We start from the raw sequence: 1153433 nt of genomic DNA, 5'->3' as shown, positions 1-1153433 counted from the left end.
AATGTGTTGAACATATATCTATCAGCACAAGTCTACTATAATGTATATTGATTTGCATCAGTATTTTTTGTCAAGAATGATTCTTAAATATTTGGGTTAACATGTCTCTATGTCTATAAATTAGATAAAGGTATTATTTATATTTTACTGTAGTATCAGTGAGTATATACCTTTACCTTTCTGATAAGAGACATTCACTTACAGGTCGACACCTACCTTATTACCTCCAAATAAAAACTGTAAAGCCAGCCTTTCCTGAGTAAGAGGAAATCTATCTTGAAACTTTAATTAAAGAATAATCTATCAATGACAAATTACCAGAGGGTGTATCTGTCACTCACAGCACTGGCATGTAATTTCAAAGAACACAATGGAAATCACAGGAGAATAGCATATCTGAGTATTTGTTTGCACTTAACAGACAACGGGAACATAACTAATATGAAGCAATTTCTAGATGGCTTCTGTATGAAGAGATTCATTTGAAATTTCTTCTCTCCAGAAGGAAAAACAAGCACTAGAGCAAGACTACAGCTATTGCAGTCAGTCGAAATTCTACAGAAACAAATTTTCACCTGACATATATTTCAAACTACTAGCTTTTCTTTTTAATTGTGCTGGGGCTTGGGAAGTCTTCACACTGGATGAACTCCTCAGCAGCCTTTTGTTTAACTTCAGGGAGGCAGTTTGTGTAGCCGTGTATCAGCATCTCCTTTAAGAGTGTTTGACAAAGGAGGCACCTGTGAGATATGAGAAGTAAAGGTTTTCTTCTACAGTTCTATGATTCAAACAATTCGATTTGCACATGTGGAAGCTGATTATCTACATATGCGTTTTCAAAGTAACGGTTCAGTATTGAGTTCCTATGAATCTGCTATGCATGCTTAAAAATCTTGTGTATTCTATAGGAAGAAACACACTGGCAAGGACTGTACAACTATTTGTTGCTGTGTTTTTCACTTAACTGGTTAGTAAAGGCTCTTAAAAAAAACTATGTAATTACAATTTATCAAATGCCCATAGCATTGAGATTTGTTGTCCATAGGGTATTATAACAAGGCCTGTATCAAGACAGATTTCAAGTGGGTGGTACTAACTAATATGAGAATACAAAGTATTTTCTCTTGACTTTAATCGGGCCTGTAAACTGAATGTGAGTAACCATGGCATTAGGTCTTCCTGCTTAAGAAAAAATACTGATAGAGCAAAAGTTGTGGTGAGCAATGGTTACCAGTTCTTTATTCCTTCTGCGCAGAGCCCTATTTTAATTTTATCTCATCCAGAAAAACATCATAAATCTAGTGGAACAAAAATTGCATAAGAATCATATGGAAATTTTATTTAACCTGAAAGTAACTTGCTTGGAGGACAGAAGTCTATTACTCTGGGCTATATTCAGTTCCATTATCACCTCAAAGAGGAGTGATATACAAGTTTTATAACCCTGTGTATTTTCTGATCATTTTTATTTAATTTTAACATTCTATTGGGTTTGTTGACTTCTCTTTTTGATTGCCAGCTACCAGTTTTTCTGATTGAACAACTTGTCATTGGCTTAGCCACAAGCCTTTGGCAAAATGCAAAACACACACTTTCTGTTAGTATGTAGTTGAACATCGTGCATATATAAAACCTGTGGAATCAAAAGCAGTACAACACTTGATATTGGAGAAGTCAGTGATTGTACCCTGACTCCCTCTTACATGTTTTACCATAGATTTTGGCATTCTTCATACTTAAATGAACTACACACCTTATGGATTTTTAAAATAAAGGTTACTTCTTCCAGCAGAATAAACATGGAGGTTATTCTGAAAATATAAATCCTTCCAACTTGTATTCCTTTCATATAGGTAGACTGAGCACCCTCACCAATGGTTTTGAATATCATATTTATAATGATATTCAAAATGATGTTCACATGATAATGCATTCAATATAGATGTCATTTAGTATCTTCTAATAAAATACTTTCTGTCTTGCAGACATTTGAGAGGATGCCAATATTGCTTTCTTACTCTTGCTGGAACTGAAAATGTGATGATTTATTTGCATGGGATGATACTCTTGTCTTGATATTTTCTTCTTTTTCTTCTTCTTTTTTTTTTAAATAAAATTATTATTGATTTCACTGGTTGGAGAGAAACATATAAAGTCTTTCCATTGAGATTCAGTATTCGAAGAAAATAGCCAAACCTGAGTAGCTTTCCATAAAATTTTATTCTTCCTGGAAAATCTTTTATTTACTACAAAGTCCACTTAAATTATTAGCTTTTGTGTGACAGCTACTTTTTAATTAATAATATATAAATAATAGACCATTTCTGTTACATGTGACACTATAAAAGGTGTTTGATTATGATTTGGTTTTTTACTTTATTAATTAATTCTCTAGTAAAGAGCTTCCAAATGATGGCATTTTTCCATGGCATGATAAACCTACATAATAGACCATCATTCTAGCAGGCCATGGCGGCAAGCTTTGCTATGCTCACTGGCTTTCTGCTATTAAGAATTTTAATTTAACTATAAATAATATTGACAACACATATATGGAGAAGAATCAAATTAGAATTCTACATCAAAATAAAAACACCAGAACAATTATGGAATATCATTGAGTATAATCATTAAGCAGGAATTGATCTGAGAAAATTATGGCTCCATGATTAGAAATATCTGAAGTGGATATAATTACATTTATTATGGACTACAGAAACAGTTCATATGTGAAAATCGAAATGAAACAAGCAGGCATACTAGTGGTGCTCTGGTACATAGAAATTGCACACTATTTTCATTTAATAGCATTCTCATAGTTTATTACTCTTTCCTAATAAAGTGAAGTATGTAACAATGCTACATATTACTTAGAATCAAAATCAAAGTTGTAAGCTTAAAGTTATCATTGACTTTTTATTTTGTGGCAAACTTCTTAAATTCACCTATACATTCAGAAGTATAAATATTTTGTTTATTTAAAATGAAGGAGGCAAGGAGGAAGAAAAAAAGCCAAGGAAGTACTGTGTTCATTCATACTGGGTAGCATATGCTATCCATCATAAACAGCTAATATATAGATGTACATTTTACTCCAGTTAGTTATCTTTATATGTAGAAAGAACTTTGCTCGGATTCTATACTGAGTAACATTCTATTTGAAACTTCAATTTTTAAACTGGTGGAGGAAGAAGTGATACTATTGGTGTATGTGCAGCAGAAATACACCTTTTACTTAAAAAATAGTTTTTGACACTTCTTTGGCAGCACAGCTGTATTTTCTCTGTGCGTATCACAGAATCACAGAATTGTAGGGGTTGGAAGGGACCTCCAGAGATCATCGAGTCCAACCCCCGTATGAACAGTATGAACTGTTTTCTTTCCCTGGAAATTACTTCCAAAGAGAACTGTTTCAAACAAGCTACAGAAAAACATTAATTCTTGTGTCTGTCTGATTCTTTCAGTTCAGAAACCCCATGTTCTGATAAAGCCAACGTTTTCGTAGTTTCATGTCTATTCATCTGCACAACCCTTGAGGAACGCTGATCTTGAGAAGAAAAGATGTAATCTATACTCAAACACCCTGTTTCCTTCTGTTTATTTTCTACAAGAACCTGACAGAACAGTACAGAAATACATAGCTGGATTGTTCTGATTGATCTGTGCAAAAGGTTCCATGTTTACTTCCTCGCTCAACTTCTTTGTTGCTCTTCAATACATTTTTATATGTAAGATGGTCTACCACCAACTTCAAGCATTATTGCCTGATTTTAAAACATACTGCAAAACTACTTTTCCCTCTAGTTTCCACCAGGGCTTAGGAAGTTTTAAAAACTCAAACTCTAGATAGCCTAAGATGCACAGATGAAACTAAAAATGCATGTATATTTTTGGCACAACTGACTTGCCCAAGATTAATGAGGGAGAAGATGTTAGATGTAGTAGACTGACTTAAGAAAGATGTCATAGTCAGAGATCCTATGATCCTGAGATCCTGAGACATCTGTTCATCATTAACCATTGCTTTTCACACATGATATTTTACTTAGACTGAAGCAGGAGGCAAAGAGTAATTTATATCCTGCAGTCAGCGAGAAAAAGTCTGGAAAAATTATAAGTGATCATGAATGGAAGTCTCTAGCAGGTTCAGCCTCGGGGTAAGGTCAGTGAAGAAACAGATTTAAAAGAAAATCACACCCTAGTGATTTTCCTGGTGTACAATAAGGAGTTTCTACCCAAGCTCATCAGATGAGTTAAGGTAATTTTCCACTGAATGTAAGACTGTATATATGAGATTTTGTAATATAAATATTAACCTTGTTTGAGGTTTTATTTGCTGTTGTTTTTTAGGATTAGCTCTACAGTATTTTCTGAAGAAAAGGTATAGCATTACTTCATTCAGATGAAAGTTGGCATTGTGAAATATTAGATTAATAGCTGTCATACAGTCAAATATCACAGCAAGAATTTTCCTGAGTACTTCCTGAATTTTGCCAAAGATTAAAATGTCATCACTATCATTAGGGACATTGGGAATTTACTGAATTACTCTGTGGATTATGCTTTGAAAATTTTCAACAGCTGAGAATATTGCAAGCATTCATCTCTTTTATTCAGTATTTCCAGTCTTAAATATTTTGCTTCCTGAACTCAGGAATAACAACACAGGGAAGGCCAGTAGCTTAGAAGAATTCCATTTAGATATTCGATTTTAAGATTTGTCCCCTTGTATTCATAACTGTTTTTTCCTAGTCTTTAAGAAGCTTTTTAAATCCGTACAAAGTTCAAGAAAGTTCATGATACCACTAGATACCTATGTAGGAGGATTAAACAGACTGAATGGCCAAATAAACTGTTGGGATAAAAGAAGATTTAAAATTTATTTATTTATTTAGTAAATTTAAAGTGTTCAACAATTATAGAAAGGTTCAAAAAGAGTGGAGAATGTAGAGAGGTGGAAGGTAAAGTTCTAAGAAATGTCACTGCCAAGTGTAAACCTCTCCACAAAGCTGATTCTCTACCTATCTCCTTGCTTCTGTCCACATTTGAACACTTGACACTTACTAGCTGTGCAAATTGGCAGAAGGTATCAGCACTTTATAGAGCTATTTGTTTTTCTTACTTTCCAGACAGGTAATTAATGGCATTAATTGTTTTAGCAAAGCACTGAACAAAGCTTTCAGAATTAATCCCCATAACCATTACAGATAGAAAAGACCCAAATACTCAAGTTATGATCAGTATGTTTATCTTGGTCAATTTGTTCACAGACTTTGTCCTAAATTCACTGACATCTAGGTGGTTGGTTTTTTTTTAATTTATACTTGTTGTTATTCATATTCCCCACACAGATAAAACAGTCATTGAAATCAATGAGTCAAGTAATGGCTTTCCCATGTTTACCCTTGGGACACACTAAAAAAGTTCTGCCAAATTCTAGGTTTCTCTCTTTCCCCAGGGAGTAACCATGTATCTGTTTCTCTGTCCAGCCACTTTCATGTGTTTTTAAACTGCACTGAATTCAGTTTCAGTTCTCTTTGTTTTCTTAGTTAGCCTGAAAGTCGGATAAAATCTCACTGAGGCTGTGGATGTACATCAGAAACACAGCAGATGCAGAGAGCTACAAGCAGTCTGAGGACCACTCACAGAATGAACACAAGAAATGAGATTTTTCTGGATATTGTGCTGATGAAAACCTGTCCCTGGAAACAAAAACAAACAAGCAAACAAACAAAAATTAAATATATAAATATATTTAGCTACTCTGAGATTTCAGAGATGTTCAAGAAAAGCCGCTTTTTTGAATACATTTTTATAAAATGATTTAAGGAAACATGATTATTGCAATTAATGTTGCCTTCTAGTAGAAATAAGTGGAAAGACACCAAACACTGATGAGCAGATCATATAAAAATAACCAAAGTATTCTTAATAAATATTTTTGATTTCCATGCCACTGCCCACTTTTGATATCAATTTTTTACTCATTAGGAGTCAAAAAGTAGTATAGTTTTTGTCAAAGAAGCCAATAGACTTGATGACAAAAACAACATTAACCAGTCCAGCTCAAGAGTTAACTTCAATAATTTTACTTTCAACACAGGGACTGTTCCTAAATCAGGAATGAGTAATGTACACTTTTAAAAATAAATGCAGAATTGATAAAAAGGTTGAAAGACGGGTGTAATAGTAATACAGAAGTGAGATCTGCAAACAGGTTTGATGATATAGTATATAATAGTAATATTATATATAGTAATAAAAATACATATTTTTATATATATATATTTAATTTGTAATCATTTTCTTCTAATCTGTATTTAAACTCACTACATGACTTTCATATTTCATAATGTGTCTTCATTCTGCATTTCCACTCCTCAATGTGAAAAAATGTTTTACAAGATTAATCTCCGGTATCAAGATCTTGCAAAACTTGTGGCCTGGGGGCTTGGGCTTTTTTTTTTTTTTTTTTTTTTTTTTTCAGGGAAATATAGGTAGACTATGGTAGTCCATAAGAAGCTATTAAAATCCAGCATGGAATCATAGAATCACAGAATATTTAAGTTATAAGGGCCCCTAAAAGACCTTCTAGTCCAACTCCCCTGCAATGAACAAAGATATCTACAGCTAGATCAGGTTGCTCAGACCTCATCCAGGCTGACCTTTCATGTTTCCAGGGATGGACATCCACCATCTCTCTGGGCACCATGTGCCAGTATCTCACCACTCTTGAGGTAAAAAAACTTCTTCCTTATGTCCATTCTAAATATCCCCTCTTTTAGTTTGAAGCTGTTTCCCCTTGTCCTACCACAACAGACTCCACTAAAGATCTGTAAGCTTCTTTCTTACAGCCCTATCTTTAGATACTCAAAAGGCTGCTGTAAGGTCCCCAGGAGCCTTCTCTTCTCCAGGCTGAACAGCCCCGGCTTTCTCAGCCTGCCCTCATCAGAGAAGTGTTCTATCCCTTCGATTATTTTTGTGGCTGTCCTCTGGACACATTCTAATAAGTCCATATCTCTGCTGTGCTGAGATATGACTCCACATTTGGATGCAATGTGCCAGATGAGGTCTCACCAGCACAAAGTATAGTGGCAGGATCACCTCCCTTGATCTGCTGAAAACAATTTTTTTTTAATGCAGCCCAGGATATGGTCAGTTTTGGGCTGGGCTTCAAGTTCATATTGCTGGCTCACGTCCATCCTGCCATCCACCAGTATGCCCAAGTTGTTTTCAGCACGGTGGTGCTCCATCCTTACATCGTCCATCTTGTATTGCTAGCAGGGGTTGCCATGATCCAGGCACAACACCTTCCACTTGGATGTGTGGAACCTCATGAGGTTCACTTGGGCCCACTGCTCAAGCCTGTTTATGTCTCTCTGTACATCATCCCGTCCCTCAGATATGTTAACCACACTACACAGCTTGACATCACCCACAAACATGGTGAGGGTGCACTTGATACCACTGTTGATGTCAGTGATTAAGATATTAACATCACTGCTCCCAGTACTGACCTCTGAGGGGTACCAGTTGTCACTGATCTCTGTTGGACTTTGAGCCATTGACCACCACTCTCTGGGTATGATCTTATAACCATTAAACCATTGGGTACGATCTTGTAAACTGTTAAACCATTAAGGATCATAACCAAATGATCCTTGTCCTTTAAACCATCCACTCATCAAATCGATATCTTTCCATTTTGGAGAGAAGGATGTTATGTGGGACCATGTCAAAGGATAGATGAAATCAGTGGCTGTACCCTGGTCCACTGATGCAATTACACCATCATAAAAAGCTTCCTTAAGACTGTTTAGCTTTAATGTAATTGAGATCATTTAATGTCTCTTTGGGGCAAGATCCTTATTTTTTTCAAAGTCTAATGTAAAAATGTCTATCTTCAGTGACAATTCAGGAATTCAATGGAATTCCATCTAATTTCCTGTATGTTGCTGGAAATATTTTTTATAATTTTAACTTTAAAACAATCTGACTCCAGTCTCCTCTTTGCCATCTGTGTGGTCCAGGGGGCCAGGGTGCACAGTCAGCAAGTACTTTCTCTCTGTTGCTCCTTCCTCCTTCCTTCCCACTTATCTCTTTTGCTCTGGTATGAGCTCTTCATGACAGCAGAGCCTTTGAGAACAGCCATTTCGTCAGAGTGCACAAACCAGGTTCCTTGTAGATCTGCTTCAACCAGAAGGAAGGTCTCCATCACATCTCTATCCTGGGCTGATTCCAAATGCAACATCAGAATAGAGATGGTCTGAAGTTCAAGAGTTCAACTGGCCTATGCATGGCAGAGGCATGGACATGGTTGTTCAGCACCAGCTTCTCTGCTCTCTGTGGTGTTATACTTCTTGCTAATGCACACATAGATACACTTGCAAAATAACAAACACTTAGGAATGGCAGTGAGCTGAATGTTTAGTCCAGCATCTGTCACATGGCTCAAAGTATTATGACCAGTATTATGTGATATCTGTTTGCTGGACTAAATGAGTTCAAAAGTATCAATCTAAGGCCTAGAGAGACAGAAGACACATGACAAAAAGAAGAAAGAAAAGCAAATGCATTTGACACAGTAATTACCCCTATGATAGCTCTTTCTAGGCAAGGAAAATTGGTGATGACAATGTAGAGAAATTTGCCTCTCTAGCACTGTTTCCTGAATAAAATTTCCCACATCTGTCAATCAGACCATTTTACACTCACACTAAATTAGTCCCTTTTATTTTAACAATGTCTTTTTTACAGAGCTGAAAGGTGAACTATGTATCAGTTCAACCTTGAGAATATTCTGCTGTGTTTCGTGCTCCGATTTCTGTGCAACCTTTATTATTTCTTAACTAATGGTCTTACATTTTGTCAGCTGCATTTTGTCATCGTGGTCCAGCTATGGAGGCCAAAGAACTGCTTTTTGTTCTTTCAACATTACGTTTACAGGTGAATGGAAATTTCTCTTTGATCATATGTTTTTCCCTTTCATTTTACCATTTGTCTGCTTCATATAGCATTTATTACACATGGGTATTTTGTTTAACTAAACTAGCAAATGCCTTTTAAAATTACTCTTGTGCCTCCTTCCTACACTCTCAGTGAAGACTGTTAACACTAGAAGTGGTTTTACAAGGAGTCTCCATCAACTTCAAGCTGAGCATTTCAAAGCTAATTTTAAGGCAAATACCTCTCAGTCTTACAATAGAAACTGCAAAATGCAGTATGCTAAAGCAGAATACACCAGGAACTGGCCACAGAGACCAGAGATTACATTTAGTACCCATCCATTATGAGGGCTTAAATATTCTCACAGAAACAGAGTAGATTTAGATTTCTAGTTCCAAATAATTATTTTATCCAATAAAAATCATTGCCACTGCTTGAGACAAGAGCTGTATTTCATCTCTCAGTTCCTTGACCTCTGTATAAAGACACGTATTCTTTAAGAAGCAATAGGAAGTTATTTAGAAATTTCTTTCAAGAAGCAACATAATGCTCATTTTCTTTTCCTGCCTGCCCCACACAAAGTGTTCTATAATTGACACAAAGCCATGAAAGATTGCAAGGCTCCTGTATAACAAGTAAGCATCTCTCAGAATTACCTACAGCATACCATGAAGGATACTCTGAAAAGTATGTGGTTTCAGACTATCCCCAGAGTTGGAAATGAACAAAAGCTTATTGTTTCCTCAAGTTCAGAAAGGAACAAAAAAGAAAAAACAAAAAACAAACACCTACAATTAGGACTATCACAAATTAGCAACCTTGGATGTGATTTTACAATATTTGAAGTTTGTTCAGGTCTACTGTAATTTTCTTTGTTACTCGCATTTCATGAGGATTCACTGTCAGGTTCGTATCTTTAGCCCATTCAGCTTGCCTCAAGTGTCTGGTGGAAACCATTTGGCTTTTCAGATGCACCGAGAGTTTGAAACTGTGGTGGTGTTACCCACCTACGTGTCAGTGAAGGTTAAGGAAGGACATCCATCCATCAAAAGCAGTCAGTAGGATGCTTCAGTTCACTCTCTGCACCCCTGAGACAAAAAGTAGCTACCGGAGTTCCCCTGCACCCAACTCAGCACATAGAGATAGACTCTGGAGACAGGGTATTGCTGGGAATTGCAGATGTCTGCTGGCAAAAGTCATCTCAGCATAGCAGATGAACAGGGTGAATGAAGCAGGTTACTGTCTCTGTGAGAGGAGGCAAATCACCTTTTACAGCTGTTTGAAAACCTGTAGGTGGCCAAGAGGGTGGCTGTTTGCACTGCCTGGACAGGGAATTGTGTGGATTTCTGTGAATGCGTGAAGGATGGGGAAGCCTTGTGGGAAGAGGGGCAGGGACAGCACTATCACTGTCAGGAAGAAGGACTTCCCCACAACCAAATGTAAGATTGATCATTTTGGACTTATACAACAACCTGCTGGTTACTGTATTATTATTGTATTATTGTACTATTATTACTGTATAATCTTCCAATTTGATATTGTGAGACCTCTGTAGAAAATGAAAGAAATAAGTGAGTCCTTGCTAGTGAGCAAGTTGCTTTGGTCAGCTTCTGTGTAGAAGTAAGTTTTCAACATTAGCAGCTGGATACTGCCCATTAGCAAGACTTAGTGCAGCTGTGAAATGCTGCCAAACTTTTGTAATGCAATTATGATGTGATGATATTGCATACAATAAACCAGAGCTGCCACTGTAAACTCTCATTTACAACAGTTCTCTTTTTAAAAACTGATGAAGAACATCAGGCAATTCTGTAGTACAAGGTAGATCTGGGAAAGCTTGAAGAGTCCCATGAGAATAAATAAAGAAATTGCTATAGGAGAATTCTTACCAAGTTACAGGCCTGTTGCATTTCTGTGTCAATGCTTGTTTCTTAGAGAAAAATGCTAAAACGGTATTCTCTCTGCAATTAAATAAACATCAATTCCCAATATTCACAAACCAGATGGCAGAAACTTACTGTAGTGCCTTACTGACTATTCAGAAAAAGATATTTTGCAAAAGTCAAGTGTAAAATCCATCTCTGTGTTCAGAAATATTGTTTGTTGATATAAATGAGACAAAATTTCTATTCATCTATTTCTCTAATTATCTAAGATAAGATAAAGCAGAGAGGAAGTCCTATACATGTTGTCTCTTTATACAATGTCTGGGAGATTGGAGAATGTGTATGTTAGCCAAGGGCTTAAGAAAGAACTTGTGTGATTTCCAGTAACAATACAGCCAGGATCCCAGAAAGGTTCCTTGAGACTCCTGAACCATAGGAATCACAAAACCTTTACAATACATGTAACTTCAAGATCTCATACAATGACTCATCTATGCAATGCTAACATTTAAACATATGTAGTTATTTCCCACCCACTAGTATGATGATGAAAGCTATACTAATTCTTCTGTTGTAGCTCATTAAGGTTCTACTGTACTTCATGATCATATTATGGAATCTTTGCTCAGGACAGACCCCTGTTGCTGCAAACAAATCTTTATCTGTAGCCAAATAAATGCAGCTTTAAGTCCCTCATTCTTTTCTGACTCTTCCCTTGCAGACTGTGGCTCTGTCACCATTCACTTCACTACTAAATGCTGCTTGCGAAGACAAATAAACTAATAAAAAAGATTGATTTTGATACATTCTTCTCAGTCATGTCTAAACATTTCTCTTTTTTGTTATTGTTGGCTTTATTGTTTCTTTTTCTTTTTTTTTTTTTAATCCCTACTCTAGCTGCTTGCTAAAGGCTGTTTCATGTAATACTGTGATTTCATCACTCAGTCTGGTGGTATATAGCATTCCTCTTTTATTATATCTTATGCTGTTACTATACACTGAAACCTTTCACTTTTTTTTTTTTTTTAAGATCTCCATCTAATAATGTTTGAGCTATTCTCATGTGTTAAGAGATATGTGAAGAAACAGTTATCTCACATTGAAGCACTGCATCTTCCAACTTACATTTTGCTATTAGCTGATCTTATTGGAATTCTGTTCTCACTAAAGTATGAGCAGGACCACTTCTAGTGATGTTGTTAAGGATTTAAAAATCTTAATTGATCCCATTAAATTTAAGAACAAAATATAGGAACATCCAAAATGGGATAGTAATATAGGAACATCCCACTAAAATGGGATAGTTTATTTGTTTGCTAGGTCCAAGATGTTCCTGGTGCACTTCTGGGTAGTCCTTAGTCCATGTCAAAAAGACATTTAGCTGAAAAGTAAAATTGCTGTCTGTGATGGTTGCTACTGCATTTTGGGATCAAGCATACACAGTTGATCTGATCTTGTGGTTTGCTGCCACCAAAAGATAAAGGTCCCTTTCCATCTCTTCCTTAAGTTTGCAGAGTCCTGCCCAATTTTCTTTTCCACTTATGGACATCTATGTGAGCTACCTTAACTTACTAAGCAACTGGACTAGGATGTGGATAGAGTTCTGATGTGTTACTGAGCTGAACTGGTGCAAGACCGTTAAGCTCTCATGATGGTAAAAAGAAGAAAAAAAGAACAACCTGGCCAAGAACAGAAACTATTTATTGCAGTTATTTGGTAAAGGACAGGAGAAAATGAAGTTGAACCAAGCTCTTAAATTGGGTCAGGATTTTTCACAAGAATCTGCAAAGAAAAGAAATGCTGTTTTTCTCCTCAATCTGTTAAAAAAAAAAAAAAAAAAAAAAAAAAAAAATTAAAAAAAAAAAGAACGGTTAAGAATAGGCTTTAAGTTGGTCTTTAATTCTATGTAAAATCTACTGAAGAACAGATAGATTCTGGCCTGTGAGCAGAACTAAAATGCAGAAAAATGGGAGTTTGACAGGGAGTAATATCTATTGTTTCCTCACCTTCAAGTGGTTATCCTTATTTCTGTATTTGAAGTTCATGACTATATAAGTGATTTTAGGGCTTATTATTGTGACCACTGTCTTATTTCTACTTTAATTAGCTCTGGTTCGCTTGGTTGCATTTTCGCAAAATTTTACTGTAATTATTTCTTGCAATCTGGCACCTTCTCAACACCCCAGATGCAGAGTTGCCAGAGACTCAAACTTAACGGAAAATCTGTTAGTTATTTTTGTCTATGGGAGATCCTAAGTTGCCATGGTGATGGTAAGACTCTTGGCCCTCAATATGTTGAAAAAAAAGTCTCAGGAAAATAAGGAAAATGGTACATGTCCAAGACATTGTCTTGTTTCAACACCTTCCCTTTGAACACAGCAGGAAATACTATGAAAAGTGTTGAATAAAAACCTTTCTTAGCTTCAGTTTTTAAGAATTGCAACAGTAGAGAAAAAATCAAGTGTCCTTTGGATGCTCAGAAACTCGATTTCTCTATCCAAAGCTGATGCAAGTAAATCTCAGGAGAAACAAACTTCAGAATATTTCACTTCAAGCTTCTGGTTTATTTGTATAATCCTCTGAAAGTCTAATGTACAGAAGTTTGACTAGAAGATACAGACATTATTATTTCTTTTTTAGAGTACTTTCTTTTTTTTTCTTTTCTAAAATTTGATTTGCAAAGGATGTGTCTGGTAATAGAAATTGCCTTTGGATTTGTGCTCATGAAAGTAGAAGGAGAGAGACTATGTTGCTTGTACATTGAAATTTCAGTCAAATTTGTAATTGAAAAATTGTAACTGAACATTTAGATGTGCCAAAGAATGAATAATATTGAATACAAATCTAGATTTGAACTAATAATCTTTTTTTTAGCATTTATTTATTGGCAACTCTATTTCCCTAATTTTGCTTACTGTGTAGAAGGGCAAATATAAAATCTGAACAATTGCCTTATAAGAGTAAGGAAGCTGACCAAATGACCTGAAAAATTGTGGGGATTTCTGTGATTTTTTTTTTCCAATCCGACGTATGACAATGCAAGTACACAGTGGAAGATAGTCTAGAGATGTTCAATTTAAAGTTTTGGGAAGGGTATCCATCAGGTACATGTAGGATAAACTATGAAGATCTATTAAATGAGATACAGGGCTGTGTAGGTTTTGAGGACTTGACCATTAAAATCTGTATCAAGACAATATTCCTTATGGCTGCTATCTGAAGCCTTCACAGGGAGTCAGTTCATAGTTCAACAAGCAGTTCCTCCTTATTCTGAGTCTTTCTAACCACAAATTTGTTCAGTGCCCACCCTTGTGAGAAGGCACAGATCCTTTAGCCCTCTCCCCTAATGAATGAGCTCTGATTGACAGAGCTGGTAAGGCTGGAAATGGCACAGAACAATTTTTTTTTCTTTAGAACAATATATTACTTTTCTCAGATTAATTTGTATCTAAGAACAACTTCAACACAGAATGTTTGAAAAAAGACATCTAGGTAGTCTGCCTATATTCAGCTGTGTGTATTACTTATTAATTGTATGGGAAGACTTGTACATTTTACCATGGTTAAAGTTAAACTCAATTTAGATTTTCTCTTGGGCAAAAAAGCACAGTAGGTGGGTCAGCTTACAAACACTTCTTTTCAATATGATGATCTGGGGAACGTTCTGTACCCCAGAAATCTCTTTCTCCAGATCCATGGACATAATCTACTCTTAAAAATACAGACATTAATCTATCATCTCTTTCACGTGCAACTTACTGTTGCTTGCTTATCTAAGCTGACTTCAAATTAGAAAATGCACCAATTTTTCCAATTTCCATGTCACCATTTCATAAATGTATGTTTAGTACTTGGGGAACTTCCCATCTTCAAATGATTCATAAAATGGTGTATACTCAACCTTGAGAAACTTTATTTCAGACTGCAAACATAGTGCAATGATTACAAAGGCAAATACAAATAGTTAGTAGAAATCAATAGGCTAAATTCTGTTTTCACATCTAAGTCTCTCAGCTCAGTATACATCCTTTGAAATCAATATATGTATTCTGTATTTACTTCTTCTTCCATGTCTAGTTTGATGCGAAGATCTTGTCTGGGGATTTCTTAGAGTTTGTTTTATCACTTACCATATATTTAGTATCAGGTATCACTTCATAAACATTCAGAAGAAAAATCAAAATAGGTGCATCAACTCATCCAGATATTTTAAAATGAATATATCAGCAAGTACTCTACAGTAATAGATTGAATGGGAAACAAACTACATCATTTCAGAAATAATTATATCCCCAACAATTTTTAATACAATTTTTAATACAAAACAGAGCTACAGATAGTATAATGTAAGAGAAGAAAGTGAAATGTATGTATTCAACAAAAGAAGTCAGACTTGATAGCTCACCTTTAGAGTAACACATACTAAACTGTATGTGTAAATGTTTCACACTGTACTATTAAAAAAATCAAAAATGGAATTCTAAATCAATATAAATTGTATTTACAAAAGATAAGATTTAAAAGATTAGAAACGCAATTAAATGTTTATAAAATCATGATAAAACCAGAAGAACTGAAAAAAAGTCTGTTTTAATTGAACATGATGCAGATAAATATTTGGAAGTTAAAATCACGTGTCATACTTTCATACTTGAGTGGAAGAGCTCCAAGAGAAGCCTACTTGCCGCAGGAACTTGTTTGAATTACTGATCCTTTGACATGGTACTGGCTGGTTTGGCCTGGTGGGTGTCTTGTTTGGACTAGAAGATGTCTTACTGAGATTGAAGGCTATTGAGTTTGGATTGAAGGGAGTATCTCTCAGATAGGAGGACTTCTCTCCCTTCCTGCAATACAAACTTGACTCCAATTTCAACATGACACCCTACAGTCCGAACGGAAGATCTTCCAATCAAAGAGAGATGTCCTCCGATCTGAGAGAGACTCCCTTCAATTCAAACTAGACAGTCTTCAATCTCAACGAGACCTGTCATTCTGAACAAGATACCCACTGGGTTGAACTAGCCTATAAACTGTTGACACCCTCTCAGTTATTACTGGAACAATACTGCATCATTGAATTAGACAGGATGCCATGAATTTCTGACTTGTCATCATTCAGCAAGATTTCTGAAAATATCACTGATTTGTTTCCTACTGTTTCTTTTCTCAACAGACAGGTGTGTTAATGTCCATTCCAACCCATTGTATGAATCTATAGATTCATAGCAAAGCAAAGCAATGACTTTATAAAGCCACATTGGAAAAAAAAAAAAGAAAGATTCTTTTACATTGAAAAACCCTAGCATTATCATGATTTGGAACTGGAATCTGAAGTTAGAGGCTGTGGCTGGCTTCTGTCTATGATCTGCCTTTAGCTATCCTTGTAAAAATCTACTCCAGCTTGTTACACCTTTGGGAAATCACTGCTTACACACATTCAGTAGTGATTTGTTATGTTTTTTTCCTGGCTATATTTTCCCAAAAGATACCATCTGCACTGGCTAGATTCCAGACAGGACTGAGAGTGACATTCCCTGTGGTTTCTATCTAAGATTTTTCAGACCATGCCTAGTCCACCACTGAAAACTGAGTCTGTTGCTTCAGTACTCTCAGTGACATCCTATGAAAGAGTTAAGAAGAATGCAGTAAGAAACTTGCCAAATTCAAATGCAGATAAGATAAAGTCTAGCAGTGATATTAGAAGAAATATTCAGGGTAAAGCAGAGGAAGGCAAAGAAATGGCAGCCTTGTGTGGAAAGAACAGTAGTGCTTAAGCTATAAGGGGAGAAGAGTGTGGGCCTGTGAGCCTATGGATGGTGGGAGAAGTCTGAGTGATGATGACAGTGAGACATGGTAAAGGTCTCAGAGAAGAAGTCTAGGACAGGAGGCTACAACATGTATGTGTGTGTAAAGGAAGAACAGGAAAGAAACTGAACGAGGAAACAGAGCTGGAGACTTCATATGACTTACTGAAACAAACTTATTGTGTGACCTCAAGGTCACTTTACTTCCACAGACTGAATCAGTTCCTGCTATTTTAATGAAGTCTAGACTGGATGGAAAAACATAAGTACCAGATCCAATCTTAGCCTCTTTGTTTCTGATCCTGGCACTTTAATCCCATCGGGGTATCTGTCCCATCATTTAGACAATTCTGCCTTTCTTCCTCAGGACCTCCTCTCAGAAGTCAATCTACCTCTTTCCTGGCCTTAAGTGATTCATCCTGCCCAGGAATTTTTCTCATTTTGTCCATAAATCTCCCAGCAGACCTTGTTCCAAGTCAGATGTTTCTTTTGTCTTATAGCCTTTACACTCATTCTGTTTATCTGCTAACGCTGGCACAGGCAATGCTTCAGCATCTGCCTCCCTCAAGACAGCCTTATATTTAAACCTGTCTGTTTTGTTGTTGATCAAATGAATCAATGGCATACACACAAGCAAAAGAAAAATATCAGAAAGTGAGGACTAGAAAAAACTCCTGAATTCTTCTTAAAAGCAACTGAAAGAAAGATAATACTGCTCTTTCAAAGTTGGATGAAGCCACTGTGTTTAGTTAGAAAGTTTTCTAAAGTAGTGTCCAATATGCAACTCCTACTGACCGTAAGTTCTGAATCAATTAGTGTATCCCCTTAGGAAAGACATCCAGGTGCACAAAAACCCCAGTCTGCAGCAACAAACTCTTTTACTACTACTATTATTATATGAGAAAAGAGAAAATGTGTAATGAAAGAGGTAAAAATTCTTGATAGGCTATCTCTGGTGATAAAGAAATTAGGGAAGGAATATAAATATCAAGAGAAAAATGTGAATACACGTGAGCATGACTGTGAGTAAAACCTCTTTTCTACCAGTAATATTATTCTTTCTTTGTTCAGCTGTGTGAAAATCAGATATGTATTTGGTGTGCATGCTTGAAGAAATTTGTAAGACACTCCATATACGAAACAAAGTGCATTCCTACCTTCTGTTGCCAACCTCTCACTGCCTGTATTCTTTGAGAAAATTTTAATAGCAAACTTAGTAAACATTTCTATCAACTACACAGAGATAAATAGAAAATCACTAATAAACTTGCAAAAAATATAGGGATTGATGGCATGGGGAAAAAAAAAGATTACAGGAGATACTTCACTTGGCAAATAAGCAACCCTCAACCCAAATGTTTCATTCTGTGTCACTGAGTACCAGATAACAAGCTGAGAAATAAAGAATACAAGTCTGGAGAATGGGGTGGTTTATCCTGGGTGTCAGTGACTCTGAAAGGAATTTAGGGGTCAGAGTAGATATATGACTCTACAGAATCTTTATGTTGTGCTATGGGAAAAGGGTTAATGCCATCCATAGATATATAAACACAGGAGTAGAGGGAGTGAGTTTACCTCTTTGTGATTGTTATTTCAATGTTCTATACTGTTCTGGTCTCCATATTTTTAAAGGATGTTGGTGAGACTGCTAAAAAGAGCCATAAAAATGATTTAATGGCTGGAGACTTAATGACTTACAGTGAGAAATTTAAAGCACTCATTTTGTTAAGCTTATAAAAAGAAAGATTGAAAGACGATTTGATAATGGTTTGTAACCACATGCATAAGGAAAACCAGCAGGGAACAAAGGACGCTTTAATCTACTGGGGAAAAAAAAGAAATATAGAAATAATCTATGACTAAAATCTGGACCAAGTAATTAAAAATATGGTACATATTTTAACATTTTACCTGGAAAAAGTAGAAATTCAATGAAATTAGCAGGAAAGGAGTGGAACATTCACCTCCTGCTGACTTAAGATCAAGACTGCAGTCACCCTTAGAAGTAGTCTATAATGGAAGAAAATATTTCTAGCATTTTAATTCTTTAATGTAAGGAGAAAAATAAGAAAAAAATATATATTGAGGATTATGCTTGTCTAAAGATGTGAATTCCATCAAATTCTAATATATACATATATTTTCACAAATCGGCATAGCACGGGCCAGAGATGGCTGCATTACTTAATTGTTTGCTTGACTCAGGATCATGGGTCTCGACTGAGAGAACAAGCAGAGGGTATAATAATAACATTCAAAGCAACTGACTAGAGACACAAACTTAAATCTGCAGGAAAAAGTGGAAAAGGCTGGTGATTTATACTGAGAGGCTGAGACCTATTAGGCAAAGGTAGTGGATATAGGTTGGATATTAGCAAAAGTTTACCATCACATTCATAGTACTTACTAGAAGGCATCGAGCAATCATTATTTTCTTTCTCAAAATTTATTTTGAAGGAATTTGTCCCCAGGTTACTGTTTCTTTGATATTTAGATCCTATTCATATTGAACATTCCTTTTTGGATCTTTTGGAATGAAAGAACAAAGAATCAAAATGTTAGGAAAAAAAATCTCAACAGAAATCTGCTTAATCTTCAAATATAATTACAGGTGTTTTAGTCTGCATCTGACTTTTCTTTGTTTACTTCTTTTGATCTTTTCCTTCTTCATTCTCTCCTCCCCTACTTTTATGAGTATTCCTTTACATCCCATGCAAGAAGGCCAAGCTGGAATAGCTCTCTGACCAGGGTTTGCTCTTTTTACTGCTCCCACCTCTCAGGCTGTCTGTATCCATTGACCACACTTCACCTTACTGTTGAGACAGGAAGAGACTTTGCTCCTCATTATTCTCCTTTAAGAGTGAGCAAATAATTCATAATGAATTGCTGATTTGGTTAATTTCACTCCCTCCTCTCTGTTTGTGAGTTATTTATGACTCTCGTAAATACACTTGCTGAATAATGCCTATTAACAATTCCAGTCTGCATCTCATTTCAGAGCACCTCACTGCAACTCTTCAATATGTGACATTTGATCTGTGTTATAGTTTAAAGTAAACATTTCTGATATACCTTTCCATCAGAAGACTAAATTCCAGGGATTCAACATTCTTAACAGCTAGGTATAGTTTATCAAAGAAAAGTAAGACTCCTTCTTTTCTCACATACACCGTGTGATCTTCAACAGCTATCTTCACCTTTCTCTGACCTAAATGTAAATTAGAGAAGGTGTTTTCCTGCTAACCTTTCAAGCCTGTAATTCTGTAATAAAGTAACATCCTACTTATAAACAATATGTTAAAGGAGGATTTTCTTGTCTGAAAAATAACACCAGATCTTTTTTTTTTTTTTTTTTTTTTTTTTTGACTATCTCAGTTCCTCCACATTCCTGATTTTTCCTTGCATCTTCAATCTCTTCCTTATCTGGCACTCAAAGCGATCAAACATTACTGTCTAATTCAGAACCAGAAAGTCATGAACATGTATGTCAGTCAGTGTGCAGCCCAGCAAGGTAAAGGAATAGTATGGTGGCTTTTTGTCAACAAACTAGCAATGAAGATGGGCTACTGATTCAGCAGCTGTCTGTCCTGAACAAAATCAAATAATGCTGCAAATGAAACTTCAATAGGATGAGTATGAATTGTTATTTCAGATAATCTAAAATAATTTCTTTACATAATGATACTGAAAGAAGATTCTTGGTGATCATAACAAGGACAAAGGTGAATTGATCCTTAAACAAAATGAAATTCAACTGTTGCCTGACCCTGCCCAGTCACAGGCTGAAAACATTTTATAACATTTGCAGAGGTCTTGTTTCAAGCCTGTCAATTTTAACAACAGAATTATTTGAATTTTAAGAATCTTTCATATAAGAATCATGATGAAAAGATAGGAAAGCAAGTGAAAGTGGTGATTTTCTTTAAGATGTCTGTCAATACGACTTGAAACTTGAAACACATAGCAGTTAAAAAGCAGCCTTAAAAACTCACAGTAGTAATGTAGGGAATGGGAGAATACTACAGGAGCAAATTTACAGCCTGAAAGAGCTGCTTATATACAGGTTTGGAAATGTGATCCATTTTTGGAATTTTAGAGTATACATACATTTCACTCAGATAGATGAGCACACTTTTATGTAAAGTCCGTACTTTGGGGTTTTAGGAGTGGACTTCATATCCATGATTTTTGAGCCTGTTCATTGGTAGTGCTCAAGAGACATTATTTTAAAGGCTTCTTCTTTTCTGCAAAGAGATGGATTGATTCTGATGGATATTGGTCAAATGATAATTTGATCTCACATTTCTCATATTTATTAAAGGCAGTATTTGTATCTTGAGCTACTAGTAAGCTAGCATGACATTTTATTTTTGGAAAATCTGTTAGTTTCTATTGGTCTTTATTATCTTTAGTAATCTAGATAATAACTTCTGCACTGTATTATTACCATATAATAAATTATTAGATCTTTTTCATGAGCTTTTTAGGGTATGTTGTGTATTAATTAATATTTTGGAACATGACAGATATAGCTGAACTCTTCCAGTGAAGAGAAAATCTGCTGAAGGGAACAATCCTTCTAAATGTGCAATTTGAATACACTAGCACAATTTGAACACAATTGGCTCTTAATGTGATCTTAGCCGATAAAATATCATAGAATGCTAGAAATGCTTTCAATTTTCTCCTGAAGGACTTCCTCATTTGTTCCTCCTTCCTCTCTGTTGACTACAGAAGGCAGCCTAGACAAACTATCCTATAACTACATCTGAAAGATGCTTTCACTGTCTTTTCTTTTCTCTGAAATCATGGGAAAAATGCAATGACAATGGTCAAAAACATTACTGTTGTAGGATGAAATACGTGGTATTGTAAAATAAATAAATTAAAGTTTAAGGGGTTTTGGCATATATGGTATGATAAAATCAAAGCTGATAATAACACTTTTTCCCCTGTGGACTTATTCTTAATATAATGTTCACATAATGAGTAACAATTCAACAGGTATTGTTGAATTCAACTGATATCTACCATGTGTGTTTAGGATTTATTCACTGTACTAAGTCTAGACTTTTACTGAGATCAGAAATATTAATAACCTTGCGGATTTTTTTGTGTTGCTTATTGTTACAGTATATATGTACTTCACAAACCATACTGTAATACTTTTTCACACCTGGAAAAACAGTCAGCATTCAGAGATTAATATTAAAAGTATTTTTTTAATCTTAGAATCCCAGAATTATGCATGGAAGACCTTATGCTTTAGCAGGTCTTTTATTATCTACAAAATCAGTTTCATTGTGCACAGATATACTTCAATTATACAAGTACTTACATACCTCTGCTCTGTACCTTTCAGATTTCACTTCACCATGTCTGATTCAGCTCAGTTTAATGTCACCAAGAAATACTTGTGTCCTTACACTGCTCAGAAAATGAAGTCATATGCAAATAGATGAGAATCAGCTTGCAGTGAAATTCTTCAGTCAAAATTTATTAGTATCTGGTACATCAATCAATGGCTGTGCATAAAAGATATGTATCAGTCTAATGCTGCATCTTTCATAAAGTATAAAATTTATAGTGCCTATAATATCCTTATGCATAAACTTAAATATGAATTGCCAATGTTTGCAATTATCTAGAAAATGGCCTGCTCTCATAATTATTAAAGCAAATGTATAAACCCTGGATGACAGAAAACACAATTTTACTGCTATTAAAAGACAATTTAATGTATGAAATCACATTAGCATGCTCAAAAGATGGCTTTCAGTCATTCACTTGAATATTTTAAACCTGTTCGAAGTGTCTTCAGGAAGAGTATGGGTGATTTTCAGAGATAAACATTTATAAGTAGATTGCTTGTGCATGGCAAGTAAAGCAAGAACATCTACCTGCTGTCCTGAGAAAACATCTACTATAAAAGCTTCTTTTAAATACCAAGGATTTAAATTACTTACATTAATCCAGTACATAAATTCTGTTTGAGATTAAAGCCAATTTCAGGACCTCATTTCATACTACTTGTTGTTTCTCTCCCACTTTTGGTATTAGGGGGCAGGAAAGAGAAAGGTGAAGGTGAGGATGATTCATGGGACCTCTCGTGCTCTGTAAGCAATAGGAAAAGACTGAGGTGAGATCAAACCAGTGACTAAGCTGGTACTCCAAATCCCATACTACTGGCAACTTGGAGAAGGGAATGAAAACACACTGTGTAAACGCTTGCCTGAAAAAGTCTAGGTTTATATGCCCCAGGTTTCCTCTGTAGATCTGGTCTCCTTTCTACTGCCTTTCCCACAGCAGCAGGTATCTCCTTCGGTCTTTCTCAAGAAATAGAAATTTCTCAAGAAGGAAATTTCTCAAGTTCATATTTAATCCCCTAAGACAAGTTTAGAAAGCTTCCCTGACCTATTCTCTCCTTCCATTTGCCATGCTAAAAATGACTGGTATAGTAGCAAGTTTTCAACTTAGAATCATAGAACGGTTTATATAGGAATAGCCATTAAAGATCCTCAAGCTTCAACACCACTGCTGTGGACAGGGCTGTCACCCACTAGCTCAGGCTGCCTGGCACTCCATCCAACCTGGCCTTGAATATCTCTAGGGATGGAGAATCCACAGCTTCTCTGAGCAGCCTGGTCCAGTGCCTCACCACTCTCTGAGTAAAAAAATTTCTTCCTAACACCTAACCTAAATCTCCCCTCATTTAGTTTGAAGCCATTTCTCTTTGTCCTATTACTATCAGACTGTTCTAAATGTCATCCTCCCTTTTGCTTATAAGCTTCCTTGAAGTTCTGGAAGACTGCAAAGAGGTATCCCTATTGCCTTCTCTTCTCCAAGCTAAACAAGCCCAGCGCCCCTAGCCTTTCTTCATAGGAGAGGTGCTCCAGCCCTCTGATCCTCTGGACCCAATCCAACAGACATCACTGCAAAGCTCATGTCTGCTTTTTCGAGAAGTACTTTCAAGTCCAGAAATAATACCATTAGAAAACTGATTTCCAATTGCATAAACACCATCCTGAATTTTGAGAATTAACTCAAAACAAGAGTCTATATTTTAATTGGAACACTGCTTCTATGGAAGTGTCACATTTTCTTAGTACTAGAGAAAAACTAGAAATCATATTTGTAGGAAGGTATCCAAAAGCTAACAGTATAAAAACAGACATATTCTATCATCTTTCTAAAATATTTTCTACTCTGTGTATCTTGTGGCTGTATAAATAGTTTGCTTTCATCATTATGGATAATTTAATGTCTGCTACAAATCAAGAGTCAGTCGTGCTGTTGCTGTAGTTCTGACTACCTGATAAATATGAACTCCAGTTTAATTTATGAGAGGATAGATAAGTGCAGGACCTTGATAACATGAATGGCCAAGGTCAGAAGCCATAATAGACTTTTGTATTTAGAGCTTAAATAATAACTCATAATCGGTAGAGATAGAAAAGAAAATGGAGGTCAAATGCTGGTAGAAAAATTGAAGCGGCAAGCGCAGATGTTATCCAAACTGACAAAGTAAATACTGTTTCAGTGAATGTCATATTCTGAATTTTTTTTTGTCTCCTATTTGTGATATGCAATAAAACCTTACATGCATGGACTAGAACTGCCTATCTGCTAACAAAAGTGAGAGGAAAATGTGCATATAGGAGTCACACACAAAGAAATTGGAAAGGAAATGTCATTTGTTTTTATGGACATATGTGTGTACAAATGTTTTGAGTGGAAAATTGCACCCAAGCTCAATTTTCATCATTGCATAAACATGGCTGAATTTCAGCTTCCAGTTTCTACTTGAATTATCATCTATGTCTCCACCCATTAAAAAATTAAATTTCCAAGTAACTAAAAAGAATCTCTGTCTCTCAGTGATAGGGGGTTACCACAGTATCATACTCTTTGAGCTTTGATTAATAAGTCTTTAGTTGAAAGAATTTTTTATTAGAAGAAGACTGCAGGGACCAGCTTCCTCTGAAATCTTTTAAAGGTTTACAATGATACAGTCCAGTATATAACTACATGCATGAAAGAAGAGACACATCCACCAAAGAGAGAGAAGGTGTTCATATTTCCTTCCTCTCTGGAAGAAACTGGAGTTCTGGTCATGAGGGATGTGGAGAGGCTGAAGTGTTCATTGATTTCTTTGCCTCTGTCTTCTCTAGCAAGAGCTGTAGCCACACCACCTAAGTTGCTGAAAACAATGGTAAGAACTTGGAGAAGGTAGATCTGCCAGCTGGAAGTGAAGATCAGGTTCAAGACCATCTAAAGAACATAAAGGTGCACAGTCCATGGGACCTGATGAGATCCATCCCTGGGTTCTGAGGGAAATGGCGGATGAAGTTGCCAAGCCACTATCCATCATATTAGAAAGGTCATGGCAGTCTGGAGAAGTTTTCACTGATTGAAAAAAAAAAAAAAAAATGATCCTCATTTTTATGAAGATAAAAAAATCCAGGGAAATACAGGCCTGGTACAATCATGGAGTAGATCCTCCTGAAGGCCATGCTAAGGCACTTTTAACATAAAGTTGAGGTGATTGAAGGTAACCAAGATGATTTCACCAAGGGCAAGTCATGCCTGACAAACTTAATGATCTTTTATGATGGATTTACAGCATCAGTGAATAAAGAAAAAGTAACTGACATCATCTACCTGAACTTGTTCAAAGTATATGGCACCATCCTGCTGGACATCCTGATCAAAAAAATTGAGAAAAATGGATTTGATGGATTACTTGTTGGATAAGGAATTGGCTGAATGGTTTCACTCAGAGACTTGCAATCAATGGCTCAGTCTCCAAGTTTGCGGATGACACCAAGCTGAGTGGTGCAGTTGATACATTAAAGGGAAGGAATGATATCCAGAGGGACCTGGACAGGCTTGAGAGGTAAACTGATGCCAACCTTCTGATGTTCAACAAGGCTGAGTACAAGGTCCTGCACCCAGGTTGGGGCAATCTCAAGCACAGTTTGGACAGAGAATGGCTCCAGAGCAGCCCTGAGAAGAAAGATTTAAGAGTGGTGGTTGATGAAAGATTCAGCATGAACAGATAATGTGCTCCTGCAGCTCAGAAGGCCAACTGTATCCTGGGTTGCATCAAGAGAAGTGTAACCAGCAGGTCAAAGGAGGTGATTCTGCCCCTCTACTCTGCTCTCACGAGACCCTACCTTGAGAATTGTGTTCTTGAGCCCCCAATGCAAAAAGGACATGGAGCTGTTGGAGCAGGTCCAGAGGAGGGCCACGAAGATGATCAGGGGGCTCGAGCACCTGCCCTGTGAGGACAGGCTGAGAGAGCTAAGCCTCTTCAGCCTGCATAAGAAAAGACTCTGAGGAGACCATATAGCAGCCTTCCAGTACTTGAAGATCACCTACAGGAAAGCTGGGGAAGGACTTTTTATAAGAGCATGTAGTGACAGGATGAGGGGAAATAAACTGGAAGATGGTAGGTTCAGACCAGATATTAGGAAGAAATTCTTTACTGCAAGATGGTGAGACACTGGAACAGGTTGCCCAGTGAAGTTGTGAATGCCCCCTTCCTGGAAACATTCAAAGTCAGGCTGGATGGGACTTAGAGAAACCTGGTCTAGAGGGACGTGTCCCTTCTTTTAGCAGGGGTGTTGGAAATAGGTGATCTTAAAGGTCCCTTCCAATCCAAACCATTCTATGATGCTGTGTTTCTACATGAATCAAATAGGGTTTCCTTTTATTTCTTCTTACCTGTGTCTGAATGGTCTTCTATAAGTTAGCTAGTTTAGCCTCTTAAGAACTAAAATTAATTCATGATTTTTCAAATAGTATTGAAAAAATGCTTATCAAAATATTAGTTTTTCTTGCCACTGTACAAATAACTTCCATTTTTCCCCACTTGAAGTAAAGTATTTTTAATAAAGAAAATTGTCACATGGCACCTAAACTCGAAGTTGCAGAATATTCTAACATTCAAATAAAGGCAATAAAATTAAGTCCATGGCTTCCCTTAGTTTTGTAAGATTGCACCTGGACAATAGCGTCATGCATCAAGAATGGCAAGGAATGTACGTAAAGAGGGAAAAGCAAACTAGAACAAATATTATTGGCTAGGATATTGATGATAGGTACTATTATGGTATTTCCAATGGGATTTATGGTAGCTGTCATCCAGATGCTGTACTGAGAGATATTAATGGAAATTATACTAGATATAATCTAGTATCTTTCTAGATCTTTCTAAACAGAGGAATTCACAAAAAATAACTTTAAGAACAGATTAATTTACAACTTTTAAGCTATCATTTCTTATTGCTGTGCATTTTTTTTTCCTGCTTTTTTGGACAATCATATTAATGCTGTTCCCCCTGAGCTGCGCTTTTTAGTGTACCATTAACCTTCCTACAAATCTGATACCTTGCTCCCTGTTGGAGCAAGAGACTTGTGTGTGTCTGTACACACAGACTGTTCCATGACCATGCTTACAATGCAAATACAGATTAAAATTAAATTTTAGTGAACACATACAATGTATCCAAATGGCAGTCAATAAATCTAATATTATCATCAAGTACTTAAAGTGTATTTATAAATCTTAGGTGTTCAAATTAATTTCAGACTATACTGCACACTCTTATGTCTACCAGTCTCATATGTAATTTCTTTATCTCTTTGCCACTGTGAATGCCAGAAAATAACTCTGAAATACTAATTTTGCATCACAAATCATAATATTATTTGTAAAAAAGAAGAATGATGACAAAATATCAATTCCAAACTACTTGGAATCTACTTCTTATCATTGATAAATAGTGAAAAAAATTATAGGTGGTAACGTACAGCACTGATTTAATGGAATGTTACTTGTACCTATTGTATTCCCCTAAAACAATACTCCCTCCAAAAGAAAACAAAAACAAACAAAAAAACAAAAACAAACAAAACAACCAAACAAAAACATAGGAAAATCACTTCCAAGAGCTTTTGAAACTACTGATAAATTCATTTGCTCGGGGTAAAAAATTACAAGCCTGTAATTCTTTATCTGTTCCTCAGATCTCTTCTATCCTCTGCATTTATGTGTTGCAGCAAACTCCATTTTCTAAGCCTGTTTTTTGATTCCTTGTTTTTCATGACAGTTGTATTTCCTTTTTTTTTTTTTTTTTTTGGTCCTTTTTTCTTTTTATCTCTTTTAGTTTTGATAGAAATACAATAAGATGCCATGTTTGTATGAATCAGAGTGTTCCGGTACTATTCTGTTTGCTTACTATCCTATTCTCTTTTAGTGCAGAATTTATCTCTGCAATCAAGTGTTTGGTTTTGCTGAAAGCTGCTGAGGTGAAATAAAGTTATATTATCATTGCTGTCCCAAACAAATAAATATTATCTGAATTATAAAATAGCCATCAGATTCTACTGGACTTCCTATTACAAAAAGCTGAAAAGATTTTCCTTGTTCTTATTTCAGGAGAATCTGAAGGAAATAAAGAATTTTATCACTATGAAAGCTATCTAGCTTGAAGCTAGTTCAGCTGTATCTATATGGGCAGCAGATAGTATTGCATTTACTTTTAAATAGTAATAAAGTTATACCCTGCATGACATAAACAAGCAATTTTACCTTTCTTAAGCTTTACTTCATCCCCATGCCTTTTCAAATCCCAACTACGTTGTATAAGACCAATCTCACTAGGTGAGCAGATCCATGAAAATCACTGGGATTTGTGACTCCAAGTAGTCTGGGCAAAAGCACTGCTTTGCCAGGTCAGAATTGATAAGAGAAATCTGTTCAGCAGTTTGTATATTGCTTGCTGAATGAGACTATGATTTAACCTGAAGGTCTCCAGATACTACTGAAGTAAAAAAGGCATGAGGGATGGAAAGAATGTCCCAAGGAAGGATATGGTCTGAGGGAACAAACAAAACTTTGTTCTATTCCAAACCTCTTTTCCTCCTTTCCCATTAAAAATTGCTTCTTGATCTCTTATATAAATATGTTCCTTAATTGCGATTAACTCATGTGATACATATATCAAGTTAATCATACCTGCTGGAGGCAGATCCAATAAACTACCGATAAAAACACAAAAATGTTGCAACAAGAATGACTGAAAAATCCACGGTACCAAAAAATTATTTTCAGTTTGAGGTTTCATTTAGATTCTTTGGAAGCTACTCCATCACAGCAAAACTGTCAACATCTGACTATAATCAAAGCATAGATATCTAACTTTAGTTATTCAACAACACAAAAATTATCAGCATGCACATGAGAGATGAATGCTTTACATAAAAATCAGCTGATATTCTTATTGATGACCTAGGGAGTACTGAAAATATTTTTTATAAAACAGCAACAATCAAATGGAAGTCATAGAAGCATAGAATGGCCTGGGCTGAAAAGGACCACAATGATCATCCAGTTTCAACCCCCTGCTATGTGCAGCATCACCAACCACCAGACCAGGCTGCCCAGAGCCACATCCAGCCCTGCCTTGACTGACTCCAGGGATGGGGCAGCCACAACCTCCTTGGGCAACCTGATCCAACACGTCACCACCCTCTGTGTAAAGAACTTCCTCCTAATATCTAACCTAAACATCCCGTCTCAGTTTGAAACCATTCCCCCTTGTCCCATAACTATCCACCCTCGTAAACAACCATTACCCCTCCTGTCTATATGCTCCCTTCAAGGACTGCAAGGCCACAATGAGATCTCCCTGGAGCCTTCTCTTCTCCAAGCTGAACAAGCCCAGTTCCCTCAATCTTTCCTCATAGGAGAGTTCTCCAGCTCTCTCATCATCTCTGTGGTCCTCCTCTGGACCTTTTCCAAGAGCTCCACGTTGTTGTTGTACTGGGGGCCGCAGTACTCCAGACGGGGCCTCACAAGAGCCGAGTAGAGGGGGACAATCACCTCCCTCTCCCTGCTGGCCACCCCTTTTTTAATGCAGTCCAGAACACAGTTGGCCTTCCAGGCTGCAGGCACACACTGCTGGCTCATTTCCAGTTTCCAGTGATTGATATATTGTTAGTCTCTCTTGGTGTGTACTCTAGGGAACCTGTCTCTAACATTGGGTAGTTTCTGAGGCTACAAGCTCTGCAACAAAACCACATACCATAGACAAATCTTCTTCCAATCTACGTTCTATGGTTATGCCTGTTTTCTATCCTTTCATAAGCAATAATGATAAGAATGCAAAGCAAATATAACAATTCTATGGGATGCAACCCTGGCCACTTTTGAAAACTCTATGAAATATCCAATCTTGTCTCGCAAAGTTTTCTTAGACTTACTGCCATCATTTTCACAACAAATTTCAACAGATAAATTTATCAGCGCAAATTTTCTCCTTCTGTGGAAAAAATTAATTTAAAAGTCAAGTTAAGTAGCAATGCATTTGAATGATATGGTATGATAAGAAGTGGTCATTAATCTAAAAATAAATAAATGAAATCTGAAGCTTCTAAACTGTGGATAGAATTTAATTTCTCCACTTGGATCCAAACTAATTTTACTTCCGAAGAAGCATTCAGGCCATGTAACTAAGACCTTGGAGTTAAAATATGAAATGTGCACATGGGATTTAATCTGTGGGTGTCAGTCTGATGAAGATTAAACAAAGCAGTTCACATTGCTTTTAGGAAAGCACTGAATATCATTGGACTGATTTCAGCAACAGCAACAAAGAGAATATTTATGTATGACTGAAATCACTTGAAGATTTACATGAAGGATAAATGGAAGGTGATGAGAATGAAAACACTTTTAAGTGCTCATCTAAGAATATCCATACATATTTAGGTTATGCCGAAATGATATTAAAAAGAATATACTGTAGCAGATCCCCTCCTACTCATATTGCATAGCATTATTTGACATCATATATTTCACAGAATACTACTGTAACTTTTCAGCCTCAAGATAGTTACACAGCAACTTCAGATGCATCTTCAAGGATACAGAATATATTCTTACAGTCACATGAGTAGCTGAGTTACATAAAATACAGACCATAACTTGATATAGATGGGACTAAGTAATTCAGTCAGTAGTTAAAATAGAAGGAAAGCCATCAGAAATGAGAAAGAGAAACTTTCAAGGACAATAAGTAGTAAAATGCACTAATCTGCAAACAATAACATGGATATGTTTGCTTGCCTTATCTAAATTCACAGAGACAGTCTGAAATACCAGGCTCTCAGTTTTATGCTGATCCTTTTCAGTTGGCATCAGGAATAAATAAATAAATAAATAAATCAGTAATTTTGTGTACAACAGCCATTGGATTGCTATCTAGTCAATGTTACTTATTTCCTCCTAGTTTTGAAGTGTTAAATAAAGCTTTCATTTTCCCCAATAAGCACTTCTAGTACACCAATCCTCAAATTTTGCTAAATAAAATAACCCTTAACAAAACCACTTATCCTCTTGCTAATCAGTTGATTTCAACACAGACTTATCGCTTCTCCAGAAATCTATTCTGACTGCAATTGAAATGTATAGTTGCTTTGTCTCCCATACTCAGCAGTGACTGACCAGTTCAGTGTCAGTTCTTTCAGCTCCCCACCACTCTGCACAAAATTATACCTATAGCTGCCAATTTTCAAGGGATTCAGTCTCAAAACTATGAAAACTTTACTCACTTAAGTAGCCTTTGTTTGCGCCATGAAGATAAGACAAGAATACCAGATATCAAGAAGTATGCAGAACAGTAACTGCCTTTAAAAATGTATATGCTGTCAGACCGCACAGGATCTAAGTAATATTTAGAAACTTAAATGCAAGATAAATTTAATAAACTGGAAGAAACTACTCTCAACTGAAATACCAGACAACATAAAAGAAAATTTTCGTAACTAAGAAATTATAAAAAGGTTGGTATTTTGGAAGAAATAAAACTACAGGCTTCCTACTGTTTAAGAACAGAATATGATGATCATGAGCAACAGAATAAATGCCATTAAAGCTCGATGTGGGAAAAGCTCTTAAGTGTGTATCAATTGAGATAGTATCAGTGGTTACAATGTCTTCAAATCATCAGTGTCTGAAGAAACTAGGCATACTTAGAAACACCGCCTTGAATTTGAATGCAGAAAGGAAAAGATTTAAATAATCACTTTGCAGGCTAATGATTCCCAGAAAGCTTTTCAGCCTATCCTGTGTGAAAGTGAATGTTAGGGCATAGCTATGGTTCTGGCTGTCAGGGTGTATTCTCATGGAAATTCCGAACTGAATTACTCCTTGAGCACATTTACATGGTAAAAAGCTGGAGAAAAATCTCCCAAAGCCAGAGGAAAGCTATACTGCCAAAACTCTTAAGCCCTAAGTGGGTTTCCAAATAAAATTCATTTGCCCTATTGGGTGCTACTTGAATGAGTCAACAATAAGCTAAGGCACTAGTTTAAAAAGGTCTTTTCAATATGGAAAAGTATCTTTCAGTTTCTGAAACAGCGATCGCCTTGAGAATAAACTGAAAGGTGAGACTTCTGAAGGGCTTTGTCAATTTTCAGAGCAGTGCCTTTCATATGTTTAGAGATATGTTCTACTGTTGCTGCATATCAAGTTTGCTGCTTTAGTGTGATTTTCATCAGTTGCACAAAGTAAAAGAAACATTTCTTTGGACTTCAGACAGCTTTTTAACATTTTCTGCATTGTCACTAACCTTCTAACATACATACCCATTCATGGACCACTTTCATTCTCTTGTTAACCTCATCTCACAGCTTTTCCTTTAGAGGTTTGTCTGTTTGAGTACATGCAAAGTTCATAAAAGTTAAGATTAAAATGAACTTCTTTCAGTAAAAGGCCGTAGTGGTTTTAATTAATTTTCTATAAAATGAGTCTTTAGAGACCCACTATTATTTCATAATAATCTTCTTAATTTATTTGGAAACTTCTCCAGGTACTGTTTGTATTAGTGGGATAGAAAAGCCATATTTATTCCAAAAATGCTATATCTGGAGTGCATATATTTACTGGTCAACATATTACTGATGATGACTTCAGGAAACCAAAAAAAATCTGCAGCCAAAGAAAGTCTGTACATTCTGGTTGTCTGTGATGAATGTTACAAGACACCGGAGTTGTAAATAGATACTGAGCTAAATTCTTTCTATTCTAACCAGTGTAAAAACAGATGTAAATCTGGAATCTTAAGGAATTTGGTTATTTGAGCTGCCCAAAATATTCCAGAATATGATTTCAGTGTTATGAAACAGTATTTAAAGTTTAAAAAAGTTAAAGTTAACTTTAACTGCTGTTTTCTGTAAGAATATTTCCTCTTTGAAGAGAGAGCATTTAATTACTTTACAGGAACTACTAGCAGCTAACACTTAATAGGAACAACTCCTTCAGTCCTCTGATGTTCAACCTTAATACCATATCCACAGACTTCCACTGAGTTTTTGCCAATTAGATTTTATGATTCTCTAGTTCTTGCAATGTTTCATGTACATTGTGATAACATTTCAGATGTCTTTTGCCAAGTTGCCATTGTGTTGTGTTTTTCCAAATTAGCAAGGTTGCACTAGAATGGATGCCTTCTGAGAGATACAAGACATGGTAACAGTTAAAAGCTAAATCACTGATTTAGAAGGAGGTAGAAACGTGGATTTTGACCGATGTTCTGAAAAGTGCTCATAGCTCTAGATTCATATTAAATGCAAAGGTCCCTTTGAAATATCATCCTTTTCTAACTAAAAGCTACATTTAAATGCTTATTTCCAAACTTTACTTTCCATGAATAAGAGAACATTTTCTGCTTCATATAAAATCTTCCCAGCTTAGAAGACCAAGACTTACTGTGTAGATTCAGGAGATGGACTCATTTCTATTAACTCAGTTCTGAAAAAAAATGCATCAGCTTTGTGCTGGGGTCACAAATTATGCTGGTAGAGGCTCTGTCTTTCTGATGAGATGACACAGATGCAGGTCCAGAATATTAGTCAACATAAATCTGCTGATACTTTTACAAAATTTTGTTTCAGTTGTAATGGCCTTAAATTCTGTCTAATACTTGTTTTGATTACAACTCTGTTCTTTATAATGCCTTGCTTTTTGTTTACATGCTTTGTTGATATATATTTTCCACTTACAGAACATAAAATCTGACAAGCAGCAACAAGAATTAACATTACTAAATATATAAAATGATCCGTATCCTTCATTCTTAGCAGCATGAAGTAAATCTGCTACTGCAGATCTAATATCTTCTCTATATTCCTAACAATATTTAAACAAAAAAAGGCATATACCATGAAAGGAATTTCTCATGCTGATCCTTTCCCAGTCAAACAGAGTGGGTCGATAATAGCACTGAAAACAGGGAATGAAAATGAGGCTGAGTTTTAAATAGCATAAACGACAGTAGCATATAGAGAAGCTTGCTTTAATCAGACTGCTAGTATTAGACAAATTAAAAATTGGCAGCTAACAGTGTTTTTCTTAGCTTGTGGTATCTGAAGGACATTGATATAAACATCAAACAGAATTCAGGGCACACATTGTGGAAGAGCCAGTTGAAGCTTTACATGTAAGGTAAAGCTGGGATTAAATCCCTTATCATATAAGAGATACAGCCTCTCTTTCCTACCAAATTTCCACTCATTTTGAAGGAAGAAACAATTTTTTGGAGGATTTACAGGTAAATGTGTTCATTAAAACTAGTCTCTAAATGAAGAGTGCCACATGGTCTATGGATAAAGCATAGTTCAAACTGTATAGCAAGCTTGTAATGCTTCTGTTATTGTGTTATTCCTAACATTCAGCATTACAATAGTCTGATAACAAGTACTAAATTTGTCAGAGGACCTATTAAAAACAAAAATAAAATCACCTATTTTTTTTTTTCAGAAGGAACATGAACAAATATAAACTCCCAAAATTCTAGCCTTTATTCTCTTGCTAAACATATGTCTTTTACCTTCTCTCAGCTTTCTGTAGGTTCCACTGTGCACAAAAATGAATGAGTATGCATGTGTTCAAATAACATCTTTCCTCTGTCTTTAGTGGCTGTATTGACTTGCTTAGAAGATTTCACCTGAAATAGTTTAATCTCCCTTATCAAAATTAATATTTTTGCAGTCATTCTTAATAGCTACTAGTTTATCAGTCATCAGAAGATCCCACACTACCTTTGAATCACAAAGGCCATCTCCCAGTGGCCTGAATAAAACAGCAGAAATGAATATCTCTGTGAAGACTCCTGAAAACAAGCTGAGAGCTTCAATTGTACTACTGACAGTGGAAAATGACAATAATTGTTAAAGATATTTCATAGAATCATTGAAGCATAGAATTGGTTAGATTGGTAAAGATCTTTAAGTTCATCAAGTCCATCACTGGACCATGTTCCTTAGAGGTGCATCACTCGTACCTAAAGGGATGGCAACTCCACCGTGTCTCTAGGCAGCCTGTTCCAATGCCTTCAACTCCAAGAAGACACTCTTCCTGTCTTTGCGTACTGTAGAACAATATTAGTTTCCTGAAAACACTGAAAGACTCAGTGTACCCATTAAGATGTCTTGATTTTCCTGGTTCCACATACTTGCAAAGAAATAAGAAATTTTTCCTTGGATAGTAACTGCGGACTGTCTTCCCATATGTATTTTTGCGGTAGTGATTTGTGTTAATGAGAAACAAATTTGAGTCCTTGAAAATGAAAAAGGTCTCCTTCATCCAAAGAGCTGGTTAGCAAATCCGCCTGAGCTCATCTCATGTAGTCTTTGTCAAACATATACCAAGTCATAAAATGAAGCTAGTTCCTTTACATTTTACATATGGTACACACTGTATGTCATTTGAACAACAGTAAATATAAAGGAATATTTTTACCTTTATTTAGTGCCATCTGGAAAGGGAAGAGTGGGTAAAAAAAATGTACTGCAACATCCTTCTAGCGAGGACTGTAAAAAAGATATGGAAAGTTGCTTGTTCTTAAAAGATGAAAGATAATTACTTCTAGATAATTCACTTCTTGAATGCTTCAGCTGCCATAAAAATGTACGAGAGACCTCTGGCAGACAGACTGGGAAAACATGACTAAGTGAAAGAGTTTGTGTCTGGAAGTAAATATAAGATTCTGCAGAGCTTTGAAGATAAGAAATCGCAACATAGCTGCAGGGACAATTGACCTCTGGAAGCCCAGGAGATGGATGGCAAATGTGTCACCTGCTGAAGACTGAACTCAGTGTAAAGGCTTTTCCTGTTGGCTCTGAGGAAGAATTTCCCTCCACAGGCACAGAGACCTGCAAGGGCAACTGACAGCCAACACCTACATCCAGGAAAATCTGCCAGAGAAACCAATAGTCTGTTTTTTTTTCAAGATACTTATGGGTTTTGTGGCTCTTTTAAATAGCCACAAGATTTCATTCAGGAGTGGAGAGCAATGTTTTCACACGTGTTTAAATTTATACTCTTTCCATAGGTGCTGATTGTCAGTTGTTCCCCTTTCAGTCAACAAGAGCCACAGGTATTTAGGCAACCCATGAATTTGCAGTCTTTTGAAAAGGAGATCCAAATCTCTGAGATTATTTCTGTTCTTTACTTTAGGAATTTGTTTTTTTGTATGTGTTTGTCCCACTGTGCAGTATATAAGTTCTAAAAAGCTAAGAAATCATTGGACAGAAGGCATAACACAATTGTAAAGAATTATTATCTTTGTTGCCCAAATGTCACATAATCAATGAGAGAAAGAAGTTGTTTCTTAAAGATGAATGCTGATGAAAGAGAACAGCTAAACAACATCCTGTGTGCACTATAAATATTTTTTAACTTCATGACACAATTATTTTTGAACCTATTCTATAAATCCATTTCTTCCCATGCATCTCAGCTTTACAGAAGTGAAGTGAAGAGGATTGATTCTCCTTATATTAAAACATACAATTTTACTTATACTTCAGCACTTGAAAACCATTTAGTGCTAAATTAAAATGAAATTTCCTGAGAAGTTAGAAGCTATGATATCTTTTTTTTTTTGAGTGATGCTCAAGATGTTAGGCTCAATAAAAAGAGATATTGCTTAGAGAACAGTAAGCTAGAGCATAAATGTGTGGTTTACTAGCAACTCCATTTAAATTTATCACAGTATCAGTTTTTAAATGTTTACCCTACAGTAAATGTTTGTTGTAAGTTTTTTTACTTGTATAATTTGGACAGTAGCATGCACAAAATTATTTCAAAGTAACCAAATCTGTAATTTGCTTATCTTGTGGTGATTTGTTCAAGTAGTAACACCTGTGGTACATTGTATTTTGGAACTAATTTTCTGAAAGTTTGATCAAAAAAACTTTTTTGGGGGGTTTGTTGAATCACATTAAACTTAAAATATGCATTTAAATTAAAAACTGACCTTCATTTAGTGTATTTTCAATATGAGATCAGTTTCAACACATTATTAGTGATTGTCTCTTTTAACCTAGATTAATACAAATATTGGATGAAGTAGTAGTCCTGAGATAAAACACTTTACAACTAGATCATTTAATGTCTAAGGTTTACCTTTTAATTATTATTTTCCATTGGAAACCTTTAGGGCTTCTGCTACCTATGTTGCACTAAGATATTTGTTTTATTACTGAAAAACTTGTGGTAGCCAACAACGCTGGTTAAAAGCAAACAGGACAATAACCTCTACAGATCTTCCAGCTTTCAAAATAATTACTTTCTTTTAGAAGAGTCAAATTTATGTTCATGAGCAACTCAATCAATATTTGAAAATTTGCCAGTCTTTTAATATTAGTTTGGCTTAGGGCAAAGCAGACACATCCAAAGTCTGCAGCAGAAAATTATGTGGTGTCCTGTAGTCTCTAATGAATGTGTTTACTACCTTAAGTCACGTGATGACCAATTAACATAAGATAAAAATGTCTCATGAGGAAATCCTCTTTATGGTTCTCTACTTACCCATTTGCTGATAGAACATTTTTCTCTGCAACATACAGAGGGTTGAATTCCACCGAAGCTTAGAATACTTTAAAGAATTATTTTGAAACAGCTGAATTATATTGTGGATGATGAGAGTCAAAACTTTAGTTCATCAGTATTTCAATGTTAACTGCTATTGTCCAGCATCAGTACCTGCAGGGACAAAGCCCAAATTTTGTAAAGCACACACATATGCAAATATATGTACATTCAGGCACATGCACACATATGTAGGACAGAAAACACACATAGATTCACATGTACACATACAGATCTGTCCAGAAAGGCAGCTGACCTTCTGAACCTATTGCAAAAGTATCAAGAATAGTATTGACTATCCTGAAATCACAGAATAGGAAAAACCTGTGTTTCTTTTTGTCCTAAATAATAATAATAATAATAATATATAGAATAAGTTAGACACTCAATATTCCTATTTCTGTGTTATTTATAATGTTTGCTCCAAGGGATTTTTTAAGTATACACTAGACTGCACAGATTTTTCTTTAATATCCTGTGACAAAGACATCTCCCCCCAGAGTTATTTGCTTCTTATTTGTCCATGTTTCCTCTTCCCACTGGAAAACATGCCACGCCTACTGCCCAACACATAGAACAATACATGTGAAGTGATGATGCTATCAGTCCTGATCTTTCCCAGGGTAAAAGCAGAGCATTACAGGGAAGCAGCTCCTAGTTTTGATTCACAGCATCACCTTGATCTCGACTGTCTAAACTTCGAAGAGACGGTAGACAAGATTAAATAGTAGAGAAAATTAATAATATCCCAGTTTAGTTTGAAACTGCAACTGATATTAACTAGACCATCTTAGACAATAACGCTACTAAATCACTAAGGTTCAAATACAATTGAAACTGTACTTATGAAAAACATTTTTTTTGTGAAGCCTATGAAATCGTGAGGATTAGGTTGAAGTATTCAGCGTGATCAATATCTTGAAATTGCATTAAGGCCTCAGGCAACAGGGGCTCTCATTCCTTCCCATTTCCCATTTTCTGTTTTCTGTTTCTAGGCACCATTACAGGCAATCAGACATGAACAGAAAATGAATTTGCTACAAGCTAGTGGCATTGTAAGTGGCTTTGATATAAGTGGAACAAGGGTCGCTAACTTCTAAGCTCTGGCAGCCTGATAAGAATATTAAATCCACCATTTATCCCCAATGAGTGCTTGATTAGCCATACAGTGCTGTGCTGACAAAGTTCACTAAAAATACATTATGCTAATAATACTTGAGTGCCAGGAACACTGGGAAAGCCCAAGTCTTAACACAAAGAGTGAGTCACTATAGTATTTACCTGGCAGTAACAAAAATTACTTCCTAATCCAGTTTGTAAAGAGACTACAATAAAGAGGTGTTTCCTTAAAGCATTTAAGAATTAGAAAAATAAAGATGTTGACACACTGACATGTGGAAAGTAAAAAGACATCTCGTTTTTCAGGACAGACAGCTATATTTAAGCAATGAATGTGTTCACTCCTTCCTGTGTACTTGGACCATAAGGGGGGATTTCCAGTGAAGTCCCATGGCTTTTTGCATGAACCTCTCGTGCACTGTCATAGTCCCACTTCTTGTGTTAACATGGCATTTTCTCTCATCAAAGGGAAAACTTGATAGGTGACATCCTTCCTAGCTTAATATACAGGTAGTAAATACCCCAGTAAGAATCCAAACACTTAAAAGTATTGAAGAGAGTTCATTTCTACTTCAGATTTACTCCTTAAATCTCACAGCTTCCTCCAAATGCTTAATGCTCCCATGCTCTTCACGGTTCTCATGTTCTCTATCATGGCTGATAATGGGCAATTAGGAACCTACCCAACAGGTCTCTGGACTCCATAAAGCAAGACATAGTCTGCAGCCAACTGTTTTGTTGCCAGCTTTTGCATAGGTAAATTAATGTACAGTACTTAGGCATGACCCATAGCAAGAACAAGTAATCATTTCACAGACAAACTCAGAGAAAAAGCACAATTAATCTGACCATTAGAACAAGGCAAGAATTTTTTTCACATCTTTTACTAGACAAAAACGTTTTTTAATACAAGCCAAAATTAAATCAAAATTGCCAAATTTTTTAAGGAACCAAGATTACATTTTAAAATATGATGGAATATCTTCTCAAATTTAAAATAAAACTGGATTCTTTATAAATTTTAGTGATATCAAAGTATATTTTTAAGGAATTATAAAAGAAAAGGCCAAAAGAGTGAGCTTTAGACTGTGGAAAAATAAATAAAAAAAAAATAACATACCTGAAACATATCTTTATTTTTAGTGTTTCATTTAGCATCCAGAAAACAAAAGAATGAAAAATACTTGGCACTCTAGCAGTTCTAAGAAATGTAGGTTCTGACAGTGAGCCAAAAGCTTCAACAACTTAGTTAGCTATTACAAGTCACAAGATTGTTTAAACGCAAGGATACAAAACAGCTAAGTAATCTAATCTACTGTAGTTCTTATGTGTAGTAGTAATGTGAGAAAGTTCCACACAATGGAGAAAAGCAAGCAAACACTATTTGTCTCATGCTAGCATCAATGCCTAAAATAGGTTAGATGACTCATGCCATGAAATGCTCATTTTTCTTCAGTGACTACAAGGAAAACAAAGGTGACTAGCGCTGATGTCGCATTCTACTTTATCAGTGCTGACTGGGGCGAGATGAATATCTGCACTTTAATAATGGAGAAACAAATTAAAAGTTTGATGACAAAGATCTACAACATAGAACTAGAAGCTGGAAAGATTGGCCAAATGAGGGGACACAGCTTTGTTGGTAAACCTTGCATTCAGCATTTCATGTTCTACTCATTTTCATGTGATTACCTTTCTTTTGTTTCAACTTTTCTTCAATTTAACCTTCTCATCTTCTTTCTTATCCTCTTATTTCTTCAAGCCACGCAATTTGATAGTTGTTCACAGCATTCTACCTTGTTCTGTCATCTGCTATTTCTTATCAACAAACAGGACTCTTTAAAAAACATGCAAGGTAGGGTATACGAATTCATCTAAAATGATGAACTGTAGCAGTGTCATCAGAAAATGACATTAGATATGGCTCCACAAACGGACTCAGACTTTAATTGAATATTACCTTCATGACTCTTCATTTTCAATCATTAGGATTCCTTTTAAAGTTTTGTAATGAAATAAAATATTTTCAGAACCCTTAACATCATTCTTTTGGGCCCTCCTTTCTAAAATTACTGTTATATGCTATAATATAAATTCTCCATTCATCCAGCTTCCTTGCAACTGAGGTAACAACATTCTTACAGGGGCCTTAGAATCTTTACTTGGCCCATATCTGGTCAATGATTTCACAACTGACATCCTTGTTGACCAGACAATAAGAAACTGAAAAAGTTGATCCTCACATCTAAACAAAAAAGGAGTATTTTGTGGAACTACTAATAATTTAGCACGTATCTTTCATCATATATACAAACATAGTTATGTTTGTATAAACACTGTGTACATCTCTGCAATTTGATCAACTTTCTGTAGATGTTTGCTATATCTACAAAGTTTCCTTGAATCACATAAAAAAAAAAAAACAACAAAAGAAAACAAAACACAGACCTATCTGCACTACTCTTACCTATGAAAAACTGTCTAGTTAGCTACATCTCTGAGGAAAGAGAATAATATCTGTATCACCCCTCTCAATAAAAACAGCTAGAAAAGCACAAGGCAGGTAAACAGAAAACATAATTCTGAAGGAACACATCATACTGTTCTAAAGGAACTGCTGATCACTTTGTCCAATTGTATGGAAATTGGAAATTTAAAGCAAGCTGAAAGTTTTCACCTTATAGTGAATACTGTACTTAACAAGCGGAAAATTATATACTTTCTGTTCCACTCCAACTGTGTGTGATGCATGAAGTACAATGAGCTCCTTTAAAAAAACAAATGAAACCATGCGGTAAATAATCAAGCTGTACTCTTCATTAGCTTTGGCATTTATTCTACTGCTTTGCAAGAAAAACGAAGCCGCATGCAGTTTTAGCATCTTTTCTTTTCTATTGTACTCTTTTTTTTTTTTTTTTTTTTTTGTCATTTATATTATCTATATTTCTTCTTAACATTTTACTCATTGTTCCTTTTATCGCCCTTCTTGCTTTCTTACACTGTTATTCACCCAAATCTACTTTTCAGGATTAAATGTTCTTTGGTTTATAAAGTTAATAATTCATTACTATAAATGTCACTGTAATCTACCTGATCATAATCAAGTCCATCCTGTTATTACCCCCTGTCCTGATAATTTCTCAGTTAACTACAGGAATAAAAAAATGGAGCATTATTATTTCTGAGCAACCATGAACTTAATTTTTGACTAGAGAAGTTGTCACTTGGATATGTACAGACTACATTTGAACAAAGTAGTTATGATCAGGCAAGTCCTTCCCCTGCTTCAGATTTATCATTAATTTCATTCAGGTAAGTGTGCAGAGATGTCTGGAAAAAAACGGGCATGAAGCAAATTACAAACCACTAAAGAATGAAGTTTTATGAAAGCAAACCATTATTCTACATTCAGCTAAACACTTAAAATTACTTTTTTTGTTATTAGGGAATTTAGTCATTATTATTGCTTATTTAAAATTTCTCATCTGTCTTTTTCAGAATTCCGTGCTGTACACTCAGAAATAAGAGTGAGCATGTTAGACTCAGAAACAGTAATTACTATCTGTTCATATAAATGTTCTGGCCTGTTTTTTCTCATTACTCAAACTCCATACACAAGACATGTTTAGGAGCATAAATTGTATTCCTACTGCGCTTCTAATTAACGCTTCCATTAAGATCCAGGCAGAGAGCATGAAACATACTGAAAGAAACTGCTGTTTACAGAAGCAGTGATAAAATGTATACAAATATGTCCTGTAAAGTGCAATCAAGCCAGCTTGGGTGACATGTGGATGTGTTTCTCTGTGTATGTCTGCACAAACAGATGCAGTATACTCACATGAAAGACTAATTTGTTCATTAACATAGAAAAAAAAAACCCTAGATGAATAACAGTCCATTAATTTTAATCATTACTTATTGCATATCTTATCACTGCTCAGTTTAATTTCTGAAGGCTATGGTGGATTTTGGTCACACTAAACAATTCAGTGTTTTCTACAGATTTGCACCTTCTGGATTGGATTTACTTGGATTATTATTATTATTATTTTTTTAATTTATATGTTTTCTAGTGGTCTTTACTTAGTTTAGTGAGGGGTTTCTGTTTGTTTGTTTTTGTTTTTTTTTTCCATCTTGAATGGAAGAATGAACTGATTATATAGCTTGCTAAGCATCACAAACAGTTATGGATTTCTAGCAGAGCTGATTTATACCTTGTAATAAAGCACAATTAATCTTTTGGATTTTGCTTATACTCTACACAAAACTAATGGAGAAAAACTTTCAAAAACCTGTAATGGAATTTACCCCCAAAAATCTCACTGTGGGACTCAAGAAAGGCAATCCATGAGGAAAGAGATTAAACAAATAGTCTTATGACCTAAAGTGCAATACGTTTTGCAGTGTGAGAGTAAGTTTGAAAGCCTAACAACTGTAACTCAGGGCTGGTGATAGGGGGATGCTATCTTTGTTTTTAATTACATTTTATTGAACAACTAAGCGATAAGAATCAAAAGACAAGATTGTCTTGGATCATCAAAGACAGAGGAGTTTGTTTGTTCTGTGAAATCCGGCAAACTAAAAGAGCTTTTCCTGTGTTTACCTGAGTAATTAATGAAAGACCAAATTGCTTTTGAGCCAGCAAGCTGCAGTTAATTGGAGTCCTGTGCATTCATTGAACTTAGTGATTTGAAGCAAAAAGGTTTTGCAGAGTAGGTGACAATCCTTTTCAAGAAAATACGCCAGCAAAGGCCAAATATTAGAAGACAGCTCCCAGGTGATGTAATTTACGTGGCGGACTCTGTTGTTTTTTTTTAAGTTTGAAAGTGAGTAAAGTGGTAGGTTTCAAGCAAAATGCTTCAAAATGAAGTAATGACTTTAAAAAGTTGGATTCAGACATTCAGCCCTGCTATTTTTTAACTGCAATGATCTGAGAGAAGTTAGAAAGACTATTCAAAGAAAAACTTTGTTCGCAGCAATAGCAATTGTTTCCTAATTTTGGAAACAATTACCATGTCTATATTTCTACAATACCTTACTGAGGACTAGAGACATGTTGTGATGTTCTTGATCATATGTAATAGCATCTAATAACCTACTAATATTTGCAAATGATAGTATAGTATAGTGAATTAACACAATTTGCTTTTAAATGTACTCAAAATGCCCAGAATTGTAAGCATACATTTTGATTATTTTATTTTTCCAAACTTGCCAAAACGCATTCACCAAAAATTCTGTGAAGTTATGTGAGAACAAATTTAAATTAAAAATTAAGAAATGTTCTTTCTCCTTTCCAGAAGAAACAAACTACTCTTTCTTGGATCTAACTATCATGAAAAACTAAATGAACTGATCTGTTTTCAAACTCAAAATTGTACACTATAAGAATTTATCATATATTTTGAGTGACCTATAAAACCAAGCTTTTCTTTCTCTCCATTTTTTTTTTCTACCAAGGTTCTGAATAACCTGTGTTCTTTCACTAGAAAACTGGATAGTACATTGTGCCAGGGTAAATGAATTCTCAGACTCTATCTCTCTAATCTGTGCCAAACATCTTTTATCCAGATTCCTTGAGGCTCATGATGCTACTGAATGTTGGATATTTCCATATATCTTAATAGTTATAAGAAAAAATGTGAAATGGCAAGTTGATTCAATTTCCATGACTATAAATTGACTCATTTTGTTTATATGACATTTTTCTAAAGCAAAAGGAGGTAATACATATTCATTCTCCTCTGTGTTTGAAATATCATAATTTTAGTAGTTTTGCAATAATTATTTGCAATAATATAGACTGATACTGAATTCTCTTTACAAAGTTAGTAATAGCATTCCCTCCCTACCTTCTTTCTCTGTTTTCCTTGTCCTTTGCCAGTTAAAATGTGGATGAGCTTTACTGTTATTTCTGCTTATTGTGAAGCATAAAGCATAATGAAGGCAGTATACAAAAAATTATAGACATCACAAAGATAGGGCCAAAATGTTTTTACCTGGAGCCCTACTATTCAAATTTCTGCAATACTGTGTAGGAGGTAGTAAAATATTAAAAAAAAAAATAAAAATTACCCTATCTGCTGGGACTGAAGTTGTACAGTATATTAGAAAGTTTTGTTCAACCTCAAATGCTGTGGGTGTCTGTAAAGACTGCAGTATAGTCTAAGTAACTGTGGGCTAGATTCCCAGAGACTTCCTTTCTAATTTGATAAACTTTGGACTTCTATTTTTTATTTAATTCAGTACAAGTCCTGCCACGCGTACTATTTACATTATCGTGAATAATGATAATGAAACCCTGGAAATCCATGACAAAAAGGTAATGTTTGTTTGTGCAATATCAGCAGAGCCTGTCCTTTTCTTCTTTGGAATTTCATGTCATACTTATTATTAAACTACTGAAATATCATAAAGTTAATGGTCATTTAAGGAGCTTAGTGAGTCATATAATAAAGTAATAAATATATATTTGTATAATTTGTATATTTGTAAATATAAATATATATTTGTATATATGTATATGCACATACACATATGTATGTGTTCTCACTATTAATTATTTAAATTGTCAAATTCCATATTTATGTCCTTCGCTTACTATAGTTGCTGAATACTATTGTGTGAGGCCAAATGCTGTTTTTTGATGGAAAGAAGTTATGTGGTGATGATTGACATGAAATATTTTGGTAGCAGACACTACAATAAATAAAAATAATCTTAATTTTCCTGATAATAGATGAATATTTTCTTTAGAGAAATGGGAAAATTTCAAGGAAAATATAGTTTCATTGCATAGTCAGTGGCTCATGCACAGGCTTCGTAACACCATTTACAAATAATTTAATTTTCTTTCCTTGTTTAATTTTCTTTCCATTATTTATTATGATAATACTGGAAAGTCGCTAGTTATTCATTGCACAGTTCTGTAAATTACACTAAATCACTGAAGAAATTGTTAAGAAAACAAAGAAAAAGAAAAGACACAGGCTTCTGGTAATGCTATGTATTTTCCATGGAGCTGAAGAGACATGACTAAAAGCAATAAAATTATTGGGGTAGTGAAAAGTGTTCTAAACTGATTTCTTTCCATTGCACTGATTTCAAACTAATTTATGCTTACTTTATTTTCTGGGAATAATGTGTCGGGAAATCACAAGAATTGATATGTATTTAAGTTCTTTCCTAATTTCCCAGTTCAGAAGAGCTATGCACAGTATTAAACAGTGCAATTTCTTTATGTATGGACTACTGTAGATATCTGAATATCCACATCAGAAGTCTAACTGTAAGGCCTTAAAGACAGATACATGTTCTGCACTTATAATCATGTTGATACTCAGATTTATTAGCAATACTATTTCTCTGAGGAGACAGGGATTAATGCCATTGATATGTCACTTCCATAGGACTGTAGCGACATCATTGTTCTTATCATTATAATTGCATTGGTTATGATGTGTACAATGCTATTATTTACAAAGGAGGTTGATAAATATGTTTGCTAAATCAAGGAATCCAGGAAAACTGATACATACACTGTGAATACTGAATGTTTAAGCAGTCTAAAAAGTCAGATTGACTAAATAGTCGAATGTTTTTTGAAAGTAATAATATTCAACACGTGCAAAGAAAAGGAACCTAATTTAATCACTTTTTAATATAAAACAAATCTTTTGGTTTTTTAGTCGTGTTGATGTATCATTTTCCAACATAACACGTTTGCAAGATTCATTATGTTTCAGAGTTCGTGCAAGAAAATGGATACACAAAGGAATTTTGTACTTTCCTTGTTCAGAAATGAATATTAAGTATGATATGTTTGATTCATAGCCATTTATAGATAAGAGACTTAAAATATTTCCTCTTCTGGAATTATGATCTGTGGAATTAGCTGACAAAGTAAATTTTATGGAAAACATATGGAAACAATTTACACTGATTCATTATCAGTGTGCTTTTTCTCTCTTGTTTTGTGTGAAAAACGGTATTTCCCATGCCATGTGTTGAAGAAATCTAGACAGATTTACAGAGAAAAATTCAATGGGAACTCTGTGATTGGTGGGACCAAAATCTTAATTCTGACATGCTAGAATAATAAAAAAACAGATCAAGTGATTCAGTTGATAACTGAGCTCACCACTACCATCCCAAATGGGGAAGATAGGATTGCTAATGCTTAGCTAACACAGGTTCACAAATTCAAATAAAATGAAACCCACAATAAATTACAAGACCATTCCTTTCCTACAAAATGAAGATGTACTTTAGGGAAAAATGTGTGTGTAATTTGGCTGTATCAAAAAGTAGAAGAGCAGAGAGGAGAGGAGAGGAGAGGAGAGGAAAGGAGAGGAGAGGAGAGGAGAGGAACAAATAACATATGGATGATTAATTCCAGGCACACAATCCAGCTAGCAGGCTCATTTTCTTGCATGGCTTGCATAGGCCTGTGTAGATAATTCAGATATCATAATGCCAAGTCACATAATAAATAAAAAAACAATTATACTCATCATCTCATATTTTGGCCAATGTATCATTTGGCTTCATTCCAATTTATGGGATTATTTTCATGGAAAACAAGCCAAAAGTTTAGCAAAGAAAAAAGTGTTCCTAGGAACAAGAGATGTGCAGAGTCCCAGATACTTACTAAGCCCTTGAAAGTCATAATGATATAAGAAGTTACTCTCAATGTGATTTGGGGACAAAAAATTGTAGATGTTGCCATCTGATTAGCAGTACAGCACAGAAAGAAGAGTTTCTCTCACATAAACCTGCAGATCCCAGCACATAATTTTGTCACATGCCTCCATAACAAGTAAAGAATACTTCACAGATTATGTCTAGAAAAATAAGGGAAATACAGGAAACAGAGCTGTTTATCCCACTGCCTTAAAATACTGTTAGCATTAACCTTGACCCACAAATGGGTTCCTTTCAATGGAAGACAACTTGTACTCAACCTATTATCTGGTGGAATTTGCAGACACAAATTAGGCAGGAAGACTCTCTTCCCCAACAAAAATCTCCTTGACAACAGTGTCTGTTGTCAGTCTGGCCTCTTTGAAATCCTGAAGCATCCCTTAAATTGTATGCCTGCACTCCAGATCACAAATATTTGGAGGGAGAATAAAGAGACAATGCAAAAATGACTGCTAGTATACTGATAATACTGTTTTCAGGGTAGGATTCAAGTCTCTGGTCCATCAAAGATATTAAGGATATTATATGAAGCACAAATTTTTCAGCAAGAAAGAACACAGAAGTCCTGAATCAGAATATGCTGTAATCAGAATATGCAGAGATCAGCACACTCCATCAGGTTTGGCAAAAGTGCTCAAGTATCCGCAATAATTTTTAAAGATAAATTCTATAATCGTTCAGCTATCTGATAAAAAGAAAAGGCTATAGTCTCTCCAGATGTGATTTCTGTGGATCTGAAAGTGGTTTGACACAACTTTCTGGATCAACTCCTCAAGTGACCTAGAGAAAGAAATATCTACATTTCCAACTTTTGAGTTAGTAAAGGACCAATACTACACACTTTCTTTTGTATTTGGAAAAGGATGTTGCTATGTTCTTGCAATTCCAAAAATCTGCTTCTTGTACTCCAAGGTCATATTATTTTTATTTTTGCCAATGTAAATGAGCTTCCTGAAATCCAGTGGAGTGTAAATAAAGAAGCTGCTCCTTCTCAGATGCAAACTCTCATATCATTTTTTGTTTTTATGACTCTTCATATACAAACTTGCAACAAACCATATATTTAAATTTGGGAAGGATTTTCTACCATTAACTTCTCTCACATTATAGAAACTGTAAAAAAAATTCAGCGCATTCTAGGAGGTCTGTAAGCAGGAGAAAGCAGCCTGTTGCCTAAAGCTAGGAATCTACTAATTAAAATATGCAATAAAAATGTTAATGGAGAAAATTTAGGGTGGGTGAGGAAAAGAGATTACATAATGCTCTTGGCACCATATTATGTCTCTGTGCTCTCATAGAGGAAAATGATGAGTAGGTAAACAAAAGAGAAAAAAAAACCCAAACAGATCCTTTGATTATGCACCAAAGAAGGAACTGCTCCAAAGAGCTTCTCTAACCAGCATTAACAGATCAAGCAGAAACCATTCGATTCCAAGAACTCTCTGAAAGGTGCCAGCTAGCGTAGCTCACAGAAACTACCTCGACAACCTTAAAGCCAACTGAGAAGCTAGGTTATTTAAGACAATTCTTATTAAGTGTGGACATAGCAATGTGGGTTTTTTTCTACCTCTTTTTCATTCTACCACTGCAAAACAGTAATTAAATAGGCTATTAGGTTCTGTGTACTGTACTGTTTCAGTGCTAATCAGCAAATAGGTAACTCACCTGTGTCAAGTCAGGACTTTGGAATTACGCTCATTTCCCAGTAAAAACAGTGTTTGTAACAACACAGAACTCAGAACTTACAAGGCTCTGTCTTGACTTGTTTTGGCCTAGCTGGAACCATACTCAGGCTTGTTTAATTGTAACAGCAATTATCCAAAAACCAGGTGACTACTATCAACTTGGATTTTGCTTAAGAGTAACTGTATGGGCTTATAGCAAGCAGCTGTGGAGCAGAGAATGAGCCATTTATGGCCCTAGGATAAAATGCAGACTAGAAGAGCATGGTCACAGGGTGGTATGTGGAATGTTTCAATTATAGGCACTGGATGATCTGAAAGTCCTCAGGAGTATAAGGAACTTAACAAGGATCTGTTAGTGATCATTAAAGAAATGTGACATTGAGAGTAGGATAAAGATGGTTTTAAGGCCAGCAAGACCTTAAATTAATATGTAACATTAGTAAACGCACAGTATATTCAGAGGCAATATGGAGATGTGAGCCAATAAAGAAAAAAACAAAGATATAGAACATATTATAAAAACACACAAATTTCCTTCAGGGAGACTCAGTCAAGAGGAGGAAGAGGGAACCTTGAACACAGCAGTCCTCACAAAAGGATTATGATGATTACGACCGGCCGTCATTTTTTTCTCCTTCCCAAACCAAAGTTACAAAACTTATGACCCAGAAGTGCAGGATGACAGTAATATCAGAGAAATATGGACATACTATACCATTTGTGTATACTAATCTTAATTGTATATTTGAATCATAAGTGTTAAGATAATTGTAACTGGACTGTAAGTTATTCTCTGATTAATTTGTTAAGGGACGTGAGAATAACAATTCCATAAGACATACTTATTCTCCTTGTTACAAGCTTTTGAGCCGAGTGAGTAGGGTGATATAAAAGTAGCTTATTCCATAACTGAGATTAAACAAGTTGGTATGTTTTGCATAGTATTCTAGTGTCTTTCCTTGGAGTTTCAAAAAGCTAAGAGGATACACCTCCACCAAATATTTGGGCTGTCCATAGAGAGAAAGCGCATTCCAAATTAGCCAAGAATCCTCATGTTTGGAAGTGTTGTGATAAAGAAAACGAAAATTGAGGATTGTCTCAGCTTCACAACAGATGTGAAATTGCTATCATCGGCACCTGCAGCTTGACGCATGACACTGGACAAAATACTACTTAGAACTGCCAGTCACTAGTCCATAAACCTCAACTATATAGTTCAGGACACACACTTCTAGGTGGCATACTTTTAGGACAGCTGGTCTCTTTACTCAGGCAAGTCAAAGGGTTTTTTTGTGTTTTTCCCCTTAATTTCTTTTATAACAGCAAAAAAAGATTGATGCTTAACACCCAAAAAAATGATTGTCATTTTAGTTTTTCAATACCACTGACATTAAAAGTATTTATCAAATTGCATACACTTCAAAACACTGTTAATCATGGCAATAGCCTAATTTCTGGCCACAATGACTGACTCACTGACACTGATTTTCAGAAAATTTTCTTGTTTTGTCACCAATATTCTAGTTTTTAAATGCACAATATATATTTATTTCCTTATGTTCATATCAAATTACTTAGTCCAAGACAATAAATACTATGAATTCAGCTTCAAAAATATTATCTATGTCAGTTAACTCCGTGAATAATTATGTATTTATTTAATACCTGGCCAAAGGTACCTGCTGTATACCGATTTCAGAGGGACTGCCTTCATAAAATGTCTTAATATATCTCTCAATTCTATTACTTACTTTCCACTTACTTTACAATGAATAATTTTGATTGCAATGGTAATGCTACTTTAGCTAATAAGCATAATTAGTAGTATGTGTCTTCTTGCCTGGAATATCTCCAACAACAGATGCACTTAAACTGCATGTAGCAATTCCGTATGGGATCTAGATTTTTCATTTTAATACGGAAAATGAATTGATGTGAAAATTTCATTTTGGTAAGGTATGACAGTGCATTATTAGAATAATAAAGAAAGAATGATATGAATCAAACACAGATGCATTGTACCTATGTGAAGATCAATTCTCACAACATCTTTAAAAAACAGATTTTAAAGAAAAATATTCTGAATTTTTTTACGTGTTCCATATAACGTAAAAAAGCAATGTTTTTTTTTTAGTCACTCAGTTGCATATACGTCTCTTCTGCTAGCAACAGCAAAGCAACATGTTATAAAAGTTATGTATGACATTAGGATAAACGGTAGTAATATTTTTTTCCTAGACACCAAAATTATTTATGAAATGTCAATAATTATAACTAAGCTAGCTTAGGAACAGAGAAGTTATCAGAATGATGTAAGTACAGACTGGTGTGAGATACATTAATGTCCACTCACATTGTTATTTATGTAAATCATTATGGTGTGTGAGAGCAGTTTATAAAGTATTTTATGTCAGTATACAAACTGAGTTTTGGTTTTGATATCTTGGCTTTGTTTTCAGTGGTGATATACAACATTTTTTTTATATACAGCTGGTGTTTTTCAGGCAGTCTTCAAGCAGACATGATTTTCAGCATGATACAGGTATTTCCAAAGTTGAAATACAACCTCAATAGCGTACAGGTTGGGAACAAATCACGTACATCAAGAAGTCTGGAAAATTAGGCTATAAACACCCAGGAAACAATGACAAACATCTAACCCTTAACTGTGTGGCACTACAGCCCAACACAATAATTTACTCTATCAATAAAACTGAATGGAACATCAGCAAAAATGCCTGGAAAAAGGACAAAATTCTCTTCTCAAGAATATCAGTGACAAAGGGAAAGGTTAAGACTGCAATCTTTTCTCTTTGCACTCCGTAGTTTTAAAGAAAACTGAAATTTACACCACTTGGTAGTCAGTGATGTATATAATTAAATAGAAAGGCTTTGGAGGATGTGATTTTGTAGTTACCATAGCAACCAGCACCCACATGGTCCATATTCCCATGCTCTTCTACCATCAAAATAAATAAATACATACATACATACATACCCCTGTCTATAACCCACGTGAAAACAAATAGATTTTTACTGCTTAAACTGCCATTGTTCTTCACAGACAACTACTACTGTGAGGCATCAGGCTGCTGGGATAATCCTATCCTGGAAATATCCCAGCAATTTGTATCCTCCATGACTTGATTTGTGGTACTGTAGTAGAAATTCTAGGCACAGGTGTGTATGGCCACATACAGAAAAATTCTACATGTGACAAGAGGAAAGAGAGACCTTAGATGATTGTTGCATTTTCTATTCAGAGCTGCTTATAATTGGAAAAGTCTTAGCTTTTTTAACCAATCACTCAACTGCTCTCATCCCTTCTCTTTTAGAACAATAAACTTTTATTTACAGTGAGTATAGGCTGAAATGTTTGACCCAGTCTCACCTTATAGTTACAGACTCAAGTGAAGATAAGCTAAAGCAGAAGTGCTGAATACATTATCACCAAGAGAATTTTCTTGTGTTCATGTTATTAAGAAATTTTCCTCACCTGCATCATGTTGCATATTGAGAAATTTAGAGAAAAGGACAACAGAAGTGTGACTGTGCTTTTGAAGTTATTATCTCTTGTCAGAACCCATACTACCTCCTGGATATCAGTGAAGTTATTTGCTCTGAGTTTAGAAGGTTTAGGATTTAAAATCCTTGTCATGTGAGTTTCTCTACGGATGTAATACCTTTCAACTGTGAATGCAAAATTTCAGCCCTAAATAAATTGCCATTTTACTAAGTTTGTCACCTATTCCCTGAAAAGCCTCACAGGTGTTACCATTATTTTAAATGTAGTCTTTGACTCCCCACATACCTAATTCTATCATATCCACACTTACAAAGGCAGAATTAACATTGACGTTGATATTAAAAAGGAAGGAAATTGTTCTTGATTTTGTATTGAAATCACTGGTTTTCATTCCAGGCATATTTGAAAGTAATTTCTTAGAACACCTCTGTATGTCTTTATTATTATTATTATTTAAGTAAACATTTAATTGTGTAATATAAGTAATGGAATAATAAAGTGAAACTAACAATGCGCAGCACCTATCTATCTCATGCTGATTTTAGATCTGCTAATAACTGAATGCACAAGACATTCAAATGTAATATATTTATTTATTAACCAAGTATTTTTTACTGGAATGATGTCTTTTCACATTCCTTAACTCTTTTCCCAATGGGATTTCCAATTCTTATTTCTAGACATCTTAATCGTAAATCATATTCATTTCCATTCTGTGATCAGAATGTGAATACCTTTTTCTTCCTAGACAGACGTGCAAGAAACAATCTTTTCTTTCTCACTCAGTAAAGCTTCTATTTCTGCTGGTTCATCCCTTTAGAATAACAATAGAAGGAGTCCACTTTTAGAAGCAGGACTTGGGAGAGGCAGTAGGGTGCAAGTTTCTCAGTAAGCCTTCATGTACTTCAAATCTTCACTGTGCCTGCAAGCCCACTTGCAGGAGACAGATGTTCATCTTTCCCCTTTGTTAGCTACCTTGTCAAAATGCATCACTATTTAGGTATTACCTCTTGGAGTTGTTGCTTACACAATATATTTTGCATTCCACATGTGTTGGAATAGGAATGGAAAGTACATAGCTGCTCTTAATTATTACATTTAGTACTCTATGGCAGAGAAAATATTCTACGTTTGTTCTGTTCTCACTGCAGGAAACAAGTTTGCAGATCTGCAACGGAGATCATTTGGCTCTCCACAGGATTAATTTGTGCAGTGTTTACACCACATTTTTGCATCAGTAGTCAATTTGAGATGAGTTTGCAGTAAGAGATGTGGCAAGACCATCTACATAGGTTGCTCTGAAAGTAATTCCTCCTATTTACTTCCATGGAAACTACAACAGCTATAGAGAGCACAATAACACTGTTTGATGGAGCAAATTCTCAGTTACAAAATGCTACTTTTCAACACAGACACCACCATTAGCTGTGCAGTTTCACCAGCAATGAACAAGAGCCTGCATGCTGGTGCTAGTGAAAATCTGCATGGCCATCTGGAACGTGACTTGTATTTCATGTTGCTGTCACCACTGCTGAAATACACCATCCAACACTTCACTGTGCTTACATTCACTGTCTGGCCTCCAGAAATGTTCAGCAAGAGTCAGAGAATGTCAGTGGGTGCCATTTTTTCCACATGGAGGCATTCAGTGACACACTTTTTCTTCATAGGCACTCCCACATCAGACTTCATTTTATCAGACTGCCTCTCTGCTGCCCTAGAATCATAGAATCATAAAATCACAAGGTCAGAAAGGACCTACAAGATCACCTAGTCAAACCGTCCTCCCACTACCACTACTACCACAAGTCACTATACCATATCTCATAGCTCCTCATCCAGACACCTCTTGAACACTGCCAGGGATGGCGATTACACCACCTCCCTGGGCAGGCCATTCCAGTTTCTGACCACTCTGTGAGAGAAAAAGTTTTTCCTTATGCCATCCATCGCATAACAACAAAATATAATGGGATACTGGTGGGAAGGTTCAACCTGTATTGCTATACCACCAGCAACCATGGGTTAACATAAAATAGAAGGCACTATTTTCAGAGCAGCCCTTTTAGTTCAACTGTGAAATAACTTTTTGTCCTTACTCAGGAGTGACCAGCAAGAACAGACAAGTTGTATCATGTATAGGCTCATTAATGAATTTTAGTGAGACTACTAAATATCTTCACATGAATTTGTAAACATCATCAGATACAAAAATCTTATGTCATGAGTAATGTGTGGCATTCCATCCAAAGAGCAAGCAGAGAGGAACAAGAAGTGTATAAACACTTCCAGGCAGGTTGTTAACTACTGATAATGTCAAGCTATTACATTCAGCACTATAGCTGACTCTACTGATCAGCATGACACAAGTTCATAATGCATGCACTGGCATCAGATACCAATTTACTAATCTTGGACCAAAAACTTTACATTGTTCACAAGTTTGATTGGAGTTATAAGGAGGTTTGAAACCTTCAGTCTCACAACTGTGTACATTAATTTGCTCCAGTGTGCCAAATAAAAATGCAAAAATGAACAATTTACAAGGTTAATAAACAAAGATGGATTTTCTGATATAGTCTATTATTTATCTTAAGTAAACAAACTCATATGTTTGACAATATGTTCAGCATTGTGGAAAGAGAGAAGAGTGAGACATACAGATTTCTTCTGATTTACACTGCTAAGACTGAAAGTTGAAGGAAATTAATTTTGCAGAGTTGAAGATGGTTTGCCTTCAGTAGATCAAACCCCACTCTTTCTCTGCCTAACACCAAATAAAACTGCAGAAATGAGGCTATTTACTGTATGGAATCATAAAACACTGGCATAATCTATAGGAAGCTGACAAAAGTCAGAGTTTCTGAAGCACATGACACTCCTTGAAATATTATTTTTGTAAGCCTGTGCACTGTCAGACTGTAGTTGAAATAAGAGAGGGGAAGCTGGGAGGGCTGATGTTCACAGACCATCAGTCCAAAGTTATTTAGCACAATTGTTTCTGTAATTGCAACTCACTGGGAATGCTCAGTGTTCAATGGTCCTTGAAAATCAGACTTCCAATTGGCTGATGATGGGTTTTGTTAGATACGCACACTGAGCTATGAAATTCAGCTGCACATGTCGACTGCAGAATCCTCAACAGTACCACAGGTCTGAGGATGAAGAGAATCTTAATGCAACTTAAGCTATTTTTCTTCATACAAACATCTCTTTTGCTAAACTAATAACACGTACAAGAATCGAAGATGTTGAAAGTAAATACCTGTTTTTAAACAAAGTGAAAAAAGTGAAAAAATTACAGTGGCATTAAGAACTGTATTTTCCAAGAGAAGTCATAAGAAACTTAAATTTAACAATTTTTATGCCATTAGATTTGATAAAATAGGTCTAACTGAAATGCCACAAATGTTACAAAATTCAGTTCATTAAAAAACATTCAATCACTGCCCCCCCTCCCCTATTTTTTAGCAATATATATACAAACGAGCCCTCAAATCTTTATTAAAATAAATAAGATATCTTCAGATCTTTATCAATAAAAGTCTGATAACCTCACAGCTGGGGCAGCAAAGTAACTATAGAGTATTTTCTCCTACCAGAGACATAGATGACAGGAGTACACTCCTGCTATGGAATGAAAGCAGGAAGAGGGAGGCATTGGCAAAGGTGCACATGCTGTCCAGGATCGTAGGTTGTCACCACACTCAATGAATGGAGAAAGCTCAGCAGGACTAAAGTGAAAAGAAGTGGACTGGTGTGAAGTTCTTCTCGCTTCTTCTGTGTCCTGCAATATCTTCTGAAGCCACTCTCGAACATACAATAATGGCAGATTGACAATTAAAAGTGATTTCACAGAGGTTTCCATTGTGCAACAGTATGAAGAACTGCAGTCAATAACTCTGCTGTCTCAAGATATATTGTGCTGGGTAAAATCAGGTCCCTTGGGAGAACAAAATTCTGTGTTCAAACACTAACTCTTCCTTTATAGATGACACTGTTCTCTGCTGGTAAAGAAAATTATGGTCTATGTGTAGGAGCTACATGAAGGAAGGAGCTGTAAATCTAAGGGAGGGGACTGTGGAGCTTTCTCTTCCTGGCCAGCAGCATGTTAGAGTTGGCCTAAATCTCTGTGGCTTCACAGCCCAAACTACATCTTCTGACCATTTGACGTGATGATAATGCTCTGGACAATCAGCTCTGCAGAATGAGGATGCTAGCTCAGTCTCCTTGTCAACTAAAGTAGCTAAACAGAATTACATCTCCAGCCCCATCAGAAGCAGAGCCACCATCTGCAAACATTCTTAGGAGTGAGAGGTGACTCCAAAACCTGCTCAGGTGGGAAAGCAGAGAAACTTTTGAATAAAGGTACCAAACTCTCCAAACAGAAGAGATGCAAATGAGTTGTGAAATATGCTTAGAGTGGATAATGATCCCACAGCCTTAACTCTTTCACATCACAACTACATGTAACAGAGATACACCCAAGGAACAGACTGATGAAAGTTGTCAGGCTCTCATGCACTCCCTGAACAGCATCTCCTATTGCCACCACGAGGAGATGGGCTATTGTGGCAGATACACTGCTTGTGCAATCCAAGGCATTTGTTCTCTTACATCACCATTTGAATAGTAGTAGAAAGCCATAGTAAACAGACCAGTAAATTAAACACATTACTGACTGGTATGTGAAATTTAACCAAGACAACTTTGCAAAGAAATAAACCATGTAACCAAAGCTGCATCTTTCACCATCTCCTACACACTGCCTAGGTAATCTGCATTTTTAAATGAAGCTTCCTCGTGCTCATGCCTGAAAGTGCATACCAAGGGAAACTGAAGCCAGATGGCTAGATGTGAAAATGATTTAAAAATTGCTTTTAAAAAGATAGGCTTCCAATAATTAATAGTCCAGATCTTCATGTGATGTAAATCACTGAAGGGAATTGCACAGTTGTGGGTGCCCAACCCCTACTTTCAAAAACATTTAATGCAGATTTCGTAGATAGCTAATTTTCAGGGAAAAAGAAAAGAAAAAAAAGAAAAAAAAAAGCAAACAACCAACAAAATTAATTTGCCGAAAACCTTTAAAGATACAGTGCAGATTCTAAAGCACTTTGAAATGTAACTATGTGCTAATTAAAACTTCATACTTTTTAATAATAAAGCAGGGAAGAGTTACAACTTCAGTAGGAATGAGCACGCTGCTAGAGTGTACAGTTGAAGCAGAGTTCTCAAGGCACAAATGGCCATGAGGCAACTCCTATTGAGAACTGGTGATGACAGGTCAGGTCATACGATTCTGCACTCTCTCAGCATTCTAACATAAAGATGTCAAAAAGCTTCTGAAGAAAAAATGACTGTCACTTTGCTGATCAAAGAAAATTTTGCAGTTTAAGTTTCAGCATGATTCTTAGCACTTGTAGAGTGGTTATAAATATTCTTCTTCTTCCCACCTGGTGGACTCTTGTATTACAACATGCATGGCAGTAATGAAGACAGATTAACACTATTTATTTTCTGATGCTGACAAGAGTAGCCTGTCTTTGTTTCTCTATTTTATCACTGAAGTCTTATTTTTCAGCCTCAAATAGCCCCAAGGCAAAACACCATTATAATTAAACAACAACAACAAAAAAGTTTAAACTTCTCTAAATAAGCAAAAGTCAGCAATTTTTACTCGGTACTTACAATCTAGACTTCACTAAATCCTGAGCTAGGAAACAATGGAGGATGAAGGGTTTGTTTATCTATAAAGATTTCTCCTCTTTAGAATTGGTGTTCGGGGATTCCTGTTACTCATACTCATCGAACACTAGGAAAAAAAACAACAAAAAAAACAAGAGCAAAGCAACACTGATGAAGCTGGATTGGTAGCGAGGTAGTGCAGCGTGGAGAGGCTGCCAAATCTGCATCTTTCTAGTTTATTGCAAAAGAGCAGAGGAGAGGAGAGGAGAGGAGAGGAGAGGAGAGGAGAAATATAACTGAGTCTTTATAGCTTACATGCAACTTGAGACTTCCTGTCTGTCACTACTGGTACAACTCCTAGTGAAACAAACAAAATACCTCCTAATAAAAATAGTTACACTCTTAAGCATGCATATAATTACAACATCAATTGATTTTCACACATGGAAATAAATGGAAATAAATTTTCTCTGATGCTCATATGTGTGAGACCTGGAGCGTAAGTATGAAATGCTTGGCTTCTATTTTTCCATTATTAAGAATTAATTAAAGCTATCAAGCTCATCTGTTTGACTGAAATCAGCCTTCTTTTCTTGGTTAAGTATAGGCAGTACTTGCAGTAGCAAGCAAAGTCTATTTTTAAAATGCTTATTATTTCAAAGTGTCACTGCCAAGATGATTAGCACCAAATCCAAATGAGCTTTTAACTTGCCTCCTTCACTCTGCTGCTGTTCTAACTGCTAAAATCTTGCCAGCAACATCAGCTATAAAAACTGCCTTTTGAAGTCATACCACAACAAAACCTCTTGAAGTCTAAGGAGATTATGTCTACTGTGGTGCTCCTGTCAGCACCGCTACCTCAGAGAAGTCCATCTGATGTGCTCAGCCTGACCTCTGCTTTACCTAGAATGAACCTGTTTAAGACTGCTCCTGTCAGGTGATCCCCACAGGAGTTCTGACACTTGTCCTTCTCCTTCTTCATCCAGCAATAATGCAGGGAGAAGTGGGTGCTGTGCTCTCAGCCTCCCTCTGTGCATCCTGGTGACTACATATATCCTCTCCAACCAAACCAGCTTCACCATTATCCCTCATTGTTGACTGAAGTGGGGCCATGAGGATACGTGCTGAGGGGATAAACCTCAACTACAGGGCTCCCCAACAGGAAATTGTAAAATCCTTTTATTTCAAATTTGTATTCACTATTAACATCATTTTCTTTTACGAGATCAAGTGTGTTTATTATGTGGAGAGCTGGTAGTGATGTTTTTAATTAAGATTTTCTAATAACCTCCTTTGTAGCTTTCAGTTTTCAGTATGGTTTATAACCCCAGGAATGTTAATCATTTTAGGTTAAATTTTTCATGCTTGGCTTCTGTCTCAAGTAGAACAGAACACGGATCATCAGCTACACCTCTTCTGCTTCTTATTTTTCTTTTCCAAAATATTCTCTTGCTGGGAGTAAAACAGGCTGGGAGCCAGGCGATCATAAATTGCATTTTCATCATTTCTACTGCGTAATGCTAATAATTCCATGCAATTGTGTCTGTAATCAAGCAAGGTGTTATGCATCTTTTGCATAGAAAGCAGAAAACTGTCAATCCATCAGCTTAATCAGTGAAGTAATGGAGGTTTTCAAAGATATTGCAAGGTCACTGGTGCAAACAAGGTTTAAAACATCATAGGAAATAAATATGATGATGTCCACCATACACAATTCTTCTGCACTGCTTGCTTTTGCAAAAATATTAGGCAAAGGAAGAGGAATGAAAATAGCCTGTAGTCATCATATATGTACATTCTGATTGCAGAGGATGCCATGCATACCATATAACGCATCAGAGACACTCTTATTTGAACTGGGACTTCTGGACTTTTCCAGCTCTCAAGGATAGCTGGCTCATAGCCTAGAAGCAAGTTTGCCAGATCCACATGGGAGTCTTCTACACATCATATCTAAAGTTTGAAAAGAAATGTTACTGTGGTTACTTAAAAATTTTATAGAATGTCATTTTGATTTCCAATCTATGGAACATTTATCAGTATATATTAAGCTGGGGTCTTAGTATCCATACTATTTTTCCTTTTCTTCCTCTTACTTCCCTCTTCTCTCCTCTTTCTTTGTCTCTTTCCTTCCTTCACAACGTTAAAATTATGCGTGAAATGCAGATGCAGGATTTCAGAGAAATGCTCATTCCTGTTTCTTCTGCACTCTGTGACTCCTTTGGGAAGAATTCTGTCCTCCAAATGCTCCAGAACTTTGAAGATGATTAGCGGCAGTGTGAGCCAAACACAACAGACACAACTTCAGGGCTAGTTAGCATTGGTAATTCAGGTGTAAGCTCCAGGGAAAACTGTTCACTCTCAGGCAGCAAAGCTGCTTCATTTTTCTTCTATTTACTGCTTTGTCTTCAGCCAAGTGTCAGGAAGGCTTTCTAGCCTACAGTCTTCCAGTGTTAACTAATGCAGTACAACTATCTCGCAATTTTTCTCCTTCCTTGTGAGGCTGTTTGGAAATTTAAAGGAATACAAAGCATTCAACAAATGTTGAACACTTCTGTCTTCCTTGGTAAAGCAGCAGAGTATGCTCCTGTGGCCCAGTTCTTCCCTTGGCCACAAGAGTAGCTTCTTTGAAGTTACTTTTAAGTCTTGGAGGTTTTGCCCCTTGTGAAGAAAAACTGCCTTCACCTTTGGCAGTGAATGCAAGATCACACGCTGTTCTGCTTCAGTTACAATACTGAGGTCTAAGGGATAAGGAAGATAACCTAACTCTTAAGTCGTCCTATTCCATGAAGTTAACCTTCACTTTAATCCTTGTACTTTTCATTTATTTTTGTGAGTATGATATCTTGAATGCATCAGGTCACAAGTGTTAGTAGCAGGAAGAGAAGGAGCAAAAACCATTGTTAGACAAGAATGCTACTTATGAGAGTGGGCATCGAAACCTGGAGTTGGCTTGTGTCACATTGTGAGTTCAGCAATTCCATTCATGTGTGTGACAAGCCTCGTTGTAAGGAAGCTTTTTACAAGTGATTCATTCTGAGGAAGCTTTGGATACAGTTCCAAAAGCAGAATATAAAACCTGTGAGAATGAGGGAAAGCAAAAAGAGCAGGCACCAAAAGCAAGCAGGAAGGCATACAAAAAGCAGCTCTTTGCAAGTTCATTTTTTCATTATGTTTGACATTCTTCAGGAGAGAGAACTGTGCTGCACACTTGTGGCCTCAGGCAGTGGAGCTGGAGGAAGATATTTCAAGAACTGCAGAACACACACACAGCTGTATTACACAGGGTATAAAAAAGGAATTGACAAGACTGTGATGCCAACTTGCGCTGGAGTTACATTAGCTGATGTAGTCTATTTTGAAGTAGAAAATTCTACATAATCTTACCTCTTTTGTCACTTATTTCGACATATGGAAGGTGGCTAAGAGATGTGACAGCTCACATTAGTTAAACTAACAAGAATTAAACGTAATTCTGATAGATTCTCAAAACAAAACAAGCAATACATGAAAACTGTGCATGATTTTTTGAGATGAAAGATATCACCAGTAATAGTCCTAAACAGCTAGAAAAATACATAACCTGATGGAGCCCTACGAGTTCTAACAATCTCTGTGTTTGTCATTTTTAAGTCAACGATACCATTGCCGTGAAATGAAAACAAAGAGTGTTTTGTGCTCCCTCTGCTGGTTTTGGAGCAGCAGGAGCTTGCAAATACAAAACCCAGAGCCCTGCTGTTCAGTCCAACTCTCTTATAATGAAGCAAAAACAAAAAGCTGTGACTTTCAGTATGCTTTTTCACGTAGCTGTTGTTGTTTAACAACTGAACAATAAAAACCACAAAAACTGAAATGAAAAAAGTAGCTCTGATTTTGAAAGTGATAGGAAAGTCATTTATAATGTGTACTCATCTTCATGACATGGAAGACAGCGGCGTTTATCACCATCTGGATGGTACTTGGGGCAATGCTATGCAAGTGAGTGTTTTGCAACAATACAGATATTGGCATACTCTCTCCAAGTACAAGTGAATTTATGACTATGGTTGCTGGCCTAGAACTTGATGCTATTAAGATCTTCTGTCAGAATTTAAGCAAGTAGCAGATCAGGCCTCAGCTGCACTTATTAGCCCAGATGAATTAAGGATTTAACTTACTCTCACAGAATGTAAACACAAAAGGATTTCAATTAAAAAAAAAAACACACCAAAAAACACCAAAAAACACCTACAATTTTAAGCATAATTTTTTAATGAAAGATTTGTTCTCACTGAGTTTGTAGGAAAATACAGTGAGTTTCAGGTAGGTGGATATTCAGGTATGCTTTGGTGTAAACAAAGTGATTACTGTCCTGTGCAGCATCCACGGAAGTTAAGCAGAGAGCTGTCTCCTCCTCTGTTAGTGTTAGAGTACACTCCTGTGACCCTAACAGAAGTTACGAAATGTTATTCCTTTACCAACAAATGCATAATTCTGCTAATTCTCAGTTTTTGGTTTTTTTTTTTTCCTACCATGTCACTACTTCTGTTCTTGAGCTGCCTGTATGCAATTCCTTCTTTGCTGGTGACTACTGCGCAGACTGAAGAACTCTCATTTGAGCATAACTGGAAATCAGCATAGCCCCAGAGCAGCTACAAGTTCTCTTAAGACAACTGGAGTGCACTAGCAGGACACCCACGTAAGCAATTGGAGCATTAGGCCCATCCCACACTTTGGGCCTTGGCATGCACTTCATTTAGAAAACTGCTCTCAAAAAGAAATTTTAGAGTAATATCTAAATGACTTCCTTCAGCAAAGAAACTTACATGAGGTGCGAATGAAAAAGATGTAAGAAAATTCCACTGGCTATTTGATTAACCCTCAGGAACAGAACTTGCTAACATAATGAAGCATGACACATCATCTGGAGACTGCATCTATCTTAAGAAGTGTCAAACAGTACAGTCTTCTGAAGCATGAATAGTTTGCATTATGGAAGGAGAAAAAGATTTTAATTTTATTTCAATCTCAGCTACCAGCCTACCACCCCTGGGGTAGACAAGCTTCTATGTGCAAGACTGCGTAGTTTAGAAAGTCACATAAATTATTATGCTATGAATAACAGTAAAAGCATCATAAACCAGTCCTTTCTCTGTTATAAATGGTAAATAACTTCCACCCTGTCTCTTTTAAATTCTTTTCTTAAGGACATTTCAAGAAAGAATAATTCTTTAGAATAAAATGGGGAATAAATAATATAAAATTGAACTACATAAATTATTCACTTGATTCAATTTTATTAGAGAAATATTCAGGGTACACTTTCCTTGTGATTTCCTTGTGTAAACTAATGGAATCTGTGTGCTTAACTTTTCTGGATAGGTCACAGTGATTATGCTCATTTGTATACTACTTCCCTCAGTGAAAATTACAGGATCTATGAATTGGGCTAATAGCATCTCTAACTTGGAAGGTGTCTGACTTGAGGTCAGATATGGTGGAGTGAGGGTCCGAGTTTGAATACAGCCATTTGCCTGATAATCTTTTACATCAGAGGCACTACTATGTCTAATTATGAACAGCAGTTTGTTATTGTTGCATGTTACAGAAAAAAAACACTTCCTCATTTCTGCAGTGACTTTCATATGAAAAGAGCTAGAATAAAATGGAAGAAATATTAATTCAACTCAATGAGATTCAACTCAGCTCCTACCCAGCATAATGAAAGTTCCCTTTCAGGATCCAGCCAGCTCTGGATCCACTCCTCCATGTCACTACACACAACAGGACCTGTAACATTTACAACCACTTTTGGACCATGCTCCTTTCCTTCAAATACATTTGAAGCTGGTTTGAAACAACAAGACTTTCAGTTCCTTCTGTGTGAGGTCATATATAAAAATGTTACAGTTCCACACTTGATTTCCTTTCTAGTTTCTTTTAAATTATCAGACATCATTGTTTCTGCTGAAAAAGCCTTTTGGTGTCTTGAATATTCTATATTTGGCCTCAGTACCACCGCTAAACGATTTAATGAACTGTTTTAATGAGAAAAATCCCTACCAAGTAGGCTACTGAGCTGCTAATATCTCATTCCTAGCATTCTCACAGTATTCATCAGGGCCATGTAATGATTGGGAATTAATTATTTCAGAGAGGTGTCTTTTCTGAAATTTTCAAGTGTCCTCATCAAGATTCGAGTGAAGTACTCTCAGATCATTGCCTAAATTTTATCTCCTTAGAAATAAAAATTACACGACCAGAATAATAAGCAAAATAAAAAGAGTATACAAAGCAGGCATCAAGACTCATTTTCTAGTGGAATAATTAGATCAATTTCCTCCTTTTTGTGTCTAATTTACAAGAAGTAGAAAGAAAATACAAAGTAAACATTATCATGAAATAGTGCAGAAGAATTATGGGGTTAGTGATACCTGATCACAGCATTCGGTTATTTTCTATGTACTAATTCCTGCTCAGCATGGTCTTATTGAGAATTGTGAAAGATCAACAGCTGCAAAAACAGACCAATAACTACCCTGAAGTTTCACACCTGCACGTGGAGACTCCTTCATCAACTCCCTGAACTTTGTCCTTTAACTATAAGGCAAAGGGTCTTTTCAAGTACCCTGCTGCTGTTTCCTTAGTAAACAATGGGAGCAATTAAAGCTATTACACATCCTCCAAGTGAAAGGATACCAATATGAAGCTGGAAAATATATGACTTATAACTGAACTGGTTAGATTTGTAATTCTACTGTAGATGATAAAATGTTACCAAATGCAAAAAGTGGTAGTAAATTTTTATTATTGCACAGGAAATGGCTTCAACACTTGGCTATAAACGCTGTTCAAATTGAAATGTTTTTAATAAACAAGTTTCTGACAAGAAATTATGCTATCTTAGTACAGCATAATGCAAGTTGCGTTGTGTTGCATTTCATTTAGTAAATATAGCTACCTACATATCTGGGAATTAATGTAGCTGAAGAAAAATACAGGAGTTAGTAGAATCACTTTGAAACTGTGGATTCAAACCCAGAAATGAATGAAACAGAAATCTTTGTTCTCAAAGGAGATAAAGGAAAAAAAAAAATCTATGCAAATGGCAAAGACCACAAGACCTTATCTCTCTCTACAACTACATGAAGAGAAGTTGTGGTGAAATGGGGGTCAGCCTCTTCTCCCACATAACTAGTGATAGTATTAGAGGGAATGGCCTCAAGTTGTACCAGGAGAGATTCGGGTTAAATGTTAGGAAATAATTCTCTGAGACAGTGCTTAGGCACTGGAATGGCCTGCACAGGGAGATGGTGGAGTCACTGATTCTGGAGGTGATTCTGGAGGAACGTTTTGACATTCTGGTGAGGGGTATAGTTCAGTGAGAAATTTTGGTGATTGGTGGATGGTTGGGCTGGATGATCTTGTTGGTTTTTCCAACCTTGATGATTCTATGGTTCTATGAATCTATCATACTGATAAATGGCTAAAAATGAATGCAAAACAAACAAACAAACCCACAGTAAACAAGAATCAATGGTGGCAGCTGTTCAAAGCAGCACAACTCAATCTTTCATTTAGAAATGTCTAATTGTTTGAATGAGTAGTTCTGTGCTGCAGAAATGCCTTTAGGATGTGCTTTACTGACATCATTGTACCACCTGCTTTGGAAGTACTGTACCATAGGCATTTACATAAACTTATGTAAAAGGAAAATGTCAGCTTTCGTCTGATATCTCCATTTTGTCGTTAAAAAGATGTGCATGCATAAGCAATGGAAAGTCTTATGGAGGCAAGACGCGCATGCAGAGAAACTCTGTGCTGCATATTTCAGCAAGGCTAGAATCTACCTCTTGATTTTCCCATCCATGCAAAGTGATTATATGGTGAATGTACAGTAGATTTAATGCATATGAAATAAGGTCTATTCCTAGGAGTGAGTAAATGGAAGCCCAGGAACACTGTTCCCTGCACTTCAGACTTAAGTCTTTAAATACTTCCTATGAGAATCATTTTTTTTCAAAATGTATTCAGTTATTAATGTGTCTTCCTTTTGAAAATATTTCCTATGTCATGACTGAAGTGATTTATACAATAGACCTTATGTTCTCTCCTTGCTATTATTATGAAGTATATTTTTATGTCACAGAAGTAGTAGTCTGGAAAAGGTTTACATGGAATGGTCAGGCTGAGCAGCTATTATGGACAAGGTACCTGGAGAATAAAACTAACTGCACCCTACAGGTTATAGACTGAAAATAATATATATATATATTTTAAAGTACTGAAAATTGAAGAGATCAGTTCAGTTGGCTGGTGAAACTTTGCACTGTGGTTAGAAAAAACACATACAATGACCTTGTTCTGCTGCCTAATGAGGAAACTATACTGAATAGTTGTGCTGAATATATTTCTTCTAAACAGGTGATTAGTTAAGTAAATTTGGGGATGTAGATCACTTTGAAATGTGCTTGAGGAAAAAACACCAAATAATACGCTATACTGAAGGCCACGAATGCTGACATATGCCAATGTTCTACTGATGTGAGACTAGTTCTTTCTCCATGGGACATAGTTTGCTTATTTAAAATCTGGTCTTCTTACTCTTTGGTGGTTCTGTACTACCACATATTCAGACCAGTGTTAGTAGAGCACACCCTGTGCTCCTGAGCACAGTAGACAATGGGGAAAGCTGATTCTTTATCAGACCAGCAAGCAGCAAAAACTGATAGCTTAGAAAATAGCATTTTAACAGTTTAGAAATTTCAGGACGCCCGTTGTGTTATCTCTTTTCTGATTAATTCCAGTGTAAGATGTATTACTGCTGGGATATGACTCTTTATTCAGGGATGCAAGTCGGTAATCCTGTGGAAAAAAAAAAAAGGTTTGTTAACTATAAGCACATTAAAAATAAATAACAAATAGACAGGGCTCTAAATACCTTAAATATTTCAAAGAAAAACACTATTAATTCCTTCTGGGGAGAGGTAAGCTGCCATACTAAAAGATGGATTCTAAGTTTGATACTTAGAGATCATGGAAACGTATCCGTCCTAGTACTTGGTTACTTAATTTTTGTTTCTTGCTGTTCATTGCAATACATTTACAGCAAATCATTTAGACTACATTTGCTCTGAAAAATTAAGCCCCAATACTGCATTCTAATCTTAAGAATTTATCTTCTTGCTAGATGTTAGAGAGACACAGGAAATAAATACTTGAAGGTAGTCAGAAAACTCGGTGTGCCTGGCTTACTCTACAGATCTAAGGTCTTCTTTATCCGCATACTATAAGCTTGTAAATCCCACATCCCAAGGTTCTCAAAAATAATTTCCAACATTATTTTCCAACAGTATTTTTCGAATTCAAATGATTACTTCCTTGCAGCTAGCAGCTCAGTTTACTGCATTTAAGGAAGCAGCTTTAAGTGACCTCATTGTTTAAGGCAAATTGCCTTTCTGAAACTCCAAAGAAGTAATCTTAATCAGAAGGAGGCAGACCCATTTTCCTCTCATCCCCAGGAACAACTCTCACTAAAACAGATCAAAGAAAGAATATAATTCCTGGTAGTTCAGTTTTTTAACCATCTCAGGCCAAACTCATGAATGCCATTTTAATGGACAAGCAGTAAAAAAAAAAAAAAAAAAAAAAAAAAAGTGTATAAAATACATTCTGAGAAACAGTAATGTATGATAGTAGTACAGTAGTACAACTATGTTACACTGAATACAGTATTTTGTTCCTTCCTTTACAGTGCCAAGTGACTAAACTTATAAATCATATAATTACAGAATCGTTTGATTTGGAGGGAACCCTTAAAGGGCATACAGTCCAACTCCTCTGCAATTAACAGCAACACATACAGTTAGATCAGGTTGCTCAGAGCACCTCCAGCCTGACCTTAGATGTCTCCAAGGACAGGACATCCACTGCCTCCTGCTCAATCTTTGCCAGTGCTTCACCACCCTTATTGTAAAATATTTCTTCTTTATACCAACCTAAATCTCCATTTCCTTTTGTCCTGTGACAAGAGAACCTGTACACTCTGTCCCCTTCTTTCTTATAGCTCCTCTTTAGATACTGAAAGGCCACTATCATTTCTCCCCAGAGCTTTTTCTTCTCCAAGGCTGAACAGTGTTCAGTGTGGAAAAAAAAATAGAATGACTTCACTTAAGATCTTTGTTTTTAATACTGAAACAACTGGCAATGTATATCCATACTTAAATATATTCTATATACATCCTCTATTTCTTTTTAGAGGCAAACAAAGACCACTTAGTACTTGAAGTCTGACAGTTATTCTCAGCACCCTACAGTCACTGCCCTTCCTGTACATTTGTTTTGGTGCAGAGCCAGATAAAACATTCAAATTTCTTCCTCCCGAACCACCCCAAATACTTCAGTGCTTCTTTCCATTATTATACAAACAAACAAACAAACAAACACACACATACAACAAAAAACAACCCCCCCAAAAACAAACAAAAAACAACCAAACACCCAACCATTGGATACTGCCTTATTATTATTATAGGTTCATTGTCCACAGAGGAACTGGAAAGTGTCTGTGAATAAATCAAAATAGAGATTTTTTACCAAGTCACTTAAATGTAAACATTTTTTGTTAAAACTTTATGTTTGACATGTGTAACATTTATTTTCTGTAATATCAGCACTTAAAATATTTTATCCCTTCCTTCTGTTACAATGTTTTGAGAAGGGGTAACAAAGCCCAGTATGTTTTAACTTCTGGTTTATTTCCTTTGTGTTTATACCATTTTTCTATCATACCAGAAGAGAAATGATATCCCATCCTACTGATATTTCAGTCCCATAGTTCAACCAATTCAAGTGCAGAGCTCCTATAGCTGAACTGCTTGGGAAAAGTAAACAAAAAACTAAGCAATAACAACAAAAAACAGTATTTCTGAGTAAAATTTCTCCTCTCCTCTCCTCTCCTCTCCTCTCCTCTCCTCTCCTCTCCTCTCCTCTCCTCTCCTCTCCTCTCCTCTCCTCTCCTCTCCTCTCCTCTCCTCTCCTCTCCTCTCCTTTTTTTCTTTTCTTTTTTCCTTTCATTACAACATAAGCAGAAATTAAGAATGAAAATGATTGCTTTCCTCACCATTTCCAAGCTTTTTTCTGTAATACTTTCACTGTTTAAGTAATAGGCCTTTTCCTCCAATGATAATATCAACAAATCTCTTGTACAAAATATTTGCTCCATCCCAGGAACAAAGCAGACTTAACGAGTGCCTTCTGACTGTCTATTTCTTAAACATGATTTGAATTGTCAGACACTGACACCTTCTATATTTACAGACAAATTATGGCAAATGGAGGTGGCATGAAAAACAGGGGTAACTCTTCCGCAATACAGACCCAGACATTTTACCCTAGCACAGTCATGGACACTCAGCTCCTTACTTTTATGATTTAGCAGACAAAGCAGTGCTTAGAAGTTGCTGTCTGTGGGCTGAACTGCACAGGGCATCACTGTTCAGCCAAAGAGCAGTACAACCTTCCACCACTACAGGTAGATGTGAAATAGGTTGCCTAATATACCCCTAGCTTTGATGTGTGCTTTTAATATGACCCATGCTCTTGAGCAGAGGTTTTTATTAATACAGCTTTGCTTAAAATAAAGTGCAGTTGTGACTTAATTTGAACAGAATAAATGATGCTTAAAATGGATGTCTATGTTTGCGTTTGTCACTAGTGAAAGATATAAGATAAAGTTCATATTTGTGTGAAGTATAATGTATATGGCAAAATATTACTTACATTGATCAAGACCTTTCTTATATTATTCCCAATTCAACATAGCAGTGGGTTTTGTATTCATTCAATAAATATTTATACATTAATAGCCAGAATTGTCACGTAATAACTTGAAAGCAAGTGGACAGAAAAAAAGATTTCCAGATTCTAGTATCAATAGTAATTCTTCTTGCCCAATCTCATTCCCAATCAGCTACTGGGATGAACTAGTGTGTGTACTTTCAAGTACATAGGTCTCTCCAAAAGTAATACCTCCTATTTATTTCCGTATACAAAGACCGCAATAACACTATTTGATAGAATACATTCTTAGCTACGAAACTCTACTTTTCAACATAGTCACCACCATTAGCTATGCATTTACACCAGTGAATCTGGAGAAGCCCTCATACATTGCGGAGTGCAACAGACTTGCTATAACTCAGCTATGTAGGAGCTACTAATTGTCTCCATTTTCCTAATGCAGCCTCATAACAAAGTGGGCTCAGTAAAAGACACTTTGGCAAAACACTTCACTCAGAATATTAAAATGAGCAACTGTTTAGTTTGCTAGTATTCATCAGCTAAATCACATTCATTACTATATCATAAAATATGCCCGTATTACTTTATGCTATTATTGCTGCATTTTCAATACATAGGCTACTTTTGCCCTGTTTTCTTCTCCATGCAATTCAAGAAAGAAACACCTGAATATAAAGACCGAAATTAGAGGGCTGAGCTTTTTTGTAAGGTATCTCTATAGTAACATCTGTATTGCTTACTCTTGCCTTTATTTTTCACTCCATATGCAGCTGTGAAAGAACATGCAGACAAGATAGAAAAAGAGAATGGATTGCTGTATGTAAACTATTCTTCCCATGTGTGGAAAACTTTTGGCTATTCTATAATGCTGAAAAATTTTAAGATAAGAATAGCAGTGTTTTTAATGAGAAATCTTACATGTAGAAGGATATTTACAAATACAACTAAACTACTTTCAAATTATAAAAGCTATACTTTCGTTTATTCGATACTCTCAGGATATTGAAAAAACATCTCAAACTATACTGAGCACTGAATAAACACTGATCAGTTGAAATCTCCTATGTTTAAATTAGGTACAAATTACTGTTATAGATAGACCAACAAAACTTAATGAACTTACGCTGATGTTATTTACACGCATTTCTCATAGTACGCCAAAGCTGTCACTGACAGAGAAGTGTTGTAAAGAAGAATCTGTAATAAGTCAACCTAGAAAAAGCTTCTGGTGTAGAACAATCCATGAGAAAACATTTACATCACCCTTTGTTATACTGTTGACTATGCAAAAAAGTATATAAGAATACTGGTGACCCAGAGCCTGATGCTGTTGCTTATCACCTTTGAAACAGTAGCTGTTTTGTTAATATGTCAAGATCTTGCTTTTTTGTTCTGGCAGTTGCCTAAATAGCAGGATTTAATTATTCTCTTCAAAACTGAATCACGTGATAATTAACTGGCTTTGTTCCTCTTGCCATGCTCAGGTAGATAATATAGGAAAAGAATCATAGCCTCAGCAGTAATTGTGTTTCCAAGGCAGAGGAACAGTGCCACTTTACTTCACCATCTAAAAGAAATTTTGTGCTGCTTTCCTCAGTACTGCTGATATCTCCAGGCTGGCAGAATCTTTCATACAAATATCTGGAAGTTCAACATTAACGTTATTAAAATGTTTAAGTACTATACAGTTTTTCCTCAGCTATGTATTATATATGCTGTGCATTAAGCTGAAACACAGCCTGTAGTTCCATTTTCTGACTTGAGTTCCCTGTCAGTTTTCTTCTTTGTTATTTTAGGGCCCTTCTAGTAAAGAGGATTTCAGGCTCTTTTGAAGAGACTGAAATGCTTGTGTTGCTTTCATAAACAGAAATACTTCACTTGTTCTTTGAAACTTTTGCATTTCTGTAACATGCTGGACTGTCTTTTACCAATCTATCTCTATATGAAAACATTATTTGGTGATAATGCAAACTTTTCATTTATTTATGTAAAATGTGCAAGTATTTTACTAATGCTTTTTAACCCAAACTCTACGTTCTTTGCCCATCATTCTTTGGTTGCTAAGCTTAAAAAAAAAAAAAAAAAAAAAAAAAAGAAACTGCTACAGATCTCTTTCCCTGCTGTCATATGTTCCTTTAGATATATTCTGAAGAAATCTTCTTTCTCTGAATTGAAAAATGTCACGGTATGATTTGTACTGTTTAATTTTTCATCTTGTTAATACCAATAGTATAATGTATTTGAACACCACAGTATTTTCATAAGATTCATTGGGGGGTCTATCTTTTTTAAGCATAACTCTAATGTTCAGATAATGAAGCGTGGGGGCTGAAATAGATAACCTGCTGACCACCTGAACCCAGAAAGATTAAAATGTATGATTCAGAGCTCTTTGACAGAGGTGCTCTCTGGAAGAAAGATTCCTGTAGTGTCTATCATTAACATCTAGATACCTCACACTGAAAAACTGAGGAAAGACGAAATCTGATTGCCTCACATAGCCAAAAACACTTGTTTAGACAAAATGGTAGGTACAGGAGCAAGAGTTGTTCAGCTACATTTATACTATCAATTAGGCCATTCTAAGAAATTTCTTCTTTTTCTTCCTTAAAATCTAAAGTTCCAGGTTCTGAAAAATGAGCAAGTAACTGAAGCAAAATATCTACTTTGGTATTTAAACTAAAGGAGGCATCAATAAATATTGAATAAAGAGAGCAAAAGCAGCATGTTGATAATAAAACTTTTTCTGACATTTTAGCCCCAAAAATTAACAGCCACAGTAAAGGTATAATGAGAGAATTTGAAAGCATGTAGTAGTAAGATAAACTATAAAACATATACGTTAGCAGAAACAATTTTTTAACAAATATACTAGTGAAGAAAAAGGGACTGTAGGGAATATTCAAGTTTTCAAGATGCAGTTTTTATGAGAACTATTAAGTAGCTAGAAAATGTAAAAGATTCAACAACACTCATTTTCACTGGAATTGTCTTTGATAATAGAAGTCATCGAAAATCTTAAATGTGACAATTTTGTGCACATCTTATTACACTGAAAAAACTGTAGTCAATGACTACAGAGGTGATACCTTGACTTTGACTTATTCTAGACTGCTAATAGTTGAAGACTGTCTTGAATCATAGACTGGATACATTCTGAAGATTGTCAAATGAAATCCCTAGTCTGATTTGATGAAAAATCTTGGTTTAGTCAAGTGGCTTATTGACTTCAATGAAGATGAGTCTTCACTGACTTTTCAAAATAAAATATACAGATACTGGAGCTTGAACTATACTAGTATAAAGGATCTATTTAATTATCAAAATTCACTCACATGCTTAAATATTATTCTATTCCAAAGTGGCTACTCTTATTTAAATTAAATATGTTTTGTAGCTCCCTTCATTCTCAAATGAAACACATTATGATTGTAAAGCGTAATTTTTTGGGGGGCTTACTTCATTGAAGTTATGTCCAGAAGTATTGCACAAATTCTCCACTGAGGATCATTTATTGTACCTGGAAGCCCCAAGGCTTTGATTCTGTATGGAATATGACTGCCAAGTCAAAGTCATCTGTTTGTCAAATAAATACGAAGAGGTAAAACCCAAATTTTGTTTGACACCTAGATCATGCTTTGAGGCTACAAATCTAATGGTTTTTGATTAGTGAAAAGCACTGTTGTTATCAGAACAGGTGGAATATAACAAATCAAAATTTTCCTAGAACATAGTAGGGGTAAATAGACCTCAGTTACTTTGACATGCTTATAAGAGACAACCATAACTGTTTCAGTCTCAAAAGCTTTTTGGACAAGTATGAAACTTTTGAAAACCCATAAGCATTGTGAAAAATTGTCACTTCTTCTGCACAAGTTTTAGGGAGGCTGTCCTTTTCAGTCCTCAGGTTATTGGGATACATCTTCAGTGGCAGTAAATCTGGATGGGTTGATTTATCTTCCTGTGAAATGCAGTTTTCTCACATACCAAATCATCTTACAAGGTGTGAACTTTTTCCGTTCCCACTCATCAAAACACATACCACAAAACAGATGCATCAAAGATGAATAAAGTTTAAATGCATACTTCAGTTACCAGGTTTCACTTTCAACAGATCTGTATAGGCACTCCAAACAACATGATGCAGCTGAGCTGGCCAAGTAACAACAACCTGCTATCCTGCTCAAAGGACAGCTAGGATGAAGTAATCAGCTTACCTTACTCTCCCAAATAGTGAAACCATGCAGATTTTTTTACTGGTCAGTCAAAAGGAAAGGATCTCAAAATTTGCTCTATTCATAGCCCTAGGAGTTATTTTCTCCTCTGGTATCACTGCAAAACGGAAGTATCCTGCCTATGCGGTAACATTCACTGCTTCCATGTTCTACACAGAATAGGAACATTATATGTGGATCTTCCAAAGGAAAATGCTCTAAAATGTGGTATTTCAGCAAGATGGGAAGTAAATGAAAAACAAACAGCACATAAGTACCCAGCCTAACAGGTTTCCAAGGCAAGATATCATAAAATCATAGAATGGTTAGTGTTCGAAGGGATCTTCAAAGGAATCCTAGCAGCAGATGAGCTATTTTCCAGTTCCCAAAAATATACTAATGAGTTGAAATAAAATCAAAAGCAACACCCAAGTTTAGTACCACCATCTAATATTCTCTTCTCTTATGCCATGATTGATCTTAAAAGAAGCAAAAGATTTTGATTTATCATAACTAAACTGAGTTTGCATTGTTTGAGTAATATGTCCTGTTAATCCTCATAACCTCTTAGCAGTCCAGAATGATCATTACTGCCAGGTACATTAGTATGTCACTGCTGGAATTAATCCTTCCAGTTGTGAGTCCTCCAGGAATATTAAAAAAATGTTTGCATTGGAAAGATCACGAATTAAAGCACATGCTTTTCACTAATAAATTCACTAGGAATGTCTGTCTTCCTGGCATAATGAGCAGTCATGAGCTTTTATCATTATGAGAATAAAGAGAACTAATTTGACAGTTCTGCTTCCAGTCTCTTTCTCAGTTATTTTTTATTGAAATAACTCATCTGACTTCACTTAGGCTGCTCCTGCTTTGTCTGAGGTTTTGAAAATAATCATATAAAAATCCCTTTATTTCAACAATGTCCTCATTTTTCTCGGACATTTTTTGAAATTCTGAGTGAAGTGTAAATGGGACTACCCCTTTTTTATATGTGCTCCTTTGAACTGAAAACCTGAGCTGTGTGGTGTGCAAACTCCCTTGACAGGTTGATGAGAAAGGGGCACAGCTCAGGTCTGCTATTTGCAGGATATCCTTCTAACTATTTAAAGCCCTTTTATCAGGGCTAAGCAACCCTTTTATCAGTGCTATCTATTCTTCTACAGAAGTCAATGCTTCCCAGAAAGCTCACCTGAGGTGCTGGCTGAGTACAGAAAAGATTAGGTTCTGCCAGCCTCCATAGTTATAAGCCTATATAGTTTCTCTGCTCAATGCTTCCTATGTACGCCACAACACAGAATAGGTACAGCAGCCAATGCTATAACCAGAATATAATCAGACATTTCCAGTGCAAGGACAGAAACAGGAAGCTTTTCAAAGTAAGTTTTTGACAGGGCTGCATACAAATCCTTACTAATCAAAGCCATGGTTGATTAATAGGCAGCATATGGTACTATTGATACTACTTAAATCCTAGCACAGCTGGATATTAGTGCCGATGTAGTCAATTTTAACATTAAGTGAAAAGGCTTACCTGTGAAATTTTTATGTGAAAAGCTATGATGAGATACAGAGAGCAGATCCTGTACTCAGGAGAGCACAAGGATGCATCTGCTCCTGGTCCATGGTACAGGGCTCCCAAAGGAGTCTCCCTGTGATCTCCTTATGAAGCTGCCATTGCAATTTTGCTCCACTTTAAAAGATGACATGCATTTTTTCAAGCAAATCTTTAGTCTGTTTTTTTCTGATAAAAATATACCAAGAATCTAGGGCAAGCACACAGATTGGATGAAATCAGGAGAAAATCCATAATTTATCTAGCATTCATAATGGCTGCTTACAATTACTGTAAGACTAACATAAGAACTGTGTTATTTCCATTGCTTTATGAGAAAATTCTCAAACAAAGCAGAGCTGACGAAATTTCTTGTCTACAATCATTTCAGATAAATCAAATAAATTACATGACCAAAAGGTTACACAAATTATTTAAACATCTGAGTGAAATCTTTTGGGACCCATAAACATTTCTCAGTGATGAAACATAACAATAAGAGTTTTCTTTGTGGAGGTTATGCTGAGGTTCCCTTGGATTCTTTATATAAAAAACCATAAAAACTGATTCCTGAGGTTTATATATCAAATGAGGTTCCCCTCACCCCTTACTTGTAGCTAATATTTCACTATAACATCTAATAGCGCTACAGCTATAAACAACACAATACCCTGTTTACAGGGAAATGCTGAGTGCTTACGAAGCACTGCAAAAACAGTATCTAGTTATTTTGACATATGAAAAAAAGAAAAAAAAAGGAACAAACAAATGGAATATGAGCTAGATATAATTTCACTGGAGAACTTTCTATTTTTCAGTGTTTGAGTACTGTGCAGCTCAAAAGGATTCCTAAACACTAAAATACAATGAGAAAATCAATAATTGCAAGTTAAGTTGTTGCAGAACACTCAAAATTTTATTACCACTTTAGAGGTTTTCTTCCACACCTCCCATTGCTCTTTGACCATACAGTCAGATAAAACATCTCCAGAGGAACAGATCATTCACGAACAGCACAGACAGTGGGCAAAACCGAAGATGAGAAAGTAAGTCCAGGGACAGGGGATGCAGCCAGGAGAGCAGGACCTCCTGCCAGAAGGAAGCAATTCAAAGTTTCTCCATCAGTAGGAGTGGCTTAATGTAGTCTCACTCTGTCTTTAATAGTCACAAAGCCCTCCCATAATCCCTGACCGAAGATCCCAAGTGCAGCATGACCTGCCTTTGTAGCTCCAATTTACCTGATAAGGAGAAGCTAACTTCCATCAAGCATAATGCAACAAATAAATAGATTTGTACATTTCTCTTTCTCCTGGGCTAACTAGTTTAGTGATTTCTGGAGTAAAATTAGCAACAATGCACTAAATATCTAAAAAGTGCATTTGTATATATAATACATGTATGTAGAAATGTTAGTGATATACACAAATATTTATCTAAGCAGCATTTTTGGAATAAATAAAATTTAAGTTACAGGCTTCCTTGCAGAAAGTGCATGTCTTCTAAAGTTTTATACAGGATTAGTTGGTTTCTGGTACTTTTGTGGTGTGATGATCTGCAGCCACTATCTAAGGTTCAGAGGTTTTTATTCTATGTCAGAAACTTTGTTAATTTCTCAGGAAAAAAATCAATCATATTTCAATTTTAAACATTGCAGCATCAATTATTTATAAGAAAAGAGTATTAAGAATGAACAGCAACAAAAAAAAAGAGAACATAGGAAGATCTATAGTATTAAAACACTGTTAGGCTTTTTCTTGTTTTGGACATAAATTGTTAAGAGAAAATAGTGCAGTGCCATTCTGTCAAAAAATTATATATTTAAACCCACTAAAATTCAAGCCCTAGTAAATGAAACTAATTTTTCTTGTCATCCCTCAGGACCTCAATGTTATTACACAAAGGAAACGGAAGAATAAGACATATTGTTTGTACAACTAATTTTCAATAACTGTTTATGTATTTTATAAAAAGCAGATCACCTAGGGTTGGTTTTTCTCTGGATTTTGTTGCTAAATTTAGTCACTCTAAATATATGTTTCTAATATTCCTGCTTTTAATAGACCTGTAACATTTCTGAGAGAAGTAGAAAAAAAGTCTGAATGTTAGATATTCTCTGCCATTCTGCTGGTTTGTTTTTTGTTTTGTTTTGTTTTGTTTTTTGCTACTTTCACTGTTGCGCTTACACAAACAAAAGAACAAAAGAATGATTTCATCAAATTAAATTCTGAATTCTTTCTCTAAAAGAAAACAGAAACAATAAAACTGAAAACTAAGCAGTAGATTTTAAATTGAGAGAAGCTAATTAGCCTTCTGTGGAGGAAGGTGTCATGGTTTTGTGATTTTTGGCTTTCGGTATTCCACATCATAACATCATGTGGGGCACTGGGACTTTAACTGTCAATGCTCAAGTCCTGGGTACCTGCCCTGAAGAGTAGAAGAACTACATTCCCCAGGGGACCTTGCGGTCAGGGAGAGGAGGTTTAACTCCTGGCAAGGTCGCCTCTTTCTCGCCTGCCCTTCGTCGTGGGCGCTGCTCCTGTCTCTCTGTTGCTCAACTGGACTGCGCATCTCACCTCAGCGTTGTGGTGAGGCCTATCCACCTTTTGGACATTCTCTCTCTCATTATATTTGATTTATTAGCTTCAATTCTGATTATGTTGTATTATAGTGTGTTATCTTGCATTCCGATAATATATTTAGTAAATTAGTTTGTTTCTCCTCAGATCGGTGCCGCTGTTTTAATTATTTTGGGGTCCCCTGTTTCCTTTTTTCCGGAGGTGCAGATCTGCGGATCCCTCCGCCCCACTCGTCACGGAACCGGGCCGAACCAGCCTGTAAATTGACAGAAAGACAACCTGTTTTCAGAAGGTTAAAATGGAAACTATAGTCTTACTAAATCCTTTGGTGTGGAAAATGTAAAAGGAATTTATCAACCTAATGCATACAGTGAAATTGTGTGATCATGACTTTTACAGGATATATTCATAATCATATTAAGACACACACCTTGAATTCTCATTCAAACAAGTAATTTGCTGTGTAGCTAATAATTTATTTGATAGGACATTACACAGAGAAACCATAAGAAAAAAACTTCCTAGTATTTCAAATATGTAGGGCTTTATAGTTCAAATCAAGAAATAAGAATCTGTTGGAATGAGTCTAGCCCTCTGATCATCCTCTGGAGAACCTCTCCCATGAGACAGGGGCTGATAGAGTTGCAATTGTTCAGCATAGATAAGAGAAGGCTCCAAGGTGATCTTTTAGCATCCTGCCAGTACTTTAAAAGGGCCTACAGGAAAGATGGGGAGGGAAATCAACATTTTACATGGGTAGATAATGATAGGACAAGAGGCAGTAGTTTTAAACTAAAGGAGGAAAGATTTAGACTTGATGTCACTGTGAAGTGCTTTACTGAGAGAATGGTGAGGTGCTGGAACACGATGCCCAGAGAGGCGGTGGATGCCCTGTCCCTGGAGTTGTTTAAGACCAAGTTGGACAGGGCCCTGAGCAATCTGATCTTGTCCTTGACCTAGCCCTTGGCAACATTGCCTGCAGCAGGGGTTTGGACCTTGACAATCCTTGAGGTCCCCCATGCCATTCTATGTTTATGATTCTTTGTCAGGGAGCATAGTGACTGAATAAAGGGTCTTAAACTAAGAAAGGGTAGATGTAAATTAGAGAGTAGGAAGAAATTCTTCGTAACGAGGTAGGTGAGGCCCTGGAACAGGTTTCCTAGAGAAATTGTGGATGCCCCATCCCTGAAGTTGTTCAAGGTCAGGTTGAATGGGGCTTTGGATAATTTGGTCTAGTGGGAGGTGTCCACCTGCAGTTGGGGGTTTGGAACTGGATGATCTTTCGGGTCCCTTCCAACCCAAATGATATTCCTTTGGCCAGTTCAGGTCAGCTGTCCTGCTTCTGATTCCTCCAAGCTCCATGTTTCCCCTCAGCCCCTCCTTGGCAGTTCAGGATGAGAAGCTGAAAAACTGAAATGTCTTTGGTTCAGTACAGCACTTTTTAGTGCATAAAACATTGATACATTACTAATTTTTTTTCTCCTAAAGCTGAAACATAGCATCATTCCAGAAACTAAGAAGTTGAAGAAGTTGAACTCTTTCTAATTGAAACCTGGACACCTTAACAATAGGGTTGGATTTTTAGATCAAACTAAGTTCACTTCCAGTCTTCATAAAGTGATAAGACACTTGTGTTTTCACTGGTTGCAGCTCCACTATTCCATCTGAAGCAAAGCCCTTCAACTTGTCATCTGACTGCTCTAATACTTCATTTAATTCTCATTTTTTGAACAGATAAATTGGAAGCTCTTGGACAAGTTTCACCTGGGAATCAGTAGGAGTTCAGTGAGAGAAGATTTGGTTTCCACCCACACAAAGGCCTTGATTTGAACTGACAAAATTACTCAACAAAAACTTCATCCATTTGTTTATTGTTTTACATCACAGTTATTTGACAGTAAACACAACTACTGAAAATGTAACTGACTTTAATCTAAGTTCATCTATAAAATTCCATACTAATTATCAGATTTGTATGAAGGGTTTAGCTAAAAAGGAATCAGGTCAGACGATTATCTTCCTCTAGTCAGTGAAGATGCAAGATTTCTATATAGATTCAGCTTTTTTCCTTTTTTCTTACTTCGGATGGAGTCACTCAGTTCTTGCCTATACTGCCTTTGGCTTTTCCCATCACTCCTGCTCTTTGGAAACAAATCTGAGATGAGTCGCTCCATGGATATTTGATTAACAAATATGGAAAGTATATTTTTTCCTTTTTATCCTACGGATTACTACAGCTACTGGCAATCTCTGAAAAAGTCAGGTACATCTACCAATCGCATGTCCGTAGGGGACAAAATAATTGTCCTTAGTTGTCCTTTCTTCATTAGAAAAGCAGAAAGCGTCAAACTAAATTACTGTAAAATTTTTTACTCAAAAAAGAATTGTTTATTTTTACAGCAAAAGGGTATTTGTGAACACTGAAAATGTGTTGTCAATGGTTTACAGGCTGGTTCAGCCCAGTTCCGTGACTAGCGGGGCGGAGGGATTTCACAAATCTGTGCCTCTGGAAAACAGAGAACCTCAAAATAATTAAAAACAGAGACAACGATTTGAGGAGAAACAAACTAATTTACTAAATACGGTATTGGAAATGCAAGATAACACACTATAATACAATATAATTAGAATTGAAGCTAATAAATTAAATATAATGATAGAGAGAGTCCAAAAGGTGGATAGGCCTCACCATAACATTGGGACGTGCAGTCGGGTCAAGAAGCAGGGAGGAGAGCCAAAGGAAGAATTGCTGTCAGATGACTTACTGAGGCTTTATATCTGTTCCCCCTGAGCAGAAATGATAACAACACAGGAAACGGTCTTCTGAAGAATGTAGTTCTCTTCTGGGACAGGTACCTGGAACTGGAGCGTTAACACTTCAACTTCCAGTGCATTTCATGATGTTATGATGTGGAATACGAATAACCAGAAATCATAAAACCATGACGTGCACAATAACATTCAAGAACGAGGAAAGAAATAATACCGTGACTTTACTGAACCGGTATCCGCCCCTGTACTCAGCATCGGTGATTCCTCACCTTGAGTCCTGTGTTCAGTTTTGGGCATTTCAGTACAGAAAGGACATTGAGGTGCTGGAGCAGGTCCAAAGAAGGGCAACAAGGCTTGTGAAGGGCTTGAAGAATATGCCCTATGAGGAGAAACTGAAGGAACTGTGGCTGTTTAGTCTGGGAAAGAGGAGGAAAAAGAGATCTTATTGCTCTCTTTCAATATCTGAAAGGTGCTTACAGTGAGAGTGAGGTTTGTCTCTTCTCACTGGTGACAGGTGACAGGACAAGGGGAAATGGCCTTAAGTTGCTCCAGGGGAGGTTTAGGTTGGATATTGGGGAACACTTCTGTACAGAAAGGGTTGTTAAGCACTGGAATAGGCTCCCCAGAGATGTGGTCGAGTCAGCATCCCTGCATGCATATAAAAACCATTTGGATGTGGTGCTCAGGGACATAAGTTAGCGGAGGGTTGTTAGGGTAGTATGCATAGGTTGTGATTGGACTCGATGACATTTAAGGTCTTTTCTAACCTGATTGGTTCTATGATTCTTGAAATAATGTTAAAGAGCCAGAATCAGAAAACACCTCAAGAACACACTTCTTATAAACATGTGTTCAACGACATATGCATATCTTGCACGAGTAACAAAGTAGCCTGGAAAAATTAGTTTGGAGACCACCAATACAGTCAAAGACTTTTTTTAATAATGCATTTTAAAAATGTTTTCTTCTTGCCATCAAAATGTTTATCATCAATGTTTATCATGTATCTTCTAAGCTAAAAAATTCCTGTTTCTTGAATAGTGCAGTTGAGAAAATGGCTAGATGAAAACCAAATATGCAGCTCCTTTTGAAAAAAAATTGACCCAGCTACAGGATTTCAGCTTCTTCAGTATGATTTTGCTCATTTGCCAGACTTAATACAAGATCCAGCTTGTTGTCTCCAAATGAAACTACAATAGGTCAGTTGCTTAGTATTCAGTAGCTTGGTTTATAACAGAAACTGTTACATTAGTTTGTCAAATAAGGGAAAGTTATAGCACCAGTTGTGCAAGACAAAACTGTTCCTGTGCGTAGTCATCAAGAGGCAATACTGATTTTCCCTTGGAATCAAGAACTCTGCTAGGGCAGCAGAAAACAAAATTGGTTAAAGACACAAAATGTCCTGTGGTTCACTTAGCTTCTTGATGAAACAGATCCCCTGTGGTACATTGAAGTCTGCCTGCACATACACTGTATTTTATTTAACTACTAGCAAATTAATTATCTGCGGGTAAATTTTAGCAGAACAGCAGTTTTGTATTACAGTTCTAGTACATGAACCTTTGTAGGTAGATGGAGTTAGCACCCAACAAAATCAAAAAATTGTTTAGGTTGGAAGGGATATCTTCAGATTTTCTAATTCAGCCCCCAGCTCAGGTGAGATCAGGTAGACCAAGTTGTCTACGATTTTTGCTGGGTTTTGAATGTCTCCAAAGATAATGATTCTACAACCTCTCTGGCCAACCCGTTCCTCGTTAATTTAAAGACTAGTGACTTTCTTCAAGCTGGATTTTTAAAACTGGTCACTTACCTCTGAGCTTGGTCATTCTGACAGCTTTCAAACCACTCAGTATCCACTTATCTAACCCATTCATTGTCATCTTGCAAGACAATATAAAAAGGCTTACAAAAAACATCTATTAGCTGCTTTTCCTTTATGTACCACTATAATCATCTCATTTTAAAAGGTTATTGTGTAAGCATAATTTTCAATTCATAAATCCAGGTTAAATATTTCTAACCAGATTCTTGTCCTTGCTTGATTGGAAATGCTTTCCAGGAGGATTTTCTTCACTACTTTACCAAATTACTGAGGTGAGACTTGTTCATCCACACAGTCCACCCACCTCTTTGCTTGACTGTCCCTACTTCAATATGAGCAAAAGTGCATTTACAGCATGCATTGAAGAAATTCAGAAACTTCAGTTTAGAAGCCTACAAGATAGCAATTTCCAAATCAGTACCAGGATAAAAAGGCATATGGTCATCCAGTTAATCAGGTAAATCCTCTTGCAGGCTGATATCCCTCCACAGCACCAAAGAGCTCCAGGTGGCTATCTGCAAGCAAGGTCTTATGGTTTTAGTCACCTCTGTGCAAGTATGGGTACAACACAAACATGCTTTGAGAGGGAAACATTTCCTTACAAAAGTGAGACCTGTTTTTTAAGGGTGCCAAAGTAGACAGAATCCTTGCCTAGATGCACTTCTACCAGATGTATTTCCATTTGTTTGTCAGTTTGTTTTCATTTCTGTATCTAAAATAATGTCATGTTAGTGGTACTAGCCATTAAAGGATTATGGTTTTTATTAGTTTGTTGGGCTTGGTCTTTTCAATGTTAGGAAATGCAGAGTATTTTAATGGATAAAACATGAAATAGTTAAGTGCTGATTCTACTAGGATATTATTGGAAGTCTGTGAAGAGAAGGCCAAGCCCAATGCTGTCTCATCCATATAACCTAGTAAATAAGTAGTCACAGAAAAGGATGTAACTCTCTGCCAGAACCACTCTGAAATTTGTCTAGAAAGGAACCTTCATGTTTCCTTCAAGAAAAGTCCTGTACCGAACTCGTATCTGTATGGTAGACAAAGAGGGTCCCAGAAAGTAGGAGTGATTCCAGATCTACACTGTTTTCCCATGCACACTTTTGCATCCAAACAAAGGGTTCCTACCAATGCATCAGCAATAATCTCTCTTTACAAAAAGGGTTTCTGTAAGGCTGACAGAGCTGTGCATGAGCTTTCTGCTTCCTGAGCATTTGTTACCCACTCTTTGTGCTCACAAAAGATGCCAGGGGCCTCAGTGCCAGAACAAGTGCCTTGCTTGTTCTTCTGTCACCATGGCTTTGCCTTCGCACTCCTGACTAAGATAGCTGTGCTGGCAGAAACCAGAGTAAACCTTTGCATAGCTCCTGGAAACAAAAGAAACCCACTTAAGGGGAGAGAATACTTGAATAAATCTGCAATATAAAGGACAGGATAACATTCAGATCTCAATTCTTTTTATATGGCTCAGCATCTACATTCTCACTGTTCAGTTTATGTTCAAAATCCCACATCTCATCATTTTGATCACTGAGTGCCTACTCCCCATTGCTGCTTTTTTTTTAAAGGACCATAAAGGAGTTTAAAATTCAGTGGGAGCTGGGCACCTAATTCTCCCATGTTATCTTGATAATCCCAGCACACAAAACAAGATATTATGAAAATAAAATAGATAAGATTTAAGCATAGGAAACCCATCCTATGGAACTGAAAAATTCATGGCATAACGTCATAATATCAGATTCTTTTTTGAGACTAGTTATTGAATCACCAAAAACAAGCACATACAGGATAAACTGACTTTACATAACCCAGAATCCATCTGGTCATAAGAGGAGATCATATTAAACAAACAGACAGAAAAGGCTACTTTAAGAAATTTCTCCCCAGACTGAAATATGGGATCATCTTTGGGAAAAAAAAAATAATAATAAAAGAAAAAAAACCCAAAATGTTGCAGATGGCAAGGCTCTGGCTAAATAAAATCTAGTTATAGCAGAGGAGAAAAGCATATGTTCCAGATACATACTATAAATAGACTAGGTAGTCTTACGGGATGTATCAGCATACAGAAGAGCAGCAATAGAAAAGACCAGAATAAATGCTCAGGGTTGCTTTGGTTTTGTTTTGTTATATTATTCCCATCGATTTCTGTACGTGTCTAGTGGCATTATAGTTTTTTGCTCATCATATGTGTTAAAATCTAGTATTTGATTCAAAAATAAAGCTAATTTGCATTGGCATAGTGACTTAACTCACTGGTGTATTATTACTGTGTAAGCAGGTGTACCAGCAACTGCAAATAAATGCTTGCTGATGGAATCCCAGCAGGGTTTCTGATGAGTTTTCATTTTGTTGAACCTTTCCCAGGAAATTATTGTGTAAAAAGCTTTCCCCTTACTTCTTTGCCTGAAACATTATTTAGTTACACCTGGCCAAATTCATAGCAATTATACTAAGTATTCATAGAGGACATACCAAAAATCCCCCATCAGCCTTTTTAAATCATTGTTTCAAAACCTGCATACAATGAAAAAATGCCCCCACATTAACGTGCACGATGAGAGTTCTGATCCAAATGTTGTTCACTCTATAAACTACATAGAGAAAGATAAAAGCCTCAAGGCTGAATCTGGATGACACATCACAGCAATACTGCAAGAGAAAATATTTTACATCATTTAGAGCAAAACTATTTGTTACTATGACAGTTTTGGCAACACATTTGATCATATTATTAGAATTCATTTTCATTTTAATTGTTTGGGATAAGAGCATCTACAACTGTTTGGAGATTTAATGGATTATTCAATTCAGAATATCCCAAAAATGCTGAAATGAGCACTGCATGTCCCACATTCTACAGTCTCGTATAGTCTTATGAAGGAATTATTTAGGTCAGTCTTTCTTACCTACAGTAGAGAGTAGGAGAAAAGTTTTCAGTAAAAAGCTGAGGAATAGCTATTGATGCTTTTATATAGATCCATAAAAGTGGCTGCCAGCAGTGCATACAAAATCCACATCTAACACTATGTAATGCTTTACAACTAATCTTCAAACATTGCCAGAATGTCAATTTAAAAGTCAGCAAACAAGATTATAAAAAATGTTCCTTTTTTTCTACACCAGCAAGTGGATGTTTGCAACAATGACAACAAAAATTCCTATTGATAACTTAAGTACACTATATGAAAGTTGATCAAGTAACTAAAAACTGCTATAAAAAGTTGTATTACAGGGAACTGGGCCATTATGTACAAAGAATATTGACCTACTTTAAAAAAAAATCACACTCAAAACCACTATATACTCAGTTCAGTAAGAATTTGTGCTAGCTGAAAACAAGTTTACCTTCCTGCTTAATTTACCAAAGGATATCCTACTGCATGAATTTTACTAACCCCTGTTATGGAATTCACAGGACAGAATTCCTGCAGCAACCAGAAACGTTTGACACAGATGTAGTACTTCTCAGCCACCTGGACATCACAGTATGATGCTGCCTATAGCAAGAAGAGCCAGCACCCTGACATCATTCATAAGGGCACTATTTCAGATTCCTCTCAGTTACAGGCAACAGGTTACACCACTAAGATACATAAAAAAATCCATCCTCAAACAGTCTCTGCCTCTCAGCTTAGCCTTCAGCATTCACACATTTTAAAACCATGGGGAGACTTAAAAGACTTAATCTTGCCCTATTGAAGAACTGATTTGGAACAACTCCCTTTCTAGGTCAGTGTCAAGAGAACAGATAACAGATACAGATAAATCAGTATATTTCTAGATGTGACTCCCAAATGCTTGTCAACTGTGGAAATGTTTCTGCATAACCAAGGCAGGGAGGGTAACACATAGGAGGATAACGAATAAAAAGCAATTGCTTTTCCAAGGTTTGGGTTGGTCTGAGGATTTTTTGGCATCATGGTCATAGAATCACACAATCATTGAATCACAAGGTTGGAAACGACCTATAAGATCATCTAGTCCTCATCACCACTGCCACCACAAGCACTAAACCATATCACACAGCACGTCATCCAGATGCCTCTTGAACACTGCCAGGGACAGCAACTCCACCACCTCCCTGGGCAGCCATTCCAGTGCCTGACCACTCTCTAAGAGAAATAGTTCTTCCTTATGTCTAATCTAAACCTCCTCTGATACAACATTTCCCCGTGTCCTGCTTGTTGCTTGGGAGAAGAGGCCAAATCCCTCTTCATCACAACCTCCCTTCAGGAAGTTGTAGAGTGCAATGAGATCTCCCCTGAGCCTCCCCTTCTCCAGACTAAACAATCCGAGTTCCCTCAGCTGCTCCTCATAAGACTTGAGTGTCACCACTCATTTGTGGGATGTTGGAGCAGGTACCCTCAGGTGTTTCAGAAGGGCTTCTTCCTCTCCTGGAAGTCAATGGATAGTAGGCTCTTCTCTGTAAAATGCAGCAACTCTCTGTTGAACTCAGCAATCAGCCAAACATGCTGCCTTCTGAAGGGGTAAGTAGCCCACTTCCCCAGGAAGCATGAGCTCCTGTTGCCTTTTGGCTGCTGGCTTGTCTCTGCAGAAAGTTAGCTCCCAGCTCTGTGCTCCCGCTTGCCTACAAGCAAAACAGTAGCAAGAGCTGCCACCCCTCCTGCAAGCATAATTTCCATGTATTTAAAGAGCTGTGATTCACAGGCCATGAGAACTCCAAATTTAGTGAAGCAAATATTAGAAATATAGGAGTCCTGCCCCTTCTTACCCCTTGTCTTCAGATCTCAGGAGAAATCTGAACCTGAGCAAGCATAAACCCACCAACACACCAGAAGCCAAGTGAAGACTTGGGGAAATGTCCTTTTAGAGGAAAAATATATATTAAAAATCATCTAGAATGAGAAAATTAAAAAAAAGGTATGCAAATAATATATTTAATATAAGAAGAGACAAGTAACAGTATATTTATCGGGTCACCTGGGAGAAGATTTGATTGTCACATTGACAAAAATGCTTTTTCTTCCTTACGAAGATCTGCATGATAGACTGACTGGCAGAATTGATTCTCTGTATTTCTAATCACACTAGAGCCAACAAGCATTCCTAACAGTTTCTAATTCTTCATCATGACATCCATCGTGTTTACCTGTGAGATGTCTAAATGTATTACATGGCAATATTACATAAAATGCAACATGACAGGAATACTTAGAGTTCTTCAAATCTGCAATCTGGAAATGAACTTGATTTGTGCTAGTTACCCAATATGGGATTAGCATGTTTAAACTTTCTACTGGCATGCTTAGAAACTCAACCACACAAAAGTTTAGACATTGCAGGTTGGCTAGTGCTATGTCCCTTGTGACTCCACCACGAATAGAAAGCCAAATACAAACAAAAATAATCTATACAGGAAGAACAGGCATGCTGACAGAGATTGTTCGACACTGGAAAAGCATAGCTGCAACTGCCTACTCTTCATTATAAAGCCTACAGTAAATCTAGCACAGCGTTCAAACAAGAAACAAAGAACTACCACAGAGGACTCTTTAGTAGAAGAAATAGATTCTGAAAGGTGTCAATTTAAGTAATTTAACTGTAGCAAAGGAAAAATAAAACAATTCTGTAAAATCTGAGCTTTTCAATTACTGAAAAAAAAAAACCAGAAAATCTAACCTGGAGAAAAACAGGACAGTATACAATACTAGCAAGAACGCAGATGAAAGTGTCTGCATTCATAAACTATAGTATACTTTCCTTATCTATATAGCACAGTGTTGATAAAAACTATTAAATCTACCATTCCTGTGCCTGAACAGTTCAAGAGGTTTCTGTTACGGTCTCCAGCAGGCAAGACGGCTCATACTCACAGAAACAAGTAAAGCTCACTGATTCATTGGTACCTACAGTGATATACAGTGGCTATGTCATGGATCTCACCCACTCAGGGAAGATAGTAGCTACTTAATGGAAGGACAGATGGCCAAAATAGTCTTGCAGGTTATGATCAGGTAGGAGAGTGGGTGACATTGTCTTAGAATTTGCAGGATTTGTAACTCAAAAGATTTTCCAAACTATGTTGAAAATAACCTGGACTGTTCTTGTGCCAGATGAGGGGAAGAAATACAATTTTCATTTGGATTTAGCAAATGAACTGCGTTGATTGTTCATTCTGATAAACTCAATGTGAAAAACACTTTGAACACAAAAAGAAATATCTACAACATAATATTCTCAAATATGTCTGAGAAAGATCTGCAGTACTGCTCACACTCCAAATCCATCCACTTACAGATTATTTAGTAGTGCTGCAGATTAAATGATACAGAAATATTCTTTCATAGAATCATAGTACTGTAGAATCACCAAGATTGGAAAAGAACTCCAAGATCATTCACCTACCACCAGTATTTCCCCACTAAACCATGTCCCTTAATACAACATTTAAACGTTTCCTGAATACAGGAAATATTTTTCTGGTTCTCTCTCTAATATTTGCCAGTCATAACTTCCTTTCTTTTCTTAAACTGCTGTTATTAAAAGACAGATATAACACACATGCTGCTTTAATAGCAATAGCAACTAGGCCATTGATTCCTTCACATCATCACATAAACACACACACACCAAAAACAAACAAAAAAAAATATCATTTTTTGAATTATGTCACAATTACATGAAGAAATTCATGCAGGCTATTGCATTTTTTTTAAAGAAGCCAAAATCATTTGCATAAAAGAGGACTTTCTTATTTTTATTTCCACAAATATCAGAAAATCTTTCAATCTTCTCACAGTAGGTTCTTAAGAAAACACACAATCATTAAATAAGAGTAAAGAAATGCATAGATAAACGATTGGTTAAAAGAAAGGAAAAAGAAGATATTAGTAAATGGTGAATCTTAGCAAAGGAGATGTCCACAGGGATCTATTCTTTCACTTTATATCATATTCATAAGAGATGTGGAAAAGAGCATAGTAAATTATGCTAAGGAAAGCAAATTATTAAGGACAGTGGTAAAGATGATCGCTGAATGAACCACTGTCAAAGGACCTACCAAAAGAAAAAATGGTCAAAGATAATGACAATTGAAAATAAAAATAGATAGATATAGTGTGCTACACAAAAATATAATTCTTGTCTGAAATATAAAACAGTGAATGCAAACATGACCATACCCATTTGGTAATGACATCTTGGAGGAAAGGCAGTTCTAAGCCAAATGCTTGGTTTTGGGTGAAAAAAAAAAAATAATGATAATAATAAAAAAAAAAGAGCAAAAGAGTTGCACTCTTGCATGAAACTATGAAATATCTAAACTTGAAACTGTGCACATATCTGGTATTCTCCAGCTTGGAAACAGTAGTGTGGATATGCTTCAGGCCTTAATAAAGGACAACACTGATGTTTATGAAAATACTTATACAGGAAGACAGTCAGCTATGATTTCTGAGCTTCAAAATATAAAATTAGATGTGATCAATAAAATCATTAGTGGCATAAGTGGAATGGTGGAAAAGTGATTACCTCTTTCTGTACAAGAACTGGGCAAAAAACACAAAGCAAACCTCCCACTGCTAAGCTGTGGTACTTCTTAAATCAGGATGGCATGAATGCTGAAAATACCTCCTAGGGCTTTAAATTCTTGGAAGAAAAATTAATCACATGAAAAGAAATAATTTCTGGCACAGGAAATCCTTGAGCTACAAACTTCAGGGGTTTGAGAGGACATTTTTTTTTAATGGGATATCATGACTGTACTCTTCAGTGTACATTTACTTTGGGCGGTTGTCACATGCAACCTCACTGAATCTTCAGTGTTATCCACTATGACTATCTTACTGTTCTTATCCTAAAACTTCCCAGGGCGCATTACAAAAATGAATCCAGGAAGAGAACCAGGGGTCAAAGAGCCCAAAGGTAGTTTTAAATGAAAACAGGAATATTTTAGAATACTAAACATATTTTTCATTCTATTGTGTAAGACACTTAATGATATATATTTTATTTTCTCCTTGAATATTTGGCATTCCATGCACTAAGAAGTTGGATCTGCAAGTGAAGATGCTAAAGACAATCTGTTACAGATCACACAAAAAAATGGAAAGTAAATCTGTGAATAGAGCATTTTTAATGCCAGCACAGTCACAGTAGAGTTTAAGCACCCTCCTACAGTGTGAAATGGTCATTGCTGCGGAGACCAGCTTCAGGGCAGGTAAGACTGCACTGGGTAAGGGACCTAAAGCAAAAAGGGTGACCAAAAAGTTCTTTTTAGGGCTATTTGAAGCCAGCAAAGGCACTGTGCTGGGGGACTGGCAGCAGCTGGCAACCTGTGGGCAGGCTGCTAAGCCAGCAGGTGCTGGCACTGCCCACTCTTATCTCTGTGCTCAATCTTGACCTTTTTCTGCAAGGCTAAAAGCAGACCTCAGGAGGGCAGAAGCTAGCTTCTACCTGCCTAGTATGCTAGGTGAGAAAAGGGTGTTACTGTTCACAGATAACAGGGAGGGAAGTCAGAGTGTGAGTACACAGCCCACACTGCCCATTACTGCAGCAGTAGGTGTGGGAGGTGGGTCTTGTGACAGGATATGTCAGTGTTCTTGTCTTTGTTCAGGAGACTGCTCTTCTACTGATAGACCCAGAGACCACAGTTTCAAACATGGTCTCTACCAGAGAGCAGGCTTGCCCAAAGAAGGCTGTGGTGACCCAGATGGAGGGCCTGCCTAGAAATATGGTGGCTCAGGTCTCTGGCTGCAGGGAGTGCCTGAGCCTGCTGCTGCCAGGGGAAGATGGGAAGGACACCATCTGCATGAAGTGCAAGCAGGTGGACGAGCTGCTTAGCCTGGTGGTGGAACTTAGGGAAGAGGTAGAGAGATTAAGAACCATCAGAGAGTGTGAGAGGGAGACAGATTGGTGGTGTGACCTTCTGTGAGAAAGAAGCAGAGATTGCAACCCCCAAACTGTAGTGGACCCTCTTCCTTGCCACGGTCAAAGTGAGAGAGCCAGCTTGAGAAGAGGAATGGCAGCAGGTCCCAGCTCAGAGACACATGTGATGCCCATTCTGACCTACCTCAGTTCCTCAGGTGCCTCTGTGTAATAGGTTTGAAGCCCTGAAACTAAAGGGTGAGGTGGCTGAGAATGAGGTAGAAGGACTGCCTCCAAGATTTTCTAAGGAGAGCTGATCAGCTCTGTGCTTGAAGACTGCCTTGTCCAGTAAACAAAGGAGGGTGTGTCATGGTTCTATGTTTTGGTTTTTTGGGGGGGGGTTTGGTTTTTTTTTGTTTTGTTTTTTTGGGTTTCAGTATTCCACATTGAAACATCATGTAGTGTATTAACACTTTAATGCCCCAATTCCAGGTACCTATCCCTGTACATTGCAGAAGTCATGGGATCTGGCCCTTCCAGGTGGGGGAGGGGGGCGCTCTCTTGCTGCCTTGCAGTGGGTGCAGGAGGGTGCTTTCCTAGCCGTTCCAAGCTTTTCAGGTTTGACTCGGTCCCAGGAACTCTCTCTCTCTCTCTCGTCTGATTTATTAATCTCAATTTCAATTAAATTGTATATATTGTTATCTTGTATTCCGATATTATAGTAAAATAAGTTTTCCTCCATAGATTGTTGCCACTGCTCTTTTCCTCCCTTCCTTCCTTCCCATTTTTGTGGGACTGGGGTGGGGGGGGGAGGGTAGAGGCCTGTTGCCCCTGGCACGGACGTAGATTGATCTGGTCAACTCCGTGACAGGGTGATAGTCATAGGTGACTCCCTTTTAAAAGTAACTGAGAGCCCAATATGTCAGCCTGCCCCTACCCATAGGGAGGTGTGCTGCCTTCCTGGGGCCCGGATCAAGGATATTTCTAGAAAACTTCCTAGTCTGATCTGCCCCTCTGATTATTGCCCTCTATTGAAAGTCCAGGATGGTAATGATGAGGTCGCTGACAGAAGCCTGTCATACTATAAGATATGATGCTAGGGGATTGGGGAGGTTAATTGGTGGAGTAGGCATAGAAGTAGTATTTGCCTGTATTCCTACGGTGGTGGGGAAGGACACTGAGAAGAGAAGGAAAACCAACCTTATAAACATATGGCTGAGAGGCTGGTGCAAACGCGGAAATTTTAGGTTCTTTGATCATGGGGCGGTCTACTGGGCACCTGGTATGAAGGCTGCTACTGAGTATCACCTATTCCCAAAAAGGGAAATGGATTCTTGCCCAGGAGTTGGCAGGACTTGTAGAGGGGGCTTTAAACTAGATATGAAGGGGGAAGGGAATACAACCAGGCCTGCTAGAAATGAGCCTGGGGGAGCAGTAATGGGATTGAGGTGAGGTGAGGGGCTCAGCTGAGGTGCATCTACACCAATGCATGCAGCATGGGCAACAAACAAGAAGAGCTGGAAGCCATTGTGTGACAGGTAACTATGACCTAGTTGCCATTACGAAAACATAGTGGGACCACTCCCATGACTGGAGTGCTGCAATGGCTGGCTACAAACTCTTCAGGAAGAATAGGCAAGGAAGAAGGAGTGACGGCATGGCTGTCTACATTAGAGAGTGCTTTGATGTTATTGAGCTTGAGACTGAGGATGATAAGGTTGAATCCCTATGGGTAAAGATCAGGAGAAGGGCTGACAAGGCAGACTTCCTGACAGACTGCCGAACCAGGATGAAGAGACAGATGAGAAGTCCTACAAGCAGCTGGAAGAAGCTGCGCTATCACCAGCCCTTGTCTTCATGGGGGACTTCAACTTCCCTGACATATGCTGGGAATACAACACAGTGTAGAAGAAGCAGTCTAGGAGATTTCTGGAGTGCATGGAGGATAACTTTCTGATGCAGCTGGTGAGAGAGCTGACAAGAGGAGCTGCCCCACTTGACCTGCTGTTCGCAAACAGAGAAGGTCTGGTGGGAGATGTGGAGTCTGGGGGCTGTCTTGGACAGAGTGACTACAAAATAGTTGAGTTCTTGATTCTTAGTGGAGCCAGGATGGGGAACAGCATAACTGTTACCGTGACTTCTGGAGGGCAGACTTTGAATTATTCAGAAGGCTAGTAGGGGAAATCCCCTGTGTGTCATTCTTAGAGAGTAAAGGGATTGACGACCTGGATGAGGGCATTGAGTGCACCCTCAGTAAGTTTGTGGATGACACCAACTTGGCTGGAAGTGTTGATCTGCCTGGGGGGTAGCAAGGCCCTACAGAGGAATCTGGACAGGCTGGATAGCTGGGCTTAAGCCAATGGGATGAGCTTCCATAAGGCCAAATGCCAGGTCCTGCACTTTGGCCGCAACAACACTACAGGCTTGGAGTGGCTAGAAGACTGTGTAGAGGAAATGGACCTGGGGATATTGATTGATGCTCAGCTGAACATGAGCCAGCAGTGTGCCTGGGTGGCCAAGAAGGCCAATGGCATCCTGGCTTGCATCAGAAACAGTGTTGCCAGCAGGAACAGGGAAGAGATTATCCCCCTGGTGAGGGTGGGTCACTCAGCTCTGGTGAGGCTGCATCTCAAGCACTGTGCCCAGTTTTGGGCCCCTCACTGCAAGAAAGACATTGAGGCCCTGGAATGGGTTCAAAGAAGGGCGACAAAGCTGGTGAGGGGTCTGGAGCACAGGGCTTGTGAGGAGTGGCTGAAGGAGCTGGGATTGTTCAGTCTGGAGAAGAGGAGGCTCAGGGGAGATCTTATTGCTCTCTATAACTACCTGAAGGGAGGTTGCAGTGAGCTGGAGGTCAGCCTCTTTTCTCATGTACTCATGACTAAAGGGAATGGCTTCAAGCTGCACCAGAAGAGATTTAGGCTGGATGTTAGGAAATAGTACTTCTCTGAAAGAGTGGCCAGGCACTGGAATGGGCTGCCCAGGGAGGTGATGGAGTCACCAACTATTGATGTACTATTGATGATAGCTGGATGGTTAGACTGGATGATCTTGTAGATCTTTTCCAACCTTGGTGATTCTGTGATTCAAATTACATAGTAGAATGCAGACTGACAGCACACCTTCCCTGCTCACATACACGCACAAACACAAAAGAAGAAACTAAACCTCTTCTTGCTTTTATCCCTTCTCTTAAAAGTCACAAGTAGTCTTTCCCCAAAACTCTTAAGAGGATGATCCTGGAACCTGTTAAAGGTGTTTTGCTAATGAATCATAGTCATAGAATCATAGAATGGCCTGGGTTGAAAAGGACCTCAATGATCATCTAGTTTCAACCTCCCTGTTGTAGGCAGGGTCGCCAACCACTAGACCAGGCTGCCCAGAGCCACATCCTGGCCTTGAATGTTTCCAGGGATAGGGCATCTCCCTTTCCTCCCCCCCAGAAATAATGAAGGTGTTTTAGGCAAGCTGTTTCAAGACCTTTCAGAGAAACCAAATTTGAACTTTACTTGAAATTTTAGAGTATCCTCATATTCAATATTTGAGAACAAAAAACAAGTAACTCTGGCTTTGTTCCAGATGCTCATACTTTTCATCAAGCACTTTCTACAAGTAGCATTCTGTGAGATCCAAGTAGCGTATCCTGTGAGATATAGCCAGAGAAACAAAATCCCAAATGAGCAGCAGTATAAAACAGTTGTTTAAACTATCTAGCTCAGCATGGCCTGTATATATGTGTTGTGTCGTCCATGGTAAGATACTAAAGAAATAATTTTCATCATCATCAGAGTTTTGATTTATGACAACAAGATCATTTAGCTTTTTTAAGTGAAAAATTACCACTAGTGAAGACTAAAATCCTGCATATTTCACTTATAAATCTTAAAAAACAGAGTAAGAACAGGCACACTGGAAATCTAAGGCTTTGGCTGTAGCATTTTTTTCAAAATAGAAAACCCTTGAAGTAGGGGGAAAAAAAAAAGAGTGAAACTTCTTACTTTGGCAAACTCCTTCTATAGAATCAAAAGAAGATAAGCCTGTAAGGGAGGAAGAAAAATGGAAGAGGAATGTCATAGCAACCAGTTAAGAATATATTCAGCACAGGAAACAATCTGATAAATCTTCCTCTTTTTTAAGAACCACGGCACATATTGCACAATTCAGATGAGTAAAAAGAAAATTTTAAACAGATAATTCATTAAATCTCACTTCAATAAAAATTATGTTTTATTTGCAGAGCTTTTGATTCATTCAATATACATACATCTTACAGGGCCATGCAAGGAAACAAAAAATAGCCAGTCTGCTATTTGTTTAAATTACTTGGTCTGCAATTAAGCTCAATGATCTCTGGTGAAATACAAAGAAAAGATTATATTACTTTTAAAAATTAGGAATAGATCATTGTGCACTCAAAATATGAGTTTTAGAAAACTAAGCTGATCCTACTTTAGTCAGAGAACAAAGAATGTAATCCCAGCTATACTTCTTTTTTTTTATTCAAGCCAGTCCAAGATGTTACAGAAATATTTGTGGCTTCTGTGCAGTATCTTCAAGTCATGAAACCACTTTTTTTTTTTTTTTAAACTGACATCAGCTATTCAGGTAGCTTATGCCAATTTTACTAGATGCTATAATAAAATACTGTGACATTGACAGGTTTAAGATAAAACATAGACACTTATTTTCTTTCTCTTTACTCATAATCTTGATATAAGTAACGATTCATAAGTTTCTAAAAGCTTTAGTTACAAATACCGGATGAACTTACATCCAAGAATTCCAGGAAAGGCTCAGTAGTAAACCTGTGTGGAAAACATTGTCTCTCATTAATGAAAGATCACTGCAAACTGAAAAGAAAGAGGAAGAAAACTTTTAATAAAATATTCCACTTTTTTAAAAAGTAATCCCAAACCCAAAATGTTAAATACTGGCAAAACCTACTTTTGTAAGAAGTTATTAAAAATTCTGACACTTTCTCATGCTTTTTGTTGTGGTTGTTGTTGGTTTTGTTTTGCTTTTTATATATATATATACTTTTTATTTTTCAACACAAGGGAATTGCTTCAGTAATAAGTAATTTGCTCTTCTTCAAGTTTTCAGACCCAAACTGCTTTTCTTATAAATTATTTGATCTATGTAGCTGTAAAAAAAAACATGCCATGAGCTAAATAAAAAAGGGTGTTTATTCCATAATTAAAATCCCAAATTGTTTTCTGAGAAATTCAAAATATTTTTTTTTAATTTCAGATCCTTCAAGGAAAAGCACTATTAAAATTGCAGCTATTAAAACTGGAGTATTTCTGAATTCTAAATTTTTTACCCTCAGGACTTTCCTCAACAGATGCAAGAAAAGGTAAAAATTTATTCTGATAAAAAGGGTAAGTAGTAAAATTGATCTTTTGCTTTACGATACCTTAAGTTATTCCAAGTCTAGTTCTCCACTCCTACCAGGGGAGAGTCAGAGCACCCGCTAACACAAAAGGTTACATCTGCTTTTTTCTTGGTAGGCTTCTGGGAGCACCTTTAGCTTCTGCACCAGTCATGTGGGGTGCATGTTGAGCAGCAGCAATACTCCATGTCATGGGATCTGCCCAAAAATCTGCCTAAATAACACTCAAGAGTTCTCTCGTGCTCTCATCATCTTATAGTCTTGCCTTACCAGCACTCTCAACAAAGCAGCCTGGAGCGATCTCTTGCCGCTTGACCACCATCTCCACACAACCATGGCCCACTCCTTATCACTACCCTTAATCTTGTCCTCATGGGGAAAGCAGTGCTTTTCAACAAAAAGGAGATTGAACTGGAATTAAAGGAATTTAAGAATAGGCTTCAAGATTGCACAACATCAGAGGTGGTAGGGCAGTAGAAAAGCTGAACTTTCTCACCAGGTCCCATTACATTTTGTTGGCATTTGAGAGATGACAGCAGAGAGGCAGTCTGACAAAATGGCACATGATATGAAAGTGCATATGAAGTAAAGGCATGCCACTGAATTCCTTCATGAGTAAAAAATGGCACCCATTGGCATCCATCAGTGCTTGCTGATGTTTTTAAAGACCAACCAGTCTGTGTGATCACAGTGAGGTGGTAGGTATATGAAATATTATGTGAGGAATATGAGAAGAATATAGCCTCTGTCCACACACATTTTGTCACTTCTTCCACATCCCTGCTCTTGAATGGTCCCAGAAAGTGAACAAGAGTCACTTTTGTAGAAATATTTAAGCTTATAAGCTAATATTTAAGCTTCAGTTTTGAACAGTTGAGCAGCTGATCACACACACACTCAAAAAAAAAAAAGAAAAGTGCCAGCAAAATACTAGTGGTGGAAGTAGCTGAAACAAGTCCCTTAAAATGGCCGAAAGCAGAACTTTGGCTTTCTCTATTTCCTGATTTCCACATTCCACAGGTCTGCTCTACCACCTAGCAAGGTACTGGCCCAAAAGCAGGAAAAAGAAAAGGAGAACCTGGGTAAGTCCATAGTGGGCTGTATAGGTACAAGTGCTGTGGGTTTAACAGCCATTTCAAAGGGAAAACAGGTACATAAGAAATGGACCTTAATTTTAACAGAAACACCAATAACCCTAATCCACAAGTACAGGCAGAGAGTGGGAACAGGCTCCTGCCCTACTATTCATTCCTCATATGGTGCAGACATAAAGACTTAAAGATATGTGGTTCATAATTTAAACTTTCAAATGTCTAAGCCTGTTTCTGGTATTTTACATTTCTGATCAGTGTAGTTCTTACTTGATGTATTCAGCCTTACATTTTACGTACATTCTACATCTACAAAGTAGATAACTTTTAAGTCAAATGCTTGCTCACTAGGTTTCAGTTTTATCATTTGATCTTTCATGTTTTCTGAGGATTTTGTAAAAACTCTTGATAAAATATTTCTGCTATTTTCCTTTTAATACAATGCCTATTTAATAAAACTACAATCAAGTGGATGCTGAGAGAATATATATCTTCATCTACATTGCTTCATGTTGTCCTTACCTTTCATGAAGGGTAAAGTAGTATTTTTTTGTTCTCTACGTGAACATTCTTGTTAATAATAGTTTTATGTTGTATTTATGCAAAGTTAGCAAGAGCTGAACACATTACATGTATTAAACACTGAAGAAAAAATGATATTGGGCCAGTTTCAAAATTGCAGAACACTGCTGAAAAGAGAAGGTTTAAAAAGGGCAGAAATATTTTGATGCTTCAATTTTGGTCTAAGAGTTGATCACAGAAGTGCCAGTAAAGCAGCAGTGATGTTAGCAGCTGAAATAGGCCCCTTAAAATTGCATAAGGCAGAGCACGTTGTGGGAAAATGTGCAATGTATATTAATAAAACATGAAGAACCTTAATTCCTACTCTGGAAATCGATGGTAAATTGATCTTTTGTTACAAAATTCCTCAAAACGTATTTTTTTTTTCACATTTCAATACAGTAATCATTTTCCTTTTCTGCATTTAGCCTTGAGATTCCTGTATACAAAACATCAACAGAAATTTGCGATTAGTTCTAGAAATGTCAACATGAATTTCTCTCCCCAGTCTTTAAACAGGTTAATGAATGAACCGCCTTTGTACCTACACTGCATCTTCAGTGTACTTATGAATGAGGATGATCCACAAACCAGGAGAACACACTTAAGCAACTTCCAAAGGGTCAAATAAAATTCTTTTCCCTAAAAAACAAGTGTTCCAACCTGAAGTCATACAAAGTTCAGCTGGCATGAATGTGACCACTTTGAAGTGGTCATTAATGACAAACTGCCTCCAACAGACATTTCCATGACAGCGCTGGAAAACTTCAGATCTACAGTCTCAGCAATAAATAGGTTAAACACTCATGCATTATCATGGTGAAGATCTCTAGGAGAAATAAATCAGTGACCTGTGACACCATACACTGGCAAAATAATTTTTTTAGCAGAGTATGACTAGCAAAATGACCAATTGCAAATATAAGCAATCAAGGACTAAGTCTCTGTTGTTCCCTTCAGTGCAGCTATTTCTAGTTTTGATTTTCTGATGTGAGTGTCCACTTACACTTTGAGAACTAATAAAAAAAGATAGCAAAAGGCAGCAGTAGAATGTGTATCATCTATCCCTAATATATTTCAATCTAATTCAGTTAGAACTTGATATTTTTCACTGCGAGCACTGCATCCGATTAATTTCCCTTTAAATAAACATTTTCTTCACATGCATATATTGTTTATCAAAACAATAAATTTACAAGGTTCTGCAACTGAGAGAATTAATATTGAAACAAAGCAGACAAAGGAAAAGTCTTAGTACAGGCTTACTGTAAGCATCACTAACTATATAAATGGTATGTAAGAATACATTATCATTTCAAATGAACAATGAAAACATGGATATTTGAAAAATGATACAATTACTGAGCAACTTGAAAAAACACTCATAAAATGACAAATGAAAGCTTTCTGAAATCTGAACCAACAAGCAGTAAGAGGTGACAACCAAGATATTTGCTCCAAAACCACACTGCTGTTCCGAACCAAGAAAACTAATGTAGACCCAGCCTATTCAGCCTTTTTTGGAAAGATCCTCTACAGAACCATGTATAACCAAGCATAACAATGTTGATGCACAATAACTGGTTTACTTTATCATAAAGATTTACTGGTGAAATACAACAACAACCAGAAAAGTTAGAAATAGTCTTCTTATTTTTTCTTAACATTTCTTTTGCTTAGAGCAGCACTAAAAGTAGAGATCAAGAGGAAAAATACAGTACATTAGCAAGCCATTATTAGCCCATGTGTTGTTAAAAACATGAACAGAGTTACATAACAGAAGGAAATTTTCTTGGAAAAGTCAGTAGGAACAAGAAATGGCTCCAAGGATTACGTTAATGAGGACTGATTGCCTACAGTCTGTTGTAGTTCAACAAGGTAGTGGACATAAAAAAAAACTTAGGAGGTAGCAGAAGCAAAACAATGAAAAGGAGGAGGTTGTACATACAATGCATTGTTCATGTCTGAGCTGTTGAGAATCTTGTTCTGGGATCCTATGGGTGCTTAAAATTTCCTTGAATTCAAGGGACAACTGAGTAAATTAAAGTGGGCTGTTAAATATAGAAAAGAACATGTCTGAGTTTGGAAGTTTCTAAACCATAAACTGGGAAAATAGTATGAGGACATATAATTAAAGGAAAATCCTGCAGGCTTTTCTTGTGCTTGCTTCACAGCACAGGAAATGCAAACAGGTTAAAGTATGTTGTTCTCAGTAGGTTTCTAATACCTATTTACCATCAGTTGCCCCTGTGCAAAACCTCCACTACTCTGAGAAATCTCAAGTGGTGTTCTGCTTATGGCTCGTGGAACAACAGTGACTTATAAAAGTCAGCTGTAGCCTGTGAAGTAACAGCAGAAACACGAAAAGTATAAATATATCTTCCTTCAATTGCAAGTAAGAGGGACAATGAATAAGGTGAAAAATCAGTTCATGTATGAACTATCAAAATTTAGCCAATTTTTGAAATAAGGAAAACCAGTGAGACAGTTCTGTTAAGGATTATGAGTATGGGGGCTGCATAGTTATTTTCTAACTGAGAACGTTAAAAAGCAATTATCTATATCTTGGCTGTGCTAATATAGCACAATGTCTTACATTTTTTTCTTGTTCTACACACATCCACACCTTTGTGATACATTTTTAGAAATGAGACTAAAACATTCTGTTTCATAAAGTATGTAGAAGATGTAGTTCTATATGCATATGGCTTTAAATATTTAGGTGCTTATATTAATACTGTAAAGAAGTCTCATTTAAGAAGCATATTTCGATGCTTTAAAGCAGCAAAGTGGATTACCCTTTACTTTGTTCTGCTCAGTATCACTGAAATTGAAGTCACTTTGTTAAGTCAAAACAAAGGAATAAAAGCAGCTTGTTTTGTTCAGAGGCTTTTGTTGCATAGGAGCACCTGAGAACTCAAATACTTGAGTAAGAAGACAGAACAATTCGTGCTTTGTTATGTCTCCTTTGTTTTTTCTGACATTCAGTCATACATCCTTAAATCTGCAAACAAAAATAATGTGTATAAGTAAGTCATGGAACTTAAGACATGCAGCTACCTGTGTCTTTATGTTTTATTTCTGAGTTTTTACATTTTATTATGTTCTATTAACTTTTTGTTTTTAGTGGCACACTCACACTTCCAAGTGTAGTTTTTCTTGTCTTGTTCTTTCCGTCTTATCTGACAGTGTAGTTGAGTTGACATGACAGTCATTATCAAAATATACAGGTTCACAAATGAGTTTTGCATGGTCCAAGATTTAAGCTAGTGGGTTTATACAGAAATGTTTTTGAAAATCAATCTATATCTGCAGTCATTTATTTATTTTCCTCCTTGTTAGATGTTGGAAGATTTGCTTCTGATCACCAGGATTACAAGCATGGTATCATCTCTCAAAATGAAAAGTTACAGCCAAGTTCATCACAAATAATTCAGTCCTGTGAGTATCAGAACTGTGTGTTTTATATGAATTATCAGGTTTTACAATGGAAAATTTCTTAAGATTATTTAGTATTTTGCTATATTTCACAATTAACATTATAAATACTTTTTCTTTCTGGCTTAACATGGAATATATTATTATGGTTATACTTTAAAAACATAATTTTACTTCAAAAGATTTCATATAGCATCATATATTTACTTTTTTTTATGAACACATAAATACTGTAGAATGAGGCCAGATGAGCCTTGAATACTATAATAAAAATGTACATTCATACAACACTCTGTACCTGTGGAGCTCCAGGACAAAGGCCTGTTTATGGAGGAAAGCCTTTTTTCTTAGGCTTCATGTCCCATTATTCTTCTATAATTTTTAGATCCTAATTTCTTTCAGTTTTATACAGTAGCTCCACATTAAGGAGTACTTTTCAAAAGCTTTAGAACAATGCAAAAGAGTTTTATTGATTATTACCTCTAAGATTGTTCTACGTAAATTATAGATTTACATGTCCAAGCATGAGAATGCATATGGATAACTTATGTATAAATTGATATTAATTATCTATAGATATAGTATACTTATAAAAATGACTGTATAATGGATTTACAGAGTCTTAAGTATGCGTATGCATGGCTGTATGGATAGATAAATATATTTTATATTTAAGATGAAGAAAGGAATATTTTTGTACAAGTAAAAATCTTGTCTATATTAGAAAATTTGGGAACCTTATGCTATGAATCTGACTTATTTCTCTTTTACATCTTCTCCTGTACCAGATTAACAAGCTAACAGATATTAAGAGAATAATAACATAAGAATAAAATGTGTGTGTTTGAACATTAATTTTTTGTTTAGACATGCCGGGAACACCAGACACTGATTTGATTTCCAACGACAAGACAAGCTGACAGCTAAGAACTCATTTATCCCTAACACAAAATATAACATAAATATTCAGCCTTGTTGTTTGAATGTTCTGTCTGGACACACTGTTCACATATGACATCTGACTACATTACATTGAACAAGCTCAGTTGCAACTACCAACAAGCCTTTGTAATTTAAATTCCTCAGTCATTTTTCTCTTTATGTCTTCCTGATTTCATGATGTGCCTTCTTGAACCAAATGCCTTGGGCTACTGCTTTTCTAACAATGCTTGATCTAGAAAAATGTCTAACCTGATAGGTTAACTTCAGAAAACAGAATCAGAGGAATTCTGCTCTCTTAGGAATTCTACCTTATCTTCCTCATTATCACTACATTGTTTGGGGTTATTTTTCCACATACCTACACAATCATAGAATGGCTTGGGTTGGAAAAGATCCTAAGGATCATTGAGTTCCAACCCTTCTTCCACAGACAGGGCCACCAGCCTCCAGATCTGATAGCAGATCAGGTTTCCTCGGGCTCCATCCAACTTGGTCTTGAACACCTCTGGGGACAGAGCATTCACAACCTCTCTGGGCAGGTTGTTTCAACACCTCACCACTCTCAGAGTCCATTTTCTGAACTCTATGCTATAAAAAATACAAAGTAGAAGGGGAGAGATGAGGAGACTGGAGGAGAGGGGAAGGGAGAGGAGAGGAGAGGAGAGGAGAGGAGAGGAGAGGAGAGGAGAGGAGAGGAGAGGAGAGGAGAGGAGAGGAGAGGAGAGGAGAGGAGAGGAGAGGAGAGGAGAGGAGAGGAGAGGAGAGGAGAGGAGAGGAGAGGAGAGGAGAGGAGAGGAGAGGAGAGGAGAGGAGAGGAGAGGAGAGGAGAATTTGTGGACAATTGTTATGATAGAGCATGATCATTTGAATTTAAATTTATTTTTTTTTAATATAATGGAGAAATCTTCATAAAAATGTTCTTAATTCTAAAAAATCATCAATTCCAAATATTGTACACAGCTCTAATCTTAACTGTTTAGGAAGAAGAAGCATTACATTCAGATTTGCCACTCTGAGTTACAATCACTCTGAGAGTGATTGTAAAGCTAGTCTGTCTGCAAAAAATAGGAAAGGTGCCTGGAGGAAAAAAATACTCATAACAAGACTGAGTTCTAAATTCATTCTAGTGATTTATTTTTAGTATATGCTTACCACATATTCATTCAAGCTGCTCATTAAAAAATGCAGGTCCCAGGAGTCCAGGTCTCCATCTGAAATGCCAACAAAGACACCTTCGCATAAATGCCAGGTAGCAAATCAAAAATAAATTATCCAACTAAGTAGTATTTAATGAAGTTTAAATGACAAAACGAAACAGAGTAGTAGTTCAAGAAGGTTACAAAAAAAAAGAAAAAGAAAAAAAAAATCAGCCATAACCCCATCTGGGTTTAGTATATTAAAAAAAAAAAACAAAACAGGTAAATAGGGATTCAGCTATGAGTAAGGGAGTATCAATGAGCTGGAAGACAGAAATTGATTAAGACAGTGAGAAATTCTCTGCTGTTTGTGAACTAATATGAGGTATCCAGGTAGCAAAATGAGATAACAATATAAGGAGAAGGAGATTCTAAGGAAACAGAAATATAACTAAGATTTCACAGAATCACAGAATCACAGAATCACCTGGGTTGGAAGGGACCTCAAGGATCATGTAGTTCCAACCCCCCTGCCTAGCAGGGCCACCAAACATACACATTCAGATCAGGTTGCCCAGGACCCTGTCCAACCTGGCCTTGAACACGTCCAAGGACGGGGCATCCACAACCTCCCTGGGCAGCCCGTTCCAGGGCCTAACTACTCTCCTTGTGAAGAACTTCCCCCTAAGATTTGGAGGGTTTCATTTTAATTGGTTGAGGTTTTTTGTTTGTGTCTTTGTTTGTTTGTTTGTTTGTTTGTTTTATGCTGTGATGGTCAGCCTCAGCTATTAAAATCCCTATTGTATCATTATAGTTTTTGGACAGTACTGAAATGACTGTAGACTCCTGGGAGCTCTGAGTCTCTAAAAGTGAAGGGAAGAAAGGCAGAAACTGTCCAGAAATTATAATCACCAACAAGCATCAGCAATAAAACATTAAATTTAAAATTTAATTTTCAAGGAAATGTGAAAGAAAATCCAAAGAAGTTTATTTATAGCACTGATAGCAAAGCTGCACAATACAGTACTCAGAAAATATGTGACTTGTGCACAATATGCACTACAAAGAAAAATGTGAAAGTAAAAGAAATAGGGTAACAGATAAAGACTAAGCAATTAACTTTAAGTACAATTATAAACGGCAGATATTTGAGGTCATAACAGTAAACAGATTTATTCACCAAATGTCTACTGAGTCAGCAAGATATGATTTTATGCTGTTTTTAGAAGAGGTTTTGATAAGTGACAAGGGCAATAAAGAAGAGCTACTTGCAGAAAATAACCTTGAACTCAGTGGTCAAGACTGAATTCAACTGGAACTAAGATTAATAAAATATAGAATACTGTTCTGAAGAGATAGACTTGGAGAAATACTGAGCTTCATAGATGAAGAAATGTAGAAAGGGCTTGAAATTCCTCTTAGTCAGAAAGTGAAATGAAAGTTGTGAAATTTGTACCTTATAGACAGGATGAACTGTTGTGTCATGACTTGTATATACACAAAAAGGGCCTTTTCCTATTTTCACTGGTGTGAGCAGCCATTCTTTTTGAACACTGAAGATGCAGCTTATATATAAACAGAAGCATAAGACCTCAGTGTTTGCAGAGCTCTCTGTCCCTTTGTGTTCATTCATCTCAGAATAGCAAGATGTGTTTACAGAAAGCCTCAGATTTCTCCAGACTATTAATAGATTATTTAATCTTAATATTTAGAAGTTTGATTTTAGAAGGAGTGTAGAAGAGGCAAGGTGATAATCCTTAAAAAACACTCTACATTCACATTTGTTCAAGATTTTTAGAAAATGGAACCGAGTAGTGAATATTCTTTTCCTCTAATGGTGATAAAATCTTCTTAATAATGAGAAAAGTTATCTTTGAATCAGCTGCCTTGTAAGATTTTTCCTGATTTACTATCATCTTTATAAGCTAATCCATAGGGCAAAGTTACTAACGTCTTTTTTTTTTTTTTTTTTTTGATGGTGTTATCTAGAAACCTATGCGTTCACGTGCAGAAAGGCACAAAACACATTATATACTTATTTTGAGAATAAATATATAACAGTTTTCAGGATTGATTTTGATCTTGTCCCTTTTTTATTTCTTTGCTTTGTTTAGATCTTAGATTAATAACAATGCTAGATGCCTATTTTGACATAAAGAATTATTATTTCATGGAAGTTAGAGCAGATACAGGTTCAGAGAGAGACTTGTGGTAAATTGACAGCTTCAGGGGGTGTGGAGAGGAAGGTAAGAATCTTTGAGGAAATGAGGAAAAGACAGATTGAATGGCTGCTGTGCTGCACTCAGAAATAGGTAAACTATATTGGGAACAAGTGAGGAGAGATGAGATGAAAAATCTATGACCTGCAGATTTAATGTAAATTCATCAGAGCAGATTTCAAGGAGGACTTTGATTTCACTTGGCTGTCATAGAAAGGAACTGGTCTGGAAGATGCACAGGCAGCTGTTCCTAGGTAATAGCCCACAGATCCTATTGATGGGGATTATTGTCTCCTAGAGCAAAATAGATTTTATCCCTCCATGGTGTGATTTTTTCACAGCTAGAAATGGCCATAATAGTAGCTTTTTCTTCTTCAACTCTACTTGAGAGAGAAGAATAATGCCAGGGAGCTCTCAGCTATATGAAAAGAGGGGGGGGGGGGGGAAAAGGCGTTTTAGCAGGCATGAGTTCGCTATTTACCCATGGCTTTTGACATGGGTGGCTGCCTATGTGGAGTGTGACTCCTGGGAAAACCTTGGAACCATTCCTGTTCCTTGCTGAGCACATGGACTATAATAGTCCACATGAGTGAAGGAAAGCCAAGAACTCCTCCCATCTTCCTTCCCCAATGATCTTTTGCACCTTTAAAGAGTCTAAACCAAATAGGCCTCTAAAAATAAAGCCAAGAACTTCAAACGAAGCAGTTATCACTGCAGTCACATTCACAGCTTCTGTCTTTGCCCAGTAACAGTTTTTTGGAAAAGAACATTGTGATACTTGCTTGTAAACTGTGCAGTATAAAATTCTCTGCCCTTTCTTGGCAAAAGAAAATGTCAAAATCAGTACTATAAATACTACATCTATCTTTCAAAATGTATAGCTTTTAAGACTATATCACATTTGCTGAAAACAGATCAAGAAAACAGATTGAGACTTTTTAAACCATTGGTTTTATCCTGCCAGCTGCACTTATTCCCACTGTCATTTACTATCAACATTTTAGTGTTCCAAAAAAAATGTGCAAAGACTCAGATATATTCTTGAAAAATGGTATAAGCTGCATGCTAATGAAGCCACTCTTCCTGAGGGTCTGTCTCCTGCTATTTGTCAATAAAGACATTTAAGATTCTATAGCAAATAACGTCTGCTCCTTAGAACATATTGCAAAGCAGCAAGAAGAAATAGAAAGATAACAAGTACCAGGCATTGTTACTTTGCTAAGAGAAACACTACTGACTCCCTCCATCAATCACCAGCTCCCCTCCACACCTCCTGAAAATAGCATCTAATTAATTGTTGTATCATTCAAAAGTTTGCATTCCAGAATGCAGCAATACAAATATTATACAGCGAACAGCTCATAAAAATAGCACAAATTTTTGTGAACTGTAAATAATGAAAGAATCAGATTTGTGCCATCTTTCTTAGTACAGCAATTTTAAGAAGCTGAAGCTGACATCTGACTGACTCCTTAGCAAATATTACCCCTGGCTGCTCTGGCAGATTTCGCCATAATGTCTGAGACTGAAACACTAACTGACTGCTGCCAAGCCGGGACTCAGCCTTTGCTCTTATATTACCTACTTACTGTGTGTTTTGTTACTTTTTGTTGTCTGTTTTTTTTTTTAATTGGGTTTTGTGTGTTTGTTTGTTTTTAAGAAAAGATTAATTTGCAAAAGTATTTACATTTCTGCTTTACAGTATCTTAAAACTTAGTAACAACAACAAAAAATGCAAATATTCTCTTTCTCGTGATCCAAATAAGATTTATATCTTACTATCTTTTAGCATTGTTGTTCTTTGCCATAAAAGCCATGAGAAATATGTGAGCCTATGGAGAAAGGAATAGCTAAGAGGATATACCAATAATTTAGTTTTTATCCTAAATATAAATAACAACGTTGTAGCATACGTAGATAAGCACTGCTCCAGTTCCATCAATGGCTTCTGCTGCTATCTATATGGCATGATATTTATCATTCATATAATGACCTTCAACCATTTACTTTGCTACACTACAAAGACTCTTAACAGGATAAGAGCCATGTTTTACAAAATTAGAAAATATTAGTATTCCCATAGAGCAGCATTACATATGCCTACAATTTGCCCTCAGGGCAGAGCAGGGGAACATATTTTCTCCCAGGTACACCAACATAGATTTCCTGGTTCTTGAATTATTCATGAGTAATCTGTGGACAAAATATAATTATGAAAATATTGGCTGGAAGTTTATGTTACTACTTGAGATGAGGCAGAATTTCTGATTCAAAACATCTCCAGGATTTTTAAGTATTACAGAGCTGGAAACAGGAAGTATTTGATCCCCTGGTTCAAAAAAATACGTGAGCTTAACCAAATATCTTTAAACTCTTCTACAGAGACTTGCTTCTGAACCTTTTCCCCTACCTTTTCAGAGATAGCTGTGTTGCCCAACAAGGCATTTCAGTCGCTTGAGAATATCTCAGGACTGAAGGCAGGCATTGGAATCTTTAAGACATACACTCAAACTACTCACATTAGCCGCACTGCTGTAAGAAAGAAAAAAACAAAGCCATATTTGCTGGGATTGAGGTGGTGAGATGAGAAATTACCCTCAGAAGGTTATATTGTTTTAACTCAGATTGAAAGAAGAAAAGGCACACCACACCACTCAAAATGTATGAAGAAGTACAGTCTTTGCAGTTACACTAGGCAGGAGAACAGTTATAAGGGCTATTAGCTTCCATATTACAGATCAGCTGAAGAGGTCAGAGACATATTTCAGCCAAGCTCTATATCTCAGCTGGGCAGAAGGAATCATTTTAATCTTCTTTGGGCTATTCACAGAGGTAAATTAAATGATAGAAGCAATCACTCCAGTTTAGGAAGCAGATCTGCACTTAGTGACTTCTAAGATACTAGTCCCTGGATTTCTTTGAGTGTTGCCAGAAGTAAATCAAAATTAGGTGTATATCAAATGCTAGAGATATCGCCTTGAAAAAGACTAGGGGATCACTGAGGATATTGGACATTTAAGTCAGAAGTAGCAGTAAGGAAGCAGTCTAGTTGCGTAATAATTTGGCTCCGAAATGGGTTCAGAAAGATAAAGAAGATTTAAAGATGTTATTGGCACACCTTACTTTTAACAATAGTGACAAAACACTAATAAAAGCCTTCTGTGTGATTATTCAAATTGAATTTTCATCCTAACCTTTTATATTTTTCCTTTTTTTCTCTATTTTCTCTTTTTTTCTCTAGTTTTTATTTTAGATTTTTAATAAAAAGTTCAATTTTCAAACTAGAATCAATGGATTCCACACATCCCGATTTTAGGTAAATGTAGATTAGATTATCTCTACAAATTCCACTTTACAGCCCTCTCTAGTAAACATGTCCACAGTTTCATGTGAAGGCAGGTAGGAGGAAGGACTTTAATACAATCTAGCTAACTTCTGTCATTGATTACAGGGAGGAAACCTCTCTGTAATATCAAGAAAATGAAGAAATCACATTATATTAAAAATAAATGTAGCCTGATGTTCATTTTGAAAGAGATTATTTTTGTCCTCCAGAAATGCAATAATATGAATTCCTGCTCTGGTCGGTCTGGGATAATTTAAAAAGGTGTCTGCATTTTCTCTTGCTTTACACATACCCTTTCTATAATAGAAACATTTATTCAGTTTCACAATAGACTTTTTTGTGCTTCTCTGTCCTGTGAGGTCAACTTGGCTTATGAAGATCAAGCTGACTTCCATCTGCCTTACCTCATCACTAACATTCTCAGACAGAAGAGAAACTCCAAAACTCAACAAAACACTAACACATAGACTGGAGAGAATTGGAGCTGAATACTAATTTTTATACCTTTACTGTATATGCACAAGACAATTGTACTTGAGGTTGAAAGAAGCAACTTATCTTGAAGGATTCCTGTTTATTCACTCTACCCTAAAAGAAGAAAAGTGACAATTCATTCTATCTAATGAAGTGAGAAGGTGAGGGTAGTTTTACTTTGTAAGTGAATTAGTTAATGAGGCAATATCCTCTTGAATCTTTGAGATAAGCTCTAGGTCAAAAGTAGACAAATTAGCATAACATTCATATTAATATATTTCAGAATCAGATACAGAAACAACCTGCTCTCTGAAACCTGCCTAATCACAGACAGCTAATTTTCAAAGGAGTTTTGGCACTCATTATGGTGATGGATGACAGTACTAAAAACATCCACATTTCCTCGAGATCTGCCATGCTCTGTAGGCATTTCTCTTATGTACTCCATGAATTGTACTTCATACTTCTCGTAATTTTTTTCAGATACTCAGAGAAGTGCAATGAGGTTCCTTGTTAAAAGTATTTTGGTATAATGCAACAGGACATTTGTGCACTCACAACACAGACAATCCAACACATTCCTACTATCTAGTACCAGGCAGTTGTGCTAGTGCTATTTCAGAGCTATTATCATATCACAATGAGAAATGCATGCAGACATTTGTCTAAACACACTCACACATGCAAAAATAATCTGTACATGATGTGAAGGTTCTTGTTCTTAACGACTTATTCATCACATGTTTAAAGACATATATACCAAACATTTCCACTTTCATAGCTCTGTAAATGGACTGCAGCCACTGTTAAAATGTACCAACCTGAATGCTACTGTATGCAATGTATTAAACTATCTTTTTTTCATTTAAATGAAATTAAGGTTTGATACCTCAGGAAACAATGATAACTGTGTTAATTTTAGTAACACAGATAGTAAAAAGCAAACCAATCTGAGGGAGAAGATGCATGGAAGATTCTATAAAAAGAATAATAATCAGCATCATTTTAAAGAAGAAGGCCTTTACAACCATTTCTTTAAGTTATAATGGACTCAGTGAATGAGACTCATTTAGGTAGCCTGCAGTGGAGTTAATCTGATCTAGTCAACATAGTAAGCCCAATTCTAGAAAAAAGTTGGCAGTGTGTTGGCTGGGATACAATTAATTATCTTCATAGAGATTTTATATGTTGTGGTTTGGATTTATGATGAAAATAGTGGCAATAATATACTATTATTTTAGTGCAGAGAAGTTCTTATAGGGAGCCAAGGACTTTCCTTCTTCTTGTAATGCCCTGCCAGCCAGGAGCTGTGAGTGAACAGCGAGATGGAAGGGAATACAGCCAGGACAGATGACCCAGACTGGCCAAATGGATGTCCCATTCCATATGGCATCATGCTCAGCAATAAAAGCTGGGGTAATGGAGGAAGAAGGAAAAGAACATTCAGACTGATGATGTTTGTCCTGCCAAGAAACCATTACACTTGATGAGCCCTGCTTTCCTGGGAGTGGCTGAGCATCTGCCCACTGATGGGAATTAGCAAATGAATACTTTGTTCTGCTTTGCTTGTGCACACAATTTTTGCTTTACTTAATGAACTGCCTTTATCTCAACCTATGAGTTCTCGTACTTTTACCTCTAGATTCTGTCCCCCATTTCACGTGAGGAGAATGAATGAGCAGCTGCATGGTGTTGAGCTGCATTCAGGGGTTAATCCACCACAGAAGTACATTCCCTATGAGCTCAAAATTCAGTGTTCCTGGAGAAATTTCATTTTAAAACATAATATTAATTATTGGTGAAAATGTAATGCAGATCTTTGCCCCATAAGGTTTGGATTTGGATGAGTGCATACTTGTGGCCCTATCCTGACAGTGTTCTGTCAAATTCAGAAGGAACACACTCAGTTTACACTACTGACAAGGGAAACTGATGTCTTTTGGCATCTTCTGGGTTCAGGCTCCTTTTGATAATAGCTAAGAAAAAAAAACAACACAAAGGCCTCAGGCAGTACAGAGTAGCCAAAAGCACATAAGCCTGGAAATAAGAAATGACAGAAGAGTACAGAGCAATAGTAGGGTTGATGGCAAGATTTACAAGCAAGTTACTGGAGCACAAGCTGACCATGGGCTTACTAACAGTGGAAAATGAGGGCTGAGCCAAGGGAAGGGAGCTTGTCTTATCTGACACAAGAGCCTCACCATGTTCCATGTTGGCTGCCTGGCCTTATACAGTTATGACAGCTGTGAGCCAGGTTACAGCCTTTCATCTTTTATCTCAGGGGCTTCATTCCCACTCTCACTTGTGATAGGAACAAAATCTGTAACTCCCTGGGTGCCACAGGGGCCTTGTGTTACCGTAGCATGCGTTGGTGCTACCACGACACACGTGGTCTCTTCCCCCTCACCACTGGGAATGTCTGCATCACCCAAATGCTGATTTTGCTCATTTTCACAATATTGTTTCTCTTCCGTCATCCAAAGACCTTCTTTCCTGCTACTTATTTTCTGAACATGTTCTAGCTAAGGTCACCATTCTCCCACTATCTGTCCGGAGCTGTGTAAAGGCCTACTGTGTCCAGGTCTGGAGCCCCCAATACAAGAAAGACAGAGCTGTTGGAGAGAGTACAGAGGAGGGCCAAAATATGATCAGAGGGCTGGACCACCTCCCCTATGAAGACAGGCTGAGGAAGCTGGGTTTGTTCAGCCTGGAGAAGAGAAGGCTTCAGGGTGACCTCATTGCAGCCTTTCAGTACCTAAAGGGAGGCTACAAACAGGAGGGGAATCAACTCTTTGGAAAGGTAGATAACTGCAGGACAAGGGGAGATGGTTTTAAGTTGAGGGAGGGAAGATTTAGTTGGATTTTAGGGGGAAGCTCTTCACAGAGAGAGTGGTGAGGTGCTGGAACAGGTTGCCCAGAGAGGTTGTGGACACCCCGTCCTTGGAGGTGTTCAAGGCCAGGTTGGATGGGACCCTGGCAGCCTGGTCTAGCATTAAATGTGGAGGTTGGTGGCCCTGCCCGTGGGGGGGGAGGGGTTGGAGATTCGTGATCCTCGAGGTCCGTTCCAACCCAGGCCATTCTGTGATTTTGTGATTCTGTGACAGCATGAAAGATTGAACGAGATAGTCTTAATGCTCCTTTAAGCACTGTTACATGGCTAAAGCCTATGTTCTCCTCGGATAGTAACTTCTCGTCTTTTACAGAGGAACAGATAGGGGCAGGTAGCTTGGAGTTTTCTATCAGTTATCAAGAAAGCTCATAACAAGGGTAATTCTTTACACCACTGATTCTACCCTATTATACCAAAAGTTGATTTTGTTTTCAAGTACATTCCTACCTTATCCATCATTTATTTACCAGTATTGAAAATGTTGCCTCTTGAGTCTACTCAGATTATGACAGTAGCTTTTAGTTCCTGGAACAATTTAATGCTTTCTACATCATAGATGCTTGTTCTTCAGAGGAGCTTTATATAAAACATCACAAAAGCCTCTCAGTTTTCTGGCATGCATTTTATCACCTTTGTGAGTGTTTAAGACCTATGGAAGGGACTGTGTTTTTATTCTGCCTTTGTGCATCATCTGAAAAAGGAAATTCTTCAGAAGAAACAATAGAAGACAGCTGCTGTGTGTCCTGAACAGCTATACTCAGCTCCAGACACCAAGCCTGCATTGCAACTATCTCCTGTGAGTGATGGTTACATCAAAAAAAACAATTGCATGTTGATACTACATCCTTTTTTCAGTGCTTGGCCTGGGAAACAATATAGATTTAGAAGTGATTATATCCTTTACATATAGCAACTTACCTAATGCACTTGTTTGACTTCCAAAATTTACCAGCAGTCACAGTTGATGATATGGTTGTGTAAGAATTCATGCTTTATCTTAAGTGTTAAACTTCAGTTGACAGAAACCATAGAACATCTGGAATAATTCTTTTGTCCCTCACTGTCTTTACAGTATGCTTCATTATATATCTTTAAATATTATAGATTCACAAGCATTATGCAATGCATTGTGAGGATAATTGGCACAATGGGGGTTCAGTATTTAATGAAAGTAACTCTTGTTTTTAATTATAGCATTTAAGATCATCTTATTGTCAAGTGGAATACAGACTTGCCTTTTGTGATTTGGCATCCATGATTCTATTGGATTTAGAAAACATCACACCAATCTCTCATATTACTATCTAGATCATTTCCCAGACTACCAGTTAACCGGATATGTATTACATACCTTGTGCAGACATGAAAGGATTATCCAAACATCCTAGTGAAAAATACTTTACTGTTTTAACATAATTCAAATGAATGAGGGCAGAAGTTCAGTTTTATGTATCTTACTCCAAGCTATTTTCCTCTCTTTGCAGTTTCTTCCACTTAAAAAGCTCCATGAAACTAAAATAACCCCAAAGCTAAACTATTTTGAGCAGACACTTTGGCTGCAGATGATTTGCTTTCACGTGTTTTTTTCCCTAATATTTTCAATGATTTCACTTACATGATAGACAATATTTTCACAGGTAAAGAATGTAACATTAGACTAGATATTTCCTGCTTCTTGTAAGAGAAATTACCAAATGAAAGAATAAAAATCATTATTAACCAAACATTCCAAATCCTGTTTACACATAGATATGCACTGCACCTCAACAACAGTAAATTCTACAAAACAGTAATTCTACCCAGACACTTACAAATTTCAAGATTGGAAAAAGATGCATAATTGCTGTGTTTAATGTTTGTATTTTTCTGTGTATACGTTAACCATATTTGCAATTTGCAAAGCTATTTGCCTGATGGCATTATTATAAATCTGTGGAACTCATCCTTTGAACAGATGGTGCTATAAAACATGATTGTAGCTGAGAAGCTCTGAAGACAAAGTTTGTGTGTAGGCATACATGCAATGACATCCAGAAGATCACAAATGCTATGTAAAATATATAATCACACCAATTGGAAGCCCACTTTCCTAGGGTGGCTGATAGGTATGTCATTTTCGTAATATCAAGTGTCTCCTTTGCAATGTTTATAAAACAATACCCTTTGGGTGCAGGAATAAAGATCTCCACTGGCACCTAAACAGTGTCTTTTTACTGAAAGCTCTGTATTCCCTATGGATGATCTGTTTCAGCAAGAAAGAGATAAACAGTGTGTCATGTTATTTAGTTTCTCTGCTTTTTCAGAGAATTCTTCCTTTTTTATGGAACAATCTGATATTAGTATGTGAACCTACAAGAGTTTAAACATTTCTGTAGCAGTAGTAATACTTATTTAGTAAGTCTTTAAGGCTATTTTTTTCATGAAAATATGCAGCAGAAATAAAAAGACAACAGTACATTATTTAATGTACTGTCTCCAGTACATTAAATACTGTCTCCAAATGCTAAAAAATCCTACATGTTGGCATAGCTCAAGGAGAGTGAATTTGCAATGAATTATGATAATTTGAGCTGAAAGAAATTAGTGCCTATTTTGATTAGGAATTAGCCTTCTGTTCAAATTTCAGCAGAGTAATGCATTCAGACCTGGTTAGAATGTTAGCTGGGTTGAAAGGGTGAGAGCAATACTGATAGGCAAAGCAAAAATTAAAAAGTGGAAAGATTAAAGAGCTATTTTACTAGTTCAGTAATGAACTTGCACAGTTCAAACAAAGAAATCATAATGTATTAAACTCAAATGCAAGTTTAGCGTGCTAGTCAGCCTGCCTGGGCAGGACACCTACTGCTCAGTTTAAAGGAGTATATAGCTCACCTTATGTCTTTGCACCTAGTGAGACACAAATTTCTCTGTTTGGGAGGCAAGTAGAAAGGTTAGAATCATAGGATCATAGAATTGCTCAGGTTGGAAAAGACCATCAAGTCACTCCAAGACCATCAAGTCCAACCTCAACCTAACCATACTACCTGAACTCTAACAACCCTCCACTAAATCATGTCCTGATCACCGCATCCAAATGGTTTTTAAACACATTCAGGGATGGTGACTCAACCACCTCCCTGGGGAGCCTATTCCAGTGCTTAACAACCCTTTCTATAAATAAGGTTTTCCTGATACCCAACCTAAACTTCTCCTGGTGCAACTTGAGGCCATTTGCCCTTGTCTTGTTACCTGTCAGCAGCGAGAACAGATCAACTCTGCCCTCGCTGCAATCATCTTTCAGGAATCTGAAGAGAGCAGTAAGTGTCCCCTCAGCCTCCTCTTCCCCAGACTAAACAGCCCCACTTCATCTTTCTCTGTGCCAAGCCAGGATTTTGCACAACCACGTAGTGAGCAGGAAAGTTGAAAGTTGGCTAGGCTTTTCAGGGATTAGTTTTAGAGTCGATCATTTCTCACATCTAGTTCACCACTGGATCAACACTGCCTTGGTGATCAAATGTTTGGCAAGAGAGAATTTGAGTGGAAGAGAAGTGGAATGTAGAGATGAATCAAGAAGACAGATTTCTTAACCCTCCTTTGGACACTCTACAATAGTTATACATTCTTCTTATATATTCAACTTGGATACAAATTATAAAACAGCATACACAAGAATCAAGTCATTAAAATTATTTTAGCACAGCTTTTAAGAATGAAGACATTACAATATTGTTATTAGATCTGTGAAAATACAGTAAATGAGGCAGATGTTGCAAGCAGAGAAAACGTATTAGCATCATCCAATATAGTCACTTTTATAGATCTATTGATTGTGTGAATAAACAGATATGAAGGGGAAGAAAAAAGTTCTGATGGATTTGTTGGAAAAAGGCATATTTTTCTCTCAGGCAATCTCAGTATAAATAGGTGACTGCACTGAATGAAACTTTGTTTATTTTCACAGTAGTTTTAAGTCATAAATTAATTAACATTTTACCTGCACCATTATACTCACTAAAAATACCACTGACCTGTGGTCAGTGAAAATGGCATTAGCTATAATTCTCAAATATGCTGGCATACAACCTCAATGAAAGTAGTGTTTCCAAAATACATTGAAGCTTTGCAATGCGAATATAATACGAAGGAAACTAACATTATGGGCTTTCAACAGCCCTAGCTCCTTCAGTCACTTCATCTCTTTTTCTGCCAAGCCAGGATTTTGCACATCTGCATAGTGAGCAGGAATTGTCATATACCTGAAAATGAGACAGTGACCCACTGTCTGCTTAATTCTTTTAAAACAAGGTTGACAGTACATGAACTATCATTTAAAACACAGGGTACTAATAAAAATTGAATTACCATTTATTTTGTTACTTTCTGAAAAGAAAGTAACACTTGAACAAATATGATGTCATCTGTAGCTTTGGCATGTTTTACAGGCAATGTAAGCTTTCCCTTACCAACACTAATGTGATATTAGACAAAGCACTTTACTAATGACTTTGGACCATAGGGTAAATTCTTACCTAATGAGAATTGCCATTGGTTTTCTGACTTGAAAGACTATGAGAACATACTGCTGCAATTGAGACTGTGATACGCATTTCACAATTACATCCATACTTCCATTTCTTCCTTCACTTCAGCCTTGACCTGAAGAAACATTTCATCTATCGTCTTACAGCAATTCATGTTAAAACCTCTACAGGCAGTCTTCAGAACTACTGAAACCTTTAGCTACCCTGCTACTCTTCCCAGCCAGGGTGTCAAATGAGTTGCAATTCTTAAAATCCAGCTAAGGAAAAACACATTCCCAGAAAGAACTGGATAGAAAATCAGCTTTATATATCGAAAAACCTGGCAGAGAGCAAATGAATTCTGAGCAATCACTGTTCAGTGAAGGTAAAAGTCAAAGCACTGACTGTGATAAAGTGGAATCTGGAAGGGTCTGCCATTCAAGTGTGCAAGCACTTTGAGGAGTTAATCTACGACATAAGCTTAAAAAAATGCCAGTATTTCTGTTGTGCCAGCTGTCAGGGCTCTGACAATTTACCTCAGCACTGAGGCTTCTGAACAAAGGAACTAGGTCATGAAACAGAAAACTTAAGCATATTCCCTATGAAACTTACCTTAAAAGACAAGCGTTCAGGTTACACAGTCTAGCACTGAAAAGTCAGAAAATGACAAATGTAGGGCTGTATGCTCAACTTTAATTCTCTTTGTATATGTGCAGTGTTGAACTGCTGATTGTATGTATGGCCTTTACATACAGTTATTTCTGCATTCTTCAGCTGATGGCAAAAAAGGAGTGCTGTTACTTATTTTTTAAGCAATTAAAAAATACACAGGGGTTTAAAATATCTCGGTGGATACAGTGCCTGCCTATCAGTGTTTTTGAATTATTAATGATTAACCTGACAATTAAAACTACTTTTAAAAACTGAAATTAGAATAACAAATATATATATATAAGCATACAATCATATTCTTAATTAATTAGACTATTTATGTGCAGGTAAAACTTGTTGTGCCCCGATAATTGTCCTTTTTTATTTCTTCCTCTGCAGAAAGATACCTGGTGTCTACCTTAATGGCTAATTTATTGCTCAATTAATATAAAGTAAATTCAGACTATTGAATGAATTTGGACTTATGCATTAAGAAGGCTTTAACCTAAATCCAGTGAAAGCAAATCATGAACAGATGTAAAATTAATCTGGGGAGGAGAGGAGCATCTCAATACCCAGAGCACTGAAAAAGCACAAGCAAAACAGAAGCTCAGCTCAGACAAAAGCAGTGGTCTTTTCAGCCAAGTTGTGCACTGTGCTGAGGCAACAAGGAAAGGGCTGTGGATGTAGTACTTCTCAGGACCACCGTGGCCACAGCAAAGACAGCTTCACCCAAACTCACTCATCCTTCTCACACCAAAAGATCTCCAAATTCAATCAATTGCTCTGGTAACACAATCGTTCCTTTAATATAAGCAAAAGCAGAAATCTTGTTTAATAGGAAGCTTAGGAAGGTGTTTGAAAAAGGAACTGATGTCTTCTCTTCAACTTTAGGAACTGGAAGACATCACCTCCTCTGTATCATCCCCCACAGCTCCACTATGACTCTGTCATCCCCAAGCTCCTTGCCTTAGTCAACTATTTGCTGTTTTTCATTGCCTCAGCTTCCCTGGCTCTGCTTACAGCTCAGCTGTAATAACCCTCAAGTGCTCTTACTTTAGTAGTCAGCAGCACTTCTGCATCTCATGTTACTTTTTATTCTCTATGTTGTTCTTTCTCAATCTCCTCATGAATAAGACAAGGGAAGATGAAACAGCAGAAAAAGGGCCTCCTTGCCTTCTGCAGAACTAAGCAGCCAATACTCTGCTCCTTGTTCACTCTTAGGTGCTGAGAGAAGAAAGCCAGAAAAGTCAAGGGCGGCAACCTCCTTTTGTCCTAACATGGAACGCACAACCCGAAGCTGCCTCTTGCTTACCCAGCTACTAATTATTCAGAAGTTAAAATCAGCAATTTCTTATAGCCAAAAGATTTAACAGAGTTCTCCTCCACCCCAGTATGACCCAGTTTCAGCTGCCTTAGGCCAGATCTTCTTCAACATAGAGGTCCTAGTGTAATTGAAGAGCTCGTATCTGAGAGAAGACAAGTATTCAAATGCTGATATCCTGTGCAAGAACAGCTGTGCTCCTTTTTTCCTTCCCTTTTCCTGCTCTAGATGTCTCAAAGACAGTAAAAGAAAGGGTAAAGTCTATATCTCCATTTGATTCCAGAAGTTACAGCAACGTGTTGAACACGTCCTAATTTTTACCCTGCTGCAAAATGCACATACTAAGTAAAACACTTAGTTTTCAAAGTTGTTTCCTGCTATTGATGAAAATAAAATTATGCCATCATAAATTAAACTTCACTCTACAATGAAAGGAGCATTTCATAAGAAGAGAGAGAAACAAATTATGAGTCTAACTAATAGTACTGGATAACAACACAGAAGCTCTTGGAAATACATTCTTCAAGCCATAATTTCTTCAGGTCATGGATTTATGAGTCAAGTCTATTTAGAAACACCAGCAGCTGGAGTGTATGGTTCCATGTACCAGATATAGGGAAATAAGGCAGATTACATCTAATATGTACTTACAAAGCCATTGCTCATAAACTGTTCAGAAAATAAATGTTTCCTAAAGCAATTTTCAGCACACTGAAATATGCTTCCTGACAAACACATCCTTTATAGACTCTTCCAAGTCAGAACGGGTTTTCAGTTTAAAAACAGTAGATATTGTTTGTTAAAGCAGTACAGAAGTGGCATATCTTTCTGCATAAAGCTCTTTCATGGTGAAGATAATTAAAGATGGAAAATACATTATTTTCTGTTCTTTCTACCATGGCATTTAGAAACAGCAATTGTGTCAAGTTGCAAAATGATGATTTTAATTACTCTGCCAGAGTAACATGAGGTTCACATGCAGCAACTGCATCCTTGATTGGTGTGGGGTACAATGGGGAAAAGATAGAAATATTTCCCTAGGGCAGTGATCCTTCCTACACTCCGTGTTCATGGTTATTTACTTCACAAATACCCTCACAAACTTATTTTCCCAATCTTCATGACAACAGTTCTTTAAAAGGAAAATCAAGAGATTTTTCCCTGTTATGTAAGCTTTATTATTATACTCCATTTTTAATACTATTGGAGAAGTATGTGCCTTATACATCATCATAATTTACAGCATGCTCTGTAATTTAAGGTTGGTTATGAAGGTAACAAAAGTAGTTCTAAAAGCATGAAAGATATTTTTTTTTCTATAACATTCACAATATCATTCAAGGCTCATAAAGTCCAGATTTCTCACTACCATTACTATTACAATGAAGTACTTTCAGAAAGCAGAACACTGGAAAGACACTCTGCATTTTTTTTTTTTTTTTAATTATGCCTTTACATCTACCATCACTGAAATAGCATGCCTTAAGGCAAAATAAGGAGAAGCAGCAAACTCTTTCCTGAAAAGTTCACAAAGCAAACATGATCCATATATCTAAGTGTCTGTTCTCCTTGTACCTTCAGGGAGAGGAGAATGTTATTGAAATGATTAAGTTCATTTTACTGTCTAGTGCCTTTGAGTAGTATTGTTAAATTGGAAAAAGAATATCTCTGCACTCTTGGAGCCAGGGTCTCTAATCCAGTGCTAGAGGCACATGGAACCATATCCATATTCTGCAGAATATTAATATATTCAGGTCTGTATTAGACATTTCAAGTTGAAGAGGGCACTTTCACAGTAAAGCAATATCCTAGCTTAAATGGCTTCATTGAAACAGGTTCACCTGTAGTTTCTGAACATTCTTGTTTATTTAACTGTCATAAATACAGAGATCATCTTAATCTCTCTTGTCTTTATTCAGACACCTGTGCTGGTGCATATTTGTAGCAATCTTTCATATCCCTTCATGCAACTTCCAGCTCGTTTTTATTAAAGGTCTTTGGAAGGATTTTCTTCTTACCCACCTTGCTTGCTTCTTCAGAATAATTAATCAACATACTTCCACAGAGATGTACAACCTGGACCCAATAGCTAGTGTCAGTCACTGTTCAAAAAAGAGCCAGTGTGTCGGGTAGTGGGTTGTCACAATTATTCTTTTCATGGCAGCCCTCATTCTTACAGTGATTCAGCAGAACTGCTGAGACATCGATTAGTGTGTGGTTTCTAAAAGCTTTTATAATTTGTATTTAGAGTGCCAGCTTCAACCACAAAGCACAGCAGTCCTATAATCTACAAAATAAAATTTGGGGCTCGGTTTCCATTTACCTAAACTTCTTCAATAATAAAAATGTGTCTGCTGAAGACATCTGTTACAACTCAGTAACATCTAATTTTAATGGCAAATAATAGAGTTCAACTCCATAAGATTAAAGGTTATGGGCTAGGGCTTTTGGCTGGCTTGGCATCCCTGTTGAAATGTTCTGGAAGCCAATTTAATATAAACTTCAAAATACAGTAATTTTGTCTTCTCTTAATGCTTCGCTCCATTGCATTGTTGAGCCTATGGCAGCGTCTGTTTGATGGGACTGACAATAATATTATTTCTTTTCACTAAAAATACGGGCTAAATGAGGAGAAATACGGAGTTAATTATACGGTGGAAACAAGCTCTGCTGGAGCGGAGGTGGAGTTGCAAAGATCATTGTACTTCAGGCCAGCCCTGCTTGTCCTCCTACATTTAAAATATTGGACTTTGTCAACCCATAGTTTGAAACTCAGATTTTCTCAGACCAAATTCAGTCTTTGAGCAAGCATAAATTATGAAACAATACAACTATTGTAGTGGAGGCTTTCAGATGCATCACCATTCATAATAATTAAACCTTCTGTGAGTTTTAACCTCTGAATAGAAGTACTGCATTTCTTTTTAGTTCAAAATCCTGCTAGAGGTATTTCTGATTCTTTCAAGTATTATACATATATGAGAAATAATGGGATTAAAAATGGCTGTAAATCATGAATAGAGGAGGGATACTGTCATTTCATCTATCCTCTAACAGAGCAACTGATCCAGCAAATTACTGAACAGAACTACTTGCTAGGACACACATGAAAAAAGGTGATGAATGCCATTCAATAGAGATTCAAATGTTATTGAATAAGTTTCTGTAAAGCCTTAAGCATCTGGGAAGATTGTGCCATCAAACTGTCCCACTTGATAATGAGTCACAGAAATATCGTAAGATGGTGTCATGGCTTTATGATTTTTGTTATCAGAATTCCACATCATGACATCATGTAGAGCACTAGGAGTTAAAGAGTCAATGCTCCAGTTCCTTTCAGGGTACCTGGTTCTCAGAAGAGAAGAACTGCATACATCAGAGGACTTTGCGTTTCTGCTTTCTGTTCAGAGGGAAAGATAAAACTGCTTATAAGCCATGAGACTGCCCTCTCTTGTACTGCTCATCTCAGCAGCGTGTGCTCCCTAGCTGTCTCGCCTTCAGCCTTAGAGTAAGGCCTTTGGTTTTGAACACTTTCATTTATTTGGTTTATTAGCTTCAATCCCAATTAACTTGTATTTCTACTGTTAGAACTTGTAAATTAACTTTCCTCCTTAGACCGCTGCTGCTGTTTTTCTTCCTTATTCCTTTCCCTCTTTGCTCCTCCCCTCCTTTTCTGGGCCGGTGGGTCTGTAGGTCTGCTGTCCCCCTGCCACAGATATAGACAAATCTCGAGATAACTCTGTGACAGATGGGAAGGAAAAAGATCAGCCACCCCACTGGCTGCTGATATTGCAGAGATCTAAATGGACTGAATATTTGTAAGAGAGAAAGGTGTGTGTCAAGTCACAGCTCAGTTTTGCCGCTCTCTGTGCACTGCTTTCCCTCAGGGCATGCACCTGCCCAGCTCGACAGCTTGCACCCTTTCTGCCTCTGTGCTAGAGACCTGAACACCATATCTCCACATAGCTTGTTGTTAAATCTCAGTAGGTCGGAATTCTGTTTGTTCTCTTAGCCCCACAGGCACTTTCAAGCACTCTGTGATTATATTTGGAAGAAAATCTTTTAGATTTTCAGTGGACCACATTTAGGTATGTATCTATGGCCTGGATGGTGAAGACTTTTGCCCTATAAAATCTGTGCGAGAACAAGCAAATTTATACTTGTCAAATCTTCTTTTGAGAGTAAATGATTTCATGTCTTATAGGCTCTGAACACTGCTGTCAGTCCCTTGTGTCACTAAACTGGATCCAGCCTGTGTATGCATTCTTCCTGAGGTAGAGCCTCTGGGCCACACAACTTTACTACAGGAGTTAGACCACAGATCCTTAGTGAATTGCCCGCTCATTGGTAATACTAGGACAACTGGGAAACTCAGAAAGGTACATGCAATGCTCACAGCATGGATACAGCAGCATTGGAATACTGTGCATCTAGAATATTTGCTTTATTCACCCATAATAGCTGTATTGCTAAAACAGTCTTCAAATGCTTAGCAAGATAAGCATCTGATGCAGTTGAGTTTTATAGGGCCTGTCCCACAGTCTATTTAAATAAATGTGAAGACCTTGCCATTTTTAAAAGATTTCAGAACAGATTATTATTGCTTATTAACATTAGGTAAGGGGAGAAGAGTGTACTGGTTACATACCTTTTTAAGTCTAGAAAACAGCTGTTTTGGGAAGTGTGTTGTTTTCCTCATATTCAGTACCAGTGTTCAGCCTCTCCACAATGTTGTCTGCCTGCAAAGACAAAAGAGGGATCTTATACTAGAATAAGGGTAGCTTATTTCTCTCCACAGGATATGAATGCACTGCATCAATAGTATCTCACCCATCTACCCTGAGAAGTGAAGGAAATAGATTTATTTCTCTGTATCCAGTTGCCTAAGTAGGAACAAAGTGCTGGGTTAATAGAAGAATGGGAACTGACTTGTATTTTATCATTTTGATACTTTAAAACAAGTGAAAGAAACAGATCTTAGCAATGGTATTTTACCAGTATATGAAACTTGGAGCTTCTAGAGAGCCTGAATTCACTTAATCTTTTCACACAACAGCTTTTTTCAAATCAGTAAGTCACAAAGATACAATTTCTAAAGACTGTTCATGTGCAGACAGTGCCTAAGGAGTAGAAGAATTATTAAATCTGCCACTTACACAATTTATAAAGATAAAGAGATTGTAGCCCAGGAAGGGGATAGAGGCCTGGAATAAAATCACAGTCCATCTCTCCAGCTATCATCAGGCTTTCCTGAGCTATCAGTCACAAGTAGCATTTTAATACACTGTGGTCCTGGTTCCTCAGTTTATCACTTCTGGTACAACCATTTGCAGCTCTATAAATCAAGTAAAAACCAGGTGTCAGGTATCTTAATTTTATTTTGGTAGCACTTTATGAACTACTCTATGATATAAAGCTTGCAAGTGAGCAGCCAACTTTTGAGGCACACACAGCCAGCGTGCCCATAGACAGAACTGACTGTGCAACCACAAGAACAAGGGAGCTGCATGGCCAGGAGCAAAGGAACAGGAGATCCTATATTTCAGGAGCCCTGTGGGTCCAGCTTCAGATTTGCAATTGAGCCAATTGAATGCTCACCTCCTCTTATCCCCACTCTTCCTTGTAACAGCTCTGACATTCAGTTATTCAAATTGTCACCAACCAAATGGACGAAAAAAAATTATATATCTCTTTTTTTCCCCAAGTATATGTCTCTCTTTTCTTTCTCTTTATGAGCAGTTACTGTTTCCTCACCTCAGTGCCACACCATGCTCAGAGAAAGAGGGAGAAAAGACAGAGGAGAGCTAGTTGGGAAGGAGAGCCCCTTTTTCATAGATGGCAAGAAAGTAATGAAAACATCTCTCCAGACAGTGAAAAATGCGCCCACATACTTAGTCGATGACTGAGAATTGTAGATGATGCTTACTTGCTATTCACTCTTCCCCATATGACTTAGGGGAAAGGGCTGGCAATGTCTCTCTCCCTAGTCATTAGGTAGAAGGGCTGAAAACAATGTTTACCAAATAGACTACAGTAGCTAATCACCACCCTAGAGTGGGGGAGGTTAAGTGAATATTGAAATCACAGACACAGCTCATTCTTCTGTCCAGGGGTTAAGCATCCACACTCCCTCTTATTTAGGAGTACTACAGGCAACAGCCAAGGCCTTTATGACTGAAGGATTTTTTTTTGTTCACTGTGTTTTTTTGAATGAACGGATTAGAGAATTTTTTTGTTTTCATCTTCTCTCAGTGCAGTACCACACACCACTTTGCTCCTCTGCTGTCTTTCAGGAAGCTCTTTGAGTGCTGGACACACCTGCAAAGCTCTTTAGAAACAGAAAATTGGTCATCATCAAGAAAATTTTTCTTCACCTTTCATGACTCTATTTATGATATACTGATTAATCAATCATCAGAAAGATTAAAGGTCATCTTTATAAAATAAATGGCTTATAGCTGCAGCAAATCATCAGTTTGAGATTTATTGGCAAAGGCTGTAAATTGTCAGTCATGTTATTACACAAATAAATCAGATAGATACTGCCAATTGATTAACTGATTCAATTTTTTTTTAGGAACAAATTGTTGCTCCAACCTATTTTTCTCTCTTCTTGGACAAAATGATTGCTTTGTAGCATGAGAGAATGACTGTCTGTGTGTCCAAGGCCACGGTTATTTCTTTAAGTTGATTCACACACATTAATGCTCTTTGAGTGTTGTTCACCACAATTTGCTTTCACATGAACACTACTCATCTGAAAACACTGAATCATACAATGGTTGTTTTAGATGTTGGAAATAATACTTAAATACATAATCAGCATTATATTTATATATGGCATGATTTTACAATTATTATAGATAGGATTTTTTCAAGTTTCACAGTAAAAACAGTGGACCAAGGCACATTTCCTACAGTGAAAGAGAAACAATTAAGACCAGAGTTGCTGTAACCATGTCAGTGATGTGGGATGAGAAGAGGAAAGGGAATTAATAGGATGTTTCAGTGACAAAAGATAAAGCTGGCAAAAATTAAGGACATTCATTGCTGAGATTACAATGAATTTTCATAGCAAAAATAATTATATGTAGAGGTATATGAAAATAGAAATTAAGAATGATCAAAGTACTTTTAACTTATTTTCACTGCATTTGCACTACCTGTATGTCTCAAATAAATCTCCCTCAGGTTTTCTGCAGCAGCAGACACAGTGGTTGAACTTACACTGTCAATTCAAATTACTCTTCGTTTCATTCCAGTGCCTTGTTTCTATGACCAGCCTAGCTGCTTGCCTTCAGCATGTCTTCTGGAGAAAAACAGATAGGTTCCTCTCACCAGCTAAAATCCAGGCATGGCTCCATAGTTAGTTCTGCCCTGGCAGTGCTCAGATGGGTGATATAGATGGGTCTGGACCAGGTTTTTCTCCTGTTGTCGAGTCCTGACTTTTGACACTAACAGTTCTTGCACCCTTCATGGCATGCTCAGCTGCAGGCACAAACCTAAGCATCATGTTATCAGAACCCAAATGCAAATGACTGTCATCTCTGGCACTTTACAAAGAAATATCAATTATTAAAATATCTTAACATAGATAAAATATCTCAAGGTCAGTGAATGATAGGAAGGGTTAGGAGGCACATGTGTCAAACTTGGCCAGAGTATAGGTTGGGAAGGAAGGGGCGTTTGTAAGAGCAAGAGCCTTCATTGTCACTTCCAGAAGTGCCAGCTCAGTTTGCTGCAACAGCTCTACAGCATTACAAAGCAAAACTGAAAAAAAAAAAACCCATCTCACTAGAAAATATATCATGAAAATTTCTGTGAATACGTGGAAAATATGGAACAGACAAACTGGTGCATTGAGAATGTAATAAGCCAGGGTGGCCTAGAGGTGAGTTACAGTTGCAAAAAGTTGTCCGTTGGAGTTATTTTATGTGACATTCTCTGGGTCTAAACAGATCTCCTTGAAAGTTCTCTAAAGGGTAAACAATCAAAAGAACAAGTCACCTGATGTCAAGTATAATAAGTTTGGTATAAGTATAATAAGAACTGACTAACAGATGAGCAGGTGATGACACCCTTACATTTTCAGCATGCATATGAGTGAGCGTCAGATCAGATATAGGCTGCTCCATTTGGCTGAACATCTATGCGTGCATGATGCTTACAGAAAAGCACTTCTAAAATCTTGGCTTTCTTGATGCAGAACCTCATATAGGTAAGTCCTCTACAGTCTTTCTGGCTGTCTCATTCAGAATACAGCAACGTGTCACTGCTGCATCTATGATCGTGTGTATGATCACACACAGAAACTAGCCTTGCTGAAATGAGAAAGCTGGCTAATTTCCGGTGTTTTCTTACCAGAGACTTTCTTAGTCTTAGTTTGCTCATTGTCCAAACAAAGGCTTTGTAGGGGTAGATGACATCTTGCTTCTCCAGCTCTGGAACAATACTGTGAGTGAGGAGACAGTGTTTGTCCTGCAAAAGAAGAGAGGAACAACACACATTAAATTATATCTAATCACAGCAACTACTTGTGACAAGCTGAGTCAAGGATCTGGGCTGGATGAATGAACCAGAGTGCTGGTATTGCAGAGTTCCTTAGAACAGAGCAGAGACCCTTATCTGCAAACTGGTGTTGCTAATTCTCTGTCACTGCACAAAATCCTGGAAGTCCAACATCATGTTCAAATCAGTGGCCACAGCTCCGTGAGACCATGTGACTCTGGGCTCTACCAAAGTATGTAACACATGTTGCATAAGCAATCTCTCACATGCTGACCTATGTTTAGCTAGCCCCTTGAGCAGTGGAAGAGAGAAATCCCTTCAAAACACCTTCCACATGATGTCATGTGGTATGGAATATCCAATTTAAGTCAGCTGTCCTAATCCTGTTCCTTCCCAGCTCCTTGGGCTTTTCACAGCAGACATACTTGGCTCTATACAACATTACTTAGCAGCAACTATAAACATCGGTGAGTTATCAACACTGTTTTTCTCCTAGAGCTAAAACGCAGCATTGCACCAGACACTGAAGAAAGCAATTCCATCCAAACTGAAACTAAGACACGTGGCATGTGCAGGAGGCCTTGTGGTGCTGTGAACAAGTGATTTTGCTGCATTCCTCTGTATTCAGTGACTGTTAGAACACATCTGGTGCCTATTGGGAAGAGAACCTAGAGAACCTACAGTTTAGTTTCCCTTGAATGAAGTCAAGTTTGCACACACCAGACTGACTCTTTGAAGTGTACTGACTCCTGGGAAGGCAAGATGATCTGCAAATCACTGTGAAACAGTTCTAGCTCTGCTACAAAGAAAATGGTAACACAGACCCAGACACCTCTGCTAAATACATGTAATGGCTATCAGCACTGTTTATGCTATCATAAAGCAGCAGCACTGGCAATGTGGACAGCAGACCTGATTAGAAAGTCTGATTCATCCCAGTCCCTCATTAAAGTCATATCCCTTTGCAGTAGCACAATATCCCTACAGTAGCACAATAGCTCCTAAAATATCCATTTTGCCAATATGAATGCAGCTGAAAAGAAGATATCGTTAGTTCTGCTGCACTTTGGAGTTCCCAGTCTCCTGATACTACAATGGCCCCAGCAAGTATGGGTTGGCAGTCACAAAACAGAAAAGCTCAAGGATAAATGATTCATGGCAAAGACTTAACAGGCACCTGGCAGGTCCTGAAAGAAGGAGCAAAAGGATAACTGAAATGTCATGTTTTCCCTTCTGAGTCTTCACAAAGGACAGTTCAGGCAAACCAGAAATTCTGGTCCAGAAAGCTAAAAGGGCTGTTCAACTCCCACCTCAGTAGGAAGCATACTGGGTACTGTGTGTCACGAACTACTGCTCTGTCTCAGCCATTCACCTTTTAGTAAGCATTCTTTAGGGAGGTAAGGTGGGGACTGAGTGCTGATTTTTCTGCAAACACATTAATCAAATGCCAGTTATCAAGACTTACTTATCGTTTAACAACTCATGAATTTTACAGTAGCCAGAAATGCTATATACTCATTAACATTTTTAAAACAAAAAAAGTGATTGGAATATCCAGTAAAGAGAATCCACTGATTTTGTTAGGAGATAATCACACAAAAACTAACGATACACAAGCTAGTCCAGCTACATCCCTCCCGCGGGCCTGCATGGTAAATTTGCAACTCCATTTTCAGTTGATATAAATGAATTACCTGTAGATTTTCAAAGGGAATGTGTAGAGTTGCAGTCAGATATTCAATTCAAAGAGTACATCTCTTCACTACACTTTATCAAACTTACCAGAGAAAAATGTTGCTCACTCCACAATAAGGTATGGCTTTGTTCATACCATTACCTCTTGGTAGTTTGTACGTATATGAACACATATGTTTATGGATAAAGTACTGGTAAATTTAATAAAAAATCTCTGACAAACACCTTGAGAACTCACTAAGAATTGCAGCCCCTTCCATCAAAAATGACTGATGGCACAGTTTCACAAAAACAGTTTCATAATTTCAAATATCTCACTAGTCTTATGTTTCTACTGCTCTTTTGTTTATGCTTTATCAAAATAAAATATTAAAAGAATAAGTTTTGTTACTTATATAAATTAATTGCATTTTATATTTTATATGCTGCCCAAGACTATTCCTCTTCACTCAAGTCAACCCAGGCAAATCAAAATATTGGACACCCATGGGCTAGTCAATACATACTGGTCTTAAATGACAGATAATACCTAGTAGTTTATTGTTTAGGTGATTTCTCACATGCATGACTCACATGCGTCTTGTCTGCCAGATCTTTACCTGTTGCTTATTGGCGTTATCTCATCAACTCAAAAAATGGTTCATAATTTAGAGCTAGGCTTATGTTTTTGTGGAAGACTCCATACTGTAATGGCCTGCAACACCAGACAGGCAGCATATGATTATTGAATTCAATGGAGTAAGGTGAGGCTGATAGTTACCAGCTAAAATCCCAGTCATTCCTATAAGCATGTCCACTTATTTGGGATATTTTTTACTGTATCCTCAATACTTTTGAAAGATTACTGAAGTTTTGTGTTTTTACAATGGGCTCAAAAACATTAAAAAATCTCTATAAATGTTTTAAGTGTTTAGCAAAGCCATGTGAAAAAAAATAATTCTGCAGATTCATTCATTGCAATTCTGAAGTTCCTTGTGGTCACAAAGCTTCATGTAAACTCTTTTCCCAGTGTGACAGAATATCCTTTTAATGTCAAAAATCTATATTGTTGTTCTGAACTCTTAGATTAATATTTGTTTTAGTTACATCATAATGAAGTCTTTTCTATAGAAATGAGCTGGGGGAAAAAAAAAAAAAACATCTATGGAAGTGTAACAAGCAGAATATGTCACAAAGAAAACTACTTTTAAAAAGATCACAGTTACTTCTTCAGATAAATCTATATGATGCTCATCACATATTTTCAAGTAGCACCAAGCAGAGCTGCTGAAATTTGCATTTCAAGTAGCTTTTTTTTTTTCTCTTCTTTTTCCTGTTTTGCCCTGAGGTCTCAGAATTTTGGTGAGTATATAAAAATGTATTCTTTTCTTTCTCTTTTTGTCCTGCTACTATCTTCTAGGTTGCCACTAAGAAAGTCACATTTTTGTAAGCCAGCTGTAGATGCTCCACTGTCTCTTGATAGTGGCCGAAAATGCTGGGAAAACCTAACTGCTACTAGGCTCCCTTCAGGGTAGCCAAGTTTAGAAATATATGTGAAATGACCAGTCTTGCAGAAGCTAAATACTGAGACTTAATTATCTTATTGTTCTGAATACTTTAATTATCAGCAGTAAACAAATGTTCCAATGCAGTTTGAGAAAAATCAAAAATTAATCAGTTTGAAAATCAAAACTACAGATATAAGACTCGAGTCCATTGAAATAAGTGGACAAACCTCCATTGCTTTCCAAAATAGTAGGATCTGACACATTTCAAAATCAAAATTTGTAGAAAAAAAAAAGAATAGAAATAAATTACAAAAGCTACTCTTCATATAATTTCAAACCACTGTACAATGACCCCAAATAGTTTTTATTCCTTTGTAAATATATATTTGATTATTTTAAAATAAGCACCAGCACACCTTTACTTTATCCTACTACTAGCCAAATAAGAGTTTGTCAGTTTCAAAAAAAACATTTTTCTTCCTTTTGTACTATGTGTTTTAATAAAGCATTAAGCTATTAAAAAAGAGATAGCCTTCCTTTTGGTGGCATTACCACCACTGAGTTATTATGTAAATTATTGCAATCTGGTTAGATCCTTCCGTCTCTTTTCTTAACAAAAGAGGTCTGCAAGTGCTAATCAAAATGTTGCAATTTACATATTAATGAAGTTTTCATAATGGCTTTGCTTCATATGCAGTACAAATGGTATGGAGACTTTCTCCTCTTTTTTTGAGCAGCAACTACATTTGATTTCCTGAAGAAGCTGAGATGCATTTGAAAACAAACTGTAAGAGCATCACAGTAAATCTCTGTATATATATCAATATAGCTATACATCGCAGAGCGATACACTCCGGTGTTTGAAGCTTAAATACAGCATCACTTGTGCATGTGGACTGTCATCATTTACTCACATTCCCTTGAACACATTTGTTGCAATCATTCTGCAAAATGCTAACGGCACATTTTTCTGCTGAGACTGCTAAGCACAAATAAGTAGTTAATCATTTTTTGTTGTTTTAAAGAAAAAAAGAGAAAGATGGAGAGGGAAAGAGATAAAGTTTTAAAAATATCACAACCCACTCCAATGAAAAGTTGAAGGATAAAAAATTACCATGATAGGATAAATGTCCTGTTAAAAAAGCTGGACGGAAAAGCACATTAAGATTCTGTTTTCCATTCCATTTTCTATTTTACTATTATTTTAAATATGGCAACTACCTGTGTGTTCTTAGAAGTTAGAAGTAGATGTTTAGAGCTTTCTGATATGAAGGACCATGATTACATCTATCTATAAATGAATACAGTGGACTATATTGACTTCTGCTTTCAGATGAATAGCTAGATTAAACAGTAATATCCCTTAAATTCTTGATTCAAACACAGAAAGTGTTAGGGATTGCAGAGCAATGCATTCTATTCCAAGTGAAAAATTTTCATCCTTATTCAAATTTAATCTCCAACAATTTTTGTCTCGCTTCCAGTAATGGAAACTTGTTCATATATTTCCATTTACACTTAAGAATTAATCAGCATTTTTAATTCCTCACTAAAAAATTGTGATTAGTATAACTTCATGTTTACAAACTGCAGATCATATGGAATTTCTTTAACCATCTTCTTTATTCTCTTTTGAAATGTTTTCAGTATTTATTTAAGTATTAAGTATTATTTTCTTCAGAATTTGACTCTAAATTTGATAATTCAGAAATATTTATTCTTGGTGGTAGAAACTCCTTACATCTCAGCAGTTTGTCAGATTTCTGCTTTAAACAATACCATATGATTTTTTGAACCATAATTTCTACCAGAGACTCACCTTCCACTTGGCTCAGACACCTTAATTCAGAAACCTTTTTTTTTTGAGTTTTTAAAATGACTTTTTAAATTGTATTTATATACATATTTTTAAATGATTTTTAAATTTTATTTCAGTGTTCTGTGCTGTGTTGTCTCTGCAGCTCTATCACACACCCTTTTTTGTGCTCTCAGCAGTTATGATGTAACTACCTGTGAACCTAAGACTGAGAAAATGTTACTGGCAATTCAACCAGTACAGATCACTCACTCCATATGGACTGTCTTTCTTTTTCAGGATGAGATGTAGTATTTTCAGGTACAATTCTAATATTAGATTTCTTCCATTCAAGATGCAAAATATTTTGATCTTTCTAGTAATTTCTAGTATGTACAGATAACTCTTTTTTAAGACCTGTGAATCTTCATGCATTAAACTTCAAAACATGTTATTCAGGCTAAATACCCCTACCAAAATGAAGATTTATCTACCTTTTAATAAAACAACTTCAGTGTAATTGATAGACCTTCAAAGTACTTTATTGTCATTCTCTTGCTTGAGGATGAAGTAGTGCTTTATTTGAGAACCCTGGCTCAGGATCTTACAAATAATTTTTATCTAAACTTTCAGGAACAAAAAGATGAGGACTTATACTTTTTTACAGAATCTCACTCTTCCTCTTTATTTACTCAGTCCATTCTAAACAGTTGTCGTTGAGGACCTAGGTAATCAACATTAGCTAGACTCTAATGGAGGATTTGATTGACATGGAAAATGTCTTTTTTTTTATCATTGAAAAAGAGACCTAATAATGGATTTACCTGAAGTTTCATGACAAATACTTTAAAAGCAGAGAGAGGATGTGTAGGAGTTATAGAATGACACTAAGAAAAGGATAATTTGCACTGAATTTCAGGAAAACACTTGAGAATAAATTGATCCAGCTATACAGAATATTCCCAGAGGAACTGACAAGTGTTTCATTGCTCTGAGTATTTAGAACTATTGCTAAGCAATAAATATATTTTCTATTTATAGTTCAAAAATTTTGAAACTGAAGAAATGCTTATTTGTATTTTTTGTTCTCCTTTTTTTGAAACTGACCAGATCAACAAATTTTACTTATTGAAATAGCCAGTTTTTTACTTCACGTACTGTTAGAATCATATTTGCAATAATAATGAATCCAGAAAGGATACAAACGTTTCAGAATTTAATATAATACTAATAATTTAATTCTACATTTTAAAAAGTGAGAGACTAATTCCAAAATTTGATTATATCTACAAGGACTTCCAGCAAGAAAACTGAAGTAGAATCCATTCTCAATTTATGATCAGCTCATTTATCTTCAAATTTGCAGCAAAATTACATTTATCAAAGGATAAATGTTCTATTTTACTGAGGAGAATGCTCTCTTCTGTAAAACAGACCAAGTTCTGGTCTTCTAACATAAAGTAAAGAAAACTTATGGCTTTCTTTGCCATTTTGAACTTGAGATACCTAAGTAATTCCCAGAAGATGGAGTATGATTTTTAATACTATTATGTTATTAGAAGATCCATCTCACTTTTTCTTGATGCCTCATATTATTATCTCTTAAGCAATTCCTGGGTACAGCTGAGGAACTAGGTCATTCCAGAGCCAGTACTGATCAGCAGATTGCATGCAGCCAATGGTGCTTTGAGGAATAAGGCATTTTACATAGAAAATATTCAGCTTATCTTCTTAAAGTTGGCCTTCATGACTGGACCCTTCCTTTTCATGTTCAATTTACTTGTACACATGAAAGCACACAGTTATGAGGATGAGAAGGAAGTTGTATATACAGTGGTTTATTTTCATAAAACTTAGTATTTTTTTTCTATCAAATTTGAAATTTGATTTTTCTTTCCAAATGCTGCAAGACAAAGACATTCACTCTGACTCCATGACAGTGATGGAAGTATTATTTTCAGAAGTGAAAGACTCAGTTTTGAGGTACAATAACCTTCAGTAGTAACTTCTTATTCCAGGAGGAATAGCACATATTCCAAATCCCCACCAAAAAAGGACAAATTCACCTTCTGCTGTTAATGACGGGGAAACATCAAATGCAACAGTGTATAGTTACCTGGACAACAAAACAAAGCAAAACAAAACACAGTGTTTTTCAAAGAATTCTCAGTCAAACATTCCTTAGGAGAGCAAATTCAGAGATCCATATCCATTTTTGTTACTTCTCATCCCAGATCAAACATCCCCACAGAAGTCTTTGTACAGATACTAAAGAGGAATTTACAGACAAAATAATTCAAAACCTAGAAAAACTGCCTTGCAGATTTTCTATTTTTGTACAGATCTACTCTGTATCCTACCTTTCAGAGAACTCCAGCAGAGTTCCTTCTATAACATCAGTTACCTAACAGATTTGATCCGCTTAGAGCAGATTTAGCAAAGAAATGGAAACAGAACAGCAAGGTTTTCAAGCATTTCCTGGGGAAATATATTCCACAGCAGGCATATTCAACCCATGGCCCAGCACAGCTCACACTGCAGCCACCCCTTGCCCTGTGCCATCACAGTGGCAGTTCACACAGCCCTGGGTGTGCACCCATCCCTCAGCGACAACCAAAACACTGGTGAGCTACTAATGCAGCTTCTTCTGAAACCAGGACACGGAGAGGGCACAGTGCAGTGTGAACTCTGCCTCTTGCACACACCATACACTCTTAGTCGAAGTGAAACCCTTGTGCATTACAGATAGCAGGCACTTATGTCACTTCGTGAGTAAAACAGACCATCCCAGTTGAAATTAAGACACAAATTCAAAGCATATCAAGCAATGTTTCATCCAGAAAAAAGAGTGGAACTGAATAAAAGTTTGTTGTCTCAACAGAAGAACTTTTTAAACATCACAACTGAATCACACTATTGAAAAGCCAGCTATGTGGTACCCATGTGGTACTGAAAAACAATCAAAATCATTTGGGTTTATTAGGCAATATATGGAAAGCACTACAGATACAGTATCTGATGAAAAAAGCGTATTTTTCTAAAATCAGTTTGCCTCGCCAGATTGTAGTCAGACAAACTGAAAAAATAGGAACATCTATTGAGAGAAATTCGGAGAGTAAAGCTGCTATTTTCAAATGTTAGGCTTTGGTGATAATGATAGTACTGACGCTACGCTTATAGCTCAACTTGACAATTTCTTAGTGGTATTGATAATGAATACTATGCAACTGAAGAAATGCCCTCTTTGGTGCCATTAAAAGACACACCTAAATCTCTTGATTTGATTGATAATGTTATGCAAATTGTCAACAAAGCTGTGAGTTTCATAACTCCAAGGGATTAAATAATCTCTACATCCAGGAATTCCTAAAAAGTATGGATGCTGATTAGGGGGACTTAATTTACTTTTCTGAAGTAAAGTGGCTAGGTTGGGGTAAAATGCTAAAAACAAATTACGATTTGCTAAATGAAATTAAGACATTTATGGAATCAAAAAGAAAACTGGTATCAGAACATGCAGATTTAGCATTTTGGTGGATTTGACTTTTCATTTACATGAGTTAAATGTATTTTCAAGGTGAAAATCAATTTATCTTTGCTATGTTTAAACCATAACTACATTCAAAATGAAACAAATTTTGATAAGTTCAAGTTATGGCAAATAATTCCATATATTCTGATATATTGGTATTGGTACTTCTGTGAACAGGAAAAAATACTCAGTCTTGCTTTACATTTTGATAAAGGAATTTGCAAATATTCTCAAGATTTCTGAAAAAACATATTTTTTTGTATGCTTGCAACTGCATTTTCAGTCAATCTAAATAAATTACATGCGAATTTTCAAATGAAATGTATAGAGCTGCAATCAGTTATTCAACTCAAAAATCGTATTATGTCACTTTACCAGACTTTTATTAGATCTGCCTTACCAGAGAAAAATATCACTCACTTCACAATCACCCCTTATTTATGCCGTCATTTTTTGCAGTACATACACTTGTGAACAATTGCAAAGGATGAAGCACAGAAATAGTAAAATTTCATCAACAATCTGACAAACACCTTGAGAGCTTACAAAGAATTTCAACCCCTTCCATCGAACCAGACTGACACATTTCACAGTTTCACAAAAGCAAGGCCAAATATGCCACTAGTTGTATGTTTTTGTTGCTTTTTTATTTAAAAAAAAAAAAAATATATATATATATTAAAAGAACAAGTTTTGTTACGTATATAAATTAACTACATTACATATTCTATGTGCAGCCCAAGACAATTCCTTTCCACTTACTGTGGCCAGGCAAGCCAAAGGCTTGGACACCTGCAGGACATCAGTGTGAAAGTACAGGGGAGGAAGGCAATGGAAGAGCAGGTGTTGTAACTGCAGCATGCCTGGTTGAGGCATGGAGGGAACAGTAAAGACTCACTCTGCTCACCTTTATCCAGGAAAGGCTGAAATAATTTAAGCATTCCACATGCATTAGTATAGCAGAGATTAAAAGCTGTATGGTAAAAAATGGCAGAGGACAGGAAGGGTACTGTGGGAAACATGGATGTGTAGTGTCTAGAGGAGCCTGGCCAGTGAAAGCAAAAGTCATCATTAGGAGCTAAATAACCTCTCTGAGCTTAGGAATTACAGTATGTTACAACATACACGATCAGTTCTGTTGAGAGTTACAAGGGCTGATATCTGGACAACCTATGCTGACAAGTTTCCTTGCCTTCCAAACTTTATATCACACAATTTATGTGTGAAAACATCTGATATAAAATCCATCCCAACAAGCATACTGCTTACTTCTTAACTAGTAAACAAATTATTTCAAACTAGGTGTCACAGCATCAGAATGCATCCTAGATTCCTCTCAATTTTTCCTTGAAATAAGAGACAATGCCACACTTCAATGAAATTAAGCTTGGAGTCCAGCCAAAAGCCTCTTCTGCAATGTAATTTCATTTCCTTTAAGAGAGAGGAGCTTTTAATTGTAACAGTTCAGCTATGGCCAGGGAAATGAGGAAGAAAAGCACTTAGAAGCAAGTGACAGATGTCGTTGTTCTGGAGAGAGTAGGATATTGTAAAGAAATGGGATGAAGAGCAGTTGTAGTCTATTAATATACTTTCCCTGTAAACCAGCTGAAGTTCTTGTAATTTCATATGTTTAAAATTGTCATGTCTAATTTAAGAGCATTCAGGAAATATGAAAAAAATGTCAGTGGAAAGAAAGTATTCCTTGGAATTGATGGTAAGACATTTAACAAAAGACAATTTATCTGAAACTCTGAATGTACAAGTTCGCCTTAAAGCATTTGTCAGTAGCCCAGTTTTAGATGGAAAATACAGTCCTTTAACTTGCCTCTACATTTCAAATATATGAGCAAGAAGAGATGGTTTGTGTCCATATGTCTGGAGACTAGTTACTATCCAAAACAATCATTTTCTCATCTTTTTCGAACACTTACTTTCCAGGTAAAGCTACAAAGTATGTTTCAAGTCATCTCACACCAGCTGTTAACAGAAATTTCTTGCTTTTCCATGGTTTTTTTGCTGGAAACAATTGCCAAGTTGTCCAGACTGTTGAATCACAGGGAAGTTAAGATTTAACCTTGGCAGAAGGCCATGTGATTGACATTTCCATTGCCAGAGTTTGTCCAAGTCATTTCAAGTGCCAACTAGATTTCATTTTGCCTTATCTGCGGGTTATCATTCTTACAAGAATTATCTCATTCTGGCGGGATCTTGATTTAAGGCTTTAAAACTCAGCGAGGCTCAAACTGATTTTGCAAGGTCACAAACACAGCAGGTTTGCTCCACAATACAGAATTAGAAGATTGAGTGCCAGCTCTTTCAAGGTCCTAGCAACAGTTAAATGTGCTGCACAATCTTGTTCTCAATTAGGGCAATTTTTAAGACTGTCAGCAGCTCACAATTTTATCTCATGGTTCTCACCTCAATATTTTTCCCAGGTGCACAATCCTGACAAAAATTTGCCTCCTATCCATTTGCAAGCTACCTGGAGAGTGTATGTCTGCTGCTATAATTATTCCAACTGCAGATATGTTTACATTGGAATGCCTACTTGCACTATGCTTGAATATCCATTCCGTAAATTATTACTGCATTTAAACTAATAGCCAATTGCTTATTAATCAGAAATAATTAATTATTGTCATATATACTGCTGCTTTTTACTCTAAGCCATTTCCCAGGGAAACAAAATAAGCAATGAACTGTTGGTAAAGTAACTGCAGGACATACATAGTTTTAATGGGTTTGCTATAAGAATGTTGTTAATTTAACGTATAGATTTTACCATTATTTAGCCCTTTGGCTAGTTACTTTTTAATCCTCTTTATTGAAAGAGGGTAGCTAGCACTAAATCCTATGCAAATGGTCACCATACATGTGCAAACTGGATCTGTGATCAGATTTTACACCAACTGCATACACATGAATGTGATATGGAGTTCTGGAGTGTAGTCCTTCTAGGTTAGTCTAGTCTGCGTAAGTCAAATCGTTAGTATAGAGCAATCACATGACTAAGGAGTCTTGGACACATGAAATATTATGAATGGGTTCTGTGTTACATGAGCATCTTCTGTGTTAGAAATCTAAGGCAGAAATCATAGACCCTTTAAGTCATGAAGAATTTTTTTTTTTTCATTTTAAACTTCCGATGTTAATTTCATTAATAAGTTTTAGTTGGTTGTCCTATCACAACATAGTTCTCTGTATACATGAAGTATGTTATGCGAGGTAATGCCATTTACAGAAAACAAAAAGCAGCCATATCAGACCTCAACTTTTGATGTGGCAGCCCCATGTTTTAAAAATCCTAGTTAAAATATCCTTAGCAGGGCTAACATGTACTGCCAGATATCTATCTCCTCCTCTAGTTGAGCCACTAAGTAATTGCTTCTTAAAACCAGAAGAAAAGAAATTGTAATCAAGTGTTTTAATGTCATTACATATCCAGTACCTTGAAAGAACAAGGAAAATCTATATAATCAAACTTAGCAAAAAAATGCTCTTTAGCCAAAGGAGCCAATAAGATACATGAAGTTTTATTTTAATAATGACTCTGAAACAGCACAATAATTACTGTTCCTTTGTGTTTGTATCAACACCAGAACGTTACAAATCCTTTCCCATAGAGCTTTGGTCCCAGTCCAGCCATGCACTTAGGCAAATACACAACTCAAGTAAACTACTGAACTCAAAATGCTGTTCATGTTCAGTGACTTTTCTGGGTCAAGAGTTTAAGATACATGGATCTCTTGCTGGAACACTAGCTTAACTACGTTCAGATATGAGATGCTTTATCTAATGAAAAATTTAAAAAAAAAAAAAAGGATGCTTATTTATATTTTTCCTTCTATTTTTCCAGTCTCTTTAACTCAGAGTATTTTCCATTACTTAGAAAATTGCTTCCTCCTGAAAAGTGCCCAACAAACATGGGCCAACACATGTCAGGGACTTCTGCTGGATCTTCTTCTCATCACTTTGAATTATCCTTGACATCATGCTCTGTATATTCAGAAGAGCATGATTCTCTCTTTGAAAAGATTGCTGAAACCAAATACGGTGAACTAGCTAAATTCTGGCCAGTAGCTTGTACAGCACACAATAACATTTCAATTTCATTTCCCTATGGAGAAGCCTCTATAGCTAGTTTGTCTTTTCCAGTACTGTTACAAGCACTCAGGAATTCAAGGACTGATCAACAACAAATCCCCTTTTTTCTTTTTTTTTTTTCACGTGTCTTCAGTTTCCTACAGCTGCTATTTGTTTGTCAACCATTTCTCCTTACATACACAAACATGGGCTTTAGCCTACTTATGATAGCCTCAGGAACTGAGATAAGGAGGGGATATCAAGGCCATATTCACATTATGAAGTTTCCTGAAGATACAGATGTTGTACAATTTTATGCTAAAAAAAAAAAAAGTAATTTTGGTGTTATAACTAAATATGTCAGGTGGTATTTTGCCTATGTACTTGAATCATCTTTCTTGATCCATCTTAACCATTAGTACAACAGCTACTGATACAATGGCAAACCATTTCTTAAAATTTGCTTTGTTTACAGATGTATTATCAGTAGTAAACTGCGCAAAAAACTGTGCAGTAGCCAATATTATGTCTTCACAATGTTCTTCAAACATATGGAGGAAGAGGCAGTCAATAAAACAACATCTGAAGATGCTACTAGATGGGGTCAAGCTGTGGATGCTATGGAAATAAAACTATTTGAATATTTTTTTTTCACATCTCTCAGAGGTATTCTGTACTTGCTTTTCGTTAAGTTCAAAAATCCTTTTTGTTCAATGTGTGCCAGTCAATAATTCATAATTAAAACATAACTGCTTAAGGACTTTAACAGCAGATTTGACTGGCAGATTTAACTTGACAGGGTGAGATACAATGTGTAACTGGGTCATGAAGACTTTGTAAGGTAGCTATTTATAATTATTAAAGGATTTTTTTTTTTTTATCCTCAGTTACCTATATACCATAGAAAGGAAAAATCAATGTGCAAGTAGCTGGAGAAAGCAAAAGCAGTGCTGAGGACATGGATCTGGTAAGGCAAGTGGAGAGATGAGTTCTGTAGGCAAGCTACAGCTCAGGCAGCCTCAGCAGCAAAACCAAGCTCTAATACTAAAGGATCACTCATGCAAGTGTAACCATGGGCTTAGACATTGCTCTGAATTTAATTACTTCAATATTTTATTTGCATGTTCCTGAAACACATTGCTTCCTCAGTCACAAACCCTAATGCTGCATACCAAAGCAGTCACAATTTAAGAGAAATGGAATATAGTATCAATTATAATTAATAAAGACTAAAATACTTATAAACATGGTAAACATCTTGTTATCCAGACATGGTAGTGAATTGGCCAGTCTGCTTCTAACTGAAACAGTGATCTTGCAATAGTTTTTAACTTCAATCCTACCACTACATGGATAATCTCGTCCAAGAAGATTCTGTGCTTCTTGAACACTTACATATTCTCTACTCTGCAACCTTGAGAGAGTGCTGAAAGCAATATGTTCTGGAAACTCAGTAGCATTTTGCTGTTTGATGGACAACGCCACTCTGCCTCAAGCCCACAACAAACCACAACATGCGGCTTTTAGGAAATGTAGTAAGGGGAAGGGCAGACAATAACTGAAGGAGAGAAATGCATCATAGAGCTGATCAGAAGCAAAACTATCTCAACATTTGAATTAGTTTTACTTCTTTTTAAACATTCCACTTTGGATGGCCTCCATTCAGAGTTATGATCCTTCACAAGTAACCTTTTGATTGATATTTTCTATGAATTATTTGAGTAATTTGAAAACTATGGAATCTTTAAGAAGCTAATTGTAGGAGAGGAAACTCATCTCAGCTCTGTCACAGCCAGAAGAGTAGAATGGGCAGCTCAGTCTTCAGAGAAAGAATATCTTTACCACTTGCTCCAAGATAAGTCCTTCATGAAATGAATCACTGTCAGTGATGCAAATATTATGCATTACAAAATAAAATGAAATAAATTCTTCCTATACTGAATGCACAATATCACATAATATAAACTGAAAAAAAAAGCAATTGAATTAAGTGACGCCAGAATCTCATAAATTTATGTTACTTGTCTCTAAAGAAATTAATACCATAGTATGCTCCATGAATGACCCTACACATTTTTGCTAATATTTTTCCATAATTGATGTCACAGACCTATCTTAGACTAATGACATTATGTTTGCAGGTTTCTAGTACTCTCATCAAGGAGGTTGGAAAATAATTTCCCAAAGACTTCATCTGTTTCTGTCTTCATTTTCATGAACTCACGTCTATGATTTATTTTCATTCTAGTACATAGGTCACACTGAAAGTAGTACCTGCTATTTACTTCCATGGAAGTAAACAGATACAAAGAGCACGACAGAATTACTTGATAGAGCACATTTTCAGCTACAAAATACTAGTTTGCCACATAATCAGCACTGTGCATTTCCACCAGTGATGAATAAGAATTATGCTGTTATCTTAAAAGTCTGCACCACTGAAGGTGAACCACCACCACTGTCACCACTGCTGAAATGCACCTCCCACTGACTCATTGTGCTCACATCTGCTGTTTGGTCTCTAGAAACATTCAGCAAGCATTGATGAATGTCAGCGGGTGCCATGTTTTTTTCTGCTTGGAGGAACTGAATGACATCCTTTTGCTTCACATGCACTTCCATGTCAGACATCATTCTGTCAGACTGCCTCTCTGCAGCCATCTGTCACACAGAAACAAAAATTAAGGGAATATCAGTGGGAAGGTACTACATTTATTGTCACACTACCATCACCCTCCTCTGATGTTCTGGACCAACATAAGAAAATAGGACGTATTACATTTTAGGGCAGCCCTCATATTTTCTTTTCTTAGGATGCTAGAAATTTTACATTGTAGTTTAGTCTATATTGTGTACACCACTGCACTGAAACATTTATGAATATAAATTTGTTCTCAACTTCAAGGAGATGGGTAGGGATAGTCTTTTTAAAACCAATACAAACAATTATAATTTTAAATTGTACAAGTGTTTTGTCAGCAAACTATTTTCCTTTGGTCTATATGAAAGAGCTTGCAGTAGAAGCATGGTAGGAAAGTTGGAAGCACTGATAGAAGGATAGAAGAAAGTCTGCTTGCAGCCTGGGTGTACAGTACAGATTGGATTGACAAGACACAATCTGAGTGTCACTAGGTCTTTACTTCTGCAGATGACCCAAAATATTCCAAATATTCCTGGTTCCTAAAAAGACCTTAGCCCTGCTCTAACAAGTTATTCCAATTAGACATAAACCTGCACCACTGCACAACTCAGTGTGACTGTGGAAGGAGACTGCCAACATTGAAAGATTTGTAAAACCAGAGACTTAATTTCTTTCCTGTTCTCTTGCTTTTGTTATTTTGTTATCTCCTCTGCCTACGCTCAGAATTTGACAGTCCAATAAGAATGGAAAGGGAGAAGCAGGAAACTGTCAATCGAAGACCCCTTTAATTTCAGCATTGCTGCCAATGTTCTCTGCTCAGCTTAGCACAGTGCTGCCCCTGCTTCCTTGTCCATAAAACGGAGCTATGATTAATACCCTGCATCTTTTACCAGGTATTACAGAACACTGAAAATGATAAACACAATGTTAAGTGTTGATAATTGGTTTAAATAGGAAATGTAGCCCTTGCTCTGAGCAGCTTGCTGTCTTTTGTCTCTTCTTGAAATCTTTTTATTAGACTTTTTTAGTTCACCAATATCCTTCTGATTATATTTTTCATTTATTATAAATACAGTCATAGAACCCTTTCTTAACTGGAATACCCTTTACAATTTGACATTCAACAATGCTAATTATGTTCCTGGCTTTTTTATGCTTATTTTTAGATATTTCCCAGTCCACCCCTCACTACAGTTTGTGTATATTTTTAAAGACACCTTCTGTTTATAATTATTTTTACATTGCCACTTAAACAAACTTGCATCTGTTGCCTTTTTTTCCCACTAGACAGAACCAGGATGGATATTAATTACATCACCAACTGTTTCCTAAACACTTCCTAGAGTCTCCGTGAGATTCCGTCTACATAGTAATATCTTAACCAGTATAATACTAAGCAAAATCTGTTAAAACATGTTATTGTGTTTTTCACAAAATCATATTTCCTGCAGTCCAGAATGTTCACTTTCCTTCTGTCAGCCCCAAAGAATATTTTGAACTAATGATATTGTAATGTTCTAGGTGTTTTCTTGCTTCAGCCTTAATAATCATACTTTGTGTATTTTCTAGTACCAAAATAGCCCCTAACCATCTCAATGCTTCAATAAGCCTATAGAAAAAAGCAATCCTGATATCCTTCTAAAAATGTGTTCCTCCTCTTCATTTTTTTTATTGAGTGGCATCCAAATCAGCATCTGAGTAATTAACCAGGATCAAATATCCTGCCTTGTTAAAGGATTCTCCAGCGCATAAAAACATTTGCTGATTCTGTGATATTTTATTTTAACTACCCTTGAGATGTAAACTCTCTCTGTAGCATCCTAGAATCAACTTACCATTTTATGACTCTAATTTCTATACAGATTTCTATGTCAGCCATAATATTTCTTTTCACAAATCAACCTTCTGCATGAGAAGTTCTCTTGTTCACTGTTTTAATTTAATTAACTCTTTGGCAGATTCTGTATTCTTCATATTATCTTTCTTTGAAAAATTCCTAAGAGTAAATTCTTAATAAAAACCTTTTTGTAAATAAAATATAATAAAATATGAACATAATGTATATGCACAATAAAAAAAAAAACACAAAAGCTGCATACACAAAGGATGAAAGAATTCGGACAACTACTTCAGAATCTAATTTAGCAGCCATACAAAATTCTGCCTAACTTCCTTAGCTGAGTTACAGTTTTTGTAGTCACAGGCTCATGATTTGCCCTTGCTGTCAGTATAAATGTTGTTGGTAGAAATGGATATCTGTTTACCCTTTCAAGTGGAAAATGGGAGTTGATAGATCAGACAGACAGAGCAAGAGAGATCAGAAAACAAGTTGATTAGATTTTTGATCCCAGAATCACTGAAAAATGAGAGTGTAGCTCTCAGGGTAGTAGCAATGCACCAGTGAAGGAGCTGGTTTAGAGAGAAGGGGCATCAGTGTATAGAAAAATATCCTAGTCACTGAAGTAAGACAGAGGAATCACAGGGAAGCTACATTGGCAGAAAGGATGAAAAGCCTGCACAAAATCAAGGGTCTCTGTGCAGGATTCAACACAAAATGGGACAAAGAAATTCCAGAGGTTGATAGGAATTGATGGAAATCTGGTATACTATGATCCCTGAGTATCCATGATTATTCCCTATATTATTATTTTTTTCTTCATCTACCATCAGCAGATAATAGAAAAATTGTTTTATATTTCCTTTTATTTTTGCAAATACAATTCTACATATGAATTTCTAAAATCCTTCCAGTTGCATATTCCCCACATGATATTCATTTCAGAAACACAGCAAGGTTCATCTTCCTAATTTCTCCTGCTGAACTAATCAGCCTTCTCATCATCTTCCCTAAGATTTGGCCTGTGTTGAATAATCATTTTCAAATTAGCCTTACGCCTCTTACATAAACAATTATCCAAAAACAAATCAGTTCTCCTATTCCAGCAAAACTTCAATAGTGTCCATCTTTGTACCATAATCCCCTCCTATTCTTCCTTTTTTTGCATGCATCTCCTCCTGAGTTATCTGAAAATGGCTAAAAAACCTTTAGCCACTTAAGCAGTAAATTTATTATGCAATTTCTCTAACTAGTGACAGAATCCTGTGAATGTGATAAATATTGAAAGGAAGCATTAGAGAAGTTCCAAACTTCTGATAACTCTCAGATACTTCCCATTCAGATTCGTATGTCCTAAACCGATGGCACCATTTCAGCTTTTAAAGCTTTAAAAATCACATGCTCCAGAGGAAGATAACAGCTTAGAATTATGCTCAGGGAATTTCAGCATTAGGAACCATCTATGACAGTTTAAATTGGAATACAGGAAATCTAGGGACAAATTTAACATTTCAGACCTTAAGGAACCAGATCCTCAAATCATGTTCTCCTGAGCCTGGGGTCCAGATACCCAGGGTGCAACTGAAATACCTGGATGCCAGACCAGCACTTGTACAACAGGACATCTAAGAACAGCTTACTGATTTGAACCTTAATGTTTTTGTAGTGACCCAACAAAACAAGTTTGGTATCTTAACGCTGAACTCAACTCTCAGTTCAACGTTCTGAGCTATCTCAAGGCTTGACCAGTCATGCTCTACCACTTCTCCACCACAACACCATCTCAATTCAGTTTTGGTTTTAAAAAACAGAATACTGATAGTAGTTTCTAATATACAAAAAAAAAAAAAAAAAAAAAAGAAGAAGAAGAAAAAGCTGATATAAACATTTTCCATAGAGCTTAGTTTAAATCTTCCAGAGTGGGAAAAAATAAAATCAAATGAAAAAAGAAAAATAGAAGAAGATGAAAGATGAAAGCAGATAAGATGAAAGATGAAAGCAGATTGAAATTTGCTTTTAGTCTAACCCAGTTAAATAAATTAGTCTAAACAAAAGTCGTGAGAAATACACTAGGTGATGGAAGAAAGTCGTCATGGCAGCCCTTTCACATTGGCTTTTGTTTACATGATGATCATGGTGGAGATGTGACCATGGAGCTCACTGTACGCTGATGCCATGTAGAGAATAGTAATTATCCACATTGTGCTTTCACCTCTCTTGGCAAATTGCACATCAGGTAGATAAACACTTGCATCAAAATGCCACTGTTATTGAAACTCTTAGCTTCTTAGCAATATGAATTCTGTATGCACATTGGGGTTAACACATCACTGTGAAAGGCTTTATTTCTCAGTTTTTACATTCATTGAAGCAGTAATCTATTCATTTTTATACTAATATTCAGATGGTATTACAATTTGAAGAAAATTCATAATAATGACTTAAGTATAAATTTTGTCTCTTTTAATTTTCTGGAGGCTTTATGAACTTTAATTTAAGCAATCAGCATTTTATCTATTTTTTCCCACAGATGTTTTTTTTTTTTTTTTTTTTTTCCAAGTAATAAAAGTGAGAAATTGAGAAAATCAGATTAAAAAAAAAAAAAAAGGAAAGAAATAAAATGAAAAGTAAAAGAAGAAGAATCACCTCCGATTAAAGATGCATTTGCTTTTTCTAAGTAAATTCTTTCAATCTCCCTGGAATATTTAAAACCAAATAAAGCTTTTACCTTGATTTTTTATAACCTAATAGAGAACAAATCCTCTTTCTAGGCTTTTGACAGGGTCTTTTCTACAAAATATAGACTGGGAAAAATATTTCACATTTTATGCCCCTCTAATTGTTACAGCTGTATTGTAGCCAAGGATGGACAGTGCACGTCCATCCTTTGATGAAAGAAAGAAAAGAGTGAAAGAGGAACAGTACTATTTGAAATCCTTGTTATTTCAGCAAAGCTTATTTTAGTTAATTCTCAGTTTTCCCAGAACAGGACAACTCAGGCCAAGAGAGTGGCACAGATACAGGAGGTCCCTGCTCATTTTCAGTGCTTTGAGTGATGAGGCTTTGCAAAACTTTCTGAGATGATTAATGGCGCATTTGACTCTGGGAGGTAATTACAGGTTTTGACAAGAAGTTTGAGACTTTGGGGATGAAAGTGACTGTGAAGGTTTCACTGAAGAAACCAACCCCTGACAGGCACAACATGCTCATTACAGAAATTCTGAAAAAGCACAGAGATCTGTAAAATAAGCTAGATACAGAAGAACAGGCTTTTATTAACCCCACTGCTGCTGATGGCAGATGCATCCTTTTTGTTGTCTGGGGACTAATATGATTTGTAACCTCGATAACTGTAGTCTTTTTAAAATGCAGAGGTTCACTTTCTTGTGAACTCCCTCTCGTCCTCCTTCCTTCACCCTTTTTCTTCTGAGGGTTAGGTGAGGGGGAGTGAGGGGAGGGAATATCAACTAAATAGTGTCATGGAAAATAAATTATGACTGATCAGAAAGTTCTTCCCATAATGCAACTAGTTCTATTTGCTGCAATCATCTTTATTATTTGGGCTTCAGCAGTGTTAAGCATAAAGAAAATATCAAAGTGGCATATGAATTTCTGAATCTCAGAATACTTATTTTCTGCTAAAGTAGGAGAACTGGAGCAAAGCCTAATTAAAAGGGCTTTCTCCCTTTCTCTAAGGAAAACGTCCTTAAAGACAGCAGGACTTCTGGTAGGAGCTCTTAGCGTCAGCAAGTGCTTTAGGTTCTTCAAAGCAGCAGCTTTTGGCAGCATCAATCTATGGTCAGGGCTGACCACAGCATTACTCCAACAGACTGACTAGGCTATTACTACAGACTGTCTGACTTCTCAGCTTTTTCGGTTACAGAGGGGAGAAGCCTGCAACCACACAACAGAGCCTGAACATGAATTCTGAATAGAACTTCCCCCAGATAATTTTTTTCAGTGCATAAAAGCATTGAAGTAGAAGCCTGTTCTAGGAACAGGCCGTGAAAAGACATATTGTGAAATTTAACTGCATTCATGATTCATATGCTCCTTTATCCATCTTGCTGCTATCAGGTACAGACCTAGTTTCAGTAGCATTTTCTGGCTCCTTTGTGCCTTTTTGTCAACATAAAGCATGTGCAAACATGCTTGGTCTGGCAATTAATTTTTTAAATTTTTTTTACTTTTTTGCACTAGCAAAAAGGGAACCCACCCCTTCTTTCTGAGCTGGTTAATAAAATAGGAATATATGGGGCACAAAGGAATCACAAAATTCAGTGTGGAAGAAGAGGCATGGGCCAAATTCTTGAGCTGCCATAATCCATTTAATCCAATGGCAAATTCAACAGAAAGATAGCAAATTATACTAACAAGGAGTTCATCTCTGAGATTCTGTAATAGCTGTTTTGTCAGAAAATAATATGACATTTTTAGGTTACATTTAACCAGCATTCCCAAAAATATATCTTCTCAAACCATTTGATGGAATCTGTGAAAAAGAAGCACATGCCCAAGATTGCTTTTGTTAGATCATTTGTATTAATTGTGAACACACGCACAAGAGAAGCTTATCAAGAACATCTGGGAACCATCATGTATCACAAGGATAAGCTCTTGACCAGAGAGTCAGCATGGGTCCACTTCACTTCCCCTCAAAGCCCTGTCCTGTGTTTTATAGTAAAAATTAAATCAGAAGTTTGGCCTGGAATTCAGTTTAGAAATAAATCTAACGTGCAAAGTCTAATGAAAACTGTAATAAACAGAACTTAGGTGACAAGCAGAGCTACTCTCAGTGGTGCAATTAGAGTTTTGCCTCTCCTAGTAGAACTGAGTCCTTACTGTTGCTATCCATACACACATGCTCTATCACATGAAAAGAAAAAAACAAATGTAATGCAGATTACTTCACTGTGGTTAGGCACCCAGCAGAAACCAAGATTAAATTAACCAAAATTCAGATATTTAAAACATAGAGATTTTTGCTTGAGCTAGCCACCTTAATATTTCATTGCTTTTAGGAAAGGAGGGAGGAATGGGGAAGCGGAAAGGGATTACTGTCTACAAATGCCTATTTCAATATCTTCCTCCACATTTCAGTTAGGTAAATCCTGTCTTTGGCCTGCTGGTCTTCCATTACAATCAGTAATGATTGTAATGAGAAAAGCAGGCAAGATGATCCAGAGAGCAATCCAGAGCACTTGTGATCCAAATAGTTCTTGTATGATTCCCATCACTCTCTGTACTGATTGAAAAGGGAATCCAAATTGAGAGCAATCACAAAACAAACACTGTGTGACTCGTCCCATGTGCATCACATTGGATCCTCAGTTACCTGCTCAGAATTAGATAGAAGGCATCTGGACCTACAAATTTCAGTTCAACAGAGCTTTGCGGATTATGTGTTCACTCCAGTACTGTCATTTACATTTTTAAATTTTTTTTTTCTTTTGATAGAAATCATGAGAGGAACAAGAATTTTGGAGAAAAATAACATCTAAATTGTTCTGTGTCTCTACCTGTTAATGTCCACTTTTGCATTCTCTCCATTGTGAGAGAAACAGATACTAAAAGATCAAGGTCTCAAGGCTGGGCAAGTGAACACCAGCAACGGGCAGATGCTACAGAGCAGAAAAAATGTATGCAAAACAAGAATGGTGAGCTTAATTAAAAGCCTGCAAGGAAAAGTGTTTGAAATTTTAGAAGTTATTTCATTCTGCTTCTGCAGCAGCTTTTCACAGTTGACCAATATTTTCACTGAAAGCAACATCAAAGATATATTCATGAAAATTGGCAGAAACTGACCTTTACCTCTTCACATAAAATACTCACATAAGAATTTCTTGTTTTCATACCGTCAAGGCACAGAGTACTTTGGGATTCACTAAGCCAACTGCAGCTAATCAAGGATCAGATAGGAAGCGTCCCTTTTATTTCAGTAGAATTAGAGTACGTAGCTATATTTTCTAATAACTGCTGTTGAGACATAAAAACTCAAAAAGACATCTGTCAAATAAAATTTTAATAACATATGAATCAGAATAAGTTGTGGCCTATTGTTTGAATATTCCAGTGGTAGAAAAGGAGGTTAAATTCAAATAAATTATTCATTGAGAATATTTGCTCATCACTAGTATCTCTCTGTATAATTTAAACAAAGGTGTACCAGAGAATAAAATGAGATTTTTTTAAGTATTTCCACGAATCTAGATGATGCAATCCACTATTTCATTCCGAAAAAATTATTAAACATTTGAAAAAATAATAGCAATGCATAAAGAATATATTCAATTGGCAGATGAAAAATGCATTATTTATTGCTTCAAGTTATTGATGAGCTTTCATACCACCTCGTCATTCTGTTTTGCTCTGTCACTCATGAGCTATAAGATCATCAGTAACTCGTAATAAATAATGTATCCACAGTCAGTCCTTCGGGTAGCGCTCGTTACATGCACATGGGTATGCACTTCTTTTTTCACCAAAAGAAATGGTCAGCACATTAAGCTAAGCACATCTGCAGAGGTTTCAAATGTACAGACAGAGGACAGGAAGAAAAAAAAAAACAGAAAGTACGACATTTTGGAAGCATATGTATATTTTTCACTGTAAGTATGCATTGCTAGAATGATATGCAAATACAGGAGGTTATAATGGGATCTATTCAATTCACTCTGTGTGTTAAACCCATCATATATTTTAGTTCCTCCCATATTTACTGTAATTCAGAATTATAATAAAAATCCCTTTTAACAGATTTAATGTAAGCAAAGGGGACAAAAATTGATACATATTTGTCTGACTATTTAAGTGATGAGCCCTACAAAGTGAATAGTTTTAAGATTATGGAAAATATCTGGATAAGGTTAAAATGGAAAATAAATTAAACTTCTAAGCTATTCTTAAGAAAATGACAATTGCACACATTATTATACTGAATGGTTGTTATGGATGGATTCTGATACAATAATTTACTATAAGCAAAACTTTTCATCCTATAACACAAATATTTCTGAATATCACACTGAAAGGCAAGTGCAGAATGATCACAGACGAAAATGCCCTGCATCATATTTCAAAGTGATATGCAATACCAGTTATTAAATCTTTCTTCAGCTAGTGAAGTAAGAATTGTTCTGGTTCATGTCAACAGTAAAATAGCATACAAAATGGTTGACATGTTACCTTGAGTAACAACGTGCATTTTCAAAAAACGCCTGGAAGGAACCCTTTCTACATGTTTTGTCCTTAGGGACACAAATTGCTCGTTCCACAGTCTATATGCTGCTCTGTGCTGGATTATGTATTTTTCTATTTTTCTGTCCACCTTGTTTTATAATTTACTATGCAAGATCTGCTTGAAAACTATCTCAGAAGAAAATATGAGTATATTAGCTTTTTAAATTAGAGAATATGATGAAATGTATAAGCAGGAAGAACATAAACAATAGTTGCATTTTAAAAAAAAAAAAAAAAAAGCTAATATGATTTTACAACAATGCAAACCAAATATTTCCATAGGGAGACACAATATTAACTCTATTGTATAAGACCCCAATGACAATTTATGTGCAATAATATAGCAATATTTTGAATAGTCCTAATCCTGGATACCCCAGTAAGACAACTTCAAGCTGGAACAGAAAAAAGAAGGATTTATAGGATAAAGCAAGTACTAAAAGGGCTTTCTTTGTTCAGTCCAGAGGAAAAGCTGCTATGCATGTAAGTAGATATGTATAATTTTCAGATGTGCATGTGTGTGCATTATGGAAGGAGAAGGATAAACATTTGAAAGGAAAGCTATTTACACTAAAAGACAGTGTAGTGTTTGGCACAAGAACAAAGAGAAAGTAAAACACAGCCTTGAATAAGTCTGCACAGAAAGAAATGAGAAGATTTCCAGAGGAATGTAGTTTTGAAGCAAATTTCCAGTAGAAGTCATATGCACAAGGAGCCTAAAAGGAAGGGGGTTCAATAAATCCGTGAATGCCATCACATAACACAAGGCAGACTATGTCTGCCCCTGATGATCCCAAGGGCCCTTCCTATGCTCTCGTGGACTACAGTGGGATTTTTTCCAAATAAAGGCTAGTGCACTCACGCACACCGTCACAAGTTTTCAGTTCTAAATGAGCAGAGGAAAAAAGAGATAATTTTTAAAAATGCAAAAATAAAACAAAACAAACAAGCACCCCCCTCCCAAAACCTCCCAACTGCTTTCTGAGTGCCCAGCGCTAAAGCCACATGGCCAATATCTTGTCAAGACACAATGAGCAACGCTGCCATTTTTATTTTTATTCATTTTGCATAGCCCCTTTCTCCACATCGAGGTAAGAAGCTGCTCACCTGGAAGTAACATACACATATTGCTTTTATATATGAAAAGAACCCGAGGTGGCTATAGAAACAACAGTGACACATTGATTAAATTCAATAGGTCCAGTAGCTAAACACATGGAAATAAACAAAAATCTGGTATGCAAGTCCTATGTACTTCCCATTGACTTCAAAGACTTCTGTTAGGAAAAAGTCCAAATTAATTGTGTGTGTGTATTATTAAAGTTTTCCATCCTGCAAGACAGAAATATTCAGAGGCCTCAGTGCTGCAATGAGTTCCACAGCAGCGTACGTGTGCAGCCACCCTGACACCAGACAGAACCTGAGGACATCAATCCAATGTATGTACCTGAGGTTTGGAGGCTGCACATGCTGAAAATCAGCAACCAAACTCTGCTATAGCAGAGTGCAGCAACACAGTCCCCACAGATGGGCTTATTTTACACAGTGTGCATGAAGTGACCAATTACAGCAGCAAGACACCGAAGTGCCCAGATATTTTTCCTAATAATAAAACAAACTACCTCAATCCCCACAGAATTTCATTATTCTCCTTTTTAAATCTGACATCTGCTGTCATATCCCAAAATTCTACACAAGAAAGCAGCAGCCTGGAATTTCTCAAATGCGTAAATTTTTCATATTGTGCTGAGACCGCTACAGCCTTACCCAACCAACTGCATCTATCTGTCATCTGCCAAGCAGCACTTGCAATTTGTTTACAGTCAACTGCAAGGAGATATATAAACTTCCCCAGATGAGGAAGATGTTGAATTTACACAGACAAATGACAAACGAGCTCAGAATGAGAATGCGTACAAGAATAGCCCACAGTATGCCATTATATCATGACATAAATATATGACAATTGCTCCAACCAAGGCCCATGGAAAATGCTTCTATGTGCTACTACCTCTAGAGCAATTTCTTTGTGTTATAGTTCTTTTTTTTTTTTTTTTTTTTTTTTTTTTTTTCTTTTTTTTTCCCCTTGGATGAGAGATTCATTCTAACACAATAATGAATAAAAAGGCACCTAGTAGAACGAGCAGATCATGCTGTACTAGATCAGTTGCAGGGCAGCAGTCTGACTATTGAAGTTAATGTATCTCATTTCTTGTGGGCCAGCTTCCAGATAGCAGTAATACAGTCCATCAGAAATATACACATACCTATAGAAGCCCCACGGTAATCTGCGAGATAAACTGTAGTCTCACTATCTCATCACATCTTGACTCCAGTCATAATAATCAGAATAACCTACCACATATTTCTGTAGAGTACTACAAACCAAATTTCTCAGTGTGCATGAACAGCAGCCTTTCATAAAAGGAGCAGACTGTATAATGGTTAGCATGGGATGCAAGCTTCATTCTGTCAACTAACATTTCCAGTTCTTTCAAACCTTGAAAATATGCCCCTGTAGAAAAACATAACAGAAGTTTTCCGGGCATAAGAGAAATCTTCTCTAACCCCTCCAAATCAAACTTACATTGCAGGAAATGTTGTGTAGTTCTTGGATTAATTCTCTGGAAGTAAAGGAGTATCTTCAAAACCAAGGAAAAAGTGGCATTGACTACGGCAACTTTCTCAGTTTCCACAAATTGCTGCTGAAAACAAGAGTGAAAACATCCTTATTCTATTCTCAGGTGCATATTAGAAACAGTTTTAAAAGGATAGCTTTTCAGTTTTAGAAGGGTAAGCTTCCATAGCCAACAAAATCTCACCCAAACATACTCAATTCAAGAGTTTCCAGAATCATACCTTTTCAGCTTGAAGCCCATCCATGTCATCAACTATTTATATATATGTGTGTGCTGTTTTTCTGAGAAATTGCAATTTGTTGGAGGCAATTGAAAAAGGAATCTAATTTTAGTCAGAACAAAGGTATAATGTAAATTTCTTTGCCAGAGAAAGCTGAAACAAGAGTCATTGCTCAGATCAGGCCAGACAATATTGACTGAAATCTAACCAAAAGGTTTTGACAGAATAAGATTTTTCTTTTCAAGATGAATCAAAAACATCACATCAGAAAATGGAGAAGTCAACAAGAAAAATCTCGAAAGCACAAATGGAAAATCTGGAGAAGGAGTGCTCTAGATTAGACAATTGAAAGAAATTGTAAACTGTAATCCTAGATTTGATTCTTAAAGTGTTCAGAAAACCGAGACTTTGCCTGCTCTCTTTTTGCAAGGGAGAACTCAACAAGGAAATGCCTACTTCAACAACTTTTTCTAGCTCTAATAAATATAATCCATAGGATACCAATTTGGTGTAACTGCTTGATTCCAAAAAGTTAATACTTTTTTCTCTGTCAGTAGAAATGTTATTGATTTTTCATGTCTCAAAATTATTTTCTAAAGGTAAAGGAATAATAAACCTGTAATTGTCCCTGAATTTCAGAGAAGATATCTTCCTGTGAGCTGCTCCATGGTCTTTCTACTTTCATACTGCCAAATGTAATCAGAGAAGGTGGCTGGAAAGGAGACACAGCCCATTTGTATTGTGTTTTTAGTGCAGCTATTACAAGGACTAGGACTTCATATTAAGCCCTGGTTCTTACTGCCCATTCAGTAAAGACGTGACCTTAAGTGCTCTGTCCACACTTCTTAAATACCTCCAGGGATGGTGACTCCACCACTTTCTTGTGCAGGCTATTCCAATATTTAAACACCTGTGCAGGAGTGAGTTCATCATTCCACTTCTTCATATCCTCTCCATGCTCACGTAAGTAGCTCCACAGGGCAGCGCAAGACATAAATTTACTGTGGTCCTTTGCTCGAGTAGGGGGGCATCCACCTTTGATAGCTGAGTCTTTAATCAGTTTGACCAGCTCCTTCAGCAGGTTCTTTTGATTGTCCTGGTCTTACCAGGTGTTTCTGATACTGCCATGGGTTCATCACGATTGATCACTAGGGCCAATTCCTCCCACATTCCATTCTGCTCTTCTCCATTTTATCTAGTCTTTTTGCCATTTGGCAGATGGCTGATTTGGAAGCATGGGATAGTGGTAATCTCTACTCCAATCTTTGAAGTGCAAAAATCAGTTCAAAAATTGGGGGTCTTCTGCCTAGGTCTTCATACCTACTGGTCGTTTCAAACAGTGAACTGGCGTACCTTTCCAGTGCTGTTCTCGTAAGCTTCTGCCAAATTCAGGTGTACTCGCCACTCTCTCAGGATCATGGTGCTGCTGTGGATCATTAGAAACAAACCCGGAATCATACAGCATTTCAACTATGGCTGTTTCTCTCAAATATTGGATGCCTTTCTCAACAGTATTCCAGTTTTCATCCCAGATTTTCATCCCCGGCTCGGTTCTGAAGGGATATCTTTCCTCCACAGCTAATAACATTCATTCCCAAAGGGTGGCGACCCCGTCCAGACATCTACTAATCCCTCGTTAATAGCTGAGTCTCAGGCTATGTTTCCTAGCTGGCGGGCTTCATTAATATTTAGGGACACGCTACCAGCCCCACTGTCCCAACACCGAAGCAACCAGGTGACAACAGTCTCACCCTAATGTAACATAAACTCCTTTTTTATCCCTTGGATTTCAGTCATTTTCAGGGATCAACAAATAGTGGTGACACTGACTCCCTCCTTATCGCTCTCCTCTCCTTGTGCCTTATATTTCTTGGTTGCCTTTCTCGGTGGTTTTGAGGAGGGCCCCTCGCCTGGATCTTCCTCTATTTCCTCCTCAGATCTTTCTGAACTGCACCATCCCTTACTCAAATGATTGCTTAGTTCCTCAGGGTCCCACAGGTGTTCAAGAGTAAAATCCCATGACACCGGGGGTCCCCATGCTCTTAATCTCTGTCCTAAACCTCTCCACATTCCCTGCCACTCCACATTCTCTGGTTTCAGAGAAAACTTCCTCTACATAATGTAAAATCCTATCACAGAGAATACATGCAGAGATATTGATAGCACAGTACCTAAGCTGACACCCTGAACATGCATAAGTAACTGGGAAGAGCACCTAGAAACCAATCCAAACATTATATTGTCTGTTAGATAAGTTGGGATGTATAGGAACCAGGCAGGTATCTCCATCAGTGATCTTAACTGATTACACATACGTGCAACTCCGAAACAGAATATGAGGAGCTCAAAAAGGAACCAATATGTTTCAAGGAACATAAGGGTCCTTAGTCCTCTTTATAATGCTCTTAAGATGAAGTAAAAAAACATAGTTGCCCGCATCCTCCACCAATAGTTGTCACGGGGTTATCCTTAGATGGAAGTCCATGACAGTGGGCCACAGGCCCCGAGAAGAAGAGAAAAAAGGAAAGGGTATGAATGGTTTGCTGCGACCCGGCCAGCCCCAGGCTGCGTGTGCTCTGGGAGAGGGGGAATGGCAGAGAGCTGGCCGATAGTTTTAACAGAGAGAAAACACAACGGCAACGATCTGAGGAGGAACGGTAACTTACTGAATTTAACCAAATCAAACAAAATGAGAGAGACAAGAGTGTCCAAAATGTGTGTCAAACCACGATAGTGCAAGGGAAAGCACGTGCTTTCTCCACGGCGAGCTGAGACAGCTGAGCCGGGGCCAGAGGAGAGAGGCAGATGCTCCAGGTCCTATCTGGAGCTCCATCCCACTGCCTCCTCCAGCCATGTCCTCCAGGGATGCCACCCCTTCCCCTTCTATCAGCATACTCAAAGAGTCCACAAAAGGCAGTAAACGGAACCAGAACATTAACTCCTTAACTCCCACTGGTCTACATGATGTTCTGATATGGAATGCTGACAACAAAAAGTCACGAAACCACAACAACTGGTCACCAGATGCAAACTGGATTGTACTTCATTCACTAGAACTCTTTGAACCACCCAGTTCTTAGTCCAGAACACTCAACAATTATTTGGAGTAAAATGTGCGTTGTTTTCAAATACCGAAATGAATGAGCTAAACATTCAGTGTGCAACAAATTTCTTAGTTTGACACAAAAAGGCTATAAGATGGACAGAAATTGCCTGAAGTTACTCTCATCCAAAAATAAGAATTGCAATCACGGCAAAGAAACTTACGACCTTATGCAATACAGTACATGACACAATTTTCAGCTTCAAGAATCATGTAATTTACATTTATTTTACCCTTGCATAGCCCAGAAGAGCTGTCCTCATTGTCAGGTGTAATCAGAGTAATTTAAGCACCTCATCACTGTGCTAGTTTAGATGCCCAAGAGTATTGCCTCCAGCGCTTCCTCTAGCTGCAGCTCTACAGATCTTCTCCAAATCCTACACTGCATTTGTTATTTGTGTGAAGGTGTCTCAGATACATAAGGACATCTGTCTAAACGGTCTACACACTCATGTCTAGGCAGCTGGACCTCAACTATTATGTGTTTCTTGTACCATCTTTTATTTTGGGTCAGTTAAGAAGATTATAGTTTGCATTTCTATACTGCCCTGAGACAGGTTCTATAAAAAATCTTAAAAAATAGAAATGTTACTCCATCTTAACAACCCCTCTGTGTAAAAAACAGCATAAAGAGGTCATGTAAGAGCTGAAAATTGGGCCAAAGAGAGTATATTTTCCTCTGGATGCACAGTTATAATTGCTATTATGTTTAGGGAATTGGGCTTGATCACTGAATGGAAAACACTTTGCAATTAAGAGGGTTGAAAGCATAACTAGATTTGAATAATTGATGTTAATTTCCATTTGCAGACAAGACTATCACAATGCTGAATCCAAATGCCAGGCACTCTTCTGGTCCATTCCCTCATTTCTTGTTGCTGTAAATTGCAAGGTAATAATAACTGGAGGGCCTTGCACAGAATTGTTACATGGATCACATCCCATTATATTTCTGAAATCAGGAGGAATCCATTCTTGCATCACTCATGCTCATGAAGCAACTCTTTCCCTTATTTGGTTATACAATTAACTTGAATGAAACAGAATATAATGCCCCGAAAACAATACTAAATTAAATGGTAATGCAGTAATCCATCAATTACAACGGAGCAACTAATGGTTTGAAATAGCTTTGTACATGAGTTTCTAGTTGGATTAATAATATAATTAATGTTATGTACTCACCATTAAAGTAGGAAATAAAATATTGTTTTAGTTCATATCTCTTTGTCATTGACAAGGAAGTGCAATGCAACCAAAATGAATATTTATTGTAATGTGGTGCCTAAGTACGTGAGTACTTGTTAAAGGAAACAAAACAAACAAACAAAAAAAGCAACAACAACCAACAAACAATTAAAAAACCACAAGTGCTTAAAAAGGAAAGAAACAACCCACCAGAATTTGCCAAGTATTAAAACACAATTGCTACTGGAATTTCTATAAATATCAGCACTAGTGAGCACATTTTTATCACCTTATTTGCCTTAAATGTGATAATAAACATTCTAGCTTTGCACAATTTAGAAAAGAAGAGGGACATTTGAGTAATACTAAGATTTAGTACCTTTAGTTTTCAGATGGTTCAGTTCTTTTGGAGACACTACCGGAAGAAAAAAATAAAATAAAAAATAAGGTAAATGTAAATTATCAGGCCAGATGGAGTAATAAGGAGGTACAGAAAAGAATCTAATTGGAAAAAGGAAAGGAAGCTTGCTCCTCTGCTTTTAGATGTTACACATATGGGTAATCAGTTATGTCAGATTTTCCCACATTCTACAAACATCAAAGATCAAGAAGTACAGGAACCAGAAGTCACACGCATGTGTGGAACATCGCTTGCACGACGCACATGTGAAACACGTGCTACACATTTTCTAGTCTCCTCCACTAGGTCCTGCATGTGAATCAATCTCTTGGCTTACTTAATTGAAAAAAGCTATTTTTCATCACCCTCTAGTGATGAAATGGCCACTAGCTTCATGTTCTAGAGCCATCCATCCCATACTGACTCAGCAAATCCCAGACACTGTGGAATTTCCAACTTTGCTGTGGGAGGGAGCAAGAGGAAGGGCAAGAGGGAAGAGGGAGGACAAGCTTCCTCTCCCTCACAGACCCCACTCAGGGACTTGCTCCACTGTGGAAGGGAGGCTCCTTTCCTTCCCCCAGGGCTCTCCTGCATTGTGCATTGCAGAGCTGCTACCACAGAATCACAGCACTGCCAGACCCTATTCTATGCCCTGCAGGTGACACTGTCCTGATCAAGTGATCTACAGATGGTAGAAATGCTGACACTCAAGAGAAAAGCCATGCTATAGCATGTGATGTGCACAAACACTCTGTGACTTTGAGGATCTGCAACCCACTGTTTGGCATGCCTTTACTGAAGGCAGCCCAGCAGTTAATGCTATACTGCAACAGCCATCCAAGACTTGCTAATAACAAAAAATACAGTTATAAGGAAGAATCCAAAGCTCTGATTTTGTGCTTCATGTTGAAAAATTACCAAAAGAAACTGGTTAGCATGTGTTGTGAGCTAAGGACTCAAAAGTTTAAATGAGGTATCTATAAGCAGAGGTAGGAACACACATACAATTTGGTTTTTAGAGTGGATTTGAAACAGATATAAAAAATCTCCATCACACAAAGTGTGGCTCAGAGGCTCCTCAGGAGAAATTACTTGACCCTCCATATTTTTAGACCAATGAACTGGAAAGCAAAGGTAACTGTACCAGCATCTATCCTCTTCACTTTCCTCTCTCTCTGGTTTTGTCTTGCCCAGCAGCTGAACAGCTACAGTTGCTTCTGAGTCGTGAAAAAGCAAGGAAATGCCCATTCTGCTTCAACTCCTGATGCTTTCCCCTGATTCCAGCAAAACACTCCGTGGGCACAGTATAGTCAAACAGATGGGGGGCAGAGTTCAGGGTCACTCACAGCATAGAAAGCTCTCCTGTATTATTTACAAGAAGTATTAGATAACATTTTGGCCATGGAGACACAAAGAAGCATCCTGAGATCTCTAAAGCTCTAAAGAGCATGCAAAGCAGAAGGGTGTATTTTAAAGAGGTTATCAAAGGATCCCATATGTGTATCAAACTGTCCCTAAAAGAAGCAAGAAGAAATATGCTTGCTAACATTAATGGAAACTGCAGAGTAAGTAGAAAGGTATTTGATCTGACTCCTTCTGAAAACTGAAGTACACATGGTTTAGTAATGTTGAAATTTTAACTTGTAATTTGGGGTATTCCATACATTTCATATAAGAAGCATAACCCATTTAGATATGATGACTAATAATTTGAAAAGCTTTAATGTATTCACACATATATATTTTTGTTATTTGTTATTTAGACTGGGATGGCTGGTAAGGAAAATCAGCTTTTCTTACTGTATTTCTTCTATGCTTGCAAGGGAAAAGAAAGAAAACAGTACAGAACATGAGAAAACCGAAGAAAGTGAGTTGAGATAAAGGTTAAAATGCAGATATATGGATCAGTTTCCACTGATCTTGTGCATTTTGTGTTTCAAGCTTAAACTCTTCCTTTCAAACCAACAGTATTTTTAATTGCTTGGTTCTTATGGAAGAACAATAAAAATGCAGAAAGTATAAAAAAGTCAAGCTTTTGTGAGATAGCTTAAATAAGCTAAAGTTAAGAGCTTTATTAATATAATTATATTACATTATATTAATTATTAATTATATATTATTGATTATATATTAACTCTTATATAAGAATTAATATATTAATATATTAATTCTTATATAAGAGTTAATATCTTCTCCAATTAACTTCAAATATTGAAGTACATGTTAATGCATATTTGTGGATATGCTTCTATGTCTCCCAAGAAGAGGAAAAATTGCATGAGAATCTTGGAGGAAGCTTTCTTTGGGGAAAAGAGCACAGGTGGGGAGTAGAGGGGAAAAATACAGCAAGAAGGAAAGAAAAAGGTGTTTTAAAGTCATTTAGGCTTAAGAAGAAGGTTGCTCAGGGATTTTTTTTACTGCTGTTGTTTGGTAGCTGTCTACAACTAGATGTCTTAACATCTGCAGTGGATTTGAATAATTAAGGGAGTGAATAACTAGCAAGAGAAACTCATTAAATTATGAATGGATATGCCTTAAAGCCCCTTAGCAGGAAAATACTGGTTCAAAAAGAAATGTGTGCAGGTGTAAAGCTGTGATCCTCTCAGAAGACGCAGCTTCTCTGCTCTGCTTGGTGTATCTGGAAGGGGGATGAAGCTGCAAACAACCCTACATGATCACCTTTTCCTATAATTTATTGACTGCTGTCACTTCATGTGGCACTGCACAAACACTGCCCCAGGGTGTTTATCCTCTAAATCTGATATAGGTAATAGAAAACAGACAGAAAGTACCAGAGGAGAGTCCAAACCAGATGGAGATAATCCATTTTACATCAGATGTGGATGTGGCTTTCTCTTGGGCTGATTACTCCGCAGTATGAGAATGCTTTGCTCAAGAATTTAACTGAAAAGTTGCCATTGGTTCTACCAAGACAAAAAGCTCCTTTGCAGGAGGTAAACAGTAATTACCAGAGCTATAAATTAAGACCACTTAGAGATGCCCTGTGACTAAAGACAGCGTAGCTGAGGTTCTGGAGGCAGAACAGCCACATCATGCAGTGGTATCCCTGAGGAATTACTACGTTACCAGTGTGGCTGTTCTGCATCTGCAGAACACACAGCATGCCACAGTGACCTGCTGCCTTGTTCAGTCAGCTTTTATATCTGTGCCTTGTCTTACTGCTTACAGCCTTTGTTTTACCCAAGAGGAAAGAAGGAAGCAAACTGATACTAATGCAGTCTTTTATCTACTTCAGCTTTTTAAACTGCAAGATCTTAATGGGTCTGACCATGTTTATAAGTAGCGGGGAAGGATGTCACGATCTGACATGTGCTGAATAAGTCCAGACCATAAATTTTGGCAAACTTGCTGACACATCTTTAAAGCTGTCATAATAAATGCCCCCAGAACAAAGAGACTAGGATCATCAGGTCTCACAGCTGCCTAACACCCTGAAAGTCTTCACCAACGTTGTTGTAAATGGTTGATGAGTAGAGAGGCCGAAAGCCCCAGTGACTCACACAACAGTGTTTGCCACAAAAGATCCCCGATGTTGATATTCTCCCAGCCCTCATCTCAGGAGAAATGTGCAAAACATTTCCAGACACAAGCAAAAAAAGTTTGAAAATCTTAAAAATACCCACAATGTCATGGCCCACAGTTACTAGTTTTAAAACTTCCTCAGTCTCACGCTCACCTGTGCACCTATTAATCCCTACATGTTCTGAAGGCTATAAATTATTATTCTGTTTCCCTGCACCTTATTATCTCTTCTCAGCAGTAACATCTCCTCTCAGCAGTGGACCTAATGCTTTTTGTCTCATGGCAAGAGATTCAGCTAATTGAACTCAGCTTGTATTTAGCTTTGAAGTTTGTAATGTCTTTTTCAAACCTGAAAGGTGTGCAAAAACGGTTATTTCTTGTGTTTATTGGAAGTTTTAGCAAAAGATATCTCCTCTGTCTAAAAACTTACTGGACAGAGAATTAAGCACTTGAAGAAAAACTAGAAGGAATCTTCTACAAGCATTTTCCATATATACCTTCATGAAAAGCAAAACAAACACTATTTCAAGTGTTTCCACTTATCACTAGGCAAATATTTCCAGTTGCTGAGCTAAGACAGCAATCTAGGCTATATTTAGCACATGAAAGAATCTCAGCATCAATATTGTAAGATATCATTCTGATAATTCAGCTTTTTTTTTTTTTCTTTTCCAAATTAAATCTCTTCTGATATATAGCAGTCATTTTTGTTACTTGGGTGCATAGTGCCCCACAGGATTTACATCTAGCCATTATGCACTGAATGGCAATTCACCAAAGCAAAATGTTGTCATTTGCTTCAGTAATCATTTCAAACTGGATTTTTGGAATCCTTGTTCGCATGTAGTCTATTTTGCTCTGTAATTAGTTTCACTGGGATGAATGGGACACTTGAAAAATCTAATGTATGTCTCTGTGTGGTAAGTATGGTGGAATAGGACCATGACAAGGGATAAAATAAGCATATTCTTTTGTTGCCACTTTTCTCAAGCTTTCTTTTGCTTAAAAGCCTTATATAAAATAGCCGTCAAACAATGAAGATGATGAGAAGACACAAAATGAGGCCGTGAATAACAACATAATTCAGATTAAGAATCCTAACCTAAAATGGCCTTCAGAATTAATAGGCCATTCAAGAAAAAGAATACCCTCAATAAAAAACAGTTTTTGTGGAAAACCCTCTCTTTATGCCATTAATTTAAGCAGTGATTTTAGTCCCGAGCTGCCTGCATTTTTGTGCTCCAGTCCACATACATGCGGAAAGAGAAGCTACTGTGGTACATAATGACATATACAAAATGACTAAGAAATATTGCTGCAGTTACAAGACACCAAACTCAGCTGCTAAAACTGCATGATGCAGTTTGATTACTTATGTGACATTTTCAAGATTATCATCACATTTGGAAATTACTGATGGATTTATTTTGAAAGTCACTGGTAGCAGCAGTGACCATATGCTATACACGAAGAAAGCAGTCTGAGAGCTGTAAACTGTAGTATTTTTATACTGACCATTTATAAGACTCACTCATACTTACATACAGAAGTCATTGTAATTTGTTGGGATTTTTTTGGTCATTTTTTTTTTGAATGGTACCATAAAATTTTGGTAGATTAGATGATTCACACTACTGGAGGGCAGCAAAGAGTCACACTCACTTCCTTGAAAAAAAAATGGTGTTCAGTATTATGAGACTCTCCCAACAGCTCCTCTCAATTATATGGTGATTGTCATTGTCGACTCCAAAGACTCCTGAAGAATCGTCTACAAAAATATCTTTTCTAATGATTTTTTATGTTTCACTCCCCCTTACTCTTCATCTTCCTGGAAAACTTTTCCTGGAAAACACCCGAAAGTCTGGATAGCTTCTCTGCTTAACAGGATTTTGTTCAAATTGTACTTATCTTACATCAGTGGTATTATTCCTGGTAACAACTATGGCTTTCCTGAAGCACCCACATTTCTTTAAAGTCTTCTAGTTAACAAAGGCAAGAGAGACTAAACACAAAAAGCAATTATTAAAAAGAAAAAAAAAAAAGAGAGAATCCCTCTGTGTAAAGCAAAATGAGATTTCCCTCCATACCATTTTGTACTCTGTTTGAAAGCATATGAATCTATGAATAACTGAAAAGCCACTTAGCAACTGGGAAAAAGAAAAGGAGGATGAGAAACCACACAGAACCTGGGATTTTGTCCAAAGAGGGATTTTGTCTGAAGTCCCAAAATACTGGAAGGCACAGCTTCATAAGGTAGGAATTTGGCCAGGGTGAATCAGCAAGGAATAGGTGATAGGGAATGCTCAGAAAGCAAATGAGTGATTATTCAAAAAAGTTGCAAGAAGAGACATCTCATAAGGAGATCTCTTATGCTGCAGAATGCTGGTGGGCAGAAAAGGTTTTATATGCTGCTGCAAAAACGATTAGGAAGGCAGCATCCCACTCTTAGTGAAAAGAAGGAGCTGCATATATTTTTTCAACTGAGCAAGAGAACCCACAACAGAGTTCTTTCTTGAAGCTCCAAGAAAAGAAAGATAAGAAAACAATCAAAAGACTAGGTATCCTCTTTGGCCACTACGAAATCAATGACTGAATCAATCAATATGCAACTTGTTCACAACATATCAACACAAATAACTGAAACCAATTTTTCTCCTGACACTGTGAATGTCAGGAATGTCCAAGCTACTGTAAGGGAAGAGCCCATGCAGAAGACAATGGTTTCTCCCGAAAAGTATAGTTTGGATGACCATACAATGTTGGAGGTTAAGAGGTTTAAAATGAAATTTGATGTCCACTACAGACTGAAACAAAGCAAAATAAAATTTAAATTAAAAAAAAAAAAAAGAAAGAAAAAGAAAGAGAAGGAGAAGGAGAAGGAGAAGGAGAAAGAAGGAGAAGGAGAAGGAGAAGGAGAAGGAGAAAGGGAAAGACTATGAGATTCTATATTCATCTGAAATACACAGAAGATATTTCACAAGAAAATCTGAAGTACATAATGAAGCCTTTTTCAACACAAAATTATCAGGTAGTCACTACTATTTTTACTATGCCCATGTCCTAAACTCCTTAGACTGGCTTCCTTTAGATAGTTATACCAGATAATACCTCAGTTTAACAGTAACTTTTGCTACCCTCTGTCTCTGAAATAGTGGGTATGACTGTGCAATTTTCAGCAAATTACACGTTTCAATATAATCTGCTGAAAATCTACATAGAAAACAAGGAAAGACTCTAGAGCCAAACCTTTATCCATATTTAGCAGTGCCAGATTGCAGTTTGGAACCAGGGAAATATAGGTTACAGACTGATAACATCTGGTTTGACAGAAAACAGAAAGTTTGCATTTATGTGAAAGGTAGGTGGACAACAAAGCAGACACTTCTAAACAAAACCCTTACTGTGATTTGGTGAAGAAGTTTCCACTAATTCCTGAAAGAGATATTAAATAGTTCTAAGGTCACACACAGCTGTGGCAGTGCCAGAGGCCTGCGGATTGCTATTCTAGTCCCACAGGCACATGCTGAAAAGGCATCACTTCCTGTAATGGCAGTGGAAGACCACAAACGATGCTCCTGCCATCCTGTCAGACACAACAGGCTGAGACTGCTCAGCCCCAGGGCTTGGAGAGTCTGAAATAACAGTGCTGCTGAAGTTTATAAAGAAACATGTTTGCAAAGCAACACATGGCACTTTGGAGGTTTCAGGAATATTATTGATTTATAGGAAGGAGTGAGGCTGTGAAATCTCACCATTCTTTGTGATGTTACTAGTTAACACCATTATGGCTGGCTGCAGTTGGAAGTAGGAAGCAGTATCTTTAGGAAGGCATTGCAGGAGAGCTGAACTGCTGCAGCTGGTGTGCTTTTTGGAGCATTACATTGCACAGCAGCGAGCAGCCAGACTGCATGGCACAGAAACTCTCTGAGCCCCTGATTTGGAGGGACTATTGGCCAGATGTGCCATTAGTGATTGAGAGGCAGCCCGAGAGACAGCTTAGCTCATCAAAAGCATGGTGCTCCCCAGGGTAAAAGCCTGTCCTCTCACAGTTTCTCTTCCCTACAGATCTAGCTGGAATTTTGCTGAGTTTGCCGCCACCCTCCTAAGATATGGGAAGGGTCCAAGGATTCCAAGGATTGACCCCCCTAGCAAGGTAAGGAGCAGGTACTCCTCCCAGGATCACCAGAAAAATAAGGAAAGTGAGAACAGGCCCCCCACCCCCTTTCAGTAGCAATGAGCTATTAATTTGCCTCAGCCGTGTCTGGTGGAACAACAGCCTGCAATCAATCTCTGCTCAGCATTAACTGCAGCAGCAGAGCGTTTCTGACAGACTAAATGCACACAATGAATGGCAAGGAGAGATAGCAAGTGGTTTTGCTGTGCCATTTTCCCATCTTCCAGTTCTGGAAATTGAGGAAAAATAGAAACAAAGCAACATCCTACCCTAATTTTGGAAAATTATTTCACATTCCTCTGGCAATGCAAAATCTGCAAACTACTAATGTTTTTCCCTGACACAGAAGCAATAAATATTAATTGCTAACCACTTACTAGGTATGCTTATCAGCTAAATCATACACATCCTGCAGAGGAATCCTTGCATCTGATATGTGGGAGGCAGACATTGCACCGTAACCGGAGTGAACAGATGTCATTTTGTCATAGCTGCTGACATAATTTTGAAGATAAGAAGATTTGGAGATTTAGTCCATAATGTTTTAAAGCTAAACACATACTGGATTAGAGCTTTACATTTATACATAAGCTAGATATGGCTTTACAACATGGAGTGATATCAAACATATCCCAAAAAGTATTTAGAGAAAAAGAACATGCTATTTTTTTTATTTATTGTAACCATGCTATTAGTGCTATTTCAGTTATTATATTACTATCTTTTATATTATTAGCAAATATTTTCACAGAATGATGTAGCCAGAAAACTTAACACAAAAGTGCTGTTCTGAAAACAACAAAACCAAAAAATAATAAAACTAATGAGGCTTGCTTTCCTTGGATTAAGCTTTATCGGCTTCCATGTCTAGGGTGATGTAAACTCCAATGCAAGCTTTTCTTTGTGAGCAAGTCTGCTTAAATGAATATCTCATACTTGGATTCTCTGGTAGTATATGAGCTCATTTTGTAGGATTTGTTTTATTCAAAGATATGACAAGGTTTCTGTTCTATACCCAGCCATGTGTTTTCAAACAGTTCTGTGACAACTACAACTTTCAAAATGTTGTATCTCATTGAGTTTTGACTGGATTATCCAAACAGTTCAAAATCTATTTAGTGTAAGTAAAGAGATACCTGAAGACACAGTAATCACCTAGCCCTGTTTGAATAATTACTTTTAGTGGTTTTATATTCATTTAACAATAGAAGTGCTACTTTTCTACTGAAGATGAAGTACGTTTTTTTTCAGAAGCAACCACATTAATATAAAGTTAACCAGCTTGGTTATGGGTATGGAAAAAGGCTTGAGTTTTGTACATATTCAAATATTTTTAAAAAGTGTTCAAATTCACACACAAAAAAGGAAAGGTTGCACACACTACTCTCTAGTCTGCTATGACTAACGTACTGGTGCTTGAACTAGGTCAGTTTAAAAGCTAGATGCACTTTGATATCAGTGCAAGCTGAAGCCACACTGTTGACCATAATGCAGTCTGCACACATATCAGTGTATCCCTTTGCAGGTTAAACATATCTCAGAATAAATATACACCATTTAAATACAAGTGAATAGTCCTGATCTCAGAAAATGAGTCAATTCAGACATAAAACTTTACTCTTACTGTGAATGAACACTATTCTTCAGTGTCTGGGTCCACAGAAAAGTAAATAAGAAATTGTCATGGTTTTATGATTTTTGGTTATTGATATTCCACATCATAACATCATATAATGCACTAGGAGTTAAAGAGTTAATGCTCCAATTCTGGGTACCTGTCCGGAAAAGAATTAACTAATACCTACACAAATACCTTCTTCTAGACATAAAATCACTATTGAAAAAAGTCCTGCAAATGCTCATCTATCCCTATCACTTTCATTTAAGACTTTCAAATGAAAACCCCAGGCATTCGAGCTGCTAATGGTCTAAGTAGTAAAAAAAGTTTCATAAAACCTACAGTGAACAGTCTGAGCCCTCTGACTGATTTTCTGCCCTTTGTAAGACACTTTAGTAACTTGTTGATGATCCCTGACTAAATAGCTATTCGCTGCTCATAATTATTTCTGCAGTGAAAGGCTTATCCTTCCTGCTGTTTTGTATATGCACCTAAAGAATTCCATTGCTACTGCTATGGAATTTAGCAGTTAACACACAACTGCTTGTCTCTTGCTCATAAACAAAAAATAGGACAAAGTACCACATTAACAGAGTCAGGTAAAACTGAAATGGCCAGCATTACGTGGGGATAGTAACTAGGAGCACACGAAGAAGCACTTGTACCTTCCACAAACACTGCAGCATATAGAGCACCTTCCTATCTTTTAAAACAGTTGTGTGTAAAAGCTTTCTAAAATGCTGGTTAGAAGTCTAAACTGAGGAAGTAGTAGATTAAGATTAAGAGCAAGAGAGTATACCATCAAATAGTTCTTCATGGGAAGACATCTAATCTTTTCACATACGAATGTTTTTGCATTTCAAAAGTTAAAGTAGCTGACTGTAAGTTACAATAGGTAAAATGGGACACTGTTCAATCTCTATGTTTCTTCCTGATTGACTCATTAGGAGGTATGCAGTTAATCTCTGCAGGTGCATCTGAGACCTCTGATTTTTTTCACATAACATTTAAAATGTTCTGGAATAACCACATGTACTCAAGTAGCACTAAACCTACTCCATGTTAATTTTGATTTGGTGGATTTGTTGATTTAAAGGAATTTGGCACCATATCATATTTTTTGCGATAAAGCTTTTCTACCTGAATGAAATGGTTCCCTTCTCATATTGATGTGAGAGGACATGTCATTGGATCTCAAAAGAGTAAAAAATTATATGATCATCTATATACAGAAGAAATACATTTGAGGCTGATTTAAAGTCACCTGATATAAAGTCACCTTCAGTAAATTCTGTTTAACTTAAACAACTATCCAAAGCTAGTCCATCAGAAGATGACATCCGACACTTTTCTATTGATGTTCATTGAAACTTCCAAGCTACAGAAATTTCTTTGCCTTTTGTTTTCCTCCTTATTTGCTTTGAATACTTTATTTTTTTTCCCTTAAGAATATTCTGGATATAGTCTTATTCCAGGATATAACTTTAACTTCTGAGTTCCCCAAGAAATACCTAAAACTTACTTGTTACTCTCTTTTGACTTCCTTAGGAAAAACAGCTCTTTTCCCAATTACTGTTGATGTCTTTTCTATAATTTTTTTCCTACTGAAATATTAAAAATAGACTTTTTTAAGGTTTGAAGGGAATTAGCTCCCTTCCTGGGGCTCCTCAGAACTAGGCTGAAGAAGACAATATCTGGAAACTAGTTTCACATAAAAACTGGTTTCAAATATATTGATGGCACTAGGCTGCATTGTATTTTTCATATCCTATGGAAACCAAGCCAGGCCTGTGAAGTGCAAGGTGAAAGAAGCAGTTATGTTGTACTTCTGATCTATTAATTCCTACAGGTGATTATCATCTTTCCTGTGTTCAATACACAAGTAAAGCCTGGTGTGCTGAATATTAATACATATACTAATTTCTATCGATTTCCTGCTATAAAATTTTCAAAAACACATGAATTAGAGACACTTGTAGCTGTCATTTTATAGTCAGTCAGATAAATGGTTACAGACCAAACGACAACACAGTGAAATCCTTGTTATTTTAAGAAACATTTGTAAACTAAAGTTATTTGGGTCCTTTGTAGATTTTCTCTAGGACAGAGCAACTGAAAATGGAAATTTGTTATCTTCAAGTTTTATTTATTCTACTTTGGTCAGAAAAATTATTTCCTGGTCAGAAAAAAAGCAGATAAAGGCCTGAAATACATAGCTCTACTGTCTTGCTTAGGATATGAGAAGTGTTCACAAGTATAAAAAGAACTGATCTCCAGACCTAATCCAAAACAAAATGTTCATTCTAGGGTTATCACTTCCCCATGTAACAGATCTAGCAGGAGGATCACTGACTTCAGTGGTGTGTGATGACATACTGGGAAGGTATCTAATGTTTGGCCAAAAGGCAGGTTATAATTTATGGTTTTCTGGCCCCTGGATGACTCCTTCTCTGGTTGTGAGTGCAGTGCCTGCACAGCTGAGAGAATTTCAGTCTCCTTGGAGTGGGACAGCAAGGAGAAGAAAGGAAGAACATCACCTGTAGGGAGCCCACTGTATGACAGAGACTGTGAAATATGCCAGAAGAAGCTCAAATGTTAACATAAATTATGTTTTTCAATAAATTTAAAGAAAGTCTCTGTCTAATGCTGACCACATTTACAAAGACACAGTGGGCAGGAGACCACTTCTACCTAACAGATTTTTCAAAGTGAAGATATTCTAGGTTGCCATTCAGGAAAAAGAAAAAAAAACAAACCAAAAAAAGGGTTTGGTTTGACACTCAAACCCACCATTATTTGTAAGTATATTTTCTTTTCTTTCTTTCTCTTTTTTTTTTTTTTTTTTTTTTTCTTGAGGAATTAAACATTGGCAGACTTACCTTACCTTTGCCTTTTACTTTAAGAGCAGCCACTGCAACAGCTGAGCATCTGATCCCAAGTGTCTATCGTTACACATTTATTTATTTATTCATTGTGGCTCATTCATCTTTTGCTGTTTTCTCTTTCATTAAATAAATATTATCTATAAACATTAGTTCACAACCAAACAAGAACTTTTTCTTTGGAATCATGATTTTCCTCATTGCATGACATCACGCTCATAATCAAACTCCAGCTCCTTTTCACAGACTAATGTGATGTAAAATTCTATAAATCCATTTGGACACAATCCTCCCTGGCAGAGGAGAAAACAGAAAACAGAGAAAACAGAATACTGTTCTAGCAAACCTCTCAGAGGAGAAAGAGAACTGAAGAAGGAGACCAACATCAGTGTCAGAACTGATTATAGTTTTACACTACCAGAATAACATCATCTAGAATCTAGTTTCAAACATACTGATGGCTCCAACACTGTTCGTATCTTTCTTATCCCATGAACGCTAAACTCTTCCTTTTTATTTATTTATCTACTTTTAACTAGAATTACTAAATGAGTACACTAACTCAAGACAGAATATGGAAATAAATCTTTATCTGAGAAAATATTGGTGAATTTGAAAAAAATCACAATCTCTTAAGAACCAATATGACCAAATGTGTCTAATATTTCAAAATTCAAATTTTTCCACTGTTCATAAACAACATATATATATATATATATATATAGTTTTTCATTGTATGTTTTTATAGATGTCTGTGTACACATACACAAAATGCACAGGCATGTAATACTCCTACTGCCCAGGAGCAAACTGAATACAGGTGGCCTCATAATAGCAAGCATGAAAATGACAATCATTTTTTTATTGTAGAATAATCTGCACTGTCAGATGTACCACCATCTGTGTTATTCAGTACCACTGCTCACTGCCTGCTGCCACCAGCATAGGCCCATTGTTGGAGAAATTACGAGAGAGATGCTTGGCTTTATGAGAGAGCTTGAAACCGATCCCAGAGTTGAGCACAACATAAACCCCAAAGCTGGGTTGTATTCAAATGGTGTCCCCTGCTGCTATATAACCATAGGCATATCCAAAGAGGATGGTCTCCACTGTTTCCTTGTCAGAGACCAATGACAAAATATAACTTACAAGGCCAGAAAATGCTTTATATAGCTGTAGAAGAAGAATTAGAGACCCCAGTGACTCAAGCTTACTTAAAACATTTGCTTCTACAGCTGTCATTCCTGTGGTATTACAGAAAAACTCCTAGCACCAAGTCTGTGCATGAATCAAATATCAGACCTACACCAACAATCAAAAAACTGCCAAGCTCCAATTATTAGTGGGGGAATCCTCACAACAGAAAAAAAGAATTGTCACATTTTGGGGACTATGTCTTTCCATTTTCTGTTTCCAAATTGCTTTAAAATCATGTTCTAACAAATGCTCGTCACTGCTAATAACAAAATGAACATTCTCTGTGCAGAATAATAACTATCAGAATGTTAACACTTTCTATCCTATCTTTATTTTCTTCCTTTTTTTCCTCACAACTTCACGTTAATGAAAAACACTCTGATTTTACAAATGTGGTAGTTTCATTCCCAGTACACTACTACGTATCTTCACTTTAGGCAGTTCCATTTTGAGAATGAAAAGGTTATAAAAACTAGTAGAAAATAAAAATACTGAAGGATGTCTCCATATTTATAATGTTTCAAGTAGTTAAAAAGGAAAAATAAAACCTAAACAAATGATTGTCTTTGATAGAATACACATTTTAGTCACAAGCATTTTGTCAGCCTGTGCCTTTTTCTACATATGTATTTCTAATTCAAACTACCATCGACTATATGATAAGTAAAATCTGCCAGATGGACGAAAGATTGGAGGTAATGATTACAGATTAAACATGGACTAGACATGGTCCCCATTGTCCCATTCCATCTACGAAGGGCTTGACAAAATGTAGGAGAGGTTCCTATATAAATACAGCTTCAAATGTGTTAAAGAGGTTTTTTTACAGCCATAATATTGTTACATGCCTTTATCAGTCAAATGCAAAAATCTTTAGAGTGGCTTAGCAGTGAGGCTGCCTACTAACTATGAGCTCTCTCATACTACTCTCATACTCATACTCTCTTATTCTCATATACAATACTGGATTGTATAGCTCTTGTATTAATTCCAGATAACACTACTACAGTAGTCTTCATGCTTTTCCTCATATTCTTCATTTGCAACAAACCTTATTTGTTTTCTAATCAGTCAGATCTGGACCCTTGAACAACCTGAAGTCAAGCAATTGGTATCTATTAGTCATTCACCAGAGTTTTTCTAACGTAATATTTTATATTTTATCGTAATATTAAAATAATGCAAAAATTCAATATCATAAAGCCCTTTAATACACTATTTCTTTGCAATAAAGAACTTATTAGTATTAGTGAAGACTGGTTTGCCTTACTCTGAAGTCATGCCTTTCAGAACTAACTTCTTTTTTTGTTATCTCCTTCAGCCCTTACCTCAGGGGAGTATGGTGGTCTGTCCAGACAGACATCCATGTTAAGCTCTCTCTTAAAAACATGCACATTATAACGTTACAATCATGACAACCATTTCGTGGACTAAGTTGCTTTTCAGAACAAAGAAAATTTTCATTCCTCTGGACTGTTAATAACACCAGTTATGCTGATCTCATGCTGATTTATAAGCATTTCTTAGAATTATTAAAAAAAAAAATAGAAATGAAAATCTGAGCATACAATAAATCATGCAGACTATGTCCACAATAACAAAACAGTATCATCAAAGTAGATCATAACCCTGAAAGAAGGATGAGAAGAGAACATAAATAAGCATAAAAAATTATCCAGTTCTGAAAATGCTTTAAGTAGATATAACATTTATATGATATCACTGAAACATATGTGTGATTGCTTTGTTTTCAATTTCTTACTTTCCTTTGGTACTAGAAATAATAAAGGAACAGAAGAAAAAAAAAAAAGATGAAGAAAAGAAATGAAGAAAGCATAAAGCAGAAAATCAAATTTTATTTTTTAATTTGTTTTTGCAGAAAATTCATCAAATTAAGCCAACTTTAAAGGCTTTTTTAAATTTTCTTGAAAAAAAGGATTTTTTGGTTAAAAGACATGGGCTAGCTAAGCGTACTGAATCTAAATATTGAACTTTATTTCTTTTCCTGATATGTTAAAAGGAGTCTCTCGGCAATAAAAGCTCTGAAATAGACTTTCTTTATTATATACATTGTTATATTATCACTACTCAATTTTCTCTGTTTAAAAGTGGCTCTTTGTCTATATTCCAATTAGTAGAAAAGCATATGCGTATAATTGCACTTTCACATTCTTAAAAATAAATTCATTTATTGAAACTGAAGTGCTGGTAAATTTGGAGTACATGTAAAATAATTGTAGCTGTATGAAAGGAAAAGAAAATCTAATAAGAACTTTTCAGAGCATGAAAATTAACTACGCTACATTAATTGAAGTTGAATTTCAAACAGAACGTGGACTCTTGCAGAGCTTCAATTGCAAAAAAGGTACATTTAGTTCAGGATAATAACAGTGTTTGTTCTACCACAAACTGAAGGTTTTATTGAACTCAAAAGTCAAGAAACGTCCAGAAAAGCATCACATCACATGTTGTGCCTACTGTATTCTCTGAACACTGATAGCAGTAACATATTTTGTCACTGTGAGAGCCACTGGAATAACTTCCAAATCAGTTTATTACAGGTTACAAATATGCCCAAGTTTAGAAAACAGAAATACGAACAATAACAACAAAACACTCTACCCAACTAACCTATCCAACATGCTGAGGTTACTTCTACTACCAGTTACTTTAGAGGACTGGACTGACAGTTCAACTGAGTCCATAATTTTCACGGTTTAATTTTCATGATTTGTCATGCAGCACATCAGGCAAGTCTGTGATTCTGTGAAATGGCCCAAATGACAAATTTCAATTCGTTATGCATGTATCAGTCCTCTGGAATGGTGTCTGAGTGACAAATCTTTCTTTTCATTCAAAGGCAGGAAAATATTCCTACTGTATATATATATATAAATATATTTTATATATATATATATATATATATATATACATATAAAATCTACTGTACAGGGACACAGATCCAATCTGGAGGTTTACCTTCCTGTCTGTACTCCTTTATTTCTGTTTCTTTACAATTGCACACATACATACCTTACTGAGTCAACACTGCTGATAAAGGCAAGAAAAACATGTAGCTCTTGAGTGAAAAGGCCACCTCAAAATGCTCTTTGGGCTATAATCTCTGCTATTATTAAATCCAGGAGCTGTTAAGCACCCTCATCTCCACTGAAATAACTAGGAAAAAAGGGTGGTTGGCACCTGGCAGGGATGGGATCTAAACGATTTATAAAAGCTCAATAGCTGCTTCCCTCATTCATAATTATTTGTATTGAGTATGATTTTATGTGTAAAAAGGATTTAGCAGGATCATAATAAAGACAAATGATGGATTATAATGAGGACTGGCAAGAAAAGTAAGGAGGAAGAGTGCAGCATAATGGAAAAGAGTTCTCTCTTCTCTTCGCAAAAGCGAAATAACAGAATGAGAAGAGCAGAGGAACAAAGCCAGCCTCCTTTCAAAATTTCTTATCACAGGGATTTCTGAAGCCAGTTTAAACATACTAATAGAGCATCCTCCTAACATTTCTCCTAGAAACCCCCAGTGAATATTGGTTATAACAACGTATTGACGACTGAAATGTCAAAAATTTCTGGAGGCTGAATAGGTTTCCAGACAGCTACAGCTATTATTTCTTCACTGCTACTCTGCTTAGTTATATGTGTATTTTTGTGTTTCTTCTGGGTTCTTTTCAGTTCAGACACAAAGAAATCTTACCTCAAGTTCGTAAGTGGGACTCAGGGTAATAGCTAAGACCACCAATTTACTCTTTTGACACAGATATTTTCTCTAGCCCAGAAGCCAGCAGTACAAAGTGCAGTGCACAGGAGAATAAGCAAAGGGAGGACAAAAAGTCAGTGAAATAAATAGCTTAGAAACAAGTGCAACCCAAAGGTGAAATGAGTCTGTGGGTAGCTGTTGCTCAATTAATGGAAGAAATAAAGCTAAGATTCCAGTGCCAAGACACCTAGCTGTCATGGTGTCAGAGCTTGGGCATGCCAGTTTTTACCAGGCAGAATGCAAAATGACTTCTTCTTTTCTTAACGTGGACAGCTTTTGTAAGCTGTTGCCTGTACAAGGGAAGTCTGTCTCTTTAGGAGATAAACATGTGCTTCTGTGCCCTGAAGACAGCATGAGGAGAATTGCTCCCAGGATATGAGGGAGGTAAAAGGGATGGCAAAATATATCCATCACTCCTCACTTTTGATGTTTCCTAAACTACCTCTGAGCAACAGTTCAGCATCCTCCTTGGCTTATCGAAGACTGCTTCTTTTAGGCTAAAAGCTTGCTAAGAGCCAAACTTACAAAGAGCTGCTGGAAACAATATCTCTGCATTGCTTATTGAATATTAATGAGTCTGACTTTCTATACAATCAAAATTTGCTCCCATATCCTGGCCACAAACCTCTGATTCAGTTTTACCTCATTTCTAATGACAGTTTCTCAGTGCCTGTTTATTCAGTAAATCATTTTCCTCTTTTTTTTTTTTCTTTTTTTTTTTTTTTTTCCTTAATGTGTGTGTGTGGACAGGTTAAGTGCCCTCCTGTTCCATTATCAAGCCATAGCGTACCACTGCTCTTCCATAATTAAATATCTGCAAAAGAAACAGGGAAGCATGATGATGGATGTGACAGAGCATGAAGGAGCGACGGTGCGGTGGGCATGTCAGCCAGGAGCCATCACCAGTGGGAGCACACTGGCACACTCATGCGGGAGAGCCAGGGCCAGGGGAGAGGCAGAAGCACTGCAGTTTGGCAGAAACACAGTCATTATTCAGATGAGATCTCTGCAGCCAAGCAGAGTGCTAGAAACTACATATCTGTGAAATAAGTATATGGTTATGGGTCATTAACTCTACAGTATCTCTGTTCTCCATCTGACGGGGGTGATAACATTTGACTGCAATTTTTAAGAAAGTCTGCGATCAGATGAAGGTTACGTTTCATATTTGCCAGATCTTTCTTTTCTTTGTTTTCCCCACAAAAAAGTAAAGAATATTCTTGAGCCACTGACAGCTACAGCAAAGCTGCATATTTTTTTTCATGTATGCTTTTCCTGGGTTAACTTAAGAAAGAAAGGGAAAACAAAGCTGGGTCTCTTTCTGCATGCTATCAGCACATTATTGACCATGTCTAATGTTCGATGTTCTCTGCCAACAAAGCCATTCCCAGAGCTACATCAAATGCTCAAGGCTTTTGCTTGACTTAGGAGCTTCTAGAGACAATAATCTTCCGGGGACAAATAGCTTTCTTCACTCCCCACTCCTTCCTCTATTTTTGTTTTCTATGGTATGTCCTAATGTGGTGTAGCCTTGTCCATTGTGATTCCCCTTGTAATTACTAAAAACCCAAATGCATACTTTGAAGAATTTATATTTTGATGTTTCACTTGGCGAGAGAGGGAGAGAGTTCTTTTACTGACTGCAGAGCCATGTTTCAGATTTCATGCTGTATCACCCTGAGTTGCTGGGATTTGTACCCTCATAATACTTAGAACTACATTACTTATTGTTGCTTTGGATCAAAAAAGCTGGAGCTCTGTGTCTGGGACTTAAAGTACCTATACCATCTTAAAATACCAAATGGACAAATTGTCTTTAGATTTCCCTTTCTACACAATTTTTTACCAAGCTTCTAGTTGGTTTGGGAACTTTTCTGGCTATTCCAAAATTTTGTTTCTCTTTGAAATAAACACTTTCAACTTCCTTATCTTGTCTGTCCCTCTGAGGAAGAAAACATCTTTCAGCTTTAGATGCAGGGTAGTGCTGCTAAGGGACTGCAGTGTGGTAATACCTCCCCAAAGCTCTTTCATCAGCACAGCAATGAAACACAAACCTTTGCATTACCATTAATATAAAGTAATAATCACTGTGGCCATTTTTAATGTCTCCTACAGCACTGAATTGGAACTTTCCTTGCCACCCATTCCTGTCAATCACTGTGGAAAAGCTTTGCCTGAGAGCAGAACTGATTCTGCTCAGCATGAAAGTTTAACAATTCTGCTAGGAGGCAGTTCATGTTAATATGCTATCAGGAATGACATTAAGACAGTGAAAAGTTCTGACAAACAAGAGTAAATAAATTTATAGCTGTGAGAAAAGTATGCTCATACATATATTTACAGTAACGTGTATCTTAGTGAGTAATGCATGATTTCTAAAAATGCAGGGAAAGGGGATCTGCCTTTAAAGATTCAGCAGCACATACTGATGCTTTAAAGTAAAAATCCCAAGCTCTTCTGAAAGCTTTGTTTCACAGCTTGCACTCTGTCAGAACCTCATTGGTTCTATAATGTGAAGTTCTCAGTACTAGAGAGGCATGGACCTGTCGGAACACATCCAGAGCAGTGCCACAAAAATGATCCAAGGGATGGAACATCTCTCTTGAAAGGACAGGCCGAGCGAACTGGGGCTGTTCAGTCTGGAGTATATAGAGGGCTCCGGGGAGATCTGAGACCAGCCTTTCAGTATCTAAAGGGGGGATGTAAGAGAGAGAAGGGGACAGACTCTTTAGTAGGGTCTGTGGTGACAGGACAGGAGGAAATGGTTTCAAACTAAAAGAGAGGAGATTTAGATTGGATATAAGGAAGAAGATTTTTAGAATAAGAGTGGTGAGGCACTGGCACAGGTTTCTCAGAGAGGTAGTGAATGCCCCATCCCTGGAGATATCCAAGGTCAGGATGGATGGGGCTCTGAACAACCTAGTCTAATTGTGGATGTTCCTGTTCATTGCAGGGAATTGGACTAGTTGACATTAACTGGCCCCCAAACAGCTAAATCCAACCTTACAGCTACACCCACAATTCTGATGCTACCATTAAGCAATGGTGTGTGAGCTTTTTTGCATTCATTCTTGCCCGCCCTGCTAAGTTCAAAACAGAAGCCAAGTATCATCAACACAGCTAGGCTCAGATTAACAATACTGCAACTTATTACTATTAAAAAAATGTTAGCTAAGAGCAGTTACATTGTTAATTAAGCAACCATGTTATGAGCTGCAACTACAATCAGTCCTATTCACTGCAAGGCAGTAGGTTGTCGTGAATGGTGCTGATTATCCATGGTTTATAAGACAATTAGATAACACAGTAGTTCATATCCATTTTACAACTATTTAACAGAGCAGTAAATGGAATTTTCATTTAAACAAACAAACAAATAAATAATGCCCCTATTTTTTCTGATTTTATGTAGGTAAATGTCAACCAACATTTCCACCAAGAATCTCCAACTGAGTATTACCAGGGATGAATTTGGCTCAAATTCCACAGTCTAAAGACAACTTCAACTTTGATTTTACTTTCTGTTATCTTTAGTGACTTATTGAGGATACCAACCTTTCACAGAACAGCTAGGTACAATCTTTTATTTTAAAACATTCATATCCATTTCTTCTTTGAAAAGGCTTTATTACTGTCATTAAATTCTATTTTTACTCTGTAAATGTGAATAGGCTATAGAAATCCATCTATGTTACTACAGGAAAGCCATAATACTAGAAAGTAAAAGCAACTTAATCATTCCTCAAACATTCATCTTAAATCAAATAATTTTGTTTCCTTAATTTCTAAATTTAAACCGAAAAAAAGTACCAAAATGTCAAAATGTAACACTAATCACTGTCACCAGGAATTGCCATGAATCCACAGCAACTCAAGTTCTGCTGAAAGTATGTAGTGGACTTTTTTTGAGACTGCTTTGGTACCTCTGTTAGGCAACTCTGACAAAGCTTGCAGGATAACAGCTCTAATTGTTTAAAATCATTTCAGAGAAGAATATTTTTCCTGAGCTACATGCTAATGCTATTAGCTCCAGTAATGTCATACTGAAGCTGTCAGACGTTGTGGCAGCAGTCCCTGACACTGACAGAGGCAGACCTGAACAAGACCAACAAATCAAGGATCAAAGAGGGAGAAGCTAAAGGCTTGCTCTACTTGCACAACTTGAGGTGAATATGCAATACATATTTCATCAGGTTTAATCCATCATGATTCTGAGTAAGCTTGGAAGCAAGAGATTACTTGTCAGTTGGTTATATATTCCAACTTGAAAGGATTATTTTAATACTGATATCAATATTACTTGGTTTGGACAGGTTGTAAGTTCGTCCTACTGTGACTGGAATTGGGAATTGCAGAGAATACCTTACACTCCTACTGCCAGCACTGTGACTCGTTTCCATTGAGCAAAAATAATTATAAATCCTTGCTGTAGTCGTAATCTGGGATACTGTTCAGAACTCATGAGGAGAAGAAGACTTCTGCGTGTTACTTGGATTGAGATCTGATCTGTCGGAATTACAACACAGGCTACCCCTGATTTTTCATTAGTTGTTATAAGATATGTACAGCTGGGTTACTGGTGTCCTGCTCTTGAACATGGACATAGTAAGTATCTCAGTAGCAGAGAAAACGCATTCAGTACTGAACACTGGCTGTTACTGAAAATATCAAGAAAGATTTAGAGTAGACATAAGTACCAGAAATAGCATAGCCAACAGTAGCAGGGAGCTGATCATCCCCTTGTACTCAGCTCTGGTGAGGCTGCATCTCGAGTACTGTGTTCAGTTTTGGGCTCCTCACTACAAGAAAGACATTGAGGCCCTGAAACATGTTCAGAGAAGGGCAACTAAGTTGGTGAGGGATCTGGAACACAAGTCTTATGGGAGCGGCTGAGAGAGCTGGGATTGTTTAGTCTGGAAAAGAGGATGCAGAGGAGTGACCTCATCACTGTCCATTATTCTATTATTATTAATATTAATAGTATTATTAATATTTGTAAGTCAGCTGTTTTCTTGCTAGTGCAAATTCCAACTGGAGATTTTACGTCAGTGCGTTTTGTAGAAATGCTCATGATAGGAAACATTAAGAAATAATAAGTTGTCTGTTAAAATGTTTAGTGAATGACAATAATTTTATAAATAGTACTGATTGTCTCTTTTTTAGAGATTCCACATAACACTGCCAACAAGAATTAAAAAATGTCCATATGCTATTCAAATAAATATATTAACAAATTCTTTGCTTTCCTATTGTCACAGTGTTCAAACTCAGTTTTAAAGTGCTGTGATTATTTATCGAAGATCTCTGTTTTTTCTGGGAAATTTGCAGGGAAACAGTTTGTTTCAGACAAAGTATTATTTTTTTACATAAAAATAAAGGTCAGCTAACATAGCTAGTTGCAGCAGTAATGAAAATGTGTTCTGCTGAAGAATGAAATAGTTTTTTCCTACTTGGTGTCAAATGCCTCTTTAAATTACCTAAATTAAAACGGTAAGAAAAAACAGCACCCAGCAATCCTTCAGCCGTCAGGTATGATAAGGAATTACTGAGAAGTGGATTACAGGATTCAGAGAGGGAAACAGCACCAAGAAGAAAACACTTTAAAAGTCAGGGTTATAATTCCTGTTGGGACTGCTTAAAAATAGCTAGGGCTGAACTGATAAGGATAACACTTTATAGGTTTACAAGTTTTAAAAGTACCAGATTTACATGCATTTAAAGGATTTACAGAATTGTAGCCAATGACTTTTGGAACAGAAGGGAGAAATATCATGAATGATTTGGTCACATTCAGTGATGAATAAGGATAAATTTGTGCTTACAATACCATATTGTTCACGCTGCCCTAGGAGTACTTTGTATTATGCATACCTTGGATGACCTGTTCATGAACTACTCTCACAGAATTTGATGAGACAGTAAGAATTTGTCCAAATTATTTATGAATGGGATTCAAACTAGAAACATTAGCATCTCATTTTCCAGCTAATAATATAAATACACTCTACGCATTGAAAAATATTCTAAAAATCACAAAGGACCACATATTATAGATAAAAACTTATAATTGGCAAGTTCACATTGACTTTTTACAAACCCATACTCAATTTCTAGGAGTAAGATTAAACTATATTAGAATTTGAACTCTAGCTATAAAGACTATAAGAGCTTCCTGCCACAGCATATTTTTAAATATAAAGGCTGCTCCAAAAGTAGTGTCTACTATTTTATAGTGCTGGCCCATGATGCCAGAGGTAGATGCTGAGATTGAACCTTCCTGCCAATATCTCATTACATTTTGTTGTCGTGTGACAGACTGCAGAGCGACAGTGTGACAAAATCGTGTCTGACACTGCAATGCAGATGAAGCAAAGCTCTATCATTGAATTCCTCCACCCAGAAAAAATGGCACCCACTGACATTCATCAGTGCTGAACATTTAAGGAGACCAAACAGCAGATGTGAGCACAGTGAGGCAGTAGGTGGTGCATTTCAGCAGTGGCGACAGTGACATGAAAGACGTATTCCAGATGGCCATGTAGATTCTGAGTAACACAGCATGCGTGCTCTTGTTCATCACTGGTGAAAATGCATAGCTAATGGTAGTGGCTATATTGATAAATAGTGTTTTGTAGCTGAAAATCTGCACTGTCAAATAGTGTTATTGTACTCTTTCTATCAACTATCTGTTGTAGTTTCCATGGAAATAAATAGGAGGTATTACTTTCAGAGAGACCAGTAAGTATCAATCTCCCACAAACTTATTAAAACTGTCTTGAGATTATGGTTCAGTTCAGTTTGAAGTGCAGCTTGAAAGATGGCAATATTGATCTGAGTAGCATTCACATCCTTAGAATTTGGAAGCAAAACAGATCAGGATTTTGAAAGAAAACTCTGCTGCAAGGCCTCTAACCAAGATTGAGATTTTCATCATATTTGCATTTGTATAAAGCCAGAAGGATTTGGTTGAAATTGTAGACTTTCCTAAGCCAGCATTTTTAAGCCTCAGTGTCTAAATATATCCACAACTAGACAGAAAAATAGAATTCTTTTTGACATAGTTTTATTCTCTATCAAAACTAGGAATTATAGCTTAGAAAAAAAAGAAAACAAAGAAAGAAAAAAAGTAACACCAAGTATATTGAAACCTTTCGAGTAAATAATGTTTCAATTTCACTATTTTAGCAAGTAGTGACAGAACAGAATTGATAAAAATGAGAAATTCTAAATGATCCATTTCTGCCTTTTCAAAGAGAAAATTGCCTCATAAGCAACACAGATCTGTAAAACTTCAGCTTGTTCTGTTGTCTTTTTTAAAGTAGCAATTCATACTATTCTAATAACTTTAAGTATGATGGCAATATGAATGTCCATCCTCTAAAAATAAACTAAAGGAACTACTTGAGATGCTCAAGGAAAAAGTTGTCATAGCGGTAACGATAATGCTTGTATCTTAGCACTGTAAACATTTTAAAAATAAAGAGAATAGAGATGTAATCATCTTGTATTCATCTTGTATGATGTAATCATCTTGTACATCATCAATGTATTCATCAGTGCATACACCTAGATCTGAGTTGCTCATCCTGTGTTATTGTTATAAAAGGTGTATGTGAAATGAAAGGTATCTGTTCTCCACACATCTCTATGCCCAGTTCAAAAAAGGCTGTTGCTTAAACACAGCAGCTGGAATGAAAAATTCTTTGAGACAAGTTTGCCTTCTCGTTCACTTTTTCCTTTCTCCTGAAGAACACCATAAGATGTAGCTTTGCAATTTAATTAAAAGTGACTCGTGTTGCTATAAGCTACATACTTGCAAGTACACTATTTATGCCAAGTATGAGCAATCCTAGAGTAATTATGGCTTATGTTTTACAGAGGGCATGTCACTCAGCAGACGAGTTTCATGAAAGGACTGAGAAGAAGAAATGCCAAAAAAAGAAAAGGAAATTATGGGCCAGAGGGTTTAAAGCTCCCAGCTGAATAAAGTGAAACTGGAAAGTCTCTTAATGACAGAAGAGCAGATATGACAATAATGATAATAAGAAAACCTAGAGGTTATAGTTGAAGGCCAGACTGTCAAATCAGGCAATCTGCCCAGGGTGCTGAGAGACAAGACTTGCCAAGAGAAATGCTTGCTCCAGAGATCTGCTCCAAAGCCTGTGGGATGTAATTCCCTTTCAATGATCTAATGTGGATACAAAAGGCAATTTCAGGAGGTGGGTGCAGAGGAATAATGCTTACTGAGAGGGGTGTATTAATAGGGAATGTATCCATAGGAAGACTCTATCATAAAAAACACTACAGCTTTCATTCTCTTGTGTATAACATCCCTGGCAAAAGCCAAGAGATTGTGACTGTCAAGAAAATACAGAAGATATTTTGGTAGTGGATACGAATTTCAAAAACACTTAAAAGCAGACTACACTTATTTTTTGCCTCAGAACTGATATTCAGTATAGAGTGGTTGATTTACTATTCTATAAACTCCACTGTCATTACAACAGTACTAGCATTTAAGTATTGTGTCACTGTAAAATACTTGAATATCAATAAAAACATTATATATTATTATATATCTCTTTCTCCTTTCTGTGTAGGAATCATCTACGCGGGCAGCAACACTGTTATAATAAAATATTTGGGGAGGAGGTTATCTTTAATTACATTGAGATGCCAAAAACTGCATAAATATCATGTGAAGAGGCAGCAAATATTTGAGTATAATAAAATGTATTCTAGGCCTAAATCCTAGGCTTCTAAATAATTTAAGCATATTTAATTTAAGCATATTTAAAAATTATTTCATTTTCACAGCACTATGGATGAAAAAGGTTTGCTCCCAGAAACAGCATCACTAATGCATGCAGTCAGAAAGGTAATAAGAGCAATACATAATGTCCTTTAAAATAAATCAAAGCACTAGACTAACAAAATCACAAGAAGATCTGAGTTGCCTTTATTAAACTAACATTAAACTAACATGTGGCGGAACCTGGTTTTTGCTCCCAGGTTTGTTTTGATGTCTGTAAGACAGAGACCTGCTCATTGTTAATGTGGCATTGGAGAATTATCAGCAGGCTCACCAGAACCTTCCTTGGTGCCTGGAAGTTATCTATGTGCTCACAGGAACAAGCCAGTTACTGTGTGGAACAGACCACTAAGATGGTCTTGCAGTGCTCTGTCACCCTCACTGTAAAGAAGTTCTTGCACACATTTGTGCAGAACTTCCTATGCTGCAGTTTCCAGCCGTTTCCCCTTGTCCTGTCTCCACTCACCACTGAAAACAGTCTGGCCTCGCCATTCTGCCCCCCACACCTTAGATATTTATAGACCTGGATCAGGTCTCCTCTCAGTCTTCTTTTCTCAAGGCTGAACAGACCCAGTTCACTCAGCCTTTCCTCATAGGAGAGATGCTCCAGGCCCTTCACCATCTTTGTGGCCCTCCGCTGGACTCTTTCCAAGAGATCCCTGTCTTTTTTGTACTGGGGAGCCCAGAACTGGACGCAGTACTCCAGATGAGGCCTTACCAGGGCAGAGTAGAGGGGGAGGATCACCTCCGTCGACCTGCTGGCCACGCTCTTTTTAATGCACCCCAGGATGCCACTGGCCTTTTTTTTGGCCACAAGGGCACACTGCTGGCTCATGACCAACCTGTTGTCCACCAGGACACCCAGGTCCCTCTCTGCAGAGCTCCTTTCCAGCAGCTCATCCCCCAACCTGTACCGGTGCATGCAATTATTCCTCTCTAGATGCGAGACTCTACACTTGCTTTTGTTAAGCCTCATCTGGTTTCTTACTGCCCAGCTCTCCAGTCTGTCCAAGTCTCGCTGAATGGCAGCACAGCCTTCAGGCGTGTCAGCCAATCCTCCCAACTTCGTATTATCAGCAAACTTGCTGAGAGTGGCCACTATCCCCTCATCAAGGTCATTGATGAAGATGTTGAACAAAACTGGATCCAGTACCGACCCTTGAGGAACACCGCTGGCTACAGGCCTCCAACCGGACTCTGCACCACCAATGACGACCCTCTGTGCTCTGCCAGTTCTTAACCCACCTCACTGTCCACTCATCTATCCCACACTTCCTCAGTTTTGTTATAAGGACGTCGTGAGAGACAGTAACAAAAGCCTTGCTAAAATCAAAGTAAACTACATCCACTGCTCTCCTCCCCTCACCCAGCCAGTGACAACATTGCAGAAGGCTACCAGGCTGGTCAAGTATGACCTCCCCCTGGTGAACCCATGCTGACTACTCCTGATCCTTTGGATCCATCTGCAAAAAATAAGTGGTTACGAGAATGAAGTTCATTATTTTCCATCCATCCATTTAACCACCTGAGTAGTTAAACCAAGTTCACCACTGTAGGTTATCTCAAACTCTGCTTCAATTGCCATTTCTCCAAAACCACTATGAAGACTGTTCACTTTTCTTTTCCTTTCTTTAGATTGAGATTTGGATGGAAAATCCTGGCCAAGCATTAACCTTAACACTTTGCTCTGAAAGCGATAGATCAAGTACAATCACTACAGCCTGTTTCAGAAGCAGTTTCAGAAATCACTGTCAGTAGAAAAGATGCATCTTGCACTTTCATGAGTTTCCTGATGAGTCCAGCTGTCAAAAGGAGTGGGATTTCACTGGAATTTTAGACCAATTTTACTGAGGAATAGAAATTATTTGTCACACATAAAAACAATAAATAGGCTTTTTTCCACAACTATCATACTTCCTCTTAAGAAGTTTCACTATTACATGAATGCAAATCTCTCTTTGACACAGTTCTCCACTTTACATAATATTTCCCTTTCTTTCTACTGGAAATACATTTTATGAATCTTATACATTTTATATTATCTTAGATTCTCATTTGTTTTGTTTTTACAAGTAACTCACTGGAAGCTTTTGAAATTTCCTCAGATCAACAAATTCATTCAGGCATTTTTCTTCCTCACAGCTGTTTTCAGCTTATGAATTTCCAGCATATAATAGGCATTCTTATTAATTCCTAAATGCATGACCTTGCATACTGAACTATTTCAATTTCATTCTATTGCTATTGCTCCAGTTCTCAAGGTGACCCATTCCTTCTGCACACTGACAATTGCTCACAACTTTTGTGATCAGTGCATTTCATTATTTGACTCCTGCCTCTGTGCCAAGGACTCTAATAAAAATATTAAATAAAATTGTTCCAAATTGAATCCTTTGGGGGCTCTACTGATGGTCTCAGAATATCATTAAGCCTTGCACTTTAATACTAATTGTATTTTATTATTTACATTGTAGCAGCAATACTAGACTCGACCACCTTCCACCACTATGCACATATACACACAGTAGAAGATGGCTCTTGTCCAGAGGAGACAACAACTTAAACTAGTAAGATAACTGAGAAAGGTTGGAAGTAGTATTCAAAGCCAATGCCAAACAAAAGCACGTAATTGCCCAAGGAATTCAACACAGATCTGCTGGATGCCAGTATGGTGTTATTATGAAAAAGCAATCTATCTTCTCTAAAGCATTACTCTCTTCATCAAAAGAAACATGGCACTTACAGGTTTCGAAGTCATCATTTCTGAAACAGGTAGGTTATATATTTAAAAGGATAATTTAATATAATATAGTAATGAATCCTGACTATGACATAAACTGATTGACATTATCACACCTAAGGAAGCAGGCCATACCTTTGACATTTATCATCTGACGATGTACTGCACTGCAGGGCATAGATAGGGCAGCCACGCACACTGCTCTGAAACACAGGAACCAAGCTCAGACCATTGAGGTGCAGTAAGAAAGGACAAACTGATCCCCCAACTTGCCACTGTGACCAGAGAAGTAAACAAGCAGCAAAGACACCTAAAGCTGGGGGTCTGAATAGATATGCTGGAGTGAGTGATCGTAGTTAACACTTCATTGTTTAGTTTCGTTGCTGCTGTCACTACATTCTTTGCCTCAAAGTCCTGGGCTCCCAGATGGCTTAACAACACCAACATTGTTCTGTATGCTATTCATCCTGTAATTGAACTCATATTTCTATGTTTCCACCACAGTTCTTTCTCTTGCATTTTGAGAAGCCACAATCCAGCTGATCTTAGGGCTGAAATTATTAAGCATCTGGCAAGGAAATGAATAGTGCTACAGATTATTTCCTGCTAAACCTATTTTAACACCTGAAGAAATATCCGGAGTGTTGGTTTGACATTCCTCAAAAAAATAGGAACGCTGTCACACCAGCATTCTCTGCATCTGTTGAATGAGATTCCTAAATATTTAATAGAAAAATTTTTCAACGTTAGTTTCAGCTTTTTTGGGAATTTTTTTTAAATTCCCATCCTTTTTTTAAACACCATCCTTCTCCAATAGTAAATTGATTTGATGGCAATAATCATAACCACCGAATAACTTCTAATTGTTAAAGTTTTGCAACCAGCAAGTATTTAAGGAATATATCATTAAGTTTTTCCCTGCAGTTGTCATTTTATACTTTCTTCAAATTAGTGGCAATGTTTGAATTAAGTTAAAACTTGATGAATTTATTAAAACATTCACTTTGCTACAAACTTTCTGAATATGCCACTGATAGTAATAAAAGATTCCAAATGTTATCTACAGTAGCATTCTCTGCAGTTTGCTCTGAATGACAAACATAAAGGAACTGAAATCAGTATGTATGTGTTTTCCTGGCATTTGGAATCTGCATTTCCACACTGTGGGCACGATGTCAAAATATAGTGACAGTGTGAATGCTTCCAAGAAAGCAAGCCTACAAGCAGTAAGCAAGGAACCAAAAAAAAAGAATAAATGCACTACTTATGGCTTATACAGAAATGTACTCAGAGTGCTTGACAGACATCAAATTTATCCCTCTATATATTAATTCTAATTGACATAGGGATTCAGACTGCTCTGAAGCATACCTGCTACAAAAGTTAAGTGTCTGTAGCACCTTTCTACTGCAGGAAATACAGTTAAGCACAGTTTGCTATTTTCATGAGAAGGTTCTTTCAAAGATGTTTTGTTAAAGGTGAAAATTTGACTCGAAACATCCTGCTTTTTATCTTGCTGTTCAGCATTATCAAACACTTAGTCAAGCAAAAAATGTTGTAGTTGAAATTTCCCATTTACATTTTTTTATGATAGTTACCATGATAGCCATGGTATTTTGGCTATCATGGTACTTCTATGGCTATGGATATCTTCTATGGCTGTCTCCATAGAAGTTATCAGTTGCCACCTGTTCCACTAAGGTTTCCATATGCAATACAGTAGGAGCACAGTGCTTACTTGCTCTCAAAGGACCAAAAATTTGGGTTGTTCACCAGGCTGGACACTCTGATTTCTTTCATGGTCTGACACTAATATTCTGTAACCTACAACCAACATGGTGTTACTGCCCTACCTAAAGACACAAGCAGTACAGAGTGTTAGTAGTGTGGGATCTGGACTTCCTGCCTGCCTCTGTAATAACCAACCAAAGCAAGCTTTCAAGGATTAGGTTCCCAAAGAAGATATATTTTTGGTATGACAGTGATGCACGTGGCTTTAATGGACAAATAAAAATTCTGTCTGAAGAGAATATTTATAAAGTATTCACCATGCAAGACACGGAAGCACTCAACAAACACAAAGACAGTGCCAACTAGTCAGGCTCCATTTTGTATGCTTTCTCCTTTTCTAGGAAAAATGCAAGTGCAAACAACATCATAATGCACAGAAGGGCAGGAAACAGTAGTCCAATGGGCAAATTAACCTATTTTTTGTAGGTCTTCCTTTAGCTATGGCACACACAACGCTTGTGGTTCTGATGAAGTCCTGAAGCATTCAACTTACAGTAGCAGGGATGTAATACTCACTATCCACATCTGTCTCAGATGGATCCTGTGACAGAGATTAGCTCAAGGAACAGACAACAGATGCACCTCTGCAAAGCCATTTGGCACTGGCATTGTTTGCATCTGCCTAAGTAGCTTATTTCCTATATAATCGGACTTACCAGCTTTCATTGTTACATTATCCATACACTACTTTCAGGTACCTGTACTCAAGAAATTGTTAAAGACTTCAGCATTATGATCATTTTTGAATTTTAAAATTGTCTATGCCATAAAATGCTGTAACCTTTGTAATATCTCTCAATGAGGACTATGGAAACAAATGTTTCATTTCAATTTTAATTTGTATTAGAAAGGTGAGTGTTCAGTGAGGTAAAGGCTTGCTGCAGAGTGTGCAGGAGCAAGTTCTGAGCTCCACAATTTCAGGCATTTAGTCAGCATGAGAATCTCTGCATTGATCTGTACTCAGTTCAGTAGACTACAATTTCTTTGCAAACATGTGGTTCAAGAATATAATAAAAACTTTGATTCATCTTTGTGTCAATTAACAGCAGATATAAAATTCTTGGCCATTATTTTTTATGCTCTACAATTACTTTAGAAACACCTTATTAGTTACATTTGCTGAAAGAGGTTTATTTCTTACCTTTCTTTGTTTCATTTTTGTCCTTTTATGCATTGAAGTCCATAAGGGCTTCTTCGCTGTTATCCCTTGCTGCTGACTCTGAACCACACCTGTGCTTTAATACTGGTGGGAAGCCACAGAATAAAAGTCAATACTAAACACTTTTATTCTACATTTCCTGATCTTGCTCTTGCTAAAAATATCTCAAGCCAGAAAAAAAATCAATAAACACTTTTTTTTTTTTTTTTTTTTAACATCATGGCTTTGATTTTCATGCTCCAAAAAAAAAAAAGTCTGAAAAGCAATTGGCTCCACTTTATGCCAGATATAGAGATGAGAAATTAGTAGGTTCCACCCTCATCATCTCATGTGACAAGAATGCTTAATGCCACTGTGAATTAAAACTCCACCTGCCTCCTCCACCAGCTAAAAATGAGCCCATTTGGTGTACATTTAGTGAGGAGAAGAAGAAAACAAGCATGCAGCAAGGATTTGACTCTTCTTCCAGTGCTCACTGCACTGTGGTGGCTAGTGCTCAGCAGTCTGTAAGGAGGCAATTCCTTCCCAAGTCACTTTGATTAAACAGGAATTTTGCCATTAACTTCATAAGTCTTAGATTACTCAGCTCTTTGAGCCCCTTTTTCTTTACATCCCTTCATTCCCTCCTTTCCAGTCTGCCTTCCTGCTTTAGGGCTTTAATAAAAAACAGGATTCCAGTTTCATCAATTCATTTTCCTTTCTGTATAGAATGGAGTTTTTTCCCACCCTCACTACTATATAAAGGGATCCTCCTTGGAATTGTGTCTCAAATCTTTGCTTCTGAAATCCATGATTCAGTGGATTAAAAAAGATAGGGAGCTGTATTTTAAGAAACATTACTAATTTTCAAATCTTCAAACTGTCATACATAATACAATATTGCACTGGATTTTGTGAGGAACATACTTACTAGCAATGGACAAATCATTGTATACAATGAAAATAAATGAAAAAAATCCACTCAACTTGGATTTGATTTTCTGAAATTTTCAGTTCATTCAAAAACGAAGATGCTGAAGAATTTCTCCAGCAAGGATGACATCCATGCACATGAAGTTTTATTTGTGAACTTCTGACATCTGTGAACACATTCGCCTTTCAGCTGAACGTTTGGAACAGACTCTTAGTTCCTAATCATTAAGCTCAGCAAATACAAAACTGTATGCACACACAAGTCTGCATTTTCAGATATCAGAATCTTTATGTGCACACATTAAACGAATTACACTTCTTTTATACATAAGCAATAGGATTTTCATGTGCAAAGAATTTCCATCTCCCTCTAACATAACAAAACAAGGTTTAAAATGTTTTCTCCACATATAAGTAGCTACTTCAATTAAATTGAAAGGTTCACCTAAGCAATATAGCAGTTCTAATTTTTATTACATTGTTCTGTTGCTGACAGTAAGGCAATCTTTTAGTAGCTTGTGAATGCAGATGTTGGAAACGGGATTTCGAGAAAAACATTGCAGGACAGACGTTATTTTGGATGGATCCTACATTTTTGGCAAGGGAGTTCATTTTTTCTTCATTTTCTATTTTTTTCTATTTATTTGTTACGCAGGAAGTTAATCCATGATGGAATAATAATAAAGAAAATGGCACATGCAACATTTTTAGTAAAAATGCCATAAACTAACTAAATTGATATTTTAATGATTCACTGGTTTTGGATCAAAGGAAGTAAGATGGTGGATAGTTCAAATGTATTTTCAGGAGCTAAAATAAACTATACCATTTAGATTTCATGCTCAGCAATGGCTAACCTACTTCTACAACATTTTTTCCAAATCAGATTCCAATACTGTATGCTTGTATTACTATAATATTAAAAAAAAAGAAAAAAAGAAAAAAAAAAAAAGTGTTATTTATGCTTAAAAATAAATAACCTTTGGAAAATAAACCGACGTTTAAAGCTAAAACACATGCAAGGCATTTCCTGCTTTTATTTCTTTATCTTTAGACATCTTTCAGAATATCTTAATGATTATTTTGAATAAAGTCATATTTAATAGTAACTCAGATGGGTTTCAGAGAACACGCTGTAAGGGAAATCAAATTTCAACAACCATTATGTCAATTCAGTACACAAATACTAAGGAGTTTTCTATTTGCTCTCTTCAGGTATTAGTTTGGAAACAAAGCATAACCAACACCTCTAAAAACTACTTACTTGTGTTGTGTTGGATCACCAATTACTAAATAATGTTTTTAGTAAAGTAGCAAGATGAAGATGACCTAATTTTACTATATATGAGTGCCAAAGATCAAATCAAGCATATATCAACACTAACAAAAGCTACAGTCCTACGGCCAAGCTGTTGCATATTTCATTACAGAGTTTACTAAAATACCATAATGTACAGAGGATCCAGTATAGGTGACAACTCTGTGTCAAATCCATAACGCAGTGTCTGTAGATGCTAATCATAACTGAACAAAATCACAAAATCTTACAAAACACCATAAAAACGGATTGCATAAACTCTTACTAAGAAATAATTAGGTAAAGTTTCCCACTTACCATTATTTGAGGTCAGAAACGTAGTTGGTATCTGACTGCATGCGGAGGTGTACAGATTGACAATGGCTGGGGATTTGAGAAGTGGTTTCCAGCATTCCAGCGTTCCAGTAATGGAATGAGTTGCAGTTGTTTCAGACATACAACACCAGTGTTTCTGGACAGATACACCTTACCAAAGTATACACTCACACACTACACAGCTGCCACTAGGCCCCAGATTTGTGACGCACCACTACACCCTTGGAAGCAGATTAAGCCTTTCTGCCAAGCAGCTGACAAACTCAGGAAACCTGCCTTCCACTTCCCTCACACCCAGCCATGACAACGGCTTGAGCCCAAACCATCAGGCCGTGCCCAGCAGCAGGAGAGACAGTCATCTGCTCATCAAATTGACCTTTCCTGCCTCCTCTGAAGGAAAGGTGTGGGTTAGATAGATACCTCCTGTGGCACAGTCTGGCTTGAAGGATCCTGTCTGGACTGCATTGGTGGCTTAATGTATGGTTCTCTGAACTCAGACATGAGGACTGAAGACACCAAAAAATCGCCACTCTAATCAAAACAGAAATGCAACACTGTAACTTTTAACTTATGCTACTATTCTAAGACCAGCTTTGAAGCCATAATTAAGCAATAAATTACGTTTATGGCTTATGCCTGATTAAATTGTTAAGGCTCTGGCAATCGTCAGCAGCAAAACACATGGTGCTGTACTGCTCTGCAGCATCTCTGGATCTGGCTCCAGACTGTTTTAAGCTCTTGGGAAAGAAGAAATATGGAATTGAAAACGATGAAGAGCAAAAAGGTTGCATTGAGTGAAAAAAACAGTTTTTTTGTTTTGTGTTTTTCTTTTTTTTTCTTTTTTCATGCAAAGTGCTTTCATCTTTCCAAATTTTGGTGGAATACAGAAAGAAAAAGCAAGAATGGGGTTATGAAAATGCAAGAGTGGAAAAGGGTACATTACCTATTTGATCATGACCCACAGCAGGACTCTGCAGGGCACAGAATGGCCACAGCGGGCTGTTAAGAAAACTTGTATTCATGCAGACCTCCAACAAAAACATGACTCATAATATCCCTTCCCTTTACGTTTTTGGATCTTATTTCCTCTGTAACTAATGTATCACGCCCCTGAGGTGAATGCTTTTGTTGGTACAGATTTTCTTCACCAGCTCCCTCTGGAAATTGGCAGGCTAAGGGACATTTTAGTTATCACAGTTCATGAAGCACCAAGAAATCAGATCTTGAAGGTAATCAATTGTAATTATGTGAAATCTTATGCTGCATCCAGCTCTCCTACTCTGCTCATGCTACTGTAACCTGCACAATTTCAGTGGAATATATTCTGATTCACATCATTAGAAAAAAGGTCAGAATTGACCCTAAAATTAAGCATCAGGGAACACAAGAAACTACGCAAGAAAAAGAATGTATTTGAGAACATTTTTAATAAATAATGTGACAAAAATTACTTTTCTGATTATTGGATCCTCAGTATGCAAAATTATGGCTAAAATATGAGGTTTCTTACATGAATGTAATGAAAACATTAATCACATGGATTGTTCCTTTAGTACTGCACATCCTTTCTATGTAACCTTTCTTTAAAAATTAGCTAAATGAAAAATTTCAGTCCTCGGTAAACACCAAAACACTTTTTTTTTTTTTTCTTTTTCTTTTTTTTTTTTTTTCCATTGGGGCTAGTCCTGATAGTTGTCAATAAACAAACACATATTTTTCCATTAGCACCAATGACAGAGAAATTTTATAATTACAAAAAAAGGTCATAAATTCTACAGACAGAGGACATCATTTGGCAAATCTGATGCAACTAATGCCTCTATTCCAGCTTTATTGATACTCCAATGTTGAGAGGCCACAACAAAACTGAGAATTTTCTGTAAGTTCAGGAAAAGTGAGAAGCGTTCTGATTATGGCCCATGTTTAGGTTTGTTACTTTACCATCTGTCACCATTCAAATATTCCCAATACAGACATAGAGCATTAACAAAAAAACAAAAAGTATCCCAAAGAAATGCTTAACATTTTCAATAAGACAAAAAAAAAAAAAAAGGTTAATAGTTACAATGGTTTACAAACAAAGTTTAGTGATTGTGCTTTTAAAACCAAAAAAAAAAAAAAAAAAAGATAAGCAGTGCATTACAAAAAACATAACCGCCAAGATCAAATGAAACTTGTTTAAGTGGCACTTCTTTAAGGTGAATTGACACAAGTAGAGGTCTGAGATTTGGGCCAGTAACAGTTAATGATATTATCCAATTTTTATTAAAAATGTCCATTGCTTTTCTTGCTTACTTTCATTAGCACTGTTGAGGCTGAGAATTAGAAAACGTTTCCAATAAACTTGCACATGCTATGATGAACAGCATTCACATTGCCTTACCTCCTGTCCATCCCAAGGGACATTTTTAATAAGAATGTACTTAATGTTGAAAATGGAAAGACAAAGTACCACAAGGGATTTAAAATGAGTACGTATTTACAATAAGAGCCACCTCATCCTGAATTGCTATCATTTGTATTTGTAAAACTGTATCTGCTGCAGAAAGTTAGCAAGAGACTGTCAAAAAAACAAGATACATAGTCTGTATTGAAATTGCAAGATGCCATTTGACTAACAGCAGACTACAGTAAAATCCTTAGAATAAAAGAATGCTCTCCACAATATTCACTTTGTGGAAGTTTTCAATCAACGCTGTATTACTTGTTAGGCTATCAATTGGCTCGTCGATGTACCAGCAGTGCACTGAGCACTGACTGTCAGGGGAGGAATTTGGGGATCCCAGGCTTCTGCTCAAATCCTGAAGCAGCAGCTGACCTACGTACCATGAAGAGCAGCTTACCTGCCTTCTTGGGCAGTGAAGGTGATGAAACATCCTGGAAAAAGCAAGAGCTGTTCCTAATAGTGAGGGTTTACAAAGAAAGAATAAAGTCAAAACTAGCATTCTGATGGCATGAAAAAAAAATTAAAAATTGTACACTCTGATTGCACTGAACATTATTTCTGGCGTCAAACATCATCAGACTTGAGGCATCTTAAGTGATTTTTTTTTTCTGATTAGATTTCAAAAGCCTGTTACAGTACATGTTGCTGTCTTCAGCTTTCTGTTTCCTGTATGAAAGAAAGAAAAAAAAGACATCAATGACTATAAGCTAGATTCTATTATTTAAAGTTTATTTTACATACTTTATAGAGATTTGACTTTAAACAGTAATTACTACTTTTAAGTACGTGTGGCATTATGACTGCATGTTGCACACTCCTTCTTCAGTCAGGATTCAAACTGAATTAATATCATGAAGCAGGAAAAAAAAGGAAGAAAAAGCTCACAGGTCTTCATATTTACTAAAACATAGAAGTAGAAACTTTCAAACACTGTGAAAGACAATGGCACAGTGTCCATAGATGAATTAATGCCTTTTGAATTTTGACTTTTGAATGAACCTGAATAATGCAAAGTGTACATTCAAATATTTTATTTCTGCAAGTTCTGTTCTATAAGTTTTAGTGTGCAGACAGTTATTGCATGCAACATCTTGCTTTTATGCTCCTGACACATTCTTAAAAATTATTTTCTGGGTTTATACATGCTGTTAATAGACAGTAAAGGGACTGATTTTCTGAGGAGAACATTTCGAGTCGACAAGTTCCTTTTTGGCATCTAAGAACAGAAAATAAACTTGATCTATTTATGGTCAGTAGTACAACTGCAGTTACCTCCATCTCATCTTCTTCTTCTTCTCCTTGTTCATATGCTCCCAGTACTTGCATTTCTGCAACATTTCTTCGGGCTATATTTGCTTGATCTGCCCTCTGTCTCCCTCCTGATCCTCTTGAAGACATAGAGCTGGAGGAGCTGGGATCTCTGGGATTATTTGATGTTGGAAACGTTGGTCTAGAATATGGCAGGATGTCCTCTGAATAATCAAATAGACACATTGTTATGTTTACAACCTCAGAGATATTGTGATCTCAAAATTTTTGCACATGGCTGATTTATTTTACTTTTTATGATCCTCAGTAGGTTTACAGTGATACCTGACAGGAATATGAAATACACTGTTTCCATAATAGCATTATAGAAGCTTTCTTGAGGAAATTTATAATATTCATGTAGTAACGTTCACCACAAAAAAACTAATTCAAGATTAATGTCCACTTCATTTCAATTTATGATCCCTGCAATGCTCTCTAAGAAAATGAAAAAAAAACAACTCTTGCAGTATATTTTCAATGTGACTGAGTAGGAGGAAATGACAATACATGCATGCTATTTCACTAGAGTGAGAAGTTCACTGCATCTCAATATTAGACTCTGTATTTCCCATGCTGAGTTTGAAACAAAGAGGCATGTTTTTAAGTCTCAGTGTCATTCTGAAAAGCAACATTCTAATAACTTTTACTGATGGTAACCTCTGTAATCAGTAACAATCTGTTACTAACGCGGCCTTTAAACCAATTTATTACCTAGTCATCCCTGATACTGATCTTGCACGCTTTTAGGAAGACAGGACCAGCGCATTTGTATGAACCTGTGTTGAAAGTTTTAGTGAACGCTTGTTCTACTTACCTGTAATCTTACTAACTTCCAGAAAAAGAGATTTGATTGATTAGATCTGATACATGACATTTACTACTTATATCTAATGCATCAATACCCTGGCATTCTTATTTTTTAAAGAGGATAAGGCACGTTCCTTCTTAATTAAAGAACAATGAGCCAAGCACCAACTTTTTGGTAGAAACATTAGATATTTGACTTGCAGACATACTATCTCACTTCAGCCAGTTCCTCTACAAACTAGAGTAAATTTAGATTAGATACAGATAGATTCTGATCCTAGACTAGGACAGTGATCCTTATGACTTTCAAGGAGTATTTCTTTTTGGGCTTCAATCAGTGTTAGCTTCAAGATATGATGGATGATATGATGGATGAATAAGGAGTACAAAACAGAAAAGCTATGTTTTTCATAAGCTCTTGGTTGCATTTTACTCTAGTCAGAATCTGCAATATGATCTGTATTACTACTGTGCATTTAGAGGTAAATGCTAGCAACTCTGTAGATAGAACTTCATTCATGTATGTGTGAGAGAGACTTGGAAAGAGTTAGCTTCTTCCCTACAGTCAACAACGCAGTGCTTCATTAAACCCACAGCATGCAAAATAACCTTGAAGAAGATGAGTTTTTGCTGGTGTGCCTTCTCGTTTCGGTGCTTTACTTCCTCGCAGTTTCCCATCACTTTGCTGTTCCTGTGATTCTCTCCGCTCTCCTGAATTTGTCCGCATGTCCGAATGCTGTCTCCCATCCACCCCGTCCCTCCCCTTGTAGCTCACTCCTTTTCTTTCTGCGGATCTGTCTGTCCTCGGTTCTATAGAAGCCAGTTTTGGTAACATGACAGGTCGCACCTCCAGCTGAGATTTGGACTGGGCGGTTGGTGATTTTATAGCGGGAGGTGGCACAGGAGGGGGAGGCAAGTCTACAGAGTTAGAAAAAGAATAATAATTAAAATGACATCACACATTAGTAAAATTAGAAATAATATTTGATGTCTGCTGAAGAAACAGATGCTCTATTTACTTTCAGCTCTCCCTCTGTCCTTCTCTCTTAACCTCAAGAAGTATTACATTACTGTTATAACTGCTGATGGCTGTTTTTCCAAACATCAACCTTTAAAAACGCAAAGACCTTCTCAAATCATATTATTTTCTTAAAAATAATTACAAAAAAAAGTTGTAGTAACTTTAGGCACTTTAATATCAGCATATCTGCTATTATATTTGCTGATATTTAGCATTTTTGCAAAATTCATCCAAGAAACCAACAGCTTTTGCTATACCTCATGGTTTTCAACATATTGCGTGCTAAAACAAGTCAGCTAGGGTAAAGAACGTACAGACACTGCTGATACATGTAGGGATAAACTGCTTTAATTACTGCATTCTTTTTTCAAGATAATGACTTAATTTTAACATGCACATTTTTGACATTTGCATGTCATGAGATATAAATCCCCCCACATTCAATCAAAGAAGTAACAACCTCTCAACAAGATCAGAAAATAAAAAGACACCTACTCTTTCCAGTTTGTCCCTTAAATTAGTACAGCTAAAAGAGTTCTAACATTTTATGTAATTTTAAACAGAATTTATAAGGCACACATTTCAATTTTCTATTAATGTACTAAATCTAGGAAGCACAAACAGTTAATCTGGATATAATAGTGCTCTGTGGCACACAAAGTGTGAAGGAAAATAAAACAAGGAACTGACAATATTGAAGTGGTTCAGAACAAAATTGTAGTTTCAAATCACACGGATATAAAACAGGTTGAAAAACATGAGGAGGGTAAGATGTTTCTGAGGCTAATGTTCACAAATGAGATTGCTAAGAAAAATGAACAGTGTTAATTAAAAATTACTACTTCAGCCTTTTCTAACTGTGCATTCATTCTTTCTACTTTCTTAAAAATCTTGGAGCAGCTGCGGTATTTAAACAGCATCTCTATATATACTTACAGCTAATTCACAGTCTATTCAAGAGGGCATCTCAACTGAAAACTAACTAAATTGGACCAAGACTAAATGCAGCAATCATGCATAAGAAGGAGAATTTAACATATATGTATAAACTGGGATACGACAGATGACAGAAATTTTTTTCCAGTGACACCAAAACACAAATGACTTGGTCTGGCCAAGCTGATAGGCGCAGCAATACAGAATTCAATGCTGTATGCAAGTTGACTAGCATTCTCCGTGTTAAACTAGTGATGTTACTTGGAATTGCCTCTGACATTACAAGTAAGAATGGATATTTTATCAACTGTCAGCTAGACATACTTAGATGATGAGGAAAACAGATGTCATGGAATTATTCCCCTCAGTTTGGATGTAAGTAAATGAGATTCATAATGTCATTCTTGCTGCATGAATTCCACCATCTTGGTAAAACAAAACAAAACCAAACCAACCAAAAAAACAAAAAATCCTCTTTGTGTTTTAGTATTTGTACTGTACTTCTTCATCTGAAGGAATTATAAATACAAAATAGGCAGGCAACTTCTCATTCATTAACTTATCAAATATTAACTACAACTGATTTGAGCAAGAAAGCACAGAATCAGTTATGATCCATTCCCTTGTTATCCACAACTTCCTATATGTTTTTAGCAATAAAACTCCAGACATCACAATAGCACTCAGTCTACATCTACTATGCATTGAAATGCCCTGTGAACTCTAGCCACAGAAGAGCAAACCAAATGAAATTCACTGCGCTGTCTAGCCCTGTACACACTGCGTCGATACCTGCTCCAAAAAATGTTGGTCTCAAGAAGTATGTATTCTGTTGTAAATCAACAACTAGGACTGTGTGGACTCTGTCCAGTATAGGACGTGATACATTCCATGGGAGCCCAGTGCATCAGACCATACCAAGTCCAGGCCAAAGTATATCAAGCACAGTAACTGCTCTCAAACAAAGCTGGGGATGTCATCCTTACCACTTCTGGAGAATATTTTTAGTGATTATAGAACTTGCTTAGGACAAAATAAAACAACGACAATAAAATCTGCCTTAGCTTGAAGAAATACACACTGTTTTCTTCTCTCAGAAAAGCATCCTCCTCGCTACATCTTTTCTCAGAGTCCCAGGTGGATAAAAATACCCAAACTACAAATCTCTAAGTCAGAACTGTATACCTCTGGAAGAGCAGAACTTCATGTAACATTTTGTGTCTCACAATCCCCACTGACTGTCTTTATTACTTTAAAAAAAACACTCAATTGCCCTTCTGACAATAAAGGAAGTTTAGAGACTTAATATCGACATTTTCAGTCACTCTTGGAGCCAGTCTCCAACAGTTTTGGCATGCCAGTGCACTGGCTTAATACCAAAGGCAAGAATCAGCATATTTCGTGTTGCCTATAAAATATTATTTGGAACAAACTACTTTATACAAGAATCCTATCCAGCCACAAAGGACAATGAACAAAGAGGTGTTAAGTCTTGACCATAAAAAGGAAAGACACGCTAGTATTAAAAAAAAATCTTCACAAAATATCAGTAGCTCGACAGTACAATAACTACAGCAAAGTAATATTCTCTTTTGAGAACATTTTTGCAACCTGCAGGGAAACTATAAAAATCTTCATTATAACAGAGTACTCCTTACTGAGAAAAATCCTGTACAGAGGAAAAAATAAAAAAAAAAAAAAAAATCCAAGGTCAACACTATTACACCCCTGTGGTATTTATTTTAACAGCTCAGATCACAGAGAAAATCTAGATTCAATCTGCCTCCTCTAGTACAAACTGGCACACTTCTTACAAGGAAAATGGAAGTTTCCACTGTAAAGAATAAAAAATAAATCACAGAGCAACGTCAAACCAATATAAAGAATTCAGAAATGTTTGTTAAAGGTCAGAAGTACACACATGCTTCATTCATGTTTCTGTATTATTGTTGTACTGCTTCCCACTTAGCAAAAACAATGGATGCCATTTTAAAGTATGCATAGTCTGCAGGGGAAACCTCCCATACGTGTCATTTGAAAGGTGGATGACTATTTTCAATAAGATTGTAAATGAAAACAGATGCAGAAATCATGGGAGAAGCAGAAAGACAGTAGGGAAGAAGAATCTACTAAGCTAGTTTTGAACTGAAGTAGAGAAATCATAAATAAACAGAAAAAAATAATTGCAAATAGTGTTAAACGAAGAAAGTAGGTCTTATTATACAACTCTTCCTAAAGACCTGTAGATTTTTTCACAGGTAGAGGCATAAACAAGTACAAATGATGTTGGCATGCACAGTGGCTTACATTTCAAAGTGAAAATCCAAGTAAAAATGGAGTAAATATGAGGTAAATATTCAGTTGCCTTGTATGAGCTGCCCTAATGTCATGTCATTGACAGCACAGATAAATATCTCAGTTGCAGACCTGAACAGTTGGTTGTGAAAATGTTAATATTTTTTTCCTTTGACACTGAAAGATTTACAAGAGAATCAGGATTCAAAATCTCATGTGAACAGCATCAGTGGTGTCATTTATATTGAAAAACCTACTGAACCTAAGCAATGACAAAGGACTTTTTTCCTTTTTTTAAAAAATCTACATGCTTACAACTCCAAGGATTGACATTACTGATGAAAGAATTCATCACAATTGAGAAGTTACTTTCATATACAATGTTTTAGAGAAATATTCATTTAAAATTCGGTTTTCTTAAATCTAATATGTAAGTAGGTCAGACAAGGCTGAGAAGGTGCATACATCCGCTGGTTCCTGTAATGCACCTTTAGTAACTAACTCCAAAAGGCCAGATGAAGAGCAATTAAAGAAAAAATCATACATTTTAATCCTTACCAGCTACAGAGCAAAGATTTTTTTAGCAAGAAATATGGAGAACATTTTACCACCTGGATGACTGTGAAAGAATAATAATATTGAGCTAAAATTTCATCCCACATAAAGGAGAAACTGATTTCAACTTATGCTAACAGAGATTACAAAACTGCTATTATCTGTACAGGGTTAGTGGTAGGCCTTGTATGACTACAGTAGTAACAAACACACTTTCAGAAATACCAAACCTCTTTTCCAAATCTTGCTATGCAACAAAAAAACGTATAGAATTTTACATGACATATGTACATCTCTGCTGATAATATTCTTCAAATGTTACTGCAGACACTTTATTTATTTATAAAACCTTTTCATTGACTAACTGCATAAACTCTTTCCAACGCAAGTATTTCAACAAACTGCTATGGGATACAAATTCAGGTTCTTTGGGAATAGTAGAAAATTCTTTACTTGTGAAAGCAAATTCAATTTAAAAGGTTGAGAAGATAATGAAGCAATGTTTTTTTCTCTTTTCAATATTTATTGCTGTGGCCAACAATAAATGCTTAGATGATCAATGGCATTTGTCTTCTACCAGAAACATGCACGCTCACCCACCGAGAAAACAAAGTCTTCATAATAGGTAATACTTCATACAAAAGATAAGTAACACTGTGGCACCAAGACAGCAGAAAAGCCTACGCTGATCTGGGAAAGGTCAATCGTGCTCAAATGTTTCACTCATATTTCCATATCACTTTTTTGCACATAAGAAAAACAATTAGTAGATGTTATTTTACAGCTTATTCTACAGGGACAGTATATTTAATAGCTGTAGCTATTAAAGCGAATAGTTATAATCTTCAGTAAGGTTCCAAGCATGTAAAACACTATGTAAACTGATATAGGTTAAAACAACAACAATAACAAAACCAACAGGAAAACAAAACCAAAGAAAGCCCTTCAACCTTTGAACTGGGTTTTATTATCTATGATTACGCCTGCAGGAATTAAAGCTGTAATTTGCTTTTCTGTACGACCACACAGTATTGCACACCAAACTGGTTAGCAAAAATTCTCTAATTAGAAAATATGCTGAAGTAAGCATGTACTATGCAACACAAAACAAATATTGATCACAATTGTCAAATCTGTTGCAAAATCTAATCACAATGCTCTATGACTTAACTTTGTATAATTACTTTCTCAAAGACCTGTCATCAAATGCTGGTCCTCCTTTTATTTATTCCCGTATTAGAAGAAAATGGCCAAATAAAACTCCTGTCCACATTTTATTTCTGGTATGTTGTGTTCATAGCAAGATTTGATGCTCAGCCAATTACTCAGTTAAGAACATTCTTTTCAAGATATTAAAAACTGATAAAATGTACTTAAAAGCTTGCAAAAAATGCCATTGCAGGAGTGTAATAAATGTAACATTTCTGGAACAGTTTTGGGATTTACACCTTGTGCTGTCGTTTCACAGAAGCAAACATGCACAAAACCACTGTAATAACCTCTTGAAATCAGATAATATTCCAGCAGCTTAGTCTCACTAACAGAAGGAGCCTGGGCATAAGCCAAGGGGCCCAGGTGCACTGTGTCATGCCAGTATTTAATGCAGTCTAATATCTGATATATGCTAGTGAGAGAAAATACTCAGGATAAAGTACAGATAATAGCACGGACAACCACTCATTGCTAAATTACTTCTGCTCATCGTGCTGGGTGCTTTGTATTAAATTTTGTCGTCAAGTGGCAGGAATCACAGGGAGAAGTGGCTCAAAACTCCCTTCTAGTAACCCTGGATAAGGATCTATAATATTAGGCTTTCATATGATAATAGCAAATGATGTCCCTCTTTGAAAAAATTCAGCCTGGTAATGAAAGTCCTAATCAGATTGTTGTTGCTGAGATCCAGGAGGTGGGGAATGGTGCCTTTCTTTCCCCTCCCCCATTTAGCAAATCTAGCAAACTTGACAAGATGGGTTAAGTCTTTGAGAATTTATCTAACATGAATTTCCAACAAAGCCCTTGGGTTGTTTTATAAAACTGGAAGGTAGTGGTTTAATAAAAGTTGCACCACCTGAGGCATTTTCATTAAAGGCTCTCTCTAGACAACATCACAGTGTTTGCATTATCCTTCTGTGGTCCCAAGGGAATACAAGCACTACCCTTTCAGCAAGAGTTGATATTGTGTGTGAAGGCATGAGAGAAGATGATTAAATTTTGCTCCTACTCATAAAGTAACTGCTTGCAAGAATGCTGTGGTCAGGATTAAGATTCATTGATTTCTGTTGTCCACTATTTGAATGGCTAATGTTTTTTTGGTTTGTTTCTTGGGGTTTTTTTTATTTATTTTTTTTATTTTTTTTTATTTTTTTATTTTTTAGAAAAAAAAAAAAACATTCCGGATGCTTTAATATTTAGTCATGGGAATGAAGATTTTAATCCTAACTACACATTACTCTCAATGATTGTACTATTTATGCTATCTGGGCTCCTAAATAATGATGGTAATTAGCCGATTAGGACACTACAGAAAACAGGTGCAAGGCTCTTGAGTGGCAGCATCAATGTACAGGATTAAGGAACTACGACATTTAAAATGATTAATCTGTTCACTGTGTTTAGCAACAGGAAACACAAATCACTGAATTCTGAAACATACTGTTATCTCTGTGGAAAAATTTCACACACACACACACACACACACACTGAATGCGTAGTTAGAAAGGTTCACTGACGTTTTCACCCATTTCAGTGGACTCACCATCTGTGTAGACTTCTCTGCGCAGATGTCCTGGCTGGTGTTTTTGCTTTTTGGCAGGTCGGACCTTCTGTATTACAACAGCACTCATGTTGCTGTCAGTAGACACAGGGCTGGTGGGTCTGGGACAATGTGATGCATGAAAATGTCTACGGCCTGAAAATTGTTACAGAACAATAGCTATTATTTTTCTCATCCAAAATATGATGCTTCACACTTCTCTTTTTTCCACATAAGAGCTAGCTGCCTATACAGCACTTTAAAAATACTGTCATAATACTGTTAATGCTCTCATTCTTACTGTAAGCAGTTTTAGAGTAAGACATAACTAAAAAGAAACATTTGCTATCCTACTAATAGGCAGGCTGGCTTAGTTCCACATGAATTATCCAACTGGTTTGTAATGGGAGATCTTGCTCAAGGAGCCTAAGAGCCATAGGCAGTCAAGTACAGACAGGCTTCCAGCCCAGCAGGCTTACACAGGCAACAAAATGTTTCACTCTTAAAATGGGCTTCACCTCCCCTGGCTTGGGCACAGTGAATTTTCCTTCAAAAGAAGTAGAGCAAGTCTCTAGCAGGACTTAGCTACAGATGGCCCCAGCACAGCTTTGAGTGAATTACTAAGAATGCATTGTGGATATATGACTAGCATTTTATCCTAGCTTATTTTCAGACAAGAATTGTCACGTTTCCAGGATGTGCAGTCAGGTACAGGTAATATCAATACATAAAAGTCACTGTTGCATGAACTTGACTGTTGTAAAATTATTTATATGCAGTAGTAACAAGACTTTAAAAAATCTTTTCTAAATATATAAATTTACACACACACATGTATATATTTGCATGAATGCATTTCTAGAAAATATATTAAATCCTGGCTCCATGGGTACAAATGGGAGTTTTGCCACCTACTTCAATTGGCCAGGATTTCATCCAGAATTACTAAATTACCTCCCCTCTCACTCCTCATGATGAACAGCTGTGTGGAAATGAAACAAAGGACTGTTAACTCAGAGAGGATATCAGAAATGAGAGAGGAATGCTGCAAATCTATCGTGTCAGTGTGGACACAGTTATGACAGGGTCCTCAATACTTAAGGTTTAGCAATTCAATAGATTGACAAAATATTCAAAGATCTGCTTGAAATTAGCATTACATACTGCAGTATTCTTATTTCTTAGCTAACTGTGGCAACTTTCATCAGGACTAATCAAGTTGCTGATTACCTATATAAAGGCATTGCCTATAACCAGTATGTTGCAAAGCAACAGCAAAACTTTAATCTTTTCACTGATTCAGGAAAAAAAAAATGTTGTTCCCGCATATTCATAATCTATCATCTAAACTGTAACTAATAACAGCTGTCAAGTTATGAAATCAGCACAAAGCCAGTTCATCTCAATAATACAGCACTAAGAGTTGAATAGCATTCTCCAAAAGTTAATAATTAAATATGAAATGGGAAACAATTAGAAATATTTTCAATTGAAGGGAAAGACTCTGAAGATTTAGTATTTATATAGACTGTTTCAATACAGAGACATTAAATCTCTCATGAAGACGACTGAAAATACTTGGAGCCTTACATTGGGAAGAGGATATAATTTTGTAATTTTTCTTAAATTATCCCTCAGCAAAAACAGTACCTATTAGAAAAGAACTGACTGGAAACTTTTCTAAAAGAGTAACGGCACACTTGGTTATAATGAAGGTGTCATATTTTTGAAACTGTAAATTTTCAGATAATTCAATGCCAGAGGAAGCGTTTGAGTGTAAAATGTGTCAGGGACTTAAGGAATGGTCATCAGAGCAGTAAGCTTGGAGAAAAAAAAGTATTATAATAACAAAAATGTTCATATTTACACATAACACTACCTTTGATTAAGCAGTTTTATGAAAATAAGTGATTTCTAAACTTTGCTCCACAGCTTTGTAAGTCATGCACAGCTAGGCAAGACTGTGCTAGACTCATTCAGTTCTGGCTGGAAATCCATGAAGAGGGCTGAAGTTTGGCAACAACCAACGAGACAAAAAAAACAGGAACTACATATGTGAAAAAATACAGAGCAGCAATTTATTTGAACAGCTCCAGCAAAAGTCCCATACTGCCTCTTCCACTAGTGAGAATTTCCCCCTCCTTCTCTTCCTGAATTTCCAAATATATGAACAGGAATTTAGTGGTTAAGTGGTTGTGGATAAGTACATGTCATAATGGAGCTTTTTTCCCCCTTCTCTTTTCAAATACAGGACAGACTCACCTCCTGCTGCTTCCTGCATTTGACGTCTGGCTACTTTCAAGCCAGCATATTCTGCAGCTGCTGCAACGGCCTGTGCAAAATCTGCATCAGTAAAAAATGATCCATCTGAAGAGCTAACACTAGACCGCCCACTCGAGATGTTATCTTCTTCGGAAGCTGAACCCCAGCCATTGATCATGGACCCTGTTACAGAGCTCTCCAAATCACCAACACTTGAGGCAGGTGTCTGCTCAAGGCCACGCAAAAGGAGTCTTCTATTCTGCATCTTAGCAACCTCTATATCCGCCTCATCTTCTTCCTCTTCTGGTGCGTCAGTATCCATGTCAGAGACCAAGGGCCCTGAGATATATCCATAGGTATGTGGTGGAGAGATAGGCCTTGGAGGGGGTGGAGGACTCACAGGCTGACGTCTGCATAAAAATACAAAGGGAAAAAGAACTGAAGTCATATAACATAGCTAGAGGAAAAAGGAGATTAAATTGATCAAAATATGCAGCACTGATTTTAATGGAAATTGGCCTATGTTGCATAAAATTCCTCATTTCCTAACATCATTCGTGTACAGATAGTAGAAGAGGTGTTTATGTGACTAATTAAAAAAATCATTTGTGAATACTTGAGTGTAAGAGCAAAAGTGTCAGTATATTACAACTAGAAGCTTGAAACCTCTACCCGAACAGATTGCTCAAAAAACATCGTCTTCCCTCCACCCACCTCAGTGATTCAAAAAGATCACAGAATTGTAGGGGTTGGAAGGGACCTCCAGAGATCATCGAGTCCAAGCCCCTATGGGGTAATAAATGGGGGATAACAAAAGAGATACTGATGTTTCCTTATTTTTCAAATTGGCCTACGTGGTATTATAAATAAAGAATAATCTACTGTAATGCTACATCTTAAGGATACCAAAATTCAGGTAAGTGGTTAATTTATTTTGAGCTCGAGAATCATCAGCAATGATGTCTGAAACGTAAAGAAGTAATGTATTAGATTTAATTATTTTGGCTTTCTGTTTACTTAAAACTTCTCTCTAAAGTCCCAGGCATTATCACTGGCAACAGGCTTTCTTTGTAGGGCCACAGGCACGATCTTTAATTACCATTTGTCTCAAAGAAAGAAATACTTTCTACGGCAATAGCTGGACTGTTGGTTTTGCTTACCAGGAAATTATACTGCTGTCCATTTTGCAATAATTTCCAGTTATTTTTCCTTTCTTGAAAATTTTCTGTATTATCTCACTGAATGGCTGGTGAACTAAGATCTTTTTTGCAGGTGACTTTTGTTTTTCTTTTAATAAATGAAATACTAACTTTGAAAGGACAATTCAGCAGGGAAAAAAATAATACTTTCCAGCATGAACAAGCTGCAACCTCCCTGGACTGCATTATCTAGACACTACTTTCCATTTTTGGTAAGAAGTACTATATGTAATGAAGACAAGTTAGAGATATCTACCAGTAACAATTTCATAGAACAAAAAAGAACAGAAGCCATTAGAACATGTGAAGTTCTACTTGCCTTTAACCAGAGGCCTTACTCAATACAGTTTAAATGTCTTAATTTCAAGATTGTGTGACAACTGTCCTCACAAGATATTTTCCAGTCTTCCTGTTATCCAGGCTTCAGTATTATTAGACAGGCAACTGACCACAAAATATGTTAGCATTTTGGAATACAGTGTGCCTGTCAGCCTTCAAGGATAGACTAAGTGAGAGCAGCTGTTCATGGGCATATGGAGTTGCAATACTTGGTCCACTTTATCTGATGCAGTGGTTCTTACTTTAGTAACAACACTGTCTCTGATCTTAAACATTGACATCTTCTGCTATCCCATTAATCTTTTGTTTTTCCTCTACTTGTCCATTCTTCCAAACAACATAATCGGTATGCTAAAAATTTATCAAGCTAATCAGACAGAGACATGTCACAGTATACAATCATCACCATCTGGTTTTCACCAGAAATTCAGATAATAATTCAGCAGGACTACAAAGCTAATAAAAAGCATGGAAACCAGTATTTTTGGCATTAATGTTCACTATGAAACTACACTTAGCAAAAAATATGAAAACAGTGCAGACAGGTAACATTCAGTGCATTTTTAACTGGAAAGCATTGTCATACCATATTCAAACCAGAAATTTCCTTCCAGAATGGGCTACATCTGCTGAGCGTAACCAACAATTAAACAGCAATGCCATGGGTCATATAAACACCATTAAATAAAAAAGACAGTCACCAAGGACTTGCCAATTAAGTAACGGAATTATATGAATCTTTTTTTTTAAGTGATGCAATGGGTACAGCAAAAAGAAAAGAAACAATGTCTAAAGAAGTAAAGAAGTAAAGTCAAACTTACCCACTAACAGTGGTAAGACTTTCAGAAAAACTAGGCTTAGCCGTTGCAGGAAAGAACAGAATAAAGACATTCTATTTTTTCCATCAATTCAATAAGTAAATAATAATCCTGAAACATGAAACTCAACTTTTTTCAGTGACTTTGAAGATATTTATAGTGACCTGTCTTGAGTCGTTAAACTGAGAGAACTTTTTGTTTATGTGTGTTTGCATATTATCCTCTAATGCCTACTCCATTCAGTGTATCTTATTTCCCAAAACACATAATATGAGGTCACTTACTTAGTATTTCAATTATTGTTTTAAGCATCCAATAGTTTAACTTCTAAATATCCTTGAAGACAGAAGTGCTAAAATGAACACTTCTGTGCTTCTACATATTAGAGTTGCTCAAAATTATGGGAAAATATTATTAGCAATCCACAAATAAAAAGAGTGGTTATAAAAATTCAGGAAGATGGAGGAACAAAAGAAGATAAACAACACAAGAAGTGTTACCATAACAAACAAAGAAAAGAGCTACAAAAGAAAATAGGTAAAGCAGAAATAAGGAATAAAAATAAAAGCAGTTATTAGCCATTAAAAAAGAATATTAATAACTACTGCTTACTTAAAAAAGGAAATACAAAAAATTGAACTATCTTTAAAAAAATACATATATCTGTAAAATACATCCATAAATGTCCAGTAAGCTATAGGAATAAAATCAAAAGTTGCAGTCTGCTCACAACAAGCCTGTAGTTTGCTCAAAACAGAAAGTATGACAGTATTATTACAGTTAGGTTGGTATCTTTATGATGATAAACAACATATGCAAACCACTAGAGAAAAGGAATATAATTTTAAATGCAAAGGCTGCATCATATTATCAAAAAGCAAGACAAGTACGTATTATACATACAAAGCCTCATTCGGAATTCAGTGTTTTATGGAACAGAATCTGAGTATACATGCAAAGTAGTTTGCACTAAAAGCAACTCACAGAAGAAACAAAATTTCCCCATAACAAATATCTATCTTTATTAAAGTTGGTCATTCTTTTAAGTGAGGTAGGAGGAAATGTTAAGAAATTTTTCCAAGTAGTAATTTACTGTATTAGGATTTATGAGAGGAGGAAAATCTATAGGATATATAAATTATATATTTATATATATTCATACATATGGATGACAAGTTAATTGCACAGTTACTGTGAAATAATGCATGCTATTTTATGGTAATAATGCAGTAAATCTATTGGAAACAATGGAACTGTAATTATATGGTAAGCTGTGTTAACGATACCACTTTAATATCCTGATGACTTGAATTTAACTTGTGTCAGCACAGCACGTACCGTAAAGTGATATACTGCATTTTTTTCTGTGGTATAATAATAAAGCAACTTAATTATGTATTTCTTAGGTTACAAATAGTTCCAGTATTCTGGATCAGAAGTTAGATATTAACAGATTAAACATCAAGGGAAAAATCTTGGCCTCACTAAATTCAACAGGAATTTTGAGTGGGGCCAAGATAGCTTTTGTCACATCTGCCTCACTGCATTTGCATTGACACACCTCCGTTCAGGTTGGTGTTGTATGTGACTCAGATCCTCCTGACAGTCCTGTAACATGGGCTGGAGTTCTTCCTGGGGAGAAGGGGTGAGAGTGGCAGTTGACTGATGGCTATAGGAGACTGCGGCTGGAGAGGAAGCTGCTCCTCGGACAGGTGGAGTAGGACCTCGCTCATCTTCTTCCTCTTCCTCTAGCTCATCTTGCTGCAGATACATCCTTGCAGGTGGGACTGGACATGGAATTTCTTGGTCATAGCTAAAATTATTTTTTTAAGAAAATAAGGACTTATATTTTTACTGTGTAATTAGCATATTTGATACATGTATAAATAGCTCAGGAAAAAAGAATCCTTATTATATGCGCACTTGATAACAGCTCAGTAAAGATGTACTGACTAGATGTATATGCCACTGTCATTAAGTCTCTTTAAATAGATATTCTACAGCCAGTTGATCAGCAGCATCAGAATGGTACCAAAGGAATGTCTCAATGCCAGCTTGCAGAACAAGTTATTGTGCAATTAGCTAACAATTAGAAGTAGAAATGAATCATGTGTTCATCTTTCTTACCTTTCATCCACTGAAAGACTGTAATCTTCACTATTGCTATGGGGAGGTGGATGTGCTGGAGGGGGTGGAAGAAGATCTGCCCAGTTCATGCCAGCTTGCTTGGGAGCTTTTGGAGTCCGAGCACCCTTCTTGTGCCCTTGACTCCCTGTGAATAAAAAGTAGTACATATTTTTAATGCTTTTAAATAACTGCTAATCACTGTGCTTTGAAAAATAAAATAAACATAGTCCCATGTTCTCTTTAATTTTCTAGGAATTTCCTGTTGTGATGAGTAGGAATAAACTGGAATTCCTTCTTTTTACACCAGTTTGTTATTGTACATTCTTTGTAGAACTACTCCATGTTCTTGAGTAGTTGAACTCAACTAGAAAATTTACATAGCATAGAAAAAAACCACATGGAATACAAGAGTAGAATTGTTAATAAATAGTCAAAATGTAATAAAACCATAAAATAATTTTACAAGCAGTGTAATTAAGAATGAGCTTCCCACTTCTATTAATTACATTATAGATTATCATCTAAAACAAATGAGCTGTAGACATATTTTCAAAAGTGCCTTTCTATTATTTAATTGCTGGAACCTAAAATACAATATGATACAGATATGATCTATTAAAGTTCCACTGTTGCATTAAGTCACTGAATATGTGTAATTTGTACTTGTCCACTGAAATGTTTTAGGCACAACGAAATTACCAGTTTTAGTCTAAATGGCAGGTGCAGTTGAAAATAATTGCTGGCAGAACTAAAATAACAAAGATCGATGAAGTAGAGCTCACATGTTTTCAGCTACCATTACTGGGAAATTGGGAAATTATAGCTTATAATAGAACAATGCAGCTTTAACAATTCCAACAACTTTGAATAAGAACAATTATTCAGGTGGTCTTGAATCTTAACTTTGGACATGGTTATGATCAGAAGGGATTCTACCATTGTTCTTTTGTATACATTTTTTCCTTCTTTGTTGCTGTTACTTCTTTAATTGCATATAAAGTCACCATATTTTTAAATGTTTTCTTCTTCAACTGCGACATGGTTTTATACCTTCATAGTTAAGCCTAGACACAAGATTGCATATGTTGCAGTGAGATTTGAGAAGCTTGTTATTCTCACTTCTGCTACCTCAGTTTTTCTGTTCTTATATACAGTAGTTCTGCCTATTGTTGCCCCACACTAGCTGCCAGATATCAGTACATCAGTATATTTTTGCTATGCGCAATTATTTTCCTGGTGTATCTTGTATGTCAAGCAAGATCCTTAAGCATCCCAAGGCGACCATCATCTGCATTCTCTTCCCTAAGCACCGTGACATATACTAAGTTCAGCACAATTAATTTATTACTCTGGTCACCTTGCTTCATTCCCGCTGGAGTCTGTGGTATAGGACTATAAATTTTTAGCATTAGAATAACCGTAATAGGTGTCAGCATGGAGAATATCACCTTCTCTTTTTTAATATGCATGGGCTCACACACTGAAACGTTTCATTCTGAATTTCAGATCTTAAAGCCATTGAAGAGACTCAGCACCACATTCCTGTGTTACAGACCCAGGTGAAAGGCTGATTCCTACAGGAACACCATGAACAGATGGGAGGACTAGGAGCTATGCTCATCCATCTCACCTCAGCCATTGAGAATTCCACTCATCCACAGGCACACCCTCAGTCATAATAGGTTAAGACAAAGCACAGGGTAGGATTAAGGCAACAAGGTTATCAAAGGAGACAGCAGAACAGAAAGTGAAAAGGAAAACCCTAGCCTTCATTAGCAGAACTCCACCAAGTCTATGACTGTGATCATAGCTCAGCCTATCATCAGCTCAATAGAGATAAACATAAGGTAAGTACCAGACTTACAGTAAAGCACCAGATCAAGCCTATGCGTGGTTCTGATTTGCCTCTGAAAATCTCCCACCCCTCTCCTAAATACAGAAGCTGAAACTTAGCAGTTAATGCCAATGCAATAGCAATTAAATATATTCTGTTGCTCCAGAGCACAGTTTCAGTTTCCTGGTCAATGTTCCCTGGTGCAAAAATCTAAGTTTCATTTCAAGATTTCTACAAAGGACTGTTCAGTGTTTTGCATACGAGATGCCTAGGAGAAACAAAATTTGACTTGAATTATTTGCTGTCTACATTTAAATGATGTACAAGAGTATTTTGATGTATAGTGACTGAATTGTGTAAAAATAGCTGTACACATAAATGGTCTTTAAAGTTTATGGGATTGGTTAAAAAATCTTTGGGTATCTTGAGACTGTTCTGGGCATAAAATTCTCTCAAATGCACAGAGCTCACAGATGGAAAAGGAGTCAGTACAGCATAAGGAAGTCAACAGTTAACACATAAATTAAAATAATTGTCATGACTTTTCTATCTGGAGATCATAGCATTAGCCAGGACGGTATGAGTATTATGAGATCCAAATCCAACTTGATTTCATAGTTTTGACAGTTTTCAACCATCAACTAATGTACATTTAGATGGCAGTAAGCAATCATGGGAATGCAACAAAAACACAGGCACCTATTGAACCAGTTTTCATGCTGTTTAACATCCCTGTACTACGTAATTTTCCTGTGTCTCATCCTTTCTTTAAGTCCAGTAACACGTGCTAACAATGGCTAGAAGGACCAAACACCGTAACATTTGGAAAACATTTTAGATACTTACCAGATGTGCTACTGCCTCTATCTGAGCTGTTGTAAGATCCACCTGTATTCTGGTCGTATGACTGGTTGTATGGAATTGTTGGAGCAATGTTGTCATTTACTCGGTAATCTGAAAGTTTAATAGTATAGTTAATGCTACTCTGTAGAAACAAATCATCTTTACAGCACAAAGCAGATTTCCTGAAAATACTGAAAAAAAGAAAACATTGATTTTTTTTTGCAAGGAAAATCATTCTATAATGACAATTTATTTTTAAGTTGTCTCTGTAATTTTAAGGAAAATCATGGGAGTAAATCCTATGCACAGGATAGTAGCAATGCCTCTGCAATGACATATAGATCTATATGGGCATTTTGCATATGAATGGATCGTCACCTTGATTGATTTTACATGGTCTCTGCTTAATTTATGCATAAAAGGCAGCCAGTGGACTATGGTAGCTACTTTTTGTATTTCAAAGGTGACAAACCCACAGAGGAGTCAGTCCTGTATGACAAGGGCTGAATGGTTTGCTGGAACAACAGTGCAGCTCCACTGAATTTGGTTTACAACAGAGGAGGTCTTCATTCAAGGTCTACTACTCCCTAAGAAGATTTCTGTTTATATTGGCTCATGTAAATCCTAGCAATGCACGGGATCTTTTTTGCCAATGACCATGACAGTATCGGCATTCTCCATTTCTGAAGTACTTGATACATATATGACTTTTAAATCGAGATTTGGCAACCAGATCCCCAAAACTTTTTCAGAAGTAAAATGCTTGTCTGAGAAAACAGTACTTTCATGCCAAAAAGTATTTATAATTTACAGAGAACATAAGGGAGCTGAGTTACTCTTCATATGACAAATAAAACTGCATCATAAACAGAACCATTGGACATAAAGTAGCAACGATGAAGTATAGCATTTAACTCATCAAAATGGTTATTTCCCATCACAAAAGCTGTAGGTATAATTGTCAGCAAGATGGTTTTGTCTTAGGAAATGAGAAATCCAAGATCAGAATACTGACTCATAAAATGGCAAAAGAAAATAAAAATAAACAAAACTAAGAATCCAGTCCCCATCTGCTGCAGAAACGTTTGTGATAATGTAAGCATGGGAAAAAGAGCAAAATGATGAATTCCACACCAGAGTGTATTCTGTAATAGTTTCTCAGCCTAGCCGCATTCCACAGACCACGCTGAAGCTCTACATACTGCATATGTTTACACAGAGGATAAACAGTAAATCAACACTCTGAAATATGTATATATGACTGTCAGCAGACAATGCTTTAAGGGGGCCTTCCACACTACAGTATGCTAGAGAATATGCAGCTGTAACATACACAGTTTGAAAGATGCAGTATCTTCCAGGGTATAAAACCAAAACATACTTTAATTCCGAAACAGATATGTAATACACAGTTCATGAAAGAAAACATAATTACCAAAAAAAAAAAAAAAAACCCAACAAAAAAACATCTTTTACCCTCTAGTAAAGAGCCACAAAAATTGGATTTTCTTTTGAAATGTTTACGTCAAGGGAAGGTGTCACATTTTATATCAACCTTTGAACTCTATGAGCAGATAAGTCTGGTAGAGGAATCAACATTCCTGTAATGAAGTGCATCTTTTTACTGCATAAGTTATCACTATGCGACCACTTGAGTTACAGCAATCCATGCAAGAAGCTCAAAGTTAGAATGAGTCCAGTTCCTAGGGATACTGTTTTGCAAATCAGGTTATTAAAAGAGGTTGCATGGTAGCCCAGAGGGCCAGCAAGAAATCACATACCTATTTCTTCTAACTCCCACATGCCCTCAAGGCCACAAAGGTACATTCTGATGTTTCACGTTAACACTGAAATCAATTTATTTTTAGCTTCTGGATCCACAGACTTCAGTCAGGGTAACAAAGGAATTTAGTTTCCAAAATTGTGTGCAGTAGCTTTGCCTCTGAATATGTGAATGGAAGGCTTGCTAGGAATAAGTCTAAAATGAATTGCATAGCTCCATTTCTGTCCCCAGTGTACAATACAATACAATTTTACAGAGTTTCATATGCAAAATTTCATTCATTTACATGAACATGTAGATTTAATTAGTCTCCATCCACGACTGGGAAGAGTAGGTTGACCTATTTAAAATTTAAGGTAGAGTATAATGTAACTACCATGCATCTGGCTTATGAATAAAATATGTGGCCTCTGCCTTAACCAATCCCTTCACTACTATTAAATTTAAATTAATCTCAAATCCATAGGAAATATATTTTATACAGTTTTTTTTCTAAAGATACAACTTCTTATTTGTTATAATAAATTCAATATCTGAAGTTTATTGTGGTGCTAATTAACTTTCTGACACTGTTAGCTGACAATTTCTAAACCTAAAGAGAGAGACATCTAAAAGCACCACAGAAGACTGTAACTGCTGAACCTGAAAGCTTTAGACTCCCAGCACCAGAAGGTCAAAACTCCTCTGACGCCTAAAGAGGAGAAACAAGCTAAAAACTCTTCACCTTTGTTTAATTTGTTTTGCTCCATAATGTTGTACTGTATGGGTGCAACCTCTTGCTTTTGCTGAACAGAGGGTTTCCAGTGTTTCTCATTCGTATCCCCGCTGCCATTGTTAACATTATTGCTGATATTTGACTGGATGAGTTGAGTGGTGGCATAAGGAGTGGGCTGCCCAGGTTGGCTGACAAATCTTCCATCCTTTAGATTTGGACTATTGAAGGTTTTCATCTCATTGATTTTGTTGCTTAGGTCCACGTCACCATATACAGTTGACTCAGGCAACATCAGGTTTGTCTGCTTGTTGTCCAGCTGATTGTTGTAATTTGCTATACAATCGGCTAACCACAGAGGAAAGAAAAAAGAAAAGGTCATTCTGTTCGCTTACGCTATACTTTCAATGAAATTCCCCTTAAATTTTTTTCAGTGCAAAACTATACGGTTCATAACCACAAGCTACTGTAATTAACTAAATAATTTATAGAATATAATTTACCTCATAAGCTATTACTTACAGTATTAAGTCTCTTCTGTTTCACTGTAAATTGAGATCTACTGAATTGTATCTTCTATGACTTACCTTTTTTTTTTCTTTTTTTTTTTTTTTTTTCCCTTTAGCATTGTTTCTTTCTTTTTTTTTTATTTTTATTTTTCTTATGTTGGCCACATTGACAGTATGAGCATCCAATGAATCACTGCGATAATTTTCACTCAAAGGAAAAATCAACCCAAATTTTATAGCGGCAGTAACTTTATGAGACAGTAATTTTGCATCAACACAGAATAAACAGAATTTAGACTTTTGCTATCAGTATAAGAAACTGTATACAACAGATTTTTACGAAACAGACTGAAAAATGATTTCATGTTAACAGAATTGAAGGGAAACAGTACAATGTTAACGGTAACTCAGTACCCAGCAGCAAAACTTTATTTTAGCATTATTTATTAGCATTCCTTGTACAGTATTGTATGTTGGTTTAAAACAAAAAGACAGGAAAACACTCTGGATTTTTGCTAATTGCTTTGAATTCTTCAGGGTAATGCCGTAGTGATACCACCGTCCTGGTGTGCTAAATGTAGACTGCATAGATAGCATAAATTCATTCTTCTAATAGTTATTGCATCATTAGATCAGTACTTATCACAATCATATGTTAACCAAATGTGCATTGATGCTGAGGCCACTACTGTGTGAATCAATGTGTCTGCCTTTCCAGCTTCTCTATCTTCTATGACAGTAGTTCAGCAATTTTTTTTTCCTTTCCTTAACCAGTCTTTTGGAAGAATACTGAATGGAGTAATGCAGTCTGTGGATAGGCATTTAGAAGGTTGAGTGAAAACAGCATTCCATGATCATTAAACAAGAATTATCATTTTCCAGCTGATTAATGCATCAATAATTATGTAACACCAGGAATATACTTTTCATCTTTAAAAATATGTAGCATTTATGTTAAAGTGTTTTAATTGAAACTTTAAGTCCATTACCTGTGAAGGCTGTATTTATTTTACCAGAAAGGTTGCCAAGTAAAAATAAGTACAGAATTCAGGATTTGACTATTGTACTACATGAAATAACTTCTAAATACAAAGGACATTCAATTTCAAAAATATTCCCTAACACATACATTTTTCTTGAGAAATATTTACTGAAAAGAGGAACAAAATAATATTTGAGGAAGAAAATCAGTGATCCCCATTTACAGTGATTAAGGAACAGTACGAGAACATGCCACATACAATTTATTCATTGCACACTGCATACCCTTCAGCTTGTATTTTTGAAGGTTTTACTGTTTGATTTATTTTCCTTTCTTACGTGAGTTGATATTTATTTATTGTCTCACAATCTTCTCCTTCATGATTCTTTCTTCTTAAATGTCTTCATTTCTGATTTTTCTCTCACCTACTGAGACCACACAAGTCATTTCTCCTTTCCAAGGGCATTATATTATACTGGGCAATTATATATCCAATATATTCCTAATTCCCAATAGTTTATGTGTTGGTATATTATCCTTGTAGAGTCACTTGTGACATAAATTCTCACCTCCTTCCACTTTCAACTGCATCTGATTTTTGTATAGGGCAACATAATCTATACAATTTATGCAGAAGAAACATTTTAATACAAATGTAATAGAATTCCTCATACAAAGTACTTAAACAAAACTGGCCCACCTTTATAACAGAAGATTTATCCTGTTAGACATTTTTGTAGCATTTCCCTTTGGAACAACATGTTCCCATTCTGTTAGGTTAGAAGAATCACTAGGAACTACTTGTCTGACCCCCAAGTTTGCAATCTCTACTTCAGAGGAAGGAAGCACTTTGCAACACAACCAAGCTTAATACTAAAGCTAAATCAAGAGAGTATCTGATGCTATAACCACTGTTAAAACAGTCTGCAAGTCTCAGAAATGTCATTCTCTTCCTTTACTGAATTTGTTAAGTTTCAGTTACTCAAATCTGCCATTTGTGTTCTCTACAAGAGATGAACAGAATCAAATAGATCAGAAAAGAATAGTCCAGCTGGAAGGAACTATCAAAAACCATTGAGTCTAACTGCCAAAAGTAAGACTCACAGGGCAAGCCAAAAATTAAAGCATGATATCGAGGGCACTGTCCAAATGCCTCTTGAACACTGACAGGCATAGGGCATCAATCACTTCTCTCAGAAGCCTGTAACAGAGCTTGACTAACTTTATGATACAGAAATGTTCCCTGCTGACCAGCCCAAGCCTACCCTAGTGCAGCTCTGTGCTGTTCCCATCACAGCTCCCAGGAGAAGAGTTCAGTACTGCCCTATGCCTCCTCTCCTCACAGAGCTACAGAGAGCAGTGAGTTCACCTATTGGCCTCTTCTCTAAACTAGACAGCCCAAGGGTCCTCAGCCTCTCCTCACAGGACATGTCTTCAGCTATGTTACTGGTTTTGTTGCCATTCTTTGGACACTTCAAAGGACCTTAACATCCTTTTTATATGGTAGAGCCAAGAATTGCACACAGTATTCAAGGTGAAGCCATACCAATGCTAGATGTAGCAAGGAATCTCCTCTTTTGACAAGCTAGCTGTGCTGTGTTTAATACATTCCAAAATGTGGTTTGCCCTTATAGCTGCCAGTGCACACTGCTGGCTCATGTCTCTATCAGAAATCTCTTTACATAGCTATTTGTGGGCATAATATCCTCAGGCAGAAAAAAACACAAATCCCTAATGTTAAAATCTTTCACCTTCTCCTGAAGCACCTGGCACTGGTCACTGTCAGACAGGATACAGCAGGAGATGAATTACCACTATCACATTATGGCTGGTTTCACATTAATTATGCTGGAGGTAAAGCTGTTTTGCACTTATGCAACTTCACTATAGGCAATCATACTTCCTTTCAGAAATTCTAGGAAGTGTTCCTAGCAAAAATTAGCTACAGATGCTGGCAGACTGTAGGCAATACAGAAAAGATACATTTTCATTTCTCACCAGTTACAATGATTGTGTTAAAACAAAAGGATTATCAGGTCTTTGTAAAACAAATTCTATAACAAATAGTACTTCCAGATAATTTTCTCCTTTGGTCTTCCTACTGCACTCACAAAGTTTTCTTTAAGACTACTCCGAATCCTGCCCAAGATCCTGGGATTGAGCTTTTAACGTAAGATTTCACAATTGCTTTCAGATAGTGAAGTTAACTTATTTTTATTCACACATCCTAAATAGAAAACCAACTACCCACTTTTGTACAGAATGGAATTCCAAAGGAGGTTCTTAATGTGCCAAAGAGTGTCTGGCAAGTACTGTAGAGATTTTCCTTTCTTTCTACCCAACATGCCCCAAACTTGTTGAAAATGTCACCGGTACCATTTTGGTATTTGTCCTTCTCCAGCCAAGTAACAAAGATGTACAAAACAAAATGAAATTGCCTTATGTTTGCCAGATGTGAGAACATACATGTTCAGCGCAACTTTTGGTAATATGGAACACTGCAAAGGCTCCTTCAGTTTTTGACACGACTGGCTGGGGACCGAAGGGAACGGAAAAATCAGGATTCAAAGATGAACAGAAAGCATAATCATGACATAGCGGAATGAAACTACATTAAATGTGAACATATTGGAAATAAAAAAGAAAAGTAAATCTGTTCTCATGTATTTTGTACTTTATGTATTTATGTACTGTGTAAAGAAAGTTCCTTAGCAAGGTAGAAACATATCTAACCTGGTCGACTGTATGTTGTAAGGTTGCCATCACTGTTTCCGTTGCCAGAGGTGCAGCAGTTGATGGAGCAGTCATTGTGATTGTTCCCTGTGTTAGGCCAAGTATCTGCTAGCCAGGGCTGTGTGGCTGGTTCACTGATGTTCAGGAGTCCTGGCCTTTAGAAACAAAGTTTGGTCACTTCAGAAACTAAACAGAGACATTTTCAAGCTGCAATTAATTCTTCACATTAAGTTTGATGCCACATGTTTCATAGAATTACAGAACAGCTTGGGTTGGAAGGGACCTCAAAGATCATTTATTTCCAATTCCCCTGCCATGGGCAGGACTATCCCTCACCAGCTTAGGCTGCCCAGGGCCCCACCCAAACTGGCCATGAACACCTTCCACAGTTTCTCTGGGCAGCCTGTGCCAGCACCTTACCACCTTCTGAGTTTAAGGGCTTAAGAACTGAAAAACACAGCTTGATTCTTTGGTACAGTTGTTTCTAGTTTTTTATATAGTCTCCTATTCTGAAGCGCTGAACTGCACATCTGTGTTTGTGTGCACCCTTTAAATGTCTGTAACACTTTGAGTTTATTGGCTTTTCTTTTTTTTTGGGGGGGGGGGAGGGGGGTGGTTGGAGGGAAGAACTTCATTTTTCTTGGCATCTTTTCTCCTTATCTCTTAAAGAAAACAAGGGAAGAAAAAGTGGGGATTGGTATTTGAAACAAATAAGTACAGACCTCAAGCATGGAAGTAAGATGGATATGGAGAAATAAGATTCATTTGCAAAAAATTTGCAAGTGAATAGTCACAAACTTTTGGTAATTTATGAAGACAGGTACTAATCACTATCAGATACTACTATTGTTATGGATCATATGGAACTACTGGAAATGTTCTTAAAAAATAAAATGTTAACCTCTGAAATCACTAGTTGAGAATACAAACTGCATGTGGTTTGTTATGCAGGATATATAGTCTGCTAATGCTGCAGGCTTAAATCACAATCTCAGAATGACATTTAAAACATCTATACATCCATATGTGAATATATTTCTCCACAGCATAAGTCACCTGACAATTTAACATGGGAGGTGATGAGGCATGACTTACTGTCAGGCTAATAAACCAGCAAATACACATGCATTAGACAAATATTTTTTGTAAATCTGAAATAAATGTACAACTATGTTGTCCCATGAGCAGCCCAGCCAATTTGAAATAACCTGCCTTTATTTTTTTTTTTCCCCCCTAATTCTTAGTGAAAATATATCTCTAGCATTTGGAAAAGACAAAGCCTTCCAGAATGTTCAAGCACTTCCAAGGCTTGTGCATTGGGTTTCTGTATAGAGAGTGATACTTCCTTTGCTGCTAAAATTTGCTTTGTATTTAAACAAGTTGTCCTGCAAGAAATGTGTTATGAGATATATAAGCAGGGGGAAACTCTGCTGCAGCCATTTAGGTGGAACTGAGGACCGAGATGTTTGCATTGCAGCTCCATGGCCTGGTACAAGATAGGAGATCATCTTTTCCAAAGATCTTTAACCTCTGCAGTGAATTACTTGAATCCTTCAAATGCTGGCCTAGTATTTGGTGGGGTGGAACAAGCAAGCAGCTGTGTGGGTGCCTGGATGCTGGCTGGAGTCAATCCACTCTAATTACTATTACTTGAATTCTGTCCGGAAGAGGGATTGCCACAGAAGTGGGTATTTTTTCAGCACCATTGAAACATGCATTATTTTGAAATAGCTGAATGTGATATTTTGAATTCTAAATACTGCTTTAACATGCGTGTATAACCGCACTTGGCTAAAAGGCTAAACCTTTCCAAAACATTGTGAATATAATGTGGGGAAGTGAAAGCACTGAATATGAAATTCAGAGTAAAGATTTTCGTACACAAAGATGTTTCATATAGCAGAATTGTGTTTTATATTCTACTAAATACTGTACAATGTCAGATGCTCTATAAATGCCATATACTTGAATGGACAAAAGAAGCAAAGATGTTAGCACCTTGAACCAATTACAGTACTAGATTGTGACACTGATCCTTAGAACAAGGACAGTAAATACAAGTGCTGCTTCTTCAGCAGCTATAAAATGACTGCACACGAAGTAGACACTTCTGGGTTCATTTCTGCCCTCTGCATCTATGAGACTGTGCTTTGTCTACCTCATGCTATGGGAAGAGCCGAAAGCACAGTGGCACAAAGAGCACAAAAGGCTGTTAACTGTGTATCTTTCTGAACAACCTTGTCAGGGAAAGATGGTCTGTATCTGCTCTCTCTTATTTTCTCACTATCCTGGGGTGAAGGCAGCAGCCCAGTGATTTACAGGTTTGTCCATTCAAACATTGCATGGTAACCGTTCTAGAGGTTTTCCTCCTTGGTTTTATGACTGCAGCAACACAGCAGCATGCAGTTCAGGACACAGAGATCCACAGTTGCTCTTAATGTGCCAGATTCAGTAGCAGCAGCAGATTAATATGCATAGCATTCTAGCATACTGGGAATGTTTAATTTTATGCCTAATCTTTACCATTACCAAATTTTTGTATGGTCTTGCAAATTAGGAATAACAAAATACCACTTGTGAAACAGGAATTGATATAAGAATTTATCACCCAGCTGTTCTCCGAGATTTTAATGTTTATTCCAGTGTCATGCCAAATCCTTAACTCAAATGCTTACAAAAGGGTATGCATGGAAAATGCCAGAGGAAAAAAAAAAAAGAAAAAAAAAAGTGTGCTAATAAAGTGACACTGCTCTGACATGCTTTTTTTTTTTTTTTTTTTTTTTGCTAAAACTGTTGTTTTATGTCCTGAGGATATCCCCATCTCTATGTGGAAAAAATAAACCACTGTTTTGTCCATTGCCATTCACTAACTAATAACATAAAGCCAGTAAGCATATTTTAGTTAACTCCTAAATCTGGAATAGACTTACTTCTGTAAGAAGGAGGCTTTAAATTAAAAACCTACGTGTTTCCCTCTCTTCCACAGTGCAGATTTCTTGCAAGTGATGCTTTAACTGTTTTGCATAGACAGCAAGTCACCTAACAAGCAACTTGTGTCTTCAGAAAAAATTTCCAATAAATGTTTTTTTTTTCTCTGTTGTGTTTGCGAACCATCTATATTTCTCAATCTTCATCAATGCCTCGACTTAATTACTTCTGCTCCTTCAATCAGCTACCACCATCAGACCTCTATTTTGAAGTTAAAGTGCTCCCTCTGCTGCTCATTTTTTTGAGATGCAGCTTTTACAGGTTAACAAAGCAACTCAGCTAAAAATACCCATGACCCATTCTTTGGAAATCAATCTAGAAACTAAGATCACTTCTTTCTAAGCAGAAAAATACATGGTCCAAACGTATACATTTATATTATACATTAAAATGCATTTTCTCATATTGCTGTTATGCCACCACTTACAAGGACAACTGTACTCCCAGCATCTTTAAAGGTTGTTGTACACAATTTACAGCATTAAAAAACAAAGCACGTAATTACCTGCCTCCACTGCTTACGGCATCTCCTCCTCTCTGATAGGTTACTGTAATATTTAAAGATAAAAAATGAAATAATTTAAAAAGCAGAAAAGATTCTTAAACAGTAGTATTAAACCTGCTTTTGTTTCATTTCAGCTAAGACAGTAAATGTACAGTGTTTATACATGAATTGAGAATTTCATCCTGAAAGTCACTCCTTCTAATGCAAGTTTATACATAATACTTCTGTTTCTTGATAATTGCTACTCTTAGCTCCATCAAAGTTTCATATTTCAGTTCCATTCAGAAAAACACAAACAAACACACGTATCGCTTAAGAAAGCAGGAAGCCATACATCAGGTCGAACTTATCCTTAACATAGCTCTGCTGACTTCAGAGGAGTTACTCTGTGGTAGAATTTAGGTCATATATTTATTTCATGAATGAGTAAATGTTAAAGCTTTGCTCTACCTTATTCTCTTGGTAAGATAAAAGAGGTAGCATGATTTTATAACATACTTTACTTCCAATGTAAACAGTGGCTCGTTACAGCTGAAACTACTACAAAAACACATGGTTTTTCTGAATGCTTCTGCACTTTACTCCTGGAACAAGTTTACTCTAAAAGTCCACAGAAGCTTTGAGTTTTACAACATTTTACAATTGGATTTAATAATGATAGCTTTTTTTTTTTTTTTAATCTAAACCTTTACATGTATAAATCTTGTTAAAAAATCACTGGCAGAAAGACTGCTTCCTAAATTAGTAGGAATGGCTTTTGCTACTTCATAAGCATTACACATTAACTAAGTGCATGTGCACATGCTTTTATTTTTTTGGCAAGCACTGCATATCCTTCACAGGAAGCATCATGGTTAAGAAATTATTATAAGTAATGCACCCAGAAGAATCAGTGCTATATGTTTTGCAGGCTTGCAGTGGACTAGGCAAAGGGTTAAGGAGACTGCCTCCTTGCATATGTTCATGGATTCAACATTTCCCATCTAAGAATGTGTTGAAGAAAAGCAGCCAAATTCTGCTCTTTAGAAGAACTCCAAACTGGGAGTCTGCAAGAGAGAGATAAATGCTGGCAGTGATTACAACAACAGGATTAAAATGTAGAACGCTTTCTACAGGTAAATCTTACTGTAGGTAATGCTAAAGAAGAAGGTCTGGTACCATTTAAAGTCAATAGGACGCATGACTAGAATCATGGATTGAAAAGGGATTTTTTTTCCTTTAAATGTTTCCCATAGTTCATGTTTTTCCAATTTCTTTAAAAATTCCAGTGCTATTTATTTTGCAGCTTTGACATATCTTATGGAGCTGAGGTATATTTTCCTTTAATGTTAAGAACCCAGCTGAGAAAATGCATATTAGCTAACCTACCAACCTCTGCAGAATTTCAGTAGCATGCTACAATTGTGACTGCAATAGAAGCTGTTAAGCCAATTAAGTAACAGCAAAATAATAATTTGAATTAGTCTCTACTGTGGATCTCAAAGGACTACAGAAACGTTAGGGGCCACTCTGACTCATGCTGAACAGTAAGCAAATCCACTGAACATAACAGGATGACTTTTACAACAAGATACTATTCAGTGTGATTAAAAGCATGTGGATAAGAATTTAACCAATTATTGCTAGGTCTCTGTCAAGGAATGCAGAAAGACATAAGTTTGCTTCAGCTGCAGTCCAACCTGGAGGATGCAACACAGCTGGAGGATGTAACACAGCTGTTGTCCAGGGGCCAAATCAGTGCAGCAATTTTGAGCTAATATTTTGAGATAGATACTTTTGGCTGATTTTGCAGAGAAGGAATTAAGTGGCTTTTACCCTCCCCAGATATACACAGGGCTTTTGTGAAAATAAGTGATTTAGAACTAAGGAGAAAGATATGACCTGCCTATTCACTCAGCTTGTAGCTAAAAGGAATGTACATACAACAGTGGTGAGTAGTGAATGTGATGAAGTGTTTCCACTGCAGAGGAGAACCTGCTGACCTCCCAGACTGTGAGGCTGACTGAAGGTCCCATCTACAGAACAGAAAGGCTCTCCCCCGCTGACTATGGTGGTCTATATTTCATACATTTTTAAGCAAAGAGAAAAAGAAGATGATTTTAAACCCACCCCAAATTCAAAATATAACATGTATAACAGGAATACTGCTTTGTAATTTTGTAGCACAAACATGTTTTAAGGCAGCAAGCAAATAAATTTAACTGATAATTTGCTTTGATTTTCTGTATTTTTTAAAAGAAGCAACTCCTAGGATACTGATTTAATGCAAAGATAATAGGAAACTATTTCAGCAAATATAATCCCATTTTACCAATGTTGTAATCCCTTACAACTCAGCACCTAGGCTCTGCAAAGTCATTTCTCCTCCATCAGAGGTGCCTTTGACATCACTAGATGGAGGAGGCCACACTACTTCATTGCAATGCCAAGAAGAGAGAGCTCAGGTTGCACAAACTGACAGAAGCATGCTACAAAATGGTGTGCTTGCATCACATGGTATATGACAAAATGGTACACAAAAATGGAATAAAAGCGTCAGATACAAAGCAAGTATAGACTACTTAGAGAATAACATTATGATACTTGTCATTAATGAAATTATTTTAAAAAAACTTCCAAACAGCTGGGCTGGTTATGCCAGAAAAGGAGAAACAGTACCATGAACACATGCTGAGTAACAAAGAAGGGGGGAAAAGTGCAAATATATACCTGTTGGTGTGAAGGTAAAAGACGGGACTGAAAAATCAAAACAAAATACAAACTGGTTATTAAGCTGAAGAAAGAAAGGGAAACATACCACATTAGTATAAATCTAGCAGACAGCTGAACATAAAACAAATGCAAATAACTAACCCAGAAGTTCAGTCACACTGACACAGAAGTAGAACTAAGTTTGTGATTCAAAAGATTGTCTCCACAGGCACCACTGGAAAAAAGTTTGATACTCCACTGTGCTCCTGAAGGGAATGACTGTGGTTTTGCCTCTGACTACCCTTCAGTTTGGTATCTTCAGTTTTTCTGAAGACCCTACTACAAACAAAAACCCTACACTGCTAATCATTTTAGAAAGCAGAATGACAAATTCTTAACAAAGCCTTATCAAGGTCCCATTGAATTTTATCTGTACCTTACCAAGAGAACCAAGTAAATGCTATTACGCTCAACTAACAGGTACACTTAGGCATTAAGTAAGAAAATAAACATATAAAGGAAGAAAGACAACTTCTGCTTTACTGTATCAAGAATTGCACCATTTCTTTTTTTAAAAAAAGCCCTAAAACCTACTGCAGCAACTCATTTTTGTTTTCATAGAAGAAATTGCTAAACAGTTATTATCTACCTTAAGGATGTAATACCTTTCAACCTTTCAAGCCATGGCTTTAGGAGGGAAAGGTTAACAATGGAACAGTGACGCTGCTTGACAATCTTCACTCTCACTGCCACTATAAATCCTCTTTGGATCAATAGGGCCCTTAATCCAAATACAGAGAGATAGCATCTGCTTTTCCTATTAGCACATGCTCCCCCTCCTGTTGACAAGACAGTATAGTTTTTCTACCACTGATGGGTAAAAAAAGGCTAATATTGCCCTTTTTGATCTAATAAAAACAAAGACCAGTGTAAGAGGAATAATAAAATATTCACTAAAAGAAAATTTCAGATGGAATTTGATCAGCAAATGTATCACAGAAAGAAAAGGTTCTAGCTGAGAGAACAATCTCTTACTACAGTTTATGCAATAACTCTGAGATTGGGGGGGTAGGCTCCAGAATGTCTTGTTTTTATAATTCAGGAAATGTTCTAGGTTCCCCCTGCTTTTTCCAATCCAATTTATTCCTAAGAGTACGATAGAGTGCAAAAAGAAGAACCTTTAAGCATTTTACCTAATCCAGGCTTGATTTATAGTACAGCTCTTTACTGTGAGAGTTCCACTGCATTTTCTTTGAGCTAGGCCTTTTCACACAGTCAACTTTAATTTAGCTACATTCAAAAATATAGAACTGTCATAACAAGCTTTCATTAAAACAGAAGGTGTATTTAAAAAACAGTTATTCAAAAGAAATCAAGTGTCTCAAAAATTAACTTGCAATCATAAGGGCATGAAAAAAATCTAAAACTACTGACTCACTACTTGCCTGCAAGCTGAGTAATAAACCTAGATTTGTTTTTAAAGAAATAGAGAACAGAGGAACAGAGGTTCAACTAAATGAAATTTTTACAGCAACCACACAAAGGAACAACTTAATTCACAGAGCTTCTAATAATAAACTCGTTTGAGTGTGTAAGAGTACTAGTACAATATGTGTGTGTGGGAGTTTTAGCAGATGTCAGGCCTGAAGCTAAACATAAAAATAAACAAATAAATGCAAGACTGAAAAAAGTTTGCACTTGAAGTGATGACTTGATGCACTGTAGAGTGCATCTTGAGGATTTTTTTTTTTTCTTGAGGAATACTTGATAATGGAGATGTATACCCTGTTTTTTTTGGCATATGTTTTTATAAAAATCCACACCAAATTACACAAAAGGTATTTTTTTAGAAAATATTGAACAACACAGCTGTTTCAAGCACTAGAGCAATAGTTGATGCCATTAAAGTGACCGTTTTTTAGGACAAATTGTATGCCTTTTGCTTAATTGTAGGTACTGCTGAAAGCACAGCGATGTTAGTTTGATAGAACTGTAGAAAGGCAGTATGGCAGCATGCTATTAGTAAAACAAAACAGAGCAGGCCAATGCAGCAGAGTATTGAAGTCTGTCTTATCTAAGAAAATCTAGAAGAACAAAATTAAATTTGTCCCTGATCTCTGTGGTCACAACTGCAATAAAACCACTTGGCCTAAAGCCTACCCAAAGCATTGATATTTTAAAGCATGGAGGGCACCTGAACACTGCACCCTCCCACCCCCCCACCCCCCCAAAAAAAATGTTTTCAGGTTCCCATTCACTCAGTTGCTAATTTTAACACTGCTTCTTTTTCACAGCAACACACTGCTACTGTTAAATACATTGTGTTATATTTGCCTACCTGTCTCATCCATCATTTATTCAATTTGAAGTGACTAAAAAATACAGTCACATGACACCCTTCGTCCACTGAGATATGTGCACCTTTGTAGCCTAGGTCTGTTTTTTGATGGCCAAATACTGAATCAAAATCTCACTATTCTTTCAAAAGCATTCCACTTTCTAATTAATTCCGGAATTTATGGTTTTCACTCCATAAGTGCCTACAAAGTATTGGTTTGAGATGTAATGAAGTGCATCGTACTAAATTCAGCTTTACCTTCAGGGCTTAATCAAAAGATTATTGTATCAGGAGAGATATTTTTTTTTATTCCAGAAGATCTTTCAGGTAGATATTCTACTTTTGTTTGTCATGGAATATAATGTAAAGCACTGCTTGCCCAACAATCTGACATAAAAGGTACTGGTAACATGAAAACTAAGAGTGCTTTAAAGTTAGTCCCACTGCTATCCTTGTAACTGAACGCAGATGCAAAATTTGATAGCCCCAGAATTCAGTCCCAGACAAGGGTCCCTTGAGAGCATTTATGAAAGAGTCTTGGAAAGTACTATGTACTGTTGTGCTTTCACAAACAGTCTTTTCACCACATTCCCAGGAATATAAGGAAATTCAAGTACACACACCAGAAGCATCACTGTAATTGACACCACTGTTAGTATTCTTAGCAGTAAGCAAAAGACTGAATAAGAGGGACAATAAGCAACCAACCAATTGCTTTCTTTTCAGATGGTTCAGAAAGTTGGGTAGTAAGGACATACTGGAAGCTCCCAGATGTAAATCCATCTTGTACTTTCCTCATTCATACAACTACCTTTACAAAAAGCTAGTCTAGATATTTTTCTAAATGCTCATACCTTAAAGTCAAGTTAAAGTCAAGCCAACATGTTGCATAAATAATAGTGCTTTCTACATAAGCTACTTATTCAAACTTCCTGAAAATATTGGCCCAATTTGATAAATCCTGCATAAAATCTTAAAAGAGAAAGAGATTGATGATGAATTGCCAGTAAAGAGGCATTCAGCAACTTGGAGATTGAAACATAGTATGGCACCTTTTCTGATACCAGCATAAGTACTAGTGAGTCCATTTCGCTTCTTCCTGTGGCGATACAACCAGATGCTGAAGACCATGAGGATAATCCAACAGGCTGCACCAATTCCAGCAATAAAGGCAGGCTGTTTTACTACGTCAGAGATCTGCTGGGCTAAACTGACTTGATCTTCTGAAGATACAGGATTTCCATGCGAATCTGAAAAGAAGGACATCACAAATCTCTAGTTAATCTGAATGAGCAACTGCAAGAGGCAATACGAAAAGAACTGACAGGACTGTATCCAGTTCTTCAAGGCAGTATGCTTAAGATTGCTCATCAAAATCTCTTCTTATAGGTCTGGACAGAAATATCTGTTTTCAATATACAACCCATTCTTCCAACTCTACTGGCTTCTGTTTGTAGTGATTGCTAAAATCAGACCACTGGATTGTTGTTTTTTTTTTCACTTTAGCAAACAAAAACAGTCCCAGAAAATTCAAGAGGACAAAAAAAAAAAACAAACAACAAAAAACATAGAAGAAAGCTCAAGTACAGAACAAGCTTAGTGTGTTCTTAGGGCTCTGTGAAAATGCAGAAGTCAACTACATATATATATACATTCTCAAAACAGAAAGTCACAAAACAAAGACAAATTCAAAGAACATTCTCCTGATGTTAATGTTGAGGGATATATTTTAATTTAGCAGTTTCTGACAGATGACTTAAATATCATATTACACAGTCCATGTACTCTTTGCAGGTTCCCACTTTGACTTCAATTAAAAAAGACTGAATATTTAAGAGTTCATAAAGACGTAAAAGTACAAAATAACCAGTTCTGCTCACTTAACACCACTGAAAAATCTCAAAGATGACTAAAAAGGAGTTCTGAATTGTTAATAATAGTCAAGTAGTCTTATTGTTACTGGACATGCTGCCTTCTTCAAATACTGTTTATCCCTAAAATTCCCAAATTAAAATAATGAATGTGTATTTTTTCCACGTTTTTTTTTTTTTTTCTTTTTCCTCTGTAATGAAAGCACAACCAATGATCAGTCTTTTGTTCTTTTTCTGCATTATACTTTTGCAAGAACCTTCTATGAACGTTAGTAAAAATATTCAGTCACTGAAAAATGCTAACTGAAATGAAGCAACTCAAAGATAAAATACTGTCTTCCTGATTTCTTACCCACTACAGTGAGTTCTCACTGGAAATTTCATCACTGCACAGGCAAGAATTTGAAACCTTTAGTCAGTCAGAGCGGATATTGCTTTACACATTCCATGTTTAGTCTTTGAAAAACCCATTTTTATTTTTGTGTAAATTCAACAAGGTTTTATTCAACAAGGGTTTTTTTGTTTGTTTGCTTGTTTGTTTTTAAATTATGGATAGTGACATCATATACTAGAATAGAAATTAGTGTTTTTAGGTGAAAGATATTGTTACAAGTAACATTAATAGAAACTACATATGATACGAAGACCTGTTCACTTAAAAACCATCACGTTTTCTCTAAGGACTAACAAGTGACTAGATTATATTTCTGTGACCCATCTTGTATTATTCCAAAATAAGCCTAAACAAAATAACGATACAAAAGAAACTAACAATATAACTATATAACTAAAAAAGAGCAATATAAAATGGATATGGAATGAAAACAAAACCAAAACCTCCTCTGAAAAAGGATATCTTCATGAATGGGAAATGATTAAATTAATAACAACCTTTTTCCAGTGAAGAATTTCACATTTCATTTTCAGTGATATATCTGTTTGGCCAAGGAATCATCACTGCCTTTGACTACTACCTTATTGGAAATTTTATTTCATATTTCCAGCCCCTTTATCTTTTGTGATCCGAAGCATACTGGCTAGTCTGAAAGTTTACCAAGCAGACTCATTCTTTTCTTACTAATACACTCCTTGTGTCTGCTCGGTTTATAGATTTCATGCCTATTTGTGCAAGGTTAAGATGGGTTGCATCAGATTTTATGGAGACAGCCAAGCGAAGTTCCACGCAAGTGGCCAGATGGGCTTAAACATATAAAGTATACTGTGACTAATGAATTAAAACTGTCACTCTGCTTCTCATCTTTTGTCTCTTTGCAGCTGAGGCCATATTAAGATATGAAAACTTGCATCACCAGTCTGTTTGCAAAATGAGTGACCCTACTATTTCTTTATCTTTAAAAAGCTACTCCAACTAGTACTTCTTAATGGAATAGAAAAAAATATTTCCAGACAGCTTATGTCCCTGAATACATTTAGAAAATTGATAAATGTTTTTCTCTAATCCTTTAAATATATATATTTAAAACAATAAATCCAGAAAATAATAAAAAACTTAAAAGCTAAATGAAGATGTTTTTAAAACGTATCAATAGTAAAAACATACAGGAATTCAGGAACTTCATATACAAACATTTTGCATTGCTCATTGAATGCATATCTGAAGATTACAAAATACTGGAGAATCTCTTTGAACACTCATTCTTCTAATTTTTAATTAAGAATCATTCCACAGTATTATTTTACTAGCTATTGCAAGCATAATAACAACATAATAATATATTTGCTGTTAAGAAACAAGGCTTACACTACACAGCATACGTGCAGACTGCAAGTGACTTTATACTGAATTAACTGTTATATACTTACATGCATAGTGACAAGAAAAATGAACATGTGTACATCTATATTCGTACACACAACACAGTAGAAAAGAAGAAAGAAGGGCTTTCAAAAGGCCACATTTAATCCATGTACCACGCTTATGATTTAAAAATAGAAATCAAGCTAAATATACAGCAAGGGAAAGAAGACCTAGTGAACCTGCCATTACTAATAATTTCCATATACAGTGTCTTGGAAGCCTTTCTTTGAGAAGGGCAACTTCACTCTCTGCCACAGCCCCATGTGAGATCAATCTGGAAAAAACCTCTCGAATGAAAAAAAATACTTTCTCTTCATCCTAAGAAATTTCTGGAAGCTTTGACCAATATATAAACAGTTCATAATCAACATTCCTGTTCCTGCTTGCACTCCTCAGGGAAACATGCCAAAATAATAAGCAAACAAAGATTGTAAGGCAAAGTGCATCTTACTGTCAGAGCAACTGCCACAGCTTATAATGTACTTTAGAAGGCCTCAGAGTTGTTGGAGCAGGCTGATCCCAGAACTGCCTGAAACCAGCATATTATCACACTGACTCATCCCCTTTTCTTCTACCTTGAGATAAGAACCTCACAGAGCATGTTGATTTGGCTATTGCTTACAGGCTCTCTGATTCTGACTGTGCCAAAGCTCCAAGTTTCAGCCTTCAATGAAAACTCATTACAGTTCATGTCACATAGAACTGTGAATTTTAATTCTCTATGTAAAATATTCATGTAAATAATGTAAAAATCAATGTTTAAGTTGTCGAATGCTGAACAGATTACTAATATAGAATTGATTGGAACGGTGAAGATTTAAAAAGACAGGAAATTCCAGGTTCACAGGTGTGCAGGTAACTTCAATTTTGCCCTGATGTGTACAACATACAGTATAGTACTTGCCAATATGTCTGTCTCATTTAGTATACAAATGTACAATAGGAAATAGGAAGATATCATTTTTGTGGGCATTGGTAATTTGGGCAACTCAAAACCAGAAAAACACTTGGAATCTGCAACATGATGTCTGTCTCAAATACATGTGGTGTGGTACATTATGAAAATTACACAATAAAATACAATCCAGTTAAGAAAATGCTGTTTTGTCTCCTCTCTGGTAACAAAATTGGAAAAATACCATTTTTGTAAATCAGTCCTACAGCACACAGCTTGTGAGGAGTCAACCAAAAGTTGGTTTGGAAGGACTTGCTCTGTGAGGAAAAAAAATCTCCTTTTACCAAAGAGGATATCAACAAAACCCACCATGCAACTACCATTTCAGAACTACTTGAAGGGCTGACAGAATGTTATCTCTAAAAAAACAATTAAAGTAATGATTCAATGAGACTTGCATAGCATGCTGAGATATCCAATAGTTGAATAATGTACTCAGTATTTATAAAATTTATACAGACATCTCAATAAATAATTGCATCACATATATTAATAGGAATTATGCATTTATGAGTCATATTAACTGGTGTGAGGTCTACCAGAACTGGCACCCTGTGCAAAATATGTTGCAGGATATTCCCTTTTTGTGACTTACTTGAAAACTAGCATATGTTATATTACTGAGATGTTAGAGAATCACAGAATCACAGAATGGCTTCGGTTGGAAAGGACCTTGAAGATCATCTAGTTCCACCAAGGCAACATAAGCAAGGTAGTCACTGTCACAGGTGGTATCACATCACTGGACAGATGTAAGGCTACAGATCAGTTTGATGTGAAAATTCTTATCTTTCTGTACAGGGCAATTTTGTAATCCATGTGACAATAAAAATATTCTATCAAATTTTTTCAGTACGAATTTTTTTTCTCCACAGAGAAACATGAGGATTTACAGTGAGCTGTGGATATGAAGTACACTTTTTTTTTCCTTAGCGGCAAAGATCTTTCTTTTTTGTTATGTAAAATATCAATTTTCCAAACAAACAAAGAATGATTTTCCAGGCCTTGAAATAAACATAAAGCTGTAAAAGGCCACTTAAAAACTCTAAGGAAGATTTAATGGCAACCAAAGAGGGAGTTTTAAGGAGACACGTGATTTTTCAGCTGACTTCATGATTTTAAACATCAGAATATGATAACAGGAGAGTATATTGTTGGCTTGCTTCAGGAGGCACTCGAGTCTCTGGCAGTGCAGCTCAGTGAGCTGCCTCACATCGGTAGAGACACAGAAAATGGAAGAGCTCTGCGCTTACAATTTGTACCTGTCTTTGTATCAGGTTAAGTGTGTGCACAAGGTCACTTATCACAGCTCAGCTGATGCATGGTATTGTGATTGCACACCTCAGCTCTCAGAGAATCCAATTTCTCTATTCCTCCCCTCTTGTTCTGGAAGGCGGACTATGGGAGGCGAAGCTTCCTCCTTTCACACACCTGGCTGAAATCTGCCCAGCCATCGCTCACAACAGTCACAAACTGGTGAGCAACCTGCATAGCGCACAGCCTCAAAAATGAGTTTGGTGTGTAAGAGAGTAGGTTACAGTGGGGAAAAAAAGTCTCACATTAAACCTCTTCTTCAGACATTCCAAAGCCAGCCACAGTTCAGACTCATGCTTCATAGAATCACAGAATCACAGCATTGCCTGGGTTGAAAAGAACCTCAAAGATCATCTAGTTTCAACCCCCCTGCTGTGTGCAGGGTTGCCAAACACTACACCAGGCTGCCCAGAGCCCCATCCAGCCTGGCCCCAAATGCCTCCAGGGATGAGGCATCCACAACCTCCTTTGTTCCAGTGGGACACCGCTCTCTGAGTGAAAAACTTCCTCCTAATATCTAACCTAAACCTCCCCTGTCATAGTTTAAAACCATTCCTCCTTGTCCTATTACTATCCACCCACATAAACAGTCTTTCCCCATCCTGCTTGTATGTTCCCTTCAAGTACTGAAAGGCCACAATGTGCTTTTCTGCACACTGAACTCATAGTTCCAAAACAAAACAAAAAAAGCTATTATACTAATTCAGGTATCAGAAAAGACTTCCTGAATGAATAGTTGGGATCAGTGAAAAATGTAGGAACTTAAAGGCAAACATGCAGTTCTCAGAGCATGTTGGTATAGGGAGTCAGGACTCTTTCAAACCTTCTAAAAGGAGCATCTTTCCTCCCTCTCTCTGGCTTTACTTCCCTCTCACTATAACCATGTAATTTATTGCTGGTGAAAGGTGCCAACTGATGACATCAACAAACTAATTTTCTATCTTCAGAAGAGCTACTAGAAAACTGCAGTGTCTGTTCCACGCCCCTGCTGGGACTGCATCCAACAGCTAAGAATGCAAGTCTTTGCGGGAATTGTAAGAGAACTTGAACCTTCTCACAATGTAGTGTTAAGTAAACTGGAGCCATTCACATGCCTTGAGGATTTTAGCTTGATCTATACCAAATAAAGAATATTCCTCTTAAGTTAAAGTACTAATTTTCAGCAGCTCCTGCAGTTGTCTAAAGGATTGCACAACTGTCTGGGTAATCCTTTGTATTGTTTTCAGTGACATGGATCTCCCAAAGTCTCTTCTTTCCACATCTTTGTCATGAAACTGTAACAATCAAATTATGGCATTTTTCCTACAGAATATGTAGTTTTGGCTATGCCACTTAGAAGCAAGCAATAAAAAATATGAAATCAAATCCCAGCCACTTAGAAATATATGGTTTTTAGCAGACTAAAGGCTTACTTCTGCATTTGAACAGCCTCTGAGAAAGACGATTGCCTCATGCTTTCTAACATGGTATCAGTAAAGGCCAGCATCAGAAAAGTTGGCAAAAAACCCTGACAGAACATCATTTATTTCTTTTTCCATTTACCAAAACTCCAAAGTGGTTAAGTTGCATTATACAGTTCACCTTCATTTAACATTTACTTATCATCAGAGAAAAGAAAAAAAAAAAAAGTGGCCATAAGGAATTTGGCTTTGAAATTCTAGTCTACCTTTTAATTTACACTCATTAATCTTAGATTTTCTAAATCTAAACTGTACAGAACAAACCTAAATTTGAATGGAAAACGGACTGTAGAGAAGCACAATCTAGCAAATAACCATGACTTTTTTTGGACATATTAATGGAAGATTACATAAACCATATGCAATTTTTTCTTAAAATCTCTATTAATCATATGCCTGTGTAAGCCAAACAAATTAAAGATAATAGTTGGAGAAGTACATAGAGGTGATAATAATTGGGGAAGTATATATAAGGTTACTCCGAAAGCAATGCCTCCTAATTATTTCCACAGAAACTACGACTAAAAGAACACAATAACACTATTTAGTAGAGCAATTTCTCAGCTACAAAACACTATTTTTTGACACCATTAGCTATGCATTTTCACCAGTGATAAAGAAGAGCTTGTGTGCTGCATTCGCAAAAGTCTGCACCAGCTGACGTGATCCAGTGTCAGCGTCATACTGCTGAAACACACCACCCACTGCCTCATTGTGCTCACATTCACTCTTTGGTCTCCAAAACCACTCAGCAAGCGTCTGTGAATGTCAGAATGTGCCATTTTTTTCCACATGGAAGGAAGGACTCAGTGACACACCTTTGTCTCATCCAAGCTTTCATGTCAGATGCCATTTTGTCAGAGTGCTCCTCTGCTGCCTTCTGTCACATGGCCACAAAATGTAAAGGAATATTGGTGGGAAGATTCAACCTCTACTGCCATATCACCAACATCCACCTCTGATGTTGTGGGCCAACATCATAAAGCAGGAGGCATTACTTTCAGAGCAGTGCTTGTACATGTAATTTTACAGCAAATATATTACTTGTTCAGTCCTGTTTTCACACACAATATTTATGTGGTTTTTAAATAAAAAATTCAAGTAACAGGGAAGGTCTACTAGTGATACAAATATAGAAATGAAGTCCAGAACAAAAGACGTAGGGGTTTTTTTTGTGATTATATATATATACTATATGGTGTAATGACAAGGTAACCTGGTACTACCTTATCAGGTAGGTAAAGCAGCATATGACTATACCTAAAATTACTTTAAATGCCCTTCAGTGATTCAACAGAAAAGAAGCCTTTCTCCCAGGTATACCCAAAAGCAATGTCCTTGATGTGCATTTATGACAGAATGTTTAGATTAACTTAAGTTAGGAAGTCAAGATAATTGTAAATCTCCTGGTACCTTTTATTCCTCTACTGGGGAGCTTCCAGACACAGCTGATATTTATTTTTTCTAATGCTAGCAAGCTCCTGGTTTTTTTTGCATCAATATTCTGATCAAGACAAATCACCTCTCTGAACTAAAGTGAGCCAACATTTAAGGATTCATACTCTACATGTTTTATTACACCATTATTAAGCTTGAAATTTCACTTTGATAAAATCAGCAACCAAGAAACAATACTGAATTTGAAGAATCAAACATTTGCACTGATATACTCCTATCTTTAGAATGCAGTTTCAAGACAAGTTTAAAACAAGAAATGCCAAACCCTGCCCATGCAGAGATCAGGTAACATTATTTATTTAAATTGAAAGTATTTCTGATGCCATAAAGGACAAAAGCAAACAAACAAAAATAACTGAAACAGACAGGATTACCAGCAGGCTTACCTAACTGGATAAACTGGGGATCACTTTTCACTCCAGGTCCTGCTCCAGTACTTGCTGCCACTTCCACGCTGTATCGAATACCTGGTACTAGGGAAGGGATGACAACAGAAAAGGTGGAACCATCTACTGTCTTGTTTATGTGGTATCGACTTTCATTGCCAAGGCACCAAACCTGCAGAGAAGTAAGTGTATTGTATGTATAAACATTAAAAATTAAACAGTGAAGGATCATTAGAAGGAAGGTTGACACATTTCCTTCTGCTGGGTAAGATTTAGAATCTGTCACTATTTTAAAATCTGTTTCAGTCATGGTTCAGAGTCGTAGAAATTCTGATTACTGGAAAGCTGTTTCTTGTTCCAAAGAACAGCTCCAAATACTAATATTACTTGATTGAGTTCATCCCAATTCATTCAATCCATGACAATGCTGCTAATAAAGCTAAAAGCATTAGTAATATGGAACAAGTAAGAGAAACCCCTTAACCAAAAATCATTCACGTAAACAACAAAGTAAGAGCATTCAGATTAATGAGTTTGCAATTCTCTTATTAAGGAATCATTCATAAAGCAAGATTTTATTCACTCAAGTGCTTTTCTTCATGACATCAGAGGAGAACAGATACCATGCTGGAATAAAAAGGTTACCTTTTTAAAGAACAAATGGCAGTGAGAGATGAGGATTAATAATATACTATCTTCTATTGAGAGACAATGGGATCATGTCAAATCTCATTTTTTGATCGAAACTTAGAACACAAATCTAAAAAGTTTTATTTGCCATTTTAGAAATCCATTACTATATTCAGTCATATTAAATGACTGGGAAACTGCAGTATTTGTGTGGCAAATGCTTTTAAGGGAATGGCTGAACGCTCAACTGCTATCAAAAGTAGCATAGCAACTAATTTAGGCCTCCTAAGAAAACGATGATTTCTATTCCTTTTTCACAGCTGTATTGCTCTACACTGAATATTTTTTTTAGTTAAATTCAGTAATTTATTTGTAGAGAAGCAAGCTTTCCTGGGAATGTCAGCATTTCTGAACCTGTGCTGACTGTACACAGGAGGGAAGATCGTGCTTTTGACATATGGAGCTTTTAAAAGATTTACTACCCAGATAGTTGTTCTTAATCCCTTGTGCAGTTCTGCTGTTGCGGAGATTGTCAGGTGAGTGAGCTAGAGTTTCACTTGGAGAACAATTGCTAGGGCACTTTCCATGGAGTCCTTTCTGCCTGGATACTGTAAACTTTCTTTATTTCACCATCAGGACACTCTAAGACCCTTTTTCATTCTCCGGATGCCTAGGTTTGAAAAAAGGCTAGTGGGACACTGTGGGGATCTGAAATGTATTTTAAGCTCCTTTGAAATAGAATCCCAACACGGTGCATACAGAACTGCTTCTGTAAAGCGGGTCAGAGCACAGAAAGAGAACAGAAGAGACTCTTTTTATATTCAGATATCAAATACAGATTATTTCGGTCAGAAGGAGATATAATTATTAATAACATTGCTCTTAAATTCTGAAGGATGGTCTAAGAAAATGCTATGATTTAAATAAGAACTTGATAAAGTGAAGAACACGAGATTGAAGTCTGCATTTTGGTGTGAGTCATTTTCACAGAAATTGCTACAATACTACACTTGTACCATAGTGCATATGTAAATAACAAAAATAATATATGATGTACTTTCAACTATGCACTACTTACTTGTAAAAGTGTTTTGTTCTTAGGTGCTCAAACAAATGGGGAAATTTGCAAATTGGGAATGGTAAGTTAAACATCAGGTTGTTCAGTACTTGTCAGTACTATAATTGATTATACATCTAAACAGGCAACTGAAAACTCATTTCCAGAATGTTATGAAGCAGAGGGGAATTCACACTATAACAGACATATCAGTGAAGAAAAAAAGAGTATAAAGAGAATTTCTAACTTCATGCTAGGAATAACCTCTGCTATGGTTTGATTTCTGGCTTTTTCTGTGTGATACTGGCGTTTCTCCAGTTAAGATGGCATCCTTCTTTATACATGTTTCATCTTTTAATTAAGTAAATACACTCTTGCCTTAGACCAAGGTACTTAGAAGATTGAAGAATTCCCCCTCCCCAACACACACACCCATTTTTAGGGGGAAAACGTGAAATAGAAAAATGTCAATTTAAAAAAAAGAAAATTTTACAAGATTTTTTTTTTTTTTTTTTTTGTTAGAAGTTCTTACACATAGATCACTTTTTTCCTCACATTTTTAGAGAAAAATGGTAACTACATACAGCTCAAATAACAACTACATATATATATTCATTGTGTCTGTTTTCTGTCCATGGTGAGAAAACACAATGGAAAATAAGGGCACGCAGACAATAAATGTAGGAGAAATGTGCCAGTGTGCCACCTACTGCTACAGAAGCACTAGGAGACAGTTTGCTCTAACACCTGACAGCTTATTAGCTCTGAATACTGGGAGGTAAGTCAGGTATTATACTAACTCACAAATATGAATTTCCTGAATTTTATTGTTTTGTCCTTACAACCTTAGCATTCTTCTGATGCAGTTTCTTTATGGAAATAGTTCCACCCTTCTGGTTCATTAAATAAAATAATTTTGCAAATACTTTTTTTTTTCTTCTTCAAATTACATTATATATCTGAAACTAAGCCACAAACTCATTTTATTTCTACCAGTTCACCAAGTTCCAAGTTCTGATGTTTTATTGTTCTAAATTTACGATGAAGTGCAGTGATCTCTTCCCTTTTCCACTAATACTAAGGGAAAACAAAATAGCCAAATGAGTTTTTAAGGCAAGGGACACACGTCTGTACTACAGTGTCTCACCTGAAAAAGGAGCCAAGACAGATAGATGATCCTGCCACTCAGTGGCTATTAAAAGTTTATTTCCAATACACAACTAAATATTTAAAGTGTTTGAAGATTGCTTAGGAAAACTAAACTTCAGTTAATTTGTAAAGCAAATTATCTCAAAACAACTTGAACTGGAAATAAATACTGTGTATGTTGCTAAATGAACAACAAATAAATATTTCATAATGTACTCATAATTTTTGAAAAATTATATAGCTTAATGAGAGCTTTCTTCTGTGAAAAATACAAGAAAATTTCTGTACACTTGCTATATTTAGTATTATACAAGAGCATTCTTTACTTGAAAGTTTTCTATTTGACTGCTCAGTTAAAAATAAATTCCTCACATCTTAACACTGTTAGTTATTATCCTTGAGCTTTTCAATTCCTTAGGCCTGTTTATATTTATTATTGCAGTCAATGTCTTTGAGTCACAAAATGGTTCTCTAACAGGTAGGATTCCCTCTCAGCTTATCTATGCATTTCTCAATTCATAACAAAGGCAGGAAAGTAGTCATTTTAACTATCAGTGCTGAACTTTTGTTTTGATTTATAGAGGTGGCTTTAACTGCTTTCTACGATTTAGACAGAATTACTAAGTACAGAATTTGATTCTTCGAAAAAATCATTTTCCAAACCATGTGCTCTAACTTTGCCCAGTAGATGGAGCCAGGCATCCACAAACAACTCACCTATCGGAACCCAGCCAAGACTTTGCCACGGGATATATGAGAGTATTACCTTATATTCTTGAACCATTCCATTCTGGTTATCCTCGGGGGGTGGCTGCCAGGTGACTACAATTGCAGTCCCATTCCCATCATTTTTAGTTACTGAAACACTCTGAGGTGGAGCACTGGGCGCTGTTTTTTTTGGGAGAAAGATTGAATGGTTAAATTTGTCAAATGCAACAGTATGGGGTTTTAGTTTTCTTTTTAAAGGAAAACTGGTTTCTGTACCACAAAAAAATGTATTATTTTACTCCCTAGTTTCTGTTATGTACAATTCTTGCCCAAAGATCACAGATCAGTCTGTATACCTATATTACCTCGTATACAAGGTAAGTGATGTGAACCTACAGGAACTTACAGGCAAGCTTCTAATTTCTGCTGTGCTGTCTCTGTAAGACAGAAAAAGTCAGGCAGGCCAGCGGCCTCTCCAAACTCAGATACCAATTACCTGAACAACACAGACTTGAGGACAGAATTCTTGAATGAGTTTCAAAGCATCTCAGCCATGATCAACAGTATTGAAAGATGAAGTCTGTAAATAGACCCTAGCAGAATGTCAAACCTCAGCTGCTCTACTGTGTGAAAAATAGTGAGCAATACAAACCATATTAAAATCAGGACTGAATGTGTTATGCTTAACAGATTTGTATTTTGAATTTTAAATAGTCTTTCTAAAAACAGTATGCTTAGATGATGCTTGGGATGAATGCAATTAAGCACATCTATTGAACCACCCACAGAAGTAAACAAGAGCTACAGTGTATTTATACCAGGTAGTGAAGAGATAAGGAAAAAGGTATCACATCCCAGCAGAGGCACTGAAATCTCTATTCTGAAGCACCGGCCACATTACAAACTTATTATGCCTGAACTACCAGATGAGCTACAACAAAAAAAACAGCTTTATGAACCTTCTCTTTTTAGCATGCGTTTGAGATGGAAATACATAATTTAGTCCACTATATCTGTTGCCCTCATGCATCTTTTCATTTTGTATTACTGATTGATGCAGATATAAAAGCCTTCTAAGAATGTGGTTTCCATTCCCTCAGCTACAGTGCTTTGATGATTTCTGCGGTGTCTGCTATCTACTCAAGATAGTGATTAGTAAGTGCTTGAATCTGACAGAAGTCACTTGTGACCAGACCATGAACTCAGCAGGGAGGAGTGCACACTGCAGTGAAGATAAAAAGCACATTTCCCATTGTGTGTTGGAGGAGGGTTTTGCACATCCCTCTCTCTCTCTGTCTCTCACACATGGTTCTGAATATTTACTTCGATGTCACCAAACAATTCACTTAATGATCAGTCCAACAGTCTCTTCTGCTGCAGACTGCTGTTCTCAAACAGCACACACTTCAAACAAAATCAAATAACGAACATATCAGAGAAAAGCAGGCCAGAATACTACTTCAAAAAGGAAAGATGAAGACAGTCTGGCTCCTACTTGCCTTCTTCTAGGGTTTTTGCAAATTTCACTTCACTATCTGCTCCTTGAAACTCATTAAAAAAAGGGCGGGCCTTGATTTCATAGTTTACACCTTTCTTCAGCTCTGGAATGATAACGCTATTTTTGGTTGGAGTCCTCACTTCAAAAATTAACCATTCTGACTCTCCATAGGATGCTGGTGTTGGTCGGTAAAGGATTTTATATCCTTGAATATACTGGGATTGCTGGTCCACCTGGAAAAACAGCAGAAAGACACCCATTACAACAATGCATTGTTTAATAATGTATTAAACAATTAGGAATAATTTATAAAACTATTGGGAACTGTGCATGTTGTCTAAAACATTAGTCCTTGGTCTATCCATTTATTTTATTCAAAATAAACAATGCTGAACATGATACAGACTCCTTGAATTACAGTAAAGTACAGGCCTGATTCAAAAGAGCAGTAATATTGATGTTGGTAGAATGGCACCAGTTTCAGTGGATTTATGGAAGCATTAAAGGGGGATAGCAGAGTTGTATAACCCTCGATCTGTGAAATGAACCACCTTTACATTCATGGACAGAATGAATGGAGTCAGAGGAACCCAGCATAGACTTTGCCTATGCAAATCTGCTCTGCAGAATGGAGCAGGAAAGAGGACCAGGACAGGGGATCAATGGCTCTGATGAACACAGATCAAGCGCCAAGTGTGCCGGCTCTCCTGAGGTGTGAAGCCTCTCAAAATTCAGGAAATGAGCACTGCTTTCTGCATGCTTCCTTCTGGAGTAAGTGATTTAAAAGGGCAGCCAACAGGCACTATCTGCATTGCTCTGATGAGACTGGAGGTGTTGAAGGGCAGATTTGCCCAAGTGCTTCCTCGGTGTTCACTGACTCAGTAGGAGCCTCCTCTGCTGGAGGAAAGGGGCTGTTTTAAGAGGGCTCTTAAGATGCTTACAAAATCAATATGGTAATAAGGATGAGACTTGGAAAAATAGATCAAATATAGTCTCGACTGATTTAAAACTAAGGCCATTTTATACTGCATATATGGAGAAAGAAACCTTAATGTAAATTAGGACAGGATTCAATGTGTTTGGCTGTAACCACAGCAGAAAGTTATCTTGCAGAAATTATCTTTTGTGCAGCATTAACAACAAATTCCAATTTCTGATGAATAAGAAATTCCAAATACAACAATAAGAAACCTTTAAAAAGCTGCACCAGATTTTCCCTATTTTCAAAAATCTCACACGGTGATATAATAAAACTATTTACTTGTTATTTTACTCAAAGAAAAAGAGTTTCATTTTTAATAAGCACATAAAGAATGCATGTGCTAGCTAAAGGTGAAGTAATGCTTACATTTAAAATTGCAGAGAAGCCACAGGCCACCCAAGAAACTAACAAAAAACTGGCTGCCTGGAAAAGGTTGTTCTGTAAGTAAAGGTCAAACAAAATTGTGCTAGGAGCCTCAAGGATATTTTAATGTTATTAGTTAAAAGAGGAAATAGCACAGTGCAGGTGGCCTTACCGCAGATAAGTGGGTGCAACACGGCAGATACTACCTTGTGGTACTGAGGAGCCCTGGTCATAGACCAGGACTCCACTGGGCAAGGGCTCTTCTTCAGAGTCAAAATGTCATTGCTCTTACTCAAAATGTTCTGCTGTGGCATGGCAGGGGCTACATCCTGTGCTCTGACTGCCAATAGACTGACATGTTTAGACAGAAGATCTGAAAAGATTTCAAAGCTCAAACTCATTTGATAAATTCCTGCACTAGTGTAACTTTCTCCCATTTTTCTTCTTCATTCTGCATTCTATTTTAAAACGGGTCTTCTTTTCATTCAATTTTATTTTCTTGTTGGTTGTTACTTTAGATTTCCTATATTGTTCTTTCTCTTCATTTCTACCTTTTGATCACCAAATGTCTCCCATAGCAAGACATTTATAATTTTTCCTTCACTGTGGCTCGAAATTTTCATGAATATTTTTCATGTATGTTATCCTTTCCCTTGCTTCAGGACTTCTACAATATTGTTTTCTCACTCTCCCATTTCCCTGTTATACTCTTCACACAACCAACTTCCTTTTTCCTCCTGTCAGAACAACACCAATAGAACACCTCTGAATTGTTATTTATGTCTCTTCTACTTGTACTGCATGCATTCATAGCACCGTGGGAAGAACAGTATATTCAGATGAGGCTATTTTGGTTTGGGTGTGTTTCTCAGTACATAAACAGGATGGAAGAAACACTTTCAAAGATAACTACGCAGTATTTCCCTCCACTGGTATCTGACAGATGGGGAATTACTCATATTATCTCATTAGGGGACTAAATACACTTTCTACTGAAAGCAGTGCAAAAGCTTCAAATGATTTAACCTAAGAAAGCTTAAGATCGATTCTTTAGTATCCAGGAGGATATATTGGGAACTATCACCATACTATAAGCAATATTCTCCATGGGGACAAGAAATATGATAATGTCACAAAGTTCAATGAAGTATGAAAACAAAGCCCCAGTAGAGCTTATTCCAAAGAAAACATTGCCAGCTTCTTAAAAACTATGCAGCTTCTCGAAGAGTGACTTCACAGTGGTCAAACAGCACACTTCAGCAATGCATGTAACTACCTTTATGATGAGGATTTATACTTACTGTCCAATGAACTTCAATCGAGGAGGAAGAAAGGATAGTAGGGTTGTGCAGATGCAGTACGACATCACCTAGCTCTCTCTGCACCTGCTTGTGATCCACACCTTGACTTGTTGGTGGAACATCTGTAATAATTTAAGATTCAATTCTCACAAACATGTAATTATTAAAATAAGTATATATAAATACAAATAAATATATCATAAAACATAGGAAGTTTTCAACAATTAAGTTTATCTTAGGTACTTTACAGAAATGTATGAAAAATCTACAGAAAGTCTTTTCCTGAGTTAATGGTATCAAATAAATGTACTGCACTTTCTTTGACAAAAATAGGATGAAGAAACAGGAGGGAAATGATAGATAAAAAGAAAGAACCACATTCAGGGAGATCTTTGGAAAATGACTACAGCAGTATCTCTTTATTCTTTCCTGCCAGAAGGAGAAAATTTTCTATTGCCCACTCCACATTCCAACAGAGACCACAAAAACTATATGAAAGGGCTATATTGTGAATGCTTTGCCTTCGGGTAAATTAATTGGCAAACTTACTATTTAATTACAAAAGAAACAAAAACTGTAGAAACTAAAAGCAAGTCACATAGCTGAAGTTTCACTCTGATAGGAGGTGACTTCTGTAAACAGAAGGTAGAGCACAGCTGAGTGTTGTCTTGCTCTACTGACATTTAGTCAGCTAAAAGAATTGGCCATACACATGAAGGGACAATTTCTTCTCAAAATAGGCAGCAGGACAATGGAAGCACACTTCTGCATGCAGTGCCTTTGAAAAGAATACTTAGCTGAAATTTAATGACTGTCCTAGACATATATAAAATTTATAGGGCAGTGACTAACAGAGTGTCTCAAATATACATGTACTACAGACAATAGAGGAACACAGTCTCTATACTGATTTCATATGTTTCCCTTTGATCGCTTCATTTTAGGAAATACCATGCTGACCGCAGTTAAAATCACAGACTAGGGAATTCAGTGAATTTACTTAGACTGATTTTTCTTTTCCTAATACAATTCCAGATACAGAGTAATGCATTACATAAACTTTACTCTAGCCTACTACTTTCTCTGTCTGATCTCCTTTAGTGATTAGACAAGATTAGAAAACCTTCAAGGATTCTGTTCTCTGAAGACCTTGGTAAATACCTGTCTGCTCACAAGACAGGCAAAAGAGAGACTAAATAGAAACTGTGTATATATCTATTACAACTACTGCAGTAAGTCCTTGCAGGTATCCTAAAAGTTGAGGTTTTTTTAGATGCTGATTTTAAAGGTACTTGTTACAATTAAACGAAAAAGATGAAAAGCATCCTTTCTGCATGGTAGTTATACTCTAAGTTTTCAGTCTTGTCAAAACAATATTAAAAATTTTGTAAGGCTGCATTAAAAAAATATCAGTGTGAGGACAACTTCTCAAAAATACAGTTCCCATTTTGGCATATAAAACTTATGTCACTTTGCAGTCTTGTCACACAGCTGCCTCAAATATCTGCAAAACAATGAGATCTCTCTGAAGTTAATAAAGCAAATTGAGATTACCATGCAATCAGTAAATGACAAAACTAGCCTCTTAGAAAGGAATGCTGGTTGCATGCAAAACAAAACAAAACAAAACAAAGAAACATCACAATATTACTGCTATATCTATTATGTTCTGCCTAACATTTAACAGAGCATGATTTCTTTAATGCTTTGAAAGCATTAATGATAGAAAATTCTACTTGGAGAGTTGCCTAAATATCAACTTGCTTGGAATGCTACATAAAAGTCAGTTCAGTAATTAGTGATATTTTCACTACTAGTTATAAAAGGCGAGTCATTAATAATATGACTAAAACTATTACTAGACTCAGCAATTTGCAATTCTGTGCTACAGAACTATATACATCATCTATTCTATGTTTTCTTGGTTAGTCTCTGAAGTTTCCAATACAGGGACTGAGAGTGAGAACACTTCAGCATTTTTTAATGTTGGTCAGGTCTAAAGACTGAGATAAGTGAGATTCCTGATCTGGACATGAATTTAACACAAGGCAATAAATTTCTATGAACAGAAGTTAACTGGGAGATTTTTGAATTAATTTACTGGCTCAAATTGAAAACTTGTGGAATGCTACACTGCATAAAAAACTGACCTGTATAGAACACTGCATCCCACCTGCCTGCACGGTAATACATGCTGTTCTTTTAGGCACACCTAGGAATCTGTGTAATTCTTATCTTCTATGCAGTTATAACTACACTGCCTATCCATCCACTGAAATTGTTACCAAGCAGAAATGCATAATAACTAACAGTGGGAACATGAAACTGCCCACTCTCCATAGCAGGAAAATTTGCTTTCAGACCAACTCCAGAACAAATGAAAAGTTCCTAAATGAAGATTTTTTGTTTCCTTTAAGGAACTTCCTTCCAAAAACAAATGTGCTTACTCCTGCAAAGAAAAAAATAAACATACAGCACAAGCATCTGTGCTGTGGATAAGCCAGTGGATCAAATTCTCTACTAAAGCAGGAAAAAAAAAAAAAAAAAAAGATGATGACTTTTGTTACTTTTTCTTTGAAAAAGAATAAATTCTTTTTTTTTCCTATTTAAGAATGAAAATATTTGCACTGGAACAATTCAGGCTGCAAAATTCATAGAATCACAGAATCATTCAAGTTGGAAGGGACCTTTAAAGGTCATCTAGTCCAACTCTTCTGCAATGAATGTGGACACCAACAGCTAGGCCAGGTTGCTCAGAGCCCTATCCAGCCTGCCCCTGGGATGGGACATCCAATATTTCTCTGGGCAACCTGTGCCAGTGCTTCACTACTGTTATTATAATAAACTTTTTACTAAATGTCCTCTGTTCTAGTTTGAAACTATCTCCCTTTGTTCTATCACAACAAATCCCACTAAAGTGTCTAGCCCCTTCTTTTTATAGCCCCTCTGAAGATACTGAAAGGCTGTTCTCAGGTCTCTCTGGACCCTTCCTCCAGGCTGAACAGCTCCAGCTCTCTCTGCTTGAACTTGCACAGAATTATTTCCTGAACACTACCTTAAATACATTTATTTTCTACACTGAATGTGAATTTATTTAAAATTTTGCATAGATAGATTCAGTCCATAGCTGCACTTCAGCTGTAGCTTCAGTCATCGGGTGACTGCTTCAGAAGCTACTACCCAGTTCTTTCACCTGGCTACCTGTAAGCATTGTCTCTCTTCCCTATTGTTTTCAACAGCAGTACTACTGCAATGCTTTCAACATACCGCTGAAAGTTCTTCTTTTAAATTTCTTTCTTTCCTAATTCTGCAGAAGCCAAATTAGATCATATACTGTTTCTAAGTTCTAAGCTTCATTTGGTTCACTGGACACAGTAACATTTTCATAGAATTTAAGGATTTGTGTGATAGCTTCAAAAATCAGAGATCACTTTTGTTGCTAATAAGAGCTATTCTGTAAGACGTAACTATCTTTGGATAAGAGATAATATGGCTCCCTTAGTCAGCACAATATGCTGTCCAAGCAGCTTTTAGAGTTTATGTTATAGGGAAACGCAAGTTTAAACAATGTATTTCACTACCTAGCATGTATCACAGTCAGCACAGATAGCCGAAAGCTAGCAAAATGTCTGCACCTAGTATTTCTCAGTCAATTTGTAGCAGTGACTGAGGACACCTAAAATGTTCAATACTAAAAGCTTACCTTGAGTTTTCACTGGATCAGATATTTGGCTTGGGTCACTTAATCCATACGCATTAGCTGCCCTCACAAGGAATAGATAAATTGCACTAGGCTTTAGCCCCTTCACTGCAAAACTCTCTGTTTTCACATTTTCAGCTACAGTTTGCCAGCTGCTACCAGATGCATGACTAAGGATAAAACACACACAACAACAGGTTAGCATGTGCTTCTTTAACAATATATTATATACAAACTTAAGTACAGCAAGATCACAAGAGACACATATACCTGAAGGCCTCAATTATGTAAGAGGTTGGCGTTGCACCTGAATTCAAATTAGGTTGCCATGACAATGTTACTGTATTTCTGCTGACATCTGTAACCTCGGGTTTTGATGGAGCACTAGGAATCAAGTTTGGGTCAGTCGGTCTTGGTGGCTGCACTGGGACTCCAAATTCTAACAAAGGAGAGAGAAATACTGAGCACAGATAGACAGCGAGCAGCTGTAAGCTAAATGCTATTCACATCTGCACTGGCAATTTATGACAGAGTCAGATAATTACTGCATTTCAATTTTTGACTTTCTTTTATGCATTTTCTCCATGCAGAGAACATAATTGATTTACCTTGGACCTCTATGTAAGCACTCCAGGTAGCTTCGCCACTTGGGGTTGAAGCAACGCAGGTGTACCGACCAGTGTCACCCAGCTGAGTAGGAAAAGAGAAGAATAAATATTTGAAACAATCAGGCACTCAGTGGGCTAGAAAAGTAATTATACCTCTGTACATCTCTCTATGAATATGAATAAATCTTTTAGTCTGAAGAAAACTTTGAACGACAAGCTTCTTACATTAGAAGGAATAATTTTATGTGCTACAAAATGAAAAGGGGTATGTTTCTGAGTATTCTTTAAAAAAGGGGAAATGTTGCATATCCTTGTTTAACACTGCCCATTCTGAAATCAGCATGCTGAAGGCCAAGTCTTGTAGCACTTATTCCTTACTCTGTAGAGTTCTTAAGAAACAAATTGAAAAGGAACTTAGATGATAAGATTCCCATACAATCTTCTGCCTAAATACTGCTATGGGACTTGTCTGGACTGAAGAACTGTAGAGAATGCTGTTCTTAAAACAAAGCTTAAATGTTTCACAAGGCCTTGTACCTATTGGCTTCTTTGTGTATAAATTTCACTCTAAGGCAGACTCCCGCCCAAAAATATCTTCATATGTTATTCTCATTTAGTTTTGAATTATGCCTTATTTGGCACTTAATTCTGTAGAGAGGACCATAATTTAGATGGCTTTCAAGAAGATCACTGACTTTGTGAGACTGCTTTCTAAATTTCTAAAATCATCAAATAAAAACACAGAAGCCAAACAAAAGAAACGAGGTATTATACAACTCCTGTTTATGTGATCAGCAAAATGTACTTTGTATCTTTTTCTACTGGACCTATAGAGCAGCTTCTCGGAGACTGGTGACATGGCAGAGCATTGCCTGTGCACACAGCTACTCCCTTGCAGAAGCTGTGCAATTGAACTAAAAGAGCATTTGCTAGAAATTGTGACAGAATAGGAAGAGATTGCTGTTTTCTTCTCTTAAGGTGATTTCCACTCTCATTTGAAGAACCCAAGGGACACCAGAAGGGAGATTCAGGAGACCAAACACGGAAGGGAAAGCAGGGTCTGGACAAGGAGTGATCCCCTTCAGGTACAGTTTTATTTGCTCCTTGACTCAAGTGAAAATACCCATGGCTCTGTGCAGACCAGCAACAAGGGCAGGTCAGCAACGCCTGCTCTGGCTGCTGCACCAGATGGGCCCATAAGCACTGCACAGTGATGTCACTGTGATGACACATGGGCACCATGGTGACGTTTGAGCCTCTCCCCCTGGAACCCTTCAACAGTTCTTGGGATTTCACTTGCTAGCTGGCAGGGCAAAGAGCAGCTCCCTGCAGAACTGACTGCGAGCGCAAACCACAGTCAGACTGAGACAGTAGGCATTGAAAGTGAGCTGTCTGCATTAGGAATTTCTGCAGACAATTCGGATCCAGAGGGTCCAGCTGTGTCCCCAGGCTCTCCTTCTGGTCATCTGGGTCAGGAAAAAGGAACAGCCTGGGCATCAAAAAATGGATGAAAAGGATGCGATAACTTACCCTCATCAGGAGGAAATCATATATACACCTCATACTTCTGACGAGGAGAGCACATGCAGAGGCACCATTATCTCCACAGCCTCTACTTTTCCTGAGAAACTCTGGATACTGGTTGAAAGCCACCAATTTAAGAGCATTTGGTGGGGTGAGATTGGAAACTGCATTATAATTGACCAAGAAATGTTTCAGATTGAAGTTTTGGGAAAGAAAGGATCTTTGAGAGTGTTTGGGACAGAAAGCATGAAAAGCTTTACTCGTCAACTTAATATGTATGGATTCACAAAAATCCAGCGTGACTCCAAAAGATCTCCATGGCTTCCTGAGTTCCTGGCAGAGGAAGAGGCATTTGTGGCTCAGAGGAAGGTACATCAGTTCCTTCACATGTCAACCAACTCTTATAATATTCTGGTAGAAGAGATGGAGGTTACAATAAAATAAGCCTCAGTAACAGAGGAGATGGGGATGACAGTAAACGTTCTGATCCTAATTTCTTCCTTCTGGCTGTTTGCAGGAATTTTAGAGGTAGCATTACTGAGTACTAGAAATGTGGGAAAAATATATTTGGGTTTTATCCAGTGAGTCTGAGCACATGGAACAGAAAGATAAATAAATGAGGGTATGAAGAGTTTGTTACTTCAACATATATTGCTTTAGTCAGCCTAAGCTGTAAGTTTAAACTTACTGATATTTTAATACCCATGTCTTTATCCATTACAAGTTGAAGTTTCTGTATCTCGCTGTCTTTCAGTCCCAAACTGATCACAGCTCTTCTTTTTGTATTTTCAGTTACTTTGCTACTACAACGCATTCTTCAGGAAAGATCACCCAGAGCTGCTGCAATTCTGCAAGCGCAAAATTGCCCAAAAGAGAAGAGCTGTGGCTCCCCCCAACTCACAGGAAGAACTGAACAAGAGGCCCCCAAGGAGCAGCCCAGATGTCCAGCTCATGGAGGGAACGGCTGCTGGGCCAAAGAGCCTACTGACAGCAGGCACACAGACAGTGCCACCCATGGGGCCTCCTCCAGCCAAACAATTGAAGAAAGATCCTACCCAAGCTCAAACAGGCAATGCAGCAACTCCAGCAGAGCCTGCTGCTGCACCAAAGAGGGAAAAGTGCCAGCCTCTGGCCCCCTCCCTGCTGCCACCGAGTAGCAGTCCCATCTCGAGTGCCGCTTCAGATCTTCTGGCTTTCAACACTCTGCCCTTCAAGGCACCGACTTTTACACCTCGCTCAGTGTGGCAGGCATTTGCCCAGCCCCCACAGGAATCTGAGCTGCAGGATCCTGGGGCTGCCCTGCATTATTTCAGCCAGTGCTTTGCCATGGCCATGTTGGCAGCAACATCAGCTAACTGGGGGGCCTGGGCAGTCCCACACTGCCCAACATGCACCTGTAGCTCCCACGAAGCAGCCCCGCATTGCCCAACATGCATCTGCGGCTCTGACAGAGCAGATGCAGAAGAGCAGCCAGCACCCTAGCATGGAGCCCACTACACAGAGCAGGAACAGCAGCACCCATTTATAGGTTTATAACTTCATACTTCGTAGAGAGATATTTCTGGTAATAGGATGTTAAAATAATAAACCCTTTCTGTTGCTATGTCCTTTTCATTTACTCATTCAGGTTAAATCTCAGATCACACTCATATTTGTCTTCAAAAAGAAATAGAAACAATTGTTCTCTAACATCAAGTTAACAGTTTTCTGTAACAATGAGGATCTAGACACTTAGCCATAGAGAATAAAAGATTGGATGATGTTTGCATGCTGCATGCACTGAGAATACTCTTCCTAATGATGACTTCTGAGGGAAAGTAGAGATTAATTAAACAGCAGCATTTTAATTATTGAAGACTCAGAAAGAGAATGCCACCTTCGTAGGATGACTGCTCACAAGATACTGCTCTACACTGTCAGGCAACAATAACTCTTGGTTTAATTTCTGGGCTAACATTTACCAAGGGTCTGACAAACCAAGTGCTTTGCAGGGGTCTTCTCTGGAAAATCAGAGAACACTGTTCAGAAGACCTGCAATAATATTTGGCCTTCCTTGTTACAGAAAGGGTATAATGGATATAAATTTGATAATTGTCTTAAAATTTAAAATTTCATTTATTGAACATCCTCAGCACTATGCATTATACCAAGAAGGCAGTGCAAGAAACAACTGAAGACAGCATAAGGCAGCATTGCTACAGATTCACTGCTGCTTTGGATCCCTTCATAGAATCATAGAATTGCTCAGATTGGAAAAGACCTTCAAGATCATCAAGTCTAACCATGACCTAACCGTACTACCCTAACTCTAACAATCCTCCTCTAAATCATGTCCCTCAGCACCATATCCAGAAGGTTTTTAAACACATTCAGGGATGGTGACTCCACCACCTCCCCAGGGAGCCTATTCCAGTGCTCAACAACCCTTTATTTTTTGTGATACCCAACCTAAACTTACCCTGGTGCAACTTGAGGTCATTTCCCCTTGTCCTGTCACCTGTCACCAGTGAGAAGAGACCAACCCTGCTCTCAACCACTGTAACTTGTAATTGGTAACAGAACAAGTCTAGCAAACGTAATAAAGCCATGTATTTGGCCTAATTTTAAGAATTAATACATTTTAAATCACATGGAAGATAACAATTAGTAGGCAAAAACTTAAAGCATTTTAAAGTATTTTCCATTTCACTAGGCATGACCAGCAATACTGACCAGGAAGATCAGGAACTTGCTAGAATTCCCTACGAAGCCATGTATGTGACAGGCATTAACCATTTTAAGCCAGGGCTATACTATGTTTATCAAGTAAATATGTTTTGATTGGAAAAGTCATATTGAAAAAACTGTGAACATACTCTATAAGTACATTATGCTTAAGCAGAGGCTTTCTTCATAAACATTTGAAATAATTAGATCATTTTCATCTGTTGGTGATGAAATCCAAATAATATAAGCATTCATCTTACTGAAATACAAGTTTTACTTCTTCCTTCATGTTTTCAGTAACAAATAATTCCCTTATTACTTAAAAGCATTTTTCCACTTAAAATAATAGGCCCTAGGCTATACAAGCCATGGTGTAAAGCTTAAAGAATGAACCATCTGAAAACATGAAATATCAAATACTTTAATACAATTACTTAATATTTCATTAATTTTAAATGTAGTATTTCCAAAATGAAAAGTAACCTGAAGAGAAAAAACAGATAATAACAAAACTCTACACAAAAGAGGGTTTATCAGTTCAAGCTACCTTGGCATATCGGATCTGTAATGCTCCAGTCTCCAACTGCTTGATGCGAGAGTCCTGGGTAGAGATCAGGGTCCCATCCTTTTTCCAGAGGATAGTGGGTGTTAAAGTGCCTGTGGCCACACAGTTTAGTACTAAAATACCGTCTACAGCTACAGTCTGATTCACAGGACCCTGTCGAATGACAGGGGGAGGCCGGTCTGCAATCACTGCCAGAAGAAACAACAGGAAATAGATTTCTGCGACTGGAAGCAATTTTCTAATCATCTAAGCAACAGCAGTTGCTTGAGGCTTTGAAACAAACTAAAGATAATTAAACAAGTAATTAAAGTTGGAGGCATGCATTATTCAGGGCATAGTGCATCATAATGATGCACAGCTACAGAATTTATAATGATACATAAGACATTAATTTCAGAAGGGAAAGAAGAATTACATATTACATAGGCATTCCGTAATTGCAGTACCTTTGTAAAGTGATAACAAAATGAGAAAGGATTTCCCAAATTTTTGGAATGCACAGTTTTCACCTTGTTCATTTTTTTTTTTTTTTATTTTTTTTACCATGCAGCACACCTGTACAACAGAATACTTCCAAGATTCAATGATAGAGATTAAAGAAGTAGGCAGACATGGAACAAACTGGCAAATACCTAGGATTTTTTCTTTTCCTCAATACTGTGAACCATCAACTTATCTTTGTGCTGTTTCCTAACTGGGAGATGCCTTCCAGTACACTAAACACAAAGCTAACAAAAGTACTACATCAAAACTTTTCTGCTAAGAAGTATTTTTCAGTAGTTTCAGATTTCCAGTTCTATTACAACTTCATCTGCAATACTAGCTCTAAACCATAAGGAGAAACCCACAGCGTGCTCGCAATAGTTTTAGTGCATCTTGCACACAGTGGAAATGAAATGGTCTTGATATGTTATTTAATAACTATGCAAAGAAAGGTATCAATAAAGTAATTTCAGTATTCATTGAAACAGGAATGACCTTTTTTTTTTCCCCCATCATTCAATGGGCAATCAAGAAAAGAAGTAAAACCTGTATTATTGAGTGACCCCCTCTTACCTGTTCAATTCAACATGACAGGGGCTGTTGATTCAAAAGTAGCCTAACTTTAAATGACATAACTGCCTAGCAGTGTCATTGGGGGTTGGCGTAACTTAAAAGCTAGTTTGGTTGCTGAAATATAAACCTGAAATTCTGAATTTGGGAACATCAGATAGTTCTAGGTTATTTTCATACAGGGTGTTGGCACTGTTTTTTTTTTTTTGGCTAAGTTCCAATTCCTGTAATTTCATTTGCATGTTCAAATGACACTTGACATTTTTAATTGCTCAACTTACCTTTTACTTCTTGTCCCAACCTGTTGTAATGCACTGCAGGGCACTGTGAAGCCACTATTGTCTTTCTCATCAGAGTCAGCCAAACTAAGCTCACATAGTTTATATCTAACTTTGACAAGTTCCTAAAAAGCTTTGTAGATTCAAATACTAGGAGGCTGTACATGAAGTCTGCATATAATTTTTCAAATAATTTTCTGAGCAACAGGTTTTTTCTTTGGACTTATGCTTTGGTTTACTATTAATTCTATTTAATGCTAAATAAGTAGTTCACAAAGTGGCTAGCAATAATCATCCATGGTAGGATGTTAATATAATGCCAAATGTCAAAAATGTATTAAAAAATGCACACCAGAAATGATATGGATATGCTGCTGTTCATTATTGACCTACACCAATTTCACAGTATCTTTGCCTCTCTTTTCCTACTTCCAGTAGCCACCTTGCTGACTGATCTACGTTCTACAGCTGAATTTAACACTTGCAGTAATGTTTACTGCAGCCTTTTCTTCTTAATTTTTGTTCCAACTCCCCCTATAAAGAAATGCACGATAATATGCATTTGTATGTTGTTCTACTGACCCCAATTCAGATTGAATTTGTTTCTTTACTAGAACAAGGAAAAAAGTGAAATAAATGGAGATACTAAGTGAAGAGACATGGAGTAGTAAGGGTTAAAGAGCTAGGCAACAGAAATCCAAAAATAAGCCAAACCTAACTGGGGAAAGATTTAAAAAAAAAAAAGGCAAGATAAATTAACTGACAAAAATCCATACTCTGAAATATATTTATTAAATAAAATATGCTGTTACACAACAAAATGGTAAAACACAATATCCAAAATTTAAAGTCATGACAGAGAATACCCCAAACAGGATTTTTAGGCTCAAACAAAAAATGCATGCAATATGTGTTTATGTAAACCAGATACTAAAATAGTGTCACATCCTCTCACTGATATATTTAAATAAAAATAAAAACTTGGAAAAGACAAATTAAAAAAAAAAAAAAGAGGTATCATTACCATCAGTAACTTCCAAGTAGGCTTTTGTTATAATGCTTCCTGCAACGTTTAAAGTCTGGCAGATGTAGTATCCAACATCAGATCTCTGCACATTGGTGATGGTGAGGTCTCCTGTCTGTGAAACTGAAAATCGGCTGGATGACTGAGGGGGCTGGTATGAAAAAAGCAGATTCTAGAAGATGTTTAGGAAAAAGAGTTAAAAAGGAAATGTTAAATAAATTCAAACATCAATAATCTTAAATATACATAAATAATCATATTATACATAAAACATTTTGCTCTTCATATCTTAAGTGTGACTATACACAACAAGAATAGCTTTTATAAGATTTTTTGGTGATAAAATAGATGCACATTTGTATGTCTTCTGGGATTCCTCTAATAATCTCTGTAGTCAGTACTGGGCTTTACACAAACTTTAATAGGCACTAGCAAAGACTTAGTATGTACAGGTGCCACGATGGTGCAAGCAACTGTGGCAAGCCTAAAAAGTTTGCTTCAACATCTTTTTTAGAGTTTCAACGAGGATATTCCATTTATTGCATTTCAAATGCAAATACTTGTTTACTTATTTGGACTATAGCTTTCAACTTCCAAAGTATGGAACAGTTTGTTGTTTTTTTTTAAAAGAGATGCTGCTTGGGTTTCTGTAATCATAGTGTCTATATTCCATAACAAACCTTGTAATACATAATTTAATCTTAAGCCAGTTTCTAGTTAGATGGATAGTTTTGGTATGAAGAGCATGGTATTTTACCAACAATGGTCTGAAATCAAGCTGCAAACAAAACAGTAAGTCTGTTAAATCAAATATTGGTTTAAAATTTATACCTTTGGCTGAACAAGGCTACTTCTCATCTCCTTGCTTAACTTAATTTTGAATTTCCAAAAATCGTCTGAAAGAATGGTGCACTAAACTTTATTATTAATCTACCTTATTATTAGCAAACCCCAGTCTACTGACCTCCTTCTCCATTTCCTCCATTCACTAAAAGTGGTCACCACTCAAAGCAGTGAAAATTAAGTAAAAAAAAATTATGTACTAAACAACTGTTTGCAAAGAAATCTAGGTCATACAAAAATGTAAATAGTACCAGCACACTTATATAATTAGAGATTATCCTCTGAATTTGCTTACTAGGTTTGTACTTACGCATTTAAAGAGACACATTCAAAAAAAGAATATTTTGCATCACATTCCTTCTTAAAACTAAAAACTGTGATTTTTTTGCTATACATTATATTTCATTTCATTCAATGACTTTCAAGATTCTTTACAAAGAAGCTGGAAATCATTTTTCCCTCACATTCAAATAAGGAAGCTGGGAGAAAAAGTGTTCTCTTCAGGTGAGACCTGTGAGCCAATGGACTCTGGAAAAACAGATCTCCTTAGTTCCAAGTTGTTGTCCTATTCAGGTAATGATTAAGATAAAGCAAACCATTTATTTACCAGATTGAAATATGTATCTGGCAAACTAATATCTGCATCATAATAAGCCAAATTTTCTGAAAATGTAGGTGTATATGGGAGTTAAAGCAAACTTTGGCATTAATAATCTTTTTGTCTCTTGAAATTTCTTCCTGGTATGTATTTCTATTTCATGGAACATTTCTACTTGCTTCATGAATTTATTTTTACATTTATGGAGAAAACTGGAGACTAAACAAAACCCAGATATTCTTTATAGAAAAGTTGACATCACGTAGCATTAGGCACATTAGCATGTGCCTTAGAAGTAGAGAAGAAATATCAAACATCTCCAGGCTCTGGAGCTATTTTCCACAACCTAAATACAAGAATTTAAGCATTTTTTCACTTGCATAATATCCCTTCAAGAAACTGCCAGAAAGAATGAGCAGGAGGTCTGCTTTACCTGACTCCCCTCCCTCCGCCAAAAGATGGCTGGCTGAGGGTTCCCAGTTGCTTCACACTGGAAAGTCACTGTTCTTCCCAATGCAGCTACCTGATCACGAGGCTTTACGACAAACTGTGGAGGCTCTGAAAAAAGAAAACATCATTAAAAAAAAATAACTGCACTACAGTCAGAAGACTGAAGCTAGCTTATGTGAAAGCCATGATTGTACTTCTGACTTTAAATGGTGTGTACTACAGCATTCAAGTGTCTTCAACATGGAGAGACAGGACCAAGACTCATCAACCTCTAACAGTCACAGCTTCATCAGCACTCAGACTGCCTTTGCTGTTTCTGAATTCTGGCTGCACACCATTTGATTATTACTAATGGCCAGCAGTACAAGAAATTAAGTCCCACAGACTTAGTGAGATAACTCCCACAGCAACAAACACCTATTTGAACAAATCAATTAGAATTTGGTTTCTAAGAGAAGGGAAAGGCCAGAAGTCACATCTGAGAAATATCTGAACAACTGGCTAGCCCACAGCCCACATTTTGTTAAGGGCTGTAATAAACCCTGTTTAGTAATTATGAATTCAGGTTTACATGTGCAAAAGTCATCATCGATTTACGAGAGAAAAAGCCTTTCATTGTTTATGTAAGAGACTTCTGACGCAGTTGAGGTCTCAAAATTTTTTCAGCTTAACTCAAAAGCCCTTGAAATACTATTTAACAAATGATAACCATTTTAAAAATCTTCAATTCAATTACTGAAGAGGAATGAATTTAAGGCAACAGCAGAACTGCATGTTTTCCTCATTTACATAGGCATGGGCATGTTCAAACAAAATATATATGCAAATGAAGGCAAATTTGAAACATCTGCTCAGCCTAACATTATAAATAGTGCCAGCATTGTTCAAACTGATTTATACAGACTTCAACAACCACTTCATCCAGTAGTAAATAGAATGTCAAAAAATTATGTCAGTCACCTTGAAAAAAATTGGTATAGTTGACAGCATTAGTTACATTGTTGGGTCTAGCACAGGAGAATAAATCCAGCTTTGTTTTAGGCTGTTCACTCTCACTCCTTTAATAATGTGCACTAAATGAAAGTCCGTTTACTTAGTGTCTATTCAGTTCCAATGTCTTCTGATCATCTGTCCAAACCCAATTAATCTCCCTCTCTTGTTTGGGTTGAGAATAATGCAGATGCTTTGAATTTGACTTTAATAACCTGACTGTTTTTATTTTTCCTTTAAGACATCTTTGTATTTAAACGCTTTTCTTCAGAAGGGGTGCAAATTATGTCTTTTGAAGATGCTCAATGTGTTTAATTAAAATCAAGTAACTGAGACTTCTACTGTTACTCTGAATTCATTCAGTATTCGCTCATAAAATTCTTTCTAAAAAAATTGCTTTCAGTGTTCAAGTGAGCCAATACTTGCAGTTATCTGCTCCTCTTTGCCTGTGTCTCTTCTCTCTACAGAGTTCAACGTAGACTATACTGTTCCTATCACTCTCTTGATTTGAGGGAACTTTTAATGCTTGACATACTTGTATTTACATTTAGATGTAAATGCTGCTTTTCCCAGGTTTATCTTAGATAACAAACTACATCATGTTAAGGTGTAATTGAACTACAACAATTGGCAAACTTCAAAACATTTAGCTCTGAAACATTCAGTCAATGTCTTGGAGGGTGATATGGGAAGATTCTGACATGATAGCATGTTTAATTTAGAATGGAAAGTGAAGCTGTTGGGGGTTTACCAGTGGGTTGTAAGGTGTGATTGAGAAAATGGAGATGAGGGTGAAGCACCTTCATTATGCTGTTGGAATTCTAATAACAAGAATAAATTTAGCATACAGTTAAATAAAGGTTTGTCTGGTTCTGTACTCGTTTGTGACACAATACCACTCAGAACAGAACCAAAAGTTTCTCAGTTCTGTGCTAGTGCATATGATTTATCAGGTTGAAGACTGTGCTGAACTTGAGAATAAATACAGTTGTATGCACATACAAACAGCTGTCATCACTGGAGAAATAGCTGAAAGCCTGTGATTACAGTACCTGAAGATTACTGTTCAAGGACTACTGAAAACAAACAAACAAAAAAGATGGAAAATGTAGTTTCCCAGGTAACCATGGTAGAATTTATGAAATATGAATCAGTATATGCCTCTATGTATTACTCTAAATATGCATTTCACATGCATATTATTCAAAATATTTATGCATACGATGCATATCTGTAGTCTTCTAAATCTATTCCTGTTGAAGTAAATAATGGAAATCCTATTCACTTCAGTTTCTGAAGAATTAAGAGAGGGTTAAATGAAACTTTCATAAATTCTCCTTATTGTTTTTCCTGCACTGGAAGCAATTTCAACAGAATTTTTTTTTAAATTCAGTTTGCTTTCACACCTTGGGTCACACAAACAAGTGACTTATTATGAATGTACTATAAAAGATGATGAGTTAATAACCCACTTAAGGAAAATATTTCTATCTTTGAGACCTTTCAAATAAAAGTAATTTTCTTTTGTAGAACACAAGTTCAACTAATGCAGGCACTGATGACAGAAGACATTATGACTGGAATCACCATATCACATACAAACAGAAAAGTTAGCAACCCATTACCTTTCTCTTTGTCATTAAGTTACCCATACTTCATGCAGAATTTATTCTGTGCGATGTTTCTTGTCAATAACAAGTAAAAGATGGGAGTTGATTGGTTGAAGGACATGGAAGGGAATGGATGGGAAGGGGAGATGTTCCCGTCACAGTGATACGATGATTAGAAGATGGCCAATAAAATTTCAACTTACCAGACACAACTAAAAACAAAAACAAAACAAAAAGAAAACATGGAATAAATAAAATTGAATAGACATGAAACAAAGCAAAGAGTAAAGCAAAATTTAAAAAAAAAAAAGAAAAAGAAAAAGACCTTTGGTAAGGACCTTAGAAAGTATGCATATATTCTGTTACATGAAAAATAGGTTAAAAATGCTGAAACACAAATTTTCTATTTTATTTTTACATAGATCTCTCAGTCATACTGAAAGCAGGCTGGAAAGTAAAATAGGCAACATACTAAAATAATGGTCAGACAACTTGGGCTCTTTCCCAGATCCTTCCATTTCTTGTGGGACCATTGAGAAAAACTTCTTTTTAAAATATATTATTATTTCTTTGCATGGTAAAATTAGCTTGAAATATCCAGTAAACATCGATTTGCAACATTGCTGAAATGGAACACTGACATTTATACCCCTTTTAAAGCATAGAAACATCTACAAATGCAAAATGCTTTTCTGAGGCTAACAGCTATCACAACTGAAGCTCACTCAAAAATTAACAAGATGCTGAGGCATTTACCCTCCACGCCAATCTTTTCAGTATAAAATTGCTGTACCAAGGTCAAAATGCTCAGTATTAAACTGCAAATGCAAAGTAAACAACAATTGAAATTAATTTATAAATGATTCTTAACCTTTCTTTTCCTACTAAAAATCCCAATTTCATGAAAGTACTCAAAAGTTGAGATCTGTCATGAAGCACTTTATTTCTCAACAGAAATCTTCTAGTGGTAAATTATCTAATAGTAAATGACAAAGATATTGGGAGGCTATTTTCACTTGTAAAAAGAATCCTGAAAAAAGTTCCAACAAGAAACCACTAGTTGAAAGAGCAGATTCAAAATAAAAAAATGTAAAAATAATGCATTGCTCAAATATACACAGATACTGGCAAAAGAGAATATAAAATTAAATAAGCCTTTCAACACTTGGGTCCCTTTAAGTTGAGAGTAAAAAAACAACTGTTCCACTTATATATTGAGTGTATATATACCATCCGCTGATAAAATGTACAGAGGAAACCAATAATATCCACTCTGTCAAAATTCATTAGACATGTAGAATACTGGCTTACAGTTCAAATAAACACAGGACTCCAGGTGTAAGAGAATCAGCTATTACTCTGGAACCTGGATCACGTCAAGAAGCTGCAACCAAAGGTGTAAAATCCTACTCAAATAGAGATTTATTTTTTTCTGTTATTAGTGGCATTTTTTTAGGACACAGTCCCAAACAGAGGAAGTCAAAATGCACATTTTTCAAAGTTATTATTTCTAATTTAAGGAATCTTGCAGTGTGCTTTAAAAATCTCATTCAACAATTTAACGGAATCGTAAGCCATCTTAAAGTGTGTGAGTTCAGTATTTCTCCAAGAGAAAATCAGTGTTTTTTCTCCAAGAGAAACTCTGCTCGGACTGTCCTGGCCAATCTACAATTCATATGAGGGGTGACCAAGAAATGATAGACAAGACTTCCCAAAAGCAATATACCTGTCCCCAGGACTGAGCTCCTAGCTTCTTCACCATGTGTATTTATCTGGCACAATAACCACTTTTTAACAGAAAAGCTCTCTACTAAAGTTGCAATTACAGTTTGATGTGCTCTGGAATTAGAAACATTTCTCCATAAAACACAGCTCATATTTTATATGGACTAGTCTGATAAGAGACATAATGGGATGTAACTCCTGCACAGAGGATTGCACTCTCAATTACCAATTTTCCACTACCTAATAAATGCAAAAAAAAAAAAAAAAAAAAAAAAAAAAAAGCTTTCCTGGCAGCAAAGCAAAGCTGCCTGAGCCTTCTTCTGAAAGCTCACATGAAATTTCTCACAGATAGAAATCTCTTTTGGTTGCTCAATTACATTTCTATAAATTAAATTAACTTTTAAGTTCTGAATTTCCACTTTATTTTTTTTTACCAGCTGATGTTGTTATTGTATGTCAAAAATAATCTTATTGAGAAAATATCCTTTTTTGCCCACCTGTAAAAACAGGGAATACTGATACATGAAAATAAATCTCTGTAGAAACAAGGCATCACATTGGTTGCAAATCTGAGGCCTCTGCAAGGGGTGAACATTCTTAAAAAAATTTACAACAGTTCTGTCAGAGGGAAATGATGTGGTTGAAAAGAACAACAATAACAGAAACAGCTACAACAAAGACTACTTTTTTCATTTGATATATATGCATATGTGTGTGTATACATATATATATATACACACACTATCGATATCTTAAGTTACTGAAACTGAGTAGTAAGTCATTTTTATTCTGTTATAGCATACTTTATTTGACAACACTTATATTAAAATATTAAGAAATTTAATTTTCCATGTGTTCAGCATGGCTTTCACAGGACAGTAAGGGGAACAGCTTGCTCGTAAAGTCAGGACAATAGCATGTGAAACCACAAATACCAAAGGAATACTATTATTGCCTTTCAAATAATTTCACTGAAGTTAAGTTTATCAGGAAAGACATGCTTGGTCATTGAATAAAAAAGAAAAGAAAAACAGTTTCCAAACTTGTGACATGATATTCTAATGTCTTTCTCGCCAGCAATTCTATCATCCTCACTGGGACTACTGTTATTTCAGGAATAGGAATTTGTAGTTTTAGGACTCAAACTACAGACAAGTACAGTTAGTGGAGCAAGTATGTATTTGATCAATGAAGTAGTGGAGGAACACTGGATATTTAGGTTAGAAACAATCTCCAGAGGCTTCTACTCCAAACTTTTGCTCAAGCAGTGCTGGGATGTGGAGTGAGACCAAGTTGCACAGGGCTTGATTTAGTAGGGTCTTGAAAATTTCCATGAATTGAGAATGAATAACTTGTCAGTCAACTTTCTCTATTACCTGACTGTTCACCTAGCAAAGAATTTTCTCCTTATATCAAGCCTGAACCTCCCTGTTTTCATCTTCAACTTTCAACCTGACACTTGTCCTTGCACCATGCACTGCTGTGAAAAGCCTGGCTCTGTTTCTCTGACAATCTCCCTGCAGGTACTGGGGGCTGGCTGTTATGTTCTACCTCTCCTCTCAACTGAGTACAAACCATTCTCTTAGCCTTTCCGCAGAAGATGTATGCACGTATGAGACCTCAACATAATATCTTCATCTCCAAATAAGACATTTTCTAATTCTTCTTAATTCTTTTCACAAAGGTGAAATCAAATGTTGAAGAAGAATTTCTCTAAAATTCATCAGTTCCTTAGAATTTAGAAGTAAACATTACAGAGTTGTCTCCTTTTTTTTCTTTTTAGTCAATATAGAGCAATCTACAACAATCAAGTAACTCACTCCAAAAGCTGTAATAGGAATTATCTACCTCAAAAAAGAGTAAAGTGATAGAAATGTTCATTCATTCATACTAATAAATACTTTTTGAAATTCAGGGAGTAAGGTGGTAGATAATTACTGAACAGTGTTTTTTCTGCATATTAAATGCTCATTATGTACTGTTATTACTTATTACTATTTATGAATACCTTCCTAGGTTCTCAGTATCTTGCTATTCAGCTGACATAAGCTTAATACATTCAATTTAAGCTCAGTGTATTTCCTTTTTGATTATCTGAATAAAAATCTTTATGCATTCAAGAACCACTTTACACCTTTACAGCATGTAGAAGCTAAAAAAGGTAGCAAGACTGTATAATTCTACACCAGAGAAATCAAACAACCACAATCTTCAGGTCAATAATTACATGCAATAATCAAGGTAATAGGCAGTCTTTATCCTCTAATTAAATCCTTAAGCATACGATTAATCTAGGAAAATGCAGCCACGATGATATTTGGAATACTTTCAATTAATTTTGTTATAAATTAATCCTAGTTCAAATACAAAATACCAGTGGTAGAATATGCCTGTAGAAACAAACTGGTAGGAGATGGGATGAAGAGCTTGGGTAGCTTGCACTGACGACATGATTGGCCAGGATGAGACAATACATGGTAAAAGAGAAACCCCAGAGTAAGTAATAGAAATAGAACAGAGATAGATATTAGCTGTATTATTTGTAATGAAACACTGCAGTTTTCCAGAACGGCTGAAACCTTTTTGAACTCAGATGTTTATAATCTCTATATGAAAAGTAATGAACGTGTGGGTACTGGCGTTACATGCAGAGGAAGTGTTTGTATATGCTTTACATACTGATCCGAGTCCTGTTACTCTTAAAAAAAATATTTAAGAAAGTCTGAAGATTTTCTTTTCCAATTCTTTTTCTAATAACAACAAATAGCTAAAAAGCTGCCAACTTTGTTGCCAACATTCATATCATGAATGTGTTTCACTGTTAAATCTGCTAAACTATGAAACCTTTTACTTTCAAAAAAATGTTACAAATTCTCAGAGAATCAGTATCTGAACAAGGTCCACTGAATGACTTCCTGCTACACATCTAACAGAAATTTACATCAGTGCTTTGCAAAAACTATTATTAAGACAATGTGACATTTCATCTCCTTCCTTTCCAGTGATTGTAAGGTTCTTATCAAAGCAATATGAAGAACCCATTATCCTTGATATGCAAGTTTCTTTGCAGTATTACTTTTCATAGAGAAATAAACGAAGCTCAAAATCTCTTGTTCTCAAAAAGATATAAATGTTGTCATACTTGCCACGAATGCGTACAGAGTACGTAGCCCCAGGGCATGAAGTGTGATATAGTGCAGTACAAACTTCTGAGGAAAGGTCTAACAGTCTGGCTCCAAGTATGCCACAACCCCATTTGGTTGAAGCAGAATGTTTACACATGTATTTTTGATGTTCCAAATTAAAAGTGATGACTAGCAATCTCAAACTCCAGTAATAGAGAGATCATAGTTAATTAAATTTATGATACTAGAAAAATTCTGTTTTGAGTTGCTGCTGATGTCTCAGATAAGTACTTTTTAAGTTTATACAAACAAGTGACTACTGTAACTTCAAATGAGCAAAGAGGAGAAGATAAAAATCTAAAATAACTGGGGAAGAGAAATAGATTATTTTCTATAACGGTAAGAGAATTAAATTAAAAAATAAGACTGCTGGTTAAGCATTAGGATAAACACTTATGATAGAAGAATCATTGTAGGAAATCCAGAAACCCATAGTAAAGTTTCAGCTTAGTGCACAGAAAGTTAAAATCTCAGAATCAATTAGCTACTGTGCTACTCAACATATTTCACAACAGGCTTTTTAAAAAATTCATTTCTTTCCTTCTGTTTGCTCGTTTGCAATTGACTCACATTCCCTTGAAGCAGAATAGTGAAGACCTCCTGTGTGCCAGGCATAACCTGGCAGCAGGCCTGACATGGCCATGCCACCCCTTGGGCATTATGGACTGCCAGTTGCACTTCTCTTCATGCTTACCTGCTGCACTCCATGATAGCAGCCATGAGACAGTCAGACTCTGAAGCCTGTGCAGCCACACCATCACGCTGCTTACTCTGACCAGGCTAGCAGAACATATTTTCAGACTGAGCAGAGGTCAAGGACTTACACCTGATGGCTGGGTACCCAGAGAAAAAGTGCAGGGGACTCAGTAGAGCTGACACGTGCTAAGAGAAAGAGGTCTCACGAAGAAAAAAGCAAGCACTGTTTCTTTGTTCTATCAGTACAAATATAGCCTTTAAAATTGAATTTGGGCTAAGAGGTGATTTTTTTTTTCCTTCCAAATTCAAATTGATTGAACTAGATGGTAAAACCCAGTGCTCTGTCCATTGTGAAACTATATCACATTAATATTTGCTTCACAGCAAATGTTCTCTAAAAAACTCTTTAAAAAGTCAAGATGAATGAGGTTACACAAGTGAGTGTGTGCATGTGCATGTCTGAGAAAAACCCATTGCAAAAATCTGGGCACACAATGTACTTACACAAGATTTTTTGATTTACAACTGATTTTGCTGATGCAAAATCAAAAAGTTCATAATCTCTATTTCTGCAGGAGTCAATGAAGGTTTCTATGATGAAATCAGCAATGTGGAATGAGATTTTGCAGTGTGGTTTTCAAAGGCAGCACTTCTCTGGTTAATTCATGCAATACTCTCAGTTTATAACATTTATAAACTCTGCAGTCAGCGACTCAAGGTGACAGGAGAGCTCTGAAACATGGAGAGTAGAATGCAGAGAGAGGGCAAAGATTTAAGTCCTTCCAGAAGTTCCTCTCCTACTCTCTCTTTCCCCTACCTTGTTCTTACTCTTCCTAAAACATCATATAAACTAAACCCAATTTAGTGGGAGCACTTACGAGAGGCTTAATACCATCCATTTTAAAACTGGAGCAATGCAGTAAACTGTGGAGTCCTGTTACCCAGTTGCTCCCTTTTGAAGAAGAGTTGTCTTCCCCTCTGTTTAAAAAGAACGGAGGTAATTCTAGGCACTGCTGCAATATAAGTAGTCGTGGCTACAAATATTTACACTAAAGCCTTTTAAAAGAGTGAAAAGAGATAGACACATTTTAAATAAGCTGTGCAGAAGTACAAAAAGAATATGATGGCTGGATACTATTTAAAGAATTCTTAGAAGCTTTCCGTTGCATTTTTTTTACTTATAATAAAAGATAGTAGAACAGAAAAGGAAATGGAACGTGATTTTTTTCCCCAAGCTGTTTCTGACAGCAGTTTTCTTCTTTGAAAAAGGTATTTAATCCATAGCAACCATCTTCTAATAAGTTAAAGCTATCTGCAAGAAATGGCACAAGTCCTCTGATCAATGGACTCTACGCACACACTAAAAATGGAAGGACAATAAACCTCCACAGTGAAGCAACTTCTGATATCTACAAAATGTTATTTTTTATAGGTGATGCTCAGTAAGGCATGCCAAATGAAATAGATACTTTTTCAAAAGGAATCTGGACTTCTCACATGGGACAACACGCTCTCACATACAGGCAACTCAAGTCTACAAAAGGGATGCTAAAATCCAAACTTACTTTTTTGATGTTTTATGTGCAAGGCATTCAGGATGCGTTAATTTTTAATTAGAGAAAAAATTGCAAGATTTAAGAACTCAATACAATGGAAACAACCAATAAGTACTAGTAATTTTTACTGTTAGGCATGCTGAAAAGGGAACAAGCTACAGAGAGAATTAAATACAATCTGCAAAAACAAAAATAAAAAAAATCCACTGTCTGTTTCTCATACAGTGAATCAGTGGTTCACCTCTGCCAAAAGACTGCGATGCTTTCAAAACTACTAGTAGTGTGAAATGAAGTACTGCTGCAGATTTGGTTGTCTAGGGATATTAGCAAATAAGTTCAGAGTTCTATTTTTATTTCAGTTAGTTACACTCTTTGAGGGAAAATGACACAATTTGAGCACCCTATAACTCAAAGGAGAGGTACAGAAGTCCATCAACTCTTGTTGATGGAAGACTGGACTGCAGCAGAACTCTTGGCTGACTTTTTCCTCTGTCCTGAGATCCAAGAATCAATCTGCTAACTTAACTGTTTCAAAAGTGAGAGCAGCTGTTCCATTTGAGTAAACGCAAGTCCTGTATGCCACTGAAAGAAGTAAAAGAAAAGAAAATGCCCCCCAGAGCTGTGTTTAGAGAGCAGTGGGTATTTATGATGAGACAGCAAACAATGCGATGTGCACTCAGACCTTTTTTTTTTTTATTATTATTTCTCTCACCCTATTCCATAATCAAATGAAAAGAAAAAATCACCCCAAACCATAGGAGTTCATGTGTGGTCACTGGGACAAAAGAAATGCGCATTTTTCTTCCACTGAGAACATGAGAGTATTTGATGTCTATCAGTTTAAGATGTTTTTTTCTTGCACTGTAAGCTCCTCATACTAAGCCTACCAGGTAACATAGCTTGCACATAAAGGCTGGAAGACTCTTTATTACCTATATTTGTTCTTGAGTGTTATTCAGCACCTAACGATGAATTATTTTAGTGTTCAAACAAAACATAATCCATAGACACAAACAGTGCCTCAGACAGCTTAGCATAATAATGTTTGAACACATTGCTGTTACAAGTCAGAATTTTTTGTCAAGAACTAATTCACAGAGATGACAGATTTTAATTATGCACATAATGTTACAAAAATAAGGGAGTGCATTATAATCACTGTGTAAGTCCTTACCAAAATTACTTATTGGTTACAAAAAAAGCCAAAGTGTGTTACATTTTTTAAGATGTTTAGTATAATTTAATAAACCCTAAATTTATTTCAGAATAAGCATTTAGAAGAAGTATTATTTAATGAATAACCAAAGTAAGTTATTATTCCTTGCACTCTACTTAATTTTATACATAAATCCCCAAATCCCTAAGCACAACAACTTGCAGTAAAATACTACTTTGTCTATTGTAATGACAGAATTACTGAAATATTATCTTTACAGTAGCAGTCACAGAATCTACAATAGTGAAGCTTGATACAAAAACAATTTAGTTTTTCTTAGCCATGGGCTTTAGGAAATTGCAAACACTACAAAAAAGTATTTGCTACTTTTTAATTGAGTTCTGAACTTTTTAATTCAAACCTACCTTTTTTAATTCTCTGCAGAGAAAGCTTAAAAGATATAGCAACATAGAATCAGAGAAAGGCTTGTATTGGAAGGGACCTCAAGGTTGCAGCAGGGTTGCCAGCCACTAGATCAAGCACTAGATCAGGTTGCCCAGGGCCCCATCCAACCTGGCCTCAAACACCTCCAGGGATGGATGGGGCATCCACAATCTCTCTGGGCAACCTGATCCAGCACCTCATCACTCCCTCAGTAAAAAACTTCCCACTGACATCTAATTTAAGTCTCTTCTCCATTAGCTTAAAATAATTCCCCCTTGTCCTAACACTATCTACTAGCCACATAAAAAGTTGATTTCTCTCATGTTTATAATCTCCCTTTAAATACCAGAAGGCCTCAACGAGGTCTCCAAGCAAGCTTCTCTTCTCCAGACTGAACAAACCCAGCTCCTTCTGCCTGTCTTCATATGAGTGGTGTTCCAGCCCTTGGATCATCTTCATGGCCCTCCTCTGGACCCTTTCGAAAAGCTCCACATCTTCCCTGTGCTGGGGGCCCAGCCTGGAGGCAGTACTCCAGATGGGGCCTCAATTAAATCCTTTCCACAGGAGAAAGCCTCTAGCTTCAACATATTTCTGCAGTAATGTCCCTCCAAATTATTTGGACTCCTGTTCTACTTGCTGAGAAACATCTGTCCCAACTTTTTGTTTCAAAGTACTTAAATGCAGTAATGGTTCTCTAAAGTTGTAAAACATTACTTCCCTTCCCTGTAAGCAATTGCATTAATTGTTATGGGATGCTATGTAAAAAAAAAAACAAAAAAACCTCTAGTTATAAACTAGAAAAACCACAAAAGCAGTTATTTATCAAAATACATCACATGGATTTAAAGCAACAATAAATCCCTCTCTCTCTGTTTTTTTTTTGGTTTTTTTTTTTTTTTTTTTTTAAATTTCACTCAAATATTTACTGGTTCCTTTTCCCTGAGTTCTACAAATGCTTCAGGAATCTCAGTGCTCATCACTTGCATCAGTAGAACAAGAACCTTCAGGGCACTAATCTCTTCTTGAGATAGTTTCCTCGTTTCCCTCTGATTAACTTCTAAGATTTATAATCTCTCACCAGAAATGGATTGCAGTCAGACTCCTCAGATCATTGATAGGAATCTGAAGTACTGTCATAGTTTACAGCAGTAATTAACGGGGAAAAGGCTATCCCTTTAAGCTATACAAATCACAAGAGACGATTCCTCTCATTTATCCTGCCAGAAATTTATTAATTAAAAACTCCTGAACTTCACAAGACAGTCATTATTCTTTCTTTCTCCTTCATGGGGATGTAAGAGCGCATTGCTTAAAACCAAGTTTTTCAGAAAGGAGAAAAAGTGGCATAAAGAGAGATCAAGTAGACAAGTATGACTTTTTAAATCAAATCCAAATCCTTGTTTTAAAATTCAAGTGTTTAAATCCACCCACGACCCAGTGAAGCCTTCAATGAAGCACATAATACCCACCATATACCACAACAGCATTAAAAAAAAAAATCACAAAAATTCAGATTTTTTCTTTGTTACTTTAATGTATGCAACTCAGATACCTATACACCAATTACATTTGCACCAATTTATAATGTGTACCAGAAGCCTGACACAGTGGAAACATTTATATGGTATCTGACAGATAAAAGAGCAAATCCTATTTCTTTTCATTCTGGGTAGTTTTTTCCTAGCCCTACCCAGAAACCTAATTAAATAGATGTCTCTATATTGTGCCTTGAAGCTACTTTATACAAAGAGGGGTGGAAAGTGGAGGAAATTCCAGACCTGATGCATGTGCCACCTTTTCAAATTAAAATTCCCTGTCAGTTGACTAGCCCAACAAAATCACAGCCAGAAGTCATTTATGGAAAGTTCTTGTCATTGTAAGGCAATTTCTGTTGACCTTAACATTAATAACATCATAAGCTGAAATAACTTTGATATCAAAGATCACCACTGCAAAACAAGAATTTGCCAAACTAATTTCCTCAGGAATTCTATCTTCCTGCCAAATTGATAGCATTGAATATGCTCAGTGCCTTTGAACAACATTTACAATTCAGTGTTCAGTTACTGCTCCAGCATTTGGAGATATGTTTTAGTCAGGGCACTACAAACAACTATCACTAGCTCTTTCACATTCAGTGTTTGAGTCAAAGGAGCTAAAAAGAACATAATTTTAAAGATTGCTGTTTACTACCAACCAACTGGTGACCAACGAAGAAACACTAACATATGAAGACCTCTCCAACTGGCCTATGTAACCTGTTCTTCCTGATGACCAGCAACCATGCTGTCATTGTTACAGTGGTCCCTTGGCCAACAGCATAAGAGGAATTCCACTGGAATCATAATTTCAAGTTGTTTCAGAGAGTAAACTTCATTTCAGCATAAATTATAGGCTTATTAAAATGGATTTTTATTTTTTTTTTAAAAGCCTAGTTAGGTACTTCAAATAGGAGAAAAGCAAGTGAAAGCAGGAAAAACTATGTAGAACTTTTCATTGCTAGATTAACTTAAAAGCATTTCTATGATTAAATGTGAATTTTGCATGTTTTTGAAGAAGATTTATTGCTATTTCCACTAATGGTAAAATGAATTCTTTTTTAGAACAGGCATGTTTTCTTGGTAATTTTGTTTATCTTCAGAAAACGGGATTCAGTTAAATTGTATTATCATTTCTACAGTCTTGCTTCAAGGCATAAAACTAAGCAAAACACATCATTGATCTCCAAGAAAACATTAAAAGCATCCTGCATGTACATTACATATGTGCACAATAAATATAGCTGATTTTCTTAGTGCAAGAGACTAAGACATTACTCCAGTGGATCCAGAGATACACTTTTGGCCATCATTTCCCTTTGCTGGAGCACATCAGCTACTTATTACAGATCAGTAAAATAAAACGTATTGTACTCCAGGCTACTTCCTGGCAGCTTGTATTGATTTAGGTATTTAATAATTAATCATCTCCTGAACGAAACTCTTCCATGTATTTCCAGCAGTGTCTACGGATGCCTTACATATGCACTACATATTGATACCAAATGAAAACAGTGGACTGCAGCTCTCTAATTTTAAGAGAATATAAACAACACCAGGATTACATTTGCTTAACTATTTAATTTTCCAGGAAGAAAATACAGATAACTTGACAAAGAACTTTTAGAATGGAAAGACTTTTAAGCTGCAACAGTAAAATCCTAAGTGAGGGGTTCAAACTTTGATGTCAACAGTGAAATCTAAACTTGGTTTAGTACTAGTAGTGAAACTGAAAAAAAAAAAAAAAGATAAAAGATAACAATAAAAATATAGCAGCTGTACCTCACACAGAGAGCGCAAACACTTATAATCCCCCAAATTCCCCAATTATGCTTGGAAATACTGATTAAATACTGATTCCAATATCCAGAACCCGTGACGGTGGTGCCACTGGAATGGAAATATTCCTTTGACTTCCTGCATTTCCTACCATCAGCCTTCCAACAGGTACAGTTTAATCATCTCAGCTGATAGTTATTGGTCCACAGATACAGGAAGAGTTTGTTCCTGGCTTAGATGCTGCAGCATACACTTGTATGGAGCTGTATGTACCCTACGTACTGTAGGGCATGTCCTCCCGCACTCCAATGCCTGCTAGATCAAATGGGGTCAGTGATGAACCAAAGGTTCAATTCTGCTACAGCTAACTCCGAAGGACTGCTAGATTCCAGCTAACTCCCTGGTGAGACACCAGGTTCACTATTAATCACCTCTTGTCAACACATCCCTGTCACCTGGGTATCTCAATTAGCCACAGTGTTACAATCTCCACCTCTCAATACCCTAGATAATCCCAGGCTGCAGAATACATACTGTTCAATCAGTATGTGAGGCCTGAGAAATGATGAGCACAGGACCTATCATCTTTTTAGCAGTGCCACTGATCGATCCCAAGGCCTGAGCAGTGTCCTGAAGTGCACAGCTTACAGTACTTTTTGTTTTATGTCATGTTTAGTTCAGGGCAGCAGTTTGACTGCATAGACTTTTGTCAGACGATGACTGCCCCTCTCCTAAAACAGACACATCTTCTGGGATTACCACTTACACTTCCTTTCTTTGAAGGGCAATCTGGCATGAAAACATCATCAGCAAACAGACAAACCAACCAACTTTCTATGTCCTTTGTTGAATTTAAAAAGCATACACAGGTGGCAGATTCAAATTTTGAGGCCGTGATTTGTAACACAGCTATTTACAAACGTGTAATGGAAATACCTCTATTCAGCATAAAAGAATTCTGAACTTCTGTATTATTCCTCAGTCAACAGAACACAAACTAATTACTGAATGTTCATGAGACGGGTCATTTCCATTTCTTAAATCAGTCTAAAAAAAAAAATACAACTTGGAGAAACAAACAAAAAAGAGCTTTTCTCAATGAGCTATAAGATCAAGGTCATCTTAAGCACTGGAACAAGGGGACCAAATCTACCTCTCTGGATGTAGTATAACCAATTAGCTGACCCTTCAGAAAAACATGTGGCTTAAACAAGAAAGCAGAGGAGGGAAAGGTGTGATCAGAAAAGAACAAGAAGAACACTGTGAAAGGAGAAGCAAGAGAAAGAGAAGGAAAAACAGGAAAATAATTTTTTTTTTGAATGGAAAATGAATGTTTTATAGAGGAATTTTTTTTTTTCTTTCTTCCATAAACTTAGGACTCCTGGACACTACAATAAATCGATTTTGATCATAATTTACTGCCTTAAAAACTAAAAATTGGCCTCCCCCATTAAGATTTCTCGTATCAATTCATACTATGGACATACTAGTGAAGAAAAATGGACCAGAAAACAATCCACTGACATTGGGAAACCAATTATCTTATGACAATACACTGAGTAAAGCTGTTTCTATGCAAATATCTACTGTATAAGTACTTAAAAAAAAACATAACTCAAGAATCTTGCTTAAGCAAAACTTAGGTTATAAAACCATTCCTCAGAGGTACTGTTTTATTATCAAAATTCAGAAGATCTCATTCTATATTTCTAACAGCTATAAACTTGCCATTTCCTATCTGAGTAGTACCATAGACCCAAATGGAATTAACAAAATGTGTTTGCATATTATTTAAATAGGAATAAGGGGGATTATGGTTACTGATAGCTTATTTCCTGAAAGGTAACCACTCAATCAGTTATAATAGGATTTTTCTTAATGCTAACATTCTAAAAGATTAACATTCGATCTAAGACACGATCTTCAGAACAAATGGCCATGTTAAAAATAATTCAGGCTTTTTCTTTTAAATAAACTGCTTACTGCTTACCCATTAATCTTTCATTTTAAAATGCTGAGCATAAGAGCTGATTATTTTGCAAACACAAGGTGTCAGTTTTGATATATCAACATGATGCCTAATGGAAGACAATGTCTCCAAATTCTTGGTTTTATGGGAGCTTCAACCAAAGAATTCCTTCCTGTGTTTTCCCAACAGCTACAGGTGTTAAGGACACCAAATGTTTCTACTGGAAAAGGAGAGAGGGCTAAGGACAAGACCTTTCCTGCTACAGTAAATGTGTCAAAAGAGAGGCCTGCTACCAAATAAAATACTTTTAAGCCTATACTTCCCCAAAACTCTATAATGACTAATTCCCTCTGAACAGAAAAAAGGATAGAAGGACCATCGGCGTGCAGAAAAAAAAAGCTTCAGTATGACATCATTGCCTGTCTGCTAGCCAGGAAAGGAAGAGAAGGATTATCTGAATGGTGAACATCTGGATTGTGTATATAAAGGCAATGAAGAATTTTTATACATATTAGTTCACTGAGTTCCGCTGAATTTTATCTTACAAAGAAACAGTAGTGCTATGCTATGCTTTTATAATGAAAAAGCAACAGAAATTCCAGTGGTCTGGGTTAATGTATTAAAAGATACACACACACACATTTATCATTCACCACTTCTTTACTACATTTAATTGAAAAAGTTCAGTAGATACCTGAAGCTAAAATTAAAGCAAAAAATAGTTTGGCAAAACTGGTTTTACTCTTTCTGTTAGCATTTCAGGTCCAAAGATAGTAAGTAACATAGTTCTGATCACACTGAAATCCAGAATGCACCCAATCCTTCATCCCAGTAACATGAAGACTGCTTACAAGAAATGCTGCATTTGAAATTCTCCTATTCCTTAAGAGAACAATTTAAACTAAAACTATACTTTTGTAATACATTTTTACAGCACAGCACAGCACATACTGCGTAAGTAGCAACTGTGCTTACATGGTTACTTGGGTTGTGCCCAAACACTTCTGGTTTGCCTATAGCAAGTCTAAGAAGTTGCAGTAAACAAAGCCCACTTCTCTTAACTGTAGGTTAGAGCAATAAGTAACAAAACATTCTTACCTTGCACTGTTAGAGTTGCCGATGCTTCAGCCTTTCCTACCATATTTTCTGCTACACAAGTATATGAGCCCATGTCTCCTGCTATAACTTTCCGGATTTTCAGGGTATGATCGTCACGGATTTCATACCTTTAAGTATACATAGTAATATATAACTAAGGTAAGTGATACAGAATTAAAAACTAACAGAAAACGAAGGCAGAACTCTGTACAATTTCTATAAAGGCTAAGAGCAAGGTGTTCTACCACTAAATTTTTTTATTCATCCATTTCCCCTATAAATATTTGTGAATTGTTACGAATCGAGAATGTAAAAATAAACTTTTCAAAGCAAAACGTATCTATAAATATGCAAACCTGACTATGATTTAATTTCCAACACAGGTCAGTTTCTATGACATCACTAGAATCGGTGTAATACAATTGTAAAGAGCTCTATTGCAGAACGTTGTAAGTATCAGAATTCTTTTAACAGGTAAATTTAATAGTAGTTTTTATTTTCACCATAATTTTTCCATCTGAATTGAAGAATTATTATTTTTCAATAAGCTTGAAAGCACTGTCCTTGGGAAGACAAGAATTACTTAAAATTCGAGATAAATCACAACACATTCAATATTTTTTTTTAAGAATGATGTGGCCTTTTACCATTTTCTCTTCTTTTGTCACCTTTTCTTCCTCTGTACATAATGCTGTCAATGTGTTTCTCTTCATGAAAAGTAGACTTTTCTCTTAAAAATGCAATAGCTTTTATTAAAGCTATAGACTAGATTAACAGGAATCTGAATTTGGATGACAACTAATTCTGCATGTTCTTCAATTCCCACCCCCTATCCCCCCAGCAGGTTTTTAAGTGATGTCTGGGAATTTCAAGAAAATAAATAAATAATACATCCCAGAGCTATGTTTCCTTTTAATAAGGTATTTCACTTTTTGGCCTGAACTGCAAAAAAGACAGGAAAAAAAAAAAAAAAATTAGACTCTTAATAACAAAACCAGGTATAATCAAGGCAGCTTGGTACATTAACACACTGCATTTCACATCAATTGCAATTCCAATCTTTCTTGTTGTTGTAACCTAATTTATCTGTTATACGTTCCCCATCAGTTTTAATAATTACAGAAGACTTATCAGGTGAAGAATTAATCTGTTTCAGATATTACTGACTCAACTGAGTTCTTTTTTGTTGTATTTGTGTGCTGTCACAACAGAAGTTTTGGAAGAAGTAGTTGTTAAGTTTTAATATAAATTATAATTTCAGAGCTCCATAGTAATTAGAAATGTCTTATTCTGTCTTAATTCAAGAAAAGTTATTGCTAGCTGTCAAACGGCTACATCATGTACAAAACTAATTATCAATAGAAAGATAATTCTATATATTACACACACCTTGCTTTTGGTAATTCCCCATCATCTTTCCTCCATCTTACTGTAGGGACTGGGTCACCTCTTGCTTCACATTTAAACTCAGCGCTGTCATCCACAGTTACAGCCAAATTACTTGGTCTCTTCACAAAAGATGGTCTTTCTAAAAGGGGAAAAAAAAATAGGATTAGTCCAGCAGTTCTGTGCCTGAACTGTGAAACTGTGATTTTCCCTAAGTTCAATTCATTAGAGCAATGAGAACAGTAGGATGAATCCTATGGAGATTCTACCACTGTTCCTCTGCCACCTGGCTTCAGGATAAGAGCTCAGCCAGCAGACAAGATCTGTAGCCATGTAGACAGCTAGCATTGTTCACTTCAGGATCCAAACACAGTCTTCTTTCTTTTATATCGTAACGTCAAATGTAACAGAAGGAAAACACAACTTCAACAGCTAATCTGTTTAAGTACAGATCCTTAGAAAGAAATGGACCTGCTCTGAAGTCTCAGACAAATGACTACTCATCTGCTGCAGAGCTTCAGACAGAGAGCACAAACTAAGTACTATCTCACTAGATTCCAAGTAATGCCCAGCACAGTATCTCTATGAGGATGCTTGCACATGTCTGCAGCAGCTAGAATTTGGTGCAAGCACTTCCACAGCTAGTTTAGAAAGAGATATTCTTCTTTCATGAACACACATAAAGTAAGCAAAAGCCCATTTTTTCTGTATTATTCTGGTTCTCAAATATTGCTGTTATTCCTGATATAAGCGGTAGGACAAAGGTGACCCCAGTTCTGCATCACTAGAGTCAGATATATAGATTTTGCAGAGTTTTCTCCCCTATCTTGAAACAAAATGAAATTTCAGCACAAACCATGCTGTTGTGGTAACCCTTCTACAAGCTAGAAATTCCAGGCAAGAAATCCATATACTTTTCTACGTACAATAGGATCCAAAGCTTTATGGTTCTGTGCTATCCATTGAATTTTACACCAGGGGACAGTGAAGCTTGCACAAGCACAAGAAAGAAAAGCATTTTGACAACTACTGGGACACTCCCGGAATTACTCATTTGGAAAGGCAGTATCAGATGACAACAGGATGTCCATAAGAGAACGGGAGTTGCTTTGCATGTTCTGCTGATTAAGGCAGATGAACTTTTTTGTCTATAAAGCGATGAAAACTTTAAGGGAGTTGAGAAGACAGCTACGCGTTCAGACTTGTACAACATACAGCCCACTAAAACTGGAAGAGTATGAAGCCATTGGCATAATCAGGAACTGTAAATATTCAAAAAATACACTACATATTTCTAACAAGAGTACAAAAGAACGAGGAAGGGGGAAAGACAGCTTCATATTCTTAGAAAGTGACATTTGTGTTAGGTTTGACTAGTATGATACTTCATGAATATCACTTCGATGACACAGACAAAAACATTAGAAATTCATTATTATAAAGCCTTAATAAATAGTTTAAAAAAGACTGAATTGGAAAAGGCAACACAAAACCTTATAAAAGAACTTCCATTAGTCTGGAGGATGTCCAGACCAGCAGGACACCTGTCTCACAGAAAACTTACCTTTGTTTTGCTTTATAACACTAGGCAAACAATATTAAAATAGCAACCTGATGTTCATGATGTCAATTAAAGCCATGTTTCACATTCAGGTAAATAAAAATTAAAACAAACAAACAAAAAAACCCTACATTTATAGACATAAGTACATGCATCTACTCTTTTATAGGTACAATAAAAATGTAATCTGAATGTACTAGATTAAGCATCATAGTAAGAACACTTAAGGGAAAAATATTTAACTTAATTTTGTAAAATAAAAAGGACTGACCTGGTAAGGATATGATTGCTGAGCAACGGGAAAAAAAATAACCAGTCAACCAACAAAAAACAACGAACAAATAAGAACAAACAAACAAAAGACTCCCCAAAACAACCTGGAGGTGCACTGAACTCTGTATTGTTTCCATCTACAACTCTTGAAAATAAAGACTAGATTCTATGTGCCTGATCAATTTGAATTCTATGTACTTAGGAAATATTTACCTGAAGACAGTTTCCTCCTCTTCAGAGTCCTATCAACCCCAACTCAGGATTGCAATCTCAAGTTGGGATTCAGGACTGCAACATGCAATTTCAGCATATTTTGTATATCTTAGCTCTGTCCTCTGAGAGAGGAATTGATAACAGAGTAATGTATTTGAAGTGAGGAAGCACAGAAGATTTCTACAATTACCCTTGCCTGCATATTAATTTTTATTTTCTTTTAACGTATTGAATGTTCTAAGTTTATTTATTGAGGATTGCACTGAAGAGGTCCAGTTGGAAGGGACTTTCAAAGGCCATTGAGTGCAACTGCCTAATTTCTACAGGACTTCCAGGCTAACCAGAAGTTAATGCACACTAATGAGAGGGTGTTGTGCAAAAGTCTCTTGAACACTGATTGGCATTGGGTATCAACTACCTCTCTAGGACAACTGTTCCAGTGTATAACCACCCTTACATTAAAGAAATGTATCCCAGTGTCCAGTGTGAGCCTACCGTGCCCTTCCCCCATGCTCCGTGAACGGTTCCCAGGTGCAGAGCCCTGTACCTCCCTCTGTATCCCCATCTTAGGCAGCTGCAAAAAACAGTAAGGTCACCTCAATTTCTTTTTCTCCAGACTGGCCAGTCCAAGTGTTCTCAGCCTCCCCTCATGAACATGCCTTCAGCCCTGCTATCAGCTTGGCTGTCCTCCTGTGGATGCTCTCAAGGACCTTAGCATTCTTTTTATATGGTGGAGCCCAGAACTATAAACAATATTCAAGGTGAGGCCACATTAATGCTCCACACAAGAAGAGAATTGCCTCTTTTTTAACACAACCCAAAAATGTGGTTTGTACTCTGGGCCACCAGGGCACATTGCTAGCTCACGCTGAGCCTGCTGTCACCAGCACCCTCAAATACCTTTCTGTTGAGCTGCTCTCCATCCATTCATTGCCCAGACTGTGCCTGTGGCAGGCATTACTCTGTCCCAAGTTAAGAATTTCCTTTAAAGAACTTCATGCCGTTGTTGATGGCTCCAATCTACTTAAAACCCTTTGCAAGGCCTCTCATCCCTACAGGGAATCAATAGCACCTCCCAGTTTAGAATCATCAGTGAACTTGCTGAGGATGCACTCTGCTTCTGTATGCAGATCATTGATAAAAATGGTGAACAGAATTGAACCCTAGGACATACTGTTCCTTAGTTCACTTCCCTATAGTAGAGTAATAGTCCAGGAGCTTTTGTCTGCTTATTCATAATACTGTCATTCAAGTGGTAAAAGGAATTACAGTGATACTAGTTTGAGTGTCTATCTTTGTCAGACAATTATTTGGTAAATACAAGGAAAGCTTAGCAGGGAACACTTTGAAACTTACTAATATTACAGTCTCTGGCTTATAATCCTCCCTCTGATCTAAAGCAGACCTAAAAGCAAAATTTCAACTTCCAGATAACAAAAAAACTATAAACAGAGGATTGATGCTGCCAGATATTAATGTATGAGGTCAGAATGCTTCTCATGCTTTTTGACTCGTATCTAAAGTCTGACTTGATAAGACAGTCAAAGCTTGTCCTGTTTTAAAAGAAATGCTCACTAGATTTTTCAGGATGAATATCAGAAATATATTTGAAGAGAAAACCACATGGAGTAAAATTGAAAGAAAGATCTCTCTGATGAATCCCTCTCATAAGTTTTCAGAAAGTAATATTTTCCAGCATAAATTACATGTAACAGTTCATATAGTGATTCTCTGGTTAGTAGTAGACTGATTCACCAATACTGCTGACTAAGAGTCCAGATTACTCATATAAACACAACTTTCTTTCAATCTTAGATTTTGCTTGGAAGTTTCTAAAGGCTACTTAATGATAAATTTCCTCCCAAAGTGCTTCAAAGGTATATTAAAGATGTATTAAAAAAAACCACAACAACAAAAAACAAAGCAACAAGACGGTGGATCACATGAAGCCTTTAGCTTCTAAAAAGTAATCACACTATCTTGCTGCATATTCCATCTCAACAACTTAAAAATGGCAGATAAGCTCAATTTATTAAGGAAATTACTGCTTCACAAACTCTGAACAAGACTTCAAGTTGTTTGCATCATATTTCTAAACATTAGTGAAAACAGACGACAGTGTAAGACTGACAAGATAGACCTGAAACCTGAATAAGAAGTTCTGCAGTCAGCAGGACTGCTACTTTGGACTTTTGTAGGAGCTGAGTTTGGACCAGGTTGACAGGGTCCCTTGGGAAGCAGTTTTGAAGGACAAAGCAGTACACAGAGGCCAAACATTCTTCAAGAATGACATCTTGAAGGCACTGGAGCAGTCTATTCTCATATGCTGAAAGAAAAGCTTGTGGGAAGAAGACCAACCTGTCTGAACAGAGAGTTTCTTCTGGAACTAAAGAAAAATAACGAATTTTATGACCTTTGGAAGAAGAAGCAGGCAATTCACGAAGACTTCAAAAACGTCATGAGGTTATGCAGGGAAGAAATTAGTAGGCCCAAAACCCAGCTAGAATTAAACTTGTCACTCCAATAAAAGACAATAAAAATGCTTTCATAATTACATAAATAATAAAAGAGGGACTAAGGAGAATCTCCATCTTTTGTTGGATGTGAATGGAAACATACTGACAAGAGATGAGGAAAGGCTGAGATACTAAATGTCTTCTTTGCCTCAGTCTTTATTAGTAAAAGCAGTTTTTTCTCAGGGCATCCAGCCTACTCAGCTGCAATACAGAGACAATGATCAGCATGAGAACTTAATAATCTAAAGGGAAATGGTTAGTAACCTACTACATCTACAAATCCACAGGGATGGGATCCACCCAAGGATATTGAAGGAGTTGGTGGAGGTGCTTGCCAAACCTTCAATACTTTACCAGCCCTCCCATTTTAGTTGGGGATGTCCCAGTTGACTAGAGTTGGTGAATGTAATACTATTCTACAAGAAGGGCAGAAAAGTGGATCTGGGGAACTACAGGCCTGTCAGTCTGAGCTTGTTGCCAGGGAAGGTCAGGAAACAGATCATCTTGAGTGCAATCACCTGGCATGTACAGGACAGCGAGCGTGGATTCCTGAAAGACAGGTCCTAACTGACCAGCCCAAACACGTTTTGTTACAAAACGATCCGCTCAATAGGAAAAGGAAATGCTGTGGACGTAGCTTTGCTTGAGTTAGCAAAGCTAAATCTGATACAGTGTCCCACAGCTTTTGCCTGGAGAAACTGGCTACTTGTGGCTTGGACAGATGCACTGTTTGCTGAGTAAAAGTCTGCCTGGATGGACAGGCCCAAAGGGTTACTGCAATTGGAGTTAAATCCATTTGACAGCCAGTTATAAGTGATGCACCCCAGAGCTCAGTACTGGGGCCATTTTTGTTTATTTACAGCATTAGATATTAGAAGAAAAATATTCTCCAAAAAGATTGTCAGGCACATCCAGGGATGTAGTTGAGTTGTTATCTCTGGAGATGTTCAAGAAATGTTTAGATGTGGTACTAAGGGACACAGTTTAGTGAGGAAATATTGGTTGTAGACAAACAGTTGTACTACATGATCTTGGAGGTCTTTTCGAAATTTGGTGATTCTATGATTCTACGATAAACACTGAAAATTCTTAATTAAAGGCTTCCTAGGAAAAACAAAGTTGGACATTTTCGTACATGTGGATATTTTCATTAACACAGTCTTAAAGAAGAGTTCTTACCTAAAACAGTGAGCTCTGCAACTTCGCTTTCACGTTCTCCAACCATGTTTGTTCCAACACAAACATACTTGCCAGCATCATTCTTTCTTGTGTATGTGATCATAAGCTTTCCACCTCTGATCTAGGACAAATCAAGTATAACAGAAAATAAGAGGAATGAACAATTTAACAGTATTTATTAACTTGAAAAATACTGAAGTTCAAGGCACATATGGAAGAAAATAATAAATAAAAGCCAAGGGGAAAACTAAATAAAAGGATCTAACATGGTCAGTGACAGGAAGAGAGTGTATGTATGTGTACTCTCTACGAGGTATTTTGTTCAAGTTGCCTGCAGCTAGAAATCTATCCTTGAAAATGTGACATCTTGAGCAGTGTTGGTCTCTTATTATCACTGTAAGATGTACACACACAAAGATGACAGTCAGTTATTGAGATAAATGAACATGCACATATAACACAGATAGTACTGCATACAAATTTCATTCTTTTGCCTTTGGCATTCATTGTTTGAGAACATAAAAGATGCATCTTTTATAACCCACAGTCTTGTAATGCTGTAATTTCAATGGGGATTTCAAGTATGAATAATAACAATAATAAAAACTAACCTGCAAATGCACATATTTTAAAAACTTGAAACTTTTAGATTGTTAACCTCCTGAAACAGTAAGCAAGGGGAGAGCATAACTTATAGCTAATAACCTATCTATATTTATTCTCGTTTTACCTATCCCTAAATCACAGAATACTACTTACTTTCAATTAATATATACAAAGGGTTTTAAAAACAATTCCAGAACTATTTCCATCTCCAGTTAGAAATACCTATATATTCAGATATAAGTGCAGAAATTAAAACATCAATACCGAATGTGCTGGATTTAAAAAAGAAATGTATTTGCACATCACAAGAATTTATTGAAACCACTGATGATTTGAAATCCATACAAATTGGAAGCTGTGATTTTCATACGTGTTTTAAAAGCTTAAGTCTAACTGACAATCAGCAGTATTTGTGCTCCTCTGTGAATTTGGCATTTAAGAAAATCCCCTCCAAAGCCTTTACGACTTGACACAACTGTGCATTTCGCACAATTTCCAGCACTAACACGAGCTATTCTTCTGAATTTCTTCTAGGAATCACCACAAATCCTCTTCAAAGCACAGATGGAAAAAAAGCTTTAAAGCAGAAACATTTGAACAATTAAAAATTACTGAAAGCTGATTTTCATCCAAGTTATTTGAGATTTACATAAGGATTTTGAGGAAATATTCTCTCATGTCTTGCATAAACCTATGAACATTCTCTTTCTACTCTCATGGTCTTTGAGGCAGATTTTCAAACATATGGCATGCCTACGGAAAGTAACTGTGGTTCCAATATAGAAATTTTTAACGCATTTAGATTTTTCTGTTCTTTCATTTTTTACCTTTAGGGTTTTTTTTTTTTTTTTTGTTTTGTTTTCTCTTTTAAAGCAAAATAGAGGTTAAGAACTTCAGCAATAATGAAGACAACCTATGAATAAAAATATGATAAATTACGCTATAATGATAAAATAATGATAAAATGTATCAGAAGTGCATGTAGAATTACACACATCTATAATTAAGCATTCACAGATGGCTAGAAAAAATTGTACTTCCTCTGCTGGTCCACTGCCCAGGTTTCCCATTGAGTTCTAACAATTAATTGCCCATCATCCAAGTAAGATTGATCAAGAACTTCTATTTATTAACAAGACATTACCAATTAAATCTGTAGCTATGACAAAATTATGTTCTATAGGTGCCATGTTTGCCACTTTTTCTCTCAACAGAAAATCCTGCACATACATACGGATTATGGACCAATAGCTTTATCTAACAAAGTACACAGTGGAATACACGTGTGTGCATTTTTGTAGCTATATCATATCTGGTATCAAGAGCAGTAAGCAAACAAATCACAGATGGAGGTAGTATCTGAAATTATAACACATCAGATCTTTGTCTGTGGACACTTCACAGTTAACCATGAATTTTAGCTTGAGTGCTTCGAATCTTCTTTTCATATTTGTGCCCCTGCCTCAGAACACATTAACTGGACTCGAAAGTAATAATGGCTTGAAAAAGTAACAGGCAGTGTAACATTACAGAGAAAATTCCAGAAAAGCTTTTATATACTAACTACAAAGATAAGTCCTTTCTTCCCAGTGAACAAGACATACTAAACAACTTTCTTACTTATTCTCGTAGATGTTGCATACCTTGGGAAAAGAATTGCTTTGCTAACTGCCAAATCCTTAAGTTCGATTTTGAAAACACGGAAGCAAGTATGATATTTTATTTATACAGAAATGATGTCATGTCACTTATTGACTTTTAAAGTCCCCTCAAGATTTCATACTGCTCTCTGCCCAACAATTTTACTAGAGTCCAGCAAGTAGAGAATATGAAAATAGTACTGAATACTGTTGGGAAAAAAAGATTGCAACCAGCAATTCACAGATGATCTTTGGTTGTATATAATACACATGGAGTTTCATACATGCTAACAGAATATATGATAAACAGTGATTTACAAAGGCTTACTGAAAGTTATTTTGTATGACCTGCCTGCCTGATTATATTTTACTCCCCATGAGTAAATTGTTCATTCAAGCAAGTCTACTTCATGTATTTCTTTAAACAACAATTAGAGATGTTGATACAGAAAACTACAGGCACTCGCATAGCTAACTAGGTCCAGAATTGTAAATTATGACCACCCAGCAGCATAAAATCATACAAATAATGAATCAACTTGGTCAGCCAATAAATCAAATCCATAAAAACTTACCCAAGGGTTCTACAGCATACCAGCAGGTATTCAGAATTTCTGTACAAATATATACTTATCCTACAACCATATTTTATTCACCTATGTTTGTGCGTGTTTGTACATTTCTGTACATAAACATCCACACCTGTCTGCATTAAAACATGTTTCATATGTGGGTGATACATTTTCTATTCAGAGAAATTTGCTATGTAATATGAGAAAAAAAGAAGATTAGCAATATATCCAAATACAATGATGACTAGCATATTTTTAAAATTTTTCTTTTACCTCCTAGTTGCATTCCATTTAATAAATGAAATCTGTCCTGTTCAATAATAATTCTAAAGCAAATCTAGGATACAGAATGAAACACTGACCTCTGTATGTACAATCATGGTTTCTGCATATGTAACATCACAAAACTCACATATTTCAGTCTTCTACAGTAGAACTTAATATCACATTTTATTTAGGATGAAATGTGATGGGAATGAGATATTAGCCTGTTTGATAAGTTCTGTATTTTCAAAAGTGTAACCTCCACTTCTTAATGACAACACAATGATTATGGAACTTGGCGAGTACAAGCAATTGTAAGATTTATGTAAAGATATACAAGTAAAATTGTACAATTATTTCCTATTTAGGAAACACAGACTTCACACATTTCTGTCCATGTGGTCTAGCATTCCCAAACAGATTAGTACACCCACTTTATTACTTATCATTGCATCATAAGCTGTAAGGCATGGAATAGAAGCAATAAACTAGAATTTTGAAGTTTTAAGAGTGGCTGAATAAAAAAGGATAAACGAATATCTGCTTATTTTTTATTTAAAAACATGCATCTTCCTACAAGCCTTATGAATCCCATCTATCCTTCCCTATCTATAACAACATGCTTAAGCATCATTGCAAGACACCAGCCATCAAAACATGTTTGGCATAGGTCCTCAGCAACGTTCATTTCAACTTCAAAGTTCAAGCACGTCTTTCTCACTTCTGGTTCTGTTTTCTTGGACCTTAAAAAGACATGTTGCCTTCTACAGATCAAACACAAAATACCACATGAAAGAAGTTTTAAAAAAACCTTTCATCTGGTCATTCTCCAATAAATCTGCAATGACAAAATGCAATTCAATTGTTTCCCAACACAACAGTCTTGCAGTGATGACAGACTAGAAATTAGAGTTTATAATGAATGAGGCAAAATGCATACGAAGGTAGCTTTCCTTAAGAAGGAATATTTAAGGTATAAAAATGACAACAGAAAAGCTGCTCCTTCTGGCACATCTGACAATTTGGTTAGAATATATGGAAAGTCAGAATCAGACACAGTTCTGCTCATGAGACATTTCCCTTCTTTTATGATCTTATTACTAATGACTATATCTATAAAAAGACAGAAATCTACGGAGAGTTAAGGCTTATGTGCATCCCGAATTATTTGGTGACTTCAGAGGAAGCTGAAGGTTGTTTAGCACTTAATATTATCACGAGACACTAAATATCAGAATTACCATAAGTGTTTAATACTTTCCACAAGATAGTGGAAACAGGCAATATATATATGCAGAATGTCATAAATCAAGGGAAGAAAAAAAAAATCTGTATCTCAGTATATAAAATTGTCAGGCATTTAAAAACGTAACAGTCTCCATCTTGCTTTCTACAAACATTTGGCTTTGGTTAACAACAAAGAAAATTCAAAATAGGCCATATTGACTCACACTATTAAGAACTAATTTCTGAACAGACATCAATGTTTATACAAAAATATTTGAATCACTAAAATACTTTCTTGAAACATTTTCACAGATACAGTGCAAAACATTGATTATGCAATACTTCCATTGTTGTTACAGATCAAGATTAAAATCCTCCTACAAGAAATGTTCCATGGCCTGAAATCTTCTCAACTAAGATCTCAAAAAGAAAAAAACAAATCTTTGCTTCAGAAGCGGGTTTTCACAATACTATTTACTCAATAGTCAATATACTAGAGTTAATTAATGAACTAATGAGCAACACAACATACAAGCACGTCCTATGGCTCACCAAAAAATATATGGAATGAACCATCCTTCCAGAAGTACAGAAAGCTCAGCTGAACCCAAATGTTACTGACACAGATGGGAACAATGTGTTGTACTGACAACTATGATACTTCTGTTGAACTGTGTATTTAGCCTGCTGCATGGATCTCCCCTGGATGCACTGGTGTAGGTAGCTTTCACTGCAAATAGTGACTGAAATCAGAAATAAAACTGAACTTGAACTGATCTCATTGCCTGGTATGTCTACATTTCTTTCCCCTTCAGTCACAAGGATCTGTTACAGAGGAATTTTTAAAAGTATTACCACCAATGTGTTGTTTGCACACCTCCAAGGATAAAATCCCAGACTAACTGGGGCCAATTCACCACAGAAGTATTTCAGTTTTTATTATTTTACCTAAGTATTACAAATGTAATATGGGAAAACAGTTTGAACAAACCATACATTGTAAGACCTGGTAACCACAAATAAACAGTATAGCCCAAATCTACAGAGGTATTCAGCAGCCAATTCCCTACTGAGCATGCCTACACTGCAAAAGACAGAGGTACAAGGCCATTCTTTAGGGTTCCATCAAAAAGTTCACAAGAATGAAGGCAAGCGGAGACTTTAGGCCATCACTCCAGATAGCACAAGGACAGTTTACATGACTGGATCCAGTGACTTACACTGCTGCAGATTATGTCTCAGCTGTGCAAGATCTAATGGAGAGGATGAGCACCATACCATTTCAGGGGAGTACAGACTGCTGCTAACTTCAAGGGGGTTTAATTTCCTAATGTCATTGCAGGTACTGAACAGTGTCTTGTTACTTTTCTAGATCTGGAGTTTTGCCAGCAGGATAACAATATTGATTTAAGACAACTCAGTATCTTGTGTATTTACTCAATAGGAAACTTCCTACAGTCCTCTCAGAAAAGCAGTTGTGCAGGTTGAGAGTATCCAACAGCAGAATTCTCATTTTCAGTTTCATGGCTGAGATGCATGGCTAGGCAAAACTCCACTGAGAGTTGTAATTTGAGGAAAGACACTGCTCAGAGTACAGACCTCTCACTGCAACAGTGTCAAAATATATGATTTACCAGAGTCCTAACGTAGGGTCTTCTAAAGAGAACTGTCGTGACAGGATTCCAGTTATTAAGAGCTTAGAAGTAGAGGTTCATAAGCTTCCTACAATGAGCTCTCACAAGAAATTGAAAGGCTTCAAAAATGCAAAGTACTAGACTTAAAAGTACAATTCTGAAACAACCAAATGATCACAGTCTGAGGAGAGAGGATAGAAAGAAAAAATTATTCCCTTTTTTTTTTTTTTCCTTTTGGAATGGGCCTGTGCAGCAGGTCATTATTTCCAGTCTTGGCTTTAGTGAGCATCTGAGTTACAACAAATTTGGCATAGATTCCCACTTGTCCCAAGGAGGAGGTATGGCCCTCCAAGACTGGTTGCTCACTGCTGGCTCCTGACTGAAGTGGATATAAATTACAGATTGTCACATCCTTCCTGTGACTGTTTCACTTCCTACACTTGATCTAAGGAAGCTTTCTGCTCAGTAGCTTCCCAAGGGAAGAAGGAATTTCTTCCTTCTTTACAGAGGGAAAAACTGAGCCCTATTTGGTACAGAATATAAACCGAAGACAAAATTCAGGAAATAAAAAAGTTATCAATGACAGCAAAAAAAGAATTGAGTCCTTTCATACATTTTCACAGAACCACAGAATCACCAAGGTTGGAAAAGAACTACAAGATCATCCAGTCCAACCATCCACCAATCATCAATAGTTCTCACTAAACCATATCCCTCAACACAGCGTCCAAATGCTCCTTGAACACCTGCAGGGTTGGTGACTCCACCACCTCCCTGGGCAGCCCATTCCAGCACCTGTCCAGAGAAGTAGTATTTCCTAACGTCCAGCCTGAACCACTCCTTGCACAGCTTGAAGCCATTCCCTCTAGTCCTATCACCAGTTACACAACAGAAGAGGCTGAACCCCAGCTCACTACAACCGCCCTTCAGGTAGTTATAGAGAGCAATGAGGTCTCCCCCGAGCCTCCTTCAGACTGAACAATCCCAGCTCCTTCAGCCGCTCCTCGTAAGCCCTGTGCTCCAGATCCCTCACCGTTTGTCGCCCTTCTTTGAACCTGTTCCAGGGCCTCAATGTGTTTTTTGCCCAAAACTGGACACAGTACTCAAGGTGCAGCCTCACCAGTGCTGAGTACAAGGGGACATTTCCCTGTTCCTGCTGGCAACACTGTTTCTGATGCAAGCCAGGATGCCATGGGCCTTCTTGGCCACCTGGGCTCAATGTTGGCTTGTGTTCAGCCAAGTATCAATCAATATCCCCAGGTCCATTTCCTCTACACAGTCTTCCAGCCACTCTGCCCCAAACCTGTACCATTGCCTGGGGTTGTTGTGGCCAAAGTGCAGGACCTGGCATTTGGTCTTCTTGAACCTCATCCCATTGGCTTCAGCCCAGCTCTCCAACCTGTCCAGGTCCCTCTGCAAGGTCTCACAACCCCCAGGCAGATCGACACTTCCAGGCAACTTGTTGTCACCTGCAAACTTACTGAGGGTATAGTATCAAATTGATATTTTGACAGTTTTGAGTTTTAAGACAGATTTGACCTCTCATTTAACACTTCTTTTTTTCCAATACTTTGCAATGAATTTTACTTCCAAAGGAGTACTGGCACTACAAACACACAAATACTTCATAAAATCTAACCTTCCAAAATAGACAACACTTTGTAATATGAATATTAAAAACCTACCAATTCTCTTACTTTTGACCAAGATGACTTATCATGGCAATTACATCATGCTTCAGAAAAGTTATACTTCTACTGCATTTATTATTGGCTAAGCCCAAGCTCAGCACTAACCTTCACAGTAAGACAATGATTAGCATACATAGTTGTGAAGACATTAAACCTCTCACACCATTTCACATCATTTATGAAACACACTTTCAAGGAAAAAATAAAAAGCAAAACACACACTCTGTTGCTCATTTTTTACAAAGATTTAAAAGTCATACATTAATCTGCCAGATTTCACTCTTCGATCAGAGATCATTGCAGTTCTTGTCAGCTGCAGTACATGCAAGCCATAAATAATAGTTTTCAATGTATTTTCTGTGGTCTGCACACAAGATTTGTTCTACAGGATCACACTAAAAAGCTGCTGCTACAGGAAACCAAAGCAATTTTGATGGTAACTTTCATTTTTATTGAAGGAACACTGAAAAATCACCAGGCTAGATATTAAAGACTCCTGCTTAGAAGATCCTAAAATCTAAACATACAAGAAGGAAAAAATATGCACAGAGAGATGAATATCCAGTCACCCAATTTCCCCAGCCCAAACAGCAGTCCAGTATCGTTATTTTTGTTTTCCCTTCACGCCCATCTTTCAATCCTGCAGATAGACTCAATAGGCAGTGAGTGACCTGTAGATCTCAGGCAGTTCACAAACTGCTCAGTTCTCTGTTACCTCAACAGAATACAAAGATAAAGTTAGTCTTGAGCAATGGATAGCGAAGCCACTCTATCCACTGTGAAACTACAGACAGTGGGGTTTCTATTACTCTTGCAATTGGCCAAAAATTGGCTGCAATCAAGCAAAATAAAGCATGCAGTGTTCTAAATCTCCATGCGGGATCACTGCTCCGTAGCACTCACACAGCTTCCATCACTATCTCTAAGCTATGCTACCTCCAAATGTCCTCATTTGCAGCCTATTACTAAGTTACCTTTGAGAAAATCAGCACCACCTTCTACAAGACACACTGCCAGGCAGTTTAGCTCTTCTCACTCAGCCCTTAACTATGGAACTGAAACCTGCTCAGTATGTAAACGTTACAGAATGAACAGCCAAGGAATCTGAAGAGATAGAAGTGTGGGAAACAGGCCTTGCCTATAGTAGCTCTCTCGTCTGTCCATGGTAAATGGCTGCCCAAGACATGGAGGAGGTCCTGTGGCCCTGCTGGAATAATTGCTTTCTCTGCAGCATTCCCTTACTATTCCTCTCTGATGTTAGCATGCAGTGAAACTCCTAGCACAAGACTTGGTGTTATTAAGAGTACATAAACAAATCTCAGTAGGTTACCGTACCCTTCTATTAGCACCAAGGTAAAACCTTATCAAAAACATTGTTAGCAAGACTTATAGTTCACTCTTTTTTTGCTTTAGTGAACAACTTTGTTCTCACACATCCACTTATTTTTTTTAGTTTTTGCTTATTTATGTTCAGAAAAAGGAGGGAAATCTTATTTGCATCCTTGGAAATCAGTTTTTCTTTTTAAAATGGTTTAGGGTTTTCAAAGTCTACATAGAAAAAAAATCAGAAATGCAGGAAAAAAGATCTAAAAACCCCCTAAGCATTTGAAGCATAAAAACAAAATAGTTAAATGAGTTATCAATTCTGCATCATACTTAGCTTTATAATATTTGTATCATAGTTCATATACTTCATACAATTTTTTTCCTAAGACGGTGTTTTTTGAAGAAAGAACACAGCCAAACTCCACTGAAAATAAAGACAGAACTGACACAAAAATTTAGAGCTTTAAAGAAAGTCTGATGTAGACATTAAAAAAAAAAAAGGTTCTTACGATTCTATTTCCCTTTCAAAGAGTTGCATTTATTAGTATAAATTTGAGAAAAACGTCATAAAATCCTAACAAAATTTACAATGAAACACTACACGTTTTTCCCAAGCCTGAAGTTTGGCGATGAATGTTTGGTGGAATACGTTGTGAACATTTTCACTATATTTCAGAAAAATGTTTAAATAGTCCTTACATTTTGGAATACGAAATACTGAAATTCTGGAAAATATTGTTAAAATTCAGACATTTTTTTCATGACCTGTAAGAACTAAGGCATAAAGTCTGCACTACAGATATGAATAATGACAGTTTTAAACATCTTTGCAAAGACCAATGTGATATGTGTGCATTCTACACATAGAAAGTACAAATGTAACTCTGTATTAAGAGTTACCTTTAATAACGTGTTAGAATCATAAAGGTTGGAAAAGACCTTTAAGATCATCCAGTCTAACCACCAACCCATCACCACCATGCCCATTAAAACATGTCCTTCCGTGCCTCATCTACAGTTTCTCAAACACCTCCAGGGATGGTGACTCCACAAACTCTCTGAGCAGCCTGTTCCAGTACCTCACTACTCTTTAGGAGAAGAAAAATTTCCAAATATCCATCCTGAAACTCCCCTAGCACAACTTAAGGCCATTCCCTTTCATCCTATCACTATTAGCTGGGTGAAGAGCCAACACCCATCTCACTACCACCTCCTTTCAGTTAGGTGACTGCAGAGAGATAACGCCTCCCCTGAGCCTCCTCTTCTCCAGACTAAACACGGTTCCCTCAGCCACTCCCCATCAGAACCGCATTCCACGCTCTTAAGCAGCTTCACTGCTCTTCTTCAGGCACGCTCCAGGATTTCAATGTCTTCCTTGTACTGAGGGGCCTGAAACTGAGCACAGTACTGAAGGTGTAGCCTCGCAAAGGCCAATTATAGGGAGAAAATTCCTTCCCTAGTTCTGCTGCTGATGCTTTTTGCTAGAATGGTTTTAGAATCACTGCTAGCTCAGTTTCAGTCGGTTGTCAGTTAAATCAGCCAGGTCTTGGTCTATGCTTATTCTGCTCCACACAGCAAGGTAATCTCATAGCATGATTGCCTGGAAACAGCACAAAGGTGTAGGTTTACGATCCTTATAGTAACTTTTCAACAAATGCTAAGGAGAAGTTCACCCTGAAACAGGACTGGGCTTCTGTTGAGACTGACAGATTTGTAACTTAAAGCAGCAACTCTGCCCCTGAGACATATAAGGAGATGAAAATCAAAGCAGGAAAAGGCATTTAATGACATGCACAGTTCCTTGAAGAGTGGAACAGCAATTGCTTATAAAGCAAGATTTTGGAAGAAAGGATGCATATGGAAGTCCATCAGAAATAATTTTTAGATGCTAAAGTAGTCAGATAAGTGTGTAGATATCAGACTGGTTTGAAGTGTTATTTCCCTAGCTGTGTGATCATGTGGTTAAATAAACAATGACTTTCCTTTTCAGAAAGCTCTTCTGCAGCACTGTCAAACTACTACTCAAAAGCTTCCAAAGTGGAAAACTGTGGTGTCAACCTAACTGTAGATAATGTAGCTGTTACATTCACAATTACAAGTTTCCAGACAAGTTTGAGAGGAAGACGATGACAATTTTAACTGAAAGAAATAAGTGATTTAAGGCTTGCCACCTAACAGATTGTGTTCAGAAATGGCAGAAGAGGATACAGCATTGCCCCATTAAAATCTCAACCTTTTCAAGTGAATGTTTAAAGGATATAAATAACGTTATGCACAGTCTGAATAATGCAGGTACTTGGGCATAGCTAAGGGATGAAGTATACAAAAGCATGATCCGGAAGACTATTCATATTCATTAGCAGAAACAAAGTGCATTGGCTTTTTCCACTGAATAAACAAATCACCTTTACCTTATAAAATTTTTCAACATTACCTGCTGTTAATTCTCCAAAGAGAATACTTGGAAGTCATTTCAAACAAAATAGGAAGGAAAATAAAACTGATTTTGGTATCTCTTCCATTTATTATTTCATAAATACAAAACTGGTAACCACAACAAGTCAGTCTCGTCAATCTAATGGCATATTTGGTTTATCAGTGGACAGTCCTGACAAAAAAAAACCTGGACTTAATTAGGACTGCACTTATAGGATAAAATATAAGAAAATAATGAATTTTAATATAAAGTTGTAAGACCTCCATCAACAAACTTCTCTAATATAACAGCTCTCCTGGCTAGAGACCAATCATGCAGACAAAAACAATATTTGCAAACATAATTTTCAGGGTTGGTAAATCAAAACCCATTTTAATTATAACAGGCTAATTATCCAAGCTAGTACACTGGTAGGACAGATCCAAATAAACTAAATGTGTTTTTTTTTTTAACCTGTCAGTAGCTAGACTAATATATTCCATATAACCAATGCTTGGTGATGTCCTTTGGCCTGCTACCACACTCTCTTCTGCCAAATGTGGCTGTTTCGCACTGTAATCAGCAATTCAGGTATGAATCTCCCTATTTTCAAACTTAGAAAGAAGATGCTTATCTTTTCATTTTTGGTTTCCTGTTATAAAGGTCACGTTTTAGTAAGATAGAAAAAAAAAAAAAAAAACCAGTGATAAATTTAACATCTATTTTTATACAAAAGCAGGAAAAAAATATACTTCACCAAAAATCATCAAAACATTCCTATGAAACAACAGTGAGTCACTGAGGCTTCTATTAAAGTTGTCTGAAGCAGCATAGGTTGAAAAAGGCTCCAAAACGAACAGGTATCTAAAACATCAAAAGCTGTAATGATGTGTTAACCTTGGTGACAGTCAAAACAAAAGGGTCAAAGGTTCAGCTGGCATCCCCAGGGCTGAACCTTCAAGGTGAATTTGAGGCTCACTGACAGTACAGCATAGTAATAATGACACTGAAATGTGAGATATGTATCTGTTACAAAGATGAGAAATTGCCTTCTGTAATGCAATGAAATGTACTTGTGAGTACAAGTGCATTTTCATAAAGCACACTAATCACTGCCTTCATGAATAAAAATTTCCCAAGAAACTTTTGAGAATCCAGAATGAAAGGGAAAGTAATTTCAACATCACTTTGATGTTTCAGCATACAACTTGAGTGGTACCCTGCTTCAGCTGGGACAGAGTTGATTTTTCCTTCATAGTGTCTAGTATGATGCTATGTTTTGGCTCTAGGAGAAAAATAAAGTTGATAACACACCAATGTTAAAGTTAGTGCTGAGCAGTGCTATATAAAGCCAAAGACATTTAAGTTTTTCAGCTTCTCATACTGTCCTGCCAGTGAGGGGGCCTGAGGTGGGGTACAAGGCGCTGGGAGGGAACAGAACCAGGACAGTTGACCTGAACTGGCCAAAGGGATATTCCATACCATACAGCATCATGTGAAAAAAAACTTGGAAAACTGGGGGGAGTTGGCAGCACTGGCAGCCACTGCTCAGGAATTGGCTGAACATCTGTTGGTGAATGGTGAGCAACTATGCATCACTGTAAATATATATAAATACACACACACACACACACATACGCACACTATCATTACTATTATCCTTTTTCCTCTTCCTTTTCTGACTCAGTATTTCTTTTTTTTTTTTTCCCCAACCCACAGATTCTTTTTTTTTTGCTTTGTTTTTTATTTATTTTATTCTGTCCCCATCCCACTGGAAAGCAGGAGGGGTTGAGAGGCAGTAAGCAAAGAGCAGTGTGGTGCTGACCTGCTGCTGGGTTAAACCACAAGTGGTTTATAATTGTTTCCTTTAAAATAAAAGGAAAGATCAAAATAACTGTATATGGGATAGATCCTGCAAGGATCATGCAGATCATGCAGTCGCTATGCACGTACCATAGCCTGAGTATGAGAGTATGAATATTATTCTACTGTTACTACTATACTACTATTTGCCTACAAAAAAAAAAAAAAAAAAAAAAGATTTAGGATGTGTTAATACTTTGCACTTTGGCCAAGTGGCACAACACAACTTTGTGGTTATACCGTCAGGCTGCTTTACATGTATGAATGAATTCAGTTTCACAACTCATGAAATGCTGAACAAGAAGTACTGAATAATTTCACAGCTTGCCCAAAATCTCACAGGAAGATTCCAGCAGCACAGCAATCTGCTTTGCTTAGCTTGCAGTCTTTCTACCTCAAGGCAATCTTTCCCTTACTGTAAAACAATTTTCTCAGTAGGAAAATATTCACAATTCTCTTTAAAAAACAATGTAGTAATGAATGTATTGTCTCATGATATAGACAGCTTATCTTTAACTCTATTCAAAATACAGACCTGCCAGAGAGAAACATTCATTCCTCAAATTTGGAATACCTATCACAAACCGTAAAATAGTTTCAATTGGGTACTTGCAGATTCTGAGGTAACAACATCATACTCCTAACAGGTAAACTTTTTCCTTTCGGATTTGTGTCAGGTCTTGCTCCAAGAGAAACTTTCAAACTGAACACCAGACTTTAGAGTAGCCATGAGAGCCAAATGACTCTAAATGAATTGGCAGAGCAATATCTGTGGAGTCTGCAGTCAGTGTGATGAGGGAGGGAAGCCCAAGCTATCATGTCATTGTATTTCACTTTGAAAACTTCAGTACTCTGAATGGTATAACCATTTGGAAAATTGACAATAACTAGATTCAATACAGCTAACCACTCGCACATCCATGTTTTTTTTTTAAAAAAAAAAAAAAAAAAATCTTCCTGTGCTATTTGCCAAGTAGGTTCCTGTTAGATAACGATTTTTAAGGAGAAAAAATAAAGATCAATTGTATCACTGACCTAAATGCAGGATGCATATTAGCAACAATTTTTCTCTAGCTCTCTCTAGATAAGGAAAGAAAGTCATGGGTTTCTTGTTAGGCTCTGACCTGCACAATATTACACAGGAGTCTGGAATAATACCCTACAAAGTTTATGTTAGTGCAACAGTGTGGGACTATCTGAACTTGGCAGTTAGTAATTGTGAGTATATTATTACCCAGAGAGAGAGAAGTATTCTGTTTGGTTGAGGAAACCCAAGAACTGAAAAATTATTATTTTTGAAGTGCTGAGATTTGGACTATACTTTTAATTTAACCAGAAGCATCACAGGAAATTCAGTAAGGCAAAACTATCCAAACATAGTGAAATGAGAAAAAATGAAGTTGACAGAACTTTCAAAAAGTAGACAAAAAAAAAAATAAAAAAAAATCAAAGCAAACCAAATAAGAAGCTCTAATCACTTACATCTGCTCAAGGCTCCAAAAATGGGCACTATTCTTGTCTACTATTTTTATTCTACATTTTTCTTTTGATTATGAGAACATAATATGTGCAAACTCAGCACATAGGCTGTTGAGATTTTATTAAACATGCTTTTAGAGTTAGTGTCATTCTTATTTTACAAAACTAATTCTTAAAAAAAAGCATGATATACAATAAAGTTTCAGTTAGCAGTTACCCGATATTTAGATTTTAAGTGACAACATGTGGTTGCTGTGGTGTGCAAGCAACTAGGAGTATCAAAAGTGCCAAGAACAATCAAATTTATAAGGTCCACTAGAGACTTACAAGAACAAAAATGTACTTTCCCCCCCTCTAAACCAAGTGGGTTTCAGTGTTTTTTTTTAAACACTGAAAGTGAGGAGTTGGATCGATTCACTTCGCTGAGACAGACTTACCACAAATTACGCACTGAGTTCTGTTGGATACTTGGCTGTTAAAGGTCTTCCACGCTATACAAAAGGTAATAATTCTGTATACAAGTATAAAGTAAATATAAATACAGTAAAAAAATAAAGCAAAAGGCTCACAGGTCCAGGAATCAGCATGAAAGAACTAGAAACACAGACACTTCATACTTTTTTTTTTTTTAAACATTTGATACAAAGAGATGATCTATCCCATGAACAATGGACTGAACTTTCTTCTGAGTACGTTTTGTGACTGTACAGCCTGTGTACAGACTTCCCAGCATGAGATCTAATGTCTGGTGTAACATACTCAAAGAAGGTTCTAAATGTTTGGTATTTCAAATATTGTTTTGTTTCTCGCTGTTTTTGACATCGTTAGGAATCAGTCCCCGCTACATTTAGCATTTCCACACAGCTGATGAGAAGAGGGGGAGAGAAGAGTCAAATTTCTAAACCCAGTCCTCATCTTTACTGTGCATAATATAATCTCCTTTCCTGACTGCTTAAAGAACCTAACCAAACAAAAATGTTTCTTTTTCATTAAGAGAATAAAATGAATGAAGAAATAATTTCCCTCCCACATCCTTTCTTCATCTCCCTTATCCCATTCCCCATAAGAGAAAAAACAACAAAAACAACAGAAACAACCCACTAGAGTATCAGCCAAACAAAACAAAGGATATACTTTCTCAGCATAAACCACCTTTGCTCTTAACTGCTCAAATCATAAAGTCTTACATGCTCTGGAAAGCTCAAGTAACCTAGTCTACAATAACAGCCACCTGTTTTTTTGGTTTTTTTTTGTTTTTTTTTTTTGTTTTTTTTTTGTTTTTTTTTTTTTAAAAAAAAAAAAAAAAAAAGAAGCTACCCAGACTCCATTTACATCATTCATATTCCAGAGGCTCAAAACTCTCAATAAGCCATTTTACAAGAAAATTCTGATAGTCTAATGTCTATCACTGTGGAAGGCTCAAAACTCAAATTTCTAACAAATACCACATTTGCTGCCAGCATTTATTTTCTTTTACTATCTAGGTCATCAGTTCATGACTAGGAACAAAAGAAATCTGTGGAGAATTTTGACTCAGTGAGGAGTTTTCTAATTCCTTTAAGTCTACAGAATATTTGCAAGACAACTTCCTTCAGTACAAATAATTGTAAAATAGAGTAGAGCAAAATACATACTTGTTTCACATTAAATGAGTACTTTTTATTACTGCAGGATGAAACAATAAGGGAAACCATAGTTATGCATGCTTGACATTTTAAGCAGTGAGAATAAGAATAAAATAGTTGATGCAATGTATATCACTGATGCAAAGGAGCATTTTTGAAAGTTGTGAGAAAAGTGGAAGGGACAGATACCCTTAGCTACAGGGAGAAAAAAAATCTGACAGTATAATCAACAATAACATGATTAAAAATGGCAGTAACTTAATGATCAAACTTTTAGCCTAATGCTAAATTATGATAAGTTTAAATTCCAGTAATTTCAGATCACGTGGACACAGTTTCCTAAGTCTCATAACCTTGCACAGCAAATTATACTTTTATAAGGAATGCCTTTGGGATCAGAGGAGGTCAGTTTTGTCCTAAATGCAAATCTCATCTCTATGATACGCAGCACATTCTCGGCCATCCCTCTGTCCCGCATATTGTTTCTCCTGCCCTTCCCACTGTTTCCACAGACCAACACTTCCTTTTGGAGATTTCTACTGAACAGAAGCAGTGCTTTGGTTATTCTCTAGCAATGCCCATGAGTGGTTCATTAGCCCTTTCCTCTAGATTCTTCAGTGTAGATTCTTCTAAAACATATTCCAATAAGTGTGAACCAATGCATGGTTTATCATGTCCTATACTTTATTCAGCATCAAAACATTGAAGGTATAGGGTTAGCAATTATTCATTTTAGCCAATAAGAACGTATTGTGACATTAAATATGACTCAAAACACTTCAGACTAACTTGCAAACTGTCATTTTCTCGTTGTTTTCTTGCAGAAAACACCTTGTGCTAATGGAGAAGGCAGCTCATTCTCCAAAGAAGTATCTGGAGCATTGACTCACAGGAGCTATAGAGAAGTAAGACAGCGTCCACATGCATGTTTTCAGGCCATTTGCTTTGGCTTGGCATGTGGGGACCTCAAGCCAATGCAAGCTCTTTTGCCCTTATTCTCAGCACAACAGAAGCTGTGTGGCCATATTAGTACAATACCGTGCCTGAGTGATCTAGCCTGTCTCTCAGCAGGGCTTATTAGCTCAGGCTCGGCGCCACATTAACCGCTGCCATATGGCTTCTGGTCAATTCAAAGAGCGAACTGAATGAGCTCACATCTGCCTGACAAAGTCTGCATAGCTGTGCTCTTTAAAATGGCAAACCTGCAAAATGCTGTGAGGACAGAATCTTGTAAAAGGTTGAGATTTTCAATCCATGCTCACTTCCATGCTTGTAGAAATACAAGCTGTCACTATTCCCAGTTGTGATCAGAGTTAGAAACTACTGTGAGTGTGATGGAGGCAAAGAGTTTTCATTTAAAAGGACAGTCCAAGATAAGAGGGGAGTATGATTAGGTATATAATCTAAACTAAAAAGTATGGAGGAAGACAACAAGGAATACAAAAAAGTTTGTTTTAAAATAGTTTACCTTCTTTCTTTGTCAGTAAGTTGTTCATTCTTGAGTAGTAGTTAGGCTACTAGGATTACTGAGATTTTTACAGTCTCACAAGAAGAGATAGGTCATCTGAAGAACAATGTTTTTTTGGACTCAGTTAAAAAGCACACATAAGAACACTCAAAATGATCCAACAAATGCTAGTCATAAATGTACCACTGAAAAGAGTTCAGATATCCCAGTGATAACAACATCATCACCACCACAAAAAAAAAAGTCTTGTGAAATGGGTGTGTAGCAGAAGATTCAAAGGTGAAGAAACCTTGGTCTTCAACAATGGTTGTGCAGATTTGGAAACTCCAGAGGTTTAGACACATTGAGGGTGAAAGCAAACATGCAGGTAGAATTGAGGAGGAAGGCAAGAAAGTCATCCGGATAAAAATGCATGACAACTGGCATGGTTATGACATCTAGCAAGGCTAGCACAGGAAACAAGGAAGACTATCCAGAAGATATATTTTCAATGATAGTGAGTGTCCAACAAGAGCAACAGGGACCCTGAAACAGGGCTTTAAGCTTGAGCACAGAAAAACAATTGTTACATTCTGGAAAAATTAAAAGCAAAAAAAAAAAAAAAAAAAAAAAAAAAGCAGGATTTAGAAACGTTCTCATCATCCTCTGGGATAGCTATGTGGTTTCAAATTCTTTTTCACAATCTTTTGCATTTTTTCCCCTTTGGGCGCCAAGTTAACTCATAGCAGCTCCAATTGTGTTGCCAGAGGAAGCAATATTAATAGCAGAAGAAGTATAAATCATTAATAAAAACAACTCTTGATCCTTGTGGAAGCCACCATTGCAGAGATCAGCAGAAGGAAAAAGATAGGTAGAGCAGAAGCCAACCCTCTTAGGAAGTAAAAACAAGAGACAGAATGAAGAAAAGGTACTGGAAAGAAAGGAAATTGCTGGGAGACAACAAATACATATTGGGAACCCACAAGGGTTAGTAAGAAATAGGAAATTGCTGCCTGCCCTTTAATCTGCCTCCCAAAAGAAAAACAATTAAAATGAAATAAAACACTTAACTGGAGTTAGCTGCTGCTCCCCCTACACACACTGCTTTGTGTGCTGCATGCCCAGGCCACGATCTTTCATGCAGGTCTCCACAGGACAAACTATGTTAACCTATAAAGTAGGCATTACGTCTACAGAAATTTACATTTCTTTGCTACATTTCTAAAATATGTAATTTGGGAGACCAAGATGTTTCAAGACTAGAGATTAAGAAATTAATGAAAAGGAGAGAGGCCAGAAAAAAAGAAATTGAGAAAAAATAAATTAGGATGAACATCTTGAATTAATTAAGAGTGTGACACAATAACTGTATGATTTGTTTCAGGAATAAAACTTTTTTTAAGCAGTTAAGATTGTTATTCCTGAACACCGCACTGCAACAAACTCAGTCAGGTTTTGTTGCCTTTTCCTTGATTTATCTCTCCTTTGCAGTTCCTCCCATTACAATTCATCTTTAGAAGCAAAGGCCCCTTTAGATAAATACAGAATTAGTTTTTGCGTTTTCCACTGTTCTCTCCAATACTTTCTCTTTTCTTCTTTAAATTACACATATAGTAATTTCTTCCATTACTTCCTTCTTTTTCTGACTGAGATCACATTGATATCACCTATCTTGTTTTACACTTGTTAAAGCTCAAAGAGGTTGTGAATGGTCTACAGGAAGAAGCATGAATCAAGTCTTCTTGACAATTCATTAACAAAATAAATGGGTCAAATAAATAAACCATTTTTCTGCAGATAGCAGTTTCGAAGAGGTTTTCCTGTCACAGAAAATGATAATAGGCTTAATTTTTTTTTTTTAATGTTTTGTAGGAAACAATTTCTTGACTTGTTTAAAAATAGCATTTTGCAAGAGAATAAATATTTTGTATTTTTGATGTACTATTTAATGGCCAGGGTAAGAATTCTAGTTACAACATCTAAAATAAGAATGTAAGTCATTCAAAATTGTCACAAGAAAGCCACACACAAAAGGAATGAAAATCTGTATGCATTATTCATCCTATACTTTGATCTTAAAAGCTAGGAATCCTGAACAAGGAAAGATAAATGGCTTCAGAAGGTTTTTCTTTCAAAAATCAAATGAGGATGATTCAGGATAAATGATAGATAAGAGTTAATATGAAAAAGAGGGAAATCGCAATAAAACTTTGGTTCGGCACTGTGATTGCAAGAGCTTTGCTTTTTGTATTCAATTACAAAGGATTTCTTTTTTAGCTACCAGCCTTCCTTTTCACGTGTAAGTAAAAGATTTTAGCTATTAAAATTTCATTTTCAGTATACATATCTCTTTCCTCCCATCACCCTCCAATACCCTCCAACATGTGAACAACTAAGAAGCCTCCTGAAGCATGGGCTAGTCATGTAGCAAGAAAAGAAGAAACTGTGAAACTCTGACCTTCAACTCTTGCACAACCATCAACTTGATCTGGAGCTTAAGCAACACATTCTCTCACTGGGAAAGTATTGATAATTATAGGCCTTCTGACTGCATTGTGATTTTTTGAGGTTTAGTTAATTAAGCAGACATTGCTAATAACATACGAGACAAATTGAGACAGAGAACCAAGAAGGCTTCCCTGTCTAGATGAGAGAACCACAACCTCCTCTTCAAATGCTTTATACTCCTTAAAGTCCATAATTATTGCCATGTCTTGCCTGAAGACATGCTCAAAGGCCCTGCCATCTTGGTTAGATTACTGATGTCAGCATTTTGTACACAAGCAGTTGCATTCAGATTCATAAAGATAGAACTGCAAGGAAGTTCCTTAAGAGAGGCTCTGAGCAAAGGTAGACAGGAGGTAGACAACACTGCACTAATCACAGCACACCAGCAATTTAATTTAACTGCATAGCAAAGGAAGAGTCCCTTTACATTCCAGTGTAGAGCAAGACATTTTGCTTATCTGACATCAAAGTTATTTCCTTGATGCAAGCAGTTAACATTAATCAGACGTCAGAATGTGGCTAGACATGTGGGAGAGAAAGGCTAGGTAAATACTACAGCTGGTTGTGAGATGGAGGAAACAGATGGGGAATGAGGTGGTAATTTCATTTTAGTGGTACATGGTAGGAAAGCAGTGAGGACACCTTTTGAAAAGTAGTGAAAGGATTTAGGGTACAACAGGAAGGCTGAAAAGGGAATGGAGGCTAACTAGAGGTACTTTACTCAGGCTTACAAGTAACCCTTAAATACTGCAATATCTTGAATGCCTAAGTGAGTCCTTACTCACAGCCACTGATGCTCCTGCCAACTCTATCTAGACAAAACACAGTGGGAAAGACCAAACCCTGTGATTAGAAACGTCAGCAGAAATTAGAAGATTGACTCCACTTCCTCCTCTTTAACCTACAGCAATGTAAATTCATAGCTTTCAGCTCCAAGGTAAGTGCCTGAAACACGTGACTATGAAACTGGGCTGCCATGTAAAGAAGTTGGCTAGACTGCTGGGGTAAGCGTGCTCCTGGCCCTGGCCTTGATCTTTGCTCCAAGGAATTCAGTATGAATTTGATCTGTCAAGACAATAATTCCAAGTGCACGAACAACAGTAAGGGTTAGAAACAGGCTGAGGAATTTCCATAACTCGGTGAGTTCTCTTCTACATTATTTGTAGTCAGGACCTTACATTTTCTTTCTCCACAGTATCTCAGCTCCAGGTCCTAGTACAGATGAAATATCTTAAAATTGAGAAATCACATCTGATTTTTAAGTTGTTTACAATGAGAAATTAAAGATACTTAATGGACTTCACTGAAGTGGTTTTTTTTGTTTGTTTGTTTTGTTTTGTTTTTTGTTTTTGCTATCTGTAGTAGGAGAGATTCTTCATTCCACAATGATCCCACGAGAAAAATTAGTCTGATGAGAACAGAATCTCACTAATTGTGCTCTGGCCTCAGAATAATTGTTTTTCAATTCAACAAATTAAGTTAAAGATAAGCATTTGCTTCACATGCAAGACTGTAATTCCTCCTTCTTTTGCAACTAACATAGAAGCATTAGACATATCAAACATACGCTTTCATAATGCAGTATGAAAGATACATATAGGAAAAATTATGTTTAGCTATGCTGCATTGATAAATCTGCTTATAGATAACATATTCAAGAGCAAAGAGAAACAGATTTTGGATGATGATTCTTCATCAGATTCATCCAGCGGACATGTGTAGAATGAACAACATGTACAGAGTACAACTTGAAGTACAAAAAGAGCACTACTGGGAGAGCTGTGCTCTAAGATGATGTCTATTTCTACAGTCTAACACAGATAGCTGTGCCCAGACCCACACTTCCATTTCATAATTGTTCCACTCACTACTGCTTATAACCTGAAAGACATATAAATTTATTTCTTTTCATAGCACATTTATTTGCCCTACAAATGGACCAAAAATATGCAAAGAGCACTTTGATTTTTATTATCTCACCTACATAAACATATCAATTTCCTTAACCTCACCAGGACAAAATAATATTTTCTTTTTATTGCATTCCAAAGGAAGCTGTGCCTTAACTTGGATCTTATTTAACTGCTATTTATTTAAATCTCTAGCTTCAAGATCTCTGTCAGGAGCCTAGCTACCACCTCTGATTCTCCAGCACCCTTACCATTCAGCCTGTAAAGCCCAGTTCTGCTGATGCAAAGATGAACACTGCCATTTCAGATGAGAATGAAAAGCCTCCCTAAGTTAAAAGAAGGGTTGCTGCATGGCATGGACACATTCTTGAAGAAAGTACAGATACGAATCAGAAAAGAGGTGCCAAACATCACTCACTATACCTAAGAAGTATAATTTTAATGTTTATTTTAAATTCCTTTTCAGACAAAAATGCATTAAAATTAAATGCTTTAAACAGCTCTACACACTTCCTAAAATGACATTGAGTCAAGAATCAACAAACCGTTAAGAATGAAAGCAGCTAGAAATCCTCTCAAAGTGGAGCCACAATAGGCATTTTCATTGACTGTACGGATGCTGTTATTACATATGCATTGAACACCAAAATATACATTTTGACATTTCCTGATCCAGTAATTTCATGGCTTAAAAAAAGAGGAAGGTTGTGCCTGCAAGCTATATTACCTAAAATTTATTCTTATTGATGTCACTGAGAGCTTTAGTATAAATTTTAATTAATATTGGAGTTAACTTTAAATATATACATTTAAATAATAATAATAATAAAAATAATTTTGCAAAAAAGAAAAACAAGGTTGATCTATCTCATATAAAAAAAGAAGTCTATCCAAAATCCACCAAATTGATTCTTCAATTTTTGTACTGTTTTAATTCTTTATGTTTGTGTTTTTAAACACAAATTGAAATAATTCAACATGCGATAAGAGAAATTCAGTAATTCTAAAGCAGTTTTCAAAATTAATACTTCTTGCCCATCTGTCTTTCAGCACATATGCTATCAGGTGCCATTCTCCCCTTGTCTCCCAGACCCTTGCAAGGTAATACAGATGGTCACAGCAAAGCTGTTGAGAGGTACATTTATCCACTTGGGAAGATCCTGCTGCAGCTGTATGTCAATGTAAATCTGCATTACAATGTAGCTTCACTCTCTTGCCTGTAAGAAAGCAGGCATGATATTCAAAGTGCTGTTTAAGAAACTGCCAGGCATATAGGACATAAAATAATGCAGTTGAATTAGCTGTTTCAGCATTGTTATTTTACACTTCTGAACACAAACATTCATTTCAGCACGTGAAATGTGTATTTCTACACCTACATCAAAACTCATTCTCATTTGTTTGGTTTTTGGAAGCAGAAACTGGTAACACAACATAACTCCACAAAACATCTTCGTGAATGAATACTAGGTAGGTGACTTTTATAAAATAACGAGAAAACAAAACCAAAGTGAGGGGCTGTATTCCACCATAAGCACAGTTTTCATAAATACAGGTGGTGTTGCCAATCAGTGACAGCTGCCTTTGTTCTGGGTATGTCTTTGTTCTGACAGCTGGAAGAAGAGCAGTTTTAATGTGTAACAAAGGGAATGTACTCAATAGGGAACACCTGAAATTCCTTCAAGATAGCAATAGAAAAATGTGACTTAAGAAAGCTCTTCCTGAAGAAAAAGCAGCTCTGAAATCTTCTCCTTATCACAGATCAATTGACTTGTCACAGTAGGAAGGAAATTTTAAGAGGAAATTGCAAGTTCTTTTTAAGCATGATGGGAGGAATTACATTAATAGCCAGCAATCAGTACAAGTTCTATAGGGCACTTTAAAATTTAAATGTACGCATATACTTGAGGTTCAAACCGCCCAAGCTTTGTCTTGTTTGCAAAAAGCAAGCAAAGCAACAGGCAATTTAAATTTGCAACAAAACTAATTTTTTACTTAGGTTGCTGGTGTTTAAGTGTTCTTCCATTAAAAACTTCCCTCATTTGATTGTATCTTTGAGGTATATAAATTGTATATGCCTCCAATCTAGTTTTATATACTAATAAGCCTTGAAATACCAACAGGATCCTACATGGTATGTAAATTCACACGATAGTTTCTTACCATATGGAAAGATGTTTTGGACCACCAAGTTGCCAGCATACAAATGACTTCTGAACTCCACTTTTCCTTATAATTTCTGTGAGCCACTTATGCTCATTAGCTTATTGTTTTACTTAGCAAAAATTAAGAGTGATAATTTTGTGATTTGAGAAGCTGCTTTTTATATAATCTTGGGTAACTGTACACTATTTAGCAAGCTACAACTACAAATGAACACAACAATTTCACTGGGACAATAGCTTAATTTGAGAGTACAGGATAAGCCATCATCTCTGTAAAGAAATATCCCAAAAGCTTTCTTATCCTTTCTAATACAGTGTACAGCTCTTTTGCACAGTTTCTTTTCAAAACAATTGCAAAAGAAAATACTCACTTAGCACTTCCTCTTTCCTGCTAAAGAAGGCAGATACAGGTTGCAGAAATTTTAAGTGGATAAAAAAAGAAGAAAATTATAGGACAGTGACAGACATAATGAATTTCATATTCACAAGTGTTTAATTTCTCTAAGGAAGAGATGAACCCAAGTTTTGCATGGTCCTTTTTAACAAACAAATGCATAGTGTACAATAAAGTAGCATGAGAGACTAAAGAATGCATTCAAAGCTGAATGCAAACTAACTTTGCCTTTTAGGCAAGGAAGGACGAAGCCTGGAAAGTATAACATGGCCCACATATCAAGAGACTAATAATTTAAGATTAGCTGATCTTACCCATCAAATTCTTCACACAATGCCCTTCTTATACTTACTGTAATTCTCTCGTCTTTGTCATCTAGAGGAGTCCCATCTTTTTTCCATGATATGGTGGGTTCTGGGTGACCTCTCGGAGGCTGACATTCCATCACAGCAGGTTCACCCACAGCTACCATTACATCTGATGGATTTTGTCGGAAGTCATCCCGTAGAACTGAAAAAATGAAGAAAATAAATTTAAAAATTACCCAGCAGTAAACCAGCTGGACAGCAAAATATTTTGGTTTTGGTTTTTAATGTTCCCTGTTGTCATTTTTATTTATACTAACAAAGAGCTCCAGTTCATGAATTTCATCTAGCATCTAAGGATTGTCTCTAGTACTACTGAACTGTAACAGAGAAAACCCGCATACCACTGCCTCTGACAGAGGAAAAGGCTGACAGACATAAGATTGACTGCCTGCAGGGAACAGCTGCCTTACTTTTACCTGACAGTTTCTGCCTCATGAGAAAATATGGGACTCCTATCACAGCTGAAGACGACAAAATGTCTTCTGCTCAGTTAGACAGTTACTCATAGGTTTAGGGTTAAAGAGTGGCCACTGACCATACAAACTGCACCCTAAATTTATGGCTAACTGAACATCGTAGTTACTTTCCAGTTCTTGGGAGACGCTATAAGTGGGCAAGCATCACTGGAGCCTTGGCCAAACTAGTCTTCACAATTTGGCTTCTTTCATTTTGAGAAAACAAAACAAAACAACAAAACAATAATTATTTCCTGATACATAGGAGTCATCCTTCAGTCTGATCCAGGACCACATCCTCATTTGGAAGAGCTCAATCTTTTCACAGAGGGAAATATTTTTTTATTTTGGCTTTGTTACTAAAATTTGTTCTTTCTTCTCATTTGGCGAAGCCTAGATTAGCTCCATACACTCATTTACTATCAATGTTGTCTACATCTGCATTATTATTATTTGTTTTAGAAGAGAAATCATACTGTGTTCATCAGACCACTACATCTAGACCCAGTTTAACAGAATAATGGTCTTCCTAAGCCTTGCCAACTAAGTGACAACTGGTTTAATCTAAAAATAAATGACTCAAATTATAACAAATATAACAGTCTAGACCTCTCCACTGCTGTTACTGTTACCATTTGCACTGAACAAAGGACATAGTGAGAAAAAAAGTACATTACTGCCAAAAAACTCTGAGGATTTTGACAAAGCTATCCGTCACTCTTGCTATCCACATCAATTTTGCGTTAACACTAAATAGTGCAGAGAACCTGTAGCAAAGAGTACGTCCCCTGAGCCACTGACCACAGACACGTGGGCATATATTATTAAAGAGTGGCTTGGTTGTTAGTGATGCTTCTATGCTGCTGTTGTGGTTTAACTGAGCAGGTGGCTCAGCACTACAGTCTTTCACCCACTTACTCCCTTGACAGTGAGATGGGAAAGAGAATTAAAAATAAAAAAAAGAAAAAGCAGAAATTGGGAGTTGAGATAAAACTAATTATTAAGAGAAAAGGACAAATACAATAGTTATGACTATCAATGTACATGTGTATATATGAGCCAACAGCGTGCTCTTGCGGCTCAAGGAGGGCAATGGTATCCTGGGGTCCATCAAAAGAAGGGTGGCCAGCAGGGACAGGGAGGTGATTGTCCCCCTCTACTCTGCTCTTGTAAGGCCCCATTTGGAGTACTGCGCCCAAGTGTGGAGCCCGCAGTACAAAAAAGACAGGGAGCTGTTGGAGAGGGTCCAGAGGAGAGCCACTAGGATGATCAGGGGACTGGAGCACCTCCTCAATGAAGAGGGAGCCGGGCTTGTTCAGCCTTCAGCCTGGAAAAAAGAAGGCTGCAGGGTGACCTCGTTGCAGCCTTTCAGTACCTAAAGGGAGCCTACAGAGGGGAGTGGAATCAACTCTTTGAAAGGGTTGATATGTGTAGGATGAGGGGAAATGGTTTTAAGTTGAGGGAGGGGAGATTTAGGTCGGACATCAGGGGGAAATTCTTTACCCAGAGAGTGGTGAGGTGCTGGAACAGGCTGCACAGAAAGGTTGTGGATGCCCCATCCTTGAAGGTGTTCAAGGCCAGGTTGGATGGGGCCCTGGGCAGCCTGGTTTAGCATTGAAAGTGGAGGTTGGTGGCACCTGTTGGTGGCCTTGTCATCAAACTGTTTCTCCCTTAAAGATCTTTCATGCTATTCAGATACTCTAGAAGGGTCCTAAGGGCCAATGGGTCACTCGGAACAAGTTAATCTCACACTTTCTGCAATGCTACATAATTTAAAATGAAGTTGAGGAGCACAAAGGACTTATAGTTCTTTGACTCTGTTTGGGGAGATTTTTGGCAAATAATGCTATCAGGAGGACTATTTTAATTGTTTTTTTCCTCAAATATGCCAACCTTATGCTCTCATAACCCATAATTCCATGGCTATAATAACAGATGTATGTGTATAGCTTGATTAATCACAACAAATACTTAACAGGAAAGCTCAAGACTGCTAACAGAAATGTAGATGGGAACCAAAAGCAATTAATACAAAATATTATACCACTGTTCTAGAAACAGGATATAATTTCGGGATATAAGAACACTTGTGCGCCAAGAAGATTGAAGTATACTGCTGATGCATCATTTGAAGTTACCAATCCTCTTCTATTCTGACGCACTCAGATTTCAAAGGCTTCAATCTGAAAATTAAACTTTCTTAACATCCTGGAACCAGGAGATACTGATGCCCTTCAAAAGGCTAGTCAGGGATAAAATAGCTCCACCACTTTAATAATACAAAGTAATACAGTGGAGTGTTAGGATTTAATGAAGAAACTATGAGAAAATTAGGTTGGAAAGGATCTCCATGCTGTCTGATGAACATGTGATGCTGTCTCAAATAGATCTAGTCTAGAAACTTCATTTCAAACAAATATTCAAAACAAACAAAATGAAGCTCTTGTTTGGTTCGCAGAAACATGAGAAAGCATGCTCCACTTAAGAACAAAACATCTCTCCCTACAAAAAGCAAGAAACATGGATATTTTCTTTCTATGGATTAGAAAAACTGATTTTTTTTTTTTTTTCTTGAAAACAACAACTGCTCTTGAAAAAACAAGGTTACATTTTGATTAAATACATTTTTAGAAAGGGAGTATTTTTTTTTCCCACATCTCCAAACTAAAAAACATAAAAGAAATTGAAACTGAAATTGCATCAATTTGCTTAATACCATATATTCAGTTCCCAATAACTAAGCACGGAAGTGCAAGGAAGTTTATTTGCTCCACAACAGTTTTATTCCAATGCAATAAAAGGGTTGGTTTGACCGCGGGTAAGAAACCATTCTTGTTGAAGATTGCAACACTCAGATAAAGTTAAGAGAAATATAAAATATAAAACGTATGGACACTTTTTTTTTTTTCCCTGTTTGTTTGTTTTAGATGATCAAGTGATCTTAACAAACCATAGTGCTTTTCAAGTCTGAGAGGACTCAAATCTCAAAGGAAAGCCTATCAGATAGCTCCTCAGATGGCTTTTAGCACCTTTGAAGCAACAAAGAAGTTCAGTACTTGCATAACAAAAGCAAATTACTTCAGTAATTTCTACACTTGTTTTTCTTAGATCAGGTTTTCAACCATAGTACCTCGCCTGTAAAGGAATACCTTTCACAAATTAACGAAGGCATAAAAGAATGCCTTAGGAGAACATCAAAGGTCCAGGCCATATACACATTGAAATATGTATTTTTTTTTTCCCCACTTAACTATGATTTTCTTTTGGCTCTAACATTACATAAAGAAAAGCCAACCAAAAGTAATCTTCTAGAGATTACTTCACAGACAGTTATTTTTGCAGCTGTAAAGTACGCATTTGCTGTTTTTTGTGGTACCTTTTAATTTTCTTTTTTTCATGTATTTGTCTTTCCCCCCCCCAGGTCTTGGCAATCTTACATAAGTTATATATTTTCCTCACTTACTGACAAAAAGAAAAAATCATGTTTTCCTCTTCAGAGTCAAGCTCACTGTAAACTGAGAATATATTTCCTTTCAAAGATACACTAGAAGTGTATTTTGTAATTCAATACAGTATATGCCTTTAGTCACCGAAGGGCCAAACTGCACCACATGCATCTTTTTATGCATGCAGTTGGAATGAAAGCAGATAAAAAGTGAGGTTGTGGTTTTGTTTTTCCAATTTAGTGTAAAATCTTCATATACAAAAATAGTGGGTAAGGTTTTCTAACATTTTACTCTTTTTTTTTTTTTTTTTTTTTTCTCCCCTGATATAGCAAACCTTAAGTACTACCATTGTACAGCTAGGACAATGCAATGAGTCTTGCAAAGCTGAATGACTTGGTGATCTTGTCGTGTGAACTCTGAATTTCTGTGCTTGTGCAGAAACACTTTCATGCTCTGCTTGCTGAATTAATCAGGTTGAAGAGAAACTTTTGTAACTTCACATAAAAGTCACCTACTCATACAGCTATTTAAAACCTTGTACTATTCAATCAATAAGGCAATTACACTTTCCCTAGAGAATCCTTCCCAGAGCAGAAAGGAACTAGAAATCACTTGAGGATAGATTTTTATCGACAAGCAACATTAGTAGAGGCATCATTTTTAGTATAAGCCATAAACAGTACTTTTCAAAATGCAGTACCCAGTATTTTTTTCCTAAATTTTTCTTTGGCTCCTCTGAAAAAGAGTAGGGAGTCATTACTGGGTGAAACAGTAACTGTATTTCAAGGTTCTACTTCATAGAAACTGTTCAAACTTGTCAGCATTAGGAACAGAAACTATGAAGGGAAGGAAAGAAAAGCATATTTTCTATTTATATACAATCACATGTCACTTATACTACTACTCACTCATATCTGTACAACTATTCAAGTTCCAAACCATGCTCCCAGCTGGCCACTGTTTTCCTTCTGCACTCGCTATTTTTTTTCCACACCTTGGCCACCAGGCACCTATGGATATCATGAGAGGAAGTAGTATGTACCAGGGGATTTACCCAAACACCAATGGGATGTTTTCTCCTCTTGTAAAGAACCTCAGTAAGAAGCATGCTCATATATCTAGTATATAATCTTGATTTGATCTGCACAAAAAATAATCCATATGACACATTTGAAGCTCACTGCTAGGTTGATTATTGTTCTGCATATACACATTGTAAGTATTTAGTGAACACTATTACATTTTATCATTAAATAACTGTGATCTAGTTTGAAGACAAACAAAAACATGACAACACACACACGAAAAAAAAAAAACAACAACGAAACAAACCAGACTGTTCTAGTCAGCAAGTGAAAAAAATGCATTTCTAAGTAGTATGCTAATTCCCATCACATACTAGGGACACGTACTCCTTTACAAAGGTATAATTTAAGAACTTCAGATAAGAAAATCTCCTGAAAAATTTTATTATAGGCCTATGCTAGTCAGACTGGCTAGACATTTCATACTGGTTGCAGTTCAAAGAAATACATCTAAATATACTTAGCATTCCCAGTCAACCAAGTTAATACAGTCACGGTCACCTGGTGAATACAGGAAGAGAGGGAAATGCAGATGTTTGGGGTGCAGTCACATATCAGTTTAAGAAAACCTGAATCCATTCTTATTATTCTACTGTGATCATCCAGATGTGCTTTCTGATAACACTCCTGCATTGTCACTGCCAAATAATGCTATCTCACCAGGCTGGTTGTTGGACAAGTGATCAGAGATTAGTGAGCCATTGCATCTCACTGAAAGATTTACCCAAAATGTTACCAACAGTTATCACTCTTTTAGCATGAAAATCATTCACACGTTTCTTTGCATGGCAGACTGTGCCTCAAGAATGGGGAAAAAGAATGTGAAAATGAAATAAGTACAAGAAATAATCATTCCTTGTATTGCTTCAGAAAATAACCAGACCTCAACTAACTTAAGCATTAGCCTGAACTATACCACCTTTTCCTAAAGAGTGCTGGCATGAAATTTATACTGATGTCAGAATATTATTTTTAATGCATTAATTCCAGTAATAGGAAAGTGCTACGGCACCTCAGTTAAAAAAAAAAATAAACTACACATGTTCAGATTTAAGATCACCGTGTTACCAGAGTATTTTAGACCCTATATAAATTCTATACGAATGTTATCAAGAAAATTTGATCATTTAGAAGTTAAAAATATTATTTACTGAAAACCATTATTCAAATTCTTTTCCTCTCTGAAGACATTAAAAGCAGATAGTAATCCATTGATTTTATCTCCCATTGCACAGCCGTTAAAACAGAACAGCAGAAACATGTCTATAGTCAGAAATCACTATTATGACCATCTTACAACAACTCACATAATACAGACAATGATTTTATGCAGAAATTGCACATACCGCTAAGGTACTGAATGCTTTTAAAGATGTCTACGCTTTTATCAAGACCCTGACAGGTAAGGAATCACTTCCTTTCACAGCCAGGCCAGTTCTTTCATCATTTTCTCTTCCCATCTGATTCCTACCTTGAAGCATTTTGACCTCAGCTATTGGATCCTGTTACACCTTTGTCACTTGGACTAAAGAGCCTTCTGAAGGCAAGCAGATAGCAATCAGTTCACTATCTAGATTTCTAATCTTCTTTAAGCCTCCTCTAAACTTCAAAACTACTGAAACACTGCACCTCACAGTTGAACTCTCTCACACAGTCATCTCTTCCTATGAGACAGGACTTCCTTGATTTGAGTAGAGAATTCACTTTAAATAGGTTTCCAGGTATAAGAGACAGCTCGTGCTAAAAAGACTGATCAGAAGTGATGATCATCACTTCACATTATGACAGTACTGATCCATTCTGAATCTTGAGCCATGCGTCTATGACTACAATAGTTTTGCAGTAAAGCCAAACCTTCATACAGTGTTGTCATGCTCTGCTTTGAGCTCTGTCCTTTAATAAACCTTGCTGAAGCCTGAATTATTATAAGATCAAGTGGTTGTTTGTTTTTTTTTTGTTTTTTTTTTTTTGCTTAGTACTCAAATGTATTTATATGCATCAGTACTGATAACATTGCCCAGAATCTTTCTAATGATAACAGCAACTCTTTGCCCTGAAAACAGAGATATCCAAAAATCACTGTTCCTCCAATATTTAAAATACCTAACAGTTTTGTTTTTTTTTTTTTCCAGCTCCCAGTATGGTGGGAAATACAGCCTTGTACCTATAAGCTATATCATGATGTGCAACCTGAATCTCACAATGAGCGCTACCAATAACTCAGGTTTTTTGGAAGAAATATGAGAAGAAAACAATATAAATTTGAATAAATTAAAATAAATTAATGCATGAATTAAAGACCAAATGATGCATGTAGAATTATTTCCATAATTACTGGAAGAGAAGTTCAAAAAACTCTCATTCCATGCACCCAATATAGTGAAGCAGAATTTCAGGCAAAGGCATTTGCTTATTTTTAACTGAACATCTAATCTAGTAAATACTTTACTGAATCCAGTGCCACATTCTGCTGTAAGGGTGATAACAGATTAACGGCATCAGGGACGGGTATTAAGTTCCTGAAAGAATACATTATAAATTATAGAATTTAGAATTAACATTATTAGTACTGCCTGGCTATTGACACCAGTAAAGATCACTGATGGTTGCCACAATCAAGAAACAGATAAAAACTCTTTGAGCACCAATCCAATGCACGACCAGCTGAATTATACACAGGTGTTAGAGCTATGAAATAGCAACAGCCTCCCCAGAGAATTGAAATCTTGATCACACTTTTTAAATGTTAACAAAATGTACTGCTCCAATTACAGTAACCTTTAAGATGTTTTAGAATGTATTCTCTCCAAAGAGCAATGCTTTTGATTGATAGTTTTTATACAGAAACACAAAAATGGCATCTTAATACATACTGAAGGTTAATAGCTACTTTCTCCAGAAAAAGTGTCATTCCCCATTATATTCAGCAATACAAGCTAGCTGATGTAACACCTGCATGCTTCTAATCCATTAATGCAGAAAGAACTCATGGAGTGCTTCACCTACTGGATTACATCTTTTAGAAGGTGCTGATGACAAATATAGCAGTGAATCAAGCAATACACTACACTGCATAAGCATTTAAATGTTGAGGTGTTCGACAACAGACATATTGAATGCAGATGTTTCAATAAATTGCAATTACTGCCTTTTATTTATTTATTTTTTTTATACAGTCTTTTCAACCCATTGGTTGAAAGTTATACATGGTAGTTACAAAAATGTATTAAGTAAACCAACACAATTACTGTTATTTTATTTCAGTAGTTGAAGACTTGGACTTAAGTATTGCCACTGGGCAAGATAGCTGCCATCCTCTACCAGTATCTCAGCATGCAAAGAGGAAAGAGTGAATTAAGTAGATGATGAGTTGGGAATCAATTAAATGGCCAAGTCAGAGAAGTCATATAAACAGTAACTTTAACTCCTGTGAGATGAGTAACTGACAACCTAAGAGAACACACTGCAGCACTGGGAATCCTAATTAAAAACTGAAGTATCTGCAGTGCCTCAGGCATCCCTCAGGTTGATCAAAAATTGAAAATAGATATGGAGAATGGATCTAATTATTAACTTGATTGATTGTATACAAAATGTGATTTGTCTCATTATCTTCCACATGTTATGATCTAGAACAAGGCATTTACTATCTTTAATTCAGAATTTACCCCGTGGAAGAACAGATTCATTTGTATAGATTGCTGAGACATTTCCCCTTCACTTCTGTTAAATAATTACAGTTATTTTCTCTTTTCTATTATTATTCTATTGTACTGTATTCTATTGTACTCACTGTAAAGGGTTTTTTTTGGGGGGAGTATGGGGTGGGGATAGTTTGAAATAATTGAAATAATTTCAATCATATTCATTACAGACAGTATTTTTCTAATGACTAACAGAGCAGATTTCCAAACTCATGGATACAAACCAATGGGTTTTAGACACAGTTCACATAAGAATTCTCTCTGGAAGATCACAGGTTAGATTTGCCTAGGCAAAGAATGGTTTACATCTCTATATGCAAAGATGTGTGTGTTCCGTAAATAAAGCTTTTCTTCTGTGCATTCCAACTCAAGGTTCTAATGTCTAGCTTGAATGACCTGTTAGCTGTGCCAGCTTTTCTTTAAAGCATAATATAATGGAAATGAAGAGTCAGATTAACAAGCTGTACCAAGACCTTGTCTTGGACCTGCAAATTAGAGCATAGAGATGTATATACAAGAGGTAACGAGACCAAAAGATGAGGAAAAAAAGCTGAAAAGATCAGAAGTCCAGTGTCTTTCTTAACTAATTATCAAACCTTATTCCAAAAGCAGAATGGTTTTCCATTTTAAATAAGATGGCATGAATCAACACAACATAGCCAGTACCCTGGTGATTTTTTTTGTTTTGTATGATACCTAGCTGTGGGGTATGGTCAACACACCAGATAGGCAGGACGCCATCCAGAGTGACATAGACAGTCTTGAACAGTGGGCCCAGGTGAACCTCAAGAGGTTCAACAAATCCAAATGCAAGGTCTTGCACCTGGGTTGAGGGAACCCTCACTACCAATACTAGCTGGGGGATGAAAGAATTGAGCACAACCCTGCCAAAAAAGAACTGTACTCTTGCAGCCCAAAAAGCCAACTGTATCCTGGGCTGCATCAAAAGATGAGTGACCAGCAGGTCAAGGGAGGTGATCCTGCCCCTCTACTCTGTTCTGGTGAGGTTTCACCTGGAGTGCTGCATCCAGATGTGGAATCCTCAGTACAGGTGAGACACAGACCTGCACTACCAGAGGAGGGCCACAAAAACGACCCAAGAGATGGAACACCTCTTCCATGAGGACAGGCTGAGAGAAGTGAGGCTGTTCAGCCTGGAAAAGAGAAGGCTGCAAAGGGATCTGACAGCAGTCTTTCAGTATCTAAAGGGGAGCTACTGGAAAGAGAGGACAGACTCCTTTAGCAGGGTCTTTGGTGACAGAACAACGTGAGATGGTTTCAAGCTCAAATAGGGTAGGTTTAGGTTAGATTTAAGGGAAAAGTCTTATACAGTGAGCGTGGCGAGGCAATGGAGCAGGTTGCTCAGTGATGTGGTTGATGCCCTGGCCTCAAGGTGAGGCTGGATAAGGCCCTGGGCAACTAGCTGTGCATGCCCCTGTTCATTGCAGGGGAGTTGGATTAGATTGCCTACAGAGGTCCCTTTCAACACCAAGAATTCTATGATTCTATCATTTATGATTCCAGGGAGAAAAATAAATGAATACAGGTGGCAAGGACAGCAAGGTAGCAAGCAAACAGGCTTCTGTGAAAATCATTTTCAGTGAGAACTTAAAGCTCTGATATATACCACTAGCCAATTGAGCCAGACTACAATTGATTGAAAAGGTGATGCTGCCACAGCTATGCTGGCTTCGGATTTGAAACTGACTCTCTTCCCATGGTTTCTAAGCTGGAAAATTCCTGGCTAGGCAAACACACCGCAATCAAAGTTCTTTGGAAGGACTCTATTTTCTGCGAAAAGAATCCTATTATGCTGTTAAAGTGGCTGGGAAAAAAAAAAAAAAAAGTGACATTTTATAACAGAGAAGATACAGTATCTTTAATATATTCAAGCAGCTAAGTTTCCCTTGTTATATGCTGGAAATTGATATTCCACAGTTAAATCTGAGATGGAATGTGGATTTGCTGGCACAGAACTGTAGCGAAGTTCATCACTCTAAAAAGTTGCTGCAATGTTACACCGTTAGTATACAACTTCATTCTCTTGAAGGTAACTACTGACCAGAACTCCCATCTTCTCTCACTTGCCTGAACTGCTAGAGAGCAAGATATACCTTATTTATACAGTATGATTATTTATACTCTGTAAGTCCAAATGCATGCATGTGTCACTTTTACAGTAATATCATCCCATTTCTTTACTTTCCAGAAGACTTCAATGGACAACAGCAAGAGTAAGAACAGTAAACTTTTACAAAATTACATTTGGGCCAAATATAATATACTTTTCAAATTACTATTCCCTTAATCTTACTGGCTTTAGAAAACATTCCAAGAAAACACCTATGGGAAATATGGCAGACAGCCTTACACAGAAGTCAGAGAGAAATATGGTCTTCATCTAATTCAATTAACTGCCTTGAGTTGGATCCCAATGGTACAGAAAAATGTTTGCTTTCTTTCAGACATATTCTAAGACACAATTCATACTGCTTCCTCAATATTAGGAAGCATGGCTCAATAACATATACTCATGGTTTTTTTTTTTTTTGTTTTGTTTTTTATTGTTCAAAATTTGAAAAATCTCTAGGTACATCTTCATGAATTATACTGACAGGTCTTCATTTAGGCAAAGATCTGAAGGCTTCAAATATTGTAAAACTCTACCTAGAGCTTTATAACAAATACCTCTACAACAGAGAAAAATGGCAATGGAGGTTACAAAATTTCCCAAGGTGGAACTCTGAACTGCATCTCTTGGAGATTAATACACCACAGCAAAAGACAAGAAAACCATGCAGAAAATCATTTCCGCATTTAGACTCTTATTTTGCCTTCAGTTCCTATGAGATAGTCAAAGGCAACATGCCAGTTGATCAATACGTCAGCATTTAATGAGCAATAAATGCTACTGAGCAAAAATCAGATAAACATTGCCTGTTAAGCAAAGTATGCCTTAATGCTGTCAGGAAGGAGTGCATGAAGTTCTGGATCACCCTATGTGGTGAAACAGCAGTCAGAAGTCTGACTTGGACTTAACAAAAGGAAACGGAGGGCAATGCTCAGCATGAACACAAATGCACATAAAGACAACCAGATTTCATTAGTGCAGATTTTAATTTTGATTAAATGCTTCCTTTTATATTGGGTCACATTCATTGTTTTCATCCCTGTGTTTTCATTAATATTTTAACAGACACGGAACATTAAGTTGCGTAACTTCAGTGTTCTAGCTAAAGATAACATCTTTAATAAGAGCTACAAAAAGGCAGCTGGCATGCACTGCTACCCAACTGCATAATGCTATGAGGCACAGTAGGCTGCTGTGGTTATTGTGGCATGCAATACAATGCATCAGTTCTCAATAACATGTAAAAGTAAAGTGCATGATTGTGACATTTGCTTAGTCTGAGTGAAAAATGAACTTACAAATGCATTGAATACAAAACCATTCAGGTGATGGAAATGGCTATGAAAGTCAAGAAGAGTCAAGGTGGTGACTGTACTAGGCAGAAACACCATAATTCTACCTTTCTTTAAATGATACGAAAAACTGTAATACACAACTGTTCAGAAATGTCTCAGGAAACAGTGGTAAACTATCAGTAATATTTTTCCTTTTTTCCTACTAACTACTGACTTTTCATTTGTTGGTTGGTTTGCTTTCCTTGTTTAGACAATTTCTAACTACTAATAATGAAACTTGAGAAAATTCAAAATTCTGGATCAAAATTCAGCTGAGGTACAAATAGCAGAAATCCTTATGTTTGAATTTCTTAGCCATGACGAATCTGAACGATGGACTATGACAATGCACTCTACCAAGACCCATCAACATCAGTAATTCATTTCCCACCAGTCCCAAGCAGCCCATATGGGATGGTTAATTTCTTAGTAAACCATAACACCACTATGTTTTCATTAAGATAAAGGGATGAAAAGCAAGTGTGATATGGTGTGAGACTGAGATTAGTTTACTAATCTGTGAACTCTCAATATAATTAAATTTTCAAGTCAGTAGAGTGGACTAGTTCTTTTTTCTATCTTTAAGCACAAAAAGTTCTGTATGCGTACTAAACTTGAAAAACATTATGAGACTCTATGTAATCAATCGATGAGTAAAAATAGAACTCATACATTTTTAAGGACAGTTTTAAGAAGCAAATACTAATAATCTTATAAGGAACAGGATGCTGAAGCCAGTGAAGCCAAAAAGCTTTCAAGATAAAAAGCTATTGATATCTTCTAGCAATTCACTCAGAAACATCTGAGTTAAGAGGGAAAAACAAAACAAAAAACAACAACACTAAAAACCACTGGAGATGGCAGATGGAACAACAGCAGAAGGTGAACATCAGATTCCAGTCGACGTTAAGCAACAAACCAAAATAGAGTCCACAGTAACCCCCCTTCATATTTCCACATATTAAGTATCAGTTCTCAGGCCAAATATTCCCTCTATAAATAGACTTCTGTTGGATTGTACTACTTGCAACTAGCTGGAGACATAACATAGATGCATCAGACACTAAAATAAAATTATAATTCACATAATTCATATCCATTATAATAGTCTCAGTCCTTACTCACTCCACTTCTTTCAACCACCACACCACGGCCTTCCTTGAACAACATCATGCTCTTTCTCCTGCATGCCCAGTAAACTTCTAGGGGAGGAAGAGGAGCTGCATGCCTACCGTCAATATTTACACACTACCTGCCCAGTCAAGAGGACAAAAAGGACAAATAAGTTTTACATTAATATCATAGGTTTTCTTTAATACATGTAATAGATTTCAGCCAGAATAAAAAACTAATAGTCACTTCTCTTGTCAGGAAATAAGAAGATACAAGACATCAAACAAAAGTTTTTAAAGTCACAACAGTCATTTACATATGAGAATGTGCAACAAAATGAAAAATTGTCTTTGCTAAAAAAAATGCTTCCTTGTTGTTTGTGTGCTTGAAAGAAGTTGACTGGCATCTTTCAGTAGCTCACAATCACTGGTGATTACTGAGAACATTTATTGAACTTTCAGACAGAAACACTACCATTATTTCTTGTAGAAAACGCTTTTAAACAGGCAGCCCTAATGCCTATACAAACTGTAAAATTTCTTTGTTGTGTCTCTTGTTCTCCTTAGAGCTGTGATATGAGATACATACCTCAGAACTGAAGTGTGTACACTGTATTATATGGTATAGAAAATGCTGTACATGCATAGTACAGCCTAGAAGTTCAAAAATAATTTGAGCATTTCTTTAGAAAAAGGTCTACCTTGTGTTCTTAACAAAGTCATAGAAATCATGGTAACCACAAATATGTACAATAAACCGATCTAGTCTAAAAAGGGAACGGATTCTTCTAAGGGTCAATCTTGAGATTGGTGATCTTGAACATCTTTATCAATGACATAGACGGTAGGATCGAGTTTACCTTCATCAAGATTGCTAATGATGCCAAACTGAGAAGTGCATTTGACACAATAGAAGGAAGTCATGACATTCAGAGGAACCGGGGCAAACTTGAAAAGAGAGCCTATGAAAATCTAATGTGGTTCAATAAGTCCAAGGGTGATGATGTTCCACTTGGGTCAGAGCAACCCCAGACATACATACAAACTGGTAGAAGAATTCACTGAGAGCTACCCTGTAAACAATTTGGGGAGTCCTGGACATGAGCCAGAAGTCCATATTCATGTCCCAGAAGGCCAACAGTGTGTTGCATCAGAAGGGGTAGCCAGCAGGGAGAGGGAGGTGATTATCCCTCTTTCCTCTGCCTTGAGAGGCTCTATCTGAAGTACTGTGTCTAGGCCTGGGGCCCCCAGCACAAGAAAGATGTGGAGCTATTGCAGAGGGTCTAGAGGAGGGCCGTGAAGGTGATCAGAGGGCTAAAGCATCTCTCCTGTGAAGAAAGACTGAGAAATTTGGGCTTTTTAGCCTGGAAAAAGAGAAGACTCCAGGGAGACCTCATTGTGTCCTTCTAGTACTTAAAGGGAGCACGTTGGCAGGAGGGAAACCGGACTTTCTGCATAATCTAACAATGAAAGGACAAGGTAGAATTGCTTTAAAATAAAGAGGATGTATAGTCAATGAATGTACAGATGTTAAAATTATAAAATACACCAGAGAGTTTGGCTAAGCAGTTATTATACCAAAAGAGAATAGATAGAATGCTTACCCATATCCTAGGCTCTCTACAAAACTTCAGAATAGAGGATCTCCTGAAGAGATCCTTCCCCACTGGTAGTCAGCTCTTAAATGGGTCAAGGAGAGCCAGGCTCCACCCCTTCCAGCAGCACAGGTGATCAATCAAAGGTTCAGGCCATGATTCAGCATTTCCCATACAGAGGGAAAATTTAGGTTTCATTTTAGAAAGAAATTCTTAGAGGATGATGAGGCACTGGCACAGCTGCTCAGAGAAGCTGTGGATGCTCTATCCCTAAAGGTGCTCAGTGCCAGGTTGGATGGGTTTCTGGGCAGCTTGACCTGGAGGATGGCATCAGGGAGTAGGAAATAAATCTTTGAGGTCCCTTCCAACCCTAGGATGGCATGATTCTATGACTCTATGAGCCCTTGATACTAAGCAAGGAAGGAAAAAGGGGCTTCACTAGTAAACTGCTTACTAGAAGTAAGCAGTGCAATTAACATTTATGATGATTATTGTGTCAAGCTTCCATTCTCAGTATAACTCTGTGAGAACAGTGTCTATGTAGAGTTTATTATTTAAACATGTAAAACTGTACAACACACAAAACTATCTGATCTTCCTCAGAGGAACATTTTATTTAAAGAGTGAAGTGGTAACTTTATACATACTGAACTGAGAAAACACCCAAATAACAAATACCTTACTAAAGTTTTGCAAGGTTCATGGAAACAACCAGGATTTGTATATACATAATTTGGATATAGGCCATTAACAAACTATCCAAAGAGTTAATCAAGAGAGAACACTTATAGCAGAACAAGATTGCTGCTATATAATACACTAGAGCTGTAAACAATGGAAATGAACATTGTTACCAAACAGTATAAATAATTTAAGGCTTCTAGAAATGAAATTAATGTACATACCATTTGATGCACACACAACTACCAACTCAGACAATAAAAAAAGGTAAGGGAAGTGCTAGTAGTAAGTAAAGAAATAAATACAAAGGAAATTCTATTATATGCATGTAGATTTCTTTTTTGTTTGTTTGTTTGGGTTTTTTTAAGGATTTTTTTTTTTCTTCTGGTGTGACTGGAAACTCAATCTGCTGGATCCATCAACATCTACCTGATCAACTCCTCAGCTCTTTGAAACTTCAGTGTTATATTGGGAACTATTTTCACAGGGATGGAAACAATCTGATTTGCCAGTATTGGAGATGAGCGTTCTTCGTAAAGCCTCCAGTGCCTGGAAGTCCAAGATGAAGTCTCAATATTGTACTTCAAAGGAAAAATATATTAATGATGTCTTAACCTTTCCTTTGAAACTGAATCTCTATATCCAATTCCATCTAGCAAGGCTAATTGCATAGTATGCAAGAGAATTACTATTATTTCAATATAACCCACCATAGAGAAATGATGAAAGCTGGTACACTGTTGTAACAAGCTTTACATACAGAGCACTACAAACACAGCATCAAAAGTATCACAGGTGAAACAGAAGAAGTTCATAAGTTATCTTTGTAACCTTAGTAATTACATTTAAATATCAGCTGCTTTATCCTGAAAAGAAAACCTTGGGATAAATAATAAATAAATAGATTCAAATACGAAAACTGTATGTGATTCCATGGTCATCTGTTACTTTGTTAATATACATCTTTCATTATCATCACTTACTTGCTATTTATACAAAAATCTCCTTATTCTCCCTATTTTACAACTTCCTGTAATATGTGTCCAAATTGCAAATTGATTAAAGATACAGTAGAAAAAAATATGAAAATACAAGATAATAAGTAAATTTCATTGTAATAAACATACCAATATTATCTTTTTCTTTAAAGACCTATTGAAGATTGTCTATCTACCCAGAACCCCATGCCACACACTTAAAACTCCTTTACAATTCCTTGCCATGTAATGCGCACTAACTTGATTATTTAATATTAAATATTCATGTCAAGTTAGAAACCCAGGGTTTATGTTTTAAAAGAGTAGTCGTAACAGTTTTGGAAGTGAAACACTGAAGAACCAGAAAGTGTGTTATTTTGTTAGATTTCTTCACTAGATTACTTCTGAACAGTAATTTGGATAACTCTTACTATGTTAAACAACTATATTAAAAAAAACAAACAAACAACAACAACAAAATAACAAAAAAAAACAAAAAAACAACACAAGATGACTGCTTTGGAAACAACTAGAAGTTTTAAAGCAAAAGCAAGAAAATTCCTACTCCTCATCAACACAATTCATACTGTTCATCAGTTCCACGGTTTCTGCCAGTGCAAAAGTAAACGATAAATACTGGGACCCAAGTTAGAAAACAGTTAAGCATATCTCCATATTTTCAGAGTTTAACATATGCTTAAAAGTGTTCTGGAATCAGTGTGAGACCTGACAGTTTTCCCCTGAGATGCTGGAAGCCAGGAAAAGGTCTTCAATCTTCCTGAAGCTACAAATAAAGTGTTCAGCTAAAAATCAAACGCTAATACCTTTTACAGAACTAAACACTGCAATTTTTACCGAAATGCACTCACATGGATTTCTTACAAAGCAGTGAACAGGTACAGTTATCTTAGTTACGTACACCTATGTTTTATGTTACTAGTGATTAAACATCATGTAGAATTTTATTCAAAAAGCAACAACTTTATTAAAGTCATAAGGGCTTATACAACACAAAGATCCAGTTCCATGCAACGTATAATGGATTCAAAATAGCTTTGGCCACATGTGGACATTTAAGGATTCTATTTTTTTTTTCTTCTCCTTTTTCCCTTAAGTTTAGTATAAGATGTTTCAAATTGTTAAAATGAACAGCTATGAAAAGTGCAAATAATATTACTTTTAATCAAACAGAGAAATATATTTCGAGCACAACATAACACAGTAATAATGTGCTAATTACAATATTGTATTCTGAAAGATAAATATATTAGCAAGCCAGAAGGATCTGGCAGTATTTTATTATACTTTAATAGAAGGAAAACAGGGTTAAACAGATGGCACTCGGGATTTCTCAATGAATTTAGCATCTGTGAGTACACGTTGCATAAATGCCAATTAAAATGTGTCCGAGTAAATTTAAATCCCTTGCTGATAGAATGTAAGTCAATCTAGCTGGCTTAAAATCAAGGTTAAACTTAATCGTCTGCTAAACTCAAAGGAAGTTCCTCTCAAATTGTACAGAAATTCCCAGTGAAATAATAAAACAGTGCTCCTATTGATTTGTATTTATTTACATTCACAACTCTCTTCCCAAGTGCTAGGCTGAAGCACAAAGGAAAAAACAACAGTACTAAGTGAATCATTTGGCAAGGCTAAAGTGAAAAACATCCTTCTTTGATTTCTAAAGTTTCTGCAGAAATCTTCTGCAGAACTTTCCTTTTAAGTACTTTCATGAAACAATTACTTCAGAAGTGTCTTCATAATTCTTATTAAACACAAAGGCCACTTCTTACTTTCCTCTACTCTATGATTGAAGAATTACCAGTGTTATGAAATTAGGCCCTCATTTTTCACACAATGCAAAGTGAATAATGAGTATCAAATAATACAACATGCAGAGAAAAGGTTATACTGAAAACTTAAAGCAATGTTATTATTTAACCCTGTAGCCATTCTAATTCATTTTGACGCTTAAATATTTTGTAATAAAGATGCACAGAGATTAAGAGAAACAAAAAAATACCTTTGGTAAAAATGAAACAACCCTACATTAAAACAAAACAAATCAGAAAACATCCAATTGAATTTAGAAAGGTAAAAAAAAAGCCTTTGCCATGTATTTCAAGATCTTAAAGGTCCCTTTCAACCCAAACCTTTCTATGATTCTACTGAATAGATGGACTGTAATTCCTCCTATTTATTATGTTGGTCTACGACACCAGAGGCAGATGCTGGTGGATGGCAGTAGAGGCTGAGCCTTCCCACCATTATTCTGTTACATTTTTTTTGCCATGTGCCAGATGACAGCAGAGGGGCAGTCAGACAGAACGTCATCGGACGTGGATGAAGCAAAGATATGTAACTGAATTCTTTCACGTAGAAAAAAGAAATGCACCTACTGACATTCATCAACGCTTGGTGAACATTTATGGAGACCAGTAAGTGGATGTGAGCACAGTTAGGTGGTAGGTGGTATGTTTCAGCAGTGGCAACAGTGACAGTGGTCACCTCCTCTCACAAAGATTTTTCATCAGAGGTGAAAATGCACTGCTAATGGTGATGACTGTTTTGAAAATTAGTGTTTTGTAGTTGAGAATTTTCTCTGTCAAACAGTGTTATTGTGCTCTTAGTTGTAGTTTCCATGGAAATAAATAGGAGACATTACTTTCAGAGCAACCTACATACAATGTGAAGTCCTGCAGGTGTGTACCCAAGAAGACTGAGGATCCACTCACGAAAAAGCAGTATTTGTGTGATGTGCTGAGCCACCAGTAAAAATCTGGTATTACTGTCTGAACCGAGGCCAACCTACACAAAGCAAAACTCAAATATTTCGCAAAGCTAACCAATTAAGTCTCTTTATGCATAATCCATGTGCAGTCTTTTCCCATACCAATTATTTCATGCTTGCAGCATTGAGTTGAGGAAAAAGCCAATCAGAAGCCATAAAATATACAGCACAACAGCAAATGAAATTAAGTGTCTCAAGTGCAAATAACTACCTAAGAAATGAAATCTGAACTAGGCATGCATACATATACACTAGCAACAAATTAAATGGTGGTGGTCAAGAAAAAAAAAACAACACAACACTAAATATTATTAAGAGTGCAATGGAAACACTATTGCAACACTCAAGAACTATGAAAGCTTTCATTGAAGTGGAAAAACACAAGGTTTATCACCGTCTTCTACAACAGAAGGAATAAAGCAACCCAGCAAGAAACACGCACCACTATGTACATTTAAATTACAGAAATCACGCCAGATTTTGAATATTTCAGTAATTCAGTAAAATCTGTTTCACAGGCATTGCTGCAAGATTGGATGTGGAAAAAAAATCTCTTACAGAAGGCCAATGCCCTAAGGAATGCACATAGAGAATCTGATTTTTAGACCTATTCATTACCAAATTATTGAACCTCAGGCTGAGGAGCGTCACTGACAATCAAGTCCCTAACATTTTAATAGCAATAGACAATGATACTGAGGAAAGAAAATAAAAGGCCAAAAGTCAGACTATACAACACATGCTTCCTAAATTATGTTATATATTTAGTAATGTCAGCAGAATTTTCAGATACGAATTTAACTAAGTAATGATGGCACACTACTCTCTTCTGCCTTGCTATTATAGCTTAGAGTAACTGCAGTTTGAAAGGTAAAATATCAAACTATTGATGTTCTCAAGTACAAGACTGGCTACATAATGTGCTGGGGAAAAAAAAAACGGTCCAGAGTAAGAAAGTTGTAATTCAAAGTATCATTATTAAGGAACATAAAAAAAAAAAGTTCTGAATAAATGTCTGAGAACAGAGAGCATGCAGTGCAGAGGGGAGCTGAGGGATGGAAGGAAAGGTGGGTGGATTAGCTCAGCACCACACAAGCTGAGCAAATGGTAGCATCCACTTCAGGTTGTTTCTGTGCTTTAACATTTCAGGAGAATTGGTTTTTAGCTCAAATCATCTGAAAAGAGTGATTCCGTAGAAAAGCAAATTCGGAAAGGATAAAGGGAAGAGTCCAAACTAGTAAAATTTGCTTTAGTCCTCTAAGGAAGGTGCCAAGGATGAAAGAAAGGCATATGCGGTATGCTCTTATTTTGTGTTTTTGCCCAGTTGTTACTCCTAACAACATCTGTGTGTGACCTCTTCTATTGCAACCTTTTTCCTAGCCTTGTCAGAGGATTTGGATCCTTGCACTTAGAAGTTCTGCTGAAGCCAGGACAAGCTGCTTTCCACAATCATCTTACGGAGAAGAGCTGGAATGTCACACACAACAGTGAAAAATAAGATTTTTAAAAAAATGATTCACAGTTTTTGACGGTGGGAGCATCTCTAACTTCACAAATAACTGCAACTGATGAGCCAGACATACTTGCCTCAAAGGTGCTGGAAAATGACAGGCAAAGCACTAATAGAATCAGGCCCTTCCAGTATCCTTTCAAGTACTAATCCTCGCAGTGACTGTCATGATGCTTGGATTTGATCCTTTACTAGAGGTTGCAATCCTCAAAATAATACGATTCAACAATTGCTGTAATTCTCTGCAGTTACACAAAGAACAAACACTTAAAGATAAAAGATTCAGTAGAACAGTTTTCATTGTTTTCTAGGGTTAACTGGTGCTCTATTCATTCAGAAGAGGTGACCTTCCAATAACCTTGTTTTGTGGCTATGAATGAATGGAAATTTGAGTTTGACCTCACTGTATAACCTCTGTAAAAAGAATTACACTACAGTAACAGTGCATCTTTATGTCAGCATGTCAAATAAATATTTTATTCAATTGCTAACTAGATAATGCATTTTAGAAACAACTTCCAACACTGAATCTATTTTTTTTAAAATATGTCACTAAATGTAGAAAAAAATGGAACTGATTTTTTAATATTTAAGTATATTTGACGTATATGAAATACTGGACTTATTTGCCCTAGGTAGAATGAATTTTAAAAGTTTTAGCTTCAATTATGAAGAAGTACCCATGAATAATACATATTTTTCTGATGTCTTCTTATGTACATGAAAACATCAATTTGTACCTAGCCTAAAAGAAAGCTAAATTACAGGTAAACGATCTAATGTGTCCCTTACTACCCTTTGGCAGGCTTAGTCTAATCAGAGTTTTTCCACTAAATTACCCAGATCAACAGAAAACCTGCACAATTATACCTTGCTCTCTAAAACAGCACATGATCTTTGCTCATGTGGGTAATTGCTAGGGTGGAAAATTGCAATGAGGATGATGGTACAGATGTTCTTTTTCAGTTGACCAAACAACATGAAAGAAAACAAAGATTCCTGCTTCTTAGTGATTTCTATTTAAAACACACTGTTTTATACACATCCAGACACACATAAACAAAACATAATGGGAATTTTCAATAGATTTTTCAAACAGAAGATTATATGCGGTTGATGGTACAAAAAAAAAAAAAAAAAAAAACACAAAAAAAACACAAAACTAGGCATTAAGGGAGAGGAAATATTAATAAAGCATCAACGTGTGAAACACAAATTATCAATGTTCGTAAACTGTGAAAATGTACACTATGATATTTATTAAGTTAAAAGTGTTGAAGAGGTTTTCAAAGCAGGATGGATATACTACAGAAAACCTTTTATATTTGTATGCAAAGACAAAAGACAAGTGAATTCAGCACCGATGGGATAAAAAAGCTCAGTGTGTAACCATTATTGCTGGTGCACTTTCTGGTCCCCATCAGTGGGACCACGAATCTCACTTTGAGGGGTTGAAGGTAGTAATGAGTAATGTCCTATGCATTCACCAAAGAATGTATGAGAGCCATGTTCAAACAAGGGGCATTTCACAAAATCCATTTTCCGAGTCTCACAACCCCATACCCTCCTGCCTTGTTCTGCTCACCCCACTGACCTACACTGTTTGTAAAATTCTAGGGGCTCTTCTACATTACAAGTTTGCTCAGGAAGGTTCACCAGGCAGTGGGATTTTTCTTATTCTTACAATTGATCATTTAACACTATATCCAAAAAACATTACTGAATATTGTTTGCTGCTAGCTGAGGGAAGGAGGACAAAGGTTAGCAGCTATCTGACATGCATAAACTGTTGCTCTTTTGAAGGGTGCAAAAATCCACATCTGAAGAATAGCTGCATACCACATTCTGGTGAGACAGGCACAGGCCAGAGACAAGTGCTACTCACCTAAGCTGTGCTTAAAACAACATTGCTGTGCTGTCTTCTAGCTTAAAGCATGCTTTTTTTCCCTAGTTTGAGTTGCTTAAATACAAATAATACATACTCAGTGCAGATATGAAGACCAAGAGGCACTTGTTTCTCACACAAATACTTACATCACAGATCTCTAGGGCTTCATTACATCTCTGGACAGCCTGGTCTAGTGGTTGATGATCCTGCACATAGCAGGGGGGTTGAAAATAGATGATCACTGTGATCCTTTCCAACCCAGGCCATTCTATTCTATGATCTAATCTTATTAGCAAAAAAAAAAAAAAAAAAGATTCAAAGCTACCACAAGACTAAGGACTAGGTATGGTGTAACAGCTTAGATGATGTGTTTGCTTTTCCTCGTTATTGCTGGAGAACAAAATATGCAACTGCTCTGTAATAATATAAGCAGTTATGCATGCATATTACTGTATTATTTCTAGCCATGAAAAGAGATGAACCCATTTAAACTATCAAATTCAAGGATGTGTTTTATTAATCTTCATTTAGAATAGAGGGGCTGAAAACATCTGAAATATGCTTAACAAAAAATACGTCGTAGATACTAAGAGTAATTATTTTTTTTTTACACCTCATAGTGCTACCTATCTACCATTTGTTTCCCTTGCAAAGCATATACTAGTAACTAATTGCAGGCGAGTAGTCGTCTTCTTTTTTTAGTTCGGTTTTTGGGGCAACTACAACGAAAATTTAACATCTTTTGGGTGACATTTTTCTCAAAATCAGTCTGTCAAGAATCACTCATACAATGCCGACATTCTCTCATATGCAAAAATGACAATGAGTCAGAAGAGCCATTTCATTTCCGTGCAATGGCCTAACACATGCAGCCTCAGTTGAAGACTAAAAAGACTGTCTGCCTGCCATCTTCTGCATTTTCAAATATTTGCTCTGAGAGAATAGTGTGCTTGGACCACTCCAGGTGTACCTACCACCTGCCAATTCCAAAGCTACAATCAAGTTACTGCATCCATACAGTGCAGTACGGGTGTCATGGGGATCCCAGTGCATATCAGCAGTCAGGATAGTCACGTAGCCCCACACCTGAGTTAACAAACCTACATGTCTGAGTACGGATTTGGTAACAACAGCATGGTGGTAGCCTCTGCAGCATAAACATGCCTGTACTTTCTCCAGTCCAAGTTCCCTGTCTGCAAAAACGCACAGTTTACCACACAGCTAAAGGTCATAAAACATCAGAAATATGAGGGCACTATGGAAACCCGAAATAGATGTAAAACATGACCTAAATCTAAACACAGATAAATACTGAGAGGATTTAGATCACTGTGCCTTTCAGAAACAAAAATGGCTTTATGTTAATGAAAAATCTTCCATCCTTTCCAGGCCACAAGAAGTCCATGCAACTTATTTGCATCTTTCTGCACCTTAAGCCGTATTTTTACCAAAAAAACCAGACGTATTTTCCTCGACCACAGTAGCGATGTATTGATCTGAGATAGTACTAGAAGATGTTGCATAAATGTATAAAGAAATGTTCCAAAGCCTATAAAGCAGTCATTTAAAAAATTTAAATCATACTGAAATTATACAAGTGAAATTTTGTATTGCTTACTTTTAAGATAAAAAGCACTGTAATTATTTATGTGATATAGATCTGATAATTTCCATTCACCTGTTCTAATGGGAACACAAGGTCAATAAAAGATGAAGATTTAAATAGGAAGTACCATAACTTAATCTCATCTTTTAATTTGTTCTCACACCGTCAGTAAATGGTTGTCAGACTTCTGAGGTAAACATACAAGGACTTTACATCACTGATTTTTATTATATAATGATGCTCTCATCACATCTGATTCTAAGCTACCATTTTATGTATGGTCAAATGAAATTTGCATTCTTTAGAAAGCTCCTTATTGCTCTGTTGATTTCATATGAGCTTTAACTGTTGTTCTATTTTAAAATTATAAGTAATTATGTTAACTCGAATTCAAGTCAGATAGTTGAAGTTCAGAAGTCATAGGAAGAAAGGAGGATGCAGTTCCATGCATTCATGGAGTTGTACTACATACAAGCATACTCGGATGATGGGGACTCAGGACAAGAGCATGAGAAATTGTCATAGTAATGACTAGTCCCTAAACTTCTTTTCAGGACTGCTCCATCTTGAGCAGTAGCTCCAAATAGCAGGCAATCCAGCGAAAGTCTTAATAACTCCCCAGGTCCAAACAGGAGTTTTTATCCTTCCTACTTCAAAGGGGGCCTTGAGGTCACAACATACATAATGGCAGTAATACATGAACTTTCTCCCAATCATACTCAGTTTTTTGGGGGTTTTTTTTGTCACTTTTTTATTTTTTTCTCCCCAGTAATTTTAAGACTCAAGCACAGGCTGTGTAATCTAACTGAAAACATTTTTTAGCTAACTATCATGACTCCTACAGTTGTGGCTGAAGTTCTTTAAGACTGTTAGAAACTCACTGATCACAAGACAATGTTGAATGCATTTCTTAAAGAAAAGCAGAAGAGAGTTAACACCAAAGTGATGCCAACCATCAAATGTAAGTCAATAAAGCAAAGTCAAAAGTTTAAATGAAATTTCATTCCTCACTGAAATATGATTTTGTATGAGGGGTTCACTAGCACTGAATATTGAAGCATTACACGAAACTATCTCCAGGAAAAAAAAAAGAAAAAAAAAAGACAACTCTTCTCTTCTTTGTTTTCTTCCACATTAGTCAATTATGCTTGTGAAGTGGTTAAGAACAGCTTCCTGAAAGACACTGATAGCTCAAGTACTTTCACACACATAACATGGTTTAGTACATTCGTATGTAGAATGAGTGTAGAGCATAATCAACAGAGCCTTGAGTTTAAGTTCTTGACTATCACTAAATAGACCGTATCTATTCTGAAAATTAATTCAATTTATTAGTTCCAGTGTGAAATAAGTAATAAAAATTCAAGAGTCTAGTCTACATTTAGGTTTGTAGTAGATGGTTACAGCCATGCGATTGGATAACTATCTGAACTAAACATAAACTTACACTTTGATAAAATGAGTAGATACTGTGTCTGTAATAGCAGAATCTCTGTGCAAGAAAAGACAAGGTTATTTATGAAATTGAAATTCACTTCAGTGACACTAAGAAAATAAAAGCATTTATTAATAGTCTCTCTCCTTGTTACACCCAGATAACTGTGTCATCTGGGTGAGGCTAAGGACTTAAGACTATTCCACGTAAACTAATAAACTTTACTCAATCTGAACTAAGTGCTGAAGTTTACTTCCAATGAGTGTTGACTGATCTTGGCAAATAAAGTGAATTAGACCACACAGAGCTGAGCTAGACAAGTCATCACTAGTCAGCGTGTCCTCAGGGGCTAGAACAAATAAAAATTGTTTCTCAGCTTAGTTGTTTTATATCACCACAGACATTCATGTTGATAGTAACACTATCTTGACATTCTTTCAGAGCTGTTCTTAGCACTGGTCATATCTTGTCTAGTTGAGATTTTTGTTTGAGAATAAAATATTGAGCCACTTTAACAGTTTATTTTATTTTATTTTTATCTACCCAAACACTTACAACACACTCATCACCCTAGTATCTGTAAGCTTGATACTTGAGTGTTGTCACATGAAAGATTAGTATTCAAATCCCCCAGGGCTTGGAATGCTCCACATCAAACAAAAGATTTCATCTCCAGTTTCCTGTAGCAGTTCTGGGGTGGCAACAGAGTGCATGCATACAGGCACTGGACTGGAAGTAAGGAGATCTGGCTGTTTTGACTCAGCATTTTTGATACCCTAAGCAACCTACTCCACCTCCCTGTGCCTCAGTTTCCAAACAAAGTAAAAACAGTGATCCCTCCTAAAAGCCTTCAAAAGCTATGGCTGAAATGCTTGAATAAAAACTCTATTACTATTCACTATGAAAACTGCACAAGAACTACTGAAAGATTCAGCGTATTACCACATTTCATTTTTTCTGCCAGCAGAAATGTCATGATGTCACTAAGTCCATCACTCCTAAAATCAACTCAGGGTACATAAGCCTAATGTAACAAGATGATAATCATGATATGTTTGTTGTGTTTCTAAAAGTTGTGCTACTTTTATTTGAGAGCAATAAAAAAAACCTTTTTTCATTTCTCTCGTTTTGTGACTCAGGCAGTAAACAGTACATAATATGTGCTGTGCAATGTTGCTGATATCTTGACCTGATTATGACTGTAAGAAGGCAAAAGCCAATCTTATTGAATACATCATTCATTGCGAATATAACTTGGCTAAATCACTAACTTACTGCTCCCTGGACTTCTTCTGTTAAGTTATCCCTTGATTCAGAACACAGTCTGACAGCTGAACATACTCAGAGGATGTTCTAGGTGCCTAGCATGCATTCCTCTGTCATCCACTTGACAACAGGGTCAGCAAGTCTGTGCAGCCAAGGGCAGCCCCATCCCACTGGGACCGTGGGCAGAGGTCCCAAGGCAGCACTAAGGATAGGACCCACTCCCTGGCCCTCCACCGAGGCTCTCTGCTTGACTCCCAACCTGAGCTATGGCCTTGCCCACTGCAGCTCCCATGAGCTGGGCTCCTGCAGTGGCCCACAGGAGGTGCTCAGCACTGCTCAGTTCCATTCCTGGGGCAGTGGAATGGGCACTGTCTGGCAAGGCCCTGCCCTCGTGGGCTTCCCACCCCAAGGGGATCTCCTGACTCACACCGCATCACAGAGACACGCTGAGAGCTCGAGAGAGTAAGGAAGGGTGCTCATAACTCTGTTACCAAAATCTGGAAGATATCTATTCCGCCTTCCCATACAAGTCAATGCAGTGCTGCACTGTAGAAGACCAGCTGTTTAACTAGCCATCATGTGACTTTTTCACGGCGCTTACATTTGCTCCATATTTAAATTGGTTTTGGTAAATAGTTTTACAGTCACTCCCATAATTTTCTACATAGCTCAGTTGACCTCAAAATAAAGAAGAGATGCATACTGTGCCATAAGCAGTGTCACAGTGTTGAGATAAATCAGGCCCGGTGTACAACATTTTAAGAGTGAGTGCAGAATAAAGACATACAAACTCTTTCAAAACAATATTTCAAATGCTGAGTCTTATTTTTTGTTGAAATTGCACTGTCCAATGACGCTAGTTTCCTAAGACCAAAACAAAACAAAAATCCTCCTCTTTTGGCAATGAGCTACATCATCAGTAGATGACCTGGAACACAACACTGCTCTGCACAGGTAGAGCTAGAGATGGGATCACTGCACGGGAAGTTGGAGGTCCTCAAAAGTTATTTTAGAGACATAAAAATATTTGTTGCATGCTATAATATCAACATTTCTTTAAAATAACAGCGCATCTGCTAAACTGCTTTGTCCAAAGGACACTTACCGCATTTACTCACTAGAAATTTTCAGCTATGCTGTATACTAAATTGAATGGTCATCCAAAAGCAAACATTACCTGCTCTGAATTTATTTTTTTTTTTGGTGAGTACATTGAGATACCCTCAAAGTTCTTTTTAAATGCAGCTGCTGTTAGCTGTGTGTTACCCAGACATCTAGTATCCAAGGCAGGTTGAAAATGAAAATAATTCAATGTTGGTGTAGTGCTGGGGGAGTACATTAGCATGCTCCTTGCAAAAAGGTTTCCCTGGAGAAAGCAGAAGGGATAGGTGTCTCCTCTATTCAAAATCAACTTGCACGCATCTAACCTTTGCTCACTTACTACAAAGCTGTTCAATTGCACACGAAAAAATGGAGCACAATAAAATCTATGTCATCTATTCACACCACAGGAATCCAGTGTAATTATTCCCACTAGGAGATATGCAGTATTTCCTAATGCAAATACTGGGCTCTCAGAACACCAAAATCAAGGACCTGCACTGCATACCCCCCACAGGGCAGAAGTACAAGAGGTGCTGCCTTTCATGCTCAGTTTTAGGACAATAATTTCTGATGATTCTGGTACGGATTTAAAAAGGCAAATATCTCTGAGTAAACTCCATGCAGATTCTCTAACATGGACTAAGAATCTGTGTAACGAATTATTGCTAAACACAGATAATTCTGTAAGCAATGACAGAAATATAACAAAGTGCAATTTTTATTCATTCATGGACATGTCACAACAATATAAATAACTTTCTGTAAGCAGCCAACATTTTAGTGTTGCATTTATTGAACATATTGAAGTCCAAAATATCACTTAACAAATGCCCAATGATAGGCAATAAACACTGGCTTTAAGAGGGTAGACTGATTTGCTAATGGTTTAGTCAATAAAAGGTACAAAATTCAAAAGTGAAGCTTTGTCCTGGAACAAATGAAAGTGTACCACCAAACACTTCATCAAGCCAATGAGAATAAAGTTTTGTTCCTGTTCTCTGCTGATGCTCTACCCTCTGACCTTGCCCACGGTTGCTTGCACAACCTCTACCTGCAATTTTTTTCCAGTGTCTTCTGCTGATCTGTAAATGGAGGCAGTCTCCAAGAAGCAACTGTAGGATGGTAACCTGTGGTCCATCAAGGAACTCTGCAGCAAAACTAACAGTCATCTCTCTATGCTACATATCAAAATACCACACAAATCAAAATATTTATTTCCTATATTTTAAAATAAATGAACAACAAAGGTAAAGGAAAAAGGGTTCTGAAACTACAAACCACCATACAAAAGTCTCTCATATCTGCCCAGAGCTTAAGGATTTCTTGTGATGTCCCCTGAAATAGGAACTGAATTTCAAATGGTTTTGATGGAGCCCACACTTAAAACAGGAGTAAACTGATTCTTAGTGAAAGTGAATCAGTGGTGAATAATATATATATATACATAAATCTTTATCAAAAATACTATCTCTAGAGGTAAGGTAGCTCTGACTTTGTTGGGAATTATGTTCAAAAGTAAGTTTAAGCATAAACTCTAACCCTTAGAAATGTAAGACTTTTAGCTTGATACACTGTTATACAAAGGCTGGATAAATGAAATCTTTTAAGCAAATGTGATAGATTCACTAGTTTAACTTCTGTACAGAGACATATACACATCTTTGCCATACACACAGTTCAAAATTGTTACCATGTGCCAAGTAAACAATTACAGATGTTCAGCAACAGAGTTCAAACAAACTGCATCGCATCTTCCCAAATATTACCAGCCACATATATAGACACAAAGAAATGTCAAGATATCAAATGAAGTGTTCATTTGCTGATGTTGAGATAAATAAGGGATGCCAGACTGTTAATATTCTCTCTTACCCATTAGCTGAATTATACTCTTTTGATAGATGGCAGTTATCTGCAAGTTGTGTTGTGGAGCATTCCAGCTAACCCATAGAATGTTTTGTATTAATATTTCTCCTTAGCTTTCAAAAGACTATTTCTGCATTACAGCACATATGTGAAAACTTCTTCTGATAAACTCTCCATCTGTATTATACTTAATATCAAAAGAAAAACATATTTGTGTTCTGTTGGAGATATATTAATAACTTTAATTTGTGTTCTGTTGGAGATATATTAATAACTTTAATTGGAAAAAAAACCCATATTTTAGTAATCTGCCTGGTAGAACCACTGATATCCCAGATAAAAGTACGCCCTAACAGAAAAGAAAACAAAATAGAATAAAATAAGGCATTGTCTCTGCCCTAAAAAGTCTGCATTTATATGTTACTCCTTTAAAGACAAATATATTGCAAATTCTTGTAAGCTAAAAACCATGTACTGTAGCCTATAACTGTATGGTAAGTTTAATTCCTCATGTTGACCACTCACCTGTTCTGTACTTCTGTGCTCATTAATCCATTTTCCCTGAGGTCCGTTTCTAACATTCAAGTATTTGACCATCTTCAATCACTTCTTAAAAATAAAAATTAAAAACTCCCCTATCTCCCTTTCTCCAGAAAACAATTTCTTCTTTTCCCCCTATTGTGGAATTTCCATTTACATCTTTATCCCCAAAATACCCCCATACACTCTAAATTACACTTCCCTAAGGCACAGGAAAAGCAATATTCAGTCCTGGAACAGTGACAGGTTTAAGGTATAATATTTCACAGCCCATTAGGGCTGGAAACAGAGGGTTTCTAGCACTTAGTGAGCTACAAATTCCCTTTCCACCGAGACCAGTCTTGGTTCTAGTCTGGGTTACTCTCTCCCTCTGCATGCATTTATATGGATACACCTAGCCCAATACATACCCCTGTACATAGCAAACACATCTTACAAACAGAAAATGTATGGAAAATCTACATGAGACAATATTTAAAGGTTTCTACAATTTATTGCTTATAATGCTCATTTCTTTTCTAGTTCCATACAGGTAGACTTGTTGTATAAGGGGAATTCAGTCAAGTAACAAAAGAGATGAGGAATAATATCATTGCAGATGAGAAATAACGCAAAGGAGTTTTATGAAGCTAGATTGAAAGTTATGTGGTTGGTACATAAAGAATTGACAGTGTTTTGGTATAACGTAAAGGCTTGGTTTATCTCTTCTTTAGGCGAGCTGCAGAAGTTACTTACAGCTTCCACACACGATATCATCAAAAGCCCAAAACCTACCACTGTCCCTTCATGCACTGTTTCTCTCTCAAATTAAAAATTTTCTCTCATATAAAATACTGTACAGTTACTACTACAGAAAATCTGCAAGATTTTTTTTAAACAAAAAGTAAATGCACTATATATAAATTTGATTTTATGAATAGCAAAATTAATGAGCCCTGATTTCTTGTAGATTTTCTTCTCATAACAGGTTAATCTAGTACTAAAGAAGGTGGCAACTTAAATTCAAGATTTTTCACAAGTTAGGTCGTTTACAACAGCTCTTTTCTCTTGTGTCTCATTATACCTCCTCCAAGGTCTGTTGTTCTCTGGCATTGTTACCTAGCTGCCTATATGACAGGAAATTTTCAGGATAGAATATCTGAGAAACTGGCCTTCTCTCACCCCACCAGATTTGGCTGAAATCAGCCAGCAAGTTTAAAAAAAATATGTAGCTGTGAGAAATGTTCACACGCATGCGGATGCACGTGTGCATGCACACCCAGCACACAAACTGTAATCATATAAACCTCATTTCCTTTGGAAACCAGGCTAAAAATGACATAGCAAGTGCAGATGTGAACACAGTTATGAAAAACAGCTGCATGAGCTTTCCATGAAACAAACAAACATAAGGTCAACATGCATACAGGTTCCTTTTAAAAAGCTGAACTGGCAAGCCTTTAAAATATTTACATAACTATTTTAAATATCCTCTTTCTATGGGGCAAAGGACACACATCTTGACTTCAGTTTATATAAGGTATGTTTCCTATTTTCTCTATGTCAAATTCTTGCCCACTGAAGTAAATTTAAGTCTTATCTCTGATTCCAGTACAGTCAAGATTTCTTTCTCTGAATATACTGATATAACTTCTCTGTGTCTGCTCATACCTCTCCATTCTCTGGCTGCACTTACGTGTAAGTTCCACATACTTGTATCTTCTCCATTTCATATTCATATATTAACATGTCTGGGTAATTCAAACTCTACCACTGATAAAATACATATTATAATCGATGTAACAAGACATTTAGAAAAAAGTATAGTCATAAAACAGTCCTATGCTATATACTTAAGAGATGAGCCCTTCATTGCTTCTGACAAAGTACGCAGCTTTGGTGTCTCTTAGACCAATATGAGACCCGTTCAGCAAATGCTTTGTTACATCAAACTTCAAAAGCCATCTGGAAATGATAATGTGGTATGTGTCCTCCTAGTAACACAAAAACATAGAGCTGTGATGGATCCTGAAGGGCAAAATAATCTAGTCCCATCCTCCTCTCCTCCACTATGCAGAAGACAGTCCAGATGCCACAGAATGCTTACATTTTATACCCCTCATTTCTTCTCTCATCTTCTGCAAAAAGCTTAAGACCACCAAGTGAGGGCCCTCAAGTTAACCCAAAAAAGAATCCATTCCAAATGGCTTGACATTTGATATCCATGGCTTGACATTATTTGTCTCCAGGAGCCACAGGAGATGCATTTTCTCCTCAATATTCCTCATAAGGAGCTTCTAATATGGAACTTGCATTGTTTGAATATTTCAGTTAGAGAGCACTAGTTGCTATTTTTATACTAATTCTAGAAGTAAAATAGTTATCTTAACAGCTTCTATGACAAATTCAGTACAGTGGTAAGAAATACAGCCATATTTTGAAGCATTCAAACAAGGGCTCAATTATGCAGTGTGCAGACCACACTGTTAGGCATTAAAAAATAAATAAATTAATTAAATAAAATCATGACATAAAAACCCTCAGGAGAACAGCTGGATCTAGGAATGCTAACATTAAAAAGAGAAAAGGGAAAAAGAAAAAAAAAAAAAAAAAAAAGCAACTGCCTTACTTACAAGCTCTTTTTCCAAACCTAGTTAATCTCCTTTTTGAATGGAACAAGACTTACTTTGCACTTACTCAACTCTGTCAAAGAGATCTAGGTAAAATTTAAAAACACTGAATCATAGAATCATTAAGGTTAGAAAGACCACTAAAACAGTGCAGTCCAGCAACCAACCCATTAGCAATATGCCCACTAAATCATGTTCTTCAGTGCCACACCTACACATTTCTTGAACATCTCCCAGGATGGTGACTCCACCAACTCCCTAGGCAGCCTATTCCAATAAAGGCACTGGCAGTCATATATCTTCAGATCATGAACTGAAAATCAACAATAACAAAATATACAGTTAAGCAAAACTACCTTAGAATATTACAACAGCTATATGTTCTGAAAACAAATAGCTTAAAAGTGATACAAAATTGGTGATTACCAGCATAGATGCTATGATCTGGATCAGTAATGCAAACTGAGAAGTTTTTTGCTCACTCTTGAAGTTTTGTAGCACTACTTAGCTTCAAAATTAAAATGACCAATGTGTTCTTGGTAGCACAATGCACACTTGGCAGAATGCACAAAATTTATCTTCATTTGAATGAACCAGTAGAACAGTTGTTGAGACGGGTTCTCCTAAAACTGAGTGCAAGTGGGTAAGGTCATGCATGTTTGAATCACCAGTCTCATTCTCACCAGCTTTTCCTGTTGCTGGAAAAGTAGATCTTTCTCAAACGCTGGGGGCACAGTGAAGACTGGAGGCTTATTACAAGTTTGCATAAGGAATGTTTCCTTTAATATGTGATGTTTAAAGCACTTCAGTTGAGAAGACAACCCAAGAAGTTCTTTGCCTAGTAAATAAAATAAATGCCGCATCCCAGGCGTGCACTCAATCCTCTGTTTACTTAGGAAGGGAGAGACAGTCAACTGAAGCCAGACAATGGAAATATGAAATGTAAATATGAAAAATAATTCCATCCAAGATGACTCTACTATTTCACCTGTGTTTTCAACAACACTCAGAATATATTTAGTGACATCATCAAATTCACAGTGACAGAAGTAGAGTGTAGTTGAATTCTGAAGGCTTATTTGCTGTCAGTAATTACCTGGTGTATCAGGAATATAAACAGAAACGAGTAATCAAAGAAATAGGTTGATCTCAGAAGTTGTTCTCAGTGTACATACTTAATGATGCTATCAGTGCCCCTTGTTGAAAAAGACTGCTAGTATCCAAACTTGCTTAGTGTTTAGGTTTAGAATTATGTCCTAATTATGTCTTAACATATTCGCTTTTATTTTCTGTTTCAATTCAAATTTAGTGTACACACGCCTGTTCTTTTAATTATTTTACTAGGATAAAAATGATATATTTGTGTCTATAATTATCTTAAAATAAGAATACGATTAACAACCTGTAAGCCACTAAACTTATTTATAAGAAAGATATGTTCTTTTACTTTCAAAAATATGCAAATACTATTTGGCAGCATTTGTCAAACCAGAGGTGTTCTGGACTTCAGAATCAATGTGGACTTTTAGTCTGTACTTTTCATCAATCAGACACCAGACAAATATCCGCTGCAATAGACAATCTGATACACAAGTGAACATAATAAGGAACCCAAAGCTAGATAGAAATGCCAAGAATACGTAGTTAGTTTGGCAGTTGTCTGGCCCTTTGAAAACTTCTGGAAAACTCGCAACAATTTATTCAAAGAAGAGGAAAAAAAATGCCTCCAATTTTTTTTTTTTTTTGTTAGTTTCATTATTGCATGTTCATACATATAGAAAGCACTAGGAATGTTCATACTATGCATTTCTCTGCAGCAAAATTGATAGATTAATATTCTTATGCATTAAAATGTTACCTCAGGCCCTCCATTAAATAAGAACTAATGACTGTACTTTTTTCCAGTTTAGAAAAGCAAAAGGAAAATAGAACACAAAATGAAAGAAAAGTTCTGTCTCCTCAATGAATGTTGTTCAACAAATGAATCCTTAAAATAAAGTAAACACAACTGATTTTTATTTTGCATCTGCCTTAGGATCTGGCACATCCTGGATCAGCCTGGATCAGCTTGCCAGTGCTTGGCTGGTTAGTTTACTGGGGAAAAAAAAAACAAAACCTTTCTGGCTTTTGGCAAAATCCTCTTCCCTCCTGGAAGCCTTCCCAATAGTTGTGGCTACTGATCCCTTTTTTCTATAGGGAACTCAGACATCTCTGGGCTAGGCTGCTTTCTGCAGTTCTCTAGATTTCTTTGCTGTGCTTTTTTGGATCAAGTTCCAAAAACCATACACTCGTAAGCATTCTCACAGCTCCCAAACTTCTGAATGCTACTTTGCTTCCTGAGCTGAAGTTGGCACCAGACTCTTGATAGCTCCTTCCCAGGAATGAGTCATTCTGTGGTGCAAGCCTCAGCGCAGCAGCTGCCTTCATCTACATATTATTTAAGCTAGCAGTATTCTGCTTAGCATCTTCCATAAGTTCAAGCTTTAAGGCTATTTCTAGAGGTCAGCAGCGGCTTTGCTTCTTGGTGTCAGGAATTCAGGATTCCTCAGACGCCAATTCCTCCTCTCTAACAAAGCTTGAGGGTGGCCAGATTCCATTCACATTTCCAGCAAGTGTTCAAATGTAGGTGGCTGCTTACATGGCCTAGGCAATTCCATCCATTGAGAAAACAGTTGCAGCTTGATAAGAAAATATGGCATCAGCCACTTGAAAAATGGGAACTTCCTTCAGATTTCATCTGAAACTTTAATGCAAAATATCACACTACTTCTCTCTTTTTTTAACCAAAGAAGTCAGTGCAGCTAAAGAGAACAACAAAATGATCCAATCCTTGTCTCATTCCTGTTCTTCACATCTGCTCAACCGCAATGAAACTTAAGGAAGGTAGGAATTCCTCTATGAAACCTATGCTGCTAATGAGGATACACAGCCTAGAGGAAAAAGAGTATTTAAAGGTATTTATTTGCTGTAAAAACAATCTATCAGACTCACCAATCCAGAAGTACTAATATACAATAATTTTGCTTACTTACAGAAAGACCTCTAAAGAAGAACCAAATTCCTGCCACCAGTTCCTTCATATCTTTTAGAATATTTATACTATCATTTTTTCTGTGCCATCAAATATGTGGCACTGTGATTTAATTGCAGTAACAAAATCACTGCTGAAGCCCTGAAATAATGTGGAACTTTAGTAGGCTCCTAACTTCATGAATGTAACGGGTCCATTCTTCTTACCTTGGATCACAGGTTCCATTAGAATATCAGTTCAACTTGATATTTTCTGCTTTTAAATACCGAAGACATTAATACCACCAAGAATTTCTAAACAATATTTCCTTACAGCTCCTTATGCAGCTTTGTTCTCCTTTTGTGCATTACCACACAGCAAGTCATATCCTATCAAACCTACTTTTGCACATTCTTTATTAAAACGCTGTAAGTATTCTTGAATAAAATGCTTTTAATCAGTCAATCATTTTTGTAACCTCGGACTGTCATATCACAGAAAGATATGAATGAGATTAAAGTGAAATCCAAAATAGGATTCTGGCATTTGAAGGTTATTTGTCATACAGAGATTCATGCCATATCAGCCATTTTATATATGACTACAAGGGAAACATCTGCAAGGTCTAGCAGCTGATAAAGAATAACCTGTCCTGATTAAAAAAAAAAAAAAAAAAAAGAAAAAAAGAATAAAGAAAAAAAAGGATGACTATGTTCTATTCAAAGGCTGCAGATAAGACTTAATGAACTGAGTTTTCATAATGGAGGAATGATGGATAATGTAGATCTAGTATGTTCCATATACACAAAGCATTAAAAATATGTTAAAAGTGAAGCTTAAGCTGATTTTGTCAGCTATTTGTAGCCCTACCTAAAGTACTGATTTAACATTTTTAAACAACTCTTTTGATATCAGCTTTTCCAGATATATTATTTCCAAATTAGGATCATGTGATTCCCTCCTCTTGTCCCACCCATGGTTTGGCAAACATTACTAAAATAGCATAAAGCATGCAGGCTCAAAAAGAGCCTTGGGATATTTGCTTTGCTGGCCATTTTCATAGTGAAGAGGTTAAGCCACATAAATTTCAACATTACTCTTGCTGATCAGCTCAGAAGCAAAGCTAGTTGGTGACACTGGAAAGAAGGATGAAAATAGAAGTTAAAGGAAAAAAAACACGAAACTTTTAAATGACGGTAAACAAGCTTGACCTTTTCAAGGAGGGTACTCTTTAGCTCAAAGGATCTTAGCCCTACAGAACATTTTATAGAACAGGGACTTTTACAGCAGAACAGCAAAAATGACAATGGAATGAGGAAACCCTATGGCTGCGGGTCGTGTTTCACTTTTAGGTATGCCTCAAACCAAACTCATTTGTATGTTCATTTACCTCCTGTGCAATCCTGTTTAGAGGAGAGCTAGTTTTGTATCTCTCCTAAAATGAAATGAAATGAATCTCAGGGAGAAATAATTTCAACATCAACCTTCTCGGAGCATAGCCCTTCAAAATATTTGTAGCCTTGTCAACAGTTTTCCTTTAAAAATATATTGCTAAATCCAAACTTCAATCTAAAACATTTTATTTGGCTGGGAAGTGCTACTTCTTAACCAAGTGCTAATTGTGCCAATTTTTTTTTTTTTTTTGTCTCAGTAACTCAGAGTTGTATTCCTGAGACTGTTAAATATGTTACAAGCCTTGTCACTCACAGCAGTGATATCACACCAGCATGTAATGAGACTTTTATTGCATAACAACGATTAGCTGCCAGCCTTCTTTACTGCATATTTGTGAATAAAATGGGATAAACATGTGTTGTACAACTATAATTGGATGAAGTGATCAATAAGATTGGCTTCCAGTCATTTGGTTTTCATAGCAACACAAATCAGTATACATTTGCCTAATCACTCAGTAGGTGTTAAATAACAGAATGTGTTGTTTAGGATTGGCATTGAAAAAGCATTAAAACCACTTCAGGTCAGTAACTGCTCCTAGGAATGCCAAAGGTGAAGTATGGTACCAGGATTTCCACATTTTCTTCTTTATTGTTTTGTTTAAAGAAAAATATAAAAAAATAAATAAAAGACAAAAACTATTCATGCATCTGGTAAAAAATTATTCCGTAAAATGCTTTGGAAAAATAACTTCATTCTGTAACTACTTTCATAATTCAGCTCTTATGTTACCCGTAATGCTCCCAGGTCTGTGTGGGACAAAGGGAAGTTCACATCCAAAAAAGTAATACATATGGTTTTAATTGCTCTTTGCAGGGATGTCAGAGTCCAACGTAAAGAAAAGTTATTCCAAACTCCAGCTTGCAAACCAGTTTTCATGAGAAAATTTCCAATAAAGAAAAACAGCAACAGATGTGGCTGAGGCTATTAGCTTAACGGGGACATTTTTTTCAATCTGTCCACATGCAATCAACTGCCATCTACTTCTTTCTAATCAACACTGTATTCACTCTGAGCAGTCAGAGTGTTTCCCTCACAAAATCTCTTCCGGAAAGAATCAGCTGTACATACAGCAATGCTCAATATTTCCCTTCTTCTCCCGTCCTCTTTTTTTTTTCCTCCATAATTTATGTCCAAATTTTCCTTTTATCCTTGAATTCACAGATTGACGTAGAACATCATTTTCGAATGAAGCAATGAAATATGGTGTCAAGCTATTACACAGCAATGTAGCTGTCTGTTCTAACACTCGCCAAAAACACAGAACTCAACTTTGAACTTTAATAATATCTAAAAAATACTTTCCTAGGTCTTCCTTGAGCTTGACTACAGTAACACAGAAAACCTTTTTATACAGAAGTTGTATCTGCTGATAAAGTACAATTTTCCTGCTCTCAGAATACATGCTATCTTATCTTTTAAAAAAATTATGTATTAACTATCCTAGTGTCTCGGCTACCTGTAAATACATTTAATTCTGCAAGAGAATTCTTCTACATGTGGAAAACAGAACTATTGGGGCAAGGTGGAGGGAGAGATCTTTGCAATTTGTTCCAAAATATGCTCTAGCCATAACATGGTATGATGCTGTGTTAGCTATTAAATCTTGACTATCAGTCTCTTTTAAGCAACTTAAAACTTCCATCAAGAAGAAAAAAGAAATCCCAGGAATTTAAGGATAATTCGATCATGCGAAGCTACATGTTGGAGGTCAGTGTGAGGGTTAGCAAAAGAGGTAAGAGGAAACACTGGAAACTTTGAAGAAGAAAGATGATGTAAGAAAAATTGAAGACATCAGCAGAGCAACAACAAGAAGACAAGCAAAATAACGTCATACAATGAACAAAATAATATTCTAAGAGTAAGTTAAGAATTCAAGTTGCACACATTCTGAGGTTGCAGACAACCACTAAAAAGCATCATCTTAATGAATTCCCTCCAGAACAAATATTCACATGTATTTTCAGCAAAAAGATGGACATGATGGTTCAAGTTTGAAGTGAAGCAGTGTTCTATAAATCTGCATTTATTCATGACTTTTGCTCTCTTGTGACTGCATTTTTGACTGTTACATGTTTGGGGCAGAGATTATGCAACTATTATGTCTTTTATATCTACTTTTCACATTAAATTTGTTCAACAGTTGTGCTTTCAAAGCAATATTCCATTTACAACAAAGCCATGGAGAAGGGGGGGGGAAATGGTTAAATGTTGGACTGAGAGTAATTTCTGCATTCACTGCATTTTTTATCCCAACACTAACTCACATCAGATTGAGGTGTAAATCAGAGAGGTACTCATGGACAAATAAGTAGCTTCTTACAATTTAGAGTCACAGAATCACAGAATGGCTTGGGTTGGAAGAGACCTCAAAGATCATCTAGTTCTAATCTCCTTGCTGTGGGCATAGTTGGCAGTTGCTAGATCAAGCACTAGACCAGGCTGACAGGGCCCCATCCAACCTGGCCTTGAACATGTCCAGGGATGGGGCATCAGCAACCTCTCTGGGCAGCCTGTTTCAGCACCTCACCATTTTCTCAGTGAAAAAATTCCCCCTCACACCTTATCTAAATCTCCTCTCCTTTAGTTAAAACTATTCTTCTTGTATTATCACTGTCAGACTTCTGTAAAAAGTAAAATTTGGTATGGTGTCTTGTAGAAACCAATGTATTGAAAGGTAATCTTTTCCACCATGGGTTTTTCAGTTCCCAGGACAGTAAAAAAAATGCCTGATTATTGTGCAGTTAACCAAAAAAGGCTCGTATTTCACGGAGCCAGAATCTATTTGTGAAATTTGCTTACTAACTTCCAAAAAATTTATACACTCAAAAAAACTTATGTACTGAAGCTACAGATAGGTTGGAAGCTCAGTTTTATCTGTGTCAACTTAATGTAATCAGCGCATCTTGGATTTAATATAGAAGTGTGTAACTTAGGTAGCTTGCAATTAATGACAGAACATTTCTCTGACAGTTCTCAGTGAACACAGTTTATGCTTTCCCAACACATACTGCTGCCATGACATGCCACTACTTAAATCCTTGATTGGGAGAGTGGTTTTAAAAAAAGAATGCAGAATTGCACCAAGTATACCCTTTATCTGAAAAATTCCTCTGCAAGGAAATTTTTTTACTACTTAAAAGAAACAACACAGAACAAAACACACACACAAAAAAAGCAATCTGAATACTGAACTCAGAGAATATTTTAGCTAAAAAGATAAAAATACAGACTCAAAATGATTTGACAAGTTGTGCAGTCCAGTAAGCAGAATCAACAGAATCAACAAAAGTATTATAGTTAATGGCAGTCTAAGAAGTGCTTTTTGTTGTCCTTCTTATCTGAAAGAAGTTTGCATTCTGTTCTCTTAAGTTTTAGTATAAGAAAGAAATTTTTAGTCAAATTTCCCAAGCTTTTCAGACATTTTTCATGTTGACATTTCTAGTTCTTTAATGGCTATTCACAGTCTACTTATGATTTATCTCTAATTCGGTGACTTGTAATTGTGAATCCTTTCTGCCATGAGATCGTCAAAGCCTGTATGTCAATGATTATGTTGACAATTACGTATTTCCAATTGTTATGAAAACACAGGTAGAAGTAATCACTTTAATAAGCTTTGGGAAGTGCTAACTCAGTGCCCAACACAGACTCCGTATGCCCAAGATAGACTTCTTTCAAGTCGTTCAGGAAACATTCTCGGTAATTTTCATATACTTTTGAAAGAAAATTCATGGATATAATTTAGAGATACCTATCTTTTTGGATACTGCAGACACACATATCCCCTAAGGAATTAATTTGGCTGGGGGGTTGTAAGTATGAATGGTTTATGGAGTAAAGTACGAGAAGAACAAGGAAAACAAAAGTGTTGTTTATAAGAATACAGCAACCATCAAATATTTGTTAATGTACTATAAAAGACTAACAAAATTAATAAAAAAAATATATAAACCTTATCGTTCCATTCTTCAGAGAAGCCATATTGCGTATGTACTTAATAACAAGGATATAATGGACAGGGATTTTGGTAGCCACAAGTTTAAGAACAGCTCATCCGGAACAGAGAAAAAAAAGCAGCACTGCTTTCATCATGCCCACAGATTGAGGTTGATCTGATCAATGGAATTTGCTTGACAAAAGATACAAATCAAGAACTTCTGCAATGCATCCCTTCTACTAAATCTTACTTTATGTGCCTCCTTCTTGTTTCTCCCCTCCTTCACTCCTTCTGTGCAGCAACATTCAGGTCTCAATTTTCCACTGCTCTAAGATCTCCACTCTACTTAACAGTACCAGAACTTTCAGATTTGAAAACAAAGAAAGCATACGGGCAAGCAGCTCATACTTGTGCTTTATAGCCATCAAAGCCAACAGCATAAAGCTAATTACATAAACATTATGTCGTGCAAGCTGCATTGGTGCACCACAACATCTGAATGACTGATAAACTAAATATTTACAGTGTTTATCCGTAGGATGTCCTGGAGCAAACAGAGGCAGAAGCCAGAGAAGCCAGTTTGCAAATAAGCTTTCTAGGGTCTGTTTTCAGGGAAGGGAATCACGCTGCTGCCTTCTGTCCATAAAATTTGCTATTGCCTATCAGGGAATACAAGCAAACAAGGAGCCTTGCTCTGATACATACCTACCTACCTGCAAATCTTTATTTTTAAGCAATTACTCAATTATATACTTCACATTTGATCTGAACATGGGCATTTTCTTTAATCAGAAATTAAACTAACAGCTAAAACAAAATAAATAATGTTCTATGGTCCAAAGAAAAGTCTCTGAGTATTACCTGGGTGGAAGGACTACATTACAGAGTAACTAAGCCAAGAATAAAAATATATTCTCCTTTCTTTCTCAAACTCTATTTCTAAACATTTAAAAGTATGCAACATCAGTGAGAACAACCACTGGTGATGCTGCGCCTGAAGTACACATCTTGCTTCAGTTCTCTGAAACACACTGTTAATAAAAGCCATGAACTGTAGTATATCAATAAAAATAATGTATAATTTTTAAAAAATTAAATATTAAAAATAAATTAATAAATGAGTAGTAATAAATGAAAAGTGCCTACTTTTCTCATTTTGAGACGGAAAAAAATGACAAATTTCCACTATTACTGCTAAAACATGAAGTTTAAAATGCAGATGCAGCTACTACTGACACTTGGGTTCTGGGATTTAGGCACTACTCATAAGAAAATTTCAGGATCAGGCCATATGTTGGGAGACTATTTCCAATTTTTGTCTTTCTGCTAAAGTGGAATTATTTTTGTAGCTGTAGTTAATAATGTGGCTTATCCTGTGTTCATTATTTCGCAGTTATTTTATATGCCAGTGACCTGATTTACTTGAGAACTTATTCCAAATAGTAAAGCTTAATTTTGTTCTTGTTTGCTTTACTGAGTCCCATTACTCTGCGAACATTATCTCTAAAGAATTTTTGTTAGGAAAAAGAAAAGTTATTTTACAATATATAGATATATATATATTGTGGGTTTTCTTGTTAGTTAACACTCTTAGGATCTCATCGTGCATTTTTTTCTTTCCCTAATGTATTTTTTCTATCTATCTGTACAACTTAATGCCATACTATTTCTCTCTTTCTCATGTGGCTGTAACAAAATATAATGGAAAATCTTGATTTTATAGCTTTGTAATTAAGTTAAGTGAAGCTGAATAGAGAGCTGCTTGTATAAAACTAAACAGTGGCAAAGGAAGATTTGTAACTAGTATAGTTTCAAAGATTCTACTGAAAAATGCACATATTGTGCATTATAGAATATGCTTACAAGGCTAATGTAAATTAGTATTTACAAATTGTTCTGAATCTCTTTCTCCAAGTGCACAATAGTTCATTTGTTAACACTGATATATTTATCTGGCCTTTGTCAGTTGTAGGAAAAAATTATGTCAATTTTCCCTCAGACTGCCTTCCTATTCTGTCACACACATTATTTCATGAAACATGAATCCAAATGTTCTGTTTCTTTTCAATTTCCTTTCACCACAAATTCCAGAGTCCCCCACTCCATGGCTTTTAGTAACAATTCAGCCTTTCTAGTCTAATGGCAAAAACTCAATACTGCTGTCTTTAATCAGCATACTTCAGACTTTAATGTCTTCAATACTGAAGATTCAACCCTTTGTAAGAACTATTTCTCCCCAGGTCATGTTATGCCTATGATTCCACATCAAGTACCTGTTCTCATAAGAAACAGCAAGCCTTGACAAACTGACTGAAAAAAACGTAGAACAATTGCACACAGAAGGAAAAAGACAGGGTATTAAGGAAGAATATTTTTCATAAGCTGAAATAATCAAGTACTTGGACACTTTTAAAAGACTCTGATGATTTTGTACTGGGATATAAGCCATCAGAATTATAGTTAGTGCAAAAGTGTGCCAGACTACTTGGAAAGGGAGAAAAAAGTGATTTAAATACAAATAAATTGCACATCTTTATCTCTTTTCTCTCTAAAGTAAATAACCACTCCTTAGTTGGTTCAGACCACCTATGACCTTAAGTCTGTATCCGACTGCGATAGCTGAAGAGATGAAGCTCCGTGGCAGGAAGGTTCAAGTTAATATCACAAAAGTGACACAATCCTGATAGTTTCTATCCTGAAGATCACATAAAGATGGGACAAGCTGTATAATTAAGAAGATACAACTGACTACTGTATTGAGGAGAAAATCATGATTACTAAGTAGACTTTCTTCCTTCACTAGCTGCAGTTTATGAACAGATTGTCCCGGGGATAACCAGTGCCAACTAAAACCTCAATATGAGAAAACTGTTTACAGATACAGAGGTGAATACCTTTGAAAGAAGAATGGATTATCACCTGATAAAATAAAAGGAAAAAAAATAAATTAATATACTGCAGAAAGGCACATCCACAGTGCTTGAGTGGCTGGTACGTGGATAGCACATGGCTGATGTGGCAGAAGGAAGGAATGCCATCCAAAGGACATGGACAGGATTGAAAAGTGGGCCCACATGAACCAAGTAAGTTTCAACAAGGCCAAACGTGGCGCTTGGGTTGGAGTAATCCCAGGTATGGGTACAAACTGGGAGAACTCAGTGACAGCAGCCCTGCGGAGAAGAACCTGCTCTTCCTAGTGGATGAAAAGGTGGACATATACCAGAAGTGCACTCTTACATCCTGGAAGGCCATCGGTATACTGGGCTTTGTCAAAAGAGGGGTGGCCAGCAGGGTAAGGAAGGGGATTGTCCCTCTCTGCTCTGTCCTCATGAGGCATCATCTGGAATACTGCATTAGTATGAAATTCTTTACTCAGAGGGCACTGAGGCACAGGTATAGGCTACCCTGAGAAGCTGTAGATACTCCATCCCAGGGGGTGTTCAAGGCCAGCTTGGATGATGTCCTGGACAGCCTGAGGTGATAGGTGGCAGCCTTGCCAATGGCAAGGAAACCCTGCCCAGGCAGAAGAAATTTTAACACAGTGGGGTTAAGCACTGTGAATTCTGTGTTCATATAAAAGACTAAGGCCATCATTCCTACTGAGATCTTGTCGTGGTTTGAAGATTTAATCACCAGGACAGATCTGAATAAAGAAAAATATGTGTGGACACTTAAAGCCCACTTGTGTGGACTTCATATATGCATCTACAGAGATCAGCTGCCATCTGCAGACTCTGTTCAATCAATAATATAAATTTTAGGTTTATTAGATTTACTTACTATAGCAAAAAAGGAATATATTATGAAGGAATTTACATTCTCTAGAGGTAGATTATGGTACAAATAGAAAATAGCAAAAGAAATAGAATTCGGGATAACTCAGTGTTAAAAATAAACAACAACAACAAAAAACATAGTAAAAAGAAGAAAAAAAAAAACAACAGGAATACTGTCTGCTCCACCAGATTGAGTATGTTTTAGGACTCTGTTCCAAAAGAACCAGATGTTTACTTTTAAAATATATACATTAAGCTCAAAATGGGTTACTAAAATGAACAGCAGTTCTAATTCAGAAGTGTTTATTAACATAGAGGTTATGCTGAAAGATATACAACCATTTAAAAATGTTATGTGTATTTGTTTATGACTGCCTGTATGTAAACTGGTCCCAAGCATTATGCTTTGAGTAATCCCTAAAAGGCAAATTTATCAAAATAAGGACAATTTACAGTAACAGCAGCCACAGAAACAACATTGGGAAAAAAAAAAAAAAAAAAAAAAAAAAGTTTACCTAAGCATAAAAGGATAATACAGTTATTTCTTTAAAATTAAGAGTTTAGATCACACATCCTTTCTTCTTTCACTCCTTTTCAAAAACACATGGAGAACACAAATTTGCTTCAACACGGTCAATACCAATAGAAGACACAAGCAGATCACATTGGGAAAAAATGAAAAACATGTCTCTTCAGCTTTTAAAAGACTTAGTACCTTAGAGAGGCAGTAGTTATCGCTTAGAGGATATGACTCCATATGATTGCAAATTACCTAAACTCTATCAGGTTTTATCTAACCAGGTGACTTGGAAATCTGTACAAATCAAAGTGTTCTTTGAAGGGCTACAAGTAAGGAAATGCTAAAAAGTGTTTTTTAAGTTGAGCAGATTAGATAACAGAAGTATTCAGACATGTTCATCCCATCCTAAGGGGAAGTCAAGCAAAAACATAACACAGCTGAAAACATTTTAAGATAACTTGGAGAATTGCATACCACAGATTCCTAACAGGATACACAACTTACACCTCTTAATCATTGGATTAATAGACACAAGATTTTCAGTGGCTGAAATTTCTTTCCAGATGATAGTAATTAGTAGCTTTACCATTCAGTTTTAAAACCATTTGCTCATGCTGCATAACCAAGGCTCCTTTTTACTTATGGATATTTACTTGCCTGTTTAACAAGTGAATTTTTATATAGTTGCTGTTTTAGAACAGCAGCAATTAACGGTTTCACTTTCTGCTCTGAACCAGCAGTACCAAGATGTCCACCTTACAAGAGAGGTGTCGAAACACTGTGTGTTGATTTAGTAAGAGAATGGAGGCCCCAAACAAAGACCAAACTATTTCCTGAGTGTTGAACATCACATCAAGACATACTGCCACTGGAAAACACAGCTTTCTTTCTGAAACATTTTCATTCACATTTCTTGGGTTAAAAGAAAGCAACAAAAAACAATGTAAAAACAGATATGTGTATATACTGTCTTGCACTAAAAAGTGCTTCTGCAGTCAGCTCTAAGACAGATGACTCCAATGAGGAAAAGAACTGTGGCAATTAAATTGATATTCTGCAGCCAGATTACTGTCTCAAGATCTGATCTGAAGAGGAGGAAGAAAGAAACTTTTGAAATGCTAACATCATTAAACTTGAAGGTACTAATAGGTACAGAATTTACACAACACTCCGAAAGAAGGCTGTAATGCAACATATCATCATTCTCTGTTTCCTATTAAAAAAGAGCTATTTTGGAAAGACTAAACACCTTCCGTTGGGATGTTCTTCTGTAGTGGAACTTAAATATCCACAGTTCCAGGCAAATCTTAACAGTATGCAATTGAATTCACCTCCAAGTGAACAAAAGGAGGGAAAATACTAGGCCTGGATTGCTACACAGTTCTTTGAGAAAAAGATTTCCAGAACACTGTTACATGAACATGTAGGTAGAGACAAGTAAGATTTTCACATCTTAGATCTAAAGGACATGAAACTCACCTTGTGTGAACAAGCTGTGATTGTACTGTAGTGATCTTCCCTGTCACGTACTTGATTCAAAGTAACACTGTGGCTAGGAAAATAATTTTGTATGCTTTCAAAGTACAGAACTGAAACACAGATAAGCCAACAAGATCAGACTCACACAAGATATCAACTAATAAGGAAACCAAGGATCAGATGAGCCCTCTAACTCTTTTGCTTTGGGGAATATGAACAAGGAGGTCAGCACTTTGCAAGGAAGCATGCCTGGACAGAAATTATGGTGCTATTTTTATTCATTTTGCTGTGAATTGATTCTTTATGCTGTCCTAATCTGGAGCTAAATTAGATACAAAATTGATGACTGCAAAAAAGATCTGTTCTTCTGTTAAGGACTGAATTAATCACTATATTCGATAGAAGACTTAACAGAGTTCTATGTAGGGGAAGATTCTACTTTCTTTTTTTAATTTTCAAATGCCAAAGTGATTAGGATTACAACCACAGTTTTTAATGTACTTGGCTGTGACAAGATTCAGGACAGACTGGTTTATAGGTCTCACTTTGTCTTATCTACTTACCTGGCTTATTGTGCACTGTAATCTCTGTATGACTAGGTGACTTTAAAATGTACAGTATCTAGCCTAGAAGGTATAGACAGAGTATTTAACTTAATGTAAAAATCTAAAATCTCACTACGCAAAAGCTTAACTGAAATCACAGTAGCTCCCACTATTTGCTTCAGCTAAGAATATGGCCCAAAAATATGTAATCCAAAAAGCACCTAACTTCATCTCAAGTGTGGAAGATCACAAAATCACAGTGGATACACTGACCATTAATTTCTTTCTGGAACATTACTTTTGCCTGCATAAATTCTCATTTTGTTTCCTTGTTTTCATTTGTTTTTTGCCAGCAAATAAAAACTTTCTCTCAGTATCTCTCACTAATGTTTCTGGTTCAAGTAATCCGAGAGCCATTTTGTAAAAACTGGTGCATGTCAAAAAGGCTATCTTGTGTGTTTTGACTTGGCTTCAAATGAGTAAGATTATTTTGCAGGAAACAGAGAAAACTGGAACATATTTTCTATTTACACCAATAAAGTCAGCCAGCTGGAATGTATTAGAAAAATTGCTGGGACTGTATTACATTTTCTAGTAACTGCATCACCTGATATAGAAGCAACAGAATTTCTCAATTATAACGGCTGATTTGGAGATTTGTTTCTTTCAGATTGTATGCCCGAAATTTTGACATAAGAAACAGCTTCAATTCTGCTTCATGTTGTATAGCTCAAGATCAAACTCATACTCTTCTGTATGGGAGTAAAATTGCTCTTAATTTAAAATTATCCCTAATAGGAGCGCGTGCTGGTATACTTGTCAAAATTGCTGTTTACAGCTACAGCGGAAATAAGTATTTATTAATAACTGACTCATATTTACAGATGTAGAGTTTAATTTATGATATGCATTTCCTTTTTAATAGAATTGATTTCCCAAGGAATGAATAAGATTTCCTAAGAAAAAGATACAATCACTGAGACACAATGCAGTGATTTTCTTGGTCTTTTTAGACATTTGTGAGAGCTCAAATGTTTGCTTTTACATTTTCTATCATAATATCTTATCTACTTAACCTCTAATATAAAAAATAATTCAGGTTACCATAAAATTAACAAAACCACAATTATTCAAAAACTATAAACTATAAACTAGTCAAGCACATTCAATTTTCTAACAATAAACAGCATTTATAAGTATCAATAATGTGTACTATCAGAATTAGCAAACAATCCAAACCAGCAAACAGTTGGATTTCTGTAATGATGTTAGTAGTCTGTCTTGTGTTGATAGTTCAGATTTTTATTTCCAGTGCAATTGTAGAACTTGCTCTAATTAAATACTTACATTGTATGTTACCTCTTATATGACTTTTTCCCTCACAAAGAATGAGAAGAACTGCTTTAAAGTCCCCAGGAATCTCTTCTTAGTCCACTGCTATTTCCAGCTGTATTGTGGGTTTTCTTCTTGAAGGGGGAGGAAAGGGGTTGAAACCACGATCTAAACATAAAATCTCTTGCAAGTATGCAGATGACAGAGACTAGTAGGTATATAAATAAATAAAACAGCTTGGCTACTGCCACAGAATCATCTACTAGGTTAAATAACTGGAAATCAATAAAATATATTTTACACTAATAGACCTCAGATAACACGCTTTTAGATGAAAATATAGCTTATGGTAATAAAAGAATAAAATAAAAAATTGGGAAGATCATAATACAGCACGACTATACCAATTCAGATACTGAGTCCCCAGAAGAAAACCCACTGGAACAGGTAGAAGTATAGGTGCAGCACAGTGGCATTTGGCCAAGCTGAACTAATTTTGGCACAAAATTGCACTGAGAGACAATGTGATCACAAGCAAGTGAAATGAATCCTACAGTATGCTACCAGTGAAAGAAGCCATATAAATTTATCTGCTTCTAGCCAGAACACAGCTGTAGTGCTCTTGTAGACTTGGACCAGCATGCCAGATAAGCAATCTTGCATTCAAGTTGAAGCATGATGAATGGAGAGACAATACAGGAAAAGAAATGGGAATGTGACCCATGAAAGAAAAGCCCATTCCCCTCAGCCTTAGTGAAGGCTTTGACCAACTTTTAAGCCAGTAAAGAGCAATACTGCTCTCACCACACCAAGGAAAATATGCCATGTAGTGATACTTGCAGCTAATTGCCTTGACATCCATTTAGAGTGCAATACTGTGGAAAAGAGGCTTTGTGTTTTTTTTCTTTTTAATGTCAAAATAACAAACATGTTCATACAATGAGAAACATCAATGACACACAAGGGGAGAACTGGCTACACTAATGGCAGAATGCAACCTGCCAGTTTTTGCCCCTACTGATAGATGTAGGGCAATATAAAAAAACAAAAGAAAAGATCGATCGCTAGCTGAAACAAGCTAAGAAGCAATGTTTAAGGAGCTCAACTTGTTCTGATCAAAGACTAAGAGACATTTGATCATTTTCTGTGCAGGCATGGAGAATACATGAGTTGTAAGAGGAGTAAAACTTAATGGTGAGAGATCAATCAGCTGATTTTGATCAGAATCAAACGATTGAAAGCTGAATTTAGATGAATTACACCTTGGAGAGAAAAGTGGTTTTGTTTAAGGGAAAATAACCACTTCTTAAGTCTGTTGTAGTCCATCTGGATGACATCACTTCATTTTAGCATGTCATATGCACTACTCAGCTTGGTGTTGCTGGAAAACTTGTTGAGAGTGCATTCAATCCCACTATCTCTGTTATCAAATAGTACTGATTCCAGTAATAATTCCTGAGGAACACCACTTGTCATTGGTTTCCACCTGGATTTCTTGAGCCATTGACCACAACCCTCTGGCTGTGACCTCCCATCCAATCCCTCACCAGCACAGCAGCCCATTCATCAAATCCATCTCACTCCAATTCAGAGACAAAGATGCTGCAAGGGACGGTGTCAAATGCTTTGAATAAGTCGAGATAGATGATGTCAGTTGCTCTTTCCTTATTCACCAATGCTATAAGTGTTGTAGAAGGCCACCAAAATTGTCAGGCATGATTTGCACTCAGTGAAGCTGTGCTGGTTGACACTAATAACCTTTGTTTTCTATGTACCTAGGCATAGCTTTCAGAAGGAATCCAAATTCTTGGAGGAATCCTGTTCTGTACTTGATTCCAAGAAAAACCAACTCTGTGAAAAAGCCATCATATGAATTTTAATCTGCCTGATTTCAGTTTTCAACTTCTATTCTTGTATCATGTCTGGGAGAGAGAAAGCAAGAATAGAAGGTAAACTCACAATTCCTTTACAATTTTACATGTTGATTACAGCCTAATGAAGAATTACTTGTTTAGATACCACATGTGCACTACTTGATCAGAAAGACTTGTGACGATCACCATGCATCATCAGAGGTGTATATTGTAGGTCTTACGGACATGAAGGGAAGGGGCAAACAGATCATCTTTATTTTTAGTATACGTTATGACACACCTTCTGAGATCACCTTAGCACACTAATCATTTTATAGAGACCTCAGATATAGCTAACGTCTCCATTGTTTTCAGCTGTTCTAAAAAGAAAAAAAAAAGTTTACATTAAGTTGCCAGTCTTAGCATGCAGATAACTGGGTGAAATTTAACAGACGTGGCATGCGTGGTCCCAATGAGACTACATGGTTTATTGATCCTATGCAGACTTAAACATTATGAAAGCCAGATCTATTATGAGCATAGGCAGACAGGTCCAAATTATGACGAATTCCCAGTTGAAAACAATTGTGGCTCATGACAATTTGGGGTCGGCGAGTGTGATTAGGGGAAGACAGCAAAGAAATCAATGCAATATGAAATAACTTTCACTTCAAGTCATATAATATGATAAAGTATGCATCTGAGTGGATCATGTAAAATATTGAAAAGTTCTTTATTGCATGTATACTTCCATGAATACATGCAGATGTATGTTCTATTAGGCGGAATGAACAAACCACTGATCGCCCCATGCTTTGTCTAAAGACACTCATCAAAGCAAAAGATCTAAATCACAGACAGAGGAACAGGGAACAAGGGACAGCAAAGGACTTTTTGCATTTTTTCTGAACATACACCAATTAAAAAATAAAGCAAAAAGGCAATTTACAGAAATATTTTCCATGCATCAAATTTGACAACTTTCAGACCACAGGCCACTCTTATCACACTTGTACAGTATCAAGCACAACAATGTCCTGGTCATAATGGAAATCCCTAAGATCTACTGTAATGAATGTAGTAAGCATTAATGCAGTCTCCTGCTGTTTCCTGTGTTCTAGCTGCTAGGCTGACCTTCTTCTCTTACTGAACATGTCAGCTGGCTCCATTTGCTTCTTGAATTAACTGAAATGGAAATCCTTAGAGATTATGCTACAGCCAGAGTAATGATAATGGAGAAATGAACATTTTGAAATAATGTCTAGGGTGGTTGTTGTTTTTTTTTTTTTTAAATTGAACACAACTCTCATCCTAAGACAATACGAAGCAAAGCCTTTTCTTTAAAAAAGTTTTAACAAAAAATTACTTTAAGAAATGTGAGTTGGGAGACCTGTTTCCCCACCATGCGCTGTCAAGTGACCCTGTCAGAGCAATGCCATTAATGAGATTTCATTATGAGTTTATCTTAATTGAGAGAATGTTCCTCCTTTTCTAAAATAACTGCAATAGACATGAAAAGTCTTGCAATCCTTCATCAAATTTTAAAAAGAAAAATAGGTTAGTTTAAAAATCTAATCAATAATCTTAAGATATGTGGTAGGAAGATACTACTTGATAAATATTTGTTAGATACTAAAGTGATTGGTTAGTGAAATTTTGCATGGGCATTGTATCTTGCAATACTCCTGTCATGCTATACATTAAAGCTGTTACATACTGAATCTAATTCTTTCTATTGAACTAAACTATATTTTCCGCATTTGTACTGCCTGCTCTTTACCTGAGACTCAGTAGGAAGGTACTGTCACAACAGATTTGCAAGACCATGCAATAGTTCAAGGAAAAATAAAATAAAAGAAATAGCAAACATCACAGCTCTTAAGATATGAGGATTTTTTGGATTTGGTGTTTGCTTTTATTTTTAGATGAATCTTAGTGTTTAAAACTCTGAAAGTGAGTTTACACTGCATGTTCATAACATTTCTGGTAAACATATATCTATACTGGAATCTATACATTTAGATTTTTTTTCATATATCTGAGATGTATGCAGAACATTAGGAAATACTGATTTTGCACCACAAACTATTAACAATTAAAAAAATACAGTTATGTATTGTGTTTATTTATTAATGATTTTTTTTACATCACCTTCATGAAGTCTGCAGCTCACCAAACTTTAAACACTGCCTAGTTAGGTATCTAAAATGATGAACACCTCTAGTAGGAAGAGTACTTGAATCTGGACAACTAAAACATAAAATTCAATTGTTGAAAGTTGTAATTGGACAAATTCAATCCAGAAAAAAAAATATAGAGTACTCCACATTCAAGGCATGTGGTAGATTCTCTCTCATTTAAATCTTTTAATCAAGACTGCATGTACTAAAGATATGCTATAGCTGAACCACAAATTGCAGGTTGGATGTCAAAATTACAGACTGAAATTTTAAGGCCTGTGTTATGAAGGAGGTCCATTCCTGGCCTGAAAACCACTACATTTACATTGAGATGAAAGGCACTTCAAAAGTAAGTAGCACATAAATTCATTTCTGTGACTTTTGAAGTTAGTGCATGTTACTGAGGGTCAGCCACACAGGAGGCACTCAAATTGCATTCTCTTTCTCCCAAATGGAGAGGAATTTACCTCTCTCATATGGCAGCACTTTTACAACTGTAGCAATAGAACCCATGCTCTAAAAAATATTCTGCTGCACTAAAAAGAAAAGCAAAAACAGAAAAAACCTCTGCTATTAACAAGACACTTAAAATAACTGAAAGTTAATTAACCAATTTGCCATCATCTCATTCAGATACCATCTTGGTTTACTGTTCTATAGTTCTGCAGAACAGTTTAGAGTAATACTACGACTAAAGTTCAGGGATTTTTATCATTTTTCATACCTATTAGCAGATGCACATTTTCCTTCCTATTCACACAAAGTAGAATTAAACTGGATCTCTAGTAAACGCTTGTAAAACTTCCTGTGGAAAAAACTGGCAAAATTATAATAATTTTGTAAGCAATTTATATGCAGTACTGGGTGTGTTACACAGGGAACCTGCCACACAACTCAACAGATTCTCAACAAACTGAGGAGAGTTTAAGAAGAGCTATCAAAACACTTAATGAAATCCAGCGTAACAATTTATTCAGAAGTGTGCTGACATGCTGAATTTTCATTTCAATAAGACACGGACTAAAAACGTCAAGAAAATTGTCTGTGGGTATCAAGGGCAGAAAAGAGGAGGGCCTGTTTGGACTACTCAAGGTTACTGGCATCACTCATAGTGAGAGCTACACTGAGCTTTGAACTTCAAACCGAAGCTTGGAACTTGCAGATGTGATGAAACGCAGGCTGTGGAGCCCAGACCCCCCAGACGTTCCAAGGCCAGCAGCGCACCAGGCTGGGCTGACTCAGCGCTACGTGCGGCGTCAAGAGACAGCCTGAATTCCATGGGGTTACACAGGCCTTTCCTCCTGCTCCAGTCATTAGTGGGCCAGCACCCAGCCAACAGCTGCAGGCAGCTCATCCCAATTCAGCTGTCAGGAGGACGTGGGGCCAGGATAAGCAAAACCTGCCTCGCAGGGAAAGCTGGGGTGCTTCAGAGAAGGCCTTGCCCACGTCAACAGAAGCACTCTGGAAACAAACACCTCAGGATAACCTGTTCTCCCAGGCCAACCTCCCACACTGCTTGCTAGACTCAGCAGCAGTGACAGGTGCTCATCTGTGCGTGAGAGATACTTTACCCAGATGTCTTCCATCCTCCCATACAGTTAATGTTGTTTTCTCGCCACTCCCAGCTCCAGTTTCTTACTGATGTTTACCATATTGACTTTTTGATATACATTCAAGCACACAGAAAGGGAAATTCCCACCTGAATCAAAAACTCAAGGACAGCATATGGCTGAAAGCTGCCTGTGCGTGCATGTCTTCAGCTCAGTCCAAGCCACCATGCATACGCCATTCCCAAAAGCCTGCCACGCTGGGCGTCTCCTCTGAGCAGTGCAACATGTGCTAGCACAGTCCCCAGCAACATCTCCCAGTCCCAACCACCCAACCACGCTGCCAAGCACCCCAGCAAGCAGCCCATCGGCACACAGGCTGGGAACACAGAGCATCCCACTCTGGCCAACATGGTTACTTTTTGCAGCTCAAAAACGCTTACTTTGGAACATGGCCATTCTCCAAATAGCCTTACATAAAAGCAAGAGTGATATAAACCACAGTAATATATTTAAAATAAAAACAAAAAAAATGGAGTTGGGAAGAAAGGAGTGGAACTATTAAGCAGTGGGAAATTAGCTTGTGGAAAGCTCCTCCAGCGAGGTGATAGGCACATCGGTTTAAGTACTTTCAACATGAGCTTAATTCTCTCCTTCAGGAAGTAAATGTACATCATGATGGTATGCCCTAAGAAGTTTCTCTCTGCTTTGAGCATTTGGGGGGAAAAGTGCTTAATCCTAAACTACTTACCTTCCAGTGCTATGACATTATCACCTCTGATCATTCTTACAGAACCAGCACTATTTCCCTATTCCTACTCAACTTTTAACTAAGATGTCAAAGCTGTAATTTTCATCAACGAATAAAAATGGAAAGCATTTTTAACTGGCAGCATTACTCATTAACTTCAGAGACTCCCTTATCTACCAGTGAATGACCATCCCTGAGCTGTCTAACTGAGCCTGCCTTAGGGAGTTGCTCTGCTATCAGCTGAAGTAGCAGAACTCTTTGAAGTCCCTCTCTTGTAATGTCAAGTTAAAAAGAAAACACTGCCTCCAAGGAATTCTAATTAGAGTATTTCATTTCCAGGAACATAGCTTTATACTGACCCAACAGCTCAAGCTACAAATATTTTTTTCCTGACAAAAAGATAAATTAAGAAAGCAAAATATATTTTGAAATTATGTTTCCCATCTCAGGAGGCTTAAATATGCAAGGGAAAAAATCAAGGTCAGATACCATCTCCAATATAACAAATTAAACTATAATGAGGATTAAAAAACAGGTCATTCATCCGCTTTGCAGTTCTATCTATGTAAACAGGTTACTAAATTGTCTGTATGAACAGCTTAATGGGAAGGAAAAATAATAAAAATCAGTAACAAGAATGTCAACAATTTGGGTTACAGTTTTTGCTACTGTAGTTAAATAAAAAAACAGCTAAATACTCTGCATGAAGTTTCGTTTCCTCACAAAAGACCACTCTACCCTCAATTTTTACCAAAGTCAGATAATAGAAACGTTTCTTTTGCTAAAATTTATGTAGTTTTATTTGGTAATTTCAAAAAATTTCTAGCATTTTGCCTTTCTAAAGAAATCAAAGCAGTCAACAGAAAGTTGATGAGAATGTATGACTGCATGGACAGGTTCTAATAAGCAGAAATAATTTTTTTTGTGAGATAATATTACACCTGCTTGGAAAATTTTTTCGACAACTTTAAAGTGAGTTGGTGCCAAATGCTTCACAATCAATTTTATAAATATGGTTCAGATATAAAGATTCAATTAAGTCTACAGAACTGCAATCTACATTGTTTATATTAGAAGACAGCATTCTCATTTTTCTACGGGGAGCACTTAGTGTTAAATTATAAAGCAATAATTTCTTACATAAAATTCCTACCGGGAAAAGATATAACCTGAGTATTACAGAGGCAATATGTCTAACAGATTAATTATACACACTTAAGAATTCCAAGTTGCCCGTATTTAACCGACTGGGAAATGCACATTCCAATGCATTTTTAATGCTGTATTAATCTTCAGTATTTCAACTTACCAAGACAGACAAATTAAACATTTTGCAAGAGTAGTGATATATCTTAGTTCTGTGCTACACACATTCCCTGCCATGAAGATTTAAATTTTCATTAGGAATTCAGGTTAAATAGAAAAGACTGATTAAAGATAAAAGATATGTTGCTTTACTATATTTTAAATTCCATTAAAGAAAGAAATAGAAGGCAAAGGAGTGAACTCACTCATCACTTTCTATCTTGTTTAAATGACGCATCCCACTGAGCAACTCCCTGGAAATACTGCCACACTTTCTACAGAGTTTCAGTCTTAGGACTCGCATGAAAGTAGCATAATAAGAAGTTACGACTGCATTTCTGCATGTTTAGGAGTACAACCTTGCTTTATTGTTCCACTGTGTAAAATGGGCTTGGATATCATCAGGGATACTTTCCTAAGAATGTCACATGCAGAAAACGTACAGGATGGCACTAGAAACCATACTGCAGGCAACATTACGAGTAGATGATAAAGGAAATAAAGAAGATAATAAGAAAAAAAAAAAGTCTATATTTTTCCGAATGCTTTTTTCAAAGCACATGTTAACTCTTTGAAAGGGTAGATAACAGCAGGACAAGCAGAAATGGTTTTAAGTTGAGGGAAGGAAGATTTAGGTTGGATGTCAGGGGAAAGTTCTTTACTATGAGAGTGGTGAGGTGCTGGAACAGGCTGCCCAGAGTGATTGTGGATGCCCTGTCCCTGGAAGTATTCAAGGCCACGTTGGACATTTGAAGAAAGACTTTTTTATAAAAACTCCTGAATTCTATTATAAACTGTATCTCCTCTGACTTGTGTGCACAGTATGAAGAGTAAATCTATTGTACTACTAAAATTATATATCATGACATCCTCAGGTGTCCAAATCATTGCTTTTGATTGGCTCTAATTTAATTCTTCAAGCTTGAACTTTGTCAAGAAGACAATAGGATGATCCCTTGAGGCTTGTTCTTTCTGGATGTACAGATTAGAAGAGTGATTAAAAAAATGCTGCCATGTCATGAATTAAGATGTGGTATTCCATAATACAGAAATGACTTCTCTGCTATTAAAATAGCCTTCTTACATTCACTTTAGATGACAAACTGGAAAAAAAAAAAAAACAAAAACAAAAAACCTCTAAAACATTATTTCATTTTTTAAAAACAAATGAACTACTGATAAAAGTAGTCCCAGCTTCACTGAACTGCATTGCAGAACCCCTTGCAGCAATACCAAACCAAACTCGATTTTGCCTGCAATGATAGAAATCTGGAGGCAGATGACTTAATTTTTTAACTCAGTTATTTTAATTTATTCTGGATGAATGTAGAGATATGACAGCAAGTGAACAGATGTCTAATGCTAATTTCAAAGTATTTCACAATACTTAGTAAAATCGCTACCAGTGAAAGGTTTGACATGTTTTGCGTAGATAAAGATGTAATGCAGCAGGTTGGCAAGGATGAGAATTCCGAAATGTGAAGACTTTCTTCACATTTCTAGTCAGCACCACAGGTGAATAAATCTTTCTGTTTCAGGTTTCAGATATGTGTAATTATAAAGACCCAAAACATCAGTAGCAGGATGCAAAACCACAGACTAAGACGAATATGCCTTCGTGAACAATATGGTGAATGAGAGAGTTAAAATTACTTGGAAAAGGTAGCTTTTGATAGAAATAACTTTCTATTTGGATTCTAGGGCTATTGCAACAAGGCCTTTCTGCATTTAAACAATGTGCATTTTCTTGTATATTTTCTTCTGTATTGTAAATATAGGACATCATGGAATTCATGAAAATAACCAAATCAAATATCACATGTGGTATAAAATTAATTCCCTAAGAGAGATAAGAGGAACAGAATTTGTCATTGTATCTAAAGCAAAATCCAAAGACACTTAAATGGTAAAGGCAGTAAAAAAAACTATACGCAAGCCAGAACAGTTCAGTACTGAAGTCTGAAAACATTGCCATTGCTGCAGGGGATATTTCCACCCTAAAGGATGCTGTCTGTAAGAACAAGTTCCTACACAGTTCCTACCTAATATACCTGCAGGACACAATGAGATTTGAAGGATTCAGTGTTATATGAGTGATGCTTTCAAATAGAAGTTGCTGTTTTAGATAAATTTTCTACTGAAACAAGTTTTATGTGAACACTGCCTATCTGTCTCCTTAACTCTCAACCTCTACCAGCTTTGTGTCATAAAACCACTTCCAACCAATCTAACACCAGGCTGCATACAGTCTTGTACTCCTACAAGCTTTATGAAATGAGCTAAGTTATTTTTTCCAGCAAGGAAAACATTATCCCTGGAGCCAGGCTGGATGTGGATCTGGGTAACCCTGCACATGGCAGGGAGGTTGAAACTAGATGATCATTATGGTCCTTTTAAACCCAGGCCGTTCTACGATTCTATGATCACAGTTTTTAGGCAGTTATTACCTCAAAAATCAGCATATAAACAGAGCAGACACTAAATTCCCATGGCATACTTGAGCATCACAGACTACATGAGAATTAAGCAGTGTGCCTACAGATGCATTAAGAAAGATCAGAGAAACAACCACCAGACACTGTTTTTCCCCTTGACCTCCTGTACATTTGAAGTTTTCACAAAACTTCAGATAACACAACAGAGTGCTCTGGCAGGCAACCCTTGTGATGTGAAAGCTTTCACGAGGCTTCTCTACAGCTATCATGGAGAGGCAAAAAGCACCACTGGCCTATTTATTTTTCCAGCCCCTTTCTCTCTTGCCATAAGAAGCCCAGGTTCACATGCAGCAATTTAATCTATTGCAAATGGAAGGTACCATTACATAAATTAAGATATTTCTGACATTCTAGAAACATCATCAAACCAATACAGCACTAAGAACATCTTTAGCTTAACAATTCATTTTGTTTTGTTCATGTGTAGTAAATGATATGGAGTTTCAATAAGCAACTGAAATGAGAAAAACACTGGACTGCAAGTAGAATCAGTGTCCCTTTCAATAAAATTATATATATAACAGTCCATGTCTACCTAGCCTAGTTTTCCATTTCTCCTAATTAAAAGCAATAAATCAGGACAGTTTATTGCCATGTTTTGTTCTATTATTCTGAAGAAGGATGTATTGACTTATCAGTTTGACATCTTCAGCATTAATTAACCACTGGCTCTCAAAAGGGCATCTTCTTCTAAAACGTTTAGCTTCAGGACTACTCTAATGCCTATTTACAGAAGCCTTTGGAATGAAATCACAATTACATTCACAATGCATAGCAACAGAACTAATATAAATCATGGAATAGAGATGCTTACATTTTGTCACAAAATCATGGAATCATCGAACCCCTAGAGTTGGAAGTGATCTTTAAAGGTCATCTAGTCCAGCTCCCTTGCAATGAACAGGGACATGCACAGCTGAATCTGGTTGCCCAGGGCCTGATCCAGCCTCACCTTGAAAGTCACCAGGGATGGGACAGCCACCATATTAGATAACTTGATCCAGTGCCTCACTACCCTCATTGTAAAGGACTTTTTCCTTATGTCCAACCTAAATCAACTCTCTTTGAGCTTGAAACCATTTCCATTTGCTCTGTCCCTTTCTTTCCTGTAGCTTCCCTTTAGATACTAAGAGGCCACTATCAGGACTCCCTGGAGCTATATCTTTTCCAGGCCGAATAGCCTCAGCTCTCTCAGCTTGTCCTCACATGAAAGCTGTTCCATCTCTTCAGTCATTTTCTGTGGCCCTCTTCTGGAAGCGTTCCAACAGGTCTATGTCTCTCCTGTACTGAGGGCTCCAAATCTGGATACAGTACTTCAGGTGAGGCATCTCGAGCGCAGAGCAGAAGGGCAGGATCGCCTCCCTCAATCTGCTGGCCACACTTCTTTTGATGCAGCTCAGGATATGGTGAACAAAGCCTGCATGCTGCGCTCATAAAAATCTGTGCAGCAGACTTCAGCCACTGCTAAAATGCACAACCTGCTGCCTCACTATGCTCACATTCACTGCACTGGTGAGTCTCCATACATGTTCAGCAAGCGTCAATGAATGTCAGTGCTTGACATTTTTTCCACATGGAGGAATTCGGTGACACACCTTTGATTCATAAACATTTGCATGTCAGATGTTATTCTCTCAGACTGTGTTGCAATTTGCAACACAGCACCAAAATGTAATTGAATACTGGCAAGAAGGCTAAACCTCTACTGCCATATCAACAACATTCACCCCTGACATTGTGGGCCAACATCATAAAATAGGAAGCATTACTTTTGGAGCAGTCCTAGCTATTTACAGTGTGGCTACTAATAATGATTGACGGTAGCATGTTGATATAACATTTAGTCAAACTTTGTAAATATTCTAAAAATGTGTAGAAACTCCACTGTGACAACGACTGACAATCACTAATTACACAATGGCCTGGGTTGGGTTAGAAAGGATCATAAAGACGATCCAATTCCAACCTCCCTGTCAAGGGCAGGGAAACATGTAACATCAGGTTAAGAGGGGGAAAGCTTTCCTTGAAAAATTTGGTACAGAATATTTGTTAAAAAAAAAAACAAAACATAAGAAACTTTAAATGTAGGTAGTTTGCAAAACCCTAAAGAAAAATATTTGAGTACAATGGGAAAAAAATGTGAAATAACTGGAGTACTTGAGTATTTATCACTTTAACAAATGTTACTATGGGAGTACAATGAAGTTAGGTATTTCATTGTTTTTATCTTAGTCCTCAGATTAAGAAATAAGGATGATTCCAAAAAACAAAATGACCTTCACACATTTTCTGATGATATACACACTAACTTCTAAGTACTGCTGTAAAGAAATTCACTTGTTTAGGGTTTGTAAAGTGATAAATGAACATGGATAAATGCTTAAAGTTCATTGAGATATAAATAGAGAAACACACATATGCAAACAGAAATATGCATCTATATACATACAAAGAAAACAAATTATTTTCATGTAGTTTTGTGATACTATTTAGTAATAATCATGTAATCAAACATCACAACGGTTTTGCTCAAGAGAATTTGCTTTGTCTTTCTCCCCTCAGTCTTCAAAATAACATGTATTCACCAGAAAAACTAAGTATCTACCCATCATGTATTTGGCTCTACAGAAACAATCAGTTTGTAAACATGCTTTTTTTTTTATTTTTAATTCACTTGTGACTGGATACAAGACAACAACAATCAAAAAAATCTACTCATCATCATGAACACAATATTATTGGAACCAAATGAGAGAGAAAACTGTAGAACTACATAGGGAAATGAAAACTCATGCTTTGAAAAAAAATACCGGATGTGTTTATTTAGCACCTCTGACATCATCTGTTTCTACAGTCAGACTATCTGCTACAAAATTAGGATGGGGTTTTCAGAAGTACTCAGTGTTGGTCAAATCTGCTGCCACTAAAGTTAATGGGGGCCAGATTCACAGATGGTGTAAATCTGCTTAATTCCATCAAATCCAGCTTTGAGTATTTTATCACTAACTTTACTGAGTACAGATTAGGTCAATGCTGAGTCGTTTGAAAATCCCACTCTTTAATTCTTCTGCACACAATAAATTTAAACCTCTGTAATTAAAACGGAAGGAAAAAAAAAAATAGAAAATAAAACTGTAGACAAAATGAGGCTACCAGCTCTGGGTAATTCTGCTTTTCCTGTAAATGACAATCCATCTGAGGCCTTTAATCATATCTTCCAAGGACAGATAACTTGTACATATTGTTATTAAAAGGAATCCTGGCTCTCAATCTAAGGGCAGGAGCAATAGTCTTACTAATTCCCAAACAACTACCTACTCGTGAGCTGAATATTCTCAAAACTATTTGATAACATCAGAGGAGGCCAGCAGCATGTACATACTTTGACTGTTTGATTCATCTGAGCCAAATTAAGACAGTAATTTTATTCATCTCAAGATGCTATGGTACAACTGAAAGTACTGATTCAGATTTGCTGTCAGTTCTAAGATGCTGAAAATTTCATTGCAAATATTCATTAAAAATACAGAAATGGACTTCTGACACAAAAGCAAGAGGGATCATATCCTTTGCAAAGGTACAAACTTTAAGGGACATAAAATGCATAGTGCATAAGGACAATTGAATATTTTTTATGTGTTGCTAATTTTCACCTTATGTAGATGAAATAATGAGTCCAACAGCTTCAGCTTTACCAAAATATTTCCACTGGCCACAGAAAAAAAAAAAAAAAATCAAAACAAAACATAAAAAAGACAACTGAATTACTGAAAGATCAAAGATAAGGTAACATCACCAGAGGTTTCTGGGGAGTAGTTTATCTTTCACACTGTTTGGAATAGTAAATTCTCCAACAAAGTTCCTTCCCTCCTATTTGCAAATCTTAACTCTATATATAGAAATCATTTGCAGCAGAAGTACCTGACTCAAAAGAGGAGGAGCCAGGAGGGAAAAAAAGGTGATTGTCCCCTTTCTGCTCTGACCTCACGAAGCCCCAACTGGAGAACTATCTTCAGGTCTGGGGCTCCCAGCACAGTAAGACTTGCAGTTACAGTAACAGGTCCAAAGGAAGGCCATGAAGATAATCAAGAGGCTGGAGCACCTCTCTTATGAAGAAAGATTGAGGGAGATTGGTTTATTTAGTCTTGAAAAGAGAAGACTCCAGGGAGACCTCACCGCAGACTTCCAGAATTTGAGAATAGCTTACAAACAGGAGGGAGGCCAAATTTTTACATGGTGATAGAACAGGGGAGAATGGCTTTAAAATAAAGAGGGGAGATTTAGATTAGATGTTATGAGAAAATTCTTCACTCAGAGGGTGGTGAGACATGGGAACAGGTTGCTCTGAGAAGCTGTGGTGCCCCATTCCTTGGGGGAGTTCAAGGCCAGGTTGGATGAAGCCCTGGGCATCCTGAGCTGATGGGGGCAGCCCTGCCCACAGCAGGGACTTAGAACTGGATGATCTTAAAGGTCCATTTTGACTCAAGCCATTCCATGATTCAATGAAATTTGCAGAAAGGCCATGCCTTGCATGATTTCACAGTAAGGAATTTCAAGAAATTCCCAGTGCTGCCTCTTCTGGAAAAACTGTAATATCAAAACTGTAGCCATCATGGGCTAATAAGTTTTCTAAAGTTAGAAGAACATCGTTCCTGTTCTGAACACCCATTTTACATCTCTGTGACATTTTTTCCCATGCCAAATCTCTCCAAAGTGAAAAAATTATGTGTATGTCTGAGATTTCCATGTTATGAAGACAGACCATGATAGGAAAATTGTCTGAAATTTTTATACTCATTTACTTAAATACTGTCAAAAAGTTACTGGCATATCATGATGTCGCTGGCAGAGAAAAAAAATTACTTATCTGTGGCCACAAACATGAGATAATTTTAATCTCATTACCGCTTGAGACAGGAGCCTGTCTCACAACCTGTTTCACTACTGGGATCAGATATTTAAAAAGACACTGTCCTCCTTATCTCACTGGGATTTTCAGTCACACACCTGAAAGGTACACATGTATTTTCCAGTTTTATCATAATGACAGTTCAAATGGTATTTTTTCTACAATAATCTTCAATTTCAATGCTCTTAACCTCTAACCTCTCCATCTTCACATCTTCTGCTTGATCAGTATTTCCTTTACTGCATTTTTCCCCACGAAATGCTAATTCTGTGATAGTTAAATAACATCCCTATAATAGTAATGTTTCAGAAAAAAGTTCCAAAGCAGTTCTACCAAAGCTGAACTGTTGCAATACCTACAGAGAACTCAAAACCTGCTAGGTTGCTGATGGACTGTCACCATCATTTACTATCTGCTTCTTTCATTACTAGCTTACATTCTTTCATTCTTTACTTATCTGCTATTTCATATTATAGACTTGTACTGTGTGTGGTATCATACATGACACACAAGGCTCACAAGTTTCTTCACCTATTTTCCTTCTCTATTTAGCAACTGAAATGACAACAGCAACTATTTACTGCTGTGTTAGAAAGTGATAGAGGGGCAACCTCATCACTCCTAAAAGCAAGAGACATCTTTAACACCAAAATTCAAAATGTACCATCTAACCTTTCAGGGAGTTGAAACTTCTGGAAGTTATGACACAAAGAGGTCACTCAAAATTACAGCAGGAAGAAGTGTCTGTTTTTCATTTCTGAGTGCATCTTTACTGTTACATAGCTTGCTCTGAAAATAATGCTTTCTATATATTTCCATGGAAAAAACAACAGCTACAAAGAGAACAACAGCACTATTTGATAGAAGAAATTCTCAGCTACAAAACCCTATTTTTCAACATAGTCATCACTATGTGCTATGCATTTCTCTAGTGATGAACAAGAACCAGCATGCTGCACTTGTAAAAATGTGCACCAGCAGTAAGGTGCACAGAGTCAATCCACTGTTTCAGAGCTGCTATGAACACATCATTCCTAGGAAAATGTACACAGTCCTTCCTTAATCAGCCCAATCCGATGGAAGTCAGGAGGCACTAAATCTGAACTATACCATAGTAGGAAAGTCCAGCCAAGACTGGCAATGTGGTCCACAGTCTTCAAACTAGTACAGGGTCTGGTTTTACTGTGTTACGAGAGCAAGGCTGTCTTCTTCTCTGGCCTGACTCTGGAAGTTCAAGCGTTCAGCTTCAGCTGATGTAGCAATTATAGCTGGCAGTCAGTCCACCTGGGACTGACCCAGTACAAACTCTGCAATATTCTACTGCTGTCACATTTATTTCCAAAGCACTGAAGGTGATATTCAGCTTTGTATATAGACCCCTGCTCACGATCCACATATTTGTGCAAATGATCTGATTGAGATGCTCTTCATTTCATGCTGTGACAGCTGTTAGAGGCTATCTGGAACATGGCTTGTCTTTCACGTCATTGTTGCCACTGCTGAAACACACCACACACTTCCTCACTGTGCTCACATCCACTGGTTGGTCTCCGTCTATGTTAACTGTTGATGAATGTCAATGGGTACCATTTCTTCTGCATGCAGGAATTCAGTGACTCACCTTTGCTTAATACGTACTTCCATGTCAGATGCCATTTTGTCAGATTGCTTCTCTGCTGCCATCTGTCACATGGCACAAAACGTCATGGAATACTCGCGGGAAGGTTCAGCCTCTACTGCTACACCACTAACATTCATCTCTGAATTCATGGGCCAATGTCATAAAATAGGAGGCATTACATTCAGAGCAGCCTTTGTCATTCCGGAGATCAATAGCTTCCTTGAAATTGTGCTTTCAGATCTCAGGTAGTGTAGCAGCACATAGCAACAATCACTATTTCATTCTCCTTTTCATTGCAGGGAAACAGGAGGAGGAAGAAATTCAGATGCAAAAGAATCACATCTCCCTCCATAATGCATCCTTTGGTAAATATACATGTTCTACCAAAGTTGCTTACAAAGGGGAAGATATCAGGAGAAGATTGCTGAAGGTTGCTTTCCATAGAAAAAAAGCCAGTTAAATAAAATCCACTGTAGTGTTTTAAAGGGATTTATGTACAAAATCCAGGACAGAAATTAAAAAAAAAGAAAAAAAATCCCTCTCAGGCGTTAAATCTTTAATCCTTGATTATTTGTCCAGCAAGGTGACAGATGGCAAATCTACTGCTATTATTAAAAACTATTCCTTTGCATTGGCATCTGTTTTCCCTGGGGTAAATAGAACTAGGGAGTTTGCCTGCCTAACCAAATCAGCTGAGTCTAGCTATGACTTTCAGTACATTAATTTTGCAAATAACTACATATCCTCCCACTTTTTCTAACATCAAGTCTGCTACATATTAGGGTGCAACGGTATTCTGTTTCAGCCTTTGCATAAAAGGGAGCCTAAAAGATATTAATTTACACCAATCTACATATTTCTAGTACACGAATTGCTGACATAAATAGGTACCTAATATTACCAGCCTCAGAGAACTGCAATTGTAGTCATGGAAACAAGATCCAAGCATCAATTTGAATTTTGAATTCAAGATGAATGATCATTAAAGGGAGGGTTAGTATTGACAAACTATCATACAGCTGTGTATTCCTACAATATAATCCAACATCATACTAGATAAAAATGAATCTGCAGGAGTATTTCTATCCATGGGCACTCTGAGTTGGGGGGTGCCAGGACATTCTGAATGCTAGATTAGTGATGAAGTCATTGTTCAACAAATAAAAAATAATATACTATGCTCCAGAGAGCTGCATGTACTAACACTTACTTGTGACAGGTAACAAAAGTTTGCTATCTACCTTAAAAGAAACAAAATTTTATTTCATGCACATATGCAAAAACATCTAGGGTAACAAAAGTAACTTGCTGACCTTTTCCTCTTAGTAGTCTATTTGTTCTTTAAAACAAACAAACACACAAACTTTTTTAAGCCATATGTAAACTCTGCTGTTGTGTGGGACATGGAACTGCCCTCATTTCTCTTTTTTTTTTTTTTTTTTTCCAGAAGAATAACCTGCATACGACCAAGAATGCTAACAGCTAAGGCTCTTATCTTCTCTGAAACTCAATCATGTCACCTCTCTGAAAATGTACAAGTTGAAAGATTTTTAACCACATTCTAGATTTCCTGGAAATTTAAAACACACTTAATGGAAATATTTTTCATTGATAAACAGAGAATGTTAGGCTAAAATCATAAAAGATAATATGTTTTCAGACTGATGATGTGCATACATCATCAAATTCCATCCAACAACACTACTACTGTAACCTGCTCTGCAGAAATAAACAGCTGGTATTCACTGTACAAATACATCTTCCATGCTTCTGAAGATAAAGCTGCTGTGAAGTAGCATACCTTCCTGCAGAGAAGTGGGTAGACACGTTTTATTTAAGAAGAAGAAATAGGAAGAAAACAGTCTTAGTGCTGTTCACTTTGGTCTTTGACAAAATGAGCAAGATGAACAGTGAGGAAGCTTAAAATGTGAAAAATGTAGCAACCCTGTCTGCTGCACTTTTTGTTTGTTGTTCAGTGTGGATGTGAGCAAACAACCATGCAAGAAAGAACAAAAATAAACGTGGTAACAGAAGGAAGCTATCTGTTGTGTACGTCCACTGTTTTCTAACAAGCTCATTGCTTAATTCTGACAACCATTACTTGCATATTCAGATTTTCTAAACTTCTTCATTATAGATAATTTGCTTTTTCCTGCCACCTAGATGATTAAGCTCACTGGTTTACTTAAATGAGTCTTTTGGCCTTTTGAATATTTAAAAAAAACTATTGAACAGTATGACTCAGGCATGTACCATAATTTTTCCAGCAACAAAACAAAAGGTCAAAGGCTGAGCTTAGAATTGACAAGCTAGCTGTGCAGTAAATCAATACCAGCCTTTGTTGACCACAGTGATCGCTTCATAGATAAAGGTCAGATCATTTAGAAGGTTCAAAGAATAGTAATGAAACCTTCTGCTTAAATCCCTCCGTTTTTCTAAAACCCTAAAATAAACTTCTCCTGTATTAGTCCTTTACTGAACAGAAAGAAGAAATGATAAACTGTAAATCATTCAGTTACTAATCATAAATGGGAAAGAGACAAAAAATCATAATCCGTAAATTCACTCTAAAAGTTCCCCTGACACCAGAAATTAAGAGGATGATGCCTTTCCCTGCTGGCCTAAGAATGTGATTACTGGTGCTGTGCTAGTACTGTAAAATATCACTTAATTTGGAATTCACCATGAGACTACTAATTGGGTCAATAACCAGAGAGGGAAAGCAGGCAGTGACAGTCTGTCACTCAGCCATGCTTTTACTATCCCTTTAGAGAAATTGTGTGCATCCAAAAGGAGCTGTCAGAACAGGATACAGTTGCAATTACTCAAGAAGAAGCGAGGATTGGAGCAATAGTAACTGGACATTTACAACAGATCGCTGGGCTCTTACCCTGCAAACCCGTCTGTACCTTGCTGGTGTTTCCTACAGCAGCGTCTCACTGTTCATCCTGTCAGAAAGGAGTGCTCTGACCCAGGTCAAGCAGCAGGAGAAAAGTTCAGGACTAGGCCAAAAGACTGAATTTATATTGAAAATAGAAAGGTCTTGATGAATCCAGACTAGTTCTGACACTCCTTTGAAACTTACAAACATGTTCACTGTCCACAACAAATAGAAAGCTTCATGAATTAAGTGTCTGTTCTTGGAAGAGATGCATCTAATCTTAAAATAAGCTGCAGCAAACCATATAATTAGATGAAATTTAACCATAAAACATTTAGTTACCTGAATTTCAGAGTCCTCAATGGTTCTTGGTACAAACTGTAACTGGGGCTCCCAGTGTTTACCTTGTGAATGCATTCAGAAAGCCAGCACCTTGTCTGATTATTGTTATTGACCCATTGAAGTTCTACAGCTTTTCACAATCTTCTGTTCCTGACTTAGCATTTTGATTAGCTAGCAGTCAGCTTCCTGCCCACTGACAGATTCCTACTAGCAAGACGGGAAACCACTTTGTCATTGCTCTGCAGGACAGGGAGAAGCTTTTGCATGTATTTTGTCACACAAGCTGAGTTTTAAGATTCTGAAGAAAAAAAAAAAAAAAAAAAAAAAAGCTTTTCTCTTAATTTTGATTAAAGTCAGTAGCAGATATTTGTCCCTTGCTGGAAAGTCCCTGGAACCAGGTAAGAAAATTTTAAAAATCTGAGTTTCACTCTAAGGTTAGAAACATGAAGAAATGAATAACCCATGTATGTGCATGCTCTCAACTTATCCTCAAAATTCCTCCTCCTACTGCACTGCTATTGTTCTATGCCTTTTTGCCCATCCTGCCAACACAATCTGTAAATGATCTGAAGGTTTTTCAGGAATGCTATCTTCTTTTGATAACAAAGTTGCATCTGAAATAAAAGTCAGTGTGTGAATTGATTCAAAGGTCCTACCCTTCCACACAACTATTAACAAGATTAAAACAAGCCTCTTAAACTTAGTCTTTCCAACTACGAGCCTGATGGAAACACTGCTTTTTTTCTTTTTTTTTTTTTTTTTTGTCCATTTAAAAAACAGCAACTGAATTTGTAACTTGAATATAGGATGGGTCTGTCAGCTTAAAACAGAAATCATGCACAGATTACCCTAATATGGAAACATTAATTGAAAAGGGATAATTGAAAAGGGACAGGAGAAGGAAGGAGGGAAGGAAGGAGGGAAGGAGGGAAGGAGGGAAGGAGGGAAGGAGGGAAGGAGGGAAGGAGGGAAGGAGGGAAGGAAGGAGGGAAGGAAGGAAGGAAGGAAGGAAGGAAGGAAGGAAGGAAGGAAGGAAGGAAGGAAGGAAGGAAGGAAGGAAGGAAGGAAGGAAGGAAGGAAGGAAGGAAGGAAGGAAGGAAGGAAGGAAGGAAGGAAGGAAGGAAGGAAGGAAGGAAGGAAGGAAGGAAGGAAGGAAGGAAGGAAGGAAGGAAGGAAGGAAGGAAGGAAGGAAGGAAGGAAGGAAGGAAGGAAGGAAGGAAGGAAGGAAGGAAGGAAGGAAGGAAGGAAGGGAGAAAGGGAGAAAGAGAGAGAGAGAGAGAGAGAGAGAGAGAGAGAGAGAGAAAGAAAGAAAGAAAGAAAGAAAGAAAGAAAGAAAGAAAGAAAGAAAGAAAGAAAGAAAGAAAGAAAGAAAGAAAGAAGAAAGAAAGAAAGAAAGAAAGAAAGAAAGAAAGAAAGAAAGAAAGAAAGAAAGAAAGAAAGAAAGAAAGAAAGAAAGAAAGAAAGAAAAGAAAGAAAGAAAAACCTTCCTGTGGTTTTCCAAAAGCATTCCAATGAGGTTACTTATGTTGCTTTGAAATTGGTTTGAGTTATGGGAAGGCCATAGACTGGGACCGGCAGCTGAGACAGCAACAGAGATGAAAGTTTTTTAGCTTCCAGATTTGAGGGGCAAAACAGCTGCTCCAGCTGTTCCTCTCAGATCTCAATACTTACTACAATGATCGAGAAAGCAATAATGTTTTGCGTCTCAGTTTGAAGAATACATTAATAAAAACAGTCCCTAAATTAAATAAACAAAATAATAAATCAAAACAGTTAATCAAACTCCAGACTTTTAGCTCTGGAAACTGAAGTAGGCTAATTTTAGCAAAATTGGGTTCTGTTAAATCCTGAATTATTATCTCTGTGTGAAACTGACGCTGCTGTGAGTCAGTACTTATTTTTAAACAGACATTTGCTTGTTTTAATCCCACAAATGTAAAGGTTGATTTTAACTAATGTACAGTAGAATATATATGAAATAGTTAGAGAAGTTTATTTTAGAAAACACAAATTTAATACCATTAAATATCGTTCAGAGCAGGAAAAATGGCAATAATAACCTAAGTAGATAGAACTGCAGATCTTTTAGATCAACAGCTCAAGAGCTGCCAAGCCCTCAGCTCCCAAGTGATTGTGTGATGCTGCACTCCCGTCCAGCAGCTTCACAAGAAAGTTGATGAGGATGGAGAATGTGGAGGATAGGATATGAGGTTGCTCTGAAAATGTCTCCTAGTTATTTCCATGGAAACTACAACAGCTATGAAGGAACAGTGACACTATTTGATAGAAAAAATTCCCAGCTACAAAACAGGTTTTCAACAGTCATGACCATTTTCTTTGCATGACTGCCAGCAGTGAACAAAAGCTGGCATGCTATGCTCATAAAAATCTGCATGATGAACCAGAACACGACTTGTCTTTCACGTCCTTTTTGCTGAAATGCACCACTCACTGCCCCACTGTGCTCATATCCACAGGTTGGTCACCAGAAATGTTCAGCAAGTGTCAATGAATGTCAGCTGGCGCCATTTTTTTCCACATGGAGAAATTCAGTGACACAGCCATGCTTCATCTGCACTTCCACGTCAGACCCCATTTGGTCAGACTACCCTTCTGCTGCCATCTGTCACATGGCAACAAAATAGAGTGCTGGTGGGAAGGTTCAACCTCTACTGCCATAACACCAACATTCACCTTTGATGTCATGGGCTAACATCATAAAGTAGGAGGCATTACTTTCAGAGCAGCCCTCATAAAAGCAGATTTGGGAAAAAATAAGCATTATATTCCACACACATAATTTCAGTGTCATTGGTTATTCAGAACTTATCTACAACTGCAAAACAGAAGCATAGTTGTGGTTGTTATTGTAATTGCATCAACTTAATATGAATTCCTTGTTGGTTAACTGAAGTTGTTCAGATTACAGAAAAAGAACAAAATTTTATAAAGTAAAGGGGAAAGCACCAAACCAGAATATCAAACTCAAATTTCCAGACTGAGTTTTCAAGATGTTTTAGTTTCCAACTGAGAACACAGAGCTGTTGAACTTAAAACAATACTGATCACACCAGTTCAAGCAAATTCAAGTTGTCTAAACACGCACACAGCAATTTGAGGAATATTCCTTCTACAGTTTTGCATTCTTGATCAGCAATCAAGAGTTTTTGCTAAGAAACACCTGCTGCAAAACACACCAGTAACTTCTTCAAAAAGCACCTGCAGCCACTGGTATTTTGTAGACAATTTTATGAAGGAAAATGCATTTCAAATCTGGCATTTTATTTTAATTTTTTTTTAATCCTGTTTTAAAGGAGATTGATAATTATTTTGCCTGTGGAATTTTTTTCTGGAAGAAAATGAAAGATATATCTTCCCAAAATCACAGAAAAACTTGAGGACTGAAATTCAACAGCTGCAGTTGAAAGATGATATAGTAATATTGCATCAGATCAGTTCAGCAGAATAAGAAAACAGCATGAGGGTTAACAAGCTGTTTGAGAATTATTTTTTTTCCTCAATCATCTACAACAGAGCCTCTCTCCATTAGTCATACACTGATACTGCTAAGTATCTTTAAATGCTTACGTATTTTTTGTTTTGTTTTAAAAACTCATCCCCGGCTAATAAAAGGATAACATGATAAAAGGAATCTTTCAAGACTCTTTTTTTTCCTCTTTTTTTTTTTCTTTTTCTTTTTTTTTCCTTCAATAACTAACTAAATAACTAACTAACTAACTAATAAATGCTCTTCCTCTCCTAGAAGTGAAAAAGCTGAAATAAATAATGGCTTGTATCAAACCAGTCACAGTTCTATTAAGTTAGCTAAAACCCACAGGCAGTTTTAAGTCAATATGAATTTAAAGATGAAGTTCAGTGAGCATGAAAACACACAAACATACATTTAGACAGCCACAAATCCAGTATTACTTACTGATAAACTGTTTTTAAACTGAAATGTAATCAATATTGTTTAATTTCAGAGGGTGAATAGTGGAATTTTGTAGTTCCTTACAGTTAAACCAGTAATAAAATGAGAAGTCCATCTCCACACTAAACCTCATTTAAGATCCATCAGGCAACAGATATGGCAAAAAAGCTACTGTTATTTGACAAAGAACCTTTGAATGTTTAATTACACAGCATACACATGAGTCTTAAGGCATGGTGTGATCGAATTTCCTGAAGAATACTGTCTTCTGAAATGAACCTGCTCAAGGTTTGTTGTTTCTTTCTCCCCAAAGTATATATATATATATATATATATATATATATATATATATATATATATATATATATTCATATATATGCCAAATTCATATATATGCCAAAATAATCTTTTATTTCTTCCTTGCCATTAATTTATGTACTTTTCTTTTTAAATGGTGAAATCTTTGTGTCTACAAAAAACAAACAAACAACAAAAAAACAAAACAAAACAAACAAACAAAAAAAAACCCAAGGATTTTGTACATGTTTTATTGCTGGAGAAAGGAATTTCACAGAGAAGCCAATGATACACAGTTATTCCATTCTTTCAAGTGGCAGGTGCAAATGTTCCAAGCTTTTGTTTCTGCAGTGTGGGAAGTGATTCATTTTTAGGTTGCTGTTTTTAATTAGCCTATATTTAGAGAACAGATTTCAGAAATTTTCAGAGCTTTCAAACAGGTTCCAATTCTAAAGTTTAAAGAAGAAGTCAGGAAAAACAAAAGCACAACCTTCCTGAAAAATACAAAGTAAAGATTACATTGTTTAAGGTAGGATTCTGGACCTAGTTAAGTCCAGAATTCACTATCATGGGCCCAGAATTCCTTTCTAGCCATTCAAAGCAAGTTTCCCTCTAAACTAGCAACTAGCCCCTGTACTTTGTCACTCTTCTCGCTTCATACTTTAGAAGCTTCCTGTATTAAAATGAGCAGCCCAGCTGAAAATTCATTGAAAAAAAATTTACCAGTAGGCCTGCACAGAAGTGGCTTCATTACAACCAACAGCCGGTGAAGTAGTATCACCATCTGTTTTAAATATAAATAGCAAACAGTACTATCTAATCAGGGATCATAAAGCATTAGAGTTAGCCAGAAGTATAAGAGAACATCCCCGAAGTCAGAGGGCAGCCAGTTCTAGGCAGAGAGAAGGATCTCAGACATGCTGCGGGAGCTGGGGTGAGCTCTGTCAGAGCTCCCCTGCAGTTAGACAGGGCTTCAGAAACAAACAAACAAACAAACAAACAAACAAAAAACAAAACAGTAGAGACTCTCAGACAAAGCTCAAAATTACCACAGAGCAGGTCACAGCCAGCAGCTCTTTGGTCCTCCTACTGAAGACTGCTACTCTAGTTTTGTAGTTAGTTAAAACTGAATTTTCAGTAGTTTCCACACTTGGTTCTCTTCACTGATATTCCTAGCCAAGCAGATATCCTGTTCCATATCATTATTATGGAGCATAGACAGTCATGGAAACTGAAGAACAATCAGTTTTCAACTTTACCTATTCTGACACAACAGATAAGGAATCAATATCAAACTTAAGTCTCTTAATTCAGAGGCTGAGAATACTAACATGTCATAAACATCAATAACTACTTCAAACATTTGGTGTTAAAACACTACTCCTTAAATGAAAAGGATGACAATCTGCAGGATCTAAGTCATTATTTTAAAATATACTACTACTAATAATAATTAAAATATTTATTTCCTTTTGGTAAAAATAAAAAAATAAGCAGGATTTCAGTCAAAATGTCAGCAGCATCATCAGCTACAACAAAATTTGTAGGCTTTGCTACTTCAAGCTTTGCTACTGTTTTTACAGATTCTTGTGGGCAGTGGTAAAACCAAATAATTCTGCCAATGTCACACTATTGCTGAGTCAAATGCCTGAAAATAAATCTAAGTATTAAGAAAATCAGGAAATACTATTATATGTGGGGAAATACGACCTCCATTTGACAGTTATTGCAGGCAACTACACCCAAAAATTTGAAACATGGAGAAGAAAGTTATGGACTGGGAGATGGAAGAGGATAGCAGAGAGAAAATTTCTCTTACTTCCTTGTTTATCAAGAGGCTTTGCCATGGGAAAGCAGTTGAAAGGACCTTCTCATCTAACCCTCAATGAGAAAAGAGAAATATTGGATAAAACCAAATCTATGAAGTACTGAAAAAGGATCTCATCAGCATTAGATGCCAAACCTATCAACCGGTATCACAACACTGGGCTCTGCCCAAGGTTATGGCCTCCAGATTTTCACATTACAGTATTTTGAAGATCTCTCTAAAAAAATACAGTTTCTAATTCAGGCAGAACAGACTGTTCTTCAATTAAGTGATCTTGGTGTTTCTATTCTAAGAGCAGTCAAAGAAATAACTATATCTGTAATAAACTCAATCTGATAGAAGTTTAATAAAGTAATGGAGAAGCACTTAAAGTTGATTTCAAAGGTGGTAAAGGTATGGATTTTACTGAATTTTTGTTTATGCTCTTATAAAATCCACTAACAGATTATAAAAGCAAGTGAAAGTGATAAGCTAATTTATCACAGTTGTTTCATTGAAGCAGGAAAAAAAAAACAAAAAACAACTTCATATGAGATACAAGGACAAAAGTAGCATTACAGTATTTATACATTGGAAGGTCTTACCTTTCTAAGCCCCTTAGCAACAACAACAAAACTACAAAATCTTACAATCTTGAGATATGCTAATTAGGCGGAGTGCCAAATCCATTTCCAGGCCTTAAGTTGAGAAAAGAACACTTGGAACTTCTGGATAGCAGGTTTACTACTGAAGTTTGCAAGCCATACAGAATGTAGCTAAATTATCAGACACATACAATTTTCACCTCTAAAAGAAGTCACATTAGTCACAAGAACTAAATACAAGATAACCCTACTGGTTAAGAAATGGTGTATGTAACTACTTTTTTCAAGTAAGCTCTATACTTAAAATTACAACCATCAACAACCTATTTCAGAACTAACCACTCCATGTAAATACTACAATTAACTCTCAAATGTTATACATATAAAGCCCACTCCTATAGTTCAAAAGGCTTTACTGCAAATCAATAAAGTATTTTAACTTAGGGCAAGAAGCTGACAAATGAAACATGAATTCTGGTAAACAGTGAAATTTCTGAATGTTTTATACCATTCCTTAAGGCACTTAAGGATTCTGTATAGAGCAGCATCGTGCTTATATTGAAGACGACTGTTTTAGTACATTTTAGGTAATATCAAAAAGATCACTTACAGGAACACTGCTTTCCACTCAAAATGAATTTGGCTGATCCACTAATTTCAAATTAAATTCAATTCACTAATATTCTGAATGTTCTCCTTACTTTTTAATAGTTTTTTTTTTTTTTTTTTTTTTAATTGTTGTTGTTCTACAAAGAATATTTTTAAATATCATTGAGGCTCTAACTAATACTGTGGATGCATATTTTTATTAATTTTAGTACATTTACAGACCAACGGTGCACGTTCACAAAATAAATGAGTTCTAGAGAAGAATATGCTGATATGTTATCAAAAAGTCACCAAAAATGAGTTGCATCTCTATGGCTCAGGTCTCTGATTTGACTTCAAACCTAGAGAATATGAATATAGTAATTCTTAGGTGTCATTTTATTTTTCTTCCTTTCAACAATCTTCTGCTAGTGATTGTAGCTATTAAAGATTTGCAATTGAGCACTTTCTGTTCACTCATTCACAACCCACAACTTACCATCATCTACATAAAACACATACTTTCAGTAAAGATAATGAAACTATCATTAATTTCAATCAACAATGAATTTTCATCTCTTAGACCTCCATTTATTTCATAACTTGCCTGCAATTCAAAAGCTTTTATCGATTTCACACATTGTATACGTTTTTAGACGTAAATTCAGCAAAGATTTATGCAAGTAATACATCTTCTGGTGTAGCTCTTTAATTCCCTATGAAAGAAGCCACAATTTGTATATTAAGGTTGGAAAATGACTTAAACCTCTAAATTAAAAAAAAGATACTAATGGAATGCTTTCAGGGTTTTTATTTTTTGTTTTTTTTTTAAAGGAAGTTAACATAAAAGCTGTCAATTACGTGAAGAGCTTTTTCTTGGTGCTTATTGTTTTTTTTTGTTTTTTTTTTTTTGTTTTTTTTTTAATTTTAAAATATTTAGTATCTCTATCACACAGCAAGGACACAGACATAGCAACCAGGGCTGCTTCAGGCTAAGCATAGGCTTGATGATCAGTGGTTTAACATGGACTGTAATTCATATGATTTTAGAATTCATATTCTATTCATATTCTTTTAGAATTAAACAAGAAAAGTAGTTAAAAAAAAAAATAAATCAGAAAATAATCAGACATGCATTGACATTTCTTAGCCTGAAAAAACTAGGCACTGATGAGATTATGTGTTACTGCAAGTAATGTTAGCATCTGGTCCACAAGGTAACAAATGCTAACTATTTCCACTTTTATAGGAAATCAACGTACAGTCAGCTTGAAAACCAAAGATTACTCCTTAATTATTTGAGGGAAGAATCTTCTTCCCAGATAGAGCTTTCTCATCATCTAGACAGTCTCTAAGTGATAGCCAAGAATACTGGGTTTTATGGAGCCAAGAGTGGCATGACCACACTGCCTTTAAAAAGGCAACCACAGTAATTTGTTATGTACAGCAAACACAGACAGCATAGAAGTCCAAATGGTTAATTAAATCACTCAGAAAACAACAGAGATAAAGTGTTATCGACATAAACTTTTGACTTAAACATTTTAGCATGTACATTTTTTACAAGATGACAATTCAAATTTAATTTCACTACTTCCAAGAACAGAATTACCGTTTTTTTTATTTTGCTAACAAGCAAAAAGCATTATTAGTGAATTGGGAGCAGAAACAAAACTATTTTGGACATGCAGTTTCTTCTACATCTCTGCTGAAATTCAGCCCTGTGAAAGACTATGGTGAATACAAGTGAATCATTCCATACTGAAATAACCAAACGCTCAAAAGCAAGAAAACATCACCTGAGTATTTCAGCAAAACAAGTCCAAGAATCATAAAAACTGGAAAAAGCACTAAGATCACTTAGTCCAATCCATACAACTCTATTAAAAAAGATTATAAAACCTTAATTGTTTCTTAGAATTTATTATTCTCCTTCCTCAGACTGGTAAAATGCTTCACTTACATGTTCTACAAATATTTGTTCACAAAAATGTACGTAAGGTGTTGAAGGAATTTTTATAACGTAGTGACTATTACTGCATAGCATTCAAATTCAAAAATTGTTTAATTTAAAATTACAAGCCATTTATAAATGATAATATAGCAGAAATCACATTCAGAAGACCACCACTGTCTTTATGATACTGTGAACATTTCAAGAGAAAGAAAAGCCAAAACAGTGTTCTTTTATATAAGTGATTAATCTGTATTGAGATTGACACAAAGAAGTTTGAGAATATCTTCAATATTTGAGTACTCTCATGCACCAGAGTAATAAATTTTAATTTTTCATAATTTACATCATTAATAGATGTCAAGCTCTATAATAATAAAAATAAGCTCTATAGCTTATTTTTATTGCATGCAGGAGAGAACGTGCTTTTGCTGGTCTCCAAAGAGTGCTAAGTGGAAGGTACGAGGCTTTCATTAGAGTATCATATCCACTGTCCGAAAGAACTTGAGCACTGCTCTTCTTTCTAATTAAAATGTAACACTTTATTCTTTGCATGTGTTAATTTTGAAAGGATATGGTTTCTGAAGCACCTAGGAGTACTAGAAAATGTATTACAGTTCAGAGCAGAAACTGCCAATATCACCCTGTAGTTCATCCCCTCATAGTTAATGTGTTGTCATTCTAACAGTAGCATACAATATTTACTTAAACAAAAAAAGAAAAAAATTCTCGGCAAGTAGCGCCAAGCGGAGCTTTGCCAAGAACTTTAAAAAAGCAAAGGATTCACCCACTGACAGACTATTCTTTCTGTGTTAAAAAGAAGTAACAATCCGAAGAGTGGTCAAAAACCACCCCTTCAGCCAGTGTTCCGTGACAGTCCACTGAAGAACACAGCGCTGTGGACTTAGCCAAGCATTTCACATGTTGACAAACTATTGGGCTACATCTTGAATTACTGGTGGTGATACTTTATAAAATTATAAGGTTTTACAGTGGTTAAATCATAGTGTAAATATATGAACCTAGGAATACTTCTACATTACTTAGATGTACAGTGGAATGGCTACAGAAAAAAAATGGCCTACAACCATGGCCTGCATCTTCAGGCAGGCAAAACCTAGAGTCCTCTACAGTCACACATGGGAACAGGCTATTTATCCCTCTATTCAAAGATTCAGCTCATTTACAGATCAGTGATTCCACAGAAAATATCCTCAAAGGTCAAACTGCGTGTCATTACGGCTGTGCAAAGAAACTTCAATTCCAACATGATGATTGTCTGAAAGATGACTCCTACGCCCAGGAAGCAGCTAGAAAGGCTGTTGCAATATTTCTATTTTTTGAGATGATGAAAGAGCAGTGAGGGATGATGGAGTGCATGACTTTAATATTCAGACTGTAATTTAGTAGATTTTGCATGAACAAAGCAAATCGGCAACTGCCACATGCATCACTGGTGACTCAGAAAATATTTCAGTGGAAAAGATACACATAGGCCCTTGTTAGCATTTTGGCAACATATCATTGCTGTTTTTCTGCCAGATGTGCAGAAGCTGAACTGGCATAACATCATGCTACACACTGTACATCCTGCACGTATCTTTCAGCTGTGATTGCTCATGTATAACAAATGGCATCTGAGAACCCATAAATATCAGTAAGTAGTTCCAGTCTCCTAATAGCTTGTCTCTTTTTTTAATTTGGCATTTTGTATGAATAACAATTAGGCCATTTCTACTGTTCTGAATAGACAGCATTGGCTTTAGGGAAGGACATACAGAGATGCACACACACACACACACACACACACACACACACATACACACACACATACACACACACACACACAAACAAAGACAGTTCAAAAATAGAAAAATGCTCAGATTGCTTTAAAAAACAAACACATCAACCAACCAACCAAAAACCAACTCACACCACCTGAACTGAACATATGCAGAACTTAGATACTTACTTTTGAATAACTTCACATATGTAACTGAGTGCTTGAATGCAATTATGATAAAACTGATGTTTGACTTTTTGACACCACTTCCAGGCAGGAAATACGACCACTTCCACATTCCAGAGAAAAGCCCGGACATAATCTGTGGCAAACATTTCACTACTTTCATTTTCATCTGCACTGCTGTTGAAAGCCCAGCAGTATTCATACAAAAAGTCTAAATGTTCCTCCATCCAGTGCTCAAGCTCACTAAACGTCACAGAATCTTTCCAAATAGAGAAAGCGAAAAGGGTGAAATCCATAGGATTTACAGAACAAAACATTCCTTTCACTCACTGTAACTCAGAATATTTATACTAAAAGGAAAACAAAACACCAAAAACACAAAACACACAAAAACAAATAAACAGTGAAAGAAGTTCAGTCATCTGAGAGCCCCACAAGCTATTAAATAAAAACTATAAAGCCAGCCTATTAATCTTCCAAAAGGGCTATTATAGAAATAATAATTTATGCAACCCCCTTGGTTGCTCTGATGTCTTTATCTGTGGAAGTGCAGTGACCCCTAAACTTCTTTGACCTACTAAGTGTTAACAGATCAAACACTCAACAGCCTTTAATACATTTTCCAGATTTAAGAATTCTAATTAAATGCTGACTCAAGTTCTTCAGCAATGAATATTCCATAAAATACAGCCAAATATTCTTAAGAGTCAGAAAGTATCAACTCCTATGTCTTACACTGAATATATTCTCTGCACACAAATATGATAATTCTGCTCCCTGAATTCTTAGCGTTGGGTAGTATCAAGTGATCAGAGAGACTAATACGAGACATAGTAATAAGAATTAAGTAATAAATCTCTATGAATAATATGTAGAAAATTTTAATCTAAAGCATTACATACACATATTCCCTAAGAAATCTTTCTTTATACCTGAAAGGTGTATTTGATGTATTATATTCAGAAGTTTATGGCAACAGGAGGTATGAAATAAAAAATGCTGAACTTCCTTTCACCAAAACTCTGTATGTATATAGTATGTATTTTTATCGTACTAGCAAGGAATTAACTCTTCTTAACATTGCTCCAGATGTAGCACCATTTCACAAAAATAAACACATTTAATTATAAATTGACCTACTCTATTGTATTAAAATGAAAAGAAGATTTGATGGTGCAATCAAATGAAAGGCAAAGCAGAACTGAAAAATAATTTCTGTAAAAAGAGATTATTTTCTTAGGTAGTTATCTCCAATTATCAAAGCAAAGCTAACCAGATCAGTCTAACCAAGGACAAAAGTCTTTTCAGGTTTTACAAAATACTTATTTGGATTCATATTCAGTTCTGCAGGTTTTCATTTTATGATGACTAAGAGTTTATTAGGGATTTATGAGGAAGAATAAGGAAAAGATGAAGATAGAGATTCATTCAAAGCCACTAAAATCTACTCTGGAGAGAAACTGCCATTTACCAGAGTAACCTATTCCAACGATACTTCACTTCTGCTGTCACAGGTGGTGAAATGTTATTTCAAGCTTGTCTCTACCTGGCAGAAAATAAATGTTAATAATGTTTAATGACTCATTTTCCAGTTAATCTACAACTTGAATACAAAAATAGTACACCAAGTAAAATCCTTCCAAACATGCATAGTTAATAAATTCACAGCATTCAAAATAGGGATTGAGTAGGCAAACATGATTTGCAGTTTGTGCCAGTAAGTATTTTACCTTCTCATGAACTCAAGTTAGATGACTGCTTCATTGGCTTTCCAGCCAAAAATTATTTGTACATTAGTAGTTTACCAGAGGAAAAATAAATTCCACTTTAAAAGCTATAACAACTAAAGAGCAAGCAAGTATATATTTGAACAAAACAATTCTACAATGTCAATAACGCAGTTATCTACAAATAAACCTGTCTAAAAAATACATCACTATTCTCTCATTTTTACTATGGAAAATGTATTCAGTAAAATAACATGCAGAAGGTGATGAGTTTTTAGTCCAAGCAAACTTTAACAACAGAAAAACTTTAAAATAGAAAAATAAGCTTGAACTTCGGGATTTGATTCTCACTTGTTCCGCCTCCCCCAACTGAGAGGATTTTGAAAGCTTCACAGCCTGCCTTTTCGTTAGTGCCTCATCTTGCTGAAATGAAACTAAACGCCCGCAGTTACTCATAATCGGTGTCTAAAAGGAAAACTGTTAGAGAAGAAAGCCTTCAACACATGACTTGCCACTGTATACCTCACACTGAGACTTACTTTGAATATGCTTGCAGGCTCCACTAAGCATCCTTCATCCTAAATGTAGAAATAAGGTTTCCAGAAGAAAAGAAACAGATAGCTGTAACCATATCCTCTCTTTCTAATGTACAGAATAAGCACTGTTTGGAAGCCAGAAGGGGCACTTGAGTTTTGATATTTTCTCTTAAGAGTTCTGAAACCTAGACTCGCAACTATTTTTGAACTAATAAATTGCACCACCTTAGAAGATATTAAAGGATGAAGAGCTTTCTGCTTTCTACACAGGTAGCATCATCTTTATTTCTATTTCTCCTTCTCTGTAAGGATTAAAAAAAGGAAGCACAATTAAGTCCTTCAAGAGCTTCATTTGAACAACAGGAAAATATACTCAACAACCAAACAATGAAACTGCAATATCCATGCTTAGTGTAAGAAAACCAGTAATGTGAAATGGCGCCATTCAAGATGACAGTGATTTCTACAGCTCTCTACCCAATACTTAACATTTTTCCAAATATGCCCAAAATGTAAATATATTTTTGTTACTATTTAATTAAAACAGAAGTGTTTGATTTCTTCTCAGCTAAACATAGCCAAATGCATAGGAAATTCCATGGCCAAAGAGAAGCTTTCATTGAAACTGGCAGGCAGTTAAGTGCGGCCTCTACTTGTGCATTTGAAAGTATCACTCCAGTAAATCCCTAATACAAATAAACATGGGAAATAACTCTGAACAACTCTGAAGAAGGAAAGTTAATTGTTTACTAACACTGCAAATGGAGAGGAAATTTGCTGAAGTAAATTCATCAAACCAAAAAATAAAGCGGTTACTAATTGCAGACACTAATTTTGCTCCCAGAGGGTGCGTGGCTCCTTGGGAGACCTGGATGTAACCCCTCCCTGGAGATCACTGTCTTATCAAGTAAGTTCTTAGCTATATACAAAGGAAGAGCAATAAGTTTCGAAACTAGCAACTTGTCACACACGGCATTATTCTACCTATTATATGTACTGAATCAATTTTAGATTTACTTTTTGAGTAGCCTTCTATGGATAGCCTTCTCTGGAGATAGTACAAAGAAAGAGAGAGCACACCATGGGAGGAAAGATCAAGACAACTTCAGCAAGCCAAGGACAAAGGGAGGGGCATAAAACAAGATAAAAAACTAAAATACTTTTTTTTTGTGAAAACTCTCTCCTGATATGTTTAGCAGCAATTAGATCTTGGCAATGTTCACATGCAGACTGAAACATGACTGTTTGTTTACAGCAGAAAAATGACATTGTCCAGCTCAAAACTGAGGACTGCTTGTAATGTTATGACTAAAAGGAATTATTTTTAGTTTGGCTTGTTCACAATGGATAGCTGTCAGGAGACTACACTTAAACATCCTCAAATATTTTATTTTAATTCTGAAAAAAATTGTTTGGAATTGAAGAAATGCATTTCTTAAATCCTGCAGATGAAAACTTAGAATAGGATAATAGAGAAATTAAAACATTTGAGGTCTTCTACTTAACAAGCAGATGCCTTGTAAAGTATTCCAAAGGTGTAAAAGACAGTCTGGTGAGTATTGTCATCATAAGGAAGTGGTCGAATCTATGATCTTTGCTGCCTGATACCAAGCTTCTTATAACATGTTCCAGAAAGAGGTATTACAGAATTCCAGAGTGCAATATTGAAACATTCAGCTTTTCATTCATAGAATCATAGAATGTCCTGGGTTGAAAAGGACCATAATGATCAACTAGTTTCAATCCCCTCAATGTGTGCAGGGTCACTGACCACTAGACCAGGCTAGTCACATCCAGAGTCACATCCAATCTGGCCTTGAATGCCTCCAGGGATATCATATCATAAGAGACATATTAGGGCTCATTTGGTATCCAAATTGTTTTTAAGTCATTTTTAAAAGCAAACAAAGCAAAGAATACATACCACTTATACTATCCCTACTAAACAAAAAAACCTTGCCTCAGCAACCTCAATATCAAGAATGATCCTAAAATAAGATGCATCACAAAAAGATTACTGACACTGTGTGAAATAACATCTGTACAAAGGTATAATAAAATGGCATCAGTGGTAACTACATAGCAATCTTATTCCTTTTTTGTCAAATACTCATCATGATGTGGAAATAGCAGTATGTATGCTCATTGCTTATGCACTAACATTAGTTTCTTTCAAGATACTATTGGCACAAATACTTAACCTTTAGTTAATAAACTTGGATCGTTATCTGTAATATATGCTGTTAATTCAATGATACCAATATTGCATGAACTATGACACTGAAATAAGATAAGAAAGACTGAAGGCAAATATTTACTTGCATTGGTATCCAAACCAAGGTATTTTTAAACAGGCTTCCAGAAGAAAAGCGAAAAACAAGAAAAAATAGAAAAAAAAAAAAAAAAGGAAGAAAATAAAATCTGCTACATTACTAAATAAGATTAATCTTCAGTAAACTGATTTTTTTTTAAACTGTATTGAATGAAATTACAAATATCTAGTTTAATACTTTAGAGATATCTTTCACAAAAAGCCCATACTACGGATATGGACAGCTTCAGTGCTCTCGTACTTATCCCAAATCAGCAGGACATAACATAAAATTATTCTCTATTACATTAATCAGGAATGAAAATCATGTGTGTTTCAGGTTACTTAACAGAGTGTAAAAAAGAGATCCAAGCTATTAGGTGCTCTATCTTCCATATCCCTTTTATATTTTAAAAAATCATACTAGTCTTTTTTACTGTAAAGCAGACAAGAAATGCCTTTATCTGACATTTAGCATAAGTGGAAGTCTTGAAATATGAATCAATACTGTTGAGATTTTCCTCTTCATTGCAATAGATGATGACAAGTCAGACAGAAAGCAATTGCACTAAGTCGCACACATGTTGGAACTGCAACCAAGCTCAGTTTTTCTGTACTTCATGACCTGCAGCATTTACATGACATCATCAATTTTATGTTATTATGGTATCATTATCAAAATTCAAAACGTATCACTGAGATTCTTCAGACATGAATGCTACTCAACCTAAATGGTAGCATGTTGTGGTAAAGCATATATTTTTAGAACAAACCTAAGCAGTAAAAACATAAGAAAATCTTGAGGTAACTTATATAAATGACAGCATCTCATCCAAGAAAGAAATATCTTCTAAATAGAAAAGGAACAGCTGAGCCAAATGAAAAGCCAGCAAGGAAGCTTAAGGGGCATAAATTTAGCAGATAAAGAACGTTTATTTTCAGTTTGAGAGTATATGCACAGGTGCATGTGTACACACATACACACATCGAAGATCTTTTCTTTATGATACAACGCTTTACTCTCCAGCTGCAAACAGGGCACCTCGCTAAGAGAGTGACAAGCCATCACATCAACATACAATGTCTCTAGCCACCCAACCAAATATTGCACATGCTCTGAATTGCCAAAAATGGTTTCTGCAAGATGAAAGTGCATCTGAAATTGCTAGTTGAAAATTCTATCTCACGCTCAGTGAGCAGACAAAAATTACTGAACACGTTGGAAAATGAGCACATTCAGCTGTATCTGCCCTGCATTATTTTACATAAATATTGGATTTGGGATTCTGACAGCTCTTATTTGTGCTCTTTGAGAAAAATGGTCATTAAGTTCAGGGAAACATGAGAGACAGCAAGATGGACAAAAACATACATTTGCTCTTGTAAACCGGAATCCACTGGTGAGTACAAAGCACTAGCCAGGAAAAAAGAGGCATCAAATTCTCCTGAGATTATTTCATACAATAGTGTCTTCCAAACTTTAATATCTTGCTAGGCAAATTTTTACAGCAGAGTAATGAGAAACAGGCTATCTACTTGGCCCAAGATGAGTACCAGTCAGGTGTTAAGAGCCCAATGAGCAGAGCTGCAGGCACATAAATATTCATAAAGTCATGAATTCAGGAATGCTGATTAGTAGGCAACAGACTTCCAGAAATATGTTTGCCCAACCTAATTATCCCTTTACTTAAATGAGTGCTAAGGTAATTTTGAATTGTCATACATGACAAGCATCAGCGTACAGCAGAAAACTCCTAGGTGTCATTAAATACCCCAACCTTGGACCTTAACACTCAACTTTATTTGTAAAAAACAAATTTAACAAAAACACTCCATCTACTTGTGACAAAAACAAACAAGAAAAAAACCCTCATTTGTTACCTGAGCTACAAAATCAAACTGAAGGCTGACACCCAAGTTCTAGGTTCTCAACTTTGCCTACATTAATCAAAGCTTTACAAATCATTTTTTTCCTCAGTGTCTACTGTCCACAGAAATTTGTCTTTGAAATGCTGGGAATAAAAATTCGGTATTAGTTGAGTTTTCTAACTAAAATTCATGTTAGCCTTGCTGGTTCCAGAATGATTACAGAGTTAAAAGGCAACAAAAATGCTGGCAAGTGTGAATTTGAGTGAACAGACCTACTTACAATGGAATTTCTGTGCATCAACTTTCAAAATGCGATTGCACTCTAAGAGACAACTGTGTATCTACATGACAGTAGTCAAAGGAGTATTCATTCCCTAGTTCCAGTTTAAATCAGGGACCAAGCTCAGAAAATATCTGAGAGGTGGAAGAAGAAATACAACAAATAGATCATTAACATGAAAATCTCTGAACACCTTAATTAATATCTCAGCTACTAAGACAAATCTTTGAGTCCTGAGACAATGAAAGGAACAGTCGTTAGGAATACTCTTATTAGAAAACATGGTTCCAAAATCACTATTTGAACTATTTGTTAACATTAGATTTTGGATAAGCTAGCTCTCACTGGATGCTCACTAAATTCTCTCCTGCAAATTTCACTATTGCTAGTGAGAAAACAGATTAAACGTGAGATTAAAACTAAAGATAATAAGAATAAATTTATGATACTATTAAATTGGAGGAAGACTTCAAAACATGAATAGATCTATTCAATAGATGAATGGTTCCTTATCTACAGAAATGCTGGGTATATTAAAATATACCATGTATATTAAAATGATGAAATTAGTTACTAATAATTTGGAATATGCAAGTATAACATGTAAATGCAAACTGTATTAAATTGCTTAATAAGCAGCACACTACAGAAAATAGTTTCTTCTATATTTTTAATTACCTTATTGTGCACATTCTTACTCCTGTTAAGAAAAAAAAAATAATTATACACTTCTTACTTTGTAGCAAGTTAAGAAATTTTTTTTTTGTTTTGTACAAAAACAATCTAAGAAGAAGAAGCTTGGACAGCTATTTCTCTGCTTCTTTATACGCTTTCTGTTTTAAAGCCTTCCACCTCCTTTAGGCCAAAAAATTATCTATTTTTATTCCTAACATTTCAGAAAAATAAAGGAAACAAAAAAATATAGAAGGAAGGGAGGAAGAAGCAAACAGCAGCAAAGCAAAAATTCCAGAATCAGTAGTTTTTTTCACCTGGAGGGGAAGGAGAAAGTAAGTTCTGGTTTGCTTTTCCCTTTCTCTTTTTCTTATGAATATTTGAGGAAAGTAACTGTATATGACTATAAATGTTTAATACTTTATATATTAACAATTGGACACCCAGATCCAATTTTGCAGGTGTCTTCAATTGCTGTTATCACTCAGAAATGTTTCTACCTTCTGTATTTTTTTTTTTTGCATTTATTTCACTGGCCCTAACAAAGGCCTAGAGAGTTGCTTTTTTTTTTTTTTTTAATCATTGCATGGGTGATGGCTGGATTGCATGAAGCTTTCTCTCATTTTCTTAATTCTCACAGCATAATCCTCCCAGCAAGGAGCTATTCAGTAAAACATTCTCTCTGTCTTTAAAAAGATACTAGTCAGGAAGTCAGATGTTGCATCAGGCGTCTCCTAAACCAGACCACCCTCCTAGCCACCGCATTAGATACCGTTCCTCTGGAAGTTGCTACTAAAGTACTAAAAGCCAAAGCTGTAAAAAATTGGTTCCAGCACACAGGAATGGAAACATCTGACTTGCTCTTTCTGAAGTACATGGAATCAAGACTTTCCTGTCATCTCATACAAGCCTGTGCTGTGTAGCCAGACAATGTGACTATCTTAAGAATGACCCTTGTGAGCTCTGGGATTATATCAAACTACCAACTGAAAAACATACTCATTTATGTGCACGTTTAAATTTTAATTTATGAATCCGATGGGAAGTATTTTGCAGTTGAACTCTCTGATTCTGTGGACTAGTTTTGTCTCTTTCCAATAAACTTGCCAAAACCTCCAGTTGCTAGTTACTGTAATCAAAATATAGCACTTCATTTTTTCTGTCCTTAAATCCTTCCACTCACACTGTTTTGTAACACAGATGATAGCACTGGTTTCAGCTCCAGCTTTTCTTTCTTTGCATGTTCATGACAGAACCAAAGTCAGCTGCTTTTTTAGCTTGGCTTAAACCTATTACTGTGCTACTTCAAAAGGCATCAACTCTGTGATGATGCTTTATTTCCTTTTTGCTCCTTCATTAACAGTTCAGTTCTCACTGGCTTCATCCATCAGTGATCCTCTCAACTTCCATGTGCTTCTTTCTAGGTTGCTCTCGAGAAATGAGCTCACAAGAGTTTCAGTGCAACATGCCAACCATCCTCAGGCATTTAATACCTGACTAAGATTAACACCTCTTTCATGGCATTTACTAATTCCTAGACATATACTCCACTGTCATTACAGGAAAAAAATAAAAGAAAAAAAAAAAAAGGAAAAATTTGGGAAGTTCCTCTTTTTAAGAAATGTCATTTAAGTCTATTCATTTCTATAAGTGTCCAATAAGATTTGTCTTTTTAGAACTTCATCTCTACAGGTCACATATGTGCTGGTAGCTGTGTGTCAACCAGGCACACTACACAGTCCTAGGAACACCTCACTAAATAACAAAAAACAGAAATTGTTTCTCTTCAGAAACAAAGAGTCACTACTGACTGCTTTCATACAAGATAGTCTTTAACCTAAACAAAGCATGAGGATACAGGCGAGAGAAACTGAGGCCATCTCAGAGCAGCAAATAAACAAATATCTGTAGGACAAGCCAAAGGAGTTGAATCAGAGATAAGGGAAGAGATTTCATAGCTTAATGTGAACTAAACAATTGGATTTAAAATGTCCAATTACAGTTTGGAAAACATTTACTGGAATTACATATTCAGAATGATAATCGAGGGACAGATATGTGAAGAAAGCTCTCCGCTGAGATGCATCCCCAGCCACTCATCTCTGCTGCTGAGGATTCAATTTTGCCAGATGAACCGTGCAAAGAGTCACAGTCAATAGAACAGTCGAGTCAGTGGCACTTCTGAGATGAAATGTTTAAACACACACATGAGGAGAAAACAAGGTTACATTTCTTTTCTGAGAGTTGGACAGTGTCACCATCAAGTGAAGTGATTTATCATTACAAGTTTCAGAGCAGTCGGATAAAGTAACACTTACACCAAAGCTGTGGCTGAAGTTTTGGAAAGTAGCCCACAGAGCCAAAAAAAAGGTTGATGTAGATCAACCTTTCCGAGCAGGCAAGTTGTCCCACTGAAAACTGCTAAACAAAACTTATTTCTGAGGAGGCATATTGCTAAACAAAACCTATTTCTGTTTAAACTTGCACTTTTCATTGCAAAAATAAAAAGAAAAAAGAAAAAAAAAAGTTGCCATCTCCTTCTAATGACAAGAAAATAATTGCAACAGTATCAGCTTTTAAGATATAAATAGCTGAGTGCAAATGTGGATTTCACTGAGAACATCCTTCATTTCAGAGAGAACAGGCCACAGGCCAGGAATACTTGCATAAGGAATAAATTTTTACTGCTTTGCTAGCTGTGTACTAGTGAAAGCTTCAGAAGACTTGGAATGACTAGTTTAAGGCTGACACTCTTTCAGCTAGGAAATGCAACCTTGAAGAAAGCAACCAGCATCCAACTGGTTGCAGACACATTTCAAAAGACAGAAGATTAAGCAGTGGAACATATGTGTATGTTCACAGGCAAAACCATTAAAACTGCTCTCATGAAAAAAAGACCAAATGACTTGGAGGAGAAGCCTTTTAAACTACGCTATATAAATGGTGATTAAAAACACCCAAACACCTAGGCAACCACATTAAAGTACATCAGTTATGCTTAATATTCAGAGGTGGTTAAGGATATCTCAAATTTTACTAACACATTACTTCTAAGTTTTCATGTCTACAATATGCATGTTTTGGGCTGTATCCAGTCTAGCAAATCCTCTCCCACCAGAGAGCCAATTTACTATGAACTTAGTTAACCTATTAGATAAGACTCAGGTGCATTTACAATATAGAAGGGCATAACTGCAAAACATCCAAGTTAAATTTAAAGTTTGGAAGAAAGTAATAAAACTATTTTGATTTATTTCTACAAAAACACAGAAAATTAAAAACCTGGAATGTGCAAGATTGCTCTGCACGTAAGACTGTTCTAGTACAAGTTCCATGAGTGCACAAAGAATTCATCTTGCACTTCATGTGACAGAGGTCACAACTTTCTGATTGAGGCTACCTGGTTAATCAAACAGTTATGCAAAATCCCATTAGGAAGAAACAAAATAAATATATGGTCTCTGAAATACCTTTTTCTTTCTTTCTTTCTTTCTTTTTTAAAGATGGACGCCAAAGATAGATTGGGCATACATTGTAGATTAGTACATGAACAGCAGAAACTAACAGTTCAACAGTTATCTGATGAATATATAGAAAATAATTGTGTTAATTGACAACATGCATAATAAGAATTTGAGAGACTCTCAGTAAAATAAGGCCGGTAAAAACTATGACAAACTATGTGGTGCCACAGAAACTGCTTTTTTTTTTTTTTTATAGTGAAATATCTATATTGTAAAAAATTTGTAAAATGACTTGGGTATTTTGAGTCCTTGATGCAGGCTTCTCCAAAATTTTAAAATATACTATTATGAGACATATATTACATAAACACATACATCTAAGATGTATTATATATGTGTGTGTATATGTACATAGTCTTTTATGTATACATATATAGTCTTTTATAAATCAATAAAAAGAATTGTCAAAAGAATCAAAAGAACAAGAAGAAAAAAGAATATCAGGCTTCAGCTACTAGCAAGAAATTTATAAGAGAACAAAAAAGAGATTTTCAATACAATTTGAATTACAACTTTAAGTACAGATTTCACAGTCAGGGACAGGACAGTCAGTGATATTATCCATTCAAACAAAAGATAAAAGGGAAAAAGTATGTTTGGTACATCACAGCTGTCTTCCATTACCTGCAATTATGCATGTTCAGACCAAGCTGGGAGCAAAATATATACCAGAAATAATAGTTAACCACATGTTATAAGGCAATAGAGTCATACACTTTCCAGTACATGACATTCACTTGAAGTGAAAAACACCAACCATCTCACTATCAGGATACACAGTTTTGTCTTACAGTGCAGAAATTTTAATGAAATTCAAGTAAAATTGGGTACATTAAAAAAAAAAAAATTAAAAAAAATCAGTTCTTGGAATATGATTCTTGATAAATTCCATTCAAAAATTTATCCTTTTGATCACATACTTCATAACAAGAAGTGATTAATATGGGTGTTCTGGATTAAGTTTCAATAGTTTCTTAGTTTCAATACCAAGCATATAAACCTTCTAATAAATGTATTGGATCTGTATTAAAAAGTTACCCTCTTGTACTCCAACCAAAAAGCCAAATCAAAACCATTTCTGATATTTAAAACCTCTTTTTGTAATTTTAGTCAGGTCTTACTGACAGAAATTTTCTATTCATTTGCTCTTGTTAAAATACAGTCTTCAACGGAGAGATTCATCTTCCACACCACTGACATTATAGATTTTTTACTTCACAATTTCACTGAGCTAAGATGCTCTTACAGTTCTCTCCTTACAACCATTTTTGGTCATTCTCGCCATTCTTGCAGCTCTTCCTAGCATCACTTCCAGTCTCAATTTATGCCTCACGTGAGATAAAAATTGTATGCAGCATTGCAGATGAAATCTTACATACACCCTCAATAATGGCACAAATGCTTCCTTAACAACAGAATCCATAAAACATTTTTAAGCTGGGTCTCACCAGAGATCAATCATCTTCTGAGATCTTCATATATATTCTCATTGCATGCACTTTTAACTAGTAAGATAATTGCTTATATTTGTCATTTCTGCTATTCACCTTAACTGCAGGACCTTCTGTTCCTCATTCTAGCGCTGGACTACTAGCTTATACTAACACAGAATTGAAAATTATTTTCTCCTTTTTATTGGGTAAAGTCCTGATAGAAATATTTGTAGATTCATACCACCATATAAGACTGCCAGAAGACTGTAATTTAAAATTAAGAAAAGAAAAATGTCAACTAATGATAGAACAATATTTCTTTCCCTTAAAATATACTATCATTAAAAAGAGGGAGGGACATGTGATCAGGTATTCAGCTGCTAAATGAAAATCAATACACAAATAAATGAATTTCCAAATATTACACAAATGATCTTACACAGCCCCTTTTCATCTCAGTTCCATTTCATGGTCCCACTGTCATATTCACTATTGAAATAAAATCGCAATGGCAAGGATTATGGGGTGCCTGGCCTTTGCAGTGCTGGTTTAATCTCTTTTTCTTAACACCAAAATGCAGCAGTTTTCATCAGACTGCTGATAGGGGAGTAACATATTCAGAGTAGGATGAAGAAAAGCCATCGTGCTGAATAAAAAAGCTTCAAGTCAGCATATGTAGCAGAAAGTTCTCTGTCATTAGGTAACAGAAATGCTGAGGAAAACAATCTTAAACCTCATCACTAAAGCAGGCATCTTGTGTCCTCCCTTTGTAAGGGTGATCCTAGCCAGCAGCTTACAGAGAAACAAATTCATAATAAAGGATCATTACCATAAACCACAGACTAATTTAAAGACAGGCAGGTCCTTTGGGGTTTGCTTCACTGCCTAGAACATAAAACCTCACATTTTTAATGCTGTCACTGCTGTAGAGCAGAGGAAGATTTGTATGTAACTTCACCTCTTTACAAGATATAATCCCAAGACATGTGGTGCTTCTCATTAAAGTCTGCCCTAATTACTGGTTTCACAAAACTTGCCCTATCCACTTCTTGAATTGCCCCATCTTCTGCTGCTGCAACTCAAACATTTTTGATATCAGACATATCAAAAGTATTACAAAAATTGTGTAAAATAACTATTTCTTCTCACATTTAAAAACAGATTTATTTTTCCCACCAGAAAAAAAAAAGATATATCTGCTATTATTATATGCTTTTCAAACTCTGCTTTTTAACACCAGCTTCTTTGTAGCTTTCCTAGCTATTGCAGAGGGCTAAAAATATATTTTCTTTCTTGCTACTTTACACAGTACTGAGCAACAGCCAATGTGGTTTCCTTTTAATGTAGACAATTTTTTAATTTAAGCATCTAATTTCACTTCGAAATTTCCACTTTCCCATTAAATCTTTCAGTGCTGGTGGAAAAAGAATGCAGACCTAAGAAAAAGCATCCACTCCCCTACTTGCAAAAACTCTTTAGTCATTAAATTACTTCTAGAACAACTTCATTAAATTATCAAAGTCAATTAAAAAAAATCTCCCGTCTTATTTTTGTCAGTTTGAATGTTCTTCTTGCTTTACAAAAGAAAAACTGCCTGATAAAGAGATGTTATTCTTACATTTTATTTACTTTATTCACCTTTTCAAGAGAACTGTGGTTACTGTGTGACTTTCAGAAGGATTTTTTGTTTGTTGTATTATCTCCCTGTGGAGATATCAGATTTTGCTGTCTCTTTTCCTCCAAAAGAGCAATAGATGGGCTAGCTACACTGTTAGATCTTATTTCTGAGTCATCCATATTCCTTTGTCCATCGACTGAAGCTCTGTCTGCAGTACGATGCTCAGATCAGGCCTCCCTTTTTTTCCCAGGCTGCTACATAAACTTTTCAATACCGCAGGGATCTCTCAACAATTGCTTGAAAAGTTAATCAGTTTCAATGTTCCTTTCACACTTTTATCCAATCCCCATAGTTCCTTCTTGAGATTAAAAATCAGACACCTCAATAGCAGGAGCCTTGCCAACCAGCTTCTGAATCAAGCAAAATCTGATCTCTAAACACAGTGATCTTCCTCTTGCCCACTGTGACTAAATCCAAATGAATTAATTCATCTTTGTGTAATGCACCTGGCAAACAAAACAGCTATTTGTCCTTGCAGTGAGTGATTCCATGACTGTGTGGCACAGTCCCATGATTTTTCTTCTGGAGGAAACTTTGTCATACGTGCTGTTCGAAAACACCTGTCTGCCTCCAAAAAGCAAGCTAAGTACAGTTCAGTATATAAAGAACTCCTTTTTAAGAAAACAGTTTAGTCCGGAGTATTTTTAGTACTAGTATATTGAACAAGAAGAAAATTTGGAAAGGATATTGAGTGGTTGTAAGTGAGATAGTAGTCCTTCATTACCTGTTTGAGTAGTAATCAACACTGGCATGCATAGCCATTCAAGAAACAAGGACAACACCTGCGACAGTGGAACCTCCAATGTTGCAGGTCTTTAAAAACAGATCATTTAACAGGACTGATACGAGACTAATTCAAGAGATGTGCTTTACAATTCTTTCTGAACAGCTGTCATTCGTATTTCCTGTTGGCACTTTTTCCAGGACAACCCTTCAGCTAGCTGACAAACATGACCCTGATAAGTTCACTCACAACAAGCATAGAGCTTTCAAATCCTGCCTGTTCTCATCTGCCTGGCAGACAAGTTAGTTCTGAAGATAAGTTCTGTGAAATTCTTACAGTACACATCATCTGAGACAGACTATGGTAACATTCAGAGAGCTAGCAAAAACTAGCCATACCCACAGTTACCAAATGAGAATCATAACTTAGTCTACAATACAAAACAGTCACAACAGTCATGTTTTAAATATCCATTCTAAAAATGGTGTGCATTATCTCTGCTTAAGAAGCACATAAGACATTTTCTTAAATGTTCTAAAATAATACATGAAATGACAAGTTTTGTATGTTTAACTCAAATACCTTCCTATTAACTTTTCTAGATATGTGAGATGCTAAACATATTGAAGTGAATATAAAAATCTGTAAATAAGCCTCATGTAAGGAGAGAATGGAGTTAATTTATAATTCTCGATGCAAAACATTTCTTAGCCTTTTCCTTCTACTAGAGGGCCAGGAAACTGGAAACAAAACTCAACATTTTGAACTGTGGAACAGCACACATACCAACACTTGAAATTTGAACTTCAATTCATGTAGCTGTAATACATACTCTCACAGCATTCCTCCCAAGTCTTTTAACTTTATATTATATTCAGCATAACATCTAAAATACAAGGATTCATATAATGCTCTCAAATTCTGTTATTATGAGATTCATAATATTTAGTTTTAGGAGTTATCTATTAACTTTTCTTTACCTCTCCTTAATTACTTGACTTTTTCCTCTCTTTATCTTCTTTTTCTGCACTCTGAATGTACTTGCATGCCTGCTGCCTTTCTCTTAAAGTTCTCATAAGAATCTCTTAGACACTTCAGAGAAGTTCAGTAACATTAAAAAACAAACAAACAAACAAAAAGTGGTAAATCTGGGTTTTCATCAAAACACTGGAAGTATTCCTTTTCAGTTATGGAGGGATGGCACATCCACCTTGGACAATTTAAAGGTTGCAAACTGATTCTAATTGCACCACTGTACATGCCAGACAGAATGTGAAACTGTCACTGTAATCAGCAAGACCAGTATAAGGTTTAAACTCAGCAACCCATCCATAGGTTGGATGGAGCCCTGGGCAGCCTGGTCGAACATTAGAGGTTGGTGGCCCTGAATGCGGCAGGGGAGTTGGAGCTTCTTTATCCGTGAGGTCCCTTCCAACCCAAGCCATTCTACGATTCTATGAAGTCTTAACTTTTATGAGGTTTTACTTATGTATTATTTGATGGTTCCATGGTGATGCAAAAGGAAATGCAGGACACTGTCATTGTGAGATATGTTGCCAGTATGCAATTTTTCTCATTAGTGATAGCTACTTAAAAAATAATAAATAAATAAATAAAAGGGCTTCCAATGTACAAATTTCCAGTGCAAATGCTTTTCAATAATGCATCTCTCTGACACCAACATTACTTAAACACAGTGACTAAAATTGCTTAAATCATTCTGTAGAGAATTAACCTACTGTATATTTTAAATTTGACAATTTGGAATATCTTTGGAAGTGTTTATTACTTAAAAAAAATTAAGCATAGCTTCATTATAAAATCCTATTGGATATAGCATTGGAATGAGTGCAATAAAGCAAACTTTACTGAATTTTACTTTTGGGGTCAATGACCAAGATAATGAAAAAAGATTGTTGCCTTGTCGCAAATACCACTGGTGTAGTGCAATGCCTTTACTTATTTATTGCATGCTGTAAAGTGATTTGGTAAGAATTTCATTGTGTACTTAGGTTCAATTTCACATTTGTTTCCACCCAGTGGTCTGGCCCAAATACAAGGTTAAGAAATATGCAAGCAAAACCTAAGTAGCATGTTTGATCTTATAAAAATTCATGAATATTGTTACCACATGCTTTCTTCACACACAAAAAAGAATCTAAATACCATCTGTGCAAGATAGTCTAATTAGAGGATTAGGACCACATAAGTTCTGTTAGCTCACATGTTCAAGTGCCTGCTCCCTTGGCCACTCTCGAAAAGCCGTAAGTGAAGAACAGAGAAAAGGACAGCAGCACCCTGCTGGATGCGGTGCAGACAAACCTCACAGAGGTTGTCCAACTCTACCCACGGGAGCTTGTGTCTTTTCCTTTTTCTTTCCGTGATGTATAATGCTTGGCCCAGCACAAAGCTTGTGAATAAACTTGGCACTAGATGAATCACATTTTAATATGTTCAAATGATATTCTGCAACACACCAGTATTTAATGGCTGCAGCACACTACGGGGACCAATTTTTCAGGATTTGGCACCAACAATAGAAAACCAAATGATAAAAGCACTTAAGTAGTTCTTAAACAAAATAAATGAGGTATAAACATAAGTAAAAGCTGTAGTGAATATATAAAAAGAGTTCAACTATACAAAAATCCCAAGATCCAGTTGGAACCAAATAATTTTAGAAATAGAAGTGATAAATGTACAAAGACACCTTCTATTAAAACAGTCACTAACTAACAGGCTTCACCATCAATTTAAAACTGTTTCTGTTTGCAACATCATTTTTCTTAATCGCAGGATAATTAATGAATGCTAGTAACAACACGCAACCAGAACCCTGAAAGGAAAATCAGATCTTTGTATTTTGAACACTAAATCTGACAAATTTCAACAGCTTATTTTATATTAAACAAATTGACAGGAAATTTAAGAGCTAAAACTCACTCAGAAAAAAGTATGCAATACATTTCTTTTTGGCTCACCAAATAGTTACAAACAGATGGGCTTTATTTATCTAACTTACTCAATACATTTTTTCCTTTTTTTTTAACCTTTTCTGTAACAGCTGCTGGTAGTTCACTCTCACAAAAAAAATCAAAATGTGATACTGGTCATGAATCACAATTATGCAGCTAGACTGTTTCTTGACTGAATACATGTGTACATTTTATCTATCACAGACTTAAAGATTTGTTTTCTGAAAGCATTTCCCAGTTTGAAGCTAAGCTAAGAAGAAGGATCTTCTGCAAGAGCAGTACATATTTCCAGACTATGGAAATACTAAATATAATGCCTACACTCATTCCAGTGGTATAGCTAGGAGAATGCCATACAAAAAGCCAAAGTAATACAGGAAGGTTTTGCAGGAAAAGTCAGCAGAAAGGGAACTTTCAGCCTCCAGAACCCTGCAGTTACATTCCCAAGACAGGATCATTTGGGTGTTCAGGTAAAGTCCACATACCTTTCAAAAGCACTGTTTAGTAATAAAGATGATCACTGTAGTGCTGTAATTAAACTGTAAGAGGAAATGTCTGAAGCCAGTAAACATTGAGCTATTCCATGTGATTACAGCGCTGAACATAATTGATTTTCAGTGCTATCCCATGCTTAGTAGTACCACTGCAGACTAAAAGCCTGATTATATGGAATAAAGTTTCAAAGTGATTTGGTAAGTATAGCTGGCCATCCAGCTATAAAAAGCCACCCCTAAAGATAAGTTATTTTATTACTTAAACCAGATTTAAACTATCTCTGAAAAATACTAAATACTAAGTTTACTAAAATGATCTGCTTTGATTGAAGTTTGAGTAATTCATTAAAATTAAAACTACAACTTTAATCAAGAAAATATTCAGTTACTGGTCAAGCCAGAATGAACAAATTTCTCACACCATAATGATTTTTGGTCTTCCAGCTGAACTACATAAATATTGAAGAAGACAACAAATACTATGTCTACATTCCACAATGTGAACAGTAGTTGCAGCATGTTTAAAATCATAGCTCTCACTTGTTAAAGACTCACACTCAGCCTCCCAGCCTTTACACTTTAGTGCCTTCTCAAACACTGCCTTCTTTAATGAGCTCGCGTTGCCAACAGATGCAGGGATGCTGCTTACTCAGTTTATGAATGGTTGCCAGAAGAGATTTGCTGCTTCAGGCTGAAGCAAATTAATCCCAGTAGAGGCAAGGTTTATTTGCTTCTCCAATAGTTTGAAGGAAATACTGATGGCACAGTTCTGAGCAAAGCTAAGGACAAGTGAGTACCAGAGACAGCCATGGAAAAGCCAGCATTCTGCTGGAATGCTTTTTCAAGTCCACATTACCTATAGGGTATTCACCTCAGAAATTCCACTTACTATTTGCGACACACTGCTATTTGCTCTTTAAATGTTTACACAGAGAAAATTGTCACTAACATTGTATACATACATTTAAAGTCAAGGGCACAAAGCTTGACAGTGAGTGCAATAAAATCTAAAGAAGTGCAAGGTAAATAAGGCTTTTTGTTTTGTTTTGCTTTGTTTTTTTTTCCAAAAATTAGAAAAATAAAAAGATATTTTTGATGACAAAAATCTCTTTCAAGATGACTGCTATCCTTAGAAAATTTCTTTTATTTTTAATTTTTTATGACCACGAAAAAGAAACCAACAAAGGGAAAGCAACTTTATCTCCATCTCCATTTTCAGTACCTCACCTAGAAGACGCATCTCATTATCTCATTGTACACTGGTATGGTGAAGCTTTTCTCACTGTTCTGAAAGCCAACTCAATGCTAGAGAGCCAAGGTGGCACCACATTAAAATTTTCCCTGCTTGCCTTGTGAGCCAAAGAACTGCCTAGAATTGGGTACTTGCCACGCTGCTTCCCTCTTGATCATTCAGCTACAGTAACATATACGTTAAAATACCTAGCTTATCCACATCACACAAAAAAAATTCTAACAGCTTGAAAAAGTCATCAAAGAAAATGTTTGGGCTTTTTTTTTTTTTTTTTTTTAATTGGGTTTGCTTTTAAACTTTTTCACAGAAATTATTTTTTTGAGATATCTTTTTAGTTGAGTAGCCCAAGTCAGCAACACTGGAGAGCAATAATAAGAACTGATTAGAAACTCTACATGTTTAATAGCAAACAGTAAGAAAGAATGCAACTATTAAGGAATCTCCAGACTGATCTTTTAAACTATAGGTACAGCATCTGAGAAGAGACTGCTTTCCAGAAGCATTATTTTCTACTATGCTGATCAGTAGGAGTGTTCAAGTGCTAAATTTAAGCTAAACAACACAGAATAACTTTGGCTGCTTTGGGTGGGGAGTCCCATATTCAACTGTTCATTTTCTTTATGCATACATGAATCTGTATGCATAATACATGAATCTGTACTACACCCAAGTAACATAGATCCTATGCAAAGTTCGTATTTGTACAACATTAAGCACTGCAGCACCAAACTTCTGCAGTATTTTCTCTTCCATAAATTTTTCAGCCTTTTTTATTTTTGGTCCAGCCTCAACTTGAACTTTAGTTTTCCTGTGGACATACAATACATACAAACAAACAAACAAACAAAAAGCAAGAATAACAACAAAACAATTGGAATCACTGCGTAAAAACCTCTGCTGGAAAGCTTACATTTGGGAAGAAATGGAAATCAAAGTTCTGTCTGCAATGCAACATAAAGGCAAATTTCAATCATCAGTGGTGCGGATAAAAACACAGTAATGTTTACTGGTAAATAAAATGCTATTAGTCACAGCCAGAAGATTTTGGAATAGGTATATTTTTCATATAAATATATATGCATGTGTGTACATATAAAACTTAACTGGCTTTGAAATATCCACTGACTCCAACCAGTAGAAGATTTACAAACCTGTTGAAATTCATTATTTTTAGCTTAACTTTATTTTTAACTTTCTACAGAAAAAATAACCAAGAAATGAGCTGGAAACTAACTGTTTCTCTCCCCTCACTCTGCCAAGTATACTTTTCACTTCTATTTTTACACTCATCTTAACTGAATTTAATTATTACAGTCTCTGCCAATCTAGGTTTCCTGTTTTTTTACAACTTCATATTATTATTATGTTCTCAGAAATATAACATTAACAAAGCTCTCAGGACAGATAAATGAACTATTTGCACTTGGAATAATACGCTAGATTTCATTTTCTCCATAACTGTTGTTTGTTAAGAACCCCACACTCATGACTTTGCCATTATGAGCCTTGGCAGGGTCTAGAGGCATTGCTGAGCGCTGGTACGCAAGCCCTGTAGAAGCAGCAGAAACAGTAAACAAGGCCTGTTTTATTCTGTTACTGACAGATGAATCCCCAGAAGGTACAGACACAAGAAGTTCACTACAGAACAGCAAACACTGGAGTTGAATTATTTACCATGGCCACAGATTTGAATGAAGAACACAGAAGTAATGCGCTGCAGACTTCTCCTTCCCCTCTCTCAAAGGTCAATTTATAAGGGATAGAGTTAGGCTTAATTTATCGAGCATTTACAAGAAATAGTCATAGCAAATTAAATTTATGGCCAACAACAGAAGAGTGGGAGAATTACAGCACATCTCCCCAGTGATCATCTCTAGCAAGACATCAGTTCTTTAGTATTAATAATGTACCACATTTCCTTTTAACCAAGTTTTTAAGTACCACATTTAAATTGTCTTAAAAATAAATAAATAAAAAAAAAAGCTATATGTTTACTTCACAAGCTGACAGTTCTACATTGAGGTTCCCGAGGCTTCTGCGTCTTTGGGAAAATGGACCCAGCAGGTCATCTAAGTAATGAACCAGAGCCTGAGGCAACAAGAGTCTGAAAGACTCAAGGATGGTGTAAAGACACTTCAGTTTGACTCCAGGCTGTACACTTCATATGCCTTTTTGAACTCTCTTGAATATTTAAAAAATGTCACGTATTATAATCCTCTTTGTTGTTTCAACATCAGCCTCTTCAGCTCATCTCTACTTTTAAATCACTGGAATACAAAAAACTTCCTTGGAGGGCTAGGCTAAAGGTCAACACTGCCTGCACCCCCACTAGTGGTGAGCTGAAGACCCTTATGTTACACCTCTAGCAGAACGACTGCTTTATCAACAGAGAACTCAGCTTCTGGCAGCCAGAAACTGTAGATATGAAAGTATTTGCATCTAGACTCATGTTTTTAGTAGCCACTGAAAGATCTATCCCTTGTAGTTATTTCCTTTTGGAAATTGTTTGTACCAATATTGAACCAATGAAGACATTTCATCAGGATAGAAGAAAAAGAACAGGCTGAGATTGTTCAGGTCAGCCAGTAATTTTTGTGAGAGTTTCTCCAGACCAATACATCAATTAAGCAAAATAATACATGATTCTCAGTTTAACATGAGAGATGGAATAGACACAAAAATAATTTTCTTATAATTGCCTCAGAAACCATGCAATTTCTAAAAAATACATTCTAATTATTAAGGATAACTAAAAAGGAGCAAAGGATTTTTACTAGATTGTCACATGCAGGATGTCAAAACACAAGTGCTGAGAAAATGTACTTTCCATGTTCATGCCCTTTAGCCTTTTCCTTCTGATAATAACTACTTAATCTGGTCAACTGAGCAAAGTCTTAATTTCCTAAGCATTTCCAGGAGAAAAATCACCCAAGCTCCTTCTTGAACATAGCTTTTAAAAAGCATTATCATGACTGTTATTCCAAGGAAAAAGCATTTTCTTGGAAATACTAAAACAATCCTTTCAGGCCTTTGCGACAATCCTTACACTAAGATTACATAATAGAATTTTAAGTTTTATGAGGTTATCAGTACTATTGGGAAGGACAGTTGGAATATGGAGACAAGATAAAGGCTCTTCATCATATAGAAAAACATCCACAGACAAAACGTAAAACCAAATTAATCAAGCTGAGCAAACAATGAAAGTGGTATAATGCGTCACACAGCAGAATGTTCCCAGCAGCCTTCCAGAGAAGGGAAAGGAATTACACATACATATTTTTTTTCCCTAAAAGTTACTGTCCAGTACCTAGAAGTTAAAACTGAATAGCTGACAACTCAGCCCACAGAAGAACTGTTGGAGCTCAATGATCTTTAAGGTTCCTTCCAAACTAAACCATTCTACAATTCTATTAAAATACGAGTTTTAATTGAAGATGTGCCCTCCAAGTTGTATACAATCGTTGGCATCTCATGCTAGAATACTATGTACTGGAGAACTAAAGCAACTAAAAATCCTCCACAAAATCCCCCTTAGCTCAACAGCTATTTCTGAATATTAACTATGTCTATTATGTCAGAGCCAGAACCTTTTCTGTTCCCTTCTAGAAAATGATATTTTCTTTTTTTTTTTCTTCTTCCTTCCATTAACAATACAACTACTTCTACCATCAGTTTATTCACAATACAGAATAACAGAGGTGCCACACAAACACCCTTAGGATAGGTATAATTAGTTTTAAATCATCATCATCTATACAAGTTCTGAAGTAAGGTCCTTAAGAAGTAATCACTAAGCAGAAACAAAGAAACAAAAATCTTTCCAGAGTTTTAACCTTCCTACAATCTTGCCTTTGCCTCTCAGATTTATAGTGGGCAAGAGAAGAAAGATGACAGTTGTCTTCCTGAAGACATGAAGAGCTACTGAAGTGTCTTATCAACATTTTGGGGAAAACCACGTTCCCGCCACTTCCTCTCTCGTTCCACTCAAGCTGTGGACACTAGCATTAATTAAAACCAGCCAGCTAGATTTATAGCATGAGTTCTGTTTGTTGTTCTAAATTGTTGAATATCAATTACCTTATTATTTTGTGATTAGCATGAAACATATGCATCTATGTCTTGTGGCTTTTGGCAGTGATTTAAAAAAATTCAGCAACTTTGCATACGGCTGTAAAACAGCATGTTTCCAGGCATTTTTAGCGCTGACTAGAGCCATTCTCAATCTGCTCAGCAGCATGAAGTTAATTAGGATAGGCATGAAGCTTATGGCTGGGTGCAGATATCAGCAATGGAGCAAAATTACCGTTTATTTATTTATTTTTAGCTTCAGCCAAAAGCCACTGTATCTACATTTGTTGTTGTTTATGAAATGCTTCCATTGTTAACCAACAGCTTAAGCTTTAACTTTGCATCTCATCCAATTTTCTAAATCCTTCAGTGAATACAAATTGATGGACACAGGCAAAGAGATGATTATATTGAGCTCAAGAAGGTAGTATAATATACTAATTCAGAGAAAATCCAGTTTTGGACACAGCCTCAGGATTCCTTTATCAACAGTCCCTTTCTGAGCAGAGTGAAACTATCTATCTTATTGACAGAATGCCAAAACAAGCTTGTGCTGTGATTCATAGACAGCTTACAAGAATATCCACATGAAAGGGAATTTCCCTAAATAATTCGCGAGACTCCAGTATGAGCTCACACGGAAGAAAATAGCAATACAGTGGATAAATGGATTTCCTCAAGGCTCTGCCTTCTTTCTTATAGTACCAAAATCACAGCAGAAGTGAAGGTATATGATAAAGCAGCCTGGAATATCTTTTCTTCTATCAGTATCCCTCGTAATATATGTCTTTCCTTATATGATATCAGGTAGGAGGCTTGGTAGGAAAAAGGATGCATTAAACAAAGAAACAAGTAATTTAGGAATAGATAAATTTCAAGAACACTTAATTATTTATTTTTCAAAGTAAGCATGGATTTCCTTGTCTAGGTCACGTTCCACAGATAAAGGATTCTGAGTTACACCAGACCTCTGCCTACTATGCCTCAGAACACATGCGCATATCACTGTTTACATTTAGACAAGTCTACTTTTCAAAGAACTCCCACAAATATTCACTTACAGTGCTTCCATTTTCAACAGGTAACACACCTGCAGTGTGTGAAGTGAGCTCCCTTCAGATGAAGCTAAGACAGAAGGAGAGGACCTAAAATAATTCAAGCCAAGCTGCTGAACTAAAGATAATTTAAAGCAAAAGTAGATGTGACCTCACCACAAACCCTTTCACATTTGATAACTATTCCTGTTCTACTGCAATATTTCGTACTATCAATATAATCAGTTTTTGCAAAGAGTTCTTTGGAATATGTTGGCAGAGTTTAATCAAATGAAGTTGAATCTCAAATTCTGTAAAATTTTCAGTCAAGAAATAATAACTAAAGACTTGTAGGAAGATGGAGTAACAGTGGTTCAGCTGACAAAAGGCAGAACAAGGCTACGGATATCCCAGGTCAGTTTCTTCTTTCTCTTCCAAAGTGAAAATAAAGAAATACAATAGTGAATCTGTTTTGAAAACTGCTATTGTCTCACACAAACTTCGGTTTTGGTTCTAAATACTGCTTTAGGAAGTGTCATGAGCTTATCACACTCAAAAAAAGACAGTCTCATTAAATGAAATTTTTTCTCATTGCCTTCCTCCTCAAAACAGTTTTCTGGAAGAGCATCTACATTCTCTGTATTATTAACTTCAAATCATACAGAATGCAAAATATTGAAATTCAGGAGAGCTGAGCTGCAAAACCAACCTTTGAAGACAAAGTCCATTTTGCATATTGTTGCCTCTTGCATCAAAGTGCACTTACAAGTATGAAACAGGACATACAGTTTGAAACTGGATACAAGTTCAGGCAAAGCCATAGGGTATTCAAGACTTCATAATTATTGCATTCCATCATGTCAAATTCACATTAAAATATAATTGGAACATTAACATTTTGATAGATAAATACAAAAGATGAATTTTTATAATGGGCACATCAATCAAACACTGGTAGATCTGAGCTTTTTTCTTTTCTCTAGCTTGAAAAAGATTCAGACAGTAAATGTATAGCAAACAAAAATGAAAAGAGGAAAGACACACAGCCCTGTAAGTATGCAGGTTTCCAAAAGAAAAAAAATCATCATGAATGGAGCAAATCAACAGTGACAAATGGAAAAAGGCAAAAAGGAATCAGAGTTTAGAGTTACAAACTATATTGAAACTCCCTTTTTTTAACATGCACTGTTTGCAACAAAAAGCACTTATCCTTAGACACTTTATTTTAATATGTATTCAAACAAGTGATCATTGCAGATTTCTGGTTCTGGGGACAAAATGAATTAGAGGGACAGCTGCTGCTTTTTTGTTTATTTATAATACACACATATATATATATCTATACACATTTAAATTAATGCTACAAGAATTTGTAATAATCAAATTTAAAGAGCTAAAGCACATCACCGAAGCAATAAAAACTTTGGGATCTAGTAAAACCTTGGGATCTGGTGAAGATCTTGATGTCGCTGAAAGGGACATTCTCTACAGGTGGCTGTGTCCCCTGCCCTTTTCGTTCCCAGTAACACATGCAGAGACAGCTGTTCAGGGACACCTGGGACACAGATCCTGCGATGCTCAGTAAGATCAAGAGGTTTATCAAAGTCAGCGAGAAACATGCTGGGTATCCCCACGTACAGGATTTGCTCCTAATAACCCTTCTACTCATGAGCACATTGCAGAGCAATTCTCAACCATCAGGAACACTCTATCAGCCTCCCCGGAGGGTGCCAGTCCTACAGAGTCAAAGTGTGCCAGGAGGGCACGTGACAGCCAGGGACAGTCTCAAGAGATGCATCCATCTTCAGCGTGGACTGGCCTCCAACAAGTGTAATGTCATTGCCTGAAGTCAGCAGGTGCGAGTGTACGGGGTTACAACTCTGAGAAAGGCAGAGCCCCAGGGAGCAGCAAAATCCTAGTGAAAAAGTGTCACTGGAGCACATTAATTCCAGTCCTTGCTTCTTCTTGCCTGTTACCCAGGAAGGGGATGATGCTCACTGAGCACACTAAAAGCACGCACACTTCCCTCTTTGCCTTGGATAACCACGCTCGCAGTTCTCCACTGATACTCACCCATCCTACTGGAGATTTTCTGGAGATTCTCTGCCAATTGTGGTTTTATACTTTAACCTACAAGGATGTACAAACTTAAAATATTTCTTACTGTCCCTTTGGTTTTACTTCTCTGACATATTTTATGTAGCATTATTATGAGCATAATCATTTTATTTTCATTAAGGAGTTATCATTTTAAAACTAATTGCATATAAAGGTATATGTAAAATTGTGTGTGTGTATATATATATATATATATATATATATATAAAGAGAACTAAAAAAAAGGCAATAGAAACCATGGAAAACTTTTTAAATGAGCGACAGTGCTATTCTGTTCTACGCTGGCGTAGCTCCATTAATTGGCTGATTTGTGCAAGATTGGTCAAAATGTTAATTGAGGCCAACGAACCGATGTGCACTCTGAGGGCAAGGAAAGGCCATATGGGTTGTCACAGAGATTTGTTTTAAATAAGCAGAAGTATGCAAACAACCATGAGTGAGGAAAACTAACCTGCCAAAAAGTGAAACCAGTACTGAATCCACGTAACCCCATTCATAACACAGCCTTCCAAGTCTGAACTGGCAAAAGTCAGAAATCTTTGTCATTTTGTCATCTGCAAACTGAAGCTCATGATCCATTACGACAGAAAGACATACAGAAAGATAGATAGTGAGAAAGACTGAGCCCTTAGATTACAAATCAAATAGAATTGGGGTCCCAATCCCCAAGCAGCCCCATGGCACGCTGTAGCCATATGCCACAGGAATCTCCCCAGCCAGCAGCGAGGCCTGTCAAGGCCCTCATCACCCCCAAGGGTGCAGGCTTCATTCTGGCAACCTGAAGTCCTGGCAATCAATTAGCTGAGGGCTGAGCTGAGCTAGCCCAGGAAGGGAATAATTTAAAGCAGTGGGGAAAAGGAGGGGGAAAATACAGGGTGCAGGACAAAGCTTTCTCTTGCACTGGCAGAGGTTGTCATGTGCATATGTGCATCAGCAATTGTTCGGTGAGTGAAAAGCCACATTAATCAATGCTCAGGGCTGCTTTAAATACAGAAGTACAGAGCCAGCTATTCAGTGATGATTTATTATGGGGCTCAACATGCATTCGACATGGAACAAGTTGGTGCTTTGGAAGCTGCCACCAACAGACAGAAGACCGGGGATGTGATGGGGGTGCAGGAAGGCACAGCCAAATTTGCTCCATTTAACTGCCACAGAAGGGAAATGCAATGTCGGCAACCACCTCAATAAATATCCACAAAGTGCCCCAAGAGATTCAATGCCTCACTTTGATTAGCAGAATTTTATAATTGCTGAGACTCCACAAAATTAAAGCTTTCACAGCCATGAATGCTCCCATTATACATACATAATGCTCTAAATGTCATTTAGAAGTGCCTGGAACTGAGGTTATAAATTAAGATATCTACACCTCCTTCAGAAGACTATGAAAGATTTCAAGCTGTGTGTCTTTAAACAGAAAAATAAAACTGAGTTTTCCACGTTCCCATAGTTCCAGCATTCTTGAAGCGCCTTTAATTTAATCCAGAGATGGAAGTTGCAAAAGCATCATTCATTTTGAAAGGAAAAGGAATTTCTGTTTAAAATTTTATCCAAAATTATCTCTGAAATTACATATTCTCTGGTTATATGATTATGTCCTGAGTAAATATGACAATGCAGCATCTCCTGAAGAAGTCCAGGCTACATAAATATTGCTCGAAAGAAAAACAAAAGAAGTCCTCTGACCAAAAATATACACAGAAATCTACATATTTATCTTCCCTCATGAAAAATTTCAGCATGAACAACTGCATTTCTATTTGATTACAGGGTAGCTATCAGGCTGCCATTTAAATTTTATCTCAGTATGTATAATTTTTGTGGGGAATTTTTGGTGGTTTCTTTTTTTAATTAAAAATACTACTACAGCACTCCTCACACTTAGTTTCACACAAGATACAAATTACCGTAATGTGAACAGAACAAATAGAATTACATGGTAGAACTCTTAACACATACACACTGCAGGAAGAAGAAACAATAAGAAACTGTTTCAGCAAGAAGAAGGAAATCACTGCAACACAAAATACAAAGAGCATGATAATAGCTAGAGGTCACAAGTTTAAAAGTGTACTCAATGAGCTCTGAAAGACAGTACTTTGGAATGGTGTCAAAGTGCCATCTGTGCAATGTATGTAAATGCAAATGTTTTTTGTGATCTGTCCGAAAAACCAAGCTAAATACAACGAGTTTATGAACAACTATTCTTCCCTATTTCTAGGGAATTTAGGACTGTGTTCTACACTTAGGGACTTAAAGTCCTCACAATTTCTTGAATAATCAGCAGCTTTGCTTTTCATGATATCACCTCTTCAATAAACCAGCTTGAAATACACACACACACACATACACACACTCTCCAGCGCCTTGGTTGGCAGTTGAAAGAATACTACAAAACCAGATGTAGCATTTAGCTGTACAGTATAAAACCCTTTAGTAATATACTAAAAGGATTTGCCTCACTGTCTATCGGGTATCCTTAAAATAAAGTTTAATTAAAAAAAAACCAGACAAACGAGAAGCACTCCACATCCCAAACTCAGATAAATAGACCTCTCTAACTTCCAAGGTTTGGTCTTTTAAAATTTCTTTTTAAAACTTTCATGAAGTTTTATACAAGCACTTTATTATATATTCTAAATAAGTACATGATAGAAAATCCAAAAATTTCTAAAGCAACAGCTTTGAACTTGGGACCCTAAACAAAAGCTTCTGATTACACATCCACATCTAGAAATTGCATTTAAAATGAAAATTTTTTGATAGAAAGCCCTATTCTTTGTGCTTGCTACTTTCCAGTTGCATTTTTAAAAAATTGCAAGTAAACACTGGTATACATATTAAACAATATACATTTTCTTCTTCATTTCACTTTAAGTCTATGAAGGGAGACTGCTACAGTTACAACATTCATTTGAGCATTAAGTTTCAGTGGAATAGTTGGTTAGTAAAATACTGTACTTCAGCTGACCTGAAAGTTTAAAATTTAAATTTAAAATGTTCCCAAAAGTAGAGAAAAGGGTCAGAATAACAAACTTAAAAGTAATTAAAAGCTTATCACATTCCTTAATATCACCTAAATTAAACAATAGAAACTGAAAAAGAACTCAAAATTTGGCTGTGAATAGTTACATGACACATTTCACATGTAAATCTTAATATACACACATGTGTAAATATATATGTTTTTAAATGCCATAACTCACTTGACTAGAAAAGCATAAAAGAAAATATAGCAATTAAAAAATAATAACAAATATGAGTTACACAAATTAGAAAAAATTATGTTTCTGAAGAACAGCTCCTGAAGAAATTTAGGACTTAGAGCAAGGGAAAAAAACTGGTCTATAAACATATATCTGCAAATGATGTGGAGCAAAGTAGGATAAAAGTACTGAAGAACAGAAACAGAGACAGGCGTCACATTTGAAGAAATTCAAGAACAAAGCAGGACACATGGGTGGAATTTATTCTGTACTGTGGAATTCTATTCATTTTTATTATGAAATAAGAAAAAAATATATTAAAAAAAAAAAAAAAAGCACCAAGCCTGGAAAATGTTCAACATACAAAGAAAAAACTCCCATTAAAATAAAAAAGACTGATGATTCAGGAGTACAGGCTTCAGGAAGCCATTAATAAAATTATAAAGTACTATACATGAGTATTCTTTAAGTATAATAGTACTTAGTGAGTCCAAAGAGAAACCAACAATAAAATATAGGTAGCATTATTTGGGTCAATTTGTAGTTGGCTCAAATCCTGTAGAGTTATTCACTAAAATATTTATTTAAATATCTATCTAAATACTCTTTTTAATGATTGCAACACAAAGAAAAAGGGAAGAAAAAATAGAGCGAGTATGAAGCCTGTCATATATAAAGTTCACATACTTTGAAATCAACCATAAGGAATTTATTTGTTACTCCAGTAACTGCAGTTCAAGAAAAAAAAAAAAAAAAGAAGAAGAAGAAGAAAGGGAGGGTTTGGGGAAGTGGAAGAGTGAGAATGAGGAGGATTATAAAGAGCCAAGAATCTAATATTCAGTTAGCTATGGAACAATTTACAATCAAGCGTCCTTTTCAAAACCCGATTACAGGATGAAATAGGATGAGAACAACATTTATTAAATCTCTTGTCATACTTAGAATTTCAAGCTGCAACCATAGGAAATCAAGCTGATTCAATCTGAGTTCCTCACGTAAAAAGGTATTTTTCTCAATTAATTATTCCAATTAATCTACTAGCCTGAATTGGCAGTATAGTTCCCTGCTGAAAAAAAAGAATGAGTGGCTCAAGGGTAAAGCTTTGGAAGCACACACTGTTTACTGATTCAACAGTTTAGGAAATAGTATTCACTAGACAATGTTGAAACAGCTACAGATAAACAATGTGTAGCTCCAGAGAGTCATACAGAGGGACAGAGTTTTTCTCATAATTACTTTTTTTTTTTTTTCTGACAGTGATGAATTAATTCTAATAGGCCACAATGTATGTAGGTTGCTCTGAAAGTAACGCCTCCTATTTTATTTCCATGTGAACTACAACAGATACAAAGAACACAATAAAACTTTTATAGAGCAAATTCTCAGCTACAAAGTACTATTTCTCAACATAGTCACCACCATTAGCTATGCCTTTTCCTCAGCGAAGAGCCTGCATGATATGCTTGTAAAAATCTTCACAGTGGAAGTGACCTACAGTTGCTGTCACCACTAGTAAAATGCATCACCAACTGCCTCACTGTGCTCACATCCATTGGTTGGTCTCTATAAAAATTCAACAAGCATCAGTGAATGCCAATGGGAACAATTTTCTTCCTCATGCAGGAATTCAGTGGCACACCTTTGCTTCATCCACACTTCCGTGTCAGAAGCCATTCTGTCACACTGCCCATCTGCTGCCATCTGTCACACAGCAACAAAACACAATGGGATGTTGGCAGGAAGGTTCAACCTCTACTGCCATACCACCAACATCCACCTCTGACACGGTGAGCCAACATCATAAAATACAAGGCGTTATTTTTGGAGCACTCCTTGTGAAATGCAACAGGTAAATACTGTGCTCCTATGCCGCATGTTTATCCGCCAAAGTAAATCCTAAACATACAGGCCCACAATTAATTGCAAGGGTCGTACAGTCCCAGGTGATCTTTGCCCTCTGCACAGTCTATTGAGACAAGCACGGTATAATGGCAGGATTTTGTAATGTAGATGAGGAAGTGGCCTAAATCAAATAAGTCCTGTCACTCAAGCAACAGGATTTCTTTGAAACTGGTACATTTAAGCACTATCGCTGTGACTCCAATTGAGAATGGTAACCCGGGGGTTAAAGGCCCAAGCTCCAAGCTGTATTTCACAGTGATGGAACAATTTTGACTTTGGCATGCACTGCCTCTGAAAAGAACTTTTCTCAATCTGAGAAGTACGATTTATGATCATCATGACTTACATTTCCCCTCAAATAGCAACATGATGTCAGCATGAAAAGGGAAAAAAAAAAGAGTAGCATTCAAAGTAGAGAGCTCTTTTAAGAAAAAACCAGTTAAAATGTAATTTATCAACTGGTGAGGTGTTTGCCCTGGCTCCTGCTTTTTTCCTCACTGAGAGCTAGATGCATATCAATGTATTAAAGCTATTTGGAAGGTCACAGAACAGTGTGTTACTATTAGTCTGAATTACATTTTTTGAAAAACTGTTTAAATTTTAATATTAAAATCTTGATATACTAAGAAATAAAAAATATTTTCATCCCTGAAGTGTTAGTTAAACGGTTATCTCCCCCAAAAGTGTTTTTCTTGAAATGTGTTTCTGAAATACAAAAAAGCCCACCACCTTTTAGATGTTCTTTTAATGAATTAATAAAAAAAACAATCCTGTAAGTGAACATTTTATCTTAATGTTTGAGATAAAGAATGCATCTATTACAAAAACTATAAAAAACACACATCGTTATTATTATGTTATAATAATTCCTGAATAAGATTAAGTATGTATTTGAATTTAAACTCCTTTAATTTAATCCTCTCTCTTGATACTATAAATCCCATCCAGTTGTGCAGTTATCTGGTTAGCAGATTTGATACCCTTGAGGAATCTTTCAAGAACTGTGAACTACGTAATACTTTCTTACTGTATTATACAAAAGATCTTTTCCCAACCTTATAGATCTCCAAGTTGTTCTTTAAAAACTAACTGTGGATCGACCATACAACTTAGATCATACCTGATGTTTCAAAAGTCTTACAACATATTTTAATTGAAAAGAATTGTTTTAATCACAATACTGTGATAGAATGAAATGAAATGAATGGACACCATTAAGTGATCAAAATTTTATTTAAGCTACAAGTCATACGCAGAATAACTCTGCTCAAGCTAATGCGATCTGAAGAGAATAAATTTACTCAAATAAGAACAAGCACAATTAACCTTTTTTGAACACAAGAAGAAACCTCCATAAAGCATTTAGGTGCTAGCCTTACTCCAAGTACCCAGGTTTTTAAAGGTTATACGCAAGGCCAAGCACTGGAGGGCTCAGCACTGGAGTATGAAAGCGATGACAAACAAAACACTTTTTGTATATACTGTTACTTGAGGTGTGATCTCACATGTATAATGTAAAATTTTCACATTCAGTCATGAAGCTTTTTCATTTACGCCACAGTGCCTCACATTGAACTGTTTTTAGGTAAACATTTTACATAGAAACAACTTATCTCCCTGTTACAAGGGATTCACTTGATGCCTCCCAGCCCTCTCGGTTCAGTTTCAGGTCAGACAGCAGTCACAGAATCCAGAGGGCCAGCAGCACTGCACAGTACTTCCCAAAAAAGGCAGCCCTCTTGGCTGCAGCTCTGCAGCTGGGCCACAGCATGTTTAACAGTGTTCTTAATTAAAAACTTAAATAATAAGTGTGCCCACTGGTCCACCTGCAATCTTGATAGTTCATTATGAGCCAACAGTGATGATGCTTGATTTACTGACACTGAGGGCAAATGGGCACCTGGAGGAGTGATGTAGTCAGCAGTCCACACAGCACCTCACAACCCTGCTGCTGCCCAGGGCTTTCCCACATTCACATGGACCTGCATATGCAACCATTTTCCCAGTGCTCTTTAGCCTTACTCTGAAGTAGAGAGAGTCAAAAAACCACAACCAAATAAAACTTTAATTCAGATACTGATTTGCCTATTTGGGCTTACAGGCTGGTGCAATTTTGTGGAATAAATACATTTTTGGAAGGGCGGAAATTTTTATCTGTTGGCTTCTTGAATTTGTTGATGCTATGAGTTATATCTAAATAAGACTTGATGAGGCAGCTTAGCAAGCAAAAAGCGAGTGAGGCACTCAAGCAGGCACTCATGAGCTACTTTTTTCACATGCCACAATTGTTCATCACTTGACTTCTAGCACATCTAGTCCCAGTGCATACTTAATGCACAGCCATGGCATTATCACACAGATGGGACAACTAAAGCTACGTCCTTTCCCAATTTTATTTTATTTTATTTTATTTTTTTTTTTGAGTGAGCGATGAGAGTCTCTTTACCACGCTTAAACTTTAAAGAATAGCAATGTAGACTCTGAATTTTGGAAGCATTACTTTCACTTAAGTCAGTACCCGTAACACATAAAAGAGTTGCCAGTTACTCTTTACCATTGCAGCTGTCAGTAGGGCACCATCAAGAAAATGCTCACCACAGACACACTCAGTCACAACACAATTCAAATGATTTTAATGATACTGTACTCAAAGGAGTAAGAGTTATAGAGAGACTGCTAACCCTGCCTGTAAATCAAAACTACCATAACATATCTATGTGTAAGAAACACAGAAATTGAGTAATGAAAAATAATCATTAAAAAACACAACAGAAATAGCTACTGGCCAGTTCTCATATCCTGCCAGTGCGAAGAATTCCTGCTTATAAGAAAAGCAGTCAATGCTGAAAGCAAGGAGAGAGGCCTGTGGGAATTTGCAAAGTATGAGGCTATAATTTCGAGGCTCCCATAGACAGAAGTGCAAGCAGAGATCCAGGAAAAGGTAGAAACCAGAAGACAATGGCAATTTAAGCTTTAACCACAACTCTGAAAGTGCAGTTATGCAGAACTGTAGCTCTTGAAATTGTATCAGAACTACCACATCAGCCTTCATACAACAGTTAAATTAATATTTTATTCCAAGCAAGGTTCTTTTGACATGATAACTTGTTCCCCAACACGCACAAAATGAATTCAGAAATGCATCCTGAAAAAAATCAGTTTGCTGGTCAGTGAATTGACAGCTCCTCCCCTCTTCCTGATTAAGCTTTAGGACAAAAATACTTTTACAAGCACGTATTTCAGTTCAGGACTTCTTTCTTGGTTCTGGTACTACCAACACAAATATGGGGAGCGCAAGGGGGAGCTTTCTTGCAGAAACCGAAATTTGTTCCACATACAATGCCAGACTGAGTTAATAAATCAGTTCAACTTCGTATGTTGACACACTTTAATGGATCTACCACTGACTTGTATATTTTAACATGCGTCAGTAAATACACTGAAACAAGCCAAGCTGACACAGGCAGTTTGAAACCATTGCAAATACTCAGTTGGGTCACAGAACTCAGTTAAGTCAACTTCAAAACCTACTTTCAAAAGCAAACAAAGTGTGGCAAGTGCATCAGCATGAAGGTGTGACACCCTGTGAGTGCCGCAAGAACAATTCTTACAAAATTAATGACACAGGCACTTTTGTTGTTTTTGTTTGTTTACTTAGAGCTTTTCAGATTCATTTAAACAGAAAAATAAAACATAGATGTGCGGAGTTCATCTCTCTAATTTGCTGTTGGAATACTATTAGAATAAATGAGACCAATGTGTATCAGTTTCAAGTTGAGATGCAATACTTCCTTCAAGTCACTACAGGAATTAAAACCTGTTAAATTGCTTTTACACATCTTTGGCAAAGTATCAGATTTAAAAAAAATAAGAAATACAGCTACAAAAAATGATATTACATGTATGCTCCTGCATAATGCTACTTTAGTATTTTAATAATTGAGGACTTTTACTAATTTTAGTACTTTAGTAATAAATTCTATTTTATTGAATATTTCCATCATTGTTTTTTAGTCTAGAAATACAGGCAATGGTTCTTTTTCTAATCAGTCTGTTTTGCAATATTTTTGCTTTTAAAAAAAAATAAATAAGAAGGTTGAGAGATGCTCCCTGAATTTAAAGATGTGACTTGCAATACTAGCCCAAAACACAATTTTGACTGCCCTAACAGAATTCTTTTCACATAATGACATAACAAATATTCAATGATCAGTTTTCAAATTTGCAAAGTCTTCAAATTATGCAAGTCTATGAGAAGTGATGTATATTTTTAGAATAACGATTATATAAAAAAATCCCTCAACTCAGAGTACCCATTGAGTACAATATCCCTGCTAACACAGGTTCCCTACAGTAGGTCATACAGGTAGGTGTCCAGATGAGTTTTGAGTATCTCCAGACAGACCCCACACCCCCACTGTGAAGCCTATTCCAGTGCTCTGTCACCGTTAACATAAATAAGCTCTTTCACATATTTATATAGAAATTCATTACTCCTTTTATATATCCACTTTACTGTCTTTATATTTTTCTCTTTCACCAGCAGTAACTTTCATTATCGTTATATAACCAAAATAGAAATTGTTCAACATATTAAAACAATATTTAATAAATAGTAATTTCATACCTCTACCTTCAGCTAGAAAAGAAATCTTGTAATATAGTTCTTGAGCAAGACCTTTAGCACTGGAAAAGTTAGAGAGGCCATCTTCTTTGTTGGAGTAAGCAAGGAAATACGAAGTTCTCTCTTAGAAGAGTTCACACTCAGAGGCTCACGATGAGATGACAACCAAGAAGAGAGATGGTCACCGCTGTGCGTCATGGAACATTAATCAGCCATTTCATTTCCATATCACTTCAGTGTAAAATTGGCAGTGAACAAACACTCTCGTTAAGGTGGGGATGAACAATCTTCTTACACAGAAATGATTTACATACATAAAATGTTAGACTGACAGACATGAATTGGTTCCTGTCCTCTAAAATGTGGAAGACACATTAGATATCACTTCTTGACACTCTTACCTTTGGTAAATTAGATCCCATCAAGTGTCTACTCTAATAATTCCTATGATAGCCCAATTTTCCCTCGTTTATGGCCATTTTCATGCTAGTTTTCCTTCTGTCAGTATGCCTGCTTTTCCCTTTTCTGTGTCCTAATCCCACCCCCATCCTAATATAGTTTAATAAAATTAATTAAAAAAAAAAAAAAAAAAAAAAAAAAGTTGATGGTTATGTCCAAGAGAAAGCAAATAGGCCATTTGATTTCTCTATCCACAATTCAAAGTAAAACACACACACAAAAAAAAGTTCTAGAATCACCATAGGGTTCAAGAAAAAAAAAAAAAAAAAAAAGACTAGTATTCTGAAAAATGTTCAAAACATTAAAAATAATTAGAAATGAAATAACACACCAATAACTGTGCCATGCTGTAACCATTAAATTGTTCTAAACGCAACATTTATTGTCAAGAATTTTTATACTGGAGTTTTTAAAAATGTAGTTAGAATGCACAAACTAGAACAAGAGGTATTTAGAAGCAACTATCTGTGATCAAAAAAGAACTTTAGAGCTGTTTCTAGTCAGCGGCAGTTTTTATACTACTGTCTCCACAAAGGATAAATCCATTTCTTGTTTGAAAAGGTTAGGCAATAAAGGGAGATTTATAAAACCAGTACAAATAATTAGTTTCCTTTTCCTTATCCTCTGTTGGCTTTAGTACACATTGGATAATCTTAAAACATCACCCGGTCCAGAGAAAAAATGATTTTACTAAGATTTCACATTACTGTTATTCTAAGAGATAATCATAATTACAATTAGCTTTGTGCTGAATCAAAATCGTATTTTAATGGTAGGTATTTTATCATATGTCATCTTACACAATCCTAGAAATCAAATTAAGGAAAGCTCACTTTTTTTTTTTTTTTTCTTCAAAACCAGCTCTACTTAACTAATCCACGGGTAACAATCATCACTAATATTCAGAAAGCAAATGATGGAAAGGAGTTTCTAGTTTGCAACACTGGTTTTAAGAACTAATTTGATAGAAAGTAAAGTGAAGGGGCAGCAAGAATAAAATGATAAACAATGCCCTCAATTATCCCTGAATCTGTAGACCTGGTTTTATTACCATTTATTACTGTTTTTTTTAGCTTAGTTTCTGATTAATGTATTCTTAACATTAAGACTCTGCTCCACTTAATGTTATGTTGCACAAGTTCTTGACATAATTCAAATAGTAACACTTATAAATCAAGGATTTCAAGATTTTGTTGCATTTTAGACAATGTCATAGATACTATCAATAATTATAGCCTATTTTTAATAATATGTCAAATTTGCTGACGACCAACAATGAGTATCTATTGAGTGAACAAAATCACCAAAAATTGTTTTTCAAATAAATATTAAGAGTTGAGACAGGATAAGGTCTTATCATCTACTTACCCATAACAGAGGCAGAACAACACCATTAAAGAACAAGATTTCTTTTGCTATGGAACTAAAAATGAAATCTGTCTACATTATAATTATAAAGGAAGGGTTTATCAAAAAAAAAAAAAAAAAGGCGAGGGGGGGGGGGGAGTTCGGTGCTAGTTTTCGTGCTCTAATTTAGCAATTTGAGACTGTTAAGTATAACATTTGGATACCTGGCAAATTTCACATACTTAGCTTACTGATTTCATGGCGACACAAAAGAGCTTCAATACTTTGCAAAATTATTGCCTAAATATTTGGCATTTCTCTGACAACAGCTTGCCAATTAATGCAAATTACTAAAGCACTTAATATATGATTTCAACACCTGGGCACCAGAAATTAGTGAATGTTCACTTATTCATTTCACATAGGCCACTAAGCAATAAATCAGGCCTAATGGCAAGAATTCAACTTCTTACCTAAGATGGACAAATTGAAAAGAACAAAGGAATATTTAAAGGGCTTACAAACAGATGCTTCTTGAAATCTTTTTATTGTTGTTGTTGTCTATTGGAAATAAAGAACATGAAGTTAAAAAGAAAAAGAAAAAAACAGAGAAGATGAAAGATGTAACATTACAGAAAGCCGCAGGAGTTGGAGGGAAAGTGGGCCCTTATTTTTCTTAACTAAGGGAACAGGCAAATGCCCAAAAAACGTTTTTACCATATGCAAAACCCCAAAAGATCATCAATTATTTATTTAAATGTTATATATTTCCCTGTGGTTCATTTGATCAGAATTTTGCCTGCTACTCCAGAAAGAATAGGTAACATTTGTGAATTTGTGTTTTCAACAACTAGACTAACATTTTTATCCTGCTATCAAATACAAACTTAAAAAATATATATGTATATATATGCATGTTTCAGGAAAATTTATTTCACCATGCACAGGGATGCTGTACTGACAAACTCCAAGCCTGCTCCTTAGTGAGCAAGGGCAGTAATGTACAGACCATCAATGCTATGAATGCGTTGGAAAAATAAGGCCCAGCTCATAAAATTCTATTGTATTATATAACTACTGTAGAATATAAGTAAATCCAGCTTCTCCACAGGGAAAGTTTGAACTGCCCAATCTAACTTGAACTTACTCAGTCTCAGCCAATAAAAACTTTTTCTTGTGACCTTATCTACTGACATATCAATAAGGAAGTTAGGAACACACAGATCTTTTCTATACAACTACAGGACTGTGGGACCTGGTCTTTTTTCCTACAGGGTAATTTCTTTGTATACTCTGGAATCTTAGAAGCGTGTAGAGCCACAGGGAATAAGAGCTTGAGTCAGTAACATTGCTGTCGTGAGACAACACGTAGTCTGCGTTAGCACGGCTTCTGCTATGATACCATGTACAATTTTGAGCATCATTCTTCAAGGAAAAAATAAAACATCTGAAAAAATCCACAAGAGAGTAAGATGAATGATCAGAAGGTAGAAATAACCTTACACAGAAGGGACCACAAAGAGGATTGAGATTTCTTACATAAAAGAACAAGTAAGAATGGTCTTTGAATGGATGAAAGGAGTTCTCACAAAAAAAAAAAAAAGAAATACATGCACTCTCCATCTACGCTAAATTCTGGACAAAGAATAAATTCTTGCTGTTTCAGTAATAATGACACAGTCAGGTCAAAGTCACTGAAAACCTCTTCAGTGCTAAAGACTGCAAAGCATTGCTGACTGCCTGGGGAGTTTACAAACTCCTTACTGGAGGTCTCCAAGAAAAGATCAAACATATTTTAGGTTCATCTATTCAAAGTCAGGTACGCGATACTAACAGCATTGAAGCAGTGAACTAACAATTCATTAGCCAAATTAGGAGAAAATTATTTGTGAACAGTCATGTACAGTTGATATCAGGCTTTGAATCCTTAAAAAGTAGCACAGAAAAATTGTAAAGAAACAACTGTTGACTTGGTCTCAAGCACAAAACCATAAATAATGAAGAACTACTTAAAAAAGTAACCATAACACGCTATAATTAACATCCAAGAGGGAAAGCAATGAACTAGAATTGAAAAGGAACAGCAGAAATCACACGAAGGAGAACTTTTAATAAAAGAACATAAGAATAGAATTTAAAAAGAAAATGTGCTCATAGCTAACATGAAAACTTTGAAGATTATAGAACCCAGAATGTTTTGGGTTGGAAGGGACTTGAAGACCATCATGCTTCTCTGCCCTGGGCAGAGTCATCTTCCACTAGACCAGGTTGCCAAAAGCCCATTCTAACTTAGCCTTGAACACTTTGAGGGAGAGAGCATCCATAGCTACTGTGAGCAGCCTGTTCCAGTGCCTCACCATACTCATAAAGAAGATAGATCTTATTACAGGTTCATTATATTTTGTTGTTTTTAATGAAATAACTGGGATCACCAACCAAAAAAAAAAAGTCAGACAACAGATTTGCTTATATCTTTTTCCAAATAAGACTTTCTGATGTTTCCTTTTGTTTTTAAACACAGCACATTAGCATTGTGGAGCTGTTTACTGAATCACTGAGGTTGAGATCATGCAAGTCTGCTCACAGCAGGGTCTGTCTGAGTATTAAGCTCAGGTCACCTCTATCTGGCCAAATTTTGAATATTGTTGCTGACGGAAACAACATCTCTGGACAATCTGTTCCACTCTCACAGTAAAAAACAAACAAACAAAAACTGTTACAGTTTTTTTTGTTTTGTTTTATGTTAAGATGGAATTTAAAAGTGCTTTAATTTGTGCTTATATCTGATTTCTTGTCACTAGGCCTGACTTAAATGCTGGCTCCCTCATCGACACTGCTTCTCAGTTAAGAATCTCCTGAGAATTCTCTCTTCTAGACTAAACAGTCCCAGCAATCAGTCTCTCCTCATACGACAGATGCTCCAGCTCCTTAATCATCTTTGCGGCACTTCCCTGGACTGACTCCAGCACATCCGTGTCTCCCTCTTACTGGGAAGCCCAGCACTGGAGCCAGTGCTCCAGATGTGTCTCACCAATGCTGAGCAGAGGGGATGGATCTCCTCCACATTCTGGTGCCAATGCTCTGTCTAATGTGGCACAGAAGGCTGTTGACCATTTCAGCCACAAAGGCCTACTGATGGCTGACAGACAGTTTATTTTCCCCAGGTCCTTATCTGCAGAGCTGCTTCCCTCCCAGTTGGCCCCCAGCTTATAAGTGGTACATGTGGTTATTCTTTCCAAGGTGAGAGTTTTGCATTTCCCAATGGTCAACTTCATGAGGTTTCTCTTTGCACAGTTCTATTGCCTCAAGTGTGTCATTACCTCAAATATGAGAGGCCAAAACGTGAATTCATTCAAAAGATGAAGTCTAGATACAAGCTTCTGTTCACTATCAGAATCTGGTAAAGTGTTTCAAGCACATCTGACATTTATTGATCTTTCTTTCCTTAAATATTTAATACATGCTAGTTGGACTTCTGGCCTGATCCAGAAGGGCCATTTCCCATTCAGTGAATTAGCACAAAAGGTGTGGTGAAGGAAAAGGAATGTATGCTTAAAACAAACGAAATAAAACAAGTTATCTTGACAATAGCTGTTTTCACATCCCATCCCCTATAATCAACATACACTTCGGTCCATTTTTATAATTTATATAAAAAACATGACAACATTATCTCCCTTTTATTCCAATTTCCTTTTTAGCCTACCAGTGAATAGTAGTCTACTCCAGCTAACATTTGATTCTATTGTGTTTCCTTTCAGTTACACTGCAGTGTGCATTTTGACTATTATACATCTGCAAATCAGCTAGGCTGGCTGTCTTTGCCAATATCAACTGACCAAGAGGCACAGCCCAAAAGCTAATGAGCTGCTAAACATTGCTGCCATTGAACAGAGATGTACTGTGAATTTGCAATTTTGCAAAACATCATGCATATAACTGATGATTCCTGTCAGTAGCTGTAGGTGAGATCATTATTGACTCCAAGTAACAATTAAAATGGAATACATTAAGTAACTCGTTATGGATAGGAGAGGCATAAAGCTTGTCACTGACTCTGGCTTCATTTCCTTGACACAGATACTTCATGAAAGCCTTAATGATTTGCTAGGTATGATGGGTCCATGCATAAAACTTGTTTGGAATAGTCCATAGTTTGAAATGCAAACCATTCTAGTTTCAACCATGTTCCTTTTTAAATAATAGCAGAATAAACTTTCACTGATTGTTCTTTAAGGGGACATGTATCTGTGGATGGTGATCAACTGAAGATTATGAATTCAAATGAAAATAGCATTGATTTTGCTTGAGAAAAGGAGAAGGAGAAGGAGAAGGAGAAGGAGAAGGAGAAGGAGAAGGAGAAGGAGAAGGAGAAGGAGAAGGAGAAGGAGAAGGAGAAGGAGAAGGAGAAGGAGAAGGAGAAGGAGAAGGAGAAGGAGAAGGAGAAGGAGAAGGAGAAGGAGAAGGAGAAGGAGAAGGAGAAGGAGAAGGAGAAGGAGAAGGAGAAGGAGAAGGAGAAGGAGAAGGAACCCCAATTCCTTTAAATTTTGCTATTCACACTGTTCTGAAAAGTCGAAATATTATTTTCATTCATATAACAAACAAATTATTCCTAAAGCTTGCATGTCACACTACTGAATTAAGTATATTCTTCTGATTATAATCTTTTATACCTCTTGAATCCTGAGGTGCAACAAATTCTATATAATGAAAATAAAGATACACTGATCCAAGGCTGAAGCTTTAGGGAAACCTGAATGTTTAAGGGACACAAAGTCATTAAAACTGGACAAATTTTAAACAGAGGTAGAAAAAGCACCACACTAAGACTACTGAGATTTTATATTTCTAGTATCTTATTCCTGACACTACAGCTGATGAGTCTGGAGGCCTTAAAATTCTTTCAGGAGGCCTTAAAATTCTTTCAATTTTGTTACTATGAACTGTGATTCATTACCTAAATTCCAAGCTTGATTTCCTGCAATTAACAAAGCATAAAGGACTAAATCTATCAACCACTCCTTTTTACTATATTCTCCCTTCTAAGGCAAAATATAGCTTTCAAGAAGCACTGAATATTATTAGCATTCAAGTGCACTGGCTCATGAAATATTGGACTTTGAAATTATATGCAATTTATTCTGGCAGCCTAGACCGAAAATTAGGTGTCTTTAAAATAACTTCTAGAAATATAAGGATAAGAATTTTCATTTGTTGTAGGTGGTTTTATAGGGGAGAAAAGCAAGCAAACAAGCAAAACAAAGAAACACAAAATAACACATAGACAGAACAGTACACTTTTCATGATTAGGAAATAGTTGCTCAGTGTGAATCTGGTAAAGCAATCTGACAAAGGAAAGGAGGAAAGGAAAAATCAGTTCTCTAAGGATGCAGGTAATTAACAAGCTGAAACCAATTAAAGCAAAGTGAAATCCATTAGATCAGAAGATCCCCAAAATTCTACTCATGCCTCCTGGGATGGCTTGGTACTGCCCAACAAGGCAGGTGCAATCCTGTATAGAACAACCAGAATTAAAAATTTACTTATGCACTATCATACTGAATAAGACACTGTGTAGCATAATTTCCAAAAGCTTTAACACAAAACTCAATATGGTGCATGACAGAAGCATATTTACAAGCCAAGGTAAAATATTTCTTTGACCTTCAAGTCTATTTAGGTTTCAAGCAATTGGTCACTCGAAGAATAACAAAATTACCAAACAACCCTAATTCGTACTCTATTTAATAGAAGAATGCTTTACTTTGAGCATCTTCAAAACTCAGACCTCTTTCCATCCTGATCTAATCAAATCATGCAACTACAGCACCCTGTTGGCTGATTTGACAGCCTACTGGGTCTTGTCTGTTGCTCTCACTACGACATCAGGTGTGATGGAATAATCTAACTGCTGATTGATTTTATCAATTAACTGAACAAAGCCACAGGTGGAGATGGGTCAATTTGGCTTTTATTTATTAGGGCACAGAAGCTGAATGCTGAACCCCTCAAGAAGAACAGCATCTTTCTCAGCATGCCAAGTATCTGACTCCCAGATAATCTAGAGAATTAGTAAATATTTAAGAGAATATCAACTGTAATACAGTGGCTGTTTCTAATTTCTCCAGGGGGTGGGAGAGCATCAAATTATTGTTCAGAGAGTAAAAGTTGCAGATGCTTAAATATCAGGTAATACAGCAGGAAGTACGGTATATTACGAGGATATTTACGAAACAATTTTGTTCCTTTTGTATATGACCTTAAAGATCCTCCTAAACTGAAAGAAAAAGGGTTGTTCTCAAACATTTCCTCAGTAAGAAGTTTCATTAGATATTTATCTACAAATAAATATGAACACATTAATTAACATACTGAGGTCAGTAAGATAAGCTGCATGCATCTTGCATTACTAGAAACATTAATCATTATGTTTATGGACAGGCAGACTGATACTTCTCCCGTTGGACATTACACAGGAATAGATAAAAGGGCTAACATACACTTTGTATTGTCCTAACAAACAAGATATCAGCTGGTAGGTGAGACCATACAGAAAAGCACCACTGAAGCCCAAGGAAAATACCAGCTGTCTCTGTTCAGAGAAGACAGATTACCACCTGTCCAGTTATCTTCTACACACAATACAAGGCACGTTGGCCATTTTAACAGGGATAACTGTACCCATATGCTGTTTGATTTTGAGCTGCATTCTGCCTACTTGTAAATATTCGTGATGAATCCTTGTAAATTAGCCCAGTAGTAGTGTTTAGCTAGAGGCTAAACTTCATGCTTATTTTATCTCCCTGGAACCTAAATCTACAGTACGTTGTGTTATCACTACTTCAGTACTTTCAGCAAAAAACGGAAAGCAAATACACAAATGCACACACACAAATATAGGAAAAGCATTTGGTTCTAGGGAAGAATTGTTTAAATCTGTCCAGCAAATGAGCACTGACAAGCTTTATGTACTATGAGAAGTCCTGCTTACATTTTAACAACACACCAAATGTTTGGCACTACAAGAAAATAAATACTGCTGCAGCTTTAAAAACAACCAGAAAAAAAAAAAAAAATCCTCTTCTACCTTATTTAGCAAGAAAGACAAGAAAAAAAACTACAACAACACATCTGTCATAGCAAGTTTTCTAACATCAGTGGAACACGCCACTTATAATAGAAATACACGATCAACACTTTTCCCTGCCCTAAAGGGGCAAGGAACTAGAAACTCAGAACAACTTTCTGTTGGTCAGAATCACAGTGATTTTACAAGTTAACTGAGTATATCTTTGAAATGTGGATCCGAATAACTTGTTTTCTAACACAATCTGAGTTGTATAAATAAGCAAGAGAACCACCTACAGATTGACACCTTCACTTAGCCCCAAAAGCAGACTTGAACTGAATCCTCCTAGCCTGGAGACTGCAAGGCTTATTAAAACATGGCTCTATTTTTTCCTACCATTCTATGTTGAAAGCCAAAAAAAGCCACTGAAGGACAAAATGCACTTGAAAACCTCTCGTATGGAGTACAGTTGACCACTGTCTGTCTGCCAGATGTTAGTAGTTGAAGAACTGCATCATTTGCAAGGAATAGCAAGGATATCTGAATTAAAGACAGAAAAGCATCTATGAGAAGTCAGATGAAGGATCCCAAATTTTAAATGCTTCTGAGACTTCAGGGACTTGGGGTGCCGTCTAGCCTGTCTCAAACCCTGTAAATCGTTCAGCCCAGCAGCTGTTCAGATGTTTGTTTGAACAAATGGTCTTTAAAAAATGTTGGAAAAATTATTTTCCATGAAGCTGTTGCATTATGGTCAGAATTGCTTGTTATTGCAGGGCTCTGAGACAATGCACTGTGGTTTTGAGACAGAATCAAGTATTCACAAATGTTGCTTTCAGTTTTAGAAAACACTGAAGTACCAGAGCCTTGAAGGATTCAGACTGAAAGGAAGGATTGTGAAAGCTCTGCTAACTCATTCATACATCTCATTGCACTAAGCTCAGGTGCGAAATTTGCCATGGCTGAGCAGAAGTCTAACAGGGTGTCTAAGTTTATGCTGCGATGATCACAAATCACAAAAATGCCATCTAGCCTCCTCAGGATTTCAGAATTCTCCATTTTTCAAATAATAAAGTGTCACCACATGTATGATCACTTTGTTCTCCTCTGCCCTTACTTGATAATAAGCTGCTGAATCAGCACAAGACCAAAATCAAATCTGCAAAACGATGTTTTTCCAACTGCAACTTCTGAGGGGTTGGAAATTCCCCAACCCAAAACATGTAAGAAAAAAAAAAGAAAGCTATCATAAAGTTAAATCAAGGAAATTTAAATTTTTTAAGCAAGCCACAGTAGACCTCAAGATGCAAGAGATACAGAATTTATTGACAATTCACCTTAAAATTATCTAGTAATTTAATTAGCTTCCACTTCATTGAAGCTGATAATATTCATATTAATCTCAGCTGTAGTTAGTTTTTTCTTCTTTTGGCATATATAGGAACTGAGATCACTTTTAGTAAAGCTTCCAACACTTTAAAGATACGGTTCTCTTGAATTTTTAAGATAAATACACATCCTTTTTTTTTTTTTTTTTTTTTTTTTAAATATATATAAATTGCAATCCACTTAAAAAATACACTTTCTACATCTGAACTTCAAGTGCTTTATTCAACCATACTGCATCTTCATGTGTAGGAAGGGTTATGTAACTTAACTACCTCCAGTTTCGTCTGAGCATATTCAGCCACATATGAAAAGGATCAAATACGTCAGTTCCATAGCTGTTACACTCTAAGTCCAACCAGCAGCTAATTTAGCTTCGCAGTCTCCCATCATATAACTAGACCCAGCCCGACAACTTCAGCTTTGGGGATACACATATTAAACAAAATATGCTTATACTTCTGCACTGTTGTGTCTCCATTATGAATGTACCAAAAAAAAGTGATTTTTCTACTACTATTTTCTCGAAATTTGGGATTTCAAAAGGGAGTGGCTCAATGAATAAATTGGTATTTAGTTACTATTATTGATAACCAGAAAAACAAACAAACAAAAGCATTCTCTACATACCATGTACAATAATTAAACAGAGGAGGAGACACTGCATAAACTAGTTACAAGATTAATATGAACTGCACATATTTGCCAACTAAAATCGTTAATTTTAGGGGCAATCACAGGCATGTTATCTATCAGAAGAAATAACATATACAGAAGAGCAGTTCAGGCCAAGATTGGCTCTTGACATGTTTCGGAATCACCAACCACTACTATAATGGTAATTCACATATTCAGGTGTTCTTAATCGGTTCACATTTAACTGGCTTCATTTGTTTGAAAAAAAATACATTGTTGATTTTGATGGGCATTTGCAGTAACGAGTTTCATCAACTGTTAGATATTTTTTACAATGTTTCTTATATAATAAAAGATAGTCATAAATGTTTACAGGAGCAACGTTCCCATTTATCAGTATATCTCAGCAAATCTGTGTATAACATCACAGCAAAGTGTTTATGCTTCTCTGGGAAACAGATTCACTTTTTAGTTTCTAAACTAAACAATTACTTTAATCATTGAAATTAACATTTCCTAGTTCCTTTTAATTAAACCTCCTGCATAAAACTAGAAAAAAAATACTGAAAGTGAATTTTTCTGAGTACAATCTATCCTCTATCTTTGGTTCATATCATATAACTGCTGCACTTCCATGCAACATGTCATCCTTATTCTTATAGTCTGTGCCCCCAGCCACCTGTTTCAGAACTGACACTTAGCGATGAAAGATACAACTCTGTTTCAGCTTCAAAATGTCCTCTTTTCTAATTCCAGATAAGCTGAATTACAGCAGCCCATTTAGTTATAATGCATAAAGCACTTTGCAATCAATAAGGGATTATCTTTAATGGGCAAAAAATACAGATAAACAGGGCATTTTTACAGTGTTTTTTTGTTGTCTTTTATTGTTGCTGCTTTTTTTTTTTTTTTTTTTTTTAAAGCAGATCAAGGAATGCTTCAAGCTCTTTAATACATACAAATTTATGTTAAGATAAGAAAAAATAAGTTTTGAAGTTACCTATAGTTGTAAGTTTCATGTATAGTAAGAGCCTATTCCCTACAGAAAAGGCTAATAGGCTTTGTTGAAAACTCTGCAGCAGGATTACATTGTACTGAATTGTAAATACAGGAAGCAAAAATTCACCTGGTGAGCGACTACATTAAAAGCAGACGTTTTCTTAAAATCGGCTGAAATAAACTGTTTTTGTAACATAACTTTTACTCTAAGCACTCTGAAAGAAAGGATCTTCCATGCAGTCAGAATTTTGGTGCTCAAATTTGATCAGGTGTTTGTTTCCAGAGGCTGAGCACAGCTTCTTGATCTGCATGAGAAAGAGGTTCCCACCAGAGGTCAATACTTAGGTTAATGTTATTGAGTAAAAACAAGGAATATCAACAGGTGGGATTTTAAAAAAATCAGTTGATCTTTGTGCCAAAGTCAAGTTGCAAATTACAAAAACTAAGTATTGTATAAGAACACGGAAGTCACAAAATGAAGATAAAATCTTAAAGAATAGTGGTGATTTTTCCTAGCATGCAGTTTTGGCCAAACATGCAGTTACAGACTGGCAGCAGTGCAACCCAGACACACACACTATCCTGCTGAAGAGATGCGATTACTATCTTCAGCTGCTTATTCGTGCTCCTTTACCAAAGACTTTCAGTTCTGCAGAGATCTGTTTAAAAATGTTAGCTTAAACATAGGCCTTTCCTTAACTTAGTTTTGTCAAACTAATTCCATACAGTTTAAATAGCATAGTTTATTTGAGGTCTTCTAGAAACAGATCATCTTTGACAGAACTGGGTTAGACAGCAGCTACGCATGCAGTTACACTGCATGTCTGAGTGTGGCTGCAATAACTGTAGGGGAGGACAGAAATGAAACAGCTGGGGCTGAAACCTCTTAACTCGGATTAACTGTAGCCAGAAGAGCAGCATCTGACCTAATTTGACAGAAAAACGGTTAGCGTCCTACTCAGCCAACTCCCAACTTCTGAGGGGCCACATGTACAGAGGAAAGGGATGAGGTTATCTCCCAATCCCTACTTTCCGAGCAATGCAGTAAAGAGATCAATCATCTGCCTACAATTAAGTCTAGCGCTTCAGCAGCTGGGACTGGAGAAGTAAATTCCACAGCACAGGAATTTAATTCCTCGTAGATCCAAAACAGCCTGTGCTTGTGACTCTTCTGTGTTTCCAAACATAAATAAGATTTCTAAAGAGTAAGCACCTGAAAAGAAAATCATTTTTTCTGCTGTTTTTCTTTCTTTCTTTATTTTTTTTTCTGTATATAATCTCTCAGATTTTCATTATCCATTCTATTACACAACTATAACTGGGATTACTCTATTTTTGTGTTCCTGAAGTGCTGTGATTGAGACATAGCAACCAGGAGGCTAGAATAAGTTTGCTTTACTGATAGGTTTTCTCTGCAGTCTCAACTAAGCTTAACCTGGAAGTCTGCTCACTACATCACACAGAACTAACAGATGACAAGCCCCTTCAAACCACATTTAGGGGGGCTACAGGAAAGAAGGGGACAGACTTTTTAGCAGGGTCCGTAGTGATGGAACAAGGGGACCAAGCTCAAAAAGGGTAGATTCAGGTTGGATATATCTTTTGCAGTGAGGGTGGTGAGGCACGGCAACAGGTTGCCCAGAGATGTGGTGGATGCTCTATCCCTGGAGACTTTCAAGGCAAGGCTGGATCAAGCCCTGAGAAATCAGATTTCACAGAATCACAGAACTGTAGGGGTTGGAAGGGACCTCCAGAGATCATCGAGTCCAACCCCCCTGCCAAAGCAGCTTCCCTACAGCAGGTCGCACAGGTAGGCATCCAGGCAGGTCTTGAACATCTCCAGAGAAGGAGACTCCACCACCTCCCTGGGCAGCCTGTTCCAGTGCTCCGTCACCTCACCGTAAAGAAGTTCCTGTGCACATTCGTGCAGAACTTCCTATGCTGCAGCTTATGTCTGTTTCCCCTTGTCCTGTCTCCACATACCACTGAAAAGAGACTGGCCTCACCACTATGGCCCCCACACCTCAAATGTTTATAGATTTAGTTGTGCATGTCCCTGTTCACTGCAAGAAGTTGGACTAGATCACCTTTAAAGATCTCTTCCAACTCTAAGGATTCTATGATTCTATATTTGGGTTATTCATTTTAGATGAGAAACTCATTAACATCTGTTTTCTTATTCTCATTCATGACAATATCTGCCAGATGTTTTGAGCATAGCTGTAAGCTCTATGCCCTCTGGTCCATTTTCCCTGTGAAACTAAGCAGACATCTGTTGACCTGTCCATGCACCAAATGAGTTAATGGCATAGCACTACAAGATCTGCAACAACAGTAGAATGATTTAATCTGCATCTAAACAGAAAAATCAATCTTTCAATTCAAGCAGAGAACAGAGTTGGAACATGTCTCTGACTCAGCACAAACACAGCTTAAGTGTAAGACACCAAATTCTAACACCAGTGGGAAGCAGGTGAAAGATGATGTCAAAGTTAACTGCCAAACGGAGACCAGCACGGAGAGACTCCACTGCTGCCACTAGCTAACCCTGCCTAGGACAGAGCACGCAACAGAGCTTCAACAGAACAACACACCTGTACAGCCCTCTGTGCCAACTCATCTCTTCCTACCTTCTCTCTATATGCTTACTCTTTGGCCTGATTATAATTGGCCTGATCTTCTGATTCTATGAACAGTGGTTTGGATTCTATAATCAGTATAAAAAAGAAAAAAGGCTATGAAAAAGTGTAAGTGCTAATTTAGGGGGAAAAAAAAAGACCCAAAAATAAATGCATTAGAAGAAAGCTACCCACAGTCTATTTATTCTCATGAATCTTAACAGTAAGAAGAAAAATAATGAGGCTATGTCAGATATTGTTATATAAAACAATAAGGAAAATGAAAATAAGCCAATCAAAAATGTTATGACATGGATAAAGCATTTTCTCCTTCTAAGTCAGAGTTTTTTTGAAAAACTATTGAAAGGAAAGGACATCAAGGAAATTGATGCCACCATCTTCAATTAAAAAAAAAAAAAAAAAAAAAAAAAAGTTTTTCATTTAGGTTCCTTTAAGTCCTTTTTTTTTCCTTCTTCCCAGACTAATACAGGGAAGAAAAGCACATTTTTAAGTGGATTGTACCTTCCTCAATTTTGTTTATTTGAAATATTCACTATAAGGCCTTGATTTAGATTGAGTATAAATACTTGTATTTAATAGAAAAGGTATAATGAACTCACACTGCATTTATTGAAGTTTTGTACTTCTTTTTACATAAATACATTTTGAAAAAATCCACTATCTTTTGAGAGACTACAAGATCTATATTAGATAAATATTGACTTTCCTCAGTGCATCCTTCGCATTCCCTTCAAGATAGGAGAGCACTGCTGTAAGCTGTGCCAACGTATATAAGAGATGCTTTACTGCACCAGCTTTATGACAACCTGAAATCGATTACTTTCTCCTCCAAACCTCAAAATTCATTAAAAATATTTCAAATTTTGCTTGAATCTGCCCTACAAGTATAATTAACCTGCCTCAAACACTTGTAAATAAACGCCTAATTGGCATTTTTTCTTCTATGTACTCCGTAAATCCATGCCTTTGTTGTATAGAACTCCTATACAAAAATATTCCTACATGGTCATAAGGTCTCTTTAGATGAATATTCTAAAGAGACAAGCCTAGAAAAGGTACTCTCGTTCAAGACCACAAAGCTAATTAATGCAAATCTATTATATGGTAAGGTTTTCTGGCCCCTGCACTCTGGCACAATTTTTTACAAATGTGTTTTTTAAGATCAGACTCAGCCTTGTAGTACCATCTGTTATTAAAAAAAAGCCTAGCAATGCATTTCCAATAGGTAAATCTGCCCCTTAATGAAACTGTCTGTCAAAACACCACAAAACAGTTATGATTAGGGCCCACCCACTGCAAACAATAACCCACAGATCTCATAAAATACTACTTCAGAAACTGAAGCTGAAAGAACGTATCTATATCACCAGAAGACTGAACATAAATCAGTTCTGTCCAGAATTATGGCTTCTGTACTTAGTCTTGATTGGAGTTCAGATATGTAAAACAGCAGAATTCCCTGTCACCTTAACATTTTCAGAAACTTACACAGTTAAAAGACAGCTCTTCATACCACATCATCTCCAGAAACTTCCTAGGCATTACACATCATGCAGAACTAAACAAGCTGGCCTCAGCTCCACTGCTGCTTTCTTCAGGACATATACAGACACTGTGACTGGTACATAAATAGCTAGAGATATTAAGAAATGTTTCATTGATAGAAAGAAAACAGTATTTCCAAAATAAGATGCAAATCCTGCAAGAGAATAAAAGCCTCAAAGAATTGCCTGTCACAAGATACCAAAAAAGAGTCAAATTGGAAAACAAAAAAAAACCAAAAAAAAAAACAAAGCCTTTTTTAAAAATCTATTTTATCTTCACTAGAAGAAGAAACTCCTTATGAGCTCCACCCAATACTCCCACAATTATTGCTAATATGAATTAGAAACTATTGCAGACTCTTTAACTGGTTAGTAAGTCGTATTTCACTTCACCATTAATCTTTAGAATTGAGCAAAGATGCGTTGGAAACAATAATGCTCTACTGGAAATCTTTTACTAGAAGTTATCCTGAAATTATAGTGACTAATATTTTTCTAAACAACAGAGAATGCTTAAAAGGCATTTGTGTACTTTAGCCATCTTTGTTACCACTGAAGACACACACTTAAAAAGGTTTAGAAAGAAGGTTATTACTTCACTGAAGTTATTCCTTCAGCCTTATAGTTACTGTTTCTTCATCATAGAAACAATCAGCACCATAAAGCTTACTTTTCCTCACCATGAAGAACAAAATACCCGACAGCATTAACTCTATTTCTAGCCACAAAAAGGGTGAGAGCTTTGAGACAGCATTTTCTAAAGCACTTTTGATAAAATCCTCTTTCAAATAGACCTAAAGAGCATTTCTTTCCTTTAATCAGCTCTTCTACAGCATCTGTCCTTTCCGATTTTTGTTTTAAATGTCAGCTTCCCAATTGCAACTTGGACTTTCTCAAGAAAGTGAAAACCAAAATTTCACAATCAGTGCATTAAAAAAATACAATTGCAAAGCCACAACTTCTTATAAAAGGTCTTTATTGCATGAATTAATTGAAAATACTGTGTATTTTTAAGGCAGTGTTTTGCTACGCACTAAATTAATGTAGCTTTAAACAGACACTAAAATGTGTCCCAAATTTTTCTGAAAACTAATAAATATATGATATTCATGTGATACACACATGTGCTTCATTAAACTTTTTTTTAAAAAAAAAAAAAAACAACAAAAAAACTAATAAACATTCAACTCAGATGAACAGCATAAGAAAATCAGGGTATGTTACCTAATGTGTATTACTTACAAAAAGTTGCATCTATGTGAACACTGCCATCACTTAATGTACCATTCACTGAACTCGTTTCCACTTGCAATTAAACAAGGAGTGCAATGCATTCCAAAGATGGACATACTGCTGAAGTTAAAGAATAAGTTGATCTGGAGAGGAGTTGTGGTCATTTATTGCTACTATACATACATATTTCAGATATGCTTTCTACTTATCAACCACAAGAGTCTCCAATACATCTGTAGGGAGAACAAGCAGATAAAAAAAACCACTGGGCATTAGACACACTAAGCCATATGTCTCAGCAAATCATCTTAACCAGAAGTAATACTCTTCAACAAAAGTAATTTTTATTTCTCCAAATCATTAAAAGAGAATGACAAAATCTCACATGATTAAGGTCAGCAATAAAGAGATCATTACTTTTAATTTACCTTCCTCTAGTCCTATGCACAATATCGCACTGAGCTTACAACCAACACCACATAACAGTGAGAAACAACATATAACAATATGTTATATATTGTTATTAACAATAACAAGAAAAATCACGTTTGCTTTCATGAAGGAAGCAGTTAATGAATTCCAGAGAGGCCGTCAACAGAGTTTATGAAAGTATGTAAATCTTTACAGTTGATAGACTGACAAAATTTGACACAGCTTAGAACCACTGCCAATAGCTTTCTTGGCTTGCTGTGGGTAAGGATCCTGCAGGAAGCCCTGAGAGGAGCTCCCCCAGCAACCCTCCCACACAACCTCAGGAGGCCACGTGAGCTCACTAGCAAAGTCCAGTTAGGACAATCTGAAAACCATCAAAAGCCCAAGGTAAGAATAAAGAAAAAGGATAGTTCATTAAAGACTAAAACTACAGATACAAGACATAAGATCATCAGGCCAGAAGACAGTTATACTTTAAAAGAGACAGAAGTGTTGTTACACTTAAAAATGGCATGAGAGGAGTGAAGGGAGGAAGCATTGGGCTCTGAGGGCCTGCTACCAAATGCAAGAGCTTCTATGTGAAACTTGCTAAGCATAACTGTACCATGTAATAAGTTACTTCTGACTGTTTTCTGCTGTTATGGTAGTCTATGATGCCATTAGAATTAATTTCAAGCAGAGGAAGTAATTAAGTCTGGTGAATATTTAATGTTTTCAGATGTACATCACATTAAGTTTCTACTTTCCTTTTTAGTTGCGAGAACAAAGGTGCTGCATGGAACCTTGCCCCATCTTTCACATCATCAGCTCACTTCCAATACAACAATATTTCAAGTAAATGCTGGGGGGGAACTAAAAATGCATATCTCCTCATTCCATTAAAATATAACCCAAGGAGCCTCAATTTCCTGTGGAATAAAAGTATATTAATAAACTACTACTATTTTCTGACAAGTGCTTCTAAAGTTTCAACTGTAGTTCTTCTGCTTTTCCTTCTCTTGGATTCACTGATTTGTGTACTAAATGAAAGGAAAAAAAAAAAAAAAAGCAAAAAAAGCCACATTTCTTCAAAATATAAATGTTGCTTAGGACATAAAAAAAGTCCAAACAGCAAACTACGTATCTACATTCTCCTTCTCTAGTATTCTTTAGTGTGATCTTAACTAGGAAATAAATTATATGAATGAAAAATCAGTGCTGCTTTACATTCACAGAGCTATCTGGAAGCTAATATGAAGCAGAATTAGCAGTATTATATAGGTACAAAACTGCTAGGACTTCCTTCAACATTATCAACTGTGGTCACAGTAATAATGAACATATATAGCTTCTGAGAGACAGGCCCTCTAGATTTGCTTTCATATAACACCTTCATAGCACGAATAACTTCAATCTTTAATCAAGTTGCCTCTTTACATTTGCCTATGTAAGACGGTCATGGTTGAGCAGAAGACTCATGCACATCAAGCTTTTCAAATTTGGAATTAACAACTTTCACATCAAATTTTCAATGACCTTTGTATGCATGCAGACTAAGTATTCCAGTAACAATTGATGCAGCATTGGTGGCTCACCTTTACCTCATATTCTTATTCCTATTTTCCTGTATAACTTGGAAAAATCTTGTTTGACTGTCTGACATGACTCCAGATCCTTTTCAGCATCACTCCACTTTAAAATACAGTCCTGTAGTACTAAACTTATGAACATATGCCTTTTGTTCTCAGACATCTGAAGCAACACTTTAATGTAATAAAATATTCCTACCAGGGCATTCAGTTCAAACATGCAAAGTGGGCTTTCTCTTACTGTTATGTTTGAGTTCAGTTTTACCTGCAAGTACCGCAAGTTGTAATGAGTAATTATTGGGTAAATCCATTTTGAGCTTCATACTTGTGCTTCAGCAACTCTCTCTCTATATATAATTATTATTTTTGTATTTTCTCTGCATGATAAAAAGAAAACGCTCACTGCTTGGTTCTTTCTATAAGCTATAATCAGATAATTCGAAGAAAAGTATATCAGTTTTTCCACCATTAGTTTATACTGCTGTTCTGTGGACAGGCTCTCCTCATGTTCATTTAATGTCTTATAAACACTGGTTTAAATCAAGGGCTTTTTTTTTTTTTTTTTTTTTTTTCTTTCCCCCATAATTAAAGTCAGGAAGAGATTAAACTTATTTTCTTCTTTCCAGTAACAAAATATTTAAATGATGACAGCATACCGAGAAACTAAACCCAGGGACTGTGGCTGCTAATTACTGCTCCCATTTTCAATCCTCTTAACTTTGAAGCTCTGCATCTATTCCGTAACATACAGCAGAAATATGCATGAGTTGCGATTCTCCCTATAGAAGAAGGGAAAACTAATTTACAGCCGGATGGCTGAATCCAGTCCCACAAGACAATGTACTTGGCTCTCACAACGCCTGGAGCAAGACTGCTTAAACTCTACAATGCTAAACAATTACTTAGCTCACAGGAAAGAAAGAATAGGGTGTGTGTCCCACCTTGGCCAATTCCCTAACCAAAGAGCAGCTAAAGCAAAACCAGGCAGAGCCAAGCTGGAAGCAGGCTGGGTAATTAGTCTGCTCCAGCACTAAACCAGAGGAAGGACAGCTTCCTGTTACAGTGACTCTTACAACTATACCAGGCTCCAGATCCAACGTACCTTTTATAATAGCCTTTTAAGAGATAGCATTGCTCAAAACTGCAGATAATTATGGCAGACAAACAGTGAGCCAATACACCAAAATAGAGTGAAGCCAGCATCACTCCTGTATGGGGCCTACAGTATCTCCTAATGAAGGTCATAATCCCATAGCAGAGAGCTACACTGGATGTTCCTGGCCTGGGCACAAAGCAACCTAATTCCCATGCACTATGAAGTTATGCACTACTGAAGTTAGAAAAGCAAGTATCTCTGTTATCAGGTTATCTAGTGCACTCTACAGCAGCTACATACAATTCACATCTCCCTTTTACAGCTTTCCCTCTCTGGATAACGGAGGGTTAAAACAATCATCTTGATATATTCATCTGATCCATGAGCAGCTGGGAGGAAAAAAAAAAAAGGGGGTGGGGAGTGGCCTATAACCATAAGGGATCAGCAATCTACAGAAATAAACCCATGGAAGGAAAACTGAAAATTACAGGCTACAGAACTAAATTTATACCCCAAGCACCATCCAAATGGGGATAATTGTGGAAAGCTTCAAAAGGACTTTGGAAGTTATTTGCAATTAGTACTAAAAATAGCTATGAAGCATCTCAAATAGTCCTAAAAGCCTACTGATGAAGAGTGTTCTTGTGAGCAACAAATATAACAGCAAGTTCCCAGATCTCTCTACAGTTGACAGATGTCTTTGTGACCATCTGAAACTAATAACACATTTTCTCCCCCAATCAGATTTTCTGTCTATAGAACAGAAATAGTGAAAACCTCCTTCCTACCCAACTACAAGTTTTAAGAACTTCATTTGAAACAAATAAATGTAAAACAGATAACATGGACTTCTCAGGAATCCCTGAAGCAAAACATATTGATTCTTTTTCTGTATGGGGATATTAATTAAAATTAGACAGACAATTATTTTCCTCACTCTTAGAGAATACTGTAACTCTTTCAGATTAGAAAACAAATAACAATTTTCAGCATTTTAAAAATAAGCAGTTTGCAATGTCTACCCTCCATTTTTTGTTAACATCACAGAATTGGCTCAGCCCATTATTAATGAATAAGGGTACACGTTTTCATTTTATTATATTGTATTTTACTTGCAAATTCCACAATGGCAGTTTTGAGTATTTAATTATCTGTTTCATTGATTATTGTTAATATTTTTATACTATATCTTACTTTATTAGGAAACTTTGCCATCATCTGAAGTATCTTGCCAAAAAGCATTATGTATTTATCAAACGATGGTCCTTTCCACTGTATTTCAATTTAAGTTTATTTGAAAAGTGTTACATTGATAGGTTTTCAAATATATTGAAGAAAAATTGGTTAGTGAAAAGCAAAATATAAAGAACAGTCTGGAAGATGACGCAGTTTCATCAAGTATCTCAGAAAAGTCACTTTATCAGTGGAGCCTTTCCTGTTTTACAACTTCATTACAAACTACACCAAAGAACTAATTCCACTAATAAAAAACTGGAGCCAAGCAAATTATCTTGAGATAAAAATGTCTATGAGAGAGACTCACAAGTATCTGGTGAAAACTTTAAGAGCAGCATGTTATTCAAGGAATCTGCTTAATTACTGCCATCTTATTCCTGTGGCATCTTTAGTCCACATATTCTACATACAAGTGCGCGGGGGGGAAAGAAAAATCATATTTTTACATCAGAGAAGAACTTGCAGGCCTTTTCTATAAACTCTACCTTTACATAAGTGTTAAGTAAGGTTAAGATATTGAGCTGAATACCAGACTTTTAGCAGTTGACAATAGAAAGCCCTTCACCAATAGGGATTGAGAAAGAGAAACAACCAATAATGCCTTCATAACTGGAAAGGGGCAGAGAAACCAAAACGGTAACTGTGTATGAAATAGTACATTTGTATATCTCTAAGACTTTATTTTTTAAAGAGCATGGACATATTAACTGAAACCATTTTACAGTGTTAATTTGTAATATCATAAAAGCTCTTTTTGTAGCATTTTTTCACTTTGTTATACACTTTTAGAATTGAATTGTAATACAAATAGGTAAGATACTAAATATCGGTCAAGACCCATCCAGTGTACGGCTCTTCTCCAATCAATTTTGATAGCACAGAAGCACAAAGACGCTCGGTTTAGAAAGTCCACATGTGTTTAATCTCTGATTAATCAAACAAAAAGTAAGCGCCTCCAGACGTATTTCTTTTAATCACGGGAAAGATATCTTTTCAGTGGCTCTGCTTGCAAGAGCGAGTCAGCAGATGTCTGTCTGGTCTGAAGGGAATTTCTCCTTCTCAGGAGAAAACAGTTTAAATAGAAGAGGAACGGCCATATGCTGACTATGCACTGCTTAACAGATGACGTAAAGAAGCCTCCGCTACCACAGGGAGTAGAACAGGGCAGTTTTCAAATTAAATTTCTTTCAAATTCAAAGCAATCAGCTGAAATCAATTTACACACAGGATCCAAGTCAGACAGTTCTCATCAAAACAGTTTGTAGACACAACAATGAAAATCCATCTCTGTCAGCAGCATGATGTTTAAGAAAGGCTTGACTGTGCTGACAGTAAAAAATTGTCTCTTCACAGTTTTAAATACAGCTGTTATCTTTCTTTTCTGGTGGATGATGATTCAAAATAATATGAAATCTCATTCATATGAAGTATTTGGAAAAAGTTCTATGTTCATGCACTAAAATGTACTGGCATAACACACATTCGTCTCCCAATTTAGCTCAAGAGTAGGGGTTTCAGTACTTGAGAAAAATATGTTTTACAACGTAGGATTGGAAAAAAGGCGATCGAATGACCAATGCAGTAGTATTATGAGACAACACTCTGACTTCACACTTTGTCTATACTATCACCTAGGAAATGTATACACTAATAGCAAGAAGAATGATCACCTTTGCTTCATTTAGTTACCTCAGTGTGCCACTGGGAATAAAAAGTTTAGTTTAAAGCAGAAGGTGGAGAAGATACTAGACATCTATTAATTGAAAAGTGCATTTAAAAATTACCTTAGAACAGAAAATGCCCACTAACTAAAAAAAACCTGAGACAACAGAAAATGATCCTATTCCATCTGGCAAACTCTTCCATAGATCTCTCTCTGAACCCTGCTTCAGGGTCTGTCTTTCACAGTCATGAAGCATACGGGTTTAAGCTCTACCAAGGAATATGCCACCTAATACTTGAAGGAGTTTGCAGCTGAGACTGAAACAGACTGTAGAGCCAAGATCTCTAATTCATCCTCTATATAATAAGGATGCATCCCTTAATTAATGCTTCTAACTGCTATTAATTGTCATCCACAACCTTCTAAACAGCAACAGTTAACTATATGGGCTTCCAATCATCTGCACAAAACCACCAAAACTGTAAAGCATTAACCTTATATAAGCACACTACATAACCTCCAATCTTTAAAAGTTACTTAGATATCCCCAGTGTCTTTAAGATAACACGTACTATTTTTCTTAACTTACAGACTTCTACATAACTTCAGAAAGAAATTCTGAACCATACAAAAGAAGTATGCCAGTTTGGATACATGTTTAAGTCGTGGCATCTTCAGCCAAGCTTTGAGTTGTTTTCTACAGATTTTTGTGCTTTTTAAAAATCTGTACCTCCTTCATTCCTTAATGCAAAAGTTAATCAGCAAAGTGTGAATATCCAATTCCTCTCCCTGCAAAGCACATCCCTTATTTCATTCTCTCCTGCAACCAGACACCATCCAAAGATCAAATATTTTGTTTACACATAAAGCACTCCACTCTGTAGAGAGGACTGCAACTAAAATGGCTTTGAGAACACCTCTGATTTTGTGGGACTGCTTCCTAAATTTCTGAAGTATCAAATAGAAACATAGGAACCAAACAAAAAAAACCAAGGGGTTGTACATCTCTGTTTTATGTGATCAGCAAAATGTACTTTGTGTCTTTTTCTAGTTAGACCTATGGAGCAGTTTCTAGGAGAATGGTGACATTGCCTGTGCACACAGCTACTCCCTTACAGAAGCTGTGCAATTGAAATAAAGGAGCATTTCCAAGAAATTGTGACAGAATGGGAAGAGATTGCTGTTTTCTTCTCTTTAAGGTGCTGATTTCCACTCCCACCTGGAGAACCTGAGGGACACCAAGAAGTCCAGAAGGGAGAGATTCAGGGGACCAAACAGGGAACGGAAAGCAAGGCCTGGACAAGGAGTGATCCCCTTCAGGTACAGTTTTATTTGCTCCTTGACTCAAGTGAAAATACCCATGGCTCTGTGCAGACCAGCAACAAGGGCAGGTCAGCAACGCCTGCTCTGGCTGCTGCACCAGATGGGCCCATAAGCACTGCACAGTGATGTCACTGTGATGACACATGGGCACCATGGTGACGTTTGAGCCTCTCCCTCTGGAACCCTTCAACAGTTCTGTGGGATTTCATTGGCAGGGCAAAGGGCAGCTCCCTGCAGAACTGACTGTGAGCAAAAACCACAGTCAGACTGAGACAGTAGACATTGAAAGGGAACTGTCTGCAGTAGGAACTTCTGGTTCTGGTCCAGAGGGTCTGGCTGCATCCCCAGACTCTCCTTCTGGTCATCCAGATAAGGATAAAGGAACTGTGTGGGGATCAAAAATAGGTGAAAAGGATGCACTAACTCATCCTGATGAGGAGGAAATCAAATGTATAGCTCATGCTTCTTATGAGGAGAGCATATGCAGAGACACTATTATCTCTGATAGCTGAGTCACTTTTCTCATCAATCCTGTGTTATGGAAGAGTTTGTTTTTTTTTAAAAAAAGTTGTAGAATAGTACACAAGCAAACTGGGACTCTCCTGGAATCTAATGGTGAAAAGTATTTGAAGTATTATCCAGAGTAAATGGAAAACAAACATCAACAAACTTATATACGTTACAGCTTGCTGACTATAAAAAATGCTGCATTTGAGGTTAGAGGTAACATACATGTGTACTTATTTTACAAATACTTTTGCAAATGCACTACTTGTGAGAAACAAATCCATATATCAGTGGAAAATGGAAGTGTTACAATAGAACTTTCCCTAGAATGCTTACCTCAGAAACCAGTGATGAGCAAACAAAGCCAACTTCATTTGCACTTGATTTTTCAAAGAATCCTCAAAAACTCGACAGTGGAGAAATAATGATTAAAACAGCCCTGCGGCTACTGTTACCATATTTGATATGGTTAAGTTTCTACATAATGCTCACTAACATAAAAGATAGCCATAAAATCCAGAGATATCATTTTCCTCAAAGAGAGATATCTGGATATAAGTATGAAAAGAAAATTTAAATACTGCGACAAACTAGAAAATGTCGATAAATGAATTTGATCTTGATCAGATGGATCCATCCACCAGACAATCTTGACAGATTCAGGCATAAGAAGCAGCTGCAGACACCTCCCCATTTGCTGATGCATAACTTTCCACCTTTTCAAAACCACTTTTGCTTATCTGTGAAAAACGACACTTGTTTCCCAACTGCATACATCACAGCCAAAGCCACCTCAAGCACTTACTTTGAGACACAAGAATAGTTGCATTTTGTGTTCTCACCTGTAAAAGCTGACATTTACAGAGAGAATTACTCAGTTTCATTTTGACAGAAACATGCCCTTTATCAAATTCTTTAGGACCTTTCAGCACTGGAGAAGGTGCCAGTGGTAGGTAGTAATCCGAAACCAGTTAACATTCCTCAAAAACAAAACATGCAGCTAATTTAAGTAAGTCTCCAGAGATCAAAAGGCTGAGTTCAGGAAGTCAAGAACAGGGAGGCAAATGGACTCATAGCAGAGTAAATCTGTAAAGGATGACTACAGGCTGTTATCTGATTATCCCATCATGCTCTCCTTTTGGGCTACCATACTGATACTGCATATTAACATACACAGCTTCAGTGTTAGAAATTTTGTAGGAGTAACATTTTGAATGAAGATGAAAACTGTTAACTATCAAAAGAAAAATCCCCAAACTAAATAGAAGTTACATCTCTTGACCTGTAATTCAGCTTCTTGCTGAGTTCCTGTTTACTCAAATTTAGATTCTTTCCACTTAGGAGGAACTTAAAGATCTAAATTACAGAAAATATAATTTAATATCAACTTACAAAGCTATTTTTCACATGCTGTTTAACTTAAAATAGCTTTACTAGTCAACAGAGTGTATGATTTTAATTCTTGAAATATCATGTGGCTACCTATTTGGTTAGGGAAAATTATATAAGTTGCAGTCCCTGTGATATAATGAAAAACAGTGTAGTCCAGAGGGTTCAAGTACTGGTTGACTAGATTTAAGAAAGAAAGTTAGCACTGTATCAGCCAGAAATAATGTTGGTTTAAAGGCCTCTTTAGAAGTTTTTGGTACAGAGATTGCTTCGTGGAAACATCCACAATAAAGCTGGAAGAATGATACAATAATAAACAAGAGCACCAAGCGTTACTGAGAGGATATAACAAATCCACAATGCCATGAGTAGATACACATGGTCTTCAAGCATTTCACAGGGGCCACAGGAGGCACAGATTGAATTAAGTAAGCCTTACTCAATTTGCTAATATTATAAATGTTATTTAGGTCCTGTTCAGTATTATTCATTAATGGCTACATTATCAGCAGAAGAAAAAGCTGCAAGCTTTGGATGAAATGACTTGCACACCTCAGTCAATCACCAATGGAAAAAGTAACAAAAAGAAAAGGACAAAGCAGAGGAAAAACACTCTTCTCTATACCATGATTTACTGGTGTTTTCAGTCTCTCCTCCATTGCAGCTATCACATCTAAAGATTTTTGTTTTTGTTGTTGTTGCTGGTTTGTTTTAAAGTTCTTAATATACACATATGCTTAACTAGATAAAAATGTTTTTAATACTTTATACTGTTTGAAATTTTTGTATGAGTTCCCTCTACATTTCATTCCTTTTACCTACAGAATCTATGCACTATGCACGTACTTACAGAATATCTTCAGCTTGTAACACAGTCCACAGAAAAAATTCATTACTCATCTGAAAGATGAGCATTAGAACTGCTTCTAAAATAAGCTGAATGAAGAGATAATGGCTATGAAAAATTGCAGTGTTATTCTAAATTCTGAAGTTAAATCCACACATTCACAGAACAGTGAAGGAACATCATCTAATTGAATGTGTTACTCTAAGAGGTGATGGAAGCAAGTGGTGTGCTATAAATTCCCTACCACATTATAAAATGTTAGGTGGTGTGGGCAGGAGTTGCTTCTTCCAGTGACAGCAAGCAGTTACAGCATAAAACTTCTATTTCCTACATTTCACAAAAGCTTTTTGGTTAAACTTCAAGCACCAGAAGTAACTGTACAAGTAATCCAAGTGACCTTCTGTACCTTGTAAATGGAAATGCAATTTTCATCTGCAAACATACAGAAATTAAATTATAGTCTAAATATTTCAAAACTTCAAATGTATGCATATACGATTACACGCACAGAATTGTAAATGCCATTATGCTCAAAACCGGTGCCCTCTTAAACCTTCTTCTCCTAACTGTATTTTACATGAAGACCTTGTAAGAAAGACTGTAACTGTAACCACAGTCAGCATTTACAAACTCATCAAGAAACTATGGAACAGTTGGGTTGACATAGGCAATAGTGTATCAGCTAAGTGTATCTCATGAAAGATGAAGAAACAATTACATGCATTTCAAACATTACTTCAAGAGACACCACCAAGAACTTACTGCATGGACAGAACACTTTTTAAAGATTCTACATGCAGTGCTACAAAGTAACAGCATTCAGATAACATCAGAATCACTTAAACATGGACGCCCACTAAAAAAACTACACCTACAAGACACCGAATATTGCATTTGTGAGTAACTGATCAACTGTGTTTAAATAGGCTATACATTTGCTGGATAAACATACTTCCAATTAGCCAACCACCAATTAATTTTATCACTAGAAGTGGTAACAAGGAAACAACATGGTCATAGATCCTAATCATGTACATTTAATGTTCTACACGCAATGTTTGAGATCCTTTTGATACAAGCACTATGAAAGTGCTCTGCAAACGCCAACAAGGACCGGTAAAGGGCTCAAATAAATGCACTTAACAATTATTTACTCTGCCTTCAGTAGGAGCTATGAAAATCCAGCCATTCTGAGGAATCTTTTTTTCTAAAATCAGAAACCAAGACCAGCATCAACTTAACTTGCCCACAGTTGAAGGACAGCTCTGTCCAGCCTCCTAACGTAAGCCAACAGAGAGGTCAGTATTTTCAAAGAGAGATTCACCCAGTTCAGAGCTGTCCCTTCAACTCAGCACCAGAAGAATTGCAATAGATTACAGAGTAAACTTACAGAAGCGACTAAAGAGAGATAAGTAACTTTTGGATTAGAAGGCTTTCTTTCGTACTTAAATACCTCAAACCGACATTTTTTTTGACCTACACATAGCCCTCCACAAGGCCTGCTTAAAATCCTTTCATGTACACTTCTCTTCCTCTAAAATGAGGATAGAGTGTACAGGAAGAGATAAGCGTTACAAAGGGATATGAACATACTTGACTGTTCCTTCCTTTGGTCAAATACTTAAAAGAGATAATTTGTAGGCCACTTCTTTTAGAGCAAAAAAGGTTATTTTGTGTTTCTAAATACAGATATTTTTTTTTCCTAGCACTTACTTGTAAAGCAACAGTTCCAAATGTACCCTATTAAATGAAATCCAAGCTATCTTACCTCCCAACAAATAATATTTATATATTATATATTTATAGTATGCTTTTCATGCATGTTTAGGGAGCAAAAAAACCACATATGTAAGTTGAAACTAATTACACAAAATTCAATAAACATCAAATAACCATAAATCCATGGAAGCACAACAGAAATACCAAAATTCATAGTGATGTGACTACCCATTTTCTTAACTCCATGTTAATAGGCATATAACAGAAAAAAAGAACAAAAAAAATAAATGACCTGTACATTTAGTTAAGTCACTGACTTGGAGTTAGACCACATCTACGCTATTTATTTTTTTTTTCCAAATCTTCAAATCACTTTGCAACAAGGGGCTCTTGCTGAAAAGCGAAAGAAAGAATCGTACTTACTTGCCACCTCCAGCGAAGCATTGTGACTTACAGCTTCCCCAAGGTAATTCCTTGCCACGCAGACATAGACCCCTTCATCTGGCCTACTCTTGCGCCCATGAACTATGCGTAAAAAAAATAAAGATCCGCTGGGCAGCAGCATCCGATGAGAACGAGGATCATCCTTGTCAGTTTCCACTCTTTCTCCACCTTTATACCACTCAATGGTTGGTGTCGGCCTTCCTTCAGCTTTACAGTTTAAAGTTGCTGGTTCTCCCTTTGAAACAATTAAATCAGATGGGTGTTCAACGATGCGAGGTGGGAAATCTTCTTGCCGAAGACGGGAGCCTACAACATAAAAATGGGCAGATATCTTTTTAGATCTTTGCCACGCAGTCCCAAGTGTTTTGCCCATATAATAGCGTAACAAATACCTGGTAGTTTAGGATTTAGTAAGATACTTCTAAAGTAGAAAAAAAGTCCCTTATTTTATTCCAATGTGCGCAAAGTTCTCTTCTTAAATTAATAAACTAGAAATATTTTTTCAAAAGGTGACCTATATTAGGGAACTAAACATGCCATGCTCCTAAATCCTATACGTGAATATATCAATACTGAAATGGATGCAAATTTATACGTATATGCATATGAATACATCTAATTACGACAATTAATTCTACAGATAGTCCAAAGTCATCAGGCTTTCACAAAGATACACTAATTTAAAACACAAAGTTGTGACCAATCTCATTCAACTATCCATAAAGTCTACCCGTTCATAGGAGTAAGCCTAATACCTCCAGTCATTCTGGCATTCTGCTTGTACTATCAGTTCTTCTTAGTGACTTCTTAAACAGTACCACAGACATAAAAACACACAGAACATCCAGGTAAATATTACAGTTGTGTCAGGGAAAACTAGAGCTACTTCTTATATTTTACATTTTAAGTGTCTGATTACCCATTGTTCAATGTGCAATTCCAAGGAAAAATGGGACACAAGTATTGGGAAAATGAGGTACTCTTCTAGAAAGGCGTTCAAACTTGAACAAATTCAGACTGTGAGCTCACAGTAGCAAGGAAGTATATGATACCCTGGATAGAAAAATGCTGCACAAGAATATGACAACAAGCTGGCTGTCCAGGAACTCAAAGCTAGGGATAGGCACCTATCTGAACTTTCATAGGTTTAAATTATTGCTTCTATTTCAATTTGGTATTTTGCTCCTTATTTCTCTCTTTGTATATCATTTCACAAGGGTCAAAATTGGTCTCATAGATCAGTAGTTCCTGATTATTAGAATTATAGATGCCAAAATTCGTCATTAGCATTAATAGTGTACGTTTGAAAAGCTATGAAGAACCAGAAAGAAAGACATAAGAGATCTATTCAGTGCAGGTCAGAAAAACTCAAGTTAGTTCTGAAAGGGGGAAACACAACAAGAAAATCCCCAAGAGAGTTCTGTTTTCTACATAATACATAGCATAAATATAATATAGTATATAAAGTTATATTTACATAGGTTGCTCTGAAAGTAACACCTCCTATTTATCTCCACTGAAACTACAACACAAAGAAAGGGCACAATAACACTAGATAGTAGAGCAAATTCTCAGATACAAAACACTTTTTCAACAGTCACCACCATTAGCTTTCATTTCCACTAGCAATGAACAAGAGCCTGCGTACTGCACACATAAAAATCACTAGCAGAGGTGAGCCACTGTCACTGACACCACTGTGTGTGTGTGTTATATATGTAAAACATAAATGGGAGAATTTGTGAAATATATAACTTTACATGAAAGCTTATTTCACGTTAATTTTGCCCCAAGATTAGCAATGCACATTAAATGTTACATTAATACTGGAACCAACCACATCATCCCAAAATCTATGGCTTGACTGCTCTAAAATATGCTTGCATTCCTCTCTACGCAGCAAAACTTTACTTAGATTATAATTTTACTTCTTAATTATGCACCTCATAAGGAAGGACACAGGAAAAAAAAAGGAATAGAAATTCAAAACCAAAATGTAGTAAAACGCTTAAAGATGCTTAACAACAGTTTCAAAAGCCCAAGTCTGCATATGTGATAGTACATATCTCAGGTCTGTATTTGTACAGATAGCCAATCAGCAGACAACACAGTACAAGCCTCCTATTGTTCCTGTCAGCCAGGCCCAGACTGCAAATAAATGACATACTATTTTCATATATTGTATGCACACTTCCTATGCTAACATTCAAGTCACCAAACACTAACTGAAAGCATTGCACAGAAGGCACGCTTACAGACTGACCTCTAAACTTGCTTGAAAATTGAGACTTGGGACTCATGAGTGGGAAAGAGTGCTAATACAAGCTGCAGTTCTCAGGAAACTCCAGGATACAATTGTGATATTCCATACCAAATAGTATTAGAGAAGTCAAAATAACAGAAATGCTCCTTTTGTATTTACTTTAAATTGTCATTTTAAAGGAACCCTTCTAGAGAAAATTAAAAGAATTGCTTGAAGCAAAAGGGACAGAAAGTTGTACGAGTAGTTGACTGGCACATAGAGAATGTTAACCACAAAATTAGCGGCAAATGCAACAACCAAGTTATAATCTTTCCACATGTCTATAGATTTTATTTTTTTTTTTTAGTATTTCTTTATTTCCTTTCAGCCTATTTAAGATGCATTTATGCTTTACTGAGAAAAAACAGCTTCTATTATCAGTCATACAGTGGGCACTAATCCTGTAATTTTCCTGTCAAAAATCCATCCCAAAGGGATATTTAGTTTAAAAAAAAGTAATAATCAAAACAGAAGACCTATTACATGCTGAATCTGCCATTATACATGCAACTGCCCTAAAAGATGACAGCACTGTGCCACGGGATCTAACCAACTTGGTCTCTCTGCTTCCTGTCTTATTCAAGTCTTTCACAAAAAGTCAACAAGATGCCACCAACTAAAGTATGCAACACTAATTATTTCATGATGCTACTTAAAAGAACAATTATAAGAAATCATATTTGCAGTTTCTTTGACTGTGCCACAACTATTTTTACAAGAATTCAAACACTGAAATATGTAGGCATGAAGGTTCAAAGAAAGTTTGCATTAGATGAATGCTAAAATTTGTAAAGGCAAGAATTGTGTTTCTCTTTGTCTTAAAACTTACTTGCACAGTATAAAAAGCATTGAAAAATAGCAGGCAGTATGTATTTGAATAAGAAAGCTGCTCACTGGGAGAATAAATGTTCTGCTAGTCTATGAGGGAGGGAAGAAGGCGGCCCCATTCACTTTCCATTTCACAGCTACAACATTTAATGCCAACTTTAAGAGCATCTGATCTCCATTCCATTCTTTTACTGAAATGCTTTGTATTGCAACATAAAACCAAGTTACAAATTATAATAATGAAATACTAATAAACAAAGCTAGAGCTTTAAAATCAATGTTAGCTAATTCTTGCAAATAATTATGCCTCATAAGGATATGACTGAACTCGATTTATCAGCACTTCCACTCCATGTAACATAATTTCTTTCAGAAACTTTTCAGAAATTGATGGTATTTCTGTGGTTATGTTTATACTGATTATGAAGATGTTCTGCAGGTGCTCTAGTAATCAGAAATCTTTCTCTACTTCTCAGGTTAAATATACCCACAGGCAGCGCGTATGTAATTCTTCCATAAATTCTGACAGTCCCATTGTGAAACCATAACAGTTAAGAAGTAGAGACTCAAAATGTTTCAAGAGCAAGCTACAACGCGGTGAGATACTATGTCTCAGGGGAGAAATAACTAAAGAAGAATCAAAGTATTTTTCTTGAAGAGGCTTTTCTACAAAGATGTGCAACAAACCTTAGAGACCTTTATCACTCTTTGCAACTACCTGAAAAGAGATTGCAGGAAGGTGGGGGTCAGTCTCAGTTCCCAGTGAATAAGTAATAGGATGAGAAGTAATGACTTGAAATTGCACCAAGAGAAGTTCAGGTAGGATATTAGGAAATATTTCTTCTCGGAAAAAAATAGTGAATCATTGGAACAGGTTGCCCAGGGAAATGTGGAGTAACCATCCCTGGAAGCGTTCAAGAACTGTGTGGATATGGTACTTAGGGACATGGTTTATTGGGTATGATGGTAATGGGCTGGTGGCTGGACTAGATTGTCTTAGTGGTCCCTTCCAACCTTAGTGATTTTATGAAATCTAACCTATTGAGCTTATTTGTTCTCATAGACAGTAGATCAATCTCAAGGAAAGAGGACAAAAAGCTCACTGAGATATTCACTTGCTTTCTCTCTTACTTCCATGACTGAAGAACTCCATTTGTCCCTCCTATTTTTAGAATACTTTTACTCTTTATATACCATCCTAATCCAGTCTAAATACAATATGTCTTCCCAAACTTGGCAGCTTGCAATAGCACATTTCAAAAGCAAGTATTCTCAAATTTCCTTTACAGATGTTGCAATCTTCCACTCATAATCAAAGGCATGGAGTAATTAATGAATTGTGCCTATACCTTCAGATTTTACCAAAATATTCAGCTAAGCAAAGAAATTCCACTTTTGAATTCTACCTTGGCATAAAGCAGAAGAGACAAAACTGCACTGAACTGATATTTCTAACACACTCCAATATGAAAATAGAGTTGTATCAGTCTGGACTCGCAGAGTAGCTCTCTGCACAGTTAGGAAGAGTTTTATTTACAACAGCTGTTGATCTTTAACATGTGGGTATCGAACTTCTGGTTTGGGGAAAAAAATGCAACTTATGCCTCACATCTAAATCCTACTATAACATGGCACAGTCATGGCTCTGCACATTTTCAAAAATGCTTTAAAATGATGCCACCTTTATGAACAAAAGATTACAGATTGAGGTGTTACATTGCTACAAATGAGCTAACATTTGTATTCTAAAGAGAAAAATGAATGGCTGGAACGTAACAGCATTGTTGCAACAGTCAATCAATGCCCATCCAGGTCTACAAGTTTATTGCAATGCACTTTAAGATGTGTTTAATGCTTCCAAATATTGAGCTGGGAACAAGTCCAGATCTCTCCAATATCTGAGATACCATAAAAAGGGATAAGCAAGATTCTCAGTTTGGATCAGCAGAAGTTGAAATTTTCCAATTTGTTCCCTTTGAAGAGAAACACCATCTCCTTTTCCTAAGTTGACAATTGAGAACAGAAGAGCAAGAAAAGCAGCAAACACTATCACCCCTGCTATGAAATTACTGTGATGTTCCCCAAAAAGAGAGTTTGCTCCCAATGCTTTCTTCGTTCTGTTTGTTTGTTCATCCTCTTTTTCCAGCTTACATCACTACGCCAAGGAATCCTTTTGTTTTCTGTCCTTTAATTGACATTGGAGGCTCTGCTTCTAATAAGATGAAATGCTAAGTAAACCTTCTATCATTATTTCTGTTACTAGGAAGTATTTCTAGGTTAAAGAAATAAATAATAAAAAGATGCACTTTAAATACAAAGACTTTCTAAAACTTAAAATAAATTTTGTGGGCAGTGGCTTTTAAACTTACTTTCGGGCACTCACAAAACATTTTTTCTCTTTGAAAGATAACCTTAAAGTATTTCATGTTGCTAACACACTATGAATTATATATTACATTTCTGTCTTGTCTATGACACTATCAGGAGATGTCAAAAGCCTGTAATTTACTACACTTTTACAGCAGGAAAAAACCCTAGAATAACCACAAAGAGCCTAGAGTTTGAAGCTATGTGTGCCTCTTTCCCCAGGCAAGAGATTAAGTGGGAGCAATACTAAAAAATGCCTGAGAACCAGACTGATAAAGTGTCTGGCTCCTGTACAGCAACAACATATGCATAGCTCAGGACGTAAAATGTATGCGACACTTTTGTATGTAGCTTGCTCCAAAAGTAATGCCTCCTACTTATTTCCATGGAAACTACAACAGATGCAAAGAGCACAATCACACTATCTGATAAAATTCTCAGCTACAAAATACTATTTGTCAACATAGCCATCACCTTTAGTTAAGCATTTCTGCCAGCAATGAAGAGCCTACATGGCGCACTCACACAAATCTACACCAGCGAAGGTGAGCCCCTGTTTCACAGCTGCTATGCTGTCAACTGTCAAACAACAACAAAATGTAATGGAATATAGGTGGGGAGGTGCAACCTCCACTGCCATATCATCACCATCAGCCTCTGACTTTGCTGGTCAACATAATAAAATATAAGGTATTACTTTCAGAGCAGCAATCAAATTAGTCAACTGCACAGGAGATGGCTGAATTATAAAAGCAATAAGCTAAACTAACACAAGAGAAAAAAAAAAAGCACAATACTATGTTGTGTCAATCGTTTGTTTCTGCTCTTTATTCTGCAATAACTCTGCACATAAATGTTTAGGTCAAAAGAGGCTATAAGCTTTTAGTCAGAAAGTCTTCTGGAACGATGACGGCATCTTAAAGCTAAATATTCTACCTGGTAGGAATGAAACAAATAGTGGCAGATACTGTATTGCACAGATACTAACACCAACTTTGTTATAATCCAGGAAGTTGTATTTCCCAAGAAATGCTAAATCAGCCTAGCTCTCATTTTTAAGGAAACTGGAAACAATAACTCTAACAACTATGCTTTAGTTTCTTAATCCATAACTCTTTAAATTGCTTTTGGAGAAACTATTTTCAAGAGGCATAGCTGTATAGAGAACTTTCATCACACAAACACATGCTACTGGTTTATCCAGCAATTTGCATAAATAAGTCATTACGTGGTTATTCATTAATTGTAGCTGAAATAAAAATTTTAAGTAACAACATTTATATTGAGTTGCAATACTGTGAGCCATTTGCATAAAACCTCAGGCAGTAAGCAATGTTCCCAGTGTGTTTAGTTTTATTTCCTTCTCTCAGTTCTGCTCTCCAGAAAGATATTTATCCCATCTGACTTTTCTGGATACTGGAGTCTGAGATAGCAGTATTTAGAGCACTGACTTATGAAAAAAGCCTCATTTAATGAAAATTACATTATCCCACATCAAACCAGTAACTTGGGAAGATTAATAGAATTACAGGAGTATTTTTATTAATATTGCAAATTAACTGTGACACAGTGAGCAACTACACTGTATTTCACAAACAAACACAAAGCTAATGAAGCTTACTTCATCAGTCACTCTTCCTTTGAAATGGATGCAGTTACAACGGAAGAGATTTCTGGCACTGGGATAATATACAGAAGAAGAGCACAACAGGCAGAGATGGATCTGAAGGCAAGCTCATCTTAGGACCTTGGAATGTGAGAGTCTGAAAATGATAAACTGCTGGAGGTGATTCATATTGAACTGCAGGATGAGTAAGTAAAGCAATGAAGTCAGGTAGGTACAGAGGAATGCAAAGAAGACTACGATATTGCTAAAGCAATGACCCTGGAATTGCAGTCAAGACTATAAAGGATGGCTTGGGAAAAAGATGCGGCAATGAAAGCAGAAGATTATGGAAAGACTGTAGATATCAGGTATACTGAAGTAATTGGAAGTCCACTATGGAATCGGACATTGGCAGCATATTGAAGGAATGGAACTTGATGGTAATTGGATAATCCTGTGGATAACAAAGCTGAGACGCTAGAACCAATCACTGGTGATACAAAGGAGCTGAGACTTCATGGCAAGGTACAAGACAGCTCAGAGCAAACCTTGCTGCTTTTTTCCCCTCAAAAGGTGGGTTCAAGAGCTCACATCTGCTGGTAGCTTTGGTGACATATCTGACAGGAAGAATCACAGAAAGTGAGAAGATGTGGGGACAAATACTAGCACGAGTCACACAAGAAATGCCATTTCCAGTGCTCTCTTTTGAGGAGTTAGTTTAGTACCAAAGAAGAGACCATCAGGCTCTCCTGTCCATCTTCAATCCTTGTCTTCGATTATCTTTTATTCCATTCAGTAGAACTACCTCATGGCTTGTGAACCACTGATGTATAATTTTGGAACAGGAGAACAGAATTGGAGAAAAAGACTAAACAAAAGGATAATTCTTAGCTGCAGTGAAGGAACCAAGCAAACTGCTAAGAGTATAAATGCTTTCCAATTATATAGGCAGAAAAGCTTTTGATGCAGAACTTAAATTAGACTGGAGAGCTTCTTAGGAAAGTTAGGTGACATCTGCTGTTCAAAAATAAAAAGGAAGAGAAAATGACAAGAAAAGAAAAAAGCCAGAGGAATAAGGGATCTACTAGCAATAAGCAATTTTACACTGGAATTAGAAACTGCAGTTCAACCAGAAAGGGAGAATTTTACATGGATGACACTTTTCAGGTTGTTTAAAACAGCTCTTATTTGCATAGAAATATATATATTTGCAACCTGAGAACTAATGGCAGAGAAAATGGCACCAGCTGCAATTTTGGTTCTGAATTCATCAGCTAGGGAAGGCTAAGCACTATGGCACTTGTGAACTCTAAAACTGAGATGATACAGAGTTACAGGCTACTAGCACTGCAAAGTATTATTAAATGGAATTAATTAAAAGACAGTACCAGAGCTGCTCTGAAAGTAATGCTTCTCATTTTAGTACACTGGCGCATGACACCAGAGGTGGATGTTGGTGGCACGCCAGTAGAGAATGAACCTTCCCACCTATACTTCATTATATTTTGTTGCTGTGTGATGGATGGAAACAGAGGCGCAGTCTGACAAAGTGGTGTCTGACATGGAAGTGCAGATGAAGCAATCACATCTTTGGATCCCTTAGTGTGGGGGAAAAAAAAAAACAACAAAAAAAAGCACCCATCAATGTTCACTGATACTTACTGAAGACCAGATATTCTAGTTTCCGGAGACCAAACAGTGGATGTGAGCACAGTGAGGTGTGGGTGCTGTGTTTCAGCAATGGTCAGAGCGGGTCACCTCAGCTCGTGCATATTTTTACAAGGACAGCACGAAGAATTTTGTTCATCATTCACAAAAACACACAACTAATGGTGGAGACTATGTTGAAAACTAGTCGTCTGTGGCTAAGAATTTTCTCTGTCAAATCGTATTCTTGTGCTGCTTGTATCTCTTGTCATTTCCACGAAAATTAATAGGAGGCATTACTTTCAGAGTGATCTATGTATTTCAGAGGGGTTGTCTACACACTATTTTGGACTTGAGGATAAATATTGCCTTGTTTAATAATCTTAACTTGTAATTCATTTGCAATCTCAGGCTCAGGGTGAGACTATCTGATCTTAGTGAGCTGCATGCTCAAATGTTTAAGATACGCAGAGGAAAGGGATACAGGATTCTCGTTTCCTCAGGACTACATGGAATTCAAAGAAACAGCAAGCTTCAATAAAGCCTTGGATTCTCTCTTCTCAGCTGTATCAGGAAACATGATTCAACTCGGAGACAACAAAAGTGCAGTATTATAACCATAAAGAACAGTCCTAGGCTTGTGCTTGTGCTAATCTCATACAATTGACATTAAATTCATTTTAAAAACAAGAATAAATGGCATGGAGAAACATAGGAATTCAAAATACCTCACCAAACTTCTGCTTTTTAAGATATTTACAAATGTGTTCTATCTACAAGGGTGAATGAAATACCCGAACTGCCCTCAGGAATCCAGATGTTAGGTATTTGTAGGAGGGTTATGCCAGCTCAGAAATAAATTCAAAGCAAATACTCTAACTAATTTAGTTAGTTAATGCTAATAATTTAGGGAAGATTAACAACAGAATACAAAGAATCATAATAGAAATGAGGTAACTTAGCTACTTTATGGTTATTATTTTAATGTGTTAAACATTTAGATTGAAACAAATTTATGTCACTCAATTTAAATCAATCTGACTTGCTGTAAAATAATAAGTTTGGACAATTAAAAAAAAAAAAGCCAGGCATTTTTAATTATCAGTTGCTACTGCAAGAACACGCTACTATCATGCTTTAGTTGCATAAGGAAAAACAGAAACTTAAATCCAAATGAAAAGCTACTTAAGTTGTTTAAAATACATAAAATGTGCAGATCAGTTCCAAGGTATTTTATGTTTTCAGAAAATGAATGCTGTACACCAAATCAAACAACCACATATTTAAAACTCTCTCCACGTCCACTTATTGTGGATATGACTTATGAATATGACTTATTTTATTTAAACATAAAGCTAAGTATTAATCATGAAAGATAGTACACTCTCAGTGGAAAGCAATAAATTTATTCTCCTGGGAGAAGAAAAAAATGACCTCCAATCCCACAGGTCTAGAATGAAACATCTGTTGAACTAGTAAGAATACAGAGAACTGCAATGCGAGGCTTGACAATGAAGACTCGGTGACTCAGTGAGAGATTATTCTGTTTGCAGTAATAAATTAGTACTACTACAGTACTTTCAAAAAACACCTGGGGTATATTTTACCTTCCCATATAAATGCAGTTCAGTCACATACTCTACAAAATATATCTCAGACCGTTTGTTTGAGAAAGCCACGAGTTACTTGGCATAGCAATCAACAGGACATCGCAGTTCAATGATTTGAAAGTCTCCTACTACTGCTGCCTTCCCTGAAAATGAAGCTCTGTCAAAACAGCAAACATCACTTTCCACTAAAAATAAACTTCCACATTTCAACAGTGTCAAAATCATCTTTTTCAGAGCAACTGTGTAATCTTTTCTCTTCCAACTACAATTTCACATTACTCAAACCAGTTGATTCACTGGCTTTTTAAAGAATTCAGTGGTTTCAAATTTAAATTGAAGAACAATTCCTCCTTTTAGGAGGAAGCTTTTCATTCAGAGGGTAGTGAAGCACTGGAACAGGTTGCCCGAGGAGCTGGTAGATGCCCCATCCCTGGAGGCATTCAAGGCCAGGCTGGATGTGGCTCTGGGCAGCCTGGTCTGCTGGTTGGTGGTCCTGTACGTAGCAGGGGGGATGAAACTAGATGATCCTTGAGGTCCTTTTCAACCCAGGCCATTCTATGATTCTATGAACAGTAATCTCTTCTTCTACAATTGTACTGAGTCCTTCACATAAATCAGAACTTCATAATTCTAACATGACATCTTCGTGTAGATGAACTGCATTACATAGAAAACAACATCCCAGGAGTCTCTTAGATATACAGCAGGACAGGAGCAGAAAGCTATCACTCAGTGACTTTTTTCTTCTCTGCAGGATGAAGAACTAGTGCTACCATTAACAACTATTCCTATTCCAGAACACAGTCAATGAACATATAGTGAAAAATCACAATTTTTCACCATCATTTTCATCACTCCTACACGGTCCCAACTGGATTTTAGTTCAGGTCACAGTGAAAAATGGCATTACAGATTGCAAACTACCACACTGAAGAGTATTATCAAGTGGCCACTGCAAAGTTTCCAAAAAAAGGGCCTAAAAAAAAAAAAAAAAAAAAAAAAAAAAAAAAAAAAAGCCTGCATACTTACTCTTACATGATTTCTTTCATAAACTTTCAGTCATCCAACGTTCTCATAGTTTGAGCTTTGAATCATGTTACAGGCAAAATTCTCTGGAAAGACCATAACCAGAAACAGAGCTACACAGGAAATTGCCCAGCTCCATATACTCTACCAGTGCATGCTGTCAAATTTCTTCGCTATCCAATATTACAAAGATCCGTACAGATGAAAAATTGGCTCACTGTGAATAACTGCTACGTTAAAGTGATTATGGTAGAAAAATATGGTCTTTTTACATAGCAAACAAAACAAAACAAAACAAAAAACAAACAAACAAAAAAAAAACAACCCACAACACATAAACAAGAATCTCAGTGAAATTTCTATGGGATCTTACAGCTAAGTAGTTAAAGCTAATTGTTAGACACTGAAAAGAAGGAAGGCAAAGGCTAACCATGTTACACGCTAGGAAAAGGCACTGTCCCAGCCACAGTTTGATCTATGCACAATAAAGTTTCCAGGTGAAGGTAGAGAGAACAGAACAGGAGGACAAAACAAAGAACCTTCATTTTAACTTTACAGCTCTGGGAAGATTGCTGAAAAATCCCTTCAGCTTTCTTAACATAAACACATACCCCTAGATAAGATTCTACCATATATATGCAGATATAGATAGACAGTGCAAGTAGCAATGCTTCGTGTGTGTTTAGGCCTATCTCAAAAGACAACACAATCTGTGAATGAAGAGAAAAACTCAAAGGAAATATTTTCAAAGCACTTACAGTAGACAGTAACCAGTTTCAAGTATGAAAATTATATTTAATCTCTCTATATAGAAGGAGAACAGGAGTAAAAAATAAAAAGAAAAGAAAGACATGTCTTAAAAGTTGTTACCAGTAAAAAGAGATGGTGAAAAGAAACATTAACAGACTATATCTGAAAAATTTGCTGTTCAGAAAAAATCTGTAGCTAATAGTCTAAGTGTTCAACAGCCTGACAGGTATTTAAACTTCTAAAGCAGCGCTTTTGAGATGTCCAATATGATAGGCAGATTCAAGAAAGATGTTTAAATAGGACCAGTATTCAGTGAGTTATTAACTTCTCAGAAAAAAAAAAAAAAAAAAAAAAAAAAAGGACCAAACCACAGTTTTAAGCACAATGTCTGGAGTAATTTATACTTTCAGAAAACAAAATATTTGAAATGGCCTTTTAAAGGATTAGTAACAAATCCCTAGAGGTATGCAGCCCACCTCAGTCAATTTTCAACCTTAAAAGCAAATCCTGACATAACCAGAACATTAATGAAGGCACTCCTTATAGCTTCCATGGTAAGCTTAAATATGAGAAATTTGCAGATAAATAAATAAATGCTGCTGACTGTACCTACTGAAGCTTACAGTGTAATGAAAACAAAAGATTACAGAAGGATGTCTGGCCATGGCTGTTGAGGATGAAATTTGAAGAGTGAAGAACATTTTAACAGAATGAGAAAAAGTTGGGGTTTTTTGTTTCTTTTTTTATCAAAAGCAGTAAGTCAGGAGTGCCATTCTATTTGGATATTTTAAATTGTTTTTAAAAGCTAATATAACAACTAGCCTGTGGATTACTATTATTAAGGGTTTGTTTGAAGAGTTTAGAGTGGTGAAGGAGAAACCAATCAATATTTAGACGTCAAAATGGCAGAAGGAATGAAAAGAGTCAAGAGGAAGTCAGGAGTACATAATCATGGGGCTTTGAGTGGAAAGCAAAAGAGATGAATGTAAGAAGCAAATGAGGATAGAGAAAAATTCAAAAGGGTTCAGAAGAGCTGCACAAGAACCTTGAACATAAAAGATAACAGCAAATGAAAACAATGACAGAGCAGAATTATATGACTTAAGATGAGAATGCATTATACAACAAAACTACAGACCAGTAAGAAGATGCTCATATGGTATATAAATACAAATTATGAAGAAATGATTAAGGAGAACAACTCTTTGAAAATAAGAGAAAGAAATTGTTGTTATTACTTCTATCATCAACCAGTATGTGATAGAGGGATTCAAGCAGTAAAGGAAAATAGATTGTCAGGAATTAATAAAATGCAGAAAAGTGTGTGCCAAAAAATGTCATCCGACTTTATCAGTTGATCTATAAAATTCAGATTAGTTCTCTGCACAGTGCTTCTTTTACAACGTAATGATAGGCAAGTAGAAAAAGAACACTATTATACACACTCGTATACTAAAATTGGGCAGATAAACTCACACAATCCACTGCAACACTAAGGAGTTTTCTTCAGCAAAATAAAACTATTTTTCATTGTAAGACTGATTGATATTATTAGTTTTCCTTCCAACAAATTAGACTTTTAACAAGTTTAGAATTTTACAAGTATGTAGAACTGATGAGGAAAAAGCTACTTATATTCCCATAGCATATATTTAATTAGATACAAATATCTCATCTTCTACTACTCAGGACAACTGTAATGCACCTGATCATGCAATGAAGCTGCCAGTTCTCTAAGAATGCATGTTTCTGTCTATTTATTACAAGAAGGGTTTGGAGGTGATAATTAAGCCTAGTACCAGCTCCTTTCTTCCTCGCATGACCACACCATGAGGAATCTGCTCAATCCCTCTAGAGGCAGAAGTAGGCTGGAATCTTTACTGCCAACCCAAAACATTAATAATCTCTCTAGAAACTGTCGCTTGCATACATCTGTGTTACAGTAAAGGTAAGCTATCAACCACAGCTCAAGAGGTGGATTCACAGAATCACAGAATTGTAGGGGTTGGAAGGGACCTCCAGAGATCATCGAGTCCAACCCCCCTGCCAAAGCAGTTCCCCACACCAAAGACTGGTTTTGTCCATTTTCATCCTTACAAAGGACTATTTGATGTTTCGGGCAGGCGCTCCCTTCCCCCCCTACCCAAACAGGTTTTCAAGGCTATATACATACAAATATTCATATGACATATTTTCTGAACTCTAAAAGGCAACCAGTACATGGACTTCTCAGCTTTATATAAACAGGTATTTGAAACAAACCCCCTGAACCTAAATTAAACCCTCTTGAATAGGCTGAAAGCCTTCAGTGGGATTAATTAGTCAGAACCACTAGGCCTTGAGGCTCACAGCTGCTCACTGGTACCCTGAGCAAAAGCTGAGAATTAAATGCATGGTTAGGGGTTTAAATTCATTAACGGGTATCAGTTGTCCCTTCTCTACAGGGTGAGCACTAATCTCATTCTTTTCATTCTTTAATATACCATTATATGCCTAATTAGCAGGCATTACAACACATGCATCAGTTTAAAAGACCATTTTATGACAATTAATCTGTCTTTATTTTAAATTAGTACTTTAAATAACAGTAAACTCTCCCTCAGTGTTTTGATTAAAAGCAAAAGCTAAGTAGTGCTAACACCTATTTCAAAAGAATTGTCAGCCTACTGCACTTTACTTTGTTTTACAATTTTTTCTCTTTAGGAAAATTTTACTTTTAATTGGTTCTGTAATGTAATTAATTAGTTATAAACTGGTATATCTGCATTAGGAATACCACACTGTAATAGCTACAAGACTTCACATACAGAAGTAACTAAGAACAGCCAAGTTATTTAGGATCAATTCAACACTACTTGGGTCTTCATTAGGACTACAGTAGACAACTAATCCTCAAGGCTGTTAGGAAGAAAACACTAGAGGAAAAATTAGAAAGTCTTTATTTGCACTAACTGCCTATGTACTAACATAGCACATCACCACTGGAGAACACTATCAAAAGACCAAACAAATCAAGAACTTCAATATAATGAAAAAGAAATACAGAGTGAAAAATGGTACATAAGATTTAGAAGAAGCTCTGAAGTATTTCACTTATTAAGAATAAAATGGAAAGTGTTTAATGGAGAGCCCAAAGCTATCAGCAAAAACTGAATGCCATCCAACCACATAGTTCTTCTCTCAGAGATGTGGTGAGAAAAGATGCTAGCACAGAAGGAGAATGTCAAAATGATTAGGAGACTATTAGAGTTGACTGAGTTTAAATTGGGTAAAAGACAATCTCTAATACTTCCATATGCAAAAATAAAGACACAGTATTTATTTAGCTTTCTCTTTTAATGACAAGCTGGAACGTACCAAATAATATACTATCAGTTACGCTAGATACTTTACAAACACTGCAAAAATATACCATACATTACACAATTTTCTCTAAAAGTCTCAAAATACTCCTTATAGTAAAAAAGCAACATTCCCAAAATGTCTTTTCTTAACAATTACTTCCTTCACCATCTAAGCTTTTATAACCACACTGAAAGTGTTCTTTTCTAACAAAATTAAAATAAATGAGTCCACAGATCTACACTGAAATCATCCATTCAGAAGTTTAGGCCATGAAAAGTACTATGTCCAAATGCATTTCAATGGGATCTGAGTGACTAAATCCTTAAAGGTGATTCGATAACTGAAAAACTTAAAATTTTTGAGAAAAAGGCAGAGGGTGCTTGGAGAGTTGTTTTTGTTTGTTTGTTTATGCCAGATCTGTGATTGTAGAACTCTGCTCTTCACTCAGTGTGCTTGCACATCAAATCAAGTGATAAACCATTACTCAGGAAGCATTTGCAACATTCATTCAGATGTCTCTGGCTGAGTCCTGAGAAAGTAGTATAATGCAACTAGAAGCAATAAGAACAAACTATTAAACAGGACTTTTACATAGGAAGCTGTACACTAAATATATTACACTCCTTAACTAGATTCTTTCTTCCAAGAAAAGTCATACAAGTTTGATGAACAAACGCAGAACATAATCTCACTCATATCCCCATAAATACAACTATATAGCAAAACCAACTGAAACACTACTTTCAAGTGCAAGAGATACCCAAAAGACATTTCACTGTAATTTAATTATCATTAGTGATTAACTGCAAAAGAAATAGTCATGTAAACTTGCAGAATCAAGACATAGCAGAGATCATCTCTGACCTTGAAAAAAGTCTTTCTTGGTATACTTCAACAGAAAAATCACCACTTCCCTGTTAATGCTGTCATAAAGCCTAGAATGAATTACTAAAAATCGTTACTTTAATGTTAAAAGCTCTCATGATGACAAGGATGAATTATCAGGGGAAGGGAAGAAAAAAGACAAATAACATTAAAGAGGCCATCTCCACAAAATACTGCTGTGAACACAAGTGCCGAAAGCCTTGCATGCTTATTAGTGCTAATCATTATCGTCTCCTCTCTCCATGCAACGACTTACATGTTCCCCTTCACTAACACACAATACTCCCACCCCTAGGAAGAATATTTCTGTCTTTTTGAAAACCTATTATTCTACAGTATGCTGGTTCAACTACTGGGGGAAGAAAAAAGTCTGCAGAGGTAGACAAAAGTGACGTGGTAAATACTGTGCCCAGTGCCGTTTAAAAGACAATACATTATTAAGAGACAATAACTGATGTTTCTATAATGGTGAAAATTACCTTAAGAATTATTTCACTAATGTGGATAAATCAGTGGGTAATCTAATTCTCTGGGACAAGAGAACAAGAATTTAGGGACATTTAAATGTCACTGTTAAGAATAACCAGTGCAGGAAATCCAGAAAAAGCCAAACTGTGTCTTTTCTCAGAGATCTCCAAAGAAATTCAGTGGTAACTATTTTCAAAAATGTACACGATTCATTGCAAAAAACGTTGTGGTTAGGTTGTACTAATTGAGTAGACCTAAGCACAGTCTAAGTAAATACCTTTTACACTTGAATTTTGTTTCAACATAAAATAGTCTCACAGAATGTGTAAGCAGATGGAACTTAGAAATGCCATTATGTTACATGGCCCAATACAATCAAGAACCATTGGATTTAATTTTGCTTAACTTGATAGACTGTTCAGCAATCACTGTTGATCTGAAGACTGAATTTAGTATTTTCATCTCATGGGTATTAGCAAATGGCTCAGCAAACCTCAAGCTAAGGCACCACCATGCTTCAGAACATCATATTTACAGAAGTTTATGTTTTAATATAAATGCAGTTGTTCTTCCAAATAATCCCCATTAGCAATGTAACTTGCCTAGAGCATTGCACTGCCTTTGCCAACCATAAATGGCAAGACTGGACAGCATTAGTTACTGCTGGAACACTGCATATCAGTCTATTTTGGCTTTATTATCCACAAACACCCCTGTATTACTCAATTACAAGCTTTTTTTTTTTTTTCTTTTTTTTTTTAAGAAATATGCATAACGTATATTAAGTAAAATTTGACTCATCCACCTTGCAGAAATATCTCTTAACAGTGTCTCAGAAGACAATTAAATCTGGTTGACACATCACCAGTTAATTTCTAGAAACATTATCTATATGCATCAAATAGTTTCAAAAGAAACAAAATAATTTAGGAGAATAATCTGCAAAACAAGCTTCAGATGTTTTATTTCTGTCCAGATGCCCTACAGCTCCTATAATGTGATAAAACATGCCAACATATTATAGTATACTGGAGAATCAACAGAGAAATTTACTGGATGTGTAAAAGGAAGTGTGTTTGTGTGCATTGCAGGGGGAAATAGTGGGAAATTCCAGTATGAATCACCACTGAGGATACACGGGAGAGGAAAAAGAACAAAAAAGGAAGAAAAGAATGCAGAAACAATTCCTCCTATAAAGAATGCTCTTCTATTCAAAACTGAACCAGACATTGAAACAACGGCTGTGGATTCCTTAGACAGATGGTGTCAATAGATCAGTCTGTCAGTTTGACAGCAGAAGTGCAGTAACAGGGTTTGTAAAATGCCACTTAAAAACTCAATATAAACACGAGAAGTACATTAAGAAGTTCATTCAAATCTCTTACACAATACTTTTTTTTTTTTTTTTAATATCTGGTAAAACTAATTAATCTTAACATCAGAGATTGCAGCTCATGCTACAGCTTTATGGACTGTAACAGCAAAAAAAATCCCACATGGGACAGCTGGCCTTAACAGGTGAAAAAATTCATACCTAATGGCTTTCCTATCAAAGACTGTCTGCTTCTTTGTTTCTGCTTTCTTGTACAAACTGGCAACACATAATGCTGTTCTCTCACTCTTACGCCATGTAAGATGAGTCATGATTGATAATGCTCCTTCCTAACTCCAGTGCAAGGTTCTCTATTAATATGATCTAAAATTTTAAATTATCAACTCTTAAGTGTTGTTTAACTGTTTTTGTTTTCACTTTCTGAATTCCAAGAATATTTGATGCCAACAGATACAAATGAGATATTCTTAAAATGAGAACATAAGAACTTTAAAGTCTTTTGTAAATCCTGAAACTAACTTGATCAGTTTCTACTAAGAGGAAGTCTTGCAAAAAAACAACACAGATTTTATAATTTAAATATCACTGTGGCACAAAACATTTTAATAGGACTGGAAAGTTAGACAGAATCTGATAGAATAGCCAAATACACTCTGAATAAAATCAATTTTATATTAAAGTAGAATTATAAATTACTTATTGAATAGTATGCATTTGGTTAAGTTTATTTAAAAATATATATACACATCTAATGACTACCACCCCTCAGTGTTTGTTCACATTTGAAAATAAGGCTAAACGGGAAATTCAGTGACAGAGCTCAAAGACTCACTTCTAAATTACAGAAATATATAGAACATGAAGGATGTCAGAATCTATCCAATTATCCTATTTTATTCCTTCAGTAAGAAAGGAGAATGGTTGAATCCTGTCATTTTAAAGTAGATGCTCAACATAGAGCAGCCTCACACAAGACGGATTTGTAGTTCTAATAATCCTGACCATTACTCATTTAAAAAGGAATGCATGTGCCAAACAAAGACAAGATTGGTCTTATCACAGGCAATACATTTGCTGTGAAAACTCCTTGGAAAGTGGTCAAGATCTAAGAGTAAAAGAATTGCAATTTAATTACCCACAACAAAGCATTCCACCTGCCCACCACAAAATCTGAGTCATTCTGCTTTAATTATAAAAGATTCTTTGGTTATAACTATGCCTCTACTAATATGGCAAACACATCTTGAAGAACTTTTTCTGTCTGTCACTGTGAAAGAATCAAAAGCTTTAACGTGTACCTGAAGTCAGACAGTAAGTACAGAAGATGCAGGTAAGTACTCGTTACGTTTAGACTAAATAAGTCAGTCAGATTTTGGCCTACCTATAAGATCTAAGCAGGATCAATACATATACATACTAATGTGTACAAAAATGGAGAACACGTAATGTGAAACTTCAGTGATTCAATTTTTTAAGCTCCAGAAGTCTTCTCCCTCTCCATTTCTATCATCTGTCATTAGAGAAGAAGAATATTTTTGGTTCTTCCTTGAAGATGGATCCTCAGTTGTAAGCTGCAAACCACTAACACGCCATGAGGCTTTTCTAAGATGTTCGCAGTTAAATACAACAGAGCCAGGATAACATGGACCCAGTAACATCTTTACAGTCTTTTACATTAAATTTAATTCAGTAATTATATAGAGAACTATATAAGGGTTTTTTTTAGAATTTACATAGTATATTAATCTAAAAAAAGTGGAAATCATTTTTCATACGGATACTTAACACTAGTGTTATAAGCAAATTTGTAGAATAGCACACTGTGCCTTTAAACGTATCTTATAATACTTAATCTCAGACACTTTTTTGAGCCAACTACTTTTTACTTGCAAGATAAAAATGCTTTCCACCATAGCACCGCAATCTGTCAGAAACAAAAATGGAGAGCCCTGACACTGCAGCCCATTTATATTGCCACAGCAATTCTACACCACAACTAGTATATTATGTAAAATTTATATTTGCTCAGAGTTCTAGCCTGTGGACCAGCATTTCCCACACAGGAAGTGAAGTAATAGAGACAGTGTGGCCTTAAGCTCACACAGCAGAATCAAGCAAAGTAGGGAGATATGAGAGTGTAGAGCCAGGGGGAAGAGTGGCATTTTCTACATAAATTGTAGCACTAACATAGTGACATTTCAACTGGTTTCTCAAACAACAGACGTACTAAGAATCACACAGAAATCCTTAAAAATGAATGGCAGACGCAGTGATTTGCTTGCCATACGTATTTTTTTAATAGCATTCAGCACTCTAACGTGTGTGGGGGAAGTATTTTATAAGCAACATTTTCCTGTCTGAAGTTTTCCAGTTGCGCCAGCAACCTGTTTAAATACACACTTGGAAAATACATATTGTTGTTGTTGTTTTAAAAAAATTAAAGACTTCCTGATTTTAGTAACGCTCTGGGACACTTCACTTTTTTTCTTTAAGGATGAATACAGTCTCAGAAATCACTCCTTTATTTCTGTAGAGCGCCTAAACTTGTATTTGAAATACAGGAAACAAGTAGCAGTAGAGGACTAAGATCCTAAAATTGTTAAAGGAGGATGAGCGTGTTCTAGGAAAAACAGAACAAGAAGTCAAAACATACTACTATTTATGTTATTTATGTAAAGTGAAATTTATTTCAAACTCAATAACCAGGAACCCTTGAAGATATGTAAGTTTGATCTGGGGGAAAAAAAAACAAAAAAAAAAACTAATCCTTTCACCTACTACACCTTTGGAACATGCTACCTGCATGTACTACTCCTGTTTATAATTCAGTAATTTTTTTTTTTTTTTTTTTTTTTTTTTGGTACAAAGCAATGCCAAAAAAGCAATACAGGAAATGCTAAATATATGGGTAACTTAAAACTGACAGGGGAACACAGCTGGTAACAAGGCTGAAGGTTTGTCCCGTGAGGAGAGGCTGAGGGCACTTGGGCTGCTCAATCAGGAAAAAGAGGTCATGAGGTAACCCCACTGCTCCCTGCAGCTCCCTGAAGAGGGGAGGCAGAGAGATGTGCTGAACTCTGCTCCTGGGAACCAGTGGCAGGACAGGAACAGCACAGAGCTGCACTAAGGAATGGTCAGACTGAGCAATAGGAAGCATATTCCTTGATGGCCAAATGGTCAAACATTGGGACAGGCTTCATAGAGAGGTGATGGACACTCCATGAGTGCCATTGTTCAACACCCATTTGGACAACAGCCTCATTAACGTGCTAAGTTCTGGTTAGCCCTGAGGAGGTCAGGCAATTGGATCTTTGATGGTCCCTTCCAACTGAACTGTTCAATTCTAGATAACCAGACAGCACCTACTGTTTATGTACCTGCCCAAAAATACTATACATATTAAGCTATTTACCATGCAGTTCACTGGAACTGAGAACTATCATCCTAAATACGTCATGTTACCTGGTTACCTCTTACCTGACACTAAGAACAGACCGAAACCATTCCCATATGGATTCTCTGACTTGACTTTTCCTACAAGTATTTAATTATTTTTGCATGATTTTATTTATCAGTATTACTGACATCACTTTGAAGTCTATTCCCCTGACAAATTACTTTCATTTCCTAGAGACCGAGGAGGAGAGAAAGAGCTTATTTTTGGAAACTAATGTAATCTCTCTTTGAAGGTTTACTCCTTAAGACTGTTCAAAGTGAAAAAAAATGAAAAAACGTAACCAAAATAGTTAAGATTTTATCATTGTGGTAAGAATAACTTCATCCAGTGAGAGAAAAAAGGGGATTACACACAATCTAGAGAATTCTTTTCCTACTGCTCCTAAAATTGAATTCAAAGAAATAATGTACTCTTTTCATGTTGAAAAAATACAAGCTGTTCTGAACTTCAAAAGCATAGTATTGACTATAACTTATTAATATAACACATTTCAAATACGTGTGATACACACAAAATAATACATCAGTAGATGAACTAATACATAAAAACCAAGCAAAGACTTGTAATATTGGTAATAGTCCAGCCTACTGCAAACCTAGTATCATGATAGCGTGCCTATCAATCACAGGCAAACAAATCCAACTCTTATTCCCAACTACTTGTAATTTGAAATAAATGAATCTTATCAAAGGAAAGGTACTTGCAACATTTTACCAATCCAGTGGAATTACAGTGCTATCTAATACACATCAAACATGGAAAAATAAGCACAGTGAATACTTCCATTATTTCTCAATAATCTGACAGAAGTAAATGGCAGTGGGGATTGCTAATTATTAACTCAAAGAATTACTTATTTCTACTAAGGAGTAAGATTCAAAAACATGCACATACACTCAAAAAACAAAAAAAAAAGAAAAAAAACCACAACAAAAGTAGGGCTTCACCACTAGGGCATACGTAAAGCATTTATCCCTAACATGACTTTTATTCAACTGTAAACTCCTAGTCAAGTTCCAATTCAGAAAAAGTACAATTTACTCCTCATACTTTTCCCTGCTATTTCTGCTCATGTATTTATTTAAGCCTGTATGCCTGTAAGCCAGGTTTATTAATTTCAGGAAGTGAGCTATAGCCATGAAAACTGAGCAACTTTATACGTGATTTGTGTGTGTTAGCACTAGTACACTTTCTGACACTTTTCACCATCAAATTCTGAAAATACTATTTCCGTTAGCTGAATTCAGCCCCAGATACAAATAGATCCCTACTATTGTGACTTAGTCTTTAATGACATAGAAAACAGTTTGGAAGGAAATAGCCTCATCTGACACCTGTCCCAAAAATCGCTTTTGGGCCTCGAGACTGCCAAGTCATTTCACTGGGTAAGAATATTAGCAAAGTTACAACATTAACACTGACTATATTTAAACTAACTTCTTAAATAGGAACACCTTTTGATCCCACTTTATCCCTCAGGGCATTACTTCATATTTTTTAAAAAAGTTAGCTTGGTATGTAACTTAAGAGTAAAATAATAATTTCCTCCACTACAATAAACATAAAGGCATATTTTTGCTTAACAGTTGCCAGGGAACTATGCACGTTCCAAAACATACCAGATACATTATATAATACCTGACACAAGAAAAAATACATATGTATTTTAGAAACATAACTTGACATGTTCAAAGAAAAGTTAACTCAAGCTGTAATTAAAAGTAAATCCCCATAAGCAGAGCAGGGCAGGACGTCTGGAGAGACTGTTAAAAACATAAGTGAAGCATTAAAAAAAACAGAGGAACCAGACAACCAAGTTAAATCACAAAGCTTTCCGTTGTATTCTCCTATACCACTATCAGAGCTAAGGAATTTCAAATCAGGAAGGAAGGAACTGTGGGGCAATTACTGTATACAAGGCTGTTTTCTGAATAATTAGTACATGTTGCTGAGAACCCATAGGTCACTAGCCATCTCCATCACTCTTACAGTCACACCAGGTTAAACAGCACTTTTCAAGTACGGACACACAAGCAACTCTTCAACTCTTATCAACATGAAGGACTTGGACCTAGAAAATTACTTTCAGATCAGCAGGCACACAGGTCAGCACAAAGCTTCAGATCACTCACTTCTGCAGCTCTACTGACACGCAAAATTACAGAAAGTTCCCATTCTGTGGATGTGCTCCCTAAAAAAAAATAAGTTCCTATACAAGCTGAGGGCCAAAAATGGTAAATGCCTGACTGCAACCCATGAGAGCTTAAGGTGCAAAACCATGCTTAGATTACAGTAAACACAAAACCACATGCATCACCAGTTTTCTTGTACATATAAAGCATACCATACGTCTGGTAAAAAGAAACACTGAGGGATCTTTCTTTGCATTTGGCCAAATTTTTTACATTCCCTGAAATGATACACCTGGGAGGTGAAATATCTCATGATTCAGAGATTCTCTGATGAGTCCCAGCTAAAAATGACAGCTAGTCTTCCTCCATCACTTGGTAGGGTCCAGTCTTGAAGAGTCCTTAGGTAATACTGAATTGTTGAAGAAACAAAAAAGGGGAGGGGAGAAAATCGTCTTGTATATTTTTCATCATTTATATGTCTACTGGAAGACTGTGCAGTACATAGTATGCTATATGTTTGGATTTTTTTTTCCTTCTTGTATATTCTAAGTGGTGTGCAGGCCAGTACTAAAAGCATCTGACTCATCTCAGGCTTGTAGATAGCATTACTTGGTAATATTAGATCATGAAACTTTAATAGCTTAATTACTTTGACACAGTTTTTGAAGTTACCACCTTTGTCTCATCTAGCTTCAAAAACAGGGCCACTGTACTTGACCTGTAAGGCCACTATCTTTCGACCAACTGAAATTTGTAACTCTTGTAAACCCCTGTAACATATACTGACAACCCAGGGAGCAGTCCGATCAAAGGCCATCTTGGATGAAGTAGTTTTGCATGGATAGAACACGCGTCCTCATGCACCTCAAAGATGTAACTACTCCAGGGGGCTGGGGAAGGGGGGAGGAAGGGAAGGAAACAAGGTGTTTAATTCATTTTCACTAGACATATCAAAAGCCCTGGGTCACATCACACCTCTATTCCATAAATGGGACAAATGTTAGCAGTCTCCGTAAAAGGAAACTTCAATCTCCTCAGCCTAGATGCTGCTAATTATGTCAGTCATGCTGGTGGTTTGTGATCTTAACCACTTCAGCTCAACTCAGATCCCACTTCTTGTATTAGTAGAGAGAGGATCTGAAACAAGAAGCACAAGTAGTTATTATCCCTCTATTTTCTAAACAGCAACAGTTTACAAACAGTTCACTTGTGAATAAAACTCTACTTGCAGTAAACACAATCAGGATGTAGGAATGTTGACTTCTTTGTCAGAAGAGTTGAGAAGAAAACAAATACAAAACATCAGACTGACTTGAACTTTTCTTGCAGGATAAATGTTTGCCTTTGAATTTGCCAGTTGCTCATCTACTTGGGCAGATTCTCAAGTGAAGTAATTAACACTGGTTCACTGACTTCACCAGAAACACACTCATTTACAACAGTTAAAGCTGACCTATATTAAAGCAACATTTCATGCTAAGAAAAAACCTGCCTGAAGAATGTTGCAAACTAACCACAGTGCATTTCTTTGCACACTCGATTACGCTGAATGCCTATCTTTCCTCTTCTCTGAGGGCCTGCATTCCTCTTACACTGTAGCAATAAAAAGGTGACCGATTACACAACCAGAAAGTTTTAACAGCAGATCTAACTGCTCAGCCCCATCCCATTCACAGCTTTAGGATGACTAGACAAAGCATGCGAAAGCCTGAACAATTGCCCTTGGAAATTCTTAAAGGGAGTGGTGGCTGGAACTGCCAGACTTTAGGTTACAGAACTCTGTTTTCAATTGAATTATTCTGGATCTTGCCAGCAGTCCTTCTTTTAACCGTCAGAGGCGTGTTCTGTCTGGAGCTCGTGGTTCCTTCTGACTGGCAATGCACCATAATGAAAGAAGACCCGACACAAAAAGGGCTGGACACGAAGCAAAGGGAGAGAAAGAAAAATCATGCAATTCCAAACAGAAAATTCCTAGGATATCTCCACAGTCTTTCATTTATTTTCCTACCATGCATAAATGTAGGCCTCAATACATAATCCAAACCACTAATGAAGGAAAAAAACAAATATCTCTGGAACCAATGGTTTAATATACTTGGGAGACATACAGAACTACTCAGTAGTGCAAGAAGGATAAGGACATCAGCTCTATAGCAAAATAAAGCAATACCTAGACCTCGGGGGAAAAGAAGTGCTCTAAAAAAACAAGTCTCTTCCTGAAGTGAGGTGAAAATGAACTGTTTATCTGCAGATTTCATGGAACAGGCTCTGGGAAAAGTGCAAGAATGTTATTGTAAGAGTCTGACACAAGGGAATCACTTAGTATCAACAGGTATCCTCAAGCAAGCCTAAATAAAAGCTTGTACTTCCACTGTTCTTACCTTCCCTGTATGTTTTTCCCCATTAGCTGGTTAAATGAGGGTAAAGTGACTGTAAGCAAGATTTTATATCAAGTAAGCGCGCTTGATTTTTTTTTTTTTTTTAATTAGCTTAACCTTGTTAAATCAGCTCTTATACTTACTAGGGCATGACATTGTTTACATAAGGCTAAGTGCAAAACCCTGACCTCTGTATTTCCAATTGTGACCTCAGAGAATAGAGGCCACTCATCCTATCCTAGTTCTTACAACTTTAATTATGCTCGACAAGGCTGCTGTGCTTTAGAGGTATCATTTACCAAGAACAGAAAGTGTTTATTTTTATTTCCATTAATCACTTCCACTTTGTTTTATTCCATTTATATGCCAAGCCACTTGCAAACAGAACTATTGCCAGAATAGGTCATCTCTTCAGACATAATTGAACAGCTTCTTACACTAGTACAGGGTCCTATAAAAATGCACACCATTTTGCTTACATTTGATCTAAATGAAATAGATCAATGAAATTCAAAAAAAGCTTCCAAACTGTTTGGCTCTAAGAAAACTTTAATTACAAAGGGGGAGGGCGGGGGAGAGTTGGGGTTGACAAGTCCAACCCATCTCATTTTTTCTAACTTCAACACAGTGAATCTGGTCAGTATCTTATACAGAAAGGTTACAATTTCTTTTAAGAACTTCCATGTCACTCAACGAACACACATTCCCATCCCACATAGCTAATTTCCATACACTTCTGTTTAACAGCGAGTGAAAAATGGAGAGAAATTCAAGTTACCAACAGAACTTTAGAACTGTCTAGAATGAAAGCTTAAATACACTCGGGAAGTTTTATTGGGGTTGTAGTTCAATACGTTCCTTGAATTATTTAATGGCATATGAGCAAATCTAAAATATATTCACGTATAAAATTTAAGCTATAATAGATACCACTTACTTTAAAGCCATCATCATTTCACTTCACATTTAGAAGATGAATAGCCTAAATCAAAATTGTGTTAGATTCAGTTTACTTAATGGGACTTCAGAATTGAAATAAGTATGTAGTTTGAACTTTATGGCAAACTGCACAATCTTCACATTTTCTTTTCTGCACCACATCAGCTACGTGCTCACTAGACATAAACGGGTAGAAAACAAGAGTTCTTTGTTTGCGTACATTAACTTAAAGCTGTAAAACGCATTCAGCCAAACTTTCACCTTTAAACCTTAACCTGACTTGTAACAACATTTGTAGTCTCTAAAATTACACTGCATGCACCCAGACGGAGTTAATCACCCTTCACTTTTGATGCGTAGAATAATGATCTACCTCTTAAAATTGAGCCCTTAAAAGCCTGAAGAAAAATATGTACATATCTGTGTCCTAAATCTGCAGCGAAATAACAAAACTCTACCTAGCACTGCCCGGTTGAAAAGGAAAACAAAACAAGACACACAACTTGTAGCTCATGAAAGTTTAAAATAAGTGCATTTAAAGTCTCCGCAGAGATGAAATTCATGCTTCCCAGCACATGCTATTGATCAGACACCTGGTACTTCTAACCAAAACAGACTAGTCACACAGGAATAGTCTGACTTTCTTCTTAAAACTCTTGTAAAAAGAGAAATTAAATAAAGATTTGGAAATAGCGAGTTCTAAAAGCTGATGAGCATGCTTTAATTTTAAACAACTAGTACCGTTCTTCCTTTAAAGAAGTGGTCTGCGCTTAATGTTTCATTTACAATATATTATAGTTCCCTCCAAATTGTATCTGCTAGGAACCAGACTCCATATTAATTTTCAAACCTAAGCAGACAGCAAAAATATTGAACTACTTCTATTTTGGCTTTGTTGTTTGTTTTTAAATCTGAATCCATATGAAAAGTCTTAAGGTTTATTTATTACTTCTCTCACAATCCTGGCTAAGTCAGAGAAAAAGAGCATGTTATATAGCACAGCAGAATTCAAAGCTGAATGTTTTGAAAAAGCTGTTAGTCAAGCAAATTAAAACAATTGAAGCAGATAAAAAAACACGTGGTTTTTTTAGACAATAAGGGAAGGAATGAGTTTCACAGAATATATACCAACAGCACCAACACTATGGGACACGCAACATAGCCAACCTTGCAGACACCGATAAAAATGAATACTAAATTGTGGAGTTTGATTATCTTTGAAACTTTCCACAAAGTTTACAAGTGACATGCTTAATTGTTTTGTTTCCCTCCTCTACTGCTCTTATCTATGTAATACCACACAGTCACATGGTGACATACAGCCAGAGGTAAAAATCAAAATCACCAGCAAGAACTCCATTGACTTGAAGGAGCTGAGAATTCATCCAGGTTTTGTTCTTCCTCAAGCCACAAGAGTAATGAGTCGCTGCTTCTTTCATTTCTGCTAATATGAAACAGGGACCTATTGTTATTTTCCCTGTATTACTGTTTTTTTGTTGTTGTTTTCAGCAAGGAATCCCTTATTTTAAAACGAGTCTTAACAAGTACATCACAGTCCACACACATAATGTGTTGGGTGGAGTAAGAGCCCTCAGAAACACAGTGCACAGCGCCAGTAATGGACTTGTCGCCAACACCCTGTGATTTCATGTCTGCTAAAACAAAAACAAATGCCACGTTCAGCTCATTGCAAACAAAAGGATTCATTAACTGGATGTGGCATTTTACTTGACTTGCATACAGTGAGTGGGACAAAACTTAGTTTAATGAGACGCAAAGTGATCAGCTGCAACCCTACAGGAATTGTGATGAAATGACCAAATGAAATGACTAACACAGTTTATTTCTAATTAATGCTGGACTGTCCACCATGAATTTTCAGCTACGAGACTGCTGCTTTCCTTCCTGCAATAAGGTAAGAAGCAAATAAGATGTATGTTCTGTAAATTTATGTAAAATAAAACGTAAATTGCTAGCAAAGACAGAAATACCAATCCTAATGATACGATAATCTGAGGGAAGATACTAAATCAATCTCTTTGAAATAAAAATCAAATTTCACTCTTAAAACAGGCATTTCTCTTCTAAATTCATAATCTATCAATCACAGTTACATGTTCGCAACACCAATGAACATTATAATAAAAACGGAAAAAAAAAAATAAAAAATCAACAAAAACAAAAGCTGCCTGTGTAAAAAGCATACATTGCTGCTGGTCAGAACATTAAAGCATCAGGTCAACCTAAATCTGCTGGATTTTCTAGGCTACCTGCACCAGCAATAGCAGGGAAAACAATCCCATCTGATAGAGGGTGGATGAGGTGGGGGATGAGCAGCAGGGAATTAAGCATTCTCATTCCACATTAGGCTAATGGATGCATACAGACAAGAATGGAGCAATTGTCTAGCTTTAAAAATTCTTACTTGCTCGCTATCCACTGAGGGAATAAGTGAATCAAAATTTGAAAGACAACCAAGACAGACATCGTGTAAGTGGGGAAAACGGCAATATAAAAAGCCAAGAAACGCTGTCAACAGAGATTTTTTTCAGCAATGCAATTTAGGGAACCTCAACCTCTAGAGTTTAAAGGTAAATTCTATTTTAGTATTCGTAGCCATAAGCCCCAGAGGAATTGCATCTACTTCCAAAAGGGCCTACTTCACTTCCTGTCCACCTCTATGAAATCGTTGAATGCGATCACTTATTTTAAACAGTAGCATCATAGATTATGCCAGTGCTTGTTTTATTGTTACAGTTCTACAAATATTAATGAACACATGCTTCATCTTACTGGAGGGACTTCTCTGCTCTCTCCACTAAAAACCTGAAAGTAAACAGAAGTATATTCACATCAGCACTACAAGCTTCCTGTGAAATGACAGCCTTTGAACATTTCAAACAGTATTCCTGATATGATACCAAACTGCATTACCAGTCAGCTCAGTAACTGCCAGAATCATGCTGACAGACTTAAAATAAGTCCTCTGTATGTCTCTATTCTCATTCCTCTATTTTTCCACTATATTACTCTACCTGCAGGTTTTATATTTATATATATATATATATATATATATAAATAAAATATATATATAAATTATTTATGTGTGTGTGTATATATATATATATAACACATATATATATATAAACAAAGTACTCACCAACAGCAAAATTCAGTCCTGCTCATTCTTTCATATTGGACGACCTCAGTTGCTGCATTCACGTTATTATGGTCACAGAATATTACACAGATCAACTATTCAGAAATTAATTTCTTAGTTTCTAAACTTAATAGTGGCACTTAAGAGATTTCTCCTTGTATTGGTAAAGAATACTTAGCTCTACCTTCTGCATTCAAGAGGTAAATAGTAGCCATGAATCTTTCTTTCTGCTCTGCATCTAGTTTTAAATTATTCCTTTTAATTTTTAAAGGCTGTATAACCTAAGCAATGAATCTCATTAATCATTATTGAATGATTTAACCCAGCCATTCAGCTCCAGGTGCCCTTCAGTGCAAGCAATATGCTAATTCCTTCCAAATTTTAACAGCTTTTGCAGCTGAAGCCATAATTTTCCACATTAACAGAGACAGGATTTCATTCCTTGCACAAGGCCTCCTTGCCAATCACTTCTGTGCCAGAGCAATGGCCTGGTAAGATTGCCTTTAGATACACTTCCGTATGTTGTCTCTCATGTTTTGTTGCTGCAATGTAGCCATCCTAAACTCAGTGCTAACTCCTATTTTGGATGGCAAAAGGTAAAATAATTTCTTCTTATCATCCCAGCCTAGCTTTTTTTTCCTCCTTGTTCCCCAAACTTATTTTTTTTCGTATCTTCTTTTTTATCACCTCCTACTATGCAACACTTTCCTTATGAAGTATTTGCCAACTGCTGCACTTAGGCCACTAGCTGCCTTCCAAGAGAAAATGTTGCACTAAGAGTTGTTTTGTGAGTGGGAGGTGATGGGGAAGATACTCAGAATTTGCAATTCCCATTTCTGAACCTGCCTAGTATGCCAAAGAACTTTTTTATCCAAAATCTTTGTTCTCTGCAATAAGTACAGGCAACAATCTATTTTGGAACTGGGAGCTTCTATCCTTATTCAGGGTTTACATGTTCAGGCTTATTTGGCCAATAAGAGAATGAAAAGTATTGCTTTTCACCAAAGGTAGTAAAACGTACTACAGAAGTGACAAAACAAGAAGAAAAAGAATATGCAATCACATATGTAATACAATATGTAATTATATTCCTAGAAAACACGCAAAAATACATGCTTATAAAATAATAGATGCTCAAATGCATCTTTGACTGGCTTCTCAATCTACACAGATCCATAAACATACATGCAGATTCAGCTAAGGCTGAATATAGCTTTCTCATTTAATTGGCTCATAAGGAAACATTCACCATCACTCATTTTCACATGGGCTGAGTATACACAATGATCCATAAACACTCATGGCTGAAAATAAAGTCAAACATTCTACGCAATTTAATTTAAACACTAGAATCAAGAGTTTCAAAAAGGTATTACTGATTTTAAGAGGCTCCAAATTTTGGCTGCAGGTTCCCAACAACTCACAGTGTCGTGGATTACAAGAATCTGAGTTTTAGTGTTTCCTGAAACCCAAGCCCTCTCTAAAGAATGCCCATCTGGTTACTATCAAAAACCCATTTCTTTTCCTCTTTACTTACTTCCTAAAGAAAGGAGAGTTCATACTGTATACATCTCTAGGCCTACATTCTTGGTCATATACTGTAATCTAACTTCTCACCTTAGAAGCTGTTGATGTTTATTATGCTCCTGAAGAAGCAAATTACAAAAAGAGCATCTTCTATATATGAATTTTAAATAGTAAACTGTTTTATATAACTAACCTTCAACATAACAGCAGTTAAGTAATTTTAAGTAATTAGATAGCAGGCAATATAACTAAACCCAGAATGCAAAATCTTGCCTGGGGGTATGCAAATTTCAGAATGCACAAAACTGCCAGCCAAGCAAAATTTAATGCAATACTAGTGTGCTCTCTCACGAAATAGTTCAACAATACTGAAGAAATTTAAATTCTGATTATATAGAAGACAGTTAAAGGGAAAGCCGACAAAGGACTGCAAAACTGGGTTAATTCAAGAAGTGCATTGACCATACAGTTCTCTCACACTGCTGTTGAGGATGATGTTCAGGTTTCATTGGCTGGAAAGCCACCATTGTACACCCTGCATTCCAAGTCTGAGAAGATGTACTATTTCAGAACTGAGCATATTCAACTATCAAAGATGAAAGCAAAATATTAATTCAAAGAATTAATAAAGAATTAAAAAAAGAATTTAAAAAAAATAAAGAATTTTAAAAAAACATGTTGACCAAATACTTGCCAACTAAAGACAATTTGAATAATTTTGTGAATCTGACTAGGCATTTCTTCAGAGACTATATATGTCCTTCAGAACTACAGCAGTCCAGAAAACAAACATGCTTTCTGATCAAAAAGTTATTTGTGTCACTTCAATAATGTTACACACATATTTTCATCTAATGAGAGCTTACAATATGTTTAAATAAAAACATTCTTTTTATTTTAGTGATTTATCTACATGTAAATAAATATCTAACAAAATACAGAAAGCCCCGCGCTGCTCTGAAAGTGTAAAGTCTAGCAGCAGAGAACACAAGGTAAACATACACTCCGGAATTTACCTCTATCATCAGTCAAGCTAATCCACAGAGGGACTCTCCCATTATTTACGTATGGAATTCAATTGTTTCTTACGGAATTTTTTTTGAAAGCCAACTGAGAAAAAAAAAAAACTCCACCAACATAGTTACTATTTTGAGAAAGTATGCATGCTAACACAAGTATTTTATATAGAATGTCAGGATTCCAACTGTGAAGATGAATACTTAAGACATCTTTATTAAAAACTCATGTTTTGATACCCTAGAGTGTATATAAAAAATAAGATCAAAACCAAATGTGCTAAGAATAAGATGGAGAGAAGTGCTATTGCTGTTACAGAAATATATGCACTGAACTTCTATGTCAGAAGGTGAAGCATGTGCCTAAGTTAGATCCTCGAGTTGTAAGCTCTTGCAGCAATCAGTTGACACCATTTCCCTAAAAGCTAGATTACAAAGTACACAAGTTACTGGCAGTTCTTTGATAGCGATAGAAGAAGCAAATATAAATATGCTTGAAAACCATAAAGGCATAAAGACTTCAAGCTGCTTTTTAAATATATAAACCAATCATATCCTTTCTTTAGATCTATGAGTGCATTCTCTGCTGGCTATGCATAGATTCTCCTCTCGACAAGTTCCTATTTCTCGCCTCAAAAAAAAAAACCAAACAATTCTCTTTTCAGGTAAAAAGAAGTGAAAGAAAAACTACTCAGCTATCCATTCAGTTTTCTCACTGAAGATTCTCACAAAGGAAAAACGGCTTCGGTGTTCATGGGACACACAGCACTATTCACACTTCACTTACCCTCTATCCATGATTTTGTCAATGTGCAGGATATTTGTCCTCCTACTTACACCTAAAATGAACTTCAGGTTCATAACTGAGAATAGTTACCTACCTTTTCTTCCAGTTAATTTTATGTTGTTGTTTTTACACCAACTAAAACATTCCTGTCTTGAGAGGCATAACCTCTCATTTCTTAAAAATGCTCTGGAATCAAACGTTACTATTTATGTGGCTAAATACATGATTTTTCTGATGATTCAAAAAGCATTTTGTCAACTTAGAAAAATACTGGCACCCAGAATTAAATCCAACACATTAATTCAAGAAAGCTTATCATCATTTTCATGGAACAGTAATTTACAGTTCCTGACCCAAGTCTTTCAGTATTGTGACAATTAACACGGAAAAAAAAAATAAATACAAGAGCAGAAAAATAGAACCTTGCACATTTGACTGAAAGTCTGTAATACAGTACTAGGCTCCTAGCTGCTCCTCAGTTTTACCTGTTCTGATTTTCCGTAGTACGGAGTCTCAATTTCGAGATTTTAATGTAGGCTGGCTACCATCAACAGCCCAAGCCTGCAGATGAAAACAGCTGTTCTCATAAAATATTCTCTTTCTTCACACAATATGCCCTTCTATCCACACCAATTAAACACTGACTTAAGGCTGATGCAATTGTCAGCCAAGAGGCATTCGTCTATGCATGGAAGATACCACTACATTCTAATACTAAGATTGCCTACTTTTGTCCTCATACGAAGGGAGGTGTGAAGAACAGCCCAACTGAAGTACCTCTTAACTTTTTTAGATATTGCAACTCACCTGACCTCTTATTCAAGCTTCTAGTCAACAGCAGGAAAACATTCTTATTTCTCTTGTTTACACAATTTATTGTACCCATTATACACCTTAGTCACTACTTAAGCTATTTCACTATTTACTCTACAATTTATGAAGAGGCACTCTAGTGAAAAGTTAAGGAAGGTTATCACCACCCAACGAGGTTATAGAGCTGAATATACAAATAAAATGTATCTGGACCTCAGCATATAAAATTATTGAGTGCCTTTTATTTTGCTTAGAAAGAGCAAGGTTTTTACTAACTTCCTGACCGCAGAATAACCTCAAAATATTAACAACGATTAACAAAGAAAAGCCACGCTCCTTGTTGTATAAGTACTCACACACAAGAGATTCAACACGCTGACAAGGATAATCTTCAGTATGAAAGAGAAATACTTCAAAACTGGAGGCATTTAAGGCCAGACTGGATGTGGCTCTGGGCTGCCTGGTCTAGTGGTTGCTGACCTTGCACACAGAAGGGGGGTTGAAACTAGGTGATCTTTGAGGTCCTCTGCAACCCACGCCATTCATTCTATGTTTCTGTGAAAAAGATTTTGAAATAGCTTCCATGGTCAAAGTTCAGGTGGCCGTTATTCATACAGGACATTTAAAGATGATGGTAATAAATAAGAAATAAATTTTAGAAGCTGCACAAGTGATGGGACTTGCTAACTCCAGTATATTTTTTTAATGAGACAAAACCATACTCTAATGAGACATAATATTAGACTTGTTTAGGATTGTGAAACAGAACTCTCAGTTATTTAAGAAAATTAAGAGCCAAACCAGAAGCAGTATTCCTTGAGAGAGAGAGAATAGGCTCTTCCCATGTACAGCAGCAGATTTCGTAGTGTTAAGCGACTCAAAAGATCATTTTTAACCTGTACCTCTTATGAAGACTGGTTTTGATCCCCCACAGAACCTCTGCAGCAATCACTTCCAGAGCATTTTACATTGACATATCATTTGGCACGGATACCACACGTCACTATTTGAAATTAAACAGTACTGTTTCCTAGGTGCTGCTAATTTCTGGTAATAAGTGTAACTGTAACTGTCTTTGCAGAACAAACCAGAACCTTCAGCCCACAGACTGAATAGCAGCTTCTGAAGTACACTCCATATGACTTTAATGTTTTCTCATTATTACAGATTGTACACAGCAGTCCTGCAAAGTTTACAGCTGATGCCCTCATGCTATGTTAATCCAGGACACTGGTAGAGGACTACACCAAGAAAACATCTGGCAACAAACACTGACCACAGCAAGTAAAAATGTCAGTTTAGATGTCTTCCTTTTCTAAATAGGTATCCAAATTAATCACTAATTTGAATGAAAAGAGCATCTCTAGTTGAAACATAACAGAAATAATACTAATGCATTTTTTTTTAAAAAGGGGGAAGTTTTGTTCTCAACAGAGCACATCAGTACTGTCACAGATGAGCAGCAATCAGTCAAACTTGGATAGTTAGAGAAAGTGCCAACACAAGTAAGGTATTAATAACAGTACATGGCTATTTCTTTTACAGTCTGAACTCCTTAAGCATACTGCAAGTTCGGCCAGCTTTTCAAACTGCAAGCAGCTATCCTTCTTAGACATTCTTACAGTAGAACTACTTAGAACAGCACACAGTGCATTAGGAGTAGGTGTAAAAACACAGATTTCTTTAATGCTTTCAAGGATTACTTAGTTACAGGTCATGCACTTAGACATTCAGAAACCTTTGAATTACTGTGTATTACATTTTTTAAATTCTTTATTTATTTTTTAAATGAAGGTTACTCTGAAAGTAATCCTTCCCATTTCATGACATTGCCCATGAAGTCAGAGATAGGTGTTGGTGTCATATCGTCATAACAATAGAGGTTGAACCTTCCCACAGATATTCCATTACATGTTGTTGCCATGGGACAGATGGCACAGAGGGGCAGTCTGGCAGAACGGTGGCTGACATGGAAGCATGGATGAAGCAGAGATGTGCCACTGAATTCCTCCATGTGGAAGCAGTGACATTCATCAGTGGTTGCTGAATGCTTGGGGAGACCAACCTGCAGATGTGAACAGCAGCAATAGCAGCAGGTCACCTCCGGTGGCACTATTTTTGGAGCAACCAATTTTATTACTCCAATTATTATCCATCCAATTACAATTTTCAGACAAAAGTACATAAACTTTTCCCAAGATACTCCAGTACCATCACTTCATGAAGGCTACAGATTGCTCTCATTGCAGAAGGGAAACTTCCCTCTTTAAGAACAATCTTAGATGTGCTAGAGAAATTGCTGATCTATTTAATCCAATAGGTAGATCAGCCAACTGGAAAGGACCTAAGGGACACTCCATAGACACTCTTACACTACTAACCACTGGAAGATGACTCTCTCAGAAAGGAATGAGAGACAATTTTGCCCTCCACTGGCTAGAACTATCAATGGAAACCATGCCTCAGTTCTGTAAGAGGCCCTATTTCACCTAGCGTAAAATCCCTTTATCAAGGTTACCAATCCTGTTTGAAGTACAGTAATTGGTATGGGATATCGCAGACTGGGAAGGTGGAAAACACACTGAGCAGGTGGGAACCAGCTATGCAGTGAAACATTATGTAAAAATATAAAAAAAAATCTCTAAAGAGATCAGGAGATCAACTGTGATGTACTTAGCCTTACAAACTGCTAGAGCAGCAAATGTGCATGCGGAAAAAAAAGAACTTTGACATTCCCATTCCCAGCAGAAGTGTTCTGCACATCACTGCAGATTACTGAAAACTTTTCCCAAACACACCAATCTGATTTTTATTTTTTTTTCTTTTTTCTTTTTTTGAGGAGAGGAAGGAGAGATGAGAATTCAACGGATTGTAAAGGAAAGGAGGAAGAGGGGCAGGAAGGCAGGTAAATACTCAAGAAAACAAGGATACCAGAGAAGTACCACTTAAAGTAATTTTTCTTCTCACCTTTATGCAAAGCAGCACTGAAATTACATTGTTAGAATAAGCACCTATATTCCAGTGTTCAAAACGATTCAAAATTTAAATTTATGCAGCATTCATTAACCACAGGCTTAGATGAAAGAAGTTGCTTCACAGAGGCAACATCAGGGTAAGAATTAAGGGTTTTAAATACTAAGTGGTTTACCAATTACTGTTTTAACAAACACTAACCTACTTATCTTTTTGTTATTGTAAAGGTTTCCCTGCTCCCCATCCGCCAGTTATTTCCCACCTCTTAGCAGAAGTTCCCAACATCCCCTTTAGAGCGTGACCACACAACCCCTTCATTCAGATGAGGTGCAAGTGAGGGAAGTGAAAACCTTCAGTGGAAAGGAGAGGAAAGGATCAATCAACCTGCAAGCAGATCAGCTGTCAATGGAACTGAAAGGATATCCATGCAGAAACAGCTATAGGTGACTCCCGTCCTTCCTTCTGCATTAAGGCCATCTGCCCTCAACTTTGTCACGCCTAAGGTTTCTAGCATCCCTATTGTTCCAGGCAAGACCAACTGTTTTGACCACATCATAACTTAGAGAAAGAGAAATCCTTCTGGTGAGGGACTAAGAACAAAGTCCCCTCTGGTGTTCGTCTCTGTCTTTGCTATTGGCTTTACTTACAAGGCTAAATTAAAAAAAAAAAAAAAAAAAAAAGTGCCCTCCACAAACATTCATGACTTTCCTTTGTTTCTTTGTCCCCAAGAACTCAGCTGGAGTCAACAGTACTAGGGAAAACGTCCTTATCCCAAGGCAAAAAAGAAAACAACAAAAAACCAGCAGCACCAACACAACAAACACATTCAGCATTTATTTGAAAGACACATGAGAAAATAAAAAAAAAATAAATAAAAAATCTCTGAAGAACTGTTGCTTAACTTGGAATCAGGAATATCCCAGTCCAAAAAGGAGTTAGTACACTGTGTCTGGGGCCATGTATGAGGGAGGATTGGTACAGAAGACTTCAAGAGCAAGCTGGAAAAAGGACTGCCCATTCCTGCTGCTTCTTCCATTAAATAAAGGCAACATAGAATCACAGAATCATAGAATGGCCTGGGTTGAAAAGGACCACAATGATCATCTAGTTTCAACCTTTGTGCCTTTTTTTTTTTTTTGTGTGTGTGTGTGTGTGTGTGTGTGTGTGTGTGTGTGTGTGTGTGTACAGGGTCACCAACTACAAGAAGAGCAAGCCAAAGCTGGCACAATTGACATAGTTTAGAGTGAACAGAGTTAGAGCTGCTCTCAAAAGAGAGAGAAAGGCAAAGTTTTCCATGCTCAAAGCCACAGAGGTAAACCTAATACCTACCAGCAAAAAAGTAATAGTTAAATTTATGATACCATCTAGAAACAGACATAAGTTATTACATTCAGTGACATAATTAAGACTTAAAGCTTCAGGCAGTGTACTTAAGGCTTTCAAAAACTTCATTCATTCATTTACTGACCAGGTGTCTCACACTACCACAGCTTTAATTACTCAAAAGGGTCCTCAGCGAACTTATAAAAATCAATTAAGGTTAGCTTGGGCACCGACTCGTACATTAGGTGTAACGCGAGGTTTTGCTGTATTTAGTCATAGCTCACTTCAACACGTGACAAAAGGAGCTGTTGGGAGCGTGGAGGCACACTGCAGACAGATAGGTCTCGTCTCCTAAGAATAACAGGAAGCTTACGCAGAAAGGAAAACAAGAGCCAAGCACCAGATCCCCCCAGGACCGCTCCATTCGGATTAAGACACGCGCAAAACCCGGAGCGCTGCACCGAGCGCCTCATCACGACGCGAAGGGACCCGGACCCGGTCTGAAGTCATTATACACGCTGCTCCATCGCATTCCTCAACACCACAATTTGATAGGGAGCTTAAAGAGAGAATCTGCAGGCGAACGCAATCTGCTATCAACAATACCCTATTAGCACGGCCCTATCTTAAATCTAACAGGCACGATAAGATGCCCCAACACACATAAGCCCCGCTCAAACAGTGACTAATGACCATTAATCCTCTCTATCTCCACAGCCATCTCTCCTTCTCCCATTTATCACGCTGACACTCCACTTTACACACATGGATAAACTTTAACCGAGGAGGGAGGCGAGGCAGACCCCGTCCCAGCGGCGGCCCTTCGCACACGGTAACGGCGGCAGCGGGGCAGAGGCGCGATACCTGCGGCCGCTACCCGCTCCGAGCCTCGGCCGAGCGGAACGAGAGGGAGGAGGGAGCCGCTTCCCGCCGCCCCCACCGTCGGGGCGCGCCCAGCGGCCCTCCCCAGCCCACGCGCCGCGTCCCCACCCCCGGCTCCAGCCGCCCCTGCGCCCCGCCGGCGGAGCCGGGACGGGAAGCGCGGAGAGGTCCGGTGCAGCCCGTTGCCACCCGCCGCAGTCCCGCGCCCTTCGGCTCTCCCGCCGGCGGCGGTTACCTGAGGCGAGGCAGAGTAATCCACAGAGGTAAAAGTGAGCAAACTCCGCGACCATTGTCCTCAGGTGGCGCCTGCAGACAGTCTCATGCCAGAAGAGCCCCCACTTGTAATCCCACAGCGGCTCGACGCGACCGAGGCTCCGTAATCCCGCGGCGCTCGGCACTGTCACACCCGGGTGCTGCGGGCGCACGCCGGCCCCGCTCTGCTCTCTCTCGGCCCGGGCGTTCCTCCGTGACACTTCCCAGGACCATCCACAAAGACGGCAGAACACAAAAGAGCCTCGCTTCTCCGCAGCCGCCGCTCACGAGTTGCTCCTCCGGCCCGAGACTTTGTTCGGTGCCCGGGACGCGCACAACAAAGAGCTCCGGGTGCGACGCGCACGTAGCGGCTCCCGCTGCCCTCCTTCCCGCGAGTCACTGAGCGCGGGGCTGGAGGCGGGCAGAGCGCGGCGGCGGAGCGGCGGCGGCCCCCGCTCCCATCACGGGGGAAGGCGGCGGGGCGGGAGCGTCGGGGGCCGCACTCACGCAGGGGAGCCCCGGCGGCAGCTCCCAGCCCTGCCCAGCATCGCCGCCGCCCCCTGCACGCGGGAACCACACGCACGCCTCCTCCCCAGCGCCGGAGAAGAGCACAAGAGGGGGGCAAGTTAAGAAGGAAGGAAGCGAGAAGGAGCAAAACTTCCCCGGGCGGACGCCCCCACCCACCCTCGGTGCGGCGGCGGCGGGAGGAGGAGGAGGAGGAGGAGCACTGCCCGCCTGCCCCTGAGCAAGCTGCTCAACTTTCTGCTGTCACGCTGAGCCGCCCTGGGCTTCCCCGCCCGGCCCCCGCAGCTCTGCTGCCACCGCGGGACACCGCGAAGGCGCCGCACCTACACGGCTCCGCACCCGCCGCGGCGCAGCGCACCCGGCAGCCCCCGCCCCGCCCCGCCCTACGCAGCCCGCCCCGCCCCCGCAGAAGGTACGGCGCGGGGCGGTGCCGGCCCGCGGCGGGCGGCCGAGGTGCCCCGGGCAGGCATAAGCTGCTCCCGGCAGCGCCTCGGCGTGGTGTCGGGCTGCGTTGGGGCGGGGGACAGCTGCCTGAGGCGGGTGGGCAGCAGTGCTCGCAGAACAGCTCCCGCTCCAAACTCAAGCAAACGTATAAAACCCTTCAAGCGTCCGGGATCCCAAAGGCTTGAAATAGCCTCGAGTTTGTTGAGGCCTCGTTCAGTGATTACTGAAAGCGTGGTTTGCAATTGCTGGGAAATCCTGCAGGGTTACACACCCTCATCCCAAGGCAGCGTGGCCCCACGCTACATAACACCTTTAGGGCCAAGAAGCCCTGCTTTCCCGTCACGGCTTCCCTGACTTTCCCTTCCCTGTCCCCTGCCATAATTATCAATTGCGTTCTCAGGCGGCATAACAAATACAGGTCTATGTAGTCAGACACAGCGTGGCCTGGTATTCCCAATGGGGCAGTGCGGCTGTGGCTTGTCAAATGATCCTTGGCAACAAGGCCTGGCTGTGCCACAGGCATAGGCCACACATCCAGCATAAGCCTTATCAGATCACTGTTCTGCAAGTAAGTGCAAGGCCAAGTCCTGCACAGAGGCCTGTGAGCTGCCCTACACCATGATCAGCGTGGTGTAGCCCCTATGGGCTTTATCTGGTGGCATAAGAGTTATTGGTGGAGCAAGGAGGCTTAATGCCGTAGGTGGAAAGGGTAGGGCAGCTTGGAAGAAAGTCTGCTATCAGACAAGCCCAACATATGGCAGTACCATCGCTTTACAGTAATGCTCCATGTATTTCTAGGATTGATTCATTAAGTTGTAAGGACTGAATGAGATGTAAAAAATAAATTTAATTTCCAAGAAACATGTTGAAGATATTAACCCCATTACAAATGAGTCTTGCAGCAAGATAATAAAACTCCAGAGCAAGAACCTTACTGTATTTCCCGTAGTAGGATTTATACGCACCCTGCGTTGTTATCAGCCAAACAGATTCTGACGGTCACAGCTTCCATCAGTCACGTCACACTCATGACAGCATGCCATGAAGTTTGCCCTGTTTTACCTCCCTCACTGTGGCATAGGAGAAAAAGTCCAACAAAAAAGGTTCTTGTGAGTGCACTGAAACTATGTTAGTCTACTTTCCACAGTGAGCACCTCCCCTCTTCAGAGGGATTTCTTCAAGCTATACCTCACCAACAATATTTCCTTCAGCTCAAACACTGTCCTCACACAATCATACTGTGCCTTATGAAAGACAACTTAAATAGCACCTCCAGAATTAAAACACACAGCAAGAACATGGAGTAGGTCCTGGATAATCCCTGAACCCTAATGAAAAGTCTGAGATTTCAATGAATTCGTTTTTGTTTTGTTTTGAGCAGATAAATATGAGTCACATGCAGGGCTGAAAAGAAGTCTTAGGAAGTCATGTAATTCACCTCCCTGTTCCAAGGCAGGGTCAGATATTTAGACTCTCAACAGCAAAAGTATTTTAACCTCATTTATAAAAAGTTCTGATGACTGGGATCTCATATCCTCTTCAAGTCTCTGTTCCAGTTCCTGTATAGACAGAACTGCCTTGGTGCCCAGACTATCTAGTCTCCAGGATGAAAAAAAAGAAAACAAGACCACCACAGATAAAATTCTGAGGGCACTTCTGTTACTCCTTCTGTAGTGATACTACTATCAATGCTTGACAGGCTCACTTTTCTTTTGCTGGATTACATATTTTAATCTATTGCTTCTCTCAAAAAAGGCAAAACTGTGATTCTGCAAGCAGGTCACTCTACAAGGAGTTTACATATTCTGTGAATGTGCATATGTTCATATAATTGATGTATACATATATCCATTTACTTGTATCATTTTTAGGTATTTAAATGAAGCTGTAAATACTACACATAATCTTAAAAAATCATTTAAGTTCATTTATATGATGTATATATGGAATATCAACATAAATGAATCCGTTTACTTTATATCTGGTTGTAAGCATATATGCTGTAGAGAAAAGGTAAATAAAGTGTTTACTAATTCTCTACTCAAGATAAATCTATTTCCTTTATACTGGTGAAATAACAAGCATCTAGATCCATGCACTCTTTTTCTCAGGTCATGCAAAAAACAGGCAGGTAATGCTGTACTGAAGTCTTGTATTCTGGATGTTAATTTTCTTTCAGATACAGTGGTATTCTAAATACAGAATCACAGAATCGCAGGGGCTGGAGGGGCCCCTGGATGTCATTCAGTCCAACCCCCTGCTAAAGCAAGTTCCCTATGGTAGGTTACACAGGAAAGCACATGGGCAGGTTTTGAATATCTCCGAAGAAGACTCCATAATGTCCTCTGGGCAGCCTGATCCAGAGCGCTGTAATCCACAAGAGTGGATTAAGGCTCTGAAGCTTGGCTGGCCTTAGCGCTTGATCATGAGGTGAGAGTAAAATAAAGCATTTTAAGTGTTTTGTGCCCCAACTGCCCTGTCTTTATCAGAGATGCTAGATAGTTGATATTGCTGTAAGGAAATCTTTATCCTTTGAGACTAGTGAATCCATTGTACATTAGGCACCCAGAGTGAAAGTACACCAGAGCTTCCAAAACTTGTTCTGTTCATACTCTCTCAAATACTCCTCAGCATAATGGTTAGCTGTCAGTGGTTTCTTACTTCAGAAAAATTAATGGGAGTGGATATATACTGGTCTAATTATCTTTTTTAATTCTTTTAGATTGTAATAATGTATAACAGCTGCACAGTTCAGTGAATCTCTTCAAATTGTAAGCCTACAAAACTTCATTAGAATATCTTATAAGTAATTGACATCTTTAATTCTGCAGATGTTCTTACAAAACGTGTGCTATTAGAGCATCCCTCTTGTCCTTGATGCTGAGATGTATGTATATACGTATATATCTGTAAAACTACATTCCATTTTAGAATTTATCAATGGATAATTTTCATCCCAAAAAGCACAGAGAGAAGTAACACATTTCTTTTGACAAAGTCGTGTATTTAAGCAGATTTTAAAAACACAGGTAAATTCTGAGACTTTAGAAAATAAAATGTATGCATTTGATTGTACAATAACACCCATTTACTGCATTCAGTGCAGTGGAATATTAGCTCCAATTTCTAGCATTTAACATTTTTATTTAAATGTCTTACAGTACTGAATATATAACAGTTGAAGGGCTGGATTTTTGGTTTAATATTTATGTTGTTACAAAACCCCATCCATATTTCAAACTTACACAGATACATACGAGGGCTGCTCCAAAAGTAATGCCTCCTAGATTATTCTATTGGCCCACAACGCCAGAGGCAGACGTTGGTGATATGGCAGTAGAGGTTGGGCCTTCCTGACAATATTCTGTTACAGTTTGTTGCCATGTGACAAATGGCAGCAGAGGGGCAGTACGCCTGTGCACAAATTTACATATTCTGCCTGTGTTTGAGACACTGAGCTCTGACTGGAAAAGCTCTAAGGTTCTCTAGAAATGATAATTGTGATTCAGCAGATGGCACTCTTTCCTCAAAGTGACTGAAATCAGAGCTGCCTCTGACACAAGAGAGAATGTGCTTTTAGAGATTATTTATTCCACATTACTCAGAAGAACTTGAATTTTTGTAACTACTTAAGATCCCAGCTTGCTTTTCTCTAAAGGCATCATACGTACATCTTGTCTTGGTTGTGATACGGGGCCAACTTTACCCTCTCTACAAAAACCTCTTTGAACTTCAAGTGACTCTTACCTTCCTGGTCTTAAAACTACCACATTGCCTTCCAGTTATCTCCATGAGCTAGCTGCCAGGAATACTTCTGTGAGTGCGTGTGTACATTATACAATCACATCTGCACATGTATGCATATATACACACAAAATTTATCATTCTAAGCATTCTGAGGCTGGCAACAAGTATGACATTATTTTATATGGTACAATTAAGCTTTCACAGAGAGCTAGTTCAGATAAGAGTGTGTTGTTAGTTGTCCTTTAGATTATTGTAAAGGTGTCTGTACAAATTATTCTATTTTCACAGCAGTTTTTTTTGAAGATTTTAATGGTACCTGGTTCAAGGCTTTGGGTCTGTTTTCGTATGATCAGGCTACAGATTCAGGAATCCCACAAAGGGAGCCAATGCTGTTTTTCCATTTACCTACAGTAACTCATTTCACTCATAGTAATTCATGTAATTCCATGTATATTTTCCTTTTTCTCTTCCTTTTTTTTCCTCTATTTTTTTTTCCCAGTTAATCTCTCAAAAGTCTGCAGTTGTATAATAAACTGGGATTATTAATATGTTTAACAAAAAACGTTGTGACTTCCATCTCAGTATTAGTCAATTTATATCTCTTTCTTGACCTGAATGGTCACTGTTTAAACATGATAAACAAAGAAATAATTTCTTGCATTTGATTGTTAAGGCCTTCAGATGATTTGTCTTTTATTTATATTAATTTGGATATGCAGCTCCTATTTCAGCTCCTATTTCTTTCATGCTGCACTTGATTGCACAATTAGTGAATTCAGACTTCAGACTGAACTACACTGGGTCAATACACCACTTAGAACAGTACTCATGGTTATTACTGAGTTAGGAATACCAGCAATAAGATTTAAGGTTTTATTTGCTATGTTGAATTCATGGGTAGAGACTTTAAATATGCTCAAGCCTCATTATTCTAGGTGTATAAAAACAACATGACAAAAGATCCTTTCTTCAAAGGATTTATAAAGCGTTGTTATCAACATAAAGGAATACAAGAAAAATTCACCATTGGCATAAACATGAAAAATTCCATTGATGTTTATTCTTTAATACTTTTTTATATTAAGGGTGCATGTGGCTTTTTATTTCTGTTAGAAAGGTGCTATAGCACATCCCCAGTGAAAAAAAAAAAAAATCACTAAAGCTACATTCTTTCTGTTCCTCCAGTAAGAAATGCTAAAGGCATATTTTCTATTCAGCCTACTCAGCACACCAGCTCAAATGTCTTTTAAAATTATTATAATTATAGGAAATAATATGTGCAACTTTTCTTCTATGGCTTTGTTTTTGATAATGATAAAATGCTAATCAGCTTAATATGTAATTTATATACAGACAACACAGTGTTTATTTCAAAACCAGTGTTATCTCTGATATTACTGAACAAAGACAGACTTGTCCCTGAAATCTCAGTACTTGGTTTAGAATTTAACGCATGAGCTATTCAGTACTCACTGTCTCCTTGTTTCCGTACAGAATGTAGGAAGAGTCTGAGGGTGTCACCTAGTGGATCATTCAGATTGCCTGTAAGGGAGCTAGCAAGCAGACCCATCCAAATGGCATTGAATGAACTAACAAGCTAAAAGATAAATTATTCTTTATTGTTAAATGTACTTAATTACTCTATAAATTGTGAAGGCTTCAACAGAGTGTTATTGTTCTGTAATATTTGCCTTTGGGTTCCTGTTTATGTGACAGAATCTGCTGGCACCAAAAAGGGCAGTAAGGATGGTGCATCCAAAATTCTGAAAATTACCTACATTCCTGGCTCAGAGGAAGGGTTTAATATTACCACACATGACTGTTTTAAATGAGTTGCTCCAAACTTTTGTTTAAGATTACAAATAAGTGGAAGGAATGATATACAGGGCCTGTAGGTTCCTTCAATTATATTTTGAAAGAAGGAACTATTCTATGGTTTTCAACAGGCCATCAAAAAAGTTTTTTTTGCGCGTATTAGTTCAGGATTGCTGTACGCATTTATAATTCAGGAATAGTTAAGGTTAACCTTAGCAATCTGGAGATGAAAAGGATTACATAAACTATCCATCTTATTTCTTTGATTGAATTACTGCACATATTTAAAGCAGACGCCACTTAAAGCTGAATACCTGCAGTGAATTAACTCAGTCAAATGCAAAGCAGATACCCAAGCCAGCTCGCACAGTACAATTTTCAATTGCATGTTGAAATTTAAAATAACCAGCATACAATTCATAATTGCATGATGAAAGCCTATCTGATCCCATATATTTAACCTCTTTTAATTAAAAAAAAATGCTTACTATGGTTTTAATATTATGTTCTGCCCCTGAGTGGAGGAAGGGAAAAAGTAAGGACTACAAATGATAGAGACATCCAATATTAATGCCTAGAGCATGTATTTTATTACACCCCCTGAATTTTTTCAGTGCGCCCTGTGTGACTAGAATGGGTAGAGGAAAAACAAGTCTTTGCCCTAAGCTGATGTGCTTATTTGCTGGTGTCAGAAGTGCACACTACCCGTCAGTAAGCACAGTACGCTACTGGAAGGAGAGCAAAAATCTTATGCCAGCAGTATGCTTCGCTTGAAGTGGTAATATGTCTGTTTTAATGAACAAGTGGAAGTGCCATCCTCTACGTGTAAGGGCTTGCCCAATCTTAGCCTTCTCTGCACATTCAGAATACATACAAACAATCTATTGTTATTTGCAGAAAACCATAGGTGAAATATTGAAGAAAAGATGCAAATACTTCAGCAATCCTTATCCATATCAAAAGCTCTTAAAAATATACTTTCAGAGAGCTGTGAAAACATGTATCATTTAGTTTAATTACAAAATCAAGAATGTATGAAGATGTATTAAATGTGTTTAGGTAAAACCAAACTGCATGAAGTAAGCAACACGGGAAAAAAAAAAAAAAAAAAAAAAAAAGGTACACAAATTATTTAACCCTCCACCCAGAAAACAGAGAGCTCAGTTCTGTGTAACAGAAACATCTGATTCTGCTAGACCATAAAAGTTTTCTCACCACTAGAAATTTTCCTCCTCTTTGGGATCTGGAGTTACTTTCAGGTTTTCTTTCTACTATCTTTCCCCCATCCCCCCAAAATTGTTGGTCTAAGTCTTATTGGACTCTGGTAAGAAAGGCCCATGTCAAATGTATTATAAAGTTCAGCTGAAGACAGTGCTAAAGGATAGAATCTGCAGGGCAAATAAGGTTTGCTGCTGAGGGAGAGGATGCTGTCAGTGAGACTTATATACCCACGAACACAATAGGCTGTTTTCTTTTAAAAGAGTTCCTTCCAGCTTTGTGCAGGAAACAGCAGTACCAGGCTTCCATATTGTGTGCATCTCCTCACAGAAGGTCAGGCTGCCTTCAGAATTTAAAAACAAAACAAAAAAAAAAAAAAACAACCAAAAACTACCATGAGGAAAGGCCTTGGGCCCCAGCTAAATCAGCTAAATATTTCATTAAAAAGAAAACTGGTCTTGCATGTGTTCTCCTTAAAACCTCCCAAAGGACAAATCTGTCAGGGTATGTCTACATAGTTAGTAGCATCCAATAACACAACTATTCCTCCCACTCTCTGAGACGGCCTGACACGAGCCAGCTCCAATCCAGAAGCTGAGTAAATATGCTATCATAGTGCCAAGGCTGAGCTAACACAGGTTGTGTCTCAACAGGCCTTATTAACTCAGGCTCATTACTGTAATAACACAGCTACATGGCTGCTGTGCTGCAGCTGGCTCTGTGTGCCTGGCTCTCAGTGTGCAAGGAGCAAGCACTTAAGTATCTGTTCCTGACTGTGTAGACATGCCGTCAGTGTGTTCCTCCTCTTCTTCCCGGAGATTCTGTCATTTAATATGAAGCCAGCAGCTGTTCCTCTCTCTCTCTCTCTCTTTCTCAAAAACAAACAAACAAAAACAAACAAACAAACAAAAAAACCTGTACTGGCATAAAAAAAGGACATTTGAAAATTAGTAAGTTTGTGAAAGGTTTGGAGTGCTGACTGCCTCTTGCAAGTCAGTGCCATTTCTGCTGTGCCATAACGAGAACCTTCCAGAGTAGACAGCATGATGGTAAGCGAGGATCACATGTATAAATTCCAGTTTTCTCTTTTCTCACTTCTTCACAGAGAAGATACAAGAGTAAATTACACAGTTACTATTGGTAGAGGAATAAAAATGAAGCCTTCTCCTTTTAAAAGAAGAGTTGAAAACTTCCCCTTCTCTTTTATGTAAATGAACAAGTTTTGTAATTCCCAAGTTATTACTGAGTAGACACAATTTATCTGCATTTACCCTCAACTGTACTGTTGGGAAAACATTCTACTTTTAGCTCAAGGGCACCATCAGAGCTGCACGGACTCATAGCTAACCTCAGAGAATACAAAAAAAATGGAAAAAAAATGCTTTTTAAATCTTAAGACTTGAAAGGGGCAGAACAGAATAGTATTTCAGATAGCAATATCAGACTATAATAAAATATATACTCAAACCAAAGGAAGTCCCAGGTGAAATTCTTATAGACCACAACAGGGGAGAATATTACCAGGGATCTTCCACCTATGATCCCTGTAGCAGTATTCCTTAAGTAGGTGAACAAAAGAGCAACAGCAAGGCATTGGTGTTAAAAAGGTTTGCAATACTGAAACATTGCATACTGCCATGAAATGCACTACTGAGGGACCCTTTCTTAGCTATGGGGATGGGAAACTGTTCACATGAGAAGTTTGAGAGGCTATGTTCTCACATACAGTTGGTTCTCTTTACTGATTTTTTTTCTTTTTTTTTTTTTTTTGTAAAATTTAAATTTGCTTCCCAAATTTTAAGAAAGTAGGTTATGTTTATTCTTTATGTCAGTTTTTGGTATGCAGTACTGCTTGTATTTGTATTTTGATTTAAAGAAACATACGATGTTTACAAGATTTGAGATCTATGATTACAATGGGAGTATCTTTCAGCAGTAATTTCATCAACATTATTTTAGGACCCACACATCTTTCAGTAAAATCCTCATCAAAACTCCCGTGTACTTTTGTCTGCTCTTTTCTGGATTGTTTCCAAAAAGTAATGTTGTATTGTTTATTGTGAATTACACTGTAATGCCCTCTGCTGGTAGTAAGTTGGTAAAAGTCAACTTTAGATTTCCTTTTTAGGTGATTTAGAGTTCTAAGTCTGGTTTAAAGATGGAAGCTTCAAGCCACCATAAACTTCTACCAGTGCACAGTAAAGGGATTCTATTTAAAAACAACCGTACTGATTTTAAACAAAACCAAACTTTTTACAATGTTCTCAAGAAGTTTCAAGATTTCTCAAGCATTTGCTGAAGTCACAAATTCTATGAAAAATTCCAAGGCTAAAGGATGAAACAAGTGGAAGTACCAACAGATGTCCATTTTACTTCAAGAAGTTAATTCTGAGTCAGGAAATCAAGACTACAAAGATTTTAACAGCATAGTCATGTTAGATTTTCTGTGTTTCAGATAGAACTGTAAAGCTCTTGGCCTACATTTTACCCAGACAGTACATGACAGTAACTACAGAATGAAGCCACTGTTAAAGCAGTACACACTAGGACTTAAGTGATACTCTTGGTCAATATTTTTAGTAGTTTTTAAGAAAATGGGAATGATCGTTTAGACAGTTAAGTGTACACGTAGTAAAAGATCTGTTAGGAAGTGAACAGAAGGAAATATTAAAGATCAGCCTGAGACTTTTTCTGCCCAGCTTGCTGAAGTCTTAGTGAAAGCTTAGTGAGATACTACCCATTCCCAAGGAGTTAATTAATACTTTTTATGAATAAATATCAAACACACCAATATCTTCCATACCAGAGAATTCATCAAATAACAGTTTTAAAAGTGCCATACCATGTTTCACAGCTGCTTTCTTAGAATTCTTAAAATTGCCATAAACAGGCAAAGTACTGATAAAAAAAGTAGGTTTTGGATATTTTTGTTGGTTTTGTCATTCAGTTTTCTCTGAGCGCAGGGCAAAATTATAAACATGGCCCAAATTTGACTTCTTGGAAACATAAATGAGAGATTCAAATGTGCTTTGATGGCGGGGGAAGGGTTCAACTGCTTTCAAAAGAACTCCCCTTGGTATTCTTGAAAATCCCATCCTTAAACCTTTATTAAGAATCCCTTGAAAGAGGTTTTTGCTCAAAGCCATAAATCTTCCCATCAGATATGCAGGGAAAGTCACCAATTAACAAGAGACATGAAGGATTTTCTTGATTACAATATGGACATACATTTCTCTGGAGAGCTGCTTTTGTTCAAAGCCAGCCTATCTTCTCCATGTTTGAGCACAGAGTATTTTTAACAATAAAAAAGAGACTACTTTATTCCAAGAGAAGTATGAATTGAGTTTGAATAATCTAAAATGTTTTCACAAGACAAATTTTGAATCAACACATGATATCGTATTGTTTTGACACATAATTTCAGATGGCTAAAACTTTTGACAAAATGGCATTGGATTCAAATGATAAATGAAAAGTTGAGGTGGTATTAAACATGTGAAGGCCAAACATTAGCATTTTAAACTACTGTGTAGATTTAGGCTAATCCTTAGAGAATTGTAGATTTCTGTATCTACTGCACCTTCTGTGTCCTAAGAGCCTGAGGTGACAACCCACTGCCTGAGAGTGGTTCCCATCCTGGAAAAATTAAGGAACATTCCATTTTGTATTAGTGGAAAAAAAAAGCCACAGATAAATAGCTTTTTAGATGTGTTTCTGCCAAACTCTTCACAAGTTTAGGAGAATGTATAAAATAGATCTCTATTTTTAAAATTAGGTACAAGCTTCTTGAGCTGATATTTACAAACATTACTATTATTGTTCTTATTGGTGTTACTATTATTAAAAACAATCTATTTGTCAATAGGCATATTACCTAACTTACCAATAAAATATTTGACGATTACATGGTACTGAATAATCAAGGGAAGAAGTGAAACCTTCATTTCTTGATTCCTGTAAAGAATGCTTTTCTGGAAGCCTTAAGCAGAGAAAAGTGTGCGTCAGTGAGCCTAACACAGGGGTTAAATTAATGAAATTCGAATATCTTTCATAAATTTATACTCATTGATCAAGTGGTCTTTTCTATCTCACATGCTACAGATCATGCAACTGATACTAAATAATATTTTAGCTTGGAGATGAGCATCAGTATTTTAAAGATTTTATATATTTCAACTAATTTAAAACGTTTTCTTTGTGGCTGCAACTATAACCATGCTACAGCTTGCAAAAGATTATTCTACTGACAAAAATGAACATAGATCCAAAATGTGATAGTCCATACCCACAAAATGGGGAAGAGTTCTTGCTTTCATACCTCTTCCATTTATAGACTTGTGCCTGTGTTCCTAATTACAAGAGTTAAGGGAATTTTCATATCTTTCAGTTGATTATGGGTAAGACTGGAAAACAAACGACTTAATGAAATATGTACCACAGTTGTACTAAATACAACTACACGTTGCTCAGTAAGGCTGCCTGTAAAGTGAAACAAATACGCCTCCTGTTTCCATACAATAAGGAATTAAAGGTTCTCTAGTATGGAGCACACAGAATAAATCACATAAAGTAAAGGCAAGATACTAACAGCCCAATTTCATGCAGAATTCCAACTCCTGAAAGGTTTGAAGCCTCAGGCACTTCAAATTCACTGTTCTCATTCAGAAAAATGATTTGCAGGCCTAAATGAATATTTTACTATTTTTTTCTTTGAGTCAAATGATCCATCTGTTTACTAAAACAATTCACTGCAAAGCCAAAGAGGTCATTTCAGAGTAAAGCCTCCATCTTAGCAAAGGGTAAACCAAACAGAGTGTCAGGTTGAACTATTTGAAGTAGAAAGTGACATCAGATAATGTTTGATGATGTTCAGATTCTATGATATCTGTGCTCCAGCACTTTTAAAATGGTAAAAAAAGAATCATGTTCATGAAGATATAACATTTAAAAAGTTATACATTTCTATTTCATTATCCTAGTTTTATGTTGTCTATTAATGTTGATAGCAAACTCTGTATGTAAAAATGTATACACTGCCCTACTTACTAAACAGCATACTGCTACAGCATCAGACAAAGAAGCTTTTGTCACTAGGCTATGAATTTGTAAGTTAAATCAAGGAAATGGGCACTCCAGAGAATGTTTCTTGTCTTCTCCCATTTTAGAATGACAGATTCCTTTCATTTTAAATTATTAATTTGCAAGAAAGTTGGAATGTTTTGATGTGGAGCTTGGTGGACAGAGGAAAGAGTAAACCCAGGATAAAATATGTTACTATGGAATCAGCACATGGATTAGGAAAATACTTGAAACCAAACTAAACCATATCACCTGAATTTGGCAGTAATTTCAGTGATGTTACATTTGAAATACTGCTTCTATTCAAATCGAAGAAAACTTCCCATAAAAATATTATATTTATTTTCAAAAATGAAATATAGTTTTGTATCTATAAAATAGAAGTTGTCATTACAGAGAGGTCATCTCCTCAAGTGCCATCACTGTTCACAAGAATCAGCAGAATGCATATAGAACAAGAGCTGTTTTCAATGAGATGATTCCCCCTCTCTTTTTCCTTCTCTATGCTCTGGAAACAGACAGGTGGAAATGCTTTACTAAGGAATGTGAAGATAATACTGTCTATGAGTTAAGCAAAAACCCCCACTATTGACAGTATGTGTATGCTCTTCCAGTTTCCAAATTTTTCATGTGGATAAGAGTGCAGCAGTGTTTACTGATGCAAACAGAGTTTACTGATGTTTTTCCAACATTGTATATTGTACAGATCTGTGGAACCCTGGCCTCAAAAGGGAGTCTGTTCTGTAAAACCGAGATTTCTTTCCCTTGAACCTAAATATCAGAGATTAAGAATAGTCATAGATCATTTTTTTACTCACATTGCTTTACAAATGGTTAAAAAAACAAAACAAACAAAAACGCCAAATCAAGCATTCATAGAACATTTTCTTTCCTGCACTAATGACTTCTTTGTACCTTATCAGAAATACTGTCTCAAAGAAGGCCAGCTGTCCAAGAGTTAGTTCTGTTCCTGTTCCATCTGCAGCCAACTCAGAAAAATAGGCAGCTTCAAAGGTTTTTTAATGCATGCATCTTTTACAATTGTCTATTTCTGCCCAGTTGCTGTAGAGAGACAGTTGGTTTAGACTTGACCAATTAAATTTTTATACACAAGAAATTTGGCAAGATACATTCAACCTTTATATGTAATACTAGGTGTCCACTTGTGTGAAGGACCTTGTTCTGCTTGGAAAAACTGTTCACATAAAGCCATCTTCAATACCTAACATTAGATATGCTTACTACACATCTTTATGTTAGGAGTCTCTGTTGTAGACAAAGTCTGTGGAGAAGCAGTGAAACATCTATTAGCCCTGAATCTAAATGGCGTGGCTGAATCATCAGTCATCTGACTAAAACATCAAGCAGTTTCTTTGATTATGTTCATGAAATATTCTAAATCAGTTATTTCCATATTAAAAATGTTTGTTTGTTTGTTTGTTTGTTTTTAATGTCTCTAAGGAAAGGATAGACTAACTCCTCCACATTTTCTTCTTGCTCCTTTATATTTCTCCTACTCAGGTTATCCTGTTCAAGAACTATGCAACTGTATTTCCCTGTTGAGCAGTTTTGCAGTACAAGTGGAAATTGTTTGATCCATAGTAAAGGACTTCCATTTAGTTTTATATGCACACAGTGTGTGCGCTCGCTTTGTCACCTTTGTCTTTCAGCCATTTTTGTATTTCAGAAAGATCCATAATGAACTCTCTTTTCAGGTAAGATCTTGTCCTCAAATCCATACTAGAGGTCTTAACTCCCTCATAAGTTCCCTTTGAACAAAATGCTCAGACTTGCCTTAAGGTGGCTGTCTCCTTGATGTTGAACATCAAAATAGTCTATCAACAAAAAAAATCTTTTCATGTTTTCCTGTGAAGCTGTATCACTTCATGATTTATAGGTATTATATTGTCAATGAACAAAAGTTACATCAAGGTTGCATCAACAGTCTAATAAAGCAAACAGACCACATAGTAATACTATTCATCCTTCCAGTAAAAATTGCCAGGGTAACTTTTTCTTTCCCCAACCTTGGAATAGGTTCATTGTAGGGTATTGTTTATCAGGTGCAGTGTTTCTTGTGCTCAATTTTGGAATATTTTCCTTTGAAAGTTGTGAAGACAACATAGAAATTTTAGTGAATCTTTGTAAAATATCAATATCAAAGTAATGCCTTATTTTCTGAATATGGTAAGCATAATACTAAGCTTTCAAAGAATAAATCTGATCACTCTCAGTGTAATCTAGAGGAGTTCCCCATATTCTGCCGCATATCATACAGTGCTTATAAAGTGTGATAAGAAAGATGATTAATAACAAAAGGTTTCCTCTTGCCTTTCTTTGTTTTCACATCTCTCCTGAAGTTTAACTGCCAACTAATTGTTTAATCCTTACTGCTTGTTTTCAAAGCCATGATACATTCTTCCAAAGTTCTTTAGTTAAATAAATGGCAAAAAAGGAAATGCTGCTTTGAAAGCATATTTGTTGTTATCTTTCTATTTCTTCTTTTAAATCCATTGCTTTGTATTTCATTTATAATACTTTTGAGATTGTTAGACAAACAAGCTAAAGGTAAAATACTGGTATTGCATATAATTAATCTCACAAGAAAACAGATGCCATCTTAAAAATGATTTAAAGAGTACAGGTGCCTTATATTAATCAAATATGCTTTGAGTATAACTGTCAATTGAGGTGCTTATCTGTTCATGTTCTATTCAGATAAATTACTCTAAATCATGTTTGAAGGCATGGCTAAGTGTTTTGGACTGGTTGTAGATAGTGTTCCTTTTCAAAACTATAATATAATACTCCTACTGCTATAGTGTATCTGGATAACATTCAACTTGATTCACAACCACTGCCCACATACAGTAACCAAGTATAGATAAATATTTCTGAGGTGGGTAAGATAATCAAATTGAGACTATTAAAAAAAAAAAATAGAAAAGATAGGGTATAGCTTGGCTGTTGTTGCAAGGTGCATCAACTGAGAGGCAGGAGTAGGTGCGCAAAGGGAAGCAGAGAACGTGGCCATGAATTTCATATAATTATATTATGCTACCAGAAGGAGACAAGGGGAAACGTGAGGGAGAGGAAGTGGAGAAAGTAATACAGAAGACAGATGGATAGTATATATTGAAGGAAATCAGGGAAGAGGCCGATACAGAAGCTGAGAAGTGACAGCAATGCTCTAATGAGAAGTTGAATGGATTAGAATAGCTGTGGCAAGTCTCAGCAGCATACAGTCCTGAGAAACTTAATGACATTCGGGAACTTAAACAAGGCCTCTAGTCTGGATGCTGTAGAGGTAAATGAAAATCTTTAGCAATAGCACTATTTGAATTCATATTCCAGTGTCATGACAGTTGCTGCTCATCAAAAGACTGCACGGTTGAGAGTAGGACTATGCTATGCATTAAATATCTGAATAGAGAAAAAAAGTCATCCTCTGAGTATATGCGAGTTTCTATCCCTTCCTGAAAAATATTCCCTCCTTATTTTCTTTGACAGGAGTCAAAATGTGCATTGCTTGACAGGAACTGGGCCTTCTGAATCATCTCCAGTCATCACTGTCTATATTTTCCTTTTTGCTGCCTATCTTGCAAAATGTGATTTCCCAAACCTGGTGCCAGCCACTACTCTTCTTCAGTCAAATTCTTCCTAGAGACTCACAAATGTCATATCAACCAATCCCAACACCTCATTAGAAAACAGGGGGTGAAACATAGGGAAAAGAAAGCAAACAGAAAAGAAAAATGTAAATAGCATCACTTCTTGGTTACCAGGTGCATTTTATCTTATCTCTCTCTCTGGCTGTAAATTCCTTTGGGGTAAGGGCCATCTTAACAAGTGCTTTGTAGAGTGCTTTTCATAGCATTATGCATATGTACCATCACAAATATACCATTGAGCTACTTTTCAGCTATTGTATGTTAGCTTATGCAATAATACACTGGGATTAATGTATGTCACATGAGTTGTGTTTTGCAATTGCAAAACAAAAATCTTTGGATTTCAAGCACTTTTCTAGCACAAAAGCCCAGAAATGAGTGCCTGGACTGACTCCTAGATAGATTAATCAGATTAAAACAGAAGGTGAGTGGATAAAAAGAGTATCTAATTTGTTCACTCTCTTGTTTCTTTACAGTGAGATTTGTTGCTCTTTTGTTTGATATCAACATGCTGGTCAGATTACAGGAAACTTGGCAAATGGAACTGTCTTTATACCAAACTGAAACAATTATCTAAAAACTGTTAGAAGTTAGAATTTGCCATAGAATTCCCATATTCTGAGCAATTTCTGAACAACATTATTCACCTATTAGTAGACACTACACATTCAAAGTATGTGTACTTTTATTTATTTGTTTGTCTTTATTCCTGCATTATCTTTTTACTTAAAGTATGCCAATCTCAGTCAACGTCCAGGTAATTTAATCCCAAATTCATTTTCTGTTGGCCCTTTTCAACTATGCCATTCAAAGATTTTCTTTCTCTTGAAGCAGAGGCATATGTGTGAGCACTTTCATTGCTCTGCCTCTGGCGTAAGTTCACATTTTTCCCCTCACCTAACAAGAGATGATAAGTCAGTCATTTTTCTCTCTTCAAGTACACAGATCTTATGTACTTTCTATTCATATTCCAAAATTACAGTGCTAATACTTCTCATTTACATAATGCTTTCTTGCAGTTTCCTAATCTGGTTTTCTAACACTGAGTGAAGAAGGTAGGTTGTATAAATAGAAAGGTTTCTGCAAAGTGACATAATTCCTTATGTCAGGCAACAGAAAGAAAGGTAGATTCAGGGCTGTGATTAGACCTAAGAGATCAGTTTACCATCTTCAACTTCAATCAAATCTTACAACATTTCTACACATATAAAGTTGAATTGCAATTTGCATACAAGTCTAACAGTCCACTTACAGAACTACAGACTTTATGAATGTTTTATTACTTCAAGTAATTTAAGGTATGCTTATGTTAGGTTTATATGACAACACGTTGTATGGCTTCTATTCCAACAGTGAATTAGAGTAATATTTTACATTTGAATTAACAAGACACCAGAGACCTGTTCAGCAGCTCTTGGCCTATTTCTTGTGTGTATGCACTGTGATCATCACAGAATTAACAATAGCAAATACCAAGAACAGATCTAAAATCAAAGGACTATTTTTTGTTAGCTAACAAGCAGTGTCACTCTACTACCTAGTAAGAGAAATGGGTTTATAATTGCACAACATCTCTTTGCTTCCGTGTGGAATTGAGTTACACTTGTTATTCGTACAACCTCTTTGTGGCTGGTCTTGGAAAGAAAATATACACTGTTTAATTAGTGCTAGAAAATGTCAATACTCTTTAAAGGAAAGTTGCAAAAAGCAGAAGAGAATTTGGGGCATCTCAATTATGGACATTTTGCTCCCTAAACCTCAGGTTTTAATAAATTAGATCTTCTAAAGCTACTTTAGATGAAAAGTGTTACTGTTAAATAGAAAGCTAAGTGCTACTACTAAGAAAAATTGTAGGTCAGAAATTATCTATTAGTTAAAGGATCTGCTTTGGCATCAGTTGTAGGCAGCTGAAAGATAGCGCATGGACAACAGAAGATTTACTTTGTTGTAGTGTGGTTGAAGTTGTTTCCTTAAATGCAGCTATAAGGAGGGAGCTGAGATTACATCTTATCTGTTTCAGGGGGGAATACAGCCAATGAGTAAGCTTGGGGTGAAATGGACTCCTCAGACAGATTTTCTCCAGTTAGTGTCATGGGAAGTAAGGATTCACTAGAATGTACATTTAGCTTTACATCCCCACTGCGGAAGGGACAGAACAAAGGTAACACTTAATGAGGAGCTGTTCCTACGAATATAATTTTCTGCTTCTAACTGGATTTCAGGTCACAGAGTACATGACAAAATAATATACATTTACTACAAGGTGGAACACTGCATCTAACCTGGAAGTCTGAAGGTCTCGTTTTTTAAAACTCACTGTTCACTACTGAAATAAAGACTTTTTTCCCTATAAAATAAAAGAATAATGAGGACATCATGCTGAGGAAATTATGCAAATTAAATACAGTCCATACAAACCAATTAGTCTCAAGATTGGAGGTCACATATTTTCTAACTTAATACCAGTTTAAGCTTTTATTTATGAGCGTATAAATAAATATTCCCTCACCGGAACACGCATAAAAGAAGACAGAGTATATACAGAAGAGGACTAAGTTAATAAACAATAGCCCCCTGGGAAACAGCTTATTTATAAATTACAGAATTCCCAATATTACTCTGTAGTCATGCGTTTACATAGGATTTACAGAATAAAAATTTGCAAAGGCCATGGACATAATGGCTGGATGCCTGGGGAGTCTTATAACAGACCCTTTGATTCAGAATCTACTAGAGCAAGCATTCATTTGGTGGTTTTCCTTGTGTCCACAATAACACCACCTGCCTTAAAATGGCTGCTTTGAGTCAGCTCTCCCCCAGAGCAGACAGTCAGCTAGTGCTCTCCAGTGCATTGCACGCTCTTAATAGTAATGTAGTACTTTTTCTTTTTTTTTTTTTTCCCAAATACCACAGCATTTATTCATTTGGGAATCTGTGGCAGGCTGGATCGAGGCCAAGTAGTCTCTCTGCTCTCACTGCTTCTGGCAGGATCACCGTCCACAAACCTGCTGCTTGTAGCAGAATTTAGTGGAGGTGAATGATGATTATACTCATGGCTTCATATGGGATTCTGCAATTCTGTATTTTTTTCCAATTCAAGAACTGAATAAAAAGGATGTGCCACATCTGAAGTATTTGGTTGCTGAAAAGCACATTCCGTGAATCTGACAATTAAATATATTATGCTCTATGTGAAATGCTACAAAAAGGAAAATCTAAATATCTCACTCCTTATTTCATTATAACACTTTTTTTCATTTACCTTTTTTTTTTTTTCATTTTTCTGAAATGTTTGAATTTTGATAAATCACATTTCAGAGGAAAAACTGTTTTGCTGAACATTAACTCACATTTCACAGGCTAATTTTCTTTCAAAGGAATTACACTCAATTTGATTTTGCTTCAGATAGCTCTATTAGAAGAATGTCCCAGAATTTTACTGCACCGATACCCAGATACTTTTTTATAATTTATAAATTTATTTATAGCCATCTCACAACTTTTTAGCTTTTGTCAACTTCCTGGTTTGATTTTTTCTTCTCTTTCTTTGATGAATATCTCCTGATGAATACTTTCAGGAGCAAACCTCACACACCTCTGTTTCTGCATTACTGTTTACCAGTTGACATTCTGTGAGTGATGTGTACATTCAGGTGCTTTTCCTTTTCACTTCACAATCATGAATTCTCAATTTGTGGTAGATAATGTAGGTCCCCAGCTTTATGGCCTTGTTCTTTACAGACTGCATTCAATCCCATCTATGTTTAGCTTGCCCTTGTATTCTGTCCTTGTGTTCAATACAGCTTTCCCTGTGTTTATGGTATCTTCAAATTTTACTATATCACTTCTCATGAGGATGGTTAAGAAAACTATTCCTCTAGATAAGAGCAAAGAAAAGCATTTGAAAGACTCCACCGTGATTTTTCTTCATCTTTTATGTCTCTGTTGTTCCCTTGTTATCATCACCCTTTGCATTACTTACTCAATTTACCAGTCTTACACTAGCTTCAGTCTTCTCCAACAGACAATATTTTGCTTACATAAAATATTATACGAATATCTGCTTTTCCCTTATCTCAATGAATCAGTTATCAAAGAAAAATATCAGACCTCATTAATTAGCTTCAGAGTCATCAGCTGTTTAAAATCTTACTCCATTTTCCTTTTCCCCTCCCTTTCACAGTCATAAATATGAATCTCATTTTACGCTACTGTAGGCACAGTGTTTTTCAGAGTAAAAATCAATGTGCCTGTCAGCACACAGTCTTTTTCCATCAACCATACTCCAAACATAAACTAAGCAGAACCGCAGTTTCTCTTCAGTTTAGACCTAATGCTACCAGCGCACAGTGATGAAAATGTCTAACAGGTGTGGGTGAAGAGCAGGACATGTTACACCTTGAGTTTTTAACCTGGACCTCCAGATTCTCATTAAACCCTCCTACTCTGTCTTTAGTCTTCTATCATCTCGTTCCTACTTTGTTCTCCACAAAGCCAGCACTCATTTCTATTGCTCCACCAGCAGTTCTACCATACACCTCTCCTTACAAGCACCACACTCTAAACCTTCTGCATTGCTCTAACCTGCCTCCTCTCTCTATATCCTCAGGTCTGGTGGAGCTCTGCATTGTGGCTGAGGGGCACACAGTAGAGAAGCTGAGGGAAGCGGGGAGTTTGTGCCTCTCACCTGAACTCAGTGCCTTAACATACTTCTGTGTGGAATGAGCCTCTTCTATTTTCCAGGCATCACTACTAACATCTGTAGAGTCTGGAAAAAATATCTAGTCAGCCTCTTTGGAACAAGCTGAAAATGAAATATTAAGTTCAGCTGAAGTATGTTTCCCAAATTTGGTATTTCCTGAAAGGCTGCTTCTTTCATACCAGTGTCGTCTTTATATCAATAGTCAGAAGCAACATATCAAAAGGAATGGGCCTTAGAATCAGATGGGACATCTACTATTGCTCATCGAAATTCATTAAACATCTTTTTGAAAAATTTCAGCACAAGATGTGCAAATTTCAGAAGCACTGCACACATTTTTTCCCCAATAGTGTATTCTCATTAGCTGCTAAAAACTCAAGAAATATTCCAAGGCAGCCTGCGTTCTTTGTGATGGTAGTTTCTGTAGCATGGCACCAGAGTTAGAAATCCTGAAAAAGCCCGATCCTTTGGGAAACAAATAATCCATGTTTGCTTTGCCTGTCTGAATTTGTATTCTTGTGAAAGATGAGACTACAGGAAAACTCCAAAGTAACCCCCCTCCCTCCTAAAAAACTGCCACCGGCGTCTGCTGAAGGGCTGATATAAAAGGCCAACCATTTTGTGGGCATCACGTCCTTTAAAAAAGTTCCCACACTCAGATGGCTGTCAATGGTGGTGCCAGTGAACCGTTACGCAAAGTCCCCCAAACACTTTGTAAACTAGAATCCGGGAGGACAATAGTAAAGTTCAGTGCTGGAAAGAGATAGTGTACTGAATGCACAATGCCAAGCTTTGTCTGCTGGGGCTTCTGTTGAGGGAGAAGGCTACTTAATCTCCCCATTTGCCCTGGGGATTCTAACTGTTTTAATGTGGCCTTTTTGAGAGCCTGTGAACTGTAGAATATAGGCTGGTAACAACTTTCTTTAGGACTGCCTCAGCAGAACCAAAAGCTGCCAACACAGAATACCAGCACAGTGGTGCTAATGAGCACAAAGACAACCTTTAACTGTTTTTACAGCTACCATGGCTAGAGTTTCATGTCATTCCTTGGTAAAGGAACTAATTCTTTGGCTTGTTTTATGTGCGCCTAGCTTCTATCACACTGCAGAGGATGGCCTCTTAACCCATTTTTCTCTTTTTTTTTTCTTTTTTTGAATACTAATAAAACCTGATGCATCTTTAATGAACTGAGGGGCTTTTGAAGCTTTTTTTTTCCTTCTTACTATTACAGAGTAGATACACAGTGCATATGTACTGACCAATAAAAAAAAAATTATGATTGATTTATCTGACAGGTAGCAAAAGTATATTTAAATTGTTGACATATTTTGACATTCAGGGATAAACTCCTGAAGTCAATGAAGTCAAAGAGACAGTAGAATAAACTGATAGATTTGACTCTACTTTGAGAATGTTCTAGTTTCTGTACTTTTAGAATATGCTTTGTTTTATGTAATTTGGGCTTTTGGCAGTTTATTACATATTGTGACTGAGATTTTTGTATAACTGAGAAATAAAAAATGACAAAAATGATGCTAAGCATTAAAAGAGATGTGCAACGCAAAGATGTATATCCTAAAACAACAGAAGAATATCAGAGAGATTTTTATAGAAGCAAATGACTTGAGGTAATTAGAAGTTTTATGGATAACACATGAACTCAAGTACTTTCTGTTATCCAACCAAAAATGTTTTATTTCTTAGCTACATACTATGTTACCTACATAAAGTAAATAATTTTCAGTTAGGTTTTGCGAACTCTTGTCTCTATATCAATCTGATGACTGTGCATGCCAACACACTTATGGTAGGTGATATGAATATTTGAATTTGACTTTTATCTCTTTCTCTCCAGGTATCCAAATACCATATAAATCCAAATATGTATATATCCAAACTGGTATCTGAATGTTCTTTTCTTTTCTTTATCCCCTTTCACTTTTGTTTTCTTTTCTGCTTCACTCTGTGTATTTGCATTACAATTAAAAAGATGTAGTGCAACTAAGGTTGAAGTATTAATGAGATACTAAGTGCAAAAAACATGTTCAAAAACTACAGTAAGTTATTTTTTGCTGCAGTAGCACAGGACAAATCTGTCCTGTTCTCTGTATGCATGTTATTACTCCATATCAAGTAATAGATGAAGCAGAAGTAACAGACTCTTGCTTATGCAAGCCCAAAATGCAGTTGCATGTTTTGAAGCACAGTAGTATGCTGTTGTCTCTTTGTGAATGAATGTACTTTATGGTCTCACGAGAAATCACAGATTCATACACTCATATAACTAAATCAAAACCAGACTGATCTGATTGAATCCATGAGAAATACATAAGGTGGTTAATCTGGAAACATTAAGTTAGCTCTGCTTTCAGTACTTCATATGAAAAGCTCTGCTGAGAAGCAAATCTGCTTTAACAGATACTAATGCCTCCTGAAGTTAACCAGCCAGGTGAGAACTCATGCTGCGGTGCTAGCTTTACACCTATATGTCATAAGCCAAATTCATGATCCGTCTTAAAAACTGTTGCTCACTTTGCACGTGATGCCACAAGATGGTCAATGAAGTCAAATAGCAAAAACTAAGGAGTGAAAAACCTCAACAATAAGCAGATGCAATGTGTTTCTTTCTAAGATATACTAGAAGCATGGAATACAGATTTAGGTAGTTGGCAGGAGGATAAACTATGCATGGCATTTTATAGACAAGTGCTTTTTACTTGCCAACTTTGCTGAGAATCAGAAGTTCATTCAAAAACATTAACTCAATCCTGCTCTTGAAAATTGAATAAACAATTTTGCATGATAATTTCTAGGGAATTAAACCAAAATCTTCAGTGTTATAGGTCAATATTCAGAGATTTCGAATATAATCAGGTGACTGGATTAGATTTTCCCTAGAATTTGTGGCCAAGACATCATTTAAGCCCAAGACAACTGATATCTCATCTGAATTTTTCCCTATGGCATTCTGAACGTGAATCTCTTTTTATGGAATACTACTGACTGTCAAGGATGAGTCAAATATACCTAGGATAGAAATGCTCTTAACAATGCCAGCATTTAATTAAGCACGGGATCAAACAAAACAGAACAAAACAAAAAAGAAAAAAAGTAGAAATTTTGAAGAACAGAGTAAGCAGTCAATCTAAACCAGTAAAGTACTAATGTACAATATGAAAAATGTCCTAAAATTTTGCAGGCAAACGTATGTTGTTGAAGTGCAAAGTCTGTAAGATGACTCTGCAGAATAGATGGGAAATATTTTTTCTTTAATCCCCATGTGGGATAAAAAGTCCTGAGCAATGGCGAACACGATTGAGTTTGCTCTGAAGTGCTCTTATGGCACCAACTTGCCTTGTTCCTGGAACAAACAAAAACCAAAAGATGTGATAGGTATAGAAGTCATCAAATGGCTTGGCATTTCTAAAGGCAAGTTTACGTCACGTGTAGTTGTATGCCCTGATGTAGAGGAACAGAAGTAAATATTTGATGAAAGGAAAGTGAACATGGCTGGAGCTGGGTCATGCCCACTGGCTGTCAGAACACCCTTTCCTCCCTCTAAGACATGGCAGATGAGCATAAATCTGAGTTATCCTGGGAGTCCTTTAGGTTGTGCTGGGATACATATATCTTTTGTGCCAAACAGACCATCAGTCACAAAGCTGGTGGTTTGATATGGGACAAAGTGATTACACGGAAGAGAGACTGCTTTGGATAGGCAAGGTTAAAGAAAATATCTCTTTTAATAGTTTCAGAAGCAGTATAATTTTTAGTAGTACGATTTCTTACCCAAAAAGAAAAGTTAGTTGGCCACAAGGGATTGGTTTGGATTTTTTATGAATTAAGTAAAAAAGTGAAGAATCAGAGAAAGGGAAATTAATTACATGAAAGACACATCCACATTTTCTTCTTTGATGCTGAAGTCAGTTCAGGAAATCTTCAGTGGTTTTGCTGAGTGTGGAGCCAAAGTCTGTGGATCACTGAGGATACAGGGAGTCCCTAGGTCACTATAAATTGTAGATCCCTGCACCAATGCAGTTCCATTCACACATCTGTGTTTTATTAGGTCAATACTAGTTGCCAAAATAAGTATTATCATTTCCACCAATAAATAAATAATATTCTTAGGACTTGTTTTAAACTTAATTTTATTGACACAGGCAGCCCTGTTTCTACAGAACAAAAAAACCACAAAAGTTAGGCACAATGCTTTTAGGTATAGAACATAGTTTTTTTGATGGTGTAATAATACGGTTTCCAGAAACTATCTTTTACAGCTGCACCAGAATCTTACTAATCCATCCTAATAAAAAACAGTCTCATTTGTGAGTAATATGTTGTCTATATGAGGAAATGAATGCACTGTGCATTAGCATGTGAATTAAAAGTATACTTGCTACTCAGCACTAATTCCTTGTATGGATGTGCTGAGATCTAGATTCATCCATCTAATTTTGGGCATATAATTGAAGAATCTAAGTTAGGAGCTTCAGCATCCTACAGTTTTTCCATTGTCAGTGAAAAATCCATTTGAGATATCACTTTTGCTCTAGAAGAGTCTCTCTTCAGCTGTCACCTGCATAAGGTAACAAAATTAAACTAAATTCCTCAAATTAAATACCAAAAATCAGATAAGTTTTATGATGCTGTAAAAGAACAGTGAAGTAGTGATCCAAATGTATGCAAAGATGTGTCTTGCATAGATGTTGGCCTGGATCTGTAATTGTTCCCTTTGTCCCTATACTGGCAAAGAACAGGAACTTGGTACTGTCACTGCCATATCAGCTCTCTATATAAAGAAGAGTTCTATCTTTAGGGCCATCGAACCAATACATTTCTTCACAATCTTTACAGTATTCTAATGGAAAAGAAAAAGTATAAATAATGAAAATATCATCCTCAGGCCCTTTCCCTCTCTCACTCGCACTCCAGAGTATATTAGTATGTTCTGTCTCAGCTTTAACATTTCCTGCTACACTCAGAGAAATTTAAACAAAATCACTTTCACAAACATTTAAATGAAAAAGTATGGAGTTTTGTCATTTCCCTTCTGGTGCAGCACTAATTAACAAAGCCTTTTTGTGAAAGCAAAAAGCTTTCCTTTTTTAGAACTGGCACAATCCTCCTTACTGATTCCCAACAGTGGTGGCACAGTCCAGTATTTTTTGAACAATGATGAGAACAGAAATAGATGGAATTCAATAGAAGCATGAATAATGGCAACCAGAAATGGAGTGGTGACATAATCTGTCTTCCAAACTGCCTTGAGATATGGACAAGAAAACACTAGATTGTAACTTGTATGTTATGACTGCCTATGATAGGTATCACCAAATAACTTCAAAACAGATTTATCCACTCCGATCAGCCATTTAAATATTTTTAATGAAAGCTGTGCTTACACATATATGCCATATGTCTTCAGCCTCAGCATCCTAATGATTATCAGCTGGTTTGTTTCTCTCTTGCTTGAAAGAAGTGGAGATTCTACAGCACTCTGCATGTGTTGGTATGTGGAAACACTTGGGAAGGTTATGCCAGGTGAAGAACATATAGAACAAACACTTCCACAATGGCAGAGGAGATGTAAGGCTCAGTGAGCATAAAAATGCATGAATATGCAGACAAATACAAGAAAAAGCCTGGATGAGGTGTAAGTCTATTACAGTTTGAAACTGAAAGAGTCATATGAATTCATAATCAACATAATGAGCTCTGTTTCCAGCTGATGCTTCATTATGTTTCCAACACCAAGATGCAAGGTTGTTTTCTCAGTACTATATTAGGGCATCAGAAGGATGAACGCGTTCTTAAAAGTGGCATATTTTTAAAGGTTTTTTTTTTTTTTTTTTAATTGAAAACCTTATAATTCATTAACTGTAAGATAATCTATCAGAGTGAAGATGCAAAGCATTCATATACTGATTGAATTTACAGTCCTCGAAGGGATATGGCCCATTACAATTTGCTTATTATTATAGCTTTTGGGGGAACAAGAGATTTAAGGCTGTTAAAGCTGTGCCACGATTTATCACAGCCTTCTGTTTCCATTTGTTTGTGACTTTCTGAAAGAGTCTTTTTTTGGGCTGAGACCTCTATAATTGGTCTCAGCACAATGGAACTCCTCCTTGCTCATCCCTCTTCCCTTCCCATCCCCCTGCCTTCAATCTGTTCAGCATTTTTGTCTTAGTGGAGAGTGGAAAAAATAGCACTTATTAAAGAGTTGTGTTTGTTTTTGTTTTTGTTTTTCTTCACCATGATTCAAAAGCTGTCTAAAAAGAAACCAAGAGAACTTTTATTTGGCACAGTGAAAAGCTGCCCAGTTTAAAGGTGCAATGGAAGTGTTCTTTTCAAGGCTGCTGGCAAAGTGCCCTACGAGGCATTTTAGTTATCTTTGCCACAGGCAGGTAAAATTCTTGCTGCTACTTCCTGTGAGCTGACATAATGCCATACCCACTAGAACACTTCCCCTTGCAATTGCCAAAAAGTAATTACTGAAAGCACACAAAAGCCAATACAAGATACAAGCACAGTAGAAGGAAAGGTAGTTTGGGGGCTGCTGCATGGTTTGCCAACTCTCTAAGACTTCTCTCTGTGCTTTCAGATAGACCAGTACACGATTTTCATCTCCATTTCATTTCCATGCAGAAAAGAGCACTGCAGTTTACCTGTCCTTCTTCATCTCCCTTTCTTCTTCCTGTTGTTTCCTTCTTATCCCTTTCCCCTTCTTCTCTACCTTTTTGTGAGATTTGCTAGTTGGATTTAGTCTTTTTTTTTTCCTTTGCAAGCCCAGTCCATTTGGTTTTGTTCTGCTGCTCGTGTCACTTCACTAGAGGTTACATGCTGCTGGTAATAACGCGCCCTCAGAGAACTGTGAGGCTCCATTGTGTTGACAAAAAAGGCAACTGTGAAACAGAGCTCAAAACCCTGCCAAAATTAAAGCCACATTCCAACCCTGCAGATCTAGTATAGGATTCTGTATCAGAGGTCTGCCTATCAGAAGTCTGTTTCCAGCTCCATCAATAACATTTTTTATGTGTCAGTAAACTTTTCCTAACCTTTGTCTGCAAAAACTGGAAATTATCTGAAATGGAAGAATTACTACATGCAAGTGCATGTTTTAGGACAGGAAGAAAGAACACATAGTTGGGATCCATAGACATGATTTAATTGACTGTAGTCACTGTAATATTTGATGTACATTGAAACATGAAGATTTGCTCCCATTTTTCCTTCTCTGGACTTTTCAGTCATCTGGCCAAAGATGGGCACTGTGGCCTCCTTGCACACCATGTTCCCATCAGTGGAACTCACTGATTTCACTTACATTGCTCATCAGCTACATGCGATCAAGGGGAGAAATAATCACAAAGAATCAGTACTCTGTCGCTTGCACTTGATTAAATATACTGACACTATCATTAATCAAAGTTGTGTTTAAATTGTATATTCACTGTGAAATATATGATTAATGCTACTGATATCAGAAGAACAACTGTCTGTTATCCTGCAACTACTTTGTCTTCTTTAAAACAAACACTAATTTGCATTTATAGGTATACATAAGTGACTGAGCAGATGCTTATCTACTGGTTTTATGTATTTATCCACAGTATCCATAATACGTATTTGTTTGTCTATGTATAAGGATGCCAAAGGTAATAAATGCCCAAGTAATCTTGTAATTTGCATATGCCAGCAACTAGTGGATGCTTTTAGAGCAGCTTGTCATACCACTCCCTGCCACTCAAGGGAAGAGTGAGGATGCTGAATGAAAGAACTCTGCAGAAGGACCAGGAAGACATTCAGTATTAGATATCTCCTCTTGTCTGAAGACACAAAACATGGGTGTGATGGAAACAGCATATTTGGCATGACATTGATTTATGGGGTGCAATGTATTCCTTCTGCATACCAAACTCCAAGTGCAGGCTGGTGTGGAGATTAGGGGAGGTGATGCCGTACTTTATCTGCTATCCTCTGGAGAGCCTGTTCAGTCCAAAAGGATGAGGGATAAAGAAGTCTCTGTAAACACCTGTTTCTCTATTTTTCCCTTTTTCATCTGCACTGGAAATAATATAGCCCAATTTCTCTAAAAAAGTAAAAATACAAGCCATAAGGAATGGCTTTAACAAACAATTGCATTCCTAGCTGTTCTCTGATGGGCTATGAGTTTCAAGGCTTTGTCATTCTGGTGTCTGTGTGCACTGCATACACTGCTTTTCTCTGCAGGAACTGACTGAATTCATCTTGATTACTGAAAACAGATGCTTGTAGCATGTGCTGCATGTCTGTGTTGCATGAAAAATTGTGGAGAGAAGTTTCATCGCATGTAGACTTACAGGTCTCCACTAGAGGGAGATCGGTAGAATGCAGGAAAATCATTCTGTTGCCAAAAAAAGACGATAGCAGCAAGATCCTATTTTTCCTTAAACAATTGTTTTTAGGTACATTGCTATTTTGACATTAAGTAACTAGAATCCACCTATGCCTGATTATCAAGCTGTTCACAAATATATACAGGAAAGTATGGATTTCAGTTATTTCAAAATTGCCTTCTGTGAGATATAACATTTTTAAACTAGAGTTGGTGATCTTACTAGGACTTCTTGTTTAGCTTTTCGTTTTTCACTTTTGGTCTATGCATCTTGCAATTTCAAATTGGACTCTGTGTGGATTTACATGTTTTTCTGATGTCCATACAGGAATACCCTTCACTCCTAGAAGTAGTGGTGCTGGACCTCTCTACGATGACTTAGTTAACCATGTTACCATAATTCTGCATTATCTACACCCAGAAACAGCAAAGCAAAGATGAAATACCAACAGCATAGAGCTGTGATATTGAACCAATCAAGACAAAAGGTGAGAACACACGTATCATGCAAGAGATCTCTATGTAAAGAGACATGTTTATTTTAATCTGAAAAGTTCGTTCAATTCAAGTTGATCCCATGATAACTTGCATGTAGCATAAAAGATTTTCTACCACTGTGAAAGATTTTCACTGGTATTCTGAAAATGCCCTAGGTGGGTCATCATATTTACTCAGGGTCAGGTTACAACACACTAATTTCTTTCCGTATCACATATGTTACAAAGATTATTGAAGAACTTTCAAAAATGTTAGTTTTCCATTGTCTTTTCCCCATTACTTCTGAATGCTTTAAATAGTAGTCTGATTCTTGCTCAGCTTGCACCCAGAGATTTTTATGATAAAATGTCAGAACTGGAAAAGGAAATAATTATTTCTCGAACATTTTCAGGATGGTCTCTTTGCCCATCAATGGGGAATAATCTATAATGTTCCAAAAATGTAAGAGCTTCTGTGTTATTATCAACATTCTGCATTATTATCTAGTCCTGGATCCAGCCTCTGGGATTGAGAATTAAACAATAACTTTACGTTAAACATGTATTTTTAAACACAGTATTTCCTTTTATTCAGTGCCACAGAAGGAAATGTGGGCAGTTAGTCAAGCTTGGAAGACATAATGCACTATTTTCAAACAATTGCTGCTTCTAAATCTATTCTCTAAAGGTATTTCTCCACATGTATTTACATTCCAGTTCAGACTGTTCTGCTGTTTTTCTTCAACTTTTCAACTAGTTAAAGTAACTGTTTTTATATGGTCTTATGCCTCTTTAATCTTTATTTCATACAACCTTACTTGCTTTGTCAGAATTGAAATGTTTGACATTTTCAAATTCAAATGTCTTAATGTTTATTTGACATGAAATAAGTATATTACGGTACAAATAGAAGTAGTTTAGCCATCTAGCAGTTCCATTACTTGACTTTCTGTAAGGGTTTTGTTCCTCTAGTTCTACAAGTGCCAGTAGAGATTATGATCACATTTTCCCACACTGTGGACTTCACCTCTCCCAACATCTTCAGATTCTTTTTGTCCTTCTTCTCAGGTGCTTAATTAGAGGCACCACACTTTTTCTATTAAGCAACATGGAACTGTGGAAAAAAAAAAGGAGCTCCAGCGTTCATGCTCCAATTCCGGTAACCTATCCCTATACTTTATGGAAGTCATGGGATCTGACCCTACCAGGTGGGGCGGTCTCTTACTGCCTTGCAGCGGGTGCTGGAGGGTGCTTTCCTAGTTGTTCCAAGCTTTTCAGGTTTGACTCAGTCTCAGGAACTCTCTCTTTCCTATTTTATTTGATTTATTAGTCTCAATTTCAATTAGATTGTATTATATTGTGTTATCTTGCATTCCAATATCATAATTAGTAAAATAAGTTTTCTTCCATAGATCGTTGCTGCTGTTTTTTTCTTGAGCCCAGCTCCCATCTCCCTATCCCTTTTCCCTTTCGCTTTCCATTCTGTGGGGCCAGTGGTGGTGGGGCAGGAGCCTACTGCCCCCCTGTCACGGGCATCGATTGATCTAGTTCACTCCGTGACAATTTCAAACTTGGCAGGCACGCTGCCTCAAAATACTGTCAATCTGGTGATTAATGAATGGCAATTTCTTTCTGCACTGAAATCAGCTTGCTCCTCAAAATGCCTTTGGAATTCAGTGGCTGTCCTTTGCTCTCAGAGATACAGGATTCCAACCCACTCCTGCTCCAAGGCAGGTCCTACTCAAGCCTGACCTAGTGTCAAACACTGGTGCTACTAATGACAACTCTTCATAGCAGCTATAAATGTATGAAAGGCTGTGCATTTTCTTGTATATTCTTCAGAAGAGTATAGCAACTGAGTTAACTAGAGAAAATTCACCATTTTTATTTAAGTACACTACAGTTTTATCACTGGGGCAATTATTTTGGAAGGTAAATGGCTAAAGTTTGGTTAAACAAAGCCATGCATTATCAAATGAATTCACACTGGTTTACAAATGTGTTTTTCGGATTTGACATCTGTCTTTCTTTGTTTCAGACAGTAACATAATTTGGGTAGCAGTAGATGTTAAGGTATATGCTATTTAGATCTTAGAAACATGATATCGAAGTGGTATTCTAGATGTCGATTCCTAAAAGTAAAAACTAATTTCTTAATATATCTTATTTAAAAATATGCTTGAAAGATATCTTCCCCTTTCAGTTTCAAATTTTATCAAATCAGAATTAGAAGCTTCTCAGCTTTTTCCTTAAAACTCAGCAATAAAAAGCTTAATTTGAATTTAAACTAGAAATAATTCTTAAAAATAATTTGTTGTATTAAATAAAATTCCAGTTTCCAGTGTATTTTTATCAAGGTACACAAAACAAGCTTTAAAAAGAATACCAAGAAAGAAGAGAAATTAAACCATTAGTCTATCTAAATGGTGATAGTTTTAGCCTGGGAAAATTAGCATGCATAGGTAGAGTGCAGATTCATTTCTACATTTGTTTAAGTTCACAGGCACTTACATGTACATTCAGATTGATGACTCATCAAGCATTACCATCCTGCCAAGTACGATGGGAAAGCTGGGATGAAAATAACTGAAGTACAGCTGAAAAAAGGTTTATTTCTTGTACTATGTGGACATAATTGTGCACAGATTTGTTTCTGTGTCCTGGGAACTGCTGTCTTTAGAAGCATGAAATGCACATGTTTTCCACTCAGTTGATTCATGAGCACACTTGTTCATAAATACAGTGTAGTGAAATTGCTGTATAGTCATACAGGCGTCTCATTATTTTGGATTATTGTATATGGTTCCATACCATAGCCTACATATTCCAGACTGCACAAAACTTCTGCAGTAGGCAACTGCAAGTTACAGTAAGATAGAGTAAAAAGTTCCAATAACTTACTTTAGGAGGGTAGACAGGTTTTAGCTTACACAGTGCTTATTCACAAATATTTCAGCTGAAGGTGTGCCAACTGAAGAAGATTTAGCCTCTTGTCACTGCCTAATGTCTCCCTGCTGGAAGTCAGGTGTCTATACAGGTCCTCTCTGACCTATTTCAGTGAAAACGAATGATGTGAGCTTATGCTTGTACGTTTCCCTCACTGATTGATTTGGGTGAGTCTGCAGGAGCTAGCAGCTTGCTGGAGAGCAAGCCCTCTGTGCCTTCAGCAAGGCAAAATAAGGGAAAGAGAAGGAAAACTGAATGTGCCTCTAGCTCAGTTTGGAGCCTTACTGAATTCAGCTAGATTCAGCTAGGTTCTGGTGTCACCATGAGCTAATTATGAGACTAATGTAAAGGCCAAGGAATATCTAGCTACCTTCAGCTTTATGACTGCATTTTGCAGGGTTATACAAGCCAGATTTAGATTAGCTGTGACAAAGACAGGTGCACGTGCACCCAGGGGAACATGAGCTCAGAGTCTGTGCAAGTTCACTTCCCAGTGTCTGACTGCTGTGTACATGGGCCAGGGACATCATGTCTGGTCCCAGTCAAGCATTTTGACATAGTTTAGATCACCTAACATGAGCACAACGACAGTAACTGGATGCCATTCACTGTTGCCATTCACAATTCATAAACTTTCTCAGAGATCAAGAGCTATTTAGTGAGGATAGTAAAACACTGTGACAAAGTTTCTCTTTGATTTTGTTTTTAATAACTATGCTAAACAAACTAAGCTTTCTAGCAGTCTTTCAGTGAGAAATACAGAACAACCTGACTCGGACTTTCTTGCAATTTTTCAGTATCTTCTGATACAATCAGCTTTAGGAATCAAATGGTAGGAATCCTTCCATCCTGTAGGCTTGCATATGGAATTCTCATCTACAGAAGATATACCACAAGCAGACTGAATGTCTACCAAAGACTGTTTGTCAGGTTTCCCTGATAAATTCTGAAATATGCTTTTGAACTAGAGACATTTTGTCCACCTATATATTAAAACTATGGACACTGATATAAACTATAAATCATTTTGTGGGTGACTAAATATATTGCTTAATACAGAAATATTAAATCAGGTATATGGGGTGGATTCTGTAGTTTGCACAATGAAGTACAGTTTATAGTAAAGATTGGGACCCTAGGCTCATCAAAATCAAGAGAAAAACTCTGTTGACTTCAGTAGGCTGAGTACTTAATATTTCTAATTTCCAAGTGAAGGGTTAAAAGATTTATTTTTTTTTAATCTTATTGTACCATGTAAGAACGTAAGAATGTTCATAGATTGGCAAAAAGAAAGATTGAACACTGACGAGTGAAAATCACTATGTATGTAGGAAGCCCTATAATTTTGCCTGCAGAACTTTTGTACACAGTTTGAAATGATAGGCATTACTAGTATGGAATACTGTTTTTGCCACAGAGGTGCTAGACAGGCTGCAATACTGAGAATCTTAAATAGTTTATCCTCTAACAACTTCTGCTTTTATTTATGGTAAAATTAATTCTATGGAGCATTTCTCTTCTTAGCTCTCAGAAATGAAGAGTGATTCTTTTACCAGGTTGTATCATAAAAAGTGATTCAATAATCATAGAATCATAGAATCAATCATAAAATAGCTCAGGTTGGAAAAGACCTTGAAGATCATCAAGTCCAACCACAACCTAACCATACCACCCTAATTCTAACAATTCAGTTAAATCATGTCCCTGAGCACCACATCCAAATGGTATTTAAACACATCCAGGGATGGTGACTCAACCACCTCCCTGGGGAGCGTACTCCCAGTGCCTAACACCCTTTTCTGTAAAGTTTTTCCTGATAGCCAACCTAAACTTCCCCTGGCACAACTTAAGGCCATTTCCCCTCATCCTGTCACCAGCGAGAAGAGACCAGCCCCACTCTCACTGTAAGCATCTTTCAGATATTGAAAGAGAGCAATAAGGTCTTCCCTCAGCCTTCTTTTCCCCAGACTGAACAGCTGCAGTTCCTTCAGTCTCTCCTCACAGGGCATATTCTTGAAGACCTTCACAAGCCTTGTTGCCCTTCTTTAGACCTGGTGCAGCACCTCGACGTCCTTTCTGCATTGAGGTCCCCAAAACTGAACACAGTACTCACTGATTTCTGAAATGAAATAGCTGAGACATAAAGGTTGTTTATAATTAAGTTGTTGCCTTTTGATTCTAAACGACACTCCAGAAATATAAACTATTTTTGTGTTGTTTTTCAAAAAAATTTATCCAGTAGACCAATTGACCTAAATATATACATTTTTTATTTAGTAAAGGTGTGGTCCTGTTTTAATCCCAGTAACTGTAAATAACATCTCAAATGAAACTGTGAAAATTCTAGACCGCTAATAATACGATGTGTGTCCCCACAACAAACAACCATAAAAGAACACCTGTATGAATTTTCAGCCACAACACTGAATCATTTGGCAGGAGATCAGATAGAACAGCATTGTTTGGATTGCTATTCATTTATGTGCTGCCAAAATACATTATATTGCCTTTAAAATGTGTCATGCTGATTACCACTTCTAAGGAATACTGCATCTCTACAGATGATGAGCTTCACAGTTCCTGTCAAAAATCAACCCTTGCATTGTTAGTATTATTTCTCATAGGTTCTGAAACACATGAAACTTTAGAAAAACGTGACTAATATTAATTAAGTGGTAGTTACTGTTGAAATGAAATCTAGTGAGCTCAACCGAAACAATGCCAACAATGCCAAACAATGGAAGTTTTTGTCATGCCATTTTTGAGTTTTCCAGAAGATCATGGGTCTGTGAGATAGGTGCTTTGTATCAACAGCTAGCTGGTTTATCAGTACATTTTTACTGCAGCCCAGAAATCTCTTTCCAAATAAGCAAGATCCTTATGCAAATGAATGGACTTGTTTTATTTTGTACGATTGGAGTCATATGTGGGAATTAGTCTTTCAGTGAACTGAGCCTCCACATTTGTTGAATTTTTGTCAAATTTTCTGACTAGTCAAATTTTCAGAACTTCAGCACAAATCCATTTATACATTAACTGTGAATGTTCACATACTCATAGCTATACACTGACACAAATTGCAATTGCAATATGCCTATGATTTCTTGGACTTGTTAGGGTGGAATGTGCCCATCATCCTTTCAAACTGCTGGGCATCTGCCTCTTGACTAATGCTAAGAAGCATCAATTGAATAAAATTAAAGTACATAATTTCAGTGCTAATTTGTACATTGTAGCTGTAAGTCAGTTTCATGAGTAGAGTTAAGTGAGTCTTATTATAAAGCAGGTGTAGCTTTCATGGCTAGATTATGTCTTTTGGATTAAACTGAAGTGTATGAAAGTGAACAAATTGCTGTGACATACAGAGTACCAGGAAGGATTTGTGATGAAGTTTAAAAATAGCTGTTACAAAATTTTATAAAGAATTCAGTAATTGAGCTTTTCCATCTAAAAGCACTTTATGCAAATGAGAAAAAATTCTGAAACAATGAGACTCATCTTTTTAAATCAGATCTCCTTTTGTTTACTTCCAGTTAAAAAAAAATAGCTTACAAAGATGCATCACTTCCAAGGACCAAAAAAGGCTCTTTCTAAACGCGCTTTCTATAGTATGAAACAACACAGAAAAACTGCAGTTCCTCAAGAGCCCAAATTTGTCCAAGATTCTTAGCAAGACTTTTGAAATGTGAAGAGGAAATTATAGATGGTGCTGTGTCATAAACAGTGCCATAAAAAGCTGTCATTTGTGCTTTATGAAATGAACAAAGTTATGATTCTCGCCCTACAGAATTTCTAATCTTTGAGACATGTATGATTAGCACTGGGGAAGAGAAAATTAAGATTACAGAGGGAATTACCATATGGTCTCTCTGCATCAATGTATCCAGCTGTCAGAATCACACTGTTGATTGTGAAAATCTGTAATTTTTATATTTTTAATAAGATTGTTTAAAAGGGCCAAAATTCTCATGTTCGCCACACAAAGCTTGTGAAATGAAACAATCTAACACAGATTGATTAAACTGAAATAATCTCATTTTCTTTTCCTACTAGAATTATGTGGTTTTTGAATTTTAACAGGATCTTCTTTCCACTTCTATAGAATCAAAAAGTTTAAAACATATGCAGAGTCAAACAAACAAACAAACAAACAAAAAACATTAAAAAACACGTACTGGAGAAATTTCTGGAAATATTAACTATGGAAATATGCATAGTTGTTATAAAATAGAAATGAGGCTATAGTGGGAATTATGGTTTGTTGTTCATTTTGTTTTTGCTGGTTTTTTTTTTTTTTCATAAAATGTTCTTCTTCTACAAATACTTCATCAATGAGGAATGACCTTTAATAGGCAGAATTGAACCTCCAGTTGCTTAAAAACAGACAAAAATAAAACAGTGTAAAAAGAAAGTTTTATCGTATGCCTTTTGTCTGCAACCAGCCTTTACACTTCTATTGCAGCTGATGTGTAAGAATCCCTAATCCTGAAGATAAGATGGGAATGAAGAGTAATGATGGATTATAGCAGTCAGTGAGAAATATGTTAAAAAAATTCATCCTCAAGTTCTTTTGATTATTTTGATCAGTCTACAGTTCTTCTATATAAAATCTTAGCTGCTAACAATCACTTTTGCAAGCAGCTTAAATAGCTCTAAATTATTTCTTAAATGATTTCTATTTATGAATTTTCTTGGTCTCAGTTACAGTTCTCAGAGTCATTTTTCATTTAGCATTATTGACTTGCAACAAATCACTGAACTTATATAAAAACACAGGTGGTGAAATATTGTTCTCACTAAAATTAAGGACAAACTTCAGACAGCATATTACTCAAAGTATTCATGTTGGATATACAGACTACTATTAGGCTCTTTTATCTCTCATGTGTAGTTGTGTGCTTTGTACAAATAAATTTAAGAAAACAAATTTTCATTTGTGTACACAGTTAAACTGCAGACCTAGACTCAATTTGTGTTTGATATTCCAACATAAAAATAAATGAAAACATAAAAGATTATGATTGTAAATTAGCTTCAACACAGTCAAAATTTTGGACTAAAATTTTCATGCTTTCAATGAAAAGCGAAAGATTTCTTTGGGAGACAGATAGTTTCTATCAAAAATAGCTGAAAACACAATCTCGTTGAAAACAATGTTGCAAGAAAAATCCAGCCAGAGTAATAGCATAATCATAGTCATCAAAAATAGGTATGCATAATTGAAAACAGAGTATGTCCTTTCAGCAAATTGTTTTGGGGCAAATCCAACAACCGATATTTAACAAATATGTTATGCATTTGCACACATTTAGTGAATGGATTGGATGATCCTTTTTTTTTCAAACTGTTGTAAGCCAAAAAGGTGACAACTGTCACAGTATAGAGGTTCAGAACTAATTTCCCTAGAGCACAGTGTGCATCTAGATGCTTCACAAGAAATGTTAAGTCAGAGGTGGCCCTAAGGATTTTTCTTCTAGAACCTATCCAAAAGTGGATGCAGACACTTCTGCAGTTCTGTTTTGTCCAGCTGTTTTTAAACAGTTTCAAACTGAGATAGAAGAAAACTCAGAGGAATAGATCAACTCGTGAGATTTCCACTCCTTAGGGCAGAAACCTATTAAGAGCAGTTTATGATATTTCCCAGCTCTCAAAGTCATAATGAAACCTTTGCAGTAATTTAACATAATACAAACATCCATGACCAGACACTGCTGAGTTGGCCAATATCAAGTTTGCACTTGAAGACTTTCTTAAAAAATGAAAACTTAGTTTATTTTCCATAAATTTAAGTGTGCACAGATTCTACAAAATATATCATCATAGAAAACCCTTCATGTTTCTTTCCAGAACGCATCTGTTTTTATTAGCTAAATGTTATAGTGGAATTGTGTCAGTTTTCAGGTTTCTTGCATTTAAACCAAATATTTTAGTTCATAAGAATGGGAGCTGCTGTGTGGGATATTTCTGTGGCAGGTGGCAGCCTGCTTTCTTTCAACACACACCACACATGCATTCATTAAAAAAAAGAGAAAGCACTGAATAAATTCCAATTTGGCATGATTATGTGATGTGTGGCCTTGTGTGCATGGAAACTCTCACCTATTGGCGCTTGTAATTTTAGCATCATGTAATTAAATTGATTTTTTGTCAAGTCAGTTTTAAAGTATGTCTTTGAGGTAAAGGGCCAGTACATTAATCCAATGGTGGTATTTATTATTTAAATACTAATCAAGAGGTCAATTAATGTTTTCATTGCTTTTGTAAATGAGTAATGGAGTACTGCTCAGAGCTCTTGGGAGAGTCTACAGTTAAATAGAAATCTGATTTCATTCTGTCCTTTCAAATGGTTATGCAGCTCTTACCTTCAAGACATTTGTATTTCATAAGTGGAATGTTTCACTTGAACTCTGATCCATATACCGTTCATCTAAAAGCCTGGGCTTCTCAAATATGCTAGGATTTTTCCAACCTCTATCTATTTTGCATTTGATGAATATACAGATGATTTAATTGGAGGAACAAAAGTCTCTCAATATAAAACTAGGAAGTGTCTATTTGACTTATTATCTACAATATTGAACATAGGAAGAATTGTGTTGCCACGGGATGATTAAACAGTTTGCTTAAATTGATTCATGGATATGGAAAAAGATATTTTTATATACAACTTCCTGAGTTTACTAAACACCTGTTTAAGCTTTTTTCTCCTTCATTGCAGATAATGTTATTTAATGCATTTTGTGTTAGAGCCAGATTTGCAGTCTCATTATCTTATGGGAGTCAGGCTTGAACAGCTATTTTGTCACTTAATGAAGCCCCAGGCTGCCATAAATCTATCATGGTATAACACACTTTTTCACATGATTATCCACTGTATTGTAAATTCTTACATTCTGTCAGCCCCAAAGCATGCTGCTACTTCAGCTAGAAGCAGAGATACCACACAGCAGCATAGGAAAGGACTCATTCAAAATCTTCATTTTAGCATAATTTTGCCCACTGCCTCTCTGTCATCTGCTATTTTTCATTCTATTTCCATTGGTCTTGTGTGAAATGGAAAAATCATGTAGGGGAGGGAGACCTATATTTATTACATACATTTCTACAGAGAATATATTTAAGTGTTTCCTTCTGCTGCTGCACTTGGGAACATGGTTGATCAAATAATTGAAATCTTATTTCATTTCTGGCTTTACTGCAGAGAAAGACATTGGCTAGAACCTCCTATGTTACTCAAATGTATTCTTCAAGTTAGGTCTCTAGTATTACGGGACAAATTGGATGAGTATAGATTTTTACTTCTTTAATCTAAATGAAACCAACAAGTAATTGCAAGCAAATTATGTTTAACTGTAGCATCTTAGTGATTAAGAATAATTTTTAAATGCCAGAGGACAAGTTTTAGAAGCCACCACTACCACACCAGTGAATAACACAAAAATAAATACATACCTAAAATGAGAGTTTGAGAAGGAATTTAAGTATTACATATCCTGTGAAATTAAACCTTACCCCAATGGAGAAAAGAATAGGACCCAAGCATAACCACAAATAAAGAAATGGTTAAAACATGAACACCGAAGAACAGGAAACATGGCTAAACTCTGTATGTATACTGAGAGACGACATGAAGAATTTTCTTCATTTACTTTGTGTAAAACAAGATCTTTCTATTTAAGCCAAGTTGCAGACTGCCTGCCTCTTCTTTGACCTGGCTCATCTAGTCCTCATATCTGATGTATGATGTGAGAAGCCTGGTACTCTAATGCAAATAGGACTACATATGTGGATTACATACGTGCATGTGATACTGAGACTAAAAAGCAAATCCACCACAGAAATCCAGCATTACTGCTACTCATCAAGACAGGTGTCTACACAGTGCAATCAGGTAGGTTGTCTATTGGTAAGTAGAGATACTTATCCACAATTATCCACATGTATTTGAAGAATAGTACTTAATAGTAGAATCTTCTGCCTTCATATAAGGGATGCAGCTTCTTCACTACGTAACTGACTTTCTTTTTTTGCATCAGAGTTTTATCTGGAACTGAAGCTTTAGTCTAGTCTAGGGTCATGCTGTCAGAGCTTGTTTCCATTATTAGCTTTTGCTTCTTCTCAACTGAAACTTACAATTTTTCATTACTAATATATTTTTCATAGTTTCTTTGAGTCTCTTATTCAAATCATGTGACTGTTTTATAGTCACATTCAAAATCTTTCCTTGAGCCAACTGCAATATGATGCTCTTAAAAGGGCAATTTCTGCTCCAGAGCTCTTACAATTTTGTATTATTCCTAGCAGTTCTATTTCTGACTATGCCGAGTCGTTAGACAAGATGCAATCTGAATAATGAGATTCAGAATATGACTACTGCTAATTAGCAGCTGTTAACAACTGAAAAGATGCATGCGGTACTAATACTTCAAGGCTAACAGAGAGAAGGACTTCCTACATTATGAGAGGTTCTTCACAGGGTTGCTCTGTTTCCCCAAATAAGTCTATTGTTGTTGGCACTCATACTGTAGGGACAAAGATCTTATCGTCAGTGTACAGGCAGTAAGCCATCCCAACAGATGGTTTCTGTTGTGGGTAGAGCATGTGTGTTGGCTGCAATACACTGGAGTGATGATGCCCACTTAGGACAACTGAAGTGTCTACTCACCTTGATTTTCTGCACCTCAATTAATGACTCAGTTCTGAAGCCGATGTATTTTAAAAACCTGTTCATACTAAGGTTTTCACTGTTCCTCTCGTAAGGAGGTAATTGTAACGACAATCACATCATCACCTTTTATCCTTCAGCTAGAAGAATCTCATAGAATGAGCCAAAAAATTTTTACTAGGTCTGCCAAGGTTTGTAAATATGTCAACAAGATGAGGAAATTCTACAATAGTCCCTGAGCTAAAACAGCACATGCGTGTACCCTTGAATCTGTAGTGCTCTTAAGTGAGAGCGCCTTCTACATAACTACTGCTGTGCTGTTGTAAAATGGTTTAATTTACTGAAGGTATTTTAGCTAGATGTACTTACTTCCTAGTAAGAAACAGTACTTTACAGAGAGTATTTTTGAAATGACAGCAAATCACCTATGTTATTACAAAGTCAGTACCTGATGTTTTGCCTGCTTACCTGCTCTGCAGCATGAATTTCACTGAGTAATAGAATGCTTTTGGAAAAAAAATATATATTTTTGAGCCCCTAAAATTGACACTGGGAAATGGTATATCTCTTAAAATTATAGCAATTTTAGTTTTCTTTTATATCATTCAGTAGTTGTTCAGTGCCATCAGCAGTGAATAATGCATGACTAGCCACAAACATGGCATGAAAACAAATGGTTTCCTAAACTGCTAGATCAATGAAGCCTGGTTTACCAAGGACTGATTTCTTGCATCTTGCCTCAGCACTCACACAATCGCAATTTGTTTTTTTCTGCTCCTGATTTCTACACTGTCCACAGCATAATGCTCTATCATCAGTTCCCAATCCTCACCCATCACAACATACTGCTTCTCTCTCATGTAATCTGTTTACAGTTTTTCAGATATTGACTGGCTAAGAGTCAGCCCACACCATAGGCAGTTGCAGCTACACTTCTGTTGGTTTGTCAAGCAGTGTAAGCAGAATGAGACCTGCCTTTTAGAGAACAGATAAGATCTTTCTCCTCTCTGTCAAATTAAATTGGCATTCAAATGTCAATAGGAGAGCTACAATCAAAGATAGTTTTTCACTTTCACTAAGAAATGCAAACAAATAAAGACTACTTTTGCACTTCACTATCAAATCTACTTTTGCACTTCACTATCAAATATTCATACTATTTTGATGTTTTCCTACCTCTGAAGAAGTGCTGCATTCACTTTGTTTTTCTTTGCTATTTAACATATCATGTTAACATTTTATTGACTCAAAAATGTCTGATTATTATGGTTTATGTTCCCTACAAAAGAACCCTCTGGACCTCTTAACTCACTTTTCAACAGAGATTTACTTGTAAGGGCTGAAATGCACAGAAATGTTAGGGCAGCCTCATGGTTTTCAGTACATCATGCTGCTGAGCATCTATTCTGCTTTTGTTACTTAACTATTCTTTTTAAAAGAAATATTTGTAATTTATTGAAATGTAATGTATATTTCATTTGTATTACACTTACTCTCCAACATGCAGTACTTGCAACAGTCATTTAAAATAGCATTTTCTGTATGACTATAAATCTGAAAGGCCTTTTAAAAAAGGAAATAACTATGATAGAATTAAGTTGTGAAACAACCTTTTTATGAACCCTTGTAGTTCAGTCCTGGTGGAGCTCAGCCTTATTCAATTAGAACCCAAGGTACTGCATGCTAGAGACAGAATGAAAAGCTCCTTACTGTATAACTTGCTATACAACCTGATATTGTATAAAATGTATAGCATCATAAGATTGCTGTTAGACTACTGAAGTCAGTAAGAACAGAAGATGTTTTCTGATGCTTTCTTCACTTGAAAAACTTATTCTTGGTTTAGTTTAATTCATTTTGATGTATGGTAATAGTTTCATGAAATTTTCTACTCTTTAAGTTCCAAACAAAAGTTATTTGAGAAATTTCATAGATATGTCTTATCACTTGTGCGATGTGATTATCTATGAAAATCATACTTCTAACACAGCCATCTACTGTAACAACTTCAATGCTTAAACAAAATGTAAATCCATCCACTCTGACATATAAAGAAAGAATATTTCTTTCATCATTGATTTCTGTTTATCTTAACAGTTCATCAGTGGAGAAGTATTTATGTAACACAGTCATCTGTGAAATTCAACATGCTTTAATCCACAACTTCGTTTGTTTAATGTTTTGGACCTATAATCATAGAATTGTAGAATGGTTTGAGTTGGAAGAGATGTTAAAGATCATCTAGTTCCAACTCCCTGCTATGAGCAAGGCTGCAACCACAATAATATATACCTATCTTATAATGAGGAGGTTATATGAAAACTAACTACTCTAAACCCCTATTTGGCTTATCAAGAGCTTATTTATTGAGGAATTTCTATTTTTTCCATATTTTTATTATTTTTCTTAATAAAAATATTTATTTTAGGAATTACATACTTTATTTAATCTCATGCAAAAATGTTACATTATTTCATATATCAGTTAAGCATTGCTGAACATTTTCTCTCCGCACTTAGAGGGTATAGCTAACTGGTCACTGAGGAGTAAATACTCATTGTAAGTGTAAATGCTCACTGTTTGAGTCAAACAACTACTTACTACTTAGCATATTTACACATCTCAGTGGAATTCCCACTGATCTAAATCCAACTGGGCCTATTTCTACAATTTTCCCTGCAGAGTATATTTGAAGAAGAGGAGTGGACCTTTGTAGAGATCAGATCCACATGCAGATGAATTTCCAGGCATAGCTAAATATAAATCATTACAAAATCTTTGCTTTGAATAATATGAAATTAAGAACTTGAAATCAAAAGCAATACTCCCTGAATTGCTGGCCACTTTGAACAGAACCACATCTTCAGAAAAAAATTGATTTGTAGTTCCATAGGTTAAATTAATCAACATAAATAGGATCATACCATTTCATAATGCACATCCAACATTTTAGTATGGAATAATTCAAGACAGCACTTGGCAAAAATCAACAAGCCTAATCTCACCCATTTTACCAGTGCCAAGGGGTATGGAGAGAAGGGGGAGGGATGGGTCTTTTATGATATCTGGATCATATGTGGACTACCTTTGCCAAAAAAAAATGCTTAATCTATTGGCATTTCAAACAAATAAAAATTATATCTCAGTATTCAGTGTTCTAGTTTTTCAACTATTTGAAAAATAAAAGAACTCAAGAATGTTCTTGAGAAATCTTTGCGTTCTTATTTTTAAGTCACAGCTAAAAATAAAATCCCGTCAGTACTCCACTCACTTGAATACAATGAAAATCTCTAGGGGTGTCATTTACAAAAATGAATGATACAGAGCTATCACATAAAATTCAGAATATCTGGATTTTTTTTTTTTTTTTTGAAAGAGCAATTTGATATACGTCAGGTGTTACAGTAAAATCTTTTCAGTGACTTAAAATTTTCCATCATATCACAGAGAGCCATACAATGTAAAACAAAAAAAGCATTATGTTTGACTTAGAAGGCAAGAGGAATTTCTTTCTATAAATCAGAAACTGACTGAATACAACACGTATATGAGATACCTTTGGGAAACATAAAGTTGTGAAATGTAGTTAGAATACAGTGGTATAGCTAATTTCTACTATTTTAGTGGTATATTCCCTGGCTTTCATTAGATGATCATTCTTTAAAGGAAATTTAATTGCTTCAAATCCCTTTTGATTTCTGCCTGTGGATGGAAGGACACATTGATAATAAAAAGAATTTCAGAATAACACAAAGTATGTGCTTACTGCTTGTTCTTGTTTTCTGTGGCCTTTTTTTTTTTTTTTTTTTTGGCTTTGCATTTAAACACTGTGTTTAGCTTCTCTGCCTTTTCCTTATTAAGCCACATAGGGATGAATTACATTTAAAGCTGATAAATCTACTGGACAAACTGGAAACAACGCTCAGAAAATCTTTCTCAGATTATGTAGATGCTGAGGGCATCCTTGGCCTAATATTATTCGCAGTATCAGTTTTTGCTAAAAGATCTTTCTGTGCAAAAGCACTGAAGGATCATCTTCAGTGAGTCTATTTTAAAGAGCATTTATTTGTTAGGTCTGCTTATGATCTTACCTATGACAAAGGTAAATGATTTTAAGCCAAAATAATGTGGATTTAGATTAGATATTCAGAAGAAATTCTTCATTTTGAGGCATTGGAATAGGTTGCTCAGAGAAGATGTAAAGAAAATAAAATGGAGGAAATAGCTGAATACCAGATGTGTAATAAAGCCACGAGAATAAGCTTCATTTCCCAAAAGAAGATAAACTTTTCTTCTTTAAAAAACTATTTAAATGAGGTCTCATTAGCATCAGTGGTTGGTGCTCAAGGTGTGCTAACTTTGTTAACCTTCTGATTAAGTCCCAACAGCTCTGTGACCTAGTTTTTCTGTGCTGGCCATCTAAAACATGTTCTGATGCATACTGTTGACAGGATAGTTCCAGAACCAGTATAATTGGTGAGCCTTAAGCTATTTAGAGCTTGAAAATGCAAGAAACCATTAATATGAAAACTCACATGCCTGCCGTCTCCTTCTCAGATGGAACTAATGAAGTGAAACACTCTGCGCCTTCAATATACCTTAAAGACTGCTTTCTCATGTAACCCTCTTGCAGATTTGCTTATAAAATATTGAAGTTTATCAGTAAAAGAAATTGTAAAGATAAGAATGAAAGCAGAGTTGAATATTATTAACAGTGATTCAAAGAAAGGGCTTTTTCAAATGTAAATGTTTAATTAACACGGTGGATGGTAGAAGATACTTGCATAATGTTTCAAATACTTGGTTTTGATAGATTTTCCATATTCGGTCTTTTTTGTTTTTTGTTTTTCCTGCTAAATATTGAGAAAGTTTGTCTGGGCTTTGTTTCAGGCTGTAGGCACTGAACCTTACAAATCATTCAGGTCAAACTGTTCCTCTTCATCAGTCGAATTCATAGAGCACTGTTTTGTTATTACTGGCCAGTGAGCCCAATAGTAGTGTAGTGAGTAGTGTAGTGAGTAGTGGAAGCTACTGTCTCGGAGTTCTTTCTTCAGCTGAGTCCAGCTACCCCTTCTGCCTTCTACCGTTTTGTGTATGTCCTTTTCTTCTCATCTGTACTTGCTACCAACAGAGCTGCTTCTTAATCTGGGTTTGATGAGTAAAGCTTAACAAATTGTGGAATAGATTAAGGGGATGAGGGCCAGTAAGGAGTTTGGAGTAAGGCCAGAAGTAGCACGTGCCATAGGGTCATGGGAGGAGAGGCAGGAGGGTAACTGTAGGTGTACCAGCACCACCCCTTTCCCCCTATTCACTTAGATTGGAGAAAAGTCATTGAGCCCAGGAGTGTAGTTCTAGGACTTCTCACCCTATAAGTACATATAGTTGAGACCTTTTCTAAGAAAGTAGAGTGGTACAAGTGGTAAAGGGGCACAGGAAAATATGAAAATTGATTGTGTCCTTTTATTCCTCAGGATGATTGTTGAGGAAATGTAGTAATCTAGCCTATTGGCTAAGCAATACTTTAACCAAGAAGTTTGCAGCACTATTTTAAAGGAACACATATCATTTCCTGTAAATCAGAAGGCAGCATACAATGTGTCATGTCATGACTCTTAGTAGCTTAATATCAAACCTCTAATGGACTTCCATGTGAGTCGAAAAGTACTGGAAACATTCAAATGTTCCAGCACATCTAATTTTTATTCCTAGAGTCTCATTTTCCTTCCAGCCATATGTTGTGGTGTAACCTGTCAGCAGCTCAACACCACAGGGCCATTTGCTCACTCCTTCCCTAAGGTTGGATGGTGGGATGAGGGAGAGAACTGGCAACAAAATAGAAGTCATGGGTTGAGATAATAAGTATTTACTAAGAAGAGGAAAAATGGAAACAAAAAATCAGGGATAACAATATACATAGCCACAATGCTCTCCCCTTGATGCTCAGTACCAACATTACAGGATGGTCTCAACCCCTACCAACTATCAGCCTGCATCGCTCTGAGATGTGCATCTCCCCTCCACCTGCCCACAGCATTATGGCCTTCCCAGGCCCCTGCCATGGCCCTGCTAGGGGCCAATAATCTCAATAATCTTAAAAAAAAAAAGAAGGAAAATGCATTTTATAACCTGTAGATGACTTCAGAACTTATACTATTCTAATTGGATTCAGGTTTTAGTCATTTTTTAAATCTCATAAATAATATTTATGGAAACCGCCGCTTTCTGAAGGAAATGGACTACAGTTGGATGGACATTGGATCCACCTTACTACCAATAGATGTGTAATGGCTAGAAGGAAATTAATAAAAAACTGTAGTGAATCATAATTTCTCACTATATTCTGTTCAAGCCATGTCTAAAGGGATGTCCAACATTTTCTCATACTATACTTCACTGTGAGCACTATTGTAGGGACTATCACAGAGGCACAGTTCTAGGAAAACTAACTAAGCCATTTCAAAATGCACTACTCTGATACACTTGTCTGCTTAAGTGCATCCATCTTGCTTTGATCAGGCCGCCAAAATAAATGTGTCATGATGCTAACTCTGCAGTCACTTCATCAGTAAGTTCATGGTACCTTTCTTTTTCTTTCTTTTTCTCCTGCTTTCTGTCAAAATTTACTGTTTACAGTGATGTAAAGAGTGCAAGATTATTCATTTGTTTTTAAGGAAAAATAATTTACATAGAAAATGATGAAGGGCCTCATTAGACATCACAGTACAAGTAAAAAAATCAATGCTATTCTGCTATCTAAATGTTTAAATCTACTGAAAAGCAACCGAGTTTCTCTTGGACAAGAAGGAAAACTTTCTTCTAAGAGAAAAAGCCAAGTCTTTTTTTTTTAGCTTTGTAGAAAACCAGAAGCAAGACAGACAATCTTATTTGGTTAAGAATTAGAGAGAAATAATTAAAAAAAAAAAAAAAAAAAAAAAACAAGAAAAAAACAAAAGACAGATATTCAGTGGATTTTGGGTGGGTAAGTTATGAGTGGCTGAGAGGGTCGGTTACTCCATTCCAATCTTAGCTGAACTGCGACCCTTCTCTTCCTGCTGAGTGTTCAAAAATGCATTGTGAAATTAGGAAAAGACGGAGAAAAAAGAAAAAGCTGGAGGCTGCAGCAGCTGGAGTTTATTAGCTTACAAGAACCATCTGATAGGAATAATAGGAAGAGCCTAGGAGCATGCAACTAATCAAGACAAAAAACTAGTGTTGATTCAGAAAAGTTTACTTTGTAAGTTCATTGTGTGAAAAACAACAAAGATTGGTGTTCTACCTACAGTTACACAATGAAGAAGTGAGTTTTAGTAGCAATTTTTCACTACCTTTTAGGAAAAATCAGACAGGAACTCTATAAATAAAATATTGTCTAGTAAATTATAACTTGTACCACAAAAAAGTGTGTCCTTTCTCAGGGTCACTGAAAATCAATACAGTTCTTTATGAAAAGCTCTTTACAATGTTTTAACACCTGTAGGTGATGGTTCAATTTGCTACAGCCTATGGATAAGTGATGTGCAAGAATCGTGTACACAGAAATCGTGTACAGAAAGTGCTGAAATAAATGTCTGGAAATGCTTCCAGAAAGATCTTCTAAAACTAAATTCTTTGTCTGCTGATTGATTTTGGTTTTTTAATTATTATTTTATTTTTCACTGCTAATGTATGAAACTGCAATTCTGGGACAAAAGTTGCAATTAAAGACGCTGCTAAAAGGGCAAATCAGTTTTGATGGAAAATCCTCCTCATATATTCTTAGGCTTTTAGAATTGCATGTTTTGGGTTCAACACTGTTTCCTACAATACTCCTGTCTCTAAACTGGGATGTTGTGTTCCAGATTTTACAACAGTTGTATGGGAAAAACCTTGATGGATCACTGGCTTAGAACATAATGGTTAATGGACTTCAGCTTGTATGAAAGATAGTAACAAGCAGAAGTCTGCCAGGTCCGTCCCAGGACCTGCTTCAGTTCTTTATTAATGACATGGAGAAGGATGGGCATGGTATGTTCATTATGTTTTCAAGTTAAACCAACATAGGGAAACCACTCCATGTGCCTAATGCACATGGAAAGCAGGCTACCACCTGCAAAGAGACAGGTTGGTAGAAGGAGCGAGCCAACAAGAACCTTACAAAATTCCACAAGGACAAATGCAAAGTCTTCCCTTAGTATAGCTGAAAGAACCCTCTGCCTCAGCACAGGCTGGGGAGCAGCTCTGTCAGAAAGACATGGGGATCTGGACCAGTAGCAAGATGAATTGACTCCACAGCCTGCCCTTACAGCAGACAGCCAGCAACATCATCAGCTGTGGAAATGCAGAAGTAAGAGATCAAGGGAAGGAATTATCTCTCTCTACTCAGTATTCATCTGAAGTACTGTATCCAGTTTTGGGCTCTCCAGTGCAGGAAAGACATTGATAAACAGGGATGTATTCAGTAGTGTCACCAGGATGATTTGCCCTATGAGGGGTGGCTAAGGAACCAGAACTTGCTCAGCTATGGCGGAAATGTAACAGCTACCTATCTATATGGACAGGAAGATCACTGAAAAGATGGAGAGAGGCTCTTCTTGGTTGTAGTAGGGTGAGAGACAAGAGGCATAAGTTGAAATGAGAGGTTCAGACTGGATATAATGAGAAAAATTTTCCCCTTGAGGACTGGCAGGCTGTGGTATGAGATGCCCAAAGAGTCTGTGCAGGCTCCATCATTGAAAGTTTTCAGCACTAACTGGATAAAGCACTGAGCAGGCTGGTCTGACCTCATAGATGACTGTGTCTGAATAGGAGGCCTGAGTAGAGACCTGCAACAGTTGCTTCCAACTTGAGTTATACATGATCCTGTATAGCAATTATTATGAAATTGAGCAACAGTGCTTCTCAACATTTTTCTTTTCCTCTAATACTGAAGGTAGTTCAGCATCATTATAGCCACAACAAACAAATCTAGTTATATCTAGTTATAAATATTACTAGATATAAATCTAGTGATTAATAACAACATATGTGTTATCAACTTTCTATTTCTTTAAAAAAAAATTGCTTGGGTAAAACAAAAGACTAACTTGTCTAATACACCCGAATAAGGATGGGGAGCATTCTCTTATTTTTCTCATCTTGTGGTAATGTTGACTTACTGGCAGACACTTCTGAATATTTTCACAAAGTGCTTTGCATACTCAGTTCACTGAACTGACATCATCGTCTGAGGGTATTTTCCTCTGTCTTTGCTCTTGCTAGGAGACCCTCAGCAGAAAGCCACTCATCAGTTCCATGGATTCCTAACTGTGATGTCAAATGAAAAAAAGTATAATTTGAGGAGAAGGCTTTTTGTTTTGATTTTGCTTGTCTCATGATTAATTAGGAACACACAAAATCAGGATTAAAATGCTTCTCATAGGCAATAAATCTGGCATGCATATCCTATCGTAGCCTATCACAAATTTAAATCTTTGTAAAAGAGATATCAAGCTCCTGTTTGGAAACTATTTTAGAATCTACTGATGTAAAAGACTCTATATTTATATCCCCCATTAAATAAATCCTATTTTATGCCTGCCTATTCTTTCATCAGTTAAGTAGTAAAGTATGAATATACACTTAGAAGCAGCTACTACAGAGTAATTAACAGTTTGAAGATAGGCTATTTACTAAAAACTGGATTTCTGAACGTTGTACTGTCAACAAGCTTTGTACCTAAAATAATTTTTCCATGCACTCTCTAAGAAAATAAGGTTAGCAACAAACACCAATCCCTAATGAATCCCATTTTCAGTAATGTCTCTGTTAAAATGAGCTTCTGGTCCTTGATAACATTAATAGCCATTTTCCCTAGTCCAAATTCCTGTTTCTGAGTTACATACTGAGGGCATATACTTCTACTAATGCCATTGTAATAAAAATTCTTTTCACAATGTATAGCTGTATTTTGTTTCTTTGCTTTGTTCTTTATTTTAAATTAGTCTGATGGCTACTGAAGAACTGATTGAGAAACAATGGACTTTGCCACTGCTTCCTGTTTTGGTACAACATCAAAGTATAACACAGTAACTGGAAGAGGATATTGTCTATAAACTTTTAATGAAAGCAGGCAGGATTTATGTAAGTGTTATGCTCCAGTATTGCTACTATATGTTTTAACTAATGATTATTGCCTGAACATTGCTATCATTGTGAGGCAATTCTATTGCTTGGTGTTATGCTTACATCTCTATTTTAATACATATTGAAAAACACAACAAAGCGCTTCAATATGCATGTCAGAAGAATGCATGAAGAGAAGCACAAAATTGAAAAGACCTTGTTGGCAGTTTAGACTGACAGAAGAGAGCAGGGGATTTTATTATTGTTATTATTATTTTTATAATAAGCATAACAACCATCTGTTCCTGGATTTAGAGTGCAGATGTACTGCATGCAGTACCTTTATAAAATCAATATCATGAGGCTATGCGTTCATTCTCCCAGTGACTCGGGAGCACGCTTCCTCAGTTGGAGTATTAAAAAAGAGGAAGACTATGAAAAATTTCCCAACTGCTAGTTTTGCAAATGTATCCTGAGATGTATAAATCAAGCAGAAGTCTCCTGTGCATTACCTCTATCAGTAAGGATTCTGTAATGGCAGTTAAATAAAAAACATTGTTATTTCGTGTTTTACTCAACTCTTGTCACATATTCATTGGTTCTGCAACGCTATCAAGTAATTGTTGTTACTCTTTGGGCTGTTGGACCTCACAAACTCAGTGCAACTTGAGACATGCCAATAGCATACCTAGAATATTTACACAAAGAATACAAAGATCTTGTTTCTATGCATCATTATCAACCTGCTCCACTTCTGAAATGTTTTTCTGCAGTCTCCCCCTCAATACTTGAACATCCCTCAACCTATTCACCACTTCTTTGAATACCATTATCAAGACTCAGCTTCTTTTTTTTTTTGCATTATTTTCCCCAGAACAGTTCTTTCCAAATAATCCTTTAACTAATGATAGTTGCTACTTTATTTGACATTCAATTATGTTGTTTCTTTACAGCATTCTTATTTATTTTCTTGTTACAGTATATAGTTTTTTTTTTTCCCCTCTCACTGCTTCATTTCAGACCCAAGTTTACTATCTCTACTAATCTTCTAGAAAAGAAATGGTACAAACACATTTCATTTTTAACAGGATAAGTATTACTATAGATTTCCTTTTAAAGATATTTTGCTTTTGCTTCTTAAGATATTCACACAATGGCACCTGTCCTATTTGATGTGGTACAGCTGGCGGTCCACTATGAACAATTCTCCTTATCACAATACAAATTAGTAGTAAACAAGAAAGGTAATGCGAGGGAAAAAAAAAGATAGGATCCCTTCTCATACAAAAGAACTGTGACACAATGGATTTGTGACTAAAATCAAGGAAAAAAAAAAAGCCAAAGACTAACTGTGGGTCACATGTGAGAACCACAAGATTTCTTTGCATATTGGAAGAGACTTTTTAGAAAACTGTGAATAAAAAGCTTATTTGGAAAGATTCCTTTAAAAAACCATGCACCTACTTAATGAGGAGTGGTGATCCTTGTCTGCAAATGTTGGACTATATAGTGTTAATTTAACAAGTCATCATTCTGTTCTTTGTAACACAAGCAATACTCTGTGATCTGTTAAATGATCCCCGATATTTATGTCACAGTTGATTTAACAGGAAATGTGCTACTTCCTGGAATATAATGCATATGCACACTTCAATAACACAATACAATGCAATCTTGATTTTTTTTGAGATTGCTTTGCAGCCATCGATTATGTGGAAAATTACTGAGGCTCACGCTCAATGCTAACTGCTTTGCACTATTCTGAGGACGAAGAAGGAAGGCCAAAAGCTAAGAGTGAAAAGCTACTCTACTGAACAGGTTGGCAAAACACATGGGAACTTTTATGTGGAAATATTAATTAATCTTTTCTTGTAAATCTGCTCCTACAGAAGCATTAATCAAATATTAAACAGAAAAATACTTTTCATAGTTTTAGCCAAAACTATTTTATCCAGTCTTTTCATTCCAGTTTTCTCAATCCCTGCTGCAGTACTGTGGCTCTCAAAACTTCTCAGCCACAAGGGAACATCACTCAGCACATCACCTGCTCCTACTGATCAATAACCACAAGATTTTCTCTTGGAAATCCTGATGTTATATGACACTATTCCTTCTATGAACATCTTTCCAAATTTTCCATCTGCTTCCTATACCGAGTTCCTCTGCTATCTTACTTGGATAATTTTCCATATATCCCCTCTGATATTCAGTAGGAAGTCTCCTACACTTTTTTTTCTTGCTTCCTTTCCTTTTCTGTTTGTCTCTGTATGTACCTAAGGGATTTTAATGAAAAAAAATAAATAAGAAATGATTGGTAGCTTAGGGATTTCTTTCCACTCTAACAACTGTCCAAACAATAGTCTTAGTCTGTCTGACATCTCTATGGCCTGAGCTTGACAAAGAACTGAACTATTACTTCCATCCCTCTACCTTCTTTGGGCATTTTTTTTTGTCCAGTGCACTCTCCTACCACCTTGCTCTCCTTTCAGAATCTAGGTCCAAACTCATGGAAGTGGTAAGATATATTATCACCATTTTTAGATCTCTAAATCATGCTTATCACCTAAGATTTCCTTACTCTGTGCAGAGAAACAGATGTATTTAGAGAACATTTTAGAAAACTACTTAAAGCATCTTCCTTAGGGTAAATTAAACACAACACAGAGTATTTAAATAACATGCTTTCATGTTATTGAATATCACTCCATACTGGGCTGTTGCTTATGCACATAGTTCAAATAGTCATTTAGATTTTTATTATTGCCCATCTTAATACAATTACTTCCCAATGTGGCCATGACAGAATGGAATTGGTCTTTTATAAAGATGCCAACAAGGGAATCTTACGGGTCCATTTCTTTAAATGACATATTTGTAGTTAAAAGATTTTGGTTTTAAACACTAATTCCTTTGCTGAATCAATCCAGATATGTACAGAAACTCTAATATGGTATCCAGGTGATCACACCAGCTTTTAAATGTCTTACATTCTTGGCATTTCTCTTGTATCAAATATGCAATAGAAAACCTTGCAATCTCCTTTTGTCTAAGAGCAGTGTCACAAATATGATTAAAATCTCAGTGAATAAATGGGTGCAGTTATATCTCTTTCTTTCTAGACTTTTTCCATCCTCTAGTTACTTAAATTATAAATGCTTTCCAACAGTGATTATCTTTAATATATAATATATATGTATAATTGTCTCTGTATTTGAGTCCAGTTGTAATTACTGTGATAATAACAATCTGATAGCATGCAAACGTGCCACAGTGTATACCACATTACTGTACTGACTAGGGGAACAAAAGTCTAGAGTTGGGTGCTATAACATACTATAAATTATGAAAATTAAAATACAAACTGATCATTTTTCCAGAACAACTGATTTAGATTTTATCTGTAATTTCAGCGTTTATTTGAATGAGCTTGAGCTGGCCACTCCTCTACTCTCCCATAAAGTGATGTATTTCCTATTTGTTTTGTGGTTACTTCTAAAGGCAAGTACGCAGATCCAGAATGGATACATTAGCGCCTTGCAAGGTAGACAAAAAATTTCTCCTGACTTTAACTGGCCTTCAGGAGATCATACTGAAGCACTTTTTAGGAGTTATGGAGATCCACTCAAAAACCGTATGAAACAGCTGCATGTGTTCATCCTGAAAAACATATATGGAAAGAAAAATACATAGAAAAAAGTACTTTTTAACTCTGGAAGTTCCCACAAGAGCAGATGTTTTCCTCATTTGTCTCAACGACTAAAGTTATGGAGAGCTGGAAAGTGGAAGCATCCTATAGATGGCTCTTAACATACCCCTCAAAATTACATTCCTACAGCATGACATGATTCATTAGCTTATGTGTGGTTTGTGCGCATTCAGACAAGACAAATACAGAATTCAAACAAAACTCATACTTTTTTTTTTTTTTTTGCTAATAGGTCTAGACATCCTCTAGATGCAAAAGTTACGTAAATGATTTTAGGAAAGGGTCAGGTAGTTTTCAGCACAAATAACTTCTGGAATGGTTTTTCTTTTGGAGAATGAAATTCTATAGGCAAGAGAGAACAAAAAATACATCTATAAAACCCAGGAATTCCATATTACAACATCAGCTAGGCCTGTGAACTAGGAAAAATTTAAGAAAGTAACTTCACCTGTGAGATCATATTACAGCTAATGTTATTTTTATAAATCCTTACTGATTGCTACAGAAATCTGATAGTTTAATTTTAATACATACCCTAGAGCTTTTCTATATGAGCTAAAGCATACACGCATTGTGCAAGTGATTATTATTACATAGAAGAGGAACAATAATTGATGATTAAATCTTTAAACATAAAAAAAAAAGTTGGTCTACATTCAGTGTTCATTCAAACAGAGGCACGAAGACTCCAATTAAACAGAGCCATCCTCTAAGCTTTCCTTTTTCTTCAGCTTGTGTTTGCATCTAACTTGATCCTGACCTTTGTGTTTTCTTGAAGAACACCTATTAAAACACGGCCTTTGAGTTAACATCCTGAGAGCCTCCAGGGTGTGAGTACACTGGGGTCTGATTTTTTCAGTCTTCCCCAATGACCCCTGTTGGTCTCTTGGAGACAGGTTCAGCAGTGGCAATACAGAGTCTTAGATGTGGTGCTCATGTCCAAATGGGCATCACCGAAGGCTCATCTGAGAGGGACGCAGAAGAGTCCGCAATCTGCTCAGGCAATCCTCCCACATCCCTATGGTCTGAAGGGAGCTATTACCTTAAACAGTGCCTCATACACCTTATGTACATATCCCCTGTTTTCGGGGGAACTGAGTGGTACTTGCCTGCTGTCATCCACCTGGCTGTGCTCGCAGGGCTGAGTCCCTTCCCAAGGAAGGAGGGAAGTCTCTACCCCTCCTCAGAAATGATCTGGTGGGCATCCCGCAGATGTGTACGCATACATGTAGATGTGGTACTAAGGAAAAAAGTTTAGTGGGAATTATGGTGATAGGTTGATAACTGGACTCGTTAACCTTAGAGGACCTTTCCAACCTTAATGATTCTATGAATCTATGATACCTGCTAATAGGGGGCCTGTAGAAGTCCCTCTCCTAGCTCTGTGGGCTGTGGGCCTGAGGCAGCCATCCATGCCCATTTTGCGCAGAGTGTGCTGTGGGGCTGCAGCCATGCCCATGCCAAGGAGGGCCCCCCAGCTAAAACATTAACAATACAGGAAGGGCCACGGTCCCAAAAAAGGCTATTGAAACACAGGACCCAAGGAGTACCATTCTTAGCCCTGCTTTCTGAAGAAAAAAATACTGCAGTACATCAAAAGAAGATGCATTTTTTGAATAAGATGATCCCAAACATATCAGGGAGGATAGATGTTCCAAACTCAGAGAGAGGAAGTAAAGGAAGTAACTAAGGAAAAAAAAAAAAGAAAAAAAAAAAGGAATATTCAAATGGTAGTGAAATCCAAGTAATTCACATACACCTATGTTCCTATGTGTTTCTAAGAAGGCATCAATTTTCTTAACTCAGGGTGAATTTGTATTGCTTTGCCTTCTTACCCTTTTATAAAAATGTACTTTAAACTGGATTACAATTATGTGTCAAGGTTTTAAACCACATGCAGGGATGATTGCAGAGAGTAGGTGATGAAAGCTGTAATCATCTAAGTGGTGCATAACAGATCTGAACAACTCTGAATGGATAAGACATTACTCCCTTTTTTATACCTGCTATTCTCTTTTTATATTCAGTAAGATTGTCTTATTTATGAATATTTGAATACAACACTTTCATTAATTACTTGAATATATACAATGTTGTACGGTGTGAGCAGTTATTGTACTAGTAGCCCACTGATAAAGTATTTACAGAACCCCTTTCAGTTAAATTTTCAACTCACCTTCAAGCTTTCCAAAAGTTTCTACTACTAGAAGACTTAATACTTACCTTCACAATCTAAAACTCATTGAGGTCCAGATCTTGCCACTGCTCTGGAGCAGACATCTTTCAAGAGAGCTACACTCAGTGGTTCTGTAGCTGAGTCCAGGCTTAGCAGGCAACACAGCTCCTGGAGCTGGGTGTCACTTCAGGAGTTGCAGAACTGGCCCCCTAAGGGTCCCTGCTGCACCACACAGCATGATGATGCTTATCTGGAGCCTCTTTTATTTGACCTAGAGAGGCTTTTCTCCAGTTCATGCAAAACAGTAGTCTATGACTCTTCTTCAATTGCATCTTAGTTTCATTTGATCTTTTTCTCCCTGCTGCAAAACATTTTAGTTCTGCTCTCAACAGAAATGAAGCATGATGAGGAAGGGGCCCGAGGAGGGGGAATTAAAAAAACAAAAATCCTTATGGAAAAATCCCTGTGTATGGTCTTTGGAAAAATTGCTCTGAGATGATGTTACCTCATGCACTAATATACACAATTTAAAGGAAAATAATTGGTGTATTGTTTTCATTAGTAGAAATGGATTTTAAACACTTGAATATTTGAAATACACTGTAACACACAATAAAAGACAATCATCTTGGTGAGTTAAATAGAATAATTCCCAATAGTACTAACAGCATTGAGCTTCAAGGGTGATGGGGTAAGAAAGCTAGCCAGCAATGATGGTTAAAAAATGTGTACAGGTATTAATGGTAGATGTGGGTGGAAAGTGTCATAAGGAGGCAGTCAGGAGTATTTTGGAAAGATGCACTCTACCTGTGTAGCCCAGCGAATTGTCACCATTATCAGAGGTGGGGAGTGGCGTCCCGCTGTCGTTCCCCCTCTCTAGGTCGTCAGAGTCTGTCGGAAACAACACCAGAGCTGCTGATGGGGTCACAGGAGTAACAGGAGTTGCCATTTTGATCAAAACACGTCCAGACACAATTAAATCCACACATGACAGCAAGAGCCAAAGGGCCAGCGCGTGGCGCACGGTGTCCTCCCAACTGCATGGCAATGCCCGATGGAAGGCAGCCGGCATCGCCCCAAGCCCCCAAATACTGCCCGCTGCCCCTCGCTGCCCTCACAGCTCTCCTGCCCTTCGGCTCCCTCTCTGCAGCCTGTGCCGTGCAGCACCCGGCCCACCAGCCTGTGCAGGCTGCTGTGAGCATATGGGGACGGGGAGGCAGGGGAGCTGAATGCTAGCATTGCTAATTTTCCACCTTATTGTTAATCAAAGCTATTGACTGTGATCACTCGCCATCATCGCTTCATCTCCTGGCAATTACGGACCCAGGGGACTTCACCTCTTTGTAGGGAGGGGCTGCGAGGGGGGGGAATGTGTCTTGGCAAGCAAGTGGGGCTGCCCTGCCTCTTCTGCAAGATGGGGCTGGGCTCCCCTCTCAGAGGGCAATAGTTTAGCATCAGAGGAAGCAAGATGCGCTTTCTGAGTTGAAAGATGCTCGCAAAGAAACACTCAATTTTCATGTCACATTAAAAAAAAAAGACAAGAAAGGAAGGCAGCTGGTCAGCTAAACACAGAAATGGACACGTTTTAAGACTCCAAGATAAATTGCTGATCAAAACACCATAAACCACTGTGAAGGTAACCCATAATAATGAAGTAAATAATTCAAAGCAAAAAATAAAATAAGAACCCCAGTGGCTCTGAAAATAAAACAGCATAACCGAAAGAAATTTGTTGTCAGTATTAAAATACCTTTTTACTCTCGTCTGTTAAGGTAAAAATGCAAATTAAACTTTAATTCTTTTCTTTTTTTAATTTGCCTTTGTTATCACAATGTTCAAAAGATAATACCTAAAATGAAATATCCATGTTTTGGTTAAAAAGCTGCAAGTAGCAAACCTGTTCCCAAGAATACCAATAACACAATAGACTGCACTTCTTTTCTTGTTGATGGATGTCAGACAATTTATTAATAATCTTAAAGACCCTGAATAGAAAAGATATGTTTTACGTGTGCACGCACACACATTCTGGATTTCCAAGATGACTGAAATTAATTGTTCTATTTCAATAAATTGTACATGCTGCTAAAAATCATCTTGGTTTCACACAACTACTAACAGAAAAATGCATGAAATTAAACTACAAAAAACATACATAGGTTGTTTTTGTTTTTTTTTTTTCTGGATGCAAAGTTTTACTACCTCTGTTAATACAATGTTTAAAATGTGATGTTGAACATTCATATTCTACATTTGTGCACAAAAAAATCATAAATCCAGACCTTTTCTAAGTAATTCTCAAAGAAAAACAAACAAACAAAAAACTAAAATCCTCAAGACCAACCAGATAAAGGATTATACACAGCAGGAAGAAAAACAAACAAAACAAACCACAAAACAACACACAACATTAAGATGGCATTTCATCCTGGCAGATGAAAAAAGTGAAATATGTTCATTTACTGACCCATTCATCTTTGCTGACTCACTAATGGCCAATGTCACGCACGTCTTTAAAGCCTACTCTGGAAATGGATGTTGAGCAAACGGTTCAACATTCTGCTTCTCCAGATTGCTCACTTATTTGCATTCAAGGGTTGACTGGGTCAGAGTTTTAAATTACAGCAGTAAAGAAGAGAAAGATGGGACTTCTTTATTAAAATAAGATGCAGAGCCTGTGCCTCCTTTCTTTTGGGAAAATGTTTATAACCAACAACAGAAAGCTCAGACTGAGATTTCAAGCAATGAACCTGTCGATCATCATATCGAAAGATTAATTACATTCTAGGAGATTTAACCATACACTGCTCAAAATGATTAAGAAGAAGGAAGATGTGCAGAAAACTCCTGGCATGTTCTCATGTGAGCTTAAGATGTGCTGTCATGTGCAAATATGACTGCAAAATGAACTGGTCTTTTTTATCTAAGATACTGCTTAGGACAAAGCATTCTCAATAGAGGGTCAACATCCTCCTGGAAGACATCTCACAGAGCTACCACTGCTCACATCCTTTAGTGAGGCCTACATTGCAGAGTTAAACAAGAGCAGTTTTCATTTCAGGAATTCTGTGCGTTTGCTCCAGCCAACAGCAGCTCTAAAATGAAGCTCCAACTGTTTGCAGCCATTTGGGCATGAAAATCTTGCCTTCAGTCCCTCCAATGATTAAAATGAGGGGGTTAGTCTGTTTTTAACCCTACTCTTATTTACATGATATCTGCTAATGACAATACCTTTATTACATTGCCTATTATATACAGATTTTTCACTCATATCATCTTTGAGAAATTCAACTTTTCAACTTGGTCATAAATACGATATTCATCCAGTGTTAAATTACATGTGAAAACTGCTTTTGCTAAAGACAAGTTGAGGAAGTTGAGTTCTTGCTCTGGGTGAATTCTCCACATTTCACTGAAGAATAGCTCTGTGCTCAATTCCTGCATTTAGGGATTTAGCCCCTTGCACTGGGCTGAATTTAATTGTAGCCCTATCACAAGATCTAGTTTCACACAATTGACTTAAATGGTACATTTCACCATAAAACTGCTATGAAGGCATTCCACTGAATGCGTGGTGAAGGGCCTGAGAGTTGAGATATGATATATTTCCCTTCACTTGCTGTAGGATCAGTAAATTTTCCATTTGGCTACACTAAACATAATGAATAATTTCATATCACTACACTAGTTGCCATGCAAAACAAACTAATAAACAAACAAACCAATAAATAGACAGAAGGAAATGAATGTGATAGTCTGGAAAATTCAAATGATGAATGAAAAATTTACAGCCTGTTCCAAGTCAAAGAAGGTACTGAACTCAGGGAAATGCCACATTCACTTTACAGCAAGGCTCCCATTTATTTCAACATAATATAACGGAGTAGGGGCTTCACAGAAATGACAGAAATGTCTGTCAAAACCTCTCCAGTAAAGGTCTATGTCTTGGTTGAACTTCAGAGTCTCAAAATCAGAAGGGATTTAAGCCACAGTATCTGATATCTCAGCTTCTCAGAAAATCCTTTTTTCAACGAAATAAAACTTTAAAAGTTGCTTAAGCAGTAATTGGATGATTCATTAAAAACTAAAATAAAGATTAAGTAAAAATCTCAACATTTCATTTAAAATTAACTATTTTTACTTTTAAGTATGTAAAGTTGCAGAAATAGGGTAAAATATTTTTTTCATTTATGTTTTTTTTTGTTACCAACCAAACCAGTTTGTTCCAAAAGGGTATGCCTTGGAAGAGGACAACGAAATGTGATGCCTTGACTACCAAAGAGAGAAAAAGAAAAAGGACAGCGGTTATTAGTTGCTCTTTCACAGCAGCATTTGTGATACACCTCATTAGAGAAGCAAAACCCCCTCACCACGACGAAAAAAGAGTCTAATTTATTCTTTCCACAGCCATCTCCAGAGTCACCATTCATTAAATTAAGGAAGTACCTCATGGTATTAGAAAAAAATCATATATTTTGACTTGACAGGAAAGTGCTCATTTCCCATCAGTGAATGGTCTAGATTTTTAGTGGAAGGATTTCAGGTTCAGTCAGTACAGCCCAACCTCAGATGTCACCTGCAAAGCAGCAAGAGGACTTGGCTTAATCATATAAATTATAAACAAGTCTAGGTTGCCTAGCTGAAATTGGAGAGTGTCAGAATCTGTATCAACGTGTGGAATCTTGTTCACTGAAATTTCCATTTAAAAATCCTTAACTTAATCGATTTTATTGGACTGCAGCAGTAGCCACTAGACACAATTTATGCTTTCATTTACAAGTCTTTAATCTCTAAAATGGTCAGAAAATCCAAATACTAAATACTTTTCATTGCCTCACCTACTACAACACCTAAAACTAATCATTCATATCTTCTTTCACATCTACTTTAACATGGTTGGTGCAACCCTAGCCTCAAATATTGTTTTAACCACAGCTCAGCTCTCCAAGTTATGGTCACTACTGATGTTTTTTTTCCACCAGTAACAGAAAGTTAAGCTATCAGTTATTTCTCCTTTTGAACCAGTGAGACAAGTCTATATGACAAGACTTATTGAAAATGCATTCTTAAAAGTCCCCAAATGATTCAGTATTGATTCCCTAGCCCATCTTCCCAGATGACACAAAGAATGCTGAAAAGATCTGAGCAGGCACCACTTCTTACTACTGTGGGAATCTCACATATGAAATACTACACTGATCATACTTCATCTGAAAATAAAGCCACCTACTGAACAATACCTGACTACAAAAACAGCAATTGCTGCTTAATTTTATTTAAAAACTTAGCACACCATTATTTTTTTGCTGTGTTTCTCTAACTTTCACTATCATCACCTTCGGGGTACAAAATTTGGAAGAAATGTCATTAATAGCATTTGCAAATGACCATTAATAAAGGATTAGGGTGAAGCAAATGAATACAAACTACTATCAATATTAGGATTGTGTTCTACAAATTGGATCAATTTCCATTGATTCCCTTCTACTGATCCAGATGAATTCAGAAAGAAGCATCAGGAAAAAAAAAAAAAAAAAAAGCAGCACAGGCCACCACAGATTAAGTTGAGGAAAAAAATTAGCAGCTTGTTTCTTCAGTGTTTTGATTTATTCTGGCTTTCACTGCAATTATATTACAAATTCCTTATAATATGTTTTAGGAGATATTTAATTATATTATATTACTTGGTTATTTATAATGGTAAAACATTTTATTCTATCAATAGATAGTTAAGTGTATAACCAAGATGTTATAGTCACAATATGATTGTGTACAATCAATAGATATCAAGATGTTATAATTGCAACATAATCAAGAGAGTAAGGCAAAGCAGACAACGATCACAAAAAGAGAATAAGTGGAAGAGCTTACCCTTGGGTTGAGCTCACCAGAAGATACCAAAAGAGGGGATCTCCAGAAGAGAACCTTCCCCTCTGGTAGCCAGCTCTTAAATAGGTCCAGGAGGGGTGGAGCCTGGCTCCACCCCTTCCGGCAGCGCAAGTGAATTGCCTTCACCTGTGCTCCTCTGGCTGACTCAAGGCTCACCTCAGGTGATCAATCAGAGGTTCAGGCCGTGTCTCAGCAGTTCCCATACATTAAGTAATGTAGTGGCTGAGTGAGAACTACTGCTTAGACTAAATAACTACATTTGTGAGAACTAACTTTTGTGAAAGGAAATATAAAATTATGTATTTAGTCAGAAAAAAAAAATAACCCACAGACAAGTTTTCAAGCATGTAGACTTATTCTTCAGATCTGGATGACAAGGAAAAACTTCAAGCTATATGAAGAATTGGGAATAATTAGGCCATCCTCATACCATCACAACTACACTACATTAGAAGCCTATTCTGTATATGGTTGATCAATTTGGAAATTATCCTTTCCACTGTTTTGTATTAGCTGGAGGAAAATATGCTATTACTTTTAATAAGACTTAATAGCACAACTTTCTAGAGACACAATCACATTCAGACAGTACTCTAATGTCTTTAAAATGGATAACTTTAGGGAATTATGACCATTTTCACAGCTGAGGTTATCCAGAAGTAATTAACAAGTTCTTCATTAAAAGTTTATATTGCTTGGCTACCTCATCTTAACAGTTAAGAAAGGTTTAAGCTAAGAGAAAATGGGAAGAATTTGCTCTCATATAATAGCTTTAATCTGAGGATTTGGCACTAGTATGTTACAAATAAATCCATAAGGATGCTTTTTATTAATAACTTATACTACTATGGTCTAGCAACTTAATATATGTTTCTAAAAATAATTCATAATTTCATACAAGTACAGAAATGTTATTCACTAGGCAGAAGGAACAATTTTCTGATGAGAACAGACATACTTTGTGGTGTAAAAGAACCCTTAGGGTCAGATTCTACAACAAGGAAAAATACAGGCTCTATTTAACAGTTAGAGCACCTTTACTTCAATCATCTTCAAAGAACAATACATGCGACTGAAATTCTGACAGTAACAGAAGCTTTTAAACAGCTTGTCTTCCCTTCATTTCCATGCTATGTTCAATAAAAACCTTTAAATTAGAAAAAAAAAAATTTAGGGAGTACTTCCAATTATGGAAAAGAATGTAGCCAGCAAGCAATCTCTTTGCATTTATTTACGAGGTCTGCTTTGAAAGTAATGCCTCCTATTTTATTATGTTGGCCCACAACATCAGATGTGGATGTTGGTGGTGTGGCAGTAGAGACTGAACCTTCCTGCCAATTTCCTGTTACATCTTGCTTCTTTATGATAGATGGCAATAGAGGGGCAGTCTGACAAAATGGCACCTGACATGGCAGTGCAGATGAGGCAAAGATGTTCTGTCATGAGGAGAAATGGTACTCACTGACATTCAAAGCTGAATATTTATGGAGACCAAACAGTGGATGTGAGCACCAATCAGGTGGAGGGTGGTTATTTCAGCAGTGGGGACAGCAAAATTGGATCACCTCTACTGTAGCAGATTTTTATGAGCACAGCAAGCAGGCTCCTGTTCATCACCACCAAAAATGCATAATGGTGGTGACTGTGTTGAAAAACAGTGTTTTGTAGCCAAGAGTTTGCTCTATCAAACAGTGTTATTGTGCTCTTTGTATCTGTTGTAGTTTCCATTTGGCATATCTTCTGTGTAAAGCAAGATCAGTGATTACCATATCCTATAGGGTGATCTGATGATTAAACAAAGGAGATTATGACCCTGTCATAGTTTACAGTTAAAATCCTTGTGGTCTAAGAACAATTTCATTTAGAGTTAGCACAGTACAGTGGTGATTTTGAAGTAAACACTGCAAACTAAAAGGCAAATTACAATGCAAACAAATGACACGGAGTGGAAAAGCATATCATGTCAATCAATACAGCTCTATATGTATAAATTTACAGTAAGCTACAAATGTCATCAAATCAGTTATACATATGGAAGCAGAGTAGTAGTAAGTTGAGCGTCCAGAATTCCCTTTTCTATTAATCTTCCATGACAGCAAATTAGCTGGAGATATCAAGTGATTCTCACTTGCAATATAACTTTTTTTCTTAACCCAAAGAATGTTTTCCTTTTTTTCATACTAAATGGAAGTATGTACTTCTGGGAAGGTTTTGTCTTCAATTACTAGATCACAGGGGTTCTCTCTGAAAAGCTCTTCCTAAGAGCTATTGCTTCTGTGCTGCTTAATGAAATGTGCCTTTCTACAATGGAAGTTTTTTTAAAGTTCATTCCTTGGAGAGGAGAGTAGCCATACAACAGGTGTCCTTCCTTTCTTTGTTTACCTGAGCTGAACACAGCTAGTAAAAATTGTATCCTTAAGAAAACAAATGACTGAGCATGTAAGCATTTGCCTGGAAAATTTGATATTAGGCTGAAGTCCTTTCTTGTTAAAGCAGCAAAATGCTCCCATTGACTGTATTCAGGGTTCTGTTAGCACAGCTGTGAATACTTCAGGGAAACAGGAGAAAGAGCCACAAATAAAGAATTAGCAATTATTATCTAGGTCATAATGGAACATACACATGTCTCAATCAACTTAAAATTTCTGCATCTAAACCAGGAAAGCTTTGTAGAATGGTAGTATGTTAATTTAACAGTTTAGAGTAGTTTGTTAGCATCTTCCAGCTGGAAATCTCATTTCTCAGGGTGATGAATGTCAGCCTCAAAAGAAAGCACAGGGTCAAAAATTACTTCGAGTTTGTGAACACGAACTCCAGACAAAATAGTACTACAATGAAATGAAGTATCTGACAAGGATATCAATATTTTTTTCTATCTTATTTGGTATTAATTTTGCAGAGCTGAATTCTGACAAGAAATCACGCAACACAGCAAGAGGTACTCAGGCTTACAAGGATCTACGATATTTCTAGATAATGTCAATTTGTAGTGTATATGTTGAGCATGGGAATGACTAGCTAGAGGCAGTAATTTTGAAATCAAATAAAACCTTCAATATATCCATGGGAACCCCTGAAATAATTAGAACTTTAACTGAAAGCAGAGACCCCAAAGTAGTAAAGAATGAAAGCTGAAAAATGATATGCTTTAAGCTACACAAATATGACAAGAACAATGCCAGAGTAAATAACAAAATCACCTACATCAAAATTGTGATGAATAAGAGTATGAAGATGGCAAAGAGACTAAATCCCACGTCCATGCCTTTCAGATAAACTGCCCAATAAGGCATAACCTTATCAGAAACTTCACTTTGTGTGTTGGTAGAGACAGAACAATATCTAATGAACAAATGGAAGCAAACCATACGTCACCTTTAAAAAGCAAAACCAGTAAACCTGTAGTGCTGGAGATCAGGAAATTAGATTTCTCACAGTAAGGGACTCATTCATCATCACAGCAATGAACTGAAAATGGAACCACAGAGGACAAAGAATATCTTGTGTCTGATTTACTTACAAAGTGTTCCCAGAGTATATCATTGCCAGCCAGGACACAGCTTTAATGTCACCTAACTAAAGTACTACACTGTATAGGAAGTAAGAGTGAAAGCTTGAGGAAAGAAAAAATACTTTAGCTAACTCCAATTGTTTGTTTGTTCTAACTTCATTACATGTGTTGGTGCAGCTGCTTTGAGCACGAATTAAAAAATACTTCTGAAGCAATATTATAGGTATCATATGTTTCAAACATGATTGGTTCCATACTGCTGAGGCCCTCGAGCGCCTCTAGCAGAGTTCATCAGCAAATTTTAATATGTCAAACTGCATAAAAGTCAGAAGTAGAAGCTTTATCCTTAAGGGCTAGGGATCCAGCACAAGGGATCCCAGAGGGAGGACAGAGAACTCCAAATGGAGGGATGACATTCTGGCTTCAGTGTGAGCACCAAGTGCTCCCATGGGCTCCTGATGAAGGAAAGTAGGCAGAGCCATGAGTTGGTTGCCAGCAGTCCCCTTCAAACTGCTTTATGTCCTGGTGCTCTCAGAGACCCTCTCCACATGTTCATGGGTGAGACCTCAGCATGGGTATCCCGGACTGCAACTCAATGGTTCCTGAGCTTGAGTGGTAGTGGGGCTGGCAGACACCAGTCCTTGCTGGATGCCACACATGGGAAGCTGTCTCTCAGAGCATAGCAGATGTGTCAACATTCTAATCAAATGCCTCTTGGCAACATTTTTCCTATGTAGCCACTGGGGAAACCTATGATCAGTTTAGGCCTTTAGCTGAAAACATCAGTTCATTGCAATGAACCGTTAATATTTACCTTAAAACTAAAGAGATGGAACACAATACAAATGTACCATAAAACAGAAGGTACCAGAAGATCACGCCACCAATAAACATGGAGCTGTAGAACCAGATCTGTGCACATAACCTATCAGTTACAAACAAATGCCAGCTCACAATTCATTGATACATGATTCCTACTGCTAAATTTAAGGCAACAGGCTTGTTAGTTTGGATCTTCATCACATTACAATATTAAACAACTCAAGTTATGTCCAAGATTATTTTAATTCTACCATAGAATAGACTGAAATGGTCAAAGATTTAAGATACAGACTTTAAATTTATTTTATTGACAGGTATGAAAGATTATGGAAAACATAAATGTAAGAGAACAAAATATACATACTAGAACCTAAACAAAATCATATCAAGCATATTAAAGGCAATTAATCATTTTTCATTTTCACATTCAGAGGCCAGACTACAGAAAATTCCTAGAGAAAGTTTGTAATTTCAGAAGGTGCTAGATGAGAAAAAAAACAAGACTAACACATTGGATCAAATAACAAATCAAACTGATCTGACATTGAACACTGCTTAGAAAGTAAAATGAGAATAAGTACAATTGTATTATTTTATTACACCAGTTCAAGGTCTCAACTAGAAAAACTTGCCTCAGAAGACAGTGAGGAAATTTAAACTTTGTAAAAAAAAGAACAAAACAAAACTGATTTTACCACATTATTCATATTACACAAGATTTATAGTTTATCTGACTCTACTGAAATTTGTGCTGTTGTTCCCTGACTGGAGAGTGACCAAGGAGATGTGATATTGTCTTGGAGGCAAAATGCTAGACATACAGAAGCTGCAAGAGTATGTAAGTGCTCAAAGCTGAGTATAACCGATCCATTAAAAAAGTCAGTGAAAGAATTCCCATCCAAGATAATGACCATTTCAGGCACACTTCAGCAGAATCTTCTAAAATAGTGAAGCCTCTTAGAAATTCTTTTCTTAGATACACCAAGAAAGGAAAACAGAAATATTTGTCACTGGAAATAATGTAATTGAAATAAAAATTATCCAAAAAGTATTCCACTCAGGTTTTAGTTTTCTTAGTCACTGTATGCTAAACTGCCATTTCACTGTTATTTCATAGTTGTTTCTGAAAATATTTAGTCTTAGATGAGAATGCATTGGTACATAAAACATATGCAATTCATGTTTGGTGATAAAAGGTAAACTGGGTAAAAAAAATTACACTAAAAAAAAGAAGCAAAAACAAAACAAAACAAAAATTCTCGTGAGCAATGACTGAATATTTACTGGCTTTATACTGATTGACACACATGCCTAAGAAGTCTCCCTGGGTCTTGTCCAAGCTCTTCTTATCAGCTTGAAACTTGAACATAATTATGTTTGATGAAACTCAGGCTAAGTGTGTCTCAGGGTCCTGGCCCCCTAGTCACCCAAACTAAAGTCCTAGACAAAACTTTCTCTGATTTCCTCACAGCCTCCAGCCATCGGTACCTTTCTCAAGGAAACCAAAAGGTCAGAGAGAAGATGGTGTGTGGAGCTAGTGTGGGGACCAAGTGTAACATTATAAACATAGCTTTGAGAGTGCTTCCATCTTTAATCAAGATTTCGCTTAAGATTATCAGATGAACTCAAAAAAAATCTAGAGAAGGATATGCAAGGGATGCAGACAGTGTGATAACAGAAAATTCAGATGAAAATAAAATAGTATCAAGCCCTTTGCATCGCAAATCAGATGATCATTCTATATTGATGATTTGAATGACTACTCTGAATACAGATTACCCATTTCACAAATCTGAATGAATGACATAGCTCCATTTCCACAATCTGAACAATTATAAAGATTCTTAAAGCCAGAAGAAAAAAAAAAAAAAAAAAGGTAATTCAGATGAGGAAAAAAGTTCTGTGAAGATTTTTCGGACAGCAGACTATCAAATAAATTTTGTTGAATTTAATCTGACCACTCATTTATCATATCCAGTGAGTGAGTAAGTTAATGACTATATTGATTCTCTATTGTGTTCATTTTGATTTACAGCCGTACTGAATGTAACCATAAGATATTAATTTCAGAGGAAAATGTTTTGATGATAAATACTCAAATGTGCAGTTAAGAATGATCATTATAAGTAGATTTCTTGTACTGAAGTTATAGGGCATATCTATTTAATTGCAGAGGGAAATAATGCATAATATGTAACCCGTAAGTAGTGTATTACTAATCATTACAACAGACATCAACAGCATTAGAATCGTAGAATGGTTTAAGTTGGAAGGAGCCCTTTAAGATCATCTAGTTCCAACAGTCAGTTGAAGATCACATTCATGTAAAGTGCTACTTTTACAATAAATTCAGGAGTACTGTGTTGCTTGAAAACCTTTGATTATTCAGAGGCTAATGATGAAATAGGTATCTGAGATCACGGTTACTCCAGCCTACCAGTATCTGAACATAAGAAGAGGGAAAAGACATGCTATTCCTATGCATACCTGATTTTACAGGCATCTTATGGAGTTCATTATTTTCCACTTTCACTGAATTGTAAAAAGCACAGCACATGACTTACACCCTAATGTCTGTCTGTTTTGAAGAAATGAGAGAAATGGAAATGATCTGTCTTCCAGAGAGGATGCTTCACACTTTGTGCAATTGACTTCAATCTGTCATGAGAGGCATAATGCAGACTGGAATAACATGCAATTAAAACACAGTACAATGTATCTAATACTACATATCAACACAGTAAGTCTTTTTTAAAGTCCTGGAAACACCATTATTTTCGTTCTTTCTTAAATTTTATTTCCCTTTCACAATATGTAACAAATATTCTACCTTCTTTGTTTATTTGGTTTTGGATTTCCAAGTAAGCAGCACACCTGACAATGAACCCTCGATTTCTAGAGCAATTCAAGCAATTATTATTCTATTATTCACACTTAGTGTAATTTTTGCAAGGATATTTTCAGTCTCTTTTTCACTTATAAGCCTCTTCCTACAGAGCAAACTTTTCCTCAGTCAAGCCTCAATCCTTCTGGCCTTTTTCACGTTTCACAATAGTTGACGTAAAAAGTAAAATGGAAGGCACATCTTTGTGAAAACTGCATTCACACTGGCTTCCATTAGATGCTGAAAGGTCTCAATAGTAGGAGAAGGTGCAAAGTGATGGGTGAGTGTATCTTATGATTGCTTTAATACCTTTGGAGAAAAGAAAAAAGAGAAAGAGAAAGAAGGGGAGAAAAAAAGGGAGCACATTTGGTTTAGTCTGTGGCTCCTTTTAAGGAAATAGTTGATTTCTTTTGTATTTTTATTACTTGAAAAACTGAAAACAGATATCAGAGGAAAACAGAACCAGATCTTCCACTGCAAAGACACTTAGTAAAATCCGTCTGGTTCCCTGTCTAAAGCTGAACCACAGGGAAAACCTGGGCTTGGGACGAGGCCCTGATGATTGCAGCTGGGCTGCGAGCCCTGTGGAGGTCAGGGAGGTGCAGCAGTGCCTCAGGGACAGCTCAGCAGGGCCCCAGAGCTCAGCTCCAGCTGCTGCTGCTGTGAGGGAGGAGATGAAATCATAGCAGGGAGGGGGGAAACCCAGGATGTCTAAAGGGATGGAAACACCACAGCTTTGCTTTCATCCCTCCCGTATTCTCAGAAATCACTCTGGGGAGACGAAAGGCATCACTTGAAAGCCTGATTCTTCTGTCTTTATGCTTTGCAGGCATCCACAGAGAACAGAAATAAAATGATAACGACCAAGTATTTAAAACAGTACAATCTGCTGCCTGAGTCCCAGTGAAGTGAGCACAACCAAATACACTTTCCTTTAATTTTGTCACCATTTATCTTAGGCAACAGCATCAAATAATAAGCAGTTACAAGACAGCTCCCCCACCCCTAAAAAAGACGTCTGTGTGGTCAAGAGGATACAGACTTGAAACTTGGGAAACTGTGGAAGTGAAGAGGCACTGCAGCTTCCCCAGCCATGTTTTAGTCATTATTTTCACGACAATGCCAAAGTATTCTTCCAGTGCACAGAGCAGATGATGCTCAATCAATAAGCAACTACAAAATGTTTGATCTCTCTTTGTTGTTTATATGGATTCAAAACACTGCTCTAATGATAATTTCATTTCATTAAGTGACCTGGACTTATATCAATTGAAGTACAAACGCTGATCAGGAATTGGAAATCTTCAAAACTAACAAACTTGCAGATGCTGCTACAGTTTCTCCAGAGCCCTGTGAGCTGATCTGGCAATATTATCATCCCTCTTTTAAATTCTGAGATCTGAAACACCACTGTGGCTCAAGTCAGGTTCTCTGAAAAACGCTACTTTCTTCAGCATTCACCACTGAGGCTTCCAGCTCCATGGTAAAAGCCTTTAAGTCTGTAGCTAGCACAAAAGGGAGAAGGGAACACCAGGGATGTTTGAAATCAATGATGATCTCTGTGTTTTGGAACTATTAGTCTGCTGTCCAATAGCACAAGGTGTACTAATTTTATAGTTTTAGCCAAGCTGGCCCAAGAAACCAAGCAAGGAATCTCTTTCCCAAATGGGGACACCGTCTACCTTCATGAACGTCATTAGGCCAATAAATAATTAGTTGATTAATTTACAGAGGAGCATTTTCAATTCCTAGGAAAGAATTACTAAATATGACATTCTTTATTCACTTCCACCGGATGTGCTTAAATAATGCAATAGTTAATCTATAAAATACTGAATAAGACCCATATTTAAAGTCTACTTTTGCAGAATGCATTCAAATGATGTTATATATGACCTAAAAAAATCTGGATTTATGTATGTACAGCTAATAATAAATTAAATACAAACTTTGACTGTTTTCCTCTGTCTTTCTTCTTCTTGGTCCCTCTCTCAATAAAGCAAAAATGCCAGACCTATTGTCAAGTATGTATCTGTAAGATAATTGATTGCTGAGGCAAATTTTTATGTGCTGCAGAAAACAAGGCCACGTTGATAATGGTTGATATTAGATAAGGGAATGGTTTATGACTGATTTTTGAAGGGAAGGAAAACAAAAGATACCTTACTCTAGAGAATGTTTTGGCTCTTTGAATTAGGATAGATTACAGAAAAGGAATTCTTTAGGAGAGAGAGAGATTTTGAAAGAAAGTTTGCTCATCTGGAAGCTATCTCAGCTACTAACTTTTGAATTTAAATATCTTAATCTGTTATGTTCTTGCTGAAATAAACAGCTCTTAAGTCATAAAATATACATGCCCATATAGGACTGAAATGTCTAATGTATTTGTTATTACTATAAACTACAGTATCAAATATAGTTCTGTAATAATCTCTGAAGACCTCTTAACAAGTTAAGAGGGGCATAAATTTGTCTAAGATATTCCTCGACTACTTAACCTTCTTAAACACTGCAAGTTTAACAACTGTGTAAGTACAACTCTTGTCATACTAATCCTGTACTTTGAAGAGAACACTGTATTTGCATTGCAATTACATCTTGAGAAACATCAGCTGCTGCACCTTGTTAAAGAAATACTTTTCTTAAGTCTAATTTCATCTCTGCTCATGACTGTAAGCACTTTGATGAGCGTGTATAAGTATTCAGTGTTTTGTAAAATAGTAGTTTATTGCTCATAATGCAATTTGTGTTTCAGGAGCAATGACAAGGGCTTTCTTCTACATGGGGAAATAGTCATATCAATATATTGCATGTTAAAATCCAAGCCTCTTAAACGATCTTAAATTTCATCTTACAAACTCAACTTAGTATAAGATCCCTAAACTACAAAATCTAACTATGTCTACCAGATACAAGCATTACATTTTACGGGATTAGTTTTTAAATGACTAGTTTATTGTTATTCCTATAAACTAGTGTTAAAATTGCTGTTGGTATTTCCACAGTACTACAGAATCTCCCAGAAGCATTCAAACATGACAGTTTGTAATACCACTCAGCGCACTACAAGTGAGAAATACTTTCCTTTTTCCCCTAGTCTCACTAAAAGCAATCCATTTTAAAAATTTAATTAGTAGCTCCTACAACTGTTGGCTCAGGTTCTGCTAATTTGTACTAAGAAATGAAATTCAAACTGAGTTTCTTGTTGTTGCTTTTAATTCTCTTATTACATAGAAACACCTCTTATAACCAAATTTCTGAGATTATGTCTGGTGAAGAAGACACAACCTCTTGCTATTTAATAGTATAAGGAATTAGTGACCTTTAAAATATATTGAAAAGCATAATTTGGAAAAAGTAAATGGTGATGTGGTCTAAATATTTTGCTTTGTGAAAGCTGGGAAAGAGGCAGTACACCCAGTTTATTCTCAAGAGAAAGAAATTCAGGTTAAAAAAATCTTGGCATTTACAACTGCCATACGGAGTTTCCACTGTATGAAAAAATTATCAAAAGTTTGTCACTGTATGAAAAAATTATCTCCAATTTTTCCCCAATATAATTATAATATATTGACCTTTTTTTTTTTTTTTTTCTTTTCTTTGTCTTCTACATCTGGGAGGAAGAGAGCTAAATTATTTTTTAGTTCAGAAGCTGAAGAAAATAATTAGCTTAAGAAAAACTCTAGCTATGATATGAAATGGCTTTTCCAGGCATAAAACTGCACATTATTAAGGTGTTTTGGGACTTTCCAAGGCTTAAGGTAAATGCTCTCCCCGGGCGAAGCTGAGGATTCATCCTTTCTCATGGTTTGAAGCTCCTGTTTCTAACCTTCATGGTTTGTTAGCCAGGTGACCTTCAACCTTTGATCCTGGAAAGACTATTAGCAGTGACTCCAGGAGATTTGCTTCAATAGCACGGCTGTATGAGAACATTCCCAGATGTATTATAAATGGAACTTATCACATCATTCTACAATTAATCAGTGGGATATCATGATACACTCAGAATGTGTACATATGTATGCATATATGCATATAATAAAAATTGACATTTTAGTAGAGATAAGCCAAGGTGCATCTATATTACTGCTGCGACCTACTTTTATGTCTGTATTTCCCAATTACTCTGATCCAAAATAAGATTTACACAGCTACTTTGCTTCAAGGAAAATTTTAATTTTGTGACTGAGGAAAGATTTTTAGACAGTGCAAATGAATGACACAAACTACTACAGAAATCACCCATGTGTTTCAACAGCTTTTGTCAAACTGAGGCCAAATTCCCTACTCTTCAGACTAAATACTAACATCTCAAAAGCTGGGACAGGTTTACTGTAGCAATTTCCAACACTTCAATACCATGTGTTTAAAGCACGACTGCAGCATCAATAATAAACAGTATCCCAAAACTTGGAGTTGTCTAGAAGAATTGTCACTGAGGAATAATAATAATTCCTCCCTCTCCATCCACTGTAATTTCCACTGGTTATGTTTTTCCCTTCTACTTAAATTTCTCTGAAATGAATTGAAATGAAAAAAGTTTCATTTCCAATTTCTCTTCTCTCTAAAATGTTTATTTTGGGGTAAGAGGCAAAAAGGAAGATTTCCATATTGAAAATACCACTAGTTAAGCTCTGCTGTGTTTGATCTGGTTGTAAAATGATGGTGTACCTGCAATAGTAACATATCTAACTGTGATATCTGTAACCAATCCTCAAGTCATCCCTTTTTCCATTTATAATAAAAGTGTATGCCTGAGAGTGGAAGAATTTGGGTTACAATAATAGATGGTCCAAAGGAAATGACAAAATAATGTGTTAATGCAAGTAAGACAAAGTACCATTGTTTTACTGATTTCATGGCATTGAAAATATATATGGTTCATGCACAACACAATATGATTCAGAACAGCTGATATTTCCTTATAAAGTGTTAAGAAATTACTTACTTAATGACAACTACAATTTAAAATGGCTCCACTGACATAACCGTAACATGAACCAAAAGCCTCATCTTGCCAAGACTTTTGTGCTTTCTATTACGTGCTGTGAGAAGTCCAATTGACCTCATGGCTTATAAGGTTAAGCAGGCAACGATGTCTTCTCTTAACAGTTTAGTTGACTTTAGCTAGACCTGTGGTCTAGCAAACCAAAGAAAGAACTGTCAAGCTTGAAACTGAGCATTTTTGTTCAGAGGGCAATTATCTTGTCTGAATGGAAGGCAAGGATGGAGAACAAGAGTAGAGTCGGGAGGACACAAGAGGGAAGAAAAAAGTTCTGTTGAGAAATAAGCTGTAGCTGCTGACTCATAGAAACATTTCTCAATGAAGTTTACGAGGATATTCAGCATATGGATTTGGCATGCATGACTGTTGAATAATCATGGATTAAGACCTACAGACACAATTAACATCCCTCCCAAGCTTTTAAATTCTATTGACTATCAAGCCTGAAAGTTTCTCTTTTTACCTTCAATAAAGTTTATGAGTTGTATAATATGCATTCAGAGACTCCAGACAGTTTCTGTGCCTGTTTTAGCTAAATTACATAATCAATCATGAGGAAATAGGAAAAAAAGCCCACAACATTTTCCAAACTATTTTCATAAATTTAAGTAGTTAAAAAATAAATATTTAGTCTATATAGCACGAGTACTGAGGAAAGATGTAAACACTAAATAAGAATAAATTCTGCTTTCACTCTTCTGCTCATCTCACTCCACGATTGATATCTTAAGACAGCAACAGGGGCAAAACCTCTCTCTGAATTTTTTCATTGCTGTTATTAATAGAGTTGCATCATTGACAACAACACAGTTTTAAGCACCAAGATGTCGTATGCGCTCCTTTGTACGTGGTCTCCATATAGTAGTACAATACAACTCATAAAATGCTTCTAGTTCAGCAAAACATTGAGTATATAGTTAATTTTATTCCTTAAGCAGAGGTTAAGCATGCATTTCAGTTAAGCAAGTTTAAGTTATATCCATTTCAATAGGATTGAAGCATGTGGTTATCAGCAGTTATATCTCTTTCATAAAAAGGATAAAAACTGTATGAATGTAAGTTCTACATTTGAGTTTTGTGGCACCTTTTAAGACAGACTTTGAAAGTGGTTTGTGGATGTGTTCATTTGTTTGGTATATTTACTAATAGACTAGTGCTGGGGAGTCCTATAATATTACAGTACATCTTCCTCATACTTTAAAAAAAAAAAAAAAATCAAAATACTTATTATATGTGAGGTCTTTCCTGTACAATGATATGCCTACTTCCATAATTATTTGCTATTCTCTCTTTAGAGAAAAAAATGATATCTTTGAAACGTCCTAATTACAATAACAAGTAAAAAGTCCTTTTCAGTAATAAGAAAGAAAACTGGCACAGAATCATAATAAAGAAAAGCCAGCTGAGAAGCCTGCTACAAAACAATACTATGTATAATTGATGTTTAATTATACAGAATTAACAAATGGCAGCAGCACTGGTTGTATTACTTGACCAGGGCTCTTTGCCAAGTCAACAAGCTGGTTTTAATGTAGGAAGTAACCCATTCAGTTATCTGGCGCCTTTGAGCAAGGCCCTGACTGCTGTGCTCTCCATCTGTGTTGCCAAAAACATTTAGTAGAAGAAAGAAATTTGTCGATTTGCTAAAGCAAGATAAATTTCTGTCATTGATATGGGTGAATGCACCAATAAGATCATGAAAAAGTTTTCTAAACATTTTATTCATCTGGTGCCAAAAATTTAGCAGCACCACGAGAACTCAAAATACTAATTAGTATGAATTTGCAGGGTTGATATGCTATACAATAGAATATAAAACATGTTTATTTGAATATATTATGTCCACTAACCCCTCCTCTCTCCATACACACACACTTGAAAGTATTTAAAAACATGCTTAAATATTTATGTTCTCTGGAGCCTCGTTACATAATTTTCTCCTATGGTAAGCAATTAATTTGCATCTCAAAATGAACACAACTATGATGATACATACAAGAGTCTCATGGAGAGCATCTGCTTGAGTGCCTTGCTTTCAACTCACCAAAACAGCTATGCTGAGTGCTGGCCTCACTGTGAGCTCTTGCTTCCCTGGTGCAGCAGCCAGAGGCCTGGCCTCACACACCTGTGACTAGGTGTTCTGACACAGCAAAGACTGAAAGCAACTGGAAATAGCTTCCTGGATTAAATACAGAAAACCTCTGGGGAAGGAGAAGGCAACAAAAACTCCTGGAGATCCCAAAAGCATGTGGCAGTCTTTCCTTTGTCTTTCTGAACTTCACATTTTTGCATAGGTGTCTTTGAGGGTTGTCACCAGAACTGTGGCTGCCATACTGTCAAATGAATGAGAACGTTCAATGAAAAGTATATTGATACATGCAATATATCATACAGAGTTGTTTGCAGGAAGGCAGCAGGCCTACTGAAAGCCATGAAGAAATAATCTAATCTTGTATTATGACAGAACTGGAAATACAGATGGAAAGGAAACAGATGGGAAAGACACTGTCAACCAAACTTCTCCATAGATTTGCATAATATCGGGTTCACTCTAATAACTGGAGCTGGAGTTGTTAAGATCCTGACTATCTTTCGCTTAGCCCAGATCAGAGTTTAGATAAGAACAAGACAGAGATAGTCTCATCTGAATACCCAGGGAATGGCTCGTTCGGCACTGTCTTTCTCATGAAGTCAGTGTCACAGGATTCTGCTGGCAGATAAAGAGAAGCTAAGAGCAGAAACTCATCTTCTGCCTTCTGTGCTTCCCAGGATGACAGGGTGTGCTCAAATGAAGGATGCTGATCTGTGTGGCACAGAATTAGACAAGGGCTGTTCAATTCAGTGCTCATTTTAACCCCCACCTTCACCTGGCAGAGAACAGCAGTTTTCTCATTCCTTTATTGCTGTATTTTTTCAATGACATTCAACATCATAAAAACTGATTCTGAAATCCACATCATGTTGTATTTGGAAATAGGAAGAAAAATAAAAATGCTCCTCTGTGTATGCCTATATCAGTATGCAACTTTACAAAGTTGAACTATTTCCAGCGCAAACACAAGTAACTCTGTATGTCCCCATATATTCTGTATTTTATAGTCCCAGTAAAACTTGATCAAAATCCACTTATACTTGTTGGTTGTGTGACTTAACCTTTAGGGTAGATTAATTAGATTAACAGACCACATACTGTAGATTCCAGTACTTCCTCAATAGCTATTAAATTACACAGAAGGAATTATGTTTTAGAGCCCTGCTTCCTTAAATCAAATTCCAGCCCTGTCACCTTTCTTTCATTTATCAGACTGCAAAGCTCTTGTTCCTTTTGTAATAAAAACTGAACCTCCTCTACATTCCATCTTTAGTGCTTGAAGTCATTCAAGATTACTGTGCTCAGGATCAGGTAACTACAAAATCTGAGTTAAAACAGAGAGAATACAGTTGCTAATAGGTGTCTTACCTATTGGAATGGAAAGATTTCACATAATTTGTAAAGAGGAAGAGGAGTGTTTTCATTTTTACCACTCCAGCTACAAACTGTTCCCTGTGCAGATCACAGCAGGGGATGCAGAGTGGGTGCCAGAATGGTGCATAGGACCTGGGAGGCAGGAATGACAGGAAAGAAGCCAGTTCAGCTCTTGCTATCCTGACCAATAATGCTAACACACAGAATGCCTTCTGACTAAGGCACTTTGCTGGGCATACAGGGCTCAAGAAATACCTCTGAAGCTTACCCAGCATGTTCACTTTTTCTTTCTCAAAATGTTGTTCAGACCAACAGGGAAGATTTTGTAAACTTGCTCTGTATTCCCAAACACCAGGGAGCCAGAGCATGCCTACTGACATGAGACATAGTATTTCCCATGTGTTAGAGAAACAGTGTACACACAACATCATGCAACTCGAGAGATGAAGGTAAGGTTTGGGGCTTACTTTTGCTTTTATCTGCCTACAAATTGTCTTCCCAGGGTATCGCAAAAAAGTCACAACTAAGAAACATGGATAAAGATGGCAAGTTTAAAAAAAAAACTGAGGGGATCTGTGTTCAGATCATTTTTCTGAAAAGGCTGCGCAGCTGGAAAGAAAACGATAAGGAAAGCTCTGCCCTCCTCACCTCATAAATGTGACAAGGGGACAGGATGGAATCTTAAACCTGTGACACGTGGACGTGGCTACACACATATCATTTGCTGCAGACTTGCTGATGTCCGCTTTCCCACTAAAATCCCAGCATGCTAACTGCTGTCAAGATTGCCAGCAGCACACAGGGAAGAAAGGCTGGTGACAGTGTCTTTCTTTTATGCTGTTAGGATGTCTGGGCTTGCTCTGAGCTGTGCCACCATCCTGGCACTTAGCATACTGCTCTGCCCAGACTCAGCCTCTAAAATACTCCATGAACAACATTTGGGATTGTCCCATTAGGCTGCTCGAAAAGCTCATCAGCATTAAGACATCACAGTCTGCTTTTTTCTCTGCAACTCATTTCTCGTCCATGACAGTACATATTTCTCTGCTACATAACTAACTTTCTCACTGTCTTTAACAGCTGCTGAGGGTCCCTCTCTGCTCTCCACTTTGCTTTTAGTATTTTCTCTCTAACCCCATCCCATCATATCCTCAAGTAGCTAAGGCAGTAGAGGGCTCATAATGACAGGCCAATTAGCTTTGAAGGCAGAAACTTACCCACAACTATACTTCTCCAAAACTACATAATCAAACCCATGTGGCTTAAGTAAATAGCAAAGGAATCTTGGAGAAAAGGCTCAATGGATAAATACAATAGAGTCCTCTACCTTTATTTAGAATGTGCTAAAAGCCATATGCTTATATATGCATTTTAAGACCAAAATATTTTTTTTTTAAATCCTAGTAGGCAAAGTCTTTAAGCAGCACAAGAGAAGGAAGACGTGGAACAAGAGATGAGGTAACAAAGCGTGACAACCCACATTTGTGATCAGGTAGCAGAGCTCAGGAGGTAGTCTAAGGCAATTAGGGGCAGGTGATTCTTGTCAAGAGAGACTTGAATCTTGAGAATGTTGTGTTGGAGAGACTTCAACAGAGCCCAGACAGAAATCCAAAGGTGCTTCAACTACTCAGAACTTCTCCAGAATATAAAATGTGCACCATGTTTAGCATAAATGACAACCTACAAAGATCTCTTACTACAGTCATGCCAGTAGCCAAAGTATTTATATACTGTTATCTTTTTTGCTTTGTATTTTTATATCCTGATGATACTGACATCTTCCTGCTTTGCACAGCAGGAAGAGCACATACTTTACACTATCTGTACTTTCCATACTAATTTGGTTGCTATTTACTTCTAAGGCTTCTTCCATAGTGAGAAGCTCCTCTGCAGTGACTCACAGCACCTAAACTGGCTGGAAAAGTCAGTCTTCATTCATTATGTACTTGTCAGCAGAAGATAAGCAGCTAAAGTTGCATGTCTAAAATAGGTGACCTGATAGCACAACCATTCATAATGCAGAAGGAGTTCCACCCCTAAACACTAACAGCTCTAAATAAGAAAATAAAAAAAACAGAGGCTTAGTTTGTTATATGCCACAAGTTAGCAGAGAGGGAAATAGTTATCAAGATTTCAAGATCTGCTCTCTGTTCACTAGGCTTCATTTGCACAGTCAAAGACCTTCCTATGACCACATTTAGAAGTCAAGCAAAAAAATCTTCCACTAAAAAAAATCATGTCATAAACAATTAAAAAGTCCCTTTTGTTGAATTCTGAAAAAATAAAATTCTTCAATGCCTTCAGCTTCTCACTTAAGATAAAAATTTACATTCTGAGCTCTATTTTTCCCTCATGATTACCATACTGAATCTAGGTGGGGGGGCAGGAGGGGGAAGCACATGGTGAAAGATACATTCTTTGAACGAAGAAAGGAAAAATTCTTAGTGTCACAGATGGCTGTCAGGATGAAATGAAGCCTGTGTCTGCTGAGGGAATCAGACATTAGTGTGAAATCTGAATAGAAAGGAACATAGCAGAAGGCAACTTTTCAAAAGGAGCATAGCACCAATTGGCATTGTGAGGGTTAATTTACTGCCAGTAACTGCTGGGGTTTTCATTCTCAGTAGACAGACAATAGACAGATCCCAAAAGTACCCGTCATAATCACAGATGCTGGGGATTAATGCTAAAATGAAAGCTTCATGAATATTAAAAAAATCAAAACTGCTAATGATGTAGCAGAGTTTGGAATAACATCCAATCTGAAAATCTAAGAGCGTGCCACACAGACATAGTGAGACACTGTCCTTTTAAAACTGATTAAACCTACTCAATTTGTAACAGAAAGAGGCTTATGCATATTAGGAGCTGAATTGACTGCCAAACTTTACAAATTGCACAGGCTAATTACCATAATTAAGCCTTGGATTGAAGAAGAAAATTCCATTTATCTCAGAATGACTCAGTGGAACTTCAACAAAGAAGGCAAAGTACATCAGATGTTTTGGCCCTTTTTTTTTCTTTTTTTTTTTTTTTTTTTTGCCCCTCAGTGATGTTTCAAAAGCAGTAGTGAAAAAAATAACCAGAATGACAACATACAAATACATTTGCTTGAAAATCAGAAAAAATATGTAACCTAAGGATCTGATTTTGGGATCTGTAGTAAATACTACTGCACAAAGCTGTGCAGTGAAAAAAGAAATCTTACATTTTTTTTCAAACTGAAAGTCTTCACTAGGAGGTTAGCCAAATCCATATGTGTTTTATAACCCAAAGCCAAACGTAATTCCTGTAACTGTATTTCATCAGTTTCCTGCAGATTACAGTGTTTGATCCACTGGACTCTTCTGCTGCTCCCAGTGCTTGCTGTATGCCCTCTTGCCAATCCAGAGAATTTATCACACAGGATGAGACAGCAGCTACCACATTTGAACATAACATGCCATGACTTTGAGCTGGTTCCAAAGACTTCTAATCTCACAGAGATTTACAGCTTGTCCTTCAGGAATCTTTACTGGGTCCTTTGAATAAAATGGTCCTGAAAACTATATGGGCAGACTTTATTGTAGAATCATAGACTGGTTTGAGTTGGAATGGACCTTTAAGATCACCTGGTTTCAACCCCCTGCTATAGGCAGGGACACCTCCCACTAGACCAGGTTGCTCAAAGCCCCTTCCATCTTGGCCTTGAATGCTTCCAGGGTGGGGGCATTCACAGCTTCACTGGACAGCCTGTTCCAGTGTCTCACCACTCTCATAGTAAAGAACTTCTTCCTAGTATCCAGTCTAAATCTACCCTCTTCCAGTTTAAAGTCATTTCCCCTCATCCTGCTGCTACGCACTCTTATAAAATTTCTTTACAGAAAATGAAAAAGTTCAAAACCAAAATCTGTATAAACAGAAAGAACAGAACAAAGCAAATTACTGTGACTTCCATTTCTTTCACTGTAGAATTCAGGCTCTCTGTAGTAGATCAACCATTCTAGGTATGCTGTAAATACTTGTAAAAATCAATGTGAAAAAAAGCATATATAAGAAAAAATAGGCAAAAATATAAAGATCTTCATGTTCACATAAAAAGTTATTCATCATTAATACTGGCAAAACTGTGGGGCCACCAGAACAAAACTCTGGAAAGAAAAATTAGGAATAATTTTAATGTGCTGATGGCTAGAAGTGAGGTATGTTAAAACATAAGAAAGAGAAGAATATCCTGATATTTGACTACAAGCACAGCTGCTTATAAGAAATACCCACATTTTTTGTGGAGAACATCTTTATCAAAGATCACAAACATTATAAGAGAACATATCCATACATGAGAGTGTAAGAGAAGAAATCGCCAGTTAATTCCAATCCAGTATTTGCATCCAGCAAGAATGATTCACATTTTTAATTTGATATTGCTCATTTATACAAATGGTATGCATTTGTCTCTATGAAATGCTAATACCATATACTTTCTAAGATGCAAAAAGCAATGTTGCTGTTATTCCTTAAAGAATCTGCAGAAAATGTTTTCAAAGATCTGACCAAAATCTTTCATCAATGCATACCATGCCTTTCCCTCTATGACATGACTGATAATTCAACCAACTCCAAAAGAGCCATCAGCTGAAATTTCACTCTATGCAAACTAACCATCCTGGCAGAAAAATAAAATAAAATAAAATAAAATAAAATAAAATAAAATAAAATAAAATAAAATAAAATAAAATAAAATAAAAGTCTGCATTCTGAATAGTAAGAAGGCATTAACTTAATATACTCAGAATAAAGCTTATGTTACATTGTGTGGAGGCAAAAGAAAGAAATATGTATTATGGAGACCTTGTAGTCATGACAAATTAATTTATAGGAATGTAATCTGTAAGTGATTATGTGGAAGATATATACATTTGACCAGTTTCATCTGTTATTAATTTTGTGTATGGAAATATATCAGTCTCTTTATATAAACTGGAAACTCATCAGACATAGTAAAGGGAGAAGACAATCCTGGGCTTGTTTTCACTTTTTTTTATGCTTATCATTAAAAAAGGCAAACTCACAAATATATTCAGAAATATAAGGAAAGTTAGATTCATTCTTTCTTTTTAACTTCTTTTATGCATCTTTTCTTTTTGTTGAACTATTCTGCAAACATCTCTAGTCTTCTGCAGCCATTAATAGATGAAACATTAATAGAATAAGCTGCACAATAAACTGTGTTAGTGCAATTGTGTCATACTCTTTGTGTCTCAGCTGTTATTACAGACTCCAATTTCCACTTTTTCTTCACAATCTGGCACCCATTGGAAAGCTCTTTGGACAGAAACCACATAGGCAGTATGTGGCAGGCAAACCACTGTAATATCAAAACACTACTATGAAGTGTTCAGGTGTCATGACAGTCTAATCCACAGTGGAGTAAAAGGCAAGTGTCATCTAAGGACATCTAATATTTTGTTATTCCTGTGGTAAGACAGTGGCTGACTGAACTCAGAATTGCCATTTAACTCTAGTTCAACACCTTGAGCAAAAAAGTCAGCACTTAGGATGTCCATACTTCATTTGATACGATGTTTGATGGAGTATTTCTTGAGTACTTGGGGCTAGAATAAATTTTATATAGACAACATACAACTCAATGGAACATCCTCTGTGCTTTTGCAGAAAATTTCAACTGGCTTTAAGGGTAATGAAAAATCTTTTCATCCATCTTAAAACACTTGTTACTGGATGTTTGCAACATTTCCAGAAAGCATATAAGTATTATAATCAAGATGTTAAGCATAGGACAAGCGTGTTTTTTAGGTACTCATACAGTGTAAGATGACCTACTCTTGGTAATCCCTATTATTTTTCTCTCAGATAAGAAAAGGAAAGATGAACTACAAATATTTGAGTTTGATTTTTTTATTTTTTATTTTTTATTTCTTACTCTGTGTTCTCCTCTCCACAGATGTTCAGTTAATAATTCAACATTAAATACAGACTGTTTGGTTTGGGTTTCTTGTTTAAACAAATTAACAAAACTACTTAAAATTCCTCTATCCCATCTAAAAGTTTGGAGAAGAGGCAGAGGAACAAAAAGCTACAGCCCTATAATTTGTTATCAGCATGAAAGAAATATATTAAGTGTATTCAAAATTTGTATGAGAGCTGTGTATTATTAAGACTACAATACTAAAACAGCTTTATCCAATGTTTGTTCTATATATGGCATTACTAGAAAGAAAATAAAGTTATGAGTAAGTGGGGTTTTTTGAAACTACAAAGTGAAAAAATGTGGAATCCTAAATCATTTATGTTCCATTAGCTTAACAAAATATTAAATATATTTAGAAATTGATATATTATCTCCTTGACTACATATTATCTTTTACATGTTTGTTAATTCTAAAATCACTCCATTTTCTTATGTTTTCTTTATATATATTCCCATTTTGTGATAGCAGTGGGCTAAAATCTTCAAGCCTTTCTTTGGATTTAGAAATACAGAAGCTGAAGAACCCATTCCTGACACATGAGATATCTAAAAGAACCTAAAGATGCCTTTGATAAAAATTCCCCTTCTCTAAGAAGAGTGCTGTAATCTTATCAGCTGACGCTGATGAGGCTCTATAAGTCTTCTGAGAATTAGACTATAGAACTGCATGCTTCGACATTAATCTGTCAACATAGCAGAGTACATACACAGAGATTTTAATATTTTCTTTTATTTTTAAAGTATTTCCAAATAGAGAATAGGATGGAAAAAGTGTGTCTGGTTCAGCCAAACCACCTTGATCCTTCAGTCTGAAACTATGTAGACATGGTCTGCAAGATGCCTATAATGACATAGAGAGGGAGAAATCTGGGACACATCACTAGGCTGATCTGTATTTTGGAAGATAGTATTTCTTTATAATGAAATATGGACTATAAAGTAAGCAAATGTAATCTACTGTAAATCTTCAAATATGGACAAAATGGTGGCAGGACACAAATTCTCAGAGAATTAAGGAATATACACCTCTCACCTGTAGGTTACTGGTTCAAATTCTGTCAGATGAAGAGTGACAGAAAATGAGTGCAAGCCAGTAACAGTTTTGTGAACTACATGTGGCCAGGTAAGGAATCCAAGAAGAGACATGGTATAGTATAGTTCCTGATGAGGAACAGCTTGTGGCTGTAGCACAAAAGAGCCAAATACGGAAAACAACCCTTCTCTCTTAAAGACTCATATTATGAAAGTATGAATTCAGAAGCACACACTAGGCATTATTTGCATAGTAAATTCAAAAGTGGGTTTTTTTTGCCTTTGAATGTTCTTTACACAGGCATATATATACAAAATCAATGTCACCATGCACCATATTCCAGAACTCTACGGGAACTCCTCTGCACAAATCCCTTTCTCTGTCCAAGGAAATATGTCCACATCACAAAAATATGTGCTTTAATAAATGCTATTCTCCAATTATTATTCCTTTTTTAAAAAAGCAACAAACAACAACAAAAACACTTCAAAAAACCCTATATTGTTATTAGAAGACAGAATATTGTGATGTCACTTTACCAATATAAGGATGATATTATAAAGGGTTTTTTTTATTATTATTTGTTTGTTTTTTGCTACATTATTGCTAGGATTTTTAAATATTTAAAATCTTCAAGAAGCTAAGACTTTTCTTAGGATTATTTAACAAAACTTGAGAAAAGAATAAGGAAAAAGAACACAATGCTGGTAGGCTTTCTGAGTTTCTTTTTTAAGAAGAGCTGATAATTACTTGGCAGGAATTTTTCAATTCTGTATTAAAATTTTTCATTCTAAAAGTTTGTTTCCAGTATACTTCAATGAGTGATTACTTACAAGTCATTTTAACTCCCAGGAACCTCAATATGCAACTTTTAGGTGCTAGTGTTGACAGAGCTGCAGGGAAAATGTCCAGGAAACAAATTTGCTGCTGCAGTAAATCACACCACATTCTAAATTTAATTTCCCACATGGGCCAGACTTTTTGAGAAAATAGAAAAGCCAACTCTACCACCTACGCTGTAGATAACGTGAAGGATTCTGCTAATACCATCTGGCAGCATAGTTAAAAAATTAAATTATTTAAGTCATCAGAATGTAAATGACATGTTTTTGGAACAGATATAAGTAGTTCCCAAATTAAATAAAATTAATAAGTTAAAGGATAAAAAACAATCCAGAAAATACAGTGACAATTTATTCATACTGTATGTATTGCTGACCTTTTCTTATTTTCACTTTCAACTGTTTTCAGATTTTTGTTTCAGAACCTCAGTCGTAACTAATATAATAACACAGCCTTCCACAAACTTACTTAAGGTAACATTCTGTGTATTTTTAAAAACATCAGACATCTACCCAGTGAAAACCCTTGGATTTTTACTTGTAGTTACTCAACTTATTTTTAATAGATCTACTTCTTCTAACTAAAGTGCCTAGCTATTCAGCAATCTTTATTTTCTTATAGACAAATCTGCAAATAAATCACTGCTTTATTTTTTGGTCAGACGCAACCAATTCTGCTGTAGCTGAGCTGTTTTTATTCATAAAACTTTCAGTAAGTTGAGGCTGAGGAGTACTTGCAATGCATTTAAAGAATGAAAGATACCCTATGTACTCATACCTCCACCCATCCCCCTGATACTTTTTTTTTGTGCGTGTGTGCAAAAGAGCAAACTAATTTCTAATATTCTCTAAGCAAAACATCTTGTCAAATCACCCCAAACTTTGGACATCTGTATCAACGGAAGCTCTCTCTCTAATACTGGACAATAATATTAAACACATGCTTTTACAGCCTACTGGACGACTATGGCAGCTTTTGACAGACAGGACTGGAACTAAACCACCAAATTACAAACCAAGTTAATCTTGGGTGAGTTAGAAGAGATGGAAAGAGTTAAAAAGGATACAAATGTCTGCTTATATGTAAGCAAGTGATAAATCATGTAGCACAATGTTATTTCCTGGCATCTTTTTTATAATGTGGCTAGAGACTGATGAAATACAGGACCAGCCATAGTAAATCTGATAACTGGTTCTATCAAGCCCAGATTTCTGTCCGTGCTGGATGGAAGAAGACCATTTGTAATTCATTTATGGCTGGAATAATGAGTTAGCTTACTTTTTAAGGAGAAAAGAGTAAAACAAGTTATATAGAAACAAGATATACTCCTTGTCAGAGAAATGCACCAAACATTTCAGTAACTTCTGCTAACTCCAACAACTAGAGGAGTCCCAAACAATGCACTTGGAGTGGAAATCACTGCCACATGTTAAATGTATTTAGGATGTGATGCAGAAGGGCAAGATTAGTGCAAAAATTCCAAATATGTTCAGAGAAGGAGATAACCCCTAAAGAATTCCAGCTCCACACAATAAAGGTGAAACTGCTCTGCTCAGGTTTCTCTGGACTGACTGTAGCCACATCTGTGTTGCTATTCCCATCACCAGTTTCACACACAGCTGCACCAAAACCTAAATGAGAGGAGAATCAGAGGACCCATCTGTGTTTAGCATAATATCGCCGCGGGCACTGGAGTGGCAAACATGCAAATGAGCTGATTAATCAGGAGGTAATTATGCTTGGGTTACTCTTTCTGTTACAGGAATGCTTTGATAGCAAGATTAGGTAGTATACACTGAGGCAGTTCATAGGAGAGAATGTTCCAGCATCTTGGGAGACATTTTGAAGTCTTTTACAAGTCCATTTCCTGTAATATTTAAATGAATGTTGCATTTATGAGAATAGATTTGTATGGCATTAACAAAGCAAATCTTGACAGTGAGAAGCAAGTCCATAAAACGTTGATTTCCAAGATAAAATATCTACATGGCACTTTTCAACTGAAGCAATTCAGTTGAATTCAGCACAGAGTAAAACCTATTTACTAATTTCCTTAACTGATTCTTAGATCTTTCCATTTCTTTGGACTGTGCTTCTGCAAAATGGAGCAAGCATCACTAAGCAAGATGGACTGAGCATAATCACCGACTACGCAAAAAGTCCTGGCTTTGAATTCAGGTGGACCCAGGCTATAGACAAAAAAATCTATAGTGGAAGAAGTAAACTGTTAACCTGGAGCACAGGGGAAAGGGAACAACAGATTTAGATCTTCAGCTTTGAGAGACTGGTTAACCTAGAGCATGTTCAAAGGTAGTAATCAAGGAAAGCCATCCCACTATGAGAACAGTCTGGATTGCAGATTTTCTTACATTCTCAGCTTTTTCTGTGTAAGCAGAAGGAATTGCTGGAGTAGGGCACATTCTGCGATGGTACTGAATATAAGTATATTCACCACTGCATGTTCTTGTATTGCTCTCAGGTGTTCAGAATACAGCTGACATTTTAACATTAACTTCCATATACTGTTTAAGTCCCTGCAACGCACATCCTACATCTGACTTCCACAGGGGGTGACTCCCAGGGTCAGCAGGAACAACACTCATGCCTGAGCTAATTAATGATAGAAACACTTCAATGTTTAGCTGCACTGATAACCATAAATCTCTATGGACTCAAGGCTATGCTATCTCTATCAGTTGGAGTTACTTTACCCGCTGAGAAAATTCAGTACGCTCAAGTGAAAATACCTGTGGCTCTGTGCAAGACCTGCTCTGGCTGCTGCACCAGATGGGCCACATGCACTGCCACAGTGGTGTCACCATGATGACACTTGGGCACCATGGTGATGTTTGAACCTCTCCCCCTGGAATCCCTTGACAGTTCTGTGGGATTTCATTTGCCAGCTGGCAGGGCAAAAGGCAGCTCCCTGCAGAACTGACTGCGAGCACAAACCACAATCAGACTGAGACTGTAGACACTGAAAGGGAGCTGTCTGCAGTAGGAACTTCTGGTTCTGATCCAGAGGGTCCAGCAGTGTCCCCAGGCTCTCCTGATCTTCTGGGTCAGGATAAAGAACAGCCTGGGCATCAAAAATGGATGAAAAGGATGCAATAACTTATCCTATCAGGAGGAAATCATATGTGTACCTCATGCTTCTTACGAGGAGAGTATATGCAGAGGCACCATTATCTATGCAGACCTCACTTTTCCTGAGAAACTCTGAGTACTGGTTGAAAGTCACCAATTTAAGAGCATTTGGTGGGGTCAGAAGGAAGCTGCATTGCAATTGACCAAGAAATGTTTCAGATCAAAGTACTGGGACAGAAAGGATCTTTGAGAGTATTTTGGGACAGAAAGCATAAGAAGTTTTATTTGTCAGCTTAATGTGTACGGATTCACAAAAATGCAGCGTGACTACAAAAGATCTCCCTCACTTGCCGAGTTTCTGGCAGAGGAAGAGGCATTTGTGGCTCACAGGAAGGTACATCAGCTGCTCCAGACACAAACCAACTCTCATAATATTCTGGTGGAAGAGATAGGGGGGGTCCAATAAAATAAACCTCGGTAATAGAGGAGATGAGGATGACAGGAAATGTTCTGATCCTAATTTCTTCCTCTGGCTGTTTGCAGGAATTTTAGAGATAGCATTGCTGAGCACTAGAAATGTGGGAAAAATACATTTGGATTTTATCCACTGAGTCTGAACCCATGGAACAGAAAGCTAAATAAATGAGGGTATGATGAATCTATTTATTTCAACATATTTTGCTAAGTCAAAGTTGTAAGTTTAAACTGACCAGTAGACATTTTAATACCCATGCTTGTCTTTAGCAATTAAAAGCTGAAGTTTCTGTATCTTGCTTTCTTTCAAATCACAACTCTTCTCCTTAGTAATTTCAGTTACTTTGCTACTACAACCCATACTTCAAGAAAGATCATCCAGAGCTGCTGGAACTCTGCAAGCACAGACTCAATCAAAAGAGAAGAGCTGTGGCTGCACCCAACCCACAGGAAGAGCTGAACGAGGGGCCTCCAAGGAGCAGCCCAGATGTCCAGCCAATGGAGGGAACAGCTGCTGGGCCAGAGAAGAGACTGCTGAGAGCAGATCCACAAGCAGGCACACAGACAGTGCCATCCATGGGGCCTCCTCCCTAGCACGGCACCCTGGCACAGAACCCACTGCACAGAGCAGGAACAACAGCATCCATAGATTTATAACTTCGTACTTCATAGACAGATATTTCTCAGAAAATAGGATGTCTCCATAATAGACCTTCTCTGTTACCATGTCCTTTTCATTCATTCAGGTGAAATCTCAGACGACATTTTTATTTGTCTTAAAAATAAGTAGAAACAATGGTTCTCTAACATCAGGCTAACAGTTTTCTGTAACAGTGAAGCTCTGGACACTTAGCCATAGAGAGTAAAAGATTGGATGATGTTTGCATGCAACATGCACTGAGAATGCTCTTCCTAATTATGACTTCTAAGGGAAAGTAGAGATAAAAGCAGCATTTTAGTTACCGAAGACTCAGAAAGAGAATGCCACCTTCATAGGATGACTGCTCACAAGATACTACTCTACACTGTCAGGCAATAATAACACTTGGTTTAATTTCTGGGCTAACATTTAGCAAAGGTCTGAGAAAACAAGTGCCTTGGAGAGGCCTTCACTGGAAAATCAGAGAAAACTGTTCGGAATACCTGGAAAAATATTTGTTCTTTCTTGTTACAGAAAGGGTAGAATGGATATTAATTTGACAACTGTCCTATATTTTAAAATCTCATTTCTTTAACATCCTAAATGTTATGCATTGTACCAAGAAGGCAGTGCAAGAAATCATTGAAGACACTGTAGTGAAGCACTGCCACAGCCTGACTGCTGCTCTGGTTCCCTTCGTAGAATCATAGAATCACTCAGGTTGGAAAAAACCTGAAAGATCATCAAGTCAAACCATGACCTAACCATACTACCCTAACTGTAACAACTTCCCACTAAATCATGTCCCTGAGCATCTCATCTAGATGGTTTCTAAACACTTTCAAGGATGTTGTCTCAACTATCTTCCTGGGAAGCCTATCCCAGTGCTTAACAACCCTGCTTGACGAACCCTGCTTGATGTATTGGATCTTTGCACTCTAAATGAGCTCCCATCTATTCAGAAACTTTTCAGCTGTTTCACCTGGGTGTATAAGCATTAGCTTGTTTCCTATAGCATGCTACATGAACCTGGGAGCTAACATAACACTGAAATCCAGATACAGAGCCTCTTTGTTAGGGAAGAGGCTTTCCCTGCTCACAGCTGCTTTCCAGCACCTTCCTCTCTCTTGAAACAATACTAACATCTGTACTGTACAACGGAAAAAGAAAAGTGACCAACAAAGCTAAAAACATTCCTTAGCCAAAGAAGCACTTGGGGCTGTCTATATTGTCAACTCTGACATGCTAATGTCATTGAACAGTTTTACAATTCACTGCAATTGCCTAACAACCCAAACCAAATTGCAAACCAAATAAGTCAGCTGACTTATGTATGTGAAACAATACTAGACAACTGCTTTAATATTTCTGCTAAGTAGACCTGTTGAGAAACAATAGAGAAACTCAAACCACTGTATTTTGGCATGGTGAAGAACCAACAAACTTGAAGTTGCTGTGTACCATTACTTGGGCTTTTTTCTATTCTTGCACAGTGAGATGGGTTACTGAATAGGCCAGTAATGTCAAGCCTAGACTTTTCTCTTACACAGAGTATCCAAAGGGGATCAAGTGCATCAAACACCCAGTTTTATTTGAAATAAAACCTTCATCTCTTAACTTCTAAATAAAAAAAAAAACCTTCATGTATAGAAAAGACAGAAAAGCAGCGTAAAAAATAACTGACGATTCCCTTTACCCTCTTTGTCTTGTATATGTGCCTTAGACCTTTGCTTCATGCACTCTGTGTCTTTTTTAGTAAAGATGTTCTGCCAGGCTTGTGGTGATCTCTGGGAGCTTCTGTCTCCACAATTGGCTGTAATTGATTCTTTCTTCTGCTTATCCTTTTCCTGCCACCTATCATTTGTAAAAAGTTCTTGTCATTCAAATAATAACACTTTGTGAACAAAAGCAAGTTAGGTTCATTGTTCATCAAGTTCCTGAAACAAGAAATATCATCAGTGAAAACCCTTGCATGATTTGAAATCTCAGCAGAGGTTTCACATCAGGTGTGTTAAAAAATAACCCCCAAAAATAAGATGAACTAAGGAATGGAAGACAGTTAAATTATCATATTAAGTAGTACTCCACAATGAATTTTGCCAAAAGTGGATTACAGATAACACACATTTGTACGTATAATACCTGTAGCACACATTTTGTTTTGTATTATAAAATTTTGACAAAGTTTTAGAGAATCCCATTGCATTAATAAATCTAAAAATGAGGTTACCGTCCCAGAGCTTTGCATAGGCAAAGCCAGGATTTTTGTGGGTTTTTTTTGTTTTTTTTAACTAAGAAAAATCAGTAGGGCATATACAAAGATTTTACATAACTCATCTGATAAGATTGAGCAATTAATAAGTTCTTACTGTTTCAAAGTAGCAAGTTTGCCAAAAGGATAAAACTCAGCACAGTGAAAAGACATCCTAGAAAATACAGGGCTCGTGGATTATCTTTCTTTTCATGGACCATGTATAAATTATGCTACTTCTAATATGCAAAGCAGTAAATGTATCCTTTATTCAGACATAGCTGCAGATTAATTGTGAATCTAGTAATTCAATGCACATTCCTTAGGTTTTCAAATCTCCTTAAAATAATAATGATGTGATTAAAATGACTATGAAATAACATAATTAAACCTTTTAGGTGATCTTTAGAAGCTTCACTAAAGTACTCTGCAGGCACTCAAGGCATGAGTATGTACCTGGAAAGCATACTAAAATGTACTATTTCAATATGGTTGTTTTTTTTTTCTTTTTAAGAAAACCTCTAAAAAGACTATTTCTGCTGTTTTATTTTGATTTCATCATGTATACCTTTCATCAGATATATCTGGAGCAAATAGAAATATAATGCTGACATAAAAACATCAAGGACTCAGCAACACTTATTAATATGTTCCAAGAAGAATACAATTAGAACAAATTTGGGGTATCTTTTTTTCTGGAAACAGTAAAATTTGTCATTATTGTTAACCTAAATAAAGAATTGCCAGACTGTAAAGAGTTATTATGAAAATTGTAATGAGCAAACTTCAAGAACAACTAGATTGCTTAATATTTGCTAATTATTCCGAAATTATGTGGAAATGGAATGAAAGCCTCATCACCATAATGGCCCATAGAAGGCTGCCCTCAAGTGATTTTTTGTAAGCAGCTTCTGATACTATGACCAAAAAGTGTTGTTGATTTGGCTGTGCATTTAACAGACCAGACAGAATGCTCTTTTAGTTTACTCATGACAGAGGCCCCAAAGGAAGATCTGGCATTTGTTCACCTTCTCACACGTATTAGAGTTTAGGTCCTCCCAGTTATATACTGTTTACAATGTGCAAATATGCTAATGGAAAGACGTGAAATGGTCTGTACAATTCTCAGCTTGGGCAGCATCTGATGCTCAGCTGTGCCTTTCATTCAGTCCAGCTGGTGAACTTCAGCAACACAGCATTTATTGTCTAAGCAAACTACATACTGAACATCTAATCTCATACCATCAGTAGTATCAAGGTTTTGTTTCCTCTCTTATGGCTGGATTGTAATAATGAAAAACTGGAAGAAAATTCTTAGACCATCAAGTATGGTCTCTTGATATTATGGGCAACCACATTTTGTAATCCCTTAAGTAAACTGATCAAGCTCTCTCAAATCCGTAATATTTTTATGACCTTCAGAGATGGTGGCAGCAAGCTATATTTATTTTGTTATGCACTGGATGAACACTTCCTAGCTTTTATTACAGCCAGAGACTTATTCTCCCATGCAACAAGCACAATGGATTTTAAGAAAAAAAATGTATTTTTCCCAGTGTATTAGAGGAGAACGGTCTTAAAGTTAGCAAAATTGTTCTGTAAGCTGAAAAAGTCTAATATCTCACTATCCTAGAATTTCTTTCAGATTGTAAACACACACCTGAAACACAGAATCATACAAAAATTTGAATTTTATTCTGTATTAGACAACTGGGCAATGCCAAGCCAGTTACCACTACAACTAGGAATGGGACCAGTCATCTAAATTTAGCTAAAAGCATTTGTGAAGCTGATAAAGAACACACAATGAGCCACACATCCAGTTTAATTTCATTTTATCTGATTTTTTGAATTACCCTCGCTGCATCCAGGAAGAAAAAAGATGAACTACACGCATTGCATAACAGCATCAGAAAAAAAGCCTAATGAACTAGTATTGATTACATCTTGATAATCCACCTGTACCTGTGCAGAATTTGAACTTGAATGTGTGTGATGCCCTCTCTTTAGCCAAATTTGTATATACATTTAAAATCTAGAAATGGTAGAAGATATTTCTGATGCAATGCTAAGTAAGAACATAAAAAAAAAAAAGTTGTATATTTTTTTCCATGGACCGTGAAGAGCTGAGAATTAATGGCAGTAGCACAAAAGACATTCATTAAATAAAGAATGATGAATAGAACATTTGGTTATATTTTCAGATCACACTTTTGCGTTGTTTAGAAAGCTGTCTTGAGAAAAGCAAGCACTTGCTGTAATAGCAATTGCAGAACAACAGCTTTATTTGCGGTCTCATGAAATATTTCCTATCTTGTTGACACACAAGTGTCTGTGTTTCTTGTTGAAAGGCAAGCTGGAAATCAGGATTTTGGAGCAGAAATTATGCAATAAAACAATAAAAAATATGTTTGTGGCAAGCACATGCTCAGTTTTCAGTATGTAAGGCTTTTTTAGCTGTAAGCTAATTACATATATGCAGTAGCCTTCTCCAAAAAGACTGACCTGGAAGAACAAAGCAGAACAGCCTCAGCACCTGACTGTGGGGGAAGGGAAGCAGGAGTCTGTCCTGTGCTGGTCTGGCAAGGCCAGCTTCTGAAGAAATATTCATAGGATCAAACTCAGTTTGTTTGGAGAGATCGTGATGCGCTGGAGACAAGAAGACATTTTCCCTAGTGGCTGTTACTGTCAATCTCTGGACTTGGCAAAACAGTTTAGCAGCAGTAGTTACAGCAAATATTCTGTTTGCCAGTTTTTCATTGTACAACATCTAAAACATTCCTTTACATTTCAGGCATGATGACATCATTCTAATGCAGCAGTGGACATGGTCACTTTGACCTTAGACCCTCGTTTCATCCAAAAGCTACAACTAGGAGTGTAGAGGAACACACTGAATGAGCTCGCGGAAATTTCACCTCTGTCACTGCTCCGAAATACTCCAGAAATATTTAATAACTATAATACTAGCCTTATAGTTCTAAAGCTGTGAAAACTTCTGGGGAAAAAAAAAAAGACTGAAAACAAGGACGAACAGCCAAATTTGGGGCATTGCTGCTCTTGAAATACCAGCTCCAAATTTTCTTGAGAAATACAGATATCTCACCCAGAAATCAGGCTGTATTTGTTTTGCAATTTGAGTGAGTCAGCCACATAAATATTTAAGTTTTAATTCAATTGCCTCTCCTGCGGTCGATGAGTCACCATGACTCTGATATCTGAGGAGTCTCGCTAGGGGAGGTCCTGGAAATGTGTTATGGCTCCCAAGTGGGTTCCAGCCGGAAAGTCTGCGAGCTGCATGTTTAAAATGTATAAACTTATTTTCCTTTCATATACTCAAAATATATGTAATGAACTAGAATGTGTTTGCTTCCTGGACAGCAAACAATATTTCAGCCAGAAAAAATGTTTACTTTGTAAATAGTATTTTCTTTTCAGAACACTGTTTTAGCAATAGATTCCATGATGAAAAACAGTTTAGGTCATAAAAGACCTGAAAGAAATAGAATCTGTAACACTTTTCCTTCTCACTAAACTCCTGAAATTGAGCTTACCAGAAGTTACAGTCACTCTAATGTGCTAAAAATACAGTGGACACTTTATACAAATGGAAGATGCAAGATAATTTCAACGCCTTTGGTTAAATAGGGAGTATTATGAATCTTTCTATGCATAAGTAAAATGAATATGAAGCTGCAAAAAGAGACTAATTAAAAACTGAAAAGCTACATTCCATTGGCATACACATTACAAATCAAGTGGAGTGGATAGTTATGACTACAGCATAAAAATAATTAATGAGAAGTTGTAAGAGAGGCACTCCCTTTCCTACATGACACTATAATATTCCTGCAACCTTCTTGAGTCATTTTCCCACCAGTTTGCACAAAATGTGCCATGATTTACTGACTTCTGACCATTCTGATTTTGACTCATATGGGATAAATACAGGACCAGTACCAGAGAAGCAGATGGACACTAAGTTCAGTCCTGTCATGAATTCAGCAAAATTCATCCACAGAGATAGAATTAAGAGACAGCTCCAAGCCAATGATAATGCAAAAAAAGAAAAAAATCTTAACAACCTCTGTGGCCCTGTGAGCCTTGCAGCCCCTCAGAGACTCCTGACCTTGGCTGTGAACCAGTTCAGCTACTTTGCAGATGAAAAGTAAACCCACTGCAGATGTCCCAACACACTAAAATTCCCAGGTCTCCAGCCACAAGTTGGGGAGTCTGTGCACATGTATTCCCCACAGCCAATGTCTGACAACTCCCAGTTCTCAGAAAAAAGGTCTCTGCCCCTCTCATGGGGATGAAGCCTGAATGAGCACAACTTTGTCCACAGCTGCAAGCATGGAAAAATTAGGTGTGAGGACACTATTATTAAATCTTCCCCTCAATAATCGTGTTTTGTTATACCTTCAATCCAAACTTTACACTCGTATATGAAATGCAAGGCTTTGCAAATAAACTACGTACTAAAACCTAAAACACAGAAAAAAACCCTTTTTGTTTCAATTTCACTAGCATTGTGAATCTAGAATGAGTGTTTACTTGAAGTCCCAGGCCTCCGTATGTTGGTTGGTAGGTCTTCTGGCAGCTTGGATCCACCATTAGGTTATGACATCTATTAAAGAAAACACTATTCTCACCCATCAGTGGGACAGGAAAGATAGCAAAGGATAGAAATCCAAAGGAAACTTACTTTTAAAATATGCAAAAAGACTCTTCTAGTGTATATAGCAAATTTTGTTCATGCAATCTTTTTTTTTTTTTTTTTTTTCTTTTTTACTGCCAGCCTGTATTAATGAGGTGGTGGATATAGAGGGAAATGACACACTGCCTACATATGCAATTTCAGAATAAGGGTTCCAGTAAGGAGTCTGAGCATAAAGTCCTCCACATACTTCAGGTTAAACCCATCAGCTCTCTTCTCTAATGGTTGTTATACTGGATTTTTTCTCCCTTTTGCTGTAAGGATATCGATTTTCTGGATGCTACATTATTCTTATAAGACATATTTTTCTTAACCATTGCATCATTGCATCCATCTTCAAAATCTTTTTTTTTTTTTTTTCTTTTTTTTTCCCCCCCCAAGACATTGACATGGGGCCACTTTCCTGCTGCTACCTCGAACATACAGATTTTCAGAAGGGGGAATACGTGCCAAGGGTAATTTCATGGACACAGAATGGCAGCATATCACTGACGCTTCCAACTTAGCAGAACTTAGCAGTTAACTGTAGGTGCTGTGGGGCTGTTTTTTATCATTGGTGTCAAATTCACAAGAAAATCACCACAGAATGTCTTTAATGTTGGCTATAGTTTTCAGTTCTGGAAAGTATCAGAGCGATGCAAGGCAATGGATCCCTTCCCACATACAGGGATTCATCTTCAAAAGATGGAGCTACAATGGATGCGCTTTAGTTCACAAACAGTAAGGATATCACAGACTTGCACATCACATGAATACTATAAAATTGAGTTTTAAAGAAACTAATCAGTTTACTTTTTTTTTCTCTTTTCTTTTCTTTTCTTTTCTTTTCTTTTCTTTTCTTTTCTTTTCTTTTCTTTTCTTTTCTTTTCTTTTCTTTTCTTTTCTTTTCTTTTCTTTTCTTTTCTTTTCTTTTCTTTTCTTTTCTTTTCTTTTCTTTTCTTTTCTTTTCTTTTCTTTTCTTTTCTTTTCCTGGTTTATTGTTCAGACCTCAGTAGGGACTTAGGCTACCACAGACTGAAGAAATGAACTGATATCATCACTCAGGACCTATAAGGACACATCCGCATCCGCTTGTCCACAGTGTCCATACAAAACAAAACACTCGGCTTCAGATAATTGTGACCTATTCTGTTACTCCCCCTAAATAACTTCTATTCATTAGAAATACAGAGCTACATTATAATCACATATAAATTAGCATTATTCCATTAATAATTGCAGATACTGCCAAATCTACAATACTGAAGTAACTCATTTTGTAAGTAAATATTTATAATAAAATGGTAGCAAAAAGGTATATCTGAATGTGACTTACTACCACCCTAGCAAGTGTAGGGATTTTAAATGCAGTAATTTGGCAAGATTTGACATACAGTAGTTGTATTTTCCCAAAGGGAGAGCCAAAATCTGGCCAGATCTGTCTTGGTTTTGTAACTGTGCCAAATACAACACAGAATAGATGTGATTAATTATCTGAAGAATTATATATACATGTGTTTCCATTAAATAGTCACAGTCTGCCCTATACAAATTATTCCAACAACAGCCATCTCACCGGGCAGTATGAAATGAAGGAACACAGAGAAACATCACAGAGGCAACGAGGTTCCACCAAGTACTAAACATAAAAAATAATAATAATAAAAAATCCTAGCTGGCTTTCACTTCCCTTTACTTCTCTTTCTGGAGAGATTTCTAAATCACTTTCTTGCTCAGATTCTCCCTACTTTATCCATGGCACAAAACTGTACCAAAGCATTTATGATTTACAAAACCAATTCATGCTTTTTAAACCAGTGGCTATATGATTTACAAAAAATACATAGCTATTGGTTTGAAAATTAAATAACAAAATTTCAACTTCTGAAACAAATTTTAAATATGTAAGAAGTGAATTAATATTAGCAATGTCAAGTAACAAATGTGCGTTTCAAAAACTTACAAGGAATTCTGCATTTTAATGGGCAGCTTCCTTTGAAGATGCTCACTCTTTTAAAATTTTTTTCCAACTACAATAACAGAATATATATTTTTAAATTCTTGTTCAAGGGGTATAACAGCTTTCCAAACTGAGCTATAGGCATAATGATCACAGAAAATTAAAATCATTACACTTGAAATGAAGTTTAAAGACTATAAGCTAGAAGATACAGCACACACACAAAAATGTACTATGTGTGTTATCAGATGATAATTCTCAATTAAGCTTGAGCAAAGCAGAGTTTCAGACACCTTGCAGGGCAACCTCCACATTCTTGTGACTACAAAGGAATTCTAGAATTCCTTAGGTACAGTTCTGACTTTTGTGTCTTGGAGACGATAGAAAACAATTGCTTTATGGTTAATCACTGAAGTCTTTAGAAGGCCTTGCTGGAGAAACTGCTACTGCCATCTGTAGTGAAACTGTATAGGCATAACTAAAATGGAGCACAAGATATTATTCCCTTTTAAACTCAGACCTGCTGGAGTAATTCCTGTGAACAGCCACCTGCTCCTATAAGCCATTTGTTCCTTTGTGAAATAGATGTAAGCTCCATCTAAGCTTCTGAATGAGAAATTCATTACACTAGCCAGCTATTCATGCAGTCACCCCATTGTGTTAATTATGTATCTTGCTATATTTCAAAATAATAAGTAGTGGTAGCATGTCATTCAGATGCCATCCCTCCAAACTGATACAATTAAAATACTCAAACCGCAAGGCAGATTGAATGCAAGAGAATGGCATTATAGATTTTTTAAATTTTCCACATTCTTTTGAACTATACATTATCTTAGCAGCCATGACTGTCAGGAATTTTCATACTTCATGCTATTATACCAGTCTGATCAACATCTCCAAAGCCAAAGCTCAACTGTGTAGTTTTTTCCCCCCAAGGGAATGACATCATTGTACCACTTGGAGACACAACTAGTCGCTTCCATCAGATGTTGTGATGACCCTGTAGATCCAGACTTCAGCTGTTGCCATGCTGAATTGCTATGGATCCTCTCATAGGGCCACATTTCATGAGGTCATATTCCAAAGCAGATGAGAAAAACAAACTTGAAAGTGTTTTATTGCATATCTCATACAATGAACTGTTTCCTTTTGGATACATAATTGATAAATCAGGTAATTAGAAATTGAAATAAGATGGGATATTCTGACCACATACTGCAAACAGACAGCATGTGGTATATATCTACATTATGTTAGGGGAAAGTACAAAGAGTAAACCAGCAGGAAGAGGTGCAGTCTATATCTACAAGGATAATCCTTGTCGCTGTAGAATCCTGCTGGGACTGTGGACCAGAAGTGAAACCCAGTACCTCCTACCAGTCCCAAATGCACCACAGGAGCTGGAAATGTGGCTGGGTCTCAGTGCCAACTATTGGCACTCACTCATGGCACTGCACATGTGCCAAGAACACTTCAACGCCAATATAGGAAGAGAGAGCATGACTTTGTGTCACAAGCCAAATGAAAGTAAAATTCAAAATTGCATGACAGCCAAATCCACTAAAACAGAATCTTAACCATGTCCCAACTATAAATACAAAACTGTTTCCTTCAATTTAGAAGGTCTTGAATATATGAATGTCCGTTTTGTACAGTTTCTAAACACATATAGTCCCCCAATACTCTTCAATTAACACTGTAAACTCGCTTTTTATCCTTGCACTTTGTTCCTAGGAGTTAACCCCAAACAAAAGATAAAGTAATAGAAGAAATATCTCTTCATGAAGAATACTCAACTATTTTCTGCTCATGTGACATTGCCTTCCAAGGGACAGAACTAAAAAAGATAGAAAGGAAAAAAAAAAAAAGGTACCTCTTAATCACCAAAACACAGATAGTAAATCAAAGCTATGAATTCAGAAGTGCATCTTTGAAAATGTAATTTAATGCAATGGATAGATTTGATGCTAGAAATACATCATGTGTGTTTGATGTCTGTGATGTGAAATATGTGTTTTCAACCCTGCTGACTGTGGCCTTCCTGTCACCTCTTACGGAAAAGAGTAGTTTTAATCTTTTTCAGCTTTTGCTATTTCTATTGTGTGCTCTGAGTAAGGTTACCAAATCACATCCATCAGATAATTTTTAAGAAGTAACAACATCACCATTACTTTTTTATTAAACAGTAGGTAGTACATAATCTTTAGTATTATATTTTTTAAGATATTGTTCTTTTGTCTGTGCCTAGATTTTATGGTGAATTTACTTCTAGACACTAGTTTTAATACTTGAAAATGCAATGGAAGTGAATTAGAAAACCTTCTTTAGACACAAAGGTAAGCCCTTTTGTGAAGATCATGCATTTTTGAGCCTGCTGCCAGGCAACAGCCTTATACCTAACAAGACCCAGGGCCATGCCACAAGGAGTTTGGTTCACTTGCACACGTACCAAACACCACACATAGTCTCCTGCATAGTGGCACACCAGGGACTGGCAAACATGGGTACAATTCCTCCTACTTTGGGAGTGGCTGGTTGCCTGCACAGCCCTGCCACACTGCTTTCTTTTAGACTCAAGTACCTATAGGTTCCAAGTCTAAAACTGTCTTTCAAAGCCTTCTTCCAGTCAGCATCTTTATTAGTTTAATTCCTTTGTTTTAATTTGTTTTGTTTTGTTTTTCAAAAAACTGAATGAAAGTAAAAAGATTATCAAGTCACCTCTAATTAGCTGCACAAGTGGTTTCTGACACTGCCATATACCATTTTTACATTTAGGATGTCACCTCCTTGAGCTCACCCTTCTTACGCATTCACAGTGACTACCACTTCCCTATTTAAGTTGTCAAGCATTCATTCAGGAATACCCACATCACTGTTATGCAACAGTCCCAAAATGATGCCCCACAAAAGGAAGCCTGTAATACTGGTATCCCTCAGTAGCCCTGCTCTACAGGGGCTTGATGGAAAGCAGGAGGACAGGCAACATGCTTATGCTTTTCCACATCACTTTGATAAAAGCCACAACTTTGGGGAGAGAAGTAAGATACATTAGGTGATTTGGTTAAAATTCAGTAATCAAGCATCTTTAGTATGAAAAGCAGAGAATGTGCTATATCTTTCCTTCAGTGTATAAATAAGCAATACCACTCTATTTTTCTCCAGGAAAAAAACACATTTCAATACATTTCAACTGAAAAGTTTCTAAGTTATTTTGCTAATAACCATTTTTTTCATTGAGCACATCTCCACAGCTGAGATAAATAAGGGATAGAATATAGATAGAATCTGCTAGCAGTGAGAAACGCTCTAAGGCCATCTTCTCCTCCCGAGTAACCATGACTGGGGATTAGCATAATGACATCAAGACTAAAAACACAGTTTTTCTGTTTCACCTTGAAAAAGCACTTTGCTTCAAAATCAGATCTTCAAGTGTAAGTATTGACACTTTCTCCTTTTTATCAATAAGGCATGCATGTTTGTCAAATGCCACAGGTAAGAAAACCATTAAAGTACATTAACATAGACACATTTGTTTTCTAGTAAGGATGACTTAAAGTGAACCCCACTTCACCCATTGGCACTTTACTTTTACACAGACATGCACACACATCCACCTCTTTCCAAAGTATTTTTCACAGGTTTCTGTATTGCATTTATTTTGAGAACAATGGAAGCAAAACATTTTCACTGATCTGTGTAATAATCTCCTTAGAGATTCTCTCTGAAATGCATTATCTCAAGAGAAAGCTTGGATTTTGCTTTGTGGGTTTTTTTTTTTTCCTTTCTACCTTGCTTTCTTCTCAGATCGCATTAACTGTCACTTATGTACACAATTCTAGTTATATTTTGTTTATGGCTTTTCAGCAGCTCTGTAATCCTAGAGGATGAAAATATTTTCCATTTGCCACAGTGACACGTGCTGTAGAGAGAAAATATGGACAGCTGCAGGCTTCCCTAATAATGGTATCAGATAACACAGTGTGCAGGATTTCAGTTTATCATTTTTCCTTAATGGAAAATGCAGATCTTCTGCTTAGACATCTCAAGTGAGAATCTACACAGTCCATGACACTGAATCAGAAGCAAGTGCTCCAAAATAAGTAGTATCTACAGTGCCTTGCAGAGGGATTGTCACCAATATTGATTCAGCCTGTTTTAGCCATCTTCTTCTGAAAGAGACTTGCTGGCTTTAAATTAGCCATACGTGATGTATGCAAGTTCAGTTCTTTGCAAATAAAAACCTCTTCAGAGGAAAAAGCAGTCTGCAGATCAATGAAATGGAGGTGGTGAGTTGCCATTCCCCTACTGGGGAACTTTCAATATATGTCAGTGATATATTAAGTCCATAAAAAATAAAATATCATTATTTAGGGTGCTTACTTTAGCTTGGCTATGAGAGGCATTTGTGACCTTACAGAAGTACTTCATTGGAGGTCATTATTTAGACTAAATTCCAGATACAGAAAACAAAGAGCTCTATTCATAACAACTAAGACAGCGTGGTATTCACAAGAGAAATGAGTAAGAATTTAAAAATATAGACTAAATAAGACTGTGATTCAATAGAGGTCCCAACCCAGGAAAGCACCCCTCTAAAACTAACTTTATAAGCACATACTTATTTTCACTCTAAGTAGCGGTGAATTCAATAAAACTTGATATATACTTTAAAATGCTTTCTAGATCTGGAGCCTGGGATTCATCTCTTCCCCTTAAACAAAGATTCCTTGATTACAGATAAGAGAGACTTTTATATGAGAGACCTTTATAGCAAAATAACCCACTACAACATCTTTAACAATCACAACTATTATGAATATCTTCTTCATGGTTTGAACTTAAAATTCTTCCTAGCAAATGGCTAGAAGTATGCAGGTTAAAAGAATCTGACTTACAAGCAACATGAAGTCATTGAACCAGCATGAAATGAGTGAGTCAAAAGGGGAACTTCTATTCCCATGGCATGCTGCAGAAACACAGCCTGCAATACCTGGAGATGTGGATGAGTAAATCATTTTTTAATCAATCTTTATATCTTTTAAGCAATCAATCCCACTGAAAATACCAAACACAAAGAATAAGTAATATTGTTGCAATAAAACCATTGTTTTATGAAGGATACATCAGTTTTTCCCGAGGAATAGATATGCATCACTTTTAACAAAAATATCAGGGGATCTCAGCACTATTCATGTATTTGAAGATACCAACTTATGCCCTCCAAAAAAACAGAGCAAAACAAGAAGGACAGAAACAGTAGAAAAGGAATGATCTTTTGAATGAATACATGGCTCTTCACAGAAGGTATAAAATGGCATCTCAGTAATGCCATATCAAAAAAGATTTAGCCTAGCTTCCGATAAGAGTACTTCCCTAAAAATGTATTTTGAAGGGCAACCTTGTTTAATAGCAATATTTACTAACTTGAAATTAGGTATGTCAACCAACTTCTTCAGGGAAAGCACACATAGAAATTAATAAAATATATGCTTGAAGTGCAGTATACTAGACTGCAAGCAATAAACAATATTACCACATTTACAACAGAGCGCTTATATTACATTTCCAAATTATCTCAAATCTATGAACTTCTCCAAAACAAACCTTACAGCTCAGTTGGACCTGGTCTTTGCATTAATCTACTGACATTGTAGTAGGATCATGCTTAGACTGCCCATTTCAAGGAAGAACCAAAGCCTACAAGGGGTCAGCTAGTCAACTGTAGACTCTTTTCCCTCGCTGGAACATTTTCTGAAGATTCAAAACTTGGAATCAGAAGGAATTTATTTCTGCCTTTCAAAACAGAGGAAAAAAAAAAATCAAACCAATGCTTATTATTATCCCATTCTGATAGAGATTTATTCAGAAAAGGCCATATCCAAAAGGAAAACTGTACTGGAAAGTTAGACTCCCATACATACAGGAACACGGGGAGCTAAAAAGCTTGAAACCCATTCAAAAACAAATTTCACTGCACATCAAAAATGTACAAAGTAATTGAAAAATCTTTAATCCCAGCTTGCAGTTATTTCTCTACCCTGTGAAGTATGAACTATTGTAGCAAATGGCACTAATTTTAACCATGAATCATATTTTGCTCTCATGTTCAGGAAGCCACAGAGATTTCATTTTCCTCCTACAACGGTATGTAGTACTACTGAATATAGATTCAGATTTCCAGATATCATTGTATCTATTATACTTGCTAACAGGATTAGCTAGCATTAGACTGGCATCCACGGGAAGTGTGATACTCGGTTAGACCTGAGGGATTCTCTCAGGAGGCAAAAGGTCTAAGTTGAGGCATGCACGATTTCAAAGCAATTCTTGGTGCAATTAACTGCTTGACCTGCAAGATGAACAAGCATGTTATTTAATTAATTGTCCTGCTTTTTTAATCTATGCTGTTCATTTTTCTCGTAAGTGTGTGATAATGCACTGCCACCAGTTTTTATGAAGATGATCAAGGAAATTATACATTAAGTTGCTTGGTGATGAATCAGGATTTTATTTTGTGATGCCCTAAATCTCTTCTATCAGCTCTGCTAATGTGATATCCATATGAATGTATGCGTATGTGAACTAAAAACTTAATTATGCTGCACAGATGGAAAAAATAGTTTTCTATTCTGTCTTATGGAGGTTCTATATTGTTTTGTCTCCTTGATATCACAGGTAGAAAAAAACAAAAAACAAAAAACAAAAATAAAGAGTTTTTACAATTATTTATACACCAAGATATGAAAAACCCATTAATAATGTAGTAAAAATGGTTTCTTTTACTTTTGGATAACATCAGATATAGTCTGTGATAAAACCTGTGCAAATCTGGCCCGCAAGCTGGAACAAAAATCAATTCTCCTTCTCCCCATATGAATAAATATTGGGATATTTTTTCCACAGATCCATACAGAAGTGTGTAACAGTTTTCTGAAGTTGCTATCTGCTTTGAAGTAAAATATGTCTTTTCCAGGTTAGTGGACAGAAGATGCATTTGCATATCTATTCATTTGTACTGTATACACTATACACATGGAAGCACATATGCTGTAATAACTGTAAACAGTAGCTTTTAAAAAATAATGGTCATGGAACAAAAGAAAATCTTATCTTCTCCATGCTCTGATGCATCAAATGCTTAAAGAAAATTATAGTTACTTGTCTGTAACTGTTCCTTCATGCAACGTGTTCACAAGAAGAAGACTTTCATTTTGACAGCCAACCTCTTGCATTTTTTATCAGTGTATTGGTGAATCCTTAGAGGCGTTAAGGGAAACCATCCTAAAAATTCAGATCTTTTAATAAGATCTAGGGTCCTTTGTTAATAAGAAGCTAAAGTTTTTAATAAACAAACTGTAATTAGACGGTCTCTCTGTTAATGTTATGTCAAAAGTTCTAGGCATCTCTGGATTATATATATGATGCTTATAAAGTTATTGTGAGATTTCACATTATTTTTATGTAGATTTTTTTTCTTTTTTTTTAATCTGATTCATCCACCTCATTTAACAAAGACCATGGACTCAGAAGTGGCTGTTTTTTCATCTCCAGCTTTTAATCCTTCTTGGACTATACTGTTGTAATGCTTCTTCAATAAACTGAAAAAATTATTAGTTCATGCCACCTATCTGAAGATCACTATAAGTAAAACATAACTGAAATGGTATTTAAATAATTAGGGAAACTAATGTCTTTACATGACGAAGCTAAGCATATAAAATTTATGGCTGCTTGATGTTCCTATACCTAATTACCCAAAAGGGAAAGCATAGACCCCAGCTGCACTTTGAATTAGTCACTTAGAACAAGCTATAGCTTCTTTCTTTTTTTTTGACTCTTTTTTTTTGTCCCCTAAAATAGCCACACCTTTGCATAACTTGGATTGTACCTGATGAAATAGATTTCTCCCTTTCTTTGCAAAAATGTGTACATTTATAGAACTATATAAGTAACAGAATATTCATATGAAGGATCTAGTAATAATTTCTTCAAACTTTTTTTGTCTAAATGGTTTCTCCTTGATCAATAATCTTCAGTGTGCTGCAAGTGCTCTTGCTTTTAACAACTGATGAAAGTGTAACACATTTTCAGAATGACTTAATTTACTAAGTAATATATTTGAGACTTGGGCAACTAACATGAATTTAAACAGAAACATAGTAGAAATTGGGCAGAGAATTATAGCTAGAGGGATGAATGGGATTGTTTTAGCCTTCAGAGATGAAGGAAGGCAGTCTTTGCATCTGTTCTGGTCTCAAAACTATTCTTCCCAACAGCAAGAAATTTGCTATTAACAGCATTTTACTCTCCTCAATACTTCTCATTTACAGAGTGTTAAAGACTTTCTATGACCTTATCAAGTCTCCACTTGCTCACACTCACCTCTGCTCTGAAAAGTACCAACAAGAGTTCTCTCTTTAATTCCCTAATATAATTAAGTTAAGCTTGAAGCAACTCTTTTGTTCTGTGATTAGCTTGAAGTTTGCAGTTTCTGACTTTGGTGCCTGAGAGCCAAGGAATCCATACTTCCCAACTGTGTCACCTAGTCTAATAAAGAGTGTAAGAATCCCCAATAAGCTTTATCCCTGGAGCCAAAATTCTCACCCAATTCCAAGTGATTTATAAGTATATGTAATTTTTGAAAGTGGAGCCCTTCGTATGCTCTGATGCTTTGAACGTAATTTAATTATCCAGAAAAACAACCCTTCCATAGTGAAATTGTCATGGAAACTTGGACACACTGAGACTCAAGAGAACTAGACCAGGAACATGTAAATAATCCAAGGGAAGAACAAAACAAAACAAAACAAACAAACAAAAACAAAAACAAACAAACAACAAAAAAAAAACCACAAAAAACAAAAAAAAAAACCACCAAAACCAGAAGGTGCCTCTGAAGGTGCCTTTACCATACTGATAGGGCAGATTTGTCTGTAATTGCATTTGAAGGATATATTAGAAGTGGTATCTCCAACCACAAAGCACCCTCCATTTGCTTGGTAAGTCCAAGCGTTTTCTCATCTCACTGTGATCACATATGCTTGGCCACAGGATCTCCTGATGTTGGAGGAGACTAGAAATCATCAGATTGCCACTCCCTTTCCCTTCAGCAAGAAAGTCTGATGGAGCTGAGGCAGCCAGCTGCAAGTCAGAAGAGCAGCCCTCCTCTTCTCTGATCTTTTGTGTCTTGCGGTCACAAATATTCATTAGTAGTGAAGACATAATGATTGTGTAAAGCTCATTCATATCTATCTGTTAAATATTGGAAAGACAGCCCATTGATTTGTACAGTTCACTGATCAGCTCTTCAAGCAGTGCAAAGTCACACAGAGAAGGACAAGTTGGAAATCTGATGAACGAGCCAAACGTTCTGCAAAATTGTAAATGAGAGTATAATAGCATTTCCTAATGCATACCTATCCAAGAAACTTCTCTTCATAGAATCTTCAGAGAATATGGTTGGCTTTCTGGGCTGTAAGGGCACTCTGCTGATTCATGACCAGCTTCCCATCCACCATTACCCTCAGGTCTCTTTTGGCAGGGCTGCACTCAATCTTTTCATCCCCCAGCTTATATTGATAGTGGGGGTTGCCTCAATTCAGGTGCAAGACCTTGCATTTGGATTTGTTGAACCTTATGAGGTCCACCTGGGCCCACTGCTCAAGCCTGTTTAGGTCCCTGTGGATGGTATACTGTCTTTCTGGTGTGTCAACTGCACTCCACAGCAAAAAAAATACAACCCATATCAGCAAAATTGCTGAGGGCGCACTCAACGCTGCTGTCAATGTCATTGATGAAAATATTAAAAAGCATTGGTTCCAGCACTGATCTCCATCCAGACACTGAGCCATTGACCACTACTCTCCGGACTCAGTCCTGCAGTGAGTTCTTTGTCCACTGTTCAGTCTGCCCATCAAATCCATCTTTCCAATTTGGACAGAAGGATGTTGTGGGGTACCATGTCAAAGGCCTTACTGAAGTCCAGACTGATGACAAGAGTGGCTCTTCCCTTGCCATTGATGCAGTGACACCAGCACAGAAGGCCACTAGGTTGGTCAAGTATGGGTCTTGGTGAAGCCATGCTGGTTCTCCTGTATCACTTCCCTGTCTTCCATGTGTCTTAGCACAGACCCAGAAGAATCTGCTCCATGATCTTTCCTGTGACAGAGGTGAGACTGACAGGTCAGTAGTTCCTGACCTATCCTTGAAAATTTTTCCCTGTCTTTGGAAATGCTGCTAGCAGGTACAAACGCCAACACCACTGATATTATGTTCACTACTGTTTTTGTCCATTTGCTTCATACATGTCCAAATAAGATCACAAATTACATTTATGATTTGGAAAGTCTATGTGCATTTGAAATATCATACAACTATTCCTATAGTTTTGCTTTGTTTTGTTTTTTTTACTTTCTCTCAGACAGATGACCAGCTGCAAATTTTTCACCAAGTTTATCACTGTTCCATCCCAACTACATAGAAACATAGGGCAAGAAAGGCCACAGGGAAGGATAGCATGTCTCAAAGCAGAAACTTATTTGTTTCATATAAAAGCCAGAAAATGAAGGGAAATAATTTTCAAATGCATGCTGTCATGCTATATGAGGGATGCTCTGAAAGTAATGCCTCTTAGCTCATTATGTTAGCTCATGATGTCAAAGGCAGATGCTGGTAGCATGGCAGTAGAGGTTGAATCTTTCTGCCAATTTCTCATTACATTTTGTTGCCGTGTGACAAATGGCAGCAGAGGTGCACTCTGACAGAATAGTATCTGACGTGGCAGTATGGATGGTGAAAAATTGTATCACTGAATTCCTTTACATGGAAAAAATTTTCCCCACTGACATTCATTGACACTTGCTGAACATTTCTGGAGACCAACCAGTGGATGTGAGCACAGTGAGGCAGTGGGTGGAGTGTTTCAGCAGTAATGACAGATAATAGTAGCAGGGAGTCACTTCCACTGGTGCAGATTTTTATGAGTGTGGCATGCAGACTCTTGTTCATTGCTGAAAAAAATGCATACCTAATGGTGATGACTGTGTTGAAAAATAGTGTTTTTTAGCTGAGAGTTTTTTTCTGATTTGTACAAATAGCATTATGGTGCTCTTTATGTCTGTTGTGGTTTCTATGAAAATAAATTGGAGGCATTATTTTTGGAGTGATTTATGTATATACAGGTATCATTGCATTTCTGTTTCTCTAACCATTAACAGTACACAGGAGGGAGGGGCGAGGATAGAAGGGTGTAGACTCATATTTATAAGTTTTAATACCACAGTTACAGAAGCTACATAGTATTTTTCAACCTCCTATTGTTGACAACTAGTAACTAGTAGTTAACTAATAGAAACAATTGTTGACATCCGAATAACAGTTATGTCTATTGTTTCATAATAGCACATTGCCAATGTTGATAAAATAAGCTGTTTTGAAAATATTTAAACAAATTTATGAATGCTATCATGTCCTTTTTAATAATGCTAGCTTAGGTTGAACAGTAATACTGAAAAACTGTTTTCATTACATGCAGACCATGAAGGAAGTACGAATACATTTGCCATAGGGACACCAGAATCAGAGGATTATAGCAGAAGACTTTTCTAAGATCAACTAACCTACTGTGTGTTTCTATCACTGAAATGGTCTCCTAGCCATTGTCTGTACTAAAGCAGAATTTATTTGTGAAAAAGCAGGCACCTCATTTCCCAGTGTTCCTTGCAGTAGCTCCTTGCAAACACTAACACTAGGATTTAAAACAAAATGAAATGAAACCCATAGGGATTTCAACTGTAAACAAATAGGTTCATTCAGCTTCACACTTAGTTCGCAGGGGAGAAGATTACTGTAAGAACAAGAAGACTAGCAAATAAAAGGGACAAAATGATATCATCAAAAAAAGCTCAGGAGGGAAGAATGAAAAGCCTAGCAGCCTCCATTTCCAGGTTACATTTTCTTGAGAAGCCTCAGCCTACCTGTGTTCTTCAGCAACTCTGCTGCTTCTCTTCAATCATAAACAGATTCAACTAAAAGCTAATCTCACATCCTTCAAAACAAAACAGAAACACAGCATGTCTTTTTTAGCTAGATCAGATCCCTTACTTGGCTGAGGATGCATTTGCATAGTAATAAGCCTAGTACTAAGTAATTGGCAAGAACCAAGTTTGCCAGCCCAAGTGTAGAGAAAGAAGAACTCTGCAGTGGTCCATTCTGCCTATGAAACTGCATGCCTACAGAAAGATGCCAGGTACAATTTAGAAAAGGTATAAAGGGACACAGAATTTGTGAATTTGTGTGTAGTTCCCAGGCAGAACATCTCAATTTTGTCACCTGAATACCTGGGGAGAGAGAAGCTTCTGATGAGAACCAGTAGCATGAACAGAGTGCATTTTAAGTATTAGGAAGTGCAGAAAAAGTCTCTATCCTTGGAGAGGATTAAACCCCAACTGGACATGGCCTGAGTAACCTGCTGTAGCTGACCCTGCTCTGAGCAGGCAGGTGGACCAGGTGAGAGATTTCAAATGGTATCTGCTGGCTTTCACCAGTCTGTGGCTGTCAAAAAAAGTTCAGGCCACAGAGAGACCTGGAGAAGGAGTATACTTGTAGGATATCTGCATGCCACAGTCACAGCAGTTTGCTTTCTCCTATCACATCTTTTAAAATGCCTTCTGCCTCACATAAGACACACACTTTTGAAGACATTCTCTGCAGCTTATATGCCTTGTTTTCTGGCAGATAAATGTATCACTGTATTTTAAGCGACAACATTTTGTTTTGAACATTTTGTGGTACTGCTCATAGAGAATGAAAAAAGGAAACCTATAGCCTAGCAGTCATCAAACAAATAAAAGAAACATCTATGTACTGTCATGAAGACTTAAAACTTCCTACCTATATATTCTTCCTCAGAAAGGTGCACTGATTTACTGTTCTCATGAAACTTTTGGTAAGCATTCTGATTTCAAAATATGTTATTTTATATTAGATACTTTTACTCACTGTCCTTTGAACTACTTTTTTTTTTTTTCTTTTTTTTTTTTTGACCTACAGAGCTATCAGTCACTGTTTAGAATTCCTCAATAAAGCAAATCGACTACCCTGAAAGAAAGTCATCAATCATATTGACTTGTACTCAGAAAGACCAATACCATGTTAATTTGCATGCAAAATTTGGGATTTTGCAAGTGATTTTCTCAAGCAGAATCCCTTCCATGCTTTGTATGTGTTTAATTACCAACTATTCTTACCATGGAAGTAGCTCAGGAAATCACTTAATATTCTCAAAAGATAAGAAAAACAGCAGCTGATGAAGATGTTTTTCTTTTAAAACCTTGGTTGCATCAATTACTAGCTACCACACTCCTCTGAGGTTTTAGTGCAGGGATGCTCAGAGTGACCAACGTGTTCTAACATCCCAGCAGCTGCTGCAGCTCTCAGATGTTGGGTTTCTGGCAAGCTGTGGCCAAACAAGTGCCAGTGTTTAAAATGCAAGCAGTAGTATAACATACCTAAGAAAGAGTGATACCTTCAAATCCACTTTAAAAACACTCTGCTATTGCTGTATTTCTAAATTCTAGAAATGTCTACTTTAGTGATCACCTAATTCTTTTTCTGGAAGTCTTAGTACAATTCCTTAAGAACAGTATTAAAATTGTAGGCACAGCTGTATCCATTTTAGTCTGACAAGCCTTTGTTCTTCGTTTCAACCCTCTACTTTTTTCACTTTATAACTTGGGGCAATATTCTCATATTGATGAGTTCAACGTTTCTTATGTAACTCACTGTGCAGTAGAAGATAATTATCCCCTGAGTATGGAGGTCTGACACCTTTCTCCCCCCACTCTTTTTTTTTTTACTTTTTTTTTTTTTAAATTAAATTAGTGGGTAGATGAAAGCATGCTTTTTGAATTTTATATTGTATGTAAAATAATCATACTTCTTTCCCATTTGATCTATATAATCTTTATCTAGCATCAGTCACCTAAGCCTTAAAAGCAACATGGACAGATCACATGAAAGCATTCTATACGGGCAGATGTGGAGATTAACTACTACGAGAAGGATACATTTTCACTGGCCCTCCAGACAGATCATAATATCTTCTCAGAGAATTTTTTAATCCTGTAAGTAACAGACTGATGACCTAAAACATTCTCAAACTGTAATGTTATGTATGACAGCTACACACATTGGGGGAGTTAAAATCCAAAAGCAAATGAAAACAAGTGGAGATTTTCAGTAGTTTTGGCTTTTGTTTGTTTTAAAAGCAGCCTGTCAGCACTTCATGGTCCATTAGAAGAGTCATCTTGTGTTCTCCTTCAAATAGTATTCCTCCTGGGAGAATTTTCTCAAGAATATGAAGGGCCAGATTGTGGGTCACACTCTATCCACTTTGCATGTCTGTGTTGGCATAAAAAGACTACAAAATTCAGAGCGATGGCAGGCAAGACAGCTCAACTGACCTAAAAGGCTACTGAAAGAAGCAGTTCATGACTTGCTGTCTCTCAGTACTGTTACTCCCAGATAGCTGCACCTATCAGGCACTGATTGCAGTATTAACATAACTTAATAGCAAGTCTGGTGTGGCTCACTAATTAATCAAAAATCTGCCTTTCTCATCTTTCTCGCTTTACTACTTCTCTGTGCTGTTTTGGTTTACCAAGAGATACCTGGGCATAAAGAACAGAGGGAGGGGAGTAGTTTGTATTTTCACCTGATTACAAGAGCTGACAACAAGCAAATGGAATATGCTGGTAACAGGAACCTGCATACTGCACAGCTATCAAGACATTACTGGGTGCTGCTGAAGCACCGCCGTTCTCTTAAGTTACTTTTTAGTACACTCAGAAGGAAAAAGCAAAACAAAACAACAAAAACAACAACAAAAAGGAAAGATAGCATTCAACATTTTTACATAAAGCCTGAAAGCAGATCTTGACACCTAGTGATTGAGGGATGATAGGGCTGCCCCATCTTGCATCCTGCTAGGTCAGCATGTCTGAACTCAAACGTGTGAGTTCTGCATCCACGCAAAATGAGGGACACGGATTGTATCACTAAAAGATGTGTTCACTAACCAGTACCAGGAGTTGACTGGGGGCAGAAAGAGGAAAATAAAGAATCAGAATTCTCAGTGGTGAAGGAGGAGCGGAGCAGGATAAGTGTTTGGGAAAGTTACAGCAGTCTTTGAAAGACCAAACAGAAATGGTGGCCTTCTTCAAAATCCAATTAGGTAAAAACCTGATTACACTCAGAAAGTGTTAGATTCATGCATCATATTATTACAAATGGAATGAGAGTCTCCTGAGAAATAACTCACTACTTTTTCAAGTAATTTGAACATCTTTCCTCTACAAAGTTGCATGTCTTGTAAAGATTACTGTGGCACTGGCTCTCCTGGGGAGCAGAGTGGGAACAGTTGTATGCGCAGATAATATCAAAGTATTGATTTGTAGGTCTAAACAAACCCACTGTCTGGAAACTGCTTTTGTGCAGCATTCAAACCTCAGCTCTAAAGCAGAAGTGCTGACGGAAGCAGCACCACACATCCCTGGTGGGGCCAGGACAGCAATGCCTGACACTGCACAGGGAACTGTATTCAAGAATGAGCTCAGGTTATATTTAATTTGGTTGGAGTTTTTGTACATGTCTTTTTATCTTTCTTTGTATCGATCTTCTCCCTAATTTCCCTCAAGCAACACAACGTACTGTCTCTACACGATCAAACTAAAACAGATTTTGATAAGAATAAAAATCTGCTGCGTCAGTCCTTCTCCCAGCCCATAACATTTGTAAAGGAAAATGCAACAGTTGCACGTCGTTACTTCATTACTAACTACTTGTGTCCTATCCAGAGCTCAGATAAACAGAACTTTAATTATAACCCTTTCAAATTACTGCAAATGTGTTTTATCCATATTACTAATTACATAAGATTGACACATTTTCAGCAACGCTGGAGTCTCCTTGAAAATACTGACACCTTCAGTGAAGTACTGGAAATTAAATAAATACAGAGTACTACACAAAGACTTTCTCTGCTGTAACCTGTAAATGTCTGAAATAGACTAAGCAGAAATTCAGAATAACAGGAACTATTGCTTTCAGAAAGGTAAAAGATGAAAAACTGACAAGAAAATAGAATAAAGTCCAAAAGATAAAATCACAGAGAAAAAGAATGGAGAAAGGCATCAAAGTTGTTTAAAAATGCACATCACTTCTGAATGACATAGTAAATAAAGTTTAGCACAATATTAAATGCAAACAATCAGATGTGCATTAAGGAGTAAAAAAGATAAACTGAATGGTAAATACAGTAAGGTACATGGTTAATTATCATGAAATTTCAGCATGGTGAAACTGAATCACAGAAATGAAAATCTTCTCTGAGCCCTAAAAACCTGAGGAGGTAAATATTGATCAGTTTGCAAACATACAGCGAGGTCTTTCTCACTTTTTCGCTGGAAAATATTGGCTTGTTTTAAATGTTTCTGTTTTCCTTGACACTGTTCATCTGCTTTCTATCAGATTTTTAGAATGTTTATTTCCAGAATTAGCAAAGTATATGGCAACCAGGCACATTTTATGACAGACTCAGATCCTTCCGATTAAGTTATCATTCATATTATTTATGTTCAAAAAATTAAAATCCTGTAGTAGTCTTTAGGGCAGTAAATGTGAACTCTCAGTGCCTGCAGCTTTACTGCTGCAATTGGGAGTGGAGCAACCCACTTTGCTAGATCAGTCTTGTTCTGACTGCACTGTTTGTTGCTGCCATTATCTGGCATTCAGACTGCTACGGACATTGTGCTATTTCAGATCAGCAGCAGAAATTCAGGCATCCCAGAGGAGCCACTCCCATAGCAGGCAGGGGAGCTCAGTCTAAAGGGGGTCAAAAATGCCAGATGCCTGAATAAAGGAGGGAACTTCTACATCTCTTGTATAAAAGAAAAATGCACTCAGTTACTGACTGAAGTTTTTCTTTTTGAGGATAACTCCCTCAAGCTTACTTTTGCAATAGCAAGAAATTTGAGCCTGATGAAGGGCAGAGTTGGCTACAGTGAAATGGAATCCACATGCTTATACAACATGAAAAGGCAGAATAATAGAAAGAAGTTACTACATGTCATGACTGTAGAGTTTCCAGCCCAACTTCCTTCCATTTTCCTTACTGTCTGTCTCATTCTCATTCACATCACAACTCTCTAAAAAATAAATAAAACCAGCTGGGCTTCTTTCTGTAGCATTATATCCAGGAAAGTGTAGCTAAGCCTAGTGTTTGAATTACACAAATTTAGATCAGCTCAGGATGAGGTCCATAAAACTTCAGAAGTAACTCACCAGTATCATAAAAGCTCAAAACCACTGGCCAAGCCAAAAGGTCTAAAAACACTAGGAAGCAGTTGAAGCTGGCAAAATCATAAGCAATTGAAAACAGACCTAGTAACAGAAAGTGTTAAGAAACTTTAGCTATAGCCACTGCTGCCAACTCTAGCTATAAATCTGGCAAGGAGAATGGGAGGGAAACCTTCAGCAGTTGTTCAGAGCTTTTTAGAATAAGAGCGTGTCTGTTTATATACTTTTGTATAGTGCTAGAAAAATATGGTAGTTAAAATGGAAATACTACACACTGATGTACACTAAAGAACAGACTAAAAAGTGGTCTCCAATATTTACAGGGAAAAAGAAAAAAAAAACCAACACACAAAAACACAATAACAAAAAGCAACTACGAAATTCACAGAACAGAAGATTTACTTTTAGCTTTTCAGGGTCCTGTAAGGTTTTGTTAAAGTATACAAATTTAAATCAAATTGCACCTCCCAATTAGCTCTGTTGAAAATGCCAGCAGAATGCTCGTCTTACTCTAGAAATACTAGCTGAGTTCTCAATTCATTTCATTTCACTCATCAAAAGCTTTATTCCACAATAGGAAAATAACTTGCAGAGAACCCTATGATGCTTTTCGAGTATCACAGGGTTAAGAGGTTAGTAGATGAGTGAGGTACTTCTTTATTTTTTGGAGGGAGATGGGAGCTAACCATCCTCAAATCTGTTCCAGAAGTTCCTTCTTGCCGTCTTAAACACCAAACAAAATAATAACTTGTGTCTTTCAGAGTGTTCTGAGTGTTCTGTATCTGTGTATGTATATATTCACTTATTGCAGAAATGCTATCATTTGCTGCCACCTTGCAGATGAGGAACAAAATTTCTCTCTACTCTGGACTCACAGCAACTTAATAGATAGATAGAATAGATATATTAAAAGAATCTGAGCAAGAGAAGCACAAACACCTTCTCCTCCTCAATTTGTGCTGCTCCTCAAACCCAAAGCATTTCACACCCCAGCCCCGGTCACAATGTTCTTTTCTCGCCCACCCAGCGTAACTGACAGACCTATTACTTGCAAAGTTTCTTGCACACATTTTTAAGAATGCAATATTTCTTGCTCTGAAAACTATGTGAAATACAAAACAGTTGAGCTGCTCTTGTTTATGGAGCCAGGGAAATAAATAAAGCAATGATTCAATGCTTCTTACATTTGTTTGAGTTTCTGTTGGATATATTTCAGTACGACTTCAAGAACACATTGACCTATAGACAGTAGTTTTGTGTTTGCTCAACGAACATAACCCCCAAAATTCTGTTACAATATGTTTGTTGTTATAGAGGAAACTTTCATTTTGTTTGATTTTGTTTTCTTAAGCACTGACTGGAATACAGAAATTTTAGGAAAATTTGTATCTGAAAAAAAGTTGAAGGTTGGTGACATATCTTACATCTGTTTTACTGGACAATAAAATACCTGGCTTTTACAGGCCTTAATATAAACGAGACATACAACTGCTTAGTTTTTAAGAATAAAGAATGTCAATTCAACCACTAAATGAGTCCTTATATAAACTCAACTTTTGCTATAAAAATCTGTGTGAATTGGAAAGGGAAATACAAATTGAGACCCACCAATGCAGATAAAGAAGCAATATTATTTTTATGCTGATATTATATTATTGTTATTATTATGCAAATACTATGCTTATTGCTGCAACAACATTCAAGAGTCACTATTGAACACAACTTTCCATACTTTGTTTCAAAAAGCTCTGATGATGACCTTGTGAAGTCCGGTCTTTGGTAATGAGAAAAGACTGTAAAAGAGCTCGTTCGCTCTCCCTCTCTCTCTTTCTCCTCTCCTCTCCCCTCCCCTCTCCTTCTTTTCTCTTTCCTCTCTCTTTCTCCCTTTTATTTTTTTTTTTCTGCTAGTGATAAAAATTCAATGGTTGGGGTGAGGCAGGCAATAAGGAAATAGCAGACTGCATTGTTTTCTTCAGTTCTGAGCTTTGAAATCTCTCAAGTCACAAGGCAAGGAGAACCACTGGACCAGCACGTATTTACACCAGATCAAGGTCAGAGTGCTCAGTGTTTTCCAAGACTGAACGGAATTGAGATACTAAATAATGCTCCGTTTTCCTTTTTAAATTATAATCTTCAAGGAATTCCTGAAATCTATAGCCACAATGAGTGGGAGTACACAAGGCAAGGTAATATTCAACAAGAACGAATACCTAATAGCTTGGCCATTTACCTCTTATTAAATCGGCAGTCAATTCTTTTACTACCCAGTGGTGATTTACACAGTTCTTACATAACTATGCTCTGGATTCAGAAACACCCACACTGGCTCCATTTCATCCTTATTTAGCCCCCATCCAGCTATGCCACAGCCAACACTGATCCAATTCAAGAGTCATCTTGGTCCCTGACAGGCACAAACCGCTTGGCCAAACTCAGCAGGGCAGGCTGGCTCAGAACAGGAGGGAATGAAAGGCAAAAGGCTGGAAGTTATGGTCCTTTCCTGCACCAGAACAGAGCCAGGAAGGCATCCTGCCACAGTGAATACACCTCACACAACGAGGAGTGCTGTGCAGAAGTACTGATGTGGCTCTGCAAAAAAGCTCACAGCTAGCTAATTAACCTTCGCTGCCAGACCTGAAATCTCTCACTTTTGGGGTGAGTAGGCATCTGCACAGCACTACAGAGCAAATGCCATGGTATTCTGTTTTCCTGAAGGCTGGAATAAACACTCAGATTACCTTAAAGGATGGAATGCTTTCTACCAAAGAAATCCTAGGAATATTTTTTAAATTTTAGAAAAAGCTTGACATTAATGTGGCTGGCAAACAGAAAGAAATGGTCTGAAAAGTTTATCTATCCTTTTCAGTATTTCTTTTACCAACCAGCTGCTTATTTGTCTCCAGAATGTATTATCAAATGTGCTTTTGACTTAGTTAAATATCCTCCTGCTCTGCTAGGATGATTAATTAGGTTAATGGAATCAAATTATATTTATTATTTACAGAGTACATGTGAACAGCTTAGCAAAAGTTCAGGTTGAACCACACTCAAAAGATGACTTTTATTTTTGGCACTTGCTATGTTTGCAGAAGAAACAATATCTAAGGAAGTGCAGTTAATGAAAGAAGTCTGTTTAATCAGCATTAAAATAAACAGCTAAAAGCGAGCTTGGAAGGGAGAAGCAATAAAAGAACAAGTGACTCGCTATGGCATTGTTTTCTTTTCAAGCTCTGCTCACAACAGCAGCTTTTCAACAACTGTACTTAAATGTCTGAGTTTCAACACTGAATTCTGTAAGGAAAGAAAGAAAAAGCTTTCAATCCTTTGTGCTACAGATGCTCACAAGGCACCCTGGATCTTCTCTAAGCTGCTGACTCAAGTAAAAGGTGAAAGTGCAGAAACAGTAAACAGAAACCAATTTGTACACCAGATTCAAGTAAAAACAGTAATAGGGCATAAAGACCATATTTTAACTTGAAAGCTATGTTCACTAAATGAATAGGCTTATCTTAACAACACATACGTAGACTTACGTGAGACTTACGTAGACATGTTGAACTTGGGAATGCATTGTACTGCTGGAAATCTGATCAGTCCTTTATACATCAGTGGGACTTATGAAATAAGACCTTGGATTTTCTTCCAATGGTAAACATTTACGATGTTATTTTGATCTTAGGCTGTTAGTAGAGCCAGACACAAATAATGCATATACTCTCTTTGAATAACAAAGAATAAAATAAAACAGGAATTAAAACAAATAAAAAGAAAAGCAAATAAATAAATAAATAAATCTCTTTTGTTGGCTTTTCATTCTCCAAGAACTTGAAAATCTGAAATTTTACTAATCTCCAAGTGTCAGTTTTGAAAAGAAATGCATTTTGCAATGTTTTTTATGAAGTTGATGTGGCTTGAAAAATAATTTTGCCTAGGAAGTTAGAGGAAGTCATATTTCAATCCAAAAACAAAGAAATGCACGCCACTTACAAATCACTTTATTCAGTTGTTGAATTTGTAAGAGTCCAGATAAAGGAGTCCTCAGCTGAATGGTAGAATAAGTTGGTCTACCCAACGGAGTTATGCCAGTACAGTACACGAGTTTGTTCTCTTGGTGCTGTAACTAAATAGCAATCTCTGTTGCATCTGGTTCTGTGCTCTGGAACAACAGTTTCATAATAGAAGGCATACTCTGCTACAACATATGTTGCTTTTCAACTGTAGTTTCAGCTTATAAGTAAAGTGAAACTGGCTTCACTGGCAAGATGTCAGTTGTGATATGTATAAAGTGCGGGTAGATCCTTTACTTCTAAAACAATCCATGAATTAGAATAAGTAGAGGCAAAGATGAAACAGAACTACAGGGGTTGGAAAGGACTTCTGGAGATCATCTAGCCCAGCCTCCTGCTGAAGCAGATTCCCAGCAGTAGATTGCAAAGGATTGCCTGGGCATGTTTTGAACAGCTACAAAGGAGACTCCACAACCTCTCTGAGCAGTATATTCCAGTGCTCTGTCACCCCAAAGGAAAGAAGCTCTTCCTAACATTCAGATGGAACTTCCCATGTTCCACTCAAGAAGGGATGAATAAAAGGAGTCATACAACACAATAGTGAAAAACTAAAAAAACAAACAAACAAATCAGTAAGCTTTTCAATTAATATACTTCACAATACAGGATATTCAGAGTGCATAAAATACAGAAAACTGAGAACACTTGAAAGAAGAAGCTATTTACCATGCAAACAGACAAAGCAAATCTCTGGCAAAGGACTGCAGTTAGGAGACTCCCAAAATTTTGTATTTTGTTTCATAGTTGGTGGAGATGATCACATTCATTGCTAATGTGTGATGGTGTGGCTGATTCTCCTCCTAAGGCTCAGCTTGCAACACCTTTTCATTATCCAAGCAAATAATTTCTTGCTGGACATTGCTGCAGAATGAAAGCTTTGCAGGTGTGTATAAAAGAGCATCAACATCATTTTACATCCTGAAATTTGAGATTTCTGGATTCTGTTATCAGTTTCTTTTCTTAAAGCCAAAACAAAAATCTTTTCTCCAAGTAATTCATAGCATTCAAATGAATCACAGATTTCAGAGAGCATTTTATACCCTGAGGAATAACCAGAACAGTATATCAAAGAAATCTTGTGTCAGCTTCCTTCTCACAAAAAAAAAAAAAAAAAAAAAAAAAAAAAAAAAACACCAACAACAAAACCTGTATACTGAATACATCTAGAAACTATTACTCATAATTTTTACTCCATAACTTTTATTTTACACATAAGAATGAGATTAAGTTCCGTTAAAATCTTCTTTTCATGTGAATAAATATTCTAATTTAGAATTAGTCCAAAGAGTCTGGAAGGCAAATGTTCAAACAGCCATGAATACAGAGACAACAAAACACAGAAGGCACAAGAAAATCCTGACGTTGTGAGAAGTACTGCTTGAAAATCATGTCCAGTGTTTGTTCAGTGAGTCAGCTAAGGAGGGCAGTGCATAGATTTTTTTTTTTTTTTTCCCTAGAACCTAAATACAGGAGAAATAAAACTTGTAGTGTTTTGAATTTACTGAACAGCTGCAGCACACTGAGAACCCAGGACAATGGCTATGATGTACAGAAAAGCAATAGTCCTAAGAGCTGTTGCTGCGATATGTAACACCTGAGAAGTAGCTTTGAATCCCAAGCTGAATCTGAAATGTCTACATAAAATGTGAAAGAACATCATGTCACAGATAAACTAGGATCAACACTCTTCTCTAATCAGAACAGTCATGATATGCTAATGCATAAAGCTGTAACTGTGCTGATGTGGTTCCACCAAGTCCTTTTATTTTCATTAGATCAGTTTCTAATCACTGTCTGGGATCACCGATTTAGAGGTATTTTTATGTGCTGAGCTACTAAGAAGGTTTCCACTTCTCTCAGAGGTGAAGGGAGATAGAGGAGGGAAAGAGGAGGGATGGAATTATTCTGTTTTAAGGAAGACCTGCAGGAAAACACTTCACCTTTGAAGAAAATTCTCATGGGAAAATGTGCCTCTACTTTAAAATTTTGCTTTAAGAAATTAAGGATTTCACAAATTTGTACTGCATTTTACCTTTTTTTTTTCTTTTACAATGAAAAGTCTGTTGTATTTATTTACTTTTGATCGTGCTGTGTATGTCTGCAGTTGAAATAGATGTATCTACATAAAAGTTCTGTCAAGCTGTTTTTATGAGCAAGAGACATTTTGAAGGGAAAAAATAAAAGATGAGATATTTTACTTTGCAGCAGCTGTCCACAGTGATTTCAAAAATGTACTAAAATAAAAATAGGAGAGAACATTTTAATACCATCATATCAGAATATCAAAAAAGTGTACTACCACTACTGCCATGTAATGTTTCACAAAGAAATGAAAAACCCACAAATCTTAAAATAGCATTTCAAAAATCTAACAGATTTTTGCAGTTTCATCTTTTTCATTATGTTAATCTATTTGTGCCATCTTACTCTTTCAATGAAAAATATAAGATTTTCTTCTAATTCAAAGAAAAGAAACAAAAAAAAAAAAACATTCAGAATAGTGACAAACATAGGTTTCTAACAGCTGTAAAGGCATTGAGTGTTGTTAAGTAATTTTTTAATTTATGCATATGAAGCTGTATATTAAGAGGCTTACCAAAATCCTACCTGACTGCACCGCTTTAGGGAAGAAAAAAAAAAAAAAGCAAAAAAAAAAAAAAGCATTGACGGCAATACATCTTCAGTTTAGCAATTTATCGGTTAAGATCTCATCAATAAGTCAATAAATCATCAGTAAGTCTCAATAAGAAACTCAGCAGAAATACACGCCAACATAGTAACTCCTCAGAAAAGTTTATATAAAACATGCCTTTGACTTCTATAATTTATTTATTTTTCATGTGGATTTTACAATAAACAGAATATATCAGAGGAAGGGCCAAATCTACTCTTGCATGTAAATAGAGGGACTGCTCTTAAAATAGGCCCATGGCAGCTTTTGATGAGTGCTATACCCTTGAAAGAGTATTTTGCATCTGCTGCTGCAGCCACACGCTATCAAGTTTGCTGGTGAGCCAGAAAAGGCCTCTTCCACACCAGCACTTTGCATTACAAGGCAAAAGTTCACTGAAAAGCAATTGAGAAGCAGTCTGATCCCAATGCTGTCTTAAGGCTCACTGTATTGCTATACTGGCAACCCTGCCCATGGCAAGGGGGTTGAAACTAAATGATCTCTGAGGTTCTTTTCAATTCAGGCCATTCTACAATTCTATAATCATACCTCAAGATTGCCAGTCAACCCGAAAATCACTTGGACACTCAAGACAATTTACTTATTATGATCAAAAGGTCAGGAATTAACAAGTTTGAAGAAAGGCATATGCAAATATTTAAATACTCCTTACAATTATCTCTACCTCAGCTAATTTCCAAGAAGCTTCATTCTCAATTTATCCAGCTAACCAGGTGCCAGGATCAGCAAGCAAATGCTAACAGCTGGCATCCAAATTTATTAAGCCAAGCCTTTACATGAAGGACTTCTTCCAGAGGATGATATTTCATTGAGATTTTGTAAATTTATGTTCAAACTCTTACCAGGAAGCTTTTTAGACTCCAATATTTCATTCATGAGTACTTCACAATTCATAACTTAATCAGGTCAATTTTAACACTTTTTTGACATGACTACTACCTCGTCTTAGCCTAATTTTAGAAATATGGATGCCCACAAGTAATGGCAATTTGAAACCAATAGATCTATAAAGTGACTAGGCAGAGTTATAAAAGTAGTTTGCAAACTGTTGTCAGATAGGGGTAAATTCTTTTTTAATGAGAATCAGTATCTCATACTGACATATGTTAGTATAACATTCGATATAGTTATGAACAAAGATATGTTTAGGCTTCATTTTCATTTATTTTCAAATTTAAAGTTATTAGTCAATTTCAGGTGAATACTCTCACAAACTTACATTTAAAGCACTGACCTAATATACTGAAATGTTTTGTTTTAGAGAGGTAAAATATTTGCTTTCCATAGGAAATGCTCACACCATGATTTCTGCATACTGTTAGCCTACTGCAATTTCAGAGAGTGTCAGGTTTCTCTGCATCAATCTTACTAAGTTTTTCAATTATAAAAGTTGTTAAAGAAAGAATCTGTAGAAAGAACCGAGAGGTTAAAAATCTTGGACTGGAATTTACAGTGCAGTAGGCTACCCTGAATACATAAAAAGGGAAGCATAACTTCTTACTGTTTTGTGGAAAGAAAGCACTTGGGGAATTTACTAGAGATAGAAGAGTATCTTTGCCTTGTAGCTATGCTTAATGAAAGTATTAATTTTTTCTCTTCTGAGGCTGTCAGCTTACCTTGCTGAGGTTCACAAATCTTCCCTTAAGAGACATTTGTATAGCATGAATTTCAGAAAATGAGCCAAAAGATGGATATGAAATGGCTGTCTTATCAGCAGAATATAAGAAGCTGAATAAGAAACTAGATTCAGCTGGTACATCGCTGTTTCCTTGCTTTGCTCTTGCAGAGACTTCAAAGAAAAGACCAAGTGAAAGAAACCCAAAAGAGATTTGGGACTATAAATGAAGTGAGAAAATAAATAAGATCTAGTGGGTGAAAAAATGGAATATGTATACACGAAAAATAGGTGGACATGGAAAAAAACAATATACAGCAAAGAAAAAACTAGGAAAGTACAATTAAGTAAAACAAAAAGGACAAGGCAAAATGTTGAAGATTACAAAAGTAAGTTTGAAACATAAATTCAGTACTTGAAAGTGATTAGCTTAACATTTAGTTCAATGATACTCAAAGAGAACAGACCTCTAAGTAATTATCTATCTTCTGAATATGAGACTTGAGCTACTTTGAAAATTCTATTCAAGGACAGAAATTATCTTGAGGAAAGGAAAGAGATTTTGGGAGAATAACAGCTTTAGAAAACACGTGCAACTACAAAAAGGTTAAAATGGAAAAAAAGAACTAAAAATAAAAAGGATCAAAGAGAAATTAAGATAAAGTCAGTGAGAATAAGGGACTTCTCAAGCTTTTACCCAAATGCAGAAAGAAAAGAAGCAGGAAATGAATACAAATCAGGGACTTTTTTCACAGAACAAAACTGAGCACTAGAGCCAAATCTGTCATCTCAAACCCATGTGTTTGCACTTAGTTTTGGTACTTCAGTCTTCAGACATGACATTGAAATAGAGAATTCTAAGAGAATTAGGAGAATCACTTAAGTAATCATGTTACAAGGGCAAAATTACATTTCAAATCAACTTAGTACATAAGACAGCACGTAATTACTGGGCTTCAAAATCAGTCCAAAAACAGGAGGGTGGCTTAGTCTCAGAGCCCCTTTCTGCATGGTTCACAGGCCAAGGTACTATGATGGCTATTTAAGAAAAATAATTTATTTCAATGCATTTTGTTTTGTAGGAACACAGAAGTTCAGACAGCTTTAGCTTTCAATTGAGCAGAATAAAGCCATTACTTATTGGATCCTGTTGTATTCACAAGTTTACTGAGCACTGAGCAGCAAAACTAAGCAAGTGCCAGCCATGGAAAGCCCACTCCATCTGCTATTTGCAAGGGGTGCTAGGGGCCACAAAAGAACAGCTCTGTAGTGTCTGTAATTTTTCTGCTTGCTCAAAGGAGACAGCCTGGGAATAAATCAAAAGATGGCAGTGTATATAAATGCAGAATTTGTAACACAACCAGAAAGAGACAAGAGCAACATCCTGGCCACTGGACTTCTGCTGCTGCTGCTCTGGTCCTAGTGGAGCAGCACAGAAGGTGAAGAGTAAGAACAATCTCCACTTCAGTGTCCTTTCTTTTGTCCTGCTCTTCCCTAGGCTGGGACTTACCTGTTGTACTTGATCCACAGAAACTAAAAACTGGACTCAGCATTACCATCATAAATTACTTATAAGTTCTCTATGCTACATGCCCATTCCCTAATACTTCATTTCCTATTCCCATTCCCAACATGAACATTTCATGATGACTCTGGTCCTCATAATTTACGTGTATCCAGCACCCACTGCCAAGTGATACGTAAGTGTAATTCACTGTCCTTTGAATATTATTTAACTTGGCTCTCAGACCCCGGTCTGAAGCTATGTGTTCTAATAAATATTAAACTGAATATAGACACCATTTTCTTTCATTACTCGGGAGTCTGCAGGAAATGGTTCCATCTTTAAATCTAAGCTCCATCTCTAAATCTAAACTACTAAGACAAAGAAATACAATGGAAATAGACATAGGAAGTCAAAAACATCTCTTCCTTTCCCTGCCTCAACAGTGGAAGTGGGAGACAAATCCTATGTCTTAAGTGCCAGCACATTATTTATTTTTTCTCGAAGCTTAATATCTTCATCAATCTTATAAGTTTATTTTGTCCCAACACAGGTTTAATTGAAAACATCTAAATTACAATCTTGGTCTATGGACCTGCTAAACATTTCTGGCTGTCTAGCTCTCTACTTAATAAGGCTGCAGGAGCTGATTTTTAGAAATGAGATGTTAGAATAATTGTTTACTCACTTAATTCAGCAAGGAGAAACTAAAGACACTCTTTAGGCTTAAGTGCAACGTTTAATTTTCATTCAAATCATCACTTAAAGCAGCAGATTTTTGATTTAAAAAAATCTATATTATTTTATTTGCTCACAAAATTTAGAAATGAAGGAGAAGCTGTGAGCAAAGGATCACATGAGATAAGTCTTGAAAGCATTTACCAAAGTGCACAACTAATATTTCAAAACATCAAGCCAAACATATCCTAGAGCATATCCCAGTGAAGGTGAAAACAAACAATTTATTTCAAAATACAAATAAACATATGTAGTTCAGAAGGGCTTATCTACAGTAAAGATTATTTTTAGGGAAATAGGCTATAAGTAGAGAATAAAATAAATATGACCTATGGGGGACAGTGGCAACCTCCAGCTTCACAATTCTGCAAAAGTCTTCCCTGATTCCTGAAGGTGATACAGGATCAATAAAGTCTGTAGATAAAAGCAATGTCTGTACACATATCATGATTAGATAACCTACCATCAGCACATCTGCCAGCATGTCAGTCATGTCTAGGAATTCATACTGAACTGTAGACAAACCTTTTATGTAAAGTAAGACTCCAGATCTTTTTTTTTTTTTTTTTTTCTTTTTAAACAAAACAACACAGGCAAAAAAACAGCTTGCCTGATTTTGATAATCATTTCCATCCATCTTAAAACTGCCTGGAACATATTGCCACATATCAAAGCACATTTAGAATTAGTTAGAATCCTGCATCTGCAATTACATTTTCAGCATACCTGAAACCAGAAGCCTAGGATAGAAATCAAAGAGCAAAATCTTAGCTTAGCCTTAGGAAGATAAAAATTCCTCAACTTAATTTTCATTGACCCACCATCTGAGTTTTGATCAATATTCATTTCTAATGCTAATAAATCTTTACACTATGCCAAGGACAGGGAGGTCAATAATTGCTTCTTATACTGAAAAATAAAACTATGACCTTAACCTATTTATTAATTTAAATTTCACACAAAGCAACTATCAGAGAACACTGAAGTTTATGCAAGCATGTCTCAGGATCCACCAGCTAAAAACCACTAAAACTTGCTAGGCAACCATGGTTGATTTGAACACCACAAAAAATTTGAGTTTCTTCCTCAATGAGCTACAACGTACCACCTCATTTAATACATAATATGTTGCAAAGCGACTGTTCCATAATGACATATACCAAGCAGTTTCTCATTGAGAAGCTATTTTGCAGACTTAGACCTCAAAAGTGAACACCATTCTCAATTTTTTGACCAAACACTTCTTTAAGTTTCATTCCGTTACACTCAAGAATCAAAAGACAATTCCTATCTATACTGAAGTGTCAGAATTCCCATTGATTTCAACCAAGTCAGGGTCTTCCCTAGGAAGGAAATGTAGACAACTGTGGACAAGCTTGGAATTGCAGACAAAAGCCTGTAGTCAACAGTTAATAATTGCATTTAAATTCAAAGTTTTGCTTATTAAAACTGCCTATTCTACCAGTATCAGTTCTGTCCAGCACTAGTCGACTGAACATGTGCTTTAGGAGGATGGTGGCTTCATGATAACAGGCCATGCGGATAAGAAGGCAATACATAAAGGTTTGTCATTTTGATGGTTTTGTTTCTCTAATTCCAGTCCTAGAAGGATTTTTCAAGTCTGGACATGGGCTGTGCAAAAATCTAATGTACAATTTATTTTAACTGAGAAGTCCAATTTTTAAGTTAGATTCCATACAGATTAGTGACTTTTGGCTTTGATGATTAAGCATTCATACCCAGGGCAGACGATCAATCAGTGCAGTATTCAAACTCCTTCATCAATGACTGCAGCAGTCTTTATCACACTAGTCAGCAGTCTCCTGCTTTTAGCCATCAGCTATAGCTGATTTAACCCAGCACCATTTTTGCCTCTGATCAAAGATCGTGTGCCACTGAAAGACACTTTAAAAAGGCAGTCATACACTACCAAGCCTTCTGATGAATGTCTTTCCGTAGAGCCTTTGTCTTTTCACTAAGAAGTGAAATTCTCATCTGATTTTTCTGAAATATAATACTTATGTTAATTATGCAGCCAACGAGCCTCAAGGGATTATGTGGGAAGCCAATGGCACGTACTTTATCATCATAAATATTGTATTACTTCAAATACACTTTGGAAATTCCATTCTCAGCATTTCTTTAATGATATTCAGAATTTCAGTACAGAATGGACTCATCATCTTGTATTAGAACAAGTTCTACTGCTTCGGCATTATTTTTCATTTACTATATCAATCTTCCCTTATATTTCAACAATCCAGTAAAAGATATTATTATTACGCTGTTAAATTTTCTATTTAAATGCTTTAGATAATAGATAACTGTTGCAAAGCTTTCACCACAAAAAAAGAAAAAGAAAAAAAAAAGAAAAAAAGAAAAAAAAAAAAAAAAAAGTAATGTCAGCCTGTAGAAAAACAAACAAAAAGAAAAAAAAATCTTAGAATATCCTGACTTGGACATTCGTATCAAAAGGAAATTTCAAACAGAATTTCCATGAAATAATTAATTTTGTCTATTTAAAAGTCTTTCTTTATGGGCCTTTATTAATACTTTCCTGTAGGACCTTGTTTTGTTACTTATCAAGGCTCCTTCCTTTTGAAAGATGTCACTGTGCTTGCTCCTAAAACTGCTGTGCTTCATGAATACTTAAATACTTCAGTGTTAACTGCTGAATACTGACACAAAAAAATGAACCACGATCCAAACATAGCATTTTCCCTTCTCTTCTGACCCTTAGTTTCTATATGCACAAACAGAACTTACACAGTTAGCTTTGAAACAAGTGCTCCAAAAAGAAGGAGGTGTGCAAATCATCCAGTCACAAGTAGAATAAAGAACTCCCCTTTTAAATTGTATTTTCATAGTTAAACAGATAATTTTGGCTACAACGATTCACAATAAAAAATCTGACCTGAAAATGCAATGCTAAAGGCACTACAGGTGTGTTATTTAGATTTCCACCTGCATATGTTGGGTAGTGGACTCAACAGACAACAAAAAGCTGTGTGGTTGAAGGGTCTCACAGAGTGAAGATTACTTTCTAACTCTGGTGTTTGTATATAACTTATCCTACAGTGATCTCACTGCTGGTTTCCTGAACTGAGAACTGTAGCCTCCTTTTCAGTTCCTTGGTTGGTCAGGGGTTGCAAGTGGTACACGACTGATATCCTCCCTCCCCCACACGCTCATGGTCCCCTCTCAGGAACTAACTGTACCCTCAAAGCCCTGGGAAACACAGTGCTTAAAGCTTCAAAGCCGTGGAACTTCCCTGTACCATTTCTGAAATCTAAAGGTCCATGTACAAAGAAAATCTTTTTTTAATGGGTTAAAATGGGGTGCCCAGTTCAATGAAGACAGCTTCACTAAGACTCCTGTACTCTGTCTATTAGTGGGAATTTGTTCATTTCATTTGTTCATCTCAGAAAATCTTAGACTGCTTCATCCAAGGATATCATTCCACTGAAAACTGTCATCTCATATATTAATGACATAGGACAGATTTCTTTCTAGGTTTTTTACTTTAATTATTATTTATTGTTTGTTATGCATACTTTTCTAAATCAGAACCAGAGGTGGCCTCCACACACCTCTGCTCAGCCTCACCAAACAGCATACAGGCATTTGAATTAGCTAGTGATGTTTCTGCCATCCAGCATGGTCTCATCAGCACATGCAAGTCAACAGCCTTGTGTGTCATCAGACATAACAGACTGTTGTCGGTTTTCCTGAAAGGAAACTCAGTTTACATTCCCTTATATAATAAAGATGAATTTCTGCTGACACATTTGATGTTTTTCTAATATTAGCACTTAGTATTACCGTACTACAGTCTTCCAGAGTCATTCACAAACAAATGCCTTTTTAATGTCATCTATGAGTTGTACAACCATACTTATCTGTCAGAGAATTGCTGATGCCACATACTAATACCATCCATAGAGTTTTAGCATCTTTTTTTATTTGTGCTGACACTGTACTTTTCATACTACATACCTCTCCCTTTACTATATATTGATTTTTATTCATATTAACTATACAATTGCTTTCACTTTTTTTTTTTATTTTCCTTTTTATGGTACATGAAATCACCTGTCATAGCTGGAGGCAGCCTAATATAATAAATTATATGCACCTTCTAATACAGTAAAACATTTGTTTCAAACAGCATCTAAGTTACACAGAACAACAATTTAAGTTTTGAATAGTTTCAAACTGTGTTCTTTCATTACTACTTAATTGTTCTATTCACATAAAAATATAACAGTGATATTAGTCACATATAAATACCAAATATTTAAAGAAAACATAGTTTGACAATAACTTGCTCTACAAATGAAGCCAATTTGTTCGACTAAAGGAGTAATTCCTCTCATGGTTTCCCTTGATTACTAGATTATCATCTGAAAAATGACTCCCTTACTGTCTGGGCAGTCACATTTTGCACAGTATGTACTGTACCGAAATGTGGCTCTTGTCTATCCTAAAAATTGGTGAGCATCAACCCACCCACATACAACCACTGTGAAAGACAACATCTCAGTGTGCAAAGATAAATTTCTATTCACAAATTCTGCCATAAACATCAACTCTGCATTGTGGCAAGTGCAAGATATTACAACATTTTTGAAAAGACATAACTTTTACACTTAAGTCACATCAAATTATCAGATGCTAAGCTCTTTAACACCTTAACAACATGGGATTGTCTTTATAAGAGAAATACTGAAAGTGATATGGAATGAGAAATTAAAAAGAGCGTATTATTCTGATAATAATTCCAACTTGTGAGCTTTCTCTGAGTACAACAAGGTAAGGATAATGATTTTCAGAGGTTAATTTGCCTATAAGATTCTACACGAGGAGACAGCAATGAGGGGAAGGCATCACTAATGACCAGTTCTCATCCAGTGTGCTCCTCTCCAATGATTCTGAAGAGAATTCTCAACTACTGTATGTGTTCAGAGTTTTCAACTTCTAATCCTCAGCATAAGTAATCTCTGTGTCTTTTAAAAATTGAGCTTGGGAATCAAGTTAAACATTCATAAATGCATAAATAATAACCCAAGCTTAAACAAAATACATGATTTTGCTGTCTGCTATGTAGTAACTTTCAGAAATGACTAAAAAATTTCCTTCAGTGTCTCAAATCTGATCTGATTTAGGATGAACACAGAGTATGATTCTTGAATGTCTTCTCCTTTTTGAACCCACCTCACACTGAAATCTTGATGGCAGAAGACATAGCTGAGCAGGTATTTCTGATTCACGCAAGAAACACACAGGTATTGCCCTAAAAAGCCAGGCTTGAGTCACTCTCCTCCATTTTCCAGAAGATGAACCTTGTTTCTGGACAACAGAAGTAAAAGGATTGTGCCTCCATTCAGGCTCACCATAGTCCAGCCTTTCAGCTTCCATCAAGGCTCAACTATTTAAGATGTGACCAATCACTACAATACCTGTGTTCCAGAATGACTATTTATCTAAATTTCATGGCTGGAGATTCCTAACTTTACTCTAAATGAATTGTCCAGTATTTCTAACCTAATAATAATTTCTCACAAGACAGAAAAGCAGACACTTAAAATCTCTGTATTATCTAACAAAGTTTATTTCATCTATTGCTATGCTTAAAGAAATTACAAAATTACCAAACCTAATGTAGTTTAATTAATAACTCTGCAGAAAACTAATCTTAGGCATTTCATACTCCAGAAGACAATGTTTTGGAATGAAAGCGATATTGTTATTATAAGGCTGCTTTAAATAATAAATTATATGAAGTGATTTGTCCTGTCTTTGAATTGGAAAAGAACTATTTTCGAGTTTGTGTGAGTAGAAAAAAAAAAAAAAAAAAAAAAAAAAAAAGGAAAGGAAGGAGATATTTTGCAGACCTGTGTTTGTTTTTTCATATTCTTTGTTCTTTCCCCTCATGGTAGAGGCTTATCTCATTCAGAAACCCTACTTACTGTCCATCATAGATGAAAAGAAAAAAAAAAAAAAATAAGCAGGGCTAGAGCCTTACTAAAGCACTGATCCCTTACTACATCTCTCTCTCTATATTGTATCATAGAGTCATAGAATGGCTTGAATTGAAAAAGACCTCAAAAATAATCTAGTTTGACCTCTCCCACAGTGAGCAGCACTGCCAACCATTAAACCAGGCACTAGATCAGGCTCCCAAAGGCCCCATCCAATTTGGCCTTGAACACCTTCATGGATGGGGCATCCACAGCTTCTCTATGCATCCTGTTTCAGCATTTCACCACCCCTCAGTGAGAAAGTTCCCGCTGACATCTAATCTGAACCTCCTCTCTTTCAGTTTAAAACCATTCCCTCTTGTCCTGTCAGAATCTACCTGTATAAAAAATTCATTTCCCTCCTGCAACAAAATAAATATGCACATTTATATACATATACATTTTAATAATTAGAAAAGAAAAAGCGTGTATTCTGATTTTCTTTTGCAACCCATAGGACAACCCATATTCTTCCACCATCTCTAGTCTTACAAACCTCCATCTGTAAATTTAAAGGTTATCTTTGCTGAAACTTCATCAGCTTTCTTATTACCTGTGGTCAGAAGTTCAAAACTTACCACTCTGATTTTGCTTGGGAGTTTTAATTGTATCACATCTATAACATGGATTAAATTTGTAGACATACAGTTTAGCCCAGATGTACGTCCCACATGGGTACTTACAACTAATTGAAGATATTTAAAATAATTGCTTTAAAGAATGAACTAATAATTCCACTCTATATTGTCAAAAAAAAAAAAAAAAAAAAAGCCTTAGAAAACTCAGGAGATAAAAATGACTGAATCTACACCAAAAACACTGTTCAGTGTTTGGTGTTTAAAAAGTAACAAAAAATAAATGAGTTGAATTTTTATCTATACTGCTGTGCTTAATTTTGTCAATATGATATTAACAGGAAAGAACTTAGTTCCATGGCTGTTAAGAGCTTGATTGTTAAATTCGAGTGGGAGCTGTTTTTCATTCAGCAGGAGTAAAAGAAAATCAGCAATAAACAGACTCCCAAAATGAATCCAAAATGAATATGTAAGGTTGAGAAGCCTAGTTTACTGTCACTAAATTTTATTCTCCTTTTCATTTTCAGTAATTGCAGTAAAATAGCTGATCTTCAGGGACATATTAGGAGAAGAATAGTAATTAAGTTTAGGAAGGTATAATCTGTATAGAAATGAATTAGAACTGACTCAGTCTAACTTATTATAGATTCAAATGAAAACCTAGCTGTACCCTGCGAACAGCTTATTCAAAAACACTTCCAGATTTCTAGATGTCAGCTCTGTCACTCAGGGCACATTTATTATCCTCCTCAAAATGCGTAACCCTTCAATGTGAAAAATGGCACCACTGAGGAGTCAATGCTTTTGCTTCCCTACAGAGCCATGCCCGGGAATACAAGCAAAAAATCTAAAAATATATAAATAGAAACTCACTCTGTGAAAAAATCTGCACAGATCAACACAATCGCTGAAATTATCTTTCTTTTTTAATCAAGCTGTATAGCCACGTTCTCTTTTTTAAACAACTCCCAGCATCCCAGCAGTAAAGAAAACAGCATCTCGAGGTTTATAAAAGCTAGTTTTCCAATAAATACTGTTTAATAATTCCTATAGTTTGTTTCCAGCTAGCAAATAAACAGAGATAGAAGTACAAACAATCCATGAACAACTGGGTTTTAGATGGTGTGCCTGACAAAGGGCAGTACTGAAATCTGTAGTAGGCTGTATTTTATAGGATCACCTCACTCAAGTCCAAACAAATTGGACAAAAAAACGTTTGTGAAATACTGGAACAAATATTATCCACTAATTTTAAGAAAATACCACAGATGTTAGTGAAAGATAGTGTCAAGTTCACCAGACTTCACGTTCCTGTGAGGTCAAAGCTGGTCTACTTTCAAGTTCATATAACACTGCTGCTTTCCTCCCTCCCACCATCTCATTTCAGCATTGAGTCTTTCTTTAGTGAAGGGCTTAAAAATACACAGCTTATTCTGTCAGGTCTAAACGTTAGATTTATTGTTAAAATTGTTTTATTCAGTGTTTGTACAGAAAAAAATAATAGGGCTTTAAATAGCTATCCTAGAATTTTTTTACTGTAAGTTATAAAAACAGAAATTAAATATAAATCAAAATAGAGCGCGGCTCTCTCTGTCCACTGAAATAATCTGTTTCAACATGTACCAGTGGATGTATTTTAGAAGGTTCCCAAAACCAAACTGCTGATGTGAATTAGCTTACCGTGCTCTATTCTTGACTTAACCCACAGGGAAATAGACAAAGATCACTAGACAAGAAGATGGAGATACATGCACAGTGTCACTGAGAACTAGGAAATCATGCAGTTTCTTCCCTCTCACTTTGTAAAGCACTGCTCTCCGTATAGAAAAAGATGCAGCACATGAGACCTGGAATACTCCAGAATAATCTGCCGTGTGTTAATACTGATGTTTTTTATTTGTAACTTATATTTTTTATTTTAATGATTATCATGTTACCTGTTGTATTTCTGAGCATCATTTAATATTTTCAACTTCTATTTTCCAATTATATAAGAAAATCCTATATGTTTATAAAATGATTAAAAAGTAAGCAAAACAAGTAAGAACAATTTTTTTCTAAAACACAATTTAAAACTTTAAAAAGCCTGATAGTTGTGTATGAAATATATGTAAGCGAAGAGGGTTTGTACAGCTATACTTTCAGACTAGAAATACTGACTTCATTTGGTTTGGAGACTTTGCAAGGGAACTGTATAAAACCAAGTAGATCTGCAATACCACACAGTAACATTCTAGTCTATAGATGTACACTAACACAGGGAACAGCTCCCCATCATGATCTTAATGGTGACAGATAAGATTCTGGCTCAATTCCAATCTGACAAACATGGGTATGCATTACAGCATGTCCTGGAAAATAGGCAGTTAATTTTGAGTATACCTGGCTAGAGGAAAACCTAAATTCCATAGCATGTCAAATAATAAAAGTAGTTCAAAATCTAATAAACAAGATGTTAGTAAAGTAGTCTTCATTTTATTTATGAAATGCTTGACAGTATATGGCAAATGCTGGAGGATAATCACAAAAAGGATTCAGCCGCATCATTTATTTCATAGAGCAATAGAAAAAGAGAAACACATCCTAGCTCCTTATTGCTTGAAAATATTAAATCATTACACATGGCAGCTGTTTAGTGTTCCGTGTGGTTTTCAGTTTCTTGCTGACAGGTGTCCAAATCACAGAAAATATCCCCACGCATAGTGGCAGCTGGCAACACAGTCATCTCTAAAATACCAGAAGTGGAAAAAGAAAAAAAAAAAAAAAGGAAAAAAAAAAGGAAAAAAAAAGAAAAAAAGGAAAAAAAAGGAAAAAAAGGAAAAAAAGGAAAAAAAGGAAAAAAAGGAAAAAAAGGAAAAAAAGGAAAAAAAGGAAAAAAAGGAAAAAAAAGGAAAAAAAGGAAAAAAAGGAAAAAAAGGAAAAAAAGGAAAAAAAGGAAAAAAAGGAAAAAAAAGGAAAAAAAAGGAAAAAAAGGAAAAAAAAGGAAAAAAAGGAAAAAAAGGAAAAAAAGGAAAAAAAGGAAAAAAAGGAAAAAAAGGAAAAAAAAGAAAAAAAAAAAAAAAAAAAAGAAAAAAAAGAAAAAAAAGAAAAAAAAAGAAAAAAAAAGAAAAAAAAAGAAAAAAAAAGAAAAAAAAAAGAAAAAAAAAGAAAAATGCTTCCCCTACACTCCAGAAAGAGATAAACTCTGCAGGAAAAGGTGAAGAAGGAAAGCCACAGTTTTGTATAGGTAGCAGAGAAAGATTTTGTTTATTGGGATGGTAAGCACAATCATAAATCTCTCTCCGTTTTGAAAGCCAGGCATAATTTAGAATTCTATTTTGAGGTGTTTCAGTTCAATGATATTTCTAAAATTGTAAGCTAGATGTTTGCATGGAAAAGACTGTTAATTGCTTGAAATATTTGGTTAAAGAGCCACAATAGCAATGGCACAGTTTTCTTTTAGTTTAGTGAGCTTTCCATAATATTGTTAGGTTCATGTCAAGTAATCCTATTGTTGAAATTCAGTGTACTACACAGATATCACATCACCCTAATGGATGTGAATTTGGGCTGTTACATCCTTTTTGAGTCCCATATACACGTTTGTAGTAATAAATGAGAAGAGTCAAAACATGACAGGTTTAATTTACAAGGTAGCATTAGGTCAAACACAAACTGTCAGATTTGCACATTTGTGCTAGGAACATGATCAACAATACTGTTTTCTGCTGCCTGCTGGAGCGACAGTCCACCTCACAGTGCAGTAGCTGCTGACTTGCACCACGAGATTGGAAGCAACTGCAACAGCATGTGAGACAGGAGACTGTAGGCTGGTGGGACCCATTGCACACTGCTCTCCTTGCAGCCAAATGATCAGAGGCCACGGTGGGACAGATGTGACCAACTTCAGCCAGCTGCATGGAAATACACAGTGTGTGGAAGAGCAAATATTGGAATGTTTCATTGCACAGCCTTCCCCAAACACTAAATTCCCTGACACATTGTGATGTCAGAATGGGCTTCATTGCATACTGATACTCCTCAGCTTTCCCTGCTAACTTCCCAGCTTTAAAGGGTTTACTGAACTATTAACCATCTTGGTTGCGCTCTCATTCCCTTAAGAAATTCTAAACCTGATATTGCAGAAAGGCTTGGATATTTCATCCTCACACCTGCCAACCCTGGAGGGGAATATCTTTAAAACAATCTTCTGGGAATGCTTACCAAAAAAAAAAATCCTTAGAGCACATTCCCCAGAAATTTTAGAAATCTTCAAGAAGCACTGCACCTTTGAAAAGGAAGCAAAAAGCCCCAGCAGTAAGCAAACGAAGTTAATTCAAAGCATGTTTTCAAGTATCGGATGTGCTCACTGTAGTAACTTCCACTTCCATCAAATCAACTTGTAGTTGAGCAGTGCCACTACAATGTAATCTATTAAAAAAGTGAAAAAAAAAAAAAAAAAGTGCTTTGTTTTTAATGCTTGAAAGATGCACATATTTTTAAATCAGACCAGACCTTGCTTGACCATTGATACATTCTGATTACCTGTATTACACAGCATATACAATTCCCTTTGTGTTTAAAATAAAAATTTATACAACTATGTTTCACAAGATAATTTTTACCTAACATAATGTTTAGAAATAACATGTATTTATTTTTCTGAGGAGGATTTTAATTAAAGTTACCTGCACATATTATAAGCAAAGAGTTTCTCAATTAATTACTCCAGTAGCCCCAGATCTTTTTTTTTTTTTTTTTTTTTTTTTTTTTTAAATATACTGTTTACAGGCAATTTCTACAAAGAGAAGAGAAAAGCAGGTCCTCTGTTTTCCCCTCTGTATCTACTGAGGTAGATGGATGATATACAAGGAAATTCTTTGTTGCATTTGCTTGCTCCTTCAAGGCAGCTTTTGCTGCATCATGAGTTGTTCTGCAGTATACTATCAACAACTTAGCAGAGAAACTAACATATCTATGTACAAACAAACTCTATCTGGACTGATGAAATCACAGTCCCATGGCGTTTTCCATGTCTGTGCCTTATGACAAGATAATTGATCTACCTACATAAAATAGAATGGAACAAACTCAGATGGGAATTGTTTCTCAATAGCCTAAGTCATGTGCTGATAAGCAATCCAAAACTCTGATTCTGGATCCATATGAAACCAAAGAGAGCAGATGCAGATCCACCAGTCTGGCAATAAATCTCCCTGCCCCCAGCGCTGTGGTTTGCTTTATTGAATCGGCTCCCTCAGAACTTCGCAGCTGCCCCCGGAGCCTGACCTTCAACCCCTCGCCTGACGTGGTGTTGCAAGCAGTACTAACACGATACCTCTTTGTGCATATCAGCAACTACTGTCTTTTATTTTTCATTTTAAATTACTCTTTCAAGCAAGAGCACATCTGTTGAACATACTGGGATGTGAAACTTTAATACCTATTCAACAAATTATCGTTGCACCACTAATGTATATATCACAAAAAGGGACACTGATGCAAGATGTTTGGTACGTTTTATATCACTGATCAGACTAAATGTAGGGAGAATGGTCTGCTATGTTATTACAGCCCATTTCCAAGGGTCAGGTGCCATTCAAAATAAAAATAAATCTCTAAAATAGAAACAGATCCTTTTCCTACCTTGAGGTGTAAGTTAATAGATATTTAAAAAATTTAATTAATGATAGGATACCAAGAACAGATGTCTAGATTATTTTTGTTTATATTTCCCCCTAAAGGATAACAAATGCATAGGAAATGAACGTGTTTTCTATCCTCCGTGAACTAGCTTCACATTTGATGCAGGTACAAAATTTGGAATAGATCAATGAATGCTGCAGTTGGTAGTCCCAAGTAGTCCAGGTAAGATTCAAGATCTACCTGGACAGATACTATATCCAATCATGTTTCAAATAAGAGGCTTTCCATGGAAGCATAGATTTCTTTTTCCTGACAAAGTGAAGAGGCTCACAGCTCTACCTTTGCTCCCTTTTTGGTTATAATGAAGTCACCGTTATTTTCACAAAGCTATCACCGCTGAGTACATGTCAAGTATAATTAGCAACCATTTAAATATAATAGAGGGGAAGACATGAATAATCTTACTAACTTGCAAACACTTATGTTTTACTTTCAATTGACTGTTAAGAATCAATTTATGAACTACAAATATTTCCTGCTGTCCTAAGCACGACACTTGTAATTTTGTTTACAAAAATGACCATCGTGCTTCTCTGTATATGTTTTTAAGCATACTTTTTATACATATAACAATGACTTAAATTTCCACTTTCAGTGAGTAAAGAATTCAAATCTGTTTACCAAGTGTTTTTACACTAAAGCTCCATGATGAGGACAGTGGAGAGATCTAAGCAATTGTATAAGGAAATAAATCATTAGACCCAACCTGTCTTTTTAATATATCCCAATATATCTCTATTAGGCCAAAGTCAAAAGTCAATAGAAGTGCAGTCTGCCTAACCTCCTTATTTCTACATTCATCAATCTCATTCTGTTTCAGTTTGCCTTTGGAAAAGGAAATAAAAAAATCTAGAGATTTAAAGGAAAAAAAAAAAGCAAAAACAAAACAAAAAAAAACTAGTAAGGTAATGGTTTCTTTCTGTGAAAGAAAGATCAGTCATATTAATGAAATAGCCAAATGGAACCTTTGAGCTTAATGTAGTAAATCGCCAGTAAATTCCAATTAGTACTGAAGTAAAAAGTCTGGAAATACTTTTTCTCCGTCTAAGTAATGCATGTACTTAAAGAAAAAAAAAAAGCTAATAAATTGGATGCCATCAAGAATCAGATCATTAGATACCTAAATTCATTAGTTCTATGTGCTATGTAATTAATTGACACACAGTTTTCAAGATGCATGTTTTGAGAAAATAAAATATACCTAAACCAGAACCATAAGGTTGCCTCTCACTAGTGTGGTGCCATTTCATGGCTATGAGCTGACCATTCCTTCCACTGACATAGCACCATAAAGCAATCTGTATCAGAGCAGAAATTTCACTATTATAAATGGAAGACTTCAGAGAAAAAAAAAAAAAAAAAAAGCAGAATCCACAAAAAACCAATATCCGCATGGGGCTAATTCTTTATGAAATTTATATGAATAAATCCAAGTGTTCTCAAAGTGATTTTCTGTAAAATACCGAATTTTTCTAAAAATTGTTAATAATGTATATTTTAAAATGCCACAATTACACACAAATCTATACCTATATTACGTAGTAGTTAATTGCTGTAGATTCTTGACCACTATTATAATGAGCACACTTAAGTACTCACAGATCTAGAACCCGATCCCTGCTGTATTGAAGCGATGGTGCAATGGAAAGACAGTAAAACTTGCTTCTCTCTCTCTCTCATCTATTCTATTTTCATATACGTAACACAAAGATAGGGAGAAGCTCTACATTTCCTGATATCACAGACTTCATAATTCCTTCCTAAGAACAGAGACTTCATTCTCAGGTCTGGGCACCAGATCTTAAATTGAGAGGTACAGCTCAGTACCCAGATGGTACTTCTAAACTTAGTATTTTTCATGATCTTGCACAACACATCCAAGTAACATACACAGTAAATATTCAACCTTAACCAGTAAAATAGGTAATAAAGGCTCCTTCCCTCATCTTTGTTTTCTTCTCACATGCTGGGCACCAACTCTGAGCTGTTGTTGAAAAATGGAGCCAAGAAAATTCACCATTCAAAAGGAGCAAAGAAGAATCTATAGCTCCTTCCCGAGCTACCTCCATCAAGACTTTTTTTTCCCCTTTTCTTACACTAGAACAGTACAATCACAGACCAGAGGAATAAAGTAGATGTTATTTACTTTATTTATGGAGTACCTATAAATAAACTAAAAAGCACGTTACATTTGTCTGCTTCTCTATGCATGCTTATGATTCTATAAAATGTGGCTTAGGTTTTGCTACTTAACATCTCGTTTTTATGCCAGTTCATTATTGTATGTCTCCAAAGAACGTGCCACTAACTGACTGCATTTTTATGCCACTGTGATTTAGAGAGTGTGAAAGGGAGAAATTACATAACTGTTTACTTAAACTCATACTTTCTCGGAAGCCCTACACAATCCTTTTGTTATCACAATCTCTAGTGGGCATATGTAGTGTGAATATATCATAGCACGAAACTGGATATAGCTGACTCTGCCTGTCTGACTTGTGACTTACTGAGTTCTGTATGTCTGAACTTCTGGGAAACAGCTGCTGGTCCCACACTGGAATTAGAACGTTTGAGCTCTTCTGATTTATGTTAATTCCCATGGGAAAGATGACATGAAAAATGAACACCATTTGTAAATAAAGTACCAATTCTTTCAGCATTTAAAGAAAATAAAACTAGTTCAGAATACACTGATCTATTTACCACCTTGTTACACTGAAACAGATACAGTGAAAAGGCATTGTAGAAAATGCAGGCTTGAATATTCGGCTATTTAAAGAAAGAAGCTATCCATTACTATCTTGCCATTATTCAGAGGATTAGTTTGTTACATTTACTGAGTTGGGTTTAGTTGAAGAAATACTATTATGCAATAGGGTATGAGGAAAATGAGTGAAAATGAAGTTATGTAGAGAAAGACAAGGGATAGGAAATACATCCCAATTATATGATTGCCAAAGAGTTCATGTTGCCCAAAATTTAGTAGCCCTTCTGGTTTATCTAGTTTTGATTGTGCAACTTGAAAGGTCAAGTATTTAAAGCCTACCTTTTTAGTTTACTGGGCTCTCATAGGAGACCCTATACAGTCTTCCACTGATGATGACTGGTTTTCACAAGACCAAAGCCAAGAAGGCCAAAGCCAAGAAGGCTGGAAAGGTCTCCTGAAAGTTTTCATAGCTTTTCCTGAAAAAGGAATGAATAATCCTTCCCACTTTTATTAAGTACTCTGATGCTTCTGATGCTGTATCAGGTTGATTGCTTAGCAAAATGACCCATTTTGAAAGAGCATCTCTTCATGACATTCAGTCATTTGTTAGGTTAATTTGAAAATAACTGTAATAGGTGATCAGTAGTGGAAAGAGGCACAGTGAATGCGTTCGCAATTGTGGAGAAACAACACCTAAAGATACTTCAGAAGACAGAGCTATTATTCATCATTTCCTTATGAACAAAGACATTATTATTTGTCATTTCCTTATGAACTTCACATGCTAAGCTCAATTTGGGGTTTAGAAAAAACACTACAGAACAAAAGTAAAAAAAACCATGTCCTTCCCAGAAGTTTGCTGTCAAGATTTTATTTACCAGCTCCATGTTTGCACAGGCGTAAGATGAATGGGTAAAACTTGTTTTAATACATTACAGATAACCTACTGAAGGTACTCCACAAAAAATTCTTAGATTTCATCTCTGAAATTCAAAAGTTATGGACAAGAATATTACTACAGAGTGTAAATGCCATATGGAAGTGTCTGCTGAAGCCAAACAAGCAAGCACCAGTAGTATAATCCTCATACACTATGCTGAAAAAGCATAATGCTTTAAAAGTCCCTACAAAATGTATGTATATATGTATATATATATAAGAGTGACTGTACAAATACATCCACATTTTGCTGTTCTTCGGATGAAAACTCATTTCAGACACAAGTAGACCTGAATTTAAATTTTGGTATACTTTAATAGTATAATTTGAAAGCACAGTTGATTAATCTGCAGTAGTATTTGTGCAAATAGCTCTTTAAAGGAAAGAAGGAAGGCGTGCTTTTGCCAAAGAAATAAGAAAAGCTAGTAATATCAAAGGATTGTAGAAAGGGCAGGGGAGCAAAGTACTGTACTTTATACAAAAGTTTCATTAACAATTGCCAACTCAATTGTTTCCCTCCTCAACGTGCTAAATGAGATTAAAGACTTTAGTAAAGCCTTCAGGGTTTTGAGGTAAATTAATATGGAATGTAACTTACTAGGACTAGAGCAAAATATAAAATAAGTAGATGAAAACTGTGCTAGCAATAGAAGCAATTAATAAGAACTGAAATTTGGTAGTTTTTTTTTTAATGGCTGCAGAATGAAAAGGGCAAGTGTGAAGAACAGAAAGTACACGTTGAAAAGAAAGCAAAAAAGGATGAAGAGACTATATGTCACTTTGTCCTGTTTCTTACCACTCCTACTTGGTTATATTAAGATGTAATGTTTAGGGATTACTGTACATAATAGCATTAGTTTGAATTCTGATTGGTGTAGTAGTAATTTGTACTCTTGCTTTCATATCTACATGCTTTCCTTCAGAGTTTCCACAAAAGGAAAGAAGAATTAAAAAAAACAAAAAAACATATAATACAGAAACCTCCTGTTTCACTAGCAAGGTTTTACTTTTTCTCTTTTCCGTCAAATTAGCTTCCAAACTTGTGTGAGAGTTTTGCTTTCAACATTTTGCAAACTCTTGAGGAAATATTACTCAAGTAACGAGCATCAGTTCTTCTTTTTTCTGGCTGCATCAATGAAAACTAAAGATGTTGGAAGCAGACCATACCTGCCACAATGCTATTTCCAGGCAGACAATTCTTCCTGCTATTTGCAGAGAAATTCTCCAGGAGATCCAGAAGGTAAACCTTCATTTTGAGTTTGTGTTGTTTCTCTCTAGTTGTGAGGGGATGTACATTGCACTTGACTATCACACATTGCATTCTCCCCTGGACAAAGCATTCCAGTCAGTAGAACAGGAAGACAGGCACTATATATTACAAACATATTACCTAATACTAATGTATTAACCACTAAGCTTACACTACTGAAAAAATAGATAACTTTCCCTTCAGCAACTAGTCCAGAAGTATAGCAATTATAGGCTACACTAAAGCTCTGCATTAAGGAATCAGAATTTCGAACAAGTTCATCAATGGTACATTAGCTACAAATCTAAAGAGTAAGGACTATATTTATTTCTGTGTTCCAGTGCTGTTTTCTCTACCGGGACAATGCTCAAAAATTAAGTTTTATGAGAAGTATAACACACCTCATTTACTTCTGTATGACACACAAACAAAACAATCATAGCAGAATTCCACTGGTTAGTACTTCTGCTGTTCTCAAAATTGATGGATGAGAAAAAGTTATTTTTGAACAGAGGACAATGAGAGATTAAGCTGTTAAATCCACCATTTGAAGACATTGATGCCAAAGAGATCAGAAATGAGAATATGAAGTTCCACCTCTTTCATAGCAAAGAGATTCATGCCATTACAAGTATATTCATGCAGACAAATCCTATTGCTGGATGCACTAGACTAAAGTCAAGCAGACCATCAGCATGTAGTTTTTCTAGCTTTACTTGAACTACTAGAGACAGAATGAACAGAAGGGATTAGCAAAATGAAAAGAACAAGAAAAAACAAGCCTTATGCATAGCAGATAATGGCATTGACGCTCAAAAACTGGTTACAGATTTCTACATTGTAAACTAAAGAACTGCAGCAATCAACCAAATTGATTTGAAAACACTGAACTATACCTAAAGAAACAACCTTAAATATTTTTTTCCTGTACAACAGGTGTTGTGACATTAGTATCTGTTTAACACTACTCAAGCAACAATAAAAACTTTCTCCCTTTTTCCCAATTTGTACACTGACTGATAAATATAATACTCCTATAAAATAAATAAGAAAGGAAATGTACAGTGTTGAGTACTAAGACCAAGTTCTAAAACCAAAACACTGATTAAAAAAAAAATATCTATGCAAGTATTAGGGATTAGACTACTCAAGTATTTTTAATTATAAATTGGCTGTTATGTGGACTCATACAAAAGAAAACAAAGATGTGTGTATACTTCTCCCTTTAATATTTCTATTTTTTCCTAACCCATCATCCTAGTATGGCCACAGCAATTCATGATATTATGATGCGATTGTCAGCCAGTTGCTCCCAGGCAAGCAGATCCATTTCTCTTGTTTCTGCTCTACCACCATACACAGGCCACTTGGGTCCAGCTGAAAGAGATCTAGAAGGTGTATGAAGAATATGATCCTCTGAAAGATCAGTAACATAACTGCTGCAAAAGCCAAGTGCTGGTGAAAGAGTCAACAGAGTGGAATACATTAGATCCATCCATTATCTAATTAGCTTTTGGGATCCTTGAATTTTGAGCAAAAAACAAGACTTTTTCCAATGGACAGAAAATGCCAGAAAGTATAAAGTCTTGAACATCTAATAAGGTTACAGGTGCTGGACTGTGAGGGAAATAAATGAAGCATCTCTTTAAACTTAGCTGTGTTGTTCTGTTTTGCTGGTTTTTTGGTTTTTTTGTTCGCTTTTTTTTTTGTTTTGTTTTTTTTTTTTTGTTTGTTTGTTTTGTGTGTGTGTGTGTGTGTGTGTGTGTGTGTGTGTGTGTACAGTTCTTTCCAGCCGTTCTTCAAAGCCTTCCCATCTCAAGTAGGTATTAAATTTGTATCCACCATGCCCACTGAGTTAAGATCAAATGCTCTGCACGCTGTCTTGCTTTTAAAGTGATTCCTTTTTGCACAGAAGTCCTAAATATAAAGATGACGTTCAGGACAAAAAGTCCTTTTTTTCATGCTGCTGAACATCCAGAAATCTGCCCTATCTGTTGAAGCTCTAACAAACTAAATACCTTCTCTACTCTAACTGGCAAAGGCAAAACAAAGTACAGTGGAAGGAAAACAGAATAGCAAATGTTACATCCTGCCAGCTCACATGAAACATTGATAACTCATGTGGAAAACAAATTAATTTTGAAGTTTATCAGCACTTGACACATGCATTCTCCAAATACTTAAAATTACTGTAGGACCAGACTTCTCCATTAATAAGGTCAGTTTCTTAGCAGGCTAAATGTGCAGACGCATAGTCACAATGTTATTAATTCAAATTTCTTATTGGAGCAAAAAAAAAAAAAAAAAAAAAGTCAAGAAGAAAAACCCGCTCCTCCCGCACCTACAAGAAAACACTTGAAAGAAGCTCCATTATTTTTCTCCTGGTGTGCAGTGAGACTTCATTTACAAAGGGTACCAAAAATAACAGAAAGATCTACATGATCAAATGCCTTTACACAAAGATCAAAGCTGCCGAACAAATTAATGAGAATGAATTTTCAGAACACACGCGACTGGCAAAACTGTAAAAGCTTTCCAGCTGAAGAATTAAAGAATATCTTTGTAACCTCTTCTTTTCCAACATTTCTGGTCTTTATAGAAGAGGTTAGGAAACACAAATTCACATCCTAATTCACACCTAGTTAATAATTTAAGAGTATTAATTTCAACATAAGAATCAGACTGCGTCTTTCTTAATCACAATAAATGCAGAACTTTTTAGTTGCGTACAAAATTTGGAATATTTTGAAAGTTAGAAGAAAAGAAGGAAAGAGCTTTATTTCTCTGATTCTTGAGATTAACATTGTCTGAAAAAAATGTGTATAAAAAATGTGTATAAAAATTAGTGTTCTTCATAATATCAAGTGAAATAAGTAGTTAAGCTGTTTTGCACATTTTTAAGATATTGTTTAAATAGAATACTGAAACACCTGTCTACTTATTTTTCAGTATGTTTTAAAAAGACCCTAAAAGTAGCCCCTATGTAGCATCCTAATTTTTCTTAGATATAAGCATTCTCAAATACACTTTGTTTTCCATCTATTAGTATACACTACTGAATTCTTATTATTATCCATTTCCTTCTCCACATACTCGTGAAAAAACCATTAGATCACTAACATACCTAATCACTGTACGGTGTAATAGTTGTAATTTTGAGACAGAGGCAAGCAAGAATAAATTCTAGTAAACCTATTATAAGAATAAAATTATTAAACATTATTTGGCAGCAAACGAGAAGTGACATTTCAAGTACACTTACTGACAGTGTATCTTGAGCCATTAGCACAAAGAGGTAATAGCAATATCAGAAATATGGTGTTACAGGGAAGCAAGCTTACAAAGAAACTGTGGATGCTTCATCCCTGGAGATAGGTGTTCAAGCCCATGCTGGATGGGGACCTGGGCAGCCTAAGCTGGTGCTTGGGAATCCTGCCTACAGCAGGGGTGTGGAAAATGGATGGTCACTTCTGACCCAAGCCATTACACAATTCTGAGATTCCTAATGCTGTGGGCATAGCACCTGCTTGGAAGGAGATCCATGTAAAGGCATGGGCAGCAGCCCACCGATTGACTCAGTCTTGTTCACATCACTACTGATGGTCTTCTATAGCTGCTTACTGAGCTGAATGATGCTGCTTGCATGGACCAAGCAAGATGTCAAGTCAGAGCAAAGGAGGGTTCAACGGCCAAACCCCAGCAGCTGCTGCATCTTACACATTTCCCTCCTCCCATACAGCAGTGGGTAGGGATAGCTGCACTACTGACTGACACACAGCCAAACACAGCTAAAACTATAAATATCCACACTACAATTCCCTGGCCATGCAATCAAGTCTCCTCAGGCATTCAAGATTGCGAAATTCAGACCAAAGCCTCCTGAAAGGCAGTTGTAATCAATGCAATGCTTTTCAGGCAGCTGTGGCTATTGCTAGCTCAGGAGCAGCACAATCATTTGCCTCCTCCCAGCTGGGCTAATCCCTTGCAACTAAGGGGAAAGCCTGCTTCTACTGCCCCAGGGAGAGTCTTCTGGCAGCAGATGAAAGCATCAGCCTCTTGGCCTGAAATAAGTAGAAAGCAGAAACAGCCTGAACTTGCATTATAGTAGTGAATTCCCTTTTTTTTTTTTTTTTTTTTTTGCCACTTGGCTAACCATGCAGCTGATTCTGCTGCTTATTTGAGGCAGGCGGATGTATGGTGTCTGCAAAGAACATGTAAACCTCTCACTGCCAACCTAAAAAAAGGCTGTCTAGAAATGATTTTGTAATTCAGCTACTAATCGATGAGAAGTTTGTAGAACTGCATTTTGTTGCCTACTCCTAACTTTTTCACTTAGCCAAAGCTTCCCCAGTCCAAACACACAGGTGGATCCAGCAGGCTTCAAGGCCCTGTGCAGGGCAGGGCTGGACCTATCAGTCACCCTGGGGCACTTAGAGAGGGCCGGGCAAACAGCACACAGCAAGGAGGGGCTTGGGCAGCAGTGTCAAAAAGGAGAGGAAACAAATAAGCAGCATCAGGTGCTCCATGGTACCAAAATAGAGATTCACTGAGAGCTGTGGAAAGCCCACACTGGAGCAGGGGCAAAATATAAAAGGGAAAGAGCAGCAGAGAGAAAGGAGAAAGTAGCAAAGATATATCGTTCCAGAATCTCAGGACGACTCTGGTTGGAAGGGACTTTAAAGACAGTCCATTTCCACTCCCCATGGAATCAAGGAGTGACCATGGTCAGGGCTGCCACCCACCAACTCAGGATGCCCAGAGCCTCATCCAGCCTGGCCTTGAAAATCTTTAAGAATGGAGCATCCACAGCTTCTTGGCAGCTTGAGCCACGGCCTCAGCACTTGAGTAAACTTCTTTGTGACACATAACATATAGTTCCTCTCTTATAGTCTACAGCCACTTCCCCTTGTCATTAAGAGATTGTGTAAAAATTTGGTCCCCCTCCTGCTTGCTTGTAAGCTCCTTTTAAGCACTGGAAGACTGCAATGAAGTCTCCACAGAGCCTTTCCCAAGCTAATCAACCTCAGTTCTTTCTGCATTTCATCACAGGAGAGGTGCTCCAGCCTTCTGATCATTTTTGTGACACCCTCCCCCACACTAGCTCCAACAACTCTGAGAAATAGACTGATCATACCTTTCCCATGCCCTACTTTGTTTCTTGGGACCAGAGGTAGATGAACTGGGAGTACAGGATTGAAGCTAAGCTTGGGAAGGTGTCTTAGATTTTGTTTTCATTTCTCACCTTTCATATCTATTTCAATTGGCAATAAATTCCCCAAGCCAAGTCTGCAAGTCAGCTTAACTATTAGTCATGGGCAAAACAACCCCCCTGTCCATACCTTGACCCCTAAGCTTTCTCATCTCATACTCTCTCTCTGCTCCACTGACAAGGGAACTACTAGCATGTGACTGGGTGAGTATTCAGCTGATTGCCAAGGCTGCCCCCAAATGTTAAAAGCCCCCAAGCATTACAGCTTTCTTGCTATGCCAAACAACAGGGCTTCATAGAGATCACGTAGGCTTTTCAAAATGGATTTTAGTTGAGAGAACTCTGCAGAAAAGTTTTTGAAAAACATCTCGAAAAAATCTTGTCACAAAATATTTTGCGACACTTGAATCCCTACACAATTGGATGCAAGTCAGCAGTTTCACCGCTCTGAGGTGAAACATGCTAAGCAACTCATACTTAAGCTGGAAATCTTTCTTATTCTGGCATGTTTGATACCAGTGCACACTAGATGAAAGCAGAACTCTACACTTCCATGGCAGCAGCTTTCTCTGTATTCAGTGCACGTGAATAATTTTCCAAGGTGGAATGAGATGCCCTGCTTTCTAATAAAGCCCTTCATTGCAGACATGGTCCTATAACAAGAAAAGAATAAATCTAAGGCATAAATTCCACATGAGGAGAAGAGAAAACTGAAACTGTATATGATGTAGTCTGTGGTAAGGTATGATAATTCATGTAAGCTTATGTCAGTCATACAGCAGAAATACTGGGACCGCAGTCTCTAGAATGAAAAAGTCCTTCCCCAGCCCCTTGATTGCTTATTAATGACAGATTAGAGGCTGTATTTTCCAGCTCTAAATTTCAAACATTCTGCAGATTTATGCGTGCACGCATTCCACTTAGAAAAGCCTCCACTATATTTCTAAATCACGATAACAATCTAAGATCCTTTTGCTTTGCTGTATTATCAAGATAAACTGCAAGGAGAAAACCAAACACAATGGCTTATTTCTGCATATATTTAGTAGAACTTCATGAATCAAATCCAGATTCTGAAAAGTCATACAGGTTTTCTTTGAACCCTGTGGAACTGTCACATCCACCTTTTTTTTCCTCCAATGCACAGCTGCCCAATTGAGCATCAACAACCTAATAAAGAATACAGCAGGACTTGAAGAGCAACTTTTCTTTCAGACTCTGAAGTGCACACGTTCTGTATCACTCCCGGCTTTTCAATTAGATCATAATTATAACATGCCTCATTTAGAGCTACAGGAACCCTGACCTTGTCAACAGTGCTGGACCATAACGTGTCCATCTTAATTAGATTTGATTAGTTCTGGGCCCAGACTCCATTGTGTATCTTAGTTCCATTAAAAACTGCTCATCTGTTCGGCAGCTGTGGGTACTGCAGAGCCTTTTCTATCATGCTACATGAGTGTGCATGTTTTCTGACTCTCCTGAAATATTAAGACTCAGTGCAGTATTTTTCACTGGGTCCTCAGAACAAGTCAGATTATAAAAAGCAAATGTAAGAGGTAAAAGTCTTAACTGCATTACAGACACTTTCATGCTGTATCAGACTGCTCAACTATGGCTTAATAAGACTGTTTGTAGCAGCAAGTTACACTTTTGGAAAAATCAAGGATTCTAGGAACAACAACAGCCACCACAAAACTCAAAGGTGTGATAAAACAAGACAAAACAATGCAAAATCCTTTTTTTTTTATTTTTTTTTAATGTAATGCCACTGCTTTTTTGTTCTTCCCACATCAGAAGTAGTAAGTTACTTGCAGAACTATAGTGTGGGTAATTCTCCACAGCAGCACTTTGAGTGTATTTTAATAATTTTATGACATATAAAACCTTTCACCTATAATTAGGTTGTTGAATCTTGAGGTTTCGTAATGCATAATTGATATTTACTAAGAAATCCATTTTAACACATTTTCCCTCTTCTAATGTATGATAATTGATTTTTCTTCTGTATCACACTTCTGGGGAGTATAAAAGCAGAAAATTTTTTCCTACTTAATGATTATAACAAGTATTCCCAAAGAAATATTTAGCATTCCATACTGAAAGCCCTAGTTTCATAGTTAATTTTCATAACAGGGAAAAAAGCCTCAAAATTTGCACCTGTATTTAAAAGTTTAGTTTTATGAGGAAAACTGAATAAACAAAGCAAATGCTAAGTTTCTTTAGTAGTTGCTTCAGCAAAGATCCCATTGCTGTAAGTTCATGAAGCCTATTCATTCTGGAGTGTGAAAACCCTAAGGAAGAGATACACATAACTGCTGCCATAGTTTCTGCCGAGCAAAAAAACCATAAATAAAGCAAACTCTAATCTTAATTCAAACCAATTATTGCTCCTTTCTGCTTGACAATTTTTAGTAGATGTTACCTCAAAATCCCATTATTACATGTTGTTTAGGGCTTTCTACATAAAATTTCATTAAAGGACAGAAAATTAAAAGCAAAATGTTTGCAATAAAAGCAACTACATCTTCAGCAGTTTCCATTGCCCCAGAGACAGTACAGTGAAGTATGTAAATTATTCTTATAGTATATTCTTATAGTCAATATGATTTCATGTTCTGCTGTTAACAGAAAACAACTGAAGTGTACACTGGTGCATGAAATTCAGGCTGCCTTCATTTTCTCAACTCTGGGCAACTCACTCAGAAGCAAACCTACAAAGAAGTACATAGAGTAGCCTCAAAACTAAATCTCTCTTTGCATTTGAATAGTGCCTTTGCTGATGCAGTACCCAAATCCTTTGCAGCAGCATGGGCTGACCTTCCAAAAATTCACGTGAAATCATGCTCAGTAGCTGTTTCTTTTCTTTGTTTTTTTTTTTTTTTTTTTTTTTTTTTTTTTTTTTTTTTTTGTTGGTTTTGTTTTTTGAAATTAACTAAAATCCTGCTATTAATAAGACACTGCTTGTGTACTGCTTCTGAATAAGATGTTACAACAACTTGGGATCTCATTCCATAAGATGAATTAAGGAGAATCTAGGAGAACAAAAAGCTCCTTCAATTTTAAGGCTATTCTTCCTAGGATATCAGGATCGTAAGCAGCATAAAAACCAGCTGCATATGGTTTATATAATGGCATATATATTTTTCATATACTGAAAGCACAACATGTATAATGCTTGTTGTCTATGCCACAGAGGAGAAACCAACAAAGTCTACATTCACATAACTTCTTTAGATTTTAATATTATTTAGTTTCTAAAGAGTATTGTATGATTTTGACCTCCACTGCAGATAATATATTAGAAGATACTACCAACAAATTAGCAGGACAAGGGATAAACGTGACGGCATGCATACTACAATGTACAGTGCATAGAAGCTGTTGCATCAACTAATTTCCATAGGCTTAAGAATAACTTAAGAATAAAATAAGACTGAACTCCAACACCATATGGTTATTTCATCCTTTGGAGAAGAGTTCAGTTGTAAATAAGAAAACTTGCTAACTTTACTGAAGTCTTCACATCTCACAATTTGCTTATATCGTTTCATTTCCTCTATGAAAATACAAGTTTAACCAGAGAAATCAAGACTCTCTACTTCAGATTGTTCTTCATATGAGGATTAGACTTTCCTCAAGTGGTACCATACACAGGATTTCCAAAACTCTCTGTTCTGTTCATCTCTCTCTAGCTTATCAATGTTAGTTTTTGTACTAGGAACCAAAATAGAATGTAATATCTAAAATACTACAGAACTGAAGCACCACATCTTTTTTCTCTATCATTTCTACTAGTTCAACTTATCAGCTGTGCTGCTTGTTAATACAACTGAGGACACCATTCAATATCTCTACCGCTAGGCTACTGGCTCATGCTGAACATCTGACTGTTTCCTGCAAAGCTGCTTCCCAGCTCATCAAGCTGTCAGGGTTTGTTGCTTCTTAAATGCAAGACTTTGCATTAGTTCTTGCTGAATTTCTTTACGTCCCTGCTGGCTCATTCCTTCAGCCTAAATTCAGCCAATCAGTATTTTACCTATGTAGTTACCCATCCACTCATGCTGCACTGGCCTTGTTTGGAAACAGAACATTATGTAGACACTGGGGAAAAACTTAGCTAAAGCTAAGGTAAACAACGCGTATCAGTTTTACCATATTTGTTAATCTGTTTGTTGTTTCCATCAGGTAGTCAGGCACGACTTACAGTTTATCCGTTCCTAGTCACTGTCTTTTTGTGCCTTTACAATTATGGGAACCAATGCAGTTATTCCCTCAGAGGTTGAATTGAGGTCTCGAATACCCTAAGCTGTCCTTTTGGCCTTTTCTGAAGGAGGGTCAGCATGATATAGTTGTGCTACCTCTCCCCTAGCAGCATTGCTGGTGCTTCCTTGGAAGAATTGCAGATGTAACCATCCAAAGGCTGGTAGAGACTTAACAGCCTTTAGAGCATCAAATCTGTTCCACAGAATAAGCACAGATCAGTGGAGGCAGACAGAGCCATAGCTAGCCCCTAGCCTTCATCATGATGGCAGTCCTTTTTTAGATCTCAACGAAACCTCCATCTGCCCCCTTCCTGTACAAAAGCTGTACTGGCACCTTTCCACAGGGTACTTCATAAAGACCCTCTCACACCCTCTGATCCTCACCTGGTACTGTGCAGTCTGTTCAATTTCTCCTGCAGAGCTTTAACCTGCTGGGCACCAGCAGCACACACCTCTGGGGGTGAGCAATGATCCTTGCTACCACTCCAGTCCCAGAGAGCCAGGTCAACCATCCCCAGGGATCTGTCAAGCCCAGGCCACAGCCAGGTTGGTGCAGCTGCCTCTGCTGGTTGCCCACTTCAGAAGCGGAAGAAATAGGTTATTACTGTAATGGACTTGAGGCCATTATATCTCACAGTTTTTTCCTTTTCCTTCTTCATATGCTCTAGCTAAAAAGAGTCTGTCCTAAAAGACTAGTAGACAGCACTCAGATGAAAACCTTAATGAATGAATTATATACAATAACTGAATGGCTTTGGTTACAAGGGACCTTAATGATCACCTATTTCTATCTCCTCTGTCATGGACAGGGCTGCCTAGGGCTTCAGAGCCCCATCCAGCCTGGCCTTGAACAACTCCAGGAATGGGGCATCCACAACTTCTCTGGGAAGTCTGTTCCAGTGCGTCACCATCCTCAAAATAAAGAATTTATTCTCAACATCTAACCTATATCTTTCCTCTTGTAGTTTAAAGCCATTCCCCATTGTTCTATCATTATCAGTGATTAAATCACTTTTGTTTAGAGAACCTGCACTACAAGTAGGGCTCACTGTAACAGGATTCAAAAATCAAAACTTCCTCTTAAGTCAAATTTATCATTCACAAATTACAGTAAGAGCATTTCCATTACCATCAGTGGAACCTGTACAATTATAAGAAAACAGTGTAACAGATGAGATTTACTGAACAGAGAGACTTTTGCAAAGAAAAACACAGTAGGGGCTGTAGTTATATTAAAAAGTAATTATAACTTGGTCACTACCTAAAGTGAGTTATATGTGCTAATTCAGGACAAAACTTAATCTCACATTAAAGTGATCAACATTAAACTCTTTACAAATTATTTTGCAAGCAATTATATATAGGTCACTCTAAAAGTAATGCCTCCTATTTGTTTCCATGGAAACTACAACTGATACAAAAAGCACAATAACGCTATTTGATAGAGCACATTCTCAACTACAGAGCACTATTTTTCAACACAGCCACCACTATTAGCCCATTTATGCAGATGAGCTGTTCAAGATGCTCTTCATTTTGTGGTGTAACAGCTATGCATGGCTGTAAGGAACATAGCTTGTCTTTCACACTGCTGTCTCTGCTGCTGAAATGCACCTCACCTCCTCATTGTGCTCACATTCACTGTTTGATCACCAAAAATGTTCAGCAAGCATCAATGCATGTCAATGGATGCAATTTTTTTTCCCCCATAAGGAGGAATTCAGTGACAAACTTAGCTGCATCTGCACTCTTATGTCAGACACCGTTTTGCCAGGCTGCCCTTCCAGTGCCATCTGTGACACAGCAACAACATGTAATGGAATACTGAGGGGAAGGTACGACCTCTACTACCATACCAACATCTGCCTCTATTGTTGTTGGCAAACAGAATAAAATAAGAGGCATTACTTTCAGAGCAGCCCTCATATACCCAAAATACTTACTGGGTATCAAGCACACAGAATGCCCTGGTAATTTCTGCAACTTCACCACAGTGAATAAATACAAATCATTGCACATCTGCACAGATTTTTTTTTGCCTGATTGCTGTTCTTTGTTAAACATCATAACATCTGCAGAAACAGAACATTTATAAAAATCCCATGTGTACAACTTGCTATAAATTAACAGCTGTATAGCTTGAGTAATATCATTTTTGCAAAACACTGCTGTTCATATAAAAAGTAACCCACTATTTTAAGATACCGTGACCTCACTGCATGAAGCCTTCTATAGGAGAGATTTTTTCCAAGTCTTCATGCAGCGCCATTAATCATTGAAAAAGATTTGCATGAAAAGAATAATGTGCTTTGTATAATAAACACTGTAAATAAAAAATATTAGAAATTACTGGGAATGATTTTATTAAATTTATATCCACTAACAAAGTACAGTACAAGTTTATATTCACATAATAGAAAGCAGAACCCATGCTGTATTTTGCTAGTTGATATATTTACATTCCCTTAAGTCTTGTCGAAACGTCAACGGTGTACTCTGTTAGATTCAACCTAATTTAACTGTATAACTGAGAATGCAATTTTCAAGCACTTTTTGCTCTAACATAAGTTAAAGGATATCTTAACTTTGAGAAGTTCGCATTGGTTTCCCACTAATGTATTCAAAACAACAACAGAAAAGAATATACAGTCAATATGCAGGAGATGTGTGGATAACTGACATCTGTAGAAATATAACTTATAGGAATCAGCTGCTCATAAGCACACAGAAAACAGATTCTAACTCCTGACAAGTTCCAAAACTTGCCTAGTTTTGAAATGCTGACATTCTGCATATTACATGCAACTTGTTAGTAAAGCCACTCAGCTACTTCTGTAGATAGAAATTATTAGAGTCTAATAATACATGCTTGGAGAGATAAAGGGGTTTTTGATTTGTTTGTTCACAATTGTGGATTTTTTTTTGTTTGTTTGTTTGCTTCCATTAAGTGACAGTGAATAAAGATATTATTATTTAATCTCATGCACTAATGTGTTGATTTGCTTTCAAGGAACATTATCCCCTCCTCTTAATGCACACAGGCAGTGTCCTGCAGTCAAGGATCTGTTAAACTGGAAGAACATACCTCCAATAACATTTTGAAACATTGCTGTGGACTATATCTTTTCATTTTCATCTCTCTCTTTTTTTTTTTTTTTGTAGGAGTATTTGTAACTTGCTGAACTTCTACCTCCTCCTGCAATTACTTGCTGGAACAGTTGGTCTCCTTTGCTCTCAGCATGTAAAGTCTCAACTAGCACTTCAAACAGGAGCTGCCCCAGTGAGCTGCTCTACAAACCCAATGCATGGGTAGCCAGGACAGCTGCTATTCTCCAGCAGGTGTTTCAAGATCACTGATTATTGGTGGTTGAACAAACTATTTTTTGTTGAAGATGAGCTCTCCTTCATTGCTTTCTTCTTATTTTTCCACTCCTGTGTCCCTCTTTTCTTAAGAAAAAAAGAGCTTTTACATCATTAGGGCTTCTGAAAGGAGCCCATAAATCTTCCTTTGATTTCCAAAACCTCTCCACGTGCTGTATCCTACTGGAAGCGTACAAGCTTATTAGGGCAGGAATAGCAACGCAGAAATACCTGTTGTGTTGTACTAGCAGAATTGCACCAAAGTTTCTGCCTTCTTTACCAAGAAAGGTTGTCAATATCTAAAAGATAAAGACCACATCTTCCAGAGCTCTGATTTCTCAATGAAAATTTTCTAAGCTATCTTTGAAGCTGGCGTCCTGGGCCCATATATGCAGCAAAACCAATGGAGAAAAAAAACAAAAAAAAAAACAAAAAAAAACTTTAGACCATGAATTTCTTGTGGTTAAATGTGCAAGTAAGACTTGCTGAGTATATAACCCATTTACAGTGCCACGTGGAAGTCAGTTATGGAATCCAGTAGCTCATCACCTATTCCTAAGGTAGCTCTACTGCAGATTTGGCACCAGTGAGGTTCAGAAACTGGGATAGTGGCAAAGGGTAACAGTCCTGTAGACTCTGACATCACTTTTAGTGGTGTAGTTAACACCCTACTTGGATAAAGGCTTCACTTGCTGGAACAATATATTAATACTAAAAAAGGGAATTTTTCCCCAGCCAATGCTGTAAATATTTGGCGTATTAGCAGGCAGGGATGCGAGGCAGAAAGAAATGCAGGAATTGTTTTTTTGTTTTTTTTGTTTTTTCTTCTTTTGCTCAATTAAAGGCAAGTCAAAACCACCACATTTAAGTCAATAAGCTGTTTAAATTGCCTATGAACTACTGATGCAAGGAAACATCTTGATGGTAAAATAAATTAAAACAAGTTTTGTCGATTATTCCCTGCTTCTATCTTTAAATGTTCCAAGCATAACCAATAGTAAACTCCAAGCCCAAATTACTATTATCATTATCTCTTCCATTTCCCCAGCAATCTTTATTTTCACTTTCTTCCTCACTTGCATAAAAATACTAAGTAGAGCTAAAGCAGCCAGCTCCACCCATACTTCCAAAAAACACATAAATAAATCTAAATATTTTTGTCAATTCCAAAGCACCTAGAGTGGCTTTTTGTTCCTTCTGTTTTTGTTCCTTTTGTTTGTTGCTGTTCAGTTGTTTGGGTGTTTTTATTTGTTTGCTTTAAACACAAGGCTGATTGGAAGAAATCTGTTTTAATCCATAGCATGAAAATTTTAGGCATACTCTTAAATCTTAATCAGTTGCTAGACTTATTTGTTGCCATTCTCAATACCATCCAAAAGAATTGGTGCCAAGCTTCATCTACATAAATATCTAGCCAATATAAGATGTCCCTAAAATGTAAGGGCTTGAAAACGATGAGGAAGAGAGCGTTTTGGCAGTCAGATAGTCAGTGTAACAATAAATTAAACATAAACCACCAATCCCAGCTGCATATGATCTAATGGTCACTCAGGGACACTGCAGAGCTTTAACATCTGGTGCAAAGAGGGCAAAATTACCACTACACTGGCCTTTCACCTTCTAAAGACACTGAGATTGCATATGGCACAGTTGCATGTATACCAGATGCTTAAGATACACAATAACTCCTTCCTAGTAAACCCAAACAGTTTAAGTGATCATAGTACAAGTTAAGTCAGAATGATTTAAACCCAAACCAAAAGACTTTTTAAATAGAAAATTTCCAGCTTAGAAGATCTACACTTAGGAAAAGGAGATGCTCATTTCATTCATTTTTCCTCCAGCTCAAATTAAGGGGCTAGACATTAAGTCTCAGAGAAAAAGCTTTGGAGAGCACTGAATAACAGTTGGGTCTCTAGCACATTTTTCAGTATATCACCTTTCAATGCTTGATATGCGTGAAAGCACAGAGTTGCAATTTAGAAAACTAATGCCAAAGAATACACAAACAGTGACCTCCAAACAAATAAAAATGTAAATACAAATTTAATGGGAGATTAAATAGAAAGGGAAACTAACATTAGAGCAACAATTTTATCTTGCATACAATATCACAATATTATTTGTTCCAATTTTCCACAATATTTACAAAAAGAAATATGTCTAAAAGATTGATTTGCTATATTATATGCAACCATGCCTAGCAGTAATACAGTATTTATCCCTTATATAAAGGGATATTTCTATTCAACACCACAAGGCTTCATTTAATACTAATTTATACCAACATTATAATATTAATCAGTGTGCAGGTACTTGTTTCCAGATGAAGGTCAGATTTATTCATGAAAAAATAGTATGCTGAAGTTTTATCTTTTTGATTATTCCACTGCTCTTTTTTCTTTTCCTGAAACACTACAGTTTTCTACTTATCTTACTATTCAAGCTGTTGTTGGTTAAATAGTAAACAACTAATTGCATTTCCAACCGTTATTACTAATAGCATCTACTGCTGAGGAAGTAGAAATCAGCAGGACAAAGCAGTAAGTTCTTAATCAAGCCTTCCCGATATAGACAAACAGGTGCCAAGATCCCTGTGTGTCCATAGCTATTCCATTACTTGGCAATACAGCTTTGCTTCAAATATGCTTTTGGAGCAGCATGACTTCCTTGAGAAGTTTATGCACTAGTGACTTCATGAAAAAGGTAGTTTAAGGCTATGCAAGTTTTTCCATTAATTGCTCTAAGGCTTAATATTTTCTCTCCTGGTTCTGAATTTTCTTCTCATAATTTACTGAAGTATTTTTTTTTTTACAGTTCATTAAATAATGAAAATACCTTGTGCCTAGTTAACTATTCATAATGTGAAGTCATACGAAGAGGCAAAAGATTTTCTGCTGTGTGAAAAACAGCAAACAAGCATGGGAAAGTTCTCTTCATGCATCATTCAGGGACCGGCAACAAGCATTAAGATGGGCACTTCCTTAATCAAGTAACACAATCTAACCTCACAAGGTTGTAACATCAGACCTGAACTGACTCCTTAGGAGGAGAGGAGAATATCCACATTTTATATTCCTTCTATTTTCAGGGTGGGCAATAAGGGTGAGGAACAATGTTTCTTCGGAGGAGAAAAAAGAGCCTACAGAAATACAATCATTAGGTTTAGGAGACATTTGTCAAGACAGAATCCTACACCAGCTCACAAAGACACGTACTCTGAAAAAGAGATATTACTTCAAAACCATCTTTCCTTGAAGGGGTTAACAGGCTCTAACACAGTACTGTACATGTGACAAGTTAGTTAGCTTGACTCAGTCACTCTGAGATAAAACCAAATTACTTTTTAATATTGACGATAGTTAAACCCTAACACAGCATAGGCAATTAAGCATAGTCCAGTCTAATACTTGTCTGAATCACCCATGCCAAACCTCCAAATCAACCAATATTAAACATCATCTGCTTTCAAGAAATCAGAATTTCCTGTTGTTCCAGGATACAGATGATTGTTGATCATACCATAAATTCTTTAGCAGCACTTTCTAGACTATGTTTGATATTTAATACTTTAAGTATACCCAAAGGACACAATATCATATAACCAGAGGTAAAAATTTTGATAACATTTTCAGCAAAGCAAAAGAGAATTTGAAGCTGTCTTCTAAACTAACCCTCCATTATTCAACATCATTTACTAAAAAGGCCATCATACTAAGTTGGTTTTCTACAACTAGAGCAGATTCTGTCCTGAACTGTAAAAAGAAAAAAATTGAATCAACAATGGGCGTGAGGAGGAAAGGGCCTGTCAACAATTAAAAATAAGTTTTCAGCATCTCTTGATGAACTCAGTTTTGTTTTATGGTTTCTTGTGGCACTGCATTACTAATGGAATGTTCTGCATGACCTAAACTCATGAGACAACATCTGGATGTTGCATTCAATTTAATAGCATTTGCAGAAACACAAGCTATAAGGATGTATCTTCATTTCTCTCACAGAAGGAATGCCTCCATTTTATTCTTTGCTTTACTATTGCATTACTGAATGAAAATGCCTGTGTGAATACAATCCACATCAGTTTGAGGATGTGTGAAGAGTTAGCAAGTCTTCTTCTGTGTATTTGTATTATATTACAGAAGACAGCTGTGATCTCCGCTCTCTGGTGATAGGATGTGAGGGAATGGCTTAAAGCTGTATCATGGAAGTTTAAAATTGGATATTATGAAAAAAACTTTTCACTGAGCGGGTGGTCAAGCAAAGCAACAAGCTCCCTAGGGAAGTGACCACGGTCCCAAGCTTGTGCATGTTCAGTAAGTGCTTGGACACACTTTTATCCATATGGTTTTAACTCTTAGATTACCCTATGAGGAATCATGAGTTAGACTGAAAGATCCTCATGGGTTCTGCCCAGCTCAGGATATTCTATGATTATATTTAGTGTACTCTAATGCACTAAAATGAATCTTAGTACAGAATCAAGCTCAAGAGAACTGACAAGCAATAGTGAAGCTCTAAGAACAAGCAATTCTGTGTATTCCTTCGACCTGTATTTGTCTCACCAATTCTGCAAAACATCAAGGATGAGCAAGAGCCATCAAAACATCAAGATAGCAAGATAAGAAGATACTGAAACTGTTTAGTCACTCACACTACAGACTGCTGAAAACGTAACCAAGAAATAGCATGTACATCAAGTGGAAAGCTAATTTTGGTACATAAGAAACAGGCCTAACTCCCCACCTGTTACCAAGGTAAGGTACGCACATGCACAGGGAGAGCAAACATTTTCTTATATTTGTTAGAGTAACATCCTACTCTGACAGTAAAAGTTTCTTTTTTTTTTTTTTTTTCTTCCCTTTCTTCCTAATTCATAGATGTGAGAGACATCACCAAATGAACAAGCAAAACAAAATGAAAGCCCGACGACCTACTCTGTTATCTTTTGAAGCTTTTTATTGGACAAGTCTTTGTCTTATGCATTACACAAATTTTTTTGAGAAGCCCCAAAGCATTGGACATGGAAGCACTGTCTTCAAGACTGGTCCTAGGAGGCAATGGGCCATCTTTAGGAAGATACATACAGCCCTATGTCCTTCACAGTGTGCTCTGTAAGAGCTAATAGCTTTTACAATAGGTCTCAAGTTTTTATTAGTCTCTCTGTTGTGGATTCTCACCATGACAGAATATCCCAGGACCCACTGCCAGGAGCTGATGAACTCTAAACGAAGAGTGATCTGCACAGCATGAAGACCACATGCTCAATCCTGTACCATTACCAGTCATGGCCTTTGAGAGCACAAGGACTTGTTCCCGTGTATAGTCAAAAAACATCCCTGCATTCATTTGTAGTCTGTAAAAGCAGTTCTCTTCAATTGGTTATAGTCCTTGTTGTAATGGAAGGATATATTACCAGAATTTTGGCAATGAAAAGAGAAATTAAGTTTTGAACTTTTACAATGTGTGGATATCCTTCCTGAATTCTTGCCTTGGGCAATAAGGAAGAACATACAGTAATGAACTAGTCTAGTGGGTGACACTGGAAATCTATCAAAGCTATCATTTTTGTAACTGAACTAGAGAGAGGCTAGATTAACTTAAGTTGTAGCAAAACATTATATACAAATAGAGAGCACAGGCAAAATGACAAATGTAGGAAAAACAGAAGTAATATATTTTCAGGGTTGTCAGTAGTTTCCTCCTTCACAGACTTCTAAGGCAATTTATTTTGATGCTACTGTTGGAACATAGTTAAGTGACTAACCAACACTTCTTCATCCATAGTTTCAAGAAAGGAGAAAGAAAACTACAAACTCATAGGGCCTTACAAATTCATTTCATCAGTTATCTGAATAAAAAGGAGTAAAATTAAAATACTGTAGGGGTTTAGGGTACATGATGCACAGTAGGTCTATATAGAGAGACATACAGATAGTTTTCCAAGTAACCACCTCACCCATTCCTCTTTTTATTATTACTTCTATGGTCACCAGGTATTCAAACCCTTACTACAGTTAACATGCCATACTTGAACTCAACAAGATAGCATTTGTCAAAAGCCTAAAAAGATATGCTGGATGATCTGAAATGCATGCAATAACTTGGATGAGAATTTTAGTTACATGCGTGTACTTCAGATATAAGCAGGTGATAAGAAAAACGCATATCTTGATGAAATCCTGTTTATTTGTTGAGAAATAGTACCTGTGCATTCCCATGTTCCCAGCTTGTTCCAAGCACAAAAAATGTTATTTCCACCATGAAACATGCACCAACAGGCCTGCACTCAACTTGACATAATTCTCACTCCTGACCCGTCAGATGTCAAAGCTCTGTCATCAACATGTGAGAATCATGTTAGGGCTCGCATATTTACATGGGCAAACATAAATAGCTGAGCTTTATTACACCTCATTATTTCCACAAGAAAAAAGCAAACAATTAAGTCATAATGTTATCCTAACAGTAGATGCCATTTACCACTAGCACAAAGATTTGCCAAGTAGGTAAATCTGCCTTGAACACTGTGAATAGATAAAAATATTTCCTTCTTGGAACAGGCTGCCCAGAGAGGCAGTGACAGGTCAGGCTGGACAGGCCTCTGATGTAGCTGTAGATGCAGGGAAGTTGGATTGGATGACTTTTAAGGGTCCCTTCCTACTCAAACAATTCTACTGCTCTATGAGTCCACACTAAAAACAGAAAATAAGAAGTTACCCAGCTGCATGAGTATCACAAGGCAAAATAGAACTGCTGAAAAGAAGACTTTTACTGGGTGTGTCTCTGACTTCTGAATAATTGTAGTGAAGTTAGATATTCAAATCTTACCTTCACAAATTGCTACCCTCATTTTCTGAGAATCTCCCAGTGAAGTTCATTTACCTTTCTGTGACTCTTCCATTTGTATACTCCAGAAAAACCCAGCACCATGGAAAACATCCAGTTTAAAAGAGTCTTTTTTTTTTTTTTTTGAGAAAAAAAATTCATTCAAGAAATTTTACCAAAAGTAACACCACACTACTTCAAAAAGTGAGTTTCTAAAAAACATACATACCTGCTATCATTTCAGTGTATATTTTCTAATCACAGTAAGACTAATTACTACTTATTTACGCACTAACAACACATGAGTAATTTATTGATATAAGAAATGGGTAAAATGCTTTAAAACAGACTGAAATCATTTATATCAGTATTTGGTAGCACTGGGAATACCTGGGCTGAAAACTCTAAATTAAGAACATCACAAATGGGAAAGTTTTTAAAAAAATTTTATTTTACTTAGATGCCTTCAAATCAACTATTCAGAGTGTAATTGTAAATACTACATGAAATGGTATCTATGCTAGAAACTTCCAATTATGTCATTTCTTTAAAAAAGGAGCACTGAGAATATGCACTTCAGTATTCCTCTTACATATGATAATGTCATCAACAATCTGTCTCTGGTGAGTTTTGAATTTGTCTTTTACACAGTATCAATAACTAGTTCTTGTAAGTTCCTTGTAATTGTATTTTTAAAAGAGGCTTTTCATAGCTTCATTATCAATGACATTAAAGTGACAACCTTTTTTCTCCTCCTCTTCTCTTTGGAGGAAAAATGTTAACACAGCACAAGGTAATCATTTCAAAGTGAAAACATCATTAAGCTTAAACATCATTTCTATTCCTTGCCAGATTGGACTAGCACCTATCCAGTCTACATGAAGAGCCACAGCCTGAGCCAATGTATAAGGAGATAGTATAGGAAAGAAAGGAAGGGATTCTTGTGATTTGTGCCTCAGAAAGGCAGCAGAGCCAGCTGCCTGGTACCTGGAGAGATGCACTGGGGGCTTTACACCATTGCAGTAGCAAGCAGCAACTCAGTGGTTCAGCTTGAGACCAAGAACTGAGATAGATTAAATAAGCTTGGAGAAAGACAAGCTGTGCAAAATTCTTCAATTTTGACTTAAACCACATAGCCTTCTTCACAAGGCTATCACCCTTTTACAAGGGTGGATAGGGATAGGACAAGGGAGAATGGTTTTAAACTAAGACAAGGGAGGCTTGGGTTAGATATTAGGACAAAGCTTTTCCACACAGAAGGCGGTGAAGCACTGGAACAAGTTGCCCAAGGAGGCTGTGGATGCCCCATGCCTAGAGGCATTCAAGGCCAGGTTGGATGTGGCTCTGGGCAGCCTGGTCTAGTGGTTGGTAACCCTGCACATAGCAGGGGGTTGAAGCTATATGATCATTATGATCCTCATCAACCCAGGCCATTCTATGATTCTGTGACTTCTTTCTAGTCATCCTTAAACACACTTGTCTTCTGCAGGTACCAATTCTTCCCCAGATTAATGTGTGCCCATGGGAGCCGGCTGTAAATTATAATGGAAACTCTATTTAGACTTTACCCTCTCAAAGAAAAGGTAAATTGTGCTAATAATAACCACTTGGCTTTCTGCAAGTGGAGGCCTGTGCCTTCTAGCTCCACAGCAGGTGTGGGGCAGCAGACATGCTCTGGCCAGTGCACCAGCACAGATGAGTTTCTAGGAGCTTTGCCCAAATGAAACTCATTTGTCTTTTGACACAGAATTGGCCAGGCAGACTGTTAATGGCACACAGAGATGGGAAATGCCAGCATATATCAGAAATAAACAGATTTGAGACACAAATCTGTGCACCACTCATGCTATCAGGGATGTACTCTCAACCTCTCTTGGCATAGACAAAAAGTTATACTGAACCCTAGGTTTGGATATGTTGCAAGCCTTGCAACAATCATACTGCTTCAAGTTTCAAGCTTCACGTGACTTGCTTTCAACTAGCGCTAAACTTAATTTATAATGCTTTATTAATAAGCAGCTTTCCTTAAAAGGTGTCTTCAGCAAAGATTTTTTGCTAACAGTACAGGACATTAACTTCCAGCTGACAAATCTTCAAGTGTTAGCTGCTATGTTTTGCATTCTTAAATCTTAGTTACTACACAGTCATAAGAAGTTTGAAGTACACTGATAATTTGAAAGCTTCAATAGTATGTTTTGTCTGTATATATAAACCTGAAGAAATTACTGCTAAGTTATTGACTCTAATATACTTTTAAAACATCCATAAATAGTGTTTCCAGATCCTTTAGTTAACATTTAGGATTCTTAGTATTACTGGGTTCCTAGAGCAGTCTTCAAATCAGTCTTCTGAAAGAAATATAATTTCTTCCAGACTAGATCATCCTTGCTAGCCCTGGGACAAGTATTTGCCCATCCACTTCTAAGAAGTTAAAGACATTGAGTGAATTTCTCTTCAAGGAAATAATCTCCAATCATTAATGAACTTTGAAGGAGGTATATAGCATGCCTATGCTTTAACAAGAAACAGGCATTGGAAGACATCATTTGCTTGTATGCAAGGAATTACTTTCGGATCTAAACTTGTTTTTATTCACAATAGACAAATGAATTCAGGAAAAGTCACAGTCAATTCACCATTCCTCTTGTAGTAATGAATTCAAGAGACTCCATCTCTATCTGCTAAAGTATTTACAAAATAAATCAGAAATCCATTTTAACATGCAAAATCAAAGTCTCCCTTATGTCCTGACTCCATACTGAAGCTAATGTAGTGTAAACTCATATTTTAGCTAACAATTATAGTAAGCCTTCACCCATTAAATCGTAAAAATAATAATAATCAGTAATGAGATCATTTCTATTGAATACAGTCACAAGCATCTCATACCCATTCCACAGGAAAACCAAATCACATTTGCACAATAGGTAGCATTCCCAAAAATCAGCGATTGTGTAATTTAAACAGTGCAGTTATTTTGGGCCATCTTCAAACCCCAGAATTATTTTTCCATCTTCCAGATATTTTACTCACACAAGAAAAACATTCTTTAACAGTTGTTTGATATGTGAATTAAACTTACAGGAATTTTGCACAACCTCAAACACACTCCTAACATACATATATTGATTAAAATAACTTCGCCTTATTACAAGCTAGGTCATTAAACCAATAAAGAAGTTCTACATTTGATGGATACATGCAGGAATCAGCTGCTTTGTCCAAAATTAGTATATGCAGCCTAGTTATTAAAAAATATCATTAATGTATTCTTAAGAATAAGTTCAAATAACCTTAGTTTTAAATTCTACCCTCATTTGTAGTAAATGTTCATTAACAAAAACTGCAGAGCTCGCTGCTTTTTGCAGTTATTACAGTCCCTTTATCTTACAGAAAGAAGGAAAAAAGCCTCAAGCACTCTGGTAATGGACACAGACAATGTTACCTATAGAGCAGAATTCCAGCTACGAGCACAAGGAATGAAGTTGCAGAGTTAATAACACTTCACTTTGAGACTTATGCTATAGGCCTCACAACTGTAAGTGCATAATAAAACCAGATAAGGCAAACAAAATAAACAAAACCATCAATAATTGTTTCACTCATCCTACCTGTTTTGAAATCTAACGAGTGCAATTAATTTGAGACTTCAGCAGAAGTTTGTGTTTTGTGCAGATGTTAATACTTGTGAAAGCTTAAAGATAGTGTTCTTAGGTTTCCCTCATTTTCAAAAGAAGAGAACCCTAATTGTCTCCCAGAGTGCTTCTCTAACTGCTTTGAGAGAGAAGAATTCTGCCCTTAGTGTCCATTAAACAGGAGAGCTGACTTCCTCAAGTGGAATGACCTCCTGAGCTGCTGAGCAGCTTGATCTCCCACAGTGAGCTGTGGGACTACACCACTGTGGGCCATAAAGAAAATACCAAGTACCTAGTTGTACTATAAACAGAAAACCAAGTCTAGAGTTAGTTATTAAAGCCAAGGGTGATATATGAGGGGAAGTTGGTACACCTTAAGTCTATGTTAGGAATTACCAAGGTTTGCATATAAAATGCAGCAATTAATGCTGCAACAGCCTTTCGCAGCTGAATTCCTTGCACTGGGAGCAAGGAATTCCAGCACATTAATGTATGTTTGTGATACAATTCTCTCACTTTTACATAATATTTAAACAAAAAAGTTATGTCATTAATGCATAATCACACATGACATGACTTAACATCCTGAGAGAGCAAAGTCCCCATTGCCAGCTCCACACAAAAGACTACCAGATGCATTGCTCCAAATCATTTTTTCATGTTGTACATCACTAAACCAGTATAGACCATCAAATTCTTTGAGGCAGGTTCCCAAATCCCAGCCCAGCTCACTTCGTTGGAATTATTGCTCAGAGAGATGATGACACTTCACCTTTCATGAAGTGTATAGACTACCTCCATCTGGTATAGAAATTAGTGTATAAACATTATTAACTGTGGTGTGGGAAGGTGACTGAACGAAACTTCAATGGTCTAAGCATCAAAGAGTCTGTCACTGCTAAATATGATTTGACACAACGATGAAAAAGGCCTTGCTTTCTTTTGGGATATGCTGTTCAGCAGTTTTTCTGATCATAGTCTCTACTCTCAGAGGGCTGATTTTAAATAAAGGAAACATCACATCCAACATTATGCTTGCCATTCTAGTAACATCCCTTTGATACGAGCATCATTACCTTTGGAAAGAATAACATCAAGGCAAGTTCATTGTTGCAAATCTGATAATGCTGTTTGACTATAATGCAAAGAGATTTGCCTAGTTTTATCACATGCAAATGTCTAAACCCAGGTGTCTGGTGACATCTAGATGTCTTATGATATTCTTCCTACTTTCCAGCTGGCTATTTCATACACTTTGGAGTATCCCAGACAAGGGCACTACTGACAATCAGGAGAAGTAGAGAAGTAGAATGAGGCAACTAAAAGTTGGAAGAAAAAAAAAAAAAAAAAAAAGCATATTTAGACAACTTAATTCTGTCTTTTAAAATTGCTAAAGAGCTATTGCTACATATTGGGAAACTACAAAGCAGAAATGCAAAAAATATAAAAAATATTTGCAAGTTTTTTCCCCAGCATCTTCCAGAGGAAAGAGACACACCCAAACAAATGACATCTGAATTTACTAAAATATAAGAAAAATAATCAAAAACATAGAATCATTAAGGGTTGGAAAAAGCCTATGAGACCATCCAGTCCAGCCTTCTACCTATCACCAATAGTTCTCACTAAGCCACGTCCCTCAACACACTGCCTAAATGTTCCTTGAACACCTCCAGGGTTAGTGACTTCACCACCTCCCTGGGCAGTCCCTTCCAGCACCTGACCACTCTTTCGGTAAAGTAGTATTTCCTAACATTCAACCTGAATCTCCCTGTCGGAGCTTCAGGCCATTCCCTCTAGTCCTGTCACTAGTTACATGAGAGAATAGGCCAATCCACAATTCAGTACAGCTGAGAGCAATAGGGTCACCTTGAGCCTCCTCTTTTCCAGACTGAACAATCCCAGCTCCCTCAGCTGCTCCTCTTAAGGATTGTGCTCCAAATCTCTCACCAGCTTTGTTGCCCTTCTCTGGACAAGAATCAAAATAGACAATTTTAGTTAAGCAAATGTCATAATAGTTTCAGTTACCTAAAAAGAAAGAATAGAATCAAATTATTTAGTCAGATATGTGAGCAAAAGCAAGGAAAACCAAGAGACAGGAAAAAAAAAATCAGTTTTTAATGTACAGATTCTTCCAAACCTCTTCTTTACATCAGTTTTTGTACAACAGGAACATTCCTTCAAGTTGTCACCACTGATTTTATGGAGTTAAGGTTATTCTGGCAGAAAGAAGCTTGCATATTCTGATAGCCCAGAATACCCTTAAAATTTATCAGTGATTTGGATGAGGGGAATCAAGTGCATCCTCATTAAGTTTGTAGAGGACACCAACTCAGGTGAAAATGTTAATCTGTGCAGGAGTAGGAGAGCTCCGTAGAGAGATCTCAATAGGCTGGATCAGTGGCCTTATGCCCACTGTTTGGGGTTTAACAAGGCTAGAAGCATTGCACTTGGGTCACAACAATCACGTGCAATGCAAGCTAGGAGAAAAGCAACTGAAAAGCTGTGTGGCAGAAAAGTACCCAAGGATATTAGTCAACAGTCATGACTAATGCAGTGAACATAAGACAGTAGAGGCAGTAGTGGCCAAGTAGGCTACCAGCATCCTGGCTTGTTTTAGAAAGGGCACAGTCAGCAAGACTAGGAAAGGCATTGTACCTGTGTCTTGGCCCTAGTGAGGCCACACCTTAAGTGCGCCCCTTAGTACAAGATAGACATCACAGCGCTGGTGCACGTCCAAAGAAGGGCAACAAATCTGGATGAAGGTCTAGAAAAGCCTTACAAGAAGCAGCGGTTACTTAGCCTACAGAAGAGAAGGTTCAGGAGAGGCCTTATCACTCTCAGCAACTACCAGAAAGGAGATTATAGCACAGAGGGGATTGGTCTCTTCTCTCAAGCAGAGAGTGATAGGACAAAAGGAAATGGCCTCAAGTTGCAGTAGGGTAGGTTCAGGTTGGATATCAGGAAAAACTTCATTGAAAAGGTTTTTAAGTGTTACAATAGGCTGTCCAGGGAAAGAGCTAATTCACCATCTTGAAGGTATTTAAAAAAAAAAATAAATAAAAGGTGTATACATGGTGCTTACAGACATGGCTTAATGCTAGGTTAATGGTTGGACCTGATTATCTTACAGAATCATTTAGGTTAGAAAAGACCTGTTTGTATCAGTGGTTATTCTCATGCTTATAGTATTTCACATCTCAAAGTAACACGCAAAACACATTTTACAGTTGCAACATCTTGCGCTCTCTTTAAAGCTCCTATTTTTAGGAAAATAGCAAGTCAAAGATGAGAAAAGCAACATCACACTAAGCAACCAAATAAGTTCCTCTACCAACTGCTTTTAAAGAAGGTCACCAAGAACTGCCCCAATCTTATTCTTCTCCTTATTTTGTTGTTGTTTTCTCCTAAAGCTAAAAAGTCTTGAAATACCCTGCAAGTATTTTCTAAGACTTAAGTTCCTTCTCTTGAGTAAGTATCAGGTGCCAGGATATTCTTGTGCCTACCCTTTCTGGATCCTCCCCTACTGCATCTTGTGAAGCTAGACTTAAGCAAGCACCTAATGTTGATACAAACAGACTGAAGTTAATATATTATTTTTACACAGTAAGGCTATTAATTTAATTTTATTTATTTTATCAGTGTCTTCCCCTACACTTCACTGTTCCAACAAAGCCTCCAACGTACTAAAATAAAAACAAGTTCCAATAGAAACCAATGAGGAGCTAAAAAGTTCCTGGTGTATTGCAAGTAAACTGATTTAGATATTCAAAAATTACATGGCAAAACTCCACAGCTAAAGTTGGTTGTAATTAATCTTATCCAAAACAATTCTGAAGAAAGTTAGAACTAAATATATACAAAAAACACTTGTAGGAACCATGCTTAACTGCAACAGTAGTCTTTCACATGACACATGCTCATCTACTCTAATGTCAGATATTGGGACAACTGTTTGTTCAGATAAGGATCACCATACAGTTACAGAACAGACTAACATTTAAGTTCTCCACCTCTTCTACCAGGTAGTATCCTCAATTTAGAGGAAAAACCACCTCTCCTTATGTTATGCTAGTTCAGTACTAAAACTAGTTGATAATAAGGCAGTAATTTGTTTGCCTGTTCAGCATTTTAAGATAGATTAATATGCTAGTAACATTTAATGGAAATAAAATCAGAAGCATATTACAGGACAATTGTGAAGCAAAGGAGTTGCTCAGCTATATTCACATACATCCTGTTCTTCAAAATTACTGTACCAAAGGCACATTAGACTTGCTTTTAATTCCTTTTTAAAGATAATGCTACAGAACATAGTGCCTAAAAGCAGTAACAGAAAGTGACCAATGACACTGTGTTAATTCATTGACTTTCCAAACTAAAAAGCAAAACTATATTTGATATTTATTTTACCAGTATTTTACATTTTGGACAATAATTTCTTAATCACCTTCCTTTTTTTCAGCAGGAAGTCACCCAGCACCAAGTTGCACCTTGGAGGAGTCAAAGACAGCTCCTCAGGAGCAGCTGAACAGGGCCTAGGAGAAAGTCTAAAGGCAGCAGGAGGCAGCCCAGGAGAGAAATCAGTGAATACAGCTCAGAGTCAGTCACACAGAACAGCTGAATGACCACTGAGAGAAGCAGGAGGCTGCACATCTAGACTTGCACTGCCCCAGAGCAAGAGCAGAGGCTGGCTTTCTGTAGGCTGGAGCAGAGCGAGGCTGGACCATTGCTGTAAAGACAGAGAAGAAGGACAGAGAGCCATGGTTTAGCCCTTTGTGGCTTTACTCAGGCTTAACCCAAAACTCAAATCTTCCAGGTGTTATAGCAGTTTATCTTCCAATAAAACTTGACCTTTTAGTATTTAAAAGCATTTTGTTCAATCCCAGAGAACCACAGGCTTCCCCTTAGATGTTAACTCTTCCATTAGACAGAAGAATGCCTTCCCATAGCAAAAATGTATTTAACATACGCTACTGCTACTTTTATCTTCTTTGTATCTTCATGTAAGCTGACTCTCCTTATGAAATTTCAGTCAGGAGAGACATGTAAGACTATATTTAATTACCCACATCCTGATAATTATTTTCAGCCTTCTCAAAACACAGAAACATGATACTGCTTTCTTTGATACCTTTATTAACTGAGAGCAATTTTTTTGTCCTGATTAAATAACAGAACAAGACCCTACTGCAACTCATTCACATGAAAGCCAGAGTGGAACACAAAACACTTTTCAACAGTCAGTAGGCCTTATGCTACATTGTACAGCTTTGTTTTAACACACCATATATAAAAGTAACAATATTATAAAAAAACTAATTACATCAGTCAAGAGAGAACAGCTGCTAAAGGCAGTCTGAATGAAAGCTGCACACAATCAAGAATTTTGCAAACATTTGATGTATGCCTAATACTTGGAGCAAAGGAAGGAGGTGTGGCAGTAGACATGAGTCCTGTGTTTGTGTGAAGCCTGGCCTAGGGCCAGAAGCAGCTGCTGTTTGGGTACAACCATCTCCTTTGATGGTGGTACCCAAGCAAACCGGACTTGTAGCTCTGAGATAAGACAAATAAACACACAAGTTTGCACAGCCAGGTTAGTACAGGTGGATGCAGTTTCATGCAAGGTGCATTAGCATTGCCCCTTAAAGGGCTTGAAGAGATCATTACTTCCACTTGTTATTTTGCTGTAGATAACTTGTCTCTGGAACCTCATCTGCAGGCAAGAACTGACATAGTAACAGAACAAGACAATAACACCACTAACAGTGGGGGAAAAAAAAAAAAAGAAAAAAAAAAAAAGAACAGAAAACCTACTCAAAGTATTTCATTTTAAAACAAATGAAGACTGGAAGTCTTATTCTTTTAATTTTGCCTTTTAGCACCATAATAGCAATTAAAAGTGAGGTTAGCACAGCATGACTTGCTTTCCATTTACTTTAAAGGGAGAAATACAGTTCTGTGTCTTCAGATGGTCATCAGCTTGATCATGTAGAAGGAACAAGGTTCCAGGAAGGAATGTTGTGCCTCAGCAAAATTGTGTGGGGAAAACACACAGAGCACATGCTGCCAACTACAGTCACTGTCCATGCTTAGCTCCTTCAGGAAAACCTGATAAACAAGCTAAAGTTCTTGATCCTGAGATTTATAGTTTGAGTGCTTAGATTGCTGTGCCTACTTGAAGTAGGCTGCCTCACTTCCATCATCACGGCTCTGTGCAGGTACAGCTGTCCATATGCATATAGTAAACTGCGGGCTTGGAGTTTATGCATGCTATTAGGTGAAGATTAAAGATAGAAAGAAACAATATGAACAGAATATTGAGTGAATGCAGGACTAAGCAAATGAGTGTTTTTGTCAAAAACACTACTATTGATCCCAGTTGTCTTTCTCCCTGTATAGGTAGATACTTTGCAAACTGTCTCCTTAGAAGAGCTTGGCAAAAGCATCAGCAGACTTCTACTTACAATCTAGGGATGTCAGAACCACCGTGATCTAGAGAGCCATGAAGTAGGATTCCTACAACTCACTACTTCTGAATCTATTCTTACTTCTTTCTGCTGATACAGATCCTTAAAGAGAGACAGATATTGTCTGTAATATGCCTTGCTGTCAGGTCCTCAAAGTCTGGCATGTGGAATGTGTAGGAGTGGCGTAAAGTAGACAGCTGCTTCTATAATCTTCACTAACCTCCTGTCTTTAACTGCGAAGTCACATTGCAGGGAAAGCACACTGTATTAGCTTTCAAAGTAACTTGGGCCATACAGTTGTTGTTACAAGGATACTGTAAGCTGGCATATGGGAGAGAAATTAGTTTTTCTATCTGAAGAAGAAAAATAGGTCAGAACCTGTCTTTTAGAAGAGCGCAGTGAACACTGTAAGCAAATAAAATTCATGTTTTCATTACCAGAATTTTTAATTCTGAGGCTGCACACAGACTATAGAAAGTTATCATTTAACATATTTACGCATATGATTCCAGATCATCATATTAACACTGACACAAAAGTCCATTCATGTAAACAGCAAAGACTTGCAAGAAGTATTTGATCAATTTTTGCATTTAATTATTTATACCTTGGTATTGGAGTGGTTTCAGAAGCAACCTTAATGCCACAACAGCAGCCATTTTCAAATCAAGATTATTTCCTCCCCTTCTCATTTTTCAAAACAGTTTAAAAACAAAAGCACAAAGAAAAAAGCAACCTATTCCCAGCTAGTTGCCTGCTAGTGTACCACCTTCAGTGTCAGAATGTGTTAATCATCTTAATTAACACCTTCCTTCCCTCCAGTGTCCTTGTTTAGGCTTCTGATAGAGGCAGACCTTCAAGATGCTTTTGTCTATTAACATCTACCTTCTTAGATACATAGCAAGACTCTTACATTCATGCACAACAAACTTAAGGAACCACCTAGGCAGGCTCTGACATTTCATCTCCATAACACATACAATATAGCCAGACATTTCTTTTTTGAAGTTGCATACTGGGAAACTCAGTCTTTTCCCACTGCAACACACACAACAAGCTATAGCAGACTGTTCCTATCCCAGTTTCTCTGCACATGAGAAACTCAAAGAAACTGCATATAAATCTCCTGACACTTTACATAGTTAATATACATCATCCAGAAGAATTGGGTTTCACTTCTTAGTTCACTAGACACTTAACAGCCAGAATGACACTCTTCAATTAGCAATTAGGACAGCCTTAGAATTGTAGAGCACAGACCTTCATGGTGCTCAAACCAGCATTCTTTCTCCTTGTCTAAAGGATAATCTGTAATGACAGTATGTTTGATTTCCATAACATAAAACAGTTTGAAAATATACTGAAATATTTTTCAATCAGTTATTTGAAACTGAGGGTTTTCTAGTTTAAAGAAGTTGAAGCATTTCATGAGAGTCTGGTAAGTCCATTGTTTGGGGTCTGCTTTTAAGCCCCTGTTCTCCAATTTCCTGAGTAGTGCCTTTTCTGGCAGGTTTTAATCATTTCCATCCTTTGCAATATTTCAAATATGCCTATTTTAATTGTAGTCATTAAAAAAAATGAAAACACTAAAATGAGTTTGTCTTCCTAGCCACATAGCCATTATGAAAGGAAAGGTACACCACATACAAGAGCTTTTCTCTTCCAGCTCTTTAAAATGAGTGCTTGTATAGCAAGTTAAAAATAATTAAAAGTTGAGTACAGAGTTTAGGACTTCTTTATCAGCTATTCACTGAACAAATGTAAGAAAATCTCACAGTACTTTAATATTTTCCCCCTACCCTACCATCAGGTAACTTTTTCCTCTGAATGAAGTGAAAGGCTTGCTTTTTTTTTTTTTTTTTGGGGGGGGGGGGTTCTGGAATTACATCATTACTCCTAATAGCTACAGAAGAGTATCATAACATCCATTAAAATCCAGTGCCCAAGAGGAAGAGAACATAAGCTCTACTGCATCTGTTTCTTCTTTCCAGAAGAAAGGCTTTTGAAAGATTTTTGCTTTATATTAAGTGATGAAAAACTTTCATTTATTAGCATCTTTCTTGGGAGTGGAGGAACAAGGAAACTCTAGATCTATACAAAACATAAGTAGTATATCAGTAGAAACAAGTGCTACGTTCACAATAAAAGTGTTACTTGAAGCATAGATAGGCTTTGTACGTAGCCTATGTGTACTACTTTACAAACTCAGCTTGGAAAATTCAGTCTGCATTATCAACATCTTCAGGTAAACCCAACAATACTTATTTTCAGAACCTTTGGATCTTATTTCCAACTTGATTCTATAGCATAAATCTTGAACACATCCTGAAGCTGAGCAAGAAACTCAAGAGGGCTTTTATTTCTATAGTGACCTATAAAACATCTTTCCCAGTGTAAGTCTTCACTAATAGGATGTGCTATCTTTTTGAAATTCAAAGAAATATGCTTCAAGCATATTTCTCATTTCTTATATTGGCCTGCCACCTGTAGGTCACTGAGAAGATGCTTCATGCTAATTCAGTGCTTCATTCATTACTGTGCATTTTCAACTAGACAATAATTAGAAGTATCACCATCATCTTAAACATCATACACAGCTGACTTCAAATCAATCCAGATGGGCTTATCACTAGAGGCTTTGCACTCTCCTTCCCACCCCATTTTCTCAGGAAACCTCACAATGAACACCACAGAGCTGGGGTGTCATCCTTTGCTCTGAAGGCATCCCAGGATTATCAAGGTGGAGCCACATAAGTGCCTATGGACAGCTGGAGAATGTCACAATGTCAGCTTTATATTTTTATGCCTTTTCTATTATACTGTATTAAAATTACAGCTAGTATGTAAGTTTGTACAAGAAATACACATGTGCATACAATTTCTCTGCAGGTTGCTTTCAGGTGTCAAACTGACAGTGGTTTTCGAGGATGAAAACCAACCTGATAACTGTCAGATGTAAAATCTTCTCAGCTTTGGATGTCCTCAGCCAACCTCAGCTGCAGTTATTTGTGAGCAGTCAGCTTCTGCAGCACACAGAAACTGCTGTGTCTGCATGTCATGCTCACAGATGTCACTTTGACTGCTCAGTAGGAACAAGTGTTTCTTTAGAGATTGCTTCCTTCCTATCTATTAGGATAGCAGAAGATAAAATAACTCAGGAATAGCTGAGGCAAGGTACAGATAGGAGGCTCAGTGCCAGAATCTCCCAGGTTTGGCAAGCTGTCTGGCACATTCCAGAGTGTAAATTAAGTTAGGGTCCATTGAGATTGTTCTGTATCTCACCAGCACAGACATGCACAAAACTCTCCACTGATCCATGTCTTCTGAACTGTGGTAGCAAACCCTCTACTGCAAATAAATTGCTTTGAAACACTTCCTTTTCCTATTTCTGAGTCATTTAATGTTTTCTGGAATTAAAGGCAAAAGAACCCTTTCATTTACAAGGCAGTGAATAGGTTCATACAATACAGAGTTGTTCAGCAGCAACATTTAGCATCTGTAGTCCCCACAATTCCCACACTAATGTACATATGGATAGAAACTACAGACGGATTAATATCTGCTATCAGTGATTCTTAGGCAGCCTCAGATACTACTGAAGGACAGAGATGCCATTGGTGACAAGGCTTCAGACCACTGAAATTATTTCACACAGCAGTGCCAAGTTCCATACAGCAAGGAATATCTGCACTGCACCATTTCTTATTGATCCGCGTGCAGAAACATCTCCATTAGCTCTGAGCAAATAGCTAGAGATCTAGAAACAGCTACAAGGTCCCTGCTTAGACCAGTTGCAGGGGGACTGCACTGCTTCCAGGGCTTTGGCCACTGTTCCCACACAAAGCTACAATGCACAGCAATGACATATGTGTGCTTGTGTGGAGTGGCTGATCTTTTCAAGATGCAGCTTTCTATTAGACTGTACATGCACATAGAGACAGTAAGTATACCGCTAGTATACTTCCTAGGCACAAGTTTCATCTGGGTGGAAGCCTGAACAATGACAAAGTTCATAATTGTAAAGGAACAAGGAGCGGAGGAAAAATAGACCCAACAAGCCACCCACCACAAATGCCCCAAAGATATTACACCCTCCTTTACCAGACCAAGGTAGATAACATTAGTTGTTCCAGAAGTAACGTTTCTTATTTGTTTCTATGGAAATAGCAACAGATACAAAAAAAACAGTAACTATTTGGTAGAGCACATTCTCAGCTAGAAAACATAGCATAGTTACCTCCACTAGCTATGCATTTTCACAGTGCTAAACATGAGCCTGCATAGTGTGCTCACAAACATCTGCACCAGCAGAGGAAATCCACAGTCACTCACTGTTGCTACTGCTGAAACGCAGTACCTACTGCCTCACTGTGCTCACATCCACTGGCTGGTCTCCAGAAGCATTTAGCAAGGGTCAAAAAAATGTCAGCGGGTACCGTATTTTTCCATGAGGAACTCAATAACACACCTTTCCTTCATCCATCCTTCCCTGTCAGACTACCCCTCTGCTTCCATCTGTCACACAGCAACAAAGTGTAACAGAATATTGGTGGGAAGATTCAATCTCTACTGCCATATCACCAACATCTGTCTCTGACATTGTGGGCCAACGTAAAACCACTGCAGGCACTACTTTCAGAGCAGCCCTTGTATAAGCACATATCCTTCATTATATAGAAAGGAATAGCATGGGTTGTTTGTTTTCAAACGTGGTTGTACACTGCTCAGAATATGGACACCCAGCTCAGTTATCCTGAAATTTGTTCTCCAGAATTTAAAGGTGAAATAATTAGTCAAATCACTTACTGCAGTGAATGTCACCTTTTCTTTCTGAATGCTGTACTGAACTCTTCATCCAGAAATGATTCTTAAAAATATGGCTCAGAAAAGCTATGCCATACAACTTATTCCAGAAGTCAAAACAAGAAAACCCTAGTGAAGTTATATCAGTAATATTAAGAGCTCAGTTCAGCCTCAGATGGCAGTCAAACTGGGAACTTCACCTCATTTTTAAACCAGCACAGCAGAATATACTTCCAAAAAAGCAAAATGAAACTCTCTAAAGGATTATCACAATCATCAGCTGAAGCAAGCATACAGCCTACATCTATCAGGTAAGCATCCTCACCCTTTAAAAAATCTTGGACTTATTCCTGGTCAAAAATACACCTATAACTCATCAACAGTATGTGAGCATCCCAGCTGTAATACTGAGTTAATCCCAAATTCATAAAAACAAGTGTTTTACACTGACAATTTCAAAAGAAGGAATAAACACCAGGAAGATCAACCAGTAGTGTGTCAATCAGACCAAGTATCCTTTTTCACACAGGTGTCCAGTAGCAGATGCTCAAGAAATTGTTTGCACTTAAACATAGAACTGAATACTTCCCTTGAAGTATCAGTATTCCATACACAAGCACTTTTTTTTTGTGTATGAGACATCCAGAGACACCTCCCTCTCCCCCCACATCCCCATTTTATTTTTACTAAATACTGCCTTTTTCCCCCCCTCTCCTCTCTCTTCCATGCAATCTTAAAGATATCTCTACAGTATGTTTTGGGTTCCTGCACACTTCCAGTCTCCACACTCATTTCTGTGGCAGAATTCTATATTGCAGCTTTCTCACACTAACTGAAACATCTTCTTACGCATATTAAAAAAAATAAAAAATAAAAAATAAACCACCACCATCAATAAAAATGGAGCAAACCCCTCTCCCTCCCCCAGAAAATACTTGTCACATGATGTCTGCTGAACCTTAATCTGGGGGATTATATCATGCAGGCCTCTGAGTGCTCAGACTGCCACACAGAGTCTTTTAAAGTCATCCTAAATTGCCTAAGGAACAAAGAGTGCTGTACACTGCTCTGTTGCTTCAAAGTACACACAGCTACAGCCAAAATACAAATTTAGCCTTAATGTTGAGAAATGTTAAAATTCAGAGGAGGATTTCCTATTGTGCAGTCTACAGCTGCAGGCTCAAGTATTCCACCACAAGACTCAGCGTGTGTGCAGTCTACAGCTCCAACACGAACCCGACCCAGATCCCAGCCAGGGAAAGAATTCCTAGCGATCCCATAACTACCACATGATTATAACTGTCACAAATACCAAGACTAGCAGGAGAAAATCTGGGACTGGAAACTTGAACCACTGTTCAGAACTTGAGACATGAGGTTTGAATTACTTTACTTTTGGAGCAGACTTTTTTTTTTTTAATGTAAAAGCCTGTCTATGGAAAATAAAGTGGGAACAAAATTGAAGTTATACCATCACACATCTGTGAAGTGAGCAATCCACTTCAAGTCTGTTCTCAGGCTTGAAAACTGAGCACACAAAACTACAGCGACCTCAGGTGAAATGAGGTGATCTTTGATGAAGGACCAATTGGATTATTATTAACAACTCACAGTTAAGATTAAACTTTTCTTGAAACGCCACTATAAATATGAATTATTTGGTTCAACTTGAGGATATACCTGGGCAACTACATCATCCTTCAAATCATATTAAACCAGACCAATTTACCTAATTACTTTGAAATAACCACACTCCTGTAATTACTGTGGCACTTAAATACTTTCGTCTATCAGTGCAGGTGTTTTGTGGCCAAAACAGAAAGCACGTCATGATAAGATAAGAGCAATATTAGCTTTGTGAAGAGGACAAACAATTGCTTGAATCTTCATAATTTCTCTGGCCGCAGAAGTGACAGACCCTAACATACTCAGATACTTGACTGCTCCAGCTGAGAAAACAAACTTTTCAAAGTTCCCAACCAGCAGGATTTCACATTTCTGGGAAATGAAACACTACTAGTTGCTTTATTTATGGTATCTTTGCTTTATGACATTTAATGAGCTGTAATTTTATAAAAGAGAGAAAAACAATACTTTGTGCCATCACAAATAGCCATAAGCATTATTTATTGCAGATGTTTTAATCTATTGTGGTAGTAACAAAACATTCGTTGTTTTGCTACCCTGAGCAATCTGTGAGAAATTTGAAATGACAAAAGCTTGCCTTCCCCTTTCCCCCCTGCAGCTTTTGCTCCTTTCCAGAAGGTTCAGCTGTGGAAGGGATAATGACATGTTTTACAGAAAACATAGCTGAGGAAGCAGCAAATGCACAGAAATAGTGCTGCAATGAAGTTTGATCAATGCCTTATGCAGAAAGGAGCTGTAAGGCAAACAACCAGGACATTATAGACATGATTAAGCATTAAGTCCCTAACTTACTAGTGTGTATATATATATATATATATATCTACATAGGAAAAGGTTCCTTAGCATTTAGACAGCTTTTTTTAGAACTTTTCGTAGTACTTCATGGTGCAGTAAAGATCAGTGCAAGTAATCCAGCCTGTACCTTGATGAGGAACTACTGTTGCTGCTTAATGGCCTTATCAAAGCAAAATTCATAGGCTCATGCATGCAAGAGCACACCTATCAGAGGTAGCCACACATACAAGTAGAATATTCACCAAGCTCCCCCAAACTCAGCCAGTAATTCCACATTATCATCTGTTTTTTATCAAAGTTCCTTGTGCTGGAACATGCGAAAAGGCAACTCCTTCCTGCTGATTATTTGGCTTTCCCATCTAGTAAGCAGGGACATAGAGAAATTTGGGATTACTTTACCACTTGAGACACATCAGCTTCAACACGAAATAAGTGGCAAACTCAGCCCAACCCCTGAAGGTTCCCATGACCAAGGCTTCGGTTTGTATTTCTGCAAACATTCCACGCTCCTCCTCCTATTTCTCTATCAGCTTAACTATTGACTAATGCAGCCCCATTCAGCTGGCAAAACAAGTAGACAACTTAATTTGTAGCAGGTTTAATACCTTTCAAGCAACAAGACAATCATTCAATGGGCTCTACATCTGAGAGATTAGACAATTACTGAGCTGTCTGAAGACAACAAAAAGCAAAGCTGAAGTATTTGTTGTGTGGTGATCTCATGTACCAGTGGTGGACTTCCTGCAATAACACTAAAGTGTAGAGAGCCCAACTTACACAGTTATCCATTCCTTGCCAGAATTGTAATCTCATTTAAAATCAAGTTTAGTCACAGAGGAAATAGATACTGAACAGCAGAAAACTGGGACAAGTTGAGGAGAAAGACCTATAGCTTAGCTGAAGCTGTTTTGTGCTCACCATTATGATCTCATTGCTAGAATCCAGTCATAAAGTAGCAAATAATTAGTCTTTGTCACAACTGAAAATTCATTCTCAAAACATTACTGCATGTATTGCTTATCCCAATTTAACTGAAAATAGCTTTTTACAACTGCAGAACACACTGCTCATGATCACCGGATGCAGTAACTACAGTTCCTTGTCCAGGCCAGTCAGTGCTCCCTGCAAGCAGCAGCTCTTCAGCTGTGTGCCCCAGACCTACATCTTGTACATATTAATATTAGCCAGATCAACTGAGAGCACTAAAACAATCACCCATGCCTGTGTTCCTACTAAAACCTCAATTCCACTCTCCTCTGATCAGCCAGACAGCACAAGAGGAGCACAGATTACCAGGGATCTGACCCTTCATCATAGCTCATCAGAAAGAGCCTTTAATCTTTTAAGAATCCACTGACCATTCAGCAAAGTAAGCAAATAAAAACTATGAAGGAACATTGCAGTGATAAATGATCTCATTATCTTAATAAGTGCTGCATATATTATCTTAATTGTTCCAGTATCAAGTAAAGATTTAGCTACGAACCTTGTTCCTAAGTAACAATTAAAACTAGTGTAAACACAGTTGAACTGCACTTCCTTTCTTAAAGTATTTCCAAGAATCTCTAGTACTGCTAGCCATAGCACATAAAGCATCTCATGGCAAACCTGCATATTCTCCTCTCAGCACATTAAAAGCCATGATCACCTAGAAACTTTATTGTTGATCTTCCTAATCACACCAAGTCTCAAATCTGCCTTTCAGCTCTTCATATCCTTATCTACTTCCACAATAGCTTTATCTTTACAGCTCTCAGTTCTCCCTTTGAATTAACCCAGTGATGCTATCTGCTTCAGAAAGACATGGTTCTTTAGTTTAAGATTCCACAAAGCTAAGAAAAATCTCAGCAACATTCATGTTACAGCAGAGATTTGGGACTTGACATTTGATTTACAGCTTCCTAGAGTTTGTTAGCCAGGGTAAAGAGAGCTGCCTCAGCTTTAAACACATAATATGAATATCAGTTTTTCACAAACTGTTTTAAAATTTAAAATAAGGCAAATGCTAGCAACGCTCACCAATGGAAAATGATTCATATCCCCAAGTGAAGCTCCTTGGGCTCTAGGTATCTGAAGGCAAGTAGCATTTGAAAGTGGCCTTAAAATAGCTACGGTGATGGAGTAGAAGAGCATCTTAAACCAAGGAAACTGCATTTTCAGAAGTAAATTAATCCTACAGAGGTGTCCCATTTATTTATTACTTAAGAGAGAATGTTGAGTACTTGAAGCTGTTAAAGGTATAGAGATGGCCAGCAATACAATGTCCAGGCATCAAAGATATGCCAGAATTAAAGGACACCACAGTCTGTAAGCAAACATGCTTTGTCCTGTAAGTTAACAAGAAACCTTATCAGAACTGATTTTGAATGTCAATGCCCAGACTAAACACACATAGTGCAGAACACGTCAGTACAGTGGAAAAACCTCCACACAGACAAGAAATAACACTTGTGCTGCACACATAATAAAAGAGCAGTGATGTTAAGACTAAAGTAAACTCAGTATCATTGCAAGCAAAAAGTGTGCTAAGAATTAAGATTGAATCATTGATCAAGTGCTCCTCAGAGTCATATTTCACAATGTCAGTGATCACTTAGAGAGATGCCAGGATGCTATTGAACAGCTATCAATAATTAAGAGAAAAAAAAAATGCATTAAATACCAGCAAGTCAACACTAGTTGCTGCTAGTTAAGGTAATGGCAAAGAGATGCTAGTCTTCTTTACACAGAAACTTCATGCGCAAGCTGGCTGCTTGCCAGCATGCCTCTTCTAGGTGGAAAGCAACAAACTTGAAGAAACAAGTTTTATGAACTACTGAACTTCTTTTAAAGCTGTTTGCACATGAAGGATATAGCAAGAGTTTCCAGTACAATTAGCTACTCCCATAGCTTCAAAGTATCAGCTATATAATACACTACACGTTGTCATTTAAGACTTTCCAGCATAATTATTGATCTCATACACACAGTAAGTTACAGAAGTCAGGAAAATATTATATTAATCAATTTTTTTTTGTGACTGAGTAAAATAACACACCCACCTTACCACTGAAGGCAAGGTACAACAGCTCATTACTTAGCTACATGTAGCTTACTCAGGCAAGCCCACATTTCAGAAAGTAAAATCCTCAAAATACACTTCAATCTCATGTAATCAAAAGGGTTCCTCTGCTTTTTCACCAGCCTTACTCCAACAATACCAATAAGGTTCAAACTATCTTAGAGATCACTTTCCTAAGCTCAGCAGTGAAAGCACAAGAAGAGAGACAAGTGAACTCACTTCAGTATTCTAGTCTTACTAATGAGAACAGTTTCTTCTTAAGACCAGAGCTATAGATATCCATATGTGGTGTTAAACTACCAGACATCATACCTAGGACCCTACAATCAACACAAGGTTACAATAATGGGGAGAAAAAAAAAAAAAAAAAAGTATGGATAAACATAGAACAACGAATAAAAACACCATATGCAAAACATAATAAGAGGCCAAGAGAGAAGCTCCAGTCACACAAACATGAATGACAACACAGAGAAAACTATTTAAACAGCACAGCAAAGGAAAGGAAATGTACCAATTCAGTGCCTGTAACGCTAAAACACAAAGCAATAACACAGCAATAATAGCAGGGTGGCAAAGTCTGCAGCTGCAACAAATGAGGAAAAGCCCAAAGGAAGCAGCCATGGACACAGGCACAGGAAGAAAATTTGCTTACCCTCACAAGGTCTCAGATAAACAGAGATATCCAGCAAAAGACAGCTTTACCTCCATTGCCAACCCTTAAATGAGGTCTGGGAAGGGGTGGCTCCTGGCTCCAGCCCTTCTGGTCATTCAGCTGCATTGCTTGCACCTGAGCTTCCTGTGGATAGACCCTGCCTTCTCACCAGGTGCTCAATCACTGCTTCAGGCTGTGACTTAGCATTTCCATTTCTGGGCCCCAGTAAAATCAGTCCCCCAGATAAAACTACTGGTCCTATCTCATTTTTTTATTCTCCCTGCCTCGGCAAGGGAACTCATAAGAAGGTTTGCTCCTTCTCAGACTGTTTCATCAGTTTCCCAGTAAAGCCCAGTTGTAACCTTTCTAAACCGTTTTGCAAGTACTCAACAACTCAATGTCACTACTGAGGCTACAGGACTAACAAAAGGCCTACACAAAACTAAACTAAACTCAGGAAAGCTGAGAGAAAAATCCACCAAACCAAATAAGCAATACATGAGTACTCCTATAACATAAATAAGACTTCCCCATATTTTAGAAAGCAATTCTATAACACATACCTTCCGCTCCTACTTAATTCTGAAGTCTTGATTCCAGCAAGACTACACCGCTCCTAAGCTCCTGTTTTTGATCTCACTCTTTTCTATCAGCAGGTCCAATCACATTCACCATATGCATACAAAGCACATGCTATATGCAGCAGAACCAGCCCAGAAATGGTTAAGCTTCTGACAGACAGCTACCCTCTTTATTTTAAACAGCACCTGATTTTGCACCCTTAGCTGTTGAACTCTTGACAATAAAAACAATTTGAAGATCTGTGACAATATATTAAATAGTTATTGAAATCAGATGCTAGTTTTGAGTACTGCAGTATGGGTTTATTATTTCAGTGTATGAGCATTCTTCCACTGATTTCTCTCAATAGATGGGCTCAGGGTGTTCACAGTGGTGACTCATAGCACTCAGCCAGTTCAACAGCAGTCTTTCATTCTCCTTCATGAACAGGTGTACACAAAATGTCTACTTGTTTTTTTGGTGCTCCTTGCAGACAGCTGACTGCCCCAAGTTTGAGAATTCCCAAGCCGCTCGTTTCCCTAGAACCTCACTCTGGGACTAGATAATCATATGAATCCTGCAGTATAAAACACGGATCTTAAAAATGCAAGTTTAAACAATGCTGTTTTAAGACCAATACCTGCCAACATTTGTTGCACTAAATATAATAGTTGCATTTCCCATGACTGAAGAATTAAGTAAGCTGTTTGCTGTGGCAGGTTTCTGGAAGTCTTTTTGTTTCAAATGTTTAAACTGAACTATCCAAATAAATATCCTGTACAAAATGAGATTTACATTGTAACTTTATACTACGCATGAATAACTACATTAAAAGAATTAATGCATGAATGTATTATTTTGTTCACCCCTCCGAAATTCAAACTCATATCCTCTGCATTCACATTTTGCAAATTAAGCAAAATTTCTTGTTACCTGTGAAGCATGGAAAGTTAATTTCAGCTGACTGGAATAACAATGGCAGGTGACAGTTGTATAAATTGAAAGGCTTAGGTACAGGTCAAAATGCCTTTTCAAATAAAGTTTCAGGATTAAGAACTTTTTAAAAGACTCTTCTATAAGCACTGTACTGTAATGTCACACCTGCAAGGGAAAAAAAAGCAAACTTTCTCACAATAAAGAAAGCAACTTATTGAAATAAATAAATGTGTCCTTCAATTCTACAGTATATTATTCCAAGAATCTTAGAAGTTGTTAACAAACAGCGTTTAAATACTTCTCAATGCTTCTCTCAGTCTCCTTTTTGTGTTTTCTAACTAACTTATTAGTTATCAGAAGTGTACAAGTACTACTGACAAGAACAAATGTGGAATTTTAGAGGCAAAATTGAACAGCAAATTCCTTTTAGTGCCTTTGTTTTGCCTTACTAACATATTTTTATAATTCGCACCACTGAGATTCTAGTAGTTTTCCATACTGCTATCCCACATGAAAACCATTGTTTTTAATTAAGTAAAAAATGACCCTCTTCATTTTGAGTGAAAGAACTATTTTTCTGCGTCAGTAAGCCCACAGGTATGTTGACTTTGAGTAACTGGGGCAAGTGTAATTTGGAATATAAAATCAACAACATAATCCGTATCTCTCAGCAAACAGTTGTGGCCACGTGAATCTGGAAAGCCCCATTTCTCCTACTGAACTTAATGCACTAAATGCTCAAGATATGTTTCTTTCCTTGAACTTGGAAATTTTATCCTAAGAATATGCAGTGTGAGTGTGCAGAGGTAATTAGACCACACAGTTACATACACAGGTTAGATATATGTATTTACACAGGTAGATATACGTATCTACACAGATTAGATGTTCATATTTTTTTTAACAAGTAAAAACCACAAACCCGTTGTAGATGCTGGAGCACAAGGTGTGACTTGAGAAGAAAAAAAAAAAGGTTTTAAAATTAGAAAAGTGGTATAGAATGAGCCACACGAAAATTGAGACTGACAAAACAGATTGAGAAAGGAGAACATTTAGTAATCTAATGAAGGTTTACCCTAAAGGACTCCTCCAGCAGCACCTCCTTAGGGTTGCATGTGTTTGAACCAGCATGACTCGGCAATAACACAGTGGCAAGCAAAGAGCATGAGCATATCCTTATGAATATGAGCAAAGCAGAAAAAGTACTGTATGATCAAAAGCAGTGGTAATGCAAATGCAAACTGAATACTGGACTTCTAGTCCAAATTCTGGCATTTCCTTAGTGTGCATGTTAGTGACTACATTGATAATGTTTTGAGTCTGAGCATGAAATCACAGAAAATGAAGTTGGCAGCTTTGGTGTATTATTTGGTAATTTCTAATTTTATTCCAAATACTAGCCTTCTGAAATACGTATAACTCAACTTCAAGGCACTGATATTTTATTTGAAATGGCCCAAGAGCTCTACAAATAATCAGCAACATACTATCAGACTGAACACAGGCGGCATTTTTATGTTCCCCATCTGTGGGAGACTTGGACTCTTGCAATCTATTTGAATTCAACTACAGAAGATGAAAATTCTCAGGTAGTTGCTGCTGACAGTCCAGCTTCTAGAAGATAGTGGAATTTAGTCTCAAATAAGGTAAAACTGAGGTAAGACTGGCAAAACTGGGAAGGTTAAGGACAAGGAGTTTTTGCTAAATAGAACCAATAGTATTGTGCGAAGGCATTAAGGCAGCTTTAGAACTTCCCTGCTGAATGAGATACTTCTGTCCTGCCTGCTTTAGCCTTCTGCTGAGGACATCTGTATATCTGAGTGCCACAGAAGAACCTGGAATCCAGGCAGCACTGGCAACAGTAACATTGATCTTGCTGACTCCTAAGAAAACAATTTTCTATCACACCGATATAATGGTGAAAATTGAGCTGTTCTGCCTATTTCCTGTTAGTAAAAGTCAATTGATACGACATGAAAGTAGGTTTCTCTCATAGTCAAAAATTTTGAAAAATCAAGTATGCTTTGGATGCTGCTGAGAAAAACACACACAGTAGCACCAGATAAAGCCACATCTCCAAACCCCATGCAGCTGTATTATGATTATTTTGGGCTAAATCTTGTTAAACTGAGGAAGTTAAATGCCAATATTTCATGCAGCATATTTTGAAATATCTGTATGCAGGTCCACTGTAATGAACTAGTGAGAATTTTCTTCCTGCTTCCTTTTGTTCCAAAGTCTCATCATATTAGAGGAACCTCCTTCACAGCTCATTACTTCTTTTCTGTAGGTTGCTCCAAAAGTAATGCCTCCTATTTATTTCCATAGAAATTACAACTGATACAAAGAGCACAATAATACTAGTTGATAGAGAAAATTCTCAGCTACAAAACATTATTTTATAACATAGTTACCATTAGCTATGCATTTTCACCTGCCATGAACAAGAACCTGCATGCCGCACTCATCAAAATCTGCACCATCAGAGGTGTCTTCACAGTTTTACAGCTGATATGATGGCATAATTGCTAGGAAAATGTTGCCTATGGAGTCTGTCTTTAATCAGCCTGAATAGATGAATATCAGAACACACCAAACCAGACTGTAGGTCGGGTGTGGTAGGGCAGTCCAGCCAAGACTGGCAATGTGTTCCATGGTCTTCAAACTGGTATGGGGCCTGGTGTTATTCCACAGCAGACACCATTTTGTCAGATTGCCCCTCCGCTGCTATCTGCAATAAAATGTAATGGAATTTTGGTGGGAAGGTTCAGCCTCTACTGCCATATCACCAACATCCACCTCTGATGTCATGGGCCAAAATAATAACATAGCAGGTATTACTTTTGGAGCAGCCTTCATATCTAGAGAAAATAACAGTTATCTAAGTGACAACTAAACTCTGGTATATGTGACAGACACATATGCTTCTTTGCATGCTTCAGAGGTTCTGTAAGTCTGCTATCAAGCTCTGTCACAGGAGAATACATACCTCCAGTAATTACTCAACCACTGAGTGGGTTATACTTGGCAGAGTATTCCGCGTCAGGTTGTACTTTCACTAATATTTCCTTCTCTGTGTAAGTAATGGAGACTGCCATGTGTAATTTCAAGCCTGACTTACTGCTTGGTAACACCTTATTCTCACTTAGCAAGTAATATATCACGTAAATGCAAAGCAGAGGGTTTTTAAAAGCATAGAGACTCAGATTTTCTAAGGTGGTCTCAGTACAGTATTGTGTAATTGAAATCTTCAACTTCACACGTCAATGAGATTGATCTGGTTGTGGGCATTCAGTTCACTGAGAAACATGCTTTATTGAATATTTGTTCCTGAGACTTCTTTTCCTGTCTGCTTTGGAATTTTTCATTCTTGGACATATTCTTGGCTTCTAAGACATTTTCTGTTTTATTGAAGACCCTAAGCCCATAGCTGAGACTTGTCCAAAAAATGTTGTTGCATGTTGAGTGCTCCAAAGGCAAACTTCAGCCTAACAGGGTTAATTTCCCCAGGCTCCCCTTACTGGCTCCTTCAAACGAGTCTGTCTCTCTGTTGAGAAGCACTGGGATAGCAAGGTTATGTACAGCTTCCATAGAAATAACCACTCATATTTAGTTACTATGTTAATTGACTTACACATCTGGTCTCTTGGACAACAAACAAAATGGTAAAACATTTGCCTCTGCTCGAGTCCAGAGAAAACACATTTTCCTTCCCCCTTTCCGTCATTATGAAAAGCTGCTGTAGATTTTGTTGGGCTGCTTAAGTCCTGAAACTATAACCTCAGTTCTTATTCCCTTGTTTGTCTCACACTGCCAGATAGAGTGGTAATGCTACATGTGTGCATTGGACTCTGCAGAATTTTTACCATAATCTGCCCCAGAACAGTTCTATCAACAGAGAAATGCTTCTATCAATGCAGGCATGCTTAAGCTAATACAGAACTGTATTTGTTTTCTACGCTTGCTGCAAGGACCCCAGAAGTTCACACATCAGATATTTCTGCATTTGTCCCATTTCACTTGCTGCTCATAACATATGGCAACACAGTCAGCACCTAACATAAAATGTATCTAGAGCCAAAAAAAAATGTACAAGAGCACCTACATATAAATTTTGTATTATATACTGTCATACCAATACAGTATTATTTTTAATAACATCATGCTCTCATAAATTTAGAACTACCAGACAAGAATCTGTAAAACTAACGATTTTCTCTATGACTTTTTTAGTTTCTCACACACTTCATCTGTCCTCTTTTGTTTATCACAATCTTATTCATGAGGTGGAGATAGCAAACACTGTACTGATAACACCAAATAGTGATTTAAAGAGAAAGGAACAATTCACCTCTTTAGTTGCTATAGTTGCTACCAGGCTGCTAGATTATATTCCTTTGACTAAGGCTACTTCCAATACAAAACGTTTTTTGTAAAATACCATCCCAGAAGGTTGAACCCAGGATGAAACAACTCTTAGACTGCATTTTGATGCAGCACTGTTAGGTGACCATTGTAGTAAATTCCTGTAGCAAATGAAGGAGTGACAAGGACTCAGAAAAGGAAAAATGTTTCATTCTGATTGTAAACATTTTCACAAAGCCTAAGGTGCTTCAGATGCAGAAGAATGAATAGTGTTTATTCTTTTCTAGCTGCAGTACAAATCTCCAAAATAGAAGATGTACTATAGAACGAAACATCAACAGTGATGAATAGTACTTATAAATATATGATAATAGAAGCAACATATATCGTAAGTCAAAGATAGAACCTTACCAGACTCATAGTTCAAGGTTTTAATATTCAAGATAAAAAATAAGGTGTGAACCCTATAATCTGGGTGGGATAAAATGCCTGTCAGAGGTTTGCTTTGGCACCTGCCTCATCATTTCCATATTTCTCTAACAGTTCACATCAAAAGGGATTCCGAAATACAGCAGACACTCCTGGGAGACAATCTAATATAACAGGCAAAAGTCTGCACCCACCAGCACAATGGCATCATTGCTTCTTAGTCTACAATTTCAACATTATCTGGTAGGTGCTTATGTACACAAACTATCAGATGTCCAATTAAAGCTTAAAGGTGCTGCCTATAAAATTCTAACTTAAATGTTTACAGACAGTAAAAAGAAGACATTAATGTCCTAGTGTTGTAAGAAACTAAGCAGGCGTTGCTAAAAAAACAAATACTGCAATTCAGGGTCATGTGATTTTTAAATCAAATATTGGATGTAAAACCATTAGTAGCTGACATGTAAAACTATAATATTCCCAGCGGTCTTTAAGGAAAGACAGAAGAACTAAGTCACAGAGACATTGTTTTCAAGGAAACATGCATTTAGATTCTTTCTATGTTTCTGAATACACATACACAAAAGAAAAATGCATTTTTGTTGGTACCTGAACATTAATAAATCACATCAACAGATATTAAAGCAAGCAGAACCTGATTGTGAGAAAAATACTATCTTTCAATATTGTTGTAAAGGGACAAATGGAGTTGGGGAAGAAAGTAAGCATCTGTAAAATGATATTGAAAGCACTAAAAAAAAGGGGGGGGAAATAAGTTTTTATTAGGTTAGGGGGTTTTTTTGGTGGTGGTGGTGGGCTTTTTTTGGTTGGTTTTTTTTTTTTTTTTTTTTTTTTTTTCTTTAACAACATTTTAAACACCAAGAATAAAATTAACTTCTTGTTACAATGTCTAGTAACCTTCTCTGTTTTTATTCCTAATGTTATACATTGGCTTCTCTTTACACAAAACAGTAGTCATTCACCACTAACAATACACAGACCTCATCTGTTTCTCATTAAAACCTTCACTTTTTCTGTAGCGCGTTGTGTTTCTGTCACAGAAATCTCTCTGAGAAAAATGGGTCCCAGAACTGAGGATTTTAGGATAAGTTCCCTAACCCTGATTCAGCACTTTTAATGAGTGACTTCAGTAACTGGGAGACATTTCTCCGCCGACAGTTTCTGTTTAGAGTGCATATCATCATGTTCTAGGAAGAGACACCTAAGGTCACCTCAAAACATGAAGATGCTTTCTCCATGCACTGTGTGACAGCCAAGAATGGTTTTGAGAGAAAGACACCAAAGAGAATTTTCTTTCAAAGAAGCCAGTTGAGGAAAAAATGCAAATAAAAACATGAGGAACAAAAGAAAGTCCATTTTCTAGAATGTAAAATCTATGAGAGAACATTCCACAGGCGTAATTTCCCAGCTTGAACACTCAGCACATGAGGAGGCTGAATCATATAAAAACCTCGATGAAAGGCAGTGTAATTAAGAGTGGGGAACAGACTGATTCTGAACATATGTAAAAGAATAGTAAATAAGTGTTTTTTTTTCTGTAGAAGTTATGTCTTTAAGCTCAAGTCATCAGAGGCTGTTTTTTCACATGCACTTACTACAGTTATAGAAAGGTTTTAGTTTTTGTAGATTTTTTTATGATGACTACAGCTTTCACGTTTATTACTCAAACTTTTAGCATGTTATGAGTAGTCAGTGCCATACTCCACTAACGTTCATAAATGAAAAAAAATTTTTTTTTCCTTTTTGTCAAAATTCCTGTTTATCCCTTCAGCATGGAGGTTCTCAAAGAGTCTCAGACTTTACATGCAGCATGAAAACAGGAACTTCAGTAGAAGAGAGAGACCCTATAAGCACTATTTTTGCAAGAAAATTTGGTGTTAAGGACAGAGCTTTGTGCTAGAGAGAGAGAAAGGGAGAGGAAGAGATTAAAAATATGCACATGCCTCCAAAGATATTGAAAATATCTTCAGTATCTTTATAGGATTCACTATTTCTGCTTTGTTAATTTCCTAGTTTTTGTTTTGTTGCTGTTTTACATCAGAATTGACCTAGAATAAAATGATACTGATAATCCAAGCACTTTGTAGAGCACAAATCATGTTTCATGACAGATTTCCTCAGTCATTTTGTGTCACAGAAAACATTTTCTGTAACAGTAAAAACAAAAACCAGTTATGGCAAATAAATTCTTTCATGCATTTTTTCATTTTCTAACAGGCAATCTTGATTTCTACAAATGTATTCCTCATGAGTGTAAGCAATACACTTCTAAACAAAAAACTCTTCTGTAAATTTAAATATAAATCTCTGACAAATATGTTTGCTGGTATTTGTACAAAGTTTCCTTAGGTAGTATGCGACTAGCCCCTGAACTACCATACTTTTGTTGTCTAATTGGATTGCAAACTTTCAAAGATAATGAGAATAGTTGAAGTATTTGTCATTTATTACTTGCAAGAAAGCAAACACGGGTAATTACACAAAAAGCAGACATTCTCTAATCGCTTGTGTACAAATCCAGTTTAAATGAGTGTTTGAGAAAAGCAAGTAAAACACATAACAGATGGGACCACCCAAAAAAAACCAGCCATTTGGAAAGGAAACTCATGTTCACAAGCTCTTTTTGAACACTTTTACCAACTGTTGTCTTTTTATTCTTTTGTAGTTTTGGAATGGAAAAAGAAGCATTTCCAACCACTTTTGGATCTTGAAGAATTTCCTCTGATTTGGTGTTTTTATAGTCTAATATAAAAATTGTCCAATATATTTCTTCAAGAAAATTGAAGAACGATCATGTACATATTACTCTGGAGGTTCTCTATATAGAGGACATTTCAGGGTTGCTGGTTTTTAAATTTTGTTTCACTGTTTTTACTACTTGCATTCTTATAGAGCATAGAAGTACATCCTGGGTGACACAGTGTTCTGTTTCTAAAAGTGCACGTGCATGTCTTGATGTGATTGTGGTATTTTCATTCATTAATCCTTCAAAAAGAAATTAGTGTTTCCGTGAGTATTCATTGCCGTAAGTAGTTTTTCATCTGTCATAAGTAGATCAGATTTATCCTTAGTACAGTGATGAATCAGTATAAACCAATAATTTCATTGAAGACCTGAAGTAAGACAGTGATGAATGAGGCAACCATTCATTTTGAAGAATGTACAAACAGCAAACCAAAAATGGCACATCAGAAAAATGTTTATGACCAACGTTTTAGTAAATAAAAATAAAATGAACTGACAACTAGATTTAAACTTGCTTTCTGGTAAACTAAGTTATGTTGAAAAAGAATCCATAAAGCCTTATTCACAGGCAAAGGCAAAGGATTTTAGCTTACAGAAGTCTTGAAGGTACCAATGCATTCCTGTTTGACTCTCTTTTGAAGCTTTGAGACAAGTATGCATTAGCAGCATCACCTAAATTATCTATGTAAACAAAATATCTCCCTGTCAAACCACATATACGCAACTTACAATACAGAAATGAGGACATTTGTAAACAAATTATTTTGGCTAAAATATCTCTCAGCCAAGGAGAAATGTTTACAAGGAGCCCTGAAATGCTACGTTCCAACCTGATATCATGCAGTGATAGCAAGATTTTCATACTGGTGAGATGCAGAAAGAGCTTCAGAAAACCATATAAAGTCACTGTGCTGATGGAAATACCAGTCTGTTCTTCAATTCTCCTTGTACACAGTAAAATCCTATGAATGACCCAGAGTATCAACCATCGCTGGCTTACCTCCATGGCTGCCCCAGGCTCACTGCCATGGGGGCTGGCAAAGATAACACAGAGCAGTAGAAAAGCTGCAATGGACATGAAGCTGAAGAACACAGCTCACAACTGAGCCACTAGAGAATTACGCAATACAGAAAAAGGAATAAGGATAAGACAGAAGAGAAATCAACACATGAGATGAAAAGATAAAGATACTCCCAACTATTTGTCAAAACAGCACAGTACTATTGTATTCCCAGTTGGCATCCCCATTGTGATTCAGAAATAGTTTATCCCTACGAGGGCAGTAATGCATCTCTGTTTCATGTGGCTTGCCATGTCTTGCAGTTTCATTGGTAGTGGGACACAAGACAGTGTACCAGTTGAAGCTTCAGGCCCTGGAGATAAGTGATGACATTTTGAATTTTCCTTGTGTTAGTAAACAGCATGAAAATGGAGCAACTGAATGCAAGTACAAGGCCATAAGGTCATGACTGAGAGATTTTTTACTCATCTAACCTTGTGATTTTTTAATCTTGGTGTTAATAATGCTACTCTTGGAAGGAGAGCAGACTAGGAGCACCATAAGCTACATTTCTAGGAAGAAGTGAATGGTTTTCATATTCCCATTGAGTACTCGTGCCTAATGTGTCCATGTATCACCAAGAGAAGAGATAGGAGATGAATAATCAGGATGTCTGAATACTGAAGATAATAAATAAAAAGAAGGGAAACCAGTCATAGAGGACTTCAGTGGAGTACATGTGCAACAGTGTTATTAATTCTTCAGTTGTTGTCGGATAACAGCTAAAAGAAACAGCGACAAATTAAAAAAAAAAAAAAAAAAAAAAAAAAACACAAATTCTTGTGTTAGGTATTACATCTAATGTTTAAAGATTTGATTACAGTGTGATTAAAAATAAATCATCAACAACTATACGTAGAGGATAATGTACACATCCCTGCCTTAGCAGGTGTTACAGGAAGACTGAATGAAAAAGGTCTCTCAATATAACTAAGTTATAAAAAGACTTATTTTTTCTTCTGAAGAATTTAAGGAAATGCAAAGTTCCTCAAATTCAAATCAAGTAATTTTATTCAAAAATAGTACGATACGGTGCACAGAAACTGTACTTTTCTCTTCATATAAGGACTTAAAAACATCTAAGGAAGGGTTCTGTTCAATTGCAGAGATGGCCTTAAAGAAATGTAATTTCACAGCAGCTTCATTGACTATGCTGAACAGTACCTGTGTGTCAACATTTTGTTTCATTTCATTCACATTTATTAAAGCTCAAAAGTTCTGGGGCACCGTATGCTCCTAACTGTAATTACTCTGAAATACTTAAATTTGTTGAATCAATGTCAGTTCACTCCAGTTCTACTGCAAAGTCTTATGGTGCAATTTTAAAATGAAACCATTCAATTTTATCCTCATAAATTGGAGAAATTAAAATTCAAAGTGAAATTGTCAATAGAAGAGGTCACTTCCCAGATCCTACAGATAGCATGGTGAAAGAGGAGAGATAAAGTTAATACCACGATATAAGCAGTTTTGAAGAGAAGTTGCAAATCAGTTAAGTGATAACGGAAGTAGCATGATTTCTGCCCCTCTACATTACTACTTTTTCTTTCCCTTTCCTTCAGTCTTCAGCTATTAATTTCTCAAGCTTTTGTTTCTTCTCCCTTTTCTTATGCTCTTATTCCATAATTCTCTGCAATTACTTTTTAGCCACATCTACTCAAGAAGAAAAAGTCACCAGCATTTAAAGGTGATTATATTTTCTTTTCATAGTTCTTTTTGAGAGTTACTTGACTTTAGAGAGTTTGTGATAAAACCCTGGCCTGCAAGGCAGTTTTGTGTGAAACATGATTTCTTGTAAGAAATACGTCTACCTGAAAGCAGAAAAAAGGCATTTTGAATCTGGCCTCAAGGTTAGGAAAGGTTAAATCTTTACTTTCTGATTTTGACACCAAGGTCACTAGACAGTTTGTTATTTGTTTTAAAGCTTTCAATGAAGCAGACAGTGCAAGATGATAATATTAACAGACAAACTTGCAAATTACAAATATTTGATGCCAGGGTAAATACTATAACAAAAGAAGAATTTTAACATTAAAGACTACTGTGCCAGAGTTTGAGATAAATATTATTTTCTCCTTTCTTTCTTTAATATAAGAAACTTGCTGGTTTCTCTGAAAGAACACTTATTTTCAGTAATCTAAAGCAGGTGTACTCAGTCTACACTTTTTGACACCAAACCAAGAGAGTTCACCCACACAGACCATCTAACCTTCTGCCTCCCAGCAGCAGCTCCCAGCTGCTCTTTGCCTGGCAGTGGTCACCCCCACACCCAGAGACACATGTAGGCAGTGTCTGGGCCGTGGCTCCCCAACAAGTGTGGACAACCTGATCCTGCCCAGGCAGCCCAGCTGGCCTAACCCTGATGGCCCACCTGCTCTAAAGAACCTGCTCTTGGAAGAAGTGTGCAGCATATAGCCCCCCTGGATTACACTAACTGCTCTGGCAGAAGCAACCTATTCTTTGTTGTCCTCTGTCCCACTTTCACCTCTAAGCTGTGTGTGAGCTGTGTGGGATGCAGAGGTTTGATGTGTGCAAATAACAGTAAGCCAACGCTTCCAGAAAGAAGGTCAGAAACATGGCTACAAAACTCCCTGCTCCAATACCATTATGTAAGAGAAGCTTCTTCCAAGTAGATATAAGCTCAAGGAAAGCAAACACCTCACAGAAGAAAAAGTTTATTGTGGTCCTTGCTGGACTACTCTGGTCCTGAGAAGCATTGATAGAACTTGTATCATTATGACTTTTCTGGACGACTCGTTCCTCTTAATATATTATGATCTTATCTGGAAAAACATCATACAGAATCCTAAGAAGGATTCTAAGAAATAGAAAGTTATTCTATCCTTTAAAAGAGTACTTAAAGAAAAGTGTTTTTAAATCTATCTATATTGTAAACAGAAGTCTTTCAAAGCATTGTAAAACTGCTACTGCTGAATGCTTTTGTGAAAATTCTTGTTGAAGAGCAGAAGAAAACAGCTTTGTCCCCTTTTATTGAGCCATGTTTTTGGCTTGGGCTATGGAATTTAAGCACAACTCAACTAAACAAACTATATTATGTAACACAATTTCAGAGAGCTTTATATTTTGTTGTTGTTTTATATTTTACTAGTATTTTAACTATGATGTGCGAGAATAAACCAGCAAGAGAACACCTTCAATACTCGATCAATTCACAGGCAAACACATAGTATCTACTGACAAAGAAACAAACAGCTATGATTATATTGTATTTTAGTTTTCTCTTTTCTCCAAAAGGAGTTATCTGATTCTCATAGCATGCATCCCTGCAAGACAACTGCATTCTGCAACCAGAGGAATTTTGGCATCATGGGTAGCAAAAGCCAAATGGCATACAATCAAAATAAGATTCTTTTGAGAGCTCTTTAGCAGAACAGTTCTTCTTAGTTAAAATAGTAATTAATATTACTAGAATTTAATATTACTATTAAAAGGACTGTTAGGATCTGATCCAAACATCTTCTCTGAATTGCAAGGAGACTTGATTCAGGTCTGTAACTCTTAACACATTCTACAGTTAAGTGTTGTACTATCAGTAAGATATAAACTAATATAACCAATATAATTAATTTATATCTTTGATTTTCCTCTAAGCCTGCATCAGTGATTTGTATATGTGCTAGATAGAGAAGACCTGTTCTTACAGAAGAAAAAAAAAATTTGAATCCGTAAGGTCTAATTGCTAACTGCTGAAGTCATTAAATGACCTACTATAGGTGCAAAACAAATTCCTAAAGGTGAGGTGCTTTTAACCTCCTGAATTTTTGTGCAGTTTACTCATCATGGCTAAAGGCCATCCCAAAGCGACTACTTTTTGTTCAGTAATGCTTTTGTAAGAAATCAGTACTTACACTTCCATCTATTTCACTTTTTCAGTCTAAGTTGTGAACTTTCATGTGAACATCATGAACTTTCAAACAGCTGAAAAACAATATGTCAAAACTGGAAATACAGTCTGTTTACTCTGAGTGCTGTCTTTTTTTCTAACAGATAGTGATTGAATAGATATGCAGACATATTTTAGGTGGCCTTTTCACTAAGAAAATTTCAGTCAACATGTTTCAAGTTGATTTGAGCATTAGTATACACATCCATTAAATTAAAGAGTTCTTTCAGACATAATTACCTATTGTGCTTAAATATTCACAAACTGCAAGATGTTATATGCAGCATTTAATGCACATATCACACATATATTAACATATTTATGCACATATCAGCAGCTTGCTAGTTTAAACAGTGCATTTTTTGTATGTAAATTACTCATTAATGGATGATTCTGTTCTCTGTTCCACTCTGTCCAGTATGTCTTCCTTTAAGGCTGATGATTTGGGGGCAGATTTACTGTTACGTATGTCCATGTTTTAGGAAATACAAGTGTTAGTTAAGCTGTGGATCAGCTTTCAGATAACAGGACTGTTGAGATGATATGCATCACAAGGATACCAACAGCACTCCCCGAAGTTATGTTAATATAAAGACTTTCATCACGTACATTTTCCAGCCAGTCACATGACATTCAACTGAATTAAACTGAAAGCTTTCATTCCACCTTCAACACCTCTTCTCCTTTTAATAGTCTAGGTACTTTCAAAAAAAGTACTGCAAAAAAACCACATGCATAATGGTAACAGTATGTTGCCTATAAAAAGCATGCTTATTTATATAGCTGGACAGGCATAAAGAATAATCTCAGCAAGTATGAGTTGCCTTTAAATGAAAACAATCACCCAGATTCTTCAGTCTAACAGCTGTGTATGCAGCACAAAGTCCTGCAGTCTCACTCCTAAATGTTGCCATGACTCATCTGCTTCCCTTTTCTAATAGTAAAGTTCTTTCTTTCTTCCTTTATAAGTGCAACATTGACAAATGTTGCACAAGTGGCAATGCTGTGTTAAATCCCATCTTCTAAATGTGTTGATTTAAGCTGCAGTTATGCTGCTTATACCAATAAATTTACTGAGCATAATCACCGTGGTTACAAGCTTCCTCCACATAATCAGTACACCTTTAAAATTTGCTCCTCTATCAATGCCAACATTTGAAATAACACGTAACATGGTAAGGCTGTAAATAGAAAAGGCACAGCTGATGGTATCCTGGAAGTCCTGCAGCTCCCTGGAAATACAGGAGTTAACCAGCACAGGCTGTTCGGGAAGCTTGCAGGAAACACAGCACTGCAGATGTGTGGAGAGGACAGAAGGTGTGGCCTCAGATTTCTGCATGCATATTTAACTATCAATAATTACATGGCCTTCAGATTATTATTAAAGAACAATCTCCCGGAGAGGAGGACTTACAAGGCTAAATGAGGCCTAACACATTTCTATGAGTACAGAGCAGAGAAGAAGAGTAGGAAAAGCCCAGGTTACTCACGGTTCTTTTCACCTCTCCACCTTGACCCCGCTCTCATTCTGGGTGAGAAGTCCACATCAGCAGTGACTCCTACCAGCCACAGCAGCAGCAGCAGTGACAGCACAGCCATGCCAGGTAAAGAAAAATGAATAACCTCTACCTGGCAGTACTGATAAAGATGAATTAGGAGACTTTACTTAGGAATGAATAATTGGAGCTAAATAGCACTTACTCAGCAGAGGCAGAGGGAAATGTAAAATACCATTTCTATTAGAAACGCTTACTAAAAATTATATTTCCATTGCATCGTTTCTTCCTTTTATCCAGGGCATGTGAAAACAGAACTGTTGCAAAGGCGTTCTCTGAGCAGGTGAATCTGGCACTCAGATGCTGCAGGAGACGTAGGGACAGATCTCTGTGGTCTGACAGGAGCCACTGATTCCTAACCTGCCTCTGCCACCTCTCAGCTCTTCCCAGTGTTTATCAATGCACCCCACAGCACCGCAACACAGGGCACAGGCAGGCTGAAAGCAGAAGTGGTGGTTTGGCTTTTTTTCTCCTTGACTTGCATACTTCACTGCAGTTTCACTGAGCAGGCGACACAGGGTGTTTAATGTCGAAGCTCAAAATTCATTACATTTGTCAACGGTGCAAAAGGACAGTTTGTGGAGCTGCCTCTCCTACTCGCAGCAAAAGGGTGGCAGGGGGAGGGGGCGGGGAGGAAAAGGAGGAGAAAGGCTTAAAAAAAGGAAACATTTTCTTACAGTGTTCAAGTACTCTGCCTTTTATTTAGCATAAACATCCTCTATTTCGAGGGAAAGCAATACAAATAGTGATAACCAGGTTTTTGCCAGCAGCCCCTGGAGGAATGGAGCAGTTTGCTGACAGAGAAGCATGCAGCAAAGAGCACTGAGAATTGATGCTGTCCTTGCCTGCCTTCATCTGCTGCCAAACAGAGCCATACCTTCAGCCCAGCTGTGCCAGCATCCCACTGCCCACTGAGCCAGCTGTGCAGGGCTATCTCAGCACCCAGCTGGGCTGGGCAGTGGAATCACAGACTTCTCCCAGAGACCTAAACATTTTCAGGGCAGAAACATAACAGTAATGATCAGCTGCCCACAGTTACAAAATCATCCCACATGGCCCATGGAAGCCTGGAAAAGCTAGATCCTGTGAGACAAAAATTGTCTTTCGTGGAATGCTTTTCACTTGTGGTGACAGAGTAGTTTAGTCTAAATTAAATCTAAATTTACACATAATAAAAGAACTTACAAAATATCCAGCTCCTTAACATCAGAATCATCAGCCTCAGAAATACTTGCAATGGTAAAACTCATTTTCTTAATAGAGCAGCAAAGAATTTGTATTCTACAAGCTGACCTTATGAATCACACTTGGCATGCTAACTGTCAGGTATATGCTATGGCTGTAACTGAGCTGCAGAATGAAGGAGGTTTTTGAATAAAGAATACTAGAATAAATTTCTAGATATGATTTCAATTACAGAGAAAGAAGAGAAAAAATAAGCTATTTTAGTCATAATGTCTATCTATTCACATATGGTGTTCATGACTACTGCTCTTTATGAAATTTGAACTCAAAATGATTATTGCTATTGAGATATTTCGTAGTGACCAGTTAAAACACAGCCATCTGACGCCATTCATCTCCAGATGCTCTGATGTTAGTGATGATAGCTTTCCGAAAGAGACCAGGTGCAAATTATTCACCTAAAACTAGAAGATAGCTAGTATTGTAAGGTATTATATCAGACTCTCTTCCATTACTATTAAAGAAGCCCTTTAAAAAGGGGAATACAAATGTGGACCAGGGAACTGGAAAGGGAAGGCTCTGTTTCATCAATCTGACTAACTGAAGAAATCAGGAAAGGAGAGATGCTTTCGCTTCAGTTTAGGCTAACTATATTCAGTACAAGAATTGAAGCATTTACAGCACAGGACACAAAGAACAGACTGTCAAACCCCACACATGTTACACATTACAAGTATGTAATGCTAAACATAACAGTTTTTTCCCTGGCACCAGCAAGCTCCACACAGTTATCCGTCTCCCATGTGCAGATGACCAGAAGGTGGTGGTTTTGGCATATGGAGCCAGCACAGGGTCTGGTCAGTGAGTTACCAAGTCCCAGTACAAGAGGAATTTCCTGATGCAGAAGCTTGATTTTTTTCAGTCACTTCATTCTACAGGAATCATACTTATGGGCTGAAGAACAACAGGGGGCCAGCCCTTTGCCTGCCATCAGGCCTCTGCCCATAACAAAAATAACTCCCATGGGAACATAGAGTGTTAAAGTGCTAGGAAATTTCAGATTGCCTTTTGTAGCACATAACTCATGTCAGAGAAGCATGTGAATATTCAGTTTCTGAAGATGACTCATCATACTGCTGCTTATGTAAGACAGCTGAATGCACCAAATTCCTTATTGCATCAATACACAGAATGGGAAAAAGGTTCATCTAACACAAAGTGGTCCTTCAGAAGTACATCAGCAGTAATACTAAAAGATGCAGTTTACTATGAATGCAGAAAAATTGTCTGTTCAAATGACAGCTGCAGTGTTGAGCATAAAAAGCACAAGGCTGTGATTCTGCAGTTTGCAGTGCACTGCTGGTAGGACAGAAGATAGAGATTTTCAGGCTCCCCCTACCACACACACCCACTTCACCTTCCCATCTCCTCCAGGAAAAAGAAGAAAAGACAAAGCATGGAATTCCAGGATGAGCCAGGCAAAAAAAAATGCAAGCCAAAATCTAGAGGTGCCTCATAGAAGAAACCCCTGCATTGTACATCCCAGGTCCAGAGCTCTGAGCAAAAGCTTGCTCTGAGCAAAAGCCAAATGGTACAGCCAATTGGTGTTCCCACAGATGTCTGCTGAGCCCTCAGACCAAGCGCTTGTTTCATCTAGTACATAATCTTTCACAGAGCTACTGGAAAGTTTCAGAACTGTAGGCTAGATGGCTTTTTATCTTACAAGAATAATGGAAAGGTACTTTTCAGGTTACAAAACCTGACATTTTTTGCAGAGGTTGCATCCATTTATTCTTTCTGGTTGCCTGCAGAAAATGTCCCCACATCCTGATGGATGGGAAAGGATGTGCAAAGCAGCATCACTTAAGTGACTATTTTTTTCTTCATTCACACAAAAAGTGCAGTAAGAAAGAGAAAATGTATTACCAAAAAGGCTTTTGTATCACCTTCAGAGTAACAGAGTGTCTTATGTACCATCTTTCTGGTTAGCAAAATTTGGTGGGCATTAACTGCCACAGGAGTAATGCCAATCTGCTGCCTTCCTCCCTTGAGTAGCAAGTAAAACTGAACTAATTAAGCATTCAGAGGTGTGAAGACCAATAAAAGGTAGCCTGCTTCTATGTGATTCAGTGTTTTATAGCTCATGTAACTAGTTTCAGTTTCTGAAGTATAATTTCTGCTCATGTGAGCTCCTTAGCAATTTGAAAGCTCACCCAAAAGCAATGTAATTATTTTTGGAATCAGCCATGTCAACATCATTTTTATAGAGGAAGCAGAACACCTGAAGAGGTTACACCAAGATGGGGTACCCTTCTGATTCATACATTACAGCTTGGTCAGATTAAGGACCAAAATTATGAAATGAATTTACAGTCTGTGTTAGAGTAGCTCTATCTAGCTTTGACATATGTCATTCTCCAAAATCTTCAGACACTCAATTTCTTTTCTCCTCAGCTTTCATAATGCCCTAGCCTGTCTATTTTTGTTTTACTGTGTGCTAGATAAAAGTCACTATCAATTTACTGCACAGCTCTGTCCTTGGATCAGATATCATCCGTATTCTTTAACCACGAAGAGCAGAACTTTCTCTAAAGCTCTCTCCCTCCATTAAAGGCATCACGTTTATCTTCCAAAGGGTGGCAGAGATCTGTGCAGCACCTTGGCCTAGCCTTCCAGAAGGATTTAAATCAACTTCCCTCTCTTCTGTTTGGGGATACTTCTCTCCTTGAGACATGATGAAAGCTGCAGCCTCTCACTCTGAAAGTCTGTAAGGAGCGAAGTAAGCTCTCATGCACACATAAGCCCTCCACTCTCCTCACAGACAAAGCCACTTCCTCACACAGGGAGTTCTCTTGTCATCCTCTCCTGAAGACACTGATTGTGCTGGAAATGGATAGTCTGGCTTGTTCCAGAAAGTCACACACTGTATTATTGCTAGAGACAGGGCAGACAAGGAAGAGTCCAGCCTGTACAGCATGGGATCAAGAGCTGTGTTCTCCTGAAAGCCATGCAGGATGTTGTCAGTAGGTAAGGCTGTGTAATTACTCTCTCCCTCTTGTTGCAGAGAGCAATGAGCTGCCCCCTTCAGGGTCCTTGATTTTAAGGTGTCTATCTGCTTTGCAATAAAAAGCAGGTCCTATTTCTGCAGTGCAAGCAGTACTTAAACTACTGCCACACAGAATTCTTATGTTGCCTTTGATGCACTTCTGAAAGTCTCCCATTTTAAAAGAAACAGAAAACCTAGTGACTATTAGAGAACCTCCGTGAGGCAATTGCAGAGACTTAAGGCACAGCAGGACAACAGTTATAGAACTCAGTAAAGCTAAAAGTTACCCAGGTTTTATTTAGCAGCCCCCATGGCTCTCTTAACTTTGGGGAGATCAACTCAAGCGATGTTTGCCTTGAAAACAGTATGATTCTGGAAAGTGAATGGCACACTCACATAACTTGTGAGTGTAGGGGAGTGGGCAGGCCTACACATCATATTACTCTTACAAGCTTGGGAAAATGGAAAAGTTGCCAGATCAGCTCTGTAAGGTTGTTTGCTCGGTTGTGGTGTTTGGCCGTTAAGCACAAAACCCAAACAAAAGACCTTGAGGATGGAGACAGATGCATGAAGACTGCAAAACATACCTTAGATTTCTTTTATTTTTTTTGTCAAATTACCCATTTCTTTAATCTTTTCTTAATGATCAAGGCAAAAAAACAAACAAGCAAAAAATAAAACAAACAAAACAAAACCTGCCTTAATTTTAGTTAGGCAATCAAGATCCAAATCCATAAAATTTAATAAATACGCAAAATTCACCTCCCTACTAACATATCCTTTACATTTTGTTTTTACTTATTGAACCCCAACAGTGCACTAAGCACTGTATGAACATGATATTTGCTACCTTTTAAGTTGTATATTTTAGAGGAAAAAGCATTCAGCACATATAAATCTTGAATTGCATATGCATGCATGCCTATACATATGCTGCTGCTAATAAATTCACAAGCATCAGCAGAGCAAGAGTAACATTATAAAAAAAGAGTTCTGCAACATATTACTTCATCTTGATTTAAGTACCATATGTATAAATGAATCTTAGTATAAGTCAACAATCCTTGCATATTCACTTATTTTACAAAATTAATATTTTTTGAGTTCCACTTAATGAAAACTTTGCAGGATATGATTTGGTTTTCAAGGGAATAAAATATAATTTTCTTGTTTATATGCCTTATCAGTTTGCCATCTATCCTCGTGCCCTCAAGGTAGCACAGATTTTTTCCTGAAGTGCATGGGTCTGAGACCATCAAATACAAAAGAGATTTCAAAACACATATAAGGATCAAAGAATAGCACCTGACTTATTTTTCCATCTGACTGCAGAAGAATGGGAATTAGACAATGTCTGGAAGCCTAGGTCAACAACTACTATATATTTTACAAGAAATTCTACATTGTTGGCCTAACTAGTATGAGAAAAGCAAGAAAAATGCCTGTATTATTTTCCAATCTCATTATAAATAATTTATTCTTCCTTTGCAACAGACTCTTTAAATCCGTCAGAAATTAAATGAAAGAAAAACAGATTTGTAAACATGTAGCAGATAAGTGGTTTTGTTGTTGTTGCTAAGAATGCAAAACTAGATCCTATGAGAGATATCTAAACTTACATTTAGGGGAAAAAAAAAAAAAAAGAACCACAGCAGCCTTCCTAAATAACGTAAGCATCTGAGCCATTGTAACTTTATGAAGTCTGTAGTAGGAAATCTTTCTTAAGGACCGCTATCTATACTGAAAGTGGCTAACTTCAACTTCATAACACAGCATCCTGGACTGCTTGTATAGAGTATGATGTATAGATGTATACATCTACAGACATTGTTAAAAAGTATCAATAACAACAAAAGAAAAAAACAAACAAACAAAAAAAACCAACAATACAAAGTGCCAAGTTGCTAAGGGCCAAAAGAGTGGCGCACACAGGAATATACAATAAAATTAGATTCTTCCTTAGAAGCATAAAGTACCATTACACTCTGAATCCTAAAACACCTTCAGTAAAGAAGGCAAGACTTGCAACAGCACCACATCTCAAAATCTTATTTTAGCTTTGGCACTAAATCATTAGTTCAGAAAACAAAACAAAAAACAAAACAAAACAAAAAAAAAACATTTGAGTACATCTCAAGAGCCCTCAGGACCTTGTGTTATGATATTGCACCACAGTCTTTCAAAGGCACTTTGCCTCATATTGTTTTGACCCCAAAACAGATGTCATTGCACATCTTCTTATGATGATTATTTATGATACTTATGTGAAACAATACGACTAACAGATCTACACAGTTAGGCATTAATTGATGTTTCGGTATAGCCACCGTTTTATGTTGTCAGAAATGAGAAACTGCATGAGACTTATTGAAGCAGGGTTCCTGGTCTGTGTTGATAGTAAAATTTTGTAATATAATGTTTATGCTTTTAACATCAAACTTATGGATTACAAATGTCCTAAACACATTTAATTTATGCAAACAATTTATCATTATCTGTTCTAACAAACTGGTAATCCTTATCCTATTAATTCAGCCAAATGTAGGGATGTTTACTGAGTGGTGAAGAATTCTAAGGATATGTTTAGACAAAGATAAATGCAGCAAGACTAAAACGAATACTGTTTAATGTAAAAATATGCCATCCTACTTGGCTCTCAAAATAAACTGTGCTTGTCCTGTTTATCCAAAAATGATTCTAAGTCTAATCTGCCAGGCCTTATTTGCATTTCTATATTTACTTTTTTCTCACATACTTAAAATATAACGTTAGTGGGTTTCAAGAAAGTATTCACAGAAGATCAGAAGATTTGATGATTTCAAGATGTGAGACAAAGCTTGCCACTTTTTTCTTGTTATTTATAATTTAAAATTCTTCTTTCCTTTGCTAAGTGCTCTTTACCGAAATCTTACTTTCCTTTCTACCTAGCTCAACTTCCTCACTCTCTGTTGCAGCATCCTCACTCTCTTTTTTTCCACTATGGCCTCCACCCACTATACTATCCTCCTTTTTTAATTCCCAGTTAACCAGTCTCTATTCAATGCTGAGACCCCATATGAGGAGTAAAGGAAAGGTTTGGCTAAGGACTCTGCCAACATCAGTGAATAACAGATAATGAGAGATCAACCCAGGAGTGGTGCTATTTCAGTAGTCTTCTGATTAAATCTCAGGAGATAAAAATAAAAAACACAACATACCTTGTCTGCTGACCTTGCTGTACACTTCAGCTCAAAATGCTAGAAACTGGAGCTAGACTAACAAACATATTAAAAATGTGACTTTTCCCCAAAAGATGAAGATATTCCTCATATTCATTCTGCTTATTTAAGAAAACAAATTGGGGGGTGATAGTAGAACACAAAATCAGATAGATAATTTTTTTCCTCTGTTGAGTGGCACCAGAAGCACACGGAATTCTGGCAATTTGGCAGATAGGAAGAGAAGTGGAAATAAGACAAAATGTATAAAACCAGCTACGAAAGCCTGGATGCATTTTTTCTGCATCTGCCAACATTATTCCAACCTAAACTGAGAGCATTACACTATCTTCACTCAAGTGTGTGAGGGCATTTCCTGGGCATTGGTTTCCAACTGATCATAACATGAATGAAAGAGCCTCATAGCCCAGTAAAAAGAAATCCCAGCTGAGAGATGACTTCAGCAGGAAATGGCACTGGTGTGAATGAATGGATTTAAAAAAATAAAAAAATAAGACATTCTTACATTTTCCATTTTTAGGGAAAACTTAATTATTTCATGCTGAATTTCGTTATTTTGGAAACTAAGTAACTTATAATTATTTTAGTAATGACATGGCTTGTGTCTCAAATGGTATAAATAATTCACTGACCATAGAAGAGCTACGATAAACTGTGAGCATCTGGACTTCCCTGCTTTGATCATCATTTTCAAAGCCTACTTGAGAAAGATGGATGCTCATTCCTATTAAGAGAACAATGGGAACTGGCTTGCTATATATCCAGTCAGAAGGCAGTAATATAATTTTCAGCACTCAATGAAAGTTAGTGGTCTGACTTCTTTGAAAATCTCCCCAGTGAGATGCTTTGGGTGAGTTAGAGCTATGGGGTAATCCTGTAAATTGGAACAGAATCAATAAGCTAAATGAAAACATTTACCTTAAATTCTAATTCAAGCCCTGAGCTGTTGGACTTAAAAATCCCATATCCCTAATAGCTGTATGGAAATAAAAATGTCTCATTACTAGCCAATATGTTTTAAAGAGCATGGAGCTAAGGCTACCAACAAAAATCTCATATTAAGTCTACATTCAAGTGAAATGTAAAACAAATATGCTGGTTTTTTCTCTTTTTTTTTTTTTTTCTTTTTTTTTTTTTTCTGTGTGTTGCAATATACAGGTTCTCAGTACACAGGCCACTGTGCCTGGCTTTTATATATATCATATCAAACATCCTTTCTCAGTTCATTCAGGGAAACACGCAGCATTTCGTGTTTCATACAGTATTACTGTATACAGATGTGTTAATGGAAATCAATGATAAACTATCAAAAATTTTATCTAGATAATCACCAGTATGAGTGTTATGTCATAGAATGATATCATAGTAGCTAACACATAGGATAATTAACATTCCTAAGCATATGAGCAACTTGTAATTAATAACTTCAGTAATAAAATCAATATTAATTGGTAGCTACTTCCAATATAAGCTCTGGTTCAAGTAATGCACAGAGGTTTTTGTCATCCACTTGAAGAAATTTCTTGTATGTCAGCACTAGGCTTCCAGATTTGGGTTCATGTTATCCTTTTTATCTGTCATTATGGCAATAAAAAATGATACATTTAAGTTAGGTGGTTTTAACAAAAACAATATGGATCTAATAATCAAATTCTCCTTCTGAAAGATAAAACATGGAAAAATCATGCTATGAAAAGTATGAATCTTTAAGAGACAACGCTCTGTAGTAACACTGCTTATTGGCAGCTTTTTTTTTTCTCCTCCCAGATAAGAAAGATACAGTGTGTCTAACAGAAAAATAAAATGGAAAGTCACAGTAATAAGAGAAAATGAGAGAGTTATTTCCATAAGATAAGAAGGATGACTATCATCTTTTGGAGTTATCAGTATGAATCCCTTTAGACGAAAATGAATGTACTCTGAATGCTGTAAAATGGTTTCAGTGTCTGAACACATTGCATCCCATAGAAAACCTGTTTTTCCTCTTATTATTAAGCCTAGTCTGATCTATTTTGGATCATCTGGTTTTCCATGTTAGCTAAGTTAACACATTTGCTTCTCACTTACATATGGTTTTGTTCTCTGCTGCATTTCACAGATTTCTGCTCTGTTGACAGCTATTCTAGGTGCACTCAGAGCTATTTTAAAGATGAAAGCTGTAGCATGTCTTTTTCAATAGGCCAGTAAAGAAAATAGTTTCAAATTTATGAGGCAAGAAAAGAAAATAATTCAAAAACACTCTCCTCTTTGTATTTATGTCAGATATTTAAAACAACAGTCACAGACTCACCAGAATAAATAATAAATTTTTAAGTATTAAAAGTATATTACTAAACTCCAACATAGTTCAGAAGGGAAAGTGTTAGAAAGGAGTAAAAATTATCCTCTAAGCTCACTGGTTCTGCAAACAGTTTATATATATGCAGGACTGAAGAGTTCATAAGGACACTGTAGGCTAAAAATGAAGCCTGTACACGCACGCAGTGTGACAGCCTGCTTCCGCCTTGCAAAAGAAGTACCACAATTTTGTCAAACTGAAGACTTTATGTTAGCTAAAATACAGACCAGTAATGCTATGGAGGAGGTAAGTGCAGAGTATGACTGTCAGCCTTGGGGATTGATGTGTACCTATGCAGTGGACATCACCTTCCAAGATCTACCATTAGCTCTGCTACGCCGTCAGCTTTTATGAATTAATTCAATTAAAGTAAACAAACAAACAAACAAATAAATAAATAAGTCAGGCAACTCTATAAGAAGTCTACAGAAATCAAAAGAAGCCTTTGGTTCACAACCCTCAGGGCAGATTTTGATCCCACATAAGCCTCTATGACATCTGGAAACAAGGAAGGAGGGGAGAGCACCCTGCCAAAACTGCACTGAGCTCTTCCCTTTGCTAATTCATGCTTACACTCCCTCCTCTTTTTTCATCTTCTTCCTCATTTTCTCTTCCACCTCTTCATCCCCTTCATAACTTCTGTTGTTCCAACTCAGTTTATTTAAAATTAATTCATTAAACACAATGTTAATCAGGCTAAATATTTACACAATCTTTTCTCAGATTTTGTCATCAATTGAATTAATACATATCTTCCCTTCAATCTAACTTTCTAGAGATTCCTTAACAATTTTCTTTTAATACGATTGGTGCAACACAATTCTCTCTTTGGAGCAGTTCACGTCTCCTCACACATATATATGTGTGTGCGTAATATTTATTAAAATATATATTTACTATTTGTTTATAGTAAGAGATTAGATGGAGACTAAAATTAAGAGAACACTTCACATCTTGTTTTGTAATGTTACAGCCTCTCCTTTAACTAGCTGCTAGACTTCATAATGTGCATTGTAAGGCCACCTGTGGATCCATAATTTAAGCTATTAGCCTTAGCACTACATGACATAATTCTTTGCTTACAACACATGTTGGCAGTTTCACTCTGTGAGGTCCATTTTCTGACTCCGAAGTGTTGGCATAAAGCAAAATTGTGCAGTGCATACATAGAAGTCCCTAGAGTAAACTTATATTTGTAACTTGCATTCCTGCTCAATTTGTTTAGAATTCGACACATTTTGAATTTATGATTCTGAGATGTAACATGGCAACTCTTCATATATTCCTATGCTTACTGTATTTGTTACATAATGCCATGTACATCAGAAATTAGGAACTATAACTTGCCATGTTGTAAGTTAGAAAATGATACTTCACCTGACAAGTGAAGTAAAAAAGAAAGAACACAATTTTCCCTCAAATCTGCAGAAGTTTTAGCCAAAAGACAACCTAGCCAGACGTTAATAGAGTAATGAAGCAGTCTATTAAATTTGCAGCTAAGACTTATTGTATTGGCTTTTTAAAATTAACCCCAAAGAAAGTGGGTAGAGCAATCACTTTTAAAAACTGTTTGGTTTTTTGACACTTTTTAATGTTTAAAGAAATTAAGACTACACATGTCACAATATTAACTATTCTTGAAGCAAATAATACTAATGATTGGCATCCATATAGCCAGATAGATTTTAAAGAATTTTAACATGAACAATAAAACTCATTTTCATTGGTATTGAATTTAAATAATCAAATCTGAAACCATTTGGAACCAAATATGTAGCCAGCTGAAATGCAGACTACAACAAGTGACTGTAGCTATTATGAAGATCATTATTTGAATTTACAATGAAATATTTTTTCACATCAAAATGTTGAGATGTGAAAGGTTTAAGCTATATTCTCTAAATCCTTTGCAGATTTGCCCAGAGAAGCTGTGGTGCCCCATCCCTGGAGGCACTCAAGGCCAGGTTGGATGGGGCCCTGAGCAGCTAGTGGAGGGCAGCCCTACCCATGGCAGAGGTTGGGTCTGGGTAGGCTGTAAGGTGTCTCTGGATAAAATTTGTTACAGAACAGAAGCATACGTGCTTTTGAATGTGAACTACCATAAGTTCATGAATAATTACTGGGTCTTGAATTAACTTATGAAGTTCTGCAAAAGAATTTTACAAATGCATGCCATATTTCCTTCTTTTTGGCAATCCACATCTCATTTTATTGCAACCATAAAAGTCTAAATTAGCCAAAGATACTATTTCTCAAACAGGAACATATGCACACATTAATAGTCAATCTTATCCAGTAATTTCAAAAAATATAAAATTTTCACCATTCTTTAAAGGGACAGGTAATGTTTTTTAGATTTTCTAGAGTGCATATGAATAGCACTGAGTACTTAACCTTTCTTCCATATTTCTGTCCCAGCAGATACAAAACCACCCTCCCAGTTTTCCCTCTCAAAATAGTTTTCTATGCAAAATTTCTGCTGCTGGCAGCAGAGCAAGATTTTCTTGTGTTCTTCTTGAAGAATTTCTCCAAATCCTCATGAAAACAAATGCACAAGAAAATGCTAGTACTTCAAACACAGAGAAGGGAATGGTAAGGAAGGTAATCATAAGGCAGAATTTTAAAAGTATAATAATAAGAATGATAAATGAAAAATGAAGAATAATTGTAGTGTTAAAACTAAAACCAAAAATCAAAAAGGGAAGGAAAAAAATTAATAAAAAAGAAAAGTTTGGATTTGGTGGGTTCTATTTTTTATTTTTTTTTTTTGGTCCAATTCTTGTCAGGCACTGAATTTGCTGGAAGCTGTGAGGCTGTGAAGCTGATAAACTACTCCAAATAATCTTGGGGAAAAAAAAGAAAAAAAAAAACAATAAAAAAACGGAAACTTGAGGTTTGAGAGCCAAGAAACTTAAAATGTTATGATAGAATCACAATGACTTTCTAGCCAACTTTCCCACATAAAAAAGTAATCTTCACTCCTGTGAGACCAGAGACCATTTGCATTCTGCTCGCTACTGATGTCAGAAAGCCTCTTTTTAATTTGCAAAAATGTTAAAAAAACATAAAATCTAAAATCACCAGAGAATTTCTTTTCTTTTTAGGAGTGATAAAACTGAAGATTCCTCTGCTCAAGAACTTTGTTATTGAGCATTTAGTTTGCCTGAAATTCATAAAGTAAAACTTATGGTTTAACACTTCTTTTATAGGAATTCTTTTAAATAAAATTCTATTAGACGTAGTACATGAAAACATGATTCTGAAATAGTCTGCATGGTATAATTATAATAGTCTATAATTAAAGAATATAAAACTGAAGTATTTTAAAATGACACATACAGCTTTACTAAGAAACTTTAAAAAGTAATACTATTTATTCAAAATTATAACAGTGTGTTTGTCACAGACGTAGACAAATAAGCCTGGACACATACTTGCATATATGTATAGATGTATACATACACGTCACCAGGTAGACACGAGCAAGACTACGTTAAATCTACTAACAACCTTTGCAATTTTCAACGTAAGTCTAGTAAAGCTTTTCATTATTAAAACTATGTTCTCATTCTTCATTTTGTTCAGAAAAGCATGTGTATCATATATTTGCTTTGTTCTTTAAAAAATTGAATGTGTAACACTGAGAATTTTTTTTTTTTATTTCAGCTTTTACTGTTTCAACTTTACTAAGGTAATGATCAGTTAGTGTTTGTAACATTTGCAAAGTTTTAATATTTATTTTTATTTTTATTTGATTAAATCAGTATAAAAATAGTAGGTACTTATGCTCAGTCAGACAAGGTATGTTATTGTGGCTAACATTAATTCCACTGTATGCCCTGCAATGAATTTCTTCAGTGTTAATTTTATTAGACTATCATATATGCTGAAAAATATTGTTCTCAATTAATTCTATTCAGTTTAGCTCCAGACACACAGGGGAGTTTGGGTCATCCACCTTTTTCCAAAGAATGGGAACAGAGCAACAAGTCTTCAGTTAGCCATGGTGGCTGTCTTAGCCCCATAAACACAAAAACAAAACCAGATGTCAGAGATCTGCACAAGAGATTTGAAGATATCTTATGGCTCTCAGGCACATAATAAAACTCTAATGAAATTTTTAGATCAGACAGTAGGATTTAAATATCAAAAAATGCTCACATGCCATATTTTAAGATTTTTCTACCTCATACAATGTCAAAAATGTCTAAACCAGCTGGAGATTAATAATGTTTAAAGGTGTTTTGTTTTTTTTTTTCTCACTCTCTCTCTTAAAATTAAGGAAATTGGATTTACAAACTCATAATAAAACCCAATTTTCAAAATGAATGATGTAAACTAAGATGTGTCATATTTACAACACCACAGAACCAGATTCAAGATATTTTTCCGCTGAATGAAATCTTTTTTGGCTTCAACTCTCCTTCTCATGTTTAAAAAATCATTAGACATATTTTGATGCAAAGCTGTGAAGAATATCAACTAATAGCATAGCTCACAGACACAAAAATAGCCTTACAGAATACTACACCCTTAGAGGTGATCTAGTCATGTGGAGGTTGATGGAAATTTTTCTACTGGTTTACACAAAATTTCATAAAAATATCGTGAAAAAAAGAGGTGTCTGTCTCAAAAAGACATCATCTGATGACTGGGGAATGAAGCAAAGAACAGGTCTGCTCTAAAATTTTAAATTCTAGAAAATAAGCATGCAATAAAAATTCCAAGTCCCGTTGAATATAAATATAAAATTAATATAAAAAGTATATTATAAATATAAAATTTATATTATAAATATAAAAAGTATAAAAAGTATATATATATATGTGTGTGTGTGTGTATATATATATATATATACATATCTATAATTAAAATCCTACAATACAAAATTCCTTCCTTCATGGAAAAAACTTGCCTTCACAAACAATGAGCAAGGGTGAGAATATAATCATTGCCCAGTTTAGAAAATAAAATAAGGAATCCCAAGAACTTAAAAATGGTGTGGTGAAATTTATAATATAATGTTGAACAATTTAGTGGGATTAGATTAATTCATTTTCTTTATTCTTTAATCAGACAGATGCAAGATTACGGAAAAGATTGTAGTAGATTACTGGAAGTAGTTTTCTCTTACTTTAAATCAGATAATCCTAACAAGGTATCTTTCTCACTACTAAGAGAAAATCCTAAGTAAAAAATATGGAAATTTTAAAACATTTTTTCAGTCTTATTACACCGGCTCATTCTTTTGAAATTTTCTATACATTTCATCTCTATTTAAAGGTAATTTACAATAAAGCATGTAATGTCTTCAGCTTTCTTTACGAAGTTTTTCAAGCAGTCTCACTTAAACTTCAATCCGTTTTACTATTTTTTCTAAACTACTTTTTTTCCAGCAGAAACCTTTTCCACAGTTCTTATTGTTGATACTCAAACTAATACAGGAGAATGTAGTATAGTGCTCATTGTTCCTAAAGCAAATTCTAATTTAGTGGCTTTACACTGAATAATATACTACCAAAACACACATTCCTATTCCTATACCAAACATTGCCTTTGAAGTTTAAGTTCTCTTGCACTAATATTGTATTATAAACAAAATTTAACCCTTGTACATGATGCTATCAAGATGTGAGACCTAAGCAAAAGTTTTTCTCACAGAAAAGCTAGCAGATAAATAAAAATGCCCCTTACCAGCATTTTTCAGTGTATGTTCTAGAGCACGTAATCAAGAATATTTCTCTAAAAACAAAATAGAGAATAAACATAAACATCTGCCTACAGGTAGGCCTTGGTGGGCTACAAATAAAAGCCTCAAGTGAATTGCTATAGTCCATTCCGAATAAATCTTAGACCTCACAAAATATCTAATGAAAAACAGACAATGCCCCCCCAAAAAAAGAAATAAAAGTCTTGGAAATGTCCTATAGATATAATTGTCTTAAAGAAGAATATGATTTTTTCAATACAACTTACAAAGTACAGAAGATAAAATGGTAAAGAAGACAGTAAAATGATAGAAGCATAGGATAAGGTGATCTCTCTCAAATTATCACATACCATTCAGTCAAGACAAATGAGGTTTTGAATTGATATATCACAGAAGTCGAAGATGTCAAAACTGCTCTTTCTAAGAATTCATTATGAAACATAACTAGTGCTGAAATTAACCTTTGTGCTCTACTGAAATTACATTACAACACATAGCTCAGGGATACAGTGAACTAGGTAATATCTCTCCATGGAAAGCAGAGGTGTCTTTTTGGAGTCATTAGTCAGAAATGGACAAGAAAAAGTCCAGGAATTGTATTTATGAGTAAAGATGGGTTACCACAAGGAAGCTTATCAGTTTATTTGCCATGGTCTTCATCCATCTCTTCTGCCTGATGTAGAAGAGGAAAATGAATCAGATCATAGATGTCACAATCTATATAGTAGTGTTTCAATATAAAAGAGTTCTGTGAGCAGTTCAGTAGCTGCTTAACAAGTGGCTTTTTCAGCTTCACAGATGAGAGTAGCAACTAGTCTGCCACATGATAGTATGCATTTTGTTTGTAGATCACCTCGGTTAGCTAACTTCAGCCAGCCAAATGCCACTGGCCAAATTCAGCTCTGAACTCACGTTGTCCCATACTCACACACACTTGGGTCAGGGATCAGGAATCTTTCTTAACACCTTAGAAGGTAGTCTCATTCTTCTGGGATGAATACCTCAAGCCTGGGAAGGATCAGCACCAGATATCCCACAATTAATCCTTCTTAAGTTGCTGTGTAAATTTTGGGCCAAAGAAAACAACTTACAAAAAAAAATGAAAGCTTATTGGTTTCTGAGTCTGTAACTAGTCATGCTGCACAAAAAGATCTGGACATTTAACGTAGTTCTGTGTCATGGATGTCCTCCCTCCTTCTTCCGTTCATCCTGACAGGTAGGGTAGAAATTCCTGGTACTTAAGAACGCAGGTATCCATCAGTGAGTTAGTCTGTTCCAGCTACATGGCACAGCAAAATATTTTGAAAGAGATCCTGATGTGAGCAGGGAAACAAATTGAAACTGAAAATTCTTCTAATGCCCACATCCACAGCTTTGTAAGTGTGGAACCTGAATATTATATTCACCGAAGGAGAAAAAAAAAAGGCAACTTGCAAACAAGCAAAACTATAACAAATGCACTAGAAAGCTACTGCCTGTTAGTATAATCTACTAAGAATACAGTTCCTAAGTGCCATCCTTCTGGGTATGTGGGAAAAAGAAGTCATTAGTGCAGTGTGAAGAGACAATATTCTTCTCTAAGGTCAGAGGGGTAACTCGCATCTGCTGTAAAATAGACTCCTTAAAGCATAACATGATCAAAGGGACAATCCTGAACAAAGCCAAGGTACAAGTGTATGGTTTACTAGTGTCACATATGCTGAATTGAATTTGGTATTAAAGGAATACAGTATTTAGAAGCGCAATACCTACAAATTTTTTGTATGTAAAATACCTTGAAATAAATATTAAAATTTTACTGTTCTTACTGCGATATGCACTACAGAAAGCGTAAAGCTTGATTACAGAGGCCCTGCCCAGGCACACAGTCCTGCATATACTTTGCACAGCACATTAAAAATGGAATTCTACAGCAGCTGACAGGGCCAGGAAATGAGGAGAGGGAGAGCAATAGGAACAGGAACGGGGAGAAAAGAGAAAAGAGTCAAGGAAATGTAGACCCCCAGACACACAGCGCCTATTTATTCAATCCTCCTGTTAGCTGTCAGGCTCTTCAGGCTCACTGGAATATATTCCAGCGCTGGTAAAAAATGTGTCATGCAGGGGTGGAGGAAAAATAGAAATTTGTGTTGAAATTTGTGGTCAGAATCCATAATCCTATTCAGCAATGCCTAGTGAAAGAAAAAATAGCAAGCAACAGTAAATAATTACTTGACCTCAGTTAAAACTTTATTATTATTGGTGAGATTGTTTGAAAGATTGGTAGACATGAACTTCCACTTAATATCTCTTACTTCTCTTCTTCTCTGTGTCTGCATATGTGTGCATGTGCATATCAGATCTTGGCTCATGATTTCTCCCATTTCAAGTTCAGTTAGTTTTGTGTAAACTGGTAGTCTTATAAGTTATTTTGAAAATGTTATTTTTTCTTTGCTTTAAGAATTCACACATGCACATAATTTTTTTTGTTTTGTTTTGTTTTTTGTTGTTGTTGTTGTTGTTTGTTTTTTGTAGCTCAATGTCAAGATTCGTGGTGTATTTTCATATATTTACTATTTTTACTTGGTGTTGATTCTGTACTTTGGATGAATATGTAAATACTGGAAAGAAAACTGAAAAAAATTCAGGAGTGCTCAACAAACATTTTTTGGAAGTACTCTTCAAAGCAACACATGTTTTCACAAGCGTACATTACATTTACAGTTTTTGAAACAATCTCTGGGAGGAAAAAAAATCTAGAGGAGCTCTAGAAATATAAGAATTCAGCATTCTGGAAAAAAAAATTGTTATTTATTTGTATCTACATACTTGTAATTTAGAAATAGAATCACAGAATCCTAGAATGGTTTGGATTGAGAGGGACCTTTAACACCATCTAGTTCCAACCATAGGCACTTAAAAATCTGCAGTGTGTTTTTAAGTAATTTAATTAATTTCTTAGTTCATAAGCAAAATATCTGCCCCCAGCTAGTGTTTCCTATAGGTATTTCCCTGTAATGGAAGCTGTAAACTTTCTGGCATAAGGAGTTTCATGTTTGTCTGTTTGGTTTTTATTTTCTTAATGATAATAACGTATTTAAACAGATCCCAGTCTTTTCTTCTGGGTGAGCCTGATCGTTATTGGTCTTGCTAGATAATACAGGGAATGGACTGAAGAACCGAGGAATGGAGTAAATGTGTTGAGAATAGTGATCCTTTAAGAAAAACAGAAGTGAAGTTTGGGTGTGAACACTGGAGGAGACAAAAGTGTTTGCAGCAAATGAAGAAAATAATTGTTAACAGCAACTTTTACAGCCTGCCTTGGCAGTTGCTACTAGAAGATCCCAAATCCCCTGCATGACAACACCAATGGCATCATGAGGGCTGACAAAGTCCATCATGTAACACTGCAATGCTAGTTAGAAAAAATAGACAATGACTAAAGATTTTATATTCCTCCAACAGAAAGCAGGACAATTAGACAGACAAAAATGCAAAGCATCAGATTCACATAACATACAACCATTAAATTATAGCACAATGCATGACAGAGATACTCTTGCAAATGCCCTTAAGAACACTAGGTGTTAGTGACAGTGAGTTTAAACAGATCTGGTAAACTTTGGCCAGTGTAGCTGAGGCATCTAAAAAGTAGGATTTTCAGAGATACTCAATGTGAATTTAGCAGATCCTGCCAAAAACAATTGAAGTTTTTATCGCTGCTTACAGTAGAAAACAGAGTTGCATTCTGGTTTGCTTTTGAACATAGCTCTACTAATCACTGTCTCTGGCTGAAAATGAAAAAATTTTCTGCAATATAAAACATATTACACAGATATTCACGCGTTTGATACCTAAGTGTACAATTGCTAGAAACCCAATTTTAGACAAAGCGTCATCCTGAAGATTTCTGTAATCAAGGTACATGTGAACCCCTTCAGTGTTCTGGGATTCCATAGCACTACATGCATGGAGTATGTTGTATCAGTGCTCTTGGCAGATCTCTGCAATACAAAAGGACACACTGGAAGAATTCAGTGTGCTGGTTTTAAATATAAAAGCATCTACATGATATAAGCATATGCTTAACTGACAGATACCTGCAGCTATGTCCTCAGAAACTCAAGGGATCTGTTGATCTTCATTCACTGAGTAGAACTGTACATCACAAACTAAACATGAATGGCACAGTTCCTTGATCATGCCTGTATCGTTAATTCCCAAGGTGAGGAGGCAATAGGCCACTGACGGTCAAAAAGATTAATGCAGAGTTCTTAATAATATTAGTGTAATTATGGGTTTTTTTCGTTTTTTCTTTTTTTTTTTTCCAAGTTTATTTTATACTTGTGATTTCCAAGTTACAATGGTCCTACAAATATTTGTTATAAACTTTCTCTTTGTTACCTCTACCACTGCAACACCGAAATCATATAATCACACAATGGTTCGGATTGGAAGGGACATTTAAGATCACCTAGTTCCAAACCCCTGCTATAGGCAAGGACACCTCCCTCTAGACCAGGTTGCTCAAAGCCCCATTCAGCCTGGCCTTGAGTACTTCCAGGGAGAAAGCATTCACAGCCTTGCTGGACCACCTGTTCCAGTGTCTCACTAACCTCACAGTAAATAATTTGTTCCTGATATCTAGTCTAGATATTATTTTGTGAGGGAGTCACATTCCATATATAATTACAGGAGAAATCTCTGACTTGTAATAGATTCTCTGAGGCTGAGGGCACATCACTGAGTTGGGTTTAATTTCTCACCTCATGTGTTAGCGCATGATCAGAAAAGGCCTTTATTTTAAAGAGGGAAGCATAGTGCCTTACAGAGATGCACCTTTAACAGAAAAAAACATGCCTTGAAGTTCTATTCTTGGGTTTAAAAGTAATTCTGACAAATCAGGTAACACATAACATCATCAATCTTTTTATTCACTGAGGAAATCAGTGTAGTTAATTGTAGATTAGATGACCTAGATGCTTTGACTTTGATTAGATGACCTAGATGCTTTGACTGTTCTTTTGTATCCATTATGAGTCTAATTTGTCAAAATAAAATAAAGGTAAAATTTCAAAGCTGAAAAGGAGGGCACACCTGCCAAAGCATCTCACTAATTAGAAATAATTTTAAAAAGAGGTTATTAAATACAATTTGTTCTGTCAATGAAGTAGAATTAAATAGTGTAAGTACTTTCTCGCGATTTTTCCCCAGTCACAACTTCCTACATTGTCACAACTTGGGAATCCCAATGATTTGTTTTTTAAAATTCATACATCTACAGGAAAAAGGAAAAAGGAAAAAAAAAAAAAAAGAGTAAAAGAGTATTCAATTTATACTATTATTGCTCTGCTCTATCATTGTTTCACCACTGTCAACATAATGATAAATGGCCTGGAGTCAGAACGGTGTAAATAACATTTCTTCAACTTATTTTCATTTACGTGGTATAACAGAATTTGATTTTTCTTCTCAGGAAGTCTTGGTTTTTCAAAATCATTTTGGAGTTTACAGAAGCTCAGTACTTTTAAATTTCTTGTAGGAAAAAAAATATATTAAATGTTTGTCATTAACAAGAAGCACAAATGTCATCACAATTAGTCCATGAAGTATCATACTAAAGAATAATGCCTCCCAAAACCCAAGATTTTAAATTACAGTTCAGATAATATGTTCTAAGTTTTTTACTGCTTCCCTGGTTATTATTTTAAAATGCATTCTCTTGAAGATTTTAAAATTTTCTCTGTAAAGTTGTTCTCTACGAGAGAATTGATATATCTTTTTTAAATGAAAAAAAAATCTTTAAAATTCTAATGTTAATATGAGCTTGAAGTTGATGAGAATTTCAGGAACAAGAAACAGAAGTGCAAGAGGCTGAAACACTGCAGATCTTTTCTCATCCAGTACAAAGGAGAATGAACATAGTTGAGTTTGCTTGCGACAGCTACTGTTTAAAAAGGTTAAGTAACTTTTCAAAGTCAGACAGGGATGGCTTTGCCTTTTGATTTTTGTTCCTCTGCTCCACAGTATCTTCACAATGCTTCGCAATCACAGTAAGACAGCCATGAGCTAGTAATGATTGACAATTTGCTGTATTGTCATCACTACATTAGAAGCACTCAAAGAACAAAAAGACCATTGACTATAAAACGGGCTGCATAAAATCTTAAAGACGAGTTCTGAACACTTCTCAAGGTTAGTGAAAAGTATTTCTTAGGAAGTATCTTCCAGTTACATATCTAACCTTCTATCTTCTGTCCTAGTGGGAAAAAGAAATATACAATGGTGTACCTTCAAGGAGAACATAAGATCTCCTTACAAATCTTTATTCATGTGAAAAGATACAGGGTTTTGTTTTTAAACTTTGAGCAATCCTAGTCGATACTACATTTCATGGAATAAAAGGGTATCTAGTAACTTCTCCAAATGAATTCCTAAAGTGACCTACATTAGTCATAGTACTTGCTCTGTTTTGGTTAGTCTGCCCCATATTCAATAGAAAACAATATGGTATATTGCAGGAGAGATATTATCTGTGACATACTACACCATTCTCAGTGCTACTTACCTGAAAAAGAGCCAGGAATTTAAAAAAACAAAACAAAACAAAACAAAAAACTGCAGAAGCTGCCTACCTCTGGGGGAATAAGAAGTCCTTATGATTCAGGTACCTAGCAATAAGGCTGACTTCTTTATAGGCTCCAGTGAAGTGAGGCAGCCAGCACAGAGAAGGAAAGAAGTACACATTCTATATGAACTGAGCAAGACATTCAAGCAAACCAGTTTAGCACTTTGCTAAAGACCCAGCAATGCTGACTTCAGCCTCACTCCAGACTTGTGTCAGAGCAACCATCCTAATGAAGTATCCAATAAATGAACAATTCCCAGAGACCAGGAGGGGCTGCAGGATCCCCCTCACTAATTTTAAGCCAGCTGATTGAAGGAATTGAGCTCACATGATAGGGCAAAGAATACTAGGAGAAACTATAACCACATAATGGGACTAAAAGTGGGAACAAAAGGTGGGTATTAAATGGATTCTCAAGAAGTAAGTATCAAGCTTCACGTAACGACCAAATTAAACATGCAGACTAAAATAAATAGATGAAAAAAGAATAAAAACCATTTACTGCCGGGATGCATACATCTGGTGGATGAAATCAGTTCAGGAAGTATTACTGTAAATACATTTCTTGCATTTCTTTTGTATAAGCTACAAGCTAAAAGACATATTTTAACCAAACTTTCCTTCCCTTAAAGGGTAGCATACACATTCAAGATCTGATATTGCTTATAATCTCTTTTCTAATTTTATGCTTTTCCTTGTTTTGCTAAAGTGGTCACTTAAAGAACACTGAAAATCTGTTTAGATAAACGTATAGGAAAAAAATGGAATTCATTCTTTAATTTCTCTCCCTATATAGGAGTAAAAATGAACGCATGTTTAACATTTTCATCTTGTGGTTCAATAGCTGAGGCAGAGTTCAGAAAACTACTTATATTGCAGCTTCCTACACAATTTAATTAATGAGAAAAGTAATGCATAATCCAATAGGATTTCATTTGTAATTTATCATCAATTATTGTCCCTCATTGTAGTGTTAAATAATACCAACCTCATTTGATGTGTGAAATGAGTCCCATTGATTCCTTTGTCTTTGTAATTGAAAGGGACAGTCTCATCAGTTTCATTATAGGTTATTTGTCCTCTAACACATCAAAGAAGATTTACAGCTTAAATATTAAAAAATAAATAAATAGAAAAAAAAATTCCATTACAAAACACAAATAAACGAAAAGGTAAAAATTTATAAGGTCAGTGAAATACTAATATTAGGTCCAGCTACCCAAGCATCTTGGAGACAGCATATTAACAGCTAGTACATGATTTCCCTGTGAAAATTGCAATAAAAGACATGACCATAACTTAAAATCAATGTTAATGCAAAGAAATGTGACAATACACATTGCAGGAGGGGGTACATTTCTGATAAATGTGCTTTCATAACTGCTGTACAACTGCTATGCCAGTCACACTTGTGTCATTCTCTGATTTAGGTCTCAGAGAAAGCTAGGACAGCATGCAACCGTATTATTTTTGGCTTAGAAAGAAAATGTGCTTTTAAAGCAAGCAATCCAAGCTACAGATAGAAATCAGTCCTCTCTAATAAGTACTGGAATCATCAGAGAAGCTTACAGATATGAAGGAACACATTTACTGGTCAGGGCAGTTAACTCTTTCTATGCTAGAATAGGGACTGTAGTGTGGTATACTACCAGGACTCAGGCAGATGCTCAAGAGCTACAGTACTTTGTAAATATATGAGCAATTTTATTTTATTATAAGAGGAAAGATCCACTATTATCTACTACTTTTTGAATATTTTAGTTGTGTTTTTTAATGATACAGTGTACTACCTTGACAAGGAATCACAAAGCAGAAAAAAAAGCATTCAGCTATCTCACAGAAACCAACCACCTGAGTATTCATGAAGTTCAATATTATTATTCATGCATGAAAGCACTACTTGTGACAAGTAGTTATGGATTAGAATTGATTCTTCACATTAGTCTTTCAGAATGAACCTTTGCCTTTATCGTGTTACTTATTTCCCTGGTGTGAGTCCAATTCCATTCTTTCCATGTATGGAGAGAAGCAAGGCAGAACTGTATTTGTAACATCATGCTACCTTGCAAACTGAATCTGTACTGCAGCCCAAACTCCCAGAATATGCAGATATATCATCTTCAATTTGAGAAAGTCGAAAAATCAAAGCAAAGAACAATTAAGCAGTTAGTATGTCACAAGCTGAAATTCCACAGATTTATTGCAATGTGCACAAGGCAGTATAGCTCAGTAATTTGCTATATGCTTCCCACCTGGAAGCATATTTCAGTTGCTACCCCAAAAAGGGGCACCTTAGCAAGGTATTAGGTAAACTACAGTTCTTACAGATCTCTCTGAAAACCCTCTATGCAAAAATCAGTATGTAGTTAACATTTATGTGGCCTAATATTTAGCTTGAAAACTTCACATTTGAATACTATTTCCAACTTGCTCATGTTTTATTTTCTCCATAAACATGTCAAGCATTTGCTTCTGTAAGTATTGGGCCTCTTTTCCTTAAACATTCTGCCATTTGTAGGATAGAACTTCTTTGAGTTTTTCAAAGTTGGCAATTTTATATTTAAAACACATCTAAGATTGATTTTCTCCCTTATGAAGTAACAATTGAGTTTCAGTCATAAACTGCAGCAGAATTATCAACAGTAGCAAGTGAGCCTTGACCTACAGAAATAACAAATACTTGTATATTTCCACAATTTTCCAAAAATAAAGAAACAAGAGGAGGGAAGCATTGCAAAGCAAAGCTTTTACTAGTCCTTTAATTTCTTTGGAGGAAAAAAAGAGAAGCAGTCTCTTACACATTTACACATTCACAGCTGTATCTTAGGTTTCCCTGCTTTCTTACTACTGAATCAAGAGAATGTGATTTTTAACATTATGGAAAGGTCTTATGCTACATGAGGGAGAATTTCAAATGGAAAAGTTGGTATGAAATCTGAGCAGTCCTGCCATCGCCAGGTTCTGGGTAATCCTGATGGAACACCAGCAGTCACTACAGCTACCTTGAGAGTGGTGAGCAAAGAGGAAGTCTCAGGTAAAGGTCTTCAGGCTGTTACACAAAGCAAGTGTCATAATTTCTACCTCGGAGATGATAATATGTTTAACAGAAAATTTTCTCCAAGATTCAGAGTGTAATATATGAACCAAGCCACAGACACAACAACAGCGAGAGAGGAAAGATAAAGGCCACAAGAGATGATGACTGAGGTCATTTAAAGAAACAAACAAATAATGGCAAAAAAAATGAGATGCTAGGAACAAAAGAGGTGAGGGGTCTCTATGGATGAGATTTACACTACTCTCAATGTAAACACATATTGCTATGTTGATTGGTTTAGAATTGTCTGTATATTCCCTTTATTAATAATATTTTGTTTTCCTGCTCATCTTGCTACTATCAGAAAATACTAGGGCTCTGCAAAAATTGCCTACATATAAAATAAAAACTTGAATTGACATTATACTACATTTTCTCTTACTAATTTCACTTATGAACAAAACATAAAGCTCACTCTGAAATTAATGTATCTTATTTATTTCCCTGGAAACTACAATAGATATAAAGAGCACAGTAACACTGCTTGGATAGAGTAAATTCTCCATTACAAAACAATAGTTTTCAACATAATCACTGCTGTGAACTGTGCTCACATCCACTGGTTGTTCCCCAGAAACATTCAGCAACCACTGATGAATGCCAATGGATGCAATGTTTTCCACATGGAGGAATTCAATGACACATCTTTGCTTCTTATGCATTTCCACATCCAATGCCATTGTGTCAGACTGCCCCTCTGCTGCCATCCATCACATGCAACAAAATGTAACACAATATTGGTGGGAATATTCAGCCTCTACTGCCATACTACCACCATCCACCTTTGTTGTCATGGGACAACATCATAAAATAGGAGGCATTTCTTTTGGAGCAGCCCTTGTAGCTGGCACTTGTCAGTATTAAACAAGGTAAACTACATTGTAGAAAGGTATTCTTCATGCATGATAGAATTAGACAGCTTGCTACAAATGCATATGTTACATTAATGAATATTACTTTCCATGTGTTCCTTTGGAACCGAAGAATAGGGAGAGTAATGGGTGTGTTGTAATTAGAATCTGGAGGACAAATTGTGTTTATGTTTGCTATTGTTCATTTTAATGTCCCAGTATTCATTCTCTGCTCTGTCTGGTTGGGATTCTGAATTTCATTAACTAGACTTGAATACACCATGGAATATAAAGTCATGTATGAAAAAAAAAATGCTTAGTAGTTTTGCTCTTTTTTGTCAATTTCTTTCCATCTGAAAGGACAAAGTACAATATTGCCACCTCAGTACTACAATTCTATATAAAGTCTACATTTAGTATGTATTAAATATGCCTAGCTGCATTATGAGGGCAGATTTCAAATCACAAAATGTGATTTCCAAGAATATTTAGCTGTGTCCACTCAGAATTAGCAAGGAAATTTCAGGGTATGGAATTTAAATAATCTCTCCAGCTATAGTGTGATGCTACTTTGCATGTTTCATTCTGAAATCATATGCCATTAGCAATTTTAATCTTTTTTCTTTTATATTTTATATATATTTGAGTTTTTCAAAGTTGCTAATTTTATATTTAAAACACATCTAAGATTGATTTTCTCCCTTATGAAGTAACAATTGAGTTTCAGTCATAGACTGCAGCAGAATTATCAACAGTAGCAAGTGAGCCTTGACCTACAGTGAATATTTTATAACTCAATAGGAATACAAAAGTCAGAATCATGATAAACAACCATTCACTCTCTAATCAAATAGTGAATCATAACAATACTACAGTAAATACCAGAAAATTCTTGATAGAAATAAATAGAAATTCCATATTGGCTACAGAATTTAGCCCTTTTGACAGCCCTCTGGAAAGAGTCAACTTTCTGAATGCCTTTAAATTTTTCTCTCTAATTTTATGGTCCTTAGAATAACGTCCTTCTAAGTAGAACAGTGCAAACACATTTTTACCTACCCTACTGGTGGTAATGACAAAAGAAAAATAGCAGATGGAATGAACTTATTTCATGTGAGACAATGAAAAAAACAAGTAGATTTTACTTTACAGATTTGAAAATTATTATATGGTTTTAATTAAACAGAATTGAACTAGGAAGTTCTTACAGAAGTAAAAGAAACTAAATTTGGTTTCAAAAATATGAAAACGGTTTGAAATGGTTCTAAGTTTCCTTTTAAACAGAATAAGGAACTTTTGCAAAGTTGAATTTTTACCTTATCTCTGTTTTTTTCCCCTTTTATATATGAAGTATGTGCTAGGTCCATTTCTAGAATGCACAAGCGAGAAATGGACAAATTTGAATAGAGTCCAGTGAAGGGCCAAAAAAATGATGACGTGACGGGAGCATTACCCTGAAGTAAGGCAGAGAGATCTAGCACTTGTTAGCTTGGAAAAGAGCAGGTGAAAAGAGGATGAGGCCAGGCTCTTTCAGTGGTGCGCAGTCACAAGACACGAGGCAAATGTCACGAACAGAAACGTGGGAGGTTCGACCCAAACATTCAGAAACAAGTTCTTTACTGTGTGAGTGACTGCGCTCTCACAGAGGCTGTTCAGAGAGGTTTTACAGTTTCCCTCCTTAGAGACCATCAGAAGCCATCTACACATGCTGCTGGGCATCTTAGTTTTTTACATAGGTAGAAATGGAATATGTGAAAGTGTTAATGAACTTCAACATTTCTATGGCATTCAGTGCTTAAGATTACTCTGGCTCTTTAAGCTACTAAGTACTATCTCAATTATAGAGCATATTCCTTATGGTAAATACTTCATACAATCCCAAGGTTTATCTACTTTAAATTAAGCAGGCCCTCAGAAGCTTAACATTTAAACCAGGATTATTTCTCTACCAAACCAACACAGGCTGCACTTGAATATTCTAAAGAAATGCATGACTAACAGGATTTTTCCTGCCAGAGAGTAGCTAAATTCAAACATAATCTTAGCTACTGCTTCATTTCCACTGATTATAGCCAAGTATGCAGCAACCTTTAACTGCTCGAGTGAACCCTATCTGATAACTTAATGCAATTTACAGTACACCCTGAGATAATTCTTTGTTCAATATTGCTGAAGTGACTTTTCCACTGACCAGCAGTTTTGAAAAAAGCTCAGAAAATTATGAGTTTGCAATCATTAACTGTTTACTTTGAAATTCATTTTCAACACGTATCCCTGAACAAATGGCTTTAAATCTTTTATATGAATATTAATTACTTACATTTTAAAAAAAAATTTCCTTTTAACCAGACTATCAATTTAGTTAAAAACCAGTACCCTGTGTAAAAGAAATCTGGTTGAGCATGTTTGCACGTTTATGTATATGCTAGCACTATACTTGGTAATTTCAAATAAAATACCAATATTTGATAACTCGATATCAACAGAAATATTCTCCAACAGAAATATCCTCCAATACTGTCATCTGATGAAAAACTTCTTCACAATGTGAATGAGTATGGTAACATAAATGAGCACACTTCACCCTTAAAAAACAGCTTTCCCTTCTGATATCTCTTTATTTCTTCTGCCCAGGAAGTGAGGGAAGGCATCTCTCTAAAATGTAGAGGCTGACTTACAATTTTTACAGCAAATAAAATGTCTTTCCTCCATATTGTAGGTTAAGGCCAACACTTTCACTGTGTTTTAGGTTTTACTGATCAACTCTATTAAGAGAATCATGAAGGGAATCTGCTTAACAGTAAGTCAAAACTGACTGGTATTTGTTTAACTTATTTTTCAGCTTCTCAGAACAGGCAACATAGGTAGGTAACAATTCATACTTATAGTAGATAATACGACTGTTGTGTTTGTTCCCTTTTGGTGTGATACTGATACAGACAAAAAGAAAACAGGCCAGCTAGCTGTGCAATTTTACTGGTGAATCTTCTGTTACTTAAAAAAATGTGGGAGCATAACATGCACTATTTGTTTCTCATACTGAGCTGAATTCCTTTGGAAAGCTGAATAATGGTAATTGTCTCATCACCTCTGCACTAGACAGCTAAATTAAATTGATTAAGTAGCCTACACCTTTTTGTTTGGTTTCAGTAATCTGTATTTCTCGATCAAATGAGTTTATCTTTTTCATCTTCACATTTTTTTTCATTCAAATATGCAGTGTATTTTGCACATGTGAGTGCAGCTTCCCTCTTTCTGGGAGATAATTCAGATTTATGAGAACTGTGTAGCAGCCCACTCCATCCTGGACTGTACTGAGTTTGCAGATCTGGTAAACTACGTCTACTGCTACTTTGCAGTGTGGCAGCTCTTTTCTCCTTCATGGGTTCCCTTGCCACAGTATCTAAGCAACATATCACTTTTCCAACGTATTTTAACACATTTGTGGGAAAGAAAGTATTTTTATTCTGCTTGCACTGACTTGAACTTAAGGCTCGGAGAGTCTAAATGGAGAAAAACTCACTGCTAACAGAGAATTACTGAGTCCTCAGCCTATCCTGTAAATGCTGCAGTGTAATAAGAACTCAAAAGGAGATAAAATTAACTGCTGTAATAATTCATTTCCATTTTCAAAAACAAATAACAAGGTTACCTGAGAGATAATACCAGCCTGATTTTGGAATAAGAATATTAACTGCGATAAAACTGTTAAGCTGCTATTTGCACAGCAGTAAAGGCAACAGATAGAAGCTTCAAATAGAGGAGGATTAGTTTCAAAAAATTCAAAGCTGAACAGAAGTTATTGTAATCCAAAATGCTTCTACTGGACAATTCTCTATGCACAGAATTGTTTTTCAAGCAAAAAGTAATAGCAATTTACTGATGCAAACAAACAATTTGATGACATTTTGCAGCAGAAGCGCTTAAAAGGAAAAATGGTAAAGACGGCGTTTATTGCAATTTATGAAATAACTTTGAACAAAGTCTTATTTTCAACAGGGAGTTGCCTTTCCATTCTCTTATTATGTGACTGAAGGTCACAAGTTCCCGAGTGGCAACTTCCATTCTTGTTCCTCAGAGCTTCATTATATCAGCATATAACAATGTCATACATAATTGCTAAACACATCCAATTTCTTAATCAAAGAGAAGGTCTAAAATAGGTGAAACTAAACCATTAACTGAATATAACTCAGCCTAGGAAATAGTCTAGAAAATATGCTGCAAGATGGAGTGACTTCGGATGTTAGTAGAAAATTCAAGATCATTTCTGCCAAAATATTTAAACTTCTCCAAACCGCGGGAACTGTTTAATTAGTTGTTAAAATTGGTTGTGGAAATGCTTATACACTAACTGTCTATCAGATTAGCCTAACATTATTACCTATCAAATAGCCAAAGTGGGTAGACCCCTTCTTCAGCCTGGAGAAGAGGAAGCTCTGGGGATGTTTTTATCAATGTGTATAAATACCGAAAAGAAGAATGCAGAAGTTGGAGCCATTTTATTTTCAGTGATGTCCAGTGCCAGATCAGAAAGCAGCGGGCACAAACTGGAGCACAAGAGGTTCCAAATAAACATCAGACAGCACTTACTTTCTGTGCAGGTGACAGAGAACTGACACAGGTTGCCCATAGAGTTTTATAGTCTCCTCCTTAGAGATTTTCAAAAGTTACCTGGACGTGGGCCTGAGCAGCCTGCTCTGGCTGTTCCTGCTGAGGTGGGTTGGATCAAATGGCCTCCAACCCTGATCTCCTCCAGTTCTTTTCATCCTTTCCACGATTCTCCTCAGCACATTTTACACTGAGGGAAACAAAGAAACCGAAGCTTCCTTTCTCACTTTAGCTCCTTCCCACACCAAAATGAAGATAGCAGAATGGATTTTATCAGGTAGTGATGTAGTCAATCTACAGGTAGAAATAGGTACGGAGAAGTCAGCAGCTGTGATCAGCCGAGTGAACATATCTGCAACGGAGTCACCTATTTGTAAAAACAGAAGTAATCCACAATCCTTCACTTTAATGAGAGACATCACCCAAGTTGTAAGCTTTATGTCCTTGTTCAGATATTCAGAACACACTAAGCTAAGCTCACTAATAAAGCTCAATGTAATGTGCAGTAAGGTTTAAGAAGAACTACTGTGCTGTGGATATCCACCCAATCACTTTTACGGAAAATACACTGAAGGTATTACAGCCAAGACTGGTGCCAAGAACTGGTATTTAAACAGCTCAAAAGAAGATTCTTTGTTTTTGAGCCACCAACTTTAAAGATAAGTTAGATAAGTAGAGGAGGAATAGTATCATTTTTCATTTGTGTTTTCCATTTGCTTTTAACAAACCTTTTCTGCAAAGTTACACAATCTGTAAGTGCAGGAGTTGTGAACTTAAAACTGATTAAGTGCTTTTTGCTCTCCACAGAAGTGTAAGCTATTGAAACAGAAGATAGAAAATGACAGACTTCATACTTATGTACTAGCAAACCATAGAAACCATACTTTAATACCTGCTTACATTATTTGTTATCTGCTTGGTAGATTGCTGAAGAAAATATGCTGAGGAGTATCCCATATGTTATATTAAAGACTGATGACATTTCTTCTCCAGGAAGGAGTGATGATAAACACCTGTCAGCAATATAGAGCAACTAGACTGCCTACTGGCTATCAGAATTTTTTTCAATAATTTATCTTTATATAAAATCAGAGCATGTAAGAAACTGCGGAAGCCAGAAAGGAAAATTACCTTTCTGGCAGAGAAAGTCAAAGTGACAATCCACCCCACTGAAAAACACAGATATGATCATGCACTATTGGGTTTTACTGTATGTTTCAGTTTATTTTAGAGAAATGAAGAAACAAGCTTCCTGGGACAAGAGCCAAGAGAGCTTTCCAGACAAAGCCCTTAGAGCTCTCTACTCTATTCTGAACTAGTATATTAGTATTGCTACCCCAGAACCAATAGCAATGATGGTTTTAGCTTTGCTACATTAGTTGCCTATGAGCTACTGGATGATGTTGTATAAGGTTTTTTGTAACTACAGAAAGAAAATCTAATGAAATGCGATCAGTGTATGCAAATGTTCAGCACTCTGATGGAAAACAAACCACTTGTAGAACTTTTTGATGAAATGCAAGGGGTTGTTAGCCATGACATCTGTACAGCTGGGGCCCTGGTTTTCAATGTAGCTGTGTGAATCAAGGATAATCAATTAGGTAGGGAGACAGTATGCCAGCACAGATGTCCTCAGTCAATTGCAGATAATCGAGTTCTTTGAAATTTCCAGAAGAGATTGTATTACTCCTGGGACACCCTTGACCTACCATCAGGAAAGGTTTCCCAGATAAGAAAAATAAAAGGATCATCTCCTTCTCTTGTGCAGCAGCATATATTGCAGGCTATCCATAATCTTCAAAGGGTTAGGGTAATGCACTGAGAGCTGGATGCATACAGCAAGACACAGGAGGAATGACTTCCCTTCTGCTCGCAGTATGAAATCAAGAATTTATACCATAATATGGAACACATCCAGGCACTTAATACATGATATTTTTCTGTGAACTACACATTGTGGCTGCCTGTCAATAAAGGGATCAATGGCATCAGTAATTTCAGCAGACATTTTGCCTCACATACCTTTCCTGGGAATACAAGCAACTTCAGAGACACAAAACTTTTTAAAGATTAAGGAAAGGGAGAAGGACTTTCATTTCAATGCATGCTTCCTTAATGTGGCAGTTGCAATATATTTTTCAGTATGTGAAAAAAAAGTAAGACTACATTTTTTTTCTTCCAAGGACTACAAGAAACACTTTCTCCAGCAGTGGTTCAAATTTTACTAGTATGGAATTTGGAAATTTCTGAAAAATAAGACAAAGTTAAGACTTTTGGACTTTAATAAGGCTTTTTCATGTTATTCAGCTTCAAATATGTTGTTAGAAATTCTATAGAGCTGATAAAGGCTGTTAGTGATAACTGTAAATGAAGCTATCTTGATTATCTTAAAAGCACAACACAACTCTCGAAACTAGAAGAGCACCTTGGTAAGAAAAACAAATGAATATTGTTTTTACTTAATTTCTCACTTCACAAAGGATAATTATCACAGAAAAAAAATGCATATGACAACAAAGAAAAGGATTTGGGTTCAGAGGACTGTTTAGACCTATGGCCTCCATATTCTGGTTCTTAGTGATATTATGAAGACAAGCTATACATTTCTCATTTTTCTATTCAGGAGATAAGGATAAGCAGTGATAAACAATGGCATCAAGAACTTGTTGCAGTGGAAAGGATGTGCAGGCAGTGGAATATTTCATTCAGGTGCACGTGGAAGATCTAAGAACAAAAGAATTCCCATTTTTGTTGGAAACACTTTTCTGACTGGGCTAGCAGATTGCAAAAATAGGAATTAGTTAATTGAAACAACTCCTCATACCACTGATACACATCTCTGAAGGAGAAAGCAAAGGAAAAAATGAAACAAATAGAAGAAGTGAAAAAAAGATTGTATAATGAGACTCTCAGACAACAAAGATATGTACAACATAACAGATATGCTAGAGTTAAATCATGTCTACATTGTACCCAATGCTATGTAGCAGAGAGATAATTCAGCCAATCTTTATCTGGCTTGGGCTTTAGTAGTCAATCAGCTGTAACAGCATAGAGCTCACTATGGAATAATTCATATATGTAACTAACTTCTGTGACTGTAGTTTAAAAATATCCAAGCTTACTTAGATATGCATTGTCTCTTTTATTTCATGAGTGAGAGAATCACTCTCCACATAGATTCACTTTTTTTTATGGCACAGTTAAATAAAGGCAGTGAGCTCACAGCTTGTTGAATAGCAGCATACAGTTTATAATTTTTGTTCCAATGAGCACTGTTTAAAGAATAACTAAAAAGCAGTATTCTTTGTTTGCTTTTTGGAGTCTTTGCATATGGGGCTTCCATTTTTCCAGCACAGTTATACCCCTTTCAATGGTATACTGTAAGCAAGAAAGAAGTCAGCTTGAGTGCTCTGTGAGGGAAATGATTGGCTATCTCTATTTATAAGTACTGATTGAAAGTGTCATGTTTTCTCTATGTTATGGCAAATTGTTCATCCTACACATCAGGCTGAAGACACAAATGTGGAAAATGAATTGTATTACATATATTAAATAAATTTCCTAGAGTTTCAGTATCCTACCATATTAGTGAGTATCCTATGGTATTTAATGACCATACTGCATAGTAATACGGTTCATTTTGATGCTTTAATATTGATGCATGAATTTCTCTAAAATGAAACTATTTTGAAGTTGGGCTATATAAAGTTTTTATTATGTTCTGTGTAGCATACACACAAAAAAAAATAATCGAGAAGTTTACATGTCCTCATTCTTCAGAATGAGAAAAATAAAAACGCTCAACTTTTTCGTTTGAAGAAGGCGAGTCTTTGGAAACTGATGAAATGGTGAGTTGAGGAGTCAATAGCAACAGCATTGATCAGCAGTAAATCTTGCAAGATTGATTCAATTGCTTTGGACCAGGTTGGACCACCCTTATTCTATTAAGATAGTAACTGATTTCAGAGTGATTATTTACAGAGAGAAGTGCCATCCGGTGTACAGATTCCTGCCCTGCCAAGCTACTGCCAGAAGACCATTCAGACAAAAATCACACTTCCTTTATAAGTTTAGTTGCTTTTCTATGTATTCTGCAATGGTTTTACCCTTCTGCTGTGCAACAAGGCATTTTTTAATTGTTTGTTTGTTTCTTCAGGAAACTTCCTAACAGTGCTGTTAACCTATCTACAACACAAATATTAACACGTATTCTGCCAATGCTTGACCTTCTATGAAGTACTGCAAGTTACTGTTATCCATGATGGCATTTCCAATGAAAGGCTGCTGGTGCTGATACAGTCCAAGTGATAAATGAAATGCCTATTAAGCCTTAATTGTAATTTATTATAAGCACATGTAACAACGCCCATGTTCAGTACCATACAAAACAGGATTGGTTTCTATCAACACCTACCAATGTGCAAAGTTTAGATAGCAGTACAAATTAATACAGAAGAATGCTAAATAGAAAAATCAGTGAACTTCATCCAAGTCTGCTGAACAATGAAAGGATTTTAATAACACTGTTGCAGCTCAATGCCTGGTACATGTTGCCCTCTTGTGGAACCTGGCATAAACTACAGGTTACATTTTATTTATTATGATTTTGCACTGATATTTTAATGTCTGGAATTAAATGATTTATTAAATTCACCAGGTGAACACTTCACCACAAAAAGCACTGCCTATATTTCTGTAATTGTTTAGATTTGACAAAGAAGTCTATGTAATTAACTCTAATAAATCAGGACTAAATGCTGCAAGTTGTAGGCTTTTCAAATATTAATCAATGTTCATATGAGGGGGAAAAAAAGAGAAAGAAAATAAGTATTATATAAAATTTTAGATCCTTGTCAAAGGTTAAAAAAGATTTTCTAACTGTGCAAAAGGCTTTTGAGTTTTTATGTTTATTATTAGCAAAGTGTGGCTTATCTCTGATTGATATAACTTGCAGCACATATGACACAAAAGGAATCCCTCAATGTCTCATATTTCACTATAAAATCTTTTTTCAATACACAAGATCTGCTCCAAAAGTAATGCCTTCTGTTTTATGGCAGTAGAGGTTGAACCTTCCCACCACTATTCTGTTACATGCTGTTGCCGTGTGACAGATGGCAGCAGAGGGGCAGTCTGACAGAATGATGCCTGACATGGAAGTGCAGATGAAGCAAAGGTGTGCCACTGAACTCCTCCACGCTGAAAACACTGCACCCATGGTCATTCATCAATGATTGCTGAATGTTTCTGGAGACCAACCAGTGGTTGTGAGCACAGTGAAGGGGCAGGTGGTGTGTTTCAGCAGTGGTGACAGTGACAGCGGCTCACCTGCACTAGTGCAGGTTTTTAGGAGCGTGGCATGATGCCTCTTCTTCATCACTGGTGAAAATGCATAGGTAATGGTGGTGACTGACTGTGTTGAAAAATTGTACTTTGTAGTTGAGAATTTTTTCTTTCAAACAGTGTTATTGTGCTCTTTGTATCTGTTGTAGTTTCCAGGGAAATAAATAGGATGCATTAATTTTGGAGCAACGACTGTATATTTAAGAGAAATATTTTCCTTAAGAACCATGTTGTGAAGCCTAAATTAAACATTTCATCACACATTAGAGAGCTAGGAAATAGATTTTAATGAAGCTAGAGGGATGGTTGAAAGGCAAGTTTAAGGTTTAACTGTACCTTAATTTTCACAGGAAAAAAGAATCTTCTTATATAAGAATATGAATATTTTTACTCTTTTAGAATTTATTTTAACAGAAGGTACGTTTAACAGATTTACCTGGTATTACATTCAGGGAAACATTAGATACCTCCAAGAAGTGCTGGGTGTTTTTTTTTGTTTTGTTTTGCTTGTTTTTACCATTTCAGTTTGATTTCAGACATCAGTCAGTTTAGTACAACACTTTTACCCTTGATCAAAGATTTTCACCAGTTGTGGACAAAGGTCAGATGTCCATGTTAATGTTATCAAGGACCTCTGATACTGCTGACATCTAGGTGTCACTGATAACTTCGCAGGATCTGATGGATTTGGTGTGACTGCTTTATTCTCCACCCGAGGTTTTATTTAGTTTAGAAAAAGAGGCTGAAGGGAAGTTGCGATTAGCTAACACACTTCAGTTCACCCTGTCCTATGACCCTTTTCCAAGTGCTGGCAAAAGACTAAACATTCTACCTTGACTTGCCTGGATGGAATCAATTCAAGGGGTGGGGGCTTCAATGTTTAACTGGCTGCATTGTCTAAGGAAAAATTGTAAATTTACATGACATTTGAATTCTTTCAAATGAGTTTGTTTATAGGGACTGTGAACAATTTGGGGCCACAATGTCACTGATAAATATTTGGATGAATGTAAGTGCTCAAAGCTTTGTTTTGTTTCTGGAAGCCCCTTGTTTCTCCCATCTGCAGTTTTTGGCCATAGCTTCTGCCTGCACTAAAGAAACAATGATTAATGATCATCCTATAAACCGAAGTTACATTGTCCAATAAGGACCTAAACAACTTAGTATCCTCAGATCAATTTCTTCTAGCAGATTTCTAATATGAGTTCTGTATTTCTTGACCATGTCTCTACTTTATAATTTTACCTAAAAAATCTAGTTCTGCACTATTTTAGTATTACATATATGTTTACCTTTGTTCATGTTCATATACACATATATATGCATTCTAACATATGCTCATACACTCTCAGAGGACGTTAATTATTTGAGTTATCCTTCCTTCATAGAAGTGCATTAATGGAAACAGCATCTGCAATTTTTAAAGTGTTATCATTTTACATCAGTAAATGTGCAACAAAACAATTTAAATTTTACTAAAATAGGAAAGAAAAAAAAAAAAAAAAAAAAAAAAAAGGCTTATGTCAAGATATGGTTAGTTGGCAAGACCAAAAACTTTTTTTTTTTTAAGTTATTCTGATCAATTCTTAGAGGCAACTGACCATGTAGCTTTACAACTATTAGTGCTGGCTCAAGGAAGTGGAAGTGATGCCTGGCAGAGAACACTGGGGACAACACAACCATCTCTTTTGTCAAAGGTGTCAATTTACTTTGAATTCACTGAGACATGAAGCAATGCCACAGTTAGGTGACCTGGATGAGCTGAGGCTTTAGTTGTTTGGGGTCAATAATGCCCAGACTTAAAATCCAAACCCGCCTACATATATCACAAAGCATTTGGCTCACGTGCTCACAAAGAGCAACAGTACTGAAATAACACCTGCCCTTTTGACTAGCTTCTGTAACTTTATTTATTATGAAGGAGCATCACATAGCAGAGCTGATCTCTACACCAGAAAGGTATGGGTCATGAAACTTTAGGAGCAATTATTGTAACATCTAAACCATGGATAAATGGAAAGGTATATTAAGGTGACTGCTTTTTTATAGCTGCTCAAAAGCAGACAGGTATATAGCTCTGGTAACTAGTAATATCCTGGTGGCGATTGCTTTCATTTCAAATGACAAAACATAGTTCTGATTTCTCACTTAGCCACTTACCTCTTTATCTTTTCTACCTGCTAAATGACCTTGCAAATAATCATTTAATATCCAGAAGTATGGAAGAACAGCCAAGCCACTCGGTATTCCTTGTGATTCTAGCAAATTATTCATGCAAAGCAGAAAATCAATAGTGTATCAAAACCACTTTGTTCATGAAAAAGAACTAGAGAAACATGAAAAGCTGTGAAAACTAGTCTCCCATACATGGCATGTACACAGATGTCTTGCATTCAGAACAAAAATAAATCTATGGAAAATCTCTGCTGTCATTTAAAATAACTGTGGGTTCTTTGCAAGCCAGATACAGGCGAATCAGAATTAGTTTAGGTGTCCACCAGCCTGACAGTTTGCTCAGTCAAAACTCTTATGACAAGATTGGTATTAGTTTCCCAGAAGAGTAGACCTATCTGCAGAGGAGAAATAGAAAGTGTTAAATCTGCAGAAAATGAGAGGTGAAGAGGTCTGGTGTGAAATGCTTCAAGAAAAATGTAGGAAGTATTCAACACTGTAGTTTGTGTGGGAAGAGGGTCCTAACCTCAAGCATGCCTGCCAATCTCCTTCACTTCCTCACAGCTTTTGGTGAAAAACGCTAAAAACTACCACCACAGGAGCTTCATAAATTTGTGATAGTTATGCAAGGGAAAATGGATAAATCTCAGGAAATTTGCCTGCAAATGAAAGCAAAAGAAAGGATAAAAGAAGGAATTATGAGTTCATGCTTAGAAAGCAAATGGTTAGGAGGGATGATTAAGCCTATTTCTACTAGGAATTAAAATAAAAGTCATACTAGATAAGAATTTCATCACTGAAGCTCAGCACAGATGTAAGTAGTGTGGTATATGAAATTGTTCTCTGATTTTCACTGATAACTGAAGCAGTAATCTATTAAGTGAAATGATGATTACATCGGACTTATGAAAACACTTTCTCCTTTGCTCTTATAACAATTCCTTAGCTCCTTATATCTTCAGAAAAACAAGCTTTCAAATATAATATAAAGTGGCTTCTGCTTACTATACATCACTGAATAACACTGTTATACAAGCTGCTACTTGCTAGTCCCTTTAACTGACACAATATGATCAGCCCAAGGACTACTAAGAAAGTCTGCCAAAAGTCCCTTTGAGAACAAATAAAAGCCATTCTCTGTACACAAAGTACTTTCAGCTGGATACAACATTTCATGGGTCATGATCAATGTTTCATATCCTGATGAATTAAGACTAGCAAATGTACTTCCTTACAGAGATGGATGAAAAAGCTCCATGTTCAATAGATCTTCCAGAGGCTGGGTGTCTCAAAAGTCCACTAAAATAGCTTTTTTTCACCTATGTTTTCTGGTGTGGTTTCTTTTCCTCACAGAAATCAATATGCTTTAAAACATTTTATCTTCAAGAGTTACTGTACTTAAAAAAAGTATTAAATGAAGGATTGTTCCTCAAAATACTTCCTAATCTATCTTTCCCAAATCCAACTTTTTTGTGTCCAAAGATAAAAGAAAACAACTTTGTGTTGGGTCTCATTAACATTCAAAACATACTGTCTTTTCTCATGGATTTATTTTTATTTTTGGTATCCAGAACTCAAAATATTTTTACTTAACACACTTCATAAATGATGTGAAAGGGCAAGAGACCAAAACATAAGCCTTACTGGCATTCTTTGCACTTTCCAGCTAGTAAATGATTTATGTGATACTTCAGTCTTTTGCTGACTTTTCTTCATAGTGAATGCATGTGCATAGCAAGTTCACAACTGAAATTAATGCAGAACTTTCTGTTCTCTTGTTTTGTTTGTTAAACCCTGTAACAAAAGGAGATTGCATATCTTTAATCAAAATGTTTAAAACTTCTCGGTCACTTCTGGCTATTGACCAATTCTACATCTTCTGCTCTTTACTGCTGTCTCACTAACTCTTACATATCCATCAGACATGATGGATGAAAGAAGCCATGATCTTCCCCTAGGGTATCCCCCTCAAGTCCACACTCAGGAGCTTAGGAGGATTCTATATTAAATGCAAAGGGATCCAACCTCATTCAACATTTATTTACACAGGTCTCAGAATGTGAATTCTAAACTAACAAGATTATTTATACAAAGTATGATATATTTTATTCATTCACATTGAGGAAGCATTGAAAATGATAGAGCTTGCCCTGTTCAATGCTCCATCTACCCAGCAAGATCAGACACAGCTTCATTAACTTGTCAGCCTGTGCCACAGTCCTGGAAAATGGGACTGAGTGCAAGTCAAAGGAAGGATTAGGGCCGGTGGTGGCAGCAGGCACTTTTGGCAGGATGCATCCCTCATTTTCACTGTCATCCCCCCGAGAACTTGTTCAGCCTTCAATGCCTTTTGACTGTCTTGTGGCTACAAGCACAGCCAGTCTAATACTAAACATTTCTCCTTGCTTTTCAGCCAGCACTCTGTCAAAGTTCTACTTGACAGAAGCTGGGAGTGTAAAATTTATGTTTGTCTATGTTGTTGAGAAGCACTGAGTCAGCTCTGCTTGAATAATCCCTCATGATGAAAAATTTACACCTCATGCTCTGCTTCCCTCCATTCCTTTTAATGGTCTTCCCTTTTCCCCACAGTGTTCTTCCTAATTGGATTTGGCAAAATCCCCAATTCCTGTTCCACTTTCTCCGTCATCATTTTCAAAATAAATATCCAGCATCATACTTCTACTTCAAGACCTCTATCTTTTACTTTTAGACTGTTGGCTTTTAACATATGAGCCAACTCCCTAAGTGGTTTAAATCAATAGTGTTCCTTTAGAGTTGCTTTAATCACTTTCATGAGACACCTATGCAATTTCTAGGAGCAAAGCCACAATTCGTGGAAAGAATAACTTATACAAAATACAGCCATCAGCTGAGAAGTGCTTTGAGCATCTAAAGATGTCGGAAAATGCACAATCAGACAAAAACTCAGCAATACAGAGAAATGGACTCCAAAATAAGAAAGGAATCCAAGTCATAGCCCTTTTTACAGCTGCCTACAAATGACCATTATCCTCATTAACTACTGGGATCCAACACATTGTGGCTGATGATAATAAGCAGTGTGGACAAGACATCAGAGCTTAACATGGGAAGGGAGAGGAAGGGAGGGGAGGGGAAAGAAAGGGAAGGGAAGGTAAGGTAAGGTAAGGGAAGGGAAGGGAAGGGAAGGGAAGGGAAGGGAAGGGAAGGGAAGGGAAGGGAAGGGAAGGGAAGGGAAGGGAAGGGAAGGGAAGGGAAGGGAAGGGAAGGGAAGGAAGGGAAGGGAAGGGAAGGGAAGGGAAGGGAAGGGAAGGGAAGGGAAGGGAAGGGAAGGGAAGGGAAGGGAAGGGAAGGGAAGGGAAGGGAAGGGAAGGGAAGGGAAGGGAAGGGAAGGGAAGGGAAGGGAAGGGAAGGGAAGGGAAGGGAAGGGAAGGGAAGGGAAGGGAAGGGAAGGGAAGGGAAGGGAAGGGAAGGGAAGGGAAGGGAAGGGACAGACAACCAACTGTCTCTTGGTACATAAAACCAACCCTAAATCAGAAGGGAAAACTACAGTTGAATTTACACAGAAATTTTGTGGGCTTAATTTAAAATGATTTTTTCTGTCCCAGGAGAAAGTCTGACCTTAAGGAAAGACATAAAACAAGTTGTTTGTTCCAGCATGATATTTCAGGAAAACCAAAACAAAACAAAAACAAACAAGCAAACAAACAAAACAAAAAACCCTCCATTTAATGTAGGGACTCACATTAGCAGGAGGTTGGACTTGACCTCCAGAGGTCCTTTCCAACCCCTATAATTCAGTGATTCTGTGATTTTCTTCAGTTTCCTGGATATTTTTTTCTGGATTTTATTTTGATCTCCATACAAACTGCTTCCATGAGCTTTACAATTGAATTGTCCATGACTGTGGTGAGTGCTTCTTCCACAGCAGCAAGCAAAAGAGAAGAAAAACTGGCCAATATACATACATATTTCTAAGCATGTTACTTGAATACAAGTGTCACCAAGACCACTGGAGGTAGCTACTAACACCCCCACCTCTCCTGGCCTTTGGAATGGAAGAAATCCACATCTGTGCTCAACTGCTGTCCAACGGCCACTTGGCCTGCAGCCTGTATCCTGCCCTCTGGAGTGGCACAGCAGCTGTAGAGAGTTTGGAAAGTCCTTCACATTTCTGTTTTTCTTCCCAAAATGGAACCTTGGGGCCATACTCTAAGAAAAAGAAATAGTCTGTACACTGTATGTCCATATACATTCTCTAAGACAGTGGCAACCTGACCTTCACACACAGTATGTAATGTCCAACAGCAGAGTTAGGGTTGAACATCAAAAATCTCATTTCCGATTACTGATCTATGAAATTCTCATAGGCAGCAAGAGAGTTTCTGAGGAGTAACAGATAGCATCAAAAGAACTATCAGCAAAAATACTAGGATACTTAATGAAGCATATGATATGTCTTTTACCTTTACTGCCAGACTCATGCATCTGCAGAAAATGCTATTAACAATGGGAGAAGACTGTCACTTATATACAAAGAGTAGCACTTTATGTCTTCATGCACTTATTAAAGGAGATGGTATTTATAGGGGTGGAAGTTACAAAATCCTTTTTATTAGAGTAATGTTATGCTTGAAAAAGAAATAACATCTATTAAAATGTGTGTTTTGTCTATAAACTATGTATTTTGTCCAAACATTTTTTTTTTTAATAATAATATTGCAAATATTTCTGACAATTGAAAAGGATACCTGTAACATTGATGGTAAAAAGTCTAAAATTTAGCTCATTTTGGAGACATAGAGACTGAATGTAGGTGCATTACTGACACTTGGAGAGCCAGTTACATGAAAGTAACATGAAAGCATTATTTTCAATCTGAAAATTAAATATCTCATTGATTTTCATTGTCCACATGGAAGAATAAAGAATAAAATTCAATAATGGTAAAATTATTTAAAACAAATTGTATTCTTACCAATAGCCAAACATAGCAGTAATAGCTATGTTTATTTACAGTAAAAGGTTTTGCTACTGTAATGCGGAACAAAGAAAATATTTAAGTAGCTTCAACCAGTCAAAGAGTAACCTGAATCTGTGAAGTTACATGCAGGAATTTCTTCCTAGATGCTGTCCATCTCTTTGTAATACACATATGCGTACACAGCATGCAAAGCAAAGCTATTCACTTTGACTGCACACATAGAATCACAAAATGGCTTGAGTTGGAAGGGACCCCAAGGATCATCAAGTTCAAATCTCCCTGCCAAGGCAGGACTGCCAGCTGCTAGATCAAGTACTAGATAAGATTACCCAGGGCCCCATCCAACCTGGCCTTCAACACCTCCAGGGATGGGGTATCCACAGCTTCTGTGGGCAGCTTGTTCCAGCACCTCACCACTTTCTCAATAAAGAACTTTCCCCTGACTTGCAATCTAAATTTTCCTTCTAGTTTAAAACCATTCCCTCTTGTCCTATCACTACCAACCCGTGTAAAAAATTGATTTCCCTTATGTTTATAGATTCCCTTTAAATACTGGAAGGCTGCAATGAGGTCTCCCCACATCCTTCTCTTTTCCAGGCTGAACAAGTCTAGTTGCTTCAACCTATCTTCATATCAAAGATGTTCCAGCCCTTGGATCATCCTTGTAGCCCCCCTCTGAATCCTCTCCAAAAGCTCCAAATCTGTCCTGTACTGGGGGTCCCAGACCTGGACGCAGTACTTTCCTATATTGGGGGCCTCATGTAGAGGGGGATAATCACCTCCCTTACCCTGCTGGATGCCTCTCTTCTGGTACCCAGGATATCACTGATTTTCTTGACTGCAACCACACACTGCTGGCTCACATTAAGTTTTTCATAAAACAGTACTCCTTAGCAGGGCTGCTCTCAAAGAGTTTTTCTCCCAGTTTGTATACATATCTGGGATTATCTTGATCCTAGTGCAAAACCTTGCATTTTGTAGAACTTCATTGGGTTAATAAGGACTCACGTTTCAAGTTTATCAGGGTCCTTCTGGAGGAGACCTTCATTTGAAATATGAAGGTGAAATGATTGAAAGCATTGGAAAAAAAAAAAAAAGATTTACATTTTGAATTTACAGTCTTCTGCTACTAGCACACTAGGGAGAAACTAAAGCTCTTTAATTACTACTGACTGGAATAGGACAAGGTAATGATTTCAATTTCTCACCTAACTTCTCTGGTACCCTACCTTTGGCCTTCTTAAAGAGATATTTCTATCCAAGAATAAAAATGTGTATATATATGTTACCTTTATCTTCTTTTCTTCCTTCCTATTTTTCCTTTCCACCATCCCCTTGAGCAGTGTGTATTCCCATTTCTGGGTTGCTCAGAGAAAACTTTCTGCTTATAGTGCTGATCTTCCATCCTGACAGGATTAACAGTTGGACTGGATGATCTTTTAGGTCTATTCCAACCTTGGTGATTCTATGATTCTATGATTATCAGAATTTGAGGTGCTAACAGTGAAAAAACAATAGACATGTATTATTAGAGCTAAAAGTTAACTCCAGTACTTTATAGCAGTAAACAAGTAATTAAGTAATTAATTTCAAGTGAATCAGCTCATACAGGATGATGAGATGGCCATTTTCATACTGTTCTTCAAATGCTCTGTGTAATTGCAGGGGGATGAAGGGGGGGAGGAGGGAAGGGAGGAAATCAATCTCAATCTCTACATGTTTCTTCAGCTGTAGAAGAAATTGGAAACTGGAAGAAATGTGTTGGGTGAGGAGAGAGAAAGGAACCACGGCCAGACAGCTTTACGTGTTGGCATGTCTGCTGCTCCATAATACATCACTCAGATGTTATGAACAAAGGGCTAAATAACCCCTCCCTTCATCCTTTTCTCTTTCACAGTGTTTGTTTAAAGTGCCCTGCAAAACACACACTGTATGCTTATTTTAACACCCTGAGCATTTTGCTCTAGAGCAGCACACTGAAGAAAGGTCAGAAGTGTGCTCTTACAGATGGGCATTTTGGTCCCTCTCTCAGTGGAAATGCTCCCATTCTCTGGGGAAGAGCATGAAACCCTATTATTGCAGCATTATTAAAATAGATATCAGAGCATCTTCAAAGACATTTCAAGCTGTAAATTGAATTCTTTCTTTGCCTTTTTCTTCCTCTCTATTAGTGGCAATTAAACCATCCTTTTTATTTCAATTTTTAAGTATGTGGAGAATTATCCAGATACCTGCTTAAAATTTTGAATCAAAAAGACAAAGCAATTACATATGCAAAAAGTAAAGCACAAAGGATTTGAAGTTTCTGGATAGCAAACATAGCAACTCTGCTTTTTGAGATGCAAATTCACACATGAAACAAATTTTTTCTGCAGTCAACTGAAAAAAGAACAGAGCTATTTTGTTCCATTTCAATATACGTCTGAACTTATCTATCCATCAGATTTTACTACTGCATAAATAATGCATACGTTTGACAATTCAGTATAAGTATGTTGACTTTGATTTCAAAACAGTTAATCTGTTTATCTGTGTAGAATTTGGATACATCTGGATGTTGAGAAGTTGTTATGAGAAGAATAAAGAGAAAGCCAGATGATGAATGTTGTAAAATGCACTGTAAGAGGTATTTTTGGGTGACTGAACTCTGATCAAATCAACTGAATTTAATGGCTGCAAGAATACATTTGCACAGATATGACTTACTGCACAAGGGCCTTCTGTGCAAGCAGTAGGCAATTTTCTTAAATAGTTTATAAATGCAACAAAAATGAGCACTTGGCCCTTAATGTCTACGTATTACATATTTTTTCTTGGTCATAAGTTGCTTTACACCAGAAAATAAAACATGAAAGAGGTTAAACATAGAATAGAATAGTTTAAAACATAAATAAAGTTCATGTTTGATAGAGCAAGAAGGAGCAAATATATCCTTCTCCATAAACGAAGTCGCATTTTAAATTTATGAGGACCATGTGACAGAAAACAAAACAAAGCAGAGTTTTTTTACTTCTTATGTATACAAAATCTATAAATAGAAGCAGATAGGATTGTATTTTCCAGAAAGCAGAAAAAAACACTGGAAGACTGTGGATTATAGTACAAAGCCGAACTACCGCAGAGCCAAAAGAATGCTGCAATGCCTTCAGGGCTGCTGCTAAAGCAGTTCTTTGAGGATGGGGCATTCCTACACCGGAGGAGAGGAAAGATGAAAACTTGTGTTACATTTGGATAAAATAAGTGTCTGAAATAAGAAATTGCCATTCAACGTACTTCAAATGTTAAAATGTTAAAATTAAAAAAGAAGCATCAGCAAGTTTGCTGATGATACAAAGCTGGGAGGTTTGGCTGACACACCGGAAGGCTGTGCTGTCATTCAACAAGATCTAGACAGACTGGAGAGCTGGACAGGGAGGAACCTGATGAGGTTTAACAAGACCAAGTGTAGAGTTCTTGCAACTGGGAGGAATTACCGCATGCATCAGTACAGGTGAGGGGATCACCTGCTGGAAAGGACTTCTGCAGAGAAGGACCTGGGATCCTGATGAATAACAGGTTGGCCATGAGCAAGCAGTGTGCCTTTGTGGCTAAGACAACCAATGGTAACCTGGGATGCATCAAAAAGAGCGTGGCCAGCAGGTCGAGAGAAGTAGTCCTACACCTCTACTCTGCCCTGGTGAGGACATATTTATAATACTGTGTCCAGTTCTGGGCTCCTCAGTTCAAAAAAGGTAGGATTCTCATAGAAGGAGTCTAGCAGAGGGCCGCAAACATGATAAAGAGCCTGGACCCTCTCCCATATGAGAAAAGGCTGAGAAGGGAATTGATAAATGCTTATAAACATTGAAAGGGAGGTGGAAGGCAAACAGATGAGGCCAGGCTCTTCTTAGTGGTGTAGCAATAGGATGAGGAATAATGCCCTAAAACTTGAACATACAAACTTCTGTAATAACATGTGGAAGAACTTCTTTATAGTAAGGGTGATGGTGTACTGGAACAAGTTGCCATAGAGGATGTGGATTCTCCTTCTATGGAGATGTTCAAGACTCATATTCATGCCTACCTGTGCAACCTATTGTAGGTTACCTGCTTTAGCAGGGGATTGGACTCAATGATCTCTTGAGATCCCTACCCAACCTCTGTGATTCTGTGAAATATACACAAACAGGATCTGCTTCCTTCTCTTCAAAATAGGAAAGAACAAACTGATGATTTTATCCACAATTCAAAATATGCTGAGAAATGTTAGGAAAACCTTCACAACCACTCTGATTTTTCAGTGATGTCTTGTCAACTCGCTACTTTTCACAAGCGAAATACAGACTTTTTTTTTCTTCCAAAATGCCCCTAAATCTTCTAGTTACCAGCAGAAACAAAAATGTATGTTCATATATCCAAGCCCAAAACAAAAGTGAAAGCATAGAATCATTTAGGAGATACCATATACACTTTCCTTCCTTATCCATCTTTCTTCTGGAGATCCGTGCTATCCTGCGCTGCTAACATGACAACCGTTTAACGACATCCTTTCATCTCTTCTTATGAAAAATAACCAGATAATTTCTGGGCTCTGGTGTGAATGGCTTGAAACCTATGTTATTGGAATAGTTTTAAATATTCTGCAGTGCAGCTTCAAAATAATATTTCAAGACTTTCACATGCATAAAGTGTATGATTTTATAAAGAAAACAAAAATCTCTGTATGCATTCATGATGGGCAGTTCAGTGAATGTCACAAAAATTGGTAAAAAAAAAAGCAGATTTTATTTTTTAATGCTTATGGATCTGATCCTTATTCAGCATTTCTTATTTAGCATTTCTTTTATTTCTTTCCCCTCAAATTTCTTCCTGTCTTTCTTTTAATTGCCTTTGTTCTCCCAACATTTTCTCTTTCTCCTAGGGTAGCAAGAATAATAGAAATACCTTCACTGCTTCTACTCTTGTATTTAGTTCTACCACCACAGATTTACTAGAAATCTGCAAGTGGTTTCCATCCAGGGCCTAGAATAGCACAGCACAGCCTAGTTTTCTAGATAAAATGCACTGTTGTCTCTAATATACCGTCTTTTTCCTTCAAGTTGCCATGTCCAAATGCATTTTAAACCAATACAAAATACATTAAAAATTGTATTGATATTATTTTTGTTCAGAATTTCTCAGAGGACACAGAAGATTACAATGCATCGTAACTTCTGGTTAAATAACTTTCTGCACCTTAGCGAGACAAGTAAGCTGTCTGTTAAAGAAGACCCAAATTTGTTGGATTTAGACAACCACCATTTATTTTATAATCAGTTTTAAAAGTCCCTATAATTAACTAATTACTCAGAAGTCAAGCATGACACAGACAGAATGTGAAATACTCAAAGTAAACAGTCAGATACAAGTCTGAGACCTCATTAACCGAAGTGCTCGGTGCCTATTTATGACAACAGATATAGTCCAAAGAACATCTGGATTCAATCCTGAATAAACATTTCCTCTTAAGTAAACAAAGAAAAGCGTAAAATCATGGGAATGTAATAAATTTTTTTACAGATCCACAAGTGAATTTACAGTCCACACGAGCAGCTGTATTCAAGAATACAAAAGCCATCACTTGCACTGAGTCTTATGTTACTTCTGTTACAATTATTTCATAGCTTTACATTTTTAAATCCTAAAACTACAGTTTCTTCATCGCTTTGATGAAGTTGAAATTCAATATTTTAAACACTAGATGGCAGGATAAGGCCGGAGTAAAACTGCCAGAAAGACCGCATGCAGATAAATCAGCCTACACGAGCCTTTCAAAGATACCAGAGGAAATATTTTGCCCGGTTGTTTTTTTTATTATTTTTTTTATTTTATTTTATTTTTTCCCCGATGGAAGTTGCCGGTACTTATATAAACATATATTTTTACTCTGTCAGAACGAAAATTTGGTGCATCAGTGGGGTAGGTTCCTGACCCATTCCTCCCCAGCAATGCCCATGCAGGGATGCAGCAGCACTCGGCATCCATGGGAACAGCCCCTGAAGGCAAATTAATTGACTGCATGGGTCTAAGAAGAAAGAGACTAAGAACTGAATGTAGACTAGGGCTCAGTCTGAAGCATGGCTAAAATATTAAAATATTCCTTGAGCTTGTAAAGGAATCTAATGGTAGGATACACGGAAACAGTACTTGGACACTAAGCACTCAAATACAGAAATGAATAGAGGGGTTAAAAAGACCACTTCTGAAATTTGGAATTGCTTTTGTAATCGATATTAACTGAATTAAGAGACTAGTAGTTAACTTGTCTCACCTGATCAGCTTCGTGCATAAGAGAATACAGCTCACAAATGCACCTAAACAAATTAAATAAAAGTTGTATTGCCACTGAAAGCAATCAAGATACCACTTTGTTCATAACCGGGCTCACAGACTCCAGTAACTCTCCCTGTCTTTGACAAATCCCACTGCACCACCTTACAGGAACAGCTCACATTTTGCTTAAGAGTAGTAAGATGCATTGATTATCTAAAAAGTTGAGCAGTGCAGCAAACATGACAATGGTACTAACAATACTTTGGAAGTCATAGCAAATTTCACTGTGGCTGCACTTCAAATGTGCCTTTAATTATTGTATGCGTGGTAGCCAAATGGTTTGCACAACTGCAGATCACATCCTTTACAGTCTAGATATGTATCATATAAAAAGCAACATGCAGACACATTTTCTCATTAGGAACTCTCTGAACATACAGTACATTAAAACAAAAGGCAGGTATGTTGTGAACTAAGGCAACAATAGTCAATGGTCAACAGGCAACAATGGTCAATAGAGGGCTACCTAGCTAGGAGCAGGCCAGAAGCAGCTCCAGCTGCTTCACACTCTCACTTCACACAGGGCAGCCATCACGCTCACTCAAATGCCTTACAAAACCAATAGAAATGGAGACCTTTATAATCAGACATGCTATCTTTTGAACTGAACTCATATTACACTATTCCAGGCTTGTTACATAGTATATATAATATTTCAGGCTTCATGCTGATTCACAGGCTGGAGATTGATAATATGGGAGGATGAAATTGTATTATTTTAAGAATCAATATACAAGCATGCAAACTATAGACGATAGACAAGTGGAGCAGAAGGGAAAGTGGAAAGGGAAAGGAGGAAAACAAGAAAGGGAAGAGGAGGGAAAAAGGCAGAGCAAGGGGGAACACTACTAGTCCATAGAACTACCTCTCACTGTTTGCTTTGTTGCTCCAATCTCTCTTCATTCATGACTTCACCATTTTTCTCATTGTTCAGATGATACACTTAACTACAATGAAACTGTAATTTCAGGCCAGACTGGTGGAAATAGTAAGAATATGTCTGGATTTCCAGCTCCGATTTCTCCTAGGTTGCAGCTGAGACATGTTTGAAACTGCAAAGGATTTGTTAGCTTTGCAGTTCTTCTTTCAACAATTCCACCTGGGCAGCCTAAACAGAAAGAAGTGGGAAAATGCCCAAAACTTCCACAGATGACTGGAAAAGCTGGGGTAAAGTCATAATCACATTACTGTACCCTAAAAGATTCATGACTCCTTTTTTGTTGCTGTTGTTGTTTCTTCATGGATGCTTGCACTCACAGTATGAGGCTAAATTCAGGAGAAGTAAAAAAAGGCATAGTAAGTTGATGCACATTTCCTTCTGTAGTTGTCCATAGCTGAGCTATGTAAACTTTTACTTCTATGTTTTGATATTACTCAAGTGTCTTAGTTTCAATTGGGATGCAATTGTTTTCTTCAGAGTGCCAGGTATGATGTTATGGTGCCAGGTATGATGTTATGCTTTGGTTCTAGGAGAAACGGTGTTGACAACACCAGTGTTTATAGCTGCTGCAAACCATTGCTGTACAGAGCCAAGGCCATTCACAGTGAAGGGCCCAAGGAGCTGGGAAGGAACAGAATTAGGACAGCTGACTTCAACTGGCCAAAGGGATATTGCATAACATACGACAACATTCAGAAGGAGTTTTGAAGGGGATGAGAGTTCATCTCTCTCTCTTGCACTGCTTGAGTGGCTAGCTGTGCATCGGCTGGGGGGTGGTGAGCAATTGCTTGTTATATGCATTCATATATCTATGTACATATATATAGTCATTACTATTATCCTTTGTCTCCATCTTAGTAAATAGTTTTATCTCAAGTTCTACTTGCTGTGTTTTTTTATTCTCTCCCCCATCCCACTGGGAAGGGGGGAATGAGAGAATAACAGTGTGGTGCCCAGCCACCTGCTGGTTGGAATCACTAATAAGGCTAACCATACAGTCCAAGTTGACACTTCACACGCTTCAAAAGTAGAACAAGGGAATATCGGAAACACCAAAATCTCATAATTACAACTATAATGATAATATCTGCTTGCTTTCTCTGGGATTACTTAGTGGTATGACAATAGAAATCAAACTACAACAAAAGTTATATAAGTGGGAAGTGATACTCAAAATCCTCAAAACTGAGTAAGTTATGGACAGTTCAATATTTTTTTTTATCATTCTCTTTTCCTAAGCCTCATCTTATATGCAAAAATATTTATGTGTACACCCAGGAAACAATCTCACTGCTTTTTTTCAGCCCTTGCTTTACTGCACAAACACCACTGTGAAGGTAATTTCACAGTTTCTCATATTGCTCATAGCTGTTTCAGAAACCTTATGCTCTTTTCAACCTCAGATTCCAGTCTCTTTCAAGCAGATACAGGATGTGTATAATGTTTCTGCACTGTGTAGCACAGAGATGCCGTCAGAAAAGTAATATGTACTATAAAGAATAGAAATTAAATACAATGAAGAGATTACTCAGTAATGGAAAAAGCTACTCTCATTCAGCTTTAACACAGAAGCCATAGAGCAGCAAAAGTTGTTGGCAGCAGGTGACATATTTATAGATTCTGAAATACAGTCTTTACTCAAAAGCCAGTGAAACCATTGTGCTTATTATCACAAGATTGAGAAGAAGATAAAATTTTACATGCTTTTAAAAAACACTTACACAAACTAATGGATAACTCTCCCCACTCCCAAAAGGCTATTAAAGTGAAAATTGCTATTTTGGGTTCTGGAAATCCCTTGCAGAGTCATAGAGGAGTGGACCTTCCTTGTTTTTATATTGTATATCTATTTTCTATTTGCCCTTTTAGATTTGAGGCATCAAACAGATAGATCGTTGACCATGATTTTTCTTTGATAGCCTTGGCTATACTTTTTGTTAAGTTTTAGGGAATTCTGACAACTGACATGTTGACCCAGAACAATATTATCTAGTTAAAGAAATACAGCTTCACTTTTGTTTATTATAAAGAGAAGACTTCATAAGTTCTGAGTACAGTGGCATCTCTAGTTAATTACAAAGTTTAGCAAAATCAGTAGTTTTCCCCAGTTTTCCTGCATTTATTTATTCAGTGATTCAGTTTAGGGCTAGTTCCTCACTGAATAAAATTACTGGTGAACTCAGTTAGTACTCTAACCATGGATAAAAACACGTCATCCTCACTAATAATGAGCATAGACTGAAGCCATTTTAATTATATTAAACTAAATAATATTTCTTTAGTAGTAAAACATTCTTGTAAATGATCAAGCAAACAAACAGGAATCGGTAAGTATACTAGTTAGTTCAGATTATTTTTATTTTGCCTTTCTGAACCAAGAAAGAATAACTTCAGCTGTAATTTATGACTGGAAGCTGTCAGCAGTTTCTGTCTTAAAGAAATTACTTTCTGGTTACTTAAAGGAGCTTTTCTGGTTTATTTGAAAAGAAACATCTTCTCACTGGTAGTTACAGAAACTGCCTACAGCCACTGGCTTTGTTAAAAATTTCAGGCTCGATTAAACTTCTAGAGCAGTCTCTATAAATAAAAGCAATAAAAATCTAAATCCCCTGGAAAACCCTGTATATTGCTCTCTGACAGGGGAATTCAGACTGTTAGATCCTCCAGCACTGCTGCTGATAAACAACAGCTTAAACTCATGAACGATGCTGGGGCCAGCTTGGCCATGGAGCAGCCAGATACAAAATGTGCAAAGGCTCTGCAGTCAACATCCTCTGCAGTTTGCTCAAGTGAGCACATGAGCACTGGCAGTTTACACTGACAAGCTAGTCTGACATACCTAGAGTGCAGGATGTACTCTCTTTTTCCTCCTTACTATGGGGACATGAATTGCAATATTCCAAAGCACACAGTCCAGAATGAAATTGAACAAGGCCAAGTGCAAGGTCTTGCACCTGGGTCAGTGCAATTCCAAGCACAGATAAAGGTTAAGAGGAGAATGGCTTGAGAGCAGCTCTGAGGAGAAGGACTTGGCAATGTCAGTTGATGAAATACTCAACATGAACCAGCAATGCATGCTTGCAGCCCAGAAGGTCAATCATATTCTGGGTAGCATCAAGAGAAGCGTGACCAGCAGGTTAAGGGAGGTAATTCTGCCCCTTTACTCTGCCCTTATGAGACCCCACCTGCTGTACTGAGTTCTGGAGCCCTCAAACAAAAAGGACATGGAGCTGTTGGAGTGGGATCAGAGGAGGGCCATGAAGGTGATCAGAGGGCTGGAGCACCTCCCCTACAAGGACATGCTGAGAGAATTGGGGCTCTTTAGGTTAGAAAAGAGAAGGCTCTGGGGGGATCTTACAGCAGCCTTCCAGTACATGAAGGGAGCCTACAGGAAAACTGGGGAGGGACTTTTTATAAGGGCATGTAGCAACAGGATGAGGGAAAATGGTTTTAAACTAGAAGAGGATAGATTTAGACTAGATATCAGGAAGAAATTATTTACTGTGAGGGTGGTGAGACACTGGAACAGGCTGCCCAGTGAGGTTGTGGATGCCCTGTCCTTGGAAGCATTCAAGGCAGCCAGGCTGGATGGGGCTTTGAGCAACCTGTTCTAGAGGGAGGTGTCCCTGCCTAAGGCAGGGGGTTGTAACTAGATGATCTTAAAGGATTCTTCCAAACCAAATTATCCTATGATTTTTTAATTTTTTTTTAACCTTAAGTCACATCCTTGCCACTCCAGAAAGGTTTGCCAGTGAGTATCTGCTGAAACCATATGCACATTTGACATTTCTTTTTGTTTGGCATTTGTTTTATGTATTAGGAATTGCTGTGAATGGACTTATCACACAAGTAAATTATACAGAATTATACAAATTCTTATAATTGTAGGTAAGAAGGGCAGGAGTTGCAGCTATTCTGAGGTGCTACCAGGTCTCTTTCTTAACACCTACATTGAGACATTGCGAGGTAGCAAGTAGGTCAGTTCCTAAGTAGTTCATGAGCCTTGAAATATTGAAAGAAAGATATCTGACCCTGGAAAGCAATTTTAGATAATCTGAAGCAGTTTATAAAATATATCAAAGTGTGGATTCTGCTAAAGCTTCTACTTCCTGTGGTTCTGAGTGGTTCTGGGAGTTTAACAAAATGGAATTGTTTGAATAGAGAAAGACAATACGCATATCACAAGATGATAAGGAAGAATCACTTCTGCTGAAGTCAGAGCTGGGATGAAAGGGCTGGAAATATCATCCAGCAAGCACTGGGACCCCCATCTCCAGACATTCTGCTCTGCAACATTTACTCACCAATACATCATTCAGTAGCATCATATCACTTCAATCACCTCAGTACAATTGTTGTGAATATACAAACATTAGGTAAACTTCAATAATTGTACCAATACCATCCCTAAATGGAAGAAACGAGGAGACAGAAAGCTAACACTGCCATTTTGCAAGCAGAGAACATTTGTAATGAGTAGTACATCGACCAGTTTTTGCAAGAAATCGAGGAAAGAACAAAATGCTGTGAGCAGATTGATGGAGTTTCAGTCTAAAACCCTAACTAGTGGTAACACTACCACAGTGAAAGTTCTCACGACTTTGTTCTCCTAGAGAGGTCAGAGCACAGTGTCACTTCTTTCCCAATGAATGCTTCAAAGAGTAATCACCTCTCTCATTTAGAGACATTTCTCTCTACTGAGCTGATGGTAATGGACCTCCACATAGTCTGGGCTACTTACGTTTGCTCTCTCTCTCCCTAGAAAATATCTTCCTTTTACAAGTGCATGCTGCCATCCAACATAGATAAGTTCAAATTGAGGTAAAGGAAAGTAATATTTTGCTTGCCCATCTCCAGGAGAAATTACAGCTGCTAGCCTAGACTAATCATTTTCTTGAATTGTTAACAGCATGCTGTAACCTTGAGAGTCAAGATCCCTAGTAAAACAGCAAAGTATTCTGATTTTAGTTCATATTCTCTTATGCATTCTGGCATCATGTAGTAAAAAAATATTAACATAAATCTACACTGCTGTAAAGGTATCAGTAAGAAGAGAGAAGAAAAGCTGTAAATACTTTGTTATTGCATCAAATATGAAGAATAATAATCTATGCATGCAGGACCACAAAATTTGAAAAGAAGATAAAACAACTAGATACTCTTTAATCCACCACTAGGATGCAGTATAACCATATTTTAATAATTTAGAAATAACTATTCAAGACAGAATTCTGGACTATCTAGAGTGAATTCCAAGGGAGGGAAAAAAAGGGGGAAAAAAAGGAAAGGACATTTCTGATTACTGTATAAACTACTTGTGACACTGAATGCACTTGCAGGAAAGTAAAATTAAAGAGAATTTTGAATTTGAAGAAAAAGCTTCATGTAAGATGCTTTACTCATAATTAAAGCAGATAAACATTGGTATGTTTCCTTGTTCATAATTATCAAGCAAAATAGAAGACAAAAAGCACAGGAAACTTGCCACTTTTCTGTTTTGCACACACAAAGTGTTTTAAGTACAGTTTTTGAAACTTTCTAAAGTCTTAAAAGTAAATTGCTTTTACAGATGTATGAGCTGTGTTCATACACTCATAATAAAAAAGAAAGGTAACAATGCAATCCTAAATCACACTGGAAAACATTTTCCAGATTGGATTTTGGGCTTAAAAAAGATTAGTGCTTAAGACATGAAAATTGATGGTAATTCTTGCAACATATATAATATATTGTGACAGTGAATTTCATGACTGTGTCTTGAACAAGAAGAGTAGGTAGCAAATATCTTCATCTGCAGAGTCAAAGAATCCATACTCTTTCTGACCCTGAAGCATTAAACTTGTCCTAATTATTTCAGTCATAAAAGTGTAGTATTCTTCACTGAGTTTTCATTAAGAAGAAAAGTCAGAAGGCTTAGATTCTCTCATAATTCAAATATCACAACAAGATTACTTGTGATATTAACACTTAACATTTACACCCCACATTCATCAATTATTTTTCAAACATCAACCAATAAGGCTCATTGATGCGTGATTCTTTCTCTTTGCCTTCCAGAACAGAAACTCAATCCAGGGAAGTGACAAACACAATCCATATCAAATTTGGAAACACTGCTTTCCATAGTTCTTTCCTTCCACCTGGAACAATTACAACATATATAAATTGCCTCGGGAGATATTTATAGTGAATACAGTAATTTAATTCTTAAGATATTTTTTACTTTCCAAAGTAGTAAATATATTTATTTTGTATTCCAATCCCTATGAAAAAGGCTTCAAAGTTTTGAATATTTTAGAGGTATTTCTAAATGAGATTATTTCTTTGATATGTCTTTAATAAATTGCACCATTTGCATTATACATACAGTTATTTCTCTTAAATAAATAGATATGCTTGTTTTCCTTACTTTCCTTTCCTTCATGGGAACATATTTCAAAAATTCATGTTTTGTAGAATATTGCTCTTCTCAGTCCTGATTTATACTCGTGGTAGATCTGAAGTCCAATTGTTACTATGAATACTTTTGAGCTCCTCTGAATATTTCATTTTTTTTTTCTTTCTTCCACAATACAACATTTATACTTTTCCTTCTTAATTTAACTTCTAGTAGTTGTGAAGACCACTGACTAAGGCTTTGGCAAAACACTTGGCAAGATGTCACTGAAATTCACATATACGTAAAGAACTGATATATATGTTGCCTAAGAGTGTTTACAGGACCTCCTGGACAGAAGGGTCATCACTAGAGGATAGTTTAGGTTAGGTTGAGTAAACATAGCGATACAGTCATTTCACGTCTGTCTCTACTATCACGATACATACATTGCCAAATAAGTAGCACTTATATAATTTTTAATTGTGGAAATTCTAGCTGGAAAATACACATTCCTTTTTAAGCATAAGAATAAACACTGCCAAAGTCAGTGCCTAAGGTTCTGTATGTCAAACTATTATCTGAGGATAAAGCTAGAAACAGAGCGATACACCTAACAATGAAGAAGTAGAACAAAGATAATCTGGGAGTGCATGCCAGGCTATACAACTCTCACCAAATCTTTTGGTAAGCTTACTGTGTTTTCTGAGGAGGCACAGGACAAGAGTCCTTTGCAAATTAATGTATTTCACAATTCACTGTCTTGAAGCAGCAATACTTTGATTCTCACATTCTCCTCCCTCCCCCCGAGAAGCGCTCTTTATATAGGAAATGAATGTACAAGATAGCACCATGTATCATGACAAGCAGTTTAAATGAAACAGGAATAGAATATAGATGGCTGGCAGTATTCCAGTCCTCTTGGCCCCTTCTCAACTCCCAGAAACAATGATATGTTGTATTAAACTTGTCTCAGTATCTTCTACACATAATTCTTATTTAAGTGGAGTCTAAACAATACCCATTGGATGAGACAGATGATGAATGAAGAAGTTTGTATTTCAAGATAAATTCCACAATTAAGCATAGTTATCAGCCATATGCTTCCATCCTCTCAATTTTGTGTAAAACTAAGTAAAGTAAAAACTAAGTAAAAATTAAGTAAAAATGTAGTCTTCTGAAATAGTGGAATGTGTCACTGCCTTGCAGCACCTGTACTACTTGAATTCTGAAGTGAGAATATTAACAATGTGATTATTCTAAACATATATGAATTCCAAGATATTTACCACGTATATGTGGAAGAGTTTGGAATGTTCAACTACTTGTGTTTTTTTAATACATTCAGATGCCACTTCAAATCTCATGAAAACTAAAGATCACAAAGGAACCAACAGTGCTCCCTAAAATCAGCATGCTTCTTTCCCACAGCAGAAGAAAAATCTTTTTTATTTTATATTTTTAAAATTCAGTTTCCATCTTTATTTTTTTTTTTTTTTTTTTTTTTCCCCCCCCAAATCTATGACTGCATGTTTATGCAAGTAAGTTTGTTTCTGATGAATGCCTCCTTTAAACTCAGGAGCTCCAGAACTGGCTACAAAGCCATTAGTTTTTCATGTGATACATTTACATACTTTGCATTAAAAATATAGACAAATAGATATATTTTGTTGAAACTCAAAAAAATAACTAACCGATATTTTTGAATCCTTTTTTGTTTTTTGCAAAACTTTTATAATCACAGCCAATCTCTTACCTTATGGGAGTTAGTGCAGCACTTTGGATAGACATACAGTGCTGCTTAGTTATTTTTTCAAGTTCCTTTAACTGCATTACAACATTAGCTGTGGCCTAAATTGATCTTATGTTTTTCCTCACAGAAACAACTGTAGTGATTTTTTCCCTGGTACTTTGGACAGCATACTGAGGCCCAGTTTTAAAACAAGCAATATGCATGGAAAGACTGCATCATAATAAATGTAGTTGAAAACTTCAGGACACTCTACGACTACTGGCTTTATTTTGCCCAAAATAGTTTTCAACAGAAATGACAACTACATACTAATTGTTCATTGCTGTATACTAGTAACACTTGTAATAATGATATTCCTAGTAATGGAATATAACCATACAACAAATCAAGAATGCCCTACTTTCTAAAACAGCAATGAAAGAGAGTAGTTTACAATAATATCTACAGAAATAAGAAATGTAGCATTTTAAACATTTGGAAATCCTTCTATACTGGATGTAATTAATGACGTGTTGTGTTTTTAATAATTAAACTTTCACTCTAGAAAAAAAAAATTCCAGGCAAAAAAAAACGAAAAAAAAAACGAAAAAAAACCAAAAAAACAACAACAACCCAACCAACTAACAAATGGAAGATATTCTATGTGATGACCTTGGAATCCTACCACAGTTAGAACTGATACTACAAATCAACACCAGCTGAGTATATACATAGATATATTTAATGAAGACTGCAATGAAATATACCAGAACTATATAATCAAAGTATCTTCCATCCTAACATCCATTGTACCAGCCAGAACTCGCATAAAGTCAGAATAAAAAAAACCCCTTTCTTTCCAAAATCTGAACAACTAATATTCCCGTGTCTACTGAAGTGTACTACTACCTCTTGACGCCCACTAAATATGGACTTCTACTCTAATATCAACTTCAACAGTCTAATTATGAACATTTTATGATGCAGTAAAACAGTTCAAGATTAAAGCACTTAGACCTTATTGAAACACTACACTTTCATTAAGTTAATGTGCTTTGCTGACTTCTCAGTTAACCTAAAAATGTTGCACATATTTTATAAAGATAATGTTTCTTCCACTATTGCAAAAGACTTTCCAAAGAGAACCAAAACTTAACAGAGTGGTACTTAACCTCCCAACTGCATTCTAGAGAAGGCTTCATTTCTGATCTTGTACAAGCTGCTGCTTCAAACAAGTAGTTAAGACAGCAGGTGTTTGGACAGAAAAGGGAGAGGGTAAATCTGGTTAAAATGATGATAAAAGACATAGGAAAGCTGCAAGAGCAGTGCATGTGGAATGAGTCAATGCAAATCTGGAGTTCAGTCAGGCATCACTGGATGCCCGCAACATGCATGTAGGTGCATATCTAATACAACAGAAAGATATATAAGCCCTAATGAAATCTGTAAAAAAGCTAATGGAAGTGATTAGCAGACTCCAACAAATCTGTTAACCTTCTCAGTCTTTTCAGACACTGCATGGCCCACACATTCCACATCAGGCTCTAGAGCTCATTTTCTATCTCATTGTCACTCTCACTTTGAGAGTTCACACTACTGTACTCCTGTAAAAGCATATCTTGGTCCTCAGCAGAATATATGAGGATCTTCATGGTTCAGTGTATGCACTCGGTACTAAAGTGCTCACAGTCACCCTTGTTTCTTACCAGAAATTTTAAGCCTCTGTTTTGATACCTAAATCTTTAAGTAGTTTACAGAGTAATTCTCTTCATCACTGAAAAGATATTTTGATGTTTTAACCAGAAGAAGATTAACTAGCCATGATCTGTTTAGCTTACAAAAGAGGCAATTAATTGATGATATAGTAAGCATATGATTTCATCATTACCTGGAACAGGCTTTTCTCATTAGTAGGCACACAGTATTTTTTATGCTAGCTTTTATACTACTTTTGTTTTGTTTCATTCACTGGTATCAATAAAGCTTTCTGCTTTATCTTCACTATTTCTACTGATTGAATTTATAGATGTTCTTTAAGTTTTCCTCCAAGCTAAGCCATTCTATGATTCTGTGATAGGGTACTGAGTGGTCAGGGAGGCAAGAGAAAATATGTGATATGGAAATAACAGCCAATAGCCTTGGCTAGGCTATGAGTGAATGTAGATGTAATTGTACTGGAATGCAGAATAAGGTATCACATCTTGGATACCATACATAAGCAAAGGCAGTACACTGCAGAAATAGAAATTATACAGGAAAGAGCAATAAAATTATCTGTCTCCCACAGGTAGCAAAGTTTACATGAGGAAAAATAAGGTAGCCTAGCACCCTTCAGATGGTTTTGAATCTGAGGCTACATCATTTTATTTGTTACTATCTAAAACTTCTGAAATGGTCTTCCCCATGACATTCTTGATTTTGTATAAAAATTGCATTTATTTCCTAATTATCAACAAAATAAATTCTGTTTCATATGGTTAAATTATGCCCTCATTGCCACCATATCCTGTGAACATCAAAAGCAAGCACTGTGAATTATCACTGAATATAATATATGAATACATAATACATAATAATACATAACACAATAATATATGAATACAGTAAGAAAAGAACCTCTGGAGGAGGCATGGCTCATACTCAGGAAGGGACTGCTGCTGATGCAAAGAAAGCTGAACTCACTGCAACAAGAGGGGTCAGAAAGTGGCCTTTAGGCTAGACAAATGCCCACCTAATCAGCTGAGTGTATCAATCAGCTCTGTACCTGTTCATCCCAGATTTAATCAAAGGAGTACAAATATCCTCCTGAGCTAGTCGGACTGGCGAGATACAGGTTAACATGTGGTTCAGTCCAACAAAGAGTAGAGAAAAATGAACAAATTACAAGAAGTACTTTGAAGAGAACAGAGGCCTGGAGCTGGCCTGAACCCACTATTCCCTTCCAGCAGCCAGGGACATTCTGCCATTGTATTGCAACTCAGCTATCCTGCCACTGTTATACTCTGTTAAGTATACTTGTCTTTTGATTTAGATGCTAAATTTTGATTTAGATGCTAAATCAGAATCCCATGTAAAGTCAGATAATGTCAAATAAGAAAATCTGGTGTTAGACATCAAACCTTTCACATGCAGAATATCAAAAGAATCTGGTCAGAGAGAATTGGACTCTTGACTCTAATGCAGTCCAAAGAGGTTATATCAATTAATAGAAGAAAAAAAAAATCCTTTAAGAACTATTGAACACCATTATTCAGTACAATCTTTCATCTGAAATTGCCTAACCTGCATGTGAGGGAAATACCATTTTATTGCAATTCTTTTTCAAGCCAGTAAAAGACTAGCTGAGCCTTTAGACTGACACAGTCCCATTGTTCTTGCATTGGATAATTTAGTAGGGATAATTCAGAAGCTCTCAGGCAGGCATCACACTCAGATTGTTTTTTGTGTTGTTTTGTTTTTTTTTTTTTATCTTTGGGGGTAATAGGTGGTGTTGACATTGAAATCTATTCACTTGTTCTCAGTTCTTATAACCTATATCTAAGTCCATTTTTTTGATACAACACAAATCTTACAACTTGCTTCCCATGACTATTCACTATATAGTATTCAGTATATTATATATATATCTAAGCGCTGTAGATCTCAGCAGAGTCTAAATGAAATGTCAGACATGATCTTCTTAATATCCTCACTTATTAACATGTTTGTAACATGTGGAAAGACCAAGAAGGAAGAGTTCTACTTTTTCAAACAGATTTTTCTGCTTAGATTAATCCGGTCACGGTCTCCCAGGCCTTCCCTTTCACTGTTATATTATGTTGAAGTATATGATCTAGAGGGTGGTAGTTCCCCCCACTCACAGATATCTGTAAAATATGGATGTGATATCTGTCACTCTCCAGTTCCCAGTATAAGAGAAACCTGCACATTCTTTACAGCCTCTCATTCGTTTTATATTCCATTTCTCTCAATAGACTTGAATATGTCCCATTTGATTTTTTAGAAGTGTGAGTAGTGTCAGAATCACTCCAAACACAGTCTTTATTACCAAAAGGAGGAGGTATATTTCTTCCTAACCTTCAGCGTCAGAGAGTCATGCATACAGTTCACTTAGATGCTTTTTGCTATCTGAAGCTCCTTATATTTCCTATTTTTATATAACTGACACTTTTTACATATTAAAGAAAGTTTTCATATGAATTCTCTATGTATAACAACACCTTTTTAATGCACTGAAATTAATCTCCGTTAAGCCAATATGATAACATTAGGAATCCATACCCTACTCCTTTTTTTTGCAATTATTCAGACTGGTTTCACCAGCTTTTTTTTTTTTTTTTTTTTTTTTCTTTTGCAAAGAGCTCTTTTTACAGCTCTTGTGTCAGAGAATTTTTATACTATTACTGCTGAAGATATATGTAAATGTCAAACACTTTGACATTAGAATAACTATACCTTCGATTAAAAATTGAAATTAAAATGAATAAAAAATAAAACACTTGAACATTAAACTAAATGTCAGAAAACAGCTGAATTTTTACCCTAGTATATGACAGTTAATTAATCAGCTATAACAATTGTATGTGCTCAGAACAATCCTATTTGAAAAATAGTATTTTGAACTCGAGAGATTGGAAAGTTTAGTGAACAAACTTCTATACTTTCACCCAAAACAAATAAGAAAAAGAAAAGTATGAAACAAAATATTTTGTGCACATTTCTATAGACTAAATCTTCAAGTTAACGCCTGCCATAATCAACAAGCAGAACATTTGACAAATTCTATGCTATTTCTTTTTTTTAATCTGTTGTCACTCTGTAATTTATCATGATAAAAGCTTTGATCCCCTGCGTAAAACAGACATGAATTTCCTAAATGACTAAAACTTATGGGCAAGTGTTCCCTTTTAGAGCTGTATGTAAATGCAATGTTAAATTTTATTTTTGTAATCTCTTTAATCAGAAACAAGGGAATTAGCCAGCTGTTTGAAACTCATGTTAAGATGTAATTAAGCATCTGATTGAATTTCTGTGCATATCAAATAGCAAAGGCTAGTGTTTGCACACAAGACAGATCACTTTCATTAAAATAAATATCTCTTCACCAAATGACAATAGAATGTGTTTACTCCAATGGTTTGTCTCTGAGATATCCCTCCGCAAGAAAGCACACATCAGAATGGCAAAAAAATTCGCTTTATGTGTCAGTCATACCAACAGGATTCCTTAATGAGTGACACCTAGCTTCCCTTACATCTGTACTGCATGCTACTGCAATACGCTAAGGAATTGCTTGTCTTGAAGGCTTCACAGAGGAAAAAAAATCCACAAATTATCAATTACTCCACTGTGGAAACAAGCTTTTCTGCCACCTGTGCTTGTTTTACTTTATTTATTTATTTGTTTGCAAGGGAGTGTTTCTGTTTATTTTTTTGTTTTTTTTTTTTGTTTGTTTGTTTTTTGTTTTTTTTGTTTTTTAAATTGCTAGTGAAAGACATATTAAAAGTATTGCTTCCAAGGTTTATGTGTAAATATACATTTACAGCCAGGAATATTGTTGTCTAGTCAAGCAAAAGACAAATTTTCTCCTTTTCATTGGATTTCAATTAGAGATATTTAGAAAGTTGAAAATGTGTCCTGCTTTTCAATACTACACAATGAGTACAGTAGTGAGTTTTAAGTTTAGGATGAATAAGTTGCTAGAGAAAACCATTTATTTAAATAATTTCAGCTCCAGAGGAGAGCAGCACCTAGACTATTGCAATCAGCTTTGATTTAGGTCAAAACATCTATACTCCCTCTCCGCTACCTAGGAACAACGAGGCAACAAGGAGCCTAATTAAGGTAGAATATTTACAGCATCGAGCTGCAGAGCTGATATGCATAGAACACCACCACTCTTAAGATTCCAAACTGACGTGCCTACAGTCAATGTTTGGCCTTGTTCAAGCCCCACATGAAGATGAGGCTCATGGATTTAACAAATTAATCTGGTTTTCTACAAACCGTTGATGTATAAATAGAATGTGACCCCAAAAGATTCTAACCTGGACAACATAGAGAGGGAGAATAAAGAGCTTCTGAGAAATGAGAATGTGCCAGGTAGAAGTACTGCAGAAGTTCCAGTTTTGAGGAGCTGCATCCCTGCTGGACATAAACACAGTGCACACACCAAATTTTCCAGTTCCTATTTCTTTTTGCATGCTAAGCAGAAGGAGTGCATTGCCTAAGAGTTACCATGCAACGCAAAACAAGTCCTGCTGGGGCCATTGTCTGATAACCCAAAGGAAAGAAGCATCACAATGCAAATACAAGTGCAATTTAGGTGTACTATTCTGTTTTCTGAGCAAGGCAGTAAAGGAAAACTCTGTACAAGCACTGACAAAGAACATTTTGTCCACTCCAACATCACTAAGTATTCTACATGATAGAGCACGTGCAGCAAACAGCATTTACTGACAATTAACATGACATGTTAACCTCTGAGGCAAAATATCTGGCTGTATATCTAAGTTCTCTTTATGCCAGCGTTTGACCTAAAGTAGTTTTCCAAAGCCAAAACAAAACAAAGGAACCCTACACCTAAAATTAACCTTGCACCATTAACGTTATACCTTTTTCTAACCAAAATATCATATATATATATATCAAATATATATATATATAAATATATATATATATATAAAATATAACAGAAATAAATGCTAATAATAATACTATCACAGGAGAGACCCTTCTCTAGACAAAGCATGAAAACAATATATACTATAGAAAGAAGAGTACTTGTTCTCTCTGTATTGAAATCAGATGTTCTGTGATTTCAGTTTAGTGACAACACCAGAGTTACCTTTAATAAATAATTATCTTCTCACCCTTTATTAAAGAAAGGTTATTGATTTTACATTATTTACATGACTTATCCTGTACATTCTAAGAAAAGTGAACATTATTTCTTCACAATAGTACTTTCATATTTTATAGAGCTGTCAGTATCATCTACTAAATAATTCTCATCATTCAGAATACAGTGTCTTCGATGCTATGACACACCATTTAGTAATGAATATGACCAATGGCACAATCCATCTACACTGGTAGATGTAAATACACTTATTTACTCATATATGCGCACACATACAAATATATATATTCAGATGTATATTAAAAAAATCTCAAAATTGGTTAACGAATGCAATCATTAGTAAGTACAGCCAAGTATTAGCTAAGGTTGACCTGAAATAGAATGCTAACTAGCCTAGCTTCTTCTAATATTATTTTATCTGTTACTTGCAAGTCAAGTGCATCTGTCAACTTCACGAGCAGAAACCTTTGCACAGAAATGTTGAGACCATGCATGTGGATGATAATGGCTTATGAGCATGTGCAGCATGCTCCCACCCACCAAAAGTACCAAGAAAGCACAGCCAATCTTACTTCCTGAAAGACTATGTGGTACCTTTTTTTTTTTTAAGAGCAACCACATGATTAGCATCAGACCAAGTTTATGACTTCTAATGAGAACATCCTAAAGATAAAAATATAACACTTACAACTCCTTTTACATTGGTATAGATAACCCTAAAGAACACACTGAGAAGAATGAGCCTTTTTTTTTATCAGAGAAGACAATAGCATATTCTAAACATGCATTTGAAGATATTAAAGAAAAATTAGTATTTTAAATATTCTACACAAATTGTGAGGTTTATTTTTGTGCTGGCTGAGGTTATCATCATGTGTAAAATGAAAACATATTAAGCTATGTGGGTACTCTCATTCAGCTTTTCTGTAAGTGAAAATACAATAGTGTTACACTAAAATCTTGTACAATGATGAAGCACATAATGCTACCGTTTTCTACATTTCCCAATAGCTTATTACTGCATTAAGCTCTACATAACGAAGGATTCAAATGAATTCCTCATTTTTTAAAAGACTGCTGAGTATTTTTTATTTTTTTTTTTAAGTCTAGAAAATACAAAAATACTTCACATTGCACAGCTAAGCCTCAGAACTAGGGAAAATACCAGAATTTATAATCTGTCTCTACTTGTATTCAAATACATTAACTGTTCATAGCCATTAATTACAAGGCAAAAAGCTATTCGTGGAACCTCAAATCAGTTTCTGCAAAGAGTTCATTTTGAAGGTAAATGTGAACCATTATGAAATAAAAGAAACAGTTTTCTACCAGCTATGTTTCCCTTGTTATAGGAATTGGGAAGCATGAATAAGACACCGAGGTAAGAGCAGAAAAAGCAGTTCTGTGGTTAAGCCTTTGAAAAGAACTGGCATAGAGCCCTTTCTTGTGTGGTGACAGCTGAGGTATTTGAAGCAATGATCTCATCAGTGACCTCCATCCATCAGTCAGATTTAGTTGTACACACCATTACAAAGTACCTGATTTCCAAAATTGTCAGGTGCTCACAGCTGCAAAGTGAAACATTGAGATCTGTGCTGTGAGAGCTTCAAATCCTAAAAAAAAAAAACACCCATGGTGTCTTCTGCCAAACACACAAAGCAGCTGCTTCTCCGCATTTCAGATCCTCACTTATAAATTAGGGTATCGTCTTATCTTGCCGCAACGGTGTGAATATAAGCTCAATAATATTTCTAAATCACTCATGTAGTTTTCAAATGAGCAAATAGGAAAAGACCATTAGAAAATTAATAGCCACTTTCAAAGCTAAGCAGTAAATTTGGCCTACATCCATATAACCAAGAATATTCAAGAAGCACTACTGACTGCTTTAATCAACCTTCAATTTTTCTTGTTCTTCCCCACTATAATAGATACTGGTTTCAACTGTGTATTTTAGAAAGAGTACTGATGGCGCGCTTTGGCATATAGATTTTATGAGTGTACATTTGTGATTCTCTCTTACTCATGGGTAACTAAGTAAAAAATGAATTATACAAATGAGTCTGAAGAAATGATATGAAAGTGTTTCTGCTACAGTGTTATGTGTTTTACATATAAAGAGCATAGACTAATACATGTATATGAGAGGTACCTGAAATGATTTTCCTCATCTTCAATTCTAATTATTAAACTCATCTTCCTATATGCAATATAATTTAGTGCTGCAATATACAGACAATATTTACCTGAGTCTAATTGACGAAGCCTAGGTGGAACAATAATATTTAAATAACATTGTGCAGCTCTTTTCCTCTATTTAAAATATTAAAGAGATAATGCTATGATCTCATTTTAAGATAAAATTGTGTTTTGCATGCAGCCCTTCCAGGCCCCATCATTTCTCAACTGAAGTTACAGTGAATGCAGCTGGAAATCAAGATCTACCCTTTTAACTTTTAAAACAGCAACCAATTCACATATTTATTAGAAATTAGAATTAGAACAATAATTCCTTTCCATGCAATAAAACACATTTCCCTGTTACTGTTTGTTTTGTTTAAATAATTCCAAAAGCAACATTAAATTCAATATAAACTTCACAAAGTGATGGCTGCAGCCATCTGTTTATGCATGTTTCCCAATTGGAAAGCTCCTAACTGGGAAAATTCTGCACAGTTATACCTATTCAAAGAAGTGTACCCAAGCCTAAATTCATATAGTTAATATTGTCTCCTCCAAATTAATACAGCAGTAACGATCTTCAACTGAACACTGAATTATATCATTGACATTAAGAAATAGAAACTGACATCAAACTGTGTTTTCACATTTTACTGGGCAAGGTAGCAAACAATAAAAGCTTTCTTCCATCAGCAGATTATATGGCAGTAAACTGGACATAAAATGTCTTCAGCATTGACTTACAAAGACTGACAGTTAACATCCTACTGCTCAGTGTTGACCATATACCCTGAAATGCATAAAATGAAGACAGAAACTGCAGAACAGCGTCTTCTCCAGAAAGCATCACTCTAAAACATTTGATCTCTGCTACTAAAGGCATGATAAGAATGTAATAAAAAAGTTGCTTCTATGCTTAAGCTGTCACTAAATTGATTAATGATTAAGAAGAGGTGAATAGTTCAACAGAGTAAGCCTAATACATACCAAGGCATTAGCATTAGCTGAACAAAAATAATCCTGTTTTTATTAGCTAGGTTCAGATTTGATGGGATGAACCATTCACCCAGACATAGTCATAACTCAAAAGAACTATAAGTAACAAAAATTGCCTCTTCCACTTTGGTATTTTATATACAAGTGAATAAATAATATGGGTCAGATCCTATGCTTAATTTAGAATTAAAACACTTTAAAATTGAATACTAACAAAATTATCAATGATCAAAATTATCAAAATAATCTCATTAGATTTGAAGCAGCCTTCTGCCATAATCCTGCAGAGTTTCCCCATTAATTCATTTTAGGAAAACAAACAATTGAAATAAGGAGCCTTTGTGAAGATTACTACTGAAACAGGGAGTACTTGAAAACTGCACTACCACTCCTTGTTTCATCTCACAGTGCTCTTAGGTTTCCTTACTGATATGCAGTTTCCTTGCTAGCATATTTTTGGGAATGAAGGAATAAAACCTTAAGGAGTGAATGTACCCACCTCTTTCTCTGTCTCTAGCTGAAACATGTGAAACATGCAGGAGCTAATGAATGAATGTTTAAACAGCATTTAAAGGACAATTTAGAAGTATGTTTTCACAAAGGACAATTTAGAAGTATGTTTTCACTTTCTAGGAAGATTTCTAAATCACTCATCGTTAACTACAGTAATTGCATTAATCTCTAGCTGTGAACTAGCAGGGATATAGATTGTGGCTAAGTATACTGGTAGAGAAAAAAAAAGTACAAATAAATTTAAGAAGGAACCTGTTAGGTATTAAACAATAAAACCATATGCTAGTTTTATACTTTTATATTATAAAAATCAACAGAAGTAAAATCTAACAATTATATTCCTTCAATATTCTCTGAGTAAATTTTGAAATTTTTCAACACACATTATGAGTTTATGAAAAAGCCTTTCAAGGCATATTATCTCATAACTTCTTAAAAAATTTCTAAGTTATTATCAGTTCTATGGAAACTATAATTATGTAATAATTGATCACAGAACAAAAGAATGGTTTGGGTTGGAAGAGACCTTTAAGATCATCTAGTTCTAAGCCCCTGCTAATAGGCAGGGACACCTCCCTCTAGACCAGACTGCTCAAAGCCCCATCCAGCTTGGCCTTGAGTGCTTCCAGGGAGAGGGCATCCACGACTTTGCTGGGCAACCTGTTCCAATGTCTCATCAGCCTCACAATAAAGCATTTCTTCCTAATATCTAATCTAAATCTACCCCCTTCTAGTTTAAACCCCTCATCCTGTTTAATAATTATTAATCTATGTAGTAATTAATTATCTTAATGGAGAATAATCAAAACTTACTATAATGTATCAGAAATAGCAGAAATGCTCAGAATGTTCTTGTCTCCTAAGACTAGCAAAATGTATCCATTTCCTGATATGAATATAATTGTTTGTTTAAAGCAGGAGCCATAGGCATTAATTAGAATCATCATGATAGATACTGTACAAGTATACATAAATCACAGATGCTTCATGCCTGAAAGCTTTGACATTCTACCCGATGCTAAACTTTGTGCTTAGAAAAGGGGGATCATACATTCTTTACCCTTAACTGTATTTCATTTTCAAATGCAAGCTACTATATTTTCTACTTTCTACTGGTTTCTCACAAATACCACTGCTGAAATAGATTTTGATGCAAACTAATGTTAACAAGTGAGCAGTCTCTGTCTACTGTTCCTTTGGAAGATTTTAGAAGTAGAGGTTTCAGGAGTCCTGACTTAGGAGGAAAGAATATTATTCATTGTAGGTACAATGTGAAACATTTCACTTTGTCAAGACCCTATTACAGCTAAGCCTTATAAAAATACAAGTATACTTAAGTTTGAGAATGAGATCAGCCTATTACCAAGGACACACACACAGGTAAGTACCCTGTGATATTTAAGGACATCAAATAAATTTAAATAACCAAGTAATAATAATATACAGAAATTATGCATGAATATCTGAAAGTACTTTAAACATGATTAATGAAGCCTCCAATGAAGATAATTACATTAGGAAACCAGTAGCATTAAACAAAGATAATTCTGTGTAAAAGAATAGAATTCATCAAAAACTTTAACAAATGGATAAAGAATTAAATATAAAAATCTTCCTCAATTACAGAGTCTATGGCCCCAGTCCAGCAACTGACTGAGAGCAGAAGTTCAGTTTTATCAAAGCTAACAGACCTCATCAGTCTAAAGATAAGCATCTGCCTAAGGCATTTTCCAGACCGAGTCTATGGATTCTGCACTACTATACTGAAACACATTTAGCTTGCAATAACTACACATTTAACTAATTAAAATATCATCAGACAAAACAAAATGCATTCTACAGAACTCCAGTGAAATGCAAAAGCTTACATTGCTATCATTGTTACATGCAGTAAGATCTCAAAAAATTTACACTAAGCTAATTAGAACTGGTGCTAAACTTTGTGCTTAGAAATGGAGGATTTCCCATTTCCCCTTGTCCTGCAGTTATCTACCCTTTCAAAGAGTTGATTTCCCTCCTGTTCATAGGCTCCCTTTAGTTATTGAAAGCCTGCAATGGGGTCACCCCGCAGCCTTCTTTTCTCCAGCCTGAACAAGCCCAGCTTCCTCAGCCTGTCTTCATACCCAGAAAGTAGTAGTCGATAATGTACACTGAAGTTTCACTTCAAGTAAATTTTGTTTTTTGACAATTGTAATAAAAGCATATAAATGGAGGTTGGAATCACGCAGTGACTTGGCTGTTCTGGATAGACTCAGCATATGAAGAGTGTGGTTGTAGAGGTCTTCTCTTTTTATAGCAGTCCGATATCTATTGCAGGAAAGCCCCTACAAATTTGGCAGAAAGAGGCATGCACTGGACGTGGTCTCAATTCAACTGAATTCAAAACAGTAAGGCTATAGTCTGAAGACTGGAAAGTTGTCCTAAGCACCAGAGTAGAAAAGTATATTTCATCTTTGTTTTTTTTCCCCCCAAGTTTCTGATTAAGTAATTCAGATAGCAGGAAACTTATGAGATACGAGGACAGCCAAGCAAGAATAAGAACTGAGGAAAATGTAGCCTTTTCTTCAAAACACAAAATTGCCTTCCAAAACGTAAGTATTGTAACCTGAACTTCAGTGCAGACATCATCACTCTGATGCACACAGGGAGACATCCCAGGATGTCATAAAGATTCTTCTGCTTTATACACAGCCATAATTTAAAATATATTGAAATGTGTTATTCTATCATGCGTTTTATTTCATTAAAAGTGCTTGAACAAACAAAACTGTTCAGCGAAAATGTACAAAACATTACCAGAAACAATATGCATGAAAGAAAACTGAACATGACTCTTATTAATTTATTTTACTTATAAAAATAATTTCTGGGTAGGCTAGGATTAGGCAATGTATTCTTTGTACACACATATGTACTTGTCCTGCAGGAGAGACAGCATGAGAAGTTCAGTTAAGATATTCATCTCATGTGCAATTAGCATGTCTCTTCATAGAGACCAAGGACAGAGTCCATCCTTCACAGAATCACAGAATGGCCAGGGTTGGAAGAGACCTCAAGGATCATGATTCTCCAACCCCCTGCCACATGCAGGGCCACCAACCTCCACATTTAATACTAGACCAGGCTGCCCATGGCCCTATCCAGTGGCCTTGAACACCTCCAGGGACGGGGCATCCACAACCTCTCTGGGCAGCTGTTCCAGCACCTCACCACTCTCTCTGTAAAGAAATTCCCCCTGACATCCAACCTAAATCTTCCCTCCCTCAACTTAAAACCATTTCCCCTTGTCCTGCAGTTATCTACCCTTTCAAAGAGTCAATTCCCCTCCTGTTTGCAGGCTCCCTTTAGGTACTGAAAGGCTGCAATGAGGTCACCCCTCAGCCTTCTTTTCTCCAGGCTGAACAAGTCCAGCTCTCCCTCAGCCTGTCTTCATAGCGGAGGTGGTCCAGATAGGACTTTGATGAATTACACTTTCAGAATAAATTTTTGGATGCCTGTCTGTGAAATAAGTTATGTCACTCTCCCTAGTAACACTGTCAGTGAGAACTATTGAAGTTTTAATTTTCTCAGTCACTTAAGTGGTTAGCAAACTGGATGTGGAACTTGGATGCATTTGGTAGCCAAGATAGGAAATGACACAATTCAGTGTAATCGGAAAATGTCAATTCCTGCTACACAAAAAATACTGCACAGTATGCAATTCTAATTGACATTCATTGCTGCGAATGTACTGTTTGCCTACAGAACCAATGTTTAATTGATTACCTTGGAAAGTGCTTGTGATACAGCATGACTGCCGCTATACTAGTCCTCGGTTAATGCATATTCCGATCTACTGTAAAAAATTTCCTATCTACAAAGAGTATGTGGACTAAGCTATGAAATCAAGTAGACATCTATTATTCTTTGATTTAGTAATTGTAACAAGCTGTTACCTTGTTGTTTCCTTTTCAAGAACAATAAATGCACATACCGTGTTTCAGTGAGTTCTTATTCAGCATGAGCAAAGACTGTTCTAACAGTAGTATTTATTGCAACAGTAACAGATGTTTTAAAAATACAGTGACCATAATTTTCAAATAAAATACACCTTAGTCATTTGGTCTCAGATTCCCCTAATAGGTGTTTAGATTTACTTCTATCTGATTTAGTTGTAGCAGAGAAAAGAAGAAATTATTTCAAATAAACAAATAGAAACCCCAGAAGAAGCGCTTCTTCCTGTTGTAACTCAGAAACAGACTGCTAGTTCAGCAGGTGTGAAATTCCAGTTTAAAGACAAGCTTCTCTAATTTCACAGTTGAATCGCAGAGTTGCCACAGAGTCCCCATTGAGCAAATTTCATATTTGCATGCATTCAAGGCCATTATTAAAGGTAATCAAAATGAGACTCGACACCTCCATTTATTTGTTGTCAGGGAACGGGTCTGAAATTTGCACTGACTCAAATCATTCTGATTCCACGTGTAAGTCAAGGTTATTGCAGTCTTATCTTGTCAAAGAAGACTTTCCACTTCTAAAACACTTCCTTTCAGTAATTCCTGTCTTGGATCAGATTTCAAGCTCAATAACTCTGACACTGATACTATACAACCTGCTTGTATGTTGCTTCCTCAATTCATATTATTACATCAGATTAAGCCAGCATCCTTCTCTTTCCTTAACCATATTCCTGAGCACAACATTCAATGATGCACTTCAGCAACTTAAATAGCAAATATGTTATAAAATAAACATACCCAAGAGTTTAAAAATATATCTCATTTAAATACTTGTATTTACATATATGTGCATTGTAGGAGAGATGCTCTGAAAGTAATGCCTTCTATTTTATGATGTCGGTCCATGCCACCAGAAGCAGGTGCTGGTAATACAGCAATAGGTATTGAACCTTCCCACTAATGTTCTTTTCCATTTTGCTGCTGTGCAATAGATAGCAGCAGAGGGACAGTCTGACAGAATGGTGTCTAACATGGAAGTGCATATGAAGCAAATGTGTAACATTGAATTTTTTTCATGTAGGCAAAATGGCCCCCATTGACATTTATGGAAACCAATCAGTGGACATGAGCACAGTGAGGTGGTGGGCAGTGTGTTTCAGCAGTGGCAACAGCAACATGCAAAACAAATCATGTTCTAGACAGACGCGTCACACCACAAAATGAAGACCAACTTGATCAGCTCATCCACAGAAATCAAATAACGGTGATGATTATATTGAAAAACAGTGTTTTTTAGATGAGAATTTATTCAACTGAGTAGTGTTATTGTGTTCTACGTGTTGCAATTTCCGTTGAAAAAAATAGGAGGCATTACTTTTGGAGTGATCAACATACATACAGAAAACATATAAAATGAACCGATATATAGACACTGGTATTACAAAGAGGAGTTTTATATCCAGATAGAAAAGAGACTATGAGTAATGACAGAAAATTGAGCAGTGCTTATAGTAGACACTGTAATAAGAATGAAAGTTACTGGAATATTGAAGTGTACTGAAAATCTTACTGACTCAATACTTTTAAAGTATACAGCTTTATTTATTTACTTTGTGTTTTTTTCAGACTTTGATCATGAAGTTAGAACAAGTACCCCTTGTATGTACTATGAAACGACACATTAAGTCAGTTCTGATACCAGACTAATTCATGAAGTCACACTAATTCTTAAAGTCCAAATATATTTTCATGGATTAGGTTCCGGGGGTAGATAATCTCTAAAGAGACTAGAGAGGCTACCACTACCAACTGATTTCCTTTCACTCACTAAAAAGCTTTCTGCTGAGATGAAAAATAAGCAGCGAATTGATGCTTGTGAAATCAATTTCTTCACATTCTTTGCACACCAAAGATAAATACTTGTAGTAGACTTAGAAATTGCAGTATATGGCTAACAATTTTGATCCCTGTACTCTCTATACAGCATTATATGCCAAAGTTATCAATCAGAATTTGTGTAATTTACAGATCAATTTCTTTTCCCTAAGAAAATTAAGTTTAAATGTCACTATGAAGAAGAGTAAGGATGAATATCAATAGTCATTTGGTCACTGCATTTACATAAATTGGTTTTATACTCAGCAATTTGCTGAACTTAATGTAGTGTATTATTGTTTTTAAATGTGTCACATTAAGAAATTTTCTTAACATAGAAATATATAATAACTATAAAATCTGAATTTTTCAGTAATCTTTATTCTCATATATCACTGTGATGCAGAAATATTGCTATATAATGTACAGGATAACTGAAAATAGCATAACAATATTAAATGAACTAAGTTAAGCTGCACAAGCAGTTTGCATGAAAATCAAGAAAAGAGTACTCATCTCATTACTGAATGCTTTACCCATGATCATTTACTGATGCTCCCTCTGGGAGATATTATCTATGCATCAAGGAAGCATTCAGTAATACTTGCCTGTAGTAGTGAAAACTTTTCATTAGTATAGTAGAGTTTTAAAATTTGTTTCTAAATAAGCGTTTTTTGTGGTAGTATGAAACTAATATTTTCATCCCCTTGCCTTCCTCAGGAAAAAAAAAAAAAAAAAAAAAAAAAGGCTTAAGGATATTAAAGTTTAGGCACAATTTCTCCATGTCTTCTGGTTCCAGTCAACCGAAAAGTAAAGATTTGACTCCTTAGCCTTATTTTAACTCCTCCAAGGCAATCTATTTCTCCTAACTTCTGGGCGCACAAATGTTTTGCAGAAAGGCACTTCTGGTTACAAAGAGTAGAAGATCCCCCCCCAACAATTCTCTGTTCCTTTTCCCACCCTCCTTCAGCAATACTGCTTCAACAAAAAATTTCAGAAACCATAAAAAAAAAATGTTTTGGCTTACTTTAGGGCTTCAACGAAAAAAAATTGTCATATGCACTATCATGTGCTAACACAACATATCACATTGATAACATTTTTAGTAATGTCTTACTCTAATATAAAAGAGATTCAATACAGTACGATTTCACATAAAAGTAAACCCGCTAGCATTGTTGAAAGTTCAACTTTCAAGAGCTCTACACACTCAAGAATTTACAACAACTTCAGAAAATTTGAGGTTGCAAATCCCACACAGGTAATTATTAGATTATATTAACATCCGGTAGCATTGCAACTAGTAATTATTTATTAAGATATTTTGGAAGTCTTTTCCTACAATAGAAAGCCTGACAGAAAGTAAAAGAAGGAAAGCAAACACACAAGACATGCAAACATTAAAATGTCTTTTAAAAGACACATGGTAAAAACCTGTGCTTTGCAAATTCTACTCTCATCCTGCATGACTAGAATGAATACTCGCTATGTGAAAATGGCCCTTATTTTATATCTTTCAGGTGTCAGAAACACTGAATATGGGAATCAGGTGTTGTCTTCAAACTGCGTCAGCAGAGGGTCAGATGGGGGACTCGGGAAAAGGTTTTTCACCAGAGAGCAGCAGGAGTGGCCCAGAGCTACCAGAGCTCAGGAAGCATTAGGACACTGCTTTCCCTCAGACACAGGGGGTTCTGAGGGTTTGGCTTGGTGCTATATGCAGTCAGGGGCTGGGAGTCAACAATCCTTATAGGTCTCTTTCAACTTGAAATATTCTCTGTTCTTTGCCCGCAATTCATTTCTGCTTTGATTGATGTCAAAAGTGAAATATCTATTGACTTCAGTTGAATGGAATCAAATGCAAAGAGCATGTGTTAATATAAATGCAAAAGAGAATTAGTATGGGCATGCAACACGAACACATTAAATGAGAACTGAAAGCAATCCATAGAGTGACCCCTGAAAAGATTAAACTTTTATAAGATCGTGAGGAAGACTAAGTATTCTGAACTACTGAGGGAGCCTGTGCTTCTGAAAATTATGGAAATTATTTTAGTGACTTAATTATAAGATATTTTAATTTTGTTTTAATTTTGCTTTTGTAGACATTCAATTTGATAGAGAAAAAAATTCAGGTAATTATTAGCAAAGGTAGACTTAGCAAGCCTATAGTTTAGAAATTTTACTGTCAAAGCATAGTATCTGACAAATTTCATATATGTTACTTCCTAGCATCTGAAAAACAAAAACGTTTAGTAACATTGCCTTTTTTTTTTAAACAAGTTAAACACAGATGTTTTCATTTAGCAGAGGAACTGTTAAAAGAAAAAAAGGTGCACTGTAGGTACACAGGGAGGTAGTTTGATTTAGGTCTTGCTTAAAACCATGCGTTACAGATAATGGTTCTGCCAAGGTCTGTCTTCTGCCACCAGCAGCAGGCAATGGTCAGTGCCAATCAGAAAGTGCATTACTGGGATAAGGACATAATGTTGCTTCTGTAGTATGTTTTTCCTGTATCCAGCAATTATGAAGTAATGGACTGTCAGAATTAAAATTACTGTTTGGTATGTAATAGCACTTTTTCTTCCATTAACTTATCCAGTCAGTTACTGAAATGACATTTTATAGCAAAAATTCTCTCTCTCTGTTACATAAAAGAAGAACAAGTTGACTCCCTTATGTTGTTGTTTTGTTGTTTTTTTTTTTCCACTGCATGCCTGTTTCTTCTTAACATTACTGGATGCTTCCAGTTCTTGAACCTGAAAAGCTGTTGGACAATAACTCAAAATTCAGTTTCTCCATTACAATCGTGCTGTATAATCTCCGTCCTATCTACCTTCATCCATCTATCTTAAGGGCTGAAAGACTGGTCTTTCATACAAACATACCTACTGCTTTTCTCTGGAATTCTTCCAGTTTCACTACATGCTTTTGAGAGAGAAGTACGAGAATTCAGACAGCATTCAAAATAACATTACGTTAGAGATTTTTACACATTTACATGTTAATATTATTTGCCTTATTGTATATGCCTTTCCTAATCATTCCTAACATTTGATTTGCCTTTTATTTCTGACTGTTATTAAGCAATGAACTGAAATTTTCATAGAACTATTAATCATAACTCAAAAATCTCATTTATATGTGGTAATAGTCAGCTAGGAATCCATCATTACATATGTAAAGTTAGAATTTCCCATGTGCTTCAATTCACATTTATCTAAATCATGTTTCATCTGCTATTTTGCTGCAGTCACTTAGTATGGTAATATTTTCCTTGGGTTCATCATAACCAGTCTTTGTTTTTCACTACATTGAAAAACTTTGTGTCATCAGTAAATTATGTCTACTCATACCCAGCCTCTTTTACAGTGTTAATGAAAATGTTGAGCAACATAGACATGTATGACTATGCAGTTGATCTCCCTCCTCTCTCAAGAGCTACCATTTATTCTTACCTATTGGTCTCTTACTGATTTGTCTCTGTGTGGAGGTTAAATTTCCCTTATTTCATTCTTTTGCAAAAAATTTCAACATCATCATACAATATTCTATTGCATCTTCCAAATGCCTTCTACAGCTGAAATAGGTAATATCTGAACAGATGAAGGAATGCTGATACTCACACTGGGACATAAAACTAATCTAATACTCAAATAAAAATAAGCTGATTTCATTGTTTTCTCAAAACAAACATAGAAAAGAAAGAGGAAAGCAATGTATATTTTATGCCCATCAGTTACAAAAGAAATCTCCATGTCAGAAGAAATTATCCCCAAAACAACCGGCACAAGCTGCAATCCACCACTGTGTTAAAGATTTAGAATGCATATTCTGGAAAGAGCCATGGGTTGTGTCAATTCATGGGTTGTGATCATTCATATTTTCCCTCCCTTTATACCTTGACAATTATTTAACAAGATTTACATTCAATGCCAATCACATTTCCGTCTGCATGCCTTAAGAAAGCGACTAATTCCAGCTTCAATGTATGTTTATTAAAATAGTTTTAGATAATCTCACAGCAGAACTGAAACGTATGTAAATACATATAAATAAAAGGATTGATCCTTTCATCATAATGTGTTGGTGATATTAATGAGCCTTGATATCTATTTGCAGTGAGTGATACAGCAGAAAACAATTTTCCTATTCTGCCTTCTTCCTCAAACAATAGAGTGAAGGTACTTGAGGCTAATGAATCCTCCCAGTGTGGTGAGGGAGAGAATTGGAAGAAAAAAGAAATGTAGAACTTTCAAGTTGAGATATACTTACTAAGAGATACACTGACATAAATTTACTAACACAGTAAAGGAAGAAAGAAATAACAGCAGCGAAGCAACTGCCCTTCCATCCAACCCCCCTCTACTTTACAATTATTTCACATTGTCATATGGTATGGAATACCCTTTTGGCCTGTCAGCCGTACTGTTTCTTTCCTTTCCCAGCTCCTTGTGCCTCCCTAGTCCCCTCACTGGCAGGACATTATGAGAAGCTGAGAAACTGAAACATCCTTGGCTCTACACAGCACTGCTCAACAACAACTAAAACATTGGAGTGGACTATAATACAACTGGAAATCCAATATACAAGCATCTGACAACATGATGGAAAAGCTATGAAATAAATTTCCTTTCCCATTCATAAACACAGCCTGAATCTTGTGAGTGAATGTATTCATTTTTCACTTGAAATCTCACTTTTAGCTTTCTGAAATAAAAGGAAAAAATGAAAGAGCTTATCCACCCTATATGTTAGAGTGGCCAAAGCAGACAAATTGAAATAGACAGTATTTCTCTCAATTAATTTCACAGCATGAATATATTTGTGAATGAATATATTTCACAGCAAGAAATAGGATCATGGTACCTAAGTAGTAAATCCGCATTCTCTAGATTTATTTTAATGAAAAAATAACATAGGTTTAGATAATCCAATATTACACAATATGATCAGCATGCAAACATTATGGATCTTCTTTCAATTAAAATATTATATATATATATATATATATATATATTTTAAAGGATTAATCACAGAAGTATCATCTTTCTGATAAATTCCAGTCCCACACTGGAAAGACTGTGCGTGATCAATGATCATATTTCAATAAGCCATGTAAACTGTTTCTATTTAAACGTTAAAAAGAATTGTACATTGGAAATGTACTCAGTTGATTTGTTTTACTATTGTAAATGCTGTGAAACATTTTTCTGAAACAATAGATGGACCTACATGCTGGTACAAAAAGTCAAGATCCATTTGTGAGGATTCAAGCCCTTTACTATAGTGCACAGTAACAAAAGGAGAAAATCTGATTGACATAAAGTAAGTTCTAACTGGATACAAGGAATGTGCTCCCATGAGGATAGCTGATAACCAAAGAAGTTTGCAGAATTGTGCAAACTAAGTCCTTGGAAATCTTCAAGAACTGATAAAACCTTGCAGCTGACCCTGTTTCGAGCAGAAGGACCTCCCAGGGTTGTTCCAATCTGAGCTGCTCTAAAATTCCAGTAAAGTCCATACTAACTACAAACTTCTTGGACAGGCTCTCACCTGGAATGTAATAGGTTCCTTGAAAGAAACAACCCAACCCTGCTCTTGGGTGTCCAGAACTGCTGACACATCTGCACACATACACACATAATACATGATCCAACTAAAATTTCCTCAGAAGTTTTCACTGGTACCACGCTATGATTTACATTATGCACATTCTCAACTATGTAAGATTTAACTTGCACAGAAAGACTGCAACATGAATAATGCATGAACATCTTTTGGATGGAGATCTCCTTTCCCACAGCAACTTCACACTGAGTCAAGACTTACAAATATGCCCAGAGAAATTAAGTAGATTACTCTATGTACTGCAATCAGTTATCTGACAGAAAAATATGCCAGGACAGCATTAACAGGAATCATAGTGGAATTCATGGATTCATTCTGAATCTTCAGACTGGCAATAAAGCATATTTTTGAAACGACTATATGGATTCTATATCAGTGAACATTTTATAAATAGATATATAAAAGTAATTGAGGATACATTCTCACATTTTTACAGGTTTTCATACCAAAGCCTTTCCTGCTTTTAGCTTGAGTGATTACTAGTATTGTTATTACCCAGTATGTTACTGTTAATTACTGTTACCTTCTGTGAATCAATTTTCCAAATCTTTCAACTGTATTCTGCTTCATCCAGTGTTGTGAAGTGTCCAGACAAGAAGACTTGTCTTCATTCTTTTCTGTCTCTCCTTTATCCCCTGCTGCATTTATAAGGAAGTAAGTATAGAGAGAACTTTCTCCACTGATAGTCATTATTATATCTGGCAGTTCCCCTCTTTGAATCCACCTCATTTCACCACTGTATTCTATAGGCATGAAATTTGCTCATTCCATAATTTGGCAGATCTAAACTGAATATTTTTCTGAAGTCTTCAAAGTCTATTAGGAAATTTTGATATATGTAATTGTGATTTACATAAAAAACTAAGAAAAGTTCTCAAATGGTCTTGCAACACTGTTCTGCTGAGGTCATGCTGTGAAAACCTGAGCCATCAGGGAAGTTAGCCTTTATGCAATGACAGAAGCTTGGCCAGTGGAGATGGAATCTCACATTCAATAAGGGTCTTCAGTTTTAACATGGATTTCACGTGCATCTTTCTTGTCTCTGTTCCTTCAGAAATATTCATGAAATTCTTGTAGGTTTCAATTATTATTTACCAAAGAGAAAAAGCAGTGCTCTTTTATGAACTTGCAACACTTTCTCACTATTGCTGATTTTCAGAAGATTAGCATGGAATTATTATAATTCCAACACAGTTAATTCTCAAAATATGGAAAATCCTAGAAGGCTGGTACTGATTTTGTTCAATATTCTAAAAATGGGTTTCAAATTAGAATAAATCCCCTAAAACTCAAAACGCCACGGAAAAGGAAACTTAATCTTTAGCTTGTAGCATTCTACACTGAATGTATCTCAACAGGTAATTATACTGGCAAGGAAGGTAATTGCCAGATCATTGCCTATCTTGTTCCAGAATTCATTTGAAGTTGTACTATTAAATCATTATGCTCGGTCATTTGAAATATAAATAAATAAATAAAATAAAATAAAAAAACAAGTACTGCGAAATATTTGGAATTTCTCTCAATCAATTTCTCTCTCTGTATTAAGTAACTATCCTTTTGTATGGGGATCAACTTCTCTATACAAAACGCTGGTGTAAAATTCTATAATTCTTCTACAAGACAATCTATAATAATAACCATTCATTGTCTTGCTTCCTCTGGAGCTTATCTTACAGTTTTATAATAGTCCTAGTCCCTACACTAATTTAAACAGTATATCACTTACTCTGAATTCACTCACTAATATAATTATTTCCTGAGGAATCCATTTAGAAATAGTTTAGATGTGATCATGTAAGTTCTCTGGCACATCTGTCTGAATGTACAGTAGTTGGCTGAGTTACTGAAGTGTTTTAATGGAGAATTATTAAAAGATACAGTGACTTTAGAGGCTTTTGAGAAAACTTCAGTGGCTGTCTGACATGTCTGAATTGTATTTTCTGAGCAAAAAAGTCTCCCTAACTGGCATGCTGAAGGTTAATGCATGTCACCAGACGTGTCAGCAGTCAGAGCTGAATCTTTTAGTTAATGTTCTTTTTACCTCATCTTTCTCTTAAAAAGTAAAACGTACTATTTCTAGGGCTCCATCTTTCTTTCTCCTTTTCTCTTGCCTTTGGGCTACAGCTGCAATTCTCATACTGGAGCTGATCACCAGCCTTCAAGTTTTCTCTTTGATAGCTAGTGAACATGTACCAAAAATATTCCTGTAAGGACTCTAGGATGTCCATCTTTTATTTTCTTCTCTCTTCTGTTGCATTTCTTTAATTTCACAAATGTATTTAGTAAACACTTCTCAGCTATTTATCTAACAGTTTCTAATTTCCTGTTGCTAGCCATCTCCACAATACTTTAATGTTGAGCTCTCATTATCCCTGCTAAGTTCAGAGGAAAGAACTTCACAGTATGAACAATCTGGCATTCCTTTCAGTGGAGGCTACATGCAGTACTTGGACACCACTGTTTTGCAAAACATAACACACAAACAAGCTCTGCTCTTCAAAATTCATAATAAAAAAATAGACATTACTTGATGGGCTTTCTGTGGCTTTATGGCTTTCAGTCTTAAGCAGTTCCATTAATAACACGTCAGTAGAAGTAGTGCTCAATATCTCAAAAGAAAAGTGGAAAGAAAAAAAAGTACTATATGGCAAAATAGTGATTGAGAGATGATGAAATTGCCAGATCGTCAGTTCTAAAAGTCATCCATCTCTTTCTTTTCATTATCAGTATATTAACTGGGATCACCACTCCCTCACTGAAATGAGTTTGAAATTTGATGACTATATTCTGCAATATAATTTTCAGAAATCAGTAAATAATACAGCATTTCATATCCTTAGGTATGGATACACTATGCTACAGTAATCAACTATACTGAATTACATTCTTAACATGGAGATTATATCAGAACCATATTTGGGCACTGACTCATATGTGTAAATTAAAGGGGCTTTTATTAATAGAGAAATAAAATCATTCATGCAGAAGTCTGTATAATAAACAGTATCAAAGGAAAAGCAATAATGTGTATTCATTATGCTTGCTATGCCAAGTGATAACATTGCCTATAATTCACAAAATATGGAACAATGCAGGAGTAATAAAACACTAACATCAACATCTTGAGTCATTAATCAGAAAATAAGGTGAATTTATGAGCAGCAATTAATCGTCAAGGATTGTAACCTCCACTGGTTCCACAGTAATTCCAAGGATACTTCCCTGTCTATTTTTATTCTCCAAAAGACACACAATATTTACGAAAACAAGTACAGAAATATTAGATTTCTAAATCCCAATTCACTTTATCAAGTCACTGTGTTTCATAAAATATCATAGGCTTTTGATTATCTATATGAGAAAATATGAGCAGTTGTGAGAAGATTTAAAATTTCTCAATTCTGATTGGGAGTATAGGAGGAAGAGTAAAAAAAGCAAGCTACCAAGAAATGAAATAGTGTTGTGAAAGTTTATTACCTGTAATGTAAGATTCTGCAAATGCGATCTATATGTCTCACAAACTAAAGAATTGGGATATGTTTGTAAAGTTGATATAAAGGTTTACTTTGATGCCTTTAAAATGAATAGATCAACATTTTAATTTCAAGCAGCTTGCAAGATGAGAAAGAGTACAGAAGTACCTGAATTTAAATTTAAATTAGTTTAATGAAATAGTTTTAACTTAGTTATGTTGCTTCGAATTATTATTTTAAAAAACACTTTTTCCATAAATTTATTTCTGCTTCTTTTAAAGTCTTTCCCTGGAGCAGGTATAGCCAGTCACATTCATATATGTATGCACCTATATAGGTTTGTTTTAATTTTTAACCATTTTTACAATTATTGGTTGTTTTTTTTTTTGTTGTTGGTTTTTTTTTGTTTGGGTTTTTTGTTTGTTTGTTTGTTTTACAATAAACAAGCATTTTACAATTAAAAAAATTTACTCAAAACACCAGTGTCATTTAAAAAAAATGCAACAGAAAGCAGAGTTTAAAATGACACTTGAACTTGAAAAATTCTGATTACTTTTCTAACTACCTTAAAGAAAAATTTTGCAAATGCATCACGATTAACAGCAAAGACTGATTCTTATCCCTGCAGTGCTCTATTCCCCTGTTCTCCAACGACTAATCTCTAAAAACCTACCTATCTCACACACACATAATGTGCGTAATCCCTTACACCAGCATTGCATTTGAGAAAGGCTGACACATTCTGTTCTCCAGTCTTCTGAACTTCTGAATTCTTCAGCTATCACATTATTTAGAAAGACGCCACTGGCTATAGGGCTGCTTTGTAAAATAATCATGTTACTCATCGAGTTTAATCCGTAACACAAGTAAGTATTTGTACAAAGTTCATGCAGAATAAGTAATTGGGTAAAACCATGTTAAAATATTAATGCTACTGAGAAAAGCACTTATAGAAACGTATATTTGGAAGAGATACAATGTTGTGGTAGAAGCACTCAAAATATATAAACTTAACCTGAGTAAATTTTTCTCCTTATTTATCATTTTGTTATAGCAGGATTTTATAAAAATGTGCCAAGTGAGTTAAAACAGACAGATTTCTTCAATAAACCTTCACAACTTTCAGACTAAATGGAATACATTAATTGGCTTTACACAAAACTAGGATATCATACACATTTTTAAAGGAGCAAATTCTAAAACTCAGCACTTGGGTTGCATGAGGGTAGCAGTTTTATTGAGTAAAACCTCAACTTCTTCCCATTCTTTTCCGCAAGTAATATAGTAGAGTCTATTCACAAGGGAGAACACCTGTTGCATTTAATAAGCTGAATGTTAACCACAATATCTACCTGCAACATTTCATTTTGTTGTCATTCTTAAAACTGTGAACTAATGTTTTATTATTCACAGCAAGTCTTGGAAATAAATTCGTTCATATGTTGCTCCTTTTAAATGGCATCCTTAAATACTTTTTATTGGTTGTTTTTCTTGTTTGTTTGTTTCTTCCCCCACAGAAGGGAAAAAAAAGTAAGCAGAAAGAGAAATAGCTTGCAATTTAATCATCTCTCTCTAAGGCTTTTCAAAATTATTCTTCAAAACAGACAGCTCAAAAACCTAGAGGATCTGAGGGGTGTAAATAAGAATTATCCATACCTGAGCAAGTACTGAGACTGCTTCATAACTTTGCTGCTACTACTACTTTGTACATGGCATACATGTTTCTGTCTCAACAGAAAATGAGAGAACACAGTTATCAGTTTAGAGAGGGAGTCTGGAGTATTTGCCAAGAAAGTTCTTCAGATGAAAAAATCTGTAGATGAGAAAATGAACTTGATAAACTTAATCTAACATCAGACACTCACAAGGTATCATTACTGGTTCCTTCTTTAGTCAAGGCAGAGACATAAGTAATCAAGGAATAATTCAACCCAATTTAACCTTGTCTGCATAGGGGCCCCACCTCAGATACCTCCATTTAACATGCCAGCTGAAATAAACTCAGACCCTTGTAACTACTCTCTAATTTATTTCCTCATGCTTTACTTGTTGAGCTTTTATGTTTCCTGAGACTGATTAGCTTTCAGGCACTGTGTCTGGAGTTTAAACTGTAGGCATAACTCTTTTTCCCCTTCTGAGACCAGACACACTCTGGCTCAGCTGCTGAAACTTGTGACTCACACTTCAAGATTTGCAGCAGGCTCCCTCCACAGTCCCTTCCAAGATCATGCTGAAGACTTCCCAAAGGGTTTCAAAATTCCTCACTTCTGACAGCACATTGTCCAAACAATGTAATGAAATATATTACATGTTGCCATTGCCTCTCTTACTAATAATTCACAAATACCTCTTCCTATTCTGCACTAGAGCTACAAGCTTTCTACATACTTTAGCCTTGCTGCCACAATAAGCTAGGAAAAATAATTTTCTGTAACATCTCATCATTAAACCCCTCAAACCTGATCAAGACTGCCCTGCTACTTCTAAACTGTTGGATCCTGCACTGCTTCCTCAGTTTGATCATTACTTAAGGCAAGCACTGAGAGTCTTTATCCCAGGGCTTTAGTTTTCCTGGAAAGAATTCAGGCACATGTGGGCTACTATGTAGCCACAGTACTCTTTTTCTTGATCCTTGACTTGGACAATTGCAAGATGAACACGTGCAAAATAAATAACAGTATATCCATTGTTTAGTCTAGCAGCAGCCCAGTTGACAAAAGAGATTTAGCAGACACCAAAGATGGGATTTATTCAATCCAAGTTAAATCCAAACTCTTTCTTTAGCAAAGGGAGACAACGGGCAACTACAAAGGGCAATTCCAGCCAACAGTACATCTAGGGTGCAGCAACTGTCTCTTCTTAAGTATATCATACTCAGAACATAAATCCACTCAAATGCAAGTTTCTAAAACATTAGATAGTTTGATGAAACTAATTTAATGAAGAATACCAAGTGTCAGCACGGCGATGAAAAATGCATAATCAGCATTTCCTGTTTTGAGAAGAAATTAATAAACATTTTTTCTTCTGTTTGCAAATACTTGTGCATTTCTTCAAGTTGTTTTTTTTTGTTTGTTTGATTGGTTTCATTTTTTTCTTACTAAAACTGTTAAGTTGCCATTTCTGAACAGTTACATTCTAAGTTTTACATACAGTAGTTCTGAAACTTGTGGGTATACAGCTATCAATATTTCCTTTCCAAATCCTATAAACAAAGAAAATCAGACCTATGAATGAGTCCATATGCTAGACTATAAAACTGTGTAAGTGAAATTTATGCTGTACTATTTTAACATTGTCTTAGCACACTCTGCTTTTTAAGTATGTGAACTTCAAAAGTATTAAGTATAGTTTTTTCCCTGTACAATATTATTTCTACCATTATAATTAATGGAAAGGAATTGAAGTCTATTATCCAAAATACTCAAATTTTCCATGCCTTTCATACAGATAAAATGAGATAATGCAGATATCATTTTAAAATATATTTTTTTTACATACTAGTAATATTCTGCTGTGATGGGAAAAATTAATTAAGTCTAATTCTAATGGTGAATGTGCAGAGTTGCTAGAAAACAGGGCCCTGAGAGTCAAATTAAACAATTCACGAAATGAGGTGTGGACCTCTAACGAAGCCTCTTTGCACAACACCACTTCAAAAACCACTGGCAGATGCATGGATGGACTTCAGCTCTCTGTAGGTACACTGTATATACAACAGAAAATATAGCATCAGCATTCCTTAACGCTCATACCCTTCCTGCAGTCTGGAAGCACAGGGCACTCAATATCATATTAAAGAAATATGATAGAAAAAGAAATTATCCCATAACAAGTAAATCTATAAAAAAAATGATCCTCTATGCTATTATATTCTCCCAACTTGATTCTTCTAGGTATCTGTAAAATCCCCTTTGAAATTCTTTCAGCAATTACTTCCTTTGTCTTCCCTTCCATTTCCTTTATACCCTTCTGCACACATTTTCCTTTCTTCTTCCTCCTCTGTCCTCCCTGCCACCTAGTTAAAGCTATCTAAACCAAATTAAAAAGAACAAAAAAGACAATACGTGCAAAGAAATTTCTAGTATATGTACAGAGTAATATTGTACACATTAGCTTATCTTCAAAAGAAGTTTTGACAGTATGGACAGCATGAAATTATGTCTTTTAGTAAACATGGTAATATGACATAAATAGACCTCGAGTGCAAATGTTCTCAGCTGACACAAGATATTCATTCAGTTAAATAATGGTGATAAACTTTTCACAACCTAATCATTTATGATTGTTACTCTGATTTTCTTTCACTATATCATCCATTCTCCGGCATTTCCTTGGCCAACTCTCCTACTGTCCTTCATCAGAAGGAACTAGACAGACTCAGAATAGGAGCACTTTCTAACTCTTGGGACTGAGCAGTAAGTCCTAAGAGTCATCTTAATGTGAAATTCAGAATAGCAACTCCTTCTCTATACTTTGCCTTGTAGTCTGAAGGAGGCAGAAATACAGATCCCTTCATACTATCTAATCCAGTAAAGCACAAGTAGAACATCATTCTCTGACAGTAGTGAAGGACTTCCCACATTTATTTTCAGCCTCCTGTCATTTCTGCTCCTATGTTAGCAGCCATTCTGCACCAATCCCTCTGTTCTCTTCCTCTTTTTCCTGTTCTTGTCCCATGCTATTCTTTCCCTATTCAGAAATGTATTAAAGATTAAAATGGGAAGATGAAGTCTTCATCAAAACCACTTTACTTTTTGATTTGACACATCAGTTCATGAGCAAGATTTAATCGTGACTACAAGTGCCCTATGGCACTTGAATGGAATTTGTTAAATTGGATCTGCAGTATTAAAATATTGCTCACGCTTTGCTATGTACATGAATTATCATCTATTATAATAAAGATTTCATGCAATCAGAATAGAAATAAACAGTTTTACTCTAGATTTTCCTTCAGTTTCAATAAAAATATTACTGCTGTAGTTGTGTACTGTATTGTTGCCTCCACTCTCTTTTGATGAGAGTATGGACTAGTCGATTCTAATGACAAGATTCTGACAGCTCTTCTGAATTAGCAAAACTGACTCTTTGGCAAACGCTGACCAAGGTATTTCCTTTATTTCTTGCAAGATGACTGTAATGTAGATGGATTGGACTTTCTCCAGTAATAGAAAGGCTAAATATTTTGAATGAGAGCTCAAAGTCAGACTTGACAGTGACAGAATACCATCATAAGCTACGACTGACCCTAAGCCATCCTTTTTCTCACTATACTTAATTCCTTTGAAATACGAGATGATTCAGAATTTCCTGATAAAGCATGCACAACTTTCTCTTATAATGTTTCTTTTAAAAAAAAAAAAAAAAAAAAAAAACCGCCACTGTCTGTATAGTTTTTCAAAAGCCATAGGAGGAAAAAAAAAAAAACAAAAAGCTGTAATAATGGAATCTTTTGAAAAATAAAATCACAGAAATTTAATGTCTATTTCAATTGCAAACTATAATTTTTGAAAGTGTCTACAATAGAATAAAACAACATGAAGTCTTGCAAGAAAAGTTGCAGTATGAAATAAAGACAGCAGATAGTGAAAGAACAGCAGATTGCAGTGTGATGTTGAGTTTCCAAGCTAGCCTTAAATAAGGCAGCTCAGGTCCCATAAGTAATCTAGCCATGAGAGCAGAGAGCTCAATTTGGGTAAGCTATGTAAATGCTAGAAGGAAATGAACCTGAAGTTAACATATTGACCTCTATACAGCAAGCCCTTTCAAGGACAGAAATTTTGAAAGTGACATATTTTGAAGAAATGCAAAATAAACTGGAAAGGAAGATAGACAGTAATCATCAATCCTAGTTTTTCTGCAATCCTAGTTTTAACTTAGAATAGTCAGCATTTTTTTGAAAATTTAGAACAGAGTCCTATAAGATTCAAGTACCAGTTTGGATCTGTGTACTTAAGACATATCAAAACTACCTTGTTAAAGGCAAATGCTAAAACAGTATAAAGACTTTCTCCCCCGCAACAGCTCCAACTTAAAAGTAGAAAGAGAAACCAATACAAGTGGGCATGCCATCAAACTGCTGACATTTTAGAACAGATGCTAACTTCTTTGTGCAGGGTTGGTTGAAGCTAACCTGAAGATTACAGTGAAGCCAATCATAAGCATCTGTGATAATAAACAGATGATAATAGTTTGTAATGTCTAGTAATAAAAGCAAATAATAAAAATCAAAAGAAATGAACAGGAACTAGAAAACTAGGAAAAAAAAAACAAACAACAGGAACTAGAAAATAATGAATCTGTGCATGTGTATACCAGAGGATAGATGAAAGAGGCAACTGAACACATGCCTCTGAAAAATGATTTAGGGTTTTTTTGTTTTTTTGTTTTTTTAATCTTATAATTCCAATTCCAAATGTCTCAGTTTCTCAGTAGAAGATACAGTCATGAACATCCACAGGCTTTGGTCTTTCCATTTGGTCCAATTCTGAATTAGAACAATGCTTAGTCCTGAACTGATAACCAGATGAAATGCAGCTTATCGACTACGAACTATAAACAAATCTGCACTTAGAGATGTAACAAGGGGAGATCACAGAATCAGCATCATTAGAGCATCACACTTTTCAAAATCATGATGTTTGTGTGTTACATGCCAAATTGGAAAAGAAGCTTAAATCTGTAGCAGATTTCTAGAATTAAAATCTACGTTTTAACAACAAATATGATTAAAGGAAGGAAGACATGCTTAAACATTGAGTAATTTCAAAACATGCAAGTGATCATTTTTGTGTTAGTGTGGTGCCATACTTTTAGAGAAGAGTTACTGAATATAATAAAATATTTTTTACTGTACATGACTTGGAGAAGAACTCATTGAGAGCAGCCTTGCAGAGGAGTTGGGAGGCCTGGTGGATGAAAAACTGAACACAAGCCAGCTGTGTGCTCTTGCAACCCAGAAATCCAATGGTATCCTGGGCTGCATTAAAAGAGAGATGGCAAACATGGAGAGGGAGGTGATTGTCCCCCTCTACTCAGCTCTTGTGAAGCCCCATCTGGAGTACTGTATCCAGGCCTGTGGCCCCAGTAAAGATGTGGATCTAATGGAACAGATCAAGAGGAGGGCAATGATTATAGTCACAGGGCTAGAGCACCTCTCCTATAAAGACAGCTTGACGGAGTTAGGATTGGTTAGCTTGTATAAAAAAAGGCTCTAGGGAGATCTCATTGTGGCCTTGAAGAGACTTAAAGAGAGCTTATAAACAAGAGGGGGACTGACATCTTACGTGGTCTGATAGTGATAGGACAAGGGAGAACGGCTTCAGAGTAAATTAGGGGAAATTAAGGCTAGATGTTAGAAGGAATATTTTTACTCAGAGGATGGTGAGGCCCTGGCACAGGCTGCCCAGAGAAGTTCTGGTGCTCCATCCCTGGAGGTACTTAAGGCCAGCTTAGATAGGACCCTGGGAAATTTGAGCTGATGAGTGGCAGCCGTGCCCATGGCAAGGGATTGGAACTGGGTGATCTTTAAGGTCCCTTCCAGCCCAGCCCATTCTATAATTCTATGAAAATCTTAAATTTTACACCTGTGCATTTAACTCTGAAGATTCAGATGGGCGTACAGAGAACTGGGAACAATTTAATCATACTTAATAGGGAGTACAGTAAGTAAAAGAAACCCTGAAGGGTATAACTCCAAATAAAAGACAGAGAGAGGGAGGGAAGAAAAAGAAAAAAGACCAGCAGTGCATCCCTTTGTCAGGTACCATTAGTTGCCTAGCTGCCTTTTTATTTTCATGTATTAAAAGTGTGACCTTGGAGGTCACATCAGCTGCATGTCAAAATGATGTAGGCATAAACTTCAGTCATTTATGATCTAATTTATAAAGCAAGTTATAAATAATATCATTAAATTTTATCCATAGGGAAATACTGGGGAGGAAAAAGAAGAAGAAAAAAGACTACAGAAGTGTAATTAAAGAAATATCTAAACATAGAAACTCAGCAGTAAATGGCTAACCAGATGTGCTTCACATCACTGTTAAAGGGTCTTTTATCTTCACAGTAGCCTGCAAGAATGCCTTAAGCAAAAATCATTAGTAAGGTTAGGTGTTTTTGTTTTCATTCAACAGAATAAACTTAGTTGATTGATTTGGAAGTAATATACACACCGTATTTGACATGTTATTTTGACTACCAACATACAATAGTCAATGTAGGAAAAATACTTAAGCTGTTAATAACAAAAATATAAACTTGAAAAATAATGGAATAAGGAACACACAGCAGCTAGTCATTTACTCACTGCTGTACTGATAACATGATAATGTATACAGTACTTGTTAGTGTCAAACTAACTCAATAGCTAAGGATGAGTAAAAGCTTAAAATGACTTATTTGGTTTCAACAATTCCACTATGATTTAAAATTCAGACTAGACAAAAAGTAGGAATTTTCTTTGAATCTTGTGCAAAATTAAGGTGGCAGTCCCTGAAAAAAGATTTTTTTTCTTATATATAGATACAAGTTTATGTAAACTACTTTTATCAAGGCAGAAATTGTAGAATACATTTGACAATTATTAAAATACTTAATAAAGCATCCCTATGCACCATATTACACAGCACTAAAAATAAATTAACAAGTATAGAAAAGCCTGCAGAAACCCCTTGAGTAGTCATAAGTGTGAAAACATCCTTGTAAATTCTTACATTCTTCCACTGATATGACTAAAATTAAGTTTCATAACTGATGTTAAAGTCATTAAGTTGCTTTGAAGGTCTAAGAGATTGATCACCTAAATAAAGATTAGATTCAATAGAGACTATGTCATTTTGCTCTGCACTTTTGAAACTGAAGACTTTTCTCGGGACAATTTATCACTTATTCTTGTTTTAATTTATGTAGAACAATTTCTAATCAAAATTCTATTATCTATAAACACATACATTCTTCATTAACATTCATGAAATTACAGAATTCAAGAGAATTCATTCTTAGATTATGACACACAAACTCCTCTACAGTAGCCTTGCTACGTGCTTTGGAGTGCCACAGAACTATGTAGACTAGAAGATGTTTTTACAGTCAGTTTATAATGACTACCAGGGACTTTCAAGGCCTGACTATGCCAGTCTGATAGTTTTTGTATATCTGTTTCTAAGAAAGGAAAAAAAAAATTAAAAAATTAAAAAAAAACTTCTCTAAATCTTCAAGTAAGTCTATTCGTGAAGAATAACAATAAAAGGTTCAGAAGCCATACCACATGTTTACAGAGGCTTAAGCTGAGGCCAATGAAATCCATATCAAAAATATTTCCCCTTTTTTTCTTAAGAGTCCAATTGTCACTGCTGACATTTTTTCTTATTTCTTTTTTATCTGCTTCAGTAGACATCCTTTCTTTTTGACATCAGTTCTGGAAAATGTTCCTTTACTGCATTAAAAACAAGTAGACTAACTCTGTGCTTTGAGAATAATTGTAGATAAGGGATTCTAGGGGGGAAAAAAAAAAAAGGAGGAGGAAATGTCTCTGTGACTACATCCTCAGAAAGTAAGAAAGGGAAATAAGTAAGTGTTCCCTTATTACATATGCACAGAAACTGCTTATAAAATGGTCTACCTGCAGGCACAATAAGAGCAGCTGTAGCACGTAACCTCTATCAGTCATAATCTAGAACAGTGCCACTTTCTATTAACCAAGCAATAGAGGAACTAAAATTACTTACACTGGTCTATGCAAGTCACTCAGTTTGCTCCAGTGCATTTTGATGGCTTAATTAGGAAGATGGTGCAGCACATGTGCTCTACTAGCCAGGTTCATCACAGAGGTCACATCATCAAGGCAGAATAGTTGCATGATATACAGCTAGATTAAGAATACAGATTTCTTCCTTAAGTGTCTTGCAGCTTACTCTGCCTCTTGGTTTATCTCCACATAGTCAGACAATTAAATAAAGTATATTACTTTATATATGTCTTTTTAAACGCTACTAAAGGAGCCATTAAGTACAGCTGGCAATCTTTATTTATTAAGACCTCAGTGTACACAGTGACAATCTCTGAAAGGCAAGGCATGTGCCAGATTTTTTTTTCATGCCTCAACATTTGTCCCCTTTCATGGCATGACGTTTCTACTTGATAAGAATTCCAAACCTTTGTCTACCTTCCCACCTCCCCGGAAAAAAAAAATAGGAAAAAACAAACTGACACCATAAGGAATAGGAAATAGTGAAATACTCTGAGAATTCAATTCATGAATGCTGTGATTTAAGAACATTTTTCAAATATTTTGCAAAGATGACATATTAACCCACACTTCAAAGGACAGATGAGACAGAATGTCTTTTCAGTCAGTTATCAACTGATAAATGCATGTTGTCTATACATTTACAAATTTTTATACATATGCATAGGAATACACAGTGGTGAGATCAGATGACTTTAGCTGTACTGCTTCCTCCACAAAAGGTTACAATGTGGACGATGCTCTTACACAAACAAATCTGGTCTTTCTGAGAGCACAGATGAAAAAAGAAAAAAAGAGTGGAAAATTGTTATTTATCTATCTTCTTAAATATTTTTGCTGCAAGATTCATCTTTGTAGGGGCTAAACAAAAGGTACGTATTTTATCTTTTGTTTTTTAAATCTGAGTCTGCTTCAAGTTAATTGGATGCAAATGATAGAAGCACATCTTTCCACAAGATCCTTAACTTCTATGAGGCCTAACCCTTCTGACTACTTTCTCTGAATTCGATCACTGTCTACAAACTTGAAGGCACGCGTAAAAAAAACCAATATATTATCATCCCTTGCTATGCATCACTTACAGATTCATCAAAACTTACAGCAAAATAGAATCACAAAGATGTAATTTATAGTCAATACTGTTATACATTAAACCCTGTGAAAATAAAATGAGAGAACGTGCACCAAAATAAAGTATTTCTTGCCAGTAGTTTGTCAACAGATCCTTTTGGGGGTAGAAGGTATATGTCAGGAAGTTAAGAACATGACACAAACCTGTGGTTCCAGTGAGTAAGGTGAATTTGAGCTGGCAGCATGTCTTTGCCGAGAGGAGGCTACCAACAATCTGGGGGTGCTTCAGTGAGAGCAAAATCAACAGGTCAAGGGGCGATTTATTTCATCCAGCTGTCATTAAAGAGTCTGTGTATGGAAAAATGCTTCCATTCTTGAACCATTTGCTCCAAGAGAGAAATAGAAAGATGGGGAAGAATCCCCATGAGTCTCTAAGATGATCAGAGGCTGAGACATATGGAAAAACAGGGAGAGGTTAAGGGAATTGGGTTAGTTTAGCATACAGAACTCTAAGACAGGAGAGTAATTGCAGACTTCAACTACTTTACAGAAAGTCTTGTGGAAGTGAGAGCCAGCCAGACTTGCACAGTGGAAGGACAAGAAGCAAAAGTCACAAACTACAATACTAAAAGTTTCAACTCTCTCTAAGGAAGGAAGAAAAATACACCAAAGTGCCCCAAAGAGTTTATGAAATTTCCATCCTAGAAGACGCTCAGAACTCAGCTAGATGAGACCTTGTGCAAATTAACTCAGATGATAGCATTGTTCTGAGCAAAAAATCAGACAAGATGATCTTCAGACATGAGTTGAAACCTCAGTTTTTCTGTAATTGTGCCTACTTACTTTCAATCTTATACATATGTCTTTAATCAGAAGTAGCTAAAGGTTATCTTCATTTTCTCTCATATTCAACTAAAGAATAAGAGGAATTTAAATGGAAATTGGAGACTGATATGTAGAAATCTGATAAATCATGTCCTTCTGACTTTAGAGTTAATGTTCCTCTGGGACTAAAACACCTCTTCCTGAGAAGGCTCAGATTTTACATGAGTTGTGAGGTTTTTGGTATCTATCCTTTCCCTTATTTCCCCACTGACCTACAAACTAGACTTTCCTGTCCAGGTACTCTGAAATGCTTACTAGCCCACCACAAAATAATTATGAGCATCACTGTTTCAAACAGATAGAAAAATAAAATCAAAATAAATGCCATTTTTTTAACTATCAGCTCAGCTGCTACATAATTCACTCAGAATGGGTGAAATCTATTCTTTCCAGATGAAGGAATGCAAATCTACATCCTCTACTTTTTAAAAAGTATCAAGGGAGTACAGGTCACTCTTAATTTCCCTAGCTCAGTGAGTCCTTTACAGTTCCACAAACAGGAGCTTGTACAGAATTTGAATCCTTTTTCCTTTGCCACTGACGCAGTGTCAAAAGAGAGGCAGTAGTTAAATTGTGGATTAAGTGGGGCTGAACATTTCATTTTTTTAATATTGCTCTCAGAAAAGCCTGCAAAACCGTAAAACTAGGTATATTCTTGAAGTGAGCAATTCAACACCTTACTCAGATCATTGAGAGATTTATGTTGGATATCTAATCAAAACTTCATTCAGGCACTTTAAAACAATAGGAGAATGAATCTTTATGAAGCAGCAAATGAGGATCTCTCAGTGTTAGGAGCCATCTTTTCACGATGACTTCACAGGTAGTAGGGAAACCACAATAACATAGAATTTCTTGTTAAAATGTAACACTTATAAAGCTAGAGTACCATAATCAGATAATTCCAGCATTTTGAAAAGCAGGTAGCAAAGTACACCTGCAAATCTGTAAGCTTTTATTACCGATCCAGTGCACAGATTCTGAAGAACTGAAAAGTTAATTTATATTTAAAAACAAAACAAATAATATCCTTGAAAAGGCTGAATTAGATGGCTCCTCATGTTAGTAAGTTATGATGACCTTGAAGAAAGCTCCCAACTTACTCCATAGCATGGCTTTAAAGGTAAGCAAAAGATACATACTCTACTTAAACATTAGACTCCATTTATGAAAGCTTAATTATGAATAATAACTGTCTTGTCAAAAGAGACAACCTATGATAATGAAGATATTTTCTCCAATGTTTTATTAGTAAGCCAAGAAGTACTAGGGAAAGTGAATTTTGCAATATTCTGCTCCACAGGAAGCAAAATCCTGGGCTGGTTCTCCTCAGGATTCCAGCAAGCTCCTATGATTATCAGAGAAGGTTGTAGGTTTTTCTGTATAAAACTTACACTGGTGAAACATTGTTCTCAAATGTAGATTTTGTTGCATATATTTTACATTGTGCTTTGTTATTTATCTCCAGAAAAACCTATTTTCTGGAGGAAAAAAATACAGTTAACATTTAAGAATCAAAACAGATATCAGAAAAACAATCCATTTTACTTAAAAATTAGGGATAACGGCATAAGATTAGCATTTACTCAATTAGTGGGAGACAGAATTTGTATATGATGGAGGTCTGTAACACCTCTATGAAAATCTCAAAAAAACTAAATTCAAAAGAAGTTTTCTCTTCATCCTCCACTTTCCAAGATTTCTCTTAGAGCAATTATATTATTAAATCTACCAGGAGCATTAAAAAACTGTTATAAGGTTTTAAAGATTTCCTTTTTCCAGATATCTCTATAAACCTCAAAGATTGATTAGATCCCACATACGTGGCACCTATTCCACTTCAGATGGAGGATACTTTCACATACACAGTACTACTGCCTTCTAAAGATCTGATCACAAGCCTAGCCAGGTCCATGAGAAATGCTTGTACTGCTTTTGCTATCAAATCACAACTTTGAAAAGGTTGTGCCCACCTCTATTAATTTAAACTGAAAAAAAAAAAAAAAAAAAAAAAAACCAACATGTCCAATTTAAATTATTCAAGACTTTTTCTACCTGTAGGATTTGAAGTTCTTTTGTTGCACTTCAGTATTTTTGACAATGTAGTAAATGCAAACTTTAAAACATTTCAATGACATAATTGAAAGCGCAGAGAAAAGTGTATGCATCCAAACATAACATAGCATTAGTTAATGCCATGTTTTCTTAGATCAGAGCACTTTAAAATCAACAATCAAGTTATTCAGCTTTTAAATATGCCAAAAAACTGGAAAGAAGAAAAAAAAAATAAAAAATCACATCCTTCCAGATAATACTCCACTCCTGATTAAATAAAGATGTGCCAAGGCAGAGGTACTTTATGCCTCAGGAGACAACCATAGTGGAACACCAAGTGTATTTTATATGTGAATTAGAGGTAAGATGTAATGACATGAGATGAAAGGCTCAGCCATGATTTTAATAAAGAGGAGAGACAGTACTTCCCTGTGGACCTCGTATGCAAAAGAGTGAGACTCAACAAGAATATATGAAAAGATTCAGAAAAAATGGCAGCAAACATTTCAAAGTTGTAAGACCATCATTAAAATTCATCACATTTTACTGAAGTCAAGAATTTTAGTTCTTAGGGCAAGCATTAACAAATTTCTGAGAGTTTGTCATCAGTAAGCCAGAACAATTCTTGATGTTAAGAATTTGAGAGCTTGAAACAATAAAATTCCATTATTAAAGGTTTTTCTAGCAAGGAAAAAATTTATCTAGAAATAATTAATTGAATGATTTTTGGAAGGAATTTTTCTCACCAAAATCAAACAATGCAAAACAAAGCAACAATATACCAATTAACAGTGCTGTGATCTGACATGTTTTAGCAGTTACTGCTTTAAGCAATTCTCAGAAAAAGCTGTTGTCTCCTCTTATATCTATGTATCTATCTCTATCTGTGTTTAAGAATACAGCAGAATTCCAAAGAAGCATTATTTCTCCCCCACAATTAAGTGAATGAAAGCATTTCAGATTTTGCACAGATCTTTCTGTGCAATTAAAAAAAATTAGGAATGACAAGCTTTGTAAAAAAAAAAAACATGAAAAGAGCAAAAAGTGATTGGGTTGAACTGCTTCAAGGAAAAACAAAACAAAAACAAACAAACAACCTCCATGCTAGGTTTGATCATTTGTGATATTCACACTTCTGGCACCCTGCCAGCTAGACTGAGCACACCAGTGTCTGGCTAAGCAGGGTAATCTCCTGGTTCAAGCATTGGATCTGTGATGAAAATTTCAAAACAGGGACAAAGTCAAAATGTCACCTGAGATTTTATTCTGAAACTAATTTGAAGGAAGTAATACAATGCCAAGAGCCTTTTTAGTAGTGTCTACAAAACTAGGACTAAATTGAAACCAATGCGAGTGGTTGGAGCTATCATGCAAATACATTTGGATCTGCAGGCGTTCCTTTTACAAAGAGTAGTAGATGTCTTTCTGACAGGCAAATTGCTTTGAAATGGTTTTTGAAGTCTGAGGTCAAACTTTTAAAATGATAATTTTAACTTGCATCTTACTTTATTCCAGTCTTTCTGCATCTCCTACATAATGCATTTGAATCCAACAAAATTAGATTAAAAAAAAAAACAAAAAAAAACAGCAGTATCAACTCACTTCCCTAATTTACATTCTGTAAGCCACTTTTCATTACTGGACAACAAATCTTAGAAGGGAAAATCTTTTTCTCTTTTCACTGAGTATTTGTGTTTGAACTAGTTGCTTTTGTATATATGAAGAATTGTATAGGCAAAAAAAAAATCTGTATGCACAGTGTATTCAAGTTAGAAATCCATGCAGTACAGTCTTTAGATTACTATCCAAATGCAAAACAGAAAAGAAAAATACCACACTAAAAAATCAGTATGTTACTTTCATATTTTCCTTGTATGTCTACTGGTTCTTCCCACATTTTACTGAAAGAGTGTACATTATTATCAGTAACAATCAAAGTTTGTTTTGTTTTCACTACAAGTACTGAAAATGATTCAGAATGACTCAGAAGATGTTTTTACTGATTTGTTCTAAAGAAAGAAAAAAAAGCTACATTTTATTTCTGGTACTTTGCTTCAACCACATAACCACTGCACGCTGCTGTTGAATTATACAAGCTACCCATTGCTTTCTCTTTCAAGCTGGACAGCATTTTCCTGTTTTTTTTTTTTTAAACACACTTATTACTTCTCTCTCCACATTAGTAATACTTTTCACATATGGATACTGGCATGATTACCAGAATTTCACTGAAGACATAGCATTTCAGCTACTTCACATTTGCAATGGCCTGCCATTTTCCTTCTTCAGGAAGGTTCTCTATAGATTTCCTATTCTCTTTGATCTTCAAGTCAGCTTCTGCACTCTGTATTCTTCCCCCTCCAACAGCACTAATCAAAGGGATGTTTTAATAGCCACCTTAATCTTTTCTTACTTTGATTTTCAGGCTTTTTTTTTTTTTTCTTTTTTTTTTAGTATTGCCCTTTATAATAGAGACAAACAATTAATTGCAGCACAGACACCACAGCACTTATTAAATCCTGCATTTTGATAGACAGATATGCGCATAAATTACTAAACTCATCCCCCCCCCAGCAATGAACATACGGAGAGAGAGTTTTATGTATATACATGCATGTATTTGCACTGACATCATAAAAATAATTCTTAAAAATATGAACATTTATGTTTAAATAAAAGGTACCTACCTGGAATAAGCTGACCCAGTAAGTGATGACATCTGGAAAGGCTGCATGCAGCTACTATGACCAAAAAAGGATAATGTTTCCATTTCATGATGTGTCCTTCCTTGCATTACACCAGCTCAGCAGCGCTAACGTAAATACTACCTGCATTGAGCAATGGAAATAAGAACAGATGAATTAATGATAAATTTCAGTTACTCCCAAATATTTTTACCTAGCATAACTGTGTAAAGTCTGCTGGTTTCAGTACAGTCAGCCATAAAGGTAAATATGTCAATTTTTTTTTCTAACAATTAGAAAGTTATAAACTACAATCAAAAATACATTAAATATCCTTACAGAACATCCAACCCCTAAAAAGATGTTTTAAAGGTAGAAATGAGGAGTTTCAATATATTTTTTAAGTGCTGCATGCTATCTGGTTATGATTTAACTCAAGCTATTAAGAAATTCAGCAAGATAGTTGCTTATGTTTAAAAAATGTACTTCAGTGGCATTTGGCTTTCTATAAAACCCAGGTTAAAACTACAACAATACTCTTTTTGTGATGTGTTTTTGCTCAACAAAGACTATGGACAATTTTACCCAGTAATAAATGTAGCTGTTAAAGGATCTTTCTAGTGAGTTTGTGTTATTAAGGGATGAAACTTCTCAAGTGACTGGTAGGAAAATTGAATTTCAAAGAAGAGAATCTTTAGATTAAATGTGACTTTTAGACTCATTTTTCTAACCAGAAAACTGTAGGTTAAGAAGTATTCACAACTCCACCACAGTTCAGAAATAATTTCTGCTCATCCTATTTGTTCTCTTGCACATCAACTAGTTGGCGCTCAGTATTTCTTGGCCAGAACTCTCCAGATCCCATATACAGTATATGTATCTGTACAACAATGCCTTTCCTTTACAGGTTTCTGAATAACATATGGCATTCTTTAGATAATCATAAGCTTCTAAAAACATCCAAAGTTTTTTAGACAAATGTGTTTGAGTATATACAATCTTCAAATAAATGCAATAATTTTATTGCTTTGCTGCTTTGATAAGAGCCTTTATCTCAGTTCAAAATAAAACGTGCTCACAATGATTTATGTGTTGTATAATATCTGGAGCTTCACATCAAGTTCCTGGTGACAAAAGAGATGATATTTCATGTATTTGTCAAGTTACTAGATAGCCATAACTGCCTTACCTCAACTAACAATTAGAGACCACTGAACATGATTGGAACTGAGAGGCAGGCTGATGAATGAAGTTCTAGTCCAACAAAATATAATTACATTGGACTTTGATAACACCATACCTCCACTTATTTCTCTCTCCTTGTATTTATTTCCCTTGCAACTGAAAACACATATACTGAAATGAGAAATTTTGGTTATGATTCTTAAATGCCAGCTGACAAAATCACATAACAGAGCTACGAAAGTGCAAAGGCATAGCCAGCCTCTTTTCAGTGGTACCCAGCACCAGGACAAGAGACAGTGGGCACAAACTGAAACTCAAAAAGCTCTGTCTATACAACAGGAAGTATTTCTTTCCTGTATGAGTGATAGAGCACTGGTACAGGCTGCTCAGAGATGTTGTGGAGTCTCCATCCTTAGAGATCTTCTAAAGACACCTGGTCGTGACCACAGAATCACAGAATCGTAGAGGTTGGCAGGGACCTCTGAAGATCACCTAGTTCAACTCCCTGCCAAAGCTGATTCTCTACAGCAGGTGACACAGGAAAGTGTCCAGACAGGTTCTGAATATCTCCAGAGAAGGAGACTCCACAGCCTCTCTGGAAAGCTTGTTCCAGTGCTTTGTAACCATCAAAGTCCATATTTTTTTTTCCTCACGTTTGTATGGAATTTCCTAAGTCCTAATTTGTGTTTACTGCCCTTTTGTCTTGTTGCTGGGCACTACTGAAAAGAGCCTGGCCCCATTCATTTGACAACCATCCATTATATGCATTCATAAGATTGCCCCTCAGTCTCCTCCAGATTTAAGAGTCCTGGGCCTCCCAGCCTTTTCTCATACAGGAGATAGTCCAGGCCCTTAATCATCTTCGTGGCCCTCCACTAAATTCTCTCACTGAACATAGGACTCCAGATGCAGCCTCCTCAGGGCAAAGTAGAAGGGGAGGATCATTTCCATTGACCTGCTGGCCATACTTTTTTTAATGCACCCCAGGATACCACTCGCCTTCATGTCCACAAGGGCACACTGCTGGCTTGTGGCCAACCTGTTGTCTACCAAGACACTCAGGTCCTTCTCTGCAGAGTTCCTTCCCATCAGGTCAGCCCAAAATCTAGACCGATACATGCTGTTATTCCTCCTTAGGTGTAGGACTCTGCACTTGTCCTTGCTGAAACTCATCAGGTTAATCTCTGGCCAACTCACCAGCCTGTCTAGGTCCCACTGTATGGCAGCACAGCATTTTAGTGTATAAATCACTCATTCTAGCTTTGTATCATCAGTAACTTGCTGATAGTGCACTCTATCCCTTTGTTCAGGTCACTGATGAAGACATTGAATAAGATCAGACTCAATACTGAACCCTGAAGAACACTACTAGTTGCAGGCCTCCAACTAGACTCTATGCTACTGATCCCACGTCTGAGCTCTGCCAGTCAGCCAGTTCTCAGTCCACTTCACTGTCCATTCATCTACTGCACACTTATTAAGCTTCATTACAAGGATGTCAAAAGCCTATCTGAAGTCAAGACCGACAACATCTACTATTCTCCCCTCACATACCCAACTGGTCATGACATCATAAAAGGATACCAGATTGGTCAAGCATGATTTCCCCATATTGACTATTTCTGATAACCTTCTTTTCTTCCGTTTGGTGATGATATCCAGGATAAGATTTCTATCATCTTCCCAGGGACAGAGGTGAGGCTGACTGGCCTGTAGTTGCCAGCTCTTCCTTCTTGCTGTTTGAAGACTGGGGAGACATTCTCCTTTATCTAGTCCTTGAAAATCTTTCCTGTTCTCCATAACCTTTCAAAGATGATAGAGAGAAACCTGACCATCACTTCTGCCAGCTCTCTCAGTACTCATGGGTACAATCCATCAGAACTCTTGATTTGTATGTATTGAGTTTGCCTACACAATACCTGACTAGATCCTCCTTGACCAAGGGGAAGTCTTCCTTTCCCCAGACGCTGATCTCAAGGATCTAGGATTCCTGAGGGACCATGTTAGCAGTAAATATTGAAGCAAACAAGGTGTTTTGTAACTCATTCCTGTGTCCTCTATTACCAGGGCAATTGTCTCATTCAGCAGCACTTCCTCCTAGCTTTTCTTTTGCTATTGACGTACATAAAGAAGTCTTTCTCATTATTGCTAATTTCCCTCACCAGATTTTAGTAGATCTTAGCCTTCTTTGTTGCACCCCTGTGTGACCTGACAGTATTCCTATATTCTTCTCTAGTGGCCAGAGAACTTTCCCATATTCCACAGACTTTCTTCTTCCATTTCAGTTTTTCCATGAAATACTTGCTCATCCATGAATGTCTTCTAGCACTTTTGCCTGATTTCTTACACTCAGGGATGCACTGATCTTGAGCTTGGAATAAGCACTACTTGAATGTCAATCAGCTCTCTTGGGCCTTCTTACCTCCCAGTAATCTAACCCATGAGATGTCTCCAAGTAGGCCCCTGAAGAGGTCAAAGTTGACTCTCCTGAAGTCTGGGGTTGCAATCCTACTTACTGCTTTATTTCTTCCATGTGAGATCCAGAACTACACTATCTCATGGTTGCTGAAACCAAAGATGCCCCCAACATTATGTTCAGCCTCTACTACCATACTACCAACATCTGCCTCTGATGCCACTGGCAATAATAGCAGAAGAGATATTAATTCCAGAGTAACCCTAGTATTTATAACTTCTATTCATATCCATGCATTGTCATAACACATTTTGACTATAATAATTGTATTAAATATTCCAATTTTACCCTTCAATTAGTCTTTCATGTCTGAACTACAAAACTAATTTCGTAGAACGAGGACTGCCACCAATTAAGTGTTGCCCTGACATAAGGATGCACTAGCCATATAAACTTCAGCTGTCCTGAGATCTCGCATAACACCATACTAAATGAGTACAGATCTGCACCAGAATGTGCAAGAAAAGATACAAGCGCAATGTGTTGTCTATGCTACACAATGAAGATAAACACTGTTTCTTCAATGACATTATAATCATTAAAGAATCAATTGCAAATTAAACTGCACAAACCCAGAGGAGAAAGAAGCACTATTGTAAATTAAGAGAAAGAGTCTAATCAATTATTTTCTACCACTTTCCAGGCATACTGCTATTTATCACTACAGTCAGCCCAGCAGCAGAAATAAAGATATCAAGTCACAACAACAACAACAAAAAACACCACCAACAAAAACAATCCTGGTTTTCTCTCTCCTCCCCTCTCCTTAATTTTTTTTTTTTTAATCATTTTCCCTCAAAACCACTCAAAATAAACAACAATTTGACTATTTATGTTTTTGGTGGTTTTTTTTTTTTTTTTTTTTTTTTTCAGAAATAGTAAGCAACTCATTAAGACTACATTTTCACAGGATTTTGAGTTGAAGGACACAAAAATCAAGCAATCAAGATTTTAACTTATAGAAAATAAGTTTTACTATTAAATTATTCTTATGAGATTTACAATCTTTGTTAAATACTGCATTGAAGAAGATAGTTTAATTACAAGATGAATCAGAAGTTTGTTGCCAAAGACCATTCTGGAGTGAATAAACAAAAATTTACTACAGATATAAGAAACAGAAACTCCTTCTGAAACAAAATAAACTACTTTTAAATGCAAGCTATTTTTGAAACTCTTCATTCATTGTTAGGCCTCCTGTTATTAGATGGAGCTTCTCAGTCATTCAATCCTTTTCCTATCTATTAGTCAGAATTCCATGTCTATTAGTCAGACTCCAGGTTTCTCACCATTTATGTTTAGACTGACACTACTTTTGAGCTTAATCCTCCTTCTGTGCATTATCATCAGTAAAGTTACCTATCACTGAAGTTACGATTTTAAATATCCTGTCTTTGTTAAAATGAATTTATTTAGAGTTCTAGGAGAATGAGAAGTAATGCATACATTGTTTCCAATTAGGAACAAGAATGAAAAAGAGTAGATGAACTGGGGGTGGGGGGGGGGGGGGTGGGGGGGGGGGGGGGGGGGAAGAAATGGCCAGCTTTGGATACAAAGTAAATCAACTCTACTAAGACAAAATCAGCTATGAAAATATATGTCTATTTAAACCAGAGTAGGTAGTAGCATAGAACACTGGTGGATCTGGATTGTGATCTTTTCAGGGACAGTTTCAGTAGACAGCTCCAGGGAACTGGCATGTGCATATATTCACAAAGTTTACCTTGCTTTACTATACTATAGTTTTACTATAGCAACATGTTTGATTTTTTAAGAAACAATTGCTAGGAAAGTTTTTACAATTTATAATACAGTATTTGTGTTCATTTTATGCTGTGGAGTTTTGTTTTGCTTTTCATTTTGTTTAATCCAGAGAAAAGCACTGTGTAAAACAAAAATGTACTCTATGCTCTCAATTTGCATTTTTAGCCAGGCAAGCAGCAAACCCATATAAACAGTCTTACTGAGATTTTTAAGTAACTTGATTCTTTGCTTGATGTATTTACTGCCTAAGCAGTAGTTCACTTAGAATAATTTTTTTTAAAAAAAAAAAAAGCTATGCCCATATTCGTCCACTAAATCCTACTGGGAGGCAGGAACAGGAACCCAGACTTCAGTCTAAATCCTAAATACCTACTACAGAACTGCCTGCACATGAAAGCTCAGTGAGAAGAACCAAACATACGACAAAAGAAAAATCTTTTTCCTCCCACCAGTCTCATATCTCTCTACCAGAAGCTCTGCTAATCTATAATGTTTCCTTCACTTCACCAGCTAAATAAACTGAGATGAATTTTGAACAATGGACAGCTTCAACAACAACATTTCCTCAGAGAGGAGTCCATAAATGAGACAGCAAGCAATAGAACATGCTTTCTACAAAAGGAATCAATATATTAATCATTTAGCAGATACACAGGGTATGATGCATGACCTGGAATGTGTCAAAGATAGAGTGTAAAGAGAAAGCAAAATAAAAAACAAGCAAAAAAAAAAAAAAAAAAAAAAAAAACCCAGACAAAAATGTAATCCAAACAAAACAGTGATTTCCAATAATTATGTGAATTGGAGCCACTCAAGAAAAGTAACAGTGATCTGTACCCTTCTAGGTTCAGAACTTCGTCCCTTAGCCCCAGAATATTAGTCTTTCCCAAGCAAATAAAGTTAGGGTGCTTCCTGTTCTCTTTTTTTGCCTGCTATGGTTGGAAGAATACAAAAACAATGTCCAAATGTGCAAGAATGGGATTAGGAAAACCAACAAAGACCTGAAGGTTATTCTGGTAAGGTTTGTAAAGAGCAACAAGAGGGGATTTCACAAGCACTTAAGTATCAAACAGAACAGCAGGAAAAAGAGGGCCTGCTGCTAAGTGGGGTGACAAAGGATGAAGAAAATGCACATGCACTCTACATCTTCTTTCACTTCAATTTTTGTTGGAAAGACTAGTCATCACAAATTCCAGGCTCCTGAGACTAGAAGCTAAGATTAAGAAATACTTGTCCTTTGTAGACGAGGGTCAGATTAGGTATCATTTAACATGGACACATTAGTCCCAGGGATCCAATAGGATTAACACGTGTGAGCCAAAAGAGCTAACCAGTGTCACTGCAAGGCCACTCTTGATTAGCTTTGGAAGGTCATGACAGTCAATAGGTTTCTCAGGTTCCTGAGAACTGGAAGACAGCAAAAGTCCCTTCTACCTTTAAGATGGAACAACCAGAGCCAGTCAGACACACCTCTGGTCTCTGAGAGGGTGACAGATCAAGTTACTCTGGAGACCTGGAGGTCCTGGTGGACAGCAAGTTGAGTCAGAAAGGTGCCTTTGCTGCTAAGAAGGCCAAAGTATCTTGGGCTGTTTTGCAAAGAGTAGCCAGCAGGTCATGGGAAGCGATTGTTCCTATCTGCGCTGTGCTGGTGAGGCTAAGTATGGAGTACTGGGTCCAGCACTGGCTCCTAATTGCAAGACTCATACAAACTTGGTGGAGCAAATCCAGTAAAGATAACCAAGAGACTGGAGCACTGAGAGGAGACTGAGAGAGATGGGACTTCTCAGCCTGGGGAGAGAATGCACTGGGGGGATCTGATCCATGTACACAAAGACTTGATGGGAAGAAATGAAAAAAAAGGAGCCAGATTTCACTCTGTGGTACCCAGCAAAATGCACAAATTGAAACATGAAAAACTCCATTTTAAAATAAGAAAACATTTCTACCATGAGGGTGACTGGACAGTGGAACAAGGTGCCCAGAAATACGTGGCTCTCCTTCTTTGAGATTGTGCAAAAACCCGACAAGTTACGTACCATGGAAACCCTCTCTAGCGGACCTTGACCTAAATAGGACTGGAACGGGCAATCTTCAGAGGTGGTTTTCAGCCTACTGCTGCACTGTTTAGAAACCACAGCACCAAAATCAACAGTCCATATACTGTCTCAGGAAATGCTGTAGTAAAATGAAACAAAATGAGAGAAGAATGTCACAGAAAATTAATCATAACATCCTTAGTGCAGACTGTCTAGAAAAGGTATCAGCATCAGCAGAGACTGACAATGGAGCTACTATGTTTGGCATGTGTTTCAGGGCTCAATAAAGGAAAAAAAGGATATACAAACACTAGGAAAAATAATTTGTCTGGTAAACAGTCCTCAATGCATGGTCAAAAATGGTTTGTGATGAGAGTTTTGTTTGGAATAATCTCTTGATTCCATAGGTAACCAGAGAATATAGATAAACTGAAAGCACACAATGTAGTGTTCATCTCTGTAGTTCGTATATTCAGGCTGATTACTCCCCAGAAATGCAACAATCAATTTTGACTTGCAAATTGTTCTCTTGCACAGACCTGCAGTATTTTACGTTTTGTCCTCTATTTTATTTTCAGCCACTCATGGGGGAGATAACTGGTGAGACTCAGGAGTGAATTCATTGGACAAGACTTTATACAACTCCTAAAGGTTGTTTCATTCTGTTGATGAGCCTTTTTTATTGAAACTGCTAATACAGTAAAAAGCTGTGGAAAGAGAGGGCAGATGTGAAGACATTTGTATCATCACTGTCAAGAAGCCATATAAGAAAGCAAGACAGAATGGTCTTTGCTAAATATTCTATAGTTCAGGACACTACCTGCAGTCATGCAGAGGCACTTGTTGGAGAAGCGGAGGCAATGTAGTTTTAGGGATATCTATAGTCTATTAAAAGTAACTTGTTTTTTTTTCTAGTACTTAGAAGAAAGTGACACTTTCAGCTCTTCTTAGGTGCAGATCACTAGTTTTTCTATAATTAAAGATGCCTGACAAAGAAGCAGCAGTCTTCTGGAGTTTCAGCTAACTCAAACAATACAATTTTAAAATACAATTATTTTGAAACGCAGTTCTTGGACTATGTAGGAGGATTTAATCTTTTAAATACTTTGCTCCATTTTAGTGAAATTTTTCTGCCCACAATTCAGCAAACATGAAAGAAAACTGAATTTCTTTGACTTGATTCTGAACTCATATTATAGGATTGTCAATCATCAGATGCTCATCTACAGCTACTCAGGAAAGAAAAAAGCAATATCTATGACATAAAATCATTGGTATTTCTCTTGCTTCTCAAATCTGGAAAAAGTAGAAATCAGTAGTAAAAAGGAAGTTTCTCCATTAGGAATACTGCTTGTGGCTGGCAAGCAGTAAAATGCAGTAAAAAGTCATGCAGAAGACGACACATTCTCCTACAGTGACAGTTACCTCTATCTTTCATTTGAATAAACTCATTGTACAAAAATGAAGGGATATAGAAATTAAGTATCTCCTGTTCAAACTTAAGTGCCATGGTTTCATCTGGGACAAAGTTCATTTTTCCTTCATAATGTCTGGTATGATGTTATGGTTTGGCTCTAGAAGAAAAAATAATGTTGATAACACACCAATGCATACTGCTCCACCAGTGTGGGAACTGAGAGGGCACATAACAAAGACAGCTGACCTGAACTGGACAAAGGGATATCCCATACCACATGACATCATGGAAAAAAAAAACAAACACTTGAAGAATGGTAGGGAGCTGCCTGGGTGGGCACTCAATGCTTCGGGTCTGGCTGGACATTTGCCTGCAGGTGGTGAGAAATTGCTTCTGTATCACATGTTTTGCAGATAAATCATTACCATTGCTATTATCTTTTTTGTTTTTTTCCCCTCCCTTTTCCATCTTAGTAAATAGTTTTTTATCTGAACCCATGAATTCTACTTTTTTTTAGAAATAATTTCCTGATACTTCTCCTCCATTCCACTGAGAGGGTGGGGGGTGGAGCAAACAACTGTGTGATGCATAGCTACCTGTTGGGTTAAGCCACAATACATTACTTCCAAGGGGTTTGAACTTGTTAAAAGTTAATGGTATCTCTTCAAAATAGTAAGAATATGCTTCTTTTAATATAACTTTGTGTCAAATTCAGTAACAATGGACTCATTCCTGTGTTTTCTGTTAGACCCTTCTAAGAGCCGTCTAAATGTTAAGAAGTTATTGATTTTTGAAAATACAATCAAGGAGTGATCGAAACAAAACAAGAACTTATATCTTATGCTACAGATGCATTATCTCTTTCTCCCCTCTCTGGTATATTAAACCAGCAATCCTCATCTCGACTTCCAAGATTTTTCAAAGGATTGTTTGGAAAGATTGGGTATTGTATCTGCTGCATGCTTCCTAACATGAGATACTGTGTTTTAAAACTGCTTAGAACTAAATACTCATCACTTTTTGATCTTGGAACTACGTTAAAGTTTCTGAGATTATAGGTTAAAAAAAAAATTCAGGTGAAAAATAGGATTAGTAATGCCCTGATATAGTTTCTACACACCAGTTGTTACATATTTTCTTTAAAAGTAGAACTGAAATAGGATTAAATCATTACATATTCCAATCAATCAATTAATTGAAAGGCTAATATCTATAAAAGAAAAGTTGTGAACTTGCATTTAAAAAAATTATTCATAATAATACATGAACATCAACAGTATTTCTTAAACAGGGGATATTTGAAGGAGTGAAGTGGTTGGTTGTCAAATGTACTTCCAAACGGAGCCAAGTGGAAAAGAAACAGTGCTTGATAGGAAGAAAATTCAGTGCCTGAAAGGTTAAAAAAAATTCCTTTGACTGCATTTGGACTCCTCTGTTATACCTGACATAAAAAAGCAAGGGTTTTTCAAAGGCATTTAGCTTTAAACATTCACAGCACCTTTGAATGTCCTCAGCAGGACCAGAAAAGAGGGATTCAATTTTCAAAGATAATTGTGTCAGATAACTGTCTCATCCCTTTTCAGAAACAATCTGATAAATACCTAATTACCAGCTGAGTGATTTCAGAGCCACACAACTGGGTCTGAGAGAAGGCTACAGGGAATGACAAGGTTCCCTAAAGCCATCAAGAGCAAGAAGCATTTGGCTTGTGAATTGCTTCATTTATTAGACAAGTAAAATGCAAAGAAGTCCCCAGTGAAAACAAAATATTCATAAACTGTTGACATAAGCAAACTTAATATTTTACACATGTAGTTGCTTTCAAATGAAAGAGGACTGAGTACTACAAAACAGTTATATTCTAAAATCCATGACAGTAAAGATTCAAGTACTTAAAAATTGCTCATTTTTTGTACACCAACCTTTACTACTGTTCACTGTAGTTACTGTTACTGTACTGTAACTGTAGGTAATATTGCCTAGTAACAATAATTTGTTGCAATCTTGCTGCTATAAATGAAGAAAACTTCCATGACAGACCCTTAGCTGCATAACTAAAAAGAGCTTACAAAGTGAAGTAAATGAAACTACCTCCTGTTTCTTGAAAAAAAAATAATAATAATAATAATGATAATTAGCTAAGAAAATCTATATTAAAAAATAGTATCTTCATTTTTGAATTGTTTAAATTGTTGAATTTAAAACAAAAGAAAGCACAGGTATAAAGAGCATCTGAGATTCCACTGAAGTTTTGCAAGTTGACACTATAAATGCCAGTCTTGTAATCTTTCTGAACAACTTAGAGAAGTGTTGACCCCCTACAAAACTTCCTAACTGTTAATGGAGTGGAGAGCATGAAATATCAACGTAGTGATGCAAAGTTCAGAAGCACAGATGGGAAATGGAAGATTACTGATAACGCTTCAACACTATTAAACTGACCAAGTTATGTATTCCTCAGGCTTTATGAAATACATGTCTACTTTGTGAAAAATGCAGCAGATCTGGGGTGGCAATCTTAAAAGTACACACCTGATCTACTGCTACACACACACTGGAGAACATTGATTGGAATTTTGCAAATACAATGAAATAGGATGGATCACACAATTCTATAAATCTCAGTCATATAATTTAAAAATAAGGACAAAAAATGTACTGCATATACGTAGCAGAGGGGTGAGTCAATGCTGTTGAGTACACAATGTGGGGACAAAGATTTAAACTAAGATGATTGATTTTACTGTTGAGTGAAATAGTAGCAACTATATAGTCAAGATCAAATGGGGACCATTTTAAAACCTGTTCCTCTCAGATTCTCACAAATTAAGAGACAGCATTTCTGTATGCATCATTATTCGTCTCACATACAGAAAGAAACCGAAGCTTGCCTAAAAGAGCTGACACACTGCTAGCATTTAGGTTCTGTCAGGCAGGGTAGTGTATATGAAGTTCTGAGGTTTTGCTGGTCTGCAAATCAAGGTTTTAACTCAGATCACAGCTCTGCCACAACCTGTGTTGTGAAACTGCTTCAACTTGGAATTAACATTCTCAAATTCCTAAGCAACAGACACTCAATTCAAGGAAAAGCCTAAACTGCACTTCAGTACACAAGGAAATATTGGTGCTCATCCAGCCACCATATTTCTTATGCTTCTATCTGTCATCACAGTAAATGTCCTTTCATGAGTTTAACACTGTGACACACACACACACACACACACACACACACACACACAAAGGAATACTAGACAGTCATTGCACAAAGCAAAAGAGAGAAATGGCTCTTCACTGTAAAGCTCTTGAAAAAAACAAGCATTTTAGGACCTCTATAGTCTCTGGTGGCAGAAAAGCTTGCCAGAATTCTTTTACTCTGGGGGTTCAACTTTGAAAAAAACAGCTTGGCTTTTGGCCTTAATAAGAACTGGAGCAATTAGAAAGGATTTGCAGATCCTGCCCAACTAACAAGCATTCTCAGGCACAGTAATTTACATCAGAATTCAAATTCCACTCTCCCCAGAAATGCATTTATCCTTCTGGGGTCACCAGTAAAGGTGAAGCTTAAACAATATAGGGACTTTCTACATCTTCTGCTTCCTGGCTTAACAGACTGGTGTGAAATGCTAACTCCTTGGGGGAAAGGAAGAAGACTCCAGCTTTCACTAAGGTACCGCAAGAGTGGCAGAATCCCTTTGAAACTGAGACTGATCTGATAAAGTCGTTATGGTTGTTAATAGCAACCATTCCTCTTCTTCCCTGCATGAGACCACAGCAATCAGCTGCAGCACAGGGCAGAGAGCAGTACAGCCATCACTATGAGGGAAAACTGGAGACTACCTGCACCTCTGGAAGGCCATATCCTCTCCCCATCCCAGAGAGCTTAAGTTTCTCCCTTTATGTGACAGAAGTACTACTGCCTTCTAGACTTTCTGGGAACACAGTCAGTAGCTTTTTTGCTATGTTTCATGCCTAAAGTAGACTTCGCTATCTCACCACTGCCTTCACCCCATAGGCAAGAAGTCTCCACTCCTTTCCCTAATCCCACCCCCTCCTCAACACAATGAAACTCTACTTCTGAAGTCACACCACTTCTACAGCTCCTGAGATCGCAAATCCTTGGGCCAGAGGAAAAGGGTGTTGCCATGCCCAGCCCCGAGACAAATTCAGAAAGGACAGAACTGTTATTAGTTTTCTGTGTAATGGTCCATGCATTGCTGCATGCCAGCTAAATGGGAAGAAGATGCTGGGCAATGCAAAGGTGGGCCTTACATTGTGTGGCAGAGAATGAATTTCAGATCTCCTCTTTGATTTGGAATTACTTCAAAGGAAAAATTAAGAAGATACAGGAGTTGAACCTTTCTGAACTCAAGTCCTTTGAGCTCGGCCATTTCCTTGAGGAGAACAGCCAGCAGAGGCATGTGGACCACACACTACATTCAGAGAAGTCCTCTTCTGTAAACCCCGATGATCTCTCTTGATTATGCTTTATGAAAGGGATTTACTTAGTCCATGTGATATCAACAAATTATGAAAATGAAATATATTGCTGGCAAGATACTCACAGCATGTGACAGGCTCCATGTAAGAGGGAACAGAGAATATGATGCAACACCCATAATCTCAGTTTCTCTATTTCTATGTAATTAATTGAAATTCCAAATAAAATGCATTTTAAAAGTTTAGCAAGATATGTTAAAAAAGTTTCTTTTGTCATCTAAACATTAATTTGAAAATGCAGATAAATCCTTTAAAGAGCATCATGCCTCTTCCCACCACCCTTGACCTTGATTCTTTGCTTTTATGTAAATCAATTACAACATGTTTTTAATAATCTGCTCAGTTCTGGAATACAAATTAAAGTATGAAGGTGTCTGTTAAAGAGCTAGGAGAACTCAAATTTACAGACCGAATGTTTTCAGCCTGGAAAATCTCCCATACAATTCCAATCTTTTACCAATAAACTGTTAGCGTACATTAGCATGTGAAGAACAGTAAAATAGAAACAAAGCTTAAAACACATCCTCTAAGTATTACTGTGGAAAAAGAAAAGTCAAAGATCCTAAAAACCTTCAGCCCATAAAAGTACAACAGATATGGTAAAGAAAATTAAGGTTTTATGACTCAAACTGACAGATTTTGATGGAAAACAAAGTAATATTTACGTGCACAAGTATGCCATGAAAAACACACATCTCACACTAGCACACTCTGGAGTTTCAGCTACCCACACTGCAGAGTAAACCATAGCCTTGCAGCAGTTCTCACTCATTCCAGGAACATTCCTGGTAGAAGAATTCATCTGAAGCAAAAATATTTCTTTCTGTCAGTATACCTAACACACCAAAAATTCCAATTTGCTGGCTAAGATTTTGACAAGTCCCCAGTTTCTAGCACAGACCCTCACACACTTCATTTCTGTCAGATGCATAATCAGATGCTCACACATGTATCACACTCTCTGTAACTGTAACAGGCACCAGCTATAAACATATTTTAGAAGTTATGGATGTGCCTGCCACAACCAGTGTGACCTTTCCTATTAGAGAAACTGCTGCATAATCACTCTCAGGTGGGCAAGAAAATAAAACATCATGAATCACCAAATTCAGTCACATCAGCAGGAATTTGAAGATGTGGGCCAAATAATTAAATTGCTAACTCCTAAATCTTAAGAGATCACAGCTTAAATATTCCTGAGCTGGACCAAAGCTGTCAATTGGAATTTTATAGATGGGAACAAGCAATTTCCTAGTAGTAAACCACGACAGTCAAACTAACTCATCACTGATGAATTCTTTGGAAAAAAGACAGAAAAAACAGCTGAGTTCACAGAATAGTGACTTAATAATCACCTGTATTTTAGCATATTAAGCATATGAAGCACTTTTCTCAGGCTTGGGCTACTAGATGAATGACTACTATACAGTCTTGTGAAAGTGTAATTTTTAAAGGGCTGAGTGATTGGCAAGAAATATTTTTGTCTGACTTTCAAGAAATTTTCTACTTCATTTCACTTTGGAAATAACTGAAATAAACTGGTGTTCTTTCTCTAATAAGTCCTACGCCACCAGAAACAAGAGATCAAGCAACAATTTCATACTTTCTCAAATAGAAACAGAAATGAAGGCCATTAGTGAGATGTTAAAAAAAGTTGTGCACGTGCTGGCTTGTGTTACTGTGCTATACTGCCACTTCTAGAAAGCAGTGCTGCTTTTCTAGCACTACAGAAAAGACAAACTAAGCTTGGTGAAAGATATTTTAACAAAGGGACTCAAGATAGTTTTTATTCATTTATTGCAGCTCATTTTTAAAAATAATTTCTTTTAATTATTAACTTGGCTTTCTTCCCATTCCTTTCCCTAACTCTACCTCCTACCCATGCTCCTCTTCCCAAAAAGTCTGGAAACCTGGATCCACACAGATGAGTTCTTTGCAGCACTAATGCTACAATCAGTGAAAAGCAAGCAGCAGATTCATACATCTAGAATAAAGATTTGCTTACATTTTGAGATTATGATTCAGCATATAGTCAGATGAACTAGTCAGTATTAATGAAGTTCACAGCATGCCTCAAAGGCACATTTCTTACACACATTAAACTCATTCAGAGCTACTCTCCTCTAGTTCTTTCTCTGTTAGTGAGAAGGAAGTAAATTTAAGTCCTCATTCATATCTTTGCCAACTCATAACACAAGCCACTTTCCAGTCATTTCCTGACAAAAGATGTTTAATTTGCTCTGGTCTACTAGATCTCTACTATATATATGGACAGACAAATTAAATTTAAGTACCACAAGAAGTGTGTTTTATAAAGTACAAGATATCCTTAAACTTTTAAACTGGAGAAAAAGTAACAGCTATACATGTTTTTCTAGAAAAATGAATATGCACTGCATAATCATCTGAGCTCACAGTGTAAGACTATATTGCATTGCAAGCACTAAATTTTAAGCCTTGAACTATATATGCTCATAATTAGTAAATTAATGTTTAATAAAAATAGAGAATTTTGGCGTAAACATGCAGCAATTGAAGTAAACGTGTAACAGTTGAAATAACACTGCTTTTCCCTCTTACACTGAAGTGATGATACCATGAGGAACTGTTTCACAGTTCCCCAAGGTGTCTTCTGCTTCCAGAAGACGCTGCTCATGCAAAGCATTCAAACTGCTCAGGCCGTGAACTGAAGTGCCAGCAGTTGATAAATCAACATCTCATTTTCATAAATTGAACACTACCTCTCCCAGCATTTAAAGTTCACCTCTGAAATTACTACTGACAAGAAAAGAAAGTTAAATTTAAATCAGGAAGAAAAAACATGCCAACATATGCTGCTTCACTCTGCAGTGGCCTTAAAAACATTGACATTAGGATTCACTCTATTGGGCACTTTGGAAGACAGTAACTTCAGCAGAACACAGGGACAAGGTTTACCCTTAGGAATGTCTAGAAAATCACTGCATCCTTTCTCCACTAAAATCAGCTTTAAAAATATTCTCACAGATGAAACACAATCAAATACAAAATACCATACAGCTAACAAGCTACTAACATGCTTCAAAGCAATAGATGCTGCTGTATCAATGCAGGCAAGGAAGACCAAAGCAAATAAAAACATAGTGCACAAACAGAAATTACAGCAGGAAATAAACTGTGTTTTAAATTGGTAAATTCCGCAGTAAGAAAATCAAAATTTCTCTGCCAAAAACTTTCCCTTTTTAAATATTCACACTCTTCAAAAACTGATATTTATGAAACTCCATTTTTAGCAATTTGCTGCACTAATTTTGAATAGCCTTGTTCACGTTTACATATCAGTTAAGTCAACAACATAATCACATTCCGTAAGCAGTTTATTTACTCCATACCTGGCAAACCATGCTTCAAGTTTTCCCTTTTACGGGATATATTGTATAGAAAATATGTCTTCTCTGAATGTACAGCACATACAACACAGCAGATTCAGAACACAGTCTTAGAAAAAAGGAAGTTACAGAACAGTGCAGGAATGACACAATATAGTTTTACTGTTCTTCCATATAGTGCAACCTGTCAGTCTAATCGTAAGTCTAAAACACTAAATTCACACATGAAAGTTACTCTGACCTGCTGGGCAAACTCTCAGGCAATTTATTTTAATGGATTGCTGTCTCCATTCAATCATAAATCAAACGGTGTTACAACAATAGAAGATGCAAGAAACTTCTGGCGCTAGACCTATTCTTCAAGTCAAGAAACCTGTAGTAAATGCATCCTTTATTAAAAATAATTAGTCACCATCAATATTTTTTGTTTTGTTTTGTTTTGTTTTTAATTGTTCTAACATAGACATAATGAAGACACTAAATGGTAAATAAGCAGTTTTATTGACCAGTCGCAGATTAACCTCTCCACTCCTGATCTTTTTGCTACCTCATCTCCTCCCTCAGCTGTCTCTGGGATACCTCACCTAGCTGGCTTGCCATTGGCTTAACAGGACCCAAACTGATCTCTTTGTCTTCTCAAGCACTGCATCACCAGCGTTCTCCCTGTCATTCAAGCCTTTAATAAAAACATCATTTTTGTTTCACCTTTCCCTGGCATTCCTAATCCAGATCACATAAATCTTTCTGCTGCTTCTTCTACACATTAAAGATAATTTTCTTCCTTTTTGCCTGCACAGCTAAATGCTCACTTAAGCTTTTGGTTCTCATTTTGATTCATATATTCTCAAGCTCCATTACATCATGTCAGCCATTCCCTTTCAACCCATCCTAAGTGCAGTTTCTAGTTTTATCTTCATTTGTGTTGGACCAGAATGGGTAAAAATTCCAAACGCATAAAACATCCTAAAGATCAAAGATCCTTGAATCCATTTAGGATTCAAAGTGGATATTGGTCATTTTTGTAAGCAGTCATGCAGCTAAAAATGCAGATTATTTTCTGACACATGAACACCTACAAAAGCTTTTCTGACAACAGCAATTCTGATCCTAAGTATCTTGGAAATTAGACAATTTTACACATTCATCCACTCTTGTTATCCTTCTACAACCCTTTTGTGCTTCATGCACCAATGTCTTCAGATCATTTCTCAACTTCGTCCTTTTTTGTCTGCTCTCTGCTCTTGGCATTTTAAATTCAGTTTTTCCCCTGTTAATACCATCCTATACACAGCTTTATCACTTTCTCCCATAAATGTCTACAAGTTCATTTTACTTCATGCCTTTGCAATAAAATACGTTCAGAGAACTGGTCTTTAACAGTACACCTAATTTGAACAAGCAGTTTACTAATGTCAGCTAAGTCTTAAGATGGTCAGTGCTGTGATAGTAACAAGGAAAGTAACTTTACATAGAGCACATACTTGTACACATATATAAACAATATATAACCAACTTAAGCTTCTTACAGAAATGTGGCTGTAAGATTTTGTGCTTGCCTTTGCTTTGAAGCAGTCTCTCATTTTTTCCCCCTCAGTTTAGACCAGCTTGCTCACCTCTGTTGTGCATTTTTCCCCTATGTACCAGTATTCCTTTCTGTACTTCATACATATGGGTTAAGCTGCAGTATTTTAATCCATGAGATGTAATGAAGAAAAAAATGAAAAAGAGGAAAATAAAAGCACTCATCACAGATAATTAAGCACTTTAATACCACTTTTTATTTGTATCAAAATAAATAAATCAACAACATTATTCAAAGTTTAGCATACAGTCACTTTGGTAAGTCAAAATTCCTTCTTGTCTTCAGAAAAAGACTGCTCCAGTTAATAGAGATCTATATAACCTAGATGCACTTTACCTTGAAAAGGAAGGCAACTATTTCAGTCTACCAGCTGTCTCTGTTTGTATGTGAAAGGAGAAATCCAAAACCGTAACACAGTTACTGAAATTCTTACTTCAGAAGACTAGCTTGTGGTTTTCAGCAATTTACTTGGAAGCACTGGACTCACAAATATAAGGAGGAGATATTTTGGAGAAAGGTAAGAAGATATTTCTGATGAAGATACTAAATTATGTATTCACATAAAGTATGCATTTCCTTTTTTTTCCCCCTCTTTCTTTTTCTCAGGTAAAATAATACTGCAGAAGTCTTGAAACTTCTGTACTATGCTACAAGTTAAGTTTTGATATTGACTGATTAAGGGAAAGAGAGTGGAAAGTGAAGGAGTGATGTGGCTGTGTCTGTGACAGCAGCAGAACAAATCCCAAAAGGGGGAGAGGGAAGGAGAGTGTCATGTCAGGCAACTATCAAAGCAGCAGCACTATGGCACTGCAGTAATAAGTGCAACACGCACCTGCTAGCAGCCATGATTCAGGTGGTCTTCATCACCCTGGCTTTGCTGGGAATCATGCAGAAGCCTGAGCTGGGGTCTAACCATATGGGTTAGTGCAAGAGCACAAACGTCTGCATGCAGAGAAGTCCAGATGTGGCTCAGCTACTGCACAGTATGGAGCAGGGGAGGCAGGAGCAGGGTGGGATAGCCAAGGGAGCCCTGCTCTTTGCCACCTTGCAGCACTGGCAGCCCTGGGCTTTTGCTGGAGTCCCTCTCATGCTGTTTGGCATATGTTGGCATGTCAGGAAAGGGAGATACAATCAAGAGAGAGTCAGCAAGGTTTTGGTCTTGGCTGGGCTTCTTGTCCTGCTATTTCAGCTCTGGTGGTTCCTTGGGGAAAAGGAAGCATATATGTGATAGCAGCAGCAAACAGGAAAGCTCCCAAAATGGAGCAAGGAGACACAGACAGGGAGGTAGAAAAAGTCAGTGACCCAGATGAGAAATGAGACCTGGGCAGAGTTTGAGTGGACAGCATCCAGTGGCCAGCACTGAAGATGGCTGATAAGAGCCATCTGGGGGAAGAGCTGGCAGATGACCTTCTTGTGCCTGCCTAGGATGCTCCTGTCATAGCTTCAAGCTGCAGCCAGCCATCAGAGCTATCTGCATCTATGAAGGATGGAATGCCCATGAAGACAATTTCTGCTACAACCTGATAGTGCCCCTGAGGCCTCCTACCAGGCACACCTTCCACATGGAGCTAGGAGATGTGAAAGAGATGTCAGCAAGGACTTCCTGCTAGTGCATGGATAAAGCCACCCACTGGTTCCATAACCAAATGAAAGCAGCTTGGAAACGCCTTGATTGCTACCTGAAAGTACTGCTCTCTTAAGGATCCTGCAACATTAAGCTGGTCACCTCCTCCACGCACATCTTTCCTGATGACATGATGCTTGGGGTGCAGCTCGATGACTCAGAGACCTTCCTGAGCACTTCCTATGTAGTCTGATGCCAGCTTCACCAGCAGCATGACATGGTTAGAAAAACGTGCTGTGGCAGAGATGCAATTTGTCAGGCAGATACATAGGCATGTCTGGCTCCACAGCTTCCTCTTCAACTGTCTGCAGACCTGCACTCATCTGCTGGTTGGCACAAACCTTTCCTCTCAGGCCTTTAGGACATCCATGATTTGCCATCAGATGAACATATACCATCAAGCATGGCACAAAAGGTATTACCCCTGTGGTTAGATGAACTCCTGCAGCACCTCCACTGCTGCCTGGAAAATAAACACTTCAAATGCTTCCTCTTAGGTTACAACAGAGTACCTGAGGACATGGTCTTCTTGCCAGCTTTCTGAACAGCTGGCCTGCTCAACCACTTTAAGCATCTAATTCAAAAGTGAGCCACCCACACCCAGGTACTGCTCAGGTTAGAGGAGTTGTAAGATCAGCTCACAAGAAGGTTGACCTTGGAAGAAGAGTCTTCTCACACAGAGCTGTGTTTATGGGACTCACAGCTGGTGGTAGATGATAACCTGCTTCCAGAGGGAAGAAGAATGCAGGATGCAGAAGACAGAAAGGAGACGGAAGGCCCTGTGCCACAGCCCTGCTGCAAACATCCTCCTCAGGATATTTTTTCCAGTAAAGCAGCCGAAGATAACAGAAACATTCTGCCTTTCACCCTTCCTTCTCCTCCATGGACTGCCATGGCCCAGGTGACTACTTCACATAGAACCAGATGTTTTCTTTCACAGCTATGGCTATACAGGGATGAAGCAAGAGGCACTAGTGAAGACCTTAGTGTGCTTGCCAAGGGCATGGTGAAGAACCTGTCCTTCCCAGATACTCCCTGGGCACTGGTGCCCCAGAACTGAGCACATGCAACATGCAGCAGATGCCGCTCAACAGGCAAGGTCAGGCTAGATGAAGCTCTGAGCATTCTGATCTAGCTGCAGATGTCCATACTCATTGCAGGGGAGTTGGACCAGATGATGTTTAAGGTCCCTTTCAATTCAAGTAATTGTACAATTCTATGACTGTTATTCTTCATACAATGGTTTTACACTTAAGTTTAGGTCATTTGTTTCTTACAGCAAGACGAGAGTCTTCAGTGGGAAGAATAAAGCATCTAACAATATGTACATTAAAAATGTAACGTTTAATAGCTTACACAGAAAGCCTACATAAAATGTGAAACAGCAAAATTCAAAATTCTACCATATATAAATATACATTTCATTATCTTCTGATAATCTCTACCTAAGATTCTCCTCCCTCACATGTTACAGTAAAATTTTGCTTCCTACACTTTCCAAGAATAAATGAATTAGAAAATATTAGAGAAAAATACTTCCTTTTTGTATAGCCAGTGAATACAAAAATGTTATAATTATGAAATAAACAAGAGAGGTTAAAAGCAAGTTATAATAACAAAAATAGATAGAAAGCTTACCCGCTTCCCAAGCTCGCTGCAAAACTCCAGAGGAGAAATCTCCAGAAGAGATCCTTCCCCACTGGTAGCCAGCTCTTAAATGGATCTAGGAGAGGTGCAGCCAGGCTCCACCCCTTCCAGCAGCACAGGTGAATTGCCTTCACCTGTGCGCCTGTGCCTGACTCATTGCTCGCCTCAGGTGATCAGCAGTTCCCATACACTTTTGCTAGCCAGAGACAATGCGCACAGAGCTGGTTAACCCTGAGTCAGCAGAAAAATAACAGCAGTGATTCATAATTGACTCAAGGAGCAAAACAAACTACCACTTGGTCCACAATCAGTTGATTATGTACTAAGCCAGTGCTTAATTCACAAGGAATGCTGAACTTTTAAGGTGTGGGAGAAGCACCTGGCCCTGTGTTGTCCCAGAAGGTCAAGTGGTGAGGGGAAGAGCAGTTAGCAGTTCACAACCCCCAGCCAGACTGCTTCCACCTCCAACCCGGGGCACTTTTGAGGAATGCCTCCCTAGGAATGGTGTATCCTAGGGGCTCTGTTAAATAGCAAGTTTTATCTCTGGACTCCAAATTAACACTAAACCACCTGTGACATGAAAGTGACAGTAGCAATTTCTACTCCGTTCAGTGGACTTGGCTGCCTCTTCCCACTTCCCTATGTCCCCAACTATCAAGATGAAAGCTTGTAACATTGTGAGTTTCTTTCCTCACTTTAAAAAGTAAGAAAACAACAACAGCAGAAAAACAAAAACACAATCCATTTAGCATTCTCTTCAGTTCTGGTAACTTTGCAGTTCATGTAGGTACCCAACATGTAAACCATTTTCTGTTTATTGTTTTTTTTTCACCCACTCTATGATTTAGGCTTAGAAACAGTAACAAGAGTAGGCAACCAGGACTACAGAAGAGGAAACAAGGAAATACCTTTGCTGGCAGCAGCTCACACTTGCACCAAGTGTAAGAGGACTATACAAACACAGAATTAATCCATTATCAGATAACAACTAAATTATCAGAGATTTGCAATAATAAATCTCTACCTTCTGGTTGGGTGGATGAATGTATCATATGTGAAAGAGATCAGCCCAACAAAATAAAACCTCAAAGTGAAAATATTCAAGTCTTCATAAGTAGGCTTTATGCTTAACAAAATTACTATAGATGAACTGAATCCTTCCTTCCACAGTTAATAATACATCTTATTTCATTTACATATTTCATTACAGAGCTACAAAATATTTAATTATTCTAATCAAAGCACTGGAGTCTTATTTAGTAAACCCTGTTATGCCTTCTTTGCTGTTAGGATGCTTTTGTTAAATATTAAATGTGACAGCAAAATGTATTCTATCTATTCTATAAAAAGAACCCTATGTAAGAATCTACATAAATACATACCATAAAATTCTTTGAATTTTCTTTAAAAGAGGTGCTAAAATGTCTCCCTTTTATTCATTAGCTTTCATTCAATTTGATTGCTGCTATAAAACGCTATTTCTTTTTTACGGCACCACGACCAGGTTTTTTTGGCTTACCATAAAGGAGCTGAGTATCAATCATTTGTATTATTCTATCATGATCAGTGCTCAGAAGGGAATGCTCAAGTAATTTCATTAAATCACATGTTACCTACAGCCTGCAGTTTAAGAAAAACAAACCACTGAATCCAAAGCTCTTGTTATCGAAAAAGTATGTATTGCCCTTTTCAATATGTATTATTAAGTATCCTGTATAAAAAGCCTCTAGTACTGAAGCCAAAAATGATTCACATGAGATATGCGAAGGGATGAAGCACTACAAAATTTCTGGCAGAAGTGATAATTCAGCACATTTTCAATGAGGGAATAAAAATGGCCAGCACACGTATTAATCATTTGATATTATCTCCTATATAACAGTGTGTACTCCTCTCTCTTTAATTGTTGCTAGCTGAAATGTCATTTAAGCCCAGTAGAGACTTGAGGATTAATCTTGTAACAACGTACAACCAGAACTGCTTTGCCAGATGTGAGTATATCACAGACTTGACCACTACCCTCAAGACTCCACTTGAGCTAAAAGATACAATCAAGAGAAACAGACAGTAAAGGATATTGAAGTGACTCACACTGCAAGAAGCATTTCCTTGTTTCTTATGAAGGAGCGCTTTCGAACAACAAGCTGTGTTTACTTCATGTCATGGCAGGATGTGTTTTTCCTTGAGAGAGGGCACACTATCACTCCTGACAATCTGTTGATAAAGATGGTTTCTCATGCTGGACTTCAGACTTTCTTACACCTCTCCAGAAGTTTGCTTCCCCCCCATATGGCTTCAGTGAACATAGTGCTCACAACTGCTGTTAGATATCCAGCCCTGGATACTGCTCATTTACTTTATATCATATCATAATGAATAGCGCTATAAAACACTGCCAGCAACAATGCTAGCTTATTTCCACTGGGTCCTATACTCTGGCTGGAAGTCTGTGGGAGTAATTACTCAGGCTTTTCTGTGCATTCCTTGAATGTATATTTCTGTTAAATTTAATTACCTTCTAACTATCAGAACAAAAATGGAGAAACCCAAGTATTCCTCCATACTCAAAACATATGTTACTGAAGAGACAGAAGGGGTTAAAACCAGAATGTTTAGGCTGTATGTCTAGACAAGTCAAAACAAGATAATTAAACATATTTATCCTCTTTCATGCAAAGAGATACTGTGCTAACAAATTTATGATAATGCAAGAAACTCCTGAGTAGAGCAAAATGGCTTATTAGTTGCTTGCATATTTAAAAGTCTGGAAAAGGATGGAGGAAACAAGCTAACTTCAACCCTTGGAGACATAGAAAGAAATTTCTACATTTAAAAGAATACGTTTGCCTGGGAATAAGGGTTGGGAAAGAGCCAGTCATGTTGGAAGCAGAGAGAAGCAGTCTGAAGTCATTACAGAACACTCTAAAAAGCATCTTATGGGAAAGCCATGACAATACTCAGCTTGTGTGATTATTTTGTTTGGCTTTACAGGAAGATTTACAACAGTCTTTCCAAGTTTGTCATGGATTATGTGTGTTCATACTGTCTTCCTGAACCACTTCAGATCAATTCCTACTTCCTATGCCAGTTGGCTCAGAGCAGCTCAAATCCATACTTGCTTAATGTGAGCTCTGCTCAGAACTGCCCAGTCATATTCACACTACATGGAATTCAGAAGAATCTGTGGCTTGGTACAATACCAAATACTCACCCATGATCATCTCTATTAGACTTGCTTATGATGTACCTGTAACTATTTCACCACCACTGGATTTTGTCTAGACACACCTATTCCACATCACATCACATGGAGTAAAGATAGTTATGCCCATAAAGATCAGGCAAAATCCCTGATGTGTATAGAGAATTAGTGAGAAAATGGGACAACAGAATCCAGCTCTTACAAGAGATTATTATTATTATCATTTTAAATGTTATAAGATCACCACAATTGACCCTAGGAAAAAGAGCTTTAAAAGCTCCCTTGAAAAAGTAAGCCGATTAGGGTTGAAGTTGCCAACATGACATTATTTGCAGACAGCCACCTTCTTCTTCAGGAATCAATCATTCTTTCCTATCTGCTCTCCCACTTGGGTTTAGCACAGAAAAAGAAATAAGACTCAAAGGAACTGAGTCATAAAGGTCTGGATCTCACTGTCCCCACAGAAAGTAAAGCCCCCGTTTACAACTGTTGGAGACATCCTTGTTTTTCTTGGAGAAGTTTGAGACAGATGGTACATATCTCCGTACTCTCTTAGTTTATACCACACTAGCCTTGCTCATATGGTACTGGGTAGCAAAAATGAGCAAACCTGTCTCTCCTGCCTAATGAATTGTGAAAACTTGCCTCAGGATTAAGTTGCAGTCTTTATTTTAGTGTCCATTAAATAGAAGAAAATATCAATACAAATATCAAGAATGTGAACTCTGAAGTTAGCACGGCTTTTAGTAGGAGCTGGGATTAGCTGTCAAAGGCTGATGTTTGTGCACACTTCATCTTCCATGTCTGTATTCCAACTACAAATATATGAGAAGATCTTTTTTTCCTTCCACCATTTCAATTCATTAATCCTGATTCTCTGCCTCGTCACCTGATCAAAAAAGATGACGGTAGCATTCACAAAAAAGACAATACCCACATACTACTCATGCTTGAAGAAAGGAAGATCATTTTCCTCAACAGGCATTCTACAGTACAGATTAGAAAACATAATGCTGTTGAAGCCATTAATATCAATGTGTTTTGCTTTACTAGAGCCAGCCTAAAGATTTGGTACTTTAAGTGCTATTCTTAAGTGAACTTAGAATTTATTATGCTAACTTTCAGCATTTTAATAGGGACAGTTGGAATTTGAAGTTGAAAATACACGTGCTTACTGAACTAAAACTTGCCGAAATGACTTTAGGAATTACACTAATATTATTCTGGAGTTTCTTATTTTGACTCACTTAAGCATGCAGTAATAACTTGCTATTTTAGAGCTAGGATTATATCTCCATATTTATGTAGTGCTGCTTCTCAGATCACAGGAAAATATGTAAGGAATATAAAAATTGTTTGATATTTGCACCTGAAAGACAAGTGAGTTGAAAACTGGATGTCCTAAGTAGAGGAAAGAGCTTCCACAAAAGGTATGCCAAGTTAGGAAACAATTGTCAGATGAAATGCCTTATCACTTGTCATTATTATAAAAATAACTACTGCCAAATAGAAATTAGTTAGCAATTAGCAGTATCAGTTGTGCTTGCTTTATAGTATTTCTTCATATTAGCACTTGGTATACAGTCCACTAACATCCTTTCATCTATTCTGAATAACTACACATAAAAGTCATTTACCATGCTGCTGCATAAATCCCAAACATCATCTTTCAGTCTGTTACATTTCTTTTTAATCACACCAAGAAAATAAAAATATGTACAGTTTGCTGAATCTCCCTCTTTATCAGTCTGCATTTCTACTGTTATCTATGCTTTCATTTGCACATCTTTGTTCCCAGCTTCAATACTAGTCTTCCATTAAAGGCAAGCAGTCCCGGGTGATTGTTCTCCAGCTCCCCCATCTCTCTCAATCCCAAACCATACACAATGGACTCATTGCTTCTTTCCATCACCTTAGCCTGAATGCCTTAAGCAATGTATCTGTATCTAAGCTTCAGATCTGATTTTCAAGGAGCAAAGGACCTAATTAAATCAACTGGAATAAGAGTTTAATCAATAGAAAGCTATAAACTCCCATCTTTGTTTTATCTGTACATACATAAATTACAAAAGAAAAGTTCAATGCAGAAAAAATGATTGAGAGAAGCACTATCCAATCTAGGCAATCCAATGCTTCCATCACATTAAATCTCAAGCTATTAAAAAGAATACCTTGAATTTTAATCAGAAAACGCAATATTCATTGTAGGCTCTAATTCAGGTAAGTGAAAATGGTATCTTTTTTTTTTCCTTGTTTTCAGCTTTTCTTCTGTATGCAATTTCTGCTCCTTTAGAGACAGACCTTTCCTTCTTCTATTCAAAATAGAAAATTCTTTTCAGTTTACCGTACATGATAGATGGTATTTTTAACTGCACACTACAGTCTCTGCCCTTGCTCACTCCACTTTGGATGAAACATAATAAAACACATCCTTCTCAAATATGCCCTCATTATTCAAAGATTTCGCCATTTATTTAATTCTATATATATGCTGTGCTATCTCAATGAGCTGCACTGAACATAGGCTTTGCTGTGCTGTTAAAAATTGGCAATCCAAAAGGCTCTGATAATTAGAAGTACTACTTTCATTTCCTCTTTGCATGACAGATGTTAGGTTTTTTTTGCCTCTGTTCACATTGTTCTTGCCGTCTAAGTATTTGTAAACAATAAGTTGCATTACGATTCCATGAAACTTTAACTTTGCAAGATTCCATTCTAGACAAGACTGAATCAGTGAGCACCTGCACATTACAGTGCAAAACATCATATATGCATGTTCTACAGTATGTGCCACATGGTACTTCCACCATGTTCTTGGTCCCAAGCAACCTTTTAAAGAGCTTATTTAAAAAAATATGTTCACCTCACTTACAGATTAGATACTGAATCTCCATTCCACTCTGCTGTGCCTACTTTGCTCATTCATATTTGATTGCAAAGTACTAGGTACACATTCTTCTTGAACGTGATTTCTTTTATCTTGATGTGCAAAACAAAAAGAGAGGACTTAATAAATAAACTACTCACTCTTATAGGCTTCTTTTAATAAACAAGATGTAAGAATGAAGTAATAAATTGTGCCAGACTTACTAAATGGTGATAAAGAGGAAACAATTTAAGGGAATGGTATTGTCTGAAGTACATTGTCTCAGAGTTCTGAACCCTGGAGCCATTAGCCCTAAGTCAATGATTTTTCTCAGAGGTTTAGCTTCAGCAAAACAAATCAGAAAGCAGCATAACTGAAACAATGCTCTTCAGATTGGGAGCTATTGAAAAATGAACCAATGTACATGTGAAATACTTTACTTTGCAAATAAGGGGCTGAAATTCTCTTGCTGTTTTGACAAGTTTGAGCTTAAAAAAAAAAAAAAAAAAAAAAAAAGTTGCACTGGGAAAAACAAATAATCAATTATAAAGTTTTAGGACTATGTAGCATCTTGGGAAGTTTTAAAGTTAGAGTAAACAGCAATTGCATCATTGGGCTATATATCACAAACTGTAATCACATTGGAAATAAACAAGTGTGCATCCTGAAAATGTAAAAAAAAACTGCATGCATAAGCAGTTTCAATACTGGGCTTTATATCTTAGTGTCTCATCTTCACATAGAAATGCCCATAGAATGAAGACCATATTCTGTTTGCTGATCATGAGCTAATTTTATTTAGAGTCCTGTTTTCAACTACAGCCTCAAGGCACTAAAAATCTAAGAAACCAACTCGTCACATATTTAGTGCAGATATATACATGCTTATTTGGCTTAAAAGTTGCAAACATTTTTGAGAAAATTACCTGTTCCTTTGATTTGAAGAAAGTAACAGGAAGAACCTTCTGTGTATGGGTAACTGAGATAAGCTAACTGAACAATAGAAGTGATAAAACCAGAAAAAAGGGTCTTTAGGAGCAGACAATCCAAAATTCCCATTACATTAAATAAATAAATAAATAAATTGAAATGAATATTTTATGCTTGTAATTCACAAAATGCCAAAATGGACTGTAGCTGTTTACATGCATATAACTGTATCTGCTAATCTAGACACACAATTAATGAAAAGCTCTGTAGCTAAATCAAAACTGGTTTATGCTTACCAATTTCCATCATCTGTTAATGTATTGGCTGTAAGTTTGCTTTTAATGAAGTAAGTTTTTAATGTCTGCTGTTAACTATGCTAAATGACCAGCTTTCTACCACATCTGGCTTCTAATTACACATAAAAAGCAGCTGCTCAGATATACTCTATCATTTGACAGAGATGATATTCTTTTCCCTTACAAATATATCAGCACTATGCATCATTTACATTTTATAACAGCCAAAACTCTTCAAAATCAGGTTTCTCTGCTCCTAGCAGCTGGACTGGGTTTGCATTAACCTGATCAGCTTTCACAAGATGTATCAAAGAGCAAAACAAATTTACGCTGATGAAAATGAAGCTCCTTCTGGATTGCAAATCTGATTTGGACAATCACTGAACACTTGTAATGGCTGCTGAAGTCAAAAGGGTATACAGATGCTGTGCAGTGCTGATAATAAGGCTTGAGGCCTTGGGTAATTAAGAAACTGATAAAGTATGCTAACTTGAAATAAATGAGAAGTCTTATAATAAATCCTAAAATATGTAGTATGTGTGATTCCTAAGGTTTGAGGAATGGATAAGAAACTATGACATTCCCATATCCTTCAAGCAGACAGACACATTTTTCACACAGAGGGTGGTGATACACTGGAACAGTTTGCCCAAGCAGGCTGTGGATGCCCCATCCCTGGAGGCATTCAAGCCCAGGCTGGATGTGGCTCTGAGCAGCCTGGTCTGGTGGTTGGCGACCCTGCACATAGCAGGGGGTTGAAACTACATGATCATTATGGTCCTTTTCAACCCAGGCCATTCTGTGATTCACGTAATACTACAAGAACAGATGTCAATAGTTTTGATTTTGTATTTTAAAAGGAATTATATCCACAGATATCTTATTTCTAAATCAGAAAAGGGAAAGGTCCCATAGCTTGCTTTTCTCCCACTTGTGGTAATGTTTGATTGTAATATTTATGAAGTACTTTGTTGCATGGGGGTAAGAGGAAATTTATTCACCATTTAGTACTCACAGACATACGGACACATTAAGTCCTCAGTTTTCTTCGCTTATTTCTTAAATTTTCCAGAATCAATTCCTAAGAACTTTGGTGCCTTCATATAAATACTGAAAATTTCTGCCAATTATTATTAAAGCCTATTAAAAACAACTGCCCTTTCAACCCCTGCAATTCTATGATTGTGTGATCTTATATTCAGTTGATACATATCCAATATAGAGACATTTGTTATTTTAAGCATTATAAAGTAAAATTTGATAAATTTGCCATTATGACCACCACATTTATGTAAATACCTCAGTTACTTTTTTTCTTAACTTTCGCTAGTATACGAGGCAGTATAATCTAAGAATTTTATAGGTTACTATCTGGAATAGATACTACCACTTTTGATTTTGAATTGGAAGGAAAAATGCTAATACATTTGTTTTGTTTTTCAAAATCAGCTTGAAACTACTATTCTGTGCTTATTCAGTGAACTTCCAGTAAATTTACACCTGCGTTGTCGATGCGGAGCATCTTTGTTGCCTTCAACAAATTAGGCAAAAAATTCAGCAAAGTAGAAGACAGAAGTATGTGGTATCCCTTTCTCACAGTGGCTTTCAAATATCCTTCAACTTTGTTCCACATAAAACATTCCATTTAATAATATTTCACTTTATTTTCTGCTAGGGTAAAATAAACAATATTCCTGTACAGATAATTACCTGTAGGATGTTGATATTAGAGATCTATGTGCCAGAGAAACTAGATTGTGACAAATTTTCCATCTCTCACGGATTATGGAGCAGCTGTCAGATAGTAACAACTTACACAGAACTATTAAGCTAGTCTGCATTTGAACTAGTGACCTAAGAGTGAAATATTCTCTCTCATGATCTTTCATTCTCTCATTAACTAGACCCCTGAGCTTTTCACGTCCCACTGAATACATAAAATACAGAAAGAAATAAAATAGTATAAGACAAAAGCATGTATTTTCTTGATTACACAGAAAGACAGCTCTGATCGGTAAATCTGTTATAGACACCCATGACCAGGGACAGAAGAATTGCTGACTACCTAGACACTCAATTACAGCATGGAAAATGCAAGAGGTAATAAAGAGTTCATACATTCTACCACATAGATGAGATGCAGACTTGAAGATTAAGAATGGGAGGATTAAAATTCAAAGCCAGGACAATAATTGTTAATCAGAATGCTACATTTTGATACAAATCTATATGTATGACGGTCATTCTGAAAGAAATGCCTCCTTTTTTATTAGGTTGGTCCACAACATCAGAGGTAAATGGCAGTGGTATGGCAGTAGAGGTTGAACATTCCCAATTACATTCCATTACATTTTGTTGCTGCGTGACAGATGGTACAGAGGGGCAGTCTGACAGAATGACGCCTGACATGAAAGTGCAGATGAAACAAAGGTGTGTCATTGAATTCCTCCACGCGGAAAAAATGGCACCCACTCATCGACACTTGCTGAATGTTCATTGAGACCAAACAGTGGATGTGAGCACAGTGAGGTGGTGAGTAGTGTGTTTCAGCAGTGGTGAAAATTGTGGATCACCTCTGCTGTGCAGATTCCTTTGAATGCAGCATGCAGGTTCTTGTTCATCACTGGTGAAAATGTAAAGCTAGTGGTAGTGACAATTTTGAAAAGTAGCATTTTGTAGCTGAGAATTTGCTTTATCAAATAGCCTTATTGTGCTGTTTGTACCTGTTGTGGTTTCCATGCAAATAACTAGGAGGCTTTACTTCCAAGTGACCTACTCAGACTTGTACGTGCTTGCACATAAATTTTACCAGAGTTGAGTGTGAGCAACAAAAAGTGTAGAGATTGTTCTAATAGAAAGTTGAAGGAAATGATGTATTAATAAATCTGTCAAAATGCCAGTTAACTCCTGCTAAAAACAGAGCATTTTTTTCACTTTCCAATCCCTATAACATTATTAAGAAACTGATACATCTTAAAGAGTCAGCAAACTCCTGCAGGATATTACTGAACTTAGCTGGAGGGAATCGATGTTGTAGAATGATAAAAATCACTGAGCGATATACTAGAGAATGAAATGAAAAGAAACACCAAAAGACAGAAAAATTTCAAAGTAACTGTGTATTTATACTCAAGAGTTGTAGAAAACCAGAAATAACAGAATAATTGGTGGCAATCATTGAATCCTCAAATTAATGAAGAAGGGATAACAGCCAACATCTATGAGGGAGAAAAGATAAATAAGCTAGCATTAAGTAAAGAGAGAAAAGATCTGAAACATTTATAAGACCCAAATGTTTCCACTTTTTTTTTCCGTTATTTTTCCATGGCATCCTACTTAACGTAATGAACATAGGGAAGTGGAAAGGGAAACAAAATTAATGACAGTTCACTTAATTTAAAAAGCTTTATCTCTATATACCTAATTCCTTGTGTATGGAAAACTAAACCGAAGTTAGAATAATAGCACAATGGTAAGTTAAAACTTCTAAAACGTTCAATACTTTCCCTTAAAATCTTTTTCAAATGCAACAGCTGAAAGGAAGGACTAGTTAGTGATTTCCTTCATTTTAGTAATCAAATTTTTTAAAAGACTGTAAAAAGTTCAGAAGCACATAGGACCAAAAACTATATATATACACTCCCAGAGCAGCAAATGGTTACAAATGAGAGATGTAAATCGGTCATATTTTGCAGTCAGTTAGGCAACTGAACTTAAATCTGTTTTCCTTTACAAGCTAAGGTGCTACCTTATGCTTCAATATCTAATTTAAATGGGAATTATAAGTGTTTGGATGTTTCTGCAAGCTAAGGGTTACATTAGTCTCTCCTCTATTTGAACCACAACAAAAAAACCATTTTATGAGCACATTAATGCACTTCAATAAATGGAGTTCACAATGGGTACTCTTCTCTGGGGAATGAAGAAAACTTGTATTCTCCTTCTGCCTCACAACACATTGGAAGGTCTAAGGTATCCTTTGCAGTCATACAGTTGTCATATTTTATTGGGTATATTTCATTTATATACACACAGAAAGCAGTTAAGTATATCCCACAACCTGCTGCCTAACTATTTAATCTCCTAAACCAATTATTTCCATATTTTTGGAGAAATCAAGTCACATTATTTCTCAACTGCACCTGAGCAACCATTCCAAGTTTGGGAAAATATGGTACAGTAATCATTTACCAAAAAAAAAACCAAAGTTACACCTCACGTATTTAAATTCTCATACTGATACTACAGTAGCAGTCCTATTACCATAATAATAGGTATGTGAATATAAATAAATGCTTCACTTCATTTGTGTCAGCATTTGCAGAAAATAATATGACAGAGAGCAGAGCTCCAGGGATTTATTTGACATTATTGAACAACCTCTTAGCCTAGGATATGCCTTTAGCTGCCTTGCCACAGACAGACTATACAAAGGAAGATCTACTGTTGCCTTCGGAAACTCTGAAACTGATCCATGCAACACAAAGAATTCACTAATGGGAATGCAAATAGCATCACCTTTTTAAATTAAAAAAATAATAGGACAAAAAAAAAATCTGGAGAAATTAACAGCCTCTGAAAAACTTTCTTGAGAATGCTTTGCTAAATAGAGCCTTTATGAAGACTCCTCCTGGATACTCAAATCCCTGAGCAATAGCTGATGTGAAATTTAGACAAAAAATTGATCTTTTAATTTTAAAAGCAATGAAAATATGAGAATGATCGTTAGCTTCAGCAAATATGAAACTAAAAATAAAATGTATCCTAAAATTGAGTTCAGTATTGAGTGCTACATTACTAGACAACTCACAGAACTGATTTCTGAGAACTTAACAGCAGCCTGTGTTTGATAAGATGACCAAAATAACTTTAAACAACTACGTAACACGCACCACATAAGATGGGCAAATTCAGTTTAAAATTTCAAGTTATTTGGTGTATTCTGCTTCAATAGAATTTCCAGCATTCTTGCTAGGGAACATTCTATGCTGACATGAGGAATGATATCAGATACCACTTTAAAACACAATGAGAAAAGAAGAGGTGCGGGGAAATTAAGCATCTCACTGGGGCTCCTTTAAGGACTGACTCCTGCTGGTTCTGTGCACTGGCCAGCACCTAATACCAGGAGAAAAGTCAAGAAGGTCAGTGTCATTATTCATAGCAGAAGGCTTCTAAAGTAAAGATGCAGAAGGGCATTGAAGATCATTTAAGCAATAGACTTCACTTTATTCAGCAAAATATCCAGCTGTCTTATTTCTACATGCAATCACTTGCAGGCAGATTCAGTCTCTCATCACATAAGCTTTTCTTCTCTTTCCCTCTATCATTTACTGAAATGTGCTGATTGTTTTCTCTATAATAAGTTTTCAATTCTCATAATGTCACACAGGGAAAAAAAGGACTTAATTTCTGCAATATTAACAGCTTGGCTTATGGATAAAGCGAACATAGAAGGAAACATCACAAAAAAATATGCCAGTGACCTTCCAGCTAGAACTAGAAAACACACTTTCCCTGAATGACTGAAATTAAAATAGAATTAAAGCTCTGAATTGGTTATTTTTGGACTTTTTTCTTTTTTAAAACATGATGTGAATAATTCATTTAAAGTCATAACGTTACACCTGAGCTTTTATGTTGTTTCACACATGATCTTTAATAGATTTTTAGATATGCATCAACTGAGGAATGATTTGGAATTGAATGAAAAACAGACTGGAAAGTTATATGACTATATAAAATGGCAATATAGAGTGGCTCTTTGCGAATACATTAGGCCTGACCTTAACCAAATGGAGATGTACAATGCTTTATTTTATACCAGCTGAGAATCTGACCTATTGAATTTAAAATGACATTTCCCATCAATCTTTTATTTATTTCACATTCACTGCCAGTTTTCTATACATTGTAGAAACCAATGGGAACTAGATCTATTAGCTGTTGTGTTGAAGAGGCAGTAGGATGACATTAAAAAACAATTAAAAGAATAAAGTCTTGCTCTTTCTTTTATTTTTTCTTTCCTTCTTTACCTTTCACAACTCCTTCAGAAACTGCTAATTCTTCTTCCTGGCACCATTCAGTCTACTTTATTTTATTCACTGGCAGGAAAACAAACAAACAAACAAACCCACAATAATCTGAAAATTAAAGTGGGCAGTCCAGAAGGAAAATAAGGGATTTTTTTTTTTTTAATTGAAGCAAAACCACTCACAATAGGCTGCTCCAGTAATTTGTACCATATGACACAAGCCTCAGCTGGTTCACATAACTAAGAGGAAGAAGCAGAATCCACTGCAAGGCTACTTGTTATCTTAGGTCCATCTTATATGCGTGTGGTTGGAGAACTGTGGGAGACCCAGATCCTTTCTATAGCATTCCATACGCTGCCAGGCTGATAGAGAGTTCATAACAACTTGGGAAAGGAAAATGCAAGCAAGAAATGAACTGCACTTAGCTTTTACTTTTACTTCAGGAATACTGAAGATACTGTATTTCACTTGGGATACATTGTGAAACATACCTCATGTGCAGAGAGATTTTATATGTGGAATACAATCGTATGGAAGGAAGAAAGGAAAAGAATAGAATGTGAGAAAAGTATTGGGAGATGTTGAAGAATGGAACTAATATACAACAGAAACAGCCATCTTCAGTAGCATAAAGCACAAGCACTAACTGTTATTTCTACAAGAAGTTCAACCTACCTTGATTTGGCCCAAATGGGTTATGCAGAAGAGTTGCACACTGCAAGTTCTCAAGCTGATGTCTCAGAGGCATGTTTCAAATTAAAAAATACTTATACTCAATGCAAGTAGTCCTCACAGAGAGCTGAATTAAGTTAATTTTACAATGTATCACACAGAATCACAGAATCAGCAGGGTTGGAAGGGACCTCAAGGATCATGTAGTTCCAACCCCCCTGCCTAGCAGGGCCACCAAACGTACACATTCAATGTATGTACATTTCAAATGCATAAAAAGCTACAGATTACTGTATTTTGAAAATATCACAATATAGAGATGGGGCAGGAAATTTTAGCAGTTGTGAAGTAAGCTGTTTGAATTTGGCACTTCAGAGACAGTAAAATAACAGCTCAAAATAGCAGACTGGTAGCTAAGAATGTATTCTCATGTAAAGAGACTTGGCTTATAAAGACAACTGTTCAGATTAATTTGGCTATAGTTCTTGGAATTACAATTGTTCAAAGCTAATCATTCCATTGCTTTCATGACACTTACCCTCTTGTCCTAGATGACCTTCAACAAAAATGACTTAGGGTGTAAGAAAATTTACATACAAGTTCTCGTATCCTCCATATCAGAGCCCCAGACTTTGAGCTCCAACTACCACAGCTTTTCAGATTACAGCAATATTAAAAATGTCATTCAAATTCTATACAAATCCTCAGTAAACACTTCAATTAAAAAAAAAAAAGAAAAAAAGAAAAAAATTAATTACATTCCAATTGCATTTCAAATAAAGTCATACAGCTGGAAGCTCCCACTTCTTTAAGTAATAATGCCTTTTAACTAACCTTATGGTAAGTACCTGTAACCAAAAAAGAAGTACAGATCCCTTTAGGTACATGACTCATCTTAAATACCTATTTTAGGAGGACACCTCTGGACATGTTAATTGCTCCTAACTATTTGCACAAGCTGTTAGAGTTTACAGCATGAGTCAAATCTGAAGGCAATTAGTTTAGGATGGCAGAATCCTGAACTTCCCACTGTGGATTCTCGGTTAATGCTTTATAATCAGAAAAATAAATAAATAAATAAATAAAAGAATCGTTAAGAAAAGAAAATCATACTACTCAACATTTATAGAAAGCAATTTCTGCTACGTGCTACAAAAGGGGAAGCATTAAAGAACTAATCAACTAGATGGTTTTCTCCTCCCTTCTCTGCATATCTACAACTTTGCTCATTCCCAGCCTTTTTCCTTACTGTCTCTCATTTGTGACTTCATTCTTCATCTGTACTACCCACGTGCTGATTAATAAAGTCATATATAAAATACTCGTTTATTAAAAAAAAAAAAAAGCTGTTATGCAGAAGCTTAGGCAAAAGATGAATTAATAATAGTATAAAAAAATCTCCAGCAGAAAAAAAAAGAACAAAACTGTAATTAAACCAAACTACTCTACAAGTGTGTGAGGAGAAAACAAGTGTTGCATATAGTTCTTCCTTCTTTGGAAGATCTCAGTTCTCAAATATCAAGACATCGCATGGTTTTAAGATATTCTGGGGATTTTTTTAAGAATTTTTATTTTTGAAATGTTATATATTCTTCTACAAAAGATGAATAGGCTATAAGATATTTTTTATAGTAGATAAATCTAGAAAGACAGTGGCAGATGCAGAGTAGATAAAGTGAACTATTCAATAATAGTAGGGTTCTTTCACTGTCTCATACTTCCTGACTGACCCTGGCACCCTAAATTACCCAACAAAATGGTGGGAAAATTTATGTTGATACTAAGACCTCTAAAGCTCTTATAATTGCTGAGTCAGTATCCTTTGCTCACGATGCTACTTCTCATGGGTGATGAAGCAAAGAACATCTTAATCTGCACGTGTCAAAGTAAGTAAAATTCATTTCAGCCCCTGCAAAACACTTCTGGCACAGAAGGTCACTAAACACTTGAGGCCAAGTCCTGATGTAAAGACATGATCCGGCAAACTTTTCCTTGTCAACACAATGTCAACAGAGAACATTCAGAACATGCAAATATAAGTACAGACAAGCCATTGTTCAGTGTCTCTTGCATGAACAAGGAATATTATATTCTATTTACCGTTGTTCTGGAACTCTGAAATTGGATTATGTATTAAAAATTTTTATTTATTCCTCTAATAACCTAGGAAGAATTGTATGTGTGTACATAGAGGAATACCAGTTCAGAAAAGCATTTAACCTCGAGGTATACAACCATTTCTCAGCAAACTTCTCTGCCTCAGATTAAAACTTTAAATCCTCTATATCCAAACTTGCTTCATTATTGTAGTAAGTAAAGGAGGAAGACCCCCAGATACTAAAAATACCCTCACTGGGACAGTTTGAAGGCCTGTACAAAGGTTAATATTCTAAATGATACTGCACCAGAGTCAACAGCCTTACAACTGCAAAATAGGAGAGGAGAAACAGTGATAATTTTGATATGCAACAGTAACATCTCAAACCAGTGGTTTCTCTACCGCATACCCTCTCTGACCATATCAGTCAATGAGGGACAAGATGAGCCTAAGTACACAAAGCTACTTCTCAAGGATGACTCCTCAACGAGGAGCTGCTAGAAGCTGAGGCAGATTCCTCAGTCTGAGGTGAAATTTACAACTTTATTCTCCATTTTCAGGATAGATTTTTCCTTTCCTTTCTTCGATTTATTTAATTATTGTTTCAATCAGTTTCAGCCATAATATCATCCTTTGTCAATGTGGTTTGTGTGCTACAATAAGCAATTCCTTTACATTTAAATTACATATCATTTTTAAAAGAGCTATGTTTTTTATATGCATGCTCTGATATTTGGTTATTTTGATGCTACTTGCAAACAGGAAAATCTTTAGTGATGGACTAATGGAGTCCTAGTGATGGCCATCTTTAGTGGATGCTCAAATGCTGATACAGATGGTGCAGTGAAGAGTTATTACACTAGCATGGGCAGTCGGGCTCAGGGTGACCTGTTCTGCAAATCTTCATAGAGTTTCACTCTTAGTTCCTCCAGTTCTAATAAGATTAGAAGTCTGCTCCCCTAGCAATTGAATCTGAACAATAGTATGGTCAATTTTTGTAAATAACTCTGCCACTGCTTTCAATGTAAAGGGAAGTTAAAGTGCTTTATACTGATCTTGCCTCAGATCTGTACTAAAACAGGTATCCCTGCATCACCGTCTCCCCACCTGAAATTTAGGGAGGAAGAAAGCATCAATACTTACTGACTATCCTATTTTGTAGATTTTTTTTCTTCTGTTGAAAACAACTTATTTCAAAAAAAGATGCTTTGCTTTTGTTAACATATTCTATACCCTTTATATAGATAAAATATCCTGAAAATTAAAAAATAAATAAATGTAATTTTGTCTTCAGTTTCTATTTCATCTCAGTACTCTGCAAGTTATGGTTAAGCCACAATAAAAGGAATACATCAAAATGACCATGAAATTGGAAAAAAAAAATAATAATAAAAATAAAACTGCTGTTGAACAAGCTTTATGAACAAGCTAATGAACAAGATCACAAGAAAAGGGAAATAGAATGAAACAAATGAAAATCCAAAATTAAAAAGTTTATTTCAAATCTCCAGCTACAGAGTCTAGTAATCACCAAAAAGCTGGCTATAGACTGATGTACAATGGATACATTTTCTAGTATTTCTATGGCACTGTAAGTTAAGGCTTCTCTGTACCCACTGTCCTCTGCAGATTCTTTAAAAAAAGGTTTATTATAGGATGGCTTAATATGGGTGCGTTTTATACTGGCAAGTTAATGGTGGCTCTTGACCTGTTTTACCTGACTTGTACAAGGCATATGGCATTGACATGGCAAATGTATATACCAAAAAAAAAGTCTTTTTGCAACAGGAGGTGGTTACATCACTTAAAAGAACCTGGAGAGACTTCAAATGACCCATGTGAACCAAACGTGCTGCACTTAGGTTGGGGCAATCCCAGATATGTGTACAGACCAGGAGAAGAACTCATTGAGAGCTGCCCTACAAAGGACTTGGGGGATTCTGGTGGACAAGAGCTGGCAGTGTTCACCTGTAATCCAGAAGGTCAACAATATATTGCATCAAAAGAGGACTGCCAGCAGGAAGAAAGTGGGGATTTTCCCCCTCTGCTCTGCCCTTGTGAGGCCTCATCTGCAGTACTATGTCCAGGTTTGGGGCCCCAAGCACAAGGAGGATGTGGAGCTGATGGAGCAGATCCAGAAGAGGACCATGAAGATGATCAAGGGGCTGGAGCACTTCTCTTATGAAGAAAAGTTGAGGGAGATGGGAGAAAGAGAAGGCTCCATGGAGATCTCATCGCTGTCTTCCAGTACGTAAAAGGAGTTACTACTGTAAGTTCAGATTTCAAGATTTTCAGAAATGGTTAGCACAAATTTGTGAACGAGAATTTGAAGATTCAGCTTTGTGCACAGCAGTAGCTAACAAGCTATATAAAGCTGGAAATAAGCTTGATTCACAATGATGTCTTTCATTAGAATACCTCTAAGTGCTGCAATTTCAGTATAATTAGAGCTTCACTTTAAGATTTGCATTGAATTTTATATCTTGTTGGTTTATATTTCATTAGTTTGATATGTAACATATTTGGATAGGACACAGGGCAAATAGGACTTCACTCCTATTGCACAAATTTCTAGGATCAGTTGGTGCAAATCCATTCCAAAAACTCTTACACAATATTATTCTTTACTTTGCATAAATAAATCTTTCAAATCTCACAGTTGGTATGCATGATAGCTACTCTGGGCTGCACCTTTGATTACATTATAAATTAACATTTATCCTGGGTTTCCAATCAATACAAAAAGAGTATTTTGTCAAAAGGCTCACCACTGGCAACACTTGAGCATATTCATGAGGGCTTAGCAATGATTACGGTGCTAACACACAGACAGTGGCACTTCCACCACCCTTGCTTTGTGTGCCTGGCACCTCGCATCTTTCCTGGAGATTTTCCACAGCCCTTAATGGCTCCCCATAGGCCTCACACAGCAGCCTATGCACAGCTTGCAGGCTGACGTTGCTATGGAGCACCACCACTGCCACTGAACAAAGGTGCAAAACAGTGCATTGCAGCTGACACACGGCCACGGAAGGCATTAAGCGTCCTGACTGAGCTGTCACTTACAGCCCGGTGGGAGATCAGGCACAAGTCATGGGTCCAGGAAAATAATATAGTGCATTAGCACTAACTGTGACAGAAAACCGAAGGGGTTAGAGAGAATTAGCTATACCACATATGGTTGTGCTTGGCAAAGAATGACTAACACTGGCTGTATTATAGCATACAACTGCTCTGGAGTTTCAGAAACTTCCAGGTATTGCTAGAGTGGCAATCTGACAAGGAACCGTTGCCTATTAAAACGTGTGCGTGCATGCACACTGGCTATCAAACTTTGGCTTTATTTATCTCTGTGGGAGTTAAGACAAACTCTCAGACTCGCAACTGCCAATCTTATTTACTGCCCTAAGAGTTATGAACGCACACTGCAATAGTGCAGCTTATGCCTTGTAAGCATACACAGGCGGGCTAAGCAGTGCTATTCTTTATTTTATATTTGTGACGCATGCTTCAGTAACTTAGATTTCTGTATAGGCAGATGCCATAAATGAAGTACCATTATACTCCCTGAAATGCTCATGATGCTGGTAACATCTTGGATTCTCAGAGTTACTCATAAAATACGCTTATTCATACATATATTTAAAAGCAGATTTACATGAGCCAGAAAAGACAGACACTGTTCTTCCTCCTGCAGGATTTTCAAGACTATGTCAATGGGCAGGTGGCCATACAATATTGATCAGGTGCAGCTTGTTACAGAGGCAAAGACTGTTCTTTTATTAAATTGTAGTTTACAGGCTTAATGTAACTCCTTCCAGTTAAGCTTTCATATTCCTTCTACACGAGTTTGCAGACTCTTAATAAAAGAAAATGCTCCACTGGGATGCAAGTTAATACACACTGAGCATATACATAAACAAAATCCTTATATCCATAAGATATTGTGTGAATTTACTAAGTACAAATAGCTTAGGGTAAAAAAAGGAAAAAAAAGCAGCAGCAATTTTTAAGCTACAATTACAGCTGAGCACAGATTACCTTTACTTACTAGATCCTGAGTTGTATCAGGTATGATTTCAACTGACTAGCAATCATTTGTTACAGTGCAAAATATATGCTTCCTGGTACACTGCCTCTGATCAAACCACATTACTGCCAGTTTCTTGTCATTTCTGACAGCAATACTGCCCACATCAATTCATTAATGATTATTAATATAGGTCACATTCCAGTGAAAAAAGTTTACCAATTCATGATTCAATTGTATTCAGGCAATATTTTCACAGTTCTCCAGGATCAGAACATTTTCTACTGTACATACATAATAAATACAGGATTTTTTTTTTTTTTTATCTCCCAGAAGCTCTTTTTAAAAAAAAAAAAAAACAAATAGTAACAACAACAAAAAGGAAACATTATACATACATATATCTAGGCACATTGACATTTCTATACCTTTATCCTATAGTGAACTTTTGTAAACACAAACTTTTTTTTTTTTTTTTACTTGATGGACTTATTTTAAACCTCAGTGAAGTGGAGAGATTTTCTTTTACAAGAAATTACTTCCATTTTATAGGCCAGCTGGATAAAGCTTTGTAGATCTATGGAAACGTACTTCAGTCTACTCAATCATACTACTTGGAGATAAATTACATCTCCATTGTGAAAACAATAGGTTAAATCAGACTGATTTAAAGCTCTGGTGAGCTTAATTTGACATTCAATTCAAATTATTGTAAGAGCAAGCATATGTGGAAATTTTAAAGGGAAAGGTACTGCTAAGCAAAAAGCAGACTCACATGTTACGATCTTCCTGAAAATCAGTAATGCATGATCCAAGAGATGATAGTAATAGAATTCTTAGCTGTTCTCGAAGTTAAACAAAAAAATACAGTGGAGAATAAGTCATAAGGTATACATTTTTAACTGAGGATGAAGTAAGAAAGCTCTTCTACTCCCCAGGGAAAATGCAAAGTTCCTTTCAGTGCCCCTGAATGGGAAGTGTAAGCATCATTTCATGGTTAAAGATGCCCACCCACTAGACAGTAAAGAAGACACTTTAATGCGCTCTCTCCAAAACTTCCAATGCTATTTAGTGTTTCTGCTGACTGTTAACTCCTCTATAAGAAGAGCTATTAACAAAATGGTACACATAGCTTATGGAGCATCTTATTCCAAACAATCTAGAGCAAAACCTTTTCAACCGTTACTAAAATGAACTTTGACTTCTTTGATAGCGCTTCTGGAATACAAGCACTCCATACATAAAGAGCACTTCCAAAAGGAGGAGCTTGGATTAATACTGTGAAAGTGCTGCTGGTTTGACACCACATTACTAAACAGGTTTTCTCCAGGGAAAGTAACATCGTAGTATTGGTATAGCAAATACTTTCATAGAAATAATTTTAGTTAAATTCAGTAATTTCAGGATTTTTTTTAATTATTCTGTACTTCAGTATGAATTACTTACATGGTGTTTTTTTTTTTTGTGAATTTATTTTGTATAGGTTTGGGAGCAAATAAAATGAACACCTTCAACGTTTTAACCTGAAACTTTTTAATGTTATCAAGATGGAAGTAAAAGTTACATGGTAGTGAACTTCTCCAGCAGTAACACTTCCTTCTGATTTAAGCACACAGCTACTAGCCAAAAGTAGACAATATTCTAACGTTGGTTTTTAATTGCTACATGCCTTTATTTTAGGATTCCCACAAATAATTCAAAAAAAACACTGGTGAAAAAAATATGACAGATGCCCATTAGCATAACTGACTGCTCGAAAGAATAACATTAATGCCTTATTACTTATAACATATTCATCCAAATGTTTCATTAACTTACTAATGTAATATTAATGAGAAAAATAACTAAAATGTTCTGGACCCAGCAACCGCAAACTGCCAGCTAATCATTAAATCCCGGTTCTCCATTCACTGAGTTTCATCTGCACAGGTTCCTCACAAATTCCCATTCACAGATCACAAAAGAACAATTTGGGTTACTTCAAGAATTAATTAGACATCTGTATGAAAGCCACTAGAACAACTGCTCCTCCTGCGAGTTCATAAAGCTGTTTAATTTGCTCTTGTATTTTCATTCAGAGAAGCTGGCAACTCCACAATAAAACACAGCACGCAGAGATAGCAAGCCAAATTTCTTACTTAATTGTTCACTTTCATTTACTATGCTCATTTAAAAGATGCAAGCACTAACACCTTTTAACCTCAGCAATGACACAGCTGGGGCACTCTTCACACATAATACAGAGTGACTAATGCACCGCTTGTCAATCTGCAAAGAGTATTCAGGTCGAGATTTGGAGTCTGCACTTGCTTAGCAAGGGGATGAAAACCCCTCTCTTGTGTAGTTTAGCTTTTATTATGTTCCTATCTTAGCAGCTAATTGCCTAAAGAAAGGAAAAGAAATACCTAACAGGAAGTATTGAAATGTATATTAAATGCTGCAGAATAATAAGGCAGCACATTTACTGATTTCTTTTCTTTACATTTTAGCTTCTTCACAGGGGAGTTAAATAGCCATTTGAGCAATGCCCTTTAGCCAAAGCTGTCTTTATAAAGCTTCTATTAAGCAGAAGTAATAGGCAGACTTCTACATGGGATGCAATACAGATCAGATTTCGGTATTCAGCAGAGGTATTCCATGAGAAAGTTGGCTTAGTCACGGAAATAATATTACTAAAAAGTCAGAGCATGCCCTGTGGAGAGCTAATCGAGGATGGAGACTATAATCATCCTCCCTCTGAACAGCAGCCCTGATTTACAAAAGCTGAACAGCTGCTTCATAACACCGCAGTTTTTTCACCATACCCCAACTGTGGGGTTGGAACGCACTGGTACATCCTTCACACCTCAAAGACGAAAGCCCTGTAAGATTTTCAACCTCACTATTTATAAAGGAAAATCTAGCCATTTGCACTTGTACACGATGCAAACATTGGCTCTCCAGCATACCAGCACTGATGTCCATCTGGCAGTGTGGCACTGAGCCCACACCCTAGGTGGAACATCAGCTTCAATAGGGCACAGGTGCCAATTAAATACAAATTTAGAGCGATAGCCTGCAGAAGGCAGAAAATAGTATATATTCCATGAAGAGGCATTTCTGATAGCAAATACAGCCCGAAGTTGTATTGTGAGGAATTGCTTATGTTTATGATAGCAGCCATTATGAGTCAAAGCTAAATCCTAAGAAAATCAAAGTAGCTTCTCAAATATTGCAGAAAGTATACATACATAATGTGTGTCAAATCCTCCTCTTACTAACTTGAATGGCAAGACTATTTAATTCATCTGAAGAATGGTGGTCTTGGGAAACATGCTTTTTTCCAATCAATCTACATGACAGTGAAAACTCTCTGAGCACAGAAAGTAATAATTATGTGTGATTGACAAGGTAAAAAGAAAGACCGCAGTGCCTACCCTTGAAAAAAGAATATGGCTAGTCGTAACTGTGTTTTCCTCTCCTCAATGAGGGACAGGCTTCAATTATATAATATTAATTTCTGCTCCCTACTGAATTATTTCTGAAATAAATGTATTTCAGAGACAACAGGGAAAAAAAAAAAAAGAAAAAATTATACTATAAGAACTATAAGGCATTATCGTTTTCAAATTTTCTCATCTCCCTTCTTTTTTCCCCTCCCCTGTCTGCCTTACAGCTCTGTTATTCCACTCTTTCCCTCCTACAGAACACATTTCCCAGGATAAAATAAGATGGAAACAGCACACCATAAAAACTGATGATTTCTGTTAACTGCACAAGGTGAGAAGGAAAGAGCCACAACAGCAGGGGAAAGATGGGCAGAAGCAGTGAAACAGCTGATATTAAAGAGGTCAGGCCTCACAGGTGGGCACTTCAAGTTAAAAAGCTACTGAGCACAGCAAAGAGGAAAACAGAGATGACCACAGAAGTGACAGGTCCAACCCAGAGCTAGAGAGGAAAAAGGTACAGCAACTTCTCCCACCTTCTCATCCAGACAGCTGTCACCTCAAGGGAACATGAAGCAAAGCAAAGCTAACACCACCACTGCACCATTGGTCCCTTCACTGGGACTAATAACACACAACCACACCTCCCTCCCCAGCATCCCCACTTAGGGTGCTAAGAGTTTGACCATCAACTTCACATGGGATATTTGCAGCTTCATTACTGACAGCTATCAGACACGTATGAAAAGAGAGGGGGCTCCAGGTGGATGATGGACCCAGGCTTGAGGCTGGGATGAGCCTCACTGCCATGTGGGGATTACCATGCTTTGCAGTACCTGGCTTCTACAAGGCTGTCAGATTTCAGATGACACAGCAAAGGCCCTCAGCCTTGAGGAAAGCAAAACAGATTAAGCATTTAGCACAGTCTCTTCTTCCCAGGGATGTGAACATCACATGAAGCTGTTGGAGACAGACAAAGAGAATGACCTTTCTACATACAACCAGTTCTTCTTTACTGTCAGGTTTTTCTCCCCACACAAATACTGTGCTCCACATCCATGTCTGTCAGCCTTAAATATTTACCAGCACTGCCAACTGCACAGATAAACTGTTCTGAAAGTTTGCAAGAGAGATTACTGTGTTTTATGTAGCACATCCTGCCACTTTAATTGGAAATGTGTTACACAGGCAGTCTGTTACAATATGGGAGTTGAACATCTTGTTATTAATGTATTTCTTACTGCTTGTTTCTGTGACGTATGTCATACGAACAACCTTCCCTTCCTCTGAACAGGGAAATAACACCTGGTTTCTAATGCCTTCATTTTTCTGTCAAAATTGCAGTGCTTCAAAATGTCATATTCAGCTACTATGCAGATTTCTGCCCCAACAGGAATTTTTTCCTCTCTTATTTTTATTTTTTCAATAAGGAACTGCAAGTAGAGTTATTATAATTCAGAGAGAGTAAACAAACAATCAAAACTAAGGTAGTCTATACAATATCTTCTTAGCATATTTGGTAAAACGTTAAACATGAATTTTCATGCATTCATGCTGGAGACAGAGTTGGAGTCTGTGGAATAAGGGGCTGAATCCTACAAGGGATTGTAAGCATCTGCCCTGTATTAGAAAAACACAAGAAGGATTTTCCAGAATACTTCCCATCAGATGCTTGTAACAGATAGTATCTGTAAAAGATGGGGGTGCTTTTTCTGTTCAAAGATTCTCTTGGAGAAGCCTTGAAGCACGAATTTCACATTTGGAAGAAAAATGGGATAACTTAGTAACTTTTCCACTTTCTTTCTTCCTTAGAACAACCTTATCAACTTCATTCTCACTTTGAAAAACATTAACTTTGACACATTTCCAATATAGCTTATAATACCATCTCATCTGCTGAAAAGAATTTGTAACAGAGGAGTTTCTGGAAGGTTTAGGGGTGGAGGAATTGCAATCCGACTACCAATTGCTGTAGAAGACCTTGGTAATGTCACTTCAGCTTAATTAAACACTGAAAAACCCAGAATAAAAATGTCTCTAAAACCACACAGAAGCTAAGCTAATACTCCAAGTAATTATGAAAACAGGAGAAAAAAAAAAAGATCTTGCTCTAAACACAAAAATGAGCCTCACAAAAGAGAAACAGTAAACTGTCAAATCTGGATTACTAGCCAATGATGAGTACAAATACCAACAGTCAATAACTGAGAGCTGGAAGAAGACAAAATACAGCCCTTCATTGTGGTCTAAACAATGTATGTTTTCAAATTTGGCACCAAACTAAAACTAATGGCCCATTATTGAAATTATCTTGCTAGTGGAGCTATCCTTGAATTCTTTGTAATATGTAACATATGACTTAATAGATTTAAACTGTTATGATCTGAGATGGGAGATAAAGTGTTTTCTGATTTAATAGGATACTAAATCATTAAAGCTAGTTAAACTACAATGACAGTTTTAGTTGAATCCACAGTGCTAATTTACAGTGAGTGGTAGAGAATATTACTTGAGGGTGTTTCCACCTTCACCTTGCCTAAACAGAAGTTTGAAGCATACATAAATTTTAGCATTCTAACATGCAAGGTGACGTTTATAAACTTTTTTTTTCCTTGAGACATGAAATTGCAGCAAAGTTCACCTTCTTGTATCAAGAACCTTAGTATTGTGCACACTGTCGATAGGAGAGCTCTAGTAAAAGAAATCCTTCCTTATCATGTGACAGACTGCAAGTACAAGTTTCCTGGTAAAGGCTCACATGGTCTTCCCTAGAGTTTACAGAACATCTGCCATGCCTTTCTGTAAGCAGATGAGTTAAGAGGAGAATACTAAAAGGTACCAAATCAGAGTGCCCTATCTTGGGCACTTGAAAACAAGGAAAGGGCAATCTCATTAAGAAAACTAAATCATGGAGACAGGTAGCGAAAAAAATCAAGCTATGAAGTTTGGATCCCTTTACGTATTAAGGAAATGCAGTCTTTTTTTCCCCCTCACACATCAGTAAACTACGATGTCTAAAACAAGAGCTAATTTGGCCTGTTCAAATATAACCTCAGTAAGTCTTCACCTAGCTTTACAGGGTGATATGCTTGATCATTCTCTTGTTGGCTTCAATTCTGAGTGTACAGCCTGACAATTCCACCACCATCCATACAGTCAGCAAAAGCGTCAGATAACTGCAAGATCAATGTGTTAACACTAGTGCTATACATTGCTTGTGCAAGTATATCACAAGTAGAAGAAAAACATGCTAGACATTTGCAAAGAGCTACTTGCACCGCCAGAGCATTTCTAAATGCCAGTTGTGACATAAGCCCTTTAGAACCAAATCCCACAAGAAGAAATAAAGCTTTTCACCTTTTCAACCTCTGCTTTCTAAAATACGGCATTTGTTCATGGGAACTTAAAAGGAAACAAAATCTTTCCAAAATCTTAGACTTGTCACTACTATTGTGGATCCCATCACATGGCTACCATAGTACTAAAGTCTACCTAATACTAAATTGACACCTAGTTTTTTCCTGTCCATTTAACAAGCAAACTTCCTAAGCAGAGACCTTTTCTGACTAAGACGGGGCTGGTACCAGGGTTTCAGAGGTCTTTTGCTGCTCCCTCCTCTCCTTTGGGCAGCAGCCACTGCACCTGTGGTTATTTCCCACATCCTGCCTGTTCTTCAGCTTCAAGCCAATCATGAACTTGCTCCTTCACATCTTTAAAAACTGAAAACTACCTGTGGTTATCACCCTCATCCCACATTGTTCATGATCTAAGTCAAAGAACAGAGTGACTGAGGATACACTTCTTGATAGGAAATGGATGCTTTTCAAGTTCTCCAAGTCTAAAGAGCAGTTCTTGGTATGCAAGGTGAGAATAAATATGTATGCAAGGACAGAATAAATTAACTGGCCATTTCCTATTTTGTGATTTGTTCCTATTAGATCCATACAGTAGGCATGGTTAGAAAATATACTAGCTTAAGTGAACCAGACCCACACTGTGCCAGGAAAGTCTTTGTCTTAAACTATACTGAGGTTATATGTGGAGTTGAAAATAAATATTATACATACACATACTGTCAAGGATTTATGGGCCGCTTCAGCCCAGTTCCATGACAGGCAGGGGCAACCCGCAGATCCTCACCATGGGAAAAGGGTGGATAGATGGGCCCAAAACCAAACCATGACACACAAGCACACAATATATGTTACATTTTACTATTTAAAAGGCACAAAATTCTACCAACATGCCACATAATGGATCATTAACCAAAACATCCATATTCAGAAGCCAAGCAGATTTTGTGAGCCACCGTATAGATCATTAGCAATAGAGATAATAGACATTGATTAAAAACTGCCACACTGACCATTTGAGATTTGCCTAAGGCTCCTACCCAATTTTGTACAATCTCATACAGCATCTCATCTCCTAGATGATGAAAACTGTAGTTTTAGCTTCATGAATGCACATCCTTAGTCTATCTATTTGTGGTATTTATGCAGCATGTCAGTTGATAGGTTCCTGCCCATATAATTTAGTCATAAAATCTTGCCAAGCCTATGACATGGTTTGCTTCAAATTATTAAACTACTTTGTTCATTATTTATTATTGCAATATTGTTTGCCCTGTAACAGCTAAGGTTATGTTAGCATTTCCATTACAAACACAAATACATCAAGGGATTTAAAACTTGACTGTAAAAATCTTGCTTTAGGCTGGGACTCCACAGGCAAGGTTTCAGCTGACAACAGATTAATATATTAAAAACACTTTATATTGAGAATAAAAACAAATCCATCTCCTACCAATTTTGTTACAGCAATATGGAAGAAAATAATTACTATTTTCTACCAAATCACTTTCATGTACACATTTTCCTAAATTAATATTTTTATAGCGTGCCCTGGGTCATCTTGTTGCATTTCAGAATTATATGGCAATTCTGTTCTCTACAGCTGGCATCTACATTTCCCTAATAGTTTCATATTTTATGTATGGAACTCAATATTTGTAAAAAAAAAAAAAAACATTCCACATACATGTAAGTATAACAAATTGCTATTTAAGGGCACATAATGAGCACTTCTTGACCTCAATACCCATACACAGGGTTTGAATATAACTTCACAGCCGAATTGAAAAACTCAATATTAACATCCTTCTCTACTGAATAATGTATTCCTTCTCTGTAAAGGGCTGATCCTATTGCCCATACCAATCTCATTAGTGTTTATTTGACTACTGCTCATTTTTTAAACTGTAGCTACTATTTCTTCGAAGAGCGTGGGTGTACATGTACATTTGTAAAACCCCCAATACAAGTCTAAAATTATAGTTCTTATCAGCATTAGGATTTTAAAAATATATATATTTGTGGAACTGCCATTAATTTTTGACAGCGCATTTGCTAATAATTCAGCAGCACAATTTTCTATTCTGAAGGCTTAAAGAGACACACAATTCACCTTCAAAGAAGGTGGATTCAGTCTTTGCTCAAGGCACAGCACACTTACAGTTCACTTTCTCTATTAATAGATAAGCGGATATAAGTTATTCATAATAAGGCTATGTGGGATTCTGGCTTTACTATCTCTATCACTGAAAAGACTTTCCAGATGTTTAAAAAAGACTTGCACATCACACAGAAGGGTTTATTCACATCTGTCTGAATGTTCAAAGAATGCCACCATATCTGATCTCTGGAGTAAACAGTCTAGTTAACTCACTCTTCACTTGAAAAATCCTTTTCTTTCCCCGAGATCAACTCATTTCTTTCCCCTATATAATTCTTCTTCCTTAGAAATGTATGCATCTGGCCCAGCAGGTTCTCAAGCTCATTCTGAATAGATTAACGTGATCCTAGAGTACTGAAAAGCATTAGCCTCTTCCTACAGAACTCCCTCTCCTTTCATTCCAATAGCAGGCACATCCCAAAGATGATGGCTTCTCTCCTGGCTGGAGTCTATACAACTTCATTAACGTTCTTACAAATCTTTTCCTTGTTAGGTTTGCCATTAACATGAGAAGATATGGCTTTTGGCTTTTACAAGATAGCCAAAAAAAAAAGTCAGAGTTTCTATTAAAAACGCTTATTAGAATATCTCAGTTAAAAGTAAATGATTTGCCAACTGTGCAGTTCAATGAAAGATGCTTTCCTATTAGGTTGCTTTGTGGCCCAGCAAAACTGATGAGACATCATTCTGTGAACAGAAGTAGTAACCCAGACAGGGCTGGATAATAGCATGCTGAAAGCATGGTTATTCAGGGGATGCTAAGCATGTATTGTCAAGTAACACCAAATTAGTTTGCGGGTAACTTTTAGGTAGCCAATATTCTGTACCACTGTTCTCCAACCTTCCCAAGCGAGCTTTCTCTCCCAGCCCCTCATTCCCACTTAGTGAGGAGAGGTACAGAACAGAGGCACATCCTCAGTTCACATTAAGCAATGTAACTCCACAAATGACAGTGAATGCTATTCAGGGACCTTAGACAGGAATTATGTTTTCCTCCTCTGCATAAAAGCTCCTGTTTCCCCAGACCTTCCAATCTGACTTTTTGTCTTCCCCCCTTCATAATTATTTGTAGTTGTTTTACATATTGTACTACTCACAAATAGTAAAGAGTACAATAGCCTCCAAGTGCAGCAAAAATAACAGGCACATTTAAATAATAAATAATAAGAACAATAGTAATCCAGCCTTGTTAGGTAAGCTACACTTAGACAAGCAATGAAGGACTGCTTTGTCCTCTCCTCGTTATATTTCAGACCCAGCATCACATCACTTGTGTTCAGCTGTGCATTCTCCCTTAGAGGAGAAGGCGGCAACCTGGTGCTCAGGACACTTGCTTGCAGCTCTAAAAACTATGGCAGCAGTGACTGTCTTGTGTGCTCTTATGGAAGTCATTTCAGTTTCTTCAGAAAAAGTAGCCCAAGGATGTACAAAAATTAAAAAGAAAAACACAATATCTACTGTAATTTTCCAAGCATATAAGTAAAGTCAGAATCACTAAGCAGGTGCTCTAAGAACTCCTATTAAGAAGTTTCAAGTGACTGAACATTTGAAATTTGGAAATGTATCCCTAATTCCTTCCATTTCAACCACATTTCCTGCTTCCCAGCAGAGGTGACAGATATACTACAGTAACTATTGATCTGGGGAATTTAGCTTCCATTATTTCTCTGGGCTTATCCCTTTTGACTGATTTAGAGAAATACACTTCCACTGTGCGTTTCTTGTCAACAGTATTCTATGCCATTAAAGGAGCAGTTATTGATTGAATGCAAGGACAATCTGGACACCCCAGTAAATTTTCAGTGAAAAGTCTTTAAATAACTTTCCGAATGAATTTCAAGATGGAACTCAAAAGTTAGTGTCTGAAGCCATGAGGCAGATTTAAAATTTAGACTTTGGAAAGCTGTATGCTGCCAGCTAAAACCCAACTCCATCCAGGTTACTATTTTTGTTTTAAGTCATTGTTTTAATGCGGTGTTCATGTTTGTTAGCCAGGCTAAGAAGGAACTGCTTGGAGACTTTGGGAGTAAAATTCAAACTTCCTTTGTGAGGCAGCATCTATTTCCCTGTCAAAAGGGACTACCGTGGGGCCTCCTTCATGCCTCTCCACACAGCCATGAGATTAAAGTTTTCTCTACAACACCCAGGGGAACACTCTAGTAAGCAGTTAAAATTTAAAGAGATAGTTCAAAAGGAAGTCTTGTTGTAATGGCACAGTCCACTCATGCTGAAGGGGAAGGAGGTTAAACAAGGGCTAGAAAATTACCCCTTCAGAATACAGCAGGTGGACCTTCCTGTGCTATTCTGGAAAAGATAAAAAGCAATTCAGGGAAGACGTAATTGATCCCAAAGCACGGTGGCCTCTTGGCCCACAGGAAATAAGAACTGGGCTAAAGAACAGGCAGAAACAGACAGGCAGAGCATAAAGAACACAGTAAATTTTTAAGAATGAGCAAAACTAAGATTACTCTCTGAGACTGATTACCTTTAAAACTAGAGACAGCTATGAAAATGAAGAATTTCCCCTTTTTTTCCATGGTAGTTCCTTTTGACAGGGAAATAGATGCTGCCTCACAAAGGAAGTTTGAATTTTACTCCCAAAACTTTAGAAAGGCACTTCTTTTAAAAGTTTTAATTGTCATCTTCTTAGTCTGGAACACAGCAACCTGAGATATAGTTGTGCTGGCAGGGCATAGACAGGACAAATAGTTGGAAACTTCTTAGTTTATATTGTCACCAAAGTTTCTCTCTCAACTCACCACCTCAAGAGTACTCACTCTTGATTACAGTAGCGTAAATAGAGTATCAAGTATAAATATCACAAGCCCCAAATGAATGGCTATACTTTTTTCCTTACCACATGCAGCTAGTCACACTCAGACTCTGAACAGCAAGGGTTCAGTCAACAGAAGTTGCATCAGCTTAACTACCAACACATATTTAAACTAACACAAGCTTTAGATAAATACTCTTAATTTCATTTGGGTGAAGGTCACACTGATTTCCATTTATTGGCAAATTTGCAATCACAAGTTATAACCATTCAAAACCTGACATTTTAGCTATCAATCAAAATTGTTATTTAAATTGTTTTTATGTCAATTGGTGAAAAATTATGTTTTTGTGAGCCTGATTCCTGACTTGAAACAAAATTTTACATTAATACCAGAATCAAATCATCTCTTGAAATCCTTTGGTCTGTCCTTGATTTACTTTGTCTTTTCATTTATGATATTTTATGTATTCTTCCATAACAAATATGGTCATATATGCCCTGTGTGAACCCGTAAAGTCTTTCAAGATATAAACACAGTAAATTCTGAGCAGTATCATTTCTAATGCCTAAATAAATCTTCAGTAGATGTCATCTATCAAAGGCGGAAGAAAAAGTCCTCCATGAGATAAGAATTAGAAGAAATGAGTAAACAGTATTTACATTTAATACAGCATAATCATCACCTTGGTATAATCTTGATATAATGCACAAGGCAACATTTGCAGAAAGGTGCAGTATGCCAACAAATCAAAGACCAAACCTCAGAGACCTACAGAAAACAAAGCACTCTTTCTTTCATTCACCCTCAAATCCAAGATCAGTATTCCTACAGACTGAAGTTATTTTTACTTAAGATAAGCATTACTTCTCAATTAGTCTGAGAAAATTTCAACTTGATTGCTTTGAAATTTCAATCTGCATTTCTGACTGTATGAAACAATTCGCAGTGAAAGATGGAAAGATAGAACATATTTACAGATAACTTAGAACCAACTTTCAGTTCATAATTGGTTGGACTGATTTGTCATAAATTTACAAACATGAATCTTCAAAGCATAAGTATCTTATCTATATTGTATATATTAGTATATATTATCTATATTATCTATATTATATAAATATCTTATTATCACGTTTTGAATCAAAGATATCCTGTACAAATATTGTTTTCAGTGGTAAATCAGCACACCAATGATTTCCATTACTTTCATTACTGTGTGTGAAAGTTGGATAGTAGTATCTTTACAGCTCATTACTTTCTAGATATTTATTCAACTAATTATAATCATCCTTTAAATAGATGCAATTCATCATCTAAATAGGTCAGAATCTCATTTTTCCCTGCATGGCAAGCAAGTCAGATGAAACATTAAGTTTAATTTTCACACAGAAATCTTTGTTTTAAAATAAATGTAATCATGTCAGAAATCAGCTAATAAATATGAATTAGCTAGTTACCACACAGATTTCCATGGCTAAATGTGTGTTGTGACTACTTACCTATGTGCCTTGATAAAACCTTGTGGACGTGATCAGCTGATTGGCTTTGGCCTCTAATAAGCATGTCAAGGGGGCTCTGAAGTTGCCCTTGCTCCTCACTTGTTTTGTTCAGGTGTCTTTCTTGGTTTTCCACATTCCCCACACTAAAAATAACTGCTAGAAATGCTTCTCCCTAACAATAAAACAATCACTCGCATGTTGTAAAAACTTCATTAGGATTAGCTCAACACTAGGAAGGAAGAGAAAGAAAGATGTTGGCACTTGCCAACCAACCGAAGAGTTGGTCAGAAATCTTCATGATCTGCTTTCAGATGTTGCACAGAGAAGATTGTGGATGTCTGTGAAGGCATTCGGTGCCAGGCTTTGGATTCCTGGGCAATTTGACCTAGTGGTTGGCAACCCTATCCATGGCAGGGAGGTTGGAACTAGATGATCTTTGAGATCCCTTCCAAACCAAGTCACTCCATGATTGTATGCGTGCTGGGGCTCAGCAGCCAGGCCATAGGGTCTGGACTCAGATGAGCTGGGGTGAAGGGGAAGAGAGACATTTTCCCAGTGCTAGTGCACTTACATTCTCTTTTCTCCTTAACATCTAATTTAGTCATTAAAAGTTTGCTTTAACTGGCAATAAATTAAGCCAAACAACCCAGAACTGAGACTTTTGCCTTCACTAACATATTAGATAAATACATAAGAAATTAAACAGTGGAATAGAGATTAATGTCATTAAAGATTTCTTATTTTCAAACTTCTGCTTATTGCTGTTGGCCCTGGCAGCCTGGTCTAGTGGTTGGTAACCCTGCCTGTGGCAGAGGGGTTGAAACTAGATAATCATTATAGTCCTTCTCAACCCAGGCCCCTCTAAGATTCTACAATATAACTTTTCATACCTTATAGCCTAAGAAGGTGAGTAAATTATAAATCTGAGGACGAATACATTTCCACACTAAAAAAAAAAAAAACAAAATCTAAAAAGAGTAACCATACATATTCTTACCAAATAGCAGTCAGATTTTTCCCTCACTTTAGCTCCTAGGGAGCTCAGTATGACACTTGCCCTCGCAGCAGCTGAAGAGTATAGCATGATACAAGCCACGTGTAAAAATAAATAAATGGAAAATGGCTAAAAGAAAAAATACAAAAGGGATTCTAAAAGTGTTTACTTTTGCTTTCCTACTCAGTGCTCAGTTAAAATCTGTTCTGTTGAACATAGTGATTTTACAAGTAGACTTAAAGGCATTTCTGTTACATATATTCACATAAATTAACAAGCGTTCTTGCAAATATTTGTCTCTGTCACATCAGTTAGAGTCACATTCACTGTAATTCAAGCTCAAAGAGAAAAAAAATCCCCTTGAACATCTTCACAGAATAATTAAAATGCTCCATGAATCACAGAATTCTAAAGCACCAAAACCAAAATCTCCCTGCAATAAATCGTACCTATTTAAACACCATTAACTCACACTGTACAGCCAGAACATAATTTTTGTCAGTATGTCCTTCACTCTATTTAAACTATAAAGGTTCTGAAGATAGCACAAAAATGAGCTAAAAAATTCATAATTATAAAAAAAACAACAACAAAAAACTAACATGTTAATTCCACCATGGACACATTTATATATCTTTAATATTTCAGAAAGTCACAGAGTGTCACAAAATACAATACTGTTATTAAGTACCTGAACAGCTATAGGGAAGCTTGATTGCCTGTCATTCCTGTGATTTCTTACCTGCAAAAGAATCCTCATCAAAATGGAGCAGCTTTTATGGGTGATGCTGTGCTGGGGCTTTCTGCTGAAGCAGCTATCTACTAAAAGTAAGGTATAATGCTGAGAAGTTTCAGATATGAATCATTTAGATGAAGAAATCATGTTTTGGGCCACTCTGGATATTAGCCATGCTCATAGCAACTAAAATCAATAGAAACATCTCCCCAAGTCCCAAATGTTACAGAGATTTCAATTGATCACTTGAAAGAAAATGAAAAAAAATGGGAGTTCGATAGGTTTGTCTGAGCATCTTCATATAGATAATAACAAAATAAAAGAACCTAAATTTGTTGTATGTGCAAGATTAATATGAATGATAAAGTAAGACAAGCTTCCTCACCAAGTTTTAATATTAAAACTAGAAGAGTAAGCACAGTGTGTTTAAAGCATTTGTTTAAATGTCAATATTCTGTCTGCTTCAGCAGCAGTAGTGCAGGTTTTTGTGTCACTTCTCATGCCCACTATTGATTAAACAATCATAATCACTAATAAAGAAGCAAAAGGTGCTATTTTTCCTTCCACATTCATTTTTAACTCTGTTATTTCAAACCTGAAATTACTTTTGTTGCTTTAAAAGTATGTTATTATATACTCTGAAGATTATAAGTCTGTACATTACTTTAATTCTTGTTAGTTCACATTCATGTCCAAAGATTTTTTCCTCCCTTCAGAATTCAATTAACCTTAATGAATTGCCCTACCACAAACTGTCAGTCAAGCAGAACATATAATCATTACGAATGAAGCTCTCAGAAAAAATTAGGTCTAAGTATGCAATTGCAGTCTATCTAGATTCACATAAACACAGGTAAGAGAAGTAGCTGAAACTAGCAGAAATAGCATTCTGAAAACATACAGAGTTCTTACTGCATGTTTCTCCAAAAGAGTTACATTTATCCCTTAATACTCACAATAGAGAAATTTAAATATTTTGCCCTGCAACTGAAATAAGGTGAAGAGATGGCACCAAATTAATGTACTGAATTACAGAAAGATAGCAACTGCTCCTTACATTCAAGTGTCACCAGTGTTACCTATCTACCCCAACACTAAGTGATTTCCAGTGAATATTTGGAAAAATATATAAGCTTGGAGTCTTGCAGATGATTTATTTAGAAATACAGCCTTTCTAGAAACTTCCTGAAAATAACCAAAATGTGCATTTAGGATGAAAAACAGTTCCACATACTTGAAATACATGGGTGAGTTTATGGATTTTTTTTATTTTGGTGAATTAATCCCCTCTTCCCCTTCCTCCCCCCCCCTCTCCCCCCTTAAAAAATCTCCAAGGATATTATGTGCAAGGAATTATTTCTTAGATTTACTGTAGGATCTTACTTTTTGATACTCTCCTCCCTTTTGGGAACTCACTTTTCAATGATTCAAGATGTTTTTATATGGAATATATCAAGTGGTTTGTTTTCCCATGTCAGGAGGAGGATTTCTTAATAGCTTGTTTCAAGAACTTGTGTTAGTAAACCCATACTTAGGTCCCAGGTGCCTTCAAATTATTTACATGAAAAGGATTCTGCAAATTGACATGGATGCTCTCTAGAGTCAGTCAGACAGTGATAATTTGCTGTAGAGCTCACATGCTTTGGCCTATGAAAGATAAATAAATGCAATTCAGCTTTTTTTTTTTTCCAAGCTTTTGACAGTAGATTCAAGATAGGAATTTCAGGAAAAATAGAAAGTGGAATTATCTGACTTCTTTCCAGAAACTTCTGTCTCTACCCATAAATTTTATCTAGAAATAAATAAAAAAAATCTAGAAAAAAAAATACCATTTTTCTATGGTATTAAAACCAGAAAAAGTAAAACATACTCATCTTGAGAAGTCCTAACATATTCAGTGAGATTAAACTGAAGATTAGCTGGAAAATAAATGATTCTCTCAAACCATAAACAACGATCCTGCACATGAGCTCTGAAAATGCCTCTGGTAACTTAAAAGTGATACCTGCGAAGCAAAAATCCACTCAGATTAAATGCTTATTCTGAAACTAGTTACTCTGATATTCCTTCTGTTCAAAATCTCCTTCAAGCAAAAGCATAATATTACATACAATACGTAACATAGTTCCTGGCGTATTTGGAACTAACTATGAGCTTTAGGTGTGTACAGGTGCATCAGGCCTGCAAGGTGTTATTTCTATTAACACATGGCACTCTTGGCAGGGTTTTTTCAGAGGAGAAAGAGATCAAGGCATTGAAAAGCCACTGAAGGAGAGCTAGAGATTACTTCAAGTGCAGGTGCTGCACTATGAAACTTCCTGGTACAGCATGCTGAAATGGAACTGTGCAGTGTTTTCTCAGCTTCTTATCATAATACCTATCTCCCAGTCTATGCTGACATGGGGGACTGCCTTCTGGCATCCATATATGTCCTCTGCTAGACACATTCAGAGCTATACCTTTACTGTTCTCTTCTCTTAGCATCTTCCTGCTGCAAAAGAGGATTTGCACTGTACTCAGTCACTCCCTGCAAATTCCCAGTTCCCCAGAGCATATACTTCAAAGAATATAGCTCCTCAAATGGTTAAAGTGACATGCAGTATAGCCTTGAAAACTGTGACTAGGAAGCTGATAATGTGAAGCTCATAATTCGTATTCATATTATTGAGTTGGACACAATGGTCCTTATGGTTCCCTTCCAACTTGGGTTATTCTATGATTCTGTAACCTTTCAATAAGTCTTAAAACAGTACAGAAAAAGAAATAGCAGTGTTATAAATAATAAAGAAACATTCAAAAGACTGTTGATGGAGAGATGCACAATTCCTTTGTCCAGTTCAGCTGGCCTTCTCTAAAAAAGTCTACAAGTCACTGGCAAAGGTGCCACTCTATTATCACCTTCAAAGATCTGTCAAAGAACAGGTATCCATCAAACTCCAGGCTGGAGCTTTGATCCAACAGTACCCAGAGCTGCACAAAAGGACACTCAGGACTCCAGAGAATCATTTACATCTCAAAACTAACTCTCTGGGACTTAAATAAGTTAGATATTATTATTACTCTACTATAATTAAAGAGCTCCTGAAATCCAAAAAAAAAAAAAGCTTCATTTATGAGAAAAAACAAACAAAAAGACGAAAATACACATGCATTTGGTTGAACAAAATCAACCACAAGCTATTCTGATCTTACTAAAAAAGAAAACAAACAATGCCTGTTCTAAATTTTTGTCTTAATCCTTCAGGAAGCAAGTGACAACAGGATGATAAATGCTTAAAATTTTAGATGATTTTAGAAGATTTCCAGATTCCTTGTGATTTAGAATTCAAACATAGTAATTTGATCTAAATCTGCCTAAAGCTGAAATTCTGAATAGATGAAGATGTCCAGCTATTTTCACAAGGTACAAAGCTGCACAGAGAAGCCCAGCTTCGCATTCGTAGTTAGTTTCAGTGGAGGTATGAGATACAGCTCCTACTTCTAAATTTGTATTTTTCTTGTCAAGTGAAATTTCAAGAAGGTGGGAGATTCAGATTATCTGTCTTTTGCTATATTAGTTAAAACTTATTATGGGAGTGGTCTCATGTAGAGCACGACATAAGACTCTGATACAGATTAGAATCTGCTTGTGTTATGAAAAGGAATTTAATCTTAAAACAGAGGAAGATAACCATGCCAGTTTTTAATATGCAGGGAAATTGAGTGGAACAGAGGGATCCTAAGAAACTCTCCAACCTTGATAAATTTTATTAAATAAAACTGTAGAGCTTGTCTATTAGCTAGAACTGTTGTCTTGTGTCCTAAGTGTATTAAAATGTCATTACCCATATTCACCAAAGTACCTTTCTCACTTTCTTTTTCTTCAAGCCTTTTGTAAGCTATAATTACAATTAAGCAAAGACATGTTTATTGTCATGAAATGTATGCCAACGGCTCACACTAATGCAATCCAAACATTAGTATGAAACATTTTTCCAATTACTGCACAGACTCCCCATAGTGTTTCAAGCTGCTTTATGACATTTTAAACTCTGTCTATAATACGGCCCTTCAGAAAGCTGCAAAATCTTTCTATTTCTTTCTTATGACCCGAGAAAACCTAAATCTATTAAAAGCACATTTTCATAGCAGCAGGATAAAAATGCTTTTACCACATTTATCTTCAAAATTGGTGGTGTTAAATAGTACCAGGGGACAAATAACCATAAAATATAACATTATTGTACAGGGTACCGTTCTAACTAGGCATGATGGGATGTCTTTCTACCCTTTCATTTCTTCATTCTATTTGTCCCATTAGAGCTATGCAATCATTTATCAGTCACTATGGCAAGCAGTGTTGCTTGATCCTGACTCCTAAATGACCTAAATGACTAACCCAGAGAGAAAACACAGTCTTCAGAAGTCCAGGGACATCCATACCTATATTCCTAATTTTCCACAAATGCTTCTACTACTTATTTAAATATCATTTTAATAGCTACATTTGTAAGTTTTGAAATTGTATTATAGAAATCTTTAGTTAGCTAATTAGAAGGATATAGCCTAAAAAAGTCTAAATAATGAACTGAACTGTACCCAAAGGAAAAAAGTTTCAGCTTTGATTTAAAGCCTAGATGTTAACAATTGGCTTCACTAGTCTTCAATAAAGACCAAAACATATTTACCCAAGGTAAAGATGCAGTTTTTATTAAGAAGACTAACACTACCGTTTGTGGAAAAGTCAATCACTTTTTAGCACAGCTTGTTAATTAAAATGCATATAGTGATACGTGCAATTATGTGACATCTATCAGATAAGGAGAGAGGCATAACTCTCAAAAAGAATCTGATACATATGTACATTCTCACAGAAATCAAGAGGAATATTTAACTTCTCACTGAAGATAACTTTCAGGAGAAAGATGTGGAAAGTAACTGCCTAAATTTTGAGGCAAACTAGAATATTTGCCATGTGCGTAGCAGAATATTAAAATGTTGTATTATCAACAGTTCAAACATTAACGTTTGTTTTTTGTAATAACACATACCCTTCAGATAAATTCTGAATTCTCAGACTGATGGTTGGAAGGTTAATCTATTTCTGGAATACTTGCACTGTATTATCTGGCTGAAAACTGCACCTTAATATCGCATCAGACATTCATTAAGCACACTCTCACTTCCACTTCCAGGAATGCTTGATATCTTTAGGAAAAGAAGTTAAGCAAAGAAACAAAACAAATAAAACTTAGTAAAGTACAAGAAGGACTGAAAAAAGCATAGAGTTTGTCTTTCAAGAGAGAAATAATTTCTTGAATTTATGGCTACAGAATGGTCTAAACCATCTGGATTTTGTTAACTGTGTATGAGTTTAAGGAAAAGATATATACTTCAGACTCATGATGTCTGAAGTATAGAGATCAGCAGACATGCATTTCTAAATTACTCTGGCAAGACTGTAAGGCCTTTTCTCAAAAAATTAATATTTGATCTCACAGAAATTAATGAGCTGTCTTGTGAGAGATTCCTAAAGTAAACAGCAGAAAGCCAGCATTGGTCATTGCCTCCATTTTCACAATAAGACCAGGATTCAACATATACGTAGTTTTGATGACTTCACAGTGCATGCTTAGAATTTTCAACTTGTTCTGGGTCAAGGCCTAAATCCACAAATACAGTGAGCCTAAAAAGTTCAGGGACTTATAAATTCCAAGTGTGGTGTTGTGTTTTGTTTTTGTTGTTGTTGTTGTTTTACTTGTTTGTTTGTTTTAATGTGATAGGCCAGAACAGTAATGGAGAAAATGGAGAAAAATGGGTTATTCATAATGAAACCTCTCAAACATTCAAATTAATAGAAGAGAGAAAGATAATTCAGGAAAAAAACAGAAAGAACACTAATCTGAAGTGCCACCAGCATCTGCTATTTCAGTCAGTCATCTTGCGTTGACATATCCTACATGTTGCTGCAGTGGATTTTGTAAAGTATCTCAAAACAACTTGAAAACATCACTTTTTTTCATAGGAACAGCCAGGTGAAGCTGGAATTATGGAAAGGCTCTTTGCAACATAACATCATATGATCTTTAAGTCTCATACCCATGCTTCACCTGATATTTCCATCTGTGCAGCTGTGGAAGTTTCACTGCATTCCACAGTTCAGATTTTTGGATTGAAAGAAAGGCACAATTATGTACTATTACTAAACTTGTTTAAAAGAGAAAACATACCTAGGAAGCCATATTTGTGGTGTATCAAAAGCAGAACACATCACACTGGTTGATTACTCTTTCTCAAAATAAACGTCAGGACAAACCCAGAAGTTCAGGTTAGTCTTAGAGAGGGAACATTGCATTAGTACCATCAGGAGACAAAAGATTGTTTTATTAACTTATTTTGAGAGCAGTTATGCCACTACTTTTCTGCCAAATGCAGCCATAACAAAATAATACCTAGGATTTTGATCCAGTTATTAAAAAACAAAATCCCCTTCCCATCTAGAATTCAGCCAATACATTATCTTTGAATAGATATGTTGAATTCTTCCAGCAGCTAAGTTAAAATGGAAGTAGGTCTACAGTTTTAACTTTCATCCCTCAATTTATAATAAAGCAGAAGAATGAAGGACATTCAATCAGCCACAATAGTACAGAAGCCAAGAGACCAACTTGCTGGAAATATCTGAGAAGCACAAGTTTAGAATTCCAACATCTTTTTTTTTAATGTGTGTGTGAAAAAGTTTGTTTTAAAATTACAGTAACATGCTATGCTTACTATAATAATATATAATATATATGCTTAATATAATATTAACCTCTCAGAGAAAGAAATTTCAGCACCAGTTTGTTTGGATGATTTAAGCTGTTAAACTGCCACTAGAACTGGTTTTGCTGAATATTTGTTTTATATTCTCCAAATATAAGTGCTATATAACCAACAAAGGAAAATTGCAGCTGTAGGGTGTTCAAATATTTGGCATATCTACAAAAGAAAATCTGCTGGTTTAGGGCCTATGTTCCCAAGAGGAACTGCTCCTGACTCTAATTGTGCCTCAGACATTTCTATTAGTGCTGTAAATATTCTATACCGGAAAGAAAAGGTCAGGGTTCTTCCCAGAAAACTACTCATAGTTTCATAGTTAAGAAGAATATCTCTATCACTAACAATAGAACCACAGAATATCTAGGTTGGAAAACACCTTCCCAATCACCAAATTCAATCATCAACATGACCTACTGAGTCCCATCACTAAACCATGCCCCTTAGTGCCATGTCCACATGTCCCTTAAGTACCTCAAGGGATGGAGACTACACTGCTTCCCTAGGTAGGGGACTGTATAATAAATGAATATTAAGATGCTATAATTACAAAATAAACAAGAGAGTTTGACAAAGCAGACTATGATAACAAAAAGAGAACAGATAGAAAACTTACCCCTATCCTAGGCTCACTTAAGAAACTCCAGCAGAGCAGATCTCCAAAATAGATCCTTCCCCACTCGTAGCCGGCTCTTAAATAGGTCTAGGATGGGTGGAGCCAGGCTCCACCTCTTCCGGCAGTACAGATGAATTGTCTTCACCTGTGCTCCTCTGGCTGACTTATTTCTCACCTCAGGTGATCAACTAGAGGTTCAGGCTGTGATTCAGCAGTTCCCATCCTTACCATGAAGGATTTCTTCCTAATGTTCAGTCTAAGCTTTCTCTAGTGCAAGCTGAGTCTGTTTCCTTGCATCTTAACAATTGTCACCTGAGAAGAGACCAGCACCCTCCTCGCTGCAACCTCTTTTCAGGTAGTTATAGAGAGTGATGAGGTCTCCCTGCTGCATCCTTTCTTCCAGACTAAAGGACTCCAGTTTCCTCATCCATTCCCCGTAAGTCGTGTTTTCTAATCCCTTCACCAATTCCATTGTTCTTCCTTGCACACGCCTGAGTAACTCAATGCCATTTTTGAAGTGAGGGTCCCAAATTGAACACAACAGTCAAGGTGTGGTTTCACCAGTGCCATGTAAAAACAGACAACTACTTCCAAGTTCTGCTAGTCACAAAATTTCTGATGAAGACCATAATGTCATTGGCCTTTTTGGCTACCTAGGCATGCTGCTGGCTTATGTTCAGCCAGTTGCCAACCAACACCCACCCTCCTTTTATTTCACATTAATCCTACATTAAATATATTTTTTCAATGAATGAAAGTAGGGACAAATTAATAAGTTGTAATGGATTTTTGATTGTCTGAACTAAGATACAGCAGATTAATTCCTTAATCAAAGTCACATAATGATGGTTAACTTTTATCTTACGGGGATCACTGAACTACTAAGGCTTCACTGGGATGACAAACCCTTTCAGTTGACTTCAGTAGGGATTTATAGATATGGCCAACAGATTTAAGAAACACTATTACACATGTAAGATTTTAGTTGGGGGAAACAGGGAGTTGTTTTAGCTTTGGTTGTTGGTACTGATGTTTCTCCAGAACCTTTGCAGCCTTAAGAAATTCCAGGTTTCAAAAATGCTTCTATCTGGCATGGCAGCTCCTGAACAATGGCAAGACTAACCCAATTTATACATAGTAGATGAAACAGGAAATTTTATGTCCCTTTTATGATCATAGCTTTTGACAAAGTTTCAAATACAGTAGTAAATTAAATCTTCACCTACGTTGCATCAAGAGAAGTGTAACCAGCAGGTTGAGGGAGTTGATTCTACCCCTCTACTCTGCTCTCTTGAGACCTCACCTAGAGTACTGTGTCTACTTCTGGGGCTTCTAACACAAACAGGACATGGAGTTTTTGGAGTGGGTCCAGAGGAGGACCACGAAGATGATCAGAAGGCTGAAGCACCTCCCTTCTGTGAATGGGACCCTGGGCAGCCTGATCTAGTATTAAATGTGGAAGTTGTGGCCCTGCCTGTGGTGGGGGCTTAGAAATTCATGATCCTTGAGGTCCCTTACAACTCAGGCCATTCTGTGATTCTGTGATTATCCCAGCTAGAAGCAGCATCTGTGCTATTTGATGTCATAAAGGTTTGGGCTGTCCATAATATCCAAGCTACAATGTGACACTTTGGAAAATTATTACATTCCATCCTCTTTGCCAAAACTGGGCAACTCAACAATTCAACTGAATAAGAAACTTAAAGGGAAAAAAAAAAAGAAGATAAATATTTATACTTTTTATATGTTATTATTTTCCAAGCAACAAAAAGAGGGTTAATCTTATGATTAAGGCAGCTATTCTCTAATTAGTTTAAAAAAAAAAAAAACAACAAACTACAGTATAGTCAGCACTGAAGGAATTTTTCCCCATCATCACCTTATGTGCCTACTAAGTAGTAAGTTTCCTTATTTATATGAAAAGTTATTTTCTTTGGGACTACAAGCACTAATCTTCATATTGAAGTCATAGTTCAATTAAGTCATTCCTTAATATTTTTAGTTTACTTTGGGATTTTTCTTTTCCAAAGTGAGTGGTTAACAGTGTTTAGCTGATTTTCTGCTACAAGTCATTATCTGTAACCAAAACATTTCCTGTCTGGTTTCAAAAAGTCAGCGGGAATATATACTGCACTTACTGCAATGAAGACTTATTTCATCCACAGAGCTATTTATTTGTTTAGATTAGTTTCAGAAAACGAATACAGTTTTTTGTAATCCTTGTAATGGTCACAAAGAAAAACAAACACACTTCTGTTATGGATTCAAGATAGAAATGCTAAAGTGTTAGAAAGAAGAACATATAAGAGAATAGTTACTGTAAAATGGATGGCCATCAATCAAACTTCAAAAAACATCCATTTAGCCAAATTAATCCTGCTGCCTCACTTTCATTTCTTTGCTGCGTTTGGGTTTTCCTTCTTTTGTTTTGTTTTTAATCTTGTGACGATTCCATAATTTCAGCAAACTGATCATCCAAAATGCAGTCATGTAAAAAAAAAATCACAAATCATTATCAGACTTAATGTGCTTTTTTTAAAAAAAATATTCCTTTTTTTTTTTTTTTTATCTTTCAAATGAATATTTTAAAAAATTTTGTTATTAATGAGTTATTGGGAGGTATAATGACATCCCAGAAACTTCTCTGGAAAAAAAAAAAAAAGCAAAGCAAAACAAAAAGCAATATTATTTTTATCCTAAACTGCACTATTTAATGCCCTGATTAAATTAAACATGAAATACAACACATGTGTCCTTAATATAGTTACTCTAGGGACAGTTCTGAGGCTCTGTTACAAAACAGCTTTCTCCTGGGATGTACCCATTTAAGTACTGAATAGATAGAGATTAACTGGAGATTATTTTGAGATTCATTGATTCAGTAGAACCTCCCAAGGTATTCAGCTTTATGATTCTGGTATGCTTTGTAGCCAAAGTTTTCTTTTATACGTGATCTTACAAATGACTAAGATAAATTATCCTGGCCCCATTAAAACAATTCAAAGTCACAAAATGAAGTTTGTAAGCAATATGTATACTAGAAAGCTGCAAAGGATGAAAGTGATTTCATAGCATTCAGGGATCAATGATTTAGACTAAGGAAATGTGGAGATTTAGACAAAGGAGAAAAGGGTATTTAGAGGAAAAAAATATTATTCTGCTTGCCAATTCATTGCTAGCTTATCTCATATTCCTCTCAAGAGCAGTTTTGTCCTCCTTTATCTCATCCCTACTTTTCTGTTAATAGGAACAGGAGAGAGAAAAAACAATAAATACACCTCCATGAGCAAGCAAATCTATAATTGGCTCAGAAAAAAAAGGTGAAATAAAAACCACATAGAAAGTCATTATATTAAAATCCCTAAATACTGATTAGAAGATGGAACAACATGGCAAAGAAAAGTTTGTTTGCCACTGATGTTAAATATTCATCATCCATAGGAAAGTAGAGCTATGAAGCAAGCAGCATCTTTCTTTGAAAATATAGTAATATTTTCACTTGAAATGGTTGTCTTATCCTGAATTTGACATCCAACACTTGAGAAGCTCCTACAACATCAATGTGAAAACCTGATGAAGTCATAAGAAATAATTTTTCCTACTACTGAGGACCTCCAACTTATCCTTTACACAGATCAAGCTAAGAGTGCAAACGTCTTTATCAGATATGAAAGTAGATGAATAATTTTGTATTAAGGATATTACCAATAGTATAATTTATTCTATGTTTCTGAAAAGCTCAGATTTCAGTGCTCTTGTGGCAAGTATTTGAATGGTTGGTCTAAGAGCAGATGGATTGTTTTACGGCAAGGCTTTCATTCTGAGTCCAAAAGGCATCACTTTTGCTTGTGGTCAAAGGTGAACTTATTCCCAATGCTAGCTCTTTCCTGAGGCTTTCCCTAAGCAGATTCTGTCAACTGTGCTATGCTTCTGCCAAATTACATGATGATTTTGTCATGTGGGTTAATATTCCCCTGAGATTCGGTTTTAATCAAATACATAAAAGAGAAGCACTGTTGAGCAATGCAGTAACAAAAACAAATGCTTTCAAGAAATATGCATTAAGTATATTTGGGTTTTAAAATCTGTGCACCTACAAATCTAAAAGCTTTGCCAAACTTCTTTTTTTTTTTTTTTTTTTTTTTTCCCTGTAAACAACTACTGCAAACTGTAGTTCATGCTCATAACAAGCATTAATGTTTTATAATTTCTTGTTGTTAAAAATAGGAGATATTTTTTATACTGGAATTTATACCTTGCAATGAGGAACTGAGTTCAATTAAATTTAAGTTCAGCGCTATTAGCTCATACGTACTCCAACAGCATCCTACTTGTCTAATAGAACTGTATAGTAACTTGAATAAAAAAATCCACAGTCTTCAGGATAAACTTCTAACAGTCAGTGACAGTGGCAAGAGATGGCTCAGGTCACAACTATAAGTTTCTGCTTAGGGATTCAACCCCTGAAGATTTTGCAACTTATTAATATTATACAGTAATGAAGATGTTGTAATGGGCTGTCTCACTGAGTACATGTATACATGCATCTCATGCTATACTATGGAGTTGCCTGCTATGGTTGTGTAGAACTAGTGTCTTTTCCTTTGCACAAACTCATTAAACAAAAATTGTCATTAAGATGTAAAAATTCATAGACTATATCTAGGCTAGCAGACACATGACAGATGGATAGGGGCAATCCTGTATCCGATGCTGACATGTCCATAACATTCACCTTTCAAGCGTTTTTATTTCAGATTAGCTCTAGTCTGGTTCTCTGAACTGAATGCCCATTTGCAGCTGGATTGCATTAGTTACACTCCTGAAGTGTACTAAATCATCCAAACCTGAATCTTATTGTCATCTGAAAGGAATCAAGTTGAGGCACTGCAAAATCTCCACATTATGTAAACCAAGGCTCAGTAAGAAAGGAAAAACTTCAAAAGCATTCTCTTGATTCAAACTAACAAACTAAGATTCACTATGAAAATAGTTATGAATATCTCAGCCCACACAGATATACACAAACGTGTTGCTAACATAAATAATAAAGTGGTTCTATACAAACTGGTGGATATTTTTATGTATTTTCTTCATGACCTTATTTTCTTTCTTTCCTTCTTTCCTTCCTTCTACATAGTCAGTATAGGTCTATTAAGATTAATTCACCTACTATTCTTGTTTAACTTTAATCTAATTACATTTTAATATCTTTTAATAAGCCTTACCATGTAATTTTTTTTTCCATTAAAATTTGATTTCAGAATAGCAACTCAACTATTTGAAACTAAAATTGTCCATCAGTGGGGAAATCTGAATCAGCTGTTGCACATTCTAGGAAAAGAAAATGTACATTAATAAGTTCATATTCTGTAATACCGCCCACACCTTATCAGGAAAATTGTCTGTGAACATTTATCTCGTATACTTGTCAAATACAGATTGATTTGCCTTAGCAAAATTTACAAGGCACTACTCTTGCCATGTAAATAAAAAGTGTGTTCTGTTTCTCACCAGCACTGGCAGAATTCACTTTAAATCATGACTCTTCCATGCCAGAAGAACAACCTCAAAAATGAACATTTGAAAATACTGGTTTTAATTATGGAGTACCTACAAAATGTTTTACTATGACTGCAAAGACTGATAATGATAAGAATTTGGATGAGGATTAAATTAAAACCCAGTGTATTTACTCATTCACACTCGCTACAGTAGAGTTAGAAGTAAGGACATGGATGGATAAAATTCTCAATATTTAAATGAGTTTAGAAGACCCTTTGCTCAATTCCAACCAACAATATTTGAATGAGTATTTGTGATTTTTAAACACAGCTCATTTCCCAAAGTACAGATTCTTAAATGCATCTATAGTTTTTACTAAAAGGTGTTATGTTCATTAGCACAAATTGTTGCTCATGATTTTGCATAGCACAACTTACATTTGTTCACCATATGTCCTACTTTACATTGACGCGTACTGAAAAGTGTAAGCTTGGTACATACTTTCCCATACATCAATGAATGATGCAGTTGCACAGGGTTGTCAGAGATACCCTATGAAACACATTAGATCGTAACACTACAGAAAGTAACTATTTATACAAAAAACACCGTATAAAAAGTTCAGCTGGCTGATACTGAGTGAGGAGGCCATGTCTTGCTAGGATATTTTCACTGTTATTTACCCAGAAAAATCAGGTCCAGGCTTTAAATTCTTTGCCACTTCTCTACTTAAAAATCATCTCCTATTTCTGCCTGTATGTATAAATTGTGTCCACTACAATAATATTTATATATACTTATATCCCATTTATATCTCAGTAGCTGAATAGTTTAGATACTTGTGTTAAGAATTATCGGATGCTTATCAGTAATAGCACATCAGATACGGTTTTATGGTGTGCACCAGCACTGAAAATACTTGTCCACAGAACAAGCCCATAAGTCTTTTCAGATGACAACATTGTTGAAAATGAAGGCAGTTGATTTTAATGTAGAAAATGTTTTCCATGGAGTTTTGAATGAAGAATTGGAATGAAAATGCATTTTTTATGTGTACCGAAGAGGCATAGCAATGACAAAAGGTAACATTTAAAATGCAAATCTGCTAGTGTTGTGTGACACAGCGTGAGATATATCTCAAAGTCTTAAGGTTGACTAATTGAATTGCCATTGATAAGATGTCACTTAAAGAGACATCTCTGCAGTGAAACATGGGTTTGCTGTAAATGACCTGTCATTAGAGCCATGGGTAATGTCCGTGTCCAGACTGAAAAATATTGTAGCTCCCAGCAATATGCTCCGTAGGAGTTAAAACAGCAAGAACGGTAAGAAGTCAGTGTACGTGAACCACAAGAGAATTCTGCCTCAGGTGCCACGTTAATTTACTTGTTGGCATACATTAATTGAAACCAATCAATAAAGCTGGTGGTACAACAGAAGGAATGCAAAAGAAATGATCGACTACCATACTAACTCATGTTTAACTTCTAAAACAAGAATATTTTAGTATTTTTCATTTCTGTTAATACAGATAATGGAATTATTTATTTTTTATTCTTTCAGAATTAATTATAATAACTGTCATGTCTTCCAACATCTCCCATGTATACTCCAGTGTTCTGATTAGCAGCTGCTAACTTGCATATAATGGAAGTGAGCTCTTTCAACTTGTAAATTATAAAAAATATACAATATACAAAATATAATATATATATTATATACAATATATATATTTTATACAATATATAAAAATTACAAAAAATATACAAAAAGGCTACCTATTTTGCCATACTGAATTCAATGATATATTTTAATAGTTAAAGATTTGCTCTCATTTTTTTTTTTTTTTTACATTTAGAGTATATTAGCATTAAAAATATTCCCAAAGGCAAACATTTCAAAGTTGTTGTCTAAAAAGCACATCAAGACAAAAAACACATATTTTTCCTTTGATTTTTTTTTTTCCGCATTAAAATCACTCAACATTTTCAATTTGTATGTCATGTTGATGGGTATCAGTTTAGGTTTTTGTTGGTTAGTTTTTGATTGTTTTTTGTTGGTGGTGGTTTTTTTTACACCTACCAGAAAGCCTTTGCATCTTCACCTCCTGCTGTCTTTTGTATTACAACTATTTCTGTGAGTTCCTCCAATTTGTTCTCACTGCCTAAAAACAATAGTCATTTCCTTACACATAGAGAAATGCAATCACAATTAACACCTTCACTTAATGAAAACTGCTCACCCTTATCTACATATTCCCAGAAATATGTACCTATTCTCACAGAGATCAATGGAAATCTGAGCACCGTTATTCATGACTGCTTTGTACAAGGAATGTTCATTTAAGTCACAGTAAACACTGTGCAATATGCTGTTGTTGTGTCTTTGCTGGCATTTTCAAAAGTTTGTCCAGAAATAAATGAGATATAAAAATGTATCCTCTGTCAAATAAGGAACAATGTTATATTTGTAGCATCCTACTTTCTTTCTGGAGTTACTGTCTTTTGGCATAGACTCACTAAAGCACATAGTTCTATGTATTTCTGTCATGTGTGAATCTGGCTAGCTAACTTTTTAATGTTTTCCCAGTTTCTTGAGAGGTGAGGGTGGGACATGAAAGAAGCCATGCAGAAAAAGACAAGCTTGCAGATACCAGTTACTAGGCAGTACTCTTATTATGAGACTATCCACACTTTGGCAGATTTTTCCCACACTGATATATTCTGCTTGTAAGTGAACTAATGCATCCACTTACAATTTCTCTGAACGTATATTTGTCTACATATGCTTGCTTTATTAGATTCTAAAATATCAGCTAAACACAATGGTTTTCTAATGCAATCTTCATTACTTATGATTCTTAAGAAAGGAAACTTAAAACTGTTTTCCATCAGTTAGACTGAAGCATGCCATGAACGTGCAGATGTTACTTTTAACAAAGTACAGGTGGCTACTGGAAGTACGCACAGTGTAGTAACAGTGGTGCTGACAGCTTGACAAGCCTACAAGGGAAGTATTTATGTACATCTTATTAGAAAGAAAACTTCCTTTGTAAGCAAGTAAACTTAATAGAGGCTTTTTGAATTATCTTTTGATTCAGATGTGACAGAGGATTTGTGAAACACTGATGCTATTAAATTTGTTTAGGTCCTTTTCCAAGACCATGTTGTATAACAGTATGAAATTATAGATTATACATTTTTCAATAGGAGTTCTCCAGCCAAAAGTTAATTCAGTTCCCAGAAATGAGAAAATCCTGGGTGCCAAGTAAGATATAATAAGTGGGAGTGAAATGAAGGACTATTTCCCAAAAATCTGCTATAGCAATTGGGCCAGAACCTGGCTAAAGCTCATTTTACTTCCTTCATTCTCTAACTTTTGTTCACAATTAGAAATTTTATTACTTCAAAGTAGTTGAAGTACTTCACTTTGAAGCCAGGAAGGAAAAATACTGAAATTTTGAGTCATAACATAGAACTGAAATGTACGGACTGTAATTACAAAAGTGCAAGTTTGTACTTCTATCCCAAATTTTAATAATTCATTATTATTCTTGTCAGAACACTGGTAAAAGAAAAGGCTTGATGGCTAGTAAAAATACCACTTAAACTGCATCAAACTGCCTAAAGTTTCCACCATTTATTTGCAGTTATAATAGTGGGATTCAGAGCCAGCTATTAAATATGCCTATTAAAGTGAAAAATCACCTTTAAGTGTTTTGCACTACTCATATTAACAGTGAATGATAACAGCTAAAGACGTTCCAGTTCTCCCTTCTTGCAGTGATAAAGGCTAAATACTTCACATTTTATTCAGTCCCACATATTTAATCAACTTCTGAAGTAAAATTGTTTCGTATATCTTCTTTGATTGGAATGGAGGGATTTTAATAGCTACATTTCCCAAATACAGAGCAACGGCTGATTCATGGATTGGTTTCACAGTAAATCTAGGAAATCTACTGGCATTTTCAGGAACTATTACTGATAGAGACTATCTCCTCCTCCCAACCCACTCCATTGTTTTAATTTTCCTTTCTTTTCTTCCTATTTTATTTCTGTTTTACAATTTGTAAGCTCAGCTTCTTATGCAAAATGTAATAGGGAATAGGCAGCATATGTGCATGACTGCAATGAACCACTTGTTCTGCAAAGCCTCCCTTCCTACAGATTCAGATCCCAAATCTCTTCTCCAGTTCTTCTGCAGTGATTCCAGTCTTGAATCATTCTTCTTCCTTCCACTCACAGTGGAAAAACACCATCATCTGGTGAACTCTCTCCAAATCCTCCTCCAGCACATACCAATGTCAACCAGAGGGACAAACTTAGCAAGGAGTTGGGATTAATTTGAAGCAACATGCTACTCACTAGCCAGCAATTAAGTACATACTGATCAATCATTCAGCAAGATAAACAGAATAAATAAGTATTGTGTTTATATGGATGTTAATGTGTGCCTTACTGCTGTTTATTTGAATTTAGATCATTAAGACCTGAATCTCTCTTAGCAGATTCCAAGGTCAGCTGTAAGGAGAGAACGCATATCACCATAATCAGGCAGGCTTTTTTAATTTAGTTCTCTGAGCCCTAGAAGAAGAGGGCAATGTCAAATTATTACAACTAAAAGTTACTAGACTCCATTTGTGATGAACTACGCCACTCTTAAACTTAGCATGAGTAACACCGTGACTGATTAATCACAATAGTGTGACCGACAGCCATAGGGATTGTGTTGCCCTCCCCTCAAGTCTTATCTTGAAGACTATGGTTTTATTGAATATGTATTTATCAAGATAACTTTGCAAAGAAGCAAACAAAATATATCCTACTCTGAGCAGGTAAGTGTTCTAACATAAAGAACAATGAAAGAACAGATTTCTTATCAAGAGGAGACAGAATGGACAGGCAAGGAACTAATAATATAGACTCACTGCAACAGCAGCAGCTGTTCAAGCTATCCTTGCTAAAAAAAAAAATGCCACCTGCAGCACTGTAAATGACATGAAGAAAACCAGAATGGGCTGAGAGCACTTGGTGATATTTTTTGTTTGTATTTTATTATACAATAATCCATTGAATTCTCATTTAGAAGAAAAGAAACTATAAGCAAGTATGCTGTTTCTGTAGGAGATATAATACTTGAAATACTCAACTTGGAATTCAGCATTCAAAGATCCACTTTTAAACCACTCTGTAAATATGTTCACAATTTATTAAAGGTTTAAAAGCTTTACTGAATGAGCTCTTCAGCATATGCTGCTTACTAGCTCATTACTATAAAAACATTATTTTGGGAATACTAATCTCAATCTTTCATTTGAATGGAAGTTTATAATTTTTGCCTTCTAAGGTAAGTTATCTTCCTCACAAAATTACAAACAAACAGCAGATTTCAAACACAATGTAAAATAACCACCAGTCAGTCTTTCCTACCTTCCACATTCATACTATCTTAGCCTGCAGATCCAATTATCCTCCAACATTTGCTGCTCAACCATGCTGAGATTAGTCACCAGCCCTCCAGTTAGACTGTAATAAAAGGTCTGTAGGTGCATTTACACTCTGAGGAATCAGGTATGAATGCTAGCATTGCAATCATTTCTTTTTGAGTTACAGCCATAAATACTACAGTGATGAAACAGGTTATTTTCAGCTACTTTATCCATTCGTTTGCATGATATCTGGACTTACTGATTTTTAAGAAACCTAGAAGCAGAATACATTCAGGAATACATAATCCTTGACCTGAAGGCTTCGCAAATAAAGGTATTATATGAATTATATGACATGGAAGATATTTTTTCCCATGCCCAGACAGCCATACTGTGTCTCCTACATGAACTTGTGATTACCTTCTACAAAGGCTTCTCTCCTTTTTTTCTTCACATTTTAATAAAGTATTTTATATACTGTCATTGTATTGACCTCTAAGATCAGGTTTTGCACAAAATTACAAAATTTGGCAGACTTTCTGCTTCTCAGACAAAAAAAAAAAAAAAAAAAAAAAAAGAAAGAAAAAAAGAAAAAAGAAATGGACAACAGATTAAAGTATATAATTATTTCTGATATTTCAGTCTTCCAGGTCCTTGTTCACCGCAGTAGTTGCGATCATGACAAAGAACTACAACCCTCTGCCACAGGACATTGGTAGACGTTGCCAAAAAATGTCAGAACCACACTTTTCAGCCCAAAGCTGCAACTACTTGAACCGCAGGAGTCATTTCATTAGCTGACAGCTGCAATAAGCTGTTCTTTCTCCATGTGGAGAAGCTACTGGTGGGAGGTACAATTCACACAGGCATACACCATAAATCATGCACCACTTAAAGAAAAATATACTTATGAAAACATTTACAAAGTACTGTGCAGTATTTTTCCTATTTATTATCCTTACATTCTCACTGCAGCCATTCTTTTACATTTTGCAATTTAAAAGCTGACAAGAGACTTTAAAAACTTGAGCAAAATTCTGGAAAATTCCAATCTTTTGTTTACATTTGTACTATTTTTTTTTCTCGAGAGAATCTAGATCCTTTGTTTTGTGTGATTTCTTTCTAGTAAATATATTGTAACTGACCTACAGAAGAAAAAATTAGCTTATTTAGTTACAGGTTTAAGTCATGTTGGTGACTTTACTCTGTTACTGCTACAGAAGAGCTTTATTTGATACATAACTAACTAAAAATGATATTAACAGCTTTCACAGCTGTGAACTATTAGTAAAATGCACTTTATTAATGAACTATATTAGCACATAGACACTTTTGATCTTTTAATACTGTGATAGCTTTTGGTATTCTAACCTTAAGGAGAGCAGCAGACTGATAGCTGTTATGAAGTGGGGAAAGAGCAGACATCAGCATCACAAATGAGTGTTTTCCAGCCATTACTGACACAGGCAAGTAATAGGCCTTCATATTACCTTTTCAAAGTTTTTATGCATTATTCAAGCAATTTTCATGGAAACCACTGCAAATTGCTCATGGGTAATAATGTAACTATATATATGGGTGTTTTTCCTCTCTTTTTTTTTTTTTTTAGTTTAAACATACATATCATAATCTGTAGCCAAACCCATGACAAACATACAATCACCATTCTCACAGCAAACCTCTATTCTATATCAATAACCTACTGCTAAGGAAATAAAAATTGAACAAAAGTTATATGAATTATCTTTCCATTAATGTCATTTCTGATACTGCATTTCCTGATGGTTTTTTAATGATTGTTGTGCTGTTTTGCTTTGATGTTTTAAATTATTATTACGCAGCATCTTCTTAAGAATCATCACTAACTCCATTTCACCTGCATAAAGTTTTTATTTTCTTGTTGTTAAGAAAAATATACCTGGAACTGGATATTGAAATGAATTGGTATGCTCTTCACTTCTCATCTACAGACATTTTGCCTTAGATGATTATTACAAACCAATTAAAAATACTACTATTTGAAGCTGAGCTTTGGAGAAGTGTACTGCGTCTCTGCTATAGACAAATAACTTGCTGTCACTTGCCTAAAATACTCCCTACTATTGAGGACTCTTGAAAGCAAAGAGGGACAAAACCATAGTCCTGCACTCCAGCAATGGCTGTATTCGGTGATCACGGGGAAGCAGCATTTAAGTTGGTTTAGTCAGTAGAGCAGCAGTCCTTACCTGTTGTGTTTTCTGGGTCATTGCAAGAAGTAGGAAAAAGAAAAATAATTTTCCAATTTGGTGAATTTCCATTATTTTTCTCCAGAATTACTCACAATAACAGCAATTAGATTAGATTAGAGGGAGAAGCATGCTCAGTAACTAGATTTCCAACATTCCAGTGCCACATGCTAAACTATATGAAGTACATCTTGATGTCACAAGGAACTGAGGGAGCAAAATTGGAACCATTTTGAAATGAAATTGAAATGAAAGACCATTTATGCAATGTGTTTTATAGCAACAACAACAACAACAATCTTTTCTTTCCTGTATCGGACACACATGGAAGAAAAGAAGAGTTTCTCCTGGATGTTTTATTTCTGCATGTATTATTAAGAAAGGGAAATTTTATTTTCCTTTTACTTAACTAAATGTGTGATACATTTTTAATTAAAAATCGCATGTTTCCTGTAATATTTATCTTTATCGTAATGTCAACAGATAGCATAATTAAGAAACTCATCTGGAAAAGAGCATAAATTTATAGCTTATTTCCTCTCTCCTGAAGAACCTCACACATTATTTTTCATCTATACTCTCTTACTGCTAAGGTTTGGTGACAAGTTACTATCTTCTGAAAAAGATGTATATTTAAGAGCTTACAGATTATGAATAACTGATAAATAACCAAGATATTAACATTTCCATTTACAGTATTTTTCCCAAAATATATTTGATACAGAATAGACTTAGAGATTGCAAAGGTTCTATTTTCTCCAAGAAATCTCCTGAACTATGAAATCTCCGCATTAGAGTTTCTATGTAGCAAATACTGTAATGAATTCAGATCATTCACTAATGAAAGTCCTAACCAAAGTATCTGAAGTACAAGTCCTGTGAACAGTTAGCACAGCACAGAGGAAACAGACTCATTAGAACTGTATCTCATGCAGACAAACAAGTCTGCAAGGAGACATGGCCTCAGTCCAAGTCATCCATCTCCCCTGCCAGAGAATAACTGTACCAGAAAATGAGGATGTATATGGAAGAGCTGGAACCCCACATGCTTTCCTGTTCTCCTTGCTTCTGGTACAGCAGACTGCTTTGGAGACCGGCGTAGAATTCCCCTTTTAGTGCATTCAGATAGCATCCACACAAGTGACTAGTATACTCTGCTAAGCATAGTGGCACATTATTGCCTACTGGTTGCATTTTTCTAACAGCTGTTATACATGGGAATCTTCCCTGCGATGAGTGACACATAGTAGTTAAAATAAACAAACACCACAAGTATAATATGCTACACAATAAATCTAGACAAGACAATAGAAGTGTACCATGTAGTGAGAGGAAGATAGCTTTATGTGTTGGTTCCTAATTCCTTTGGCAATTAGTTTCATAGTACTTCGGTATATGTATCTATAGATATCTGTCTGCTACAGAAGCTCTACTTCATGGTAACATCATCCACTGAGCTTAAAAAACTTCAGGTTATCATGGGCCAAAGACAGCTGAATAATGGCTCCCTGGATATTAAGACACAAATACTGAGCTCAATGGGAATAATATGAAAAAATATTTCAGTCGTGCACAATCTTAGCATAACAGAGCAATAATTTCTTCTACCGAACTGCAAGAAATATTTAGTGGTTGGCTTTACTATAGGTTAGTCCTGACATAAGAAATTGCACATAATCTGGGATTAGAATGTGCTGCAGAGTCACATAGAGGTCAGCAATAAGAAATCTGGATAATTTCGTTATTAGTAAAATACATCGACTGCCCTTTTGAATGTTTTGTTGTGTGTATCTGAGATGATAAGCAAATGAGCATACAAGCTGCAAGATTCGAACTTGGTCCCTGTTGCTGGAAAAAAATATCAGCTCACCTGTGGCTGGGCTCCTTCTGGATCAATGAAAGATTTCTCTTTACAATATCCAGCATACCTTGACAAAGTAAAACAAAGATAAGCTTTGTCTGGTTTCATCTTCTGAAGTACTGCTGTCAGTTGCATAAAGTGAAATAATTTCCCTGCCATGCCATCAATAGGAATAGGTACAAAGGAATCATTGTCTTTGTATTCAGCATTTTATTAAGTGAAACAAATACACAGCCATTATGACTTATCTCTCATACATGACATTACAGAATAGTAACTACTCAATCTATTACAATCCCCAGAGAAAGTCCTCAGAGCACCTGCTTCAGCCTTCCCCTAACGAAGCTTTTCCAATGAATAAGATGATCCTCCCAAAGAGTTTGCAGTCAGGACTGTTGCTCATGATGTGAGCATAACATAAAAAAGTAAAAAACAAACAAAACAAAACAAAACAAAAAAACACAAAAAACCATAACAAAAAACCACCTCTCCTCACTCTTCAGATAAGTAAAAAGAATGTAAATGATGTTTAACTAGAGCAAAGCAAGAAAATCCCCATCCTTCCATTCTTTTCTTAGTCATTTTCCCTTAGTATATCTTGGCATACGTTATCAGAACTTTTAAGATTAAAAAATGCCATTACTTCAAAACACGTGCCACAAATATACTTTGTACCCTGTATCTTACTTGCATATTTCAAAATTGAAAGTTCTGTGTTTCCTTTAAACGAAAACGTTAAGGCAAGACTATACAATTTAATTTGACTAAAGTCTTTTTGTTTGGTTGGTTTTTAACTTTTTCAACTGAGTTAATACTTCTGTACACAGAAATACTACTTATTCTACATATTGTTGAGAATCTAGGAAACGAAAATCCTGCTTTGGGTAATGTATCAATCCTCATAATGTAACAATCCTCATTCCATCTTAACAGTCCATGTCTGTGACATTCAGAAGTTTTTTCCTGAGTAAACAACAACCCCAGTAAAGCCTCCTGGTTTTGCCTGTCATGTAGTCACTATCATTATTCAAATTTGTATATTTCAATATCTGTTGATTCTCTCCTTACCTTTGTTTTGCGGATTGTTTTCCGTAGTGGCATTTCCTCATGTACATTCTCATTCTCATGTAGAGAATAAGCTGTGGGATACCACTCCAAAATATTTTTTGGCAAACAAAGATAAAATTAACTTGCAGTTTCAAATCTCCATGCAAGATGTAACATATTTGAGTCCCATAATTTCTTCTGCCATACTTTCCAATCTCTCATTCATTTCCTTTACGTACAGAGGAAATACTCCTATCACTTTGTACCCTACTGCAGATAGTTCAAAAGCATGTCTTGCATTCTCTCATAAACAATACACTTAATCCAAAAGAAATTATGGGAAACATTTTTTAAGGCTTCAACGTCAATGCTGTAAGTGGTCAGGCTTGATTTCAACACCATGGTACAAGAGAGACTCATTTCAACTCTCTTTAGACTTTGTGTGTGCAATGTTTTTAAAAGGTTTTTTTTCATCATTTTCTTTAGAAAAATTCAGAAGTGCCAAAGCTGCTCAGCTGCATGAGGGACTTACCTGGGGACTAAACTTCACTTTATTTTATTTGAAATATTTCAATTAGAACTGCCTACAGTTCTTTCTGCAGATAATTTGTTTAATTTTCCTGTTTCATTTTTCATGCAGACATTTTTTTTTTTCCCCAGTCATCAACTATGAAAACTCACACATGGGTTCAAAGAACTAAGTCATAGCCATAAGTGCATTTATCACTAATAAAATTCTTGACATAACACGTGGATTAAAGGCATGAACTTGTAGAATTTATCCAAGTCATGACTACCACTGATGATAAATGAGTGAGAATAAAAAAGATTTGACTTTCAGATGTAAAGTTGGGTATGCAAGACTGGCAGTACGGAAACATTTGTTCTTAAGTAAGTTTTGAGAGTTTTATAAAGAACCAAAATGAGTTTACAGCTGTATTGACCAGATGTTGATAATAAAATACTACTTTAAAGTATTTGTGTTCTTCAGAGAAGGGTGAGTTGCAAAAATAACTGTAATTTGCTTAGAATTCGATAATTTTAATGGGCAGTGTCACAAGCAGTGATGTCCTCCTGGAGTTCTGTGATTTGTTGCTGGATATGTATCATCTTGGAAGATCATTAAGATGTGGAAATCTTAATGAAGTTACATAAGTCTTGTTTTTTACAGGAAGTACTCACAACTGACTAAATAGTGTGATTATGGCAACTCGGTGCCAACACAGTTAAAGCTGGTGCCTTTGGTTTACAAAGTTTTTTCCTTCACCTTTATGCAGTTTCCCCTTAAAGAAAAGTACAAGGATAATATTGCCACTAACACCAAAAAAAAGCAAACAAACAACAAAACCCCAAACATTTAATACAACTATTTAATGGACTATCATATCTAAGCTCAAACACACCATGAAAATACTGGATATATCTACAGTGATATCTTACAATTGAATAAGGATTTATCATTATAGCAAACTTGGTACTGTAAAGAGTCACTGTTGTTGGCAACCATATCTTAGTTTACCAGATGAGTCAAATTCTTCCTTGTGCTAATTTTAGGAATGGAACACATATATTTTTATGAGGAGTGACACAGATAGACTTTAAATTCACTCTTCGAGTGCATCCTATATACTATATTACAGAAGAAGAAGAAGAAGGAATGAGAAGGAATCGATTCATGCGGAAGTATGGAAGCTCAGTTCCACCTATATTTTTGCCAGAGGTTAAGGTCTCTTGGTTCTTGTTTTTCCAGTTCCTATATTTCATCAGCACTAACTGAAACTATCCTATGTGAAGACTCAAAGAAGTTTTAAGGAAAATGGCAAATGGCATCTTCTATCCCTATTGCACCAGGCTACAAGAGGGAACAGAGCCAAAAGAGCATGTAAAGGAAAGTCTGTGGGCCAGGAACTCAAGCACTCAGCAGAATACTTTCTGGGCTCTTTCAGCTGATTTTGAAAATTACAATCACACACAATATTTGTCTGAAGCCAGATTTAATACAAAAAAAATAGAACAGGATTAATGTCATCCATAAGTTGGGAGCTACCAGGAAGCCACTAAGTCACATTGCTGTTTCCTGCCAACTTTGTCATACTTATTTTGTTGGTGAAAGGATTTGTTTACACAGACTCTGAGGAGTCTCTAAGAAGCAAGACAAACTGAGAAAAGGAACACATTCACTCATTGTGCTCACTACTGACAGATGAGAAAGCTAAAGGACACATAAGGAAATAAACTTGACGTGAAAATATGATAAACTCTCACGAATTGGCAGTCCTGGAGTAAAGACCAAGAAATCATTAAGGAAAGACAGGTGATACAGGACAGGAAACAAATCTTGCCTCATGGAAGTTATGCTGAGCTGAACAGGGAAGACAAGAAGAAGGCTGACGCATGGGCCTCAAGATAGACAAGGACAGAATAATGATTGGAGAATTTTGGAAAAGAGAAGGAGTTAATTGAGACAAAGGATTTATGTGTTTGCCAACTATAAATTGACAGTGTTGTGAGAGAATTGATGGGACTGATGATTACAGGATGGATAAGGAATGAAAGATTTACACATCGAGTAGGTTAGACAGGTAGAATGTTACAGGTGAAACACAAGGTATCTGTTAAGTCTTTTGAAGAGTGGAGGAAATAATTCATTATGTCCTTCAGTGTGCTGGGTTAGGATTATGTGAGTGTTCTTAAGCCTTATGGTGTTACTGCATGTTTAATTTAAGTGCTCAAAGTATTTATGCTTGCCTTACAGTTCTTTAAAGGCACATTGAGTTTTTCTCTCTCTTCTACAGATTATTTTTTTAAAATGCCATCAAATTATAAGTGCATAGCAGAATACACAGTGTTTCTCTTCATATTTCTACTGTGTAATTTATCACCTCAATGACCCTTTAAATTGTCCACGTTTTTCTTGAGGGGATCATTTTCCCTATAATTCAAATAAATCTGCGTGCAAATCCATTCTAATTGGTTGAGTTACAGATTAGGGAACATAGGGAAAGTGCAAAAATCATTATATTACAAACTCCTCCCAAGTGTAGAGCAAAGTGCTGAATCCTTAATTTCATCGGACGTGACTATCGTTTGTAAAAATAAAGTGTTCACAAACAATGTTACAAATGAACTCCAGTATTGATCTTCAGTAACTGTAGTATTTTCCTCAAGATATCAAAATACTTGAAGTTCCTGAATTCGCACCTTAGCAAAAATGAAGCAGAGAACGTAACAAGGACATGCAGAAATATATCGGCATTAAAAAGACATGTGCTATGGTGAAAAAGTGGGATTACTTGTTTTCCATTCTGCATTTGAAGCCTATCTGGAGAAAGACATGCAGATGGAAAAAATAGATATTAGTTTAAGTCTTTCCTTTAAAACAAACAAAGGAAAGTTTGTTGGATTAACACATTACATGTAAATTCTGTCACCTGCTACCCAGGAGGGCAGGTCCCAGGCTAAGCAACAGGAGATTGCAGAATGTCTCTTAGGATGGAGAACACACAGAAGAGCAAGTTCAAAATTTGGACAGACTCACAGTCAACCAGTCACTTCCACTTTTTGCTTAACAGATGATTTCACTCCAGAAAGATGAAATCCCATGGAATTCCTCTAATGTAAAAGGTTAGGAGAAAATAAGTCCCTTACTTCTCCCAACCTCTGCTCCCCTTACCCTTTGCTTTTCTCACTTGCTTGTTGAACTGTACAAGTCAGCTAAATTTATACCTCACCATATGCCACAACAATCATGTCACAACTGAGACATAAGAACAGAGTTCTCTGCTCTCAGCTTCATTTAAGGTTTCATCAAGTGAGGAAAGTATATGACATTTGCTTATCTACAGAAATTGATCTGTTTTTTTTTCTTCTTAAAAAAAAATAATAATAATAATAAAAATAAATAAATCTGAGTTTCCTGTTGACATATTTGCCTCTATTGCTTAGGCTGAGGTTCAGACCTGTGCACAGACCATGGAAAGTTACTTTACGGAACTCAGACACTCAAAGTATCATGTTGCTTATTGTTGTACAGTTACAGAAAAAAGAAAAAAAAAAAAAAAAAAAGAGGCCCACGAAATTAAATATATATATATACACAAATATATAGTAACAAAAGAAACATTAACAAATTAGCAAGAGAAAGCTACAGAACTCAAACACCCTTCCTTTTAAGAATTTAATTCCTTTTAAAACCTATTGGGAGAATAAGTCTAATGAGCCACTTGTTTGGGCCTCAGCAAAGACATCTGCATATACCTCACTGCAGAACTAGTCAAGTCCTCCTCATTTCTGCAATATTCAAGTGGTTCAGTACTCACTATGACTGAGGAAAGCAAGAGGTGAGGACTGAGTTTTCCTCTCACTGACTAAAAAGTCAATAAGCAACAGGCAAACTGCTTCACGTTGCCACAATGGGATCCTTTGTCTTTTTAAGTGAGGATTCTCATGGAAATCAGTGCGGTTTCTGGTCAATTGTCAGTCATGGTACCAAAAATGCTTATAAGAATCCATTATTGTAGGAGCTTAGACACAAATGCCAGACAATTGGTAAAAGTTCAGTGGCATTGCTGAAGGACCGAAGAGGAATGAGCTATCCAGCCTGACAAACAGTAGGATAATTTTATTAGCCCTCCGCCTTCCTTTCTTGTCTCTAATCACCAAATAGTAGGTCTCCTGCCACACGTTTACAGCCCATTTACACCAGTGCCACTGGAATTTACATCATCCTAAGATGTATGCAGAAAACATTCAGTCAGACAAATGTGAGATGAACGTGGAAAAGCAGCCCACTGTGGAGTTGTCATACACGACACCTAGAAATTACCCTTTTTACTCCAGGACTTTCCTATTTTTTTCTACAAACTGCATTCAATAAAAGCTTCTTTTTACATCAGTGAGGCGCACGAACTTAGATTTAATGAAAAGTGTTCTGAGCTCAAGTGCCTGTCATTCGAGCCATATGGCACAACGGTCACAGATCAGAGAAGTGTCTCTTCTACCTACACCCCTGTGACACACAGATATGACACAAATAATCCCTCTCCCCTCTCAAAAAAAAAAAAAAAAAAAAAAAAAAAAGCCTCCTGACAGAAAGTTCTTCAGTGTACTTAAAACCATCAGCAGTTTTAAATCAAAAATGTGATACAAGAGCAAGTGAAATCGGAGTTAAGACCAAGCCAAGCGCGCTTTAATTCATTTTCAAGTCATCAGTCATTAATTAACCTTAACAAATCGTGACTAAAAACCATCTGCAAGCACTCGGGGGAAAAAAATAAATAAATAAATAAATAAATAAATAAAAATTTAAAAAAAAGCAAAACTAGAGACGCTGATCACGTTGCAGATCAACTTAATCACCCCTTCCTTTTGCATTTCTCCGTCCCCATCCCGTTTTCCAGCCTCTCCGCAGCCAGGTGCGGCAGCGCTCCGAGGCTCGGGGGACACCCGGCGGAACCCCGCTGCCGCGGCACCTGCGGCCCCGCCGTGGAGCCCGGGGGGCGGCGTCCTGAAGCCGCGGATACGCGCCGGGGGCTGCGGTTCCCCGTTGCCTGGGGGCGCTGCCCCGCGGGGCGGGGGCGGACAGGGGCTGCGGCACTGCAGCAGCGGCTGCAGCGGAGCCGGAGACCTCCCTCCTCTTCCTCCTCCTCCTCCTTTTCCCCCCTCCCGCCCCGCTGGGGGCCCTCCATTGTGTGGGGAGGTGGCCGCACACCCGCTGACTGCGCACCCCTGAAAAGCCCCTGTGGAGACCATCCCCCCCACTCCCCCCCAGAGTGCGGTATCACAGCCCCCTCCCGCACCCCATTTCTTACACCTCTATATAGACACAGAAATACACGCACATGATGCACTGCACATAACGCCTATGTTTCTCCCCCTCCCCGCTGCTTTTCGGTCACCTCGGAGCCTGCAGAGGGGGGCGGCCCTATGGCCGGGCCGCATCCCCGCGATCGCGGGGGTCAAACAAAGCCACCGTTCCTCCACAAGTTGAGGAGCGGGGCCCCGACCCGCGGAGTGCCGCGCAACCGCCCCACAGCGGGGGACGCCGGCTGCGCCACGGCCAAACTTCTTTGTTAATAGCGAACGAGACGATAAAACGGGATGCCGTCCCGCGGAAGGAACCCCGGCAACTTTCCTCACAAAATACCCGCCCCGGTACCTGAGGGAAACTTGTTGGGCCACTCCGCTCGGCGTTCCCCGCATCGCCCTCTCCTGCCTCCCGCAGCCCGGGGATGTCGCCCCCGGCTCCCTCCCCTCCGCCGCTCCGCAGGGACTCACCTCGGGGCAGCAGAGCTCAGAGAAGTCGCGGCTCCATCGGGCGGGCGGCCCCGTGCAACTTTCCCTGCACAGAGCGAGGCTACGGATGGGTATCGGTATAGCAGGGAGAGGGAGCGCTTCAGACGACAAGGTGCTGGGGAGGCTTAAATCAAAAGGGGGGATGAAACCGGATTTCTTCCCGGTATCAGGACCCTGAAAAACCAAATCCTTCTTCAGAAGAGAATTCTTTCAGACCCGTTATCTGTATTACTATTAATGCGCAGAGCAGGAGGCATTGCATACAAATAGATCCCGGTAGCAGCGTCTATTGGTGGCTGCGGAGGGCCCCTGGGTCCTACTGCTCCGGCGCCGGGAACTACAAAGCGCGGCGGCCGCGCAGGCACGGGCTGAGGAGGGGGGGTGGGGGCCTGGCCCGCTTAATTGATTCGTTACCTCCGTATTGTGGGACGTGTGGCCGAGTTCGGCCGGGAGCGAGCCGCCTGACGAGCGGATGTCATGCAAGCTCCCCTTTCCGAGCTGCACTCGCAGTGCCTTTGTGCAGCCTGGTGTGAGAAATGCGTGTCCGATTTGAACAAAATAAATCCAGGGCTTTATTTGCCTTCATCTTGTTGGTTGTTCCTCTCCAGCCCCCCCAGTCCTCCTAACCCACACCCATCCTGCTTTTCTTTCTGCGCTGTGGAAATTATCCATCACGTTCCCTAATTATTATGTGTTTACTTCAATGGTAATTTACTCATTGCGTTTCACTTACCTTGTGTTTTGTTCTTTCCCAGGTTATGGCACCCTGTGCAAAAAGGGAAAAGCATTATTAAAAAATAGGCAATTTGTTCTTAATTGAAAGAGAGAAAGTACAATGGATGATCAGGATTGGCTTTTATCCATTTAAAATAAAAAATAATAATAATAATAATAAAAAAAAATAGAGAGACTGCTAGTTTGCAATACTTAAATGATGGCCCTTATTGGATATAAGAAATCACTAGACGAAGGAAGAAATCCCACTTGAAAATTCAGGCAGTAAAAAGACCAAAACCAGATACAGTGTTTCTGTATTGACTGCTAAACAGAGAGTAAGCGTGAGACAGTAATGGCAAAGGTCAGCAAAACTGAGAACTGAAAACAATGTAGGCACTGGCATATGCGAGATTGGCAGACGGAGCTCAACTTCTATCGTTGCCTTGGATGTAATATCCAACATACACATAGCATATATCTAGGAAATGCACAGTGGTAGGTTGTAAATTGCAAGTAATTACTGAAATCTTGTAAGTAATGTATGAAGGCTATCTGGAAATACATCCTGTGATATATTGTGATGCACAAAGCTGTTAAACATCCAATCACTACCCACTGCCCTACACAGAAGAATAGCAGTCTGTGACAAGGGGACATTGCCCCAGAGGTTCTGTATATAGGCGCTGTTAATGTGGCAATGTCCTTACACTCCAGTTGGGAGCTACCAAGCACAGATGTCACAACAAATGCATTTTTACAAATACTGAAATGTCAAACTCAGGGCAAAACATTGTTAGCCACAAGCCCATGATTTCACCAGGTACGTAGGCAGGAAGAGACAAAGTTAAAACAGCATGTAGGGAAATATGATGCTTAATTGCGCCTTGCACTCTGAGGATCAACAGTAGTAGTTGAAACATTCTCTGAATGGAGCAGTCTGTGTGCCTTGGAGAGAGCAGCAGAGAGAGGAGCAGAGAATCAGCATTTTTGTGCTTCAGTGCCTCTGACAAGGGAGGCATTACAGCGTCAGTTCAAAGTCAGGTCTCCAGCGCTGTGTTTCAGACCACCTCACAGCTTGTCTGTAAGATCTGGTGCCTTGCTGGAAGAGGATTCCAACTCTTTGTTCTCCAAAAGCTGTTCCTACTTTGGTTTGGGTATTTTACAAGTATAGCCCAAAGCACTGCAGTGTTTCTGTTGTCAGAAGGGATGCACCAGTGCAATTAATATCCTATGAATTAACTCTTCTGTTATCACTCTATTTACACATATCATGTTTTTTCTTTAAAAAAAAAAAATATTTTCAATTACGTTAGTTTGAAAACAGGTGTCTAATACACTAGTAAGTAAAAGCTGTTAAGGAAGATTACCATTGCCATTTACCATTCAGACCAATTTTTTTTTTCATCATTTTATTTAATTTTTGTTTTTTTCCTTTCAGACTACTTGTAACAAATTCTGCTGAACTGAGAGTTCAGCGTATACCTCTCACCTGTTACTTCCTTGGGCCTTATTTTTTCTATGATAACCTTAAGGACATGCCTGACTAACATCAATTTTATGTAATAAAATAATGCAAAATAGTTGGTAATTTCCATCATTTGCAAATTTAGCAAAAATACTGGATTAGTGTGAGTGCAAATTACGGAAGCTATAATCAACACCATCACAATTAAGAAATTACTGTGTGAAGGAGAGAAATTGCCTTGCCCATTGTAGTGCCTTCAGAGATTAATGAAATATGGCTGTGAAACAGTTTTAATAGATAAATGGGGTGGGTGGTTAAACATCTGAGCTAAGATGATTATTTTGCAGGGAAACAAAACAAAGAGGAATAAATCACAAAGCTGCTCTATTACCACAATTAAAATGCAATTGCTTGATCAATTATCACATTAGCTAATAGCTTTTTGGAGGACAAGCAAATAAATAAAACATTACACTAACCAAAGTTCTTTGAAGTATAACAATGCCCATATACATATATGTTCCTCATTTGCATGTATACCTAATACCTGTATCTTGCATAACACTAGCAAGGCTGTATATGAAAAGTTGAGCTATTTATTTGTGCTCTACAAGAAAGCTATCGATGACTCATAGTCAAGATAAAGCATGCAGTGGTTAAGTATCTAACACAGGCTTAGATTACCAATATAACACATTTCTATGTTTTCTAGATATCGAAGACTCTTTGTGTTTCACATGTTTACCAGCCAAAGCTGTTTTGGAATAGTTTCTTTTTGGAGTAGTTTTCAAAGTCAGCGTATGTGGTGACACACGTCTGTTTCCAACTTGTCCTTGGAAAATGATGTTCATGTGCATATGGAGCAGCCTAGGAAAGCAGTAAAGCCGACAGTGACTGTCATGTATCAGCATTACATTTTTCTATCTCTAGTAATCATCAAAGCATGCATTCCTATGTAGGAAGGCAAGTGTTAACGTTTGTGTTTGTATGGAATAAAATACAGTGTATAAAGACAAATAGCTTGCTTATCTATAGTATGTGTACCATGCAATAGCCTGAATAGTCAGTGGTAGAGAGCTGACTTGTCCCCTTGATCCAAGCTCCTGGTCAAACCTAACACTTATTTCATCTGTGGAAGTATTCACACAGTGTATCTTGAACACAAAGAGAGCAAATGCTTTGTAATGACTATTCAGTGTGAAAAAAACATGGTGAACTTCAGGGAGTTTCTCATATACAACTACCTAAATAAATGAAAAATAGTGCCTACATCCCATTGCATGGAGTTGTGTTGAGGATTTCTTTTAAAGATTTGAATGCTTTGTCTTATGCAGAATAATCACACATTTGACAAACCTGCTTTGCAAACTGTTACAGAGTAAGAGTAATTAGAAAATATACAAGTTTGCTCATATTAAAAATGAGCGATTCATGTGTTGTAAATATGTAGGTATTGCTGCAGTGTACTAATGGAACATAGATTTCTCATTCTGTTGTGGAAACAGAGTTTGTGCTCTCACAGAAGTAGTATAAAGCCTAACAAGGATTTTGTGTACTGTTATTCTCCCAGATTCACTTATGTACTTGGAGATAAATTTTATCCTTGCTTATCTATGGTCGGTAATGTATTTGAAGAAAAGTCTGAGGGATTACTGCCATTTCATCTCTCCTGGATCAAACTAGATTTTAAAAATGTGAATTCATCCCTTTCTGCCTTTCCCATTTATAAAAGCAGAAGGTGCCTTCTGAATAACAGCAATAAATAAATAAATAAATAAATAAAAGGCCCATACTGATGAGGACAGAAGTTGAATGTCAGGCAGTTCTGCAGAGAAAAGAGTAGAAGGATGGTCTCTGAAGAACGTCTGAGTGTGGAACTGGAGTTTAAAGTTAAAACAGAATAATGCACTTGGCCTTTCTCAAATATCTAGTATTACCCAACTGCCAGCACATCTAGTAATGAGTTGTCAGAAAAGGTAGGAAGGAAGTATTGCGAATAGAGAAACAAAAGGTAGAAACACTAAAGAAACACTAAACTGAGACTTCAAAAAAAAAAAAAAAAAAAAAAGCTGAGTAGGAACAGTAAAAAATTATACAATTTTGCAATAATTATATAATATAATTATATTATATATATATATTATGTAGAATATATATAATATAATATATAATATATAATATAATATATATATATATATTATATATAATTATATAATTTTGCAAATTATATATGCAGAAGTCACACTACAAAAGTTTAATCAGAATGATCTGTAAGTAGGATTAGAAATAATTAAGAATAACAGTCTTTCTTACAATAGAATTATAAGACAAGGACGTAATTTGATAATGATTTGGTGCAACTCAAGCTGGTAGCAACTTGTATGCCATTTTCTTGTGCACTTTATACTTAGCCCTCCAAGCAATCATTTTATTCCAAAACCTATGATACTTCCAGTCTGATTGACAGCTTTTGTTAGCAGATAAGGAATGGCTACAGTTCACAATTCCACTAGCTCAGCTGTTGCCATTATTCTAGAATTTTAGATGCTGCTGCTATTCGGTTAAATAGCATAACTCTAGCTAAGAGTTATAAGGCGAGGTACTTTCAGTATACTGATAACACTGCTTTGTCCATCCATGCAGTACAGTCATGTTTGTGTCTGAGAATGTCTGGGAAGCAATTAAGGGTGAAAATAAAGCATCTGAGCTGAAACTCAGTTGTGAGGATGTTGAGAAAAAAAGAGCTAAGCAAAGGGGAACCTTGAGGGTAACCAAAGCAGTTTCATCTGAAGGGTATTTGAGCTTCCACAAACTATGCATGTACAGACAGTATTAGGTCACTTGGTGTATGCACATCAGTCTGACCAGACAAAACCATTCTATATGCACCACAAATCTGATGTATCTATGAGCAGAGTCTGCAACACTATGCTTTGACATGGCCCTGGAGCAAAGCTCATAGTCTGATGATAGGTATATATAATATATATACACATTTATACTAGATTAACACATCACAACAAGGTCACAGAGTGCATTCTCATTTTGTTATATTTGAAGTCATACAGATTTGAAAAATGGGATTTCTACACTGTGAAAGAATGAGGTTGAGGCATCTCTGTTCCTGCTTTCTGAATGTGAAGGAGGAATTTGCTGTTTCAAGGTTTTCTACTGAAGTTCACTAGCAATACTTTTCCCAAATGCACTGTGGACTTGAATCCTTAAGTATTGGATAGTCATTCTATATAGTGTCCACTTAGGGATTTTTTTAGAGTTTAATAATAAATATATATATAATAGATATATGAACAAGGATTATTTAATGTTCTGTCACTGTGCAGACACAAAGAATGAGGGTTAAAATGAGTTTGAATGAACTGTAAAAAATGAATTGTATATCCACTTAGTGAGAGCTGCCTGGAAAAGATAATGTCAAGAAAAAGCTAAATGAATTAGTGCTATCCAAAGAGTTCATGAGAGAATAAGAACTTCAAAAGTATTTATCAGAAGGTTAAATGCCAGAAAGAAACTTTTCTAACTAGCAAATTAAGAAGAAAATGAGTACTGAAGAAAATTCAGACATGGAGATCTTTAATATTCTGCATTCTTTTGCCCTCTGTTAAAGGAAACTAAAATATCATTGTGAAAACATTTTTGATGGCGCTTCTACCAGCAACTGAAAAAGTAAGGTAAAAAAGTGGAATCTATGGGGGATATCTGTTCCAGATTACATCACTTTTGGTCTCAAATGAGTCAACATAGGAAGACAAAATATTTTTAACTAGACCCACCTGTACATCTGGGGAGTAGGAAACCAAGCCAGCTGGTTCTTGAAGGTGGGAAGCCAACCATACAGGTTCTTGAAGGTTTTCAATCTCACTTTCATCCTTCGACCACAATAGTTACACCAACACAGCAATTAGTATTTTCATTTGAAACATGAACTTGGAAAGGCTCTTTCTGGGTCATCAAATTCAGCTTTCAATATTGTACAAAACCTTGAATGTTCCTCTTCAAATTAAAATATACTATGTCAAGCTGAGGTATTAAACTGGAATGAAGGAATTCCTTTCTAATGGAATAAAGATAATGTTGGCTTTAATATAGATGGAAACAGCAGCACTGAAAGCATGCAATATTCTTATATCTGTTCAAGGCTTAAGATGGACATAGAATCTAAACTGTCACTGGTGTCTGAACCTCAGGACCATGTTTCCCAAGGGGGCAGGAAGTGCAGACCATGGTTAGAAGCAGAGCTGACATTCAGGATCTATTTGCTGGACCCTCTATGGAAGTATACGGGTCTCCAGCTGGTGAAGATTATCATAACTGAATGTGATCCTTTAGCTCAGCCTGTGTTCTTATTGGAGAAGCAGTAGATACAAGAAGGGTAGCAATTCTATTTACTCTCTGTTTTGTGTGGATGTTTTGTTTTTAATACCTACTAAAAGGCAGTTGGGTAGACAAGAGAGAAAAACATAATTGAAAGTAAGCAGGCTATGTTGTTAGCACTCATACAAATCGTTGATCAATGACTTCTAAGTATGACTCATCCCAGCTACACTTGATTGTAATTGGAAGTCCCTATGTGTTTTGCAAAAAGATTTTGTCAGGAGCTCAGTAAAATCTTCAAAAGATTGTTGAAAGGAGTATTTCAGCAATTCACTCAGGGGCCCAAAAAATTTAAGTCTTTTTGAAGGAAATTCTAACTTCCTAGTGAACACCAGACATCTAGAAAATTAAAACATCTTAATTGAATGTTTATATTCAAAAACACTGCTTTTGTTTTTTGCTGCTATAGCTGTCACAATTCTGAATCATCTTGATTTTGGGCTTGGACTCAGCTGTGCTTCATTGTGGCTTGTATATTTCATATGTACTGAAAATATTTACTGAATGGAAAGGAATTCTTGATTACCTCCAGTATCTGCTCATGTCAGAGCAGAATAAGGTGTTTTTTGTTTCTTGTTTTTTAAAGAATTAAATACTCTACTACATATTACAGGTAGGAAGCAATCATTATAGGCAAAAGAGAAGACTTGTTTAGTGCAGTTTGATTTCTATTAAACTGGTAAGTGGTTGTCCATATCTAAGGCATAAAAATCCTGTGCAAGCAATGAGAAATGAAGATGTAGATAGAAAGTAAAAGAACAAGTAAATACATTAAGATGTTTGGCAGGATTATGGATATGTACTAGGCTTCTTAGGCAATGAAATAGGAACTAAAAAGAACTAAGAGGTTTCTTAATTTGTACTATTAATGACTATTCTGAAAAATTAATTTAACAAGTATTACACAAGAAGCAGTTCTGAACTTGTAGAGATTTTTTAAACAGACTAGTTGTCAATTATTTAAGAATTTAAGAATTTTTCCTCTTGCTTTTGATATACCTGTTTTTCTCTATATTTCTATATGATTATACTATACCCAGCACTCAAGATATGAAATAATATAAAGATTATTGTTCCTAAAAATGTGTTGTTTTCACCAAAGCCCATTTGATTGGTCTTTCCTTATTATTTACTTAACTGTTTTCAAAGAATCTTCCACTTTTAGGTGAAGTCTAAAAGAAGAAGAGAGATTTCTTGTGCATCTTTTCTCTCCTTTTCTTTCTAGTGGGGAGTGAGATCTTTCTGGAATATGTAGCAAAAAAAAAGTCCAAAATATTTATTTGTGGCATACCAATATAAAAACAAACAGAAAGCTAAACCTTCTTCCTATTTTACAAGCATCAGATTGAGTTTACTTATTTGCCTATATTACTGGAGGTGATGAAAGATCTGATGAACAAAGCAACTGGGAAATACTTGAATTAAATTTTAAACAAAAGGTCACAATAGAACTTTGAGTCTTGATATGCGTTGAAAATATCTCAAAGGGTTTCAAGTCTTCATTTTAATAGAAATTTGTTGGAAGAGGAAAAGCTCTCATGAAAAGTAAAGAATTCAGTGTTTAAGTGAATTTTAGAAGAGCATGTGGCCATTTTGATGCATGATCTGCAATGGCTGATGCCTACACTGATACTGATAGTGCCTGGTTGCACTATTCTATAGCTGGATGTTTGGCTTTCAGTCAGTTATCAGATCATTGGAACGTGAATTTTCTTCATGTAAATTGGAATCTGAAACTTCATTTTCTTCTGTAAAGACAGATGTTTAATGGATCAAGGAAAATAAATAGGCTTTAGTTTTGAGTATGTAGACTAATATTGTTCACTGCTTTCCAGTGATGATGTGCTCAAAAGTGAGAAAGCAACAGCTTTATGCAGCGCAAACTATGTGCAGCATGCATCCTGCTATGAAGTGAGTTGAATCATAGCTAAATTATATCATCCTCTACACCCACCTACCATTTCTCAAGGGCCCCTCAGGGAGTTCTAATGGGGATTATTATTTACCTTATTTATGTAGCATTTCACAGTATCTGAATATGGATAAAATAATACTTTGAAGAGTCATGCAGTTTGAAAATCTAGATTCACAAATAAGACACAGAAGCATACTTTGTACAATGACTTTATGTTGAATCTAGCCAAAAACAGATTTATCTCTGTCTTTCCCAAGCTTCAGTTTAGACACACTGGCCACAGATGAGACTTTTAAAATCTTTAATATGCATTTGTGTATGCTTAAATTATATACAGCGGAAGCTTCATTTGGCTACAGCTCTTGTTTGTAAAATTTACACTTGCTGATTCAATTCAAACCAAATTTCAATCACTTCAGTGATTTTAACATCTTTTAATAAACAGCTATAATGAGAAAGTTATCTGAACTGTAACTGACATGCCTGAGAGTTATCTAAGATCTGGAGCTTTGGGTCTCAGTCTGCTTTTGGGCTAGATGATCTTTGCAGTCTTTTCCAACCCTAACATTTTTATGATTCTGTAAATCCATCAAAATGCTTGGATGCATAGTTTACTTCAGAACATTGAGTAATTTCAATTAATAGATGTTAGTGGACTACTTGCATACCTTAAAAAACTCAGAATATCTCAAGTTGGAAGGGATACCCATAGGGATAATTGAGTCCAACTCCTGGCTCCACAAAGCGTCATCCAAAAATAAAGTCTGTATGTCTGAGAGCATTGTCCAAAAGCTTCTTGACCTACAACAAGCTCAGTACTGTGACTTGTGTGGGTCATGAGTGCATAACACATACTAATCTCTAATCACCAAGGAATCTCTGCAATATCAAAAGAACAAAGCAACGTAATGAATTGGTCACTGTTCTCTTCAGCTCAGATATATGCACAGACTTCTGTGCATTGGATTTTCACGTAGGTTGCCTCAGTCTGTGTTTTCATTATAATTTTTTTATTCCAATTGGTGTTGAATGGGTATATAATACTCATATGATTGTAACAATGAGCTTTCAGGCTTACTTACTTTGTTTTATAATTCAGCATTATAGTGGAATGAAAAGCAAATATTTTGCTATAATGGTTATGCTAATTGACTTTTAATGTTACTTTATTTTCTAGTTACTCACCAGCAGTCTCCCAAGTTTAATAAAGCTCAAAACATTTAATTTTATTGCTTTGGACTATCGATTATCTGTTCAACACTAAGAACAATGTGATCTGTTGCCTTTGCCTTGCTGATTGCCTGAATTATCTTAAAGAAAGAGAGATGTGCATAAGGAGAATCTCACACAATTAAAGATGTCACTTGTGTACATAACTCATGACTATTGCACAAAAAACACAAACCTTTAATCTCAGACTTGCAAAGGAAAGAAATTTTATTGTTTCATGACTGAACTTAATATTCCCTCAGGCTTTACTCCACCATGTGGGTTTCTCTTTCTTGATTTTTATTGCCAGCATAAGCTTATTTAAAGCAATGAATAGCATGCAGTCTACTTTGAGGCAAGAGATTTTAAAATAATTCCTCAGAACCCTACCAGATTAATTGAGGAGAGTTATATCAATCTTAGTTAAATTATGAAGGAAAACCTGTCTGTTACAAAGAAATAATAAACATAAGAACAATATAAGGTTACATCCATTCTTCCATTAAGAAATATTTTTTTCTCTGATTATAATGTGGCTATGGAGAGTGTGAAGACTGAAACAAGCAATTCACAGAGAATAACAGGTGAGTTTTTTAGTAAATTTAATCAAGGCAAGAACATAATCTGCAATGGCTTGTCTCAGTACAGAGAATGCTATACCTCAAATTACAGTGGTATACATTAATTATCTGCTAATCACATGGTTCAGAAGAGCTTGTAATCAAGCTCAAAAAAAAAAAAAAACAAATGCACAAAGCTCTCTTTTTATTGTACAATTAATTATTTGAAAAGTTGCCATGTTATTGACCATTATATCAATTATCTGTAAAGTAAAAAAATTATAGGCATTGTGGCATCAGATGTGTTACTTTCGAGTTCACAAAAACTATTCTTTAATGAGTCAGTCAGTGTAATCTTTTGCTTAGTGAACTGAAATAAATCATACTAACTTTACTTTTTAGTGTATCAATTCCTATGTCTCCAAATTTTCAGATAAGTGTGTAGCATGCTCAACATTTTTCCAGCAAGTATCTACATAGCTGCAACTTCATACTATTTGCACTAGGAATGTCAGTTGCATTCACTGGAGAGAGGAAAAATAATCTGACAATAAGTCGAGGAGTTTTACTACGGGGAAAATAAATAAAAGCAGATGAATGCAGAATGTGGTGGTAGCTATTATTGCTTTCTCTATCTTTTCAAGAACACGTGTTTTATTTCCATTAATTCTGGACTATCAATATTTGCTAGTGACTTGCTTCATAAATATGCGCTATTAAACCTGAAGAAAGCAGAATCAGTTTTAGCAACTGTAGAGTTTCCAAAGGTTTGGTAATTGGATGTGCTAACAATTCCATTGCAATTATCCCTCTCACCTCCATCAAGTTAAATTTTGATCTTTAAAATGAAACTGTCAGGAAAACATGTAAAGTTGAGTTGCTATTGTCCTAGATACAACTTTTAATTAAAAAATAAAAAAAATCTCATAAACAGTTTCAGAATTTTGTATGTACAAAATAGGCTGTATGCCTTAATTTTGGGCTAATCTTCTGATCAATTTTAAGTCTTTAGTTTCTGAACAACATAAGTTTAAAACTGAATTTCAGAACCCTCCTTGTAATTAATTTTGCATATATTTTATCTCATACATACATAAAGAAATTGCAAAAAGACAAGAAGATGTAAGTGACTCAGGATGCTTCTTGGTCAGGGTATTAGACAAACCAAACAGTGGAAAAAATGTAACTGGACTTGATAATAACCAATGCAGATGAGCTCATTAAAGACTACAGACAGTCTGGGCTGCAATGACCACGCCCTGTTTGAGTTTGTCATCTCAAAGAATGTGGGCCTGGCAAAGAGCAGTCAGGACTGTGAACTTCAGTAGACAGAAATTCTGTCTGTTTAGGGAGTTATTGAATGGGATCCTCTGGGAAACTGTCCTTGGGGACATAAGAACTGAGCAGAGCTAGCAGCTCCTTAAGGACACCTTTCTGATAGCAAAAAAGCTCTCCATCCCCCAGAATAAAATATCAAGCAGAGGAGGCAGGAAACAGTGTAGCAGAGCAAGCACTTGCTTATCAAACTGAGGGGAAAGAAGGTAACGTACAGGCACCGGAAGCAGGGATGTGTGGCCTGAAAACAGAACAGCATGGGCACGGGCTGCCCAGAGAAATTGTGGCTACCCCATCTCTGAAGGTGTTCAAGAACAGGGTGGATGAAGCCCTGAGCAGCCTGCTCTGGTGGGTGGCTGCTCTGATCACGGGAGACAGTGAAACTGTGAGCTTTAAGGTCCCTTCCAACACAAGTCAATCTATGATTCAATGTTTTCCTTGTGTTCGAAATCAGGGGAACTGAGATAACCTTCTTTTTCAGTAGAGCTTATTTTTTAGCTCCACATCTACAACTGTATCCAAACTTAATCTAAGCAGAAAGGCTATTTCTCTTTCTGCTTTTACAGCAGTGTTATTTTCAGCCATGCACCCTGCTTTATCTGAATCACCAGTGTTGTTGCCAGCAAAGAGAACCTAGGAAAAATGAACAATGAACAGAGAAATAAAGCGTCATGGACTTGCAATCAAATAAAATGCAAGCATGATATAAAATACCTCAGCTAAGCACTTTTCCTTGAGATAAACTGCTTTGGGGCAGACAAATTAGCCCTTTAGTACAGAGCTTCTGGCCAGTGTGGCTCTAACGTATCAGGTAATCTATTGTGGACACATTGCCAGCTTGTGTTCTGGATAATGTTTGAATCATGTTAGTTTCATAGCCTCCCTCAAGAAATCATTCATACTAGATATTTCAAGAGGAAGGGTTTTGAATATGAATGGCATATCAGGCTGTGGTTATAAAAAGACATTGGAACATTAGATTGTTTTAAAAAAAATATTAGGAGTTTTTGCTGTCTGACGTGTGTGTAAATGTTTGCAATTTTTATTTAGCTTCCTCTACTTTTTAAAATAAATTTTAAATTGAAAAATGACCAATAAATCACTGCCGCACTTTGCAGTTTGACACAATTTTTTCTTTGAAGATGATACTTAAATGTTAACTCTGTGTTGTTTTGGATTTTATTTTTCCCAGAGAAAAATGTTTTATCAGGACTTACTAAACATTTTTTTCTTTGTTGCATACAAATTTGGAAAGAATTAAATTGAGAACACGGATTCTTGATTCCTAGACATATATTTCTTCGTGCAATTCATTAGTTTTTTTCAGGAAATAAATGTGTTTTTTAATATATAAGAGCTACTCAGAAAGTAATGCCTCCTACTTTGTTCTGTTGACCCACGACATCAGAGGCAAATGTTGGTATAGCAGTAGAAGTTGTATCTTCTCACCAATATTCCATTACATGTTGTTGCTGTGTAACAGACAACAGCAGAGGGGCAGTCTAGCAAAATGGTGTCAGGCATGAAAATGCATGTGAAGCAAACGTGTGTCATTGAATTCCTCCATGTGAAAAATGGCACCTATTGGCATTCATTGACTCTTGCTGAACATTTCTGGAGACCGAAATGTAGGTATGAGAACAGTGAGGCAGTATGTGGTACATTTCAATAGTGGGGACAGTGACAGCAATTCACCTCTACTGGTTTACCAACATAAAACACTTAAGTGCTTTAAAATGTTGAACTTCTAAAATTTTTATAGTGTATCTACTGGACCACCAGAAGTACCTGCATATTTTTTGTCAGTGACTTAGGATTTTCTAACTGAGTATAAATTGATGTAGCCGTAAGACTGAAGCTGAACATGATGCAGCACTGCATGACAAACTGTCCATAAAAGAACTGCAAAACAGTGAGATTTTATTTAAACTTCTTTTACTTACCCTCTGAGAATTGGGTGAGGATAATTGCTTCCTGCTGGCTCTATTTCCGTTTTTGTAAAACTGAAGGAATCACGCCTTTAAGAAAGCTGTCTGTCTGCCTGTTATGTCAACTTCATTGTCAATCTGAATCTGCATTATTCCTGTGGTATGCTCATCCCTGTGTTAGCTGTTCTCTCACCTTTGTATGTCACTTTGCATTTTCCACTCAAACACATCAATGTGAATGTTGAGCCAAACTGCCAAATATTGTTTTTGTGGTACATGTCAGGCAGCGTGCACCCACTCAAGGGTGTTGAGGCTGGTGCTTGGTTTTTCTGTCTTTTTGAATCAGATGTTTCAAAGAGGTGAGAAGTGAAGGTGAGGGTAGGAGGAAGAGAAAAGTGAGGTCTAGATGTCTTCTCCTTGATGCTCCAAGGCAGAGGGATAGACATGTTATGAGCAGGTTCAAGTGTGTGTATGTGTATATGTGTATATGTATGTGTGTGCATTTATCATAAAATAAAATAAAATAAAATAAAATAAAATAAAATAAAATAAAATAAACTCCCAAATCAGCAGCTTAGTTATCTGTGTGCTCTGAGGTCTCCATGGTGCTTTAGGAGCTGTGATATGTGACTTCTGGTCACATACTGTAAAACAGCAAATTTGATACCACAAGTTCTGGGAAAACTGAGGTTGGTGCTGGCATCAAGGAAACTGTCAGGCCTAGAAATTAAGGACACAGTGGTGATCTCATGCTTTTGAAGAAGCTTTCATGTTGCCTCTTTGCTCTGTGGTGATCACTGGTTTGGAGCATTTCTGAGACTCTTCTGAGACTTGGGCTGGGACCAGTAAGAAACTGCGAGTAAAAAAGTGATGTAATGTTCAATTTAATACAACTCTTCCCTTCCCTTCCCTTCCCTTCCCTTCCCTTCCCTTCCCTTCCCTTCCCTTCCCTTCCCTTCCCTTCCCTTCCCTTCCCTTCCCTTCCCTTCCCTTCCCTTCCCTTCCCTTCCCTTCCCTTCCCTTCCCTTCCCTTCCCTTCCCTTCCCTTCCCTTCCCTTCCCTTCCCTTCCCTTCCCTTCCCTTCCCTTTTTTCTTGTGTGTGGTGCTAATTAGTAACAACTAGCTTTTATCAGCAATCTTAAAAGATTCTTACAGAAAGGGTATTAATTTCTTTCATTGGGAAACTGAACTGAAGGGTGATTAAATGATTTTTCTGAGTTCATCAAAGACAGAGCCAGGGAGAAAGCTTTCATTTATGAGACCCTGACCTCTATTCACTAGCTCACTGCACTGTCAGAAATATGACAAAATTCTGAGATGCAGTTCTATTTTCCATTACAATGTTAATTCTAAGAGTACCATGAACTCTCCCTTTTCCAGGTACATTATATAAAGGATATTATTAAGGAGCTTATACCACTTTGTCGCTTGTTTGTCCTACAAGTGCTTTGCTCCTCTTAATAACTTTTCCGCCAGTTAAAACATTTGTCTTATAGAATGCTTAACATAGTGAGATTTATCTATCTGTTGGCAGCATCTTTCCTTAAGACTTAATTTAATAATGGGTTTAAATAGTGTCCAGATGAATTAATATCAGACTTTCAGGTTTGACTTGCTCTGTTTGAGTTGATACACAGTTTAAAATCAAGGTTTTTCTGCTTCTTGATCTCTCTCATACACTTTCACTCTCTTGTTTGATTTCTAAAACTAAAAGAACAAACGTGATTTCCTTCCAGATTAAAATGGAGAATCAGTTATCTCATGAAATAAGTAGACAACTGAGCTTGACATTTTTCTTTTTGGAAGGATGACATTTATATTGCAGTTGATCAGAAAAATATTCAGTTCATGAAAAAAAGAAAAAGAAAAAAAGAATAAATTCAAACTTATTTGCTGAGGCTGTGCAAACAGTTTAAATATATAACAATACTACTTGAAAAATCTATGTCTGCTGAAAGCCATCAGTTTTTGTTAATTCTGCAAAGCTCTCAAATTTTGAAATACCTGTTATTAAAGGATAATATTAAACTCTACTCAATTAAAACTTCAGGCTATAGAAGAAAGAGTAGAGGACTTCCATTTTGAAACAAATACTTCTAAAATTAAGAGTATGCACTTAGTTTTTGTTGCCACTGACATAAAACAAGGGTTAATATCAAGCGACATTTGTCATAGCCAGGATCATCCTGGAAGGTGAATTCTTCCACACATTTTGTTTGCTTATTTCTGTTTTGGAGAATCTTGCCCTGCTGGTCAGCAGGTGCTAGCATCTCTGAAAGGTGTTAATACCCTTTGCTAAGCCATGACATGATAGTGACACTCTCATAAAGAGCAGTATTTAAAATACATTTCATCCTGGAGGCTTACTGTAGTGCTGACCTTGCTGTATTAAAAAAAAAAAAAAAAGTCCTCTGATTTTTGATATCTAGAATGTTTTCTGTGTGACAACCATGCTTTCCTCTTTCTTTTCTAATGTACCTGGTTTATTTAGGCAGGATGTGTCAACAATTTCAAAGTATCTGTAATAGTGCTGTTTTATTTCTAGTGTGTACGAGAAGCAATCTTAAAATACTGTTTTGGTTGTAGCATATGTTTGTAGTAAATTGTCTTCCTGAAAATCTTGCAAGTAGGTATGAAAATATTCCCAGAAGAGGTCTTTCCTTTTCATTCTAAAAGGGTAAGGATTTGAGTTCACATACCTTCATTTTACTCCATTTTTTTTCTTTTAACTTTCCTCCCATTGACTCATCTTACTGTTTATTCTTTCATCCCACCTCTACTTTTCCTTTTCCACTGTGCTCTTAATACACTGTGTGCATGCGTGTTATGACTCCCTTGTTCTTTCCTCCGAAGCATCTGGAGTAGATTAGTGTTGATGTCAGCATGTTAGTGTGGGTGAGTTTTTTCTCTTTCTAAATTAAAGGCAAAAATTTATTTTTGTCAGTGATTATATCCCAAATCGATAGAATCCATCCCTTTTAGCAATATCATGTTGTACTACAGAGCATGTTATTAGATACACACACCTTTATTGGGGGGGGGGGGGGGAATCGGAGGAGAAGAAAAAAAAAGCACAGACACAGTCTGACCTTGCATGAGGTGGAACTTTGTGTCCATAAAGCTTAGCATTTTCCTGAAATAGAGAAAAAATTAAGGAAGAGGCAAAGGAGAAATTAAAAAGAACTGGTAGATTTCTTAGTGAGTTGTGATATTTTGGGGTTTTGTGTCTTATCTTTAAGACTGCATGTAGTTATATATATAGCTATGAGCCTGCTTTGTGCTTACATGAAGGATTGCAATAGGTTGCTAAGGTTTAAAGAGATCTTTCCTTCTATCCTTCTTTTAAACACCTCTGTTTCTTTGGATGCTGATGGCTAGCCGAAAGAAACCTGAAATATTTTGTAATCCAATCTGGTGGCCACCAAAGTTACAGTTTCAAACCAAATGACCTTGTTTTAATGGAGTTCTCAACAGTGTGCTCAGAGAAGTCATCAGAGAGTGCAAAGTATACTATTGCAAAGATACATTGATACAAATGAATGGTTATGAGAGTTTTATGACCCACTCATTTCTTTAATATCTTAAGTAGGATGAGGCAATTGGCTGACTAATGAGATCTTAATGGGAGTAGTGGTCTGAGTGAGGGGAGTGTAACTATCTTCATTTAGTCTGAAAATGTCCTACTTATAAATTTACTGTGTGGAGATCGTTATTTTTTTTAACATTACAGAGCTGCACTGACAACATTACCAGTAAGTGTAGTGATTTGGAAAAAACAAAGACAACAACAGAGAAAGTAATCCTAGCAGAAACAAGCATTACTGGTGAACGTTTTGAAGAGGATTGTGTATTTTCAGGAAAAAAACAGAATTCTCTTCTATCAGAAAACAGAACTTTAAATATCTGTGACCCTAAGAGCAAATCTTATACATATTTTCCAGCAATTAGGGTAGGTACATGGCTTTCCTTTAAATTTTCTGTCTGCAATATGAAACATAAAAAAGTTGCACAGTGAAATAGATCTTGGTTGTATATAGATTTTTATGCACATCCTCCAGTTGTGTCTTTTAATCCACTCTTATTTCTTCCTATCACTTACTTTTTCCTGCCTTCTGACATGAATAGCTCTTCACTTAAACATTTATTTTAACCACTATATATTTTCAACATTAAGAAATATTGTTGGTCTCCTCATTCCGTTCCACATGGTTCCTTATATTTTTTTCTGTTAGGAGATGAATATCATATCTTTAAGTATCAGAGTTTATATTTATCTTCATTTCCCTGTTGGTCTAAAATGGCTTTCACAGACATTTCTCTTACTGCTATGCATATTTTAAAGTTCAACATCTTCAGGCCAATTAGGTTGCCTAAATTTATGCAATATTTTGCTACAGTAGAAGTATTACTGTAACTGTTTATGATCTACAAGTGTAGGCAAAGCATCCTAGACTAGACTAACTAATAGAGTTTAGAAGAAACCAAGAAGCTTGGAGAAATATAAGACCTTCCTGCCTGAATAAGAAACAGCATTTTTTAAAATTAATATGAGTTGAAAACAATTATTTTAACCTAATTAGCTGTGTTACTTAGACTGCAGGATAATAGATAATTGGTATCCGTGCCTGCATAGTGGTATTAACTATAGCTTTACTTCTGCTCCTAACTTATAAGAAAGGGAGAGTGAATTTACCATTTGTGGGATGCTGTTAACTCACTGAGAAAAATCAGAAAGTTCTGTAAAAGAGGTGCTTCTGCTGAGCACTTAATTGTGAGTGTCCTCTAGTGTTACAAACTTCTATTTCTAATTCATATGGGAGTTATTTCATCTTTGAAATGTTTTTGGGACCCAATCTATAAGAGAAGAGGGGAGTCAGAACTGACTTGTGTCTTCTGTGGCATATGACCTTCCCCCATTTCCTTTGTCAACTGTCTCTGCAAGGTCACTGTGAGGCTGTTAGGTTTCACCCAGGCATTTTGGGAAGCACTATTTGGATGACATACAATACATTTTGGTTTGTGTGTATACTGGGTATGGAGCATTTGTTCTGTTGCAGGAAGTGTCTGCTGGAATGGGTGTATGTGAGTTGTGCAGATCTGTGCTTCTCTTCTATGAAGTTGGGCTAGTTGCATATGGTGCCTGCTGTGTATTACGGAGTTTCATGATAAATTTGGGCTGCTTGAAAAGCGGAGATTACGTCTTTTAAAACTGAAACTTCTACCACAGGTTGGAACTTTTAAAGGGTTTCTCTTTTTTTTATATAAAAAAATAAAAATGAGAAGGGTAAAAATCCTCTTAGCTCAGTGACTTTGCAACAGTTCATCTAATGTTATGTGTAATAAAACATAGGATAAATTCACTGGTATTTAAAGGATGCGTTGTAGTTTGTTGTATGCGGAAAAATGAAGTTATCATGGTTAATTAGTACAACTACTACTGCTATTCTTATCATGATATCAGTAAGCAATAACTCTTGGTTCCTCAGATATATAAACTTCTATTTATATAGTTGAAAAGATGAGTTTTGGAGCTAAAAATTAGCCTGGACAAAGTCTTGATTTTTTTCTACTAAGTTTTGCAATTTAGAAAGACAATTTTGTCCTATAGGAGGCTCAGAGTTCTTCAGCCTAAACTTCTTTTTTTTTTTTCTGCCTTTAGAATGGCTTAGGAATGGACTACTACTACTAGATAAGGGAAAAAGATGTAGCTCTTTTTCTAAAAGTTTGTTGCAGTTGACAGTCCCAGAGCTGCTTGCCAGCCTCACTGATGTAATCCTTCTGTTTCAGGATTACTACTCTCTTTCTTTTGTCTGATAGTTTAATTACTGTTTCATGATAATGGACAGTATGGATTTTCTCTCTGAAGGATAACCACCTTTTCTTCCTTTACAACACTTTCTGCTCCATAGTCAGAAAACATCTTTCTTATGGATGATCTGAGATATAAAGTTAAACTTGTTTTCAACTTGCATGCGGCTTTATAATTTCCTTCCTTTCAAATCAGAAGATGGGCTAGAGTATCTAAAAGTATCTTTGCTTTTTTCTACCATTCTGCTTTTTCTCTCCATTCCCTTTCCCCGCTAAAGGGTATCATCTTTTTCCTAATTCTTGTTTTTACTTGGGTGGGGATCTATTTATTCTAAATATGATATTAAAGTGTGATTATAATAGATTCCAAGTACAGACTGATAATCAACAATCTGCTACGTTTGAAACTGAAAACGAATTAAAAGAAATAGATTTATAAGAGTTGTCAAACTGGTGAAAGTAGAACTGTTTGACAACAGCAAGATTTTCTGTGGTCAGAAAGCCATTAACGTGCAGAGCCTGTAGTTGTGCTCAGGTGCTCTCCAAGAGGCAGCGTCATTATATTTTTCTGGAAATTTAGGCCATTTACAATGATATTTCTTTTGTTCATTTTTTGTTCTTTTGTTCTTTTGTGATATTTTATTTGCCTTTCATTCGCACTCAGAACAAGCACACTTCTTATAGTACTGGTGGAATCAGTGTTACAAGCAGATAATTATTTGGTCTTCAATCTTTATCAAGTGACCGAGTCCAGGGAATTAAAAATAATTTCTGCAGTACCTCCTTGGGTGACACTTCGATGATCAAGTACAAAACTGTAAGATGTGTTCATATTTCTCTGTAATTACAGATTTATAATGGTTATAGTTGTACATGCTAATTGCCTAATTAATTAATTGTTTAAAATGAAATTTGGTTTTATAATATATCTCTAGATTATATTACTGGTTTGATTCCACTCCTATCAGTGGAATGCTGTAGTCTTCCAAGACCTTTTTGCTTTGGCACTCTGTTCGTGACTCTGTTTCTCAGACTTTTTGACAGCCACCTCTCAGCTTTTGCCAAGCTGCCTATCTTTAATTTCAGGAAGGAAACACTGATAGAGATAGTTTTCTCTGCAAGTGTTGATGATTTTCTTCAGAGACATGTTCCAGGCAGTGCCTCAAATATGCCTACAGGAAATATTCTGTATACGACATTCGTTGATGGGTGTTCCTTCATCACCAAGAGTAAGATCAAACCAATCAGTGTAAAGCACGATTACTAGAAATGTTTATTTTACTCAAGTGACACACACAAAATTGCAGTATGACTATTTAAATGTCATCTTGCATTCGAGAACACTGGATCATGATGCATTCTTGATGTTGTAGTAGATATAAACTGGTTTTGGTTAAATGGAGCTGATTTATATTGGTCTGGTTATGTTATCCTGTAAGAGGAAAATAATGAGGAGTAAATATATAAACTCTTGTCTCATTAAATACACCATCAAATATATATATATAAAAGTTAATTAAATAATAATTTTGCATAACTGAGCAAGCTTGGCTGTCATGTAAGATTGAATGCATGCATAATCAAGAAGATAAAAAGACAAATCACAAAAAGGGCAGATTCAGCAATACCTCAATAAAGTATTTAAATTCATTCAAACTTACCACTGGGAGTTTTGTGGAAATGTCTTCATTTTTATAATGGAAATAAATAAAATTTGAGAAAATTATGAGATACATTATGATAACTAACCAAATATCAAACAAAAAAAGTGCTCTTAATAACATCAGCACAAAGTCACCTACAAAAACTTCTGTGTTTGCTTGGTATGGTTCCACCTCTCTTAATATTTCCATACTGATAAAATGTTTAATATCTGACAGAAGGAAGAATTTATTAGAATGTGTCTTCTTTAACCTAAGGTGATGAAGCACAAACATTAGATATTTAAGATGGTAATTTTTAATGCTTTTGTGTATGAAGTAGGATTAGTTAGAAGTTTAAAATTAAGCATGCTCACAGAATTAACTGAAATGTTGTCTAGAATGACAACACAAATGGATAACTATTTATTTATTCCTTCCCAGACCTATTTTGCTCCCTACTATTTCTCTTTTCTAGCCTATTTATCCATCATACTTTCTTAATTGAATGGATACCTTGTAACACTACACAGGAAATTATCCACCAATATCTGGCTGCAGTGACCAAAATATTAAGTAAATGTTATTTTTCATAAAGATGACTTTGTTCTTGAGGTTTCAATCAAATTAAGTAAAGAATCAAATCAAAGAATGATTGAATTTTGGGAAAAGCATTGTACCAGCTAAATCTTTAACTGGCTTTTAATAGTGTACTACTATTGGCACTTTCTCAAGACTCACTAAAGTTCTTCAGGCATGCTGAGATTTTTTGAATAACCTTAAATGTCATTTATTCTTACTCATGTGCCTATAGTGGTTTATACCAGAACACTTTTCAATTTCACTTCTTCAATAAACTGTGTGACCTCTATTTAAGTTTACTTTGTATTTCTTGTGCCATAATCTCTGCTGGAATATGGAAATCAGATGCAATGACTTTTTAGGTGAAAGTGATAGCCTACTTGCCTGTGCAAGAAAATCCCAAAGACTTATTTATTTTTATTTTCAATATTATTCTTGCAATGTCACTCAAAGCTACAGGATGATTTCTCTACTTGCATGACCTGGTATTTTTGTTCTAAGACTGTGGGTTTGTATATGTATTTATGTGAACTACAGCACTGATATGGCTAACAGTTCTCTGAACAAAACGAAATGCATACTTGGTTACAAGATTACACAGTTCAAAGGAAAAGAGAGAAGTCAGGATGCTGGACACAGAATAGGATAAAACTTCATCTGAAAGGTTGTTTTCTTTTTCATTGTTTGTTTGTTTGCTGTTGTTTTCTTTTTCTAAGTGTTAACTGAAAGAACACAAAGCAGGAATTCAGTGTTATTATCTTTCTGATTTACAGATGGGAAAACTGAGGTATAAGGAAATCCAGTGTCTGGCTCACTGCCACTAACCATGTCAGCCTTGGTACAGAAGCACAGAAAAAGCTGATATAGTTGAGAGCCAGATGAGGTATCTGCTTGGCCAAAATACTGTTTAACTCAATGATATTTGCAATTTGAAGGTTTTTTTTTTTTCTTTTATTCAGTCACATAGATAAAGTCTTAGTTGTCCTATCCAGTCTAGTGTCTTGCTGATAACCAAGGAACAATAAAAATATGTAACCTTGTCAACTTGCAACACTTCCTGAGAAAAAGAGGCTATTTGTGATAAAAGTAACAAGGCCTGAAGAAAACTGGAGAGTGCCAGCCTTGCAAACAGGGGACAGTATGCAACTCTGAATGTTGTAGCAAAAAGACCTGCAAAGAGATCCTCAGGGACTGCTAAAGCACAACAGCAGGATGAAATCAGGTGGAAGCATGTAGGTTTGTCTGGACACAAATCTCCAAAACCGTCAACTCTGAACTGTTAATATAGTTGTTAACATTATTAATAAAATAATGTAGAATACCTGTAATCGGGTTTCTGAAAATATAAAAAGACAAATCACCAGAGCATAAAAGCGAGCAATGTCCTTCTAAATTAAAGGACAGTGATTTGGTGTCATACTTGTCATTAATGAATGAGACACATTACTTTTACTCCCACCTGTGAGGGGCAGAGGATAGAAGAGATTAGTAGTGAGCAGCAAAGGCTTCAGGGGAAAATGACCGATGTCACCTTTTGAGCCACAAAAGCTACAGTGACTGAATTTTTATGTCGCTTCCCATGATGACTTACAGTTAACATTTACAGCATTGTGCTGCTAAGAACTAAAGGCTTACTCAGCAGAAGTAATGTAAGGTGAACACACATCGTTGTTCATATGGGGTCAATGTGAACTGCAAATGCTTCGTACTATACTATCATCAATATTACTAGATGAGGACTGCAACCAAATGATAACAGGACTAGCTATGACCTTGGTGTAAGTGACAAACACCTTACATTATAGCAGTTCACAAGTGGCAATAAGTAATAAGGCTTGCAGGGGTGACCATCAAATAAAAGTAATTAACTGAAGCAATATAGAGAGAATACATGAGCCTGGGAAATTGTCCAAGAAAGAAAAAACAGACAAACTGGGGAAAAAAAAAAAAAAAAAAAAAAAAAAAAAAAGGCATTATGTTTTGTTTTAACATAGGATTTTTATGAAGGATACTGATAACATCGCAGACAGGCTGGGAAGTGGAAGTGAGTTGGATTAATGTAGTATAGAAACACATTGAATGGCTTGGGTAATATCACTGATATGAACTGGTATTTCCTTTCCTGATCATAAGCAGTTATTTAAAACAAAAATAAAAAACAAGAGGGGGAAGGGACATCCAAGCCATGTCAGAAAAAATAAATATATCTGGAGCCAACATCTTGGACTTACAGTAAAATTATAACCTTAGTTCCCATTTTAAATATTTTTCTTCTGATTCTCAACACTATGGAGGAAAGGGGATGAAATCTGAAAAAACCTCCAGCATATAATTGCAGAAGTGATGACTTCCTGAGTCAGCAGGTAAGGGAAAAAATTATAACTAATAAATACTATTCCCGTGCAGAGGTGTGTCAGAACTGCAGGTCACAGAGACAGCATTAGTCCTGCAGAGGCATTTCTAGCAACAGAATGTGTCCTGTAGACTTTGCAAGCATGTAAACCCTTATTAAAAGTATAAATTCAGAAGAAAGTCACTTCTGCAACCTTCTCTAACCATCTATTAATTTCCAGAAGCTTTGAAATCTGTGATATGATGGAAACTCAATCTCCAAACTGCTTCAGTCTGTCACTGTGAGAAAAGCTGTTTGCTGCAAGTACAAAAACCATTTATATAGTTTTATAGTATATCAAACTTTGTCTTCATTGAATCCTGTTCCACCCTGTTTCTGAAAAGTAGGTGCTGTAATATTGAATGAAGAAAGAACACTCGTAGCCTCTTGCAACTGGGGAGAGCCACAAATCACACAGCTGTTTAACCCAGGACTTTATACCTCGGTTTTGTGTAAACTGCAATGGGCTTGTGTTGAAATATGGAAGGATAACATAATGTATATTTTTCCCCTTTCTGCTTTCTAGGAATGGCTGCAAAATAGAACACATCAGTCCCTTCAGCAATCAAGAGCTGGGACAAGAGGGATCAGAAAGTTATAAGTGGATCATTTATTTGCAACTTTTAATCTTTCTTCCTTCCATCTGATTGAAGAATGTCAGTTCTAAAGGGGACATTAAGTCCTTCTATATGCACAGGGAAAGTTCACTGGACTCTTACTCTGCTCTTCTGCAATTCCATAGCTAGACAAGGAAGCAAATGTTGAAATATTTGTCTTTTCCACATGCTTTCCCTGCAGGGGCAGTCTTGAGCAGGTGTGATGGAAAAGAAGCAATTACTTGAGGCTGTCTCTTGGCTTATATCAAGGGTGCTTCTGAAACTACATGACAAGCAGGGAGATTTGAGAGGGAGACAGGAATAGTACTTCTTCAGATGCTACCTTTTGAAAAGGGGTAATGCAGGGAACATGTTATCATTTCATGATCACACAAGAGCTATTTTTCTTAAATGTAAACGTGGACTGTTTCATTAACACTGGGGAATCAGGTTTTCTTTTTAAACTGCACATGCATGTTCACATGTACTCAGTATTTGCAAATTGGCTAGAGTTTTGTAAATGCTCACTATTAAATCCACCAATTTCATTTACAAGCTGATGCTTTTCCTGAACCCAAAACCAAGAGATGAATCCTCTTGAAAAAAAAGCACAATCACTTTCAAAAATTAAAGGTAAAATTTCAGCTTATATATGCAAGCAACACAGTGAGTTTTTACACTACAAACATGTGGAATGTAGTGGTCTTCAGCCTGGAGATTTCTTGTGTATGTCTTGAGGAAAGAAGTAAAAAATAATAGGAATGTTTCTAGAGATGTTAGTATTAAGAAGGTATTTATCCTTTGTTTGATCATAAGAGATGTGAAAATATTTAAGAATTAGAAATAATTGCATGATTGTCCTGAAAATCTTCAGTTATGGTTACATATAATTTAGTATGTTACCCATTTTACTCATAATTATAAAAACGAATGTGCATTGGTAAACAGGTTCTATAGTGATTGTTCAAAGATACTTAACCAATTTACCAGACCATTCTAATGGTACCTGAATCCTGTAGTGAAGGACAAATATTCAAAATCAGTAAAGGATTTAAAAAGCACATCACCAATGGACTCCAGAAAATTGGTTGTTTATAGAATTTTTATACTTTTGAAAATCTGTTCCTGAGTTATATCATTTAAAGATGCATAAAACACCTCAAAACACTGACTATATGCAGCATACCACATCCAATTTTAAGGTAAAGTACGTGGAGAATTTTTAAGTCTTACCTACATTCAAAAAATAATAGTTATTTCTTGATTTTTTAAGAATATCTTTCTTTTTACTGATTATTTTTCAGTATTTACATTCACATTCCCACATTTCTCCTGGAACGTACCATATTTAAAAATGGTGAATTAAAAACATGAACTTTTTCCTTGAATACACCCTTAACTGGAAACCATGCCAGAAATATTATGACTGTCCTTGTTCATATCATACATGAAATCATTTCTCTTTATATAGATTTGGAAATTGGCTCATCCTTCTGAATGTTATTTTCATAAAATTCTGTTGGAAACTGGAAACTCCCTGGAAACCCTCTAAGAGAGAGCTGATAATTTTGCTGTATGCACATAGGATTCATGATGTTTTCTTCATTTAATCTAATCTTCCTAGAATGTAAGTTCCCCTAAAATTGATAGTTCTGTGGATATATATATATGGTTCTTCCTAAGACATCTTCTTAGAAGAAACAGGAAACTGTTTAACTTTGAAACCACATAGAACAGTTGTTAGAACGTGTTTCCAACTGTAGTCTATATCCAGTTGGCAATGTCTCCTAGCTGGCTGCAGACACTTACCAGAACTAGCTGTGGTTTTGTTCTCCCTGTCTTCTTGCTGAATGCTGTTTTCATTTTTCTGTTTTCATTTCTTTTATTTCTAATATTTCAGACTCCGACTATGTAGCCTCAAATTATTTTCCATTGTCTTTGTTTCTTTTTTTTCAGCAGATATGAGTGTTCCATTTAATAGTAAGACATTTCATATCAGAAAATTCCTTTTGCATCTGCACCTGATTTACTATTTCAAAGACTGTCTTCATTGACTGGCCCTTTGTAAAGCAGCTGTAAGGTCACATAACTTTAAGACATACTGTTGAGGCCAAGCAAGTATTATTCAATGAGACGAGCTGCTGAGATCAAAATTTGACACCTCATGTCACACTTCCTGATTTAATCTATGCAATATTATGCTATCAAAACATTTATGTATATGACCTGGAAAAGTGATCAAAGAGAAATTCTCTTTTAGCTATGGCCATAATGGAGATCTCTTAGTTCCTCATGTAAGTGGCTTTCAATAGTTTGGTTTGCTGATATTGACCAGTACCTTGAAAAAAAGAGATCTGCTTCACAAACCTACATTATAAAATGACACTGAATATGCGACATTCATGCAATGGGGGCATGGTGTGTTGAAACAGATGACAGACACAAACTGGGAGAGTATTAAGCTTTCCCAGCAGCAAGAAAAGGACCAAGTCACACTGGAAATGTAAACACATATTAGAGCATTTGTCCATGTTCCTTCTGTTGTCCAGCACTGTATCTAGCTTCAAACACTTGATCTGTGTTTTCTCATAAGCTTGTGAAACTCTGGTGCATACTCATGAGGACATGGAGCAAACAGGTTCGTGCTTAGAAAATAACAATAAACACATAAACAGCTTACAAAATGATGAGAAATAGGAAAATGTGTCCACCACAAAGACTATATACTATGTTATTGAAACTAAAGTCAAGGCTTATGCAATCATTATGTTTGGTTTTTGTGGAGACGTGACGAACCCAGGACACTGATGCATGGACTAATGCTATAATAGAATTTTAATTGAACTGAGGAAAACACTTGCAGGGTCAAAGTTTTTAATAAATGAACAGAATAAATGTCCCATGAAAGGTACCATATGTTTTTTTTAAATCTGAAAATTAGTTGCAAAGTCACAGTTAATTTAATTATATGATCTCTCTGTCTTGGGATAATAAAGTAGAGAATTGTAATAGCGAATGAAACCTCTGCTGCTGAGAGGCATTTGGAAAATGAAATGTTTGGCTAACTGCTTTTAAATAACTACATATTCATAAGAACATTATTTTAAAATTAATAATGTATTTCAGACACAATATATGCATGATTGATATTGTGATGATACCTGAATTGGACTTTCTTGTTATTCTGGGTATCTCCATAGATATGTATGCACAGTTTACTCACAGTAAAGCCAAGATACTGTTGTAAATAAAAGGGATACATGGATTTTCTATTTGTAAGCACACTGTCTAAAATTTTTGACCACCATGATAAGTGTGATGATTATAGGGCAACTTTTTAGAAAAGCAGCTGCCTTCCAATGCACCTGCATTTGTCATTAAAAAAAAAAAAAGTCAGAATCTTCTATGTTCTCCTCTTGATCGATGGTATATTCTGATGAGAGCATTTCTGCTGTTCTATGCAAGATATTATCAAAATTTTTGAAAATGTAATATGCTTATTCTTTTTCCAGCATAGTGCTCTTTATCAGAAATGATTAGCAAAAAGAAATATCTCTTCTGTCGTTATTTTTTTTTTTTTGTGCCAATACTATACTATATTGATTTTCATCTTTCCAGATGAATGGTGAATACTCAAACCTTTGAGTCATAAACTTGGGTACCTATGAACATGGTGGATTAATTGAAGTTAATTTTGTGATTAGCATGCTAGACAGAACTTGTGTAAGAAAAAGAAGAACTAAAGCAAGATTATTCAGAAAAAATGCTCTCTAAACCACAGTGAATATTCTGCATTCATGACAAAATGAAATTAGAAATCTATTCCTCAGGAAAGTCAGAGTGAGAACAATTAGGCTGATATGAAATAAGGCTACTTTTGATTGCTTTTTTCCCAGATACATTAAAAAATACTTTCAGAATTTGTTTTTCAACATTCCCATCAAGGAGCTTTCTTGTATGCACACAATTGATGTTTCACTTTTTTCTGAAAATGGTTAATACATTTATGATGTCTGAATCCAGGCAACTTTAGAAGTGTCTATTAACAGTTGATATAGAAACAGACTAGAAAATGAATCTAATTAAAAGAGTTTAAAGAAAGGCATATTTCAAAAATGCATTTTGTAAAAATAGATGGGGGGAAAATGTGAACTATAAAAATTCACTGTTTTTCTGTACAAACCGTTCTTGGTTTGCTTGGGCATACTCAGTTGGTGTGTTTAATAAATATTTGCTGATATCTTTAGGCAAATGTTACAGCACCTTCATGCATTTTGAGTATATGTTCTGGTGGTACTGCATTTTGGGACTCAAAATATACTGCACAGAAAATTGCACAATTTATTAAATGTTTCCAACTTCTTACACTCTTCACTCCTCTTGCCTGTGCATTTTATTTTACTTCATTTTACTATTTTACTTCTATTTTATTTTTATTTATTTATAAAATTTCATTAAATGAATGAATGCTTTTCACTGTTTTTGCAAATGATCATGTATCACCAAAGCCCTCCTTAGTAAGTAGATGAGTTGAAACTGCTGCTCTCCATGGTGCATGCCATGGTTGTGGTCCATTGTGTAGGACTGAGTATTATGTGTTATGCATTCTAAGGCTTCCTCCATATCCATGCTCATAGGTTGTCTTCCACTTGACATTTTAGGGTGCATCCAGGACACACATGAACCTATGTAGTAGGAAAGTAGGGGCAGAGTGGATGTATTTGATAACTTCACGATTTCATTCCAAGTACTTGAATAGACTGTGCTGTTCTGATCACCTGTTCCTTTTGTTCTTACTAAATGAGAGTCACTGCATCTCTGCCTGTTCCTGTCACTCTCTATTTCCATCATTTTCTTGTTGGCTTCACATGTCAGTCAAGTCTTTTTCTACTACTAACTCTACTATGATCCCCATGTTCACAAGGAGAAAATCAAAAAGACCTTTTTTTGCCCTTGTGCTCTTGCTTCATCACAGCTTTTATTCAAATTTTTTAGCTTCCTTGTGTTGCAAGAGACACTTTTTCCCTGTCCTTATTCTTTTTTTTCAAGTACTGTTTGTCCTTCACAAAGGAACCTAAACTTACACATACCTAGGAGCTACTTTTTTCTGCCAGTTTCCTGTACTGACCAGATCCAAGTTTTTGTTTTTCATTAAGTTTTCTTTAATTATCTTCATATCCTTTTTTTTTTTTTTTTTTTTTTTTTTTTTTCTTCCAGTAGTCCTCTTCCAAGTCCCTTTTTTTGTTTATGTTTACTCCAAGGTACAGGCAACAGTTTTTCCCTATTCTCCCCCAAAAAATACAGAACATTTTTCTAAAATTTCAACAAAATAAAACTTCTGACAATGAGACCACTATTCTATCTTAAATTAGGATATTAATCTTTCAGATGCCTTAGAGATGAAAATAATATAAGAAAATCCCCACTAAACATTTATCATGTTCTACTTGCATAAACAGTATACATTCACAAGCAATAACTCTACAAATTTAGCAACACATGTAAACATGTTGCTCAATTCTGCTAATTTCGTTTCATATCTCAGTATGTGAACATCCAAAGCGTATTCCTTTTTCTTTCCATCAAGTGTGGTGGATCAACAGTAGCAGCTCCAGATTGGCGAGCGTAAGAACAGGCTCAGCAGTGCTAGGAGGCTGAGGCAGCTTTCCTATGCATTTCCAATTAATCTCAGCAGGTTGTCTCTTTGTGGTAAGATAATGTATAAAGTGCACTCTAAGATTGTGGCACTTCCCCTCTTACAAATGGAAAACACTTGTGCGTGTATTTCATACAAGCAGCTAGAGTTTGCTTGTAGTCCTTTATATATATATGACGTTTTTTATATTCTGGAGTGTACATACAGAATGTAACAAGTACTGAAAATCAAAAAGGAAACCTATACACATAATAGAAAAGTAATAAGATCTGAGAGTGGAAACAGACTAAAAGATTATTTCTGAAGCTGTCATCATAAACTGGCTTTTCTTTTGTTTGGCACATCCGTTACTGAAAGGATCATGATATTTGTTGTGTGCTATTCACATGCATATATGAATGAATGATACTAAGGAAATGGAATTGCTGGAAGATATCCTACCCCTGACGATGAGGAAAGAAAACATGGATTCCTGTTACTGAGAAAGAAGAACTAGAAGGTGTACTCACAGCAGTGTGTATGCCTGCATGCAGTCTCCCACGGTTTCTGTAAATGATTAATTATCATTTGATATTTTTCCTTCAGACAGAAGGTTTCATTAATCAGCACACCTAAAGTATTAAAGTCATTACTGAATGATAGTTGATTATAATAGATTGTATTTCTTATGGTGAGATATTATTACAAGGACATTTTGCCTTACAAATGAATAGCTGTGCATCTTTTGACTCTGTTAATGCATGCCAGATCAGAGCCAAATAGCTGCTAACTATACAGATAAACAGTGACACTTCAGCACTTCAGAATTCTATTTTTTCCTTCTAGAATCTTATTTGCAGAGGAAGCAGTTAAAAGAGCAACATTTTTGCTTTAAAAAAATAATATATTACACCTACTGTACCAATCCAAAAGCTATTCTTATGAATTTTTCTTATATGATTCAACTAATTTCTTAGCATTTACTTGCCTGTGGTTTGGAAAAAAAAATATTCCAGGGATGAAATAAATAACCTATCAATGTTTAATCTATTTGTGTTCTGACAGATAAAAAAAATCCTAGAGTAAAATGTTATTTCTAGATACATTGAAAAATAATCTGTGCTATTAACAAATAGATGCTTATTGCACATGTTTAGAAAAAATGATTTCCATCAATTCTGCAGGATAGCTCAGGTCCATCTTTGCAGTAGAAGTGCAGAGCAAGTGATTAAGCTTTAAAAGTGGAAACAAAATCTTCCATTTAGTAGGCAAACTCCAGGTTCCAGTACTGTGGTAAGATAGATATTCTTGCTGGGAATAGCAGGAAATGTTCTTTGATGTGTTCTCCGGCAGTTCAGTACAAATAATCCTTACTTGAACGTTGCTAGGATTGAAAACTAACTAGAGGAGTCAGCCTCACATCCATGCCTCCCTACAGCCCTGCTTTGGCCACTAAGGTACAGTGTTTTATAAAGGGACTAGTAAGATAAACCAGTCAATTTTATATCAGCAGTGTATAAAATTAATATTTTTCATTAAATATTAAGATCTACAAACTGTGGATGTTTTTGAATAGTGAAATTATAACATGAGAACAAGAAATTAAGATTCACATTTTTTCATAAAATCTGAAAAATTCCTAAAACTGCATTCAAATTGTTTCATTTATAAAATACAGAAAAAATATCAGTTCAAATAAGTACAACTTTTTGTGTATATGTCATTTTCTAAAATGAATTAAAAGATTTTGTGTTTCTCTAGTAAAGTTTTAAGATAGGTCTCCATGTTTTTCCATGGCATTTTGTAACAGACACTGAGACCTTTTTTAGTCCTTTCTAGTAGGAGAAGCTGTGTGAGATGTTTATTTCTACACTTGATCCTTGCCCATTGAAGATGACGGGGTATCTATATTGAGAAGTGAGATTTAGGGCTGGGTTAAAAGCAGGACTAGGAAACAGAGACCTCAATTGCATTGCACTAATAAACTGATAATCTGGTTCCCCAGAGAGCCTCAACAGTGTGGTGCATTTAGATGTGAGGGCACAAGTGGGTTCTGGGCAAGACATGATCAGGGTTAGGCTGCTTCTTGCAAAGATGCTGGAGGAATGAGACGGTGGGAAACTCTGGTCTGTAGCCTGCTGAGCCACAGAAGGTGGAAACACCAGGGAGCTGTAGGACACCTCAGCAGTAGGATCACAGGGGAAGCATCCCTAATGGTTGGAGGCAAGAGTAGAGGAATGCTCCCACCTAGAGCTTGAATTCTGGTGTTATAGTGCTTTTGCTTGCTATTATGAAACATGACCAATATGTGGGTGAAACACAGGTCTTTCTGTTTGCATCCAAATATAACTGCAGGCCTGAGTCAGAGCAATATACTTTACAGCCTTTATGGAATACATTATTTTTATTTATGCGTTTTCCTGGATACATATATATACATACAAATGGAATGGCTTGGAATAATTTATTTGAAGGATAACATATACACAGTATTTCTAATTTATACATGATTGCACAGATAGCAAAAAGAGGGGAAGCAAAAATCACAGCCTAGCTGCTTACAATGAAAATTAAACCTGGATATAAAATACAGATGGATTCCATTCTCAGGGAAGGACTTCGGTCCCATGAATTGTATAATACTGGGGAACATTTTTCTGAGAATAGAAACTACCCTTTTCAGGGAAGTACCAGAAGACTCTAGTCTTTACCTTTTATAAAACTCCATACTGAAGGGTGGGAATAAGAAATTATTGGTGTGAATTCCACTAATATGTGAAGTAACTCCTGCATCTAAATTGAAGCATTTCAAAGCAGCAGAAGAGACTGTTTGTGATTGTCAGAGGGGAAGCACTCAATTAGGTCAAGTGCTGGTGACAGACAACAAGTTTAGAAAGCCTTTGGTTTTGATGACCACTTGGGAAAGAGCTTTATCAAAAATGGGGAGAGACCCTGGCTTTGAGATTTACAGATATGGAAGACAAATTGCTTGCTTCAGATGGATAATTGATATACTGGTTGATTTTCTTCACATTTATACAGACCATGTTTTAATTACAGTGGTTGGAAGGATAATGAGTGCTAGATGACAGAGTCTATTCTGCTAAACTATGATTGTGGGTTGGGTTTCTTTGTTTGCTTGTTTTGTGTGTTTTATTATTTTAACTCGAAATGATTCAGGCTACTAAATAAAAATACAACCTACAGTATCTACGCTGAAGAAAATATTTTGTAATTTGGGAAAAAATGGCAACAGGAAAGAAGCAATTTAACTATTTTTTTCACTATAAGAATTTGTCTTCTAGTTACTGAATTTGTTTACGAAGTAAATGTCTCAGAAATAGATAGTGAGAATGAGTAAATACAATATGTAACTAAAAGTTTGCAGGCTTACCTCATAAACTAACGTGTCAGCAGTTCTGAATGGTGAATATTTTTTACAGCTATAACTTTTAATCTAGATCTATTAATGGAGTTAATGTTCTTGTGACTGTGGAGAAGTAAGAGCAAAAAGCTTTCCCCTATTAACCGGTTGTGATGCTTTGTCAGCAGGAATTTACTTAATTGAATCTGAATTTGTGGTTTCAAAGAATGCCATGAAGTCTTATAATTTTAAGTTTTTACTTTTATTTTATTTTATTTTATTTTATTTTATTTTATTTTCATTACAGTACTTGGAATTTCAAGAAATGGAGTTACAAAAACTGAACAAAAAATCAAAAACTGCTCTGGAGAAATCAGGATTAAGGCTGAATCTCAGACGATTGAGATTTTGATCCTACTGATTATAAAAATCAGTTTTTATTCAGAGTTCTGCTTGATAAAAAACTATGTTTTTGCACTAAGAGAAAGTTAGTGCTTTCCATCTCTTCAATCATTGTAGTGTTATATAGGTATATAATTGCACCTCTTTGTAAAAAGTTAAATGATATATGTATAAATATACATTTGCTGTTTTCTTTAAGACATAAGTTATTTTCAATTAAATTGCCTTGAAAGATTTCTTATTTACTTTTTTCTTCTACTTTATTTAGAGGAAAGGAATGATGAAAACAACAAAGCTATGTACTTCTTATCAGAAGTGCTTACTTCTTTGAGTAGCATCATTGAAACCAGTCCATGTTAAGCTTTCCAGTACAAGAAAAATAGGTAGAATTAACAAGAATAATATAGATGGATCTGGTGTTGCTTTTTCTTTTCTTTTCTTTTCTTCTTTTTTTTTTTTTTTTCATTTAATTTAGCAATTTAAACTCCAGGAAAAAAAAAAAAAAAAAGACTTGGCACCAGAATTTTAGTTGCAGGGAAACTGAAATTATTCTTGCATTGATGTTTTTTTTTTTTCATTAATTTTCTAATATAAGAAAATATATTTCCCACTATATACAATCTGTAATAGTCTCAGTGTAAATGGCTCCCAAATGATTATTTAAGCCAAACAAGATTTCATTATCACTGGGGAGTGTCAAGCAAGCAGATCTTGGGATTTGCATAATAATTGGTATGAAGCAAGTGATCTTCCATATAGTCCTATGTATACAGAGAGTAATGAATATGGTATCCACAGTCTGAGAGATCAGTATCAAGAATGTAATGAAAGCTGAATATTTTTAAGTCTTTGGAGGTTTTCAAACATCCATACAGGCTAATGAACTAATTTAGATAAGTATTAAACATGAATTTAATCACATTAATGGTAATCATTTGCAGAAACACAATATGAAGGCCTTTTAGTTTCCTTCAAAAGTTATAATTAACCATAAGAAAGTAAATTGTTTGACCTCATGAACTGCTCATAAATGACTCAACTAGAGACTTCTAAATTTAATAGGAAACCTACCTTGGAGTCACTTTTTCTTATACATTAGTTAGCTCAAAGTAGACGTGTTTCTTCCCACATGTTAACTTAAGATCAAAATTAGGCTATATTTATGAAAATGTTATTCAGAAATGAACCTGAGAATCAAATCAATTAATTTTCAGTCAGATCTGAAGAGGACACAACATACGTTTCTCTGATATGGAGACACAGTCTTGCATCATATCCTACACCTGTCATGAGTTAGAATGTAAATCTGTATTTCCAGTTACCTCCCTAGTTCCTCTGTAATGTTTAAGGTTAAGCATGTAAACAAGGCTCTGATTAGAACAAAAAGTGTGCTGAAATGAGACTTGTTATTTTTCTTGGCAAACCACATAGGCAGGCATACCCTGCTCAAAAGCTGAGAACATAGGAACTTCTCCATGACTACAGGTAAAAAGTTATACTTTGCATTCATTCACATGACAGAAAATAATGGTGATACTATGAAAAGAAGGATAAAAAAAAATATGAAATAAGGATTTTGAGATAAAATTTCCAGTCTTAGAAATGTACAATTAAACAAATATCTTTTGTTTACTTATTTTAAAGGAAAGGTAGCCACTACATAAAGCCTTAAATCTGATATATAAAGAGATTGGTTCCTGATTCTGTAAAGAAACAATAATTTCATTTAACATAATGGAAGTGAACTGTTATTTGAATGTTGCTAAATGACTATCGCTGTTCAATTTCTCTCAGGCAGTGAGGGAGAGTGCTTCCTTATCTAACAGAGCAGTAAGCTCATCTACTTTTTCATTTATCAATGGACCATTGCTCAAGAGCACATTTTGCATGCTCACACTACTCAGAAGTTACATGTTTTCAGCACTGTTGAAAAAGGAAGATTTATATTAAAATAGAAAAATTGTCTTTATGCCCCAATAAACTAGCACTGACATTAAAATACTTGCTTCTTATGAGTCTTATTGAAAGTATGTTTTTTCACTGTAAGAACTGGCGTAGAAGTCATTTTATGTATAATTAACTTCTAGTACAAAACTGACCATCTCTCTGACAAGCTGTGTTATGTGTACTTGTGATTAAGCTTTGTTGAAATGCTTCACACATACAGTTTTTTTTTTTCATAGATATTGGAGCTAAGATCATCTCCGCTCCATAGCAGTCAGCTATCAAACTACACTAACACATGCTTTTGCACACCACAAAGCAGTACAGAAAGCCAAAATTATACTTTCTCTACTTCAGGAATGGCTAATGAAATGGGTTACATGTTAAATCTTCCCTCTGGCTTCCATAAATCTCATGTAGCTTTTCAACCATAACTCCACAACATTTGGGGAAGGAACAGCGAAAATCATCAGAAGTGTACTTGATCAGCTATAGGCATGTGGGTTCGATAAAAGACAATAATACTTAAAGAATTTGGATGTTTTTTTCTACAGTATAAATCTTTTGTGCTTCTTTCATCTGTCCCTCCTTCCTGGTTTTTTTTTTTTTTTTTTTTTTTTTTTTTTTTAATTTTTATTTTTTACCAGACTTCAGGTCTACTTTAAAATTTTTTCTCTTCTCTGTTCTCTCTCTCTTTTTCTTCCAGGGTTCATGCTAAGCAGGTGCTGCTCAATCAACCTGATCTCCTTCTGTGACCAAGTGATCCACCTGATGGATGAGGGAAAGGCTGTTGACATAGTCTGCCTAGACTTCAGCAAAGCCTTCAACACTGTCTCCCATGGTATTCTTCTGGATAAGCTGGCAGCCCTTGAGTTGAGTATAGAACTGGCTGGAGGGCAGGGCCCAGAGACTGGCGGTGAATAGAGTCACATCCATCTGGCAATCACTCACAAGTGTTGTTCAGCAGGGGTCAGTACTGAGGCCAGTCCTGTTTAATATCTTTATTTTTGAACTAGATGAGGGCATTGAGTGTGCATTGAGTAAGTTTGCAGATGACATCAAGCTGGGAGGAAGTGTCAATCTGTCTGGGGGTAAGAAGGCCCTACAGAGGGATTTGGACAGGTTGGATTGCTAGGCTGAGGTTAATGCCCCATCCAGCCCAACTTTGGATGTCTCCAGGAACAGGGCATCCCCTGCCTCTCTAGGCAATCTGTGCCAATGCCTCACTAACCTTATTGTAAAAAATTTCTTCCTTACGTCCCTCTTTTAGTTTGAAACCATTTCCCCTTGTCCTACCACAACAGTCCCTGCTAAAGAGTCTGTGTCCTTTCTTATAATTCTCCTTTAGGTACTGAAAGGCTGCAATCAGGTCTCCCTGGAGCCTTAACTTCTCCAGGATGAACAACCCCAGCCCTCTCAGACTGTCCTCAAGGTGGGAGTGTTCCATCCCTTGAATCATTTTTGTGGCCCTCCTCTGGACCTGCTCCAACAGATCTGTGTCTTTCCTGTACTGAGGACTCCACATCTGGATGCAGTGCTCCAGATGAAGTCTCTCCAGTGTAGAGCAGAGGGTCAGGATCACCTGCCTTGACCTGCTGGCCACATTTTTTTTTTTATGCAGCCCAGCATACAGTTGGCATTCTGGGCTGCAAGGACATGTCATTATCTTATGCCCAGTTTCCCATCCACCAGTACCCCCAAGTCTTTTTCAGAGGGGCTATACTCCATCTGTAGATTCCCCAGCTTCTACTAATAGCGGGTCTTGATATCTCCTGGTTCTATTTGCTTAATTAATATAATACAAGAATATGAAATAACATCTTCTTGCAAGAATATAAAATTTGATTGAGGAGGGAAATTTAACCTTTTTGTTATTGCCTCAGGCACATGTTGAATTAAGTTACACTCATTGCTATGAAACTGATTTTTCCAACCTACCTACTAGAATTATTTTACAGACTCATGCCTTCATTTGTGTCTGCCTTTCACAGTTCTTTTTTAATACATATAGCACTATAATTGCACTTACACGTACTCCTGTGTTTCACTTAAAGTATCAAGTTGAAGTATGATTTTTTTTCCAGCTGCTAAACACTCAATTTTAGTTAACAAACGTGACTTAGTCTCAACACTTGTAGAATAAACATCAAGAGTCTTAAGCCTTTATATCCTGTGTTGATGATAAACATTTTTCTTCAGTTTTGTTGTTTAATATAAAAACTGAAAATGCATAGGAAAACAAAAACAAGAAGGAGAGCAATAGATCTAGGAAGATTGTTAGAATATATGTAGTAAGATATCTGTAGTCTTTGCTCTTTGCAGTGGTCAGCTTTCATAGTGATACTTGTCGCTGTTAGGGTACTGAGGAGGCTATGCAAGTATGCAACGGTTTTGCAATTGTGTGATGGAAAATGTACCCATTAATGAGAAGTTCCACCTCAGCCACTCCAGCTCTACTGCTGCAATTTTGAAATTCACATTCAAAATATTTTTTTTAAACTAAAATGATCAAAACATAATTTCCAAAGCAAAGAATCTGACTTCTGTAGAGGTGGATATCTCTGAACCCTTAATTATCTTCCCAGGTTTTAAAATTTAGCTGTGGATTCATCCAAATAGTGTAATATTAGATTAAAAAAATAATTTGCACTTCCTGAGCGTTTTTAAAGTTATGCATGTTGTGATAACATCACTCCTCTAGATCATGGGAGAAGTGACTGCACTTTCAATAGCATTTCAGATTTATTTTGGACATTAATCACTCAACTGCATGGCTGACATTCTGAAGATGTGATTTTATATGGATTGCTGGACAGATACTCAAAGTTCTTCAGAGCTATATTAATTTACATTAATATGTAGTGTGATACATTACAAAAGCTGTGTTGAGACAGCTTTTTTTTTTCTTTCACTTGTTTGTTTTGTTCCATGGAAAAGGTTCCGTGAAAATATCAGTGCTTTTTCCTTAGCTTAGTGAATCAGCATATACTGTAAAAGATAGAATAAATATTCCTGTGTCTTGTTGGCCATCTTTCTCTTCCTGATCTTTGTATAATCAAATTTACAAAACATCTGAGGAGTGATTTTGACCCATGCAGCTACTTATGTCTGTCATACTTACAAAAAAATCCCTTACTCAAATGTAAGAGAAAAATCTGTCTCCGTGTTTAAGGAAGCAGAGGGTTCCTGTGGGATCTTGTTCATTCTGTGAGTTTTTGTGACCTCTGGATGAGCAGAAAGTTGCACATGAATATGTAGGCAAGCACCAGCAAGGCAGATGTTACACTTGCTGACCTTCATTCACTGATACTGATAATCAGTTTGGCTGTCATTCATTGTCCTTTTGAGGCTTTCTCATAGCAAGTGAATGCCAAGGAGACATATTTGATCCTGCAGGTCCTGCCAGAAATTAGGTTTGGACTTGGATAGTTTGGAACGAATCCGAGTCGAGTTTGAAAACAAAGAGAAGGCTGCTGCAGTAACACGTGCAGATGATATCCTTCTCAATCTGTTCATATGCTCCAGTGCTGGGAGACACTGGGGCCATTTTCTGCCTTTCATTCAGCCGCGGTTATGAAGATAATATATGATACAATATAAAAAATATATTTCATTTATGTAGACAAACTGGCCAGAGATGCTGCAACTATGTAAGCAGTCATACTATTTCAGTTTAAAACAGGTAAATCATTAATGGCAGCAACAGAAGTCCTATGCCTTATCATTTGAAAACTACAATAGGATGAGAATATTCACATGAAATAGGAATACAAATATTTTCTCACACAGCTAATAATATCTTCACTTTAATCACTCATCACAAAAATATGTTTGGTAAAAGACGTGTTTTCAGTAATTCTTAATCTGGTATTTTTATATGCATAATTAATGTTTTTAATGTACACACTGATTAAAAACACTGCATCTGTGTCTACTGGATGGAAGGAATACGGCAACAGAAACATAACAATGTTGAAGGATCTGAGAGTAAGTATGGTAATAAAGGGATCTAGGTTTCTAGTGAATTCAGTGCTGTAAAAAGGTATAAATACTAATGAAAAAGATACAACTGATATTGGAAAGATATGACATTACATGTTGCATATGAGAAAAGAATATATTCTTTGTCCCCCTCCTGGGTAAATGGGAGGTGGATACTCCTTAATTATTGCCTCTTTTTGTCAACCAATTATAGCATTTCAGCTTTGGAGTCAGTCAATCACTTTATCAGAATACAAAGCAGGAAAAATAATGAAGACTAGTTTCTACAGTTTGTGAGCCTCCCTCATGTGCTAAATGCTGTATCCTATTTATTTCTTTTAAGAAGGTTTTAATCAAAATCAAAAGAGTATTCAAATTTCTGGTAATGAGAAATGGCATGATCTTAAGAATAAAAAAGAAAAAAGAAAAGAAAATCAGCAAAAGCACAAAAAGAAAACCCAGAAAAAACAGAAGGATAACAATATAAGATTAATATGCAAGAATTCACCATGACGTTACAATATTCACATGAATATTTGATCAGCTGGATATGTTACCTATTTAGCACATGCTGCATGAAATATTGGTCATGCTATTTTCAATGTTTCTTCTTAGTTTTACTATGGCTATTATTTCAGCCAATTATAAGTGTACATTCCAAGTAGTATTGCATCTTAATGTTTCTTTTTGTATGTTGCAGTAGAATTCATTAGAGTGATACCAAGATGTAAAAGTGCCTTACTGTTCCTCTTTCCTGCTTTAAAGAAATCACTTGATTTCAAGTGATTTTTTCTATTTCTGTGTTGCTATTCAGAAATTGTACTGATAACCATAAAGCATGATCTTCAATATCTTCTTTCTGTTCTATAGCTCACCTCAGCTTCCAGCTCAAAGTCTTTGTGCCATTTGTCTCCTTTCGGTACCTATTCCAGAAGCGGCTTAGCTGTAGGTAGAATTACTATCAACTTTTTCTATGAAAAGAAATAAAAACTTGTCTGGATGCCAGCAACTGGGGTCTTTTGGTGCTCAGCAATGGGGGAGCATCAGGCTTGTGTAACTAATATCTGGTGCTGTTCACTGATCGAGTTTTCCCTCAGATGTTCTAAACTTCTCCAGCACTTGGCATTGCAGAAGCCCATGCCTCTCAGTCATTCAGAAACTCAGAAAGGAGAAATATGCTGAGTGCAAAAGAGAGAAATTTGATTGTTGGTATAAAGCAAAGATAACTTTGCTACATACTGGAATTTGGACTATGGAGCTAGGAGCTTGCAGTTGAGGAGCGTGAAAGACAGCTCATCAGAAAAGGTAGCTTGGCTCGTCTTCAGTCTTTGATTTTGTGTATACTGAACTTGCAGCATAGGTGTATTTAGCTGGGTGGTGTGATATGCTCTGCTAGCGATAATTCCTTCCACCAGGACTGTGAAACAGCAGGTCTGGAAAATAAACCCTATGCAACCCCTCTCTCCTTGCTCCAATTTTACCTTGAGGAAAATAATTGGAAACAGCAATCTTACCTCAAGATTATCAGAGTGATCTCTTGATTATTTTGATTTTCAATCGCTTTTGCATTACCTTGAGATGTCTCTGGTAAAGGAAAGGATTGGGAAAAAGAAACACAATCATGTTTCACAAATACTGTTCTGTGTTTGCAACTTACTACGTGTCCTTTATTGCTATGCTGACCAGTTGACCTCTCAGTGTTAGGAAGTCTTCAGGGCATTGTTTGCCTTGCCATTTTAGGTTTATACCTTAGAGCAGAGCCACAGCTAATGCTGATTGGGGCCATTAATGGTGCAGCACACAATTCTGATAGAGAAGTTTGCATTTGGAAGCACTCTTCCCTTGTACTAGTTTCCGGGCTATTTGCTAACCCAGGTGTTTGTTATTCCAGAGCTTTTAGCCTCTGGATCTGATGTCACTGCTGAATGCAGACATGATACATGTCAGTTAAAAAGGCATGCATGTGGACGAGAGGAAATACAAGGGTGAAATAATATCTCATTTGTTTCCATGAGAACATTTTTGACTTTGAGTTTATTTGTAGCAATTTTTTTTGAAAGAAAACTTAATGAAGATTTTTTAAATCTGTAAATATGAACCTTAACAGCAATATTAATATATCATTAATAAATATACTTACATTATAAATACACAGTGCAAAATACCATACAGGTGTAACCAATCCAATGTTCTTTTTTAACTAACAAAACCGATAAGGAAATTCAATATCTGCTCTTGTCTTTTCTGGCTGTGTGTTCTGCCCAGAAAAATCTACTATCTTCATGGCAAATAAAATTTTATCTGTAACACACAACCAGCCCAGAATGATATATAGCCACTGAATCCTTTGAATCCTGTCCTGCCTGAGACCTTAATCTTGGCTTTAAGGTGGACACTTTTTTAGATACGAAGACAATTCAATCTCTGAAAATCTTGATCCAATGGCTTTCTTCAACACAGACTCTCAGTTCTGAAAGGAAAAGGAAAAACAAAGAAAGCAATTCTGATTTTGTGCAACTGAAAACTGGAAACTATGTGAAGTCATATAGGAATGCAGTACAGTTGCTGTTTAAAGAATTGGTGGAAAAGAGTCCAGTGTTGCCTTTCCAGGGTCTTTGACTCAGAAAAAAAAAAAAATCACTATGTTTGTTTATTCTCCATCTAATACAGCTTTCAGAATGACGATTATTGCTGGCCACAGATGTGCAGATGGGTTTAATACCTTTTTTTTCCTGGGGTGAGGTATTAGTCAGTACTGTACACAAAGTCTTATTGCTAGGCTTACACATGATATTCAAATATCAATTAAGAACTCCTTATTGCTTCCAATATCAAACAGAACAACACGGAGTAAGTAAGGTATAAAGGCATAATGGTGTCTGTCAGCCAATTCCAGTTTATTTGTTGACTCAGATATCATTATTGGCATTGAGTAGATCTCATTTCACTGATGTTAGTGTTGATTTGCTTAATCCTGTGGGCTCAGAAGTGGTTGCTTAAGACTGAGAGAAAGGTTAAGGACTCGAATCACAGGAGACTGTCAAGGCAGTAGTACTGACTATTTATTATAGTTTGGAGGTGTGAAGTTTGTGTTTAAGCAGAGAGAAAGCTCAACTATCCTCAAAACTAAACATGTTGGACTGTATCTGTGAGGCAAGCTGTCTTGGAGTAACATAGCTAATCCTGCAGTGTGTATGATGTGCCATTTCCAAATTTATAAAGCTGAAACTTCACTGAACTATGTGTTTTTAATATGTGTAGGTCTTCCTCAATCTAGATACCTGTGTTATTTGTGCTCCCTCTTTCCACAGATCCTATATATCCCTAGGTATGTTAGACGTGGCATGGCTGTAGTTCAGCAGAGGAACTCTCAGGTCTTTTATTGAAGAAAACTGTTTTACTGAAGAAAACTATTAAACAAGTTCTCCAAGAAGTGTTGTGCAATCTCCTTCTTTGGGAAATGGCATGTGGGCCAGATACTGTACTCAGAACTGATGTCGTATAGGCAACAGGTAAATCAAAAGTCACTGTTACGTTGTATCATTTGGCATTGATGGAAGCAAGGAATTGATTCTCTCAGGTCACCATAGTCCCAGAAGCATGAGTCATTCATCCTAAACAGAAAATAATCCTGGCCTTGGGTCTGCTTTGCTTGCTTGGTTTTCTGTTCAGTGGCCTGACTGTTCCTTTGGGGTAGAACAGTACTCAGGAAGAATTTGGTCTGCAGCGTCCTTGTCAGGTACTGTGCAGGTGATGTAAACAACTGCATTGCAGTTGAAAGTGATTATACAGTAGAGAACTGCACCCTAGAGTGCCTCTTTCTCCAGGACAAAAGGACATCAGTGAAATGTATATGTTCTTTTGCTATGGATGGCTGTTGTCATTTATATGAACTTAAACTAATTGTGATTAACTTAAATAATTATTGGGTTTTTCATTGCCATCATGGGTTGTGAGAAAGCAAAGGACACTAAGAAGGCATCTGGAAAGGATTAAAAAACAAAAGGAATGCTACAGAAGGTCTGGGAGAACCTCCATTACTGAATATCTCATACAGTGACATGACTGGAAAATATTAATATGTCAGGAAAGGTAATACAATACATTAGTATGGGAAGAAAATCCTTTTCTTTCAGCACAAGTTGTGTCCTATACACAGCAAAAATGTACGGGAAGGTGAAGAAGCCTTTTCTTTTCCGATGACTTTGGGATCTAACAAATACTGTCAAGGGATCATGCTCATCACAACAGACCAACACAGTAAAAACTTAAAAGAAGGTTAGTCTTGGTGCCTGTTGGGAAGCTTGCTAAAAAACAGCAGTATTACTTAAAAAGAAGATTGAAGTCATGTGAACTCAAAGGGACCAGTTATTTTTTCAGTTGTGTTGGTCTTTCAGTGTACAGGCACCTGCTAAACTACTCCCACTCTCACTTCAATCCAGAAAATTCACAGGTGGTTGTGTTAGATTATAGGGACCTTCATAATCATCGCTTTGTTGTTACTACCTCTTTGCTCACCGTATTTCATTGCTTTGATCAGGGGACGAGTTTTCCTTATAGTCGCAGATGGCTGCTGTTTGACAGGCTGACAGGCAGACAAAATAAATAGGCATGAAAGTAAAATATTCCTTTGTTTTATCGAGTCAGGCCAATGTCACTAGTTGTCATGTTGGTAGATACGGCTCAATAATGCTTCTAGATGTGTTAGGAGGGGGAGCATGCACTGGAATTTTGCACCATTCTTTCCTGGGCAGTCTTGTTGAGGATTTAATCAACAAATCTGAGTTTATAGTGAAATTTCACTGTTCCTTTCACAATCAAGGTGGAGCACAGCATTGTGAAATTTTATGGCGTTTGTCTGGAAAATTCCCATCTGGCAAAGATGTGCTTGATCCTGCATACCAGTGGGAGTTTTGAGCACAGATCAATAGTAGAATGAAATGCTACATAATTATCACATGCCTGTAGTTGTACTGGTTTGCTTGCTTCCACAAAGCAAGAAAGGAATTTCACCAAAAAAAAAAAAAAAAAAAAAAAAAAAAAAATCCCCAAGCCCCAAGAACACAAATTCTGGGTCACTATAGAGCTCCTTATATAGAATATAAATTACCTATGTGGGCATTACAAATCCGTTTTAATGGCAAATTTAATTATTATGAAAAGAGAAATTCAATAATCAAATACTGATTTTGAAATTACTGTAATCCTTTGGAGTAAAAAGAACAGTGCTATGACATTTGTGGCAACTCTTGAAGAAAAGAGACATCTGGTAGGTGAACTCACCTGAGATGGGATTGGAAATTTGGTTTTCCGTAAAGAAATTGTTGATGACCTACTGATGTGATATGACATTGCTTCCTTTTTGGCAGGTTAATCGATAATGGAGAAATTCAGTCTCACAGACCTCTGACTGATCTTTTGCCAGTTAAATGAGGAAAAAAATCAAATAAGTCACCGTCTGACTGGCCCCAGAGAGGATGATAATGTGACAAACTTCTCATTCTCATTATGTATCAATTAAGGCCAGCCTAAAGCCATATTTTAATTGGAAAGCATGATGGTATCAAAAAAAAAAAAAGAAAAAAAAAAGAAAGAAAAAAAAAAGAAAGGAAAAGCACCACTGTTTTACAGATACATTGTCTATTGAAAAACGAGCTCTTCATTTTGTGTTCTAGACTTGAAATCCATGATTTAGTCAGAGCAAGCAGCTGAAGAGAACTTCTCAACCAGGGAACGTTTGCATGTAGCTCTCATTCCCATTTATTTCCTGAATGGTTATGCCAATGAAGCTGAATGACAGCTTATCAGCTACCTGTTCCAGGCGAAAGCCAGGGACTATGCCTGCTACCGTCTCTTACTCACCATGAGTGGGGTCATGCCAGGCACCACACTCTCTCACTTCACAATGCAGAGGACCTGCGCTGTCACCCCTGTCTACCCATGGGCAGCTACTGCCCCTGAGTGGCAGCGTGGCGCTCAGCTTTGTGTCTGCAGAGGGACATGGGGATGAAAACCTTGTAAACCCAGAAAGGAGGAGGAAATTTCACAAGAAAAACTGCTTGGTGGCTGTTTAAAACAAACAAATAAATAAACAAATAAAAATTATCCCCCTCCCCCCCCCCCAAAAGCTGATCTCATGAAGAAGTAGCCACCAGTTATATTACAAGAGCACACATAACAATATGCATCAAGTGCATATATTGAAATTTATGGATAATTTCCTGCTCATTTGTAGTAGATGCTGATGCTCAAACTCGTTTTATCTCAAGTATTAAAAAAATATACGAAAAAATCAGATGGCATTTCTGTGTAGTAATGAGTATCTGAAATGAGTATTGACCTTGATTAAGTCAAACTGCATTGGCAACATTTTTATCTCTGTCTGCATTAAATTATGTCCTTTCCATCAAGTGCTGCTCACAGAATCTACAAGAGATTTATCTTTTTTCAGCCACATTGTAAGAGCCAAATGCATAGGTTACTCTGTAAGTAATGCCTCCTATTTATTCCCACAGAAATTATAGAAAGTACAAAGAGCACAAGAACACTATTTGACAGTACAAATTCTCAGTTACACGGTAGTATTTTTCAACACAGTCAAAACTATTAGCTATGCACTTTCACCAGTGATGAACAAGAGTCTGCATGCTGCACTGTAAACATCTGCATGGCCATCTGGAATGTAACTTGTCTTACACGCTGCTGACACCACTTCTGAAATGCACCACCTCACTGCCTCACTGTAGTCACATCCATTGTTTGGTCTCTATGAAAGTTCAACAGACATCAATGACTGTCAGCAGGTGCCATTTTTTCTGCGTGGAAGAATTCAGTGACATACCTTTGCTTCACACACACACTTCCATGTCCAACACCATTTTGTCAGAACGCCCCTCTGCTGCTGTCTGTTACACGGCAACAAAATGTAATGGGATGTTGGTGGCAAGGTTCAACCTCTACTGCCATACCACCAACGTCCATTTATGATGTCATAGGTCAACATAACTGTCCTGATTTTATCACTATTTCATATCATAACATCATGTGACAGACTGTGTTGCAGTGCTGAGCCCTGGCCCCATGAGGTCCCTTGGGGGAAGGGAAGGTGGGAATTGATGTATGCAGGATTATAACATAGGAGGCCTTACTTTTGGAGCAGCTCTCATAGTACATTAAAAAATAATTGAAAATGTTACCAGTTTTATTATTGATTTGTGTTATGAAATGAAGTTTCAGGATTTTCTGAGTGATGTGAAAGTGGAAACAGCTATATTCATGTAGGCGCTGGCTTTGTTTTTGAGTACTATAGCTGTAATTCCGTTTGCTAAAGCATAATTCTTATCTTTCTCCTATGTCAATGTTAACCTATCAGGAGGCCTTCAGGCTCTCTATACTGCAAATTTCAGTTGGATCTGTGAAATAAACATGTTAATACAAATACTTGTGGGTTGTGACCCACAGTAACAATTTTTAAAATTTTTTGGCACCAGAATTACTTCAATTTCTGGATTTAATTTTTTCTCACTTAACCAAAGTTAAGTGCAAATGCTGAAAAATAAAATGCTGCAGTTCTTCAGAATGGATGCAATTGTGCATATTTTTTATTCATCTAAGTTGTTTTTTTCACTTTTCTCTCTACGTCAGTCACTTCAGGAAAATTCACGGGTCAGTGTTGTTCCCACTTTAGAGAACTGAAAATGGGAATAATCATTCAACCTGTTTCTTTACTTTAAATCAATCTTGAAATAATTTATCCTTCCGATGAACTTTTCAGATGCACAGATCTCATTCATGCAGCTTCTGTGTAGCTAGCACAGCTTTCTTTTGATTTGCTTATTCATGCTCACATTGGATCCTAGTCCTAATAGGTTGCAGGCGTGTCCTCATGATATTTCAGATATTCTGGATCAGTCAGCTCATTAAAATACAGTTTAACCTCATGGGTCACCTTGGAGTGGAAAAAAAATAAAACCCAACATTTTAAATTTTAAAATGATGATCAAAAGAGTTTTCTTTAACAACTTTCACATGATGTATATTTTTATATATGGTAAATGCTGTGTTTGACTTACCATTTCCTCAAATTCAGTTTTGATGCCTCCCTCCATATTTTCATTTAGGATTTAATCTGGGGGAAGGAGTGTTTTGTTTGCACAATGGTCTGGTGCATGGCTGGGACTCCTTGTTGCTACGGCTGAAGAAGTAGGCTTGATTTGCAATCAAGAACATAATTAAAAAATATTTATTACAAAGTTTCCCAGTCTAATCTGGATTGAATTTGTTAATACCTTGACTGTGGGTCTATAAGCATAAAAAAATGAAACAAATTTAAAAGTTCGATTTACATTGTCTGAAGGTGAAACCATCTCATGAGTTAAGTAAGTCTAGATTTTGCTGGTTGCAGCATATCTCTAGGCAGGAGGCACCCCAGAATCATGAGGTCCAGAGCCCCTGGCACTCTGTGTGCTTTCTGCGAAGCTCTTCATTGGAACAAACAATGATGTCATCTTTCTAGCATGAAGGTACAGCAAAATTTCTTAATACCTTCTGGAAAGAGAGGGGCTGCTTACTCTCTGCCTGTGCTGTCTGCTGCAGGACAGGCTGTTACTGTCTGTGATAAGTGGCAGAAAGGCTCACTGATGACCCTGGAGGACACAGCCCCAGTCTGGTCTCGTTCCAGAGTTTTTTGGGGTATACTTTAGGGCCCTGATTTCCAGCATTGTTGAATATCCTGTTCAGCCTGTGTCTCTTTTATGGGCTTATCTCTTTATTTTGTTTTGAAGGAATCAAAGTGTATGTCAAGTGACTGGTCCAAAATTGACTCTTGCCCCAGTGGGGGGGCTCTGGTAAGGGCAGGCCTCCAAACTTGTGAATTAAGCTGTTATGTTCTACAGGTCAAACTAAATGGCAAGGAAACTTGATCTAAGGAGGACTTGAAAGGTAATTCAGCTCACACTTCAGCACATCAGAAATAATACATTGCAAATCTAGGAAACTGTGTCATCACTGTGGGATTGAGATTACTAAATATTCATTTTAGGCTCAAAATGAATGAATCCTTCCAATGACTTTAAATAATATCATTTAGAAATTAGCACCACTACCAGACATTTTGCAGCTGAGTTACTGGTTTTCAGTAGACTGGAAACCTCTTCCATTGCCTCCTCAACTGCAATTTGCCAATTGAAGCGATTCATACTCATCTTTTCTCTGTTGTTGAATTTTCTTTCTCACTGAGCAAGACTTTAATCCCCTAATAGCAAACTGCAGTCATATCAATGCTCAAGTGCTGCTGTGATCTTTAGCTACTTTATCAAGTAGCTTCCTGACCCTTAGGCCAGCCCATAGAGATGTACTACATGGATGTACACATACGCCTACATGTGGTTCATGCAGAATAGCAAGAGCTAGGCAGCACCCTCGAGACTACTGGCAGAGCAAGCAGAAATGTTCATGTGAAAAATGAAGATTGCAGCTGTTTTTCCACATCAATCTGTTTTAAAATACTCAGGTCTATCAGCCCAGCTTTAAAACATCATGCCTCAGAAGATTAATGAATGTGGGATGCAAAGTGCTTCTTTTTCTAAAAGGTGAAGAAGAAAAAATGACAATAGAAGACAGAGGCTTGAATAGTAAATTCAAGAGGAGGGATAGAGAGAAAAAACACAACTGAAAATCTGTTCTGAACAAATACCCTTTAAAATTTAATTACACATAAGAAAATGAGTTATCAATTGAAAAAAAAAAATAGGGAAATGGTACAGAAAATTGATTGGGATGTTTTTCAGGGAAGAGATCAGATCTGAAATATTTTCTGTTGGTTTTATGCCAAAGGTAATTCTTCTGGATCTCACCCTTTGCATACCTGTACAAAACACTATCAGATGGCTCACTAGATTCCCTTCAGAAAGAATATTTCCAGGAAAAATTTTACACAGCTATTTAATTAGCCTTTTTGTAGCTGTGAAAGTATTCACAAAAATGACTCATCAGGTCCATGTGAATTGAGCAGTTCAAGTGAAAAGCCATCAGTGGAATAGAATTAAAACCATAGAGCCAAGGTCTGTCCTGATATAAATAATGTCCATTGCTGTAATAAAACAACACAGAAGCAATTCCTCACACCACTGAATTTTGGCATGGGAACTGACCCCAGAATCCAAATCTTGTTGCTTCAACTTCCATATTTCTTAACATGTAGGGAAACCTAAACTGCAATATCCTGTAAACATTTTGTGGTATTTGTGACATATAGATTATACATAATTGAGAATATATATAACTTAGAACCTAAAAAAATAACCCAAATTGGAATTTACCTTATTTTCCCTTCTCAATATCTTTGTCATGTCAGTAAATGTCATTTTCTTATCTGTAAAATATAGCAAAGCTTTATGCCCTGTCCTAATTTTACTAGTTGAAGTCTTTCTTTTTTCATAGTCATAAAATACATGTCAAGCACTATGAGCAACTCCTTTATGCCTTGCTTGCAGTGCTGCAATTAGGATCATACTATGTCATATTCGAAGCTCAGTGACTGTTAAATGTGCTACGCCTGCATCACACTAACTACTGTATCAGTCATTTTAGATGACCCCCTTGAAAATTGCTGCCAAAAGTTTATATGTCAGAAATCACTTTCAAAATGCTTATGAAGTGAAGGATTTTCACAGCTCTTTACCTACTCAAATACTAAAAACTGTCAGTCAGTGAAATCGGGCACGACAGTTTATATTCTGAGACCCACTATTCAAAGATTTGCTACAACAATTATTCCTATCAGCTGTCAGCAATTGGGTTCTGTGTTTAGGCAGTTGCTCACCTTTATATTGTAATAACCACTGGAAGCTGCTACAAGAGAGCTGCCAGAACCTTCAGTATTATTTTTAAATGGGATGAGTCAGGGACTTGTACATCAGCATTTCAGCACAGTCTGCCAAGGTAAGTGGTTATTTTTGGTTAGGGCTCTATGTGGTTTCATCAGTGTTTTCAATCCCAAATAACAACACAAATATGAACACATGAGATTTATTTAGAAATCAATTAAAGATTTATTCTATTTTTAAAGATGGGAGTTTGCTTATGAGTATGTTAAGTTTTATGAATTTGAACACTTTAAACATAACCTACAGTTCTCTTACTGAGTATGTGGTTAGATTTATGACTGAAATTCTGTTTATCTTTTGAATTTTCTGAGAAAAAAAGAAATCTAAATTCCTCTAGTTTTCCTCTAAGCAGGGACTTAGTAACAGGGCTTGGATTCAAATCTAGACATGCTGAGAGAGCTAAGGCTGTTCAATCTGGAGAAGGAAAGGCTTGGGAGAGACCTGATAATGGCATTCCAGTAACTAAAAGAGGGACTACAAGAAAGTCAGAAACTCTTTACAAAGGCATTTAGTGATAGGGCAAGTGCAAATGGCTTTTAACTGAGGGAGGGTAGTTTTAGATTAGACATTAGAAAGAAATTCTTCAATATGAGGATGATGAGGTACTGAAACAGTTTGCCTACAGAAGCTGTGAATGCCTTAACCCTGGGAGTGTTCAAGGCTAGGTTGGATAGCACTTAGGGTAAACTGATCTACTGCAAGGTGTCCTTTCCCATGGCAGAAGATTGAAACTAGATGGTCTTTAAGGTCCCTTTCAACACAAATAATCCTATGATTCTATGATCTAAGCCTAGAGAATCTGTAGACTGAAGATTCTTATGAGAAATAGTGTTTCTCACTACTATTTTATTTGATAATATCTATATAGCACCAACATAGTGATGAGAGTCAGCATTTTTAATGAATTGCTGCTCATTAGAATTTTCTCATTCTTTTTCAAGAGTGGGTTGACATCCTGTTCATAGCTGGATCAACATCCTCTTGGAATGAATGGCAAAAGAGCGACAGGGATTTGTGCCCTGTTGTCAACCTGGGCCGAACTTTTCAATTTTTTCATCACACAATCTCAGTTCACTGAAAAGTTTCCTCAATAGCATTGGTTCTTTTCAGGCAAGAAATACTGGTACCTGGGGTCCAGGATAAAAGCTTATCCATGTCTATAATCCATTTCTATCAACTGATGTTCTCAGAGAATAATAAACATAAGCCTCTCTGTCTGAGTCCTTCACAAAACAGTGTCACTTCCGTGACATTCTACTGTAGTCATCTGTATTTCACATACTGGAAGCCAGATCCAATTCTTTCATCATTCTCAAAGTATTTAATTTAAAGTATATGTATATTTTGGCTTTTCAGGTACAGTGGATTGATTGCACAATTTGAGTTTTAGCAGTGATTTTGGGTTTATTAATACTTTTAGATATAAATAAATCACATTGTTATGTTGTATGATTCTTAGTAGCACTTAATCAGCATTCAGTCAATAGCTATTTTAACACAATGATTCAGTGGAGCTTAGTACAATCAAATACAGTGACTTAAAGGTTTAGTACAGCAAGGTTCACCTGAAACTTAACACACAAGATATTCTAAGGGGAGATTTCTAAACTTAGTCATGCATGCAAGGAACTTCTCCCACTTCACAGAATCACAGAATCACAGAATCACCCGGGTTGGAAGGGACCTCAAGGATCATGTAGTTCCAACCCCTCTGCCTAGCAGGGCCACCAAACGTACACATTCAGATCAGGTTGCCCAGGACCCCGTCCAACCTGGCCTTGAACACGTCCAAGGACGGGGCATCCACAACCTCCCTGGGCAGCCCGTTCCAGGGCCTAACTACTCTCCTTGTGAAGAACTTCCCCCTAACATCCAACCTAAATCTTTCCTCCTTCAACTTGGATCCATTTCCCCTAGTCCTGCTGTTGTCAGCCCTTCTGAAGAGTTTACTCCCCTCCTGGGTGTAGGTTCCCTTCAGGTATTGATAGGCTGCAATGAGGTCACCCCGCAGCCTTCTCTTCTCCAGGCTGAACAAGCCCAACTCCCTCAGCCTGTCCTCATAGGGGAGGTGCTCCAGCCCCCTGATCATCTTAGTCGCCTCCTCTGGACCCTTTCCAAGATCTCTATGTCTTTCTTGTACTGAGGGCTCCACACCTGGACACAGTACTCCAGGTGGGGCCTCACAAGAGCCGAGTAGAGAGGGACAATTACCTCCCTCTCCCTGCTGACCACCCCTCTCCTGATGGAGCCCAGGATCCCAGGATCGCTTTTGCCTTGGTTTACTACTCTGCCCCCTAGTCACTGGCCCTCAGTGGATATTATTATCCTATAAAGGACTCTTCTATTTCAAAATGCACCTCAAAGTTTTCCAGCTCAGGGAGAGATTAAGCATCACAGCATACTGTAGGCTTTGAGACCTTGAGATAATTTACTTTAGTCATTTACTTTCCATTTTGGCCACATTTCAGGTGAGGCAATTCTGGAATTTCCTCCCAACCGCACACTTCCAGAACTCCCAGACTGTTCTGATACTTCTCAGATCAGGTTATGACTGAAGAAGGAGTTTTGGGTATTGCCAGGATCCACTGCACTTGAAAAAAGCAAAAGCACAACGGTGACTTACACTGAGATTACAGAATGGCTCAGGGGGGCTGCAGCACAGCAGAAGATCACCCAAACTCTAGGCCAAGGGCATGGCTTCATGCGCTGTTCTAGCAAGAGGAAAATTCTTAAAGAAATTAGGCAATCTGTTTCCTGTTGCATTCTGCTGTCTCTTGCTCTCATTGGATAAGCAGAAATGATGCTAGGCATGACTGCAGTCTAACTTTCATATGTTGATCAGGACAGTTTTTACCGCTCTTACAAGGGTGTTGGTAAATCTTCCTCCTGGACCAACTATGGCTGAAATAGAATTAAAAGAAATTTCTTCCTCTTTTTTTTTTATTTTTTTTTATTTTTTTATTTTTTTATTTTTTTTTATGGTGAACAAAGAGAAAAAACAAAGTCTCTCCTGGGAAAGGAGAAAGTGAGTTTCTCCTGTGCACTGAGTTCTGGGAGTTAGAATACTACTGGATGAAAGAAAAAACATTTCTAACAGTCTGCTATTGTTTTTCTGCAGTCTGGTAAAGAGCCTTTTTGCTGTCAAGCCTAGCCACTTTAAACACCTAGCCTCTGTATGATAATTTTTTAAAAATTTTGGCCTAGTTTCCATGGTCTGTCACAGTGAGTTAGTCACCAGAAATATTCTAAAATCAAGGCATCCAAGAGGAGAATGTCTCCAAAAACAACGACAGTATATTTTTAATTACATGATATGAAAGTCTGCTATATCTAATGTTCAATTTAGATATTTCTCCCTTGGCACCCTAAAACATGTTGTATTTTATTGCAGGTAGAGATACCATGACTTAGTTTGAAGTAGTAGCTGCATTCTAATGTCTGTTACCCATATATGACAATGTAAAATAAATGATGACTATTAAATTGTGTGTGAAGCAGATCAGATTAGAATTTCTTCTTGCTCAGTAGCAAGAAATATGCTTGGATTCTGGTCAGATATAATGCTATATCAAATGTATTAGCTTGCCTGTTATTGTTTTTTTTTTTTTTTTTTTTTGTTTGTTTGTTTGTTTTTTTCAAAGGATACTAGAATACATGAGTCTTATAACCCTGCTATTTACTGCAAAGATTTTAAGATCCCTGAGTACTTGTATTGAAGTTTCACATCAAGAAATTAATGCAAAATAATTAGAAGATTGAATCCAACTGTAATTGGATTCCATGAGCCACTTGTATTATTTACTGTTACTGGAGTGATACCTTTGCTCGAAAACACAGGAATTGCTTTATGCTATCTAGATGATTTTCAGAGAGCAATGTACCAAGTACGTTATGGAAAAATGTGGTACTCTATGTATCCCCCAATACATAGAGCAACAATAACTCTAGCATGATGTCCGTGACCAACCATGGTCTTCAAGTTAGAGCTAATACGAGGAATGTTACCATGAGTAGTGATTGTTCTGACAAGCAATTGTTTCTAGCTGGAAGTATACAAAGTAAAAAAGCAAGCCTTAAATAAACAGAACTAACTATGAATCACTACTGTAACATTAACAAGAATGCACAATCAAAACAGTATTTATTGACTTGCCATTTTGACTACAGGGATATATTTTCTTTTGTTGCTTTTTTTGATCATACCTCAGTAGGGATCAGGTCTGAGTTATCTCTGATTCTGAAGGGGAATGCAATTCCACTTATAATTCCCATGGCAATCTGTTTTATGAAATCCCTGGATCAGTTCAAACTCCTGCTGCTTCGTGAACAGTGACAAAAATGGTGACCAGGAGGGCTTTTCAAAGTATAGTTTAATAGCGGGACCACAATCCACTAAGCCTAGTTTGTAACAGATGAAATGACTACGTTCACAATTATTTTACTTGTGTCTTTCCCCCTTTTCTTGGAACCTAGGAATTTGGATTTCTTTATAAAAGATAAGGTATCTTATTTATCTGACTGTGACTACTGAAGAGTAAGTGCTTTCAGAGTTTTAAAACAGTTTGAAATCCTTTGTCCTTCTCATTTTCTTTGTGACTTTCCTCTTTGACTACATGGGCTGGTGAGTTCAACAAGAGGTCAATCCTTGTATTGCCTCTCAAGTGTTGCTAGATAGGTAGTTATCTGAAGGTGTGGCATTCTTTTCTACTCATGGGAGCTAACCCTTTGTTAAGTTAATGCTATATATTTAGACTAACGTACAGTGTATTTAATATATTTAATACTCATACACTATTACAGAATGACTCTTGAAACATTACGTTTGCTTGCTGCTATTTACAACCACTGGCAACTCTTGCTATTGTAGTTCAAGTTTTAAAACCCAGATTTGTATTCTTTCTCAAGAGGTTGCTGTCTCCTGGCAATATTAGCAGGAGAAAACCTGTATATTGTCTTAGCTCAAATTCTCTTGTTAATAGTTTCTCCTGATTCTTTTTTGATAATGGTAGGCTCTGGCAAGGAACATAGTGAGGGTATTAACTTCTACAGCATATTTGGCTAGAATTTATCTGATAATCCCCAATCATCAGAAGTCTTGTACAGGATAAAATAAATATTTTTGTGTCTTATTCCAGATCTAACAGTCAGACTGGTCTCTACTGTGAGTGCTGTGTTATTCTTTCTTATTTAAGAGGCATAGACACTAAAAATAAATAAACCAGCTTCCCTCTAAAGTTTTCCTACCTATATTTTATTCTAAATTCTCTTATTTTGGCCATCTTCTGTAACTAAGGAAACATTCAGAGTCCAGGCAAAAGTAGGTCTTTTTACAAATTACTGAAGATGAGGAATATAAATGGGTTTCTTTTTCCTTGAAATTGCTAGCTGAAGAACTTCTGATACAAGCAGCTATTTGCAAAAAGATGTGCAAGAGTAGTATTACCCAGGGAAGAAAGAGACTGTGATTAGGTAAATGTGTACATATGACAGTGATCCTCTTATGGCATGAGCACCGCAAGATACACCTGCAATTGCTCAGACACCTGCAATTGCTCTGACAGTAATGTCAGATAGGGTTATGATGCATATGTTTGCCAGCACATAGCTCTGATAAACTTTAGCAATCCAGTAATATAAACTATGGCAGGCACCCCCCAAACTGCTAATACTTTGTAGCCTCCTAAGGTTAGGAGGCCTCTGTTGGTACCTCACTATGGGGACTCACAGACTGTTCCAGCTGGTGTGTCAGGGTGGCCTGGAAGAGTAGAGTAAACGTCTTGGAAAGCAGTTCTTAGTTGGTGGGATCTCCAACACTGTTCAACTCCAGCTTGTCCCACCTCTAGAACAGAATGGAATAGAACACAGTAGAATAGAATGGAATGGAATAGAATAGAATGTGTCTTCTCAGATCTCTGTGACTGAGGATGTTGTGCACTCCCTCATTCTGTACTGCCCATCAATTTGTTTTCTCTGAGTTCCCTCCAGGACTGTTACAGCTTTGCTGTACTGTTATACTGCATACTGCATTTGCTTTTTTTTTTTTTTTTTCCTTTTTCCTTATTTGTGGGCAAACCAAGGAAGATGCTCCTCTTCCACATGGCCCCAAGGAACAAGGCTGTTCTGCTTGTTAATGTAGTTGTCTATCAAAATAATCAGTAGCTGAGAACTGGTTAAATGATTTGCATGATAGAATTGATCACAAGGTAATTTTGGCATTTTCTCTGTCCCTCAGTGGAATGTAAGAAAAAATTTCTTAATTGCTCATGAAACAGAGAAAGTTAGAATTTTACAAAGTGCTTTATCATTTCAGCTATTGCTTGCAATCTTTTCTTCAGGCAGTAGCTCAAATTTCATTAGAAGCTGCTTTTCCTTCAACTTAACTAATCCTTTACAATCCTTGTAAAAATGGAAAGCACACATGCTTGAACTGTTTTTCTTCTATTAAAGCACACGTTTCCAGAAATGAAACTGACTTTCAGATTATGATTTGCACAGTACTATATAACATAAATGCATCTGAAATTTATAGCACTCCACAAACTGTTTAATACTCAGTGCTTAAACTACTGTGTTTCCACAGCAAGCTGTAATAACTAAAGATTTAAAACAGAACCTGATATCTGTACAGCTATTAACATGATTTTCTCAATATTTTACTACCTGCTTGTAAATACGAGTTTATTGGAATGTAATAGTATGTTCATGGTCATATAGATATAAAATATGAAGGAGAACAGGCTGTTTTCTTTGCCAGAGGTACTGCAGATGTAAATGAAAAAAAAAAATCTAGACCTTGAACTTAAAAATCCAATTTTATGTGCAGAAAAAGTAAATCCCTTCCTACCATGCTATTCTGACCTTGTGTAGCTGTTCAAGCTTTTTATCAAACAGCCAGAGGAAGTTGCTGGTCCGGAAATCTTTTTTGTTTGGCTTTGGTTTTTAAGCTCTGCTATTCCCTCTGAAGAAATTTTGTTCCCCCCTCTCCCCTTCTCCTTTCATACCTTGTAAAAAAAAAATAAAAGAACACTTCAATTTATAATGTGATTTTTACCAATGGGTCTTGTGCCAACAAAAACAAAGGATTTAATTTCATTACATGAATTAAAATTAAAAGATTAAAAATACCAAGAAACATCAGTAAATGGTTACGACGTGATATTCTTATTTTCCAAGATATGTATCTTTTATTAATTAAGTATATTTTAAGATTTCTCCTTTCACTCTTTATTGCTTTTGGTAATTGACAAAGGAGAAGAACTTTGCAAATGCGTAAATCAAACAAAAAAAAGGAATATTTCTGGATAGACAGAAGAACTCTTGCCCAGGTATTGAAGCGTGTGGAATTAACCTGTTGTTTTTCTTGTGGTTATCCAGTAGGTTTAAAACTTAGAGTAGAATGTAAGGACAAACTTTCATCCACTTAGTACAAAAAATCTCAGCTGAATTGTCAAAAGATAAACCATTGCAGTCTTCATATATTTTTGTAGCTGTTAAATAAATCTTATCTTGGCCATCAGGAAGGAACTTGTTGAGTAGGAGGATGTCATACCTTAATCTGTCATCTCTGCAAAACTGAAGTCTCGTAGAAGTAGAAAGAAAATCAGCTTTCACTTTTTTTTCTTCTTCTTTTTTTTTTTTTTGTTCAGACCTTCACTTTCTTAAATTAGTCTTATATTTTGAGACTTAAAGCTATGTCTTCAAGTGTATTCCATGTATTCCATGGCAAGCAATTTCCTGATCTCCAGCTGCTGTTCTTTGGCTAGATCCCATGTTTCAGAAACCCTTCACAGATGGTTTTCTTGCTTTGTCTGCTGAGAAGCAGAGCCAGACTCTAACCGACAAAGAATTCTTCCCAGTTGCTCAGTCTATATCAATTTTACTCTAGAAATAGAAATCTCTAATTAAATTTGGTGCACAGCTAACATCAAACATTGCACAGCTGCTTCACATACATACTGTTATGCTGAAATTTTAGACACCTGACCAATACAATTTATTTGATGGTGCTTTAGATCTAGACATTAGCATATCACAGATATGTCCAAAAATGCATCTCTCATTTCTGATACCTTCTGAAAAGTTTAGCAGCACAGAGGTGCTGTGAATAATATGGATGTCTTGAACCTCAGTGGAAAACTAAGAAACAGAACAAAGGAGTATAAAATAGAAAATTACTATCATGAGACAGAAGGTAAGAAGACCTCCTATATTAGCCAGTACTGCCATACTGTGTGTTTGTTAATGTTTTGTAGATGCAAACTAAATTTGAGAAAATTCTTATTGGTCCTATTTTTTTAAAATATATTTTAGTCTACAGTACTGAAATCAGGCAGTGTAATAACAAAAAAGAAATCTAGAAAACAAGAAATTATTTCCTATGGAAAAACTATGACATATTTTTGCATTATACATCTGAACTACTCTTTAAAACTGCAAATATTTTTCTGTATGAGTAGGCATTTTCTGCCTTTGCAAGTAGAACAGACAAAAAAACAAAGGGAAGTATCTATTACTACATTACAGCTAGTCTTGAAAGCATTCACTTGTGTACAACAAGGAAGAACAGAGTAGTTCTTCGATTAAACTGGTATGCATTTTTTGCTCGTCAGAGTAAATATGTCCCAGGTTATGAATTTCTACTGAACATAGATACAGAGGAACCATATAACTACAGAATGCAACAAGGATGCACAGTACTGCATCCACCAGTCAAAAATATTGGCAGCTTGTTACCCTTTCCAGTGGTATTTTAAAGATCCTAACAAGATCTGAAAGGGCTTTATTATATTCTTTTCTTTCCAGTGGAGAACAGAACTATGTGATAACAAAGTTTAAAAGATGAAATGGCAGGAAGTGATGTTTTCACATTAATTTCCCCTCCTTGCCTAAATATATCAGTTGATATATATGTATTCTATTAACATGGTGAAAAATATTCTCCACAGATGTTCATTCACTGTATTCTAGCATACTATAGGATCTTCTATGTGTGAGAATAGTTTAAAAGTATGCAGAGGGGCTTTGTAGAGAATCTAAGTTGCCCTCTGAAACTCCGAAGTTCATTTCCTTTCACTCTGAGTTTCCTAACCTGCAAATTTACAGCCAGTACTTATTGTTTTTCACAGAGACTGCTTTTACTCCAACAGACTGGCAAGACTGGTGACCGAAGGTCTGGTAGCTAAAACAGATATTTATTTTGGGAGGCTGTTCCAAACCTTAGCTTTGACTGCTCCAAGCAGTCTGATATCATAATCATTAACTTACCATCAATTTAGAAATATATTTTTTTTCTTCTTTATTGTGATACATAATTATTTCATGGAAGGAACTAGAATTTCAAGGAATGTACCCTGAAGTCTGAGATTTGTTTTTCACCTTCACAGAAGTGGAGTAAATAAAGCCATCATCTGGATAAAATTAGCTAGTCTGTACCATTAAATTAAAATTACTGATATTTCAATAGTTTCTTCTACATATATATTTAGGGCAGAAAAGTGCAGGAAAGGATTTCATTAACATAAATGACAAGAGTGCATGAGAAATTTGAGCCTGCAGTCTAGGTAAAGACAATAGTGCAGACAGAAATCTCTTTTGCATCTCTCTGCGTAGGATTAAAGTTTGAAAACTCATAATTACCATCAATGTGGACTCATTTTTCATATCAGCATCTTATTTTAAAGTATACAGACATGTATAAGAAATAAATCCAAGGAAAGTATGCAAAATATGTATTATTATGGCTCATTAGTGCTTGATGCACATTCCAAGTTTAAAAGATACTACCATCCTACTCCTGGGGGACTTCAGCTGAAAAAGAGAGGGATGCAATGTATAAACATTCTCTGAAATCTCTGAAAGAGTCAGCATCACACACTCAACTGCTATATGCTGTGAAACTGTGAGCTTAAAGCTTTTCAAACAAGAAAATTTGTGCTTCATGCTACTTTAATATATGTGTAAAATTTGCACAAACTGCCAAGACCATAAGGATCATCTTGTACCATCTGTTCCTTAACAGTCCATTTAGAATGTTTCAGACTTGATACAGTAACTGTATATACCAGTTCTGCACAGTATAGATGATTACTTAGGATGAGAAAACTGAACATAGCAAATTCCCTTTTCTTCAAAGTCCAGCTTCACACCTGAGTCTTGTCATCAAGCACATAAGTAACCAGCATATTCTTTGCCAGACAAATTCACCTGCATCTGTTTGACAATAAAATGACAACAACTATTAAAAGATGACGTTTAACACGGCAGTAGCATGTATACTGGTATTAAAAAGTTATTTGCTTTTCTCTTTCTAGCCTTGATAGTATTGCTTTGAGAAGCATGCTGCACTACTGTACCAATAGTGTATGATTTTTAGTGTTTTAAGTTCAAGGCTTCTCTTGACCTTGCTGTTATTTTTATACAGTCTAGATGGAACAACATTGTGTAAAATAAAATTAATTATCTTCCTTTTACTGAGCTGCAATAGCACGCCAAATGATGTCCTTCTGGATAGGAATATGATAACTTCTCACAGAAATACTATATCTTTAATCTGTCTATTTATCTATTTAAGCTACAAAATCATTCAACAAGATCAATATTACAAAATGGCTGGATATCTCTTATGTACTTAGTATATTACATATTTTCTTTTTCAGACAGTCCTCATTATCTTACTGCTAATACTTTTCAGAAGGCTGATGGAACAGGGGAAAATGTATCATAAGCCTTTTGATTGTGTAGGTAGATTAGAAAAAGCAACAACAAAAACTCACACAAACTAAAGTGAAACAAAGCAAAACAAAACTTACAATTTTTGAACTTGAAGCAACACAACCTAAAAGCTTTTTGTTTTTGGCTGGAATCCCAGACTCCAAATGTAATTAAAACAATATATTTTTGTGATACACAGATACTCTACATCCTTGTATAATTATTATTATTGTTATTATTATTTTTTAAAATTCTCATATATTGTTGTATCTCATGAATTTTCTTATCTTGAACTTTAACCATTCCATTGCAGAGATTAATATTTAAAATACCACTTTGAAAGAGTTTTTCATCGTCATAGTACGGTTTGAGTTCGGAAAGACATCTAAGATCATCGAGTTGTAGTTCCCCTGCTATAGGAGAGGAACAACCTAGGTCCCTCTAGACCAAATTGCTCAAAGCCCCAGTCTGGCCTAGAATGCTTCCAGGGAAGGGGCACTCACAACCTCTCTAGGTATCCTCTTCCACTGTCTCATCACCCTTGCAGTAAAGAAATTCTTCCTAATATCAAGTCTGTATCTACCCTCATCCAGTTCAAAACCATTTCCCCTCATTCTGTCACTACCTGCCCTTATAAAAAGTCCCCCCCAGCTTTCCTGCAGGCCCCCTTCATGTACTGGAAGGCAGCTATAAGGTCCCCCCAGAGCACCAACTCTCTCAAAAGAAGAAATATGAAGTGCAACAAAACCAATTTTCTACCTTTAGTAAAAGAAACTAAGAAATATTACATTTAAAAAAGTAGCACTGTATTATGAGAGATAACAGAGATGGGTATTTTAGACATCCACAGTTAGAAACATTGAAAATTAGCTCTAAGGAAACAACTTAGATCGAGTTTACATGAATAGAACTGTCAAACCAACATTAAGATTTTCATTTTCATTTCTCTTTGTGGCTTATTATCAGCATCTGTTTCTTGGTTGTTTTTTTTTTTAATTTTTAAATCATAGTTTAAGGGTGAGGGCAAATTCTTTTGGTAGTAGCGGAATAAATAACGTGGATAAATAATGGGTATATGTGATATAATATGTACTTAAAAAAATTGAAAATCCTTGTGATCTAGCATTTCAGTAAGTGCAATCATGGAAATATTTAGCTTCATCCAAATTTAATCCAACGAGAAAAGCAGGAAATTGATTTACTGCAAATTGTTTTAATACTACTGTATAATAAAGCCTTGTAAAATTGTCATGAAAATTTACTGGCCAAGATGCAAATGTCTACTTGTTTACTTTTTTCACTGTAATCAATCATCATGGTGAATTAATAATTTTTATTCTCTGTATTACAAAATATTATTCATTTCAGCAGGTTAAACAAGCAAAAAAAATTCCAGCTGCTATAATATAAATACATACTTCTACACTCTTAACTTTGGAAATAAATTTTATTTTGTAGCTCTATAGTTTGTTCATGTGTTGAATATGTAATAAGCATTAAAACTAAAATAGAGCTGAAATACAGTGCATGAGGATTACATAAAATGACTTTTTTTTTTTTTTTTTTCAATGTTGGGAATAATAGCTGCATGGAGGGCCTAAGAAGTACACTTTAGATGAAGGGGAGAAATGTATCTAGATAAATATCTTAAGTAACTGTACAGCTTTAACAACAATTTTTAGTATTTTTTTCTGAATTATAATTTTTATATTCAAGGTCATATTATGTCAGTGTTGCTGAGCTAGTGATCTGTCAGATCTCTGTATGCACATTTGAGCACAAGTTCAATGACTAGGAGATGTATGCTGATGGATTTTGCAGACAAGAGAATTCCTGATAATTTAAGCATTCTGACAATATATCTGTAGTGTGCAGTATGGACCAATATAATAGAGATATTATATCACAATGAGTTGGATCTGAGAAGCCTGAAACACTTACATAGCTCAGCACTTAGCTTAGATTTTTGGAACAGACCAAGTTTCTGGATAAACTGACTCACTAGCATCTTTCTGGGATTTTTATTTTTCTGTTGCAGTCTTCTGTCTTATCTTTGATATGTAATAATAAGTAGATATTTAAAATAAATGATTACAAATCCTGCTGAAATTCTTGGAAGAAGTCCATATTTTGAAATTTACCATGTTACTGTGAATCACTAAACTTCATTTGGAATGAGAAATTTGACATGTTTTATTTATTTGTATATCAACACAATGATTTGAGGTAGATGTAGAGGTAACAGTTTGTAGTGATAGACAGTACAATTTGGAGCAGAGAATATTTCTGATTGTGAAACACAGTCCTCCATCACACACCTGTGTGCACTTGAATGAATAAACTATATAATGTCCTAGACCTGGGGTAGCACATAGCAAAGAAGATTGAAAAATTATGTGTAGTCCTAAAATTTCAAGACTCTTTTTTACACTGTAAGGAGTCCGACGCATAGAAAATCGGCTCTCTATTCATATCTGCTTTGCCTTACTCTGCAGTGGTGGTTTTAGCCCTAATGAAACCAAGCACATTATGGACTAATTGTACAGATGTTGTCAGAAATTAAAATGTGCTTACTTGGGAGAGAGACTGTAGCTACAGATATAAAAAAAAAAAAAACATTTAAAAAAATCCAAATTTTTTTCACCTAGGTGTAACAACTTCCCATATGTTAGCAAACTGCTACTTTGACATTTCCTGGGCTGACTGAAGGAAATCAGTTTCAATTACATTATTGAAAACATTATGTATCTCTAGATTGAAAGGAAAAAATGTGTTTTGATGCCAAACGAAAAAACTTTGATGAATTTATGTTTTGATGATGTAGAACTGGTTGACATGTCAGAGAGGGATTCTGTTGCAGATCGATTCATGCCAATGCGGCAATAAGATGGATGAGGAACTTTTTCAGAGAATTTTTTAGAGAAAGGGCCAACAGTAAGGAAACTGAGCTGGAACCAACAAAAGGACAAAATTCAACAAATACTCAGTGATCCTCGAGTTCAAGAGAAGTTTCAGATTTGTATAAATTACCAAAGTCAGGTCAAGTAATGTGTTCTTTAAGGCCACAAGGTAGGGCATCAATAAAGAGAGAACAAAAACCAAACGAGAAACACACTTAACACACTTATTTGCACAGCAAGAAGCTTTTTTTTCCCCCACCAAGTAAGTGTCAGTGATTAAGGAGGCATGTTATATAAGTGTTCATGAAAGCAATTACATCTGATAAAGAATATTTTTGCACATTTAGGTGGATGATGCCAGAAGTGGAGATTAACATTACATCTGGCTTTATTCTATCATTTTCTTTCTGACAGCTCTGATTTTAATAGAGGATTTGAGTTATGCAAGAGCAAGAAGGAGATCAACTATCATTAGTATCATTCTAGTGACACCAGCTGCAGAGAATACCAAACACCTTTCTACTTAGCAGGGGAAAGTAAATGTAACTGTATTTAGATTTGAATATCTATCAACAACTTGTCCAGTGGCTGAGATTAGACTTTTCTCACACAGCTTGATGTGTTTCACTCATGTAGTGTTCTGCTTGATATTAAGCTAATTGTTGTTTATGAAGAAAAGAAAATCACAAACATTTGCAATAAATCAGGCTGACCTACCGTATACTACGTCCATGCCTAGATAGAATTTATTATTTCCTTCCTCTAGTATCAACACACATGATGAACTCTCAACAGTTCTGGCTTTTAAACCTAAAAAATAATGCTTACTTTTGTTCTAGGCTTCTCAGTGGGTTTTTTCTTTCCCCCTTCCCCCCTCTCCCTTCCCCCCCCCCCCCCGGCCCCCAGTATAAATCTACAATTTGTCCACATTTCTCCTAGCAAAACAACTGCCAAATAGTCCTCTGTTGCTGTAGGAAGTATTGTAATTCATTCCATAGAAGACTTAAACTCTTCCAAATTTCCCATTTAAAAAATTGTAGAATGATAGATACCAGATTTTCCAACCAGTATAGGTCACCTACACATTTCTCAATGTCAGTCAATGCACAGGAATGCAGGAGTGACTAGCATACTTGTTTGCACACCAGTATCTTTTCATGTTCCATCCAGAGGCTGTTTGGATTAGTTTCTTTTAAAATTTAGCCTCTAGATTGTTTTAAAAATAAATAAAAATGAATAAAACCTTTTTGCTTAGACAAATTGAGCCAGAAATATTCTGGGCTCCCATAGTTAAGATTCAGCTTAGTTTCTCTGTCCCACTGCTGCTATTGCATGTGTGACTGCAGGACAGTGTCACTGTCACACAGAATCACAGAATCACCAAGGTTGGAAAAGACCTAAAAGATCATCCAGTCCAACGTTCAACTATTACCAATAGCTCCCACTAAACCATGTCCCTCAACACAACATCCAGTCTGTCCTTTCACTTATGTTAACTATGTTAACTCAGGATAGCGTATGGCCTGTTTTTCATCCCAGCTTTATGAGTGTGAGTCACTGTGGACTAGGACATACTTGAGTGACACTGATTTGCACACAACTGTGTTGTATACTTAAAAAGTGTCTTTGAAATTCCTGCCAGTCCAGACTAAACTGAACTCACGCAGAAGCCAAGCTTTCAGAAAAACCTTGAAAGCTTATGCTTAAATAAAACTTATTTCTTTATGACTTAAACACATTCTTAATGTTCTTCTCTCAGTACAAGCTTTGAGTCATACCAAGATAAAAAGAAGCAGAGAGTGTCATTGCCTTCCATGACTTTTTCTACTGGATCAGTAATTACAACATTGGAGAGTTTGTGCATATTTGTTCACAGGAAAACAAAAAATTCTTCCTGGGTGTTTGTTTACCTACAGTACTGATAGTCGAAACATGAGCATTTCAGTGACAGTGGTAAAATTTCTATTTACTCACATAATTCAATGTCTATTACTAACAAATAAATTTATCTGAAAAAATATAGCTGCAGCTTTCACTGGATTGATATTGGAATAACAGATGAGATGCACTCAAAGTGGTAAACGAATACACACAACTCTCCAAGTCTGTCCAGGTGTCAATCAGTGCATGATAATTCATTAAAAATCTACTTGGAAATGCATTCTATACTTCACTTCACATGGATCAGATGAATTAGGACTGCCAAATTCTATGTGAATTAAGTCAGACTTTGGGTTTTTAGTCTTCTAGAAAAAAAAAAAACCCAAAACTTTAAATTACTCAAGACATTGATTTAAAGAAAATGTTTCAACTATTTTATCAAACTAGAACAATGCACATTGATTTTTAAACATATTTGTTCAGTAAAGAGAATAATTGGACGCTTTTGTCACCTTAATAACCTTAGTAACTTACCTGACTGCTGTTCTGTTCTCAAATTGACTGACTGCTATTATTAAAACTTCATGCTAAATGCATCATGGAAGACTTAAAACATATCTAAAACAAAACCGATATTATTTCTGAAAAGATATTCAGGATGTTCTCCGAAGAAGTTTTGTGTAACATAACAAAAATAACTTATACATTGAGAAGGCAATACAACTCAGCTTCCCTTGTGCACAGTGAAATGGGACAAGAAAAAGCATTATTCAGTTCCTTTTTCAGTTTCAGGTTAAGTCAGATTGCTTCTTTCACGAATGTGAGAGGTTGTAGATTACAAACTTTGTGCCTAAGCATTGAGAAAATTTTGTTAGCTCCTTCAGAAGATGTGTCATCACAGACACACATCTGGACTAGCAGTGTACTTCTCTATGTGCTAGTGCTTAATCAGATGTAATAGGAGTTTCAAATCTTTGGGTGACCAAAAAGTATTTCCTATGGAAGAGAGGAAGAGGAAAATTTTCACAGACAACAAGCAAACAGCAACCACCACCACAATATATAATAATTCCTCTTATACATCTAAAAGTCCAACATTGCATCATGAAACATTATGTTCTTGACTAATAAATATGGGAGTATTAAACTATAATATCATGTAAATTTTGTATTTCATGCCAAGTTATGAAATTCCTACCTTCCTGAAAAAACTAATAAAAATCACGCAAGAAAAAAAAATGTGCAGTTTTAAATCTCTAATGGAAATAGGAATATAAAAGTCTTCTCTTTATTTATTTATTTTAGTCTAGTGCTACATCACCGCTAAAATTAGGGCATTGTCTGTTGAAAAATGGCTCAACCTTACTCTGCTGGAAGTAAATTTTTATCTCCTTCAGTCATCAGTTCACTTGGTTTGGACACAAAAATAAAATTGTTGTTTCGACCCTTCTTCAGATATTTTTTGTTCATTATCTCTCATGTTTGATGCAGTGATGGAGCAGTGGCTGCAGATAGGTCAAAAATAATACTGAAATGTAATTAAACTGCAGAGGCTGAAAAATTCAGGCACTGAAATGACACTTTGCAACATGCCTTGTGCAGATTGTAAGCTGTAGCTGAATCCTGGGTGTCCTGCTGCCCTGACGAATGCAGCAAAGCTGCCACAGCTCCATGTTCCAGCCACAGCCAAGAGTGGGGCTGAGTTTGTATTTACCCATGCTGTCTGCAAACACATGGACACACATAGACTTGTCCTATGAGCTCCTCCAGTCCACAGCCCCCCCGCTCATTCCTGTAAGTATCCCATAATCATCTTCACATATTCCCTAGCATCCAATATTAACTATTACATAGTCACAGGACATTGTTCCCCCGAATCCAAGTAGGCAGGTCTGCTTGCATTTGTTGTCTTACAGTTGGGTGCCAGCACGCTTGCTCTCCACTAAAACCACCAGTACTCTGGTGCAGTGAGCCAGCTTGCGGGAAGGCAACATCACCCCTCTCATCATCACTGCTCATTGCTCTTGCTGTGCATGGCTTACATGTGTGAGTGCCTGAAATGATGCAGGCATGGAGGCAGCCTCTCTAGGTACTTCTCTATAGTGCACTGCAGTGTTGCCTAATGCTGACTTAAAATGCTTACACAGGCTACAAGGGCATGGGGAGGCACAAGCAGAAAAACTGGTCTGGTCTTGAAAAACCAGTTGAAGATGAGCTCTCTCCTGAGTCCAATGTAGCTGAAAAAGGTACTTCTCTGATCGTGAAAGCCTTGCAATGCACTCACTTATTATAAGAAGGAGCTGACCACCTGGATTAGAAAAGCTGTACAACTCCAAGAATTCACATACTTTAGAGAATTATTTACCTGTGCTTCACAATGCCAATTGTGGGAAAGTAAATCTACGTGCCAAGCTTTAGCATATGTTATTTGAACTATGACAACAGGAACCAGTACTTGTGTTTTACACCACTGAATCTGCAGAAGGACAATGAGCAACCATGGAAGTAGATGCTCCAGAACTGACCTTTATCCTGATGCTAAGTCATGGACTTCAAAGCTCATCACTCAGGAATAGTCCGTTCTTGTCTTAGTCATCTATACAGAGGGGAAGAGGGCAAATGTAGTGAGATTAGTTTTAATTACCTATATGTTTTTATTGCTTTTTTGGCCACCTCAGCACATCTGGTTTAGTGGGCATGGTGGTGATGGTTGCACTAAATGAGCTCAGAGGTCTTTTTTCAATGATATCTATGATTCCATGATTCTGCGTATTAAGGTTGTACAAGCTCATGTGATGGAAACAGAATAGAAAGTTTTAAAGTAAAATCTCCTTTGAAAACATGGTAAATATCTCGACTGTAAGATATAAAATCCAACTATTTCTTCAATAGAAAAGGATAAACAATTGTCTAGAATTATCCATTGTGCAAGGTGAGAGCATAGCAATGCGGTCTTTCTTCATTCAAAGAAAACAGCAGCAACAAAACAGAATAAATTATTTCCAGAATCTATTTTCTGTGCTAGCAGATGACAGTGATTATACTAATTATATTTTTTTGCAGAAGTTTATGGATAATGTATGAAATTAAAATATTGCTTCGAATTTTGTTTGTCAGACATTAAAAAATTACAGAGCAGAAAAGCTTATGTGAACTTTTTGAGAGCAGTAATTTCAGGAAATGGGCAATCTAAGTTTAGCATTGCTTTGGCATTACATTCTCTTCGCAGTAAAATGCTGAACAGATGTATCTGATAGCAGTTGTAACCTATTCAGAAGGAAGACAGCCAATGCTAACCTACTGCTGGTTGAAAGCAATAAAGTGTCTCTGGAACCTGCTCCTGCATATGGCTTGCCTGAGGTTACAGTCTTGCCTCCCTTACGATGTTACCTAATAAATCAAAGAAAATATGGGTCCGTTTTGAGCTTAAATAATAATAATAAAAAAAAAACGCACACACAAAAAAGCAAATTTTAAAGACTGAATAACATTTTCCTTTCAGACATGAAATATAACACTTATAAGGCTAAACTATTTTAAAAATCAAACTAAATCAACCCTCCCATATTGTATTTCTTGTTGCTAATTTACTTATTCTCTTTTCAAAAAGAAAAGCTACTGCAGCCAAGAGTCACACAACATCTGCTGTGTTAATTATCAATATACTACTAAGTCCTCAATCTCCTTACTCAAACATAATTCTTTAAAACATTATGAGAAACAATGTATTTAGGAGTATATCCTTTGGGGATTTGATATACTGTTCAACTTAGATTCTTTCATTGGCCAGATGGAGTTCATAAGAATATGTGGGGGAGGAATTCTCTAAACTATTGCCAAAAATCCTTTCCTTCACATACAAGGTTTGCAAAAACAGTAAAGGAACAGGTTATCCAAAAGTGGCCCACAGGAAGAAGAGGCATAGATTTTACTTATAAATCAGTTGTGTCCATAATATAAATTCAAAGATAGTTCTACTTCAGATTAAAGAAAGTATGTTTCACATATGCTGCAGCTTCTCTTTTGAATGTAGCATTTGCTTAACAGTTCCCATACCACTTTCTAGAGTAGCAGTGAGTAAATGCCATGGACAAACAGATATGAAGTCAGTCTTCCTATGGCATCTGTCAACAACTAGGACTTCAGAAGACAAAATAGGAATCTAATAAATGGGAAAAAAAAAAAAAAAAAAAAAGCCAAGCAAAAAAACAAAAACAAACCTATGCATATCTGATATTAAATTACTTTAATTTAAAAGGCTATATAGCTTCATTTTTGCAAAGGTAGAAACTTGTGTCATCTACCTTGGAGCTTATCACCTTTTCACTGGATGTTACAGTTGGAAAGACTAGTGCAGTGAAAAGACTATACAAGAGCAAAACAGCAAATGGGACAAATAAGGAAAGAATGCTCACCTCCCTCCCAAGATCTAAGCTCACAGGGAAAATCTCTACAAGATATGGATCTCCAGCCAAAGATCCTTCCTTAGGGGCTGTCAGCCCTTAAATGGGGTCTAAGAGAGGTGCAGCCAGCCTTCAACCCTTCTGATCACACAGCTGAATTGCCTTCACCTGTGCTCCCAGGGCTGACCCAGTCCTTTCTCTAGGTGATCAATCAGTGCTTTAGGCTGTGACTTGACAGTTTCCACTCCCACTGGAGAGTGGAGCCTTCATTTTTATGCTTCCAGTAAAACTGTTAATCTATGCAACTTAATAGTTTTTCATGTTTATTCCTTTGTTTACTGGATGCATACACAAAGAATAAAAAATATCCAGGAATTTAGCTGCCAGGAATCAGTACTGGACCAAATGGTATCTATGTTTATGTCAGTAAGGGAGAGAGATGCATATTGATGTGTATGTGTACCTTGACCAACTTATTAGACTCCTCCTGTGGATGTGTCCTTTGAGTTATGTGTGTGTTTGGTGTGAATGAAGCAGCTTTGAGGAAAAAGTACATCCTCAGGAAAGATATTGATTTATTAACAATTATTAATATATATATTATATTAAAAAATTCTGCACTATAAAATATATAAACTTTTTTTTTTTTTTTTTTTTTTTTTTAAGGAATGTAGAAGATGTTTATTAAAAAGAACTGACTATATGAATACATTTAGGAAAAATATTTATTTATTGGGTGCTACAATTGAGGTTGCTTTACTTTTCATCTTAGCGCTTTTTCCTGAGCAACAAAAATTTTGGTCTTTAGGCACAATAGGCCTCATTCCTACCTGTCATAAATCAAGTCAAAGTAGATCAGGGGATTTATACTGGAGAAGAATCTGCACTGCCAGGTTAAATTATTTCCCGAAGGAAAATTCCTGATGTAATTCTGATGAATACTGTGAATAAATATGTCCCTCTTAGACAAATTCAGATATAAAATAATCTATTTACATCATATGTGATATTACTGGTTTGCAGAAAGATTTCCAGTATGCTATTTCCTATCTACTCATTGGCCAAATTAGAACTAACAAGATGCCTATAGTTACACAACTAACGTTACTACCTTTTTACTTCACTCTGCTTTAAAAAAAAGTAAATAAAATTTTGGTTATCTCAATAAACTTACAGTCTTAATGAGTTTTTGTTAGAAAGTATATACAGCTGTTCCAGACAATTTAAAAAGCAGGCTGTTCTGGATCTATAGTGCAGAAGCACAAAGCTGCATTCTTTATCTTTAAATTATCATCTCTGTCTGTTAACCTAATACCTACAAAGAGATGAAAAAACATAAGCTTTTGGAATAGAATAGCACATTACTAGCAGCAAGATATATGTTGGTAATTAATTTGGTCTTGCTTTTTCTCTTGTAAACAGAGTAGAATACACTGCAAACATATTTGTAGCTTTGAAACTGCTGATGTTTACAAGCACATTTCCTCTACTTTTCCACCTTCAAGCGTTGCAACAGTAATATTTCTTCCTTGAAATGTACTATTTTTGTTACACAATAAGTCCGAGACCCATTCAGAGCATTTACAGTCATATGCTGAATTCCATGGAGACTTACTATTCTGTTTTTACTATACCTCACAAAGTAAAATTATTAATATGAGAAGGATCTACAGATGCAATAAATAACAATTGTGATATGAAAAATGGTTTATCCACTGAATATAGATTTTTCTATTTTTTCCTGGAGATTTATTTTTATCATATGTGGTTTATAAATGAAATAGCTTTGTTTGATGCCAGAAGATGTTTTCTGCTAACTTTCATTTGAGAAAAATGTATAGTGAAGGTCAAATGCCAGACTTGGGCAACTTCAAACTAATACATGTTTTTCTCAGAACTATTTTTAGAAGGTTCTGTTTTATTGAAATGTGAATCGGCAGTAAAAAGGGTAATATAGAATTAAATGCACAAGACTGATGTTTAAATATGTGAAGGTTGTGACACAAACTGACAAAAGACAGGAAATTTAAAGTTAAAGCTGTAACTCATGCTTTAAGTCATGTCATGGAAAAACAGCATTAGAGATAGAATGTCAGCCTTAGCTTTCAATTTCCTGGCTTTTGTCAGATTATGTCACAATGTTAATTATCTTTAGCATAACTTTTAGATTTAATTTCCCTGTCTGTTTTTCTGTAGCTTCTTGTTGTTGATGTTAGAAGGGAAAATAAACTTCATTACAGATAAAAAGGTACGTGGTACTTACCAGAACAGCTTTTTTTTTTTTTTTTTTTTTCCTTTCTGCACATCAGTTATCTCTCAAAGTCATAACAAAACTTGGAAGGCCTATCTTTAAATATCCCACTACTATTAATTAATAATTGCTATCACTGAATGTTTGCAACCTATTAACTGAGGTCTATGTATTTTTGCAAGAGCCCTTTGCACTTGGAAAAAAAGGGAAAAAAAAAGACTTAGACAACATTTGCCAATTCTCAACTTCTCAACTTCTATCAGAATTATAAGGTCAGAATAGATAACCTGTGTATAACAAAACTATAATTTTCTAGCTGTTCTGACTGTAATCAGAGAAGCACATTCTACAAAATAGAATTTATATGTTGCAGCTGATGCAGTCTCATTGCACATGGTTTCATGGTGTGGGCAAATCTGGCCCTGGTATCCAGGCTGCAGCCCTTGGTGAAGTGAGTGCAGGGCAAAGGCTGCAATGGGAGTATTCTGAGTTACATTACAATGGGTGTAACGTCTGCAGTATTGCTATAGTGGCTGATGTGAAATACTGCCCGGACTGGTGGGGTGGTTTATTTGTACCTCATTAAAGAACAGAGTTCTTAATAGCAAAGATAGTTGGGGTCCAGACTCAATACCAGAAATGCCATTCTGAGGCAGCCCACAGATAGACTTTATAATGCATATCAAGGGTGTAGTGAAGGGATCTGTACCAGCTGTGGGACAAATTTGACATTTTGCATGGATTATTCAAACATGAGTTCATCTAGCACATTTTAAGTGCTAGAGTTTTGGAGCCTGCCCAAAGAAAGAGAAGTTAAAATAATCTTTTGCCATTGCAACTGCTTCCCCTGGAAGTTCTTGGCCTTGATAAACACTTATTTCCAAAATTATTTCCGTGAGCTGGTGAGGAAATACTCCTGTGGTCTACTGACATCATTCTTCCTTCTCCACTTGCATTTAAGTCTTGGTTGGCTCTCATGAGGACATTTGTGTTAAGGACAATTGCTTTTTACCTAAAGCAGGAGCCCCTAAGTACAGGCCATAAACCTGATCTCACTTGGTGCTTTCCTTATGGAGTACTATATCTAAGTACTGTATCTACCTTGGAGTTGAAGGTTTCTAACATCCCATCCTAGAAAACCTGGATGCAACACAGCGACTTTTCAAGAACTTATGCCCTGGTATGATTGATGTGGTTGATGTAAAGCCTTTAAAACCAAATTTGAACTGCAAATTTAAACAGGAATGATTTAGGTATATAAACAAATTTCAGTCCAGCAAAAGCCAATAGTAGACATTCATCTTTCCATGCTTTTTAATCTTGTTACAACTAGATATAACTTTTCTGACAGCTTTTCTGTTTCAGTTCCTGGAGTTGCGCAGACCAGGAAGGTATTGCCGGAGAAGCCCCAGTTCCTGGATCCTTGGTCTTGAGCTCAGGTTTTGTACCTTGGTGATTTCATGTTTGATGTAGCTCTCTTATTTATTAGGAAAATTCATCAAGCGTCAGCGGCTTACAACTTTTCTAGTTGGCGTTTTTGTCTGACTAATGCACATTTTGTCTAATGTTTCAAATTTAAGCTGTATGTACTTTGAAGCTATATTTTTATGGCTCACAATCGCTAAAACTGGAAGGAAAAAAAATCAAACAACTATAAACATAGGCACTGTAGTAAATTACAAACAGGCACACAAAAATAGTAAAAGTATCTTACTTTATTTGGTCCAAGTTAAATTCTTCCTTTCAATACTAGCAAAAATCTGTGGAATAGACAGAACATGTGGAACTTGGCAACAACTGTTTTCTATAAGAGATCAGGAGATTTAATTAGTCTATTCATTATTAAATACTTTTCAGTATAATTTTGAATGGCTAAAATGTTTGGGAATTTCAGAAAAGTTTTGCCTATATTAAACAGAATATATTTTGCTTTCTGAATAATGCCAGTGCAATAGTTTTGATAATATATCCAGAATAAGATTCCCATTACTCTCAGGATTAGGTTTCAGAGTGACCACTGAATTCAAAGGAATTATTTTTATAAACTGTTCTGGGTCTCTCTTTCTCTCTCTCCTTTTTATTTATTTTTTTCTTTTCCATGTTTGCTTTCTGCATATATTGATTTTATTTGATATTGTTCCTTTTTTGTTAGTTTGTTTTGCAGTGTTTTTTTTTTTTAATATGCTGTCACTTAGATTAATTTCCATGTGACCCTAACATATATACTTCCCATTCCAAGTTAAAAGTTCCCAGCACTCTAAAGCATTCATACGAAAGGCATGATTTTCATAGGAAATAAAAATTTGACTATTAAGTTTATGTGAATGTATCTTTACATTAAAAATTAGTTTTTTTTTTTTTAATATATTTTCTTACAGCTGATAATAATAAAGACCTCTGATGATCTGTAGAGTACTGTTATGGAAATCTACTTTTTATTCGCCACTGCGTATCAGTTTCTAGAGAAAGACGTTCATTGTAACAGTCATTTTATGCCCTATCTCTTAATTTTCTATGTTGCCATTAAAAATAATATTAATAATAATAATAATTAATCAGTTACCTAATATCTATGTGCTTAAACTTTAAACATTTCTCTGGAAATGTTTTTGAATACGATCTCAGATGTTAGAGGCTGTTTTTTTGTTGGTTTTTTTTTTTATTTAAATGGTTTCTTGCTGTTGTGAGGATGGAGCCAAGGCTCAGAAGAGGAAGCTGTGCTGATAAACTGCTCTTTTTTATATCACCAGCCTTTCTGCTTATTAGCCGTTCATTAAATATTACTGTATTCAGCAGGACTGTGAACTGCTGCAATAAAAGCTGCAGCTGTTTCTCCTGTGTTTTGTTGTGGGTTTTTTTTTTTTTTACCTTTTGCCTCCTGCAAAATAATTCCCAACTACCGCCAACAACAGTTTGCCTACCTAGGAAACAAGTATCAAAAGTCTTTTGTTCCCTTGCGCTCTCTCCTTCCCTCCCTACCCCCATTGCTGCCCCACAGGGAGCAAGCTTTACAGTGGGTTAGCAGCAGTGTCTACGAAGACTGCTGTAGATCACAATCTCCCATTAACACTTCTACACACGTACTCCCTGGAATTGCTCCAGACTCCAGAGCTGGCAGTGCCAGCTGCCCCAACAGTCTTTTAGGATGGTGTCTGCCCTTTTTCCACATGTGCAAGGGAGGGCCAAGAAGTCCCACAACAGGTGCCCACAAGCTGCTCTGGTCGCTGTCTCTGGAATGAGAAAGAGGTAGCAGGGTTGTTCTGCATCTGGTACAGACCCCAACAGCAGCTCAGTGTGATTTGGCACTGGTGAACCATGAGCCACTTAGGTCTGTTTGTGGATGTACTTCTGTTCAGCTGGGCCTGGCTTGCTGCAGTCTAAATAAATGTGATGTAAACAAGCAAAAAGGCTAATTTCAGTGCTCAGGAGAACATAACCAACAGTTGCTCTTCCTCCCTTGTAACGGTACCTGTTTTCTACTGACAGCTGTAAAGCATAGCTTCCCTTGAGCATTCAAGAATGAATATTAAGGTAACACTTTGCAAACTATCCATTCTATTTCACATATATATTTTTTCAAGATTATCAGCCTTTTTGTACTGTGACATGAGAGGAGAAAGTTGATTTGAATGTGGAGAAAATGCAAATTACCTAAACAAACAAACCAAAATCAGGATTGCATTCTGTACATAGGAGACCAAAGAGATTGGAAATTAATGTTTTCTGCTCATGCATTCCTGACATGAGTCATAGTATATTTCTCATATTTCACCATCACTCCTTCTATCATAGAGTCTGTGTGTTCAGTGGATGCCTGAGACTACAATCCAGTGTTTACTTTCAGTAGACAAAATGTGTGCTGTGCTATATATGAAGGCACATTTCTACTGGAATTGCTCATGTATAATAAATTGGGGCCAAAAAAATAATGACTTAGTTAAAAAAGAAAGAGACGTTTTCAACCTAATCAATCTCCTGTTTATGTGCAATACTTTATTAAAAAAAAAAAAAAGAGGAAGAATAGCTGAGGTGAAAAGGAAAACATGAGGAAATGCAAAAGGAGAACACAAGGAGCTCTCATTTCAAAAGCAGCATTTTCTATGTAATAAAATCTTGGGATTGCATTCAGTTTTACCTGAATACAACTTGAGATGAGCCATGATTTAACAGAAAATGCTATCTCGCATTCTGAAATTTCTTCAAGTTAAGTCACTGTTTTAGCACCAAGAAAGCAGACATTGCCAAGTGAACTTCTTATATAAGGTACAAGTTATTAGTGGTTAACCTTCATTTACATGTTTTAATAAATGCCCACATAAAAGCAACATGAGGCAGCATCTGTTCTGTTAGTATCTGAAATGCCATAATGACAAAGTAAGATGCTAGAAAATGCATATAGGCTCCCAGTTGCAAGAAAGCAAGCTGTATCAATGAAATACTTGTTAATTTTATATTGGTTTTTTGTGCAGCAAATAACTGGAAAAGAACAGTATACCATTTCCTACAGAGCTAACATGCTGGTCTTTGCACAAAGAGATGGTGCTGACTAGTGCAGATATTCTGTGTGTGTGGAGTTGCAATGAGTGGACAGGTGACGTAGTGGTCACGATTACTCCGTTTCCATTGAGATATTATCCTGTCTTCCATGGTGGAAGTTTCCCGAGACTCCTAGCTAAGACTGCAGAACCTGAATCGCAATTTGTTTGTTTAAAGATGAAGTTACTGCATATGTCTTCTGCACTAAAAGCTTCTTTTGATGATACAAAATAGTATTTTTCAAGATGAACCTATCTGATGATATAATCAAATGGATAAAATCAATGGATAACTTACAGAAATGACCATTACCACGTGATAACTGAGGACATATTTCATTTTTGGTCTGGAGAGAAAGCAAATGAAAATAAGCTTTGATTGACCTAAAAAAGATGACCTGTGATAACTCACCACTAAAAGATGGGTGGCCTGATTATTCAAGTTACTATACTTAAGTACAGTGGTTTATACCAGGCTGGGTTGGAAGGGACTTTAAAGATCATCTAGTTCCAACACCTCTGCTGTGGGCAGGGCTGGCTTCCACCAGCTTAGGCTGCCCAGGGCCCCATCCAAATCAGCCTTGTACACCTAGAGGGATGAGGCACCACAGCTTCTCCGGGAAACTATGCCAAAGACTCACCACCCTCATAATAAATAATTTATTCCTAATAACTAAACCAAACCTACCATCTTTTAGTGTAAAGTAATTACCTTCTGTTATGTCACTATACTCACTGATGAATGCTCCATCTCTGGCTTTCTTTTAGGTCCTCTATAGGTACACTTGAGGTCTCCCTGGATCCTTCTCTTCTCCAGGCTGAACAAGTCCAAATCTTTGAGCAAGTCTTCATATGAGAAGTCCTTCATCCCTTTGAACATTCTTGTGGCATACTTCTGGACTGATTCCAACAGGTCAGTGACCTTGAGTTTGGGGGTGGGAAGGGGGGTCAAGCTGCATGTAGTACTGCAGAAGAGGGGGAGAATCACCACCTTTGACCTACTGTCCATGATTCTTCTGAAGCATCTCAGGATAAGAGTTGCAAGAGTACATTGCTGGCTCACGTTGAATTCAACCAACATCCCCAAGTCCTTTTCCTCATGGCTGCATTCAAGATATTTGCTGCATGCATCCAAACAGCATGCATTCATGTTTGGAATTGCTCTGACCCAAGTGTAGGACCTTGCACTTGGCCCTGTTTGTACTTGAGTTTCAAGTTTGCAACTTCCTACATCTCAAGCCAAGGTACTTCTGCATGGTACCTTTTCCTTATAGCGTGTCAAATGCATCACTCATCTTGGTGTCAAAAGCAAATTTGCTGAGGGTGCTCTCGGTCCCACTGCGAACTTTGCCAACAACTATGTTAAACAGTGCTAGTCTCAACACTCTCAGTAGGAAACGGACAGGAGCAGCACTCATCAGTGGCTTCCACGTGGACATTGAGATGTTGACGTCAACTCTGAGTGAAAGCATCCAGCCAAACACTTTGCATATTCCTAATTTAATTTCTTATTAATAAGAATTGATATGACAAGTTAAAACAATAAGTTGATATTGTTAATAAAATTGTAAAGTTAAATGAGTATGTATTTACAGACCTATAAATTTGTTACTCATTTCTTTTTCATTTTTCATATCAGTAGAAAACATTAAATATTTGCCTTAAATGAAATTTTCTCTTAAATAAGAGATTCATGGTGTGGGACTACTTTTCATGTAAGAGAAAAAAATGTTAAAATCAAAAACAAAGGACTGGGAAAAAAAATTGAGTAATTGTAAAAGCATGTAATTATGCTTCTTTCTCTTTTTTTTTTTTTTTTTCCCAGTTATTTTTTATCTTTGAAAGTTACCTCCAGCCACTACTATGTTCTTTAATTTTCACAGGCACTAAAAGATACCCGGCTGTACAAGCTGGTAAAGGAAATTTGCTTTCTCAGTCTTCTAAGAAGTGTTGATGAGTAACATTTTCAAAATGAAAGGGAGGGCAGAGTAGTAAAACTGTAAATGATGGTACATTACCCTATCATGTAAAACTGAAAAGTTGGAAAGGATGTTAAATTCACAGTCTTGCTGTAACAAAAGAGAACATACTTTATAGAGAAAGATAATAATTTACTATAAGTTTAATTAAAAATTTTACAGCTTGATAAAAAAAGGATTTTTGGTTCAGCTTCAGTGATATCAATGCCTGCCAAATTATCCATGAAGAAAAACCTCTTCGATGACACTGTTTAAATTTTTATACAAAACCCTGCTAATTCCTGCCCTTTTTTCTCTGGTGCCCTGATCAGTCTTGCAGTAACCTGGGCCATAAGGCCAAACTTTCAGCAGGATGGGGGCATGGTGTTTTGGCAAGCTCTCTCTGCTGGCCATATCATGTTGAATGAAGTAGGTATTCCACCTCCTCTTGCACTGGCATTATTTACAGGTTTTTCTTGAACAGCCTGCATTGTTCTTGTTGGTTCCAAGTTCTACATTACGCTAGATTTTTGGCTTTAGTTATTCCATTATTCCTAAAATAGATTTTATCTTTCATGATGGGTTGTCCTTTGCATTTGCAGCTGGGGATGCTGGCGTCTTTCTGAGTCTGCCCTCTCTCTCATCTCCTTGTTTCCCAGAGCCCTGGCCTTGTCTTTGCTAGAAGCAAAGGCCATGGTGACTGTGTCCCAGCTGCCAGGCACCCCGGGATGAGCCTATGCAAATCATTAATCCCTGTACTGCCAGCTCAGTAAGAAGTCTGGGGCCTTTATTTCTAAGTGTAAAAAGTTGTATTCAGTGGGCTATGAGAAACCTGCAAAACCTCCGGTCTTTGTGTTAATAACTAAATGTTTTAGTGTTGACCGACAGGGTGGAGGTCAAATGACAAGGACCTTCAGTGTACCTTTTGTAGAAGAGTTTCAATTTAGAGAAAAAGGGGAATGCAATTTTTTTGTTTGTTTTTGTTGTTGTTTTTTTTTGCTGATCTCTGGTTGATACTCTTTCACTCTTTTGAAAGCTCCCATTTCATTTATGCATTTGGCACAAAAATCAATCCAGTATGAGATGCAGCAAGGCTTCATAATCAATGATAACAAACCAGGAAGATTGGTATCAGAGAAAAAGAGGGATTTTTCTATAGTCTTCAATTTAACTGAACACTCCAGGATGCTCCTCAAATATTACTTGTCCAGCTGTGGTGTGCCTCTAGCCTGACCTTCCCTGTATTACACTCTGGAATCCCATATGATGACACGTAATGGAAAAGATATGGAACTCTGTTATTTAACTGTCCTGTTTCCTTCTGATTTTTTGCACATTTGAAAATCTTTGTCTATTAAAAAATAAAATGAACAACAAGGCTATAGGAAGGAAGAAATTGATGGTAGAAAAAAACAACAACAACAAATGACAATAAAGCCAAAGCTCTCTCCTTTTTTCTATCTCAATTTTTTTTTGTTGGTGTAAAGCTCTGATCTATTTCTAAGAAGCCAGCATCTGCCTGTCTAAATAAACCTTGTGTGAAACTGAAACTTCAACCAGACTGACTCATTTTTTCATTCCATATTTTGGGTAAACCAATGCTTAATTTAGCAAAAACATAAGAACAATTCATGTTTCCTTTTCCCTCCTTCACTTTAATAATAATGTGTACACTTTACATTGTATTAACAGTGAGCAAGCTTGATATGTAACCTGGTAAGCAGTTTTAGATACTACAAGGTGGATTCAAAATCTGTACTTCGTTCAAAGTTGTGGCTGTGTGAACATCACTATTCTGACTGCCTGACTACAGGAATTTCCTAGTAAGCAAAGATCTTTTCAGAAGCAAAGAGCAGCAGCAACAATCCTGAACTGAAAGGCTGAAACTGTTTCCAATTGCTGCTTTGCTATGTCAGTATTTAAATATGATAGTTGATGAGCATATCATGGCAACATTTGTTCATGAGACTCTTGCTAACCAACTTCTGTGTAACTGAGATGAATATTTAAACAAGGGTATAGTACTCAAATATTCTCACATGTAACTGTAGCTGGAATTAGAACACTGACTCATCTGATTTCCTAGTTGATAATTACGTCTAGAAAATCTACCACAGCTTTTTGTTAGAATCACAGAATCACAGAAAAGTTGAGATTGGAATGGACCTCTGGAGATCATCTAGTTCAACCCTTCTCCTGAAGTAGGATCCCCATAGCAGTTTGCACAAGAAAATGTCCAGGTGGGATTTGAATAACTCCAAAGCAGGAGGCTCTGCTATATCTCTATTCCAGTGCTCTGCCATTCTCAAAGTTTTATCTCCATTTCAGATGGAATTTCCTGTGTTGCTGTTTGTGTTTGTTGCCTGCTCTCCTATTGCTGGGCACCACTGAGAAGGGTCTGGCGCCATCCTCTTGACACTTTCCCCACAGATCCTTATACAGATTCCTCCTTGTGCTTTTTCTTCTTTAGGTTGGAAAGGCCAAGCTCTCTTATCATTTCCCAATATGAGAAATTCTCCAGTTCCTTAATCATTTTAGTAGCCCTTTGCTGGATTTCCTCCAGGTGGTCCATGCCTATACTGTACTGGGGAGCCCATAACTGGACATAGTAGTCTAAGTGTAGTCTAATGGCTTCATCAGGGGGAAGTACCATGTCCCTTGACCTGCTGGCCACACTCTTTTTAACACACCCCAGGGTACCATTTTTCCAGCAGGTCAACCCCTAACCTGTATTGGTGCATGCAGTTACTTCTCCCCAGGTACAGGACCCTGCACTTATCTTTGTTGAATTTCAAGAGGTTCCTCTGGCCATTTCTTCCACTTGTGTTCAGATTCATAGACAGTGAGTGTTACTGCTTACTGAAAATCCTGATACTGTTGGAGAAGCTGAAATATTTTAATATATGTAAGTTCTTGTACAATCTGAGTACAATTTGAGAACAATGACAGAGATTTGATCAGAATATGTTACTTAATGTGAGAAACAGGCCTATGGACTGAACTGTGGCAGTCAGAAGGAGGAAGATGCTGGCCTGAATAGTGTAGGATTAAACAAGGATAATGCAGTCTACTTACTGCTGAGGAGTCAGTAGGTCTGGTGCGTGGAAAAAGTTGTAACGTGATATAAAACCATTAATTTTATGTCATAGGTTTGCAGCGGTTATCAAAACAACTAATGAAACTAATGAAACTAAGGGCATTTTGTGCAGGTGTTTTCTAGGCTTTTGCTGACATTCTCTAGGTCCAAGGTGGTGCAATTGTTAGACTGCTTAATTGGTGAAATCAAAGTGAGACTGGTGCTTACCTGATGTTGTAATATTTTGCATCTGAGCACATTTGAATGGAATAATTGAGATGCAAATTATTATTTTACCCCTCGTTTTCATTTGCTACAAGACCACAATCTGAAACATCGGGAAACTTAGACATAAACATTTTTGTCATATAAAAACATTTTGACAAACGTCTTCCTTTTTTTTTTATGTGTCTGTGTATTTGTTTTTCCTATTGTTATTGGGGAACACTTCATAAATTCCTGAAGTATTTCATTCAAGACAGCCTTTGAGCTGGGGAGATTGGTGTCACTTGCAGAACACTGTTTCTGTGTCAGCAAGAATCAGTGTATGTATGAATGACCAAATGCCTACACCAGAGCAAATTTCTACAACAGAAGATAATAGTCAAAGGCTTTCAGATGTCACAAAGGAAAAAGATAATAGTACTAAATGAATCTTTGTAATTAATCTAGTCCTTCTGCCTTGATCTCTCTCTCTCTCTCAAGATAAATGGCTTTTTCTGTAACCGTTCTGGCACCATTACCTCTTCTCTTCACCCCTCAGGAGAGCTTTTACCTTTAATTTTGGTGCATCCTGCTGTGGCCATGCTATTACTTAGCTATGACAAGAGTTTCAAAATTACAAACGTGGAGCAAGGGTTGCTGCATTTTGCTTTAGCCTTTAAATGTGGGTTGTTGATGCTAATATGCAGAACCCCTGCTGTGCTCTTTTTTCTTATTCTGACTTCCTTTTCTGTTACGTTTTACATGGAACCTGAGTGATTAATATTTCATCAGTTTTTCAGTGCAGCATGGCACAGGGATGTGTTGCATTTGGCTTTTCTGGAGCTGTACTGCCACTGAATTGTAACTATTAGCTGAAGTTGGACCTTTAATGGTTTCATGGGATCGCCATCAAACAGAAACAAACAACCGTTTGCCACATAATTAATCTATATGAAGTTAATTAAATACTTTCCTCTGCTTTGGAGGAAAGATAAATATATCATCTTTTCTACAATATGTCTGAAACCAGAGAGTACTAATCTGATTGTAGATAGCACAGACATCTTAATTTGATGTTTAATGTAGAAGTTAATATAGGATAGCATAGCTTCAATACTACAGTATTTTGTTAAGAAAACGGAACTGTTAAAAATTTTACAAAAATAAACTTTTATTTGTATTTTGACTAAGGAAATAATGAAATTACTTTTAAAGCTATATCAAGTGCACAAATATCTGCTAATGTAAGTTTACAAATTTTTTTTCATAAATTAAGCTGAAACCAATCTTTCATATTTAGCACTAAATTGTCTTGAATCTCTAGTAAGAAATGAAAAGAAAAATACATTGTAGAAACTTTTTTTCTAAAATTAATGTGTGTTCTATTGATGCATGTATTCATGTGTGATTCCTAAAATCCTCTTTTCAAATACACAGTAGGTTGAAGATCACGTGCATGTTTGAGCTGATCTTGCAAGTCAGTGATAGTGGTGTTGATGGATGATAATCTGGAGAGAGAATAGAATAGTAAGATTCAATCAGAAAAAAATATAATTTTAAAGAGTGGATAAAAAGTCAGCTTAGCTAAATCTCCATGCAACTGAAGCTGGAGAGTCCTTTGACTATATTTCTATTAAACAATCTATTGGAGTTAAAAAATGGATAATCCACATAAGTACTCTTATCAGAAGCCCTCAGCGCTTTATAGTGAACTCAGTAGGCTACAGTCCTGCTACCAAAAACTCAATGACTGCATTAAGAGTCAGAAAAGCAGTTAGCATTGACTTAATAATATACATGTACAATTATCAATTTTTGGTAGACATTTTGCCACTGATGTGGTTACTTTTTGATTACTTTTGTGAATCTTTAGCTAAAGGATTGCTTAGCAGCAGGCTTGTACATGGGCTTAGCTGTGGAAGACAGACACTGATCTCATGTAAAGCATTGAGCAAAAGCTTGAAAATGATGTATACTGTACATTAATCTTTTAGAAAATGAAAGAAAATTGAAAAATTAAATACATAATGCTTCTCATCTCACAGCTATAAAGAAAACGAATACTAAAACAGTGAACTACCTTAAATGTTTTTTTTTTTTTTTTTTTTTTTTTTTTAATTAATTTTCTCTTATCTATCAAAACAGGCTGGGAAATATTCTTTTGACCATTATTCCACTGAAGACATTTTTATTATTATGAAGATTTCCTTCAGAAATTAACAAAAGCAAACCTATTGCAGAAATTGCAATTGCTCTGTTTATTATTGGATTTGAATGGAACTACATGTGACCACATGGCATGGGAATGGAAGAGAAACTCTATTCAGTGTTGCCAGCGCACATTTTTGCCATTATTTTCTTTGAAGACTCGAAAACAGTGGGAAACTTTTAAAAAGTATGTCCAGGAAAATCAGGTTAATGCTTGATATCTTCAGCTAATGAAAGTGCAAATTCTTAAATCTTTCACTATTCGTGGTGGTGGTGAATGTTTTAAAAATGCAGCCTTAAAAATCTATTAAAAAACCCAAAAGAGATAACATGAATGTTTAGGGAGAGAGGAACAGCTCATTATTTCTGAATGGTTAGAAGCCGTATTGCTATGCATTATAATTTGGTGTCTTTGTTTCCATACTATCAGTAGCATATTAGCTGCCAAAAAAAAGCATATGCTGAAGCAGAACAGTAACATAAACCAGCCCTCTGTAGCCCAGGGGAGTACTCCAGTTGTCAGACTGTTGGGTGTACAGTGTTGTAGATGTCTCAGTTTGTCCCTCAGGAATCATCCCACCTTACTGCTGCAATGACTTAGCTTTAGTCTCACTTGCATTGCATTATAGCCCAGTAACAGGGCTGTAGAGTCACAGTGATGAAAAGTGATTTATTACAGGAAAAGAACAGCTCCAAAGAATAAATTTCTACATTGTTTTTGATGGAATAAATAAGATCCATTGGCTAGGAGATGCCTCCAAAAAGTATGTTAAAGTTGAACTCTTCTCTCTGTATTGTATGCAGAGCAGTAATTATTTTGGAAAGAAGCGAGTCTCCTATCTCCCTTTCAAAAAGTACTGGTTTGTTTCAGTTAAACAAAAGAATATATGAATTCGTAAAAATTTTTGTGGGATAGGGTAAAAAAATCTAAGCAGAGATGGCAAAAAAATCTCTTTCCTGGACCTGTTTCTCTTCCTTATTAAGCTGAGGAAACATGGCCAGCTCATATTCCCTCATGTTAGTGAGGTTTGCTGTGAATACATGGATAAAGCATTTCCCTGTGGAGTTTTGCATCAGATAACTCTGCCTGCTAGCATGGATTTGAGCACACCAGAGGCATGCCTCTAGCTGCTGGCAATATCATTTAGTGTAAAGGAATGCAGTGCTGATGAAACACACTTAGGGACTGGTATCCAAAGTCACAGTGATGGCAGTTGCAAGCTTCCTTTTGCTGTTTCAACTACACAACTTACCCTTTTCCTGGCACAGCCACAGAGATAAAGTCCTTATGCAGGCTCCATTTCCATTCAATATTTGGCCTGCTGAGAGTGTCAATTAAAACTGATTGCAGTGGGGTTTCATTTTGGGGAGCTTTGTGTAGGAAAAGCATTGAAATAACTAATATATTTTATTACATCAAGAAAAATCTAATTTCATGTAATGTACTCTGCTATCAATTCACTGTGCTTTGCCTGCAAGATGAATTTGCAGATCTGCCTCATTCCTGACCTGGGCTCAATCAGAACCTTCAGTCTAAATGTGTGTAAAATTCCATATCTCATTACTGGTCTCCTGGGTTTGCCCTAAACAAATACTGTGGATTGAAATGCAAGTTCATTAGGTTAAAGTGCTTAATTATCTTAAAACTCTTAGTGCTAGAGTCAGATGTCAGGATTTGATTAGCACTGCAGGGAGGCTCTGTAAGAAGCAGAATGGAAATAGCCATTGTCCTAGTATAGCTAAAATGCTATAAATATGTAAATAAGGACATAAATATGGATCTAGATGCTTACGCAATATTTCTTAACTCTCAAATGAAATAATTAACATAAGCTATTTTGATGTATCCATGCCTTTGATCTTTAATTATATCAATGCTACATTATTTAATATTCCATGACAAGTTGTCATAATCACATTTCTTTCAGTCTCATTTATTGCTTTCTCTAATTATTAAAGTGCCTCTTATTTGTGAAGTGTAGAAAAATTAGTACATTTTACTACTGACTTTAATGCACAAATCCCAGAGTTCTGGGGATCTCATACAGTTTGTGATGTAATAGTGAATTTTAACTTACAAAGATCAGTTTAAAATGATTAGTGAGCTACCTAGGGAGGAAATAGAAATGCTGTGGCTTACCATGAAACCATACAACTGTGTTCAAGCAGCCAAGAAATCCCCACCTTCAGGTTCCTCATTGGCTTTATTTCTTACCTGAGAAGAGTTTATGTACAGGAATGAGAGCACAAACTGATTTCCAAGAGACACAGACTGATGATTACTGCACCGTAAAGGTTTGTTTAACATGTACATATGGGGGGAAATGGAGCTTGATGATTTTTAGCATACTGTTTGAAATTCAATCCCTCAAGGGAAAGGAAAGGGCTGTGCAAACTACCAAAATCTCCATTAAATTCTATTATCCTCTGCAAAATATTGAAAAAGATGAAAATTCTAACTACTTACAGCAAGTAGCAGAGGATATTAAAAATAATCATTATATTACTCTTGAACTTACATGTGCATGAAATTATTTTACTTGTCTACTACTGGCTCCATGAGGCAGTTGAACAAGCCAATAGTTATTTTGTCTGCGCTAAGGCTCCTCAAAATAAATACATGCATACATATATACATACATACATACATATTTTCCCCATATAAGAATGTTCTTCTTAAGATATGATAATTTTCTTTTAAGAGCTTGAAATATTTATTGTAACCAATAGCCCAAGCTGAAGTCTGCCCTACAGCAATGTACTGAAAAGTTCCTGACAGATGGATTTCAAAAATTTAAGAAGCTGTAGTTTACCAGGGCTGAGGAAATGGGAACTAACATACCTTTAGCAGTGGCACTGCCTACTGCAAACTTCAGTGCTGCATAAGAATTTGATGTACCGAGGATGCAGCATCTCAGCTTCTCCCTTTGGATACCCAGTGTGCCACACAACATCCACAATGTATCTGCACCTCTGAAGCTAAGGTATTTAATCTGCTGTTTGCTGCAAAGTTGAAGTCCCATTACCAGCGTGAGGCACAGGGTGCATCCCTCCAGTCCCCACTGTGACAGCTTTGTGGTAGGAACATTTCACTTGCATATCTCTCTACTAATTGACACCATAATCAGATCTTTTTTTACATGGCCTCAAAATGACACTGCAAAGAACTAGGGCAATATCCTGCCATTAAGAAGGGAATGGGAACGGAATGTCAGCTAAGTGACGCAAGTATTAGGCCAGGTGGTGAAGAGGGCAGTATTCAGAAGGCAGAGCTGAGCCTGACCCTGATCCTACTCTCTTTAACATGGTCCTTATACATACCTGCATCCACACACAAGCTCTTCCTGAATAAGAGGAGTGTTCTCGGCTAAGCAGAAGTTGTAGCAGCAGTTTTTTAATCCTTTGAGTAGTAATGTCTCTGTGTAGAAATTATTTCTGGTAGGATCTCCTTTTGCCTTTTCTAGTAACGTTGACTTTATGCTTAGGAAAAAAAAAAGAAAAAAAAAGAACAAAACATTTTCTCTCAGAACCTGCCTTTGGAAGAAAATCTAACTGAAGGCAAAGAATGCCAGTTAGATTCTATTGCCAGCACCTTGTTGTTACTGCTTCCTAATAATCAGACTAAAAGAACGATTTTAAAAGGTAACTTTGAAGACATGAAGTGATAACCCGTGCTGATCTTTCCTCACTTATTCCCAACATTTTAATTGCTTCTAACTTTCAGGTTTCAGTTTCTGCTTTGAAATATAATATCCTAAGTTCCATCTTGCACTGATGCCTGCCTGAATTTTCAATCACTGACCCTGATGTGTGTTCACATGGTACAACCACATTACTGCCAATATATTAACCTTTGGGTTTCTGTGGAAGCTTAATTTTACCCTTCTCCTCTTACAGGGGAAAGGACAAAACAGAACACTACAAGCAGTGAGATGGTTAACTGGCTCCAAGACAGATGTTCATGTTGCTCTAATTTTGACAAAAGTGCATTGGCTTCCTGTGAAGCAAAGGATTGATTTTTAAACATAGTATTTGCAGACCAAGCACTATGTGGCTCAAGTCCAGCTCTCTTGAAAGACTTATTAACAGTACCTCACATTCTCTTTGTTCTTTTGAAAGTCATCAGCGGCTTCAGACACCCACTGTAGCTTCCTGTGGTTCAAATACTAGCGTTCTTTTAATGGTTACTCCTCTTATCTACTGAATGTTTACACTTTAGTTTTGAAAAATGTTCTTCAATAGTTAATTTTAAACAGCCAACAGGATTTTTCCATAAACAAGGTTTTTTTCAGCAATTTCTTGGATTTTGGTTTTCTTATTATGCAGTCATTGTATTTCGTCTTCTAGTCACAAAGCATACTTTAAAAAATATTTACCTGATGATTTTTTAAAAATTATTATGAATAATTAATAATTTTATATTGCTAACGATTTTAATTAGAATTATAGAATGGCTTAGGTTTGAAGGGACCTTAAAGATCATCGAGTTCCAACCACTCTGCTTTATATAATTAATGTTTTCTTTATACATTTTATGTAAGTTTATAGAATTGTCAGGCATCAGTATTTCCCAGGCTGCTCTGACACGTGCTGTAGCTTGAGGCTTTGTCTCTGGAATTATTTGAATTCTGTTATTAATACTCACTGACCTGGGAAGGCTGATTGCAATAGGAGAGCTATAGGAGTTGGCATAGTAAAGCAGTGCAGCTCTGCTCTTCTGCCCTTGTAGGAAATCCATGTGACTCAGCAGCAAGAGTCTGGGAGATGGACACGAGCAAGCTGGGGGTGAAGATAACAATCTCATAGCAAAGCTTTACAATGAATTAAAGGCAATATCTAAGTTTGTAATTTAACAATAAGAGAAAAAAGTCAGGAACAGGTTTTTATAGGATACTGGAGGCCAGTGCAAAGAGAGCCTTGGACTTGCTTTCCAGTGCAGGGAATGTTGGAGGCTTTTTTCAATTACAGATCAAATCAGGTAGCACATCTGAGGCAGTAGGCTTGGGCCTTCAAGTAATTGCTCTAGAGGTAACTCTTAAAGCAGCTTTGGTTTAAGGAGGACTTTGAATGCCATCCAGGTATGTGTGTCTATTTATAGGCACATATGTGTATATACAGATATGTAGAAGAGTGTAGAACTCTATGTATTTTTTCTATGAATATTACCCTGTGTTTGTCTTCAAACTCTCAATAGTTTTTGAGTAAACTTTATGATAGTAATATTACAGATGTGAGAGAGAAGGTGTAAGGCTTGCAATAAGAAATTTCTTTACATTTATACATTTAGTTATAAATCTACGGTTTATCTATGTACATATTTACTATTGTATTTATAAGTAAAACGTTCCACTCTTTCTTTAATTTTGTGTGTGCTAAATCAAATTGTCATCAACTTCAACACTGTAAACTGAGTTAAGTCAATTTATTTTTCTATTTCCATTTACAAATATACGTATTGTCATGTACATTATACTCCAGTGAGAGTTTCAGAAACAAAGCAATTCTCAGGGTGATTTCTTCTCCTTTTTTTTTTTCCTTCCATTTTTAAGAATATCTCAGAAAGTAAATTTTCTTCTCTATAACCAGTGAAATTGATCCCATTTTTATCATGATTTATATCTTCTAATTCCCCACAGCAGACTCAATCTGCAGTGTGTTATATTTGACACACTTGAGTCAAGGCTTAGATTCAAACTTTTGTTCCTGTTTAAAAGGCAGAAAAAGATGCTGGCACAAATTGACTGCCCCTCATTGCCTGAATAAAAATGTCACTCCTTTAAAACTTGGAAACATCAGCATGCAAAATACTACTGCAATGGGCTGTAAAAGGACAGAATGTACCTATGTTTTCCAGCATTCCTATCAGTTTTATTGCTCTTCATCTCTTACAGAATTGCAAAATAGAGCATAAGATTCAGATTATGTACTCAGAACGCTGAGAGAATGGTCCTTCATGGCAGGGCTGACTATATTTAATTTTATTATTTTAATAAATGCACAAAGGCTTGAAAATAAACAGTAGGAGAGTCATAGAGAAATGCCACAGATATTTAACAAATCAAGACTTATCCCTGCTACCTCTATGTTTATGTTAAAATTGGAATGAAAAAAGGAAATATCAGTTACGATTCAGACCAGAAACATTTTTTCATGGTGACTAATCATCATGAAAAATAGATAGGCATAATTTTAATACCAGTGCCTAACCATTCTTCTCTCAGGGAAAACTGCAGAGGTTTCCTTTAAAAATATAATGGGATATCACAGAATTATCGGAGTTGAAAAAGACCTCTGAAGATCATGATATCCAGTGCCCTGCTAAAGCATTTCCTATAGCAGATTAAACAAGAAAGTGTCCAGGAGGCTTTTAGGTAACTGCAGAGGACTCCAAAACCTCTCTGGGCAGCCTGTTCCAGGACTGTGTCATTCTCAAAGTAAAGAAGTTACTCCTCATGTTCAATTGGGACTTCCTGTGTTGCAGTTTTTGTCCATTGTCACTTGTCCTGTTGCTGGGCACCACTGAAAAAGCCTGGCCCCATCCATTTAACTTTTGCACTTTAGACATTTCTTAATATTTATCAGATCCCCTCTCAGTCTTCTCCTCCCTCCTCTTTGTTGCCCTTCTCTGGACTCCTTCTAAGAGATCCCTCTCTTTCCTGAACTGGGGAACCCAGAACTGGACACAGTACTCCAGATGTGGTCTCCCCAGAGCAGAGTAGAGGGGGAGGATCACCTTCCTCAACCCGCTGGCCACGCTCTTTTTAATGCACCCCAGAATACTGTTGGCCTTTGCACAGAGGGCTAATGAGGCTCTCCAAAGAGCATAATGTTGGGGAATTTTAGAGACATGGATAAAGCATATTTAAGAATACATGTTCTGAGTAAAGGATAAAGAAGGCAAAATAGATTTTCACTCACACAGAATAAAGCATGAGCTTTGGCTAGGGAGATATTTCTGTAGGGTATACAGAGGCTACAGCTCTGCCAAAAATTATTGCCTGCAGAAAATCTCACTTTGTAATTTCTGAAAGTATAAGAATGTTTTTTGCCCTGAAGCTTGTTTTCTTTCATGAAGAAGAGACTGTTTCATGAAGCACAGATCACTTTTGTAAGCGAAGGCTTGTTAAGAGTAAAATGTCCCCTATCACATCCCAGGGCTAGAGAAAATTAAAGATTCAGACATCTAGTGGCTAAGTGTTACAACATCTACCTTTTTAGCGTTTGGCCTCAACAGTATATGAAGTTAGGGATATAGTATCTAAGCACTGTAGTCCAGACACATTTATGGCAGGCATATCTATGGGCGCCAAGGACAAATGACATCTTAAGGAACTGCTCAGCGCTGCACATGGGATCCTAAACAGACAGTAATGTTTGGTCAGAGATATTTTTATTTCCCAAGCCTGCTATTTGCTCATATGGACTAGCTCTGTCATCTCCAAAATCTGAGAAAAGCCCCCCAAAATAATATTCTTAGTATACTTTACACTCTCACCCAGGCACCTGAGCCAAGATTGATCCTATCTCTCTTCATCTGATATCTACAGCAAGTAAGACATTTCTCTTTAAAATGAGACGACTGCTAAAAAGTATGGTGGGAATGATTATAAACATACATATTTTATACATGTAAAGTACATCTTATCTAATTCAGTTACAACATTTGTGCAGGAAATGAAAAGCTCTATTTATCTTGGAGATTCCCTAACTTGTTTCTAGTTCCAAAATTTTTTCAGCAACAGGTGACATGGGAAGCTGGCAGAATGGGGGCATTTGCCATCCCCTCATCTCTAATGTCAGGAACAGATCTGTCAACCAGAACTCGATTTTTAGCAAGTGCTCAGTGTAATTAGGAGGAAGGATTCTTGGATGCCCATGACTGAGAAACATCTGCTTTGCACTTTTATTCAGAGAGTGATGAGACACTTGAACAGGCTGCCCAGAGAAGCTGTGGGTGCACCATCCCCAGAGGCATTCAAGGTTGGGTTGGATGGGGCCCTGAATTTATCACATGAATATTGTAGTATATTTTATTGAGCTCAGGATTATTAACTTTATCCATGGGGCAGCAGTTCTAAATGTAATTCTTTTAGAGGAGAGTTCTTGTAATGTTGTCATCTCTCACATAAAAGCATAAAGCTTGGAAGATGTACAGATGTTCCAAAACTGACTTAAGACTACAAGATAATAAAATACACACAAATGGCCCATCAAATTTGTTGGTTATCTACTAAAGAAGGAGCATTTGGAATGTACATTGGAGTACAGAAATAACAACAAATAAGGAAATAAGGCAAACACAACATGTAGCTTATTTTTGGAACACTAATTTCAATTTCTCTCTCTTGAGAACTGAATAGGTTGGAATTTACATGTAAGAATAGGAATTGGTATGATACGAGATGTATAAAATGGTGAAAGGTAGGATAAGCATATGAGCATTCACCAAAAAAGGGAAGCTGCACAAAAACAAGGAAGATACAGCAAAATAGGAAAGTACTGGTTGAAAGGAATAAAAACCTGTATGTAGAATGAGATGCATACTCCATAAAACAGTTTCAAGAGGACAGAAGACGAGCATAGGAAGAAGAAAAGGCTTTGCAGACAGGGTGCAAAATCCAGGGGTTAGTACAAAAACCTTCTGAGGTCACTAGGATTGTTTTGCTCTGCTTTTTGAGACATTCAAAGATCTCTATCTCTGAATTGCAGTCACTGGCAGCAAGGGGAGGTTGTTACTCCTGATAGGATTGACATTATGGGAGATGCACAGAATGAGCTATTTCAAGAATAAATAGGGTATTCTTACTCTTTCATATAGAAGACTGAAGAGATATCTGTTCCAACACCGTGTGCAATTCTTCTGGCCTGTATTCAGGAAGATTAAGTGGAAGTGTAACAAAATGTCAGAAGAAATGGGAGCCTTGCTTATAGAGTCAATGAAAAGTCCTAGCAAAACAAAAGCTGTGCTTAAATATATAAAAGACAAGCATAGAAAAAGAATTTCTTCTCGGTGCTATCTAAAGGATAACACTTGTCAAAAGACAAATAGAGATAACCTCAGTGTATATGATTTTATGCTGGAAATTAAAAGCAACTTTTGAACCCTCTGAGCTTTGAGACAGAAGAAAATCAGTGCTGGGAATTTAACTGGCTGCCATATGTATCCTGTTGCAGGACTGCAGAAGGGAGTGTTTGATCTACTTGCCTAAAGCAGGAGGTCTCTTTCTGCCTGTTTTCCATTTCCTTGAGAGTCTGAATTCACAGCAGAGTTTTTCAGCTACATGCAGTGGAAATCAGTTTCATTTTTCAGAAAAAAAGAATCTTTGTGTTTACCTTCCCCAAAGTTGAAATGTGCACATTTGTATCTGTGTAGCCTTTAACAGTTTTAACATGTGAGTAGATCAATAAGCCAAACAGTTTTAGCGGAACAAATAAACGGATTTTCTTAGTAAACGTTGCTAGCATGTTCTACCTTTTTGTACAGATTTTTGAAATCTGCAGTGAATGCTTAAAACTTTAAAGCTAATTTTCAGTAGAATGTATATTCTTTAAAATAACCTTTCATTCAGATGTAACTTGGAATGGGAGATCGTTACTAGTGAAACTTGAGATCATTTGGGGCTTTCTACATAATTATGTATAGTCTAAATATTCTCTTTATTTCATCCTGCTTATATATTAATTGAAGAACGTTGCTACTAACACTATACTGTCTTGTCCAGAGTTGTTAATTCTACACAGTGTATTTGTGATTTCACTGGGGTGTTGATTACAATGGTTATGAATTAATTTATGCATTGGAATGAATTTTATTCACAGGGAATTGTGATGACAACTACATTACAGCTGCACTGAATTTCTGTAAGGATTTTCTTTCAACTTTCAATAATACTATCTCATTCTTTAAAAAACAAATACTATTTTTCAATTATAAGCATTAAAATAATAGATATGGGAGGGAAAGAATATTGCTATTATATATTTGGGTTTACAAGAAGAAGGTCAAACCTTTGTTATCACTATATTCTCTTTGGGAAATTGAGAGAGGCTATATTACTTGTAAGGTAATTAACATTACAAAGAGATTTATGCAGTTTGAGTCTAATTTTCTTTTTTCTTGTTTTTTAATTTTTTAAACCTGATGCTGTGGAAAATAGCTTTTCACTTATGCTTAATGTTTTAGCACCTTCTATTATATGTATTTTTGTTTTCATAACAAGTTAATAACCGAACAATAATCAAGCAATAACCAATTCAAGTTTATGATATATTCAAATATTTAGACTGGAGGACAAATAAATATAGTTTTCTGAAAACTGTATAAAAATCACTGTTGAAACTCTGTTTTGAAAAGTCTTAAGCCAACAGTGGAAACAAGTGGAAATTATTTTCTCCCCACAGCAGCCTTAATTCTCCAGACTTACAGACTTCTCCAGGTGTTGTTTTTCTTTCACAGCTTTATGCCTTTGTTTGCCCTCCATTTTTATTCTGTATTTACATGGCCTTTGTTGTTAAAGTAATGAAGTTAACAAGCACCTGACAGCTGTACAGCAGGTACTCCAACCCCCTTCAGTGCCCAGCAGATATTGCTTAGTGCACATCCATCAAACTGGCACCTGAAGAAGCCTAGGAAGGATGCTGAGTCTTAATGAAACTTTGACAACAGTGGAAGAGCCTTCAGAGATTTGTCCCCGAGTGTAACATGGGAAAAGGTAGCAGATTGGTTCCCTCTCTAATTTATCATTTGTCAAGGCTTCAGGTATATATATATATAGTTTAATCATGACTTTTTCATTGTCTGATATTCTGGACTTAATTTCCATGTTGCGTTATGTCAAAACAAAAATAAATCATTATATGGAAGCAAAATATCTTTCTGTAAGAATGATGTAAGAAAGTGAGCTTTTTTTTTTTTTTTTTTTTTTTTAGGCATGTATAGCTATTTAATTTTATTTTTTGTATTCTAAGCAGCCTGGATTAAATAAAACCACATAAATTACTTATTGTTCATTTAGTTCTTGCTGCATTTTAAAACAAATGTTCGTAAATTTATAGAATATAATTTAAAAATGTCTTCTCAGGACAGTATGTTTTGTAAGAATACACATTTAAATGGTAAATCTAAAATCCCCATTCTGGCAAAAAAAAAAAAAAAAGAGAATACTGGCAAATTAAAAGTAAGCTAGCTGTAATATTGTCTTCCCCCCTCAAAAACATATTTTTATATGTTATATGTTTATATTTCATTCTTAAGGATCTTCTCATTTTCCAAAGATTGAGAGTAGTTTACTGTAAGATATAAAGAGACTAAACTTTAAGAGTGGTCTAAAACTATTTACTTCTGCAAAAATTATCTATGGTCTTTCATCCTCATTGAGTAATGTCTATGTAAGGCCCAAAATTAAGAAAAAAACAACAAAATAACAACAACAGAAGAGGACCTCATATTTCTTACTTACACATATAAATAAACAAATAATATTTTGAAGTGCTGTTCTTGCTGTCAATTCCTATGTCTTTTGAATATCTCATAAGATGGTCAGGTACCCGTCAGGTACCTAGTATATGAACATGGCTGTAGCATTTTAATATCAGGCATCTTTTTATTTATTATTTATTTATTTGTTTTAAGTGATGGAATACCTGTGAGGAAATTAAAGCACATAGGCAATGATCATATAAAACTTGGATGATCCTTATCCAGAAATAAAAGGCATGGCTAAATTTCACAATCTCTTCTTATCCTGTTTTATAATGTCTGTGAATATAGAAATAAAAGGATACTGTGAGATACAATACTGCTTTGTTATTGACATTAAGAAAAAGTAAATATATCTGTGTCTTATGCTTTCAAAGTATGTGACATTTACCTGTTTCAATAAGTCAGCCTGTGCTAAATTCCTTTCAGATCTTGGCATTTTCTCCTCTACTTTTCTTCTCAGTGCTTCCTTTTCCATAACAATTTCTCCTAGGGATTTTTTCCTTGTTATTCTCATCTCTACTTTTCCTATTTTTGTTCACTTTTGTGCACTACTTCTCCTTTTTCTGTTTCCCATTCTGGCCTGTTTTTTTCTGCCTTTTTTTTTTGTTGTTAAGTTTCTCATCCTCAGCTACTTCTTCATTTCCTGCTTACATTCCCTTTCATTTCCCCAGTCTTATAATTTCTTTAGTTTCTCTTTATTTAATTACTTTCTTTTTTTCAATACCTTTGTTAAAGAAAACAAATGTTATTTGTTACATTTTATATATTCTGGGGACTTTCTCCTTCTCTGTATGGAATTTCAGTACAGGCTTTCTTTTGTTTCCCCTTTGTACTCTGCTTTCAAATCAGTCACTGAAAACACTGCAGATATCATGAGCAGCAATTTTAGAGGCAATGTCATCATAATTTTAGGAGGTAATCCCAGCATGTCCGTTTCTTATGCATGGTTATGTGTATCTTCATTGAAGATATGCACATGATTATATGGCTCTGTGGTGCTGTTCCATTACTATGGTAACACAGAACATCTACCATTTGTGCATGATGGGGAATTTGGGAAGTGGCCCCTTTTATCTGCTGAAAGTACCTATAATATGTATGTATGTGTACCTAGAATGATTTGAAGAAATGTACTAGTGATGACTCCACCATTTAGTCCATTAAAGATGTGGAATTTGAACAGCATCTGCCTGTGTAATATATTTGCCTATCTATCTATCAATCTTTCCATCTATCTATCTGTTAACAACCTAACCTTAATATGTTCAAATAATAGAATAAACACATTATATCTGCTTTTTTAATCTAATTTGAATTATACGTATGTTCTCAGGAAAGTTTTTGGATGACAGTGCTTATATTCCGCACTTAACTGTGAAATCTTTTCTAATGCTTAACTGACTGATAATGGAAGACTTCTCCCTGGAAAGGAGACTCTGATCTTATAAATAATGCCAGAATTATAATTACAGTCAGTGTTCCATAGTTAAAGCCAGATTTTAAAATATTTTAAAAATTCATCCATAAATTCTGACAAATATATCTGAATAACACACAGAGGAGGAAGAGAGCTGCGGGCTGTCTGAGGTGGGAGAAAAGTCTTTCATTGATGCCAGGAATTAAAAAAAAAAAGTAATTATTACAGATCGTTTGAGGCTGAATGCAACTTTCTGCAAAAACTGTGAAAATCATGAATGCACTGGCTAGCTAATGGCTCCGTAATAGATAAGCTTTTCTGGGAAAAGCTAGGGCTGGTAGCAACATGAAATTTTGCCCAAGTTACATAGTGAAAATGAGGATTCTTAGTCTCTTAGAAAGCTAGTCTCCCTAGATGAACATAGGAATAGAATAGAGGCAAGTTTACGTGACAATTTTTTTCCTAATATATATATGGTGATTAATATATTTTCACTAGGAAAATGCTTGACTGTGTCACATAATCACATAATCACATAATTATATGCATGCTATTTCTTTATACTGGACCTAAACCCATCAGGCTAACAGATTATTTTGGTTCTTACTGTTTGCTTTTTTTTCTTCACATGTACTATGACAGCAAAATGTTTGTGAAACAGAGGAACCTCAAATAAGATCTAGGGGTTTAGGAAAAATGTAGGCAGATCGCTGTCAAGTGTAGTGCTAAAGAGGCTTACAGGGAGGGGAGAGGTCCTCACTGCTTCTCTCCCTTTCTCCTTTTTGATAGCCTATGTGCTATCAAAAGAAACTCTGATGATAAATGGCATAGGGCAGCCCAGGGGACCAGTATCTCCTGGGAAGTACCAAAGTGTAATGGCTGTCTTTGGTCCAATTAGCATTTCTCTCTCTACAAATCTCTAAAAAAAAAACCAAACAAATATTCTGTTTACTTCTGTTTCTAGTTGCTGAATTGTTAGACTTGGTTATTACAATACATTTCTGTCTTTGATACCGTAGTCACATACATCTTTGGTTAAAATTTTTGGGGTGCAGGTATGTGAAGTAGTCCAATTCACCGAGATGCCTCTTAGAGAAGAGCCATCTTTGGAGGAGCTGCCACATTTGTGGAACTTAGCTGGCATCAGCAGACATCAGATTGCTCAGAGTGGGTAGGTTCTTAATTTTCTATAGCAATACCAGTCATTAAAAATCAAACATCTGTTTCAGTTTTGAATATATTATAAATAGATGTGATACATTTATAATATCTTTGGTTAATTTTTTCCTTTCACATTCATCATCTTTAAGATAATTAGAAATATTTTAACTTATGATTTTGATTTAATACCAGGTACTTCACCTCTCTAAGACTGAATGATACAAATTACATAGCCATCTTTCTTTGAGCCAGGAAAGGACTCGGGAAAAATAATCTAAACTGTAAGTCCAAAGGCAAATAATTTAACTTTTCATCTAATAATCTTCCAAGATCTTAGAGCTACTCTGCAGTGCAGTGCCTGAAGCTTCTCACAATAAATAGCTTTCTTCAGGCTCAGAAGATGTACTTTTATTTGACCTTCACCATGTCTGGGCTAGTTGCTTCCATACACAAAAAACTATCAGCCAGTTTGGGAGAGCTGTCAGGGAAAAAAAAAGATCCTGTGTTTATAAAGCAGATATTAGTAAAAACAGACACTGGATTTGCAGCTGTTATTATCCCCCATATTTATTTGTGTACCAAAACAAAGAAACAAGGAAACAGAACAGAGTGTTTTGTAGATGAACTAGACATAAGACTGTAGAAGAAAGAAGCAATAATATCTTTTCATTTTAGTTGTTCTTGTTACTATCGTACTTGCTACTATTCTGTAATTTGAAAAGCCTTTTAAAATTTAGGCAGTCTTAGGAAAACCTTCCTTTTACCTTATAGAGAAGTATCAATATTAAATTTGAGAGAGTAGTATTTCCATGTAACACAGTAGAATAAACATAACTTAATAAACAAAAAAGACAACATATTGTCTTTTTTGACTCTCTCCCCCCCACCCCCTTTAAAAAAAAATCATTGAAAACCTGAATGGTGTCTGAACTTTATTATTTTTATAGAAGTTGATAATGTCTCTCTTATCATTCTCTTCTGCATGGTCTCATATTCTTTTATTATTTTTATTATTGTTGTTGTTTTTGTTCTTAAACTACTCTTGTGTGTGGGGGGGGTTTTCATAGAAAGTTTTCCATCCTGTGCTTTCTGTACAATTTTAACTTTGCCTGCTGTAATCTCCTCAAATTACAAATTTTTGATAAGCCAATGTTCTTGACAAGATGGAATTTTTTTTTTTTCTAAATTTATTAATGAAATATTTTGGAAAATAATGGATCAATTCAAGAACAAGGTGGATTCGACTATGATGTAATTCACATCTAACTGGCCAGTATTTCAAACCAAGTAAGTGACTGTGCTATATCTTTCCAGATATCTTACTCACAGTGCCATGAGATTGACTTACAGCAGGCTCTTGTAAGTCAAAGCCAATGCCTAAATCTTCTCACAATGGAAAGCTTCTCAAAAGGAATGTCTTTCACAGGTGCTCAAGCTAAGCTACAGGCAATAGATAATGAATTTGTCAGACTGGTGTGTCTTAAGAAACATGGATGAAAAGTCAAACAATTCAGTACCACAGTACTCAAGAGAGTTCATTCAGTATTCACAGAGATATAAAATAAAGCAGTAGTAATGAAAATGGAGGTATGTATGGGACCTTTGATGCCACAGTTAATGAATAACTGGCGTTTACTGGCTTCTGTAGTACTGCAGTCAGGTTAGTATAGAGGAACTGCTGAAACTATATTGATTTGTGAAGAGGCTTTACCAGTGCAACAAATATATTTATCACCACATCCAAATTTCCTGTGCATTAGTTTTACTGGCATTGTGCAGATGGCAGAATAATTTTTTTGTGCACTGAAGCATATTTCAGCTCAAATAGCAGTGCATGCAGGTGGCTGGAGTTGAACAGTATTTCCACTTAAGATGAACCAAAACCAAACAAATGCCTAGCTTCATGAAGTACTTGTGCAATTCCTACAGCATCCCTGTGCTACTTCGACCAGTATGTCATCCTGTCTGTCATTAGATGTGTGCAGGCTGACTTAGGTTGAAATAGCAACACTGGCGAGGTAAACTTGATTTATCCTGTGTACTAACTGGATTTGTTTGAATGTGAAAAGATTGATTTTAAAAAGAAAAATGGTGATTCTACACATATATACTAGTCAAAGGAAAGGAATTAATCTGAACATGTGTTATGAACTTAATCAAAGCAAGTGTCTGTGAGATATATGCCACACGGCCAGAATTTCAACAATCAGAGAAGCCTTATCTGATCCATCAGAGCTTCAGGGAAGACTTCCATAATTCTCTTGTCCACTGATGTGGGAAACTGGTATTTTTCTATGTAGCACAATGTCTCTGTGTATGTGATTTCATATGCCCCAACAAACTTGGTCTAAGCTCTTGCTGAGATAAACTCAGTGAAGTCACTGGAATTTCATCATGTTACTTGCTAGCCTGCTGGTTTGTCCAGTATGTTTTATGATTTAACAACAAATACAACATTAGAGAGAAAAACATAAGAGATGAACAGTTTCAAGCTGAATGGTAACAATCACACTCTTAAAATAATTTATATGTAAGTATGATGTCATTAATAACATAGTCTAACTTACCAAATAATGGCCTAGTATAGCTAGACTTGGAGTTTTAGAAATCAAGAGGGACTTTGCTAGAAATCTGAGGGGGTAAGTGTGAGGAAAAGAACAACAGTGTTTTCTATTGTGGTCTGAATTAGACTGTATTTTACTACCAAGGTATCAATTATAACATCCTTCAAAAGATCAAAAACAAAGAAATCCCTTCTGAAATTAAAATTTGCAGAACAAGCTATTTTCCATTCAAATTTGTTATTGTCTGCCAGGTTTTCACATAGTTTTGATACAAAATCAGTTACATTGGAGAGAAGGGTTTTTTTGTGTGTGTATGTCTTAGGTTAATATTATCTTGGATTACTTCTGTACATTGTTTAGTAGCACTGAATGCAAAGAAATGATTAATCAATGAATCATACAGTAAGTAAATTAGACAGTGATATTCTGGCTTTTATGCCACAGGCATTGTTGTGTACAAAGAGCAGGATCCTTCCTCCAGAAAGGATACAGAATTATGTAAGCTCATCTCAATTCAGCCCCAGGTACCTACACTCCCCACCGGCAGCAGAGTATTTAATTTCTTGGAACATTTCTATTATTAATTTATCTAGAAGAAACAATCATCATACTTTTTTTTTTTTTTTTGGCCTGCTCTCATGATCACGTTATTAAAATCTCTGAAGTCAATCAGATCTATACTGATTTCTCCTAGGTGAGAATTTTACTCTGCCAGCAGACAGAATAAAGGAAATACATTTATTTCAGGACATGCATATATGTATATGTATAATTCTTCAAAGAATGTATTTGAACAAAAAAACTGTAACTGGCTATAGTCTTGAGTAAGAAACCTTCTTATGAGCTTTGTATGATCATGCTGTTGAAAGGCATGCTCTGCTAAAATACTTGTTGCTGAAATCAGTTACAAAACAAGAAAGGATTTTTTTTAATGATAAGAAAACATGGATTAAGATCTCTGGAGATATATAGCAGAAACTACAGTAGCAGTCTCCCCTTAAGCCGGATAAGAAAGCCTATTAGGCAGATGGCATCACACAGGAAAAAAGTGATCAAGCTGTGAGAAAGAGAGCCAGATCCACTTAGTGTGATAATTAGAAAAGAAAGAGCCCCAAAGGAAGTGCAAAATAGTAAAATATAACATCACAGTTGGAAAAAAAGTGGTGGAGATTATATTTTGGATCCAGGAAAAGGTTAGATTAAGACAGAAATAAGGAAAGCCTATGAAATTAGTGGGGAGAGTTTGGGCTGAAATTGTGTTATGTGTTACGGGATTATAGTTCACTGAAAACGGGACTGATCTGATTCTTGTCTGGTTCCAGTAGCAGTTCTGGAATTTGAAACTCAGGACACCTACTTACTTTTCTGCTTCCAGTCTGTGCTGTGTAAAACAAATAAAATTCTGTAATTTCTGTATTCATTATTACATACATTGAGTACATTTCGCCTGAGTACATGGATCCATACAGATATTACATTCCTTTGATTTTTTTTTTTTTTTGTGATTTAAAGAATGAACAGCTTGCTTCCTGCACATTTAATCAAGAAGCTAGCTTTTTATTAAATTGAAGTAGTATTTTACTTTTTAAAAAATGTCACTTTGTTGATTCAACTTTAACTTCACTAAGAGTGATGTTAGCATTAACCTTATTTCACGGTTACGCTTCCAGACAATAATAGCTTCAGCACTTAAAACAACTGAGTTACCTTACTGTCTCAACTACACAACATACTGCTTATCGAACTCTTCTAGCTCAACAATGAATGTTCATGGTCGTTAAGTAAAGTCCATACTTAAACTGCTATCCAGCTCCAAGCAAACTCTACTAAAATGTTCCAGATTTCTATTCATTCATAAGACATGCTAATGCCTCTTTGGATGATTTGGTTTGACCTTATTTACTAATTCTGTGAAAAAAGACAACAGTAGATACAATGGCTGAAGGCTAATTATACACTGTACAAATGTAAAATTACTATCAGTTTTGCATTTTTCTATGGTTAAGATCATTCTTTCTTTCTGTGGATATGAGTGAAAGAGCTAAATTTAATGGAAAAACTTTGAATCTGCATCCATATCTCACTTTAAAAAGTTCAATCTTTTTTACATCTCTGTAATATAAATAAAGATAATATTTATTTACCTTCAAGAAGCCCTCTGAGTTCCAGACTGGGAAAAAAAAAAAAAAAAAGAGAACTCATCAGTATTTCTAAATATATTATCAAGTCCCTGTTCTTGATCAAAAAACTTTAAGCTTAAACTTCAATTTTACATTGAGTAGGGTTCTTCCTTAATCATTTCATAGGATTTTTGAGGCTTCTAAGTCATTGTAATCTCATTTATTTCAATGAAATAAAGAAACTCATATAATTTTTAAAACCATCATTCTGGATTCACTAATCCATTCATCAACTTTTGAGTTTGCTATCAAGACCAAAGTGGGGATTTTCCAAAAGGCTGTGAGATATCAGTGAGATATAGTATTCACAGTGCATAAATTCACAATCACAGCAAATACACTCAGCTATTCAAATCTTGAAAGCACTGAGTTGCTAATATATATACAACATTACTGAGGTTCAGAGCTGGGACCATGCCCGGAGGAACTGGCACAACAGTTTTCTACAGTAGACAATGGTAGAAGTTGTTGTGAGGCTGAAGGGAGGCAAAGATTTAAATTCATGTGAAAAAAAGAAAAAGAAAAAAAAAGGGAAAAAAACTGTATCATTCACGGGGTCTTCTTTACAAACGTTATTTGACTGCTTATTGGGTCAAAATCAAATAGATTTTCTTTGTTGCCTACTAATTACAGCAATTGCATGGGAAGCCTGAAATAGAGAAATAGTGAATAGAGTGATTCCACACTGTCTATTTTATAATTACATCCAGTAATCATGAAACAACTACATCCCAGTGGAACTGCTGGTTAACGCTGTTTCTTTTACTAGTTCAGAGTAGGAAAATCAATGATATCCAGTTTATGAACAGATATATGAAGGTGACTTTGAAAGTAATGTCTCCTGTTTATTTCCATGGAAACTACATCAGATACAAAGACCACAATAACATTACTTGATAGAGAAAATTCTCATCTACTAAACACTATTCTTTCAACAGTCACCACCATTAACCAATTGAAGGGGATAAATTGATTGAGATGCCCATTTCATGATGTGAAAGCTACATATGGCAATCCAGAATGTGGCTTGTCTTTCACATTGCTGTCCCCACTGCTGAAATACACCACCCACTGCCTCATTGTGCTCACATCCACGGTTTGGTATCTATAAATGTTCAGCAAGCATTGATGAATGTCAGTGGGTGCCATTTTTTCCACATAGAGAAATTCAGTGACACATCTTTGTTTCATCAGAACTCCCATGTTAGATGCCATTCTGTCAGACTGCTCCTCTGCTGCCATCTGTCACACGGCAAAAACATGTAATGGAATACTGGTGGAAGATTCAACTTCTACTGATATGCCTCCAACATCTGCCTCTGATGTCGTGGGCCAACATCACAAAATAGGAGGCATTAATAACCCTCATGTGTTGCACTCACAGAAAGTAATGATTTAAAATATACTTATCTAAAAATATGGTGAAATACCAGAGGCTCTTAGATGACACTATAATTATGTTAAACCATAACATTATACTATTCAGATCAAGTAAATTATTTTTTTTCTTACTGGAGGTTAAAAAGGAACTTAAAATATTATCATTTTTGGGGGGAAAGATCATCTTTAGCTAAAATAGCAACAAATCAAAAATTAGATAACCCATCTCTTTACACATCCTTGAATTATACCTTGTTTCACACTGGAGAAGTCTCAAAAAATTCCACTCCATTCTTACACCATGTAATGTTGTGGGCTTTTGTTTATTTTTTAATCTTACTTAACAAATGTAGAAAATGGGCATTAAAACAAGCATTCTGCAGCATTTATTTGTATTGGAGCAGTTCTAGGTTTGCTATATGCTGTTCACAGCTGTTCAGACACCCACACTTCTACACAAGTTGAACAGGACTATAGGGGTGGTTTTTCTGAAGGTTATGACATCAGTGATCTGTGTCATTCCCTAGGAACACAGAGTACTTTACATTATGGACAGCTTATTTCTCAAGTTATTATTTTGTTATTTGCTTAATAGTAACTAGTAAAAATAAAAGATTATTAATAATATAGTAATAGCAGTGACATTTACATCTCATTTTTTATGAGTGAAATAAGTAAATCACTCACATCTGATTCACATCTAGGCAATGTCTTTACTGCAGCATTTTATTCTACTTGATATTTACATCTACTGTAAAAGCATGAAATTTTACTGTCGTTACCTGAAAACATACTTTGTTACATTTTTGACTGTGGACCTAGGGGAGTTCTAAATCCCACAAAAAATATGAAGAAAACAACTAGTTTATATGCAGTGAGAGCATTCCCTTGTTTACTTACATGATATTTGAAGGGCATTGAACAGAAACGGAGAGCAGAGCTGAGGCTTTTTTAGCATCAGCTGGAGAAGGTGGTGGTACCTCCCAAGTGAAACAGCATCAATAAAGATTGGTTTGTACTGTAAGTGTGAAACACTCTTCATATAGCCATGAATGCATAAAATGTTTGCCTTTCAGACTCCCTGGAAGAAGTTGAAGTATTTCAATCATACGAGGGTGATAATACTATAAGCTACAGAGAGTAGGACTTTTTCCCTCATGTTCAATGAAAATGCAGTTTAAAGCTTTCTAATGGGCCCGGTATTCATCCACTTGCTAGTATCTCCTAGACAATAACTTTCCTTTTGTCATATTCTTACTCTCTCTACATTCTCCATGTTTCAAGTAGCTCACTGAGCATCTAGGAGTTGTAGTTCTCTCAGTTTATGAAACTTTTATGTTGTTTTATTCTTTTATTAGCTAAATATTATTTGGGTTAATAATCTTGTTTATCAAAGTTGTCTTACTAAATTAAGATACGCTCACTAGGAATCACACTGCTGACGTTTCCTTTCATGTGTTCATTGATGGCAAACTCACACATACATACATCTGCTTCAATTTGCTCTTCTCCTCATTTCTCACATTGTGTGAAAATCTTTGATAAAGGTTCATCAAAGTCATCAGAATTCTTTGTCTGCATTAATTTGCTTTTGCCCCCCATTAGCCCTGAAGTCCATTTTACAGAATATCTCATAAAAGATGTGTGAATATCATAAATTGTGCCTTAAAATGTAAACTAGAATGTTTGCTATATTTCTAAGATAAAATATAGTGTCAAATCATCAACTGTTTTAAACTGATTAAAACTCTTTCGATATTTTTTCCATAGTTTACTGATCTTTATTCTACTATGTACAATACTTCAGCAAGCATTTTCTCTAGGCCATGCTCACCTCTCAAGGAAAAACATTAGGAATTACATTTTCGTCAGGAGGAATTAATTCACGTTCTCCCCTCCTTTTTTTTTTTTTTTTTTTAATTCTTTGTATTTTTATAGTTTTAGCAAAGTAAATGTAGTTCCATTTTGTTTAGGTTTGGTTTTGATAACAGCTTCTGGCTCTTCTCTTTAACTAGAAACAATTAAAAATAAAAAAATAAAGACAACTCAGATTTAGCCTCCGACTCTTTCTACTAATATGAAACAACTATTTATGTTGCTCATTTCTAAATTGCAAATTTGATATCATGCTTGTCATGTGCCTTTGTGGCATTAATAGATTTTTCATTTAGCAACATGTAAGAATATACATGACCACAACAGAATTTGAACTCTGCATTTTGCTGGTGATTTTTCATGATTTGTGCTGATCAAACTTTCTTTGTCATGTTCCAATTTGCTTTGTCAAATCGCTAAATCTTTATTTATGATCAAGCTGGAAATCTTCCCTGGTGGTTTGCTTCTACAAGGTGTTGATTTCCAACCTGTCAGCAATGTAAAATAGTTCAGAGTACTTGGAATTTAATAGAAATATTTGGTACATTGCTGTGTTATTTCCCAAATTAAGCCACAATAAATACATTGTGGGTTTTTTTTCTATCATATATATATTTTTTGTTAGAATAGCTGTCCTTCCTATAATTGAATTTCAATAGCTTTTTCTCAAGCTTATTTTTCTATATTCCACAGCTTGTAGTAAATTTGAGTGCATTGCCAAAACATCACTGAAAGTGATTTGCTTATGTTATATCACTTAAAATGACTGACAAATCTATAAAAATTCCGAAATGTATTTTTTATATACTGTGTCTGTGTCTGCCTCTCATTCTTTTTGCCATGTTTATCCACATAGAGACAAAGAGACTAGGTGCTTCCAGTTTTCATGCCTAAAGTGCAAAAGCAAAATACAGTTATGTTCTTTTGGGATTAGTGACCCAAACGGTGAGATCTGTGCTAATTCCTTTGGGATTGTATCAATTTCTGGCTACAGCAGGATAAATAAAGATCAAGTCCCTGGCAGTTAGAGAAGTATTATTATAGACAAATGCTCTGAGATCAGAATCAAGTCTCCTTTTATATTTTGGATCTTTTGTCTACTACTATAGAATCAACATAGAGAATACATGTTCATATTATTGCACATCTGGAAGAAAATTAACCTGAATACCATTTTTTCTAACTCTAGAGCAATTAACAGCCAAAACAACTCCCAACATTCTATGGGCTACTCCCAGGAGAACTGGCTGGCCTAGACACATACAGGCATTATCTGCTCCTCTTTCTGCTTCCCATGGAATTGCTACACAGAGATAGAAAAGAGCTGAGATAAAGATTCCTATAATAGATTGATGCAATGAGTGATATGCCTTTGAGAAATACTCTAACTGCACTTTTAGCATTTTTGAGGATTTCCTTTGTCCTTAATCCAATCTCTTCATATTTCTGCAGGCAATATTGAATAACAACTTTTAAGTTCAACCCTTAGAACTCCCCATATGAGTGCAAAAGAAAAGTTACTCTTTCAGTTTAGTTCTTCATCTACTAAGAACAGATGGCACATTTTTTATCTTAATCTTACCTTCTGTTGCATCTGATAGAAACTTCCTTCCTTCCTTCCTTCCTTCCTTCCTTCCTTCCTTCCTTCCTTCCTTCCTTCCTTCCTTCCTTCCTTCCTTCCTTCCTTCCTTCCTTCCTTCCTTCCTTCCTTCCTTCCTTCCTTCCTTCCTTCCTTCCTTCCTTCCTTCCTTCCTTCCTTCCTTCCTTCCTTCCTTCCTTCCTTCCTTCCTTCCTTCCTTCCTTCCTTCCTTCCTTCCTTCCTTCCTCTCTCCCCCCCCTCCCTTCCTCCCTCCCTCCTTCCCTTCCTCCCTCCCTCCCTTCCTCCTTCACTTCCATGTCATATGCTGTGTCATTAACACTGAACTGTACAATGAGGCTTGGCCAGGTTTGCTGGTGGAATGTTGGACTTCTAATGTGATGTGCCTAAGTATTTGCTCTGGAGTACACGATGCCTGTCTGGGTGAGCAGCACCTTTCTAATTGTTTACCTGCTTTTGGATCCTAAAAAGAATAATATCTCTTCAGGACTGATGGCTCAGATAGTTGGTGCAGTGGAGCATTTACAGCCTCCCCTTTCACTGCTGCTTAGAGACAAATACGATATTTTGTCAAGTTGTGAATAGGAGCTGCTTCCTAACTCAGGCAGCTTCAAGGTCATATGATCAGTTCATAATTCAGGACTACAAAATTGCTTCTTCGGTGTGTGAATCTCAGTATGATTCAAGGAGAAATAAATTCTCCATTTCTCCTGCTAAGACTAATTGCCTGGCAGCAGAATAAGAGAAAAGAAAGAAGGACCTTCCAACAGCACTGTCCTTGACAATGTAGAACATATAGCTCATAAATAGATACAGTGCTATTTTTAGTAAGAGAGCCTAAAGTAACAAAAGTGTGATACATTCAACATAGCATCCTTTGTTTGCAGTTGTCCAAGTTATCTTAGACCAACAGCTTGATTTACTATGTGTGTTTTACCTTTTTCTTCTAATACTACTATGGAAAACAACTTTGGATCAATTCACTTGGAAACCATTAACTCAACCAAGGTGAAATGTATAAAGTACTCAGTATTGAAGTTCTCTTTGGCCTCTTTCCATCTCATTGTGCATTTTGCCCTTCATGCTACTCCTATTTGTTCTGTTTGTATTTTTCCAGTGTGCCTTTTTCCTACAGACCTAAGTTGTTAGCAAGTGAGAGTAAGGCCACATAACGTGGAACAAAAGACAGTGTTTGAGAATCAAAAATAGAAATTCAAGAGGCTTATTTTTACTATTTCTTCACATCTGTGAAAACACTGGATGTTTCAGTATTTTGTGTTTTAAATTCTTACATATTTGTTAGAAGCAGATTCTGATTAGGCTTTGCAATTTTTGTATTGGCCTCATTGGAGAAATGTAAATGAATAACGTCCTGCAAATATTGACTTTTTCTTTTCTATTCTTAGTACAGTCTATTTTCTTGTCTTGTTGAAGATCTCATAATATGGGATGGTTTGTAACACAGAAGGGCCATTAACTGCTGCCTATAATGCAGGCAGAAAAACTTAAAAGGTATGAAAGACCTTTGTCAAACATTATTGGGAAGAAAAAAAAAAAAAAAAAAAAAGCTTTTAAATCAGTAGCACTTGCTTGCAGCCCTTCTTATTTTCACTTTGGTCCATTTCATAATGACCAATTAGGTAATTTCAAAGTCAATAGATATACAAATTTCTGTAATGCACACCTTTTCAGACATTATTTTTCCCAAGCACTTCATACATCATAGGTCACATTCCTATATCCGTAGCTGAATGAACATAATATTATGTGATGCATTGTTTTACATAGCAGTATATATGGAAGCCTAGAATGTGTGTATTTGTATTTAATTATTTTGTAACTTACTTGAGACATTATGTGAACAAAAAGATGATAGAATCAGCCTTATTTTGCTTGAGAAGGCAAAGAGTTACACGTGAAATAACGTCTACTACTGTATTGGTTCAAATATTGTAAAGGTCTACTCAAGAAAATGGAATATCACATCTCACACCCCAATTTCCCGCATGTTAAAAGACTTTTAAAACATAGTTATACTTTCAGGACACCAAAAGTGAAAATAGTTTAGGAAAAATTTTTGAGATCTGGAATTCTCAATAGATATTTAGATAGTCTACTATGTGACTGTGTAGATCCACTGTGTTATATCAAACCAGTCCAATGTGAATCAAAATTGATTAGAAGTTAAAATATTGCATTTGGTTTCAGGCAATAGAAACATCTTCATTAGTATCTCACCAGAGTGTGATTGCTTGACAAAGAAAAAATTACCGAGATCACTAAAGGACGGGATTGGTTGAAGGGATATCATTTTTACACATCTGTCAATCATGGACATGGGAAAAAATAAAGGTGAAAAAGCTCAATAATAATGGCATTCACATTTGGTACAGAATTCTTTTTTATTATTATTTGTTTTCTTATTTGATGTTTGTTGAGGCAATAGTACAGAAAAATTTTGTTGTACAAGTGCTCCTTTTTACACAAACTAGAGACTTTTTTAATAGAAACTGAAGCAATTTACTATATATCTCATTCTGAATATATAAACAAAAATATGTAACACAATTTAAATTATTGCTTGCAATTAATGCAAATATCTCAAAATTCACAGCCACTGTAGCCACAATTATGGTTTGAAATATAATATTCAGACTTTGAAATTAACAGGCATAATTAGTTTGGAAGTTGTATTCTGCCATTTACTTTTAATGAAATGGTCTTTTATCTACACTGTAATCAGTGGGGCTACTAGTTGAGTAAGTGCTTAAGCAATAAAATGTGAAATGTTTCAAAGACTGTTGTGAGGTTGGTCATCCTAATCTGTTTGAAGGGAAGGTCTAACAATGGCTATTGCTCATTTTTCCTTTCCTGATCCAGTTTTTCTCAGTACATGCTACTTAGATGCAGTGAGGTCTTGTGTTGTTATTTCTGCTGTTTTTTGTGTCTCTATGAAGTAACGCATCACTGTACCTGACATTCCCCTTGGACTCCACTTTTTTGAAAACAGAATCAGAGAATGGCCAGGGTTGGAAGGGACCTCAAGGATCATCAAGCTCCAACCCCCTTGCCAAAGGGCCACCAACCACCCCATTTAATATTAGACCAGGCTGCCCAGGGCCCCATCCAATCTGGCCTTGAACACCTCCAGGGACGGGGCATCCACAACCTCTCTGGACAGCTGTTCCAGCACCTCACCACTCTCTCTGTAAAGAATTTCCCCCTGACATCCAACCTAAACTTCTCTCTCTCAACTTAAAATCATTTCCCTTTATCCTGCAGTTAATAACCCTTTCAAAGAGTTGATTCCCCTCCTGTTTGTAGGCTCCCTTAAGATACTGAAAGGCTGCAATGAGGTCACCCCACAGCCTTCTTTTCTCCAGGCTGAACAAGCCCAGTTCCCTCAGCCTGTCTTCTTAGGGAAGGTTCTCCAGTCTCCCCTGATCATCTTTGTGGCCCTCCTCTGGATCCTCTCCAACAGCTCTCTGTTTTTCTTGTGTTGGGGGCTCCAGACCTGGACACAGTACTCCAGATGGGGTCTCGATAGGGCAGAGTAGAGAGGGACAATCACCTCTCTGTCCCTGCTGGCCACCCCTTTTCTGACGGAGCCCAGGATACAATTTGCTTTCCAAGCTGAAAGGGCACACTGCTGGCTCATGTTAAGCTTTTCATCCATCAGGAACCCCAGGCTCTTCTCTGCAGGGCTGCTCTTTCCAGTCTGTGACTGGGATATCTGGGATTCCTCCGGCCCAAGTGCAAAACTTTGCACTTTTCTGTGTTGAACCTCATCAAGTTCACCTGGGCCCACCTTTCAGGCCTGTTGAGGTCCCTCTGGGGAATGGCATCCCTTCCTTCCACCATGTCAACCGCACTGTCACTGTCAGCAAACTTGCTGAGGGTGCACTCGATTTTGTCATCGATGTCACTGATAAAGATGTCTAAGAGCACCGGTCCCAAGACAGACCCCTGGGGGACGCCGCCCATTACCGGCCTCCATCTGGACATAGAACCATTGATGACCACCCTCTGTCTGCGGCCTTTCAACCAGTTTCTTATCCATCGAGCGGTCCACCCATCAAATCCACATCCCTCCTATTTGGAGATAAGGATGTGGTGGGGGACCATGTCAAAGGCCTTGCTCAAGTCCAGGTAAACGACATCAGTCCAACAATGTCATCACTCCATCATAGAAGGTCACCAGATTGGTTAAGCATGACCTTCCCCAAAACCCCTAAACATTTCACACAAATAATGAAATCCAGCTAAACAAACATCTGTTTTGCATGTCTTTAGAAAATGTAAATGTTGGTGGAATACCTGGAAAAAGCCATTTTGAACTCAATAATGTACTTCAACAGAATATACTCCTTAGAGTGTAGCATATCCTAAACTTATGTGTGAAGCTGAGAGGCTGGAAATATTAATTATTTTATTGCTTCTGCAGTGCTGTGGAAAAGCTCTTTACATTTTAAAAATTAAATTATTCCCAAGGCAGCAACTAAACACATTACTCGTTCAAAATATCAAAAATGTTCCCTTTGCCTCATATACACATTGCTAAAATTGATTTATGTATACGTGAAATTCTTCCCTTTGATATTACTAGCTATCTGTATATTTTATGCACATTCAGTGTTTCCTTAAATTTCTTCAAAATATATATGAAATATTGATATGTGGAATGGGAGAGTTTAGCTCGTAACTATAAATTAAGAGTTGGCATTCATTATTTAGTAGTTAAATTCTGGCTTCTAGTTGTTATACTCTTTGCTGTTCCGATTATTCTTTTCTTAATCAAAGTAATAATACAGTGGTACAATAATATATCAATAATTATCTTCTCAATATTTAAAAAGAACTTTAAGTATAATGATAATTGAAACACAGAGGAGAAAAAGAATTCCAAACAATAAATCTATTAAAATTTGTATCTTCTTTAACTTTTGACTAGAATGGATATTCACAATGACAATGGCAAAATGAAAGTAATACATATCTATACAATTAAGTGCACATAAATGAAGAATGTAAGGAAACAACTTTCTTAAGTATGATCTAGTCCTGTTATTCATGTTCATATTATATATTTTCAGAGCAATTCGTCCTAAGGTCGTAGAAGTACTTACAGATGAAGGCTGTTCTTACTGGGTTGCATAAATTGTATAAATTATTGCAGCTCCAGTGAAGACAAGAGAATTTCCAGAAGTGTATTGGCCAATCTAATACAAAGACTAATTTAGAAGTAAATGAACTAATTTTCAGTTTAGAAGTAAATGAAGATAATCCCAGGAGAAATTTGTGTTTTTCTTTAAAAAGAAAGTTTGAGATATTTACAGCACAACACCTACATCTAAGCTAGTTATGTCAGATTTTCCTTATACTCAACTGAGAAATAAGCAGTTTTTAAACATCCTTCCCCTTATCCTAATTAAAGGCCTAAAAAATGACACTTTAAAGTACCACTTTTTATCTTCAGAGAAGATCTGAAATTATTTGAATGGCTAAATTAGGAAATCTTAGTCCCCTTCTTTTGATGGATCTCATTCTCACTCCTTGAGTTTTCACTGAAGAAGTACACGATCAATATATATATACATATATATATATGTGTGTGTGTGTATATATATATATGTATATATATGTATGTATATATATATATACAAATATATATACACATATATATATATATACACATATATATCTATATATATCTATGACCCAAATACAGGAGGCTACATGTGCAGCTTCTTTTGTCTATGCAATAGATCAAGTACTGAATGTAAAAGTAGCAGTCACTGAAGTAAGTGGATCTCCAAAAATTTCCAGAGAGTTTGTCTGTGCATTTAGTTGCAAGACAAAGCAGAAGCAGAAGGATTTTTGGCTTTTGATTTTCTCACTACCTCTCATCCCTGCCTAAAATAATTAATTTCTTAGGCATAGGATTGCTGCGCTTTTTGCTTTTTTTTTATTTCCCCTGAGAAAACCTTTCTTAGATTTAATTAACTATTCATAAGGTTTCTTCTTGTTCTTCATTCTGTGAGCATATTGATATAATGTAAGAGAATGTGCTGATAAGTTGAAATTTATCATTCCTGCTTCACTATCTAATGCATTCACTAAGACACCATTGTTAGTGTGCTCCCAAATATGAAAAAAAGGAGAAACAAAAAGCCTTAATGAGATGAAGGGTGGGAAACAAATGCTAATGGCACCTGCTCTTCAAGAAACTGATGAGAAAGTTCAGAGGATAACAGCAGATACTGCAGAATTTTCTTGGAGAAGAATCACACCATGTCAGATCATTTAAATGTCTCCACTTGATACTAATAACACTATGCTATGGTCAACTGTGTAATAAAAATCCCATCAGTAACAGCAGGGTTACTCATGCATGACTGACTAATTCCTCCAGTGTCAAAAGATAGAGTTTTAAATACCCTGTGGCACAAAAGGTTAGTTCTGCTGTCACTTCATCAGTGGAAAGGAGTGGAAAGGAGTGCATCTTGTCTTTCTTGGGTCAGTATGATGCTGTACTTGATTACTTGTATAAATCATAAACTGCAGAAGTGTTATTATGTCAGTGATAAGTAGTATAATGATCCGTTCATTTTCAACAGGCTAGTTGCTAACTCTGACTTCTTCACAAAAATGAGGAGAAATATTAATCTCAGACTTACATTTACTGAAGTAGTACCCTACCATGTCATTAATAAACTTATTACTAAGTTAGTTGCTATTTCATGAAACTATAGCAAAACAAACTCTTCAGATTACCTGCACAGCACTGAGTCATCATCAAGACTGTAGCACACAACAAAGCTGGAAAGCACTTCAGATAAATGACTGCTGGGCTTTTTCACACTTAAGATGTCTCATAAAAATAAGTGTAAATTAACAGCTTTTTATGATTTGAAAGATGACTGCAGTGATTCGTCTTTCAATTACACCATTAAGACCACAGCAAGTGATGGTGTAATTCACATCTGCAGCTCTTATGTTGCTTTTGTCAAAACAGAAAGCCTTCATGTTATACTAGGTGGACTTTATAAAATGATGGTTTCCACCTTAGGGATACGTGAACCAAATAAATTCTCCTTCACAGTTCTGACAAAGGTCAGCTTCAGAATGTTCATGTTCCCTACCAGCAATCACCAGAAAATACTAGTATTAAAAATGCTGATATCTAAAGCCTCAAAATGACGGTGCTGGGACTTTCCAGCTCCAGAACAACTGAATCTAAATTCTGCACAATTGCCTCTAGAAATGTATTGAGCATCTGCCACCTCTTAATATACCTAAAGTGTTCTATTTTTAACAATGCACTTAATTTAATCAGCATAGTTGATATTTTGGCTAGGAGAAGAGAAAAAACTGTCATTACCTTATTTACTTAAGTTGCTCCATTTTTCCAATGTGAATGCAGTTGCTGGGCAGAAAAATCCTGGCAAAAACTGTCAGACCTTGTTATTATTTTGGGTCTGAACAGAAACTTGCTGTATTACACATCATTTGGAAATAACGAAAAAGGCAGTGCACTCTAGTGAGATAACAACAGCAACCTTAGAATAACTGAATTGCAACATATAATATGACACCATGTGACCTCGAGATAGGAAAACATCTGTATAAAGAATGTGAAGACAAATAAAAACATAAAGGAAAATATTCATCCATCAAAGCACTGATAGCAGAGCTGTACAGTTGTTAATAAATTCAGATGAATATTCCAGGCCTTGGGAACCCTCAGAGATGTGAAAGCCTGGCTTATTAGAGCTGCAGTGCTTAATACATGTACAAAGGAAGTTCTATTGAACTAAACTAAAACAAAAACAAAAACAAAAACTTTGTGATTTTCTAATCTATTTATAATTCCTCCACTAAACTATTTCTTCCTAAGAGGAGTTGTCTTGCCTAATTCAAAGTAGCAGTTGACGAGTCCATATGTTTCTTTTGAAGATAACTGAAGGATGTCTGAAACTCCTGCTCAGTCTTTTTCAGCCCACTCCAATTGTAGCTTTTTCTCTTTCACTCCAGATGTAGTAGCTTTAGGAAGAGCACATGGAATAGATCTAAGTGTTGATCAGAATGATGAAGAAAAAGACATAAATATTTTTTCCCTCATTTTGCCACATCTTTCAATGGAACTTTTAGAACTGCAAAGTTCTTGTAACAACACTGACAAAAGCACTACATTTAGGTCTTTGTATTGCCCCATGCAAAAGCACTTATCTTGAATGCAAATCAGAAAATAAGCATATTTTTCTTCTGAACTAAGAACAAACATGAAGCTTCATCAGTGATTTAACTACATCTAGGTTGATGCAAAACTGATGTGCATGTTGTAAGAAAACTGAAAGCATAATTTGAAAATATCAGTGCAATATGTGCTATGAGGATAGGCAGGAACTTGTTGCAGAACAAATCCAATGCTATAATATCCTTATGTTTTCTGCAGAATTTTCTATGAACATTCATCACACATGATTTCTTTTTCTCTATTAATGATAGTTTGAAAATCTACTGCCTGAGAAATCTGATAAGCAACAATTCCAGATTGCTTCTAGGGTGTGGCTTGAGTCAATTAATATCTTCTGTTCTGAAATAAATTCAAAGGTCACAGTTGTCAGAAGAGTACACTGATATAACTGTAGAATGTGCAGTGAGTATTGATGAGTATTCTAAGAGAAGTATAGACATAATATTATGCAACTGTACTAATAATGAAACAAAATCAATGTGATTCTCCACTAATCTTCACAGAGGCATAAAAGAGATTCAATGCTAATAGTTCTGTTAATTGCACATGTCTTTATGCATATTTATGAATACAAAATATTCAGACTATCTTGCAATAAAAAGAAGCACAGCTCTTCACAGTAGAACATTTACCAGCTAAACCCATTAAAAATAGAAATTAGTTTACAATAAAAAAGGAAGGAAAAAACAAACAACAGAAAGATGACTGAAAAAAAATTGGTCTGAATTTTTAAATTTCTTTTACTCATTTACATGCTTTCTTCTCATGGCTCTCACAATCACATTGCCTCACTTTATCTTGAATGTTTTTCATTCAAAATGAATGACATTAGGAAATATTTTATATATTTTACTTAAACATCAACTTCAACTGTATGAACACCTTTTATGTAGCAGGCAATTTTTAATACAGCAGAGAAATCCAGAGAAATCCAAAGCCAATTCTGAAATATTTTAGATTTTTGGAGTGGATTTTTTGAATGTCAAAGCTAACTAAAATTTTGCTTGGAAAATTCTCTTAATAAGTTATTTTAAACACTTAATACTTTCCTTTTCTTTTTCTTTGTCTCCTACCTTCCCATAGCTGTTTTTTTCTACTCATTTTGGGATTTATTCTTCACTTTTCTCTACCTAAGTTTGAGTCTATCTTGTTCCTATCCCTCTCTACTTTTTCATGCTGCAGAAGATTTCTACCATGCTCCACCAACTTGATAAGCTTCTATAATAAAATGAAAAACACAATGGATGAGGGGAGAGCAGTGCAAAGCAGCTTTGAAAATAAGAACTGAGGCTCCTGGTGTAAAGCACGTCAAACACAAACTAGCACCGTGTCCTTGCTATAAAGAACTCAGGTCTGTTAGGACAAAAGTCGCCAGCAGGTGATATTTCTCCTCTCCTCATCAACAAAGTGCTGGGCAGACAATGAGATTGCTCACACAAGCAATTTACTGGCATCTGTACACAGGCTGAAGCTCCCGGAATGAACGGAGTCTTTCCAAGGGTTTGTGCAGTCACTGTGCCCACCAGCAGACAGGTGCAAGTCTGCACAGAGCTGAGGTGGGAGCTGGGAGGCCAGACATGCCTAGCCACATGCCCAACAAATGGCATCTCTGCCACAGTGTTCTTTTCTGGTTGCACTGTGCTGCTGGTAGAGCTGGTTGCAGCCTACTCCATGCTCAGGAAGGTGTGTCTCAGGGGGAAGCTTTAGGGGCATGAGTAGAAGGTAGAAGGGATTATCTTCATGGGCACTTCAGCTTTTGTAGAGCTGCAACAGTGGCTTGGAGGTGTTTCTCAGCAGGACCCAAAATAGTATTTCACCATCTCCTCCATCACCTCATACTTGTCAGCGACATATGACACTGGCCACTAGAGATAATTAGCCAAAACTGCCCAGATCTCATGCATCATCAGAATCAGTCTTCTACCTTGTCATTCTCCTTCCTTGCTTGTGAAGCTGCCCGGCTTGCTGCTGCCCTCTGTCTCATAGTTCTTTTTCCTGAGCCACCAGAGTGGCCCAAAGAACAGAACAAGGAGCCCAGCAAAGACCCAGAGCTGCCACTGTTACAAAGGAACAAACTGCAGTGAAAAACAGCACTTCCTTGGCCCTTTTGTTCCGCTCTTACTCTCTGTGCTCCATCTTGGCCAAACCATATCCTGACTCAGCTGCCATGCACACTGCTGTGCATGCTCATTAGCATTCATATTCACGTGACCAGCCAGAGCCATGGGATGGAGGAGGTGCATGGTGCACTCACTGATGGCCCAGGCTGCTGTACTGCCTATTGATGGCTCCTGATGGGAGGGACTGGCAAATAGTGAAACTGTAATGCACCACTTTTAGTTGTTCGGAAGACAAATGTCTGTGAGCTGATAGAAGAGAAGCAGTCTGCTTGAAGCAGTCTTATCAGAAAAGCTGTACAGGTAAACTTCATTTTTAGAATGAGCACCTCTCTGAAAGCAGATCTAAAGTAATGCAGTTAGCTGACAGTGGGACACTGTGGAGAAACTTATGGAAGGAAATCAGAGATCCTTACAGTGCCAGCTGAGACCTTGAAAATGGAATAATAGAAAATAGGATAATAAGACTGAGTGATATTGTTTAAGAGTCAGCTTAGACTTAGTAAAGGGAAGTCGTGACACACAAATCTGTGTGAGTTCTTTGGAGGAGGCAACCAGTACTATGATCAGCAGTCAGTACAGTACCCTGAAGTTAAGAAATAAAATAAATAATTAAATGATGCCTTGTGTATTAAAGAACATTCAGTATTTGAGTAGAAGTGTCTCTTTCCTTAGATTAATTGATGTTTGAAAGACAAATGCAAACATTGAGGTGAATGAGAGAAAATCCAACTGAGTATTTATGTCATTGGAAATTTTTGAATAAAAACTAAGAATGTGTCTTTTTTTTGGCAAGGGAGAATAGATCAATTAATGCAAATTAAGTCCTCATCACATAATGTAAATTATATCATATAGCAATAGAATGCCAATATGTAGGAATAGTCTGCATATGCAAGATTTCTTCATTAGGAAAGTATTCTCAAAGATTTTCGACTACTTTGCTATTTGCTAGAATTTCCTAATTTATTTTTTCTTCTTTCTTCCACTGTATCTTCCACTGTTTGGGATGAAGAAATATTGTCATTTAATGGGATCTGGCTTCCTTCTGATTTAACAGTGCAACAATCTTCTTTCAAGAGCTATTGGTTTTATACCTTTTTTGCCTTATTCTGGCAACCTAGCACTCTGAGACATTTCCTTAATTACTTCCTTAATACATGCTATTGGGAACAGACTACACCTTAAGAATAAATACTGTCAGACTTCATTCTGTTTGCACAGAGGAAAAATTTATATTCCATCCAATTTGGTATTACAGTGGATTGGAGTAGATGATGCAGATCTTTTAAAGTGCTGACCATTTTTCAGCAGATTTCGAGCACTAATGATTTATGTAGCTAACTTTATGTACTGCAGTTTTATAGATGAAATGTTAAATTAAGTCCTCATCACATAAATTGGTGGCTTTCCTTCTGACTTTATAAATGAAAAATTTGAATCCAATATGGCAACTGAACAAAATTGTCATTTTATTAAATCTAGCTTTTGAGTCAATGATTCTTCTCATTTAGGTATCAATCACATGGATGTCATTTAAGAAATGTTCAAAAGTCTCAGATGGTGGAAGAAGAAAGTCAGGCACTTGCATACAGCCAGAACAGTGATGTAGCCAGGTGAAAAAAATAAATGTCATTTGCTGAAATAGCCATCTCCTAAATAGTCATGTAATGCAAATTGGCCCATAATACACTTTCCAAAAAGCTGTGACAATGTAGTCAGTGAACCTTTCAATGCTCCTACTCACCAGAACATGAGAAGAAAATAGGATAGGAATGAGTTGAGATAGAGACAGGAAAATTATTGTGTCATTGGCAAAACTGACTCAACTTATGGAAAATTAGTTCAATTTTTTTTGTCAATTAAAGAAGAGTTGGAGGGTGAGAAACAAACCAAAAACATGTAACAACTTCCCTCCACTCTTCCCCTTTTCCTAGGCTCATTTCTCATTCTAAAAACTGACTTCCTGTTGATTGCAGGTGACATATTTACCCCCTTACTCTTTGGCCAGTTGCTTCTATCTTTATCATGTAAGCACATACACTTTCACAGAGCCTTCTAAATAACTTAAATCCCAGATTTTGCAGTTGTCAATGAGCAGGTGTAGGTTTTCTTGCTTGACCTCACTGTGAATACCTTTCCAAATGAGTCTTAACAAACTAGAGGTATAATGCCTCTTTGATGTAGTAAGTACAAAAGGGCAAACCAACATAGTAAAACAGCTATATCCAATGTGATGAGGAAGAATTATGTGTTTGCCTTCAGCTTCATGTATGTGAATTCATACTTCTTTTTCCTTTTAAATAAATTATGGGTTACTGAATGCTTTGGGATAAATTCCAGTACTACATGCTTAAAACTCCTACTACTTAATTCTATAAGCAATTGACATTTTTACTTCTAATCTCATAGGTTTTCTCCAAGGAGGCTAAATATGTAAGCTTCTGAGACTGTTTCTTGATGCTAAAATAACTAGAAAAAGAGAATTAGCATTTTACAACTATCTTTTACTAAGGTCAGTAATTTTCTGCAGTGTGGTTAATGCTAACACAGAATTAAACGACATTTTTCACACTACACTGAACCTACAACTGTTTAATGGCTTAATGATATTTAGATTCGTAGAAAACACAGAAAACTTTTCAGTTGTCTGATAATAAACACTGAAACAAGCAAAGTCTTTTCCCACTGCAGTTTTGTTGGTATAGTGATGGAAGGTAGGAATAGACTTGACCGGCAGAATGAATTCTTTCTGTGCAAAGCCAAAACTTCTGTATCACTCACAAGGGATAAAAATAAAAATAATTAAATGTGATTTTAAATGTGAGAAAAATAAAATGTTGGAAAGAACATCCAGGGAGAAATGGAGAAATCACACAAAATCCATTTACTTTACGGGGGGGGGGGGGGGAAGGAAAAACAAAAAGCACACAAGAAACAAACAAAACAACTAATAATATTAGGGAGTGGAACTTGCATTTATGTGATCAAGCTCCTGGAGAAAAAATGTGAAAAAACCTGTCATCTGGTGATATTTCACCAGTCTCTTCCTAATCCAATATACAGGATAGTAAGTATGTTTTTAAAATTGCATTTAAGTAGGAAGAACCTTGCTCTCTGAAAGTACAATAGTTAAAAACAAAGCTTTTCTCCGTTGTATAGAAATCAGTGAAAGGATTATACAGTTTGATACTGGTAAACTAGCATTCAAATAAATTTTCTGCAAAGGTAAATTTTCAATGCAGTAAACTTAGTTGAATGCTGACTATATATATCACACTTTACAAGATCACAGTAAACCACTAATAATTCAATTTTTGGGACAAGTTGCTGGAACAGATTCCATAAGAAAACAAACAAAGAAACAAAAAAGAAGAACTATTTTAAAAGTAATAATGTGGTTAGTTTAAAGGGGGGTCGCTCAGGTTTGAACTGGTTCCTTTGTTTGCAATACTAGCAAGAAATCTATCTTAGTGGTGTAAATTAGGAGAGATCAGCAGTTGATCTGACTAACTAAAATATGTCTCAACCCAGAAGCCCCAAAAGCTACTGTTTCAGAAACAGAAGTTACTGTTCCATATATGAAGCAAGGTTTTGAAATAGGGGGAAGTCAGATCAAGCCATTAATTCAAAGCCAAAGCCCTACTTTGAATATTACTTTGGATTTCTGAGGTATGTAGCTGGTAACCAAAGCCCTTATTTATATGCTACTTAAAATCAAAGTTTCTGTTTGACAGTTAGTCTTTCCTGCCATTATAGATGTTATAAAACTTATTATTCTGAGTGTCCAAGCTAAGATTCAGTTACTACTCACCTAAATATGCCTAAATAAGTCAAGATAATTTTCACTGCTCCTACAGAAAGTGTTTTGGAGCAATGCTTTCTGGTATTAAACAGTTGCCGTATTCCATTTTGGAAATGATTGCTTTCACTTGTAATTGAAGTGATTCCTGTACATGCATAATTTATGATTGTATAAAGAATTCTGAGGATACATAAGACAATATTCAGTCAATGGCTGAATAAACAAACAGTGTCTTTTATTTCTTTACTGAGCGCGAATGTTATAAATTTGAGCTATTTCAAGATTTTGTGCCAGTTCTAGTAGCAGTTTTCTTGAGTAAACTCCTCTCCCTTGGGCAGTGGTGTGGAGCCAGAGTCATATAGTGTCCATTGTTACTAAAAGTCAGCTCAGAGAGATGCTATTCTTCATTAGCAATTAAATGTGCAAATCTACTGTCTTTTTCCCATTTTCTTCCAAAGCCTTAAAAATTTGTGATTAATGCTGATACTGCATGCTGGTTTTCAGTGTGTGTTTATCCACACAGTTGTACTGCATTTCTACCTGTTTCTACTAAGTTAAACCATTAAGATTTTTATTTTTTTTTTTATTTCATTTTTTTTAAAATTTTAAATAAGGAATTAAAAAATGAACACAGATTGGTAAAGTACTTATCATGGTTTGAACATCGATTTTACTTCAGCATTTGAGATGCTGCCTTTGTTGTAGGAATTCAATGAAGGGAAAAACAATAGTTATATTTTCAAAGTGCTATTCAAATGACAATTGGTATTAAGCTGTTTCTGTTCATACCTCTGTAATTTTTGTTTTTTGTGGATTCTTAGTACCAAAGTTTTTAGCAGAAAATTACTTACCTTGGGAGGTTTGAAAATCATACTGTATCAGTGACTATATAGAGAAATAGCAGGGATAAAGAAGTGTATTATGACAGTATTATGACAGTCTACTAGGCTGTAGGGTGTAGGGTAAGAAAAGAAATTGAAAATCAGAAAAAAATAAAAATAAAATAAAGACGAGAAAGAAAAGCACAGGCAGGTGGGTGAAAAAAATGCTAGCAGGAACAGAAACTGCTACAAGCAAGATTTACCATAATCATTCACAGAAGGTTTACTAAACAATGTTGCAGCTACCTGGGAGACTAAAGCCCAGGGCCAATTTGGCACACAAACCAGAGAGAAACTATAATTCAGTAATGCACTGTTTTGGTATCCAATCATAATAGAAGAGTTTGGAAGGCAGAAGGTGATAAAAATGGTTGGAATGTGAAGGGCAGCTAATTTTCTATAAGTAAATAATATTGATGCAGTGACACTGTCAGAGATTTTTGTCTTCCTTAGACAGTCATATTCACCTGAAAAAGCAAATATCCAGTAGACTGAGGGTGAGAACTGTTAATATTATCTTAATCCTGGAGATTTGCACTGATCGACAAAGAAAGCAAATGACATTAGGAACAATTCCTCTCCTACTACAGAGGTCAAGTCTTTCGGCTGTAAGAATAAAATACCTTTCTGTAGCTACATCTCCTACATTTTAATGACTTTTCACAATTACAGACTACTAATTCAATATGCATCTTCATTATTTTGATAGTAGGAGTCATATTTTCTATCCCTTGTTAATGGTTAACAGTGTCCTGAGCTCTCTTCAGAGCAAAGGAGGGATAGCAGCGTAGGTTAAAATCAGCTTACAATATCCTGTAGCCACAGCCCATGGAAAGGAGATGCTGATCTGCGTGCCCCTAACGGTGTGGGGATGGGAAACACTTTTCGGCTTGTCTTCCAACACTGAGAAAGAGGATTATGGGGCTTTCTTAACAACCTGTTGAAATTGTGTCTCAGAGCACCTGTTCCTTGTCCCTCCCTTTGCTCAGTTTCCTCTACATTCTGAGAAGTACAACCATCTATTTTCTTGTGGTTTGTGTATCTCTGTAGCAAGGTTTTCAGGTCACAAGCTGTCTTTCTGCAAGACTGTGCAGTGCCTGTTACAACAGCACCACAACCTCAGAGGAGGAGGGGAAAGTAAGGAGCTAAGGCTCCCTCTTGTTATTAGAATGATGCGAATAAAAAATAGCAATGTGTTTACAAGGCTAGAAATCTGTAACCCTGGTCAACTGCAACTGTATTTCATTCTGATTTCCAGTGGCTATCTATAAATCAGGCATGAATCCTTGTTGATGTGGTCAATTAACACTCCATTTTATTGAGCAGTCCAGTAAATAATTATATAAAAACTACAGAAATGGTCACAAATGTGTTATAATTATCTTGACAATTATTCTGTATCTCGGTGGGTATGGGAGAAAATGAAATCTTTTCCTAGAGCATCTCTGGTTGCTAAGAAACAGTTACTTCAATCGTAGAAATTGTCTCTCACACCAGATACATTATTCTGGCAAATTGGACTTTCAGATTGAGTGCCAAGGGAAAGAGGAACAATCAGAAAAAGAGACAATTGCTATTACAGAGCTGCATGGGGTCTAGTATTTGTGTCTCAAAGATTCTGTTTTTATATCTGGCTGTGTTTCTATTTTCATGAACTCTCTCTTTTTTTTTTTTTTTTCTCTCTCAAGAAATCATTTGATAAGACAACATGCCATAAAATCTGTTTTCTTCATGGTGATGATAAATACAGTGGTCCCCAGTTCTCATACCTCTGTATTGAAAAAAAAATATAACTGTGTTTTAGGAAAGACAGGTTTCAGCAAAAGCATATGAGGCAAGAGGCTCTGCATTTTACAATATGTGAAAGAAATGCATTCTGCATCTGTTGTTTTGTTAGGTGATGCACACACACTCTTACAGAAAGTGCCATGTAGCAGCCTAGGTGTGAGATCTCCCAGGAAAGCAGGATGCTTACACTGTATGGGACTTCACAGTGTTCCAGACACAAGCCCAAGATTGGGCAGACCTCCTGCACAAGATGGACAGAAGGGCAGAGTTTCCAACAGGTGCCTGAGTCAGCTGCACAAATGTCAACTAGCACTTCAACCTAGATTTCAAAGAGTTCGTTGGTCTCTGAGAGTGATATCCATGACTTGACATTGAAAGCCTTGAAAGCTTCTGAAGATGCAGTTCAAAAGCAAATCGCTGAGTTAATTCATTAGATCTCAGAGTAGTGTGTGAGTTTGCAACTTATTTATCATAGAAACATAGAATGACTTGAGTTGGAAAGGACCTTTACGATCATCTAGTTCCCTGCGTTGGGCAGGATAAATGCAGAGGCTGCAGCTTGAATGTCCTTTGGTCCATTGAGACAGGTTACTGGTGAGTGCTCTAGCTGTTAGGCCAAACAAGTTCCCAAACAGGAAAACAATTTGGTCTTTGCATATATTATAAATTGGTCTAGACTCTTTTCAAACCGATCGGTGTTTTATTTTTCTTTGTTCTTTCATATTTTGTTGACTTTGAGATACCAGTTTTTTTTTTGTTTGTTTGTTTTGTTTTAATTTGTGTGCTTTTATTCTAACATTGCAGTTATAACATGTTCTCGTTGAACACAATAAACAAAAATCCAGCTGGTTTTCTATCAAAAGCAATATAAAAGTCTGCTCTGTGTTTTAAGGTTGTGGCTGTTATAAATTCTGAACTATGTCACTGAATTCTTTGTTTAAACGTCCCAGCTAATTAAGTTTCTGGCCAAGATTCTGCTGTAGCTTGCTCAAAAATTTATAACACTAGAGGTCAGAAGGTTGAATCAAGGATTTAATAAAATTTGTACAAAGAAAGAAGTTTTGCTGCTGCACAGAATAGTAAGTGTGCACTGTAGCATTCCTGATGTGGTCATAATGATAATTACTGGACATCTATTGAAATTAATTTAATTCAACCTTATTTGGGTGATTACATATGCCATTGATTAATTATTTATCTAAACATGTGACATATTACCGAAAATCTTCTATGACAATAAAAGGTATTACTAATGTCATGCATAGCTTTTCCCATTAAATTTCTATATTTTTGTAAGGCAATATTTCCGTATATAAATGTGAACAGGCATGGTAACGTGTTGCAGTCATTCACTGATCTTACCAGAAAAATACACAGTATATAGCATTATCCTTACTGCGTGCTACTCAAATAATATTTTGAGATAGTAAAACTTATGTCTTTGTGAAGATGCTCTGGCTTATCCAGCAGACCTCTCAGAGAAGCTAGAGGTTTAGTGATTTGTAATTCATGGCTCAGAAGGTGTAAATTGGAGTAAAAGCAATTTTATTTTATTTTATTTTATTTTTTTTTCCATTTAAAAAATAGCAGATTATTTGAAGAGGAATACAAACAATGAGGGATTTAGCTTTCTAGTTTCTAATTTACTTTGTATCAGAGTGTGACTGAATGTTTCCACATGATTTTTAAACAAACTTTCCTGGGCAAACGTTCTTCAGGAGAAAGATCAACCCATGTTTTCACAAATCCATACTCGTCATTAGTCATGCCTTTGAAAAATAAGTGATTATTGTCAGAAAGTTGCAAGAACTGTAATTGTACGGACTGTTATGCATAGCTTCTGTCTTTAAATATTCTACTCAATCCACTTACAGTTGCACATACTTGAACCTTAAAAGCCTCTTAAAAGAAGGCTTCAAAGTGTTAAGACATTTTTACTATTATATTATATTATATCTGTTTTCTTTACAAAGTACTGAAATTACAATGGACCTGATCTGGGGGTATCTTTCTTTTGAATACAGCAGGATTCTAAAAGAGCCACTATGCATCCAACCAATACTGTACATCAGTGTTAAACTGCAGTTCCCTAATCCCCATAGCAAAAATACCAGCTTTGGATCTAAGCTTTGCATTCATTCTCACAGAGGAGCAATGTCTGTAGAGCTCTGTCCTCTCCCACTTGTTCTTTGCTCTTTTGGAATAAAGTAGTTTTATGGCTGGCGTAGAAAGCCCAGGAGAACTGACATTCTGACTTGTAGCTCATTTCATGGTGTGGGGCCAGCACTTGACATCCACCCTTGTTCTCTTTCCCACAAAGATAATGTGGATAGAAGGCCCCAGGCTGGACTGGTTCCCCATGTGACTCTGCCTTTACTGTTCGTTGGCAGCTATAAGGAGCTAATATGGAGCTTGGGAGGTTGTCCTTAGAAGGGGAATGGGATGGTCCTCTCTCTTTTTATTCTGTGCAAGGTACAGCTATGTGGTAAACTTGGTAGTTTTACAAAGCATGTTGATAGTACACAAAGTTAATAAAATGCTCAACAGTAGACCTTGCTATTGTGGAATTATTAATGAGGCTTTAAAACAAAACTATAAAATCCAGCACGAGATTACCTTTGTAACTGCAGGTACCATTATTATGTGTGGAATTACTTCTATTTATTAAAATCTCTTAAGTGAATAGAGCAAAATGAGCAAATGACAGTTCAAAAATTATCTTCTTCAATATAGTGTGGCTTAAGACCATCCAAAGAAGAGAAAAAAATACACAATTGATCTGAAAGATAAATATGTTATCAGCTGTACGCTTAGAAGGATAAAGCAAAAAGTAGAAAAATTATGTGAAATAAACTTTACAAAACAGTCTAAAATTAGGAATGTGAAACTGGAAATCTCAAAGATGTGCTTCACGAAGAATACACTTTTTTTTTTTTTTATCATGTTTGTCTTGTAGTCGCTTATGATTTTTTACAGAAATTGAACAAATATTTTGAAACAGCAGAGAGTTGGAGACATAAGCACAGAATTTTACAGCCAATAACACATTACTTTTGGAATAAGTAGTTGAAATATGATTGTGCATTGCCATAAATGTGATTATTTTTTCTTTTTTTTTTTTTCTTTCTCTTGTGATGAAATTATCCTTTTTCAACGTATGAAAATTCAGAAAATGCAACAAGCTTGACAAGTTTATTCTGTAGTATCATTAAAAATATACCCTTTCTTCAGTGGAGAAATAGACAATGTGCCCTTATGTAGACTGTAACATGAGACTACATAAACAGTCATGCTAACATGAAGCATGTATCTTTCTTCTCTTCAGACTCTATTTAGATATCAGGTAACTGAAGAAGTCATCAAACACAGGATATATCCTTTTCCAATTCTTTACAAAGTCCTGAGTTAAAAAGCAAATTCATAAGTCACCACACATTATGGATAAGATCAGATCTGTCATTTGGTTAATTCTGTACTAATATAAACAAATGTTCAGATAGAGTGTAAGCATTTTACTGTGATAAATATGTATTTTATGTGTAGGAATAAAGTAGCATAGTCAATAACTCATTGTTAACATTTAAATGACACCTTGAGAACATCTATAAAGGTTTTAGATTTATTAAATTTTGTAATGTTCTATTAAGACCAACAAAAAAAGTAGGCAGGAATAATGAACAAATCAATATAACTGTGTTGTCTTACTGGAACTTTATTAATAAATCAAATTATGAAATAGTAATGTAAAAGTAACATCAAACATCATGGTCTTTCCAAGACATTATTTTGAAGACAATGATAAAGGAAACCAAGTTCTACTTTCAACAGATAGGCTAAATTACTTGAAAAGCTATTTAGCTTATTTATCCAGATAAATGCTAGACCATAATGTATGCAAAATTTAGAGCAGGTATAGAAATCCTGACCTGAATCCAGATTTTATGGTCTGCCTTTTGCAGATGAAACTAAATTAATTCCTTTTGTGTAAATGTTGCTGAACCTTGTAATTTGGAAGTTGTCTTGGAGAAGCTGAATCTTGGAGGCATGTAATCCTAGAAGGCAGAATTGTCAAGTACAGACAAGTAGTGAAATATTAGCAGTAACATACAGTGTAGACTAAAATTGTCAATGTACATATAAAAAGTTAATTTTTAATTCTGCATTTACTTTGTTACACAAAGGACTTGAATTTGACATCTACCTTACACGTATTTCAGTTGTGTTTCTTACAGTTTATTCCATGTGGTGAGATAGGACACCTTGCCTAATACAAAACAATACTTCTATTGTTATGGAGTAGTTTCCATGTTTTGTACTCAATAAACTAGAGCTACATACATTTCTATCATAGAGCTTTTTTTTTCCTATTTCTTCAGCATTAACCTCTGACTGCATGGTTATACACAACATGCTTTTCTTTAAATCTGTGTGCAAAACCAACCATTCCAGTTCAACTAAAGGACAAGTGAGTGTGGCAGAAAATTAGCCAACACAGTGGAGCAACAAGGGGAAAAAAAGCCTATCTAGACAACCTTGATATAGAAATTTATTCCTTGCAGAGGGTTGATGAGTTGCAACCAAATCTGAACAATCTTACAGAGATGTAAATTTGATCTAGACATTAAATGGAGCTGGAAAACATAAATTATTACAAGTGTTCTAGATTATAACCTCACAAACATAAATTTCTTTTTTGACCATTTTGAATCCCTTTTATGTTAATTTCCCACAGGTCTGCAAAGAATTATGTTTCATTTTAGTGTTTCAGGCATCTTTAGAGACAAAATTCTCAGTGACATATCCAAAAGAAATACTATATTCTATATGGGAGTAGATGCTATTCCACAAACAGAGGGATTTATGTGAGAAAGGAAACAAAAACAGCTGTCTGCAGAGTGACAGTGGCGATACAACATCATTGTGTGATGTTCTGTCAGAAATGAACAATGCATAACAAACTGCTACCTGTGCAAGATAAGACATCACGTAACTTTCATAGGAAACTTGAGAACTTGAACTCTGTTGCTAGGATTCAAAAGCATTTCGGCTTCTAAATGCCACAAATGCTGAAAATTGCAGTTAATCTGTTGTTTGACTTTTTTTTTCTTTTTTATTCCAGTTGTTCTTTTACATTTCCTAGTTTTTTTTATTAGGGTTAGGCTTACATTTTGGCAATTATTTTTTCATGCATTCCTGAAATTAAGTTTATAGTTCTATTTTTATGAAGAAAAGATAAAGCTCTAAGGTGAAAAATTGGTCCATATACATGTGAACTGTCTTCTGTGCCCTCAGCAAGATCATTACAGTCTTTCTGGAATGCCATGGACATTCCACTGAACAAATATTGGATTACATTATGTCTATAAACCTCAGGCATTGTGCACTTTTCTAAATTATTCACACATAATCACTCCAGGGGATTACACTTTAGGTTGATGGGAAGATGCCTAAAATCAGACAGCCATGAAGTACCTTTATTCTTCAGTGTGTTTTTGGAATACATTAATCTTGAAGCTTAAAATGCATAATGATGAGTTTACCTATTTGGAAAAGATGATGATGATTGCAGATCTGCCAGATAAAATGTTAATTGCTGTATTTAAGTTAGTTATTGGGAATAAAAGGTGGGCTTTTTCACTTTCCTTTCTTTTTTTTAAATTTTTTTCTTTTCCAGGACACTGCTAATGACAAATCTTTCATATACATGGCAAGGCTAGTCAGTTTTGAGTGGTTAAGGTTGCTGCTCAACAGACTCACTGTCAGAAATAACAAATGCGTTAAATTGGATTGCTTGAACTAGTAATAGAAGATTACTATTATTAATAAAATTATTTGCTTGCTGAAAAATGTAGTATGCCTGTAGAATTTTGAAAGTATAAAACTAGCAAAAATGCATTTGCTTTTCCTACTAGGCAAACATTTTCCAAATGTCAATATAAAATATAACAATACCAGATGCAGAGAGGAATTTTGGAAATTCATAGCATCTGATGAAACCTCCTTGTATGACCATTCGTGCCTTACAGGGCTATTTCAATAAATTAACAGCTGTGATGAAGTGACAGTGTGCTAATATTCTTTCCTTCATTTCTCAGACTGAACCTGGGCATCTCAGTAGTAAGTGTTCAGTATAGTGAACTCTTAGGCAATGGCACCTTTGTTTATATGCTTTGTTCTTAAAGTTGAAGCAGAACTCATTTTGATTTGAAACCGACTTGTATATATGGATCTGCCACAGATTTGCTACTTTAAGCAAAGTAGCTTGCAGTAACTATTGCAATGGTGGGCAATTTTGTGATCAAAACACTGTGTTTTTAGGCACATATATTAGTGTGTCAGAGATATTTAAAAGTCTCTCTAGCAGTGACTTCACCTGTTTCCTATTGTAAAATGAAAAAGATAAGGCTGTGGTTCTTTCCTCCTAATTTCACAATAATTAAAGAATTAGGAATAGGTGAGGTTGGAAGGCGCTACTCAAGATCATCTTGTTCAGCCCCCTCATGCAATGTCAGCTAGAGCAGGTTGCTCAGGATATTGTCCATCTGTGTTTTGAATACCTTCACAAGTGGAGACCCCACAACCTGGGCAGCCTGTTCCAGCCTTCAGTGACCCTCACAATAGGAAAGCGTTTTCTTATGTTTAAGTGGGGCTTCCAGTCTTTCAGTCTGTGCATCCATATTGCCTTGTTACCGGCACTTATGCTAGGAAACTGGGGCTCTGTGTATACCAAGACTTCTCAGATGGCATTCCAGTGCCATGCCAGTGCTTTTTACTTTAGGTTTCAAACATACAGAGCTGAAAAGGAAATGTTGATACCAAAGTAAGACTAATGAATCTGTTCTCAGTAGTTAAAAATAGCTATTGATAAAATCTCCACTAGAAAGGAGATTTAGTATTAAAGGAAATTGTTAATTAGATTAAATCTTTTCATCCTTGTGGTTCATGAGTGTAATTAATCTTGCTCCTGAACTGATGTAAGAGAACATTATATCTGGATGAACTGTGCAAATTACCCAGGAAGTTACTGAGTGAGTTTATGTACATATTTCTCTTCCCAAACTTGATAAGTATGATAGTGGATATTATGACTCTCAGAAAGAGAGAAAAGCAAACAGAACATTGAGATCTTTAACTGTGGGTGCTTCCTCACAGAAGTTTTGTTAGTGTTTTATACAGCTGCCTTTTATAGTGAAGTTTTAGTACTTCCGTGGGAAATCTTGAGTATGCAATAAAAGAAAACATGGTTCATGTTCTTTCATATCATAGACTGAGAAGAAAAGAAGTGAGATGGAGTAGGTTTCTGTGTAACAGAAGAATTACAATTTATGACTTGCATGTGGAATGTTCCTAAAATTCTGTTTCAAACTGTGTTAATCAGAAGTTGAGATCCACAGAATGACAGAAAATAAGCTTGTTATATCAATAAAGACAAATACATGACAAATTAGTGATGTGACTTCTCATATTTCTTTCTAGTTGTGTGTAATTTTCACAAGTATTTTCTTTGATTAGTTTCTGTGTCAAAGTAGTCTTTCTCTCTCCACTACTGTATCAGTCTTGCACTTTCTACCACAATGTCAGCGTGGATTCTATGCACCCAAGGAATTTTAGAAAGATATTGCTGTGTAAAATTTGAGATAGATGAAAATCTAACTGCAGCAAATATTTGATGGATTAAAAGAGAGGAGAGCAATGATTTCATGTATAAATTTTTATATATGTTTTGAAAGAATTTCAATGAATGTACAAGGCATGCAAAACCAAATAATGTTATTAAAAGTCCTAAAAAGATATAGGTGTTACATTTTCAGTTTGTCTGGTTGCTTCTCTGAATGCTTCTGGTTTGGTTTGAAAAACACAGTTACACAGTTACATATACTTGATACAGTACTTCTCATATTCAGAACAACTTTCTGTTTACATTCTTTCAACCCAAGCACAAAACCATTAAACTACGCTTTGTTCCATGAAGAAGAAATGGGTTCTGTTTTTAAGCTGTTCATGAATATTAACAAAATGCATCATTAAAAAATGTTAACAATAGAGAAGCTAGGGATTGAAGAATGTATTTTCAGAACAATATTCTTATAGGAGATTTTGGTCTCAATGTATGTTTTTCTATAATTTTGGTCATATGCAAAATGGAACTTATTTTCAAAATAGAATACCTCATTTCTCCTGGTGATCTCCTTTGATGCAGCACAGATGCAGTATATTAATTCTTATAGGAGACCATATTTTTCCAAGAATTTCAGAAAGAAATTAAGATAAGAGGTAGAAGTTATCTGCAAGACATTTTCTTGAGTTATCATGTTTGTCCACAGTCTATTTCAAATACAATAACAAAAAACCCCATCATATTTGTGCCTCAGATGTAAATGACACATTCTGTAAGTGGACCATTCTGTAAGTGACCGTGTCCTATAGTAATAATGAGATCTTCTGATAGAGTGCTAGGATGTTGATACTGAATATAGAATTGACTTGTGGAAAATACATGAATTCTCAGATTTAATTCAGCAGGGTCTTCTCCAGTTCTACACTGTCTCTACTCTTTTGGCACCTTGGTGCTTGTCATTTCAGTGGAGCTGTATCACCAATTGGGTTCAGATGGCTTTTGCTACAGTTTCCTCTGTCTGGAAATATTTTCCATAAATAATCTTTCTTAGATTTTTATAATAAAATAATCTTTCTTGGATTTTTCAAAGTGGTTAAGAATGGCTGGTAGGACACTGAATAAAAAGTACTTCAGGTTTTGTCAGATCTTTTTGTAACTGTGGCTTGTGAAAGGCTTTTTCCTTTGAACAGTCTATTCTTGCCATCCCTCAGAATGCAAGGTCATATGAGGTGACTGTGCCTAAGAACAGATTAACTATTACTCTGGATTGTATAAAAAGTTTGCTAAGCTCAATTTTCTGTCTCCAGTTGTAGACAACTGGTGATACTTTTGTATAAGTACCAGAATGTGGACAAATTGATTCACTCATTTGATAAATACATGTACTTAATGATAAAGCTGATATAGCATAAGATAGTTGACATTTATGAGTAGCATGTATGAATAAATTATTTTCAGGGTAATATCCAACAGTCTTGCACTAAAGCCACTGTAGATAACAGTAACAGAAAACAGTAGATAACTTTTTTTTTTTTTTTACTTTTTTCAATTTGTGGAATAAGCATCTATGGCACAGCATTTGACAACCTCTGTGAACTGAACATAAGCAGTAAAAACTAATCCCAAGATAAAAGTTTTACAGTCTCTGTAATAATAATAGTTTTCCAACTAATGGAAAGTAGTCTTTTTCGAGATTACTTTTTAATGTTCTGAGAAATTTGGGAAATAAATAAAAGGTTGCTGTATGTATGAATATGCAATGTTATAACGTGGTTTTAGCCTTCTCTTCTGTATTTTGTTAGGTTTCCTTACGTTTGATGCAAAATGTATACACATTTAACTACTGGATTTATTTGCTGGTGAAGGCAGAGGCAGCATCAAACATCTGTGTTTTAGCTTATGCTTCAAAATTTGATGTTGCTGTCATTGTCTCTCACTGAAGTCACTAGATTTTTTCACTGACTTTAATATGAAACAGCAATGCTGAGTGTTTTGGAAATCATAAAATCGTAGAATCAGACTCACCAAGGTTGGAAAAGACTTCTAAGATCATCCAGTCCAATGATCCACATACCACCAATATTTCCCATTAAACCATATCCCTTAGTACAACATCTAAATGATTCTTGAACACATACATGGACAATGACTCCACCAACTCTGTGGTCAGCCCATTCCAGTGCCTGGCCCTTCTCTCTGAGGAGAAGTATTTCCTAACGTCCAACCTGAATCTTCCCTGGCGCAATTTAGGGCCATTCCTCCCTAGCCCTATTACTAGCTTCATGGTAGAAGAGGCCAACCCCCACATCACCACAAACTCCCTTCAGGCAGTTGTAGGGTCGCCCCTGAGTCTCCCCTTCTCCAGACTGAACAATCCCAGCTCCCACAGCTTCCTTTCATAAGACTTGTGCTCCAGACTCCCTCACCAGCTTAGCTGCCCTTCTCTAAACATGCTCCAGGGCATTAATGTCTCTCTTGTAGTGAGCCAAAAACTGACGTAGTACTTGAGGTGAGACCTCACATCTGTTGAATACAAAGAGATGATCACTTCCTTGCTCCTACTGGCAACACTCTTTCTGATACAAGCTAGGATGCCACTGGCCTTCTTGGCCACATGGACACACTGCTGGCTCAGGTACTCTGAGGATAACTGGTCTGGCCTTTAAAGACAGATGTAAATAAGGCATTGAGAACCTCAGCCTTTTCCTTATCCTCAGTGGTCATGTTCACTGCTGCACCCAGTAAAGGAAGGAGAGTCTCCTTAGCCCTCCTCTTACTGTTAAAATATTTGTAAAAAGTGTAAAACTCAACCAAGTTGAGTTGAGTGTGGACTTTTGCCTTTCTAATTTTCTCCTTGCATATCCTGAAAACTTTGTACTCTCCTCCAGTTGTCCTTACACACAGCCACATCCACCTTCCCATCCACCCATCCACACATAAATACAAGTATTCACTTTTATTCGTTTGCTGGGTATAATACTGTATTTTAAATGGAGTTATGAGTATTCCCATTAGATAATAGCATATTGAATGTCTGTGAAGGATCATTTCATGTCTTATTTTTCCAGTTTGCTTAACTAACATGTTGAAATTTAAAACAGAAACTTCAGCAGTCTGTATGGAAATCAATCTACATAACCCTTTGTCTCCAACAGAGCATGTGTCAGGAAAAGGTCAAATAAAGGTCAAGTACTTTATGAAGCTCTGCCTGGTTGACAACCTGAAGTCCCCAAACAAGCCTACTGCCCACTTTGGGAAAGTTCTTGGACCAAAGTAGCACATGCATGAATAGTGGCACCGCCCCTTAAGAATAGAGAGCTGTTGGTTCTGTAAAAACACCCATTCAAGGTAGGCTGCAAATCAACCTTCCAACCTCAGATCAAAGAACTGATGACTCTTGCTGGATCCCAAGGTGGTGAATTTATGTATCCATCTGCCTCTTTATCTTTTTCTATTTCTCTCTCTCTTTCTGTAATTTATCTTAAGAAAATTATCACCAAGCTTTGTCAGTGTGTCTGACTTTCACTATTACCTCACTATTACCTTACTAGCTTTCTGTTTTGCATGGTTTCAGTACCATTTTGTGTGGCTTTTATTGTTAACAGATTTGCCTGACTTGTGATTTCTCATAGCTCTTGTTGCATAATATTGAGGACAGTATATTGAAGAAACGGTTTGATTGTTTAATCTTGTTACATTCCCTTGGTCATTACAGTGGCTGAGTCACAGTGACTCCACTCCATCACCCTGCAGATCTGGAAAGTCCCACGCTCAGAGCAAAGACTTATCTCCCTCACAACCCACTAAGTGGGATGAGACGTCATTTCAGACAAATTTGTCTGTCTAACAATTAGACAACTACAGCTGTCCAGTGTCCTACAGTTTTTTTCACTAAAGAAGTTAGCACCACTACTCATTTCTGCTTATGTTCTAGACCGAATAACTAAAAGAAGACTATGTTTTGAAAGTGTCTCCTTTTCTGTATTGGCTTTAAGAAAGAGACAGTTCCTCAGTTCAGATATAATTAGCTCTAAAATGATGCCTGAAGGTGGATAAGTCCCATTCCTTGAGCATTGATAAATTGTACAGACATTGTCCAGGTCGTTTCCAAGTCCAGCATCTGTGTGGGATTGTCTCTAAATGCAACAGAAATCTTACTTCAGTGTTTGTAAGTACATTCTAATTTGTTGTACTTCTTTCTCTCTCAGAAGGTGGGACACCTTCCATGAGTTATACACCTTCCTGAATTATAAGGTATATTCAGCCCTAGTTGGCTGTTTTAAAATCAGATCCTATTAGATCTATTACAGAAAGAGTGAAGCAGTCCTTCCCATAGGATTTGCTGAAGCAATGTATCATTCTGTCTAATTGCAAGGAAAGAGAAAAAGGGAGGGGAAAAAAAAAGATATTCTACTTTTCCTAGTCCTTACAGAGGGCTGGGTCCTCTTTAAAGCCTCTCCTTTTTGTATAGAATTGCAGAATACTTTAGGTTGGAAAAGATGTTTTAGGTCAATAATTCCAACCATCCATGTAACATCTCTTAAAAACTTCCAGAAATAGGGACTCCACCCAACCCTTGGGCAGCCTGTACAATGCCTTACCATCATTTTCATGAAGGAACTATTTCCGATATCCAGCTCAGCCATCCAGACAGATTTTTACCCAGTGAACAGTTCATCTGTCCGTGCCATGAACAGCCAGTTTTTTCAGGGGAAAACTTTAAGAAACAGTATCAAATTTAGCCTTGCTAAAGTCTGAGCAAGCAAAATCCTTAGCCTTTCCCTTTTCCATTGAGAGAATCACCTGGCCACAGCAAGATATCAGGTTAGTCGGACTGGACCTGCCATTCATAAATCTGTGCTGGCCAGACTTGATTGAGCCAGCTGATGGCTTTCAGGATAATCTGCTCCATGACATTCCTCAGCACTGAGGTCAAAGTGTCAGGTCTGTAATTCCCTGGATCCACCTTGTTGTCCTTCATGTAGGTGATCATCACTTTAGAACAAGTATCTGTGTTCTTTCTTGTAAATATGGGGATGTTTCTCCATAAAACTGACAGTTCTGTGTCAAGTGTATGTTATTGTCACGTCTATCCAGATATTGTAGTATATGCCTAGACATATTTAGACACCAGAATCAATTAAATATATAACTGAGAGGAAAGGCTTCTGGAAAGGCTCTGTAATTAATTTTACAGAAATAGAGAAGCAATTTACTTCTAGCAAGTATAGTGCTTTGATCACATGAATAATATTCACCTGGAAAGTTGCATGCACCTCCTCTGTTTTGCTGGTTTTTGTTTTTTTTTTTTTTTTTGTTATTTTAAACTAGGTATTGCATGAGTCACAAATCAGTTTTTCACAATTTATATAGTAAATGTTTTGGGATTTAAAAGTGGTAAGAAAATAGCAAATGGCTTGGTGACAACTGCTGCAGCAGTAACATTAAGAATGCTGTCAAGAAGTCATTTGTCACCTACCCATATTGAAGAGGAAAAGTCAAGGCAAATTTCATCTACATTGCTTCCATATTGGTGGAATAGTTGCTTGGCAAGAAAAAAAAGGATGGCAAAAGAAAGTTTGGCAAAAAAAAGAGGAAGCTTTTAGCTTGCTTTGATGAGAATTACTGCTGAGTTGTCCAACTTCTTTTGAATTTAGTATTGATGATATACCCATGGAAACTTATTGCTTTTTTTGAATTCCAAAATAATGGAGTGGAACATCTTACATTTACCTAAATCAATTTGTAAAAGAATCAGGTTATTTGTATGACAGCTTAAGTGATGATTATGCAGAATTAAATTCTAAAAATGTGTCTATTTCATATTGGTTCTATTGGTCTATGTCATTTTGGTTCATATTGGGCAAGACAACTCAACTGGGATCAATAAACAAATACTGCAATTTACCTGTAGTAAGTCGATTATTATTATTATTATTATGTATGCAAATTCCAAAGAAACTTGGAATCTTTGCACTATTTATCTCCCCAGCCCTCCCTGACTTATCTTGCAGCTGCCATCCTGTTATCCTTATTCTAGTTCTGCCAGTATGGCAGCTATTGTATCATCTATCTGAAAGAAAAAGATGCCTTTTAATCTCTCTTTAACTTGAATTCTGAAACTATTATTCTTACACTGTTCTTTCTGCACAGGAGATGTAGAAGTGATTATAAATAATGCATTCTTATTCATGTGTGTGCATGCTACCCAATAGATTTCTGATCGAGCAAAATAAAGGAATCTTACTCTGATTAATACTGGGTTAGGCTTGATACTCTATTGTTCATATTACTCTGATGTGTCTGGAGAAGGATGTGGTGGGGAAATTACTTCAGTGAGCCTGAGTGAAAGCCCCGTGGTCAGACTTAGTAGGCTTTTGACCACTGAGACGTAATTCTTAAATCATATCTGACTGGCCAAACCTCAGCTTTCCACTGGAGATTTTGGGGTTTCAAATTCAAATGATTCAGCTGTAGGTGAATCAGGGCAACGATACCAGAAGTCTGCGAAGTAACTGGTATAGATCTAAGCCATAGAAGGCTCATGCTATTTTGATCTTTTGAGTCATTTTCAGCCTGTGGCTGTGGTACTGCTTTCCTGATAGGAATTCACATCTACAAGCCTTTGTCTTACTTCCATAGCATAATTTAATTCAATCAGTACAGTGTAATAGGAATAAAAAAATTTAATGTCACTTGCAAAGTCCTTCAATATTGATGTTTTATAAACATCCTAATGCAGCTGAACTAATTTCAGCCTGTGTTAACATTGCTTATAAAGCATATCGAGTGTTTAATTGCAATGCAAAAAGAAAAACTAATGAGAATGAGTTACCTAAATTATTTCATTATAAAATAATTAATGTGATGGGCAATTAAAGTATGCATTTAAGTGTACTCATTACATTGTTTGTCATTCAGAATTACCTAAGCTAAGGTTAAAGGTGTTATTAAAAACATTAATTTAATTCATTATATAAAAGGCAGATAATTATCATAAAATATTGCAAATGATAATGAGAAACACTTTAATGAAGTCTTGGTTTAATTAGAGGGGCTATCATTATGATTTGCCTGTGGGTAAAATGGCAGACTGTTAATATATTTTCTTTTCATTATGATTAGAGTCTTTGAGAATTATTTAACAACTTACATAAAGAAATATAGGCTTACACTAATCTTTGGGATGGTATGTCATTTTATTTGATACAGAATTATGGTATTATAGAGATTTTATAAAACCAGTTTCTAAAGACACTGCTCCAAATGTTGCTTATTCTGTCTAATCTCTCAATTACATGTAACTCTCACAGTTGAAAGCATCTTACAACAACAAAAATTTTCAGGGAGAGATTGTTACCAAATTGTGCTTCAGTTTACACCTAGGTAAGGCTGCCAAAGTAGGTTGTGGATTCTTCTTCTCTGGAGATATTCAAGACCCTCCTGAATGCCTACCTGTGCAGCCTGCTGTAGGGAACCTGCTTTGCAGAGGGCTGGACTCAGTAATCTCTAGAGGTTCCTTCCAACTCCTACAATTCTATGATTCTGTGATAAGTTCAGATGCTGTATCCTTAGCTGAGGATAAACTAAACTTAATTTCTTAAAGTTGATAACAAGATCATGAAAATTCTGAAGAAAATTCTGTTTTAGCATTGTAGTGGTAGATACTCATTTTCAGATACAACACAGTTTTACCTGGCAATCAAGGTGCAGTTAATGACATAGATAGCTAGTGATGTACTCCTGTTAGGGCAGTGAGATGTAAGTTTTATAAATGTAGGCACAAAGTTTTTCAAGACTTTTAAAAATGGTTCCATATGGTTCAGAGATTAGGACTGTATAGAGTGTGTGACCTGTTGCATGAGATACAATTAACTTAGCAGTAGCTTGGCCATATATGAAGCAACAGAAAGCAATTTTCTTGAGAAAGGTTGAAAAAATCCATATTGATCAGTACTAAGTAGTAAAAATTTATTGCAGTGTTGTCAGTTGCTTTATTCTAAATCAATACAAATCTCACCAAAACCTTCTTAAATGCAATAAGAATCTGACAAGGTCTTTTTGTCACAGATTAGTGTTAAAGCAATGTAAAGGCCTCCAAGGAAAACCGTCTCTGACCAGAATGCCAGTTCTCTTCCAATTCAGCAGTACTGCTCTTGGAGTAAGATATCTATATTGACATTTTGGAACCCTGAAGAAAGGTTTAATGTTTTGCCAGTTAACTAATTTAAATATTAAGGAATGCCTAAAGACCTTGCATTTTTGTTTCTATCAAATTGCAAAAGTTGTTAGTTTTCAGAAGGTAAAATCAATCAGACACCTAAATAAAAATGGCAGGTTGGATGTGGATGGTATGTTCCTTCTCTTTATAAATTAAATTTTCCTTTAAAAAATTATTTTTAGTCAGAGGACTAAAATCCTGTGGTAGGGATGTTGGAATTAATTAATGCATACTGATATGAGAGTAATGCTTATCTTCTTAGGAAGAAAGCTCATATTTTCCTTCGTTATTTGTGCAGAAAACATGCACACATATTCATTAAAATTAAAGAATCTGGAATTAGTGCTAAGTACCTACTTAACATGTTTTGAATCACATATTTTTCAATGCTTGAAATGATCTTTTGATTTCAATGAGGGCTGGGGATTTGAATGTCTGCAAATATATAGCCACAAGTAATTGAAATCCTATTGAAAGACAATGGCATTTAAGATCTTAAATCACTTAGAGCTTTTTTTTTAAAAATGTAGTATTTTTGTTCTTTGTCTAAGATAGTGTCTGTTCAAAATGTGATTTAGCCCTTTATCCCTAGTTCTTTCTACATATTTTTGCTAACATCCTGAATGTGCACCACAATAGTGTAATCACTTAAGTCAGTCCACTCTTTCAGAGACAGATATTCATCTCACTTAAAAGACAACAAGTAATAAGAGGAAATTGCTTTCTATACCTTCTCTTGGGTGTTTCTAATTATACAAGTGCTGCTTCTGCTCTTCAGTGTTCACCCAAAATTTAAGTTTGTCTTAAGTGCTTGCACTCAACCAGAATCTGGTGAAGATCATCCACAAGCTAATAAAAGATAACTGACTAGTTAAAGGCTAGCTCTACTTTCTGGTTAAACCTCTATGTATCATTTATGAAATATTTAGTAGTTTTCTCCATACAAATAATATTTCCCATGAATCACTAGTCTAAAACACGAGTTAAAAAAAAGAAAGTGGAAACAATGCACTTGAAAAGAGAATCATAGAATATCTTGGGTAGAAAAAGACCTTAAAGATCATCTAGTTCCAGCTCTCCTAGAGAATAATGAGGGAAGGCCTGCAAATTAGAATGCAAATTCTTCAGGATGCAGAATTCCAGAGTAGCTATGAGTATAATAAAAGAAATAAAACAACAACAACCAAACAAACAAAATAACCAAAAAAACACAAGCAATGTCATCACAAAAGTGAGTGGAAATGTAGCTGTGGAAATAAAGTGGAAATAAAGAGTGGATAGAAATTAACTTTTCTTTATCATGGTGTTGCTTTATTGGGCCATTTGTCTAACAAACTGCAGTTAGAAGACAGCAAAGTTTTGGGAGACTAGTGCCTGCCTAATATGAATGCAACAACTGAGAATTATTGGTTTCCACCTTGTGACTCAAACCTCTGAATTGCTGTTTATTAACAAAGTCTTAGAATGGCTAAAAACCAAGCTGGAACTGTCTTTCCAAAATACACAAATTTTTAAGGTTTCTGGAACCTCTCATTTTTAATTAGATGTGATGAAGAAGATTCCCAAGCTGAAAATTACACTTCTTATGTGGTCTTAAATATGGGGAAAAAAAAGCAAACTCAAAAACCCAGCTTCCTCATATTGAGTTTCTAAATTTACACAGGTTGCACTATAAGTAGTACATCCTATTTTATTATTGATCCACAATATCAAAGCCAGTATGGCAGCAGAGTATTCTTTCCACCAATATTCTGCTCAATTTTGCAGCAATTGGAAGCAAAGGGGCAGTCCGACAAAATGGTGTCTGACATGGAAGTCCTTATGAAAGTTATGAAAATGCAATTGAATTGCATTTCAGCAGAGATGATAGCAGCGTGAAAAACAAGCTTCATATGGCCATGCATAGCTGTCACACCACAGAGAGTGTCTTGATTAGCTCATCCATGTGAATCAGTGGGTTATGGCCAGGAACTGACTACGGAGCTGAATATCAGCTTCAATGTGTTGGAAGCACTGGTGACAAAGTTGGAATATCGCATAGTTTGTGCCAGGTAGGGCCCACAAATGCTCACACAGGAACAGAAAGAACACTGTATACAAATTTGTCAACATCTATTTAAGCTGAAGGTGACAGTTTCTTGCATCATTACTGGTGCCAAGACATGGTGTCAAAACTATGAGCCAGAGTCAGAACAGCAGTCCATGGAGTGGCAACATGAATTCTCTATAGAAGAGAAAGTTCAAGATGCAGTCCTCAGTGGTAAAGTGATGTGCATGGTCTTTTGGGATGGGAAAGGGGTGATCCTTATGGATTTTCTGGAACCCAAAGAAGCCATTAATTCTGACTGTTACATCATGACACTGACTTAGATGAAGACTCGAACGTCCAGAGTCAGGTCAGAGAAGAAGACAAACTCTCTCTTGCAACACGATAACACCAGGCCTCATATCAGTTGGAAGACTGTGGAGCACATTGGCAGCCTTGGCTGGATGGCCTTACAACATATACAGTATAGTTCTGACTTGATGCCTTCTAACTTCCATCTGGTTAGGTTGATGAAAGGTGGAATGTGTGGGAACATTCTTGTAACACAGCAGCTGTGGAACAGAGAGTCACTTCCACTGGTACAGACTATTAAGAGTGAGATATGCAAGCTCTTGTTCATCCTGTTCATTGCTAGTGAAAATTCCTAGCTAATAGTGGAGTTTTGTAGCTGAGAATTTGCTCTTTGAAACAGTGCTATTGTGCTTTTTGCATCTGTTGTAATCACCATGGAGATAAATAGGAGGCATTGCTTTTAGAGCGACCTGTGTAACTACATCAGAGGTTATATTTTCACAGGTGAATAAGATTATAATAGAAAAACTCCTTAATATGCAAGTCAAGCTTGAAAGCAATGAAGAGGAGGAATAAACAAGAGGAAAGCAGAAGTTTATGGAAGATGCAGAAGCAAACAAAATGTGAGTGATAACTGGCGTTTGGAGAGAACCTACATTTAGATGACTAGAATTAATTTTCAGAAGCCTAAAGGAAAAAAAAATAATATAAAAATCCAGGAAATAGCTTGTTGATCCTGACTTAGATAGCAATCTAACCACATGCAAGTAGCACTGGAGTCTACCTGTACAATGATTCTTCCATTTGGCCTCAGAGACAATTTAATGCATTAGCCATTTCGCTGACAGCAACATTTCTAGATTGCCAGTATTCTGCAGTTTTCCAGTGCCTTTCATCTCCTGCCTAAGATGAAAGGTAATCTATTTATTTAATTTTACACTGAAACAGAGCAGTAATGGAATAGTCACCTGGCCAGAAGACAGTTCATATGGATGAAGTACAACAGCAGCCTCAAAACTTAGGGTACTATCTGAAAATTCAAAGTAGACGTGTTAGACACACTTTCTTGACCAACTCTAGCTGAAAAGCGGTGTAGACAGGTGTTAAAATACTAATGGCAAAAATGTAACTTCTGAAACACTGACAACTCATCAGTGGCTTCCAAGGATTTCAATGTCTATAATTTTACATTAGGAGAGTCATAACTAATTTTCATTCCAAATCACATGAAGAATTTACAGAGAATTAAGATGTTGGAAAGAATTGCTAGCATTTGGAATGATTGTCATGTTTTTTTTTCATTTTTTGTCCTTTTTTTTTTTTTTTTTGTCATTTCTTTTCATAAATATATAATGTTTGTATGTTTGTACTGAGCAAAATCACTTCCAGACTCAATCCTTAACTTAAGAGCTTAGGAAAGTGTAATGCACAATAAATAAACAGTATTGTAGCCATATTTCATGTATTATTTTCTTCAGCCTGCTGAAAAACATACTAATGTACTGAAGTCCATAGCAAATCTTACTGTGGACCAACATGGTACTTAGTAGGATTGAAAGTTTCTTTTCTTACTGAGTATGATGAAGTTGGTTGAGGGAATGGGACCCTGGTGGGACTTCAGGGCTATGGAGGAATGCCTCAGAGGACACCGGCTGTTGAGAATCAATCTTTCTCTGCTTCCAGACATGACTTGGGATCTGGCTTCCAGAATAACTCTTATATTCTCACATGAATGGGATGCTGCAGATGGTTTATGTTCTCCGCTGTTTCTTTGTCACCATGAAAGCAGTATTTTATTTTAGTAAACAAGGTAGGGAAACATAGAGTAGAAAGGAGCCTGAAAAAAAATTGTCAGTTTAATTACATCAGACCACGGAGTGAAGTTGCAGCTAAAATGTGGCTTTATAGGCTGTTGTTTCTTACTTCTCAAATGGTAGTTTCCACCCTTTCACAAAGGCTTAGGAAAGTGACAATGAGAGTATTTATTTCACCCTGTTGAGTCAATATAAATCTTGAAATGTTTTCCCAGATTTTTTAATGAATCCCAAGCATTTCATTAACTGAATATACATTAGTTTTCTTTGCAAAATTGGCATATGATGGCAGAATTTTATGAATGGTAATGATAGCTTCTGTTTTCCATTGCAAATCTACATCGCAGGAAACTAGAAAAAAAATACAGTGATTACATAGGAGCTGCAGACAAAAATGCATTCAAAGTGTTAATCCATCAAATTTCTTATAGTCAGTAGTGGATATGCAGAAATAGGCTTGAGAGAGCTATTTAGGGGAAGAATTGCAGAGACAGCTCTTTTATTGACTGCTGCTCTTGTGGAACAAAATGCAGAAAAGAGGATTTTTGTTAGGCATTTGCAGGCCATGACTGTCTCTGTAGATGGTTTAGTTGTGTTAAAGACTGGATTATGGAAGCATCCTTATGTTCGCTGATGAACTTAAAAAAAGATTTGCAGCCTTGGACAATGGGAAATCATGCATTCCAATAGTAAGTAACATCTGCTATGTACTTTTATGCCACTTGCAGACTGTAAAACACGTAGTGGGGATCTATTGAAAAGGAGGTGGATTTCAAGGTCCAAAATATAACAACAGGTAACAGATGTTTTGGTCAGATGGTTAAACTAAAATATAGATTTTGTTACTGGTGTCTGAGACAGCAAATAAAAACAGGATTTATGACTTAATGAACATCTTATATGGTAATCTGCATGGAAAAATCCTCAGGATGCACAGCAATATTATAAACAAATTTCATTTTCCTATTAAGTAATTCCATCTGATGTGCTTGTGAATGGATCCTCATCTTTAATGTGAGTGACCAAAGCCACATTGATGTGAGTGGCCACATTGATAGATTTCCAGACTTTCTACATATCCAGCAAATTTTTTAAAAGAGAACAGCTACAAATAATTGTGTATGGTTTTAATATGCATTTTGTGCATTCGCAAGCATCTTCTGATCTATCTAGTACTTTGGGAAAATGGGGACTGAGCCCGATAATATTATTTTAAATTGAATGCTCTTTGTATTGCTACCATATCTTTTATTTCCTCTTCTTTGTACTAAGCTCCACTTCTCCTTTTAGTTATCTGATAAGTCTTTATTTTACTTTTCTAGTTTAATCTGCTTGCATTTAATTGAAAAATAGCAAATGTGGAAAGCCATGAATTCACTGTCCCAGGTTCTCTGAAATTTCAGAGAAGCAGGCACCCAAGTTTTCATAGCAGGATCGCTAGAGGAAACAGATGAGTTCAGTCTGTTGTTTTTAAGGTGCTGTTGCTGATAGTGAAGGCTCTCAAACACTGTTATCACTGGTACTCTGCATTGTCGTGGGAGTGCTACGTAGCCCATGAAGTGGCAACAGACTGAAGGAATGCAATGGAGCTTTCAAAATGTGTCCTACCTGGATCAGTGGGAAGTTGCAGGAGTGGTTGGTGTCTGCCATGCAGTTTGCCAGGTATTGGTACTGGGTAGTGGATCACAGGACTGGAAGAAAAGGTGGATACTCCCTCAGCACTGTTCCTAGTTTATCCCACCATGATTTATGAAACGCAATCCTAGCACTCTTTGATCTAAAATACCTTACATGCTCGTATCTTCTTTCTTAATTTAGAAGCAGGAATTAGGCTGATGCATTACTACTATTTATTTTAGCATGTAGTCTTCAATAGTAATCTAAACTGGTAAAGACAAAAATACTGTTTTTTCTTTCAGTTGTTTTGATTCATGTATTTTCACATGTCAGATTCCTAAACTGGCAGGTTATACAAAATTTTCTAAAATAAACATAAGAATTGCTTATCAGAGCCTCACAGGTTGATTCCTATCCTTTCCCATGGTAACACTTTTTCAGCACAGTTACAGCCAGCAGAGTAGATAATGGGGTACTTCTGAACCTGAAAATTAGATGCTGTCTGCTATGACTAAAAAGAAAAATCTCTCAGTGGAGGGATATGAAGAAAAGGGAATGAAGTTTATTTTTGTTTATATTTTTAAAATAGGCAGATGGAATCATTCAAGAAGGTAGCTGAGAGAGACGTGTGAAGGGACATCACCAAGCAGACCAATGTGAGAAGAATAATACAGATTACACATTTACAGGTAAAATGGTACACATTTAAATGTAAAATAGTTGCACTGGCTAAAAATGATTGTTTCTTGTTTCCTTTCATTGCTTTAACCTGCTTATATGTTTAGAATATATCTTGTACAGTGTACATATTGATGAAGTTGCTGCAATGACTGTATTACCATTTCCTTTTCTCAGTACAATATTTACAAGTAACAATGCGGATTTTTCTAAGCAAATGACAGTAAGAAACTTAGAGTCAATTATATGTATGCGTTCTACTTGTTTTTCTTTTTTTCCCACTTTAAATCATTACATGTAAGAGAAGAAATACTGAAGTGTATTTTTCATTCAAACAGTCATTTAATTTCTCTATCAATCCTGAGATACTTTAGGCTTATAAAATAAAATGGCCAATGGATTTCCTTGAAAATGTCTCATTATTGGTTGCGGATGCTGAGCAACAAAACCACTTTTTCTGATTGACAGCTACAGCACTCTAACTCTATCTCTTATAATACAAACATCACACTGAATCTTTCACGAATAGATGTAGTCTCCTTCCCTTTATTAGCTTTCTCATTCCATAGAGCACAGTCAGTATAAGCATCATTCCTGTCCTTTAGAAAGAAGTAGATTAGTCCATTTCCTCATGGGGGTTTGCAAAGTCCTTCAATAGACGTGACTGGAAGAGGAAGAGGCTGAAGATGGTGGCCTAAGGGAATAAACTGCTGACTTGATAAATCTTTGGGTCTTAAGAGGTCATCTCTTGATGTCTGAAAGAAAGATTGACTTGCCAGCAAATATGAGCACTGGTCTTCATAGCTTTGTGAGTTGTTTTTTTTTTGTTTTGTTTTTTTTTTTTTTGTTTGTTTGTTTTGTTTGTTTTGTTTTGTTGTTGTTGTTGTTGTTTTAACTAACATAGAAAACATTTGTACATGAAATGCCTTCACAATTTCTTCAATCACAGAAGCATTATTTTTTTCTGAGGTCTTATGAAATTCTCATAGATTTCCTTATTCTTTTTTTCATTGTGTATTTGCTATCCATGTGACATGCAGGGAATCTCAATGAGTTTTTACAGTAAGAAATATAAAATATGTTTAAAAATCTGAGTTTTTGTGAACTTGAGTTACATGTGACACTTCATTGTGTGTTGAAGACTGAGAGCACTGAACAATGCATTGCTAATGAAATTCCCATGTCTTACATCTGTTGTTCTGAGTTGAATAATCAGTTGCAGCAAGGAGAAGATTAAATTCAATTCTGAATTAATTCTGAAAAAACGTTTTTCTGGAGTGTTTCATGATTTGTGAATATTTACTCTGTCACAGAACATACAGATTTTTGGGATGGGATAGGCTACTCTTGATTGTCAGTAAATCTGCTGGTTTAACATCATTTCTAGTCATTTTTAGTTTCTCTAGTTTGTTCTTGGCAAATTTTCTACTGTATTTTCTACTACAAATTTTCTACTAATCATCCACAAAAGTGCTGGGTACTTCCGAGACCATTTGTGAGTACTGAAGGCTGTCTAGGCGATAACAGCAGTCTAAAAGTTCTTCTCTTTGCTGGGGAAACTACTGACATGCTATTCTTTTATGTCATCTGCTCAGAATAACTGGTTATTTGTAGATCAACAGGGATTTAAATTCAGATGTAAATTCCAGGCAATTTGGCAATTTCAACTTGACACTTTGGGGAATATATAAAGTTTGCCTATATGGACTTTAGTTTTCCAGGAGCACCATTGATCTGTGAACAGAATTATCTTCTGCCATCTAAAGTTTTTTCTTAATTTCTTATTGTTAGGGTCTTCCATCATAAAAAGGATTAATAATATTTTTAAACACCCATTGCCAAGGGAAGTAGTTGTATGGAGTTCTGTTTTGTTATGGTTTATTTTGAAACATCTCTCTCCTGAGAGTTCTATAATCTAAATTCAGATTGCTGCTGTCCTCCTGTGACAAGCTTGCAGAGAAGTATTGATTCATCATGGGGGAATCTGATGTAGTGACAACAGCAGGGACTTTTATTTGCTTGCCTCAGAAAGAAAAAAGGTACAAGAAGGCAATGTTTAGCTAATCTCTCATGTTCAAGGAGGAAGAAGATGGGAAAAGAACAATGGGAAAAATGCGTTTGACTATTGTTTCCATTACGACTGACATATTGGCAATAAAGCTGCTTTGTTAAGAGTAAAGAAATCTATTATTTATTTTAATGTTATGGTCATACACAGCAGGATTGAGAGAACCACTTGAACCCTACCTCATCAAAATCAATTGAGCAACAGATGCTTTGTTTAAAGGGTCCATGGAACATCCCATTCACTACCTGACAGAGAACATAAAACACTGCAGCCATGTAGTAAAAGTGTATACTGTAAAAGAGGAACAAATATTCTAACTACAAACAGGAAAGCATATTTGTTTGTTTGCTTGTCTGAATTTGTTTGTTTGTTGGAATAAGTACAAACGTAAATAATAACAGAAGAGAATTTTGGGACATTTGCAAAAGTAAGCATCAAATGAAACACTTATTTCTGCAAAATCTTCTACAGAACACAGGTTCATGCAATTTTCAAGAAGAGAAGGAGAAAAGCAAAATGAATCTGTAGTAACAATGTCTATGGTTTGCAAGTGCAATCTGCATTTTAAGCTTAGTAATTCTTTGTGTTCTGCATATCTGCCAAAGAAATCAAACAAGTACAGTAACCTCAAAAACCAAGCTCAGTTAGATTTGGGAGAGCAAAGATGGATGGAAAAAATCTATTCAGCAGTAGGTATAGCTAAAACCTAGGCCATACACATGAAGAACAACTGTTCTGATGCCAGAATGTTGACTTTCTTCTGTGTTCTGCCATGCTATGTTAGGCTTCAGTTCTGCAATCTTCTCCATATGGCTGTGTTCCTGCACTCAGACAGCCTGTAGCAAAGTCAGCCAGCACATTAAAAATTACAAAATTGGGAAATAAGTTAAGAATATTAACTTGGACAGTCAAAACAGGCTAGCATGCTTATTACTGCAACAATAAATCCAGAAAATGGCTGGGATCAGGACATAAAACTGCTCTACAGCAGTAGAGCATTTTACATATACTGCACAGTTTGCTAGATTTTTGTTCTGCCTTCTTTCCAAAAACATTTTTGGCTCTGAAGTAGCTTGCACTCTCTTTTCTGGGGAACTCTTCTGAAAGACAGTGAGAGATACTTATCACAGACTGGTGTTACATTGAATACAAAGACAAAAAAATCAATTATTTTAGGCAATGTAAAGTATCTTAAATATCATCTCTTACCAAATCACATACAGTCTCGTAAAAATTAGGTAAGATTTGTGACCATATTCCTCTTAATTCCAGTTAAGTCCAATGGCTATTTATTATACTTAATTAATTAATTTTTAGGTGGTTGCCATTTTCATGATTCTAGCATTTCAGTTGCCAAAATCTGATCTCTTCTGAGCCTTCTTAGATTTTTAAGAAAACTGAACTAAGTTGTTCAAACATGGGGACTGAAAAGAAAAGTCATTCTCCAGAAACATTCTTGACTGTCTACTTAGCTTTGTACCTCTGAAACTGCATAAAAATGTAAAACATAATAATGATAATGGTAACATATATAATCTTTTAAAATTTACATGGCCTCAAAGAGAAAAGGAAGACGATTGTACTCTGACAAACCAAACCAAACCAAATACTGTATATTTCCTTTGCACATTTGCTTAATTCTCTAGATATAATAATGTCTGATTAAAGCAGCTGAGAAAATAGATGACAAAGGGATGAAATATAGTAGTTGGGTTCAGCATTCCAACTTGAATAATAATTTTATGTGTGAATTCTTTACATTCTCTGTTTGAAAAGAGAATTCAATTCTACCCTTTCTCTTAAAAGCAAATCAAAAATGTATTTTAAGAGAGACCTTTAGGAAGCTCGATTTTAATGCTGTTAAAATTTCAACTTTGTACAAATCAACCTCGAATGTTGATCTCGAAATTGCTTTAGAAAAGCAGAACATTTTGTCAGAAAATTTGTTTCAGTGTAGGAATAAATTGATTCTGTAACGATGCCCTTTCACGTTACTTTTTTCTGTTATACTAAATGGTTGATGTAGATAAAATCATCCAAACTGATGTTGTTGCAGCAGAATGAAAATTGGTCAATGTATCATTATTGACCAGTTTCTTTTGATTGGTTTAGTGAATATGTCTGTTATTTCTAGCCTTACACAGCCCATCTAGGCTATCCAGAGTTAATCTAAATGAATGTTTGCATCTACCAGCACACAGGGCTACAAAACAAGTAGATTATACAGAAAGGAGCTGAACAATAACACACTCGCAACAAAGCATTTTATGTGCATTTAAAATAGGCATAAAATTAAAATCACACTTAAATTTAGATATTAAAGTATTTTTCTTACAAGCAGTCACGTTGTCATGGTTTTGTGATTTTTGGCTTTCGGTATTCCACATCATAACACCATGTGGGGCACTGGGACTTTAACTGTTAATGCTCAAGTTCTGGGTACCTGTCCGGAAGAGAGCTACATTCCCCAGGGGACTTTGCGGTCAGGGAGAGGAGATAGAACTCCTGGCAAGGTCACCTGATGCGCTCTTTTTCGTCCGCTCTTCTTCATCGGCTCTCCTCCCGCTCTCCCTGCTGCTCAACTGGACTGTGCATCTGACTTCAGCATTGTGGTGAGGCCTACCCACCTTTCGAACATTCTCTCATCATATTCTATTTATTAGTTTCAATTCTGATCAGATTGTATTATAGTGTGTTATCTTGCATTCTGATACCATACTTAGTAAATTAGTTTGTTTCTCCTCAGATCATCGCCGCTGTTTTTAATTATTTTGGGGTCCCCTTTTTCCCAAGGCATGGATTTTGCAAAATCCCTCTGCCCTACTGGTCATGGAACCGGGCTGAACCAACCCATAAACCACTGGCACATGGTAATCAAATAACCTCTCTGTTCAGCTCAATTTACACTACACATATTTAAAATATATGGTTTCTAAAAACCATACACAGTATCCTTGAGTGTTATAGTATTTTCTACTTGAATTCACAATGGTGTTTTATTAATAAAGCTCTTAAGATACACTGAAATATTTTACAGCACTATAAAAAGACATTGCAGCCTGTGCATTTAGCACAATCTGATGAAACCATATCTGCTTTTCTACTTCTCATGTATTTTTTACATATTTTGTGAATCACATTCAAGATATGTTTGTGATTCTATGAGTGCACTCTCACTTACCTAAGAAACTTTATTTAGCTCCTATGCATGAAGCAGTTGTTTTTTTGTTTTTTTTGTTTCCCAAATTTAGCAATATGTGCTTTAACATCTGTGTAATTGGGATACTAACCAGCAAACCATGAGAAGTTCATCAGCTCAGTGTGTTTTTAGCATCCAATTCTCTAGTGGATAATGAGCTGAAAATCTAGTTATTTTATCAATTATATGTCTTTCCTGGCCTGATTTCTGTATGGAATGATGTCTGATTTAAGAAACAGTGTCTTTTTTCTCTTTATTTCATATTACCATGTAGCCAGTGACATAGAAATGCATGGAACGAAGGGTCAAGAAGCATTTGTGTAGCCCAAGTTGAAAGGTCAAATTACATTGCCAGGTATCATGCTTTTGAGCTAACTGAAAGACAACATTATCCCATTATGTCAACAAAAAGAGGTGTTTGAAGCTAACTAGCTTGTTAGTCACCTTCATTGCATTTACTTTTTCTCACTAAACTGTTTAGCAGACAAATAAATTGATTATCATAGAATAACAATTTTTACTCAAAAAGAACTTAGATTTTAGACAAAGCACACTAATTTATCAATATTAGAAAATATACTGGAACAGAAATGGAGAGTTAAAGGGCGTACACTCAGGAGTGATCTTTTTGGCTTCAGGAATAGTTGAGAACTATTTTGTGTGAAGATGGTTATAGCAGAACCAAATTCTCTAGGCCAATCCTGAAAAGCAGTTTTAGAACCACTTCATGATCTCTTGATCTCTTGATCCAATACATTCTATCTGCTGAGACACTCCAATCATTTTCCTTTAAGAACAGACAGTGAAAAGAAGGATCATGCTCCAGTATATACCCTGGAAGCTTTCCAGCCCAAGATTTCCTTGGGAAGATGGAAAAAAGCTTTTGAAGACCTGGTGGTTTATTCAAACTCATTTATCAGAGAAGAGAGATAAAATTATTGACTCAATTGGTGTTCAATAGAAGGACATCTTCTACAGTGCGTTTCCTGGAAAACTGGTGCAAGGATTTGAACTGTGAACAGAATCTGTCTAGTTGGCCAAACAGTACCATGGAGGGAAGAGAGATCTTCATAAGAGTAAGTAAAAACTGTATTTTTTTCCTCTTAATTTATTTAATGAATTTAGAAATATATGTGTCCATTTGAGTGACAAGAATAAAACCCTCTATAATTCCGCTAGACACTATTGTAAAATATGGTTAGTGAGAAGCTAGCAAGGAGGATAGGGAAGTAAACTGCTTTTCTCCTGATTCGTCTTTAGGAAAACATTCCAACAAGCTGAAGACTGGTAAATCTAAGGAAATTATGAAGAACCTGGGATACATCTGTGCTCTCTGAGCTGACATAAATGACAGGCAGCCCGTGCGTAGATACTGTCTGCTTATTAATAGGCCTAAGGGTAAAAGGAGGTTTCAACTTTTTAATCTTATGTTTCCAATGTCAAGAATTTGAAACTCAGGAGTCTCAATAAGAAAGCGGGCAGAGAAGGTAGAAACAAGCATGGCTCAGCAAGGACCTGCTGGGCATGCTGAGGGTGAAGAAAGGTGTGTGCAGGCTCTGGAAACAAGGGCATGTCACCTGGGAAGAATACAGGGATGCTATTTGGACTTGCAGACATGGGATCAGGAAAGTCAAGGCACAGGTGGAACTGAACTTGGTGAGGGATGTGAAAAACAATAAGAAGACATTCTACAGTTACATTGGCCAGAAGAGACAGGCCAAAGTGAGTGTACCGCCTTTGGTAAATGTGAAAGGAGAACTGGCTTCAATGGATGAAGAGAAGGCTGAGGTACTGAATGAGTTCTTTGCCTCGGTCTTCACTGGCGGCCAGGATTCCAGTACTTCTCACGTCCCTGAGTCCTGCATCCCTAAACCTCTAGGTAGGGATCAGAACGGTAAATGCCTCCCCACTGTAAGGGCAGAGCAAGTCTGAGACAGCCTCATGAGACTGAATATGTACAAGTCTATGGGGCTGGATGGCATGCATCCCAGGGTTCTGCAGGAGCTGGCCGAGGTGTTTGCCGAGCTGCTCTCCATCATATTTGAAAAGTGGCTGTCAGGTAAGGTCCCGGATGACGGGAGGAAGGGTCATATCAATCCCATTTACAAGAAAGGGAACAAGGAGGACCCCGGGAACTACAGGCCAGTGAGTCTCACCTCTGTACCTGGGAAGATCATGGGACAAATTCTCCTGGATGACATGTTTGATCACATGAAGAATGAGCATTGATCTGAGACAACCAGCAAGGGAAAGTCATGCTTAATCAATCTGGTAGCCTTCTATGATGGAGTGACAGCATTGGTGGACAAGGGAAAGGCGATCGATGTCATTTACCTGGTCTTGAGCAAGCCCTTTGACATGGACCCGCACCACATCCTTATCTCCAAATTGGAGGGATGTGGATTTGAAGGGTGGACCACTCAATAGATAAGAAACTGGTTGAAAGGCCGCAGACAGAGGGTGCGTCAATACAGAGACAGAGGTCATCAATAGCTCTATGTCCAGATGGAGGCCAGTAACGAGCGGCGTCCCCCAGGGGTCTGTCTTGGGACCGGTGCTCTTAGACATCTTTATCAGTGACATCGATGACAAAATCGAGTGCACCCTCAGCAAGTTTGCTGACAACACCAAGCTGAATGGTGCGGTTGACATGGTGGAAGGAAGGGATGCCATTCCCCAGAGGGACCTCAACAGGCCTGAAAGGTGGGCCCAGGTGAACTTGATGAGGTTCAACATGGCAAAGTGCAAAGTTTTGCACTTGGGCTGGAGGAATCCCAGATATCCCAGTCACAGACTGGAAAGAGCAGCCCTGCAGAGAAGGGCCTGGGGTTCCTGATGGATGAAAAGCTTAACATGAGCCAGCAGTGTGCCCTTTCAGCTTGGAAAGCAAATTGTATCCTGGGCTCCGTCAGAAAAGGGGTGGCCAGCAGGGACAGAGAGGTGGTTGTCCCTCTCTACTCTGCCCTAACGAGACCCCATCTGCAGTACTGTGTCCAGGTCTGGAGCCCCAAACACAAGAAAAACAGAGAGCTGTTGGAGAGGATCCAGAGGAGGGCCACAAAGATGATCAGGGGAGACTGGAGAACCTTCCCTAAGAAGACAGGCTGAGGGAGCTGGGCTTGTTCAGCCTAGAGAAAAGAAGGCTGTGGGGTGACCTCATTGCAGCCTTTCAGTATCTTAAGGGAGCCTACAAACAGGAGGGGAATCAACTCTTTGAAAGGGTTGTTAACTGCAGGAGAAAGGGAAATGGTTTTAAGTTGAGGGAGAGAAGATTTAGGTTGGATGTTGGGGAAATTCTTTACAGAGAGAGTGGTGAGGTGCTGGAACAGGCTGCCCAGAGAGGTTGTGGATGCCCCGTCCCTGGAGGTGTTCAAGGCCAGATTGGATGGGTCCCTGGGCAGCCTGGCTTAGTATTAAATGTGGAGGTTGGTGGCCCTGCATGTGGCAAGGAGGTTGGAGCTTGATGATCCTTGAGGTCCCTTCCAACCCTGGCCATTCTGTGATTCTGTGTGATCCTGTGAATAGTATAGCTTGATCAGGCTGTTCTGAAAAATCAGCTTATTCTTTAAATTCATTTTGTTGCTTTTTAAATGTTCTTTCTGGCTTCAGAGCTTTTATTGTCTCTCCAACTATCCTTACAAAAGTGTGAACTTACAAAAATTCATGACATTTACAAATTAGAATTAAGAAAGTAATGAATCTTCATGAACAGTATACAAAAGCAAAACAAAACAAAACAAAAAATCTGTGAGATTCTTCACTGTCCTTTGTATACAATTGTAAGGAAAATATGTTAACCATAATGGAAACAAAACAGATGACGAGATGAATTTAGAGCTAAACAGCTTTTCACTAACCGACTGGAAATCAGAATTTCCCAGGGGTCCATTAAGAACACAATTGTCCATCCCTTGTCAGGCACCAGCATCTTGGAGGTCACAACTGTTTCCCATGCAAAGTGTGCACTGAAATCTTTGAGTTTTAAACATTACATGGGAGACTGCTCTGTGATACAAGTGTCACATTTGAACGTTTTGTATTGCATCATCTTTCTGAAGAAATTCACTCATGATCATCCCCAGTTATATCTTGGGAGCAGCTTAATATTACTTTTTTCTTCTGTCTTATCCCTTATTCCTTAACATTTGCAAAAAGTGTAGATGAAATACCACCAAGAGAACTGTGAAGTATGCGCCTTTCTTAAGGGGCCATAGCTAGATATATGGTCCTTGTCAGTTGCTCCAGTGCTGGCCATCTTCAAAATGACACAGCTCTGGAAGCTGCTGTTGAAGTTGCAGTTTACTGAAGTGGTGATTATTGAGAATAAAGTAGAAATACTGGAGCTAATGGAAACAGGGAGCTGGTTTGGATTTAGACCAGGCACCAAAAATAAAGCCTCTAGTTTAGACAGACAATATAGAAAAGGGTTATTTTGTATAATAATGAGGAACTAATAATTTTAAATTGAATCAGAGACCAATATATCTCTGACTTATTTGTTTGGGTTTTTTTTTGCAACTACTCCAGCAAGGTGGAATTAATTTACTTAAAGAAGTGGCACTATAGTGTGCTATGTGAATAATCAATTTCTAATATCATGTCTGAATAGGAAAAAATGAAAAAAAAGGAGTAATTTTATGCTGAATAATTTTTTATAAAATGTTATTTCTATTTTCTTACTATCACAGATTAAATGCTTGGAAATTGAGATTATTTCTTTGAATAAAATTAGACAAATTTGGTTTCAACAGTGAATTTCATTCCTATGTAATGTAGCTAAAATATTTTTTGTATGAATTTTCTATCCTATTCTTCTTCAAAAACTGTGTTCCAAATTTTCCCCTACTTTTAAGGTGATTATTTCTACTTAAATGTTAAGTGAGAATTTTAAAACCCCCAAACCTGAAAATTAATTTCATTAAAATTATACTTTAAAAACTTTCTGTTATTACTTTAAATATTTTCCCAGTTAAATACTTTCTGAATCTGGGAGAGGCTGAGCAGATTATGGAAGCCTTTCAAACACGTCTTATGAATATTCTGCAGTGTTTATGAGCTGGTAATGAAAATCAGTTAATTTCAGAAATCGTCATGTATGTATTTGCTCTATGTGCCTTTTTCCCCAAGTGCCTAGATTGAACAGGGACTAAAGTAGTGCAAATCCCCTGACTCCATCAGACCAAACAGTGGAAATACCTTCTGAAATCCAGCTCACAGTCTGGCTTTTATAGTTCATTTTCTAAATGAATTTGTAGATTGGTGTTAGCTAATAGTCTGTTGCTATATCTACAAGTTGTATCATTTCGGCTTGTAAATGGTGTTTCAGGGTTAATAAGCCTATTTTTTCCAATATTATAACAGCAATGTGTTCAGTAGGATAGCCATTTTCTCAGCATTCTGCAGAAATAGAATTCTACAATTTCTGCAGTAGATTTTATGCATATTTTCTTATAATCCTTACTCCTGACGGTGAAAGCTGATTTGCATCAGAAACCCACCTGCATCGACATTATTGTCAATAAACTTGAAGATGTAATTTGAGTAATAATGAAACAACATTTTATTGGGAATCTCCAGAGAATCAGTTTCACAAGATATAATTGGAAGGGGGTTAAGTGTCTCCTGCACCAATTTCCAAACTAAGCATCTCAGCCATCAGGATGTATATATTTTAAATCTGTCTGGGGAAAAAATAAAGTAGAATAATCAATAACAACTTAAGACAAGAATATGGTTGTGCTGAAATGAGGACATGGAGGGGGATGGTTAATGACGTAATTTGTATACTGAAACATTTTTCGTTGATATGTTATCAGTATTCCTTATATTCTGTATATTTGAAACTGTTTGGACAGACCTTCATGCGTTGCAAATTGTGCAGCTGCACTGATTAGCTTTGTTTTCAGTGATAGAAGACCTGGCTTTTTAAAATTCCTATTTTTTTTTTTAATCAATAAAACTCCAAGCTGTTTGTTGACAGACTGAGATTTACTTCAGGATTTCAGGACTCAGAACATCCTCTATCCATTTCTGTGTCTCTAAAATTACATCTGGAAATCAAAATGTACATTTGGAACAACTACCAAAACTTGCAGGTGTTTAGTTTATGGCAATAGGGCTGAAAGGTTTCCTTTTGATTTATGTTTGTTTTCCAATAGCATTTAATTCTCTCTTTGTTTAGGCCAAATGATTTGAGACTTATTTTTCAGAGACAGCCTTGTTTCCTTTTGATTAGTGCTTTGATCACAAAAGCTGAAGCTAGATCTCATCATTAAAGATGACAACAGATTACTAGCTATCCACTGAAAGGAGATTCAGTATCTAGAACCCGATTTTCTCTATGGTCCAAAATAGTTCAAATCAATTGACCCTTAGTCTCATTTCTTTCTTTTAATCCAAGCCTTTGTTAAAAAGTAGAATGAATGGTATTTGAAAGTAGAATTTGAATTGAATACTGTTTCTTCTCTGATTTGTCTTCTTTCTTTGTTGTTGTTTTGGCGCTGAAGAAAAACTCTTGGTTATTTAAAAAAATTCCTGTTGAAGATAGGAAGAGATTGTTTTTATCCCATATGTTTACTAACTACATTCTGTTCATTGCCTTTAACATATAAGCACAATAAAAAAAATGAAAGACAAGTTTTGTCTGAAAGCAAATTGATTGAAGATTATTAATATAGATCATTTTTCATATTTTCAGTGTTTGAAGCAAAGCAGATTGTAAGCCTATCTTGTAGTAATGCCAGCCAACACGCTTCACTGATAGAAGCCATAATATATTGGAAATTATATGTATATGTTTTGCTTACATTAGATTTGTAATTATTGGACAAGTATTTATTTTAAGCCTATAAGTACAATGATAGTATTTCTGAAACCAAGAGGAAATAACTTTTACTATAGAATAATTTAAAAAATGACTTAAAATGCTAATTTTATTGGTTCCAAAACTCAGAAAGGTAACAATGATGTTTCTACAATGAATTCCTGTTTTCAAAGGGCCATACTAAGTAATACTAAGTAGGAGTGTTAAGACTGATGGAAGAATAGACACAGAAAGAGATTTAAACAGGAATAAACTAAAACAAAGCTAATCTTGAATGCGGTAGGAGAAGAATGACAAGATGTAATTGCCACAGTTTTTTGTTTCACTTCAAAAGACATCTTTGTTTATTTGTTTATTTTTCATTTTCCTACAGTAAATGATTGATAAACAAATAGAAGGCACGTTCTTGCAATGTCATTGTTATTTTCTTTTAATTATTACCAATATCATTAAGCAATAATTGTTTCTACATTGTGTAGTGATTATTTTCTCTTAAGAGTCTTTAGAGATGTGGTAGGTAAGGTCAGACACCCCTCAGTAGAAGTACAAATGAAAAGCCCTACCTCATTGATTTCTTCTCCACTTGCAAAAATTAGATTTTTTTTTTAGCTCTCTGCCTCATCATGATGATTCCAGATAAGCACCTTCGTAATAATAGACTAGTGTGGAGAGATATCATGCTTCATTTCAATGGTACTCTACAGTAAGTTTATCATGGATTCAATTCATTGCTGCAAGACCATGGCTTCAGTTACTAAGAAGAGCTTTCAGTGAAGAAATTCATCTGTGCATGGAAGAGAGTGAGGCAAATTCATTCATGTTCTAAATCATCGGACTTTATTGGAATTACCACAGGAAAAAAAAAAAAAAATTTCCACTCCATTTATCCATCACTTTACAGGAGGATACCTTTCATAAAAGTTATTTTCCTCTCTGTTGCTCTGCTGCTTACATATTTCACTCTTTGAGTAGCAAAAGTGAATGATAAAGATGGTGATGAATATTTGTCATACCACTTATTTTACAGAGAAGTCCTTTTGTGAAGGAATAATAAGTTTGAACTTTTCATTCTAACTGACTTCTGAAATACAGAATAAGCCTTTCTGTAAGATGTAAGACCAGAAGAAAGACCTCACAAAAATATGTTTTAGGACACTGCTCCCTCGAATTTAAAAGAACCTATGCTTAGATAACAGTTCTAGAATTCAAATTACTGAACAGTTTGTAAATAACCATTCCTCATAATGCTACTGTGAAAATGCCCATGGCCTGAACAGATACAGTCTTTGCTAGGTAAAGAACTGGTTGGAGGGCCAGGCCCAGAGTAGTGGTGGTAGAGTTAGGTCCAACTGGCAACCGTCACAAGTGGTATTCTCCAAGGGTCAGCATCAGGGCCAGCCCTTTTTAATATCTTTATTGATGATCTGAATGAGGGAATTGAGTGTGTATCCTCAGTAAGTCTGCAGATGACACCAAGATGGGAGGGTAGGAAGGCCCTATAGAGGAGTCTGGGCAGGCTGGATTACTGAGCTGAGGCCAGTGGGGTGAAGTACAAGAAGTCCAAGTGCCAGGTTCTGCACTTTGGTCACAACAGTCCTGTATAATGATACAGGCTTGGGGCAGATTGTCTGGAAGACTGTGCAGAAGAAAAGGATCTGGGGGTGTTGGTTGACACTTGGCTGAACATGAGCCAGTAGTGCGTCCAGGTGGCTGAGAAGGCCAGTGGCATCCTGGTTTGTATCAGAAATGGTGTAGTCTGCAGTAGTTGCAAGGATAATCCCTCTGTACTCAGCATTGGTGAGGCCACACCTTGAGTATTGTGTTCAGTTTTGGGCCCCTCCGTACCAGAAATACATTGAGGCCCTGGAGTGCATCCAAGGAAGGGAAGTGAAGCTGTGATGGAGTCTGTAGCACAAACCTCATGAGGAGTGGCTGAGACAACTGGGATTGTTTAATCTGTAGAAGAGGCTTGGGGAGACCTTATCATGTACATCCTACTAAGAAGAAGAAATATGTAACTTTTTTTGCTAGTAAATCTGATGTATTTCTTGAATTATGTTTCAGAAAAATAGAATGCACAAAGGACAAGAGGTAAGACAGTGCTAAAAATTGTAAGTCAATATAAATCTGTATCATATTTTAAACAGTATGAAATCATATGTATCTCTAAACTGAGTGTGCTTGCATCTATTTTAAACACTTACTTTTAGGAGAAAGTCTAAAAATTCAAATCCAGGGTGGTGTTGCTTATTTCCTAATCTTAAAAAACATTTTATTTATTTGTTTGATTGATTGACTGTTTGTTTATACTCATTTTGGAATTCTACCTTCATATACTATTCCCCACTGATGTAGCAATTTATACTTAGAGAAAGCTGTCATTCCTGAAGCACTTTAAAATTGCCTGAATAGCAGAAAAAGCTATCAGGTGACATTTAAAATATATATATTGCCTGCATAGGGAGAAAGTTTATTTAATATTGTGAAGTTTGGATTAGTGATATATTTACAACAGTCTTCACACTGAGAAAGTGCTTGTTTTTGCTTCAGCACAGAGCCAGCCAGACTCCTGCTCTTTGTATAAGATGAAGCTCACATTCACACATTAGCAGTATCTCCATCTGACATTTTCTGTTCTGATGGAATGAACTTCTCCTCTTGCTTAACAAATAAATAATTGATAATTTACTGCCTAAATCAGCAATTAGGTTTTCAACTGCAGATACTAATCTCTCAAATATCCGAAAAAGATTTATTCCCTTTCCCTTCCCTTTTCCATTTGTTTTACTTTTGCTTTTCTCTTCTCTCTGACATGATTTGTATTTTATCCTGCAGAGAGTGCAGTACACAACATTTTAAATGTGTATTCAAAGAAAAGGTGGACATAAGATCTGAGAAATCTATGTGAAAGTTATCAAATCAGATGTGGTAGATGTGAAAATGACTTTGTGTGTGTGTGTGTGTGAGAGAGAGTTCTGGTATTACATATCGACTCTTTCTGTGAATCTGAATTCAGTTAAAGCTTTTGGAAAACCCACTGGAAAATCTATAATTATAGAAGAATGTGAAAGAACTTGGACCAATGTTAAAGCCTTTGAAAAAATGCTTTTTAGTCAGGAATAATTCCATTTCTGTTAAATGAGACTTTCTCACTATTTTATATGAAATATGCATTCAGATGTTTTGCTGAAGCACAGTCTTTATTACTTGCTTCTTTTGTAGGCAAGACCTACTGAGGACACAAAAGTCTAATCTGACACTGGAGTTTCAAGTGGCCATCTGATTCTTACATGTGGTGTTTCTCTATTTTTTCCTCAAGCAAAAACCATATAAGATGTCATATAAGTTTCTATAACAAGTGATCCCTGTTCTGCAGGCTTACAGGAATTGAGACAGTCACTCATTCTTTAGAAGATCTAAACCATTTTATCATCCAGCTGGAGAGTAAATGAAATATAGGAAAGTTGACTGAGGTGAATTGAAGGGAAAATATATTCTGACTGATGATACCACCTAAGTGACAGTATATACTAAAGAAGGAGTGTCATCTAGCACCCTCTGAGTTCAGTTGGAAATCTCCTAGTAATTAATGTTCAGATTACATCATATTTGAAATTTGTTATTATATAATAGGAAAAAAGGTAAGCAGTCTAAATGAAAAAAAAAGATTAAATGGTGGTAGTCAGATGAAATGACCAAATAAGTGATTAAGCAAAATTAAGCTGGAGTACTTCATGATGTTTGAATGCTGTATCAAAGTGTAAACATATCACATCAGTTCAGCCAAGGTCTGGTTTGTATGAGTGAGGTGGAATATATTGAAATGTTGATCATGTAGCACATTAGTGAGCTGTGTATTGACAGGGGCTTCCATAGTCAAGGTGTTGCTTTTGATTTCTTGTTAAACTCTGTCAGTGATTTGTGACTAATCTATATCTAATTTGAAGTATTCAATAGAATCTCCTGCATCTCTACTTTGAAGGCCCTTTTCTTTGTTACAGATTTTTATGAACTTTATTACCCCCTGATTTCAGCTAAACACGTTGTGCATAAGCCTTGAGAGAACAAGTCTGATGATTCATAATTAGTTTGATAGCCAGCCCTATTAGACAATCCACGAAATTTTTTTCTCTACCTCTTAATCTGATGATCTTGATCACTTCAAGGGAATTACAATATGAGATATTGCAAAGTATGCATTAGGATGAAATTGAATAATGTTATTTGCTTATGATTGCAACTGTAATTGTTTAAGCGTCAGCATCAGGTGCTCTCAGCATAAGCCTGACTCTCAAATGCCTTTCTAGTTTGCTGCAGAGCTTGCTTCAAATTGGAAACAAGGTACTAATCGTAGCTGTTGTATTTTCCTCATTTTTGGATGAGACTTTGATTTACATAAATGATGTTGGCCACAACATGGATGCACTTAGTTTTCCTTTGTAAAGCTTAAATTTCTCTTCTTAAGATCTTAAACTTTTGTTGGTAGAATATACATAAACTAGCTTTAAAAAACAACATTTTCCACACACAAGACCAGAGGTTATATAAAACATTATTAAATGGAAAACATAATATTTATGGCTGTTCATAAGCTTTTTATACCACAAGCTGTGGCAAGATGAGGAAGATATATGAAAAAAGGATTTGTAGTTTATTTTTCCTTTCTTTCTTCTGAGGAAAAAAAAAGTGGCAGAAATATGGTAAAACACTGTGATGAAATAGCTGTGTGGCCCCTAATGCTTAATGGCATGGACACTTTGAGCATTATGTGAAAGTGTGGATTCAGAGGGCAAATCTGATTTTCCATTTAGGCAGTAAATCTATTCCTTCAGCACTATGCATGCTGCACTTTTGCAGAGAATGACCAGATCACAGTCATTCTCCCTCTAGTGAGATGTATACAACTTGAAATGGGTTCTTGGAGGAATATTGGCAGAGCCCCATCTGATGGTTGGGATGTACTTCTGCAAGGGAACCTGTTAGGGGAGAAATGACAGCAATACACTGAACTCTCTGCAACTCTTGCACAAAATGATTCTGAGCAAATTATGATATACCGGATCCTGAAGACAGACTGATGAATGGGAGGATGCAGAGGATGTTTTTCTCTCTCAAAGCCAAGTTAGAAACAATAATATAAAAATATTATTATCTGTTATTTTCATGAGAAGTAGAACAGCAGGATAAAAAAATCACTGTTCATGTTCATACATAGTTTTGCTCTGAAAGTAATGCCTCCTATTTATTTCCATGGAAATTACAACAGATGCAAAAAGCACAATAACTCTATTTGATAGAGCAAATTCTCAGCCACAGAGCACTTTTTCAACACAGTCACCACCATTAGCTATGCAGTTTTGCCAGTGTTATCAAGAGCCTTATGCTATGCCTTTAAAAATCTGCATGGTCTTCTGGAACACAGCTTATCTTTCATGCCGCTGTCACCACTGCTAAAACACACCACCCATCATCTCACTGTGCTCACATCCACTGTTTAGTTCTCCAGAAATATTCACCAAGTGTCAGTGAATGTCAGTAGGTGCCTTTTTTTCTGGGTGGAGGAATTCAGTGACATATCATTGCTTCATCCACACTTCACGTCAGACACCATTCTGTCAGACTATCCCTCTACTGCCATCTGTCACAAAGCAACAGCATGTAAAATATTGGTGGTAAGGTTCAATCTGTACTGCCATACCACCAACATCTGCCTCTGACTTCATGGGCCAAGAACATATTAAAATAGGAGGCATTATATATACACATATATGTAAATAAAATGAAAAATAAAATGATTTCCCACTTTGGAAAAGCAGTGATTTCAGCACTCCAATTCTAAGGAATTTGCTTAATTTCAAAGTCACAAAGCATCAGAAGTTCATCTCTCACTGGAAAGATATTCGAAAGACCTTCATGAGACAAAGGTTTAACATCACCGAGACTGCAAGAATACCTGCAGGCACACAGCTTGCCTGCTATTCATTGCTCTCACTAACCTACTGCTATGAGGCCCATCCTCTCTGAGGGTTTGTCTGTGCACACATATCCTGACTTTACTGCCCCATAAGACAGTGACTGCTGTAACTGGTGCCCTCTGGTAACCCAAGCCAGCTCGTCCACCTTCAAGGCACCTAAACAAAACACTGCTCACTGTTTACCTGGACCAAGTCCCAAACACTGTGCATCTTCAGTGAAGAGATGTTAGAAGAAGCATGGAGCAACTTGAAGTTTGAAGAAGCTGAAGAATGCCAGGATATAAAACAGTTTCATGACAGCAAAACATGTGATAAAATTCCAGGAGGAATAAGGTTGGTTAAAAGGTTATGTATTCTTTTCTCGATCTGGATGCATCAGCTGAAGATTGTCTGCCTATAGTGTCTCATGAATTTTCAGCAAGTGCTACCATGCAGCTCTGACATTTATACTACATGTTCCTAATTGAATTCAAAGGCAGACCAATTAGACCATGTCTGTATTTGCCAATGTTTTAACCTAAACTCATCGCTCTGTCTGAGAGGACTGTTAAGATACTCTATTCTCTCAGCAGGGATGTAGAGTTGGTAACCTTAAATGAAGAAATTTAGGCAAAATACTTCAGTTTACTATCCTCTGCAAAGAGAGTGCTATTGGGAAAATAATAATAATAATAATAATAATAAAAACAAAAACACATACAACCAAAAAAGACCAGTCAATAATTTAAAATATAACATTTTATAGGGAGTTTTGAAGGGAAATGGCACTGAGGAATGTGGTGTGAGGCAGAACAAAAGCTTGTTTTTTTCCTGCATGTATGCCTTTAAATTGCCTAGACGAAAAGAAAAGGGGAGGGAAGGAAAATATTTCCCAATTTCTTCAGGATTTTACATATCACATAGTCCTGTTGCAGCTGAGTTTCATAATGCATGGAACCTGAATGATGCAGAGCTGTGATGCAGACATTCTACGCAGAAGGCCTTCTGTGTGCATCAGAATCATATGCTGCTGTATGATGGGCATCTATGCATCTACTCATATATCTATCTGAAATTTCTCAGATACGAGAACAGAAGCCCAAACTTTAACAGTGTTCCAGGAAAGCAGAATTTTTTTTTCTTACTATATATAAGATATCAAAATGAAAGATGGCTGTAATATATCTTCCTTTCTCTAGGAGTTATATTAGCAAAGAGTGAGGTAGTCAGTGTTTCTCAATTTGTAGTATGTTCACAGCACTGTGACAAGCATGTGTTTTGTGGATCATGTGGAGAATTGTGAGAGACAGAGTGGTTGAGGTGTTTGGGAATCAGAAAAGTCTGAACACTTACAAGAATGGATTACGCAGTAACTGCAGAAATTTAACCATTTCATTTCATGTGGCTTCTTCTCTCCTTCTCTCTACAAACAAGTGCTTATAAAAATGGAAGCATAGGTTCTCTTTCTTTTCATGGCCATGCTTGGATTTTACTGACAGATAGAGAACACTTTGCTTTGGTCTGGCTCACTACCAGAGCAATAGGCACGTTCAGTGCCAAATTGCTGCACGAGACCATTTTGAATGACAGAGTAAAGTGTATGTAAAGGATGTGAAAACAGGTGGTCTGGGATGTCTGGTATCAACAGAGCATCTGGTTACTGAAGTGTGACTGCATTACACTTTGTATTCCTAATCAAGTGTGCTATTAGCAGTGAGTCAAGAAGCTGCCCTCTCTTCCAGACCTATCATTCTGTAACCTCTTCAGAGCAACAATATGCAGACAATCCTGTGTTTTATGGCTCAAAATATTTCAGTCAATCTATAATTTCTTTACATAATCTCTATTTCTTTTATGATTGAAAGTCAGATCAACTTCACATATGCTGGAATATTTATACAATATGGTTTAGCTGACTTTCGTGAAGAGACACATCTGTTGCAAAACACTTGAATGATTTTTGACCTCTTTGCTGAGTTAGAAGTGACTAGATCAAGCAAATGTATTTTTATGCTTGTTTAATGTAGTTATCTGCATTAATATTTGGCATATTAACTTCAATAAAATTACTTGAAACAGGCTTTGAATGCAGGCACCCTTTCTCTCTTTGAAATCAAATATTTACCAAAAACAATTGATTAGCAGTCTAACAGAGAGATAAGCAAAGTGCTGAGGCACTGTGTGTTAGGTGACAATGAAAGGAAGGTCTTGGGACCATGAAGGGAAGGTGGATTTCACTAATGATGCAGATATTGCGGTCTTGTTACAAAGAGCAAAGCATATGAATTAAGTTTTAGGCACAGAATTCTAACAGCAGGTATGAGAGCACATGGTCACAGAAAACATAAAAAATGCTTGACATTTGTCAGATCTTCCATAGGTAACTCCTCTGCATGCATGCCTTCAAGTTTTAAACAGAAAGTGATTCATGACAGTTTATTATACACTGAAAGGTGAAATATAGGCCATGAATTCAAATAGAAATTTTGTCTTTTTTTTTAAACTTAGGTTTCTGCTAATAACTGTTATCTATCTATCTATCTATCTATCTATTTATTTATTTAATCTTCTAAAATAGCATGACCCATTTACTGAAATCTGTTTCAGAAAGGTTTTTATTTTATTACAAGTTTAGGAAGAGCTGATGATAAAGTCTATGGCTCTCCTACATGTTCCTTTTACATGAGACGCCTACTAAAATCTTTCACCTTTTCTGTTCCCATGAAAAGCGCCTTTTAGGACTCTGGGAATTACTTGGAATATTCCTACTCACATTTAAACTCAGACTTAAGTACAAATAAATAAACCTTACAACACACTGATGAAGTCCTTTTGTACATTCTGACAACTTTTCTGTTACTATGATGAGAAAGTTAGCCTTGTCATTAGCTTTGTCTGGAAAGGACTTAAGCTGTCAGCATTATTCATTTACCCTTATGTGCAAGTGAGAGATACACCATGGTGATACATGATGAATACTTATCTTGTACAAAAAATACATAGAGACACCAACATCAAGAGCTCTTCTCTCTTCATGAAAAGGAAAGTTATTCTGTAGAATATAGCCTTTGATGCTAATCACAATTGTATAAAATCTGATTGCGGATTTGGTAGCTTTTGATTGTGCAAAGCTGATAAGCTTTCTCTGAAATTTCTGAGGTTGTTAAAGGAGATCATCTGCAATTGTTTGCTTAACCAGATGACCTGAACATCCAGTGGATTGAATTCCCTAGTGTACTCATCTCACTGTGATTCGTAAGGCATTGGTCCAAAATGTTTAATTGAGGGGAAAAAAAAAAAAAAGCCCCAGAAAACTAACCACAAATCATTATTCAGTCTTTATATTTGCTAGGTGTTGAAAATGACCTAAACAGAAAGAAGACAAGTCAAATGCTAAGGCTATATTCAATAAAGGTCAGGAGAGAGATGTTGGTCCAGTTTCAGTCAGATAATAATGTTATAAAGAAATAATCAATATACATTTTGTAATACGGTTCCAATTCTTAAGAAGACTGAAGCAAAGCAGCATGAGAAACAGTGAATTCTACAGTAGAAAAAAAAAAAAAAAGCACACTTCTACCTTTTATTCCAAAGCCTTCTTTCACTGAATTCTTAACTACCGTGTGGCTTGTTTTGTGAGATTTCACTGAGGAATAGCTGTCAGCATTCAAAAGTCAGCATTTTAAGATGGTACAGCATGTATGTGTGAGCTCCCTTTCTCTCAAATAGCTTTGAAACACCAAAGGTCATTACCTGCTCTGGTACCAGAACTCCTGTAACATGCTGTGGTGTCTCAGGTACATCTGGGTGTTCATGTTAGCTTTTTAATAGTGACAGCTTCATGGAGAAATGACTGCTGGCCTGAGGTGTTTCAGACAGTTTCCCTTCTCTTCCCGACTGAGAAAGAATCTTAGGCTTTGCGTCCAGAAATATCAGTTACTTTTACAACTAAGGTATTTGTTCTCATTAAGGTAATGCTATTAGCATGACCATTATAAAGGTTCCAAGGCCTGCACAATGGAGACAGCATGGCAATGGCTAAAATAAAGACAGATACAAGTCAGTGGAATACATCTCCATCTCCACAAGTTTGTTAAAATGTAGGTCACAAGTTTGTGACCTACTGTAGCTTTTGACTAAAATATTTATTTCTGTTCTTCTAGAATTGTAATGGATTAATTACTTTAGGTTAAATTTTGAGTTCATTTTGGCTTTTGGGACTATCAAAATGACATAAGGAAGCAGAAGATGTGGACCAGTCACCCTAGTTCATCAATATGACTAATTAGCAAGGATGATAGAATTTACAATCTCATAATAGTAATAATTTAAAAAAATGAAAAGAAATGGACATTAAATTTTCTCCAGTATTATATTTCGGTTTTACTTTATGTTGGGATTAAAAACTAGGTTACTTCTAATAACAAAGGAACTAGAAATAATAGCATTTACAGAAGGAACAACGAAGGACCCAAACTTCCAACAGTTATTATAAAGTTTCACCGAAACATCATGATGTTTTGAAAGGCTTATAAATACAAAACAAAAATGGCAGGAGATGTGTTTTATATATCAAAAGTTCTCTGTATTCTTTATTTATATATGTATTACCTTATCTTTTTAATCAAAGTTATAATCTCTAACTTATTTCAGTGCCAGAACCAAGATCTTAAATTGTTTTAAAATATTCTTTATTAATTTTTCTGTAGCTGTGTAACGAATTAAAACTTCCATGGAAATGTAACAGCCAGAGTAATAGGACTGGAACCAGAATTCATTTTAGCTTCTAAATTAGACTTTTATAATAAATGCTAAATTGAAAAGCCATTACAAAAAGGTTACCATCTTTTATTGCATGAAGTTAAGACTAATGGTGCAATTTTCTCAGTAATTCATCTTTTACTTAATAGCATATAATTGTTTAAATAACATTTTAGCTCCTTTAAAAAGAAGATATTGTTAGCAAAGAAAGTCTGAGTATTAGGAAAGTCCTCGTTGTGATGTTGGATTGTTGGTGTGATTACATTACTTCATATTTTGCTAAGCCACAGGAGCATATAATTTTCTGCATCGCTAGTTGATTTGCGTTCTGGCTGATGACCTCAATATCTCACAATTTTTTCTTTTTCTGACAAAATGCTTGGGGAGGTGAAGGGTGTTTGAAATTCATTTTGTTTTTCAGTTGGTGTGGTTTTTGTGTTTTTGTTTGTTGTTGTTTTTTTTTTTTTTTTTTAACTAATCTTAATAAGGTACTATGAATGCAATTTAGTGAAATAGATTTGTAAGTGAAAGAAAAGTGTGCTCAGAATTGCAATTAAGCCTGGTAAGTGCCTGTAGACAAAAATGTGCAATTTTTAAGCTTAAAACTTTCAAACCTCAAGGGATTTGGTCTCTTGGAATGCATAATCCTTATAGGTCTGGATGCTTTTAAAAATGTAGCTAGGAAGATCTCACCTAACGCTAATCCACTTTAGCATCCACAAAATATATTTGGGCACTTGCATTTCTCTTAGCACACACAATCAAAGACTGGGTGATCTTAGTCAATTTGCATACCTTTTACTGTTAAACCTGAATGTTGTACTTCTGAGTCTCCTGAAACATGATAAACATGCTGTATAGCACAGCTGAATTAATGGCAAACCCAATCCTTTCATTTCAAATTTTGTTAGGATGGTATTGCTCAGGTGCTCAGTGGCTGGTGTTGGGAGGTGGGGAGCAAAGCAGTGGGGAGGATAGCAGATCCAATCAGTCTCATTTCAATGAATGAATTCAAGTCTGACAAGCTGGTTCTGGGCTGAGTTGTTCCACCACTCACTGGAGCACAAGAGCTGGCATGGGAGACGAAGTGAAGAAGAAACACTATGTTTCCTTACTGCATCTTATCTGAATAGCAAGTAAGCTTTCCCTGCAACAGGAAAAAGAAATCAACGGTATTTCTGTTGCTGCAGTATCTATGTGCCAACTGCAGACATTTGTTTGAGTTGGCCTATGGCATTTTTATATGGTGTGCTTTGTTTCATTTCTTCTGTCTTGCATCCATTTTAAATATATTTTGATTATTAAAAAAAAAAAAAGAGAGAAAGAAATAATAATGTAATAAATTATATTATTAAATATAATTTAGTAATAAGTAATTATTACTAAATTATAAGTAATAAAAAATAGAATAAAAATACCCTGTACATCCAGTTGAGATGCAAATGGAAAAGCCTTCTCTTCTGAAACATTGCTACAAATATGGTGGTAACCCTACTTAAGAGCTGGAGGAAACAATATGCCTTTGTGGTTGCCTGTGAAATCCTCCCTTCCTTCCCAAGCTTGCTGTCATTCACATCCTAAATAGTGGATGTTCCAACTAATACATGCTTCACTGAGCAGTGCAGTTCAGTGGCATGCCACTCCTGCCCTGTCATGTCAGCTGAAATTGCTGCGTTGGAATGTAAATTAACCCCAGAAATTACAGATATATTTTTGATAAGTGTGTATATATATATATTTTTTTTCTGTATATGCATTTCTTCTCAACTGAGGAGGGGTTCTAAATTAAACAGTGTTGGATGACAGACATGGGCTTATCCAACATATCAATTTACTGCCCAGTTAACTTGGATTTGAGTATTTTAAGTGGAAAACCAAAAGCTTGTTAGGCTTTTAGTTAGCAGCTAAATGGTGCTTATGTTAAGAATAACATCTTTTATGAGCCAAAAGGCCCTAGTTCTCTGTTAGATTAAATTACTAATAAATTCTCCAGGCAATATTGCAGTGAGAACATACCACAGGTAACCAGGAGGTATAGCAAGAATGTCTAAACCAATTGTGTGGAATAGAGAGGTTCTCGAGGTGAAAGAAAAGAGAGTGAAGTGTTACAAGTTTGTCATTGCATCAGCATGTCAAAAGACTACTGTCAGGCAATAAAATAGCTCTAAGTATTGACCCAAATTCATTAAGGTCAAAGGGTCTCCCCTGTTATTCACTGAGCACTGTTCAACCACTTGGTAGTCTTGGCATAGATTCTAGATTCTATCTAGATTTCTGTCAGAGGAACACTGAAAATAACACAAACTACAGTGAAATAAGGAGTTATTGCTGTTAGTTTAATAATTTTCTCTTTTAGTATGTAAATTCTCAAGTTATGGAAATCTAAAACAGTATTTCAGAATCACTTTGCTCTACTTTATATCATTTTTCATATTAGCAGCTCTGTATTTCATGGCAAGCATTTGAGAGTCATTAATTTCAAATGGCTGAATAAATATTGCTTACTTGACAGGCACTTATTTAAATGCATTATTTTTGGCATGAGGTCTAAAATTATGTTTTCAAAAGATGGCCACATTTTTTGGCTCTATTTTCCCCCTCATCTCATTGCAATCTGGCACAATTTTCCCAGTCTATTTTATTTTACCTTACCATAGTGATTAGCTTTATAGCCAAAAGGATGAAAAGCACCCACACCTACAAACATGCAGTAATGATTTGCTTAGAGCTCTTTGTTAAGCCTGTCCTTGATATTTAGCTGTGTTGCTTTGTCTGCAATCCCCACAGAGTAGACAGTGCCAAGATGTGATCATTTTTTAACTCCCCATCAACAACCTAAATAGTGAAGAATAGTAATTTCAACACTGGAAACCTGCATAGTTTAATTTTCAATAATAGATGTTAAATGAACAGTAAAAAGTGTTTAATGTATTTGTAGTTCTTTTATGCAGCTGTTCATTGCTTCTTAGTTTAACTCTCTAATTATGCTCCTTTGAACAGGAATTTATGCAGTTCTGTTGGCTTTCTTTCTGTTCTATTGTCTGAGATCTAATTACAGTCAATATAGTTGGACTGTTTAGAGGAAGTAAAAAAAAAAAATGTCCGTAAGAAGAGTGGAAAGTTATTTATTGAAGAACACTGTTTTCTTGTTCTTCCCTGAATTAGGTTGTTCTCTGTTCTAAAAGATATCAGAAAGTGGTCTGAAAAAATGGAGTACAAACAAGCTACCCCGGCACACATCTCCTTGCTGCTGGCAGACAAACAGTAGCACTTAAAGACAAATGTACTTACAGACAGTCTGCTGTTTTCTGTCAGTACCTGCAAGCAGACAGTGCTTGCAGACAGGGTTTCACATGTTATTTTATGTATTTCTGTATATATATTTTATATATTTCTATATATATTTCTGTATATATTTTCTGTGAGATAAATCTTTTAAGTATTTAAAATTAAAAGGTAATGTTTGATAAATGCATTATTTCTATAAAACATTAATGCCTCTGTTAATTACATTTAAAGATGCTTAAATGTTATGTGGAAGACAGAATGCTGATTTGGAGCTGATGTCTTCATTCTGATGTCTTTAAAAAGAATCATGCAATCCAAGGTCATGAATTACCATCATTAGGCTGTTTCATAAACAATCGGAAGACGCGTACTGGCAAAACGCACTAGAAACAAGAAAGTCCAAGGATTATAAAATATTGAATTAGGTTTTTTAATGGAATGAAAGGATGCTGGAACAGTACACCACAATTTACAAGGCATTAGTGTATGTGTGAGTGTAGTTATCCTACATTGTGTTCTCATACATCACTCGTGGTTTCTGTAGAGCAAGAGCTAACAAACACAGTATTTTAGAGAGCTGTAGCTGCATGCACTTGATAATCTGACTGGACATACAGGGTTTCACAGGTTTGCAGTGATGATACTTCTATCTTAGGCACCTCATTAAAACATCCAAAGATTAGCGAAATAGATTTGGGCCATATTTCAACCAGCTGACAGGTTTGTGCAGAAAGCAAAAACATAGAACTTTATATATTTTCTGTATGGAAGGCCTTGTTTTCCTTCCTATTGCCCTGAATGTCATATCGTCATTTGTACCAAGACAAACTGAATGAAATACCCATTTCCTTATGCTCTCCTCATACTTGAAAGGACTTTGGTCCAAATGCATCTTTTAAAATGTAATTAAAATCTGAAGTTCATTTATACCACTTGAAGACAAGCTCCTGCATTTTGCTATTTTTATGGTTATCTATTTACAGCTCTGCAGAAATGAAACAAGCTTTATCATGAGTACTTACAAATCAGGCCTTTTGGAGTAATTTTACCAATTTTATCGATCCTTCTGGCTGTAGTTGCTGTTCAAGTTGAGATCTGATCTGAGAAAGGAAGTGACATTTGTTTCTGTGAATCTTGATAATATCATGGAACTGCATCACAAATTCTATTTATTTTATTTATTGTAATTAAAACCTGAAATATAACTTGAAGTATAAAAAAAGGAGGAAAGGAAAAACCTGTGATGATTAGTAGAAGGAGAAACATGCAAAATCCCAACTTTTTTTATTTAGAAGTTCAGAAAGTTATAAAATTATGCACAATATTTTGTAAGATTAGCAGAAGTCTAAAATAAATGAAAGGCCAATGGAACGATGTATGTAATGTCAGTAACAAGGATTTGTAAAGGAAGCCAGATCAGGAAATGCTAGGTCAAGGATCAAAGCTAAGTCATCATATTCCAGGTTCCTGAAATCAAAGGCAAACTGCATGCTGTAATAGCATTTGCAACAGTTGCCACCACCATGTTTTAAAAGGCCCTATGAGTTGAAGGGAAATTATGATTATAAAAGCCTGGTGAAAGATAAAATTCTCCCAGAGTTTCAAGTAACATAATTTATCAGACTGACTGTTGCTCCAAGATTAAATGAAAATGCACTCCATAAGCTTTCACGAAATCATATTTTCTTTGCTGTTAGACCGAGGAGATTGTTTCTCTGTTGTTCAGTAGAAATTAAACTAAAAGTTTTTGTTAACATATGAAATTAATACCTAGACAATATTTACAGAACCGTTTCTTTTTCCAACCAAGTGATATTTCTAACCAGTGAAGTTTTTTGAGCATTAGTAACATTTCCTCTCACTAGATCATGTGAATGAAACTTCAAACCCTTCAAACATTCAAGCATTTCAGAAATTTTAGATCTCTTTCTTTTTATTCCACTAAGTAGAACTCAGCATGAGGTACGCAAGATGAAAATGACAAAATGAATACAGGAGAGTCATCAGAAGCAGGTGATCTTGCTGCTTCCAGCTGGAGCATTTACTAACTCTTGGAATGCTTCTCCTCTTGAATCAAAATATAGCAAACTTGCCAGAAGAGCAGTAGATATTTTCTTTATGAAAGGAAAACTTCAAGAATTTCAAGAACAGCTTTAAGGAGATCCATGAATGATTATGGATCTGTCAATATCTACCACTGCATCCACAACTAAAGTTTGTGCTCAAGTTCAGGAAAGATGTGATTTAAAATGTGCTTTAAGTGTGCTTCCTGACCATGAATATATATAATTTTTTAATTTTTTTAAAAAGGAACTGGAAGTAAACAGAAATTCCAGCAATGGGTATTTTGGGACTATGATTTCCTTTTACATCTGAGAAAACTGAAGTGCTGTTAACTGATCCGCTTTATGTGTATAAGAATGAAACTACAGGGCTTGTTTTTTGTTTTTTTGATTTTTTGGTTTTTTTTTGCTGAAGAGTGCTTTCAATTCAGGAAAAAAGATCAATCAAGAGAAACCATAAATGGCACTGAACTCCACATTTCTCTTTGGAAACAACAGTACTACCTTTAGTCTTACTCAACAAGAACTTTTGTATCACTTTTATTTACATATAGGATTATACATAGGGGATACAGGGCTTTCTTTTAGAAAGGTTACTGACACACTTGGTGCTGTGTTGGCATTTATTCTTTGGGTTTTTATTGCTTCTGAGCTGTGGTATTTATGTCTCTGAGGTGAGAACTTCCATGTGTAATACATGCTCTTGATTTACAGACCATGCGTGCCCTGATGTTGTCTGCAGGGACAGGAAATTAAACAATTAACCAGAAGGCAAGTAAAAACAAGTGTAAAGACAAGAGTAAAACAAGCTATTTCCCTCACTGTATTTCTTTTTCAATATTGTTATTTAATGGTCAGAGAAGGCTAAAAACTATGGCCTTATATAATGGCTCGGGGAAGCAAGATCATTTTCAGTAGATGAACCAGAGAATAAGCTAAAGCTTCCCTCTCCATGATGAGGAATTTGCCATGAAACATATGAATACAGCCCTTAATGGCAGTTTGACCTTCCGTGTTTCTCTTGTGATCCAGTTCTCCCAAAACAATATGTTATAGTTAAAGCTATTTCTGCTGGCCTTTGAAGACTTCCTTAACATGCTCATACACTCCCATCCACTCCAGCTGTCTGAAATGACCATTTCCAAGCTCCCCAGTGATTACTTTAAATGCAATAGCATTGACAGGTCACTTTATTAATTGCAAATTGCACTATCTGAAGATGCTGACAACAGATATTGAGAAAGGTACAGAATATCCTAATTTTTCATAGCATAATCAACATGTTTGGACCCCCAGATAAAAATAAATTACCTCAACCCTACAATATACTTGACACGTATTTATTGCAGCATTCTCTATCAGCAGTTGCCATACCTCCATGAGCTAACTTCTCACACATTACCCTAAAGCGTGAGGGGGAACGTTAATGAGAAAGAGCAATCTGGTTGCTGAAGTGAAGCCCTGGTAACTGTGTCTGGGCTCCAGTTGCTGTGTGCCACAAGATTTTGCCTTCTGCACGTCTCCCCCATCTGCAATGTGTCCACCAAGGCAGCAGGCCCAATGATAATTTTGTGTCAGACCTCTTGAGGATAAATATATGGCAATAAAGGGCATTTTTATTCTTCAGTGATAGAAAACAATTAAATAGACAATATTACCTGTTAGAATACTAATTACTGAAAAATAATTTCATGTTGCCTTGCAGAAAGAAGAACAATTTCAGTGACTTGAGATGGAAAGCTACCAAAATTATCTCAGTTTTGAAGGTCATCACTACAGACATACTATATATGTATTCTTGTAGCCAAAGTTTACAATACAGTGTAAGCTGACGATTTTTAACTTCCTGTTTGCTACTGTTGTTTTCATGATGTCTTGCATTGTTTGATACAAAATCTAAATTATTAGGCTTGAGAAACGGGATTAACCTTTCCAATCAAATTTAAGGTGAAATTGTTTAACTACAGCAAACAGTGTCATGCTGTAGATAATCCTTGTCCTTGATTAATGCTTTTATAATCAATTGCTGTCTGGAAGTGACTCCTTCCCATCGCACTCTTCACAAAAAGAGCAGATGGTATTTAAAAGGTTATGGCAAGAGGGCATTTCAGAGGTCAAATAAAACATCGATCAAGTGGGCAGAAAAATTGCTTTTTTCCTTCCCCTTCTCTTTTTTCTCACTATCCATGAGGGAATGTGGCTTATGAATTATAGTTTGATCTATAGTTCAAGTACTAAAATGCTTTCTTGTTTCAAATTTCTATGTTGTTTTGGGTAATGAACCTGGAAATTGGATTCCTTTTGTGCCAATAAAAAATTGTGCCCAATGCACGTATCTCTGCAACATAATTTTTAGACCCAAGGAGATTTGCTTGCCTCTACCTTGAAAGAAGTCATTACTAATATCCAGAATATCCTTAGATCAATTAGCAAAAATGAGAATGACTCTGAAAAAAATTGCACTTCAGTTCTGCCATATTTTATACAAACAAATTAAAAAATGAATATATTGTGGGATTGACTCCCTTTCACTACTTTGCCTTCAGTGCTGGATACCATTCTTTATTAGACTCCCAAAAAACCTACTCTCACCTGGAATGATGGGGCCAGAAAGACTATACGTATTAATGTAATATTCAAGATCAGAAATCTGGATTCTTCCATTTTTCCATTTATCAAATATATTAGCACTCTTTTCTCTGCTTTCTCTTTCACACTGAAAACACAGTGTAGGACTAATAGAATAGTAAAATCAGTTTATGTATGTTTTCCAGTAATTTTAAAGGAATTATTAATGAAAATTTTTATCCTATTATTTAGGAAATGAACATTGTCATTTTTGCAGATTAAAAGAAGCATAATTTTGTCAGCTGTCATATCCTACTTGCCACTCATTGTTACGAATAATTTGATACATAGGTTACTGTGGGCAAGAACATGACTAGGTCTTGAAAGCAGACTTTCATCTTGGAAGAAAGAAGTGAAAATACTACAGACTTTCTTAGTGATCAAAACCATGTTTGATTGGATAAGATATTTTTCTGCATTGCATCTTAGATTTGGGTGCCGGAGCCAGCCAAACCTTCCTAAACTAAACAGTTCTCACTCACGCTGTGGACATAGACACACATGAGCCTGGAGAGATATTAATCATTCCGGAGTTTATTCAGTAATGGTTAATATGTTGCTTTTATTACATAACTAAAGGTGCTATGCACTTTTGAGAGATGGACAAAAGCAGATCCTCATGTAATCAAGCTTACAATTAAAGAGATATCTGGGTGTCTTGCCATCAAAACTGCCATCAAGCCAATGATGTCTTTTAAACAGTACTGATATACACAACAATTTGTAACATGCTGACATACCTTTCAGTGTCGGTTTTATACTTTGACTTCCTTCAATTTTTGATTGCAGTGGGTGTAAATTTAAAAAAGAAGTTGAAGAACATGAGGTACTCCAACTAAGTCAGACCTGTCAGTACAGATTTGCTGGTCATCAGGGAGAGAAATTCTTTCAAATTTCACTGTTTAATTAGAGGTTCTTAAAAGGTGGTGTATGATGCTAACATGAACATTTGCATAGTTACAAATGAGTTTCATTTGAGGAGTGCTTTACTTCTGGCATTAACATAAAACATGATTTCCCAGGAACTTGTGGGGAGTAGCTGTAATCAAGGCATACATCACATCTTGGAGCAGTACCGTCCCCTAGAAGACAGCTAGTGTCAATTGCCTTGTTATGACTAGGACTCAGTGTTAAATACAAACTGATAAAAGAACATTTTTATTACTAATCTGAAGACAAAAATACCTGTGAAAATAATGCTAGATGCACTGTCAGCATCATAGCATTTTTTGTAGTGCTTAATATATATGTATTTCGTTACTAATCCTTCAGTAATTTTAAAAGTAATTCTCTTGTCTTCTACTGTGTGTCTGTATTGATCCACTGTTAAAGTATTGCTTGTGACTGAGAGATATTTGTCATCATATTTAGAAGCTGTTTGTTCAGAAAACAATACACAATGGTTTCAAGAGAGAGAAAATTTAATGAACTTATATAGAGGAAAAGTAAATTGTAAGGAGATGCTTCTTCTACTTTCTACTATTAATCTTTCAGAGCTCTTTTCACTGAAGAGGCTATGAAGCTTTCAGATAAACTGACAGTCTCTTAGGTACTCTAATAAATAGCCAAAGTCACCAGGTAGCTTTTAACAATGGCAATGCCTGTAAATATGTGTCCTTTCAGCTCTTTATTCCCATGCTTAATTTCAGGATTTGTTCTTTTCTCATTTTGTAGAGTCTTAAATACTGTTCTGAATCATGAAATATAAACACGTGCAACTGCAATGTGATTTTTTTAAAATCTACTGTAGTTGAATACCGTCTAGTGCTTTGAATGCTAAATGTGAAACGAGAGCTTCATATATATACTATCAATCATAAAAAGGGAGGAAGGCATAGAAGCCATTAAGAGAATTTTTCTTAACTGTCTTTCCCCTAACTAAACCTATTATACTTACATACGCTTCCCATCACTCTCCCTGCTCCGTCACTTTCCAATCCATAGCTCACTCTTACCTTTCATAACCATCCACAATCAATCCCACTTTTTTTTTTTTTTTTTCCTTTATAGTGTGAGAGTACACAAAGGTTTCTTTTCCCAACATCTCCTATTCCTGAGCTTAGACACAATATCAATCTTCAGGGCCATCGCATATATCTGCCAGGTGATCACTCTTCTACACCCTCCGAGTATTTCCTTGGCCCAATTATATTCTTGCCGTGGTTGTTTGCTTCTTTCTCAGAAATCTATAATACACCATCCACTGGAAGAGAGAGTGGGAAATGCCCTAGGCTTTCCAGAAGTTGCTGTTTTGTTATAGCTTACGTTGTTACTCAGCCCATAAATGTAACACTAAAATAAACTGACAGTATCTGTGTTTGGATGACTATTAAATGAAAAAAGCTGCACGGTATTCTTGTACAATCAATAACTTACATGTTAAACCTAACGCAACACTTTAAATTACAAAGGAAAAGATAATAAAATATTAGCAAAGTGATGTCTATTTGTTTGTGTATTGTTGGCTTTTCATGCCAGAGTACTTGATCTCAGATCTTTTGTACATGCACTCGGGTTGACACAGCATGTGTCATGAAATTTTAGGTTTTACAATTTAGTTTTTTAGATTATACTTAGGATTTCATCTGAAAAAGTGAGCGCACACATGCTTAATAGCATGGGTAAAAAGGTAATAAATAAATAAACAAATAGATAGATAGATAAATAGGTGTGGAGATATTTTTGTCCTGGTATAAATTTAATCAAAATACATAAAGTGAAACTGTTTCCACAGAGAAATAAAGATTATAGTGCCTGAAACTGATCTATTGCATTTTAGTAGCGTGTTATGGACAAAGATTTCCTATCATTTAGTTTCAAAAATTCTACACCTATCTACTACTGGCTTTTTGAGGAACCCAAATTCCTCCATTAAGTAAATTGGTTTCTGTGCCTAAAATCTCAAGAGTGAGGCAATAAATCTTTAGTAAAATATGCAATAAATGAATGAGCTCTGCTCAAAAAGATTACAAATTCTGATTTATTTTTCTAACAGATTTCTCACAGACAGACAAACACCCTGAGCTGTGTGGCGTACCAGAAGGCACCACAGCCACCTAGCTGTCAGACACCCAGGGCAGGACACCCACCAGTCCTTCAGTCTGGGCAGAATCATGTGTCCATGCATTGAATAGGAAACTGGTGCACACAGCACAGTGTATTGAGTGACTGCACATCCTGCAGGTAATATTTTCTACAATGTAAACAAATATGTTCCAAAATTTGGCAGACTAGCTCTGCATGCCATGGTCTTTGTGCACACAAACCCAGCTCTCCTCTAAGCCCACCTTTGCTGAGCAGCTAGTAACATAGCTGTGCCAGCAGGTCTAATTGGACTGTGAGGTATTCAAATATCCAACATTTAACCTGTATTGTTGTTTCTCCATCTGGACTTAGTCTCATACAGAAGAGAGAGTTTCTAGGATAAGTGGGATATCTTTAGCTTTCATTCAACAAAATGGGCATTAGAAAGCTGAGCAGATGTTATTTGGAATTTTTTAGAGAAGTATACACACAGAATTTCTTTGTAAGAAATGACTAATGTTGGACTTTAATGACAAAACAGGCTACTGATTAGCATATCTAACCATTTATATGTAAACTATAATTGTTTTCAAATTATATTAAGTATCACTGAGTTTTTTCATAGAATCACATAATGGTTTGGGCTGAAAGCAGCCTTAAAGATCACCTAGCTCCAACCCCACTGCAATAGGTAGGAAGACCTTCCAGTAGCCCGAAGTCCTATATAACCTGGACTTGAATGCCTCCAGGGATAGGGCATCCACAGATTATCTTGACAACATGTTCCTGTGCCTCCCTGCTCTCATAGCAAATAATTCTAATCTAAATCTATCCTCTTTTATTTAAAAGATGTCTTATCCTGTCACTGTACACTCTTGTAAAAAGCCCCTCTCCATCCTTCCTGTTGGTCCCCTTTAGGTACTGGAAGGCCACAGTGAGGTCTTCTCCAGGCAGAACAACTCCAATTCTCTCAGTCTGTCTTCATAGGAGAGATGATCATTGTCATGGTCTCTCTCCAACAGCAGGTTTTTTGTGCTGGGAACCCCAGAACTGAATCCAGTACTGCAGGTGAGGTATTAAAAGAGCAGAGTAGAAGGGAACAGTCATCTCCCTAGACCTCTAAACCACACTTCACTTGATGCAACAAAGATAAAAATAATAAAATCAGTGGAATTCTTCCTGGGTTGCAAGCTGAACAGCAGAGAAAAAAATTATACTTCCAAAGTCTGAATTTTGTTTTATTTTATTTTTCAAATACAGAGCTGTCAAATGTGTGGTCATCTAATATTCTTCTTTTAACTTCATTTTGGTTCCATTCCTACTTTGCTTGTCCTGATTAAGTGGATAACTCAGTATGTCAGGTCAGATTTACAAGGATGATCCAGTTTCATTTTGTCCCAGAGGAAAAATATTATTAAACTACCCACCTGAGGAAGTGAAATGTATAAAAATGTCTACATGTTTGATGTTATGGTTAAAAAATATCCTGTAACACACTCCATGAAAACGCTGCATTGCAATTGAGACAATATATAATTATTACGTGATTTCTTGACTGACACAAAGTTAATGCATTAAGGAGAATATTTCATTTTTTCTTAGTCTCACTCTTGCTCATTAAAGATTGGCATCGACTGGTGGACTCTGAAAGCAAATTGGCTACAAAGCTCTACATGCTTTAAGGCAGTTGCTATCAACAGATGAAAAGTATAATGTGCTGACCCAAAAAGCATGCTGAAAACTACTGGTGGAAGCAAAAGCTTCACAGATTCAGGTGAAACAAACAAAAATAAATAACAAAAGCAAGAGAAATGGCATGAGTTGGACTAGACAATGAGAAACTTCAGATGGCCTCTGCATGACAGACATGCCAATATCCACTTTTTAGGATGTGCTTTAAGAAGCTATTGCAGCAAGCATAATGATACAAAACAAACAAATAAACAAACAAAACCAATAACAACAAAAAAACAACAAAGCAAAACAACAACAACAAATAAAAGCCAAAACATCCCCAAATCATCCACCATCTAATTCAGTTCTTTATTTTGTTTCAACTGTTTAAGCATTGGAGAGTATTTACCAGTAATAAAGGCTACCGAATTAAGAAATTATGGTACCTCATGAATATTAAAAATGTGAACATTCAATTAAATTTAACTGTATTAAGCCCTGTTACGTTTCATAAATGTTTCTACCAGGAATTTTTTTTAGATGGCCAAAATATTTTCACATTTAAAAAGCAAATAAAACTAACTGAGGTGAGAGAAAATACAGATAGCAAACTAGGAATTCAGGAGAGATAGGAAACACTACAAACAAGAGAAGATAAACAGACTTGAGGATTTAAAGGAGAATTTAGAAAGACTGCCTTGACTCCAGAAATAATAAAAAAAATGCACTATTAAACCTTTTTATTCTGGTACCATCTAGAGGCCAAATGACACAGCATCCTGTATTGCTAAGAACTCTGTAAACATAAAATGGCAGATATTCCCACTTCCGCTTAAGGAGTAGCTATGGTGTACTCACAGTTAGTAAATATTTATATCATTTCTTCTTTGTGGAATATTTTCTATGTGCTTGTATTCTTTACAAAATAAATATCTGGATTATCTTTGTGCAGTGGATGCACAGCACTTCTGGCTGGCCACCAGCTGTGTTGTACACACAGATCACAAACACAGGAGGTGGAACTTGCAGGTCTGCCACAGGAACTTCACTCAGTGCTCCCATCAAAATGATGCAGTGACAAGAGATGCACTTAATACCAAGGAAAAGTTGTTATTAATGCCACGGGGCCTTGGAATTAGAGTTTGCTTTCTAAGACATCTGATACAGTATTTTGCTAGCATTGTGGTAGAATGTAGAAAGCAAAAAAATATACATGGCAACCACAAATCTTCCTACTTTTCATTTACAGACATTTGAAAATGATATTTAAGGAAATACGTATGAATGTTTCATGCTACCATTATTTCAATGCTTAGTTCTAGTGAACATGTAAGTGAAAGAATTTTTTGAGTAGCCACTTAGAGAAAGAAACATTAACATGGCACGTTTGCATGCAATCCAGGGCTACTGAAGTGACCTGTGAATAACCCAGCCTAAAGGCTGCAAGCTGTCAAGATGGAATTACTTTGAAGCTCTGTCTGAGCAGACAGAATTAGGTAGTCAGGGCAAATGCATGCAGTTACTCAGAGAAGGGCACGTGTTAATGAGGCTGTGTTGCTTCAAGCCACTCAAGGCTTGCTCCAATCTCTCTCTGTGCCACTGGCTAAGGGAACTGCCCTTTACTTGAGTAGTCACGTTTATCGTTTGCAACTGGGCTATTCCCTAGTAAAGTCAGAAAGGAACGAATTCTAAATCCATTGATTTCTAAGAGGGTTTTTTACTGAGCTTTCAAAGTATAAACTTCAATTTATGCTTGTGCTTTTGCACATTTTATTTCTGTTGATACTTTAAAATACATTTTGTTTTACTGGTAAAATTCATGGAATGAAATACAAAATACAGTGATACAGATTTGATCACAGTTCAGTGAGGGTGATCCCTAAGTTGGCTGTAACCTGTGCAATGATCCTACAGATGTTTTAAGTAGCCTTATTAACTTTTCATTTATTTAACATACAAAAACATATATATTTTTACACTATGACCATACAAATCTTCAAGTATTCTTAAATTGTTACAGGAAAAAACTGATAAACTGATTTTAAAAGATTTATTTTATCATATTTTAGTTTTTATCTTTTAATATTATAGTTTAACCATGAACAGATTGATATGAAGAATGCCTTCCTTAGAGAGATGAAAGAAATAAACCAATACCAAAACAAGAATGATGATGTTTTTATCGATTTCCATAGGAGTAAGATCAAATTATAGGTTCTGGCAAGTGTTTAGACTCTACCTGATTTTGTGGGAGGAAACAACTTGAGACTTTTTTTTTTCTTTTTTTTTTTTCTTTTTTTTTTTTTTCCCCAAAACGTACCTTAGAAAACAAAGTTATATTTTAATTACAATATTTGAAGAGATTTCAGATAGTTCAGGCTTTACTCAGGACAACATGCACTACTTCAATAGCAGAATAGTCAACGCTCTGTTTTATATATCAGGAAAAATATTGCCAGTGTCGTTTTTAATATGTTATATTCTTCCTTCCCACAAATGTACATTAGGATATTTAGACTCTTTTTCCTGGTGCTGTAATGCCACTGCCTTGGTAGTGCTGCTGCTTGCTCCAGTGCCAATGTCACTGTGGTCACAGCAAGTTGGTTTTCGTTTGTTGCTGTTTAACCTGACAGGTGGCTGAGAACCATGCAGTTGTTCATTCACCCCCTCCATCCCAGTAGAATGGTCTTGGGGGAAAAAAAAGTAGAACTTGTGAGTTGAGATAAAACTATTTACTAAAATAGAGAAAAGGAAAAGGATAACAGTCATGACTATATAGATAGTTATACACATTTAATATATTTAACAACATTTAATATATTTAACAAGTGATGCGCAAACAATTGCTTACTGTTCCCTGACCAATGCCCAGATAACCTCCCAAGCAGAGGAAGAGAGAGATGAAATTCCACTCCCTTCAAAACTCCTTTCACCTGATGTCATATGGCATGGAATATCTCTTTGGCCAGCTTAAATCAGCTGTCCTAATTCTGTCCTTTCCTAGCTCCTTGGACCTTTCACAAAGAATGTCCTTGGCTCTGTTCAACACTGTCATGAAGCAACGATAAACACTGTTTCTAGAACCAAAACATAGAATCATACCAGGAACTCTGAAGAAAACAATTCTGTCCCAACTGAAATTAAGACAAAGGTGCATGGTATGTTTAGACAACTATCAGACTCTTTGGGGCCTAACTGTTTTAAACCATCACATTAAAAGCATTATCAGTGCTTACCCGTTATTTTTTCTCCTTTAGAAAAAAATTATACCCTCAACTCAGAAACTTATGAAGAGATCTGTGAAAATTTGGACAACCCTGTGAAGTTTCAGACCAAACTTTACAAATGCAAAAGGTAAAACAGAAAATGTTTGATTTAACCTTTCAATTCTTCACAAGTTAATCTTGACAGATAAGAGGTATCACAGGGGTTGCAAGGACAAGGGGATACTGGAGAGGGAAATTGTTTGACATCGGTCATCACACAGCCAACTGATTCCTGCCCTGGCATTTGTGTGCATCTGCATGGGTGTAATGATGGTCTTTTTACAGTCTTTCTCACAACCTGTGTAAAATAAATTTCATGTCAAAAATCTTACAGTAATGTAAAAGACTGTCTCTGCCACTAGTGAAAGAAGGGTTCGGCTCTAAGATTACTTTCGACCTTGAATCCACAGGGAACCAGCTCTCAAAGTTTTGGTGCTCCTGGAATTACTTATTTTTTAATAAAGTAGAAAATTCACCTAAATTAAGGAGAAAGAACAATTTTCTCTTCAGCAATAATTCTACTGAATTTAGTATTTCTCATCCTTCCCAGGACTATATTGTATAAATTGAAAAGAAAAAAGTCAAGTCCAGCACCTGTATACAATATTTAGAAGACTTATAAATGATATAAGTTATATAAAAAAAGATCAACACATCATCTCTGAGATGATGAGAGAAAATTTGAGAATATCCAATAATAGGTTGTTTAAACAGATAGTTCTCAGATAGCAAAATTAGTGCAGTAATAATGTTGGAAACAGTACCAATTTGACTGAAAATGAGTGAACTGGAAAAATAAATATAGTGATTAACATCATTTGAGCTCTGCCGTATGTACTTGAGGGGACAGAAAGAATAATGATGCTCTGAATGACTGGCATATTTGATTCTTTGGTCTCTGTTTCATCAAACAACATTGCTTTCTTTGATTTCTTATAATGGCTCCCTGCTTTTTAGCTGGTCCAATATCTTCATCTTAAATTAGTGACAGATACTAAAGATACTAAAGATTATTTGTGTTGCTCCTACACACGTAATGTTTGATCTCTTTTTTGACTTTCAAACCCATGTGTATGCAAGAAATATAAGCCTGGTAACTTTCAGGTCTTACTGGGGAGAAAAAAAAAATCTAATGATTATAACTATTTCAATTAAAAGCTATATTCAGTGCTTCTAAGGCTTAATCTTTTCATGACAAAATGTTTTGTTACCTTTGTCACTGCTGTTTGTTTTTGTTTTACCTCAAGTTTAAGTCTTCTGTTTTTGAATGCCTATGACCTTTCTGTATAAATCTAAATATTTTATTCTGAAATGGCAGTCTTGAAGTTCTGTATCAGCAAGTTGAGCTCTGAGAGAGTTCAAGCTTCCTGTCTGTCCAGAGGATGAATTAATAAGCCAGATACTCTGATTGTTAAATCAGCACTGCTTCATTCAGTGCCTCTGTAACTAATAGTTCTAGCTGACTGATTTGATTCAATAATTATTATAAAGTAGGGTCAGTTAGTCTTGGAGATAAGTTTAGATTTTCTTATTTGCCTTAGAAAAAGAAGATTTCTGGGACCCTTATTCAGCCTGATTTTCTAATTCGGGATGGCTACTGATGATCAGAGCAGTCCAAGCTGTCGCAGATGTTGTGTTAAGAAAGCTATTGACCGTCAGTGGGTAGTAAAATTTTCCTGCTCTGATTTTATTGCTGCCCCCATTAAACCATCCTCTCAGGTCCCATATTTGTATAACTGGCTCTGTCCCCTATGGTCTGGAATCATTAGCCCATTCCTCAATAGTAGACGGTGTAATGCTTTCTTAATTAACCCTGTGGATCTTGTTACCCCAAATAACATTTAAATGTGAGCTTGTAGATGTAGTATCTTAATATAGATTTCCACTGGAAGTGCTTGAATGGAAAACAATTTCAGGGAGAAATTCTAAAAACCCACAAGACACTTATAAGATAATTGCAATGCTGCTTGTCATTTCATTTCAAAACAGAAGGCATGGATTTATAGTCAAGACAGCATGCAACTTTTTTAATGCTGTCTTTATTCAGTTGTAAGCCATCTAAGAATCTTGTAACCCAAATGAACTGAAAAGAGGTACACAATATTTATCAAAACATTTTCATGTATGCTATATACATTTTGCAATCAGCCTCTTCAATTTATCAGTGAATATTGTTTATTGAATTACAAATTAATGTATAGGATATTTGGTTTTCATGTCTTTTGAACCATTTATCACCACCACATTTTTTTCTGCACATATTAGATTCAGTCCCAGCTATTCCATCAAAGACTAAAGTAGTCTTTTGTTGAGCATGTCAAGCGTGTTCTGTGGGTTTACTTGTGTGTTCTACTTTCATTTTAATAAAAACATCAGTGTTCTTTGTGTTTTGGATCAATTACTTTTTGTTGTTGAGTTTTCATGTTTTTCCATGTGTAACAACTATCCTCGCTTTCATCATTTGAACTGATCCTTTTCTGGCTGAGATTTGAGGGAGATCCATCTTTATGGATGCTCCCTTTTAGAAGAAAGTCTAAACCATGGATCACAGAAGAAATAGTGAACTACTTTGTGCAGACAAGACTTTAATCACAATAGATGGCACAAAAGATATCCTGACTGATTTATTCCTTCTCCTTCCCCTTGCAACATTCCCCCTCGCTTCAAGGAACTATTCAATGGTTTGCATTTACTGAGCCCTACTACGTACAACACTTGCAATCACAGAAACTAATCAGTGGAAGTAACATACTAAAATACAATGTGCCATGATGTACAAACTGCACAGCCTATATACAAGATATAGAGGCATAGTAGTAGAAAAAAAGTTCTGTTTCAACAAGTAAGTAATGTGACTGATGCAGACGATAGCATCAGAAATTCTAGAATATCAGGAAAATCTTTTAACAGAGACATGCTATAGATCAGATGACCACAGTAATTTACTTGCAGAACTAATTCACTTTTTAAGATGTGATCCTTAAAACTAACTAACTGAGATTTTTAGCTGACTTATAATTGAATTTTCTGATTGCTCATCTCAGCTAATAAACAGTGGCCCCCTTGTGTGTACCTCCTATCCGCTTTAGACTACAACTTTTGTAAAAAATGATGAAAAACTGAGCACCTTGCCACAACTCATTGTCTGTCTTAGCTATTGTTTGCTAGAAAACTAAAATTATCTTTCATATTTTTTTTCCCATTAAAATGGAAAGCGGTGAGGACCAAGGCAGTAGTGTATCATTGTCTGCATGTTCCACCTAGAATTTCTGAAATCACATGGAATTTACACTTAGAACATCCTTGCTGAGCAAAAGACTATTTTTCCCCACAGCATGTGATAGGACTTTATAATGCCTGAGCTTCCTTCTTATTACTCCAAGATGTTATCATGAAACCAAACACTTGTTGTACTAAATTTCTCACTGTCCTTAAGAAAATGAATGGATGACTTTTAACTGTAATTATGCCCACTCACTGGTCTAATGAAGAGAATTAGAGACTGTGTAAACAATAGCTGTGCAGAGGAGAGTATGCATAATTGGCAACTATTAATCTAATAGTGAGAGATGAAGACAGGTGAGAATGATTAACATGGGCCACACATAATGATCGTTAATGATAAAGATGACTGGGAAGACACTGACATTACTCAGCCTTCCACATTGGCAAGGAGAGAAAGAACAGAAATAAAATTAAGATGAAGCAGCTGGTGTAGTATATCAGATTTTCATCATGCATATTCCACTTTCTCTTTAAGAAAAAAACACACAAGTTTTCCTTTACATCTTATCAGTATCATAAGTGCTCCATGGTAATGCAAAAGAACAAATGTTTTCTATTGTCTCATAAAGAGTTTCAGTATCCCAATTGTCATTTTCTGGAATAGTGAAGTGTGTTATGAATTGTAGGACAAAGAGGTTTAAATTCTCACTTGTATGTTCTGTCCTCCGAGTCAATGACTGCAGGTTGATGAAGAGCGATTATTAAAAAAGAGAGAAGTAGACAGTCCATGGAAAAGAAGAAAATAGTGACCACTGAAAGCAAGAACAGAAAACACTGTAGGGTTTGTATAAGGAAACTACAGGATAATAAAGGGTGACTGGAACAGGGATCACCCAGCATTTATTGGGGGAGGCATTGAAAATGTGTACTGGAGACATATCACTTGGGATGGTGCAGCCCCCTTCAGCAGGGAAAGAACTGAATGGAGGAATAAGCAGTAGAAGGGCAGGCAGACCTGGCATGAAACAAAGATATGGCATAGAAACAGAGGCAAAAGAGATAAGTAATTGTAGAGACAGATGGATGAAAGTGAGACACACTGGCTGCAAGTTTGAGAGAAACTCTTTCATGTAAATATCTAAAACTTTTAAGAGACTACAGCCAGGATATTGAATACAAACATTAGAGATATTTGAGAAAAGTAGGGATTAAAGAGTGATATTAGATGAATAAAAATAGAGCTTAAAATGAACGGGGAGAGATCTAAGTCTGTATAAGCAGATGAATATGCATGCACTGTAGGACACTTTTCTCCAGCACTGGAAATGGCAATCTAGACTCAAAAATGTATTTCTCTTCTGTCAGCAGGAGCCACACCACTGCTTCACAGTACACACCTTCCCTAATCATCAGCACATGATCATCATGTGTGCAGTGCTTGGGAATTTTGTGGAAAAAACTACAAGGTAGTCATATAATTAAGAACTACTTTCTAAAGTTCACACAAATAGCCTAGCGGATGTTTGCACTGAAAAACAGAAATCTAGTATTTTTTTAGTTCTTTTTTTTTTTTCCTTTATTTGAGCCTGGGAGGTTTGTATGCATGTGAATACACAGCTGCTATTGAGAAGGCATGCAGAGTACTAAAATAAAATGAAGGCACACTAACAAAAGAGACTGTAGCTATCTGGTCATTCTGTGGAAAATTACTCGATTCTTCTCAATAGTTATTCTGCAGTTTGGAGGATATTTCTACTGAAGATCTGTATCAAAGACAGAGTTGGTATCATTAAGCTCTAAATTTGTGCTGCTACCAGTTTCCTAAGTGTATCTAGTAAAAAACCTGAAAAGATAATAAAGAAGGAAGAACTTGGGAAATTATTACTAAAATCTTACTCTCGGTATTTGTCTCACCATACGACAATCTCAGAATTTCATCCATGCACATGAAACAAATGTTCATGAATTTCATGAGATTTACCCTATCACATATATTACTTTTTTATTTCCAGAAAATACAAAGAAAACATTTTCATTGGAATTATGTAGGTAGAATTAGAGAAAGTCACTGCATTTCAAAATGTATATTACAAGGGAAGCATTTGTAAAAAGAATGCTGATTATTTCTTCTGTGAGCCAAAAAATAAAAAAATAAATGAAAAAAAAAGTCCAACTACTGCCAACAAAAACAGGTCAGAAAGAGCCACTCAAAGACAAAATGAGACAAATATAAATATGGGGCCACCTGAAATTTCTTGGAAGCTAGTACTTAACTAATTCAAGTTGATTCAGAGACAGTCCATCTGTTCTGTGGATACTGCAAACGCATTCTGTCTTCCCATGTGCTCTAGAGACAGAAAGCTTCCAAGAACTGTCAGTGGAATGAAGTCTCTCTTCTTTTCCTCTACTCTGACTGCGATTGCTTGAATCAGGTTCAACTCCTCAGCTTTTATTATGAAATTGTCTTCCTTTTACTGAAGCATACCTTATTTCAAGAATATATATTTATATTACTAATGAACCATAGAGTGCATTTATCCACTGCAGACCACAGAATTAAGAAAAAGACCATAGGCACACTTTTCCCAAAACAGTCCTAATGCCATCTTAATGTTTAAATGCCTATGGGCTCCAAAACATTCATCTCTCTTTTATTTTTACACAGTGATGAAAACCAAAGGAAAATGTTTTTTCCCTTCTTTAAAGTAATCATTTGTAGGCTTCTTATCACTGAAATACTTCCTCTCTTCATTAGTTTAGTTGTGCTGTGCTAGATTATTTCAAAGATCACTGAGAACTGCTGGAAACTAGTTTAGAAGGTGAAACATTAGGCAAAGTGTGCTTTTTAAAATAACAATTTCTGAATAAGATACAGACTCTTGAGATAACATTTTAAAATTAAAATATTTTCAGAAAATTGTAACAAAATGCACCTACATGTATATGAATACAAATAAGAGATATGGTAAGTATATGACCTCTAACTGACCAATCTCTTTCTTCCAATTTCAATTGTGCAGAAGAAGCAATCACACCTGTGAGATTTCCCTCCCACATGGACACTGCCTGTATGTCCTCCCTTGATAAGATTAATTTTAGCAAAATTTTATTCAAATTCATCCAACAGTTTTCCAAGACAGTTGCAGCCAAAGGTTTCAGTTTTCAAATGAAATTTATTTTTCCAGTCTAGCACTATTAAAGATCAAACTGCAGCCTCTGAATTCCTGTCATATTTCAGCGCTAATAGGAGAGAGTCTAATTAGTCTTCCCTCTCAGGTACAACACGTTTGAAGAAAAAGAAGAATCTAAAATCTTATTTTCTTAATTATTAGAAAATTTTAATCTTAAAAAGATTTTCCTAATATGCACTCAGCAGAAGCAGGTTCTATCATCAATCACAGAATCAAAAGGAAAAAAAAAAAAAAAAAAGATTAACAATATGTTAAAGAAAAACAAAAAGATCTATCACAAAATAGAGATTATACACCAGAAAAGATGTTGCAAATGAATGCTGTGATGGCTTTTGTGCATTTTCAAGTTGCTGCTGACTTATGGAAATGAACAGTTTCAGTGACAGGAGGAAACCCACTGGCAGTCAGATGCTTTCAGGATTTGAAACAGGGTTTGGATTGCTCATAAAACACAGCTGGATAGAAGACAAAGAAAGGAATAAAGGAATGAGTTTTATGAAACCACTGTATTAATTTGACACCTAATGGGGTTAATATAAAACCCTCACTTAGTTTGCTGGTCATTTAACAAGGGTTTTTAGACAATACAGTGCAATAACCCAGACAAAGCATCATCCACGCTGTCTCAGATGCCATTCAGGTAATAATGCAGGAAACCTGTTCTGTGAAGACTCCCTTTGAAAGCAAAATCTATTAAACAATCTCCTGAGGTTGGGTTGTTTTTTTTTTTTTGTTGTTGTTGTTATTTTATTTATTTATTTATTTATTTAGGGGAAGAGTGTTGTGGTTTACCCAGCAGGAAGCTAAGCACATCACTGTCCTATGTTCACTTCCTTCTACCAGAAGTATGGGGGAGAGGATTTAAAAAAGCCACAAAAACAACAACAATGAAGTATAATCTGCAGGTTGAGATAAAAGCTATTTACTAAGACAGAAAAAGAAAAGAAAATAGTAATGATAATAATATGATATACAACAACAGTGATGCACAAAAGAACTGTGCATCACCCACCAACTCATGCCCAGACAGCCCCCGAGCAGTGGCTGACTCCCCAGCCAGTTAGTCCCCCACAGTTTTTAAAAAGTTGCTTCACATGATGTCATATGTTGCAGAATATCCTTTGGCCAGTTTAGGTCAGCTGTTCTGGTTCTGCTCTCTCCCAGCTCTTTAGAAATACAGAATCAAAGAATCACGGAATTACAGAATATCGTGAGTTGGGAGGGTCCCATAAGGATTACTGAGTCCATCTCCTGGCTCCAAACAGGACCACTCCAAAAAAAAGCCTATGGCTGAGACTGTTTTCCAAACGCTTGAACTCCATCAGCTTGGAGCAATGACCAATTTTCCTGGGGCAGCCTGTTTTAGGGCCTGACCACCTTCTTGTGCAGCACTTGTCCCTAACCCCCAACTGCCCCTCTCCTGACACAGCTCCATGCCATTCCCTCAGGCCTGTCACTGTCACAAAGAGCAGAGCTCAGCACTGCTCCTCCACTCCCCTCATGAGGGGCTGCAGCTGTCATGAGGCTACCCTTCAGCTCCTCTTCTCTGCACTGAACCAAATGGGGGACTTCAGCCACTCCTCATATATCTTGTCTTGCAAACCCTGCCCCACCTTCATGCCCCTCCTTTGGACACTCTAATAGTTTTATGTTCTTTTCGTACTGTGGCTTGCAAACGTGCATACAGTACTCAAGGTGAGGCTGCATCAGTGCAGTGTAAAGCAGGATGATGCCTTCCCTCACCCAGCTGGAAGTGCTGGCCTGATGCACTCCCAGAGTATGGCTGGTCTTCCTGGCCACCTAGGCACACTGCTGACTCATGTTCAGCTTGCTGTTGACCAAGAAACCCAGATCCCTTTCAGCAAGGCTGCTCTTTGGCATCTAATCTCTCAGTCTGTTCACAGGGTTGCCTCTTCTCAGGTGTAGTATCCAGCACTTGCTCTTTTTAAACTTCACATGGTTGGTGATTGCTCAGCATTCTGATTTGTCTAGATCACTCTGCAAGGCCTTTCCACCCTTGACATAGCCAGTAGCTCCTTCCAAATTAATATCACTGTGCTTCACCAGACCCCTCGCTGGCAGGACAGTATAAGAATTTGAAACATTCTTGGCTCTGTAGAGCCACTACTCAGCAAGAACTAAAACATGGCCGAGTTATCAGCACTGCTTCATCTCCAAAGCCAAAAGATAACATCACACCAGATACTATAAAGGAAAAAATCAGCTCTATTCCAGCCAAAACCAAGACAAGTTTGTTTTGGATTTATTTATTTATTTTAACCTTTTGGAGTCTGCCTTTTTACTCTTTATCTACACAGGCAATGTGCTATATTTCACATTTTATTTTGACATAAGTTGCTAAACTGGTTTCTTTTGAGTTCAGCAGGGCCTCCAACTGTTTTAAAGGTGAGGATAATGTTTTATTGCATGCAGTTCAGCCCAATGGGATTAATTCTTTCTTGGTCTTTCAGAGCAGACAATCAGTCACACCCAGCATCCTCGAACTTGGCGTGGAAAGATGTGAGGAGCTGAAGGTATTTGCAACTGTAAGGATAAGAAGCTGCAGTGGTCTGGTGAGAGTTTTCCTTTAGGCAGAGGCAAAGGAATGAGGATGAAAGCCAAGGGGTACCTGTTACATTTAGGTGATCTGTCATTGTAGCACAGTGAGGGAAGTTTCTCTTTTCAGCCTCAAATGCTGGCACTGTGTGCATTTGGCACATTCCTTACTAATTTATAAAGGATTGCAGCTTGGACTAAGCTTTGCTTACTGTTAACAAAACACACACACACTGAGCTTTACTAAAATGTGATAAAGTCATCATAATAAATAGTTATAAGGTCTCATATTTTCACAGTCTCCCCAGTACAACGAAGGAGGAGAGAATCTAAATTCACTCAGGTCAGGACAGCAAATGTTATAATGTAAGTATATTAAAATATGTTGAAAGATAAGATACATTCTGCATTGTCCTAAAAGAACAATAAAAACCTAAATTCTGGCCTCTGTTAAGAGAAAGAAAATTCCAAAGTCACAGCATCTTTTCAGAATAGGGAGGGATTAATATAATCTTTGCCATTGTAACAAATAATTAAATGTACACAATATGTAATGGACACTAGCCTCAGGCATGCTACAGGTGAGTCCATATTAAAACAGCATTTCTAATAATGAAACTTGTTAAGACAATAGCACAATCACCTGGACACTTTTTAGTATTTATTAGAGCATAAATTATGTTGAAGCAGGTATTAAAATAAAATTTCCCCTTAAGCAATTTGTCAGTAGATCAAGAACAGAACAGATTTTTTCGGTGACAGATGAGAAAGCCAGTAATTTTTGAGAATCCAAATTGTGGGGAAAAAAATTAAGCACTCTGATAAACCTCCCAATATAACTAAATAAAAATTCCCTGGAATTTTCAGAGAAAGGTCTTCAGACCCAGTAAAAACTACTGTGTTGCACATGACACATATGCTTTAGAAACACGTTCTCTGAAGACATGAAACAGAACCTCAAAAGACTTTTGGAGGAGGTAGTTTTGCAAGTGGTATGCTTCAAGACCTTTGAACCAAAAGGTTCATTTCCTATAGACACTAAACCCATAATTGTCTACACAGTAGTCACAAGCCCCTTTTGTCCCACAATGCTCAAGCTCCACCACACCCTCCAAAATAAAACAAGATTAGATCTTTATATTAAATACATAGGTTGAGAGTGGCACACTGTAGATGAGGCATCCAAATTAGTGTTCACCAGGGGGAGCTTAGCAAACTTTGACAATTATTTCTTATGTGGTACTACGATAAATGTCTTTGTGCAGAGCCTAGAGAAAGCATTTGCTAATTAAAGCTGTTTGCACGATGACCAGCAAACCCAGAGCTCTGGCTTTGTTAAGCTGAGAGGATTTCCCCAAATTACTGCTGCACATGCTGGCAGTGCTACTCCCACTTTCACTGAGCACTCTGAAAAAAGAAAGAAAAAAAAAATCAGCTCCTGAAAGATAAACAAAATATGCCTGCAAAAGGGTAGTTACAAGTTATTTCTTTTAGTCATCACTTTAAGAGATCACTGATTTTTTTTTTTTAATTTGATTATTACTTGATTACAATTGTTGTTTTCAAGATGTCATAAATTGTGCTTTTTGTTCAGATTACATAAAATGAAGCTATGCTTGAGCATGGTCTGACACTGCTTTCTTCCCTCAGCTGTCATGAAAGTGACAAACTATGAATTTAGAAAGCGCTTTAAGTTTGTCTTTTTCATTGCAATCTGGACTTTTTCTGAAGAAGTTCTCATGGATTGGCAACATCTCTCACAATTTAAAGATGACAGCAACTTCACTATGCTAACATCTCATTTGCATAATTTAACACACAGTATTCCTCCTTGATTGGCATTCTCATTAACTTGACATTATAAAAGGCTGCCTGTTAAACAATGTAAGCAGTACTTAAATGTAACCACTATTAATTCCTCTGCTTTACAGGAAGGAGCATTTAACGGCTGTTTCTTTTTTAAAGGGTGTACTGGAGATGAATGTTGAAAGTTATATTGTTCATGATGGGGGATATGGCTTTTATGTTTGCTTTTGTTGCTTTATTTATTTATTTATTTATTTATTTATTTATTTATTTATTTTTCTGTTTGGTTCGGTTTTGTTTTCCTTACATTGTCATTTGGGTCAAGTATTGACTTCATATGAAAAAAGGTAAATGTGTGGAGATGACAGAGGTTTTCTAATTGCAATTAAGAAAATGTCAGCTCATCTAATGCGTGGTGCCTTTAGAAGTGCTCTCAGGTATTATTCAGAAATCATCCTTTCCTTCCTGGTTAAAAGCATGTAACTATAAAGTACTCTTTCAGATTTTAAAAGTCAATCTTCAGCCTTTACTTCTGTGTTCTGCTTCAAAAGACAAGCTCAGTACAAGCTTGAATTCTTCCTTTTCAAAACCTTCAGTACTTTTATTATCTCTAGTCCCAGTACTTCAGTACTTCATGCAGATTCCTCTCCCAAGCACCATTTTTTAAAACAAAAACAAAGGACAAAATCACTGTGTTTCATTAGAATGTGCTTTGGTTCCCCAAACAATATACCATCAAATGCAATATATGCCCAGCATGCTCCTAGCGTTATAGGATCTTATAGATCTTCTAATGGTATGGATCAACTGAAGCTAGTGGCACCACACCAGTCTACATCATCTGCAGGTATGAACTGGTGTAACCCTTTCAGAAGTCTGAAAACTGTGGGGTTCTTAAGCAGCTTGAGTTCTGTAGAGTTTTAGCAAGGTTGTATTCCATGTTTGTCATTTCTATATCCAGCAAATAGCTAATGTTTCTAGCCCAGCTACACCCACTGCATATAAAAATATTTTAGAGCTTTTTTTTTTCATGCTCTGTCCCAAAATTTTTCTTGCACAGGAAAGAAAACATCTAAATTTTTTGCTCAGAGACAGATTTTGAATATTTCTCCTTTGCCTGTCTAAAAGAGAGACGTCTGTTCAGTGCGACAGATATAGAGAAAAAGCTGACAATCATGTATTTTGGGAAGAGCTCCTGAGACCTCTTGATTTTCAGTTTTCTGGATGAATTTCACAGAATCACAGAATTGTAGGGGTTGGAAGGGACCTCCAGAGATCATCGAGTCCAACCCCCCTGCCAAAGCAGGTTCCCTATAGCAGGTCGCACAGGTAGGCATCCAGGCAGGTCTTGAACATCTCCAGAGAAGGAGACTCCACAACCTCCCTGGGCAGCCTGTGCCAGTGCTCCGTCACCCTCACTGTAAAGAAGTTCTTGCGCACATTTGTGCAGAACTTCCTATGCTGCAGTTTCCAGCCGTTTCCCCTTGTCCTGTCTCCAGTCACCACTGAAAACAGTCTGGCCTCGCCATTCTGCCCCCCACACCTTAGATATTTATAGACCTGGATCAGGTCCCCTCTCAGTCTTCTTTTCTCAAGGCTGAACAGACCCAGATCACTCAGCCTTTCCTCATAGGAGAGATGCTCCAGGCCCTTCACCATCTTCGTGGCCCTCCTCTGGACTCTTTCCAAGAGATCCTTGTCTTTTTTGTACTGGGGTGCCCAGAACTGGACACAATTTCTAGGTTTCACTGATCAGCTAATGGCTTTTCTGTGAGGATAAAGCAGTAATTTGGATCAACTTATTATTCTTTTCATGTAATGTACGCTTCTTAAAATCTTGATACTTCCAAACGGATTGTTCTTAAATCAAGGATTGTTCTGGAAAAAAATAGTTTCCCCTGCCATGGCTAGAACCTGATGTGTTTTCCTTAAATCCAATTGGAATTTACCACTGACTTTACTGTGGACAGTTCCGCATATTCTATTCAAGTGCAGAGGTGATGCATATGTAGTTTGCAATTTCAGGCTTTATGCTCTGTGAAATTATTATCAATCTGCTGATGAAAGATACCTTGATATAAAAGAAGGGAAAGTATTTGGAGACTTGGGCAGTCACCTGCCTGTTTTCTCCTCATAAATCAGTTGTTTCCTAATCTATATCAATCCTATCTGCACAGTCTCTGTATTAAATTTTTAGCCATCCATTTCTGCCTACTGTACACCCATCCAAAGAGACCATCAGTTTTGTAGCTCCACCTGCTTTATCTGTGTTCCTAATGGAAAACTCAGTTTTGTTCTTTCAAACTGAGAACTACCTATCTTTTCTTCTTTGCAAGCTGTAAAAGCAATTCTATCAAGTACTTTTGCCCTTCACCTTCCTTGCATAAGACACTGCAGATAGAAGAAGGAGAAGGAGCAGAGCAGCTGGGAAACTGCTTGTATTTCGGTAGTGAAAAGGACAAAAGAAAGTCATATGGTGGTTAGTATTTCCTTCTGGAAAAGCAGATAGAAAGAAGGAAGTCTCTGATTGTTAGTTGGCTGCCCATAGGTTTTTATTTGTTTGCTTGTTTGTTTGTCTATTCCCCATGTTATTCCAGCTAGTCAAGCACTTCTGGGAGACTGCTGTTTCCCATTGAAGCAACTTGGCTCTGAAATGGGCCAAAATTCCACTGTGACATCGAAAGATACCATCATGATAGCTCTTTATACAACATCTTCTTATTGAAGAAGTATTGAATAAAGTCTGGAAAACAAATTTCTTAGTACTACCTAAACGTATAAAAATCTTCCAAGCCTACAAAGCTTTGTGTGCAAACTGATAATCTGCAAAGCAACCAGCTTGAGTTCACAAGAAGCAAAGATGCTTAAATCTCCCTGATCACTGAATCTTAGAAGAAGGATGTGCAACAGCCAGAGGAAGAGGAGAAATTGAATGCCCATGCATGGGCAACCTAAACTATAAGTTAATAAATAAGCTGCATATTTTTTTATCTGTTGATTGAATTGAGAGATGGAAAGTGAGTGTCAAGTAGCAGCTATTATAGCATAGTGCACATGATATTGAAGTTCAGGGTCATCTGTTTCCATTATAAACCCCATTCTACAGGGTTTGTAACTTGACTGCCTTAAATCATATCTAACTGAAACTGCCATGCAACTTGTTAGAACAGCTATAGGGTTTTTCTCCCTTTCTTGTGTAGAAAAGGAAAAAGAAAAGGAAAAAGAAGAAAAAGGGAAAAGAAGAAAAAGGAAAAAGGAAAAAAAGGAAAAAAAAAAGAAAAAAAAAGAAAAAAGGAAAGAAAAAGGAAGAAGAAGGAAGAAACACAACTTTTATAAGACTTTTCACATAAACTTAGACCATGTATTACAAATTATTCTCTGAAGGAAGGACTAAAGGGAACTGTGGTAGCATTCGTAAGTCTTAAATACAGCTATCACTGAAGACCTGAATGCTGCTTACCCTGCTGCTTCTTGATGGTTCTGATTCAAACATATGCTCACAAGTGTGTATTAGGTACTCTTATGAGGCCTCTTCCAGCTGCCACAGCCTTCTCCACACACAGCAGTTCTTCCAGGTAAACGTGTACTGTGGAGACCAAGGCGAGACTGTCTCCTACACCCATGTTTATACCACCTCCACTTTTCTGTGTGATGAATGAGACCTCCTGTGGTACAGCAGAGATGAATTCAGAAAGTGTTAACAGCAGATGGTCTGTCTAAATGATCTTTCACTTCTGGGGGAAAATTTGTGAAGAATTTAAACAACCTATGTCACAAGGAGGCCTAGCTTGGGAGCATTTCCTGACACATTAAAAAGTGTCCTGCGACCACACTGCATGATCCTCTCCAACTACACAAACTTCATTGTTACAGCTGGCTCACACCTGAAGCTATCCCTGAGATCATCCTTATATTTTTGTGCTTCACAAGCTGTATTTACTGTTTTTGGTATCAATTAGGCATCAGCTAAAGCAGTGTATTGCCAGATAAAGAATACATTTCCAGCGAATCAAAGTCACAGCCATTGATGAGTAATGAACGCTTAAGGAAAGATTATAACAAATGAGAATTATAAAATGTTTTCTCTCAGCTTCCAACATTTTAAGTTAAAGGAATTCTTAGCCTTTTGAAGCCTTATATTTAAGTGGTAGGCATTATGCTTCTACAGGAATTATTCCTGACAGTTAATAATTGTGGTTAATAAAATAATTGTCTATATCACAACTGCACAGTTTTACATAACATTTGAATCTTATGAATTTTCAGTTTCAATGTTCTAAGTCCAAGCAATATTAAGATAGACTTCTTCGAACTCACATAGCTTCAAATAGCACATGTGGTAGTCCTCTCCTGAACAAAATTTAGCAGCACCTAATAGGGCTTCACACAAAATAAAACTTAACAGTTTCAGTATGATTTTTCCAAAGTAATCTGTATCTACAAATCCCTTGGAAATGGGATAATAACAAACGAGATGGAAAAGGGTCTCATTTATTTCTTTGTGCCATTCATCTGATTTTGCCTTTACAAGAGGAAATATTACATTCTTCCTGTCTCATCTTCATAGACATTGTCCCTGCAACTGATTAAAGTCATCCTCAAATTTCCTCTCCAGACCAATGTAGTTTGTTTTCCATCTCCAACATAAAGCAACAACAACAACCAAAACACAAACATAGGGAAGCTTCATCTTAGACTATGTAACAGTAGCAAGTCTGGAAAATCAGACAGAAGAAAGACAGAGATACCTTACTCAGAGAAGGGATTTGACACATCTTGTCCTCAGTAAACTACCAACAAAAAAGAAGCTTGAGAATATTCAGAATCTGGATAGATGCAACACTGCCTGCTGGTAATACGCAATGTACTTATGTATTAATGAAACCCATGAGCAAACAGATTAACATGACTCCTTAATCCTGTATCTGATATCCTCACCTGAGAGTTTAACTGTTTGTGAATTATTTTGTCAGCAGGAAAGGTTGAGAAAAGCTGACATTGGATATGCTGTAAGTAGAGGGGAAGAACATGATAAGGTTGAGACTGATAGTCTTAGTTTCTAAACCTCTGAATTCAAATCTTTCCAGTGGAAAAAAAAAATCCTGTTTGTATAGTGATTCCACATCTCTTTTCTTTGCTGTATTCATTTCTTTAAAAATTACCTGGGGGTGAAATGTTTCATTTTTAGTCATTTTTAGGAAATACATTCAGTATTGTATCAATTTTAAAATAGACATAAATTCTTTTTAAAAAGTGAAATAGGTGAATGAAGAAAAAAGAAGAAGAAAATATATCTGTTCAGTCACTGATTTTATTCAACAAAACATACTTTTATATACTTATGAAAATTTTCAGATTTCCACTTGGAAGACAAAACGTACTGATCATCTTCAAGCTTTCTGCAATCTCACTGCACACATTAGTTAGAACGTTAATTGCTGTCACTTAGGTTAGGTTTCTGATGAGTTTCAGGTGTTTTCATTCTGGTTTATTAGATTATCAGCCAATTTGATTCTTAGATGTAGGAATGTTGCAATTTCTGGCAGCAGAGATGTATTTTGTTTTTATGAAAAAAATAACGGACAACTTTTTGGGAGAAAAAAAAATGATGGTAATTGGCAATTATTCAGTGTGTTTGTAGGAAGCTGCATATGATAACTAATAGAAGTACAATACAGCATAGACCTGTAATCTTTGTTTATACAGCTAGACACATGTTGTATAAGAGAGCCCACTTGAGTTCCCTGGGGGAATCTAGACGCACAATTAGAGGTACACACAAAAAATCATCCCCGAGGAAAAATATAATAAAAAAAGTCTTTTTTATAATGAAGAACTATATTAAAAAAAAAAAAAAAAAAAAAAAAGGAAAGTTGAGCACTGGTTGAGCATCATATAATAAAAGCGCAGAACCCAAGGCAAAAAAGATGCAGTCAGTCTTCCAAATAATCTTTATGAGGGTTAAGGGAGAGTTGGTTTCATAGGAGACCTTGCAGAATGAGGTGCATATAGTCTCATTATACAGCAGAGCCTGGGCAATAATGTCAGGGGTAGGAAGAAGAAACTATCATTTGGCTTGTCATACATAACTAATAAAGCAGAACTGGAGACTAGTTGTCACTGATGGGGCCAATTTCTGGCAAGTATTTACTATGGGCACCTGTCAATAACCCCAGGCAGGGCAGTGAGAGCAGGCATCTTCTCCTGGCTCTTCAAGATGGAATGGCTGTGATGTTAACCCTCTATGACATGCCAAAGAGAGATATCCCAAGATGTTGCTGAGACCTGTCAAGTTTCTCTCCATCTCCCCCATATGTGTATATCTCAACAAACAGCAGCCTTAATCCACTTCTCAGGTTTACATTGAAGGCATTTGCTGCTTGCCTCCTCTGTAGAAAATAACTGGAGTGAATCATGGAAAGTGAAATTTTAGAATTAGTAACTTTAATAGAGAACTACATTCTGTTCATGAAAAATCTGTTATTAGAGCAATCACCAATATTGCTAGAGAAGTCTGAGCAGCATTTAAACAGTATGTTTTTTTCATATTTCACATAAAAATAAAAATGTTAGCTGCAATAATTCCTTCATAATTTAAATATTGTACAGTGGTATATGGCACGGTAGTCCCTATGACCAAAATACCCTCTGAAGTAAATAGTTGTAACTGCCCTAGAGTTACAGAAGCAGAGCCAGTGAATTTCATATTTAGAAGACACAAGTCCAACATATTTTTCAACTGCAAAGGAATAGGGTCTACTAGATATCACTCTAAATTACATAGACAGCAAACTATAATTTCAAGGCTCCAGGAGTTTTAACCATAATAAAAAGTATACCCAGTGGCCGTGTATATTATTAATTTACAGAAAGAACAAGATGGAAGATACAACATGATGTTGTAATTTCTTTATGGCAATTCAGTTGGAGAAGGAAACTCATATTGTAGACTAAGATTTAGAGATTAGCCATGGAGGCCTCATTTTATGTCTGAGCCTGTAAAAATCAGTGTCTGAAATCTGTCTTTCCGCTGAACTCAGCTTTCAGACACCTGTAGCATTATTTTGAGATACAATATCTGTAGCCATGAGCTACAGAAATAGATGTGATTGAATATCTCAGATAAAATTGGTCCCCAATGTATGCAGAGGAAAACTATTAATATTTTTGTTTCATCACTTTCCCTCTTAATACTAATTTCTGAAAAGTGCTCAGGTTGATTTTTGCCTAACTGGTTATCTATTCCATGACATACAGCTATTTTTCAGAAATCTTGTTATGTCTCATGTCCATAAAACGTTTGGTATGTGTAGCATATATATCTACTGTAATTAAAAAGAGACAGTTGTGTTGATAAAAAGACGGTTGTTTCCACATAAGTGTAAAGACTGTCTTCTCTACCAATTAAGCATCAGCAGAATATGGGCTTTCATAGTCCTCCTGGGGAACTTGTCTTTTGTATCTATGATAAATACATGATTATAAGAACAAATTATATGAACAGCAATAATTTCCTAGTAATGTGATCATTAAAAGCCTTCACAAATGCAATACATCAATATTAATTGGGGAGGGATGATCATTTTACTGACATGTTCAAGTCATTATCCATATTTCATGTTTCATACTTCATGAATACCTGAACAGCCCTAATGATGTAATTTTTTAAGATTACCTTCTTCAGTGGTTCTAACATGATTGTTTATTTAAAAACTATGAAAAAAGAAAAAGGGAGAGAATAAATTAAAGGTATAGAAGACAATTTTGGGTTTAAGGTAAATAAGCCGCAGTAATGTTTTGATTCAGATATTAGAACAGTTTAACAATCACAACTACTGTACACAAACAGCAGAATAAAGCATGCTGGCTCAGCTTGGGTTCTTTTAAGTCTCCAGCAAACCTTCACTGACACAGTGGGTACCAGGGAGGGCAAGTTTACTGCACCAGTATGCTGAATCATCTTCTTTTAAAATATTCTTTTTCATTCCCATCTGCCACAAAAACAATTTCTCTCGTGGGAAATGAAAACTGATTCTGTGTTTGGATAGGTCTGTCTTTTTATTTCTATTCTCTGTGAAAACAGACTGGTAAGGAATTTTGTTATTTGTAATGGACGGGTTGTTAAAAAGGCAGACCCACTTGCAGATAGCAAATTTGCAAAAAGAGTGGTAAGGACTTATGTGCTAATCTCACAAAAGCTAAAGTGAAACAACAAATAGAACTTCAGATTGCATTTTGTTTCTGAACTGTTCATGCTCACCAATACAAATGTGACTGTCAGGTGTTAAGCAATAAACTATTTCTTCCTAAACTATGATCTTATACTAGATGAAATCATCTGTAAAACTGTAGACTCCTGTCATAAGCCAAACTTGTCCTGACGTTGTGTAATTATTTATAACCATAAACAAAATATATTAATACAATAAGTACACTCTGCTGGGTTAAGAAGTAGCTGGAGGACTGAGCCCAGAGGGTGGTGGTGAGAAATCCAGCTGGGAACTGGTCACAAGCGGTGTTCCCCAGCATTCAGTACTGGGGCTGGCCCTGTTTAATATCTTTATTGATGATCTAGATGAGGGGATTTGTCATGGTTTTGTAATTTTGCTGTTAGTATTCCACATCATGACATCACGTGGAGCACAGGTAATTAAAGAGTTAATGCTCCAGTTCCATAGACTGACAACTTTCCAGATACCTTGTTCTCAAAAGAGAAGAAGAACTACATGTCCCAGGGGTCCTAAGGGTCAGGGACGAAGATATGTCATGGAAGTCATGAGATCTCGCTCTCAGATGGGAGCTTCTAGCTTGCTCGCTGCCTGGCAGAGGGTGTGTGTGTGCTTCCAAGCCGTGCACCTTATGGTTTGCTAGGTTTGCTAGAAACTCCCTCTCTCTGCTATTATATTTGATTTATTATTCTCAATTTCAATTAGATTGCATTATATTTTGTTATCTTGTATTCCGATATCATAGTTAATAAGTTTTCCTCCTTAGATCATTGCCACTGTTTTTCTTGTTTTGTTTTTTGTTTCTTGAGCCCACCTCCCATCTCCCTACCCTTCCCTTTTTCCCTTTCTGTTTTTGGGGCCGGGGGCCCATGGGCCAACTGCCCCCTGTCACAGGCATAGATTGATGTAGATAGCTCTGTGACAGGATTTAGTGCACTCTCACTAAGTTTGCAGATAACGCCAAGATGGGAGTAAGTGTTGATTTGCCTGAGGGCAGGAAAATGTCTAACTGTTCTGGACAGACTGGATAGCTCGGCTGACGCCAATGGGATGAAGTTCAGCAAGCCCAAACGCCGGGTCCTGCACCTTGGTCACAACAGTCCCAGGCAATGCTACAAGCTTGGAGCAGAATGTCTGGAAGACTGTACAGAGAAAAAGGACCTGGAGATACTGGTCAGTGCTCAACTAAACATGAGCCAACAGTGTGTTTAGGTGGCTGAGAAGGCCAGCAACACCCTGGCTTGTACCAGAAATGGTGCAGTCAGCAGGAGCAGGGAGATGATTGTCCCTCTGTACTCAGCTCTGGTGAGGCTGCACCTTGAATACTGTATTCAGTTTTGGGCCCCACAGTACATGTGTATCCAGAGAAGGACAACAAAGCTGGTGAGGTATCTGGAGCACAACCCCTATGAGGAGTGGCTGAGGGAGCTGGGATTGTTCAGTCTGGAGAAGAGGAGGCTCAGGGGAGACCTTATTTCTCCCTATAACTACCCGAAAGGAGGTTGTAGTGAGCTGGGGGTCAGCCTCTTCTCTCGTGTAACTAGTGATAGGACTAGAGGGAATGGCTTCAAGCTGTGTCATGACAAATTTAGGCTAGATGAAAGGAAATACTACTTTTCTGAAAGAGTGGTCAGACACTGGAATGGGCTGCCCAGGGAGGAGTTGGAGTCACTGACCCTGGAGGTGTTCAAGGAACGTTTGGATTTTGTGTTGAGGGACATGGTCTAGTGAGAGCTATTGGTGATAGGTGGATGGTTGGACTGGATAATCTTAAAGGTCTTTTCCAACCTTAATGATTCTATAATTCTATGATTCTAAGAGATAAGGTATATGAATAAATAGGTAAGTTAAGTTTTTAATTTTAACTGGACAAATTCATCCAATTTCTACTGTTATTAAAAAGGCTTTTATAGTTTATTTTCATTGTAGTTGTTTAATAAGACACCAGGTGTCATCATTAGGGTTGCTATTTGTCTTGCCTCAGTAGAAACTACTAGCTACAAAAAATTAACTTTTACTGCACAGTGATCACACTCTCTTCTTGTTTTCAGTAGTCATGAATGTTGAGGTGAATTATCTGACATAAAAATAATCAACAGAGCTAACAAAAGCACACTTACAAACTCATGAGCATAATAATATAAATACTGTATGTTTCAGTGTTAAAAACTACAAACACTGCGTTGCTGTGCTGCTATAGTAATGGTATTGAACATTCAACTATAGAGAGGCATAATATGGCTTTTAAAATCAGATTTTAAAGTAGTATATCTACAGACTGGAATATATACATGGAATATATACATACATAAAATATGTACTATTTTAAAATTAAGATTGTATAGTTAAATTTTAACATTCTTTATAGTTTTACATAAATCCAGTGCACAGTGCACACAGCACACATAAAAATCTTTTTCTTAACTGTGCTCTACTCATACTGGCCAGAGAATATCACCATATCACAGGGTTACACTAGCAATAGGATTATGCTTAATTCTGTGGATCTAGATGCTGGATGTGGGCAAGAGAAGACATGGTCAAATAGTATGGAAAAGAAAATCAGGTTAGATTATGACAAAACTAAAATGATTTTTACTTTCTTTCTTTCTTTCTTTCTTTCTTTCTTTCTTTCTTTCTTTCTTTCTTTCTTTCTTTCTTTCTTTCTTTCTTTCTTTCTTTCTTTCTTTCTCTCTCTCTCTCTCTCTCTCTCTCTTTTTTTTTTAAACAAATGCAGATGTTGTTTATAGTTTTGAGTAAATATTTTGGATTTATTTTCAACTTGGACATAAATAAAATGCAGGGAATGGGATTTCTGAAGGCTATTTAATTTTCTCATCTTGGATCTGGAATATTTTAATATTTTGTTTCAGTTCCTTCTCCCACTTGAGGTCCCTTAAACTCACTGCTACCATCAAAGTATTTCAATGGTCAGGCTCTTTGGCATCGTAAAGTCCTGTCCTTTATCTTCACTTCTGATTCTACTCTGTTTTTTGTAGAACATTTTTGTGGTTTAAAGAAAAAAAAAAAAAAATTCTTTTGTTTGCAATTGTTACCTTTCCTCATTATTTCAATGGTTAGATGAAGAAAAAAAGCTCTAAAAGATTCAGGGATACGTGTCACAAGTGCCTGGGTTAAAGCCATTCATACGGGGAAAAGGAGTTCTTGGTCCAAAGGCAACAGCTGCCTGATTCATTTAATCTGTCTCCTTTAAGTGATTTTCTCACTTTGAACATATGAATTATGCTTATCAGGTTTTGAAAATTATGCTCTTTTAATGTAGGAAACATTATAAGAGCTTTTGGCAAGCTTTTGCATACATTGCACTGACTGGAGAAACACTTGTGATCAAAATATCAGAAAACTAAACTGATATTCTTTAGAGTAATGGAATTATTATATTAAAAAAGAATACGTGATTTGTCCACTGTTAAGAACATTACTGTTTAAATATTTACCTCAGAAGGATATGCACATATTTTATTCAATTAGTTAAGCAGATGCCAAGAGCTAAAAAAACTATAAAGGCATATTATTCATATGTGATGCAATTTTCACACAATCATAGAATAATTTGGGTTGGAAGAGACCCTTGAAGACCATCTAGTCCAACTGACATGCAGTGAACAAGCACACCTACAGCTAGATCAGGTTGCTCAGAGCTGTGTCCAGCCTGTGTCCAGTTTGGATATTTCCAGGGATGGGGCATCCACTACATCTCTGGGCAATCTGTTCCAGTGCCTCACCACTCTTATTGTGAAAATTTTTTTTCTTATATACATTCTAGATCTCCCCTGTTCTAGTCTGAAACCTTTTTCTTGTGCTATCACAACAGCTCCTGCTAAAAAGTCTATCCTTTTTATTCATACAGCCCTGCTTTAGATACTATGAGGTCATCCTCAGGTCTCCCAGGAACCTTCTCTTCTCCAGGCTGAACAGCCCCAGCTCTCAGCCTGTCCTCATAGAAGAGCTGTTCCATCCCTTGAAGCATTTTTGTGGCCCTCTGGACATGCTCTACCAGATTCATATCTTTCCTGTACTGACAACTTCTCATCTGGACATCATGAGGTACATCCAGGCCCACTGCTTGAGCCTGTCTAGATTTCTCTGGGTAACATCCTGTCCTTCAGGTGTGTTGACTGTACTGCAGATGGTGTCATCTGCAAACTTTCTGAGAGTGCACTTAATCACAGACCAGTGACACAATCAGTGTCATTGTTGAAGGTATTAAGGAGTATTGGTCCCAGCACTGACCTCTGAGGATCTCCATTCATCACTGATCTTTATTCAGACATTGAGCCATTGACCACTACTTTCTGTGTATGATCTTGAAACCGGTTCTTCATCCATCAAACAGTCTGCCCATCAAATCCATACCTTTTCAATTTAGTGAAAAAGATGTTATGAGGGACTGTATCAAAAGCCTTACTAAAGACCAGACAGATGACATCATTGGCTCTTTCCTTGTCCACTGATGCAGTTACACCATCATAGAAGGCCACTAGGCTGGTCAAGGAGGTGACAAGCCTTTGGTGAAACCATGCTAGTTGTATCACCTCCCTCTCTTCTGTATGCCTTGGCATAGCTTCCAGGAGGATCTGCTCCACGATCTTCCATGACACTGAAGTGAGGCTGACAAGTTGGTATTTCCCTGGGTTGTCATTTCTCTTCTTCTTTTAAATGGGTGTAGCACTGCTATTTTCCTAGTCACCAGAGGCTTCACATGCCCAGCATAATTTTTCAAATTTCATTAAAGAGTGGCTTGGTGACTACATCAGCCAGTTCCCTCAGGTCTTTGTGATGCATCTCATCAGGACCTACACACTTACGGATGTTCAGTTTCTTTAGGTGCTTGTGATCCTGATCTTCACTTATAGAGAGAGTGTTAATTTATTAAATCATTCAAGAATTTACACTTTTACTCTGAGGAAAAAAAAAACCACAAAGTATCAAATGGAAAGTACTAGCTTCAGGAGTGCAATATGCCTATACATAATTCAATGTCAATTTGAAACTTCAAAATGAATTTGGACAAACTTCTTACATTTGCAGTCCCAGAGGGAAAAAAACAAACAAACAAAAACAACCATGATATGTTCAGCAAGGTGACAAAACATCTTAATAACCACACTTTTTTTTTTTTTTTTTTTTTTTTTTTTTTTTCCTTATTATCAAGTAGCATTAGTAACATTCAACTTTCCCATCTGGTCTTTTCCTTATGAAAATAGAGGACATGAATCATGTGCTTAATTTTTTTTAATTTTTTTTAATTTTTTTTAATCTATAGCAAATATAAGAGAGAACATGGAGGAGGTTATTTGCAAGCAAAGACAACTTTTCTCGATTTCATCTTCACACTGGAATATGCAATTAAAGTTCTCTTTTGTTCTTTCTTTTCTGCAATTTCTGTAACATAAAGGCAGTTCATTGCTCAGGAAATAAGTAATACAGTAACTTTCCTGGACTGCATCAGATCTCTCATTCCTCTCTTTCGTATCTTTCAGTTTGATAGAGTACATATATATGCTCACTGCTATGGAGAATACTAAGTACTGGGGATGACATGGTGTTTTCTCCAGATTTAGCCATAACTTATAACTGTTCACATTTCTAAACCCTTGTTCCTCCAATTTGACTCTCACTGAAGTGAAATTTGAGTCTTTTTGGATTTCTCATCTAAGTACAAAAAACCCAAACTACTAAAAATTTAGTTTATATCAATTTATATTATAAAAAGTAAACAGGGATAGTTTGGAGGTATTTTGGACAGAATGTTTTCCCAATTAAAACTGAATTCCAACACCATAAATATGGTACATACATAGGTTGCTCCAAAAGTAATGCCTCCTATTTATTTCCATGGAAACTGTAGCAGATACAAAGAGCACAATAGCAGATCCTCTCAGTACACTCTTTTTCAACATAGTCACCACCATCAGCTATACATTTTCACTGGTGATGAAAAAGACCTTACATTCCAGACTCATAAAAATATGAATGGCTACCTGGAACATGGACTATCTTCCGTATCTCTGCCACCATGGCTGAAACACACCACCCACCACCTCACTGCGCTCACATCTACTGTTTGGTCTTCACAAACATTCACCCAGTGTCAATGAATGTCATTGGGTGCCAGTTTTTCTACATGAAGGAATTCAGTGCCACACCTTTGCTTCATCCATGCTTCCACGTCAGACACCATTTTCTCAGGCTGCCCCTCAGCTGCCATCTGTTGCATACAAACAAAATGTAATGGAATATTGGTGGGAATCTTCTGCCATATCACCAACATCTGCCTGTGGTGTCACAAGCCAACATTATAATATAGGAGGCATTACTTTTGGAGCAGCCCTCGTATGTATGTATGCATTTATTTATTCTTTCGTTCATTCATTCTTTTCCAGTTTCTAAATCTGTATGAAACTAAGCAATTCATAAATAAAACATCTTCAGGGATACAAAAAGTTGTTCTTTCTGTAAGAGTTCTTGTGTGGTGCACATGTGCTACATGTCTCTAGGACTATTTGAAAACTGCATATGACACCTAAATCTGAAAATATGAAGCACAGTTAGAAAAGAACACTTCCACCACTGACATCTCTATGGGATATGGTTGTATATAACTATCTCCTGGTAGGAGGGATAATAGCCTTGTGTGACACTCAAAACGTAGTTATATTCAATACCACTGAAATTTGTTTCTCCCAGAATGCTGTCAGCTGTCTGGCAGTGTGCACATGTGACTTGTTAATGAGTTCACATGCAGTGTGGTGTCAACTATTTGATCTGGAATGGCCAGGATGTACAAGCTGAGAGTGATCAGAATAGAGTGATACCTAAAGTGACTCCAGTTATGGAGCTATGCTGTTCAGCTATGCTGAAGTCTCTGGAAAGAAACAACTGTTAATTCAGTGAAAGCAAATCTGCTCAAAATTGCAATGTGCTGCTCAGAAGCTGTGCCAGCATTTAATCTTTCTCCCTTGTGTGTATGACTTCATTCTCTTTTTATCCCATTCTGTTTCTGGTCCTGGCTACCTAGGAGTCTTCCAGTTTTCTAACCATAAAGAACAAAACAAAACATAGTTTAAACTGCACACTCAGAACATTGCTAAAGAAGTACTTTGCTAAATACCTGAGAAAGCAGCTTATTGCTCAGTGCCTCTGTTAAGTCTGTTCCGAAAGACAGCAGTGCTGGATACAAATGGAGCTTTCTGATCAGTTGTTACATTTCATATCTATAACCAACATTTCTAATAAGTGCAAAGTTCTTCAAGAAGATTATAAGGAATTTCAGGCAGTAATAGAAACTCAGTAGCAAAGAAGGAACATTCTGGAATATATTTCCCTTGGGCAAATGAACTATATATATAAACACATATATATAAAACATCATTGCAGGTTCATCAAGACTCTTCATTTAAGATCTCTGAATGTGCCTTTCTCAGATGCTCTGACAAATCAGACTGTGGAGAGTCCCCTGATGATCTATGCAACAGGGCAATAGTGACTGTTTTCATTAGTCACGCTATCTTTTTTTCCACAATTCAACTAAAGATCTATGAAGATAAGATTCAAAATGGACACAGTGATTTTTTATTTATTTTTTTAACTAATGTGATAAAGAGAGCTTCCTTTTTACAGTTAGAGTGCAGAAAAATCTCTTGGAATCATAGGTATGTTCTACCCAGGGGATGGGTCACCTCTCCTACGAGGACAGGCTGAGAGAGCTGGGTCTGTTCAGCCTGGAGAAGTGAAGGCTTCTGGGAGACCTGAGACTGGCGTTGCAGTATCTAAAGGGTGCTGTAAGAAAGAAGGGGACAGACTCTTTAGCAGTGTCTGTGGCAATAGAATAATGGTTTCGAACTAAAAGAGGGAAGATTTAGGCTGAATATCAGGAATATGTTTTTTACAATAAGGGTGGTGAGGCACTGGAACAGGTTGCCCAGAGACTGACTGATCTGAGGTGTTTCTGTTCATTGCTTGGTAGTTGGACCAGATGACCTTTAAAAGTAAAAAAAAAATAAATAAATTCTATGATTATATGTCTATCTTCACCATGGCTGTATATCACATGCAATGTCACAGAAATTGGCAAGTGCACAAACATGTGGTCAGTGGTAACACCTGTGGTAACTGACAATTCTCGCACAATTTCTGGGATGTGCTAAATACATATCAAAACTTAAAATAAATTTGGGCAGTTTAACTGCACAGTCTAGGAATTTGCCAAATTACATTTCTTTGAAAGAAAAATGATCCATAGTCCTAAAAATTCAGTGCAGTATGACCATGTATTATAGCTTCTGTTGTCCTACTGTTCCTCGAAATGCAATGATTTCTCTCTTTATGTAGGGTGTATTTCCACTGTCCTGAAACACTGGCTATGTACACTGCAAAGCTCAGAAGCAATAGGTCTGCTTGAGGCTAGAAATATTTGACTTTTTGTAACCAGTTGAATAGACTTGTTCATCATGTTTTCAAGAAATGTATGCTTACACTGTATACATTCATGTATGTATATATGTCATTATATGCCTATATAAATACATACATGCATTTATATGTTTATTATGCTATGTATGTACACAAAGACATGCACACATTTATACATATAAATATGCCCTTTTGCATACCCATACTTGTTTAATGACAAAAAGGCATTCACATGACATACAATTTGTCCTAATGAGGAACAGGAAATAATGAACAATTCTTGTTCTGTTTTTTTTATTAGTAGCAATTTCTGAGGGATTGTGTGCCAGTGAACAGGACAGTAGGTTCATTCAATAATCTTATCTTCCATTTATAAATCTGTATGCAGTTGGAAAATTGCTGTGCATCACCTCTACAAACAATGCTTATGGTGAGCTATTACCCTATACTTCACATTTGCCTACAGAGCTCTTGACCTCTACTGTGGAATAGTAAAGTATCTTCTTAACATTTCAGGGTCTGGCCCACAGTTCTGATACAGCATTTTGATGCTTTTTGCACAAGTTCTCCAGAGAGGCTTTGATCACTGGCAAAATTGCTTTTTCATGACCTCATTCAATATGCAGAATAAGCTTCACTACCAGGTGCCATGGCTTTCCTTCACTGAGATTTCCCTAAGGACATTCTGGCCTTTGTGTAAATCTTCTTGTGACTCCTTTGTTCTTCTTCAAAATGCAGGCTGTGCTGAAACTCCTAATTCTACCTTTGGAAACATTCCTTCTATGACTTCCCCACCATCCCAGTGAGACCCAGATCAACGCCTTTCCTTCATCTGCACAAATTAGAAATGCAGCTTCATTCTCTCTCTTCTCGCTCTCTTCCATAGCCAAATTCTTTTCCCTGGGCTTTCCCAGAACAATTTTCCTTTGCTCAGGTTTTGCTTCTTGGTATTTACTCTGGTTGTATAATTGCATACATCTAAATGAAAAGCTCTGCTTGTAAAGTAGTACACTACTCTTTTTCTCTCTCTCAAAGACTCATCTCATGACAATTTATTCTGTGTGGCTGAGCATTTTCGAAGTACGAGGGCTGCTCCAAAAGTACTGCCTCCTATGTTATTATGTTGGCCTACAATGTCTATGGTGGATGTTGGTGATATGGCAGTATAGATTGAACCTTCCTCTCATTATTCCATTACATTCTGCTGCTGTGTGACAGATGGCAGCAGAGTAGCAGCCTGACAAAATGGTGTCTGACTTCTGGGTATGTATGAAGCACTATCAGTGTGTAACTGAATTCTTCCATGCAGAAAAAATGGCACCAATTAACAGCATAATAGACATTATTTTTGGAGCGGTCCTTCAAAGGTACTGCCATACCTGAAGCACTAGCAAAAAGATTTCTCCACGCACAGTGGAGTCTGCTACTGACGATACTATTGCTGGCAATGCAACCTAAAAGGGAGGTCAGTTTTTTGTACATATCTCCCAGAACACACATTTCCCATCTAAAAATGTAATTATTGTATAAAATGAGAAGTAAAAATTTGAAAAATTGAATTACAGATTTGTACTTAGGCATTAATTTACCTTGAATTGGCAAATCTTATACTATCAGTTGTATTAAATCTGTCAATTCTATCTGTTTCAACTCAGCAAACCACTGCTGGAATAATTTTAGCTTCATTAATAAATGAATCATGTTTAATAAACTTGCATTCCAAAAGAAAATTGATTTAAGTATTTGTATTCTATCATAAAAATAGAAACTTCAAGGTAAAAAATGAATAAGCCTTTCTCTCTGAAATGATGATTGTAACGAAAAAGTTGAATTTACACAAGCAGAAGGTGACATCATCACCTGATCTACCTGGAAAAGAAAAGTCTAGGAAATGGTAAGTGTACTTTGTAAGGCAAAACCTAGATGCCTTTAGGACAAGACTGCTTAGAAACTGTAACAACAGTTTATAGGTTATAAAACAAGGAGAGAAGTTTTCCAGAGACTCTTACAGGAATTAGCCCAATACAATTCACAAGATGCAGCTTCAGCATCCTCAGTAAATTACGAGCACACTTATGACTGTCTAGGTCAGGCTTTGATACCTGAAAGGCTTCTCCCTGTCTGTTATGTGAAAAAATTCAGAGTCCAAAGGATGAAAAGCATGAGTCTTAGTGAGCCTTAATATTTTGGTGCTGCAGAATTTCTCTAAGTGTAAAAAGAAAATAGAAAATACCACAGCAATACTGAGGTGCAGATTAACTCATAATGTTTGCACAGTGACTAACAGGTTAGCTGATGCACAAGCTATAGGTCTCCCATGTAAAGATCCTGCAAGGCTGCGGTTTGAACTAAAACATGTTTGTGAGTTCTGCTGCAATCTCAGTACTTGCAGTATCGTGATCCCAGGTGAGCTATGCAATACCAGTCATCACACATTTGAACCTTTGAAGGTTACTCTTAGGGACTCACTGTCAAAAGCAGAATAATAACACTTTTCATTACACATCCTTCAGGTTCAATACATGTTGGGAAAAGAACTGCCTTGTACTTGTGAATACATCTGCCTGCAGGTGCAAGATATTTCCAGCAGGAAAAACAAGCAGAGCAAAAAATGTGTTCTAACCTAGCAGAGTTTCACTAGAAAAACATGATAGTGAGAGGGAAAAATAAGGACAAGCTGATCTTCCATCACAGCAGTGAGAAGAGTACGGTACATAGGAGGGAGATTAATTGCGCTAGTATCTGAAAAACCTTATGCAATTTATAGGACATGATATTTCAAATAGAAAGGATCTTCCTAGAGAACAACTCTCTGGCTCTTTTTATTTAATTGCTGCTGTTTTTTCATTTCTTTCCCTCCTCCGTTTTTATTTCCACCTTGGATTTTTAAGCAGCAGTATGTCCTCATCTGAGGTTGTGCTCTTAATCAAGGGGATGTAGAAAATCATTCTGTGTATTTGTCTTGTCACTGAGTCTCATCAAGAAGCTACGGAGTAGCAGTCTCTCTTCTTCTGTTTTTATGTTTTTGGTATTATTATCATTTTTTTCTGGGATGTGATACTGGGCAGCATAACTATGCATTGGCTGAACCCTCCAGATAACAAAGTACGTAGTAAAGCATGTCAGTGGGCATGATTGTGGTATGCTTTTCTTAATTAAAGGATTGTTCCTCTGGGAACAATGATATGATGCCACATGCCCTCAGCAATCTCTTCTAGTTGTTTCTTCATTTTGAAATTAGACCATCTTAGTCTGCTAAGCTTTAGAAAATCAAACAAGTTAAAACAAACACGTGGTGAATCCTGACCTAGTTTTTTTAGAGGTTTAAAATGAGAGGGTGAGTCAATTTATTGAAAGCAGGCTTTGTATTTCCAAAAGCTAGTTCCATTACTATCCTATTCTTAAAAGTATTCCCTGAAGCTGTCAAAATTCAATCTCATGTTAGGAAGAGATAAGTGAATATACATAAATGCTGTTTTCAATTTATAAAAAGAATCACAGAATGCTCTGGGTCTTCTGTAGTTCCACACTCTCATCTTCTCATTACACATTTGCTCCCTGAGTCTTAATAAATATGAGTGTGTATGGAGAGAGATCACGTAGGGCCTTCTGAACAGTGTCCTGTGTGCTCACAGTCAGCAGATCCAGAGCAAATCTCTAGTGGTCAGGAAAACCTACAGGAATGAAAGAAAAGGATGGTGGGGGTTTTGGGATCATTGGGCAGCTAAGATTTTTGTAAAGTAATATAATATATATATGCCTGTATATATAAATTGTCATTCTTTTGCGATTTTAGACAAATGATAAATCTAAACCTGAAACAAAATAATTTAAACTGTCACTTTGTGTTTCCTTGTTCCAGTTAGTGAAAGTAAAGTGTGAAAGGAGGTCATCATCTCTGCAAGCTGAAGTAAAACAGTCACTTTTTACTTTTTTTGGGGGGACGAGTGGGGGTGGAGGAAGGGAGGTGGGGAGAGAGTTGAGGGGGCAAAAATACTAACTAAAAGCAGACTTATTTTCCAAGTTTCCAGCATCCCTTTTCTAACTGTACAATTTTTTCATTTGTCATTTTCATTTATTTTGTGTCATTGTTTCATAATGAAGAGTTTAACTGGTCCAATTCAAATTCCAATTCCTGACACTGCAACATGCATGCGTGCTGACCTTTGTCATCATAAGGAAGGATTTGACCAAAAGACCCATCAGGACCTCTTGCAGAAAACTTCGACAATAGTCCTGATTTTTCTTCCTGAATTTGTTCAGTCATACTGTGCTGAATGTAGCTGAAGAAGTGCTGCTTTACACCCATGAAATGGGCAGGAAGGAGTAAGAAATGAAAACCAAGATGAAATAAAGGACATCACTATTTGGAGTTTAATAATAAATATGCAGTTTAAAATGCATTTAATCCAAGTGTTTTTAAATCCTCTATTTTCAAACTTTCTGTACTAATCATGCAGTACTGTTATAGCTACCAAATGTGTTATAAAGTATAGCACAAAGTTTTCATTTTCTGCAAAATCCTTTGTGACATTTTTATTAAGCATGATAGATCTTTTTCTTTAGTCTCATGTATGTTGCAGTGGTGCTGTCATTCATATGTATTTATAAATTCACAGGCAAAAGTGACAACATTTGTTAGAAATGCATTTAGATATTTCTTCACAATTACAATGGAAAATACTAATGTAAATAATTCATTAATAAGTATGTGTGAAAGCAGAGCCTTGTAAGTATATTTTTCACAATTGCAAATAATAGATTTAATACAGAATTTCCTGATGTTGTTCAGTGGATATGTTTTCAACCGATAGTGCAATGTATTAGGTTACCAGAAAGCAGTTTATAATGAGCTGTGACATAGTGAAGACAGCATCTTTGCTTTTAGGTATGTGATTAAAGCATGTGAAATTGCAAGTGCTGGGATAATATATGGCACTCATATGGTGAAGGAGAACAAATCTTAGTTTGTATAATCTGTTTGCCTTTGCAAAAATCTGTATTTTAAAAGATAACGATATTAGAAAAAATAGGAACTGTGTTAAGAATTAATGATAATAGGAATATGCAGTTTGTTTTTTATACCACTGTTATAAGTAGTTTGTGGAGTGTTCTACTGCTCTACCACCCAAATGTTTTTTTAGGATGTCTGATGCACTTTACCCAGACAAGCTGACTTTATTATTAATGACACTGCATGCATTTTTCACATTTTTATCTTCGTTGTATTGAATAAGTGATACATGGTACAGACAGAATACATGACATAAAAACATTTCTCACTTTAAAAAACCACAACATTTGATATGCTCCTCTGCTGTTACATAAAATTGTAACTGAGAGGATAAAAGCTATGTAAAGTGGGGAAAAGCACCAAAAGAGCATTTAAATATCTTTCTTTTTGAATAGTAACAATCCAAAAAAAAAAAAAAAAAAAAAAGATGCTAGCTAATGCTAGCTATCCATCAGTATGTACATAATTATCCATGTGTACACATTATTTAAGAGCACTGACAAATCATAGCTATGCTGCACTGTGAAGACATTAAGATATAATTCAAAACAAATAACAAAATACATGCAAAATAAAATCAAGATATGCCAATTTGAACAGAAGTTGAAAAGACTACAGTCAGTTGTATGGAACGTGATTTTATCAGAGAAGGATTTTACAAGAAGAAGATTGGAAGGAAGCAAGAACTGAATGCAAGATGCAAGGAAGAAACCTAAGTTTGCTTCTTGAAATGAATTTTGATATAGACTTGGAATTAAAGACTAGAAATTAGACATTAAAAAATTCCAGTAAATGTTTAGGAATTTCAAGGAAATGCACCTTTAATTTATTACAGCATTATAGTCAAGGTTCAGCCTTGTAAGATCACTGACAGTCTCAAAGTAGGAGCTATTTTTCAGAGAATGACTAAAGATGGTATGCAACTGTCTTTGTCCATCTGTATTGACATGACATTGTTAATAGTTTCGATATCACCTTTTTTTTAATGTTTGGTACAGTTGGCAAAGTTAACATCCTCTGAATATTCTCTGTGCTTTGCTTCTATCCTATTATACAGACAGAAGACAAAGTCGAGCTTGAAGTGAAGCAAAACCAACAAAACTAGATTAATAAAAGATAGATTCTTATATTTTTTTCTTAGCACTTAGTGAAAATTCACAGCAAAAGTACTTTCCCAGTGGTATGCACTGAGCAAATAAATTCTGAGTAACTGGGCAATAACTAATGCTAAGACTGCCAATATTGAGATAAAGAAATATATCTCTATATTATTATTATTATATATTATTATCTCTAATATTATATATTATATTATATACCAGCATAGGCTGATATATCTAAGTATATCAGCCTATGCTGATAACTTCAGTTGCTCAGTGCTCCCATGTGGTGTGAAGAACACCCACAGTAGAAGAAAAGCAAGGTAATGTATGAAGCAGAACAATAAAGGCAACACAGAACTGCCTGGTGAAGACATCCATAACCATCACTGGTTATGTAAGAAGCATACCTTTGGGAAAATGCATTTTATTAATTGGGCTTTGTTGGTTTGCAAGCATTCATGACTATCTTAGAAGCATCTTGTACATATCAATTTACATGATATTTTATTAAAAAAAAAAAAAAAATGTTACTTTGCCTTTTTCAAATTGCTCATTCAAAGAAAACCAAACATGAAGAGAAAGAAGTGAGGAGAAAAATGGAAATGATCTATTTCCTCTCCTTTTTCTTTCTTTCTTTTTTTTTTTTTTTTTTTTTTTTTTTAATATAATTTCTTTAATTTGTTCTTGGGGTAACTAGATCACATGGATTAGGAAAATAAGTGAAAGCCTTTGAGAGGCCATTTGTGCTTTTCCCTCAAGATAGTCTTCCTCCAACTTTTGATGGCAAGGGCCCTTCTAGGATACTATCAACAAGTGAAGATAAGCAAAAATCACACAATTAGTGAGGAAATATATTCTGAACCTGCAGCAGAGAAGCATTTCCCTTTTTTTTTTTTTTTTTTTTTTCCCTGGATTTAAGGCATCTAATTCCATGGAATCATAGAATGGCCTGAGTTGAAAAGGACCTCAAAGATCACCTAGTTTCAACCCAAATGCCGTGGGCAGAGTTGCCTACCACTAGACTAGGCTGCTCAGAGCCAGTCTACATACTGCAATGATATCCATCCGTTCCCTACTCTGTTGACTCCAGGACCAGATATCAGCTTCAAAGAAAAGGCACATCTTCAGGCATGTATCTGCAGATGTAACAATATCTTAGAGACTCTTATAAACCCGAATTTCCTGGCTTTCATTGAGATGCAAGTTATAGGTATTATTTTCTTCCTTAGAGAGCACTTTAGATTTATATACATTTCAAGGAACTGAAATAATTGAAATAGATGTATTAGCAACATCAATCTGGTTAGAACTGTTCCCAACAAATACAGCTACAAGTTCACTATTACTAAAGAGGACAATATCTGCCTGTCAGAATCTGGCTTTAAATTGCTAAGATGTGATTTTATTTTGCTGCCATTATTCTCCTGATCTGTCAAGACTTGTACTCTGATTTGGCATTTGCTCAGTTTGCCTTCACTGTACAGCCTCTTAACGTGGCCTGCATCTCTCATGCTTCTGACAAAAAGTCTGAGCTGCTTTATAAAGGCTCATGGAGAAACAGCAGCACAATGGCACTGCCGATCATTGTAGCCTGTGATGCCCTGTGAAACTATGCCACACAGGACCTTCAGGGAGTGAAATTCAGCCAAGAGCCAGCAGTCCCATACTCAGTCTCATGGTCTGACATGTCTAGGACAACACCTGTCACTTGAATCCAGTACATTTCCTACTCTTTTGGATTAAAAACAGTGTCTTGCACATCAGCATTCAGACAGCGAGATAGGTTTCATATAAAACCTTGTAAGCCTCATTTCTTCTGATATTATACTGATTTTATGTAAAAGAGAATTCACTTCAACTGCTTGGCAAGGTCCCTAAGTTGGGTGTTGAAAATTTACAGAGATCTTCGTCTCAACTGCACCAGATGTCAAAATGGCATGAACATAGCCAGAAACACAAGCTGAGCTGGCTAACGAGGGTTTTATGATAGGATGGTAGGTGATAAATTAGTTAGCAGCATTACAGTGTAAATGGTAATAGGAATAATTGGTCTTCACAGATGACATCCTATTTAAATAAATAGGCAAAGTTCATATATTTCTTACTATGTTGCTGACGTATTGTGACCTCTAAGGGACATGGCACATCATTTATGTTCATAAAGAAATAATTACTTTAGAACAGCAAATATAGTTTTTTTGTTTGTTTGTTTGTTTGTTTGTTTGTTTTTAATTATTATAAATGGCATTGGTTGCTGTTTATTCTTTTCCTTGTAAGTATAGAAAAATCCTCACTAAATACAGATCTAGACTTCATGGCTAAAAATGTAATAGTGTTACACATAGTTCAAAGAAGATAAAACGATTTTGCAAGCCACGGACCAGCGTACTTGATTTCTGTATTTCCTGTTTCTTACATGTTTATTTTCTCCTGCTTTCTCAGAACCTTTTGACAGCTGGACAGTTCCTTTTACAGGTTCATATTTATGCTTATCCTCTTTACTTTATGGTACCTGTTCATTTCAGCAATATAGCTGAAATTTCTACTAACAGCAAATTCTGTTGCTGTTATGCATAATTTACCACTGGTGATAATGAAAAAATACAACTTGCTTTAATTAAACAACAATAAAATAGCTCTGATGACTTACTGAGAATAATTATTCTTTATTAAAAAGTAGAATACAATATGTGTTATTCTTTTCATGCATCATCAACTTCTTTCTAAGTAGTTAGTCTTACACTTGTGTGAATAGTGTTTGCTTAGTGTTTGCTGTAAGGCTGAAAAAAACAGTGATTGAAAACAGTGTCCGCTATGTTTTTGAAAGAGCTAATGGCCCCCTTTGGAGTTGCTAATTGGCAAGTTCTGCAAATCCAGGCTTTTGAGGTATGGTTGCCATGGAAAAATTGCTTTGAAGTTGGCAGTTGTGAATATTTGACCACAATTTTTCCTAGTTTGGAGACAGGATGAAAAGCACTGTCATCTCTCCCACAGGGCAAAAGATATCTGGAGAAACTGTGCAAAATGATTACCCATCAGAGTGGGCAGAACACTGGCACATGATGACAAACAAGATTTTCCCACAGGGTTTCATTTTCCCTGGCTGCCGGGTATTTATTTGGAACTTTTCCTGTTTCTCTTTTTGTTGTTTGGGCAGTAGGGGGGGGAGGTTCGTCAGTCTTTCACCTGATTAGAAGATATGTGAATGAATAAAGGTCAATAACTTCCATTTAGCCTAAGCGTTTGTAAAAGAAATGCACTATCGCTGAGAGATAAGTTGATATTCTTACAGTAACATATATATATATATATGTATATATGGCTTATATAAATATATATATTCTTAAAAGCCATTTTGAAAATTTGCATCATCTATACTGGAAAAAAATCAGACCTGCTTGTTCCAGTACTACTGAGATGACGGAAAGGTACATTTTATGTTATATCACAGCATCAAGGAAAACTATACATGGCTTACTCCTTCATGCAATCTCACGTCACAATTTGTGATGATGTCCAGTGATGCATTAAGTTGCCTTCTGTCTGCTTATCAGATTTCAAAGTAATCTTTCTTTTAAATCAGTTTGCCAGTTTGCACAAAATTTAAACTGACAGTCTTTGACCTTAACCAATTTATGCACTGAATGCAATAAGACCAGAGACTGGTGCCATAAATGAAAAAGCAGCTTCTTCTTGCTTTTCTGATTTACTGTTTTTCCTCTATTACTCCTTTAAATCTACAAAAGATGCACTGATATCACTGAACACTGGTGAATTTTATTCTAACAACTTTGCGTATATACCTGAGCTTTATCCTTGTTTTCCCTAAGCCAAGATTACCCATCACCTTAAATGGCGTACTGATATGGGTACTGGCTATCAGTCTGAGGAAACCAAACCTATTTCACGTTTTCATTTGGGCTTAATTTGGATAAGTTATTTCAAGAGGGAGGAACAGTTAATCTTCAGTAGATGTATTTATCCATACATCAAAAAAAAAAAAAAAAAAAAAAAAAAAAAAATCCACAGTAATCTGACAGACTGGTTTTGATTCTTGTACATGAAGATGATGAGTTTTGAAGAACTCTTTACCTCATAATAACCCATACAATACTAAAAATGAAGAAAAGATCACATGTTTACATAGTGTAAGTATTACATGATGTTACAGAGGAAGAGAGGTTGTTTTTTTTTTTTTTTATGGTTACATAGTCTGACCTAAAGCAAATCAGACTTTCCTAACATTTCTTGGAAAATGAGAGTTTTTTGAGGGTAGGAGGACTGCTGAAAAATTGGAGCTAGAAGTAATAAAAAAAGAAATTCTATAAAGAGCGAATTGCTGATGTAAATTTGAGAGGTGTCTGTTCGCTTCTCGTTTACATAAGGTTTAGTTTTGGGATAAAAACAGAATTTTCGATATAAAAACAAAATAAGTAACTATTAGGTAGAACAGATTTTGAACATTTACTGGAATTTTGGTATTTAAAATAATTAGTTCACTTCTGGATAAAGTTGGCTTCACTAATTACAGTGAACTTTGGCTTAAGATTTTGCAATCCAATTTCCTTAATTTTTAATATATAATTATTTGCTGAAAAGGCTGTCTTATATGCTAAATTAAACTGTCTTTTACATTCTTTTAAGTCATAGAAAGAATTATTTTGTGGTTTGTGGCTATTATGTAACAGCGATTAAGGCAAAACCTTCCAGCTTCCTTTCTCCAGCTCTATCCCACTATCTGGATTATAATGTTTAGTCTACATCTTCAGATATGTTAATATGTTTATATTGTATCAAAGTTTACAATTCAAATAACACTATAAAGAAAAACATGTTACATTTATATATTGAGAATATATTATTATTCCATTAACTCCATTAATATTCTATTATTATAGAATATTATTTGAATATTTAAATCCGAGATGTTCCCACACCAGTATATAGTAACAGAAATTATAGATAAAGGAATTAGAACCTCATCCTAAACTGAAGGAAACGCAAAGTATTCTTGTGTCTTGGTCAGCAAAAGTGACAGAAAACAGAAAGATCACACTCCTTGTAGCTACAAATCTAGAATTCTCTTGGGCATGCTTCACATTATCCTGTTGGGCATAGGAGATGCCAAACCCACCCTTTCTGCAGACGAGGTGTGAAATGCCACTCATTTCTGCATTCAATAGGGGGAAAAGACTTGATGGTAACATTAGAATAGATCAGAGAAAAAAACGTTCCTCCACAAGAAGCAGATTATGAGAGAAAATTCATCCTAAATGGGTCTGACAGTAAATATGCAAGATTTAGGCTATAAATAAACCAAAGGTGTCATTCCACTTCACAGTTTCTTTATTTGCAAAGCGGACTCATTGTCTTTTTTTTTTTTTTTTTTTTTTTTTTTTTACCATTTCCTCAAATTTCTCACTGAGCCGTGTATATATTTGCGATCTATTTTAAATGTCTCTTTTTCAAGGTTTTATTTGCTTGTTTGTTTTTCACATCAGCAATCAAATTTAGAACACGGAATACATCTTGTATCCACAAAGGGACAAAGTGCCGTTGTACTGTAAGCATGAGGAGAGAGGAGATGGAGAGACTCCCAGTATAGTTTGGCTGTGAGCATCATCCAGTGCTTTGTGCCACAAGTAAAAGACCAATATGGATCAGAAAAATAGGTTTTTCTTTCCTTTTCTTTTGTGAGGATATGCACGTACTCTGCATTCACTCAAAGCCTGAGAAAAACATTTTGTTGTAAAAACTCAGTAGAGACAGACTGGTCTCTCTTTTAATATGACAGAGCACTTGCCTTGCAAGACCATTGCGTTTAAGTCCAGTGAATTTTAACTTCACCCTACTCAGATTGGCAAAACATGGGAGACTACTGGCCGGCTTGAGGAAAGGTAAATCGCAGGTTTCCGAGCAGAAAAATAAATGTGTAAAGAAAATCAAGACTCAATAAGTGATCATATCTCTACAACATGATGTACAGGGCACACTCTGGGAGAAGATGTGAACTCAGCTTATAAACTAATCTCCAGAGGCTACTTAATCATTATGCCTAATTACAAAAATAATTAATTAAAAATAATAAATGCTGCATGAATAAAACTGGTTTCTTTCCAAAATGTCATTGTCCTCATCGTACTGAATGATACTTAAAGATCACACTGTCACTCTTGGAATAAAAATATTTAATATTTTTATTTTAAGGAAAAAGACTAAAACATATGGAACAGTAAATTCCTCATCCTCCCTTAATAGGTATAGAAATACTGCTGAACTAGCCAGCACCCTGGTAAACTAGCCATTTTCTATGGCAAAGAATATCTTAATAGTTCATTAGAAAATAAGGAGCTTGGAACTGGGACTCAGATATTTTATGTTGCTATCCTAGCCACTGAAATATTCTGTTAAAACAAACAAACAAAAACAGATTCCATGCTTTATTATAAAAGAAGCCAATCATGTCCGTAATCCACAGAGAACCACATAGGATATGCATGATGAACAAGAGAATCTAAACTGCCAATAACGAGTAAAGTAAACCAGCATACAACTCAGTCCCTGATGAATGCTCTTCTTCTCTTCATTCTTCTCATAAGGAACAAGATTAAAGACAAACTGTTATTCTTACTGACCTCCATTCAGCTTTAGATGGCTCCAGATTACATTTTTTCAGATCTCTTTCTATGACAAAGAGACTATACAGGCCTAGGAACAATGTGAAAGCGTCTGGAGACTGTACACTGGAAACTTAGGTGTCCTTGGTTTTTTTTCTCATAAATTCTTTTCTACGTGTAGCTCAGCCACGTTTTGTTTTCTTTCATTTTTTTCTTTTTTTTTTTCACTGCACATTTTTATCTCTGTTTTTTGTTTGTTTTTCCCTGCGATAAATTACAGGTTGATGTTTCAGGGATTTTAACATAAATCTTGAGAAAAAAATATCACAATAATTGATGTTTTAAAGAGTTGTGTAAAATATGAGTATTTCTATGGGCTCATTTTATTTCAGTAGATTTGTATATAATAGATATACTTGGCTCTGTGTCTGCATTGCATTTTGAACAGTTCATTCTCTTTCCAAATATAACTGCAACACAGCTCCACTAAATTCATTAAGAAGGACGGACGTTATTCAAGCGCAATGCCAAAAGCGTGCTTTCAAGATGTAATGTTTACTTTCCTTTTCCAACAGTAACTCAAGCCAGGCTAATAATGGTTTTACAAGAATTTAGTGGGCAAGAGTGGGGATGCCTGCAAGACATCATAAGTGCTATTGATTTTTCTTAAGTGCTAGAGCTTTTAAAGGGATTCTTACAAAGAAACATGCTATACGAAACAGGACCATGACCTGTCAATTTAGCTGGACAGTAAAAGGTAGACAGAGACTAGGAAAGCCAAAGAAATGGCAATACCTCTGGGGTTAATAAAAGTGGCTAAGTTCCTTCAAAATTGCTCTGCAGGCAATTGGGAACGCATCACAACCATTCAGCTTCACTTCAGTGGAGCACCTTATGTGGGAGATCTTATCAGTCCTAGTCTTCAAAGATTATGGAGAGAGGCTGAAATAACTTGCAGGTTAAGTCATGCTTCAGAAATCTTCAGACACCAGATATATGGCCAATTCACCAGTCATAGCTTCAGATCAACATCAACCATATGCATGACAAAAATATCTCTTGTAGTGTCAAATGCACAAATGTCACAATGCTAAATGATCGTTTTCTGTCTTCCATTGCATTTTCTGCTCACTTTCTGACAGATTATTGCATGTGACACTCTGTATGACATAAAAAGTACACTTTCCCAAGGCCACTTGCTGAGCAAAAGATCCATCAAGGCTTCTGAAATGTGTTTTCAAAGAGGTTAAAGTGATCTGGTGATGTGTTGAATGTGTTTTTCTATACAGAAAACTGAAGTCAACAGGAATTTAAAATGCGAAGTAGAAAGTTATTTAAAACATATCTTTCCTATAATGGCAAAAGCACAATGTGAGATTTTTTGTGAATGTTTTGACAATTACAAATAATCAGTTAATTACATGGAACCAGTCCAAAACACTTACTGGCTTTCTAACTTCACACAAGGAAAATATCAATCTGCTATTAAAGATCAAAATCTGTATTTTGGTCCTAAACAATTCACAAGGACATTAAGGAGATACAACAGCAGTACAGAAACATGCTGCTTAGGTAGTGTACAAAAAATTATTCATCAATTGAAAATAAGCCCAGATTTTTGCCTTGAGCATGCTTTAATCTATATAAGAAAAACAATTTCTGTTTTGGTTTTGCATACAATTACAGAACTGAGAAAGAGACATTGGTTGTGTAGAAATACATGTTTCTTCACCTCTGAGGGATTACAGAAGATTTGCATGTAAAGTGATATTGGATATTTTCAATAAACCAGTAAACATCAGTAAATCATATATTACCTGTTTTCATTTTCTTTGTTTTAAATGAAAACAAAATAGATTTTCCAGTAAAAAGCTAAGTACTGGAATCTGTACAGACTGAACAGACAATACCACCTGGTATTTTTCCCTTATCCTCTGTAAGAAAACTGTTCCTGAAGTCTTCAGAGTGTACCAAGACTGTATAAACTCTTGGAGAGATCACTCCTAGGCTGATAAAGTACCACTTACCTGAATTTTTATATGAAGGTCGCTCCAAAAGTAATACTTCCTATTTATTTCCTTACAAAATATAGCAGATACAAAAAGTGCAATAACACCATCTGATAGAGCAAATCTGCAACTACAAACTGTGTCTTTTTCAACATAGTCACCACTATTAGCTATGCATTTTCACTAGTGATGAACAAGAGCCTGCATGCCACGCTCATTAAAATCTGCATTAGCAGAGGAGACCCACTGGTGAAATGCACTGTGCACACACCCACTGTGTAGTCTCCAGAAGTATTCAGCAAGCATCAATGAATGGGTGCCATATTTTCTGCATGGAGGAATTCAATTACACACCTTTCCTTCATACGCACCTCCATGTCAGACGTGAAATTGTCAGACTGGCCCTCTGCTGCCATATCATACAGCAACAAAATGTAATGAAACACTGGTGGAAGGTTCAACTTCCACTGCCATACCACTAACATCTGCCTCTGATGCTGTAGGCCAGCATAATAAAAGGAGGTATTGCTTTTGAAGCAGTCCTGTACGATATACATAACCGTGAGGAAGAGATTCGAAAACACCAATGAATTCTGGAATGAGTAATACATAAACACAGGGCTATTCAGCTGGACAGGTTGTACAGAGTGAAATACAAGATGAGAATGGCATGTATCTAGTAATGAAGATGAAGAATTAGGAGGTAAAAGAAATGTCTATATCCTGGGTAAATGTCATGATAACTGAAACTCTTGCTGCTTTTTTTCAGAAAAAAATGATTTTATCTTAGCAAGTTAAAAATGTGTCAAGGAAAAAAAAAAGTACTTTCAGTTTTCAGACCGATTTATTAAGAAATAACATGAATGACATTAAAAAACCTTTTTTCATTCTCATGTATAGCAGGGAATAGGCTTTAGGAGAGATAAAAACTTATGAAGAATGTGTTCCTTCAGATTCTGTAAACTAAAATAAGTCTGAAATTAGCATTCTAATTGGAAAAAAAAAATTGCTGTTTTCTTTTCGATAAAAGCTTTGCCAACTGAATGAAAACCCCATTGCTAATGTTCTGTGAATTATGGAAGACTGTGTACATATATACTTGCATGCTTCTCATTTTGGCTCTTTCCAATTATCTCTGCTGTACTTTGGCTCTTTGACACACCTACCTTATTTTTGTGAGGAAATATAAAGAAATAATGTTAAGAGTGCTACAGTAAAAAAGAGTGCCAATCAAAATGGAACATATTGAAAAGTTCAAATATTTTCCATTAATACATTCAGAGTCAGAGCTCTCTTTGTTCTTCAGCTTCTTCAGTGCTACAATTAATTCAATTAAACTAACTCTAAAGCTAACAAGTATTGTAGTAGATCATAACCTTTAAAAATGTCTGCACCATCTCTCTTACACATTTACCTTAGTTAGCATATTTTAATGATCTCTCAAGGAAGAACTATTTTAAGCTTTCCTAGCTTCTAAAAAATAAGTAAGTAAGTAAGGAAGGAAGGAAGGAAGGAAGGAAGGAAGGAAGGAAGGAAGGAAGACAAATAAATAAATAAATAAACAAGATAAGATAAAAAAAATAAATAGATAAATGAATAAGAGAGCTGCCAAAAGCATACAGAAAGATTTGGAGGTTTTGTGTTTAAAGAGAAATACCCATGCACACAATGAACTGAACACAAAAAGATAAAGTGATTAAAAAAAAAAAAAGCAACACCTTACTGATATTCTTAAATGCATAACACATCAGCACCTTTCTGCCCCCTCCTTTCTTTTCTCTGGGAAAAATGATGACCATATGATGAGTTAAAGGAGAACATTTATGGAAAAAAGCAGGATTAAGCATATATATGAGAGTCCGGGTGGATGAACAGCCACTTCCTAACATAAGACTGTACCAACTTCTTACAAAATGTTTGTTGGGTCATCTCATCTTGAACAATATTGGCATGGAAAGCCTTTATGACAATTGGCACCTAAATGACAGTAAAATAAAATTATATAAAAATAAAATAAAATTTTATATATTTTATATTTTATATAATTTTATATAAATAAATATATATAATTTTTATATAATTTTATATTATATTATATATTTTTATATATAAAAAATAAAATAAAATAAAATAAAATAAATTATGTAGGCAACATGACTATTCTTGTCTTTTTACTCTTATCTAGGTATCAGAAAATGTTAATTTAATTCTGATCTGATCTATTTATAGCTATTCACTAAACTGTGGTAATTAAAACTATCTTCATATTCTTTTCTCTTTACAATTTTATAAAAAGAATTTACTTCACATATAGGTTTCGTGCCTTGTCTACAGATGGATTCTGGCAGGTCTTACACGCTTAGACTGGTCACAGGGTAAGCTGCTCTGAGCACACCACATATCTTAGAGCAAATGTTTTACCTTTGGGTATTTGAATTTCAGGGAAATACAGAACTAACACTGACAGCCAACATTCAAGTAATGTCTACTTATGTAATTCCATGTGTGCTACATGTGAAGGCTCTTTCTTTTCTCTTGCAAGTCCAGAGCCAAAGCAAGACATATTTTTACAGTCCACCCATACTTCTGCAATGTTGTGGTTTTTGTTTTGTTTTGTTTTGTTTTGCTTTTTCCCCAATGAACTTTTCCAAACAGGTCTTGATGTGATGGAGTCTGACTCTAAACCATACTTTTTGTTTATTCAGTGTGGATGGACAGGTTATAGTCTTGATCTCAAGACATAGCCACTGGTATTAAAAGGAGTAGAGAAAGTAGACAACTTGGCAGGACAGAACCATGTTTCCAGTATACTCTTCCCTAAAACTTCACCTGGAAATTCTCAAACTCTAATGTGTTGACCTTCCCAGTCAGGCCTGAGTTCGTGGAAGTGTAAGGGGTCTGTGAGGCTGTGGTTGACTCTGGACTCCACCCCCAGCCTGGTCCATCTCACTTTGCTGAGGCTGCATGATAGAGCCACTGTACTACCTTGTGGCCATCACCACCTGAGGCTATGCCCCTGCCCCTGCCTGCATTGCACTCAGCCTCTTGGCATTGCACATACCTACAAAATAAAACTGAGGCATTTCTGAGGAGATGCATTTTGCTTTGCTAGGTTAGGTTTCAAAAAATAATAAATACCTAAAACACTTCTGTTAGAAAGCTACAAAGTTAAGAGACAGACATAACAAATGTTAATATGAACTCTTGTCGTTCGTATTCTACTTAAAAATTATCAGGAAAGCTCTTCATCATGCTTTGCTGTCAGGAAAAACTCTAATCTTCTTGAATATTGAAGCCTCCGGAAAAGTTAGATGACTGCTTGGTGTACTTGCCTGTGATTGTGAGTTATGAATTCATAACATTTAGCCTGATGACTTAGTGACCCCCTAAATCTGCCCCAGAATAACTTTTCATGGAAGTATTATTTTGTGTTTTAGGCAAGAATTATATCTGGTTGCATTCAGATATATGAAGTAGCTTTTTGCTTCCCTTCTTTATGCGAAAGCCCATAAAACTCCTGAATACCAAGTCAAAACAAAATGATATCTGCATAATTATGTTCATGCTCTGTACTGACTAGAAGTAAAAGTTTTTATCCTGAGCACTTTTTTTTTTGGCAATTATCAACAAAATTTGCAACTTAAACAAACACACTACTGTTGGTTCAAGCATGGCTTCTGGAAGGCATTAGTTCAAAGATACTGTATTGATTTAAATTGAAATGAATTACCTTTCAGGGAAAACACATTAACTTCAGTGAAGAGACATGGCACTGAATATAAATGAAAAAAAAACCCAATACATTATTTCACTAGACTATTTTGGTGTCAGTTCACATGAATTGGTTTTTTATTTCTATTTTTATTTTTATTTTTTGAGAAATAAATTGAATCTAAAGTAACAGTAGCTTATGACATTGTGTATGTATGAATTTCAACAAGGATACAAAAAAAAATATGGAGAAATGGTGGGGATATGAAATATGAATCAGATGGCCTTAAGGTCCACCTTTTCCCCAAGGATTTTGCCCACCTACCCTTATTTATTGTCTGATTTAATAGACACTTGAAGAATTTTATTTTATTATTTTGTAGGAGGAAGAGTAAATCAATTTAAGCACTTAATGGGGTTTCTGGCTTAAGTAGTTCCGTGAGCAGACTGATTAATGCTTTTTATTTGGTATATCTTCCAAAAATAATGCAGTCATGTCCATTACTTTTTGTCCCATATCGTCTCTCATATGAAATATATTAATATAAGCCTTTGTTGTAGTCCCTTCTAAAGAATACACAGTTCATATAAGAATTTTTCTTCATTTACTATGATAGCATTTGCATCTTAAGTTTACAAATAAGTTCTGTTGTACCAAAGCCCACATTTGTATTGTGAAAGTAACAAAACCAAGAGCAAATATATATATCTATGTATATGAATAGAAATCCTTCTGGGCAAGTGATTCAACTGCAAAGGTAGTATCATTAGAATATAGTGACAAACATGTACCAGTCCAGTAATATATTCACTATTTTCATCAAAATGAAGAAAAGCACTGAGATCTTTTGTGCACTTCAAGTCACCATTATACAGCCACTGTATTATACTTTCAGTTTACCTCTATTTTTTGTACTAATACTTATAAATTCAAACAGAAAGCATCTTATATTCCCTCCATGCTTTCTAACTACCATTTTGGCAACGTTCTGGTGAGTCTGAATTCCATAGTTCCTTTTTAGTCCACATAAATAGTATTTTTAATTGATTTCATACTGAGTTTCTATTCCCCAGCTAACCTTCATTGGACGTTATCTAAACAAATGTAAACCATGAAGCGGGAAGTTCTGACTTAAGGCTGAAGGATAGTGGTGAGTGATCAAAGTTGTCACAGTGTAACGTATAGCAGTAAATGCTGAAATGCTTTGTACATAGAGAAAATTAAAATTTGGGAAGGAAACATGAAGATGCATGTGAGATTTTTCCCTCTAGGTACCCTTTTTAATTAAAGACTTGAAAAGTTACTGCAAAAATTGCCCTGGATTCTCATTCCTTCATCTGAAAATGCAGATCTGGGAACAGCTAAACATTGTCTCTCTCCTTACAGAAAAAAGCATTTAAACATCAAGTTATGGTTGCTTCAGTCACAAAAGTAGGAGATGTGAACTTTTCCAAACCTAAAACCTGACCTGGTAGCCTGAGAGAATTTCCAGAAACTAGATTTTTGCTTATTGTCAGACAGAATGAAAATTAACACATACAGTCTTAGAGAAAACAAACAGCAATGCTATTGTTTAAGAGGGACTTGTAGAGGGATGGATGAGAAGGTCGTATACCACATGTCTATGAGAGCTGCTCCAAAAGTAATGCCTCCTATTTTATTACATTGGCCCATGAAAACAGAGATGGATGCTGGTGGTATGGCAGTAGAGATAGAATCTTCCCATGATACTCCATTACATTTTGTTGCTTCATGACAGATGGCAGCAGAGGGATAGTGACAAAATGGCATCTGACATGGAAGTGTGTAGGAAGCAAAGGTGTGTGATTGAATTCCTCCATGCAGAAAAACATCTCCCATTCACTGATGCTTGCTGAACATTTCTGGAGACCACATACTGGGTGTGAGCACAGTGAGGTGGTGCGTGGTGTGTTTCAGCAACAGTAACAGTGGATCACTTCTGCTGTGTAAAATTTTATGAGTATGGCATGCAGGCTCTTGTTCATCGCCAGTGAAAGTGCATAGCTAATGGTATTAACTATGTTGAAAAGCAGTTTGTTGAGTAGCTGAGAATTTAGTTTATCAAATAGTGTTACTGTGGTCTTGCTACATCTTCCTCAGAAATAAACAGGAGGCATTACTTTTGGAGCAACCTTAGTAATTAACTAAATTATTGTCGTGAATTATGGGACCTCTATTATGTAATAAACACAGAAGATCCATTGAATTTAGCATTTCAGGAGAAGCAAAATATACCTTGCTTGGTTTTCCTAGTAGAACTTGGACATTTAACTGCTTGGAGAAGTTGAGGCTTTGGAAGTTGCACCGAAAAGCACAACACTGGTCACCTGAAGAGCTTGATTCTTTAAAGCACATCCCAGATCAGACATGAGCTGCGTTAGGGCTTTGTTAGAGATCAGTTTAATTACATGCTATGTATGCCTTTAAACAGCCATTTTCTATTATTCAAATATCTCCATTACATGTAGATATAATACTGCATATCTTGTCACCATCAAGGATCACAGAATCATATGAATGACATAATGGTTTAGGTTGGAGAGGACCTGAAAGACCACTTTGTTCTAACCCTCTGCTATGGGCAGGGCTGGCCCCCCCACCAGCTCAGGCTGCCCAGCACTCTGTCTAAACTGGCCTTGAACACCTCCAGGAATGGGGCACCCACAGTTTCTCTGAGCAAACTGTGCTTATGCCTCAGCACCCTCTGAGTAAACAATTTCTTCCAAACATCTAACCTAATTCTTCTTCCCCTCTTTTAATTTAAAGCCATCTCTCCTTATCCAATCTCTATCAGACCACTTAAAATGTCAGTCTCCCTCCTACCTGTAAGTTCCCTTTAAGTACTTGAAGTTCAAAATGAGGTCTACCTAGAGCCTTCTCTTCTCCAAGATAAACAAGCCCAACTCCCCCAAACTTTCTTCACAGGAGAGGTGCTCCAGCCCTTTGTTCATCTCTGTTGCTTCCTCTGGATCCGTTCCAAGAGCTCTGCACCCTTCCTGTGCTGGGGGCCCCAGGCCTGGACACAGAATTCCAGATGGAGCCTCACAAAGGGAGATTTGATAAGGACAATCACCTCCCTCTCCCTGCTGGCCACCGCTCTTTTGATGCAGCCCAAGAGTCTAATAGCACACTGCTGGCTCATATCCAACTCTATGTCTGCAAGGGCCCCCAAGGAGACTTTTTTTCAGACTATTATGATTTTTGTGTACAGATTCTTTATCTGGTCTAACTTGACATTGCACAGTAGCTTCAGTGTAGATAATTCTAATTTGTAGAAATGTAGAACAATAATTTACATGGAATATGCAGCTTTGGGGGCTTTGTACACTTCTTCACTGTGTATCAGAGCAATTAATTTAGCTTTGAAGAACAGTTCTGGCTGGTCACTCAGCTGGTGAAGGTCTATGATGATTCTGATAAATGATTTAGTTGTCTCTGCATATATTATCATTCTCTAGCAAGTGAAGAGATGGCCCAAAAAGCAGTCAAACTGGTAAAAATTTAGTATAGAAAATATTAATCATTTGGCATTCTGGCTTCCAGTGATCTCATTTTTTCCAGTTTACTCATTTTTTATAAAACTTTAAGTAAGGGCTTGTACTCAAGTTAATGAAAACGTGACATGCCAAAGCTGGTCAAATACAGTGAGAGTTACAACAAGATTTGTAAGGTAAAAAAATAATTGATAAATATTGCTTTTCTGATCTATGCTTTCAATTCTGCTTACAGAGGTTTATCAGCTATGCCAACAATTTTTCCATAGAACAGATTGAGTTTTGGCAGCTTTGAAATTGTAACAGTAATGATTCCTTACTTCCCCTTAATTATTTTGCTATGTTCCATGAGGTGTGTGTTAACAGCTTAGTGATCTACACAGCATAGACATGGACACAACTCAAATTAGTAATAGCCAGTTAAATGTAGGATCAAATAAACCCAACAAAACTTAGAAAAGAAAATGAAATGGCATGTTATTACTCATTGTTATTACTGCTTTTATAATAAGTCTATTTTACTACTGTGCTTAACCTATCAAAAGTTGTAATTAATATTTTAAACACCAAATCCAGCTGAAGCTATAATTAATGTAATAGTTTAATTCTGGTTGTCCTATTCCTCGTAGAAATTGGTACTGGTGGTACAAATTACAAGGAAAGAAAGACATCTTTGCATGAAAAGAAACAAACAAAAGCTATAATGCAATTTTTTTTGTGGGGTACAAATTAGAAGCAAGATATTCAAGTTTTTCAGGCATTGTTCATTTTGTGATTGAAAACTTGCATCTGTTGCTCTCAAAGCAATTAATCTACAGGTCCTTTACAAAGACAAAGTAAATGGCAGTCTTTTATCCTGAAATTTTTAGTAAAATAGGGATGAGCAGTGGATGTTCTTGCTAATATCCAACTGTCACTTAGCATAAGATAGTCAGTTTGAGTCATATCTGGTTCTGCTCAGCTGCAAACTTGCCTTATTTTTTCTCTCCAAAATTTATGTTATATGGCAGTGAACAATACCACACACAATATATTCAAGCAATAAAAGCAGAAGAACAGGGCTTTTTCTAAGAATTAACAACCTCCTGGGAGCCAGTGATCCACAGCCCTCAAAAGGGTCATTAAGCAAAAGAAATTGTCCACTGTTGAAGTTGCTATTGATATGAACTAAAAATACATGTTTATCTGTGGAAGAAAAAAAAATAGGAGGAGAGTAGATCGCTAGAAATTTGTATTTTTGTATATGAAAATATCTTTAGTAAACCAACTAGATGATGTTCATAGAATATAAAAAATGTGTTGTGCAACAGTTGATCATATTCCAGAAATTTTAGTCAGTTGAATAATATGATGACATTTTGATTATGGTTCTTGAAGAACTGAACGTGACGGAGTAGCATGACAGGAAGGAAAATTTTTAGTAAGGGAAGGGAATAGACAAAGTAAAACTAAACAGATGATGAAACTACCTAATGAACAAAGACAAAGGCAGAAGAAAGAGAATTTCAGGAAGATAACTACAGTTAGAGACAGTATAAAAGCTGGAGAGGAACTAAAAAAAATATCTGCCTGCAATTGCTTTTGCTCTGATAGTTTTCTGATACTCTGAACACTGAGAAAGGCATAATGGACATTATGTGAGCTGCAATTTCTTTCTGGATCACTGACTCCATTCCAACATTATCTGTGTGGATAAATTTAATATAGTATCTATCTATCTATCTATCCATCTATCTAACTATCTATCTAACTATTATTACCTATTTATTTTCTTGGATCAGTGTTTTGTCATGGACAAATAGAAAGTCAGCAATTTCTACAAGAAATTGGTAATACTTTGTATGTCTAGGACCATCAAGTTGAAGGAGATAAGCAGAGTAAGGATATGCATTGTAAAGGGTAGTAGGTATGACTTTTCACCTGTCTTAGGTTTATACATTAAATCAAAGCATCTGAGGGTTTTCCATTCAGAAGTCACTATACTTCTTTTGGAAAAATTGTTTTTTTAAATTCCGAAAATACTGACACTCATTTTCTAAGCAGATATGTGTTCTGAATAAAGGCTGCACTTTGCATTTTTGCATTTAGATTTCTTTATAGAGATCATGAGATGATATTCCAATGCAGAACAAGAAGCTAACATGTTTTTATTAATTAAATCTATCTTGGTAATCTGGGATATTGCTCCACCTATCCAAAACAGATTTAACATCTTTGACTCTGGTTTTTGCCTTAAGAGCATGCTTTCAGGTATTATAGAGCTTGAAAGTCCAGCAGCTTGGTTCTTCTGGTTCTTCTCTAATATCTAAGTATATCAGATATTGGATACAGTGTCAAATAACCTAATCAGAGAGGTCTGACCCTGAATTTTTTATACAGTCTATGACAATCTAAAAGACAAAGCTCCAAGACTAGACAAGCTCAACAAAAGCTATTTACAAACTAGTATAATATTACATTTCACATTATGAAGTCCAAGTTCTTAACATAAAGGTTGTAAAAAATGCAATAAGAAAACAGTTATATAGATGGAAACGTATTCCATTATATATAAGCCATTGCATGTGACTGTTTTTATGCATTCTACGCAGTACTGCAGCAAACTATATGATATCAGGTGCAACATATTTTAAGGTGAAATCATTTTCATTAAGCCTCATACAAGGTTATGACCAGCAGTACACATACATATGGCTATAAAAATGTCCTGTAAATAAATTGTAGTTTTAATTTCCATTCATGGCAAGAGTAGCACATATTTTATCTAATTCCAAGCCTTGGAGACACAATAAAGGACATTAGAAAAAGATAAGCAGCTCAAAAACCTCGTGTTTTTTATGGTTAATCATAAACAATGATTAAGTGCATTCATGTATATTTCACCTTACTTACTGCCATCTCTCTAGTATTATCAGTTAAAGTTTAACATCAGTAAAATCTAAACATAATTCAAGAAGAATAAGCATGAATTTATTGCCACTAATAATAATTAAAAAAAAAAAAAAAAAAGCAAAGTGGAAAATGCTATTTTCTATTATGTCTCACAGGGCTTATAATTAATTTCAGACAGAAATTGAAATTAAATTACACATTATAATCAGTAGGTCATTTTTCCAAAGGATGTATTTACAATTGCATGTTGATGAAATATATGCATTCTAATGCAAATGCAACTAACAGAGTCCAGAAAGATCTGCAAGTACCAGGTTATCTTTGCAGTAAGAGCACTCAAGACTAAACTATCTTAAACTTCTTAAACTATCAAGCATCTCCTTCCTGAAAACATAATTCCAGTTGAAATACGGATCTTGGGAAGAGTTACTTTCAATGATCCTCCATGAACTCTTGAGCTAACAGAAAACTCTTCTATTTGCAGGTGCAAAAGACTGTTTCTATCCTACTCTCATTTTAAAGAATAGCAAATTTTCTGTGTTCTAGTTATTCTTACTGTATAATTTTACATTTTAAGCTACTACTGTAAGTATCCAGTAAAGTATTTAAATTTAAGGGAACAATAAGTAAGAGTTTATTGTTTTTAGAAAATGTATATGTACTTAAAATCTAATTTTTCTAATTTTGAATGCATTCTAAGTATTCTTCTTCAAGAAGTCCTTACATTAGATTAGCCAAAGGCTTTAAAAACCTGCTTTGAACTAAACTTTTCTCTATTGTGCCAAATATCACAAGCAACCACAATGCTACCAAATTCTCTCTCTCTTTTCTGTGCTATAATTACTTCCGGAGGAACTGTTCACAGCATATTTATCTTGGAAAGTCTTGCTTGGTCACATGCCTACTGACTTTGGAGACAGGAACTGCATGTATATCATCTTTCTGCACAATTTGGTCTTCTTTGAAATGACAGGTCTATCTAGCTGGCTAGCTATCTAGCTGTGTGTGTATGCGTATGTGTATACTTTTCTTTTTCACAAGAGAAGGTGTCTCAAGTCCCACGTAATCTCAGAAAAATTAATTTTATGGTCCAAAGGATTCTCAAAACATATTTCTCTATCTCTGCAAACAAAGGCTTGTTTGTTTGAGCAGGAAGAACACTTCCTAGAACAGAAGATTTTGATGACTAGTTGAATCCCTCAGTCTGGAAAAAGTTGATACAGATTCACAGTTCCCACAGTTTCTGAAGTGCTGAAGAGTTCTAGGACAGTTGGTGAGTGCAGAACATACATATTTCTTTAGCAGAAGAACCTAGAAGGCCCATTTCATACTTTTATTTTCTTCCTATTATTCTGTCAACCTCTCTTCTACATCTCTTCTAGTTTTTGAGGGCTTCTTTACATTTTTTAATTTATTTTTATTTTTATTTTTGCTTTTGTTTTTGTTTTTATTGTTATTTTTATTTTTATTGTTATTTTTATTTATATTCTTTTTTTTTTTTTTAATTCTTGTAGAAATATGATCATCTGTTTTTCTGCTTAATGCCATTTTTGTAGACAGGCTAACTTCTTCCATCAGGTCCCCTTTATCTCTTCAAGAACACAAAATCTTTCCCTATTTAACCATATTTTCTTCATCACAGATGATTTTTTTTCCTACCATTATCTAACAAGTCAAATATTTTCTTTAATGTTGTCTTAGAGTTAGGCAGACTACTTGTGATGCGTGCAATGGAAAGATTCTGTCACATAGTTGACTGCCATGCAGTACTACATTTCTGAAAACAACATGATGTCACACTGAGGTTTCAATACATTCTCTTTTTTTTTTTTTTTTTTTTTTTAATTTGAACCCACTTCCTAGGGGGCCACTTTTCCAAAATGGTTGGTATCTGTAAAAAGAATATGCCTATGGTCTTCCATCAGTCAGCCCATAAAAATACCAAACACAGCAAGGCTTAGAACAGGTTTTGTAAATAATTATTGACATGTTATTCCACCTTGATAACATATCATTTTCAAATGCTCCTTCAGTATTCCTTTCCAGTTGTTTAGTACTTTGAGTTAGGTCTTATTTTCTTATTTTTCTAATGAGTTCAGTCTATGAAATCCTCACAAAAATCAAGACATACAGAAAGTACTCATCCTCTTGACAATCCTATGTGCTACCACAGAAATACACTGGATACTTTTAACATCATTTGCTTTCAGTCTATAGTAACATTTGTTCATCTTCTATGCACCATCGAAGTGATAGAAGTTTACTTAAATGCAGAAAATGAAGATGAAGAAAATACAATTCTGAGGATTTCATTTTCTTTCTTTAATATTGAACAGGTTACAGTTGCAATTTTGCAATCTTTCAGAATTCCTGAGAAGTTCCTGCTGTAGTTAATCTTGTAATTTCTCTCAAGTATGTGGCATTAAACAGTATAATTCGAAAATATCTAGAATATCTGAGTATGTTCTAACTATTGTTTTTCCTACTTATTTTTTACACCTGCCTTTTGCTCTTTGGTAGTATCAACTACTCACTACTCAAAGCTGACCTTTGAAATGAAGTGTGACTTACATTTCATTGATAGCTTATTTTATTATTCATATTTGCTGATCAAAATTAATATTTTTGTCCTTGATTAAAAGTCTTATCCTTGAACTGTAACATTTAAATTAATGGGATCACAGTGCATATGGTACAATTCAGTGTCTGTTCTTCCACTTAACATTTCAGAAAGCGATACCAAATTTAGACTTTCAGAATGAGGAAAAAATGATCATTTTTGTACAAATGCAATTATTAGCTTAAATTGTTAAGGATCACTTTTGAAACTGGATTTTGCATGTATTCCATGGGCACTTAGCAGTCATTTAAAAAAAAAAAAAAAAATTACTCTGTTTTTAGCACATTCTTTATGCATTTTATTAAGCCCCCAGAAGGCAAAACATCAGCAGTCATCTTATCTGCTGATAATATTCTTCATCTACTTTGGCTCATACTCCCTGTCAAGAAAATTCATATCGAATTTTCCATCTTTTTTATTTAAGAAGTACAAGAAAATTAGAAATAATAAGAACTTATTTGAGCATGATTTTTTTCATTAATTCTGTGATTTCACCATAAAATATTTTATTAATCATTTTTCCCTTTATCTTTTAGACATTAATCTTCTCTTACCATTTCCTCTATACAAAGTTCTGTATCCTTGACAGTAACATTTCTTAAAAAGACCACTAATTTTACTGAACTCACAGATTCCACTCATATTTACGAAGCAATCCTTCAAAATAATCTTCTTTTTTTTTTTTTTGGTAAAAAATAATGTCTAGTTTAATAAAGGCTATTTGATAGCTTTCACTGATTTTTTGCTGTAATTGTTTATCTTCTGAAAATATAAGTTAAGTAAATTGTATCCTCTTTCTAAAACAATCAAATTCTCTCTACAAAATATTCTAGAGAAGCAGTGAAGCATGATAACTCATCACAACTTCTTTTGAAACCATACTAACTATTCATTGAATTCACTGAGCGGAAAGATATCCTTAGACTGTATATACTACAAAGTTTTCTTTTGAGAGCAGGGGTGGCCTGAAAACTAACAGTCATGGAAATATAACCTTTCATTTTTTGATTGGATTTAGCAAACTTCCCTAGATTCTGATAAAACTTATTTTAAGTTACTCTTGAAAGAATGGAATAGAATAAATTAAAAACAGATCATAAAATATACTCACTTAAATTGAAAAGTAATTTCTAATCCAGCAATGACTTGACCAAACTCAGTGCTTCACTGCAGTGAAAAATGTGAGAACTCTGCTGCTCCCTTGCACTGGTGCACTCCAAATTTAAATTTGATAAAATTCTATTGAGAGTAAGGACATTAAAGAAAAAATTTGTTCCAGTACTTCCTGTCTCCTTCAGAGAGCGAAACATTTCTCAAATGACTAATCTATTTGAATTAAATTAGTTGAACCTAACATTCATTTCAAAATCTTTTGTTCCTTTTGTCAGCCTTGCAACGTAGAGAGCATAACTCTTGTCTTCTGGGAGCTGTTGCTATCAACGTAATTTAGATCAGCCTGGGTGACTGCTGTTAAAATGTATAAATGAAACTCAGCTAGCCTCAGGATTAAAGAATCACTGCTCCTTTTATCAGTTTCCCTCTTTTCCCTTCCTTATTATCTTGTAAAATCTGATTTTAAAGCACCAAATGAGGCGGCTTTTGTCATTTCTTTTTTTTTATGACTATTCCATAACCTCCATAGCCTCTCACTCTGAATTTTATGTATTTTCATAAATTTTCCTTCTTTCCGCTGTTTGTGATTCCAAGTCATGCACAAAACAGTCTATCTTCTTCCATTTTGTGGTAAGTCCCTCCAAACATTGATTTTAAAAACCTCTCCATTAAACTAATCCATTTTTTTCACTGAGAAGACTGCATGTACTGACTGCATTGCAGTTATGACGTGGCATATAGTGTGCCATATGCATTATCACTTCATATTTTTGTTGGATTGCAGAGTATCCCTATAGAATAAATTACAGGAGATTCGAAGGCTGCTTACAAAAGCACATGAACTATGGGCACAAAGTCTCTTTTCCTAGCTCTGCCACCAGCATGGTAATCTACACCAGAAAAGACTGCTATGTATTCACCCTACAGTGCTGGAGCAAGATGCACCACAGTTAATTTGTCAGAGTTCATTTCTACATGATAAGAACAAGATCAATATTCAGGGCTTCTGTGTGTAACAAGTGGGAAGACAGGATTTCTGCATTGCTCTGGAAATTTCTTAATGATGACAAACAAAATATTAAATATTACCAAGGTACATGGCAAATAGGAAAAAAGGACTGTTCAAATGAAGTAGAAACGGTTCAGAGTCAGGAAACTATTTGGAATTAAGCACAGACTTTAATTTAGCTGGGCAATTAATTTAAGCTGTCATAATTAAAACCTATTGTGTTTGAGAAATGACTTTGCTCAGATGGTCATATTTAAAAGTGCACTTAGAGCACAAGTTTAAAAGAGGAAAATTTGCTTGGAAAGATTTAGAGCTAGCTCTTTAGTTGTGACAGATTGAAATGGTTCTATTATTGCCTGGAGTTAGCTGGATTTATACCTTGTAAGGTTAGGGCAGACAGTGTCTAACAGATCATTTTCCAAAACAAAATCGTGAGTTCTGATGCCTGATTTCTCCTGAATTTCTTTTTTGTATCCGTGCTTTACGATTTCAAAATGTTCTTCATTTTAATTTGGTTATTTACTGCTTTTTCTCTGTATCAATGAATTCTAGCTACATGCTTTTTGAAAATCTGTTCTGAAAAACTGTCATATGCAATTGCTTGTTGGAGTGCTAGAATGACAAATCAACAAGGTTAATTTTCTGAGTAGAAATACTGTAAGTAGTTTATATACCTACAAAAATAGGATTGGAAAACATTATCACATTTGAAATGTAATGAATATCCACATATATTTTAATTACAAATGTTTTAGAAACGGTATCTGCATGTGTGCTTGTATGCACAGACATGTACACACCTAAGTAACAGATGTTCGCTGGCTCACTGGTCTTAGCTCTATAGGGCTGTTTGCTGAACAGGTAATTCTAACTGACCAGTTTTATCTACTGCACACAGACTTTACTGATGATTGCTAAAAAAAGTATAGAAGCAAAACAATCTTCAGAAAGTCTCAAATTTCTTGGCATACCATAGATCCTGTACGTTCCAAGAAAAATACTCATGATGTCCTTCAGTTCAAAATTCTGAATCAGCTACTAGTTTAGTAGAAATCATATTCATCTGATCCAGCTACGTACAAAGAATAGCTGAATACAAACTTCTGGAAAATGCTTATGGTGAAGAGGCCATTCTCACTTTAAAAGGCACAGAAACCCTTTTTAAAAAAATTATTGAAAGTGTTGGGTTTTTTTTGTTTGTTTGTTTTTCACAGAATCACAGAATCACCAAGGTTGGAAAAGACCTACAAGATCACCCAGTCCAACCACCCACCTATCACCAATAGCTCTCACTAAACCATGTCCCTCAACACAACGTCCAAACGTTTCTTGAACACCTCCAGGGTTCGGTGACTCCAACTCCTCCCTGGGCAGCCCATTCCAGAGCCTGGCCACTCTTTCAGAGAAGTAGTATTTCCTAATGTCCAGCCTAAATCTCCCCTGGTGCAGCTTGAAGCCATTCCTTCTAGTCCTATCACCAGTTACACAAGAGAAGAGGCTGACCCCCAGCTCACTACAACCTCCCTTCAGGTAGTTATAGAGAGCAATGAGGTCTCCCCTGCGCCTCCTCTTCTCCAGACTGAACAATCCCAGCTCCTTCAGCCACTCCTCACAAGCCCTGTGCTCCAGACCCGGCACCAGCTTTGTTGCCCTTCTTTGAACCTGCTCCACGGCCTCAATGTCTCTCTTCTGTCTTATTAATTAGCAGTGATCCTGTTTTTTTTTTTTTCTTTTCTTCCTCTTCACTCATTGAATTAAAGTTTTAATTACATTTTCTCTAATATTAAAAAAAAACCCTGCCGTTTGGTCCACATGACACTACAATCTCTTCAGTAATAAGAACACTAGAATACCTGCATAGTTTCAAAGTATTCTGATAGAAAAAGAATTTTAAGGATATAGTAGAATAAACCTGTGATGTGCTATTACATCCAGTTTCATCTTGTTTCATCAGTATATTAGATGATTATCAAAATACTTTCTTCTCAACAAAGAGCTAGGTGAGCTTACAACAGCTCACCTGGAACAGAGAAAATTATCTTGAAGACATCCTCTAGTTTTACAATATTGCTGCCTTTCTCTTACCCATGCTGCAAAAAAGGCAAACAATAAACACTAGTAATTGTAAAAAATGCATATTTAAGCTCCTCTTCTTGTCTGCAGTTACATGAGAGAAATATAGTGCAGGGTTTTTTTTTGTTTGTTTGTTTTTTGTTTTAAATGCAACACCATTTAATGCAACTGAACTATGTTTAGGTACTTCAGCAAATATTAATGTAATCGTATTGCTCATAATTGTAAACTGATCACATTATTGACATTTTACAGAAATAACTTTATAATGATCAAAAACTGTTCCAGGTACTGCAAAATTTTGAGGTGAGATTAGGATATTAAATGACTAGTGTACTTATACTAAAAATAAATAAAAAAGTATAAATATTTGAGCATTAAATGTATGAAATAAATAGCTTTTGCTTACAATATATTTAACTGTATGGATTGCACAGTAGACATAGTTTGAAACAAACAAAAATATTATTTCTGTTTGAAATGTCTGAAGAATTCTTCAGTAGACAATTTCCACATCAGAAATCATGTTTTACCTTAAATATATTCTTCCAAAGTTGAAAAACAAATATCTTACAGATATGAAGTTCACTTTTGTAAACAAAGTCAGAGAAATGTGTAGAAGACAAGTCATTTTGCTAGCACTGGAATGATTCTGCCATGCGATTTGCTTTACATAGATTTGCAACACAAAACAGAGCATGAATTAAAAAGAATGCGAAAGAAACAAAGTTAGATGGAAATAAGTAAGTATGCATGCTATGCAAATAAAATAGCTGGAGAATGACAAAATTTAGTACTAGCATATAAATTTATATTCCCAGAGTATACTCTGGGAATTATAATTATCTTATAGAAATTGATTAGATGCTTTTAATGATACAGCTGTATCTAAAAATACATGAATAAAGAGATTATCTATATCTTTATTAATAAGAGATTAGTTATCATGAATAAAGAGAGTCTCTGATAACTTGACACAAACTACCTTTCAGAATAAAAGTAATGCCTATTTATATAAACCAACAAAAGATTAAAAAAAAAATTAAATAAATTTCAGAGCTTCAGTAATCCCTAAACTCTCACAAAGGAGTATTAAATGTGCATATCTATAGCGAGCAGTCTTTTAAAGTGGGCATTTTTTGTTTTACTTTGTTTTGCTTATGTTTTAACAGTCTCATTATCTAGGAGATAATTATGTAATTTACAATCTGTGTGTTGTCTGATTTTCCCCATAGAAAAATCTGCTTCACTGCATTCTATTGTGCAAAAACCAATTCAGTACTCATGCTACTGCTTCATAACCAAACATACTTATTGTCATATTCAAGTTCAGAGAAAAGTTAGACATTCATCATTCCTCTCTTCAATCCAATTCAGCAATTAGTTGTGGTCTTACAAATAGATGCTTGTTAAAGGTACTTATTTCTTTAAACTCTCTTAAGCATTAACATGTTTTGGAGATCCAATTTATTGAATAATCATATCAAATTGGATTTCTGACCTTAAGATAAGTGCTCTCTAGCAGAGACAATTCATTAAGTGCCATGAAAAAGATATGTTCTACAAAACGAGAGGTGTGACTCTGGTTCTTTACTCACTTACAGGGTAAATTTCTAATACGTGCTTCCAGCAAGTGCAAAGCTGCCAAGTGGTCCAGCTGGCTGGAACTAAGAAAGCTGAATACTCTTGGCCACCATTAAGGTCTCAGGAGAAAAAGGCATGCCAAGTTTTCCATGTAAAAATGTAAGTAAATTCTGTGGATCATCCCTGGATATCAAACCATCAAGTGGAGACTGTAAAGCATTTCTAGTAAGTCAATGAGTTAAATATGAACTGAATTTTGGGGGCCTTTCTGGGTTAAAAATGGAAATAAACCTCAGAAATAATCTATTCCACATTGCTGAATTTTCAATTTCCTCAAAGCAATTGTTTATACATAATTCTGCATAAATAAAAGAGTTGTTTCAAACAAGCAAAAAAGATTGTTTCCTTATTAACTTACTTCACAAAATTGACTTTAGTCACCCTTTCCCACATAAATAAATGTTTCATCTACTAAGTTCCAAAAGATCCTGGTGTTTGCAATCCCAAACTCTAAATTCTTGACTGTAGAATCGTTCAAAGAAACCTAATGAATGATTAGAAAAGAAGAATATAATGTCCCCTTCTCAAAGATGACATGCAAATTCTTGAACTGTTCCATATTTTTTTAGTAGAGCATGAGACTCTTGGTCTTGTGGTTTATGGATTCAGAGGTCATACTGGACACCAAAATGACCATGGTGATTTAACATGGCTGGCAGCTGAGCACTACGCAGTTTGTTAACTTCTCAGTAGGATGAGGGGGAGAACTGTGGAATGGTAAAACTGTGAGAGCTCACTCGTTGAGTGCAATCAAAGGGCCCATTACAGAGTTGAGACATCTAGGTACATCAGTAGTACATATTATATCTATATGGGTCTCACTTAGTATCTTACACGATTTCTATGAAAATACTTCTTACCAGGGAAGATTTGAAAACACTGTGTTTCTTAATTGTATTGAGATGAAAATACAGCAAAATATTAAGAGAAATTAGCAGTATTCTGCAGACTTAATAAAAGCTACATGAGAAAAAAGGAACTGAACATCTGAATATATCTATAGACTTGAAAGATTTCTGCTGATGAATACAAATCACTGTTTTCTAGGAAAGAGATAGGTCAAGTTATCCATGAAAAGAAATGGAATCCTTTTAGCTTCCACTGCAGAATTCATTCAGAGGATTTGGTCTCTTCATGCATTTTGCTAGGGAATAATGAGATATAATGCCTCATGAATTATAAATCATGCATTGTTTTTTTAAGTAACATGATTTTTGAAATGCTTGTAAGCTGTCAGAAGAAAACATCTGCTATTCATTTACAACCAAACTCATGTAGCATGTTGAGCTCATGTGGAGGCGTAGAGTTCTGTAGACTGAGGAAGAGACTAAGGGTCCTGTAGTTCTTTATTATTAACACCATCCGCTTCAGTCCTTTAGTCCAAAGTTTCCAGATGTTTGGAAAACCTGCTCAAGGCTCTTATGTCCTGAACAGATGGCAGAGTTCAAACGAGTAACATGTGCATAGAAATGTGCCAGAATGCTCCAGCCCCACCATGTATGTCTGGTGCAGTGCTAGCTTCATGTAATAACACACCTGAGCCCCTTGAGTATCTTCACAGAGTCAAACTGTGATCAGAATGTGTCAGATACGCTGTGTATACACTAATTTTTTGCCCTGTGCAGGTGCAATAGCTCTGGTATATTTCTGTATGTCTCTTATACGCTGAATTTTTTGGAAAGGCTGTAAGCTGTCAGCACATAGCTTCTCATCACGTTGTGACACTGGGCTTTAGTGCCACAGTTTGGGGCAGGAGATGTACGTGCGTCAATGTTTTCACTTTCATCCTCTGTCTCTGAAAACACAATGTTGAGGACAATTGGATTTTCTTATTGAACAACTGGATTTTCTTATTGTAGAAAATACATATCATAGAAAATAGTGAGTTAAAATGCTGACTGAGAATCCAAAAGCAAGCTGTTAATGTGCAAATGGAACTCCTGGAGTTTATTTAACTTTTAAGGGCAAACTGTTGTGAGCAGATGACTGAGTAAAAAGCCAAACACACAGAATCACACACAGAATCACAAGGTTGGGAACGACCTGCAAGATCATCTAGTCCAACCACCCTCCCATTCCTATTAGTACCACAAGCACTAAACCATCTCTCATAGCTCCTCATCCAGGCGCCTCTTGAACACTGCCAGGGACGGTGACTCCACCACCTCCCTGGGCAGCCATTCCAGTGCCTGACCACCCTTTGAGAGAAAAAGTTTCTCCTAATGTTCAAACTAAACCTCCTCTGATTTCAAACCTTCAACCAGTGAAAAGGTTAGTAACAAAAAGAGCCCAGTCATTTCAAGGAGACCGTGATTCAATAAAAGCTGAAATCTGACAACAACTCGGAGCTGTGTTAAAATCAGAGTCAGTGATATTGGTTAAAAGGCCTTTTGACATCCAGAAAGTTGATTACGAGTTTCAGTCTACTGTACATACTGTTTTTCCTGCTAAAACACTTTCAAGTGAAATACTGGTGTTGGTGTCTTGAATAAATGATGTCCAGTGCTCAGAATTACCAGTTCAGCTTCCCTACCCTGGAAATACTTATATTTTGTTCTGGTATCAGCTGATGAAAAACACTAATTTCTGTTGCTGTTCTGGAACAGACAGCCATTATGATGGGTGAATTTTTCAGGTGAGCAACACTGAGGTAGCAATGAATTGTGATATACATGTGCACAAAAAGGTGCCTACAAGTCAACTCTGGAACATGAACATAATCTAAGAAAAGGACCACAGATCAATAGGAGATGAGATTGTCTAAGATGGAGCTGCTCTTTGAAATATGATCTCCAAGCATATACAAACAATCTTTGTGCATCTTGTTTCTAACTAAGAAATGATGTTTTAGGGACTCTTCACCAGAACCTATAAAACCATGTTGGGGGGGGGGGGGGGGGGGGGGAGGGGGAAGAAAAAAGAAAAAAAGAATCTACACTTCTTATATGCACAGACAAACTTGGCTTCTCATTCCATGTTAAAAAAAAAATCACTAAATGCTCAGCTGGTATAGGTACACTAACTTACTAGCTTGTTTACATATTACATTTCCTCACTTTTCCAGGCTGCAGTGAAATTGCCCCAATTTATACTGTGTGAAAGAAGGCAAAGATACTCTAAGCATACACAACTTACTATTTCACTAAATCATTCATAACCTCATCACAGTGGTGTATGTGGTTTTTGTATTAATGTTTCTGAATGTTCCTTTTCACCAGAAATATTTTCAAAAAGAAACTTAATAAAATATAGCTTGCTCAACTGCTACTGAGAATCTGCGCTGAGCCTGCAGATAGACTTTCAAGTAATTTAACAGGGAAATACTTAATACAAGTCTTTTGCCCTTTGATTTTAGAAGTAGTTCAAGCAACATCTAAATCAAGATTTGCTTTAGTAAGCTTCTGTTTGCTTTCTATTCTCTATTGGAAAATTGCTATTTAGTTGTACGTGTCCCATTGGGTTCTATTCTCAAAGAAGTATGTTATTACAATGGAAGAAATACATGCAAGCCTATGAAAGACAGTGTTCAGAGGACAAAAAGAATTTGAAAGCATAGATTCAATATATACAAACACAAATAGAAAATATTCCCTAGAAATCCCCCTTGAACTGAAGGCCAGTGATCTTCTGGAAGTGAAGTCTTGCAATACAGGGAAAGCAAACAAATGAACAACCATCTACCAGACCCTGAAAAAAAAATACAACTTAATATAAAGTTGAGAGAATGTGTAATATACTCAGGACATCTTATGACTGTAATGCAGGATTTGAAGGATGGATATTCAGTCCAAAGATAGTACACTTTAAATATCAGGATGCATTCTATAAATACAATGAAGTGACACAAAATATATTTGGAAGAATCACTGGTACAGTCAGTTTGTGTAGTATTTTTCTGTTCTTCTCTATAACTGAAGTACTTGATTCTAATAAGAAACTATTAGAAAGGATATTAGAAATAAAGAACAACATATCAATATTATCCTTAAAATAAGGTAGACATTAATACTCTCTTTTATACAAACATTGTGACACGCAGAAAAATGGAACACAGGAAAGCTATTTAAAGATTTAATATTTCTCAGGTGAATGAGGATCAGACATCAAGCAAGGGTTTACAGCCACATTCTAAATTGTATATAAGGCTTCTGCTTCTTCACTCACTAAGTCCAGCTGTGGGATACAATGCAACCTGAAGATACCTGTGCAAACCTGAAGAAGCACAGAATAAAATGGTTCACAAATGAAATAAGTGTTGTAGAATTCAGCATATTACTGTAAGTGATTCATACTATAGTTGGACTTTATCACTGTGCGTTCAGTCATTTTCAATACTGAGTCTCCAGAAGAAATGCTGTATTTTTTAAAATAATGGAGTCTCTTTCTTGAAATTAGTGTTTCCAGAATGCTATGGATTATCTGCTAAACTAGGGTGCAACAAAGAGCTCTCCTGACCTTTGAAGCAGGCTCAGCATGGTACCTTGAATTGTAGATTCCCATCTGCCTGAGATTTGGGATGCTATCAAATGCTGTTCTCCTTACACTGCCCCTGCAGTTCCTCCAGTGTTCCCATAGAAAACTTCCAACAGTTTAATTCAAGTATGTCCAACTGCAGTGGGCCTAATGAAAGAAAAAGCTATTGTGCCTAGAGGTAGAATTATTTTTCCACTGTATTTTTTGAAGATGGGAATACCCCACATTGAAAATTATTAGTAACCACTAGCCAAGAGAACAGTTCTTTAATATTGCCTTAATTAGACAAAGCCACTGTGTCACCGCGTGTGCAGCAAATAACATTATTTCTAATCACTAAACTGCCATTAAAGGGCTGTAGCAGAGCATAATAGTTCAGTGCAGCAGACTGGTAAACTGCATGTGGCAGTTTGCATTTCAGCCACTCGATTTATACTTGGCTTTAGATGATGCTAACAGTCGCTTGCTCTGAGAATCACAAAAGCTGACTTCCCTCATACCAGCATTCTGTGGGTATGGGGGAAGATATCTTCAGGGAAGAATAAGTATTTCCTCTCTGCAGATTCAAAACAGGAAGTGTAATTGGTGGTGCACAAAGGCTGAGAGAATGCCTATGTTTATTCGATATTACTATTATTTATCATTTGTTATTTTTAATATTTTTCTATCATAAACTAATCATATGTGATTATTACATACTATGTCTATTGTTGTTATACACTTTAAATTACAATATTCATTTACAGACACAAATGCTGCTAAGATGAAATATGAAAAGTATCCTTCAATAATTGATACAGATACACCTTAAAAGGATTTTTGTTTCATTATAAAAATACTGTCAAAGATAGTATTTCAAGGCCACAGTGTGGCGTTACCTTTCTAGCTTTAACTTGTTGAACCCAAGATTAATTTTGTAATTGTCTTGAGACATGGTACTGTGTAGCACACCTAAACAAAAATGACAAATATCACACAGTACCATACACATTTAAATGGGCATTTAAGTGCAAAAATACCTGTGCTCCTGGAAGTTTCTGAATTGCAATCTACTGAAAACTGCAAAGAGTATTCATGGAAGGTATCATACCATCCTGATCCTCTCTTTGTTAACTGTGTGCATGTATTTTGTGTCCTGCTACTGTCAACAGACACACAGTATCCTTTCACTTCTGTACTGGTCTTAAATTTTGTTTAAAAAAATCAAAGAGTAGGAATCACAGACAGATATGAAAACATTAAAACAAAAAAAACCTGTGCCTTTTCTTTGCCACTGTGGGTGTCTTCTGTAGTAACTGTAATGAATTGCTTTCCTTCACTTGACATTTCTCATCCCTTTCTCCATGTCCAGGCTCTTAACTTTCTTAATAAATCTGATGTGAATCAAAGGTTGAGGTTAAAATCAGTATCCTGACCTAATTTGTGATTTTCTAAACAAGTACATTAACCACTGTGGGGTTAAAGAAAAAAAAGAATTGTGTCTGTAAATCTGAAATTGTAATCTTATCAGTATTCTGCTAGAGCCAGCAGATTATGTTGCCTAAGAAAGACCATTTTACAGACTGCTCCATCCTCTGTAAAGGAAAAACCAGAGGACTTTGATTAAATTTGCATTACAGAATCATCCTATCTTTGATATTGTGTTCTTTTTTCCTACTCCTTTTTTAATCTGTATTATTGATTATATTCACAGAATGTGTTATTCTATTCTATTTGCCAGTGGACTTATGCTGTCCCAGATCAGGACTTCAAACATCAAACTTGGGTAGGCTCCTTAGAAGGGTCTAATGAAAAAGTTATGTTAAAGACACCAAGCCAGTAATTCCATCATGATGAGGAAAACTGCGTATTTGTGTATACTGTTCAGCTCTTAACAAGAGCTGAAGTGCAACCAGCTAATAAGATAATGTCAAGGTTCTGACCCAGTTCGGCCTGTTTCCATTGCTAATATGGTGGGAGCACCCACAGACCCATACCCTGGGAAAAGTGAAAGGTAACATGCAAACAGAATGACAGCAATTACAGTATGAATGTAGTATTAAGGAACTTGGTGTTATGATCATCACAGAATATAATATTTCTTATGAAACTTAATTAGATGTTGATTGTAATTCTTCAAATCTCTCAATATGTAAATATTCTTTATGATCTTTTCCTACTGAAATACCACAAGCCATAGTTCACTCAATTATGTAAATTAAGAGTACACCAATCTCTAAAAAAGGGACAGATCACTGACATTCACTCTGTTATTCTGTGGAAAAACGCAAAACTACAGATCTTCTTGCATATTTGGAAAAAGGGAGGTAAGCAAGGAAATAAAATGATCTCTGATAGTAAATAAATCCTATTAACACAGGTTAAATTTATCACTTGTTCAAAACATTAACAGTCTTAAACATTCTCCAAATGCAATGTGCACTAATTACTGCAAACAGCTCATGTTGAAATCATACTACCAATGAACATATAAAACAAACAAAATTCTCATCTATATTCACAAACTACTGCTAATTTACAACAGCTATTTGACTACTGATTACACTGAGGTCTTTGAAGTGCTACTCACACACAAGCAAGAACTGGATTACTGTCGTATAAATGACAATGTATGTAATTCTACGTATTTCATTCTTGTCTTACCAAAACACATAAGCCTGTTTCCTGTCAGGTAGCAGCATGCTGGGACAGAACAGCAAAATTTTAGCTTTCCTGCAGCACACAAGACCTGCTTCCAGTCAGCCTTCATTCTGTTCTCCAAAAAAACATGTTATATGGAAGAAGGATATAGCAAGGACAGTCTTATATATTCACATAGAAAAGAGCAGTTTTCCCTTTCACTGAGGCCTTACGATACTGCTGCTTAACATACATTTGTGCAAAATAAAGGACCTCAAAACTACAGAATTACTCATCTGTATGCACAGATCATATTTTAGTTTGTTTCTTTTTCTGATAATTCAGAAAAGTGAATGTATCTGTTGATGCACAGATGATATTTTAGTCTGTTTCTTTGATAAGATAATTCAGAAAAGTGAATGTATCTGGTTGATAAGACATTCTAGTGCTTATTTCACTGGTATGGAAAATGAGAATCTCTGTTACCAATATCAACTTCTACTCCATTGTTCTGATTGCATTTATCTTCTGCTTTTCTGGACTTAGGGAAAGTTAAGCATAATAATCAGAAAGCGATATTATCTACATCAAGGAAGACAAACTATACTTGATACTGGTCTAAAAATTTTAATTATTATTTGGAAAATGAAAAAAAAGTCATTAGATTTTGGTCGCTACACAGCGCAGTGTGAATTAAACTAAAAGACTTCTTAGCTATAATGTGAAGTTAACAGTGCATTACAATTGGAAACAGTATGGATATTCTTGCTGTCACAGAATGCGGATCTTGATTCAGAAGATTACTTTAGTGACATGCTGGACTTAAATCAAATGATTTTGAAGTTAATCATGTTTTCGGAATTAGACATGCATAAACTGCAAATTAGGATGATCCCTAGAGAACTGGAAATAGAAAAAAGTTTTCAAAAATCCAAAAATCTATCTCACTGCTTCATGTTCATACTGTGCCAACATATTTTGCACATTGAAGATAAAATTGAAACTTCTGGGGTTTTTCTGGTGTTTGCAGAACTACATATGTCTACTGCATAATTTGTTTAAGGCAGCTTTGCTGGTAAGTCCTTATCATTCTGTTCTTCAGCCCCAAGCAAAATTAAACTAATGCTACTTTGAAAAAACTACATGTTACTCCTGGGTTTACAATTCATTTCTGTTTTTGTTAAAGGAATCCCAAACTTATTATCAGCTTTTCAAAAGCCAGATGTTCTTGGCAAAGATGCATATTCTCTGAGTCCACGGAGAGCATGCTGCAGCTGATCAAAAGCATGCTGGGATGTTATAATTTTGTTCTGGCTTGTTTTCCTACCCAACAGAACCCCAGGGTTACTAACTGTCCCAATAAACATCTCTCCTGAATCTGTTACTAAGAAAGTAAATGATAAATAAAAAATGACCTACCATCCTGAAGCATAAAACAAGTAGTGCTACTGCTCATTAAAAAGGTCACCTTGGCTCACATCAATGATTAATCATTGAATATATGATTGTATTTGATAAACAAAGTGTGAAAAAGATGGGGAAAAAACGTACAAAAATGTACAGAAACTAGCCAGCTTCAAACTCATTGGCATAACTTTCAGTAGGTGAAGTTTTGTTTCTCACAATGATACTTAAGTATCTAAAATCACAAGACTAAATCATTTTTCCAATTCTATAACCACAAACTAGTTTCCTATACCCTTTTTTTTCCGAAGGCTTGGATCTAAGAATTATTTTTAATACTACCCTGTTAATCAGGAATAGCTAGTAACAGTTACCTGTCTTCAGAAAGAAATCTATCTAGTAGAAGGAGCATACCTACAATATAATCAGTCAAGTCTGCTCACCTATTGCTTTAATAATCATAATCCAGGACTCTGCTTACACATTAACTTCATATTTCTGCAGCTACAGGTCCCGTCAGACTAAATATAAATAGAGTTTACACAGGTCTAATCTGGGCATTATCAGCTTTTTCCCCCACGTGAATATCAACCTGGTATGTGTACACACCTTTTTGTTTACCAGTGTATCAGTGGATATGGCTCTAGCAATATAATATAAATGAAACAAAAAATAAAATGTGTATAGTTAATAGTGATATCACTTTTAATGATCTAATGGATCTATGAAACTACTGCTTTTTTCCAGATCACATATAGGTACAATAATGACATTCATATATCTTAACAGGAAGACCTGTAGAGAAGTTTGAAACTGTCATCACATATCCAGTTAGTAGCAACAGGTCCTTGACACTTCAAAAAGTCTAGAACTGCTGTCTTACAAATGCCAATTCAATAAAGCTAGTACTTAGAATTCAATAAACTTAGTCACTGCAAGTTACTGTAGGGAATCTTCTTGAGCAAGGGGTTAAACTCGATGATCTATAGAGGTCCCTTCCAACCCCTACAATTCTGTGATCCTGTGATTCTGTAATACTGACCTTCTTCATAAAACATGGCAGGAGAAGTGTATCAACAATATTGTGACTTTACCCTGGTGGTGCTCTCTAGTGGTGATTAATACTCCCTAAGTCAGGAGCCATAACTCTGATGAGCCTTTAATACAGTGAAACAACAGAAGCAGTTAAGGGCATTGTCTGAGAGAAACGGAGAGAAATTTAATCAAGTTGCTAATATACTTTGACCAGAACTCTGAGGTACTCTTAACTGAAACCACAGTCTGAAAGGGACTGTTACATTCCAGATCATGCCTCTTTAGGGGCCAGTTATTTTTACAGCTCTACTGAAGACGGAGAACAGTACCCCAGTATGCATCTATCATGTTTGGAAGGAAAAATAATATTTTGCATTCATCTGAGTATTCTGTTTGGATTATCTGTAAGCTATGGTTGTAGGATGAAGGACGGAGGAAATAAAGCAATGTTCACAAAGACTAATTTAGCCAGACTAGTTTAGCAAGGTTAATTTCCCATCCTACAGTCAATGAGTAGTCCACAGAGAATTCTGAGCAGGGAAATCAAGATATGGCCTCCACCCTAATGTTAAAATTGATTTTGAAACTGAACTGGAGACAATAATAAGGACTGTGAAGGCAATACCTGTAATACTAACAGCACTGCAAACCTGAAATGTGGCAGCAATGCAAATACACAGCCCTGACATTCATCCAGATGGCCAACAGCTTATGGTCTAAAGGAATAACTGCACTCATTTATGCTTATTAACTGGTTGCATTGGGATCCTAATAAAATAAAAGATGAAATATTCACTTATTACTCCATTCTGGTCACTGCAGAACATTGTAGTTGTAAAGAAAAGCTTTCAGATCCTTCAGGAACTATGACATGCATTAAAATAGATATATGTTGTACACCTGACTCTTAACCTCTGCTGCCTCAATCTGCTGGAAAATAGGCACACATCAAAACAGCAACCAGTCACTCACCCATACTGACAACACACGAACAACAGACATTGTCAGAGACACTTTCTATGGTATTCTTTTTTTGTGCAGGTATTATTGATCCCCTCCAGACTGTAAATCAGAAGGAGATTCAAAAGCAGCTCTATATTCCTGTTCTCAGGGACATTTTGCTAATTAAAGTGGTACATCTTAATCAACTTCTTTCATCCCTTTCTCCACTGAGCACACTGCCTGTTTATATGTACAGATGAGTTGAATACTGATAAATAATTTCGTATACTGAACTGCAAAAAATGTACAGAAACTATCCAGTCTTATGCTCACTGGCAAACCTTTCAGTAGGTGACTTCTCTGGCATTGCAATGATGTAATAGAAGCAGTTATTCCCCAAAGGCTTTTAAAAATAAAGATGATTACATTTATACAAGGCTTTGCACAGCAAATATTATTATCTAGTGAGCAAATAAATTTAAATGGCTCTAATTTGAGTGGAGCAGGAACAGATTCCTGGTTTTGCTGAAAATTTGCATGTAAGCCATATGCTGCAAGTGCACATCCTTGTCCTATTCCTTGCTTGTGGAGCTGCCCTTGCTGCTGCTCTGTGGTTCACAGCTCCTTTTCCTAAGCCACTGGCAGAGACCAAAGAGCACTACAATGAGCCTAACAAAGGCCCAGAACTGCTACTGTTAAGGGCAGCAAGCAGTAGGGCACCTCTTGCCAATGCACTTTTCTCCTGAGTCACTTGTTCAATCTCATGCATCATCTGAGCCATATCCTGTCTCAGCTGCTCTTCACACTGCTGCATGCACTTGTGTATCTGTGTCCACATGGCCAGCCTTCAGCTGTGGCTTCTGGGTGATGCCGACCACAGACAGGGCAAGGAAGATCACCTGAGTCAAGGGCTGCAGAAAATGCATCCTGCACCCACCAATGGCTCAGCTGCATGCACAGGAGCTGCCTGCTGGTGGCCCTCCTGAAGAGATGACACGAACTGGCTTCCCTCAATGTAGGTAATTTTTCTCTTAAAAATAAAAAAACCCTTTTTTTTTTCTTGATAAATAGAAATTTTCTTTCATCTTAATGGGATCTACACTTATTTACCCTGACCTCATATTTCTTAAACTGAAGCCCAGAATTTCTTTTTCTTTCTGCAAAACTAATGTTCTATTGAGTCAGTTAGCCATATCTGCTCACATTTGTGGTTGTCTGATCTAAAGACTCATGTGGAGCCTTTAAAAAACTTTCAAAGGGTTTCTTAGAAAAAATAGTCGATTAACAAAATACTAGTTGTATTGTTGCTTTAAAAATCATTACAAATCTGAGAAATTGTCACGGCGGTGTGTTGACACTGGCCAGAAACTAAGCACCACCCAGATTGCTTGCTTACTCAAGATGGGGATGGCATCAGAAAAGCAAAGAAAGAAAACTTGTGGGTCAAGATAAAAATAGTTTAATAAGTGAAACAAAGCTACATGCTCAGTTAAAAGAAAATAAAGGATTTATTCACTGTTTCCAATCAGAATACAGATGTTTATTCATTTATTGGCAAGTACGCACAGTGGTTACTTGGAAAGGCAAATGCCGTTACTGCAAACATCCTTCTTTCCTCCTTCATTCCCTGAGCTTTTATGATAGCGCATTATGTTACGTGGCATGGAATACCATTTGGGTTTCTCCTTTTATCTTTTTGTGCACCCCCTGCCTATTTGCTGTGGGTCAGAGTAGGAAAAAGAGAAGTAGAGGCTCAGGGAAGACCTTATTGCTCTCTACAGCTGCTTGAAAAGAGGTTGTGAAGAGGGACTAGGCCTCTTCTCCCAAAGAACATCAATAGAATAAGAGCTAACAGCCTCAAGTTGCACGAGGGGAAATTTGGATCGGATGTTAGGAAGAACACCTCTGAAAGAGTGATAAGACATTGGAACAGGCTGCCCTGGGAGGTGGTGGAGTCACCATCCCTGGAAGCTTTCACAAAATGTGTAGATGTGGCGCTTAGTGATGTGGCTTAGTAGGCATGGTGCTGATGGGTTGACAGTTGAGCTATCAGGCACATGCAACCCACTGTCTGTGGGCTATATGTCACCCAGCATGGCTTGCAGTGCCACCCACACATTGCCCCCCTGTGGGTCTTCTCAAGGAGTGTCCTGGATATGCACTAATGGCTCAGCAAGTGCTGTTCACGCTGCTTACTGAAAACAGCACAGGGAGGGCAGTGCTGTGCATTGCTGACTCAAGTGGTGGCAAATAATTATATGCATTTTGATACACTGGCTGAAAACTGTGCTCTGAACAGTGAACAGTATTCAGCTGTGCCTTTTGTTTTCATAAAGAGGTTTGAGAATAGGTTTTAGGATGGCAAAAAGCCATCAATTTAAGTTTGTGACACAATTTTCAGTTGGTGTGAATATATTACCTGCATATTTTCAAATGGATTGTATAAGGTTGCAATCAGATATTCAATTCAAAAATCTGGTTATGTCTGTTTACCAGACTCTCATAAGACCTCTCTTACCAGAGAAAAATATTCTTCACTTCACAATCATGCCTTATTCATGTCCTCACATTTTGGCAGTATGCAAATTTGTGAACAGTTGTGAGGGATGAAGTACAGGAAGAGGAAAATTTTGTCAAAAGTCTTTGGTGAACACGTTGAGAGCAGACTGAGAATTGCAACCGCTGCCGTGGAACAAGGCTAATGGACTAGTTTCACAAAAATAAGGTGGCGTATCCCACTAGTTTTATGTTTTTGTTTTTCTATTTTTTAATATCTTAAGAAAAATATTAAAGTGTTTTTTTACTTACCCTGTAACAGAATTGTGTATTTTACAAGGGCTGCTCCAAAAGTAATGCCTCCTATTTTATTATGTTGACCCACAATATCAGAGGTGAATGTTGCTGGTATGGAAGTAGAGGTCGAACCTTCCCAACAAGATTCCATTACATTTTGTTGCTGTGTGACAGATGTCAGCAGATGGGCAGACAGACAAAATGCTGCTTGACATAAAAGTGCAGATGAAGTAAAGATGTGTCATTGAATTCCTCCATGCGGAAAAAGTGGTGTATACTGACATTCACTGGTGCTTGGTGAACGTTTCTGGACACCACACAATGTAGTCAGCAAAGGCAGTGGATGGTGTTTTGCAGCTATGGCAGCAGTGGGTCACCTCCACTGATGCAAATTTTTATGAGTATGACATGCAGGCTCTTGTTTGTTGCTGATACAGAGCTCATAGTGGAGACTATGTTGAAAAATAGTATTTTGTAAAGGAGAATTTGCTCTATCAAACAGTGTTATTGTGCTTTTTGTAGTTGTGATTTCCAAGGAAATAAATAGGAGGCATTGCCTTAGCAACTTACATATATGGGTCTCAAGGCAGTTCCTCCTTAGTCATTATTCCTCTGCGGCCTAGGCAAGCCAAAAGGTTGGTCTCCCATGGGCTAGGTGATCTTAGTGGTCTTTTACAACCTTCATGATTCTGTAAATAACATTTTTGAGTTATTAACACTGTTTCAGTCACAATTCCAGAACACAACACCACATAGGCTACTAGAAGAAGTTCAACACTATTTCAGAAAGGCCTAGAGCAGTCTAATGAAGGCTTGTTTTCTGGTCATGCTTTTCCAGTAGTTTTTGACATACACAGGAATGAGATCTTATTCAATTGTTCTTCCTTCTCACACTGTCACAATCAGTATCCATTTCTTCTGGTAAAGTCATGTCTCTGCTGCCAGCACAAAACCTTTACTTGTACAAGGCTATTTTAACCTTAAGAATTGGGTGTCTACCAATTCAGTGTCTGATTCTGGACTGCTCACTTTGCCTCAATATTTTGAGATTCTGTAATGATGATGGGGGTAAAAAAGTGTGCAGGTCTTCCCTTGGTTATATTCTGTAGCACATGTGGGCAACATGAACAGCTGAAATAATAAGATTTTCCCCAAGATGCATCACACCTGGTCCAAAGAGAGAAACCATTGCTCTTTTGAGATCCGTAGCCCTTTTGTTTAATCAGCAGTAAGGTCAGCTGATATATCTCTACAACTATCCAGTTATTGCCCTTCTGACTCAAATCTGAAGAACAGATTTAGATTCAGTAATCTTATTTTCCTAGCAGTAACTAGGAGCTAAAACCACAGATGGCTCTCCTGACCTTTGCAGCATCCCAGATTAGGTATCAGAGTCTAAATCCTGAGTTCCATTTTAGTCTTGAATGTCCTTTTTCATACTAGCTCATCATACTTTGTACGTGTGTAATGACCTGAGAAACAGCTGCAGAGCATCAGCACTTTTCTCTGAGATGTAACTGTGTCCTTGAATCCACAACTAAATGTGAAGAAACGTTTATATTAATACCTAATGAAACATAGTGGTTTCTGCAGTATTTTGTGGGAAGTTTTTTGTTTTTGTTGTTGTTTTGTTTTCCTTTCCCAAGAAAGAAGGATTTTCAGTTTACAGATATACTGTGGAAGAGAGATGAAGCTTCACATAACAACAGAAAATAGTATGTCCAAATTCTGCTGGCACTATACTGTTTCACAGCTTCTCTAACACAAGTGTAACTTGCTGTAAAACAGGTGTTCATTGAAGTAAAACTAGACAGCAATATAAATACCTGAGTGATTACACTGATAGTCACTCTGACTTTTGATGACCATTTTTCTATTGATATGATACTGAGATCCTCTGGCTCTGCTCTGTGCTGAATCTTCAGTTTTGAATAGTTCTTAATGAATTTTTTATTTCAGGCAGAGTGACACATCAAAGTAGCTGTGAGTGATTTCCACTCATTTGTAGTAAGAAAAGGAGATACAGTATAGATCAAGTTGGTAGGACCAGCAGTTTGTGTTCTGCACAATGCACATAACTGTGGAAATGAATTTCAAATTAAGTTCAGTGACTCCATAAACCAATAAAATGGTATGCAACATCAGCAAGAATAATTTCTGCTGAGTATATTGCTAAGAAAATATTGGAGATTCTAGAAGCATTTATTTTAAAACACACCAAGAGCAAAATACGCACAGGCTCATGCTGCCTGTGTGACACCCTACCCTGCGCAGAAAGAAAAGAGCTTCTGCTATTCAGCTATATTGAATCAGTAAGGCAGGGAAAATACTGAAAAGTTATAATTGCTTATCTTGACAGTTTCATTTATATATTAATTTGTAGTATTTAATATTTTTCCTTCTTGAGAGGTATACAATCTAGCATACTGTATTTAAAGTGCACAGTTTCTGCAGGAGTGCAGCCACGATATATGGTATACACATCATCTCCTAACTGTGCCTACCCAGGGCTACACAAATCATTTGCATATGAAATCCTTGTTTTCAGTGCTGGTGTGTAAGAACACACTGTGTAAGAATACACAGTGAGACTTGTCATATTTCTTCATGGGATTAAGTTTCCTGAATTACTTGGCCATTTAAAATTCTGGTGCTGTATCTGATTATATCATCATTAAATACAATCACAATAACAATTGCTATTGAAAAGCTGCCTTCAATTAAACAGTCAGGTCCCAGTTCAAATGTTTCTCTTTTAAAGTTAACCTCCACTTCTGCAGTGTAAGAAAGTGATTATTGCACAACGTGAAGTATATGGTAGTACTATAGGTGTTAAGGTATTCATTCCTTTTAGTTGTAAAGGAGGACGTGTTTTAAGTGAGAAAGAACACTGAGCCATCAATGTAATATTTCACTGATTTAAAAAATATGTTGTATATAATGTATGTATGTTATTTCAATAACAATAGCTTTCTCCAAAATTTTTTAATGTAGTCGAGACTTTAACTACTTGTGGATAGCCATTAAATGCTCTATAATAAATTAATTTTCTTCCACCATAGAAATGCATCAGCATACTGTAACTTCAGAAGCACTGTATGTCTGAGGAAAATGGGGAAGCCTCTGGAGGGACTCAGCTCTGAAAAGTAGGAAATGTTAAAGACTTCCAATCGCTGGTTTTCATGTGGAGATATCCTATGAAAGGTTGGTGGTATTACATGGTATTGTATCTCCTAGCAGACAGAATCTTAAATGCTGTGGGACTCTGAAGTTGCTGGATACACATCTGTAATCACTGGTCATCTAGAATGATTTAGTGGGCTTCTTGGCTAACGATTGTGAATCCTGCTGTGGCAGCACCTGTTCTCTCATGTTGAACAAGTTCTGCAGCCATGTCTAGGGAAATGGTGATGAAGACTCTGTCTCTGCTGCCTGTGCCTGCTCCAGATTTCCCTGTCTGATCTACACCACCACCTTAATCTTTGCACATCCTTGCAGATCTCTTCTAATTTTTAGTTAAAAACCATTACCTCTTGTCTTATTGCTACACTTTTTGATGAAGAGTCTTTCCCCATCTTTCTTGTAGGACCCCTCTAAGTTCTTTCATCGCTGTAAGGTTTCCCTGAAGCCTTCCCTATGCTAAATTATTCAAGTCGTCTCAATCTGTTTGTGTTGGTGAACTTCTCCAATGTTCTCTCTGAACATCTTTGTGGCCCTGCTCCTGACTCACTATGACTTTCATATGCTGCAGGCCCTAGAGCTGAAAACTGTACTGCAGGTAGGGTCTTAACAACAGTAGAAAGAGATATAGGTAGTTTTCTTGGCTGCAAGCACATACTACTAGCTTGCATAAAGCTTTTTATCCACTGGTGTCCCCATGTCTTTCTCCATAGGGCTACACTCTTCACTCTGCGTGCAGTTTTGAGACTGTGCTAATCCAGGTGCAGGACCTTGCACTTGGTCTTGTTGAACTACGTTTTTCACACATGCTCACTTCTCAAGCTTGTCATGGTCCTTCTGGAAGGCATCCCTTTTCTCCATTATGTTGACCGTACCATTCAACTTGGTGTCATACATAGACATACATTGCTGGTGGTGCACTCAATCCCACTGCCCAGTCACTGACAAAGATGTCAAATAGGATGTTAAATACTGCTCGTCCCAAGACCAACCCGTGAGAAATGTCACACGTCACTGTTCTTCACTTGGACATTAAATTCTTAATTTCTTCCACCTGTCTAGTACTTAAACAGACAAGAAGAAAAAAACAGCTAGCTCTAGTGTTTTGTATTTAACAGTTGTATTTGGTATTTAGCAAGCTGGTTAGCAAGTGTTTAGCAGACTAAGGGAAAAAAATGAGCAGACAGATCAGTTCAAGAATGACTCTTCCCTTCACAAATAAGTTGCTTAGTCTTCTTGCCCAGAAGGGAAAAATGAGGCAGTAGGCAGCAAGGCCTGAGCTTCCCAGATGAGGAAGAAGGGTGTAGAGCAGATGATCAGAGCCTAAGCGGAAGGCAGCTATGGCAGGGTGATCAACATGGCCAGAGGTACCTGAACAGGACCTCCTTCAACACAGTAGTGCTGACTTTATACTGTGAAAACAAGAGGCAACTAACAGAGGTTAGTCTAATTTTATTTGATATGACTAATTCTAGTTATTCCACCTGACAGCCATTGGATTTAGATATTTCATTACAACTATGCAGCTATTAGATGGCTCAGTTCCTGCAACTAGTGACTAACTTGATAATCAGATCAAAAAAGGCTTCTTTGCCTATAGCCCTTATTCTCTGCAAGTGCTTTTGGTGACTGCTTACTAAGGTTAAACACATCTTAGGCAATTAAGGTTCTCTCTTGTCAGGAGAATGGTACTTTAGGCCCACATCTGAGCAGGGCACTGTCTTACTCCGATTTTCAGAGCGAGAGGAGGTTATTTGATATATTTATTCCCAACATGACATTAAGAAACACTGGTTCAAATGTTGATCTGACCACTTTATTACAAATCCTAATCAATCAGGATTGATTGAGATGAGGAAAGGAAGGCCGGCGACTATTATGAATTAGGGTGAAGCATCCCCTTGCTTGCTGTTTTGATGGTCCGAGGCCAGTACAGGAGCAAAAGCGCAGGGGGGAGCAGCAGCAGAGTGGCTGCCTTTAGGCAGCAAGCAGGTGACAGTGAGTCCAAGAGAAAGAGGCAGGGCTCAGGTAGCAGGCCCAGGAGAGTCCGTCAGCTGGCAGGTATCACATCATGAGTCATCTAATGTCAGAAACAACCCTCTTGGTTGTTCGTCCCATTTTTTTTTTATCCTCTTCTGCCAACATGGCATTCCTGGGCACTTTGGTGGGTCATGTATAGGCTTTCCTGGACACTTAGGTAAGAGTCATGTGCAGCACCCCCGAGCATGCAGGTATGGCTATCTCACTCGAGCTCATGCAAAAGACTGCTTCCTGGCCATTAAGCTGCTACTCATGTCTCTCTCCTCGTCCCTGGACTGCAAATCTTAGGACAAAACATTTGTCAAACTTTGACCAGAACTTGTGTGGACTTCTCCATCTGTGTTCCTCAGCAAGCCTTGATGCAAAGGTGCAAAGAGAATAATCTCTTACTGGCACCTTGTGTGAGAAGGTGTCTAAGACTACCACGTATGTTAGTTCTCCCAGAGAATCAGCTGCTTTTAGCATTTCTTAAAAATAAGACTTTCCAATTTTCTTGCTTCTCAAGAACAAGGAGTTGAATAATTTTGACATAACTGAAATATTGAAAGTATTAATGCAAAGAGTGTATAAGTGTACCTGTGAAAAACGAATAAAGATCCACCTACACATTTCTGTGTATACAATGTCTGTGTGTATAGTTATGTATACAGAACTATGTATGTAAAAATAACTGCTTTCTCAGGCTAGTGGAAATGGTAGTAATTTTTGTATTACAAAGCATGGAAAATTATGAGTATTGTGGTTTTCCACAGCATTTGGCTCACTCCTTCCTCAGTGGGATGGAGGAGAAAATTGGAAAGTTTAAGAACTCACGAACTAAGATAAGGATAGTTTAATAAATAAGAAACAATAACAACAATAAAAATATAAACACAACATACAAAACAAATGTCAGCCAGTCCCCAGCCAACTGTCCTTATTTTAATTGCTAAGCATGATGCCATTTTGTGTGGTACATCAATTTTGTCAGCCATGTAAGCTGACCTCGTGTCTCTTCTCAGCCCCCTGCTCCCGGAGCAGCACGAGGAACAGAAGAGTCTTTGTCTCTTTGTAACCACTGCTCTGCAACAGCTAAAACATCAGTGTGCTAGCAACAGTATTTTCATACTAAATCCAAGACAGAGCAAAATGCTCAGCTATTAGGAAGAAAATTAACTCTATCCCAGCTAAAACCAGAACAGGATGATCTTGTAGTCTCAGCTGAAAGAGAAAGAAGAGAAATACCAATGGCAGAAGGTAAATTTTAATTTGCTTATCAGAAGTGAAATCTCGGCTGTAAAAAGGAAGAAGGATAAGTTTTCAGATAAGCTAATGAAATTAAAAAATGACTTGGTCAAATATCGGCCACTAAATGTAAAGTTTAGTGTGGGAGATCTAAGGATGAGGCATTTTCAAGTAATGAGCCCTAGCTGGGTGATGAAATCAGTCAGTCAGCACCTTAAGTTCTCTCAGGTGTTTTAGCACTTTTCCTTCAGGTAAAACTTTCCTGATGAAATGGACATGTCTGCTTGTCACGCATTGTCTCCATTGCCATCCAGCCCTAAAATAAAAATAAATAATAATAAAAAAAATAATAATAATAAAAAAATGAAGATGCAAATGAATTTCTGTCTTAAGTATAAATTTCTGTTGAATACTAAGTTCAGTTGGATTCTCATTAACCATGTACATAGGCTGCAAAGTACACAACTAGTATGGGGACAGGGAACAACAGAAACCATACAGTACATAGTGAGAT

General features: G+C 36.4%; 1 protein-coding gene and 1 long non-coding RNA gene across 8 annotated transcripts; both read right to left on the bottom strand.

Moving 5' to 3' along the window:
- Window positions 1-195830: 195830 nt before the first annotated feature.
- Window positions 195831-886373, bottom strand: ROBO1 (roundabout guidance receptor 1). Of its 7 annotated transcripts, none has more exons than XM_052666594.1 (31): window positions 886014-886373; window positions 799588-799728; window positions 555953-556036; window positions 457692-458018; window positions 311502-311659; window positions 286383-286503; window positions 280644-280782; window positions 279255-279382; window positions 261492-261616; window positions 259618-259789; window positions 257245-257450; window positions 252468-252549; window positions 252130-252298; window positions 251863-252029; window positions 248160-248281; window positions 245515-245746; window positions 244074-244195; window positions 240472-240643; window positions 232261-232458; window positions 228889-228915; window positions 226180-226222; window positions 222687-222841; window positions 218475-218810; window positions 215971-216078; window positions 213291-213435; window positions 212725-212976; window positions 208808-209217; window positions 206549-206701; window positions 199596-199904; window positions 198141-198340; window positions 195831-197534 (listed from the first exon to the last, which is right to left on the bottom strand). In XM_052666594.1, the coding sequence occupies exons 2-31, from the start codon at window positions 799673-799675 to the stop codon at window positions 197520-197522; spliced, it is 4965 nt and encodes a 1654-aa protein (XP_052522554.1). In that variant the 5' UTR covers window positions 799676-799728; window positions 886014-886373; the 3' UTR covers window positions 195831-197519. The 7 variants fall into 7 exon arrangements, with proteins under 7 accessions (XP_052522554.1, XP_052522563.1, XP_052522573.1 ...); XM_052666603.1 differs by lacking the exon at window positions 886014-886373 and adding an exon at window positions 821172-821206; XM_052666613.1 differs by lacking the exon at window positions 886014-886373 and adding an exon at window positions 806444-806523.
- An 86675-nt stretch (window positions 886374-973048) lies between these two features.
- LOC128072679 (uncharacterized) lies at window positions 973049-1002057 on the bottom strand. The gene is made up of 5 exons (XR_008202395.1): window positions 1001946-1002057; window positions 989677-989702; window positions 975558-975687; window positions 974230-974388; window positions 973049-973123 (listed from the first exon to the last, which is right to left on the bottom strand). It is a non-coding gene; the product is annotated as an uncharacterized LOC128072679 (long non-coding RNA).
- Window positions 1002058-1153433: the final 151376 nt, after the last annotated feature.

This window comes from Tympanuchus pallidicinctus, unplaced genomic scaffold, assembly GCF_026119805.1.
Source record: "Tympanuchus pallidicinctus isolate F22 unplaced genomic scaffold, pur_lepc_1.0 scaffold10, whole genome shotgun sequence".
NCBI lineage: Eukaryota > Metazoa > Chordata > Aves > Galliformes > Phasianidae > Tympanuchus > Tympanuchus pallidicinctus.
Note: the sequence above shows the minus strand (reverse complement) of the source record. Positions and strands in the feature narration are given on the sequence as shown.

Coding starts and splice junctions, on each gene's coding strand:
- ROBO1 (XM_052666594.1), bottom strand. CDS start 799,675: ATGAAATGGAAACATTATCCTTTTTTGGTCATAGTAGCTGCATGCAGC. Junction 556,037..799,587: donor ACTGGGTCAGCTTATTCCAG/GTAGGTACCTTT, acceptor TGTTTCCGACAG/ACTCTGACGACCTAGAGAGG. Junction 259,790..261,491: donor GGCGGAGGGAGGGGAGTCAG/GTAAAGCAGACC, acceptor AACATCTTCTAG/AATCTGCTTTTTTCATACCA.